The sequence below is a fragment of the Triturus cristatus genome, chromosome 3_1 (genome assembly GCF_964204655.1).
Source record: "Triturus cristatus chromosome 3_1, aTriCri1.1, whole genome shotgun sequence".
Taxonomy (NCBI): Eukaryota; Metazoa; Chordata; class Amphibia; order Caudata; family Salamandridae; genus Triturus; species Triturus cristatus.
This window is the reverse complement of record NC_140583.1, coordinates 458,994,007-460,147,439: the sequence shown is the minus strand read 5'-3', so window position 1 is coordinate 460,147,439 and position 1,153,433 is coordinate 458,994,007. Positions and strand designations below refer to the sequence as shown.

General features: G+C 44.5%; 2 protein-coding genes across 3 annotated transcripts; both read left to right on the top strand.

Moving 5' to 3' along the window:
* The first annotated feature begins 562,447 nt into the window (after positions 1 to 562,447).
* HOMER2 (homer scaffold protein 2) lies at positions 562,448 to 1,073,595 on the top strand. Of its 2 annotated transcripts, none has more exons than XM_085644272.1 (9): positions 562,448 to 562,863; positions 707,496 to 707,652; positions 771,264 to 771,395; positions 858,137 to 858,229; positions 866,955 to 867,088; positions 892,386 to 892,542; positions 897,558 to 897,668; positions 968,949 to 969,029; positions 1,071,544 to 1,073,595. In XM_085644272.1, the coding sequence occupies exons 1-9, from the start codon at positions 562,859 to 562,861 to the stop codon at positions 1,071,730 to 1,071,732; spliced, it is 1,059 nt and encodes a 352-aa protein (XP_085500398.1). In that variant the 5' UTR covers positions 562,448 to 562,858; the 3' UTR covers positions 1,071,733 to 1,073,595. The 2 variants fall into 2 exon arrangements, with proteins under 2 accessions (XP_085500398.1, XP_085500397.1); XM_085644271.1 differs by lacking the exon at positions 562,448 to 562,863 and adding an exon at positions 689,222 to 689,327.
* Positions 623,634 to 632,850, top strand: LOC146860404 (uncharacterized). Its single transcript, XM_085646342.1, has 2 exons — positions 623,634 to 623,743; positions 627,194 to 632,850. Exon 2 carries the CDS (start codon positions 627,237 to 627,239, stop codon positions 631,422 to 631,424), a length of 4,188 nt encoding a protein of 1,395 aa, XP_085502468.1. The 5' UTR covers positions 623,634 to 623,743; positions 627,194 to 627,236; the 3' UTR covers positions 631,425 to 632,850.
* Positions 1,073,596 to 1,153,433: the final 79,838 nt, after the last annotated feature.

The following is a 1,153,433-nucleotide window of genomic DNA, read 5'->3' as shown; positions in this document are numbered from 1 at the left end:
CTCCTCCACATCACTTGCCTCGTGCCCAAGCCCTTCATCCTCCACGGGTGGATGGTCTTGCTCATCTGGATCCAGGATGAGTGGCACAGCTTTCTCCACTGCCATGTTGTGCAGCATGCAGCACACGAGGAATATCTTGCAGACCTTCACCGGTGCATATGGGAGTGCGCCACCGGTCTTGTGGAGGCAACAGAATCGGCTCTTCAGGAGGCCAAACGTCCTCTCTATCACTCGCCTGGTCCGCCCATGGGCGTTGTTGTAGCGGTGATCGGCAGCCGTGCTGGGGTTGCGGAGAGGCGTGATCAGCCATGGCATGTTGGGATAGCCAGCGTCCCCTACATGGAAACATCATGGACAAGAGTGGGTCAGGAGAAGCAGTAAGACAGGAAGATGACGTTAAATACAGGACTGCCAGAGTATACCCACCAACAATACATGCTCGTTCGTTGCGCAGCTGCAGCATCATTTCAGGCACCCTGCTACGCCTCATGATGTACGCATCGTGTGCTGATCCTGGAAAACGAGCACAGACATGTGAAATCACCATGTTGGCAAGACACACCGCAAGGGCATTAATGGAGTGGTAATGCTTGCGGTTACGGAAGGCTACCTCCTGTGCTTGTGGTGGTACCAAAGCCACATGTGTTCCATCTATGGACCCAATGACATGGGGCATCCCTCCCAGGGCATAAAACTCACGCTTGACAGCTGTCAACTGCCTAGGAGTTGGGAATTTTATGAACTCATCAAGGTGCTCCTACATGGCCTCTAAAAAATCATGCAGAACACGGCTTAACATGGTTTGGGACATCCCACCAACATGGGCAATGGTATGTTGAAAGGTACCCGTGGCCAAGAAATGTAGGGCTGCCATCACCTTCATCTTGGGTGTCAGTGCACCAGGATACCTGTGTAGCGGTTGGAGGTGTGCTGCCAGCCGTGTCGTCAAGTCCTCAATCAAACGTTGGGGGAAGCGGTAGCGGCATATACAGTCATTTTCCCGCATGTCCGCCAAGTCCGGAATTGCTCGAGGGAGAGGCGGAGCCCTGCAGTGAATTAGAAGGGACAACGAAGAGTGAGTAAAGTACACCACCAATGTCAATGTACTGAGCACATGGTCAACAGGCAGTACACATATGCTACATACAGAGTCAGGTCTGTGCAATATGCCCTGGACAAGTATGCCAGCCATGTGACACTCCTACCAAGAGACAGCTCCAAACTTTTATTCTCAACCTCATAATGGCATGCCATAAAACTAGCTGTGGGCCAGTGTAAGTGAGCAGGCAGACGCATTACAGGAGTTACAGCCATAGTGAAACGGCTCGTACACGCGCGTGTGCGGGCCGTTTCACTATGGCTTTGCTCGCGTATGCGTACCCATAGTGATACGCCCCGTACATGCGCGTGTACGGGCCGTTTCACTATGGCTTTGCTCGCGTATGCGTACCCATAGTGATACGCCCCGTACACGCGCGTGTACGGGCCGTTTCACTATGGCTTTGCTCGCGTATGCGTACCCATAGTGATACGCCCCGTACACACGCAAGTACGGGCCGTTTCTATGCATTTGGGGTGCCCTAGGGCCCTGGAACTGACCGTACCTGTGTGTGAATGTCCAAATTACATAGGGGACACATGAGGGACAAGTATAAAGCCCTACATGCATGCTGGTTGTCATGGAGACCGAGTTTAAAGTTTGAATTTTTTTCATCAGGTGCCCAGCTAAAGTCGGTTTGAAAGAATCTACTTTGTTGCAAAGTGGTTGTTGAGTTGACATCATGCTCAAAAAAAAAAGTAGCAAAGCCACTGACTGTGGTAGGTTTAAAGGGATTGGAGGAAACATAGGATGCAAATGTGAGTGACCAATCACTCTGTACTCCTGTGAATGAAACAGGGCAGCAAGGTAGATATAAGGCAGCCAGGTCCCATGAGAGAGTACTTGCCTGCACATCCTTTGATTCAACTACACTGCTGCTGCTCGTGAATCCTCTGGCACCATGTCCAGGTCTGTGGAGAGGGCCCAGCCTTTCACCCAGGAGGAGAACCAAGCCCTGCTGGATGTGATCCTCCCACAGTACCCCATGCTGTATGGTCGACCAGGGGTTCAGGTGAGTGCTGAGTCCACTAGCAAAGACTGCGCTCCTTTTTTGTGACTGTGACTTCTGCCATTGTGTCCAGGTGTAACACACATGCAATGTACTGTAGGGTGGGTCCCGGGTGGGGGAATGCCTAATGTCTCCCAGCCAGAGCATGCTGTGGTGCATGTCTGCTCTCCTCACTTGCATTGTGTGTACTGTGACAATCACTGCATGTGGCATTACACATTCTGCCTGTCTAATCCTCCTGGGAATGTTGTCACTACAGTCCTTATGTGAATCTGTGGTCCCCCCAGTGTGACAGGTGGCAGTACGCACAGATGTGTGTTTGTTTAGTGTACATGTGCTGAGAGTGTACAAATGATGTGTTTGTCCCCTGGACATTGGTGTGTGTGTGTAAGTCCCCTGTCATGTGGGTGAATGCATATGTGGAGTGTAGCACCCCAGCTGTATGAGGGATGGATATACCCTGCCCATCTGATGTGAGCAGGAAGCAGTGCTGTGTGTCTGCGGTGATGGGCCAGCCCCACACCTGTGACACCCCCCAGTCTAGTGGCACATGTGCAGAGTGAGGTGTGTAGCTGCAGTTGGCAATGGCAGGTGATTGTCCTGTGGCTGTGTGTGTCTGTGTACTCTGCTGAGGGCGCCTCAGTGGCCTGTGGCATGTGACTGCATTGAGGTGCTGAACATAATCCTGGTGTCGCTTGTGATGCACAGTGTGAGCCTGGATGATTGATTGTGCCGTACCCCTCATGCCACCTGTGTACTCTACAATGCCACCTAGTGCTTTTTGCCTTCCACAGAGGAAAGTGTCCCTATGACACAGGTGTAATGAGCTTGATGCATTCTATGCCCTGTTAAAACCAGCAAAATTGCTCTAATGTGTGTCTCTGTGACATGTCGCAGGTGTATTGATGTTGTCTCACTTTTTCATCCTCACAAGTAGGCGCCTGTGCCAAGGAGCAGATCTGGAAGGACGCCGTCAGTGCCGTGAGGCAGACGGATGGTTGGAAGCGGCGCCTAGCCCAGGTGAGGAAACGCTGGCAGGATATCCGGTGCTGGACGCGGAGGATCGCACGGGTCCTGCTGGGGGACTCACCTGTGAGCCAAAAGAACCATGGGCGCCACCGTCTGACCCACATCCACAAGCGTGTGCTGGCGGTCGTCTTCCCTGACATGGACAGGCGCTTACGGGAAAAGCAGCAGCAGGAAGGGGGTAGGTACATGTGTGTTTGTTGTGTGTCACCAGCATTTGTAAGTGCACAGTTGCATGGATACACTGCCAGGGTTTACATGTGCAGTGCAGTTCCTGGTCCCCAAAGTGTAGCAGTGCTGTCCTTCCTCCCTTCCCCTCCTTGGCATGTGTACCCTGGTGTGTGTGTAGTCACACTTGCAAAAGGTTATCTAGGCTGCCAGTTTATCGATGTGCCCAATGCTTGCAGCTTCATGTGTGGGGGTGGTGTGTAACAGGTTTTGGGACCTTGCCTGTGCCCTGTCCAGTTCAGTACTTGTGGGGTCCATGTCAGTTGTCACTGATGCTGAGTCCAGACATAGGAGTGTGTCTCTAAAGTGTATTGCTATACAGCATGCATGTCCTATTTTGTGGCCTGTGACATGATGTGCATGAGTGTGAGATATGCAGAGTGCAGGGATGGTGGTTTGTGTTGCAGTCATTACCATTCAGGACCATGGAGTAGTGTGGCCACTACTGTCCCCTGGGGCATCTTTTCCTAGGTATCATGTGTGTAATCCAAAAATGTCGACAATCTCTGTGTCTACAGCATAGGTTGTGCTCTCTGCCATTGTACCCTGGCACCATTTGTGTTTACGTAAACTCTGCTACATGTGTCCACTGTACAGGCTGACCAAATGTCCCTTGTTCATACTCACGGGGGCCAGTGCCTGTGTGTCTTGGTACAATGATCTGATGATGGCCATTTGTAGATGATGTATTTGTACCGGCGCACCAGGGGTATTTTGTGTCCAATCTGGATTTCTTGCAGGCCATGTGTTTTTATTCCAGACTAAGAGATGTAAGTGCTTCCTGTGTCTCAAAAAATTGTCTCATGTAGGGGGTGGTTGGTGCGGGCAAGGCCTACATGTCTAGACCTGAAGTCTCCTTGCTAGGTCTGGCCAGTGTGTGATATTTGTCTGGACATACACTCAAGGTGCAGTGACCCATTAATGTTGGGCATGTTTTTAAGTATTGCCTTTGCAGCATGTGCCTACAGTTAATAGACATGGTTCCTGCTCATCCCTTTTTACGCCAACGCTGTGTGCTGCAGATGCTGTGCTGGATTGTCCCCAGTGCCTGGCTCCTCTGTCCAAATCCATATCATGTTATTTGCTTTTGTGTCATGCTCTCCATAGTTGGTCAGTGGCATGGTGGGTCAACCAACTGTGTGTTGCAGGGCCTACTTATGTACCTTGTATTGTAGATGTTACTCATGTTGCTTTTCAGGCTATGCACTGTGACCTATGTGGAATTGACTCATGTGACATATGTATACAGGTGTCTGATTATTTCCTGTCTCTTCACCTTGCCCACAGCATCGTCGGGGGACTCCGAGGGAGACACTGGCACGGACCGTGAGGAGGGAGCGAGCACCAGTGCCAGCAGTGCAGAGTTGTCTGGCACATCGAGTGGCACGGAGGCCGACGGGAGTGCAGCGGAGGACCTGTCCAGTCAATCCACCACCGACTATGACGCAGACGGGTCCGAGGCTGAGCACTCCGAGGGGGCGGTGGCTGGTCCCACAGCTGCCACCAGCACTCCATCACTACCCGCCCCCTCCATTCCGATCACCGGCCTCCCACTTGCTCGTGTACCTTCCCGCCGTGCTCGGTCACCACATGTCTCCTTCTTGCCAGGCACCGCACCCCCTGCCCCTGTCTCCACTGCTGCCACCAATGCCGAGTCTGTGGACATCCTGCGGCAGTTGCGGGTTGGTCAGACTGCAACGCTTAATGTCCTCCATGGCCACAGCCAAGTGCTCAACCAGATGGAGGCATACTTGGAGGGCATTTCAGCCGCGCAGTCTGACCAACGCAACTTGCTGAAGTCCATAGACTCGACACTGACTGCAGCAGTGGGTCTCCTGTAGCGCTACGTCCCTCCCCCTACCACTGCCCCATCCACACTTCCCACTCCCATGCCTGTCCCACGTACACCCAGACGTCAGCATGCACGCACCCCACCAGACACAGGCACCACACCAGCAGGGCAGGGCAAGTGCACACCTCCTGGCACGCACACACAGGGTGAGGTAGGCACACCCACTGGGTCGGGGGGCAAACGTAAGTCACGCAGCCAGAGTGGGAGTCCGCTTTCCGCAAAATCCACTCCCTCCAAATCCACTCCCCTCAGCTCTCCTGGCCACGAATCCAGCAAAGATTCCTTCATGGCTGCTCTGTCCCTGAGCCCAACAGTGACACCACCCCGCAAGCGGGCAAAGGAGTCCCCGGTCAGGGTAGTTGAGTGCCCCCCCCTGTCCACACCCTCCCCCAGTGGTCGCTGCGACCCATTCCTCTGCCCCCCCCTCCTTGGGGCCTGTGGTTCCTTCGGGTGCAGGGGATACGCTGGGGGACCTTGCTGATGTGTGCTGCGCCATCCTCACCACCTCCTTTGGCGCTGCCCCACCCCCTGTGGTGGAGTCCTCTGTCCCTGCATCCACAACGCCTGCCCTTGCCCCTCCTGTCCCTGCGGTGCCTGGTCCTTCCCCCCCACATGATGCCCCCCCTGTGGAAGACAGGGTGGTCTGAACTGTGCAGGCAAGCTAGGGGACACGCGTCCCACTGTGTTCCCCATCCAGCTGTGACTTATGGACTGCCCTATCTGTGTGCCATCACAAGGTGTTAGCTAAGTTTCTTTGTTCATGTAAGCAGTTACTGCATGGTGAAATTGTCCCAAGGTGTGTTCCTTCCTCTGTGTACCCTGACATCTTCCCTGCAGGGTGTTTCCAATATGTTGTGCTGAGCTGTGTCTACATTAGCTGGGTGTGTGACAGACCCCTTCAACTTTGGCCATGCATGCAGAGCGATGCCTCCACCTGCATCATTCGTGGCATCCTTGGTGATCACTGTACTTGTGTATGTAGTCTGTTGACATGACTTCATGTGGACATGTTCCCTTTTAGGCAGTATGCATGTGTGTACTCCCAGCCTCGCACACATGTGTTACATGTACTGCAGGGTCTTTGTGCACCTGACTGACAATTGTGGCCATTGGATCAGTGGGTACTCCACCCTTTTTCTTTCCATGGGCACTGCTGGGGGCCTCTGCACCCACCCCTCCTGCGTCTGGGCACTGCTGGGGGGACTCTACACCCACCCCTCCTGCGTCTGGGCACTGCTGGGAGGACTCTGCACCCACCCCTCCTGTGTCTGTGCACTGCTGGGAGTGATAGGCACCCACCCCTCCTGTGTCTGGGCACTGCTGGGGGGACTCTACACCCACCCCTCCTGCGTCTGGGCACTGCTGGGAGGACTCTGCACACACCCCTCCTGTGTCTGGGCACTGCTGGGAGGACTCTACAGCCACCCCTCCTGCGTCTGGGCACTGCTGGGAGGACTCTGCACACACCCCTCCTGTGTCTGGGCACTGCTGGGGGGACTCTACACCCACCCCTCCTGCGTCTGGGCACTGCTGGGAGGACTCTGCACACACCCCTCCTGTGTCTGCGCACTGCTGGGAGGACTCTGCACACACCCCTCCTGTGTTTGGGCACTGCTGGGGGGACTCTACACCCACCCCTCCTGCGTCTGGGCACTGCTGGGAGTGATAGGCACCCACCCCTCCTGTGTCTGGGCACTGCTGGGGGGACTCTGCACCCACCCCTCCTGCATCTGGGCACTGCTGGGAGTGATAGGCACCCACCCCTCCTGTGTCTGGGCACTGCTGGGGGGACTCTACACCCACCCTTCCTGCATCTGGGCACTGCTGGGAGTGATAGGCACCCGCCCCTCCTGTGTCTGGGCGCTGCTGGGGGGACTCTACACCCACCCCTCCTGCGTCTGGGCACTGTTGGGAGGACTCTGCACACACCCCTCCTGTGTCTGGGCACTGCTGGGGGGACTCTACACCCACCCCTCCTGCGTCTGGGCACTGCTGGGAGTGATAGGCACCCACCCCTCCTGTGTCTGGGCACTGCTGGGAGGACTCTACACCCACCCCTCCTGCGTCTGGGCACTGCTGGGAGGACTCTGCACACACCCCTCCTGTGTCTGGGCACTGCTGGGGGGACTCTACACCCACCCCTCCTGCGTCTGGGCACTGCTGGGAGGACTCTGCACACACCCCTCCTGTGTCTGGGCACTGCTGGGGGGACTCTACACCCACCCCTCCTGCGTCTGGGCACTGCTGGGAGGACTCTGCACACACCCCTCCTGTGTCTGGGCACTGCTTGGGGGACTCTACACCCACCCCTCCTGCGTCTGGGCACTGCTGGGAGTGATAGGCACCCACCCCTCCTGTGTCTGGGCACTGCTGGGAGTGATAGGCCCCCACCCCTACTGTCTCAGGGCACTGCTGGGAGGACTCTGCACACACCCCTCCTGTGTCTGGGCACTGCTGGGAGTGATAGGCCCCCACCCCTACTGTCTCAGGGCACTGCTGGGAGGACTCTGCACACACCCCTCCTGTGTCTGGGCACTGCTGGGAGTGATAGGCCCCCACCCCTACTCGGGTCCATGGTTGTCCGTCGCGTACAGGTACTCCTTGTGCGCGTCGTCCTGATTTCCCGGCAGTTTTTGGCAGGCGGAGAATTTTATCCGTGCGGGGTGACGTCGGTGCAGGTCGTACTTCCTGGTTCGTGAAACGCAGCCAGAATGCATCCCGACGTCACGTCGGCGCTTTCCCGGATCACATTTGTATGTATATTTTCGTCGGTCGGTGTTTTTTACGATTCGTACGGAAATTGTGTTTCCGTGCGAATCGTACTTCCATGTTTGTAATGTTTTTTTCCCGGGTACGAGTCGGACGGAGAAAACGCTCCGACCGACGGTTCGTACCCGGTTTTTCCAGGATCGGAATCGGCACCTTTATCTCAAAATGTGCACTCATTAAATGGATGTATTAATCAAACAACTAAAAAATGTAATAACTGGATGATGCACTACATAGGGTCACCCCAGAAACAAATCATTAAGCAACAATGTCCTTACGAAATAAAGGGTGGTTTAATAAAAAATGAAACTTGTTAAAATAGCATGTAAGAAAGCTTAAAGAGCTTGGAGGAAAGAATTTGACCCAGGCATGAAGGTTATATGTACCCAGGCTATAAGAGCCTATAAAGCTGATGTTTATGTATTGCCTTCACAGGAATTCTGAAATAATTTCTCTGATTTGTTTGAAGATAAAATTGAGGACATTAGCGTTCCATTCAGTATGGCTTATGAGTAAGCTGAAATATTCCTTTTTTAACCAAACTTAATTTTCCATCTAAGATCATATTTTTGATCATTTTGATCCTTGTATTCCAACGGCGGCTATTCGGGTTAAGAGCACCTAAACTGGGTTTCCTCTTGACTGTAGGATAGTGAAGACTATCTAGCTTGCCAACAACATTTTTAGCCATAGGTTAGTTGACCTTGTCAATCTCGTGGAATGATCAGGCATGTACCCTTAAAATGGAGAAACACATGTTTGTTTCCATACCTAAACATAATGGAATAGAACAATCTATGCCTTCTAGCTATGGGGATATGTTGCTCTTTTCTTTCCTTTTGCCCCTTCAATAATGAAGAGCTTAGTAAAGGTTCAACTTTCAAATTGTTTGGAGAAGTGCTTTTGTGACCTTCTCCAGTATGATATTACGCCAGCACATTCTACTGTGGCTGCCCTGATTAATCTTTATTTATGGTTAGACAAGGGCAGTCAGCCATTTTGAATCTTCTTGACCTTTCAGCAGCCTTTAACACGTTCTCCCATCCTGTACTCATAAATTGTGCCACTGAAGCAGGGTTGAATGGCAGTGCCCTAAACTGGTTCAGGAATTTTATGCAAGAGAACTCAGTACGTTTTCCTCTGTAGCTACTAAACGTCATATAAAAGTTGAAGTATGGCATCTCATAAGGATTGTCCATCAGCCCTACTTTATTAAATGTACACGTTAACACATCAACAACATTAATTTGCTTCCTTGGTTTTACCTTTTATGGTCATACAGTAGACATGTCCCTGGCTAAGAGGGCAGCGTGTGACCTGAATCAGGCTGAGAAGCCTTTTGAGAAATGCATGACAGCAGTAGCAGGATGGCTGAGGGGAAATGAGATGCAGAGTAACACTGTGAAGGCTGATGGCTTGGGGGTAGGCAACAAATTAGATGTAAGTTCTGATTCCTGGTGGCCAGAGAACAAAGGGCAAACCTCAGTGAGACACTCAATAACTTGTAGATCCTACTTGACATCAAGCTATCTGTGACATCTCAAATGACTACATTTACAGCTACCTAATCTATGGTTTTGAAATCCCTGAGGAAAATCCTTTGTCTATGACCCATTGTCTATCATAAAATGGTTGTCAAGCCATTGGTAACATACTGTTTGCACGTATGTGGGATTACATGCTAGCTAGATTCCAGATTACGCAGAAAATTCTTGGACTCAGTAGGAAAGATACTGTATCCCATCATCTGGTGAACCTTTCAACGGCTGCCAGTAGGGAAACAAGTCTGGTTTAAGTTTGTAAGGAAGGCAATTTTAACTGAACCCTCAGTAAAAGAGCTCTGTGAACCAACAGCATTGAACCCACCCATACACAGTAGGTGAGGGTGAGGATCCAAGGATGGAGATGCCATTGGTGGTACCACTGGTATGGATTTCCTAGTCGCCACCCTGCCCCATCTATTTTCTGAAATAACATAAGTATTTGTAAAACGCACTGTCACATAAAAGGGTATTTTGGCATTGAATAATAGATGTTTATTGTCACCCAACGGTATTAATTTTATCGACCTCCGAAGGATGAAAGGTTAAGTGGTCCTGATGGGATTTGAGCTTGTGACCATGAGGTCAAACACAGGCCCCTAGAGGGGACTCATTAGTCCACTAAGCCACCAGACCCAGTTTAAATGAAGCACTAAAAAAACGTAGAGAGATGGGTCCTCTCACCTATGGTATTCTTTCAGTATGTAAGGCATATAAAGCCTTCTATGATCAAGGACCTATTTTTCTATAGGAAAAAATTGGGGTGAAAATCCTTCCCACCTGCTGCTCAAACTGAACACTTCCCAAAATCCCTAGACGTAATAAGATGTGTGCATTTGGTACATCCTTTTCAATACAAGCAAAAAAGGTCTTTTAAACAACTGCCAATACATATAACCAAAAAGAATCTAATCACTTCTAATTGGCAAAATGCCTGAAGACATGATTATTCTGTCATCAACCCGCAGTATAATTTCATGTTTCTTTTTGCTATTATCAGGTCTTTTCCTTGCATCAATACACGTCAAGTAGTTCACTCTGCGCTGGGATACTATCAGGTTTTGCAAGTGTTATTCAATGAGGACTGATGACAATCAGCCTCCATTTCCCTGCCCAAACCAATGAGGATGCTCCAGATAGTGTCAAGAATCAAGAAAGAGATAGAAACATAAGCAGCACGTTAAGCTCTTCCTGGGTACAGCTCTCTCTGGTGTTCTGTCTCTGCCCACAATGCAGGTATTCGGTTACAGGATGTAGAGCTATCCCCTAATCGATAAAGGTACATGAAGAGTTTTAGTGTTGTTCAAAAATACATTACATTGCCTACAAATATATTATTAAACATGTATACTCCTGGGCATCCGAAAGGCGGGTCACAATGTACCAAAGTCAGGTAAGGAGGTGCAGCTGGTAAGCCACAACTCAGGCACAGATTAGGAGTATGTGTGAACAGAGAACATGAGAAACACAGCCATCCAGCAAGGCCAAAACAGAACCCAGAGAGCGAGGTCAGTATAGCAGGAAAAAGGATCAGAGAGTTGTAGAGTTAAATCTACAGTAAAACTCCACAACCAAAATTAAATCAGAGGACCCAGAGTAGGCAAGCAGAGTAGGCAAGCAGAGTAGGCAAGCAAAGGATCAAAGATACCTAGCAGAGAAAAGACACAACAGTACGCCAATGCCAAACATAAGAGTAAGGCCAGAGTAAACCGGAAAGGGAGTCAGGGATCAGACTCACCGTGAAGTGAGAAAACAACAAAGGTGAGGGACAGGAGCAGTGGACTAACTAGCTACAATGAGGCAATACGACGTAAAGTTGTGAGACAGCTTCCTAGTGTCTGTCTGAAGTTTAAAGACTGCTGCTACCTGTCATGCCCTAGAAGTCACACCCTTGACCCAGACCAAAAAGCTATTAGTGGCGCCCCAGCTGCAATAGGCCAGTATGCTATGACCTTAAAGGGAAAGGTCTCACTGTTGTTCTCATAATCCTTCCGGAAACTCAGATTCCCTGATGATTCAATACAACCAACCTTTGGAGTTGTTTTTTGTTCTTCATAAAACTGAAAGAAAATAAATTAACAAATAACACAACAGAATTCTAGTAATATTTTTTATGCATTGATTAATTTTTTTTGGGGGGTGGGATATTGAAATAAGTGCCCACATGTTTTTTGGACGCTCACCTGTTACACTGGCAAATACTGGGGGGCTGAATAATAATAAGGCTGCCTACTTTTGATTTTGCCACAAGGTTTTTTCTACTAAATTTCTACCGCTTTATCTCACACTTGTATGTTTTCCATCACTGCTTTCTTCCTTGGTCACTGTTTTCCTATTGTTCTCTTACTTATTTTTGTCTTTTCTGCCTTTCTCTTTCTTTCTGGTTCAGGGCCAAAGTTATAGAAAACATGTCCTGGTCTCAAAAATAGAGGACTGCTGCCCACCACACCAACCAAAATTAAGCCCTGATGTCAAACAAAATGCTTTGGAAAATATACAGATTTGCACTAGTACAAGTTCAGATATGAAACAAAGACTACCTACAATACCGGCAAGTTAGAGACTGTCTCGGGTAATTCACTATCCTGTGACAGTCCCAGAATGCCAGCGTTGGCGCATAGTTAGCGAATCACTTAGCTTTGCACAATCTGCACATTTCTCACTTTAATACATTAAAATAAGGGGGGAGTGGCTTGCACCCACGGAGGATGGTGGTGTCTCCGTAGAGCTCCTGGTGCCGGCGGTGTGAATGAGGGTTTTGCGATGTCTCGCCAGTGAGAGGAATGTAGAAAATGACAGCGCGTCTGTTGGAACACAAGCGGTAATCGGTGGAGTGCTTTTCATCGCGGGAGGATTATGATTATGATTAGAGTGCCTCTTTTTTTCTGACGCTCCATGGCGGCCACCATTTCGTATTCACCCTCGACCTGAGGAGACTTTCTTCCCCTTTAGAGCCACTTAATTCTGCCCTATTGTGCTTCTAATCTTCTATGTCCCGCGCTGCAAACAGATTAGAGGCAGTTGTACTTCACTGTGTGCTATATACAGAAGCATTTTGCCTCTTACTTCAAGCTATTGCCAAGGATTCTTTCTTCTTTGTCAGGGAAACCAGCTGCCATTTTGTTTCCTCTGAGCCCTTCTATGACGGATTTTCATGGAATTTAGCGCGCTTCAATCAACACCAAAAGTCAATTGCCTACTTTGACTGACCTTGCCTACTTATTTTGCCTACCTGGAGAACAACAACGACCGCAACACCACCACCCTGCTCGACAACCTCGCCAACCTCGGACTCAAGCAGCTGGTATCCACCCCCACCCACCTCGCCGGACACACACTCGACGCAGTCTTTTCATCCAGCAAAGACATCTCCTTCAACCACGCCACTGGACTCCACTGGACGGACCACAGCTGCGTCCACTTCACCTTCCAAAGAACGACGATCCACCACCACCAGCAACCGGTTGCTCGAAGAAGCTGGAACAAGATCTCAGCCGACCAGCTCGTCGCTTCCCTGAGCCGGCACCCCCCCGCCAGCTCAGCGAACCCCAGCCAGGCCGCCGACAACCTCACGAAGTGGATCAACAACTGCGCGGACGAACTCGCCCCACTGAGGACCCCGCCTAGCAGACCCGGCAGCAAGAAGGCCCCATGGTTCACCGACGAACTCAAGAGCTCCAAGAAGAACTGCCGAGCCCTCGAGAAAGCCTGGAGAAGAGAACCAACACCGGACAACACGACCGCCCTCAAGCTGGCCACCCGGAAGCACCACCAACTGATCCGCGCCACCAAGAAAACTGCATTCAAGGACCGGCTGGACAACAACGCACACAATTGCAAGGAACTCTTCAACATCGTCAAAGAGCTCTCCAACCCCAACGCCGGAAACAACGACATCACCCCATCGCAAGACCTCTGCAATTCCCTCGCCTCCTACTTCCACAACAAGATCGCGGACATACACAACAGCTTCAGCACTCAACCGATGCACGCCACAACCGAACCACCGCCCCCCACCACCACCCTCCGCGCCTGGACTCCGATCAGCACTGAAGACACCATTCACATGATGAACTCCATCCACTCCGGATCTCCGACCGACTCCTGCCCTCACCACGTCTTCAACAAGGCCGACGCGGTCATCGCACCCCAACTGTGGGACATCATCAACACCTCCTTCGACACCGCCACCTTCCCAGAGAGCTGGAAGCAAACCGAACTCAGCGCCCTTCTAAAGAAACCTACAGCGGACCCCACCGAACTCAAGAATTACCACCCCATCTCGCTCCTCCCGTTCCCAGCCAAAGTCATAGAGAAGACCGTCAACAAGCAGCTGGCCGCCTTCCTCGAGACGAATGGATCCCTCGACCCCTCCCAGTCTGGCTTCCGAGCCAACCACAGCACCGAAACCGCCCTCATCGCTGCCACCGATGACATCCGAGCCCTGATGGACAACGGAGAAACAGCGGCCTTCATCCTCCTAGACCTCTCCGCGGCATTCGACACTGTCTGCCACCGCACCCTAGTGCAGCGCCTCAGCAACGTCGGAATCCAGGAGAAGGCACTGGAATGGATCATCTCCTTCCTCGTAGGAAGAACACAGAGAGTCCGTCTACCACCGTACAAGTCAGAGGCCACCGAAGTCATCTGCGGCGTCCCTCAAGGATCCTCGCTGAGCCCCACCCTCTTCAACGTCTACATGAGTCCCCTCGCGGCCATCGCACGCCAACACAACCTCAACATCATCTCCTACGCCGACGACACCCAGCTGATCCTCTCCCTGACCAACGACCCCGCCGCTGCCAGAGCCAACCTTCACGAAGGGATGAAAGACGTAGCCGAGTGGATGACGACCAGCCGCCTGAAACTGAACTCAGACAAGACGGAAGTCCTCATCCTGGGCTCCTCGCCCTCCGCCTGGGATGACTCCTGGTGGCCCCCCGCCCTGGGCTGCGCACCCAGACCGACAGACCACGCACGCAACCTGGGCTTCATCCTGGACTCTTTCCTCTCCATGACCAGACAAGTCAACGCCGTCTCCTCGTCATGCTTCTACATCCTGCGCATGCTACGGAAGATCTTCCGGTGGATCCCCACCGAGACCAGGAAGACGGTCACCCAGGCCCTCGTCACCAGCCGACTGGACTACGGCAACGCCCTCTACGCCGGAACCACCGCCAAGCTCCAGAAGAGACTCCAGCGGATCCAGAACGCCTCAGCCAGACTCATCCTCGACATCCCACGTCACAGCCACATCTCCAGACATCTGAAAGACCTGCATTGACTCCCCGTCAACAAAAGAATAACCTTCCGCCTCCTCACCCACGCACACAAAGCCCTACACGATCAAGGCCCGAGCTACCTCAACAACCGCATCAACTTCTACGCTCCCAAACGACATCTCCGATCAGCCAGCCACGCCCTCGCCGCCGTCCCCCGTATCCGAAGAACGACAACAGGAGGAAGATCCTTCTCCTACCTGGCCGCCAAGACTTGGAACTCCCTCCCGACCGACCTGCGCCTGACCCAAGACCACCTCTCCTTCAGGAAGAAGCTCAAGACCTGGCTATTTGAGCAGTAGCGGCACTCCCCCCCCCTAGCGCCTTGAGACCCTCCGGGTAGGTAGCGCGCTATATAAATGTCTGTGATTGATTGATTGATTGACTTTGACTGACCTTGCCTACTTATTTTTAGTTTCTTTTTGTCACCATGATATTCAAGTATGATATATTAACTGTGGTACTGCTTGCTCATTTGCATCTGTGTTTTGATATTACTGATATGTATATCACCATATATTAACCACACTGCTTTCTTTATGATAATTAAGGTCTCTTCCTTATACCAGTGGATTTCATGGTATCTCTTATATGTGTGAATCAGTAACCTATCCTTGTGCATTTTGTTGTTGATATTTCCTCTGTATTGCATGCTTTTTTATGTTTCTGTGGGCATGATAATTCATACAGATCACGACTCTGCTTTACTTGTTTATTAATGTTGCTGAAGTTTGAAGTGCTTGCTTGTTTTTACTAGCAATAGAGACTCCATTTGCTCGATTCATTTTTGAGGTAATACTATTTCTAGTAGTCATTTTTATGGGCAGACTGAAAACAGTAAAATCGCTGGCGGCTCCTGAAAATCGCTTATCTATTTCTCGTGTACACCTTTATACTAATCATACCAAAATGGATGATTATTTGACCTCTTCTCCAAAAAGTGCCTCTGCTTCTTCCTCTACAGTTGCCAAGGTATCAACCAAGCGGCTTGAAAAAGATCCACCTTCTCCACCAAAGCAATCTTAGTCAGTCTCATTGGACCTTCTTCTAGAATAAATACGTGCTCTTCACCCATTTGTAGAGTATACACATTCGAAGATACAAGTTTTGACAGATGGCTGGGCAATAATGGAAGAGAAAATTACTGCAGTAGAACACTGTGTGGACTCCCTGGGCTCAGCCTGTGCTCAGGTTGTAGTCCTTCAATCACAGGTTGCATCTAGTCAGAAGCAGATTGAAAACCTTGAAAACAGAAATAGGAGGAACAACCTACGCATTTATGGTTTGCCGGAGAGTTCAGTAGGGTCGGACTCTATAGCCTTTTTCAAATCATTTTTGCGGACGGTGCTCAAATTGCCGGAAACCAATGTCTTGAACATTCAACGTGCTCATAGGCTAGGTCCTCTACATTCTTCGCCATCTGCTCAACATAGACCACGAGGTGTCATACTCTATTATCTCGAGTATACAGATCTTCTCAAGGTAATAGCTGCAGTCCGGCCCTTGAAGCGAATTTCATCTTCAGGAAATCAACTCTTTTTTTCTCGCAGGACTATGCAAAGCCTACAGCAGACAGAAGAAAGGCATTTCTGGCCATGAGACCAGCTTTACATTCTATTGTTGCACAATTCGGCTTATTTCGTCAATGCCTGTTTAAAGTAACTTTCAACAACAAGACCGTTACTTATGATAACCCAATCAAACTCAAAAGTTTCTTGAACTCACATTGCCCGAAGAATATTTCTAAATCTGGTCCCTGAAGATTTTCTCTTCATAGCAACTTTAGCTACAGTCTCACATATCTACTCCGTTGAGTTGCTTGTGAAGTTCATAGACTATTTAGCAGCTTAGATCCTGTTTCGTCGTTCTACCTATTGTAACTTAATGTTTGCTTTTCTAGGTTCATAACTATAAAGTTGCGCTAGTTGCTTGTATCTTTATAATGGTGTAATTGCTTTAACCAACCTTTTCTCTCTTTAACGGTTCTTCTCTGTATTGTCTCTCCCTCGTGTCTTGTGGTCTCTCTTCCCAAAGTTTTCCCCGTCTCACCGCGTGGAGTCCGGACGTGTCATTGTTCCATGTGGCCTCCTACCCCCCCCCCTCTTTATGTTTTGGACTCACTCTAGGTACAGTTTTTTCCTTTTTCCTATTTTTAACAGTAACATCCTTCTTTTTCATCTTTTCATTGTCTTTTGCTTCCAACTTGTCTTTGCACATCATCTCCTTTTCTTCACTCCTGTTCTCTCCTTTCATCTTTATTTCTTTGACTTATTCTTATCTTATTATTCTTTTTTCAATCTCACATATAATGTTCTCCCTTATTGTACTTTGCATTTGTCACATGTAAACTAATTTTTTCATCATTGCCCCTACTTCTTTTTCACAAAATTGGTTCATGTTGTAGTTAGTTGGTCTGTCTCCTGGTATATTCTTTTTTATTTGTTTTCTTATATGGATTGTTGTTTCATACTTACGCTCCTACTTTTCGTATGTCCATAAATATTGTTCCTTGGAATTTAAAAGGCAAAGAGTTCTGACTCATTTGGCCAAGCTAGGCGCAGATATAGCATGTTTGCAGGACTCTCACTTAACAGCAGAGGAATCCATAAAATTGAAAAGAGGTTGGGTTGGAGAGGTCTTTTACTCACCAGGAGATGGCAAACGGAATGAGGTTCTTACTCTATGGGACCGATTCCGATCTCGGTCGGAAGGGCACCGAATCGAGTTCGGCCGTAGCGGAACCGATTCCGATGCTTCTTTTCCAACCGATCCGTACACAGGTCCGGACGACGAAGTACGATGCGAAGATGCACAAATTCTCCGACCGACTCGTTCCCGGCTCCGACCCGATCCATCCGAAACGGTCGCACGCAAACCGACGCACGCAATGGAGACGATTCTCAACCAAACGAGTACAATGCTCGAATCGCACAGCTCGACCGAGTCGGAGCGTCCGGCTCGCAAAAGCTCCTGGAGTTGGACTTCGGGGGTCTGCGTCAGACCCCCCCGACACCCGCAGCCGTACGACTCGCACACATGGGGAGACACATGGGTCTCCCCCACACAGGTATGTACGACACGGATGGCACCGACGCGTACCCACTGTAGGGGGAGCACTTGTTCGAGACGTACCCATTCAGTCAATGAGAGCGCATGTAAGCATCATACAACTGGCTCCCATTGACTTCTACGGGAGATCGACCGAACCGAGTCCGGCAGCATATATGCGCATCGTACTTGCTCGGTCAGACTGTAGGGGTCCGGCTCGGTCAGAAAACACTCTGGATCCGACTCGGTCGGAGTGCTTTCCGACCCGGATCGGAATCGGCCCCTATGTCGTAAAACACTTTCTGTTAAATTGTTGTCACAGTGTTCTGATGAAAGCGGCCGATGGTTGTTTACTAAACTTTTGATTGGTAAGGTTCCAGTTTCTCTGTTAAATGTATACGCACCCACTGTTGGTGACCCCTCCTTTTGGTCAGCCTTAGCTCAGCAACTTGCAGACTGTATTGATGACAATTTCATTCTTACAGGTGACTGTAATCAAGTTTTTGACCCCTTTTTGGATCGTAACTCAATGGTCTCCTTTGCTCCTCATAAAGCCCACAAATTATTTGTACAGACTATTAAACAATACAAGCTCATTGATGCCTGGAGACTTTGCAACCCCACTACCAAAGAATACAATTATTATTCTCCAGTTTATCACACTCAATCAAGATTGGACTACTTTTTCATCTCACATAACATATCACAGTCATTAATGGCAGCAGAGATTGGATCCATTCTAATTTCTGATCATGCTCCTATTACTATGCTGTTAGAAACCCTGTCCCCCATGTAAGTGGCACTTCAACAATACTCTTCTTGTGGACCCGACTTTCAGTTCCTTATTTACTTCCTTTTTTAATGAATATTTTCTGTTTAGTCAGACTGATGACCTACCTTTCCATGTGATCTGAGACGCTTTCAAGCAGCAGCTAGAGATTTTATTATTGGTTATGTTTCCACAAAGCATAAAAAGTCAAAAGAACTTAGCACGTCTCTCCTAGCCAAGATAAAGAGACTTGAGCATTCTTTTTACTCCTCTAGATCAAAAGATTGTTTGTCAGAACTTATCAACGTTAAATTTCAATTTAATAGGGAGTCAACAAATAATGCGTCTACTTATTTACTAAAATCCAGCGTGAAGTTTTAAGGTGGGCAGAAGAAGGCCGGCAAGGTTCTAGCCAATTATTTAAAAGTCAAACATAACAAGCTCAAAATAGAATCTATCATTGATGAACAGCAGGTATTGAAATATAAGATGACGAAATCTTAAATAAATGTTTTCATTTTTATAAAACGCTTAACATAGAAGCTCTTCCTACAGAGCAGCATATCTCTCAGTTCTTGTCTGACATCCGTCGACCTTCTTCTGCCCAACCAAACCTTTCCAATTTAGAATCTGACCTCACACAAAGGGAATTCCATACTGCACTTCTGGCACTTAAAGATAAAGTCCCTGGCCCGGATGGCTTTACAGTTGAATTTTTTTACACATTTTGCCTCTCTATTAATTCCCAAATTACATGTTTTATTAAACTCTTTTTTGTCCTCAGGTAATCCTCAGGCTCTTTTTTCTGAAGCTCTCTTTTGTCTTATCCCCAAGGAGGGTGAAGACTTGAGATATTGTAAATATTTTCGGCCCATATCTTTTGTTAATGCTGATTACAAAATCTTTTCAAAATCTTTGGCCTTTCGATTGGATTCCCCCTTGCCTGACTTGTTGGGACTAGATCAATAAGGTTTTGTTAAGGGGCGTTTTATCACAGATAATCTGCGCTTATTTTTTTATATTTTATGTAAATCCTCACATGTTACGCATCCTTTGGCTGCCATTGCACCAAATGATGAAAAAGCATTTGATAGAGTGTGGTGGACATACCTTTTCCAAATTCTCAAGTGGTTTGGCTTTGGACCTGAGATAATTTCCTTAATCTCACTCCTATACTCTAACCCAAAAGCAGCAGTGTGCGCTAATGGCACTACATCCTCTTTTTTTAATTTGGGTAGGGGTGTTCGCCAAGGATGTCCATTGTCCCCGTTTCTTTTTAACCTAGCCTTAGAGCCATTTCTTGTGCGGATTAGTCAAAACAAGGACATTCATGGTTTTAACTTTAATGATACTCACATAAAACTGCCAGCATATGCTGATGATATACTATTATTCATCTCACAACCCAAATCTTCTATTCCTGCATTCCTACATGAAGTTGACTCCTTTGCAGCCATTTCTGGGTATAAATTAAATAATGAGAAGTGTGAAATATTAGCTCTAACAAAGTATTCTTTTAAAGATGATTTTGTTCTCTCAAACTTTGCATGGTATCGTCAATATATTAAGTATTTGGGTGTCCATTTCACTCCCTCCATCTCAAACACAGTTTCAAGATGTATGGATAATTGTGTACAGAGAATATCGTTCTTAGCTGCTAAATGGCACTCTCTTTACTTATACTGGTGGGGCCGTCTCGATACCATAAAAATGATGCTGTCCCCCATAGTTCTTTACACATTCTCTAATATCCCATTATCCATTCCTTTACAATTCTTCAAAAAAATAAACTTCTTGTTATCCTCTTTTTTTATGGAGCAATACAAAATCTCGTATGTCCTTATTAAAATTGATTAGTCGGAAGGAGTTGTTAATTTTCCCAATTTTCCGACAGATCAAAAATCTTTTTTGCTTCGTCAATCAGCAAGATGGCTCTCACCTTCCTCTGACGACTACCCTCTATGGGATAAACTTGAACTTTCCTTCCGCTCCCCTTTTTCCTTTCAAGAGTATCTTTTGTTCTCGCGCAAACCACTACATCTTTCGATCCCCATAATTAAATATATATCCATGATTCTGAAACCTACACACTCAACGGAATCTATAAGTGGGACTCTCCTCTCTAATTCCACGATATGGCATAACAACATGATATTGATACGTGATAAACCTTTCTACTGGAAGTCATGGAGACAAAAAGGTCTAATATGGGTACATCAATTATATATACAAAACCAGATCATGTATTTTGCACAGGTTAAAAGAGTATTTGATTAATCAATATCCTTTCAATCTAAATATACACCTTTAAAACATGCTATTTTGAATGCTTACACCCGATGCATGCCTCCAAACTCCTTCATTGCTCCTGTCACTTCTTCAATTGATAAATTACACTCTCTAGTACAAGTCAACCCCAAAGCTTCTGCCATTTACAATTATTTACAATGTTCATGCACTGCACGAGCAAAATCTAAGATAGAACTCTCCTGGGAACAAGATCTGGGTGATAGCTGGTCCACTATTATATGGAACAAGATATGGAGTAAATTCAGAAAATCTTCGAGAGGTGCCAATACTACACAGACACTCTTTTTCATATATAATAGGCTTTTACTTTTTCCAGTTGCTCTGCATCAAAGACATGCTGGTGTTTTGGATGATTGTTGGTCATGCTCTTCCCCTCATGCGGACCTTCATCACTTGCTTTTTACATGCCCACTTGTCCAAGATCTTTGGAAAAAGGAGTGGGACCAAATCAATTTAATTTTTCATTCCAACTTTCCTTTCTCTGTTTCCAATGTATTTTTGAGAACTTTATCCCCGGTGTGGTCAGACCACACACCTAACACAAAAATTGTAGACCTATTATTGGCGGTTGCCTTTCAGCAGATTTCCTAAAAATTGGAAAGACTTTACCAAATTATCCTATCAAGTTTGGTGGTATGCTATTTGTTATGATCATAGATTATATATGGCTTTTATGTACCCTATTACCATGGCAACGAAAGGTCTGTATTTATGGTTATCTGTTTCAACATTCATTGAAGCTTGCGCTAGACGCTCCTCTTCTTTAACTCCTGTACAACAATAAGTTTCCAGCCCTCCATGATTTTCTGTTCTTGTAATTTTTACTTGCAAAATTATTCTTCTCTTGCATCATAGGTTCTGTATTCTGTGATTTTGAAATTTCCCTGCATTTTTACTGATATATATATATATTTTATTAATCCTTCTCTTTCAGACAGACCAGTTTTAATTTGATATACACTTATTCTCTCCTTGTATTCAAAAGGTGATTTATGTGACTATGTACTGTTATTTTGCTTTTTGTATTGAGATTTGCATTTCCCATAATACACTTATTTCTGAACTTAAAAAAATAAAATACATTAAAATAAAACATGATATCTGTCCTGTGTGTATCCAAAACCTCTGATAGAGTATTTTTGTCAGGAATCCAGCAGATGGCACACCTGTATTGGTTTTAAAATGTCATCAACATCTTGCTGTACTTTTCTTAATCCTGTTATCGCAGGAGCCAAAAGTGATGGTTAAATTATGCTAATAATTTGGGTTGGGCGAAGCTTTGGGAGAGTGGGGTGTGGTAAATTTCCAAGTAAGTAATTGATAGCTGTGCTGCAAAGTGTCATTGGAATTTATTTTCAAATGTTGGCAACTATGCCTTATCACTGCAAGAATTGTAGAGTGTTGGCTCACTATTAAGGACCCAGTGACTCCATGACCCAAACCATCAGGAGCCACACAGAGGAACTGTGATTTATTTTTCCATGGAGAGTTGGCCCAGAGAGTCCACAGAGCAAACACTATGTACACAATTCAGGTGTGGGGTTCAGTGGTTTAGTGTTCTATGTCTTGGATTTCCCACACTCTATATCAGCATTCTCATTAGGAATTTGGTGACTGGCAGCCCTGGTTGTGCTTGCTGGGCATCTTGTATTACTGAAGAAAAAGTACTGAGTGGCAAGCTATAGAGACACTTTAGATATTTGGAGGTGCAACAATGCTATTTCATAAACACAGCTGAGATTAACAAAGTGTACAACTTTCTATTTGTGAAGAGGAAAGGGTGTTGAAAGGGCAAGGCAACTACCAAGGTGGACTGTGTGGAGTCAGGATAAGCCATCCTGGTTCACCTTTATGTTGACATACTCTGACATATTTTTAGGTCTGGCTACAAACAGCTTTAGTTACCTAGATAACCTTATGTTAATAATTCTTCAAAAAGAGGTAGAACAGAGAGAGAGGCCTTTCGGTCAGCCCCTTCAGTGTTTGGCCTCCAGGTGTTTTCATGGTTTGCTATTGCTTAGATGGTCTGTCCATTAAGGCCGTGGCATTTTGGGAACTGTTACATTATCCCATTACTGTTTCCATCAGGTTGTGGTGCTGGGAGTATTAAAAAGGTCCAATTTTATGGCATGACACGGAGGCCAATATTATGCAAATCTCCTTTATTGCGCAGCTCACAGCAGCAACAATGAAGAGATCTAGAACTTCAAAACATTCCAACAGGATATATAGTCCATGACAACGCAGGCATCTCCCTTCTTTGTTGCTGCTGCTCACAAGATAAGTACCTATCCTTCTCTACTCTTGATCTCTAATTGTTCTTTCATATGCTTGTTGGCTGTTGCGAGTACTTGTTATTGTTATGCTTGTTGGCTGTTGCGAGTACTTGTTCTTTGATATGCTTATTGTTTCTTCCCACTGCTTGGCGATTGCCCTACACCTTGCGCACGAATGAGTTTGTTTGCCTACTTTCTATAGACGCCCTTCCCTGGTCGGGCTTGGGTCCCCTTTCGTGCCCTTTCTAGGTCTCTTTTATCGGTTTTGGCTAGGTGGGGAGTCAACCCCCCCCCGCCCTCCCTCCTTCCCCTTCGCTCAGTTCGTTCTCTCTTTGAGATGTGCCCCCACCGCGTAATGCTCGGGGTCTGAACTCAGCGATACACTCGCCCTACCTTCCCTCGGCTCTCTTAGGCCGAGGAAAGCTTCTCACACGGGACCGGCATCTTTTAAACACCGGTCCCGTGTTGATTCTCTCACCGTTGAAACTCGCACACGGACCGGCCCTCTCTAACGCCGGTCCGTTTTAGAAACCTCTCACACGGGACCGGCATCTTTCAAACGCCAGTCCCGTGTTGATTCTCTCACCGCTGAAACTTGCACGCGGACCGGCTCTCCCTAACGCCGGTCCGTTTTAGTAGCGCGCCGCTTCTCCCGTCTCTGTGGCGACTCCGTGACCTCACCCGAGGCTGGGGAGGCCGTGCTGGGTTGCCATGGAGACGGGTCACGCCGGAGAGCTCCCGGAGACTCCACTCCTCCTTAATTAACATTTAAAGCATTTAATCAACATTTAAAACATTTAATTAAGCCTTTCCTTACCGGATTTTCTTCCGGATCACCCCAACCTCAGAACAAACAAAAAAAAAAAAAAAAAAGGGGACACAAAGATAGGACAATACACCTTGGTCCTAACCCAACTCTGTAAAAATAATAGAAGGACAATAACCTTTTCCCTCTCACTAGAGAAAGGACTTGCATAACTACCCCAATTAAAGGAAAGACCCTTAGCATACAACTGTGTCTCTATAACAATCTAACATCCATTTTGTCCTTACTGCTTGACAGTTGGTTCCTCTCCCTCAGCTATGTCTTCAGATCCCTCAGCTAATACTATGGAGGATAAACTACAAGGACTTATTAATAAAGCCATTGATAAGGTTATGGGGTCACTAGATGACACCATTAACAAAAAATTTGAAAACCTATCTAAAAAAAGGATGGCCATCCACGAGCCCTCAGGAGGAGACCGTTAAGAATATACCGGCTCAAAGAAAAAGACAACTTAAATCTAACCCCGCTAAAGGTACAAAAAAGCAGAGGAGCTCCAACCCTACCCTCTTGACTTCACGCTTTGGTGGTGACAATGACAGTGCCTCGGGCACAACAGATGGGCAGTCCAAAGTCCCTACCTTTCCTATCTCCATCGATAGCGACGATGGTCTAGAAGATGAAATCGACCTTTCCTATTCCTCAGACTTCAATTCTGAAGAGGAAGGTGAAATCACAGACACTTCAGGTGAGGCATCAGGGGCCTCAGGGTCTAAAATGGGAATTCTTGACCCCTTCGGGGAATATATGTTTGACCCTCTCCTTATTAAACACCCCCTCTCCCCAGAATGGGTCCTATCTTATCACATTGGAGAGTACCTGTCTTTCTGGCTACGCAAAGAAATACCTAAAGAGGTCAGATCCCGACTTAGATCTGAATGCCCTCATCCCTCTCTTCCGGACAAAATAACTGCGACTCCCGATTTGGACAATAAGGTAGTGGCATTTATCGCCAAAACTGGAAGAGACCCCAGAAGAGGTCTTGACAAAGGTCTTAAATCATGTCAAGATAGACTTTTGGACATCACGGGCCCTCTTACAAAATTTTTTGAATTAGCCGAAGGAGGCTATCTTAATAAAACCCCCATAGACCCTAAAGAGCTGCGTCAATGGGCGCAAAGAGCGATCTGCCTATTGGGCAATGCAAACACTGCACTTTCTAACGAAAGGCGAAAGAGTGTTCTACTTAAAATTGACCCAAAGCTGGTCGAATTAGCTAACAAAGAAGGGGGAGCTTCCTCTCAGGGCCTTCTCTTCGGAGATGAATTTATCAAGGAAATGGCCAAATACGTAGGAGTTTTTAACTCTATCCAAAAATCACAAAAACATATCAAGAGAGTCTTTAATAATAGAGTTTTTACCCGGGCCGGGAGGATGCGGGGTCGATTCCCCGGCCGTGGAAATTTCTCAACAAGACCCTTCATGGGACGGGGAACAAGATTCCCACAATCCGGTTTTTCATCCCAGTCATCGTTCTTTCCCCAAAGACAAAGATTCCGCGGAAGAGGCTTCAGAGGGGAAAAAAGACAGAGATCCTTCTCTTCAGGTAAGTGCAACCAAAGACCTTTCAGATATCCCTATAAAGGTGGGAAGGTGGGAGGGAGACTAGCCCTTTTCTCTGGGAACTGGAACATGGTGACTCAAGACCCTTGGGTGCTGGACACCGTGAAGGGTTTCAAAATAGATTTCATTCACCTACCCCTCCAGGAATCCCTACCTCGGGAAATTCGGTTCTCAAAAAAAGATTACGCCCTCGTGACCGAAGAAGTAAGAGACCTGTTCGCCAAAGGTGCGATCCGGGAGGGGTTTGAGATTGGCTTTGTCAGCAATATCTTTCTAGTAGAAAAGAAAGACAAAAAGATGAGACCCGTCATAAATCTAAAAGACTTAAACCAATGGGTGGTCTACCGCCATTTCAAGATGGAAGGAATTCACCTTCTCAGGGATGTCTTGAGGAAAGGGGATTGGCTTACTCGCCTAGACCTCAAGGATGCGTACCTTACCATCCCCATTTGGCCCCCTCATCAAAAGTTCCTCCAATTCCTTTGGAAAGGGAAACTTTGGCAATTCTCCAGCCTCCCTTTCGGACTTTCTTCAGCCCCTTGGTGCTTCACCAAGGTCCTTCGCCCAATAGCCGCCTGGCTGAGACGCAAAGGAGTAAGACTAATACTCTACCTGGACGATATTTTAATAATGGCTCAGTCCAAAGAGGTTGCTTCCCAACACACAAGTCTTACCATAAAGATTTTGGAACATCTGGGATTCGTTATAAATGTCAAAAAATCGATAACAACTCCAAGCCAAGAGACTCAGTTCCTGGGTTTCTCGGTAAATACAGTCCTTGCAGAGTTAAAATTCCCAGGAGAAAAGGTAAGGAAACTCAGGAAGGAGTTAAGGAAGATTCTAAAGATTCACCACTTTCCCCTAAGGAGTCTAGAGAGGATTCTGGGCTTATTGTCCTCGACTATCCAAGCCATCTATCCGGGTCCTCTTCACTATCGGGTCCTTCAGAGACTCAAAGCCAAAGCCCTCAGGACGAATCCATCTTACTCCCAACTAGTTTCCCTGGATCAAGATTCCAGGAAAGAAATACTCTGGTGGTTGAGAAATGCCGAAGCATGGAACGGGAGAGCAATTTTCGGGCAGGATCCGGACCTAATAATAGAGTCGGATGCCAGCCTAGAGGGTTGGGGTGCCACATGTGGCAACTCTTCAACGGGGGGTCTTTGGACGCCCCGAGAGAAGGATCTTCACATCAACTGCCTAGAACTACTGGCAGGGTCCTTTGCAATCCAGAGCTTCACCAAGAACATGATGAAGTGTTCAGTTATGCTTCGCATGGACAACGTATCGGCTGTGAGATACGTGAACAAAATGGGAGGTCCTCATTCCAAAGGTCTATCCGATTTAGCCAAGAATTTTTGGGCGTACTGCCTCAAGAAAGGCATTTCAGTAATAGCAGAACATATTCCGGGATTGAACAATGGGGTAGCAGACTGGTTCTCAAGGAATTTCAAAGATTCCAGCAACTGGAAACTCAACAGGGAAATCTTCTTGAAGATCCAATCGTTGTGGGGTCCTTTTGGAATAGACCTGTTTGCAGATAGATTCAACACTCAACTCCGCAACTTCTTCAGCTGGAGACCGGATCCCATGGCCTTGGAGATAGACGCCTTCCTCCAGAATTGGCTTGGTTTGAGACCCTATGCTTTCCCGCCTTTTGCCATGCTCCCACGTCTTCTCCTTCAAATTCAGAGAAACAAGGAAATAGTAGTAGTTATAACCCCCCTATGGAGATCCCAGGCCTGGTTCCCCATCATGTTGGAAATGAGTGTGGATTTTCCAATTCTCATTCCTTCCTTCGAAGAAATAATCACAGACCCTCAGGGAGAATGTCATCCCCTTGTTCTTCAAGGACTCATGTCACTGATGGCATGGAGGATTTTAGGAGACAATGGCAGCTCCCGGGACTTTCGGAGAGCGCTTTCAGACTCATGTCTGAATCCTGGGCACCTGGAACAAGGAAGGCTTATAGATTGGCTTGGCGTAAATGGGTTTGTTGGTGCCTTCGACGGAATTACGATCCCGTTTCAACTGATGTAGTCCAAGTTCTCAATTTCTTGGCTGAAATCTTCGCGTCAGGTTTGGCCTATCGAACCGTTAACGTCTATAGATCGGCCATCGCAGCTGGCCACTGCTTAATAGATGGTATCTCAGTAGGTCAAAATTTATTAACTAAAAAAATTATGAGAAGTATGCGGGTTTTAAACCCACCTTTGCCCAAATATTCTAGTTTATGGGACGTAAGGGTCGTCCTTAGATTAATCATTGATTGGGATGAAAACTCAACTCTCTCACTTAAAAAACTATCCTATAAACTAACCGTCTTACTGTGCCTTGTTTCATTCAGGCGTACGTCTGATGTTAAAGCATTAGATATCTCTTCCAGGGCTTTCCAACCTGAGGGAGTTTGTTTTTTCCTTAAAAGACGAACTAAGACTATGTCATCTTCTGTATTCTATCCCTTTTTTCCTGAGAATGAACCTTTGTGTGTGGTTAAGTGTTTGTTAGAATATGAAAAAAGAACATCAAGCTTAAGAGGCAATACCGATCAATTATTAATATCCCACAGGTTTCCTCATAAAGCAGTCTCCTCCCCCACTTTAGCTAGATGGGTCAAGGATGTTATGAAAGAAGCAGGGATTAACATCTCTTTTTTTGGGGCCCACTCTCTTAGAGGAGCTTCAGCTTCAAAAGCCTTCATGCTGGGTGGTAGCCTTCAAGATATCCTTAAAGCTGCGGACTGGTCAAATGAGTCCATTTTCAAATTTTTTTACTTTAAACCTGTTTCAAATGTTATTGATAATGTCTTGAACACACTTTAAACTTGCATAATATAGGCCTCCGTGTCATGCCATAAAATTTAGATTTTTCACAGCCTGCTGGGCAGAAAATCTGGATTTTATTAAGGACACGGAGGCTAAGATTATCCCTCCTCTACTGTTCCCTCCCTGGGAATTTAATTTATTTGTTCTTTTGTCTTTTCAGATTAGAATGTTCAAGAGAATTTCCGGTTGTCTTCTTTAAGTTATTTCAAGGAGATTACAAAGTTTGATTGTTCGAAGCTATCTTGTTCGCTGCACAAAGAAGGGAGATGCCTGCGTTGTCATGGACTATATATCCTGTTGGAATGTTTTGAAGTTCTAGATCTCTTCATTGTTGCTGCTGTGAGCTGCGCAATAAAGGAGATTTGCATAATCTTAGCCTCTGTGTCCTTAATAAAATCCAGATTTTCTGCCCAGCAGGCTGTGAAAAATCTAAATTGTTAGGCAATAGATGACTTGTAAAGTACATCCAGTATCTGTTCTTTGATGTATTTACTCTGCTGGTGTGGCAACATTTTAATTGCTGATCTATTTTGAGTACAAAGTCCATGCCATTTGGATATCTTATTCTGTCCCAAAAGCATTGTGATATTCACTAGTCACTGTTGCACATTCATTCATTTCACTTTGATGTCATGATAACATATACTCATATAGGCTTTCTTACAGATGCAATGAAAATATTGGGTCTATGCCGAATGTATCTACTATGCAATATTATGCTGTGTATGCCTTTCCATTTCACCACTTTACGATGCAAACTGTATATTCCAACTCTCTTTCATAACATGCTTTTGTGAAGGGTGCAGCTTAACTCTGCTAATGAAGTCTGTTCAAGAAATGGGCCTACTCACAGCATCCATGTTATCCTTGTCCAAGATGTTTCTTCATGATAGGATATTCTTTTTAGGACAGCCTACGGTTACGCACACAAAGTTGCCCAAATATTATCAAACACTTCCCCGTAGAAAAAGTGAGACCATTGTCACATTGCCTGAAGGTCATCTTCAAGATAAATACTGTGCTCACCATGCACAATGGGTGTGTTTTACATATAGAGCTTGTCTGCATGCGTTTGTCTGCCCATGCTCCCCGTCTTCCACTGGTAGGCCATAGGGCTTCGAGGTATTTTGCTGGTGAGGGTGCCAGATTCTCTATCTGGTTTTGCATTTATTGAAGAACGTGGATTGCTAAATGGAAGTACCTGTTTACTTGTAGAAGGTTGAACCTGGCATTTGAATGCTTTTTTAGAAGAGAGAGAGATTGGTAGTCCACTTATCTATTTACTTTATTAAAAGTAGAATCTGACGTACAAATGCTTCATTAGAAGAATGAGTATATCATTTTTCACTGTTGAAGGCAAAAAGAACAGTACTTTGAATCTTAATGTTGTGGGCCTGAGGAAGCAATTCTTTCGGCGCTAAACATGCGTTGACCAGATCTGTGGAGCAGAAAAGAATAAAGATATGTTTTGAGATCTAAGAGCCTAAGGTTTGCCTCTGATGCTATTTGCAGATTGCAGGATATGGAGAGTTTACTAGATTATCAGCCTAGAGTAGAATGAGGGAGCAGCATGCCGTCCCAGAATTTGGTAGGTGCCCATCAGTCTATCTAACCACATGAATTGTGAAGCATGTCCCCACACCAGCTCAAGACCAATGTCTTGCTGTGCAGGCAAACTAGTGCAGACATACAGTGCTTTTTTGTCATATTTCACAATGGTAAAGTATCACCCATGGAGGGCACGGTGGGGACAAAATGGATAAATTCCTCTAGACAAAACAAGCGTTACATGCCCATTCCACATACAATTATGTGTAGTAATAGAAATAGTGACATGTTTTGAGAGGAAGCGGGGTTATGATGAGAGCGAACATGACTTGGGTCCAGCCTACAAAATGTAGCTCTAAACTGCAGTCGGACAACTTAAATGTCCCATTGATAACCGATCACACTGTTGTTAACCCCGCTAGTTCTACAGTGCAGGAAGATTAAGAATTAAGGGCGACCCTCTCCCACACGAGTTGATTACCATTGTGTGTTGGAAGTTTCTGTAAAGCGCTACATTCAGATATGAGGTAGCCTCAGAGGATGCTTACCAATTTATGAGATACTTAAACATTTGGAGGTAGAAGAACTGGTCCATAATTCACAACGTTGAAGTCTACCGGTGGATATTCCGATCCTCATATGAGCACAATGATGACAAATATGTGTAAAACAGCAAGAGTCCTGGAAAGCACAAGTGGTGATGGCTAGGGCAGTCATAGGCATCTACACAATGGAACATGTGATAAAGTTAAATATGTTTATATTCAGGAAGACAATATAGAAGATGGTCAGCCAGCAGATGTGATGTTTAAATTTTACATCTTAGATAAATCACAAAAATCTCCTAAATCCGGCTGAACCATTGTATCCAGTCAAACATACATGGTCCTCTTCACAAAGGTAAAACCTGTTGGAAACGTAAATTTATGACTGACTTTACATGTTTTACTTGTGCCAGGAATTCGCAAAGCTAATCTTGGCAGGTGTAAACCCATTTACATGTGCGGTGATGTCTCTGTACTCGTAAATCCCTCTCTAGGGTAGGAAAATGGGCATCCCAAGGTGTGGTTAGCCACGGAAATTTAAGAAAGCATACCAACGTACACTTGTGGCATTCAAAAACTACTCTTATCCACCTTTCTGCCGTGGAAACGGTATGATTGGCAGGAGTAAATCTTTTTCTAGGGTGGGAAGGGGAACGAACATATCACTGCCTGACTTGCTGGGGTGTAGGACAAAGGGTTTTTTCCAAGAAGAAAAGTATTTTCCCTGCGGCGATCCTATTTCCATGTGCGGTGTTCACCACCATGGAGAACTCCACATAGCAGGAACAGGATCCGAGTGGGAAAGCCACACGACAATCCAAGGAGTCTGTATAAAACCTACACCTGCAGTTGTCCTGTAGAACAGGGGAAAATGTTGCAAACCCTATTACTTTCTGTATGTAAAGCATTGCGAGTCTGAATGTGTGTGCCGAAGGACATTGACATTACTTTCATTCTGCTGGGGTGTACAGCTGTCCACTCTTATGTTTCTAGACATTTTGACCTATTATGTAACTTTGCTGTGGTGCTATGTGATCTGCCTTTGAGGTGCCAAGGGCTTATGTAACTATGTGTTAGGGCTGTGTATGTAAGTATAATGAACTGCTAGCAATGTCTAACAAGTACTGTTGGAGTGTGTTGGCTGGCAATGACCATCTCATGCATAGTTTTTCCTCAGATTTTAGCTTACACAACCCTATTTTTGGTGAACCCATTTTTGTTGGCATTAGGACTCTGGAGACTTTACTCCTGCTTACCACTGGTGAAGTGCTTGTGCTTTCTTGCAAGCATTGTGAAATTGGAATCCACCTAATTGGCACGTTTAATTTACTTATAAGTCCCTAGTAACTAATACTACACATACTGTGGGCCTGTTAAATTAAATGCTACAAGTCGGCTGCAGCACTCATTGTGCCATCACCTAAAGTAGTACTGTAAAATATTTCTCAGGCCTGCCATTGCATCCTGTAGTGCAGTTTTAAACTGCTATTTCGACCTGGCAAAATAAAACATTTGCCAGGCCTAAACGTTGCTTTGCAATACTTAAAAGTGACCCCTAAGGTTGTTGCATAAACTGAGCCTCAAGCTCATTACTACAAGGTGGGCTTTCACACCCACAGGTGGCACAAGTGAGCTTAGTTTACTGCACCAACGCTGAATGAGAATGTTTGCCTCGCCGAAACTCCATCGAATACATATTTGAAGTGGGATCAATGCTTTTGGGTTACTAACAGTCTCAGGGACATGGTGGTAGTCATATTTTCCATTCTTCCTCATCATAAACCCACAAGATGCACTAAGGAAAATACATTTTAACTAAAAGTGTGTTTATTTCAACGGGTGCACCCAACACATCTAAAATAGCCACACAGAATACAGTAAAAACAGCACAAATGGACATTGTGAACAACGAGAATGAAAGGAACATTTATAAAATGGATTAAAATGCCATCTAGAAACCTTGCACTCTAAAACCTCCTTATATGCTCTACTCCAGGAGAGAAATGAAAGTAGAATAACTTGCAGCTAGATTTTTGTAGAGAGGATGAGCCCACTGCATACCTTATTTGCAGCAAAACGCTAAGGAAGGCAAGGTTCCCTGCAAAAAGCAAACAAGCCTTCATCATCAGCATCATTCTCCTGGGCTTAGGCTCTGTATCAGCTTTCAGTAAAAAGTGTGATACAAAGTTAGCTACTCAGGTAGCCATAGCAGGATCATTTTCTTGCCTGGCAGTATCTTACTCTCAATAATCTGGGCGATGGAGCTCTCTTGACAGGTGGTCAAATGCCAGTCCTTATATACTGTATCTTATCTGAGATTGAATTTGCAATGTCACCTTTGGGATGTTTATATAACCATTAAGCATCAAGATGCTAGTTTAGGACACATTCATTTATGCATATAAGGTGAAAATATGACAGTTCAGACTACACTGTTTTGGATATTGTTCTTTGCTTGACCTTGTAATTGAGCTAACAAGGCATTTGTTCTTGACCTAGTTAGGTAGGAAATATCTGGTTTTAACTCCATCTATTGGGGATAGTTATTAAAGTTCTTTTTCCCTTTATGAGATGGTTTTAATGCACATTTGATATTATTTTTGCACTCTGCCCCTCATTCACCTCTAACATTGGAGTGAAAAACACCGCACGCTCCTCTCCAGAGGGAGATTTGTAGCCCACTCAGTGCACCTTGCGGGCACTGTGTGCAAGAGGGAACCCAATGATGAAGCATGTCACCCAAGTGGTGAGTGAGGGTTCTTGTCTTTAAAAAGCTAATGCTTACTTTGGTATTTTTGCACTTTGTCATTCACATGTAGTATAGTTTCCGTTAGGATACTTGTTGTGAGTAGTATTTGTTCCAGACTGTCACATCAGGTGGTTTGTTTATGTCTATATCTAAATGACTTGTCACTTTAGTGGTTCTTGGAAAGATAAGGACAGAGGACATCTACATCAAAGGCAGACATAATGATGATTTTGCAGAAATACAGAAAATGGAGTCGAGGGCTAATTAAAATTGGAGTTGCTGCCAACTTGGAATGGAGTTGAGCCTTAAATCTTAACGTCAGGCTCACTGGGCAGGGTGCATGGTATTTAAAAAGTAGAATATGTACATTTAAAGTTTTGCATGTTCTTACGTTGTAAACTCCCCAAAGTCGTTTTTCACTTTAGCAAGGCTAGCTCTCCCAGAGACAACCACTGGGTTACCTTGATAAACTTAAAAAGTGACACTTAGGAAGCAGATAAAGGATTACTTCTTCCACTCATTTGAATCATAATTTAAAATACTCCTTAATGGTAAAGTTGGATTTAAAAATACTATTCTAATAATGGTATATTTTTCAGAAAGTTTGCATTTTTCTGTCTAAACCAAATGTGCTTTTCTGCCATTGTCCAGGGTCACAAGATGAATAATGTCCATACATCTAAATAGTAACAGGCACACTGTAGACCATAGTTTGTAATAGCAAAATTAAACGTCTCAGCTGCAGATTATTATTTTTTTCTTTATTCTTCATCAAAACAAACATAGCAGTCTTAGCCAGACTGACAATGGCTCTCCTGTGGTGAGATGTGTATTCCTTTCAGAGAGGGGACAAAAGGGGTGTGGGGAAGGGTGTTCCTTTCCTGAGCCAGATGACCTGGGAGGACTGAACTCAGCCCTTCTTGATCTTCAAAGAGTAGTCCTAGGCCTGTACTTAGCCCTTCCTGGCTACTGAAGATGCCTGCCCTGTCACGGGCTGTGTCACAGGCAAATGCAGCTCACAGCTGGGGGTAAACTACCTTCACCCCGCATCCGTGACCCCGCATGCTGTCACAACGCGGCCGTTGTTACGACCGCGTTGTGACAACGCATACCATTACTCCGCAAGTCGTTTCAACAACTTGCGGAGGGGAGAAAAGGTGTTGGATTTAAAATCCAACACCTTCCCTACAGTCCACACATACTGGAGTTGTAATAGTAAATTTTACTATTCCAACTTCCAGCGCCCCCCCTCCTTAAGTCGTTGCAACGACTTGCGGGGTAATGGTATGCATTGTCACAACGTGGTCGTTGTTACGACCGCGTTGTGACAGCATGCAGGATAATGGTATGCGGAGTGAAGAGGCATATTCCAGCTGGGCCTGCCTGCCCTTTGTTTCACTAACCAGCATGGAGCCAGAACCATGGAAAAGGGAAGAACCGACCAGAACCAGTTTAGGGTTAGACAAAAGGGGTGACCCCCCTACACACAGGCTGGCACTGGCTACAAAAGTAGCACCATCAGAACCTCTCTTCAGAACACTCCTGCACCTGTAGTGGCTCAGAAGAAGGACTGGATTACTGTGTAAAGCCTGAATGAAGACTGGACCTGTTTGCCTTGCCTTGAATCCAGGATCCCAGAAGTGACTCCAAGGGTCAGTTGGCTGCCCTCCTACCTGAGCTACAGGAACACAGCCACCTTTCAGAGGCCTTCCCTTCAACTACCAAACTAATCATTTCTAACTGGACCTGTATGAACCCTACTGCTGGTCTCAGCTGGAGTAAATACTAACCCCCAACAGGTGCCCCCTCAGGCCCTGGACACTTGGCTGGTTTCATAGTGTTTTTATCCAACCCTAAAACTGCAAGAACTGGACTCTAGATGTAAACCGGAAGTGCTGGGCTCTTCCCATTGAAAAAAACAATCCCGGGTCTCCTTGTAAACGCAAGCTGGCATCACTGAGGCCAATGCAGGACCTGCATCTGACTGCAGTGAGACCCTCCCTGATACAGACCCAGGACTTCACTACTCAGAGCTAATTGTCGGCCAGCTCTTCATGCCTACAATGGATGCACCCACAGTGCGAGGTACGACCAAGGCCTTAGACATCAGCAAACTGCCATCGACGGACTAAGTTAGAAGGTACATCTATCACCAGGACAAACCGGGTCCCAGTATCCGGCCAGTGCTCCACCGCAGTTGGGCTGAACTTTTGACTTTGACCAGGTCTAGGGTGACTAAATAACCGCTGTTGGTGCTTTGTGCTTTTTGGCATTATCTGTCACCTTAAACTTTAAAAACTCAACTTTGGTTCTCCTGATTAGATTGTTGACGTTTTGAAGTCTAAAATCTTCTTTATTTTTCAAAATTTATTTGGGAGTGTTCTTGTGTTGTGTTTTAAATTTGTTGCTGTTGAAGTACTACTGCATAACTACTTTACACATTGCCACTAAGTTAAGCTGGACTGCTATTGTAGCAAGCTACCAGAAGGTTATGCACAGGTTTATTTAGAGACTTTTGTGGTTCACCCTGACAAGGATTGTGATTATTATTTGAGGTGGGTTCTCACCCCTCTCAGCTAACACTTAATTTTCTTACAGTGTGACATATATGTTGTACATACAATTTATTGGAGGGTAATATTGGAATGGTAATTAGAAGTATACGGAAAAAGGTGGGGGGCAAGATGGTGTCCACGCACTGGACATGTGAGTGAAAAGCTCTGGAGCTGTTCTTCCATCCTACTAAACTTAGGTCGAGAGGACGCGGAGGCTAAGTAGAGGAAAACGGGTGATGAAGAAAATTAACACGGACACAGGGATTCAATCAAAGAGCCAGCGGGACGCGAGAAGTAGACTGATTATCTAACATGTCTCATTTACACGTCTCGGTGTCCTGGCAGTTTGACAGTTTGGCGTGATTGCAGTGGCTACACACCTGTGGAGGCTGAGAAGCCGCCGCGGCAGCCGCAGTGGTTGTGACGGCGGCAGTAGCTCTGAACGGTGTGAGCTTACGGGAAGGGCAGCAGAAGGAAGTTGAGTGCGCCCGAGAATAACACAAAATTCCCTGTAAGAACTGATAAGAGTGGAGAAGTTCATGTAAACCCTGCAAGAACCAGAGCGGTGCTAAAGGGAGTGGAGTTGGGAACGGGCGCATGACATTGCAATTCAGACCCTTAGATTTCTAGGAGAGAGTAGTGAGTTTACGGCAGAGATTTAGCTTTCTTCGCTGTGTACGCGGTAGCAAGGGAGCAGACTGCTACATTGTGTCGCCTGGACCTGCAGAGACTGCTACACGAGTCTGTTTATTGCATACATTGGATCCTTAAGGCCTGCGGGGACTCTGGAGGGACTTGTGATAAAAAAAAAAAGATTTTTTTTTCTCTCCTTTTTTTGTTGAAAAAATCATATCTACTGCTGGCCATTTGTCACCGTAAAAGGTTTAGTCATACTTACTAAAACTGGACGTGGAGGGGAAACCAAGACGGTTAGCGATGCAGTGAGCAGGGCTGCCCTTTATGCTAGCAATGTAAGAGCAGGGGTGGAGGCAGCGTGCTCAGAGAGTGTGATGCAAGAGCTGGGCAGTAAAAAGACACCCCAGATACCCCAGTTATTTTTGCCTAAAAAAAAAAACAACCAACACTGCCAACTCGGAGTGTGTCTAAGGAAATAATAGAAGATGAAGACACAGCAACAACTGAGTATGTTGATTGTGCACAGCGAAAGGAGCACCAGAAACACCAAATAAAACAAAAAGGTATAGATGGGTGGTAGTAACTAGATATACAGGAGAGACAATGAAAATGGCCGAATCTGTTTTGGTATTAACGGGGCCGCAAGAGGAGATGTCTACGCCGGGTACTGCAATTGATTTGAGTATCGAAGGTGCTAATAGAGAGAGCGATTCAGGGAAAGGTAACTTCTTTTCTATGTCAGATCAGTCAGATCACTCGGATTCATCTAATGACGATGATGATGGAGAATTAGATTTGAAATCATTTCTCTTGGAGGGATCTGCAATTAGCTCTGGCAGTGAATTGAATACTACAAATCCTGAAGAGGACAACTTGGAAACTACTATAATACACAAAAAAATTGCAGACAAGGATGCTGAAGAGGCAGCTCAGAATATGATGCGGGGTCTTCCTATTTTAATCGAGACAATCTTGGAAACGGCTAAGACTGATGAAGGAGATGACGGAATTCAAGTAGTGAATCCGATTTGTGAGATTTCGCTGGAGTCAATATATCAATGCATTTCAGAGCACAGGGCTGAGACACGTATGGAAAGTGCAAAAACACATGCTGTCTGGCGAAAATTGCAGAATGCTGTTAGGCGGTTGGCTAAAACTTGCACTGAGTTTACGGAGAGGTTGAACGAGGCGGAAGCCAGAATCTCCACACTAGAAGATGAAATGGCGACACAAAAGGCAGTGTCAGAAGACTCGAGGCAACATAGGGAAGATATACAAGCTAAACTCGAATCCAGAGGAATAATTTGAGGATTTTAGGAATCCCAGAGGGTATCGAGGGACAGGATATCCACAAATTTGTGGTGGAATTATTCACAGAGGCCTTCCCCAAATTAACAGGTTGGAACTGGTCTAACGAAGTCCAGAGGGCACATAGTTTTCCATTCAAGCAGAGGGTCTCGAAACCTGGTGACAAGGATGTAAGACCTAGAGCAATTCTGATCTGTTTTAACAATTTTTTGGTACGCCAGGCGATATACGAACTTGCACGGCCAGAAAAAAAGCGGGCTGGGAAGGGAACACAATTCTTTGTAAGACCTGATTTTGTGTGGAGAAAAGGTGGCAGCTACGCCTGCTGATTACTCCCTTTCAGGAGAAAGGGGCACAAGTTTTTTTGTTAAATCCTGCCACCCTTAAAGTGACTTTAGATGTCAGCAAAAGAATATCTGGCCTCAGTATGTGTCTATATAAGTATTTATGTATACAAATGTCCCCTTGGTCGTATATAATTGAGCTTGTATTTTGACTGTTGTTATGATCTGGCTGTGTTAGTAATATGTGGGGGTACTTGTAGAAATATTGGGTTGTTGGATTAAGATTATGGCAGTGAGCTAAGTACCGATGCAATGCATTTAATTTCGTTTTTTGGTAGCCAGATAGCGTTGGGTAGGATTTGGGAACACGGGGGAGGGAACTCACTCTTCATCAACAGGGCCTTGGACCCATTTGACTGCAAACAGGGGAGAGGGAGTGGGGGGCAGGGTGGGGTAGGGGAATGGGGGCACAGGGGGGTATATGGGTAAGGTGTAAGGGGGTAGCGGGGTTGTATAATTTGCAAAAATCAATCCATGCGCAGGTATTATTGTTTTATTTAACATGGTCAAAAAATATTAGACAAAGATTAGTAATGAGTCAGGCAATATCGGACAATCACTTGGGAAATGGCTGTTAATGGAATACGCACATGCTCGTTCAATGTTTGTGGCCTTAATAATAGCAATAAAAGGCGTAGGATAGCCGGAGAATTACGCATTATGAAACCAGACATTTTATGTACTCAGGAAACACGCATACCTTGGTCTAAACGGAAATTGATGGAAGAGCTAGGATATATACTTCTTGCTGCAACTCAGCAGACCAGCACTAATAGGGGTGTAGCTATTTTGGTACGGGGTGGTATCAGTGGGACAGGAAGAGTAATGTTAGATAATTATGGAAGATGGGCGATTGCAGAATGTCTTTTGGAACGACAAAATGTACTATCTGCTCAGTCTATGGGTCAAATGTAGATGAAGCTAGTATATTGGAAGTGCTAAATGTAGAATTGGCATTATGGCATACCCCGTTAATTTCATGTGGAGATTTTAACATTCATTTGGAGGGGCAAATTTTAAATCTAAAATACAAATATATGGGCTGAAAACCTAAAGTCTTTAAGGCTTTAATTCAATTGATGAGGGATCACGGGTTAGTAGACACATGGCGGACTATAAATCATTTAGATCCCGGATACACGTTCTATTCACACCCGCACCAAAAATTGGTACGACTTGATTATGTATTCATGTCCAGGGCATTCATAGCCGCAAAATGCAGGTTTGGCCTCGGATTACGGCTGATCATGGTCCCTTACTGTTAGATTTGTATACTATAGGACAGACGAAGTTTGGAAGGACATTTACTTTCAATAGGGAACTATTGAATGATAAGGCATTTAGTGATCATATGCTTAGGTGGGCTGGGAATTTTCTGGAGATAAATGGGGGATCAGCCTCCAGTCCTATTGTATGGGACATTCTCAAAGCAGGAATACGTGGAGAGGCATTAAGTTTTGGGTTAGCTAAACAAAAACAAGGCCAAATAGTAAAGCAGCAACTACTGGATGAGTTACAGATTTTGGAATTGGAATTGATAAAGATTCTTAGACAGGGATTAGAGTGCAAAGTTATACATAGTAAGATAGCATGTGCCAAAGCTAAAATAAATGTGATCTGATGTAAGGAAATTGCCCTCCAATCCAATACTTACAAACAAGATAGATATGAATATGGAGAGTCGACCGGGCGTTGTCTTGCACAGAGATTAAGAGTTAGACAATCCTCTAAGAGAATCTCGGCTATGACTGATGCGGCGGCTAAAACGGTTGAAACAGGACAGGGTATTATAGGGGTTTTCTGTGAGTTTTATCAAGAGCTATATAAGCAACATGATTTAGATGAACAAGACATAGAGAATTTCTGTCCAAAAATTGATCTGAATAGGATAAGTGCGGAAGAGCAAATATCATTAGATGAATTGATTACAAGCGAGGAATTGGAAGAAGTATTAGGACAGTTAGCACGTGGAAGAGCTGCAGGACCAGATAAATTACCATTAGAGATATATCAGCTGCTCTTTCAGGTGTTGAAAATCGATATGTTAAGTGTTTTTCAGGAAGCCCAGCTTGGGAATGCGCCTCCATCTTGGGATGAGGCTAGTATAGTCGTGTTTAAAAAGAAGGATAAGCCTCCTAATATACCAGGGTCATATAGACCAATATCTTTGTTGAACGCCGATGGGTAACTTTATGCTAAAATATTAGCTAATAGGTTAGTGCGAGTTATTACGCCTCTAGTTTCTATGTCCCAACACGAATTTATAATGGGTAGAAGTACCATTAATCATATTCACAGAGTTATCACCCTTATAGATTACGCTAATGTATATCATGAAAAGTTTGGCTTAATATTTCTCGATGCCGAAAAGACGTTTGATCGTGTTTCCTGCGCTTTTATGTGGGGTATCATGTGGGGGATGTGTTTTGGGCAGGGTTTTATCAATGCGATTCAGAGTATCTATAAGTCACCATGAGCTAGAATTTGTGTTATGGGCAGGGAATCACAGCAAGTCAGTATTAGTAGGGGAACAAGACAGGGATGTACCTGCTCCCCACTATTGTTTGCGCTATATATTGCCCCATTTGTGCAGATGCTAGAACAAAGTGCTAGTATAAGGTCAATGGAATGTGGGCTTTTTCAGGTACATGTTCTAGCATATGCAGATGATATTGTAGTAGCTTCGGCAGATCCAGCATGAGCAATAAGGAAGATAGAAAAGCTCGGGGTGGTTTCTGGATATAAACCTAATGCAGCTAAAACTCAGATAGTATGTACCAATCAAGCCTGTCCGGGGGAGAGTTGGGTAACAGATGAAGCTCGATATCTTGGTATTAAAATTAGAATGTCTCTACAAAGATTAATTGAGGTTAAATGGGGTAGTATAGTTTCAGGGGTAAAGCAGCAGCTGGATCAGATTGAGTGTCTGCACTTTACTTTAGTGGGGAGACTAAATGTGTTAAAGATTGTCCTCACCAAAGTACTTTATTATTTTAGGGCGGTACCGCTAGAATTAACAAAAAAACAGTTGCAAGGGATTCAATCTATATGTGATAGATTCATGTGGGGACAACGAAAAGCGAGGAGAGCATTCAAATTTATGATGCTACCGTTGGGTAGGTCTGTTCCGAACTTTTGTTCTGCAAAATATGCGGATCCTGTTGACAGGGGAAGATGTGACAGATGCAGAAGCTCCATCGATATATCAACTACTGCTAGGGGAGGAAGTTAGAAATGTGTTAGTGAAATTTTATGAGCCAAGCTATTACAAAAAAACAAGGTTTAAGGTCATGAATACAGCTTATAAGGTATGGAAAAGGATATATAAGTGGCTGGCCATCCCACAGTTGAATTATTATACTCCTCACAATTCAGCTGTTAGGTTTCCAGAAATATTTTGGGATTATAAAATGCTGTGTTGGAAAATGAAGGGGATTAGACAGTTGGGTGATTTATTTAAGGGGGGAGTATTATGTTCATTCGCAGAATTAGCCGAAAGTTATGAACTTCAACATCAGGAATTTTTTAAGTATCTGCAACTACGTGACTATCTCGTTAAACATCATTTTCATGAGGGTATTATGGTATTACCGATAGTAGAGGCAATCAGGAAGTGGGCTAAGATCAGGATATTGTATTCTATTTTAATTGATTTTCAAATGGATGATCTGGCTGCTCATGATCTTAGATGGTCTGCACGACTAGGGCATGATGGAGATGTTATGTAGATTTCTATCGATACTGCAGGGAAAATATTGTTATCAAGTTTGCAAACACAACATTTCAAGACTATATTTGATTTATATCACACACCAGAGCATATGATGAAGTGGGGTGGAAATAACGATGGAAAGTGCTTTAGGTGCAGTACCGATAGAGCCGATGTTGTGCATGTTATTTTTGATTGTATGGCACTATCACAATTGAAGCATCAAATAGAGTTGTGTTTGCAAGAGGTTACAGGAATTACTATATCAATAACGAAGGAAATGATGTTATTAGGGATATGGGCAAATGCCTCAAGTGAGCAGCCAGTGTACAAATTAAGATATATAACATCTATCGCCACAGCAGTGGCGCGCATATGTATTGCCTCATGTTGGCTTCAGAGTGAGGCTCCCACATTTGAGACATGGAGGGCTTAATTTTATAAAGTCTTTAATTTGGAATATGGTTTATATTCTTTGAAGTCAGTTAGGCGGCAAAAGCTTGGGATGCAGATATGGGAATCTATGATACAATATTTGAAATGAATGTCTGATTTTAGCTGTATAAGGATATTATGACTGATATATGTTTTCTGTTTTTTTCTTTTTTTTTTTCTTCCTGTTTTATTTTTGTTAGTTCTGCCATTAGAAATGTTATCGAATCAATTTCTATGTATTGACCATAACTGATATGATTTGTATTTGTGACATGGATTGAGCCAATAAAAAAAAAAGAAGTATACCGAAAAGTGTATATTTTTGGAGAAAGCTGTCGCTTTCAGTTTCAGGATGAATAGCAGTAACAAAAAATGGTGGCATTGCACAGATTACTTTACATCTTCACAATATTGCACATGGTTATACCATGTAGAGTATTTTGGGAAATTGATTGTTTGTTGATTTCTCCTATATGGGGAACAGGTAGGCGAAGAGTGGCGCTGGCAAAGTTTCAATAGCCCACTAGTCAGGGAGGACTAGCTGCCCCAGATATGGAAAGCAATTAACTAGCAGCACAGTTGCAATGGTTTATGCAATTAATTAATTCATAAAGATTTCCAAGGAAGGTGACTTTAGAGAGAAAACAAAATTTGGATGTGTTGTATAGAATACTCATGGCCCCTTCAGTGGACTAGTGCGGGGAATGCCCACTTTGTGGAAGGTTGTATGGCACTGCTGGTTTCATGCGCTTCACTAAACTCATATTCTGAGGCCCTATGTCCTGTAGTGTAGTTTCTATTTCCCTTATAGGCTCTGCGCATTGGAATAATATACACTATAGTTTTGTGCATAGGACTGAAGTCAGTATGCTCCTATCGAGTATATCAAACTTAATTACTTGTGTGCCAGCTAACTCAGAGGTCACTAGAAACTTCTCGAATGAACAAGAGGGCATTAGTTTCTGACAACCGCATAAACATGACAACTTTGTTTCCTTTCAGAATCGGAACGTGTCTCAGAATCGTGGAAACAATTGATAACATTTTCACTCAGTCAATCGTGTATGCTTAGTTTCTTCAGAGTTACACAGAAAATAGGAAGACAGGCGTTTTCAATAAAAAAGGATTTATTGAACAGTCTTAGTTCTCGTGTAAGAGATATGAGCTGTCACGATCATTAGACAGTAAGCAAGATATAATATGCACAGCGTCAGCAGTAAGAGGAAGTAAAACTGCAACAGCATTGTCTTTTAGCTATGACCTATATCTATATACATACACATAAATACACAGGCTAAAAGTGGATACTCATCTGGTGCTTCTAAATAATTCTACCCTAGTGTACCTAACTCGAATGTAGTGCAAGGTAAGAAGTAGGTGCTGATTTAGGCTATAGTTGGTCTGAGCTTAAGTTAGTAGCTTATATGAGATGCCAAGAATTTCCTTAGGTTCTAGTGAGCTCCATACTCACATAATGTGAGAGTTGGGAATCTCTTTCCAGATCTCGAACTCTAACACCCTGCAAGGGGAGTTGGAACACTGGAAGCTGGAATATCTGCGTGCAGGGAAGACAGCGTCTGTTCAGTGCGTCAGGCAGGGACTCGAACTCCTTCAGGACTTGCCGTGGCGAGCTGTATAGCCGAGCTGTGCCGCCATGAATTGCTAGGGCAAGTGAAGGTATATTTATACCTGGAAGGTGTCTAGGAATGCTAGCATTGACGTAAAGTCAGGCAGAGGAAGACGTCATGGATGAACCCCATGCATAAAAGATGAGTTCTTGTAGAAATCAATAATCCCAGCAGGGAAATTCACAACGGCTTAAATGTAAATGTAAATGTTGTAGACTTGTAAAGCGCACAGCTGCCCCAGCAACGGGGCGTCCCGGAGCTGTAGACCGCTGGGGAACCCGTCCTGGCTATCCCTGTGAGATGGTCCCTTTCTGGGTATCTCCAAGGTGAAACCAGGCATCCCCGGCGTCTGTGGGGGGCCGTTGTAGAGATGAGGCAAGCTTAATGACCAGAGTTGCCGAGTGTGTTCCTGGTTAGAGTAGGTACCGAGGCGAGAATTATCAAGTCTGTTTTGACCCTGGTCCACGACCCTGCCGCGTCGGGAATTGAACCCTGGTCTCTGGCCGATTCTCTGCTTACGGATCTGCCACCTCTAACCAGTGAGCCACACCTCGCTTAGGGGTCTGGTTTCCAAGAACTCGTTGTGACGTGGGATGGACGAATGTAGGTGACCATGCCTGTATTTGGATCTGCATGGCCAATGCCTAAACAAGGACTGGAATATTATGCCTAAATGAGGACAAGTCGAATTGTGCCTATACAAGGACATGATTCAATAGACTTCTATACGGGTATCTAAAGCTACACACAACACCCACTCCACTTTCAATAGAATGACATTACTAAATGCTAAATATGATAAAAATAGAGTATCACATGATTCTCTAAAAACATATCTAAAAGCATAAAAACCTTCTCTAAAAACAGTGGCTATGCATTAAAACGCAGTAGGGCTGTACATAATCAAAGCAGGTCTCATTCTGAGCAAAACATATTACATTGATCGCTAAATGAATGAGCACAAATATACACAAATATACATACAACAAAATGGTTCAATGGTACGGAAAGGAAAAACAAACCATTTCATGTCATTATTACATTGGTGTAAACGAAAATAAGATGACAACGTGTCCCTGGAAGTGTTCAAGGAAATCTATTCTCTATTAATAGTTCTACTATAAGCAGAGTTTATTAGCCAAAAAAAAGAAAGAAAAAATCATAAAGCGAAAAAATGAAAAGTTCCATGTTTTTTCCTTTTTGTTTTTAGAAAAATGAAGGCCAAATTCAGTGATTGTCTGGTACAATGTGAGCCAAATCAAAAGTTAGAGGAAGGTGTTGGAGAAAACAAGTAATCCTCCAATCCTGTAGACAAGAAGTCGTCCACCAATATTGGTGACAGGTCAAATACCTCATTTAGAAGATTAACTGCACATAGATGTGGAACATCGTCAGTAACAGTATTCAATGTTATCGGTGCGCCTGTTGATCCGTCTCGAACCTCAGCAGTAGCATGTCGCGTCTGTGAGATCTCAATGAATGCTGTCATCAGGATTGGTAGCCGATGGAGACAACACAGAGCATGGGCCGTTATCAGGTCCAGCAGAGTATCGATATCCGTAGGCATGACTGATTGAAGTGTCAGTCATATGTCTAGCACGCATTCTTCACCACAAAGCAGACAGCGCAGAACAGGTAAGATGCAATCCTGCCAGATTGGTCTGAATGACAGAAACCATGTGGCGTTCAGTTCTCGTAGACGTGGTAAACCCAGTAGTTGTACTATGCGCTCACTAAACCTCCTTCTAGGAGCACTTTCTCCAAATTGCTGGGAGTGACGCTGGTGGATAGGCTTACCATAGCATAGCAGGAGGAATAAAAATAGGATTCCTGCAATGAGAGCTAAAAGAAGCGGCAGACCACCAAACACTGAGTGCATAAAATTAGGAATGATTCCTAGTACTGCTTGAAAAGGTGTTAACAGTCCTGAACATATGGTCTTAAATACATGCACAATACCGCTCGTATCAGACATGTTTAAGATACGTCCCAACATTTCTGTGAAATGCAAAGGACAGTTGGTACTTAAAAGAGCCTGTATCTCAGCCGAAGTCCTTGCAATTTGTAGATCATAGGTTTCTTTGGCAGAGGCCAAAGGCACAGTTTTCTGTCAAAGAATGGCTTTCATTCTGCTTAGAGTATCAATTCGTATAGAAGAGTTGTTCAGTGAAGGTCATAAAGGCGACTCCCTGACTGTATCTATTTGGGGGAACAAGACTTGCATACAGCAAGGGACCCTGGAAGTAACCATTACTAGATATGGGATACCTGGCAACATGCCACAACAGCTCTGATCATTAAACATGAGGTAACTCCCATTTAAAAGTTGTCCAAACGTTGGATTAATCACAGCGGCTGGTGAACCTTGCAGGTGGCAGGATAAATTTGAAATGGAACCGCTACAGGCCCAGTGTAAACCAACATCCTGACATATGAGTGAACCGCTCAGTGCTTTTTCACAGTGTGTACTGCTAATAAACACTTCACGCCCCCCACTCCAACATCGGTGTGTGTAAGGTAAATCCCAGGATGACTTGATGTATTCTTTACAAAACCTTTCATATTTGCCCGCTGGTATGTATTTGAGGCAATACTGAAAATGGAAGGTTGTAACAGGCAGAGTTATTTTGCCATGAATTACCCATTCAGTAGCTAGTTTTTCTGCTACCATAAATGGCATTTTTTCCAGTTTTTCAATGCTCAGCATTGCATACTTAGCTCCCCTTTGTGCCAGTTCGATATGTTTATCAGTGAGATTGTATTCGGACAACAGAGAAGACGTATTAATGAAAACCCAAGGCACACAGCCTGCATGCAAGTTTTGTAGCGTCCAGCCTAATGACAGAATAGAACGTAATTGGGACTGGCCTTGCTGCAACTGGACCAAATCTTGTTCCACAATGTCTATTGCTGAGGAAACAATGTTGTCCAATGAATATATCCTGGATGACAGAGTCGTTAACCCACAGTCGACTACAGCAAGTGTTTTCTCTAAATTAATACGATCAATGTCTCGTATTCTTTCTGCAGCGTCTGCTTGGGTAACCTTCCATATTTCATTATAAGCAGCATAGATACCTGCATATATGAAAAGTTTTATCGCGGTCTTCTTGGTCCTAACAAGAAATCCCTAAGGTCTGCGTCGTCTTTAAGTAAAGATAAGTGTTGTTTCACATCCTCTAGTGTAGATGTCTGCAGCCAATCGAGGCATAATTTTCCTACACTGTATGCTGTTACTACCCCTGGATGCTGTCTTTGGACATAGCGTGGGTCTGGCCTATTGATTGTTAAACCCTGTGTTCTGTTCAGGAATCTTTCTTGACAGTTGTTTGTGTCTATGGGTCAGAGCAACCATTTTCCCCATTCGGAATCTGTTCTGTTATATAGAATTTTATGTATGTCGACCTCCCCCTGTGTAGTGCTATCACTGTCAGGTTTAGGTATGGACAGAATGTTCATGTCTTTGATCTTGGCTAATCCAAGGCAAGACGTTTGTTGGACAGTGTCATTCAAAAACATTATCTGCTGTGGGATGATGCAGGCTCTAAACACAGCTTCTATCCCCTGCACTTGCCAATCTTTTGTAACCCAGACAGATGTTGTGTCAATAGTTTGTTTCCAAAAATCGAAACCCTGTCTAGACATTTGGTCAATAAAGGAGGCAGAATAAATCTGTTTTGTAGTTGTTGACATATTTTTCTTTCCTGTTTTGTTGACATTTTTATAATAAAACGTTTCTGGGATGGATGTATTGTACCCTGAAAAATATGGAAACTTTTTTTCAAATGTTTTTGAGCTACCCCTCGGTGGTGTAGGACAATGTTCCCATTGGTTGTGCAAAAATACATTTCTAGGAGTTGCAGTTTAATGCAAGAAATGATTACCATAGTGATTGTAACAAAAAAGCTGTTCATAGTCTGTTGAACCCTCTAAATATTCATGGTTAGAAAATGCAGAAGACCTTTCTAGATCAGACATCATGTTTTTAACAGTCTCAAAGTCCCAATCATCAGAATAGGTACTAGAGGTAATAAAGTCACTGAATGATATTTTGAATAAGTGTGGAATCTTCACAAGTGTAGACGGACCGAATATATCATAATCCGTTTTGTCCCAAACTATACCATTTTGTATAGGAATGGCTGTGATGTTCACTGCTGACAAGTCACAATGGGATGATTTGTGTGGTTTCAAAAGTAAGTTAACAGTTCTGTTTTCTGTGTCCAAGTGAATATATCTTCCCTCTGTCAACATGCTCAAAGTTATTACCAAAGCAAGCCAAAGTAGAAAGAAGAAAATTCCAGAAATAATCCATAGTTCAATCCATGGTGAAACCAGATAAGTCTTTTTCAAGTGATGAAAAAAGTCTTGTACTTGTTCTGTAAAAGTCTTTTTTGCTGGCAGCGTTTCAGGTTCGCTGGGATCCTCAGAAAACGTATCAAAGTTAATGAACTAGCCAGAGGCAGTTCTGTCAATGGTTGGTATTGCTTCAGGATTCGTTGAAATCACTGGCACCAGTTGATCACGTGTTACGTTGGTGTAAATAGGTGTATCAGGACGAACTGTTATTTGGGTTTCAAGAGAAACGAGTTCCATAGCATTGTTGCTTAGTCCTTCATTTCTTACTGTTGGAGTCTCAAAGGTGATGAGTCTTTCAGTTTGGACCTCTTGGATAGTAGCTAGAGGAGTGTGTCTGCTACTTGGTCAGAGTCCACTTGGCCTACTATTCAGTATTGGTCACATGATGTGGTTTGATGTGGTCGATGGACATAAATCTTTTCTCCTTTTTACCAGCAAGGGGCAGCAGAAGTACTGTTCTTGATCCGTGGATTGCTTGGACAGGTACTGGTTGTCTGTAAGAAGGCCCAAATTCCTTCTTATCTGCAATCTTTTCTCTGACTAGATCCCCAAGCTTTGGGATCCAGACAGGCCTTGCTGGGACGGCTGGTTTTTCCCCAGTGGTGGTTGGCTTCAGGAAGACGTTGCTTTGTTTCATTCTTAATTCATTTAAGTCCTGTAAAACAGACAAACTATCTTTGATATCAAAAGGTTTATTTTCCAACACTGTGCCTGCAAATTCTAGATCTGGGACCCACATTCTTGTCCCAGATAGGACCTCATATTGAGTGATTCCCCCTAGAGAACTTCTTGGCAAATTGTTTAAAGAGCGTTGGACCCCATAAAGATGTTTGACTTACCCGTCACCCGTACCTAATACTCTAGCTGTTATAGACCGCTTTATGTCCTGGTTTTTTCTTTCCACAACCGAATTTCCCTCAGGATGGAATGGAGAAGAGTACAGCAATGCAGCGCCCAAACTGGCCATGGCTTCTTTGTAAGCTCGAGAGCTAAACTCAGGGCCCTGGTCAGAGTGTAGCATGACAATTGCGTATGTGCCGATAAAGACTCGCAAATCTTTTATAACAGTTCGAGCGTCATCCATAGGAACCTTGAGCACGAATCCACTGCGACCATGATATCTTTATAGTTACCATCCCTTTTCAAGGGACCGCAGTGATCCAGGTAAACACAAGCTAATGGTTTATCTGAAATTGACAGGGGTGTCTGCGCAGGATGTTTGACTGTAGAGACTTTCATCTTCTGGCATATTTCACATTCCAAAACATAGTTTTTGGTCTGTTTCCTAATGCCGGGCCACCAATATCTCTGTTTTAATAATAAAACTGTGGCGGAAACACCTGCATGGGCAGAGGCTATCCCTTCATGTGCTGCCAGGATTAGTCCTAGTTTGGAATTACCCTATCCCCCACTCCAGGGATTTCAGCAAACAGGACATTGTTCGCATCCATTATGTATGAGTATTTGAGTGGAAACTTCTTAGGTAACCTTGTGCCGCTGCCTTTGCTTGAAGCATTGACACCCAGTAGTATCTCGCTGACTATTTTAGATTTTGAACGAGTGATCGCATCTACGGAAGCCGTTTGCACAGCCCCCTTCGCGGCTTCGTCAGCCAATGAATTCCCTGCAACTTGAATGCCATAACGTTGATGACTCAGCGTGTGTATCACGTGAGTGTTTTATAGTCCGTCTCTCAACTGAACTACTTGTTCCCAAAGCATCATATGCTTAATTGTAGAGATATGTGGGGCGGAACTCCACCCCACTTCGGATGCACAGCGATCAAATAGGCACATCAAAAATGCCACCAATTCATCCAATCTTCTCATGAAGTTTTATTTATATTAATCCACTTTTAATGAATCGTAACTCCTTTTCATCCAGTCAAACGTCAGACGCTATGTTTTACATTTAATCCTTAATGCTTGTAGACATGCCAATACAGGCCTTAATATGCAGCATGGAATGATACATAGGTATTTAATACGGAACTGCTCGTCGACGAGTTGCACCCATGGATGAAAAGTCTTAAAATAAAGGAACGCTGGATCGTCAAAAACATCTTTCCTTTATGTTATGTTTATTGACTACGCTTTGAAGCTACGAGGAACTTCTGATTTATATTTTGTCTATTTGGTGTAATGTCATCAATTTGCACAGTCATAATACACAGTCTAATTCACGTTGAATATGGGATTAGACTAAGGGTAGAATTTCATTGATAAATAAATATTTTGGACAGAGGTTATCACCATTGGAGAATAGTTATATGAAATGTGACATATACGAAAATATCTTGAATATTGGTTATGTTTGCTAGTTGAAGAAATCTCGCAACATTAACAGTGTATCATGGTCTCTGTAGTTTTGTAAACACATGGAAGCAGTTTGAAAAAAAACAAATGTGCCTATTGGATGAACAAAAATGGGTGGGGTTTGGACGCAGGTGTTTAAATAGTACAACATCGTGAGGCGTTCATAACGTCTTGTAACACGAACGAAAGCGGTTAATGAAATCTTGAAGGTATGGATTCGTGTTAAACAGTTCACGTAGATGTAATACCTGGGTTAGATGGGGTGGCTTACCCATTAGTGGGATATTTGCTTAAGGGGTCTCATGATAAAACGGTAGTTGCAAGAGCAAGATTAGGTATTTACGGAACTTTGTGGATATCATGTTGATTACGGGGTGAATCTTTGTCATGAACAATGCATTTTTTACCTTTTGTAAGTAAGAAACGTGACAAATTAGAGATGTTAAACAGTCTTTAATCGATTTGTTTTAATTTGTAGACAACCCCTGACGAAGGGCCAGACCAGGCCCGAAATGCATTGGGTAAATGAAACACGCTTGTTAAGGAGGACCTATGTATCATTCCATGCTGCAGATTAAGGCCTGTATTGGCATGTCTACAAGCATTAAGGATTAAATGTAAAACATAGCGTCTGACGTTTGACTGGATGAAAAGGAGTTACGATTCATTAAAAGTGGATTAATATAAATAAAACTTCATGAGAAGATTGGATGAATTGGTGGCATTTTTGATGTGCCCATTTGATCGCTGTGCATCCGAAATGGGGTGGAGTTCCGCCCCACATATCTCTACCTGTTTCCCACGTGGCCGGGCAGTCCACGATTTCGGGCCTGCACGCATATAGCAATTTAAAGAAATCAATTATGAAAAAACTTGTGAACACGAGGTGTGCACTCTGTCATTTTCTTTTGTATAATGCTTAATTGTGCCACCTTTTGCATCTTTGAAACCGTTTTGAAGCCAATTCTGTAAATATTCATTATATGATTGTACACAGTAAAAAGAATTGCACACTATAAGTGTGGGGAATTCGCGATCCATATTTTCAAGTACCATTTTGAATGCTTGTAGTTCAGCTCCCTGAGCTGTACAATCTCCTAGAGATTGTGTTTTAGTAACCATCGGTCGGAATTTACCATTTCGCATACAACCTTTAACGATCGCGCAGGCTGCACTGTAACCTTGCTTACTCCCGGCAGCGGGTTGTGCTGATCCGTCAGTATAAATGATAAATTCGTACTGGTCAAGAGGGAGAATCTCAATGGGCAGAGGACATTCATGTTCATATTGCAGGAATACTTGAGTTTTCAAATAAGAATCAAAAACATATTCAACATCTGTTGCAGCAAGAGAATTAACCCTTTGTATCCATCTTGGATGTAAAGCTTTTGCATTTGGAATGCTCGCTTTTGTAACCGCCTTTAAGGCTGGTACCGGAGTCCCGACAATAATGCGTTTCCCCTGGGCTAGAGCTCTTTGTTTTGCTACAGCGGTTTGAACTGCTGTCAGAATTTTTTCTGGTGAAGTGAAGCGCATTGCCGCTTGAGTGTACAAATGGGATTTGTATGCAATTGGTACTTTTTTACCTTCATTAAACCTTAAATAGGTGAATCCGCATTGACCCGGTATTATTCGGATCACTAAGTTACGTGTATTCACGCATGTTTGTAAGTGGTTTTTTGCTAACTTGTATTGAACGCAGGATATTTTTGTGTTCCTGTGTCCAATCTTTTTGTTTGAAATCTTGTTTGATTAATTCGTGGAGAGGTTTAACCCTTTCTGCGTAATTTAGAATGTAAGTTCTTACAAAATTCAGGAAACCTAGAATCGACTGTAAGTTTTTCAGCGTTTTTGGAGGTTGGAGCAGCACACATTTCTCTAAAAGGTTTGCTGCCAGGCTTTTGCCTTCACTTTGAAAGTTCATATCCTAGAAAAAGGACATTGAGATAGGCAATTCTTGATTTTTTAACATTGAATTTGTAGCCCTCGGAGTCAAGTCCCAGTATTATGGTATTTACCCTGTTCAAGTGCCTATCCAGGTCATCGTCTGTTAAATATATGTCATCAACATTTGACAATGCCTCATCATTATAAATCTGTAGTAACTCTGTTGCTCTTGCTGAGAATAACCCTGGGCTGTTCTTGAACCCTTGTGGGAGTCGACAAAAGTGACGCTGGGTCCCCATTATTGAGAAAACTGTCAAGTATCTAATTTCAGGTGCTATGTTTTGACAAAAGAAACCATTTGAAATATCCAATATGGTTTACATTTTTTACGCACAATGTTATTCATTAATGCTGTACTGTGTGCATTTTGCACTGCAAATGTTTTGGAACAAGTGTTCAGGTGTCTGTAATCCAAAACTAGACGATATGTGTTGTCTGGTTTTGCAACAGGAAACAAAGGATTGTTCATTGATGAGGTGCATGTTTCAATCACCCCTTGATATTCAAGTTGATCTAAGATCTCCCTGACCTGTTTTTTAGCTTCTTGCTTAATAGGGTACTGCCTTTGTGCAGTTGGTTGAGTTTTTAATTGGATTTTATGGTGAGGTGAGTCCTCATCCTATCCGACATGATTTTTATATAATGCAGTAGCTTGGGCAACTGCCCACTTCCTGGCATAAGTATATTTAAGATGTACTGGAACATGGTTGAAGAAGGCTGGCATAATGATGTCTTTGCCATGTGGGCACTCCCTGGCAAATTGTGGTGGCCAGTCTTTTTCTGCTAGAAGTATGTCGTAACCCCTTGAAAGCTTCTCCCAAAAGAGTGCTTTTACTTTTCTTGGTATTTCTCCCTCCATCCGGAGTGTTATTTCGTATAACTTTTGTGGAGAACTAACCCTGGTGTCTACAGTTTCAACTGTTATGTATTCATTCAAGTCCACAATCTCCAGAAGTTCCTTCAGGTTCTGGTGAACTATTGTTACTTCTGCTGCACTGTCCAGCATTGTCTGAGCCCATTCTCTGTTCTTGAGTTGTGTCCTCAGGATTTTCGGCATGTCTGATCATCAGACCTGCTACCTTTCTCTTGGAAAACTGAGGTTTTAGTTTATTTTTCTGAACGTGTTGATCGTCTCTGGACTTCATGCGTTCTTCTTTTTGTTCTGACCGTCCTCTTCTTTTGGATGTCTGTGAAGATGTCTGAAAGGTACGAGAGGAAGGTGTATCAGTATCTTGATACCTGTAAGGTTTTCTCAAATTGTCCCTATTCCTGAGGTTATGCCTCCTTTCAGAGGGCTCCTTTTGAGGAGACCTACTTCGGGATTGAGAACGTTTCTCCTTTGATAATTGATTTTTGTTTTCCCACTTCTTTTTAGAAGATGTAGGATTGTGTTCAATTGAGTTTTTTTCAGGATCGTCAGACAGTTGTGGTTTAAGTGGTTTTCCTCCTAAACAGTTCCTGCCCAATTCCTCATAGGATTTTTCTATTATTCTGGTTAGTTCTTTTTGTTGTTCTGTTGCATAAAATTCTCTCAATTTCTGGCGGATCGCCACTGATGCTGCCTCTCCTTTCATATTGGATAATATTATTGTTGAGACCTGGTCGAAGTTTTTCAGTAATTTCATACCTAAATTCAGAGCAGGCTCTGCCCCGTATTCATTTTTAATTTGTTTTAGGACATCAGGTATTACCGCAATAGACGGAACACCATGTGCTTTAGTATAGATGGCAGCAAAGACTGTGCCCCAAGTGGTGCAGTCTTCGAGATGTGGTGTGATCCCAATTGGTAAACAGATTGTTAAAATTCTGTGTTTTTCATGAGGGCTAGTATTAGGAATTACTGCTTCGATTTGAGTAATTTTTTGAGCTATCCAGAGTGGAATTTGTTCACGTTTTGTGGGCATTTTACCCATGACTGCGTGTAAAGTCTGTGGAGTAATTTTTAGTGTATTCCCCTGGTGGGGGGTTTGAGTTGGAATGGTTAATGGTGGTTGGACTGTGAAAGTCCGCATAACATATAGGACTAGTTGTCTGTAAATTTGTATTAACTCTTTGAGTTGAATGAGTAAATCCTCGTCTGACATCTCTTCGATGTCAGGATGAGGTGTGTAGCCGGCTAAAATCGGCCATGTTTCTCCTGGTCTACCAAGTGGCCCGAGCCTGGTTATGTGATTGTAATGTTTTAGGGCACCGTTGAACCAGAGCTGATGCTCCTGGTATGTGAGTGGAATTTCAATATCCTCGAAGGGAATGTATTCCTCAGGTGGTTCATCTTCTTTGAAGAAGTGAAACAGAAGTGTTACTGGATTTAATTCTGGGAATGTAATCCATGAATAGAATACCTCTGTCTGAAAAGATTCATGTGCCTCTATCACAATAACTGCTCTACCACCTCTTGGTGTTAGGCCATGTTTTATAAGGTTTAGAGTGATGGCTCTCCTTAAATTTGGATGGATGTTTATAACACCCTTATCGGTTTCATTTAAACCTGTAGTATTAAGGGCTGCTACGGCATGGTCAGCCGCAGCCTCTGTATTATCCTCGTTTTGGGACATAGTTTTTTGAAAAATGCAGAACAAGTTTCAAGGAAACAAAGATAAGGTGCACAATATTTTGGAACACTGTATCCTTCAACATTGAATAAACCAAACAGCTAATACATAGGATGTTCGTCCTACTTAGCTATGGCGGATATTATCCCTACCCACTCCAGACGTCTTATGGAGTATTATGAGTAGGGGTCTCTGAGAAAAGCACGACTGAGTTACTTTAGTATCTAGCGTTAAATTAGTGCCTTACCAAACCGTTGGGCGCCATGTAGTGTAGTTCCTATTTCCCTTATAGGCTCTGCGCAGTGGAATAATATGCACTATAGTTCTGTGCATAGGACTGAGGTCAGTATGCGCCTATCAAGTATATTAAACTTAATTACTTGTGTGCCAGCTAACTCTGAGGTCACTAGAAACTTCTCGAATGAACAAGAAGGGATTAGTTTCTGACAACCGCATAAACATGACAGCTTTGTTTCCTTTCAGAATCGGAACGTGTCTCAGAATCGTGGAAACAATAGATAACAGTTTCACTCAGTCAATCATGCATGCATAGTTTCTTCAGAGTTACACAGAAAATAGGAAGACGGGCGTTTTGAATAAAAAAGGATTTATTGAACAGTCTTAGTTCTCGTGTAAAAGATATGAGCTTTCACGATCATTAGACAGTAAGCAAGATATAATATGCACAGCATCAGCAGTAAGAAGAAGTAAAACTGCAACAGCATTGTCTTTTAGCTATGACCTATATCTATATACATACACATAAATACACCGTCTAAAAGTGGATACTCATCTGGTGCTTCTAAATAATTCTACCCCAGTGTACCTAACTTGAATGTAGTGCAAGGTAGGAAGTAGGTGCTGATTTAAGCTATAGTTGGTCTGAGCTTAAGTTAGTATTTTATATGAGATGCCAAGAATTTCCTTAGGTTCTAGTCAGCTCCATACCTTAAAATGGGAGAGGTGGGAATCTCTTTCCAGATCTCGAAATCTAACACCCCGCAAGGGGAGTTAAAACACTGGAAGCTGGAATCTCTGCGTGCAGGGAAGACAGCATCTGTTCAGTGCGTCAGGTGGGGACTCGAACTCCTTCAGGACTTGCCATGGTGAGCCGTATAGCCGAGCTGTGCCGTGCCGTGAATTGCTAGGGCAAGTGAAGGTATATTTATACCTGGAAGGTGTCTAGGAATGCTAGCATTGATGTAAAGTCGGGCAGAGGAAGACATCATGGATGAACCCCTAAGGAATAGTAGTTCATGCATAATAGATGAGTTCTTGGAGAAATCAATAATCCCAGCAGGGAAAATCCCAATGGTTTAAGGGTCTGGTTTCTAAGAACTTGTTGTGACGTGGGATGGACGGATGTAGGTGACCTTGCCTGTATTTGGATCTGCATGGCCAATGCCTAAATAAGGACTGGAATATTATGCCTAAATAAGGACAAGTCGAATTGTGCCTATATAAGGACATGATTCAATAGACCTCTATACGGGTATTTAAAGAGACACACAACAGCCCTGGGCATTCCATTGAGGAGTTTGGAACAAATCATTCCGGGGGAAGATTGATGGGCTTCACGGAGTTGACAAACCATCGAGTACATATGTTAAGAGATTTGTATAGTGGCAGGGTGATAGCTTCATTTGAGGATTTTTTTTACACTTTTAAGATCCCAAGAGGGTAATTTTTATTGTATGCGAGCGGTGATTGCTAGATTGTGCAACCATCGGGGTATGAGTTTAGTAGAGCCACAAGTACATAGTGTTCGTCAAATATTTTGTACCATGACGGGTCATATGAAGAAGGGGACGTGCCTTTATCAGGCAATAAGAAGTGATACTGTAACGACTCCTGTAGGAGGAGGATTTGGCACATCCAATACCAGAGTTGGAATGGTCTAAAATTTTCGGAAATTCATACATTTTATCTAGAAATGTGAGATTTAAAAAGATAACAATGTTCTACTTGCACAGAGCGTATCTAGCTCCAGGAAACATAGCTCAAATTTCTCAGACAAATGTGGCATGCCCGAGATGTGGTGAACATGATACGGAAATGTTGCATATGGTATAGTCATGCGCAATATCAGTTGAATACTGGAGGGGAAGTAATCTGTATAAACGAGGCAACAAAGAAATCAATAGAGTGTACTCCTATGGTCTGTTTGTTGGAGGGATTTCTAAGACCTTCAAAGTGTAAAAACCCTACAGGATTTATTAATTTAGCTTTGGCGCTTGCAAGACATGGAATAACTATGAAATGGAAGGCGCGCAGGGCCCCTAGGGAAGCAAAATGGAAAGTGGAGTTGGTTCGGGTTATGAGAGTGCAGTATTGTATACTGACATGAGGATAGAAGGAGGATCAATTGAAAACATTTGTGCATGGGATCATTAATATGATTCCTTACACAGTTTGAAAAGAGTGATGATTCTGGGGAAGCAAATTGATAAAATGTGTTTTGCAAAATAAATATATGTGTTGTATCCATACTGTAATGGGAATTGGACTTGAGGAAAGGTGGTAGTAGTGGGGGTAAGTTGTTTAATATTGTTATGCATGTCTTGTTATAAATGCTAATAAAAATGTGTTAAAAAATATATATGTATGTTCTACATTCCAAGATCTGTTGGATGTATAGTTGTGCTGCAGAAGCAAAGCAGAAGGTGAGGCAGTGCAAGCTTCACAGAGATACCACAGAAGTGTTTTGATAAGGCAAAAGACAAAATTAAATATGGAAAAGGTTATTAGTGTTTGCACTCCATTTCAACATGGATCATTTAAGGCAAGGAAATCCAACATATGGGACTCGCCTGTCAAACACAGATGCTCAAGATCCCTGCCATCCAGAAGGGAAACTGGTCTGTAGCTATTTCTTTCCATCTTAGTTGTGAGATCAGAGATCATCCAAGAAGGCTTACAGTTGAAAGTTTGGTGTGAAAGAAAGAAGGAAAGAGAAAAAGGAGTTACGAAGTGGTACAATATGCAATACAGCATGGCTGCTGTGCGGGCACACATGCTGGCACACGTACAAACATGCACGAGCACCCAGACAAAACACTGGAGATGGTACATTTAGGACCATGGTATTAACACTATGCCCATCGGGTAAAGGGGAGCTGATTTCTGGCATAGGCTGTAATGGGACATACCCCTCTGGAACCTGGATATTGTCCAATGACACTCTATGGAGTCAAGGTGCCCTGTCACTGCATTTAAATCGGTGGAGGATGCCCAAATAAACAGGCACCATGGTGTGCGGCACTCAATAGAGGGGTCCTCAGTGCTCTCCCAAAGCCCACACGGGTAGCCAAACATATTAGTCATGAACCCTCTCCGACGCGTGCAGAGCAAAGGGGTATAGCCAAGGGCAGTAAACTGTGAGCACCTGTGGAGCAAACGGAGTGGTCGCATTGAACCCTCTCACCTCGTGCCATGAAGAGGCCTTGTTGGTCACAGGAAGGGGCCACTTAGTCTGTGTTAAAGATGATCTTTCATCATCATTTTGGGAGGTGAGCTTTCCTCCATCCCTTTGCCTCCCCTACCAGGTTGGGGTGCACTCAAGTGAAGGCAACAGGGGAATGGGTGGATGATCCTCGCCATCCCCACGCTTTGTCGGAAGACATTAATCGATAACTGATTATTGAATGAAACAGAGACCTGTTGCCAGGGCTTTAAGTAGAATGAAAATAATAGAAGGGTCTCTGAAAGATGTGTGGCCAATGTAATTAAGGGCATGGCTTAAAAACACTTAAGCTAAAAATCTGTGCTTAGCATAGTGTGCCGCCCGACTTGAATTTTGCTTTTTCGATCATTGCATCCAGATATCTGATACAATTACACCTACAACAAGTCGGGGCTATTATCTTTGCCAATGGTTGTTAGTTGTGTAAGGAAAAATAAGCAACAACTGTGGCTTTGTTGTATAGAATATTGAAAATGCTTCAGTTTTGAAAGGATGATATTGTGAAAGAACTATAAAAAGTATCTTTGAAGTTAAGTCAAAAACTGTGCAAGGTGGAACTGCTGCAAAGTTAAAAAAAAAATTCACCCTGAGGTCAAAAATTTAGAATCCAATAGAGACCCGCCTCAGCACCTGCTTTTTAGAACTGCTGGTGCTGAGCACCAGCAGGACCTGTCTCATCTAAAGCCCTGCCTGTCTCACCATGCCTATTGGTGGCACAGTGTTGACGATTACTCATGGGGCAAATGGAAAACATTACGAAGCAGCCTTAACTTTATGGATATATTAACCTGTGAGGAGACAGGCTTTTTGTAGTTTCACTCCCACTTTTTGACCCAATTTTTTGACTACTTGGAACTATTGTAATAGCTCTGTAATGCCCTGAGCCCTGCTAATCAGGGCTCAGTGCACGCGCTCTAACCCTTAACCCCTTTAACTGCTGGGCTTCTACCCCAGTTCTGGATAAATTGTTTTGGCTATTAGGGGCAGTTCTCTCTTAGGGCTGCATAACCTTTTTTCCATATAAGGTTTCCGTACCAAATTTGCTTCCTTTTTTCAACATTCCAGGGATTCTAAAGGTACTCATGGTTTGTGGGTTCCCCTGGATGGGACTGAGAAAATAGACACAAATATAGCAAATTTTGAGTTTTGGGGAAAAAATAGGAAAAAAGTGCTGCAGATAAAAGTGTCTTCCTGGGGGTTATGGGGTTTCACTGCCGCCAACTCCTGAGTGGAGACCTCTAGTGCCATACCAAGGCACTAAAAGGGCACAATAATAGGAAAGGGCGGTTGGCGGGTTTTCCTTTCTTCCATTGCGGGATTTTCTAGGGGGCACTAGGGTTTTTATGGGTGGGCAACCGGGGTGGGGAGGGGAGCACTTTTGCAAAAAGAAAAAAAGAGAAGAATGATGTTGAAAAGAATTTAGTACAATAATTCCATAATATGATTTTAAATAGTAGGTGGCTAGTGCTAGGAGGGAATTCAAAAGAGATTTCCTGTGAAACAAAAGATCCAAATTATTTTGTTTAATGTTAACAGGTTAATTAACAAAAGAAAATGTCACAGTTTGCTAGGGTGGCTATCTTCTTTTGCACCACAAGTCATCTTTTTACAATAGACCCATCTTAAAAGCAATACTCCAAAGTTGCCAGTTCCTCGCAGGTACTTCCATGCAACAGTACAGACGGCAGTAAGGGGCGTTGCGTTACTATTAGGCAACAGTCTTGATTGGGAAATCAGAGAGGTGATCAGGGATCCAGAAGGTAGATGGATTTGGGTCACAGCTGCAATTAAAGGATGGAGTCTACATTTTATTAATGATTATGGTCCAATAAGCGATGATATTGACTCTCTTATCCAGCTTTATGAAATGGCCCTGGGGTCAGTAGGCCCTTTGATTTTTGGAGGGGATTTTAACGTGATTCAGGATCTGGCCACAGACAAATCAAATAGTAATAAAAAAATAGCTAAAACGTAAGATGAAAAGAATAATAGAGGCTTTGAAGTCTAGCTATCAGTTGCTAGATCCCTGGAGAGAAGAGCATCCAAATATCAAACAATGCACGTTTTTCACAGAGATTTAAAACTCCCTCACATATTGATTTTTTTTTTTCATCTCGAAATTACTGAAGAGAGGTCAATCGGGTATTCAGGCCAATGCTGTTTCAGACCATTCCTTGGTATCAGTAGTAGTAGAGGTCTGGAATAAACAAGCATTTGCAATGCAATCGGTCTCGCCTTTGGGACCTCAAAAGTATTTTGCCATGCAGCACATTATCCTGGGTGTTATATCTATTGCTCTAATTTAGCCTTACACTATGCCTTGTATGTGAAACACTAATGCTGCCAAAGTTTCAAATTGCTATGTGTGATATTTTCATAATTTCACTGTAACTATGAGTGACATTTCAACAACTATGAGTGACACTTTCTGGCAAGCAAAATCAAGCAATGAAGGCAAGGGAATCAAATAAATATCAGAAATTACACCGATTTGAGCATAGTTGCTAATGTTTCAGATTGTTTATGCGTAACGTTTGCATAGATTCAGTGGATTTATTGGAGCCATTCAATGCCTAAATGTGTGACATTTAGAGTGGCCATTTCTAGCTACCAAAATCATGCAATGAAGTCCACGGAAACAGAATTCACCTTTTTTTTTTAAAAATAAAGTTGTTCTGTGATTAAAAATGCATAACTTATTCTGCATGCTACCCATCTTATTATTAGCCCGTGGGTCTATTCAAAGAAATATCTGAATAAAGAATATTGGTGTAAAACATTCTTGTCGCTTTACAAACAGTGCAGTTGATGCTGACAGCCGAATGGGGCTCTTTAGGCAGATGTGTTAGATACATCCAAGCATAAACAAGTGAATGCACAACAGCACGCTGTTTACAATATTAAGTGGGAAAATCAATTACGGAGGCTGTGAGATTAATTTGCGAAATATAAGTAGAGAGGCTCAACGGTTGGGCTGCCTAGTCTTCATTCTACTCTGTGTTTCTCTCTTCTATAAACTTATATTTCATGTCACTCTAGCTCACTCTTGCAAGTTCTTTTTCATTTGCGCTTTCTCACTTTGTCACTGTTTCCTGCACGGTTTCCTGTATTTCTCTTCATTCTTCTTTCTCTTTTTTCTGTCTTTCACTTTCTTGCTCTGGGTCAAAACTCTGAAGAAGAAAAATAAGATTTCAAAATTCTGAGCCAACGCATAGGGTGGTTTTAAAAGTACAAGTCGAGCTTACTTATGGTGATCCAGGGATCCAGGGATAGAACTCGGGCCCAAGACTTGGGATGCAAAGGTATTCTGGATTTTTTTAGAGGAAAAATGCATCGCACAATATTCTTTCCCATTGCAAAATGACGTGATCGTTTGTGGCAAGCCAGTATCTTCTGAAGCTAAACTCGGACAAGATGGAAGTCCTCATCCTCGGTTCCACACCCTCGGCCTGGGACGACTCCTGGTGGCCGACTGCACTGGGAAGAGCTCCAACACCCACCGACCACGCACGCAACCTAGGGTTCATCCTAGACTCCACTCTCTCCATGACAAACCAGGTCCACGCCATATCGTCCTCCTGCTTCAACACCCTCTGCATGCTCCGCCAGATCTACAGGTGGATCCCCACCGAAACGAGAAGAACGGTCACCCAGGCCCTCGTCTGCAGCAGGTTGGACTACAGAAACGCCCTCTATGCAGGAGCTTCGGCCAAACTCCTGAATCGACTTCAACGCATCCAAAACGCCTCTCCATTGCCTACTGAAAGCTACGCCACTGGCAATCATGTGTTGCACCGTTTGCCTCGCCCTTTGCTCATCTGAATGATCCTAAATTACACAAATCGGCACCGTTTTATTTGTCAGTTTTAAATTGTTTGAGTTCGAAAGTCGGCACACCCTTGCCAAATGGCACCAATAGCGGCTGGAAAAAGTTCACACACATCTCACTACAAGGCCCAGGATTATGCAGCTCATCAGCTGCTCAGCGGGGCAGCCTCGGGGAATCGGCCAATCAATTCCGTCACACACTTGGGTGACTAATCCATAGGGACAGCTCTGGCAACACCGGCCACGGGTATCGGCAGGTGGCAACTGTTGTGCCAGGACAGTAACTACAAAAGAAAAGAGACACTGGGGGTGGAGGGGCTTTCAAATAATGCCTGTGCCTCTCCCAAGCACACACACTCTTAGCTTCCAGTGTGAAGGCAGCCTGACAAGCAGGAGGCGATGCCTCATCTTTTAATGTTTATGTTGTGCATGGAAGGATGCCCCTACTGGGAAGTTGCTCGGGAGGACGTGGCTAAGCCGTGGGGGCGCGAGGTGCAGACGTGCGCACAGATTTGACATCTGCGGTGCCCTCAACTATTACCCCCTCCCTCCACCATTCATTTAATAAATTAGCGGCACTCTCCAGTCGATGGCGAGCCCACCAATCACCACAAAGAGTGGCGCTGGCCAGACTTTAAAAAAAGCATTTGCAATACAATAGAACTCACATTTACACTAGACCTATTGCATTGGAAACAGGAGTGCGGGTGTGCGAGAAGGCACAAACGGGAGTGCGTGGGGGGGCGTGAGGAGGGCTGAAGTCACGGACTGCGGGGGAGCACGAGAAGAAAATAGTGTTTGAAGTGAAGTAGCCATGGAAGGATACTAATGACTACATGACCGTCATGAGGAGAGACTAACAGGCCTAATACCAATCGGAAGGCAGCATTTAGGACCTAAGCCAATGAAAATGATGGGCGGACAGTGGGCGGAGCGTCCATAAAGCTTCCACGCTATACTGAATACTGCATGCCTCACAAAGTGAGCAGTGCATGCGCTGCAAAGCTAGGCTCGACTTAAAGATCATCCAGGGTGAAGTTGGGGGTTCTACAACTCCAGAAGTCACAAGGACTTTGCCCAATTAGCAAAGTTATTATCAGGCCGTTTTGATGGATAGTCTCTCCAGGTATTTAAGTGGACGCAGAGCACTAGATACATTATTTATTAACAAGATTATTCAGGAATCGGAAGTTAGCCTACCAGTTTTTATTAAAGTCGCTAAACTACTGAAAAAGAGCAGATGCCTTTTATTGTCTTTGTTGCTGTGGGAGGGTAGATACCTGGGCTCCTCTTAGCAGATGGTGAAGTGAGATTTTGAAACTCAATAGGCTTTAAGACCAATGCTGACATTTTTGTTCAAGGCAAATCTTTCTCCTGTGTAGAACTAATAATGAGGAGTGGCCCAAAATGCAAGCAACATTTTTTAAGTTTCAATTAGATCAAACACTTTCTGCAGGTCACAGTAAAAAGCTATGACCCTCATTCAATCAGTAGAGTTGTGGTGAAGAGCAGATTGCTTGGAATAGGAAATTGGTTTAGACTGCTGAAAGATCTCTCCTTTTATGTTATGTTGTGTTAAAAAGTACTTATACAGCGCACGTTCACCAACGGTTTCTTGGCGCTAAGTGGAGTCAGACAGTTTCATAACGAAAGAAAAGGAAAAGAAAGGTTCTGTTATGAGCTTGGATGAACAGCCAGGTCTTAAGGGAGGACCTAAACTGGGCGTAAGAAGAGGATAGTCGTAGATCAGGAGGAAAGGAATTCCAAAGCTGAGGCGCCAAGAATGAGAAGCAAATACCCCGTGTTTTTTACGCTTAAATGGGCGAGGCGTTAGAAGATTCCTATTTGAAGAGCGCAGTACTCGAGAAGGGGCATAGCGTGACAATCTAGACATAATGAAAGCTGGGCCGTGGTCCAAGAGAGCTTTAAAAACGGTGCACCCTAGTTTAAAGAGGCAGCGTTGAAATACGGGGGGAGCCAATGGAGATTTTTCAGTAGGGGTTTCACATGATGAGATTTAGATTGACCATATACAAGCCTAGCAGCTTGGTTCTGTACCATTTGGAGTCGATGTAATTGGTAGGCCGGAATACCGGCGTAAAGGGAATTAGCGTAATCAATACGCGACATCACCAGTGCAAGAACAGCTTGAATCCGAGCCTCAAAGGTCAGGTATCTGCATATTTTATGAATTCTTCGAAGGTGAAAAAAACAGGCAGATACCACAGCTTTCATCGAGAGGACGTTTCTGATTACAATTCCCAGACTTTTAACCAACTTCACAGGGGATGGGAGGCATCCCAGGGAATGGGGCCAAAAGTTGGAATTCCAGGGATTCCCTGAGCCACCCGTAAGGATCAGCTCGGTTTTATCTGGGTTTAGCTTGAGATGGCTGGCACTCATCCAATTGCTGATGAATAACATGGTTGATTGAAAGTTTTCAATAGAAGAGGGAGAGGAGTCGATGTGGAAGACTAATTGAAGATCATCGGCATAATTAAAAACAATCACCTCTCTCTTTTGGAGGGCCAAAATTAAAGGAAGGATGTATAGATTAAAAAGAAGAGGAGAGAGTGCAGAGCCCTGAGGGACACCGCACGTCAGTCTCTTTTTCTGAGCCAGAAAACTGGCGAGATGGACTGCTTGAAAGCGGTCACAGAGAAATGAGGAGATCCAGTCCAACGGAGGACCCCGAATCCTGGCGCTCTCGACCTGATCAACCAAAAAATCGTGGTCGACCGTGTCGAAAGCAGCCGAGAGATCTAGAAGTACCAGCGCTTGCGTGGAACTCAAGACGGCCCCTCTTCGAAGTTCATCAAGGACTGCCAAAATGACAGACTCCGTGGAGTGTTTGGGTCTGAACCCCGCTTGATGGGGGTCTAAGTAAAGTGACTGCTCAACAAAAGTGCTGAGACAGTCAGCCACATGGGTTTCCAAAATTTTTCCCAAAAAAGGCAGCAGTGAAATGGGGCGAAAATTGCTGAGAGTGGAGGGATCAGAGCCTGTTTTTTTTAAAATAGGGACCACTTCAGCAAACTTGAAAGATTGGGAACAATGCCCAAAGAGGGGGAATTATTAAGGAGAGTCATAGGGGGCACAGGACAGGAGAAAAAAACTTCCCGAAGAATGGAAGGAGGGCAACTATCTGAGGGAGATCCTGACTTAACCCTATTGAGTAAGGAGAAAAAGGCTTCTTGCGTGATAAGAGGAAAGCAGTCCAAGCAATGAGAATTGATGTTAGGGCCACAAAAAGCCACAGAAGCAGGAGGCTGACAAATGCTTAGTTTGATGTTGACAAATTTCTCAATTAAATAATTATTGAGTGAATCGCATAGAGATTGAGAGGGAGTGGGTTTGACGACAACACGATCAGGTTTTACGAGTTCATCCACTATTGAGAAAATGTCTTTGGACCTGTTAGTGAATGCCAGGATTTTGGAAGAGAAGTATTCGCATTTAGTTTTAATAATAGCATTTTTGTAGTCTTTAAGTGCGGCAGTAAATATGAGCTGCTTGTGGGGACAGTAATCCTGTCTCCACTTCCGCTCAATTTGAAGCAGAGCCAGTTTCACGGACTTCAGATTGTCCAAGAACCAGCGCTGCGCTTTGTGGGCTCTTTTGTTTTTGATAGTGCGTAGCAGGGCAATACTATCTCTGGCAGATTCTTACCAGATATTGATATTTTCTGCTTGGGAGTGAAGGGAAGACACTGTGCTAAGAGGTTGAGATGCGATTAACATAGTACTGTATTCTTTAGTGTTAGCCTGACTCCAATTTCCAGCCGAGAAAGAGACCGGAGGGGAAGATTTAAAAACGGGGAAACTTAGGATGGAAAAGGTAATAAACAGATGATCTGACCAAGAGCAAGGAGAGATACTTAGATCAGCTAATTCTAAATTAGAAGTCCAAACCTGATCTAGAGTATTACCCTTGGCGTGAGTAGGGACTTTGATATGCTGAAAGAAGTTCATTCCTGTCAACAAGTCTGTAAACTCACGTGAATGAAGGCCTTCCTGTGCATTGTTGGGCCAGTAGTTACAATCGCTAACAATCAATACACTCGCATAATTAATGGTCAGATCAGCAATGGCTTCACTCAATGTTTGCGCGAAGGTAGGCATAGGTACAGGAGGCTGATAAAATACGGCACAAACAAAAGAGGAATAATCGGATTCAAATTTAAACAAAAGATAATCAACTAAAGGAATACGCCGGGTGAGAAAAGAAATACATTTGTGTTTATGAGAAATTATAGCTGCCACACCCCCTCCAGTTCTATTCTCCAACCTATTAGATTGGAGAATGTAATAGTTGTGTGGAAGTGCGGCTAGAATATCAGGGCTGGATTCTTCCGTCAACCAAGTTTCAGATAGAAGAAGGATATCCGGTTTATTGGACTCCAAAAAATAAAAAATCACAAGTTGGTGTTTCACCATAGATCAGGTATTGAGATAGCAAATAAATAGCTGCTCCTGTCCCGAATTTATGGTGCTGGATAAGGGGATGGGAAGTGCGTTAGACATACTAGGGGTATTCAAAACAGGGGGAATATAGGGTAATGTACAATCGGCCCAAATAGTACTAGAAATCCCCAGAGAGTCTAACCGCTGTTGAATATAAGGGTCCAGAGCCCAGTTTCCCTAAAGGGTCCTGAGGTAAGAGAAGGAATAAACGCGTAAGCGAGCAAGATTTGGGGCCCCGGGCCCCAGCCGGCCGCGGACGGGCGCAGACAGGCTTGCCTTTAGCGTGCCTTCGGCGCGCTGGCGGTGCGCCCGCTGCGCGCGTCCGCTGCTCGCTCGCCCTTCCATTAGATATTTATAGTTCCCCACCTGGAAATGAAGGCTTTCCACAGCTGTAACGCCAGCCACCACCAAGATGGCGCCATTCAGCGAGAGCCTCGAGTCGATTTTGTCCTGAAGGCAGCCCTATCGGCACAATCCGAATGACCGTGGCGGACCGGAGGGTGCAGATTGAACAAATGTGGTAGGTAAAAACAGATTTACATTTACACAACGAGTAAAATGGCTTTTTAAAAGTTTTGGCACAATGAAAACTAAGTTTAGCAGCAAAGAGCAAATTACATTAAAATTATTAGCATGTTTCAAAAGAGATGCAGCGTTTTAGCAAGTGACCGTCCTTGCTGTTTGATCTAATTAGTTTTCTTTCCAAAGAGGTAATGTCATCTATCAGAAAGAGATTGACAATCTACTGCTGAGATAGGAGATAAATATCTTCCGTGGCAAATTTTAAAAGAATGTAATTCCTCCATAGATGGATGGCATACTATACCCCTGAAATTTTCCATGTAATGTATCCAGTGGTATCAAATAGTTGTTTTTGCTGGGGGGCGTGGCCAGCAGCCAATGAAGATGGCCGCTATCTGAGTGAGCTGCGCTAGTCGCCAGCTAACAAACCCGGCAAATCCGTCATCATCCGTAGTTGTGGAGGCAATCAGAGACAGGGGGCTAGCTGAGGTTGTGGTGGTTGCCCTGACGTACAACACACCTCCTGAACGAGGGCAGAGTGCCAAGCAAGAAAGGTTGAGAAACATTAGCCTGAGCGGGCAAGATGGTGGCGTCCTTGTAATCCAGCGAGAGAAGGAGGCCCGGTGCTCGGCTCATAGATACAAGGTACCGTGCCAATACAGAAGCGACGGAGTTGCCGCGAGCTCTGGCGTGGAGGGACCTGGAGTGCCCACCTCCGGTGTGAGAAATATTGTTGGCAGCTGATCCGGGGGCCGACAAGGGAAAACGCACACGAGCACCTGAGTGTTGAGTGCAGCAAGGAACTGATTGGGCCGCAGAAGCGAAGCTGTGCTGACACACACACCCCTCGGACTTCAGCTGGGCCGGAGCGGTGACTAAAAAAGGTGAGGGTGTGGAGCCTGGGGGGGGTGGAGGGGGGGCTGGCAGCGGGGACCTCCTGGTGATTCGAGTTCAGTGTGGACTAAGTGCTGGGGGTGAGGTCCCCTGCAGACATAAAAAGAGACTGGCGCACTTAGACACAGCGACATAAGGGTCGAGGCATACGGGGAATTGAGAGGCCTGGCCCTGGGGGAGCCCAGGGCGGTGCTGAGTGGAATTGTGCTCGACTATTGCAGATAGCGTGTTAAGGTGGCACAGTTGGAGACCAGTGCGAGAGCCTGTGACACATCGTACACGGCCCTAATGAAAAGACAGCATGTGGGATCCCACCCCAAGCGGTTGAAACTGCAAGACTGTCTCTCGTAGAAAAAGCGAAAGGCTAAAGCACGTCTGCGGCCTTGTGCAAGTACTGACAAGAAGGCGAGATTAAGAGCGGCTATCAAAGACATTCTCATCAGTGCCTATTATTCCAGCCAGAGACATAATATTTCTCAGAACTCAAGTCTATGGGTGGAAAGCTGCTAGTCCTACAGACAACAGCCATGGGTTGTATAAAAAATGTGGGGCCAGGCCAACCACATTGACAAATTCACATTGATTGTGGGCCATGAGTGGGGCGCGATGGGAGGATCGCAGCCCACTGAGCAGAACGATCAGACCCCTGATCCCTCCTTGAAAGACATCATGAAGGCAATCAGGGAGCTGCGGGGGGCCCTAGAACCAAAGGAGGTCCACTTACTCCTCAAAATGTCAGAAAAGGTGTCCACGGCAGAGGCAGGCATTGGGGACTGCAGTCCAAAACTAAACGACTGGAATAACAGGTCTCGATGCTTACCAAAAACCAGTCTGAAATCTTTGCCAGACTTGAGGGCCAGGAGGGCAGAGCCCGAAGAAAAAACATTCGGGTGGTGGGAGTGCCGGAGGCAATGGAGGGACCATTGCTGGAACTCTTCTTGGAAGACTTGATCCTAAGCAAACTGAAGACCAAATGCCTGTCCTCCTTTTCAGTAGAACGATTACCCCGGCCTCTGGGGGCCATGCCCCGGGCAACCCACACGCATGAGCATGGCTCGGATACTGAATTTTAGGAACAGAGATGCCAACAGTGGCGGCTCCTTGAGGGAGTGATGCGGGGTGGTGAGGTGGGGAGGGGCGGGGGGGGGGGTAGTGAACTCCAGCATGCAGCCGAACAGAGTTAAGTAAATAACTAAATAAATAAAACAATTTAAATTGCGCGCGCTGCATTGCCGTGTTGGGGTTGCAGTGCGCGCAATGTAAAACGAGATACGGAATGATTATGGGTGACCGGGGTAAGAGACAAAGCAGTGACAAGGCAAACATCGGGTGTTGAAATAGCACAGGCTTTCGCTGCTCACTTTGAGTGGGTGTACGCATCTGTCATCACTAGATCCAAAAGCGATTGTGAGGAACTGCTGAGGGATTTCTCATTGCCCACACTAACTGAGTAGGTGCAAAAGACATTAGACGCTGACCCTACAGAGGAAGAACTAACAGGGGCCTTGGGATTCCTCAAATCAGGGTAGGCAGCAAGTCCAAATGGACTCCCAGTCAAGTTATACAAAAGCCAGGCCTCCATAATAAAGGCACCATTACTTAGCATGGTGACAGAGGCACGTGAGAAGGGACAACTCCCGGTAGACCAACGGGTGGCCTCCATTGTGGTGATACACAAGGCTGGAAAGTATCCGGACCAATGTGGCTCCTGTCGCCCAATCTCCTTGATTAACGTGGAGGCAAAAGTACTAGCCACGGCTTTGGCCAATAGACTGGTGTCTGTCATCTCAGAGGTAATCCACGTGGATCAATCAGCTTTATGCCCAATGGGAGCACTTGCCACAACCTGTGGAGGTTGTATGGGGTGCTCCACATGACGAGCGATATCCCCTGCCCAACAAACGACATTGATGGTGCTAGACGCATCAAAGGCTTTCAACAGCATAGAGTGGTCCTATCTGTTTATGGTACTCCGTAGGCTGGGCTTCGGCTACTGTACTGGGAACCTCAGGCCTGACTATGGAGCGTTGTTGAGACCCTTTCAGCTGCGGAGAAGCACTAGGCAGGGCAGTCCCCTATCCCCGTTGTTGTTCGCCCTTGCGCTGGAGCCACTGGTGCATTGGATTAGGAAAGACTCAATGATCTGGGGTATAGAGGCACCGGAGGGGGGGTGGGAGGAGCGAATTTCACTCTATGCAGACAACATACTTTTATATCTGGCGAGACCTTATCACTCTATGGCAAGAGTACTTCATATTTTTTAACTGTTTGGGAGCTATTCAGGATATACCATTAATTGGTCTAAATCGGTGGTTTTCCCGCTATCGGGCCCTCCACCTAAGATACCGGCAAAGTGTGCGGCCCTAGTTGAGACGGAGGTATTTATGTATCCAGGCATTCACATCACCCGGGACCACAGGAGGTTCCTGAAGAGGAACCTTGCACCCCAGATGGACCTGCTCAGCACAGATGTGCTCCATTGGCGCACCCTCCCACTATCCTTCATGGGCAGACCTGCTCTTTTTAAAATGATGGCGTTGCCGAGCCTTTTGTATGTTCTCCAGAGTACCCCATGTCCAGTCCCCCCTGCAGTTTTTAAGCGTGTAGCCCTGGTGGTCAGGACGCTGTTGTGGCAGGGTGGTTCTCCCAGGATAGCGCTGCACAAATTACAAAAAGGTGAGTACGATGGTGGCCTGGCGGTCCCAGATGTCAAGCTATACTACTGGGCCTCGCAGTTGTTGGTTATAAATGACTGGGTCTACGCAGACATTAACGAGCCAGCCGACAGTGTGGACAGAGGTGTTATGCCAGGTGGCGATTGTGAGGTGCTCCTGTACTTCCAAAAAGCACACCCGGAATGGCCGGCTCATATTGTTGTGGACCGTGGCGTGCTGGCGTGAGGCAAGTAGATTCCTGGGTTGGCATGGAAACCTGACCAGTCGGACTTCACTGTGGGTAGGGGACCCACTGATAGAGGTAGCCTCATTAACGGGCTTCAGGGGTTGGCAAATGATAGGTATTGATTGAACACCTAGGAGTTGTGTGGAGGGGTGGGCCCCCCCTCTCCTTTGAAGACCTACAACAGGAATACAACTTAAATCCGACACAGAGATACCACTATTTGAGGCTGATGCATGCCCTACAGAGGGATATTCAGCGAGGTACTTCTGTGCCTGACCACTTCCCCTTGGAAGATAGACTGCTAATAGATCCCCTTCCTGAAAAGCGACCTCCACGATATACCGTAAACTAATAAATAACATACCAGACCCCCTCGTGACCTTGCGGGCAGCATGGATAGATGACCTTGGAAACATAGAAGACGAGGAGTGGCTGGAGGCAATACAGAGCCCAAGAGAAATTGCAATCCGGACAAGATTCAGACTGGTACAGCTTAAGATACTCCATTGCTCCTACTACCCCTCCACACTCCTACATAAATGGGCCAGGGCACAAATAGTACTATGTGCAAGGGGATGCCAGCAGGAAGGGACTTTCTCTCATGTTTTCTGGGAATGTCAGGAGGTTGCCTGGTTCTGGCAGAGAGTCACCGACGTAATGTCCTAAGTGTCCGGGGGTGACAGTTCTAATGGACACTAAATTGCTCCTCTTGATATTCCAGGGTGACATTGATTGCCCCTGACATGCAGGCTTATGGTTGGCCCTTGCAGCAGTGATCGCAAAAAGAAACATTACAAGGAGGTAGGGGGCGCCCCAGCCACCGTCACTGGGAGAGTGAGAAAGCGACCTAGACTGGTGCCAACGAGCTGAAAAGACAGTATATAGAAGTAAGGGGTACGCTAAAACGTGGGAGAAAATATGGACATCATGGCGCAAGCACAGAACGACTGTGGGGGAAAGGTGATATGCACTAGTCGCATTCAAGCGGAATGGGGGTGGGGCTGATAAATCATGCCTATGCTTATCTCTGGAGAATGTTTCCCATTGTGAGTTTGTGCCCTTTGAACCACTGGAAGTGAAAAGTCTCAAACCCTTCTCAAGTAATATTAATGTGATGATGAAACCTAACAATGTACAAGCATATGCGATTTCTGTATTGTATGGTTATTTGGGCAAAGTTAATAAAAAATTAAAAAAAATTAAATTTGTTTTTGCTGTCAACAACAAGGCGAAGGAGGCTGGCTCCACACGATTTATTTTTGCCCGCATCTTTTTAATTTCTGGCAGGAGTTGTTTGAGGTAATAAGTCAGGCTACAAAGATAACAGTAGTGTCAGATGTCACCCTTGTAATATTTTGGTGTTTCAAAAAGGAGCTGACAATTAGTAAAAGGTCGACAATTCTTTATATCAATAGCTTTGATGATCGCATGCTCATTCATCCTCCTGTATTGGAGGACGGCTAAGGTCCTGACAGTCCAGGGTTGAAAGAATAAAATGTTTCGTACTATAAAGTTTGAGGAGTCATGCAAGCCTGTGGGGGGACTCAAAAGGTTTAATGCTGCCTGGCAATATTTCAAATACGATTGCGGTGTGCATTAAAGCTCTGCCAGCTACCATGGACTACCTCATCAATATAGTAAATCAGGTTCCTAGTTTAGACCATCAATGAAAAATATCCAACACGAGTGTAGGGAAATTGGGGGTAGTGCTATATTAAAAAATGTTCAGAATTTGGTTTTATCTCAGCTGCTCTGCACTCTATGGCACACTTTCTGTACACTAATGCAGTTTATGCACAAGGCACTTTCCTTTAAGAATTAATGTACTTTATTGAGAAAACATTCGGTCACTCTAAATTTGTTTGTGTTGTATGATTGCTCTTTTTAAAAATCATTCCACTTTTTATGTACTCAAATAGCTTTTTTTTTTTATCTAGGACAATGTTTTGTATGGTGAATGTGTTTAGTAACCTATGATATTTCGGAGTAGTACGGGTGCACTTTAATTGCTTATTGCACATGTTATGGATATTATGGATAATGAACCATGGTTTCTGCAAAGATCGGATAGCGTTTTGTTTTTGAACCAGAATAGATGCTGTAAATTAGGCTTAACCGAATATTTATTGCACTTTGAATTGTTCACAAATTATAATGTCAATTCTTTATATATATCATGGTTAAATGCTTAAGATCAGATTGGCATTAATTGGTATACTTATGGGATAAATGTAAAAAAAAAATGTTTTATTTCAAGCAGCTACTCAATGTATTTATGTCTTCTGCTTAATAAAAGAAAACTCTGTCTGGTTTTCATTCTTCTAAAAATGGCATCAACGAAGGGTTTGCTGTACTAAAGTCACCACCTTCCCAACTTTCAGGAACATGCAGAGCTGAATAAAAAAGCCACATTTTGTTTCCACAGCTTTGCCATTTTTCAGGTAGCTCATTTCCCTTTTTTTTGTTGTGCTCAGTACCTACTTCCAATTTTTGGTGGAAACCAGTATGAAACACATGGGTGATCCAGAAAAGCTATAGATTTCCAAACAGCAGACACATTTCTGATTTCAGCAAAGGTTTGTATGTGTAGATCCCTCAAAGATTTCCCAAAGAAGCTAAGGGGCTCATTTATGAGCTTGTGATGCAGTGCAGTGCAGCAAGTCACTTTGCTGTGCTGCACTGCGTTACAGGAAAAGGACTATCTTAGGCGCTGTGTTTAGGGCACTATGATGCTTTTCTTTCTTTTTGCAGACTAGCGCCAACGCAGGCTCCCTTGCAACATGGCACCTTCCTGCACAAAACTAATCCTGGGAGGCATATTCCTCTTTCTATGTGTACTGCAGAATGTAGCCCACACAGAGAGAGAGGAAGAAATTAGGTAAAATCCATATTGTTTTCCTCACCATGCCACCCCAGTTTGGATCCAGTCATATGCAAATTAGTCTTCATCCTGCTCATCACGGGAACAGACCAGCTTGAACTGCCATGTTTGATTTGTTCAGCATTTTGTCCATTATCTTGTCCTTTTGCATTTGTTGCCCTAAGTGGGAAGGGTATACCCGGATGTGGGTCCCTTGCTCGCTATGCCACGGGATTCAAACTTGCCTGGCTGATGAGGGGTAATACCCAAAAACCTGTCCAAGGATGCTTGTTTCCTGTCCAGGGAGGATCTAGCCTGGCAGTTCGGGCTGGACTGTTCCCATGGGGAGCAGGGTTAGACTGATTTGCATATGGCTGGGTCCAAAGTGGAATGGCGAGCAAAAAAACAATGGATTTAACCCATATCTGTGACTGGCAGTGAATGTTTGATTTGTTCAGCATTCCATCCATCATCTGTTCTTTTTACATAAGAGTTGCACTCCTGGCCACCAGACTTCAGATTACGTCTGTACTTGAGAGAGATCCTTTGAACCGGCAAAGAGAGGCTGCACCAAAGATTAGATTGCACCTGCTGCTCTTTGAGCTAGCCAAGAGAGGACCATATCTGTGGTGCCTGACTTGAGGAAAGTCTTCCCTGAGTCCCAGACAGAAGAGGCAACTACAAGAGTCAGGTGGCTGACTTCTCAGTGCGACACCAGGGCCGCAAAAGCTGAGGAAGCCTGCCTTGGCGAGTTGGTAGCCAAGATCACTGGATCGCCGCCCCACTCCAAAGTGAAGCCTGTAAGACTGAGTCCCAAGATTCAGAAGTTGCAACAGCATCGGCCAGACCTGGGACAGACATCGGAGTGCAGTTTGCTCACCCAGAGGGCAAGCCATTGCCAGAAGAAGGGAACTGCTGGATTTGTCATAGCTGGAGGCTAGTAGACCAGTGACAATTGGTTCAGTGCTGGACTCCATCTGGACTTCGAGGGTCGTTGCTCTCTGTGACCAAAGATGCACCAATGTGTTCATGGATCAAGGAGGAGTCCTATAAACACCGCTGTCAACCAGAGCATCAACTAAAGTATGCTTGAACATCCGGTGTCCCTTGCATAAGGACTACTCCATTGAAACCTGTGGCATTGACGTTGGAACTTGATTCGAGACTGCTTTCTTGTAGAGGTAACTGTAATGTTGGACCTGGTTGGTGCCCCTAACCTGCTCCCTGCCACAGCATCGAAGTGACCGCATTCAATTTTAATGCAAGTTTTCTTCAAAATGTTTCTAAGTGTCAAATTCTTACCAATGCTTGTTTGTGGCTGAGTAATAAAGTGTGATTTATTGTATTTGTAAGTATTCATATCTCCGTAATGCTCCAGTGGACTTTGTTCATTTGTGTGCTTAAAAATTTATAAAAATATTGACTATTTTAAAAAATTTGCGTTCATTTCTGGATAGTCACGTTTTTTTCTGATTCAAAATTTTGGGGCTGTTTTATACTATACACTTGTTCCTTTGTTTAATTTTGACTGCTCGAAGCCACAGCTACCCTGGGTTGAGCTAAGGTTTGACAAACAAGCCTGACTGGACCTAAGACGGTATTGTGAATGAATTTAAACATTGAGGTCCCACAACCACACCATATAATACACCACTTATCTCACAGATCCTCTGATCGTGGGACAAACCTTTAGGTCTCTAAAAAGACTGGTTGTGCTTGGAAGGGGACTAGAGAGTGAACCTTAGGATCAGCACTACTCGGGTGGCACTGACCTCTACATACCACAACAATGGCAAAACCTAGGAGTGTGAGAGGGTAGGGGTCATCACATAGTGACCTATTTGGAACATTGACTTCTGAAAAGTGTCACCCCACATGAGCTTTCCAGCAGCTTTGTGGTTAAGAAGATGCAAAGAGTACCAGCAATATCTCCACCAACAGGAAGTTTACCAAGGGCAGTGGCAAGGATATAGAAATACACTGACCGAGATACAACCCTACAATATTCAAGACAAGAAGAGCGCTTCAAGATTGACTACTCCAATGTCATGATATTTTCGGAATTTTTGGCCCTAGTGAAGCAATAAAAGTCTAATTTCCTGGGAGTCCAGTGGCACCTGGCTTAAGCTATATGCTCCTTGTTCATGTGCAACTGAAAGGTGTCATGGATACACAATCATACTCCTTCACGGATCCAAAGGGAGTACGGAACTGGGTGGATGAATATGCAGCTAGATGGTACGTCATCCTCATGCACAGCTCCGACATCCCAAACAGCTACAAGGCCAGGGATGTATACAACCCCAAGTCAAGAAACCGTGCCATGCACAAGCGATGGAGGGGCCTGAAGCTGCACTCACTGCTGTGGGCAGCAGTCAGGATGGGAGGCAAGGCCACACTGAAGGAGACTCTGAGAGCACTGTAATGGCGTCAGACCCCACACTTATCTTGGAGGGAGATGAAGATTTTCTGATCTTGGCACACACTACAGCAGATGATTTACTTTGATTGGATAATTGTCCTGGTCCTGAGATACAGGCTCCATAGTTCATTGGAGTTTATTGTATCATTCTTCTTCCAGACATACTCCAATGGCTGGCAGGAGTGTTTGGCCAACAGGCGGGGACAGCTGTCTGCCCCCCCGTCCTGCTGTCTCAGTGTTGCAACGAAGATATCACATAGTCATTTGTATTTGGATGATAAGAAATTGTGTTATCGCCCATTGGAGGGGGAGAGGTGTTTGTTGGGTAACAAGTTTCAGGGATCTGAGATAATGGACATCTAAGGTGGCAGGAAAAACCTCACACAAGAGAATATTCTCAATCGACAGAGAATGCAATTGTTAGGGTGGCCCCACACATGAGAGGCTAGACATGACTCTACATTTGAAATCTGCTTTCCTAACTTGCAAGAGTTTGCACACATAAGTTGAGAAAAGGGGGGTGCTGAGATACTGAGTACTGAGATGCACTTGGATAAGGGCCCAGAGCAGGCATCAGCATGCAGTTGTTAAGGGCAATTATTTTGAACTGAATACTCAGTTAAGTATAATATATATATGCTAAATTTCTTTTACTCATAAAAAAAATCGAATTGGAGGATATCACTGTTGAGTGATTACTGTGGCACCTTGGTTTGTCATGTATGTGTGTTGTAAATATCCAATTGTTACCATTTTTTGGGATATAATAAATCATATGTAATACTGATTTACAAATAAGTACGCCTCAACATTCTGATTAAATTGTTGTTTACATATAGTTAAATTAGCAGATAAATATGTTGCTAACATATTGAAAAATATTTAACTGCAGGGGATTCTTTGCATATTGATTAAGATGCCCAGTCTCCTGTGGGGTTACCAGGTTGCCCTATTCACATTTGTTTATCTGTAAGGTGGACAGGATTTACAGCAGTGCCCTGTTCCATGCCTCAGTTATGCAGACTGATTACCTTTGTAAGACCATTTCAGATCCTACTTCGCTATTGCAGAGTTAGGTGTCGTATGTTCAGGGGACCATATACAGACACAACCTTTGATGAAACTGCATTTTATGAGGTATTATCCACAGAGATTGAACACTACTTTAAGGACAAGGAAGGCATTTCATCAAATGCTTCTATTGAGTGGGAAGCATTTATGGTGGTGATGAGAGTTCATTCCATTTCAATGGTGCATGGGGCTCAAATAGACATGAGCTGGGTAATGGACACCCTTGAGAAGCAGTTGCGTGTCTTTGAGATTACAGTAACTCCCAGAATGACAGGAGATGATCAGATCACTGCCATGAAAGAAAGACATGCCCAGCTTTAGAACAGCTGAGATTTCTGGACTATCTAATACACATGACCCATAAACATGATGGAGGGGGCTAAATGTAGGAGATAACTTCCCTAGATTTTCCATCTGGAGAACATGGTCAGCCAAATTGAAAGCATGCGAAATGTGGCCTAAGCAGTTTTAAACAGCTGATCTGCCTTTCACTAATGGTCTTTCACTAATTTGATGCCCCCAGGGCAGGTGTAATTTGTTGAGTGTGCTGAAAGTCGTGCATTCACTGTAGTAGGATTCACAGACCTGATTAGATAGAATATACACCAGAAACAGCATTACCAAAGGTAAGTAACTTGTTCTTCTGAGGGATTCCTCTAACTGCACATTCCTCATCTTGTGAATAGATACTATAGCAGTACCTCGGAAGGTGGTGGGACTTTGGAATGGCTCAGATCAAATAGTCATGCAGGACTGAACAGGTGAAATACTCTTCCCGTCATTCTGACGGGTCCGACGGGAAGTGTATTTTGCCTATTCAGTCCTGTTGAGCAGGTGTGGCCTAACGGCCTGAAATACCCACTTTGGAACTGGAAAACCAGGTTGAAGTCTCAGCATTGGCACAACTTCCTGTGATTCTGGTAAGAAAGAAAAAAGAATCTGCTGGCGCGGACAACTGTTTGCCACGGGGTACTCTGCTTTTGCGTGAGGTGCGCTAATATGGCTGAGGTCAGGGGTTCCGCTTCAGGTTGCACAGTCATTGGTAGACCTGGAGGGGAGATATGTGATAATTAAGGGCACAGTGGCTGGCCGAGATATAGTATAGCCCCAAATACAGAACAGGCTGCATTCTTCGACAGGATATCACATATCCTAGTGCCATAGCACGATACTCCAATACTACTAGGGGGAGATTACAATAGTGTACTCGACATATCACTTGATTGCTCATTTCCACCCCTCCAGGGCACAAGCACACATCATGCTATGAAGGCGCTGAACGATTGGGCAACACAGTGGCGTCTGAAGGACGCTTGGAGGCACCGCCACCCCTAGGACAGGATATATTCCTATTATTCAGGGGCTCACAACTTGAATGTGTGTTTGGATCGCTACATGCTCTCGGAAGCACTGCTCCCCCACATATCAACAGTTTACTATTTGGGTAGGACGCACTCTGACCATAACCCACATATAATAGAGATGTTGTGGGAACATCCTCATCCGCCAGTTCCGACCTGGTGACTACAACCAGACTTGCTATTGGACGCACCTTTTCGAAACCTACTAGCTGCCAACATCACACGATACTTTGAGGACAACACCGGCACAGCCACGACACCTCAGATAGAGTGGGATGCATTCAAAGTTGTCATTAGGGGAGACTGCCTTAGGGCACAGGCGGGCATGCGGAGACAATTGGAAGCAGATCTGACACGTCTAGAAACTGATCTGCTCCGAGAGGAGGGTGCAGCGCTGGAGGACAATGCTGCACCTTTAGAGAAACTTATAGAAGAACACTCGGGATTGCTAGATCGACTCCGCAATTTAAACTATGCAGCAGACTCTGCGCGCAAACATCATATGGGGGACAAACCTGGCAGGTTGCTGGCGTGGCTGATACGACAAGACACAGCCGCCGCACCCGTGACAACAATACAAATGGTACAGGGGGCTACGGTACATACCCAGAGCGACATACATCGCGCTTTCATGGAACACTACACCACAGTATATGGATCTTGTTCGGTAGCCACGGACACCGACATACAAGACTTTTTATCCGCCTCAACGCTACCGCAGCTAACAGACCATCAACGGGAGGATTTGGGTGCCCCTCTGCTGTTGGAGGAAATAAGAGATAGCATTTATTCACTTTCAAATGGCAAGACGCCGGGCCCTGACGGACTGCCGGCTGAATTTTAAAAGGCATACTCGGATGTGCTGATACCGGAATTGCTGAGGGTGTATGAGGCGGCTCTGGAACGCGCAACTCTCACACCCACGCAAAATGAGGCCACGTTGGTCTCACTATTAAAGCCTGGCAGAAACCCTGAGATCTTGGGCTCTTATCGCCCGCTAGCTCTGTTAAACACAGACTATAAAATCCTTGCCTCCACCCTCGCCAAGCGTATAGCCCCGTTTGTGCCAACTCAGGTGCACGCAGATCAGAATGGATTTGTCCCTAACAGAAGCACCTCCCTAAATATTCGTAGGTTGTTCAGAATTCAGAGATATGCAGCGGAGACCTGGCCTAGATATGGCTGCCTGATATTAGACCTGGAGAAGGCCTTTGACTCACTGGAATGGCCTTATCTAGCGGCTGTTTTGCGCAAGTATGAGCTAGGGGATGAATATCTACAATTGATGCAATTAATATACCAGCGCACAACAGTGAGAGTCCGCACGGGTAAGCTCCTGTCGGACGAAATAAGGGTGAGACGAGGAACTAGGCAGGGGTGCCCCTTGTCCCCGTTGCTCTTTTCTCTGGCTATGGAGCCCTTGGCGGCTCTCCTCAGGGAGAGTGGCGCGGACTGGGGCAACCCTTTGAGCGATGGATTGCATGCAGTGTCCCTATATGCAGACAATTTGCTATTATATATACGAGACTTACATGCTGTGCCGCCGGCAATTTCAGCATTGTTCCGCAGGTTCGAAGCGGTGTCGGGCCTCAGGGTAAACTGAGCTAAGTCAGGTGCTTACTCTTTCTGTGAGAATGTGGCCAAGACAGATATAATCATTAATGAGACTGCGCTAAACTGGTATCCGACTACGTTCAGATACCTTGGTGTATATATATACAGGTCCCCAGAAGACATACTGGAGGGTAATCTGGTTCAAGCCATTTCCTCAATAAGAGCACAGATGCAATTCTGGAAGACGCCGCATCACCTTAACTAAAATGATAGTACTACCCAGGCTCCTCTATTATTTCGCAAATCTTCCGGTATATGTCCCAGTGAGACTGTTTCGAGACTTAGAGGGGTTAATCCGAGGCTTGATCTGGAATACGGGGCGCCCTCAAATTGCATTACAGAAACTGTATGCACCCTCGGAAAGTGAAGGGCTAGCAGTACCACATCTGGAGCTCTACTACATAGCCGCACAACTACAGTGGGTCGCGAAGTGGCTAAGCGGGAAAACTCGAACGGACACAGAGACAACAATCTGGACGCAGACTCAGATATGGGGATTGTTTCACCCGCTGGCAAAAACTCCCCGACCAAATGCTGACGCAGAATGGGAACCTGCGAATGCTGCACTATAAATACCTCCATCAGGCTTATTATACCCCTGCACGGCTTTATAAGTATGGGTTGAGGGAGGACGCTAAATGTCGTCGCTGCGGGGTAGATATGGCAGACTTTATACACCTGGCGTGGCACTGTGGAGCGGTGGCTAAATACTGGCAGAGGGTGGTACATGTATTGGGTGAAATGGTGGGTACAAACCTTGAATGCACGGCTCGTACATGTCTGTTGGGCTTACTGCCCGGAATCAGGGCTAACAAACGCAAATTCTGTTTGATTGCATTGCTAATTGCCAAGAGGCGAGTGTCATTGTGTTGGGGTGGACGTATGGTGCCCAGGATCAAACACTGGCTTCAAGATTTGACTTACTGCAGAGACACGCTGCAAACTTACGAGGAGGAGTTGCCCACAAGAGCCAAACCTAGCGACTACTGGACATACTTAATTCAATATTTACAATCGCACCAAGCTGTTTAACCTTTTCTATTGCAACGCAACACCGGGTATGATGAAATGTCAGTATAATGGCATGTTATTGCATGCTGGATGAAGGATGTTGTTGTGCCATGACCTGTACTTTGTTTACATGTTGCCATTGTATGTTTTGCTTACATGCTAATAAAACTCAATAAAATTTTTTTTTTTTTAAAAACTCCCCGACCAACACAGATACATATCGAACTGGCACATAGATGTTGCAGGAGAAGCTTCCACCTCACGAAAGACACACTCCCCTATGCACCGACACTACCACTTATCGGGACACCTAGGGGTAGAGATCCAATAAAAGACACAACATTGATGCCTTGGACTGAAGCGGGAGTGGAGACACTTGGAGATCTGTTCGTGGATGGTGCCTTGTTGTCTTTTGCGACACTAACAGCAGATACTAGTTTACCATTACGCGGGCACTTACTCTAGCATGGGGGTACATAACAAATGAGCCACCGACACATCAATTATTGCAATACATGCATGTAATGGGGGAGGGGTCGCATGTAAGACACTGGCTGGTGCAAGCCCTGCTCAGTCATGTATTGAGGCCGCTGCAGAGGCTTTTCGCACACATTGGACTGAGGACAGAGGCCGTCTGTGGACTGATAAAGAATGGGAACGAGTTTTAGCCAGTGCCATACATGTACTGCGAAATTCAAGATTCAAACTCATACAAACATATATATTACATAGGGCGTATCTTTCACCAGATAAGATTAACAAATATTTTAATATCAACACCTCTGAATGCCCAAGGTGCCGCCTCCTAGGTGCTAACCTGCTACATATGCTGTGGTCTTGCCCTATGCTTCACACTTACTGTCGTGCGATATCGGAAACGCTCACTACCTGCACCAACATGGAGGTACATGCCAATTGGGAGGTCTGGATCCTGGGGTTATATGAAAGAAATAAGGCAAATAAAGAGAGCTTCAGATTTCGAGACTTAGGCCTTATAACAGCAAAACGACTTATAACTAAAAGATGGAAACACAAGGATCCGCCAGAGGTATTACATTCGAAGAGGTCCCTAGAAGTGTGGGCACAGGGCACCACCCTACACAGGGAAGAAACGGCAGGGTTGAGGAAATATCCCATTGCACAGACCTGGGATGATATGCTCAGAACGCTCATGTGCTCCGATGCCCCACCGCAGACACCTCCCGCACAGCAGATGGGGACTAGCACCTGAAAGTGGAGGATGTGCTGCAACTGTATGCTATCCCAACCACAGTGATTGGATCAGACAAAGCCTCGCATTCCTTAAAGATGCTAAACGGAAGCAGACTTAACCCTAGCGACCACACACCCGCATAGGCAATAGCAGTAGCAGCCCACGCTCAATAACGGCACACTAGTCTAGACATCTAAAAAGACACACCGGGTATTGGATACATATTCCCTCAGCATGTTGATATCTCTTGTTTGTTTTGATTTATTATTGGTTGTTAAATGATTTGGTTGAAATGTTATAAAAAAGAGATATCTAATGAACAGATGCGACATTTATATATATATGGATCTGTTGATTCAAGACATGTTCTAAGGTATAATTCAAGAGTTAAGATCCAAAACGAATAACATTCTCCTATAAGTATTGCTATCTTTTTATTTTTTTGTACTTTTCTTGCCTCTATCGCACTGTGGATTGCTGTTGGGAACAGGCATACCAAACACTTTTCTCCTGGCTCCCAATTGGAGATGACAGAATGTGCGCACCGTAAGCGCCCAAGACGATTAACAACTGCATGAGCATCCATATACTGTAGGCACAAACGACACCAGGATTATGTAAAGGAAAGTCGCTGATTTCTCTGCACAGTGCCATAGAATAAGAGATGTTATAATGAACGCGATGCTTATTGATACTTGACAATAGATGTATCGTACCAGATAAAAATGTAATAATAAAGATATTCAAAAAAAAAAAAAAAAGAAAGAAAAAAAAATCAGACCCTGTTTAATGTGACCGGGTGCTCACCTGGCCCTTCCTCGTACCTGTGGCCTTACTTGTTCCTGTCCCTCCGACCAGGCCTAGCTCTTTTGGGCCCATCTCCAGTGCTGTCAGATAGCTCCCCACCTCAAACTTCTCTCTCACTTCCCAACCTTGTGCTTTTCTATGTTATTCCCCTGCTCTCTCTCCTGTTTCACTACTTTGTCTGCCTCCTTGTCATTTGACCCCCTTTGCTGCTTTCTGGGCTTTTTCTCTTTCCTTTTTTTCATTCTTTGCTGATTTCTGGACCATTGCTCACTCTTTCCTTGCTGTTTTTTTGTGCATCTCTCACATTCATTGCTTGCGGCTTTTGTTTGCATTTCTCAGTATTTCTTTGCGCCTCTATGTGCATGTCTCATTCTTTCTCATTCATTCTTTGTTTCTCTCCCATTTTACCACTTTCTCTGCCTCTTCCTTTTCACCCGCACTGCTCCTTTCTGGTTTTTTCTCTTTTATTTTCTGCCACTTTATTTAGAATTTGTCACCCTTTCCTTGCAGTTTTATGTGCATATCTCATTCTCTCTTTTTCATTCCTTGCTGCTTTTTTGCACATTTCTCAGTCTTTCATTACTACTCATCTTAGCATTTCTCAATCTTTCTCGTTCATTCTTTGCTGCTTTATGAGCATTTCTCACTCACTCTGCTGATTTTCTGGCCATCAATGACTCTTATCATCCATTCTTTGATACTCTCTCGTGCTTTTTCTTCCATCCTTCAACTTTTCTCTCTGCCTTTTCCCTCTGTAATTGACACATTTCAGCCTCTTTTAGTCGCACCCCGTTTTACATTGTTTTTTAGTTTTGCATTCTCAAGTGCTCTCTTACCTCCTTTCCTCCTTTTTCTCTGCTCTTTTGTTCTCCTTCCTGCTCTCCTGTGCTGCACATCCGTTCCTCTACTTGATTAGTGCTGCCCACTGCCCCAAAGCTCCTCTCATCTTCACTCCTGCTTCTACGTAATGGCACCCAAAGCGCGGACGCACTGCAGTCGCACCAAAGGCAATCCTTTATGTACCTGTCCACGCCTTGCAAATGCATGGCACAGGGACCCCTCGATGTTCTCCCACGAACCACTGCTACACCTCCACTTCAATTCTCACCCTGAACCTTGGGAACACCTCCCAGCGCTGTTGCTGAGACTCCCTACACTGTCACAACAACCCCTACACACAATACATTCCTAAGACTTACCCATGTTCACCCAACCCCCTCCCCATCCAGACCCTTCCCAATCCTGTATCTTTCTCAACAACCACTCCTTCAACAAACACACCACCATAAATAGACCTGATATAAACCTGGCTGTCTTACACGTTAGCTCCCAACATTGCCACAGCTATCTTCCCTTTAACCACCAGAATACAAGGTCATTAGACAAGACAGGACCTGGATCCAAAAGAGGACACAACATCATATTCAAATAACTCATCCAGTGCTCCACTACCTCGGCTAGCACCAACAGCACAATGGAACGTCTGACCTTCAAACTCCACATCCCCACCATCATATCCTGAGGGTCAACTGATCCCTCGGTCCCTAAGGCAACTTCAGAAGTTCAGTCGCAGACTTTGTCCCCCCTGATTCTTGACTCCAGTGCCTTCATCCTCCTTGATGACCTCAATACAGCCAACCTCCTCCTGGGCCTGACAAATCTTAGATTCACCCAGCGAGGGGAAGGCCCCGACCTCAGTGCCAGACACCTACTGGGCCCAAACTTCAAGACATCTGTATGGACAAGCCCACACCCATCACCATGTCTGACCACACCCTTGTCTATTGTAGCATACTGATCCCTCACCACTGCTGAAATGCCATTGCTAAACCCTCACAAATAGATTGAAGCACAGTCTCTCTACACCATCGACAGCAACTCCTCAACGATGACCTCCCTAGATCCATATGCACCTTCAGCACCTAGATTAGCTCCTGTGCAGACATCTTGGCCCCAAAAACAAACCCACCAAGGCCACCAGAGACAGCCCAAAGCATCTGGCACACCGAAGAGCTCAAACCCACCAAGTGCCACTGCAGGGGGCTAGACTGTAGATGTAGCCAAAGCAAGGATAACACACATACAAGAGCAACTATAGATCAGTCCTCCGACAATACCACCAACAAATCAGTTCCACCACCAAGTGCATTGAAAGCAGCATCAACACTGCCAAGCACATCTTTTTACCATTGTGAAAGATTTCACCACCCGGGCTGCAAGCTCCACCAGCATCACTCCCTCACAAGACGTCTGCACCCAGATGTCCCTCTGCTTCAGCAGCAAGATCTCTAGCATCTACAGCAACTTCAAGCCCCAACTGGACCACCTCCATCCTCGCAACCACCCTACCCATTGATTCCAACAACAAGAGAACCACCCTGACCAGGTGGCACAATATCATAATTCAAGAATCACCATAAACATTGGAGCACCGTCAAATCTCTGCTCTCATTACATATTAACTAAAGGATTGGTCCACATCAGCTCAGCCTGCACCCAGATCCTGAAGGACTGGATCAACACAGCCAACTTCCTGGATGCCTGGAACACGCCACAGTTCTCCTTCTCCTAAGAGACCCTTAGTGAAACTTTGAATCTTCCTGCAGGCCCATCTCCATGCTACTCGTCCTGGCATAATTCATAGAGAAGATCAAGAACAAACATCTAGCCCCCTAACAGAATGGCAGCAACCTCCATGACACTACCCAATCCAGCTTCAGACCCAACAATAGCACTGAAACTGCCCTCATAGCTGCCACAGATTAAATTCAACTCATCATTAACAGAGGAGACAACTGGCCAAATACTTCTGGATATATGCCCTGCCCTTGATATCGTCTCCCATCCCATCCTCATTCAACTCCATCACAATGTCAGCATTCAGGGACTAGCCCTCCACTGGATCTGCTCTTTCCTCACATGCTGCACCCAGTCAGGCAGCCAGACTCCTCAAACACCTCTGCAGAGTTCCACAAGGATCCTTGCTCAGTCCACTCATCAGCATCATTTGCACCCACAGAATCAATGTTACATATTACAAAGTTGAACCAACTTCTCCGCCTGCATGGCTGAAGTTGCCAGATGAATGAAAACAAACTGCCACAAGCTCAGCAAAGACAAGACGGACGTACTCATCTTTGGTAAAGGCACCTCACTATGGAACTCCACCTGATGGTCTGCTGATCTTGAACCCACACCCATCCCAACCAACCATGTGAAGAACTTCATAATAATAGTCGTCAATCAGCTTGCTATGACAGGTCAAGTGAAAGCAGTCTCTGGCTCCTGTTTCCACACACTCAAGATGCTCAAGAAGATTTTCAAGTGGCTTCCCTTCAACAACTGCAGAACTGTCACCCAGGCCCTCATCCCCAGAATGTTGGGCTACAACAACTCAGTCTATGTGGGAATCAATGTGCAACTAGGCAGAAGACTCCAGACCATAAAGAATTCAGCTGCCACACTTACATTACTTCTCACCTGCATCCACACCCCCCCACACCTCAGAGACCTTCATTGGCTCTCCGTCTGTAAACAAGCACTCTTCAAACTCCTCACACACACATACAAAGCCTTGTACAACAGTGGCTCCACCTATCTCAACAATCACAGTAACTTCCATTTACCTACCCGACACCTCTGTTCAGCTAGACTACTACTCAAACTAATTTCCCTCATGTGCAGAATCAGATCTGGCAGCCAGGCCTTCATCTACTTTGCTCCCAAAGCTTTCAGACACCGTCCCCTGCACTACACAGATGCCTACTCAGTACTTGAATTTCGCAAGGTACCTTACTAGACTAGTTTGGGCCCACAGAAATTCTGCTTTTCAGCACTTGGATAACCTCCTGGCTGAGCTGTGTGCTCTATAAATACCTTTAACATAATAAATAATGCACACCAATCCTTTCGGCCAAGTTTGCTCTATATAAAACAGCCAAAAAAAGGCAGTAGTGCTTCATGAACGTGTTTACAGATACCCACTTAGCAGCCTGAGGGATATCCAGGAAAAGCGCTTGCATCTTCAACACATTGATAGCAGGCTTATCTCAGATAGAATGAGACCTCAGACCTTCGAGCTGCTTCTTAGCCAGAGCATAGCAGTTCTTAATACAGACAACTATCTGTCAGGAAATTATCCATTTCTGCACCATCTTGCCCTTCTTAGTACCAGAAAACCTAACAAATAGCTGATCGTCCACCAGATCTTCCTTGGTCTGATTGATGTAAGAGTTCAATTCCCTTATGGGGTCCAAGCATTGCAGCCTGGTATGATTGATGTAAAAGTCCAATACTCTCTTAGGGTCCAAGCATTGGAGCCTCTCTTCTTTCGAGGGGTGAGACATCACAAGAGGGTCAGAAGAGAGATGGCTTGTCTGATGTGAAAGGACATCACAACCTTCTGTAGGAATGCTGATCGTGTCCATAACAGCAGTATGTCTCGGGAAAAGGTGGTAAAAGGAGGCTTAATTGAAAGGGCATGAAGCTCACTCACTCTACTTGCTGATGTTATTTCAACCAGAAAAATATTTTTTAATGTGAAAAGGCACAGTGGACTAATGTGCATTGGCTTGAAAAGAGTGCACATGAGCAAAGTGAAGACTGAGTTCAAGTGCCAAAGTGGGATCACAAAGTGCTTTGGCAGAAACACATGTTGCACACCTTTTAGAAATGCACCACTATGGATGATTTGAACAAGGACCCCAAAGGGTTCACAAATAACCTTTAACAATGGCCATTAAAGTCCTTACTGAGTGAAAAACAAAAACAAAACAGCAATACTTCTAACAGTTTGGCCTGCAGTGGTATCCCTCTAGCAGCTGCCACACAAAGCAACACATTTATCCCAGCTTCCTGCATACACTGATTTCATAGCCAGGATCACCTAAACGACTTCAGGAGGAAGGTCTACGCAGATCAACTGCTGCCGCTCAATCTCCATGCACAGAGGTGAAAATTGCACATGCCTGGGTGCAAGTTGTCTTTGTTGCTGTAATAGGAGAGCCTCCTGAAGTGGTAGCCTGATCAAAGAGCAGATGGTCAGGCCCAGATGTTCTGGGTATCACACTCTCCTTACCCAATCCATAGCCACTAGGATGACTTGGGCCCAGTCGTTCCTGATCCTCATCAGAACTCGGGCAGCTTCTAGAAAGGCTTTGACTACTGCCATGTCGCCAATGGGCTGGGAAATTCAGAGTGCATTTGGAACAAAGAAGAAATGTGTTCCTCAGTAGAATGGTAGAAAGAACTGGAGGCACATTGACACCCTCATGCCTTCTCCAGGGGAACAGGAAAAGGCTGAGTCCCACTTGGACTTTTATGTATTTTTTTTACTCACTCAAAAACTTTGACTACAATGGTTATCTTTCATGGAAAGGATGTTTGGAGGCAGCCTGTATTCTCGATTTCAACATGGAGGGGGGAACCCGCATGGAGTCTTGCAGCTCTTTGCCACATAAAGCTTCACCTTGCATTCATGAATCTTATCGGGTTCATCTGGGTGCAGTCGCAGGCCTTGGAGTTGTGCACGGAACCCAAACACTAGAGACAAGCCTCATGGGGATCTGTCACAAACATCTCTATGTGATAGTGCCTAGTTCAGGAGAACAGCCTGCAGGAGCAGCTCAACAAGGCAAGAGCACAGTAAAGCAGAGGCCGCGAACCTTGGACGGAGGAGCGTCACAACGTGACGAGCATCGGGCATCAGTCAGCTGACCGTGACCGCGGCGAAGCATTGTGGGCGGAGCCGTGCTGAGCGTCGCGTTGCGAGTGAGCGTTGCGGAGGGGTCCGCGAGAGGCCGCAGAGTCCCGGCTGATATTTGCAGTCCTGCGGGCGCGTCCGGCAGCAGCAGCGGCTGTGAGCGTCCGAGAGCAGGGGGTAGAGGCCAGCTAGCCTCGAGGAAGACAAGGTGGCGGAGCAGCATCAACTTAGCACCAAGTAAGTCGACCTGGGGACTTGGGGGTGTGTGGCTGCTACGCCCTATGCACCAAGTTCCTTTACACGTCGCATTGTGCTCCCGCCCCCGCAATCCTCCTCCCCCCCCCCTGCAGTCTCTTAAGCCTTTGGTTTCCCCTTCCTGACCGCCCCGGTTCCAGCCTCTCTGCCTCTCTGGCTCTCCATCTTGTCTGGCTTCTGCCAGCTTTGGACCCCTAGATCACCACTCACCGTTCTGCCTCGCTCGGTTCCATCTTTACCCCATCTTCGCCTCAGTCAGCCAATTGGGCAGTTAGTCAGCTGTTCTGGCTGCCTGTTAGCTCGCCAGTTAGCGGGCTCTCCAGCCTTAGTTCTGCTCCCCCCGCACCCCTCAACCGCCCCAGCCCGTCGCCACCGACATCCAGCATTGCTCCCACTGCCCAGGGGGAATTCGGCCCCTTCCGCTGGCCCAGTCCCCCTCCACCCCCCCTTGCCGCCGCGCTGCGTCTCTACCGGTTACTCGAACTGGGTATTGCTTGACCGGTCAGTCGCGGACGCGAAGTCTTGGGGGGGGCAGGGTACTGGGAGTTTGGTGGGGGGTCTAGACTCAAGGGTCTTCCCCCCCAAAGCCGTTGGGAGCAATTGTTGGGAGGCCGCGGCCAAGGGTAAGGGTTTAGCAAGTGGTTGGGTGGGGTCTTAGCAAGCGGGGGGTGCCCTTGTCCAAGCTGTCAAAATCGGCTGAGTCTGTTCTTTCTGTCCTGGCCGAGCTCGGATAATCCCAGTAAGCCTGTCCGGGAGTCAATCCGGTCTCTTACGCCCCCTCGTGTTCCTGTAAATACATTCCAGTTTGGTTGGCTCTCCCAGCAATTAAGGGTGTACTTGACTAAGGGCTGAACGACCCAGTCTATCAACTTACAGACTTTAATAAGCCTTGTACAACAACAGAAGAGATGAGATCCGGGAATACGAGGATAGCACCTCCAGCTTTAAAACGGAAGAAATTAAAACGGTTGGCCGCAGCCGCGGAGTCTGCTCCCGCCATTCCGGTAATTGCTCCAGAGTTCTTGGATTTACCGAAGTCTCCCAACCCAAAGGGACGGCAACATACTAATAAAAGCGACATGCAACCACCCCATATATCCTCTGCGTGCTCCTCAAAATCTTACTCGTTACTGGATTACTTTAAAAAAGCACCTGAGGCAACCAAACCTTGCCAGCCTATTCAAGCCTCTGAGCCAAATTTGCTCCCCAAATCATCTATCACTCCGGCTCATGATCCGGATGTTTTAATCTTTGGGTCAGCACCCGTCTTTCGGAAACCTGTGTCAGAATGTGCTTTGATTACTTCTCAAACACCGGGTTTAAGTCATCATCAATCCTTACCAAGTCAGCCTTCCCTCCCCCATGTATCTGTTAATCAAGAGCACTGCTCTAATCAGCAACCGTTTGTGAGTCCAACCTACAATCCAAGTCTCCTAGCTCCGCATGTTTCTCAATCAGAGAATTTTTTGGTTATGTCTCCACATAACCATCAGGAGTTTGAGATGGATCCCATTGTGTCTCATTCTCATTTAATTTTTCCACAAATTCATAGTCATAATGACTTAATTCCCATTTCTGATACGCGCAGGTCCGGTTCACTGCAGGTCCTAAGCTTTCTGGAGGGGAGCCCAGATCAAGTTAAACCGCAACAGCGTCCACTCGCACCCCAAGCAGTAACTTCAACCTTTTCAAAGGTTTTACAAACGACAGAATTACAAGATCAACGGCTAGTAGATCTGTCTTTTTCTTTCATGAACACCTTCACTTCACCAAATAACACACCCCACTCTGGATCAACAAAGGAGCCTCACCATGATCCTGTCACAACTCCGACCTTCTGGCCCCAATTACTTCAGACCTTTCAATCTACAGTCACGGCCCTAAATTACCATTCGGACAAATTGGACACTCAGGTGGACCTATTGAACACTTTAGCTTTGTTCACAGCAGGGATCGATAGCAAGCTGGACAAACTCAACAATCTAATAATGAGTGCGCAAGCATCTTCAAAATTGGTTCAGTCAATCTGTTGCTGCTCACCTATTATTGATTCCCTTTCCTCGCTCCCAGACTTTTTAACCGGTGTCCTAAATGAAGTAAAACTGCTGAAGGGCGGCGCTGCTCCGTCTCGGTTTGACCAACCCCCTCGATCTCTCTTAACCCACGATTCAGATAAGGCAATTACCCCAACATCAACGACCTCTGGGGTACAGACGAGAGAGGACCGAAAATGTTCTATGACACAGACCGATCATCAAGACGACCCTCACCCAGCCCAAGGCTCTTTATGTCTGACGGTACCGTTGGTACAAGCCGCTACAAGCCCTCAGATACTAAATGGGCTTCCTAATGGCTTTGTTAGTAATAAGGCAGGGTCAAGTGTCAATTCAGCGGTCGTGGCCCCCCCATACCGGAAATGCTCCACCCCCCCTTGCCACCCTGTAGTAAGAGAGAGCGTAAGCGTCAACGAAAACAAAGGAATAAATCAAGACTTAACACCAAAGTTGATCCTCCCAAATTATTCCCGTTGTTTTCAATCGCTACTAATAAAAACATCCCAAGCACCTCACTATCTTTAGCAACACCTGTAAGTTTGTCTCGAAGCCCTCACAAGGCTGACATAACCACAACCACCAACCTACAGATTCCTCTGAGCAGTCTTGAGCAAAGCCCTGTACCACCGGAAAACGGGCCTTCAGAATCTCAGCTGGCCACAAACGAACCAAGAGGCAATTCCACTGAGATAACCACAATGAGGTCATAAGTCACATCACCCCAACCCCAAGTGGCTGTGTTGCTAAGTCCATCTCGACGTAGTCCTACAATTCACAACAATATATCAACTTTATTAAAAGATTCTCAGTCATCCGGGCAAGGCACACGGGCCCTTCACCAACCTCATCAGAGAGCACACTCAGATACTCCAAGTGCCAATCTCTTACAGCCTAACTCATCCCGGATTTCCGACACTGTTATTAGAGACACACATTCTCTAAAAATTCTCCTTGCCCCCGAATATAAATCAAAAGGTCGGCAGGATATTCTTTACAGATCAAATATAATTAAATTAGTCAACAATGTTCCGGGATTTGAGGCTTTGTTTTCGGACGACATCGAGTCAATCGAATTTCTCCCCCCAAGGGGCTCTCAACCCTCTGAGGTAACCGTGGTGTCCTTTAAGTCTACTATTTGGGCACGACTATTCTTAGACCAAAAGCCCTTATTTCGGAAATGGGGCATCAAAATCTACCCCTACTCCACACCAGGATACCCCACAGTGTTATCTCAACAACCCCCTATTTTGCTAAGTGGGGAGAAAAATAGGCCATATTCAATCCTTAAAAATGCCTTAGGATCACTACAATTGACCGAAGATGGTCGGTCTAATCCCCTGAATTTTGATAAAATTTCTGATTGGGGTTGGCTACCAGCCACTTTGTCCCGTAATATATTAGATTGACCACGTGACGAACATCCTGCAGCCCAGGCTCAATCAGGACGCCTTTTACATCTTTCCTCAACTATTCCGTTCCCCCAGCCGCAGTCCTTGCTTACCCTTTGTTCATGGAACATTAGTGGTCTCTCTCAGAAATTCACAAATTCAGAGATCCACTCTTTCATTTTTGGTCATGACTTAATTGCCCTTCAGGAAACCTGGGCTTCTCAAACCAGCCCAGTTATTGGTTTCATTGAATTCTGGAAACCGGCAATCAGAACTTGTCTCTACTGCCACCCTAAAGGTGGTCTGTCGATATATGTTTCAAATAATCTAAAAGGCCCGATTGAGATACTGACCTTTGACGAAGACTGGTTACTTGGTGTAAAAATTAGTGCATGGAATAATCAGCGTTCTCTTTTACTTCTTAATGTTTATATCAACCCTAATACCCGTTCAAAAAAGGCCCATCTAACGCGTTTAATGAAAATTGTGTGTGACCTGGTGGTGGATTATCCCAATTTTGATTACCTTATTACTGGAGATTTCAACACTAACTTTTTCCAGGGTAATTCCGCCGATTACGAAGGGCTTTTTCCATCAACAACCCCGGAAGTCAAGGCCCAGTCTAAACCCCCAAACCAAGTGTATTGCGGCCTTGGTGAGCTTTGTGTGCTGCAATTTTTAAGTATTGGTTTTTTGGTAATGAACGGCAGATCTACGAATGATACTCCTCCCAACTGGTCCTGGTCAAATGGCCACAAATGCTCCTATTTAGATTACACCATCTGCAATTCAGCGCTGCTCCATCATCTGAGCAACTATAGTATTCTTCCTCGATCAGGAAGTGATCACTGTCCCCAAGTGGTCATCCTTAATATTCAGCCAGAGTTTCATAAACCTGCCTCAACGACATGCTCAGGAATTTATACAGAAAACCTAAAACGGTTAAAATGGAATGACGACATCAGCCCTAATATCATGGAAGCTTGTTTGGTATTTATTACAGGAAGTACCGCTGCAGCGGATTTTTCCACTGGTGCCTGGTCATCCTTTTGCTCCCAACTGACAAGTTGCTTTCCTTCTAGCCAACACGCTCACAAGGCTCTCGTTAGCCGCCAGTTCCAAATCTCCAGTCAAACAAGGGCATTGAAGAAATCTAGAGACAAAGCTCTGCGGACTCTTAAGACATCTCCAGGAAACAATGAGTTTTTGAATGGGTATAAAGCAATCCAAAAATCACTCAGGGATGCAATACAATCTGATAAACGACGCCATCTAGCCCAATTTTGGTGCAAACTTCTATGGGAGAGAAAAAGGTGTAACTCTAAAAGATTCTGGGCCCTAATCAACCGCAAAAACTTCAGCTCCTCTAGATCCGGGTCAGCAAACATCGCAGAAGCGGCCTGGTCTGCCTATTTGACTGACCATTTTAGGGCCTCGAGGTCTCTGTGTCTACAGTTTTATCTGTTCCTAAACAACTGACAATCAACCCACAACTGATCAGGAATGGCTCTATGGTCCGCTCAGATCTACGAAGTGAAGATCTACAAGTCACTCAAGAAATGGTCACCAAAGTCCTTTCAAAAGCAAGATCTGATGGCGCTCCGGGTCCAAACGGCCTACCACAGTCCCTGTTTAAAACAAACATTGATTTATGGTCGAGTTATTTAACCAATCTTTTCAATTGTGCACTGACAACTTCAACCATACCAGATTCATGGCGAGGGGCAATAATTCATCCGATTTACAAGTCCGGCTCTCATGCTTCTCAAAATAATTATAGACTAATAGCTTTGTTAGATATTGAAGCCAAGTTTTTTGCAGGAACATTATTGGGGGAACTGAGACATTGGGTAGAGCAGAACAATCTGATTCCATTGAACCAAACTGGCTTCACCGCCACCTCTGGCACCATGACCAACTTACTGTCATTGTCTATTATTGTCAACAAAGCATTAGTCACATCCAGCATGGTTTTTTGTTGTTTTATAGATTTTAAAGCTGCATTTGATCGGGTACCAAGGGCCGCTCTATGGGAGAAGCTAAAAAAATGGGGGATCCCAGACAAGCTCCTGGATGCGATCATCCAACTCCATTCGGGCACATGGGTACAAGTGAAGTTGGGGACCGGCACACATCTCTCTCGGAAAATTATGACAACTAGAGGAGTCAAACAGGGATGTGTGCTGGCCCCCCTTCTTTTCAATCTGTTTATAGCAGATTTGCCATCCTCCCTTGAAGAAATGAACAGTCACTCGCCCAAGAATGGAGGTGTACCGATAAGCAATCTTCTATATGCCGACGATTTGGTCCTTTTTAGTTTGACACGGGTAGGGCTGCAGAGGCTATTAAACAGACTGGAAGTCTACACATCCATGAACGGGTTGGAGGTCAATCTAAAGAAAACCCAAGTGGTCACTTTTGGTAGAAAACTACACCGTGGGGGCGGTTGGCTGTTTAACAACTCTAGCCTCAGAATAGGAAACATTTATAAATATCTTGGGGTCACCTTTGACTCCAGGGGTAACTTTAACCAACAGCGTAAGGTCATTTCAGTAAAAGCCATGAACCTACAGGTACATTTCTGCAAGCTCTCAAGAAATTTGTCTGGCCCAAGCCTGTCCCCATTACTGGAAGTTATGAGAGCAAAAATAGGGCCTACATTGACTTATGGTGTTGAGATTTTTAGGGGGAAACTAAACTCCTCTTTTAACCAACATGTGACAAAACTTTACAAAAAAATCCTCCACTTGCCCAAATCAGCTTCTGCAGCACAGATCAGACTAGAATTCGGTCTATTAAACTATGAAATTTCAGCCACTGGTCTGTATCTAAACCTGTGCCATAAATTGAGACAGGCAAAGCCAGGCTCATTGGAGTCCTTAATTTGGTTGGATATTTCCCAGACAAATCCACGCGGCCCTTACAGCCGCCTTTTTAAGGACTCGATCCAAAAAATGTCTGCAGGTGCATTATGGGACCTCAACCCTAGTAAATTAGCATTTAAAACTAGCATTAAGAACTGTATTCGAATGAGGTCCCTCATCATTGATAAAGCCCAATTTGCCAAACGCAGACATGCTTGGGCAACAATGTCTTCATATGGTCGGTTATCCCCCGCATCTTACTTATCTTGCACTTACTCCTTGCACCTAAAAATTAGCTTTATGGCTGCCAGACTGGGCGATTGGCAATTTCTAAAAGATCTGCCCGTCTGGCGCCGTCTGTCAGAGGATGTAATCTGCAGGAGGCGCAGCATGTCTCCCGAAACAATGGAGCATATAGTTTGTCTTTGTCCATCTTTTATGTCACAACGTAGACGCAAACTGAAAACTGAATGGAACAGGCTGGGAATCCGAACGTGCAGACAAGCAATTATTGCAGCATTAATGCCAGAAAACACAGGTTTAAATATTGCTTTTACAATTCTTTTACGACATGCCTACCGCTCTCTTAAGCAGTAACGGGTTGGTTTGTTTTTATGCTTTTTTAAGAGCTACTTCATTTTATTTTGTGATTTCTCAAATGCTGCTAACACTTTCTTATCTGACTGTCGCTTTGCACAATTGGCTGTCACTTTATGGTCCATGGACTGTATTCACGGTCTTTGTCAAATACTTGAATTCAAATGCACTTTAAATGTTATACTGGTCATTGCACTTTGCACACTAAGGTGCCGATCACGATCCTGTAAAAACCGGGTACGAACTGTCGGACCGAGCACATTCCCCGTCCGACGCGTACCCGGTCGTCAAAATATACAAACATGGAATTACGATTCGCACAGAAACACCTTTCCCGTACGAATCGTACAAAACCCCAACCGAACAAAATAAAACATACAAATGCGATCCGGGAAAGCGCCGACGTGACGTCGGGACGCACGCATACTGCCATTCACGAACCAGGAATTACGATTCGCACCGACGTCATCCCGCACGGTGAATATTTTCCGGCTGCCAAAAACTGCCGGGAAATCAGGACGACGCGAACAAGGAGGACCTGTACGCGACGGACAGACAGGACGACGCGAACAAGGAGTACCTGTACGCGACGGACAGACATGGACCCGAACCTACGTGTCATCCCGGCCCTCATAGCAGTCGACCTCCTCTACAGGTTACGACGCAGACGCCGCAGAAGGTCAGAACAACACCCATGGGCAAAGGGGGGGGGCAGGGGCAGGACACATAACCCCCACCCAAGTCACACAGCACACATGCCCTGGACATACCTGACCCTCAGGCCCTGGTCACTACGAGGGGGTGGGGAGGTGTCCAGCCAAGCCAGCGACCGCCACAACGGAAGTTCTTCACGACGCGAACCTGCAACACAACCATACAGGTACGTCCCGTACCCACGCCTTAAGAGCGTGGGTACGAGTCGTACCACGCCCACACCTACGTCACCCCAACAATTGCGGGAAAGGCAAAGGCCTGGGGACGGCCCGCACAAGCATTCCACAGCGTGGGTACGGCAATCTACGGACCGTACCCCCACCCACGTATGCATGGAGCGTACCCCCCACCCCAACAGTGTAAGTACGACACGTACCCCCACCCGCGTACGTACGGAGCGTACCCCCCACCCCAACAGTGTAAGTACGACACGTACCCCCACCAGCATACGTATGGAGCATACCCCCCACCCCAACAGTGTAAGTACGACACGTACCCCCACCCGCATACGTACGGAGCGTACCCCCACCCCAACAGTGTAAGTACGACACGTACCCCCACCCGCGTACGTATGGAGCGTACCCCCCACCCCAACAGTGTAAGTACGACACGTACCCCCACCCGCGTATGTACGGAGCGTACCCCCCACCCCAACAGTGTAAGTACGACACGTACCCCCACCCGCGTACGTATGGAGCGTACCCCCCACCCCAACAGTGTAAGTACGACACGTACCCCCACACGCGTACGTATGGAGCGTACCCCCCACCCCAACAGTGTAAGTACGACACGTACCCCCACCCGCGTATGTACGGAGCGTACCCCCCACCCCAACAGTGTAAGTACGACACGTACCCCCACCCGCGTACGTATGGAGCGTACCTCCCACCCCAACAGTGTAAGTACGACACGTACCCCCACCCGCATACGTATGGAGCGTACCCCCCCAACAGTGTAAGTACGACACGTACCCCTACCCGTGTACGTATGGAGCGTACCCCCCACCCCAACAGTGTAAGTACGACACGTACCCCCACCCGCGTATGCATGGAGCGAACCCCCCACCCCAACAGTGTAAGTACGACACGTACCCTCACCCGCGTATGCATGGAGCGAACCCCCCACCCCAACAGTGTAAGTACGGCCCGTACCCTCACCCGCGTATGCATGGAGCGAACCCACACCCGTGTATGTTCGAAGCGTACATATTGTGAATTAGGAGGGGTGTGTGCAGAGTCCCCCCAGCAGTGCCCAGACACAGGAGGGTTGTGTGCAGAGTCCTCCCAGCAGTGCGCAGAGACAGGAGGGGTGTGTGCCGAGTCCCCCCAGCAGTGCCCAGACATATGAGGGGTGGGTGCCTATCACTCCCAGCAGTGCCCAGAGACAGGAGGGGTGGGTGCAGAGTCCTCCCAGCAGTGCCCAGAGACAGGAGGGGTGTGTGCAGAGTCCTCCCAGCAGTGCCCAGAGACAGGAGGGGTTGGTGCCTATCACTCCCAGCAGTGCCCAGGGACAGGAGGGGTGGGTGCCTATCACTCCCAGCAGTGCCCAGGGACAGGAGGGGTGGGTGCCTATCACTCCCAGCAGTGCCCAGAGACAGAAGGGGTGTGTGCAGAGTCCCCCCAGCAGTGCCCAGACAGAGGAGGGGTGGGTGCCTATCACTCCCAGCAGTGCCCAGAGACAGGAGGGGTGGGTGCAGAGTCCTCCCAGCAGTGCCCAGAGACAGGAGGGGTGGGTGCCTATCACTCCCAGCAGTGCCCAGAGACAGGAGGGGTGGGTGCAGAGTCCTCCCAGCAGTGCCCAGAGACAGGAGGGGTGGGTGCCTATCACTCCCAGCAGTGCCCAGAGACAGGAGGGGTGTGTGCAGAGTCCCCCCAGCAGTGCCCAGACACAGGAGGGGTGGGTGCCTATCACTCCCAGCAGTGCCCAGAGACAGGAGGGGTGGGTGCAGAGTCCTCCCAGCAGTGCCCAGAGACAGGAGGGGTGTGTGCAGAGTCCCCCCAGCAGTGCCCAGACATATGAGGGGTGGGTGCCTATCACTCCCAGCAGCGCCCAGAGACAGGAGGGGTGTGTGCAGAGTCCTCCCAGCAGTGCCCAGAGACAGGAGGGGTGGGTGCCTATCACTCCCAGCAGTGCCCAGAGACAGGAGGGGTGGGTGCAGAGTCCTCCCAGCAGTGCCCAGAGACAGGAGGGGTGGGTGCCTATCACTCCCAGCAGTGCCCAGAGACAGGAGGGGTGTTTGCAGAGTCCCCCCAGCAGTGCCCAGAGACAGGAGGGGTGGGTGCCTATCACTCCCAGCAGTGCCCAGGGACAGGAGGCGTGGGTGCCTATCACTCTCAGCAGTGCCCAGAGACAGGAGGGGTGTGTGCAGAGTCCCCCCAGCAGTGCCCAGACACAGGAGGGGTGGGTGCCTATCACTCCCAGCAGTGCCCAGAGACAGGAGGGGTGTGTGCAGAGTCCCCCAGCAGTGCCCAGACACAGGTGGGGTGGGTGCCTATCACTCCCAGCAGTGCCCAGGGACAGGAGGGGTGGGTGCCTATCACTCCCAGCAGTGCCCAGAGACAGGAGGGGTGTGTGCAGAGTCCCCCCAGCAGTGCCCAGACACAGGAGGGGTAGGTGCCCATCACTCCCAGCAGTGCCCAGAGACAGGAGGGGTGGGTGCAGAGTCCTCCCAGCAGTGCCCAGAGACAGGAGGGGTGGGTGCCTATCACTCCCAGCAGTGCCCAGAGACAGGAGGGTTGGGTGCAGAGTCCTCCCAGCAGTGCCCAGAGACAGGAGGGGTTGGTGCAGAGTCCTCCCAGCAGTGCCCAGAGACAGGAGGGGTGTGTGCAGAGTCCTCCCAGCAGTGCCCAGACACAGGAGGGGTGGGTGCCTAACACTCCCAGCAGTGCCCAGAGACAGGAGGGGTGGGTGCCTAACACTCCCAGCAGTGCCCATGCAACGCAAAGGGTGGAGTAGCCACAGATACCATGCCCACAAATGTCAGTCAGGTGCACAAAGACCCTGCAGTACATGTACCACATGTGTGCGAGGCTGGGAGTATACGCATGCATAGCGCCGAAAATAAAACATGTCCACATGAAGTCATGTCAATAGTCCACACACACAAGTACCATGACTACCAAGGATGCCACGAATGATGCAGGTGGAGACATCGCTCAGCATGCATGTGCAAAGTTGAAGGAGTCCATCACACACCCAGCTGATGTAGACACAGCTCAGCACCACATATTGGGAACACCCTGCAGGGAAGATGTCAGGGTACACAGAGGAAGGAATACACCTTGGTACAATTCCACCATGCAGCAACTGCGTACATGGACAGAGAACCTAGCTAACACCGTGTGATGGCACACAGATACCAGGGTCCCCCCTATGACCAGCACACTACTACATTTCCCACACACCCAACACATGATTACCACCCAAAATCAGGTCGCAGCCCCACCAACAGCAACATCAGAAAAGCAGTAGTGTTCAAAGGAAACAAAAATGGCTTTAATCAGCATGATCTTAAATAGTGTGTTAGTAGAAAGTTCAATATTTACAAAGCCCATAGGGCAGTCCATGAGTCACAGCTGGATGGGGGACACAGTGGGATGCGTGTCCCCTAGCTTGCCTGCACAGTTACAAGCCGTCGTCTTCCACAGGGGTGAGGGCATCATGTGGGGGGGAAGGAACAGGCACCGCAGGGACAGGAGGGCGAAGGGTAGGCGACGTGGGTGCAGGGATGGAGGACTCCACCACAAGGGTTGGGGCAGGGCCAAAGGTGGATTCTAGGAGCGCGCTGCACACCGTGGCAAGGTCCTCCAGGGACTCCCCTGCACCCGAAGGAACCACAGGCCCCAAGGAGGGGGGGGGTCAGAGGGATGGGTCGCAGCGCCACTGGGGGAGGGTGTGGACAGGGGGGGACTCAAGCACCCTGACCGTGGCCTTCCTTGACCGCTTGCGGGGTGGTGTCACTGTGGGGCTCAGGGACAGAGCAGCCATGAAGGAGTCTTTGGGGGAGATGTGGCCAGGAGAGCTGAGGGGAGGGGATTTGGAGGGAGTGGATTGGGTGGAATGCGGACTCCCACTCTGGCTGCGTGTCACACGTTTGCCCCCCGACCCAGTGGGTGTGCCTACTACACCCTGTGTGTGCGTGTCAGGAGGTGTGCGGCGGACCTTCCCTGCTGGTGTGGTGCCTGTGTCTGTTGTGGTGGGTGCATGCTGACGTCTGGGTGTATGTGGGACAGGTATGGGAGTGGGAAGTGTGGAAGTGTGGAAGGGACAGGGGTAGGGGGTGGGACGTAGCGCTGCAGGAGACCCACTGCTGCAGTCAGTGTCGAGACTATCGACCTCAGCAAGTTGCGTTGGTCAGCCTGCGATGAATGAATGTCCTCCAAGTATGCCTCCATGTTGTTGAGGACCTGGCTGTGGGCATGGAGGACATTAAGGATCGCAGTCTGACCAACCTGCAACTGCCGCTGGATGTCCACAGACTCGGCATTGGCGGCAGCAGTGGAGACAGGATCAGGGGGTGCGGTGCCTGGCAGGAAGGAGACATGCGGTGACTGGGCACGCTGGGAAGGGACACGAGCACGTGGGAGTTGGCTGATGCCAATGGAGGGGGCGGTGCGAGATGTAGGGCTGCTGTCAGATGGTGGTGCAGCCACCGCCCACTCGGAGAGATCATCCTCGGACCCGTCAGCTTCATACTCTGTTGTGCCAGTCGACAGGTCCCCGGCTTCACTCTCCTCCGCCTCAGTCCCACTCGATGTGCCAGCCACGATGTCACCGCTGGCACTGGTGTTCGGTCCCTCTGCGCCGTCTGTGTCCATGTCTCCCTCCGTGTCCCCCGACGATGCTGTGGGCAGGGTGAAGAGACAGAAATTAATCAAACACCTGTATACATATGTCACTTGAGTCCAATCTACTTAGGTTACAGTGCATAGCCTGAAAGAAAAGAAGAGTTACAACTACAAAACAAGGTACAGATGTAGGCCCTGCAAGACACAGTTGTTTGACCCACCATGCCACGGAAAACCATGGAGAGCATGACACAATAGCAAATGAGATGACATGGAATTTTGACTGAGGAGCAAGGCCCTGGGGACAATCCAGCACTGCATCTGCACCACACAGCGTGGCAGGAAATAGGGATGAGCAGGGACCATAGCCAGGAACTAGAGGCACATGCAGCATAGGTAATACTGATAACATGCCCACCCTGACTGGCACACTGCACCTTGAGTGTATGTCCAGGCAAACATCACACACTGGCCAGTCCTAGCAAGGAGATTTCAGGTCTTGACATGTAGGCCATGCCCGCACCACCCACCCCCTACATGAGACAATTATTTGGAGACACAGGAAGCACGTACATCTCTTAGTCTGGGTGAAATACACATGGGATGCAAAAATTCAATATTGCACACAAAATACATAAGGTGCGCCTGTCCAAATAATCATGTACAAATGGGCATCATCAGATGATTGTAACAAGACACACAGGCAATGGCCACCGTGAGTATGTACTGGGAAAATCAGGTCAGGCTGGACAGTGGACACTTGTACTACATTTCACGTCAATATACATGGTGCCAGGGGACAATGGCACAGAGCACAACCTATGCTGTAGACACAGAGATTCCCGACATTTTCGGATTACACACATGATACCTAGGTAAAGATGCCCCTGGGGACAGTAGTGGCCACACAACTCCATGCTCCTGAATGGGAATGACTGCAACACACGCTAACATCCCTGCACTATGCGTACCGCACACTCATGCACATCATGTCACAGGCCACCACATAGGACATGCGTGCTGGAAGGCCTCGCACTTGAGAGATTAACTCCCATGTCTGGACTCAGCATTAGTGCCAACTGACATGGAACCCACAAGTCCAGAACTGGACAGGGCACAGGCAAGGTCCCAAAACCTGTTACACACCACCCCCACACATGATGCTGCAGGCATAGTACACTTGGAGAAGGTGCCAGGCTACATAACCTTGTGACGGAGTGACTACACACAGACCAGGGAACACATTGCAAGGAGGGGAAGGGAGGCAGGAGAGCACTGCAATACTGTGGGTAACAGGATCTGCACAGCACCATAAAACCCTGGCAGTGTATCCATGGAACAGTGCACGTACAAATGCTGGTGAAACACAACAAACACACATGTACCTACCCCCTGCCTGCTGCTGCATCTCCTGTAGGTGCCTGTCCAAGTCTGGAAAGACCACCGCCAGCACACGCTTGTGGATGTGGGAGAGACGGCGGCGCCCGCGGTTCTTATGGCTCTCAGGTGAGTCCCCCAGCAGGATCCGTGCGATCCTCCGCGTCCAGCACCAGATATCCTGCCAGCGTTTCGTCACCTGGGACAGGCGCCGCTTCCGACCATCCGCACTCCTCACGGCGCTGACGGCAGTCAGCCATATGTGCTCCTTGGCAGAGGCGTCTACCTGTGAGGATGAACAAGTGACACTACATCAATACACCTGGCACATGTCACAGAGACACATATTAGAACACATTTGCTGTTTACAACAAGGCATAGCATGCATCCAACGCATTGCACCTTTGTCCTAGGGACATGATCCTCTGGGGAAGGCCAAAAGCAGTACGTGCCATTGAAAGGACACAGGTGGAATGAGGGCAACTACACAATCAATGATCCAGGCTCACACTGTGCATCACACCCACCCCTCCTGTCTCTGGGCACTGCTGGGAGTGATAGGCACCCACCCCTCCTGTCCCTGGGCACTGCTGGGAGTGATAGGCACCCACCCCTCCTGTCTCTGGGCACTGCTGGGAGGACTCTGCACACACCCCTCCTGTCTCTGGGCACTGCTAGGAGTGATAGGCACCCACCCCTCCTGTGTCTGGGCACTGCTGGGAGTGATAGGCACCCACCCCTCCTGTCTCTGGGCACTGCTGGGAGTGATAGGCACCCACCCCTCATATGTCTGGGCACTGCTGGGAGTGATAGGCACCCACCCCTCCTGTCTCTGGGCACTGCTGGGAGTGATAGGCACCCACCCCTCATATGTCTGGGCACTGCTGGGAGTGATAGGCACCCACCCCTCCTGTCTCTGGGCACTGCTGGGGGGACTCTGCACACACCCCTCCTGTCTCTGGGCACTGCTGGGAGGACTCTGCACCCACCACTCCTGTCTCTGGGCACTGCTGGGAGTGATAGGCACCCACCCCTCCTGTCTCTGGGCACTGCTGGGGGGACTCTGCACACACCCCTCCTGTCTCTGGGCACTGCTGGGAGGACTCTGCACCCACCCCTCCTGTCTCTGGGCACTGCTGGGAGTGAAAGGCACCCACCCCTCCTGTCCCTGGGCACTGCTGGGAGTGATAGGCACCCACCCCTCCTGTCTCTGGGCACTGCTGAGAGGACTCTGCACCCACCCCTCCTGTCTCTTGCCACTGCTGGGAGGACTCTGCACCCACCCCTCCTGTCTCTCGGCACTGCTGGGAGACATAAGGCATTCCCCCCCCTGGGACCCACCCTACAGTACATAGCATGTGTGTCACACCTGGACACAATGGCAGAAGTCACAGTCACAAAAAAGGGACACAGTCTGTGCCAGTGGACACTGCACTCACCTGATAACCTGGTCGCCCATACAGCATGGGGTACTGTGGGAGGATCACATCCACCAAAGCCATGTTCTCCTCCAGGGTGAATGGCTGTGACCTCTCCACAGCCCTTGACATGGTTCCAGGGAATCAGTAGGAGCAGCTGGGTCGTGGAATACAGAGATGTGCAGGCAAGTGCTCCCTCATGGGACCTGGCTGCCTTATATCTGCCTTGCTGGCCCATTTCATGCACAGGAGTGCAGAGTGATTGGTCACTCACATTTGCATCCTATGTTTCCTCCAATCGCTTCAAACCTAGCAGTCAGTGGGTTCTTATTCTGTTTTTTTCTTCAGCATGATGTCAACCCCACAAACACATTGCAACAAAGTAGATTCATTCCAACTGACTTCTGCTGTGCACCTTCCAGAACAAAATCAAAGTTTAAACTTGGTCTCCATGACAACCAGCATGCATGTAGGCCTTAATACTTGTCCCTCATGTGTCCCCTATGTAATTTGGAGCTTCACACACAGGTACGTGCGTTCCGGGGCCCTAGGGCACCCCAAATGCATAGCAACGGCCCGTACACACGCCTGTACGCTCCCTATCACTATGGGTGTCTTCGCGTATGCGTACTCGTAGTGGTACGGCCCGTACACACGCCTGTACGCTCCCTATCACTATGGGTGTCCTCGCGTATGCGTACTCGTAGTGATGGTGAGCGTACAGGCGTGTGTACGGGCCGTACCACTACGAGTACGCATACGCAAGGACACCCATAGTGATAGTGAGCGTACAGGCGTGTGTACGGGCCGTACCACTACGAGTACGCATACGCGAGGACACCCATAGTGAAAGTGAACGTAGTCACGCGTGTACGGGCCGTACCACTAAGGGTGTCCTCGCGTATGCGTACTCGTAGTGGTACGGCCCGTACACACGCCTGTACGCTCACTATCACTATGGGTGTCCTTGCGTATGCGTACTCGTAGTGGTACGGCCCGTACACACGCCTGTACGCTCACTATCACTATGGGTGTCCTTGCGTATTCATACTCGTAGTGGTACGGCCCGTACACACGCCTGTACGCTCACTATCACTATGGGTGTCCTTGCGTATGCGTACTCGTAGTGGTACGGCCCGTACACACGCCTGTACGCTCACCATCACTACGAGTACGCATACGCGAGGACACCCATAGTGATAGGGAGCGTACAGGCGTGTGTACGGGCCGTACCACTACGAGTACGCATACGCGAGGACACCCATAGTGAAAGTGAACGTAGGCACGCGTGTACGGGCCGTACCACTATGAGTGTTCTTGCATATGCGTACTCGTAGTGGTACGGACCGTACACACGCCTGTACGCTCACCATCACGATGGGTACACATATGGCAGCACTCCCATAGTGATACGGGAAGGTACACAGACCCTCTTAGCAGAAGTACGGTGTTTTTCACACATCACAGTGGTGACAGGCAGCACACAGGAAGGAATAGGTCTGACATACTTGTCCATGGATGGACATCAAGGCATTGTCTGGGCAGTACTACATGTGTGGGGCACAGGTGTGAAAGGCTGTGATGTGGCACAATACTCCTGAGTGGAGAAGGCACCAGATGTATGATGAGATGTGCACATATGTAATGTGTGATGGTGCAATGTGTGCCAGGCATGCCCTTGACTCCTTTGACATGTGTGCATGTCGTACTGCACACTTGGCATGAGCGTCACTGGCATGGCACGGACAACAACACACGCAAGTGTCCCCTGAGGCCCGGTACAGGGGTTAGCACACCTTACATGTCACTACCCACGGTGCACGATGTGACTATGTCATGTATGTGTGGGGGGTTCACATTAGGTAGATGTTTGAGCTCCCTCAAAAGCTGCAGCCGTTGCAGCAACCAACATGTGTCTGTGTGTAGATGGCCATGGCACACTGTTCCGCACACCATGCCACATGTGGTATCGGATGTGAGGTGCGTATGTATGCATGGGACACGGAGTAGCGTAACAAGGACATGTCTGCATCCTCTCTATGAATGTGTGGTGAGTCATGACATGTGCACCTTCATGGCAAGGTGTGTGGGCTGTCCTAGTGTAATGTCATGTGACCTGTGGCTCTAGTGTTCCGCTACCAGTCTCTGCAATCGACATCCTACTTCTGCTGATGTGTGGGTGTATGTCACTCCTGTCTTGCGTCTGGCTGTTCACTTGCACTGGGACACAGCTAATCCCATGCCATGGCATGTGGAGGTTCTCAATCTGCGTGTGTAGCTGGGTCTTGGTAGGAGTGTCACCTGCCAGCCATACGTGTCCAGGGCATGTGGCACATACCTGACTCCGTATGTCGCATATGTGTATAGACAGATTAACATGTGCTCAGGACAAATTATTTGTTGTTGTGGTGCACTCACTCTTCCTTGTCACTTCCAAATTACTGCAGAGCGCCGCCTCTTCCCCGACCAATTCCGGACTTGGCTGCCATGCGGGAGAATGATTGTATCCGGTGCTACCGCTTCCCCCAACGGTTGATTCTGGAGTTGATGGCGAGACTGGCACCACACCTGCAACCGCTGCACAGGTATCCTACGGCACTGCCACCCAAGCTGAAGGTAATGGCAGCCCTACATTTTCTAGCCACGGGTACCTTTCAAAATACCATAGCTCATGTTGGTGGCATGTCCCAGAGCATGTTCTGCCGTGTGCTGCATGATTTCTTAGAGGCCATGTTGATTCACCTGGATGACTTCATACATTTTCCTACCCCTGAAATGTTGACTGGGGTCAAGCGTGGATTCTATGCCCTGGGAGGGATGCCCCATGTCATTGGGTCCATAGATGGGACACATATTGCTTTGGTACCACCACACGCACAGGAGGTAGCGTACCGCAATCGCGAGCACTACCACTCCATCAATGCCCTTGTGGTGTGTCTGTCCAACATGGTGATTTCACATGTCTGTGCTCGTTTCCCAGGATCAGCACACGATGCCTACATCATGAGGCGTAGCAGGATGCCTGAAATGATGACGCAGCTGCGCAACGAACGAGCATGTGTTGTTGGTGGGTACAGTCTGTCTGTCCTGTATTTTGCGTAGACTTCCAGCACGACCGCTTCTCCTGTTCTAACGATGTCCATGTGCTTCCCATGTCGGGGACGCTGGCTATCCCAACATGCCATGGCTGATCACACCTCTCCGCAACCCCATCACGCCGGCCCAGCTCCGCTACAACACCGCCCATGGCCGGACAAGGCGAGTGATAGAGAGGACGTTTGGCCTGCTGAAGAGCCGATTCAGGTGCCTACACAAGACTGGCGGCGCCCTCCCATATGCCCCGGCGAAGGTCTGCAAAATCTTCATGGTCTGCTGCATGCTGCACAACATGGCAGTTGAGAAAGCTGTGCCACTCATCCTGGATCAAGATGACGAGGACCATCCACCCGTGGAGGACGAAGGGCTTGGCAATGGGGCTAGTGATGTGGAGGATGTAGAGCCGCAAGAGGACATCCGGACTCGGCTCATTCGCGACTTCTTTGCTTAGTGGTGAGTACCGGTGTCTGAGTGTGCACGCATTGGTCCCCGTGTGGCATGTGTTGTGATGTGTGTCTCCACCTGCATGTACGGCACGTGAGTCAGAGGTGTGTGTGGGTGTGTCACTGGAGTGATGGTGCCAGTGATGGTTGTATTTCCCCAGTCATAATTGTGACCTAGCATGTTGTCATCCATACATGTGTCGAGTAAATGCACATGCAAGTGGCGGTGCTTTTTGTGGCTGACTTCTTGTGTGTCTCTCTTCCCCAGGTACTTGCGCATGCCGTCTGCTGCTTGCATTGTTGTGGCACTGCTATTCCTCATGGACACGTCATCGTGTGCTGACTCAGCGTTACAGGCACGGACACGTTTGGAAGTCTCCTTAGGGTAAGGGATGCATCAGGGGTGTATTGGGTGTGGCAGTTGTTTACGATGTATGCACACTGCCCCTGTCGATGTTTGGTTCCTCTGCAGCCATGTAGCATCACCATAGAACACATGACATTCAGCTGGGTACACCTGAATAGATGGTCAGACTTGTTGACAGTCATCAGTGATGGGATAGTGGATTGTGATGATGGCATCAATGTGTGTAACACTGCCCTCGGACACATACGGTTTGCATTGGCTTGACATGCTGTGGGACTTCCACATCAGCGGATCAATGGTGTATGGCAGGCTCTCCGTGAGCAGCTGTGGGTGTTTAGCTGTTAGCCGACGCTTGTGTGCCAGTTCCATGGCTATCACACATTTGTGCTGCAGAAGGGGGGTGCCAGTGTTGGACCCACATGTTACTCCACATGAAGTGTTCATGTGTACTTCAAGTTGCCTCTGCAATCCCGAAAACATGACTAATAAAGGTGTCCCTATGCCTCCAAGGTGCCTCTTCTCAGTCAATGCTGGTGTGTTGCCACGGTGCATCCAGCATGTCTGGCATGGTTTTCCCTGATAGTGGCTATGTGTCTATGTGTAGAGTAGCAAGATGCAAGCTGTGTGTGTGGGATGAGACTGTGTATTGTGCATGATGTCCATGACTGTGTGGGTATTGTGACATGTGCCATCCCCATGCATTCAACGTTGGCTTGGCCCCCATTATGTGCATCCACCGGACTCAAGCTTGCAGGACATGGTTCTGCCACCTGTCTACACATACCTGGGTGCCCCCCAGGACACTGGACATGATCCCTGACCTCTGCGCATGACTGTTGCTGTACTCAATATGTCTGTCAGCACGGTTGTGCGGCCACCCCTTCAGCTGGTTGGGCCCATCACGGGTGTGTATGGTGCTCCATGTCTGTCTTGCCTAATACACTGTGACCCGTGTGTCCTGTGCCAGACTCAAGCCCCAGGGTGTGGATGGTTGAAGTCAAAAGAGAACTCAGGCATGGTTAGACTTTACAAGACACATGTAAGGTAATAATGCAACCAGCAGGCATCTTCTCTTCATGGTGTGACTTTTTATTTTAGTGGGGGGGGAGGTATGACATGAGGGGCTTTCCGGGTGTTTGGAATCCAAAGTTCAGTAGGGGAGTTGGTGTCCTTGTCATTTGAAATCCTCAGAGTCCATGCCACAGTCTTTGTGAACATTGGTCAGACAGTGACCAGCAAGGCCATGTGGCAGAGAATGTCTTTTGATGCTGTGCTGCTGTTGCTCCAGTGGGCCAGGTGCCAGGCCAGGTGTCCTGGGAGATGGTGCTGTAGCGCCGACCCTCACGGTCTTTTCCGTGGACGACCCGCCCTCCTGCGGGGACCCTCAGAAGCAGGCCGTGACGACGTCTGGGATGCTCCATCGGATGTTTCCTCCTCCTCCTCCTGATCCCTCCCTGTGGGTGGTGATGTTCTACGCCTTCTGGCACAGGGAGGGTTGCCCATGTTGTCGGCCATCCGACAGAGTGTATCGTGAATACCCGTGTACGCCGTCACGAGCTCAGCCTGTCCGTCCTCCATCCTCCGTTGGTGTTGCAGTAGACAGGCATGTAGCTCCGCATGTTGCTGGGCCTGCTGGGTCTTGATCCCCTCGAGGACGGACACAACCTGGGCCAGGCCCGTGGTGTCCTGCCGGTATGTGTCCAGGATGTTTTGGACATGGGAATATACCGGATCCCCAGCCAACTGGTCAGGCTGGCGCCTCCGCCGTCCTCCACTCCCACCACCCCAGCCCACTTGCACCTGGCCTGCCCTTGTGGGCACATCGGGTCTCCGGGACCCCTGAGGGGTGGCATTGACGTTGTCGCCTGCCTCCTCCTGGGTGCCCGGGACACCGTGTCCCTCCTGGCCAGCCTGGCTGCTTTGTGGTGGTGGGGCAGGGATCCTGGGTGTCTCCTGGGATGTGGCAGGAGTGGGGGTGGTGGTTGGCCCCGTTGTACCTGACGCAGGTGCTGCAGGTGGTTGGACACCAGAGGGGCCAGGTTGGTCGGGGTCGTCCACAGAGTGGTGAGAATCGTCACTGCCGGTGGGATCGGCCTCCCGCAGAGCCGGGTCCTGTGAGTCTTCCCCCCAGTGTTGGGGGTTGAACCACGAGGTTGACCTGTGTGTGAGAGAGACAATGTTAATTTTGGTCCATGCAACATCTATGTTTCATCAGTTTCAAAGTTGGAACATTTCCTCTGGGAATTTGGATCTGTCTTGCATTCCACTCACAGTGCACTTGTGCATGGGTGTGTCCCTTGGGCACAGCTTTGGCGCCTTTAACTATGTGTGGCACAGTCTTACTTGCTGCGTCAAGTATGACTGCAGTCAGCAGTGGAGTGGGCAGGTGTGGCGAGCCGTGCATTGGCACCTTCCGTGTTGCACTGTACGTGGGCACATGAAGTAGTTACACACACTTCAATGATGCAGGTAGCTGTCGTTGTGCTCGTGCACAGGTTGTGACATGGCCCTGTGTTTTGCCATGGAGGAGAGGGGGGGTGCAGGCACTGGCCACCCTTGTCTACATGCACGCAGTCCACCTGCTGACGAGCAGACATTCCCACACACCACATGGCTGATTTGCTCTCCCTGTGTCTCCCTCCCTCTCTGTCCCCCTCTCCCTCCCTCCGTGTGTCAGCCTCCTCCCTCTGTCCGTGTCCCTGTGTCTCCCTCCCTCTCTGTCCCCCTCTCCCTCCCTCTGTGTGTCAGCCTCCTCCCTCTGTCCGTGTCCCTGTGTCTCCCTCCCTCTCTGTCCCCCTCTCCCTCCCTCTGTGTGTCAGCCTCCTCCCTCTGTCCGTGTCCCTGTGTCTCCCTCCCTCTCTGTCCCCCTCTCCCTCCCTCCGTGTGTCAGCCTCCTCCCTCTGTCCGTGTCCCCGTGTCTCCCTCCCTCTCTGTCCCCCTCTCCCTCCCTCCGTGTGTCAGCCTCCTCCCTCTGTCCGTCTCCCTGTGTCTCCCTCCCTCTCTGTCCCCCTCTCCCTCCCTCTGTGTGTCAGCCTCCTCCCTCTGTCCGTGTCCCTGTGTCTCCATCCCTCTCTGTCCCCCTCTCCCTCCCTCTGTGTGTCAGCCTCCTCCCTCTGTCCGTGTCCCTGTGTCTCCCTCCCTCTCTGTCCCCCTCTCCCTCCCTCGGTGTGTCAGCCTCCTCCCTCTGTCCGTGTCCCTGTGTCTCCCTCCCTCTCTGTCCCCCTCTCCCTCCCTCCGTGTGTCAGCCTCCTCCCTCTGTCCGTGTCCCTTTGTCTCCCTCCCTCTCTGTCCCCCTCTCCCTCCCTCCGTGTGTCAGCCTCCTCCCTCTGTCTGTGTCCCTGTGTCTCCCTCCCTCTCTGTCCCCCTCTCCCTCCCTCTGTGTGCCAGCCTCCTCCCTCTGTCCGTCTCCCTGTGTCTCCGTCCCTCTCTGTCCCCCTCTCCCTCCCTCCGTGTGTCAGCCTCCTCCCTCTGTCCATGTCCCTGTGTCTCCCTCCCTCTCTGTCCCCCTCTCCCTCCCTCCGTGTGTCAGCCTCCTCCCTCTGTCCGTGTCCTTTTGTCTCCCTCCCTCTCTGTCCCCCTCTCCCTCCCTCCGTGTGTCAGCCTCCTCCCTCTGTCCGTGTCCCTGTGTCTCCCTCCCTCTCTGTCCCCCTCTCCCTCCCTCTGTGTGTCAGCCTCCTCCCTCTGTCCGTCTCCCTGTGTCTCCCTCCCTCTCTGTCCCCCTCTCCCTCCCTCTGTGTGTCAGCCTCCTCCCTCTGTCCGTGTCCCTGTGTCTCCCTCCCTCTCTGTCCCCCTCTCCCTCCCTCCGTGTGTCAGCCTCCTCCCTCTGTCCGTCTCCCTATGTCTCCCTCCCTCTCTGTCCCCCTCTCCCTCCCTCTGTGTGTCAGCCTCCTCCCTCTGTCCGTCTCCCTGTCTCCCTACCTCTCTGTCCCCCTCTCCCTCCCTCTGTGTGTCAGCCTCCTCCTTCTGTCCGTGTCCCTGTGTCTCCCTCCCTCTCTGTCCCCCTCTCCCTCCCTCTGTGTGTCAGCCTCCTCCCTCTGTCCGTCTCCCTGTGTCTGATCTCCAGGCACCCATTGGGTGTAGTGTGTGTCTCTGCGCTGCTGCTGTGGTGGTGTGTGCTGCCACTCTTTCACAATGTTGGCTGTTCATTAGCTGCTGTCATGTGCAAAACAGTGCCTTCACCCCCATGTGTTAATGCAAGGCGTCCGCCATTTGCTGGCGAGTCTTTCCTGTGTGGGGACACACTGTTTGTCTGGCTGTGACCTAGGCCATATGGGCAGAGGGCATTGTTGTCTGCTTCTGAGTTGCACTATGTGATTTTTTGGGCCCACCCTCCCGCCATCCGGGTTACCGTGTCATGTGTTGGTTTCTTCTGTGGCCTGTGACTTGACATTGTCCAGCTGGGTGCATGGGGCAGGGTGGCGCCAGTGGCATGTGCGTGTTAATGGAGTGTGGTTGAGTCATGCGATAGCTTGGGGTGGTTGCGTGCCTGTTTGTGAGTTTGGTTGTGGATGACGTTCCCCCCATGTGAGGTGCGTTGTTTGTGTACTCACCCGGGTCTCGGAGTCCTCCTAATCCTGCGACTGCCTCCACCGGCAGTATGGCCATCACCCTCTCCTCCCAGGGATGGTAGTGTACGGGTCTGCGGGACGGCCCTCCTCCAGTGACGTTGGCCTGGTTGTGTTCATCCGTCATCTTGGCTCGGACCCTCCTCCGCAGATCGTACCACCTGGCTTGGCATTCCTGCTTGTTCCTTCTGGTGTCCGCAACAGCATTCACAGCATCGACGATGGTCTGCCACATGGCTGTTTTTTCTGCAATGCTGGTCTGTCTGACCAATGTTCCAAAGAGCTGTGGCTCGACTCTGAGGATTTCATCGACAAGGACCTCCAACTCTCGGTTACTGAACTTTGGATTCTTGTTAGTGGGCATGGTGAGGGGTGTGGGTGTGGATGGTGGGGGGGGTGTGGATGGTTGTGGGTGTGTGGGTGTGGTTGTGCAGGTGTGTGTGAATGTGATGAGGGGGTGTTTGTGAAGGTGGTTGTGTGAAGGTGTGCAAGTGTAAGGTGTGGTGAAGCTTTTAGTTTGGTGCTGTAGGTTGTCTGTGGGGTCTGGCAGCAGTGAGTCTGTTGCAAAGGCTCATGGTTTGTGTGTGTGGGCCCTTTTTATTGGTCCATTGGTGGGTGTGGCTGTGTTTGAAGTTTGGGTGGGTGTGTTATAAGGAGTGGTGGTGTTTTGGGCCTCTGTTTGTTTTTGGCAGTTGCAGGTCAGTGAATGTGTTGTTTTGGTAGTTGTTGGACATGTTTTCTGGCTTTGTGCCATTCGAATGGTGTATTCTTGTGTCTTTTTGGTTTGTCCTGGTTGTGTACGTGCGTTTTTTGGCGTGTATACGGTGTGTACATGGCCCATTTTGTTGTACAGTGCTGTCCTTGTGTGTGGCTTGGTACGAGTCGTACATTCGGTTGTGATGTTGGGGCCTGGGGTGCGCTCCGTCCTTAGGATGTTGTGGTGGGGGTACGCTCCATGCATACGCGGGTGGGGGTACGACTCTGACGTACACGGGTGTAGGTACACGGGGGTACGACATGTACAGGGGTGTACATACACGGGTGGGGCTTCGACACGTACAGGGGTGTACATACATGAAGGGGTACGACACATACAGGGGTGTACATACACGGTGGTACGACACGTACAGGGGTGTACATACACGGTGGTACGACACGTACAGGGGTGTACATACACGGTGGTACGACACGTACACGGGTGGGGGTAGGACTCGAACGTACAGGGGTGTACATACATGGTGGTACGACACGTACACGGGTGGGGGTAGGACTCGAACGTACAGGGGTGTACATGCACGGTGGTACGACACGTACAGGGGTGGGGGTACGACTCGAACGTTCAGGGGTGTACATACACGGTGGTACGACACGTACAGGGGTGCGGGTACGACTCGAACGTACAGGGGTGTACATACACGGTGGTACGACATGTACACGGGTGGGGGTAGGACTCGAACGTACAGGGGTGTACATACACGGTGGTATGACACGTACACGGGTGGGGGTAGGACTCGAACGTACAGGGGTGTACATGCACGGGGGTACGACACGTACATGGGTGGGGGTAGGACTCGAACGTACAGGGGTGTACATACACGGTGGTACGACACGTACACGGGTGGGGGTAGGACTCGAACGTACAGGGGTGTACATGCACGGTGGTACGACACGTACAGGGGTGGGGGTAACGACTCAAACGTACAGGGGTGTACATACACGGTGGTACGACACGTACAGGGGTGGGGGTACGACTCGAACGTACACAGGTGTACATACACGGTGGTACGACACGTACAGGGGTGGGGGTACGACTCGAACGTACAGGGGTGTACATACACGGTGGTACGACACGTACACGGGTGGGGGTACGACTCGAACGTACAGGGGTGTACATACACAGTGGTACGACACGTACAGGGGTGGGGGTACGACTCAAACGTACTGGGGTGTACATACACGGTGGTACGAAACGTACACGGGTGGGGGTACTACTCGAACGTACTGGGGTGTACATACACGGTGGTACGACACATACACGGGTGGGGGTAGGACTCGAACGTACACGGGTGTACATACACGGTGGTACGACACGTACAGGGGTGGGGGTACTACTCGAACGTACTGGGGTGTACATACACGGTGGTACGACACGTACACGGGTGAGGGTACTACTCGAACGTACTGGGGTGTACATACACGGTGGTACGACACGTACAGGGGTGGGGGTACTACTCGAACATACTGGGGTGTACATACACGGTGGTACGACACGTACACGGGTGGGGGTAGGACTCGAACGTACTGGGGTGTACATACACGGTGGTACGACACGTACACGGGTGGGGGTACGACTCGAACGTTCAGGGGTGTACATACACGGTGGTACGACACGTACAGGGGTGGGGGTACGACTCGAACGTACACGGGTGTACATACACGGTGGTACGACACGTACACGGGTGGGGGTACTTCTCGAACGTACAGGGGTATACATACACGGTGGTACGACACGTACAGGGGTGGGGGTACGACTCGAACGTACTGGGGTGTACATACACGGTGGTACGAAACGTACAATGGGTGGGGGTACTACTCGAACGTACTGGGGTGTACATACACGGTGGTACGACACGTGCACGGGTGGGGGTAGGACTCGAACGTACACGGGTGTACATACACGGTGGTACGACACGTACAGGGGTGGGGGTACTACTCGAACGTACTGGGGTGTACATACACGGTGGTACGACACGTACACGGGTGGGGGTACTACTTGAACGTACTGGGGTGTACATACACGGTGGTACAACACGTACACGGGTGGGGGTAGGACTCGAACGTACACGGGTGTACATACACGGTGGTACGACACGTACACGGGTGGGGGTACGACTCGAACGTACAGGGGTGTACATACACGGTGGTACGACACGTACAGGGGTGGGGGTACGACTCGAACGTACTGGGGTGTACATACACGGTGGTACGAAACGTACACGGGTGGGGGTACTACTCGAACGTACTGGGGTGTACATACACGTTGGTACGACAGGTACACGGGTGGGGGTAGGACTCGAACGTACACGGGTGTACATACACGGTGGTACGACACGTACAGGGGTGGGGGTACTACTCAAACGTACTGGGGTGTACATACACGGTGGTACGACACGTACACGGGTGGGGGTACTACTCGAACGTACTGGGGTGTACATACATGGTGGTACGACACGTACAGGGGTGGGGGTACTACTCGAAAGTACTGGGGTGTACATACACGGTGGTACGACACGTACACGGGTGGGGGTAGGACTCAAACGTACACAGGTGTACATACACGGTGGTACGACACGTACACGGGTGGGGGTAGGACTCGAACATACTGGGGTGTACATACACGGTGGTACGACACGTACACGGGTGGGGGTACTACTCGAACGTACTGGGGTGTACATACACAGTGGTACGACACGTACACGGGTGGGGGTAGGACTCGAACGTACACGGGTGTACATACACGGTGGTACGACACGTACACGGGTGGGGGTACTACTCGAACGTACTGGGGTGTACATACACGGTGGTACGACACGTACACGGGTGGAGGTAGGACTCGAACATACAGGGGTGTACATACAGGGTGGTACGACATGTACAGGGGTGGGGGTACGACTCGAACGTACACGGGTGTACATACACGGGTGGGGGTTCAACACGTACACGGGTGTACATACAGGGGGGGTGTACATTCACGGGGAGTACGACTCGACCGTATGGGTGCTGGGGGGAGTGTTGGGCGCGTATGCGGGCACATGTCTCCATGGTTGCAATGGGAGTTCGGTGCGGACGGTGTTTTTACCACACGGTTGTCACATCGGATGCACGGGTTGGATCGTGATTCCTCGGTCGGACTTCACTTTTCACATTTGTACGGTAAATCGTCCGAGGACGTGTCAGACACATTTTCCGACCCGAGGACGTGTGGGGAATAATTCCCAAGGCGGTTCGTATGGACTTTTTACCATGCGAATCGTGATTGCCAGTTTGTACGGCACTTGTACGATTCGTACGGTAAAAAGACCGGATACGAGTCGTACGGGGAATTTTTTTGACGGATCGTGATCGGCACCTTAGTCTTCATTCCATTGATATATCGGTGAAGTTTTTTATTGTAATTTGAAGTTTCTATCAACTTCTGTTTTTATGCTAAGGTTCTGTTTTTAAAATGTATTGCTGTGTATCTTTGAGGTGTTCCTTTAAGGATATTTTTATATCTAAATAAAGTTACTTACTTACTCGTTACTCGATAGTGCCTAAAAGGCCTAAACCCTGTACTCTGAGGAGGGCGATCTGTTCCCTTGCACACTGCAAAATGTTTTAAGGAAAATAGCTACACAAAGTGAAAAAAAAGAGAAGGGAGGCTATGGATCCGCGCCTGAAGGCAATAGAGAAAGGAACTGACTTCAGCATGCATGGATGATGTTTATATGCAGCTCTTTTTGACATGACCGGAACGGAACAACTTCGGTGCAGAACCACACAGTGCCACCTACTGACGTGCAAGAGCACTGCTTTTGTAAATTGCAGACCAAGTCTGGTGCCTGTTGTTATTCACAAGGTGAGAAATCTGTGGTTAGACGTATTCATTAGAAAGAAAATAATATGATAAAATACCTTTTCTGGCATATTTAATTGGCCACAAACAGATAGCAATTTAAGATAGCTTGGGGGCTAAGGCACCTGCTGCAGACATTTATATGTAACTAATCTGTTTCTTTTATGATAATTCTTACAGATTATGCAATTAGGGGTAGGTAACAGGCTTGTCCGTTACTTACATTACCTCAGTTGGTTGATGCTTTTGTTGCTTAGCTCCTTGTGTTACCTGCACATCTTGAGTTAGAAACCTTGTCAAAGAGCTTCTATTCCCAAATGTAAAGCGCTCTGACACCCCTAGGTCTAGCCAGCGCTATATTAAACCTTTCAAATAAATAAAATGAAATAAATAAAGAGCTCAGGGATGCATGTGTCCACTTCAAGAAGCTCCATGTAATGTGGGTGGCATAAGTTTGAAACTAGACCAGTTTTAACTTAACATTTAATTTTTCTATACTTGAGAAAATGGGTTCCGTTGGATGGTGATAGGTACATATTAAGTGCTTAAAAATACAGTTTGCATTGTGTACCTGATAAAAGATTAATATTGGTGCAACAATGGACAAACATACCTGACATTCTTACAGCTGATGTGCCGAGTTAGAAATATACATAGAGGTAGATATAAACATAGAGAACTTCAGAAAGACAAAACACATTAAAATATCTGTTTAACTTTACATGTCCCTTTTATTGTCACAGTCGGCTGCCTGAAAATGGTATAATAATGTAAGGAGAGCCCTTTGGAATATTAACTGATCCAAGTCAGGGTGCCACTCTAACAAAAGAAATTAATGATTTTCATGTAGTGAGGACTTACCACTATTTGGCAATGGAATGGAGAATTAGAGTCTCTTTGCCCCCGCACTGCCCCTGAAGGACTGCTGCTCATAAAGCAAAGCAAACATTGAAGGTGTGCTGGTGCCACAGGATGTGCCCTGGTGCTCACTGCATCAGGATACACGTATGATATCTAGTATGCTGCTCAAATTGGCAAGAAGGTTAAGGCAAATGCATATTAATTTCTCTGTGGCTCATGACTATTCCTTGCTGTATCCTGATAGAACTTTGGTCCATCATTTTTAGATTATATGAAGCTGTTACACTCAATTCCCTGTGCGAAAATAAAGAGTTCAAGAAACACCTGTAAATATGTTTGGAAGGAATATCCATCGTCGCCACTCTTGTTTGCACTAGTAGGAGAACCGTTAGCTAATATGTTACTGAGGGTAGAGGATGGAGGCTCTGAGAGACACAGGAGCCAGTATAACAACCTAAATATAAGGACCCAATGCTACTAATATATGTTGCCAGGGCAGGGAAAGTACAATTGTTAAAGAAAAATAATCTAGGCAAATATTGGTCTATGAAGTATACCTGGCCACTATTCCCACCTGATAGGAGAAGACTCAGTGTACTACAATTATCAATTAGAAATCTTTTTATTCCCACAAAATCATTTAAAAAGACCATTGTTAATTCTGTTTTACTATTTGGATCAGTATATGTGGAACAATAGCTTCACAATATAAACCTCAATGAAGACAATGATAGTTGTTTTCCAAATGCCTCATACAACAAGCAACGCTGTATGTTCTATACATATGGTCCATATAGGAAAAAGTGTACAATCAATCATAAGGTTAAATGTATACAAATGTATAAAGGTAATACGAAAATGAACAGCTATTCATTGATAATATGAAAATTAATCTTTCAATTAAAAGCCACCAAATTGCATCTCTAAACTTATTGCATTTCTGATTTTCATTTGTACCATTTTTGCATCATATTGTTTCTCAAATATCTGAGATCCACAAAAAATCTCAATCAACCATCTGACTTCTGTGTGATAACAACAGGTGAGACCCAGGGTGAAGCTTCAACTCTCTCAATGACCCCCTCCTCTAGCATGTCATTGATCTTTTTTTTACATCTCCTTGTAGTGCTAATGACACTCATTTTACCATATGTTTTAATGGGTTTGCGTCTTTTTTCAAAACAATTTTGTGTACACACCCTTTGAGAAATCCAAGTTTCCCTTCAAACACCCTCCTTGCACCACTTCGATATTCTTTAACTCCAAAATGTCCACAACCATAACTTGGTTTGGCACTCTAGGATTCAACATGATGTTCAAATCAAACTGGTGCATCCATCCTAATATAGGATGACCATCAGCTGATAGGTAAACTTTCTCTTCTACCTTGTGCTTCTCAAAACCTATTGTGCCCACTATGTATCCCAAAATGTATTTGCTTTTCCTTTGGTATCCACCAGGTCATATAGCCTTTGGTAACAATGTGACATTCGGCCAATGTGTTCCAAACAATTCTTTAGGAATAATGGTGTACATTGATCCAGAGTCCACCATTGATTCTACCTTCCTTCCACGCACATCATACAATGCCTTTGGTCTGCATATCCTCCTCTTGTCACCCTCAATATTTTTCTACACTTTTCTTATCTCCGCTTAATATTCTGTCACCCATATCCAGGTTGTCCCTTTCTTCAACTCCACCTACCCTATTCTTGTTACTATACTTGCACATATATACACGTAAAGTGACCCTTACTCCCACATTTCTTGCAGTCTGTCTTGAGTGCAAAACACCAGTTGAATTACGATCCATGGTATAAGCTTCCGCATCTGGTACAGCCTTTAGAGTTATTCGTAATTAGTGCACTCAGATTTATCACCTTGTTTCCACCCATAGATACCGCATTCACATCCCTTTCCGGATCTTCCTATTCCTAAAATTGATACTTGACTCCCTACTTATTACCTTTTACTCAACTCCTTCATACAATACTTTAGGTCTGATTAAGATCTTGAATGACAGGTTACTCCGTCACAAGGGTGATGGGTATCCCGTCCGCCAAAATATAAATCCCATTGTATTCTGTGGGATTGATATTTTGGTGGACGGGATATCACTCACTGTTGTGACAGAGTAACCTGTCCGTCGAGATCTAAATCAGGCCCTCCGACTCCTAAATAACTTTAGCAGCATCTACAGCATTTTTGAGGGTCAGGTCTTTAGCTGCCCACAGACTTTCCTTGTATCTTTTTACTCTTGCAATGAACTATGAGTTGGTCTCGAATAAACTCATCAGTCATCACCCTAAAACGACATTTCACAGACAAATTCTCGAGAGTCTAACTTCAAATTTATCAATAGATTCTTGTTCATCCTATGGTTGGGTAAAACATTTGTAGCGTGCCATGACCAGATTGACATCTTTGGCAAATGTAATCTCAAGTCTTTTAAGTTATTCTTTGTATTCATTGTCCATTGACTGACCATTGGGCCCTAGGGCTCAGGTAAGTATTTTGACCCTTATAACTCAATTTGCTCAAAAATGCCTTCTTCATAGCTGGACAAACATTTTGTCCATCTAATGCTGTAATGTAATTTTCCAAGATCCCCACCCAGTCCTCCCAAATAATGGATAGAGAACCTGATTGTGATAGGAAAGGAGATGGAGTAATTATGTGACTGTGTGTCATCATCTCGTCTCTAGGCAGAGTATTACATTTTCAGAATACCCTGTTGAGGTCACCAAAAGGTGAGCATATCACTGTATACGCTCTCACAACCTCCTCTAGATAAGATGGATAGTAATCGTCACAACGTTGTATAGTTTGAGTAAAAGTCAGACAATTTCTGTTGTGAGTGTCATGTTTCCCAGAGAACAGTTTCACAAAATACCTTGTGATTGCCTCTTAAAGGTAAGTGTATCACGGTGTGCACACTCACAGCTCCAAACCGATAAATTCACACATAGTGCTTAATTATAAGTGTGCGTATCACCATATACGCTCCATATTCATGGAAACCTCCCATCGACTGAATCGTTTTTCTGATCAGTAAAGTGAGCATGTCACATCACCTTCACCCAGATGAGCGCATCATTGCATACGCTTGTGTCTAAATTCCTGACAACATGCACAAACCAATAAGGTGCCTCCACACAATGACGCGACTGCACTGTCAGTTTTACTGTATGGGCCGCCCTCTTCTCTCTTCTTCTTTTCTGTTCCACTATTTCAATTAAAATAGCCCTATCCAAGATGGTACCGATGCGTTTTGATGTTAATGCATTGCAATGGTAAGAGGAAAGATACAATGACTTTCGACTCAATTTTGTATAACTGACTCAATTTTCTGTGCTCTCACGCAGTTGCAGGGTGGGGAGGGGAGGTTTTTGCTCTTCACCTGTTTTCGCTCTGAACTGTGCAGAGTAAAGCTGGAACATATCGTGTGGGATGCGCACTTGGTATCGTCCACAGGATTGGGATTGTTTTTTGCCAGACAAATGTGCCAAATGCACAGCTCTCCCTTTATGCAGACAAGGGGCCTAGCCAGCTTTTGTGAGTGACATCGACGCAGACCGGTACCTCCGGCCTTGTTTCTGCAACAGAAGGAAGGGGGAGGGGTTTCTAGAAGTCTCTCCTTGAGTTGAGTAAAAGGTATTAATGACTGAGAATCTTAGCTGTCATACAGGAACTCACTGTGGAACAGGTGTGCTGCCACAGGAAACTGTGGTGGTCCTGATTGAGACTTCTGCCTGACTGTGAGGGCTCCACAGTCGTGCTGGCCAGAATTATGAAAGACGCTGTATCGGTGATGCATTTTTATTACTTACTTTGTGTATATACTATAAGTTTCATTGCTCTGTGTATATATTTCATATGTTTTTCTGCTGTGTACACATGCTCTCTATATTGGACTTCTTTCATTTGACATCTGGGAAGGTGCATTACCAAGTGTATTTTGTCTCCCTTTTAAAAGTGTTGTATTAATAAGTACCCATGTTTCATATTAAAAAAGCACTTTGATCAGTTTACTCGCCTCATTTTGAGAGAGCTGAGTTCCTTTTCTAAAGGTGTTATTTAAAGGTGGAGTGATACTTACATTTGTCTCCTTTTTGGAATTGCTGAGTTTGAGTGTGTCCTATTGTTTTAAGTCTGAAGCAAAACACTCATCGTACACTATGCATCACTCTGTGCTCCCACAGATCTGCTCTACTTTATGGGAAGCTACATACAGAATGCCCAAATTTCTACACAGTGCCGAAGAGCTAGAGCACCTGAAAGGCCAAAACTGTGCTTAAGGTAAAACCACCACTATGTAGAACCTTAATATCATTGAAAACAGTTGTGCTTCCTTGCCTTTGTGCTGTACACCTCTCCCTGTTTTGTGAGTGCAGAGCGCTCCTCCCAGATGAAAATTTATCTTCCACGAACAGATCACCTCCAGATAACCGCTCTGCTTCTTCTCCTCTGATCACCTCCTGGGTTGCGTGCCGTGCTGGCTTACACTTCTTAATTTTCATATGCATGTTGTAAAAGGGAATTGTGACTGATACAGTATTGCTGTATTTCATTAAGTTTAATGCAGCACACAAGAGAGTGTGATCCTTTCTAGACAGTCAGGACATGACAGCCAGTCTAGGAATTCTCAACACCCACTATTCTTAGATCAGAATGATGATAACAAATAACATCATAACAGATTGCCCAGTCCAGCCCTGTGTATGTGGCCTCTTTAGTCCTGCTGATCTCCCGTGTACTGACTTGATTCTTGTGTAATTTTCTGCCAGATTTACCTTGGTGTTCTTTCCAACAAGATTTCAACTTTCTATCTGTTCTTTAGGATTTCTCTATAAGAATGGCATCTTTAGTGTGCATCCTATTTGGATCATCTGCTTATACTACCACTGTCCCCTTTGTTAGTAAATTAACTACCTATTGTAACTGTTCCAAATTTAAGGCTAGGTTAAATCCTTCCCTATACTGAGACATTGTGCTGCCCGTTCACTGTGCAGGTAATTCTGCTGTCCATTCCCTGTACAAGGTATTTTGCTGTCCATTTCTTGTGTGAGACATTGGTATCTCCCTAGTAGTACTCAGGACAAATTCACAAAAGAAGTACTAAAACTACACTCTGATTATTAAATCTACATCTGAGTGTAGATTTGACACTGTTTGAAATTCACAAATTCCAATTAGAATCCACATGGAAAGTTGAATCTTGCAAAGGTGTTCATGTAGATTCCTTGTGCAATCATCTGATTTCTAAACTGGGAGTCCATTCTCACTGTACAGAACTCCACACAGGGAGAATGGATTCCTTGTGCAAATACACATTTTATTTACTTCTTTTTTGTCCACGAGGAAATATTTCTCCCAAAAGAGAAAACATTCACTTACAACCATGCCAAATCTGAGGTTGATCCATTTTTCTTCACACCCTGTAAAGAGATATAGGTATGTCAGCACTTGACTGGATTGACTGGAGTAAAAATCTTACCCTTTACACAGAGGAAAGAAGAATGTTAGAAGTTGGTGAATGCCCACAAATGTACTTGTTTGTTGGCATTCACAAACTTCCAAGGCTAACAACACCTTGGAATGCCCTTGATTGCCTCCCATCCCTTGAGTGCAGAGTTCTTGGCACTCATGAGGGAGAGCTACGTGCTCGTTAAAGGGCTTATGTCTGCCAGGAATCCCATTTGTAAATTCTTGTTTGGTGTAAGTGAAGTAAGTTTGCGAATAGGCACACAACATCGATAATTCACCTGTATATTATTATCTTATCTGAGCACTTATGCAATGCTTGTTCCTGCTGAACAACACTCTAGGCTAGGGCTCTGAACTCACTTCACATGTTCTCATCTTGTAATTTCAGGCAAAGTATAGTCTTCCTATCACCCAGTCAACAGCCCAAGGTCCTTTAAGGAAGGGGAAAATGGGGGGATGGTGCATTTTAAACATTGTTGGATAGATCTTTTCCTACTGTTCATGGTGATGTGAACATTTAACAACAGTTTTAAGACCTAGTAGGCTGCCGATAGTGGTCACTGGCTTGCAGATTGTAAAATCAAGGGGTTAAATAGGTGCAGTTGTATAAAATCATTATATTCAAATGTGCCTTTAGACATTAGAGGTGTGGTAAAATAGGACTATCCTCCAGTTATAATAAATTCCTCAAAAACTGAGCAAATGTCTCCCTTCTGAAAGAGGCCCTCAAAAATTATACACACAAGTTTTGGAGTCACTCAAACAACTACAGGCCCCATTCACAAAGGTAAGTTTGCTTGTGTTGATCTACTCATCTGTAGACGTACTCCTAAACCTATGTGTAAATCTTCAATTTTTGCTATTCACCATGATTGGGTGGAGTGGCTTACAACTGAATTTATAATGGTAAAGTTACTACACTTTGAGAAAGGACATCAGCTAAGTCTGCTGTAACAAAACAAAAACAAATACTCTCATTTTCAATTTCCTTGTCCTATATATATGTATGTTTCTCTATCGAACATCAATTTTCAATGCAATATGTCATTCTTCCTTTCCAAGGTTAAACTGGAGTGCAGAAGGGGGAAAAGAAAATCTTTTATTTGTGAGGCTAGCCTAAGATTGTTTTACGGCCGAGTAGCCATACCTTTTTTCTCCCACATACCTATGCCCAAACACCCACATGGTCTAACCACAGTTCTCCTGAACTGTGTTGGGTAGCAGGTTTCTCCACTTAGGAACTCCACCACTCCTCACTTTAAGTATCCTCGTGTTTCCTCTCTGCTGGACTTTGGTCTTCTTAGTGGGAATGGGTCAGGGTCCTCAGATTCCTCACTCATTCTGCCAAGGGTGTGCCCTTCAACAGGGTTGTGATTCCAATTGGGATTCTGTAGCCCCCGTATAGCTTCTCATATGCGCCAAAATCTAATTAGCTCTTTTTCCCATTGTATATACTGCCTTCACTCTCTTTCTTAGCATTTCTTCTCCCTTCCTGTCTTGCTCTAGTCTTTCTTCCCTTTCCCTCCCTTGAGGTTAGTTTGCTTGTTTACCTTCCGAAAGATCCAGAGGTCACACTGGCAAAGTGAAGTCTCAACGAAAGCTGAAAACAGGTAAGTAGACCCTGAACACTAGCTTAAATGGGTGAAAATCATTCTGCCAGATAATGTGCTGCATGATGTGTGTTTTCTTGTCAGATAATTTAGAAAAACTTGTTGCATAATTTGGTCTTCAGTTCCAGGTTTGCTCCATAATGTTAAAACTTGGCAGAGTGGTTTTGGGGGCTGCCATTATGATGACGAAAGCCATATTTCCCTTGGAAATATGGGTTTTCATACTACTGTATTTTGTGTACACACACACACATATATATATTATATATGTGGATATATATATATATTCACTTAAAAAACCATAGGTTTCACACATGTTATAGTTAGCTGGACATTTCCCTCGTAAAAAACCAATGAAATCCTCTGCTGATGACGTCAGATATTACATCACTGATTACATATGTGTCTTTCTGAAAAATAAATATTTGTAATATATGGATAGCTAAAGATTAATGGAAGAAGATATGGGTAAATAGGTGTCTAAATACAGTGATGTAATATCTGACGTCATGAGCAGAGGATTGCGGTCGCGTGAGTTATAGTTGCCTGCACTAACTATAACGGGGGAATTTCATTGGTTTTTTACGAGGGAAATGTCCAGCTAACTATAACATGTGTGAAACCTATGGTTTTTTAAGTGAATTTGCAAGGTTTTTTAAATGCTAATTCCTAACTATAACGTGTGTGAAACCTATGGTTTTTTAAGTGAATTTGTATGGTTTTTTAAATGCTAAGTTATGTATTTATTAATATTTTTTTTTCCAGGATTTTCACCGTGCGCGCACTGTGCGCCCACGATGTGTTGTGCGTGCTGTGCTCGCACGGTCCGCGCACCCCGCGCTTTTTCGTCAAAAAAATAAATGTTTTTTTCACCCTTGGGGGTCCTTCAGTGACCCCCTGATAAAGGCTAGGGGGTCAGGAACTGTCCACCCTGCCCCCTTTTCACGTTCTCCACCTTTGTTTTTCACTGCCTCAGACTGCGAGAGACAAAATGGCGGCCAACACTTCCTGATTTCGACCGATTCGAATGTTTACTGACATCTAACAACCAATCAGAATTGCGCTCGCGCACGTCAACGTGCGCGCACGGTGCACGCTTATAGATATATATGTACTTTTAACTGAAATTTTCTCTGGAACTACTGAACAGATTGACTCCAGATATTCAAAAGGCACATCCCTGACCTGAGGACTACCTCTCTGCCAAATTTCAAGTAATTCTGTTCAGCCGTTCGGGCTGTACCTTGGACTAAAGGTCCCTATGGAAAAATGCAGGGGGAAAACGTGTTTTGGGACCCCCCTTTTTTCTCGGCCCCCGCTTGACTAATCACCCCGAGACTTTTAGGGTAGGAGCGGAGCGGAGTGCCACACCTATTTTGAAAAATTCGCGAGGATTCGTCAACCGGCGCCAAAGTTATTCAAAATAGAATTTTCAGATTTCCTATGGAAACACGGTCCTAACTATAACTATCTACTGGCGACCGCCAGTAGATAATATACATATATATATGTATATGCATTTTATAGATTTACTGAAAAACTAATGTTAAAGGTAATTTATGGTTACTTTTGTTAATAACGCATTAACAGATTTAAAAAAAAAAACTTGAGAATTCATTTAAAAAGCACAGGTAAGGTTATGAAGTAAAACTGAAAACCACTGATCGATAATGCCATTTGATATGTCATAAGGGATGTTGTTAATGGAGTTGTTTAACATGTAATGAGTGATGTAATATATGAGGTCATAAGCAGTGTATGGCAGGGGTGCAAGTTAAAGTTAGATTAATAAACTATAACTGGTGAATATAACAGTTCTTTTTACCTTATTCCAATACCTAACTATTTTCAGTGAATTTTCAGTTAAGATCTTAGTAGCATACCTAACTAGAACATTACTTTATCATGTTGCCAGTAGGTAGTTAACGTTAGGACCTAGTTTCCATTGACAAAATATTTTGTTTTGCTAATTACTTTTCAAAACTAGTTTGCCACTCACCTCAGCTGCTGTCTGAAAGTTTTGGGGTGATTTGTCAAGAGTGGGCAGAGAAAAAGAGGGATCTCCCAAATCGCGTTTTCCTTATTCAATTTCTCATAGGTATTTTAGGCTACAGCCTGAACTGCTGGACGGAATTACACCAAATTTGGCAGAAAGCTACCTCTTGGTCCAGGAGCAGGAACAGCCCCTTTTGGGGGTCAAGCCTGCGAGAGCATGCACTAGCACATGCGTCTTGCTTGTGATACTTTATTGTTTATAAAAAAGGTTTGGAGCCCTCCCGTTGCTTACTGTTTGTTGGCATCAGTGCCCTTCTTCTTTGCAGACTTTTAATTGGCCAGTACACAGCAACAGTTACATCCATTCCTTACAGTGGAGCAGAGACCAAGCACAGACTGATTCAACTTAATCTGTGCCTGTTCAATGCTCACAACATGATTAAGGTACTATTTCTTCCACTCAACATTTCCCTTGCCTGCTGCTACCTCCATAGCCATGCGCTTGGAACCTCTAATAATAGTGGAGCCATACAGGCGCTATAACTAATGTGGTTGATTAATCTCTCCCTTTACATAGCTCCCCGCTCACCATGTTGCATCTTCCATGGGAGAATGAGGCAAAATTACATCCTTTGCTATCAGTTGTAAAATGACAGCTTATTTGGAAGCACATTAAAAATTGATAATTTGTTTTTTTCAAGGTTATATAGTGGTAACTCAACTCAAAGGAATTAGAGTGCTGTACACAAGTACCACTTGCATTAAACATACACATTTTCATTTTTTAGGCACGGGGACATTAAGTGATGTGCCCAGAATTACAGGCATGTTAAAACGATGCTGAGACTTGAACCTGGTTCCAAGTTCCAGAGTCGGCAGCTCTGGCCAGTATGCCAAATCCTCTTCCCTGTTATGAATGGGTTAGAAGTGCATGATTTGGATCAGAGAAGCCTGTGTTGGCAAGACCGGCTTGACAGCGAGCTCTCCCTTCAGGAAAATGAAGCTTGCAGAGGGAAGGCAGCCTGGCTGTAGTCATGCAAAAACAGCGCTTTCAAGCTAACAAAACATATATTTTTTTTTATTATCACACTTTTTATATTTACCGATCCAAATGCTTGCTGCAATCTTGGATCAGTAAACTTTGGGCTCCCACCACAGTAAAATGTTTAAGTTTTCACCAGTGCTGAATACCATCAGCTAAAAGCATAGCAAATCCAGCATGTCTCAAAGGCAATACCTATTGGCTTTGCCAATGCTGGTTATAATTTGCAATAAATCCCTTCAGTAGTTTTGGACTCATTAATAAAGAAAGTCGAAATGTGTAAATCTAGGGACGTGGATCCATCGCAGATCCACCGTGGATCCATCTGCAGATCAAGGCACCAACAGCAATGCCATGATTGGCTGGCCGCAACTTGGCAGGAAAGTTGCGCCCGCCATATTATCTATAAGACATGGTTCTGTGGCCTCAAAATGAAAGTATAAACTGATAGAAGGAGTCTGCGTAGAGGTACCCTGATCTCATGGTTATGAATGAAGGGTCGCTGTGGGACACCTGATGGGCAACCAATTGCCCCCAAATATTTTTTTCCCACATGCGTGGATTCACCTCAGCACTCAGAGTGGCCTTCCATGTGAATCAATGATGGATCCGTGGATCCAGCACCCAATAAAAAAATATATATACCAACTCACAGACCCACTTAAACACACTCTATTATGCCCCTACACTGCCATTCATACACCCATACCTATACTCATTTAGGCACTCACACACTCACTCACAGATACATACAGCCACTCACACACCCACTCACTGACCCATACAGCCACTTACATACTTGCTCACACACCCATACAGCCACTCACACACTCAAACACCCATTTACACATCCATACAGCCACTCACCCACCCACATAACCACTCCCATACCCACTCACAGACCCATACAGTCACTCACAGACCCATAAAGCCACTCACACACCTACTCACATACCCATACAGCCACTCACACACCCACTCACTGACCTATACAGCCACTTACATACTCGCTCACATACCCATACAGCCACTCACACACTCAAACACCCATTCACACATCCATACAGCCACTCACACACCCATATAACCACTCCCATACCCACTCACAGACCCATACAGCCTCTCACACACCTACTCACATACCCATTCAGCCACTCACACACCAACACAACCATTCACACAATACAGCCACTCACATGCCCACATACCCACTCACACACCCACATAGCCATTTACACACCAACTCACAGACCCACATACCCACTCACAAACCCATGCAACCACTGTCACACATTCACAAAACCTCTCACACACCCACTTACACACCCATTTACAGACCCATACAGCTACTCACATATCCACTCACAGACCTATACTCACACTCATACAGCCATTCTCACACCCATACAGCAACTCTCACTCTCACACCCACTCAAACACCCATAGAGCCACACTCACACATCCATACATCCACTCTCACACCCACTTACACACCCACACAGCCACTCACACAGCCACTCACAGACCCAAATGTAACAGGGACGTCACAGCTAGAAATTTATATTAAGTAGCATTCAAATTCACTGAAAAAAACAAAGGTTACAGGGACTCACTAAAAAGGTTACAGGGCCGTTATAGTTAGGTGATAGCATTACAAAAACATAGAAATTCCCTGGAAAAAACTAGAGGTTACAGGTTGTAGTACACATTTACAACAGACTCACCTCTCTGCCCACATCTTTCTCCAAGATGAAGAATAATTTTACTAGTGGTTTCTCAAACAGTGGCCTGTCTAAGCTTAGTGCTTCTGTTATGTTTCTATTAGCCATATTGCCATGATTTACCAGTTCTCATGAAAAAACTTTTCTGACTTTGATAGATTAAAATCTGTTGATACGTTGGATCCCAGCTTGCAACTGATTTATGTTTCCAACATTATCCATGCATTCCCAATAATACGGGATACTGAAAGGAATAAAAGTGACATTCAAAAAATTCTGTTTTCTATGACTCTAAAGCAGCAATCTACATCATTATACTCCATAATCCCTGCTAATGAAACTAAGTGAACTGCTTAGTGGACTGATGGCCTCAATTGCAGTATTTGCCTCGTTTAAAATTACTGGCGCATTTCCATAGCTGCACCATTTGAATACATTTCAGACAAACCATCATTTAGATTGGTGCAATGCCTCAAACGGTTTATTATTCCCAAAATACACCTAATTAATAGTGTTTCTATCAGGGATTTTAAGATCACTTTAATGTGACTAAATCTAGATTCTTCCAACCATACCCCAGTTTGCACACCTTATTATATTGCACCAACACCAGTGTAATTGAAAGCGAACTATATACAGAGAGTCTACGTCTTTAGAAAAAAGAGAGCATACATCCTCACAGAATCTCACTCTTATATTTAATAGAACATGCCTCACCCTTCTTTATTATTCTGCTTTTATACGGATCATATCATAGTTTGGTGATTTGTATGCAAAAATTAAATCGATTTTGAAAAGAGAGAGAGCATGTTTCTTTAAGTAATGTCACACTTTAGCATGAAAAAGTGTGCTTCCCCCTGCGTATCTTTCCCTAGTAACAGTTGGCACTTAAATTTGCAATCCTATATGATAAAAACAGAGAGTGTGCATCTTCACAGAATATCACTTTCTATTGGGAAAGAACATGCCCCTTCAACTGGCACGTATTTAATGTGTAAAACAAGACTTTACCTCATAATCATTCCCCAACTCCGATTAGGATAACAAAGTTACTTTAGTTATTAAATAAATTGGAATGCTGATTCTGGCTTCCTGCCCTAGCCCATTTGTCCTCTTACCATGTCTCTTGTTCTCAAACAACCTCTCTCCTGCTCGATTCTAGTATATTGAGATGTACATCACACGTTCCTCCTTTTTAAAAGATGTCAAAGAGTTAATTGATGGCACCTGTTACAAGTCCATTGGCTGCCCACTGTTAAGACTACCTGCTATGTTTTGTTGTTTAATTTGTATCTTTTACAGACCGAGGCCTGTGGCAGAAACTAAATGAAATAGAAATAATGAAAAAACTCAAGACACCAAGTAACATGTTCCTGGTTTTCAAAATATCAAGTATTTCCTCTTTTTCTATACTTAAAAATTAAAAACAGAGACCATATATTCCTACTACTTAGTCTACATACTATGGGGATCAAACCTGTACTTCTTGTAATAATTTATTTGTTTTTCACTACACATCTGTGCTACAAGATCCTTCGCCATGTATGCTGTTTCTTGTTTAGCAAGACACTGCTACTGTGTTTCTTAGTTTTTCTCTTCAGATAACCAATTTATAAAACTTCATTTTGAACTAGCATTGCTAAATGTGTCAAATATTTATAGCAAGTTTCCTTTCCCCAGACTACAACCCTATGTTGAGCTAGTTGGTTGGCCTCTATGTTGCCCCTACACCATCCAGCGAACCTCTATGTCTTCACCAGTAATTAATAGTAGTATTATCAGCATCTAGAGACATTTCCATTTATCCACTGCTTCCCAACATGGTTATTTAAATAAAGGCTTGTCAAATGATCATCCCATAAGCTCCTATACTAATTATACAACAGCTACGGGATGTTGAGCCAAAATGTGTATCTTTTGTCAATGATTTCTATGTTATGTTGGAAATGAGCTGAATATAATTAAGTATCTACAGCATTGTGTGTAGTTTCATATATATATTGAGCCCGTATTGAACCATTTGGAATTTATTAATCCAAAATGTTTCTCTCATTCCTATTATTTTAATCTAAATTCCCCCCTCTTCTGTCCAGGGTGACATGTTCTATCCCCATGAAGTATGAGCCTCCTACTTCTGTAAGTTTATGATTGTCACAAAAATGTATTGCCACTGGGTATTTAAAGTCACAGTTTTTTATTACCTTGAGATGTTCCATCCATCGGATTTTCAACTTCCTTACTGTACATTCTACGTACATCTTACCACATATACAAGTCATTGCATGTACATAATTTTGCGTATTGCAGTTAATAAAGGAAGCAACCTCATATGTCCTATATTTTCAGCTATCTGTGAAAATCCTACTTCGGTCTACTACATACTTGCAGCAAATACATTTCCACAATACTTAGGGCATAACCTACTCTATCAATTAGACACAACAAAAGTCTTAATGTAGGTGTCCTTAGGGGACCACCACCTCACCGGTCCAATTAATTTATAGAAATGCAGGGGGCCTGCGTGGCCCCCCTGCAGCCACGGGGACCACAACCACCCCGGGCAATCAATTATAGAAATGCGGGGAGGCGTTTAATTACAGACCTGCTGGGGGCTCGCGTGCCCCCCCCACAACCCCAGGGACTGCCACTCCCTGGGGAAATTAACTGCACACCGCTCGCCCACAGCCCTGGGGACTGCCATTTCCCCGGGATGCAAATATATATTAGAACGGGTCCGTTGCCGGTCCTAGGGACCACCACCTACCACCTACCCAGGACAAAATTAATGATTGGAGGGGGCGGCGGCTCCTGTTAGTTCCAGGGGCCCACCCCGGGACATAGCTGTTTGCTATGGCTTGGCAGGAGCTTTACCACTCCAGCCATGGGGAATGGATAACTGGGGCCCAAATCAGCCCAGAAGGGGGGCAGCTCTGCCCCCACTCTTTAATAAAAACAAAAATAAAAATAAAAATGGCCTGGCCTGGGGTAAAGGTACCTGGGCCAAAATAGGCCCGGGGAAAGGGGCCATGCAGCAGCCTACCCTAAAAATTTTTAAAAAGACAGACAAGTCACCAGAGGCCCCCCGTTCTGCACCACTCTACAAAGGTGCCTCCTCGAGCACTACTGGCTGCGGGATGAAGGAGCCCCTTCTGTTATCTCCAGTAAGTCTCAGACAGTGAGATTGCTGAGAGGTCTTTGGAGTCCATGTCCCCTTTCTCCACGACTCTGCAAACAACCTCCTGGAACACTACTTGTTGGGGAATGAAGTCCACTTTGCTCCTGAGCGTCCTTAGAGGTCAACTACCCCTCCTGTTACCTCCAGTAAGACCCACAGAGCACGATTCCTGTGAGTACTTCGGAGGTCATGCACCCTTTCTTCACCACTCAGCAGACGCGCCTCCTGGCACACTACTGGTTGGGGGATGAAGCACCCTTGGTTGCTGAGGGACTTTGGGGGCCAAGGAGCCCTCCTGTTATCTCCAATAAGTCCTGTGCAGCGGGATTCCTGAGAGCTGGTCAGAAGTATGGCCCCCTTTCTCCACCTCTCTGCAAACGTGACTACTAGTTAAAAAACAATAGAAGTTCACAGAAAAAAGGTTACAAGGACATTATATTTAGGAAATAGTATTTTTAAAGCCTTAGAAATTCACTGAGACAAACATAGGTTACAGGGACGTCATAGTTAGGAAATAGAATTTTAAAAACCTTAGAAATTCCCTGAGAAAAAAAAGATTACAGGGTTGTTACGGTTAGGCTCCTATTTCACTTGTACAAAACCATAGAAATTCAGCAGTTATAGTTAACTGAGTTACCTATAACTTATGCCCCTGCAATACACTGCTTATGACCTCACATATTACATCACTCATGACATGGTCAGTAACATCACTGATAACATCACTGATGACATCTCAAATTACATCTCTGATGACATCCTCCACAGAACCACTCACACACCCACTCACACCACCATAGAAACTCTTGTACACCTACTGACACACACACAACCACTCACATACCCATACACAGACCCATACGAGTACTCATATACCCACTCACTCTTCCATAGAGGCACTCACACACCCACTCACTCACAACCATTCACTCACCCACACAGCCACTCATTCAACCAGCCACTCGAACGCACAGCCACTCAACATCTACATGGCCCTCCTCGCCGCCATCGTCAGACAGCATGGACTCAGCATATTATCATACACTGACGACACCCAGCTCATCCTCTCCCTCATGAAGAACTCCAACGACACCAGACTCTGCTTCCAGGAAGGAATGAAGACATCACAGCCTGGATGAACAACAGCTGCCTGAAGCTCAACTTGGTGAAGACCGAGGTCCTCGTCCTTGGACCCTCCACCACTGCTTGGGACAACACCTGGTGGCCCTCCACACTCGGGAGCCCACCCACCCGATCAGACCATGCACAGAACCTCGGCATCATCCTTGACTCCTCCTTCAGCATGACCCGCTAGATCAACTCCGTCGCCTCCACCAGCTTCAACTGCCTCCGCATCCTCCGCAAGACCTTCAAATGGATCTCCCCAAATGCAGGAAGACAGTCACCCACGCGCTCATAACCAGCAGACTGGACTACGGCAATGCCCTGTAAGCCAGAATCAACAGAACTCTCTTAGACCATCTCCAAACCATCCAGAACACCGCAGCCAGACTGGTCCTCGGAACCCCAATACACAAGCACATGACCCAACACCTACGAGACGTCCATTGGCTCCCCGCCGAGAAGAGAGTAACCTTCAAACTTCTCACCAATGCCTACAAATCCCCCAAATACCTCAACAAGAGAGTCTCCTTGCACATACCCAAAAGGAACCTCCGCTTCACCGACCTCGCCCTGGCAGAAACCCCACTCATCCGCTGGAACAGAGCAGGTGGAAGAGCCTTCTCCTACTTAGCAGCCAAGGACTGGAACGAGCCCCTAATCAACATCAGACGCTCCCCTAACCTGCACACCTTCAGGAAGAACGTCAAGACCTGGCTTTTTGACTGAACCGGAGCTGCACCCTCCCCCCCAGTGCCTTGAGACCCTCACAGGTGAGTAGCACGCTTTATAAAACCCTGATTGATTGACTGATTGATTGATAGCCACACACTCACCCATGCAGCTATTAACACACCCACATATTTACCTATAGAGTCACTCACACACACACTCACTCACCCATCCAGCCTCTCAACACAGCCACTAACTCACTTATACAAACTCAAACACTCACTCACACACCCACACAAGCACTTACATGCCCATTTACACATCCATACAAGCACTCATATCCACTCATTCACCCAATCAAGCAATCAATAAATCAGGGGTTTTGAAGCACACTACTCAACCATGAGGGTCTGAAGGCGCTGGGGTGGGGTGCACACAGTTTTGTAGCTCATTCGAAGAGCCAGATCTTGAGGTCCTCTCTGAACTGGTTTCGATAGATGTGGAGGGGGAGTTCGTTCCAGATCTTAGCTGTGAGGTAGGAGAAGGACTTACCCCCCGCTCTGGCCCGTGGATGCAGGGAATGTGGTGAGGGCTAGGTCGGCAGAGTGGATGTCTCACTTGGGGGTGTGGAAGGAGATTTGTTTGTTGAAGTATTGGTGTCCGGAGTTATGGAGGGCTTTGTAGGTGTGTGTGAGCAGTTTGAAGGTCATTCTTCTTTTGACGGGGAGCCAGTGGAGGTCGCGGAGTTGTTGGGTGATGTGGTCATGTCTAGGATCAGTCTGGCTGCGGCGTTCTGGACAGTCTGGAGTTTGCAGAGTTTTTTTTGTTGATTCCGGCATTGATGGTGTTTCCGTAGTCCAGTCTGCTGGTGATGAGTGTGTGTGATGGTCTTCCTGGCATCGGGGGGATCCATTTGAAGGTCTTGCAAAGTATGCAGACAGTGTTGAAGCAAGTAGAGGACACAGCGTTGATCTAGCGGTTCATGGTGAGGGAAAAGTCAAGTATGATGCTGAGGTTGCAACCCATAAACTCTTAAAACACCTACACTCACTTGATGCTGTCATCAGTGATGTCATTTGAGATGTCATCAGTGACATCACTGACTATGTAATGAGTTATGTAATATATGAGGTCATAAGCTGTGCATTACGGGGGTATATATACATATACCACATGTCTCCTCCTCGTATTGACAGTATTATCAGCAAATAATGGAAGACAGCCAAGGCACAATTCCTCTTAGTGTGTTTTATTTTTATTTTTTGCCGCAAAAGAAAATGCCCAACGCTTGCGCTTCTTGGTCACGGGTCAATTACGTTTACCATTACCATAATACATCATATATACAAGTGACTACACCATCACTATAGAAGTAGGACTACACAGAGCACTTATTTGTTAGTGTATAACATGGTGGCCATCTTGCAGGATTACACAAGTTACTTTCCTTGCCTAATATATTTCACAGCTGATGATCTAAGTGCTTTTTGGTGGTTATACATTTACAAAATGACATCGCTGTACTGTCAATATTGCACAGAATACAAATAGTATATTTAAATCGTTATTGGCAGGAAAATCATTACAATTCCACCCAAATAGGTAGTGTCCAGAGTGATCTCTTACAATTCCGCCCCAGTGGGCGAATATGATCATTTTCAAAGACCTGTTTCATGTCCAATTCTGCCCCAGTGGGCAATTTCCAGGTCAAACATCATTAGAAAACACCACCATCTTAAAGTGAAAGTAACATAACTTGACTGTAAGATAATGTCCCCAAAGACATAAGCTCTTTTGCGTTCTTCTTGCCCCATGTTACTTGCATAAAATTAAAACAGTATTAGATTAATTGACCTAAATTGTTGTTATTTAAAATAAGTAAACTTATCTTCTCTTCAACTCGCATCTTGACTTTCTCACTTTTTTCTAATTCCTATTAGTATCCTAAAAGACTCTATCCTAAATGCACAGCCAATGCCTTGTCCCTATTCAGCCCACTTGGAAACATAGTTTCATATTTGAGTGTCATTTTGGACTCCAATCTGTGTAGCATTTGTATTCTATTGTCTACTCTTTCTAGAATCTGGATTCTATCCAGTTCACAAAATGTCAGCAAACTTGTATTCTTATTGTGTCTCTCTTTGAAATGCCTCGCAACTGGATATTGTTTATTTTCATTTGTAATAGCTCGTAAATGTTCTCAAATTCTCTTTTTGGCTTTATGGATTGTACTGTCCATATAATAGAGTGAACATGGACATTTTAAACAATACACACAGAAGTCAGAGTTACATGATAAATGTTTACTGATGATGAAAGCTTTTTGTGAGTTTCACCTCCTTATAGCTACTGCTGTTTCTGCAAGCTTTACATACACTGCAGGTATGAAACCTCTCTATATTGCTCTTATTCTGTTTCTCTTGTATAGTACTACTACATAGCACATCTTTCAATGAGACACACCTCTTAAAGGTAACTTGTGCATGATCGCCTACTGATTTCGCTAAAGTTTCATCTGTTTTAAGTGCATTCCAAAATTTGTTCCGACCTTTCTTTACTTCCAAAGCTTGGGAACTGAACTCCGTTATAAATCTAATCGGTTGTTTTTCCTCTGTCTTTGCCTTCGGTATTAAGAGATCCACTCTCTTTGCATTTTTGGCCCTGTTGCATGCCTGATCAATTACTTTAGGGGAATAGCCCCTTTCTGTAAATCTGCTTCTCATTTCTACCATCTCTTTCTCAAATCCTTCCTCGGAGGTACAGTTTCTCCTAGCTCTGACTAGTTCTCTATTGAGTATACTCTCAACAAGGTTTTTTGGAATGACAAGATCAAATATCCGGAGGAAGGTGCTGTCATCGCCACAAAGGAAGGCGAGCAACTGGACAATAGAAGTGAAAGCTGTCATCCATTTGTGATTATGGCACTTGACCAAGGTAACTTCCGCATATCAATGAATGTGAGTACGAGTGAATGAACAGCCAACAGCCATTCCCGTAGACAACTTAATCTGTTGTTCGGAGCACGAACGGAACATCAGTAAAATAGAGAATTCATGTATTAAGCACTAAGTTCAAATAGCTAGCAAGGAAAAGCTGTAAGCGAGAGTCTGGATCAGTAATTTCTACATCAGGTCAGCTGCCGAAAAAAGAACTTTCAAACAAATGCAGCATTCCTCTTTTCACTGAAGGTCAATCAATGGTAAAATGAAAAGTGAGTGACTCCACTATACCAGATCAATATACACAAACCGTTGTTACAAGAGACTGACGGAACCAATGTTGGCTTAAGTGCTTTAAGCAACAGTTGGGGAAAGCATCATCATGCAAAGACGCACAGATATTGGTTGCATGAAGAATTAGACTGCAACAATGGCAGCAAGCAGAGACTCGCGTTGAAGAGAAACAGCGGGCAAGCTGTTTTTTACCAGTCTCTAAAAATACAATGGAAATGAATAATGGGAATCCTATGTTAGAAAATGACACCCAAACGAAGAAACAATTATGGGATAAACTATGGAAAGCCCTCTAACAAGAACAATGTAAATGGTGGGAAGCCAAAACTCCACGGAAGTATGAGGACTGTGAGAGAGTCCCTCTTGGATTGAGAATCTTCATTATGCCAACATTCAACAATCCAATTCCAGATTTAAAAGAAGAATGGCCGAAGAAAAATCACAACTGTTCAACTGTCATGTCACAACAACTGATTAAATATGCCAGAAAAGATATAGAACAACTGGCTGGAGAAAGTGGCCAGTTAATAGGGTTATTGAAAACAAAATATACAGAGACAGAGTTTGAAAATGAGATGAAAAAACTAAATACAAGATTGGACAAGGTGGTGGAGGAAATTAAAGCTAAAAACGAACGAAAATTCTACAGAGTTGGCCTGAAATTCGATCAATTGAGAGAAAATATTAGAATTGTAACAGTACCTGTACCTACCTCAACTACTGGGTCTATGGAAGGGAATCAAGCAACCATTGTGGTTACAAGAGGCACAACGCATCCCAATTAAAGTGATGCATGCAAAAGTGATGCATCAATCCAGCCAGAGATCTCAGGAGTAAAATCCAAAATTTTAAAGGAGTTCGACCTCATGGCGCAGGGAAGACAAGCAACCAAAGAGAACCCAAAATTGCAGAGAAATGTAGGTTGAGGACAAGGAGGCAGAAGAGGTACCAAAGGAGGTGCAGAGAAACACTCTGGATCCCCATCCGACCCTCTCCCGCACCACATCTTCAACAAAGCCAGCAAGTCCACCGCTCCCCACCTGCACAGAATCATCAACCTGTCCTTCGAGACCGCCACCTTCCTGAGATCTGGAAGCATGCAGAGATCAACGCCCTACTGAAGAAACCCAAGGCGGATCCAAGCGACCTCAAGAACTTCAGGCCCATCTCCTTGCTTCCATTCCCAGCTAAAGTCATCGAGAAGATAGTAAACACCCAGCTCACCCGACACCTCGAAGACAACAACATCCTAGACCCGTCCCAATCAGGATTCCGCAGCAACCACAGCACCGAGACAGCCCTCATCGCCGCCACAGTCGACATCAGGACCCTGCTGGACAAAGGTGAGATGGCTGCCCTCATCCTCCTGGACCTCTCCACCGCCTTCGACACCGTCTGCCACCTCACACTACGCACACGCCTTCACGACGTAGGGATCCGTAACAAGGACCTGGACTGGACCACCTCCTTCCTCTCCGGCGGAACGCAGAGAGTCCGCCTCCCCCCGTTCCGATCAGAGGCATCCAAGATCATCTGTGGCGTCCCTCAAGGATCCTCCTTCAGCCCATCACTGTTCAACGTCTACATGGCACTACTAGCATGCATCGCCCGACAGCACAACCTCAACATAATCACATACGCCGACGACACTCAGCTGATCCTCTCCCTCACAAAGGACCCCCTCACCGCCAAATTGAAACCTTCACCAGGGAATGAAGGCCATCGCCGGCTGGATGGAGGACAGCCGCCTCAAACTGAACACAGACAAGACGGAAATCCTCATACTCGGACCCAACCCCTCCGCATGGGACGACTCCTGGTGGTCCACTTCACTGGGGTCCCCCATGGCCCCCAGCAACCACGCACGCAACCTGGGAGTTATCCTCGACTCGAAACTCTCCATGACCAAACAAGTCAACGCAGTCTCCTCCACCTGTTTCCGCATGCCCGCAAGATCTACAGATGGATTCCAACAAACACGAGGAAAACAGTCACCCAGGCCCTAGTCAGCAGCAGACTCGACTAGGGAAACGCCCTCTACGCCGGAGCCCCATCCAAGCTCATCAGCAGACTACAGAGAATCCAGAATGCCTCCGCACGCCTGATCCTCGACGTCCCGCGCCGCGACCACATCACCCCCTACCTGAGGAACCCGCACTGGCTCCCCGTCGACAAAAGAATCTCCTTCAAACTCCTGATCCACGCACACAAGGCACTCCACAAAACCGGCCCAGCCTATCTCAACAGCCAACTCTGCTTCTACGTCCCCACAGGAACCTCTGCTCCGCCGACCACGCCCTGGCCCTGGCCACGGTCCCTCGCATCTGGAGAACCGACCCCGGAGGCAGGTCCTTCTCGCATCATGCCACCAAGACCTGGAACACGCTCCCCCTCGACCTATGACAAATCGAAGACCTGCTGTCTTTCAGGCGACAACTCAAGACCTGGCTCTTCGACCAGTAACAGCTCCTCCCCCCCCTCACCCTCCCAGCGCCTTGAACGCAATATATATATATATATATATATATATATATATATATATATTATCTACTGGCGGTCGCCAGTAGATAGTTATAGTTAGGACCGAGTTCCCATAGGAAATCTGAAAATTCTATTTTGAATAACTTTGGCGCCTGTTGACGAATCCTCGCGAAATTTTCAAAACTAATGGGGCGCTCCGCTCAGCTCCTACCCTGAAAGTCTCGGGGTGATTTGTCAAGCGGGGGCTGAGAAAAAAGGGGGGTCCCAAAACGCGTTTCCCCATGCATTTTCCCATAGGACCTTTAGTCAAAGGTACAGCCCGAACGGCTGAACAGAATTACTTAAAATTTGGCAAAGAGGTAGTCCTCAGGTCAGGCATGTGTCTTTTGCATATATGGTGTCAATCTGTTCAGTAGTTCCTGAGAAAATTGCAGTTAAAAGTACATAAATATCTATATGCGCGCACCGTGAGCGCACAGTGCACGCACGGTGCGCGCACCATAACGTGCGCGAGCGTAATTCTGATTGGTGGTTACATGTCAGTCACCATTCGAATCGGTCGAAATCAGGAAGTGTCGGCCGCCATTTTGTGTGACAGTGAAAAAGAAAGGTGGAGAACGTGAAAAGGGGGCAGGGTAGAGAGTTCCTGACCCCCTAGCCTTTGTCAGGGGGTCCCTGAAAGACCCCGAAGGGTGAAATTTTTTTTTTTTTTTTTGTTAAATCGCGGCGTGCGCGCACCGTGAAAATACAAAAAAATAAAAAAACATTTTTAAACTGTTTATAAGTTCTATCACAAGGATGATGTCATCAGTGATGTCATGAGTGATGTCACTGACCATGTCATGAGTGATATAATATGTGACGTCATCAGCAGTGGATTGTGGTCGCGCGAGGTATAGTTATCTGAACTAACTATAACGGGGGAATTTCAATGGTTTTTTACGAGTGAAATGTCCAGCTAACTATAACATGTGTGAAACTTATGGTATTCTAAGTGAATTTGCAAGGTTTTTTAAAAGCTAATTCCTAACTATAACGTGTGTGAAATCTATGGCTTTTTAAGTGAATATATATATATATATATATATAGAGCTGTACCCGTTTCCGCTTACTTGCTGGAGTTTGGGAGCTTGTTCTTTTCATATATATATATATATATATATATATATATATAAAACTCCACAGTTCTTCAAGTTTTCAAAAGAACGCAAGGACACCTTGGAATGCAGTGAATAATACCGACTGCACCAGCAACGCGTTTCAGCTTTCGCCTTGCTCACGCTGTGGCTAACGCAGAAACAGCATCTTTTTTTATTTTCATAACGTGTAATAAACAAAGTAAAAGGACACACTCTTTTAAGGCTCTTACTTGTGCATTTCAATGGTGGCCATCTTGTAACATTAAAGATTCAATGAAAAACAATAATAATTAAATTGTTCCTAATCATGGAGGCATCCTTACTTAAATGGTAATAATAAAGTAAGGTAGAGAGAACCAAGAAAATAAAACCCCAGTGGGCTAAAATTATCCACAACCGACTAACGTCTTGAAAATAATTGAGTTGTCCCCAGGATTTGCAAATCACAAAATATCAAAGCATTAATATTACTGCAAACACCCAAGTTATAAGTACAAATAATTGCATGAGTAAAATACCAGCAAAATTCCATTGAAATCACGCCCAAGTGGGCAAAATTGTACTTGGCACCCCAATTAGAACGTTGTGTTCCCTTGTACTTCTTTCAACATGATTAGCCTGATCTGAAATACCTCATCTGAAAATGCACAAAAGAGAGAAATAATTTATATAATAACAAAACATGAGTTGTATAAAAATATTAAAAAGCAGAAAAATGCAGCTTTCATCAAAGTCCCATTATTCAAATCATACTATATACATCACAATGCTATCAGTTACAGAGGAGAAACTAGATGTTCAGAACTTAATTATTGCCGTAAATGTACCACCAGTTCCTCACTTGAGTTTAGTCCCAAAGGAGACATAGTCTCTAAGTCAATGATATATCTTGACTCCAATTGGCGTAATGTTAACTGTCTGTTGCCTCCTCTTACACCAATGGGAACTGCATCAATTACTGCCATTTTCAATAGTTCCTCCCTTTGAGAATGATATTCAAAGAAGTGCCTGGCTACCGGATACTGTCTGTTGTTGTGTCTAATAGCTCTGACATGTTCCAACACTCGTTTCTTGGCACAATGAATAGTGCTCCCAATATAGATCTTGTTGCAGGGACAGATAAGTGCATAAATGCAATATGTAGTATTACAGGTCAGATATTCCTTGATTTTAAATTCTCTGTCACTCTTAATGAGAGCAAGTGTCTTACAATCAGAACTATTTTTACATGCTTTGCATTTTTTACAGCACCAAAAGCCAGGACACTTAGTACATAATTTTACATCCTTACTGGTAACATAATTAGAACATATTTCATCCCGAAGTGATTTACTTTTCTGGAATGTAATTTGGGGGCAACTGCTTAAATGTTTCAGAAGATTATTGTCAGTTAATAACACGTGCCAGTTCTTTTTTAATATTTGGCGGACATTCTGGGCTTGACCTGAATAGGTGGTGATAAATCTTATTGTTTCAGAAGTTGGTTCAGATTTGTTTGGATGTAGTAGCTCAGTCCGTGTAACCAATTCTACCCGTTTGCATGCCTCTGAGATGGTTTGGGTATTGTAGCCTCTCTCTTTGAAGCGGCAGATCATAGTAGCCTTTTCTTCTTCAAACAAGCTGAGTGAGCTACAATTGCGTTTTGCCCGTAATAATTCACCATACGGGATGCTATATATTAGCTTCCGTGGATGGGCGCTTGCAGCATTAAGAATACTATTTCCTGCAGTTGTTTTGCGGAACAGTTTGGTTTCAATGGAATTGTTAACGATCTCAACTTTTACATCCAAAAATTCGATCTCTGTTGTACTTATGTTTTCTGTTAAGACAATGTTGAACTGATTGTCATTCAGCTTATCAATAAATTTTTTAGCTGACTCAATATTGCCTCTCCATATGATGAAAATATCATCAATATATCTAAGCCAAGGTGTCCTTGCGTTCTTTTGAAAACTTGAAGAACTGTGGAGTTTTATATTTCAGGGTACCGATACCCTGTGCGAGGACCGCCCTTTTTGACAGCCCCTATTCACTTATCGGGATTGGTATCTATATTTGCTGGTTTCAGAGGCTGACCGTTGCTAAACTGCGTGACTGGCGAGGAGGAGCCCGGATGAGCAAGGGCTCTTGAAGATATTTTGATATCGTCGTATTTCCATAACAACGACGAACGAAGACCAGTACACGAACGACTTTGCATGACAGACGGTAAGGGGGAGAGGGATCCCAGGTGGTGTAGCGCTCTGACTCTCTGACTCGCGCCCGTAGCTTGCTGCGGTGTTGTGCCATTGGTGTCGGGTGTAATCCATGCCGGATCTTACCTCGCCGCAAACCGTCTTTCACTGAGTTTACCAACGCTGGGAGCTGTCGAATATATGGGGATTTAATTATCCTCGCGACGGCATTGGAAGTGCTTGTGAGTTAACCTGGAACTCTCTCGAGGAATTGTTTATGCCTTTGTGACCTAAGGAGGATTCTGAATTAGTATCTGTTTCAGATAAGAGAAGATATATGACACTAACGTGCAAGTGGTTGAAATTGAAAGCTTGATTTGTGCAACTATGTGTGAGAATATTTAAAATACACAATTATATCGACAACGTGCACAACGTTAAATTTCTTTCTCCCTCCTTCGCTCTTTTGAAACAAAGATTGAACATTACTAGCACGTCAAGCATAACTCCTGGGGAAGTTTCCAGGTCTCAAGGATGGCTGCAGCCTTGGAGGCTAAACGAAAGAACACAGCAGATAAATTGTTCTTTACTACTTCAGATGGAGTGGCAAATCACTCTAATACACGCAGTGCAATAACGGAGGAGATTAGAATACATGCACTATTTGATCAGTTGGAAAAATTACATCGTAAGGAACTGGCTAAATGGTGGGAGGCGGAATCGCTCCAGAGGTACATAGAAGTATCACGGGTACCTAGAGGGCTACGTATTTTTACGATACCTACATACGAAGACCCTGACCCAGAAATGTTGGAGGAGTGGTCCAGTAATTCGAATGCCTGCTCAATTACTATGTTACGTATTCTGGTGAAGTATGCACTAAAAGATCGTAACAAGCTGTTGGAAGAAATAGATTTGCTGCTTGTGACCCTAGCGTCATTAACAACGCAGGAGGCAATTGATACCTTCATGAAAAATCTTTCAATCAAAATGGATAAATTGGAAGAAGAGATTACAGCAAAAAAACAGCGTAAATTCCTGAGGGATTACAAGGACTATCAAGCAGGTCGGACCCTCACCTTTCATAAGAAATATGATCATTTATTTGATAAAGAAGGGAATATAGCCCAGATTCCAAATGCGCCAAGTACCAGTAGGGATTTCACAGAAAGTGACATCTCTGACGGCAGTCTATCAGATGCACCAGTGGCAGTTCTGAATCAAGTTCAACAGAAGAAGCCGAATTTTTTAGTACAGTTTCAAATGATGAACCAAGGAAGGACAGAACAGACTCACGAACAAAATGTACCGAGAGGGAGAGGACGAGGAGGCAGAGGAAGAACAAGAGGAACAAGAAGGCCAAACAACGCAGGAAGACAAGACGCAGCAACCCCAGTGGGAATGATAACAAGGGGCAAACAAGTGACAAAATGACTGTAGTAAATCTTTCATCACGGACATTATCGATGGAAGAGAGCCGCCTTCTGGGTCTAGGTTTGTCTTTCTGTCCTACTTTGAATTTGAATTTTGCTCAAACTAGAATAGATTTGTTCTATTTCTCTCGTAAACTTAAACTAAAAAAATGGTTTGATACGAAATGTGTGTCCAGAGGACCGGATACCGAGAGGGTTGGTGTCAGTAGCTTGAATGTAGCTGATGTTGAATTGTTAAATATTTTGACTTCTCAACAGGAACAAAATTTGCATGTTGATATATCCAATATTGCTCAGGAATTGGAAATTGACATAAATGATAATCCAGGAAGTGGATTTAAACCAAAGTCAGTTTTCTTACCACAGATTGAATGCGATGCCATTGATGTTTTTGAAAGAGGAGTGTTAGCTGATTTAAAGAAAATACGATACAGTAAGCTCCCTCATTATCAAAAAAACTTGAGTCAACAACAAATCAAGGCATTAGAAGATTTAAAACAGGATAAGACAATAACTATAAGGCAGTCTGATAAAGGCGGTAATGTTGTGGTATTGGATAAACATGCATATTTACAAGAAGGTTATAGACAGTTAACCAATGAGATCTGTTACAATGTTTCAGATAAAAATGCGATATCAAATTCAAATGTGGAATATGGTAACCTGCTTGTAGATTGGAGGGAACGTGGCTTATTAGAATGGGAAGAGTATAACTACTTGAGATGCCAATTCCCCCGTATCCCCATCCTTTACTTACTGCCAAAACTGCATAAGGATCCAGTAAATCCTCCAGGAAGACCTATTGTCTCCTCGATTGGTTCCCTATTAGAAAATACTTCGCGCTTTATTGACCACTATTTAAGACCTTTTGTGGTCAGTTTACCAGCCTATCTGAGGGATACTACACATTTCCTAACCATTATAGATGGCATTCATTGGGAACCTGACTTCATCTTGGTGACCCTGGATGTATGCAATCTATATACTTGCATTAATCATGACTTTGGTCTCCAAGCAATCAGGCACTATCTTAAGACCCGGTCCATCTCCCTATGGTCCCACTCAGAAATGATTGTGGCCATGATTAAGTTCTGTCTAAACAACAACTTTTTTATGTTTGATGATGTGGTGTACCGCCAGGCCCAGGGCACAGCTATGGGAACCTGCTTCGCCCCCAGTTATGCCAATCTGGTGATGGGCTGGTGGGAGGAGCAGGTTGTGTCATCTATCCCCAATTTTGAATGCTGTGCCCTGTGGCTTAGATATATTGATGATATTTTCATCATATGGAGAGGCAATATTGAGTCAGCTAAAAAATTTATTGATAAGCTGAATGACAATCAGTTCAACATTGTCTTAACAGAAAACATAAGTACAACAGAGATCGAATTTTTGGATGTAAAAGTTGAGATCGTTAACAATTCCATTGAAACCAAACTGTTCCGCAAAACAACTGCAGGAAATAGTATTCTTAATGCTGCAAGCGCCCATCCACGGAAGCTAATATATAGCATCCCGTATGGTGAATTATTACGGGCAAAACGCAATTGTAGACCACTCAGCTTGTTTGAAGAAGAAAAGGCTACTATGATCTGCCGCTTCAAAGAGAGAGGCTACAATACCCAAACCATCTCAGAGGCATGCAAACGGGTAGAATTGGTTACACGGACTGAGCTACTACATCCAAACAAATCTGAACCAACTTCTGAAACAATAAGATTTATCACCACCTATTCAGGTCAAGCCCAGAATGTCCGCCAAATATTAAAAAAGAACTGGCACGTGTTATTAACTGACAATAATCTTCTGAAACATTTAAGCAGTTGCCCCCAAATTACATTCCAGAAAAGTAAATCACTTCGGGATGAAATATGTTCTAATTATGTTACCAGTAAGGATGTAAAATTATGTACTAAGTGTCCTGGCTTTTGGTGCTGTAAAAAATGCAAAGCATGTAAAAATAGTTCTGATTGTAAGACACTTGCTCTCATTAAGAGTGACAGAGAATTTAAAATCAAGGAATATCTGACCTGTAATACTACATATTGCATTTATGCACTTATCTGTCCCTGCAACAAGATCTATATTGGGAGCACTATTCATTGTGCCAAGAAACGAGTGTTGGAACATGTCAGAGCTATTAGACACAACAACAGACAGTATCCGGTAGCCAGGCACTTCTTTGAATATCATTCTCAAAGGGAGGAACTATTGAAAATGGCAGTAATTGATGCAGTTCCCATTGGTGTAAGAGGAGGCAACAGACAGTTAACATTACGCCAATTGGAGTCAAGATATATCATTGACTTAGAGACTATGTCTCCTTTGGGACTAAACTCAAGTGAGGAACTGGTGGTACATTTACGGCAATAATTAAGTTCTGAACATCTAGTTTCTCCTCTGTAACTGATAGCATTGTGATGTATATAGTATGATTTGAATAATGGGACTTTGATGAAAGCTGCATTTTTCTGCTTTTTAATATTTTTATACAACTCATGTTTTGTTATTATATAAATTATTTCTCTCTTTTGTGCATTTTCAGATGAGGTATTTCAGATCAGGCTAATCATGTTGAAAGAAGTACAAGGGAACACAACGTTCTAATTGGGGTGCCAAGTACAATTTTGCCCACTTGGGCGTGATTTCAATGGAATTTTGCTGGTATTTTACTCATGCAATTATTTGTACTTATAACTTGGGTGTTTGCAGTAATATTAATGCTTTGATATTTTGTGATTTGCAAATCCTGGGGACAACTCAATTATTTTCAAGACGTTAGTCGGTTGTGGATAATTTTAGCCCACTGGGGTTTTATTTTCTTGGTTCTCTCTACCTTACTTTATTATTACCATTTAAGTAAGGATGCCTCCATGATTAGGAACAATTTAATTATTATTGTTTTTCATTGAATCTTTAATGTTACAAGATGGCCACCATTGAAATGCACAAGTAAGAGCCTTAAAAGAGTGTGTCCTTTTACTTTGTTTATTACACGTTATGAAAATAAAAAAAGATGCTGTTTCTGCGTTAGCCACAGCGTGAGCAAGGCGAAAGCTGAAACGCGTTGCTGGTGCAGTCGGTATTATTCACTGCATTCCAAGGTGTCCTTGCGTTCTTTTGAAAACTTGAAGAACTGTGGAGTTTTATATTTCAGGGTACCGATACCCTGTGCGAGGACCGCCCTTTTTGACAGCCCCTATTCACTTATCGGGATTGGTATCTATATATATATATATATATATATATATATATATATATATATATATATATATATATATATATATATTATCTACTGGCGGTCGCCAGTAGATAGTTATAGTTAGGACCGTGTTTCCATAGGAAATCCGCAACATTCTATTTGGAATAACTTTGGCGCCGGTCGACGAATCCTCGCAAAATTTTCAAAACTAATGGGGCGCTACGCTCCGCTCCTACCCTGAAAGTCTCGGGGGGATTCGTCAAGCGGGGGTTGAGAAAAAAGGGGGGTCCCAAAACGCGTTTTCCCTATGCATTTTTCCATAGGACCTTTAGACACAGCTACAGCTCGAACGGCTGAACAGAATTACTTGTAATTTGGCAGAGAGGTAGTCCGCAGGTCAAGGAAGTGCCTTTTGTAGGTCTGGTGTAAATCTGTTCAGTAGTTCCTGAGAAAATAGCATTTAAATCAATATATATATCTGTAAGCGCGCTCCGTGCGCTTACCGTACGCGTACGGTGCCGTGCGCGAGCTCAAATCTGATTGGTTGTCACATGACTGTAAACATTCGAATCGGACGAAATCAGGAAGTGTCGGCCGCCATTTCGTGTGTTTCACACAGAAAAAAAAAGGGAGATAACGTGAAAAGGAGGCAAGGAAGAGAGTTACAGACCCCCTAACATTTGAAAGGGGGTCAAAGAAGGACACAAAAGTACGAAAAAAACATTTATTAATTTTAAAAAAAAATCGCGGAGTACGCGTACGGTAGAAAAAAAAAATTAAAAAAGAAATAAAATTCAGATTTAAGTGTTTAGATATTAGGGGGCTCTAAAAAGAGCCGTTGTGTTAATGAAGTGATTTTTTAGTGGTACCTACAAGTAAGTACCGATGCAGAGTCTAAGGTTCAAGAGGAAGACTCTGTTCCCTTCATCAGTGAAGTGTACACCATCTCCTCTACAAATGTCTTGCATGTCGTAACGCAAGTTGTTGTGGTAAATGGAACCCATACCATAGTCTCGGAGGAAAGCAGAAACAGATTTGTTGACGTGTTTCCTAGCTTTCTTAATCTGTGGACAAAAATGATTGGACCAGTTCCATTTTTGCCTTTGGCATATGTTAGAATACGCAAAGGCAGTTTTAGGGAAAAGTGAAAACAGTTGTGCAAAGGTGTCCTTCATAAGCATTTCCAGAACTACCCCAGTCAAAGTGCCTAGGTCATTGCCACCACAGTGCACTATTATGAGGTCAGGGTGTTGGATTTGCATGAAGGATTTCACCAATGGCATCAATTGGTGCCACTTTAACCCTCTCTGACCAATCCATTTAATGTCTACATTTGGCAAAGCAAGGTCTCTCACCATACCTGTTTTCTCTGCATACTTTTCACTCCAGAAGACATAGCTGTGCCCTAAAATCCACACTGTGAACATCTTCCAAGGAGATCTAGATGCACTCAGGAGGTGTATTTCAGTAGAATGGGAAAAAGAAATGAAAGACAGTTTGGAAATGGAGGCATACATATTTTTTTTAAATAAAAAGAACTCATTGGCTGTTTCATACCATTCTACACTAAAAACTAGGCTGTATGTGTCAATTTATAGAAGCATGTTTTGTATTGGTACAGAAAAATGTGTTACCAAAGAACAGTACTATGGATTTGCTGTTAGGTTAGAAAAGTCAAGCACTCTTGCTGTTTGGAAATGAAACATTGTGTGGTGAACTTCTGACCTAACTCCACACATCAGTGTTCCATGAGCTGTTGCTATGGTAGCAGGCAGAAGTCAAGTTGGGGGAAGGGTACTTTTGGAAAAGGGTTGGTTTTCATCCAGTAGAAATGTGTGATTACATTTGAAAAAAAGGGGGAAGCACTGAGATTTGAAATTAACATGTATATGTGTGGAAAAAGAGAGGGAAACATTGCCATTATCTGGTTCTGCTGAGAGGAGAGAGGTGTACAGAACAGAGATGCTGGCTCTGGCTCTTGCTCTTTGGAAATGAAACATTGTGTGGTGAACTTCTGACCTAACTCCACACAGCAGTGTTCCATGAGCTGTTGCTATGGTAGCAGGCAGAAGTCAAGTTGGGGGAAGGGTACTTTTGGAAAAGGGTTGGTTTTCATACAATAGAAATGTGTGATTACATTTGAAAAAAAGGGGGAAGCACTGAGATTTTAAATTAACATGTATATGTGTGGAAAAAGAGAGGGAAACATTGCCATTATCTGGTTCTGCTGAGAGGAGAGAGGTGTACAGAACAGAGATCCTGGCTCTGATAATCTGCTGTTTGAGTGCCACATTTCTTTCACAACTAACTAATTTTAAAGGTGAGTTATGAGTTTGAGAGGGGATGTATGTGGTAAATTAAGAAATGAATAATAGAATTGGAATTCCTTTTGTTGAAGTTGTGTTTATCATTTTTTATTTTGGGAGAAATTTAAATGTAAGGAACATGTAAAATATTATGGACTATGTTTTCACCATAAATTAAGGTGTACTGGTATAAATGAGGAATACTGTTTTCTAATTAAATTTTTGGGTGGGTCAGGTAAGTCAGAAATTTGATGATCCCTTTTTTCCACTTCTCCTCAAACAGATTTTCAGTATTTCGTTATGAATCCCTCAAGGACCTTGTAATGTGGTAATTGTTTTTTAGTGTTTTTAAAAAAAAAAAAAAAAAATACGCTTACCGTACGCGTACGGTAAAAAAAAAAAACGTTTTTAAGAAAAAATTAAAAAAAGTTGAGAGGTAAGGTTGGCTCTTAAAAGAGCCGTTGTGTTCATGCAGGGAAAGAGGAAAGGAAGAATGGGAATATTAGCTGGTAGGACAAATGTGCTGGTCTATTCTGTTGTTAATTAGGGGAAGACTGGTCTCCCCACGAATAATTAGACCATGGCAATTTGAGCACCGCATTGTAACCCTCGCAAATCGATGGTTAGTTTCCAGAGGACCAGAAAAAGGTGAATCTGCCCCCACAGATGAAGGGCTCAGCTGAGCTGCCAAAGATGGACTCGGCTGAGCTGCTGTGGATGTGCTTGCTCGACTTACTGAAGGGTTTCCTCTAGTATGTCGAGCATGTGTCCTAGGGTGTACATCCTCAAGGTGTCTTAACATAGTGTGATTCCCGAAGGAATATTTCTTGTTAGGATTACCTCTAGAAAGTACACGCTGGCACAGCTTGCAAGACACTAAAGCAGCATTTACTTTTTCTCGCCCTCAGGAAAAGTAAAATACTCCCATATAAAAGAGCTCTTCTGTTTCCTCCTTCTCTGCCTGATGGTGGTGCTGCTAGCCTCACTCTCAGAAGAGGAGTGCTGGTCTGCCATCGTATCCCAAAGACAACTCAGCTCCTTCTCCTAAGGGATCACAAGCAGAAATGAGGGGAATGGGTGTGGTGTAGGAGAGTTCTAGAACTGAAAGTACTTTAAACCAATCAAAAGTTTTGTTTCTTGATCACATGACCCACCGTGCGCGTATGTTACGCTTACGGAGCGCTTACGGAGCACTTACAGTAAAAGTACGCATGCGCGTATAAAAGTCACGCGTACGCGCGCACGCGCACATGCGCATAACAGGCACGCCCCAACACTTCCGCGTAACGTGCGCGTGTAGTGTATGCGCTTACGCGCCGCGTACGCAGTACGCACGACTACGTAAATTGCGTAACCATACACAAAAAGAATAGAAATATTACGTACATTACGTAAACTGTACGCTTACCGTAAGCTTACCGTACGCGCACGTAAAAAAAAAAAAAAAATTGGAAAAAAAGAATCACTATGTTATACTAATATATCTTACCTGTTTGGTAAAAAAAAATGAGAAAAAATAATATATTGCAGAATTTGTAACATTTAAGCATAGTGTTTAAAGAGAATATAAAGTAAAAAAAAAAAAACGTAAAAAACCTTGCAAATAAAAAAACAAAAATCACACGTTTAATATAAGAATTTGTATTTAAAAAACCATACAAAATCACTGAAAAAACCATGGGTTTCACACACGTTATAGGTAAGAATTAGCATTTAAAAAACCATACAAATTCACTGAAAACACCATGGGTTTCACACACGTTATAGTTAGGAATTAGCATTTAAAAAACCTTGCAAATTCAGTGAAAAAACCATGGGTTTCACACACGTTATAGTTAGGAATTAGCATTTAAAAAACCTTGCAAATTCAGTGAAAAAACCATAGGTTTCACACACGTTATAGTTAGCTGGACATTTCACTCGTAAAAAACCAATGAAATTCCCCCGTTATAGTTAGTTAAGCTAACTATAACTCGCGCACCAGCAATCCACTGCTGATGACGTCACATATTACATCACTCATGACATGGTCAGTGACATCACTCATGAAATCACTGATGACATCTCAAATGACATCACTGATGACATCATCCTTGTGACAGAGTGGCAGACCTCCTCTCACCCTAATATAACCTTTGAAACACACATTCAAAAATAGAGACTAAAATTTTCAAAAAAATGGACATACCAATACCAGTTACAACAACCTCTTCAGTAATTGTAAGATCCACATACACATCCACTCATTCACCAACAGTCATGTACAGTCACTCATACATGTACTCATTCATCATATGTACTCATACACCTATACATCCTGCTACACAATGCCACTCATCCACAGACTTACTGACACACATACTCACTCATGAAAATAAAGAATCAAACATAGATTTATTTGCATATACAGTTATACACACACCACCACACTTACTTCTACGGAAACTTACACATACTTAGTCTTTTAAACAATCACTTATAGAAACACATACTTATTCATACAGGAACTCTTTCAATCTCTCACTCTCACATATACTCACTTATATACACCAATAGTCACATATATTAGTTTAAAACATATGTAGTTACTCATAAAGACACTATTGAGACAGTCATTCACTCACTAACACACCCATGCACACACTCATCCACCCATACAGTCCTGCACACATGCTGTCTTCAACACATACAACCAGTGAGTCACTCATTCATGCACCTATGCACTACGTAATACCCCCCACCGAACCATGCAGACACTCAGACTGATACTCAAAAAACCACCTAATATCCTATATAAACACCCATGTAGCTGCTCACCAACCCATGCAGCCACTTATACACAAAGTGAGAGACTGATACAGATAATTACATATTTAAACATTACTCAGTAAGCCATATATTCACTAAGATACACTTAATCAGTCAGTTATACAATCAATTTTTCAAAAACAAATCATCCATTTAGACACTTATATACCCATTTATTCTTCCATCGTCCGTGAGATATGCATATATAAAACATATTTAATTTTCAGAAAAATACACATTCACTGGATGATGTCATCAGTGATGTCATTTGAGATGTCATCAGTGATGTCATGAGTGATGTCACTGACCATGTCATGAGTGATGTAATATGTGACGTCATCAGCAGTGGATTGCGGGTGCGCGAGTTATAGTTAGCTTAACTAACTATAACGGGGGAATTTCATTGGTTTTTTACGAGTGAAATGTCCAGCTAACTATAACGTGTGTGAAACCTATGGTTTTTTCACTGAATATATATATATATATACTATCTACTGGCGGTCGCCAGTTGATAGTTATAGTTACAACTTAGTTTCCATAGGAAATCTCAAAATTCTATTTTGAATCAGTTTGGCGCCGGTTGACGAATCCTCGTGAAATTTTCAAAACAAATGGGGCGCTCCATTCAGCTCCTACCCTGAAAGTCTCGGGGTGATTCTTCAAGCGGGGGCCGAGAAAAAGGGGGGGGTCCCAAAACACGTTTTCCCCATGCATTTTTCCATAGGACCTTTAGTCGCAGCTACAGCCCGAACGGCTGAACAGAATTACCTGAAATTTGGCAGAGAGGTAGCCATAAGGTCAAGGAAGTGCCTTTTGCAGGTCTGGTGTAAATCTGTTCAGAATTTCCTGAGAAAATAGCATTTAAAAGCATATCAATATCTATACGCGCCCACCGTGCGCGAACAGTGCACGCACCCTGCCGTGCGCGAGCGCAATTCTGATTGGTTGTTAGATGTCGGTAAACATTCGAATTGGTCGAAACCAGGAAGTCTCGGCCGCCATTTTGTCTCTCGCAGTCTGAGGGGGTGTAAAACAAAGGTGGAGAACATGAAAAGGGGGCAGAGTGGACAGTTCCTGACCCCCTAGCCTTGGTCAGGGGGTCACAGAAGGGAGAAAAAAACAATTTTTTTTTTTTTACATTGCGAGGTGCGCGCACCCTGCGCGCACTGCGAAACGTGGGTGCGCACGGTGTAAAACCTGAAAAAAAAAAAAAACCATAACTTAGCATTTCAAAAAACCGTACAAATTAACTGAAAAAACCATAGGTTTCACACACGTTATAGTTACGAATTAGCATTTAAAAAACCTTGCAAATTCACTTAAAAAACCATAGGTTTCACACATGTTATAGTTAGCTGGATATTTCACTCGTAAAAAACCAATGAAATTCCCCCGTTATAGTTACTGCAGGCAACTATAACTCACGCGACCGCAATCCTCTGCTGATGACGTCAGATATTACATCACTGATGACATATGTGTCTTTCTGAAAAATAAATATTTGTAATATATGTATAGCTAAAGATTAATGGAAGAAGACATGGGTAAATAAGTGTCTAAATACAGTGATGTAATATCTGACGTCATCAGAAGAGGATTGCGGTCGCGTGAGTTATAGTTGCCTGCAGTAACTATAACGGGGGAATTTCATTGGTTTTTTACGAGTGAAATGTCCAGCTAACTATAACATGTGTGAAACCTATGGTTTTTTAAGTGAATTTGCAAGGTTTTTTAAATGCTAATTCGTAACTATAACGTGTGTGAAACCTATGGTATTTTCAGTGAATATATATATATATATATATATATATATATATATATATATATATATATATATATATATATATATATATATATATATATATATATATATATTTTATTGCTCACTGTTCCATCAAAAGTTGCCGAACTCCTTAGTGGTGGGTGCCACGCTCGTGATGGAGGACTCACTGTAAACATCAAAGCCCCCTCCCAAACAAGAGTACAGGCACTAACGGGGTCAAGCTATTCCATTTTAATCATCCAGCAGGCAAACACGTTTTGGCGGTCTGCCTTTTTCAGTGCTTGCTACAATGAGAGATACAACTTACGTTAGTCTTTATAAGTTCATCAAGCAGCATTCCCATAGGCGAAATTTTAAAAATTGCACATTGCACATTGAAGCATATTTTTCCTCACCGTGCGTTGTATTGTATGCCAATCAACTGCCTGTCTGTTATTTTTAATTATTAGCACTCTGACGATCTTACCTCTACTGTAGGGGTTCTAGGGGCCAGGTTCTGTCTCTGCTCAGTGTTCCAGCCTACCCGCCCTGGTCCGACTCGGTATCCAATACCGTTGAGTGGAGGGCGGGTGGACAAGAGCAAGACACGCCCACTAACCCCGGAACAGTTGAGCGGTTAGCGCTCTAACAGCACTACACTCAGGCTATTTAGGCGGCGAGGAGGCCTGGCCGATTGCGGTAAGGGGAGGACAGTGGCAGTGTCTCCCGACTCCGCTTGGTGTCAGGTAACTTTCAGAGCGGAGCATTTTGAGCAACTGGCATATGAAGTGTGTCACTGTGAATCAGAATTTAAGATTTTAAAATCACTTGCAGCGAAATTTTAAAAATTGCTCATTGCACATTGAAGCATATTTTTCCTCACCGTGCGTTGTATTGTATGCCAATCAACTGCCTATCTGTTATTTTTAATTATTAGCACTCTGACGATCTTACCTCTACTGTAGGGGTTCTAGGGGCCAGGTTCTGTCTCTGCTCAGTGTTCCAGCCTACCCGCCCTGGTCTGACTCGGTATCCAATACCGTTGAACGGAGGGCGGGTGGACAAGAGCAAGACACGCCCACTAACCCCGGAACAGTTGAGCGGTTAGCGCTCTAACAGCACTACACACAGGCTATTTAGCCCCTCGTCGGCCAAAGCGCGCAGCGGTTGCGCGCAGAGGGGCGCCATTGACAGCGCCAAAGACAAGCCAAAGACCTGCCCGTCTGCGCCCATCCGCGACAGGACGGGGCCAGGGGCCATGGGGACTGTCAAGACCTACACACCAAGGCATCCATCGGTGAGGCTCACTTATAGCTCACAGGTATTGTAGGGATATAACTTACAATCGTTAAAGGGTGGCAGGGCAATTGAACACCCTGAGGTAGAAGGGCCTCTTCCACGCAAACAACGACGCACTGAGAGCACCATTGTTTTACGAGATCCGACTGATATGGATCGTTCCATGATAGTCGACCCAGATATCAGTTTGGCTTCAGGAAGTAACCATACCCTATTAGGGAGGAAGAACATCCTGTGTAACATTAGGTCGCTCTCGAAACACAGTGCTGAAGTTTGGGACTTAATCTCTTCCAAACAACCCGATCTATGCTACCTCACAGAAACGTGGTTGAAACCACATTCCACTCCTGCCATAACCTTGGGAGTCCCTAGTGACTACAAAATAGTTAGACTGGATCGCCCCACTAAGACTGGTGGTGGGATCGCTATTGTACATAAACAGGAAATTAGTATATCTGTTTTAGACGAAATAAGTTCTCCAGAAATTGAATTACTAATTTTTAAAATAATACTGCCCTCAAATGATAATCAAAAGGGTGCATTAGTATATCGACCCCCTGGACCGTGCAATAACTTCTCTAGCTTATTGATTGAGCTACTTGCCCCATATGTCAATAGTGACAGCGACTTTATTTTAGTCGGAGATTTTAATGTACACTGTGATAAGTCGGATTGTTGCGAGGCTCAATCCTTATTACTTGACCTGTCCTCATTAGGCCTTATGAAACGCAACTCGGGGCCCACACATCAGGCAGGTCATACTCTTGACTTGATATTCTCTAATTTTATGCTGGTTTCCTGTCCGCCCGCAAGGCAGGTTAACTGGACAGACCACTATGTTGTGGAATTCCTTACTCCCTACCCTAAACGTATCTCCTAACGACCCAAGCAATTACCTAGGATACGTAGACATTGGCACAAAATTACAGACACTATTTTTTAAAATAATTTTTATTGCCCACCTTTTCTTCCTCACGAAAATATTGATAAGGCCGTTAAAAATTGTGAAAAAGCTATTATGGAAACTATTGACAAGATTGCCCCTCTTAAACAATTTAAACCTAGACCAACAAAGAAACAAGACATTTGGTTTACTGATCAACTTAGGACGTTAAAATTACATGCCAGGAAACTTGAAAAGAGATGGAGAACCTCTCATTTGATCGAGGATAAAAATAAATATTGGGACTCTCTATCTACATACCATAAAGCCATTCGCGTCGCCCGTAAAACTTACATTGCATCGCAAATTACAGGTGCAGGGAACTCTTCAAGGATTTTGTATCAAGTTTTACAATCCTTTGTTAAACCGGCAGCATGTGAATCTTCGGAACTTGCTTCCCAACAGCTATGTGACGACATCTCTTGCTTTTTTACGAATAAAATAGATACAATCTATGACAAAATAGTTTGCACTAACAATAAACTGACCACAGATATGGCACCTCTGGAAATAGATTCTGACCTCAAACTGCATAAATATACGTTAAACTCTTTTCCACCCATTTCTTTACAAGAGACATCTGCACTAATATCACGGATTAAAAGTGGCAGTCCTGACGATATCATCCCAGGCAGGATTATGCCTCTCCTGACTGAACTACTATGCCCCATGATCCAAAGGTTGGTGAATCTCTCTCTGGGCTCAGGCACTGTCCCAAGAGAGTGGAAACGTGCTCTTATCAGGCCTATTAGGAAGAATACTGCTATCCCGTGGTCCGATTTAACAAATCTCAGGCCCATATCCCTATTACCATTCTTAGGGAAACTGATCGAAAAATATGTTAACTGTCATCTGTCCAATCACATTGAACTTGTTGGCGGCCTGGACTACTCACAGTCAGGGTTCAGGCCGAAACACAGCACGGAGTCTACCCTGCTGTCTGTTATGGATGACTTACATATGTATCAGGACAAGGGCTTCTCAGTAATCCTAGTTCTTTTAGATCTTTCAGCAGCGTTCGACACCGTGTCACATACCATTCTTATTGACAGGTTGTCGAACGCTGGCATTGAGGATAAAGCCATTGATTGGCTAAAGAGCTTCCTATCTGGGCGTTCCCAGAGAGTTATCATGGACACGTACCGATCAGCGGAGGTGGAGATATCTAAAGGGGTGCCACAGAGCTCTTGTTTAAGCCCTACCTTATTTAACATCTATGTGGCACCCCTGGCAAGAGTGATGCGCAGTTATGGATTCATCCCAGTATCATATGCTGATGATACTCAGCTCCTCTTCCCTTTCAAGACCATGTCCGCCGAAATTAAAAACTCCTTTTCTGCGGGCATGAAGGCGGTGTGGCTCATTGGATGTCTTCCAACTTCCTTCAGTGTAATGTCAGCAAGACGGAACTAATGCTGTTTGGAGAAGCCAAACTATTGTGGACCCCTGATTGGTGGCCTCCCGATTTGGGAGTAGCTCCGGAACCCAAACAGGTTGTGAAGAGTTTAGGGATTCGTCTAGATCAAGACCTGTTATTTGGACAGCATGTCAACCACACTGCTGGAATTTGTTTCCATACTATTGGCCTGCTACGCAGAGTTTTTCCCTTACTACCGGACTCTTTTAGGAGAACTCTGGTCCAAACATTGGTTCTGAGTCGTATTGACTATTGTAATGGCCTGTTGCTTTCTGCCAACGAAAACGTGCTGGCCAAGCTTCAGGTCATTCAAAACACTGCGGCTCGTCTTGTCCTTAATGCTCCTCCGAGAACTGCGTCCAAACCTCTTCTGGAGAAATTGCACTGGCTTTCTATTCGCCAGAGATCAAAGTTCAAGATATGCTGCTTGATTCATAAATGCTTAAATGGACAAGGGCCTATTTATCTTCAGAACAAATTTGTTCCTTATGTCCCAATTCGTTCACTTAGGTCCAGTAACTATCTTCTTTTGGTGACTCCCCGTGCAAAAAAATCTAGACACGGTAGTAAAGCACTATCAATCTTAGGCCCTACCCTGTGGAATAGACTTCCCCTTTATCTGAGACAGTGTAAAGAACATCTCACTTTCAGAAAACTCCTGAAAACTGTGTTGTTCAGAAATGAGATCTAGCTCCTCCATTCCTCTGTTTTACCGGCTCCATAAAGCGCAGAGATACTCCAGTTGGAGTCGATTCTAGCGCTATACAAACCTACAAATAAATAAATAAATAAAGAGTATCAGTAAACATAGAGAGAGGAAATTGCCATCTGCGTTTGATATTCCTTTTGTCGCCAACATATTGGCATGCCTAGTTGACTTGATATTGCTATGTGCAAATGCACAACATTAAATCCTCCTCGAATCTGACCTTGATTAGGCTGTTAAATATACTCCAGGGAGCTGTACAATTACAACAAAAAGGTGCGGTTCACAGTTCCGAGCACCTAAATTATCCGTGTCCTTAAATCCCCCTCGCCAGCCGCAGTAGATGACATGTGGAAATCTTTCACAACTCATGTATGAGATGGATTGAAACATTTCCACATGCAGAACCTTGAAATAAATGAGCACTGCATAAAAACGTCTTGCATTTGATTTAATAGTGTATATTGCTTCTACATGTATAATAAGAATCTAGGCCACATTTAGAGTGCACATGACAACTGTCTTGTCTCTTTGTGGCTTATTTATGGGATTCTTGCATAGCACAGTGCAACAAGACACCTTGCTGTGCTGCCCTATGCCAAAGTGAAAGGGCAGGAATGCATCATATTTCTTCAATATGGTGTATTTCTGTACTTTCACCCTGCGTTGGTGCCGTTTCTGTATCCTAGGCCCAAAGCAGGCACTCCTGCACCATGGTGCACGGGTGCCTCTGTTGCAAGCAGGATTGTTTTTGTGCAGGAAGGGGCACCTTCCTGCACAAAAACAATGCTAATATGTGTTTTCCTTTTTCTATGTGTGCTGCAAAATGCAGCAAACATAGAAAGAGTGAACAATGAGTTGAAATTAACATATTTCACCTTGTTGCGCGTCATTTTGTGACTTTGTAAATATGGGGCAGTGTCAAATGCCATTGGTGTTGCATGGGAAAACCCACTGCAATACTCATAGAACTCCTCTGGGGCACACAGTAAGACTATGCAGCGATTCGCCCTGCATCGCCTTAGTCATGATTTATGAGGCCACTCAAAGCCATGCAAGGTGGCTTTGCGTGGCATCTAAATCGAACTGAGAGCTACTCATCCGAAGCATGTACGGCAGGGTGTGGGAGTGTGATACATCACACACATATTATAAAGAGACAATGACTCATAAATGTGAAAGTTAATGTTTAGGAAATTTTACTTAAAACATTGAGGGCTAGAAGGTGTTAGAACCATATGTCATCCATACTGGCAGGCAGTGGCGTAGCGTGGGCAGGACCACAGGGGTGGTTCCCCGGGTGCAATATTCTTAGGGGTGTAAGATTTTAAAAGAAAAAAACATTTGCGGTGGAAGGGACTCGAGTCATGTCAGTGCTGTTGTCTGCAAGTGCTGGTTATATTGTCTTGCCTGCCTTTCCCTGCAGAAGGGCTGACAGAGCTGTGCCCTCATGCATCTCTCATGCCTCGGGGCACACACAGTGGAACATCTCTTGTGGTACCATCATTTCATTCATCCATCCCTCCATCCACCCTTTCACTCATTCATCTATCAGCCATCCATTCTTTCACCCATCCATCCATTCACTCATCAATCCAACCATTTATCCTCTCACCCATTAGCCATCCATTCACCCAGTCACTCATCTGTCCATTTTTCCATCCATTCACCATTTCACTCACTCATCCATCCATCCTTTCTTCCAGCTCTTCACCCTCCCTTTCACTCATCTAGCCTTGCTTCCTTCTTTTTCCTCATCCATACACCCATTCGCCCATCCATTCTATCAATCATCCATCCATACTTTTGCTCCTCTATACATCCTCCCTTTCTCTCTCCATCCCCCTTTCACTTAGCCATCCTTTCACCCGTCCATCCACCCAACAAGCCATCCCCTCATGAATCCATCCATTGACCCTATCACTCCCTCATATATCTACCTTTTCACTCATTTATCCATTCTTTTGCCCATCTACGCTCCCTTTCACTTACTCATCCATCCTTAAATCCACCCTTTTACTCACTCATCCATCCATCCATTCACCCTTTTACTTATCAATTCATTAATCCATCCATCATTTCATTCATCACTCCACCCATTCACTTGTCCATCATCCACTCTTTCACTCATCTATCCACCCTTTTATCCATCCATCCACCCTTTTACCCATCCATCCACCCTTTTACCCATCCATTCATTCTTTTGCCCATCCATCCACCCTTTTACCCATACATCTACTATTCCACCCATACATCTGCCATTCCACCCATACATCTATTCATTTAAACTTTCTCTCATGCATCCTTCCTCTCACTCATCCATCCATCCTTTCTCTCATTATCCATCCATTCACCCTTTCACTCATTCATTCATCCCTTCACTAATCCATCCACCATTTACCCATCCCTTCACTTATTAACTCATCTACCTTTTCAAAATAATTATGAGCTGAGCCTTTGTCTTCAGAGTTGCAGACAGAAGAGGCCCATCAAGAACTTCACCCTTGCTGTAGTTCCTATAGCAAGTGGTGGGGCAGGGTAGGGTTCACTATGCCTCTACATAGGCAATCTGAAAACGTGGAAATCATGAGTCATGCATGATGCCCAGTGCTGGAACCTGAGGTGACTGTGACATGGTGTTGTTTCCATAGTTTTAAAAGGGTTGAAAAAACATGGGGGTCTCTTCAAAGGGTGTGTCTGATGTAAATAGGGCGTGGCTTAAAACAAAGTAGCTAAAAATCTGTGCTTAGCATAGCGTGCTGTCCGACTGGTATTCTGCTACTACTGTTATTGCATCCAGATATATAATACATCACACCTACAACAAGTCGGGACTATTGGCTTGGTCAGTGGTTGTTAGTTGTTTAAAATAAAAAAGCAGCAACTATGGCTTTGTTGTATATAATATTGAAAATGCTTCAGTTCTAAAATGATGAAACTGTGAAAGAACTATAACTGTTTATTTTTAACTTCTTTCGCTGGCTTCTTCACATGAACTGGATTCCGTTGATTTCTTCCATCTGGTGAGGTGCAAAATGCACAGACTGGCCCATTGTCATTGTGTATGTGAAAATCATCAGCCCATACAGAATGACAATGGGCAGGGTGGGGATGCTCTTGTGCTCAGAGGAGAAGTGAGAGGATGTCCCATCAGGGAGCTGAGAATTCTCGCAGGGGAACAGTGCTGTTTCCCAGTACCCAAAATTACGGACAAAAGGCGTACGCAAAAGGGATCATCACAGACCACGGACGTGAGATACAATTTACAGATGGTTGGTCACCATACTTGAAGATCAGGCTGGCAGACACCAACCCCAGCCCGGGCAGCCCAGCCAATGCCAGCTGATTGGGGGGAGGGGGGCAGGGACGAAGCCCGTTCTACCTAATGGGTGTTGCACACCTGCAGACATGTCATGATTGAGAGTAGAGTGAGAAAAATGACTTGGCAAAAAGAGTTGACTGTTAAAGAATAAATATAGGTAGGTTTTGGTATCAGTTCTTCCCGCAATAGATATAGTTAATTAAATCCATCAGTTTACCTGGTTATTCTTAATGACCATGTCCCAGTCTCTGTTAACTATAACCCCCAGGTATCTGGCGTAGGTTGTTGCTCAGTACCTGTAGTAAATGCTAAAAACTTTGACTCTTATCAAGATACTGAGTAGCCAGTGAACTAAATGTCAGTTGCTAATTTGTGCAATACAATGAACGGTGTGCGGAAGTGACATTGTCCTGTCTGGAACAAAACCGGCCTGGTCCGGAAGTAACAGGTCACTCATTAAGGAGGCCAAATCCTAGAATATCACCCGACCAATTATTTAATTATTTACATTGAGACATGCCAGTGGTCTGCATGACTAACAAAGCACTCCGTCCAAGCCAGGCTGGCAGGGGACAACAGATGTGGGGCAAGGATGTCCCAAATTCCTTTTCAAATGCTGCGATTAGGCATGTTCCAGTGGCCTTACCCTGGGATATGAATAGCTATTTATATTTCTGAAACTGAGATGGGTTCTGTAATGTTGAGGTCTGGCAGAATAAGAAGCAGAAGAGGCGGAAAAAGTTTAGTACCTTAGGAGAGTAGCGCTCAGAGAGAGAAACACTTGCCAAGTAGATCAGCTCCAGATCCCATGCTTGTCACCAACATGAAATGATGAGCTCCACAGCAAACGTGGTTTTCATTATATTTTATTGAAGATTGGAGCATAGGTCTAAAAGGCCCAGAGGATCAGCACCAACTGGCAAAGGTGTTCTAGTCCACTGTTCCACCACATTCTAAATACAACATAACATGTGGTAGAAGCACTAAGGTAAACCTAACATTCTATACCAAATAATATACAAGAGGAGAGCACAGAAATACAAAGTGCAGAACAACACAAGGATTTAATTCATATCCAAAAACCCACGACAGACAACTGGACCAATTGACTTCTCTCAGTGCTCTTCTTGTGCTGGAACCACACTACATAGAACAATGGAAGAATGACAGTGATGCAAGATATATATATACAAGAGATGAAGAACTGTAACAAGATAATAAAACATAACAGCAAAGTAAATATGAACCAGAGCAAAACAAAACAACGCACTACATTATCTTTCCCCCCTAAAAAACCCCAAAAGAAAACAAAGTATTAAGATCACTTTACGATGAATCACAGTCTAAAATGTTGACAGGTAGCCTAGTTTTACCATGAACACGTCTATTAGACACCTGCTCAACATCACTACCACCATGGGTGCTAATAGGATTTATTTTCCTAGATTCAGTAAAATTGGTAACTTTAAAATGTCACCTGGAAACATTTGAAGCAACATAATCAGTAAAAATGAGCCATCATCACACAAACCGCTCTGATCCACATCTTACGGCAACATTAAATTAAAAACTCCACCATCAAGGTCATAAGCAGGGATTTTAGTGTGCCCATACATCTCAACTTGATGTTCAGAAATAAGGACCAAACGATTCTTTTTTGATGCAACAAGACAGCACTTTTGCTTACTTTTAAAACGTTAATAGGTTGGGAGAATTTTGAATCTTCTTTCCTGGCCTTTTTAAAGAGTCTTTTAATCAAGCCCCAAGTGCTAGGGAAAAACCCTAAACCCTTGACATTTTTCTTTTGATCAAAATACTCCTTTTGTTTAGTCTGTTTGGATAGAACTCTCCTACCAGCAACACAATTCACAGGAGAATTCCTAACCTGAATGGAATGAGATATCAACCAGTTATGGACAAGTTTAGCCCTAGGATTCCTACCTCTCAACAAGGAGAAAGGTGAAGCACAAGTGTTTGAATGCCATGCAGGAAGATAGGCCCAAATCTTCTCATTGAGGAATTTATTAACATTAAACCAAGGGAAATAGCTGTGCGAGTTTCTCTCTACTCTAAGACATTAGCAGCTATAGACTATAGAGAGTCACTTGAAGATGCTGCGCATCATATTATTTTAGAAAATAAGAAATGTTCTTAGATACAAAATGTGTACCGTTCTCACTAACAAGCTGTTTTTGTGTCCCCTCAAGTTGGAACATTTTGGCAAGAAACTTAACCTCAAAATACCTATGCTCAGAAGACAACAAATAGAATGGAACATAAAAATCCAATGGAAGCCTTCCCCCATGGTGCATCAGATAATGGAACCGATGCAAAGGCTTCTCAAAAGTCTTCTAATGCTTGTCAGAAACGATGCATTGTGGATAAGCATTCATGAAAGCCCTAATTTGGGCATCAATGGATGGCCATCAATGACCTTTTTGCAGGTGGCAGAAATACCCAGGTGTTTCTCATGAGCAACTACAACGATTCTGTTGCGCAATTCCAGTGGAGGAGCAAAACAACCACCCAAGCAGATGTCATTCTCACAAGTCAATTCTGCTGCCACCTGTGCAAAGTCCTTCAAATCATTCAAGAGACTCTTTGGAAGGGGACAACCCTCCAGAGTAAATTTGAAAACCTTTTGAAAGGTATCATCCCGTAATGAGGGAGCCATACGGTCACTCTCTGAGATGACACCTTTAGAAGGCGAAACTACATCCATACTACTCACAACACAATCATATTTATCATACTCTGTATCACAGGTCATATAATAAGGCAAAGGTAGACGAGAGAGACAATCATTACGAAAATTCCACCTTCCTTGAATGTACTTCGCTTGCATGTAATATTCTTGTGACTTACATAAAAGCCTAACAACGTGGGCAGAAGTCCTTCATAAACCAGTACCACTGCAGAGATAAACCAAAGGCTTATGGTCTGTATAGACCACAAATAAACAACCTCATATGTAGGTTTTCAAATTTTTGGGCTGCCCAAACACAAGGCCTCATGTTCTATAGTGCTATATTTTGAGTCAGCATTTTGCAAAGTCCTAGACGCAAAAGAAACAGTAATTTCTTTCTCTCTAATACTTTGCCCAAATACAGTGCCAATACCTTTCAAGCTTGCATGTACAGTGATAAAACTATTATCTTCAGGAGCAAAAGGGCTATGGGCAGGAGCATTAACAACCAAACTCTTTATAGATTCACAATTTCAAATACATCATTCACCTCAGCAGTGCAATCAAACTTAAACTCGCTTTTTAAAAAGGGATATCAAGGGCTGTATTACCAAATCATACCCCTGGACAAACATGCATAGTATTCACAAAGTCCAAGAAATGACCACAAAGCATCCTTGCAAGACGGTGGAGAAGCCTTCTGTATAGCCTCAAGATTACAGAACCTAGGTTTAATTCTATCATCTCTAATGGTGGTTCGTAGATTATCCACCCGCTGAACCAAACAGCCTACACTTATTGGGTTTAACTGTCATGCCCCTATGACTGTCAAACCTCTTTCCAGTACAATCAAATGCTCCTCTATATTTTTTGTATAGATAAGGATGTCGTCCTGGAAAGCCTGTACATTTCCCATCTCTCCAGACAACACATCCATTGTTTTTTTAAAGACTCTTCCAGCTGATGCCAAACTGAATGGAAGACACCAGTACTTGTACGTACCAAACACGTGATAAAGTTTGTCAGAGCCTGAGAATCCTTGCTAAGGGAATTTGGTGGTGAGCTGAATTCAGATCGATAGTGGAAAAAAACCTTGACTCATCCACATTAGCCAGCATCTCCTGTATTTTAGGTAGAGGATGATAGTCAACTAGAATGTTCTGATTAAATGAACGCAAGGCCACACATAAATGTAAATCCTCACCTTTTTTGTTGTTGCTAAAACAATTGGAGAAACCTATTCAGAGGAATCAGTGCTCTGGATCACTCCCTCAGCACAAAGTTTGTTTAATAGAGCTTTAAGATCGCTACGGACACTGAGAGTCACAAGACGTACCTTATCAATCGCAGGCATGGCATCTGACTTTAACTTGATTCAATACTCAAATCCCTTGGCAGTGCTTATTTCATCTTTGAACACATCAATAAATTGTCTTACCATATTCTGCAGCACATCTTCACCATCCTCCACACAAAGAATAGGCACATCATCAAGAACAATGGGATTTCCGTGCTCAAGGCCATTGCAGAATGCGTAACCTGGCCAAGTCTCCCACCCAGCAATATCTTTACCTTTCAGAGCAACATAAACTTTAGTTCACATTTTACCACCCAAACAGTCAGGGATCTCTACAAACTATCCAATCATATGTATATCTTTATCTCCAAAAGCCTTGGGATTGATGGCAGTTTTTTCCAAGTGGAATGGCCACATTTTGTTAAAGGTCGTGTCACCTAACACAGTGATAGGTGCCCCAGAAACAACCATCACAAGACGTTCATCACCATCTATGGTTGCTTGAAGGACCTTTTATTATCCTGCTGTTTATGCCCACCACATCAGTATCAAGAGTTAATAAAACTTTTCAGAACCCATCAACACACACTTCCACACTACTAATTTTCATATTAGTTTGCGTTCTGCAAACCGATTGGAAATTGCACTTTTTCTTGCATGCATTTCATCTTTTGCCTAAAGCTGGACACAGCACTGTTGTATAAGCAAGTCTTATAGCCACACCAAAACCAAGATTGCCCCTCTAAGTCTTCACACTCATAGCATTCAACTCACAGAGTGGGGAATCATCAGAGATGCACGCCGTAGGAGACGACCCTTCATGGTCCAGTAAGCATTGTGAAGAAATGATTGATCTTTGTATGCTCTTAGCAATATCTATCACCTCCCCTAATTATGGATTCCTACAAGTAAGCAATCTCTCCTGAGTTTTTTTTAGAGTAACAAACACAAACTGGTCCCTTATGTATGTCTCTCAAATTCGCAAGTACACGCAGGTGCAATAAACTCCTCCACTGTCTCCTCTCTGCTTTGCTTCCTCTTAAATAAGTTATGCCTTTTCAACAGGACACCTGATTCCTCCTAGGATTGTCATTCATAAGTTTCAAAGCTTCTACATAGACATTCCATACAACATACCAACCTTTAGGTGCCAAGACAACTAGTAAGTTATCGAAAACTCTCCGTCCTAAGATGATTAAATAACAACGTTATATTCCTGACAGGATTAAATTCAGCAGCATCTATGGCAGTGAGGTAGTTCCCGAAAATTTTAAGCCAGTGCTTCCATTTAATGTCAGGCTTCTCTGCCCTTTGCAAGAAGGGAGTAGGCTGCACCACACCCTGAGCTCCTGTATCCATAATAAAATGCCAAATCCAAATATGTAGTCAGGTATTATACCCACTACAGGGTCTGATAAAAAAAAAATCAGTATGCATCTTTAAGCCACCAACGTGATATGCATATAGTTCTCTATTTGCATAGCACTTAAATGTTATCATGAGTATAAAACTGCGTGCAACACACTGCAAAAGTCTTTAATATGATGTGGCTATTCGTGCCTTCTCAACCTGCAGCATCCCAGATAGCTATCACAACCCCCTGTTTTCTATCCTGGAAGCAATCATGCCAGAATCTTACCCTGTCGTTCTTCATCACCATATTATGAGATCAGCACAATGTAATGGCACTTTGAGCGTTTCCCAGATAGTGGAATATTTAGGCAGTAATTCCATGTTCAAATCAAGATATTTGGTAATGGCCAAGCGTACCTTGCTATGGAATACAGGAAAAAGGAGCACAGCCAAGGGGACCCTTCAGCATTCCTTCTTCCCTTCAGGACATACTGTTGGGTCTTACTTTGAGTATGTTGAGAATGTTGTGCACATGCCACCATGATGACTGTTGTTAGTGGAACGGTGGCATGTGTAATGCTCGGGCGAACTGAGGTAGTTGGTCTTCGCTGCCTGGCGTGCCCGGTCCTGCACCTACCTTCTTACCAAATAAAGGCAAGATTCGTACCTGTGGTGTCCGCTGCCTCCTCCTTTCAGTGGCAACGATCGGATCTGGACCCTGGACCTGCAGAGCAGGAGCCCGTTTCTGGGCGTTCGCCAACCAGATGGGTAAGAATCATTGCCAGCATTCTCAGTGGAGGCGCTTATCTGTACACTTCCCCGGCTCTTCATTGTCTGCACCACTCACCTTTTCCCCCTCTATTTGCAGTTCCTGTATCTAATTTGGGCTTCCGGACAGAAAGAGTTGTCTTTGGAATTGGAATCTCTTTGTCAGCAGGGTATCCCCTACCCAACATTACGGAGATGCTGGGTTCATTAAAGGGGGCTAGAATTTTCACTGCTTTGGATATGTCCTCTGCATGTCACCAGATCTCGCTCAAGCAAGAAAGCCGCTATCTTTCATCCTTTGTGACTTCCTCCAGTGCTTATAGATTTAAAAGAATGCCTCTGCGGTATTTCAAAGGGTCAGGGAGGCAATGTCCAGGATGACATTTTGGTGTACGGTAAGAATGTGGAATGTCACGACAAGACTTTGGCCACTGTGCTATCCATTTTACCAGAAAGTGGCATCACTTTAAATGTAGAGAAGTATAGGATTGCTGTGGACGAGGTGAATTAACTGGTTTATAGGTTGTCTGCTCAGGGTGGAACCTAAGGAGGATTTAGTAAATGCCATAAAGGGTTTCCCCATACCACAAAACAAGGATCAGCTCCAATCATTTTTTGGTATGTTGAAATTTTATGCCAGATTTATTCCCATGTGAGAAAACACATAATATGAGAGTTCTGATGTACAAAAACAAGCAGTTTGTTTGGTCTTTGGAGCAAGAATGTGAGTTTCAGCGAATAAAACTGGAATGGAGTTGTGCCATTCCACTTCAACCTTTTGATACGCATGATCTTTCTATTGTAGTCACGAAAGCTAGTCAACATGGTTTGGGTGCAGTTTTACTCCAAAAAAGGGAGGTTGAGGAAGTAGCGGTGGTGTTTGCATCCCGCACCTTAGAAGGTGCGAAGTGCACCTACTCGGTAATAGAGCGTGAGGCCCTGGCTTGTTGGTGGGGTGTAAATTATTTCAGGGAGTACCTGTGGGGTTCACACTTCATTGTCCGGATGGATCACAAGCCTTTGTTAAACTTATTCACCATGAAGGGTGCCAGCAGTGCCACTCCCATATTGCCAAGTGGCACTATAGGTTGATGGAGTTCCAGTTTCAATTGGAGTACATTCCTGGCATTAAGAACGTCTTTGCAGATTGTTTGTCCAGGATGCCACTTTCCAATGTGCAGGCAGGGGAGCAGGAGGATGATGGTTTTTGCGTTGTGGTTTCTTTGGGCAAAACTCTTTTTGGGTCCATATCAGCGGAAGAGTGAAAAGCTGTTGTGGAAGAAGATGAAATTATTTAGGTGGTGGCCGGGATGTTAGGTAAAGGTTGGGTGCCCAAAGATGGGGAAGCTAGCTCTTTCAAATACGTTTTTCCTGAGTTGAGTGTGCATATGGGAGTTTTGACACAAATGGATTTGTTGGTGGCACCACAGGGATTGCAGAGCAAGATTTTGACCTTGGCCTATGAAGGGCACGTAGGCATGAGGGCCATGAAGAGGAGGTTTAGAGAAATCCTTTGGTGGTCAGGCATGGATTGGGCAGTTGCACATTTAGTGAGAGATTGCATGGCGTGCGCAGTTAGTGACAAAACCCAAGTCACCTTCCCTAGTCCTGTTGAAGCGGTGCGTATTCCGGACATACTATGTCTCAAGTTAGGTTTGGACATTATTGGACCCATGTATGTGTTGGATGAGCAGAACAGGTATGGCTTAGTAGCTGTGGACTATACTTCTAGGTGGCCTAAGTGAAGTTTGTGAAGTCTGCCGACACTGAGGAGGTGTTAGAATTTCTTCAGTCCTTATTTTTGAGAGAAGGAGCTTCTGCTGAGCTGAACACCGACAATAGGGTGCAATTTATGGCCAAGGAGTTCCAAGGGTTCATAAGTCACTGGGGCATTAAGTTCATTACCACTTCGTTATATCATCCCAGTAGCAAAGGATTGGTAGAACGATGTAACAGAGTCATAAAAGACAGTGTCCAGTTGTCGGTGGCCAATTTATTGAATTGGAAGAAGGAACTTGTAGACTTGTTGTGGACTCTGCGCACTACACCTAGTGTCACTACCAAGGAGTCACCTTTTGCCTTGGTAAAGGGTAAAATGGCGTCCACCAGGTTAGTAAGACCTTGGATGCGTGATTTAAGTGTGTCCAATGTGAAATGTGAATTGGTGAAAGAAAATTGTGAGAAGTTGCAAAGCAGGTATGTTACCAAGGACCCGATCAAAGGAAGACGACAAGTTATTTTCGAATCCGGAGATTCGGTTAAAGTGAGGTTGCCTGGTATAGGTGCGAAAGGGCATTCAAAACTTTCCAGTCCAATGCAAATTATTTCTCTCAGCGGCAGATCTGTATTGCTGAGTGATGGGAAATGGTGAAACATAAAAAGATGATCTAAACAGAGGTGTGGCGGTGAGCAAAGCATGAACACTACCTCGTAAAGTGATCCAAGTTTTAGTGGATCAGGTAGAGAAAGGAGACCCGCTGTTCGGTTTAAAGGTTACGTGAGATATTGATACCTTCTCTGTTTTGGGGATTTTATCTGAGGTTGTGTGTTCCAGAAGAGGCTTCTCATCGTTCTAGTGCCAGACGCGACTGCATGCAGGGTGACCTTCACTGATTTTTCCTGCACATCATGGCAGACGTGGGCAGAGAAAATGTTGGCTGGGTGCCAGATGCATGGACAAAACTGCTCACCAGTTCCATTTGTGGTTTCTTTTGTGAAAATGTACTCCTACTTTGGGAGTTTGTTTTCTCCAAACAAAATAGTTTCTTGAAGGGCCCTTTAAATACAGTGTCAGTTTAGTGCTGTGAATTGGGTCACCGCTGTGGCAGCTCCTTTGACAGCACAGAGATCCTGGCTAGGCAGGAAGAGATCTCTGAATTTGGTGAAGAGTCCACCAGTAAAGTGGCAAAGACCCGTGGATCATCCATCAGGATTTAAATGACTCCTAAGTCTTCAAATATCTTCTACCCGTAATATCTCCTAAATATCTCCATAAGATACAGCAATGCCGTTGACACCTGACTCACTGGTTGGTATACAACGAGACTGAAGTGCCCATTACATATGATATTACTCTATTTAATTAATTCATTAAAAAAGGTTTGTGAGTCTACATAGGATAAGTGACAAGTATGTCTAGTACCATGTTCTGCAATATCAAATAATGACCTTTGGGCCCATGTGTACTTTACCAGATTTGAAGTATAGATTTTTATGGACCACTATGCAGACACCATCACCCAAGGGAGTGCAATCTGTAGGAATCAAAAACAAAATTTCAATTCAATTCAATAATCTTTATTCTCGGTCATTTAGACCATCAAAGATATAAATGCATAACATTATTTGGTATTTAAAATTTACAATGTTTTTAAAAAAGATTTTCAATTGCACACAAGCTTAAAAATTACATAGTTCAAACATTAAAATCCATAATAAAGATGAACCAATATCTTGTAACTTTATACAATACCCCCCTCTTTTAGAATACGAGATCGTGTGTGCCACATAGCCATTAAATACTTTGCTACAGCAAAGACAATCGGGGGTGACAAGTCAGTTTTAAGGATTCTAAACGCGGGCAGATATTTCCTAAAGCCCATTTTTTTGAGAACAGGTAGGAGCCAATACCTCCTCGCTCTTTGGTAGGCTTTACAAAAGAAGAGCACATGTAGGTCACTCTCATGAGGATGTGTGCAGGCCGGACACTGCTCTACTGCTGGGGGATTGGACCAAGAGCTAGTGAAGGCCCTCAAGGGTAGAGAGCCATATCTCCAGTGTAGATATAATTTTCTTGCCAGCACAGGACCCATGCCATCTAATACACTTTCCATTTGGTAGGAATCTTTGAGTTGTATGAATGTGTGAGTCAATGGTCCCACCCGTGTATTACCTATATCAGTAGTCAACTTCAACTGATAGTAAAGTTGTGAGAGTGCCTTTCGGGAGGTCCTCCTACTTGAGATAGCAGGGTCAGTCCATAGTTCCGGAAGACCTAAACTTTCGCATATGCTCCTTATGTATTTTAGCCAGGGAATGTTACTGGTGTTTGGTAAAGCCAAGAACTCTCGGAGTTCGCTTCTATGATCACCAAGATCCTGGCTGCTCCATATTCGTCGCCAAAAAGCTAAGGGCTTTAAACCTAGCTCCTCAGCAATTGGCCTTAAACCTAGATCCAATCTGAGGGGAAGCAGTGGGGTACTCGAGGGAAGGGCCACTAACTGTCTAAGAAATTTGTTTTCTGTGATTGATAAAGTTTTTACAGAAACATGGCCCCAAAGTTCCGCCCAGTATACAACTGAGCCCCGTGCTTGGGATTTGTAAATCTGTATCATAGGGCCCAGTGGGCGGTAGATAGATTTACCCGCCATTCTCAGGACACCCCCCGCCTTCTGCGATAGTTTCAAATTTGCCTTAATCGTATGTGTCCCCCATGTCATTTTCTCATTCAGGGTTACCCCCAGATATTCGAATGTGGTAACCCTCTCCAGTCGCACCGTGCCTAACAAAGGGTTGGGGCGTGTGGAGGGGGTAGGGTTCAGAATCATAAATTTTGTCTTGGAGGCATTAATTTCGAGGCCCCTCTCAGTACAAAACTCTAGGAACCCGTCGAGTATCCGTTGGATTCCCATGGGGGATTTGGAGAGCAGCAGGGTGTCATCTGCAAACATTATGGCAGGCACCCTGCTGCCATTCAATATGGGGGCGGCAATGTCTTCTAGCCTGGACAGATGGTCGATGACCCCGTTGACAAAGAGGCAAAACAGGGTGGGTGCGAGCACACATCCCTGCCTCACCCCCCTGTCAACGGGGAATCTTTCAGTTAAGCCCCCCATCCTGCCACACCTGACCTGCGCAAAATTGTCCTGGTGTAGTTTAATCAGAATAGCCAGGATGTCTGGCGGGACTCCCAAATCGCCCAGGACGCTCCAAAGTTTGAATCTAGGCACCAGGTCGAAGGCGGCCCGTAAATCCACGAATACCGTGTACAGGCAGCCCCCCTCCACAAGTGCCGTCCTCCAATAAATAAGATTAAGGTGAAAAATGTGGTCCATAGTGGATACCCCCCTTCTGAACCCAGCCTGAAAAGGGCTCATAATGGCGGTTTCCTCTATCCAATTCTCTAACCGGTCTAGGATGAGCCTTCCAAAGAGTTTTTGCGACACATCTATCAGGCTGATGGGCCTGTAGTTGGATGGGAGCAGGGGTGAACCTTTCTTAAAGATCGGGACCACCTCTGCGCCCAGCCAAGTACAGGGCACCTGCATACCCTTTAGAATCGCATTAAATAGCACCAGGAAATAAGGGGCCCATATATCTGGTTCCTGTTTAAAAAGATCACCAGGGAGACCATCCAGGCCGGGTGCCTTTCCGGTTGACAAACCTGTTATGGCAACCTGGACCTCCCTTATTGTGAATGGATCCCCTTCCATGCAATTATGGACTGACAGGATGGCACTGCAGCCCCCACGGCCTGGTGCCTCTGTATACAGAGATTGAAAGTGCTCCTGCCAGGTTTTAGAGGAAATATTTGGCTCTATTGCCGGGGCAAGTTCCCCAGAACCTGAACTGACAATTCGCCAGAACTTCCTTGAGTCCATGGAGGCTAGGGATCTAGCGAGTTCTTCCCATTTATTCTGGTCCCATTCAATCTTGGCGTTAGCAATCAGCCTCTTATATTCGCGTCTCCTAGTTTGGATCTCCGACCTGTCTTTGCGGTTCTTAATACTCAACAAGAGATCCCTCCTTGCACTGCGGCACGTCGCATTATACCAAGTGCACTGGTTCCTTACGCCCCCCCCTTCTTGGACCATTATTAAATAAATCTACAGATAAAGTCGTTACAAGTTCTTCGTGATACAGCCAAATTTGTTTATTATTGGCCTCTGAACTTGGTTTATCACTTAAAAACGCCATATTCTCCAAAGTGGGAATAAGGTTATTATAAAACCGAGGGAGCTTGGCTGTGCTTGCTGCTAATTTTTCCCACTTGATTCTTTTCCTGTTGCTCTCAAGGACTAGGTCGGTGTTTGGCTTGGGCAATTCTACTTCCCCGCCGGCCCAGCCAGGGAGGAGAAAGTCCAATTCCAGGGCGTTATGATCGCTATCTTCTCTGTCAATGACCCTAAAGTCAGCGACATACGACCAGGAAGAAAGCTGCACTAGAATGTAGTCTAGTCTTGATTCCCTGCCTTTTCGGTTGAATGTGGGTTTGCTCGGGATATCAGATTTAACTCGCCCGTTGCAAGCCCTGAGCCCATATCTCAAAGTTAGGGCAGTAATCTGCACTGCCAGTGGGCTCCAAGCTTTTGGAGGGATGGATACTATCGATGGTACTCGCCACCTTACCTCTTCCTCTAGACAGGCCCCATCTAAAAGACCTGGTAAAGGTTCATAATGTGAATTCAAGACCCCACCCACTACAAAAGGGAACCCTTGAGGGAGCTCAGCCAAAAGATCCGCTAATTTGTCGATGGTAGGAGACTCCTGTGAGATGGTAACCGGCCTCGAGTAGACATTTACCACCGCCAGTCTACAGGAGTGGGACCATTCCAGTAGAAACACAAGTATATCTTCTGATTCCACTGGGAAACGCGTGGCCTTACATCCCAAATGGGCTCCGACCCAGGTTTCAAGTCCGCCCGATGGACGCCCCCTTCCCCCCCATTTCGCAGGAATGGAGAATACTGCGAAGCCCTGCCTCGCATGTTCCTCTCTTTCCCAAGTTTCCTGGAACATACATAGATCCTTAGAGTCAGTATATTCAATCCATTCCAGGGAGTTAGACTTGTTTCCCAGACCCGCCACATTCCAAGACAATATTTTTAGTGAGAGGGGCCTAGCACTCCGAATAGTGGTGTGAGTACAAACATCCCCATTATCACTGGTCATGGTCTCTGTGTTTGTTAAGGGGGTGCTTATTTCTTCCCCCACATTATGACATACCTTGCCAGTCGGATTGCGCAAAGCCACATGGTCTTCAAGGGGATAGGGCGGCTTTGTTTCTTGGCTAGTTTCATCCGCAGTCTCCCCTGCTACAGAGTTAGACTTCCCACTTGTATATATGGGCAGTCAGTCTACCATGTCTAATTGGCTGTATCTATTCTGGGTTGGAAGATGGAAATGCTGGGGGGGTATCCAGGGATGACGATTTTGCTCGTCTGCGCCCCAGTTACCACCTCTGCCATGGCAAATTTCCCATCCCTCGTCTGCCATACTGGGGGTATAATGGGCAAGCTCCTGCCTTCGGGAATCGGGTGGTACTCTCCATCCTCTTGGCAGCCCCCCACCCAATCTCTCTAAGTGTGTGTGATGTATATTAGTTTCAGGGTTCCCTAGGTATAGGCTTCTGGGATAGTAAATGGCTCCCCTTTTCTTAGAATCTCCCCACCTGACCGATCTTTGTATCTGGGCCCCCCAGATCTCATCCTCTCTAACATATGCTAGGGGAGGGTAAAAGAAGGAGAGGGGTAAAGATTGAATAGTGGTCCCCTCTTCCTCAATGGGCCATCCACAAATATGCAGGACGGCCCTTTGGTCTTTAAAATTGACTATAACGCAGTCACCGTTTATGGATTTAGTTAGATTACTCAACCACGGGACCCTTCGTACCATGAGAACAGGGCTCACTATACCTTCCGGGAGCGGCCTATATGTACATAGCCAATTTATCACCTTATTCTTGAGGGAGATAGTGGATTCTTTAGAGGTAACGTTCAATTCTGGTACCCCCACCAGCACAACAGTATATGGGGCTGCCTCTGGAGGGAGGTGTATTGGTCCAGGGTTTGACCTCTCGCTCACACCCTCCATCGTTGGTTTCGCATTATTAGCTAAATTGGTAGGGGCAGAATTGCTTTCCCCAGCTTGAACTACCGTAATTGGGGGGGAAGGTGTGTTATTAAACTGATTTGCGTATTTATTTGGAGCATCTACCATCAAGTCAATGTTAGTACTTGTAGACGAGATAGATGTTGCCTGCTGCACTATATGTGAGGCACTTTTAACCCGATTTATCGGTTGAGGGGATCCCCTTTTTGCTGCCCTATCAGGAGCCTTTATTCCACCTTTATTGGCTATTTTCAAACTATCGGCTAGTTGAACTGTTGATTTTTCTATAACCACTAGCCTGGCTTCCATTTTCATTAGCCTTTCTTCCAGTGGGCTTAGAAGGTTTCTTATAAGGGCACCTATATCCGCAAGGGTAACATCCTCCCCAGTGTGTTCAAGTAGATTTAAATCAGATTCATTTCTTGTCTTCCTTGCTGGGTTAGAACACATAGCCTCAGCTCTACCTGTTTGCGGTTTTACCCTAGTGTTTGAACGGGAACTTTTTGGTAACGTGTTCGTGGGTGGAACTAAGGTGTTTGGCTTTCGCGTACCCTTAAGCCCTCCGCTTTTTTTCGGGATAGCTCCTTCTCTAGTTCCCTTTCGCTTGTTTGGTTTGGGGCCTGAAGAGTTAATAATATCAGGGTCTGGCGTGGGATTTATAGTAGATATAGGGTGGGGTTGGGCTGGGGGAAGAGTTAACATGCTAAAATCCACGGAATCACTAGGGTCCTTACTACTTGCCTGGGAAATACAATTTGATATATTCAATGACCCAGAGAGATCATTGATACCATCCACCCTTGTGTCCAACGCAATGAGTTCTGAGCTTACTACAGGAGACTTTGCCTGTGCCAAGGGGCCCATAGACGATCTCCGCACCCAGTCCAGCTCTTGGGATATTCGCCTCTCAAGGAGCGTGATGTCCTCAATTAACAGTGACCCGGCTTTCACGAAGTAGTTGTCCAATGTTCCCTTTGATGTAGTCGCAAGAGCCGTGGCACTTTTACTCCTTGTTTCTCTTGTCGACATCTCTGCAGGCTAGGACCAATAATAACCCTCTGGGTCCGGGAGAGATCCAGGGGGGATGGCCCTGGCCCGACCACTCCCGTCCTCTAACGGCCTCAAACGGCCCGCTCTTTGCCCGGTCTTCGCCCCGGGCGCGGACCGCTGGCGCGGTAAGATGGAATGAATATATCAGTGGAGGAAACGGAGAGGGGGGAGGGGCCAGGAAGAGTCTCCAGGTGTGCGAAGTTAGGCAGTCAGGCAGCACCCTGGTCCTCGCAGTCCCGGCCTCTCAAACGTCACAGCGGCCCCTCCTCAGGCAGCACAGCCCACCCCTCGGTAAGTGAGCAGCAACGGGGGCAAAAACAAACTCCAAGGGCGATGTCAGCAGCAGCGAGCGGCTCCCGCGAAGCGGGGGCCGCGAGGAGTAACGTAGGCAGTGGGGGCGGGGCCGGGAAGAGTCTCCAGGTGTGCGAAGTTAGGCAGTCAGGCAGCACCCTGGTCCTCGCAGTCCCGGCCTCACAAACGTCACAGCGGCCCCTCCTCAGGCAGCACAGCCCACCCCTCGGTAAGAGAGCAGCAACGGGGGCAAAAACAAACTCCAAGGGCGATGTCAGCAGCAGCGAGCGGCACCCCAAGGGAGTGCAATCTGTAGGAATCAAAAACAAAATTTACTTTGACCCTATGGGAAGCAAAGTGCAACTGGCTTCATGGATCACTGTGTCTCTCCTGTGGCCTGCCCAAGTCTGGTCTATTCCTGAATACATAACCTAGTACAGGTCTAGCCTTCTATGGTGTCAGAACCCCTTTCAGAGTGCCAAGGGAAAAGCAGGGCTTACTGGCCCAATCATGGCGGGCTGAGACCTTTTACTCCTGATGCTAAGAGGCCCGACTTACTTGTTACTCAGAGTAACTGGGCCAAGTACCCTTTCTGCACTGGACTCTCAGGTTTGCGCAGTCTGAGCAGTCCAAGACTCCCTGGGGGTGGAGGTGTGGATACAGAATAGTGAACATGCACCTGGAGTCCACTCGAAGGGCTTCCCATTGGACCTTGCTCCCTCCAATGCTCTCCTCTTCCTCACAGGGCACACTGGTCTTGGAAGCAAGCAGGTGCTGGTGCTCCAAGCCCAGTTCAATGCAATGTTGTGATTGGTCTGAGCACTGTGGTTCGGCTCGCAGATGGGGACTGTGCATATTCTCCACCCAGGCTGTGTATTACAGCCCAGTGGAGAGCATGTTAAGTGTGCATGACTGTTTAGCGGGCCTAAGATGGTCGTCCAAACCGTCATGCGCACTTAAGTGCATGAACCACTCCTCTCCCTGTGACACCAGCCCTGTCCCGCCTAAACCAGCCCCATTGCTGCGAAAAATAAAATGATAATAACAATATTGTTTTTCTTGCTCTGAGAGCAGTGGGCGACGCTCCTCCGCCTTAGTGGAGGAGCTGCCCCTGAATGTAACTGGTGCTCATGTAAAGTGCTCCAATACCTTTGACTCCAGATTGCGCTATATAAAACTCAAAATAAAATTTAAATTCTCCAGGCTCACTGACTGTCAGAGAGTTGTGAAGTGAAGGAGATAACCCAATTTTGAGGGTGTATCTCATATTCTGGGTGCAAGTGCACCCTCGAGAAGAATGCATCTGCACCTTGCATTCACATAACAACTACAATGGGACATCTGGCTGGTATCTGAACCACATAATTATGAGATTGTCTCATTGCCATCAAACGTATATATACCAGATATGATGCAGAGAGAGTCATGCTAGCATGTTTGATGAGATGACAGATGAATCCATCTGTCTCCGGAAAGTTCCTAGCTAGGCAGCAGGCGTCTCGCTCATTTAATTAGGCACAAGGCACGTCCAACAACAGCAGGTCAAATTGCTCAATGCCAGTATTTCAAAATAGTAATCTTTAATAATAGTATATGATAACAGTATATGATTGGTGCGGCTTATCAGACTGAAACTGCAACTCCCTGTCGGTTACAGGAGGCAGAAAAGAATCATCAGTGAGCGAGCAGCATAATCTTAGTCTAGGGCGGGTACACCTTCATCCTTGAGAAATCAAAGCTAAAGCTCAAAAACAGGCCAAACGGGATTGTGTCAAGCATAGAGTACGTTTAAATCACTTTCCCCTCCTATATGAAATTACTGAAGCGAGTGTTGTCCAGGCGTCGGCATGCAGCAGAGATGGTTGCTCCAGAGCTACAGTAATCCAGTGAGACTGGAATCAAGGCATGTAGCAGAGTATGCAACCTGCGATTAACACAATTACAGGGTTTGCAACGAAAAATAACTTTTCACATGTACAGAGCCCCTCTTAGGAGTTACGAAAGTTTTTGCAACGTTTAGCAGAGCTTTGTGCGTTCGTTTCTCAATTGAAAATAGGAAAGGGGTGGAGGACAAGCCCCTCCTTTAGAGGTGTGCAAATGGATGTATCAATAGTTTGTGACTGCAAGTGCAGTCACAAAAAATGATCAGTTACCAATACCGGTCGGTATGGGAACTAATTCGCAAAGGGAAAGCTGTCCCATTAGAAGAGATTTCTCTTTGGGAAAAGTGTTGACGGCCTCGGCGGAACACTGCCTGCAAAAAAAAACAGGACCTGTGCCATTAATGGGCATGGGCTGCTTCAAATGCAAATGGTTCCTGTTGGAGAAAGGAAATGCAGGGGGGAAAGTGTGCAGACTGTGCTTTGCAGGCCTCTCCATCCGTGAATTCACTGCCAACCACAGGTGTGGGAAATGGGTTGTTGGTTGAGGGGGCTTAAACTCGACTCACTCAACAGCCATAATCCTTGTCAGGTTGAACGACATAAAGTCATAAAATTACCCTGTGCTTACCCCTCTGTAGCTTGGCACAAAAGCAATCAAGCTTAATTAGAAGCAATGTGTAACGTATTTATTGAGCACTCAAGCACTAATAAATTAAAAACACAACACAAGAAAAATTCCATACCAATTCAGAAACATAAAGTTTAATAAATTATTTGATACCAAAAAGACAAAAATCCAATCAGTAGAACTGGAGACATGCAATTTCAAAGGTTTAAGGTAAATATAGCACTTCAAAGCACAAATCGCCACTCACGATTATCGGTCATGCAAGACCGGGTGAAAGTCACAAGTTCTGGCCTAACGCGATGGGGCGTGGGCCGGATTCAGGCCCTCTGAAAAAGTTACCTTCTAAAACTCCAGTGCAGAGAGTCCCGTTAGAGATGGAAAGGGCCGCGAGGAGCATGGAATGTATCATGGATGGTCTTGCTTTAGTGCAAAAAGCAGGTCGGGAATTGCAGACGGTCGTCTCTGCAGTGCGAACATCCTGTTGGGCGTCACAGACGGCCGTTGCTGCAGTTTCACGTTGGAAAGACACCGCAGACTGTCAATGCTGTATTGCAAAGTACAGATCTCGCATTGCTGGTCATCACTGTAGTGCGAAGAGTCAGGTTCACCTGAGCTTTGAGTTGGCGGTCAGCATGAGAAACAAGATCTTGGTGTGAATGTGCCCATTTGTGGTTGCAAAGAGCCCAAAACTTCAGGATTTTTACTTTTCTTCTAGGAGGACCTCAACTGATGCCACACCAAGAGTTCAGGACCTGTCAAGCTTTTCTTGATTATCAGAAACTCAGGCCAGCAAAGGCCAGCAGAGCTCAGGCAGATCCAGTTGCAGGTTCAGTGCGGTAGGTCAGCTGGACAATTGTAGGAAGACCTCTGGAGCTTGTTGTGTCCCTGTAGCTCAGAACAAGAGGCCAGCTAACTAGCCCTTGAAGTCACTCAGATAGCCTGGGATGAAGGGTCCAGTCTACCTTCTCAGGCAACACAACAACTCAGGCAGTAGGACACTCCTTTTTCTATAGTGTCCACAGGTCCTTGCTTGTACCGAAGAGTGGTTCTGAGGGTCCCATTTCTACACCTGGTGCTACCTTTGAAGTGGGAGAAGGCTCTAGAGTTTTCCTTCCACAGAGGTGTCTGAAATTTCATGCCTACCTGTCTGTCTGTAGTCACAATAGTTGCACCACAAACTGGGGCACCCTGTATTCCCAAGAACAAAAGTAATAGCATATGAATAAAAAGGGTTCTGTCAGGAATTATGCACTCAGTTATCTAAATTTGATGATCAAAATATAAAATCGATAATCCTTATTCATGCGGATTTTTGGCCATTTTTGATATGATCAGCCCATTACCATTTAATTCTATCCCTAAAAATTCCTGGCAGAGCAATTTTTAATAGACTAATGTGAAGTTCTTTTTGTGTGTGAGCTGAGGCAGTGTCTTTGAAGTGCAAGTAATTGTGTGCACAGTTCCACCCCTACCCCCCATCCTTCCAATACCCTGTCTCTCTATTGTGTGGCTGTCTGAGAGGATTTTAAATCACTATGCCTTACATATCAAACATGACATTTCTACCTGTTTCCAATATACAGTTATCACATATGAAATATAATAAGGTAACCCAATGTTTTTCTATTTTTTCTATGGGGTAGGTAGGCCTCACAGAAACCCAACATGTTTATCCCGCTGTTAAAAAACACCTACTCTAAACAGGACCACGTCAGAAATTTTTCATACCATCTCGTTTCTTCCGACTAACTAAACTGCTGGAAAAACATCAAGATTTTCAGGTTGTTTCTCATTTGGAACTTCACAACTGTCTCCATATTTTACGTAATCTGGTGTCCATTCTGGCAACAGCACTGAGTAAGCTGTTCAAGGGGTCACTGCTGCTCTGATTCTTTTGGATCTGAGCACAGCCTTAAACCCGTGTCCAATACCATTCTCCTCCATCAGTTAGCTGATAGCGGTATTAGAGGTTGTGCCCTACAATGGTTCTGTTCTTTTCTACAGGGTCGGACCTTTCAGGTGAGCTCTTGTTATTTCCCCTCCTTGGTTTGCAATATGCCATTTGTGTTCCCTCAAGTTTCTTCCCTGAGTTGTATGCTTTTCAATGTCTATATTCAACCTTTAGCTGACATTGTAGAGGTGTTTGGCATTACCTTGTTTTCTTAAGATGACAGCACCAAAATTATTTTTGCACTGTCCTCCACAAAGGAAAATTGTCGCTCCGAATGACGCACTGTGTAACGGCCCATTGGATGAAAGACTACTATTTAAAGCTGAATTTTTGGTGCTAGGAAACCAAACTCAGCTTTTGGGGCTGTAGGGTTGGACTGATGTTTTAGGCCCTGTCCCCACTCCTAAGCAGTTGGTAAAAGACCTGGGCTTTTGCTTCGACAGTGGACTCCCAGATTAATGTGGTGTCTGCCAAAAGCATTGGGCTTCTCAAGCACCTGTGCAAAATCCTGGGGCTTCTTCCTGTTCCCTCTTAAAGAATTGTGTGCATGCATTAATAACATCAGACCTGGATTATGGAAACATTTTCTACCTGGGTGTAAATCTCTTTTGAACATACTACCTGTTCTGCAGAATGCCGCTGCTAGGCATCTATGCCATGGTCCCTGGCATGTCTTGTCTCAAGATATTTGTGTGAGCTTCACTGACTGTCCATTGGGAAACGGGCCAGGTTCAAAGCTTTGTGCTTTATTTCTTGTCTTTTAGGATTGTCTTGTCATGTATACCCCTCTTACATACATTTGTCCCATCCACACGACTATAATGATTCTAAGCAGGTGACCTTTTACCTAATAAGCTTGCTCCTATCTCTTTGACACCAGGCTCTTAGTCTTCTGTCAGAATCCCTGTGCCTGACGTACATAAACATGTCCCCAGGCAGAGCAGAATAATTCTGTATGAGAGTCACCACTTTTTATCATTCTTGGCCAGCAGCCAGCTGTGCATTATCGCACTTGTTTAGAGAAGCATTGGTGACTGTTTTCTAAACATTTATGATTGTTTTCAAAACATCCATAAATGTAATGGGGCCTCAATCGGAGTGGATGGGGAGGGCAGACGGGAGTGCTTGTAGACGGGGATGCCGCCAGTTGGGAACCTTTTTCCGTATAGTCTGGGAATGCGAATTGATCCAACCCTACTGGTGCGACATTCACGATATCATTAATATTGTTTTGTCCGTACAGCTCCGTGTGGAAGCCCGTAGGTGTCTGTTAAACATCTGGGAACCGACCGATTTAAATGTCTGTTTGACACAATGGGTTACGTTGGGACTAATGCTAGCCAAGAGAAATATTGCCCAGGGAAGGGGGGGGGGGCGCCGCTCCCACCTATAGTCCAGGATTGGTAAAAAGACTTGGATTGGGTAATGTTCCGAAAAAAAACTGTGAATGTGTCCCGTGGATGTCCCAAAAAATGGTCTATTGTATGGGGCTTATGGAACTCCTATTGAGGAGATATATGTCAACCTCCCCTGACTCCTATTGTTGATGACCCCCCCTCACCCCAGACCTTCCACTCTCTATACCTGTATATTGTGATTCACCTACTGTACCGATGATGCCTAATGTACTACTCCCTCTGAAATGTCATTGTATTGCTGATGTCTGTTTCTCTTTAATAAAAAATGTTTTACATACTAAACCTTGAAAAGAAAAGAAAAAAAAAGTGAGTTTCAGGCTTTGCAAAAGATTTATTTAGCCAAGTCCAATTGTCAGTTTAAAAAAATGTACACAGGCAGCAATAGCAGACCTGAGAAATGTTTAGAAAGGCTGCTTACGTGTTTGGCACAAAAAGCGCTGTAGGCCCACAAGTAACATTTCATTTACAGGCCCTGGGTGTATGTAGTACCACTTTTCTAGAGACTTATAAGTAAATGAAATGTGCCAATTGGATGTAAGCCAATGTTACCATGTTTTAGATGAGAGAGCACAAGCACTTTAGCACTGGTTAGCAGTGTTAATGTGCACAGAGTCCTAAAAGCCAAACTAAATGTGTTCAGAAAACAGGAGGGGTGAAGGCAAAATGTTTGGGGTGACACTGCAGAGAGGACCAGGTCCAACAATAGGGCTTTACAGATTGTATATTCATTAGGCAGATCAAACATACAATTTGCGATATGACCCATATGTATAAGGGTCGCATTGCAATTTGCAAATAGAATTCCCAATCTGTTTGCAAATGCATATGCCTGGTTTGTGAATGGGAATAGTACATCAGGAACTATGTGGTTTCTCGAGTGCTAGTACGAAACAGTGTCAAATAACCATGATTAAGTGACTCAACTTCACTTGCTTTCAGAATGCTCCTCTAAGCTGTCTGTCTTATTAAAAGTACTCTTAGTTAATAACATTACCTCTGCTTGCTTTTTAATCTAGGTTATTAGTTCTGGCTGCCATAAGAACATGATCTTGTTGAGTGCTTTTTATTGTTATATTTTAGATTTCTGCTTTTTAGGTCTGATTTGATAATGCAACTGTCTGTAGACCTGATGTGATCACCAAAAACAGAGCTTCCAGGGTACTATTGACAGACGCTTAGGCTCCACCTAAATGTGAGTTTCCCTGAGTACAGGATTTGATTGGGCCTAAATTGTCTGCTTCCATTGAAAAGAGCGCTTGGATTGCACTTTTTGGTGTGTGGGAAAGCGTATACTCAATAAAGGATAACCAAGTTGTTTATAATGCCAAGCCAATGATCATGTCTATAGACCTAATCTATTTCAGTTCATTTAATCAAGGCTTTGTTCAGTTTAGATCCAACCATAATAGCACACATATAAAATACAAGTGGTAAAACAGAAATAAACAGTTATCTTAATATAAAAACACGTCAGAGAAATTATGACCACAGAAGATAATTAAAGTGTCTTGGTGCATTAAAACAAACAGTACAAATCATTTCCTCCCCTTCTTAATACAGTGCATGGCACATGGCATGGAATGCTATATAGATATTATGTAAGGAGAGACAAAAGTTTGAATTTAGCTGAGGCCATGACCGGGATGTTAGACATATAAATACATTCATTTTCCGACAATTCTCCTGCATTTAACTACAGAAACAAGAAATCTATAGATGTTGTGACACACAACTTCTGTCTGTAGCAACTGCAAATGCTCTAATGCCTCTTTGCATTTCCGTATAGTTAAACTTCGCAGAAATGGTCTCAGTTTATGGGTTCGCTGAGCTCTATTTAGCTCGCAGATGAAGAACAAGTGAAGTTTTGACTGCGGTGCTGTTGAGTTACTTGGACATGGGAGCAGATCTTTGCTACTGCAAACATTTGAAGGGTATGAAACAAGGCGATGGGCCATTTCAAGCCTAAATCTAATAAGGTAAAAGGTAAAACCTTTGATTACGTGGTGTTTTAAGCAAGTATGGCTCGATAGCGGGGGTGGTACTTAGTGGAACATATAACTCGACAGACTTCTTCTTGCTTCCAACTTCCCACCTATCTTCAACAATCGGTTTTTGTACTTCGCCTTTTACTATGGCTTTGTCTGTCCGATTAATTGCTAACGGATTATCAAACAAATTCCTTCTGCCAATTAGGTAAAGATATTTTCTAATGTGAGCAAGCCGATTAATTTTATGAACCCACTCCAATTTAAGGCAGTCAGTAGTTTCAGCTTGTGTCATAGCTGCTTCTGGCCTGGACCACACCGAGAACCATAACAGGATAGGTGCCAAACTCAATGTGTCTCCCAGATATTGGAGGTCTAGTTCTTCATGTGCTAGTATGGATGGTACAGAGTTAAGGACAGACAATAATCTGTGGAGAAATCTAGGTTTGCAAATTTGCAATTGGGAGTGATCAATGTGTCCCCACACCCCGCGCCATAGGTGTCAATTGGTAGAGGTCTGGCTTTACATACTGTATTGATGGCTTTCAAGGGCATAGACCCTAACCTAGCTGCAAATGTATACAGAGATGCTGTGGCTTTTTCATGTTAGCTTACTCTCACACTTCTTAGATGCCTCCAGGTAATCTTATTGTTAAACAGAATCCCCAAGTAGGTAAAGGAGTTTACACACTTAAGTATATTCTATTTGACTTGAAAACAAGTAAGCCTTTTCTGGGGCCGTCCACTGACCATGGCATATGATTAGTATTTGTTGTAAGACCCAGGTCAGACATAATTTTGCAAAAAACATCTAGGAGTTTTGGAAGTCCCAGGCCCATTTTAGCCATGAGGACCAAGTCATCTGCGTAAATAAGGACAGGTAATGGGCAGTTCCCTGCTCCGGGAGGATCGGCAGCAGCGCACATCAGGTGGTCATCAAGTTCATTGATTTAAATGCTAAAAAGTAATGGTGCGAGCACACATATCTGTCTAACCCATTTTTTTTTAACTTTATTCAGGGATATATTGCCCACCTGGCCCAAATCTGAACCAGCCCTTGACATCAGTAAACAGCTGGGCAAGAAGATGAAGAATACATGGATTAAAGCCCTTACTTGCTAGCAACTTTGACCGTATGATGTTGTTGAATGCTGCATTGAAGACAATGAACACCAAGTACAGACATCCTTCCTTGGCAGGCACATATTTGCATATTATTAAGTGGAGGTTTAAGCACTCATCGACTGTCCTTATACCCTGTTTGAATCCATACTTGGTAGGGGTTAGGATGTTATTCTCGTATGCCCTGTTTTCAAGTTTGTCCAATAGTATTCTTGCATAATATCTAGGCTATCAAATCAATTAGAGATATAGGCCAGTAACAGTGGGGGTCGCTCCTGTTCCCCTTTTTGAAAATTGAGACAATCATTGCCCTGGTCCATGATTTTGGGGGGGATGTGGGCGCACATGCAGCAGAGAATACTCGCAAAGACGATGCCCAAAATGTCGGTTTTCCTTGAAAAGATCCACAGGGACCCGGTCTGGGCCAGACACCTTCCTGCTTGAGCACCTGCTCATGGCTGAGGTGACATCCTTAACAGTGATTGTTGCTGTTCAGAACCGCCCAGACTAGCTATGCCACTTATGGTGCTGCTCTCATTACAGACTGGTTCGCTTAAGTCATACAGGCTGGTAAATTGGCTAACCCACAAATGTTCGGGAATATTTACATCAGTGGTGTCAGAGGAACCATTTGAGATGGGTGCATTGACTACTCACCATAATTAAGATGATTCGTTCCTTACGCTTGCAGTGACAAGCTGTTCCCAGGCCTCTGTTCTAACCTCCTCTTTCCTACACTTGATCACCTCTATATAGTGCTTTCTACAAAGGCTGATTTTTATCTGATCCATCAGCGTTTATTGACTGCAATTATAATGCTTTTGTGTGCTTGTGAGCATGATTTGTCAAATCATTTGTGGGGTTTGTGGGCGTGTGAGCATTTGGGTACTGTTAGCTGTTCGGAGATCATCTTACAAACTATAGCTAATGCCCCTAATATCTTCTCAGGATTAGAATCCAAGTTTTGGCATATCTCAAACTGCTCCTTCTGATATTCCAAGAGCGTTTCGAAAAATGCATTGGGATCCGCGTTCCACCATTTCCGTCATACTCCCCCATTTCTTGTGTATTCAATCTCACAAGCCACTTTATGTACCACTGCAGTCAAACCTAGACTGTGACTAAGGGCCAGCTGATTGTGATCGCTAATGGGGGTTCTCATGATTTGAAATTTACACACCTCCCTGGTTCAAGACTTGGAGAGTGCAATATAATCAATCATTGACTCTTTGCCTCTGCCCGTAACCGTGGGTTGCATAAGGACATCCTTGGCTACAAGATCTACACTGAAAATTAGGTCATGGATCTTCGTTTGCCTGTTCAATTTATCGTCACAGGGATTGTGGATAAAGTGTGATGGGTTACAAGAGTCACCGCCCCCCCCCCCCCCCCACAGACACGTTCATCGACAATTGAGCATAGGCTTAGATTAAAGTCCTCACCCTACACAACAACAAAGTCCTCATTCAGGCTTAATAACACGTTATCCAATTCACAAGAAAGTGACTCAATGATTTGCATATTGTTACAAAGGAAGTTATGACAAAAATAATAAGTACCACTAAAGAAGGCCCTGACAGTGACAGGCAGATGATCCGAAAGAGAGCTGAGTCCACAAACGTTTTCACTATTTTGACTCCCACTGTAGTACTCAATAGGGTTAGGAGGCCTCCACTATGAAGCCCAGATGGAGACGTGACTGCGGGGATAAACACTTAATAGAAGCCATTAATATGCCTATTGACCTGGAAGTAAGTCTCCTCTAGGCAAATAACCTCTTGGCTTGTGATAAGTGTTTTCCAAGTTGTGTCGGCTAATTTGCCTCTTAGACTGGCAATATTCCAGTAGAGGAGACTACGGTCTGGGGTCTTTGGTAGAGCTGAGCTATTATAAAGTGGTATGGAAGGGCCGGGCAAAGCAATTATGTATGAAGGAGCAGGTTCAATCCTGGTGTCACTGTTGGTTAGACTTGGCAGGACGATGGTGTCCAAGACTTGTTTTCTCAATTCACATTGTGGTGAGAGTGTTCAAGGGGCATGTCGCTATCCTCAGAGTGCTCAGTGTTATTAGCCATCGCACTGGTGATAGCTCTGGGGTTGTCTAGTTCAATGCTACCAGTAGATGCCTTGTTGGAAATAATACCACCCCCTTTCCGGCATCAAGCAGTCAATCTACCTCTTCAAGAACAATGAATCAGTTTGATGTTGGTATGTAAAAGTCCCTACTATTTTCTGGGTGCCGCCCACATCTGGGGTAAGGGTCAACAGTACTGTGACTGTAGAAAAGCTCAAGGGGACTGGAGATATGCCCTTCGGGAGCCCTTGAGCATTTCGAGAGTTTATTCAGAATGTACCCCCACCAATTTCGTATCTTGAAAGTTTATTACTATACAATCACCAGCAACCTTCTTCAGAGTCTTACCGACCCTGCGAACTCCCATTCAGTCATTTGAAAGAATGTCACTACTGACGCACCTACCGATTGAGCTGAACCAGTGAGTCACTTTGTTTCTTCAGCTGAACATCCATTTCAATTTGAGGAGGTCTCAAAGGGGGCAGGAGGGGTTCTTTAATACCACGACATACGGTGTGCGCGTCGGGAGCAAATGTAGCATCTGCAAATTCTTTCTACTGCCTTCTGGTTGCTTGGGGGCAGGATTAGCAGTGACAATCCTTTTGTTAGGGCACCCTGTGGAGAAGTGTGGCTCAATGATTAGAGCGGCAGACCCTGATGCAGAGGTCTAGCCCGGGACCAGGGTTCAATTCCTCGCCTCGGCGGGTCTTGGGCTCAAAAATTCCACGGACATGATCATTCTTGCCTCGGTGCCTATTCCAATCATGGAGTCCCACTCTGCAACTCTGGGCAATAGCTTGCTTAATCTCCACAACGGCCCCCACAATGCTAAGGATGCCTGGCCTCCACCTTGGGGGTGCCCAGGAGTGGACGCCTCACAGGGAAAGCCAGGATGGGTTCCACAGCGTTATTCGTACAAGCACCTTGAGACCCTTGCGGGTGAGTAGTGCGCTATACAAGTATCAATTTACATTACATTACCTGTAGTGTTATCGGTACCACTTTGGAGTGTAGAGCCTTGGGGTGTCTTGGTCGATTGAGAAAGTCCAGTATTGTTGTCCGTCATGGACGTCTTAGAGATTGTGTGTCAAATTGAAGGGCAAGTGACCGCGTCGAATGGCAGTGTTGTACGTGGGCTTGATCAGGTGGGATGACTTATTTTGTGCCTGTTAGAGTAGCTCTTTTAGGGATTTGTCAATACACTATACCGCAGATAGATAGCTGGTCAAGGACTCCCTCCAGTAGTCCAAGAATATTGGTTATTTTGCCATTGTCCAAGGTTTTAAGTGGGCCTTGTTATAGTTTTTTGGTGTCAGACTCGCCCCTACTCACAGCTGGCTGCACAGTTCTTTTTTTTTCTTGCTGAAGTTGCTTTTCTTTATTTTATTGGGCAGGGAGGCTCCAGTGTCTATAATAGAAGATTTCTTCAGTGCAGGGGGGAAGCTAACAGATCACGGTCACAATATCAGAGTAAGTACCCCAAATACACCCAGTGGTTACTGGATCAGATGCTCTTGCACCCCCTCTACAGATTGAGTACTTCCATCTACATCAGCAACTTTATGACTTGGCTAAGAGCTAGTAGTAAGTGACAGTGATCTCCTAGTTTTCCCCAGCCCTCTTTCACACATTCGATTTCAGAGCTGATACCAGACATAGCAATGATGAAGCAGTTAGTGGACGGTTGTGGATGGGCCCGGCCTTGGCCCAGGCTGTGTCCACTCGCGTTCCGCCCTGCCGTGACTGCAGAGCTCATTGCAGCGCATCACAGATTCAGGAAGGTGCGATGTGTTTTGGGGCCTCCTACTTGCCCTTCCACACTCAGGGACAGGTAGTCCCACGAGAGCGACCAAGCATCCCGAGCTGCGGCTAACTGCAGTGGGCTTTAGTAGCGCCTCACAGATTCATACAGGTGCGATGAGTTCAGGGGCCTACTCCTTGCCCCTCAGCCCTCTGGGACAGGCAGTCTCACCAGAGAGACTAAGCATCCTGCGCTGCAGGTGAGGTGACTGCAGCGCAGTTTGTAGTGCATCACAGATTCACACAGGTGCAAGGCCCCTCAGCATTCTGGGCAGGTAGTCCCACCAGAGCAACCAAGCATCCCATGCTGTGTGTAACTGCAGCGCGCTTTGTAATGCCTCACAGATTCACACAGGTGCAATGAGGTCAAGGGGCGTTCTCCTTGCCCCTCAGCACTCTGGGACAGGTAGTCCCACCACAGCAACCAAGCGTCCCATGCTGCGGGCGACTGCTGCTTCGTTTGTAGCACCTCACAGAATCACACAGGTGCGATGATGTCAGGGACCTTGTCCTTGCGACTCAGCATTTTGGGCAGGAAGTCCCACCAGAGTGACCAACAAGTATTCCACGCTGTTGTTGACTACAGTGCCTTTTATAGTGCCTCATAGATTCACACAAGTGCAGTGAGGTCAGGGACCTCATCCTTGCCCTTTAGCATTTTGGGCAGGTAGTTTCAGCAGAGCGACCAAGCGTCTCGCACTGAGAGTGAATGCAGCGCCCTTTGTATCACCTCACAGGTTCACACAGGTGCAATGAGGTCAGGGGCCTCCTCCTTGCCCCTCAGCACTCTGGAACAGATAGTTCCACCAGAGCGACCAAGCATCCCACCCTGTGGGTGACTACATCACGCTTTGTGGTGCCTCACAGATTCACAGAGTTGCGAAGAGGTCAGGGGCCTCCTCCTTGTGCTTCTGCACTCTGGGAAAGGTAGTCCCACCAGAGCTAACAAGCATCGTGCGCTGTGAATGACTGCTTCATGCTTTGTATCACCTCACAGATTTACACAGTTGCCATGGGGTCAGGGGCCTCCTCCATGCCCCTCAGCATTCTGGGCAGCTAGTCTCACCAGAACGACTAAATGTCCCGCGCTACGAGTGACTGCAGCTCACTTTGTAGCGCCTCCCAGATTCACACATGTGCGATGAGGTCAGGGGCCTCCTCCTTCTCCCGCAGCACTCTGGGAAAGGTAGTCCCACCAGAACGACCAAGCGTCCTTGATCTATTTATTAGAAAATTGTATTATAAAGGCAGTAAGCTGGACATATTTATTGTGAAAAGCATATGTTAAAAACTATCCATTTAATTGTGGAGTGTTATCACTTTTCAAGAAAGAATACAGATAAGGATGTTGTTGCATGGAATCTCACAGATTACTGTAGGAGGCAAGGATTTTGGTGCTGGTTACCTCCTCTGGCAAACCCATGAATATTTATGATTTGCTCCGTGAGAATCCTTTCTAGGTCCTCTTAGGAGAGCTAGTAATTTACTTAGCCAACTGCAATTGTGTATACCTTTGTAATTTTATGACTGAGTGCTTGATGGTTGCATTGTGGGAAACCTTACGCTCAAAACAGTAGGCCTGATTTGGCTATGGTAACAACCCAATTATAACAGCTATGAGCCACATTGGTTCACCAGGATAAAGAATTTAAGAGACCATGAGTTTGATCTGCTTACCTAGTCTTGAGGAGAAGTGATATATGTGCGCTGTGCGATGATTCTTTGTCGCAGTAGGTTAGAAAAGTTCAAGCCAAGAGGGTTGGCCTGGCCCAACCTCCTGCGGGCTCAGATGGGTGCGGATGGGGACGCGCTGGGTCTGAGCTTTGCCCGGGTGTGCCCCCACAGTGGGTGACTGCAGAGCACTTTGTAGCGCATTACAGATTCACATAGGTGCCATGAGTTCAGGGGCCTTGTCCTTGGCCCTCTGCACTCTGGGACAGAAAGTGCCAACAGAGCGACCAAGCGCCTGATGCTGCGGGTAACTGCAGCGTGCTTTGTAGCGTGTCACAGATTCACACAGGTGCCATGAGGTCAGGGGCCTCCTTCTTGCCCCTTAGCACTATGGGACAGGTAAACCCACCAGAGCAACCAAGCGTCCCTCACTGCGGGTGACTGCAGAGCGCTGTGTAGCACCTCACAGATTTACACATATGCGATGAGGTCGGGGCCTCCTCCTTTCCTCTCAACACTCTTGGAAAGGTAGTCCCACCAGAGCGACCAAGCATCCCTGATCTATTTATAATGACATTTTATAATAAAGGCAGTAGGCCTGACATATTTATTGTGAAAAAGATATGCTAAACAAATCCATTTAATCGTGGATTGATATTACTTTTTAAGAAAGCATGCAGATAAGGATTTTGTTGCCTGGAATATCACAGATTACTGTAGTAGGCACTGGTTTGGGTGCTGGTTACCTAGTCTGGCAAACCATGAATACTGAAGATTTGCTCTGTGAGAATCCTTTCTAGGCCCTCCTAGGAGATCTATTACTTTACGTAGCCAACTGTAATTGTACATTACTTTGTAATTTTATGACTGAGTGATTGATGGTTGCCCTCTGGGAATCATTACACTCAAAACAGTAGTCCTGATTTTGCTATGGTGACAACTCAAAGATAACAGCTTTGAGCCATATTGGTTCACCAGGATAATGTATTTCAAAGGCCATAATTCTGATCCGCTTACCCATTCTTGAGGGGAAGTGTTAGACCTGGCTTTTTCAGTGGGTTTACCCCCAGACTTTTTGCTTTTTGGGCACTTGTTTTTGTTGGTTTTAGGACTCTTGGGACTTTACCAATGCTATCCAGTGCTAAAGTGCATATGCTGTCTGTGTAAAGTATGTGTATTGATTGGTGTTTCCATGATTGGCTTATTTCATTTACTACTAAGTCCCTAGTACAGTGCACTGTGTGTGCCCAGGGCCTGTAAATCAAATGCTGCTAGGGGGCCTGCAGCACTGATTGTGCCGCGTCCACAGGCAGTATTTCAAAGGTGTCTCAGATCTGCCACTGCAGTGTCTGCATGCAGTTTTAACTGCCATGTCGACCTAGCAAGTGCATCTACCTACCAGGCCCTAACCTTCCCTTTTCTTAAATACAAGACACCCCTCAGGTAGGCCCAAGGTACCCCCCACGGGCAGGGTGCAGTGTATGTGAAAGGTAGGACATCTACTGGTGTGTGTGACATGTCCTGATAGTGATATACAGTGCATTTTGTTTTTCACTATTGATAGTCTATCTGTCCCATAGAATAGAAGGGGAGTTTATTTGTAACACCTTACACGTATAACTTTCTATTGAGACAGGATAGAGAAATGCAGTTTAGGCTCACTAAACTCAGAATTTATTAACACATCTTTTAGTAGAGATGGTTTTTAAATTGTGTGTAGGAAAATGTAACTTTTAGAAAGTGGGCATTTTCTTGCTTAGCCATTCTATGTGCCTCTGCTGGGTTGTGTATTGACTGTCTGGTTTTAAAGTGACAGGAGCTGCGGATGTGCATTCACTATAGACAGTCATTGGGGGGGTTGAGGTGTGTTCTGCCTTCCCTGGAAGACTCAGAGCGGAGTTGAATAGACCTGGGCTGCATATAGAGTAGTGGGAAGAGATTTCCTTGCACCTGCGCTCAGTGCCCTGTGCACAATGCTGTCTCCACCTCCTGCTAGGAAGCTGGACCGGAGAGGACAGAACTGGTTTCAACTGAGCTAAAAGATTCTCTGCCACAAGGGAACAAATGAAAATGTGGTATAAATATTAGGGTCCAGACCCCTGAACTTTAGATTAATTCTGGACTCAAGAGGAACTTCTGCCAAGGTAACAAATCTGGGGAAGCTGAAGGAGAAGTACTTCCCCTGTGATGTGTGCTGTTGGCCTGCAGTGTCTGTTTCTGCCAAGGAGAGACAAGGACTGAACTGTGCTGTATATCCGGCTTGAAGAAGTTCTCCAAGGGCTTGGTATAGAGCTTGCCTCCTGTTCTGAAGTCTCATGGACACAAAGACTTCATTTCCTTTGTCCTCCTGCACCTGTAACTGCTGTTTCAGCTGCCACAGAGGCAAATAGCAACGGTGGTGAGCGACGCCATGACCTGCAATGAAGCTGGGGGCCCCACTCATGAAGTGCACAATGCATAGGGTGACCAACTGGCATGGGTGCAAATTCAGGATGGTGATTGCAAAAATTCAGGACAAAGGGTCAAAATTCAGGACAAAACTTCTGGACAGGAGGTCAAAATTCTGGACAAAAGGTAAGTTTAACAGACTCGTCAAAGGAGGTCGCGGAATAGTATAAAAGTAAGTAAATGGACAACCACTTAAGTACAAGTCAAAATAACTTTATATTAGGTTGAGACAATCGTGCACAGCACGGTTTTTCAGTATGCCCACAGCTTGCTACCTTAGACGATTCAAAACTCGCATCTCGCTCCAGCAGGTATTAGTCACCAGACAATGGTGAACCACACATGAATACAAGTGGGGCCGCTTTTATTGTTGATTGACAACTACTGGATATACAAGGAACTTTGCACTGCCAGCCCCCAGTAACGAACCCCCGCCCCCTTTCTAGCCTCCCAAGGAAACACCCGATGCCCGGTCCAGCGAGTCTAGCCTTGCTACCACCCTCCACTGGTGCCCCTCATCTTCACATTGACAGTCTATCATGTGTATTTAATTTCTTTTATAGTGCTACTCATCCCAAGTAGGTAGGGCAGGGTGTCGGAGTGTTTTACATCACACACACATCATATAGAGACAATGACTCATAAACGTGAAAGTCAATGTATAGGAAATGTTACTTAGGATAATGGGTGCTACAAGGTGTAATCATTCTTTTATCTTTCTTTCAGTCTTTCACCATTCATTCTGTCCTTACATCTGTTTGCCCATCTATATCCAAACATATTCAACCATTTGCAAACCTATCCACCATGTATCCTTCCATCCATCATTTCACTCATCCATCCCTGCATCCACCCTTTCACCCATCCATCATTCATCCATCCACCCTGTCACCCCATCCATCCGTACACTCATCCATCTTCTCTTTCACCCATCCATCTATTCACTCATCCATCCATTTACCCTCTCACCCAGCCATCCTTTCACTTACTCATCCATCCACCCAGTCACTTATCCTTCCACCCATTCACCCTTTCAGTCATTCATCCTCCCTTTCTCTCTCCATCCCCCTTTCACTTATCCATCCATCCTTCCACCCACTCATCCATCTACTGATCCATTCATGAATCCATCCATTGACCCTATTACTCATCCATCCTTCCACTCATCCATCTATCAATTCTCCCACCCATCTACCCATCCACTTCTTCACTCATCTATCCATCATTTTGCCCATCTACTCCTTTCACTAACTCATCAATCGTTGCATCCACCCTTTCACTCATACATCCATTCACCCTTTCACTTATCGATTCATGAATCCATCCATCCTTTCACTCATCCATCCACCAATTCACTCGCCCATCATCTACCCTTTCACTCATCCATCCATCCTTTCACTCACCCATCCACCCTTTCACCATCCATCTACCCTTCCACCCATACAACCAGTTATTTACCTTTTCTCTCATCCATCCTTCCACTCACTCACTCATCCATCCTTTCTTTCATTATCTATCCATTCACTCTTTCATTCATCCTTTCACTAATCCATCCACCCATTCACACATTCCTACACTTATTTACTCACCCACCTTTTCACATTATGAGCTGAGCCTTTGTCTGCAGAGTTGCAGACAGAAGAGGTCCATCAAGAACTTCACCTCGCTGTAGTTCCTAAAGCAAGGGGTGGGGTGGGGTGGGGTGGGGGAGGGTTCACTCACTATGCCTCTGCACATGGGCAGTGCCAGGACGTGAGGTGACAGTGACATGGTGTTTCCAGTGCCTTAAGTGGGGTAAAAAACAGTGATGTCTCTTCAAAGGGGGTGTTCAATGTAATTAAGGGCGTGGCTTAAATCACCTAGGCTAAAAATATGTGCTTAGCATAGTGTTCCGCCCGACTGGTATTATGTTGTTTCTGTCATTGCATCCATATATATAATACAGCAAGTATCATTACACAAACAACAAGCCAGGACTATTGGCTTTGTCAATGGTTGTTAGTTTCTTAAAATAAAAAAGCAGCAACCATGGCTTTGTTGAATATAATATTGAAAATGTGTCTGTCCTGAAATGATGAGACAGTGAAAGAACTATAACCCGTTCTTTTTTACTTGTTTCACAGGCTTCTTTATATAAACTGTTTTCTCACGTTGCAGCATGGGCGTTTTACCTTTTATCCATCTAACAGAATGCCTTGTTGTACACTGTGGCAGGAGGAGGCCACCACATGCAGTAAGGGCACAGACTGCCCCATTGTCATTCTGTATGTGGCAATCAGCCCCATAGAGAATGACAATGGGCGGGTGGGGCTGCTCTTGTGCTCAAGGAGGAGTGCGTGGTGGTCCCATCAGGGAGCTGATGCTTCTCACAGGGGAGCAGCGCTGCTCCCTGTAATGGCCATAATTATGGACAAAAGGTTTCTGTAAAAGGGATCCTCACGGACAACAGACGTGAGGTCCAAATTACAGACAGTCCGTGAAATTTACAGACAGTTGGTCACCCTAACGACAACTGCCCCGACTTGCACTGCAGCCCCGATGCCTGCCGATACCGCACTGTACTGACTCTGATGCCGTCCCAGAGGCCAGTGCCTGCACAGGAGCATAGGCAAAAACAACAGTTGATGGACAGGATGCAGAACAATGTCACACATTCACCCCAGTACAGAGATCTGGGCCTAAATCCATTGTTTTCTTGCTCACCATGCCATTCCAGTTTGAACCCAGCCATATGCAAATCAGTCTTGACCCTGTGCCTGACGGGAACAGTCCAGCCCGAACTGCCAAGCCATGTCCTCCCTGGACTGGAAACAAGCATCCTAGGACCGGTTTCAGGATTTCACCCCTCTTCAGCCAGGATAGCTTGATTCCAGTGGCATGGAGAGCACGGGACTCACGTCTGAGCATACCCGTCCCACTCGGGGTGACAAATGCAAAAACAAAAGTTGATGGACAGAATGCAGAACAATGTCATACATTCACCCTAGTACAGAGGTCTGGGCCGAAATCCATCGTTTTTTTGCTCACCATGCCATTCCAGTTTGAACCCAGCCATATGCAAATCAGTCTTGACCCTGTGCCCCATGGGAACAGTCCAGCCCGAACTGCCAAGCCAGGTCCTCCCTGGACTGGAAACAAGCATCCTAGGGCCGGTTTTGGGGTTTCACCCCTCTTCAGCCAGGATAGCTTGAATCCAGTGGCATGGAGAGCATGGAACTCACGTCTGAGCATACCCGTCCCACTCGGGGTGACAAATGCAAAAACAACAGTTGATGGACAGATGCAGAACAATGTCATACATTCACCCCAGTACAGAGATCTGGGCCTAAATCCATCGTTTTTTGGCTCACCATGCCATTCCAGTTTGAACCCAGCCATATGCAAATCAGTCTTGGCCCTGTGACTCATGGGAACAGTCCAGCCCGAACTGCCAAGCCAGGTCCTCCCTGGACAAGAAACAAGCATCCTAGGACCGGTTTCGGGGTTTCACCCCTCTTCAGCCAGGATAGCTTGATTCCAGTGGCATGGAGAGGACCGGACTCACGTCTGAGCATACCCGTCCCACTCGGGGTGACAAATGCAAAAACAACAGTTGATGGACAGAATGCAGAACAATGTCGTACATTCACCCCACTACAGAGATCTGGGTCTAAATCCATCGTTTTGCACAGGAGCATAGGGCACTGCTCGTGACACTCATGATGCACCGCCCCGACTTGCACCACAGCCCCGAGCTCACTGACGCCGGTCCTTTATCATCGCGGAGCTGATACCTGGCGTGGGTCACCTCCTGAATCCATCGACCCCACATCATTGTAAGGAACAGATGCCACCGCGACGACACCTCCCTGGCAACAGAAAGGAACCAATGACTCACTTCCCCTGCATCGCAGTAAGGAATCGACGCCTCACCTGTCCTGTGGTCATAAGGAACCAATGCTACCCATCGCCAATAAAGCATCACCTTCCAGACGCCGTGTACAGTCTTTGTTTTCATCATTTGCTGAGGTACTGTTTTTTGGGGTCCATTTTACTACGGGCCCGATGCCATGCACCACGCGGTCGGCGCTGTACTTTGGGATTTTCATCTGTCACGACGTCCAGGTGCAGCTCTTTATTGCTGCAAGCCTTTTTTTGTGAATAATATATTTTTGAGGCAATCTTGACATATGTTTGGTGGATTTTTGTCATTTGGTCTTGTTTTGGTTTAGATAAAGATATCCTATTTTTCTAAACTGGTGTGGTGTCCATTTTTTGGGTTTTCACTGTGTTATTTTATGTGTGCACATATGCTTTACACGCTGCCTCTGAGATAAGCCTCTCTGCTTGTGCCAAGCTACCAAGGGGGTGAGCAGGGGTTGTCTAAGGGCGTAACTCCCTTACCCTGACCAGAAGCACAAGTTCCTACTTGGACAAAGGTGCAAACCATTGCAAAATAGAGACCACCATTTCTATCAGGAAGTAATATACGCACGCTGTGCAATGATCCTTAGTCAAAGTAGGTTAGAAAAGTTCAAGCCAAGTGGGGAGGCCCAGCCCACCCACCTCCAGGCTCTGACGGGTGCGCATAGGCCCGCCCTTGGTCCCACACTGTGGCCAATTGTGCACACCTTTGTAATTTTATGACTGAGTGCTTTATGGTTGCTCTGTGGGAAACCCTACACTCAAAATAGTAGGCCAGATTTGGCTACGGTGACAACCCAATGATAACAGCTATGGGCCTCTTTCTTTTACCAGGATAAAGTATTTCAGGGGCCATAAGTCTGATCTGCTTACCCATTCTTGAGGGAAAGTGATATATACGCACTGTGTGATGATTTTTAGTTGAAGTAGGTTAGAAAGTTCAAGCTAAGAGGGGTGGCTCAGCCCAGCCTCCTCCAGGCTCTGATGGGTGCAGATGGGCCTGCCCTTGGTCCGGGCTTTGCCCGGGCACATACCTCACTGAGGGTGAATTCATCTTACTTTGTAGTCCCTCACAGAATCACCCAGGTGCGATGAGGTCAGGGGCCACGTCCTTGTCCCTCAGCGTTCTAGGACAGGTAGAACCACCAGAGCGACCAAGTGTTCCACGCTGCAGGTGACTGCAGTATACTTTGTAGCACCTCACAGATTCACACAGGTGCGATGAGGTCAGGGGCTCCTCCTTGCTCCTCAGTATTCTGCGCAAGTAGACCCATCACAGCGACCAAGTGTCCTGCACTGTGTGTGAATGCAGCACACTTTGTAGCACCTCACAGATTCACACAGGTGCGATGAAGTCAGTGGACTTGTCCTTGCCCCACATCACTCCTAGACAGGTACTACCACCAGAGCGGCCAAGAGACCCACACAGCGGGTGACTGCAGTGCGCTTTGAACCACCTCACAAATTCCCACAGTTGTGATGAGTTCAGGGGCTTCCTCCTAGTCCCTCATCACTCTGGGACAGATTGTCCCACCAGAGCAACCAAGCTTCCCGCTCTGTGGGTGACTGCAGGGTGCTTTGTAGCACCTCACAGATTTCCATAGGTGCGATGAGGTCAGGGGTCTCTTCATGACCCTCATTACTCTAGGACAGTCTACTCAGTGGAATGGTCCTATATGCGGCAGACCCTTGAACATATAGGAGTGGGTGAACAATATTTTAAATGGGTGTAATTGCTCTATGCAATCCAGGCGGCCAGGGTACAAGTGGGCAGGACCGTGTCAAGACAGATAAAGCCGGGGAGAGGGACGAGGCAGGAATGCCCGCTCTCCCCCTTGCTGTTTGCAATCGCATTGGAACCTATGGCGGTTCGGATGAGAACGATTCTGGACGAATGGGGAATACAGCTGGGTAGCACAAATCATGTTATCTCGCCGTATGCAGATGACACATTGGTCTACTTGCGGCAGCCGGAGCGTTCCATACAGTAGGAATTGCAGCGGTTTGGTGACATCTCAAGGCTACATATTAATCCCAGTAAGTCTAAGGTGATACCGATGGGCAGGCTGGCTGCGCTCCGGCCAGAACTGAGACCAGCAATAGACTTGCCATGGGCTGCGGAAGGGGAGAGATACCTGGGAGTGGGTCTGGCTAACTCCGCTGATGCATTCCATGCATCTAATATAGGTTGTGTCCTTGGGGGATTGAGGGGCTCGATCCGATTCTGGGCTGACCTACCGCTCTCACTAATGGGCGTATAGCTATTATTAAAATGATTTTTTTGCCACGGTGCCTACATACATTGCAGCATTCCTTCTATGTGATACCAAAGTCATACATTACTACCTTGGAGGCTTTACTTGGCATTTTCTTGTGGGGGAATAAACGACAGCGGGTTCGACTAATGATGTAGCAAAGGACATGGGAGAGAGGAGGGCTGGAGGTCCCACGGTTGGACATTTACTACATGGCATCCCAACTTCAATATGCAGTTCAATGGTTGGACGACGAGGACAACTGGGAGAAGGCCCTATGCTCTGGGACATATGGATGGGACACACTGACGAATCTGTTAATGATGGGATCTTCGATCCCTAATACACGTCCTTATGTGATACGACACGTGGAAATACTGCGGGAACAAGCGGTAAGACAAATAGTCCAGCATGCCCCATATGCTCCGGATATGCCTCTCTGGGCAGTTCGGCCATTTGCTGCAATTGCGGACTCCATGCCGGCGGGCCGCTGGAGGGCGGGCGGACACCAATTAATGGGCGATCTCTATAGTGAAGGACACTTTTTAACCCGTGAAGAAGCACAAAATGAGTTTGGGCTAAGAACCCGTACATTTTTACAAAACGGTAAAACATCAAGTGTCGCACGGGAGCTATGGCTTAATTTCCGGGCTGAGCCACCCGTTACAAACGTCCTCAAGACAATGATCGAGATGGCACAAGGAAAGTGACTTGTCTCCTATTTATATAGGGCACTTAGTGAGGACCTCCCAAGCGAACCGCTAGGCCTACATCAGAAATGGGAGGCTATAATGGAAGAGCCCCTGACAGAGGCTGAATGGCGAAGGGTGCACACAGGGTTTGCCAAGGTTAGGGTAAACGCTCGCTTCAAATTACTTCACGAATAACGTTATACATCAGGTATACTTAACCTCTCATACACTCCATATAATATACCCCAATCGGGCGGACTGTTGCACACGATGTGCTACATGAGAGGCAGACTTTCTCCAGATGATCTGGCTCTGCCCCCACACTACTAGCCTATTGGGACAAGGAGTTAGCGCAGTTGTAGGTGGCCACAGGGTGGACCATCTCCCGTCATATTAAAATAGTACTGCTAGGGCTGCTTCCAGAGCCTAAAAATAAGAAACAGAGCAGATGTTTTGTAAACCTGGGACTGGTGCTGGCCAAGAGACGTATTGTGATTGCTTGGATGCAGCCAAGCCCTCTGAAGTACTCAGACTGGTTACGGGATACAAATGAGTGGGCGACAGCAGAGCTGGTCCAGATGAAATTTGTGAGGAAGGATGAAAAAGCTGAGGATGATAGACTTGCCTGGGCAACCATGATAACAGATCTCCAGAAAGATCGGGAATAGATCACGCACCAGCATAATGGGGGTGAAACCACTCTGGCAGCTGATCCCAGTAGTACTACATCTATGTGGCACCCCTGGCCAGCATATTGAGAAACTTCGGGTTTGTCCCCGTCTCATATGCTGATGATACGCAGCTCATTTTCCCTTTTAAACATCTTACCAACGAAGTGAGGACAGCCTTCTCAGATGGCATGAAAGCTGTTGCGAGTTGGATGAGGTCCAATTACCTTCAATGCAATGTGAATAAAACAGAAGTAATGCTATTTGGGGAGGTAAAAAAATCTGTGGACTCCTGAGTGGTGGCCAAGTGAACTCGGTAAGGTACCTGAACCCAAGCTGGTTGTAAAGAACCTAGGGGTTCGTCTTGACCGGGAGCTCACTCTTAAACAACATGGTAATTGGGTGATCGGACAATGTCTTCATGCTATTGGACTACTACGCAAAGTGTTCCCACTATTACCTGATTACACTAGGAAAACCTTGGTACAGGATTTAGTGCTGAGTCGCCTGGATTATTGCAATGGGCTCCTATTGTCAGCTACCCAGGGAGTCTTAGAGAAACTCCAGGTGATTCAGAACACTGCGGCGAGACTTGTGCTGAATGCCCCCCCAAGAACACGCTCCAAACCACTCCTCGACAGTCTACACTGGCTCCCTATCCATAAGAGGGTTACTTTTAAGACATGCTGCCTTATTCACAGAACTCTACATGGATCCGGACCCTCCTATTGGAGAGACAAATTAATTCCCTACAACCCTACTCGAACTCTTAGGTCCAGTAACCAACTCCTACTCAAAGTACCCACCATTAAGAGGAGCAGACAGGGCGGGAAAGCCCTATCAGTGGTAGGCCCAATATTATGGAACAATTTACCGTTGGAGCTCAGGCAATGCTCAGAATCCTGATCTTTAGGAAAAAGCTGAAAACGTATTTGTTCTAGTAACTATCTAGTCACTATCTATCATTTTAGGAGTATATGACCAAGTTGAGCTGAACTGTACCATGCGCCTCCTGTAGCGGTAAAGATCTTTTCCTTCTATGCGCAGAGATACTCTCTAAGAGTCGATTCTAGCGCGATACAAATCCATAAATAAATAAATAAATAAATGGCCACGCACCGACTTCTGATTAACATAGATATGGCCGGAATACTGGTAATCGTAGTAAGTGGATTTGATTTATTTGGAAGGAAATGGGAATGAAGGAAAGGGGGCGTTTGTGTTCATTGGTTGATGTTTTCTCTTTATGACTACAAAATGTAGCGTTATTTGTCGGTAACTTCAAGAGAGATATTTCATGATGTCGGCTGAAATTATATGAACGTGTAAAATGATTCTGTGTAAGCCGAAGCCGGATGCGCATACAATACTGTATAATGTGGATATGCGCCATGATGTGGTGTATATACAACTCTGTGAAATGCCAAATAAGAATACATTTTTATAAAAAAACACTCTAGGACAGGTAGTCCCACCAGAGCGACCAAGCGTTCCGCACTCCGGGTGACTGCAGCCTGCTTTGTAACGCCTCACAAATTCACACCGGGGCAATGAGATCAGGGGCCTTCTCCTTGCCCCTCAGCACTCTGAGATCCGCCAGAGCGACCAAGCGTCCCACGCTGCAGGTGACTGAAGTGCTTTGTAGTGCCTCACAGATTAACACAGGTGCAATGAGGTCAGGGCCTCCTCCTTGCCCCTCAGCACTCTGGGACTCAGCAGAGCGACCAAGCGTCCCACGCTGCAGGTGACTGCAGTGCTTTGTAGTGCCTCACAGATTCACACAGGTGCAATGAGGTCAGGGCCTCCTCCTTGCCCCTCAGCACTCTGGGACTCAGCAGAGCGACCGAGCGTCCCACGCTGCAGGTGACTGAAGTGCTTTGTAGCGCCTCACAGATTAACACAGGTGCAATGAGGTCAGGGCCTCCTCCTTGCCCCTCAGCACTCTGGGACTCAGCAGAGCGACCAAGCGTCCCACGCTGCAGGTGACTGCAGTGCTTTGTAGTGCCTCACAGATTCACACAGGTGCAGTACGGTGAGGGGCCTCCTCCTTGCCCCTCAGCACTCTGGGACAACTAGTCCCACCCAAGTGACCAAGACTCCCATGCTGCGCATGACTGCAGTGCGCTTTGTAGTGCCTCGCAGATTCACCCATATGCTATGAGGTCAGGTGACACCATCTTGCCCCTTAGCATTCTGGGCATGTGGTCAAACCGGAGTGACCAAGCGCCCTGCGCTGTGGATGACTGCAGCACATTTTGTTACACCTCCCAGACTCAGGTGTGATGAGGTCAGGGGCCTCCTTCTTGCCCCTCAGAGCTGTGGTATAGGTAGTCCCACCAGAGGAACCAAGTGTCCTGCGCTGTGGATTACTGCAGTTCACTTTGTAGCTCCTCACAGATTAATTCACACATGTGCAATGAGGTCAGGGGCCTCCTCCTTGCCCCTCAGCACTCTGGGAAGGGTAGTCGCACCAGAGCGACCATGCGTCTCTGATCTATTTATTATGAAATGTTATAATAAAGGCAGTAGGCCTGAAATATTTATTGTGAAAAGCCTATGTTAAAAACAATGTATTTAACTGTGGATTGTTATTACTTTTCAAGAAAGCATCCAGCTAAGTATGTTACCTCCTCTGGCAATTTGCAAACCATGAATATTGAATATTTGCTCTGTGAGAATCCTTTCTAGGCCCTCGTAGGCTAGCTAGTACTTCACTTAGCTAACTGTAATTGTGTATATATTTGTAATTCTATGAATGAGTGCTTGATGAATGCCTTGTGGGAAACCTTATGCTAAAAACAGTAGGCCTGATTTGGCTATGGTGACAACCCAATGATAACAGCTATGGGCCACATTGGTTCACCAGGATTAAGTATTTCAGAGGCTATAAGTCTGATCTGTTTATTATAAAACGTTACAACTAAGGCAGTAAGCCATATGTATTTACTAAGTTACACATATTTTAAGGTGTATTATGCAACACATACTTTAAAGTGGATTGTTTATGTAGTGTGTCAACGTCTACAGTTGGATATTTTGTTATAAGAAGTCTAAACGATTATCTTTGTATAGAAGGATGTATGGAAGGACCCTAGGGGTAGAAGATTTGCACTGTAATAATTCCTTCTATTTTCAGAAGACCTGACAGGCTTCCTGTCTCACAGCATCTTGTAATAAAAAACATTAAATAATACATACATCCATATATTGAAATAGACATCCATACTGATACATTGCGGTCTTTTAGGTCAGCACTCTTCTGCCACTGGTCTGTCTGAGTGTCATTTATACTCTGCTTTCATCAAAGACTGCATGGGGTAAAGTTTCAATCCACTTCAGTCGTTGGCTCTCTTGCACTGTGAATGACATCATTTTATGATTACATGTGCAAAATCTACCTCAAAATTAGTGAACTTTATTATCAGGGCTGGTTAACCTGTACATGAGTTTTCAATGTCCTCATTTTATCGTTTCCCTCTGTTTTGGTTTATTCTCCTCTTTTTATTTGACTTTTCCTTACAAGGATACTACAGCTTCCCAGGTAGTGCTAGCAGGCAACATACTTGCCATGCCCCTTAGCCTAAGTGGCCACTTTCTGCAAACCAGGCGAATATTAGGGAATTATATTGTCCATGGTGTATCATTGTTTTACAGTTGCATGATGAACAACATGTTGGTCCTAAACATGCTAGCTAAGTTAGAAATGTAAAACAGTGAAAGACTATGTACAATACAATGCCAAGACAGGCGCCATCTGCTATGTTTAATTTCGTTATTGCAAGCATTTTTCTTGCTGTGCTTAGACAGCAGCATGTTTTCTTTTTCCTATTTGTATTCTTTTAATTTACCTTGTATATGTTGTGGTTTGTCAGACAGTGAATACAAGAAAGAGTCAATGAATGGGTGCAAACATGAGTGACAGAGTGCATATACGATGACTTTTTAAGTGCCTAAACCAATCAGTGACACAAAAGGCACTTTCATTGATAAACCAGACCTATCAGCATTGCCAATACTTGTTTTTGACTCAATCATGCTATGTTTCTGCAAATCAGCACTTGAGATAGAGACTTCTACCTTTCATTTTAACATGACTCTGCTACATTTAATCTACTGCCTTCCATTTGAACCCACGCCTGTTCAGCCCTTGGCTGTATCATTTTGATAATTCACATTTTGGCTGCTGTTCGGTATGGAGCGCAAATGGAACAGTGAGCATACACTGAATTTCATTAGAAGCACTTTGTTATCATATAAGTACTTACTGGTAATCTTCATTACCCTGATTCATATTCTTTCCTGCCACTTTTTTACAAGTGGTTGGGGTGGGGATGGGGGAGCGCCTAACCTTCTAAGGGCTGGGAGGGTGTAGATAGGTGAAGGGAAATGGCTTAGAATCAACCTGCCTTTGACTAGACTTTCACAGCTTGATATCCATTGTTGTATATAAGTATGCTAAATGAACCATGGCTGAGTTGGTAGGAATGGTCAATCTTGCTGAATGTGTGCAATCTAATTTGTCTTTAAGAGTGCCATTTTAGTGTGTGACTATGCAGTGTGCCACGAATGAGAAACAATATATGCACTCTTGTACATAGGCAAAATACATGTTTTGTCTCTGAAATGCTAAAATATCTTTTCACTTTATAGATGTATGTATTTGTGTAAGAGCCCTTGATCTTTTCTTGTGTGTGTATGACAGTGCTTAATTTGAGCCGGTGGTTTCCGGCGCTCAGCACCATCACTTATTTGTCAGCACCGTCGCTTGTGACAATCTGCCACAAGGTGGCGCTGTCTAGTTTAGAGATGAGCACAACAACAGTTAATTTATTAATTTAATATATAGTAAAAATTACTATTATCTGCTACCCAACTAATTCCTACTTCTTTGGGGACCTGGAATAGTTGGCTAATAGTTGTGTTGCTATCATAAGCAGGAGTGGCAATATGTGGTCCAAGCTGCAGCGGCCCCCTGACGAGAGACCTGGCACTTATTTTCTTACAAATTAAGCACTTATGCAGAATGATTTAAAATTAACAGTTGCAACACTGCAACAAAAACAGGCGCAGGTTTTGTCCACTCACCGCATGTCCTCTGTCACAAAGAGATGATACACTGTTCATTACAAACTATTTTGCCCAAAAAAGGCCCTCATTATGAATGGATCTTTAATTTCCGACCCCTGCATAAACCCCTGTTTGAGCAGGGGCCATTATTACGAGTTAAGTGTTATTTAATGCATCCGATAATTAGCGGATGGTTAGACACCTCAACCTGACCTACTGAAATTTAACAGGGGAAATATTTACCATACCATGTGAACTTTGGTGCCTTAAACACCAAAATCCACATGTTATTTCCTTAGAAACATCTTAATTGGCGCTATGTTTTGCACCTGATAAATAACGTACCCCGTGCTGTCGTTATTTATCAGGTTATATAAGTATCACCTACACCTGCAATCAGGCCTTTTTTAAGTATGTTTGAAATAGAGGGGCATATTCTCAAGAACTTATCGCCGAGTTAACAGCACTTTATCTCAGCCAAAGTGGCGATAAACATATCGCCCAATTCACAAGCTGGTGCTAACAGCCGATACCACCAGTTTACCTGCGATAGCAGCCGCAAAAAACATCAAGACAAATGACCCCGGCAACTAACGCTAATGAGATGCAGAGTAGGCGTTCCCATGCAAAAAGCAGCGAAAACACCACTCCACTACATTCTCAACGACCAGCCAGATCGGCGATAAGATCACAAAACAGGCGATAAGGCGCATTAGCAGCAGGAATTTAACACCTGCTCTGACCTGGTGTAAAGTCGGACGACAACCTGCACCATAAAAGGGAGCCCAGCCCAGAGCCACACCAGAAGAACAACAGATGCCATGGAGCTACTGATCATGCAGCTCGGAGCCCCAAGAGGGCCAAAACACCCACCACCACCACACCCAGGCCTGCCACCCCCCCTGGACCTCCCTCCCCCCGGACAAAGATATGTTACATCAACTTTACGAAATCATGAACAAAACAATTCGCCTGATTTCGCACAATTACAACACCTCACATTCTTGTGTGGTCAGAAAAAGGAGAATCACTCATACATCTTTGAATAACCAAACAAAACATTTTATTCAAATTAAACTCAAAACAACTATTTTGAAGAGTCATGGCGGGTCTTCTCAGGACAATCTGTAAGTCACAGCCTGCAAGACAAACTGCAAGATATTAAGGTGTGTCGTGCGCTCATCAAAGGACAGAGAGAGAGAAAGAGAGAGAGAGAAAGAGAGAGAGAGATAAAGAGAGAGAAAGAGAGGGAGAGAGAGAAAGAGAGAGAGAGAGAAAGAGAGGGAAAAGGAGAGAAAGAGAAGAAGAGAGAGAAAGAGAGAGAGGGAGAGAGAGAGAAAGAGAGAGAAAGGGAGAGAAAGAGAGGGAGAGAGCAGGAGAGAGAGAGAAAGGGAGAGAAAGAGAGGGAGAGAGAGGGAGAGAGAGAGAGACAGTGAAAGGAAGAGAGGGAGAGAGAGTACCAACACTGTGGACCCAGGCCTCGCTGCTCACCTGCTGCCACCGGTGTGTCTCCAACCATGTGCCGGTATACACTGCAGTCCACCAGGTCCCTTATCTGAAACAGAGTTCAGATTCATGAATGGCAGAGTTCATGTCATTGCCATGCCATCATCCCTTGCCCGCCCCTGCGCACACAGGCTGCTTCACCCCAGCCCCTCCCGCCACCCAGCGGTGATTGCCCGCCCCTGCATACACAGGCCTCACTGCTCACCTTCTGACACTGGCGTGTCTCCAAGAGGGCCTACCACGTGCCGGTGCAAGCTCCAAGCCCGGGGCCCACGACCTTGGCACCCTTCATATCATGCAGCCCCTCACCGTGGGCCACCAGGTCACACACTTGATACTGGGTCTTGATTTTGCAATGGCAGAAATCATATCAGTACACACGGCATCATCGCAGGCTGCACACCCGCTCAGTCCTTTAGGTGCCACTAACTCTGTGAACCGCGAGGCAACGCCACGTGGCGGTAGGTCCGCGCTACCCGCTGGATCAGACCTACACTGTGGTCCAGCAGGGCATACACAAATATACCAATACTGACCACCCGGATGGAGCATCATCGCAGGCTTCACACCCGCTCAGCTCTTTAGGTGCCCCTACCTCAGTGCACTGAAAGACACCATCCCGTGGCGGTGTGCCTGTGCCAGACGCAGTGTATCCGGTGCCACCAAGTCTGTGCACTGCAAGTTATGGACCCTCTATGATTGGGTATCGTGGTGCGGATGCCATCAAGCCATCTCTGGCAGTGGGGAATGTGATGTCGTAGGGCCCTAGGCCCTCATGCATAAATAATAACCCCACGGATACACCCAGATACCAGACAGAGAGTGGAAATGGCGTCGAGCATGTGCGTCCGGCCCTTTTTATTGGCAGGGTCACATGTCCTGTGACGCCTGTGCTGGATGGGTGTGGTGTGGGTGTAAACCAGCCATGAAGGAGTGGCTGTGGCATGCTGACAACAAGACCTGTAATCAGCAGATCACTACAGGGAGGACCTGGGACATGTAGCGATATCGTCCCCCCTGTGAGCGTAAGCGGAGTGGGCTGGCCTGGCATATGCCAGTCCAGCGTAAGGGTGTGAACAATGACCCTGGGTCTCTGGGCATGGTTCCGTCCCGGGTTGGTCAAGGAGGTAACTAATGCGTGTGTCTCTGTTGTTGTGTCTGCAGAACCCGGTCCACAATCGGCAATGTGTCACCCTGTTACCCAAGTCCCACAACATGAGCAACATGGACATAAGGGGGAATCACTGACCCTACATTCATCCATACTTCCACACTTGAATGAACATAGACACAACACATCTGTGTGAATATGAATGTTTAATGCACATTCAGTGGAGTGCTGTAGCTGGAGCATTGCAGGGCTATGCAAACCCCACTTTTTACATTGTTGGTGGAGGACCAGCCAGAGTCCTTCAGGGAATGACAAGTCCATCGGAAGATGAAGAGTTCTGTCCGCAGTCTGAATGCTGTGTCATTGGTGACCAAACAGAATATGGCAGTCCATGTCGAGGTCCAAGGTGAGTGTCGCAGAGTGTATCGGGGGACAGTGGAAGGTGATGATGCAGAGGGCAGAACCAAGCAGAAACCGGCCATATGGCGGAGATGAATGCTACTGGTCCTTCTGACCTCGAAGGCAGGCTCATCCGTATCCTCGTCCTCTGCTGTTTCTTGTGCCTCACATGTGGGTGGTAGTGTTCTGTCTCCAGCACTGTGTGGCAGTGACACCTCAGGGGCCAGAGGTGGAATGTCTGCTGCACTCTGTGGCACTGACACTTCAGGGGGCGATGTGGATGGAGTGGTAGCAGCAGCATCTCATGTGAGTAGCAAGGACCCCCTGCTAAATTGAGAATATAATACCTAGGACAGGGTAATACAAAGTGAAAAATAAATTCCTATGCAATATAATTATACAATATTCCTTATTTTATATATACTAAAAATGAACTCAGTGTAATGACCAAACTACAAAAAATGCTAAATTTATTAATGACAAATCTTCAATGTTGTGATTACATCAGTACATTAATAGATTAAAAGACAATAGTTATTTGTCCAAAACCTATGGTAAGCATACAATCTCTCTAAAATCAAGATACAATATGAAAACACAATACTGTGGCAAAATAATAATAGATAGAGATGTCCCCGTATTTTCTCTTCTGTGGAATAAAACCTTATGATAAGTCTCGACTATTTGTGAGGTATGGCTCTGTAGTGACCACCTCTAGGCATCTGATATTATTTGTTCGTGAAAATTGATCGACAAAAACGATGCTCGATAAACAATCTGATATTAGGATCGTAGCAAATCACGCTAAAGATAAAAGGAAGTGAACCGCATGGTTGGCGGTAGACTAATAGGTGAACGTAAATTCCTCCTTATTGTATTCGTGATGTACGAAAAGATGCCTTGGAGACCGATTACTGGCGTCCTAGTAGTCGCGAAAGCAGTAACGCTACTGCTTATCATAAGGTTTTATTCCACAGAAGAGAAAATACGGGAATATCTCTATCAGTGAATCTTTAAATATCGACCCATATATGCACAAAGTTGTTTGTGGCTATTCCTGACGAAGGCGTGTTTAACGCCGAAACGTGCGTCGAGGAGTTATTATTATTTAGCCACAGTATTGTGTTTTCATATGGTATCTTGATTTTAGAGAGATTGTATGCTTACCATAGGTTTTGAACAAATAACAATTGTGTTAATAAACTTGTGTTTTTAATCTATTAATATGATGATGTAATCACAACATTGAAGATTTGTCATTGAAATAAATTTTACATTTTTTGTAGTTTGGTCATTACACTGAGTTCATTTTTAGTATATATAAAATGAGGAATATTGTATAATTATATTGCCTAGGAATTTATTTTTCACTGTGGTAGCAGCAGCAGTCATCCTCCCCATGGCAGCAATGTCATGAGGAGGGTCTTTAGGGCATTGAGTAACCTAGCTACCTCTCACTGGTGTGCAGCCGTGGCAGCCTCTCTTTCTGCCACAGTCTCTTCCATGGTCCCCATTATCCTCCGCATGTGTCCCAACTCCCGGGTGACATTGCTAGAGCCACCCTGACTAGAAAGTTGTTCTTGTCCCTGAGTCAGAACTCCAGCGATGTCAGCCATGGATCGCTGGAGAGCATGGAGCGGACTGTGGGTGTCCGTTAGGGACTGTGAGTGGTCCCTGATGGGACTTAGACACGGTAAACATCCTTTTGTACGCGGTCATTACTAACCCTAGGCGTAGCTACGCGAAGTGCACTTTGCACTATGTCGCGCTATGAGTAGCTACGCGGACTGCGTAGTGCGGTAGGGAAATGCTGTTTGCAATGATTGCACAGTGCCGTATGCTTGTCCGCACTGTGCAATCATTGATAACGGCATCATGCACAGTGTAGGCGGTTGTTTTTTCTGTCGATCGAGTAGATTTGTACTCGAGCGGCAGCTTTCTCAACACGGACTGGTAGTTTCTTATCGCGAGCAGTCGCGAGCATACGCGACCACTCACAATGAGAAACCTGACCTCCCCGCGTCGAGAATTTCGCCGGGAGGTTTATTTTCCACGCTCGCGATCGGCAACTTGATGTTGCTGATCGCGAACGAGGAAAAAGTCTCGCCGGGATGGTGATTTGCTCGCTCACGGTCACCAACTTGATGTTGAGGACCGCGAGCGAGCAAAAAAGGCCAGCTATGCTACGCGTTTTTGCACTGTGCTACGTGCGATTCGTGTAGCGAGTAGTTGTGCTCGCTACGCACACTCCACGAGCGTAGCGTAGTTTTCCGCCCAGGGTTAGTCATTACACCGCATACCCTTACTATGCATGCTTTACTACGCATGCGCTGTAATAACGCGTAGCCATTTCTACGCATGTTATTACAGCGCATGCATTGTAAAGCGAACCACATTGTTGTGAGGAAACTGAGGCGTTTTCTCACAACAACGTGCAACGATGACTGCCTCTCTGAAGACGCAGGAAGGAGAACAAAGGACACGAGGAGAGAGAGGTGAGAGGGGCTGTTTTTAAGGGTTTAGGGTAGGGGAGGATTAAGGTAGTGTTGTGTTTGATGAGTAGTGTTTTGGGGTTTAGGGTAGTGTCGGGGGTCATGTAGGGGAGTATTTGGGTGTAGGGACAGGATTGGGGGCAGGTGGAGGGTCGTGCTGGGGGTAGTGTTTTAGGGTTTAGTGTAGTGTTGTGGTGTTTGTGTAGTGTAGGGTAGTGTTTTAGGGTTAAGGGTAGTGTTGGGGTGTTGTGTAGGGTAGTGTTGTAGTGTAGGGAGCAGACTGAGGGAAGGGTGAGGGTCGTGCATGGGGTAGTGTTTTAGGGTTTAGGGTATTGGTGTGATGTAAGTGTAGTGTAGGGTAGTGTATTAGGGTTTAGGGTAGTGTTGGGGTTGTGCAGGGTAGTGTTTGAGTGTAGGGACAGGAGTGGGGGTTGGGGGAGGGTTGTGCAGGGGGTAGTGTTTTAGGTTTTAGGGTAGTGTTGTGGTGTAGTGTAGGGTAGTGGTTTAGGGTAGTGCTGGGGATCGTGAAGGGCAGTGTTTGAGAGCAGGGACAGGACTGGTGTAGGGGCAGGGTCGTTTTGGGGTAGTGATTTAGGGTTTAGGGTAGTGTAGTGGTGTTTGAGTAGTGTAGGGTAGTGTAGTGTTTGGGTGTTTGGGAAGTTTTTTAGAGTTTGTTTTGTGTAGGGTAGTATATTTGTATTTGGCATTTAGTTTAGTGTTGTGGTAAATGTCTGTTTTTATTAATATGCAAGTTTTAGTGTTTTGTGTACTGTCGGGGGTTGTGATGGGTAGTGAATAAGTGTAGGGACCGGAGAGGTGGAATGCGTAGGTTCGTGCAGGGGGTAGTGATTTAGGGATAAGGGTAGTGTAGTGGTGTTTCAGTAGTGTAGGGTAGTGTAGTTGTTAGAGTGTTTTGGTAGTGTTTTCCATTTTTAGATGTGTAGGGTAGTGTATTTCTATTTATTGTTTAAAGTAGTGTTGTGTTTTAAACATTTTTAAAAAGAGCTTAAATGTCTTTTTTTAATATGACACGTTATTCCGCATACCATTTTTATTACTTGGCAAGTTCTTACTTTGTATACATTAACACTTTCAATGTAATGGTATGCGAGGTAAAAACTAGTGTAGTAACGGTTTTTGCTAAGTAATAACCTCGTAGTAATGACATGCGAAGTAATGGCATGCAAAATAATGTGTCATATTCCTTAGACACCCACGCATGGCATCTAGTATGGCTGCCATGCGGTCGAACCCCACCCGCACCTGTTCAGCCAGCTTCTCCTGGCACCCCAACACATGGCGTTGGAAGGCCATATTTTCTTCGTGGGGGTCCTGGGAGGCAGCCGTGGTGGTGGGTGCTGCCTTCTGTGTGGTCTGTGCAGGGGGTGGGGTCACATCGATGCAGCTGGGCTGCCCTGCTCCTGGAGGTGAGTTGGCGTAGTTGTTGATGAACTCTTGGATGGCATCGCTGGCGAAGGTGTGGAGGTCCTCCTCGTCATCAGAGTAGAGAGGTTCGGTCTGCTCAGCAGGAGGTGTTGGTTTTCCCCCTGCAATGTGAAGGGGAGATGCAGTTTAACATTGTATTCACATGTGTGTTGACGCATTGCACATGCTTACATGCAGACTGCATGACAATGTACATTGTGACTGTTTGGCGGGACAGTGGACATTTCGGCAACATCACAGATGTGCGTTTGTACTTGTACATCAGCAACTCACATTTCCCTGCTATGCCAAATGTGATTGGCCAGTTTCTACAGACAAGCGGCCCCAGTTGTGTCCCCTGTTCTGTTTTGGATGTGTTGCGGTTTGTACCACATTGTTGTCAATGTTGATGCGCTTTGCATGTTATGTGTGTGTGCTGCATTTTGGGAAAGTCGCCCCTGCAGCTCTGATTTTGCTGTCCCTTATCCCTTTCATGTGGTGTGCCTTTGCCTTCTGTGCTTCTACAGTGCTGAGATGTTGGATACTTGGGTACATTGGTCACATGGTGGGAGTTGGGGGTCTGGGGCATGGTTTGTCCCCAAATGTGTTGTTGACGTCAGGGGTTGTTTGTGCACGTGGATGTGTCAGAGTGTGACCTGCTCCTTTACGGATGTGGTCCACACTCAGCCACCTCAGTGTTGTTGCGTGCAACATTTCATGGTATATTGACTGCAGCACTGCTATTCGTCATGCAGTGTCACTTGCATTGTCAGTGTTACTCACAGACATGCCGCATTGCTGGGTTTGACACATGTGCATGGGTTGGTTGTGGGATAGATGGTGTGTGGGGTGGGCCCCCTCTGGGCACATAATCGACGGGGGCCTACTTGCTGTTCCTAGGTGTGCTGCAGTGTGCCAAGGGGATCAGGGACATGCTCCAGAGTCATTGTGGGTGTGCACTGTGCTATGCTTAATTGTGCATGTGTGCCATTGTGCCCATCTCCCCTGTCCCCCCAGTCCCTGGTCTTTACTCACCCTGTTTCTGTTGTGTCAGGTCATGTTGAGCAGTGCCAGGTCCACCAACTCCTGCCACCGTCTCCCCACTGATGACTGTGGACACCATTTCCTCCATCTCATCCAGCTCCTCCTGTGACACGGGACTCCCACCTTCAGTCTGCATTGCTGCCTTCTGGTTGTTTGCAAGTTTCTGCTTGGTTTTGCGCCTCACACGATTCCAGCGCCTCTTGACCTCTTCCATTGTCCTCTTCAGCACTTCAACTGCATTCACCTTGGCCATGATGGACTGCCATATCCCATTTTTTGTTGCCAATGACACAGTGGAGGTGACGAACAGTAGTTGATGGTGTTCTATCACCTCCGTAATCAGGATCCTGTTTTCCTGCGGACTGAACCGCGTCTTCCTTTTCTTCTTGTCCTTGCCTTTCCCTGGCCCCAAGGTCCCGACCTGGGCCTCCGGGGGACTTGTGGGGTTCTGGTTGTCCTCTGTACTTGCTCCTGCTCCCTCCATTGTGCTTTGCAGTTGTTTTGCTTTTGTTTGTGTTTATTTTTTCTACTTTAATAGTGATTTTTCCCACTTGACGTGTGTGAGTTGCAAGCCTTGGGCAGCTTAACGCTGATTTTTGTATCGCGATTGGCCACGACGCAACTTTTTTCGCGTTCTTGTTTCGCGGTTTTTCGGGCTTGCGTTAATTTTAACGTGGTCATTTGATGCGTTATCGTGAGACTATCGCATGATGCCGGCGGGTTGAGAATACGACATTAACACGGCGTTGTTTTCCCGCGATGGACTGCGATATGCAAAGTTGCGTTAAGCTAATTTTGCGATAATTATCACACGTTCTTGAGAATATCTCCCTGAGAGTGGAGTGGTACTAACCATAATCCGAATTGTGCATTCAAGGATCACTTGTAACCCCGATTGTGTTATAGTAGAGTGCATTCCGGTATATAGCAAGTGGGAATTGAAGTATCTTGCATTTCATAATAAGGAAACAGAATATTGCACTTCAAATCACTTTTGTCCCATTCATTTGACAAAACGGGGTTCGTTTCACCTTAGTACAAAGGAGTTGGAGTACTTTCTAAATATTATTCTTAAAGAAAGAAAATTGTACATTTTCATGAGCCCTTGATCTTTTCTTGTGTGTGTATGTAGAATGCGTTTAAATTATCGAATTACTTACAAGCCGCAGTAGCTCATTTTGAAGTGAACCTTTTCTAGGTTGCTCTAATAATAAAAATTAAGATGAAAAGAAAAATATGCAAGAGGGCTTTTGGGTTCCCTTTTAAAGTTGTATTTAATAATGATAGTTTGCCTGCTTGCTATTTTTTGCTAATGAGCGATTAATTTAGGAGAAATAATTATGAAGACGAATTTCACCTACCAGTATCAGTGCGTTTAAAGATTTTTGACCCCAAATTATGGATGTAACATCAATTAGGAAAAACATCAGAAGAGAACTGCATACTGTTTTGCTACTTTAAATTACAAAATTTAAATTCCAGGAACACAACCCAATAGCTGTATTAGAACAAACCACCTGAGTACTATGGTTTCAAATCTTAAAACTGATAAAAGATATTTTGAGCTTTAAAAATATTTAGGCTAAAATGACTTTGTACATTGGACCCTTGCAACATTGATCAGAGCCAATGAACGATTTAGGGGCTTTTATTGAGTGCTGCTCGTAACCTTTGTTACCTCAGAGTGTTTGGTGAGGAATCACAGTCATAGAAAAAAATGCGTCCAATCACGTAGGGTGGGCATCTGTAGCTGATCTTCTGTAATTCCAGCTCTTGATAGTACCTGAAAATACACAAGCTTCAGATATCAGGACTCAGGAGGATAATTAAAGAGATACATGTTTTACAGTAACCGGTAAACAAAGCATAAAGTTGCCATAACTGTTTGGATCAATGAACTTGGAATACAGTTAATGAATATAGCTTGAACTATGGTGCAGTATGTTCATGAAATTTGGCACCATCCTCATAAATTGACAGTTTACGGAAGGAAATAGGACAGGGACAACTAGTGTCGATGATGGTATACCCCTGACAGGGAAGGTGCAATTAAAGGGGGCCCGAGTTCTAGGGTTAATGAAGGACCGGCAGTCCAAACCATCTTAGACCCTGGGCCCGATACACCAGATGGTTCCTTTTCTGTATTTGCAGGACCTCCTACACCAAAGAGGAAAAAAAGGTGTAAGAAGGCTCAAACAACGGTTTGTAGCCCAAGAGGTAAGAAAAGGTCTAACCTGAGGCCCCCTGAGTTTGTTAATGAGGATACAAATGATCCAGATACCATAGTGAAGACACAACTGGCCCTAATAGTAACCACTATAGTAACTAAAATAGAAGATCTGTTAATACCAATTCGAGAAAAACATGATAGTCTGATTAAAGAAGTGGATAAGATTAGTTCCATCTGCAGAAGTCCCATGAGTGGTGCCATGAGGAGGGATGAAAAGGGGAGGGTTAAAAGGCCAACTTACTACTGTATGTTATTTCACCCATTGATGTAGTATCAAAGAGGAAAGTACATGCCAAATGGAGAAGAGGTACAGGGGTGTTGCTATTGCAGGGTCCAGCCATAGGGGTCTCAAGACTATACCTGCTCCCTTGGGTACTATGAGGCCCAGTACACAGCAGATAGCAGGAAGTATAGGCCAACAAAAACAAAGGGATGTGACAGGTCCCGAGGTACACCCCGTAATGCAGTACTCAGTGGGGAATAATGGTGTACAAAGTGGAGGAGCCACTGTTTCGATAAATCTACCTCTGGAATGCTGTCCATATGTGACAGTCTAGGTCAATATCCCCCCTCTGCGACCTGATCAAGTAGAAACACACGATTATCTAAAGTGGTACATTGGCTTCATAAGAACTGCCAATACCCAGTGTGGCAGGAGCAGATGAGATCCCACTATCAAGGAGAATGAGCTGGGTTGGCCCTTTACGGAAGAACTTTAAAGGGGATTGTATTATTATTAATTTCAGAAACCCAAACTGGGCTAGAGATACGCTAGTGAGGACAACCGCGCCTATCTAGCTGGACCCGAGTGTGCCACTTCAATCCCTTGGCTTCTTCTATAGGCACTTAAGCCCTATACAGTGTTTAGAGGGTGGGATTTGTAGTCTACCGATGGCCCCAGACAGAGAAAATCAACCTCGCTTAGTTCTGCCTGTCTCTAATAGTTTCCAAGTGTTGAGATCCCTACAGGAAAATGATTAACAAGAATCAGGTCACATTTTAAGGACTAATCTAAGGCTATAATCCTGAGGGATAGGAAAGGTGATCCTGATGTGACTAATATAGATGTTACCGCCCTAACTACTAATGCCCAGAGTACTGATCAGCCGTACATTGAGCACACCATTGTGGGTAATATTTGCCAATGTGAAGATCTGCACAGCATGTCTGTCACTAGCAATTTTGGCTATGCAATTGAAAGTAGTTATGAAATTGCAACATGGAATATTGCTGGACTAGCAAGTAAACAGGGCTCCTTAGGTTGGTCTGATTTTATCAATGTACTTGATGTAATTTGCCTACAGGTACAGGTGTACCACCCCTATATATTTCGAGGGATTTTCCTCCTACTGGCCATACCATCCCCTGCTTGTACAGCCAAGGGGGTGTCTTATGATTCTTTTATCAAATAAGCTTCAGGTAAATGTGGCTAACTCTTAAAGGAGGAAAGGATTGGTTTTGGGTCAATTTCTGTAATAATGTGTTTGACTCAACCCACAGTAAAATAGTCGCAGAACTGAATAGTAGGCTTGATACCTTATTAAGTCCAACTAACAACAGTATTGCGTTCATTTGGGCTTGTGATTTCAATATTCGTACCTGTCCTCTGTCTGCTACCTAGGTATGTGGGGTAACTAACCATGATGGGGATGGCTACATGCACGTTCCACATAATGATTACTGTGGAGCCCTGAACATAATGATCACTAAGTATCACATAGAGTTGTTACAGTGTGCCTCCGATAATAACAGAGACCAGATACTGACTTTCATAGGCAGGAATGCCACATCCATTATTGATCATGTGTTGATTTCAACAAATGTTAGCAATCAGTGTTTAACACCGAAGGTAGCTCAGCCAGCGTTGGCCGATCATAATTGTATTATATTGGCAGATCTCTTCTGGAACAGTAAGGTTGTAGCCCCCGCAAGTACTATTGTCAACATCGTCCCCAATAAGGCCTAATGGAGCACGTATTAAGTGGGATGGAGTTTACCCAACCAAAACTTTACATGAAATTATTTCAAAGTGTGGTGAAGAGATCTCTTATTGTCTTAATGGTGATGTTAGCCCTACCCAATTTTTAACTAACTTTACCAAGATAAATGATGTTATTAATGGAATATTGACTCAACTCTATCAGCCGAGACATGGGCAACGCAGAGGTTGGTTTGATCATACCTGAACCTCGCTTTCCAATCAAGTGAAACAGGCCCTGCATTGCCAACCTTCGGTTTAATTATAAAAAAATCCAGTTGTGCCAGGAAAAAGGAGCTACAAGAGGCAGCATGGGTCAAGCTGTCTGAGGCTACGAACACTGCAGACAATAAACTGTTCTGGAAAGTAGTTGACTCACCTTTTTAAAAGTGTGATTTTTACCTAGAGTTCTTATCACATGCTACTTGTGAAGCTAGGGTAGCCCATTTTTCAAATATATTTAACCCATTTCATGAGGAAGTGGGGAGTATACAGAGGAAAACACAAAGTGACTGGCCCGTCCTACCATTAAACATTGTGATTGAAGAGGTACTGATGGGTCTGAAGGAAAGCGCAGGGGGAAAAGCCCAGGCCCAGATGGGGTTCCAGTTGATGTTTATAAGGCTGCTATTGATTTGTTGGGGACCAATCTTAACTAGGATTTTTAATATTGCTTCGACAGAGGGAATCCTCCCTTCGTGAGGGAAGTCAGTAATCATACCCATTTATAAAAAAAGTAATATATCAGAACCCAAAAATTTCCGTCCAATATCACTACTATACTTACCTGCAAAAGTGATGAGTCAAGTCCTCTTAATGGGATTAGAAGAGTGGGCAAATGATAATGCTATACTTTCCCCGCCGCAGTTTGGTTTTAGAAAAGGGTCGGGATGATAGAACAATGTATACATCTGGACTTGTTAATAGGTAAACACAAATGTGCCAAAGAAGGGAGATTGCATCTATTTGTTGCTGATCTTAGCATCGCTTTCGATCTTGTTGACCACTCCATCCTCTGGCTCACCTTACTTACCCTTGGTGCACCCAAACTGCTGTAACCTGTATTCTATTTATCTGGTTACTTTCTCCCAAGCTGATCAGCCAGTGTGAATGTGATGCATGGAATGTTGGTGTGAAAGTCTTGAATGGAATGTTTGGGTGCCTGGATGCTTTAGTGTGTCAGTTGGAGTATGGGCTGAGCAGCAGGTAGACTACTCCTGGTGGGGCTGTATCTCCACAACTCATCTACCTGTATCGGAACTCAATAATTCTACATAAAACTACATCCTGGATACGGATTTCATCACTACAGATTTTTAGTGATGATTCTTGAAATGAAACTACACGTGTTTTAAAAAAGGACTCTGAAACAACAAATCTCTAAAGGAAACCTACAGTAACTAAGAAGAAGCCTCTAGTTTGAAGTACAAGGTGTGCCAGCCCCACCAGTGTCCTTTTCATCGGACAGCCCCAGCCTGTTTGTACTTCTTGGGTTAAACAATTTGAAGTACTGGGAATTTTAAGCCCAGCGGTGCAGGGGAACACACCCTATGACTTCGGGTTCTTCCTGTTTCAGACCTACAGAAACACAGAGTCTTCTGGGTGAAGTCAAAGATCAGTTTATTGGCTGCAGACCAATTACAGGTATCCTAGAAGTACAACAGCGTGTATGTTCTCAGGAGACTGCTTAAAATTACAGAAACGAGCTTCTCCTTAAATACAAAATATCCTGCTTCAGGCACACATTCCTTGGTTTACGATATGGCCATATAAAGGTATACATTACAAACGAAAAGGCAGAGTCATGATGACCATCCCACATTCCAGTTAAGCCAGCCCACAATTATTTACCCAGCAAGGCTCAGATCCCACATCAGATATCGATAGGCCCCAATAAACATGAGCATCTCCTGTTTGGAAAACAAGCCATAAAGCAGGAACAGTCAGGTGTGAAAGAGATTAGCTGGAGGCTCGTGTAGGATGAAAAGGCTTTATGGTGTGTCAAACCCTGATGCTAATCACAGGTGGCCAGAGGACGGGGAGCTCGTGAGACCGGACTGACCTGGGGCAGCGGAGCCAAGTTGCCCAGGTCACAGAAAAGTCAAAGGAAGGCACATGTGCTCTAAAAGGCCCGTATTTGCTTCATGATATGTAGCCTATGTGAGGGCAACCATAAGATGGCCACCGCTCCAAGATGGAACCCACGTAGTGATGTATAATAACGTATACACAGTGCATTCATAGCTAAAACGTTATACAAAGCACTTGTACATACCGCTTTGACCATTCGCGGTTCACTAATACTGGGATAGACAGGGGTAGGGCCCTGCCTCCTACGCGGTCCCAAATTGCAAAATACGACAGACCCTCCTTTTGCCCTTACATAGGCAATAACTATACTCATTTCAATCCGAGTCTAGGTCAATATTCATGAAGTCATGGAGATGTTGCTGTAGCATCATCCTATTACTTAGCTCGTCCCTCGATACAGGTTTCCTTACACATAATGTAGCACAGAGGCCACATACCGCAGGAGCACACTGTATGCACAGACAGAACAGGAAAAGGATGGCTAAGATCATTCCAATGACCATCAGAACTTTCCAACCCCAGGCAGATATCAGTTCCCAGAACCACCCCACCAGTGACCAATCTCCTTTATCCACGTGTATGGACTCAGATATTTTATGCAGTTTGGAGATGGCTTGATAAACTGTTGGAGCGTTGTCTGGTATGAAAATGCAACAACTAGATTGGATAACCTTACATACCCCACCGCGGTCTGCAAGTATAACGTCTAGAACCATGCGGTTCTGCAAAGTCATGAGGCGATCCGCTTGGAGCTCAGCTGTCAAATTACCAAGGGCACCAGTCGTAACATTAACAGTGGATTCAACCACACGAGTCAGTTGTCTCAGGTTCCTACTATTGACCATAGGTCCCCAAAACGGCAGGAAACCCAAAAAGAAGTCTCCCGCTTCCTGACCGGCAGTATCCTCCTTACTAATCACGCCTTTCACAACTCTGGTCTTGTGATAGTCAGAGGCGGCAGTAAATGTTGGCGGTAGCAGATTTGCAATATAACATGTGCCCGAGAAATCAGGGGGCAACCATGTATATGCTCGGTCATTGCAGATAAAATATGTACCCTTGGCAGCCAAAAACGCAGGGGAAAACTGTGACGGAAAAGTGTACGTTTCAGTACAGTCACTTCTTCCCAGTTGAGCTCTAGGATTCTGACCATTACCTTGCAAACAGAACCGACCTATGTGGGGCACGACCCAGATTGGGGATGAGTTTTCGCTGTCTTTCACCCAGACTAATACTATACCCCGTCGCGTTCCACCCTACATAAGCTCTCAACTCTTCTTTGGGAATAGATGAGTATGCATCGATATCTCTGCTCATATCGGCAACTCCTTTCATTAGGGCTTTATTATTGGTGCTAGGTCTGATGGAACGCGGTTCTCGCGGGGAGTAGGCATCTAGTGCAAAGAGAAACATGGTCTGGAATGCCCATGACGATCCATTGTAACTAAACGGCAGCACTAGATAAGGAATACCCTTATTAATGGTATGTGGCATTAAACCACACACCCAGCAATTGGTTGTATTCATGACTAGTTGGTGCTGGTGCAGGAGCTGAATAAACGAGTTGTTTACAAATTCAGACCGTCTAGCTTGTTCATGTTCAGGCAGAGGGTGAAAAGAGTGTGAGAAGACAGTAGGAGGAGGTATAGGCTGTACAGTGGGTGCAATGGGCTCTTGAGAGGAGAAGAATACAAATCCTACAGTAAACACTACCATACTACATAATACAAACAGGCATAAAAATACAAAACGTTTGCTCTTCATTATTTTACACATTCTTGCTTTAAAGTTCATTTCCTCAGCGGGTCTCTCCATCTTGAAAAACTCCATCCTCTAATCATGCCGCTCGCGGCGGGTGAGTATCTTCTGCTATGGAGTACGCCTGTCAGTCCAGGGAACGCCCTAGACCAACCAGAACCGTTGACCTAACGTCTTCGGCCTGTACCCCCAAAGTCTTGGCACCGCGACCCTGCGGCTGAACCCGGATGGTGGTTCGAAAAACAAAAATCAAGAAAGTCCTTCAGATGGGAGAGCTCTGGTTATCAAAAAAAAAAAAAAAAAAAAAAGAATATTTATTTGTCCATAGGCCTTGGTCTTAGATTATAGTGGAGACGGCCAGGTACTGTTTGATCTTGAAACAAAAGTTCAGGCTCTGTGGTGTCCAATCGAATTGACGGTGGCACAGATTCTTGCAAAATATCGTCACTCTGTTGTGCTGAAGTTGTGCCTTTTATGCGTGCATCACTGAACGGCACAAAACGAGGTACAGTGTCTGTTTCAGAGTCTGCGATACCCTCCTGGACCCACTGGTCATACGGCAGAGGCAAAGGGATCCTTTTAACGTGGGCGCCGTGGATCCAGTTCTTCTTCCCCTTTACTCGAACAGCTGATCTTGTAGACAGAAGTACGAGATGAGGGCCGATCCAACGAGGCTCATCGTTGCTTTTGCGCTGGAAATTTTTCACCAGAACCCACGTGCCAGGGTCGATAGGGTGTCCTGGAGCCTCAGAAGCCTGGGGAAGAGTATTGTGCACCTGTTGGTGTAAAACACGCAATTTAGCCGTCAATTCATACAAGTAATCAAGCAGTACTGGATGTTCGATTTCACTGAATACTGTCGGTCTTGGCACACCCCATACATTGGCCGGGCGGCCAAAAACGACCTCGTAGGGACTAAGTCCCACTCGTGAATGCACAGTCATTCTGGTGGACAGGAGCGCTAGAGGCAGAGCGTCAGGCCATTTAAGACCTGAGCTCGCCTGGATTTTGGCCAGTTTGAGTTTTAGAGCGCCATTGTAGCGCTCTACTAATCCAGCTGATTGGGGGTGATTTGCAGCGTGGAATTTCTGCTTAACCCCTAATCCCTCACACACATTCTTCATCACTTGACCCACAAATTCACTCCCATTATCACTCCACACCATTCTTGGCATTCCAAACCTAGGGAAAAATTTCTTCACAGGGGCTTTGGCTGTGGATAGAGCAGTGTTATCTTTTAGGGGATAGGCCTCTATCCATTTTGAAAAAGCGCAGACAACCACCAATACATATTTCAGGTTGTTGCACCTTTCCATGTGGATAAAATCTAGCTGCAAAACTTCAAATGGATATGATGGAGGCGCAAAATGACCAGCTGGAGTTGGGGTTCCCCTACCAGGGTTGTACTTCAAGCATACCATTCAATTCTTGACCACATTCTCTGCACACTTGGGAATTCCAGCATTCTGCCATACTGGAGCCAACAACTTACAGATTCCTTTCATACTGATATGTGCCATTCCATGTGCCATAGTAACCACTGGAAGCACATATGCATCAGGTAACAACCATCGCCTATGTTCTGACAAATCAGTCCAACAACCATTCTCATCCAACTTACCCATATTTTCTCTCCACTTGCTCAACTCTTTCTCTGTGGCTTCAGCTTGAAGGGACTTTACACTCTCTATTGTGTTTTCACACATTCCAACATCACCAACCCATCTGGCAGGGCCTGCAACATACATTCGAGTCTTCACATCTTTTGCTGTTTCTTTTGCAACTTCATCAGCAAACGCGTTACCACGACCAACATCATCAGTGATTTTCTTGTGCGCACTGCATTTCATAATCGCAACTTGTGACGGTAGGGTCAGCGACTCAAGGAGATCATTCACCAACTTGCCATTCTGAATCTTAGCTCCATGCGAAGTCAGGAACCCACGTTCCTTCCACAATCGCCCAAAACTATGAGCCACGCCAAAGGCGTATTGGCTATCCGTATATATGTTCACTTTCATTCCTTCAGACAACACGCATGCTCTCGTAAGGGCAATCAATTCTGCTGCTTGAGCCGAATTCTGTGGCACACGCGCAGTTTCCACAATCGTGTGCAAAGTCGTGATAGCATATGCAGCAGTCGTATCACCATTTGGAAGCTTAAAACACGAACCATCCACCCATAAGGTACCATCACACTCAGTCAGGGGAGTATCTTTAAGATCTACTCTCCCTTTCGTCTCTTCTTCTGTTCTGAACAGACAATCATGTTGCTCAATCTCATCTAGGTCTGCTGGAATTGGCAATAGTGTAGCTGGATTCAACGTGTTGCATCTCTTTATGTGTATATGGTTTGCTAACAGTGTCAGCTCATATCCGGATAATCGCGCACTAGTTAAGTGCTGTGTCTTGGTCCTGTTTAACAGTGTGTCCACAGCATGTGGAACCATAACAATCAATGTATTATCCATCACTAGGCCAGCAGACTGTCGAATAGACATAGCTGCGGCGGCTGTGGCTCTCAGACAACTTGGCAATGCCCTCGCTACCGGGTCCAAGGTTGACGAAAAATATGCGCATGGACGCGGTCTATCGCCAAAGGGCTGTGTTAACACTGATAATGCGCAACCATCTTTCTCATGAATATACAATGTAAAAGGCTTGCTGTAGTCAGGGGTACCCAACACAGGAGCTGAACACAATGCATTACGCAATTCCAAAAAACTTTTCTGACACTCTTCAGACCATGGAATAGGATTCGGTGTGTCTTTGCATGTTAATGCTAACAACGGTTTTGCCAACAAGGAAAAATTAGGAATCCAATGCCTACAGTATGAAGTAATGACCAAGAAAGCACGCACTTCTCTCTGTGTTCTTGGCACACTCAACTGTGTAATGGCTTGAATTCTTTCTGGGGTCAGTTTCCTTCCCTCCTTCGATAAGAGATGACCTAAGTAGGTCACTTCTTGTCGACAATATTGCAGCTTTGAGAGAGACACTTTGTGATGGAAGGCAGACAAATGACGCAACAATGACAAGGTAGCGTTTTTGCAAATCTTTTCAGTATCCGCGGCGATTAGTAAATCGTCAACGTACTGAATAAGAATAGCGCCACTGGGTAAAACCAGTGCATCAAGCTGCGCTTTTAAAGCCTGACTGTATATTGATGGACTTTCACAGTAGCCCTGGGGAGCGCGTTTAAAGCAGAAGCGTCGGCCTCCTAAACTAAAGCCAAAAATGTCTCTGCTCTCCTCTGCAATTGGGATGCTAAAGAAAGCATTCTTTAGATCGATCACCGAGAACCATGCAGCGGAGGCTGGAATCATGGTTAACAAGGCAGTTATATCAGGGACAACTGGAAACTGTGGCACAACAATCTTATTAACCTCTCTAAGATCAATCACAAATCTGTAAACAGGTGGCTGTAAAGGGTCCGTTCGTTTTAAGACAGGTAAAACAGGACTATTGCAAACGTTGCCTCTTGTCTCTTCAATTACACCCTTTTTAATCAAATCACTGACAATTGCTAACAATGCTTTCTGACCTTCATTGGAGATCTTATATTGGGGAATGCGTGGCAATCTAACATTAGCTTTTAAAGTGACCACATATGGCGGTATTTCCAAAAGACCCACATCATTGGGACCAGTAGCCCAAAGGCCATCCGGAAGGGATGACAATTCAGGTGGCATTGCATTTTTAGACAAATACATCGGGGAAATCACTTTCCTGCCTAATGTAAGTTGTACTCCTGAGGGAGAACAATATAGTGTTGCATGCAATCTTTTTAGCAAATCTAATCCTAGCAAATTTTCACCACAACCTGTCGTTAGTAAGGGTGGGCGTAGTGGGCGTAGTGGGGCTACGTGAAGCAGCACGTAGTGTGCCCAAATCTATGCACACTTCGTTCTTCGCGTAGCCCCACTACGCACCACCCGCCTCCCGCCCGCCCTCCTTTTAAATCAAACCCCCGCATTTACAATAAATACTAAATTAAAGAAACTTACCTGAAACGCGGCGTCTCCGGGGCTCCCTCTTCCATTTCAAACTTCTTCTGACAAATGCGCATGCGCGGAAGCCCGCGCATGCGCATTTCTTGTGAGAAATGCGCATGCGCGGGCGTCCGCGCATGCGCATTAGTCAGAAGAAGTTTGAAATGGAAGAGGGAGCCCCGGAGACGCCGCGTTTCAGGTAAGTTTCTTTAATTTAATATTTATTGAAATTGCGGGGGTTTGATTTAAAAGGAGGGCGGGCGGGAGGCGGGTGGCAGCGGCAGGCAGCTACGCTTCGCCCTGGGTGTGCGTAGCGCTAGCCTGCTTCGCCTACTTCAAAAACTGCGAAGCAGGCAGCGCTACGTACACTACGTGGGCGAAGCGTAGTGTCTCGCCCAGGGTTAGTCGTTAGAATGAGGGGTGCTTTTAGCTCACAAGGTCCAACAGAAAGTGACATTGGACTAGAAATCGGGTTCCTAACTGGGGCGCCAGAAAAACCTACTGAGACATTCATTTCGCCAGACAAAGGCACGCCAGGGAGTTTTGAATGCATGATTGAACTCTTTGCAGCACCAGTATCCAGCAGAAAGGGCTCCGTTACATTTGCTGTAGTTACTTTAACATAGGGTCCGCTCTGATCCACTGGCACTGAAACAACTCCCTCTCTCTGTCTACGGCTGTCCTAGTAATCATTATCTTCTACATTGTCATCTTCTGCATAATAATCGTTATTGTAGTACTGAGCTGTATTACCAGTCGAGTTGGCTTGCTGATCAAAGCTATTTATGGTATTTTGAGGCGGAAGCGGACGCGCGTTCTGGGGAGCATTTCCACGCCCTCTGCCTCTAGGAGCTTGCTGACCACATCTACCTCTTGCGCCATACGCATTACTGTTACGCTGCATCAATTTAGGGCAACTATATTTAAAATGACCTTCCTCTTTGCAATATGAACATTGGTTGGGACCTACAGGGATTCGTGGTTGATAATACCCATTCATTTGCTGATTATTCTGAAATTGTTGGGGCTGCTGATAGATACCTTGTGTTTGCCTATAGTTATTCTGTCCTCCACATGGTGGATAAGCCTGCTGCAAGAGGACCTTTGTTTTCAGTTCTTTTGTTTTCTTATCTGTTCTATCTTTCTCGTCTTTATCTCTATTTTCATAATACTGTGCAGTAGCCAGTATTTGCGCTGAAGGGGAAACAGCCCAGGAACTTTATGAGTCTTTTAATTTCTTACACAACTCGGGAAGTAGATTCTGCACAAATTTATCAACAAATAACCGTTGGCCACCTTCAGTACTCATGTCTTGACCACTGTGGTCGATAAACGTTTCTTCAAACCTGGTGAAGAAATCGGACACTGTCTCATCTTTCTTCTGCTTACATGCGGATAGTTTATCCCAATTTACGCGCATCGCAGGCATTATAGTTTTCATGTAGGTGATAATTCGATCAGGGAGTTCTGCTACTAAAGGGTCAGGTTTCGCGCCACCAACTTGTCTAGCGTCTGCAGCAACGATATTAGCCCATGTACCCCCTAGCTCTGCAGCATGATCCGTATTGCGGATGGATCCCCATAAAGGCTGTGGAACAACATTCCCGAATAACATATCTATGTCAGCCAGATTCATGACACACGATTCTGCAGTTTGGGATAACTCCTTATAATATCCTGTAGGGTTCTTACGGGGGTCAGGCAATGTCTGTTTAAGCGCTAACACCTCAGATCGCTTCCATGGGACATGCACCCAAACACGCTGAAAATGTGCTAAGACTAGGCCTGGGCGAAAATTTCGTTCCGTTCGCGGAAATTGCGATAATTTGACATTTTCGCGTTCCGCGGAGAGCGCGAAAATGTCAAAAATTCTGGTTTCCGCAGCTTGGCGATAATTTGTTTCTTGCTCGCGCTATAAAATAATACATTCTCGCGCGCGCGCGATCGCCTTACCTGAATCCCTGCGTTCGCCGACAAGTTTTCTTGATCCGGTCGCGTTCTCCATGAGATGTTGTATTGCTTTTAGCCATTTGCGCTGTCTCGCGACAGTTCGCGCCCGCAGTGACGTCATGCGTCGCGCGATCATGTCTTTCTTCTCGCGATCATGCACCGCGAGAAAACTCAAAACAAGATGGCCGCGCCCGCAAGCAACCACATGGGTAAGTTGGCGACCCGCAACCATGCAGAAAATCTCGCGAACATGCCGGAAAAAAACTTCCGCATCTTTGCGATATTTCCGCTTGTTTGCGATAATTTTAAACATTTTCGCGATAATTTGCGAAAGTTAATTTCGCAAATTCCGCCCACCCCTAGCTAAGACAGGTGGATTAGCATTTGGATCAGCAGGTCTCCAAACTGGGGGGACCTCACGCATCGGATATTGGCGCGCTTTTACCTTTTTCCCCACATTGAGTTCCTGCTCGAACAAAGATTGCTGGCAATCACCATTTCTGAGGGACAGTAAAGTCGCAACTGCTTTATCTACATTGGGGCCCACAATTATACCTGTTTCAAAATCAAATCGCACTCGACACAATTCCTGTAGGTTTGGGTTTGCACCATTATCCTCCAATTCCTCACAGAGGAATTCACACATTTTATCAAAGACATACCTCTGTTTTGGGGCATCCCATTGATGAAAAACGTTAACCACTGATTCCACATCATAGAGTGAAGGGAACCCAATCCACCTACGCGCCAGATGGTCTAACACCTCTTTCTCGTCGGGACCAGGCAGCTGACTGCGCAATTGCTTACGCTGTAAGCCAGGAGTCGCGCTGGATGACCCAAAGAGAGGTGACATTAAACTAGTAACTACATTAGCTAGTCGTTGTCGTGCTGAAGGAGAAGTGGAGGCGAAAACGGGGGGATAGACAGAGGGAAGAAAAACAGATTCAGATACAGGTACCTGGGTAGTGTAAGAAGGAGCGCCAGGGGAAGCCGCTGGCATGCCAGGCAAAGTCGCAGGAAGCGCAGGGGCAACAGGTAGCAAAACTGGCGGCCCTTGAGAGGGCTGCACTGCAAGGATAGGAGCCAGCTGAAGAGGAGCTGGCGGCTGCGGGAAGGCTTGCGGCATATTTACTGGAGGCTGCACATTTACAAGCTGTGGAGGTGCTGTGGCATTTTGCGCATATGGTGGTGGTGAACTTAGCAAATGGGACATTAGGGAATCTTTCTCTTTCTCTTTTGTCTCATCTTGCACAAGGGGTGACAAAACAGGGTAACATTTATCAATCCCTAGTTTGCGCTGTCTGTGCAACTGTTCATTCATTTGCTCCTCCTCATTATCTTTAAATTGCACAGCTGCTTGCACCGCTGACATACCTCTTTCTCTCTTATTTCTTTTCGCTAGCTTAATTTCCTTCTGTTTGGCTTCCTTTCGCCATAGGCGGAAAGAATCAAACATCGCTGGCCGGGCTTTCTTTTTAAACAATTTCACTTATCTAAGATATCTGTATCGAAACTACCATTTTGGGGCCATTTTAAAACACCGTCCTTTCTAGTGTATCGGATCCATACTTCATTATATGCAATGGGGCCCACGCCATGTTTTACATAAAGCTCATAAGTTGGAGTTCCAATTGGAGGAACCGGACATGAATCCTCTAACTGGAAATCCCTTCCACAACTCAAACAAAACAATCTCCCAAATACACTAGCACCAGGCATCTTTGCTCACTAGTCTAGTTCCAAACTTCAAAGGATTATCGATTACGATAGTCTCGTGAATACACGAGTCCTCTGGCTTTGGGGTTTGCAAACTCCAAATCAAAATAATCCCGAAGGATACCAAATTCAAACTGGGAGACGCTCCACTTATACTTAACTGAATATCGATGATCAATGGCGTCTCGATTGTTTCGCTCTACCAAAATCGTCAAGGGTCCAAAACAGGGCGAATAATCAGGGCAGCAGTCCTTCGTAGCCGTCAGGACGCGGAGAACCTCGCAGAAAAGACTTTCGGACCACGTCGACATGCAGGGGTCGATGAAGTGGCGGCCTTCCTCCAGAATTTCCACACGAAGCTCCTCACGAACCTCTGGCTTGGACCGGTACCGCTGAAATCGCCCCGAGTTGGGCGCCAACTGAAGTTCTGGGAATTTTAAGCCCAGCGGTGCAGGGGAACACACCCTATGACTTCGGGTTCTTCCTGTTTCAGACCTACAGAAACACAAAGTCTTCTGGGTGAAGTCAAAGATCAGTTTATTGGCTGCAGACCAATTACAGGTATCCTAGAAGTACAACAGCGTGTATGTTCTCAGGAGACTGCTTAAAATTACAGAAACGAGCTTCTCCTTAAATACAAAATATCCTGCTTCAGGCACACATTTCTGTGTTTACGATATGGCCATATAAAGGTATACATTACAAACGAAAAGGCAGAGTCATGATGACCATCCCACATTCCAGTTAAGCCAACCCACAATTATTTACCCAGCAAGGCTCAGATCCCACATCAGATATCGATAGGCCCCAATAAACATGAGCATCTCCTGTTTGGAAAACAAGCCATAAAGCAGGAACAGTCAGGTGTGAAAGAGATTTGCTGGAGGCTCGTGTAGGATGAAAAGGCTTTATGGTGTGTCAAACCCTGATGCTAATCACAGGTGGCCAGAGGTCGGGGAGCTCGTGAGACCGGACTGACCTGGGGCAGCGGAGCCAAGCTGCCCAGGTCACAGAAAAGTCAAAGGAAGGCACATGTGCTCTAAAAGGCCCGTATTTGCTTCATGATATGTAGCCTATGTGAGGGCAACCATAAGATGGCCACTGCTCCAAGATGGAACCCACGTAGTGATGTATAATAACGTATACACAGTGCATTCATAGCTAAAACGTTATACAAAGCACTTGTACATACCGCTTTGACCATTCGCGGTTCACTAATACCGGGATAGACAGGGGTAGGGCCCTGCCTCCTATACGGTCCCAAATTGCAAAGTACAACAAATTGGTATTCCTGCTACTGTGACAGCTTGTGTGATCCTGAGCACATTCTCTGGTCTTTGGATACGGATTTCATCACTACACAAACCTATAATATGTTTTCTTGCAAGGCTTTATAAGATCCTATCAAGTAAAGTGCGATTTGGACCTGGGGGGGAATGCACACCACATTTTTATGTGAAAAGAGTTATACGCCAGGGCTGCGTCCTTGCCCCGCTACTTTTCCCTTTGTTTATCATTGAGGTGGATAAGAAACTACAAACGGTACAATCAGATGCCCCGCAAATCTCTGGGAGTCCAACCCCAGTGTTACTTTATGCAGATGATGCTGTATTATTATCTAGGACCCCGGTGGGCTTACAGCGACTAATCAACATATCTGGGGATTTTATTGTTGCAAGGAAATCGGTAGTTAATACATCTAAGACATATACCATTATATGTGGGCCTAAATCAAAAAATGCAAAACTTTTTATATTGATAACACGTCGGTAGTTACCATTGACACGTTGTGCTACCTGGGAATAACTTTTTCCGGTAGTGGGACATGATCACATGAAATTACTAATGTTCGATCTAAGATGAACAGAAGTGCAAACAGGATTTTTAGGTTTGTGGCAAAATTGGGTAACCGACCAGTCAGAGACATGTTAGCTATTTATCAGGCCAGAGCTGTTGCTTCTGCTATTTATGGAGCTGGAGTGTGGTGTTATTATTGTGGTAAGGCACTGTAGAGTGAAGAAAATTATTTTTTAAAGCGCATTTTAAGTTTACCAGACTCAGCCTCCATCGAGATAATACACCGGGAGTTAGGATTACAGTATCTAGCAGTTACGATTTCACTGCGTCCTTTGTTGCTATGGATCAGGTCTATTTTGGCCAAGGAAGAAACTAATTTCACATAGTCAATTATTACGGATTGCCTGTCCTTGGATAAGGCAATGCATATTCCCTGGCTTAGATATATTAGTAATACATATGGCAAGCTGTTCAATCTTTCAATCCAGTCTAATCTTGTACAGGTGACTGATTTAGCTAAATTGTCAATCAAGGATAAATTCATGGATTATAAAATGGAATTTCGAATGGTTATATATATTTTATCAAACAATCCAATCTGAGAAGAGTTTCCAAAACTTTTTGATGCGGGTTATAAACCCATCACATCATTTCATATTAATCTGACTTAGACTAGGAATTGTTCATCACCTAGTTGCTTTTCCTACAATTAAATCTTGCCGCCCCCCATATTTGACCCCCTGTCCCTATGACGGGCAGTCCAAGCAAAGCACAATCTATTTTATGCTCTTTTGTGATTTTTACTCTAATTTTAGGTGCCATAGTTTAAAACCACTGTTTTTAAAACAAAATGTGAGAACGCTGCTATGAAACTTTGCCTGACTTAATGATATTGGGGTCTGTTTTCATGTTGTCATGTTCATTTTAAAGGCAATAAATATGCGAAAAGGTATTGCTTTTTTTCCCAACTGATAAGAATTTTGTGTTATGTAATTCAATAGCAAATTCTTCTTAATGTGATTCTTGTTTTTATAATAATGTATTTTATTTTTGTAATTGTTTTTATGGTTGTTTGTACACACCGAATAAAGCTTGATTGAATTGAATTGACAGTATACAACACACAATATGCAGTTCTGTTTCACTTTAGAAACACTGCATAAAAAGCGATGTGACTGAACTTGGATGAATACATACTTTGGTGCTGTTCCAGTATCATGCAGAATTTAAGAGAAAACCTATTTTTTGAATTTCATGAACTGATTTCCAGATCAAACCTATATCTCTACTGTACTGCTGAGATTACACAACAGCAAACACAGTATAGCTTTTCATGTTTAAATTTGGGTAGAGAGATCTCATCTCTCTCACAGTGTTTTAAAATCAGTGTGTTCAAACTAAAATTATGCTATTCAGGCCGAAAAATCTGAAGAAAAATTCACTAACCAACAGCTCTATCTATCTTCTAAATACTTCAACTATACTTCTGCCCCAAAGCCTACTGATCATCTGCTCATCCAAAAATACTCACAATTCACAGATACATTTTTTGCAATAATGATCAATGTGGCTAACAGTTTATCTTACCATTTACTCCCTCTGACAATTGAGCCCTATTCTCAAAACCTTTTTCCCTGAGTAAGTGTGCTTATTCAAGAAATTCACCAGAATTTTACATCTAAATTAGGAGTCAGGCACACTTATTTAGTGTAACTCTAGGCCCTTTCCCAACAATCTTGAACATGAGAGAGGGTGTGAGGGTGTCAACGTGCCTCCCGTCCCGCTTTTGAACTCCTGAGGAGTTGGCTCCGAGTGTCGGTCTCGATGCAACCTGAGTTTCGGGGTCTCCATAGACGTTGCAGTAAATGGACGCCTTTACAATGACTATTTTGTGCATTTTTGGCACGCTTCTGGCCTCTTTGGGCCCCAAAGGATCTGCAGGGGCCTCCAGTCGATATCCCTCTAGCAGGTTCCACCCTGCCCAGTCAGGTTTCAGAGCTGCTCATAGTACCAAGACAGCATTGGTTGAGGTGACTGAGGCGATTAGAGACTGTCTGGATGCCGGCGGCAAAGCAGCACTTGTGCTTTTAGATCTCTCGGCCGCATTTGACACAGTGCCACACCAACAACTTTTGGCACGGTTGTCTCATATTGGCATCTCGGGACAGGTATGGAAATGGATCGAATCGTTCCTTGCTAATAGATCGCAACAAGTGTAGTTGCCACCTTTTTCTTCGACCCGGCGCAGCTTGAATACGGGGGTGAGAATTATAGTTTACGCTGATGATACCCAGCTCCTCTTTATATGGAGTAAAATGGATTTCTCTCCTACCATTGCCAGGATATGCCTTGCAGAGGTTTTTAAATGGTTAGCTAAGGCCCAATTAAAGTGCAAAGAGGAGAAATCTGAAGTGCTTCTTTATGGAGCCTTTCCCTCCAATTTTAGGGAAGAGATTTGGCCGGTTTGCTTTCCTTTGCCGAGTGCCTCAGGCTCTCCAGCTAAAAACCTGGGGATCTGGTTTGGCCAGGATTTGAGATTCAGTACCCAGATCAGCAAACTAGCGGGGGCGTGTTTTGGTATGCTCAAACACCTTAAGAAGTTCCTGCCATTGCTTCCTAAAAATGCCAAGGAAATGGTAACATGGGCACTTATTCTGTCCAGGCTAGATAATGCCAATGCGTTGTATCTTGGACTTTCGGCCTACCAATTGAAAAGGTTACAGATCGTACAGAATGCAACGGCTAGAACCTTATTGGGTTGCCAGTTAGATCCAGTGCCAGTCAGAACTTTCGAACACTTCATTGGCTCCCGGTTGAACAGCGAGTTTGGTTTAAGGCCTTGGTTTTGGTACATGGTGCTCTCTATCAGACTGGGCCTTACTACCTCAGAAGGCGCTTTGTGTTTTATGAGCCTTCCCGGCAGCTTCGCTCGAAGGGTCAATGCCTCGCGGCGGTCCCTAGGTTCCGTTTGATGAGGCTAGGTGGCTGCTCTTTCTCAGTGAAAGCAGCCAGAGATTGGAACACCTTGCCCTTTGAGTTACGGAACATGGATAATCTTAGACTATTTAAAAAACAATTAAAAACGTTACTCTTTCATTAAATGCCTTTTAGGCACGAGTTCTTGGTGGTTCATAAGCGTCCCTTCTTCTTTTGCTATTTGGCTCTCGCGCCGGGACACTTTTTTAGTATCTGTGCGCGATATAAAATGAGGCTATCATAACATAACATAAAAAGGTTCCCCTCAGCACTGTCTGTGCCTCTTCAACCCACATCTCATCTCATCACCCTTTCTCATCTATGCCGGTGCCAATATGTTGTCAGCAGAAAATGAGCCACTACCTAAAGTGGTCTATGTCTCCAGCTCCAAACTGACTTTGCATCTACTTCGACTGAGGCCATATCATGTGGGGCACAGCCTATACCTAATTATCCAGTCTCCAACACCTTGCTGTTACTACACTTTAAATATCATAACTTATATCAGTCCTTTGGATCAGAATCCGATGATAATGACTTTGATAAAAGGAACAGAGTTTTCCCTGAGTAACATGAGAACAATTGGTTTTCTGAACTACAGGATGACAGTAATCTGGACACCTCCCCAGACACTGGCCAAGTCTCTCGTTCTGGTCCTGTAATTATAATGAAGTGGGCTGCAGAGGTCTTTGACCTGCAGCTACCCACAATGGAGGACAAAAGTAACATCTTGACAGGGGTTGTTCAGCCTGGTCAGGCACCTTCTGAACCTCTACTACCTTTTAATGATGCCTTAACAGATACCCTCTTAGGCACTTGGGTTAAGCTGTGCACTGTCCCCCACCCCCAAGTTAATAGACAGGTAGCTCTTCACCACAGGCCAGCACGGGGGACCTTGAATTTTTTACACAAAACCATATGCCTGAGAACTTAGTGGTCCAAGCATCCACCAGCAGCTTCAACTCTAGAGCCTTTCCAATGACTTCTCATGATCGTGAGTCTAAGTTTATAGAACATTTTGGCAAGCAAATGTATTCCTCAGCTAACTTTGCCTTGCACCCAGTTAATGCCAGCCGGAGTACCTACAATACCTTTAATGGATCCCGCAAAGAGCAGCCGTTATGAGCAAAAATTTGTGATAAGATCTGGCCTCAACACAACTGCCTGCTTGGGTTGCGCTAAGGACACGAGTGTGGTGCTTTGGCACCACTCCTTGATGAAGTCTATGGGCTTCTCTGTTGATGTGCTGGCATATTTGATGGACATGCCATTTGAAGGCCCTTACATTTAGGTGAAAAAGTGGGTTCAAACCAAGAAGATTTGTGCCACGGCGAGCTACCTGGGGTCTTTAGTAGATAATTTCCATAGCAGTTTCACGCCTTTTGTGGCTAAACTAGGGGTTTTCAATACCTCCAACACCAAACCCCTCTGCCAGCACAACTGTCTGCTTAGCCATTTTGAGACAGAGGCCATGAAACCCAGAGACAACTTTAAGGGCATCAGGTCCCCCTCCTTATTTTTTTTATAATGGTGGCAGGCCCCGGGGGATGGGGTCCCTGGGGCCATTATTGGCCTGAGGAGGGGGGCCACTCGGTCCCCCTCCTTATTATTATTATTTTTTTAAATGGTGGCAGGCCCTGGGGATGGGGTCCCCAGGGACATTATTGGCCTGAGGAGGGGGGCCACGCGGTCCCCCTCCTAATTAATTTTTTTTTTTAATGCTGGAAGGCCCCGGGGATGTGGTCCCTGGGGCAAATAGTGAATAATGGAAGTGCAGCATCTTTTTTTCTTTTGAGTTTGGAGTTGTGACCCCAACGTGGCTTATGCACGGCTCCCCGTGTAACGTCGCGTTTGATTCGCGAATTCATCTTATATAAATAATTAAGTAGTATATAATGTAGAAGGTAGTGTTGTATTTGTGAAGTTGTTTTAAAGAGTTACTGTGATTGAAGTTAATGACAAGATTACAATTGATAGAGTTGTTAAAAATATATAAAATTAAAAATTAATAGTTAAACTTGAAAAGTGTATTGTGCTGTAGTACATTGAATTCATGCTTTTGCAGACTTGCGTTGGGTGCGCGAATTCACAAAAAAATTTTTAAAAAATATGTATGTGTAAAAATAATTTATATTCACTATTATGTGATAGGGTGGCTCTAAAAAGAGCCCTTGCTTTAATTATGAGTTTGTTTTTGCTACATGTAAGTGCGGATGCACAGCTTTAGGTTGTTTCCTTGATCTGTGAAGTGTACTACATCACTTCTGTAGATGTCATCCATATCAAAACGTAGATTGTTGTTATAGATGGTGCCCATCCTATGGTCTCTGAGGTAAGCAGAAAACGGCATTATTGCCATTTTTTCTAGGTATCTCAATCTGTGGATAGAATTGATTTGACCACTTTGGCATATATTAGAGTATACAAAGACAGTTTGAGGTAAAAGCAACATCAATTGTGGAAAGGTGTCCTTCATTAGCATTTCCAGACCTACCCCAGTCAATGTGCCTAGGTCATTGCCACCACAGTGCACAATCATGAGGTCAGCGGGTTGGAGATGCAAAAAGGTTTTAACCAACGGCATCGATTGGTGCCACTTTAATCCTCTCAGTGCAATCCATGTAATATCCACATTTTGCAAAGCTAGGTCTTTGTCAATACCTCTGCAGTCAACATACCTTTTGCACCAGAAAACATAGCTGTGTACAACAATCCATACTGTAAGCATCTTGAAGAGATGTCTGAAAATAATGAAAAGATGTCTGTGGCTGAGGTAGTCAGTTGGTAGAATGAGAGGTATCTAAAATTGTGGACAAGATGCTGTTTTAAAAAAAGAAGAGAATTGATTGGATGTTTAAGAAGATTGTACACTCCAAAATAGGGTGCATGTTACTTTTTTTTAAAAAGCATGCTCCTTATTGGTTAGTAGAAAATGATTGAAAGGTATAGTAAATAGGATAAGGAGATATTTTGCAAACGTCAACCACACCTGCTGTTTGCATTTGTAACCTTGTGTGCTGGATTTGAAAATATGGTGAACTTGTGACATGTTAGTTCAGTTGAATGTTCCATTAACTGTTACTATGGAAACTTGTATTAAGCAGAATGGGGGAAGTGTTGAAACGTAACTGTGGACTTAAACTGTGAAATTGTAATTTATATATAGGTGATATGTTATTAAAGTTTAATTTCCCAAGTCAGAACTATCTTTAGAAGTGGTGTGTTGTTATAAAATAGTGGTATTTTTATATGTAATATATTTTTGAACTCCCGTATGGATTCGCTGCTCCATCGCGTTGGTGCACAGTGATGTCCAGAACCAGTTTGGGCACTTTTAGAAGTCAGTTGGTAAGGGTTAATATGTCTAACTAATAGAAATGTGTTTTATCATTTGAAATAATGTAGGAAGCAATGTGATTTGTTACTTACATGTATTTGGGTGGAGAAAGAGAGGGATGGTTTGCCATTACTGGTTTTACCTTGCTGGGAGTGATGCATTACATTGTAATCGCTCAGCCAGTAGTCATGGTATTATGAAATCACCCAGGCACTACCTTTGCACTCATTTATTCACTCAGGCGTTATCTCAGTAGTCCTGAAATCAGCCAAGAAGTACCCATGCTTTTATAAAATCACCCAGTCACTTTCTATGTAGTCATGTAAATCACCAGATATTACTCCTGTAGTCATGTTGTCGCATAGTCATTAGCTATGTACTCCTTTAATGCCCCAGACGTTACCTCTGTACTCATGCAATCACCAATGCATTAGCTATACAGTGCTTCAATCACCCAGGCACTATCCTTGCACTTCAGGCACTACTTATGTACTACACATCTAGTCATGCAATCATGCAGGCTGTCCCTATGCACTAATGTAATAAGCAAGGCACTACCCTTGCAGTTGTAGAATCATCCAGGTCCTACTTTTGCACTAATCTATTCACCTGGGCACTACACAATGAGTCATCTGTACATTAAGGTGCTATTCATACACTTATCCATGCACTCAATGTTTATGTGTGCACTCATGCAATTAGCCAGTCACTATCCATCTTCTCCTACAATTACCCAGTGACTACCCTTGCATGCATACAATCACCCAAGCACTACCCATGAAGTTATGCAATCACTCAGGTAGATCTATTACATGTCTCAGTTTATAGGTTTCACTATATTTCAGAAATATTGTATATATATTTCTTTTAGATATGATGATGATTTGAAAAGGTAGAGACATATGTATGCCTGCTATTAATGATATGGAGAGACTTATGGTTGAGTCATGTAACAGTCTACTGTTTTATATTTGGCTAGGCCCAACACTCATGCAGTTATAAAAACACCCTAGTACTACCCAGGCAGTCTTCCAATGATCCAGTTACTACATATACACTGGAACATCCAGGCACTACCTATACACTCATGCAATCACCAAGATATTACCCATTCACTCTTTGAATCATGTAGCCACTACTCATGCACGTATATAATCAGTCAGGCAGTAACGTTGCATTCCTTCAATCACGTAGACACTACCCTTGTACTTATGCAATCACTCAGCCAGTAGTTATGCTGTTATGAAATCACCCAGGCACTACCTCTGCACTCCTTTATTCACTCAGGCACTACCTCATTACTCCTGCAATCACTGAAGCAGTACTCATGCACTTATAAAATCACTCACTCACTTGCTATATACTCCAGTAATCCCCCAGATATTACCCCTCTAGTCATGGAATCACCCGGGCACTACTTATGTAGTACCTTTGCAGTCATAGAATCATGCAGTGTCTACCTATGCAGTCATGTAATAACCCACACACTGCCCTTGCAGTCATAGAATGACCCAGGTCCTACTGATGCACTTATCTGTTCACCTAGGCACTACTCCATGACTCATCTATGCCTTCAGGTGCTATTAATACACTTATCCATGAGCTCAACCTGTATGTGTGCACTGATGAATTAGCCAGTCACTATCGATCTTCTCCTGCAATTACCTAGCGACTACCTTTGGAGTCATACAATCATCGAAGCACTACGCATGGAGTTATGCAATCACTCAGGCAGATCTATTACATGTCTCAATTTTTAGGTTTCACTATATTTCAGACATATTGTATACATATTTCTTTTAGAGATGATGATGATTTGCATAGGTATAGACGTATGTATGCATGCTTTTAACAATATGGAGAGACTTATGGTTGAGTCATGTAATAGTGCTTGTATTTGGCTAGGCCCAACACTCATGCAGTTATAAAAACACCCAAGTACTACCTATACAGTTTTCCAATAATCCAAGCACTACATATGCACTGCTGAAATTACCCTGGTTATTATCCCTGCACTCATGAAATCACTCAGGTACTACCTATGCACTCATGCAATCACCCAGGTATTACCCATGCACTCTTTCAATCATCCAGCCACTATCTGTATATTTATATTGCGAGATTATATTTATATAATCTCACAGGTACTACCCTTGCACTCCTTCAATCAGGCAGGTATTACCCTTGGACTTATGTAATCACTCAGCCAGTACTCATGCACTTATAAAATCACCCAGGCACTACATTTGCACTCCTCCAATCACTCAGACGTTTCCTCAGTACTCCTGCAATCACACAAGTACACAAGCTCCAGTGTATAAGTGGGATTGTAGTAGTATTTGTAGTATACGACAGGAATCTATTGATATATTCCGACATTTCTTACGAGAATGTGGTAAAAAAAGTGTTAACCAAAAGATTAAGGGGCATATGCATCAACATTAGCATTTGCGATTCCTTATTAGCGAAAAATAAGGATTCGCTAATAAGGAATAGCAAAAGGCTATGCATGTAGGAATCGCTATTCAAATAGCGATTCCTTAACTTTCCTTAATTGCTACTAGCAAATAACGAGTAGCAATTAAGGAATGCCGTCCCAATCATTCCTATGGGCCTCCAGGCCCATAGGAATGAATTGGAGATTGCATGAGCAAATAGCGAGTACCAGTAGGTTCTCGCTAATTGCTCATTCAATTTCAAGGGTGCAAGGGTGTCAAAATGACACCCTATAGCACCCCTGAAAATGATATGTGCACATATGTTGCACACACACATGCTCTAAGGGCATGTGTGTGCGCAACATGAAACTTTGAAAAATGCACAAAAGTGCATTTTTCAAAGTTTTTGCAAATTACCATGCAGTTCATCTTCATGGTAATTTGCTCCCCCTATTAGCGAAATCGCTAATTTTTTAACTTTGATGCATTGCATTTAAGGAATCTCACTTTGGGATTCCTTAAATGCAATCGCTATTTAAGGAATCGGTATTTAAGGAATCCCTATTTAAGGAATCGGTATTTAAGGAATCCCTATTTAAAGAATCGCTATTTAAGGATTCCTTAAATAGCTTTGGGTTGATGCATTGGGATTGGGTATTTTTAACTTAATACCGGGAGCTATTAGCGAATCGGTATTTTACCGACTGGATTTTGGGTTGATGCATGAGGCTGATAGATGTTGCAAGAACTAGATCCTTGTAAAGTGAGAAAATATAGTAACTTGCACGGTCATTCTCTGGCTTTTCTTTCCAGAAAAGTGTGTCGAAGTACTTTTCATCATTTAAGAATGTTAGCAGTACATCACTCAGAAATGCGGAAATTAGTAAGAAGAATGTACTATGTAAAAAGTCCTGCATTATCTTTATGTGAAATAAACATTGCTCTTTTGCATGGTTCAGTATTGGATGTAAAAAAGGTTTCTGATGATACACAGTTTCGTTTCTTTAGTCCTGAAGGGGAGTGTAGAGAAAGTGAGAGTTTGATAAGTATAGGTGTTGAAGAAGAGGTAGAAGATAGTATTACTGAGAAGTTTGCAGAAGAAATAAAAAAGTTTAAGGTACTTTCTTGTGAAAAACCAAACTATGTTTGTATTTGTTGTTGACGTACTCACTAAAGAAGTCAATCTAGGAATGTTGATGTGTATTTAAAAAGTGAAAAGGAAAACAATGATAAGTGGGCAGGGCCGGACTGGGTACAGGCATTTTGGTGTGCTGCCAAGCTGGGTGCTGATTTCACTGCTGTGGGGGCTGATTTCATTGATGGGGACCTGCGTGTGCTCCTAAATAAACAAAGCAAAATTAATGGTTTTAAGCACACGGAGGTCCCCATCAACTAAATCAGCCCCCAGCTTGGCAGCACACCATAACGCCCGGTAGCCAGCCCGGCCCTGTAAGTGGAACTTGGTGCTTATTTGTTAGTGAAAGGTTGTTTTGAGTTGGGTAGTGATCAACGTATTTGTAAATATTGTTACAGCAAATTAGAAGAAAACAAAATGGCAGCTAGAGCTGTACATAATAACCTAGAGTTGGTAGCCATTTCTCTGGAACTGGTAGATTTAAATACGTATGAATCCATTCTTATTCAATCAGTGCACCCATTTCAGGCTTTAGTTCGTATAGAGCCTAAAACACGTAAGCTGCCTCCAACAGATTTACAAAGAGGATTAAAAGGAAGAGTTCTGTATTTACCTTTAGATTTTAAGAAAAATATTGAAACTGTTGGTGTAGAGAGAGAGGAAAGTGAACCTGTAGTTATTCTAGTTATTGGTGTACCAACAACGAGTCGGAAAATATGTGAAGAGTTAGTAGATGTCACCAAACTTCAAAAGGCTACATTAGATCTTGTACAAAACAATATTTATTAGAAAAATGTATATGTGGAAGAACAAGAAATATCTTTAGAAAGTGATAGAGAAATTTCAACTGGCCAAATCAAAAAAGTCCAGGAGTGAAGACAATTACGACCATAACAGTATACATACTCTACATTCAAAAGAAGTGATTGGAAACACTATTGAGTTATTTCAAATGAAGAAAGTGAAGGGAACTCCCATGAGTGTTTGGGAAAAAAGTTTAGAAGCTCGTTGTTTTCCACAACTCTTCCCCACTGGAAAAGGTGGATGATATGATGTACGACCAGTACAGATTCCAGCTTCAGAATATCGTATGACAAGATTGTACTCAGATGATCCAAGATTTCAACAGTGTGTTCCATATTTATTTCATCTTCTGTTTGAAAGTGACTTGTCTGGACGTTCATATGCAGTGAACCACATATTAAAAACGGGAGTTCATCTTACACGTTTCTGCAAAGAAATTCTTGGACAAAGTTCAACAAAGAGATGATCATTCAAAATTTCAGTTAATTAATTTGATGGCATTTCAACGTGGTACTAATGAGTGTTGGTATCGTCATCATGGAGAAATTAAATGTATGTTAAGAAACTTAGGAACCCCTACATGGTTTGTTACGATAAGCTGTGCTGAATACGCATGGGATGATTTACTTGAATTTCTATGAAAAGCAAATTCAAATGTAAAAAACATTGATTTGAAGACAACTGGAGAACTGTGTTAGTTGGATCCTGTAAATGTGTACAGATATTTTAATCATAGCTTTGGAGCTATTATGTCTTTTATCTGCAATAAAACAAATCCACCTCTTGGAGAAGTCGTAAAAACCAGGGGTGCTCCTCATATACAGATGTTATTATGGATCAAGAATGCACCTCAATTTGGAACCGATTCTGATGAAACTGTTTTGTCTTTCATTAAAGACTGAACGGCATATTATCAAGCCAGGCGATAAAATTATCGCCGCTTTAGCGGCAGAAAACTGCCGCTAAAACGGCGATAATAGGCTTGATAATATGCTCTATGGAATTCCAATTGAAGCCCATGTTAGACGTCCTTCACATCTAACATGGGCTTCAATTGGAATTCCATAGAGCATATTATCAAGCCGATTATCGCCGTTTTAGCGGCAGTTTTCTGCCGCTAAAGCGGCGATAGTTTTATTACCTGGCTTGATAATATGCCTCTATGTCACCTGTGACATTCCAAAAAAAGGAGGAGAAAACAGCTAAAGACAACAAGTTTTATGGTTTCAAAGTCATTGATGTGGAAAGTATTGTCGATGGAAATACAGCTCAAAGGGAAAATTTTATACAAAATGTTGTTTTGGATTCCCACGTCCAGTAATTTCAAAAGGAAGAGTCAACAGTTTCATGTCAGCAGTAAGACATACTATAACTTGAAAATCTCTGAATAATACTTACAACATAAAAAGAAGTGAAGATTCAAAGTATAGTAATGACTACAATCCGGTGATTTTGACAATGTGGAATGCAAACATGGATATTCAGTATGTTGCAGATAATTCAATTTTGCTGTTGCTCGTTATGTTACATCATATATAACTAAATCTGAAAAGATGGAGTTGAAAGAAATGTGGGAAGAAATTTCACAAGAGAAGACTCTTAGTAATAAATTGTACAGCTTTAGTGTGAAGATGCTTTCCCATCGAGATATTGGATCCTACGAATGTTCGGATCGGTTGACCTCTGCAAGTTTATATTCAACGTCAAGAGGAATCATTTGGGTAAGTCTAGGTCTTGCTGCAACACGAAATAGAGTTTTGAAATACTTAGCTTTGAATGAGCCGGAAACTACAGATATTGTTAAAATAAATATGTTGGATTCGTACTATCCCAAAAGGAGTCCACATCTGGAAACCATATGTCTCTATGAAGTACTGCAACATTATAGTTTTCAGCGGAATATTACAGAAAATATACATGAAGAAAAATATGCCGTTGCTCGATGTGATGGATGTTTGGTAAAACATGCCAATGGAAATCTTATTAATCACAGGAAACTCAGTTGTGATACTCCAGATGAAAGGGAGTTTTTCTATTTAGCACGTCTGCTACTCTTTGAGCCTTGGCTTACTGAAATGGAATTACTTGGAGATTTTGACTGCTATGAAGATTCTTTTAATGCACGTAAAGATAGCATTGAATGTACAATTTTTCCAAATTATCTACAAATGTTTAATGAAGAGATTGAACAAGAAACTACTATTGCAGCTGAAATAGCTAGAGACAGTTCTCAAGATAGTGAAAGTTCTGCTCCACTAAGTCAAGATCCACTAGGACAACCAATTCTAGCAAATGAAGCAGCAATAGCCATGAGTGAAGTAGAAATGGCAATGCAACAAGCACAACAGGATATTATTGAGATGGAAAAGTTAGAAGAAGAACTAAATATTGAACAGAAAGAAATATATCTACAAGTGTCACAACAGATACAGCATGGTTTAGTACATGAAAAAAAAGAATGCCAATGCACATCATTTAATCCTATTTGAATGTACATCAGTGGGCAAACTGGAACAGGAAAAAGTTTCTCAATTAAAGTTTTGACCAGTTATCTACACAAAACCCCTGAATTACATTTATCTTGTGTTGTAACCTCTCCAACTGGGTTAGCAGCACACAACATTAAAGGGATTACATTACATCGATTACTCATGCTACCAGTTGAACATGAAAATAAGTTTGAATATCCCAAGTTATCTGGGGAAGATTGTTATAAAGTCTCAAGTGTACTGAAATAAATGAAACTTCTAATCATTGATGAGGTGAGCATAGTCTCAAACTTAATGCTTGCATTTGTACATTTAAGAATGCAACAGATTTTTATTTGGAGGAAAACATGTAATTGTATTCGGCTATCTACTACTACTTACTCCTGTGAAAGGACAACCAGTTTTTAAACCACTTGTCCATGATGACACTAGGAAATCTTTGGGAAGTATTGGAAATGTGAACATTTGGTCTCATTTTGAATATAAAGAACGGATTAAGAATATGTGACAAGCAAGTGATGAACATTATGGAAACATTCTTCAAGATAGTAGAATTGGTGTTTTGACAAAACATGGTAATGAAGCTTTACAAGGTTGGCTACTAAGAACTTGTTTGGAAATGAAAACATTGCACCTGAAATAATGTTTAAAAAAATTGGAGAATAGAAATCTATAGTTTGCCTAATGCCAACACTGCAAGAGTGTTCTACATTCAATCAAGAACTTTTAAAACTGGAAAAAAACCAATAGTAAAAATGGAAAAGCCAAAGGTGTTACTATTCTTCTCTCAGAGAAATTACAGTCAAAATGGTATTCTTTGGAGAAGTCTGTATCTAAGACTGCTGATTTAGAAAATAATTTATATGTATGTGTAATCTGTCGGGTAATTTTACGATGTAAATTGGATGTAGAAAAAGGTTTAGTAAATGGGGCAATGGGAAAAGTTGTTGATTTTGTTAATTATTAGAACAGAGATGGAATTGAATTTTTGAAGATTAAATTTGATCAGATTGAAGAGGTAAAACAGATTGGATGTTGTGCTGTTTGTTTTTTTGCTTGTAAAAGACTTGTATGTTCGTAGAAAACAGTTTCCTCTTTCTTTAGCATATGCAGTAACCGTTCATAAATCTCAAGGTTTAAGTGTTGACAGTGCTTTGGTAAAAATTGAAAGTACAGTGTTTAAAGAAGGCATGGCATACAATGCATTGTCTCGAGTAAGAACATTATCTGGTTTGCATTTGATGAGAAAAAGGCTAGTGCGGATGCAAAGTGTGTAAGAGAGTATAATTGGTTAAGAAGACTGTATGCTCCTACCTTAGGTAAATATCCCATATATGAAAAACGTGTAGTATGTCCAAAACAAAAATATGACAAACATTCTAGTGAGGTTGAAAAAAAGAAAACAATTCAAGAGAATGATGAAGCTGCAAAGAAAATGAAAATGGACACTGTTGATGATATTGTAGGATACCAGTTAGAAAATAGTTCAGGTACCAACTGCTAAGCTAATGTAATTGTGAAAGTTGTGTCATCAAATTATGGAAAATTGAGAAAAAAAATTCTGTTCTTTATTAAATTATAGTTTTCAAAAGTTGGTAACTGATACAACTAAAATCCATCCTGCTTCTGGCATACTGCATCTTTCGGATATATGTACTGGTTCATTGCAATTTACACTTAATGTGCAACAAGATGCACAAGAATTTCTTATGTTTATGCTTGCAGTATTGGAAGATGAAGAAATAGAAATTGAAAATGGGTTTGGACTAAGTTATAGATGGGATCATAAATGTGAAAAGTGCTCATTTTCTTCTACCACTGAAAAAGACACTGAACGATTAATATATTTGACAATACCAGATTGCAAAACAGTGTATTTTAACAAATTAGTAAAAACAGATAATCAAGTTATAAAATGCTTTGATTGCAAATCATAAATATTTTGTCAACATTATTTATAGAAAGATTTGGACAATATGTCATTTTAATGCTACAACATTGTAGAGCAGATGGAAGACAATTGGAAACCAAAATTTAAATTTTTGTGACAAGTCAAGTATCAATTTCAGGAAGAACTTTTAAAGCAGTGGCTATAATTTTTCACGATGGACCTACAACAATATCTGGACACTATACTGTGTATTTAAAGTGCAATACAGGATGGACACTTTGCAATGATGCCCAATTGGAATTCAAATGTCGGTTGCCTTACAAATTACAAAATTCATTTCTGATACTTTTGATGCCAAAGTTTTGAAAACATCATTCGGCCTATTGGGAAGATGTGAACACGAATTAACGAGTTTATTTTGAATATGTTTAATGCAAATGGTTTTGGAAACATTATTCGGCCTATTGGGAAGATGTGAACAATTACTGTTTGGATTATTGTTTGTCCAAATTCTTTTTGCATTTGCAAAATTGTGTTTGAAAAAAGTAGTTTATCCCCTTCGGCGCTGCGCAAATTCTCCCGCTGTGCAGGAAAATTAATAAGTGGGCCCCCGGCCATCCTCAGCACATGCCCACCGTGACGTCAGACGGCCGGGGGCCGTCTTGAGCACCGAAGAGGTTAAATATTTGATCTTTATATTACACACGATGTAAATGAGAGTGTATGGGTAGCCAGTACCCATACACTTATAATATCACCCAGTCACTACCCATGCACTTATACAATCACCCAGGTATTACCCATGCACTCCTTCAGTCACTTAGGCAGTACCCATGCACTCCTTCGGTCACCCAGACATTACCCCTGCACTCATGTACTAATGCAGGCACTAGTCATGCACTTCTTAAATAACTCAAGCAGTAGCCATGCACTCCTCCAAATTACCCAGTCACTACCCATGCACTTATACAATCACCCATATATTACCTATATACTTCTCAAATCCCCTTGACATTACCCCTACACCCAATTATCCAGGCATTAAACCTGCACTCATGCAATCACCCAGGCAGTATCCATGTACTCATCCATGCACTCTGGTACTACCCGTGCACTTTTACAATCATCCAGACTTTACTGCTGCACTCATGCAATCACCAAGGCATTACCTGTGCACTCATGCAATCAGTTAGGCACTACCCATGTACTTCTTCAATGGCTCAGGCAGTACCATGCACTCCTCCAATCACACAGGCACTACCCATGCACTTATGCAATCACCCAGGCATTACCTATGCACTCTTTTAATCACTCAGGCAGTACCCATGCACTCCTCCAATCCCCCAGTCATTACTCCTGCACTCATGCAATAACCCAGGCATTACACATGAACTCCTCCAATCACCCAGGCACTACCCATGCAGGCTAGCAATCACCCAGGCATGATCCATGCACTCCTTCAATCACTCAGGGATTACCCATTCACGTCTTCAATCACTGAGGCAGTACCCATGCACTCCTCCAATCACTGAGACATTAGGCCTGCACTTATGCAATTACCCAGACACTACCCATGAACTTTTTCAATCACTCAGGCAGTACCCATGCACTCCTCCAATCACCCAGGCACTACCCATGCACTCATGCAATCACCCAGGCATTACCCATCCACTCCTTCAATCATTCAGACAGTTCCCATGTACTCCTTCAATCACCCAGCCATTACACATGCACTTACGCAATCATCCAGCTATTATCTATGCACTCCTTTAATCAGTTAGACAGTACCCATGCACTCCTCCAATCACTCAGACATTACCTGTGCACTCATGCAATCACTTAGGCACTACCCATGCACTTCTTCAATGATGCAGGCAGTACCATGCAATCCTACAATCACCCAGGCACTACCAATGCACTTATGCAATCACCCAGGCATTATGTATTCACTCCTTCAATCACTCAGGCAGTACCCATGCACTCCTCCAACCACCCATATATTAGTCCTGCATTCATGGAATCACCCAGGCATTACCCATGCCTCCTTCAATCACTCAAGCAGTACCTATGCACTCCACCAATCACCCAGACATTACACCTGCATTCATGCAATCACCTAGGCATTACCAATGCATTCCTTCAATCACTCAGGCAGTACCGATGCACTCCTCCAATCACCCAGACATTACTCCTGCACTCATGAAATCACCAAGGCACTACCCATGCACTCATGCAATCACCCAAGCAGTACCGATGCACTCTCCAAATTACCCAGTCACTACCCATGCACTTATACAATCACCCAGGTATTACCCATGCACTCCTTCAGTCACTTAGGCAGTACCCATGCACTCCTTCGGTCACCCAGACATTACCCCTGCACTCATGTAATAATGCAGGCACTAGTCATGCACTTCTTTAATAACTCAAGCAGTAGCCATGCACTCCTCCAATCACCCAGGCACTACCCATGCACTCTTGCAATCACCCAAGCATTACTCATCCACTTCTTCAAACCCTCAGGCATTACTCATGCAGTCCTTCAATTACTGAGTCAGTACCCATGCACTCCTCCCATCACCCAGACATTAGCCTTGCACTTATGCAATTACCCAGGCACTACCCATGCCCTTTTTCAATCACTCAGGCAGCACCCATGCACTCCTCCAATCACCCAGGCACTACCCATGCACTCATTCAATCACCCAGGCATTACCCATCCACTCCTTCAATCATTCAGGCAGTACCCATGCACTCCTCCTATTACCCAGACGCTACACATGCACTCCTTCAATCACTCAGGTATTAGCCATGTACTTATGGAATCACTCATATAGTACACTTGCACGTCTCCAATCACCCAGGCACTACACAGGCACTCATACATTCACACATGCACTACCCATACACTTCCTCCATATATTACACTTGTCACAATTCATACAACACTTAAAAATGTGTCTATTTTTAACTAAATAGGCAGTTCTAAAAATAGCAATTTTTTTCTTTTTTACTTTTCTTTTTTTGTGTTTTTTCAACTCTTTTTTGTATTTTTTTTTTTTAAACAAACAAAAAAAAATAACAGAACCAGTGGTGAAAAGTTACAAAACATTATGCAATTACAAAGTCATTGCAAAAAAATAATAATAATAATAATTTGCAATGGTGGTTTTTAATGGCATGCAAGAACAAAGGTACCCCTTGAGCAAAATTTCGTGGTCTGGGAGAAAAGGGGAAACAAAAACTACAAATATATGAAGCTCCCACTCGACCACTCACTAATTCACTTTGGTCAAAACTGGCTCTATTGGACTATCCCTCAGTAATGTAAGATACAAAAGTTAGTCTTACAAAAAGTGTATACTTTGCTTTCTTCTTAGTAAAAAATGTTTTCATTTTTTTTTATCTATTTTTTTTCATTTGTTTTTACAATACCATTTCATAAATAGTGAGACAGTCATTTTTTCTTTTGCAGTCTGTATATACAAAAATTCAGAAAGGCATGTTGATACCTACAATCAGTTTACAGATCTAAGATAAATAGAACCATGAATATTAACAAAACAGCCAAACAATACAAAAATATCCCCTTACCAGAAATACATTCGTACCAACCTCACATACAATCAAAACATACCAACCAAACTCATACACACATCACATTACATTCATCAATTTCCATCTACAAAATGGCTTGAAAATCAAGACACATGGTGAGTGAATCTTCTTAAATGTCCATTGTTTTGCAGCCTGCTGGAAACAACCAGGCCAACACACGTTTCGGTGGTGAACTGATTTGAACCACCTTCTTCAGGACCGCTTACTCTTATGTGTTTTAATGCAGTGGAGGTAAGGTAGGGGATCTAAAAATTAAAGAGGGATGCAAATCATTCATAATGCCCTAAGGAAGGATTTCATTTACAAAAAGATAATTCCTTTCTACTGCTATACAGTTATTCATGCAATAATGGTAGTGTTGGAAAAATTGACAAATCACCGAGCTGCAAAGGATCAGATATAGAAAAGTGAATTAACAGATTAAAATTAAAAGAGAAAGAGAAAATAGGGGAGAAAAATCTTTCTGGCAACCACAATGGCATCCACTGATTGTTCGCCATGACACAACATTGTTTTGCATTTTACACAATGCTGCTCCACTCTGGCAAATGCAGGTACGATCTGTCATGTTGATGTTGCAGAGGAACCAGATGAAGTACTTGGTCCTGCAGTGTTGTCCGGACTTGCCTGCTTCAGTAGGTCTTATCGCTGCTGTTCCCTCGCGAGATGCCATGGATGCATTGTTTGTAAAAATTTGAGCATTGAAGAGGTGCCACAGAAATACTTCTTTGCAGATCCTTGTGACAAGACATTCTGACATGTGGTGCACGTAACCTTTCGTGCATTTACTTTCTTCTCCCCAGGTGGAATTGAGAAGAAAGCCTAAATTATACTTTTGTATCTCACCTTCACCGGTTCTTCATCTTCAGGTGGAAGCTGCTGTGCTGGATTGGAAGCAGCCCTTTTCTGATGAAGAAAAAAAAAAAAAACAAAGAAGAAGAGCAAAACACAAGAGCTGTGTCTCATGAAAGCATCCACAGCGCAGTTGGAGGGGAACATGGCGGCCGGCTAAAGAGGTGGCCGCAAGCACTCGTCTCTCTCAACACAGCATTAACTTCATACGGACTTCGCCAACTAACCAACTAAACTGAGCGTGCTCAGTACCTGAACCTCCGCTCTCTTGTCCGGTATCGGATGTTCACTTATTCCACCATTCTGCCACCAGAGAAGTGCTGGTACGAGTCGCCAGACACACACGTGTTTCCGTGGGTCCTGGCTGCTAGTCTATTGCGAAGAGCCATTGCACGAGTCTGCCTCCAGGGACAGAGTAGCAGAGTCAGAACAAGCGTGCAACTGGGGGGAAGTGCTCCACATTTGGTATCGGGCTCACTTACGCTGGATTACACCTCGCATATGACCCCAAAAAGAGTGCCTGTAGCTGGAGAAGAATACAAAGCACTGGGGAAGCCTTCTATGAATATCAAAACAAGCCATAGGAAGAAGGCTGAATACAAGCAGAAGGCTTCCCGTGGCAAACTCCCAAAAGACTAACAGGTATTCCATAGTAAACCATTGCATTGAGATTGTTGAAACCGAGACTCAAGTCACCCGGGAAGAGAAGAGGGGTGGGAAAGCAACCCCCATAGTTTTTCCTTCTATCCCCCAGATTCCTTGCTCTTTGTTAGGATTACCTGGCCAAGAACACACGCTTAAACATAGAAAAATAAGGAAAAGAAGAGGTTACCCCAGCCACAGTAAAAGGTGGAGCTAAGGTCAAAATTACGCCCTCTGTAAGGTCATATTTTAAGTTAAGTGAAAGCATAAGTATACCTACCAGAGACATGGGGGCCCCAGATCCCCCAAATGGTACCAGCACTATGAAACAACAATTGGCTGGGAGACCCTGATTCCACCTGAGATATGCTTGACTAACAGGTTCCAAGGTTTAGAGAAAGCCACCCCGCCTCCTGGGCTTATGACAGTTACTGAGGGAGAGTTTGTGGCAGCTGGGTCCTCGTCAAGTACGGAGACGCCTACACATGCCTCAAGGCAGGAGAATATTGGGGAATTTTTGCAAACCCTTTCCATGGAGATAAAAAACAGATTTGCTATGTCAGAAGCTAATCAGACCAAAATTTGTGACGCCCGTGAGAGATTGGAGAAAAAACTCACTGACTTAACGGACAGCATAAGGGACTTAGAAACTTCAACAGAAGACATGAGAAGGGAGGTTGCTGGAAAAAGCAAAGAAATACAACTGTACAAGGAAAAAGAGAAAACCATTCAGGGAAAAATCGAGATGCTAGAGAATAATTCTAGAAGGAATAATCTAAGGCTCCTCAATGTGCCGGTAGGGAAAGAAGGCAAGAATCTGAAAGGGTTCTGTATAAACTTGATTAAAGAGATAGTACTAGAAGTCAGGAGAATGGACCTTCACCAAGATATTCAGCGGATGCATAGAGACCCCTACAGAAGCAATTCAAACAGAAACAACCACAGGAAAATTCTTGTAAACTTTAACACCTACTCATTAAAGAAAAAAATATTTCCGAAGCCTTGGAAGCAGGATCCCATAATAAAGAGGGCTGGTCTTTTTGTATTCGCTCAGACCTTGCAAAAGAAACCCAAACACGTTATTGGGAGCTGGGCAGGTATATATAAGAACTCAAATCCAAATTAAATTCTCAGCCACATTAACAATTATGTGAAACAACAAAATGCACACCTTTAAAGATCCTGAGGAGTTGGAAAACTTCATCAAGCAAATTAAAACACCAGGGTTGGAGGGTGGGTGGAAATGAACATTGATTAGGGAAGGCTTATGCACTACATGTATATACCACATTGGGTGGGGAGCATTGGGAAAAATTCTCCAACGTTTTAAACAATCCAAAAACGAAATAATAATGGTACAAGAAATACACTTGCGACAAGCTGAATGGGATTTAATACTTAAGGGGCACAAATGGATTCAACAGATGGCATGCACTAATCAGAACTGTAATGTCAAGGGGGTAGCTATTTTGATTAAGAACTCGGCCCATAATAAAATATTAACAACTATCTCAAACCCTAAGGGGAGAAGGGTAATTATCAAAATAAGAGTATATAACACAAGCTTCACCCCTGATAAGCTACTATGGCTCGAACATAGACGACCCTTCACCATTACAGGAGATGTTCCAACAGATTTTTGAGGACAATATTCCCATTATATTGAAAGGGGATTTTAATACCCTGTTCGACCTTAAGTTAGACAAATCAACCACTAGCCCAACAGTCACCACTCCGAAGATGAGAGCTTATATACTAAATATAATGAAGAATTTGGGATTGATAGACCCTTGGAGACAAAAAGCTGGCAATAACAAGGAATTTACACATCAGAATAAGAAATATGGCCACGCGTCCCAGACTAGGTAATAAGGTTAAGGCGGTTTTTCACCAGCCAGCCTATTTATCTGATCATTCAGCAGTAAGCCTGGAGTTAGTTTTAGAGCATGAACTGCCTAGATTTAGATGGACAATGGATAGGTCTCTTTTGGCAGAACACGGAATATTAGAATATTTGAAATGTGACACCAAAGAATTCTTTGATCTAAACATAGGTTCTGCCTCTGAGTGTACTGTGTGGGATATGTTCAAAGCTCTCATTGGGGGAGAATAACTAGTTTTGCCACTCACAAGAAGAAGGAGAATAATAATAAAATAGAAGAGATAGAGAGGGGAATAGCTACTTGGCCAAAAGCATTACATGAGGCGGTCGACACAAACTTAAATAATGAGATCCAGACAAAAATAGATGAGGGAAAAAAAGATTTAGTAGAACATTTAGAAGGCAATGTTAAAAAGAAATGGTATGCAAGGAAACTGTCAAATTATGAATATCGCTTGGAAGACTTGGGGAGACTTAGTACAGAACTCAATAAAAGAAATAGTTATGGAGGAGTTGAGCGAGAGTTGATGTGATGAACAAGATATTGGGAATGCTTTTATAGATTTTTTCCAGAATTTACATAAGGAAGAGATACAATTGTCTGATGAGCAAATATCAAACTGGCTCCTAAATTATTCCCTGCCTAAATTTTTTCCTGATAAGCAAAGTCACCTTAACAGATTAATAACAAGTAAGGAAGTATCTATGGCTATAAAAAATCAAAAAAAAGGGAAGGCACCCGGGCCTGATGGAATTCCCAGTGAAGTCTGTAAGGTCTTAGCAGAATAAATAACCCCCGCCCTAACCTCACTATTTAATGAGGTGTATATAGAAGAAGTTGCCGTCCCTGAGTCCTGGACGATGCCACAATTACACTCATTTTTAAACCAAACAAAAACCGCCAAAAGTGCGAGTCTTATAGGCTGATCTCCTTATTGAACAACGATTATAAACTGCACACCAACATTCTAGCTAAAATATATTGAGCCCCTAGCAAGGAGAATTAGGGAAGAGCAGGGGATTCTGCCTTTTCAGCATCATGGCTGGGTTAAGAAGGAGGCTGTTTATACGACTTAATGATTTTTACACAAAATTCCATAGAATCATTTCCGCTCATTATGTGTATATTAATAGACTTTGGGAAGGTAGCTGGATACCAGGTCAATGAAGGCAAGATGGAGATACTAGCCTGGAACGTACAACTGGGCACCATCCTGGAGAAAAATGTAAAAAGTGAGATTAGATATTTAGGACTCCAGGTAGTAAACAACTTGGAAGGAATGGCCCAGATTAACTTTCAGAAACTTCTAAGAGAGACCAAGAGGCGTTTACAACTTTGGTCTCATCTGCCTTTATCAATCATAGGCAGGGTCAATCTGATCAAGTTGATGATACTTCCAAAGTTTACCTGCATACTCAATGCCCTACCGCTGCACATGGAGGCAAAAGGCTTTAAGAAACTACAAAGTGACCTGACTAGCTTCATCTGGGTTTACAAAAAACCCAAGAATTGCCTTGAAAAAGCTATGTAAGAAAAAAATCAGAGGCGGGTTTGCCCTCCCGGATTTTCAATTATATTATTGGGTCTTTCAGCTGAAAAACCTTAGAGTGCTCCTAACCAAAAACTATCAATCAAGATGGCCATACTATGGAGCTTTGACCCACGACTTTGCCCATTATGGCAATTACTTTATATTTAAATACAGGCACTCGAAATACTTTAAAAAAAGTAGGCTTTAAAGTCTTGAGCACAACATGTAATCTGTGGATCCAAGTTCGGAGAATATTAGATTTACCCTACTATAGTTACAGGGCCCCAATTTGGAAATCACCTGGGACTCCCGAGTGCCTAAAAGGCTCATTATCTATGCTATTTAGAGATGCCGCAACGGAGACTTGGGATCAACTTATGGATATACATGGTGCAATCTCTTGGGAAAACATATCGAAGAAAACCAACAACCATTTGTCTAGATCCAAGTATTTTCAATTGACAAGATTAGCTCAAAGCCAAGAACTTAGTGGCTTGAACAACTGGGAGATGGCACTATGTGGTAATTTCATTCCGAAAAAAGAATTTTCAAAATGGTATTGGATGCTGGTACAGGAGGAAGACCGCCATAACATACCATTGGAGGGAAAGTGGAAGGATGAGCTACCTGACGTTGACTTAACTTCTCTGTGGCAAGTATCTTTGAACATGCTATGGTCGTTTGTCAAATATGCTCCATTAAAGAAAAATCATCTTTTTACTTTAAATAGAGTTTATTGGTCCCCCAAGAAACTATCCAGAACAGGAGGGGAAATCAGGAGTTGTCCAAAGTGTGGATTGGCCAAAGCAGATGATGCGCACATGTTTTGGTTGTGCCATGATTATTGACTAGAAGTGGGTAAGATACAGATGGCCATTTTGAAAAACAAGATAGAGGTAAGCCTTTCTCTGATTATCTTTGGGATTTTGGATAATGGTGGCTTTATTGGGAAAAATAAGAAATTACTAGAGCAACTTTTATTAATTTTAATCATAATTATACGCAGGAAAATATGTATCAATTGGGTCGCTATCAATGTACCTTCTTGTACAGTTTGGCTAAAGGCAGCTAGGCGCTTTTACAAGTTGGACTGTGTCAATGGCTCAGCTAAGATAATTAGCACATGGGAACCCCTGGTACTTCATAACTCCAATCCAATTAGAGAATAAAAGACTAATGGTTCAAGGATTAAGACATCTAAATCCATGGAGAGTTAAAAAGTGGGGGTACCCTCATCACCTTTAAATAAAGGCCGAATGTAGGTGTAACAGGGCAGGAATATCCAGCAGGGTGTGGAACCAGGCCCGATTCTAAGATTTGACTACACCATAACGATCGCCTTTATGGAATCTCATGAGATGTAGTTGAAAGAATGAAAAAATAGGGTGGTGTCCTTAAAGTTCTATAATCAAAAGCTTCTTAACCAATGAAATACTTTCTTTTGAAGTCACTTGGGATTCGTGCACCCGACATGCAACCAGCACGCACCCGACGCGATTCCCCAAAAATATATTTAACAATAATATATCTTTATTACCATTACAAATATATAATTTTTATAATTAGATTAAATAATCTCTTGCTATAATATACATATTAAACTTATGTATACATACTTTTAAAACATAAAACTTTACAGTGGATTTGCACACCTGATGCGACCCCCATTAATACGTACATGGCGTTACGCGGGTCTAAGATCCGTGCACCCTTCGCATACCAAACGCATATCCTACACGGCTTATCCAATATGGCGGCCTAATTCTTGGATTTGCGCACCCACTGAGACAGGTACACGATTGGTATGCGGATCCACTTAAAAAAAAAATTGTATATTTATATTTTAGAAAAGAGAAAACATTACATTATTTTTATAACAATTAAAAAACTAATACAAAGTATTTTTTGAACATTATACTTAGAAATTAGCATTTAACAAACCTTTAAAATTCACTGAAAAAACCAGAGGTTTCAGGGACGTTTTAGTTAGAAATGAGCATTTAAAAAACCTTAGAAATCCACTGAAAAAAAATCGGTTTCAGGAACGTTATAGTTAGAAACTAGCATTTGAAAAACCTTAGAAATTCACTGAAATACCATAGATTTCATGGACGTTATAGTTAGAATTTAGCATTTAAAAAACCTCAGAAATTCACTGAAAAAAGTTAGACATTTCACTCGAATAAATCCAGAGAAATTCGACCGTTATAGTTAGTTGAGGTAACTACAACTCGTGCCTCCACAATGTACTGCTGATGATGTCACATATTACATCACTCATGACATGGTCAGCTCTGCGGCAACCCTCTCATATATTCCCTTCATCCAAAATGTATCTGCTCGACCCTGATGATCAGGGTACACCAGGGTCTTTCAAAAGTGGGGAATAAGCATTAGAACCGATGCAAGACCATAAGCCGCAATCCCAAATGGTTGATGGCGTTGACGCCTTCACCAGCAAAGATTGAGCTGCAGTGGGCGGTCCCGGAGGCCGAGCCTTAGGATCCGGAGAATGCGGTCGGTGAACGTGAGCCAGGCCCTCTGAGTTGGTTTGGGGCTGGAACCTCCTCATCTCCCCCCTGTGACGGAGATGGGTGGGGCATCGGTGAAGCTGAACGGAACCAATGCAGGAGTTGGGACCTGAGGAGAGGAGCAAAGCAGAGGAGGGCCAAGGTGTCCTGAGGTGATCCCCAGTGGAACCGGCGATGTCCGAAAGTTGTAAGCTGCCCGCTGAGCGCAGTACAGGGGCTAGAGCAGAGAGGAGTGGTCTGCCGAGTCTATGCCAACACGGCCCAGAAGCAGAAAATGTAACAGCAGGCCCTGCCTGGCCTAGTCCAAAGACCCACAGACAAGCAGAGGGCTGAATTAAAACAGAAGGTCAGTGGGAGCAGAGTGCAACAGCAAAGCATGCACATATGGAGCAGTGGGAAAGCTGATTAGTGGCAAGGCCCACTGGTACGCAAGTGAGTGGCAGCCTTTGAGGCGGGAATCTGGACCCTGGGAATCAGGCCTCAGCATTGAGACCCAAGGGGAGTGACTGATGGTAACTTGTAAGCGGCACAATCCTAAATACCCAGTGAGCTCCCCCCACCAGGACCGTTGTGCTGATTGTGACACGCTTGCCTGTGCTAAACGCGTGAGGGGGTGACCCACAAGGGACTTGAGCCTGGATGAGACTGGTGGGCTTGTGTCCCCCCTCCCTGTCTCCAGTAACTGAGCCCAGTGAGAGGTCCGGCTGGGCCCTACCACCAGAGTACTAAGGATAGCATTTGGTGGTCAAAATGCAACCAAAGGGGGCACCCACATGCCAGACCAATAAGCTGGACAAATATGGTGTGCCCAGACAGGCGATGGTGGAAGGGGCATCAACATCTGAGAGTCAGGAAATGGTGGACCCTTTGTTGGGGGCCATAATGGCAGCTATCCATGACCTGGGAATGACTCTTGAATCTAAAATGGACAAGGTCATAAAAGAGGTAAAGCTCATCCGGGCAGACATGAACAAAACCTCGGAGAAAGTCGCTGTAGCAGAAACTAACATTTACGATCTCCAGTCCGCCACTCAAAAACTGGAAGATCGAGTACAACATCTGTCACACCAACACAAAATAGTGGCTGTAAAGCTGGAAGATCATGAGGGGAGGGCCTGCAGGAACAACATTAGGAAGGTGGGGGTCCCTGACGGGATGGAGGGATCTTCTGTGCACCTCCTCCTGAAGGCCCTTATTGTCAACCATTTAAATCCCAAGCGCCTTTTCGATTTCTTCTCCATTGAACGGGCACACAGAGCCCCCACTGAAGCTAGAGGCCCTTCCAGAACCATCAATGCCTGGATACCTAACTACCATGACTGCAATGCCATTTTACAGACTGCTCGCACACCGGAGACCTGTCCCACGAGAACGTAATGATAAGGTTCTTTCCCGATTCCATTCTGCTAGTGCAGTGCCAAAGAGGTACCTTTGATGTGGTTAAGAGCATTGCGGGCATAGAATCTTAAGTACATGATGTTGTTTCCGGCTAAGCTCCAAGTGCTAGACAGTGGCAAATCGTGGTACTTAACATTGTCGAAGGAGGTATGGGATTGGTTCGAAGGAGGATGAGCAGCCAAACCACAGCGGCGCCAGGAGAGTGACAGGTGACGGCGCAGAGACTTGAGCGACAGCTCCCCTGTGAATTGCAAGAAACTGCTTTGGATGGTAGATCCTTAACTGGGGGACTCCCCCTTGGCCCACTTCAGTGAATAAGTAAGGGGTTGGGGGTCTCCAACCCTACAAAAGATTGAAGAATGATGGATTGAAATCACATTGGACATGGTACCCAACAGTCCCTGGTGTGAAATAGACTAAGATTTGAACTCAGGTCTCCTTTCCATTTACAAGTCACGTAAGTGATGAGCCTCAATGGAACACAAGACTGGGCATACATTAATTGCTGGTGTCATGGGAGGAGGGGGTTGGCTGCCATCTGAACAGAGGAGGAGGTGCTAGCTGACCCCAGTGCATAGTGATGGTTCAGTTTGGGCAACAGGTGCCCTGCAAATTGGGGTTATGGGTAGTTTTAGACCTACTGTGATGGTTAGCAGGCCGGGGTGTTATTACTTGGGATTATTTTGTCATGTAAGTTCTATGCTATGTGTGACTTGGCTTTGGGGACACCAGTACACAAGCTATACAATATTCAGGTACAGAGAAGCAGGGGGAAGGGAAGGGCAGTAAGATGAGAGGGGGGTTACAGTCTGCCCCAGTTCCGGAATGGCATCCTGATCTACAACTGCATTAAAGGTCTTGACTAGGGGTGGGCGGAATTTGCGAAATCCACTTTCGCAAATTATCGCGAAAATGTTTAAAATTATCGCAAACAAGCGGAAATATCGCGAAGATGCGGACTTTTTTCTCCCGCATGTTCGCGAGATTTTCTGCATGGTTGCGGATCGCCAACTTACCCATGTGGTTGCTGGCGGGCACGGCCATCTTGTTTTGAGTTGTCTCGCGGTGCATGATTGCGAGAAGAAAGACGTGATCGCGCGACGCATGACGTCACTGCGGGCGCGAACTGTCGTGAGACAGCGCAAATGGCTAAAAACAATCCAACATCTCATGGAGAACGCAACCGGATCAAGAAAACTTGTCGGCGAACGCAGGGATTCAGGTAAGGTGATCGCGCGCGTGCGAGAATGTATTATTTTAAAGCGCGAGCAAGAAACAAATTATCGGCAAGCTGCGGAAAGCGGAAATTTTGACATTTTCGCGCTCTCCGCGGAACGCGAAAATGTCAGATTATCGCAATTTCCGCGAACGGAACGAAATTTTCACCCAGGCCTAGTCTTGACATGGAACGTCAATGGCTTAGGCAATAAAATCAAGCGCACCATGGTCCTACAGTACTTACGTCGACATTCCCCTGACTTGGTACTACTCTAGGAGATGCATCTGCGTGGTAACCATTATTTAGCACTTAATAGATTTGGATACACTCTACTGGCACATGTGGGATTTACATCATTCTCCAGAGGAGTGGAGATTCTAGCTAAAAATGCGACGCCCTTCTTGCTTGGCTGCACTTGGCACGATCCTGCAGGCAGATATGTGGAGCTAACTGGGACATCGGAGGACCGAGCTCTTAATCTATGCTCTATCTATGTACCACCAAAGTTGCATGCGTAGACCCTTCTGAGCTTAACAAAATACTGCTTGATATGCCCCCAAGAGTTTTAATTCTGGGTGGAGACAAGAACACCACATTGTCCTAGGTTATGGATAGAGCTATGATCTCTAATTAAGCCACCGGGTCGGAACCTCTGCGAGCATTAGCAGAGAGGATGGAACTAACAGGCCTGTGGAGGGTACATAATCTGAATGCCAGGCAGTATATACACACTTGGGCAGCACACAGTAGTGGGTCCTGTCTTGATTTTATTTTTACACAATGTATACATGCGGGGCTGTTCCGAGTGGCACGGCATAGATCAAGGGACATTTTGGACCATTCACCAGTAGAGTTATTACTCCGGGGCCCGACCGGGATTATACTCTCCCACTACGCATTGAATCCTGGCACTTTAAGGACAGCGAGTTTAAAGACAAGTTCAGGGAATGGACAGAACAAAACTTTGACGATAACGTGGGCTTGGTTAGTTCTCATTGCACCGTGTGGGAGACGTATAAAGTGGTAGCCAGAGGTCACATTCAGGCGTTTGTTGAGGGCAAGAGAAAAGAATAACATACAGCTAGAACAGGAAACTGCAGCAATTGTGGAGTGGATAGGGTGAGAGGGGACACCTGACCCAGCCCTGGTACATAGGCTGCAGCGTTGGCAAAAGGAGCTTAAAGTATTGGAGGAAAACAGGACCCAATCCCATGCGATGACCATGCAAGGCTATCAAATTGATAGCGTGGCTGGAGAGGAGGGACAGAGACCGAAAGTGGGTTCTGGAGGTGCGGAGGCCCATTGGCTCTATATGCAGGTCCAGTATGGCCATAGCCGAGATCTTTGCAACTTACTATGAGACACTATTCGAGCTGGTCACTAGTAGAACTGACGAGGACAGTGCCGAACTTCTAAAAGACCTCCATCTTCCGGAACTCTCAACGGAAGATAGGGAAGAAACAGATCAGGATCTGACAGCAGAAGAGATAATAGGGTCCATTCGTGATCTACAGTCCGGAAAGGCGACAGGCCCAAATGGGTTGCCTGCTGAACTTTATAAATGCATGGCAGATAAAGTGGGTAAACCAGTGCTAAATATGTTCCACACAGCGTTAGATGGCGGGTGACTGCCAGAAGACCTAAGATTGGCTATCATAGTAGTCATTCCTAAACAGGGCAAACCCCTGGAGCTGTGTAGCTCCTACAGGCCCATCTCCCTAATTAACTTTAAAGCTAAGGTCCTGGCGAAGGTATTGGTGAATCAGATACGTCCGATACTCTCTACAGTAATCCACCCTGACCAGTCGGGGTTCATGCCACATAGGAACACTAGGCGAAATCTCCACTTCTATATGGATTTATGCATGCGACAGTGGTCTGACCTTCTGAGGCTGCGGTGGTACTCTCATTGGATACCTGTATGGCATTCTATAGTATCAAATGGCCATACCTGTACGTGGTTCTATCTGGACTTGGCTTTGGACCGAAGTTTTGTTCCTGCCTCTGTCTCCTGTACTGAGACCCGCTGGCAAGAGTCCATGTGAATTGGGCAGTATCCAGGTCATTCAGACTGCGCAGGGGTACATGATAGGGGTGCTCGCTCTCCCCAATGAGTTTTGCGATGGCACTTGAGCCGCTTGCGGCTTGGGTGCGTGCCGACTCTCTGGTTCATGGCATCGATGTTGGGGGCAGGTGGGAGGAGTGTATCTCTCTGTACGTGGATGATGTTTGACTCTATGCTCACAAGCACTGTCAGACATTTCACAGACTAATTCACATATTTCAACATTTTGGCAGTTATTCAGGCTACCAGATAAATTGGGACAAGTCGCTGGTGTTCCCTTTACCAGGCGTGATCCCACCCCTCACATCCGCTTGTGCGGCATTGATACTGTGGGAGAAATTTAAATATTAGAGTATTCGAGTCACCAAGTCGGAGGAAGATTTTATGGCCTTAAATCTGCACTCACAAATGGTGAGATTGCGGGACGCTGTGGCTCATTGGCGGCAGCTTCCAGTCTCTTTAATGGGTCGGGCAGTCTTATTCAAGATAATGGCTCGCACTCGCATTTTGTATGTGCTGCAAAACACCCTGTATCAGGTCCCAAGTGCGTTCTTTCAGGTGATTGAAGGAGAACTACCTAGCCTTCTGTGGGAGGGAGGTAACCCGCGCATAGCACTGCCTAAATAGCACGATGGGTCTATGAGGGCAGACCGGCGGTTCACAACATCAAGAGTTATTATCTGGCATCCCAGCTCATCACTATCAATGGCTGGGGCTTTACATCCCTCTCAGAGCCTGCATATCGGGTAGACCAACATGTCATGGAAAGCGGCAGCTACCCAGCCACACTATATCGCAGGAGCTGCAAGAAATCTCTTCCAACACACACACATGCGAACTGTAGTGTAAGCATGGCGAGAGGCTACAAAGCTACTAGGGTGGAAGGCTAAATTGACTGAACAGACCCTGCTCTGGGAATGTGACGAGTTGAATGAAGTGAGACACTTACAGGGCTTTCGTAGGTGGAGCCTCATTAGAATAGATCGCCTTGGAAATATCTGGTAAAATAGGGCCATTATCAAATTTGAAGATCTACAAACAGAATATTAGATGGCTGACACAGAGTGATTCCACTATCTACAGTTAAGACATGTTCTGAGATGTCACATACCGGAGGGGGACCAAATACTTCCCGCTGGTGGACCAACTATTACTTGACCTGATGGTGGATAAAGCTGTCTCTCTCACTTACCACAAAATCATGAATAATTCCCTAACCCCCTGGTCCTCTTGAGGGAGGCATGGGAAACAGAATTAGGTCTCCTCGAAGATGAGGACTCGAGGGCGGCCATCCCGGGAGATTGCCATACAAGCGAGATTTAGAATGGTCCAACTACAAATCCTACACAGGTCATACACCTCCAGAACACTTCAACATCGATTAGGTCGATGCGACACAGACCAATGCATCAGGGGCTGAGGGGAGGTGGGAACCTTCTTTCATATTATCTGGACATGCTCCAAAATTCAACATTATTGTACTGGGGTGACCTGGGGCCAATGTAGCGGGACAGCAGGTTCTGATCGAAGCAAGGTGGCCCCTACTGGGAGTGACAGGGAAAGTAAACCGGCCTGCGCATAATAAAACTTGGCTCATGCTGGCCTTGGGGGTGGCAAAAAGAAACATTGCGCAAATGTTTAGAGACTAGGTATATGATCTAGATTTGTGCCAACAGGTGGAGAAAATGGTCTACCAAAGTAGAGGCTGCCCTGCAAAATCGGAGAATATTTGGACCTTATGGGAGGGGTACAGAAACTAATTGTGTCAAATCCAGGAGGTACTGGAATAAAAGGGACTGGAACCTTGGGATGCAGCATTAGGATATTGTGAGTTCTATATAACTTATTTCTCCTCATTACTGCCTGATGGCACCCTGTCTCTGTAGTACTGCAATTTTCTTTAATAAAAAGAATGTTTAAAAAAACATAAAAAGAAGATGAATTTGCAAAAAAGGGTGGCTCTAAAAAGATCCTTTGTGGTTAAGGCATACAAATAATAACTACACATACAAGTGGATGCAGTCTTTCAAATTGTTGCCATTCTCTGTGAAATGAATTCCATCATTTGATTTGAGTGATGAATATTTGTAAAGCGCAACGAATTCCCAAAGGCATTTTGGCACTGGAGTCTGTATTATAGAATCACTAAACAAAATAACCCAGCCAATTTTCTTTAGAAAAAGAAGAGAAAAGCTATGTTTTAAATGCTTTCTAAAACTCATTAGAATAGATCAGGCAGCGACATTTGATTCCATCGCAAAGCTGTAGCGTAAACAAAACTCCCACCACCCCAGGAGATTTTGCAAATCTTACGGACCTGCATAGTCTTGGCTGTAGCAGAATGCAAACATTTTCTAGGGGAGTACCACCGCAAGGCCTTATGTGCCATATAGAGTACTTTAAACACAACTCTGTTTTCTATAGGCAACAAATGGAGTTCCTTGAGTCCCATAAAGGCTTATATACTATTTTATTTATAACGTCCATCTCGAAGCGTAAATTATTGTTGTATATAGAGCCTATGTTGTGGTCTCTGAAGAATGCAGAAACAGATTTATTGACATGTTTTCTGGATTTGTCTATCTATGGACAGAATTTACTTGACCACTTCCACGTCTGCCTTTGGGAAATGTTGGAGAACACCAAGACAGTGTGTGGTAAAAGTGCCATTAATTTACCAGAATTATCATTCATTCGGATTTCCAGACCAACTCCAGTAATTGTGCCTAGGTCATTTCCACCACAGTGCACAATCACAAGATCTGGATGTTGGCAATACACAATGCTTACAACCAAAGATAGCAATATATGCCAATTTAGTCTTCTCTGGCCAAGCCAAGTAATGTCTACATTAGGTAAACCAAAGTTCCTGTCAATGCTATTCTTTTTAGCACTCTCTTTGGCCCATAATACAAAACTATTGCCAACAATTCATACTCTAGCCATTTTGGAGGCAAACTGGAGTAGCACACAGAAGGCTGTATGTGAATGAGACAGCTTTCCAAATTAAAGGCAGTTAAAATGGAGGATAGCTCCTAAATTAAAAAAAAATACATATTTGATTGGATTCTATTAATATGCAGGTAGTGATTTTGAAGAAAAAGTAATCAATTCTGTGATTATCTCCGTAAAATAAAAAAAGTGATGCTGTTCGGGATACTCTTAATATTACAAACAGTCAGCCACACCTGCTACAGTTCAATTTGAAGGTAGTATGGTGCTCACAGAAATGGTTGTGAACTTTTGACCTAGTGCTAGCAGTCATTGTTCCAAACTTTGTTACTATGGAAATGAAGCCAAAAGTGCTGGCGTGAAGGGAAAAAAAAAGAGTAGATTGTAAATCTTCGAAGCAGAGTGATATGGAAATATTGCTCAATAGGGAGTTTTTGGATTGTAATCTACTACTTTTTACAAAGCAAACTATACAAGCCACACCTTAACAGCAGATTATGAAGTGGTTTTACAGGTTCGTGTGTGGATTCATGAATCCGCTGTGATGTTATATGGCGGTCTCACTGAGCGCCTCAGCGGATTCGCGAATCGTCTCAAAGCCACTACTTAATTGGGCTTCTTAACAGGAGTCTTACAAAGGGTTAAACAACACTGCCCTTTCAGAAGTGGTATAACAAAAATATGAAAGGAAGGTTGTGATTTGATTATAACATCAGTATCACTGATACTGAGATAGAGATTGGAGAACAGCAAAGACATTTCCCAGGTATGTCAATTGGGGTTTACTTTTAAAAATTATAGGTATATAAAATGTTATGAGTGTATGTAAGGGTCAATAAAATACATAAGTTCCACACAACATCAAAAGGAAAAATGAAAGGGAGGGTAGATGATAATATCAAGGAAAACCATAATGAGCAAAAAGGAGGAATTAAAATGTTTTAAGACAAATTATAGTTATTTTATGAAGCTCCAATAAATTAATGTGTTTAGAAGTAGATGTTGGGGATTTATTACACTATGTAATTTGATAGTTTATAATTTGCCCCCCCCCCCCACACACACACAAGAGGTAGGCACTTGTAAACTTAGTTACAGTCCCAAGAAGGTACTTGTGTATGCACCACAAATATAGCTAGATAGACACTGACACACTGAGAGGGACATCCATAACATCATAGACATATCCATTTATTCACCTATACATCTACTTAAATGCTCATTCTCAAAGGTATGCAGGCACTGTCATATCCTCTCAGATACATATAAAGCTTTTCATTTGTCCACTTCCCACTCAGTTAGAGAGAGAAGGACAGAGGCATACACCCGATTATATATGCATTGCTTCTCCCACACAGCCACACATAGACCCATTTAAAATAACATAGACTCCCTCATATACCTAGTCAGACAGAGGCACATACACATGTTCAACACAGTTACATACCAGATACTCACTAACATAGCCTGTAAGCAATCCATACAGCTGATCACATACACATTTACAGACCCATAGAGTTATTAAGAAAACCAGTCACACAGTCAAATAGTTACTTACACATCCAGTGAAACACCCACAGAGGAACTGATGCACTCACTCAGATATGTACTCAAGTACTTACACAACCAAGTCACCCATCCAGAGAAGTAGACCTTTAAACATGTCTCGGGCCTGCTACTGCCGAGCTTGTGTAAGCAGTTTTACAGCAAAATTGAATTGACATTTAAAACCCGATACTAAGCCTTAAACTCCCCCTTTTTTACATACACGTCACTCTTAAGGTAGGCCATAGGTAGCCCATAGGGCAGGGTGCTGTGTGCTTAAAAGTTAAAGACATGTACCTTTATGTTTCAGTGCGTTACACACATACGAACAGAAGCATACACCCACTTGCACATCCAGGTTCCCATCCCTACTGTGACTCAAATACCTATTTACAAAAGTATACAGCCCCTCACACACCCAGTCAGACAGCGACAGAGGTACTTACACATTCACTCATACAACCACACAGTACTTTTCTATCTAGCAGTAACTGAGGTAGTTTCACACACAGTTACATACCCCAATCCTCCAGTAAGCAATCCATACAGCTGATCACATACACATTTACAGACTCATAGAGTTACTAAGAAAACCAGTCACACAGTCAAATAGTTACTTACACATCCAGTGGGACACCCACAGAGGAATGCAGAACATATCAAAACATTCACCCCCAGTCATGACATCTAGGTTAAATCCATCATTCTTTTGCTCACCATGCCACCCCAGTTTAGACCTGGCCTTATGCAAATCTGTCTTGACCCTGTGACTCATGGGAACAGTCCAGCCCGAACTGACAAGCCAGGTCCTCCCTGGACCGGAAACAAGCATCCTAGGACAGGTTTCGGGGTTTCACCCATCTTCAGCCAGGATACCTTGATTCCAGTGGCACAGTGAGCCCAGGACCCACCTCTGGGCATACCTGGCGCACTTAGGGCGAGAAAGCAAAAGACACACAATTGATGGACGGAATGCAGAACAAATCAAAACATTCACCCCCAGTCAATAGATCTGGGTTAAATCCATCATTCTTTTGCTCACCGTGCCACCCCAGTTTAGACCTGGCCATACGCAAATCAGTCTTGACCACTGTTCCCTGTAAGGTGCGCGCCTGCGCTCCCGCGCACCTCTGTTCTTACGAGCACGCAGTGCTGTGTGTGAAGTGTGCCCACACAGCACATCCCGAAAGTAAGAAAATGCTCCTGCACTGGCTGCCTTTCTATTCTAAATAGTGCACGGTTGCCATGCTGATTGTGGGCCTTTTGAAAGTATTTATGTTAGTCACAGCGCCCATCAAGGGTTGCATTTAACATAAATACTTTCAAAACGCAAACAATCAGCCCCACAGCTGCGCTCTATTTAGAAAAGAAATGCAGCAAGTTTACAAACAATCATCTGAAAGCACACGTTCGTGCTCTAAACTTGCTGTATTTCTTTTCTAAATAGAGCGGAGCTGTGGGACTGATTGTTTACCTTTTGAAAGTGTTTATGTTAAATGCAGCCCGCCCTTGATGGGCGCTCTGACTAACATAAATACTTTCAAAAGGCCCACAATCAGCAGAAATCACTTACTGTTGTTCTATAAGCTTCTCACGCCCATTCGCATCACTCCTTGAACCTGGTAATTAATTGACCACCTATTCCCTCCCAGGTTTCCAGGCGCTCACTTTAAGGACCTCAGTGTCTCACAGGCGCATTCCACCCATGACGTGCAATTAACTGCGTTCATACCCAGTAAGTGTACCTTTATCACTGGTAGTTGTGCTTTGTCCTCGCACCTTACCTGCTCTCATTTCTTGATTATAGTTCATAAATGCTTCCATATTAGCGCCGCTGTGTTCAGAATTTCCCTGTAATTCTTCACAACAGCGCCACTCCCTTCCCTGACTGTATCTAATTAAGTATGAACTCCGAATATTGCCCAGTTTGCAAGTGCATTCTTATCTGTCAGATCTGGTTTACTCTGTTTTTCCGACTACTAATTATGATTCTCTGACACTTTCGTTTTCTTAATTACCTACTTTTTCTAAATGACAATTTACTCTATGATATAAATTGTATGCATGAGCTAAATATGCATATTTACTCAATAGGAAGCCTTTAAAATTAAATAGTGACTTAACTATGATAAATATATCCAGGGATCAGACGATGTTATATATATATTTTTTTCTCCCCCCTTCCAATAATCTTAGATTCAGCTTGCTCACCAATGTTTGTCCTGATGATGAACTCAAATAAATGAGTTCAAAATGCCGTCGCCCCCCAACAACATGAACTCCTTCTACTTTGTATAACGTTTCCCATGAGTTCGCACTACTGTTTTCAATGCAAATTTTTATTTTTATTTCACCTTCACTTTTAACACCACGCTGTTTGTCACTTATTATGTAAGCTCTTGAATACTATTGTTTTTTAATAAATACCTGTAAATACTTGACCCTACGATCCCTTTTGTGTCCATAAACAGCATAGAGAGATGAGGTGCATTGTTTGTGAGTGGTGGTGAGGGAATTCATGTAGGAGGAGGAAATGGGGGAGGGGTGCCACTGTTGCATAGTGTGTGACCAGTGCTAGGGACAGCCTTGGCTGGGAGTGTTAGCCTCCCCCCCACCCCCGAAGTTTGGGTCTAGTTGCTCCCCCTGATCACATCATCCGTCATGGGCTGCATTTAACATAAATTCTTTCAAAAGACAGCCCCGTATTTAGAAAAGAAATGCAGCAAGTTTTATATAGTGCGAACTCAACCCAAAGGTATTGAAGCGATTTACATGATTTGTTTTATTTATTTGGCCCTCAGACTCAAAACCCATCTCCTAAGTCGGCAGCTCGAGTATTAAGCCACAAGCTCTACCACAAGAGCAGAGGCATTTTCAATATTATATACAGCTTTATGCCACAAACAACCATTGACAAAGCCAATAGTCCTGGCTTCTTGCAGGTGTAATGTTACTTGTATTATATATCTGGATGCAATGACAGAAGAAGCAAAATATCAGTCGGGTGGCACACTATGCTAAGCACAGATTTTTAGCTCAATTGCTTTTAAGCCACGCCGTTAATTGCATCGGTCACGCCTCTTTGAGAGACCCACAGTTTTTTCATCCCACTTAAAGCCCTGGTCCACAAGCACGGTCGGGCTCTTGGTGTACATAGCCTCCGCTGCAGTGCACAGAGACCTTACTCTGCCACACACAGAGGAAAATAATTAGAGGGAACATTGGTCTTGACCCTGTGCCTCATAGGAACAGTCCAGCCCGAACTGCCAAGCCAGGTCCTCCCTGAACCGGAAACAAGCATCCTAGGACCGGTTAGGATTTTCACCCCTCTTCAGCCAGGATAGCTAGATTCCAGTGGCACAGTGAGCCCAGGACCCACGTCTGGGCATACCTGGCGCACTTAGAGCGAGAAAGCAAAAGACACACAATTGATGGACGGAATGGAGAACAAATCAAAGCATTCACCCCCAGTTAGGAGATCTGGGTTAAATCCATCATTCTTTTGTTCACCATGCCACCCCAGTTTAGACCTGGCCATATGCAAATCAGTCTTGACCCTGTGCCTCATGGGAACAGTCCAGCCCAAACTGCCAAGCCAGGTCCTCCCTGGACTGGAAACAAGCATCCTAGGACCGGTTCTGGGGTTTCACCCCTCTTCCGCCATCCCAATATTCACTAGCACAGCCAATAAGCACATCCATAAAGCAACTTACATACACATTTACACAGCCATAGAGTTCCTAAGAGAGACAGTCACACAGAAACATAGTTACTTAGACATCCAACTCAGATATGTACTCAAGTACTGACACAACCAAGTCACCCATACAGACAAGTAGCCCTTTAAACATGTCTCAGGCCTGCTACTGCAGAGCCTGAGTGTGCAATTATACTGCCAGGTCACCCATCCAGACAAGTAGGCCTTTAAACATATCTTGGGCCAGCTGCTGCAGAGCCTGTGTATGGAGTTTTACTGCAAGATTGATTTTACATTTAAAACCATTTGCCAAGCCTTAAACACCCTTTTTGTACATATATTTCACCTCCAAGGTAGGCCGTAGGTAGCCCATGGTGAAGGGTGCTATGTGGTTAAAAAGCAAGGACATGTACCTTTGAGTTTCAGTGTGTTACACGTGCACAAACAGACCCATATGCCCAGTTACACATTCAGTCTCCCACCCATACTGCGACTCAAATACCTATTTACAAAAGCATACAGCCACTCATACAACCAGTCAGACAGTGACAGATGTACTGCACATTCACTCACACACCCACATATCACTTTTCTATCTAACAGTAACTGAGCTAGTTGCACACAAAGTTACATACCCTAATACTCATTAACACAGCGAGTAAGCAATCCATACTGCCACTTACAAACAGATTTATAGACCCATAGAGTTACTAAGAAAGTCAGTCACTCACTTATGTACTCAAGTACTGACACAACCAAGTCACCCATACAGACAAGTAGCCCTTTAAACATGTCTCAGGCCTGCTACTGCAGAGCCTGAGTGTGCAATTATACTGCCAGGTCGACTTGGTATTTAAAACCCCTTCCAAGACTTAAACTCCCCTTTTTCTACATATAAGTCACCCATGAGGTAGGCTTTAGGCAGCCCATTGGGCAGGGTGGTATGTGCCCAAAACATTAATACATGTACATTTAAGTTTCAGTGAGTTACATGAACACTTACAGACCCATACGCCCAGCTATACATCCAGCCTCCCACCCATACTGTGACTCACGTACCTGTTTACAAAAGCATAGAGCCACTCACATACCATTCATACAGCAACAGATGCACCTACACATTCACACACATCCACACTTTTGTATGCAGCGGTAACAGAGTGAGTTGTACACACAGTTACATACCTTAATACTCACTAACACACCTACTAAACAATCCATACAGGCACTTTCATACATATTTACAGCACAGACAGAGTTACTAAGAGAGCCAGTCATATAGTGATGTAGTTACTTATACAACCAGTGACACACCCACAGAGAGTCTGATACACTCACTATGATATGTACTAAAGTTCTGACACTTGTAGACACCCATCCACATTAGCACTTTAAACATGTCTCGGGCCCACTACTGCACAGCTTGTGTGGGCAGTTTTACTGCCAGGCCGACTTGGCATTGAAAACCCCTTGCCAACCCTCAAACTCTCTTTTTCCACATATATGTCACTCCTAAGGTAGTCCATAGGTTGCCCATGAGGCAGGGTGCCATGTACTTATACATCCAGTCTCCCACTCATACTGCAACTCACATACCTATGTACAAAACCATAGAGTCACTCACACATCCAGTGAGAGGGCGACAGAGGCAGTTACACACCCAGTCACACACCCACACAGCACTTATGTATCGAGCCATTACTGAGCCAGTTGCACCCACAGTTATATACCCCACCCCTCACTAACATAGCCAGCAAGTCAATCATCCATACACCAACTCATAAATGCATTTATACATTCAAAGTGGCAGACTTACACTGCCTGTTACACACTGATATAACTACTTATGTATCTATTTAATTTCTTATAGTATATAATTGTATGTAATATATAAGTAAATGCATTGTCTATTTGCTTTTCAGACATCTACCTGTAGTTAGAAAGGAATATTAACAATGCTGAAAAGGACAGAAACAATAAAAAAAACAAGGTAACAGTACTATCTGCTTACAACTGACGGGGAAAATGGACCTAAAGTGGAAAATAAGGATAAAGAGAACAAATACGTTTCTAAAAATAGTATGTAGAAAAATGGAAAATTTACAAAAACATGCAAATTAAAAGTGATGTTTAAAATCAGCACAGAAAGTAGAAGGAGTAAGTAAAATTCAAAGTGAGAAATCATATAAGAAAATAACTAATTCAACAAAAAGACAAGAAACAATGTAAGGAAATAAGAGTGGGAATATTTTGTAGAATTGTAATACAGAATTTTGTACGAAACATACAGCAGTATAAGAGGTGTAGGGAAACACCGAAGCAATAAAGCATTTGTTGTGAAGCGGAAACTATTTATTTTGATACTGAAGAGAATGAGAATGCTAGACAAATAGTGTTGTCTATGAAGAGAAAAAGCCAGAAAAAAGACATTAATAAAAGTAATTTTTGTAAAATCTTCAAAGGAGAATGGAAGCAGAACGAAGCCTTTCTTTATTGCTACTTGCAAGAGGACACATTAGTGTACGCAGTTGAAAAAACTGGCTGATCCTATGAGGTAAAAGATAGTTCTCCCATTGCAAAAGAAGAGATGGTTCCTAGAAATGTAGAGGAAGAGATAGCTGAAGAGGTACAAGGAAAGCATAGACATGTCCCTGTGTATAAATGGGAGTGTAGCAGTATTGGTAGTGCTCACCAGGAATCAATAAGAAGGAAATATACTAATTTACAAGGACACTCACTGGCATGTCTGTCCAAGAAAATGTGCACAAGCACGTTTCATCATTTCTGAATGTTGGCTCTTCATCATTCAAAGGTGCAACATTTAGTTAAAAGACTTTACTTCGTAAAAAGTCCAGCATTGTGCTTAAGAAAAACTAATATATCACTTTTGCATGGGACAGTATCAGAGGTTGAAAAAGTTTGTGATGTATACAATTCTGTTTCTTTTATCCTGAAGTAGAGTCTAGGGAAAAAGAGGAGTTAGTATGCCCAGGTGTTGAGGGAGACAACACAGATGCTAGTACTGATAATTTTGCAGGAGAAATAGTAACGTTTAATGTAGTTTCAACAGAGAAACCAACCTATGTTTGTATATGCTGTCAGCGCACTCACTACAAAGGCCAAACATAAAATGTTGATGTGTTCTCAAAAAGTGAGCAGAAAAACAGAAAAGGTGGCTAGAATTTGCTGTGTATTTATTTGTGGAGGAACGGTTCAATTTGTCATCATGGCAGATCTTCTGTAAGTATTGCTATGACAAATTAGAGGACAACAAAATGCCTGCAAGAGCAATACATACATTGTTTATGAAACAATATTGATACAGTCTATAGACCCATTTCAAGCAATAGTTTGTATTGACCCAAAGACAGGGGAAGTACTACCAACTGAGCTACAGAAAGGCCTTAAAGGTAGAGTTGTGCACTTACCTTTAGATTTTAAACGTAATATTGAAACTGTGGGTGTGGAGAGAAATATAGATAAGCCGCTTATTATTCTAGTGAATGGTGTTACCACACAAAAAAAATCTGACAAGAACTAGTGGATGTGAATAAGGTGAAGACTGCTACATTCTATCTTAAACAGAATAATGTGTATTACAAAGATGTAGATGTTCTCACAGATGGAAGTTGCATGGAGGAATAAATGTTGCCTTCAAGTGCACATTTGAAAAAATTGATAGATCTAAATCTGAAGAAATCTATGAGCACTACAGTATCCATCCACTGCATCCAAAAGTAGTCATGGGGGATGCCATTGAAATATACCAGATGAAACAAGCTGAGGGGACTTCAATGAGTGTCTGGGAGAAAGGTTTAGATGCTCACTGCTCTCCATAACTATAGTCAACTGGAGGAGGTGGACAGAATGATGACCGCCCAGTGTAAATATCAGCAGCTGAGTATAGATCAACCAAATTATATTCAGAGAACCCTAGATTACGACAAAGTATTCCATATATATTCCATCTGTTATTTGAAAGGGATTTGTCTGAACGATCATACGCTGTTAACCATAGTCTTAAGATCTACAAAATATGTCCGCAAGAGACTTTGCCAACAAAATTCATGGAAAAGATGAGGAGTTGGAATACAATTTAATAAATTTGATGAAATGCCAATATATCACCAACGAATATTGGTATCATCGTCATGGTGAACTAAAATGTATGTTACGAACTTTAGGTGCACCAACTTGGTTTGTGACCCTCCGTTGTGCACATTATGCATGGGATGACTTACATGACTTTTTGAGAGAAGCAAACTATAACATGAAGGAAATCAATCTGAAGACACCAGGAGAACATTGCTCTTTGAATCCTGCAAATATTTGTAGGTATTTTAACCACAGATTTCAAGCTGTGCTCGCCTTCAACTGCAACAAAAGAAATCCACCACTTGAAGAAGTCACTTATTTCTTTTCGCATTAAGGGTAAGTCACTGATTTCTTTTGCGTTAAGGGTATTAAGCAAGAGTAGTGCCTCATATTCATATGTTGTTGTGGATTAAAGATGCACCAAAATTTGAAACAGACACAGATGAATCTGTATTTTCTTTCATAGAACAGTATGTTACATTTCTTTCAAGAAGGAAAACCAATTGTGTGCCTAATGACTACACTAGAGCAGTGTGCCTCTTTCAAAAAATAATTGCTGCAATTGAAGAAAGAAGAATTTTAGAAGTGGCAACCATAGACAAGATGAAACACCAGTGCATCACAGTATTGCTAAATGAAAAATTCCAAACAAAATTGGATTTGTTGGAAACATCTGTTTAAAAAAATGCAATATTAGAGAAATGTTTTAGTGTTTGCAAGAACTGTAGAGTAATTTTGCATTGAAATGTATGTTGAGGAAGGATTAGTTAATGGTGCTATAGGTAAAATTATTGATTTCATTAGCTTTCCTAACAAGAGTAAGCTAGAGTAGCTAGCAATTACATTTGATCAGATTGATAGCGTAAAGCAGATTGGAAGGTCCATTGTATGTTTTGTGCTTGTGAAAGACATATGTGCGACGAAAATAACTTCCAGTTTCTTTGGCATATGCGTATTCATAAATCTCAAGGTTTAAGTGTAGATTCAGTATTGTAAAAGACAGTGATGAAAAAGTTCTGTATTTTGAGTCACATAGATGTTAGAAGTACTGTCGGTGGAAGTACAGAGCGAAAGGAACATTTTACACTAAGGGCCTCATTTTGCTGCTGGTCGAACCGGCATCCATGGTCCTGTGGGAGGCAGTCAGACTACCACGGCCACGTCAGAAGCGGTCACTCCAAACTACATATTACGATGCGCACGATGCGCACTGATACACAGAAACCTGACCGCATCGGTCCTTTCAACTCCGACAACAAATCCTGACCATGGAAGTGTTGGAAAGGTCCATCGGAGTGAATCAGAGAGTAGAAAAGAGGTCGTACAGCCCACCCAATTATGATGTGCATTTCCGTCAAGGCGGCCAAGGCGGTCCATTCAGCTCGTCAGAGCTGGCGAAAAGGGAGGCACATAAGGGCAAAACCCACCTCTACACAGCTGCACATGTTCTGTGACTACATGGATCCTGCATTACAGGTCCTGCCTCTCCTGTACCTTGTCAATGATGAGGAAAATTGACAACGTCGTGCACACGACCACAGGTAAGTGACATACCGATCCCTCCACTGAGATCTTGTAGCAAATCGATGGCCCTCCATAAAAAAGCAGGAGCTCACCCGTATCTTGATTTTTTTTGGTGTCTGAGAAATATGTGTCCCAGTCATCACACTGAGACAACTTGCAAATATATATGTGTAGTGAAGCTGGACATGAGGGGGCCTCAGATCTCTCAGTGAGCTGGGTCCTGCCATTGCCGAGCACTGGTAACACGAAAAAGAATGTGGTGACAAGAGCATCCATCAGGCTCTCCATTGTAACCAGCACCATCTGGATCCACAAATTTACTACTTACGTCAGCAGCATGCACATGTGGCTAATGTGTTAGTGTAAGTCCCTAAAGAAAATCACAGCAACAGCAGTTGCAGTGACTTCAAAATAATATTAGTTGAAAGTACTCACATGGCAATGCTCACATGTACCTCTAAAGTAATACATTGCATTAACAAGACCACAACTCCCATGTGGGCTGTAACAAAAGACCTATTGTGCACACATCAAACACCCTTCCACCCTATATCTTGGCTGCAACTGCAAGCTAGCAGACATGCACATTGGCTGAAACCAAGATGCCATACTTACCATAGCAGAGACCAGCCAAAGCAATGTGTGCTCCAATAGTAACTCATACCAGATATGCATCCGCTTAACATTGAGCCTCACCATCTGTAACTCCATTACCTGTCCCAAGGACTGAACATACTGAAACACACACAACTAAACCCTTGCAGGTGTCTTTGGAAGGGGTCCATTGCATTTTGGGAGGGGGTGGGTTGGGATCAGGGTGGGTGGCTCGCCTCCTCTTACTCACTTGGGGGGTAGGGACTGTATAAGTAAGGGGGGCAGGTTTTGTTGGTGTGGATTCAGAAGCAGTAGGGTAGGGTAGTGGTAGGAACCCAGACCTTTTGTGTTTGGGAAAGGGGGCAGTTGTGGCAGGGAAGAGGACAAAGGCAATCATGGTAAGGGTACTGGGAGATTTGTGAGAAGGTGAGGAGAGGGGTTGCATGTTGGAGGCAGAGGGATGTAAGGTGTGAGTTGTGGATCTGTGTGCCATACGGGCATGTCTCTGAGTGTCTGATGTGTGTTTGATGTTGAATATTTCTGGGCCTTGGATTTGTGGGATGTGTCTGTGTGTGTTGTGTCTGGCTGTGTAATGTAAGTTGTCTGTGTTGGTGGTGTTGTGTCTTTAGTGTGTTGGTATGTGACCTAGGGAGTGGATGTTGAATGCTCTGGTGTGTTTTGTCTGTCTGGATATCTGCATTGTTGTTGTGAGGGTGGTGAGTGGCTGGTCTGTCTATGTGCTTATTTTACTTATCTTTACTTTTCTTATCTTTGTGTTGGAGTGTGTTGCATGTAGATCGTGATGTTCATGCGTGCGCAGGTGTGCGTGTGCGTTGGGCAGGTTTTGGGCCATGGATGGTGGATGGAGAAGGGGCAGGAGGTGTTGAGGGAGGTTAGAAGACTTGGAAGGTTGCAGTGAGTGTGGATGAAAGAGCCTGGAAAGATTTCTGTAGGCCTGCAATGCCAGAGTGAATGCCCTCCAGGTAGTCAACAGCCTGGGTCAACTTATTGCCATGCTCCTGGAGGGCATTCAGCACTGCAGTTTGACCCACAGAGATCTGCCACAAGGCATTTATTGCCTCCACACTCAGGACACCAGGGAAGGCAGGGGCTGAGGAACCTGGTGTGAAGGATACTCTTCTCTGCTTAGAGGAGCGGGCCCAGACATTGGTTTGGGGAGCAGCAGGGAGGATGGAGATGGAAGGGGGGTCCGACATTGATGTAGCAGATGGTGTTTCTGCTCGGTCCACCACCACCAGGGAGAAGCCACCGGAGGCTGGCGAAGAAGATAATGTTGAGGTATTGTCGTCTTGCACCTCCTGGACACTCCCCACATCCTCTAGGCCAGTGGTCACCTCAGAGACTCTATGTTGTTGGAAACCACTCTGGCCAGCTGCAATCCCAACAGTCTCAGCCTGTCTCTATCGCTGCCCTCTGTAGATGATCTAACAGGAGAAGAAATATATTTCAAACAATTGCTTAAGATCAACATGCAAACATTTCATTATACCACACATTATAATTAATCAAGGATGAGTACTTGTAAAAGGGTCAGTATATCGTGTGTACCATTGGTCTGAGAACATCCATTAATGCCACATAAACTGAGCACAATCAATCATCAGGGTGTAAGAACAACTGCCAGCTCCAATTGCTTCTGTGAGACTGTCCAAATTTCACCCTCATGCTTGTAGCAAGCTATAACATCACCCTCACAACCTAGTACCTTGTACCATGGAATTGTAAGCTTTAGTTATCTCATTCAGTGTCTACATGAATATATCACAACTTATCCACACAGGACCTGCAACAAGCAAAAGGTCAGTAGACCCTAAACTTCTATAGGTATTATTGAAGGGCAACTACTAGGGATAAGTGACATGAATGTATGATGTTACAACGCGGGGATTACATCGCGATGCCATTACATCGCGGTTTTTTCAAAACAAGTCATTACAACGACTTGCGTTGGAGGGCGCTGGACTTAGGAGTAGTATAATTTACTATTCCAACTCCAGTCTACGTACAGTAGGGAAGGTGTTGGATAGTAATTATACTATTCCTTGTCCTAGAGCGCCATCTAGCGCAAGTCGTTGTAACGACTTGCGTTGTAAAAACCGCGATGTAATGGCATCGCGATGTAATCCCCGCGTTGTAAATGATGTGTCCCCAAATTTTGAACGAACAATTTACATGGAAGTACCCTTCCTACACAGCTAACATGTCCAAGTTACTCTCTCACTTCTGTACACTGCCAGATGATGCTGTTGACAGATGCACATGTGTAGGTTAGCTATGTGTCACATGTAGTACAGATAAGAAGTATGGAGACATATAGGCACAAAGTTGTGTGAGATAGTACCATAAATGACCATTGTACCTGACTGTCTCAGTACATCCACATTAAAGATCAGTTCTTTTGAGCAGACCTTTTCTACATTCAAAATGTCTATGCCATTTAGAAACTGAAAGTACATGAGGCATTGTAATGAGGCGGTCCATGAAGATGTCAGATTGGCCTCCACAAGGTCAGTGGACGCACAGTACATTCCATGTATTTGTGAAACATGTATTCAGCACTGACTTCTGACACACACGTCACACCAACATGTGAGGTAAGGGGAGGACAGTGGCAGTGTCTCCCGACCCCGCTTGGTATGAGGTAATGCTTGGCTAGAGCGGAGCTCACAGCGCAATTCACGATTTATAACCTCAGTTAAATGTTGTGGATTTGACCTGATTTTAACTCACTTACGGCGTTATTTTAAAAATATCACCTGTTCCTTTTAAACGCATGTTGTGCTGTCTGCACTGACTGCCTAAAAACGTGACATTAAGCACAGGATTTGTAGTATCACATCCCAGCACTGTTAGGGGCTTCAGGGAGTTTGTATCAGTCTCTGCTCAATACTACAGTCTACCCGCCCTGGTCCGACTCGGTATCCAATACCGTTGAGCGGAGGGCGGGGTAGACAAGAGCGAGACACGCCCAGCAGCCCCGGGACAGGTGAGCGGTTAGCGCTCTAGTAGCAATCTTCACGGGGCTATTTAGGCGGCGAGGAGGCCTGGCTTTCCGCGGTAAGGGGAGGACAGTGGCAGTGTCTCCCGACCCCGCTTGGTATGAGGTAATGCTTGGCTAGAGCGGAGCTCACAGCGCAATTCACGATTTATAACCTCAGTTAAATGTTGTGGATTTGACCTGATTTTAACTCACTTACGGCGTTATTTTTAAAAATATCACCTATTCCTTTTAAACACATGTTGTGCTGTCTGCACTGACTGCCTAAAAACGTGACATTAAGCACAGGATTTGTAGTATCACATCCCAGCACTGTTAGGGGCTTCAGGGAGTTTGTATCAGTCTCTGCTCAATACTACAGTCTACCCGCCCTGGTCCGACTCGGTATCCAATACCGTTGAGCGGAGGGCGGGGTAGACAAGAGCGAGACACGCCCAGCAGCCCCGGGACAGGCGAGCGGTTAGCGCTCTAGTAGCAATCTTCACGGGGCTATTTAGCCACCCGTCGGCCCTAGCGCGCAGCGGTTGCGTGCAGGGGGCGCCATTGACGGCGCCGAAGACAAGCCAAAGACCTGCCCGTCTGCGCCCGTCCGCGACAGAACGGGGCAAGGGGCCATGGGGACTGCGACACCGAATACGCAAACATCGCCTCGGGGGCGGCTCACCTATAATTCTCAGGTATTACGGGGTTTCAACCCAGGAGTATCAGAGGGTTGCGAGGGTGGTTACGTCTCCGAGGTAGAGGGGCCATTCTCGTGTCGACAATGCAATTTCCAATGCACCATCCAAATGCGAGTCATGAACAGGTGTCAGTATTGTAAACCATCGGAAATTGCTACAAATAAAATTGCTGCTGGAAGCAATCGTACATCTGTTGAGCTAAAAAGCTTCCTGTGCAACATTAGATTGCTGCCCAAACATACTGCTGAGGTGTGGGACTTAATTTCCTCCCAACAACCCGATATATGCTATTTTACGGAAACGTGGCTAAAACCACATACTACTCCTGCCATAACTCTAGGAATTCCAAACAATTATAAAATTGTAAGACTTGATCGTCCTACGAAAATAGGTGGTGGGATTGCCATCGTGTACAAACAAGAAATTAGCATCCGGGTCTTAGAAGAACTAAGTACTCCTGAACTTGAATTACTAATTTTTCAAATAAAACTGTCTTCTAAAGAAAATATAAAGGGTGCTTTAGTATATCGTCCTCCGGGACCCTGTAAGAATTTTTCAAGCACACTGATGGAGCTACTTGCCCCATATGTTGACAATAACAATGATTTTATTTTGGTCGGGGATTTTAATGTACACAGTGACAATTCGGACTGTAATGAAGCACAATCATTACTGCTTGACATGGCCACCTTAGGACTGTTGAAACGTAACTGCGGCCCCACACACCAGGCAGGTCACACCCTGGACTTGATGTTATCCAACTTTTCATTGATTTCCTGTTCACCTGCCAAACAGGTTAGTTAGACTGACCACTTCCTGGTTGAATTTTGTACTCAGCATCTGAGGTATACTTCCTCCCGCCCAGCCCCACTACCTAGGATATATAGACAATGGCATAAAGTTAATGACGGCAGTTTTAAGAAAAACTTTATCTTTTCTTCCTATCCTACCCAAACATGTATTGAATCTGCCCTCATAAAATATAATAGAGCCATCACACAAACAATAGATAAAATCGCCCCTCTGAAGCAATTTAAATCCAGACCGACCAAGAAACAGGAAATTTGGTTTTCGGATAACCTAAGGACATTAAAACTCAATGCTAGAAAATTAGAAAAAAAGTGGAGACTTTCTCACTTGGCAGAAGATAAAACAAAATACTGGGACTCACTATGCACATATCATAAAGCTATTCGCACTGCTCGCAAAAACCACATCACCGCCCAAATCACAGCTGCAGGAAACTCTTCTAGGGTTTTATACCAAATCCTACAAACCTTTACCAAACCTGCAGCATGTGAATCTGTTGAATTAGGTTCTAAACAGCTATGCGATGAAATTTCATGTTCTTTTGCGAATAAAATTGATCTCATCTATGATAAAATAATATGTGCCAATAAAAGTGTTTCCAAGGATAGAGTGTTACCTGAAATGGATGATGAACTTAAGCAGGAAAAACATATGTTAACCTGCTTTCCATCTATTTCTCTACAAGAAACACTTCTATTCACATCTCAGATTAAAAGTGGCAGTCCTGATGATAACATTCCAGCCAGGATTATACCTGGCCTGAGTGAACAACTTTGTCCTATATTTGAAGGATTGGTGAATCTTTCACTTAGTTCAGGTACTGTTCCAAGAGACTGGAAACGAGCTTTGGTTAGACCCATTAGGAAAAACACCTCCATTCCATGGACTGATCTAACCAACCTTAGGCCTATATCCCTACTACCATTCTTAGGGAAACTGGCTGAGAAACATGTCAATCACCACTTGTCCAATTACATCGAACTTGTGGGGGCTCTGGACTACTCTCAGTCAGGGTTTAGGCCTAAACACAGTACGGAGTCCACTCTCCTGTCTGTCACAGATGACCTACAAATGTATCAGGACAGGGGCTTTTCAGTAATCCTGGTACTTTTAGATCTATCAGTAGCGTTCGATACCGTTTCACATGCCATTCTTATTGAACGGTAATCGAACGCTGGCATCAAGGATAGGGCCATCGAATGGCTGAAAAGCTTTCTCCTCAATCGTTCCCAGAGAGTTATCATGGACTCCTACCGCTCAGCGGAGATTAAGATCTCTAAGGGGGTGCCCCAGGGCTCTTGTTTGAGCCCAACCCTTTTTAATATATACGTGGCGCCACTGGCTAGAGTGATGCGAAGATATGGTTTTATTCCAGTATCGTATGCTGATGACACCCAGCTCCTCTTTCCTTTTAAAACTCTCTCCGCTGAAGTGAAAAGTTCTTTTTCTGCTGGCATGAAGGCAGTGGCTCGCTGGATGTCTTCCAACTTTCTCCAGTGTAATGTCAGTTAAACGGAAGTAATGTTGTTTGGTGAGGCAAAAATGTTGTGGACCCCTGACTGGTGGCCGCCTGATCTAGGAATAGTTCCTGAACCTAAACAGGTTGTGAAGAACCTTGGGATTCGTTTGGATCAAGACTTGCTTTTTAAACAACATGTCAATTACACTTCAGGAATCTGTTTTCATCCCATCAGTTTGTTACGGAAAATCTTTCCCCTCCTACCAGATTCCTGTAGGAGAACCTTGGTTCAGACCTTCGTTTTAAGTAGGATTGACTACTGTAATGGCCTGCTTTTTTCTGCCAACGAAAGTGTCTTGAATAAACTGCAGGTCATTCAAAACACGGCAGCTCGCCTTGTCCTTAATGCTCCCCCTAGAACTGCTTCTAAACCCCTCCTGGATCAGCTACACTGGCTGTCGATCCGTCAGAGGATAACATTTAAGATATGCTGCCTTATCCACAAATGCATAAATGGCCAAGGGCCCGTTTATCTTCAAAATAAATTTGTTCCCTACATTCCGCTTCGATCATTAAGATCTAGCAATAATCTTCTCTTGGTGATCCCACGTGCAAAAAAAGCCAGACATGGGAATAAAGCTTTATCAATTACAGGCCCCACATTGTGGAATAAACTTCCTTTATCATTAAGACAGTGCAAGGAACATCTTACCTACAGGAAACTCCTTAAAACTGTGCTGTTTAGGAATGAGATCTAGCTCCTCTTTCATCATATCCTTGCTTTACCGATTACTGAAAAGCGCAGAGATACTCCATTGGAGTCGATTCTAGCGCTATATAAGCCAATAAATAAATAAATAAATAAATAAATGTGAGCATATCACTCCCAGATACATGTGCCCATCCACAGACTGATGGCTCACTGATGCACCTGCTCATCTCAGCATACTGCATAGATCCTTTTTATTGGCATGCTTAAAAGCAATGGCTGAGATGAGTGTAACATCCCAAACATGTGTGTCATTTCATCAACACATTTAAAGGGGGGCAGTGGACCTTAACAACATGTCGCACCCTCACTGCAATATCGCAAAGCCTTAATCTTAAGAGATATGTATCATAACGTATGCACTCCCTGTAGACACCCTCTGCCCAAAGGGTGATACCCTACCATAGGGAGACAATTCTTTAAAACAATACATCAAGAGGTGCACCACACAAAATGTATTCAATGATTGTAAGATTTTTTTTTCTCTAAAAACTATTATCCAAACAAGGTTTTATAAATCCATAAGTGAGCTTCATTTATTTATGCTTTTTAAATACACTTCAAAAGTCAGCCAACTCATCATGTCCAACAGTGGACTTCTTCAGGGCTGAAATATAACAGTGTACAATATATATAAAAACACACTGACATAAAATAACAAATTCACAATATACATACTACTAGAAAGGTGATAGAAACGACCATACATAGTGACATTTAAACACACATGACATACAACCAATTTTCCTATGATATTTGTGTACCAAAGAGTAAAAGATATCCATAGATCCAAATCATACGCCCAAAAGTGACATTAAAAAACCTGCATTCTTGTCAAAGGTACATTTATAATAGCATTCATAAAGGGTCTTGAGAAGCATGGACAATCATGTATTTATTCAGCTTTCCAATTTGTAAATTGCAATGATTAAAATATCCAACATGATTTATGAACTGCAAGTTGTCTGACAGACTGTCATATTTGTAAATTACAAATCATAATGATTACAATGTCCAACATGATTTGTGAACTGCAAGTTGTCTGACAGACTGTCAAATTTGTAAATTACAAATCGTAATGATTACAATATCCAACATGATTTGTGGACTGCAAGTTGTCTGGCAGGCTGTCGTATGAGTTGTTTTTCTGATGGTTAAAGAAACTTAATCTTCAACCACAGTGCTATTCATTAAGTCAATCCATAATAGATGAGATCAACAATTAGGATAGAAGACAAGAAAGAAAAAGGTGTCAAGCGATAGAATAAATGAACACTCAGATATGTGAAAAGATGTTCGATATATAAGAGCAAAAGAGTAAAGATAAAAACAGAGCTTCAAAGTAAGTACATACCATTATTATGGTAAAAGCGTTGTATATCATGTAATCAAATTCAATATGATGCATGTGAATCCGCCCGATATTGTAAGTGGAAAAATACCCAAAGTAGAAAGTCTGGTAAAGGGAAAAAGTAAATATAAATTTACAGCACACACTGATGCCAAATAAGATAAAGGTTGTGTTGCGGTAAAGTAAGGGGCTCAAGAGAGGAGACAGATATGGATCAGATACGATATATGACGGGAAGAATCAATTTGAATACATACCCAATAATGAAGACTAGGAACCCAGGGGTTAGATGACATCCAGCCGCACAAACGATGATGTGTATATGGATCCCATATTTCTAGTGAGCATTAGACAAAAGGCTTGTCAGCCTCATAACGAGCACCTGTCAATACAGATAAATCATTTGCACCATGTATAAATAAACCCATTAAGAAGCAGATGGACACTATCATAACTCCACACTAATGTGTGGGTATAAGTTCAATTATATGTGCAAAATATACTGACATAGGGCCTATGGGGTTTCTCAACAGCCATGCACTTGGCTGTGAGAAAAGCCAAACTTACATAAAATGTTTATAATCCTCTATGAATGCCATAGCGAGTCAAGACGCATATAGCAAGGGTTCAATAACACAGGAGGCTTATTATAAATAGTCCCTGTTAGCAAAAGTGAAACCTTAAGATCGCTTTATGGATCAAGTTATTAAACTATCAAATGTTAATACCAAACAAAAGGACAGCAATTGCAAACATTGCATCTAACCCAAAAACTCCTTGTGGCCAAAGAAAAAAACAGTCATGTCGCAAACATATTTTAAACAAAGATTACGGCTGAATAACATTCCCGTAAGTGAAGCAAAATAGAAAACCCAGTCCCTGAAAGGGGATTTGAGGGGCAGCCAAACCCAGTGAGGTCTGCCCCCAGGCAGATTGGGAGAGGGAAGGAGCGAGCCAAATTACAGCCATTTTGTTGGTTGGGCTGCATTGGGAATAGCCCAACTGTAGCCTAACTTGTAATTGTACCCCAAGGGGTATATTCGGCGCGTCTGCCCCGCTTGGTGTCCAAAGGTACAGGGTCGCTCCTATGTTCGGAGAGTGGTCCCGCATGTGGGAAATGAGCCGGAGCCTCCCGCTGTGGTAGAGGCTCTGGCAGGGAGAAAAAGGGGCGGGGCTCGCCGGAGGAGCGGTTTGCCGCGTGGTTCCCTGGGCAGTAGTAGGCCGTGGGGAGGAGCGGAAGGGAGGCCCTGGGTACTGCAAGAGCAGTGGAGAGGAAGGAGCGCAGGAAAGGGTGTAAGAAAGGGGTAGCAGGTTTGGCTGCCCCTTTAGATGGAGGCTTGCAGTCAATGGAAGCTCCAGGTTTGGGTGAACATACAGGCAATAGGGGGCCAATATTAGCGGGTATGGGGCGGTAGGGAGACTTTGGCTCGGCCCACCCCTGCTGGGCCGGGGGGAAGGAAGGGGATGGGGTGGAGGCCTGAGGGGCACAGAGGTTTTCTTGGGGATGGCAGAGGTTTGGGGGGTGAGGGAGGATGGTGCCTGGGTATTAGAGGATGAAGGGTATTGTTTGCTTGAGGAGCTGGAGTCAGACGGGGGTGGCCAGGATTGCGAGGGTCTGGATATCACTGGAATGAGGAGGTGCAAGGTTTAGATAGGGTGGGCCAGTTAGATGCGTACATGTCGCAAAGGGGGTCGGTAGGTTTGGGGGCAAAGGGGCCAGGGCAAAAGGGGGCAGGGGCCAGCAGGGGGAGGGGTGGGGTTTGGGTACAGAATCCTTTGGCCCAGTTGGGCTGGGGTTAGGGCGTGGTGGTTTTGTTGTGGAGCAACGAGGAGGAGGAACAGGGTGACGGGGGAAGCAGTGAATCTTAGCAAAGTGCATGGCAGCTGGTACTCTAGGTGCGGGTAGGAAGAGGAGTTGGAATGGAAGAGATAGGGAAGGTAGGCCCAGCACACCAGACCATTCCTTTTTCTTTCAGGCGGTGGATCAACAGCGGGCGCCAGACTTGGCAGAGTTGGGAGCGACTCAAAGGCGCCGAGGAGAAGTAAGGGTAGAGCCTCGCGCGGCATGCCCAGTACCTGTGTGGGATCACAGCGCAGCTGGGACATGTAGGCCATGAGCGGTCTTGCTGGCCCCAACACCCAACGGGCCTCAGCGGTCCGCGGGGCATCGAGGACACAGGAGCACAGGAGGAAAGTCTATTAGTGGGTCTAGTAGAGCGCAGTCAGCCCCTCCGGCTGAGAGGGAATGGGGAATCGGGGAGACCGAGGAGCTAGATTATGATGAGGACAGCCTGGAGGAGGGCGAGTTACGTGAAAGTGAGGACAGGAGTGCGGGGGCCGAGTAATGTCTTTTCTAGTGTTTTCCAGGTGTCACAACGCCTGGGAGAGCCTACAGGTCGGACATCGAGGTTGGACGAACTGATGGCTTCATTGGCAAGGTGGACTGCAGTACGACGGGCATCCTCCTTAGTCAGGTAAAAAGCGGGATGGAGGTGTGAGGCCAATAATGGTATTGTGGGGGTCAGAGGGGGCGAGGGTGTTGGGGTGAAGGGGGGGAAGGGAGGGAAGTTACGAAGAGGCAAGTATGTTTTGGGTGTAGGCACAGATAACGCAGGTAAGGCGTCAGTAAGCGCAGGGGATGATGTTAAGACAAAAAGTGACGCAGGTATAAGGTGGGCAGATAACTTACAATCTGCAAAAGAACACCCTGAGATAGTGCAGGAAAAATTGGACAAAGAGGTGCGCGAGGGCTGCATGGCGGGCCCATTTGAGGAATGGCCTTTGGAAAATTTGATTGTGTCTCCCATAGGAGTGGTGCCAAAAAAGGAACAGGGGAAATTCCGATTAATTCAGCATTTGTCGTGGCCAGAAGGGGGTTCCCATGAACGATTTCATTGATGAACGGTAGGCTACTGTTTCTTATTCGTCAGTTGACGTGGCCATGTCACTGGTAGTGACAGCGGACACAACGGCGATGATGGCAAAATGCGACATAAAATCAGGTTTCCGTTTGCTTCCAGTCCACCCGGATGATTGAAATCTTCTGGGCATCCATTTCAATGGTAAATAGTACGTGGACAAAGCATTACCGATGGGCTGCTCTATGTCATGGGCATTATTTGAGTGCTTTAGAACGTTTCTTCAGTGGTTGTTTTTGAGGGGACGGCTCACCAGCTGGTAACACACTACCTGGATGACTTTTTCTTTATGGACACCACAGACTCCAGGGACTGCCAGACAGCTCTGGACAGCTTCAAAGAGATCATGAAGGAACTAGGGGAGCCTTTGGCACTTGAGAAGACAATGGGGCCCTGCACGGCTCTTTCCTTTTTGGGTATTGAGTTGGATTCTGAATTGATGGAGGCATGCCTTCCCGAAGATAAAAAGCAGCAAATGTTGGGGCTGCTGGTGGCAATGCTGGCAAAGGCCAAAGTTGCAGTAAGGGAGATTCAGGTGTTCCTGGGTCATCTCAACTTTGCTTGCAGAGTAGTGAGAGTAGGGTGGATGTTTTGCAGACGACTGGGCAGGGCACTTGCAGGGCAGAGACTTCCACACCATCATGTGCGATTGTCTGCGGGAGTGAGAGAAGACTTGCGGATGTGGAAGCTTTTCTTACAAGATTTCAACAACTTTCCTTTGATGCGGGAGGGTGACATGGTGTGGGATGTCCGAATGTTTTCAGATGCAACGGGCAGCAAGGGCTTTGGCCTCTATTGGCAAGGAAAGTGGTGTGCAGAACTGTGGCCGGTAGAGTGGGTTGGGGGTAGGAGTATCGCATTTTTTGAGTTCTTTCCCCTGGTGGTGGCAGTCACATTATGGGGGGAACAACTGGCACACAGGAAGGTGACTTTCAGGAGTGATAATATGGTGGTTGTGGAGATTGAAACCGCCAGTCAGCCAGGGATGAACAGGTTTTGAAGTTATTGAGGGTGTTAGTTTTGGGCTGTTTACGTCATGATAACACTTTTAGAGCGTTGCATGTGCTATGAGTGGACAATGACATAGCGGATGCTTTGTCTCATTCACAGTGGGGGAGGTTCTGTGGACTAGCCAAGGATGCAGACAGGACTCCGACCCCCATGCCTCAGCGGTTGTGGTACATAGGCAACACAGGATGTTGCAACTGGTTTTAGTGTCCCTGGCACAATCCACGAGGATGGCATACAGGCTAGCTAGGGATGAATTTCTGCTCTCAGGAGCGCGGCGGTGGACCATATTAGAGCATAGAAGGGAAGATGTGATACAATTTATTCTGGATTTGATTGACAAAGGGCTGTCTAGGGTGACGATTGCGGGTAAGCTAGCAGGGATTGCATTTGTAGGTAAGCTGTTTTGGGGTTATGCTCCGTCCTTGGGGGAAATCGGCTAGCGGATGTTGTAGGGGTGGGCTCGGGAGCAAAGCCGGGTAGGTAGGGAAAGGAACCAGCTCTCATGGACTCTGCTGAGTAGGATGATACAGGTATTGCCGGGGGTATGTTCTGACAGTTATGAGTCGTGCCTTTTTTACCATGGTGATGGTCTGGATGTTTTTTGGGGCTTTTCGAGTGTCGGAATTGTTGGGTAAAAAATTGGGGGAGGGATTGAATTGAGTGATGTGGTCCCGAGTCAGGATAGAGTTTGCATATGGCTGCGAAAATCTAAAACGGATCAGAGGGGTGTGGGAAAATGGGTGTCCCTCCAGGCTTCAGATCCACAGTTGACTTGCCCTTGCAGGTGGGAAGCGAAGTGGAGGGCGCTAGCTGACAGACAGGTTGGGTTGGTTTTTGTGCATGCGAATGGTCAGAAGGCCACAGCTTTTCAATTATTGGCAGTTTTGCGGAAAGCGCTTGCAGAGTTGGGGATTGATGTTAGGGGTTTTGGGACTCATTCTTTCAGGATTGGGGAGGCATCGGAAGCAAGTAACAGGGGGTGGGGCGGGGGGACATTATGAGGCTGGGGAGATGGTCCTCAGATTGTTACAAGCTATATGTTCGCGGCGCAGCTGTGGGGATGTAGCGTGGTTCTGTTTCTTTCCGCTGCTCATATAATTTTTCTCGTTTCAGGTTCGGTGATTGGCTCCCCCGCCAGGGAGATGTCAATTTGGACAGTGGGACATTCATTGTGAAGTGGGTACAGGTCCAGGCCCGCGTCAGTTTAGGAGTCCTCAAGTTAGGAGTCCTAACTTTACTACTCCTAAACTGAGAAAAATCCTAATTTTAAGACTTTTGATATTCACAGAAGGGATTTAGGAGTCCTAAAGTTAGGAGTCCTAACATTACTATTCCTAAACAGAGAAAAATCCTAACTTTAAAGACTTTCGGTATTCACAGAAGGCATTTAGGAGTCCTAAAGTTAAGAGTTCTAACTTTACTACTCCTAAACTGAGAAAAATCCTAACTTTAAGACTTTCGGTATTCACAGAAGGCATTTAGGAGTCCTAAAGTTAGGACTCCTAACTTCTTTGAATACCGAAATGAGTAAGTGCCTTCTGTGAATACCAAAATGAGTAAGTGCCTTCTGTGAATACCAAAATGGTAGTAAGTTTAAGATTTTGTCTTAAGTTAGTTCTATGAATCGGGTCCGCATTAAATAAATAAATAAAAATTCCTATGAGGACAATGGGGGAAGGAAAATGGGGGGGGCGGCGTTTCCGTCTACTCTCCCTCCTTTTCCTGGGTGTTGGGGTTGTTAAAAGTTGGCCAAGATTGGCATTAGTTTTTAGTTAAGTGTTGGAAGTTTGTGAGCAGGGGCAGGGAAAGGGTAGGCAGGTAGGCTAAGTTTAGACTCGATGTTTGGTAGTTGCAGTTGAACAAAGGCAGGAAGGGGTTTGGGTCATTGGAGGGCAGGATTTGTAAATGCAATATTGTGTAATATGGTTGTTATGTAATGTTATTATTGTTATCGGCAGGGTGGGGGATTTGATGTGGGGATCGTAGGGGTGGGGGAAACAGGGAATCAGTTATTTTATGTATAGAGAGGTTTTAGTTTTGTAAGGCAGTGGCCAGTGTTGATCATTGTGATATGCACCTGTTTCAATAAAGCAGCCTTTTACACACACAAAAATTGGTCTCAGTTTGGCTTGTCCCCCTCCCTCCCAACGGTTACATTTGGGTAGTAATTTGACTGACTGCAATTGGTGCCATAATGCGCTAAACATTGAATGAATCCCGATCTCGAGCACACAGTCAGAGGGGAAACCCGTACAACCGATGCTTATATGCTAACCACGGTGCATAACAATGATGTGTGAGTCATTCGGCAGTGGCCCATGCTCAAACTGTTACAGACTGCATTGGCCATCTTGAAAGGGAAAAGATCAAACATATAAAAGCAACTAAAAAGAAGGTGGTTTGCATTGAAACCATCCAAGTCAAGCGAACTGTGTTAACTACTCAGTAGTATATTGTTTATGTGTAGCCGATCGCAATGTGAGCAAGTTGTTTCAATAGGATCATGAGTGCGCATCAACACACATTTACTGTGGCGCTGGGTACCCTGGCGGTGAAGGAGGTAATGTGGGCAATGCAGACTCCACAAAAATATGGTGCCCTCCAAATGAGGTGAGCCTATATGATGTTCACTGTGCTGTTACAGACTCATGTGTTGTTTAGATTGAGTCAGCTAGGTGGAAATTGTGATGATGGCAATGTATCTTATCAATCAGTATGTCACACATATCAATCTGGTCTGTATATGTAATGCCTAATACTGTGTGCCGGCTGTGACAGACTTTCATCCAACAGTGCACACTGTGGCTAAATTGTCATCCGTACAATAGGTGTCACTTCCACTTTCCTTATACTAGAACTTGGTATGCAAGTCCACTGTCATACAGATATGCTGTACACTGCTCACAAATGCATTACTGTTAAGTCACATGACTGCTGGCTGTATCTTAGTATGTGCGAGTGTGGACTCTGAACTCTATCAATAATTGTTTCCATTTCGCACATAGGAACCCTGGCAGAGGAAAAAGATGAAGTGCTCCAGTATGCAGGCCTCTTACAGACCTAATGGCAATGGAAGACAGAGACAGAGTCATCAGGACGTTTTGTCTCAATAGGCAGCCAATAGAAGATCTATGTGTCCACCTGGAGACTCACTTGCATCTTCGTCAAACCTATCCTACTCTGGTGTCAACAGTGAAATCGATGGCCAAAATGCATTTCCTGACCACTGGTTCATTTCAGTACATGGCGGCTATATCTGGTGGACTGCCCAACCAATGTTTAGAATGGTGCTGTCAGCACTGCTGAGAAAAATGGATAGCAGAAGGGAGATTTTATGCCATGGGTCCATCCCACATGTGGTTGGTGCAATTGATGGCACACATATTGGCCTAGTCCCACAGCAAGCCTGTGAACAGGTACGTAGGAACAGGAAGAATTTCCCTTCCATCAATGTGCAAGTGGCATGTCTAGTGCATTTATACATCTCACACATCTGTGCCAAATTCTCAGGCTCTGCCCATGATTCCTACGTAATGCGGAACAGCACCATACCACAGTTGATGTCACAATTACAACTGGAGATGGCCTGGATTGTTGGTGAGTGAGATGTGTCCAACCTTTCTGTATGTGATGCATTGTGGCCTCTTCTGTACATGTCTGATTCCTAAATGGACCACTGTGTGTCTCCCATCTAGGTGACTCAGCATATCCCAACCGGCCATGGTTGTTGGCCCCGCTGTGGAATCCAACAATAACAGTATAAGTCCGCTTCAATGAGGCCCATGGTAGGACACGGCGGCCAGTGGAGCAGGCTTTTGGGCACCTGAAGGGCAGATTCTGATGTCTGGACTAGTCTGGAGGAACCCTCCTCTACTCCCCCAGGAAGGTGTGTCAGATCACCGTTGCCTGCTGCATGTTCCACAACCTCGCATTACGCAGGAACATCCCTCTGATCGTAGATGATTGAGACCAGCAGAACCCCCCGGGTGATGACCCTGAAAAGAGCAGTGATGATGATAGTGGAGAAGAGGAAGGAGTTGACATGCTTCAACAGCTCATCGCCAACTTCTTTCCTTGAGTGTAAGTATGCTCTGAGATGTCATGACTGTGATACTCTGGTCTCAGTGCTGGTCTGTCAGTAGAGGAGTTCTTCACAAACGCACATGATGTTGACTTCTGTAGTCTTATTTTCTCGATGTCCATTGTGCTGCAGATGAAGACAGTGTTTGTTTTCCTATGCATGATTTGCCTACCTGATATCTGACTTTTAGCCTCTTGTAGGTGGCTTAGCCCTTTCATCATCATTTGGACATTTCAGGGTAGTGACAGCAATTGTGAGATGCTGTTCTGCAGTGCAAATTGGACATGGGATATACCCGGAAATGTCAGGCACAGATTTTGGGTGTACAACACGATAGCAAGGCAGCCTGCACAGCAATAGGATGGTAAGTTGCTATTACACCATAGGATTTCTGTCATGTGGTGGTCCTTTGGCAAAATCTGTGGCAATATGTTCAACTGCACAATGTGGTCGTTTGGCCTAAACATTTTTGAATATCTTCACATTGGCTTGGTACTCATTGTCTAATGAGCTGGATGTAGGTGTTCATGTGTGTCATGATCTTATGTCACAGAACTTGTTGTACACCTCTGGCAAATGTGTGTGACATTCCACCAGATGCTGCTACACTTGTTTGGACTGTATCTGTGCTCAGTTACTGTGTTGATCCCTTGTTGTGGTACCTACTGATATATGACATATATCCATAGTGGGTTAGTTGATGTGGCTCTTGCTGATTCTCTGACACATTTGTGACCTTACTACTGATTTTGGCATTGGCTGATGTATCCTCTCCAAACATGTTTTTTGAGGTCTGACCATGACATTTGTGGTAACTGACAGTGATCATTTCACAGATGTGTCAGTTTACTCTGTGGACAACACTATGACCACCTAAGGTTTGAACACTATAATAAAGATGTGTTGAGACTGTGCACTTCTATGTGTGTGTTGGTTGACATGTTTGATATACTCATGTGGACATTTCCCCAATTTGACAAGTCCATGCATACACAATTTGGCTTGACTCACATTTGTGATACACAAGGTGTTGACTTCATTGTTTGACAGATGTGAATGATACAATTGGATGTGTGAAAAGTGCATTTATTGAAGTGTATTTATTTACAGAACATTTACAGTGCAATTGTGAACACACAGGGGTAAAGTTGTGAGTGATGGTGGATGAAATCATTTTAGTTGTAGCCACATTGTCTAAGGTCCTAAGTCCTACAAACTTCTGCCATCAGAACTGAAATGTGGAGAGGAATAATCAACAAAGTCAATATATGGTGTACACAACGGAGACATCAGGGGCGACTCTTCTTCCTGGGTTGGGTCGGTGCCTTGCCACCCGAATCTCCTGCATTTTTATTTTTGGATATTCCGGCTTACATTTGCAGGGGAATCCACTGCTGCAGGCTCTGAGGTGTCTGAGGACTCATCCTTCCGGAGCCTCCATTCCTGTGGACCTGCTGATATTATTGGCCCAGATGTAAGTTGGCCACAGGAATAGGTAGATGTCGGGTAAAAGCCCTGCAGCGGGTGGTCTGGATGTCCCTAAGCATCCCAAGGAGCTGGCCCACATTGTCATTATGGGTATCTAAACGCTGGTCTATGGACCGCTGCAGCTGTTTAATTTCCCAGAGTTCCTTGAGTACCTGGCCCATCTGTCCATGGTTGCCCTCATATGCCCCGATGACTCAGGCAATGTTGGCCTGGGCTTCTGTGGGATTGGTGGCATCACTTTGTTGGCACACAATTACCCTCCCACCACCCCTACCCCCATGGCCCCTTGGCCTTTGCTCAGGCTGCACCCTCCCACTGGCCACTCCATCCTTAGTGAGAGTAGTACCAGAGCTTACCTCCGGAGCTGGGACTGGGGTGCAAGTGATGTTGGTGCTGGAGCTAGGTCCACAAGTTGTTGGGGCAGTGGTCAGCTTAGGTGTTGCTGTTGAGGTGGGAACTGGTTGTGGGCACAATGTAACTTACTGGTTCTGTCAGCCTAGGCTGTCCAGAAGTGCCAGGTTGGTCCTCCATGTCCGTCTGGCAGGAGCTTCAACATCACTATGTCGTGGTCCTGGGTCTGGGAGCTCACCTGGGGGCCCGACAGGCTGAGTGAATGCGAGAAGTGCTTGTTCCACTTCCTTGCAGGCATTACTGAGCTCCAGGTCTTCGAGCCACAGAAGGATAGCAGTTTAGCTTTCTCCAGCCGGCAGCAATCCAGGAGGCCATCGCGGGTTGAACTTCTGGGTGAGACCGCATTTAAATCTGTGGCATTCAACCCAGCGTTGCTTTGGATATTGAATTGACGCACTACAGGAATTGCCCGTTTCTCGGCAGAGCGTTCACTCTGTACCTTGCAGAGTTCAGCAGACCGGCGGTTTGCTGCTACTACCCAGATATCTTGCCCCTAGCCAGGTGATGAGTCCACTAATTTTTGGTGTTAGAGCAGGAGCGCTTCCACCTCTCAAAGCCGCACCACACGCAGGAGTGCTGTGCTTGCTGAGAACACCTTCGGTGTTGGGGCAGGAGAGCTTACACCTTTCAGGGTAGCAACATGTGCAGGAGCTTGTTGTTGTACCAAACACACCTCCGATGTTGGTGCAGGAGCGCTTACACCTACCAAAGTAGCACCACACGCAGGAGCGCAGTGCTTGCTGAGAACACCTTCGGTGTTGGCGAAGGAGCGCTTACACCATTCAGGGTAGCAATACGCGGAGGAACACGTTGTCGTACCAATCACACCTTCAGTGTTGGTGCAGGAGCGCTTAACACGTTGCTGGCATCATTCCCTCACGCAGGAGTGTATGTTTCTTGTGCAGCATTTACCCAACACTCTAAAAACTAAATGCACAGGAGCACTTACCTATTCTTTGGGAGCAACATAAATAGCAGGGTGTAACGGCTCACCTTTATACATGCAGGTGCGCTTTCAGCATCATTTTCTTTTTCCCACCTGTGAACAACTATCCTGAGTTGCGGCTTGAACCACGTCCCAGGTGAATACAGATGTTCATCCGGTGTTTATTCTCTCTCTCTGTGAAAGATTGTATGAGTGGGACCCAGGGATAAAAAGATGATCTAATGCTATGGTTTGTCCCTTAAAGGTGGCTGTTCCTAGAAGGGTTCCCTCACCTGTAACGATCATTCACAACCAAGTCTACACACAGAAGGAACACAACTCTACTCCATTTACAATTCCTTCTCACGGCCCCCATCTACACCCTGTTCAGTATAGTTTCTTTCACAAGGGAGAGGTGGGAGACGGTGGAGGTTGTCATCCCTTCGAGACCACTCCGCGAGCAGAAGGTAAGGCTTGTGGAGCTCTGACACACTGAAGCCTTGATCCTGGTATGGAGCTGGACTCTGGTCGTCATCTTGCATCTCAGCAGATGTTGTGCGTGATCCACCTGTTGAGAAAGAGTTTAATGTCATAGTTGTAAGTGTGGTATGCACATTCCACATCCTTTGTTGCACAGTAAGTAGAGGCATGGAAGGGACAAAAGGGGAGGAGGTAGCAATTATGGACTTTGGCCACTGTGTTTGATAGTTTAGCAAGAATCTTTTGACTTCCATTACATAAAGGGTGTTTGGCATTATCATTAGATGAAGTGCTAGACTTCATGTTGACAATAAAGATGGACATGGCATCTCACAATGACTTGATGCAAGACCATTGTAGATGCCACATGGGTATTATTAAAATCAAACTCCTAGGTCGGTCCAATACAGGCCTTTTGACATATGTCTTGTACAATTTGCACTGGATATCATGTGTGCTGTGTATTGCCGATGGCTCACCAGCCATGAAGATTATGTTACCTTTACACATTAATTACATTTCTGTTACACACTTCATTCACTGTCTGTTGTGTCGTAATTCTTTTAATTTTTGAAGACCTGGTGGATTTCAGACTGAGTTGGAGGACTTGTGCCTGAGCAGAGCTTTGTGTGTAATGTGTGCAGTCCATTAAACATGGGGATCAGTATGGATATGGCTGCCAAGTAGTGAAAGGAGGGATGTACATGTCGTTAGGTGCTAATGAAGCAGGGCCTGGTGGCAATAGCTGTCCTAATTCCCTCTACCAGCCCACACTTATAAAACATTGGCTACCTACCTATGAAGTAAAGCTGAGTACTGACATGGCTGCCATGTAGCTATGGGGAAAGGAGGGGTGTACATATTGTTAGGTGCTGAAGCAACAGTGCCTGGTAGTTGTAGTCTGTTAGTTACAATTTGGCAACACTAGCAAAACTGCATTGTGTAACATACTGGTTATAAAGAGGCTGTTGTGCCGGCACATACTGTTGTACATTGGCACAATATATGGGTCCTGTGATGATGATTTGATGTGATAACACTTGCAGACAACATTCCCACGGGTGGGATGTGATGAATGAGGATACATTGGGAATCATGTGTAGGACTACTGTTTGAAACTGCCAATGACACATCCTTGATACTTTAGGTAATGCATATGGGACAATTGGATGTGATGGATAGCAAAGGTGAGTTATGTGCAAACAATACATTGATATGTTGTGTCAGCTGGAGAGGTGTTACTTACCAGTCTCTAGCACCCCAGGTATTCAAGTCAAGCTCTCAGTGTGCAGGATGGCAAGCACCTTCCCAGGCAGTGAGTTGTAATGGTGGCCCGAGAGGGCCACTGCCAGTCTTCTGAGCCACCAGGTGGTGCCTGTTGACGAGGCGCTTGACCCTGATCGGTAGGTCATGCCACCTCTTCCTGATGTCCTCTTTTGTGCGCAACAGCATGGTAACAACACTAACGACCTTGTTAACGACCCTGTCCCACATTCAATTCTTTCTTTGAACAGAGGTTTGTTGGACCTGGGCTCCAAACAAATGAAGCTCTACTCTAATGATTTCATCCACCAACACTGACCACTTTGTCAGAAAAACCTTGTCTTTTTTGTGCCATTTGAAAATAAAAAGGGTGAAATGTGAGTTTGCTAGTGAGGGTGATGCAAAATGGATATTGACTAGAAGTAAACGAAACGGTGTGTGAACAAATGTGTGTGGGGTGGTGTAATGTAGTGATGGCTGCCTTCTCTCTCTCTCTCTCTCTCTCTCTCTCTCTCTCTCTCTCTCTCTCTCTCTCTCTTTCTCTCTCTCTCTCTCTCTCTCTCTAACTCTTACAAAGTAGTGTGTGGGGATGCATTGCAGTGTTGTGGCAAAAGAGTATGGTCAGGGGTCAGATGTGTTCTATACTTTGAAATGTAGGCATGTCCACTTGAGCAATAAACATCTGCTGTGCCCTTTTTTTGCTACCTACTATGGACACAGTTGTTGTGTTTGGCGGTAGCAGTAGTGCAGCAGTTGATCCCTGTGGTGTGACAGCAGATGCCGACCACTACTACATCGGTCTCATCATAATCTGCTCTGTGGTTGTACAGCAGTGCTGTTGGCATCAGAATCCCTATTGGGAAACTTTCTGAATGCCACAGAGCATGCAGAGCTTTCCGACCGCGGAGGCCAAAGATTTGCATTTCATGCATCGTAAAAATGCTGAGATTATGTTGCGACCTTGGCAGTCGGAATTGTCCCACGGACACAGCAGTGGGACGCCGGGTCTGACCGACATCGTAATCAACCCATTAATGTCGTTTTGGATTTTCAAGACCTTTTATTTCCAAAGGAAGAGTCAACAGTTTTACATACACTTACTGGAAAATCACCCCAAAACACCTACAACCTGAGGAGAAAAAAAGCTTTAATATATATGAACTATTACAATGCTGCCATTCTCAAAATGTGGAATGTCAATAGGGATATTCAGTTTGTGGCAGACAAATACATAGCTGTTGCTTGTTATGTTACTTCATATATAACTAAATCTGAAAAGATGGAGATGAAGAATATATGGAAAGAGATTCCTGCTGAAAAGTCTTTAACAAAGAAACTATGCATCTTCATTTTGAAAATGCTTTCATCCAGGGAAATTAGATCTTATGAATGCTGTGATAGGTTTAGTTCAGCTAGTTTATAGTCTAAGCGAGAGGAATTGTTTGGGTGAATCTAAGCCTAGCATGCACGCAAAATAGAGTGTAGAGGATTTTTCCTGAAATTCAATGCCTTGCAGAATCTGACCCAGAAAGTACAGATATTGTTAAAACAACCATGATTGACACCTACTATTCAAGAAGGAACCCCATCTTGAAAATGTATGTCTTTATGAAATATTTCAAAACTATATAAGGAAACAATGTGCCAGAAAATGTAGATGAAGGTACATTTGCAGTAGTTGATTGTGATGGTTGTTTGGTACGACATAGCAAAGGCAGTCTAATTAGTCATAGAAAACTGAGTTGCCAGACTGCTGAAACATGAGATTTTTTTATTTGACATTTCTACAGCTCTTTAAGCCTTGAAGTTCTGAATCCGAATTACTGGTAGAGTTTGACTGCTATGAAGACTCTTTCAATGCTGCATAGGATAGCATTGACTGTTCAGATTTCCTAACTATTTGAAAATGTTACATGATGAAATTGAAAATGCAGAAACTATTGCTGCTGAGATAGTTAAGGAGAGCTCAGAAAGCAGCCAAAGTTCAGGTCCTCTAAGTCAAGATCCTCTTGGACAGCTGATAATTGAAAATAAAGCTGTCATTGCAGTGAATAGAGTGGAGACTGCATTGCATCTAGGAATCTATTGATTTGGAAGAGTTAGTCGCACAACTAAATGACAAGCAAAAAGTAGTATATATGGAGGTGAAAGACAAAGTTGAGCACGGATTCCTCCATGACAAGAAAGAGTTTTTATGCACGTCATTTAAGACTATACTGTTGTATGTCAGCGATCAAGCTGGCACCAGTAAAAGCTTTTTAATAAAGGTTCCCATTCCTTTCCTACAGAAGACTACAGAGCGTAATTTCTCTTGTGCACTAACAGCACTCACTGGATTAGCTGCACGTTATCAAAGTACTTACTTTACTTTGACTTTTGATGCTGCCTGTGGAGCATGAAAAACAAAGTAGAATATCAAAAGTTATCTGGTGAAGCTTGCCATAAAGTGTGAAAAGTGCTAAAAAGTTAAAGCGTTTAATCATCGTTGAGGTGAGAATGGTCTCAAACTTAATGCTTGCCTTTGAACATTTAAGAATGCAACAGATTTCAAAAACAGACTACGATGTCCTATTTGGAGTAAAGCACTTGATTGTTTTTGGAGATCTACTTCAACTTACTCCTGTGAAAGGACAGCATGTGTTCAAAATACTGCTCCACAATGAAACTTGGGATTTTTGGGAAGCATTGGAAATGTCAATATTTAGTTAAACTTCCAATACAAAGAATTAGTTAGGAATATGTAGCAAGCATCTGACATTGAATATGGGAATATTTTGAAGGAAATTAGAGTAGGTGTTCTTTATAAATAGGGAAAGCGTCTGCTAGAAAGTTGTCTTCTTAAAAAAGTGTTTCCAACTAACAAGACAGCGGCAGAGATAATGTTCACTTTCATTCAAGAAGGGAAACCAATTTTGTGCCTAATGCCTACACTAGCAGAGTGTGAATTTTTCAACAAAGAATTTCTAAAATTGCAGACGGAAGAAATTTTGGAACTGACGGCCATAGACAAAATGGAACACCAGTGCATCACAGGATTCCTAAAAGAAGGATTGCAAACAAACTTGGATTCATTAGGAAAATCTGTTTTAAAAACTTCAGGATTGGAGACATGTTTAAGTGTTTGCAAGAACTGTAGAATGTTATGTTATGTTATGTTATGTTAATAGCATTTATAACGCGCACAACTGCCCCAGCTAAGGGGCGTGCTGGCGCGCGACAAGATATAACACAACCAACACAAAACCGAGAACAGAAGGAGCAGTTAAAACAAAAAAGTTTTTAAGGATTTCCGGAACGACAGAAGATCATCAATTGCACGGAGCTGAAGCGGGAGCGAATTCCAGAGCGCTGCAGCCTTTATCCGAAAAGAGCGCCCACCAACTCGGCAAAGCCTGAACCTCGGGACTACTGCAAGCGCTTGACCCGAGGATCTTAACGAACGGGTCGGTACATAACCGGACATAAGATTCGAAAGAATCTGGGGGGCGGATCCTTTCAAAATTTTAAAAGCCAAACATAAAACTTTAAAATGAATTCTCGACTTGATCGGCAGCCAATGTAATGCTCGAAGGGTGCTGGAAGCCGAGCAGGACCTAGGCAAGCCGACAATGGCTCTGGCAGCGGAATTTTGAACGCGTTGAAAACGAACAATTTCTGCCTGATTACTCCCTAACAAAAGCGAACTGGCATAGTCCAGGCGAGATAAAACTGTTGCCTGGACCACCATCTGCCTAGTAGAGGGGTCAAAAAACTTAAGGACAGGCCTTAAGCCCCGAAGGACTCCAAAACAACACGCCGCGGTTTTATTGGTATGCCCCACAAAGCTGAGAGTAGAGTCCAGCCACACTCCCAGATTTCTCAACTCCATAACCGGAGTTGGAGCCACACCAAGTTCCGGCGGCCACCATCTGTCACCCCAGAGATCCCTACCCTTTCCGACGATCATAACCTCGGTCTTCTTAGCGTTAAGCTGGAGACAGTTGGAAGTCATCCAGCTAGCCACCTCCCTCAGCCCGTTCTGGAACTTGGGGGCGTCCACATCGGCATCCCCACTGATGGTAACCGCCAGCTGAGTGTCGTCAGCATATGAGACCATATACATGCCCCATTGCTTGACGACATCAGCCAGCGGTCTCACGTAAAGATTAAATAAGGTGGGACTCAGTGAGGAATCCTGCGGCACTCCCAAGTCCAGAGGATGGAATTTGGACTGATAGGGAGGTGTAGCAACGCAGAAAGACCGGTCGTCAAGAAAGGAACGGAACCACTGAAGGGCCAACCCCGTAACGCCAATCTCTTCCAGGCGGTGCAGAAGGATACGGTGCAAGACCATATCAAAGGCGGCGCTTAGATCTAACAACACTAGCGCCGCCGTCTGTCCCTGATCCAGCACCGACCGGAGATGTTCAACCATGGCGAGAAGGGCAGTATCTGTGCTGTGCCCAGCTCGGAACCCATTCTGGGTGTCGTCCAGAATGTTAGCTCGGGTGAGATGGTCAGTAAGAGCCTGATTAACATGAGCTTCCATCAGCTTGGCCGGCCAAGGGAGCAAAGAGATGGGCCGATGGTTCTCCGGTCTTAATGCGTCCATGCTTGGCTTCTTCAAAATAGGAGAAAACACTGCACGCTTCCATTTGGTTGGGACCGTGCCCGTAGCCAATGAAATGTTAATCAAGGAACAAACTGTAGAACGACCCACAAAAGACTGGTTCCTAAACAGAGCAGGACAGACCGGATCCAAAGGCGAACCAGATTTGACCTTCTGAGCCAGAATGTCAAAAGCCTCAGGTGAAAGCTGCGGAAAAGATGCCAGCATGGAACAGGCAGGGACAACCACCGCGGCCTTCTGGGAGGGCCCCATACCAGGAAAAGCACGGTAGATGCCCTGCACTTTTTCCAAAAAGAAAGATGCTAGGGCTTCACAGTGCGAGGTAGAGGCCATAACTGAAGAAGTAGGGCGATTAGACAGCAGATCCTTGAGAGCTTTGAAAATAGTCTTAGATGGATTGGGGCTGTTACGAAATTCCAGAGAGTAGAACGCCGCGCGAGCTCTACAAATGGCACGGTGATAGATCTTAATAGAGGCCAGATACAGTGCTTTCTTCACCGTATCGTAAGATCTCCGCCATTCTCTCTCGGCACGCCTGCAGTTCCCTTTCAGTGCACGTAGCGCACTGTCATACCAGGGGTTAGACTTTCTAGGACTGATTTTACTAGTCAGTATGGGAATCAAAGAGTCAAGCGCCCTGGTAATCCAATTACAGAACTGGTCGTAGCCCAATTCAACATCATCCGAAAGTTCAAGCGGATCAGCAGTAGAGCAAGATGAAAATCCTCTAACCTAAGCTTACTCCAGTGTCTTCTAGGGATAGATCGGGCTAAGGGAATTGGAATAATTTCAGGTGATAAAACCCGAATGTCCACTAGAAAATGATCCGTCCATCCGAGGGGTGACACGGAAAGAATTGAGGCTTCCGTTAGATTTGTGAAAATATGCCCTCCTGTATGAGTCGGTTGAGAGACTCTTTGGAACAATTGAAGGGCCTCAAGATCCGCAAGAAAGTTACATACAGCCGGGGCACTCTGGTTATCAAAATGGAGATTCAAATCTCCCAATATAGAGAAGTTGGCACAACCAATTGCCAGAGTGCTGACAGCGTATGGGAAGGCCTCTCTAAACGCAACGTCATTACCTGGGGGGCGATAGACCACCATCCCCGAGATCGAATACTGGGGGCTAATCCCGATCTTAAAAAAGGCACTCTCACACCCAGCAATATGCAAAGCATTCCAAATGCAGGAGAAATTGGATTTCACCGCGAGTGCAATACCCCCCCCCCCTCTAGTAGGGCGATTAAGGGTGAAAATAGAATATTCCGATGGAAAAGCAAGATTGATTATCGCTGCATCATCCTCCTGCAACCAAGTTTCGGTAATGGCGAGAATATTCGGGGACTCGTCATGCATAAGGTCCAAGATATCTTGATGATGCGATACCAATGACCTAACATTTAAGCTGAATATCCGCAGGGCGTTCGGCGAACTCAAACTCGAGCTCGGAGAAGTAACAGCAGCAGGCTTCTGGCGGATAGGAGCAGGAGAGGTCAGAGCCAAACCTTTACAGGCGCAGCAATACGGGCCGCTTAAAGGGTTGGTAACCTGATTACATTTAATGATGGTCAAACCAATGGACCGTAGCGCCTCATTAGAGTACGTAATCATCTTTCCACCCTAACCACAAATACAGGCACACCCACCTGCAACGTCCCGCACGTCCCTAGCGCGGACGGGCGCAGACGGGCAGGACTCAGGCACGACTCCGGCTAAGCGACGGCATCCCACTGCGCGGTACCGCTGCACGGGAGGAAGCAGCTTTAAATAGGCATCCCGCGAGGCTAACCCGAGCGCTGTAGCGCTCAAAATGGCGCCCGCCAGAAAATCCACTGCCCAAGCCAAAATGGCTTCCACCCCGGGATTCCCCGTGACCCGGACCCACCAAAGCGGCGGTGATGAAAACAAATTTACATGCGGTAAGAGGGGGGGAAAGTTACCAGCCTAATCGCAACCTGAACACCATTAAAATCAGGGGATAAGAATAAAGCAACAAAACAAATACACAACAGGGATGGTTAAAAATTCAGTCGCTAGCAGCAGCGCGAGCGTCGTTAAGCTTGTAGAGAATACCTTGTCTGGCATCCCATGAGGAGAAATCCGCCTTAAATAGGCGTCCCGCGAGGCTAACCCGAGCGCTGTAGCGCTCAAAATGGCGCCCGCCAGAAAATCCACTGCCCAAGCCAAAATGGCGTCCACCCCGGGATTCCCCGTGACCCGGACCCACCAAAGCGGCGGTGATGAAAACAAATTTACATGCGGTAAGAGGGGGGGAAAGTTACCAGCCTAATCGCAACCTGAACACCATTAAAATCAGGGGATAAGAATAAAGCAACAAAACAAATACACAACAGGGATGGTTAAAAATTCAGTCGCTAGCAGTAGCGCGAGCGTCGTTAAGCTTGTAGAGAATACCTTGTCTAATAAATAATTTTGTGTTGAAATTTAAATGTTGAAGAAGGATTAGTCAAAGGTGCTCTGGGTAAAATTGTTGATTTCATTAGCTTTCCTAACAGGAGTGAGATAGAGGACCTAGTAATTAAATTTGATCAGTTTGATAGCGTAAAACAGATTCAAAGGTCCATTGTATGTTTTCTGCTTGTGAATGACTTATATGTGTGATGGAAACAGTTTCCAGTTTCTCTGACATATGATGTAAGTATTTATAAATCTTAAGTTTTAAGTGTAGATTCAACATTGGTTACATTTGGGAGTGCAGTGTGTAAAGAAGGAATGTCACATGTACACTTATTTCAAGTTAGAACATTGTGCGGTTTGTATTTGGTTGCATTTAATGACAGCAAAGTGAAGGCTGATCCAAGTTGTGTTAAAGAGTACGATTGATCAAGAAGTGTTGAACAGTATCACATTTATGAAAAACATATTAACTGTTATTACTCTCCTATTGGGGATAGGAGTTGGCCTAACAGCTAGGGCGCTTGACCTCGGACCTGGGGAACTGGGTTCGAGTCTTGGTAATGACACCGAACATCCTGTGATTCTGGGCAAATCACTTAATCTCCCCGTGCCTAACAAAAAATGAATGTGTGTCCTCATGTAACGTAACTGGTGCTATGTAAAGCGCTCTGATACCTGATTGGATTCGGGTCTAGTTCGCTCTATATAAAACTCTGCAAAAAAAACAAAAAAACTGTCCCAGCAAAAGCTTCCAAAGGAGTGTAGTGTTGTTGTTGGAAAAAAAGAAGAGATAGAGAAGAAAGAAGTTGTTATGAATAAAAAATTTACAGTGAGGGAGATATTCTTGGTTACCAGTTGTCAAACCCCTCTGGTGTCAACTGCTCAGCAAATGTTCTGAACTTATACTTTCATTTACCGCATATGTAATTGAACAGAAACTTCAGAAGAGACTGTGTTCTGCACTGTGTGCTTTGTTGCAATGTTTTGTACTGATAAAATTATAACACATTGTGCTTCACATATTTGAGACCTTGTAGATATATGTAATGGATCTGTACAATTTACTCCAAAGACGCAACATGATGCACAGGAGTTTATAAAGGTGATCTTTGGTGTATTAGAAGAAGAAGAAATATGTATTGAGGAGTTATTTAGACTTACACATGGAACACACCCAGGCACACACTCATACACTCAATAACACCCCCTCTCACACATCAATAGAGGCATTTACACACCCAGTCTCAAACTGATACAGTCACTGACACATTAAAAACACAGCATTAGGTCTTTGTTTGACCAGATGGTGGTTCTAAAAAGAACTAGGGTTTTTTTGTTCAACAAAAAGTAAACAGGGTACTAAAAGGATAAGATAAAGGAAATGCAAAGAAGCAATTGACTTCAGCACTCAAAAAACATTGTGTCAACTGGAAGAAAAAAAAACTAACAGTGATACTTCTTCACTGTATCCAAGAATGCAACAAAAGAAGAACTTTTTAGAGTGTCAATGTTTACAGAGTCAAGCATGCGGCATTTCGCACAGTGAGTAATCATCTCACTTAATTCTTTGCATGCAGCTGGTAAAGTAATGACTGCAGCTGATGATGGTTCTCCTAAGGGTGCTGTAGCTGTGGACTTTCCTTCTGTACCTGCTTTCTCCCACATATCTGGTTGTAGACCATTTCATGGATTGCTTTAAAGTGTTTTCTCATTGAACTTGTCCTGGGTAAATACTTCTTTGCAGTGTCCCTGGATAACTGTTTGCCACAAATACTGCACTGCACATATTTCACAGTAACCTACTTTTGCCCCCCGAAGGTATTGTAAATTGCTTCCAGGGGTCACTTTGTTTTCTTGGAGGTGTTGTAACGTGCTCCTCATTCTCAACAGGTTCTGGATATTCTTCCTTGATAGAAGATGAAGCTTCAGCCATACTTTCAAATTATTCACAAAAGCGAATAAAAAATAGAGCACCATTGCTTCTGAAACCTCTTTCTACTGAGCTCACTGGGGAAGTAACTGTTTGTGGGTGAAGTTTTACATGTACATGGGTGTGGTCCTAATGTGCCCAATCAAAAATCAAGGTTTAGGGGTGTCATTGAGTGAATTTGCAAAACTCATAAAACACTTAACCTTCTTGAAAAACAGATATAGGGTACTATATATAGATATGTATAAAAATGTTCACAATGAGGTGATTAATGAAACGAGAGGGATGTACATATTTAAAATATTTGTTTTAATTTTTGGCGAATCCGCAAATCACAATTTATGGATTCATTGTGATCACATGATCTGAATTAATAATCATAGAGTATTTGTAGTCCCGTCTATGTTTTCAGACCCTCGGAAGTACAGCGGTACCAAAAAGTAATAAAAAAACCCACAAAACTTGTCCAATTACATTTACAAAAACATTATATATTTTACACTATGTACAGATCTGATTTTTACCTTTTAAAATGTATATATAGTAATAAAGTATATTTATTTAAAAAAATTGTAGTATTCTTAGTACTAAAAATAAACCTTAGAAATTAACTCAAAAATGAAACATTACAGGGACATAATACTTTGAAAATAGAATTTGAAAAACCTTTAAATTTCCCTGAAATAAACAAAGGTTACAGGGATGTTATAGTTAGGCTCAGACTTACGTCCCCCACATATTATATCACTTATGATATGGTCAGTGACATCACTGATGATATCTCAAATGGCATCACTGAGGATATAATCCACAGAACCACTCATACATCCACTCACACACCCATACAACCACTCACATACCACTCACTCATCCATAGAGCCCCTCACACTCCTACTCACTCATACATATAGCCAATCACACAGCCACTTACTCACTCACACAGCCACTCACTCACCCATACAACTGCTCCCACTCCCACGTATTCACCCATATAACCACTCACACACCCACTCACCCATACTACCACTCACACAACCATTCACATACCTCTTCACACATCCATACAACCACTCACACCTCCACTCTCTTAGCATACTGCCACTCACACAGACACTCCCTCTCCAATACAGGCACTCACACACCCATTCAGTTAACCACGCACACACACTCAAACCACCACTCACTCTCCTATACAGCCACTTACACACCCAGTCACTCGCCCATACAGCCACTCACACAGCCACTTAATCACCCATACAGCTACTCACACACCCACATATTTACCCATACAGATACTCACACACCCACTTATTCATCCATACATCCATTCACACATCCATACAGTTACTCAGCCACTTACTCACACACAGATATACACAGTCACACAGCCATTCACATAATATATGTTAGAAATATTATTACTCATTAACTTTTGTAGTACTTTAGAATATATCTTTAACACTCATGAACATTTTAAAAAAACACTCACAATCACTGGATGATGTCATCCGTGATGTAATTTGAGATGTCATCAGAGATGTCATCAGTGATGTCACTGATCATGTAATGAGTGATGTAATATGTGTGATCTTAGGCAGTGCATTGCGGGGTAGTAAGTTATAGTTAGCTCCGGTAACTATAACTGCTGAATTTGTACTGCAGCAAATTTAAACATAGCTGTAGTCACATCTTTATTGCTCTATTTTCCATAACACAGTCACTAAGGTGTTTGTATAGCCACTTACATAGATATTTAGAGAGTCATAGAGATACTATAGTGGACAGTCACATACTGGCATATTCACTTAAATGTCTCATGGCACTGCTACAGCTGTACTCCTATAATTTCTTAGATATGTTGGCAAGTACTGATGCAACCTTCTCATTCATGCAGAGAAATACTCTTTCAAACACAGATGATGCTTGGTAGTACAGGTCCTATGTGTCCACTTTCACTTGAAGCTTGATTTGCCATGCAAATGATGTTTGTCAAGTCTTAAATCTAAGTTTCAGTATGCACAAGTCACATGTGAGAGATGCTGTAGGTGTGATATAAAGCCTTTTGATTTGTGCTTAAAAGATGAAAGATGTTATTTTCAGTTCACTGAGTTACTTGTGCACCTGCATGCCCCTATGAAATTACTACATAGAGTATGCCATCCCTCAGCAACTGACATACATGTTCAGAAAAACATAAAGCCTCTGTTTCAGCTATTGAGACAGCTACAGAAGCATGTTTAGATGTAGTCACTCACCAGAGACTATTAATACATGCAGCAGACTCAAAGGTAGTTGCAGTCCCACCTACATAGCTTTGTATTGTCTAACACAGGCACTGAAGTATTTCTGCTACCACTTACATACATATTTAGACAGCCATAGAGGTATTATAGCGGGCACTTACATACTAGCACACTTAATTAAAAATGTCATGGCGCTGATAGGGGTGTACTTCTACACTCTCTCAGATATGTAGTAAAGTACTGACACAATCTTCTCAACCATGAAGAGAAATAGTATTTCAAAATGGGTGATGGCTACTAGTGCAGAATCTGCTCCGTACACTGTCACTGCAAGCCTCGCTTGGCATGCTATAGGTTTTTCTGAAGTGTCAAACCCACATTTTAGTGTATATAACAAGCTTTTAAAAATACTCTGTACGTATGCCATAAATGATGCTGTTTTGTGCTTAAAAGCTTGACAGATGTCCTTTTGAGTTGAATAAGTTACTTGTGCACTTGTAGGCCCCTATGCGAAGTGTTGCATATAGTATGCAACCCTAAAGCAGCTGATATACATGTTCACAAAAGCATAGACCATCTCTGAAACCTTGCAACTTAATCAGACATCTACAGAAGCACATATACATTCAGTCACTTAATAAAAATGAATCATTCCTGCAGCAGGCTCAAAGGTAATTGCAGTCACACATTCATAGCTCTCTATTTCCTTATGAGGCATATTTATGCAGCCACCTACATACGCATTTAGGCAGCCATAGAGCTTCTAAAACACACAGTCACATACAAGCACTTTTACACCGTATGGCACTCATACTGGTGTACTGCTACACTAACTTACATATGTAGGAAAGTACTGACAAATTTCTGAACCATGCAGAGAAACGGTTTGTGTATCATGGGTGATGGCTACTAGTACTGTCTGTGTATTCTTATCCAAGCTTCACTTGGCATGTTATAGGTCTACCTCAAGTATCAAACCCAAGTTTTAGTGCACATAATACACTTAGAAGATATGCTGTAGGTATGCCATAAAGGATGCTGTTATGTGCTTAAGACATTGGCAGATGTCCTTTTGTGTTGAATACGTTATTTGTGCACTTGCAGGCCTCTATGAAAAGTACTACATAGAGTATGCCATTCCTAAAACAATTGACATGGATGTTCACAAAAGCATAGAGCCACTCTTTCAGTTACAGAGACAGCTACAGAAGCACTTATGCATTCAGTTACTCACCAGAAACTATTTATGCATGCAGCAGACTCAAAGGTTATTGCAGTGACACTTACATAGCTCTCTATTGCCTAACACAGGCACTGAAGTATTTGTGCAGCCACATACATACACATATAGGCATCCAAAAAGGTATTATAGCAGGTATTTACATACCAGTACATTTACTTAAACATCAAATTGCACTGACAGAGGTGTACTCCTACACTCTCTGAGATATATAGGCAAGTACTAACACAACCTTCTCAACCATGCACAGAAAGAGTCCTTCAAACATGGGTAATGGCTACTAGTGCAGACCCTGTCCGTACACTCTCACTGCAAGCTTCAGTTGGCATGTTATATGTCTTTCTGAATTGTCAAGCCCACTCAAAAACTCATGCACCCAGTCACTGACCCACTCAGACACTCATTCACCCACTTAGACATCTACTCAAACAGTCAGAGACTTACTCAGACAGTGATGCATCAACTCACACACCCAGTGAGACACTTATGCAGATAATGCCAGACCCACACAGACACACACACATCCAGTCACATACCCATTGGGACACCCATGTACTCAATCCCAACCAGGTGGTCTTGCACTTACTCACACAGTCATTTTCAAAGATTACAGGTAGGAAATATATATTTTTTTTAACTTAAAAATTCACAAAAAAACAAAGGTTACTGGGACATTATAGAAAGGAAATAGAATTAAAAAAACATTAGAAATTCACTATGAAAAAAACAAAGGTTACAGGGATGTTATATTTAGGCTTTCATTTCACTCGTACAAAATCAGTGAAATTCAGCAGTTATCTGAGCTAACTAAAATTTACGCCCGCTCAGTGCACTGCATATGACCTCACATACTACATCCTTCATGACATGGCCAGGGACATCACTAATAGCATCTCAAATTACATTACTGATGCCATCAAGTGAGTATGAGTGTTTTCTAAAAGTTTCTGAGTGTAAAATATATATACTAAGATACTACAAAACTTAAATAAGTATAGTTTGTATACTACTAAAGAGTAATACTATTTGTATAATGTTAATGGCTGTGTGACTGTGTGCATCTATGTGTGAGCAGGTGTCTGTGTGGCTCTACGGGTGTGTGAGTGGTTGTATGAGTGAATGAGTGGCTGTGTGAGTGGATGAATGGGTGAGTGAGTGACTGTGTGTGTGGCTGTGTGGGGAATGAGTGGTGTGTCTGTGGTGTATGGGTAGGTAAGTGAGTATGTGAGAGGGTGAATAGGTGAGTGATGGGGTATGTGAGTTGCTATATGGGTAAGTGAGTGGGTGTGTAAGTGGTGTATGGATGAGTCCATGGGTGTGTGAGTTACTGTATGGGTCAGTGAGTGAATGTGAGTGGCTGTCTGGGTGAGTGTATGCTTGTGTCCATGACTGTATAGGTGAGTGAGTAAATGTGTTAGTATTTGTATGAGTAAGTGAGTGGGTATGTGAGTAACTGTATGTGTGAGTGAGTGGCTCTATGAGTGACTGTATGGGTGAATGAGTACGTATGTGAGTAGCTGTATGGGTGACTGACTCAGTGTATGAGTGACTGTATGGGTGTATGCATAAGTGTGTTTGTGTCTGTATGTCTGTTCGGCTAACTGTGTGAGCGACTGTATTTGTGAGTGAGTGGGTGCATGAGTGGCTGTATGGTTGAATTGGTTATGTGAGTGGCTGTATGAATTAGGGGATGTGTGAGTGGCTCTTTGAATCATTGAGTGGGTGTGTGAGTACGTGTATCAGCCTGTGACTGGGTATGTGATTGTGTGCGATGGTTGTGTGGGAGTGGGAGTGGGTGTGGGTGTTTGTGAGGTTGTGTAGGGGTGTGAATGGGTGTATGAGTGGTATTGTGAATGATGTCATCAGTGATGTCACTGACCATTGTCATGAGTGATGTAATATGTGAGATTACAAGCAGAGCATTACAGGGACGTAAGTTATCGTTATCACAGGTGATACATAACTGCTGAATTTTACTGTTTTTGTACAAGTGGAATGTGAGCCTAAATATAATGTCCCTGTAACCGTAGGGTTTTTCAGTGAATTTCTAAGGTAAACAAATACAAAATGGAATCGAACTCAGGTAGAAATCATGCACAAATGTACAGACCACAAAAAAGGCCGACTGATTGCAACATCTTAAAATGAAGGCCCATTGCAGCTGTCGGATTATCAATGTGCATAGTAAACTACACACAGTGCTAACCAAAGAAAGACCAAAGCATGCATGTGTCATTTATTTATTTTCGCTCTATTTGTCTGCATTATTCTCTCGTGGGTGGTTTGTGGTTCAGGTAACCTGAATTGGTGGTCTCGATTCTCTCATCATTGACAGGCCTGAGTCGCACAAAAATCCCCCTCCTAACCTGTGTGCCTGAAGAAAACAGTCAAAGGACTTACAAGCCTGGAAGCTGAAACTACCCTTCGAGGATTCTATTCTATTTCTATGAATAAATGAAGAACCTCGGTTACTATGACTGCCAGCCCTGCACCCTTGACAAGTACGGCATTAAGACAACAAGACAAAGTGAAAACAATGACATATATAAGATGAACACTTTCATACTTAATAGGTCTCTCCAAAATAAAAACCGCACTCGTCGTGTCCAAGAATAACAAGCATATTATTTCCCTCGATTGAGCATATTTGCTCGGGGAAGACGTGCCAGGCGCACACACAGCAGAGATGCAACTGCTAGGACAGAAAAAGCAAGGTGAGCAGAATCCATGGAAACAAGCACTGCTGATCGAGATAACAGAGACGCGGCGCTAAATGTGGCTTATGAGGGCCAGAGAGCACACATAAATGAAAGGGGATACACAAGCGTTGACAAATAACTCGTTTCAGCTTCTGTACAGTGAAGGCATTTTACCGGTATTTACTAACACAGAGCAGGCAGCAGTGCAAGCTTCCCTCACAGGCACAGAACTACAGCAGCAGTGCGAACGTCCTCACATACACAGACCGGTGACAGCCCCAGCAGCAGCGGTGGAAACAGACAACCCGAAGGCAGCACTGCACGATTCCCCTGTCCTTGAACATATCCCAGTTTCCATACTGGATGACCTCACAGCGGATGAATATTATTACAATGCTGCAGGGGGAGCAAAGGGAATGTTGGGGTGCGGAGGGAGAGAGAATACCAACAGAAAAGGAAGGAGGTGTTATAAATATGCAGTGTACACATCATCAGTAAGGTCTCCTCAGATGTACAGTACAATTTTGAAGGGTTCATCTGGAAAATTGAGTCCAGACCTCGAGTTGTAACCCCAAATTTCCCTGTTATCTTTAGAGGCCACCCCCACCTCTGGAATAGTCTGTTCAAATTTTGAGGCCACATTTCCAGTGTCCTGTTCCGTTTGGGGGAGCTGGGAGTAAATATTCAATCCCTAGAGTCTCCTACCTCTAGAAGCTGCCTCTGTCCAGGCTTTTTCTATTGTGTTTGAAACCGGAAGCACTGTCTGTACAATTTGCAAACCTCACATACATGCGTGTACATACACACACATTCACGCACTCTCTCACACTGGCGGCCCTCAACATTTTCAACAGATGCAGCACCGAGGCTTGGACTGAGTCAGCCTGTTGCACATGCATTCAAACCCTTTTTGATGAGGTTGACATCTGTGTGCCTGTCTGTAGCATGGCTACTTCGGCTATGATGAGGCTGCTCCAAAAAGCAGTGACCTAATAGGATATTGGAATCACTAAAAAACTGGTCTCAGGGTAATAGAAGCGGGATTTTCATGGTGCTGGCATGGAATATGATAATGTTGTCACAAACTGCATATTCATTCACTCATCCACCTACACGTTCTTCTCAGTGAGTTAAGCGCCTGTGCTAGACATCTATCTGTAACCTACATGTCACTCATGCCTTCACCGGTCATGTTCTGTCAGTAATGGATCTATTTATCAGAACAATGCCATCTTTCACCCCCTCTTCTCCAGCCCACCCTCAGGGATTTGTATGATTTAAGTGGTCCCTCACAACACCACTGTGAATGTGACATGTCCTGCCTCAAACAAGAGCAACACAAGCTGCAGGTGCTGTCCTGCGAAGGCTGCCAGTGCTGTCTCACAAAACACACGCTCACCTGCAAGCATGCATACATCCTACAATTGAAAGCAATTGTACTTCATTTTTTATTGCACTAATATTGAATAATTTTGTATTATTCAGTCAGTCAGTCAGTCATAAAGTCTTTATTCGGTTTTAGTGCAAAACCATAAAAGCATACTACAATAAATACATATTAAAACAGAAATTTCATTAAAAATACATTATCAACATTAAAAAGGGAACAGTTCATTTCTTCAGGGTACGAATTACCACAGTTAAAAAACTCGCAATGTTGAAGGTTTCCCAGACATTATTTAAAAGCTGCAGATACAAAAAAGCAGGTCTCACTTGGACAAAGCCTTTGTCTTTTAAGATTGGGATTAAGAAACGTTTCCTGATGTCAATAAAGTGCTCACAAAAGAAAAAAAGGTGTATAATGTCCTGGGGGGAGAAATTGTCACAGGAACAAGGGCCAGGGTCTAACACCCTTTTCCAATCTGTCTTAGCACCGATCAGTGAGTGTAGTTGATTTAACCTAAATCTGGTTAAAAGAAAACGATGATTTGGGTTTGTTACATATTCCAAATAAGGTTCCATAAGAGGTGTTGTCTTACAGAGCTGGTGGCTCCTAACGGAACCCTTAACCAGCTCCTTCTCTTCCCTTGCCAAAGAGGATATGCAACTATAACTTTCTTTGCACCAGTTGATGTCGCCTTTTACCAAAGTCTCGGGAGAAAGATACAACTCGGGTCTCCCGAGATTTTTGGCCAGGGTCCTAATGTATTTCAACCAAGGTATATACGAGCCATGATCGAGCGAGAGACAATCTCTCAGGATGGCGTGGTTCAAATGTAAATCCGGGTTAAGCCAGATACTAATCCATTTCAGGATCGGGGCCAGGGCAATGCTGTCTTCGAGATAACCAATTCCTAGTTCCTGGTGGACGATATAATTAGCCGTACAAATTGGTACTGAGAGGAGATTTTTTAGGAATCTATCCTCAACAGTCTGAATGCTTTTAGTATTTTTAATGCCCCAGACCTCAGCTCCATACAAGGCTATGGAAAGACACTTAGCCTTGTAGACTTGGATAAGAGCCTTCAGTGGTCTGGCTCCCAGTTTTCTTGCAAAACCCAGGACTCCTACTGTAGCTCTAGAAAACACAATCTTTTTTGCCTGTATCTGGGTTACCCCGGAATCTCGATCATCAAAGAGGACGCCCAGATAAGGAAAAGAAGAGACTCTCGATAATTGATGGCCCCCACAAGAAAAAGTTTTGGATTTGGCAGATTTAGGGCCAATGACCATGACATGAGATTTAACAAAATTAACAGATAAGTCCAAATCCTTCATGAAATTAGCAAAAGAATTTAACAGTAGCTGAAGGCCCACTCCCGTTCTGGCGATTAAGGCAGCATCGTCAGCATATAAGAGAGCAGGGACTGAATATTTCCCCGCATGGGGGATATCTTTACATGAGGCGACAAGGGTAGTGTCCAGATCGTTTATATATAAGGTAAAAAGGAGAGGTGCCAAGATGCACCCCTGCCTAACCCCATAAGATATGGGTATATCTTTGGTACAATTTCCCTTTTGGTCATAACGAACTGTGGCTATTAACTCTCTATGTAAGTCCGCTAAAAAATAGACGATCTCTTTATCAACACCAAGATCTAGGAGCATGGGCCATAGTTTTGATCTATTAACACGGTCAAAGGCCGACGACAGGTCCATAAAGGCAATCAATAAGGTTCCTTTTTTGGCCACCGTGTATTTACCAATTAAGAGTTGTAAGTTTAAACATTGGTCTATGGTACCCATCCCTTTCCTAAATCCATACTGGACTATAGAGAGTTTTCCAGATTCCTCTAGCCAACCATTTAGTTGGGCAAGAACAACTCTCCCCAGGACTTTCACTGAGGAGTCTATAAGAGAAATTGGTCGATAGCAGCTCGGGTCGCCTCTATCCCCCTTTTTAAAAATAGGGACGATGACCGATTTCGCCCATGTTGATGGGAGGCCCTTTTGACATGCATTTATGAAAACATTAAAAAGAATTTTAGACCACAGTTTAATATCTGATTTGAAAAGGTCAGCCGGGACTCCATCGGGTCCCGGCGCCTTATTACTTGTCATTTGTAAAATCGCATTTGTCACCTCTATTTCTGTGAAGGTCAACGTATAATTATCAAAATTAAATAAAGGCCCCGCCTTTAAACCATCTCCATCATAAACCTGTTTAAAATGAGCATACCAGGCATCCTCTTGGATGCCGCATTCAAGCTCAGTGTTACTTTTACCGTTAAAAAAAGGTTTATTTATGATGGACCAAAATTTCGCACTATTATTAATGACATCAGTGGACAATAAGTCATTCCATGCATTTTCCCTAATTTCGGTTTTACGTTTCTTCTGAGCCAGTTTGTAGGCCTTCCTACACATGGCAATTTCCGCTCTGTCCGGTGGAACCGCTTTAAGGGCTGACAAAAGTTTCCGTTGGGAGAATGAGCAGCTGTGATCAAACCATTTCTCCCCAACTTTGGGATTATCCTTACATACTTTTTTAAGATCACTGTTCACCTGACAGCAGATTTTTTGATAAGCTGTCAACACTGCATCACTGCAGATCCCATCCTGTGAACACAGAAGTATTTCGTCCCCAACCATCTCCCACAGGTTTTTGGTAAAATCCTCTGGGACCAACTGACACCATTTCAGGCGTCGCATTTGGTCTGTCGGCCTTATGTCCAGTATACTGACAGCGGGTTTTTCCGCTATTCCTTTTTTAAGATCATCAGTAAGAGTTAACTGGACAGGATTATGGTCACTAAAAGTAGACCAATTAACCTTATAATGACTTACATTACCAACTAAGTTAGATGTAACAAAAATGTAGTCAATAGTGGATCCTATTCCACTTCCTTTAAAAGTCGGGGTGTCATTTATGTCATTTACGGGATAAACCAAATGATTCCCAACTAGAAGCTCATCTAAAAAAATCCCCTGTGGTGTATGTTCAAAATGGGAGTTACCTTGATCTTGTGGACCTAAACTGTCCCATATAAAACAGTCTTTAAAACATAGATGAACATTAAAATCGCCAAGCACAATAACCGAATACGGATTTTTACAAAGTTCATTATACATTTGTAAAAATTCAAATAGACTGCTTAAGTGTTCATTAGGCATATTCTGAATAAAAGAATTATAAAAATTAACTATAAGCCAGATCCCATTTAAGTTGGAATTAATTTCGACTGCTAAACAGTAGGGTGAGCCCGTTTCCACTTTGCTATATTCGCCATCAATAGTTAGTGCAATAAGGGTCAAAAGACCGCCTTTAGCCCTTCCCCTATTTGAGGCCACCGCTGGTGACCAGAAGGCACAAAATCCGTCAAGTAGAAAGGTGTTTTCAGTGTCCCAGGTTTCTTGCAAGCCAATGATTTCATGTCCTAATAGAGTGTCCCTCCAAATAGGGTCATGAAGTTTGTTGTTTAATCCAGCTATGTTCCAACTGAGGACGCTTGTGCCAAGGGGCATTTGAGGGATACTGTCAGTTGCATCCACTCTTTCATCATTAACAATCCCCGATGCAGGCATGACATTTTGTGTGTCCTCTCCACGTGTGGTTGATGCAAGACCACCTGGTGCCATGACCTCACCCTCCACAACGGACAAGTTCTCCATGCTAAGTCTTATGGTGCCCCCATGATGCAGTCAATCATTAGAGTCTAGGTTACTCAGGGCCTGAAAGCGATTTGAAACGGCAAGACCCTGAGGAAACTGGCTTTCAGGATGACTTACTCTGGACTCCCATGGAACACTGTGGGATAATATTTTCTGTTCTTTATAGAAATGACCCAGTGAATGCAAGGTAATACCCTCACCAGTGTAAGGAAGCAGGGTGGCTTTTGGTAGGATGTTGTGCACTATATGGGGATTACTAAAGTTTATTATTACACAATCCCCCTTTATAGTCTTGCGTGATCGCCCAACCCAGGAAACTCTTCTCGCGGTTAAAATCACATGAGATAAATGTACTGGGAAGCCATAATTCCTGTTCAGCCACGAGACTGATTTGTTTTTAAGAGAATCATGGGTTTCAAAGGAGGAATTCTGGGCAACATCCTTCAAAGGAGGAACATTTTTTAGCACAATAACAAAGGGGGCGCAGTCAGGGGGGAGATCTGGTTTTGCACCTCCCAGGTATGTACTTAATGTTGCGTCATTATTGCTTAGGCAACTGCCAGGGGGAAAGGTAATCTTCTCATTTACTGATGGAACAGTCACCGATGGGGCTGTGCTATTTAGAGTGTCCTTTGAGTGCCTCATGATGTCAACAGAGACAGGTAGGCCCTCCGCGGCTTTGGTCGAGTTCTCAGAAGAAATGGTCTTATTTGCCAAGAGATTACGTAGACCTTCAATCTCGACAGATAGTTCGCCAATTTTGGTAACTAGGGGTTCTACAATTTTCAAGATTTTAGACTCTACGAGGCCTAACAAGGATTCAAGTTGATCAGAATCTAGCTTGGCCATAAGATGATTAGTAGTGGCTATATCCTTAGTGGCCTGAATAGTTGGCACAGAGCCCGTCTTCTTATGATTAGTTCGTATGGGACCCTGTTTGAGATGAGTCCGTTTACGGGATCTTAGCATTCTTTGGGATGGCCGTTCCGGAGAGTCTTCTACAGTCTCGTTAACGTCAGTTGTTAAATCTCTATTTACTTCAAGTAGTTCCTGTTCACTAGGGATGTAATCATCCAAAGGTGTTAGATCATTCTTGTCATTTACACAATTAGTGACATGGGATGAAGTAAAGGGTGCAATGTCTGTATCATTCAACAAAGGACCAGCAGGCAATGTGTTTGAACCATGACCTAATGATTTACGTCTATCACTGTTGATTTTGGTGACGACTTTAACTAGGTAGTTATCCAACGTTGAGATGGGCGCCGATTTACCTCCTGCTATCGCTTTAGCCATGTTTTACTATACCACTAAGAGGGCCTAAAACTTCAATTAAACTTCACAAATGCGGAAATGCCAACATGTGTCAATATGCCTAATGTAACTTCTTATCCACTCAATTAAAATCAATCCAAAGTCTTACGGTTTTAGTGGAGGGGCCTGTCCCGGCCTCAATCGGTCCTCTGAGGGCCACAGAGGGCCCGCCCTTTGCCCGGGCTTAGCCCGGCGTCCGCCCGCGCGCGTCCCGCGACGCGGAGGGAGTACCAGAGTTTTAAGCGCCTCCGGGCGCGTTCTTCGGCGTCAGGAGCCGCTGGGGCACCTGGGAGGGGTAGTTTTCCCCGCACTATGGCCGCACGTTGAGGCGGCAGCGAGAGGAGCCCAGGCAGACAACGGCGAAACTCCAGGTGAGATGGAGGGGACACTGACAGCACCTCGCGGTCCCCTCGTTCAGCTTTCCGGCTTCCCCGCTCCACCGAGGGAGCACCAGAGTTTTAAGCGCCTCCGGGCGCGTTCTTCGGCGTCAGGAGCCGCTGGGGCACCTGGGAGGGGTAGTTTTCCCCGCACTATGGCCGCACGTTGAGGCGGCAGCGAGAGGAGCCCAGGCAGACAACGGCGAAACTCCAGGTGAGATGGAGGGGACACTGACAGCACCTCGCGGTCCCCTCGTTCAGCTTTCCGGCTTCCCCGCTCCACCGAGGGAGCACCAGAGTTTTAAGCGCCTCCGGGCGCGTTCTTCGGCGTCAGGAGCCGCTGGGGCACCTGGGAGGGGTAGTTTTCCCCGCACTATGGCCGCACGTTGAGGCGGCAGCGAGAGGAGCCCAGGCAGACAACGGCGAAACTCCAGGTGAGATGGAGGGGACACTGACAGCACCTCGCGGTCCCCTCGTTCAGCTTTCCGGCTTTATATTATTCACTATTACTATAAACACGAAAACAAGGACAGTGGATGCCCAATCGACATCCATAAGGACAAGCTACCTCTGTGTTGCTGGCACTGATTTTGCCACCTCTCAGGCCAGGGGGTGCAAAGGAAGTGCCAGGGGTTGCAATGGGCAAGCCGGGGGCTGCAGATGGGACTCCTGGCAACCCTTAAATTACGTCCATGCCATAATCATCTCACCCTTGCACCCCGCCACCCACTACATTTTTAGTGCCTCATTTATGAGGTTTTGCCATAGGGCAGCGCCGCAGACCTTCCTGCTTTAATGCCCTATGGCAAAAGAAAAGGGCATGAATGCGGCTTATCTATCTGTCCTGTTCCCCTGCGCCCGTGCACAATGGGCTGCCATGCGCCATCGCAGCCACCTTTGCACCATGGTGCAAGGCTGCCTGCATTGTGGGGAAAATTATTTTTGTGCAGGAAGGGAAACCTTCCTGCACAAAAACAATCACAAGAGGCTTTTCCATGCAGCACACATGTAAAAAGGAAAAACCAGGCGAAATAAGGATATTTCTCCTAGTGCCTCCCTTACGCCTCCCCTGGGAGGCGTACATTTTTGGCGCTGCCTCAAATTGAGTCAAAAAGCCATGGATGTTGCTGGGAACGCCCTCAGCAACGCCCATTGCATGCCCCTTTAACACAGAAAACTTTGTTAAAGGGAATGATATTTACAAGGCAGCATTAAGTCAAAAAAAGTGGCTTGGTGCGCGCTTGTAAAAATGGAGCAGGCTCCTGAACCATGGAACGTCAAAAAAAGTGATATTCCAGAGGCGCAAGTGGCCTCATAAATGAGGTCCTTAGTTGGGAAATTTTAGATTCACACTCCCTGAATCTCACTGACTAAGCCACGCCCCTGTCCTGATGATGTATTTAAACCTCTCAGTCAGCACAAGATGTGCTTGCTAAAAGGCAGTAAACTCCTTGGGGTACATTTTTGGGATGTTTTATTCAGTGGTAGAGAAGAGACTGCATTCAGCTTCCTTTTCACAGAAGAAGACTGGAATCTCTTTAGTGTAGCATGTGACAATAGAAACGTTGGTTTAGATAAGGTACGAAGATGCCAACATGCAATTTGTGCATGGACTGTTTGTGCTGAGTTTGCTGTCTCCCATGCTGCTAAAGTGAAAGCCAACTAAACCTCTTTAACAGGTATCAAATATTCTACAGAGAATGCTATTGGATGAAGAGTTTCCATGAAGAGAAATAATGTCACCTCTGTCGTCAATTGTGGTCGCTCCAGAGTATCCATTGCTTATTAATAACTGTTACAAATGCGCTGAATCTGGAAATCCAAAGGGATATTGTAGATCCCTTTATGTAGAGCTTACTAACCTACTGTCCTTCTACTGGTTTAAGTAGAGTTCTATACCCAAATTCAGTGGATTGTCAGCCTCACTAGCATCTTCATCATCTCTCTGCTGTTTAGAGACAAAAAATGCATGTGTGTCCGAGAGAAAGATGGCTTCAAAACGAGTGATTTTCTGAGGTACTTTAAAATTACTCTGCTATCTGCTCATATTTATAATGAGCAACCCTTTTTCAAGCTGACCTCAAGGTTGCATCTTCTAAAGATCTCTGTTCTAAAGGATATTATTGTTACTCCATTTCCAACTTCATCCTTAGTGCCATTGGTGACAACGTAATGTTTTAAACGTATATACATCACTGAAGTTCACCAGTTATAGTTATAGCTGGTAACTATAACTCATGCCCTAAGATACCTGTAACGTGTGCCCCCACCGTGCACAGTTTTCTTATGAATAATTTCATTGCAAATGTTGCAGTGCTATAATCAATGATGTAATAGAAGATGTCATGAGTGATGTGGGGTAAACAGCAGTGCACGGTGAGTGTGCTAGTTATAGTTACCTTAGGTCATGAGTTATAGCTACCAGAAATAACTATAACTGGTGAATTTCAGTGGTTTTGTACGTGTTAAACGTTATGTTGTCACTGAGATTTTCATCTAACTATAACGCTACTTTAACCTTTGTTTTTTTCAGTGATGTTCTAGGGTGCTTTTTAGCATAAAGTAATATTTTGTTTCCATAGGTAAAGCCAGCGCCTTGCTGCACACACTTGACGGCCGTGCTTCCAAACCCTCCACAGGCAGCCAACCTCACGGCGCACAAATACTTTGCCATGCAGCCAGGCCCTGCTTTCAACACTCCTGCAGACAGCCAACCCCACGCTGTGCCCTGCATTAAGCCAGGTGGGGTGTGCCATAGTATGGACTTTAGCGATGCACAATGTGGGACTGGCTGCAGGGCCTGGCTGCAGGTGGATTGGCGGCCGGGTCCGGCATATAACCCCCTGGAGGAAGCCATCCCTATGGTACACATGGCCTTCAGTGCAGCTTGGGGTTGGCCTCAGGGCCGAGCATGTGGCCAGATACAGCATCTAACTCATTAGCACAGTCCTCTCTCCAAGTCACTTTGGATCATGGTGACCCCATCCGCTAGGTCTTCTTTTTAAAGGAGAGGGAGCAATAGGTCTTGGTCCCTGAGCCATGTCAGGCCCTAGGGTCTCCATCCCTGGGCTAAAACATATTTGTAGAGGGGAGTGGGGTGCATGCCTCCCCTCCCAAGCCCACAAAAAGCCCAAGGGGCGCCCAACTTTCAGGGAGCATGCAGACAGCCCACCCCCTTGAGCCAATAGTTGCCCCTCGAATCCCATCTCTCGGGCTGGTTGTTAAATCAAGGTGATGGGGTGCACAACTCCCCTCCCTGAGCCTTACTAAGCCCCCGGGGCTGAATGCCATAAAAAAGGGGAGGAAGTCACATGGCCTCCCTCCTGAGCCCTACTGTGCCCCAGGTACCCTATCCACTGGGCCCATTGCTATAATGAAGGGAAGAGGCCCCCGTGAGGCTATTGTAGACACGGGGAACCCATCGCCTGGGGCCTCTCTCAATTATTGATAGGTGCCCCAGATCCCACGCTGGCCAACCACCAAGCAACAAGTTAGAGGATGCGGGGAAGCCCAGGGACCAAAGCACCTATTGGCTTCCCACACACTGCGGGAGCCAGTATTGCTCCCACCCGGAAAAAAGAACAGCTGAAATAAAGAAAATAACTTAACATTAGAAGGAAAGGTCATAACGTAGTCAAAAACGTAAGTTGAATGCAGTTGGAAATAAACAAAAGGGAAATTGATACTGTAAGGGAAAATACTTAAGGATGACATACAAATCTTAAGAAGAAAAAAGAAGGAAGAGAACAGTGTGAACTAAGCAAGGGATTAATATTTTAACTTTTTTATGTTAGGTATTTTAATTTGTTATATTATTATTGTAGATTATTATTTATGCAAACAATTTACTGTAAAATAGAAGAACATATGCCCCTTCCATTGTCCTAGGCTAACCAAGAGATCCACAAGAACCCTGGAAAAAATAGAAGAATATATTATTGACAGATATGTTAGCCATAGGTGGAGATAAGTGTGGGTGCCTAAAATGACAACCCATATTGCTTTTTAATTTAGGAATTGAGAGTGGAAACGTATGCAAGGACTTGCCAGAGATTCCAGTGGGGATCAGGGGGCAATGGTTGACATACAGATATATATGAAATGTTGCTTGAAATGTTAGAAAACAGTTGACTCCCAGAAGAATGTTATTTTGGAACTTTGTACATTTTTTATATGGGAACAGAAAATGGGAGAAAATATTATTATCAGTAATGTAGCTGAATTTAAAGGATTGTCTGTGATGTGTGATGTGAGTTAGGAGCCCTAATTGATTCATTAATAAGACATTAGGGGCCTTATTACGGAAGTGTCCTGGGGGCGCAATGGGCGTTTACGCCTGCTTTGGATGCCCCAGGGGCACTTTGGTATTGCAGAAGGGGTCACAGACGCTTGTGCGTTCCCTTCTGTTATACCAATAGTGTTGGTGCACATAAAGCACCAGTGCTATCATCAGATGGCATTCCCTCATTTAGATGGGAGTGTGGCCCCATATAAATGAACGAATCCCTGTGCTTCTGCACCATGCCATATTATAGACGCAGGCGCAGAGGCAAAGAAACTGTCAGGAGGCGCACTGACAGTGTACCCTCTAGAGGGGGTCCTATGGACCCCCCTTGCAGGTGGCTGCAGTGACTCACTACACCCACCTGCAAAGGGATCTCTAATCTTCCTTCAAAGTACTGGCAGCTTCCTGCCTGCACTGTGAAACACGGAGCGGTTTCAAAGCAGCCGCTGACTCCAGAGAGCGTGAGCTCACTGCTGCCCTGGGAGCAGCGCATTCATCCTAATACAGCACATTTTCCTTGCTTGCATCGGGCGTACCTTTTAAAAGGTGCACCCAGCACAAACAAGGAAAATGAGCTGTATCTGTGATACACCCCCAGATAGTTGGATGTACGAATACTGAAAAAGTTAAAGAAAAGTTGTTGACAAATGATCAAACTTTGAATTAAGAGATTCACATAGCTCGATGCATAGAACATATGATGTATTGATGCTCCTACTGGTAAATCAAAAGAGATTGTGGAAGTAAAATTTGAAAAATACAGTGAAAGAATGTGATCAGATAAGCAAAAATACAAAAATTTGAAATAATTACGGTAGAACTATAAAAGGTTATCTTTGTGGGTGTCTAGGACATGCAAAGTTCAAGTTCTATATACAGTGAGAAAAATACTGTGTAGAAATTGTGGAAAGAGGGGCAACTTTGATTCTTTTGTTTTAACTAAAGTGGGAAGATATGAGCGGTCTGTCTTCCTTCTCTATTATTACATGTACCATCCTTCTCCATAATTACATCTACCATTTAGTAGAAAGTTGGCTGATGATTCCTGAGGTTTCAGTTACTTGGTGCACAAAATTTGAAAAAGAGCATGTCATTATATCAAATCAATTTTTAAAGTACAATCAGTCTCATGAATTCATCAAATCCAAATACATTAATCAGGGAGTCTTTGTTCATCTGTTTCAAATTACCACTTTATTGCAGTTTAGACAACATGTGTATTTCAGCTACTTGGTGGGTGAAGTGCTGGTGTTTTGCTGGAATAAACACAGTGCATACTCATTGGGTTGGAGTGCCCTCCTCTCCTTTCAGAAGGACATCCTGGAAGGAGCGAAATATGACAAAGAGGAGATTAAGGTCGTCTTTTTGGTGGCTCAACAGGTGGAGGTGAGAAATTGTTACGCTTGTGCTCACAGTGGAAAAAAGTAAAAGTCCATTGTTTTTATGGAAAACATTGGAATTTGCCCTTTCCGCAGGGTCACCCTGAGATTTTTGCCTTGTTGCTGAACCCTACTTCTGTTATCTATAGAACTCTGTGACCTTCACCTTTGCTAACCAGAGGTAAAGTGCTTGTGCTCCTCCTTTCAATATGGTAGAAACTGGTATATTCCTGACTGGCATATTTAACTTATAAATAGGTCCCTAATATATGGTAGCAAGGTGTAAGTTAAATGTCATAAATGGACTGCAGCACCTATTGTGCAATCCACTACAGTAACAAGGTAGGCATGGCTGCAGACATGCCACCAGTTTCCTGGTAGCCTAGGGTTGAACTGCAAATTCAACTTGTCAAATAGAACTCTTTTGACAGGCCTAACCCATAATTTTTTATTTGTATTAGTCACCCCTAAATAGGCCTTATTGGGCATAAAGGCAGGCGACATGGGAATTAAAGGTAGGAAATGTAAAAGTTTAATTTTAATCATGTCCTTACAGCGAAAATGCTTGCAAAGCAATTTTCACTGTAGCAGACTGTTCCATAAAAAATCACTGAAATCCAATATTAAATATTAATCTTGTATCTCAGGAATCAGGCTAGCTAGAACAATAATTTAATGATATTTTTTAATCATTGTTGAAAATCTAATTCAGTGGTGAAGTTGGATTTATTCTAAATATTATGAAAAGGTAACTTTTAAAAAACTGTCTTTGCCCTGTCTGAAACCCCTACATGCTAAATCTGCATTTTGTGTTCCCACTTCAGCCAGCCAGTAATTAGCATTCAAATGGGCATGAATAAGGTGTGAACCTAGTCAGAGAAAGAAAACAATAGTCTGAACTGAATGGGCAGAGTTGTGCCACCTGAACCTGACAGGATATGCAGGGAGGGGGTGGGAAGATCCTTTTTGGAATTAAAAGTGTCAAGTCCTGCTTGAATGTCATATTTGCTTGACAGTTCTGCTGGTGGTGTTTCATATGACACTTGAGGTGCACTTCAAAGACGACTCCCCTGTCACAAGCAAATGTTAGCTGGCCCCTGACAGGGCCCTTCTGTTGTCTTACCAGCCAATCAGGCCCCAATCACGGTGGGCTTCTTTTGACATGACAGTGTCACAGCCTATTTAAAAGGTCTGCTAACTTTATATATAGCATTTGGGGTGCATTTCAAGGGAGGGAAAGTGAAGGGTGGTGCAATTGTATGTATCCACTGTCTTTTTGCTGAAAGCTCAGCTCTGTCATACCAGACTTAGATCTTTGAGCCTGTTGTGGGTACAAGGGATGCATCAAACCGGATTTTGGTGTTAGATGTCAGAGGGCATTAGGATTGTCATAGACAACTCTGCACACACCTCCTCAGAGACCAAGGTTAGGGTAGCCAAAGACGTTAGCAATCTTGAAATGCCCAAAATGGGTAGGGATAGCCCCAGGGACCTTTACTCCATTGGCTAGTGTGTCCCCAGGGGTAACTTTCACCCACAAGCCTATGCCAGGAATAAATGTGGCACATCTAGGCACCCACTTCAGAACACTCTTAGACCCAAGGGAGATCAGAAGAGGTCCTTCTGACTTTAATCCTTTAAGTTCCAATTCATCACAGTTGCAACCTGAGAAGAGTCCTAGAGGACAGGGCTTGCTCTCTCAGAATGCCTGGATAACATTTTAAACATAAAAACTGCATAGAACAGTAGGATTATAATGCTCATTTTTTGGAGACATTACAGTTAGTCTTCGAAACTGATGATTTGGTGTTTTTGATTTCAAAGGTTCTGGATATGATCCACCAACAGGATGTAAAAAAGAAAAATCCCTAGAAGGAAAAAGCAATCAAACCTCTCCTGCTGCTTCACTTTGAGGCAATCATGACAATTGGAGATAGCACACGCCTGGCCTAACATTTATATAATATGAACAAAGGAAAATATGCAACAGTTTTGGTGTCATGCTGCTACTATGATCAGAGCCCCCTTTCCAATAAAGCTGATCCTTGCCAGTGAAGTAGAATAGTGTACATAATTCCAAGATTTATCTAAAACCCAGACAATTCTATACTATAGTTTTCACATTATTCAAAGACTGAAATGGCTACATTACACTTATGTACCATGTCAGTTATATCAGTTCAAGCAGACCCTCCATGGAAGAAGGGCCTGATGGAGCTCCTATCACAGTGTATCAAGTGATCCTTCTGACTGGACTACATTGTTATTTTAATTATTTATTTTCTTTATTCAAACACTAGTTATTCCATCCTTTTGCTGAGGCTCTCTAATTACCCCTGTACACAAGCAGGGAAGTATAAAAAAATCCTCAGAATTATTGCATAATTGCCGTGCTTGATACTTCCAACAAACTGTTCACAAAAACTCTATTATTCGCTCCTGCAGATTGGGTGGAAAATAATAATCTCCTTCCATTTGATCAATCAGGCTTTTGTTGAGGAAGAATGTCGACTGATAATATACTGATATACAACATACTGATATTTAATACACTTAAAGTGAAATACAATATTTATGATAAAATTAACCTGTAAATTGGATTTGTCAACATTTCATCAGCATTTGACCAAGTCGATCAGCAAACATTCTGGACTAAATTTTCTAACTGGAACATTTCCCCTGTAATTTTGGCATGTTGATACAACTGCATTCCAAAAAAGGATTAGGATCCTTCTGGTTACTTCTAATAAATACTCATCGATATTTGTTCAGAACGGATTAAAACAAGGGTACGTCATAGCTCCCCTTATTTTCATTAGAAATAGCAATCTCCCACAGCATGGGAAAGAGTTGACTCTTCTCCTCCTATAAGTGGAAAGAAGATTAATCTTTTAATGTATACTAATGGCATCATCTTGTTTGATTTAATCATGGTTGCATTTCAAAATAAGTTGAACTACTTCATTCACAATCTGGAAACATTCAGTCTATTAATTACCGTCAACAAAAGAAAGATTATGGGCCTAGGATGTTCAACTCATGCAATCTGATGTAACTAGTCCACTAAATCCCTGACATTGGAGGTAGTGCCTTACCACACTTATGTGGGGGTCTTAATTCAGAGCAAATGTTTTGGTAAAGATTTCACAAAAGTTCAGATTGCTAAAGTTACAAGTGTTTGTAATAGTCTATTATGTTTTTTTAGCTCATTAGGCAAGTAGAAAACTGATGTTCTTTTAATGGTTTATCAAGCTAAGATCCCTAGAATACTACTGTACACCTTTGAATGTTATAACATTTCAGGTTACTACCATTTAACACAGGTTGAAAATTTGCTAATTAAATCTTACTTGATGATCAGGAAAAGTTGATCTATTGAAGCATTAAGGTTTAAATTAGAAATAGTTGGTATATTATATGGGGGAAATGGCCACCTATTATTCACTTGGGGCTATATATATGTAGCACTAGTCACAAAATACTGGCTGCATTTTACAACCAGTACTTTTGTGACCAGTGTGGTATTTTATGAAGCAACCAATGTATGAATATGCTGGTTTGAAAAACACCAGTTTCAAGTAGGTCGCAATTCAGTCTACCTCCAGAATACTAATGAGGCAGGTCACAAATTGCATCACAATAGGAATCGCGGCCATCACAAGGATGGTGCCTTTCTGAGGTCAGTATTAGACCACCATATCTGTGATTACTTTCAAATAAAGCATTTTTTTTAAATCCAACCTGTTTTCCTTAAAGGAAACAAAAATATTTGCATTTTTTAATAGAAGGCAGTGGTCCCAGGAACCATTGATCAACTGCTTGCTCTTAATGTTTATTTTAACATTAGCAAAAAGGAAGAAGTACCTAGGGGACCTCTTTCTGTTTCCAAATGCCTAAACCTTTCAGTAGTGAGTAAAGTATTAATGTTTTGTGACTGGATTTAAGTTGCAAAACATGGATACATACCAATTTGATTCCGTATTTGGAAGGGATGCCCTAAACAATAAACATAGTCCGATTCTGTGAATCAGGAAATTTGCAAACGCCAAAAGGCTTTATACCTCTTCCATTGATTTCTTTTAAGAACAAGTGAAATATTTTCGTTAAAGTGTCTTTGTTATGAGGACATTTGCAAATTAAACTCTAAAATCGAATAATTGTGTTTAATCACTTTCAAAATGTCAAGACCTAAAGGCGTCTATCCCATTATTTGCCAGCTCATGGAATGCAATTTTACCTTATAGCAAATTTAGATATATTTGTTGGCTACTTTTATCTCAATTATAAACATATAGGTTTACAAATTGCAGACAATAGGCAGGGTAATCTATCATCAAATTCAACTGAAATGTAATGTTTGCTATTGTCCACTTCAGAATATGAATCATGTACTGCTTGTTTGCTGTGCAGTATCCAAAGAGAAATCTGATGATATAGTCTCTATGTTGACTAAACATGGAATTGCAACATTGTCCGATGCAATGGATTTGTTTTACTGCCCTGACACTGTGAATGCATACTATTGATTGCAAAACGTTTTCTAGTCATTTTTAACTACATAAGTTGTATTGTACATTTTGTGGACTATACAATTTTATCAATTAATACAATTAAAATAGAATGCTTGTTTTTGTTTGATGTCATCTGGGGATCTACGGTAACATTATATACAGAATGGCTCTATAAAACACTGAAGACGGTTTATATATGTCATGATATTTGTCTTTTTCAGGAGACTTGGGGCTCCTTCCCTATATTTAGGGATGGATTCAGATCTTTTGGCATTAAGGCTATCCACTCAGGTATGGGAAGACCACCAGGGAGAGGGGGGGTTAGCGAATTGGGTTAATATATCTCTCCAAAATGCAAAATCAGTTTTATTCATGTTGATTCTCTAGATGTACCAGCGATTAGATTGGACCTTCCCTCAGGAGTCTCATTAAAATATTTAATGTTTATCATCGAGTGGCGTTTCGAAGTGCTGAAACAATGGCAATTAATGTGCTTGAAAATACTGTCTTATAGCTAACTGGAAGAGGTTAATTAATAGTAGCTAGGATGATTTTAATAGTGCTATTGAACCCTTAGTGGCCACTCCCCAAGATTTAGCATATGAACAGGACAGCCAATGGAGGAGCCCGCTGTTAGAACTCACGCCAGTTAAATGGACATTGAGTGCGACTGTCATCTCTCTTCGTTTCTATACTTCACTGATCCAACCAGTCTGCAACCATTGATTAAACATGTCTTATGAAGACATAGCAAATTTGACTGGAAACAAAGCCAACACCTTCGGCTTCTTACTGGAAGATATCAACCGTATTTATTAATTAGTCCAAGAACCAGATTGCGTTTCTTCTAGCACTGGATCAGTACAATCAAATATCAGGCAGCTATTATTTGCAGCGAAAAGAGAAATTAACCAACTCCTTCATGAGAGCACACTAATAAGTTATCACAAAGTCCAACGAATACCGAGAGGTTTACACATACCACTTAAGTCTACATTATGCAAAAATAATACAAGATTCACTGAACGCTGGTATGGCATTCTAAACAAATGCTCATTAGATCTGATTTGTTTAATTGTAGAAGAATTATCAAAGTTACTTCAAGAACTTGAAAAAGAAGTGGCACAACTTAAACAAGAACTGAGTGAAAAATTACCTAATGACGAATGGGGAAAAACACTGGAAGATATAAATTCCCAATTGGAGAAATACACAAAAGAGATAAATGAAAGAAAACTTCACAAATTTAAGCGAGATACAGTGGACTATAAATTGGGAGAAGTCTATAGCTGGGCAAAAGTCTATGCGTCCAGGAGACAACAAAGATCATTTAATAACCGATCTAGTGTGGGAGAAACATCTTCATCAGATGAATCACAATTGAGAGGAAATCAAAGAGGACCACCACCTAGAAATAGTAACTTTGAAAAAGACAGCAGACCTTCGACCTTAAACGCAGAAAACACCGAAACAGTGGCTTTTTTAGGGAGAGGCCACGACACAATCGTCGAACCAGGAGGGAAAAGCACAAAGGGAAGGGATCTACCGATAGCCAAATCAACGAGAATTCAGAAAACCTAGTTATCAACATTTTGAAAACTGAACTGACAAAATTTCATACACAAACTCTACAAAAAGGTATGTCCTATGTTTCAACTTATGAATCTAATTAATTAAAGCGCAGATCAGCATGTTTAAATTCATGAGAACTCCACGGCTCCAGCATTTTTTCAGAAATATAGTGGAACCCAAACCCAGAGAAGATAAAGGTACTCTATTGGACTTAAAACTCAAACGCTCATTCTTGGTCCCCTTGAGCCACAAAATTCTAGACTCATTCGAGACTACAGTTAAGAGTGAATTGCATGACATATTCAAAATTAAAGACAGACGCAAACCCAAATTAACGAAAAAAGAACAAAATGCCATTTCTCAACTGGCGGTCAATGAAAATATCACATGTTGTAAGGCATATAAAGGTGGAGCCCTGGTCATTCTAGATACTGAATTTTATTAAGCCAATGTGGAAGCGCATGTCACAGATAACACCTTGTACATGGAACTCAATTCAAATCCCACCAATGAGTTTAGTAGAATTTTGAGAGTCATCATTGATAAAGCTTTAACTATGGGAACCATCAATGAACGGGACAAAACATTTCTAATCAAAGAGAACCCTAATACACCTTACATATACATGGTCCCGAAAATACACAAAAGTTTGGACAAACCACCTTTTAGACCCATTGTCAGTACCCGGAACTCAATACACGAACCAATAGGTAAATATATCGACCGGCATCTGCAACCATGTGTCCAAAATATGTCAACATACCTGCAAGATGCTACGGATTTCCTAGCTAAAATTCAAAATATTAAGTTTGATAAACATACCCAACTAACATTATGTACCATTAACGTCAAGTCATTGTACACTTCCATCCCTCATGACTTGAGATTACAAGTGATGGAATTTTTTCTTATAGACAGTAATAAAGATGAAGACCTTAAAGTATTCCTGATGGAACTCACTCATTTCACACTTTACCACAGTTACTTTACGTGGCATCAAAAATACTACACTCAGCTATCTGGAGTTGCCATGGGAAACTGTGCAGCTCCAGCATATGCAAACCTTTTCATGCACTGGTTTGAACTGGAACACATACCATCCAAGAACATTTGGCAAGACAATTTGTTGACATACTATAGGTATATTGACAACATATTCCTGATCTGGAAAGGGGGAGAAGAAGACTTATCAGCCAGTTGAACATCATTGACGAAAGGATCCAATTTACTTACACCACTAGTAGTCAAAGAATTTCTTTTTTGGATGTAGACATTCAACTACAAAATAATAAATTGGTCACCTCAGTTTTCACTAAATCCACTGATCGAAATAACTATTTACATTTTTTCAGTAATCACCAAATGAGTCTAAAAACACTTTCCTTACTCAATAATAATTCAATAATAATCTTTATTTTGGTTTAAAAACCATAAAAGATACACATATGATAAAAACATTTTAAAAAGTACCGAAAGACCATTACATTACTATTGGGAATACATACCCAATAAGGACCTTTCTTAGCAATTGAAAAAAATAAATATATTAAAACATTTTACAAACCATTGAGCGTTTACATCGGATCATATTCTCGAAAAAGAAAGAATAGTAATATATACAAAGTGCACTATGCAATTAATACACTTCCCTTTAATATAATACAAAAATAGTACAGTGTTGGCAGTAAATTCCATATAACCAACCTAAAGTGCGAGTGCAAGAAAAAAAGTGCTTAGTATATTTTCCACTAAAATTTCATGCCTTCCCTTTTCCTTATTAGACTCACACCAAACAAGTACCTGCTCACACTGAAAACTACTGGTTGTGATGTATCTGATCTCAATAATCTTTCTGCCTCATTGCAGGATCTTGTACCTAACAGTCGGCAGTGGGTTTGATCCATTTCCTTCTGTATTTTATGTAAGCTGAGCAGAAGAATACTAGATATAGTTCATTTTCTTTTGTACCCATAGTACATAGATCACAGCACTCAGTACTTTCATTCTCGTTTTTAGGGGCCCATTTCAACGTGTTAGCATTTATCTGTAATACACTGTATCGAAATTAAAGTTATAGAGATTTTGCCAACTGTGGCTGGACATCATCTAAAAATGGCTCAAAGCTCCAGTTTGGTTTCATAAAGAGAAACCACATTGTCAATGTACCTGATGCTGAGCTATGTGATAAACTATCTTGGATACAAGCCCAAAAAGTTTGCTTTAGTAATTTTTTGGAGGCCATAGTTAGTTCAGTCGGACATTCCCAAAATTGTTTTAGTCCTAATTTTTAAAACCAACCATGGATATGTTTCAGCCATATTAATACTTTATTATTTTTTAACTTTAAAATTTCCTCTAGTCCTTCTCTATAGTGGACAAGTTCTGCTGTAGACCACAAACGAACCCAAAACAATAGTGGTCGTGGACTCGCCTGGTAATCTATACGGCGTATATTAAGGTCCATTACTATGGCGGTTAGCGGTGTGCGCTTCAGAAGGCTTAACAGCTTTCTAAAAAACGTGTTCTCCTCCACCCTGAGAGTATTAATATTCGAAGGGCCCCATAATTCTGCCCCATATAAGCATGCTGATTGTGCCCTATGTTTATATACCTCAAGGGCAGGGGAAATCGCTTTCGATATAGAACTCTCATGTTTTTTAACAATTGGTATGGAGTTTTGGTATAAAATAGTCTTGCTCTTCTCCAGCTAAAATTATGTACGTATTCTAATTTCTGATTTTTACTAGTTAAATTCTTTTTGAAAGATTTGTGTGGATTTATTGCCAAATATTTGGTTTTACTCAAGTTTATTTCCAGGCCTTTAGACCCACAGTAAACCCCAAAGGTGTCTAGTAATCTTTGTAAACCTTTGGGTGTTTGGGAAATGAAGATGGTATAATCGGCAAATAAAAGGGCCGGTACTGGCACACCCCCCTATTTGGGAGAATCGTGTTCCCAGCCCAACAGATATTCTGGGATGTCATTAACATATAAAGAAAACAAGGTGGGGGCCAAAACACATCCCTGCCTTATGCCCCTGCAAACCTTAATTGGATCAGTAAGTTCACCCCCTGAACCCATCTAACCCTTGCAAAGTTGTCCTCATGCAACCTTATTATCTGCATGAGAATTTCTCCTGGTACCCCTTGTGTTTTTTAGGGATTTCCAAATGAGATTTCTGGGAATGAGGTCAAAGGCGGCCTTTAGGTCAACAAAGGCAATATACAAATAACCCTTCTTAAATATTGTGTATTTCCAGTTCATACAGAAAAATCAAAAAACCTGGTCAATAGTACTCGTTTTAGCTCTAAAACTGGCCTGATACCTTGATAAAACACTATTCTCCTCAATCCAATCGTTCAATTTGGTTAAAATGTGCCACGCATATATTTTCTGTAAAACATCTATTAAACTAATCGGTCGGTAGTGCGAAGGGTCATATCGATTACCTTTTTTAAAAATTGTTGTAATCTCAGCTCCTTTCCATGATTTCGGTATAGCTGCACTTGCAGCCACTGAGTTACATAAAAAATTAATATAAGGACACCAAACCTATTTATCACGCTTTCACAGACCTCCTGGTATCTTGTCTGGTCCTGGTGTCTTCCCTGGTTTAATTGCATCTATTACTGCCAAAGTTTCTTCCAAACTAAAATGAAGTGGGACTAAAATAGCAGTAATTACATGTTCTGATGGACTGAGCTCTATATCGCAATTGGCTGTAGAATAAAGGTGTGAAAAATGGTTTACCCATGTATTTGCGTCCAAGAAGAAGTCTTTAGTACATCTTTCCTTTTTATTGCCTTTAGATATTAGGCACCAAAAGCTTAGATGGTCTTTGGCTTTAGCTGCAATAATTAGCTCTGTCCAAATGTTATCATCCCAATTTTTCTTTGTTTGGATTAATAGCCTCTTATATGTATTCCTTGTATCCCTTAGTGCCACCACATGTTTACCTTTAGCTGCCAAAATAAGTTCTTTTTTTGCCTCACGGCATTCTTTGTTATACCAAGGATTGCCTGCATTACTCATCCCTGTTGTCCCCTTTTTACATTTCTTGGGGATCCTACTTAGTATTGAGATAAGGGACTCTACCAATCCTTTGTGTATATTCATGATTGGGATCTCTGCAGCAGGTAAACCTATATACGGGAAAAAAGTTCCAACAAAAATATCGTAGCTCTGTTTCATAGCCACCTCGTTTCCCCCTATAGAAGGCCACTTTAAAGCTCTACGATTGTTTGTTAATAATGGTTCCATCCGGGGAGGATGGACGTATAATCTACAGGTGATTCCGTGGAGAGCGCACCTTGACGAAAGTTTGACTACAGGGGCTCTCCTCATTCCAACTCCCATGGGGCAAGTAGGTTGAAAGAGCCGGGTTAATGTACCCTCTTAGTGTTGAGTGACAAGTGGTCACCACACCCAGTGGATAGTCTTTGATCAGACTAGGAGCCCTCCCTTTTTCTATTTGGTCCTGATGAATGCCACGTACCTTTTTGGACAACTGGCAGAAACATGTCGACCTCTAACACAGCGGCGATGGGATAATTAGGGTCCCTATTCACCCTTTGGACATGGATCGATAATATCACCTCAGTTTGCGTACCAACAGAAGTACACCTCAGGATGTCACTCTTTCCATTATTTACACTATTAGCGCAATTAATCACTTGAAGTCCCTTTGAAACCTTTTTATTTTTTCCAACAGTCCCCCGTTTTCGTTTCGTCACAGGTTCTACCACCGGCTTCTTAATGGCAGAGTTCTTGGTTCATCCCCTGGTAAATCTACTGGGCTCTTCTGGTGAAACAGGAACTTGGGGATTTACATCTGGTATCGGAGATGTGGATAAGGATAAAGGAGTTGGTGACACATTAGTAGGACCCACAGGCAAAGATATTTGTACAGAGTCCCCCAGACTACTCGAGGAAATACCCACTGATAAACGCTTAGGTAAAGTGGCTGGATCCAAAGAAAGACGCCACTCAGTTAGCTCTATTTCGTGGGTCAATATCGATTCTGCTCTAACTAATTATGCGTCCATTGTTCCTACCACTCCCTTACTTTTATCCATTTTAGTTGAGACAGTTGAGACACTCCTTTTCCAACCAGAGGGATAATATAAGTTTCACAGTACCTTTTCACGATGTGAAAGAGTTCAAGTTGCACCTCATCAAACACGAGATTTTAGGGGAGTGGCCCAGCCTCTTCTGGCCCCTGATGGGCGCTGACGGGCCCGCCCTTCGCCCAGGCACGCCTGTGCGTGTCCCGCGCTGCGGGAGGTCGATGGTGTTTTTAGCACGCCTCCAGGGGCGTGTGCAGCGTCACCGGGTACCCGGGCTGCTGGGAAGGGTAGTCCAGCCGTTTCCCTCACGGCGCGATTGGAATGCAACCAGCCGTTTCCCTCACGGCAATGAACCTTCCTTACTCACAATTGCTCAGAGCTAAACGCATTTCGTCATCTGAAACCATATATAATGACAACAGCAAGCAGATCAAACTTAAATTCAAGCAAAGAGCATACCCCACCTCAATCCTACAGGAAGCAGAGGATAGAGTTAAACTGAAAGAAAGCTGACAACTGCTCAAACCTAAAATTCAAACAAGTACCAATGATGACAACTTGTATTTGTGTCAACATTTTCACCAAAAGTACTAAAATCATACAGATCATCTGAAAATATTGGCCACTGCTTCAGGCAGAAACAGACTTTAAGGGAATTTTCCAAACGTTTCCAACTTTTGCTTACCAACGTACTAAAAATCTCATGCAACTACTGAATGAAAAACCTGACACATCCAATAAAACATACACCGGTACGGTTCCTTGCCACAATTGTGGCAACTGTAACAACATCATAAGAGGTGCCACATTGAGGCACCCAACCCAAGGCACCACCATTAAATTGAAAGTCACGGCCACATGTGACACCAGTAATGTTATATATCTACTAAAATGCCCATGTGGATTGTCCTATGTGGGAAAAACAGAACGCAAAATCAAAACTTAACTGATTGCACCCCAAGGGGTTAAATGAAAGATTGGAATTTAGCTGCATTCTGTGAATAATGTATAGCAACCATGATATTGTATTTTTCCTGGCATTCTTTATTCATTTATGTACCTGCCTACTCATTCATAACTTCATTTTTTTCTATTTCTCTTTCTTCTCCTTCTTTCTCACGATGCGATTTTTCTCACTTTTCTGACTCGAACATTCTAGTATTTATAGCTCTCGTCGTTATCATTAGTGTATTTATCAGGTTCTTTGATCACCTCTCTATTACTCGTATAACAGTATGCTTCTGTGCATATTTTCCTTCATTAAGGTTACTTGTTAGCATTTTACCGGCGACTATGTCTACACACTCTTTTGCACTAGCTCGATGACGAGCCTTTAATATTCACAGGGTTGCGTGGTAAATGTGATCCACCGTGTTATTATCCCTCAGCTAGTTTACAGGAATGATTTGCGTTTTACCCCTACATACGCTTCGTCACGTTACCATGATCACCAGTTATTCTTTCTTCCATGACTACGCCTCTAGATGCTGTCACTTCCATTTACCCGCACCATTTAATTTCGGTGCGTGTACTTTGAATCTATTAGCGATTCGATTACACGGCGGCGCTGCAACTTGGCGCTCCACAGGTACGTGACAGCCACTCACGCTTTGTAACTTTGGCATTATACCACGACCGTGGGAACCCGGTTCCTTTCCGCTATGCACCTGGTTTCACCAGGACAACACCGCCCGTCTGGGTGACTCTCGCATGTACATCATCACACTTTGGTATTCATTCTACAAAATTAGGGGTCTCTCGTTCACTTCTCACACAAGTTTTTTTGAGCACCGCACCTTGTAACACTCGGCACACTGTTCCACTGTCCCCTTCACTTCTTGACCACTCTGAGCGTTCGCGTCACCTTCATCACACTTTAAACTGTATTTCACTTTCCCTTATCCCTTTTCTTTCGCATTCTGTGCATTCTTGGATTGAAAGCACGTACTATTTTCTTTGTAGGGATTACCCCCTGACGAAGGGCTGTGCCCGAAATGCATTGGGGCTGTTCAATATTCCTGTGAAGTAATAGTTTATATATACATGCCTCATGGCGTATTTATGAAAAGATACATTTGATGATGATCTAACTCAACTGTAATTCTACAATTGGTTGATCAGACGAATAAATCAAATTTGAAAATCTAAAAATAGACTGATTAATTTGTTAAAGCGACTGGTTTGCCTAAGGTGTGCTCTTGAGTAGGCTCTTCCAGCGGAGGAGGGCACTATCCCAGTATGATTTTCATACTGTCATTGAACCCTTGGTGGCTACTCCCCAAGATTTAACATCTGAACAGGACAGCGAATAGAGTGGCCCGCTTAACTCCCGCCAGTAAAATGGACATCTAGGGCAGTGCAAGTATTGGCATTGATGTTAAATCATGACTTAAGAGCAGCTGACAGAAGAACACCCTCCAACAGGGAAGGCAAGACCACTTTTAATAGACCGGGCCACTCGAGTTGAATTGATTATGTTTTTGTTCATTCAAAACTTTGGCCCTCTCTGTCTGATGTGATCATATTGGATAGGGCAGACAGCGATCATAACAGCCTGAGTCTGAATCTAGTGGGTAGCCTAATGGAGAAATCCTGGTTATAGGCAGGATTGCCATTGGGGATTTTTCCCATACCAATAATGGAAAAGCCATCTGGTGGAGATCGGTAGTTAAGCACCCAGAGACGTTGGACACAGTTGTTCAAAAAATCTGGATATACAAACGACTGGATATACAACCGAGTGCTCAATCATGGGCTGCAGAACAGGCCTCTATTGAAATCAAACTATTGTTTCAATGACAGGCTATACAGGCTACACTTCCTGATTAGATTCTAATATTGTCCAAGACAGTAAACACTTAATCTTGGAATAAACATATAAAGTGTTGCTTAATTCAAAATATTACTTGGAAAGTGACACCATATATGCCCTAATTCACATTTGCAACAGTGTTGAAAATGTTCTTTTACACTGGCAAAGTAAATAAAAATCAGTAACGCAGGTCTGGCTTTTTTTTTCAATTCCGTGAGCTATACATATCAAGCTCCATATGATCACAGACACTCACACAACCTTAGCAGCCAATTGGCTTCATCACATCCATATCCATATGTCTTTCTGAGTCGTTGGAGCAAACAGTGTTAAAAGCAGAGCTGAAACATAGTGTTGACTAAAAAACTTGGCGCGCCTGAAGGTGTTACAAATGATACAGGTAAGTTTGCTAGCTATGATGCATTTCATACTGTCTCACACTAATAAATATATAGATAAACACAGATGCAGCTGTGCTTTGATGCTCACATGCGCATAACCACACCTCAATGTATACACATTGAAATAGTAAGAGTTGGTGGATAGCTGATCAGCATTTTGTGCTTTTGATTGACTATCGAGACATCATTCCATCTCCAGGCCAAGGGTAGGGTCACAGAAAGCTACTTTATTGCATGTCCATTGGTTGTATGGTCTAAGACTCTGATACAATGATTCTGGGTTGACGAAGCTCAGGGTAAGAAAGGGGTAGGTGGGGGTTGGTCTTGGGAAAGAGTAGACAGTGGAGGCAGATAAACTGTGCTGGGTGGGTCAAACTGTGTTTCTAAAAGAAAGGCTGTAAATACGACCACTGGCAAGTCTACCCATCTTCCCATCTATAATGAAAATACCTTAGTAATAAAACACAAGTGAATAACAACAATATACATCAATAGCATTCCTGGAATGGAAAAATAACTGTATACTTTAATGGACACATTGATGAATATTACAGTCACACTCCAATACATTTAGTTTTCAACACCTATATGCTATTTAATCATTTCTGAATACTTAAATTGTTCTAATCAGTACTTTACATACCGTTCCAAAGCTTTCCTTTTTCCATCATTTTTGGGAACAACTTTATTTTGAACGTGGATAATATTGAGGGTTTTGAATATTTACTCTCTCGTTACTTACCAAACCATCTTTCTTGGTAACTCTATATGCCTGTATCATTTTGTTTAACTCTCTTTTCCACAGAAATTATTTTGCTTTCCTCCACTGAATGTTTCCTACCACCAGACGATTTATTCTTTCAAACACACGAATAGCTTTGGGCCTAACCAATATTCTACTCTCATGTTTTATCTCTGTCTTCATTAGTAATTCTTCCATACTTTTTGACCCAAATTGCATTCAATTGTCAGATACAGTTGCTTTTGTAAACCCTGCTTTGAAGAATGTATGCATCAGAAATTATATTAATACCTCTGTTTTCACATGTTTCACAGTGGTCACTATGAACAATATGGTTTAATAGTGAATCCAATAAAATTACCATAGATCTATTCCCTGTATCCAGAATGTCCACCAGTGCCTGTAAATTAATCACCAGTTTTTCTCCAGTATATCTGTGTTAGAAATGTGATTAATATTTGAGGTTGGTAAGCAATCAATCAATCAATCAATCAATCAATCAGTTAATTTGTAAAGCGCACTACTTACCCGCAAGGGTTTCAAGGCGCTGTGGGGGGGCGGTGCTGCTGCTACTGGTCGAAAAGCCAGGTCTTGAGTCGTCTCCTGAAGGTCAGCAGGTCTTCGGTTTGTCGTAGGTTGAGGGGGAGGGTGTTCCAGGTCTTGGCGGCGCGGTGGGAGAAGGATCTGCCTCCAGATGTGGTTCTACGACTGCGCGGAACTGTGGCCAGAGCGTGGTCGGCGGAGCGCAGTTTCCTGTTGGGTACGTAGAAGTGGAGTCGACTGTTGAGATAGGCTGGGCCGGTTTTGTGGAGTGCCTTGTGTGCGTGGACAGGAGCTTGAAGCACCCACCTCAAGTAATAATCACAGTCCTTGGCAGGGTGAACCCTTAAAGTTACTAAATTTACCTGAGATCAAACCCCTGGTTGCTATGGCAGGCTTAGACAGACTTAGCTTAGATGCAATATGTAAAGTATTTATTAAATACTTAAACAATTATAAAGTTGGGATGCAAAATAATAGAAATCCCAAAAGAAAGAAATAAGCAAAACAACACCAAACTGACAAAACTCCAATAAGGGAAACCATAGATTAGATTTTTTAAAGTTTTAAGTAGAAATAGTGCCAAGAAGCACAAAGAGCCAGTGCTAGTCAATGGTAGCGGTAGAACAGCATGCAGGCACAATTTGATGCTGACCGCGGTGAAGCACAGGCCAGATACACTAACAAGGTTTGTCCTGGTCAAAGATTTTACCTGGTGACTTTAATCCTTTAAGTCCCAAACTACCACAAGAGTCCCCTTCCAAACTGTACCACTGGGCAAAGAGAACCGTTATTTTCTGGCCTACTGGATGCCCCCGGTGAAAGGCCTGGTGGACTAGTGTTTTAAAGGGTGGTTCCAGTGATAGGAGTCACCCTAACCTGAAAGAAGTCAGTGCAGTCTGAAAAGAGGACCTTGATCTCTTTCCGTGTCTGATATTTCGATGCAGGCTTTGTAACGTCTTTGAAAGGAGATCTTAGCACGTTACCTGTGTACAAGCATAGGAGCATCTTTGGTGAGACTAGGGGCATATGTACAAGCCCTTATCGCCACCACAAGTCACTTTTACTGAAATTGTGGTAGTGATAGGGGCTGCACCTTATGTACAAGGCAGTGTTAAGCCACTTAATGTGGCTTAACGCTGCTCTGTACATAAGGCTCCCTTTCACGCTATGGTTAGCGTGAAAGGGGTGGGCAGTGGGTGTTGCGGTGGCCGTTCCACTGCAACATCCATTCATTTTGACGCTGCCCCCTATGTACAAGGGTGGCGTACATAGGAGGCAGCGCCCAAAATTAAGACCAGGTGAATCCTGGTCTTAAGTTTGTGAAATGAGGAGAAATGCAGTATTTCTCCTTGTTTTTGTTTTTTCCATGTGTGCTGCCTTGTGCAGCACACATGAAAAAAGCAAAATGCCATGATTTGTTTATGTACAGGAATGTGTCCCTTCTTGTACATAAATAAACCTTTAAAAAAATGCAATTTTGTCACTTTCATGTGTGCTGCTTCATGCATGAAGCAGCACACAAGAGAGTGACAGAATGGCATTTTAGGATTGTTTATGTGCAGAAAGGGACACCTTCCTGTACATAAACAATCCTTCCCGGCACGCAGGCACCCTTGCACTCACCCTTGCACTATGGTGCAAGGGTGCCTGCGTTGGCGCTAAGTTGCTAAACTAAGCCGCGCTCCGCCTCTTCCTTGTACATATCCATGTAGGAACTGAAAATAAATCCTAAGGTGCCGGTTGATAAGCAGCCATTGACCTGCTGCAGAGACTAACTATTCCAGGCTGTCAGTGCTCGGGATTTCTGAACGTTTCGGGGCAGCCTGATGTGACGATAGGTGGCACAAATCCATCCGCCATGTTTCCAGGCCTCCAGCGACGTCTCCATTCTTCCCTTAAGGAATGTCACGCGCCACGCAGCTTCTGTCTAGTCAGAGTAGCCGGCTAGATATGCTTCCGCCCAAGGGAGCCTCAGCTGATAGCCTGCTCTATTTTTGTTTTCAGAAGCATGAACGCTGGCTGACAGATAACCACTGCATGCCTTTTAAGCACAATGCCGTGCTCCCAAAGCTCCCTAGGAATTCCATACCGCCCCCAATGTACTTGTATGTCCAGCTTTGTTATGATGTCTTTTTTATTTGAATTACTGCGTCCATGTGTAGAGATATTACTTTAACAGGGCGGCACATTGCATTTTGTGTAGTGCTACATGCAACGAACTTCAGAGAGAGCACAAGGTGGAGTAGCGATTCAAGAGAGAGTTTGTCACCACCAGTCTCCCAGGTTAAGAGCGGCGATCCCCTCTCCCTGAGACCTGGGCCCCTTCTGTGGTCCTCCCTGAAATCGGCCCTATTTCCTAGGCTGGTATGGATGGTTGGGAGGTCCTCGTGTCGTCAGCGTGGGGAGGCTGGGCGCTGGGCTACTGGCTGCTTATACATCTGAAAGGCCTGGGTACCCGTCTTTGTGTTTGTTCTGCCATAAGGAGGAACTGGTGAGTTCCTACCCATCCATTTCCTGCTTTAGGGGGATTATTGTTACTGTGATGAACACCTTCTTGCCCCTTATATGTACGATCTAAAACTCAGCTGGATGCGCATCTGAAGATATGGGGCTGGCTGAGGGTGAGTTGGCCTGCTGGCAACCACAGCCTTCTAGTGCTACCCCTGGGCGGCCAACGAAGGACTGATATTTTCTGAACAGGATGTAGTAGTAGTAGTAGTAGTAGTGCAAGATAAAATCTCACTCGATAGATAATTTGGAACACTGTGACAAGCACGGGGCAAAAATACAAGTAGATGTAGAAAATCCGCACAGTTTTGTATGTTTTTTTTAATGGTTATATGTTTCGTGTCCTTAGTCACTAGATCTGCCTGGACGGTATTTAACGTAATCTGACAGAATGTTGATGTTAGTTTACAAGTTCACTACATGATTTAAACCTGACAGTAGCCTGGTCTTTGTCAAAACTACTCTGTGCTACTGTATTCTTAATTTTGCTATGAATGTTGACTATTGTGGGGAGGGGAAAAATGTGAGTAAACGACATTGTTTTTAGCCCAATCATCTATCTCTGCGTTCCTGTAGTGTCTGTTGAATAATTCGTTTTGAGATTAAGCATAGCAAGTGAGGGGCAGGGCAGCAAACTTTTCTGTAGCCGTTGTGTGCTAAGGAATCCTTTTAGTTGCAGATTCTTGCCATGAAGGCATCATGTTTCCAGGCTTGGGTTTGCATTTGAGAAGCGATCGTGTTATGGGAGCACTACCCTTGGGTCACTTCCATTGAACTGACGGTGATCTGAAAACATGGCGTCCTCCTGGCATGCACCATGGCAGCAACCCTGCTTGCCCTTGATTTATTCGTCTCACTTGCCCATAAACCTCAGTGGTTTCTCACTCACACAGCCTCCAGTAGAGCTTTACTCACCCATTGTTTTCAGAGGAGTCTCATTCAGCAACAGACTTCAGTGCAGACACTCACCCCAACAGTCACTCATATACATAAATCTCGCCGAACTCATTTCCACTCATGCATATGTTCCTGACCTCTCACTCACCCTCAAATTTCAGTGGATTCTTAATCATCCATATGATTCAGAGTTATCTCATTAGTCCATAAACGTCAGTAGTGTATTTCCTAACCATTTACCTCAATGAAGTCTCGGTCACATATACGGTTCAGCAGACCCCTGGAGTCTCACTGACACACAGACTTTAGTGAAGTCAGTCACTCATTCACATCAATGGAGGCTCGCTTCCACCTATACGTTTTGGTAAACATTCAACACACAACATGCACTGTTAAAGACAATACATTTGGCTGTAATACGATAACATGAAAAAACAGGCATAAACGTGAAAAACACATAAAAGTCAGGAATTCCGGTTTAGCCAGCTTACACTTGCCTAAAAACCCTAAGAAGGGGACTCATGCTTGAGTTATATTGTAAAGTACAAAACGTAACAACAACTTTTCAATGTGATTATGTCTTACTTGAGAACTAACTGGGCTGGGGTTTTAATGAAAGAACCGTAAACCTGCTGTGCAGTAAACATATTTTAAGATATTAAACTGCAAGAAATATTATCATCGACCTATCGTTTATCAACCAGACATATTCAGGTATGTAACAGGCCTGGGTATAGTTCGTGAAGTTTTGCTACGCGGACGAACTTACAGTTCGCAATCGCAAACTTACCGTTCAAGATCGAAGCAGGGAAAAAACTCTGCTGCGCTACGCAAAGCAGAGTTTTCTGCAGTTCGTGACTTTTGTGGAACGCGGAGTGCATAAAACTCCGCGAACGGAGCGAAGTTCACCGTCCAGGCCTGCCTATGTAACAGTTCCTAGGCCAGTTCTCCGCATATGCCAAGGTGTAAGTCAGGGTCCTTCGTGTAAGCAGTGAACAATGTGTAACAAAAAGGAGGGTGTGGGGATGGTTCAAGATGGGGTGAGTTCACGAGGATTGGTCAAAATGGATAAATGCAAATACCTCCCAAATCATCAGGAGCTCATGCATGAGAGCTAGCTTCACAGAGTATGAACTAACATTTCTTATCAAAGAGGAGTTTTCATTAACAGGAAAAAAAGAGCAGCAGAGCTGTGACAGTATAATTTAGCGAACCTAAATATAAGTAAAAATAAAAGTGGTGCAACATTGTTCCCAATAGATTGCACCTATTCTAGGTGTTAGAGTCTTGGTAAAGTTCCCTTTGAGATGAAGTCTCAAACAGGATGCCTCTATTGGGAGATTTGCTAGCTCTAGGATATTAGGGTTTGAATTGGGGCCTCAAAACAGAGCAAACATGAAGGACAAACTCTCAAAATGAAGGTTAGTTGAGATATATACTCATGCTCAAGGGCCATTCAGAGACCAGAGCTACATTCCTTTCTGGAAATAATGGTGACCTTAACTGTGATGTGGAATGTAGTGAAGTTCCAAAGATAATTTCTAATTGTATAGTAAATACATGAACACTTGCTGTAAATCGGAAGACTATATCACTGACAAGCATTTTTGCAAAGTCTGCTTTTGTGGCTTCTCCTCCAGTTCCCTGATACCTTGAAGCACACAGTGGCATTTTGCTGTCTTCTTTAGAAGTAAAACTGTTCTAGGTATCCGGGAAAGAAGCTGTCATGGTCTTAATCTCAAGGGAAGCAATTCACGTTAAAAATGTAGGATTTTGACCAGTGGAAGTGGTTGCTGAGAAGGTAGCCGGAACTGTCTAAGTGAACAACCTCATCCAGAATGCACTGCTGCGGATACTTTGTATGGCCCGGAAAATTTGCATTAAAATGGTGATTGATCCCTCTGGAGACAAGTGCATATCAGTGTAATCATTCAGAGGGAACCCCAATGGACAGCTTAGCTGGATAAGTAGTTGAAAAAATGTCAAATAATGAGAGGATGGAGAGAGGGCTAAAGCAGGGAGGAGCAAGAATCAAGGGAAATCTCTCTGAAGAGGATAGAAATTAAGGCAGGTGGTGGAACAAGGTCAATGCAAAGTCTAAATGACTGAACGGTCAAAGCAAGAAAGGAGCTTGTTAACTCTTCTCTTGGGATGTGGCTGAGATGTTTCCCTTCCAGACCTGGTTCTAGAGGGAGGGCCAGTTGGACCAGGGCCTCCCAAAGGATTCCTCTGGTCCACCCAGGGGCCCATTCACAAGTTGAAGGGTCTCTCGTTGTTGGCTTCTTTTGAGAATTAAAGGGGCATATTTACAAGCCCCTTTTAGCGATGTTCCTGTGGTGATAAATCCTTCACCTTATTAATAAGGGCTGGGACAGTGTCAATTACGTTTCACAGAAAACATCAATGATGTTGTTCCTATGCATGTGACTGAAATCATTGTTGCCTTGCTGTCTTTGATAGACGCCTTACTGTTATAAACTTTTCCTATTTCTAAGTGATTTTAAAGTCATTTGCTTCTATGCTGTTTCATCATTCCCTTCCCAATTCTGATTGATGCTACTGACCCAAATAAACCAATGCCAATCATCTTCTTTCAAGTTACTTTAGGAGAATGTTGGACCTGGCCCTATTTGCAGGGTTATCCCCAAACCTTTTGCCTTACTCCTGTGTTTTCCTGACATGTTTTTGTTGGCTTTAGGATTCTTAGCACTTTACCACTGCTAACCAGTGATAAAGTGCATATGCTCTCTCCCTAAAATGGATTGGTGATTGGTTTATCCATGATTGGCATATTTAATTTACTGGTAAGGCCCTAGTAAATTGCACCAGCTGTGCCCTGGGCCTGTAAATCAAATGCTACTAGTGGGCCTGCAGCACTGATTGTGCCAACCAAATCACATGAGTAGCCCTGAAAGCATGTCCCACGCCTGCCACTACAGTGTGTGTGAGTGCAGTTTTAAGCTGCCATTTCGGCCTGGCAAATGCATCCACTTGCCGGGCCCAACCCATCCCTTTTACTACATGGACGTCACACCTAAGGTAGCCCCAAAGCAGCCCCATGGGCAGGGTGCAGTGTATTTAAAATGTAGGACATGTAGTGGTTTGTTTTACATTTCTTAATAGTGAAATACTGTTAATTTCGTTTTTCACCTATCTATCCCATAGGGTAACATGATGATTGCTTTGTAATATATTTTAAGTGTAATTTTCCATCGGGAACAGATATAGATTTGGAGTTTGGGGTCTCTGAACTCACAATTTAAAAATCCATCTTTTTGTGAGGTTGGTTTCTGAATGGTAAGTTTGGAAATGCCACTTTTAGAAAGTGGGCGTTATCTTGCTTAACCATTCCGTGCCTCTGCCTGTCCCTAGAATACATGTCTAGGTTGGCTGACAGTTGGGCTCTTGTGCATTCTTTCTAGATAGTTACCCAAAGGGAGCTAAGGTGTGCCCTGCATATCCTGATGGCCCATCACCAGGCCTATGGGCCTTCCTGAGCTAGAGTGGTGGGAAGAGTTGTCACTGACTCCTGAATAGGGCTGTGCAAACAAAGCAGTCTCCAACCCCCTGTAGTGTGTCTGGGGCCAGGTCATGGAAACGCAGGGACTTGTGTAGTACAAAGACTTTCCTTTGACATTTGCCTACTTCTAAGGCAGAAGTAATTAATTTGTTTGGAAGAAGAGCTGCACTTGGTAAAAGTGTTCTCTCGTGAAGATTTTCACATTTTGTTTCTTTTGTTTTGTTGTTTTATTAAACTAATAGGGGATCAAGTGGAGTCCAGGAAGTTTGGTTCTTCCCCTGTGTGGCACAATTTCTATTTGTTTTTGGTGGGTATATGTTTCATATAGAGGCACTATGTGTTTGAGAGTGAATTTTATAAATATATGACATCTACTTCTTATCTTGGAATTACAAGAGCAGAAATATTCTTTTGTTTTGTTACAGGTAAAGCTTAAGGGATAGCCAAAGTATTTATTATGTTAAACAATATGTGGAATGATTAATGCATGTTGTGTTTATTCCAGGTCTCCCTACCAGCTGTTCCCTTCCCTTTCCTTCTCTCTCTTAATCACCTCAAACTTCCGTGCTATAAAAGCAGACGAAATTGAGGTTATCAAGAGGTGGAACTTATTGTGCATCGAACTGATCCTGAGGGCATTGGCCGTCATTGTTACATTGTGCCACCCACATGAGTAGCTCTGCAAACATGTCTCAGGCATGCCACTGCAGTGTCTGTGAGTGCAGTTTTAAACTGCCGTTTCGACCAAACCTTCCCTTTTACTACATGCAAGTCACCACAAAGGTAGCCCACGGCAGCCCCATTGGCAGGGTGCACTATATGTAAAAGGTAGGACATTTAATGGTGTAATTTACTTGTCCTAATAGTGAAATGCTGCCAATTTTGTTTTTCACTATTCCAAGTCCTACATCTCCATAGGTAAACATGAGGTTTGCCTTAAAATATCTTTTAGGTGTAATTTCCCAATGGGAACAGATAGCGATTGGGAGTTTGGGGTCTCTGAACTCACAATTTAAAAATACTTCTTTTGTGAGGTTGGTTTTTGAATTGTAAGTTTGAAAATGCCACTTTTAGAAAGTGGGCATTTTCTCGCTTAACGATTTTGTGTCTTTGCCTGTCTGTAGAGAACACATCTGGGTTAGTTAACGGTTGGGCTCTTGAGCATTCACTCTAGACAGTCACACAAAGGGAGCTGAGGTGTACCATGCATATCCTGATGGCCCAAAACCAGGTTGATGGGCCTCCCTGAGCTAGAGTGGTGGGAGGAGTTGTCACTGACACCGGACAAGGGCTCTTTCTGTCCTCACACAAAGCAATCTCCACCCCCTGTAGTGTGTCTGGAGCCAAGTCAGAGAAAGTCAAGGTCTTGTGTACTACAAAGACTTTCCTTTGAAGTTTGCCTACTTCAGAGGCAGAAAGGGGTATAAGTATTGGACTTCTGACACCCCAAAATCAGAGCACTTCTGGACTAAGGACATTCTGCTGGGAAGAAGAGCTGGAGAAGCTGTATGGAGGGAATGCCACTTTGCTGCTTGCTTTGCTGTGTTGGCCTGCTACAGTGCTACTTCTTTCCTAGGAGTGAAAGGACTGCACTTTGCTTTCTGTATCCTTCTTCCAAGGTTCTCCAATGGCTTGAGTTGAGCGTGCCTCCTGTTAAAAAGTCACAGGGCCATCAAATACTCCACCTGGCAGTACCTAAGCTTTTTATGCTGAGAGTCCTGACTTGCCAAGTGGTGCTAAATCCAGTTATTGGGCCCTTGGAAGTGCAACCTGATGATCTTAAGGAGAAAATTCCCGTATTGAATATAAGAGCCTGTTTTATCGACGCACCGATGTAAAAGATCACCGCATACCTGGCGGACTTGCTGCTTGCTGCTGGCTTCTCACTGGACCCTCTACTACTCCTTGCGGAGCCCGCTTCGCGGGTCCCGCTGCGGCGTGAGAGCTGTTTGTTCAAACCTGCGGATTGTTTCAGTGAGGGACTGGGCGAGTGCAGGGCTGTGAGCGGCGGGACAGGACTACGTCTCCCAGCAGTCCTGTTAACCCGCGCCTCTTGCCACCTGGCCGCTCTCCCTGCAAGCCCCGCCCCACTCACAGCTTGAAAAAGCCCTTCTGAGCTCTTCTGCCCCGGGATACCTGGCGGACTTGCTGCTTGCTGCTGGCTTCTCACTGGACCCTCTACAACTCCTTCCGGAACCCGCTTCGCGGGTCCCGCTGCGGCGTGAGAGCCGTTTGTTCAAACCTGCGGATTGTTTCAGTGAGGGACTGGGCGAGTGCAGGGCTGCGAGCGGCGGGACAGGACTACGTCTCCCAGCAGTCCTGTTAACCCGCGCCTCCTGCCACCTGGCCGCTCTCCCTGCAAGCCCCGCCCCACTCACAGCTTGAAAAAGCCCTTCTGAGCTCTTCTGCCCCGGTATACCTGGCGGACTTGCTGCTTGCTGCTGGCTTCTCACTGGGCCCTCTACAACTCCTTCCGGAACCCGCTTCGCGGGTCCCGCTGCGGCGTGAGAGCCGTTTGTTCAAACCTGCGGATTGTTTCAGTGAGGGACTGGGCGAGTGCAGGGCTGCGAGCGGCGGGACAGGACTACGTCTCCCAGCAGTCCTGTTAACCCGCGCCTCCTGCCACCTGGCCGCTCTCCCTGCAATCCCCGCCCCACTCACAGCTTGAAAAAGCCCTTCTGAGCTCTTCTGCCCCGGGATACCTGGCGGACTTGCTGCTTGCTGCTGGCTTCTCACTGGACCCTCTACTACTCCTTGCGGAACCCGCTTCGCGGGTCCCGCTGCGGCGTGAGAGCCGTTTGTTCAAACCTGCGGATTGTTTCAGTGAGGGACTGGGCGAGTGCAGGGCTGCGAGCGGCGGGACAGGACTACGTCTCCCAGCAGTCCTGTTAACCCGCACCTCCTGCCACCTGGCCGCTCTCCCTGCAAGCCCCGCCCCACTCACAGCTTGAAAAAGCCCTTCTGAGCTCTTCTGCCCCGGGATACCTGGCGGACTTGATGCTTGCTGCTGGCTTCTCACTGGACCCTCTACTACTCCTTGCGGAACCCGCTTCGCGGGTCCCGCTGCGGCGTGAGAGCCGTTTGTTCAAACCTGCGGATTGTTTCAGTGAGGGACTGGGCGAGTGCAGGGCTGCGAGCGGCGGGACAGGACTACGTCTCCCAGCAGTCCTGTTAACCCGCGCCTCCTGCCACCTGGCCGCTCTCCCTGCAAGCCCCGCCCCACTCACAGCTTAACTCTCCTCCTACTAATTTAAACAGCTACTTCCGCGTCGCGGGAGCGCGCGGGAGCGCCCGGGGATAAGCCCGGGACAAGGGCGGGACCGTCTGTGGCCGTCAGGGGCCGCAGGAGGCTGGGCTGGGCCCACTCTCTTTCACCTGCATTTCCTTGAACCTATCTGGTTTGTGAATTAGGTTCTGGGTATGCCATCATCGGCCCTAGGCGGAACACCAGCGAAGGAGGGGGGAGGCAACACCGGGACTCTGGACAATTATTTTAAATCGGTAAAGGGTGACGGGGGAAACGAAACATGTCTGGAGATGCGTAGGGCAGAGCGTCGTCGCTCGATTGAACACATGAAAAATAGGCCCCTCAGTGATATAACTTCCTATCCTATCTCCCAAGAGGAAGGTTCCCTTAATGCTAGCCGGGATATTTTATCCCAAGAAGATGTTCCCCTATTACTACGGGATAGTTCTTCTATTCCTGCCCACTTCCTAAACAAACTACGGACATCACTCCACTACTAGCTGCCAGTAGTACGGTAGTTGACTTACTCACCCAAACGCACACCAGAGCTAAAACCAGGATTAACAAGCCAAAGCAAACTGTGGTGGCAGAGGTGCATGACCCACCACCAAATAAGCGCAGAAGGAAGTTGAGGGGTGGTCAGGGGAAGACCAAGATCCCCCACTCTGATTTTGGAAAGTCACTTAAGTCCGTATCTATGTTGGATAGGCCATTAGCTAATGTGCACAAGGCTACTCCCCTTAAGGGTACTAACACTATTACCTCTGTGTCTACCAGCGACAAAGGGAAGAGCCCACTTAACACATTACTTCCTGGCATCTCCTTGGGGAGCATCGAAGCCCTAATTAGATCACTCCTGTTGCCCATTAGCGAGAGCTTGCAGAAAATAGAACTCAGGCTGACCACTCTGGAGGCAACCTTAACCACCACGAAAACCTCGGATAACAAACAGAGTAGAACCACTGAGTCCAATCTACCAATAGGTACCTTCCCCAATATACAAAACGCACCGATCCACACGGGGCCTCCTCTGGGCTCCACTGCCGCTCCCCTTTTACAGCCACTTATGGCTATCCCAGTTCCAATTCCTTCTAGCAATCCTAACATCCTACCACCACAGACAGATGGCCCAGCTTTCCAATGCATAGATACTGGCTCAAACCCTCGGGTCCTACATAATGCTGGTACTGCCCCCCTGTTCCCTGGTAAGCCTGCCCCTAGACCACGGGGACCCGACCTACCACCAGAGGCTAACAGCCTCATGGTGGTTTTGGCTGGTGTTCCTTCTTTAGAACTGGGTGAAAATGAGAACTTTCACTCACTCAAGAGGAAAACCATTAAATGGTTGAATTGGAACAGACCTCTCCCAGCCCACCTCAACAATGAGATCATTATGGTAAGAAGGGTACCATGGTTGGGGAAGTCGGGGAAATCAATAGCAGGGGACTGTATCATTGTGTCTTTTCGAGACCCTGGAACAGTACTACACATTTGTGCTGGGTCAAATAGATCACTGGATTCTACCATACAGACTTTGCAAGTTTCCTTCTTTTTCCCTCCCATTTGCGTGCACCATGATCTGTCACAAGGTAACTGGACAAGGGTGGAACGAAGATCTAGATATAGGGGATATGCTCCACGTCCAGTTTATCGACCTCTGGAGACTCCCTTTTTGGACCACAATCGTTTTAACTGCCTGAACGGTTTGGATGGTGTGGACTGACTGCCCCCAAACCCGGACTCAAATCCTGTGACCTTGGGTATCGGTCCCAGTAAACTTCCTGATCCGGCTGAACCCACCTCTGAAAATGACCCTGTTAGAGCAATTGGTGTAGTTTCTGGCTCTGGTGCTGGCTCTTCCCCCCACTCCACCTCTGCAATCTGTTCTGTGGCTTCTCCAGCGCACATGAGACTAATTTGGTGGAATGTGGCTGGCCTTGCCAGTAAACTGGGCACTCAAGATTGGACAACTTACATCGAGTCCGGGGATGTTTGCATGCTCCAAGAGACTTGGGCAAGGGAAGATTACAACCACCAAGGTTACGAGTCATTTTCCATCCCGGCTAGGTGGGAGGGTAAGGGCCGCCCCTCTGGTGGACTCACAACCTGGGTGGCATCCCACTTAGGATGTCAGGCTTCACGCCTACCGGTGCCATCAGATGATATCCTAGTGGTTTTACTGGCCTGGCCGAACCTAGCGAAACTTGCCCTGATAAATATTTACTCCAGGCCAGTGGGAGCTTCGCGTGAATCTCCCACTATAGAGGAGCTTTCAGTATACTTAGCGGAAATGCCAAGAGACATTCCTTATATAGTGGGAGGGGATTTAAATTCCCATTTCGAGCCGCTGGTCGGCCTCGTAGAGGGATTTCCCATGGAAGAAGAGTTCAGGTGGTCAGTACCCTCTGTCGTAGGACCTTCCCCAAAGGTATGGACGCCTGTGGCATTGCAGATTACTGCCCTTACCCTAAAGCATGGAATTAGAGCCTGCAATGGACGTATTAAGTCTGATGTACCAAGCAAAACCACGTACAACAGACTGGGAAGAGAGTCCCGCTTGGACTATGCCCTTGTGCAGATAGTGAACTGGTCTTCTATCTTGGACTTTAGGGTTGTGGAGAGATTGGATAGTGACCATAATGCCCTTGAACTCGATCTTAGCCATCCTGGGCCAAAGGCCTCCACAACAACCATGGAGGAGTTCAACCCTGAACTACTATTAGATAATAACAGGAGAAGAATCAGGTGGGATAAACTAGCTACGAGCCAAGTGAAACTTTCGAAGCTCTACGCAGGTTTAATCCCTATTTTGGAAAAAGTGGGAGAGCTAGCCAATGATGTGGGCAATACAGACCATCATGAGAAATTATATCAGGCTCATGAGGACCTTATAAAGAGAGCGGCTTCTGAGCTTTTTAGCAGGGTTCAGAATCAGAGGAGGACCCAGCAACATAAGGCCCTATGGTACAATGCAGCCTGAAGGAAGGCAAAGGGAGAACTCCTTAGAAGCATCAAGGAGGGAACAGGCAGAGAGAAGCTGCGAGAAAATAGACGGGCTTATAAAAAACTGGTTACCCATGCTAAAACCGAATGGGAGGAGAACCAGTGGGAGGAGCTCACCACTTCCCTCGCAGTAAGAGACCACCGAACGTTTTGGAGAGTAGTAAACGGGGGGTCGGGGAACCTCCTTTCGGCAATAGAGCCAAATATTGCAGCAGGGGTGTGGCAGGCACACTTCCAGTCTCTCTACAGTTCTGAGCTGGGAGTAACTAAGATTGACATCGGTACTGGACTGGCAGAGTATGGCGGGGATTTGATAACAGTGGGCGAGGTGAAGGTAGCATTAATGGGACTTAAAGGCGGAAAGGCGCCAGGTCTGGATGGCCTGCCCGGGGACCTGTTCAAGCAGGAGCCCGGTGTATGGGCCCCCTATCTGGCTGCTGTGTTTAATGGAGTCTTACGTGGCATGGAAATTCCGAGTACTTGGCTGGGGGCAGAGGTGGTTCCCATATTTAAAAAGGGCTCGCCCCTGCTCCCAGCCAACTATAGACCAATCAGTTTAATTGACGTGTCACAGAAGCTGTTTGGCAGGATTCTGCTGAATCGGCTTCAGGACTGGGTGGAGGAAACAGGCGCCCTCAGTCCGTACCAGGCGGGATTTAGAAAGGGAGTCTCCACAGTGGATCAGGTTTTCCGTCTGAACGTTATCTACTGGAGGGCAGCAATATTGGAAGGGGGTAGTTTATACACTATATTTGTGGACCTGAGGGCTGCCTTTGACCTCGTGCCCAGAGGAAAACTCTGGAGTGTTCTGGCTGAGATGGGGGTCCCCCCAGACATCCTGATAATTTTAAAGAGATTGCACCATAATAACTATGCCCGGGTCAGGTGCGGGAAACTTGGGGAACTAACAGACAGATTCCCCGTTGACAGGGGGGTTAGACAGGGCTGTGTATTGGCACCGACCCTGTTCTGCCTCTTCGTCAACGGGGTAATCGCCCATCTCAATGGAACTGAATACACTGATGCCCCAAAATTGAATGGCAGCAGGGTGCCTGCAATTATGTTTGCAGATGACACCCTGCTGCTGTCCAAAACTCCCATGGGGATACAGAGGATCCTTGATTCTTTTGTGGCTTTCTGCACAGATAGGGGGTTAGAAATTAATTCTACCAAAACCAAGTTTATGGTCCTGAACCCAACCCCAAGATCACGCCCGAACCCTTTACTGGGAGCATCACGTTTAGAGAGAGTCTCCACCTTTGAATATCTAGGTGTAACATTGAATGAAACCATGTCTTGGGGAACCCACCAGACTAGGGTTAATCTTAAATTAGTGCAGACCACTGGTGGCATTGTTCGGTTGATGAAAAGCTCGACATATCGACCGCTGGGGCCGCTTATCCAGATATACAAGGCTCAGGCAAGAGGAGCTCTGATGTACGGGGCGGAAATGTGGGGTCACACAGCTTCCTGCAGCTTGTCTATAACTGAGAACAACTTCATTAGACAGATAGTAGCACTCCCGTCCAGTACCCCGCTCCTCCCCCTGAGGATGGACCTGGGGCTGAGACCATTAGCAGATGAACTAGGTCTCAGACCCATAGTCTACTGGCGAAGGCTATGGAGCAGCGAAGAACTTTCTTCGTATAGGGCGGAACTGAGGGAGTTTCTAACCCACCCTAAAGCTCTGCAGATCCCGTGGATAAAATATATAAAAAAGTCCTGTACGGGATTGGGGCTCCCCGACCTGTGGTCGGATCCTGCTAATGCCTCACTAAGGATCCCACGAAGAGCTTTGGTCAGTGCTTATCACGAGCAGAAATTATCTATGGCCTTAGACTGCAAGGATGAGGGGTCTTTAACATTTGTATTCGCGCAAAGTAAGGACTCATATCGGCTGGAGAGGGTTTTGGACGCTATGTCTCCTGTGTTGGCCAGGAAGCTATTTCTCCAATGGAGATATGGCACATTGCCTCTGCGATCCTACACCTGCTCCTGGTCAACACTGCCATCTACCAAGCTATGTCCGCATGTGTGGGAGCAGAGGAAAGCGATCTGCATGTGGTCTTGTTTTGTCCAACTTACAAGGCCGCCAGGAAATATTGGCTCCTACCACTCATTAGAAACCTTGGTTTTAGGGAGTACCTCCCGGTGTATAGAATTTTAAAAACTGATGTTTCTGGTCCAATTGTGTTTGCACTAGCCAAATTTCTCACTAATGTCTGGCATATTCGCACCCGTATTTTAAAGTCGCAGGCTCCCACCTAATTTTAAGTTCTAATTTTAATTGTATGGTCTTTTATCTGATGTGTTTCCTGATTACTTTCTCTGATGGTTTTACATGTTCATGTGCTTCTTTTGTACATCTTTTATGGCCAAATCGGCCGAAATAAAGATTAAATAATAAGAAAGATCACCGCATCACCGCTGCCTGCCCCGTAGAGTGGTTCCCACTTTACACATCAGCCACAGCTTTCACCATAGGCCCCAGCTTGCCATTGTAGCGCATCCGAAAGTCGCAGCACCTGGAGTTTCGAGCACTGTGTTACCGAGGTCCGTGACACCCGCTCCGACTCCGACACAGCACCTTCTTGCCTGCTGTTGCATCGACGAGCACATCTGGATTTTTGACACATCTTCCCTTGGCGCTATTTCTCATCAACAGTGTATCACAGCAAGGAACCAAGGGTGAGTATTCAGAAACTGACGTATCTCCTCCCCTGCATGGTAAGGAACCGACGCATCGCTTTGCAGCACCACACTTTCCCTGCACCTCGTACCATCTTTAATTTCGTTGACACATCTAAGGAACTTAGTTGATTTGCATGAACTAAACGTACTTATTGTTTTTAAAGGGGTATTTTGACTTCTGTATGTTGGTTTTTTGCTGTTTTGGTCTTGTTTTATTCAGATACATATTGGCTATTGTTCTAAACTGGTGTGGAATCATATTGTAGTGTTTTCAATGTGTGTGTGTGTGCGTGCGTGCGTGCATGTGTGTGTACAAATACTTTACACATTGCCTTTGAGATAAGCCTGACTGATTGTGCCAAGGTACCAAGGGTGTGCGCAGGGATTATATTAGCTGTGTGACTCCCTTACCCTGACTAGAGTGAGGATCCCTACTTGGGCAAGGTGCCATCCACTGCCAACTAGAGACCCCATTTCTAACAGAGATGAACTACAATGCCAGTGTAAATCATATTTACATGTGTTTTAAACAATGTTGCAGGCACTATTGACCAGTTTTCCCAATTTCCACATATAGTTCCCCTAGTCTTAATTACAAATTGCCTTATTTTTTTCCAGAAATGTTATTCGCCCATATTGCTGTAAAATGCTGCTTTTGCCATTTATGTTCCCAAAATCGCCCAATGAGAGGGTGCCCAACTCTGTATAAATATTTCTTCCATTAATCTCAACTTTTGACCAGAGACTGTCACAACGTCCTTTAAAATTCTTTCGCTATGTATGGTCTTAATAATTTGAGAAGAGAACAACAATGGTACCAGCAGTAGTTTTTAGGTCAAAGCCTACCAGACAACTAAAGACATCTTGGGGACTATCAGAAACTTGACCTGGAAATGCATTCCACCCGCTGGGTACCATTGGCTTTGTGGTTTGTAGCTCACATTTTCTAGCTTTCTATTTGCATACTTTATTTGCTTTAGGCTGTCCAGCTTCAGTTCATCCCTCCTGCTGACCAAACCTTGTTTACTGTATTCTTTCATTAATTTGCTTTCTCTAAACGTGCCTTTATATCATGTGCTTATCTTGTCACATTTGCTGTGCATTCAAAGACAGAGGTCAAATGAGAGACTCTCTCTTCCAGGGAGCTTGGTGTTTAATTTTCTTTCTCTGACCAAAGTGAGAAAATGTATGTGACAATCGTGCTGAGCACCCATGTAAGAGGAGAGGGTTTAGTACTTTTTTTCTAGCACACAACAAAAAAAATTAACTGTACTGATGTTTCAGAAAATTACAGGATTAGTACAAATGAAGCACATCTTTTTGTGTAGTTCTGAAGTATGGTGGAACATTTTTTTTTAATACGATCAAAGCACATCAATTTACTAGGTGATGACATTTGAACAGATTATCATTTGTGTACAGTAAAAACGTATTTCGGTGCAAATGTGATGGTCATTTTGAATAAAAATATGCTGTCTGTAATGGCAGTGCACCACCACACCATGCATACTCCATTCCACTCTACGCTGCTCCACTCTATGCCATGCCACGCCATTCTACAACACTCCATTCTACTCTATGACATGTCACTCCACTCTACGGCATGCCACTCCATTGTAGGACACTGTACAACACACCATGGCACTCAACTCCATGCAGCTCCTATCTACGCCACTCATTCTATGACACAACATGCCACTCCACTTTATGCCCCTTCACTCCACACCACTAACCTCACTCCACTCTATCCCACTCCAATCTATCCCACTCCACTCCAATCGACCTCACTCCACTTCACTACAATCTACCCCAGTTTACATCACTCCACTCCAATCTACCCCATTCAAATGTACCCCACCCCCATTTACCCACCCCAATCTACCCCACACCACTCCAATCTACCCCACTTTAATCTGCCCCACTCTAACCCAATCTTCCCCACTATGACCCAATCTATGCCTCTCTATTCCAACCCAAACTACCCCACTCCACTCCAGTATACTTCACTCTCACCCAATCTACTGCACTCAACTCAAATATACCCCAGTCTACCCCACTCCACTCTAATCTACCCCACACCAATGTATCCCAATACAACCCATTCCACTCCAATCTACTTGACTACTCCACTCCACTCCACCCCTATCTACCTGTCCTATTTACCCCATCCCATTCCAATCTACCCCATTCCACTCCAAACTCCAGTGCAATCTATCTAACTTATCTCCACTCCAATCTACCCACTCTACTCCAATCTACCCCACTTCAATCTACCACACTCAAATCCACCCTATCTACCCCATTCCAATCTACCACACTCCAACCCAATCCACCCCACTCCACTCCAATCTACCACACTTCACTCTACCACACTACACTCCACCCAAATACAGTGCACTCCAACTCACTCCAATCTACCACACTCAAATCTACCATGTGCCACTCAAATATACCCCACTCAATCTAACCCACTCTACCTCAATCCACTCCATTCCATTCTACCCTACTATAATCTATGTAAATGTGATTTATAAAGTGCAAACTCATGCCCGTGGGTGTCTTGGGGCTATAGAAAACTGATTTGGCCACAGCAGTGTCAGTAACGAGTCAAGCAGATGAACAGGTGCCTTCTAATCCTGTGAGAAAAGCCAGGTCTTTAAGGCCATTCTGAAGGTGAGTAAAGAGGCAGCAGCTTTGAGTGCCAGTGGCAGACTGCTCCAAAGCACAGGTGTGGTCCTAAAAAAAGTCTTTCCACCTCAGGTGGTCCTCCTAAATGAGGGGACAGTCAGGTTCATGGCAGAGCCTGAACAAAGCGCCCTCACTGGGACATACCATTTGAGTTTCTCCTAAAAACGGGCTGTCTCCAATCCATGCAATGGTTTATAAGCCAAACAGAGAGCCTTGAACCTACAGCGTTGTCTGACTGTCAGCCAGTGCAGGCTCCTGATGGCTTCTCTAGCCAATTCATATTTAGGAATATTAAAAAGGAAACGAGCAGCAGCATTTTGCAATGTCTGAAGCCTCTTTAGGAGACCCAATGCGAGAATAGGATGAAGACTATTGCAGTAATTGAACCTTGTGAGAACTAATGCCATTGTTACAGTTTTCAGAAGATCAGAAGGCAAACAAATGTCAATATTTTGTATGAGCCTTAAGGAGCAGAATGAGGCAGATGTAATTTTATTTACTTGTCTTGAACTTCAGTTCTTATCTATAAGGAAGCCTACGTTTTTTACTTTGTTTGGGGGTTCAGGCAGTGAGTTCAACTCTGGTGGCCACCAATCTGGTGTCCAAAATGAGGGGTTGTTGCCAAAGATGCTGCTCTTAGTTTTAGCGGCATTCAACTTAAGGCAGTTGTAATCCATCTACTTGCTCACATTGCTCATGCGTGTTCTGAATGACATACCCAAGTTGATTTCAGGTTTTGCTAGTGACACTACAATTTGGGTGTTGCCAGCGTAAGACGCTAAAAAAGAAACCAGACTTTTAAATAATTGACGTGAGTTGCGTAACATAGAGGTTAAACAGTGTTGGGCTCAGTGCTGAGCCCTGGGGGGGCTCCACAAGGAAGGGGGAAAGGCCTAGATGTAAACTTGCCCATTGTTACATTATGTTGTCTATTAGCCAAGAACGATTGAAGGCGATCCAGTGCTGTGCCCTCTATCACCAGACTACGCATACGGTCAGCCAAGATCTCGTGACTGACCGTATCAAAGGCTGCGGAGAGATCCAGCAGAATCAAGGCCACCGTCCCTACCCTGTCAAGCAATTCCCGTATATGCTCTGTAGCTACCACCATGGCAGACTCTGTATTACGTTTTTTCGGAACCCGTGTTGTGTATGTCATCCCAATCTATCCCACCCCAATCTACCCCACTACAATCTACCCGTATATATTTCACTCCAATCTACCCTACTTCACCCCACTCCACCCTACTGCAATCTACCCCACCTTTCTCTACCTCACTCCAATCTACCCCACTCTACTCCAATCTACCCCAATCCAATAATCCCTCTTCAATCTACCCTTTGCTGCTCCACCACAAACCAACCTACTTCACCCCAAACTACCCTACTCCAATCTACCCCACTCCTACCTACTCCACTCCAGTCTACACCACTCCACTGTACCCCACCCTAACTTAATCTTCCTCACTTCAATCTATATCACCCCATACTCCACTTCAATAATCCCTCTTCAATCTACCCTATGCCACTCCACCCCAAACTACCAAACTCCACCCCAAACTACCCTACTCTAATCTAATCCATCTGTTCTGCCCACTCCAGTCTACCCAACTCCAATCTACCCCAACCTACTCCACTTCAGTCTACCCCACTCAACTCCAATCTACACCACTTCACTCCAATCTACTGTGGTAAATAAAATTCCTTTACCTGGACTTAATTTGATACAGAAACATAATAAAATAGCTCAGTAAAATGAGAGGCAGAATCCGTGGTATTAGAGGTTCGGAATGGGCTTTATTCCAGTGATCGATTATAATCGGTTGCTCCAAGTTCCATCACCACGGGGGTTCAGGAAGTGAAGTACATACATTATTGACATGAAATGACTTTTATAGATCATACATTACAATGAAGCGAATGCAGTAGGCGTAACAATTGATAAGGAAAATGACGATTTATCTGCGTAACCGAAAATAGGTGGAACAAGGAGTAAAAAGGAACGTAATTGGTTATGATGTCACATATCGGTGGATCTATAAGATAATACTTGGCATAGATGCGCGCGCAGCAGTATGACGTGTAATTGACGTGTAACTAGGGGGTGAAGGGGACTTGACATTTAGCTCTACATGTGGAGACAAGAAGTCTGGGGGGTCAAGTCAACCTAATCCCAAATCATATCTAACATCCTATGTTTAAAGAACTATGTTATCCACGAAAGAAGGACTCTCGGACAGAATCTATTCTATACTGACTGTGCGTGCGTGTACAAGCGTCTAAGTGTCTACACTAAATGCGAGGGGATAGGAATATTCCATGGTAACAGGACTATGAATTACTTGCATAAGGGCAGAGAAGCCGGGCCTTTTGCTTGGTAACTGGAAGAATGTTTACTTAAACTACTAGGCAGGAATGCATCGGCTGAGGGGGAAGCAGATAATTCGAAGGTGAAATACAGTTCTTGGCAGAGAATAGGCTGATGTCAGGCTTCGTGAGCCGCGCAGAGAATGAGACAAAGTTCATGGTCACAGATGCAGGCTCAGACTGGAGCTTTCAGAGGCAGAAGGCAAGAAGAGTTTGATGACAGAATCAGGGCCTACTTGCCTGGACTGTAAAATGGAGTAACTGAGCCATATAAAGCCGGTGGCCTTTCGTACTTAGGAATGGAATATCCGGCCTATTCATGGCGGATCTGACAGAGGACATGTTGACGGTGGACGCACATGTATTTGCGTCTTCATAACTGGAACTGGAGGAAACATACATGTACTTGTAACATGCACATGGAACCGTTGGGGTCCAAGATAGGGGACATAACTGACCAGAAAAATCCATATTTCCACATTCCCTCCTTGTCCCCTACTTGCCCGTCAAGAGATATCAATCTTCATTAATCCATTGATCTGTTCATATAGCATCATTTGTTCTTCTTTCTTCTTCCGTGACGAATGAAATCTTGATGGTGGAATACACGATGTGGCACACAGACCACAGATCGCTGGTCCACATTGTAGACATAGACAGCAACTGAATAGTATGAGAAGGCCAATACCTAGGAAGGATAGAACTCTCCATCCCCAGGCTGATATCACACTCCAAAACCAACTGGACCAAGTCCAAGTGCCTGGGTTCTGGTGTATCTGGTTTACAATCTTATGAAGGCGAGTTATGGCTTTATATACTGATGGCGAATTTTCTGGTATGAATACGCAGCAGCTTGATCCGATGACCCTACAAGCTCCGCCCCTATCAGCCAGGATGACGTCAAGGACAAGACGATTTTGAAGCACAACAATCCGCATAGCAGACTGCTCTTCTGTTAAATTGCCTAAGGCGGAAATAGTTTCATTTACTACTGCTTCAAGGGTTCTAGTTAATCTACGTATCAGCTTACTATTTGTAACAGTACCTATATAAGGAAAGAGACCTTTATTGAAATCTGTGTATTTTTCCCATGCTGTTTCAGTGTAATCGACAATTGGGAGATCTCTCCACTCTCTGTTGTGTACTAAATGAATATTTCTGTAATAATCAGGAGGAGCTAGGAAAACGGGTGGCAAAAGAAATGCAATGTAGCAGGTACCATCCCAATCTAGAGGTAGACGCATATATGCAGTCTGACCACATATAAAGTAGGAGTGGCGATAAGCTCTAAATGAAGATTTGCCTTGATCACTGAATTCTACTGTAGTAGTGCATTTACTATGGCCCATATGTATGGAACCAACCTTTCTTACACACAATTCACCCTTCGCTGGGAATACTGACATGGTGGGTAAGACTAGTTCAACTTCGGATACGACATTTAGAATCATGAGATTAGGTGTAAAATTACCTAATCCATATACTTCATTTTCTAGATCAGTTCCTGTTCTTTTGGGGCGACCCTCCTTGTCAGGGTAGCAGACCTTGAGTAAAACTAGGTTCAGGTTTCCCCATACCCACTGATCTTGGTAAACTGCTGTGTCTGAGTCTATGGAATTGATTAAACTAAACCATGCTCCACAGGAGCCATTATGTGTAAATGGGTGTGGAAAGAATGGCAGGACTCCTTCATAATTCTGATAGGGAGGGAGCCGACCACACACCCAACAATTGGTGGCATTACTAGTCTGATGGGAATGATGTAACATACTAATGAAAGTGTTATTGCGCAGCGCAAGTCTATAAGACAATTCATGCGGCGGTAGGTCACTAAAAGAATGTTCTGCGGTAACATTGTAAACGTTTCTGGCAATAGGGTAATATATGTGCAACAATATACTTGCAGTAATTATTAAAAGACTTAAGAAAAACAAGATTATTAATGTCACTATGCAATGGCTACGCAGTGATTTACAATACGCCTGTCGTTTCAACATTTTCCGCGACTGTCCATGATTCAGGTCTAGAGGATACATGTCAGAGACAAATTCAACCGCTTCACCTTGGAGAGGACTTAAACAATCAAATTGTCTGACGTTCTAGGCCTCAATTTTACTTTATAGAGTTCGGTTTCAGTCTTTTCAACCAAAGGAAGTTTTGAATCAGTCTGTGAGGGAGTGCAGGGCACAATGTCTATATCCGAGGATAGTCCATGAAATTTCTTGATATGACTTGAATGAATCCAGCCCTTGCGGCCCTCGATCTTCACGGCTGTCCTTGTGGTCAGCAGAACCAACTTGGGTGTCTTCCACCTGGGCTCCAGCTGAGTCTTTCGGTCGAAATTTCTCACAAATACGAGATCACCCGGAACTACGTCATGGGGTTTCACCTCAGTGTTGTCGGGAAAGGCTGCAGCTACCTGTGAACGACAAGATTGTAGTGCAGACATCAAGGAAGCCAAGTAATCTGTCAGCATATTACAGTCAACATCAGTTATTTTGCGTGGTATAGGCGTCCCCCACATATTTGGTGGTCTGCCGAAGATCACCTCATACGGGGATAGCCCTGTTCGAGAGTGTGCTACCATTCTCATGTAAAAGAGTGCAACTGGTAACGCTACTACCCAGTCGACACCTTTCTCTCTGCATATTTTGGACAATCTGATTTTCAGTATCTGGTTATGTCTTTCTACGAGACCTGCTGCCTCGGGGTGTCGGACACAGTGGAATTTCCACTGATATCCTAACAGAAGTGAAACATGTTTCATTAATTCGGATGAGAACGGCTGGCCGTTATCTGAGTAGACAACACGTGGTAAACCGTATCGTGGGAAGAATTCTCGAACCAACTGTTTGGCAGTAGTCGGGGCAGTGTAATCTGAAACCGGGTATGCCTCCGTCCAACGGGACAGAGCGCAGACAACTACGAGAACATATTTGAATCCTCGACATCGTTCCATCTGGATATAATCCATCTGGAGCACTTCAAAAGGGTGATCAGGAGGATGAAATCCACCCTGTTCTACGGGAACGCTTTTTCCTGGGTTGAACTGGCAACAGATCATACAGGTACGGACCTTTTGTTTGGCTGCTGCTCGCAAATGTTTATTGAACCAAATGTGTTGAATGCTGTCTAGCATAGCTTTTTCTCCTAGATGTGCTGGACTATGTATAGTGTTAATTATAACTTGGACCATTGAATCAGGAAGGAACCATACAGACTTTTCCTTCATCATCCATCCTTGGTCCGTTTGGATCCCTCCTAATTCAGTCCATTTCTTTATTTCGTCTGGTGTAGCATGTGTCTGTATGTCAATTACGTCAAGAGTAGGATCTTTAACTGTCATACACTGTGTCGGTGTCGGAACTATTGTCTTTGTCATGTCGGGGGTTTGAGTTTGAGCAGTCTGTTTAGCTGTTCTGTCGGCTAGATCATTGCCTTGGGAAATGATATCAGTAACCTTCGTATGAGCCTTACATTTCATAATTGATATTGCAGTGGGTAGATGTATTGCATCTAATAAGGCATGAATGAGGGGTCCGTGCTGAATGTGGGCACCGTGGGAAGTTAAATAACCTCTCTCTCGCCACAGCACGCCGAAGTCATGTACAACTCCGAATGCATAACGTGAATCAGTGTATATGTTGACTTTTTTATTCGTGGCTTGAATACAGGCTTGTGTCAGAGCGATGAGCTCTGCGGCTTGAGCTGACAAAGTATTTATACGATTAGTTTCAATGACTTCAGTATCTGTTGTGACTGCATGAGCAGCCACTAACTCTCCTGTACTTGTTCTCATACATGAACCATCTACATACAATGTCAGGTCTGGATCTGACAATGGGACATCGGTTAAGTCTTGTCTGGGTTTTGTCGTTATAGTAATAACTTCAGTACATTCATGAGCTAGTGGGTCTGTTCCGGTTACTGGCAAAAGTGTGGCAGGATTTAATGTGTTACAGCGTCTGATTTCTATATGCGGCTGAAACAATGTAAGTTCGTACCCTGTAAGTCGCGCTATAGTCAAGTGTTGTGTTTGCGTTCTATTTACGAGAACCTCTACTGCGTGTGGTACTTGAACTGTCAATGGATGTCCTAACACTATGGCATCGCTTTGTCTGATTGCTAAAGCTGTCGCTGCTACTGATTTTAGGCATGCAGGCAAAGCCTGAGCTACGGGGTCTAATGTACTAGAAAAATAAGCACATGGTTTGTGTGCTCCTGCTTGTTCCTGTGTGAGTACTGACAAGGCAGTACCTTCGCGTTCTGTAACAAAGAGTGTAAACTGTTTTCTGTAACATGGTGTTGCTAAAACAGGTGCTTGACATAAAGCTTTCTTTAGGCTTTCAAAAGCTTGTGTATGTTCCTGAGTCCAAGGGAGAACAGTCGATGTGGCTGCCTCCTGTGTGGTTAACTGAATGAGTGGTTTTGCTAGAAATGCGTACTGAGGGATCCACTGCCTGCAATATGAAGTGAGACCTATGAAAGCCCGCACCTCCTTTTGTGTCTTGGGTATTGGCATGTTAGCTATTAACTGAATGCGGTCCGGTGTAAGCTGCCTTCCCTCCTTGGACAGCGAGTGTCCAAGATAAACAACTCGCTGGACACAGAATTGCAGCTTAGAAGGGGACACCTTGTGCCCCTTTTCGGCTAGAAATTTTAAAACTGTCAGTGATGCTTTTTCACATTCTGGTTCGCTTCTTGCGGTGATCAGCAGATCATCGACGTATTGGAGCAGAGCAGTGTTAACTGGCATGTGGATACTGTCTAGTTCTCGTTTCAGTGCTTGACTATAGATGCTGGGGCTTTCTGTAAATCCTTGAGGTGCGCGTGAGAATTTAAAGCTACGTCCATTTAAACTAAATCCGAACAAATATTGGCTCTCCGGATCTATTGGGACGCTGAAAAAAGCATTCTTGAGATCAATTACAGTAAAGAATGTTGCTTCGGAATCAATGGCTGTCAGTAATGACGAGATATCTGGGACCACAGGGAATTGTGGCACAATGCACTTGTTTAATTCGCGCAGATCAATAACCAATCGATATACTGGCGGGGCCTTTGGATCTGTTCGTTTAAGAATCGGAATTATCGGTGAATTACATACATTGGAGTCTGTTTCCACAACTACTCCTTGGGCAATGAGCTCGTCAATGATTTGTAGTAAAGCCACTACAGCATCTGGTGGTAACTTGTATTGTCGCATTCGTGGTAGCACCACTCCTGCCTTTAATGTGACTCGATATGGTGTAATATTCATGCAACCAACATCAGTAGGGCCTTGTGCCCATAGACGTGTAGGTAAAGTCTGCAGTCGGGGATCCATGTCTCTAGACACATAGTGACCTTTAAAATCACGTAAAAACAACCTTACTCCTTCCGGAGAACAACATATTATGGCTCCTAGAGCTTTCAATGTTTTTATTCCTAGCAGATTTTCTGGACATGATTTAGTAAGCAATAAATCTGTAGTTCGGGTCAAAGGTCCTATCGTAAGTGGAAGTGGCTGTGATACTTCATTAACAATAGGTTTTCCTGAAAAACCAAGGGAAATATTCTGTGAGCCTGAGAGGGGTACCCCTGGAACTTCACTACGTTTTATAGTTGTTCGACTTGCCCCTGTATCGAGTAAAAATTTTCTATCTTGGCCTAATAATTCACTATGTACATAAGGTCCTTCTTGATCTACAGGTATTTCAATAAGGGGTAAGTCAACTTCCCTCTCTAGGCTAGTTCATGCGTAACGCTGATACTCAGGATATTCATACTGGGCGGTCTGATACATTTGTCGTGTTGTTGTCTGTGTGGCAGCAACAGGCAACGGTGGTGCAGCTGGCACAAACTGTATTGGCTGTTGTGCGGCTGGCATGGCCTGGGCATGCTGCAGAGCTCCTTGTTCATTCTGATCTTGTCTGAGTGGCCGTGATCTTTCTTGTGTTTTACCTATGCTGATATTATGTTTCAAAACTGGACAGTCGTGTACGTAATGACCTGGCTTTTTACAATAATTGCATGTCCCTTTTACAGGTCCTGCTGAATCGGAATGTGTCATACCCTTTTTATGTCCTTCAGCTGGAACTGTCTGGGAAACTAGCATTTTCATTTTCGTGTCTTTCATGCGTCTGTGTTCATGTTCTTGTTCCTCTCTAATTCTATTGTGATGGTACTGTAACATTTGTAACATTTGTGATGGAGTGTTACCTTGCCAGGTACTCTCGAATTTTAATACTCTATTCTTTACTGGGGGCAGGGCATTTTCTACTAATTTTGTTACAAACAGATGTGGATATGATTCGCTACTTGCTTTTATGCCACTATTTATACCAAAACATTTTTCAAATCGGGCATAGTAATCACTAGTGTCTTCATCTTGCTTCTGTTTACAGGCTGAAATTGTACCCCAATCTTCCTTTTTCGTAGTTAATAAACGTGGCAGTACCTGTACTAATAAACCTGGTAGTGCTTTAGTTTTATCCCCAAGTCCTGCTCCTGCAGTTCGGGCCTTTTCTTCCGCTTCTAACACTGACCATTCTATCTTTTGGTCTCCTACCTCCCACTCTTTTTCCTTGAGTTTCTCGTAAATGCCAGCAGGCATCAATACCTTTAATATTGTCATAATGTCGGGATAGGTATACTCTCCCATGAGTAACATGTCTTTAATTTCTCGGTGAAAACCCGCTGGATCTTTGTCATGACTGGGTACCACTTTCTTCATTTGTAACAATTCTATTTTTGATATGGGCGTATATACAAATACGCGCTTAAACTCGTTGTCCTCGCCTTTTATTGGGTGCACTTCTCGTAAGGGATTCTGTCTATCCATGTGATACGTGGTTCTTTCCTTGACGGGTAATGAGACACGGTCTGAACATACAAAAAGAATATACTGCTTTCTTGATTCTAGAATTTCTTTAATTAATTTAGTACCTGAACCTCTCCATTTATTCATAAGCAATTCAGTCAATATGTCAGGTAAGGGACCAGGGTCCGAATGCTGACTCCGATATAGTATAATGAGTTGTTGAATCATATAAATCCCAACTAACCTCTGTTCATCTGGGGTGAGATTCAAAAATGTGCGTACTACTGTATCATCACTATATTTTCCGGGACTGTCCACCCAATGGACAGCTGCCCTGGCTAAATCTTGTTCATCCATAGAATCGAGAAAATGATAACCCCTTCGTTCTCGGAGTAGTTTGTCGGCGGTTTGGAACGAATGCTCGTTAGACCTTATATTAATTATAGGTATTTGGAAATTCCTGTTATTATCTGGACGTATCGGACGTATCGAGTCAGTAAGACATCTATTACTATTACAAGATCTTCCTCTACCTACATAGGCTATGGTGTCCGACGGTCCTGTGGGCAGTCCTGACCCTTCTTCCTCGCTTTGTTCGAACTCGTCTACCTCTAATCTTTCTTCGTGTAGGCGTTCTATTTCTTTACGGATCTTTCGGCACATGGCTATTATACAATTTTGCTTATCATGTCTCCCTTCTGATATATTCTGGCTCCATCTGGTAAGAATTTGCATTGCTTCCGGGTCTACCCCCGGTCGGTCTTGATTTCTGATCACACAATTTATGAGGAAACGTAACAGTTCCCCCTGTATCTCTACTTTCTGGTATTCCATAGCTCTGTTAATACATTCTGGATCTCGCCCTGTTTGGACAAAATGATATATTTTATCTAGATGCGCAGTCATTCCTGGTAACTTCCCTAAATACACTGCGGCTCGTCTGATACGCAATGATGCCAGGGTCATTTCGTCCTCTTTACCGGGCACAGGGTCATATCTGCAATCTATAAGAAGTTCCTTCAGCGTACGGGCACTTATGAGTTTGGGTGTACGTGAATGTGCCGACTCTTGAAAAGTAAGTTTATTCATTCTGGGTGGCGTAGAAAAAATATTGGTAGCACCTCCCGTGGCCCCATCTGGGGTGTCGGGTGTGAAAGGATTCGTTGAACGTGATACGGCAACTACAGGTGTGGACACAGCTATAGAAGTAGCTGTAGGAACAGATGTAGAAACAGATGTGCTTGCCGGAACTTGTGACTCGATCTGTTGCTGTAGGGATACGGGTACTGGATCTTGGCGTTGGACCTCCCTGGTATGCGGTCTATGTGGGGCAGAATTAGCATACTCGGGAGCTGCGTCATCTAAATATGAGGAGAGAAAAACATCTTCTGCGGTTCTAGGATGCCCCTTAGGATGTACCTTTATTGGGAACAATGGGGGTGGCAAGTCTTTCGGTATTTCTGGAGTAGCCTTAGGTAGTCCTTCGGCCAGGAGGGGATACATACCATTCATAAGGGCATTTCTTTGCCTATCTACTTGTTCTGATTTCACTCGGATACCTTCTTCGATTAATAGATTTTCTCGGACTTCATTTGATTTTTCTTTACTCTTCTCTTCCTGTCTACGTGCTTTTTCTGTTCGTCTATGTGATTCTTTACGCCATAATTCAACGGCGTCTTTCTGTGACTGTCTGACTTTCCTTTTCCATAACTCTTCCTCGACTTTCATGATGCACTCTGCATCCCAGGTTCCCGCTGCGGGCCACCTCTGACTTTCTGGTAATCCTTTGGTGTAGTCTACCCATAAATCAAGAAATAATATAGCGTCTAAGCCATGTTTGTGATACATGAAGTGCCCTGGAGTATCCCTAGGAGGAATAGGGACGGCTTCTTCGAGAACCCCTTTTCTTGTAGTGATCTGTCTTAGTTTCGAAAAGAGCGGCATATTGAGAACTGACCTTATACTTGATTTTGAACACACTTAGTACAAAAGCACAATAATGAACAACCATTCATACCACAATATGCAGGACGTTTAACACATTAAACATTAAACATTAAACATTAAATATTTTTAACCTTTAAAATAACCAACAATGATGATCGTCTGCATAACTAATCACCAAGCATGATTCTTGACAATAACTAGATACTTCGGAATACTTGATATACTGCTAAACAGTACAGATACACTGCTAAAACAGTGCAGACCGGATTTGTGTACCCAAACCCGTCTTGACCGGCACAACCTATGTGCACGTCAGAAATGCCTCCCCAGTAATGGTACTCACCGGGTAGCTTCGGAAACGGAAGGCCTCGGAAACCGGACTTGGACCGGACTGGACTCGACTCGACTCGTCGGAAACTGGACTCGACTTCGAACTGGTGGGCCTCTGTATACCTCGGATCTTGCTCTCTCAGCTAGGCTCTGGTCGGGATACTTCGCACTTCTCACCGCCTCGTCTGGGTGTTGATCGCAGTCTCAGTCGCCCCCGCTTGACCGGAGGGAGATACAGGAAATCCTGCTGGTACGCGTTATTGTCCGTCCAGCTGTGGCAGGAGACCGGGCCTGCAACGCACCGCCGGCGCGTGAGATGAGAAAGTGTCCCTATTCGGGCGCCATTCATGTGGTAAATAAAATTCCTTTACCTGGACTTAATTTGATACAGAAACATAATAAAATAGCTCAGTAAAATGAGAGGCAGAATCCGTGGTATTAGAGGTTCGGAATGGGCTTTATTCCAGTGATCGATTATAATCGGTTGCTCCAAGTTCCATCACCACGGGGGTTCAGGAAGTGAAGTACATACATTATTGACATGAAATGACTTTTATAGATCATACATTACAATGAAGCGAATGCAGTAGGCGTAACAATTGATAAGGAAAATGACGATTTATCTGCGTAACCGAAAATAGGTGGAACAAGGAGTAAAAAGGAACGTAATTGGTTATGATGTCACATATAGGTGGATCTATAAGATAATACTTGGCATAGATGCGCGCGCAGCAGTATGACGTGTAATTGACGTGTAACTAGGGGGTGAAGGGGACTTGACATTTAGCTCTACATGTGGAGACAAGAAGTCTGGGGGGTCAAGTCAACCTAATCCCAAATCATATCTAACATCCTATGTTTAAAGAACTATGTTATCCACGAAAGAAGGACTCTCGGACAGAATCTATTCTATACTGACTGTGCGTGCGTGTACAAGCGTCTAAGTGTCTACACTAAATGCGAGGGGATAGGAATATTCCATGGTAACAGGACTATGAATTACTTGCATAAGGGCAGAGAAGCCGGGCCTTTTGCTTGGTAACTGGAAGAATGTTTACTTAAACTACTAGGCAGGAATGCATCGGCTGAGGGGGAAGCAGATAATTCGAAGGTGAAATACAGTTCTTGGCAGAGAATAGGCTGATGTCAGGCTTCGTGAGCCGCGCAGAGAATGAGACAAAGTTCATGGTCACAGATGCAGGCTCAGACTGGAGCTTTCAGAGGCAGAAGGCAAGAAGAGTTTGATGACAGAATCAGGGCCTACTTGCCTGGACTGTAAAATGGAGTAACTGAGCCATATAAAGCCGGTGGCCTTTCGTACTTAGGAATGGAATATCCGGCCTATTCATGGCGGATCTGACAGAGGACATGTTGACGGTGGACGCACATGTATTTGCGTCTTCATAACTGGAACTGGAGGAAACATACATGTACTTGTAACATGCACATGGAACCGTTGGGGTCCAAGATAGGGGACATAACTGACCAGAAAAATCCATATTTCCACATTACCCCAATCCAATAATCCCTCTTCAATCTACCCTATGCCACTCCACCCCAATCTACCCTACTCCACCCCAAACTACCCTACTCCAATCTACCCCATTCCTACCTACTCACTCCAGTCTACCCCACTCTACTGTACCCCACCCTAACTCAATCTTCCCCACCTCAATCTACATCACCCCATACCAATCTACACCACACCACTCTATACAACTTCACTCTGACCTACTCCAGTCCAATCTACCCCACCCCACTATACTCTACCATCTACCCTAATCTACACCACTCCACTAGAATCAATCCTACTCCAAACTACCCCACTCCTATCTCACTCCAATCTACCCCACTCCACTCTAATCTGCCCCACTTCACTCCAACCTACTCTACCAAAATACACACAATCTTTACCACTCCAATCTATCCACTCTACTCCAGTCTACTGCACTCCACTCTTTCCCAAACGACCCCACTCCAATCTACTGCATACCACTCTTCCCTAATCCACCCATTTCAACTCCAATCTACCCCACTCCAGTCCACTCTACCCCACTCCACCCCAATCTACCCAACACTAGTCTACCCAAGTCCCCCACGGCAGTCTACCCGACTCCAATCTATCCCAATATACTCCACTCCACTTTACCCCACTCCAATCTACCCTATCCTATCCCAATCTACCCCAATCCATTCCAAACTAGCCCCACCACTTAAATGTACCCCACTCCCCTTCACTCTAATATACCCCAATCTAGCCCACTCCAGTCTACCCCACTCCAATCTACACCAACCTACTCCACTCCAGTCTACCCCACTCCAGTCCAATCTACCCCACTCCACTCCAATCTAGCCCAATCCAATAATCCCTCTTCAATCTACCCTATGCTGCTCCACTCCAAACTACCCTACTCCAATCTACCCCACTCCTACCTACTCCACTCCAGTCAACCCACTCCACTGTACCCCACCCTAACCCAATCTTCCCCCACTTCAATCTACATCACCCCATACCAATTTACACCACACCACTCTATCCAACTCCACTCTGACCTACTCCAGTCCAATCTACCCCACCCCACTATACTCTACCATCAACCCCAATCTACTCCACTCCACTAGAATTGACCCTACTCCAAACTACCCCACTCCTATCTCACTCCAATCTACCCCACTCCACTCTAATATGCCGCACTTCACTCCAACCTACTATACCAAAATACACACAATCTATACCACTTCAATCTATCCACTCTACTTCAGTCTACTGCACTCCACTCTTTCCCAAACTACCCTACTCCAATCTACTTCATACCACTCTTCCCTAATCCACCCATTTCAACTCCAATCTACTCCACTGCAGTCCACTCTACCCCACTCCACCCCAATCTACCCAACTCCAGTCTACCCTAGTCCCCCACTCCAGTCTACCCGACTCCAATCTATGCCAATTTACTCCACTCCACTCTACCCTACTCCAATCTACCCTACCCTACCCCAATCTACCCCAACCCATTCCAAACTACCCCCACCACTTAAATCTACCTCACTCCCCTTCACTCTAATGTACCCCAATCTAGCCCACTCCAATCTACCCCACTCTAAACTACTCCACTCCAATCATCCCTCTAAAATCTACCCTGTGCGACTCCACCCCAAACTACCCTACTCCACCCCAAACTACCCATCTCTAATCTATTCCATCTGATCTGCCCACTCCAGTCTACCCCACTCCAATCTACCCCAACCTACTCCATTACAGTCTACCCCACTCCGCTCCACCTCACCCTAACTCAATCTTCCCCACTCGTATGTACACCACCCCATATGAATCTACACCACACTACTCTATCCAACTCCACTCTGAACTACTCCACTCCAATCTACCCCACTCCACTACAATCGACTCCACTCCAAACTACCGCACTCCTATCTCACTCCAATCTACCCACTCCACTTCACTCTAATCTGCCCCACTTCACTCCAATCTACCCTACCAAAATACAATCTATCCCACTCTCATGTAGCCAATCCACTCCAATCTGCTGCAATCCACTCTTCCCTAACCACCACATACAACTCCAATCTACCCCACTCCACCCCAATGTATCCTCACTCGACTCCAATATTCCCGACTCCACTCCAATCTGCCCTAATCCAGTCCAATCTACCCCACTCCACCCCAATCTACCCCACTCCAGTCTACCCCATTCCAATCTATCCCAATTTACTCCACTCTGCCCCACTCCATCCCACTCCAATCTACCCCACCCTACTCTATCCCACCCAATTCCAAACTATCCCACCCACTCCTCTCCACTCTAATCTGACCAAATCTAGCCAACTCCAATCTACCCCACTTCACTCCAATCTACCCTTCTCCAAACTACTCCAGTACAATCATCCCGCTTCAATCTACTCTACCCCACTTCATCCCAAACTACCCTACTCTAATTTACCCCATCCAATCTGCCCACTCTAATCTACCCATCTACTCCACTCTACCCCAATATAACTCAATCTACCCCATTCTAATCTAGGCCACCATATCCCAATCTACCCCACAGCACTCTATATAACTTCACTCTGACCTACTCCACTCTAATCTATTCCACTCCACTAAAATCAACCCCACTTCAAACTACCCCACTCCTATCTCACTCCAATCTACCCCACTCCAATCTACCAATCTAATCTGCCCCACTTGACTTCAATCTACCCAACCATAACACACAATCTATCCCACTCCAATCTACCCCACTCCACTCCAATCTACTGCACTCCACTCTTTCCCAATCTACGCCACTCCGCTTCAATCTACTGCACTCCACTCTTCCTTAATCTACCCCTTTCAACTTTAATCTACCCCACTCCACCCCAATCTACCCGACTCCACTCTGCCCCACTCCACTCCAATCTACCCCAATCTGCCCCACTTCAACCGCAATCTTCCACACTCCCCCACTCCAGTGTACCCCACTCCAATCTATCCCAATCTACCCCACACCACTCCGATCTACTTGTCTACTCCACTCCACTCCACACTGATCTCCCTGTCCAATGTACCCCATGCATTCCAATTTACCCCATTCCACTGCAAACTCCAGTGCAATCTACCCAACTCCTCTCCACTCTAATCTACTCAACTTCACTCCAATCAACCCCACTCCAATCCACCCTATTTATCCCACTCCATTCTACCACACTCCAACCCAATCCACCCCACTCCACTCCAATACACTACAATCTACCACACTCAAAACTACCACACGTCACTCAAATCTACCCCACTCCAATCTAACCCACTCTACCCAAATCCCCTCCATTCCATTCTACCCTACTATAATTTATATCACCGCAATCTATTTCACTCCAATCTACCCCACTCCAATCTACCCATTTATATATTCTACTCCAATATACCTCACTTCACCCCACTCCACCCCACCCTACTGCAATATACCCCACCTCGCTCAACCTCACTCCAATCTACCCCACTCCACTCCAACCTACCCCACTCTAAACTACCCTAATCCAATCATCCTTCTTCAATCAACCCTATGTCACACCATCCCATCTCAATTTACATAACACCACTCTATCCAATTCTACGTTGGCCTACTCCACTCCAATCTATCCCACTCCAATCTACCCCAATCTACCCTACTCCATTACAATCGACTCCACTCCAAACTTCCCCACTCCTATCTCACTCCAATCTACCCACTCCACTCCACTGTAATTTGCTCCACTTCACTCCAATCTACCCCACCAAAATACACACAATATAGACCACTATAATTTAGCTACTCCACTATTCACTAATCCACCCTTTTAAATTCCAGTCTACCCCACTCCACTCCAATGTACCTCACTCCACTCCAATCTGCCCCATTCCACTCCAATCTGCCCCACTCCAGTCCAAACTACCACACTCCACCCCAATCTACCCTACCCCCACTCTAGTCTACCCCATTCCAAACATCAGCCACTCTGGTGTACAATATGGCTCAATAAATTGCCAAAGCCAATAGCTATTGCATAGGCGAGACCTATTGCCTTTGCCAATGCTTGTTTTAGAAGGGTGCTTAAAATATCCTCCTGAAAAGCCTGCTGTGGATAGATGTGAAGTCAGGAGTGATGGCAGCTGATGTTATCATATCCACCCCATTCACATTTGGACAGTGATATGCTGCTGCACTACCACTAGAGCAAGAAACTAAATACAAGCTCCCATTAGAAGGTAGTTAAAAGTCAAAGAGTGGAATCAGAGCTAAAATCCGAAAGATATTTCGTCTTCCCAAGAAAAATCAATTAAATGTGCATACAATTATAACATGTGTTGATAGTGGTTTATTTTATTTTATTAAATGTCAGCAGTAAATGAAAAATAAAGTAGCAAAATGTGTGTTGCATTCTATAAATGATTGTACTAAACTTTGTATGATATACAAGTCTATGTACATGGGCATATGTCCCAAAATATGACTTCTTCTGGGTTCTATGTGTAACTTGCAGGACACTGCCCGCAGTTCCAGCATGTGCATCACTGCATTTCATCCTTCTCAGACTGATAACATTGACATCACTAAGTTGGCGAAGAGAACACTTGCTATTTACATTGCTAGAAAACAGTACAATATGATTAACAATCACTACATAAAAGATTACTATATATGTCCCACAAGGCAGCTCAGTCCTCATACTATGGCACAGCCCAACGTATTTTTCCACCGTCCACAAGTTATTGTTAGACTCCTAGCTCAGAGGTGTTCCCTGTGTCTTTCCTATTTTTAAACAATGGACGTGTGTACACAATACTCTTGGATACGCAGCCTTGATTAGGGCGCTGAAACAAGCCTAATGCCGGAACAGTGAATAGCATTCAAGTAAAGACATTGGTGAGTTTCTGGACATTGCTTTGTAGCAGCCAGAAACCATAGGGGCGAGAGTTTTGCAAGAAAAGTATTTTGCACAACAACCATTTATTATGAAAAACAAGTCTGTTCAAAAGGTCAAGCCCAAGTTAAATACTGAATCTACAATTTCTTAGCTTTGTTAACTTTAATATGTGTCTAGTGCAAATTTTGCATGAAATTTACGTTGTAAGCTTCTTTAACTTTGCACATTATTTAGTATTATTTCTCGACATTTTTAAAACGCAGTCACCAGTGAAAAGCATTCAAGAAAAGGCATCGGCGAGTTTTCGTACACTGCTTTGTAGCTTCCAGAAACCATAGTGGCGAGAGTTCTGCCTGCCCAAAGGCAGAGGCAAGAGCAGCCCCACTCCCAGAACAGCTGGATACCTGACCTCTTAATTGCAAGGGAGAACAGGTAATAGAGGCACATTGCGGTTTCAGGTTTTTGACCTCTTCTGCTAATTCCGTCTGTTAAGTGGTTTCATCGTCGAGTCGTACACTTGTTTTATTTATGAGAATGCTGTGAAAGGAATATTAGACGTGACAGGTCTCTGTTGTGCCGCAAGCTGAAACGAAGCTTCGAATTGGCCACCAGCAGACTATTAAATAGGTCTAAATTCATGGCACGTAAATTAGCAAGTAGTCTACTTATGTTATAGCTATTTCCATTTAACTGTGTATTTTCCCTTGGTGGCTTTTTCCTGGAAATATGTGATTGGTCGGTTGAGCTCTGTGCTAAACGTCAGTGGGCAGGGAATTCGCATGAACCGGTGAAGGACATTGCTTCAGGCATGCATATTTTGTATATTACTTAGAATGACCCACCCGATCAGACTGGCCCATTTTGGACCACTGTTCTCCTTGAAACAGTGCTCCTCCAGTCTCCTCCCAAGCCCCCAGTGAGCTGAGCTGGCAGCCGGCTCTCCACGCTGTGCGCGCTTGTGCAATGATTTACAGAGTGGGATAAAAGAAGTGGATTTCACCCACTACATGACGATAACGTGCACAGCACGCTTCCTTTTTGTGTCTGAAAATAGCAGAAACATATTTAGAAAAACCTTATAATTATAGCAATAAGAAAATACACCATTAGTTCTCATCTGCACGATTATTTCAAGCAATAAAGTTCAATTATGCCTTACTCTTCCCAACAAACAGGAAGCGTAATGCTTCCACTCACTATACAAAGGATACATTTGTAGATGTCTTGTGTTTTTTCTGCTTCACGTCTTGTTATGGCTGTCCCACATGGTAGCTGGCTTTAATATGCAGATGAGGACGTTTTCGTCCTCTCATTTCTCTGGCACAGCTTCTGAAATCTACCTTTCGTCATATTTGCCTTTTTTCACCATCGAATTGCAACATATTTCCAAGCACGTTTGTGCACTGAGATCAATCAATCACTCAAACAGCATTTGTGAAGCGCAACGCTGTCACCCCTGGGGGTATCAGAGCGCTGAGTCTTCTCTGGAAGAGCCAGGCCTTGAGGATCTTTCTGAAGTCTGCCAGCAAGGGGGCTGTACGGAGCTGGAGGTCGTTCCAGGTCGTGCCAGCAATGTAGGAGGAGGAGTGACCACTGCTGCAGCTGCAACAGATACAGGGAGTATGTGATGGCGAGTGAAGAGGAGCGCCAGTGTCTAGCGGGTTGGTAGAAGTTCAGTGGATGGTTGAGGTAAGCAGGTCCTAGGTCGTGGAGGGCTTTGTAAACCTGTGCAAGTATCTTGAACTGACATCTTTTCTGGATGGGCTTCCAGAGTTGTTAGGGGGGTGGATGGTGTTCTCTATTGCTGTAGGGTTGGAGAATTCTTTGACAATTTTGAAGAGTTCCTGTGTGTGGTTGGCCACGGAGTCAATGCGGATGGTGACGGCTGCTTTCTTGCCCTCTTTGATGTGCCAGTGATCGTTGCTAAGGGCTTGTTGGTGAGCTGCTCTGTCGGTGGAGATATTGCTGGTGCGCCATCGTTTCTCCAGTTGGTGGCAGTTGTGCTGGTGGTCATGAATTCTGGAGTGTACCAGCTGGCATGTCTGGGGCTTTTGTTTTATTTGTAGATTTCAGTGAATTGACTCTGTTGGTGCACTCAGTGATCCAGGCGGCGAAGTTCTGGACGGCCTGGTTTAGGTCTGTTGAGGCCTTGGGTTGGGAGGTGGTCAGGGCCTGTGCCCATTGAGTTTTGGTGAGCTTGCTCCAGCTGCGGTGGGAGGGGATCTGACACCTAATAATGGTGTGCTGGGCATCGGTGATGGTGAAGTGTACGATGGCGTGGTCAGTCCAGGTGAGTTATGGGGTATGGCTGAATTTGATTCTGTCCCTGGAGGTGAAAATGGGGTCGAGTGTGTGTCTGGCTTAGTGAGTGGGTTCAGTGACCAGTTGGGTGAGGACAATGTTGTTCAGCTTCTCTAGGAGTGCGATGGAGTTGGCATCGTTGGGATCGTCGATGTGGAAGTTTAGGTCTCCAAGTAGGACGTAGTGGTGAAAGTCAGTTGCTAGGGGGGTGATGAGATTGGGGATGGCATCGCAGAATGTTGCTTGGGATCCCAGGGTTTGTAGGCAAGGGTGCCTCTTATCGTGATCTTCACATCAGTTTGTAGTTGGAAGTTGAGGTGTTCCATGAGCGGTGTGGGGCCGTCATTGGTGTTGGTGCATCTGATGGTTTCCTTGAAGATGATAGCGATGTATCCACCTTGTTTCTTGGCTTGGTCAGAATGTATCATCTTGTATCCTTCGGGAGTGGCAGTGGTGATGTTGAGGTTCAAGGAGGGGTTGGGCCCTGTTTCACTGATGAAGGCAACATCCGTAGACAGTTTGGTGATGGTGGTCCATATTTCTGTGACGTGTTTGCAGAGTGAGCAGCCATTGAGCAGGTTACAATGGAATGGTAGTGAGGTATTCTTGGTCTTGTGGGCAGGAGTGGTGCAGGATCTTTCATGAGTTGTGTTGCAGGAGAAGTGGCAGTATCAGCAAGTAAAGGGTCCTATGGTGGATTGTGGGTAGGAGGAGACACAACTGTTTCGGCATCCAGGATCCAGGTTCAGGAGTTCGTTGGTGGTGTAGCGTTGGGTGACAGGAGAGCTAGGGGTCCTGGTGCTGGGATTTGTCCAACTAGTGGAGTGTTGGTGGTGTGGCCGTTGCACGCATCCACTGCTTGGTCATGTGACAGGCACCATGATTGCCCTGGTAGGAGGTCCTAGTGCAGGCAGCACTGGGCCCACAGGCAGAACAGGGCCAGGGACTGCAGGCAGCGCAGGGACAAGGGAGCGGGGTACAGTACCTTAAGCTCCGGTTCATGCAGAAGAGGGGTGGCCCAGTGTGGCCTCCTACAAACTCTGTGATTGCACAGATTTAACGCTTCCTGCTCAGGTATTCCTTACTAATCATTTAACACAACCATGAGTTGCTTCATCATGCAGAGAGAATTTCTTCATACAGGTTGTGCATATTTGGACAACTAATTATATTGCTAACTCTGGCCTTCTAGTTTCAGTAGGCAGGGCTTGATTTGTAAATGGATGAGTTCCAGTGACTGAAGTTCTGCTCAGAAGCTCCCTGCTGCAATTAAATTAAAATAGCACCAAAGAGCACTATTTGGGAAATCTGATCATGCCGGACCGGAACAAAGTCACAAGTTCAGGCTGACCACGATGGAGCATAGTCCGGCTACAGGGACCCAGTTAGGCCCAGTGAACAAAGTCGAATGTCAAGGATACGAGGCTCAGCGAAGGTGATGCACCAGTTTCGAGATGCAATGAGGCAGTGGTGCGAGGTCCTGTTGTTTCTTTGTTGAGGATCATGTTGGCAGTGCATGTGATGTGAAGTACAGTGTTGAGGATACACAGCAGAGATGTGTCAGTTCTGATGAGTGCTGAAACTGCAATGCAGAGTTCCATCGCTGTCGTCAAGGCTGCTGCAAGTCTTCTGCGATGGTTCCACAGCACCTGTGATGCGTCAGTTCTGCTCAGGTATGCGCAGTCAGCAGAGAAGATGCATCGATTCTGCTCCGGGATGCGTCGCTCAGCATAGAAGGTGCATCCATTCCGCTGGCAAGCCCCTAAGGCCCATTCTCAAGGGTCCAGGACTGGGGTGGCAACACTTAACAGGGAAGACTCCCAGATGGCAGCATCCAGGTGCAGGGGTTGGAAGCCTGTTATGTCTGGAGTGGCATGATGAGCAAAAGAATGATGGATTTAACCCAGATCTCTTGACAGGGGGTGAATGTTTTGATTTGTTCTGCATTCCGTCCGTCAATTGTGTGTCTTTTGCTTTCTTGCCCTAAGTGTGCCAGGTATGCCCAGACGTGGGTCCCGTGCTCTCCATGCCACTGTAATCAAGCTATCCTGGCTGAAGAGGGGTGAAACCCTGAAACTGGTCCTAGGATGCTTGTTTCCACTCGAGGGAGGACATGGCTTGGTAGTTCGGGCTGGACTGTTCCCATGAGGTACAGGGTCAAGACTGATTTGCATATGGCTAGGTTCAAACTGGAATGGCATGGTGAGCAAAAAAACGATGGATTTAGGCCCAGATCTCTCTACTGGGGTGAATGTATGACATTGTTCTACATTCTGTCCATCTACTGTTGTTTTTGCATTTGTTATGTCTCTGGGGCTTCAGATGAGGAAGACAGACAGCTAGCCCTGGGAGTCACTTTGGGTTTTAAGAGGTCAGGTGATGCAGGTCCAGTCCTACATACCCAGGCAGGAGGGCAGCAGGCAACAGATCGGCACAGCAAAGCAGGAGTCCAGCAGAGTGCAGTCAAGCAGAGTAGCAGTCCTTCAGTATCACAACAGTCAAGTCCTTCTTCCTGGCAGTGTATCCACAGGTCTAGAAGTGTTAAGTGGTGATGTATGAGGTCCAGTATTTATACCCAGTGATCCCTTTGAAGTGGGGGAGACTTCAAAGACATGCATTTGAAGTGCACAGAGGTCTTCCGATCCTGCCCTGGCTCCAGACTCACTACAGGCGGGTATGCAGCCCTTTGTGTGTGGACAGGACACAGCCTATTCAGGTATAAGCAAGGCTGTTCTCAGCTCCTCCCTTCCATCCTGCCAGAGATAGGTCATTCAGACACACCTAAGCTCCCATTGTGTGTGGCTGTCTAGGAGGAATACACAAAGCCAAACTGCCAACTGCACCCAGTCATATGAACAGAGATAGGCTACAGGCACCAAATGGCTAAAGTAAGAAAATGAAAACTTTCTAAAAGTCAAACTACAACACAAATGCCAGTACTGATGTCAGTTCAACCTTTCATTCAAAACCCATGATTACACACTTCAGTTGTAATGACCATATATTTATTTATTCATGATTAACTTTTTTGCTTTATTTTGTTTTATCAAAAAAGACATTTTTAAGGAAATAAATTGTTCATCAATTTGAAACAAACAATTTGTCAAAAATATTACAATACACAGGGACAAAAAAATTTGCGATATTTATAACAATACACAAACTGGGGGCATGGTTTCGGCACCGAGCATGATGGCCGCTACTCCGTGAGGCTCCATGACTCCCTGGGCTTCTGCCCGTAATTAATCCGTTCAATGATCCATTCTCACATGTCGGATCGAGTCAAGCCAAAACACCGGAACACAAGCGGAAGATGCAGCCAGGACCTGCGGAGAACTATCGAGTGTAGCCGGTCCGTGCTTTGAACTGCGGCCTAGAGGGTAGTGAGGCCTCGGGTTCAAGTAACTGTGGTACCCGACCGCGAACGTCGGAGGTGCCAGTCAGGATCGCATGCCCCGGTGAGAAAAAAGCGGACGGCTCAAAAACAGTAGAGCACATATTGAAGTTCGTAGAGGCAAAGAAGAAAGGCGATGGACCCACGAACGGAGCACCGCCCAGAGCAGGTGGCCTCTAAAATAACCAGCGGGAAGTAGAAAACATGAAGCGCAGCCCCTCGTGAGTGGGTGCGTGGTTTGTGGAGCCAAAAGTAGCTGCAGACGCACGGGTACGAGAGGCGGAAAAACTCCGGCTATAATACCAAGACGAAAACAAAGTGAAATAAAGGGTGGGAGACCTACGACAAGCAAAATGGCACCGGGGATGTGCAGCAAAGGGGCAGAGGGCTAATCAGAGAAGGAACACAGTGGAGATCCTCCATGTGAGGGGACTATGAGAACAGGTGCCCCCAACATCTGAGTGATCATCCAGCTGAGCGGCAACCACCCAGACGAGACAACACCCAGATCTGGTGACTGCTGCAATAATCAACACTGTGGGAGCGGTGAGAATAGAAGCGCACCCGCAGTGAGTGTAAGGGGGGATTGTGGGGCCACCATTAGCTGTGACGGCTTAATAGCATAAATCAGTAAAAAGGTGCAGAGGGAGTGATTCGAAGGGCAGGAGGCCCGTAAAATACACAGGAAAACACAGGCACGATAAAGCGCAGGGGGCAGCGCCTTGATGAAAGCTTCCAGAGGCACAGTCGAACACACAGCTGAGTGGTGGACTGAGAGGACAGAAGACCCCGTTGTCAGAAAGATCACTCTACTGGATGGTGGTGAGACACTGACCCAGCCAATGACCACACAGGGGCCCGAATTGTGAGGGGTGGGACAAGGACCGGCCAGGAGAGCCAGGACTCTCACCCTGTACAGAATTCTGGCCACGAGTGTGGCGCCATAATGGAATCTGAGACCAGGAAAGTATAGTGGCCGTCGGGGACCCAACAGATCGCCAATCAACTGGTCATAATGTTCGGCGGTATAGGAACAAAGGGCACCCTTCAAACCAAACTAGACAAGTTCACAATGCAAAAATGGACAGAACTGGATGCCCTAGGTAAGGGTGGGGAGGAAGAGGCGCAGGGGCCGGACCGTGGAGATCCATCGCTAAAAGATATCATGGAGGCCATATTGGGAATTCGTACAGCTCTTGAAATGCAGATGGACTCAATAACGGCAGAGGTTACACTGATGAGGGCGGACATGCACAATATTAGCGAAAAAGTCCAAAATATGGAGGTGGCTACAACAGAGTTAAGAGTTGAGGCAACTCAGATGCAACAGGATATCAAGGAACTCCACGTGGCCAGCAAAAAGATGGAGGGACTATTGGAAGATTATGAAGGCCGCTCACGAAGAAATAATATCAGGATACTGGGAGTCCCTGAGAAAGCAGAAGGACCAGCAGCTGACCTCTTTGTTGAAACCCTCATCTGCGACTATTTGAAATCGAAATTCTTCTCCGCATTCTTCACAGTAGAAAGAGCGCACAGGGTTCCCGGAGGCAGGCCTAAACCGGGTGTCCCCCCTAGGCCCCTACTGGCGAGACTGTTGAACTTCAGGGACCGAGATGTCGTTTTGCAGACTGCCCGAACGGCGGCGCCGCTTAAGTATGAGAACAGTGAGATCACCTTTTACCCTGACTTCAAGATCACAGTGCAGAAAAAACAAAGGACTTTTCTGGAGGTCAAGAGGCAACTACGAGAAAAAGGTATCCGATACTCTATGCTGTTCCCGGCGAGGCTCAGAGTTGAAGCTGAGGGTCGATCCTGGGTCTTTGAGATGCCGGAGTCAGCGGCAGATTGACTGGAGGGGTGGAGACCGGCAATAGACCACAACCCTAGAAAAGGGTAGGAACATTTCTTGAATGCTAAATCTACACAGCAGGGTGGGCGACACAATTCACCTCTAAAAGAGACTGAGGGTGCCAGAGCACACAGCTGAGAGATGAGCAGAATTGGCACACCCAATGGACTGGGCTGAGCAGAGAACGATAAGTGATTAAGTTGTATCAGGAAAGATAGGTGTTACAGACATGATGAGACATTGATTGAAGGGCGGGAACTGGGGAGTCCGGCCTGGCCATCCCCAAAATTACCTTTAGTAAGTTGTAAATGGGGCGACAGGCACTCTGCATAGTTGGGGATGTGGGCAGTTCTAAGCCAAGAGTGCAGGGGAGCAGAGAGGGGGGTAATGAGTGTTGTGTTATTGTTGCAGTGTTAGTCCGTTACAGATTCACACATTATGAGCAGGGACAAAAGTGGGATAATGGGAAGGGGGTAGGACCCGGGGGACTGACTGCCCACAGCCACCCCCCTTGGTTGGACACATTCAGTGTGGGGAAGGAACTCCGGTACTACACTTGGGGAGGAGTAGAGTACAGAACTATAGGCACCACAGGTTAGAAAGGATTCAGGCTCCTGTCCTGGAACGTAAATGGACTACGAGACAAACTTAAAAGGGGAATCATATTGCAGTTTCTTAAACGTCACGCCCCGGAGGTGGTACTACTCCAGGAAACACACCTAATAGGAAATATGTGCAAGGCCTTAGCTAGATGGGGTTATCAACTGGTGGTACACTCAGGGTTTACCAGAGGGTCGAGAGGAGTGGGTATTCTAAAGAAACGATCCTTCCCCATGACCATCGATCGCATTTGCACTGACCACCTGGGGAGATATGCAGGAGTGTCTGGAATCTGAGAAGGGGGAGTACTGACCCTAATATCGATGTACTCGCCGCCAGGCTTGCAGGGGGCAACGTTCAAAGATTTAGGGAATATAATGCTAATGTTTCCCAATGGAAAGTTGATAATTGGGGGAGACCTCAACTCCGTAATGTTGGGAAGATTAGACCGTTATCCACCCAGGGATATAGCCCGCTCACAGCTGCCACTCCCACACTTCATAGACGCAATGGGACTAGTAGATGTATGGAGGGTTTATCATCCCACTGAGGCGCAGTTCACTTTTCACTTGGGTGGCCATAATATTCTTTCTCAGAAAGAGTATATCCTTACCACGGCGGATCAGGTATGAAATGTTAAGGTGATCCGGCACCGAGCAAGGGGAATATCAGATCATTCCCCTGTATGGATGCAGGTAGAGGTCGGAAGGGGGAGTGATACTAGATTGGCACCCATAGACCCCTGGCACCTCCAAAATCCGAAAACTAAACTAAAGATTACTCAAGAAATTGAACACTGTTTCAGTGAGAACAAAGGATTCGTTGCATCAGCACAGATCTTTTGGGAAGCCTTCAAACGGTGATCCAGGGTAACGCGGTATCCCAGATAGCAGGGGGGAAAAAGGAAAAAATACAAGGTTATTAAGGCTAGAGGAAAGATACTGATGTTTATGAGTGAACTTACTACCTCAGACATGAGGGACAAGACTCACTTTCCTAATTTAAAGAAAGAAGAGTATAGAAGCGAAGCGAGGGACATGGCGAAAACTTTGAATAATCACAAATTAGGGGACATATATGAGCTAGGACACAAAGCAGGGAGACTGTTGGAGTGGTTAGACAGGAGAGAAATGGCGAGCTGGATCATCACAGAGCTCCTAACACACTATGGCGATTGTCTCACAGATACACAAGATATCGTGGACGAATTCACCCACTATTACGAGCAGCTTTATACTTCTGAGATCACTAGACAAGATGGAGAGGCGAGGTAATTCCTGTCAGAAATGCATCTACCAGTGCTGGAGGATGAGGAAAGAGCACAGCAAGATGCGGATCTCGCACAGGAAGAAATAGCTTTTGCAATACGTGCCCTCCAACCCCGGAAGGCGATGGGCCCAAATGGTCCCCCGATCGAGCTCTACAAGCTACGACCAGATAAAATCGCCCCCAACTTAAGAAAATGTATGAGGAAAGTCTTGAGAAGGGATTACTTCCACACGACCAGAGAATAGCTACCCTGGTAGTGATACATAAGGATGGTAAACCCACAAATAAATGCTCATCATATCGACATATATCACTACTGAATGCAGAAGTCAAAACTTTGGCCAAATTGCTGGCAACCCGGCTGGTCTGGGTAATTTCCGGATTGGTGCATCCGGAACCAATCGGGCTTTATGCCGTCAGGAAATACATCCTTAAATTTGTGGAGATTACATGGGGTGATGGGGCGGGCGAATACAATAAGAGAGGATGCAGTGGTGTCACTGGACGCCACCATGGCATTTGATACCATAGAATGACCATATCTCTTCGCTGTACTGGAGAAACCTAGGTTTGGTCCTGCATTTATCAGCTGGGTGCGACTCCTGTATATGGCCCCCCTTGCAACAGTTGTGGCTAATAATAAAAAATTGTCCATCTTCCACCTTCACAGAGGGACACGACAGGGTTGTCCCTTGTCCACCCTTTTATTTGCATTATCGTTAGAACCACTAGCTCACTGAATCCGTACCGATCCTATAATACAGGGATTACATAGGACAGAGTAGAGGGAAGAACGTATCTCACTCGACGCTGATGACATCTTGCTGTACCTAGCCTCTCCAGGGAGAGCCCTGCACAGGATACTAAACATTTTCACTAACTTTGGCACCTACTCAGGTTACACCATTAACTGGTCACAATCGCTCCTTTTTGTATTGAATGGAAACCCATCCCCCATGCCCAAAGATTGCAAAGTGGCGATCACCATGGATGAATTCAAATATCTTGGACTGTTCATTACTAAAGACCTTAAACTATACTATGCGTCCAACTTGTTGCCGCTGTTACAGCGGCTGAGACATGATGTAGATCACTGGAAGAGCAGCACTTTTTAAGGTGATGTCGTTACCTCATATTCTGTATGTCCTCCAAAATTCACCTGATTTGGTCGCGGCGTCATACTTTAGATCTGTAGAAAGTGTGCAGAGAACTTTGCTATGAGGAAACAGTCCACCAAGAATTGCATTCCCAAAACTGGTTAAAAGTTGGTATGATGGGGGAATCGGCCTACCGAATATTAAAAAGTACTATTGGGCGGCACAGTTCATTGCCATCAACCACTGTGTATACCGGCCTCAAAATGACCCTGGATACACTATGGATAGGTGGCTCTTGCCCGGAAATAACCACACATGGGCGTTATACTCTAGGCCGTCAAAATTCCACCTGACAGGCCCCACAAAACACTCAGTCCAGATTTGGCACACGGTGCACAGAAGTATGGGATGGGCAAGCACCATCACACTGGCCACCTCACTGTGGGATACGGAACAATCAGACACCCTCTGGAGAACTAAGGGTTTCGATAAGTGGGATACCGTCGGGATTTCTCGGGTGGGGGATCTCTGGAAAAAGGGGGAGGTGATACCCTTTGCGACTCTGCAACAGGAGCACTAGTTGGCAGAAACTGAAAGATTCCAGTATTTGCAGATAAGACAAGCCCTGCAGACAGTGATCCCAGGGGGAGTGACCCCTCCAGTGGCCTCACCTCTTGAGGATAGGCTGCTGGACGGGTATATGCCAAGTAAGGCGATTTCACTGATTTACTTGAAATTGATTAATCATTCACCTGATCCTCTTCCACAACTCCGTAACAAATGGGAAGGGGATTTACCGGGGCTTGAGGAGAAGGATTGGCAAGAAGAACTGGCATCACCAAAAGAGGTGGCAATATCCTCTAAATTTAAACTGGCGCAGCTGAAAATTTTGCACAGAGTCTGTGTCACGGGACCCGTCTTAGTCAAGATGGGATATATAGAGGACCCCAGTTGTAGAAGACAGTGTGGCCGGGAGGGCACATTTTTCCATATTATTAGGGAATGCCTGCATATTAGTAAGTACTGGAATGATGTCGCCCTGTGTATGGGGGAGGTACTGGGTAGAGAACTAGTACCGGAAGCCAAACGCTGCCTATTGAATATATGGGAACCAATAGACTTGGGCAGTAAAGAGAGGACATAGGTGACAACAGGCCAGATGGTCGCAAATAGAAACATAGCAAGGAAATGGGGAGCGCAAGATGTCCCGAAAGTGCAGGATTGGAAGAATGACATGGATTGGTGCATATTCAGGGAGAAAACAGTCTACGTATCTAGGGGATGCCCGAGAAAATGGATGCAAATATGGGCTAAATGGAATGCATACATGGGGGGATATATGTGTACCACCTAGATTACCATCGCAATTTTCTCCTGATGAACCTGAAGCCTGAAAGACAGGGGCAACCTAACCAATGGCAATGCTATTTATAGAAATTGCCCAAGTGTACTACGTTAATGATTACTGTGATTTAAAATCTTCACCGCTCGTAAAATCTGAACTGTTGATTGTTGTTTTCAATAAAAAGAACCTTTAAAAAAAAATACACAAATTACAAACACATATTGCAAAACTATTTGTTGCACAGGTTCTGTAACAGTAACTTTCAATTTATCGGATCAACCATTGTCTAAAGCAGAAGAAAGCATCTTAGGAATAGGCCTCTCTTTTGTACCAACAAAAAAGACAGATTTTGTCAAAATTATCAAGGCTTCTTTCTTAAACAATGATTTTCCATCTACCATTGAAACTTCAGGACTTAGAAATAAATCAACGTATAGTCCTCCATCGAGCAAAATTCCAAAAGACATTGTGACATTTGAACACACTGTACTATCAGCAATTAATGACATGAGAAAGAAAAAGAACTTTGTTAAACATAACATTTCGAAAATACAAAAAGAAGCATTAACAACTCTTAAGAATGATCCTTCAATCATTATTAAACCAGTTGATAAAGGGGGTGCCATTGTGGTTTGGGCTACCTCTGACTATCAGAAAGAAGTGTTGAGACAAATAAGTAACTCAGAATTTTATGAGAGTCCAAAGTGATCCAACATGAGAAATTCAAGTTGAATTATAGAAACTACTGAAACAAGGATTTGGCCAAGGTTTCATTGGATTAAAAGAGTATGATTTTTTGACAAAGAAACACCCAAGAATACCATTGCTATCTATGTTGCCCAAAGTGCATAAGAATGAGACAGCACCTCCCGGTCGTCGAATAGTTTCTGGATGCGAGTCTGTCCTGGAACCAATATCAAAATATGCAGAACTTTTTTCTAAAACCATTTTTGGATGATGTTCCCTCATACTTAAGAGATACCATGGATTTTTTCAACAAAATTTAATCAAGATAGTTCTCAGAGGCAAATCAGAGACTGGTGTCTTTTGATGTAGTATCATTATACACACAAATACTGCACAAATATTGACTAGCGGCCATTGAATTGTTCCTTGAGACCAGACTCAAGCCAGAACGAGTTCCCACAAAATGTATCATGGGCCTAGCCAGCTTTGCTCTTAAAAAAAACTACTTCAGATTTGGCGATGATTTTTATTTCCAAGTTAAGGGAACTGCCATGGGTTGTCCATTTGCACCGGAGTTAGCAGTACTGTACATGGCAAACTTTGAAAAAAATACATTTTTAATAACAATCTATTTCAACATCAAATCACATATTGAGTACGATATATCAATGATATATTCTTCATATGGACATGACAAGATGATACACTCGATCAATTCCATTGTTGGTTAAATGATTGTGCTCCAAATATTACGTTTAGTGCCTACCGCAATCCTTCGACAATCACATTTCTTGACGTTGAAATATATGCATCAGAGGGAGTGTTAATGACTATGCTTCACACAAAACAGACAGACAGGAACATAGCCTTACATTACTCAAGCCACCATCCCCGCAGCCTTCGGGACAACTTACCATTTGGTCAGTTTTTAAAGATACGAAGAAATTGTTCCCACAAAATGGATTAACAGTTCCACGTGCCAAATTTGATGAATAAACAAAAATAACAAGAATATCCCAAAAGATTATTAAAACACTCTATGAAAAGATCATGGTGGACACCACAAGAGGAGCTGCTAAGAAAAATACACAGTCCACAGTTGGAGCGTCTTGTCTGTGTAACAACATTTTGCACAAAGTCCAATCAGCTGAAAAAGGTCATCAATCATAATTGCCATTTGATCGCAAGTCTAGATCAGTCTTTCACAAAACCGCTGTTTGCGCTTAAAAAAGATAAAAGCGTTGGCAACCAAGTGGTGGGTACAGCGCTTCCGGCATTATCAGTCAAAAACACTTTGCGACAGCTTTTCAATTTACCACCAATCCAAGGACATCATAAGTGTGGTACATGTACCTGTTGTAACCAAACCATTGAACGGGATCTGTTTTCAAACTAACATATAATTTGGGAAGATAACACATTCTCCAATTGCAAGACAAAAAATTTTGTTTATGGTAAAATTTGCCCTTGCAATAGGCTATACATTGGTAAAACGAACCAGGAAGTACACCAACGGATTACTCAGCACAAAGCCCGAATGTGAAAAATGTACTAACTGCTCCATTGGTGAATTATTGGATAAACCAAAAACATTCAGAAAGTTATTTGCGATGGACTGTACTGTCACCAGTTGAATCTGATAACTGCGGCAGAGACTCGGAAAGGCGACTCACTCAGAGAGAGGATTTTTTAATAGTGAGAGTTAACACAGCTTTTGATGGTCTGAAGAAAATGGCAGAACTTCACAATTTATAAATGGCCTTGATGTCATCATCTGATACGTACACGATATCCTCATGTCTGATGGTCCACCATCGGGCCCAAGTTGGGGCACAAAGTAGTGGAGCAAATTACATTATATTTTTTCAATCTTTTAGAATCCGTGCCTCACTAATTATACATTACATGGTTGGGCCAACAAAGCTAAAAATGGGAACACCGCAACAGTTTACGTGTCCACTTCAAAAGTTCACTTTCCCAATATGTGGTTTCATTTGGGAACGTATGAAGTTTAAACTCCGGACTTCAGTTCCCAGAAATCCAAAGTCCAGCATTTTTCAGTTTGACACAATAGTTTCTGTACGGCCTTTTAATTTCTTTCAATTAATGTTTTTTGGCCCCAATCAAAGTGATAATTTAGGAATAAGAATCAGAACACCTCCTCTGGTATACACATTATAAGCCAGTAACCGATACATGAGACCCGGATGTTATTGCATTAATCCAGCTGGGTTAAAAAACTGCAAGCTGTGCTCCCAATATACCATGAGCCAATGGGCAGAGGTTGGACGCCCGACTGGACTAAACTAAGAGATGAGGTACGTGTTGGTTACAGGTAGTTTGGGCAGCTGCCGTAGATTGAACCACCGATTATGAGTAAGGTTGGCCGTAGGTCAACCTCTGCTTTTTAGGCTAGGATGTTTCGAGCCAAGATAAGACGTACCAGGATGTAATTGAGTGACAGTTGCTGTCTTTGCTGATTTACAGATAATTGTATATGGACAGAGAGAAGGATTGTCATGGATTCGATCATTGGGAATGATTTTTCCATTGGATGTGAGTCTCTGTGTTTTTAGTTTTTAAGACATCGACTTTAACATTGGGTATAGAAAAATCATTCGTCTTTCTTTCCTCTTTTTTGGTTTCCCAGATTTTTGTGAATTTGGGGCAGAATTTGAGTTGGAATTATAAACCGTGGAGAAAACAGGTAATACGGTGTGGAAGTAGCATGATGAGTGTGACTTGAAAAGAATGGGTATGTTTGTTAATATGAGTGTGTTTTGTTATTTTTCAGCTCTCTTTTGTGCTGAGTCCGGAGGAGAACTTTAAAAGACACACAGAAGTGTTCAAAACGGGTCGACTGTTTTCTTTCCACCAAACAAGTGTTCTACATATGTAGTACCACTGATGCTCATTTTCAACTGATTAGATTACGAATTGTGACTGTCTTCCATGAGTTCAGGAGGGCCACTGTTTGGTTCTTGCCCTTGTAGAAAGAATTGAATTATCGTGTAGTAATGCTAGCACCAAGGGCAATTTTTGTTTCAAAACAAGTTTTTACCGTTACAGAACCTGAGCAACAAATAGTTTTGCAATATGTGTTCATAGTTTGTGTATTGTCTACGTGATTTGTGTAGTGTTGCACATATCGCAATATTTATTGTCCCTGTGTATTGTAATATTTTGACAAAGTGTTTGTTTCAAATTGTTGAATAATTTATTCCCTTACATTTTTTTTTTGATAAAACAAAATAATGAAAAAAAGTTTATCATGAATAAATAAATAGATGTTCATTACAACTGAAGTGTGTGATCATGGGTTTTAAATGAATGGCTGAACTGACATCAGTACTGGCATTTGTGTTGTGGTTTGATTATAGATTGCCTAGCCTAACTGATTATGGGCCTAACCCTACATAGTTTAGGAACTTTCTAAAAGTGGCCTTTCCTGAAATGCTATTTAAAATCCAACTTCACCATAAGTTACGGTTTTCAATTAGGATTTCAAAGGCACCAAACTTGAATCATTCTAGCTTCCCTTTTGGAAAATGCACTTATAAAATGTAATAATGTTATCCTATGGGAGCTATAGGCATTGCAGTACTGAAAAATGAATTAAAATGTGTTCCACTACCAGGAAATCTATACCTTAAAAGTATATGCCCTGCCTTTTGTGTACATCGCACCCTGCCATAAGAGTTGTCTAAGGCCTACCTTAGGGGGGAGATATGTATGAAAATGGAAAGTTTGGGCCTGGCACGAGATTTATTTTGCCAGGTTAAAATGGCAGTGTAAACTGCACACAAAGGTTCTGCAATAACAGGTGTGAGAGACATGGTTAGAGGCCTACTTAAGTTGATGGCACAAGCAGTGCTGCAGGCCAACTAGTAGCATTACATTTACAAGCCCTGGGCACCTGTAGAGCTATTTACTAGGGACGTTGAAGCAAATTAAATATGCCAGCTACGTATGAGCCAATATTACCATGTTGAGGGGATTGAGCAAAGGCACTTTAGCACTGGTCAGCAGTGGTAAAGTGCGCAATATCCCAATGGCATAGTCTGAGTGGTATACTTGCACCTCTGAGCTATTCACTAACCTGTCCATCATATATGGCTTGAGGAGCATCCTCATGCTGATTGAAACCCAGACTGCATGCTCTATGAGGTGTGTTTTACTTTCTGTTGAACTACCCACGGCAGGTGGGCTTTTGCTTTATTTTAAGGGTAGATGCTGTGAGATGCAGTCCTCTGCCATCTCAGCGTTACAAGGTCTGACACTGCACCCAGGAATTTCTTTGTGTTCTAATCCACCCACATCGCAAGCTGCAATCATGTAGATTCTTCATATAATGACTACTATAGTAGTGTCTGTTTTGAGACCATCTAAATCGCTTTTTTGTTGCTGGGCTACCAAAACACCATCAGAGCCTAAGAAAAAAGTGTTGCTGTGCAGGGAGTCTTCATAGTGTTTATTGATATAATTGATTAACTCAAAGGTGTACATAGCAGTAGTAACTTACAACAGAGGACATTTAGCAGATTTGGGTGGCTTCATAAAGATGGAGATAGGCAGTTATTGAAGTTGAATGTAGACAATACATGACTATGCATATATTTATCATGACATTACCTGCACTTAAACTTATATAAGTGTATAAATATTTTTAGTGATAGATCTATGTTGGTAGAGTGGATAGTTTACACGAGTTTCTAGAGGTGTTCCTTCAGACCAGTTTTGAGTGGAACCAGCAAAAGAACTGAGCAAACTTCAGCTAAGAGAATGTTCCATGGTATTAGCCCCAGTCACCGAAAGGAATAGAACTTTGATGCTATACAAGGCGAATAGTTGTCTCTAGGACCTTTTAGCTGTCTAACTGTCAGTATCGTGTTGACATGAACCAACTCAGAACTGCATGGAGGTAATTTGGAGATCCATTTATGGCACAGAAAATCAGGATCAGTAGCTTGTATAAAGTTCTATGTTTTGCTGAGCTGGCTTGGTGGCAATACTGTGAGGTAGGAATGTTTCTGTGGAGAGTGAAAGGAGTTTGGGTAAACTAATGTAGAACTGTATCCAGTGACTTAAAAGAACATTGGATGAGGCCTACAATTAGGAAGTTGCAATAGTCAAGTTTGCAAAGTACAGTTGAAGAGATCAGTGTTATTGCAGTGTGAAAGTTGCATTTTTGGTATGCTCAGTGATAGAAAGCTCATATCTGTGGCTATTAGATTTATGAAGGATATCATGTTCATTTACAGGTAGAAATGTAACCTTACACTTCTTGCAGAGGATGCTGCAGTAATGGTGTCTGGGAGAAAGTGCTTAGGGTAAGGGAGGGAGAAAGATGCTAAGATGAATGGAAAATAGAATATTTCTGTTCTAATGAGTTTAACATTAGTTAATTAATTGCAGTCAAGGGCTGGATGGTTGTATATCATTCTGAGATCCGTGACTTAATGGAGTAAAAGTAGGAAGTGATAAAAATGATTTAAGTATAATCTTCAGAGAGATGATCGGATAAACCAAAGGATGGTATGATATTAACAAAAGATGAAGCATAAAGTGAAAGTAGGAGAGTACCCAGCACTGAAACCCACCAGCAAAGAGATAGAATGAATACCATATTTGAGATCCCAAGATTGATACAGATGGATGGTACCGTGGGGTGATCAACAGTATTGAATGTCACAGAGAGTTCAAGAACTATGAGAAATGACAATAGAGGAGAAGTGGTTATGGTCAGCAGAGTTTGTGAAGTTAGATACATCTGAGGAGGCCGTTGCCATGGAGGGCTGTGTCCTGAGGTTATCAGTTGAGAGGAGGTAAGACGATCAAAACCTAACCATTCAAGATATTTTTAGAAGGATGGAAGAAGAGACACCTGTGGGTAGTTAGCTGGGAATGAGGGGTCTGCAGTGGGATTCTTTGGTAAGACCAGTGAAAGTAAGTCTATTTATATTAGGGTTTATATATTTTTAAAAAAATCGAATTGTGTGTGTTTCTAAGAATGTAAACTGTCAGAAGGGGTGAGTGGATACTATTTAGCATCCTTTGTATCTATTGCTACATAGGAAATTCTTTGCTGCATGAGATATTATTCATATTACTGCTAATACATTTTTCCTTTATTGCGCCATTTTGTGGAAGAAATATTTTCATGCTTTCAGCATTTCTAAAGTGCATTGCTTTCCACAGTTTATGAAACCTGTGTTTTGTGTGACGTATTTCCTGGATTGTGAAAGTTCTGAAACATAACTGCCCATGACATATGGATGCCATTCTCAGTTGACTATACATACTACATAGTTAATGTATCATCACGACCACCCTTTCCTGTAAACCCACGGTGATTTGTGTGCAGTTCCCAGTGCGGGGGGTTTATCGTGGATCAAACCCCGGTCAAGCAACAGGATGAATGAACAGCATACAGAGAGCACAATAATGCCGACATGCACATGCCGGTACAATAGTGCTCATTGGGCGAGTACACTGAACAATAATGAAGCCTCCATACCCATCACATTGGAATTTCCCTGTACACCAATCCTCCTCAAATCAGCAGTGCAGAAACCTTGAGACAGCCGCGGCGGGCCGGTGCCTGCACAGTGGTAGGTAGACACATGCCTTCTCGCAGCCCTGCCACCCTGACCATCTGTTCGCCGCCATTGGACTCCCGCTCATCCCTTCCTTGAGGCTGCCATCGGTTTATGAAGAAATTGGTTTGGGAATGCTCCAAAAGCACCGCTTTCACAAGAAGCACTGTCAGCAGCATCGGAGACGTACACTAGGACATCGCGGGGAGAGTAGTATATACTACCAAAGATGTGTGGGTGCGAGTGCTGTGTACTGGAAAAGAGAAAATACTTTTCAGTGCGGGAATGTATTCAAAAGATGAGCGATGACCACCTTTGGAGATCTCCCTGCCGCGCTGCTATAATGTTATGCATTCCTCTTACTCTAATTTAGAAACGTAACGTCTGTATTTGTTTTAATCTCCTTTTGACTTTGTTTTGTTACACTTTATTTTTTCAATTGCACAGTGCTTTGAGGACTTCTTCCCTTATTCGAAAGATACATTAATCATTGAATCTTTGCCGTGAGAGAAGTCATGTTCCTGCTCTCTTATGCCATCCTTTTACATGGTCATGTGGCATCACATTGAGGCAGAATTACTGATAATGTTTGTGCAGTAGCCATCTGCTTTTTGAAACAGGTTGTTTCAGAGTTCGTTAGTTTTGTTCAGTCATGACTAACACAATTTGGTGGTGTGTCAGAGCACGCTGTCCTTTAAAACCTGCAACAAACCAGAGCTTTTAAGCAACATTGTAATACTAAAACTTACATTTGGCACACATTCTATGTTAACTTGTACTCCTCATGAACCCTCAGTAGGGCTGGAGTTAATCGCATATTCTGATCAAGATTACATGGGATACACATCAGTGATGCAGACAGCTTGATGGTGTCCTATTCAACATAGGACTGCTTCCACCCAGGACCTTCCAGTGATACCAGGCACAGCGCTTGAACTGAGTGTATATGGTTTGTGACCAATGACGGTTACCTTTGTCTTTAGGATAAGAATATTGTACTTATTTATGCGGTGAAAGTTTCTAGATCTGTTGATTTTCTAATGTTTGAATAGATTTTGTTTATTGGTATCATGGCTTCATTTAGCAATGGAAGTATAGGCACTACTGAAAACAAAATACTAACTGCCATTATTCTGCCTATAGTTTTCACCTGTTTATATTGTTATGTGGTGTTATGTTAAGTTATGTAACATAGAATTGTATGACACAACAAATCACCTAATAGGGTATCCAGGAGCAAGAGCAGGCATGTAGGCATAAGACAAAGGGTGTTGGGAATCAAACCCCACGGAATTATTCAAAGAGCCAGGTCTTCAGCTCCTTGCGAAGTTTAAGAAGAGGGGAGGAGGCTCTGATGTGTTGATGAAGGTTGTTTCAGATTTTGGGTACAATGTAGGAGACTGTTCAAGCTCCCATTCTGCTTTTGTGGATGCATGTGTGTGTGTGTGAGTACCAGTGTGGTTGTGCATAGGTGTCTGGAGGGTTGGTGAAAGTAGAAGGTTGTTCAGCGATGTTGGTTGGATGCTGTGCATTGCCTTGTAAGTGTGTGTGAGGAGTTTGAATTGGCTCAATTCTCAATGAGAAGCCAGTGGATCTTTCTGAGGTGTGGTGAGATGTGGGTTCACTGTGGGAGGTTAAGGATAAATTTTGTTCCGGTGTTCAGGAGTCGGTATAGGAGATGGTTGGAGATCTCAGTGTAGAGTGCATTGCTGTTGTCTAGTCTAGTCTGCTTGTGATGAGGTCTTACATGATGGTGCATCTGTGTTTAGGGGTAGTCATTTGAATATCTTGTTAAGCATGCGATGAATGGTGAAGCAAAAAGTGCTGGATGCGTATGTTGTGCAGTCTTCTGATGATGGTGAAGTGCGAGACTGTATCAAAGGCTGCAGAGAGATCGAGCAGGATGGCGGCTTTGGTTTTTTCACGGTCCAGTATGGCGTGGATGTCGTATGTGTCCACAATGAGTGCTGTTTTGGTGGTCTGGTTGCTACAAAATTCTGATTGGGTGTGATCCATGAGGCCGTGGATTTCGATGTGGCTAGTGAGTTGTTAGTTAATGGCCTTCGCCATCATTTTAGTTGGATATACGAGCAGAGAGATGATTGGAAGATGCTCAGCTTGCTTGGGTCAGCTGATGTTTTTTTGAGGAGGGCGTTGACGGCTGCGTGCTTCCAGTCTTCTGGGAAGGTGTTGGATTTGAAGGGGGTGTTGATGATTTGGGTGGGGGTGTTGCTGATTGGTGGTCCTCCCATGTTGTGGATGTGGTAAGGGCATGGGCCCTTTGGAGCCCTGGAGTGTACCAATTGTATGATTGATGTAGTGTCTTCTTTGGCAAGTGAATTGCACTCAGTCAGGTGTCTGTCTCGGTTGGTGGTGGTCAGGTTTGTGATGAGATATTTTGGGGTCTGGTGTTGTTCAAAGTTGCTGTAGATCCTTCCTATTTTGCTCTGGAAGACATTTGATAAGTTGTTGCAGAGTTCCTGTGATGGGGTGATGGTATTTGGCTGTGGCTTTGAGGGTGGTGAATTCTTTGATGATTGAGAACATCTCCTTACATCTGTTGGAGGTCACCTCTATGCGTGCGGTTAGTGTCCCTATTTTGGTGTCCCTCAGAAGTTGCTGGTAGTGTTTGAGTGCAGCCTTGTAGGCTGTTATGGTGTTAGCATCGTGGCTGGTTCTCCATTTTCTTTCTAGCTGTTTGTAGTTTGTAGCAGTGTTTTGATTATCTGTACACCGGCTAGCTTCTTTGTTGGTTTTTCTTTGTCTGTTGCTTTTGCTAGGTGTGAGGGAGTCTGCACAGATCTTGATCCATTTTTGGAAGTTGGGGATGTCCTTATCGAGGTTGCTGGTGGTGTTGGGTTGGTCTGTTTTGAGAGTGTTGAGCCAGTCTGCCTATTTTACTCTGCTCCAGTTCTGGTTGGTTAGGTAGGTAGGTGCTGGTGGGTGTGTTGACTTGTGGTGTGGTGATTTGGAAGTGTATGATGAGTGGTCAGTCCATGTGAGAAGTGAGTCAGAGTTGTAAATGATCTTGTCACTGGCAGCAAAGATTCGATCCAGACTATGTGCTGCAATCATAGTTCCCTCTAACGTGCGTGCTTGTGCACACGCGCAGATGTCCTTTCTCCAGCGCGCACAGACTGTCCCAAAGCGCCCATGTCAACAAGAGACAACTTCCCTGCCATATACTGTTGCTTTGCTGACAAAGTACGAGAAGTGTTGGTGGCATTTTAGCAAAAATCGAAAAAATAGGTGTTTCTGCGACGTGCACATTGCAAATGGAACATTTGAGAGCTTGCCGCTTCTAGACCTGTCGCTTGCTCGGGTAGTTTTGAGGGCCAGCCAGGATCGTGCTGGGAGATATTTGCATTATGGTGAGAGCCAGAGGTGCAAATTTGGGGGGGGGGGGCAATTCCTCCAGCAGTAGGCAGAGTGGTGATGCACGAGCTCTAAGAAGGGGTGAAAAATGACAAAGCCTCATTAACAAGCAAATGGTCTTTTAAAGACCCGTGAAGTACTCGGGTGCGACTGTGTTTGTTTGCCCGGGAAGCTGTCTCAGCCCGGACTGACACACAACATGGGGGGGAAGGTGGGCATTGGGCATTGCGCGCCTGGTGAGAATTACTAACTATGAAGCCACATAGCAGTCATTGTACATTTTAATAACAACTTCTGAAAGCCTGCATAAGAGCCACAGGTTTGCATTTTATAATTGAGAAACTTCGAACCTGTGTCCCAAAATTGGATAGCAGAACCAGCAAGTCTCTATTCAATCTGATGGCGCTAGGAGAGGCGCTGTGATCACGCTTTAATTTCAGTTCAGCCAAAATAGTAAACTCGGGGGCAGTGGGGGTTTATGAATAGGTAACCCAAACTGCAATGTGCATGTGCAACTTTCCACCCTTTCCCTGTGACACAGAGTGGAGAGAGGCAGCCCACATAAAAGTTGAAGAAAAATGATGGGAAGCTGAATATTTGCAATAGCCTGACACTTAGGCCAAATCACGTAATCTCTGAGTGCCTGTGATTAGTGAATGAGTCCTTGTGGTGCTCATTTAAAGTGCTGCAGGGCCTTAGGGCCAAGTTTCTGCTATATAAAACTGAAGAACAATGATTCTTTTTGGGGGCAGGCACAACATAGGCATTAATTTATTGTCCGTAGCATGTATTTATTGTAGTGAATAGGCCTGCATTTCAGCCACAGTATGAGGAGCTGCTCTAGTTATGTGATTGACTGTTTCTCACTTCACTATTAAAACGCTAACTTTTTATAAATACCTTCCAAGTAATCTGATGAACTAAGGGGAAATACATCTGGATGTTAAAAAGATAAACATTCTTGAACTTTGATGGCAAGCTTATCATATTCTAGTATGATGTTTGCTGAATGATTTACATTCCACCTATGTTCAAAGCTTGTGCACAGGCTATTAGAGTCAGAGTGAACTTGACTTGTCTCTCAGTTAATGTCTTGTCACATCCACTATGTTCCCTGGTGCTCCTTCTGCTACGTTGCTATATACATGTATACATGTATGAAAACTGAAAGCAGTGCAGAAACACTAATAACCGAGCCACCCATTCCAAGTCATACTGTTTACATTGTTAGGCTGTTATCCTCCAGGTGCTCATCTTAGAACATCATGCACGTTTTTGCTATTTCACCAAGAAACCAATACAAAAACATAATTGATGTGTGACATTCAGTGCTGGAATTAGAAAACATTTATGCAGAGGACACATACATTGGAAGCCAAGGGTGTCAACAGGAAGGAGGTGAAGTCAAAGGGAACGGAGTCATAAAACCCAGAGTCTTGTTGTCAGCTTATACATTTACTTTTTTAAACACTGCTGTAAAGAAATTGGCAACAAGAACAAATGTGACAGTAAATTTGTTGAGCTTAATAGATCACAAAGGCTGCATTATAAAATATCTTATGGGTTCAGGCTACTTTTGCATCGATATTTAGGTGCCCAGCAAATCTCAGGCATAATAACGGTAAGACAACTCTGGAGGTTAATGCAGTTGCTGGAGGGATGTGATTGTTGTCTAATTATAGTTTTGACTCATAATGTTGCATAGATTGTTAGTGTGTCGCCTGCAAAGCACATTGGGTAACATTTCGATCAGAGATTTTTATTGTATGTGGATCAGTGTTTTGGTTTTTGCTTTAGACAACAATGCTTTTATTATTTGCAGTTCACATATGGCAATATTTCTAATATAGCACGGTGAGCAATGAACCAGCATCAACAAGCTGCTTGCAAACTTCAAGTCAACGGTTTAGAACCTCATTGTTTTCTTTCTCAATTTTTCATTAATGGTGCTGAAAATGGTTTCTTTGCATAGTAATAAAGTCTTAGAACTCCAGACAACCCAAAGCACTGTGTTACATTTCAAATCCTGACTTTGGTTCTCTCATATATGCATTCTTAATACACAATGCCTAGATTCTTAAAGTACATGTAAATAGCTTATATACAAGGGGTAAACAAAGTCAAAATCTGCCTCAAATATTTTTCTTAAGTACTTGACTTGTAAAGTGATAAGCTGTGTGCCTATGTTTCTCCTCCATTGAATCAGCATCTAGGTATTAGGCTGCAGGTGGCTCCCGGCCCAGATCATTCTTGAACAAAAGGAGTGCTGATGGCCCTTTATTAGAGGTTTTGTTTTGGGCCTAACTGGAATTGTAGACGAGAAAGCCCCCTTCACGGTCTGCAGATTCCTACACGGAAAGGAAAGCAGACAACCTGCGGACGCTGCTCATTGTGTACCAGTGTCGACAAATTACAGTGGAAAACATTTCAGCATATTTCACTGGGTCCCGCAGGATCCCAGTTGAGGCTTAATAATAGCTGTCGCATTCTTCTGACTGCTTAGAACAACATTGCTGCCCAATAACAGTTTATAATTGTACAACCTTCTGAGTCCTGTTCTTTTTTAATCTGGGATTTAGGTGCCATAAGAGTAAACAACTCATACCATGATGTTTTTTAATCTATATTGAAAAACTATGTCTAGATCCTATTAAATAAAGCTCTATGTGTGAAATGCTCTTGTGTTCGCTCTTCTTGTAAACAAATGTTGGAGTGGTAATTGCCACAGATGTATATTGCTGAGCGCTGCGTTCCCAAGCATATTCAGTTCCTTGGTGCACATATTCTTGACTGCAGCGCACAGAGATCTTGCACTGCCGCACACAGGGGGAAAAAATTAGAGGGAACATTGGCTGCAATGTGTGTAGGGTCTGTGAGGATCTAGGTGAGCCCCTATGTTGTTCAAGCTTTTGAGGAGGGCTGTGGTGCAGGGGTCTGTTGGGTCTTGATTGCTCCTGAGGCTTGAGCCGGGAGTCTAGAGGCACTCTGCACTTTATTTGAACAGACAGGGCGTCTATTTGCACATCAACATATTTTGCACGATTTACCTGTTTTTAACTTGTGTTTTTATCTTTTAATTGTTGTGGGGTGATTGGGGGACGTGGATTCCGGCAGGCAAACTAGTGGTGTCTGGGAGTTACTCGGGATCGAGTAACCGGAAGCGCCGCCATCTTGAGAGTAGTCGAGGTCAGCGGACCAGGCTACTCAACCCACTTATAAAAACGAAGCTGGCGCGAGCGCGCTTCCTTGATTGCTCCTGAGGCTTGAGCCGGGAGTCTAGAGGCACTCTGCACTTTATTTGAACAGACAGGGCGTCTATTTGCACATCAGCATATTTTGCACGATTTACCTGTTTTTAACTTGTGTTTTTATCTTTTAATTGTTGTGGGGTGATTGGGGGACGTGGATTCTGGCAGGCAAACTAGTGGTGTCTGGGAGTTACTCGGGATCGAGTAACCGGAAGCGCCGCCATCTTGAGAGTAGTCGAGGTCAGCGGACCAGGCTACTCAACCCACTTATAAAAACGAAGCTGGCGCGTGCGCGCAGTGGACACGCGCAGCGGGTGCGCCGCTGGCGCGCCGAAGGCGCGCCAAAGGCAAGCCCGTCTGCGCCCGTCCGCGCACGCTCAGCGCACAGCGCCAGGGACCGTGGTTGTTCACGCTCAGAGGCTCGGCAGACATGGAGGTATGATAGCACAAGCCTGCTTAAACTAAGAGGGACTTCCCTGAATAAAGAATGTCCTTGCATATTTCCTAATGTCCCAACCTCAGGGAGTTTTAAGGTCTGTCCGAACTGTGGTCTTGACATCCCCAGAATCCTTAATCTACCCATCTCCAGAAATAAAGAAAGGATGAGAGAGGAAAGTAGCAAGGAAACCCAAGTGATAAAATGCATTTTAGTCAATGTGAGATCTCTGGTCAAACATAGCATAGAATTTGCCAGACTCATGTGTGATCTAGGGGTCATGGTGGCTTTCATTACTGAAACCTGGACAGATGCAGCTTCCGGGCCGGATATTGTGGTAGCCACACCTCCCGACTTTTTATGCCAGACATTGGATAGACCTATAGGGAGAGGCGGAGGTCTGGCAGTGATTTATCATAAGTCAATTAAAGCTGCCTTTAAGCCACTCCCTATGGATACCTGTGAGGCATTATCTTTTAACCTTTCCCTTACCCATCATCACTCCTTTAAGGGTTGTCTTCTGTATAGACCTCCGGGATCCAGGAAGGCGTTTCTTACCTCTCTGGATACCCTCATAGAAGAAGGTATGCTTACAGAAGCCTTCTCTATTATGGGAGATTTTAACTTTCACTTAGAGCTGACAGAAGAAGCGGACACTATGACATTGACTGACCTGATGATGACCGCCGACCTGAAACAACAGGTTGTGGGGTCCACGCATAGGGGAGGGCATGCCCTCGATGGGATTTTCTCTAGTTATCAGAACCTACATTTTAAGGGCTGTCTCCCTCTGGTATGGTCGGACCACGCGGCGGTCCAATTTGAGATTCTGCTGCCAAAAGCTCCCAGAAAAAACCTAGGCCCAAAGAAATGGGTGGAGAGAAGAGCATGGAATATGGTGGATGCAGCCACCTTTAACGAAGTGTTGGTCTCGACCACAACACAACTTCCCTCTGAAGTGAATGAAGCCAGTCTAAGATATTCAAGGTGGCTGGAGCTAGCCTGTGACAGTGTAGCGCCAACCAAACTCCTTCGTCCTATGAGATTACAACCCTCAGCCCCTTGGTATTCTGAGGAACTTAGGAACCTTAAACTTAAGTGTAAACAGTCTGAAAGAAGCTGGAGGAGGAACTATAATGATAAGGAGAAAAAGATGTATAAAGTCCACTTGCAGTCCTATAAACAAGCAATAGTGGCAGCCAAACAAAGGTTTTTCGCTGTTCAGATTAAGAGCGCTAAAAACTCTAGTAAAGAACTTTTTAAGACAGTGACTGCCCTTACCGTGCCGAAGCCCGTATTAGTGCAGCCTAGCCAAGGTCTTTGTGAAGATCTGGCCAAGTTCTTTTTATCTAAAGTTGAATCTATCTATACGGCCTTTAGCTCCCTTAGGGCCGGGAAAGCAGACAGTTGCACCGAGATTTCCACAAGAACAAAGGTGTCCAGCCAGACATTCCGGAATTTTCGGCCAATACTTTCTAGGGAAACTCAACAGCTCCTCATGGAAGCTAAATCTGGCTCGCCTCTGGACCCTTGCCCTGTAAAAGTGGTGAAATTGGCGCTGAGTCCAATTGCGGAATCTCTCACCACTATTGTTAACCTTATGTTTACAACTGGACTCTTTCCCAGTCAATGGAAACTGGCATCGGTCCTGCCACTTCTAAAAAAGCCTAAGCTCCCAGTTACGGATCCCAGTAGCTTTCGGCCAATCTCCAGACTGCCATTACCAGCTAAGGTGGTGGAGAAAATCATGAATAAGCAGCTTAGCCTATTCTTGAATGAGAACCAAGTACTTGACCCGACCCAGTTTGGTTTCAGACCTGGTCATAGTACGGAATCGGCTCTTATAAAGGCTACGGAAGAAATTAGGGTTGCTGTGGATCAGGGAGGGAGGGCGGCACTAATCCTGTTAGACCTGTCCGCAGCATTTGATACGGTTCACCATTCCATACTGTTGAACCGTCTAAACACCTGTGGCATTCAGGGGAAGGCCTGGGAACTCCTAAGGTCATTCCTCGAGGACAGGAAACAGATTGTTGCCCTCGGAGATTTTCAGTCCAACCCCTTTTCATTGCCTTGTGGGGTCCCGCAAGGGTCCTCACTTAGTCCGACTCTTTTTAATATTTATGTTAGTGCACTGGCCCCAATTATAGACACCTTTGGTTTCGGCCTCACATCATATGCCGACGACACTCAAATTGTGGTATCTCTGACACCGGAGTGCGAGGCTGATGTGGAAGGTCGTTTTCAAGAGTGTATGCTAGCAGTAGACAACTGGATGGCAAACAATTGTCTCAAACTAAACTCAGAGAAAACTGAAGTCATATTGTTTGGGAACAACACCAGCTTTTGGACTCCTTCCTGGTGGCCAGACCAAATGGGGAAGCCCCGGTGCCAACTAGAAAGGTTAAGAACCTGGGGATCATACTAGATGATAAATTGACCTTAGGACCGCAAGTAAATGCACTAGCCTCTAAAATCAGCTATACCATTAAAATGCTGAGAAAAGTCCTGCCCTTATTGCCTAAGGACAGTAGACAAATTGTAGTTGGTGCCACGGTAATGTCTAGATTGGATTACTGTAATGGACTCTACCTGAATATGCAACTAAAAGGATTAAAAAAACTGCAGATACTGCAAAATGCAGCAGTTAGATTACTTATGGACTCTTCTATTCCCTGTTCCGTATCCAAAGAGAGGAAAGCTTTACACTGGCTTCCAGTTAAAAGCCGTGTACAATTTAAAGTACTATGCCTGGCCTTTAAGGCCTTACATGGCATAGGTCCAGAGTTTCTTCAGCAAAGACTGCGCTGGTACGTTCCAGGCAGACACTTGCGCTCTGAAGAGGCCAACCTGGTTTGGGTGCCTCGTATAAAGAAAGCCCGTTGGGAAGGCAAAAGTTTTATCTATGGCACAGCGAAAGCTTGGAATGAATTACCTCGCCATTTGAGATCTTTCACCGAGCTTTTACCCTTTCGTAAGGAATTAAAAACGTGGCTCTTTTCCAAAGAGTAGTCTGCCTCCTTTTATTGTTTCCTGCCAGTCTTAGAGAATCAAGAAGCGCCAGGACACCTCCGGGTATTTGTTGCGCTCTATAAATGACATTAACATTAACATTAACATTAAGGTGGAAGTCGAGGTCGCTGAGTAGCATGAAGTGCTTTGATTTGATGGTGAAGGAAGCAATGAAGTCTGTGATGTGGTTGCTGAAGTTGGTTCATGGTCTTTGTGGTTGATATGCGAGGGACCCTTTCAGGGTGAAGTAGTCATCTATTTATAGTCTGTAGTGCATGTGTTCCATGAAGGGGATGTTGATTTCCTTGGATTTAGCACATTTTACGTAATTCTGTGGATGATTGTGAGTCCTCCTCCTGGCTTGTGAATTTGGTCCTGCAGTGTGATCTTGTAGCCCGTTGGGATAGCCATGGTGATGTTGGGTGTCAATGCAGGGTTTAGCCAGGTGTCTATAAGGATGAGGAGGTGTGGCACACTGTTCCTAAGCAGATCCCAGATCTTAGTGACATGTTCTGAGAAAGCGAGTGTTGAGAAGCATACATGCGAGTGGTTGTTCTGGTGCTGGTTTGGTTTGGTGTGTTGTGCGGCATTAGCCCAAGAGGGAGGTGAAGTTCTTGGGGGATGGGAGACTTATGTGAGAGTGCCGCTGGAGGGGAAGTGGCAGTGGATGCATGTGGGAGTCCTACTGCGGTGTGTGGTGCAGCATGACAGCAGCGGGTAGAGCAGCTGAAAAGAAAGTAGCACAAAGAGGCTAAGAACGGAGGAGGAAAAGGCACAAAAAGTGAGAGTGAAAAGTAGGAAAGTGGTACAAAGAGACTAAAAACAGATGCGAAAAGGCAAGAAAAACTGTGAGAGAGAAGTATGAAAGGGGCACAAGGAAGCTAAAAATGGGGGAGAAAAGGCACAAAAAGTGAGACAGAGGAGTATGAAAGTGGCACAAAGAGGCTAAAAAACGGGGAGAAAAGGCACAAAAAGTAAGATAGAGGAGTGTGAAAGTGGCACGAAGAGGATGAAAATAGAGGAGATAATACATAAAAGTGAGAACTGAGAGATTAGGAGGAGGCCAGAGGCCCAGGATAGAGAGAGAAGACAGAGGTGGGGAGAGAGTAGCAGCAGGGAGGCGGGGAGCCTCAGATAAGGAGGCAGGTTCAAGTAAGTATGAGGCTGGGACTTTGTGCCAGTTCAACAGGTTGCACTGAAGCCACCATTTAGTAGTTCCTGGGAGGGGAAAGGAGCGTGGGGGCAGTAGGCAAGGCTAGCTGGTGCAGGAAGAAGATGCAAGAAAATGATGTGGCAGGATAGCAGGTAAGGAGCAGGTAGGTGGCAAGAGGCACAGGAGAGGGATCTGGGTTGCAGGGAGCATGAGGCAGGCATGAGGGAAGAAAGGGCAAGAGAGCAGAAAACAGGTGCATCAGTGGGAGTGTAAAAAAAGGAAATAAGCAGGTGAGGAGGAGAAAGGAAAGCGGCACAGAGAGACTAAGACCAGATGAGGAAAAGGCCCCAAACATGAGAGTTGGAAGTATAAATGTTGCACAAAGAAGCTAGAAACGGGGGAAAGAATACAAAACGTGAGACCGAGGAGTATGAAAGTTGCATGAAGAGGATGAAAATGGAGAAGTTACGCTACAAAATGGAGAATTGAGAGATAAAGAGGTTAAGAGCCTCCTCTTAACCTTTTAATCTCTCACTTCTCCATTTTGTGGAGCGATAGAAGACAGGAGGAGATTGAGCAGCAGCAAAGAGGTGGGGAGGCTCAGGAAGGGAGCTTGGTCTGAAAGGTCCTTGACTGGTCATAGAATGGTCCAGGTCAGTATGGGGCTGAGACTATGCGCCTAGTCAATGGTGTTGGACCAAGGCCACAATTCAGTGAGTCCTGGGAGGGGGAAAGAGTGTGGGGCTGGCTGGTGTGGGAAGAAGAAGCAGGTAGAAGATGTGGCAGGAGAGCAGGTAAGCAGCTGGGGGAGGCGGGAAGAGGCGGGGGAGTGGGTTCAGGGTGTGGAGAGTGTGAGGCAGGCAGAAGGGGAGAAAGGTCTTGAAAGCAGAAAACAGGTGCAGCTGTTGGTGAGGCAAAAAAGGCTGAAACAAGCAGGTGAGGAGGAAAAAGGAAAGCGGCACAAAGAGACTAAGAGCGGGGGAGGAAAAGGCCCCAAAAGTGAGAGTGATATGTATAAAAAGATCACAAAGAGGAGAAAACAGTGGAGAAAAAGCACAAAATGTGAGACAGAGGAGTATGAGATTGGCAAAAAGAGGCTAAAATGGGGGTAAAGGCATAGAAAAGTAAGACAGAGGCATTTGAACGTGGCATGAAGAGGATGAAAATGGAGGAGATAAAGCACGAAAGGGAGAAGTGAGAATAAGAGATTAAAATGTGGGAAAAGGTTCAGGAGAGAGAGAAGACAGAGGAGGAGATTGAGCAGCAGCAGAGAGGCAGGAAGCCTCAGGCAAGGAGTTGGGCCTGAGAGAGTTTGACTGGTGCGAGGTCCAGAGAAGTATAGGGCTGGGCCTAGGCAGAGTGAATACTCTGTCCACATTTGGTTAATCCAGTGTAACATAGATTAAAAAGAACATTTTTACCTTATAGCTGGGCTAAGAAGATTGTTGTTTTAAGTGAAACTCTGAAAATCATACTTTAATCCTAAAGACATGGATTTGAAACAAATGTTAGGGCTGTGTTGACAGAGGCAAGATAGGAAGAAGTATGTGAAGCTGAATATATTTCCTCACAATGGCAGAATTCAATACATAACTAGTTTTTTCCAAATTGTAGGCATTTTAATTAATTGCATTATCTTTTTTATTATTCACTTTCTAGGTTAGGGTATAATAAAGATTTATAGATACTACATTGTTGTGGTCGTTGTCATATTCCTTGAGCATGTTCCTTTTCCACTCCCCAGACTGACCTGTCCTGTGTAATAGCTCACAGGTGGGTCCATGAGGCTACATCTCTTTTCTCCACCCCACAGATTAATGGTCCACTACATGAGTCTAGGGGCCAAGAGCAATCTACCAGATGGACTGAAATCTTGCACAAGTGGTGCCAAACACGGGTCCCATAGTTATTTTGGGACCCTCAAGTGCCCATCTCTGAGATTAGCTGGAAACCATACTAAAGTGGTTACGAAAAGTATTCACTCTTTTTTAAGGTTTGGTTAAGCTTAGCATTTGAAAAGAAACCCCTTTAATCTGTTAGTAGCAGTCTCTTTTTGCCCATCTCACTGGGTAAGCAGTACAACCCAAGCAGTACAACCCAATGGAGGTGACAGCATGGTCATGTGGGAGCAGATCCACAATTTACCACCAAAATCTTTTAGCAGTAGGTTACATTCACCCAGTTCATCTCTAAAGAGGGCATGATACCCAGTAAAAAACAGCTAATCTGATGGCGGAAAATACTCTTTACCAGAACTTGGAGGTACCATCAACATACCAGGAACACATGCAGTGGTTTCATGGTAATTTCCCATATGTCATAGTATGTGTTGAAATGGATCTGCTCAATGTGACATAGTCGGCCAGAGCTAGCAGATTACACCCTTCTTCCACAGTAGAACCTTCAAAATCATTAAGTCACCCAATCAATGCTCAAGGAATTAATAATGGTTTAAAAACAGTTAAGATATTAGCTCTTATAGACAAAGGCCACCTGACCTATTGTGTCTACTCCTCTGGGTGCTGGAAGGACATTTAAATAAAACAAAATAATATAGATTGTAAATAAACGTGCAGTATTATTATGCTGGCTTAAATAAAACAAAAATGCTTTTAGAATTATGAAAAATGTACACAGCTACCATAATCACACATACTAGGCCTCAAACAGCTAAAATGAAACTGCTAAATGTTTGTTCACTTAGAAATGGAAACACATGAAATTATATTTCTTAGTAAAGATACGATCATGAACAATGAGGAATTCTACAAAAATGTGTAACTCTTGACCTCCATAAAAGATGTTTTTTCAAAATAATATTAACATTTTATAAAAATGATTTACATATTTCTTATAGAATGTTTCTGCTTGAATAGAATTGATTGCTGCAATTGCAACTATATACGTAAAATCAGGACACAATTTAGACATTGACCTCTTCAACTAACTTATATTTCCTTTCAGAATATGTCCTTGCAAAAATGTTTATTATTAATTTTAAAGATGTTTCAAGTTCTACATAGCCCATTTTGTGAACTTTAATTTCAAAGGATAGAATTGTACAAGTATACATGGGAATGCTAAGCCATAAGCAAAGCTGAACCCTGTTCAACATTAGTTGAAACAAATCTAACTAACACAATTGATAGACTATTGTTCTCTTGATGATTCAATGAGGAATGATCCTGTTCCTAGGAATACCTCAATTGATAAATGGATGAAAGAAGCAGTGGGAAGCAACTGTTCCAGACTTTCATAAAATGTGTGGTGTATATACAAGTGTGTGTTCCTACATTGGAGAGAGACACCATTTTACCAGACCTCACTCTCTTATGCTGACTCACATACGCAGACACTCGTTGTCCATGGAGCTCTGACTGAGAACCTTACCTAATTTGCCAAAGACTCTGCGCTATATTATACTGAGACGCTGCAGAGTTTCTTAAACTTCTCTTCATGGGATGTTCTGTTTTGATATTTCTCATTTACTAAACTGAATGTATTGAAGCTTTATGCTTGCTCTCAATATAATATAGATCTCTTCTAACCAATGTTCCCTCTAATTTTTTCCCCCTGTGTGCGGCAGTGCAAGATCTCTGTGCGCTGCAGTCAAGAATATGTGCACCAAGTAACTGAATGTGCTTGGGAACGCAGCGCTCAGCAATATACATCTGTGGCAATTACCACTCCAACATTTGTTTACAAGAAGAGCGAAAACAAGAGCATTTCACACATAGAGCTTTATTTAATAGGATCTAGACATAGTTGTTCAATATAGATTAAAAAACATCATGGCATGAGTTGTTTACTCTTATGGCACCTAAATCCCAGATTAAAAAAGAACAGGACTCAGAAGGTTGTACAATTATAAACTGTTATTGGGCAGCAATGTTGTTCTAAGCAGTCAGAAGAATGAGACAGCTATTATTAAGCCACAACTGGGATCCTGCGGGACCCAGTGAAATATGCTGAAATGTTTTCCAATGTAATTTGTCGACACTGGTACATAATGAGCAGCGTCCGCAGGTTGTCTGCTTTCCTTTCCGTGTAGGAATCTGCAGACCGTGAAGGGGGCTTTCTCGTCTACAATTCCAGTTAGGCCCAAAACAAAGCCTCTAATAAAGGGCCATCAGCACTCCTTTTGTTCAAGAATGATCCGGGCTGGGAGCCACCTGCAGCCTAATACCTAGATGCTGATTCAATGGAGGAGAAACATAGGCACACAGCTTATCACTTTACAAGTCAAGTACTTAAGAAAAATATTTGAGGCAGATTTTGACTTTGTTTACCCCTTGTATATAAGCTATTTACATGTACTTTAAGAATGTAGGCATTGTGTATTAAGAATACATATCTGAGAGAACCAAAGTCAGGATTTGAAATGTAACACAGTGATTCGGGTTGTCTGTAGTTCTAAGACTTTATTACTATGCAAAGAAACCATTTTCAGCACCATTGTATGAAAAATTGAGAAAGAAAACAATGAGGTTCTAAACCGTTGACTTGAAGTTTGCAAGCAGCTTGTTGATGTTGGTTCATTGCTCACCGTGCTATATTAGAAATATTGCCATATGTGAACTGCAAATAATAAAAGCATTGTTGTCTAAAGCAAAAACCAAAACACTGATCCACATACAATAAAAATCTCTGATCGAAATGTTACCCAATGTGCTTTGCAGGCGACACACTAACAATCTATGCAACATTATGAGTCAAAACTATAATTAGACAATAATCACATCCCTCCAGCAACTGCATTAACCTCCAGAGTTGTCTTACCGTTATTATGCCTGAGATTTGCTGGGCACCGAAATATCGATGCAAAAGTAGCCTGAACCCATAAGATATTTTATAATGCAGCCTTTGTGATCTATTAAGCTCAACAAATTTACTGTTACATTTGTTCTTGTTGCCAATTTCTTTACAGCAGAGTTTAGAAATGTAAATGTATAAGCTGACAACAAGACTCTGGTTTTTATGACGTCGTTCCCTTTGACTGCACCTCCTTCCTGTTGACACCCTTGGCTTCCAATGTATGTGTCCTCTGCATAAATGTTTTCTAATTCCAGCACTGAATGTCACACATCAATTATGTTTTTGTAGTGGTTTCTTGGTGAAATAGCAAAAAAGTGCATGATGTTCTAATGTCGTACTTTAATATTCGGGACCGCGTAGGGAACAGGGCCCTACCTCTGTCTATCTTGGTATTAGCGAACCGCAAATGGTAAATGCGGCACGTACGAGTGCTTTATATATCGTTCTAGCTATGAATACACTGCGTACACGTTATTTTGCTTCGCTACGCGGGTTCCATTTTGGAAGCAGTGGCCATCTTGTCATTGCCCTCACATAGGCTATAATGGAGCAAATACGGGCCTCACAGTACATGGGCTTCCTCTCTGACTTCTCTGTGACCTGGGCAGCTGGCTCTGCTGCCCCGGGTCAAACTGGTCTCACGAGCTCCCCTTCCTCTCTCCACCTGTGATTCGTATCAGGGCTTGGCCCGTCATAAAACCCTTTTCATCCTACACAAGCCCCTGGCTAATCTCTTTCACACCTGGCTGTTCCTGCTTTATGACTTGCTTCCCAAAACAGGAGATGCTCATGTTTATTGGGGGGATCTGTAAATCTAATGTGGGATCTGAACCTTGTTGTGTAAATCATCGTGGGCTGGCCGAACTGGAATGTGGGATGGTCATCATGACTCTGCCTTTTCTTTGTAACATATCCTTGTGTATTGCCGTTTCATAAAACTCAGGAATGTATGCTTGGGGCCAGAAAAGGCCTATTTAAGATGTAGCCTGTTCCTATGATTTTCAGCAGTCTCCTGAGAACATACACGCTGGTGTACTTCTAGGATACCTGTAATTGGTCTGCAGCCAATAAACGATTCTTTGACTTCACCCAGAAGACTCTGTGTTTCTGTAGGTCCGGAACAGGGTGAAACCCAGAAGTCATAGGGTGTGTGCCCCTGCACCGCTGGGACTAAAATACCCAGTACTTCAGTTTGGCGCCCAACGTGGGGCGATTTCAGCGGTACCAGTCCAAGCCAGAGGTTCGTGAGGAGCTTCGTGTGGAAATTCCGGAGGAAGGCCGCCACTTCATCGACCCCTGCATGTCGACGTGGTCCGAAAGTCTTTTCTGCGAGGTTCTCCGCGTCCCGACGGCTACGAAGGACTGCTGCCCTGATTAATCGACCTGTTTCGGACCCTTGACGAGTTTGAGAGAGCGAAACAATCGAGAGAGTCTTCTGGTGACGTCATCGATCAGCAATATTCAGTTAAGTATAAGTGGAGCGTCTCCCATTTGTTTTGGTATCCTTCGGGATCGTTTGGTTTGATTTGGTAATTTGGTGATTTGGTGTTTGCAAACCCCAAAGCCAGAGGACTCGTGTATTCACGAGAATATCGTAATCGATAATCCTCTGACGTTTGGATCTAGACTAGTGAGCGAAGATGCCTGGTTCTGGACTATTTGGTAGATTATTCTGTTTGGGTTGTGGAAAAGGTTTCCAGCTGGAAGAATCATGTCCGGTTCCTCCGGTTGGAACTCCAACTTATGAGCTCTATGTAAAACATGGCGTAGGCCCAATTGCATATAATGAAGTGTGGATCCACTACACCAGGAAAGACGGTGTTTTAAAATGGCCCCAAAATGGTAGTTTTGATACCGATATTTTAGATAATTTGGAAATTAAAATGTTTAAGAAGAAAGCCCGGCCGGCGATGTTTGACTCTTTCCGCTTATGGCGAAAGGAAGCCAAACAGAAGGAAATTAAGCTAGCGAAGAAGAATAAAAGAGAGAGAGGTATGTCAGTAATGCAAGCAGCTGTACAATTTAAAGACAATGAGGAGGAGCAGATGAGCGAGCAAATGCACAGGCAGCGTAAGTTAGGGATTGACAAATGTTACCCAGCTTTACCACATTCTAAGCAGAATGAGTTAGAAGAAAAGGAAAAAGATCCCCTGATGTCACAGTTGTTGAGTTCACCACCTCCGTATGCTCAAAATGCCACAGCACCTCCCCAGCTTGTGAATATGCCACCTCCAGTTGATATAATACAAGCCTTGCCGTTACCGCCAGCTGCTGTGCAGCCGGCTCCTATCCATGTAACGCAACCCTCTCAAGGGCTGCCAGTTGTGCTTCCAACTGCCCCCGCACTTCCTGCGACTTTGCCTAATCCAGCAGCTGCCTCCCCTAACACTCTTCCTTGCACCACTCCAGTACCCGTTTCTACATCCTCTTTTCTTCCCTCTGTTTTTCCCCCTGCTTCCGCTTCAGCTTCTCCTTCAGCGCGACAGCGTTTAGCTAATGTGGTTACTACGTTAATGTCGCCTCTCTTTGAGTCATCTGGTGCGACTCCTGGTTTACGGCGTAAGCAATTGCGTAGTCAGTTGCCTAACCCTGATGAGAAAAGGGTAATAGATAGCATGGCGCGTAGATGGATTGTTTTCCCTTCATTGTATGATGTGGAATCAGTTGTCAATGTCTTCCATCAGTGGGATGCCCCAAAACAGAGATATGTGTTTGAGAAAATGTGCGAATTTCTCTGTGAGGAATTAGAGGATAGTGGTAAAAATCCGAGCCCGCAGGAATTGTGTAGAGTGAGGTTTGATTTCGGAACTGGTGTAATTGTGGACCGCGATATAGATAAAGCAGTTGCGGTCGTATTTTCCTTTAGGAATGATGATTGTCATCAGTCATTGTTTGAGCAAGATGTCCTTGCGGGGAAAAAGGTAAAAGCGCGACAATATCCCATGAGAGAAGTTCCCCCGGTATGGAAGGAAGCAGTTGCAGCTGTCGGCAATAACCCCGCTGTGCCAGCGCATTTCCAACGTGTTTGGGTGCATGTTCCATGGAAGCGCTCTGAGGTGTTAGCACTTAAACAGACATTGCCTGATCCCCGTAAAAACCCAGCAGGTTATTATAAAGAGTTGTCACAGACGACAGGGTCATGCGTTATGAACCTGGCCGATATAGACATGTTGTTTGGTAATGTTGTTCCACAGCCTCTATGGGGGTCAATTCGTAATGCAGATCACGATGCAGAACTAGGGGATACATGGGCTAACATTATTGCTGCTGATGCAAGACAAACTGGTGGCGCGAAACCTGAGCCTTTAGTAGCTGAATTGCCTGGTAGAATAATCACGTATATGAAGACACTAATGCCTGCGATGCGCGTAAATTGGGACAAGTTATCTGCATGTAAGCAGAAGAAAGATGAGACAGTGTCAGACTTCTTTACTAGGTTTGAGGAAACGTTTATTGACCACAGTGGGCAGGATATGAGTACTGAGGGTGGCCAACGGCTGTTTGTGGATAAATTTGTGCAGAATTTACTTCCTGACCTGTGTAAAAAGTTGAAAGACTCAGAGAGTTCTTGGGCTGTTTCTTCTTCAGCGCAAATACTGGCTACTGCACAGTATTATGAAAACAGAGATAAAGACGAGAAAGATAGAACAGAGAAGAAAACGAAGGAATTAAAGACAAAGGTCCTTTTACAGCAGGCCTATCCACCACGTGGAGGTCAGAATAATTATAGGCAACCCCAAGGTGTTTATCACCAACCCCAACAGTTTCAGACTAATCAGCAAATGAATGGGTATTATCAACCACGTGTCCCTGTAGGTCCCAACCAATGTTCATACTGCAAAGAGGAAGGTCATTTTAAATATAGTTGCCCTAAATTAATGCAACGGAACGGTAATGCGTATGGCGCCAGAGGTAGAGGTGGTCAGCAAGCTCCTAGAGGCAGAGGGCGTGGAAGTGTTCCCCAAAACGCGCGTCCTCTTCCGCCCCAAAGCGCCATTAATAGTTTTGATCAGCAAGCTAACGCGACTAGTAATACGGCCCAGTATTACAATAATGATTATTATGTGGAGGATGGCGATGCAGAAAATAATGATTACTAGGACAGCCATAGACAGAGAGAGGGAGTTGTTTCAGTGCCAGTGGATCAGAGTGGACCGTATGTTGATGTGACTACAGCAAATGTAACGGAGCCTTTCCTGCTAGACACTGGTGCTGCAAAGAGTTCAATAATGCATTCCAAACTCCCTGGCGCACCTTTGTCTGGCGATATAAATGTTTCAGTAGGTTTTTCTGGCGCCCCAGTTAGGAACCCGATTTCTAGTCCTATGTCACTTTCTGTTGGACCTTGCGAACTGAAAGCACCCCTGATCCTAACAACAGGTTGTGGTGAGAATTTGCTGGGATTAGATTTGTTGAAAAGATTGCACGCTACACTGTATTGTTCTCCTTCAGGAGTACAACTTACATTAGGCAAAAGAGTGATTTCCCCTATGTACTTGTCTAAAAATACAATGCCACCTGAATTGTCATCCCTTCCGGATGCCCTTTGGGCTACTGGTCCCAATGATGTGGGCCTCTTGGAGATACCGCCATACGTGGTGACTTTAAAGGCTAATGTCAGACTGCCACGTATTCCCCAGTACAAAATCTCTAATGAAGGCCAGAAAGCATTGTTAGACATTGTCAGCGACTTGATTAATAAGGGTGTGATTGAAGAGACAAGAGGCAACATTTGCAATAGTCCGATTTTACCTGTCTTAAAACGAACGGACCCTTCACAGCCACCTGTTTACAGATTTGTGATTGATCTTAGAGAGGTTAATAAGATTGTTGTGCCACAGTTTCCGGTTGTCCCTGATATAACTGCCTTGTTAACGATGATTCCAGCTTCTGCTGCATGGTTCTCAGTGATAGATTTAAAGAATGCTTTCTTTAGCATCCCAATTGCAGAAGAGAGCAGAGACATTTTTGGTTTTAGTCTGGGAGGCCGAAGCTTCCGCTTCAAACGCGCTCCCCAGGGCTACTGCGAGAGTCCATCCATATACAGTCAAGCTTTGAAAGCGCAGCTTGATGCACTTGTTTTACCTAGTGGAGCTATCCTGATTCAGTACGTGGATGATTTACTAATCGCCGCGGATACTGAGAAGATCTGTAAAGAAGCCACATTGTCATTGTTGCGCCATTTATCCGCTTACCATCACAAAGTGTCTCTCTCTAAGCTGCAATATTGTCGACAAGAAGTGACCTACTTAGGTCATCTCTTATCGAAGGAGGGAAGGAGACTGACCCCAGAAAGAATTCAAGCCATCGCACAGTTGAGTGTGCCAAGAACACAGAGAGAAGTGCGTGCTTTCTTGGGCATTACTTCATACTGTAGGCATTGGATCCCAAGTTTTTCTTTGTTGGCAAAACCTTTATTAGCATTAACATGCAAAGACACACCGAATCCTATCCCATGGTCTGAAGAGTGCCAGAAAAGTTTTGTGGAATTGCGCAATGCGTTGTGTTCAGCACCTGTGTTGGGCACTCCTGACTATAGCAAGCCTTTTACATTGTATGTTCACGAGAAAGATGGATGTGCGTTGTCAGTGTTAACACAGCCTTTTGGCGACAGACCGCGCCCATGCGCATATTTTTCATCCACCTTGGACCCTGTAGCGAGGGCATTGCCAAGCTGTCTGAGAGCGACAGCTGCTGCAGCAATGTCTATCCGACAATCTGCTGGTCTGGTAATGGACAACACATTGATCGTTATGGTTCCACATGCTGTAGACACATTATTAAATAGGACCAAGACACAACACTTGACTAGTGCGCGATTATCAGGGTATGAACTCACACTGTTAGCGAATCATATACACATAAAAAGATGCAATACGCTGAATCCAGCCACGTTATTGCCGATTCCAGCAGACTCAGATGAGATTGAGCAGCATGACTGCCTGTTCAGAACGGAAGAAGAAACGAAAGGGAGAGTGGATCTGAAAGATACTCCCCTGACTGAGTGTGATGGTACTTTATGGGTGGATGGTTCATGCTTCAAACTCCCTAATGGTGACACGACTGCTGCATATGCTATCACGACTTTACACACGGTCGTGGAAACTGCACGAGTGCCACATAATTCGGCCCAAGCAGCAGAATTAATTGCCCTCACGAGAGCATGCGTGTTGTCTGAAGGAATGAGAGTGAATATATACACAGATAGCCAGTACGCCTTTGGCGTGGCTCATAATTTCGGGCGACTGTGGAAAGAGCGTGGGTTCCTGACGTCACATGGAGCTAAAATCCAGAATGGCAAGTTGGTGAATGATCTCCTTGAGTCACTGACCCTACCGTTGCAAGTTGCGATCATGAAATGCAGTGCGCACAGGAAAGTCACAGATGATGTTGGACGTGGGAATGCGTTTGCTGATGAGACCGCGAAAGAGACAGCACAGAATGTGAAGACTAGAATGTATGTTGCAGGCCCCGCAAGATGGGTTAATGATGTGGGAATGTGCGAGAACACAATAGAGAGTGTGAAGTCGCTTCAGGCTGAAGCTACAGAAGAAGAGTTAAGCAAGTGGAGAGAGAGTATGGGTAAGTTGGATGAGAATGGTTGTTGGATTGATCTGACAGAACATAAGCGATGGTTGTTGCCTGATGCATATGTGCTTCCAGTGGTTACTATGGCACATGGAATGGCACATATCAGTACGAAAGGTATCTGTAAGTTGTTGGCTCCAGTATGGCAGAATGCTGGGATTCCCAAGTGTGCAGAGAATGTGGTCAAGAATTGTATGGTATGCTTGAAGTACAACCCTGGTAGGGGAACCCCAACTCCAGCCGGTCACTTTGCACCCCCATCATGTCCATTCGAAGTTTTGCAGCTGGACTTTATTCACATGGACAGATGCAACAACCTAAAATATGTACTGGTGGTTGTTTGTGCTTTCCCCAAATGGGTAGAGGCTTATCCTCTGAAAGATAACACTGCCCTATCCACAGCCAAAGCCCTTGTGAAGGAATTTTTCCCCAGGTTTGGAATGCCGAGAATGGTATGGTGTGATAATGGAAGTGAGTTTGTGGGTAAAGTGATGAAGAATGTATGTGAAGGTTTAGGCATAAGGCAGAAATTCCACGCTGCAAATCACCCCCAATCAGCTGGACTAGTTGAACGCTACAATGGAGCCTTAAAGCTCAAGCTGGCCAAAATCCAGGCGAGCACCGGTCTTAAATGGCCTGACGCTCTGCCTTTAGCACTCCTGTCCACCAGAATGACGATACACTCACGAGTGGGACTTAGTCCTTATGAAGTAGTCTTTGGCCGCCCGGCCAACGTATGGGGTGTGCCAAGGCCTACGAAGTTCAGTGAAATAGAGCATCCAGTACTGCTCGATTACCTGTATGATTTGACTGTTAAACTGCGTGTTTTGCACCAACAGGTACATGATACTCTTCCCCAAGCTTCTGAACCTCCTGGACACCCTATCAACCCTGGCTCGTGGGTCCTGGTCCGGAATTTCCAGCGTAAGGGCAACGACGAACCTCGCTGGATCGGCCCTCATCTTGTGCTTCTGTCAACGAGATCAGCGGTGCGAGTAAAAGGGAGGAAGCACTGGATTCATGGTGCCCACTGCAAAATAGTCCCTTTGCCTCTGCCATATGACCAGTGGGTCAAAGAGGGTATCGCCGACACTGAGACAGACACTGTGCTTCGTTTTGTACCATTCAGTGACGCACGCCTAAAAGACACAGCTTCAGTCCAAGAGAGTGACAATATTCTGCAGGAAGCTGTGCCGCCATCGAATCGATTGGACACCACTGAGCCTGAACTTTTGTTTCAAGACCAAACGGCACCTGGCCGTCTCCGTTATAATTTGAGACCAAGGCCCATGGACAAATAAAGATTTTCCTTACTCTTTCCTTTTTTTGACATTTTTTGCTCTCCCATCTGAAGGACTTTCTTGATTTTTTGTTTTTCGAACCACCATCCGGGTTCTGCCGCAGGGTCGCGGTGCCAAGACTTTGGGGTACAGGCCGAAGACGTTAGGTCAACGGTTCTGGTTGGTCTAGGGCGTTTCCCTGGACTGACAGGCGTACTCCTTAGCAGAAGAAACTCATCCGCCGCGAGCGGCCCGAGTAGAGGATGGAGTTGTTTAAGATGGAGAGACCGATTGAGGAAATGAACTTTCAAACAAGGATGTGTAGAATTGTAAAAAGTAAATGTTTTGTCTTTTTGTGCCTTTTTGCACTGTGTAGTATAATGATGTTTATTGTAGGATGTGTGTTTTTCTCTGCTCAAAAGCCCATTGCACCCACTGAACAGCCTATACCCCTTTCTACTGCCTCCTCTCACTCTTTTCACCCTTTGCCTGAACACGAACAGACCAGACGATCAGAGTTCGTAAATAACTCGTTCATCCAGCTCTTGCACCAGCACCAACTAGTAGTGAACACGACCAATTGCTGGGTGTGTGGGTTAATGCCACATACCATTAACAAGGGTATTCCCTACCTGGTGCTGCCATATAGTTACAATGGATCGTCATGGGCATTCCAGACCATGTTTCTCTATGCTCTAGATACGTACTCCCCTCGCCAACCGCGTTCCATCAGACCTGGTACAAATAATAAAGCCTTAGTGAGAGGAATTGCCGATATGAGTAGGGATATTGATGCATACTCATCCATTCCCAAAGAAGAGCTGAGACCTTATGTAGGATGGAACGCGACGGGGTATAGTATTAGTCTGGGTGAAAGACAGCGAAAAATCTCATCTCCAATCTGGGTCGTACCCCACATGGGTCGGTTCTGCTTACAGGGTAATGGTCAGAATCCTAGAGCTCAACTGGGAAGAAGTGACTGTACTGAAACGTACACTTTTCCGTCACAGTTTTCCCCTGCGTTTTTGACTGCCAAGGGTACATATTTCATCTGTAATGACCGAGCATATACATGGCTGCCCCCTGATTTCTCGGGCACATGTTATATTGCGAACTTGCTACCGCCGACATTTACTGCTGCCTCTGACTATCACAAGACCAGAGTTGTGAGAGGTGTGATTAGTAAGGAGGATACTGCCGGTCAGGAAGCGGGAGACTTCTTCTTGGGTTTCCTGCCGTTTTGGGGACCTATGGTCAATAGTAGGAACCTGAGACAGCTGACTCGTGTGGTTGAATCCACCGTCAATGTAACGGCTGGTGCCCTTGGTAATCTGACAGCTGAGCTCCAAGCGGATCGCCTTATGACTTTGCAGAACCGCATGGTCCTAGACGTTATTCTTGCAGACCGCGGTGGGGTATGCAGGGTTATCCAATCCAGTTGCTGCATTTTCATACCAGATAATGCTCCAACAGTGTATCAAGCCATCTCCAAACTCCATAAAATATCTGAATCCATACACGTGGATAAGGGAGATTGGTCACTGGTGGGGTGGTTCTGGGAATTGATATCTGCCTGGGGTTGGAAAGTTCTAATGGTCATTGGAATGATCTTAGCCATTCTTTTCCTGTTCTGTCTATGCATACAGTGTGCTCCTGCGATATGTGGCCTCTGTGCTACCTTATGTGTAAGGAAACCTGTATCGAGGGACGAGCTAAGTAATAGGATGATGCTACAGCAACATCTCCATGACTTTGTGAACATTGACCTAGACTCGGATTAAGATGAGTATAGTGATTGCCTATGTAAGGGCAAAAGGAGGGTCTGTCGTACTTTAATATTCGGGACCGCGTAGGGAACAGGGCCCTACCTCTGTCTATCTTGGTATTAGCGAACCGCAAATGGTAAATGCGGCACGTACGAGTGCTTTATATATCGTTCTAGCTATGAATACACTGCGTACACGTTATTTTGCTTCGCTACGCGGGTTCCATTTTGGAAGCAGTGGCCATCTTGTCATTGCCCTCACATAGGCTATAATGGAGCAAATACGGGCCTCACAGTACATGGGCTTCCTCTCTGACTTCTCTGTGACCTGGGCAGCTGGCTCTGCTGCCCCGGGTCAAACTGGTCTCACGAGCTCCCCTTCCTCTCTCCACCTGTGATTCGTATCAGGGCTTGGCCCGTCATAAAACCCTTTTCATCCTACACAAGCCCCTGGCTAATCTCTTTCACACCTGGCTGTTCCTGCTTTATGACTTGCTTCCCAAAACAGGAGATGCTCATGTTTATTGGGGGGATCTGTAAATCTAATGTGGGATCTGAACCTTGTTGTGTAAATCATCGTGGGCTGGCCGAACTGGAATGTGGGATGGTCATCATGACTCTGCCTTTTCTTTGTAACATATCCTTGTGTATTGCTGTTTCATAAAACTCAGGAATGTATGCTTGGGGCCAGAAAAGGCCTATTTAAGATGTAGCCTGTTCCTATGATTTTCAGCAGTCTCCTGAGAACATACACGCTGGTGTACTTCTAGGATACCTGTAATTGGTCTGCAGCCAATAAACGATTCTTTGACTTCACCCAGAAGACTCTGTGTTTCTGTAGGTCCGGAACAGGGTGAAACCCAGAAGTCATAGGGTGTGTGCCCCTGCACCGCTGGGACTAAAATACCCAGTACTTCATTAAGATGAGCACCTAGAGGATAACAGCCTAACAATGTAAACAGTATGACTTGGAATGGTTGGCTCGCTTATTAGTGTTTCTGCACTGCTTTCAGTTTTCATACATGTATACATGTATATAGCAACGTAGCAGAAGGAGCACCAGGGAAAAAAGTGGATGAGACAAGACATTAACTGAGAGACAAGTCAAGTTCACTCTGACTCTAATAGCCTGTGCACAAGCTTTAAACATAGGTGGAATGTAAATCATTCAGCAAACATCATACTAGAATATGATAAGCTTGCCATCAAAGTTCAAGAATGTTTATCTGTCTAACATCCAGATGTATTTCCCCTTAGTTCATCAGATTACTTGGAAGGTATTTATAAAAAGTTAGCGTTTTTAAACGTGAAGTGAGAAACAGTCAATCACATAACTGGAGCAGCTCCTCATACTGTGGCTGAAATGCAGGCCTATTCCACCACAATAAATAAATGCTACGGACAAAACATTAATGCCTATGTTGTGCCTGCCCCCAAGAAGAATCATTGTTCTTCAGTTTTATATAGCAGAAACTTGGCCCAAAGGCCCTGCAGCACTTTAAATGAGCACCACAAGCACTCATTCACTAATCACAGGCACTCAGAGATTACGTGATTTGGCCTAAGTGTCAGGCTATTGCAAATGTTCAGCTTCCCATCATTTTTCTTCAAATTTTATGTGGGCTGCCTCTCTCCACTCTGTGTCACAGGTAAAGGAGGGAAAGTTGCACATGCACATTGCAGTTTGGGTTACCTATTCATAAACCCCCACTGCCCCCGAGTTTACTGTTTTGGCTGAACTGAAATTAAAGTGTGATCACAGCGCCTCTCCTAGCGCCATCAGATTGAATAGAGACTTGCTGGTTCTGCTATCCAATTTTGGGACACAGGCTCGAAGTTTCTCAATTATAAAATGCAAACCTGTGGCTATTATGCAGGCTTTCAGAAGTTGTTATTAAAATGTACAATGACTGCTATGTAGCTTCATAGTTAGTAGTTATCACCAGGCGCGCAATGCCCAATGCCCACCTCCCCCCCTCCCCCCATGTTGTGTGTCAGTCCGGGCTGAGACAGTTTCCCGGGCACACAAACACAGCCGCACCCGAGTACTTCACAGGTCTTTAAAAGACAATTTGCTTGTTAATGAGGCTTTGTCATTTTTCTCCTCTTCTTAGAGCTCGTGCATCACCACTCTGCCTACTGCTGGAGGAATTGCCCCCCCCCCCAAATTTGCACCTCTGGCTCTCACCATAATGCTAAACTCTCCCAGCACGATCCTGGCAGGCCCTCAAAACTACCCGAGCAAGCGACAGGTCTAGAAGCGGCAAGCTCTCAAATGTTCCATTTGCAATGTGCACATAGCAGAAACACCTATCTTTTCGATTTTTGCTAAAATGCCGCCAACACTTCTCGTACTTTGTCAGCAAAGCAACAGTATATGGCAGGGAAGTTGTCTCTTGTTGACATGGGCGCTTTGGGACAGTCTGTGCGCGCTGGAGAAAGGACATCTGCGCGCGTGCACAAGCACGCACGTCAGAGGGAACTATGCTTCTAACTGACTCCTTCCTATTATTTTAGAATAGGAATTCTTTCCTTTATGGAACACGCTTATTGTCTTTAATGATTTATATATTGACTTGCTATTAACCAGATTTATAATACTTATTGATATACAAACGATTACCTAATGAAGATGCTAAAAGATTTGAATTATTGAACATTTAAAACTTACCTATTTCTCTTCATTGGCTCATACTAATATCTGATTATTGAAGTTAAATTGGTGATATATAGATGATTTATTTTCTCTTCTAGTCAGAATGGCCAAAATCCAACAGCCTGACCAAACGAGGATGAGCATGGATGAACAGTAAATCAATTACTTTTATTTAACCTGATTCTTGCTTCAGCAAACTTAGTAGCAGAGATATGGTTTACGTTGTGAAGAGAAACTATAAATAAAAATATCCTGAGTTAGATAAATGCCCATGTCACATTGCCCAAAACCCCAGAATCTGAAAACTGAGAATGTGCGATTTTTGAAGGCGGTTGCTGTATTGGAGGTGTGAGTATCAATAGAGTTATGTGTCATGAATATTGATTAGTGATGTTTATTGATGAGATATTGGTATGTGTGTTGAATAAATTGGTGATGATTATGTACTTTTTGTGACGAAGTTGAAAATGGCATTGGGCTTCATATATCCTAATATCCCAGGGTAGATAAATAGATATTGAGAAGTGTGGAATACACTATATGATTTTTCTTGTCTGTTAGAGATTTGTGGTGTCGGTCATGAGATAAAGTCAACTACAGAACTGAAATAGGGATTGTAAAATTGTTTTGACTGACTAATATTGATTGATGTTAGTGAAACCTACCTGCAGAAGGTGGAGCTACATGCATTAGGGTGACTTCCCGCTGGTCAAGATTTCATTCACACATGTGAAAAACTCTTTTTTTATGAGAAGAGTCGGAGGGCGTTAAAGCCTCACTATTCGGATTGGTGGATTCTATTTCATTTCCTTAGAGAAACAGACAAGAATTGGGGTTTTTTGCATTGCGTTGCTTATTTTTCATTGTTGAAGTGGTGAAATTGTTTGTTCGAGAGAAATTGTAAATTAGAGTGAACTGCTGCAAGGAGTGAGCTTATACGTCATTGTGTGCTGTGCTGAGATTGGTTGGTTTGTGTACTGCAAGGTTGCGATTGGTTGATTATGACACAGTGTAAGAGGTCAGTTATTGTGTGAATAATGCATTGAGACTGGTTAATGAGTCTCCAATTAATAACAGCTTTAACAGGATTGGAGAAAGAATTCTGACATTTTTGGAGAAGAATCTGAACATTTAGCCATTGAATTTTGTTATTGTTATTTTGCTGAATAATCTGAAATCATGAAATGTTTAAATAGTATTAAGAATTTTGTGAAAGGTAATGTGACAATTTCAGTATGGACAGCTGAATAGGCACCTCCTGAGGGTACTCCTGCACATTATATTACAAGAAATGTAGGTTTGCACACATGTTCTGAATTTGTTTACTGAGAAAGAGGCTCCTTTGAGTTTTCCAAAATATGGGGCATTTGATCTGGGAGTTATTGAGAGATTGAGGTATAAGCTTTAGGATATGATGCCGCCATCTAGGCCTACACAGTATAATGCATTAAATATTTGGGAAAAGATAGCACATGCCAAAGGAGAGAGAAAAATTCCAGAGTGAGACTAGGAAAGAAGAATGCAATTATGCAGATACTCGATGGGATGAGCAACAACCAAGACAGAGGGAAGCTATAGTCGAAGAGACTAGGGTGTATCCAGCCATTACTACTGAGAAACCTGAGAAACCAACGAAGGATAAGATATCAAAGGAAGTGGAAGAGGAAGCTACAAAGAATTCAGATTCTGAGAGTGATTCAGGGGATGAGATATTGGATGCATTGTTGGCTGCACATTCACCACCATATGTGGACCCTCTAACTAATTCTGAGGGAACAATGACAGTGGATACAGCCTCTGTTGACCTGCATTTAGTTCCAATTGAAAGACCACTACACTAGACATAGCCCATTATCCAGCCAGGCATAACAAGTATAGTGCTTACAAGAATTGAGACTGCTCCTACAGTGATGCGTCCAGGTGTTTCTGCACAAATTGTAACCATACCAGCACCCATAACTAGGGTTGTAACCACTAAAGTTTCCTATACCTACTACTCCTATTAATGTAGTTCCCAGAAATGTAGTTCAAGGAACTGTCTAAGGAATACCAGAGGCAGGGTTTATCCCAACATCACAGAATTCACAAATTGTCACTTGGACACCACGACAAGCCGTTCAGTCATTAAATGAAGGGAGATTTAACTTACAACACCAATGAAAAGGGTTGAGATAAATTTGTTCAAAGATGGGATTTTTTCCCCAGGGTTTGAAGAAATGGCAGGTGATGAAAAGAAGGAGAATAAGATTGTCATTACCTAACAGACAGAGAAGGAAATGCTATGGAATGTCCCAAGTTTAAAAGTAAAATTAGAAGAAATAATTAGAGGTTGTTGGAAATTTGTTCAATTGAATCACTACCACGATAATGAGTTGATATATATGAGCAAAGAAATTACTAGATGTTCTGCAGTCACATATGAGAAAATTACACATTTGACTAGAAAATATGATGTCGATATTTCAAAGAGTGCTCCATTGTGGAAAAGTTTCATGGTACAATTAGATGATGAATCTATTGATACAATGCGTTCATCAGGAATGCAGTTCTACATTAACGAATTAATAAAATGCATTTGTAAATGGGGTGTTTTTGAGAAATTGGAAAATAAGTGGGCAAAAAAAATTGAAAAGATAAAGAAGCAATTAGGGAAGTCACAGACAGATTTCCCAGATGAAGGAGAAGCTGTGGCATTTCCTTTGAGAGAAATACAGGGAGAAGCATATGTTGACGTGCCTTGGAGTTCAGGAGTATTTATGAACAATTTTCCTAAATTAAGAGAAAAACCTGTGCAGATGTATACATAAATTGACAGATTTATTAACATCTGGATTGATTTGAATACATTTCTTGACATTGCAGTGCCCAATGATTTGTGGGCTGACAGTAAGTTTGCTGTACAATGGCCTTGTGCTGAGCCAACAAGGGATGCTCGCACTCATGCAACATCTCCTGAGGTTATGGAGAAATGTGAAGCTGTGATTACATTTCTGAAAGGTAAAGTTCCTCCAAAGAATCTTGCTTGGGTAAAGATTAAGAGAACCTCCGAGTGCCAAAAAAGTCAGTGCATAATTACTATGAGCAGTTGCTTCAGGCGTTCCAACAGCACAGTGGGAGGGAGTATCCTGTTCCTAGTGATATTGGATTTTTTTGTGCCTTAGTTTGTGTCTTAGTTTGCTATTGGGTTAAGACCAGAGATTAGTTCTCACATAAAACAGTGTGTAATTTGCTGGCAAACAATGTTGTTGGCTGAAAGTTTGAGATATGCTAAATAGTGCAGTGATGAACAAAAAATGTAGCAGAGAATGATTAAAGAGAAAATTATGTTGGCCTAGATAAAGCTTGCTCAGAAAGGTTTCCAGAATCAGAATCAGCTTTTTTAAGGAAATGCTGGTGGCATGCAAGAATTAATGGAAATGTTCTAATACAGGAAGGAAATCAGATGCAAATGACGATGCAAAAACAGGTATCATTGATGCAGGTTCCACAAGCCCAGAGGATTCCATACAATGTGGGAAACCCCAGATTCAGTCTATATCAGAATTCAGATGCCTAAGGAATCAGAACACATTTCAACAATTCTCAATGTTAGACAGTGGCAGTTTTGGCTCTGACAATTCCCAATGATCGTGCCTGAGGGGGGAAGACGTTTGCGTGCTTGGCACAGTCTTGCAGGTCGACCAGAGTGACCATTCGTAGAAGGAGAGGTATATGGTCACCATGTGTCATTTTTGATTGACACATGAGCTACCAGATCCACCGTAAGAACAGGGTACATCCCAGACCTACCCCTTTTAGGAAATAAGATCCAAACTGTAAGAGTATCAAATAAACAAATAACAAATGTGTCCCAGGTCCAAGTAACAACAGGATCATTTGAAGAAAGTCATCAGTTCATAGTTTGTGATTCACCTTCCATAAACCTGTTAGGCAGAGACCTATTTTGCAAACTGAATTATATGATTTACTGTACTCCAAATGGTGTGAGTTTCAGACACATGATAAGGATGTGGAGTTCAAAAAGGCCCAACAAGAAACGGCTGTAGGATTATTTCCAGTGAGGACAGTGGAAAAACTACCTCCTGATTTAAAAAAAAAATAGTGATCCCAGAAGTGTGTGATTTCACAGGGGAAGATATTGGATTAATTAAAGGCAGAAAATCTGCCAGATTTATAGTACCTAATGCTGCGTATCCGAGGACACCATCTTACAATTAGACTCCAGAAACTATTACAAGAATAGCTCCAGTGATTTAAGATATGTTGAGAGAAGGGGTTTTGAAGGTGGTCATGGGAAGTCCTTGTAACTCTTCGATCTTGGGTTTACAGAAACCTAATGGAAAATATCGGATAGTGCAGGGCCTCCAAAAAATTAACAGTATTGTTGTTCCATGTTGTCCCATGGTACTAAATCCAGCTACTATACTTTTCCAGATTCCCTGTGCTGCAGAGTGGTTCACAGTCGTGGATCTGTGTCAAGCCTTCTTTTCTGTTCCATTACATGAGGACTGGCAATATCTGTTCTTCTTTGTGTTTAGAGAGAGAGAGTTTTGGATGGTGCCGAGTTCCATAGGGGCATACAGAAAGCCCATCCATTTTCAACTAGATCTTGAAAAAGAATTTGGAATGTCTTCAAATGACTTACAGATCAGTTCTCATGCAGTACATAGATGATCTACTTTTGACATCAGAAACACAAGAAGCATGCAAACAGGACACAGTTGCTCTTCAGAATCATTTGTCCAAAAACTGACATTAAGTGTCACCCAATAAACTGCAGTATTGTCAAAAAGAAGTACAGTACCAGGGGCATATTATTGAGAAAGGAGCAAGGAAGGTATCACCCAATAGAGTGTATACTTTTTTAAGAATGAGCCCACTCAGAGTGCAAAGAGAAGTCAGAATGTTTCTGTGAATGGTTGGCTACTATAGACAGTGGATATCAAACTTTTCCCTAGGGGCCAAGGAAGACACAAAGATGTGTCTGATCCACTTCTATGGGACAAAAAGTGCTTAAATGTTTTCTTAGAGCTGAGAGAAAGTCTCTGTCATGCCCCGGCATTAGGCATGCTTGATTACAGTAAGATGTTTACATTATTACATTATTTTTCAGCGAGAAGGAGGGCTGTGCTCTCTCAGTGCTTACACAGATGCATGAAGATTCCCGGATACCTGTGGCTCACTTTTCAACCATCCTTGACCCTGTAGCCGCAGGACTGCCCGGTTGCCTTAAAGCAGTTGCAGCCATGGGAACTATTCTTGAGAGGTGTGAGGGCATAGTGATTGGACATCCTTTAACTGTTATGGTCCCTCACTCTGTAGAAATCTTGCCAATCATACCAAAAACCCAATACATGACCAAAAAAATGCTCACCAGATACTAGCAAGCTGTTATCCAAGGAAACTATGGTACTTAAATTGTGCCAGATTATTAATCCTTCAACCTAATTCCTATAAAGGAAGATGTTGATGACGATGTTGAACATGATTGTCTAGATATTACACATTTTGTTCACAAAGCCAAGGCCTGATATACAAGATGAACCTCTAATTGGGCTTGAGTATTTAATTTTTGTTGATGCCTCGTGGTTGAGAAAAAAATGATGGAATCCTGAGAGTAGCTTACGCTGTCTGTACAATTCAGAAATAGTAGAAGCTTCCTGGCTTCAAAATGTGACCTCTGCATAAGTTTTAGAACGAATTGCCCTTATGAAAACACGCAGTTTAGCAGCCCAATTGAAAGCGACTATATTTACAGATAGTCTTTATGGCTTTGGTGTAGTCTATTGTGGCCCCAGAGGGGTTCCATTACCTCCTCGGGAAGTCTAATTAAAAATGGGATGCATGTAAGAAATCTGTTAGAAGCACTTCAGCTGCCAGCAGAAGTGGCAGTGGTAAAATGTGCAGCTCACAGGAGTGACAATGGATCTCTCACAGTGGGAAACAGATATGCTGACGAAGCTGCAGGGCATTGTGCACTTATGGCCTGTACATTTAATGGGACTTACACTAGTGAGTCAGAAGACGACACTGCATTATCAATGCTGTTGTCAGTAGCTGATACTTTGGAAGAATTAAGAGATCTGCATGCAAATGTTTCAAAAGTTAAACATTGGAGCTGGATCAGAGCAGGGTGTGGGGAAAATACATATGACATCTGGACATCAGCAGATAGAAGACAGTTACAAGACAGTTTATCATATCCCATAAAACACAACACTACCATGGTACAACACACACACACAGAGATGCAATGCTCAGGCTTTTCAGGCAGAGCTGGTTCAATCCCATGCTTAGGATGTTTGCAGAACAGTTGTGCCAAAGATGCTAAACATGACAACAGATGAACATGGGGGGAAAGATGCCAGCAACAGTAAGATATGTCCTGGTTATAGTGTGCATTTAGCAACTAGATGATCCATGTGAAGAAGCAAGTGGTGAATGAAGAATAGACACCCCAAATGCTGAATGGCCAAGTAACTGTAGCCACAGAAAACATAAATCAAGTGTGTCAGTTGACCGCATACCACAAACAATTACTGAAGAGACAGAGTCAAGCAGGGTAAGTAACACCGAAAAAAAGAGCAACCACTAAGGTGATCAAAAAGAGCATGTGTGCCTTGTCGAGGGTATTCTGCAACTGAATGGACTTACTACATAAATCAAGTGTTGAATACGCCCATATCAGAGTTCAGAACTGTATGAGCCCCCATGACAGCATAACTGAGAAAAGTTGGGAAAAGCCGTTCGAAAAAGATTTCTGGAAAGAAACAAAAAAATGTTTGTGAGACATTTCTTACAGTGAAACATTCTGTCAAAAAACTAATATATATATATTTTTTATTTTAAAGAAGACAGTAAGGCTAAGTATAACTTTACAAAGATTCCTGTAAACATAGGGCTAATTAAACAAATTGCTTAAAGACTGTTTGAACATAACTACTGAAAGAAACTGCTCTAAATAATCTGAACTGAATTGCTTGAGTTATTGCTGCTGTGTTTTGCTTAACGATCTGATTACAGACAAGCGTGTTGCTTAAATAGAAATAAATGCAAGTTTATTATGAGTATTACATTTTTTGTGACAGTATTAGAAATAATAATAGTATTAATAGGCTATTATTTTACATCAGATCAGGAGATCAGATCGACATTTGTTCCTGAGCCAGCTACACATTCAATAGAAGAGACAAAGTTAAAGCCATTATTCATGAATTACAAGGAAGACGATTATTCTACAAATGTTTATTATAGGTTAGTTCAGAAAAGATTGCTATGTAAACACATTTGCCTTCATCAGCTGCAGAAGAGGTGACTGATCACCATCTTCCTTTGTATTGTATTGTATATATTATTTATAAATTGCGACTATCGCTCCAAGGAGCATCCTGTCGCTGAGCGGGATTTTAAGATATACTGGGATATGACTAGGTGATCAAATAAGTGAAAAGTATAGAGAAACAGGAGCTGCAAAAATCCATGTTTATAACATTTCCTTAAAAAAGGGTTCTGAATGCGTGGATCTCTGATGGCAGGGGAGTAGGTTCCAGGCTTTGGCCCAAGGGCAGCCAAAGATTTACCGCCTTTTGTCTACACCAGATTGGCTGACGAGGATCTAAGTAAGTGAGCAGTGAAATAGGTCATGAACCTGGCAGTTGAAAATTTAGACCCTTGTGCCCTGGACACTCTAAATGTGATTACCAAGATCTTGCATAACACTCTTTTGTGAATAGGTAGCCAGTGGAGGGTCTTAAGGGCTGCTGAAGCTGAGGAACGACAAGGCAGTTTTAGTACCAACTGTGGCGCATCATGGTGCACTGTCTGCAATTTCTTCAATACCGTCTTGTTGGTAACTGCATACAAGTTGTTGCAGTAGTCCAATCTATATGTAATAAGGGCTATAGCCACTGTCTTTCTTGCAGTACATGGGAACAGGTCAAATAACTTTTTTTGTGCTTTTATCAAATTGAAAGAATTCTCTGCCACAGCTAGAGCTTGTGGCCGAAAAGATAGAGCAGTGTCGAATTTTAACACTGACTCTTAAACACATCTATAGTATTGGGTGGGGGAGGAGTGTCCTTCGGCCACCACAGGCTGGGATTGAATGACTTGGACTTCCCTACCAACATGATCTCTCTTTTTTCAGTGTAACATTAAAGATGATTAAGTTGCATCCAGTGGCTGAATTCCCTGAGGCATAACTTAAATTGATCTTCCGAGTAGGTTGAATCTTTGTCTAATACTAAGATCAACTGAGTATCGTCAGCATAAGAGGTAGTTTCAATATTGAAAGATGATGTCAGTTATATGAGAGGGCCCATACATATACCCATATATATAGATTAACTGGGCTGAGAGAGGATCCCTGTGGGACACCTGAGGTAATTACCTTTTCTGTTGACCGGTAGTGTAGAGAGAAAGGATTTCAGACAGGCAACGGCCATATGAGAAATGCTGCAACTTTTCATACGGTGCAATAGAATGTCATCAATCTTTTTTAGCATTTTTGTGTATTATTTATTTTTTGCTGTACTTTTATGGATATGTTGTTTTATCCGAATAAAGTTCATATTGATTGATTGATTGAATAGAATGTCATGGGATATGGTGTTGAAAGTGGCTGATAGATCTAATTAGAGCAGCACTGCATTTCTGTCATACTCAATATGTAGTAATGCATAGTATTTTGCTTTCACCAGTATGTAGGTGAGAGCACTTTGAATATTTTTATTCTAATTATGATTCAATTACTTCAGGAGCATCATTACAGAAAAACTTGAATTTACATCCACAAGCAAAAGACATGGACACAGCTTGGTATTATTTTAGACCGTCTATGTCTATAGATAGTGCTAAGGCTTATAAACATATTTTGACATGCTTATTGAGTCCCCTAGAAAAGGAATTCCTCATGACAGTAGAGGGAAGATTCAAAAACATTGCACATTGTAAAAATAGCCAGGAAGATGTTTTGAAAAATGTTTGGAAGAAAGAAGAGGATGAATTCAAGAAAAAATAATTTTCCCTAAATTAAAATTAGATAGAAGACAAAAAGGAAAAATCTGTATCTACAAAAGAAGAACACAGAGTAGAAACAGACATTTAGGAATTAGTTGCTGTGAATATATATTTGAACTTGTGGAATGGGAATGGCAAATTTTACAAGGAGAGAGAGAACAATCCCTGGAGTTTATTTTGTTTGTGAACAGGATGTATATTTCCAATTGGCTGCTGACTGGGAGGGTATTTACTACTTAGCAATTTTATTCCAGAAGATGTTCCTTGTATATAATATAGATGCTCTGACAATGACACCTGCACACAGAGACACATGCAGTACACATGGGACAATCAAGTAGTTGGAGACATTTTGGAGCAATAGTTCCACCAGTAGAAATTATTTTAAATGATGAGAAAATGAGAAAACTTCAACTGTTGTCAAAAAGTGGGCCACTAATACTTCTGGTGCTTTATTAGTTGTAAATAATTCAGAATTAGTAGCAATTAAAACCATGGTTTTCCAAAATTAATGTGCATTAGACATCCTATTCAGAGAGAAAGAAAAGTCTGCAAGATGCTGAAATCTCAGCATTGCTGTTCTTATATTCCAGATGAGGGTAAGTAAATTCAAACATTTGCAAAGAAAATTTCTGACCTGAAATAGAACCATTACAATAGGCCTGGGCGTAAAAGTCCACTCCGCTTGCAGAGTTTGCAGAATTCGGGAACTCCGCAGAGGAGCTTGGAGTTCATGAATTCCACCTTCCAGGGCGCAAAGCAGAGTTTTTTTCCGTTTGCGTGCTTGAGGTTTTTTTGGTGCTCACATGCGAGCCCCACGATAATCTTGGGCCGCTATCGAGTTTGTGCAATACTTCACGCTGAAATGCACCACTTCTGGCTGTGACGGCACTAATGTAGTACCAATCACAAATGGACTGCTTGAGCAGGTTTTGTGCTCGAGAAGCAGCTAGGTGTTTGAGTGGATTTTCTTCTCCAACTGGCCGTTGGAGTTGTTTTTTTTGTGTGAGAAGCCCTTTTTTAAAAACATTTGTTTTACAACAGGAACAAAGTGCCCCAGAGACTCCAACCTCCTGCTTTTATCCAGCAGTCTCCTCCCAGTGCTATATCCATCACCTGGTCACTTTTCATTGGGATTTGGAGCTGGTAGGATCACTTTCCTTGTCTGCTACATACATACCATTGGATTTAAGGACTTTGTGTTTGAGATTTGAGTAAGTCGAAAAACTAGTGGACATGCACCAGGATTTATTTGTACTTATATTTGATTTTTAAAATGTATTGTAGTGGGTGGCCTGTAGTTTCAGTAGGAGCCTAGTTGTTTTGTTGCATCCAATTTTTCTTCTTTTTTAAAGGAAAAATGCTACACAGTTTAGTACATTTTGTCCATGTTTTTTAATAAAAGTGCATTATTCATTTAATTCACTATGTATCCTAACCTGCCAATGAGCCTTCCAGCCAATAGAACCAGTAGTATTCATGGATGCATAAAACAACTGTTCCTGAAATCATTCAGGCAATGGATGGCATTGGATTAAATTACAAAATGTGTTTTTTGGGCATTTCATATTTTTTTCAGCAAACAGAGTATAGATGGACTAATTATATTTGCTGCTTTTGGAGGATGTGTGTTGTTGTAAAAAAACTTTAGCCCAGTTCATTTTTATTTTTGGCAATGCTGAATTAATGCTGTTTTTCTGTGTTACATGCCTCCTTTGTCTGGCCAGTGTGTGAGTGTATTTGCCATAGACCACCATTTGTCTTTGCTCCCCGTGTCAGGTGTCCAGGGGCTATTTTTATGTATAGTTAGTGTCCATAGGCTTGTATGTGTTCTTTATTTTCCACTCCTCCTGCTCGCTGTTGTTTGACCATTTGGCTGGCGGCCATTTTGTGTAGGCAGCCAGCCTGCTTTTGCCATGGGCCTGTATGTGTTCTTTGCTGTAGCCATGCCTTCTTTCTGGTTGTTGTTGTTATTTAACCATGTGGCTGGCAGCCATTTTGTGTAGGCAGCCAGTGTGCTTTTGCCATCTACCTGTATGTATTCTTTGTTTTCCAGGCTTCCTGCTTGTTGTTGTGACCATGTGACTGGTGGCCGTTTGTTTAGGCAACCAGTGTGCTTTTGCCATAGGCCTGCATGTTTTATTTGTTCCCTATGCCTTCTTGCTCAGTGTAAATAATTTTTTCCCATTTTGCCTTGGTCGATCTTTCATCCATCCATTCATCCATCTATCCATCCATCCATCCATACACCATAGGCACACAGCCCCACGCAAAAGCATTCAGTTTTTTAGGTGTATATTTCAATTTCCTCCTGGACACCCTGGCTGTGGTGCACTTTATGGTTTCAATGTTTTTATTTATTGCAAGTCAAAAACAGCATACAATATACATATAGCTTCCACCTTGTAAGGCTGCGATATAACCACTGATCTAAATGACTGTAGAGCACCATCTCACCAGTGTGCGCTTAGCTGACAGATAGCACGCTTGAATTAGCAATTAAATAAGAGAAAAAGAATAAGAAAAAAGTTTTTAAAAAACGGTATCCCCTCTCTCCTCCCCCTCTACCCCCCTCCCTGTTCGTGCCCCACATCCATCACCAAAGCTATGCTAAGCCCTCCCCACCCTCTCAGTAATCTGCCTGTTTTGTCTCCGTAAGACGCAACAACCTGAGATAGCGGGGGCATGTGACCTCTCGAAATTCGGCCGCCAAAAGCAACAGAAATGGTTGCCACAGCTCATCATACCGGGTTCCCTCCCCCACCATTGTAAGTGCCAATGCTGTGGTGCACTTTAGAGTAGACATTAGCATCACTCATTTGTATAATGATGATGATTATTATTTCATTCTCCCATGGACCACATTGCCTGCCATAAGCGCACACTAACCTCCTTTTTTTAAGAGATTACTATTCCTTGTAGCCATTTAGTTCAGGCGCCTCCATTGGAACATATTAACATAAAGGAAAGAGCTCTATCATTCTGTATACTGTGTGTTATTCTGATGGGGAATTGTGGTATGGTGGTGTGGTTTGACTTTAAAGGGGTCACCTAAGTTAACAAAACAACCACACTAAAATTGCCTTTATCTGTATTAATTCAAACTGCAAACAATGCCATGTTTCACACTAAATGTTTTTCTTACTTGTTTGCTTTTAAGTGCACCAGAGAAGAGACATCACCCACAGTACTGTGTGATATCTTGTTCTATTCTGTCATGTACTCTGTATCTCTATGATCTTCATCCTTTCTTTCCCATTTTACTTTAATGCTCTTCCCTGGTCATTTGTTGGAATGTGTATATGTCATGGTTGAAGTGGCAGAAAAGCTGTGGGTTTCAAGACAGTTGGTACTGCTTATTCAGCTGGTGGATGAGATCCTTTCATGAAGAATAAACTGCATGTTTCTGCACTGGCGTAGTCGGCAGTCCTGAAGGATCTCAACACAGAGAAGAAGAATTTTTCAAGGAATGAAAGCCTAAAGATTCTTCATTTGTGGATAAATCGGTGAGAGAGACTATTAAGGCAACCCAATTTACTTACACTCTCATGGCAATATATCAGCTTATTGGAGCTTGTTAATAACTTGAGTCTCTCTTCAATTGTGACTGATTATCTATCTTCTTAAGATCAAATCGCCTACATTTCTTAGAAGATCAGGAGCGTACTTGAGATAAATTAATTCTTTTGCTTCAATCATCTTTGTTGTAAGAATGAAACTCGATGACAACAACTGCGATGTTTGGAAAGCATTGTCTTTAAAGTCTAATTTTAGAGCCTATTAACAACTTAACTGTATTTTCAAGACTGGCTCGAGCGGACGGCATTTTCTAAACCTAGCTCGAGCGCGCATTTGAATGCAAACAATTACCTGGAAGTTCTTCTCTCTTCACGCTCTCACCATTCCACCATTGGCTTCCTGCACTCCGTGATCAAATCTATACGTCACAGGTACTCCTGGTGTTGTCATCACGCAACATGTAGCTGTCAACGTGAGTCGGCCATATTTGTGGAATTTGCCTTTCCGGTGGTTTAGCAGTCTATCCACTATTTCACGTCAACACGTAACGTGAAGAAGCCATTTTGATATGGTCAACATTGCTAAGTTATGAAAGAGGTTGCCTTGGTCACGCTATCTTTCCATAAGCGTTATTGATTTTCTTTCTCAATTTGTGAGGCGTGAATTAATCTATTTTTCATTGATTTGCGTGCCTTTATCAATCCGGTTGAATCTTCATTTCATCGATTTGGATGCTTTTGCCACATGTCAGTTATTTGTGGTATTAATGATGATCTTCATGGTTATTCTTCGCAATATTTAAAAACAGTTTGATCGCTATTCGACATTCACTGAACCAACTAAGAATTGAAGATAGTTCTTGACTTAGACTTGATGTCTTATTTAATTTGATTCGAAACTACTCTTCTTTCAGTGAAAATTCTACTTGAGTTTGACTTTCAAGCTACAAGTCTGTGAACATTATATGTGAATTTGGATTTTTAGAGTGTTCATTTCTTTAACCTGGATTGTTATTGTGCTCATCGGTGATGCGCGGCACCTCCTTATAATTTTGTAATTTCTTTTAAATGTTGTATCGCATATTCTTAATTCATTGAATTCAAGTATTTCTCATATGTTTGGTGAATGCAAAATGTGACAGCAGCCCCTTTCTTTTTAGCTAGTTCTGGTGATCCCCCCATTAAGTGGAAAAAGTGGAAGAAAGTTTTTGAGCGATATGCTAGGGTATGTGGTGCTTCCCTTAGTGCTGACAGGAAGATGTCTCTTTTTCTTCATTGCCTAGGGGCTGAAGGACAAGACGTCTTTGATCATCTTCCAGATCTAACAGCTACAGAATCTAATGGATTGAATGATTATAAGATAAGTATCCTCAAGTTAGATAAGCACTATCTTCCCAAGGTAAGCACTATCTTGGAAAGATACAATTTTGGCAAAAGAACGCAAAGAGATGAGGAAACGGTGGAGGCATATGTAACCGATTTAAGGAAGCTTGCCTCTTCATGCAAATCCGAAAATTTGACAGATGAGCATATTCGAGATCAATTTATGCTGGGTTGCAATATGGAAAAAGTAAGGGAGGATTTATGGTTGACAGATTAACCTACCCTAGAGGAAGTACTTTCCATTGCTAAAAGAATAGAGCATTCTCTTAAATGTGTGGAAGTCATTAAGAAAGAAAATACAAAAGACATCAAAGTTCAAGTTATTAAGGATGGAGGGGCAAAGAGTAAAGTTGCACAAAAAGAGATACAATTTAGAAAAAAAAAATATATAATGAGAATGTCATACGTTGGAAATGTTTTAGATGCGATAAACTAGGACATCTTGCTAATGATAGCAAATGTCCTGCTCTAGGTCATGTTTGTTCAAAATGCAAAAAGAAAGGACATTTTTCTGCTGTGTGTAAGACCAAACCCAAACCCAGAGTAAAAAAGGTTGAAATTTATGAAGAAAGTAACTCTGATGTTAGTCCTGAGGATTTTGAGTGTGGACAAATTGTTGTCCAAGTTCATAATTCATCTTGCAAAAAATCCACTCCTTCTGATGACATTCTAGTTGAGGGAGAGTGTACCAAGGTTTTATTTGACTCAGGTGCAAAAATCACTATTGTCTCCAATGCATTTTTTGTCAATAAGCTCAAGGGTAAAGTTAAACTGATAAAACCTGATATTATTCCACTAGCTTATGGTGGTGAACCAATCAAATTGCAGGGGTATTTTCTTGGACTAATAGAATATAAAGGCAGATTGATTTCGGGAAAAATGTATGTATCTAAAAAAGGAGACAGCATTATTAGTTGGCTGCATCAAGGAGATTTGGGGGTATATCTTGATCCTAATTCAGATCCATCCATTCTTCTGAAGGATAATGTGTGCATCATAGAGAAATCAAATGATGATAAATGTGTTCAAGATCTTGTTAAAGACTTTCCTGAAGTGTTAAACAAAGATTTGGTTGTCTAAAAGGCTATCAGCATAAAATAAAATTAAAAGCTGATTTAGTCCCAGTTGGTTGTAAGGTTAGGAATGTGCCATTATCAGTTAGGGCTGATATGGAGAAAGAGATTGATAACTTAAGAAAGGTGGGATAATAGAGGAGGTTGAAGGAACAGAGTGGTTGGCTCCGGTAGTTGCCGCACGCAAACACAATGGGGATTTGTGTTTATGCATTGACTTGCGACAACTAAACAAGAATGTTATAGTGGATAGGTATCCTCTTCCCAATATAAGTGAATTACTTACGCTATTAGGAGGAGCAAAGGTGTTTAGTACGATAGATCTAGCATCTGCGTACCACCAGATTGAATTAGAACAATCCTGTAGAGATCTTATGGCGTTCATAACGCCATTTGGCACTTTTAGATTTGTTCGAATGCCTTTTGGCCTTGTTACAGCCTCTTCTGTGTTTCAACGTGCAATGGAAGGTGTTTTTAAAAATTTGGATGGTGTGTATATTTATCAGGACGATATATTGGTGTTTGCCAAAAATGTCGAAGAACATGATTCCATATTGAAGCCTGTCCTAACCAAGCTGTGTGAAAGCAATCTAACTATAAAAGCTGAGTAATGTACTTTTCGTTCAAGTGCTTTAAACTCTTTGGGACATCACATAACTGGAAGTGGAGTTAAACCAAAACAAAAGCTGGTTACCACCATCCAAAATATGAGTCCTCCATCTAACAAAGAGGAGTTGATGAAATTTGTAGGTGTGGTAGAATATTATGCCAAGTTTGTTAAAGATTTTGCTGACCTAACTACAAACATGAGGTTGCTCTTGCGCAAGGGGGTGAATTTCGAATGGTCTAATCAGTGTGAATGTGAATTTGCTGAAGTGAAAAAGAATTTGAGCAATGCACCTTTTCTTCAGAGTTTCGATCCAAAGCTTAAATGCATCCTTACTACGGATGCCAGTGAGAAGGGTTTAGGCGCAGTTCTTCAACAGTTAGGTCCTTCTGGATTGAAGACTATAATGTTTTTATTTCGTAGTTTGAAAGACCCTGAAACTCGATACTCAGTGGTTGAAAGAGAATCTCTCGCAGTTTTTTGGGCTGTAAAAACGCAAAGAAAGTTTTGGTGGGGGATAGATTTTGAAGTTAGGACAGATCACAAACCCTTGGTCGAAGTTTTTGAAAAAAAAGGGTCTTGATTTGATTTCCAGTCACATCACTAAGTGGATAATAAGTCTTCAGGAGTATACATTTTCCATTAAATACATCCCTGGAGTAGAGAACAAGATTGCTGATGTCCTTTCACGTCTAGTTTCTATGGAGGATTCTGATTCTGTTGGATATGATGCGTGTACCAGTAATGATTGGGTATGTGTTGTTGCCCATGAACACATAAGTGAAGATAGATGGTGTGAAGCAATTGATCTGGATGACACTCTTAAAGAGGTGATGTCTTTGTTACAGGGCAATTGGGCAAGTGTCAAGCTGGGGTCGGAATCCACCAAACCGTTTTGGTATGTGACACATGAACTGTCAGTTGACAAGGGTTTATTGTTTAGTGGCACTAAATTGGTTCCTACTTCTAGTCTTAGAAAGGAGTTGGTAAATTTAGCCCACATCACTCATCCTGGTGTTACTAAGACCAGGGAAAGATTACGCATGTCGTACTGGTGGCCTGGTATGGACAAAATGGTGGAGAGAGAAATATGTGAGTGCATACCGTCCAAGTCTAAGTCTCCCAGGGTTCAACCGATGACTTTGAGAAGACGTCCTATGCGTCCATGGGAGGATGTTGCCTTGGATATCCTAGGTCCCATTCATGATAAAGGTACTCAGGTGTTTCTTCTGGTATTGGTGGATATGTATTTTTGTTGGCCAGAAGTTTTCTTTTTGTCTAGTATTGATACTGGTCACATCATTAAATGCTGGCGAGTGTTGTTTTCCAGGAAAGGTTTTCCAGGTTCTATACTTACAGATAACGGTGTGCAACTGGTTTCCAATGAGATGGAAGAGTATTTGTCTTCCAATGGGATATCTCACAAGGTATGTGCTCTCTATCATCCCGAGGCCAATGGAATGGTGGAGAGATTTAATAGAGTTTTGAAAGAATCCAACACTATGGCAAAATCTTTGATGCTTGATTGGAGAAGTGAAGTCTGAAAAGAGTAGATGAATATAGATTAACTCCTCATTCCACCACAGGACAAACACCTTTCCTACTTTTTCGAGGTAGGATTCCCAATACCAATCTTGAACCATCATGGGTTAATAGGTATTGCTTGTTGAAGGATAAAGAATGTGTTGCAAACAGTGGTGATGTGCAAGTAAGAGAGGAACATAAAGCTTTACAAAGAAAAGCTTATTTTGACCACAAGAAATCTGTGAAGAAGGTACATGTGAAAGATGGTGATTGGGTGACCATTAAACGTCCAGGTTTTACTGGCAGCACTAATCCCAAATATTACAAACCTGTGAAGATTATTAAAGTTTTTAGTAATGCTGTGAAAACGCATGATTATTGTGTTTGGAATCTTAATAGGGTGGTGTTGTTGAAGGGTAAATTTGATGATATGTCTGGGAAGATTTCATATGGATGCAATGATAAAACAAATGAAGGTACTGTGGTACGACGATCATCTAGACTAACTGTACGACCTAAGCACCTTGATGATTATGTTTCAAGATATTATTAGTGTTACAAATGATGTATATAATTAATTGAGCTGTAGGACTTTTATTCCTTCACAATAGAACTTGTATTCTTTCTCAAGGGAGGGAAAAGTGTGATATCTTGTTCTATTCTGTCATGTACTCTGTATCTCTATGATCTTCATCCTTTCTTTCCCATTTTACTTTAATGCTCTTCCCTGGTCATTTGTTGGAATGTGTATATGTCATAGTTGAAGTAGCAGACAAGCTGTGGGTTTCAAGACAGTTGGTACTGCTTATTCAGCTGGTGGATGAGATCCTTTCATGAAGAATAAACTGCATGTTTCAACTTCAACCTGCTTCCTGCTTGTTTATCCCGAATACTACATACTGCCAAACAGAAGGCCTGTGCAGTAATACGTCAGTCCTCCAATCACTGCCGCTTTTGCAGATTGGTGCACCTGCCAAAGGAGAACTTTAAGATGAAGCCAAAGAAAGATGCTTCCAAGACAGTGGTCAGTGAGAAGAAGCAGCTTCCCACCAGTGGCATGTCGCTCCAAATCTATTTTTGGACCACCAAATTGTGTGCTGCCACACTGGCCTCTGGGGAGAAAGCTGAGAGCAGCACTTCTGCATCAATAGCACCACCCCAACCTTAGCCCAGGACCTTGTCTGTCAGTGAGGCATCCACTGCAATCATGTCACCTCCGATGGTTAGCAACGTTGAATTGGATTTTCCCTTTTGCAAAGTAGAACACAATTGTTTCAGGGAACAGAGAAAAGTGGACAGCACCCGCAGCCAGCAATAGTACATTTTCCTGATGTTGGAGCAGAACAAGAGGTTGAGCTTCCCTTCAAGCAAGAACCTCCTCTTTTATAATCATTAGCTCGCAGATCTCCAGCAAGGAAAAAGAAGGGTGCTTCTCCACCATCTTCTCCAAGCACCACTTCTGGTGATAATGATAGGGACAACAGGAGAGGAAAGAAAAAAGAAATGTTCCTGAAAGACTTATGGCCTGATTATGAGTTTGGTGCTCCATAAGACAGCCAAACTTGCGATGGAGGTGCGGTGACAGTCGTGAACCGCCGCACCAGTGTCCGACCGCCATTTTATGAGTATGGCGGTTGGACTGCAATAGGAGCAGCACAACCGCCACGGATCCGTGATCCCTGGCCATGGCACGGTGGTCTGAGGGCTGCAATATGCTGACAATACAAGATATTATGAGCTTCTTCACATCCACCGTTTTCATGACGGTAAGCCTCCCATGAAAAGGGTGGCGGTGAGGAAACTTAGTGGTCCCTGTTCCCTCAGGGCCATGGGATGCATGCAGGGGGGCACATGGTATGCCCCCTGTTAGCATGCACCCCCTTTCCTGCATGGCATGGACTTTACAGTCTGTGCTGTGCAGGAACGGGCTTTGGCGCTAACATTGTGGTACTTTTTTAATAGGCACCATTGTGGTAAACGCCAAAGGACTGCCCGCCAGACAACAAGATAACTCGTAATCTGGTAGGCAGCCGGTGGTGAGGTTTGGCAGGGTGCGAATGGGGCAGTGGAGTGGCATCCCGCTCCCACACCGCCAAACTCATAATCAGGCGTTTAGACTTAGGGGAAGATGATGAGCCAGTCATTGTGGAAGTTGACACAGAGGAGTCTGACATTGCTATTCAGCCTGCTGCGAGAGAAGTGGAACAGGTAGCACCGCCAGCTCCCTTATTTGCCAAGCCCGTCTGAGACCTGCACTAACCCCTACCTCAGGAGAAGCAGAGAGGCAATTGACAACACGCTCACCTACCTCCAGTTCTTCTTAAGGCATTGGCAGTGGCACAGTAGAAAGTACTTCTCCCCAGTTTGGGACTTTTTTACGGTTAGCAAAGAGGGGGAGCACATTGCAGTATGTAGCATTTTCTGTCGAAATTCTTTATTAACTGTACGATTGCTTAAAATCTTTACAGAAAAACACATTAAATAGATAAAATGAAGTGCACCATGCCTGCATGGGCGCAGTGTTTAGCAGTATGCTCCTGAAAGAGATTATGCTACAATAAGTTAAAATTATGAAGACACTCCTGAATACACCAATGAATACTTTGTCCTGTAAAAATCCCTATTTACATAGAATTCATCAGTCATTGTTGCCAGTTCTAATTGAGCCCCCTACGGGGACCTGCTCTCTCTGTACACTATGGGCCCCTATGTTAGATAACTTCCACGAGGGCTGGAGCGCCAGCTGATTTAATTACTGGGAAGTTGAAGCCCCGGAGTCTGCAACCAGTTGCTGGGGGTCAAGTGCTATTCTTTCTGATGAGTGAACTTGCCGACTCTAGCAAGAAGACAAGTAGTTGTTTCTGAAAAGCACCAGTCTGAGGCATCTCTGCACGTTCTCAGGCCCTTGTCCGTTAGTGCTGGGTGCAACAGACGATGACAGTCCGCGGCTAGTTTTGAGCAACAGCATAGAAAGTGTAGCCAGGATTCCCTGTGGTAATTGCATCACCAACAAGAGATGTTATTGTCTTTTTTGTGCCCATTTTGGGTTGAAGTCCAGAATCCTAAGTGGTGGTGGTGGTGGTGAGACGGAAAAACAGGATTTTCCTTCTCGCTTGGTCTGAGAGAGGATCGCACATGTAAGGTTGAGCTTTCCATGGGGTGTATGAGTTGTTTAGCAGCAATGTTAAAGAATTGTACTGGAGTGAGGATTTTTCCAGTTGGAACGAGAGAGTCTGAACCTGGCGCTTCACGGCTTTAGCCCAAACAGAATAGGTGGTTTCATGGAGGGCCATGCTCCTTGCCTCTATTTTCAAGCAATGTATGTCTTGGTCCAGCTTCACGTACCACAAGGAAGCCTCTGTCCTAAAGATCAGCTCTAAAGAGTGTTTACGATTCTTTTCTGGTGCTTTCAATGCTCTGATGTAATATTTTATTAGGTCCCCCTGAAGAACCAAGTCCGGTCTGTTTAGTCCTATCGCCAGCCTTAGCCTGGAGTTTCGAGCATGTCTAAGCACCTGCAGCACTGTTTTGTATGCTTTTACCTGAGCTGCGTTGATAACATTTGTTAAGGCGCCTGGAAAAGCTAAGTGGCCTTAAGTAATTGCGGCCATTAGTTTGGCCCTGAGTACAGTCAACATGGGTTCTATTGATTGACTAGCTAGATGATAGCTTACTCGTCTAAGAGCCAGAATTATTTTGTTGATTCGCGGCCTTAGCACCCTTATATGTTTGGACGCTGTGGCCCGCACTGCCGACAATCCCCCAAATAATTATATTGTAAGATACGACAGGAGTATGACCCATAAACCACGTTGAGAAATGGGTAGGTACGAGAGAATTAACAACAATATCTCAACTGGTATAAATATGAGAGACAGTTAGAATATGCATGTCAAAAACATTGCAGCACGGAAAAAAGGGAAGAGTCTTGGTGAAATGTTTTTGGAAGGTGCACTGGACACCTTCCTTAACAATCCACACCCTCGCACACCGGTTTTATACGTCTTACCCAAGATCTATAAAGATAGTACCAATCCACCTGGTCGCCCCATTGTATCCGGCTGTGGATCCATCCTTGAACCCATTGGGCAAATACATCGATGCCATCATCAAAGATTTTGTCCCCTCCACAAACACCTTCATCAGAGACACTATGGACCTCATCCTCACCATTGAAGATAGACCATTTGACACCAGTACTGACCTTATGGTAGGGTTAGAAGAGTATTGTTTACACATGATTATTTTGTCCCGTGTTTAATGCCTTTTCCTCCCCAAGTGTTTTTCACCTCCTTACTCATATCAACCGACCGATTGATGCATATTGTTCATTATTCTGCATATGTTGAGTATTGTTTACACTTTTCCTTGTTAAATACCCTCTGTCCGCTCAAAACGTACCATCCGATCGATTATGGGCAACTGTACAATATCCCATATGTCAAGAGCATGAGTCCGAATCTACAATTTGATCTCCGTTGGAAATGTTAATTGATCCAATTCCGCTTGCTTTAATTTATTTATAGTTCTCATTTGTTGTGCTCTAGTTGTTCTATTTGTTCTGTTCTCCGTTGTCTTCCTCAGCCTTTCCCTACCTCCCCTCCCAGCACCTCCACCTATCACTGAGCTTCGCCACACTCGCCTGCCCCTCGCGGTCACATGACCTGGAAGCACGGCGTGCACTCTTTAACACTCCCGTGGCCTCTCAACCTGTCCACCTGCATTAACAGCAGCGGAGAGTCGCCAGCACCGGCTCCCCCGTTCGATTGGATTCACTCCTACATCTAAGTAAGTCCTTGACCCACGCTTAGCTTTCGCCTCCTGTCGGTTGTTACCGCCCACCGACCAGCCCCTTTATTTTACTTTTTCTTCTCTGCCCCAGCGCTTCCCCTTCGGAACCGAAACGCGGTTCCCCTTTGTCGGATCCATTCCCGCGATCGCCCCAAATAGATACGAGATTGACACTCGGTTTTTCTCATACACACAGTTCAGCGTGTATACCCAGGTAACTCGTGCCTTCTTGCCTTTTCCCCTCGCACTTTTTCCTAGATGGATCCGCACGTTCATAGTTGATAGCGTTTCCTTCCCTTGCTCCCCCAACTACCTACTGCAAGCACCTTGCTGCAGCGCTTTGAAGAAGGATTACTTGCCCATCCTCTTCCAGATGGTTTTCTTCCCCAACCGGCATCCACCCCTCACACACATCCAGGTGTGTGCTACCAGGTAACCCCCGCTACCTATGCTCGCTTCGCTCCATTTCCAACCCCACCTTTCCAGCACTCACCCACTCCCTTTCTTCCCCCACAGGACATCCTTTCTGGAGTCCATATTTACCTGATTATTTCCTTACCGACTTAGACACGGGACCGTGTCTACTCCAGGTACTTATTCCCATCCTCTTCCCACCTTCCTCCTTTTTCCCCCTTGCACCCTTCCCCTCTCCCCGCCTTCCCCTCCTTCCCTGCGCTACTCCCCTCACACCTCCCCTCACTCACCCTCGTCATCCACACTCGTTCCACACTGATCTGCCCGCGTAAAACACCTTCCCTCTCCCTTCCTCCTGTTGTCCCTCCTTCTCTTCCCCTTGCACAGCACCGCTTTAAACCAACAACCCGGTCCTGAAGATGATCCTGATTTAGAGGATCGAAACGTCATCGAACACTCAGAGCAAAATCACAGCGCATTATTCGTTATGGTTACATCAAACAATTTCAAAATTTATTGAAAGCAGCTTCCGAACCATTTTTCACTGTATGTATTATCCCACTTTGCGCCGTTTTCCGCTGAACACACATTGTCACTTGCGTCGCCACTTGTCTTATCACTTACACAATCTAGCACCAAGTTCAATGTCAGGTTGTTTTTAATGCAATTCTTTGCCTACAGTGCTGCTACAACTGTACTTGATTATGTTTTGAAAATATACGATGCCCAGTGCACCTTCCAAAAACATTTCACCAAGAGTCTTCCCTTTTTTCCCTGCTGCAATGTTTTTGACTTGCATATTCTAACTGTCTCTCATATTTATACCAGTTGAGATATTGTTGTTAATTCTCCCAAATAATTATAGGCAGTAGTTGTTCTGATTCGATGCTCATCAAGGGACCATGTTGCTTGCTTTTTATGGGGTCTTTACCAAAGATGATTACCTTTTTTGTTTTCATTGATTTGCAGAATATTTTCCTGGTTGTAGACTGCCAGACTTTTTAATGTTCTTTGGAGCCCCACCCTAGTGTGATCCATGATCACTATGTCATCTGCATATTGGCGAGTGCCTAGGGTCATCTGGCCTAATCTTGGAGGTACTAAGCAAGCATCTTTCAGAGCAGGTCCTAGGTCAGCCCTGTACAGATTGAATAGTAGAGGGGCCAGAACACAACCCTGCTCTAGCCCGTGTTGGTGTTGATTCTTGAGGTTACAGATGTTGGGCTTAGTTTGCACCAAACCCATGTCCCCTCATAAAGGGCTTTTATGGCCTTTAAAAGGGGGGACTGGATCCGCCAGGCTTCAAGCTTTGCTCATAATTGACCACGATTAACTATGTCGAAGGCCGTGGAGTAGTCTATAAAGCAGCAAAACAGGGGCGGCTTGTTGCTTCTTGCCACTTGCTTCGAGAGGTAGGAGAGCGCTAAGATGTTGTCCATAGTGGAGCTGTTTGCCCTGAAGCCAGTTTGATCGGGCAGGAGGATACTGTTCTTGTCCACCCAGTCTTCTAGATCCCTTAATAGTAAGCGGGTGTAGAGCTTTGCTTCACTGTCAAGCAGGGCTATGAGCCTGTAATTGGAAGGGTTCGAATGGTATGTAGCATTTGCCACACAAATGTTCGTTGTGGTAAGCCTGGTACACATTATGGTACTGGAGGCATATTACCCATATGAAAAAACACCACACATTCAAGTTGGAGGAGCACCTTCAACAAATTGCTGAACGTGGTTGTGGTGGTGAGGAGAGCCGGAGAACATCAGCTACAAGTCCAATCATGGTGGGAGGTGATGATGCGGAAGAAGAGGGTAACATCTTCACACAAATCATCCTTGTCCCCAGCAATGTGCCAGCAGAATCACCACCTCTGTGACTTCACAATGGCACAAGGCTTGGAGTGAGATAGAGGCACCAATGTATTTTAACATATTGTGTTACAGCGGCATGCAATATATACAAGTGATCGGGCACTCCCGTCTCCCTAACAAAATTACCATAGTCTAGTAACTGTCCCTCATGGAACAAGTCCGACACTGTGCTGACTCCTGCTTCGGTCCAGGGAGCGATGGCGCACTTCATTATACGTCCAGCCGTCAGTGGTATACCCACCAGGGGGATGTTGCCCGCATAGGCCGGATGTGTGCACGTATAGTGAAGTGCTGCTTTCCAACATTGCAGTGCCGTACTTAACAGGGTAGGAAGCTGTTGCGGAAGTTTGCAGCTCGGCAGTAGTAGTGTATGCAAGGCTCCTCCTGCGATATCCAGCTCGGTGTACCCTTTTTCTTGTAGGTTGTATCCGGCTGTCCAAAAGGATAGCCATTGCAATTGGCAGGCATAGTTGTATGCCCTGAGGTCTGGAAGTCCGAGGCCCCCTTTATCCATACCAAGCTGGAGCTTTTTGAGACTTATCCTTCGTCTGCCAGGCCCCCAGATGAGATCAACAAGCATGGTGTTTAAGAGTTTAAAAGTGCACTGTGGGAGCAACACCGGTAGATTCGTAAAATAGTAAATCAGTCGCAGGAGGACCACCATTTTCGTTATGGCTACTCTTCGCATTACCGACAGCGGCAGCATGATCCAGAAGGCAATGCTAGAGCGTAGGGCTCTGATTGCTCTATGTAAGTTGCCGTCTAACAGATCGGTGAGTGTCCGGTAGACATGTATGCCCAGATATTTAAACGTATGTGGGGCCACCTGTAGCACCATGGGCCCGAATGAAATATTCGTGGGTAATGCCTGCTCCCGAAAGAAAAAGGCATGTGATTTTGTTGGGTTGATGAGCAGGCCCGATATACTTCGAATACGGCAAATATCCCGGCTAGAGGTGCCAAATCCGACCTAAGGTCTCTGACGTAAAGGTTGATGTCATGCGCGTATGCCGAGAAGAGGTGTATGGTGGGTCCGATCGGAATCCCCATCTCCCGCGCATCTACTCGCAGCTTGATAGCCAGGGGTTCCAATGCCATTAGAAACAGGAGTGGTGAGAGTGGGCATCCCTGCCTCGTCCCTCGATATATCGGATATTCAGCTGAGATATGACCTTCAGTACCGACACGAGCAGTGGGGGCATGATATAACAGGCGGAGCCATTTAACATAATCCTCTGGCAACCCGAATTTTGCCAGCACCTTGATCATGTACTCCCAATTTAGCCTATCAAACACTTGGCGGAGGTCTAGCGATATGCAGCCAGTGTGAGCGTAGTGTGGTGGGGCAGCCGACATGAGGTAATGCATTCTCCTGGTATTCAAAGACATGCTCCGGGCTGGCAAGAAACCCATTTGGTCTATGTGAATCAATTTATTCAGGAGGGGCAGGAGCCTATTTACTAGGATCTTGCTAAGAATTTTATTTTCCGTCGCTAGTAGCGATAGTGGACGGTAGCTCGCCATGTTAGTGGAGTCCCTTACCGGTTTCGGGAGTGTGACCACCAATGCCTGTGCTATGGTGAGTGGCAGTGTCCCCCTCACCCATGCTGTGTTGTATAAAAGTTCTAAATGGGGCAGGAGGGAGTCCATGGAAGTGTCATAAAATTCTGCAGGCAACCCGTCTAATCCAGGGGTTTTATTGCGAGGGAGCCCCTTGATTGCTGCCTTAATTTCAGCTTTGGTAACCAGGCCTGAGAGATCTTTCAAGGCTGCTGGGGTCGGGTGTGGGCACGGCAATGCATGTAAGAAGACGTCTATTCGTGTGTCCGCGCTGTCTGCAGGTTTACTGTACAGCGTGGCGTAATATTGGCAAAAGGCTGTGTTAATGTCATTTTGGGTATGAGCTGTACCGCCCGCCGGGGTGTTGACTTCCCTAATCACAATGGCAGGGGGATCATCACGAAGTAATTTAGCCAGCAGCACCCCTGATTTGTCCGCCTCAGTGTGACTTCTTTGTGTGTAACGCTGGTAATCTATGTTACGAAGAGATTCTAACAACTCCGCATGTTTAATGCGGACCTCTTGGAGTGGCGCCTGCTTCCCCCTATCCTGCGCGGCCTCCTGCTCCAGCCTATTCATCTTGCGTTCCATTTCTGTAAGGGCCTTATGGACCTCCTGTCTTGTTCCCACTGTCGCGCTGATAGCCCTCCCGCGTATTACCGCCTTAAAGGCATCCCATTCAATTAGGCAATTAGAAGCTGTGTTACGATTTTTGGTAAAATAATGTGTAATGTTGTCGGCTATGGCGGTACGGAACACTGTATCTTCTAGCAATTTTGGCCATAACCTCCAGGTTGGTACCGGAGTAGGTATCCTGCCCCATGTAACTGTTAACTCTAGCGGGTTATGATGCGAGAAGGTCTTTGCTAGATATTTAGTGTATGTGACCTGCATTGCAATTGTGTTGGAACAGTAAATCCTATCTATCCGCATATGTAGCATGTGAACCGGGGAGTAAAACGAGTATTCCCTGTGCGCTGGGTGCCGCATCCTCCACACATCGCGCAGGGCCCAACCATCAGCCCAGCTACAGAGTGCCTTCGCTTGCTTAATCACGCCCTCACCATTATGGGGGGGATGGGACCTGTCTAGTGTAATATCCATGATCGTATTACAGTCCCCTCCTATGATCCAGGGGTGTGCTTCCCAACCTGCTAGTGCTAGATTCAGGGTGGTGAAGAATTGTTCCTACTCAGTATTCGGTGCATATATGCTACCCAACACTACTTGTTGACCATCAAGGGACCCACGTATAAAAATGTAGCGTCCCTGTTTGTCGATTCGCTATTCCAGGGATGTAAAGTGTACCCCATGTCTTATTCATATGGTGACACCTTGTGCATATCCAGAGTAACTAATAGTGAAAACCTGCCCCCTCCACTTCTTGCGAAGCTTCACCGCCTCCTGGTCCAACATGTGGGATTCTTGTAAATACACTATTTGCGCCTTTCGCCTCTGCAGTTGGGCGTGGATTCTATGGCGTTTCTGTACCGAACCCAATCCCCTAACGTTACAATGTTATACTGACTGAGTGTATGCATTGAAATACTAAATTAGTCCTATAGTCAGCCCGTATCGTATGTGTATCAGTGACAAGCCGCTTCATAGCTAGCAAGTAAGTAGGACTGCATACCACCCCAGAACCCTCAATACTCGGTCCGGTCAAACAACTATACCGGACCATGCAACAAAACATGGCAAACAAAACTACGCCCTTTACTACAACAGCATTCGCAGATTGGGGGACATCGCCAATGCCGTCCATTGTGCGCGGACCACGCTCCACAATGTTATCGAGCTCCGTCCTCACGGAACCCTGGGCTCGAGAAAATATATATACACACAACGCTGCAACATAGGTTTAGCAAAAAAGGATATTACATCAGTGTCATGAGCAAGCAGCGCCTTACGACAGTTTGTCAACCAATCCATCCGCCGTCTGAGGGGTCACGGTGGGAAACAGGGCCACACTACCTTCAGAGTCCGACCTGATCAAATCATCTTCGGAGGAAGCTGAGTCCTCTATGAGCCTAGGCTGCTGGAAAGTAGCGGCTGCAATGAGCGCCTGTTCCTTGCCTTTTTTGCTGCTGCTGTGACGTCGGGTTAGGCCGGTGAGAGTTTCTGCGTATTCGTCTGCTTCGGCGGATGCCACTCTGTTCCATTCGACTAGAGCTATGTTGTGTGCTTTGGGAAGCATTGTCCCCGCTCCCTGTAGAGTCCATCACCTCCAACCATTCTTCGGCATCAATCGGGCTTTCGAAAAAATGTGTCTTGCGCTCATGGATAATTTTCAATTGGGCCGGGAAGAGTAATGCATATTTCAGGTTCAAGTCTCTCAACTCCCTTTTAACGGCCATGAAGGAGGAGCGCTGTCTCTGCACCATAAGCGTGTAGTGCGGGTACAGTGATATTCTGCTATTCTCAAAGTTTATCCGATCCAGTTCCCACACTTTTTGAAATAACGTGTCTCTGTCCCTATAATTTAACAGTCGAATGATAAGGGTCCGTGGTGGAGCACCCGGTTTGGGCTGAGCAGTGGGTATTCTATGTGCTCGCTCCACACAATATTGAGCAGAGAGGCCCTCCAAGGTAACATGTTCACGGAACCACTGCTCCATGTACGTGGCCAGATCCACCCCTTCGCATCGCTCTGGCAGCCCAATGACGCGGACGTTGTTCCGTTGTGTCCTACCTTTCGCATCCTCCACACGGTCCAACAGGGTAGTAACTTGCTTCTGGAGTTGCTGTATGTGGGTCGTGTTCTGGGCTTGTTGTGGGGATAAGTCGGCCTGCACCATGGTGTTATCCTTTACCTTATCTGCTAGCTTGACATGATCTGCCTTGAGCAATGTGAGACCAGTCCTGAGGGCGCCAATTTGTTGTTCGATGGCCTTCCTAGAATCCCTTACCTCCTGCAGAATGAGATCTAGTTTATCCACAGGTTCCGCTTCAGCTGTAGGCTGAATGCATCTGGGCAGCTGCGACGTTCCGCTAAAGTCCACCTGTGCCATCGCGGGGTCTGCACTAGGCCCAGTGTCTTGCTGCTTTCCCTCATTGCGGCCCATCACCTCCGGCCAGACCGTGTGGGCTAAACAGTGTTCTTTCGCACCGTGGTGCAAGAGTGGGACGGAAAGCCCGGTGTACCTCAATGCCGGATTGGGGGTCTCATAGTCACAGAGACATAGTCCACAGTTATGTATCACGTGGTGTTAGAAGCAGCACAGGCCGTGGCGCGCCACAATCATGGACTTTGTGGAGCCCTTCGCTTATTCTGGCACCTCGTCCGGTAGCAGAATACGCATGGTTGGAGCTGACCCACAGGGATCACTATCAGGGCTAACTATCCCCAGTGTCCCCGAAGTCTCCTTTATCCCTTTAGTGGGGCTATTCAGGCATATATCAGGCCTCCACTCTCAGGATCATGTACTTGCTGCGAGTCTTGCATGCTGTTCCCTTCCTCCCCAGATGCGGTAAGGGTGTCCAGGTCGCTGCACTATGGCGCCGCCTTCCAACTGTTGTGTAGGCCCGCCGCTGGCCCGGTGACGCAGTATCCTACATTGATTTCCAGTTCCGAGACACCGGCCGCAGGCCGCAGCACATCCTCGGGACTACCCCCAAGGTGCAGCTGCATCCGATATCTTCACCCGGTCTGTTCCACCGGATGCACGGCCGCCGGGACTTCACTTCGCATGTATCGGACACCTCCCGCGGAGCCTCTTCCGCAGGGCAACCGCCTTCAGGGTCTGCCTCCAGTCAGCGTAGCAAGCGAGCGAGCTCCCATCACTGGGTCCGCTTCATCCTCCCCGGCAACAGACAGGCTCCAGGCCACGGCAAACACTAATTTTGGACGACAGCTGGGCTGAGGACGGGACCTGTCATCGGCACCGCTCCGCTCTACCAGGACACGCTGCAAGAGACCTCTAGGTGCAACGTGTATTAGTATAAATTCAGGATTTTTTAGCCCGGGTCCGGAGCTCCACTAGAAGGCAGCCGCCATGTTCGGCTGTCGGCCACGCCCCCAACAGAGATGGATTGGAAGAGGTAACTACAACTATTGCAACGGTGAGTGAGTGATTGTGTGAATGATGATGATTGATGAATCATGTGGTGGCAGACAGCGAGGGAGGGTGTTGAACTGTAATGTGGCAACTTTCTTGAGGAGATGATTGATTTGCAATGTCTGGGGCCTGAATAATGGGCGAGTATTTTTTCCCCGGAGGAATTATTTTGTTACTTAGCCAAATTACTACTATTCCTATTTTTTGTTATTTTATCACCATCAGGAATTCTTTTTGTGTCATCATGTAGTAGTTGGTGTCAATTCTTTGTAAAGCTTTGATTTAACCCACTAACTTATTTCCATTTAGTTGCCTACGATGGATAATCCTTCCGATCAATCCTACAGTTGGAGCTCACCTAGGACGCCATGAATTGAACCACACTACACTTCGATCATAGGATTTGTCGGGGCCTTCGAAGTCACACGCATTGCAGATCGAACTCCTCTTCGTTGAAGTCAGGAGCGCTGGCGTCGGCCGATGTCTGGTGCTGCAGTGCGAAGTGCAGCGGTACGGCGTGTGGTGCCCTCAGGTCGCGGTGCGAGCAGCCGCTCAATGGTGGCATCAGGTGGCATCGTCAGTGAGACCAGTGTCGTGGTGTGAGATGAAGGCAGGGCTCGTCACGGTGCTGACAGGTCACGGTGCAAGCAGCGGCGTCGTCGTTGCTGAAGCACTGTCGTCGACTGACGAACTGGAGTCGATGGCAACAGCGTCGGTAGGCCAAGGCTGCGGTGCGGATGAGGGCGGTGCGTCATATAACTGCGAGCGGTGCCCTCGAACCACAGTGCAAGCAGCAGCATCGATTCCATCATGGAGCGGCGGCGTCGGGTATTCCAACGCGTCGTCGTGAAGCGAAGAGGTGCGGGGAGCGGTGCCCACAGGTCGCAGTGTGAGCAGTGGCTTGGTGGCGGCATCAGCAGGCGTCGTCGATGAGACCAGGGTCGCGGTGCGGCGTTGCAGCGGTGCCCTCTGCGGTGCCTTCAGGACACAAAGTCGGCAGCGGCGTCGTAGGCGGCATCGGGCTTGAAGTCTTTGCTGGTCCTGAGACTTCTTGAACAGGGGGCAAGCTCTACCTCAGGCCCTTGGAGAAACTCACAAAAGTAGATTGCAGAAAGTTCAGTCCAGTCCTTTCACTGCCCTAGACAGAAGCAGCCACTGCAGGCCAACACAGCAAAGCACACACCAAAGTGGTAGTTCCTCCGTACAGCTTCTCCAGCTCTTCTTCTTAGCAGTCTTCTTGATCCAAAAGTGTTCTAAAGTCTTGGGGTTTGGGTCCCAATATTTACACTAGCAAATCCTTTGTCCACTACAGGCAGAGGGGACTGTACCTAGTTCAAACCAGTTCTGGGTGCATTCTGCCAGTGTGCACCTTCTTCCTTTGTCAGTGTGTGCCAGGGTCATCAGACACACCACAGGAGGTGGAGCCAGGATTGTGGAAGGCAGGCACAGCCCTATTCAGACCCAGGTGCTACTCCTCCCACCCATCTAGGTGCAGATAGGTCTATTCAGCCCTGTGCTGACTCACCCTGTCTCCTGGAGTCTCCTCCAGTCCCTGTCACACACAAACCAGACAGACAATACACAAGCTAGCAGAGACAGGCTGGATGGTTAGGTCAGAAAATACCTACTTTCTAAAAGTGGTATTTTCAAACACAGAATGTTAAAACCATCTACACTAAAAGATGTATTTTATCATTCTGAGTTCAGGCATACTAAACTCGACTTCCTACCATGTTCCCTGGGTCAGTTAGGATTATAAGATGTTATAATCAAACTACCCACTCTGGCCTATGGGGAGCAGGTAGCCTTGCAATAGTGAAAAACGAGGTAGGATGTAATTCACTATCAGGACATGATACACACACCAGGGCATGTCCTACCTTTCACATACAATGCACCCTGCCCAAGGGGGTACCTTGGGCCTACCTTAGGGGCGAATCACATGTAGAAAAGGGAAAGGTTAGGGACTCGCAAGTGTGTGCACTTGCCAAGTCAACCTGGCAGCTCAAGGCTGCTCACAGGCTCTGCAATGGCAGGCCAGAGTTACACTTTACGGGCTGTTTGCGTGGGTGGCACAATCCAGTGCTGCGGCCCAACAACAGCATTTGATTTATAGGCCCTGGCACTCGCAGTGCACTTTACTAGGGACTGACACATAAATCAAATAGGCCAATCATAGAAACACCAATCCATAACACATTTTATAACAGGAGCACTTGCACTTTACCACTGGACAGCAGTGAAAAAAGTGCGCAGAATCATTACACCAGCAAAAACAAAGTAAAAACCGGGAGGTCAGAAAGCAAAAACTCAGGGGAAACACACCAAAAGATGCCAAGTCTAACAATTAGCAAGAAAAAGAAAGCCTTCTCAACAAACATACATGGTGAATTTTATTTATAATACTAGCTTACTTGAACCTGCAATCTTCATGGTAGACAGTGGAGTATTAAAATGTGTTATTCTTAGTCTTACTCTTACAGTACCACAAGATATATCGGAGAGATGGAAAGAGTACCAACAACGCAAAAGATAAGTGAACTAGAGACCGGAAAAAGTCAGCTACCAAAAAAAGAAACCATGTAATGTATGGAGAAAAAAAAGATAACACAGGGATAACAATGATGAAACAAAAATAGAATCCATTGTGCTTTGCACGAGTGGGCTTGTATCCCATTCTTGTTGCCACGTGGAAGGAAGATGGCAGGTAAGGGTGTCAGAGAAACTTTATTTCTCATCAGCAACACCAGCTTCCAACCAGTAACTCCCATCCTGGAGCCCAGCACCAACATTCCAATACCCCAAGATTTTACCCTAAGCCCACAACAATCATAAATAAAACCCAACATTAGGGAAATAATAATAATAAATAATAGGGCTTCCTGGGGTTAGCCGTGCCCTCAGCAGCGTCTCTGGTGTTTGGCCCCTCCTGCTCAACTGCTTCTCCTGGGCTCTCTAGCAACATCCCTCTTCTTGCCCTTGGAAAAAGCAAACAGATTAGTTATTCAGTTAATCTCTACAAAATATTACCACAGGCAAATACAGTCACATGATTGTACTTCACTAAAATAGATCACCTATAGAACTAGTTTCAAGTCTATCGACTATCATTAAGTTGCCCATACTAATCCTTAAATCCCCATCCAAGTTTCCTTAACAAAAACTACATTTTGAACTAATGCATTGCAGTGAATGATCTTTGATTCTATTCTCATTACCCAACCCCCTTGATGGGCTAACTCAGTCTCTCTTTTTTGCAATACATTGATGTATACTTCACATCTCTGTGAAATAGCTTGAAACTGTACGAGCCACATAAACAAAGTCACAGTGAGAACACACTACTCACTGATATCACTGATTCACTATAGTGACAGGAGGACAGGCTGCAATGGCTTATTAATTAATCAGACATAGCGAGCGCCAATGATTTGTACCATTAGATAGCACCGGACACTTGCCTAGCAGAAACTAGAAACTAGAACACATAATAATAATATTCCAACGTAAAGTAAACATAACTTACCTCTGAGTAGCATGGCAGAACATAAACACAACAAATAATTAATACTCACCAAGCCCCGGAATCTTGACACCTAGAAGGCTGGTCCCAGTCTAACATATCCACCCAGCGGTACATGCACCCTCTTCCTGCAGGAGGTATCCATTGCCGGGCCTGCTGCCAGCATGGAGGGGAGGTGGCGCTGCATAAAAAAACACAAGTGCTGCCACCTTCTCCTCGGTAAAGATTGCCTGTGCTGCATACCCACAAGGAAGACGGCCCTCTGCCATGGCGCGGAGTGATGTAGAAAAGCCAGAAAAGTAAGGAAATGAAAGAAGACATAAGAAAGTAAGGACACAAAGGGCATTTACAAGTACAATCTTTATCTTTCATGCGGGTCAGAGTATGGACATAAAGATAGTACTCGGAAATGCCCTTTATGAATTCCCAAAGTCGTAAACTTAGACGTTTGGTCTAAGTTTAAATCAAACATCTAAATGTACCTTTGTGAATCGGGCCCTGTTGCAAAGTCATCCTGTGCCCTGGGCACCCCCTAACTTTTTGCTGACTGATACTATTGGTAACTGACTCTGACAGACCCTGGGCTCTGCCTAACTAGGCCCAGGGCCAGTGCTATGCTGAAAGAGACATATTAGAATACAGTTAAAACACCTACATACACTAGGGTACACAAGGGTATGGTGGGGTACCCTTGTGATTGACATGACCTTCCCTATAGGCCCCTAGTATATAATAGGGCAGGGGGATTGAAACTACCTAGAAGTCCCCAGTACCCTGGGGCATGGCAGTTAAGAGGCCAGCAGCCTTTTTCTGACCTTGCATGTGTGCACTGCTGAAGCCTGAGGTCAGTTTATAAACAGCCCTGGGTGCCAGGACTGCTTCTAAAAGTAAATCGTGCCCAAACTCGACTTTGGTGTTTGGGGCACTTAACAATGGATAACCTACAATGTGTTGGCATATTAGGGACCCCGAGGTCTTCCATAGGTATCCCTGAGGTGGGGGGTCAGGTATTTATAAGGTACACCCTTATAAAATGAATTTGTATATGACAGGGTAAAGTGAAATTCCACACTTCACTCCCCACATTGTGGTAAAGTGCTGCTCAAATTCGACTTTGATGCTAGGAGCACTGTGGAGGGAGGATCTGCAATATTTCTACAGATTCAGAACCCCTAAAGTCTCCCCTAGTTGCACACAGGGTGGGGTTCCTGTAGATATAAGACAAGTACTTATAAAATATGTTTTTGTAAGTCCTGGTGCTGGAAAAATGGTCCAAGTCATTTTTCTCATTGCAAATCCCCTGTTACATAGGTTAACATGGTAGGAAGTTATTGATTAATAACTCTTGATAGGAGAGGGCTAGAAATGCCATTCAAAGACTTCCCAGAATGGTATTAATAAATCCAACAATATCATATTGTTGAATTTCTCCTAACGTGTACATTCAAGAAGTTATAAGACTTTCTTGTTTGTAAGTCCAAATTCAGCCTTCCAGTGGTCTGCCCTGATTGGTCAGAGTTAAGTGGATTAGCCAGGCTGCCTTGTGGAGGTTATAAAGAGCCCCTGGGGTCAACCAGCACTGCTGGCAGGGCAGTGTGCTGGTCCATAGGAATGCCAGGCCAGGGGGAGGAGTCATTGTGAGAAGTTGGCCTGGTATATGCTGACCACTAATTAAAGTGGGCACCTTGTACCAGTCCAAACAATCCTTATTGATGATTAGGTTAAAGACAAACTTAATTGAAAGCTACCCTAGTGGTAGCTAAGGAGATCAGCCTTCAGGCTGTCTCGAAGGAATGTAAAGCAGCTTGATTTACCAGATTAGAACCACCTGAATGACCAAATGAAAGGAGAACCACACAAGAGACATATAAAATATATGTTTTTATTACTAAACACTCTCTACTAACCTCTTTATGAGATTAGAGCACAAAGCACACAATATTAAATCACTAGAACAACAGTAAATAGCACAATACACAGTGGGCTCCAGGGGGAGACCAAACCATATACTAAGAAAGTGGTTTAACAACCACAGCTTAACTAGACACAGTGCCTAGAGCATGTACAATCGCTGGGACCCCAAGGAACCACCCAAAGTAGTGACACAGGGTGCTCACGGAGGACGGGTGTAAATGTAAATGTAAATGTGCAGGAATTTATATAGCGCAAATCACAAAGCGGTCTCTAAGCGCTTGCTTAGGGAACCCGTCCTGGTATTCCCCTGTGAGATAACCCAGCAGGGCATCCGCAAGGTGAAAGCCAGGCATCCCGCCGCGAGGGGCCCATGTGGAGATTAAGCAAGCTATTGCCCAGAGTTGCAGAGTGTGAACCCATGAATCGAGTATGCACTGGAGCGAGAATTATCGAGTCCATGGACATTTATGGACTCAAGACCCAGCCAAGCTGGGAATTGAACCCTGGTCCCAGGCTGACCTCTGCTTCCAGGTCTGCCTCCTCTAACCAGTGAGCCACACTTCTCCACAGACGTGAGCTCCGTACAATCCTATGGGAAAGTAGTGGTTGGAATTTTAAAGATTAAGGACACTTCGGGGAGGACTTTAAGCAAACCCTTTAAAACATAGAAGGTTCTAAGGCCAGCACCCTTGAGAGTACCGAGATATCCGTGTTACCTATCCCAGAGGAGCCGGGTGCATAGGGGTCAAGTGATGCCAGGAACCTTCGTCATTTTCAATGGCGTGATGCGGAAAAGTGCTGCTGCCGGGAAGATGAAAAGTGTCCAGGTGCACGATAGACGAATGCCCACCGATGTAGGGTGCTTCAGGTGAGAAGACGCGATGCTTGACTCTGCAACCACGGGGAGCAGGAGATGTCAACAATGAGTCTGGAGGTGAGCTGTCCCATGAAGGATGTCGAGTGCAGGGGGGTCAGTGTCCGGATGGAGCACCAACAAGCCTTGGTAACTGCAACCCACGCGAGCAGAGTAAATAAGCTTCGGTGTGGACCAGCAAGGTCCTGGAGACTCTCCAAGCTATGGAGAGTCAGGGCACGCCTGGAGCAACCAGGAAAGACCACTGAAAGTCAAAGATACCTTCACAGGGACCCACAGGCCAACGGACCAGGGATCGCGAAGGGAACTCGAGCTGAATCACGAAATACCAGGCCACGGAACACTCGTAGAGTGTAGGCCGGAAATCTTCAATGCAATTACTGTTCGGGGTCAGGACTACAAGTAGCCCAAAGCACAGCCTCAGGGATCGCCGAAAAGCATATGCTGCTGCAAAAGTACACGGTGCACAGGGGTTCGGGTTGCACAGTACCCACGAGGGAAACTGGTCTCAGAATTGCTGAGAGGTCAGACCAACCTCAGGGACGCTCGGGAACCCACCTCCTGTGTTGCAGAAATCTTCGGAGTCCTCAGGAGCTTGGGAGATGCAAACCGGTCAAATGATGTTAAAGGTGCCTGCCTTGCAGGTGAGTAACTCCTTTACTGCAAGGGAGATTCTTCAGTCATCCAGCGTAGTGTAGATCATCGAAGTACTTGGTTTCTGTAGCAGACTTTAGCCCAGGCAAAATCTAAAGTCCTGTAGTCAGGGGTTCCTACTTTATACCTAAGGAAGGGGTGGGACAAACTTTGGGCACCCACCTATGGGAGGGTCAGGACAGAGGGGTGGCTACACCCATGTCCTTTGTCCAGTTTCGCACCAGAGCAGGAGCAAATGGCTCCTGCAACCGGTTTGAGCTGGACTATGCACAGGGACACCAAATTTGTCCCCAGTGCAGACTTCAAAGCACATTCAGAGTGCACCCACCCAGCTCCAATACACTAAATCCTGTCTGGGAGGTGGTCACACCTCCCTGTGATAGGAAACCTACTGTCAAGCCTTCCCCTGCTCGAGCTTGGCTCATTAGCAGAACGGCAGACTCAGGTCTGTGGCTGGCAGCATCCATTTTGTGATGCCCAGGTCAAGAAAGCTGCTACCGGGTAGCCCAGTGTGTCACATATGTCCATCTAGAAGGGTGGAATCATACCTCCCCCGCCACTTACTGGTGGGGAGGTATGATTCCAAGGTGTTTGACACCAAACATGACATGTTTCTAAACAGCCGTTTTAAAGTTAGCATTTACCGCGAGGTTACAATGCACTCAAATATAAATGGTTGGCTGCATCACAAGCAACCCCGGAAAATAGGGTCCAAAGGCTGCAGAGGGGCTGTGCTCCTGCAGGTGCACCCTCTCACAAAACAACAGCACCCAGCCTTCAGGATTGATAAGGCCTGCCATAGGGGTGACTGATAGGTTTATCTGTGCAGTGATTTAGAATAGATATAGTGAACCTATATCTAAGTAAGGGGTGCATGCACCACCTTACACAGGCTGCAGTAGCATACCTGTGGTGTCAGTTTGAATGGTCTCTCGGGGGTGGCACCCCTGGGAGGCCTTCGGGGTTCCTATGCCCTGGGTACATAGTATACCATAAACTAGGGACTAATAAAGGGTACCCCAGAATACAATCTGGAGTGTACCCAAAGTACATGCAATCAATTTAGAGGAGAAAGCATCTAGGCTGGGGTCCTGGATAGCAGGATCCCAGTCAATCTAAGTCAAAAACAGTGATACATCAGCAAACACTGGGGGTAACTATAAGAAGCAGATCCCACTCTCCTACAGTCGTAAACTATGTTCTTCAAAGAGGAGAGCAGGGAACAGTGTCATTTACAACTCTGAACATCCCACCTTAGGCAGATGGTAGGATTAACAAAGGTATGAGCAGATGCAGGGGGAGAGTCTAATTAAATTAGCCGTCCGAGGGGTGTGTTTAGCCAGCTCTTAACTCCTTGCTGGAAAATCAGCCATTATAGATTTGGAAGATTGGATGCACTCTGGGACAAAATAATGCCACACTCTACAGGATGTGATCATATCTTGCAGGAGTTACCCTGCTCTCATTGGTCAGAAGTGACCTCCTGCTTGACCCAGAGAACTTGGAATGAGTATCTGAGAGGGGCAGAGCCCTCCAGATCTGCTGCTTGAAACTTAGTGAAGCAAGAAGTGCCCTGTTGAGAAGTTTTGCTGTGCAAAGATTTCTAAGGCCTGACCTCTGAAGACTGCACCATCTGAAACTACAGCCCTGTGGATTATCTTGCTGAAAAAGAACTAAAGAGTGGACTCCCTGAAAGCTACAGGTTAAAAGAGCTCATCTGGAACATCCCCAACTAAATCTACACCTTGGAGAACTACCAGTGGATTCATAAGGTTTTTGTACCAGTAGATTGTGGGAACTGAAGTCCTCAACTTTCAAGGACCATCTTGGAGCTTCCAGACCATTGGAGTGAGCTTGAGACACTTTGGGTCCCCTTGAGGAACTTCAGGAAGAAGTTCAAGAAGTTTGGAGAACATTAAAGCAACTTTGAAAAAAGATCCATAGAGGGACAGACTCAACCTGGCCAGCCAGGCCGCCTGCCTTCAACCGCGAGCCGGCCAAGCCAACCAGAATCGTCCTGCTAAAATCTCCATCGCTCCAACTTCCAGAGATTGACCGGGACTAGAAGAAAACTGAAGCCGGCGAACCGTCACTGGATCCGGCTACATGTGGAACATCGAGAGACCCCACAAGAAAAAGCTCCAGAAAAGATTCTAAGTGCGCTCGCAGAAAATGTGACCAGGAGCAACCGCGAGAGTCAAGCTGCCTGCCTTTCATCGCGTGCCGGCCTGGATTCCTGGGTTGCCCCGCTGAAGTCCACTCCAGGGAAGTTGACTGGGAGGTCGTTGAAAGGCAAGCCAGCGAACCCTCACCGGATCTGGACTGGCTAGGAGCTTTGAGGGCCCTCGGGAAGAAAATCTCCAGAAAAGTTTCTAAGTGTGAACGTAGAAATTAGGCCTGGGCCAAAATTCCGTTCCGTTCACGGAAATTGCGATAATTTGACATTTTCGCGCTCCGCGGAGAGCGCGAAAATGTCAAAAGTTCCGCAATCCACACCTTAGCGGTAATTTGTTTCTTGCTCGCGCTGTAAAAAAATACATTCTCGTGTGCGCGCAATCGCCTTACCTGAATCCCCGCGTTCGCCAACAAGTTTTCCCGACCCGGTCGCGTTCTCCACGAGATATTGGATTGTTGGTAGTCATTTTGCGCTGTCTTGCAACAGTTCGTGCCCGCATTAACGTCACTTGTCGCGCGATCACATCAGTTGTCGCGCGATCACATCATTCTTCTCGCGATCATGCACCGTGCGAGTATGAGAGGATTGAGATCTCGAACACGTCATTCTCCAACGCGAGCGAGAGAGTGAGGACGCGGGCACGTCTAATCGAACGCGAAAAGGAGAAAGAGACCCCGAACACGTCATATCCAACGCGACAGGGAGCGAGAGAACGCGATCAAGTCATTTTCGACACGCCATCGACATCCGGCGGAAGTAATGTGAAGCTCGAGAACTCGAACATGTAAAATTTTCAATTTGGAGAAGAATATCAGCTCTAGCAGCATGAAACCTTCTGCAAATGATGATTTTGGATGAAAACAACTCCTCAGATTGACATTTGGCTGTCCTTTTTTGTGCAAGGAGTCCTTTTTTAAAAAGGTGGGGAGAGGGAGGAAGTGACACAGAATCTCCAACTTCCTGTTCCTGTCCAGCAGGCTCCACCCAGTGCTTTGTCCATCTCCTGCTCATTCTGCCTTTGGATTTTGAGCTGGAAAGATCACTCTTTTTGTCTGCTGCATCATTGCAATTGGATTTTTTGATTTTTTGATTTGGATATTTTACAAGTAAGTGGTTGTTGTGTCTGTTTGATTGTGGGCATTGCAGTTGTTGTAACTACAATTTATTTTTGGTAACTATCATCATTCCTTTTTTTTATAAATGTTGTGGGTAGTAGTAGTCAGTAGTAGGCCCGAGCTAGTCATGGGCATGGCCTCATGGGCGTGTGCATGATGAAGCAACTGTTCCTTTGGTGTTTTTGAATGTATTTCATTTTCAAGCATCATTTAGGGCATGGATGGCATTAGATTGAGTTGGGGAAGTGTGTTTTTTTGGGGTGGGTTTTCTGATGTTGTTGGGCCTGGCAATGTAGCTGGTGGCCATTTTGAAGCCTAGGCCTGCAAGCTTGCCTGGCCTTGTCTGCCAACAGGCCTGCTTTCATCCACTAGGATCAGAGCAGGTAGCCACAGCTTTATTAATCAAGTGTTTTCTGTGTGGTCTGTTGAATTTAGACATCATTTAGGGCATGGATGGCATTAGATTGAGTTGGGGAAGAGTGTTTTTTTGCGGTGGGCTTTCTGATGTTGTTGTGCCTGGCCATGTGGCTGGTGGCCATTTTAAAGCCTAGGCCTGCAAGCTTGCCTGGCCTTGTCTGCCAACAGGCCTGCTTTCATCCACTAGGATCAGAGCAGGTAGCCACAGCTTTATTAATCACGTGTTTTCTGTGTGGTCTGTTGAATTTAGACATCATTCAGGGCATGGATGGCATTAGATTGAGTTGGGGAAGTGTGTTTTTTTGGGGTGGGCTTTCTGATGTTGTTGGGCCAGGCCATGTGGCTGGTGGCCATTTTGAAGCCTAGGCCTGCAAGCTTGCCTGGCCTTGTCTGCCAACAGGCCTGCTTTTATCCACTAGGATCAGAGCAGGTAGCCACAGCTTTATTAATCAAGTGTTTTCTGTGTGGTCTGTTGAATTTAGACATCATTTAGGGCATGGGTGGCATGGGTGGCATTAAATTGAGTTGGGGAAGTGTGTTTTTTGGGGGTGGGCTTTCTGATGTTGTTGGGCCTGGCCATGTGGCTGGTAGCCATTTTGAAGCCTAGGCATGCAAGCTTGCCTGGCCTTGTCTGCCAACAGGCCTTCTTACATCCACTAGGATCAGAGCAGGTAGCCACAACTTTATTAATCAAGTGTTTTCTGTGTGGTCTGTTGAATTTAGACAACATGTAGGGCATGGATGGCATTAGATTGAGTTGGGGTAGTGTGTTTTTTTGGGGTGGGCTTTCTGATGTTGTTGGGCCTGGCCATGTGGCTGGTGGCCATTTTGAAGCCTAGGCCTGCAAGCTTGCCTGGCCTTGTCTGCCAACAGGCCTGCTTTCATCCACTAGGATCAGAGCAGGTAGCCACCGCTTTATTAATCAAGTGTTTTCTGTGTGGTCTGTTGAATTTAGACATCATTTAGGGCATGGATGGCATTCAATTGAGTTGGGGAAGTGTGTTTTTTTGGGGTGGGCTTTCTGATGTTGCTTGTCTTAAAGACATGGTTTTGTTGTATGTGTCTGGTGTGTTGGTGTGCAATGCATGCACCCTGCAGACCTTTTTGGGGCCTGTGAATGTTCGTATTTGCATTTTGTTGCATTAAAAAGGCAGAGCAGTGTGCTTTAGCATGCATCCTTTACCTGGCTTTTATAGGCCTTTTGTCAGCTCCTGGTGTTTCCCAGGCCCCCTGCTTGTTTGTGATTTGTGAGTGTCCATGTGGCTGGTGGCCTTTTTTTGTGTTTGGACTGGCAGTTATTAGTGTCCAGCTTTTGCCATAGGCCTGCATGCTTTTCCTATTGGCTATTTGGCTTACTGCTTCCATCCACATCCACCCCCTTTGCCAGCAGTAGCTCCATGGATGCTGAGATGTTCAAATAATTTAATGGCAAATAGGGTCCACCCCACTTCCATTGCATTTTTATTTTGGTGGTTATTATTAACTTTCCTATCCATCCTGAGAGGTTAGGGTGTGACTGACTGTACACAGTAGTATAACATAGCCCTTGTTCAAAAAAAGTCATAAATGGATAGACTATATCTTTTGTTTGCACTAGTACAGCACTAAGTAACTGAACCACAACAACAAATGCAACATTTCACTGATGTTCTTCTCCTGGCTTATTTGCTTTTAGGTGCACAAAAGACAGAGGAGGAGGTGTCATCAGCATCACCCGGCTACCCGTTTTACTGCCTGCCAGACAGAAGTCCTACTGCGCATCACATCCATGTGTGACCAGAACTTGTTGTGCATCTGCATCCTGCCTGACATCTGAAGAAGATGGCCCCAAATAAAGGTACCAGGTCCAGTACCAAGAAAGTTGCCGGTGAGAAGAAGGAACAGAAAAAGGAAGTGCCATTAACCACGACTGGTGGTGTGCCGGCCAATGTTTTTTTTGGCACCAAAAAAGTTACGCCTGCAGCAGCGTTGTCCAGGAACCAAGCTGGGAGCATCACAGCGGTCCAACCCCACCAACCTAGGCCCAAGGGCTTTAGTGTCGCAGAGGTAGCCAGTCTACTAAGGAGCAGCGTTGTTGAAGAAATGTCATTATCGCAAAGTAGTACTCAATCAACGCAGGCGCAAACTCAGCAGATAAGTGTGCAGCCGCAACAAGAACAGCATCAGCCGCAACAAGAACAGCAGCAGCCGCAACAAGAACAGCAGCAGCTGCAACAAGAACAGCAGCAGCCGCAACAGCCCACCATAGTAGTTGTTGCTCCTGACGTAGGGGCATTTCAGGAAATCGAGCTTCCTGCAGACAAAGTGGAGCAATGTCAAACCACTGTTTCAGAAGATGTATTGTCTTCCAGACCACCAGCAAGGAAAAGGAGGCTTAGTCCATCATCTTCTTCTTCAATCCCCGCTTCTGATGATTGTGATGCCACTTGGCAGCCACCAGCTCAGTCTGAGAGTGGTATACGCCACAAGACAATGCTTCTGAAAAGGAAGGTCCCAGAAAAACGTAGAGTTATGGAGGTAGATTTAGAAGAGGGGGGTGATGCTGATGTTGATGAAGATGAGCCAGTCATCACGCACATTACTCCCGCCCCAAAGGGATTGGAGACCAACATTCTCACCCTATCCAGAAAGGCTGCTACTGAGCGGGATGTAGCACGGTTATCACCAACACAGGTTACACCACCACTACCTCCAGCTGCCATATTTTCCAAGGCCCGGCAGGGACCTACATCCAGCTCAACCATCTCAGTAGGTAGTGGTAGTAAAAGTCACAGTCTAGGTGCACAGGGTCACATTTCAAGCACACCCTCCAGTTCATCTGGTATTGAAAGTGGCACATCTAGCAGTGCCAGAAAGTTCTCCTCCCCAGTTTGGGACTTCTTTTCTGTTAGCACCAAGGAGGAGAACGTTGCTATATGCTCAATTTGTCGGCAAGGTGTTCGGCGGGGTAAGCATGGTACAAACTATGGTACCAGAGGCCAAGCAAGTCATCTCAGAATACACCACACTATCGTGTGGGAGAATCACCTACTTCAGTAAAGAGAAAGTAGAAAAACTCAACCCATTGAAGTTGGTCAGGAAGAATCAGGGAGCGATAATATTTCGGTGGAAGGTGAAGAAGAGGGAGGCATTTCTAGCCCTGTCCCCAGTAGTGCAGTGGTACCGCCCACATCCTCCTCAGTAACATCTGAGTGGCACCGCAGTAAGAGCCATACTCAGAGTCAGGCTGAGACACCAAGGCGACCGAGTACCGCAATGAGAAAAACTGTGTCGTTGAGCCTAAGTGGGTTAATGAAAACAGCACCACAAAGGAAAGTAATCCAGCCTACCATTGAGAGCATGTTTAGGTTGGAGGGGCAGTTCCAACGCAACCACCCAACGGCACGGTTGTACAATGCGAAGCTGGCTAAAATGTTAGCGCTGGACCTTCTTCCTTTTTTATTTGTGGAAGGGGTGGGTTTCCTTGAATTTGTGGCAGCCATCTGCCCTAAATGGAAGGTTCCCAGCCGGTCCTATTTCGCAAGAATTGCTGTTCCGGCACTACATCATGATGTGCTGGAATTGGTTGGACAAGCTTTGCAGCAGAGTGCTGTTCACAATATCCACCTGACAACAGACATGTGAACCCGTTGCCAAGCCACAGATTACATGTGCATCACTGCACACTGGGTCTCTTTTGTGGGGGTTAGAGATAAGCTATCTGCACGAGGTGCTGTTGACACAGCTGCGATTTTAAAGGTACTCGGAAACATGCAACCGTAGCCATGTTCGCCATGGAGAAATTTCATACGGCTGAAAACATTTTACACGAGTTTCGCGGCAAGGTTTTGGAATGGCTGCGGCCAAGAGGTCTTAGTATTGGTTTTGTTGCCACAGACAATGGCAGTAATGTACTTAAGGCCATGGAACTTGGTTCCTATTTCAGGGTTCCGCGTTTGGCGCACTGCATAAACATTATAGTCTGAAAAAATAACCCATAGTCAGCAATTTACTGGCCATCTGCCGAAGAGTATGCACTCATTTCAGCCATTCTTTTAATGCTCGGAAGCAGCTGAGGATCATCCAACGTGAACATAGGATGCCAGTCAAGGCACTCATCCAGGAGGTGGCAACATGTTGGAACTCAACGTATTACATGCTTGATCGTCTGTATGAGCAGTACAGATCACTCCATGAATATGTCTGGAAAAGAAGAGGGGATGCTACTGTTAAAGGCATGAACCTTGAGATGGAGCAATGGAGCCTAATTAAATGCCTGATTGAGATGCTTTGTCCTTTTGAGGTCTTCCCACGTGAAGTCAGCAAGGAGGACTGTACAATGGGCCAAGCTATCCCATTATTGCAAATGCTAAAACATCAGCTGAAGAATGTGTCTGAATCATACAAAGGTGTAGAGGACAAAAGGGAAACCTATCAGAGAGCTTAGCCCGTCGCTTAGCTGAAAATGTAAGGATACAAAATAAAGTTTTGTCACAAGAACATTACATTACATTTGTGCCACAATTCTGGATCCACGTGCAAAATTTGGACTGAAGACATTCTTTGCTTTTTCCGAGATTGATGTTGCCCGCTACAAAACTTGTATAGCTGAAGCAGCCAGTAAGTTGGAAAACGAACGGCTGCTAATTAAAAGCCCGCAAGATCAACCCACAAGAAGTACTGCAGCAGGCCATGCAGGATCAAGTGCAACTTCGTCGGCTGAGGGCAGTGCGTTTGGATCACAACACTCACCATCACTATCGACAACAGCAACAATAACTGGATCATTAGGCCCAGTACAATCATTAAACGATTGGTATGTACAGTTAGGCATTAATAAGCACAGTGCTGATGCACAGAGAAAAGAGCACGAAAGCTTACCAGCAGCACCCCTGAACATTGAGCGAATGGTACAGGCCTATCTGGACGACCCAACAGAGGTGTACATTGATCAAAACCCATTGCAGTATTTGTATAGGAAAAGGTCAGAATGGCCACTGCTCAGCAGGCTGGCGATAAGCTATCTGGCTTGCCCTGTCGCAAGTGTCTCTTACGAATGTGTTTTCAGTGCTGCTGGTTCCATTGTAACATTGAGAAGGACCAGTCTCTCGCCCAAAAACGTGGAGAGGTTAACAATGATCAAAATGAATCAGCACTTCATAACACCGAATTACACAATACATGAAGCAATGGAGGAAGATGAGGACAGCGGCTCAGGTGACGGAAGTAGTGTATCACATGATGATTACCTGCTACAGGATGACTCCCCAGAGTTTGAGGACGAGCTATACTTCCCTGACAATTAGGCTTGCATTTACTGTCTTCCTCCCTTTTTTTTCCTCCCTTTATTTGTGTGTCTGTCGTTCCAGTTACAAACTTGTGAATCACAACAAATCCATTACCACCATCTTCTACACTTCTTATTTAATATACAAGTTTCAGGTCTCTGCAACTTGACAGTACAGTCCTCCGAATCCAGCTCCTCCGCTCCATCATACTGAATCTACCGCCCAAATCCATTGCCCTCATGAATGATGATTGGATGATGGTAAAAATACTGGAAGAACAAATTCAAACTTTCCTATTCATGCCAAAAGAAGTGGAGCATGAATCAGATGACTACTATAGCTATCCTCCTTTCAGAGCCGAGAGAGACTGCCCATTAACTGAAAATAAGATGGAACAGGTAATGATTGATGCCATGCATTGGACACGGAGTCGCAGACTGAATGATTTTGTTGTGTTTGTTGTGCATGAAGTTATGTAATTGTGCACTGCCACTAATCATCTTTCTACAGAACACACTAAACTTAACTCAAGGTGAATTCAATTTTCCCCTTCTTGCAAATAAGAAATTTGTACTTCTCCTGCAGCTTGGTGATACATTGCTTTTAATTCAATACAGGAAGGGGACTCACTCGATCTGCGCAATGAGTATGATTGACACAACAGCACCGTCCATGATGATGGCAAAATAGACGGCCCGTTAACTTAAGATGAGAAGGAACAGGTAATGACAATTAATGGCATGCATTCGACACCTGAGCGATTGGTGTTTGTGTTTTCGTTGTTTGTTTGTTGTGCACAAAGTGAAGTCAAAGTGTACTAGTAATCTATCTTTCTGTACACACTAAAGACTGACTCGAGTCAATAATATTTCTACTCTTGTTGTGTAATAACAATTTTACTTCTACTACAGGCCGATCTTCACAGTCAGTCAGTAAAAGTATCGGAGATCATGATGAAGTCAGGAGGACGTTTCATGAGTGGCATAAAACTTAAAAGCCTAAAGGTAAACACGTCAACAACAACCACAGCAGACCCAAATGTCTGTGTAGAAGTGGAATAGAGTGTAGCGGTGGGATGACTGCGGTGCATTGATTTACTAACTTAAACTGTAAAATGCTATGTTTGGAATGGATAATGTGCTTTGCCTTTGTCCAACTCTTGAAAAAAAAAAAAAAAGTACTGTAAAGTCTAAACGTAGGATGTGCTACTGCTAAGCAACGTGCCGTCAGGCCTGTCACTGTGGGCCTGCTCTCTCCTGTTATTGTTGAAGGTCAATGCTGGAAACAGACTAGAGTAGAGACTAGAGATGATGCATACATGCCACCTCGGAAAGTGTTCTTGTTGCACTACACCATAACTTGTGCATTTGTTTCAACTTTGTTTCTCAATATCCCCTTTGGTTTTCCATCTACAATTACAGGCCGGGCCTTGCCCAATACTTTGGAAAACATTACAATGCACACTTACCTTACCAATTAATCGACATTTTTTTTCCAGCCGGGCAGTGGCGAGTGGAGAGGCAACACACCCAAGATTGATGGACGAGAGGACCAAGAGGAATGCCGAGATGCAAATCCAGTCCACATTTTTTACCAGGATAACACAGTAACAGTATCAACTTTTATCTTCTTTTAAATAATTTGAATAATTTTTTTGTATACAATCTTTACAACAGTGTGTTCTTGTTGCTCTCTGTTTACGATTCTTCCCTAGCCAATATTTAAAATTTCTATTTGCTATCTGTAAAAGTATTAAGGCCGGAACAACAGAACAAGAAGTGTATGTAATCCGGGTCTCTCATCATCATGCATGCATTTCCTTTTTCTCCCATATGGATATGTTAGTCTTCAAAGATTGTCATTTGTTTGTCCATGCATACTGTTTTTCAATGTCAAACCTTTCCCAAATAACCCCTTCTCATCCATTCAACAAACCCTAACCCTCTTCCCCCGGGCTGTGTGACTTATTGTCAAGGTGTGACTAAATTAAATGTACACCAATACTTAATCACACACTTGCTGGGGCGGATGTGGCAAAAGCAACAGTACTTCAATTTCAAGGCAGAGCGATGATCTTCTTCTGCATGCCCACCCATGAGTAGGATATTTTACAGGTTATTTTATTTAACAAAGGAACATATACCTCAGCATTAATTGCCGGAATTGATTGGATTTGTTTGTTGTCATTCCTCATACACAGCACAAACTGTTAGGCTGTAGGCCTAGTCAAGTGACTCGACACAACTATAGTTTGTAACTCTGTCTAGTAGGCTATCCCTTCCCAACCACCATTATGTTTTGTTGTAAAATATTTTAGCATTATATTGTTGCTCGGTAAGTTCTGTACTGTACTTCATTCTACTACTCCTCTAACAGTCTCTCAAAGGCGATTGACTGTCTCCTTTTCTTTTTTTGCAAATGCTGCCGCCCTGCCAGTGTCTACTACTATTACTACTATACTACCACCACCACCACCCCAATCATGGCATGTTAGAAAAAGGAAACCATCTTCACCATGCAGCCATTGCTGTGCCTAAGTTAAACATAAACATCAAGCACAGGTAAGAGAGAAGTTTGGGGGAGGCAGAATTAATAATGGACATGTTTTCAATTATTTCAATTTCACACACCAGTCCAGATAAAGAATGCATAGACTAGAGGACAGACTGAAAGTACTAGAAGGACAAGTCAATCAGTGAGGTGTGTCACATCTATCTGTTTGTGTCTTACACAGTCAGCCAATTATTTAAATAAAACACAGGCTATGGGCGGCCCTGCACCAGCAAGGAAACAGTGTGATGTAAAACAGTTACCCCACCTACAAAACATTAACAACATTGCATGTAACATAGAAAAATATATTTAATTTACCCTAACAAAAATAAACTAAACCCACAAAAGCTGACCCACCCCCCTCCCTAACCCCAACCAATGTCTGTAGGAAAGTCCAGGAGAAAAAGTCCGTAAAGCTAAAACCCAACGCCCAAACCAGTTCCCACCCACCCAAACAAGAATTAAAAAAGGGGCAGAACTTGATGACAGGGCCTAAGGTGTGGGGCGGTACTCAAGGAGGACACGCATCTGCTCCTCTAAACGGGCGACGCGGCGTCTGAGGGCGCGGCGGTTGCAGCCACAGTGGGGGGGCACCAGAGATGGCACTACGGTGGCGGCGGGCAGCCGCCAGATGGTGGCCCCGTACCGCTGGAGGACGGTGGCTGGGGCCCGGGGCACTGGAGGAGGCTTCAATTGCTGCTGCAGTCTCCTCCTCCTCCTCTGCACACCAGCCGCCGGTATTCACGCTGGATTGCCTCCAGCTTCTGGCGCCATGCCTTGGCGCCCAACTCCTTTCGATTGAGTTTAGGAGTAGCTGTGTATCAAAAAGAAAAAAACAAGACAATTGTAAAATATACTCTTAGAAAAACAGTAAGACAAGTTAATTATTTATACACATAGTGGCATGGTAGAGTAGCACTATAAAGCACAGTAGTACATAACATTTTAAATCTCGCCCGTCCTTCTTCCTTCCACCCGTCTTTCACTTTTTAGTTGAACATTGCACCAGGTGCTCTTCTCCATAAAACTTTCAAAGCGGAGTTGAAATCAGATAGATGAGGCCATTGGTTACTCAATACTCCCGCTCCTATGCCAATTAAAGGGATTCTAGTCTTCCTGTTCACTCTTCAAACGTTCACAACAACTCATACTTACTTACGACATCAGATGGCGGGCGGACTTTGTCCGCCCGCCATCCTCACGCTAAAAAAGGTGGGGGTCCCGTGGGGACAATTAATTAGGATGATGCGCCCGGCACAGTGGCGGGCGCATCCTGTTTTTTTACATTCTGGTTGGTGGTGCTGAAAGCAATGCTAAAAATACATGTTGTGCTGCTTTTCCAAGCACAACATGAAGGGCCCCGCACGGAGCCTGTCACGTTTTGCTGTAAAAGGCAGGTGGGTACCATAGCATAGGTAGGTACCCTCCATGGGGGCCCCCAAGCATACTCTGCAATGTTTTCAATTTCACACACCAGTCCAGATAAAGAATGCATAGACTAGAGGACAGACTGAAAGTACTAGAAGGACAAGTCAATCAGGGAGGTGTGTCGCATCTATCTGTTTGTGTCTTACACAGTCAGCCAATTATTTAAATAAAGCACAGGCTATGGGCGGCCCTGCACCAGCAAGGAAACAGTGTGATGTAAAACAGTTACCCCACCTACAAAACATTAACAACATTGCATGTAACATAGAAAAATATATTTAATTTACCCTAACAAAAATAGTCCAGGAGAAAAAGTCCATAAAGCTAAAACCCACCCACCCAAACAAGAATTAAAAAAGGGGCAGAACTTGATGACAGGGACTAAGGTGTGGGGCGGTACTCAAGGAGGACACGCATCTGCTCCACTAAACGGGCGACGCGGCGTCTGAGGGCGCGGCAGTTGCAGCCACAGTGGGGGGGCACCAGAGATGGCACTACGGTGGCGGCGGGCAGCCGCCAGACGGTGGCGCCGTACCGCTGGAGGGCAGTGGCTGGGGCCCGGGGCACTGGAGGAGGTTTCAATTGCTGCTGCAGTCTCCTCCTCCTCCTCTGCCAAGACCACCAGCCGCCGGTATTCACGCTGGATTGCCTCCAGCTTCTGGCGCCATGCCTTGGCGGCCAACTCCTTTCGATTGAGTTTAGGAGTAGCTGTGTATCAAAAAGAAAAAAACAAGACAATTGTAAAATATACTCTTAGAAAAACAGTAAGACAAGTTAATTATTTATACACATAGTGGCATGGTAGAGTAGCACTATAAAGCACAGTAGTACATAACATTTTAAATCTCACCCGTCCTTCTTCCTTCCACCCATCTTTCACTTTTTAGTTGAACAGTGCACCAGGTGCTCTTCTCCATAAAACTTTCAAAGCGGAGTTGAAATCAGATAGATGAGGCCATTGGTTACTCAATACTCCCGCTCCTATGCCAATTAAAGGGATTCTAGTCTTCTAGTTCACTCTTCAAACATTCACAACAACTCATACTTACTTACGACATCGGACGGCGGGCGCCTCACGCTAAAAAGGGTGGGGGTCCCGTGGGGACAATTAATTAGGATGGTGCGCCCGGCACAGTGGCGGGCGCATCCTGTTTTTTTTACATTCTGGTTGGCGGTGCTGAAAGCAATGCTAAAAATACATGTTGTGATGCTTTTCCAAGCACAACATGAAGGGCCTCGCACGGAGCCTGTCACGTTTGGCTCTGAAAGGCAGGGGGAGTACCATAGCATAGGTAGGTACCCTCCATGGGGGCCCCCAAGCATACTCTGCAATGTCTGCATGCCCTTCCGTGGCGGAGGGCAATGCCGCCACGCAAAGGCATTCCAAAATGCAGATTATATGGCTGGTGGTGTGTTCAGAGAGACACCACCGCCATATTGAACCCTTTTCCGCCTGGTCGACATGTGGGGGGTCTGACTCTTTTCTACAGGGATGGCGGGAGGTTTGCCCCTGCGGTGTCGGCGGTGAATACCGCAGGCCCGGCGGGGGCAATACGCCCGCCATCCTAATGGGGCCCTAAGTCTCAACAGTACAGTATACATACAGTACACCCTTGCAGTGAGTGTACTGTCAAGTTCAACAATAGTTAAGGATTATGAATCTAACTTCCCACCGCCCGCCACTGGTGCTGCCACTCACCCTACAGCTCCGTTGGTATCTGCAGCAACTGCCGCATCCTCTCCCTCCGCGTCGCCTTCGCTGGCCCCGGCAATGGTGGTCGGTAGTGCGCCTAGAAAACATTACACATTTATTAGGCGCCATATACACCTCCCCCCTATTGATCAGTAGCAAGGTTGAAAAATGAGTTAATACTAACATACATCACTAGTACAAATCAGGTAGTAGTAGATTAGAGACTAATAGTTATATATGGTCATTCTAGCCTTTGCTTAGTTAGCCCGAGCCATGCAACCATTTTACCTTTGTGTCTTTTATTTTTTCACATGTGACGTTACCTTGCAGCTTTTTGTAGAAGACACCTTTGAGCCCACATGACCTGCCTCACACTGCTACTGTCTACGTGCTGCGCGCAAGCGGTCAACAAAAACATTAACAAGCCACTTTTTTAGGAAGTACTGGTGTACTGTTAGTCCATATTGCTTATCCATAAATGCTACACTTTTTGGCACGGCTGAGAAATGCTTGCAAGTTGCAATATACTAACGCGCACAATTTCATTTTTCGCATTACAGACGGAAGATTCCCTTCTACGAACCAGAGCTTTGCAGAGCTTCTGAATGATGCAATAACTACCAGTACTAGGTTCTTCTAAGGTGAGGGGTCCCTTCACTCACATCTTCATTTATAAATCTATATAAACTATATTCCTATGGGATGGTGGTGCTGCCTTCCACCACTGTTCAGTTATCATGATTTAATTCCCAACTGTAAGTAAGTGTAACAACAATGTTTATTGTTTTAATGTTATTGATTTTCCGGTTGGTGCTGCATTTTATAATAGAACAATGTACAGAGCTTCTCAATTCAAAGTAAACATTTTGAACTTACATAGACTTGGTGGTATTTGGTGTGGACTAACTTACACGAGTGAGCAAATTAAAGTAAGGGTGTGCATGTACATTGCTTCCACGACTGAGAGGTTGGGTGTGTTACGTTCTGGGTTGTCTACTTGTTGGGTATCTTGGGGCGAGGGTTCGGAGACCTAATAGTTATGACAAGACAGTACTATAGTCGAGCAGACGATTGTGGTGGGTTCTGAATTTCTGATTGAGGTGTGTGAGGAAGGTCCAACCTACCATCACCAACATCCTATTTTCTTGCGCAAAGGTCTGTATGTGCAAGATCCCTACAACAGTAGTATTATGTCCTATAGGCTATCCTATCAAAATAGTAATAAATCTGGTTGGGCATTTGTTGCTGTGACTTTTCAAAGCCTCAAGATTAACAAAGACTCAAGATCAATAAGATTAAAAGTAGTACAAGAGGACGACCCAAAGGATTGGACTCAATGGCTAGAGCTACTGGTGAATATGAGTTTTATTACAACCTTTCACATAAAGAGTGTCACTGGCCAACTGGGCAAGCTTAGCTACTACAGTACAGACAGACTGATAGTAGTAGTAGTACTGAGAGTCATCATAGCAGAGGCAGGGATAAGATTTTTGAAACCGTACAGATCGAAGGATAATTGTTGGTAAAAAAATAGCATTTGGAAACTGAAACAATAGTTCGTGAAAAATATGGTGCAGTAAAAGTTATGGAATAAGAAATATTATTAAAAACAAGAAGACTTACTGAGGCCAGCAGAGGAGCCCTCATTGGTGTCCTCCTGGTGGTGCTGTTCGGACTGTTGTCCCGCCGACTCCCCACTCCCTGTCTGTCTGCCCCTGGGTGCTGATGAACAGGAAAGATATACGAAAGAGACATACATTGATGGATGGTGTCAAACAAATACAATATTTTTCAACAACGGTCAAAAAACACTTATGTAAACAACAATTGCAATAACTAAATTGACCGATCTTATCTGGTCAACAAGTAGTATCGGGGGATTCGCGGATCGAATACTTAAGTTACTATTTATCAACAGTAATCCAGTCTTCCATTCTGATTCCAGAATACTAAGTTACAACTAAGCCTAAGTACGACGTACCACCCGACCTAGCCCACCTATTCCAGGCATGCCAATTGTACATTAAGTATGCATTTCCACTTCTTTTATTCCTCAACAATGCATATGGTCAAATGGAGGACACATGACTAAATTTTTTGTATACACCAAATTTTGGGTTGATTGATTGATGCTGATGTTCTGCTAGTGCTAAGCCAATTACCACCACTCATTGAACAAACTAAAAAAGGTTCTAATAAAGACTGCCGTACTAGCAGCACGTCACGTAACTGAGGGGGCATCACGCATACCACTAACAAATTAGAAACTCATACAAAGTACCTAAACCTAAGTATCAATCCGCCCCTATCTATTAGTGACAGGACAAAGTAAGGAGTGAACTAGAGTCACTGTAGCATTACGTAACTTAATTTCTAGGGGTGGGCGGAATTTGCGAAATTCACTTTCGCAAATTATCGCGAAAATGTTAAAAATTATCGCAAACACGCGGAAATATCGCGAAGATGCAGAAGTTTTTTTCCCGCATGTTCGCGAGATTTTCTGCATGGTTGCGGCTCGCCAACTTACCCATGTGGTTGCTCGCGGGCACGGCCATCTTGTTTTCAGTTGTCTCGCGGTGTATGATCGCGAGAAGAAAGACGTGATCGCGCAACGCATGACATCACTGCGGGCGCGAACTGTCGCGAGACAGCGCAAATGGCTTAAAACAATACAACATCTCATGGAGAACGCGACCAGATCAAGAAAACTTGTCGGCGAACGCAGGGATTCAGGTAAGTCGATCTCGCGCGCGCGAGAATGTATTATTTTACAGCACGAGCAAGAACCAAATTATCGCAAAGCTGCGGAATGCGGAAATTTTTACATTTTCGCGCTTTCCGCGGAACGCGAAAATGTCAAATTATCGCAATTTCCGCAAACGGAACAAAATTTTAGCCCAGGCCTATTAATTTCCCTAAAATAAACTCTTACAGAATCACGCTAAGCGAGCGCAAACACAAAGTTGCAAACAAGTAAGATTAGTAGTAGCGCAGAAGAGCACCTGTGTCATAATCACAGAAGACTTTTAAACATAATTAACCTGGAATGTAAGCAGCAACATTCTAGCTGGTTGGAAGAAAAAAAAGATATTCGCAATATATAACACAGAGCAGAAGAACAGACACAAAGTCGTAATAATAATTTAGTTACTCACCTAGCCCCAGGGCCTCCACTCCTAGCAGGTCCAGCAGGTCCTGCTCACGGTCCAGGATGTCGGACCACCGGTGCGTCAGCTGCGCCTGGGTGCGCCGGACCCCAGAGAAGCGCGACACTGCCCGGCGCACCTTCCCCCACTGCTGCTGACGCTTCCGGAAGCCGTACCTGGACCCAGGCCTGCCACCTGCTGCCAGGGTTGAGGGGAGGTGGCGCTGCACAAAGAAAATGAGTGCAGCCAACTCCACCTCCCCAAATAAGGCCCGTGCCTGCACCCCTTGTGGGCGCCGCCTTTCGCAAGGAAGGCGTTCACAGCTCTGGCTGCGACGGCGACCAGCCCTACCCTTAGACATGGTTCTGGGGCGGGAAAGAAAAGGTAATAAAATTAAAGAAGTAAAGGAAATAAATAGCAGGCAATAGAAAGAGAGAAAAAGTAGCTATAAAACTAAAAAAAAGCAGAAAAAAAACAAAAATATAGAGGCAGGAAAATAGTTAGAGATATAATAAATAAAAAAGATTTTAAAAAAGTAGTTTTAAACAAAGGATTGAAAAGATGTAGGGAGGATTCAAAATCAGGCCCCAGAACCATGCAATAGAGTGAAAAGCAAGATGGCCGCGCCCATTGCGACCACGTGCGCAAGTTTGCGTGATATTTTCTCCCCGAGCATGCAAAAAGCAACGCGATCAAGTAAAAGCGGTCGCGAATAGGAAATATCTACCGCGAACAAGCGCGAACATGCATTGCGCGACCCGGAACAGGAAGTAAGCAACGCGAGAGGGCGGGACAAGTGAAAACAAGATGGCCGCGCCCGTGAGCAACCGCATGATTAAGTTGGCGACCCGCGATCACGCAAAAAATACCGCGAACAGGCGGGAAAAAAACTTCCGCGTCTTCACGATATTTCCGGCGTGTTTGCTGAGATTTTTAGCAATTTCGCAATAGTTAGCGAAAGTTAATTTCGCAAATTCCGCCCATCCCTAGTAGAAATAGAGACCGGGACCTGCCGCGAGCTGTGGCCGCTCAGGGCTCTATTGCGCCTGGCCTGAAACTTTGACTTTGGCCCGGTGTATCGCGAGCAGGTATCACAATATGGTGTTATAATCTTCTAAGTGCTATATTTTGTTAAATCTTTAAAAATTCATATCTCCGGTTCTCTACATTGGATATTTGTCGTTTTGGTGTCATTTTAACGATAAAAATATTTCCTATTTGTATAAATTGGTATTGGATTTTTATTATGTGTTGCGTCTTAATTATTTACTGAATTGGTGTTTTTAAATGCTATACATACCTGTTTATGAAGTTAAGCCTGACGGCTCGCATCCACGTTACCAAGGGTTGAGCATAGGAATAATTTTATAAGACTTATGCTGAGTCCTGACATGTGTTAGTTGCCTTATTGCCAGTGGCAGACCTACATTTGCCCCTACCAATAAACCACTTTCCAACAGGCCCACTGTGCCTCGCTGCTCTGCGATCTTGATAGGGTCCTATGGAAGTCCAGGCTAATGTTCCTGTACTTTAAGCTGCCGAATGTCAGGTAGTAGTACCCCTGAAAATGACATAGGGCCAGTTAATCACCCTACATCCTCTGCTGAAATTACAGTGCTATCAATTGTAATATTCATCACATCTTGAGGACATGCCCAACTATACTGCGTCTTTTCGGCTGATGTATGGGCGCATCTGCATTGCTACAGCTCTACCTCAATTTCACCTTCTCCCCAAATAGATATCCTCCATGATGTAGCACACCTGCTACTCACATGCACCAATGGCTTGTGATGACGCTGTCTGTGGCCAAAATATGCATCGCTGTCACTTAAATGTTGAAAAAGTAGAAGATACACATCTCTATATGATAGAGAGTCCTAAAGGAGTTACTAAAAAGAGCTCAGGTCAAAAGACTCATGTTAAAAGGAAAACAGAGAGCAGAATAGCAACGAAGAAGAAAAATATCTCTGAAAATTGGAGTTCTCCTGACAGAGGACATGTAATGGCGTTGTAATTGCGCAGTTAGACAGCGCAGCAGAAATTATGATGGGTCGTAATGGTCTCAAGTCCCGTCTGAAAACAACTTGGACAAATTAATATAAAAACTACAGAACCATGTAAATGAGCAAGATCATATTAAAGTACCCTACATCCAACAGGAAGGGAACAAAAATAGTCGATAATGCAATTAAGTTCTGGTATATGTGTGCCAAATGAATGTTGTATAATCTTAAGTGAGAGAGATTGGCCTTTGTAGTTCATAATAGATGGCCCAGAAATTATGATGTCACAATTGTAGCAATCTCCACAACTGTGCCTGCAGCACTATCCGTTTTACATGCAAAGTAAAAAATCATATAGATTGGGATAAAAGGGCAACTGTTATGTTATGTTAAAATAAGTTATTAAGCGCACGTTCACCAGACGGTTTCTTGGCACAGAGCGGGGACATTTGCTCAGACAGAAACAGTGGAATTAATTGTAAGCCTGGGCAAATAGCCATGTTTTGAGGGATTTCCTGAACTTGGGGTAAGAGGTGGCCCTACGCAATTCAGGAGGAAGGGAGTTCCAGAATTGGGGTGCAAGAGTTGAGAATCTTAGGCCACCATGTTTTTTCCATTTGAATGGGCAGGGGGTCAGTAAGTTCATGTTTGACGAGCGAAGATCACGGGAGGGGACATAGCGCTGTATTTTGGTGGCGATAAAGGCGGGGCCGCGATCCAAAAGGGCTTTGTAGATCGTGCAGCCTACTTTGAAAAGACAGCGTTGGGTCATAGGGAGCCAATGGAGGGTTTTCAACAATGGTTTCACGTGGTGGGATTTTGGCTGGCCATAGACAAGCCTTGCGACTTGGTTCTGCACCAGTTGTAGCCGGCGTAGTTGGTAGGCTGGAATGCCGGTATACAAAGAGTTAGCATAATCAATACGCGACATTACCAGGGCAAGAATGACTTGGATCAGAGCCTCAGTGGTTAGGAATCTGCTTATTTTCCGAATTCTTCGCAAGTAGAAGAAACAAGCAGAGACCAATTAATTTATCTGGGCCTTCATGGTAAGATCGTTGCTGATCAAGATTCCCAGGCTTTTAACTCCACCCTGTATTCCTTTGAAAGAACCACAGTTGGCAATGGCAAAAGTTATAGTTACTTCAGTTAACTATAACTGGTGAATTTCGGTGGTATTTAGAGTTTAAAATAGTACATTTTCACCTAATTAGAGCGGCACTTTAATCTTTATTTTTTCCAGTGAATTTCTGAGGTTTTGTTTATGTAAAGTAACATATTATCACCACACCTAACTATAAGGTCAGTTTAGCTCTTGTTTTTTCAGTACATTTCTAGGATTTTTAAAAAAGTCAACTAACAATAAAATGAACTGTTATTTTAAGTAAGGCAGGACTGCTGACTTTATCAAAGAGTCAGAACACCAAGCTATAAAATGCAGGCCTAGTTATCAAGGGGTGAGCACATCAACTTAAATAAAGCAGGCCTATTGACATTGTTAAAAGTCACCATAATAATTTATCAATAGCCACATTCCCAAGTCCTTACAAATACACACATATGAATACATAGTAATTGTTTCACAAAAAATTTAAATAAACCATTTTTATTCCAAACAACTATGAATGTGTGTTTGCGGTTTTCTTTAACCCTCAGAGCAGACATAGAACCAACCACAAGGGCTCCTCAGACTCCAGCTGAAGAGCCAACATCTCCTGCACAAAGTGCTAAAAAAAAAGAAATGGCAAGCTCTCTTAGGGTTTTACATTTAATAACCCGGGAGACCCACTGTTTGTTTGTAAAAACTCTCCTGGGGGCTGCTGTGCTTCTGGAAGACCCCCAATACACTTTTTAAAATTGTAGGTGGTACCCCTGCCCCTTCTTGGGGCACCCCAACAACCACAATGTTCACCACAATGCTCATGCAAGGCGTTGTGGGCCCCTCCCGAGAGAGAGCAGTGAATATTCTATTAGCGGCCTCATTGCTTCAATAAGGAAGACTCAAGGCCGCTTTTTGTGTGTATACTTGGGTGCCCCGGTTTTACCCAGGGCACTCACAGCCTAACTTTTGTGTTTTTTAAAAAAAAGGGTAGCAGGGGACCCCACTCTAGTGCTGGCCATCTCTTTTTTTATTATTAATATTTTTTATTTTTTATTAGTGGGTTCCCTGGCCCCACCGATATCCAGTGTATTAAAAAAAATATATAAACGTTTTTGGCACTTTTAGACCACCCCTCACCATGCCATATGAGTCTGGGTATCCCTACATTTGCCCCTTATATGTGTTTTAAAATTTCTTGGACAGATTCCTAAAATGGCTGTTGCAACTTCTTTGTTGATGTTGTGGCAGTTAATCAGATCATTATCTTCTATCTGTTGGGTTTTCGGATCCTCAGAGGCTTGAAACATACATTTTAAATTTCTCAAAGACTACTGAATGGATTTACACCAAATCGCAAGTAGCACACTTTCTGGATAAAGATCCAGCTTTCTTCCAAATTTGGTGTAATTCCGTTCAGCCGTTTTGACAGTAGCTGTGCATTATTTTCCTATGGAAAATTGCATGGGGAAAATGTGTTTTGGGACCTTCCCTTTTCTTGGCCCCCTGCTTCATAGATCTCCCAAAACACACCAAATGCTCCTACTCCTAAAGAAACCAACACTAGACCCTGATGATCTTGCCAACTACCATCCCATCACTCACCTTCCTTTCATTGTCAATATCAATAAAAAAGCAGCTTCTACTCAACTCCAGGATCGCATCAGTGCAAGCCTTCTCCTGTATGACTACCAATTGTGCTGCAGATCACAATGTAGCAAAGAGACCACTACCTTACGGATCGTGGACAACACATTCCTAACCATAGATTAAGTGACCCTGTCTTCTGATATTGCTGGGCCTCTCTAACTGCCTTTGACACAGACGAACTTCTCACTCTCATCCACACCCTGGAGTCTCAAATAGGATTCACTGGCAATGTTCTTCACTAGATTCAATACTCTCTCCTGTCATCTATCCTCAAACTCTACATGGAGCCTTTTGGTGTTCTACCCACAGATAGCATAAACATTCACCAACATGCTGATGATACACAACTATACTTGAAAATCTCCTCAACATTCAGTACCTAAAACACTGCAGGGACCTTATCGAGATTTGGATGTTCAGAGCATACCTAAAGCTCATCCCCATAAAGAAAGAATTCTTGCTATTTGTCACGAACAACAAGTAAGAAATAGTACAAACTTGTCTCAATGACATGAACCTTGACAGCTTAGGGAAACAACCTTTACAACGCAGTCATTAGATCGCACAACCTTTACAACGCAGTCATTACATCACACTACCTTTACAACACAGTCATTACAATGTTATGTTATGTTATGTTAGCCATATTTATATAGCGCACAGATGCCCCAGCAAAGGGGCGTCCCGGCGCTGCAACAGACAAGGTATCAGACCAAACATAACCAACAGCAAATCGCTAGAAGTTCTGGGGAAAAAGGAAGGTTTTAATAACCTTCCTAAAAACCAGAAGATCATCAATAGCACGAATGTGGGCGGGAGAGAGTTCCAGAGCCTGGCCGCTAGTACTCTAAAGGAGCGACCACCGGCCCTAACCCTCTTGAAACGTGGGACTACAACAAAGTGAAGTCCAGAAGATCTTAGAGTACGCGAGGGAATATAAGGCTGAATAAGATGCCCCAGGATATGAGGAGAGGAGTGCTTGAGGATTTTAAATAGCAAGCAAAGACACTTGAATTTGATCCTCTGTGAGATAGGGAGCCAATGAAGTTTACCAATAGTTTTTTTGGCCAAACAAAATCTCGGTAGGCCAACCAGGGCTCTGGCGGCAGCGTTTTGGACGCGTTGGAGTCTAGCAAGTTCGGCCAAATTGGCTCCTAACAAGAGAGAGCTCGCATAATCCAACCGCGACAGGATCATAGCTTGTACAATAAGCTGTCTGGTAGGAGCATCAAAATATTTAAAAGTGGGTCTAAGCTTTCGAAGTATCCCAAAGCACGTGGCAGCAATTTTCTTTGTATGAGAAACAAAGCTAAGTTTGGAGTCTAACCAAATCCCAAGGTTTTTAACCTCCGTAACAGGGAGGGGAGTAGAGCCAAGCTCAGATGGCCACCAGCGATCACCCCAAAGGTGGCTCTGCTTGCCAACAATGAGCACCTCGGTTTTCTTAGCGTTCAATTGTAGGCAATTATCAGTCATCCAACGCGCTACTGAGCTAATTCCCTCCCGGAACTTAGCAGCTTCCAGGTCGGAAGCCCCACTTAATGCAACCGCCAGCTGGGTGTCTTCAGCGTAGGACACCATAGTCAGGTTCCACCGTTTGGCTACAGCAGCCAGCGGCTGGACATAAAGGTTGAAAAGTGTGGGGCTAAGAGCCGACCCCTGCGGGACGCCCTGTGCGATAGGATAAGGATTAGATTGAAAAGGGGGTGTAACAACCCTAAACGTGCGATCAGATAGAAATGATCGAAACCATTCCAGTGCCGTGTTACCGACACCGGCCTCACCCAGACGCTGTAATAAGATAGCATGGGAGACGGTGTCAAACGCGGCGCTGAGGTCGAGGAGCACCAGTGCCGCCGTTTGACCCGAGTCGACCAAAGCTCGTAAATGGTCGACCATAAAAAGCAGCGCCTTCTCCGTGCTATGGCCGGGTCGAAAGCCATTCTGAGTAGGGTCCAGAATATCAGCGCGGTGGAGATGATCAGATAGAATGGTATTGACATGAGCCTCAGTCAATTTGGCCGCCCACGGAAGAAGCGATATGGGGCAATAGTTTTCCAATTTAGATGGATCCAGGGCTGGTTTTTCCAGAATGGGCATCACCTGAGCCTCTTTCCAGCTTACAGGGACAGAGCCAGTTGTTAAAGATAGATTAACAAGATCACGCAATAGAGGGAAACAAAGAGACGCAGATTCTCTAAACTGAGCAGGACGAAGAGGGTCCCTAGGTGAGCCTGATTTAACCTTTACCGCAATTTTTGTAAACTCCTCCCGGGAGAGCTCAGGAAGAGAGCAAAGAGCCAGCGTAGTCATCGGAGGAGATTCTCCCTTATCCAAAGGGGCAGGTGAATCGAGAAAGGAGCGATATATAGCCGCCACCTTTTCCACAAAAAAAGCTGCAAGATTTTCACAGTGCGATGCAGAACGGAACTCATCAAGTGAGGCTCTGCTAGTTGTAAGATCTTTAAGAACCCTGAAAATTAATTTAGTAGGATTAGTGCTGAGATTGAATTCGTGAGAAAAATAGGCGGCCCGGGTTTTACAGACCGCTCTATGATAGAGCCTAGTCTTAGCACGATACTCCGATTTCTTATCGGGTAAATAAGATTTGCGCCAAGCTCTTTCGGCTTGTTTACAGGATTTCCTTAAAAGCCGAAGCGCATCGTCATACCAAGGACTAGGCTCACCACGGCGACATTTAATCTCAGCAGTTGGGATCAGACAGTCCAACGCATCAGTCAACCAGTTGCAGAAAAGATCATAGCCTGATTCTACGTCAGAGAAAGGACCCAGAGCTTGTTGACCAAGGATCCGATGAAACTCAGCCAAGTTCAACTTGCTCCATGGGCGTCTCAATGACACAGGCTCTGTTGTTTTGTGAGGAGAATCCTTAATTGCAAGGTGGAGCTCAACAAGATGGTGATCAGTCCAAGCCATGGGCGTGGGAGGCAGCACTTTAGCTGATATGAGGTTGGTGAAAATGGGGTACAATATATGGCCACCATCATGAGTGCTGTGGTCGACAAGCTGATGTAGCTGAAGAGCTTCCAGATCTGCGAGAGTGCTACTGACAGCAGGAGAGAGAGGAGAATCAAAATGGAGATTTAAATCTCCGATAATACTGAAATTAGCTGCATTCAAGGCCAATGCACCAGCGACCTCTGGCAGAGCTAACCTAAAGGCAGCGTCAGGGCCCGGAGGTCGATAGATGAGTAGCCCGGAAAAAGTGAAATGAGGGCTGACCGAGATGCGGAAGTGGGTACTTTCGCAGCCGGCTATGTCCAGAGGCTTCCAGACACATGAGAAGCAAGATTTAATGACGGCCGCTATGCCACCTCCTCTCGAGTTGCGATTAAGAGTAAAGATCGTATACTCCGAAGGAAGAGCTAAGTTGATCGCAACCGCAGCATCCTCATGTAGCCAGGTCTCTGACATGAACAGCATGTCAGAGGCAACATCAGTAAGTAAATTATGCACATCCCCGTAATGTCTAACTAGCGACCTCACATTAAGATGACAAATCTTAAGATTGAGGGGGGCCTGGGATGTAACCGAAGGTGATATTGTACAGCCTAAGCAGCCCAAGGGAGATTTCCTATGGGCAGCGATTGGGGTAGGCGATAGCAGTTGAAATGCGCAATCAGAGCAATTGACAGGGCCAGAAAGAGGGTGAAATGAGCAGGGCCTACAAGGTACCCGATTACGCAGGTTAAGCAAAGTAGTCCTTGGATACCTCACCAGCGATGGTGTCCGGGGCATCATGCAGTGACAAAGAAGCGGCGAAGCGGAGCCCAACCCGGCCTAGTCCGGCCTCGACGCGGACGAGCGCAGACGGGCAGGACAATGCAACATCCTTTACATCGCATGCCTTTACAACGCAGCCATTACATCGCATGTCACTACAACGCATGTCACTACAAAGCATGCCATTACAACACAATATGAGGTTAGTAATGGGGGATAGTAATTTGTACCCCTCCCCTATCCAACACTTACCCTACTGTTGCAATCACTGGAGTGGGAATAGTAATTTTTACCCCTACACTATCCAACACTCACCCTACTGTTGCACTCACTGGAGAGGTAATAATAATTGTTACCCCTACACTATCAGACACTTACCCTACTGTTGCACTCACTGGAGTGGGAATAGTAATTTTTACCCCTACACTATCCAACACTCACCCTACTGTTGCACTCACTGGAGAGGTAATAATAATTGTTACCCCTACACTATCAGACACTTACCCTACTGTTGCACTCACTGGAGTGGGAATAGTAATTTTTACCCCTACACTATCCAACACTTACCCTACTGTTGCCCTAAAAGTAATATGCGTTGTAAGGGTATGCGTTGTAATTGTATGCGTTGTAATGGAATGCATTGTAAATGTAGTTTCTAAAAATGTGTTACGATGGCATGCGATGTAATATCATGCGTTGTAATGGATGTTGTGATGCGTTGTAAAGGCATGCGTTGTAAATGTTTGTGTTGTATCGTCATACATTCGACATCTTATATCCCCAACTTTCACTGAATATCAAGTCAAATCAATTCAACTCGGACACTAACATCACCCTAAAGAAACACATTACCAAAAACCAAAGAAGGCATTGTACCAGCTCTCTCTCCTAAAAAAGTTGAAATTGTTTCTTTCAGAAATAAACTTCAAAATTGCTGCTTAAGCAATCGCACTCTGGTTGACAAAGTCAACCTGAACAGCCCCTATACCTGTCTTACCGATAAGCTCACTATCTCTGATGGAATTTGGCACACCCTCAGCCACAAAAGCTTCAGACTGGAGACGAAGAAGAAAAAAGAAAAAACAAGGCAAAAAAAGGCAGGAGGCGGTTTCCATCTCAGCAACATTCCCATATGCATCAGGATCCCTGCAACACTGCCTCAAATTAGGAATGAGTTGAAGACTCACCTCTTTAAAGAACACAGCGTTGAAATGCACTTCACCTAGAATGTAGCTTCCTTTCCCATTACTCGTTGACTGCATGCTTGACTTTGACCCAATACAGCGTTCCACTGCCTTTTAACTAGATTTGCACTATACAATATTGCAAACATCATAGGATTTGCCCTATAGATTAGAGCTGTATGCATTGCAAATCAAGGATATTTATGTTTTGCTTTTAGGAAAATATCTGAAGAGACAGGGTACAAAGGAAGTTCTTGTTATCCTGGTTCAGCTTCCAATTTACGAATAGCTAATAATGAGGATAGCAATACACTATCCATTTTGCTTTGGAATAATTTTGGGATAAAGAGGCATTTGTCTGAAGAATATGTGGTTAAACATTTAAATCAATTTGACATCATTTGGATGCACAAGACATGGCATCTATTAGATTAGATTTGGTTAGATTAGATAGATAATTATTCTCCTTTTTAAATTAAAGCTAATACGTGTTACTAATGGAATACACGCTGAACTACTTGGTGCTCACCTTTAATTAGCAGTGAAGTGTACTCAACGTGTAGCCAAAGAGGTAAAGATTATCTTTTTAGTGCATGACATCTATCTCCTGCCATACAGATGATGTGCTAATAGAGCAGGATATCTATTGAAATACTGCAGGTTTTCATGAAGGAATATTGTAATATTTAATTGAGATGGGAATGTCGTCTCACCTGCATGAGATCCAGTTGTGACTCCTGCCCAGTGAGCCCAAACTGCAGATATCTGTGATCTTGTTATTTGATTTTTGATCATGCCACACTAATTCTGTATTTGACAATGATACATTCTTGGACCTCATCCTGAACCTGGAGGTGAGCACCAAGCTTACCCTCATAGTGACAGAGGACTACCTTCCCTGTCGCAGATTTCATGCTTGGAACACTTTGGTGGCAGCAAACCATGGTTAGTGAACTATAGAGACAGGCTTGTACAATTGAGACATGAATGCGTGTTACAGGCCCAATCTTATGAAGTTCTGCTGCTCCAAATGAACCCAGAATCCTGAACATTACATTTGTGCATTGTAAATGTGCGGGTGTGCTAGACATGACAGTGTGCCATGCATGAGTAACTTTCTCCAGAAGCTATGGTGAGGAACGAGGAGACAGGCTTTCCTGATTGGAGCCTGATCTAAAGGAGAAATTATTGGACTGTCCTGGGTGGCAAGATAGCCTACCTGTGAGTGAGGTAAGGAATTGTCAACCTTGTAGGAGGTGCTGATCATGGAATGAACTTGCTGTAATTTACCCTGGCATAGGATCTGTTCGACAGAGACGCACTGAGAAAGTGCATCGGAGGACTCACATTGCTGGCAGATCGGGCAGTATGACCATCCTCATTTATCGCGAACAAAGCAAAAACCAAAGGAAATGATGGACGGAGTGTTGAACATTGCAAGTCTGAACTGGGGTGGCAGAGTGGGCTAAAGAATGGTGATGGATTAAACCCAGATCAGTTGACTGGGGGTGAGTGTTTGCAATGTTCAACACTCCGTCCATCATTTCCTTTGGTTTTTGCTTTGTTCGCCATAAGTTGGCAGGGTATGCTCAGACGTGAGTCCCTTGCTCACTTTGCCACTGGATTCAAGCATGCCTGGCTGAAGACGGCTGAAATGCCAGAAACCGGTCCTAGGAAGCTTGTTTCCGGTCCAGGGAAGACATGGCTTGACAGTTCGGGCTGGACTGTTCCCATGAGGCACAGGGTCAGACTGATTTGCATATGGCCATGTCTGAACTGGGGTGGCAGAGTGGGCTAAAGAATGGTGATGGATTAAACCCAGATCAGTTGACTGGGGGTGAGTGTTTGCAATGTTCAACACTCCGTCCATCATTTCCTTTGGTTTTTGCTTTGTTCGCCATAAGTTGGCAGGGTATGCTCAGACGTGAGTCCCTTGCTCACTTTGCCACTGGATTCAAGCAAGCCTGGCTGAAGACGGCTGAAATGCCAGAAACCGGTCCTAGGAATCTTGTTTCCGGTCCAGGGAAGACATGGCTTGGCAGTTCGGGCTGGACTGTTCCCATGAGGCACAGGGTCAGACTGATTTGCATATGGCCATGTCTGAACTGGGGTGGCAGAGTGGGCTAAAGAATGGTGATGGATTAAACCCAGATCAGTTGACTGGGGGTGAGTGTTTGCAATGTTCAACACTCCGTCCATCATTTCCTTTGGTTTTTGCTTCATCCTCATTTATCCCCTTTGTAGCTTCCAGGCACCTAAAGAGGTGTGCCCATGTAGTAGGCCCAAATAAAGCCAGCAGAAACTCCTGCTATTGGTGGCCCATGTGGCCCAAGTGGACTTAGTTTTTTTTGGTAAACTTTATTGAGCATTTATTCATGAAAGCATTCTGACAATAATATGTGCAACGCAGCATATAATCATACCCATGCCATTTTTCTGACTGAGGGTTCCTCCCTCGTGTTCATAGTCCGATGATTATATGGTCAGTCTTTGTGCCCTTGTCGGCACTCTTCCAACTTTTTCAGCGGTTGAAATGTAATATATTGACTCATGCGGCATGCAATGTCACTGTCTACCTCCTATCAGAAGGCAGCCCCTTGCCCTCCCTTCCTTTTCCCCCCCACCATGTGTGTCTTGAATTACCTACACTAATGCCCCCCTCAAGTCCACTCGCATGGAACCTCGATTCGGAAGTCTAATTCTCCTTTCAGACTTCTATGAGCTGGATGACACACCCACACCTTCCTTCTCCATTCCATCCCTACTCTGCCTTTATATCAGGCTACTTTATGGTGCAGACTCTTGTGAGTTCCCCTGGCGCCCTTTAACCGTGGCTTCCTCTGGCTGCTTGAGTTGCGTTACCAACGCTTCCCACTCCCTAGCTGCCTCAAGTGCCTTCTCACTACCATGGTGCCTGGCCTCTCTGAGCCGTACTGCCCCCTCATAACCTGCCCAGTGCTCAAACTCTTTCTTCCACCTGTCCATGTGGGGGCCTCCCCTTGCCTTCCAATGACTGGTGATGTCCCTTTTTGCTAGTATAAGACCCAAGGCTTGAAATTTACGTGTAATCTTATTCCAAAGTCATGCTCACCTTCTTTCATGTCACTTCCACAAGAATTTCAGTCACCTCCCTCCAGAACTTCCCTATCTCCAGGCAACTCCAAAACATATGAAGAAATTCAGTTTCCCCCTCTCCACAGTGGGGAGAGCCGCAGTTATCGTATTGAAATACCTGTTAATAAGCCCTGGGGTAAGACACACCCTATGTAATATGTAGAAGTTCACCAATTGGAATCTAGCATTTCTAATGACCTTGCTGACGCGCTCCGTTAATTCCCCACAAGTCTTCTCCTCCATAGATTCCCTCAGGTCCTCCTCCCATCTCTGCTGTAACTCATTTAGGAGTGTCGCCCAACTAAGTCTCCTGTACAAACAGGTGACTGCCTTAAATGTCCCTGCCGCTGACACCGCATATTGGCACCCTTCAGCAGGAGGCGGCTCAGCCATCCCACTTTTCCAATGTTGCCGTATTGCTGCTGTCAATGCCGTATGCAATAGAAAGTCTCTCTTTGGCAGCAGAGTGCTATCTTCATACAACGACCCCACTGTGGTCACCCCGCTGTCACCCAGGGCTCCAATCATCTCCAGTCCGCTCTATGCTTCAATGCTATACATAATGTAAATGGAATTTCCGGTGCATACGGGCGCTTGACCTTAGGCCTCTGTAGCCTCCTAGCCCAGTATTTGGGAGCCGTTCGTATTTCTGTAGTCATTTCCCTTTCCTGAATGGGCAATCATACTACTATTCTCGAGAGGAGGTCCAGGCTCAGGTTTCCGTCCCCCTGCGGTTTTTCCTCGTGTCTGAATCGCAACCCATTTCGTGAGCCATTGCATCTGGGCCGCTATGTAATAGTACTCAAAGTCTGGCGCTGCTAAGCTTCCCTCGGTTTTTGGCCTAATTTGCATCTTCATGGCCACCCTGCGCCTCCCATTCTCCCACAGGAATTCCGTCACCATTGTCTGAAGCTGTCTAAACTGCTTTGCCGGGATCCACACCGGTAGCACCCCGAATACATATAAGAGTCTCGGGAGTGTCACCATTTTTAGGAGTGATATCCTACCCGCCAGTGATAAGGGAAGAGACCCCCAAAACTCAAAGCTGGCCTTCGTCCCCCTAATAACTTTACCAACATTGCTCTCTAGCAGATCCGCTCGATCGTGAAAACTTTGGACCCCCAGGTATGGGAGGCATCTAACTTCCTACTCTATTCCCACTACCGTCTGTGGTTTGTCTTGCCCCTGCCTGGTGGGAAACAGACATGGCTTTCTCCAATTTACCTTGAGGCCCGCTACTTTCTCCAATGCCATCAGCAGTCCCGTGGCTCCATCGAGGTCTTCTCCCGTGTTTCTGAGGAATAGTAGTAAATCGTCTGCATATAATGCTACATGATGGGTCCCCCCTCCACCTCCAACCCTTGATACAAGATTTCTGCCCTGGTTTTAGTGGGCCAAGGCTCCATGGCCAGAGCAAACAGCAGGGGCGATAGGGGGCATCCGTGCCGTGTTCCCCTCTCCACCCCATAGCTCTCCGATATAATCTTACCCGTCCTGACTCGGGCCTTTGAATCTGTATACAACAGGGTCATCCATGCCACAAACTCTGACCCCAGGCTGAATGCCCGCATCACCCGGAACAAATATGGCCTTCAGGGCTATCAAAAGCCTTTTCTATGTCAACTGTGAAGATAGCTGCCTCATCTCTGCCGTATGTGTATGCTTCCAATATTCTCAACAGCCTCCTCATATTTATTGCCATGTTCTGGGCTGGTATGAACTCTGCCTGGTCCTGGTGTATAAGGGCCGTCAAATGTGGCAAAAGGCGTGTGGCCAGTATTTTGCTCAAGATTTTATAATCAAGATTGAGCATAGAGAGTGGCCTATATGCTGTCTTTTCAGATGTTTGTTTCCCTGGCTTGAGCAATGGGACTATCAAGGCCTCCCTAGTGGTCTCCGGGAGTCTCCCCCCTTGTTTTGCCTCATTGTACAGCTCTACCAATCAGGGTCCCAGCTGGTCAATTTAAGCGGCGTATAATTTGACGGGAAACCCTTCTGTCCCTGGTGTTTTGTTCCTAGCCATGGCCTTAATGGCGCTTTTCACCTCCCACAGCTCTATCTCCCATAAGCATCTAGTTCCTCTGTGGTGGGGGAAACACTACTTTTATACAAGTCAGTGTATTAGTCAAAGAATAGCCTATTAATATCTTGCTTACGGTAGCAGACCGCCCCCTGATCGTCTTTCATTTCCAGTATTACAGATCCCCTTTTGACCGGGTTGGCCAGCCAAGCTAGCAGTGCCCCCGACTTATCCCGTTCAACATGTGCCCATGTCATGTATTCCTTGTAGTCGAAGCATCGTAATCTCTCCACGTGCTCTGCCACCTCTTTCCTGGCTGCCAGCAACTCTTCCGGTTTATCTACATTCTCTGGTCAATACCTCGCAGTCGCTGCTCTGCTACCAAAGTGTCCCACAGCAAAGTTCTCCTTTCTCCCACTATCTCAGAGATGCACCTGTCCCTAAGCACCACCTTGAAGGCCTCCCACTCGAGGCCGTACCTGCATTTGCTGCAAAGTATTGCTCGATAACCTTCCGGATCGTAGCCTGAAACTCCTGATCCTCCAGTGTCTCCGGTCTGTGGCGCCAGGTGGGAATGCATGTTCTAACCCTGGACCAGACGAGTCCAATCAATAGTGGATTAAAGTTTGAGACCGTTCTTGTCAGATATTCGCTAGTCTGTACAAACTCATGAACATATGGAGTACACAATATGGCATCTAACTTAACGTATAATTTGTGTATATGCGAAAAAAATGAGTAGTCTCTGTCCCCCGGGTGCTGTGCCCTCCAGGAGTCTGTTAGTCCCCACTGTAGCTGCCAGTTCCTTTTTGCCACTGCTGTTCTACAAATCGGCGAGTCTGGCATAGGGGGGTGTGGCGATCTAGGTCTACATCCTCTACACAATTATAGTCTCCCCCTAAGAGCACTGATCCAGTCAGAGCATGCGCAAGTGTTCTAGAGTTGCTAGGAAAGCGGCTTGCTCTACGTTTGGGCCATAAATACTTCCTATTGTTATGTCGCTCCTGTCTAATTTACCCATTAAAACCACATATCGCCCTTCACAGTCTATGAATTGATTAGTACATTGGAAAGGAACTCCTGCCCTCACCCACACTAATGCCCCTCTGGCGAATGCAGAATAGTTCGTTTAGTATACCTGACCCTGTCAGAGGCACTACAATGCAGCCCCCTCTTTTGCATTTATATTTGTCTCCTGTAGCATTGCGATTTGCATCCCTTTGCGCAAGAATGCATGTACTTTGTGGCGCTTTGTTATGGAGTGCATTCCCCATACATTCCAGGAGATACACCTGAATTCTGTGGTGGGATACATTTCATGAACACTGTGCTTTCACATCCTAGATTCTTGCCCCAGACACGCCTAGCCCCCACTGAACACTCCGGAAACAAACAAACTTCCCTTCCCCAGACAGGTAGAAGTAGCCCCCCTCCCATCCAAACACTAAAACTACAACTGTTCTTCAAGTTGTATGGTTGTGGTGGCTGTCGCCACACCCTAATAACCCATCTACCCCAAATCCCCCCTCCTGTTGCCGCAGGACATCCCCCCTTCAGCCCCACCTCCCCAGTATTCTCATCAATTCCTCCTAAAGCCTAAAGTCCCCTTGCTCTTCCCCATCCTGTGATAACTACTAACGGATATAGTTCGCCAGTGTCTGTAGTTTGTTTGTCTCGCCAGTTCACTGTCAACCCAGCTCATTCACGGACTGGGCCGTTACTCTCTGCAGCTCCATCTCCGAATCCTCTGCTGCACTCATTACAGGGGAGCTCTCCAACCGTCCGTCTCCCCGGTCATTCCGTGTTGAGCTAGGGCTGGATCCTGATTGGCTGAGCTCTGCCACATCTTTAAGGGCCTTGCACCTTTCCTCCTGAGCTTCTGTCATGGTCGGTGCCCTCGGCATACCACGACCCGCACCTTTTCTCCCCGCTGACGACCCTGGTGAGCTTCCTCTTGATCCATGTCCCGGACCAGAGTCCAGCCATTTCCAAGCTTCCCGCGGTGGATGGAAAAATTGCACTCCCTTGGGCCCAACCACTTGGAGCCTAGCGGGGAATAGAATTGCATATGGGAGCTGCAGCTGCCTCAACTTCCTGTTCACCGCCGCAAACGTGGTTCTTTGCCTCTGTACTTCCCTGGTGAAATCTGGAAACACCATTACTTTACTATTGCCAATCTGTAGATCAGTGTTCTGCCCGGCCTGCTTGAGAACATGGTCCCTTATGCTGAAATGAAGCAGGCGGGCTATTATCGGTCTTGGTGGAGCTCCCGGTCTAGGCGCCCTTGATGGCACTCTATGCGCCCTTTACAATGCATAAAATGGAGAGAGTCCCTCTAGAGCCACTTCCCTTTTGATCCGCTCTTCTAGGAATTGCACCACATCCTCAACTTCCTCTTTCGCCGGTACACCAATGATGCGCAAATTATTTCTGTGCGACCTCCCTTTGCTGTTTTCTGCCTGTGCCTCCAGTACCTTTATTTTCTCTTCTACAGCCACGAGACATTTCTTCAGGTCTTTTATCTCCGCTGGGACGCCTGCAAGCATTTTTTCAGTGCCAGTTACTCTCTCCGCTATGCGGCAGTGGTCATCTTTTAAGAGGCCGAGGTCGGAGCCAATGGCATCAATTTTAATTTCAAGAGCTTCACGAGATGAAGTAATGGCCTCCATAATGTCCGCCAGCGTGGGCCGCGTAAGTGCTGCACCCTTCCCTGTTTCTAGAGTGTCATCCTCTTCATCCATCTGGATGCTCTCGCCTCCCGTGGCCATGGCCCCATGTTGGTCGTCTACTTCGCCTCTCTGTCCGTGGGCCTCTGTTTCTGTTCTGGTGCTTATTCCTGCATGCTGTTTCTATTAATCCTCCTAGCAGTACCAGGCTCAATACTTTGTCGACCGCATCGCGGTTCACACTCTTCCTGGTCCTGCCTGGCCTGACCTCTTCTGACATCCAGGGTCTGGTCTCCTCCATGCACTGTGGGGTTGGCGGGTCTCCACTGCCGTCAGTAGTGTTCTCCTGGTTCCCCAGTCGATGTCTGCGGTTGCTCTGATAGTTATGGCACCCTCAGGTACTTTTCAGGGGTCCTTATACTCTCTTATTACTCCTCGCCCTCTCAGTACAAGAAAAACTGCTGCAGCCCTGCGAAGCTTCAAGAAGTAGTCCCAGGGTACTCCTCATTATACCCGCACTCTGAGCTTGCCGCTCTCTCAGTACTGCCTCTCAATCTGCTGCCAGGCCTGTTCTCTTTAGACCCACGCTTCTTCTGTGGGTATGACCTCCAGATCCATGGACCTTCCAGCCATTCACCCATCTCCTCTCCATGCTGCTTAGCCTTATCAACCAGGCTCTCTCTCCTCAATACGACCACTCTTGGGGTGTGCCAGTCTCTTATTATGGCCCCACATGCTGCTCACAGGCCTAGTCGTGCTAGGTCCTCGCACGCTCTGCATGTAGGCCCTCCAATGCTGCGGGCCTCCCCGCCATTCGTCCCACTCCTCCATGTGCTGCTCGGCTCCCTTACACAGGTCTGCGCTCCTTGATATGCTCCCTCCTTGAGCTTACCAACCTCACATTACAGCCCCATATGCTGTGCTCAGACCTCTGCAAACTAGAACCCCACTCTTTGTTGTTACAGGCCCACCAGCTCTAAGTATCTCTCGGCCGCTCAGTGCATTTACCTCCACGCTGGACGGTCCATCCAAATAGGCTATATGTATTACGGACCACTGCTCCAGTCAAACTCCCAGCTAGATATACGCCCTCTTCTTTAGCACAGTTCCTCCTGTACAATCAGCTCAGTTTGGATCTGCTCCGGCCTCCCCGATGATCTCACCCAGGTGAAGGCCCTCAGTGCGTCTCCTGCCACCCGCTGCCTCTGCTGTGCCGTCCCTACCCCCGCTCTTCGATGTGGCTGCCTCAACGCCTCTGTAGAGAGCACTGGCCGCTCTACACTATTATCTGCCCCCAACCACCCAAACGGCAGGTGCTTCTTACGAGCTGCTCCGTGTCTCTGTCGTTTGCTCGTCCCTGGTTTAAGCGCCTGACTCGCACTGCCCCCGCCATCTTGTCCACTGTTTTCTTCAGGGTCTTCTTGCAGGCCGCGTTTCTTCAGTTTCCGCTGTGTAGAGGGGCTGGGGATTGGGATCTTGCCAGATGGGGGATTCCCAGACCGGAGCTCCGAGGCTCGCTCCCATCTACATCAGCATGAAGCCATGCCCCCCGGCCCAAGTGGACTTCATGACCACAGTACTGCCAAGTTTGCTGTTGGGTCAGATCCAGTCCAGAAGATTAATTGCACTGAGAGGTGCCTTGGGGTATCATATGATGAATTGAGGTTGTTGACTCAGGGCACTGTATGGCGCAGATAAAATCTGGCATCCACTGCGCTGAAGACATGTCATCTGTAGGTGTGGGCAATAGCACTCAAGGAACAGTGGCAAGTAATCACTGCAGTGTTGGAGTGAGCTGCATTGACAATCTAGCACCCACCTGAGCACCGCAGTAAGCCACGATTTGCAGGCCACCTCCCGGAACACTGTCCCCATGAGAAGTCTCTACTCCTGCCATGTCCCTTCGAGCATTCTGCTGAACAACTGGCTGCCGCTTGGCTCCTGAGAAAACTGCTATATGCCACCTGGAAGCTCCTGTTGCCAGTGAGATTCCGCTGCCATGGGAGGGTCAAATGCAGCCATGCGCAGCTACTATGAACTTGGTGTGATGGTCCTAGGCCCAGGAAACTGAGTGCTAATACCATCAATCAATCAATCAGTTACATTTATAAAGCGCGCTACTCACCCGTAAGGGTCTCAAGGCGCTGGGGGGGAGGAGGGGGGTCAGTGCTCGTAGAGCCAGGTCTTGAGCTGCCTTCTGAAGGATCCGGATCAAAAGGTGGTTGAAGTATGACTTGCACCCACCGATCTGCCTTGAGCGCTGAAATTGAGTTGGGGTCCCAGAGGCAAGGTGCCCCATGAGTGGTAGGTAGAGAGCTAGTCGAAAGAACCCCATAGAGCATAAAAACTCCCACCTGTGAACAGGGTATTTATGCACTATCGATTGTGTAGGAGAATTCTGTTTTCGGTCTAATAAAGTACTTGCTTTTTCTGCAAAGAGAAGCAATGGGCAGGAAATTGATCTGATTCCGCTGCTGGGTGATGGTATTGATTTTGTTAGCCTACGTAACCCCAATACTAGCCTCCTTAAAGCCTTTTGACTGCTCGCCCTTTCTACTACTGAGAGGCACGTGAGGAAAGAGTTGTACTTGGTCAGTTTTCAGTCATAGTAGCACAGGCCCTGGGACAGCAGTTGTGAAATGCCACATCTGCCACAGTTGTAGCTCAGTAACCGTTGCTTGCCCCCTGGCCTCCTGAACAGGATCTGGCATGTTTCAATACTGGCTTGTGAATTTTTTGATAAAAAATATTTACTGTAAGGAATGATAGAAATGTGAAGCAGTCTGTGCTAAACCTATGGTGATCAGCAATCTTTAGTGGGAAAAACTTAGTGGTAGAGGTTTGTGGCAACTTTATTACCGAACCTCAGAATTATTATACCACGAGAATTGATTGAAAACTTAAAACCATATGGCATTCAAAGGAACATAGAATTTAATACAAAATATTAAATAAATGTTTTCAAGAAGCCAATAAACACTCTGAGTATGTCCATGAACGCTTGAGTTCTGTGTTAAATTAAATATAAGATACTTATTCACAGCAGAAAGCAGGATCATTGGATGAGTGAATGGGGCACATTTATTGACTCCCTTTAGGCTAAAACTGTCATAAAACTAAAATAAAGTGGCTGAAAGTAACAATACTGTGCAGACTTGGATAACTCACAGAAGAGAATTGTATGAATTTGACGCATTAGAACTAGAAGGAAGCTTTGATTAATGGAAGCCAGGATCTCGGAAATCGTCAATTTTGAATAAAATTGATCAATTAATCAATCAACCAGGATTTGTTGAGCGTGGTTTCACCATCTGTGTAGGTCTCGAGGCACTGTCTGTTAAACTGCCTGCAATCCTATTGGTTTAACATCCATGTCTTGAGGTCCTTCCTGAATCGCTGGAGTGATGGTGAGGGTCTGAGTTATGGGGGAGGTTGTTCCAGGTCTTGGCCGCCAGATGGGAGAAGGAGTTGCCTCCGCTGTTTGTCCGGCAGATGCGACGGATGGGAACTAGGTCAAGGGATTGGGATCTGAGTTTCCTGGTGAGCTGGGGAAAGGTCACATGTTGGTTTAGGTACGTAGGTCCTTCAATGTGTAATGCCTTGTAGTTGTGGGTGTGGAGCTAGTACTGGCATCTCTTCATGACTGGTGGCCAGTGGAGTTTCCTGTGAGAGAGGGGTTATGTGTGTCTGTCTGGGGAGGTCAAGGATGAGCCTGGCTGCTGTGTTCTGGATTGTCTGGATCTACTTCATGACTTGGGCTGCCATTCCTACATAGAGGGAGTTGCCATAGTTGAGTCTGATGGTGACAAGAGCCTGCGTGACTATTCCCCTGTGTTGGTTGGAAGATATCGGAACCCTTCCATATACCAAATCATTGTTTATTAAGTCAGAAATTTTAGAGTTCCAGGCACAAATGGTATTGCAGTAGTGGTACTTAAAATTGCACCAACATTTTGGGCACAAGCTGTTAACCCTGTTTTCAAGTATTTCTCACTATGGGCATGGTTCCTAAATTGTGGCAAGGTAATAATGTAATGCTGATCTTTAACATAGTTAATAGAAAAGGCTCTTCTACTTAGAGGGTGACAGCTCTTTGAAAAACATCTTTTAAAATAATTAGCTGCATGATGAAAAACAATATTTTGCACTTGTTAGAAATATTTGTATGGTAAATATTAATATAAATTAATGTTATATATTTACTTTAAATGTAGAACAAAATAAATAAAAGCTACAGTGCTATTAACATTATTTTGAATTAAAACGTTAATTAATTGAAATATATTAAGTTAAAAATTGATATACAGCACTAATTAAAATAATGTAATGATTTCCAAACACCATTTATTGTTAGATTATTTGTCAATTTCAAAATAGGCTATATAAATATTTTTCAAATGCTAAATATGTACTATGTTTATATATATTTTAACATTCATTTATATTGTTTCAGATTTTTAACTATTTAAATAATTTTATATAACATTAATTTCTAAGGGGTTTTATTCTAAGTCCCTACCTTTATTGTTTCTATGGGAGGGTGCTGCAATACCAGGGATTGGCCAGGTCTGGTATTGGACTTACTAATGTTTTTTTAGTGGTAATTTTCACTCTGAGTTTTTGAATACCAAAAAGTAGTAAACTTACTCAAAAGTGTAAACTTACTCAAAGTGCAAACTGTTTGTATGATTGTTAATAATATTTTTAAATAGTTAGTAATTTTAAGTGATATATAAGCTTCAATTTAATTAATTATGGTAATTTAAAGTATTGTAGTGGGTTGCTAGGTTTATAGTGGTATAGGGTGGTAAGTTGTTTAAGTAATAACTAATTAACAGTTAATTATTAATGTATTATTAAGAATGTAATTATTATTAATTATGCAATTATGTAATCTTTTTTTGTTTTATTTTAGGAGCAGGCTGCTGGCTTTGTAGGAGTATAGAGTGTATAAAGTTTATTAAGTAATAATTAATTTATTGTGAAGTATTTAATTGATCATCAATTATGCCAAATTGTGTAATAATTATATTTTTAGTTATGTTTTAGGTGTGGGCTGTTGGGTTTGTAGGGATATAGGATGTGAATGATTCATTTAATATTAACTATTTAATTGAGAATTAATTATATACATTGTGTAATACTGATTTATTGTATTTATATTTTAGTTGTGGGTGGCTAGGTTTGTAGGGGTGTAGGGTAAGAGGTTAATTAAGTAATGATTAGAAAATAATTATTAATTGTGTTATACTTATTTATTTTAGTTATATTTCAAGTGTGGGCTGTTAGGTTTGTAGGGGTATAGTGTGGGAAGTTAATTAAATAATAAACATATAAATAAATATATATATAAATTATTGATAATTATTTACATTGTTTAATGATCATGTAAATTGCTTAATAATTTTTTATGTTTTACATATATGTATTTTTTGTGTTAATTAATACTGTTCATGTTAAGAGTTTTATATTTGTTCGAAATGAACAGGGTTATTTAAATATGTAATGTGTTTGTAGTGAAGTACTTTCGCTACTGTTGCACAGACTGGAGTGGAAATAATAAATGTAATCCCTCTGAAGTTCAACGCTTTTCCTACTGTTGCATAGACTGGAGTAGGAATAGTAAGTTTTACCGGTCTGAAGTCCAATGCTTTTTCTAATGTTGCACAGACTAGAGGTGCAATATGCTAAGACCAATACTTTTTCTACTGTTGCAAAGACTGGAGCTAGAATAGTACATCTTTTCCATCCTATGTCCAATAATGTCCCTATTGTTTACCTGTTTGGGGTGGGAATGGTAAATGTAAACCCTTTGAAAGCCTATGCTTTCACTACTGTCTCCGATACTTTTCCTAATATTGTTTACACCTATCTATTAATATTATTTGTTGATTTTTTAAATGCCATATTATTTGTCATTGTGCAGCTCCAGAGCAATGTGACAGTAACATACGGACAGAATGTCAAGCCTTATTTCACTCTGTGCACTACCAGGACTGCAGCGTCCTGGAGAAAAAGACTACTATTCAAAATAATTATTTAAAAATGAGGCTATATAAACTTAATACTGTAAAATTATGAAAAACTCGTCTAGTTCAAGCATGATGAAAGCATACAATTATGTGTAATATTGTCTAGCTCTTCACAGCTGCCCTCATCAGACATCAAAAGCAAGAGATAAAGGAGCAAATTTCTTTGGAACAGTCAAATGTAATGCAGAGAAGGAAGCCACAATGTTCTGATACATGCTAGGAGGACATAGAATAAAACACTGAGTATCACTTCAAAGAACTGTTTTAAAGTGAGATAGGACAATGGTATACATTTTATCCTGAATATTTATGGATATAGGCAAGACGTAACTAAGACAAAAATCTCAAAAAAGTGACACTTTTATTTACTTGGGCAAAATATACAGCCCCAAAATGATTGGCTTGAGCTGCAATCATTTCCCATCCTTTTGAAGGAGGTGTGAATTTAGTAGTTTGTATTATTGTATTATTGTTGGTGCTCCATCTTATCTGACAAGCTAGCTAATGTTCATCCAGATTGCAGCTTCGAGACTTGAATTGGATACCCCTAAGCATGTCAGCATTACAACATATCTCAAAAGCCTGCACTGGCTCCTGATTCATGAGCTGTTTCTGATAAGGCACTCTGCTTCTGCCATAAGGCCATTCATTCATCCCCTCATGTGGACTGTGTGTTTTAGATGTTCTCCAGGTATTACCCCTCACTACCCCTTCACTGTTTGACTTCTCACCTGGTCTCTATCCCCAGGTATTTTAAGTCATGCAAGCTTAGTTATTGCCATGCAATCCAATTGAATTCACACCAGTGCTGCCACTTTCATAGTGAGACTCGAACAAGGCTCGTTTTTTCAGATGCTTTCCACTCAATGAGGGTGAGGACCTCACTCCAGGTCACTATAGACACTGTCCCCAGCCCTGAACCTACAAATAATTAATTTCAAGTTCAAAAGGATCAAAACAATACAACACCAAGAATACAATAAACTATCACACAAAAGTCCAGTACTGGCTGGAAACGGTATCTGTAAAACCTAGAGGAAGATTGTCATCCTATTGTAAATTGTCAGGCATGGTTGTGCAGCCTCCCTGAAGAACAAAGAAATGATGTCAATGTCTACTTTTAGACTTGCCCTGAAGCAAAAAGTGTGCGTTTAGATACTGCAGACATGTTGAGGTCTGATTCCTAGATTATTGACTTCTTGTTGGCTTCGGCTCAGCTGCCGCTTTATTACATAAATGATATAATATGATAGAGTTTAGGAAAGTGTAACTACCCTTCAAAAGGGCATCCTAGAACTAGAAACTAGAGGTAACGACAGGGGGCTTACTTCAGATTTAAAAAACCATCGGATATTTGAAAAATGCTTCTTGTTCAAAAATGCACAGAAGTTACACTGCTCCTTGTCTTCCCTCTTCCTACAAGAAGGAATTCACAAGTCTATCTGTCTTTATAGACAGACTTAAGTTGCCCTGTTTATGAACAGAGCGTGGACCAGAACATGGAAATGATCTCCCTATGTTTTTGTTAGTATGAATCAAGAAAAATATGACTATCCAATCATACATTTATTATCTGCATAACCAACAAGTTAGTCTGCTTTTTATGCTTCTGTACCTGGGCCACACACTTTAGTGTTTTAAATGCACAAACAGTGATATTTCCATTCAACCTGGCGTGCATTGTATGTAACAAATAATATATAGAAGACTATTCCTACACACTTCACAACTGTATCACAAGTGCCTGATAAAACAATCTTTTTCTATGTGTAGTCATACACCAAGCTCCTCTGACAATAATTCCGCAGACAATGGGGACAATTATTTTGTAGATCGCAAAATTGGTTTTCAGGGGACATGAGAAAACACCGTTCAAGCTAAAGATACCATCCTTCATGGAGTTGGGGCAAAGTAAAAGGAAAAAGACAAGGAGAGGCCACAGACATAGATTCTGGCAGCTGTTTCAAATACAAGAGATTAGGACTATGCATGCGAGGCAAATCATCATATATTGATGATGATTAACTTTCGAACAGATCTATGAGAGAATAAAATATGTGTGCTGTAACCAGGAAAATGCGTCAGTGGGTTTACCGTATTGCTTTTCGAAAGGCTGTGTTATTCTTCCATAGAGACTTCGGGAGCCAAGCGGAGATAATACAGCATATATTGTGTGAAGTACAAGTTAATATAAATCAGAAGCCCAGGCAGACTGTCCTAATGCATCATATGCCCAACGAAGACTGAGCAACCACTGCAGGACAGCAGCGCTGGCCACAAAAGCAGTAAAAATAGCAACCAGATTGCATTTACTTTTGACAAGTGAGCTTGCTCAGCAAAGCATGAGCTTGCTTGCTCATAACAGGTTTTTAAAGGTACCACACACTCTATACAATACTGCAATGCATTATGGTACAACACCATCCCATTTTTGAAAAAACAAAGTTAAATCGTTTGTATGAAAAAATGATGTAAATAAAAAATCTAAAAGAAACATAACAGCACGATATTTACATCTCTGCAACTTTGTTTTTGTAAAACATATGGTAATTCTTACATTTAGAAAGCTTATTAGTATTGTGTAGAGCTCTGGTGTTATGGAAAGTAACGCAATCATTAGACTGTTCAGGAACAATGTCTGTACCAGGTTGCCTTGAGTAAGTAGCAAATCATTTACATTATCTACCTGAGATGACCCTTGACTGTTGAATGCTCTGGAGTTGTTTCAAACCAAATGCTTTCAAGAGAGGAATTGTTGCCATCATAGCCTCGTACAGCTTGAATTCTGGCTGCCTGCGCATGGGTAATCTTGACCAGATCTTTGTTACTCCACCAGCCTTTGTCCTTTATAAGTACTGAGCCTTTAGACACTCTTTCAACACAAACTGGTTTTGAAAATTTAGATAAACCCTTCTTGACCTTAGTGCGATTTCTTAAAACCCAATCCCCTGCTTTCAATGTTAATTCTCTGACATGGAGCATTTTGTCAAAACATTCTTTAACCTGACTCTGCATTGCTTTAACTCTGGGTGCAATAGTCTGCAAGTCAGCTGAGCTCATTTTGCTTTGCTCCCTCACCCATTGAGGACATACTGAACCCCTTGGAAATCTTTTCCGTAACATCATAAATGGGGACATACCAGTTGTATGGTGTGGAGTTACTGGATATGACCAAACTTTCTCTCTGAGAAAAGGTTCAACCTTAAGATCCAGGGTCAAGGCTGTTTGCACACCCTCTTTTAGGAACGTATTCATGCGTTCACCAAAACCATTGACAGAAAGTTATTAAAGCGCAAATCTGAGATGAGTAATGTGAAAAACCTCAATGAAGTCCTCAATGCGTGCTGATGTGACATGGCGGCTGATGTCTGTAACAATTTCTTTGGGTACTCCTACATCAAACATTTATTTATTTATTTTTATTAAAGTGTCAGTGTTGAGAACAGAGGAAAAACCAAAATACACCCATTTTGAAAAATAATTAATCAAAACCGCCATGTATCTTTTGGTAATAGACAATAACTCAAATGGACCTGCAAAACCAAGTGCAACTTTTTGCCAAGCTTCTTCCAGTAGTGAGACTATATGAATAGGTGACTCATGTACCTTCCAGTGCTTACATATGCACGTACAAAACTCAGCACCAGACTCATTAACGATGGTGACTTCATCACTTGTATGAAATGAGATGGGAACTAGGAACACTGTAAAAAAACACTTCCTCCAAAGAGATCACAGGCATACTGGATTGTGACCATGTCGTACCAATACACCAATGTGGCACACAAAGACTAGCAAACTCTGCTACCACACATGCCCCAATAGTACAACATATTCTCCATGGAATTGCACATATGTCCTTGGTAAAGCTCACATGTGTACAGGGATGACACACCTGTGTCAGCAACGTGATGGCCCTTGAGTAGTAATGGCCATGTACAGACAAATCTATACATGCGCTGGGCATGCACACACTTCGACATGCACATTGAAATGTTTCTTTTTGGCTGGGCAATGTCCAACAACAATATCAATCTCTGTCCGTGACAACCCTGGACAAAGCAGTGTACAGGCAGGCATCCGTTCGTACAGTAGAAAATGTCCTGTTTGTGACCCATTGATGCCTGTAGAAACCTAACTTACATTGTGTGTCTCTTCCAAACGCAGGTGGTGCTGGGGACACAGCAATAAATGAAGAGGAGTCCCAGTCCCAGACTCTAGTGGACACTCCGCTCTCTGGTTTGAATCTGTCTCTGACCTCTTTGGATGACAACGAACAACCTGACACCTCCGGTGTGAGTCATCATGCAGCACCAGCAGCACCAACATCTGCAACCCCTGTACCCACGCCTCCAGCATCTGGAAACAGACAGGGCACCCCCACCAACAAGGACAGACCAAGGCCACAGAACACCGAGAGCACAGGGACACAGGACTCCCCGGAAGCTACAGACAACACCACCAGCAACACCACCCAAGGGGTCCAAGTGTTACCTGTGCGTGCCGCCGCTGGTCCTGCCCGTGTGGATAGGGGTGCTGTGAGGGGTGGGAGGCAGAGGGCGCACCTTGCAGAGGGGTCTGGACTGCATGATGACCCCCAACTGGCACGCATCATAGATGCGTACCAGGATAGCACCGGAGGATTTGGCCAGGTAGTGGGGATCCTCAAGGACATACAACAGGAGCAGACTGCCCACCATGCCCGCATGGAGGCAAAGTGGGATGCACTTACTGCGGTGCATCGGGACATACTCCAATGCCTCCGCCAGATCAGCACAAGCATGTCCACACCTCCCTGTGTGGCCACAACATCTGTTGCCACACCATCTGCCAGTGCCACAGGGAGGGAGGAGGACTCTAGCGGACAGTCCCCTGCACCGTAGAGGCCTGCACCTGAGGATCCCCCCCCCAAGAAGAAGAGGGGTCATCCGAAGAAGGACATGTGAGACGCAGATGTCCCTGCACATCCCCCAGGGCCTCTAAACCTGTTCTGGACAATGTTCTTTGTGCCCAACCCATTCACCTTGTCGGATCGAACACAACTCGCCTACATGACATGGAGGGTTGATGTTGGTCCAATGTAGCAGATGACTGTGGACTTTACTCTGGACATTTCATCTCCCAACACTTCCAACTCTACTGTGAACTTTGGATTCAAAAGCCAATGTACAGCACCCACCATCCTGTGCACTATCGTCCCACATGTTCGTAAATAAACTCACCAGTACACCATAATTGCCTCTGTTGTGATTCCAACTTGTCATGTGTCATGGAGATGTTGATCTGCTAAACAACACAGTGCATGTCAAATACTACAACAATGTGACCACGGTTATATGAGTCATGGTGATGTGACACATGTGAGGGAAACACACCACTATGGTACCACAACACATACTCACCATGGCCATGTTACTCATCCCACACAATGATGTTGACCTGAAACACATTGGTATGCACAGACAAAACACCTATCCACAGTCAGTGGTAACAAGTCCACAGGTGAGGTAAGCAAATGTCAGTCAGATGTGGGAAGACAGACAACACACCTAACAAAGCATAGCACAGGTTCATTGCACATCAGAAACATGTTTATTCTAAAATAGTTGCAAGGCAATTGTACGTTACAGTGGACACACGGTCACAAAGTGTCTGAGAATTGAAGTCCAGGGGTGTGTGGCACATTACTTGATGGGAATTCACTACTCCCACACTGGTGTCAGATTCTGGGTGTTTGGGGTCAGTGTTGACCAAACAACAGGCAAAGTACCCTGGGAAGGACAGACACAAGACACAGTCAAAAGCACAGCAGAACAGAAGAGAAATGCAATACACATGCACAAAACATGTCACAAGAAACCTACACAGAAAAATGTCAGCAGTACTACACTATTGTGGAGTACAGACCACCTGAATGGACACATCACTTCACGCATCCAGTCAAGTGTCACACAGACACACTCAGACAGCAACAGAGCAGCTACAACACATTTCAGGCTAACTCCATACATTGACATAACAACCCTGTAAACTCACATTCAGGTGAAGAAGTTGTTGATGAGCTGTGTGCGGACGTCACCCTCATCATCATCATCACTGCCATCGTGTCCCAGGACTTGATCCTCCACAGGTGGCGGAGGTCGGTCATCGTCATCCTGGATGAGAGGCAACTTCTTCCGCACTGCCATGTTGTGTAGCATGCAGCATACAAGGATAATTTTGCACACCTTTGCAGGGTCATATGGGAGGGCACCTCCAGTCTTGTCCAGGCAGCGGAAGCGACTTTTCAGGAGACCAAATGTCCGCTCAATCACCCTCCTGCTCTGACCATGTGCCTCATTGTAGCGCATCTCGGCTGGTATCACAGGGTTCCTGAGGGGTGTCAGCAACCACGGCATGTTGGGGTATCCGGAGTCACCCACACACAAACAATTGAACAATTAGCAGAGTTTTGAAGGAGGGCAGAATACAACATTGCCAAACACACACAATGGTAAACAGTCAGTACATACTGACAAGCCAGGCACACTGGTCTGGCATCTGTGACAACAGCGTTGCAATGCGGCTACTCCTCATGATGTAGGCATCATGCACAGAACCGGGGAAACGTGCACACACATGTGTGATACACATGTCTGCAAGACATACCACCAGAGCATTGATGGAGTGGAAATGTTTCCTGTTCCGGTATGGCTGCTCATGTGCCTGTGGTGGTATCAGGGCCACATGTGTACCATCAATAGATCCGATGGGGTTCTGCATCCTCCCCAGTGTATTCAAGGCATCCTTTATTTCAGGGAGTTGAGCTGGGCTAGGGAACTTGACGTACAGGTCAAGGAAATGCAACATCCCCTCCAAGACATCGCGTAGCACACGACTAAACATAGTTTGCGACATACCACCAGCAGTAGCCACAGTGTAGTGTAAGGTACCAGTTGCAAAGAAGTGCAGGGCTGCCATCACCTTCACCTCTGGGGTCAGTGCTGTAGGGTATGTCCGGCCAGGTAGCAGATGTGGCACCAACTGCTCCGCCAACTCGTCAATCAGTGTCCTGGTGAAGCGGTACCGTTAGATGCAGTCACGTTCCTGCATGGTTTCAAGGTCTGGAAATGGTCTATGGACAGCTGGTGCCCTGCAGAACAGAGATGGACGATTGTCGGTTCATCCACCCATGTGGCTATGACCAAGCAAAATATCACATGATACATCATGACAATACACAACGTACTGAGGTGTGTGCTGTTGGGCATGGACACATATGTCACCTACCGCTCGTAGGCGCAGAACGTGGATATTTTAAAGGAAGCTGATTTTTAAAGTGGTTGGAGCCGAAGGAAGATTGCCGGCGGAATAACTGCTTGAAGGCTGCTTGTGGCTACGCGCTGGGACTGCGAGGCCCAGGGTGCTTTGCCTCGCCATCATAGGACGCACCTGGTGCCTCTTCCCGGACCCTCCTCCCATCAACCTTTCTCTTCATAAACACCTCGCGGCCCCCACTTCGTGGGTGCCGCTCGTAGGCGCAGAACGTGGATATTTTAAAGGAAGCTGATTTTTAAAGTGGTTGGAGCCGAAGGAAGATTGCCGGCGGAATAACTGCTTGAAGGCTGCTTGTGGCTACGCGCTGGGACTGCGAGGCCCAGGGTGCCTTGCCTCGCCATCATAGGACGCACCTGGTGCCTCTTCCCGGACCCTCCTCCTCCCGCTATTTAACTCCCGCCCCTCCTCGCGTGAGCGGGACGCGAGCGGGGCGTAGACTGGGGCGAAGCCTGGGCAAAGGGTGGGCCGTCTGAGGCCGTCCGAGGACGATCGTGGACGGGACGGGCCACCTCCCTAACCTTCATTTAATGGTGAGAGCATCTATCGCATACCGTTCTAAATTGCCTGAAGCCTTCGTCTGTTGTGGACACTGACTCACTGTGATATTCTAGTTGTTGTAGCTCTACCGCAACATAACATCATGTCACAAAGTGCTGATAAGTCGCGTACCCTAACTGTAAACACTTCTAAAGGCCCAGTATCTGGCACTATCGATCAATTCTTCAAGCGTGTGACTACTGTCTTGGAGAAGGAGATAGCGGATACGGAAAAACGACTATCTTTAGACCTTCTAACAGGCAAGCGTTCCTCACTGGGCACAATTGGCAAAATTCTATCTCCAGAGGTGGTGAATGTGGGTACCGGAACTTCTAGATCCTACTCAACACCTGGAATAACAAAAAACACGTCACATGTTAATTCCCTCGGTGAGGTCCCTCAGCCTGATGATAATATTATCACACTTACCTTATCGGGGCTCTCGGATTCACCAAATTTAGCTATCTCCCCCCCCCCTGTGGTAAATAGACCACCAACAAGAAAGAGACGAGGTATACTTACTAGACCACTCTTGATGAAAAAGAAAAAAGCTAAATCGCTCACACAAAAACAGAATCACGTAGGTTCCGTAGCAACAAACACTCCTCTTTTGTGTACAAACACTCCAGGATTGTTATCCAGCCCGGATATCTTGAGCGACCTACTCGTCAAACTAGAGACAATGGTCAAATCCCTTTTGCTTCCCCTTCTTGAAAGGTCCAGATTAATAACTCTCCAACTAGAGGATTTAAGTAAACAAGTGGGAATGAATAATTTACTTATATCTGAATTGACCAATACCCAGATTAAAAACAATGTGAAGGAACATGTTCCTCCTCCCATGGTAGTGCGACCCCACACGGATGATCACTTGACAAATTCGCCCACCATCTCGGAGGCAAACTCCGCGGATAAACCATCTAATAATACAGCAGATCAAGGCAGGACACAGCTTATAACAAATAGTAGAGACACTGAAGGGGTCAATAAGGTGGGTAATAAACAGAAACTTGCCACTAGTCAGGACACCGAAGAACAAAAAAGTAAAAATAGAACTCATTCTTCGGAAACAACCACCATGAAGAAAAAGGATGTAACAGATCATGAGAAGCGTGATTGGTCAACCCAGCCACAATATATCCCAGTAAGCAGAAGGGTGGACCTACCGCCCGAATCAGCCCCATATACAGTCATCATGACAGGGGTCCCAGAATTAACACCAGGTGCAAGGGAGGACTTCCATGCGTTAAAAAATAAAGCCATGCATTGGTTGAATTTAAATAGACCCCTCCCTGCGCATATAAACGGGGAAATTCTTATGGTGAGACGTACATGTTGGGTAGGTACTAGACCTAAAGATAAGAAGGGCGATGCGATAATCATAAATTTCAGAGATCACAGAGCGGTCAGATGCATAGGTGATTGGTTCGAGGCTAGAGGGGAGGTCGCAATTGCTACACACCTGGTTGACTATTTCTACCCTAGAGAATCGATTGCCTACTCCATTCCAGACGTTAAACAAGATCTTCCTATGAATTGGGGTAAAACGGATCATCGTTTCTCTTTCCAAGCTGCACATAACCATACTTTTTATCCGCAGCTGAATAGTAGACCTATGAGCAATAACTACCAACCATTCCAAGCTCCAAACCAGGCTCCAAGGAATAATAACCCTCAGATATATCAGAGATTTAATATTCCTACCTCTAATCGTTATGCCGCCCTGTGCGGTTTGGAAGATGTAGATTGACTTAACATCAAAGAGACCCAAATTGGAAAATTCATCGCATCTCACCATCCGTCTTCCAAAGCTTCGGACCATGTATCTGAACCCGTGGAAACTAGATCTAAAGAAATTAGGACCCCCCCCTCTGTACTAATCCCTCTACAGCATAGGGTTTCTGACTCTTTTTTAACGAGGTCACATCAATTATCACCCGAACAGGCGGGGGTTATAGATCTAAGAGTGGTAGAAATTTCGCCTGCAGACAAAGTACTTAATATTTGTAAAAGCTCAGACCCAAGAATCGCTTGTATCAATGTACAGTTCATGTCATGGAATATCGCGGGTGTACGAGACAAAGTACTGGATGGGACTCTCATGAAGTTTGTTGAAGACCACCATGTAATCTGTCTTCAAGAGACATGGTCTACCAACGAACAACATCTGTTGGGATACAAAACTTATTTTTCACCGGCTATTGCAGGCTTACATGGCAGGGCGAAGGGGGGTTTGACGATATTTATAAAAAACACCATACCTGGGTTAAAAGTCACTCCCCTGAGATTACACATTAACCATCAGATTCTAAAACTCTCGTTCGAGGGGAAGGGGGTTATCTTTCTAGTAAACTCGTACGACAACCTTCCAGAATCAGAGAGACCAGAACTACTTGAGACCATCCGTAACAAACTTTTTACATTGATTAGTAGAATACAAGGGACAGATGTCCCTAGCATTGTGTGGGGCGGTGATTTTAATCACCACCCCTGTAATGTGTCAAACTGTTGCGCTTGTGGGGATGGGGAAGAAACTGATAATTACGAGACCCATTTCAGTCATACAAAGTTAGGAGAACTACTTAACGAAATGATGTCGGAACTAGGCCTAATGATCCTAAATAGTTCCGATATTATATCAGGACAATTGCAGGCTACATACCTGGGGAGAGGGTGGGAGACAACAATTGATTATATTTTGATCACAGCTACGCTGGGCAGTAGAGCACAGAATTTTAGACTAATAATTAATACATTAAGTGACCATGCAGCGTTGGTTTTTAACCTAATCCTAGATGCAGGGAAATTTAAACCATACTCGCTGATGTCTGCTCTTGCCCAAAATAACATTCGCTTGGCAAAACAAAATGGCTATGCCATAAGCTGGGGCAAGATCGAACCAGAATTAATAACCAAGAAGGTGGTCCAAGCCGTTTATCCGGCGATTATGAAATGTCTAGATAGCAACACCAACCAAAAAGAATTGTTAATTAATTTTAGTGTTATTTTAAAGAAAGTAAATAATCTTTTAACTTGTAATAACAAAGGGAAGAAAGGTCATAAAAGAGGGTGGTTTAGTCACGAATGTACGGTAGCTCATAAACTTTTGAAAAAAGCACTGTCAAAATCTGTAAGAGACCAAGATGAAATTCGCCGGCTAAGGACCTCTTACCGTCTAGCTTGCAGATTAAGGAAGCGGAAAATAAAAGATTCCCTATGGGATCAACTGCACGAGAGCTCTCAGTCCAAAAATGGAGAGATGTTCTGGAGGATAGTGAAGACTCCCTTCCTGTCCGACTCCAGCGACCAGCCTTCAATCGATGTAGCGATTGATGGCCCGACATGGGTAAACCATTTTGCTAAAGTGTTCAGTAAAACACAAATAATAGACCTAGATGAGAAGAAGGAGGATAGTCCCCAAGACATCCTATTTCCGATCCCTCTAAGCTTTGAATTAAACGAAATAATTAAGGCAGTGAAAGCAAGTAAAGGAGGAAAAGCCCCCGGTCCAGATGGCGTCCCAGTCGACTTTTTTAAACTTAAACTTGACTTATGGGCACCTATCTTAAAAAGGGTGTTTGATGCGACAATGAGGCATGGGCTATTCGAATCCTGGACCCAATCAATTATGATCCCGATCTTTAAGAAGGGAAACAGAGATGAGGTCTCCTGTTATCGGCCAATATCACTCCTGGATTCCCTCGGTAAAGTCCTGGGTAGAGTGGTCTTACAGCGACTACAAGACTGGGCAGAAGACCACAATATACTATCAAATATTCAGTTTGGCTTCCGAGAAGGATTCGGAACTATAGAACAGGCACTGAATTTAAGCCTATTGATGGGGAAATACGTAACAGCAAAAGAAGGCAGATTGTATATGGTATATGTCGATCTTTCCGCGGCCTTCGATTGCGTCTCCCACTCAAAACTTTGGTCTGTCCTAACTGACATGGAAATAGATCCAGCCCTTGTAACCCTCCTTCGGGCATTATACTCTAATCCTACGTCGAGGGTCCGTTTTGGCACACAGGGCGAAGTTTCTGAGTCATTTCGGGTGGAACGCGGTGTGAGGCAGGGGTGTGTCCTGGCCCCCTTCCTCTTTTCTCTGTATACCAACGGTCTGGAGGTTGCAATGTTGAGGGGGGCCCAGGATCTCCCTAGAATAAAAGACCGCCTTATTCCAGCGCTTCTTTACGCGGATGACGCAGTAATTTTAGCGCGCACTCCGCGAGAGTTACAGAAATCCCTTGACAGGTATGCCCAGTTTATGGATACTCTAGACCTAAAAATAAACATCAAAAAAAACTTATGTAATGGTGGCGGGAAAGGACAGGAAAAGGGGAAAGTCAACATTCCTAAACAAAGAGAAGTTGGAATTCACTAATCAATACTCATACCTTGGAGTATTGATTGATGAAAAACTCAATTGGAAAGCGGCCATCAATGCTAGAAAACATTATCTTTTGCGCGCAATAATGGCACTCATAAAATTTTCACAGAAACTAGGGAAAAGACCACCCGTAGAACTTCTTCGTATTTATACAGCAAAATGCCATTCTATCGCACTCTACGGGGCAGGTTTGTGGGGCCATAAAAGCACGAACGTACTCCAAATTGCAGAGAATGTTTTCATGAGATTTCTCCTGATGACCCCAAAACGTGTGTCTACGTTTTCTTGTCATGCCGAACTTGGTATGGCCCACATTGAAGACTTGGCTAAAGTCCAACCTCTTCTACTGTGGCGCCGTATTTGGGTGTCATCAAAAAATCTATTCACAAAGGAGATTATAGCAGATTGCATGACGCTGGAGCACGCAGGAAAAATAGAATGGCTACTGTACATAAAAAAGTTTTTCAATGATCTAGATTTGATTAAATATTATGATAATCCCGAATTAATGTCCGAGATTTCGAAGAAAGACCTAAAAATAAGAGCCCTCTCTCATCTGGAAGAATTACGGATCACAAAAGAGTCAAGTAAAATATCGGTCCAACATTCTTTGATGGTTGAGACTTCTCTCACCATTGAACCATACTTGACCTATGTTGAGTCCCAATTTGAGCGCCTCTTGCTGACACGTTTCAGATTAAACGTCTTCCATAGGCTTGTAGCCTTCCCAAAATGTAACTCCTGGGAACGAACTTTAGTGGCGTGCCCTTGCGATGAAACTTCAACACAAACAACTATGCACACTGTTTTGTTTTGTAAATTTTATGCTGTCCATCGCAATTTATGGTTGACCCCGTTGTTAAGAAAGCTTGGCTTTAGAAGATGTCGTCCTGCTATGCTGCACCTGCAATTTCTGAATACTACACTGATCACAAAAAGTGTAGTTATGTTTTTAAAGTGCATTTATAATCATAGATCCAATTTGGGTTGAAAGTATTTGTGTTAAACTAAATAATTTCATATTGTGTGTATACTGAGGATGATATGTTTTTTCCTTTTGTAAAAGCTTTTATGGTTATAACTGTTTTTATATAACCGAATAAAGATTATTATTATTATATGTCACCTACATGACCATCACCTCACATCTCAAGTCCACATGTCCACATAAGTCCCATGTAGTGCAATGGCCAATCATTGGGGTTTGTCACCCTGCCTATGTACTGCTGTGACGTTACAAACACACACCACAGTGACAAGTGAGGCCTGATTTCTCCCAGGCATCACCGATCTTTGCCATGCAGATACCCAGGGTCCCTGTATTGCCACATCGACACTGGCATGACATGGCGTATCATGTACATGCCACAAGGCAACCGTGAGTCCCACAGGTAGTGGCCACTGTTGTCTCTGCAGGCCCTACATGTACGTCTCTTAGACACACACACAACATCAAGGTTGATGCACAAACCACATGGATGTGGAGACTGTCTCCCATTGGGCACATTTGATCAGCCACATCTGAGACACAACATGCACATAGACTGTGGGTGTACATCAGAATTGTGGCTACAGGTCTCACTGTGATGTACATGCCATCAACCCCAGGACTCAGGGTGCATGTGACATGTCCGAAACATATCCAACCTGCAACTGTGTCCATGACTCTTGCCCATAACTGTACAGTTGCACATCACAGTGGTAATGTGCACAACACACAAAGGATTCTGCCCCCATGAACACGTGCACAGCCTGAACAAAAGTGCCATACAACAAACCAAATGTTGCCCCCCAACACACAGGGAATGCAGCCTTACATGCCATGGGACACTGTGTAGCCAATGCTGTAGTGTGGTAGGTGTGCACCTGAGTACCTGGCAAGTAATTGTGTGCTGAAGCCGTTAAATAGTCACACCAATGAGGTCCGACGCGGTGACAATGCATACGCATTGCACGGTTCATGACCGAGCCGTGCGTACACTTTGCCGTTGACTGCAATGAGGCCCGACGCAGGTGACAATGCGTACGCATTGCACGGTTCATGACCGAGCCGTGCGTACGCTTTGCCATTGACTGCAATGAGGCCCGACGCAGGTGCATGGTCCGAGACAGGCGTACGCCTTGACCATTGAATCTTATGGAGACCGGTTCATGTGTATTTTCAAAATACGCATTGTGCAGTCAGTTGACCGAGATGGGCGCACCCATTGGCTCTGGACTGTCATGGAGACGGATGCAGATTCAAAACTTGTACGAGTTGTGCGCTGGAAATTCAGTTGGATGCCTACAACAATGTTGCAATTCCTAGGGTTTTATGAAGGTGAAGATTTGAAGGATGCGGAAGACGTGTTTGAGTCGTACATTTCCATGGATTGGCCAGATTCATTGAATGCAACCGTGTTGGACCTATCACTGGGGACACATGGCACAGAGTCTGCCTCTGCAGCACAGATATAAGGCTGGCTGTCCCCCAGGGAGCGCACTTGCCTGCACTACATGCTACTGGACCACATCCTTGCTACCACTGCTGCTGTCTCTGCATCCTCTGGCTACTGCTATTGCACGTACTCTGGAGAGGGCCCCAGCCTTCACTGAGGAGGAGAACCAGGCCCTGCTGGACGGTCTCCTTCCACAGTACTGCAAGCTTATGGGAAACCAGGGGAGCAGGTGAGTGTGCATTCCACTGCCTTCCTAATTGTGCATGTTGTCTGACTAGCAGTGCTAGCAGTGTGTACACCAGTGGCAAGCATACTCACTAAGTACTTTATCCCCCAATGTGTGTAGGTACATGTAATGAACAGGTGTTCTGCAGCTAAAGTGCATTTGTGCAATGCTTAAACTTCCCCTGCATTGTTATCATGTCAGACATGCAGGGCATTTGTCCTTTTCCATGGGTGCACTACCTGTGTCACTCATTTTCCTTTGTGATGATGACATGTATATCCAACTGTGTGCAGCACAAATATGGGGCATGTGTGTTAATGGACTTTTAACTTTGTCATCCTCACAGGTTGATGCCTACCAGAAGCAGGAGATATGGCTGACCATCGCCCGGGCAGTTCGATTGGTGGGGTGCTACAAGCGCCGGATCCGCAACTGCCAGAAGAGGTGGCAGGACCTTCGGGGCTGGACCTGGAGGATCGCAAGGGTCCAGCTGAAGCTGCCGCCTCCTCACAGGAGGGGCGGACACCGGACCCTGACCCCCCACATGCTCAAGATACTGGTGGTGGTCTTCCGGGACCTGGATGGGCAGCTGAAGGCCAGACAGCAGCAAGGAGGGGGCAAGTCCATGCCTAATCTGTGTACTATGTCTGACATGCTAATTGCAGTCTTTTGGCCTGGTCACACTTCCACATTACATAGGTCTTGTAGTCCAATACTCATGTCCCTCAATTGTGTGATGCACCCTCCTCATCTGATCCACAGGTGTGGCCCCTACAGTCTGTTGCTTGTGTCACTAGGGCACTGTGTCCCTGCAGTCAGCCATGCTTAAGCTTCCGGACAGTATCTGTTACCATGACTCTGTTGTGTGTTTCATGGGTGGGTCAATTGTTTACACAATGCCTGAGATCTGACATGTGATCTGTGTGTGCCCCTGATATGTGTTCCACTTACTACTCTGACTCTCCCAATGTGGCTGGGGTATTTCAAACAAACCCATGCAGCAGGGGACTCCAATTTGTGTGCCTCAGGAGTATATATATCAAGTGTGTCACACTTACTTAGCCACCTGACTACTGTCCAGGGCGAAACACTGTTTCACGTAGACCTGGGCAGTCATGCCTACTCAAGGGCATTTAGAAACACTCTGTAATCCCACTCCTGTGTATCAATTTACAGGTTGTGCTTAGTGACATGTGCCTTCAGGTGTCTGAATCTATGTCATTGTGGTGTGGCTTCCTGTTACATACAACTGGGGTGTTCATGAGTTTGAGGGTCAGCAGGACATCTGAGATGTGACTATGAGAGACAAGACCTGTGTGACCTATAGGTTTGTGATCATTTGACAGTGCATAATGGTGTATGCAACTGTGCATTCAGGCAGCTGGGTTACATGCACAGCAGACTGTGATGTGCCAATGTACAGAGAGTTGTGTTCGCAGAGACTCATATATCTGATTTGTATGATGTGGGGTCTTCTGGATCCAGGATATGTTGTTTGCAGGGGATGGGCAAGTGCACTTGTCAGCTGCAGAGTTTGCTTTACACCTGAGCTATGATTGTGACACAGTGCACACTCTTGTTGTCTGGATGCCCTGTCCCTGTGACAGGAGACAGTGTTGACTGACTTTCCAGGCATGCCAGTGCCATGGCATTTAACTTGCTATGAGTGATCCTGCATTGTGTTTAAGTGTGCTCCATGTACCCCATTGTGGCATTGACTATCAGGACATGAGAACATCATAGTGTGTGTTGCTGGCATGCATCACAAGCATGTGAAATTAGTCTCTGCCCATCCCTTCATCCTGGCACCTGTACTGAGTCAGTGGCAAGAGATGTGCTGTGTGTATAGTGACATACTCCTACATGTTCACTTGCATGTCCAACAAATGTGTGGGTGGTGCATGTCGGCACATTGGGGTATTAGCATCCAACATGCAACAGACATATGGGTGCAAGTCCAGGAGGGATATGAGTGCCATCGTTGATGGTGAGACTGACAATTGGCTTATTCTAAATAGTGTGAGCACTTTGAGCAGTGTTCAGCTGATGATGCCAGGGCTTGCCCTGTGATGTGATGTACTTACTGTGGTGTGTGCAGTCAGTGCAGGTGACTGATGTTGTTTTCTTTTTTCCTAATTCTATCCAGATACATCCATGGCCACAGGAGGGGACAGCTCCAGGGACCAGGAGGAGCCACAGAGCCTGACTGGGACAGAATACGAGGAGTCGGAGGGACCCAGTGGCACAGAGGGAGAGTGGAGCCACACCGAGGAGTCCTCAGCACGATCCACCCCAGCTGAGGGCCACAGCAGCTCAGAGGATGACTCCCTTGTGGAGGCGGGTGTCAGCAGCCACCAAACCCCAGCTAGTGAGGCTGTCCCCCTCACCGCCCCCACCACCACCATCACCACCCTCCCATTGTCTCCCATCCCAGAGGTCCGTGGAGGCTCCAGTGTTCGGGAGCATGTCTCCTTTGTGACAGGCACCGCACCCCCTGCCCCTGTGTCCCCTGATGCCCTGAGTGAGGAGTCTGTGGACTTGCTTAGACAGATCCATGTAGGGCAGACATCAATGCTGAGTGTCCTCCATGCACACATCAGTCTGTTGACACAACTGGTGTCATTCATGGAGGGCATTTAATCGGACATGTCTGCCCTACAGAGAACCAATCAGTCCGTGGCCTCCTCTCTGACGGCAGCAGTGTCCCTCCTCCAACAGTTCCACACCCCTCCTACCCCTGCACCACCCACGATTCCTAGCACCCTACCTGTCCTAAGCACACACACACCTGCACATTCTCACAAACCCACAGACACGGGCAGCACACAAACACCCAAACCAAGGGCTAGACGTGCACACAAGCAAGCGCAGGGGACTGATACCACACTCACAGGGGATGGTTTGCAGACACACAAACAGTCATCCACAACCACTCTGCAGTCCTCTGATACATCTCCCTCCCAGCTCCCATCCCTTGCCTCACCTGCAACCCCATCTCCACAGAAGCTCTTCCTCTGTAACCTTGGCCTCTTCCCCACCGACCCAGCAGATCCATCTTACAAGGGGAAGAGGAAGTCCCCACACACAGAGGGGACTGCCCCTCACATCCGGACACCCTCCCCCAGGCACAGTCAGACTGAGGCCCCCACCCACAAGTCTCCCTGGAGCCGGAAGAGCAAGACCCCACCCCCACCACGCAGCTCCACGGCGAAGTCTCCGTCCTCCATCCCCCAGGCAACCACTCCAGAGGTTCCCCCGCCACACCCTGCCCCAGGTTCCCCCACCCACAGATACACCATCCCCAAAATGCTGAGGCTAGTCCCCCCTAGCACTTGCTCTTCCACCCCCGATCAGACAGTTAGTGCCACTGATGTGGGGACCATGTCCCCCCCCTGTCCTGCCGACCTCACCTGAACCGCATTCCGCTCAGATTGAGTTAGGCACTGCAGTGGAGTCCACGACCACCCCGTCTGACTTTGGCACTGCAGTGGGGACCCAGTCCACTCCATCTGACCTGCCCACTGCAGTTGTGCCGGCACACAGCCCATCTGACTTGTGCCCCACAGTTGTGACTGCACCCACTACTTCAGTCAGCTCCACTGCAGTTGCCAGTGACTCTCCTGCATCCACCACCCCTTCACTGCCTCCTTCTGCTGCGCCATGATCCTGTCCCTGCTGTGCCTGGCCTGCCCTCATGTATGCCCCTCCGAGGGGATGTCCCCTGTCCCTACCAGTGCAGGCAAGCAACGTGTGACAGTTGTCACTCAAGTTAACTTCTTGTCATTTGGATATGGACTGGCCATTGGCCTTTGTTTTGAACAGACTTTTAATTTTTCATCTGCTGAATGAAGCTTTTTTCTTTATCCTTGTGAATTTGATTTAGTTGTACATTATGTTGATGATGTTTAGCACGACCTTGCAGTTGTAATGCTGTATTTCAAATGTTGAATACTGGGGTGTTGATGTGAGGTACTCCATGTGGTCCATGAAATATGTATCCTATTCTGGTCGTTATCCATATCATCCTTTGCAGCTAAATGGGTGTGTCATGATTAACAATTAGTGGACACTCTGTAAACATTTCATTTGCATGGTCACATCTGTGGCTTGCACAAATGCACATATGATGTGCTTCCCATTGTCCAATTTGTCTATTTCCCTGACTGTGTGCGCATCTCCACTGGACATGTAAGTGTGGGCATCATTGGTGTAGGAGCAACTGGGTGCAACTTGCTGGACATATGTATTGAGTATGTGCAGATGACTTAAGGGAGACTCACGTGCCCAGGCTGTTGTGACCAGAGCCTTCATTTTGTGGTAACTGATGGCTGACTGACCAAGTGTTCTGCAGACATGAGTGGGACTTGCGGTGAATATGTTTGGCACAGCTGGGCTCCCACAGGAGTTGTGTCCCTTCAAGTTAGTGTGTTGTCCAGTGACATGGCCTGGGCCCATGGTGTGTATTGTATGTGCATGTGTGTGTGTCCACATCCCTGTTCATACACAGACAGTGTTCCCTTGATATGTTCATGTTGTTGATGCTTGCTGAGTGGTACTGGGTTAATCCCACTACTTTTCCAATGGGCTACCAGATGTGTGGGTGCATGACTCACTTCTGTTAATTGGTGTATCATCATTGTGATTTGTCAGTTCTGAGTGTTGATGATGTTGTCAGACACAGATGGGACACAGTGAGGGTTTTGTTCGCAATATCATGTAGTTGTCCCTAGGTGGTAGTTTTCAGTGATTGAGACATTTGTATGTGTGTGTGACTGCTCCCACTTGCCGGGTTCACGGGAGCGATGCTGGCAGGTGTCAGCATGGGTGCCTTGTGTTCCTCCTTGGCATCTGCATAGTCTTGGGACAGTGGCAGGGATTGTGAAGGTCACATGAGCTTTGAGGTCATGGCCATGTACTGCATACTGTGCAGTGTGTCTGTCATTCCCCGGGGTTGTAAACAGTCCTTGTGTGATGCGTGTGTGCACCTTAGTTCCTGCCAACATTCCTGTGTTTGTCATGTGGGCAGGTGCAATGTCACCTGTCCATGTGGGCTTCACAGATACACATTGTTGCTGTTCAGGTGTGTGGTGTTGATGGTGGACTGATGTGAATGTTTGCATGGATGGTCCCTTAGCTCCCGTTTGTCCATGGATGAGGGGCCATGCTGAGTGATTTGTGTTTGTGTATGTGTGATGTACGTTTGTGGCACAGGACACATGTCTGGGTTTCCCAGTTTGTACGACATCTGCCTTTGTCATCACAGTGGAGGTGTCATGCATGCTTGTGTCACACCAATGTATTGTCCCTGGGGATTGTGCTGTTGTGTGTCAGTCTCCTGCTGTGTCAGTTGGTGCTCATTCCAGCTAGTGTCACATGTGTCTGTTGTGCTCCCTCTCATCTCCCAATGCCTGATTGCCCACTGAGGGTGTCTGAATGATGGTTTACTTTTGTATGGCACTGTGCCACATCTGTGTCACTGTGGTTCAGCCCCTCTCTTGTGTTGTGTAGTTGCCTGTGGATACTGTGACACACACACACACATGTTGTGTCCGATGTGCAGTGTGAGTTTGCCTGTTTGTGTTTGTGCATCTGCACCAGTGCATTGGTATTGCTGTTGTGGGCCTTCGTCTGGATGCTGTTTCTGTGATTTTGCATGCTGTCCCTGTGAGTCATTTCACATCATTGTGCACATTCATCCTGGTTGTTGGGTGCCATTGCTGGCATGGAATGTGAGTTAGTGAGCTGACACCTACAGTCTACACATGTTGTTTTGGTTGGTGTGTCTATTTTCGAGATGTGTGCATGCTTGGTGATGGTCACTTCTGCTGTTGTGTCATTGCACATGGCCGAGAGTGTTGTTTTCACAGCACTGTTTGCCTCAACACATCTCTGTGTGTATGGGACACAACCACTATTTTCCCCCAGAAGTGTTTGATGTGTTGGGAGCCGGGATCATACATGCTGTTAGTTATTTGCAGCTTTGACCATGATGACACTTACCTTTTGGTCACTGTGTTGAGGGGGTTTGGTCCCCATCACCACAATGCTCCACATCTGCTGCATTTTGTGAGCCCCCACTTGACTTCTGTTCTACACAGTGAGGGGGTGTTCTTTTTACATTGCAACAGTGCAATGGTGATGCTTGCCTTGTGTATGTCACACTCGTGTGTTTGTCACACATGTGCTGTTACTTACATTGTATGCTCATAGCCATATTCACTGTTGTGGGCATTTGTCACAGACTACACACTGTTGTCATGATGTCGTGGGGGATGTATTTTGTGGACATACCTGATGTTTGCGTATGCTGGATGTGTTGCGCATCACCCATCCTATGGCCGGGGGTGGCAGGGGTAATGGCCAACAGGTCCCCTGTGAGTGGAGGTGGCAGGGGTGATGGGAAACATAAGCCCTGTGAGTGGGGGTAGCAGGGGTGATGGGCAACAGGTCCCCTATGAGTGGGGGTGGCAGGGGTGATGGACAACATAAGCCCTGTGAGTTGGGGTGGCAGGGGTGATGGGCAACATAAGCCCTGTGAATGGGGGTGGCAGGGGTGATGGGCAACATAAGCCCTGTGAGTGGGGGTGGCAGGGGTGATGGGAAACATAAGCCCTGTGAGTGGGGGTTGCAGGGGTGATGGGCAACAGGTCCCCTGTGAGTGGGGGTAGCAGGGGTGATGGGCAACAGGTCCCCTGTGAGTGGGGGTGGCAGGGGTGATGGGCAACCTAAGCCCTGTGAGTGGGGGTGGCAGGGGTGATGGGCAACATAAGCCCTGTGAGTGGAGGTGGCAGGGGTGATGGTAAACAGGTCCCCTGTGAGTGGGGGTGGCAGGGGAGATGGGAAACATAAGCCCTGTGAGTGGGGGTGGCAGGGGTGATGGGCAACAGGTCCCCTATGGCTGGGGGTGGCAGGGGTGATGGGCAACATGTCCCCTATGGCTGGAGGTGGCAGGGGTGATGGGCAACAGGTCCCCTATGAGTGGGGGTGGCAGTGGTGATGGGAAACATAAGCCCTGTGAGTGGGGGTGGCAGGGGTGATGGGCAACCTAAGCCCTGTGAGTGGGGGTGGCAGGGGTGATGGGCAACATAAGCCCTGTGAGTGGAGTTGGCAGGGGTGATGGGAAACATAAGCCCTGTGAGTGGGGGTGGCAGGGGTGATGGGCAACAGGTCCCCTGTGAGTGGGGGTGGCAGGGGTGATGGGAAACATAAGCCCTGTGAGTGGGGTGGCAGGGGTGATGGGCAGCAGTTCCCCTATGGCTGGGGGTGGCAGGTGTGATGGGCAACAGGTCCCCTGTGAGCGGGGGTGGCAGGGGTGATGGGAAACATAAGCCCTGTGAGTGGGGGTGGCAGGGGTGATGGGCAACAGGTCCCCTATGAGTGGGGGTGGCAGGGGTGATGGGCAACATAAGACCTGTGAGTGGGGGTGGCAGGGGTGATGGAAACATAAGCCCTGTGAGTGAGGGTGGCAGGGGTGATGGGTAACATAAGCCCTGTGAGTGGGGGTGGCAGGGGTGATGGGCAACAGGTCCCCTATGGCTGGGGGTGGCAGGGGTGATGGGCAATATGTCCCCTATGGCTGGGGGTGGCAGGCGTGATGGGCAACAGGTCCCCTATGAGTGGGGGTGGCAGGGGTGATGGGCAAAATAAGCCATGTGAGTGGGGGTGGCAGGGGTGATGGGAAACATAAGCCCTGTGAGTGGAGGTGGCAGGGGTGATGGGCAACAGGTCCCCTGTGAGTGGGTGTGGCAGGGGTGATGGGCAACAGGTCCCCTGTGAGTGCGGGTGGCAGGGGTGATGGGAAACATAAGCCCTGTGAGTGGGGGTGGCAGGGGTGATGGGCAACAGGTCCCCTATGGCTGGGGGTGGCAGGGGTGATGGGCAACAGGTCCCCTGTGAGTGGGAGTGGCAGGGGTGATGGGAAACATAAGCCCTGTGAGTGGGGGTGGCAGGGGTGATGGGCAACAGGTCCCCTATGGCTGGGGGTGGCAGGGGTGATGGGCAACAGGTCCCCTATGAGTGGGGGTGGCAGGGGAGATGGGAAACATAAGCCCTGTGAGTGGGGGTGGCAGGGGTGATGGGCAACATAAGCCCTGTGAGTGGGGGTGGCAGGGGTGATGGGCAACATAAGCCCTGTGAGTGGAGGTGGCAGGGGTGATGGGAATCATAATCCCTGTGAGTGGGGGTGGCAGGGGTGATAGGCAACAGGTCCCCTGTGAGTGGGGGTGGCAGGGGTGATGGGCAACAGGTCCCCTGTGAGTGGGGGTGGCAGGGGAGATGGGAAACATAAGCCCTGTGAGTGGGGGTGGCAGGGGTGATGGGCAACAGGTCCCCTATGGCTGGGGGTGGCAGGGGTGATGGGCAACATGTCCCCTATGGCTGGGGGTGGCAGGGGTGATGGGCAACAGGTCCCCTATGAGTGGGGCTGGCAGGGGTGATGGGAAACATAAGCCCTGTGAGTGGGGGTGGCAGGGGTGATGGGCAACCTAAGCCCTGTGAGTGGGGGTGGCAGGGGTGATGGGCAACATAAGCCCTGTGAGTGGGGTTGGCAGGGGTGATGGGAAACATAAGCCCTGTGAGTGGGGGTAGCAGGGGTGATGGGCAACAGGTCCCCTGTGAGTGGGGGTGGCAGGGGTGATGGGCAACAGGTCCCCTGTGAGTGGGGGTGGCAGGGGTGATGGGAAACATAAGCCCTGTGAGTGGGGGTGGCAGGGGTGATGGGCAGCAGTTCCCCTATGGCTGGGGGTGGCAGGTGTGATGGGCAACAGGTTCCCTGTGAGTGGGGGTGGCAGGGGTGATGGGCAACAGGTCCCCTATGAGTGGGGGTGGCAGGGGTGATGGGCAACATAAGCCCTGTGAGTGGGGGTTGGCAGGGGTGATGGGAAACATAAGCCCTGTGAGTGGAGGTGGCAGGGGTGATGGGCAACAGGTCCCCTGTGAGTGCGGGTGGCAGGGGTGATGGGAAACATAAGCCCTGTGAGTGGGGGTGGCAGGGGTGATTGGCAACAGGTCCCCTATGGCTGGGGGTGGCAGGGGTGATGGGCAACAGGTCCCCTGTGAGTGGGGGTGGCAGGGGTGATGGGAAACATAAGCCCTGTGAGTGGGGGTGGCAGGGGTGATGGGCAACAGGTCCCCTATGGCTGGGGGTGGCAGGGGTGATGGGCAACAGGTCCCCTATGAGTGGGGGTGGCAGGGGTGATTGGCAACATAAGCCCTATGAGTGGGGGTGGCAGGGGTGATGGGCAACATAAGCCCTGTGAGTGGGGGTGGCAGGGGTGATGGGCAACAGGACCCCTATGGGTGGGGGTGTTAGTGGTGCTGGCCATGCAACACGTATGGTGGGTTGTTGTTAGTGGCCAGGATATGTATCCCCTGTGTGTGTGTGCCATTTTGCCGGTATGTGTCGTTTGTTTATGTGGTAGGTGTCTGACTTACCGTCTGCGCCGTCGGCGTCGGTCCCTGATCCGGTCATAGATGTAGAGTACTGATATGACCTGCGCAATGGTATTCATGGTGTGTTTGTGTCGTACACGCTGCTTGTTGCTCCGTCTCGTACCCACTGCAAGCTGTTCCGTCTCCTAGCCGTGTATTGATTTGTGGCGTGAATCGTAGCTGATATGCTTGTTTTCCGGATGCTGTGACGTGCCGTACGTGATGACCCGTCCGGCGCATAGGAAGTACGCATCGTACTTGTCATGCCGGAAACTGCTATGGATGCTGCTTTCGGGCGACACGGTTCCTCTTTGGGAGTTACGGCTCGGACGGAGAATGGGTCTTGATTCACAGCCTACGTGTAGGTCGTGTTTTTGGCAGTTATGCGCATCGTACTTCCTATACAGGACGGACCGGCTCCGGGTACGTGTCGGTCGCAGGGTAAGGCTACGGACAGCTGTCCGACCGGCCATCGGAATCGGCCCCTAAGAATAAGAAAATCTGTCAAGAGTTAGTGGATGTAAGAAAAGTGCAAAAGGCATCATTGTATTTGATAAAAAATAATGAGTACTATAGAAATGTGTTTGTAGGAGAAGAAGAAATAGATTTAGCAGAAGATACTGAAACATTAATTGGACAAATTGAAAAAGTGGACATGTCGAGATGTGAAGAAATCTATGAACATTACAGTGTACATCTACTTCATTCCAAAGAGGTGATGGGGAATACGATTGAGTTGTTCCACATGAGAAAAGCAAGAGGAAGTCCCATGAGTGTATGGGAAGAGAGCTTGGAAGCTCGTTGTTTCCCACAGTTGTTTCCAACAGGAAAAGGTGGACGATATGATGAACATCCTGTGCAGATTCTTGCATCTGAATATCGGACAACAAGATTATATGCAGAAGATCCAAGATTTCGACAATGTATCCCTTATATGTTTCATTTTCTGTTTGAAAGTGACTTGTCTGGACTTTCATATGCAGTAAATCACATTTTAAAAACTGGAATGCATCTGCAAAATGTAACTGCAAAGGATTTTATGGATAAAGTGCATCAGAGAGATGATCATTTAGAATCTCAGTTGATTAATCTGATGGCATGTCAGCGTAGGACTAATGATTATTGGTACCGTTGTCATGGAGAACTGAAATGTATGCTACGGAACTTATGAACTCCTACATGGTTCGTTACACTAAGCTGTGCTGAGTATGCTTGGGATGATTTACTTGAAATTCTTCGAGAGGCAAATTCCAACATAAAAAATATTGAATACAAGACACCTGGAGAATTGTGCTCTTTGGATCCTGTTAATGTATGCAGATATTTCAATCATAGATTTGAAGCTATGATGTCTTTCATCTGCAATAAAAAGAATCCTCCTCTTGGAGAAGTTGTGGATTTCTTTTGGAGAAAGGAGTATCAAGCAAGAGGTGCTCCTCATATACATATGTTGCTATGGATCAAGGACGCCCCCAAATATGGAACAGATTCAGATGATACTGTTTTGTCTTTCATTGAAGATTATGCCACATGTGCTGTACCCAATAGCAGAGAAGATAAAAACTTAAAACAACAAGTCTTACGATTCCAAAGCCATGGGTGTGAAAAATACTGTCGACGAAAGTACAAGTCAAAGGATAAGTTCTATACCAAATGTCGTTTTGGATTTCCACGTCCTGTATTATCCAAAGGAAGAGAGAACCGTTTTATGTCAGCTGTGCGACACACCATCACAAGAAAGTCTCCGAAAAATACCTACAACTTAAGAAGAAGCGAATAGTCAAAATACATAAATGACTACAATCCAGTTATTTTATCCATGTGGAACACTAACATGGATATTCAGTATGTTGCGGACAATTCCATTGCTGTTGCTCGATATGTAACATCCTACATTACTAAATCAGAAAAGACGGAATTGAAAGAAATGTGGGAAGAGATTTCTCACGAGAAGACTCTAAGTAAGAAATTATACAGTTTCAGTTTGAAGATGTTATCGCATCGTGAAATTGGAGCATATGAATGATCAGATCGGTTATCATCTGCAAGTCTATACTCCAAAAGTAGAAGAATCATTTTAATTGAGTCTAGGTCTTGCAGCAATGCGAAATCGGGTACTGAAATCTGTTCAAGAAATTGAATATTTAGCAGAAAAAGAACCAGAAAGTACAGATGTTTTGAAAAGGAATATTTTAGACACATATTACTCAAACAGAAGTCCTCATCTTGAGAACATGTGTCTCTATGAAGTACTGTAAAACTACACTTTTAAACAGAATACTATAGAGAACATCAATGATGGAAAATATGCAGTGATTGGTTCCGAAGGATGTTTGGTGAAACAAAGGAAAGGAAATTTAATTAATCACAAGAAACTGAGTTGCGACACTGCTGATAAAAGGGAATTTTACTATTTAGTCCTTTTGCAAATGTTCAAACCATGGCGTTCAGAACTGGAATTACTTGGAGATTTTCAGAGCTATGAAGATTCATTAAAATGCATGTAAAGATAGCATACAATGCAGTGCTTTTGCAAATTATGTGAAAATGTAGAATGATGAAATTGATCAAGAAGCTACAATTGCAGATGAGATTGCTAGAGACAGTTCTCAAGATAGTCAAAGGTTTGCTGCACTGAGTCAAGATCCACTAGGACAACCAATTGTTGAAAATGAAGCAGCAATTGCCATGAATGTGGTGGAAACAGCAATGCATCAAGCTCAAGAAGACGTAATATAGTTAGGAAATTTGGAAGAACAACTAAGGTGCTGATTCCGATCCGGTAAAACCCGGGTATGAATGGTCGTACGGAGCGTATTCTCCGTACGACTCGTACCCGGGAAATGCACCTTACAAACCAGCAAGTACGATTCGTACAGAAATACCATTTCCATACGATTCGTAAAAAACTACGTGCGACGAAAAAATACCCACAATTCCGATCCGGGACATCGCGTACGTGACGTCCGGACGGAGTCAGGCAGCGTTCTACGGACCAGCAAGTACAATTCTTGCCTACGTCACTCCGCACGAATCATTTTTTACGGCAGCCAAAAACTCCCTGGAAAGTGAGGACGAAACAAAGAAGAAGCTGCGGGACGCGATGGACAGCCATGGACCCCATCCTACGTGTCATCCCGGCCCTCCTAGCCTACGACCTGGTGCACAGAAACCGACGCAGGCGCCGCAGAAGGTCAGCACAACACCCAGGGGCAAAGGGGGCGAGGGGCAGGAAACATAACCTCCACCAAATTTGTAAAATACCATATCCTGTCCTAACATTATCTCCAGGGTCTGGTCACTTCAGGGGGCATGTCCACCAATTCCCGCGTACGCGTACCCGTCACCACTACAATGGTGGTACGGCCCGTAACCACGCCCTCAGAGCATGGGTACGGTCCGTACCACCATTGGAGTGGTGATGTAGGGGTACGTGTGGTACGCGCCTTACCCATGCCCTCAGAGCGTGGGTACGGCCCGTACCACCATTGGACTGGTGATGTAGGGGTACGCGTAGTACATGCCATACCCACGCCCTCAGAGCGTGGGTACGGCCCGTACCACCTTTGGAGTGGCGATGTAGGGGTACGCGTGGTACGGGCCGTACCCATGCTCTGAGGGCGTGGGTACCGCTCGTACCACCATTGGAGTGGTGTGGTGAAGTAGGTGTACGCATGGTACGGGCCATACCCATGCTCTGAGTGTGTGTGGGTATGGCGCGTACCCCTACATCACCACTCCAATGGTGGTACGGGCCATACCCACGCTCTGAGGGCGTGGGTATGGTGCGTACCATGCCTACCCCTACATCACCACTCCAATGGTGGTAGGGGCTGTACCCACGCCCTCATACGGGCCGTACCCACGCTCTGAGGGCATGGGTACGGCGCGTACCACGTGTACCCCTACATCACCACTCCAATGGTTGTACGGGCCGTACCCACGCTCTGAGGGCGTGGGTACGGCGCGTACCACGCGTACCCCTACATCACCATTCCAATGGTGGTACTGGCCCTAACCACCATTGGAGTGGTGATGTAGGGGTACGCGTGGTACACGCCGTACCCACACCCTCAGAGCGTGGGTACGGCCCGTACCACACGTACACCTACTTCACCACTACAATGGTGGTACGGGCCGTAACCATGCTCTGAGGGCGTGGGTACGGCGCGTACCCCTACATCACCACTACAACGGTGGTACGGGCCGTACCCACGCACTCAGAGCGTGGGTACGGCCTGTACCACGCATACCCCTACATTACCACTCCAATGGTGGTTCGGGCCGTACCCACGCCCTCAAAGTGGGGGTACGGACCGCATCCCCCGTACCTCTAGGGCACCAGTACATTACTGATACATGGCGTACACACGCCACGAATGTTAGCTTAGGGCCTGGTGCAGCATATAACCAGTATATTAGGGTGTGTACATGGCCAGGACAGCAGTGTACAGCACCAAGGGTGCGGGTGGGTGGGTGGGTGTCTGCCAAGGAGTCCCAGCAGTGGACATAGACATGTGAGGGGTGGGTGCAGAGGACTCCCAGCAGTGGCCAGAGACATGTGAGGGGTGGGTGCAGAGGACTCCCAGCAGTGGCCAGAGACATGTGAGGGGTGGGTGCAGAGGACTCCCAGCAGTGGACAGACATATAAGGGGTGGGTGCATATCACGCCCAGCAGTGGACAGAGACATGTGAGGGGTGGGTGCAGAGGACTCCCAGCAGTGCCCAGACATATGAGGGGTGGGTGCATATCACTCCCAGCAGTGCCCAGAGACATGTGAGGGGAGGGTGCAGAGGACTCCCAGCAGTGGACAGACACGTGAGGGGTGGGTGCAGAGGACTCCCAGCAGTGGAGAGACATATGAGGGGAGGGTGCAGAGGACTCCCAGCAGTGGACAGACATATGAGGGGTGGGTGCATCTCACTCCCAGCAGTGGACAGAGACATGTGAGGGGTGGGTGTAGAGGACTCCCAGCAGTGCCCAGACATATGAGGGGTGGGTGCATATCACTCCCAGCAGTGCCCAGAGACATGTGAGGGGTGGGTGCAGAGGACTCCCAGCAGTGCCCAGACATATGAGGGGTGGGTGCATAACACTCCCAGCAGTGCCCAGAGACATGTGAGGGGTGGGTGCAGAGGACTACCAGCAGTGGACAGACACATGTGAGGGGTGGGTGCAGAGGACTCCCAGCAGTGGACAGTCATATGAGGGGTGGGTGCAGAGGACTCCCAGCAGTGGACAGACATATGAGGGGTGGGTGCATATCACTCCCAGCAGTGGACAGAGACATGTGAGGGGTGGGTGCAGAGGACTCACAGCAGTGCCCAGGCATATGAGGGGTGGGTGCATAGCACTCCCTGCAGTGCCCAGAGACATGTGAGGGGTGGGTGCAGAGGACTCCCAGCAGTGGACAGACACATGTGAGGGGTGGGTGCAGAGGACTCCCAGCAGTGGACAGACATATGAGGGGTGGGTGCATATCACTCCCAGCAGTGGACAGACATATGAGGGGTGGGTGCAGATGACTCCCAGCAGTGGACAGACATATGAGGGGTGGGTGCATATCACTCCCAGCAGTGGACAGAGACATGTGAGGGGTGGGTGCAGAGGACTCCCAGCAGTGCCCAGATATATGAGGGGTGGGTGCATATCACTCCCAGCAGTGCCCAGAGACATGTGAGGGGTGGGTGCAGAGGACTCCCAGCAGTGGACAGAGACATGTGAGGGGTGGGTGCAGAGGACTCCCAGCAGTGCCCAGACATATGAGGGGTGGGTGCATATCACTCCCAGCAGTGCCCAGAGACATGTGAGGGGTGGGTGCAGAGGACTCCCAGCAGTGGACAGACACATGTGAGGGGTGGGTGCAGAGGACTCCCAGCAGTGGACAGACATATGAGGGGTGGGTGCAGAGGACTCCCAGCAGTGGATAGACATATGAGGGGTGGGTGCATATCACTCCCAGCAGTGGACAGAGACATGTGAGGGGTGGGTGCAGAGGACTCCCAGCAGTGGACAGACATATGAGGGGTGGGTGCATATAACTCCCAGCAGTGGACAGAGACATGTGAGGGGTGGGAGCAGAGGACTCCGAGCAGTGGACAGAGACATGTGAGGGGTGGGTGCAGAGGACTCCCAGCAGTGCCCAGACATATGAGGGGTGGGTGCATATCACTCCCAGCAGTGGCCAGAGACATGTGAGGGGTGGGTGCAGAGGACTCCCAGCAGTGGACAGAGACATGTGAGGGGTGGGTGCAGAGGACTCCCAGCAGTGGACAGACATATGAAGGGTGGGTGCATATCGCTCCCAGCAGTGGACAAAGACATATGAGGGGTGGGTGCAGAGGACTCCTAGCAGTGCCCAGACATATGAGGGGTGGGTGCATATCACTCCCAGCAGTGCCCAGAGACACGTGAGGGGTGGGTGCAGAGGACTCCCAGCAGTGGACAGACACATGTGAGGGGTGGGTGCAGAGGACTACCAGCAGTAGACAGACACATGTGAGGGGTGGGTGCAGAGGACTCCCAGCAGTGGGCAGACATATGAGGGGTGGGTGCATATCACTCCCAGCAGTGGACAGAGACATGTGAGGGGTGGGTGTAGAGGACTCCCAGCAGTGCCCAGACATATGAGGGGTGGGTGCATATCACTCCCAGCAGTGGACAGAGACATGTGAGGGGTGGGTGCAGAGGACTCCCAGCAGTGCCCAGACATATAAGGGGTGGGTGCATATCACTCCCAGCAGTGCTCAGAGACATGTGAGGGGTGGGTGCAGAGGACTCCCAGCAGTGGACAGAGACATGTGAGGGGTGGGTGCAGAGGACTCCCAGCAGTGCCCAGACATATGAGGGGTGGGTGCATATCACTCCCAGCAGTGCCCAGAGACATGTGAGGGGTGGGTGCAGAGGACTCCCAGCAGTGGACAGACACATGTGAGGGGTGGGTGCAGAGGACTCCCAGCAGTGGACAGACATATGAGGGGTGGGTGCAGAGGACTCCCAGCAGTGGACAGACATATGAGGGGTGGGTGCATATCACTCCCAGCAGTGGACAGAGACATGTGAGGGGTGGGTGCAGAGAAAAATCCTAATTTTAAGACTTTCGGTATTCACAGAAGGCATTTAGGAGTGCTAAAGTTAGGACTCCTAACTTCTGTGAATACCGAAGTGAGTAAGTGTCTTTTGTGAATACCAAAATGAGTAAGTGCCTTCTGTGAATACCAAAATGGTAGTAAGTTTAGGATTTTGTCTTAAGTTAGTTCTGTGAATCGGGCCCATTGTGATGGCAGGCAGATACCATGGTCCACCCCATTTGCATCAGACGACAACTTTCTCCTGACACATAACACATTACCACCACCCCAACTCCGGGACCATCAGCACCCACATCAATACCTGAAATGCAAATGTGATCAAACGGAAAACAAAATGCTTTATTCAGCATTAAATGAAAAAGTAGTTAACGACACTATTAACAAAGACACATGGCCAGTCCAGATCTGAAGTCCTTGGGGGGGGGACATGGCCACGCGTCTCCCCTAGCTTGCCTGCACATTAGAACCCGCAGGTTCCTCGACTGGGGGGGGGCATCATGTGGGGAAGGACCAGGCACCGCAGGGACAGGAGGTGGAAGGGTAGGTGTGGTGGGTGCAGGGACGGACGTCTCCACCACAGGGGGTGAGGCAGCACCAAAGGTGGAGGTCAGCTCTACGCTGCACACTGCTGCCAGGTCGTCAAGCGTCTCCCCTTCACCCGAAGACAACACAGCCTCAAAGGAGGGGGGAGGTCGGAGTGATGGGGTGCAGCGCTACTGGGGGAGTGGGGGGACAGGGGGGACAGGGGGAGGCTCAAGTCCCCTACCCGTGGAGTGCCGTTCCCGTTTGTGGGCTGAAGAGACAGAGGGGCTGAGGCCCAGCACAGCCAAGTAGGCCTCTTTCTCTGGAGGTGTGGTAGGGGAGCCGAGGGGAGTGCCTTTGGAGGGACTGGTTAGTGCGCCATGTGGCCTCGGACTGTGGCTGCGTGTATGCCTGTGTGCCCCAGACCCAGTGGGTGTGCCCTCATCCCCCTGAGTGTGCGTGCCAGGAGGAGTGCGCTTGCCCTTACGTGGTGGTGTGCTGGCTGTGTCTGGTGGGGTGCGTGCTTGTGAATGTCTGTGTGTGCTTGGGACAGGTATGGGAGTGGGAAGTGTGGATGGTGCAGGGGTAGGGGGGGGACGAAGCGCTGCAGGAGACTCACTGCTGCCGTCAGTGAAGAGTCCATGGACCTCAGCAACATCCGTTGGTCAGACATCGCTGATGACATGCCCTCCATGTACGACACCATCTGCATCATCATTCAGGTCTGGCCATGGAGGACATTCAGCAGCGATGTCTGTCCAACCTGCAACTGTCGCAGAATGTCCACAGACTCTGCAGTGAGGGCAGCAGGGGGGACAGGGGCAGGGGGTGCGGTGCCTGGCACGAAGGAGACACAGTGTTGCCTAGCACGGACAGAAGGGACCGGAGCAACTGGGAGGGCGGTGATGGGAATGGAGGGGGTGGTGACAGATGTAGTGCTGCTGCCAGGTGTCGTAGCATCCTCCGCCCCCTGGAGGAGTTCAGCATCGGACCCGTCTGCGTCGTAGTCAGTGTTGTCACTAGACAGGTCATCCGCCTGACTCCCCTCGCCCTCCGTGCCACTTGCTCCTGCAGACTCCGCAGCAGTGGTGGCAGCGGTGCTGGATCCCTCCTCCACGTCCATGCAGGTGTCTCCCTCGGTGTCCTCCGATGATGCTGTGGGCAAGGTGAAGAGACAGAAAATAATCAGTCACCTGTATACAACAGACACATGAGTCACAATTAAAATGTCACAGTGCATATCAGGAAATGCATCATGAGTAACATCTAGAATAGTCCGCACATATGTAACCCTGCACTCCGCAGTTGGTTGACCCACCATGACACTTGGAAACAATGGAGATCATGACACAACAGCAAATAACTTGATATCGAATTCTACTGAAAAGCTAGTGTCTGTGAGCACAGCAAGAATATTAATCCATGCCACCTCTTGTTCACTGTGAACGAAACAGTATTGGTGCCCCCAAGGCCAAATAACACACCTCAATACTGAAGGTGTCCCCACACTCTGAGACCTGCGAGTACTTAGGAAACCATAGCCAAAAACATTGCAAACCCTTGGGACTCACAACACTTTACACAATGTACATGTTTAGAATGTGTGAATGTGCCACTTTGTGAACAGAAGACACATCTGCCTGCATGACAGAAGTCACACAATGATGTGCACACAAAAATACTTTTAGACAGTCATTGTATGAGCTGGCAGCCGAATTCTAATTAGCCACTGTAAATAATAAATGGTGTATAAGTATGTACATATACATGGCACCACGGTGGTCTGGATGACTTGACACTTGTAAGTTCGTATCAGCAACAACCAAGGACTTACACATGCAAACACACTGTTTGAACATGGATATGTATATTCAGAAGACAAGTGGTAATCAAACTGTGCCTTCCAGTGAAATGTGCCTGCGTGTCCACGGAAAGTGTAAAAGTACTTTCTTTTGCACTTCCCTGGGAGACATCTGTCATGCAGGCACATTATTGTCCTTCACAACCAACTAGCAAAAAAAAGCATAGGAAAAATGCAGACATGTTGACAAGTGTAGTGAGTGCCAAGGTACTATACTTATTGACTGGAAACTTGAATCATGCCACCTGTCACATGGCCATCCATACCATAATGACACAGTTGGCAACACAACTGACCCACTGCCTGTCATGTGGAGTGACACATATGTCCAAACACAGGACAATGCATTAGCTAATGGGCCTGCAATGTGTCTGAATAAGGACCACCTGCACTGAGGAGACACCCTCATGGCAAGCAAGAATGTCCACACAGATGTCAGCACACACAGTCCAAACTACGTAGCATCTCGACCACACACTGGTGGCAAAAATGTATGAGCATGAGCCATGTATTTCCATTTTTGACACATGCTGCAATCACAAACATTAAACCCAGCAAAACCTGACTGGGTCACTGCATGTTGAGTGTCTGTCCAGACAATTATCACACACAGGTCAGACACGGCAAGGAGACATAAGGTTTGGACATGTAGGCCTTGCCCGCACAAAAACCCCCCATACCTGAGACGATGTGATTGAGACAGATCAAGAAGTGACGCCTCTTAATCTGGGTTTACTCCAATGTGCATCACAAATTCCTAAATGTACTCCACATCACCTCGTGAGGCTGCCAACACATATTTGTGACCAACAACCTTCAACAGATAGTTGTACATAGACACACAGGCACTGCCCAGTGTGAGGATGCACAAGCTAATTGGGGTCAGCATGTACAATAGGCACATGTAGCACACTTCAGAAAAATACAAATGAGGGCAGGGAACTATGCCACAGAGGCTAAACTATGCTGAACACACAGAGAATGGCCACTGTGTTGGATGACACACATGATTCAGAGGCAAAGGTGTCTTGGGGGACTGTAGTGAGAACACAGCTCCATTGTCCTGGAATTATCTGACTGTAACCTGAGCTACCGTCCCTGCACTATGCATATCTCCCACTCATGCACATCATGTCTGAGGCCACAACATTGTTAATGCATGCTGCAAGTCTGTTCATTTGAAAACTCACACTCCTATGTTGAGACTCAGCATCAGTGCCAACTAACATGGACACCCAAATGACTGTACAGTACAGGGCACAGGCAAGGTAACAACACATGTCTCAGACCCCCCCCCCCACATGATGCAGAAAGCAATGTGCACTTGGATTAACTGGCAGCCTAGATGACCATGTGCAATAGGGATTACACACAGATCAGGGAACACATGCCATTTAGGGGAAGGGAGGAGGAACAGCTCGTTTGACTTTGGGAAACATGATATGCACTGCACAAATTAACCCTCACTGTGTATCCAGGCAACTGAGCACTTACAAAAGCTGGTGACACACAACAAACACACATGTACCTACCCCCTTCCTGCTGCTGCAACTCCTGTAACAGCCTATCCAACTCAGGGAAGACCACCGCCAGGACACGCTTCATCTGTTGGGTCAGTCATCGGCCCCCGCCGTGCTTGTGTGGAGGTGAGTCCTTGAGCTGCCACCGGGCGATCCTCTGGGTCCAGCACCGGATGTCCTGCCAGCATTTCCTCACCTGGGCGAGGCGCAGACTGTGACCCTCCACAGATCTCACGGCCCTGACGGCCTGCTTCCATATCTCCCCCTTGGCATAGGCGGTTACCTGTGAGGATGACACAGTGAGACAACATCACTACACCTGCTCCATGTCACAGAGACACACATTTGAACATCTTTGATATTTAGAACAGGGCATATTATGCTGGCAACCAATTGCACCTTTCTCATAGGGACATTAGCCCATGTGGAAGCCTCAAAGCAGTACATGGCATTAAAAGTACACAGGTGGCATGAAGGGTGCAACACACTCCATGATCATGGCACACGCTGTGCATCACATGCAACACCAGGCTGATGGACAGCACCTCCAAGCAGTCACATGCCGCATGCCACTGACTCAACCTCAGCAGAGTACACAGACACACACAGGCACAGATCAATCACCTGCCATTGGCAACAGCGGATACAAACCTCACTCTGCACATGTGCCACTTGCCTGTGGGGTGTCACAGGTGTGGTGCTAGCTCAGCAAGTCAGGCACTCTGCACGGCTTACCTAAACCCCTCAGATGGGTGGAGCTGTTGCCTCCTCCATGCAGCTGGGGTGCAACACTCCACATAGACACTCACCCACATGACAAGGAACATTCACACACATCAATGTCCAGGGGGCGTACACATCATTTGGACACTCTCAGCACAGCTCCACTCAACTCACACACATCTGTGGGTACAGTCACCTGTCACACCGGGGGGGCCAGGGAATCAGCTCTGGACAATAGGACAAAATTCGGCATAAGGTTTGGGTAGGCTGAATGTGCCATGCACTATGCAGTGAATGTCACAGTAAGCACAATGCAATTGAGGAGTGCACACAGGAACTACATCATGCTCTGCATGGGAGACATAGGCCATTCCCCCCCTGGGACCCACGCTAAACAACATTGGATGTCTGTCACACCTGGACACAATGCCAGAAGTGACAGTCACAAAAAAGGGGCACAGTCAAAGCTAGTGCAGTCAGCACTCACCTGCTCCCCTGGTCTCCCATATAGGCTGGGGGACTATGGGAGGATGACATCAAGCAATGCCTCATTCTCCTCATGGCTGAAAGGCTGGGCCCTCTCCACAGTCCCTGACATGGTCCTAGAGTAATCACAAGCAGCAGCAGTGGTGTTGAGTGTAAGGTAGTGGAGGCAAGTGCCCTCTCATGGGCTCTGGCTGACTTTTGTCTGCCTTGCTGGGCTGTTTCATTTACAGGAGTACAGAGTGATTGGTCAGTCTCATTTGCATCCTACGTTTCCTCCAATCCCTTTAAACATACCCCAGTGAGGGCCTTTGCATGGTTCAAAATTTGGACATGATGTGGTCAACACCCACTTTGCAACATTGTATTTAGTTGCCAACTGCCTATTCCAGGCCACATGATAGAACATTTGAACTTGAAAATCGGTATCCATGACAACCAGCATGCATTTAGGCCCCAATACTTGTCCCTCATGTGTCCCTATGTAATTTAGCTGTCCACACACAGGTACTGTGTACACGTACGTGGACTACCAGTGTGAACACGCACGTGGACTACCAGTGTGAACACGTACGTGGACTACCAGGGCATACACGTATGTGTACGACCAGTGTGTACACCTATGTGTACACACTGGTCATACACCTACGTGTACACACTGGTAGTACACGTACGTGTACGCCCTGGTAGTCCACATACGTGTACACCCTGGTAGTCCACGTACGTGTACGCCCTGGTAGTCCACGTATGTGTACGCTCTGGTAGTCCACGCCCTGGTAGTCCACGTACGTGTATGCCCTGGTAGTCCACGTATGTGTACGCCCTGGTAGTCCACGTACGTGTATACACTGGTAGTCCACGTACGTGTACACACTGGTCGTACACGTACGTGTACGCCCTGGTAGTCCACGTATGTGTACACACTGGTAGTCCACGTATGTGTACAGTATTTACATGTACATGGACTACCAGTCGCGTACACGTATGTGGACTACCAGGGCGTACACGTACGTGTACGACCAGTGTGTAGACGTAGGTGTACAACCAGTGTGTACACGTAGGTGTACACACTGGTCGTACACGTACGTGTACACACTGGTCGTACACGTACGTGTGTATGGTCCGTACACACACCCGTACTCCGGCAGGAACAACAGTGTGATGATATGGACCGTTCACACGCCCTCAGAGTGTGTGTACGGTGTGCTTCACAGCTTACACAGGTGATAGGAGGCGCACACGAATGGAATGGAGCTGTCAGACTTGTGCACGGCTGTACATCAAGTCATAGTCCTTCCAGTCCTACATGTGCAGGGCCTAGGTGTGTCAGGCAGTGATGTGGCACATGTCTCTTCATGTTTTAGCACAATAGATGTGTGATGACCTGTGTACACATGTCATGTGTGATGGGGCAGTATGTGGCACACTTCCCCTTCCCACAATGCACATGTGTGCATGTAGTACAAACGTGTCAAGTACTGCATCACTGGTATGGCACAGTCACCAACACCCGCAAATGTCCCCTGATGCCAGGGACAGGGACACTAACACCTGACATCTAAGTAACAGCATGCCCCGATGTGAACATGTCCTGTGTGTGTCATGTGTTCCCATGAGCTTGCTGGTGTTGTTCCGTCAAATGCATTTGCTGTTGCTGCATCCAACATGTGTCTGTGTGTAGATGGGCATGGCACAAATAATAGGCACACCATGCCACATGTGGATTCACACGTTACGTGTGTCTGGATGCTTCAAAGATGATTTTATGACATGAGGACATATCTGCGCCATATCCATGTCTGTGTTTTCGTGTTTCAAGTGTACTCCTTCATCGCTATGTGTATGATCTGTACATTTCCAATGACATGTGACCTGTGCATCTAGCTTGCCGCCAGCAGTCTGTATGAGATGACATCCTTCCAATGCAGATTTGTGGATGTGATGTCTCTGGCTGTTCACTTACACTGGCCCACAGCTAGTTACGGGCCATGTCATGTAGAACGTGACTATCAACGGGTGTAGCTGGCTTGTCGTAGGAGTATCACCTGGCTGCCATACGTGTCCTGGATGTGTAGCACAGACCTGACTCTGTATTTCGCTGATGTGTAGTAGCAGTTGAGCATGTGCTCAGTTCATTGACATTGATGTTGTTAGGTACTCACTCTTCGTTCTTCCATCCAATTATCTGCAGGGCACTGCCTCTCCCCCGACCAATGCCAGACTTGGCTGCCATGAGGGAACGTGACTGCCTAAGACGTTACCGCTTCTCGCAACAGTTGATTGAGGACTTGACCGCAAAGCTTGAACAACACCTCCAACCGCGACACAGGTATCCTACTGCGCTGACCCCCAAGATGAAGGTGATGGCAGCCCTACATTTTTTTGACACCGGTACGTTTCAATTCACCATAGCTGATGTTGGTGGCATGTCCCAGACCATGTTCAGCCGTGTCCTGCATGATTTTTTAGAAGCCATGTTGGAGCACCTGGATGAATTCATCCATTTTCCAACTCGTGAGCAGTTGACAGGTGTCAAGGGTGAGTTCTATGCCCTGGGAGGGATGCCCCATGTCATAGGGTCTATTGATGGGACACATGTGGCTTTGGTACCACCACAGGCACAGGAGGTGGCCTATCGCAACCGTAAACATTACCACTCTATAAATGCCCTTGTGGTGTGTCTTGCTAGCATGCTGATTTCCCATATCTGTGCACGTTTTACAGGGTCAGCACACGATGCCTACACCATGAGGCGTGGCAGGGTGCCAGGAATGACGCTGGGGCTGCACAACGAACGAGCATGTCTTGTTGGTGGGTATACTCTGTTTGTCCTCTGTTTAGCGCTATTTTATTATCTTACGGCATCTCCTAACCCACTTCTTTACATGATGTTTCCATGTAGGGGACTCTGGCTATCCCAACATGCCATGGCTGATGACACCCCTCTGCAACCCCAGAACAGCTGCAGATCACCGTTACAACAACGCACATGGGCAGACCAGGCGAGTGATTGAGAGGACGTTTGGCCTCCTGAAGAGCAGATTCCGGTGCCTTCACAAGACAGGCGGGTCCCTCCCATATGGTGAAGGCCTGCAAGATCTTCCTCGTGTGCTGCATGCTGCACAACATGGCAGTGGAGAAGGCTGTGCCACTCACCCTGGATCCGGATGAGCAGGAACATCCACCCGTGGAGGACGAAGGGCTTGGCCATGAGGCAAGTGACGATGAGGAGGAGGAGGACGACGACATCCGTAGTCAGCTCATACGCAACTTATTCTCATATTGGTGAGTCCATGGGTCTGAGTGTGCACGGCTGGAGCCTTGTCTGGCAGGTGTTGCAATGTGTGTGTCCAGCTGACTGTATGCTAAGTGACTTAGATATGTGTTCAGATGTGTCACTCGAGTGATGATGTCCTTCCAAACATTTTAGCTTAGATACTCAATTGTAATATAGCATGGTGACAGACTTATTCCTGTAGAGTAAATTACCATGCATGCGGATGACAATCTCTTCCCTGACTTCTTGTCATCCCCAGGTTGTTTGGCATGCTGTCTGCTCGTGTCATCCTTGGGCTCCCGCTATTCCTCATGAGTATTGCAACGTGTGCTGAATCAGCGTCCCATGCACGGACATGGTGAAAAGTCTATTTGGTTAAGGATTGCTGCACGGCATTTTGGTGTTGGTATGTGTTTGTAATGTGTGGGCACTGCTTCTGTGCATGTTGTGTTACTATACATACATGTCGACTCACCATGGGGCACATGACATGTTGCATGACTCTCATGTATTGATAGTCACCCTTCGTAGCAGTCATCTGTGATGGGACAGTGGATTCTGATGAAGGCATCAATGTGTGTACAACTTCCCTCTGAGACATACGGGATGCTACGGGTGGACATAGTGTGGGACATCCCCATGAGAGGATAAATGGGGAATTGAAGCCCCTCCGTGTGCAGCAGGGGGTGTTTGGCTCACACACTTCACTTGTGTGCCAGTTCAATGGATTTACAGCATCTGTGTTGTGAAGGGGGTGTCCAGTGTAGGTCCCACATGTTCTGCCAAATGACCTATGAGTCTGTTCCTATTGGTGCATTTCCCTAGGTGTGAACCTGAGTAATAAAGGTGTACCTCACCCTCCAAGGTGCCTCATCTCTGTCAATGCTGGTCTCTTGCCACTTTGCATGCGGCATCTCTGGCATAGTTGTCAAAGATTGGGCATATGAGTCTATGTGTAGTTTAGCAACATGCATGCAGTTCTTCAGGGATTAGAATATCCATTGTGCATGATGTCCATGGTTGTGTATGTATTTGAGCATGTTGGTTGCCACAACAGACCGTCAACACCTGCTGAGGGTGTGTATCCTGTGCGCAGCTCGTCCTTCAGTTTAATGATCCGGTATCAGTCATCTTTGGGGACTGTGCATCCATTGTCTCTGGGTGTGCCATGGGGAACTGGACACTCCTCCTTTACATACACCTGTTGCAGTAGTCTTTTCTGACATCCTTGTCTTTGTGTGCAACTAGTGGCATAGTTTCCATGTCATGCCGCCTGCTGATGCAGCCCCTGCAGCGAGGGCACTGAGAGTTTACAGATTCGGCAACACACACACCTCAAAGATGCTCCTCCCTTCCTCCCTCCACCCATGCATTTGTCTGGCATCAGCTTGTCTGTGCCACTGTTGAGCACACGCGGTGCCAAAGGCTGGACCTTAAGCACATGCAACGTGCACATTGCACGAACCTCATGGCCTCACATAACCCACATCACACAACATTCTGATGTTGCAGCCACCCTCCAAGCATTGTCCATCCAAGGAGCTACCGCCTGCTCTCAGCCATACCCTAGACGCACACACAACACCTTTGCATGATGATTGTGCAACTCCAAATGCCTACACAGCGCTGCCCCGCCTTCCAGGCCCTGTCACAGCAACCAGGTAATGTCCCTCCTGATCCCCACCGGCTCCGTACACCAGCAAGCCCATGGGAGTGAGACTCATGCCTTCAGCATGTAGTATAGTGGCATAATCTGGCTCATGGCCCAGGTATCATCTCTCAGCGTGTCAATCTTCAATGTGTCCAGGTCCCCCTCACCGGCATCACATGCACACAGCACCTCTTCATCAGCTCGTATGCCATTGACAGCCAGTTGCTCCTCACCCTCACCAAAGACGCAGCCATTGACAGTTCCAACATTCAAGAAGGCATGAGATCCATTGATGGATGGCTGAACATCAGCCACCTGAGGCTGAACTTGTACAGTACTGCGGTAATCATCTGAGGATTGTCCCCTTACAGGTGGCTCAACTGCTTGTGTCCCACCCGCAAGAGCCCTGCACATGCACCCAGTGGCCACGCACACAAGATGGTGTGCATCATGGAATTGTCACTCACATTTACCATGCTAATCACCAGCATCTGTACCTCAGGGTGCAACGCCCTCTGCATGATGCACATGATCCACAGATAGATCCACTCCAGGGAAAGACAGACCATGCCCCAGGAGCACAACACCAGCCGTGTCAACTACTGCCCCGCCCTCTACGGAGCAAGTACATCCTAACACCCGGGAAACCAGTCTACATCCAGCCTGCATGTGCACACCTCAACTTCAACATCATGCGCCCCAGCCACCTCACCGTCCACCAGAAATAGCTGCAATGAATCACTGTGTGCTGCAGGATGACCTTCAGACTCCTCACTCACACTCAGGAGGCAGGACACAACCCCACACCCCACACCAACCTTGGCCATCTGTCATCCGAGACCCCGTTCTGCCAACTCCGTGCATCCAACCTTACCCTGGCCACCATTCTTCACATCCACCGTACTCCAGCATGCTCGACATAGTTCTCCCACCTGGCAAGACATACCTGCTACTCCCTCCCCGGCAACATCCACATGAGCCATGACCTCTACGCCTTCAGGATACTCTTCCCAATTGGTCTATCCACACAGTAATGCATGCACCCCCTCAGCATCTTGAGGCCATCACGGGTGAGTATTGTGCTCCATTTCTGTATAGTATGATACATTGTGACCCATGTGTGTCCTGTCCCAGACACAGATTCCAGGGTATGGATGGCTGGAGTTATTTCAACAGGTGCTATACAGTGTGCATGGAATCCAAAGTTCACGGGGGGAGATGGCATCCTTGCAAGTTGGAGTCATCAGAGTCCAGACCACAGTGTTGGTCATCATTGGTCAGACTGTGACCAGCAAGGCCATGTGGCAGAGAATGTCATTGGATGAGGTGCTGCTGTTGCGCCAGAGGGCCAGGTGCCAGGCCAGGTGACCTGGGAGATGTGGATGGTCCGCTGCCTCTCAGGGTCTTTTCCGTGGATGACCCACCTTCCTCGGGGGACCCTCCGATGCAGGCCTTGACGATGCTTGGGACACTCCGTCGGATGAATCCTCCTCCTCCTCCCTCCCTATGGCTGGTGCTGGTCTTCGCCTGGTGGCACAGGGAGGGTTGCCCATGTTGTCGGCGATCCGACGGAGTGAACGGCTTATGTCCGTTTGCACCACCAGGAGCTCAGCCAGTCTTGCCTCCATCCGTCCTTGGTGTTGTTGTTGACTGGCATGTTGCTCGGCCTGCAGGTTCTTCATCTCATCCAGGGTCCCCTTCATCTCTGTGAGGCTCCCCACTACCTGGCTGATGCCCCTGGTATCACGCCAGTATGTCTCCAAGATGTGGCGTATGTGTGACATACCGGTTCCCTAAGCTGGCTGGTCAGGTTCGTGCCTCCGCCTGCCTCCACTCCCACCACCCCTGCCCACACGAGCCTGGCCTGCCGTTGTGGGCACATCAGATCTACCGGACCCCTGAGGGATGGCATTTGCAGGGTTGTCTGCCTCCTCCTGGGTGGCCGGAGAACCTTGTCCCTCCAGCTCAGTTGACCTGTGCGGGCAGGGCTCCTGGGTGTCTCCTGGGATGTGTCAGGAATGGGGGTGGTGGTTGGCACAGATGTACCTGACGCAGGTGCTGCAGGGGCTGGGGCACCAGAGGGTCCAGGTTGTTTGGGGTCATCCACAGAGTGCTGAGAGTTGCCGCTGCCGGTGGGATCATCTTCCTGCCGAGCCTGGGCCTGTGATTGTTCCCCCCCAGTGTTGGGGGGAGATCCATGACGTTGCCCTGTGTGTGAGAGGGAGACAATGTTAATGCATTTTCATGCCACATCCATGTTTCATACATGTTCAGGTTGCCACAGTTCCTCCAGGTAGTTGTATGTGCCTAGCATTCTCATCAATGTTCACTTGTGGATGGGTATGTTGCAGGGGACAGATTGAAAGGTTATCCATGGTCTTTGACATGTCGCATTTGGCCTTGGATGCTTTTTTGGCTGAGGCTTGATCTTGTTGTGTCACATGTCAATTGTGAGAGTGTGTGACTCCCTTGGCTGCCCCGGGGGTGTGTGCTTGTGTGAGGGGTGAGTGGTCATCATCCACATGGCGCTGTTCAACATCCAAATGGCCCCCCTCACACAAGTGGCCCGCCACCACAAACTCTAAGACATCTCCTACGCCGACGGCACCCAGTGCATGCTCTCCCTCACCAAGCACCCTCACACCGCCAAGACACACATCCACGAGGGTCTGAGGGCCATAGACGACTGGATGCAGAGTGGCCATCTGACACTGAACTCGGACAAGACGGAGGTCCTCATCCTGGGAAACACACACTCAGCCTGGGGCGACTCCTGGTGGCCAATTGCTCTGGGGACATCACCGACACCCACCAAACACGCACGCAACCTAGGATTGATCCTCGCATCCTCCCTCTCCATGTCCAAGCAGGTCAACGGCATCTCCTCCTCCTGCTACGACACCTTACGCACGCTCCGCCGGATCTACTAGTGGATCCCGAATTAAACAAGTAGAACAGTGACACAGGCCCTCGTCAGCATGTGACTGGACTACACCACCGCACTCTATGCAGGACTCCCATCCACACACCAATGGCAGATACTACGCTTCTGCAACACCTCGGCACAAGTGATCGTCAATGCCCCCCGCCACAGCCACATCACCCCCCTCCTGAGAGACCTGCACTGGGTCCACATCAACAAGAGGATCACCTGTACGCTCTTCAGCCATGCACACAAGGCACTCCACACCAATGGACATGCCTACCTGCACATCAGACTCAGCTTCTACACCCCCACCCGCAAGCTCTGCTCCGGCATCCTCGCCCTCGCAGCTGTCCCCCGCATCCAACGTATGCCCGCCTGCAGCAGATCCTTCCCTGACCTTGCCGCAAGGAGCTTGAACACACTCCCAACCCACCTACAACTGACCCAAGACCTACTTGCCTTCTGATGTCTCCTCAAGACCTGTCTCTTCGAGCAGTATTTTAACCCCCCCTCAGCGCCTTGAGACCCTCACAGGTAAGTTGCGCGCCTTACAAGTACCCAGATCGATTGTTGATTGATTGACGGTGCCTGCTGGTGGGTGTAGTGTGATTTTGCGGTTGGTCTCCCAGGTGATGTGTCTGTCCCCCCATGGCGCATGCTGCCATGTCAGTGAGTGTGAGTTCCTGTCCTAGTTATCTGAGCTGGTTGTGTTTGTGTTAGATTTTTTTGTTGTCACAGGAGGGCCTTGTGCTGCCTACAGCAGGGCCAAGTGTCAACTACCTTGTCAGTACTTTGGCAGTCCCTGTGCATTGCGCATGGTGCATGGGTATGTACCTGGGCCATATGGGCTGAGGGCATTGGTGTCTGTTTCTGAGTTTTACTATATGTTTAATGATCCCCACCCTCCCAGCATCCCGGACATCCTGTCTTGGGTTTGTGGTTTGTGTAGGCTGGGACATGGCATGGCCTTGCTTTGTAAATGGGGCATACTCATGTTAGTGGCCTGAGCGTTGTTTAGAGTGTGGTTGTGTCAGGTGAAGGCTTGGGGGTAGGTGAGTGCATTTGTTGTGTTGGGGTGTGGATGCCATTCCCCCCATGTTACGTGAGTTGTTTGTGTACTCACCAGGCTCTCTGACTCCTTCGACTCTGTGTACTCCCACCGGCAGAAGCAGGGCCATCACCTTCTCCTCCCAGGGATGGTAATGTACCTGTCTGCGGGGCAGCCCACCTCCTGTGATGTTACTCTGGGCGTATTCCTCGTTCATTTTGCGCTTGACTGCCCTGCGCAGATCGTACCACCTGGCTTGACATTCATTCCTGGTCCTTCTGATGGGCGCAACAGCATTCACCCGATCGACGATCCTCTGCCACAGGCTAGTGTTTTGGGATATGCTGGTCTGTCTGACCAATGTTCCAAAGAGCTGTGGCTCGACTCTGATGATTTTGTTGACAAGGATGTCCAGCTCCGCCGTTGTGAACTTTGGATTCTTGTCTGTAGGCATGGTGTGGGGTGTGGGTGTGGATGGTTGTGGGTGTGTGGGTGTGAAGGTGTAGGTGTGTGTGTATGTGTAGAGGGGGTCTGTGTGAAGGAGGTTGTGTGAAGGTGTGTGAGTTAAGGTGTATGGGTGCAGTGGTTTGTGTGTGATGTCTGTCAGCAGTGAGTCTGTTGCAAAGGCTCATGGTTTGTGTTAGTGGGCCCTTTTTATTGGTCCATTTGTGGGTGTGGCTGTGTTTGAACTTTAGGTGGGTGTGTTATAAGTGGTGGTTGTGATTTTGGGCCTCTGTTTGACTGTTTGGATGTGCCAGGTCAGTGTTTTAGTATTTTTTTGTCCTGTAGACGTCTTTTGTGTTGTTGTGCGAGTCGAATTGACGGTCCTTGTGCTGTTGTACTGAACCAGGACACTGTAAGAGTCTTTTTCGCATAGGTAAGGTGCGTCCATGGCTGTTGTTGTTCAGTGTTCACATGTGCAATGGTGTTGTACGACTCGTACATACGCGATGCTGGGGTACGGTGTTGGGGTACGGTGCGTCAAAGTATGGGGCTGGGGTGGGGTGTACGGGGCGTACATACACGGGTGCTGTGGTGGGGGGTACAGTGCTTACATACGCGTGTGCTGGGGTATGGCGCGTACATGGGGGGATGCTAGGTTACGGTGTTGGGGTACGGTGCGTCCGAGTACGGGGCTGGGGTGGGGGGTACGGCGCTTACATACGCATGTACTGGGGTACGACGCGTACATGGGGGGATGCTGGGTTATGGTGTTGGGGTATGGTGCGTCCGAGTACGGGGCTGGTGTGGGGGTATGGCGCTTACATACGCGTATGCTGGGGTGGGGGTGTACGGCGCGACCATACGCAGGTGCTGGGGTACGGCGCATACATGCGCAGGTGCTGGGGTGGGGGGTACGGTGCCTACATGTGCGGGTGCTGGGGTGGGGGGTACAGCACATACATACGCGGGTGCTGGGGTGGGGGGTACAGTGCGAACATGTGTGGGTGCTGGGGTGGGGGGTACGGCACGTAAATGCGCGGGTGCTGGGGTGGGGGGTACGCGCATACATACGCGGGTGCTGGGGTACGGCGCGTACATGCGCGGGTGGGGTGGGGAGTCCATACGACTCGTACCCCGTGCCCAAGTGTACCGGGGTAGTGGTCATACAAAGTTCGCTCCGTACGGGACGTCTTCCATACACTTGTGTATTCGGAACGCCGGTATGGATCAGACTTGTGCGCTCGGACTTCAGTTTTACGAGTCGTACGTAAATCTGTCCGGGGACGTCTCGTAGACTTTTCCCGAGGCAATTTGTATGTAATTTGACAGTACGAATCGTACTTGCCCGTTTGTACGGGACTTGTACGACTCGTACGTAAAAAAATACGGATACGAGTCGTACGGGAAACATTTTTACCGGATCGGAATCGGCACCTAAATGTTGAACAGAAACAAATATATCAAGAAAGAACAGATTGACCATGGATTACTTCATGAAAAGAAAGGGTGCTCATGTACATCATTTCAACCTATCTGAATGTATGTGAGTGGTCAAGCTGGAACAGGAAAAAGTTTCTTAATTAAAGTAATTACAAGTTATCTGCAGAGAACAACTGAGTCACATTTGTCTTGTGTTGTCACTGCTCCAACTGGGTTGGGAGAACATAACATTAAAGGAATTACTTTACATCGTTTACTAATGCTACCAGTAGAGCATGAGAACAAATTGGAATACCACAAGCTATCTGGAGAAGCTTGTTGTGAAGTTTCAAGAGTCCTGAAGAAAATGAAACTTCTCATTATTGATGAGGTAAGCAAGGTCTCAAACTTGATGCTTGCCTTTGTGCATTTAAGAATGCAGCAAATTCTTAAAACAGAGTATGATGTTTTATTTGGAGGAAAACACGTCATAGTTTTTGGAGATCTACGGCAACTGACTCCGGTAAAAGGACAACCGGTATTTAAAACACTTTCACATGAAGATACCAGAAAGTCTCTCGGTAGTGTTGGTAACGTGAACATTTGGACATATTTTGAATACAAAGAACTGACAACAAATATGCGACAGGCAAATGATGCTGAATATGGAAGTATTCTTCAAGATATAAGAATTGGACTTCTGACAGAACATGGCAAACAAGCTTTGCAGAGTCGATTACTTTCCAATTTGTTTCCAAATGAAAATGTAGTTCCTGAGAAAGTGTACATGAAAATTGCAGAAAATAAATCAGTGATCTGCTTAATGCCAACACTGCGCGAGTGTTCTATATTCAACGAAGAACTATTGAAACTGGAAAATGAAGAAATTATAAAAATAGAAGCCATCGATAAAATAGAGCATGAAGGAATCACTATTATTTTGACGGGAAAATTGAAAACAAAACTGGATTCTTTAGAAAAAAAGATATCTAAAACGGCTGGTTTAGAAAAGACTCTATATGCATGTGTAAACTGTCGGGTAATTTTAAGGCGTAATTTGGATGTCGAAAAAGGTTTAGTTAATGGAGCAATGGGTAAAGTGGTGGATTTTGTTAATTATCAGAAAAGAGAAGGAATCGAATTTTTACAAATTAAATTTGATCAGATTGAAGAAGTTAAAGAAATTGGTCGTTGTTCAGTTCGTTTTTTGCTTGTTAAAGATTTATATGTCCGTAGGAAACAATTTCCATTTTCTCTGGCATATGCAGTGACTATCCATAAATCTCAAGGATTAAGTGTAGACAGTGCATTGGTGAACATTGGATCTACCGTGTTTAAAGAGGGTATGGCATATGTTGCTTTGTCGCGAGTCAGAACATTATCTGGTTTGTTTTTGATTGATTTTGATGACACAAAGGCTACTGCAGATGCAAACTGTGTAAAAGAGTATAATAGGTTAAGAAGGGGCGTATGCTCCCAATTTAGGTCAATATCCTGTATTTGAAAAGCGTGTGGTTGGTCGAAAAAGAAGGTTTGAGAATATCTGTACTGAAGGTGTAGAGAAGGGAAAAGAACAAGATAATGTTGTGATTGGAAGTAAAAAGAACAAGCATTTGCAATGCAATAGGTCTCGCATTTATACGAGTTTGAGCTATTGGCATTGTAAATGACAATGCTTTTTATTTAAGTTTGGTTTTTTTAAAACATAAATAAAAGGCACTGTCATTTACAATGCCAATAGCTCAAACTCGTATAAATGCGAGACCTATTGCATTGCAAATGGTTGTTGTCCCTTGGCAACCACCGTACCTCGGAAGCATCACATGTCGCAGTCTGTGGTTTTCAGACAAGATAAGCAGGACATAGTAACGATCGTCAACAGAAATCCTCAGACGCCCTCTTTAAGCTGTGACTTTCTGAATTCTTATGCCAGTACCACATCGAAATGAACCCCCCCCCCCCCCCATACTTGCCTGTATATTGTTTAGGCGCTTGGCTTTCACAAGAATAAAAACATTAGCGGACATGTTGACACGGTAATTATACGATTACACGGAGGAAACGCCCAGGTCTGCCGTCCAAGGAGTTAAACTGCATTCCTGTACACTGATCAGGGCTGCTCTTTCATGGAGGGAAGAGTGAGTTCGGAATGAGGAAACAGCGGTGGTTGGGAAAATGGGGAACCTCGCTTAAATAAATAGAGTGCCACGGTGATTGCTGTTTATTGCTGTTTAGGAGGTAGGAGGGGAGCCACAGCGATCGCGATCGCTGCTCGATGCTGTTTGGGAGGTGGGAGGGGTGTTCTTTTCAGGCAAGCTTTACGGGCGTTCTATTAAATAAATAAATAAATAGAGTGCCACGGCGATTGCTGCTTATTGCTGTTTACGAGGTGGGAGGGGAGCCACGGCGATCCCTGCTTGATGCTGTTAGGGAGGTTGGCTGGGTGTTCTTTTGAGGCTAGCATTACGGTCGCTCTATTACATAAATAAAAAGCTATGGTGAATGCTGCTGGATGCTGTTTGGCAGGTGGGAGGGGTAAATAAAAGGCCACAGTGATTAAACAAAGAAAGTGAAACCAGCCATGGCATCGTTGCTGGATGATGTTTGGGAGACAGAGAACAAGAGCGCACTGAAGCTGACGAGGAGGGAGTGGGAGGGGGGAGTGGGGGCGGGCTGCAGTTGTAAAAGGCAGGGAGAGGATGAGATTGAGGAAGGGAAAGATAGGGATCAAAGGAAAAAACAAGGGGGTGGCAAATGGTGTGCACTTTGATGTCCTCAGTGGCCGCGCTGCTCACTGAGGACATCAAAGCAAGTGATCAAGCAGTGCTTTTCAGGCTGCCAAATGGTGCGCGCGCCCGGGGCACATGCACTGTATTTGGAGGCCTGAAAAGCCACTGTTTGCACTTCCAAAACTCGCTTACTATAAGTCTCGCCAGAGCAGCGCTAAAGCGCTGTCTCAGACGAGACCTAAAAAGGACAGTATTGAAGAGATTGTTGGTTATCAGTTTGAAAATAGTTCAGGTGTCAACTGCAATGCTAATGTAGTGGTCAATGTTGTTATTTATCTTGAAGGTTTGCAAGAACAAATTATGCAGAATCGGCAAAAAATATGTTGTTCTTTGTTGCATTCTGTTTATGAAAAATTGACAACAGATACAAGTAAAATACAAACTGTTTCAGATGTTCGTAATCTTTTGGATGTGTGTTCTGGTTCTACACAATTTACGCAAAATATCCAACAAGATGCTCAATTTTTAATGTATATGCTTACCATTTTTGAAAATGTAGAAATAGAAAATATTTTTGGCCTTTGTTACAAATGGGAACATCATTGTGAAAATTGCATGTATACATCTAGCACTAATGTAGACACTGAAAGATTTCTATATTTAACATTATCGGACTGTAAATCAGTGTCTTTCAATAAATTAGTTAAAGGTGCAAATCAAAACATGGAGTGTAGCCAATGTAAATCAGAAATGTTATCAACATTATTTTTAAAAAAAATATGGACTATATATAATTTTAATGATGCAACGTTGTACAGCTGATGGAAGAAAATTTAATACTTTAATAAAGCAATTTGTAGCAACACAACTATCAATATCAGGAAGGACTTTTGTAGCAATTGCAATAATTTTCCATGATGGTCCTTCAACAACATCTGGACATTACACTGCCTATCTAAAATGTGACAAAGGCTGGACACTTTGTAATGATGCCCAGTTGGTTTTCAAACAACGTTTGCCTAGTGAATTACCAAATTCCTACCTAATATTTTTAAAGCCAAAGTTTTAGGAAGATAAATCACTCTTTGAGGAATTTATTATTATAATTTAATAGGATTACCATTGGACAATTACCATAAAAAGGAGTGCAAAAATACCATTTGGCCTCAAGGAAAGGTATATGTTTGAATTATGGACTTTTTCGTGCTCATTGACTCGCTGAATATTTTAAAGCGACAACATTTACAGTTTTTATAAGTTAAAGTTATAACATTTTGTTAGCCATAAGCATTTCATATATGTGTAATTTGTATTTTCTGGTATTTTACTGAGAATAGCATGTTGGGTTTTTTTAAACAATCTTTTTGATTGTTTTTTTGCCCGCTGTTATGTGATGAGTACGATTGAAATCACTATTTCTAGTGAAATTCAATATATTCTGAGAACAGCAAAAAAGGCAAACAAATTACGTTGTTTAAATTATGCTGTGTTGTTAAAAATGTTTTATTACATGTTATAACTATTTTTTCTTTTCTTTCACAGATCCTAATTCTAAACTAAGCAATTTACCCCAATTTACATTACAAAAAACATCTGAAAAAATGTGTACCATTTTTTATTTCTATTACTGTTAAGGTAAGTTTAACTAAGTATTAATATGTACAATGGGCAAATCTGCAAGAAGCTTCAAAGTTTGAATACGTTTTTCAAAACACCCTGTTTATACCTATGTAGTTTTGGAATCTCCCTGTCATAGGATATCGTGTGACCTGCAAAAAAACAGATTTGAGTGGTTCATAATATTTCCCATTGTACCTATTGAAGGACCGCAATCATTTCAATCATTCTTCTTTGAACATCTTTGCAGACAAAACTTTGTGCTTACCTCCTATCTTTCGCAAGCAATTTTCCAAACAGAAATATGTCACTTTTTGTAACATAGTTATAGCGCAAGATACTCTTTCATATTTAAAAGAGAGGAAAAGGAACTCTGTGTACCTTTTCTTCTCCATGTAAATACAACCTCATCATACACACCACTTTGCGTTGAAAGGGCGTTCTATCAGTGTTGTTGTGCTTGATTGCACAGAATACTCATAGAACAAGACACATCTCCAGATTTATCAGAAATCATAAATCTCGACATGTGTGTGAATGCTGCACCATTCTCCAATTGGTGTAGCAAAGCACAACAAGGAGAATTGTTTTCATTTCTCCTCATTTTTTAACCTTCAATGCATGCTAAAATGTTCAGCATACATTGAAGGAGAAAAATGTGTTTACTGATTGTTTTTGTGCTGGAAGGTGTGTCTTCCTGCACAATAACAAACACCACATGACACAGATATCCTTGCACCATGGTGCAAGGGTGCCTGTGTCACCATATGGCTGCAGTTTAAGCAGCCGTGCAGAGAGAAGCATAGATTTGAAACATATTTATGTACATATGTTGCATCCCTGTGCTTCTGAAGTACTACAGCACACTGCAGTTAAAGAGGTTACTATGTGATGCTGCAGCACGTCCTCATAGTTCTGCACTTATACATTCACCATACGCTACTAATGCATTCCTTCAGTCTATTACGTACTACACATACATTCATCTAAACTTTCACACATTAACAAAAAAATGTAGCTCTTTTTTTAAACCAGGAAAGTTAGTTCTTAGAAGAACTTTTTTTTTCTTTTATATTTTTTTTCTTCATTTTTAGAACAATTTTTAATTTTTTGGGGTTTTTCTTGAAAAAAAAGGAAAAAACAGAACTGGAGGAACAAAACAATGAACTTCAGGGGGAAAAAATCAAAAAAAAAACTAGCAATGATGGTTCTCTTGCTTTCGACAGATAAGGTCAATCGACTGCTCTCCATAGCAAAGTACAGCGTTGCATTTTATGCAGAGCACTTTTAAGATTGCAAACTGTGGACGGATGTCCAAGTTTTGCACAGATGGATCCACCCTTGAAGTACTCGGCTGCGATGCATTTGATGGAGCTGGAAGAACTCGCATTCTTCGGCATTCCTCTCGAGCAAGGTTCACCGGATGGAGGGTCTTCCGATGCTTCATCATGCTGGCTGTACCGCAGGAATATTTTTTGTTGGGATCCCCACGGGAGAGCACTCGCTGGCAGATCTTACATGTTACTAAGGTGGCATTGGTTTTGGTTTGCCCCTCAGGAAAAGAAAAAAAATTCCAAACCACAGATGTTCATCTTGGTTGGCGTGGTGGTTCTTCCAAAAATTCATCCTCAGATGAATGAGCAGATGCTGGTGATGCCTGCTGCCCTGAAGCCATTGTTTTTGAAAAATGTTTGAACTAAGTGTAAACTTAGCCGAAAAAAGTTCTTCTCTGCAGAGAGATGCTCCTCCAAAGGAGGTCAAAGAAGAATGATTGAAATGGGTGGGGTCTTTCAATAGTTAGAATAGGAAGTTTAATGAACCAATCAAATCTCTTTTTTTCAGGTCAGATGGGATCCACGCACCGTGCGCATAGGCAGCACGCACCGAGCGCGAATTCGCGAAATTGCATTTAAAAGGAATATAGGATTAAAAGTAAAAATATATTAATTTTATGAGTAGTTTAGATTATGTCTTCAATTAATATTCACATGAAATACATATATCTATGTTTTTTGACATTTAAAATATTTCGCGGGATTCACGCACCCACCGCGTCAAACACGCACATGACGTTTCGCGGAAGCGCGCGAGCGTCGCGTAACGTACTTCGTATGTGTCGCGTATGGGCTTGGAGTCGCGTACCGGTCGCGTAGCAATCGCGCATGAAAATACGTACCCAACGCATACCGTACGCGGATCCTACACTACAATCGTAAAATGGCGACTATGTTCCGTGCAGGGATCGAGAAAGGTGCGCAAAGGGTGCGCGAATCCAAAAAAAATTGTTAAAAAAAAAATCAAAGTATTAAAAATACAGTTCAAAAAATAATTTAAAAAATATATACATCATAGTCTAAAAAAAATTACTAATTTTTTTTAAAGAAAAAATCATTAAAAACAAATAATATTTTTTACTTTTTAAAAGAATTAATTGGAAAAAAACTTTACGAAAAAATGGTGAAAAACAATATAAAAAAACATAATTCAAGGAATTGACACACTGAAATATAAAGATTTAGAAATCCTATGAAAATCATTAAACATCATAGCTTTAGAGATAAGTTATAGATAGGAATTAGCATTTAAAAAACCTTTGAAATTCACTGAAAAAACCATAGGTTTCAGGGGCGTTATAGTTAGATGGACATTTCTGTCATACAAAACCCTAGAAATGTGCCCGTTATAATTAGTTCAGCTAACTATAACTCGCGCCCCAGCAATGCACTGCTGATGACATCACATATTACATCACTGATGACATGGTCAGTGACATCACTGATGACATCACTGATGACATCTCAAATGGCAAACAGTACCACTTTTACTATTCAGATCTCCCAAACAAGCCTTTCTAAACTCTTCCCTCTGACTCTTCCCCCTTTCCCTCCATTTTAATCATCCCAAACCTCCTCCTACGTGCTATAAGCTCCAAAACAAAATCCTAAATCCTTTCCTCTTCTAAAATTGAATCTCAAAATGTAAGATCATAAGTTGTGGAGTCACACGGACGGGTGAGTCCGTGTTAGTGTGGAGCCTGGTATAGGCGGGTCCAGCTTGTATGTGTATCGCTGCTGAAATGCGGGATTCAATTTTACCCATCGACCGGGTTGGAAATATCACCGGTTCTTCGATCGCTCAACTGTAGCGCTTTTATCAGCCCTGAAGAGTCACAGGTAGTCACCTTTTGACGAAGCAAGTGTCGGCTGGCGCTTTTGCTTTGACGAATTCAACTTGTATGAAAACAACATTCACTGAACTACCGGTGTCGACCTTCTTTTGATTTCCAAATTGTATTAACTTTAAACCTTAAACGTGTGCCCAGGACTTGTTTGTAACTGGTCTGGATTCGTTTGAATTTAGGAACCTGCAGAAAAAATCAACCAGAAATCTCAACGTGTGGGGCCAGTACCAGCTAAACTATTTAGCTAACAGCGGATGAGTATGGGTGTCAAAGGATTTGTGGCCCTAAGTGCCTCGGACTGTGTCCACTCACTAAGGGGTAGCCAGTGCAGTGAGTCTAATGCTGGAGTAATATGGCCCCTTCGACACAACCCCAGTGAGTGGCTGCATTATATATACATTTAGCCTGTAGAAGGATTCATTTTTTAAACCTAACTCGGCTTTAGGGTAATTCACTCTGGGTGGCATAGAAGTTTCTAGAGTGTAACCTTGTGTGAAAAAAGTAAGTAAATGTAGAATTATTTTAAAGACACGGAGGTGGAAGAAACATATACCAGTCATTGCAATGACCTGAGGATTTATATAAAGGATGGAGTCTTGCTTAATTCCTTCATTTTTTTTTTCACTCCTTTCACTAGAGTTGGGAGGGCTCCAAAACGTGTGGCCGAAAGCGGTGGTGCCAGAATGGTTGGCACTGAGGGCATCAGAGTTTCTTGTCACTATTTAGCCTGAGACAGTTGTGGCACTTCCAGGTGTTAATAGCTTCTAGCGCCTCAAACTAAATCCACTCAAGCACGTTAAAAATGTTTTTGTGTTTTCAGATTTCTGTCGAAAGAGTTTCGTTTTTTAAGTGAGTATTTATTAATCAAAGAGTTACCCAGGCCACTCCCCTTCTAAAGACCCTTCATTATACTTTTCATGACCTCCTTTGGAGACTGCGCCCCTCTTCTATTCCTTTCAAGACATGGTTCGGGTAGCCTGTGGGTCACGAGAGAACTTCAGTGGCTGGAGATGCACAATAGTCAGTCTGGAGTTGTGAGTAGAGTGGAGGACTGGAGACTCTACAGATCCAACTCGTTTTGTCAGTGAAATATTTCTGGAACTGTGAGTACACCTCAGGCGAAGAGGAAGAAATGTTGTTGATTGAAAGTATGGTTGCTCCAGGGACGAAATTTAACTGGAGTATCCAATTTTTTAACCGGACGACGTTGCCCCCATAACATTTGAGAGGGCCCACTTGCCTTTTTGGGGGCATAAGCCCCGCACTTACATATAATAGTGAACAAGGACACTGGGGATTTTTTTTTCTGAAGTCCCATCCCATGTTTTACTCATTCAGACAAGATACATATGGCCACACTCTTTTCAGTGCAGTGTTGCTCTATCGCTTTAATAAAAGAAGTAAGCAAAACATAGCGATATCATTCAAAATGATCATAAAAAAATAGAAACGCCCAAATACTGGAATAGGTTTCATGCCTTTCTCAGTAGAACCTCCAAAGAAAAGACCTGCCTGAAAGAGGACGAAATAAGGACAACAACTTCCAAAGTGAATAGGCACGGTTGATTATTTTATAGGGTCAGAGAAGAAAATTGATTCATTTAGATCAAGTTTAATCTCTGTATGTCTCCATCTGGAAACGAGACACCTTTCAGCGAGCTTAGTCTTTAAGACCAAACTGCAGGGGCCCAAAGCTTTTCTTGAGTGTCCGCGGCAGGCAATGAGGAATGGTGGGCTGCTGAAAACTAAGGCTGTGTAGTCTTGAATCCACCTCGTTCCTCCTTCTTTTACATCTTACACGTCCTGTCTCTTTATTTCACTCTTGCAGGATATTTTACATCTCTGCTTTCTCCCTTTATCGCTTTTTTCTATAATTTGTTTTCCTTCTTATTCCTCTCTAGTTCCCTAAGTCAAAGTCTGGAGAAAAAATCAGCCTCTGTCCCAAAAATGACTACCAAAGCCGACCACCTGCATCCACTGGAGAAATGAAACACTGCCCTTTGGACCCGCTGGACCCCTGGCACTACCCCCACTTTCTTAGATGCCGGGTGGCCCCTGTGGTGAGTGGCACCTTCAGTCAATCCTGGCTTTTCAGACCACAGCGACTCGCACTGAGGTAACTAAGGTCACACGTGACATAAGGTCACGTGACAGCCAGGCATTTTACTAGTTCTTATGGGAGATTGGATTTAAATGCAGAACACCTTGAATGTGCACAAATAAATGCAATTGTCGTTTTCAGAGAACAATTGTATAAATCCAAAAAACTAATACTGCAACAGGTTATGGCAGCTCCTCGTTCCCAGAACTAGGCTACTCGTTTGGTGATTGAACAATGTATCCGGATAACAGAAAGACGTAACACTTTTAAAAAACACATGAGCGCCCTCTCCATCTTTAAAATCAGCTCAGTACCAGGTGGGGAGGTAGCGGAAAGCGAAGACATTGTTCTGCTGTTTGTGAGGATTGCAGGGCATCTGCCCCCAGCCGGCACATGGCTCGACTCGAGTGGGTGCTTTAGTCACAGGCCCCGGAGTTCCTCCAGGGTCTGGCACCCATGCGGAGGCCACGTGCTTCCGTCGCCCGCCCATGGGTGCCCGCCGCCCCACACGCAGGAGGAGGAGCAGAGACACACAGGCAGCGGATCCGCATGGTCGTGCCTCGCGTTCTCTTTATGTGGGAGGTGGCATCTGCTGGAGGCAGGTGGGAAGGACCGCTGTCTGGGTTGCGTTCCCGGGGGTAAAAGAGGTTCACGCGCCGACTCACCCCCTCACACGCCCTTGCTGTTACGGCCCAGGCCCGCTGCTGAGCCGCACTGACGCGGGTATTGTCTTAGGGCTGCTGGGCGGACAGTGACCTCCGCGGAACGATACGGCGCTGGCAGCCGGCACCGCGTCAGGCATGGGACTGCACCAAGGCTGAGCCGGGAGAGGCGCCCAGCGCCTGAACTTGTGAGCGCCGGTACTGGAATAGAGACAAGCCCGGCGCACGCCCGCTCCGGTGAGACTGGCTCCAGGGCAGGACTCCGAGGGAGAGATGGGGTAAGTGTGTGCTCTGGGGATGGTGCAGTCCGGAGAGTTTGGGTCTCCTAGTAAGTTTGTGCAACGACTTTACCGTGTAGCAGTTTTGTGGCTGGTTTGGCATGCGGGCTACAGGGTGTTATGCGTTCTGCTAGTGTGCAGCACCATGGATGCACTTTCAATTGGTGCAGCAGGTGCAGTGACACCGGGCCACAGACGCCTGAGTGGCTCACTGACCCTTGATTGGTGATTTATTTCACAGTTCAAACAGCAGTCAGTGGCCAAATTCCTCCTTTGCACTAGGGCCCGTGACTTACTGGCTGCCCCACTGCTGGTACGTTGGCTTATAATTAGAGGGGTGGTATGTTTTCTTGGGCAGCTGGTTGTGATGAGTTTCTCTTGTTAGCATCTGGTTGTTGACTGGGTTTTATACGAGGTTGTATTTTTGAGTGGTGTGTTTGCCTGCGTGCGGGACACTTAATGCGTGAGGTTAGTTAAGTGATTGCTTTTTCGCGATAGTAGGCGATGAGGGGTTGGACTGTGTTCTTACTGTTCGGGTGGCACGTGTGCCGATCACTCTCGGGTGGGTGTAGGGGGTTTCAGGAAACGGTACATATGTAGGGGAGTGTAAGTGATAGCTGGAAACTAAGAACCATGCGGAATCTGTGCATGACATGCACTACTGTGTGAAGGCATGCTGTGTGGGTTCTTAAGGACAGCGCATTCTGGGCATGGCTTCCACTACTGTGTAGGCATGCTGTGCTGCGTGGGTCCTCTGGAGCAATGTCTTGCAAGAGGGTTGAAAATGGATGTTTGTTGGAATTGTTTCTGAGGTGCGGGTAAATCAAGGCCGAGTGTGCTACACGCGTTGTTTTTTAGGGCGGGAGTGGTGCCTGTTTATTTTAGCGGTTGCTGTGTTTTTCCTAAGGTGGGGAGGCACAATCGGAGTTTGTATGAAATTATAAGACAGGATGCTTTTTAAATCTTTTGGATAGACGAGAGAATGCAGGTTGGAGGGGTGAAGTATCGTAAAATCAGTTGAGTAATGTTCTTGAATGACCTTTTATGTGCTATTGGGTTTCTGGGGGGCTGTTGCATGAGGTGTGAGTCTGTGGGGACATGAATGCGAGTAAGTGGCCCTTGGGCTGTTGAGGGCGTGCGCTGGGGCCGTGAGGCTTGGATGGTGTGTGCCTTTGTGTGGTGATGACGGTGGAGCAGGTGAGATGTGGTCTGGAGCCTTTTACATGATGTGTGAGGCCTAGGTCTCTGGTCCGCGTGCAGGGAGAGGTGGGGGGGGGGGGTGATTGGGTGTGAAGGATAGGCGCATGTGTTCAAGCGGCCCTCAGTGTGACAGCTGTCTGACATTCATTCGGATCCGCTTGTTGACTTGAGTTAAGGATGAGCACCAGGTGTTGGTGATTCACGCTCACAGCAGCCAGTCCCATGTGCCCGTGGCGCTGCCGCGTTGCATGTTGGCATTAAGATGCACTTTGGGTCCCTCATATATCGGCACACCGCGTCTCCAGTACCGCGAAGGCCTGACTCATAATGTGATGCGAGGGCGTTTCTGCGCGTTCCTAAGTGACGAGGGGAGACTCCCGCGCTGTGAGAGGAGCCGTGGCGTGTCAGCTGCTCGTCATCCCTGCTGACAGGAACGCACCGAGCTGTAAGTGTGAACGGAGGCAGCGATCGTGGGAGGTGCCGAGCCGTGGTCGGGCATCGCTGCTGAGAACTCCTGCTTCCCCGGTGCCTGCCATCTTAATCATGTTCAATGGCGTGTAGAGGGTGAAACTTCTGCCCACTTTTTCAACACACTTAATCATGTTCAATGGCGCGTAGAGGGTGAAACTTCGGCCCACTTTTTCAACACACTTCCAGAGTTATTCACGTGTTGGGAAAAAAAGAGCAGAGCACATGCCCACTAGTAAAATCTGGTTTATCAAGCAGACACCAGGTCCCCTCTGCCGCAGTACTGTTCAAAGTGCAGCACTTCACACGTGCATTTCCCTATCAGTCTATGAAGCCATCCATACTAGCCACGAGCCCACCAAATAAACGGCATTGGAAACAAATGACACATGGTCAGTCTAGTTCTGATAGCCATCCACTGCTTCTCCCCCAGACTCCCAATTGTGTACTTTGGATGAAATCATTCTTGAGTGAAAATTCATATTTGCTTGAAAATTAGGTGTGCAGATTGGCAGAGATTAAATATGGCTTGAATTTTTTTTTTATTCCTAAATTGTAGAAGTGGTAGAGGGATAGCGTTTTTAAAGGTTTTGTTGTTGTCTAAAAGAATCTGTGTTATTCTGGGAACCGAAGCAAACATTTGAAGCGCCGCCATAGTAATTTGTGTCAGAAGAGCACAGAGAGCAGCAGCCCGGTGCCTCGAAGCGCTAAACTCGCCGTGCGATTAAAATCCGCTGTACTTGGTGTTAAATCTAATTGGCGGCAGCGTTTTGACTTTTGTCTTCTCTGTATTTTGTTTCCTCCCCCAAGTCAGCAGATTGGTATTAACGTACGATAACAAAGGGGAAACACACATTGAACCGGACAGGCAGCATAAACGAGGGTGATCGCTTCCGACTGCGATCGAGAAGCGCCGAGCGTAACCCGGGGAATGCGAGACTAAAAATAAAATGGGCAGGCTGGTTGCAGTGGTGTAACAAGGGTACCGAGGGCCCTATTGCAAGAAAGTAAAATAGGCCCCCTGTTCCAAGCTGAGGTAGAGTCGGGTAGACATGAAGTACGAAAGGCCCTTCATGCTCCTGGTGTCACTGCACCTCCTGCACTACTGAGAGCTACGCCAGGGGATTTATGAACAGAGGAACCTGACTACCGGGAAATCCACCTGGACCAATTTGTTGCGGGGTGATATATTCTGTAGAGCCAGAGCTTGGATGTGCGCTGAGGCTCAGGCGCCTGTCCTGTGACGCCTCCCTCAGTGCGCTGCGCTCACTGTCTGGTGCGGGGCTTCCTCGTCCCGCCACACTGCCTGCGCCACTGAACTATCTTTAGGCAGAAGTGACGCGCCTGTAATTCATACCACAGGAGCATGAGCTCACTTTTCACCCGCGCGAGTACTCCAGAGGAGTTTACATCAATTTCTTCACACCAGCATCGAATCGCAGAATGAGACATGGCTGCCACACAGTTAACACCCATCGCAAAAGCAATTTCTATCGCAAGTTAAGTCTACCATGATGCAATCTCTTAACCTGCACCCTGGCATGGTGTTTATTACTTGCATCACCTTTTTAAAATTATACCTTTCGCTCCTTGGTCACCTCCCTCTACTTAGTGTGATCTTGGGATACAAACGAATAAATGCGCCAACACCCTTGAATGACTACCTCTCACACCTCAGAGGCTTGCTGGGGCTGTTTCCGCTCTATCAGGTGAGAAGTACCGAGCAGCCGCCTCCTCGCGAGGCGTGAGCCTTAAAGAGATACGCACACCTTACGTTTTGCTGCTTCCTTGTTCAGTTGATATAATGGGGGAGTTAGGTCAGGAATTCGAAGAGACACCCTTCTCCTGAAACCGAATGATCAACAACTGGTGTGTAAATAGGCAGGTTGGTGGCTAGATACTTGTCTGCTGTCATCAGGATAGGATATTGTTTCGATCCAGGAGTTTCTCCACGCTTCTCGAAGTGATGTATATTTTTTAGTATCTGTAGGTCATTTGTTAATCTGTAATTGATTGATTTGGTAATTCGGGTTTTTTAACCGCAAACGTTGAATGAAGTACCCCTACAAGATGTGTACAGTGGCACACTGACCGGCATTCTTCCAACTCTCTGATGCATTTATTGTGGGACTTCACCTTGAAGTTTTAATAACGAATTAAAACTGTGCGTTTTGTAAGAGTTGGGGATATGATGGTCTCTGCGGTTGTGGGAGAGGCATGGCTGAATAGACAGTCCCTACTTGATTGCTGAATTGCTAGAGTGAATGAGGATTTCTCGGGTGTTTGGACAGAGCGCTTGTTAATCCAACAACTGGTTTGTATACATGAGAACGAAGGAGAAGGGGAGCCCCTTACGAGGCGTCCCCAAGAGAACAATACAGCAAAATGGGGGCATTTCCACTGGCTAGGCACATCTTATCCTACAGTACCATGTCAAAGATGTCCTTCATTGCTAAGGATGAAAATTGGGTCCATCCAAGAAGGTATCGCAAAAAGCACGAGTTGGAAAGGAGCATTCTGTGCTCTGAATAATTTCTTGGTGTCGGTTTTCTCGAAAATCTGCTCAGTTACACCTTAGCTGGACAGGATTGGCAAGGGTATAGCAAGATCTGTGGGAAATAGAAGTGGAGCGAATGTTTGACCCTTTATACTAATATAAGACACAAAGAGGGGGCTCGAGGAGAATTTAAGGACCAGTGAGGGCGCTCTCCCCAATATGACAATCACAAAAACACTAATTGTCCTCGGGTCCAGAGAGAAGTATATTGAGAGGAAGAGAATCAAATATCTCAGAGAGATGGCTGGTGAAAAACTGTCCTCCTAAGGTAGTCCCTTTTATAGGACGGTTTCCCTCACTCACCAGAGGCGTCATGCTTCATCATGGGGATACCTCCTCGTGTCACAATTGGTGTTTTTGTGACCCTTTATACTATCAGTACTGCACAGAATAAACCAGGCAAATGCCTACCCTTTATTCAGCTGAACACTTGCCCCCTTCCTGGTCTCTTCTGCTTCAGTCAGCCAGGATGGGATTCTTCACTAGTCCCTATTCGATTACATGTAGCTCTCACCTCAGTCCGTGCGCTGCTAGAGAAGCTAAGGCAATCACACCATCTCTTGTTCTCTTACTTACTACACAGTATGTAATTTCTCAGTTTTGACATACTACCCGAGTCATGGAAAAATGTCCTCATAGACACCCCTTCTAAAGAAGACGAATTCTGAAACCTCTGTCATGGCAAAATATTGCCCTATCTTGCTTCTACCTATGGTTGCTGTTACAAATGGGGGTGTCTAGTTGGCAGAGGTAGGTACCTTGTCCAAGTAGGGACTCTTCCTTCTAGTCAGGATAGGGGAGTTACACTCCTAAAATAACCCCTGCTCACCCCATTGGTAGATTGGCACGAGCAGTCAGGCTTCTCTTGGAGGTAGTGGTAAAGAATTTGCACATAACCAACAGTAATACCGTGTAAGCACTACAAAAGGACACCACACCAGTTTAGAAAAATATTAAACATTTTTATATACTTAAGACAAGACCAAAAACGATAAAAAAATTCCACAATACAGTACTTAGAAATCTTCAGTTATCAAAATAACCTTGAAATAAAGTTCCTTGAAGTCGATAGCTCTGTCTGGGGAAATCACAGGGTTGTGAACAAACAAACCCGAATAGTTCTGGCTGACCGCGGCGTTGCGGGCCAGCTACGGTGTCGGGGAGACCCGCAAAACAGTACATTTAGAAATGCAGGGCATCAGCAACCTCTCATTGAGCTTCTGAAAGCAGAGTGTCTGCAGGAGTCAGTTCCGCAGGTCAGTGCAGGAGTCATTGGGCCCTCGAAGTCACACGCGTTGCAGAACAAACTCCTCGCGGTTGAAGTCAGGAGCGCTGGTGTCGGCGGGCATCGGGTGCTGCGGTGCGAAGTGTAGCGGTGCGGGTGTGCGATGCCACCGAGCCGCTGCTCGCTCTGCTACCTGAGGGTGACGTCAGATGGCGTCATCAGTGAGACCACGGTCGCAGTGCAAAGTGATGCAGTGCTCGTCCCAGTGCTGGCAGGTCACGGTGCAAGCAGTGTCATCATCGTTGCTGAAGCGCTGTCGTCGGCTGACTAAATGGAGTCGATGGTGCCCGCATCGGTAGGGCAAGGCGGCGGTGCAGGATGAGGGCGGTGCGTCATGTAACTTTACAAGAGGTGCCCTCGAACCACGGTGCAAGCTTCGGGGTCCATTTCAGCATGAAGCGTCGTCGTCGGGGATACCAAGGTGGTGTCATGAAGCGGTGTGGTGTGTGGTGCCCACAGGTTGCGGTGCAAGCAGCGGCTCGGTGGCGGTGTCAAATGGCATCGTCGGTGAGACCGGGGTCGTGTTGCGACTGTGCCCTCTGTGGTGCCTTCAGGACACTGAGTCCTGGGTTGCTTATTCTTCTGTTGAAGCACAAAATACACAGTCCCCAGTGCTCTGGGCAGAAGAACTTGAAGTCTTTGCTGTTCCTGAGACTTCTTGAACAGGGAGCAACTTCTACCTCAAGCCCTTGGAGAAACTTAGAAAAAGAGATTGCAGAAAGTTCAGTCCAGTCTGTTCACTACCCAAGACATAAGCAGCCACTGCAGGCCAACACAGCAAAGTGGTAGTTCCTCCTGACAGCTTCTCCAGCTCTTCTTCTTGGTCCAAAAGAGTTATAAATATTGGGGCCCAGACTCCAGAAATTTAGATCACCAAATCCTCTGAAGGCAGAGAGTGTCTATACCCAGCCCAAACTATTACTGTCCTCTCTGGTGCTGCTTCCTGGCAGAAGGTGAAGACCGCATTGTCAGAAGCAGATCAGGCTCATTCAGGTGAAAGGAAATCTGCTCCTTCCCAGCCCCTGTTCCTTCCCAGTCCCTGTCATCCAAAACCCAGACAGTCAATCCGCAAACCCAGCAGAAGCCTGCTGGATGGCTGAGAAAGAAAAGGCCTGCTTTCTAAAAGTGGTATTTTCAAACACAGAATATAAAAAATCACCTTTGCTAAAAGATGCATCTTTAGATTGAATTCAGGCATACTAACTTTATTTTCCTACCTTAATCCCAGGGCCAGTTATATTTATAAGATGTTATAAATAAGATCCCCATTCTGTCCTATGGAATTAGGTAGCCTTGCAATAGTGAAAAACGAAATGGGCAGTAATTCACTATCAGGACATGCCACACACACCAGGGCAAGTCCTACCTTTCACATACACTGCACCCTGCCCACAGGGGTACCTTGGGCCTACATTAGGGGTGACTAAGAAAAGGGAAGGTTAGGGCCTGACAAGTGGGTACACTTGCCAGGTCGACATGGCAGTCCCAGACTCCGAGCTGGCGTCTGGACCGGACAGGTTTCCAGTGCCGTCACCTGAGCAACCCCCCTTGATGGTGTGGGCATCCTACGCCGCTTAGCTCAAGGAGTAAACCCAATTCCTTTTTAGGTCCTTTACAAAGGGGGCATAACAGACTCCTTAATCACACACAACTTGTATAGGAGACACTACCCCCCCCTTTGCCCAGTAAGAGGGTGATTTATACCCCTCTCACTACACTTAGTCTGTGCACCTTCCTCACATCACTCACCTCTACTGGTCCAAATGAAACGCCAGGGATCGCTTTGACCACTTAAGGCGCGAAACATGTCGACCACTTTTTAAGCTACCTTAGACACATTACGTCTTGATTGGTAACAATTAACCTACGGGTTTTTTATCGTACCAAGGGTACCTCCTTATTAAAACACCCCCTAGTCTTAGGTAACCCTTAGGTACTTTTAATTTATTTTGCACACACTACCTCCACTCCTTATCCTGGTACTTTCCCTCCACATACCCGCATGCACCCATCGGCAGCTCTCTAAAACATCTCCGCCAAAGAGACCCTTCGGGGGACCCGTAGGGCATTGCACCGCCGGCCCGACGAGGAGCACACGCCTGATGATGAAGCATGACATCCCTCGGGGTGTGTGAGGGCAACAAGAGACACTTTGTTGTCTCCTCCCATCCCTAGTACCTTACCCTAGACCTAATTTCTCCTCTATCCTTTAACATTAGGCTGGACTTTGGTCGCCCTCTGACCATATCCACCCCGGAACAGTGTCCTCATAGTGATTACCCCATTGACGTTTCGGAGCATAGGCACTGGACCATTAACTAGCTCCTGGTCCCCCCCCTTTTTTGTTTTGACGCAGTCCCAGACTGCACACAGGCTCTGCAATGGCAGGCCAGAGTTGCATTTACAGGCTGCTTGTGTGTGTGGCACAATCCAGTGCTGCAGCCCACTAGCAGCATTTGAATTACAGGCCCTGGCACACTCCGTGCACTTTACTAGGGACTGACAAGTAAATCAAACATGCCAATAATGGAACCACCAATCCATAGTAACAATTTACAACAGGAGCACTTGCACTTTAACACTGATCAGCAGTGAGAAAGTGCACAAAGACACTAAGGCAGCAAAAACAGAGTCAAAACCGGGAGGTCAGAATGCAAAAAGTCAGGGGAAACACGTCAAAAGATGAGCCCAACAATTGCTAAAATCACGGAAAGTTTTGTCTACTGCCAACTCCCCAGTTACATTGAAGAGCACAGCTCTTTAACCTTTTTCATTAAGGGTTCCTCTTGCAGCATGTAATGTCATCAACTTGATTCTTGATTAAGAGGAGCAGTGGCCCTCATCTTAATCGACGTTTCTCCAGCGGTCAATACAGTATCTCATACCTCCATTTTACTTTGGGATATCTGAGTCAATGGCTCAGTGGAGGTTTGTTTTTTCCCCCTGAGTTTTATACAGCACAAACTTGACCCGAGGTATCAGATCACTTTACATGAGCACCAGTTGCTTACAGAAGGACGCATTCTGTTTTTAAATTTTTTTTTTTAGACACGGTGAGATTAAGTGATTTGCCCAGAATCACAGGATGTTGAGCGTCCCTGCCGAGACTCTAACCCGGTTCCCCAGTGTGTAGGTCGACCGCTAGGCAACATCCTGTCCCCTGAGGTCTGACTAGCTCCTTGTCTCAAGAACTATGCATGGGTAGCTTCACTGGACCATTTCTTCCCTCCCTCCAAGCCAAACAGCTGTATGCTTCTGCGGGGCTTTTCCCTCAGCTGGTCAGCAGCCGCGGCCCGTGGAGGAAGTTCCGTGGGGCGGTAAGGCGGGGCGGGGGAAGGGCAGGGTGGGGGGTTCTAAAAACCGGAATATGGATAATTGCAGGTAAGTAAACAATTAAATAAATAAAACGAATTTCGTAGCGCGCGCTGCATCGCAAAAATGCGATGCAGCACGCGCTACGAAATTCGTTTTATTTATTTTATTGTTTACTTACCTGTAATTATCCATATTCCGGTTTTTAGAATCCCCCACCCTGCCCCTCCCCCGCCCCGCCTTACCGCCCCACGGAACTCCCTCCACGGGCCGCGGCTGCTGGTCAATATTTGACATCAATGTGACCCCTCTAAGTGAGCTCCAAGTGTCCTGCAGCATAAGGCTTATTTGTCTATGCTGATGATGACCCAGGTTATCCTTTGACTTGATGGTGATCTGTCGATACTTCAGAAACTGTTCAAGAGCTGTCTCTGCTCCGTGACTCGGTGGATGGGCTACAGTTCTCGAAGGCTTAACAAGGACATGACAGATGGCATCTACTTCAGAAATCTCTTGTCTGGTCCCATAATTGGTGGCCATAATCATTTGGTACTTTACTCATCCTTGTTTCTTTGGTCTGCAACTTTGATATTATTTTTAAGTCAACATCTAAGTTTTGAAAAACGCATCAACAAACTTACTGGTTTCTGGATGAGTGATCAGGAAAATCTGTATCTTTTCCCACGTGTGAGAAGAAAAACTCTTGTTCAAGCAGTCATTAATTTCATGCTAGATTACTGCAATTCCTTCTTTGTGGCCTTGCCTGGATATTTGCTGAAGAAACTTTAGGTATTGCAAAATACAGCTGAGTGACCAGTCCTCAGTTGCAGTAAACATGCCCAAATTAATTCTCACATGATCACCCTTCCCTGGCTTCCTATCACAAGAACTTGCCTGTTCAGGGCTCTCTGCTTCTGTTACATGCAAATATGTAGCCCCCTTGCTAGAAACGACATCTTGTCTCCGCTTCTACTGCATCTATATCTCTTCATTGTGGCTAAGCACACATGGTGTCTATTTCGAATTATAATAAGGATTGTCCAGGAGGTGTGCCTTTGTAGTGATCTCTGCTAAAGTTTAGTATGCTGTCCCCTCCAAACCTTAGTTATGAGAAAAAGGTGTTCTGATTCCCCACATAATTGTAAACTAGTCTCTTTTCCTTGTAGTCTTCTTTTGCAACAGATTCCATCATCTCATTTGCTAGCATCAGGACGCCCTATCCCTGGGTAATTGCTCGCTTCACAAAACCCAATACAATACAAATATATAGTGAGTCAGGAGTAGCTAGAGTTGAAGTTAATTTGTATTAAATCCCATCTGGTACGTAGAAAACACCTGCACACAGGCTATCTGTCTGGCTATTGATGTGATGCTTTTGCCCTTAATCACTCACAATTGATAAAACTGCTACATCCTTATGTTTTTATTGAATATTGCTAAAAAAAACTACACTTCCTGTGATATCAAAAGTGATTCAATTTTCATATAGTGTTTACACCTCCTTTGTAATTTACTATACTGTCCTATTTTACACATTGGTTTTTAAATGCCTGTATTGCAGCACCCCCATCTACTCTCTGCTAATGTCCACATTATGTAGTGCCTTTGCAGCCCTCAATTTGAACTGTCAGTTCTGTTAATCTTTCTGGGTATGCGACATTTGGAACTGCACTCTCCAATGAGTTCTAAGCAATGCTTTATGCAGATGTCACCCAAATTAGCTTTTCTGTTTGTAAAACTGTGTTCCTTTTTCTTCCAATAGTACTGTACATAGATGAGAACTTTGAATTAGGACCGGCGTACTCTTACTTGATTTCTAATCAGAAATATTCCTCACCTACCAGCACGATGGTTTGTTCTCTAATAGATCTCGGATCTATCTTCCTACTCATTGCATAATGTACTCTCTGCGTCTGGGAAATCAACAAAACGTCAGCTTGGAGTTACCTTTTAAAGAACCATGTTTTTTCTTGTAATCCTTCTTATTAATGCTGCTAAAAAGTTCAGAAGACTTCCCACTGATTACCATATAACCTGAGAGTGAATTCCATGTAACAGCATTCCGTGCCTCCCGCTGAAGTTTTCAATTCTTATATTTTCCCTACCATAATCGGAAGCCCTGTCGATCTTAGGTTCAATTTATGGTAGCATGTTTCATTATTCTGGCAGAAGGTGGACTTGATGCTGATTTCAAAGAGGATATTGAAACATTAACAATGTTGACGTTACTCAAAACACCATCCATTCCAGAAGCCGTATTTGCATTCCTCATAAAATGAGCTACGCACATTAGACAATCCTCCATTGATAAAGCAACTCTTTACTTGCAACTACATTCAGAACCTCTTCCAAATGATGGCAAACGTATGGAGGTCTAGCCACTCATATTGGGGATGTGCATTGTGTCCATTTTATCGAGATAAATCCAAGCAGATCTGTATTTTATGGACTTTTTTCCCCCTTGGTTTCTTCCTGGCTGCCAGCAACCAGACATAATCGGGTTAAAATATCTGCTCTTATCCCTCTCATTTCAACACGGATCTTTGAAGTGCTTCTCGGTTTTTTGCTCTTTGTTGTTCTGGTGTGTTGCAAGGCATTATGGCATCATTTTCCTCATTACATTTGGACTGTTCTGGTGCATTTGTGCTGTTACATCTTGCTTCTGCTGAGTAATGTGATGAGCGGGAGCTTTGAAGAGCTAACGCATGGTTGCTGCCATCCTTTCCATATGGTTGCAGCAAAAGTATTCTGAGAATTTTACAGTATTAAGTTGTTACAGCCTCATTTTTTAAATTATTTTTCCTGAATGTTAAATTGTTTCTGCGTGACGTGTAGTCCCGGTAGCACATAGAGAGCCAGAGATCTTGCTGAATAATCTGGCTACAAATTACTGTTGGACCCCTCTGTATCCACACGCAGACTCCTTTATGTTGGCTGAGCTCCAGCCTCAGCAGGTCCTGGGGTGTAATATTAAATGCAAACGCCAACTTTTTTTGGGATAAACTATTTTATTGGTTCTTAACAGCAACAAGATGGCCAATAGGAAACAAGGCACACATTCAGCCTATAGTATTGCATGTACAGATGCCACCATGCAAGCCAGGTCACCTACATAAGTAAAACAATAGGTCTCCCAGATGCGGCAGTTTGAATACATTAAGTCAGAGGTGCAGCCACTCCCCTAACCCCCCCCCCACCCGCCACGCCCACACACACGTCCAGGCTTTTGAGGACAGCCTCTCACTTCAAACACTACCCTCTCCTGCTGGGCACACCAGTCTACTCCACGGAGCCACATTTTATTAGTGGGAGGGAAGGGACTCTGCTACTTTGCCGCTATGTCACGCTTTGCTACCAGAAGTGCCATACCCAGGAAGGCCTTTTCAGCCCTAGTGCCCCTGCGCCCTCTGCTATTCCCAGGAGGATCAAGTTGGGGGAGAGTGGAATCCCCCAGCACTTCCGCTAGGTCTCTTGTTACTGCAGTCCAGTATGCTTGCATTGTGTCACAGGACTGTAGCAGATGGTAGAAGTCTGCAGGCGTAACTGTGCACTGGGGGCAGGTGGAATCTGGGCAGAGTCCATCTCTATGCACGCGTTCTGGAGGAGGTATGCTGCATGACGGTAGTATGTTTGTATTAGTCGAAGTTTGGAAGAGATGGTATGCTCGCTTTGGCCATCAGGGTGTCAAGTCTTTCTTCCTCTCCTCTTCTTCTCCTCCTCCTCCCATTCTACTGAGCGGCACGCCAAGCTAACAATACTACCTGTATGACCGTGGGCATCTGAGAGGAGAACAGTGAGCCATATAGCAATACCTGTAGAATAGGAAAACAGAGCTGGGAGATTTCTAGTTCATAGGCAGAGTCGAACAACCCCCCGTTGAACCAGTTGTGGGTGACTGGGAGATGAGAAGCAAGATAGTGGAGATACAGATTAGACAGCGGGTTGGTGCTCTAATTAGGCTGAGACAGACTAACGGAAGCAATCTGTGCTCTTTAGCACCATTCGTCGCAAGGTAGAGGTAAATTAATATTACCCCTAGAGACACTGTACCGGACTGCTGCTGGTCCTTTTGTCATTTATAACCTACCAACGAGTATGGTCTGTAACTCATTTATTTTGATTACACGAGCAGAGTGATATATTGAGAGGTCCTGATGAATGCCGCGAACGATTAAGTCATCTGGCAGAAACATGTCGACCACCAATTACTAGGATATTTTGTAAATCCTAGATCACTTCATTTTAATCCTAGCTGATGGGAACTACTATTAAAATTGATTTTGTTACCCTGTAGCTAGTTTTACTTACCTACACACTGTTTCATTTCACACTCTGCCCCTTACTCCCCCTGTCACTTTGGATACCCCCATCAAAACACCTCACGCTCCTCTCTTGTCCCCTTTTTTGAGAGTTGTAGCCCACACTGTATACCTTGCGGTTACAGTGTGCAAGAGGGGACCCAATGATGAAGCATGTCACCCTCGGGTGAGTGAGGGTTCTCGTCTTTAAAAGTATTATTTTCTTGGCCTCCCTTCCTCATACACACATGTCTCCTTCTTAGGACATTAGCATTTCATCACTTTTTGTGAGATACACACAGATTAGACATTCCCAGCCCACCATCAAAGGGGCCTCGCTCACAGTGTATGAATGCTAGTCGAGGCCATGATCCCTGCCATAAAATGGTCCGTGTGTCCCCTCCAGCTTCCGGAACCAAGACCTTGGAATCTGGAGAGGGAGGTTTAGGAGGATGTAGAGGCAGCGGGGCAGTATCATCATCATCATTTTGGTACAGGGCTCTGCGGCCCATTATGTTAAGGGGGAGGCTTGGCCTGGTCCACTTTTATTTTTCGAGCAGCGGTTGTAGGTTCTGGGCCCGGGTGAGCTCTGGGTGCAACGTCACCCACACCCCCAAGTACTTGAAGCTCAGTCTGCAGAGAGATGGATGACTGCCAGTCAAAGCTGTCCTTCGAGGGGGCGGGGGAACTAGCACTGATTTGGAGTTGTTCATTTTCAGGTCAGAGGCCTGTCCAAAGGCCTCAAGCCGGTGGAGGCATCGGGAGCCACTCCTCCCTGGGTCTGCCAAATACAGGAGGACGTCGTCCACGTATAGGGCGATGCAATCTTCATGGTTGACAGCCCACAGCCAGCCCTTGTATAGCGGGCCACCACAAATGAGCTGGGCTAAGGGCGAAGAGGAGAGGGACTGGGGCAACCCTGGCTCATGCCTCGCCTTATGGGAAAGGAGTCTGATAGGACCCCGTTCACATGCACCCGTGCCGAGGGTTGGGAGTAGAGGACATTGACTCTGCCCTGAAAACGTGGACCAAGGCCGGCGCAGTCAACACCTTTTGGAGGTATTACCTGTCCACTGTATTGAATGTCTTTTCAAAATCGATAGAGTATGGCGAAGCCCTGCGGTAAAGAGTGATGGTGGGCTAGGACCATGTGGAGCTTTAGAATGCAGCGTCATGTGCTTCTTTGCGGCATGAAGCCGCATTGGTCCGGGTGGACGGGCATTGGCAGTAGCCTTTTCAGTCTGTTAGCCAGCATTGCGGCGCACATTTCAAATTTACAGTTGAGTAACGAAATGGGGCGTTAAAGTTTGCCGGAAGTGGACGGGGGTTGCGTCTTGGTAATCACTACTATAGTGGTGGAGTCCAACTCCTCCGAGAAGGAGCCCAGGCGACACGCCACTTCAAACAGTGCATGAAGGTGAGGGAGAAGTAAGTCACAGTTTTTCATCAGGTACTCCAGGGGGAACCCTTCTGGGCCAGCGTTTTCCCAGGGCTCAGTCCTGAGTGGGCGTCCTCAACCTCCTCCACTAAAATAGGGTCATCAACTAGTTGTAAGTCTTCATTTGAGAGGGATGGAAGGGCAATTGAGTCAAGGAAGAGACTGCTTGCCATCGGGTCTTTATCCATAAAAACGGAGTATAGTTTCTTATAGTAAAGGGCAAAGGCCTGGGTAAGGTTTGGCAGGGCATGTTGCATACAGACCACTTCATCCATAATCTCTGGAACTAGTCACTAGACTTGCTGTTGTAAGGCAAGCCAGTAAAGCATTTTCTGGTTTTCGTCACCCCAGCCATAAATGTTGGCCGTCGTTGCACGCCAGAGGAGTTTGGTCGCTTCTAGGGAGTGTAAACCTATATATCTTCCTGGACAAGACTCCGTTGGTAGGAAATTGCTTTCTGGGTCGGAGAGAAGGCGCGCAACCACAAATATAAGTCACATTTAGTCACAGCCCATCTAAAATAAGGGCCTTGAGAATGTTCTCAAACACCCCACCCCCTCCCCCCTCCCTTCTTTTTCCCCCTCTTTGGATGAGTCTTATCCGACCCTGGCTCTGTGGCTAAACCACCTGGTGATTTTCTCTGGCCAGCTAGCTCCACAGGTTGTAACCACAGAAAAATATACACTTTTTGTTTATATGAGCGGTTGCTAAAGGTGTTGAACTGAGCTAGTCTCCTTTGCCTGGCTGAATTGTTGCTTCTTGTCAGCATTTAGATTTAAAATCGGGAGTGTCTTCCATTTATCATAGTCAAAATCTCAGTTCTTAAGTTTCTACCACAGTGGAAGTGTCTCTAGATATATATTTTTTTTGTCTGTGTGGAGCAGTCCAGGTGTGATCATTCGCTCCGGTTTCTTGTACTTGACTAAACAAATATTAAATAGTTTACATAAAAGATAAACAGTCGCAGATGTTGAAATCTTGGTATTTTAACCATTCGATGAGAAGGCCATCACGGAAGGCTAAAGAGGGAATAAACATTGATACAGTGTTGCACTAAGTGATACGACATATGTAGATAGCATAATATGTAGATTCATAGAAAAATAAAATAATCGAAACCCATTAGTGAGAAATAAAATAATTGAAAATCCATTTAGTTGAACAAAAAACTAAGTTTGGTTGCAAAAACCCAGGAACACTTTAAGAAATGTTCATGCATTTAAAAAGAGTTAGATAAGCTATTTTTTTTAAAGACAAATGTGTACCACTATAATGAATGCCAGTTAGGGGCCCTAGTTTTTAATATAAAGGGGAATAAGAGATAAGGAGACCAAGGTAGAGAGGGGCAGTAGGGAAAGTGGCAAGAGAAGGAATGTACATAAGGGGACCAACAACAAAAACCATGGAGAGGTGGATTTTTAAAGTTTGTGAATCTGAGAGACGTAGTGAATGCACCCCGCCCAAAGAGGAGCAGTCGGGAAGGAAGATAAGAGGAGCGGGCGCAGGTAACCCCAACTCTCCACCAGTGTAGCAATTTACAAAGAAGTAAAACACATTCCAGTAACAGGACCTAGGAAGAGTAGTTGATGGTCAAGGGAGAAAGAGGTTCCGTGCATTCAATACTTAATTTGTTTTTGAAAATATGAAGATACATATAATTTTCACCCTAAAAATGTAAAGGGCAACTTCGAAAAAAAGATGCTTTGATTTTTGGATTCTAAGAAATGGTCATTGCGATTCATCTTGAACTTTTTGATAAATACATTTTGGTAACATGGATGTCCAGAATTGGTTTCTATGAAACATTTTAATTGTTCCTATGAAATCGCACGGTATTGAACAAGGGTAAGGATGTTCCCTGTTCTTCATGCATATCATGGATCTGTTTATTCAGGCCACTGCATACCTCTAGTTTTTCTTCCAACCCTTTAATTGGCTGAAAACTGCTAGAAATACTATTCAGGAATCTTCGGGGATGTATAAAAGGCAGGAATATGATCTGGAACCCCAAGACAATTAGTTTCCCTCTTTTCAGGGCCACTATATCTAATAAACTCTCATCCTCTGCTGTCCATTACTAATGCTTATCAGTGGTTTTTGAGCTGTATTAAGCAGTACCATCTCAAACAGATGCCTTAGTATCCCAGTCATCCCATCTTCTCCCGCCTTTCTCGAAGGATGCTTTCCCTTCGTGAGGCCTCCATTATTGCAGCTCTTGTGGCAAAGGCATTGCTTTATGGTTCCCCACTTTAACTTTGGTCTTCTTCCCTGTATTCTTCTGCTAACTCTCATGTCTTCCACTGCTTTAAGCTCTGTTGCCCCTTTGCTCCTCCTTTATGTAAACAGTGAGGATGCAAATGGCAGGCAGATCATTCCGGTGAAAGCTTTCCACTATCACCTGCATCAATCTCATGCTTATTAGAGGTCCACGTTTAATTTAAGATGAGTCCAGCCTAGCTGAGTCTGTAGAACGCGTCCAAATAAAGCTATCGGTGCCTGGAGGATAAGCGCCTTGTTAGTCAAGCAGCCTAGTTTGAATTTGTGTTTAATCCTTTCCTCTGGCTGCAACCATTTCAAAGTTGTCAATATTGTCATTATATGGTCAAACTCCCTTGACCCTCTAATGACTAGGAGCTTTATAGTGGCATGCAGCTTGTATGGGAGGGGGCTGCACATATGATTCCCCACTAGTATAGACATTTATTTATTTATTTATTTATTTAATTTGTATGGCGCGTTATAACCACAGGGGTCTCTAAGCGCTGTCTGACCATATTTACGTGATAGATGTTATATTCACTTGAAACCAGCTGTACACCTAAGGTCTGCTCCATGCTTGTTTGAATAGTACGGTTTTTAATTTTTTTCTGAAGGAAAGTAAATTACTCTCCTTCCTGAGCTCTGGATCCAATTTGTTCCATAGGGCTGGGATTGTGTTGGAGAAAGCACGGCCCCCCACCGTGGTCAATTTAAAGCGGGGCTGAGACAGAAGGGTGGCGTCCGACGAACGCAAAGTCCTACCCGGTATGTAAGGGGATAGTCGGGATTTTAGGTATTTTGGTGCTTTACCATGCAAAGCCTTGTGAGCAATGCACATCCCTTTGAAGACAATTCTCTGGCGAACTGGTAGCCAGTGTAACTCCTGCATCAGGGGAGAGGCATGGGCATTTCTGGGTTTTTTAAATATCAACCTAGCTGCATCGTTCATGACTCCCTGTAGTTTGTCCAGCAGCCGCTGTGGCAAACCTAAATAAAGGGAGTTCCCGTAGTCCAGCCTAGCCAAAATTGTGGCTGAGACCACGTGTCTCAAGGTAGAGAATGAGAGTAGGGCCGCGATCTTCCTAAGTTGTCTTAACAAGCCTATACTGGTGCCTACTACGGTGGTAACTTGTTTTTCCATGGATAATTTATTATCCACATATAGGCCTAGGCTTTTGACTGCAACTGCCGGCTTTGGGGGTACACCCAGCTCCATTGGCCAAAATTTATCACTCCAAGGGTTACCCGAGATGGAAATGGGTAATACTTCCGTTTTATCCGGGTTGACTTTTAAGGAGTTCTCGGACATCCAATTAACTGTGGTTTTCAATATGTCCTGTAGCCTGGTGGGAGCTCCTGGACCATCATCCAGCCGGATGATTATCTGGGTGTCATCGGCATAGTTGTACACTAGGCAGTCCATCCTATTCAGGAGAGCAATTAGTGGTTGCAGGTAGATGTTGAAAAGTAGTGGAGACAAGGCAGATCCCTGGGGGACCCCGCAGGTGATCGGAGCAGGGGTAGAAAGTAGATCCCCCAGCTGTACTCGTTGTGTCCTACCCTGCAGAAATGAAGAGAGCCATGCATGTGCTGTACCCACGACGCCAAAGGATCTCAACCGCGACAGAAGCTGTTTATGGCACACGGTGTCAAACGCCGCGGAGAGATCCAATAGTACCAGGGCGCTCGGTGTTTTTACATCAGCTCGCATCCTTAGCTCATCCAAAATGGATAGCATAACTAGTTCCGTGCTGTGATTAGCACGGAACCCTGCCTGATTGATCTCCAACAGGTTGTTACTCTCTAGATGGCCCGATAATAGAGCTAACACATGCTGCTCAATTACCTTGGCCAAGAAAGGCAACTGGGAGATGGGCCGAAAATTTTTCAGACATTTTGTGTCTGCTCCAGGTTTCTTCAATAAAGGGATCAGGCGAGCCTCTTTAAAAGCTGAAGGGATCTGTCCTGTCCGGAGAGAGGTGTTCAATAGGTGCAGAACCTCCTCCTCTATTCCTGGCATTGCCATCTTGAATATGTCAGGCGGGCAGGGGTCCACCAAGGAGCCTGATTTGACTCGGCCTGTGATTTTAAGTAATTCCTGTTTGGAAATAAGGGATAGCTCAGCTAGAGGTGGAATGTTTAGCGGGCCAGTGAGGTCCGGTATGTGCGGACATTCGAGGGGTGCAGTTTCTGCAATTTCATCCAAGATGTCGGATATCTTCTTTACGAAGAAATCCTGGAACCTCTGACACTCCTCCTGGGTGAACTCAGGACTTTGCTCCTTGTTCACCCTGAGCTCCGCCAGGACCCGGAAGATTTCTTTTTGCGGATTTCTAGCAGTAGTTATTCTTTCCTCAAAGAAAGCAGCCTTCCTTGATTGTATGGCTAGTTTGTACTGGGCTAAGGATGAGGTATATTCTTGTTTGGAGATAGCGTCATACTTTTTACGCCATGCCCGTTCTTTCTTCCTCACCCCGCGTTTCATCTCTCTAAGGGAATCATTATACCAAGGCGCCCCGGCTCCTCTCGCCACCTTCTTCATCCTGCGGAGAGGTGCCACCACATCAATGGCACTCCCCAGTTTATGCTGAAGATGTCTGCATAGAGCATCAATGTTGGCATCCTGCTCTATGTCTGAGGGATGATGTTCTAAGAGGTGGACCAGTTTTTCCTCATCAAGGTTTCTCCATTTGCGGGCCGTTTTCCAGCCCTCCTCAGGTTTGGACAGGGGGCCCCTCAATGTGAGTCTACCCTTAATTAAAAAATGATCAGACCAAGCACAAGGAAGAATTTCCGTGATACCCTGAGCTGGCATGGTGGTCCAGACTAGGTCGAGCACATGACCTTTCTCATGTGTTGGTCCCTTAACCTGTTGGATGAGACCTAAGGAGGAGATCGCCTCCTCGATCTGTAATGCTTGTCCTTCTTTAGGGGACTTTTCCCAGTGATAATTGAAGTCTCCAACGATCACCAGTTTATCGTATCTTGTACACAGGTCCTGGACCAATCTTACAAAGAGGATAGGGAAGTCAGGCGAAGTCCAAGGTGGCCGATAAACCACCAGGCACACCACACAGACTGCTCCCCTCCTGAGCTTAACCCCCATAACCTCAGCTCCTCCAAGGGTTTCGCAGAGGAACCTATTGGCACGGAGGCATGATTTATAAAGAAGGGCTACTCCTCCTCCTCTCTTAGCTCCCTCCCTGTTAAAATGAATAGCCAAATAGTTATCTGGGAGGGCCGCCACCAAGTCGGGCGCTGAGCAGTCCTCCAGCCATGTTTCAGTAAGCGCGAGGACATCTAACTCCCCGTCTTCCAGGAGTGTAAAAACCTCTAACCTATGGCTCTGCAGAGAGCGAGTATTCAGTAGACCGTAGCTCAGGGTATGTATGTTGGGCGTGCGCTGGCGCCCTCTGGCGCCTCTAGGTGACATAAGCAGACCCTCGCAGCCCAGCCGGTGTAGGGTAGCCGGCTCCGGAAGGGACTTGCCCAAATTAAGTTGTAATAGATCGGCCCTTGAGTAAACCACAATCTGGCCAGGGGTTCTGGCCCCAGGCCCCGGATGGTCACGGATGGGCAAAGATGGGCTCACCTCTGGCGAACCTCCGGCGCAGGTCCGGCGCATCCGCTGTCCGCGTCCGCTGCGCGGAGGCATGACTGGCCGTTTAAATAGAGCGAGTAGAGCGCTCGTTCAATAGCGCCCAACCCAAGATGGCCGCCAAAACCAACAACCCGGGACCCGGTGACTTAGCCTCGAAAAACGGCCAAGCAACACCTGGGAAGCGGGGAAAAATGATTTAGAGCTGCTGGCGTGTCCTAACAATAATTATCGACCCCTAGGTGTGCAAGAAATAACTCGAGGAGGGGGGGCGGACACAAGGGGAAATACTACACACAATTGAAGGCTTATTTGTTAAAAAGTCTAAAATAGCGTTTCCAGTAAAAACGACCGCTCAGGAGCAGCCTTAAGCGTCTGTATGGGCATTCCTCTTGCATGCACAAAAGCTCTGGCAATGATCTGGTAACTTGGAATGTGACAAAAGAGGTTGAAGGAGGGGGATTAGTTATAGGGCTTTACCCTTCTATGAAGCTGAAGAAAGTACCCTGTATATATGTATGGTGATTTGGCTTGTACTGACTGCTTGGAATTCAGGAGGATCCTGAGTGAACATGCTGACTTATCGAACTTCAAAAACTAGGGATCAGGCCATTCTATCCTGGGGCAAAAACATGTTAATAACAAGCATTTTGTGAGGGACTCCTCCTTTTTTTGTTTGTTTATTTTTTTTGTTGTTTGTTTTGATTTAGAATCGCAATTTTTTTTTGATTTTCGTAAAATACAGAATATATACTCCGTGGTTCTGCAGAAAGTTATGTACATAGTTATAGAACAGTATTTCAATGTGATTAATGATCTTATATTCAAGTGTGCACTTCATTAGTGGCTTAATTTAAAGTCATTTGGCATGTAGAATTTGCAGGTGGGCTTATTTCCTGCTCGTGTTTTGTACTTTTTGTATGTAAAGTAACTTTTCAGTTTTTGACATGGGCATAATTAAAGGAAGCTATATTAAGTACTTCACAAAAAATAAATGTTTGAATGTATGAGTATGCGTAAATGGTTTCTGATCTGTCCAGATATTGTAGAATTCATTTTTTTGTTCCCTGGCTTTACAGATGTATTATTGATTGTTTTTAATGGGTGATTTGAAAGTTGAACTAAATCATAATTGAATTGAACAGGTAGCCATTATGCATTTGAGGATGGCTGCAACTGAACAGGCCTCAATCACGGAGGTAGCTCCTCAGTCTGTGTATATTAGCCTCTGATGATACCCTGAGGTACAACTGGGTATCAATGCTGTACTAATTATGAAGCTGGCTGCGATGCAGCGGTATAATAGCTCACTGTGCCACTGGATTCAAGCTAGCCTGGCTGATGAGGGGTGAAACCGGTCCCAGGATGCTTGTTTCTGGTACAGGGAGGACCTGACCTGGCAGTTCGGGCTGGACTGCTCCCATGGTGAGCAGGCTCAAGACTGATTTGCATATGGCTGAGTCCCAACTGTGTTGGTGAAGTGAGCTAAAGAGCGATTGATAAAGACCAGATCTCTTGACTGGGGGCGAATGGTTGAAAAGTTTCAGCACTCCATCCATCCATCATCTTTTTGTGTTTGCCACGGAGTATCGTTGGCATGTCAACTTCTAGCACTGTAAATCATACATCTGCTGATGTCTACCTTGTTGGTTTTGATATATTCACCAATAGGAAGTATATTTGCCATTCCCATCCATAGCATGTAGGTCTCAAACATTAAAAAAAGCAAGATTACTAACTTATCTGTATTAATAAAAGATGAATGCGCCTTTGTAATTACATCAGTCATGTTTGTGGTGATGGAAAGCTGCTAGCTGATGATATCTGAAAATAAACCAATTTAATCTAGTGCAGAAGGTAATTATATCTGCCCCATGTTTCATGGCAGATCATGATCAAAAATGCTGCTCAGAAGTGTGGGGTCAGTGCAGTCAATAAATCTCATGAATTTAATTCAGGCAGTCTTAGGCGCTCAAGGTCGAGGAGTGTGGTTTGCTTATGGTGGTTGGTCTTTTCTAGGGGTGGGCGGAATTTGCGTAGGCGCGCCACGCAAACCTTCGCAAAACGGTAAAAAATCTCTACAAGCACGCAGAAATTCCGCGAACACGCGGAATTGCTTGTGCCGCGCGTCACGATGCTTTTTTCCTGTTCGCGAACGCAGTTTGCGTGCTCGTGGGAAATATCTTGCGAACAAGCAAAAATTCCGCAAAGCCGCGGATAGAAATTTTTTTGGCAATTCCGCGTTCTCCTCGGAACGCGAAATTACCCAAATTCCGTAAGCGGAACGGAATTTACCGCCCAGGCCTAGTCTTTTCTCCTCTGAAGCCGTAACAGATGTGTTTAGTGTTGCAAGTCCATTGGGAATGTCAAACTTGGAGGCTTTAGTTTGTAGGAATTCTTCAAATCTTAGCTTTATCATTCTTATGGGTGTGCGTTTGTAGGCCCCTAAAAACAGATGATGACGCATTTCTGATGTACTGATGTCTTTTGGTGATCTGGTGCTTGTTCACCTGAGCATAGGACTTGGTTAATATTGGTGAATGTCACCTGCAGCATAAGTCTTTTAGCCGGGAAATGATTAAAACTGCTGTAGTGCTACACAGCAGACAATTGACTTACTCCTTAGTTACTGGAATGGACAACTTGCATATGCAGTGCATAGATTACATGATCCGGATTTAAATTAGAATTGTATTTGCAGGCGAAGAATTACATTTTGCAGTCCAAGCCAGACAAACGTGGGTGATTTGACAGTGAGGTTTGATTGCCACTTCACACCTCCCCCGCTCTCAGCTCTCATAACCATAAGCTGTTATTGTGGCAGTGTAAAGCTGATTAGAGTCAATCTGTACGAGTATTTTACTGTCTATTTTGTAACCCTTTATTTTGTAAATGCCTTCTTCCCAGGCACTGTGTTGCGTTGATGCGACAAAGATGTTGTAATATTTCAGAAATAGGGATAGGGGATGGAGTGATACCCACCCTCGGATGTTTCACGTAGCCCTTGTCATGAGGCTGAGAAAGTAAAAAAAAAAAACACATTTAAATATGTTAAACACATTTAAAAATATATATATATATATTTAACTATGCCTTTGCAGCAGTAGGAGCAAACCGAATTTCGTCCGAACACTTCAAGTAACTCTGTCCAAGTAAAGAATTCCGCGCAAATAGATATTTTTTCAAAACTATTACAAGCAAAATACATTTGTTTGTTCAGTAGTTTCCTGCTATGTTGACTGACGACCCTGCTAGCTAGTAATAGTAATAGGGGATGGGCAGTCTGGCTGCTGCTCCCATCACCGACTAAATTTTAAGGTCAAACTCTTAAGGCCTCGTTATGTCTTACGTGTGCTGCATGCACTACTGACTACGTTATAGACTTTTTCAGATTGTCTCCCTGCCAATAAACCGCATCAGTTCCCCCAACAACAGCCTCTAGCTACTCTCACCCAACAATCAAATTTGAGCAGAAAACTCTGGCCCACATTCTTGGTTTACCAGAACATGATGCGAATCTGGTCTCGTCAATGCTACTGAGAGCCCATCGGGCCACAGGCACCGATAGGCAGATCTCCGTACTCTGCTACCAGCATCCACTTACAGTGTCCTTGCACCCTGTACCGGGCCACATGGTTATAATCTCCTAAACTCCCCCACCATTCTACTCCGACCAACTACAGACCTCTGCTGTCCCTCTACTAACATTCACAGTTAAGGCAGTCTGTGCCTACCTAGAAGCAAAGGAACCACTGGGGATCTTGACTAACTGCTCCCTGTGCTTGAAGTCTTTAATGGACTAAGACTTCCTCCCAGGTCTTGGAAAGAGTTGCCAGCATCCCAGGCAGTATATGTAAGACTTTACAAGTTCTTCTCTGCCAAAAGTATCAATACCTATTGAACTTGAGGGCCAGGCAACCAAGTGGTGGGGAGAGAGCCAGTACTGTACCTCTGTCTTCCACGCTGATATTTGCCACCTGAAAGCAACCTCAATCAATGTTCAATGCTAAAAGGGATTGTATCCTCACTTAGGTCAAGGTTGCCAGATGACGCCGGCTAAGTAAAAGGTTTTCAAAGGCTTCTGCCAGCATCATGAATTCTCTTCAGATTCCCACCAATACTTTTAGAGTAGGTGCCCAGACCTCTCTCTTCTGCTTCAGTGCAATCTTGACGTCGCCTTGCACTTCTGGCTTGTGTTGGTGTCTGTCTCCTGCTCATTCTACCCCAACTCAGTAACTACTCTTCCTTTGTTGGTGCCATCTGTTCTATCTACCCACTGTCTCTGTTTAACTGCCCCTTCTTGCATCTTTTGCTCCTCTGACTCCTCTATCTTTGCATCTTGGTGTCTTCTGTCAGTTTTTGCCCCCTGACTTGCTCTGACAGTCGTGTTTTCGTGCCTTGTCACACACACCGAATTTCCCGCTATCCCTGCCAGACTTTCCTACACTTGCTAAGCCTGCACACATGCTCCTCCCCCTCGCCAAGGCTATGCTTAATGGGGTCAGCAGGGTGGGGCAGCGTGGCACGCAAAAGGCAAGCCTGTCTGTGAATGGACCATGCCCTGTGCCAGGAACCATGGTTCAAACACCTCCCGCAGCTATTTACACTGTTCGAAGCACACGCAATTCAAGTCCAATCATAGTAAAGTACACTTAAGTAATGTCAAAAACAATAATATAGACTCTCTATTTTCTTTAGTGTTTTTATTCCATCCACTCATTTTAACCAACGCGTTTCGTTGCTTAGGGGTGTCACCCCTACAACTTCCTCAGGGCTAAAAGTAATACAAATGCCAATTTTGTACTACATGCAGAAGTTACATATTTAAAGAAGCCACAGCATGCCATCTGTTTTGCCCAGTGCAAGAAAACTAGACAATGTGTACTATGTGGTAGCAAACACTAACATATTCACAATATTCAAATTCAAGTCTTCAGTGCATTTGCCGCTATACAGCTCAATGGAAACATGCCCAGATTTGAAAAACATATGGTGGCACATCCTTTTAAATTTTAGAAAATACAGATCTCTTAATGAGTAGTTGCAACGCCCGTACGGTGTTGTGATATTTATTTTTAACCATAGCTTGTGATAGTTTAAAATTACTAATCACACGTAATACACACTCCCAAGGTTTTAAAAAAGACCCAGGAGGCGTGCTGTACACCGCATAGTAATAGTACAATTTTTCCATTAATTTGGTTCATTTGAAAACGACTGCAACTAATTTCAGAATTGAGTTGCCTTTCAGAATGTTATTGAAATTGTATTCCTTTCTTCCTATTTCTATGAAAAATGTGAAAGAAATATAGGCTTTGGCAAATTCGAATGCTTGGAACGGGTAGGGTCTCGGCCTTCCTCAATCAGATAAAGCACTAACCTTGTCTCTTGTTATTTCATCTTTTATGTGATATACCTCACACTGCCACAATGCGAGCTGCTCAGATTTAGGTGTGATAGTGGCTGCTTCTGATAAAACCAGATACTGAGTTGTTCTGACTCAATCAGGTATGAGAATTATCGCCCGTCTCATGTTTTTTACCATGGAATCGGGAATAACATGTAAGTTTTTGGTACTTACATCTAAAAAATCTGCATATCCCAGTATTTTCCTGACCCTATTTGTTTTCTTTACATTCGAGCAGGTTTGATGGGAGGTACATACTGGGTGATAAAAGGCACAGACACATAATTCTGATTTGTGCGGTAACCGGAGGAGCGGTCAGAGATCCAATCCAACCACAACAAAGCAGCGGGTTTTCATGCACAGGAGAGCAGTGAAACCAGCACCACTGACTTGGCTAGCAATAGTGCCTGCCCTATTGCATTAGCACTTGGTGGCCGTTTGTGTATGGTTAGTATTGCTAAAATATGCCTTTTGGGTTCAGTTGCAGGGAGTGCCTAAGCCTCATCAAACATCTTCATATAGAAGTGTTCCAGGTTCAGAATTAATAATGTTGTTTGAACGTGCATGGGAGCGTACTGCTGCGTTTCTAAAGCACATCCTTATAGCCTTACTATTGGCTGCTGAGTTTATCGGTCATTAAAGGCCTTCTCCTGAGTTTATATATTTATTACTTTACTCCTAGTGTAGATTTAAGAAGTCGCCTCTCTCCAATTCACTGCTCTATATCTCAGCCTCTACTATTTCAATATATCCTCTACCTTTGCTCCCCCTCATCCGAAACCTCCTTTTACTACTCAACTAATTAAAAAAATTAAAGGGTTATTTATTCCCTAATAACCCTTTCTAGGCGCTTCCCTCCTCTATCCTATTCAATCCAACTAACAGACTCACGCGTCCACTGCTTCAAATAACAATTTACATTTCCCTCTACTAATTCACCATTAATCCACCTTGGGTTCCGGAGTAGCATGCTACTCGCCGAAAAGCGATTTGACGCCTCATCAAGGGTAGTAAACGCTATATAAATAATTTCAGATGTGCAATTGAAATGTTATCAGATCACTCGTAATAAAGTCCAAGATATCCATCCAAGGCCGAGAGATCAAATGCTTCCGCCCATTTCACTTGTCGACCACCAAGTGTAGCTGCAGACTGGGGGGTCCGTTTCCTCATCCTGCGTTTAACAGGCAGGTAATGTCCTGGTATTCCTCCCGGTATGCAGTGCTGAGGGGCGAAAGTGTAAGTGCCGCCTCCTGCGCTTGTGGTCTGTGGAAGGCACCGCATACAGGGTCTCCTATAACTCCCTGTGGGCTTCATTAGTCGCGCTAGGAGCATGTCTATTCGGCTTTGCACGAGGGCAGCCATTACAATTAAGCCTTCCATTGGGAATGCGTTACTCAATTAGACTTCAGCGTTAGCGCAGAGTTTGAGTCCATGGATTCACCCCCTGGTCGGCGCTTTCTAACGAGCTTGTGTATGCGGTTGCTATGGTTTCCACTAGACCCGGTGAGTTGTAGCTTTGGTTGCTATAGCAGCTTCCACTGTGTGAGCAGGCTCCGCACTGAGTGGATGCAACAGGGCCATATTCGATTGTATGCATATTAAACGTGAAGTACAGAGTGAACAACGTCTCCAAGCGATGGATGTGAAGGGAGTCTTTTCTCGTGTGCTCTTAGGTTAGTTTGCAAACGTTAGGTTTATTTTATTAGGACTGGATCTTTCGCGATAGTTTTTATTTTTCGGTCCATCGATAGATAAAATGTAATTTTAGTTTTATTTATATAATTTAAAAAAATGACTTCAATAATGTTGATCCACGGATTAAGTAACCGATTAGCAAAAGCTGTTGTTACAATACACATGTATGAAGCGTTAAATGATTATAATATTGAATAATAGATATTGCAAATCTTTGACCGGTATGTTACACTTTATTTTTGGAAAGTGCAGAAAAGGTGTGATCACTTTAGTGAATAACATTTCTGAAATGTGTTTTCTTCTAGGTAGAGCATAGCTTGCATTCACATTTTTAAAACTTCTTCAGAAACAGGAAGCACCGGTAACGCACCTCTTAGAGGTGGGCACTGCTCGACAGGAGTGGGCAATGCCACGTGACCACACTAACACAACAATTTCAGGCTGTTTCTTGCACATTTGCTTGCCAGGTGACTCCATGGCCCGTGAAAGTTGCTTGGGCCATTACACCCCTCTTACAATTTTAGATAACCGCATTTTAGAGATTTTTATTTTTTATTTTAAGGTGGCTTTCACCACTGTGCGGGGAAAAAAAGTGGCAGTCCGCAGAAGCTTCAAAAACATAAGTTGATCGAAATAAGATGAAAAGCGCAGCACATTTTATATGTCAAAGATGAATACTACACTGGCGTACGTGTGCATCCCGTTGGTTAACGGTGTAAGTAGCCACTGGCTAGATTTATAGGGAAGTTTGCTATCAATCAAAATGATGGCAAATGTAATATGGCAAAACGGCATGCTATGTGTGTGTGTATGTATGTGTGTGTGTGTATATATATATATATATATATATATATATATATATATTCATTCCTTATCAACTTAACGCTTGACAAATTCAGAACAAACCGAGCCGACTCATCTGCGGATTGTTCAGTTTACTTTACTCACGTTTAGCCATAACCCGTTTCAGCTGTCACGAAGGGCTTGATCACATAATGTTTCGGTACCAATAGATGGCCTTTTGTTTCCGGTAGTCAAACTGCCATAGAAGAGATTCCTTCCCTTCTGTTGCACAAATTACAATTCATTTCACAAAGTTACAGTCACTTGAAGATTTCACCTCATTGTGGCATTAAATAATTCCCAGGGCAAAGGACATATTTCATAGACCTATCCAAATTCAGAGATGAGTGCCTATTGCAAATTTAAAGTGCATAAAGTACACATATGAGCAGCTCAAAATTTCAATATTAAAGAAATTTAAAGACCAGTGTCTGATTCGAGTTAAGGTGCATATTCATCAAATATATGGTGCTATCATTGAAATCATAGGCAAGGGTCCGTTTATTACACTTGTACTGGAAAAATAATTCATTTGCTCATTTGACCATGCCGCGTATCAAATATTTTCCAATCATCTTGTCATGATTCATGCCTTCCAATATCAATTAAATCCAGCTAGTGCCATTTAATGCCATTTTGCTTTTGCTGTTCTTTATGCTAATAGAAACGAGTAAGTCAGGGAATAGCTTTATTTCATAAATACTCTCAAATATAAACAGCTGTTTCAGCACACATCATAGACACGAGTGAAATTCCTCGTCATAATTCAGCCCATTCGGTGTCTTACTGCCAAGTGTGAGAATGTATCTAGTTTCAAGCTCGCATAGTGTTCTTATACGATCACCACCCCTCCTACTCTTTGGAACTGCTTCTATCACAAAGTACTTGACTTATGTCGGATCTTTCTGATGCATGACCTCACAATGTCGGGTTATGGGGTATGACCGATTGCTGTTAGGTATTGCCCTCATGTGTTGCAGGATTCGTTTATGAACCTGCAATGTAGTGCCCCCCCCCCCCCATTGTAAGCTGCATGTGCATATTAGCACAGACCGCAAATTCAGTCTTGCAGTTGTAGGCCCCCATAATCTTTATCTCCCTTCCTCCAAAGAGAGATCGAATAAGTTGTGGTATTCTGACCTAAAGTGCACGCTCTACACCAATTACACTTCTTAAAACCTGGGGGTGGTCTTAACCAACTCTGATCACATTTCGTTTCAGGGCTTGTTTTTACTATTGTGTCTCTTATTGATGGGGCTCTATGGTAGATTAGGTGGGGCTGTTTTCGACAGTATTTTTCCTATGACCAGATCTGTTCAGAGTATATACCAATTTTTATTAACCAGATCCCGGAGTTCCTTGTTTTGGGTGTTATACGTGGTCAAAAATCACATCTGCGGTTTACTTTTCTCTTCCCTCAGTTCTTTCTTGGAAAATAGGATTACCTCCTTGTTTTTTATTATTATTTGCTGCCTGACGCACCTCCTCAACCACTGTTCTATTCTAGCCTCTCTCCAGGAATCTCTGGCTCATAACGTTCTGATACTTGGCTAGTTCAGTTGATGTGCTGCTGTTTGTTTGCTTGCAACATTTCACCATATGGAATGCTGAATTTGGTGTGCGCCGGATGAAAGCTAGATGCATGCAGGGTTGTGTTCCCTGCTGTCTCTTTTCTGTGAAGTTTCGTCTCTAGCTTACCTGCCTCAACACACACTTCTACGTCTAGAAATGATATGCTGCTTTTACTGATGGTGTGTGTAAACTTTAATTTCAAACAGTTATTGTTTAGACGATTGACAAACTGCTCTGCGGTGTCAGTAGTGCCCCTCCAGATCACAAATAAATAGTCTATGAATCTAACCCACATTATTATGTGGTTGTCCCAAGCTTGTGCGTGTTCTCTGCATTGCACCTGTTCCTCCCACCATCGTACATGCAAGCAATCATAACTGGGGGTGAAACAAGTGCCCATCGCTGGCCCCCGCTTTTGTTGATATAGATAACCCCAAAACAGAAAACAAAAATGTCTTCCAGGCATCTCTTTGCCATTGACATCAACATTTGGTTGTGCTTCAATAAGCCTACAGGTCTGTCGCTTAGGAAATGCTGCATGGCTCTAAAGTAGTCAGTGTGGACAATGCTTGTATACAGGGTTGTTATGTTGTTATGTTATGTCCAATGCTATTAGCACATAGTCTTGTTCCATAGGTATGTCATAGATCATTTTTCAGAAAGTCACCACTGTCTCTTATATAGGATGGTAAATGTGCTACTTATGTTTTTAGAAAGAAGTCAATGTATTTAGGTGTATTTTTCCATGTTGTTATGTTATTCTCGCTGAGCTGCAAGTGAAAAGCGCCGGGACACTCTGTCGGAGTAGCCGTGCGCTATAGAAATTCTATATAACATAACATATTTTCCACCATGCTTCCATTTGCTGATATGATGGGTCATCCTGAGGGGCAACTGGCATTCTTGTGCACCTTCGGAATCAGATAGAAGGCCGGAGTCTGGGAGTATCATTCTACAGGTACATGAATTCATCATGCGAGAGTACGCCTTCCTTCATCCATTGATCTAATTCCTGGATGTATTCAGTTTGTGCCTTAATCATTGCTTCTTGTTTACACTTTTTGTAGCAGTCCTTCTGTCCTAGTTGAGTGCCTGCTTCTTGTAGATGCATACTAATCGGCCACAAAACAACGTTGCCCCCCTTTGTCGGAGTTCCATATTACCACATCTTTGTTCTTCCTTAATTTTGCCACCAAATCATGATATTTCCATTCGCTTGCTGTGCGCCTTGTACTGCCTTCGTTGACTCCCCTGTGGATTCTTTTCAGACCCTCTGTGATAAGTTTATTAAATGTGGCTATATTGCCTTTTATGGTGGTTGGTGTTGCTCTTGATCGTGGTCTAAATGGTGTAGATGCCCCTTCTCCAATTTCAATATTCTGTTTCCTAATGAAGTCCTGAATCGTTAATTTGGCATCAGGATCATCATTCTCTTAGTCTAACTGCCCGATAATATATATTCATATCTCATATTTTTTCCATGATCATTTTCCTATGTTTCCCCCCCATTTAATACTTATATGGTTTATGCATAGGTGTATTGGGAGACTCCTCCGAGAAAACCCCAGTACTTCCGGTAACAGCCTTCCAGGATCTGCCAGCAAGCTAGTGCTGCTGCCGACCCCCCCCCCATACATGAATCTGCCTTCCTGCTGCTGAGCTGAGGTTGAGCAGGGTAAGATAGAATAATAGGTTTCCTGTCACAGGGAGGTGTGACCACCTCCCAGACAGAACTTAGTGTTTTGGGTTGGGGGAACTTGCCAGCACCACCAGACTGCTTTGAAGAGCACATTTGGTGCCCTCCTTGCATACTCCAGTCAGAAATGTTTTAAGGCATGGGCAAAGTGGGCTCTGGCCCAGGGCCCCAGCCTTTCAGGGGGGCCTCCGATAGAGCTAGCTCTGTTCTGCAGAGAGCCTTTCCCTAATGACCTAGAATAATCTTTAAACAGATTGTTGAAATACCATTTTCTGTGAATTCATTTTAATGTGAGTGAGAATCTATATAGCCCAGCACATATAAAAAATGGGATGGTCACATTGCAGTAATATTAGTGATCGATTACTGTTACAATATTGAAAACAAACGTCCTTGTCCCTCAATATTAGATGTAAACTCATTTAGAATTTCGACAAGTATGCCAGTGCACTGTCAGTGACCAGGCAAAAGAGGGTACAAAACAGCTAAAATTAGATCATAAATTCAAATCTGTTCCAAACAGGGGCTTCCAAAATAAGTTTGGCCCGGGCCCCCTAAATCCGTAAGATGGACCCGACTCCGGTTTAAGCCTGTTCGCTGATCCCTTGGCTCCTGCTCTGGCGTGAACCTGGACAAAGGACATGGGAGTATCCTCCCCTCTGTCCAGCCCCTCCTCTGGGAGGGACCCCTGAGTCGTCCTAACCACTGTCCTGGGGGATTTAAGGGCTTACCTGTGGGTGGGTCCTCCGATTTATCGTGGGGCAAGACTCGAGCCTAAAACCATGCCACTCTTTGACAATCTGGACACTTGGACTTTGCTGGACTTCACCTGGAACCGAGACTCAATCACGGAAGACTCCTGCTGCTCCAGGTTTCGCGGTTCTGCAAGTCTTCATTGTCTGTGTCTGTGCTACTTCCAGGATCTTCAACAGACCCTTGGGCATCAAGGATACCTGAAGTAATCTCCCTTGGAGTGGAGTCACTCTCCCACATCTGCAGGAACCACAATGAAGCTGACCGGTCTGCTGCTCCTGACATCCCATGGACTTCAAAAAGGCTAAGCAGCACAGGTGATGGGTCTGCAATTCCCTCGAGGCCTGACCTGTGCTCTCAGCAAGTTTGAGGTCAGTATCCTTCGTCTGAACTCCTGGGACTGGACCCCTGTGCACTGTGTCAACCTGCCATTGTCAAGGCTTGTTTGTCCTACACTCCAGAGATCTTCAGGCTGCAAGAAGCTTCAGCATCTCTCCTGCCAAGTACAGTGTCTTCCCTGCATCCTATGCACTGTGAGGCTTCCTTCTTGGTAAGCTGCTTCAGGTCCTCTTGCGACTCCCATGTCTTTGGCCTGTGAGCCCTCTTGAGGGTTCTCTCCTTCTGCAGTGGGCTACCCTGCTTGCTTAGGGCCTACTCTGACTCTCCTGCTTGTGGAAAGTCCCTTGAACCTTACTGGTCCCAATGTGCTCCTTCTTCACTTTCCATGCCTGTTGCAGCTGCCAAGGCTTGTTGGTGCTTCTGCCAGACACCTCCACTCCCTCCTGCCCTGCCCATCCCCCCCCCCGGTTCTCAACATCCAACGTGGAACATCTCGTGCACGGCTTCTGGTCTACCTCTGCATTTCCTGGTCCTCACAGCTGCAGTGACCAGGTCACCGTCATCACTCCTGCACTTTATGACATTGTGAGCATTGCTCTTCCGTGCCTCCTGGTCACCTCTGAGTGGCATAGACTCTGTTCCCTCTGCTTGCATGTCCTTCACTTCAAGAATCCACCCTTGGATTCCACCGGAATCTTGCACAGTTTTTACCCACGGTATCTTTTCTGAAGTCCTCCACTGTGGTCTACGGAGGTTTGACTTGAATTCACACCTATGCACCCGGCTTCCCTGGTGTAGGTTTCCTGGTTCCTGGGGTATCCATGGCAGGTGACTCTCCCACTAGGTTTCTTCAGGGTACACTGGGAGGGGGGTTCTTCAAAACTGCCACCGCATATTTCTAGTTGACTTTTATTCATTACCCGACTGTTTCCACTCTGCGCACAGCCTCAGTGTGTTTCCTAGGTACTTACGGTGGGTGGTTCATTGTGTACCCAGCTCCTCTGAGTCTCCTGGTCTGATTCCCGACTTCACTTGCAGTTCACATTCCATTTTTTTAGTGTATGGTTTGGTCTCCCCTGGAGACCACTGTGTAGTGTGCTTACTGGCCTGTTTGAAATTGAGATGTTATTTGTGTTTATATTTCTGGGTATGAGATATACTGATGTTAGTGAATGTTGTGTACTAAATAAACACTTTTATATATACACTGTGTGGTTCTTTTTAGTTTAACCTACGCTACATGTTTTGATCCAGTAAAACAAGCTGCTTAAGACTCCAAGAGAAGCCTGAAGACTGCTCTCCACAGCTACCACGTAGAGAGCCTTCTATGGTTGTCTAAGACCATTAAAATCACCATAAGGGTTGTCTGGACTAGTGCTTGGTGCTTCACCTAAATAAGTGTGCACCATATACTGAGCCAGCCTCCTGCAGAGTTACTTAACCTAAAGGAAGCCCAGGATTTAGAACTGGATTGAAGAGAGACTCTAAGTGTTTATCTGAATTGGCGGTGGGAGGCAGAGAGCACTTTACCACAGACAAATAGAGGTTCATTTGCAGATGGCAGTGATGCTGTGCCCCAAGAGGAGGAATTCTGCTCAAGTTACCTCCTGAGGAGAATAATCTCCTGCCCAGGCGAACAAGAGTTAACTCTGAATGCTTTGAGCAGAGATGGGTTTGGATTCTTTTCTACATTCAATCTCAGCAGGCAGGCGCGTTTACTGTGTTTGCTAGAAGTGATGTGAAATAATAATTGTGTTAATTGATAGACGAATGCATCAAACTTTCACATGGACCATCCACCCTGACTGACTTCATCTTCACGCCTTCTTCTCAGTCGTTGGGATGACAACCATAGCAGACGTGCTGCTGAAGTGTTGATTCACGTTCAGCCACTAAACCCCGTATTTGATATGTGCCAATGGTAAATATCAAATGACTAAAGAGCTCCGATTCCTCCTGCTCCAGTACACAAGCCGATTCACTTTCTCTATTAACCGCTCCCAAACAGACTCTGTAGCTTCACCCTTGTGCTCGTCTGTTTGTTCACTGCCCTCTTTGCAGGTTCCAGTCCCTGCGCATCCTTCATTTCCGCAGCGGGTTCTCCTGTCCCCTTGCTGTGAGCGACAGTACCTCAGCAAGCACCCGACCAACAGATAACGACTTAGAAGCCAACTTGTTACTTTTCTTACCGCTTATATTAGCAAGCCTATGCAACTTCATGGTAGGTTGCAAAATGTACTTGATACGTTTTGCTAGAAAGTTCCCAGCTGGGCTTCGAAAGTCAGCCGCTGCTTCACATTACCCCCAGGTCCCTCCGTCCTCGTCCCATTCCTTACAAAGTGGAGATTAATATCTCCGCGACAGAAAAAAAGAACAGGAGCATGCTGGGATACCTAACCCACTCCCTCCCGCTGGGAGTACATAAGCGGTACCAGCCCAGCATGCAGCCTGTTCTTTTTTTCTGTCTTCCGACAGATTAGGACGTGCTGATCTTACCTGTGATTTCTTCGTTGGATGTCTCGTGGGGCTGCTGGGCTGTCCTCGACATCCTCTTCCGCGTCTCCTGGCCTGCTGGGCTTGCTGGGAGTCGCGTTGATTGGCGCCCGGCCCTTTGCGGCTGGGGCGCCGGATGTCCGGATTCCTTCCGGGTTACCGCGCGCGTCCTCCTACGGCTTGGCCTGGCTGGAAGACGCGCTGCTGTGGATGAGATGGGAGCCCAGGGGCTGCGCCGGGCGGTGCTCCTGGTCTCCCTTGGTGTGCTGCTCGCCGCCTTTCCTACCAGTGCCCCTGCTGTTCCTGAGGTTGGTGCAGGGACGATGCTTGATGGGGGTCAATGTCTGCTCGGTGGCTGCAGCTCTCTTCCTCGCCCGGCGCTGGTGTCTTGGAGGGCGCCTGGGCTGGGTCTTGGGGGCGGGCGCTTTTGGTGTGCTCTTCCTGCCCCTGTGGTGAGTACCGCATAGCGGTTCCGATTTCTTCCATGCTTGTTCCTCTGTCTCTGTGCTTTGCCTGCTGGGTCTGGCTGTGCACGGTGGGCTGCTTCGGCGGTCTTGGCTGGGGGTCTTGCTTGGCTGCTGCGGGGGTATTCTCGCCGTGCTTGCTGCCTGGCGATTTTTTACTCTGGGGCCTGGCGTCCTCTGATCTCACCGTTTGCTGGTTGATTCCTGTTGGGGTTTGTCCATGCTGGCTTCTGGCGCTCCCTGTTCCTGCTTGCTGGGTTGGGGGCGTTGCGTGGCTTTCTGCGCTGTGTCCCTGCCTTGCTTCCCGATGCTGCGGGGGGGGGGGTGCTTCCTCCTCCGGTTCTGGGTTCCCTGTCATCAGGAGCTATAGCTCAATGGTGAGTCTTGTGCCTACGGTTGTAAAGGGTCTCACTGGACAAGGGTTCGAGTCCCGCACACTCTGTCAGAGTGGCATAAGGTGGCAAAGTTTCGCACTCATCTTTAAAGCTCCTTGTTTCCGCTTGCTCGACGCTTGTTGCTGAATGGCGTCTGGGCGGAGGGGTTGGGGGACGGTCTCTGTTTTATGGGGTTGGCCTGTCCCCCTGGTGGGTGCCGTTTTTCTTTCTTCCATGTGCTGCGCTCTTCTGCTGTGCTGGCCTGCGGCCTTGGCTCCCTGTTTTCCACTGCTGGGGGTGTGCCGGGGCGGGCGGGTGCTGTGGCTGTCCCCCGTTCCCCTGTGCTCGCTTCTGCTCCCCTGGGCTATTTTCATTTTCTGGTGAGGTTCGTCCTGGTTCGTTCCTCTGTCCTGTGGGCTTCCTGCCTTCCTGCCCTGCGTGCTTCTGTTTCCCCCTGGTTGATGCTTGGTTGTCTGTTCGCACGGATTCTTCAGCCTGCTGCCTGTCCGCCCTGTTGGTTCCTGCTGTTCTTTTATGGCCAGCCCTGGTGCGTGCCTGTCTGGGTGCCTGCCTGCGGCTCAGGCTGCTGGGCGCTTCTTGCGTCCTTCCAGGGGTGTTGGTGTGGCCCGTGCTCGGGGTGCCTTGTTTTTTTCTGCCCCCCTGTGCCTGTCCGGTGCTCTGAGCTTCAACGTGTGGGGTTTCCTGGCCTGTGGCCTTCCCTCCCTGCTGGCGCCTGCTCCTGTCTTGGTGTTGCGGCTGGGCACGCCGGTGCCCTTGCGTCCGCTCGCTCCTGCCCTCCGGCGTATCTTCCTGCCTGGGTTGGTGGGCTCCTTCCCCGGCAGGTTCCCTGTGGGTGTACTTCGTGCTGGTTGTGGTCGGGGGGGGTGGGCCTGTGGCCCCCGGTGTTCCCCCGTCTGAGGATCCTCCACTTTGCGCTTGGCCTCTGCTTGTGTTTGGCTGGGTTGCTTCTTGCGTCCTGCATCTGGGTACTTGTTGCTTCCGGACTCCCTGTTTCTTGGGTTCTAGGGGGGGGGGGGGGAAGGGGCTGTTGTGCCTTCCCTCTGTTCCGGTGGGTCTTGGCCTTGGTTGGCTGTTGACTCCGGGGCTTTCCTGGTGGGCTTTCTGGCTGGTGTTGCTGCTTGCCTCTTCCCTCTTGCCTGGTGCTGTGTTGTGGTGCGCTGGGTTGACTGATGGGGTTTGGTTTCCTGTTGTGGTTTCCTTTCCCCTCGTGTCTCTTCTTTGTGGCTTGCGGTCGTTTGCCTCTCGCTGCCGCTCCTTTGCCTCATGTGGTGGCTGGGGGTTGTGGGTCTTCCTTGGCTTCTGCCTGGGTGGTTCCTTGTTTCTTGGGTGCACTGCTTCTGGGCCTCTCCCTGTTTATGGGTTCGGGTTGCCCTGTGCCCTTCTTTCATGCTTTGGGTGTCGCTCCCGATGTCCTCCTCGCCGTGCCTTATCTTGGGCTTGGCCAGTGGTTATGTTGGTGGGACTGCCGGTTGTGGTCTAGCCTCCCGTAGTGTGTGGGCCACGTTGCTACGTCCCCGCTCCTCTTTTCGGCCTTGTGCTGGTGGTTGGCTTTGCCTGGGTCCTGGGGCTCTGGTTTTCCCCTTGTGGGCCTTTTCCTTGGGCTTGGGGGTTTCTCGCTCCCGTACGGCCTGCTTTCGGCCTGTGGTGTCTCTGGCCGTTGCTCTTGCTGGCTCTGCGTGCTTTGTTCTTCCCTTTTTGGGTGTGTGCCCGCTCCCCCCGGGGGTTGTGCGCCTTTGGTTTCTCCGGGCTCCTCTCCTTTGGTTTGGGGGTGCCGGGGGTGTTCCGGGGTGCTGATGTGTTTCCTCCCTCCGGTCCTTGTTTTTGGGCCTTCCTTTGCGGGTTCCCTGCCTGGGTCCCTGCCTGGGTTCTTCCCTGGCCGCTCGTTCTCTGGTGCTTTGGGCCTCTTTTTGGCCTCTTGCTGGCCGGTGGTTCTGGCCCTGTTGGTCTGGGTGCCGGGTTGGTTCTGTGTTCTTTCCTGAGCTGCTCCTTTGCGCCTGGCTGGTGTGCTGTGACCTCTGTGTTGGTTGCCAGTTGTGGCTTGCCGGTCTCCCTCTCTGTTCCCCGGCTGCTTCTCCTCTCTTGGTGGCTTGGCTTGCTTTGGTGCCGGTCCCTGGTCCTTTCTTGTTTGGGGTTTTTGGGTTTGGGTCGGTTGACCCTTTGCCTCTCCTTTCGGGTTCTGCTGCTCCAATTTGGGGCCTCCGGGCTGGCTGGCTTGTCCGTTGTCCGGTTGGCTTCTTGGGTCTTCTGGGCTGCCTGCGTTGTTGGGCTGTTGGCCTCCTTGTTGGTCATTCCTGTTTCGCCCTTTTTGGGGTACGCCTTAGGAGGTTCCTTGGTGTCCTCCTGACCTATGGGTCGGCTCTTGGTTGGTGGGGGTTTCTCCTTTCCGGTTCTGGGGTTTATTTCCCCGATTCTGTGTTCGGCCCTTGGTTGTTCTCTCCTGGCTGTTCGCTGACCGTGTGTGGAGTCTGCTTTGGGTGGCGCTTGTTGCTCTCCCTGGCCTTGCTTAGGTGGGTTCCTGGGTTCGTGTCCCTGTGTCTCCTGCCTTTGGTTGCCTCGGTCCTGGCCTTTTGACTGGTTCCTGTGACCGGGTTTTTTTTCTCCCGACGTGGCGGCCTTGGCTGCGGCCTTCCGGTGTCTCTGCTGGGGTTGACGGCTTGTCTTCCTGCCTTTTGGCCTGGGCCTTCTGTCCTTTCCTCTTCGGTCTTTGAGGCTCTGCGGGTGTCTTCCCCTGATGTGTTGGGGTTGGTCCTGTGAATGGTCGCGCTCGGTGTTTCCGAGTTTGACGTGCCTCTTCGTTCTCCTCTTCATTCCCCTCGCCTCTTGGTGTGGTGTTTGTGGATTGGTCCGGCTGTGGGTCGCCTTCTTCTCTGTTCTGGGGGGTTCGCTCTCTGGCTTGCCCTACTATGTTCCTTCCTGGGTCTTTGGCGTGTCTCCCTGTGCGTCATGCTCTCGGGTGCTCTGCGTTGGGCCTGGTTGTGCTGTTTTGTCCCAATTGCTGCAGCTGCTTGGTGCTGCCTAGGGCTGTGGGCTTCTCCCTTGGTGGTTTTTCTCCCGGGTTGTTTGTCCTTCCTGGTTGGATTGCTCCTTTGGGGCGCTTCCGCTTCTCCGGGGTTCCCTTTCCCTGGTGGTTTGGGGTGGTGGTTTCTCTTTCTGCCCCTCTGGGGGTTTCCTTGGGTCTTGCTTCTGAGTGCGGGGCCTCCTTCGGGCTTTCCTGGGGGGTCTTGTGTTCGTTTGCGGTCCTTTCTTGCTAGTCCCCTGCTTTTTTTGGGGTCTGGGTTCTTTTCGGCTTGGTTGGAGGCATGGCTGGTTGTGTTCTCCTGCCTGCTTTTCTTGTGGGCTCCCTATTGCTTCTGTTGGGGTCCGTTTTTCTCGGTCTGGTGACCCTGGCTTTGGTGGGGTTCCGGTAGGCCGGGTTCTCTGCTTTGGTATTCTCCACTTTGTAAGGAATGGGACGAGGACGGAGGGACCTGGGGGTAATGTCCTATTACTTACCGGTAATCTTCATTACTCCTGGTCCCGTAGTCCTCGTCCCATTCCTTACTTCCCTCCCTCCCTCCCTGGCGGCCGGCCTTCCGGTTGTTGGCTTGGTATTTTCAGGCTGCATGCTGGGCTGGTACCGCTTATGTACTCCCAGCGGGAGGGAGTGGGTTAGGTATCCCAGCATGCTCCTGTTCTTTTTTTCTGTCGCGGAGATAGTAATCTCCACTTTGTAAGGAATGGGACGAGGACTACGGGACCAGGAGTAATGAAGATTACCGGTAAGTAATAGGACATTCCCACTGCATAAAAATCAAGGGTGCTGAAGTTGCGCCACATCTGTAGCGCTGCTTGTTAATCTCCTAATGGATCGGACGCGTCAGCTGTGAAATTAGGAATGCAGTTTGTCAACATTTGAAATGAGCAAGCTCAAGTGGTGTCACCGGAAACCGCTCGTGCGGACTCTGCGCCGCCTGAAAGGGGCCAGCAAGCCTCAGTCTCTCTTTTATGTTTACAGTTTTTGAGGAATGTAGGTTGTCACGTTTTAAAATGTTCTTTCCTACAGCCCCTATCAAACGTTCCTCTCCCACACCCCATCCCCACCATCAAGGAATGACTTACTTGATAAACCTGTAATTTTTGGGAACAGGAGTATAGGGTCCGTGAACCAACGTGCTGCTCCTCACATACCAGAAAGGAGTTTTTACAGATGATACATTTGTCAGAAATTAAACCCACAGCCTGCGAAAAAAAAAGTAAATGTGTTCCTTTGTTACCTCACCCAGGTCAGTAGACTCTTCCCATGCATGAAGGCTCGCTTAACCGGTACAACGCTGTGATACGGTCTGGCATGGTAAGAATAGGCATTTGTCATAGCTGACTTGAATAATACCCATGATAGAACGATGTACAAAGTCAAGTTAAGGGCCTATAAGAGACCCTTGCTTTCAGCGAAGGCCTGCGTTCTCTCAGAGAACTGTATGGATGCGCAAAGTCACCCATAGCAACGGTTTGCCACTGTTAAGTGTTTCATGCATCTGTATGCCTAGACAACCCAACACCCACCTTTCAAGAATTTAGCAACACATCTGCAAGTGATTTCGCCTGCAAGGCAAGCACAGTATAGCAGGGTATTAAACACGATCAGTTCCTGCCTCATTGCTGGTTCTACCTCATTTTAGAAACAGACCAGCTGAACTGCCTTCAGGGTCCAGACAGCCAGACAGTGGCCTTCTCTGCTGCTAGAATAAGCAGCCTCGGCAGTCGGATCCAGGCTCCTCCCAGTGCTGTAAACACAAGCTGGGGACTGGGGTCAGTGCGGACTGGTCAGCAGGTATGCGAGGCTCGACCCCTACCGCTCCCCCAGTTACGGAGCTCATTGATGAGAACGATGACCTTACAGGGCAAATGTTGACATGTATACTGAAATGCACTCGGATGCCTACGACTGGACTATTTAATATGCGACAATACCTGTATGGCGCCCTTACAGAGGTCACAGCACTGTTGTCAGCAGCAGCCCTCAAGGAGGCCATCCCAGGTGAGAGGAGGGAAGCCGGATTCCTCCTGTGCCCCAGGTTCAATGCGGTGCTCATTGATGACACGAGAGAATACCAGAGTTCAAAGGCAACGCTTCGAAACGGAGCCCTGGGGAAGGGATTACGAGAGAATTAAAGGGATCCCCTGCTGGTGCAGCTGTTAGAGAGGGTCGTCGTCCTTAAATATTCACCGAGCGCCGTAGAGGGGTCAGTGCTCCTGTTTGTAGGGTTTCTCGTGGGCACTGGTATTCTCTCACTATATTAATGACACAAGATTGCGCTTGCAATATGCGGCGCATCCAGCTCATGAGGTCCCATGTGGGATCAGGCAGGAGATGTGGCCTAGTGGCTGGAGTTGCTAACCTTGGAACATTGGGGAACCAGGTTAGAATCACAGCAGCGCTCAACCACCTGTGATTCTGAGCAAATCGTGTAATCTGTCTGTGCTCCAGAAGAGTGTACGGTCGGCTGGTTGCACTGCAGCGCTCCTGGCGCCCTTGAGCCAGGCTCACGCTGTTATGAGAGCAATGCCCAAGACTTGCCCTGGGATATGTTGCTGCGGCCTCTGCCAGGGCTATACCTTTAAAGTTGTGTCAGATGGAGGCGCGCCTGCGCATACACAAAGTCCCTCGAAATCCTCTGGATATTGTTTAATATGCTAGTCTGCTTTTGAGGACATGAATAATTACGGAAAAGATGACTGCCGGAGTGTCAGATGTGTTCTAGAAATAAATTGCCTTCACGATACTTCTGTGCCAGCAAGCTGACGAGGGGCAGGGCTGTGCAGGTCGGCCGATCTAATGATTTTTGGTTTTGTGTAATGTCACATTGCATCGGATTGAACGGGGCGCTGCCTGGCGGCATTGCCTGGGACTTCCGTAATGCAGTTACTATTTTTAACCGTGCGTGCTGTGCATACGGCATGCTGGAAACGGACTTCCAATGCGTGGCACTGACCACGCCAGAGTGCAGAGTACCGGAGGTCAGCGCGTGAATTCTGCCGAGAGGCGATTCTCGCCGGGCAGGCCAGGGGCTTGAACGCACACCTGATGTCTTTATTCTTATATACCCAGTGCTTTAAATGGGAAAAAATAAGTGCAGGTACACATTAAAATGAGCTAGAGGTGTAGTGAGTGGGCGGGGCTAGGGGTGGGGCTAAGGGCAAGACAAAATGATACTTAACGACTCCTATAATAGTTGCAGCACACAACGAAACACATAATTGTGTGTATATAAACAAAGCAGGTTAACTCATTACACAAAATGAAAGAGAAATGCGATAATATGTTAACATTTCCTTTTTTTGCAATAGTTGCACCTTCTTAATGCCATACTGTTAAATGCTGTTGTTTGGCACAATACTATATATTTTTGGGCATGAGAGTAGGAAGAAACTGAAAATACCCGCACTTCGAACCAAAGCTCTTATGGCACCAAGCAAATCAAGCAAATCATCATGACCCTCCCCAGAAGATATCTCTTGTCTCTTCCGTTGATCTATCCATTCATCCTTTCATCCTACCATTTACCTGCTGATGTCCACCATTTACTCTTTACATTCTGTTGTCTATTCAGTTTTTTATCCATCATTCAGTTTTTCACCATTCCGTCTGTCCAACCTTCATATCCAAATCTATCCATCCATCTTTAGACCTATCCATTCATCATTTCACTCATACATCTCTTTAGCCACTCTTTCGCTCATCCATCAATCCTTTATCTCATCTATCCATCAACCCTTTCACTCCTTTATACCATCCACCCTTTCACTCCATCCACCCTTTCACTCATCCATCATCCATCATCCACCCCCCCCCCTCCCTTTCATTCATCCATCCAATCACACGTTCACACTAGCAGGTAAAATGAATCTCGACCCTGCTCTGTCAAGCACAGCGTGATGGTGAGCACCGAACATTATTCAAATGAGCCCTGCTGAATAGCTCAGCTGGGGCTCAGATCGGGACTGGAGACGGAAGCGGCGCCTTTGCTTCCAGAGACAAGTTCCACTCCTGCTCACCAGCACTCAAAGCCACTAAACCTACCTTGTCATGAGTACCGGTACTCTCCAAGGCAGCAGAGAAGTGCCGGTACTCACAGTGATAAATTTAAGAAGTGTCGGTACTCAGTACCGGTGAGTACCGGCCCATTTAAAGCACTGTATATACCCATCTCGTCCGATTGGGAGGGACTTGATGCCCGGAGTTATCAAGGAGATGCAGTTTTCTGGACTTTTTTCTAGAGGAGTTTTGCTTTCATAGTGGATCGTTTAGTCTGCACCACCACAGACTGTGCGGAAACTCATGGGCACGAAGAAAGCTCAAATCTTGAGTAACATGACTGACTATGACGTATTAAAGATGGCATTATCGTCAGACCTTCTGCATGCAACGCGAGTGTACAAGAGAATAAACAGACAATCGTCTTATTTAATAGAAGTGCACGTAAAATTGTCTCATTTATTAGAAGTACACGTACAAATCGTCTTATTTAATAGAAGCGCGCGTACAATTGTCTCTTTTGATGGAAGGACACGTACAATTGTCCAGTTTTTTTCTTCAATGTTGAGAATAAAAGGAGCGTGTGAGTGGGAAGAAATAATATTCATTCCCCGCCGAGGTGGACAACCCTGAAAATGCATTGGGAAAGCGGAGCCTAAGTGGGGTCTGACTCGGCCCCAAGAGCCAAAACCTCGCTGAGCCATGACGAATCCGCAAAAAAATGATATAGCAAAGATCGTGTAAAATATGGTTAAGATTCGTTCATTTTAAAAATGGATTATTTCTTGAATTTGTGTTTCACTTGATCAACTCATAGGACCGCATTGGCTTCTTTCAAGTCAAAGTTTTAAAGCATGAACGCTTCCCCCAACTCCGGTGCCCGACGGCACTGGTGTAAATGAACCAATGCATGCCAGCTTGCCCTGTGCCAATCTCGTTTTATGAATAACAAAACTGTCCCATAAACCTACTTACATAATGGGGGTTATCTACACCACAGACCCTAACCAGAGTTTATCCAAGGTTGCATGTTTGCATCATATCTCAAATCCGTCTCAGTTAAGTAAATGGATTTGCTAAGATCTCACAAATTGAAGGTCAAGCGAGGAAGCTGGGGTTTGAACCCAGGTTTCCTGGTTACACATTGCAGAGATATAATACTATATTAATATCTCCTCTCTCCTGTTTACCACTAAAGGACAATGCTTTGTGTTTAATTATTTCATGACCTAAATAGGTACATCGTATTCAATAAATTCATGCTAATTCTGTCTGATAGGATATGTCAATGTCTTTCTTGTGGTGGGGGAGCAACCAACGTTGTGCGAGTGGAATCAGATTGCTACTATAATCTAAAAAATGACTACCTTCCCCTCACTTAACAAATGGTAATGAGGGATAGGGCCTGGAATAGGGTCAGCACCTCAGTGACTGCAATTATAAGGACAAGCAAAACGGAGGTCTGACTTCTGTAGGTTGTCAGTGAGATACATGGTAATTGCTGCTAAGCCTACCAGCACACAAACACGCACTCACAGATACACACGCTCGGTCTACCCACATACCTACCTTTGGGAAATCCTATGCTACGCTTTTGTGCATATTCTGGGTTTTGTCTCTTAAAACTGCTGTAGTGAGTGAATATGGTAGTGCCAGAGTTGTGGGGCTGGGCGATATTTTAGCTCATGGGTACCTATATTATAATGGCCGAGCCACAGCCAAACATTCAGCCTGAGTCGGGTGGGAGTATTGCTTTGTTGGTCATTTTTTAATTCCTTAGGTAAGATACACATCTCCCTGTGGCGTTAATCGAGGATGCTACACATTGTATCACTGTATCGGCCTTATTGGAACAACCCAGATCCCAGCTAATGTTCAAATTAATGTATCAATTCCTACTTCCAGCCCAGAGGTAAGTTTGCTTTTGTATTGGTCTGTTTGAGGTATAGCTGGGATGTGTCATGGATGCTTTCTTTTCATTTGGGGCAGTATGGGGGTCTGGGTTTGTGAATCCCTTCTGGTGAGAGGTAAACCTAAGCTTAGGCTTCTTGGTGATTTCTCAGCCTCCCATTCAATGCCATTGTCTAAGGGACCTTCCCTTCGGTACTTAGTGAACGACAGAAGATTGATCGAATGATTGAAGGAGCGAATGGAGGTGAGATCACCACTGTAGACAGCAGGGTACCAAATACCTGATGCGGTGGTGGATTTGTGACCCTAAATAGTCTCATTAGGAACCCACTGGGGACACTTGTTTTCTCATCTTTCGGTGAGGTGCATCAACGCTAAATAACCCCGAGAGTAAGCTGGTGTTTAACTTTGGGTGTGAAAGATTTGGGCACAAGAGTACTGTGCTTAGAAATGACTGAACATACGAATAATGTCCTTTCTATCCATTCTGTAATTAAATTAATCCAAAGATGATGGGTGTTGCCCGTGGTAACAGTTGGCAGTGTAGGTAATTCCCTGAACTCATGAAACAGTACACAACAATGGGAAACCTTTTTTTTTCTTTATATTGCCACTGATGCTGAAGAGGACATTCTGAAAGCATCGTAACTGTAAGTGAATCCAAGGGCCATTTGAGGAGTGATTGAATGTGATGTAAGGTGCTTGCTCACCCATATTTGTACATAGGCAAGTCACTCGGAGCAACATGCGCTCTTAGTGCATTTCAGTGGCTGTCTTTGGAGTCAGAGCATGGCAATGTGAGTAGAACCTATACCATAGATAATGGATCATGAGAAACTAGCCTAAGTCAACAGACAGTGGGTTCACCAAATTGGTGAGCCTCAACAATTTAGAAAATAAAAATATGCGGTCGAGCCTGAATCTTACAGGTCACACTGACGGAGGGATGCTGAGAACAGGTCCTACAGGCCCGTCCACCCAGACAGACCATGGGGCATATTAGTGCTACCATATAAATACTACGTGTTCATCAATAACCGTATGTATATAACCAATTGCGCTCAATAGGCGCACGTTATTAGTCTAATTTTTCACCTTAATTTAGGTTTCTGCACTGAGTGGTACACGTGGGGCTGGATCCTATGCTGTCCTGAAGAAGAGGTTAGGGGATACCTCGAAACATGTTGACAAAATAATAGGCAACATAACCACACAACAGTTATATTTTTCCTGTTATTAACCCCTTTTTATCTTACCAGCTAGGAGTAGGAATACATTGTTAACTCACCAGTTAGGTATTACAAACAATACTCCCCCCAACACTGCACAACACATAGTTTCACACAAAAAAAGTGCTCCTACGTAAATCTCGCAAGTCGTAGCACGCCCCAAGCAGTAGATGCTTGGTATGGTCCCAATGATGAAGCATGTCACCTAGGGGCAACCCTGGGTGAGTGAGGGGACTCTAGAAAAACATTTTTCTTTTCTAAATTGTTGAGGCTGATCAATTTGGTGAACCCACTGTCTGTTGACTTAGGCTAGTCTCTCATGATCCATTATCTATGGATCAATTGAGTGTACTTTAATGATATAGGAGGACGAACTTAGCCTGAACCTCCTTCTCCCTCTTATTCTGACAAATAGAACCTATACCAGCCAATATGCTTCAGGTTTCCCCATGGATTTCTTTCAAGGATTTCTATTGTGGTGTAAATTAGTTTCTTATTTGTTTTCACCTGTTAGAGTTATCCCATTTGATTATTGGACAAATATCCATGAAATGGTTACGCAAAATGTGCATAGTGCCAATAGCCCACTGCACACCTGCTGCTATGGTTGAATGGATGAATGTACTGAAAGAGTACAGACTGAGCCAAAAATGGGCAAGAATGGAAAAGCAACATTGCAATATGTACACACCTTGCCCATTCTGTACATCTGAGATCAAGGGTAAGTAATAGGGTGGGTTCACATTGAAAAACCACAGATCAAGTGGAAGCCTTATTGCAACAGGTATTTATACCTACCCATCCACCAACCACACCCTAGAAGTGACGTCACCCAACCCAAGGGGTTGGTGGTGAGCTCAACTTCTCCCAGTGCATTACTGAACTCTCCCTGCGGTAGGGGTCTTGGGACAGGGGTGTGTGATACTGCAGTGGAATACAACATTAAGCCTCTGCCCGCCACAATTTCATGCTGGCAGCCTTAAATGGGCCTGGTCCCTTTGAAAGATGGGTGACTGAGTCTTTTCAGATTTGGCTAACCATTGATGACCCTTTTTCTGTGGTCCAGCGACTGATACTGATTACTCCTTTTTTGTCATCCAAGGGTGTCTATCTGATCCACATTGACATGTCTCATCTTGGCATGGTGCATCTAATGAGGTCTTCTGAGATTTCTTTTCTTCTTTTTTATAAGTGGTTGAGGTATGGGTTGCAATAGTTTGTGTGAGCTCCTGGTCTTTGTGAGCCACTGAGTACCGACTCTCTTGAAAAGATAACTGGGTACTGTTCCTCCTCTTTCATGCTGAAGAGACGAGCAGTGTTCTTGTATTTTCTCCTCTTCAGGCGTTTGCATTTACCAAGATTGTCTACCGCAGTTTTCATTTCTTCTATTACAATGTGTTCTGTGCAAGTCTTTGTCGTTTTCCATCACTTTAGTCTGTGGGGGAGAGAATAGAAAGTGCAACTGCCATGGAACATGGCTAAGCTGCAAATTGCTCTCAGACATACTTGGCTCTACTGTTTTCTGTGCCCATCTGTATGAGTCACAGAATCTGACCCACACCATCGCGGTCAGCCTGAACTTTTGAGTTTGTCCCAGTCTTGGTCGACCAGAAATCTTAAACTGTGCTTTCTGTTCTAGGAGCTCTGTTACCTAAAAAGTTGAAATTCAATATCTGAAGTTCTACTTATTGTATTTTTGTTGGTTGCGTCTTGTTTTATTTATTAAAATAAGGGCTATTTTTCTATACTTGGTTTGGGATATTTTTGTGTGGTGTTTTCACTGTTTTACTGTTTGAAGTGTTGCACACATACTTTACACATTGCTTCCCACCTAAGCCTGACTTCTCTGTGTCAAGTTACCAGAAGATGAGCACAGGTTACTTTGGGGTTTGCTTGTATCTTATCCAGACTAGGATTGTGGTTGCGGCATGACCAGGGCTCACACCCCAGTCAACCAACAACCCAATTTCCAACACACCCATTAGGTGAATCGTAGAACTTTCACCATGTTTGGATGTTATTTATCTTGGAATTTCTGGATTCTTCATATATGCCTCCTTGGGGAAAACTATTATGTCTGCAATAGCCAGTAGTTGCCAAGAATGCCCACAAATGCCACTGCAGGACCAAAATTATGCAAGATGTCAGCAGCCAATTCCATAGTTTATACATATTAAGTATTTCAACTAGGTAGAAAAATTGGAGGCAGAGCCTCATCCCTTTCTTTGGATACTTAACTTGGTGGCTGCTTTGCTGTTTTGTGTTTTTCCAGCAAGTACTTGTATTATGGTAAAGGTGGTCTAGTATGTGTAACTCACTAAGCAGAAATCACAATTTTGCAGTTTTAAAACAGTCCAATGTCCTAGTCTGAAGCCAGAATGAATTGAATTAATTCCCCTGTAACAGAGTGCCCTAATTGGCTTTTGGGGAGACACACTGTTTGGCTGGAATGTCCCATGCATGGTGAACATGAGTGCACCCCTACTCTGAGTGCTCAACTGAATGTGACTTGTGTGGCCCAACTTTACTTTCAGCCCTAGCACCTTGCTAATCTGACAGAAATGCAGCACCCCAAGCCTGTCCCTGACAATGCAATGTACTGAACCTGGAGTACCACACCAGGCGTGCCTTTAGACGACAGTGGAGTACTGTCCCTGTCACTAGTGCATCATGTAAAGTGGTTGTGACTGCTTACTATGTATTGATTATATGACAAATTGTTTTTCATTTGCAACAGTTTGGTTTCCTGACCCCTCTTGTGCAAAGTTTCTCTGTTATGAGAAGACATTTCACTGACATCGTGAGCACATTTCTATTGTGCTTTTGTGTACAGCGAGCAAGTGATGCATGTGTGGTACCAGGACCATCTGTGTACAAGTCTGAATACTGAATCCAGTGAGATCAATTATGGATATCTCTGCTTTAGCTGGCAACATTTTGGAGGATGAGGACAGTTTCCCCTAGCTAAGACCTTTTTCGGACACTAGGAAGGCTAATCTGCCATTCCAACTTCACTCCTAGAATGTTTGGGAAAAATCCAACTTTACTAATCAGACTCCAGTTCTTGCATATTTTGAGGAAAGTAAAAAAAAAAAAAGAAAAAATCCCCAAGTATTTTTAAAGAGGGTTGGAAGTAGCAATTTCACATTGAGGAAAGTCCTGCCCTTGGGGTACAGTTAAAGGCAAAACAAACCTAGCAGTTCCAGTTTTCCAAGAGAGTGGACGTGTTTTGCCTGCCTTCCTGTGGCTAGAGGTTGGAGATCCAGTCACTGAAGTGAGGGGATGGAACCTGAGCTAATTTTAGAAATTCCCTGAAACTTTTGGTACTAAGGAACTGTTGACTAGTTACTCCTGAGCCCTGCTGTTTGGTGGACCGTAGGGGTGAAGGTTGGCACTGCAGTTTGTTCAAGCTGAGGAAATGTTTTGGCTAGACCAGCCCTTTTGTATATTCCTGATTACTGCTTCAGCCAGGTTGATGATCCCCCAGATGCAGAGATCTCACACTTCATTATACTCCTGTTTTGGCTACTTTTTCATAGACCTATCCCTAGTGCTCCCTGTTGTGACAACCATCAGTTAACACAAGGGCTGGGTTTGGAGAGCAACCTTAGAAAGACACTTGAAAGGGAGCCACCCTAAACTAGGTCTGAAGTTTGATATTATGGATCCCCGTCCTTATCAGAAAAATGTTTCTAAAAGTAGAATTGAAACCAAATTGAAGAAGCTATGATGTACGGACGGCCTTGCTGTAATGATCCGTCAATGCTGGTGCAGAGGAATGGTTTCCATGAGGATGGAAGACCTGGGCATGCCCATCACAGTACCCAATCTGCAAGACCATGACTTGGCTACCATTCACCTGACCAAAGGATTGAGACTCTCTTTGAGAAAATGGAGTGTGAGGACGTTCTGCACAGAGTAAACCTCTTTTAGGAGCCATCTATCTGAGTAACGAACCAAACCCTTGTGGGGGGAGTGGGTAACTGTGACCTAATCAGTACCTGTGCCTAATTAATGCTTTTGCCACAGAATCTGGGCAGAGGCTACGATGGTTACTCAGATGGGAAGAGAATGCTGAGGCAGATGGGTGCGGTGCTTACTGAGATTGCAGCCACGAGCATGGTATTGACTATGTTTGCTAGCAGTGGAGCAGCAAGGAATAACCATATATTTGCTAATCCTAACTGATTTGAGTAGTAATTTGTTCAACTGTGTCATTAAAGAAATTATTTGTACAAAAAGACAAGGACTAGACGTTAAGACATGGGGTCTGTTGGATGACTACATTTTGAGCTCCTCTCTGTGCTCACACACTTCCTTGAAGGTCAAGTGTGTAAAGGGTCGTACTTGGCCCCCTTTACAGAACCATAGTAGGTGAGATCCAGGGTCCGATTGGTAAGGCGGGCACTCGGGCAATAGCCGAGGAGCCGATTTCCAAGTTCCAGCTGCGGGTTGCTTTTTTGGGCAGCTTGGGGGCCGATTTGGGTGGTGTCTGTGTTTGGCCCAGTGGGTGCCTGAGTGGCCTTTCTGGGGGCAGATGAGCATCCATTACCTCACTTTATCAACGGGCAAAGGTGTCGCTCCGTTTCTGTAGCTGGGCCGGCCCCTTAATGTATGCATATTGAGCGGGGTCTGGAGGCCTGAGCAGAAGTGGCCTCACTTGTTTTCAGGTGTATTTCACCAGTGTAAACTAATCCGTGCATTTTTTTTATCTAATTAAAGTTGAGAAAACATGCTTCTGGCAGAGACCCCCCCCCCCCCCACCACCCCTTCTTTTTATAAAACTTCGCTGAAGCAGCTTTTTGCGGAAAGGCGATATGCAAATGTGTTGTTTTTTTTTAGCGTGCCCGTGATGATTTTTTTTGTTCCAATCCAACCCTGGTGAGAACCCCAGGACAGCAGTGGAAATTGCCTCCACTAGTATGGTTGCGGCCAGTCTACTCTCTGCCCATCTGTAAAACGGGGTCTAAAACAAATTCCGATTTACTGACAGTGGAGCAGGTTGTCTGCTTATATTGTTGGACTTTTGGCATCATTTTATACTGTTGATCACTTCATACTTTTAAACAGACTTTCCTTTATTGCTCAGGCTGAAAACCCTGCTTTTTAATTACTCACAGCACACACCCGCACTAGCAGGATACATCAAGAAATTGCTAGTACCATTCACTGATTGTAATATATCTTACTTAAGATAAATGCAAACCTTCCCCTGCTCCAATCAGAATTCTCACATGCAACTTTTCTATCTCAAAATAAATATCACTATTCTTATCTTATGCTTTTGCAATATTGTCACTTGAGTACGAAATACCTTGGAAAAGACGAGGCATTTGGCAAAACGGGAACCGATTGTTTAATTAAACATAGCAGCTGGGAGAACAGTTACAGGCACAGGGTCTGAGGACTGTCTCTAGGTACATTCAGTTGCCCTCCGTCTTAAAGATTGTTTTAATCCGGTTATAAAGTTATAAAGTTTTCCGGCAAACTATATAATGTGAGATGTTAGTTGCTGCCTTAGAGTCATAAATTAATTGTCAAATGGTTACTACAGGTGGGCCTCAACCTTGCGAGGACACATAGTGGCCAGTTGGTAACATGTCCACCATAGTGAGCGTGTGATCACTACATGTGCTGTGTTCTGATTGGCTAAATGTTCCTAACTCATGTGGTATCTGGCCTCATGGTGTTTTAGGAGTGTGTGTACCCCCTCCGACCATGTGTGCTTATTGGGATTATACACCCTTGACCATTGTATGTTGCTGTGCCTATCTGTGGGATTGATCTAGGGTTTCCTGTACCAGCGGTTATCTGGTAGGGTCGTGCCATTCCAGCTGTGACCTATATATCAGTAACCCCAGGCATGGGTCTCAGAGCTTACCTGACTATGTATTTGCGAGTCGAGGTTGATGTGGACTTCACAACGGGTGATTTAGTTAATAGGGATGTGATTTTGTTTTCATAAATGAATTTATCCTTTTCCATATTCACACTATCTCTGGATATATTTCATTTACTCCCTAGAACTGCTTTAAACAAAGTTTATAAAGTTTAAGCATAGGACAGTGGTGTAGTCTACAGCTAGCATATTCATAGACTTCATTTCAGCTGTCCCTCATTGCAGGTCTGTAGACCATCCACAGTTATTGGAGGATTCCAGTACAATGATTACAATTTCTAATAAATATAATCTTTTTCCCCAGTCTTCAAATAATTCTGCTTTCAAAGGCTGCCTCATTGACCAAGAGGTAAAGTTAATTAATTTATAATGCCATCTAATCACCCCTGCTAAAGCTATAAAACTAAACCAGATTCCAAGCACAAACTGGATTGGAGCTACCACCTAAGGTTGCTCAGACATATTTTTGCCTCGGCTTTATTCAAGAGTGACCATTGCGCACGAGTATTCATGTGTTCTCTACTGTAGCAGTGTGAATGGATTTTGGGCCTGCTTCAAAAACTGCCTGCTAGGAAGCACCCGTGCAGTTCTATCAAAATTAAATGTGAATTTTAATTGGTTTAATGTAAAATGCAAGCCTATAGCCTCCATAAACGTGCACTAACATCTTGAGATGTCTGCGCTCAAGAGATTTATAGAATGTTTCCCTACTGCATTGTGCAAGCCTTACCACCTTCCTGCTTTACATGACGCTTGCTATTTAAATTGTGGGAAACTTCCTAAATAAGCACACTTTGTTTTTCACACTTTACGTTCTTTCCTGATTCAACAATCCATTGAAAGGAAAATTGTTCCTTCTGCCCCATAATGCAGTCTGTCCTGCCTTTTTGTGTAACTGAAATTGCAGTAATTTCTTTTTATCTCGATCTATAACTTGACAAAATTCTGAAATTATATTCCTCAGTAGTATGATGTAAATCACACCCAGCTTAATTCAATATTTTGTGCAAAAATTCCAGTACCTGCGCTGATTCCTAAATTCTTTTCTTTTTAAGTTCCGAAATAAGTTTATTAAGGGAAATGCAAATCTCAATACAAAAAACAAAATGACAATACATAGTCACATGAATCAATTTTTGAATACAAAGAGAAAGTAGTTGCATATATAATTAAAGTTGGTCTGTCTAAAAGAAAAGGATTAATGAAAATATATAAATACATCGGTAAAAAAAAACGAAAAAAAAACGTGGAGATTTCAATTCACAGAATACAGAAACTTATGATGCAAAATGAAAATGATCTTGCATATAAAAAACACAATGAAAAGAAAGTTGTGGAGGTTTGGATACTTCTTGTTGTACAGGAGGTAAAAAAGAGGAACGTTTAGCACTATCTTCAATGAACGATGTAATAGGTAACCACAAATACAGACGTTTCGTTGCCATGGTGATAGGGTATACAAGAGCTGTATCTAATCTATGATTATAACAAATAGCATACCGCCAAGCTTGGTAGGATAATTTGGCAAGGTCTTTCCAATTTTTAGTAATCTACTGAAAGGCAACCACCAGTAATAGGTCTATTATTTGTGTGTTAGAAGTGCGCTCTGACCACACCAGAGATAAACTTCCCAAAAATACGTTAGAAACCGAGAAAGGATATTTGGAATGAACAATTAAATTGATTTGGGACCACACCTTTTCCCAAAAACAGTGGGCATGTAAAAAGTAAATGACGTAGATCCGCATGTGGGGAGGAGCATGACCAACAGTCATCCAGGATAGGAGCAGGTCTTTTATGTAGAGCAACTGGAGATAATAAAAGCCTATTACATATAAAAAAAAGAGTGTCTGTGTAGGATTGGCAGCTCTTGAAGATTTTCTAATCTTACTCCATATCTTATTCCATGTGTTAATGGACCAATTAACAGCCACATCTTGTTCCCAGGAGAGTTCCGTCTTAGTTTTTTCTTGTGTAGTACATTAAAATTGTAAATAATTGTAAATAACAGAAGCCTTGGAATTGACTTGTAATAGGGAGTGTAATTTATCAATTGAAGGGGTAACCAGATCAGTGGAGGGGTTTGAAGGTATGCATATATAAACAGCTTGTTTTAAGAGTGTATATTTAGATTGGAAGGGCGTTGGTAAGGCAAAGTCTTTTAACCTGCACAAAAGACATAATCTAATCCTGTATATATAATTGATATATCCAAATTAGAACTTTTTTCCTCCAGGATTTCCAATAGAAAGGCTTGTCTCGTATCAATATCGTATTGTTATGCCATATCGTGGAATTGGAGAAAGAGGTCCAATTTATAGAATCTGCTGAGAATGTGGGTTTCAGAATTTAGAATGTGTATTTAATTATGGGGGTTGAAAGGTGTTGTGGTTTGCGAGAGAACAAGAGATATTCTTGAAAGGAAAAAGGGGAAAGAAAAGAAAGTTCAAGTTTGGCCCATAGAAGTGAGATTAAGGAAAGTATTTTAGGTCCAAAGCCAAACCATTTAAGAGCCTGATAGAGTGGAGTGGGCATACCTTTTTTCAAATGCTTTTTCTGCGTCCAATGTAATGGCTGCCAAGGGATGCGAAATATGAGAGGAATTAGATAAAATATCACAAAAAAACGGGTATTGACTGTGATAAAACGACCATTAACAAATCCTGACTATTCAATTCGCAACAAATCAGGCAAATGGGAATCCAATCGTAATGCCAGAGATTTCGAAAACATTTTGTAATCAATATTAATTAAAGATATGGGCCGAAAATATTTACAGTATAGCAAGTCTTTACCCTCCTTTGGGATAAGACAAATGAGAGCTTCTGAGTAAGAGCCGGAGAATTTACTTGAGGTCAAAAAAGAGTTTAATAAAATATGCAGTTTGGGAATTAATAGGGAGGCAAAATGTGTGAAAAATTCAACAGTAAAGCCGTCCGGGCCTGGAGCTTTATCTTTTTTAAGAGCTAGTAGTGCGGTATGGAGTTCCTTTTGCGATAGGTCGGATTGTAAAATAGAGTGGTCAAATTGGGTAAAAGATGGTTGTTGAGTATCAGACAAAAACTGAGAGAGATGCTGCTCTGTGGGAAGGGCTTCTGATGGGTATAGTGTTTTGTAAAAGTGAACAAATTCATTTAAGATTTTGTCGTCTTTATATTTCAATGACTGCTGTTCATCCATGATAGATTCTATATTGAGTTTATGTTTGACTTTCAAATAATTAGCTAGTACTTTACCGGCTTTATTTTGCCCACCATAAAACTTCGCACTGGATTTTAATAGATAAGTGGAAGCATTATTTGTTGACTCCTTATTAAATTGAAATTTAACGTTAATACGTTTTGACAAACAATCTTTTGATCTTGAGGAATAAAAAGAATGCTCCAGTCTCTTTATCATGTCTACGAGAGATGCAGGAAGTGCTTGCTACTTTTTACACTTTTTGGATACCTAACCAATAATATCTCTAGCTGCTACGTTGAAAGCGTCCCATATCACATGAAAGGGTAAGTCATCAGTATTGTTGAAACGCCATTTACGAAGAGTGCAGGGTTTCTCTAAAATATTTAACCGCATGTTAATAGGAGCATAATCAGAAATTAGAATGGATCCAATCTCTGCTGCCATTAATGATTGTGATATATTATGTCAGGTGAAAAAGTATTTCACAATATTTAAAGACATGAGGTAAATGGGAGTGTAATTATGAAACAACAATCCATAAAAGAAAACAAATAATAAGAAATATGCCAAGGAACAGACGAACTATCTGCAACATAGAACAATTTTGAGGTAAAGAAGTAAGGACATGAATGAACAAATGGGTTCACATGTGACAAATGCAATGTAAGGTAAAAAAGAACATTATACGTGAGATTGAAAAAAGAATGATGAGATAAGAATAAGTCAAAGAAATATTAGTGGAAGAATAGAACAAGAGAAAGCAGCAAGAGTGAGTAGAAAGATAGTGTGCAAAGTTAGAAGCAAAAGACATAGAGAAGATGGAAAAGAAAGAAGTTGCTGTTATAAATAGTAAACCGAGAAAAAGGAAAAAAACTGTACCTGGAGTGAATCTAAAACATAAAAAAGGTGGGGGGGAGGAGGCCACATGGAAACGATGACACGTCCGGACTCCACTAGCTGAGACGGGGGAGACTTCAGGAAGAGCGACCACAAGACAAAAGGGTTGGACAATAAGGAAAGGAACCTGTAAGGAGATAAAAAGTTGGTTAGAGCAATTACAAACATTGTAAAAATACGTGCAGTTGGTTTAACTTTATAAATATGAACCTACAAAATCAAACATTAAGTTACAATGAGTAAAATAAATCAGTGTCTAAACTGCTAAATCTATGAACTCCACAAAAAACTCAACAGGATATATATATATTTATTTATTTATTTATTACTTTATTTCGGCCAATTTGGCCATAAAAGTCACATACATACATAGAAAATCAAGCTGTAAACATGGCAGCAATTTAAGAAAATGGTACATGGAGAAAGAATAGCTTTTACAATTCATTTCATTTCAATTTTAAAAATATATAAAAATATTAAAAATGTAAGAGTTATGTAAACATATACACCTTTCCAACTCAGAGTACCTGTCCTTGTTTCTTACGGGTTATGTAGGCAGAGTATAGGAATTTACTTATGCTAAATACAATGTACTGGGTTGAGTTACTTTTCATGATCCTAAAAGCTATTGCGCAGGACCTAGTTCCCAAGAGGTTGCACATTGGTTTTAGCCATTTCTTTCTAGCATTCATGTAGGCGCTACAAACAAAAAACATGTGAACCTCATTCTCAGAACAGACATTGGAACACATAGGGCAACACCCCGTTTTAACATTCAATTCTCCCAGTCTTTTTTGTGCCCATCTTTCGGTGTTGTAATTAAGCATAAGTATCCCGTATCTGAACTTTAAGTAAAGGGTTTTTGCAATGGGTGGCTCTATCTCGTCCAGGAATGGTTCAAAACGGAACTCATCCTTAAATGACAGAAAGACCTGGACTGCGGAGCCAACACTACTTCCATCCACTAAATTTCCGCTCATGCGGTCGCCAGTAGGTAGTTATAGTTAGGACCACGTTTCCATAGGAAATCCGCAACATTCTATTTTAAATAACTTTGGCGCCGGTCGACGAATCCTCGCGAATTTTTCAAAATAGGTGGGGCGCTACGCTCCGCTCCTACCCTGAAAGTCTCGGGGGGATTCGTCAAGCGGGGGCTGAGATAAAAGGGGGGTCCCAAAACGCGTTTTTCCCATGCATTTTTCCATAGGACCTTTAGACAGGGCTACAGCCCGAACGGCTGAACAGAATTACTAGAAATTTGGCAGAGAGGTAGTCCTCAGGTCAAGGAAGTGCCTTTTGTAGGTTTGGTGTAAATCTGTTCAGTAGATTCTGAGAAAATAGCCTTTAAATCAATATATATATCTGAGCCAGCTTACGGTGCGCTTACGGTACGCTTACCGTACGCGTACGGTGGCGCGATTCTGATTGGCTCTTAGATCTTAGTAAACATTCGAATCGGCCGAAACCAGGAAGCGGCGGCCGCCATTTTCTCTCTCGCACTGAGAGTGATGTTTAAAATATAAAGCACAAAAACATGTAAAGGGGCTGTTTAGACAGCTCCCACACACATAGCAATGTTGAGGGAGTCCCCAAAGATCCCCCAAGGCCAAAAACGGAATTTTTATTTTTTCGCTGATTTCGGCAATTACGCTTACCGTACGCGTACGGTAAAAAATAATATAAAAAAAAAAATTATCCACACTCTCCCCACCCTGTGTGCAATTGGTGCCCGAAGGGCACCAATTGTGCACGGCATATTAAAGATGAGTTAAACTAAAATATTAAAAAATAATAAAATAATACAAAAAAAAATTATCCACACTCTCTCCACCCCGTGTGCAAATGGTGCCCGAAGGGCACCATTTGTGCATGGCTTATAACATATACGAAAAATTAAAATATTACCTTTCAAAACGAAGTGCATCATATGTCCTCCATGTGCGCACGGTGCGCGAAGCGCATCATGCGTACATGGCCCATCTAGCGTAACGACGCGCACCGCGTGCCCACCGTGCGTGCACGGCACTAACTGCGTAAAGTGGGCGCGCGGTGCGCGAAGCGCACCGCGTGCTAACTGTGCGCGCACGGTGCGCGAAGCGCACCGTGCGCGCACGGAACGAACTGCGTTAAGTGGGCGCGCACGCCACGAATGGCGTAAAGTAACTTAGCATTTAAAAAAACGTACAAATTCACTGAAAAAACCATAGGTTTCACACACGTTATAGTTAGGAATTAGCATTTAAAAAACCTTGCAAATTCACTGAAAAAACCATAGGTTTCACACATGTTATAGTTAGCGGAAATTTTACTGATAAAAAAACAATGAAATTCCCCCGTTATAGTTAGTGCAGGCAACTATAACTCACGCGACCGCAATCTTCTGCTGATGACATATGTGTCTTTATGAAAAAAAAATATTTGTAATATATGTATAGCTAAAAATGTATGGAAGAAGACATGGGCAAATAAGTGTCTAATTACAGTATTAGCATCAGCAGAGGATTGCGGTCGCGTGAGTTATAGTTGCCTGCACTAACTATAACGGGGGAATTTCATTGCTTTTTTATCAGTAAAATTTCCGCTAACTATAACATGTGTGAAGCCTATGGTTTTTTCAGTGAATATATATATATATATATATATATATATATATATATATATATATATATATTACCTACTGGCGGTCGCCAGTAGGTAGTTATAGTTAGGACCACGTTTCCATAGGAAAACCTCAACATTCTATTTTGAATAACTTTGGCGCCGGTCGACGAATCCTCGCGAATTTCTCAAAATAGGTGGGGCGCTACGCTCCGCTCCTACCCTGAAAGTCTCGGGGGGATCCGTCAAGCGGGGGCTGAGATAAAAGGGGGGTCCCAAAACGCGTTTTTCCCATGCATTTTTCCATAGGACCTTTAGACAGGGCTACAGCCCGAACGGCTGAACAGAATTACTAGAAATTTGGCAGAGAGGTAGTCCGTAGGTCAAGGAAGTGCCTTTTGTAGGTTTGGTGTAAATCAGTTCAGTTGATTTTGAGAAAATAGCCTTTAAATCAATATATATATCTGAGCCAGCTTACGGTACGCTTACCGTACGCTTACGGTAAGCGTACGGTGGCGTGCGCGAGCGCGATTCTGATTGGCTCTTAGATCTTAGTAAACATTCGAATCGGCCGAAACCAGGAAGCGGCGGCCGCCATTTTGTGTATTTCACTCTGAAAAAAAAGAGTGAAAACAAGGAAAGGGGGCAATGAGGAGAGTTACAGACCCCCTAACAATTGTAAGGGGGTCAAAGAAGGACAGAAAAGTACAAAAAAAACATTTATTGATTTTAAAAAAAATCACGGGGTACGCGTACGGTAAGCTCACGGTAAGCGTACGGTAAAAAAAATAAAAATAAATAAATGAAAATCAGATTTAAGAGTTTAGAAATTAGGGAGCTCTAAAAAGAGCTGTTGTGTTTATGGAGTCATTTTTTTAGTGGTACCTACAAGTAAGTACCGATGCAGAGTCTAAGGTTCAAGAGGAAGACTCTGTTCCCTTCATCATTGAAGTGCACACCATCTCCTCTATAAATGTCTTGCATGTCGTAACGCAAGTTGTTGTGGTAAATGGCACCCATACCATAGTCACGGAGGAAAGCAGAAACAGATTTGTTGACGTGCTTTCTTGCTTTGTCAATCTGTGGACAGAAATGATTGGACCAGTTCCATTTTTGCCTTTGGCATATGTTGGAAAACACAAAGGCAGTTTTAGGGAAAAGTGTAAACAGTTGTGCAAAGGTGTCCTTCATAAGCATTTCCAGACCTACCCCAGTCAAAGTGCCTAGGTCATTGCCACCACAGTGCACTATTATGAGGTCAGGGTGTTGGATTTGCATGAAGGATTTCACCAATGGCATCAATTGGTGCCACTTTAACCCTCTCTGACCAATCCATTTAATGTCTACATTTGGCAAAGCAAGGTCTCTCACCATATCTGTTTTCTCTGCAAACTTTTCACTCCAGAAGACATAGCTGTGCCCTACAATCCACACTGTGAACATCTTCAAAGGAGAACTGGATGCACTCAGGAGGTGTCTTTCAGTAGAATGGCAATATGAAAAGAAAGACAGTTTGGAAATGGAGGCATACATATTTTTTACAAAACAAAAAGAACTGATTGGCTGTTTCATACCATTCTAGAAAAAAAACTAGGCTGTATGTGAAAATTAATAGAAGCATGTTTTGTATTGGTACAAAAAAATGTGTAACCAAAGAACAGTACTATGGATTTGCAGTTAGGTTTGAAAAGTCAAGCACTCTTGCTCTGTGGAATTGAAACATTGTGTGTCGAACTTCTGACCTAACTGCACACAGCAGTGTTCCATGAGCTGTTGCTATGGTAGCAGGCAGAAGTCAAGTTGGGGGAAGGGTACTAGGCAGAAGTCAAGTTGGGGGCAGGGTACTTTTGGAAAAGGGTTGGTTTTCAACCAATAGAAATGTGTCATTACATTTGAAAAAAAGGGGGAAGCACTGAGATTTGAAACTTACATGTATATGTGTGGAAAAATAGAGGGAAAGTTTGCCATTATCTGGTTCTGCTGAGAGGAGAGAGGTGTACAGAACAGAGATCCTGGCTCTGATAATCTGCTGTTTGAGTGACACATTTCTTTCACAACTAACTAATTTTAAAGGTGAGTTTACAGTTTGAGAGGGGATGTATGTGGTAACTTAAGAAATGAATAATAGAAATGGGAATTGTTTTTGTTGTAGTTACACATGGTGGATTCATAATGTGTCAGTCTGTAAAAGAGATTTTCACTTGGCCCGAAAAAAAAAGAGCAGTAAGTGTGCTTTCAAATTGGCAAAGAAATTTCGTTTTGGCACTAATGTGAAAACATGACTGTGTGTGCATAGAAGAATTATAGGCAGAAATGTATTGCGTCTTGCTCTGGTGATTTCACAGTTGCAGTAGATGGAAAAGAGGAGCGAATTTTTGGGGGAAGAAGCAGAGGTTTAGCACACACCCATGTGCTTGCCATGTATAGTCATGCACAGTAATTAGAAGCGAGTGGGGTTTTCAGGTTTAAGTCTGTAATGCAAATACATTCAGCATCACTAAGGCTGGTTGCCCCTGCTGGAGTGTAGGCAGTCACAGAGAATACACACGGTGGTGGTCTGAAAAAAAAACAGCTTGGACATGTGCATTTAAATAAATTTAAAAAAAAAGGTTTCAGAATGTGTCAGTCTGTAAAAGTGATTTCAAAGTGTAAAAAGAGATTTTCACTTGGCCCGAAAAAAAAAGAGCAGTAAGTGTGCTTTCAAATTGGCAAAGAAATTTCGTTTTGGCACTAATGTGAAAACATGACTCTGTGTGCATAGAAGAATTATAGGCAGAAATGTATTGCGTCTTGCTCTGGTGATTTCACAGTTGCAGTAGATGGAAAAGAGGAGCGAATTTTTGGGGGAAGAAGCAGAGGTTTAGCACACACCCATGTGCTTGCCATGTATAGTCATGCACAGTAATTAGAAGCGAGTGGGGTTTTCAGGTTTAAGTCTGTAATGCAAATACATTCAGCATCACTAAGGCTGGTTGCCCCTGCTGGAGTGTAGGCAGTCACAGAGAATACACACGGTGGTGGTCTGAAAAAAAAACAGCTTGGACATGTGCATTTAAATAAATTTAAAAAAAAAGGTTTCAGAATGTGTCAGTCTGTAAAAGTGATTTCAAAGTGTAAAAAGAGATTTTCACTTGGCCCGAAAAAAAAAGAGCAGTAAGTGTGCTTTCAAATTGGCAAAGAAATTTCGTTTTGGCACTAATGTGAAAACATGACTCTGTGTGCATAGAAGAATTATAGGCAGAAATGTATTGCGTCTTGCTCTGGTGATTTCACAGTTGCAGTAGATGGAAAAGTGGAGCGAATTTTTGGGGGAAGAAGCAGAGGTTTAGCACACACCCATGTGCTTGCCATGTATAGTCATGCACAGTAATTAGAAGCGAGTGGGGTTTTCAGGTTTAAGTCTGTAATGCAAATACATTCAGCATCACTAAGGCTGGTTGCCCCTGCTGGAGTGTAGGCAGTCACAGAGAATGCACACGGTGGTGGTCTGAAAAAAAAACAGCTTGGACATGTGCATTTAAATAAATTTAAAAAAAAAAGGTTTCAGAATGTGTCAGTCTGTAAAAGTGATTTCAAAGTGTAAAAAGAGATTTTCACTTGGCCCGAAAAAAAAAGAGCAGTAAGTGTGCTTTCAAATTGGCAAAGAAATTTCGTTTTGGCACTAATGTGAAAACATGACTCTGTGTGCATAGAAGAATTATAGGCAGAAATGTATTGCGTCTTGCTCTGGTGATTTCACAGTTGCAGTAGATGGAAAAGAGGAGCGAATTTTTGGGGGAAGAAGCAGAGGTTTAGCACACACCCATGTGCTTGCCATGTATAGTCATGCACAGTAATTAGAAGCGAGTGGGGTTTTCAGGTTTAAGTCTGTAATGCAAATACATTCAGCATCACTAAGGCTGGTTGCCCCTGCTGGAGTGTAGGCAGTCACAGAGAATACACACGGTGGTGGTCTGAAAAAAAAACAGCTTGGACATGTGCATTTAAATAAATTTAAAAAAAAGGTTTCAGAATGTGTCAGTCTGTAAAAGTGATTTCAAAGTGTAAAAAGAGATTTTCACTTGGCCCGAAAAAAAAAGAGCAGTAAGTGTGCTTTCAAATTGGCAAAGAAATTTCGTTTTGGCACTAATGTGAAAACATGACTCTGTGTGCATAGAAGAATTATAGGCAGAAATGTATTGCGTCTTGCTCTGGTGATTTCACAGTTGCAGTAGATGGAAAAGAGGAGCGAATTTTTGGGGGAAGAAGCAGAGGTTTAGCACACACCCATGTGCTTGCCATGTATAGTCATGCACAGTAATTAGAAGCGAGTGGGGTTTTCAGGTTTAAGTCTGTAATGCAAATACATTCAGCATCACTAAGGCTGGTTGCCCCTGCTGGAGTGTAGGCAGTCACAGAGAATGCACACGGTGGTGGTCTGAAAAAAAAACAGCTTGGACATGTGCATTTAAATAAATTTAAAAAAAAAGGTTTCAGAATGTGTCAGTCTGTAAAAGTGATTTCAAAGTGTAAAAAGAGATTTTCACTTGGCCCGAAAAAAAAAGAGCAGTAAGTGTGCTTTCAAATTGGCAAAGAAATTTCGTTTTGGCACTAATGTGAAAACATGACTCTGTGTGCATAGAAGAATTATAGGCAGAAATGTATTGCGTCTTGCTCTGGTGATTTCACAGTTGCAGTAGATGGAAAAGAGGAGCGAATTTTTGGGGGAAGAAGCAGAGGTTTAGCACACACCCATGTGCTTGCCATGTATAGTCATGCACAGTAATTAGAAGCGAGTGGGGTTTTCAGGTTTAAGTCTGTAATGCAAATACATTCAGCATCACTAAGGCTGGTTGCCCCTGCTGGAGTGTAGGCAGTCACAGAGAATACACACGGTGGTGGTCTGAAAAAAAAACAGCTTGGACATGTGCATTTAAATAAATTTAAAAAAAAAGGTTTCAGAATGTGTCAGTCTGTAAAAGTGATTTCAAAGTGTAAAAAGAGATTTTCACTTGGCCCGAAAAAAAAAGAGCAGTAAGTGTGCTTTCAAATTGGCAAAGAAATTTCGTTTTGGCACTAATGTGAAAACATGACTCTGTGTGCATAGAAGAATTATAGGCAGAAATGTATTGCGTCTTGCTCTGGTGATTTCACAGTTGCAGTAGATGGAAAAGAGGAGCGAATTTTTGGGGGAAGAAGCAGAGGTTTAGCACACACCCATGTGCTTGCCATGTATAGTCATGCACAGTAATTAGAAGCGAGTGGGGTTTTCAGGTTTAAGTCTGTAATGCAAATACATTCAGCATCACTAAGGCTGGTTGCCCCTGCTGGAGTGTAGGCAGTCACAGAGAATATACACGGTGGTGGTCTGAAAAAAAAACAGCTTGGTTTCATAATGTGACAGTTTGTTATACAGATTTTCACTTGCCCAAAAAAAAAGAGGAGTTTGTGTGCATTCAAATTGGCAAAGAAATTTCGTTTTGTGACTATTGTGAAAAGAAATGTAGTAATATATTTAAATTCAATAAAGAATTTTTTTTTTAGTTTTTTTGCAGGTATTGCTGAAGAACAGTGAACAAAATTTAAGATGCCTACAAAATCTCGAGTTCAAAAAACGCTAAAAAAAAAACTATATTTGAGGACAACTGGAGGACCAAAGTTAGTAGAAGATGCTGATGTTGGGAAAAAGAAAAAATCTTCTGGTAAGCAAAAAAGACAATTCCTAAACAAAATATTGAAAACAAACAAAAATGTACAAAATGTCTGTTCTCGGAAAAATGTAACAAAACCTACAGAACAGCAAAAAATTGAGGATTTAGTTAATGCAAATATACCTTCTGCAATTGAAAAGTTTAACATAAACAGAAAAACAGCATTTAAAGAGATACGTAGAAAAATGTTTCAGAGAAGAGTTATGTCCAATTTGATAAAGGATATAAAGAAATATAAGCAAAAGGCTAAATATTATAAGAGAAAAAAAGAAATTGAAGCCATTGCAGCAAAGGCATTAGAATTAAAAAGGAAACTATTCATATTAATTTTGAATAGGATGCGTACATTAGATAAAATGGTTAATGTACTGAAATCACAAAGCAAAAGCAAAAGAGTAGTGAACAGAACAAATTTTTGTAAAGTGTTTTTAGGAAAGTGGATGCATAGCTCAAGTAGTGAACCTTTTTTTAATGAAGAGAGCTATTTTCAAAGTAATAGTTTGCTGCATGCAGTTGACACCAGAGGTCGTTCATACGAAGTAAAAAATGGTTGCATAATGGAGAAGGAGATAATGGTTCCAAGAGATGAGGTACAAGTGATGGCAGATGAGGCAATGGGGAGACGTCCTAAAGCCCCAGTGTACACTTGGAATTGTAGTAGTATTTGCACTGTGCGTCAGGAATCTATTGACAGATTTCGAGAGTTTCTAAGAGAATATAGTAAAAAAAGTGTAAAACAAAAGATTAAGGTGCTTCAAAGTCTGGATCCATGCAGAGTGAGAGAGAATACTGGTTTGCAGGGTCATTCTCTTGCTTGTCTATCTAGAAAAGTGTGCAATAGTGTTTTCCATCATTTTAGGATGCTGGCTGTTCATCATACTGAAATGAGAAAGTTTGTGAGACGGTTGTATTTTGCCAAAAGTCCAGCAATAAAGTTAAATGAATTGAATAGGGCTCTGTTCCGAGGAACGGTATCAGATGTAGAGAAGGTTGTTGATGAAATTCAGTTTTGTTACTTTGGTCCTGAACAAAACAGTGCAGAGAAGGACACAGTAAATGAGGCAGAAGTGGAAGAGAATGTAGAACCTTGTGTAAGTAAGACATTTAATGATCACATAACAAAATTTGCAATAGTCTCTAATGAAAGACCAAATGTTACTTGTATTTGTTGCCGCAGAACTCATTATAGAAAACAAACTAGGAATGTTGATCTCTACAGAAAGAGTGAAAATGAAGATAATTATAAGTGGATGGATTTTGCAACATATATATTTCTTGAAAATTGTTTTGAATTGGGTGAAGATCAGCGTATTTGTAAATACTGCTACAACAAGTTAGAGGAAAATAGAATGCCGACCAGAGCTGTACATAATAATTTAGAATTGGATGCTATTCCTGCTGAACTTTCTGAATTAAATACATATGAGTCTATACTCATTCAATGTGTTCATCCGTTCCAGACCATAGTACGTATGGAGCCCAAAACTGGTAAATTACCTCCTTCAGATTTAGTGAGAGGTTTAAAAGGTAGAGTGGTGTATTTGCCCTTGGATTTGAAAAAAAATATGGAAACTATTGATGCGGATACTTTGGAAACTGAACCATTAATTATTCTGGTTAATGGTGTACCTACAAAGAATAAGAAGATTTGGCAGGAGCTGGTAGATGTGCGGAAAGTACAAAGAGCAAATTTGTATTTGAAAAAAAATAACAAATGGTATGAATCAATTTATATAGTAGAAGAAGAAGAAGAAGAAGATTTACAAGGAGATACAGAAACACCAAGTGGACAAATTGAAAAAGTGGACAAGTCAAAGGAAGAAGAAATTTATGAACATTTTAGCATACATCCTCTCCATTCGAAAGAAGTTATGGGAGACAATATTGATCTCTTTCAGATGAAGAAAGCAAAAGGAAATCCCGTGAGTGTATGGGAGGAGAGCTTGGAAGCTCGATGTTTTCCCCAGCTGTTTCCTAAAGGAAAAGGAGGACGATACGATGAACGTCCGGAACAGATTCCAGCTTCTGAGTATCGGACTACAAGACTATATGCTGAAGATCCCAGATTTCGACAAAGTATCCCTTATTTGTTCCATCTTTTATTTGAAAGCGACTTGTCTGCACTGTCTTATGCAGTAAATCACATTTTAAAAAGTGGAGTACATTTACAAAATGTGTCTGCTAAGGATTTTATGGAGAAAGTGCAGCACCGAGATGATCATTTGGAAACACAACTGATCAATCTGATGGCTTGTCAGCGTGGGACAAATGAATATTGGTACCGACGCCATGGTGAACTAAAATGCATGTTACGCAATTTAGGAACACCAACATGGTTCCTTACCCTAAGCTGCGCCGAGTACGCTTGGGATGATTTACTGGATTTTCTACGAGAGGCCAATTCAAACATTGAAAACATCGAATACAAGACAGCAGGAGAACTGTGCTCATTGGATCCGGTTAATGTTTGCAGATATTTCAATCATAGATTTGAGGCTATGATGTCCTTCATCTGCAATAAAAAAAATCCACCCCTTGGAGAAGTAGTGGATTTCTTTTGGAGAAAAGAGTACCAGGCAAGAGGTGCTCCTCATATTCATATGCTGCTGTGGATCAAGGATGCCCCAAAGTTTGGAACAGATACTGATGAAGCAGTGTTATCTTACATTGAAGAATATGCAACATGTGCTATACCTAAAAGCACAGAAGAGTACAAGTTAAAGGAGCAAGTTCTACGTTTCCAAAGTCATCGGTGTGGAAAATACTGTCGACGGAAATACAAGAGCAAAGAAAAATACTACACTAAATGTCGATTTGGATTTCCTAGACCTGTTCTTACAAATGGAAGAGTCAACAGTTTTATGTCAGCTGTGAGACATACTATCACAAGAAAATCACCTAAGAATACCTACAACCTTAAAAGAAAAGAAGAATCAAAAAATATAAATGACTACAACCCAGTCATTTTATCCATGTGGAACGCTAACATGGATATACAGTATGTTGCTGACAATTCCATTGCTGTTGCTCGATATGTAACGTCTTACATTACGAAATCAGAAAAAACAGAATTGAAGGAAATGTGGGAAGAGATTTCTCACGAGAAGACTGTCAGTAAGCAGCTGTACAGTTTCAGTTTGAAGATGTTATCGCATCGAGAAATTGGATCCTACGAATGTTCAGATAGATTATCTTCTGCAAGTCTCTACTCGAAGTCAAGAAGAATAATTTGGGCAAGTTTAGGCCTTGCAGCAATGAGAAATCGGGTACTGAAATCTGTTGGAGAAATTGAATATTTGGCACAGTACGAACCTGAAAGTACAGATATATTGAAAACAAACATGTTGGACACATATTATCCCAAGAGAAGTCATCATCTGGAGAACATGTGTCTCTATGAAGTGCTGCAGAACTACATTTATTCACGGAAAGCTGCAGAAGACATCAATAATGGAAAATATAAAGTCGTTGGTGAAGAAGGATGTTTGGTGAAGCAAACCAAAGGAAGTTTGATAAATCACCGGAAGCTGAGTTGCGACACTACCGACAAGAAAGAATTTTACTACTTGGCTCTTTTACAGTTGTTTAAACCATGGCGTTCAGAGGATGAACTACTGGGAGAATTCCAGAGCTATGAAGATTCTTTTAATGCTTGCAAAGACAGCATACAATGCAGTACATTCTCAACTTATCTGCAAATGTTAAATGAAGAAATTGAACAGGAAACTACAATTGCAGCAGAAATTGCTAGAGACAGTTCTCAGGACAGCCAAAGTTCAGGAACATACAGTCAAGATCCCCTAGGACAACCAATCGTTGAAAATGAAGCATCAATAGCCATGAATGAAGTGGAAACGGCTATGAATCAAGCTCAAGAAGAATTTATAGACTTAGAAAATTTGGAAAGACAACTGAATCAAGAGCAGCAACAAATTTATGAAGAGATCAAAAACAAAATTGAACACGGATTTCTACATGAAAAAAGAGTGCTCATGCACATCATTTCATCCAATCAGGATGTATGTAAGCGGACAAGCTGGCACTGGAAAAAGTTTCCTAATTAAAGTCATCAGAAGCTACCTAAAGCAAAAAACAGATTCTACTTTGTCTTGTGTGGTTACTGCTCCAACTGGGTTAGCAGCATATAACATAAAAGGAATCACCTTACATCGTTTGCTAATGTTACCAGTGGAGCATGAGAACAAAATACAATTCAACAAGCTAACTGGAGAAGCATGCTTGGAAGTTTCAAGAGTATTGAAGAAGATGCAAGTTCTCATTATTGATGAGGTGAGCATGGTATCAAACTTAATGCTTGCCTTTGTGCATTTAAGAATGCAGCAAATTTTGAAGACAGACTATGACGTGTTATTTGGTGGAAAACACGTCATCGTTTTTGGGGATCTTTTGCAACTTACTCCGGTTAAAGGACAACCAGTGTTTAATACTGTGACACATGAAGACACGAAGAAGTCATTGGGAAGCATCGGTAATACAAATATTTGGTCCTTCTTTGAGTACAAGGAACTTACAACTAATATGAGGCAAGCAAACGATGAAGAATATGGAAGTATTCTGAAAGATATCAGGATTGGACTACTCACAGAAGCTGGCAAAAAAGCATTACAGACTCGGCTGCTACATAATTTATTTCCAAAGGAAGAAATAGTTGCAGAGAAGATATACAAGAACATTGCAGAAAACAAAAGTGTCATCTGCTTAATGCCAACTCTACGTGAATGCTCAATATTCAATGAGGAGCTTTTGAAATTGGAAAAGGAAGAGATCATGAAATTGGAAGCAGTGGACAAAATTGAGGATGGAAGAATTACTGTCACAGTAACAGGCAAACTGAAAAATAAATTGGACTCACTAGAGAAGAACATCTCCAAAACAGCAGGATTAGAAAAAAATCTATATGTTTGCATGAACTGTAGAGTGTTTTTAAGGAGAAATTTGGATGTTGAAAAAGGCTTAGTAAATGGAGCGATGGGAAGAGTTGTGGGTTTTATTAATTATCAGAAAAAAGATGGAATTGAATGGTTAAAAATAAAATTTGATCAGATAGAGGAAGTTAAAGACATTTGTCGTTGTTCAGTTCGTTTCATGCTTGTGAAAGACTTATATGTACGTAGGAAGCAGTTTCCGTTTTCTCTAGCATATGCTGTAACTATTCACAAGTCTCAAGGATTGACTGTAGATTGTGCATTTGTGAACATTGGATCTAGTGTGTTCAAAGAAGGTATGGCATATGTTGCTTTGTCACGAGTCAAAACATTATCAGGTTTATTCATGATAGACTTCGATGACTCAAAAGTTAGTGCTGATACAAACTGTGTAAAGGAGTATAATAGATTAAGAAGAAGCTATGCTCCTCATTTAGGTCAGTATCCTGTGTTGGAGAAACGTGTAGTTTCTCGTAAAAGGAGAAATGAGAATATCTGTAATGAAGATGTAGAGAAGAGGAAAAAAAAGAGGAGTGATGTAATTGCAAGCAAAAAGAATAAGGAAAATGAAGAACAGGTTGTAGGATGTCATTTTGAAAATAGCTCTGGTGTCAACTGCTACGCAAATGTAGTGCTGAATGTTGCTTTTTATCTGGAAAGTTTGCAAGAGCAGATAATAATAAATCAGGGAAAAAGATTCTGTTCAGAGCTCAGTCTCCTTTTTCAAAAGCTGAGTAAAGATAAAACTCAAATAGAAAGTGCTACTGATATTAGAAAACTTTTAGATGTATGTTCAGGACGAACACAGTTTTCTCAAAATGAACAGCAAGATGCTCACGAATTTTTGATGTATTTTCTTCAGGTAGTGGAAGAAGAAGGAGTTCCCATTGACATTTTTTTTGGTCTCTCTTATAAATGGGAACATAGTTGTGATAATTGTTATAATATAAGTGGTTCTATTGTTGATAATGAAAGGTTTATTTATTTGACATTGCCAGAGAGTAAAACAGTCACTTTTGCAAACTTAGTTAAAGATGCTAATCATAGCATGAAATGTGGTGAGTGTAATTCTGACATGTTATCAACATTAATTTTAAGGGAATACGGACAGTATGTAATTTTAATGATGCAACGATGTAGAGCTGATGGATCAAAATTGGATACTTTAATAAAGAAGTTTACAGGACAGCAATTATCAATTTCAGGAAAAACTTTTGTAACTGTTGCAATAATTTTCCATGATGGACCTACTGTTACTTCTGGACATTACACAGTTTATCTAAAATGTGAAAAAGGATGGACACTGTGTAATGATTCCCAATTGATTTTCAAACAACGTTTGCCTTTTGATTTAGCAAATTCCTATCTAATCTTCCTGAAACCTAAATTTTAGAGAGACTTGGCAAGATCTGGACAAAATAATTTTACCATTTTACAGGATTACCATTGCAATTTTGTAGAAAAAAGATTTTTAAAATTATCATTTGGCCTAAAGGAAAGATAACCAATTGTAATGTGGACTTTTTAAATTTTTAATGCAATTTTGAAAAACCAATAATTTAGAGATTATCGGTAACTTCTGCACATTTTAAATTTTGGAATGTTATTGGACTGCCACTGGAAATTTTTTCAAAAATAATTTCAAAAATTACTATTTGGCCATGTGGAAAAGTAAGCAATTCTATTGTGGACTAAATAAATTATTCGAAAAATTTTCGTGAACCAAAATGTTACAGAGAATCGGTGAGATCTGGACAGATTAAACTTTAGAATTTTAATGGTTTTCCCTTGGAAATTTATTCCAGGGAAAGAATAAAAAATACTATTTGGCCTAAAGGAAATAAAATCAGATGTATTTTGGAGTTATTTGAGATATATTATTGTGAATGTACTTCTGAAACAAAAATATCAGACGGTATTTTAAAGAAAAAAGTATTGTTTTTAGATGACATTTTTTAAGAATAATATGCATTTCTGTAATGATAAGTTTAAGTGAGAAGAGATTCTGGGCTTTTTTAATACAATCTTTGAGATTGTTATTTTTTTTTGCCCGCTGTAAAATGATGAATGCAATTGCTTTCACAATTTATAGTGAAATGCAATATATTCTGAAAACAGCAAAAATAAGGCAAAAATATTTTTTGGGAAAAAATGTAAATATGTGTACTGTATTATAAAATGTTTTAAAAATATTAATACTTTTTTCTTTTTTTTCAGATCGATATAGAAAATTTTCGTAAACTACAACCATTTTAAAAACTATTTTTTAAAAAAACAAATGAATAAATATTTTTTTCAGTGAGTATGGTAAGTCAATAGTAATAATTGTAGTCTTTCAAGGACCTTGTAATGTGAAAAATGATTTTTAGTGTTTTTTTTTAAAAAATAAAAAAAAAGGTACGCTTACCGTACGCGTACGGTAAAAAAAAAAAGTTTTTTAAAAAAAATGTAAAAAAAAGATGAAAGATAAGGTTGGCTCTTAAAAGAACCGTTGTGTTCATGCAGGGACAGAGGAAAGGAACCATGGGAAAATCATTCAAAGCTACAAATGTGCTGATCTATTTTGTTATTCACTAGGGAAACACTGGTCTCCCTATAACAAATTAGAGCTTTACAAAATGTGCAATGAATATCAACCTTCCGAAATCGAGGGTTCATTTCCAGAGGGCCAGCAAAAGGAGATTCTCCCCCCACAGATGAAGGGCTCACCTGAGCTGCAGAAGAAGGAGTAAGCTCTGCAGGTGATGGTCCAGGCTGAGCTGCTGTGGATGTACTGGCTCGTCTTTCTGAAGAGTTACCTCCAAAAAGTTGAGCATGTGTCCTTTTGTGTACATCCTTGAGGTGCCTCATCATGGTGTGATTCCCAAAGGAATACTTCCTGTCAGGATTACCTCTAGAAAGTACACGCTGACACAGCTTGCAAGTAACTAAGGGTGCATTCACCTTTTGCTGGCCTTCTGGAAAAGTAAAATAATCCCAAACATAAGAAGGTTTTACTTTCCTCGCTCTCTGCCTCAAGACAGTGCTGCTGGTGCTAGCCTCACTCTCAGAAGAGCTCTGCTGTTCTGCCATCGTATCCCAAAGACAAACCAGCTCCTTCTCCCAAGGGATCACAAGCAGAAATGAGGGGAATGGGTGTGGTGTAGGAGAGTTCTAGAACTGAAAGTAGTTTCAACCAATCAAAAGTTGTGTTTCAAGATCACATGACCTACCGTACGCTTACGGTACGCTTACGGTGCGCTTACGGCAAAAAGTACGCGTGCGCGTAAAAAAGACACGCGCTTGCGCACATGCGCATAACAGTCATTTCCCGGCACTTCCGCGTAACGTGCGCGTGTTGCGTAAGCGCGCACGCGTCCCACGCGCAGTACGCGCGGCTACGCAAAGTGCGTAACTATACGCAAGCAGCGTAGATAGATTACGGACGTTGCGTAAACCGTACGCTTACCGTGAGCTTACGGTACGCGTACTATAAAAAAAAAAAAAAAAAAAATCTGGAAATAAATTTTACATGTTTATTTTAAAAAATATATATAAAAAAAATATTTAAGGATTTTAAAAATTAAAGCATAGTCTTTATAAAAGATAAGAAAATTAAAATAAAAATATGTTTGAAAAAAATGAAGAATATAAAAAAAAAATAGCATTTAAAAAACCTTGCAAATTCACTGAAAAAACCATGGGTTTCACACACGTTATAGTTAGGAATTAGCATTTAAAAAACCTTGCAAATTCAATGAAAAAACCATGGGTTTCACACATGTTATAGTTAGGAATTAGCATTTAAAAAACCTTAGAAATTCACTGAAAAAACCATAGGTTTCACACACGTTATAGTTAGGAATTAGCATTTAAAAAACCTTAGAAATTCAGTGAAAAAACCATAGGTTTCACACATGTTATAGTTAGCTGGACATTTTACTCGTAAAAAACCAATGAAATTGCCCCGTTATAGTTAGTTCAGCTAACTATAACTCGCGCGCCCGCAATGCACTGCTGATGACGTCACATATTACATCACTCATGACATGGTCAGTGACATCACTCATGACATCACTGATGACATCTCAAATGACATCACTGATGACATCACTGATGACATCATCCTTGTGATAGAGTGGCAGACCTCCTCTCACCTTAATATAAGCTTTGATACACACATTCAAAAATAGAGACTAAAAATTTCAAAACAATGGACATACCAATACCAGTTACAACAACCTCTTCAGTAATTCTAAGATCCACATACACATCCACTCATTCACCAACAGTCCTATACAGTCACTCATACATGTACTCACTCATCATATGTACTCATACATCTATACATCCTGTTACACAATGCCACTCATCCATAGAGTTACTCACACACATAGTCACTCATGCTAATAAAGAATCAAACATACATTTACTTGCATATACAGTTATACACACACCACCACACTTACTTCTACGGAAACTTACACATACTTAGTCTTTTAAACAATCACTTATAGAAACACATACTTATTCATACAGGAACTCTTTCAATCTCTCACTTTCACATATACTCACATATATACACCAATAGTCACATATACTAGTTTAAAACGTATGTAGTTACTCCTGAAGACACTATTGAGACAGTCATTCACTCACTAACACACCCATACACACACTCATCCACCCATACAGTCCTGCACACATGCTGTGTTCAACACATACAAACAGTGAGTCACTCATTAATGCACCGATGCACTACGTAATACCCCCCACCGAACCATGCAGACACTCAGACTGATACTCAAAAAAACAACTAATAACCTAAATAGGCACCCATGTAGCTACTCACCAACCCATGCATCCACTTATACACAAAGTGAGAGACTGATACAGATATTTACATATTTAAACATTATTCACTAAGCCATGTATTCACTATGATACACTTAATCAGTCAGTTACACAATCAATTTTTCAAAAACAAATCATCCATTTAGACACTTATATACCCATTTATTCTTCCATCGACCATGAGATATACATATATAAAACATATTTAATTTTCAGAATAACACACATTCACTAGATGATGTCATCAGTGATGTCATCAGTGATGTCATTTGAGATGTCATCAGTGATGTCATGAGTGATGTCACTGACCATGTCATGAGTGATGTAATATGTGACGTCATCAGCAGTGCATTGCGGGCGCGCGAGTTATAGTTAGCTGAACTAACTATAACGGGGCAATTTCATTGGTTTTTTACGAGTAAAATGTCCAGCTAACTATAACATGTGTGAAACCTATGGTTTTTTCACTGAATATATATATATATATATATATATATATATATATATATATATATATATATATAATCTCCAAACGAAACTCCTCCAAGCAGAAGAAGCAGAGGCCACACAGGGGAATCCTTGAGAAGCTCTTTATTGGACCATCAGGGCATAATGCATTTCGGCGTGGGGTGTGCCTTCACCAGACGACCTTCTCATTGGAAGATCACCGACACCCTCCTTTTGAACTACTGCGATCCTCCCCCTGGGTGGGGAAGTCAGCTGGCTCCTCCTTACAGATTGCTCAAAGCTGCAGTCCGATGTCTGAAGACTGCAGCCCCCAGAATGCATCTTGGTGGTAAGTATCAGTGGCGGAGTCCGTGCTCAATGATCGCTGAAATATCGGGGGAAAAAGGGAGGTTTTTAAGTTGTTAAAGGTGAGTCTGGGGTCCAGCGGCTTCCTCGGGTATATATCTAGGAGTTGCTATGGAAAAAGTCATCAGGGACGTGATTTAGAAATATCCATCTTCTCCGTGCAATGCGAGTTCAGGAAACTTTTGAGTTTGATTGGGTCATCATAAGTTATTGAAAGGAAGGTAATCCCCAGTTATTTATAGGTCCAAGAGGGGGGAAAAAAGGAACAGTGTATACAATAGTGACCTCTTAATCCGACCTATATTTCTTTTGGTATCAATAAATGTAAGCCAAAAAAAAACTTAATATGGATATATCAATAGTTCCCCATATGCTAAAGACTCATTGTCTCCAAAACCATTTTGCTTTTTGTTTTTATTTATCAAAAATATCAAAATACACGAATTTTTCATTACTATATTTCCTTTTGTAGTTTACAATAAATCCTAAAACAATTATATACATACAGTCATTGATGTCAACATAATACTCAAAATTATCAAATCACAATTATTTAAACATACAAAAAGATCCCCAATAGCATCATGCATTCTCCATTCTCACTTCATGTACACTCTGACAGACTTACCACACAATAGAGAAAAAGAAAAGAAAAGACAAGAGAGATTTAACTGTCAAACAATTTTGTATACAATAAAATGATTCAACTGGGATATGGTTATTATTGTTTTTTCCCCCCAAAATCCAGTATGAACAATAGTAAATCAACAAAATATATATATTTTTCCTCCTTTGTTTTTGTTTTGATTGATCCTTCTCGATTTTAACATCCAGTTGTGTTGTAGCTGGTCTACGTACGTTTCGGTGAAACTGTGTATTGGTATCACCTTCTTCAGGACCAATGAACAAACAATTTTTTATTTCAATGCTACAAGGGGGATTCTTGTTGTAAGTGAAACATCAATTGTCTTCGTGTTCTCATCGCCCTATAATTTCCAGTCAAACTGCTATCATGCCGTCAACAGGTCCACAGTTGATGTTATCCTTAATATTTATGAAGAGTCACGGTAATAATTTATTTCGTTTGTTATGATTTCATATAGTCAGGGAGACGCAAGAGAGCTAGAAAGAGCTCATCTGTTTGTTTGATAATGCCATGCCGTTATTTGTAGAATTGTCGTTTTCTTATCGAACCTGGTCAGATTTCAGCGTTTATTGATACCAAAAGAAATGTAGGTCGGATTAAGAGGTCACTATTGTATATGGATTATCATAAGTGACAGTGTTATTGTTGAAAGTAGCTTTGAACAGGCATGGATGAAATTAGCCAAATCGTGCACCAATAGAACGTAAAGCTGGTCTCGTGGCCAAAAATTCCTTTTTTCTGACAGCTGGAGACTTTGCATAATCCTGCGAGGGAAAAAAAGTTGATTTCCTGATGACGAAATCCTCTTCAAGGACCGAACTGCAGCCATAAAAATGACGACTAGGAATAATATCACAAGTGTGAGTTAAGCAAGTGGAGCCTAAAGCACTAGCAACAACAAGCGTCACAAACTTCAGGGCTAAAAGTACCATTAATAAAGAAGCACTGCATATTGAAAGCCTGTAGGAATCCTCCTGAACAGATAAACATAAAAAACATATAATGCAGACAAAATATCAATAGCAAGGTGTGAAGGAAAAGATTGTTAATTAACACGTAAAAAAAAAGGCTCCATTAAGCCCACTGGTGTCTGGGGGAAAAACAGTAGTTATCACAGGGAAAACAATACGGTAAATTTATGGTGCTCTGCATGTCATTTTTGCCGTTCTTCTCAATGGCGAGACATCGCAAATCCCTCATCCTCTCCGCCTGTACCAGGAACGTCATCCTCTTTGGGCATTAGCCACGCCCCCTTCTGATTCCTAAATTCTGAATCAAAAACTTTGAGCACTAGCTGGATAGTACTTAAATTGTCAGCAAAACACAGTTAATTTCAGCAGAAGGTAAACCGTCTTGATTCCGGTCCAGGGAAGACATGGCTTGGCAGTTCGGGCTGGACTGTTCCCATGAGGCACAGGGTCAAGACTGATTTGCATATGGCCATGTCTAAACTGGGGTGGTGTAGTGGGCAAAAGAACGATGGATTTAACCCAGATCTCTTGACTGGGGGAGAATGTCTGCATTGTCAGCATTCCGTCCATCAATTGTTTGTTGTAATGGCATCATTCATCCATTGAGCGTACTTGCACACAAGCTAACATCTCGGGAGGAGGGAAATGTTTCTGGAGCTGTATAGAATCACAGAAAACGTGCACATTATCTTCTCTTCACAGCTTCCAATCAAAAGTAGTATGAAATATTTTTTTAATAGTCGGGATGTAGTGTTAATTACATTCGTTGCGTAGTACTCGAGTCTCTGAAAGATGCACAAATGTTTCAGAAGTAGTGATGACTTTACTAGTTCTAGAAGTGCTGTTGGGGAGTTGTAATTGACTATCATATAATATATTTCCTGAACATTTCAAGGAATTTCACACAAGTATCAGCTTTAAAAGTAGAGGAAAACAAAGGCTCTGACATTCCACTCGCCTTTCAATATCTAAGTTTCTAAACACTTTCGGTGCATGAATTGACACTTTTGGTTTTAATCATGGGAGAATTAAATGGCAATCACCTTACTCCTTTTCAGTTGTGACCATTATGAAAGCCAAGATTATTGCCAACTACAATGTGTTAAGTCCCTGAAAGAATATGTACATTGTATAACAACCTGGAACATCCGTATTCAGTTGATGGCATGCAGAAATTAGATCTGAGATATAAAACAATTACTAGCATGAAGGAGTACCACGTAATTCCAACAACAATTTGCTGAAAATAGAACTGGTATTTTGCAACTAGAATGACAGCGGCATCAGTCATGGCCTGAACCTCCAAGGCCGTCAGGGATACTGAAGCCCCCGCCGGTACACCACCCGCAAGCAACCTGGCACATCCAAATGGGAACCACTGTCCTCCGAGTTGCGGGAACGAGACTGCCTTCCCTTTGCACTACACTTCTCCATTGTAATAACAAAAGTAACAGACATCCATAAAATCCTAGAAATAAATAGAACCCAAAAGCCTTCCATTGGAGGAAAACCAATCCCTCCAAAAGTGATCAACCAGTAAAAATCAAACGTGTATAGCCCAGCCACTCACAAGGCCGCAGGAGCAAAACATGCATGTAGAAATAGGAAGCAAAACAAAACCCCTGCAAAACTGAAGTCAGAGCAGCAGTCTGAGAGCCATCCTGTAGTCTCAGTGCCCCCCCCCCTTCACAGGAGGCGGGCCTAGTCGAAAGCCACCTTCCTAAGGGGACTACGTCTCCCCAGTAACTAGTATATGCCCCCCTAGCCGGCCAGAGGCATGCACTGTAGACCTCCGGTTTGGCCACATCAAATGGGCACCAGGAGGAGCTCCGATCTGCTGCACCACAAACAGACCTGCCCCCCCTCTCCTGAATTGCCAGCTCCCACTGCATGAAGACTATTGGATGTCCCTGAAGCTGGATGAGCCATACAATCTGGGCTTCTCTATCGCCCCAACCCCGCTGGCACCACGTCGCCAGGTACAGAGCTACATTGAAACACTGGAGCACACTCACTGCACATGCTCATAGATGGGACACATGGAAGGAACAGGAAGTAAGGAAGGGGGATAATTATGAGTAGGAAATGTTTGTTATTGGAGGCACAGGGGCCTCACTATGTGAGTCAGCGTGGTGGAAGGGACGAAGGGGTAATAATCAATTAGAAGAGCAGTAAGCCCTAAGCCACAATCAAGCCTCCCCATTGTCCCAGCAGCTAGATGGCTGGCAATCAATATTTCTATGAGACAAATTTACTTCCTTACTGGCAGAACCAGTCCAGATCTTAAATCCGGCCCTATTGATTGAATTTGGAGATACCACTACCTACCGTTGACCTTACTGCTAGCATTGGCACTGAAGGCATCCGCCAGAGAGTCTTCAGGTAAAAATGGGATTAAGACATCTATTCCTCCTACAACACCGTCTACACTTTCCATAATCTTAGAGAGAGCTAGGTTTTTTGTAAACTCCAGCCTAGATCTGAAGATATTGCAGCCATGTGGTGAACCAGCAAGCAGCCTAACTAGTTTGATATCTGTAGTGTTCAATATGGTAAGCTAGAGAGTAATATGATTAATCCCATCTATTGATTGGTGTACCAAAATGATCAACTGTCCAGGTCTAAGGACCTGAAACTAAACCCTCCCAACTGAATACTAATTCTTCCCACAGAGTGCTTTGTTCAGTCTCTGAATGAGAGACCCACTTTTAAAGGATTCTTGTTCCTTTATAGTGGGGTTGTTAGACCGGTTTAAAAAAAAACAAAGTCTGTTAACCTAGTGCCTACTGGATGACCTATGGCGCTTTTAGCCAACCAAGCTCTAATAGATGAATCATTAATATCCTGACTGGAGTAGGCTGAATTGTATCAACCCAAGGCCTCCAATCTTAAAAAAACTAGGAGGTCTTTTGGACACTCTGTTGCTCCTTATTCTCCCCCTCATTATTTTGACTTTCTTTTTAGACTTTCATTTTTGATGATTTTGACCTTGTGTTTTATCAGTATTTTTCATCCTAAATTCATCCTGCTCCCCTGAATTAGTCGGGGAGATTTGGAACAGCTTCTATAGTATATACACTTGCTCGAGGAAAATCCTTTGGCACCATGATCACTTGCACATTTCTTAATGCCGAGGACCCTACCTGAGACACATCTCAGTTTGATCCACCTGAATATAATATATGGGATGGTGGCTTCTTGGCTCCTCCATTCCTCTATATATCTACAGTACGTGAACTAGGAGTTTTTACAAGTGCATGTTATACTGTATGTGTGGAACCATTTGTGAGCAAAGCAGAAGCAGAGAGGGAGGTTATCATTTCTGTCTTTAGACTTATTATAGCCATAACAAGATCTACCAAAAAGGATGGCAGGGATCTGAAAGTAGGGTCTGAACTTAATGTTTTCTCCAAAACCTGGGAATACAATGCAAAACTCTTTGTAAGGCCTGGGGTGCCTCCAACAATTTTGTGAGCTGTTCTGGAAAAGTAACGGAGGTCTTTGGTGAAAAATCCAGGGTAGCCAATTGTAAAGGACATGATGCTGAGAAGGTTTGTTGAGTCGCATTGAGTCCTCTTCTTGATAGCCTGAAAAAAGGGTATTTTCTCGCATTCGCTATAGGCCCCCTGCACGGAGTAGTACCTGTTAAAGGTCTCGGTAGTCTCCTTGTGAGGGTTGCAGATATGCAGAAGAAAGCACAAAGGTAAAAAAAAAGAACCTTGCTGGTTATCTTGTAACTCTTGATTGAAGCTAAAGATTCATACTGAAGTAATTAACAAGGCAAAAAAACTCCCCCTGATATCCGAGAAGAGGAAGGAACCAAGCAATATTAATATCCAACAGAAATACAGTTGCTGAATGCAAAACTCAGGGGCACAAATAGTAGCAAGGGTGCGTAGAATGTGGCAAAACAAAAAGGGAATTAATTCATTGTGGCATTTCCTATGATTTAAACAGGAAAGACAACACCGGAGAATATCCTACATCATCTTGGACTAGTAACCTTGGATAGTATTCTATGGATAGATCACCATCTTGAAAATGACCAATTATAAGTCTTGGCCGTTCTCCTTTCCTTAAACAAATGCACCTGGCACACAACAAAGTTAAAGTTTGTCATCCTTTGCTCAGTGGCAAATTCTGCACTCACTGCCTCTCTAAATAGAAGGTGCTCCATGCAGCTTTGAGATTACCCCTCTGGGTGACCATCTGTTTGAAAGTTCCATTGCAATGTAGTTAGCACAGATGCCTTCCTACACTCTGAGCTGCAGCATCCAAAAACATGCTTCCAGATAACACGAGAAATGCTTTTGTTCTTGGGCACATGTAATCTCCAGTAAGCTCTAGGCAACCTCTTGGTGCTGGTACAGCTCTCAGTAGAGACTTAACACTGATAATTCTTGTTCATTGAGCAATGTTTCATTGGGGGTGCTATTAAAAGGGTCAGGAGTCCTTTGACCTCTGTTTATAGTGCTGGGGTGTCATAGAATAGACCTCCAAGTCTGGTAAAGTTAGTCTGAGAATGAGAGACTTCAGAGGCAGTGTTCAGCAATTCCCTCAACAATATGTATTTAAGGGTAGGGCAATGCTTGCCCCACTTCCCCATTTTTAAAGTTGAGGTGGATGTTGTCCCAACTTTAGTCATGGGGAATATAAGAAATTGGAGTATTAGTTGGGATGGGTGAAATAATCGCAATCCTAGTCGGTGTGAACCACTAAAGTCATTAACTAAACCAGTGCTTAATGCTCTGTTAGCTTGGTCCAGAGCAGCCCAGCTTAATGTAGAGGTGATATATTAGTGCTGCACTCAATCGGTAATAAAGTGAAAACTCAATACAAGAAAAATCTAACACCAATTTAGGAAAATAGTGAATATTTTAATAAATAAAATGACTTGAAAACAACAAAAATTCAATAGGTAGGCCCGGAGATATGACTTTTTAAAGTTTGGATTAAAAAATAGCACAGAAAGCAAAGTGCAAACCACAGGTTTCTGGTCACGCTAGACCAGGTTAAAGTTAAAAGTTGAGGCTGACAGCGATGGATCGCGAGACACGGTTTGTCCTAGTGAAAAGTTACAGTCTGACAAATTCACGAGACATTGGCAGGGGAAGCTGGATCCAAAGCAGGGATTGACGATGGTGGACTGCTAAAGTGAGGGGTCTCGGTGCAATAGTCAATGAAGGTGGGAAAGCTCATAGTGGGTGAAGTTCAGAGTCTGTACCCAGCCAGGCCTCGACATCAATCGGCTATGGCTTTGAGTTAATCTTCGTGAAGCTCTCTATATTCGGACTTACACTTTTGTGGAAGTCTGATCTCCTTCAGCAGGGCAAACTGGCAAGTTGAGGCAGACTGACAATTTGACTGCTAGGGCTTTGACGGTGACCCCAGTCTCCATCAGTTCTCCAGGCAGAACTTTGGCAAAAGTTTCTAAGTTCCACTTCTTGCAGTTTGTAGGCAAGAGGAGTACACTCGCCAGTCAAGGGTCCAGGACCTTGGGTGGAATTACTTGGTTGGTAGAACTCACCCCAGCAGAGGCCAGCAACTGGTCAGCTGGGCAGTTGAAGGAAGAGGCCTCTGGAAGCTTGTTGTCTCTCTAGTTAAAACAGATTGTCAGCCAACTGACCACTGGTGGCAAGCAGGTCCTGTTGTTCTTTGTGGTCTTCAGAAAGGCAGTTGTCCTTAATGTTCACAGGTCCAGTAGTATTCTGAGGAGAGGTCTGTGTTGTCCACTTTTATGCTCAGTGCTAGCTCTTGTGAGTGGAGAGAACTTTTGTCCACCTCCCCCCCCCAACCAGTTCTTGTAAGTTCCTCCCCTCCATTTGGGCTTGGAGTCAGCCTAAATACAGAGACAAAGGTGTGAAGTTCATCTTCCTGTGACAAGGTAAGCATCCTTTGAAACTCAGGAATGAGCTTGGCCCAGCACACAGGTTATCCTCTTAAGGGAGGAGCCCCCCTCCCTACACATAAAGAGGTCTTTGTTCTCTGTCCGAAAGCAATACACATCTCACCATAGAGAAGCCATCAGGGGTTAGGTGATAGTTGGACACCGACAGGAAAGCCAATTGGTTTTCGTCAGAAAATGGCAAATTCCTGAAGTGTTATTACCATTATAGTATTATAAAATCTGTCTTAACCCTTCAGTTGAATTTGGTATTAATATGTGCCCTTGAAACATTTCTTTAGCTACTCCCAAACTAAATGTATCACTTATTAAATGTAGTATTGTAAACCAGTGTTAACCTACAGCCAGCCGTGCCACTGTGAAAAACTACTTTGGAGGTTTTTCACTACCAGGGCATGTAAAAAAATAAATATACATGCCCTACTTTTTATATACCATGCACTCCCCCTATGGGCTTGTAGAGCCTACCTTAGGGGTGACTTGGTTCTTAAGAAGGAAGGTTAGAGCTTAGCAAAAGGTTTATTTTGCCTGGTTGAAATGGCAGTTTAAACCTTCACACCCAGAGTGCAGTGGCAGGCTTTGAGATGTGCTTTACAGTGCCACTTTAGTGGACGGCATAATGAGTACTGCCCACTAGTAGCATTTATTTTACAGGGTCTATGTACATGTAGTACCATATACTAGAGCAGTGGTTCTTAACCTGTGGTCCAAGGACCCATCGAGGGGTTAATGAGACCAACTGAGGGGGTCTGCGCCGTAACTTTGCAAAATTAAATAGTATTAGGATTAATAAACTATGAATAAGGAAACCACATTGAAAATGTTTTCTATATTTGATTGTGAATTGCACAAAATATTTCCATATTTGAGTGCAGACTTGTTTTTGTATTTTCGTGAATTGTTTGTAGGACCAAATCCTAGAAATTACTTAGGCTGGGTGTCCCTGGCTTCTAATAATGGCTCAGTGTGGGTCCCCGGGTTCTATGAATGATTCTGTGGGGGTCCACAGAAGTCTAAAGGTTAAGAAATGCTGTACTTGAGACTTTAAGTAAATTAACTGTGCCAGTGAGGTGTACGCCAGTTTTACCATGTTAACAAAGGAGAGCGCAAGCCTTTTACCACTGGTTGGCAGTGGCAAAGTACACAGACTTCTGTGGCCAACAGAAACGGGTTCAGCAATGGGGAACGAAAAAATCTGAGCAAAGACCACACAAAAGATTATCACATCTAACAGGGGCGTAGATTTCACCCCGACCGAGGACCCACAAAACAAATGTATCTAATGGCACCTAAACAAGCCCCTCTATGGTAGAATGATCCTCTTGAGCAGCTGCTGTCTTAGGTAACATAAAAGTTGGACATTTAGGAATACCTTTTCAAGACCCAGAATGACATTGCCTTTTTGTGGACACTTTAATACCTCAAGGCACCTTTATTGTCCCAATAATTCTAGAATAAAGTTACTTGATCGGTAGAACTCATCCCAGCAGAGGCAAGCAGCAAAGTTTCGAGATTGTCATCTGTCACCCAAAACTAGTAGAGTGTGTGCACAAAGCAAAACATTAGAATAATAATGTAACAATCTAAAAAGTAATTTAAGATAATGCAAATACCACACAATGATCGAATCAAGATTTCTGAACACCATTGTTTGGTCCATCAGCAACAAGCTTTACGCACTGACAAGTCAATGCTACTCAACAGCTCAGTGCGTCTTGTAGTTGGAGGGGGCGGGGACTTCTCAGCGGGCAGTCATTCATTTCTAGAGAATGGGGCTACACTTTCACTAGTTCCATGCCAAGATATTATTACATTAATTCTCTGTTAACATCTGCAAAATAAAACATCAGAGGAAGTATAATATCAAACTCCGAGACCGTTTTCTCGACGCAGCACCGCCGTGTGGCTGAAAAATCACCGTATCATTGCTGTGTGCAATCACAATTGACGCATTACTGCTGTGCAGCTGAAAAATTGACGCATCATCTGCATTGTGACTTAAAAGTCGACGCAGCCCGAGTCTGAGTACTGTCACCGACGTCCGTGACTTGCGATGCGGCCCCTGCTTAGCTGCTTCAATGTAGTGCATCTGGATTTTCGAACCATCGCCCCTGGGTGCCGAATTTTTCACCAATGTTGCACAGTAGTAAGGAACCGATGCAGTGTGTCAGGAGCAGACTCATCACCTCCCCTGACAAAAAAGGAACCAACATATCACCTCCCCTGTGTTGCAGTAAGGAATCGACGTACCACTTTGCTTTTCTGGCACCTCAAATCCCTTTAGCCTGTTTAGTCTTTGAATTTTGACGCATCCAAGGTACTTTGTGCTAAAAGAAACACGTCCATAAATTTCTATGGACTGAATTTATTTACTTTCAGAAGTGATATCTTTATTTACGTTTGTTGGATTTTTGTTGTTTTGGTCTTATGTTCAGATAAATAGTGGATATTTTTCTAAACTCGTGTGGACACCATTTTGTTGTGTTATCACTGCTACTGTGTGCATATAATTGCTTCACACATTGTCTCTGAGATAAGCCTGACTACTCGCGCCAAGCTACCAAGGGGTTGAGCAGGGGTTATCTTAGCTGTGTGACTCCCTTATCCTCACTAGAGTGAGGGTCCCTACTTGGACAGAGTGCAGTCCACTGCCAAATAGAGACCTCATTACTAAAACGTCTTGTTATATTTGCTGTGCATTTAGAGACCGAGGTCAAAGGTCCGCTTATGTCTTATTACAGAATGTTCCTTCATTTATCATTGAGATCCTGTTTACAAAATCCTCTAACTTTGCAGTCAGAGAAAGAAAAGTGAAGGGAACTGTCTGGCAAGCATACTGTGTTCAATAAAAGGCAGTAGGAGGTCCGTTTTGCTTCTAAAAAACATTTAAATATCTTGTAAATGAACTCTACAAAACATTTCAAAATGTATTTCAGTAGTTGGGAGAACACTATTTTAGTTCTGATGTGTGAAGGAAACAAATATTTTAATAGGATCAGAACACCTTACTAGGTGGTGTACAAATGATAAATATGGGCTAAAACCCAATTACCCCATTAGCGTGTGTAGGCTATATAGGTTTATCAGTAAAAGTGCATGTCAGTGGAACGTTGTGGCCATCTCAATGGAAATGTACTACTTGTAAATGGCAGTGCACTACTACATACTTTTAATAATATATCTATTAAAAGTGAGAGTTTTTAAACATGAACTTACAAACATTCCTGCTCTGATGACAATGCTATTGGTGAACCAAGAGGCAAGTGAAGGGGTCATCTATACCTTTTCTGTGGGCTACATTTTTATTATACATGATGCAAAGGTTTGATCTATTAAATCAAAAATAAGAGATTTTGTACAGCAGGCAATTAATAGGGAGGAAAAGGCGGCTTGATGAAATAAAATATTTGCCTTGGATCACACAATTTGGACCAGTTTATGGACCAAGCGCATTAGTTGGGTCAAGTAGATTATTCAAGTCACAAGGTCTAGTAACATTTTTATGATTTTTCGAGGCCTGATAGCATATAAGCATGGACATGTTTGACACACCAACACCACAGCATCATATTGGAACCTCTTTCACCACATCCAGCTCTGCCAATATAGAACCTTATGCAAACATATGCCTCTCTAACCAGACGTATAGGTTGAAGTAACCTGCTTTGATATAGTTTGCCGTGTTCTAAAAATGGCGCTGCTTATCTTGCGCAACACATTCCACCCGTTGAGCATTGCCGTAAATGGACAGTTATCCAGCTTTTGAAACGGAACACGCTTTCTGTAGCCGCCTCTGTCGTGTTCCCCTCCCCAGATGATTACAGTGTGCCATATAGTACTGGATGTGAAGCGACATGAGCTAGAGAGCTAACAAAGGGATTATTAGCTCTGACTGGCTTTCTGTCTAAATTAAGAAAGACCTGGCATGCTCGATGTGTTTAGCAGTCTGTGTATAGCACCAAGAATGCCTTAGCAGGAGATTTCAAAGGTAGCAATGGCAGTCATTGTGCACAACAGAATCAAACATTTAAATTGGGAATGTCACGAATCAAAATACCCAGTGCCTCTTTGGAACAGCATGGTACCCTCTTATTTACCAGCAGCCATTTCAGCTCGATAGAGCTGAGCCTGCAGTTCAATGGCATACACCATTTTAAATATGGCACGTGCAAATAAGAAGGCAGTCCAAGTCAGCTGCCTTGCGACCTCATCCTGCTTTTCTCCGATTGTACTTTACGGTTAGGAAAGTAAAGGAAATATACCTTCAAATATTCCTATCGAATCATCCGTGCTTGAAACCCGGAGGTAACATTTGAATAGGGGAGCAGGGGAAGGCTCATGTTGGCATGGTCCAGTAACTGATGAGGTGATTGACTCTGGTTCATGATTGGATTATCTTTCTGGTATAGCTTTCTAAAACCATTGTGGTCTGAAGGTGTCCTGCCACTTGTGTCTGGGAGCAGACCTTTGGTGGTTGAAAGTGCGTAAGAGGTGAAACATGGTTAAGGTAGAGCCAATCATTTAAAATAGGGCATTGCAAGGCAGTCCTTGTGATAATAGTGCAGTGAGGCATCTGGAAGAAAGTTGAGCCTTGTGACTTCTGTTGGCAAACAAACCTAAGGAATTGTATAGCTGCATGCGCCCTGCGGATGTGACATTATAGCTTCATGGGCCACGGAACGTCCACATCTAAAGTAGTGGCTTTAGTATTAAGCCACACGGCTGTAGAATAAGACCATCACCAGGAGACGTTTTAAATCATGGGCAAAGTGGGCTCTGCCCAGGGCCCCAGTCTTTCAGGGGGCCCCTGATGGAGCCAGCTCTGTCCTGATGACTTTAAATAATTCTTAGATTGTTTCAAATACCGTTTTCCTTTCATTTATTTTTAATGTGGGTGATGGGTGAGAGTCTGTTACAGATATTTTGCAGAGAAATGTTGCTTTTGTTTAATGCAACAGCCATAAAAAAGTTTCTTTTAGATCAAAACAGGACCTCTCCTATTCATTTGTCACCTCCCTATCCCTACATATTAGATGTAGGAATATTTAGAAATTGGACCAGTGTGCCTGTGCAGTGTCAGTTCCCTGGCCAAAGGGCATGAAAGAACTGAAATTGGATCATAAATTGAAAGCTGTTCCCAACAGGGGTCCCCAATCAACGTCTGGCCGAGGGCCCCCAATTTTTTTAAATTGTCCCATATACTGTAGGACTACATGTCCCAATTTGGACATACCTGTGGCAACAATGTAAACGCATACCAGCAACATTTCTTGTGCCTGAACAATAATCGCTTCACAAGTATCTGCTGTGCCCAGTCGTAGTTTTGTGTTCCTGATTAACATGTTTTTTTAATATCATTTTGTACTGCTCAAAACTCTTATGTATTTGAGCTGTCTTTCGGTTTTTTTCTGTCTGGGCCACCTTTTTTGAAAACTGGTGCATATTTTTGCACGGTCTGGCTTTTGAATTTAAATAGTTTGCATTCAATTTTGTTTAAAAGTTTTGTTTTGGGCCTTTTTGTTATTTTGAGTTGCAACTGCACTCACTTTGGATGGGGAACAATGTTTTAAATATTTTTTTTGTCTCACTTTGGAACTATGATTGAATGGTCTTCAAATGCTCCAGAACTGTCTTTTTCATATTTGCATCTTCTACTGAGGAAAGTGCATCAATAACATCAGAAGTTGTTGGTTGTTTAGCTGTTTAAAGGCCACAGTAAAAATTAGTACATGGCATTTAGTATTTTGAAGCTAAGTGGGATTTTAATTTGTTTATACAGGCTTCACCATACCATTGAAACAAAGTTTTATATTTTTCTTTCCCCTAAGTAGTTTTAACAAACAAGGCATTGCATTAAAACCATGCTTGCCACCCAGTGTCGTACTAGAAGACCATTTATTCCCAATTTTCGTTGAAGACAAGACATAACGGGACATTATATTTAATATTGGTTTATTTAACTGAAGGTCGGTACAATTTGGAAATGTAGCATCGCAAAGGGGACATGTCTTGGGCTAAATGAAGCTGCCATCCCATCACTGGAATGTGGGCACGGGATCTGTCACAGGTCTGATTAGGTTTTACTGAATAAACGTTCAGGTCACCAGGGTGGAGGGGAGCTTTACTGGGGCTATCCAGTGAAATGGAAGGCGCCACTGTCCCACAGCAGCAGTTGTAGGTGGTGAGGGCTTTAGAATTGTAGATAATACTAAGAAACTGGATAATCTAGATTAGATGAGTTGTTCGTGACCGACGTACATAACAGTCCAGCAAGATCAGTAGTGGAGCTATGGTGTCTAAGAATGGGTTCTTGCGTCGCTGATATTAGCCCAGCTTTCAAGGACAGAACTGATTTGAGTTGAAAAGGAAGAATGCACTTGAATAGTATGCCATTATTGTGAAAGTTCTGGAATTTTATTTATAAAGTTTTATATAGCGCGAACATGATCCCGCGGGATAGCCGTGTGCTTCACAATTACGGATGGTCACGGTTAGGCAGGCGTCAAATACCTATCAAAGGAGACAGTTACAAAGGGTGCAACACAGCATCACAATAGTTGGAAAAAAAAATAGCGGGACTGGGAGGGAAAGAAAAGATTAGGTAAGGGGATATAATACATCTGTACAAGGGATGTGGGTGAAAGTCCAGTATCTTCAAGCAAATGATCGGAGCCCAATGAGGGTAAGAACTTGCACATAAGGAATCATTTTACTTTCATTTTGAAGGCAACCGTGGAGGTCAGTCTGCAAATTTCAGGAGGGAGAGAGTTCCAGATCCGTGGAGCGGAGCCGGAGAAAGCTCTTTGACAAGTTCTCTTTTTGCGAAGTATCTGTGGTTTCAGAAGGAAGGTGTTAGCACTTCATGAGGGTCTACCACCTCCAGATAGTTCTAGCTTTTGGCATAGGTACTTGGGGGTTTTGAGATGGAGAGCTCTGTGAGTAAGGCAGGCAATCTTTCGCTGTATTCCTGCTTCAAAAGGCAGACAATTTAGAGATTTTAGGACTGGGGAAATGAGTGCAGATCTTTTTGTGCCCGTGGTTAGTCTGGCCGCCGCATTCAATACAACCTTAAGTGGGGCCAAGGTATATTTCGGGAGGCCACATAGCGTAGCACTGCCATAGTCTAGCTTCGGCAAAAACAGTGCTTGAACCACCTGCTTGTGGGAGGAAAGGTGTGAGATTCCTGAGTAGTCTTACCTGGTGATTCGCTCCCTTGCAAACCTTAAAACTAATGTGGTTCTTCAAATTTAAGTTAATGTTTTGAGGACTCTGCAGAGATTGAAGTAGGAAGAACTATTATGTTTTATAAAGTTTTGAAGGTGGCATGACCTGGTCTTCTCCACTACATGCAAATGCAAACTAAGTACATGTCCAAAACATGCCAATAACTTGAAATCAGAAAACGTTCTGCTTTTTTTGCACAGGCTTTAATTACTGAGTTTTCCTAATATCTCGCTTCCACCTGGAATTTTCTTTAAATAATTCTAAGCAGCTGTGTGTAAGCCATTCTAATAAATTATAACATTACAGCTTTAAATATTGTTTCTAATTTTGCATACTGGGAATATAAACGTCTGCGCTTAGAAGCCCAAAAAAAACCTCGTGCTAAAATAGCTACTTTGTAGTACTCGAATTTACATTAACATTTTCATATGTTTATTTTCCTGTAGGTAGTACCGTGTTATACACCTAGCAGTTGCAAGTGAGCACTCCACCCACTTATTTTGAAATCCTGTTTTTCATAATACTGTGGGGAATTAATTCTTGAGTTACGGCCTTCTGTACTCGCCCACTACTTTAGAATCTGCATCCAGCAGATAATTAGTAAGTATGCTGACTGTATTTGTGCCTCTGAGAACTGTGCAGCTCTGCAAATCTTTGCATGCTTTCACAGCTCTTGGTTGAAATTACAGTATCAACCCGTTTTTATACCCACTGCTTAACAGAAATGGTATATTTATGCTGCTGGTGGCCATTCAGTACTGCCACTTGAGTTTTATATGAGGGTCAACTATTCATGTGGAAAAAAAATGCATAATTTGGTTGAACGTTCCTGTGAAATGAAAATGGCTCTAGACTTTAACTCTAATGAACTGAACTGAACTCTATTACTCAACCAAAAAAATCTCCTAGAAATGCCAGATGTGTGTGTGGGGGTTTGTGTGTGTGCGCGCGCGCGCGCGCGTGTGTGTGTGTGTGTGTGTGTGTGTGTGTGTGTATAGCTAGTTACAATTAGGTCAGCTTTTCTATAAGAAGAATTTTTTTTTTTAGTTTGCGGATAATTATGGCTCCACCTCAACTCCTTTCTTGAAAGTTTCAGAGTGATCTGTCAAGGGGGAGCCCAGAAAAAAAAGGGAGTGGGTGGTGTCCCAAAATGCAAAATTCCCATGTATTTTCAGGTAGGCTTGTTTAAAAAGGACTACAGTAAAACTGCTGAATCTAATTACACCAAATACGGCAGAAAGCTAGATCTCAATCCGCAGATTGTGTTTTTTGTGAATTGGTATAAATTTGTTCATTAGTTTTTAAGAATTTAAGCGACAAAAATAATTGCATCTCTAGTTGGTTGAGACCGTAAGACACTTGCGGGAGCGGCAATTTAAACATAGAGCATTCTGATTGGTCCAGGGAGCTCTATTTCCCTTGCGTCATCTCGCTTCTGCGGGAGTCCGACTCCCACAAGAGTGAGTGCTCAGATTAAGTACCATCAACATGAGAAAAATGTTGCTGGCAGCCATTACAGGACTCGCGGACTCGGTCCCCTGTCCTTAAGTTTTTTTTAAAAGAAATATTATTTGGGGGGGGGTAGAGAGATAGGGATACCCTGTCACCATAGGCCACATTTATTAATCTTCTGCCTCGGGCAGCCCACTCCTGGGGCTGTCTTCATAAAGAGGGGGCTGATGTTCCCCCCCCCCCCCCAGGAGCCTCCAGAGGCCTGGGGGAACACTCCCTGGGGCCAAAACTAGTTTTCATGGGGATGGGAGGCCATGAACGCCCCCAACAAGCCTGCAGAGGCCCCGGGTAGGCCACCCCAGGCCTGCAATGTCTTTTTTATGAGGAGGGGGGGCATGTGGCCTCTCTTTTTAAGCCTCCAAAGGCCCTGCGGAGCCCTCCCCTGGGGGGCGATCACTTTAAGGAACGGGGCTGTGCTACCCCCCTTCCTTGAGCCAATAATGGCCCCATGGACCCCTTCCCTTGGGGATGGTTCAGAAGCTGTGGCCCCGGGACATAGCTGTTTCCCTGCCCACACCGGCACGTGCAGAGAAACGTGTTTGCTCTCACTTGGCAGGAGCAAACTCCTGCCAAGCAAGAAGAACACCAAGTTTGCACCCAACGGGTGGGAGCTTTGAAAATGCTTCCGCCAAGTGGGAATCAGTCGTTTGATCTATTTCTCTGTCCCCACTGAAGTGGACAGGGAAACCAATCAAAATATTGCTCCCGCTCAGCAGTAACAGTAGCAGCATTAGGAGCTCCTCCCTTTGGGCAGGAGCATGCAAGCTCCTGCTGCTCCACCCCAGGGCATCCAAGAAGAGTATGGTGGGTGCCCTTGGTAGGCTTAAAGACCCCAAGGCTGAAATTGTCCCGAGAGGGGGCTATATGCCCCATTCTAGGGGATGGGGCCCCCAGGGCCAAAATCTGCCTTAGTAGGGGGGCCATGTGCCCCCCCTAATATTGCCCCGGGGGATGAGATTCCCGGGGCAGTAATCGGCCGAGAGAGGAGCGCAGTGTGTCCCCCCCCCCCCCCCCTCCTCCTAATATTCACACTGGGGACTAGGGGATGGGGTCCCTGTGGCCAAAATCAGCACGGGAGGAGGGCTGTGAGCCCCCCTCCCCATAATAATCACACCTAGCCCTGGGAGATTAGGTCCACAGAGCCAAAATTGGCCCAGGGAGGATGGGGGGTTGGCATGCATGCCCCTTTCCCTTTTACTTGAATAAGTAGCCCTGGTGGATGGGTTCCCCAGGATCTAACAAGGCTTGGGGGTGAAGGGTGCCATACACACCCTCCTCCCCTTTAAGCATGGCCCCAGGAATTCAAGAGGTTCGAGGAGGGGGCTGCGCCGCCCCTCTCAGTTTATTTAAATAAGTGGCTCCAGGGGATGGGGTCCTTGGGCTGATGACGGTTCAGGGAGAGCCCCCCCTTTTTTTTATTTTTTTATTTATCCTTGGGGATGGGTTCCTCAGGACTTAGAGGCATAGGAAAGGGCCTGCACAGCCCTTTCCCCTTTTAACTTGTATGTAGAGCCCTGAGGGATGCGGTTCCTGGGGCATAAAAAGGCTTGGGGAAAGGTGCTGTGCGGCACCTCTCACCTTTATAATTAAAAAAAAGGCCCTTGGTGATGGGTTTCCCAGGGTCAGGCCCTATGGCCAACCCCCACTGTGCACAGCCAAAGGCTTTGTGCATTATGGTGTTGGCTGCATGTGTGTGCTGGCTATAGGGCCTGGCCATGCGCAGTTGGGTGTCACATTTTCGTATTGCAATGAAATGTTACTTTACGTTAAAACCCTAGAAATTCACTGAAAAAATCATAGGTTAAAGAAATGTTAGTTAGGTGAATTGGTCTGTGACAACATTAATGTTTTAAACCAAAGAAAAAACACAAATTCAACAGTTACCCTTAGGAAAAACAACTATACCTGGCGCCCCACCATAAACTGTTTGACCTCACATGACATCACTGAGAAGTGTGGCTCACTGGTTAGAGTAGGCAGACCTGGAAGCAGAGGTGGGCCCGGGACCAGGGTTCAATTCCCGGCTCGGCTGGGTCTTGAGTCCATAAATTGTCCATGGACTCGATAATTCTCGCTCCAGTGCATACTTGATTCATGGGTTCACACTCTGCGACTCTGGGCAATAGCTTGCTTAATCTCCACAATGGCCCCTCGCGGCGGGATGCCTGGCTTTCACCTCACAGGGGAATACCAGGACGGGTTCCTTAAGCAAGCGCTTAGAGACTGGTTGGTGATTTGCGCTATATAAATATCTGCACCTCATCTAAGCTTTTGTACACATCACTCTATAAACAAGTATGGCATTAGCAGTTTGAAAAGAAGTACAAAATAGCTAAGAATAATATGAAGCATCTTTACCTCTATCATACATACAACACCCATAGGTAAAGCAAGCTTGTGTTATTTGCAACATTGACCATATACCATACAGCAGCAGAGTTCATGTTGATTATGAACCACTGATTAAAGGGTAACCTGTCCTGCACACAGGGTTCAATTTGTATACAATTGTTCAGGGAAAACCAAGTTCCTCTAGATACTCATGCCCTGTTACATATCGAATGTCCTACCACGGCCACTCTTTACCTGTATAAAGCCCATGACAGTCACTGAAGCTACATTGAGAAATTAAATGGATATGAGTAGAAAGGTGGGTACTGTTAACAGTGTTTACTCTGTCCCATACTGTTTGCGCACAGTGAAACTCTCATGAGAAATACACCACAGAGTATTAAAAACGATCTACCAAGTACAGTGTACACTCTATGCAAAACTTGCCCAAAGAGCAAATATTTACTTGAAATAATCACGGTCTGATGGAGTTAAAGATTATACTACCAGAAGCCTTCATACTGTAGTAAAAACTTTACATATAGCCCGTCTTCTGAAGCAAAACAAGCACATGTACATAGGCCTGTACCTGATGCACACAGTCTTCCGTGTTCAGGAGAAATTGACATGCTGAGACGATTCTGTCTAATAACTCAAGGCTGCTTGTAATACTTTGTATGTAGAGTGCAGAATCTTTTACCTGCTGGAAACTTTTTCTGCAGTACAAAAAAACGTGTGGAGCATAAGGACTACAAGTCAACTGTCGCCTGCTCACAGTTACTCTTCAATACAAAGATTTATAACGTGTTCAATGCCTCTACATACCTATGATGCTTTAGGAGCTAATGTGTTTTGTAAACACTTACACCTATTAGTTGCATGCAGGCTGTACAAAATCAGGCAGAAAAGTAATATGGTAGTCACCCGCCACTATGTAAACTATAAAAACATCATCATCATCAGTCTTTATTCGATTTAAAAATGAATCATAAAAGACACAGACATAAAACAAGAGCACAATTTTGTGCCCTCAATAGTACCGGACATCAATAAATACATTAAAAAACTGTTAAAAAAAGCATTAAATAAATCAGTGTACTGATGAGTAGGTTTAAGAATAGTAGAAAGACACACTAACTACTACAGATTCTAAATCGGTAAGCTAAAAAGCCAGACTCCAGGCACAAAAGGGACCCAGGCACCATGTTCCATTAAGGGGCTTCTAGGGTGCACTTAATCGCTTTTCTCCGTAAGGACCATGCCCAACCCAGAAATTTAGCTAGGGCCACAGAAACAATTGTTAAAGAGCTAATGCGCAAGATTCGTAATGCCACAGCGCTGCTCCTGGTACCAAGGGACTTACACATGGGAGAAAGCCAAACACGCCTTGGAATAGAAAATGCCGGACAGGCAAACAAAAAGTGAGCAGTTGTTTCTGATAAAAACAAACCAGCACACATTAGATGTCAGTGATGTCATCTGAGAGGTCATCAATATCATTTATGAAATCACTGATGACATCATGGAACATAACCTGAGTGATTTCATGAGCAGTGCATGGCAGGGGCACAAGTAATAGTTAGCTGTGCTAACTATAACTAGTGAATTCCGAAGTATTTTTTTTTCTTTTCAAAATGTCAATGTCACTGACATTCAACTAACTATAATGTTTCTTTAACCTTTGTTTTTTAAGTGAAAAAAATATATAAATGTATTCAATTCTAAAACAAAAGGTTACAGCGACGTTATATTTAGGTACAGAACCATAGAAATTTAACATTTATAGTTACCTGCACTAACTTTAACTTATGCCCCCGCAATGCACTGTTTATGACCTCATATATTACATCACTCATGACATGGTCAGTGACATCGCTGGTAGTGTGCCTTTCCTGATTTGGTAAATTGTGGCCGAGCTAGAGGAACAGATTTCTAATTTTTGAGTGGTATCTCTCCCATTTTTTATGAAGTGCTGATTAGAATCTGGATGTACTTTACCCAGTAAAATGCACTGTGGGGCTTGTGCACAATGCGGCTGTAACACACCTACTGAAGGACAATTAACCAATGGGAGTGATCAATGGTTATAAAATCGGACGATGGTAATCCACTTACCTCTAATGACATTGAGCAAGACATGCTGATGTCGAAACACGTTTTGCTGTGAAATTTGAACAATAAATTAGATTTGTGTGAACCTGAGAGTGCTCCATGTTCCCTAGGGGCGTTGGTGGTAAAGAGCATGACGTGCAGTCACTAGCACAGATGGATGCACCCGCTCTTAAAAGTGTTCAGGGGTATTACAGTGACATTTAGTGATCTATGTAAATATATTCATATTTACCAACAATGTAGGCCATTTGGAAAGGTCACGTGAAATATTGCGAGCGGAAGGTACATCACGACTGTATCATACATAACGTACTACTATGAGTTCCACTTTTGGATTTGTTAATTCATGTGTGAGTGTATAGGTGTGTGTGTGTATGTGCGCCCCTGCTGAGACATTGAGGGCCATACTGAATGCAGCCAATCTGAGACTAATCAATGATGGCCCCACACATAGAGCGGGTCATACGCTTGATTTAATTCTTTCTAACATTAAAAACGTGACGATGGAGGCGTCATTGCCGCTAGTTTGGTCAGACCATTCGCTCATTCCATTTAAAATAAACCTAGCGGCGGATAAACTGGCGACAAGTAAGTACTCCTTTATGAGGAGACAATGGAAGAAGCTAGTCCCTGCCACTATGGGCCCTGTGCTGGCTCAGACTAAACCAACTTTAACCTCAAATGCCAACACTGATGCACAGCAGTTCAATGACTGGATTGGGAACATGGTGGCGTCCATTGCCCCAGCAAAACGCACAATGTCCAAGAGGGAATCCCCTTCCGCCCCCTGGTTTTCGCAGGACCTTAGAGTAGAGAAGGCAGCGTGCAAGAGGCTTGAGAGGCTCTGGAGGGTAAATTACGGGACCCTGGAAAAAGCCCGATATGAGGATGCCTCCAAAAAATTGCAGAAGGCTGTTAGAAAGGCAAAAAACAGTTCTTTGCTGCATCTATTCAGCAGGCAGAACACTCAAGCAAGGACATTTTTAAGGTGGTTCAGTCCTTTTTCAAACCTAGATGTATTGAGAGGGAGGTACCGCCGTCGGTCACATTGTGCGATAGCATTTCTGATTTCTTTGACCAAAAAATCAAGCGAGTTTATGAGTCCTTCGGCCCTGAGAGGAGGACGGTGAAGACAGATCTGATTATCAAAGAGGCGACTGGTGATTCTTTGTCTCAATTTCAGCCTATAGCTCTGACCACGGTCTTGCAGGAATTGAGACGTAAGTCAGGATCACCTGATGACCCCTGTCCACCTAAGCTCTGGAGCATAATGGCGGACTCCGTGGCTCCCACTATACAGCACATCTGGAATTCGTCAATTTCCTCCGGGGTGTTCCAGGAGATATGGAAACATGCCACCCTCCTCCCATTAAAGAAAAAAGCAAATGGGGACCCCATGGACCTCAGTAACCTTCGTCCAATTTCTCTGCTGGCTGCACCGGGAAAAATGCTTGAGAAAGTTATCCAGCGGCAGCTAAGTAAATTTACGGAGGAAAATAGGATACTGCACGAAACGCAGTCAGGTTTTAGACCCGGTTTCAGTACCGAGACAGCTCTGATTGAGGTGGCAGACTCAGTGAGGTGGTCAATGGATTCAGGAAACTCAGCCATGCTGGTGCTCCTGGATCTATCTGCAGCTTTTGGTACGGTTGACCACGCAAGGCTGTTGAAGCGACTGGTAGAGGTAGGCCTCCAGGACCAGGCGCTGGGTTGGATACAGTCGTATCTGACTCAGAGAACCCAAAAGGCGGCACTGGGGACCATTTCTTCAACACCCAAGGTTCTCAGTTGTGGCGTCCCTCAGGGTTCGGCACTTAGCCCATTATTATTTAATATCTACCTGGCTCCGCTTTTCACGTTGATTGCCAATTGGGGGGTCAAGGCAATTTCATATGCTGATGACACCCAACTGGTGTTTCCATATTCGGAGGTGTCAGAGGCGACCTTTTCAAGCTTCAAGGGCTGTCTTCAAGACGTTGCGTGTTGGATGAACACCAACAAATTGAAACTTAATGCGGACAAGACGGAAGTGATTTTCTATGGAAAGGTTCCCCTCCCCCATCTGAGCTTTGGTGGCCGGCAGCGATGGGACCGGCCCCTTCGCCTAGCCAAACGGCAAAAAATCTGGGGGTGCGCTGGGACAATAACCTGTCTTTTGCCTCGCACATCCAACAGGTAGCGGGTTGCTGTCTAGGCAAGCTGAGGAATCTACGGAAGATTCTGCGACTTTTACCTGAGAGTTGCCGAAAAACAGTAATCCATGCCACAGTAACATCAAGACTGGATTACGCTAACGGCCTCTATCTGGGCTTGCCAAAGTACTTAATTCAGCGATTGCAAATGGTCCAGAATGCGGCTGCGAGACTTTTAATGCGTATTCCATTTAAGCATTCAGTCTCTCCGCACCTTCTTTCACTTCACTGGCTACCTGTAGCCAGTAGGATCAAATTTAAGGCACTTACGCTTGCTTTTAGATCCTTGTATGGCACCTGCCCAAACTACCTGAGAGATCGGTTGCCGAGATATACTCAGGCCCGCTCCCTTCGCTCCAACTGCCGCGTTCAGCTAGCACTTCCACGAACAAAAAGGGCCCGGCTGGGAGGAAGAACCTTCTCGGCCAAGGCGGCGGCGCTATGGAATTCCCTGCCCCCTGCGCTTCAGCAGGCCCCCTCAGAATCCTGTTTTAAGCAGATGCTGAAGACCTGGCTCTTCACCCAACCGCGCTAATTGCTTAAAATCGGTCTCTGTGTCTTTGCCGCTCCTAGCGCCGGGACACCTCCTTGTGAGGTAACTGTTCGCGCTCTAGAAAATGCTGTATTATTATTATTATTATTATTATTATTATTAGGTGTGTGTGTCTGTGTGTGTGTGTGTGTGTGTGTGTATATATATATATATATATATATATTTTCACTGAAAAAACAATAGGTTTCAGGGACGTTATAGTTAATTAGACATTTCACTCGTACAAAACCATAGAAATTCCCCCGTTATAGTTAGATGAACTAACTATAACTCGCTCCCTCGCAATGCACTGCTGATGACGTCACATATTACATCATTCATGACATGGTCCATGACATCACCGATGACATCACTGATGACATCTCAAATGACATCACTGATGACATCACTGATGACATCATCCAGTGACTGTGTGTTTGTATAAAGTTTAAATATGTTTTATATATATGCCAAGGTGTATTGAAGAATGACTGGGTGTATGAGTGCGTGTATGGATGATTTAGTAGATGTGTGACTGATTGTATAAGTGACTGATTAAGTGTATCTTACTGAATGCATGGGTTAGTGAAAAAACTGTGTAAATGTCTATCAGTTTCTTAGGTGGTGTGTAAGCGGCCACATGAGTTGGTGAGTAGCTACATGAGTGTCTATATGGGTTATTGTTTGGTTGTCTGAGTATCTGTATGGGTGCCTGAGTGTCTGTGTGGGTGTGTGGGGGGGTGTGACTCTAGGCATAGATGTGTGAGTGGGTGATTCACTGGGTGTATGGGTACAAGAGTGCATCGGGCTGTATAGGTGGGTGAGTGTGTGTATAGCTCTGTTGGTGAGTTAATGGACGTCTTAGTTGTACATGTGTGAGTAACTACATATGTGAAAGCCAGTATATTTGAGTGTTGGAGTATATAAATGATTATATGTGAGTGAGTGAATGTGATGAGTGTGTGCTTGTGTCAGTGATTGTAGAAGAGAGTAAGTATGTGTTAGTATCTCTATGAATAAGTGAAGTGGTATGTGTATAACTGTATAGGTGAGTAAATGGAAGTGTGATTGATTATTTGCATTAGTGACTAGGTGTGTGAGTAACTGTGGGTGGGTGAGTGGTGGTGTGTGTCTGTATAGCTGTATGAGTGCATATTATAGAGCTGTATTAATGAGTGACTGCATGTATGAGTAACTGTATGGGTGAATGAGTGGACGTGTGTATAGCCATAGGAATCAGTAAGTGGGTATGTAGTAACTGGTATTGGTGTGTCTATGGTTTTGAAGATGGTAGTCTGCATTCTTAAGTGGGTGTGTAAAAGGTTATATTAGAGTGTGAGAAGGTGCATCAGATTATCATGTGGATGATGTCATCTGTGATGTCATCAGTGATATCACTGACCATGTCATGAATGATGTAATATGTGACATCCTCAGCAGTGCATTGCGGGGACTCGTGTTATAGTTAGGTGAACTCACTATAACGGGGGAATTATTATGGTTTTGGACGAGTGAAATGTCCAACTAACTATAACGTACATGAAACCTATCGCTTATTCACTGAATTTCAATGTTTTTTTAAATGCTAATTCCTAAGTAGAACGGGCCTGAAACCTATGGTTTTTTCACTGAATTTTTAGATTTTTGTAAATGCGAATTTGTAAATTTAATATTTACACAATCTTATATGCTTTTCTGGCAATTGCAAGTAAAAAAAAAAGCAATTGTAACTAATATTGTAAAATAATTTTCTTTTCTTTTTTTATTTAATTATGTAATGTCCTTTGTCTTTTAAAATATATATTTTTGTTTAAAAAAACATTGGAGTCGCGTACCCTACGCACACCTATCGCAGCAGCCATATTGGGCAAGTCGTGAAGGAGCCGCGTAAGGTTTGCAGTGGGTGCGTGGCCCCGGGTTACATCATATTCGTATTGCATTCACACTAGGGGCCGTGCACCCATCAGGTTCACACTAGGGTCCGTGCTCAGATCCGCGCACCCATCGCGTTCACACGAGGGGGCCGCGCTGAGAGCCGCGCTCCCATTGCGTTCAAACGGGGAGCCGTGCTGAGCGCCGCGTTCCCATCGCGTTCACACTAGGGGCCACACTGAGAGCCGGGTACCCAGCGCGTTCACACTAGGGGCCGCGCTGAGAGCCGCACACCCTTCATGTTCACACTGGGGGCCATGCTGAGCCGTGCTAGGGTCGCGAATCCAAATTAATTTTTTTTAAAGTCTTCCATTTCCACTAATTTACATTCGCCTCGGGGACCCCATCCCCTGAGGCATGTCCACATGTTCTTTTAAAAAAAAAAGGGAAAAAACAGCTGGCCGCGTGCCCCCCCCCCCTCCCCCTTGAGGCCTCTATTTGCTCCTGGGGACCCCATCCCCCGGGACCGGCCATTGTTTTTTTTTTCTATTTCTTTGGGAAGGTGGGCCGCGTGGCCCCTCTCCTGGCCACTTCTAGCACCCCCAGGGCCGGCTCTATCCATTGGGGACCGTGGCGGGGACCCCAATTCCCCCACGGTCCCACCGGCTCCCTGCGTCCTGCGTGAGCCGGCATTGCTTTTCCACATGGGGAGCTGCTAGCATGTAGTTCCCCGTATGGAAAAGCAATATGCTTTGAATTTTGGAAGAGAGAGCAGGTTTCCCTGCTCTCGCTTCCAAAATCCAAAGCAATTTTGCTACAATAGGGTGGTGCTCCCACCCTACCATAGCAATCAGCAGTGTCCCGGGGGTGGGCATCCTGGGACACTGCAGGAGCTGGCCCTGGGGGTGGCGGTCCCCAGGGCCACCAAGGGCCCAAGGAGGGGGGCCACGCGGTCCCCCTCCCAATATGATTGCAGCCCCGGGGAGGTGACGGTCCCCGGGGCTGCGGGGCCCCCGCTAATATAGTTTTGCGAAGCCCCCGAGACCTGGCCCACCCGGGGGCCTCAAATGAAGCGCAGAAGGCCGATTTTGTTAAAGTTTTTTTTATATATATTTTTTTAATGCTTTTTTTTGGCCCTGGGGTACTTGTGGGACCCCAAGAGCAGGCCTATGGGGTCAGGGTGTTTCTACCCTGCCCCCTTTTTTTAGGTCTCGCCTTGCTATCGCGTAAGCGATCGCAAAGCGAGACTATTGTAAGGGGGTTTTGAAAGTACTCCCAAAAAGCGGATTGCATGGCTAGCACGCGCACAATCACGCGCATCGTGCCGCCATGCAATCCGTTTGGCAGCGCACTTCAAAGGGTCCGCTCCCCCGCCTGGAATGCGCTGCCCCCGCCAAGCACGCGCGCCACGCTCCGCCGGGCTTGTTTTTCTCTTCCTACGCTAAGGCATTAGCAACAGAACCCCGTTATTACAAACGCAGAGCAGGGTGGATGTCCACAGCGCTCTGATCTCCCCCCCCATTACATTCTTGCGGTTCCGGTTTGTTGCAGCCATTGATAAACATCAATCAGAGAAGGTCCCGGGGTTAAATCTATGTTGCTTTGCATTTATCCCCCGCGCCCCGCCCCGCTCTGCTTTTAAGGAGAAATCTACACATCTTGATCTCGTTTGATCCCTCTGGTGCCATTCGCAGCACAGCGAGCCATTTCCATGCACGGGGGCCACTGCGCTTGTTATGATGGCATTTTTAAGCTTTTTCTGCAATGCTGCGAACTGTTCTGTTTGGGATGTAACTCTGAAATTAGCAGAACCAGATCGAAAACTGGTCTGAGCATTCGAGGTATGACAGCAAAGATGCGTAACCAAATATACTTTTAAAAGTAATGGACTCTTTTAATAAAATAAACTGAAACAAAAATAATAAATCTTCATTTCGAAATGGGCTAAAAAAAGTCTTTATTGAGACATTTAGTTTTCGGGTTATGGGTTTGGCAAAACATGCATGCTATTGCCAGGACAAACAATATCGTGGTAACATTTCTGTGTGTGTTTTACTTTATTTGTATCCTGAAAGATGTTTTTAGCCTTCGCCAAGACCTTTTTGTTTTTACTAGAATTATACAATGTACTTACAGAGGATTGCGCACAATGACGAGCAGAGGCGCCATATGGCTTTCCTCTCTCGTCATGGTGCGCGCACATCGCACACCACTCGCCAGCCCTCAATGCTTCTCCCCCTCCCCCACCACAGAGCGCGTCCGTCTTTTTGTTGCTTGGCTCTGAGACTAACTGGTGGACAGTTTGCTTTCAGTTTTCTCTCCCAGAAGGCACTCTTTTGCCAAATGTAAGCAGAGAAAGCAACATGGCTTCCTGCAGACATGCGTTCAGGGCAGTGCCGCGATTCTTCATCTCATGTGACCTCATTGGTGGAAGGCTCCATGACATGTACAGCAACTGCAGCGTGTGCATCAAAGCTAGGGTGACCCGGCGCAGTGAAAGTCTCGGATGAGCCATGTGACGTGCTGTGTGATACTCCTCTGTTTCTCCATTTATGACCACGACTGTGCACTCAGAGCTGGTGGAATCTGTTTATATTTGTATTAAACAGTAAATACGGGTCAGTCAGTGGCACTTGTGATAGGATGGACATGGATTGGCACTGTGTAACTGGGCGCCCGAAATTTCATGCTTAATGAAATTTCACCCAGGCTCCGGTGACCATGAAGACGGTGGCTGCTAAGTGAGTGCTTGCCTCCGTCCAGTTCCCACAAACAAACACCGAAATATCACCACGTCGGGTAATATATATTGCTCCTTTGTGGACGGGATCAGCAGAGAGGCCAGGACCTGACGGAGCATGGAACCATAACTCACCCTCCGCCCCTTCTCTCCCCACTCACCCCTGCCCCTGAATTTGATTTTTTGCGGGGACGCGGCACTCGCTTTGTGACTTTTTTTTTTTCTTGAAGTGCTTTTTTCTGCAATGCTGCGAACTGTTCTGTTTGGGATGTAACTCTGAAATTAGCAGAACCAGATCGAAAACTGGTCTGAGCATTCGAGGTATGACAGCATAGCTGCGTAACCAAATATGCTTTTAAAAGTCATGGACTCTTTTAATAAAAGAAACTGAAACAAAAATAATAAATCTTCCATTTCGAAATGGGCTCAAAAAAGTCTTTATTGAGACATTTAGTTTTCGGGTTATGGGTTTGGCAAAAACATGCATGCTTTTGCCAGGACAAACAATATTGTGGTAACATTTCTGTGTGTGTTTTACTTTATTTGTATCCTGAAAGATGTTTTTAGCCTTCGCCAAGACCTTTTGTTTTTACTAGAATTATACAATGTACTTACAGAGGATTTCAGCAAGCCTCTTCATCCGTTGATCTGTTGTGTGTCCTTTACATTTTCTTCCTCCTGTTACTGCATACAGCAAGGAACTCTTGGTCAGCCCACTTCTGTCATTGGATATTTTCACTGTGAGTGATGGCGTTCCTCTCTTTCACAATAAGCACGTCCACACACCATGTAGGTCCCTCCATTGCCAAGGCCTTCCATGGCAATGTGTGCTTTTTGAGACCAAGAACAATTGTGGGTTTAGAGGATGTTTATTTATTTTTATATATTGTAGAGGCCCTGGCAGATACCCCTCGAATACATTTTTACAAAAGTCCAGCAAAACAAATCAAGCCTGATCTAAGCCCAAAGGGTGGAACTTGAATGCCAGACCTATTTGCTTTGCAAGTTCTAGTTTTTTATGAAGTACTCTTTGAAATGGCTATTGTTAATACAATCCAGTCAACACGCTGCAAGAGCCCAAGGAAGATTAGATTCTATCTTCATTTTTACCAGGTTGCCTGCGAGCTTATTTAAATAAAGCGAGAAGTATGCTGTGGGTACTCATTAAGTGAGAGGAGATATCCAAGCTATACCTATAATCATGTTTAGGTTTCAACTGAACACTTGCCATGCACGGAGGTGACACATTTTGGCAGAGTTGTCATTACATTAAACCTCTGATGTTAGATTCTCAGTTTACACCACGGCTCGTAGTTTGTGTTCCAGCAAAGCTCTGATATTTCCAGCTTTCTGATTATACTGTACTTACCAGAACTCTGTTTCCGGTCGCTGAATATTCAGTCTCTGCATATGCAGATGCTCTGTTATGCCAGCGTAATATTCACTCTAGAGCTCTGCATATGCCAGCACTTTCATCCGACAAGCGTTCTAATTCTAACTGAGTTAAGGCTATTCAAGTCTTACAATTGTACCATTGCACTCTTTCTCACTTTCCGAGGAAGCATTTTATGATTTGTTTTTCTAGTTTTGCTTCTTTTAGGCATGCACTCGGTTTCATAAAATGTTACTGTAAATAAACACAGATTACACTTGTGGTATAGTGCCTGTGTTGCCAACTGGTGACCCTTTAAATACTGACTTTTTTCACATAATCACGCTGTTAATTCTTGGACATATCACTTCATCTCACTGCCTGCCAGTACTCAGGTTTGCCATAATGATGAGCATATAAAAAGCACTAGATTAATGTCTGGACATTTGTATTTTTCTAATAGATGACCTCTGCAAAGTCTTTTGAGAGTCAAATTAGTATAGGCGCTATTCGCAAAGCATTTACAAGTGTAAGTTTAGCTCGCATGTGCAAATCTTGGTTTGGCTTTCATAAAATGATTTACACCCACAGAGATTTTCATATGACCAAATATACGCCCAGGGCCTAAAAGTGGACAGAAGTGGTACTTTCAAGGCTAGAATGCCCTGTGAGTTTGTGAACTCTCCTAACTTAAGAGCGGATTGCATGGCGAGCACGCGCACAATCACGTGCATCGTGCTGCCATGCAATCCGTTTGCCATCCTACTTCAAAGGGTCCGCTCCCCCGCCTGGAATGCGCTCCCCCGCCCCTGCCAAGTGCACGCGCCACGCTCCGCCGGGCTTGTCTTGTTTGGAGCAAGCAGAGATGTCTTTCATAAAATCCTGCAGCAGCACCTGAATGTCCCCCTTGGTCGACGGTGCCCAGAGATCTAACAGTGTGGGAAATTCACCTGTGCTGACTCGGGCCCCTCTGTTTTCAAGTTCTTTCTAGAGCTTTATTCTTAGCAGAGGCGTATTTCTCGCCTCATCAACTGTGCAGCACCCATCAGGATCTTACGCAGTTGTTCGTGACACCAAGACTCAATCAACCAATGTTTGGCGCTCATGCATCGTAACACTGCATTTAAAATAAAACCTATGCTGGGAATATATGTTTATAAATCAGAATTAGGAGGGAACTTCACTCTGCCTTATGTAAATATAATCCCACCGAACTTCTTTGTTGCTCACATCCCGCTCTCGATTTTCCCAGAGTCAAGCTTCTTGCTGCTGCTGCTGACCAACCTCCGGCTTGCCATAGGTCGGGCCGAGTCGAGCTTCTTTCTTCTGCTGCTGACCCACCTCTCGCTTGCCGTAGGTCGGGCCATATCTTGTGCCGCCATCCTGTAGTGTCCTCGAGGACACTGTGCTGGCAGAGGGGCTTCAGCTTCGGCCGTCTTTCTCCTTTCCTCACTGAACTTCGCCTGTTGTCACACGTGTTTTTCATACTTGGCTTCAGTTCCTCTTTAGGTCAGTATGCTTTTAATTAAAATATCTGTGTCTGTTCAGTCTCATGAGCCTCACCAGTACCAGCAAGGATATAGAATGTCGGGTCCTCGCATCAGACAGACCTCTGTCCTGTAATTAAGTACTCCAGGTGAAGCCTCACTAACATTGTATACAGCTGGACCACGAGTTCCTTCTTGTTGCTGGTTATACCTGCACCCATGCACTCCTCATGCTCCCTTCAATGTGCACAGCATGAATTATTTGATCTCTAAATTCACAAGATAAAATTCAGTGGCAACTACCGTAAATAAACAAGCATTTGCAGTGCAAAAAGTCTCGCATTAACGCGAGTTTGAGCTATTGACATTGCAAATAATAATGCCGTTTATTTTTGGTTTTTAAAAAAACCCATAAATAACAGGCATTGTTATTTACAATGCCAATAGCTGAAACTCTCGTAACTGCGAGACCTATTGTATTGCAAATGCTTGTTTCATCTTTGTTTTTCTGTTTTCTTTTGACTCTGTTCTACCGAGTCACAAGATGGCTGCCATCACTTCCTGGTTTGGAGTGTTGACAGCCAATTAAAATGAAGCTCATGGTTGGCAAGGTTTGCGGATCCGCCGCGCCCCTGGATATCTATAATTGTTTTTTCACATTTTCTCAGCAACTACTGAACGGATTTACACCATTTTTAAAAAGGTCACTTTCTGAGCCAAGCAGTACCTTTTTGGCAAATTTCGTGTAATTCCGTTCAGCAGTTAGGGCTGTAGCCTTGGCTAAAATTTCCTATGGAAATTAACATGGAGAAAACACTTTTTGGGACCCCCCTTTTTCTCAGCCCCCACTTGACAAATCACCCCAAAACTTTCAGGATAGGAGCTGACCTGGAGAATTTTGCAAACATTTGTCAAACGACGCCAAAGTTATTCGCAAATCAAAAAATGCTTTTCCTATGGAAACTAGGTTCTAACTATAACTACCTACTGGCGGTATATTATATTATATTATATTTTGTTCCTCAATTGTAATTTATCCTGTAATGTTCCTATTTGTAATAGAGTAAGCACTTTCAGAATCTTACATGTTACAGCATTTGCCCGCAATATTTTACATGACCTTTTCAAATGGCCCATATTGTTGGTGAATATGAATCTAATTTTGGAAACCAGCAAGTCCGTTTTCTGTTGCCTCCTATCGACATATGAGTTCATTATGATGTGTATTTCCTCTTCACGAGGGGCACATCAATTTTACAACACTGGCAATTACGTTTGTATATATATTATGCTTTGTGCGCAGGGTTAGAGGTAGTGTGTGTGGGGTTGTGGATATAGTTAGAGGGCTTAATACTATAAGGTCTTTTGTTTTGGATCCTTTTCCAGCCACTGGACTATGGGATTAAAGCTTGAGTTCCCACAACCCACAGCATCTTTTACCAGTACATTGATTTATTTGATACCATGAGGCTAAATATTTCAGTAACTTCCTAGAATTTCTGGTCCCCCCCTAGTGGAAACCATTTCAACCATGATGGTCCTAGGTGGTTGTAATATTTGGAATTTAAATTGACTGTATTCACATTCTGACTCCTTTCGCTTTTCGTATGATTGTTTGGTGTAAGGCCTTTCCCAGTTTGTTACTCAATCAACTCCTATTAAAATGCATACTCTGGATCTCATATTTTCATCTAGTCTGTTGAAAATCTGAATAGTGATCCACTCCCTGGGACTGCTCATTATCTAATGCATTTGTTTTCAGAATCTAGTTAAGTCCGATAAGAAAGTAGGCCATAAACCATGGATTCCATCATGCATATAGTATAAAATCACCACAGAGGCTCATGTAAAAGCACATTATGCTTCTGCACATGGCTTCCATATGGAACTATCAAATAACCAAGTGGAGGAGTGAAGAGATGGTGCTCAGAAGAGCATAAGAGGTGGATACGTCTCCCTCTAGTCAATAGGTTAGCAAACAAAGGGATCCACCCTTATGGAAAAGAAAGGTAGTGTTCCTCCAGGCCTAGTGTCTCCGACAGTGGTGGAAAGCACACAGCTTTGTTAAAAAACCCCTCACCCACCAAAAGGACCCTTGATGGTATGCTTCATCATCAGGGTCTTCCCATCCCACTGCGGGAGGGGGCGTGCTGCGACCTACGACTCCGTGGGAGCACTGATTATATAACCATACTATGTGTGGTGTAGGAGTGTGAGTGGAAGGGTCAGAAGTAAGTAAAAGTGGTGTATGATTAAAAAATACCTGACTCTACGGAAACAATAAACTTTAATGATCCTTTGAGCTGATATTGTTAAAAGTGGGGAATAGGACGGAGGTACTAGGCTTTAATGGGCAGTACTTCCTGTGTCGACATGTTTCGAAGCCCTTCCCTGGCTTCTCATCAGGACCTAAAAAGATCCCTTCTATACTCAAAATGTCAAGAATAAACCATGTGATATTATAAGGTCAATACTATGTAGTTCATATAACAATCTACATGCACTGTATACTATACCCCAGTAGGTATTATGGCTGGTATGGCTCTGGAAGAACAAAAACCTAATTAAACTTTAAAAATACATAACACATACACCCTGCACCATTTGTGGAGGTGACCTGTAAGGAAAAGTGATATATTTTTGTGCCTGATATGTTTCTCTTATTCCTATCCATTACGTTATGCAACTGGTGCTGTGTTATGCCAGCGAAATGAGACAATACAAGACATGAACAAATAATGAACAATAATCACACACTCTATTTTCAGGGACCGCGTACTTTGCGTGTCCAATTTGTGTATTACCATGAGTCTTTGTATATATCCAAAATTCACATTCAAGTGTAATGTCAGGAAAAACCTGTTCAAGAGGTTGTTTACGTACCTCTAATTAGCCCATTCAATGCATCATGAGCCTGCAAAACGAGAGGGAAGGAGCACCTGTAGTCAGACTCTGGAAAATAGAAAAAAAGAAAAACGGAACAGCCGCCGTTGGTTATGAACTTTAACATCCTGTCTCAGCAGTGTTTCTCTACTCTCTACGAACGGCAATAGCAAAAATGTAGTGTACATCATCACCTGCCCATGGGGTATGGAATACATTGGAATGACAAGACCTGTCAAAACCCCGATAGGAGAACACAGGAGCAACGTACGCTGCAAGAAAAGTACCACTAAAATGGCCACCCAATACTTGACAACTTACACGATGGAAGACCTACAGTGGACCATCATTGAACAATTAAATGATGAGAATGGCCTGTTCGAGAACAATGGTGGGTGTTTCGCCTGGGCACTCACCGAACGGGCCTCAACGAATATATACCCTGGGGACAATTTGGTTAAGGCCCACCAACTACAAAAAAGTGCGTACCGGTAGTACAACCAATCGTGGCCAATCACATCCCCTTTTGTCATCTTTTTCAGTAATGCCCTTCATAAATATATATATGTGCGTTTGAGTCCTGAGTACAGAACCTTAACACACACCCACATGGGACTTGTTCCAGAGACAACCTCACACAATCGATAGGATGCTATTGTTTATATTCCCCTTTAATTGCATCTTAGGCATTAAGGCCCTGAATTTATTATCTTGATCATTTTGTTTGATTCATTGATTTTTCCAAGTACACCCAGTAGTTGCCGCTTATTAAGAAGCACCTACTCAGCGGTATATCCGCCACCGCACGATGCACTTGGGAGATAACCTAACAAGGCATGCTTCTCTCTCAATTATTTTAAAGGGACGCACCAATATATATGAGATCAACCATCGGGCATTTTCCAGGCTGTGGCAAAAAATGCGCAGAACAATAAATGTCTTATTCCATTATCAGGGGCAGTCTTTCTTCACTGAGAAAACACTGGGTTGGAACACGTGCACCAGCTTTTCTGACAGATGATGGACCGCAACAGGAAGTGAGGCTCACACCTGTTGTGGCTCCGCCCCAGAGGTAAGCGACACACTAGCCTTTTCCCAACTATCGGACCCTGACGGGAAGTGAGGATGGGAACGGATACGATCCAGGTGATCATTGTGTAACCGTAGCGGTCAAGCATTACCAACCAATTAGTGCAGGTTTGATGCGCAAAACGCCAATTACACTCCACTTTAAAAGGGACACCTCACGCAGGCTCAGTGTGCCACGGAGCCGCGATGAGGCAGTGTCCAGGCGAGGAGCTAACCTTGATAACGTGAGTACGGCATAGCTGCATAAAAGTAGAGAAACGCCGCTGAGACAGGATGTTAGAGTTCATAACCAACGGCGGCTGTTTCGTTTTTCTTTTTTTCTATTTTCCAGTGTCTGACTACAGGTGCTCCTTCCCTCTCGTTTTGCAGGCTCATGATGCATTGAATGGGCTAATTAGAGGTACGTAAACAACCTCTTGAACAGGTTTTTCCTGACATTACACTTGAATGTGAATTTTGGATATATACAAAGACTCATGGTAATACACAAATTGGACACGCAAAGTACGCGGTCCCTGAAAATAGAGTGTGTGATTATTGTTCATTATTTGTTCATGTCTTGTATTGGCTCATTTCGCTGGCATAACACAGCACCAGTTGCATAACGTAATGGATAGGAATAAGAGAAAAATATATTGGGCACAAAAATATATCACTTTTCCTTACTGGTCACCTCCACAAATGGTGCAGGGTGTATGTGTTATGTATTTTTAAAGTTTAATTATGTTTTTGTTCTTCCAGAGCCATACCAGCCAAAATACCTACAAGGGGTATAGTATACAGTGAATGTAGATTGTTATATGCACTACATAGTATTGACCTTCTAATATATCACGTTTTATTCATGACATTCTGAGTGTAGAAGGGAATCCAGGGGAGGGCTTCGAAACATGTTGACATAGGAAGTACTGCCCATTAAAGCCTAGTACCTCCGTCTTATTCCCCACTTTTAACAATATCAGCTCAAAGGATCATTAAAGTTTATTATTTCTGCAGAGTCGGGTATTTTTAAATCAAACACCACTTTCACTCACTTCTGACCCTTCCACTCACACTCCTACACCACACATAGTATTGTTATATAATCAGTGCTCCCACATAGTCGTAGGTCGCAGCACGCCCCGTCCCACAGCGGGATGGGAAGACCCCGATCAAGCATGCCACCAAGGGTCTTTTTGGTGGGAGAGGGGTATTTTAACAAAGCTGTGTTACTCCACCACTGTAGGAGACACACTAGGTCTGGAGGAACATTACCATTACCATTACCATTAGTCTTTATTCGATTTGACAAAATCATAAAAGACACAAACATAAATCAAAACATTACATATAAAAACACATTAAAATTGTTAAGTTCATCAATAAATAAGTTAAAAAATTGATTCTAAAAAAGCATTAAACTAATCGAACTAACAGCAAATTTAACAATATATAATTAATAAACCCCCATAGACTACAGCATTGTAAAAACGTTTTACAGAGTTTCACACTAGGCAACGGCGATGTGGGTTGCATGAGGAGGAATTATCTGTGGTTTGCTAGAGGCTTTCGCCCTTAGATTCCATGCCCATCCCAGAAATTTTGCTAATGGGATAGAAATGGTTGGAGAAGTGCTGGTGCATAGAATTCTTAAGGCAATGGCACAGCTCGTGGTACCCAGGTTCCTACACAATGGTGACAACCACACTCGCCTAGGAACAGCAAATGCTGGACAGACTAACAGTAGATGGGCGATAGATTCTACATGCACCCCACAAGCTGGACAGATCTCTTCATTTGCACTAGACCATCTGCCTGTAAGAGACTTAATTGGAAGAGAATCTGCTCGCAGCTGAAAATACAGCTTCCTGTCTCTAGGCTTTGTGATCAGGTCCCAGTAGGGTTCAAAGGCGGGTGTAAGCTTCGCCTCCAGATAACGACCAGTCATCCCATTAGGATTTACACAACTCCACACCTGGTGGTTAACCCGCTCCCAGTAAATAGCTTTCATAACTTTCTTTGGGGGAAACTGCGCAGTTGTAGGGTCACTCCATAGCCCCGCCATGCCCATGGCTGTTAAGGTCTGTCGGAGCTGCCTCAGCCATTCAATTTTATGAAAGACATCTAGTTCTATGACATCAATATTCCCTTTGGCGTACAAAGAGAGCTCGGGAGTAGTCCAGAGCCTTCGCCAGTATAAAATTGGGCGTAATCTGGCGATGTCTGCAACGGCATTCCTGCCAAGCTCATACCTTACAGGGACCATAGGTGAACTCTGCGGGAGGCTCGTTATGCTACGGAGAAAAGAATTTTCTGCTGTTGTTAGGGGAACCAACCGACTAAACCCCCATAATTCTGCCCCGTACAAAGCTGAACCCAGGGCCTTTGCCTCGTAAACTTGGAGTACAGGTTTAACGGGCTTGGTAAAATACTTTTTGGGTTCTCTTATCAGGGTTCCTGAGATTTGTCTAAGCTTCAGGGCAGCGACCTCAATGTGCTTATCCCACTTGCTGGTACTAGTTATGTGTATACCCAAGTAAACAAAGTTGGAGACCATTTCTATTTGTTGCCCATCCAGGAAAAACTTACTCACTCTACGATTTGAATGCAGATTGAAGGCCATGAGTTTAGTCTTGGCCACGTTTACCTCCAAACCATGGCCAAGACAAAACTCCTCAAAGACTTTTAATGCTCTCTGCAAGCCATTTGGAGTTTTTGATACGATTAACGTATCATCCGCAAACATTAATATCGGAGTAGTAACTCCAGCAAGTTTTGGGGCATCAATGGTGGCGTTGAGCATAGCTTGGGCAATCCCATTAATCTACAAGGAAAAAAGGGTTGGAGCCATGGTGCAGCCTTGCCTCACACCCCGCTCGACCGGAAACTCTGGAGTGACTTCACCTGCTCCTCCCCACTGGATCCTAGCAAAATTAGACTCATGGAGCCTCCTTATCATTGTCAAAATTTCTACCGGGAGTCCTAATTTATTGAGCACAGCCCATAGCCGATGACGAGGGACAAGGTCAAAGGCAGCTCGCAGATCGACAAATGCTACGTAGAGACTGCCTTTCCCCAGAGTAACCACTTTCCAGTGGAGTTGCACAAATCTAAAGACCTGATCCAGTGTGCTGGTTGACTTACGAAAACCAGCTTGAAGGTGGGAGAGAATCATATTATCGTCAGCCCACACTAACACCTCGTTCAATAACATCCTCCCAATGACCTTCTGAATTGTGTCAATTAAACTGATTGGTCTATAATTTCCAGGGAGGGTTCTGTCACCCTTTTTAAACACGGGAATTATAACAGCCCCCCCCCAGGATTTAGGAACTGGAGCACCAACAGCAATTGCATTTGCCAAAAGGGTAATGTATTCGCTCCAGGGTTTTTTGTTACCAAGGAAAAGATCAGTTGGAATCCCATCAAGACCTGGAGCTCGCCCAGCTGCTACAGATCCCAGAGCCATTAGGGTGTCTTTAATGCAAAAAGGGCCACTAGAGAAGAAAACAAGGGATATTTCCCCTGTGGGGTTTGCCTGGGGGTCACATGCATATTGGGGCCTAAAATAGTTTACCCAGTCATCTTGTGAGACATGATTTGTTGGTCTATCTGGCGACCCTCCCCTACCCCACTTGATGATGTTCCAAAATAATCGTGAGTCCCTGCAATCACTAGCATCTTTCAGGTCTATCCAATATTGCTCGTCCCAATTCTTTTTGGCCACAGCTATGCATTTCTTATATAATTGGCGAGCTACCCTCACGTGACCAATACTGCCACTGGAGAGGGCTGTGATTAGATTAGTTCTGGCACTTTTGCAATCAGCGTCATACCACCGTAAGCGTTTAGAAGGTGGTCGACTACCTCTCCTAGTTGGTTTAAGAAAAAACTGGCGTAGTTCCTTAAAGAAAGTTTCGTGGTGGCCAGTGGCTGCCATAACACCTTGGTCGGAGAGCCTGCAACTTTCAAGCTCCACAACAACTTCGGACAGCAATACATTAATGCTATCAATTGCCTTTTCGTTGGACCTAACCACACTCCACTTAAGCCTGCGCATGTCGTTAGAGGGAAATACCTCAGGTGGGGTAGATGACACCACTGCTGGTTCTGCATTGCTACTTTTCCACCAGCGATGCGTTACACATAAAGGGTTATGGTCACTTTCTGGTCTGGGAACTACAACCATGTCTTTTACAGATTGCCATAACCTCATGCTGCAGAGTACGTAATCGATTCTACTCCTATATCGGCCATTGTCAAAGGTGTAGGCCCCTTCCTTATCCCCAGGGGTTCTTCCATTCAAAGCCCTCAAGCCTCTTTCATAACAGAGGGCATTGACCTGCACTGCTGCCTCGGACCAACGTTTTATTGGGTCCATGTCAAGGTCGGGGATACCCCATAATTGTTCTTCTTCAGGGTCAAGTCCCCAGCAGGAATCTGAACTTAAAAGCGGTTCGAAAGTTACATTCAGATCCCCTGCAGCAAGCACTCCCCTCACACTTGAGTGCTGTGCGATAAGGGAATCCAGTGCAACCAGAGTCCTGGACTTCATCCCATTAGTCCCCCTCAGGTACAAGTTATAGATGTCCATGTCACCCGATGGGCCCGCGGATAGTCTGACCAGTTGAATGTCAGGGGAGCCTGTGTTGATTTCATTGGCCGCCAGGAATAATTCTTGACGAGCCCATATTGTTAACCCACCCATCGGACGCCCTTTGGGTCCCTTAGATGCAGGAACGTGGAAATTCAGAAAACCTTGAAGAAACTGCGGCTCACAGGACCAAGTCTCCTGAAGGAGGCAAACATCAAAATTACCCATAAATTGGACCCACTCAGGGGAATCCATTTTTGACTTTAGGCCAGCAACATTCCACGAGATCATTGAGCCCAACCCTATTCCCGACAGATTAGACTGACAGATATTATTAGGGCTACTGTCAAGATGGTTTGAATGCCCTAAATGAGTTTGCAAAGGGGAGTGACTAGGAAGATTTGATATCCCGGAAAGAGGGAATTAAACTTCAACCCTATTATTCAAAGTGTCAGCACTCACTGCCGTAGCTTCCCTTTGGGGATGAGATTCTGGTCAATCAAAATAACCCAAATTACGATTAAAACTAGGATTGTAATGATCAGAATGGGAAATAATGGGCTCTGGGAGCGCTCTAGGCACTCCCCAATGATGGAAAAAACTTTCAGCGCTGTAGGAGGGTACATTGTAAAAATATCCAAGATCGCGCACCCCTATCCCCAACTGTCCCCCGGATAAGATATCGTCACAGATAAGACGCACTATACGTCTATCTTGGAAATTTACAACAATGACGTCTCCCTCCACATCTTTAGGCCTTGTTCCAACCCAGTCAACCCTTCTGGCAAATAGGATCTTCCCATCCAATCCAGAGGGCATAGGTCTATTTTTGTTTAGCCAGAAGGTCACTTTATTTTTAAGTTCGGGGTAGGATTCAGACTTGCCATCCTTTAATTCTGGAACTCCAGTTAATACTGCTACATAAGGAAGAGAGGCTGGGGGAAGATGAAGGTGAACATTTACAGGTTTCGCAGGATCTGTACGAACAATACTGCTGGGTCCTGCCTTCGGGCCCCTGTTTATCCCATTAGAGTTCTTTTCTTCAGTGTCATTGCCCCCGTTATTACTTTTGATGGAGCTTATACGTGGCAAAATATGGCTAGTGTTATCCAAAGCAATAGGTGGGTCAGTCCCTGACCTATCTCTAGGGGTGATCACAGGGCCAACAACAGGGGTAACTGTAGTATTTGTTGTAGGTACAGCCACAGGAATTTTGGTAGAATTAGGATTAACTCTCTCACTTGTTACGAGTTTGATAACATTTTTTAAGGAGCATAAATTATCAAGCATCGTCTGCTCCAGAGACTCGACTTTTGTATTGATCACTTTGACCCTCTCAGCCAGAGGAAGTAGTAACGAGCGTACCACCTGTTCAATCTTGGTGATGAGCTCATCAGATTGCGACCGGTCAAGAGAGATCTTTTTACCCACGCCATTAGTTTCACAATCCCCCTCTAATAGCGTACAACTTACAGTATTTGAATTGGTAGTCTTTTTGGAGAGTTTCGGCTGCCTCCCTCCTTGGGTATCATCAGCTCTTTTTCTCTTGGGGTGAGACATACATTTGGATTTCTTACTAGCCCGTGTCTGGGGGGGTGTATCATCGGATCTTGAGAAATTTTCAGCTACCAAAACATCCTCAGCAGGGGACTCTAGAATCCTGATATTACTTTGATTCAAAGAGGGACGAGTCTCAAGGTCCTCTACCTGAGAGGGGCTACCCTCCACAGGCCCGACTAATCTTGAAGGGGATCTAGCTAGTGCTAGAGGCCCAATAGATGAGCGTCTTAACAGCGTTGGTTCAGTAGAGAGCCGTCGCTCAGTTATGGCGATTTCGTGCTCTAAAACGGAAACAGCGCGCGTTATAAACTGGTCCATGGTGCCAGTAACTGTCCCGCCCCCCCCGTGCGTTTACCCTTTCCTGCCATTACCCAACCTGAAAAACAGTACAAGGGGTCAAATTACTGCTTTAAAATATAAGACTATGCTAGAAAAAGAAAAACATAAATTAAGAAAAATCTATAAAACACAGATGTTCATAAATTTGCATGAGTAATTACATCCCAGTATGATGGCGTAGAGTCCAAAAATTGTTCACAGAATGTACTTAACATAGGAAATAGAACAGGTATACGTCCTCAGGGGGTGAAATACTCCAGTAGCACACAATCCTAAAAGCACCACGTAGTAATGATCACAGTCTCAACTTAGCCACAGTACCTTAGGCGTTGGGAAGAGGATCTACGAGGGGTGGCCCAGCCCTGCCTCCTCCTGGCGATGACGGGCAAGGACGGGCCCGCCCTTGGCCCGGGCTTCGCCCGGGCGCTGCCCGCGCGCGTCCCGCGCTGCGTGAAGCCTGCGGGGCTTTTGAGGAGCCCGGGCGCTGCCTGATGACGTCAGCTGCAGGCGCCCGGTGCTCAGGATGCTGGGGCTTGTGGTCTCCAAGCCGTTCACCTCACGGCGGTGCAGATAGGCTCCTGGTCCCGGTGCACGACAGGCAGGCAAGGCGACTCCCCCCAGTAGCCGTTCCCCTCACGGCGAGCCTTCAAAGGGTAAGTACAAAGTGCTTGAAAAGCGCGTCCCGCGCTGCGTGAAGCCTGCGGGGCTTTTGAGGAGCCCGGGCGCTGCCTGATGACGTCAGCGGCAGGCGCCCGGTGCTCAGGATGCTGGGGCTTGTGGTCTCCAAGCCGTTCACCTCACGGCGGTGCAAATAGGCTCCTGGTCCCGGTGCACGACAGGCAGGCAAGGCGACTCCCCCCAGTAGCCGTTCCCCTCACGGCGAGCCTTCAAAGGGTAAGTACAAAGTGCTTGAAAAGCGCGTCCCGCGCTGCGTGAAGCCTGCGGGGCTTTTGAGGAGCCCGGGCGCTGCCTGATGACGTCAGCGGCAGGCGCCCGGTGCTCAGGATGCTGGGGCTTGTGGTCTCCAAGCCGTTCACCTCACGGCGGTGCAGATAGGCTCCTGGTCCCGGTGCACGGCAGGCAGGCAAGGCGACTCCCCCCAGTAGCCGTTCCCCTCACGGCGAGCCTTCAAAGGGTAAGTACAAAGTGCTTACCCTTGTGGGAGAGGGGTATTTTAACAAAGCTGTGTTACTCCACCACTGTAGGAGACACACTAGGTCTGGAGGAACATTACCTTTCTTTTCCATAAGGGTGGATCCCATTGTTCCATATGGAACTTTCAGATGTCCATAATCTTAACGAACAGGCACATATCTGTTTAAGCAAAACTCTTGAGATAGCTCCTTTAAAGACATTTGTCATAAGTCTACAACGTACGAACAATATTTTTCAGGTAAACTAAGGATTTTTTAAAAAATAGTGCAAGAAGCTTAAAGGTATATGGAGGATAGCCTACAGTTCAAATTTTAAGTTTTATAAATTTTTCTGTCAAGCACCATTATAAAAAAATTTAAATTAACAATATCTATATTCCTTACAGAGACAATTCAATACTCCAAAAATTAAACCAGTGATGTGTAACATTGTTAACACTTTCCTCAAACTTATTTAAACGCACTACAACATTTTCAACCTTTATAAGATTTGTAACCATTCTGCAAATTACTAAGAAAAAATGTACGATGTTTATCAGAATTATAGAGCAGACCTAGTCCCTTAGTTCAAGAATTGAATAAAATATAACCCCTTCTTCCTCTAACTCTTCCGTATAACTGCTGATTAACCTTGATTTGTTATTCCCAGAACGTCTCCTAGAACTGGCACTACTTTAGATTAATTTGGGATTCCCACCTTAAACCATGCTCAAATTGGATTTTATGTTCGATCACTGACAAGCTTGCCACAGTTTTTACTAAGCTCTGCAATGCTTCCTTTACTATGGTAGGAGCACCGTTGTCACAGAAACCTGTTGTGATTTCCTTTATTCTCGAGAAAACATCTTCAGATCTGTCCATCCCAGCAACTACTGCCCTGTTTCCTTACTCCCAATGCCTGTGAAGATTTTGGAGAAGCATGGAATTAGCATTTGGCCCTCTTTTCTCGGGTCAACCACCAGTCTTATCCTAGCTCACTCGGGTTTTAGATCTACTTATAGCACAGACAAGCCCTTATAGTAGATGTCGAAGAGCTCCGATGGGATCTAGATCCAGGTGAGGGGATGAATTGCCCTGATCCTTTTTGATCTGTCCATGGCCTTTACCACCATCTCCCATAATATGTTAATATCAAGGCTTCATGAGTTTGGTATCAGAAGACCAACCTTGAACTGCCTCTCTACTTCACTTAAAAGAACGTAGGTAGTTAAAGTTGGATCTTTTCTGAGGTCTGTCAGTTAAACATGAAGATTCTCCTGAGACACTGATTGAGGACTTCATTGCCTACAGTGCACTGGGGAACTTGTTCGGAGGTGAAAGCAGACAACTAGCTCTTTATTACTAGGCCAAGAGCAGGTACATTTGCGCCTGACCAAGACTGGACTGGGACACCTTTCTTGGCTTACAGCCTACTTTGCTGGAGTAAGGGCAAATCTAGTATGGCCCATTTGGTGGATAAAAGATCGTGCACTAGCTCCTCCATTCTAACGTACCTTACTACCTACTTTGGTGCAATCATGGAAGAAATTACTTCTGTGGAGGAGCAGTAAGGATTAGGGCTGCAAGAGGCTGCTCTAGCTTGGAGGATCCTATTGGCATTGTACTTAATGGAGATTCTTCAAGCATGGGCAGTTTAGTACTGTGCTATTCCTGGCAGCCAACACTCAAATCATTCAGGCCTTAATAGTTCAGCCTCCCAGGAATTACACTCTTGTAACTGAGTTATTGAACAAACAAAGGTTCGATGAGTTTTCTGAACGGGGATATGAAAGTGGTTGGTAAGGGGGAAGTAGAGCAGAGCCCTCTTAAGTACATTGCCCTCGGGCTGTGACTGAGGAGCACTTTAAGAGACTGGAAAAGTTTGTATGAGACTTTTTTTTAAACAATTTTTTTAGCAGTTGTTCAGAGTCAAAACTATACTGTATACGCGTGTCTGAATGGGATGAATGGCTCACACTAGAGGCTTGAGTCTAATGACTGTCCTGTGAGTGTGTAGACATTGGCAAGAGACTCCATAATGCTTCTATGAGGGATGACTGGTGGCTGGAGGATGATAAGTCCTCTATTCGTTAAAAAGAGCCTCATATACCCACATGTTAATTACCGGGGTGGAATTATCAAAACACAGCGATTAGAAAGTTTGATTCTCAATAGACAATTATACATAAAAATGAATAATCGTTGAACAATGTCAGAGTTTGGTAATGTGAAAAGAGTGGACAATTTCCCATTGTTGGTTATATCCATATGGCCAAATACTTGAGTATGGTGGCCAACCAGCTGGTAGAATATACAATGTAATGCAATGTACTGGCAATTGTCCATTCATCATATAAAACAAACCAGGGGGACCAATGGTTCAATGTATAAATAGCAGTCGCTAAGTTATCAGAAACAAGCAGAAGTTATGGATTTGAAGTAACAGTGACACAGTTTGAAACAGATCCATCTCAATTGTGAAGTCAATATCATACATATGAGGGCATCCCAGAAACGACCCTGTTATGATTAGGATGGTATTAGCTCGTGTTAAGAAGAGACAGTTTTCTAGATATCTTTGTGTTAATTCAGCCCTTGTTTGACAGTGTCCAAAATGTGCATCCATTTGCACTCTCGAAGATTATGTAGGTCTGATATTTCCCCCTCTTGGGCCACACAGTACCTTTTACAGGAATAGCTATTTCAGGCTGTCAAATGAGTGTTTGAGTGTGTAGAAGTGTTCCACTAACGAAGCACTTTGTAAATTGCACCTAACTTGACTGCAGTGTTGTAAAATTCGTGTTTTTACCTTCAATGCTATCATGGTTAGATTTGATCGTAAACCAGATATCGCATGATCTGTCATTCAAGATTGTGTGGAAAGATTGGAGGTCAGATTCATTGCCTGTCCATATGACAAAAATATCATCAATATATCCTTTGCAAAGGGATATATTCCTACGATATGGGTTATCATTGAAGATATGGTTGGTTTCAAAATTTTCCCTATATAGTATAGCCAGATTAGATGCAAAGCTAGCGCCCATGCCTACCCCATTAGTCTGTAAGTAAAATTCCCTTGGAAAAAGAAATCGTTTTTCAACATGGCCACTTCTAACAGTTGTGGTCTGCCGTTGAGAACACTGTTCATGATTTCCAGTCAGGTCTTTGTGGAATGCTGGTATACAGCGATGCAATATCCATGGTTACCGTAGTTGTTGTGTCGGGTCAAAAACAAGTTTGTCAATCAGCCTGATTGTCTCCATTGTGTTCCTTCAATATGCCTCAGTGGATTCAGCACAGGGTTTGAGAAAGACATCAACGTATTTGCAAATGGGTTCCATAATGGATCCGCAGCCAGATACAGTTGGGCGACCCGGTGGATGTTGTATGTTTTTGTGAACCTTGGGAAGGGTGTAAATTGTAGGTATTTTATGCTCTTTCTTGTTGAGGAAGTCATATTCCAATTCTGTGAGGCACGCCTCATTTTGACATTTCTTAGTGATCCTCATGATGTCTGCTCATTTCTTTAGCTGGATCAGAGTCCAGTTTGGTACAGCTAATGCCATCTGTAAGTTAGTTGTTGATCTCCATTTTGTAGTCAGTTGTATTTTGGATAACAATGGCACCACTCTGATCAGCTACTTTGACGTTGATGTCAGTGCCTCACGTTCCACCTTTGAGATGTTGTACTTCACATACTTCTTCTGGGAAATCATGTTCATGACATCTCTCAAGACCACTTGTTCTTAAGCTAATATTTTATGGGACATGAAGTAGGCTGGGGGGGGGTTGAAGGTCGATGCACACCTCAAACCAGTACCCGAGCTAACTGGGTGAGAGGGTACTTTGTTGAAATAATAATGTAACTAAACTTTTTGGAAAAAATGATGTTCCATTTTGATATTAAATGAATTGGGTAGGGAGGTGAGTACAAAGGATAAGCCGTTGTTCAGCATGTGTGCCTCATCTGGAGATAACTCGTAATTTGATAGCTTCATGATGGGGCTGGTTCTGTCTGTGCCTACCACTGGTAGTGTTGTCGTCTTGTGTGTATTTCCTCATGGTTCTCTTGTTATAAGCAGACTTGTTTCTGACCTCTGTTTCTGCATCCTCTCCAATTCTGTCTTTACTGTGTGCCCTGGTTCCAAATGTTATGTCTTCCTCTGGCTGGTCTCCATTCTCCTGTTCCTAATAAAGGTCCCTGGGTCTGGTCCAGGTGTCTGTACCCTTGATTGTATTGCTCTGAACTGGTCCCCAGTTGTTCAGTGTCACTTCCTGTGCTGCTTGCCCCATAGGACTCAGAAAAGGTTGTGAATCTTCTCTAACACCTAAACCCTCCCCTTCCTCTTGCGGGGTACCTGGCTTGTGTATCTTGTTTGTAATAGTCGTCTTGTAAGTAAGGATAGGTGATCTTTTGGTTGTAAAAAACGAATGTCTTTAGCTAACTTGTCTCGCTCACGTGCCTATGTGTTAGTGTCAAACTCACGTAAGGTCCTCTCTAGACGTTAAAGTGCCTCTGTAGCATTAGTCAGTGCAGTGTCTTCAGAGATCTCACGTTTGAGATCAATGATCTCTTTTGTCAACTTTTCAACCTGTTCTAGTTGACAATCTGGTTCTAGAACCATCCAATGACGAGAACAATTGTTTGCCATGAAACTAAAATTCTCCTTGAATTTAGGTAAATCTACAAAGATTGCAGGTTCATTCCTAACCTGTAGTCCTACTGGAATAATGTTGGCTTGTAGATGTTTCGTTAGCATGTGACTCCATATCTTGTGCATTCTAGATTTTTTTTCTAGTCTTTCTAATTTGTTTATTTTGTCATTAAGGGTAAAGTCAATATTAGCCGATGTGGAAGCAAGGAACCCTGATCCCACTTGATCGTATAGAAGTCTGTTGATGTAGTCCTCTGTTTGTGCAAGTCCCTTGTTCTCAGACATTGCAATTTGTACAGAGTTGTAAAACCTCGAATAAGTAAATCTTAGAGAAAAACCCTCACAGGAGCACCATTACAAACAATGGGGAAACCCAAAATAATCCGGAGGACCTGAGTAGTATATGCTGAAACACACAAGTGGTCCTAACTGAGAGTAACTATTCTTTAAGAGACTTTATCAAAACGTTTTCAAACTATTTCTTTTTCAAAACTTTGTCAAAAACAACAATGCATAGCCACATGGAATAGATTTCAATCTTTATTTTTATAAACTAACAATTTGTTATTCCGATATTTACATTTAAGTTTGAAAAGTGAAGATTAATAAAAACAAGTCAGCAGTTGCTCAAAGGTAAGTGCAAGGGGCTTGGTGGTGGATTGAGTGCTAGTGACTTAGATTAAGGTAGAAAGGATAAGAATACACAGAAAAATTATTTTGAAACAATGGTCTAGATTTGAATCTAGAACCTGTCTTGGAAAGTTAACACATTTTATATAATCCACATTACGTTATTGATTCCAGAACATTCTTTTGATTTCAAAGAATTTTATTGATTTTCTTTTCAAACACAAAATAAATAAAAGACACAACAAAGTACTGCAGGTACATCAAGTCATCCATGTCACCATTACTAGAAGACAGTGAAAGGTGGTTCAGACAGTACATTGTAATCTGATAAATGTAAAGGGACACAAATTAGTAAGTGTACAAAATTAGAATGTAATAGGCCATAGTGTCCAAGTCATCGAGGAGACAGCACTTACGAAAGTTAACAGTGGCAGATCCGTGGCAAATCAATAAGCTTGAATTATGCATTTCTCCGTAATGGACTGTGAGGAACAGACTAATTGAAACCAGACGTCATTAATGTCATATTATCATAGATGTTCATGATAATCCTTTTTCTAGCATGGAACAAGTCAAGAAAAGTAAAAAGCCAACAGTAAAATGTTAGAGATTAGAATAGGAAAGCAGAGAGTGGAAGTGGTACAGAAGGAGTGAGGGTAAGTAGAGAGAAGCTAGAGCTCGGGGTCAAAGGGATAAACCTAAAAGTGGTGCATGCTAAATTCTAAAGGGAACCTTAATCCCAGTGGGTGGGCTTCATAAGCATGAGGGCCGTGAGGTGGTGTGATATAGGCGCCTCTGGGCCTGGTAACTCGGGTGGGGGGGGGTTTAAAAACCTTAGAGCTAGCGTCAAGCGCTTTCCATAGTTTCCTATGCCTGGGTTTCCAAGGGGAGGTGCTCCTCTTAAAAAGTTAACCTTTCTTGCCATTTCTTTAATGTGATTTTCCCAAAGCTCTTCCAATTACATAGTACTATTTTACACGCTAGTGTTAACATTAAGTCAAGCAGAAAACAGTCATCCTCCCCCTGTCAGGTCACGGTCCAAAAAGCCTGCTAATATACAAGATATGTCTTTAAGCGGAGAGATGGTGAGTGTCTGAAATATATTTGAAAATTTGATTCCAAAAATGTTGTAACATAGGGCATAGCAGAAGCATGTGAGATAAGTCACCTGTATGGGAGTTGCAATTCCAGCATAGTGGAGACTGGGTTAGATTTAATTTAAATAGTCTTGCAGGGGTCCAATATGTCCTGTTTATGATCATAAATTTTGATTGTGAAAGAGTAGGGGAGATTTTGTGTCTGAAAGGCATTGTATGTATTTGCTGCCAGTCAAGTGTAATTATTTTGCTGTTTGGTTCTGCACCCCATTTTGACACATTATTCAAATGTTGCTCGCCCGGCGAGGGGAGCAGTAATTTGTAAATCCTTGGGACTGTGTGGCCAGCACTCAATAATTGGGTGAGTCTTGATGGAAGTGAGGGGGTGTTAAAAATAGAGTTAAGATTTGAGATCTGGGCTTTCAGTTTCAGAAAGTCATAGAAGTCTAACTCAGTTAAACCTTTATCATTTTTAAGTGTGGAGAAAGATATAGGAGAAGTCTTATTATAAAGGGCCCTGAGGAAGTTGATACCCTTGTGTGACCACTCTTTCCAAAATATGGTTTCTTTATTTATTTTTATCGCTGGGTTGTTCCAGATCGCCTGTGAATTTGAGGCACCGATTTTGTTGTAGAAAGGGTGTCCAGACGTTTTTAAGGCTTTTTTTTTTAGCTGTGTGCAACTTTGAATAATATGGGTTTAAGACCTGAATGTATGATTATCTATAGTTTAGAATTCAAAGAAAAATCAAGGATTTGATTGATGTGGATCAGTCTGTATCCTATGAAACCCGTTGCACAAATGAGGACACATAATGGTCGTACTTTAAATTTGTCCACAATGTAGTGACATCTGAAGTGATACTTTTGATCCCTGCTAAGTGAATATTGTCTATTCACGCAATATCTGCAATCAGTACCTTTGATCAATGTACTATTGTTATGACCTACCCTCTGATATTTTTTGTATACGTGTGTTTTCCCTCTCTGGGTGTCCTTTTAGGACATTCAGGGTGAGTAAGAACATTAAATATAATAGATTCATTTAGATAAGATGTTACTGTGGATTTGGAGCTAAATAGAAGTGGTTTTGAATCAAATAAGCGATCTCGTAACCAAAGGCAGTTATATTCGCCTAATATACAACTTAAGTTCTAAACTTCGGATTAATCATGGAAAAGCTTGCAGATAAGACGTTGTTTTGGATTTGGAGCCAAATAATAGTGGTTTTTCAAATCTGTACTATTGCCGAAATGTGCGGTCGCAGAGTTACTCTATGTAAACTGTTTTGCCAGTACTTTAAAGATGGCTGCCATTTAACCCAAACATACGAGTTAATATGGTTCAGTTTTTTTCTATTTGACCATCGTCGAGTAATAAGAATTTTTTTTTTTTTCATGAATCTTCAATAACGAGACAGGGTTGAACTCTTCAACTTTTAAATAGAATTTTTTTTCCTAAATTTGAAATTCGGCACTTCATAATCAATGCCATATACTATGTGGCTAAATATATAATTTTGCAGGTATTTCTGGAAATATGGACCAATTATCGATTTAATCTGGGCCAAACTTAGTAGCCCGTTATCTTCTCATTATGTTTTATAATATCAGGCTGATATAACGTTTGGCTCAACTTAAGATGGCGGCCTTTATTTCGTCATATTGAAGGATATATTCGGGGCGGTAATCACAATGTAGATACAAACATGCCCTGGAATAACCAAGTAATCAAATCATTTTCGGCATTTGAGTAAGACTGTAGAATAGAAATTCGATGGCCAATATTGATGTTATAAGATTGATGCCTGGGCTTATCAGGGCTTTCCTTGGTGTTTTCTACTATTACAACATGGCGGATACATCCTGGATAAAATACGAAATTGATTTCAGGTTCGACAGCGGGCGGGTTATTTGAAAGCCGGTTTTCGTGTAGACTATGAGCTCGCAAAATACGGCCGGAACGTGTGCAGCCTAGGACCGAAATGGTGTTTCTGCGCCCATTTTGGGTCTCTGTTTTAATAGTTACATGTTAAAGGAATAGAAGGGTGGTTTATGTTACAATATAGATGCCTATGCAAACTATATTCCCTTTTAATTTAATTCAATTTATCTGACTCCTCTACCTTTAAAGCCCAAATTATTAACTAAAATAGGAGGGCTTATACGAGCGCACACATAATATGTAAAGGGCATCATGATACATTTTGCTCATTACAAGATGGCGGCCAAAAACTATTCTGGGCTTCCTATACTTTTTTTTTTTATGACCCTGAGTGCGAACGCGGGTGGTTTTATTCAAAACGCCAGTTGCTTATCAGACTTAGATTATTGTTTACTGGTTATCTTTTATAACAAGTTCATAATACATAGAATATACTTTGTTTAGTAACGGTTTATAGTGTCCATTTTTATAGGCTACGATAGGTATAAATATCATACCTTTATCACTGATGGATGATAACATTGAGCTCACCATTACAGCGCTCAGGATTTGTTATTTCATCATTCCTACTGAGGTATGTCCATAGATAAATACTTACGTTTTTTCTATAATTTTAGCAGTGGTTTCAAAAGGTTTTTTGATATACATTGTATTTTTCATGTCTGCCACTTAGGGAGTTATTGGAAGCGATTGATACATCGCAATTTCTACGCCTTTTTTCGTTAGAAAAAATCCACTTAAAGATCGAAAAGGGACACAAAAGAATATTTTTGGTAAACGGACATATAGCTAATCATAGGTAGATTTTTCTTAGATTATAGAATTTTCTCAGTATATCCTCCTTTTAAACAAAAATGAATAAGTCTCCCAGGGTACTTCATGATGCCATATACTATTCAAAATAGTCTGTGATGTCTCTTTGAAAATGCAATCTATCCTTCTGTTGTAATACAATCATAATGTCATTTGAAGCTGAAATGAAGCAAATATAGAAGAATCTAGCCTGATTTCTGCCCCTCTTTGCGATTTCCTAAACAAGATGTAATTTAGACCCTTTTTGAATCAGCAGGTCATGGTTTTAATGATTGGTGATAGGGGAACTTGTCTGTCTCCCTCTTTTTTTGTTTTCTCGGGTGGTTTCTTTAAAAATGTAATTGCTCATTGTTGTACATTAATTCAAAATACTCATGAATGAATAATAAATGTACTGGATATTTCTTGTGAGTTGAACATAATCCATTGCTTATATAGGCTTCCCATAAAATTGTGTTTTAAATGTACATATTATTAATTTTGTATATATTTGTATTTATAATGGATTCTGTATACATTATCTAAAATTATGCTTGTATATATTTGTTTGTTTGTAGCCCTGAAGAAGTCCGTAAGGACGAAACGCGTTGGCTACTTCGTGTCATTTTTAAAGAATTTTGAATAAAGAAGTTATACAACGACCTGCTGATTTTGTTTCTGAAAATGTGTCTCTTATAAACATATGTATCACTGAGTAGAGTGCCGGATCATTGTTTGTTTATTAAGGCTTTTTTTGTATTTAGTATGATATATTTAGAGTGCTCCAGTTAATGGTCTGCATTGTCATAATTGCTTGGAGGGGAATTCCTTTGGTGAGGTGTAATTCTATATCTACCCACCGTGGTTTGTAATTAGGGTTATCTTTAAACCATGCAGCTCCTTGTATGCAAAGGTATGCTATTTGATCATTTCTGAAATTAGGTAGGCCTACTCCTCCCATGTTTTTTCCGAGCCTCAACTTACTTGTGGAGATCCTTGCTTTTTTTCCTTGCAATAGGAAGTTACTAATGGCCTTATCTACCTTTTTTAAAAAGTTGTCAGAGAGCATCATGGGCAACATACTTACGAGATAGTTTGAGAGGCGCGATCATCATTTTAACCGTTTTGACTCCCCCCACCACGCTAAGAATTTAGGAGACCACCCTTCTAGGAGATCTGCGAAGTATTGGTTTCGTTTTCTAGGTGCAGGTATTTTATTGAACCAGACTGCCATGACAGTCTTGACTCACCTAAAATCTCCTTGGAGCCACATAAGTTTGAGTTCTAGGCGATTAATGTACAAGGTGAATTAAAAGGAGCTAAAATACAGCCTTGTCGAACACCTCTTTTCATTCTAAAGAGCTGCAAACATTCACCTCTCATACTCGACTGAGGCGGTCAAATTAAGATGTAAATTCCTTGGCAACCGAATAATGCTTCGCTCGACCCCCAAGGAACCCAGGACAACCCAGAGTTTCTCTATTAATTCTGTCAAAAGCTGAACTGAGATACATGAAGGCCAAGAGGGCGGAGGCCTTTTTTGCTAAAGCTTATTTTAAGATTGATGTGGGGCTGCTGAGAGTGAACTTTCAGAAGATGTCTGATAAATGCGGAATCCCACATCCATGATCTCCAGGCTTCCTCCAAGTCGCTGGAGAACCAGGTTTGTACGTTGATGAAGCATCAGGAGCTGCTCGCGGCGAGAATCGAGAACCAGGAGGGGAGGGCCAGGTGAAATAGTGTGCACATCATGGGTTGCCGGATGCCGCGCGTCCCATGAGGGAAAACGGAAGTGATCGCCAATGACTCACGTCTGCCCCGAGGCGAGCCAACTGAGGTTCAAGGTTCCTGGTGAAAAACTCCTCAACATCCCGTGTGATGTAGACCCCCAAGTACTTGGACCCGTCCGTGGCTACGGTGGCGGGGCATCTAGTGGGGACCTGTGGGTGGGGCCCGACAAAGGGAAAATCACCGACTTCTCCAAATTGATGATGTAACTAGAATAGCTGCCGAATAACTCGAAGAGGTGTAATGCTTGTGCAATCGAGTGGTATGGCCGCGCCATATACAGCAGAGTATCGTCGGCGTAAAGGGAGATATGCTCCTCCCAGTCATCTGTCAGCACCAGGCCCCGGAAAGACCCATCTCTCCTGATCCAATGAGCCAGTGGCTCTAGGGCCAGGGCAAAAAGGAGGAGACAGGAGGAAACCCTGCCTGGTACCCCTCCTAAGGGGAAACACCCTGGACATAGTACAGTTCACCCTGACCCCGAGCCACCGGCTGTTCGTAGAGGAGATGCACCCAGCCACAGAAGGTCGGGCCAAAACCAAGTTTCTGGAGCACCATAAATAAATAGGGCCATTCGATGCTATTGAATGCCATTGATGCGGCTAACGACATCAATGCCGTCTGTGCGTCACTGACATCCTCCGTCATCTATAGTACTCCGTAGAGGCGACGCAGGTTGTGGCTGGTACTCCTTCGGGGCATGAATCCGGACTGGTCGACATGCACAAAGTCTGGAAGAACAGATACCAGCCTATCCGCCTGGGCCTTGGCCAGGACGTTGGCCTCTACATTGATAAGTGAAATGGGGCGGTACGAGGAACATTGATCTGCCGGCTTCCCGGCTTTATGAATGACCACAATCGTGGCTTTGCGCTGATCGGGGGGAGCCTACCCACCTCTCATGCCTCCGAATACATCTGGAGAAGGGGCTTGATAATGACGTTCGCCTGCCTCTTGTAAATCTCTACCGGAAGCCCATTTGGTCCAGACGCTTTCCCGGACTGGAGCGAGTTAAGGGCCTTCTCAGTTTCTTCCCAAGTGAGGTTCGTGTCCAGGCGGTCGCTCTGTTCCCCGGACAATTTGGGCAGCGCAAAATCCTGCAGGAATTCAGCGCAGTTGCCTTCAGTCCTGGTGCACACTGGGGAATATACCCTTTCGAAATGGGATGCGAACGCCTCCGCTATTTCCATACTGTTGGATACTGGGGACCCCCACCCGTCAATCACCTCAGCCACCCATGAGCGCTCCCTGTCATGTCGCTCGAGCCAAGCAAGTAACTTAAGGGATTTTTCCCCCACATCATACAACCGGCGTTGTGTGGCCAGCGCGTATGCCCGTGCCTCCTCCTCAGCTAGTGCACGAAGTTCGCTCTGTTTGAGTGTCAGTCTGTGGCAGAGATCAACCGAAGAGGCTATACTGGCGTCCTGTTCCATTTGTCCTATTTCCTTTTCAAGTTGACTGATCTGTGGGGACTCCTCTTTTTTCTGGGCCCCAATCAGTGCCTGGGCCTGCCCTCTCAACACCGTTTTATATGCTTGCGACATTGTTATACGAGAGGCTACAGAGCCCTGGTTTTCCTCAAATTACAGCCGAGAACCCTCCCGGAGTTTTTCCCCAATAGTCTGATCCCCGAGGCGCCACGAATCTATCCTCGGAAAGAAGGCTTTATTAATCACAGGGCCCAGAAGTGTGATGCCAACCGGCGCGTAGTCGGAGATCCCATGGGCCAAAATGCGGGGGTCAGCAAAGACGCCCATCTGGTCGGTGCTGGTAAAAAAATAGTCAAGTCTTGAAGAGGTCCTGTGTCGAGCTGAGTAGAACGTGTATTGTCTATGTGAAGGGTGATATGTGCGCCACAGGTCACTAAGGCCCAATGCCTCGACAAAGCCCTCCAGGCCCTGTTCCCCCGTGTAGCCAAGCCCATCCCCGGATCGGTCTATGTCAGCATTCATTTCCGCATTAGTGTCCCCCTCCCCCCCCCCCCCCCAACAGGAGGAACCCCTGAGGAAGATCTGTCAGGAAAGAGCCCAGTCGTGGAAACTGATGAGTGGAAGCCTGGTGGGACATAGCAGGAGCAGAAGACTACGGTGCGGCCCTCCCATTTCACCGCTGCCGCGGCAAGGCAGCCCGCATCATCGGACCATGTGCCCAGCAGAACTGCGGGCAGGGTGTTGTGGATCAGAATGCCCCCCCCACCCCCCGTGATCCTGACGTGAACCCCGAGTGGGCAACCATTTTATAGCCAAAACGATCTAGGGCCTTGCACCTATTCCCACGTAGGGGTGTCTCCTGAATGAAAACTACATCAGGGGAGTGTCGTTTTGAGGTGCTGTAGTACTAGGGTTCTCTTGATTTTGTTACCCAGCCCATTCACATTCCACGTCCATATTGTAAACTTAGCTTGAGCACCCATTGCAGTCAGAGAGGCTAGTCAATATCGGATAGGTGCTTGGACCCTCTTTGTCATCAGGCAAGAAACCACACGCTATAGGGCTATACTGGTCTAGAGCAAAACTTACCAACCCCTGAAACAAATACTCCTCCCCCCCCCCTATTACCAACACCCCCCACCCTGCCTCCCTGCTCGATGGGTCCCCAACCTCCCTGCTTGTAAACATGCAGAGTGCCTGTCACCCCATTATCTCCCCACACAACATATAAGAGGAAACATGAACTTGCAGTCAGCTAGAAGAATTATACAGAACTAGCAAATGTCCCACCCACATTGAAGCCATTTTAGGGCAATTCAATGCACTGCCCCATGGTCTCGCCCCCACCCAAGTCCGCCCCCGGTTAATGTAGTACACCCCTACTGGCCCATAACATCCCAGAGCGTTTACAAGGAAGTTCAAAGTCCCTGCTGTGTGAAGCACCACATATCAAGCCCCCCCCCCCTCTCCATAGCTAAACTCCATTGATCTCCGAGGTACCAGGTAAAGGAAAAAGGGGAGGAAAAAAAGAATATCTTCCAGTCCTATTGGCCACACTTCGACAGGTCACTTGATTACTCTCATTTCATGGCCCTGACTGCCAGATAAGGGTCTCTCGGCACTCTGTGTCCTGCCCGTTGAGTCGCTGGTCTGGTCTGTGATGTTCTCCCTTCCTGCCCACTGTCCGCCAACCCTCTAACCAGTCGCTGGCCTCCTCGGGTGATTCAAAGAAATAGGCCTTGCCACCATTCAGGATCTTAAGGTGAGTGGGGAAGAGCATTATGTACTTCACCCCTTGTTCCCTGTGGACTCTCTTCACCCCCTCAAAGGACCGACGTTGGAGCTGGACGTGAATGGTAAAGCCCGGAAAGAACCGGATTGTGGCGTTTTCAAGATGGAGGTGTCCTGTTGTCCGTGCCACGTGCAGGATGGCATCCCAGTCACGAAAGTTTAGAATGCGGGCAATGATGATGGGCGGGGGGCCCCGGGCTTAAGTTTACCCCCAAGCGCACGGTGGACGCGCTCGACAGAGAAGAAGTTGGACAGGCGTTTGGGTTTCAGGTGGTTCAGTACTAGGTCTTCTGTGAACCAGTCTGCGGCGGGCCCTTCCATTCCTTCCGGAACCCCCACCACGTGGATGTTTCGTCTGGCCCGCCCTTCCTGGTCCTCGAGCCTGGCGTAGATATCGGTTTGATTTTCGGTGAGGGCAGCAACCTGATCCTCGAGTTTTTTTCGTTTCCGATGCCCGATTCCGCCACTGCTACCTTATCTGACATCTTCTGGAAGTCCACCCTTAGGAGGTTGACCTCCTCCGTCAGGGTGTCTAATTTGGGCTCCAGGGTTCCCCGGAGTTCCCGAATCACTGCCATTATGTCCCTCAAGGATGGGTCCTGGCCAGTGGCTTCGGGATCGTCCTGTTGGCTCCCACCTGGAGCCCAGTCTTCTTTCCCCATGGCCACCGTGTACCTGTCAATCTGGTTTGACTGGCCCTGGCCTTGAGGTCTATTGTGGGCCATGTCCCAGGGTGAGCACCCCCCTGTCGATATCCAGGCAAGATGTGTTGGGGGCAGGGGGGAATGGCCCCCTTGACGAGCATGTTGCACTCAGGGGAGGGGAGGAAAGACTGGCACCCCACCACTACCTCGGTCCCACTAAAAGCGCAAAAGGCAGCGCGCCCAGAGCATCCAGGCACAGAAAGTCCCCCCAGGGTCCGGCCTTGCACAACCACAGGCCCCCTCCAGCGGCGTTCAGTGCAGCTGGCTGCTCCGATACCAGGGCCCCTCTTCCGCCCACAGCCCGCTCCCTTGTTCAATTCCGGGCTTCCTCTATTGTCCAGCCCAACACTTATCTCAACTCCAGGGGGGAGGCCTACGCTCCGATCTCCTGGGCTGGGCAGTGCTCACACGGGATAGGCCCTCAGCCCCGCTACTGGTCAGGATGTTCCAACTGGTGGGCGCTTATTCCGTGGCAGGACTCGCTGTCCCCACCGCTCCCAACATGTTGAGTCGTGCCTGCGGCCTCACCGCGTCTTGCCCACACTCACCGGCTGCAAGATGGAGGGTGCGTCACCCAGTCCACGGCTCAGCCCCGCTGCCTCTGCTTGCAGATCCGGGCACGCCACCTCCCACCGCGGGCCAAATGCCTAGGTTTTCTCCGCGATTTGATTTTAGACGCACGTCTGAGCCGCCATCTACGGCCGTTGACCCCAGACTGTAGTCACCGCAGTGTCAGGGCGCCATTTTGGCCATCTCAGGGGGAGTTGCGCCGATCATAGTTCTACGGGCAAAATTTCTTAATGGCGGCCGCCACAGTTTCGCTCAGCCTGCCACCATGCTCCAGCGTGGCAGAGACTCGTAGATCGCCTCAGATTGCCCTCGGATGGTGTTGGATAGTGGATTTAGATAGTGACCGCTAGCGGAGCTCTAGCAGCGAGCGGCCATCTTCCATGGCTGCAAGCCATGCCCCCCCGCTGCTCCCCAGTATTGAAGCAAAAAAGAATATTCTTTGGCAGGGCCATCTATTGTATATTAGACTTTGCTGTGCTACTAGGACATAAATCCATTGATGTAAGGATTAGAATTTACAAAGCTAAGTGTATTTCAATCGTTTATTATGGCTGTGACCTTTATGGCTAGGACACTGCTCCTCTACTTCAGATAGAGGAAACAAATTCATGAAAATATTGTTCTCCAAACCTTCTACTGTGGCCTTGGGTATGGTACATGAGGACGTGGGTATGAACTAAATTATAGATGTTATTGCTGCTTCCATTGTTATGGCTCAATGTGGGGCTTTAACCTGAAACTAAGTTGAATTTACTCTTTTTAGAAGACAGTCTATCTTGGCCATGCTATGTTGAAACCTTGGCTACGATTTTTTTCTTTTTAAAGGGTTTAGCTTCAGGTCTCTAGGCCAGCTTGAGTTATTTACTCAACCCTCCCATACTACCAAGGCTGACGTTGAATGGACTTAAAATGCCTTATCACTGGAAACCATCTGAAAGAGAAGCAGGGGCAAGGGCTAAACCTTCTGTCATACGATTTATCTTGGTAAAAGCTATTCCATCAATTGAGCCATATATTTGCTCTGCAGTGTCTGATCACATTCGGTGCTTATTTACCTGGTTTAGGGTGAAACTTGTTCACCATCTGCTAGCAGTACTGAATGGTCCGGTAAAGGAACATGACATTGGTGCTTACCCTTGTGAGAAGGTTTCCTACCAAGAGGCATTGCACTTTATTATGTTTTGCCCCATGTATAGCATTTTAAGATACATTTTTATTTGCCCCCTGCTCAAGAAATTGAATTTCAAACCGGTTCGACCCACATTTTTATACTTAAAACTTTTCCCGATGTCTACTCTTATGATCCTGTAGCTTATCTTCTTGCACGAGCAGTAAGTGTTCAGAGTTTATTGGTAATTGTATGAAATGTTATTGATTTTGTTTTAGTGTATGTTTTATGGTTTGTATTTGAACCAAATAAAGATAAAGGAACATGGAGCACCCAAAGGTCATTATTTGAGTCCTACATTGTTTAACATTTATCAAGCTGCCCTGGCTCTTAGTTTCTTTGAGCACTTTTTTTATGATGTGCGCCTTTGAAACAGGCTTTATCATTGGGATCGAGCCCCGTGGATAATAAACAAGCATAGTTTAAAAAATGTTTATCCGCAGTTGCCAAATAGATGGATTGTAACTGCCTATTGTTTAATAAGCGGACGGTTCTCCCCTAAGGCGGAGGAGCATCACCCCACTGCTTCAACTGCAAGCTGAATACAAAAAATAAAATAACGTTCCGTTTTCGTTTTGTTTTTTGTATTCAGCTTGCAGTTGAAGCCAGGGTAGGTTATGGCGGGCGGGATTGGACTCCCTGCATCACAGGGAGGAGGAGTGGTGGCTGCCCCTTCATTGCATTACAAAACACAAGGAACCACCTGTAGAAGGGATTGTATCGATTTGAGATTCTCTCTGTCAAAAAGGTGTGTTTCCTACATTGGTTGGACACACAGTGTTTGCTTGAATACCCCTCACTCACCAAAAGGGCCCTTAGTGTCATGCTTCATCATAGTGGTCTTCCCGCCCTGCTGCGGGACGGGGCGTGCTACGACCGGCGACTACGTGGGAGCACTGATCTTACAGTGCTATGTGCGGTCTAGGGGTAGTGAGAGGAAGTGTCAGAGTGAAGGAAAAAGGTGAAAATAAAAAGGACCTAGCCCCTATGGACTAAGAAACTTTAATAGGTCACTGGGGCTGGTACTATTAAAAACAGTAGGTCGGAGATGTCCTGCGTGTAATGTGCGGATACTCCTAATCAACTCAACATGTTTTGAAGCACCGAGGCTTCTTCATCAGGACTGAAACTGATCCCTTCAGTACTCACTATGTTGCTATCAATGAAGTGAAACTAATGATATATACAAATAAGTGAAAATGCAAATGATCATGCTCTTTATACAATACCCATTCGTATTCTAAATGTAAATCTGAAAAAAAGAAAGCACAATTCATTATAAACTGTAAAATTGCACCTCCTTATGCGCAAACATGTGTAACCTGTAAGAAAACTGTGCTACACGGTGACTATAGTGTTATTAGCCATAGTCGTATATTTAACCATCATTGCAGTGACCTGTGGAAAAATGACGAACTAGACATACACACATTGAAACAGAAAGCACACACTCTATACTGACGTCTAAAAAAATGGAGTGGAGAGTAGTTAATTATGTAGAATAAACAAAATACATACTGGGATATATCGGAGACAATGCTCCATGAGCCTCTAGAACGGGTGGGAAGGGTGTTGCCACTGCATTCTGTTCAATGGAGACCAATGGTGGTGAAGGAAAAAAATAAAAAGTCTTAAAAACTAGCTGTCCATTAATAGCGACTTATAGGCGGCTAGAGGGTCTAAAAGTAAGCGTATCCGACTGGCTCGTCTGAAGCAGCTATGCCGTACTCACAGTAAAGTCAACACTGCCTCGCTCAAGGTAACGCCATCCCGCGGCTCCGTGGTGTACTGACTCTGCGAGGAGGGCTCTATTTATATTGCCGGCAAATGGAAGTCAATGCCGAAGAACGATTGCACCTGTGTCAATGTTGGCTTTCACCCAGAAGTGTTAGCAGATCACATCCGGTGACAAGGAGGTTGCTGCTGAGGGCTAGAGCGGTAACCTTACGATACGGGTGTAAACCAGGAAGTGAGCTTTACGTGGAAACTAAAACGTACATTTTCGTGTATCTGAAAATCATATTCTACTAATGAGGCCAAAATAAACAATTTATAGTTAAAGTAAAGTTTTGGCTCCTTGCACGATGGTGCTGTTTATAATATGCAATACAGTGGCACTGTTTACCACGACCCCTTCAGGACGGGGTGGTATGGTGAGATGTTCAAGAGGCATATCCCCGACATGATGGTGGAATAGGTTGGTGGGGAACAAGATTGCACAAGGTCACAGAGTAGGTTAGACTTCCACTGATCAAAGAGCAATGGGCCATAAAAATTGTGTTTTTTAAGATGGGGCCAAAAGGTGATTACGTCTTGATTCAAGACAGTTGTGCTCAAGGTATGTCCCAGTTGAGACCTGTCAAGTGGGTGCCCAGACAGAACACCCCTCGATTTTTTTCTAGTAGGCCATTCTCGTTGTTGAGTTGCTCAATTATTGTCCATTTCAGATCATCCACGTTGTGGGCGGTGGTTAAATAGTGAGTTGCCATCTTGGTGGTGCTCTTTTTTCAGCGAACATTGCTTTTGTGTTCAATACGAATCCTCACCAGTCTTGACGTCATTCCGACGTATTCCAACCTACTCGGGCACGTGATCATATATATCACATTTCTGCTATTGCAGTTTGGCTCAGTTTCTGAGCAAAGAAAATTCACATTCGTGAATTTGATGTTTTTACTCTTACTTGTAAGGTTGCATGTGCTACAATTGCCACATGGGTAATGGCCTTGAACAGGAGGGAGGGTAGCATTTGGAATTGAATTCACAAAATCCCTTATAGGTATCACATGAGGTCTCGTATGGACCAGGATGTCCTTCAGGTTCCTGCCCCTTTTGTGGGAAAACATGGGTTTAGGAAAATTAAGACTCCTGCAGTTCAGAATTCTCCAGTGTTTATTCACTATTTTGGACACTCGATTGGTGTGAGTGTTAAAAGTAGTGACGCACAGATGGGTCGATCTTCCTGTTCTTTCGGTATTGAGTTTTCCAAGAGTGCGTCTCTGTTGTTGTTCCTTGCCTGTTTCAACCCTCTTTTGATGATCTGTTCTGGATAGTTACGTTTCAGTAATTTGTTTTCCAAGTCGGAGGCTTGTTTTTTAAATCAGTCAGTCTGGAACAGTTTCTCCATAGACGGAGGAACTGTCCGTAAGGGAGATTGTCCTGAAGGTGTCGGGGGTGAAAACTATTGTATAGTAACAGGCAATTCTTCGCAGTAGGTTTAAAATGCGTGGTTGTTTTGAGCGTGCCACTGTTCGAACAAATATTCAAGTCAAGGAACACCAGATTTGTGTTTGAGGTTGTATGAGTGAACTTGGGATAGGTGTTCTGTTGGTTGAGCCAGACCATGAATGCTCCAATGGATTTGGCGTCACCTTTCCATATTATCAGTACATCGTCGATGTAGCGTTTCCATATTATGATGTTGTTGTGGAACGGGTTATCCTGGTGTAGTATCTTACTGTTCTCAAGGTGGTGTACATAGAGACCAGCCAGACTGGGGGCAAAGGTGCTGCCCATGCTGGTCCCATGTTTCTGTAGATAGCATATCCCCTCATATTGAAAAAAGTTTTAGGGCCAGATAAATACATTCCATGACCACGTTACGAGGTGTGGTATATTCCCATGTTGTGGTGAATAATACTTCCTCTATGATGTCCATGATCTCTTCATGAGGTAAACTTGTAAACACAATTTCCACATCAAGTCCCAGCAAGAGGTGTTGATCTGGGTCAAAAGGAAGGTCTTCGAGGAGTTGTAGGACGGCCTTGGTGTTCTTGAGGTAGGTGCCTGTTTTTTGAACCAGCGGGCGGAGGAATGCGTCTGCAAACTTGGAAAGCAGTTCTAAAATAGAACCGATCCCTGACACAATTGGACGGCCGGGGGCGATTTTCCAGATTTTTATGGATTTTGGGGATGGTGTAAAAATATGTTGTCTTGGGCGATTTTTGGATGAGGAAATCGGCCTCCTTCCTGAACACCCAATCATGTGCCATGGCTTCTCCGACCATCCCCAAGATTCGTACCCGTATCTCCTCTGTTGGGTCATCATGGAGGATCTCGTAGTTCCTCCGATCCTCCAAAAGTTTCCTGCATTCGGTGTCATAATTGCGTGTTGTTTGAATCACTATTGCTCCTCCTTTATCAGCAGGCTTTATGACCATGTTAGTGTTGTCAGCCAGTTGTTGTAATGCTTCCTTTTCCAGTCGTGTGATGTTCTAGAAGGGTTTGTTATCTAGTATTTATTCCATGCTGTGTGTTTGCTCACTTAAAAAACATGTTTCATTGCCTCAGAAAGCTTGCGGCAATTTCATCAGGGCTAGGGTCGACTGGCCACACTGCACCTTTTGTTAGACCAGTTTGCTTTTTATCTGCACCACGTGGTCACTCGCCTTTTGCATACCTTTATCCCTCTAACTGGTGGGTATCTGTTGTATAAGAGTGTACTCGTCCACTCTGTTACTGGCCGCCCGATAGCTGCGGGTGTGTAAATCTCATCAGCCTGTAGCCACGGATAGCATTCAGCCTTGAGGCTGAATGCTATCCGTGGCTACAGGCTGACGAGATTGCCAGTCAACCCTAGCCGCAAGCTTTCTGAGGTAACGAAACATGTTGGTTTTTAAGTGAGCAAACACACAGCATGGAATAAATACTAGACAGCCAGTGTTGTTTAGCTCGGTTTTAATGCGGATTGACTAGGGTTCTGATCAGACCCAGTCTCTCCTTTCAGGGTTGATATTGTTCTGAGCTCGGATACACATACCGCAGCCTAGCGTTCACACACAGCACTATATGTTGTCTTTATTTTTAGTAGGTTTTTGACATTGTTTTCTGGGTGGCAGCTGCTAATGATGAGAACGTGAGGTAGCAGGCGAGAACCTGTCTGCGTATCCTCCATGGTGTTACTTCCGTGAGGCACTGCCATCCTTCTTCATTAGATATTGTTTGCACACGGTCTTTCCTTCTTACACACAACAGGTAGAGGGAAAGTGGGGAAGGCACTTCATACAGACACGAAAATGTTTTTTAAAGATTTGAGTGATACCGGACCCTATCTATGGACGGCATAAAAGATGGCCGCCTTATGATTATTTGAAACAAAGGTGTTTTGAATGTGGAAGGGCTACTCATGAAAGTTTCTCACTTGATATATCCATTAGCGGTTTCTCCTCAGATTAGCCAACTCATCCCAGTCCGCATTACTCGGACCTGTATCTGTGCTGCTTAATCCCTCAAAGGGATTGAGTGCTGCCAATATTCTGTCAACTTCCTCTTCATCAAAGGAGAGGCCTGCTGCCTCGACAATGTTTCTATGAAGGTCAGAGTGAGTGTGTGTCTTCTAAAAATGTATATCTGCGTGTGACAAAAGGATATGTTAATTGATAAGTAGGGGATATTTGGTACACTGACCATTGTCTCCCAGAGTCCACAGTTACTAGTATACTCCCACAGCTGCAAGCTGTCAAAATAGCTACAACAAATAAAAATGGGGAGTGAAGAGGTAGTGTCCTTAGCAGGCACTAGAGGCGGATACGTCCTACTCTAGAAATCTATTACAAAACACAAGGATCCACCTGTAGAAGGGGTTCTATCGATTGAGATTCTCTCTATATCAAAAAGGTGTGTTTCCTACATTGATTGGACACACAGTGTTTACTTAAATACCCGTCACACACCAAAAGGGCCCTTGGTGTCATGCTTCATCATAGGGGTCTTCCCGCCCCGCTTGATTATGTCGGAATGACGCCAAGACCGGTGACGATTCGTATTGGTGAAAACAAGAGCAGCGTTCGCTGCAAAAAGAGCACCACCAAGATGGCAACTCACTATTTAACCACGGCCCACAGCGTGGACGATCTGAAATGTACAATAATTGAGCAACTCAACAACGAGAATGGCCTACTAGAAAAAGAACAATGATGGGTGTTCTGTCTGGGCACCCACTTGACAGGTCCCAACGTCGACATACCTTGGGCACAACTGTCTTGAATCCAGACGTAATCACCTTTTGGCCCTATCTTAAAAAAAAAAACCTGTTTTTATGGCCCATTGCTCTTTGGTCAGAGAGAGTCTAAACTACTCCGTGACCTTGTGCAACCTTGTTTCCCCACCAACCTATTCCACCATCATGTCTGGGATATGCCTCTTGAACATCTCACCATACCACCCCGTCCTGAGGGGTTGTGGTAAACAGTGCCACTGTATTGCATATTATAAACTGCACCATCGTGCAATGAGCCAAAACTTTACTTTAACTATAAATTGTTTATTTTGGCCTCAGGAGAATTAGATGATTTTTAGATACACGAAAAGCCAGCCCGACCTATACCACCGTCATGTCGGGGACATGCCTCTTGAACATCTCACCATTCCACACCGTACTGAAAGGGTGTGATAAACAGTGCCATTGTATTGCATATTATAAACAGCACCATTGTGCAATGAGCCCAAATTTACTTTAACTATAAAAATTTTATTTTGGCCTCATTAGTATAATATGATTTTCAGATACAGGAAAATGTACATTTCAGTTTCCACGCAATGCTCACTTCCTGGTTTACACCCGTATCGTAAGGTTACCGCTCTAGCGCTCGGCAGCAACCTCCTTGTCACCGGATGTGATCTGCTAACACTTCCAGGTGAAAGCCAACATTGACACAGGTTCTGTCATTCTTCAGCATTAACTTCCTTTTGCCGGCAATATAAATAGAGCCCTCCTCGCGGACTCAGTACACCACGGAGCCGCGGGATGGCGTTACCTTGAGCGAGGCAGTGTTGACTTTACTGTGAGTACGGCGTAGCCACTTCAGACGAGCCAGTCGGATATGCTTACTTTTAGACCCTCTAGCCGCTTTTTAGCCGCAATTAATGGACCGCTAGTTTTTCAAGACTTTTCTTTTTCTTCCCCACCATTGGTCTCCATTGAACAGAATGCAGTGGCAACACACTTCCCACCCGTTCTAGAGGCTCATAGAGCATTGTCTCCTATATATCCCAGTATGTATTTTGTTTATTCTACATACTTAACTACTCTCCACTCATTTTTTAGACGTCAGTATAGAGTGTGTGCTTTGTTTCAATGTATGTATGTCTAGTTCATCATTTTTCCACAGGTCACTGCAATAATGGTTAAATATAAGACTATGGTAAATAACACTGTAGTCACCGTGTGGCACATTTTCCTTACAGGTTACACGTGTTTGCGCATAAGGAGGTGCAATTTTACAGTTTATAATGAATTGTGCTTTCTTTTTTCAGATTTACATATAGAATACCAACGGATATTGTATAAAGTGCATGATCATTTGCATTTTCACTTATTTGTATATATCACTAGTTTCACTTCATTGATAGAACATAGTGAGTACTGAAGGGATCAGTCTCAGTCCTGATGAAGAAGCCTCGGTCCTTCGAAACATGTTGACTTGATTAGGAGTATCCACTCATTATAAGCAGGACATCTCCGACCCATTGTTTTTAATAGTACCAGCCCCAGTGACCTTTTAAAATTTCTTAGTCCATAGGGGCTAGGTCCTTTTTATTTTCACCTTTTTTTGTATTCACTCTTGACCCTTTCTCTCACTACCCCTACACCACACATAGCAATGTAAGATCAGTGCTCCTGTGTAGTTGCAGGTTGTAGCTCGCCCCGTTCCGCAGCAGGGTGGGAAGACCCCTATGATGAAGCATGACACCAAGGGCCCTTTTGGTGTGTGAGCGGTATTCAAGCAAACACTGTGTGTCCAACCAATGTAGGAAACGCACCTTTTTGACATAGAGAGAATCTCAATTGATAGAACCCCTTCTACAGGTGGATGCTTGTGTTTTGTAATAGATTTCTAGAGGAGGACGTATCCACCTCCAATGCCCACTAAGGACACTACCTCTTCACTCCCCATTTTTGTTATTTGTTGCACCTTAAGTGCGCCTGACCGTTTAGCTGGCCATCTCAGGTCCGTCATCTTGGGAGGGCCAAACATTCATGCACGCTTTGCATGTTCTCCATCCAGGCTGTATTACAGCCTGGGTAGAGAACATGACCAGCCTTCCACTGCCTGTCTGAGCGCCGAACCACAGCCCTCAGACCAATTACAACGCTGATGTAAGGCAGTGTCGTGATTGGCCAGGGATTCTAGGAGGCTGCCTGCTTCCTAGTGCAGAAAGGTCAGAAGTGGCTGCAGCTGGCGGTACTAAGGTAAGTGCTGGTTAACCTTTTTTTAATTCCCCCTTCTCCCTACCACCCTGTTATGTAGCAGCCGCTACTGGGTTTAATACAGACAAAACTGAAGTAGTGACACTTGGCCACTAAAACACTATATAGTCTGTCAATTGATGTCCTTCAGATCTGGATGCCCCACCAGTAGCAAATACCTCAGTAAGAAGTCTTTGTGTCTTACTGGATGATGGGTTTACCTTAACTACCCGAGGTAATTGCTACTTGTTTTGTTGAAGAAAATCTTTCTGCTTGAGTGTTTCTAGCTATTTAAGCACTGTTTAAATCGGAGCTTGACTACTGCAAGAGCCTTCATGTGAGACTCCAAAACGAACTGCTTTCTAAGCTTTAACTGGCACAGAACATGCCCTATGAATTTACTATGATCTGGGCCGGAACACGCATGTCACTTCTTAAAATCATCAGTTGCATAGGCTACGAGTAGTAAAGTCTTGTTTATGTCCATCTTCCTTGCTTATTATGAAATAATAAACTGGTGTCTTGCCTACTTTCCAGAATTAATGCTAGAGATGTATCACCGCCAGATTTCTTTGGGCACCTTTCAGTTACAATGTGTTACCTTTTGCAAAACAAATCGTGCTGCGAGGGAAATTCTTTTAGACTGCTGGCTGTGAAACATTGGAATTCTCTACCTACTTCCCCTAAGGTGGTTAATCACTTCCCAAAAACGTGCTTTTTAATTAAGGCCCGTTTGGGGTTTATTAAACTAGACTTGTTCCAAGTCTATGTTCAGTCTCAATATCAACTGCTTTTAGGGTGACAGCTCATGTTATACGTTTCTAAAGCACGACTATTTAAGCACTCTAATCAATAAACAAATTTAGGAATTGGGACACATTTATACCTCAGAAGTAATCGGAGTTATTCATAGTTAAATTTGAAGGTATACGACCCCTAAATTTATTTTTCCAGCTCTTTGGTAAAAAATGGTAATGTGGAGACATTGAAAGTTGACTAGGAAGATTTAGGGATAAAACGACCTCTAACTTGAGCCATTAAAATTAGAGTTTCACATACATCAATTAACACTACTCTATTAATGGTTCATGCTCATTCAAGTTTCTCTTTCCAAGGGCTGGGGTAACTTTGGTGGAGACTGTGGGCTTCATTACCTAAAGTGATCACTAGACGCGCTCAGTATCTGCCACAGTTTTGATCTCACTGGTGTCTTAAGTAGTTGAGCTGGAGCAGTGCTATTTTACCACCTTAGATGGTGTCAAAGGGTTTCTTGCCACAGGAACTTTGAAGGCATGTGCGGATTTTGGATAGAAATGCAGCAGTATTTGATGATATAGCTAAAGTAAACCGAACATAACGTCATAGTGTACACACAAACATAAAGACACATAACTACATCAAAACATGTTTAAAAAGTGCACAACATTTCTTGTACCACCTCCTGAATCACGCGTTCATAATATGGCGGTAAAAGATGTTTAGAGGAAGCACCACCTTAACTTGCCGCCCAGGACTTGAAAGGGCACTGGTCCGAAAGGGTTTGTGAGCCGGGCCAGTCTTAAAGTAGAGGCTGCGTATCCCACTTAAAGCAACATGACCCTAGTGTGCAAAATCTCTTGAAACGTCCTTTTTATGCGCACGCCTACGTATTTTGATGATGAAAGGGGTGAAGGGTTAAACTCTGCGAACGACTGTTCGAGTTGAGCTGTTGTGTGCTTGTTCTGCTCCAGTTGTTTTTGGAGATCCCTGTGGTTTCTGATGTGAAACCCTCTGTAGTATCTGGTAAAAGGCAGGTGAACAGAATGAAGGCTCAACGCAGAGCCGCCCCGGTGTCTGTCCTCTTTGACAGACTCTGGAAGTAATCCGACAGTGCCTCGCGGGGGTGTCTGGACAGCGCGCCTGCATTTGGATCTGTACAGTAACTGCCGGCCTGAGGTATTTCTGTGTAATTACTCAGCACGTTGCTGAAAATGGTGCTGATGTCTAATGGTTTCGAGTTGCGGAAGCGTCCTGGGAACTGAGTTTGCATTTGTGCCGCTGGAAGCGATGGCTCCGGTGTCACTGGCTCTGCGGCTTAACGTCATGCGACGCGGCCCAGAATAGAGCCGCGCACTGGGCAGGAATGCTGACTCTGAGGGCAATAATGCAAGCGGGCTGTCGCACCGGTGTCATTGAGGCCGTCCAGCGGTGGGGTGGAGGGGTGATGGGGGAAGGGGAGAGTAGTAACTATTTAAAATAATACATGGCAGAGAGGTGCAGAGTTTGGAAACGCCTCACGACCACTATCTTATGTCTCTTCTCCCTCTTCCAGAGAACAACCCATCTTCACCACAAGAGCACATGTCTTCCAAATCGACCCCAGCACGAAGAAGAACTGGGTTCCTGCAAGCAAGCAGGCTGTCACCGTCTCCTACTTCTATGACAGCACAAGGAACAGCTATCGGATTATCAGCGTGGATGGAGCCAAGGTAGGTGGTCCAGACGCATCTGTTGCCCCTGCTAGTGCGTGGCCTTGCGCGAAGAGCTTTAAGTGGGATGAAAAAACTGTCGGGGTGTTATCTGTCAACGGGGCGTGGCCGGTGTAAATAAGGGCGTGGTTTAACAACACTTAAGCTAAAAATCTGTGCTTAGCACAGTGTATCGCCCGACTGGTATTTTGCGGTTTGTCATTGCATCTAGATATATAATTACAACAGGTAACATTACACCTACAACAAGCCAGGACTTTTGGCTTTGTCAATGGTTGTTAGTTTCATAAGATAAATGAGCAACAGATATGGCTTTATAACATTGAAAATACTTCAGTTCTGAAATGATGAGGCTGTAAAAAAAACTATAAAAAAACTATAGCGAGGATCTTTGAAGTTACCTCAAAGGCAGTGAAGGGTGTCACTCCTGCAGAGTTAGGATTTTTTATTTTTCACCCTGAGGGTGAGGGCAAAAATGGAGAGCCCGACAGGGACCTGTCTCGGCACCTGCTTTTTAGGACCCGGCCCACTTAAAGCCATAAGGATACCACTTTCCCACATGTGGTATGAAAAAAGTTTAGCCGCTAAGCAAATTTTCTGTGCCCCTCTGCACAATGTGGTAAAAATTAGAGTGGGTTTTGGCGCCACCCAGAGTATTACACTCACGGAATGCTGTTGACTACTTGGTGTATCCTTCCACCTGCAAATTGCTTGCGTTCCAAAGAATTGGGGATTATTTTACACCTTTGTGGTTAAAAAAAAATTGGATGCATGTTTGTACCCTAATCAATCCTTTATCTTATTCATGGATTCTGTGCAGAAATAATAGATGTATTCATTTAGCCTTCAGCAGGAACATTTAAAAGAATTTATGGCCCGAGTATTATCATGACCCCAAAAATCGTCACCTGCTTTTTTTTCCTGCTCAGTTGGGACGGCTTTGACTGTTTATTCTTGTGTATTTCATGTGCGCCTACGTTGTCACCTTGCCAATCGAGTATTCTCGAAGTTGTAAAAGTGTAACGCACATACAGCCGTCTTACCACCCTGGGTGAAAGTATCCTTCCAATGACCACCTCCATATGCCTGCAGGGAACTTTTTCTCTTTTTTGTTGTTGCTAATAGTACGACTTGCATGAACAGTGCTTGTTCTTTCCTTTACCTGAGCTGTCCTGGCATTCGCAGCGGGAGCCATGGAGAGCAGGACCGGCACTGCCTGTCGCACCCCACAACCATTGGCTCTTAGAAAACCAAACAGTATTTTTCTTGGCGATCAGCCGGACATCAGAGCTCCTCCGGCTAGCACGACTCCAGATAGTAATCGGTTATATTTGAAACGGTGTATGCACGGATTAACATGATATTTCAGATACATAGAACCAGTTTTGTGGTGGCTCTTTCATGTGTCCCCCAGGCTGTTCAACAGGCATAGTCTGTGTGCAGTGCGATACTCCTCACAATAGGGTAATATCTACCCTGCAGCACCAACAACAAAGGCAGAAAGAGGTGTGAGAAAGCTGCACCTGGCTATCATATCAACCGCTTCTGTGACAATGGGCAGGAAAGAGTCTTCACACCATTGACAGCAAGAAATGCAGTCCCACCCATCAACCCCCTCCCAAATCGGAAGCAGTTGTACAGGAAGGCATATCTGTAGCTCACGTCCGCAAAATGTCTATTTAAATTTCGAAATGAGCCTGTTCTCCTCCTTCCTCGCCTCTGTGTGGTCTCCTCCCTCAAGATCAGTTATGTCAGCAACACACTCCCACTGTCTGGGAAAACAACCTCCTCTCCATCTTGCACAAAGGAACATGCAAGGGGTTTCCAAATGGAACCCAGAGGCCTTCATAATGATGGTTCACTCATACACAGAATACATATACCACACAGGCCACATACAGAAAGATGTACATACACTTGGGATGTTAGTGCTAGGTGCCTTTCATATCAGCGGTTACTCTGCTGTAGAAACTTTAAAATCCCACCTTTAAAACCTTTTCCCTGCAACCTAACAATACATAATCTCTGTATCTGTCGCACCAGCCGTTTTCATGAACCTTCATAGCTCCCACTAACCATCACACCTAAGTCCTATTAATTTATTCTGTCACAAAGAAACAGGAGAAAATGTTTGGAATGGTTTCCTGAGAGCGCATGACTAAACCCAATAAGCAATAATCAATAGATTAACTACTAAACCTGGGTTCTGGAGTAGATTGCTACTCACCCAAAGTGTTTTAACATGTCATCAGGGGTAGTAAGTGCTTCGGTAACTTTGCATCAGGTTGATACTCTATCTATCCTCAAATTCTTTGCCTTTCGTGGTGCCAAACTGGATCTAGAAGATTTCACAGCAGTGCTCCGGCACACCGCTAGGTGGCACAGTGCAGCTCCACTTTGGCTTCTTTCAGACTCTGAAGTGATGGAGCGACTTTGTAAAACATATAAGCCCCACACCGATGTGCCGATGTCCATTTCTTTCTTCACTGTTTCCTCACCCTCTGATGTGGAGCACCAAATAATTGGAGATTCCAGAGTGCAGAGCTCTAATTTGGGACCTTTTTAGATTGTAAGAGTCCACCCCACAGGTTAGGCAGACTGGAGGGCGTTGCAGAATCTGCAGTTAGAAGATCCAGTATGAAGTGTAAGTAATATTTCTTCTTGTGGATATTTCTAACAGGAGATTCCTTACCTTTAGAATAGATGCCAAAGCAGTGCCTCGAAAGATCTATGGATGGGCTCATGCCAAAACATAATGCAAGACGAGAGGGCCCCATTCCTATTCGCGGTGTGCCTGAGTGTCCAAGGAGTAGTGCTTTGTGAATGTGTGCATGGATGCACACATCCCAGCCTGGGAGAGTTTAAGAACAGGCCCTTCGTGTGCCAATTCAATGGCAGCAGCGTTTGTCTTGGTGGACTGAGTATTCAGTCCTTCAGCAGGTTGCTTCTTTACCAGTACATAGCACATCTTAATGCAGGGGACTATCCACCTTGGTAAATCCCTATTATTGCAAAGCCTTACCTTTTTGTTGGCGTAAAGAACCCCATGAACAGCTGATCATCTACCTCATGGTCTTTGGAGCCATCAATGTAGAAGCTTATGGAGTCTCTCCTCTTTTGAGGGGTGAGGTGGAGCAAAGAACGTTGGGAGGGTAATGGATTGCTTAACGTGAAAAGGAGTCATGACTTTTGGCCTTGACTCTCTGCACCAGAGAAAAGTAGTGTAGGGTGGCTGCAATAAGAGCTTGGAGCTCATTCACGGACCAAGCTTGAATTGATCACAATGAGGACAGTCTTCCGTGTCAGAAAACGGAAAAAACATCTGTTCACCAGCCTAAAAGTGCATATGAGAAATGTCCAGACCAAATTGAGCTCCCATTTTAGCATCACATATGGTTTGGAAGGGAACATCTATCTTAAACATGTTAAATATGCTTCTCAATAGGAGTTTTCCACCAGCATTCTTCGTATATTGCCTTGTTATTGTCATTTACACTTTTCTTCCATTTAGTTCTTCGTGTACAGCAAGAGGTAGTGGTTCAGCCCTCTACAGGCATTGGCTGATTTTACTGTGAGTGATGGTATTTTAACATTTCACAAGCAGCACATACACACAAAATAGTTCCCTTAAATTACAGAGACTACTATTACAATGTGTGCTTTTGAGGCAAAAAAAGTGTTAGCATTTAGCCACTTATCTTTAAATTGACAAGGTCCTGGCAGCCTACTCAACATTATAGTTTTGTAAAACAAAACTAGAATTAACAAAGCAAAAATTCTGGCAGCCATCTCTAGACCTATTGGCTTTGGTAATAATCAATCAATTATTTGTAGAGCGCACTAATCACCCGTGAGGGTCTCAAGGCGCTGAGCAGGGGGTGGGTGTGCAGCTACTGCTCGAACAGCCAGGTCTTGAAGTCTCCTGAAGGTCAGCAGGTCCTGGGGCTGTCGCAGCTGAGTGGGAAGGGTGTTCCATGTCTTGGCATTGAGGTAGGAGAAGGATCTGCCGCCAGTGGAGGTCCTGTAGATGCGTGGGACGGTGGCAAGGGCAAGGTCGGCGGAGCGAAGCTGGCGGTTCGGGGTGTAGAAGGTGAGACGCTTGTTGAGGTATGATTGCATAAAGTAATGTAATACAGGAGATACAAGCTATGTGTTGCAAAGCCTTCTGTCGTGCAATAAGTCATTCTGAATAACTGTAAAACGTGTCTCAAGTTAGTAGCCTAATAGGTTATATAGAAGGTCATAATTTATAAAGCGCATATCTTAAAACTATACATAAAGAAATATAAGCTAACTCACCGTTGAACTAACTCAAGGCAACATATTCCCATAAGACAGGAGTGTGTGTATATGTATATGTATATGTGTATGTGTATGTGTGTGTGTGTATATATATATATATATATATATATATATATATAATATATATATAATTACCTACTGGCGGTCGCCAGTAGGTAGTTATAGTTAGGACCACGTTTCCATAGGAAATCCGCAACATTCTATTTAGAATAACTTTTGCGCCGGTCGACGAATCCTCGCGAATTTTTCAAAATAGGTGGGGCGCTACGCTCCGCTCCTACCCTGAAAGTCTCGGGGGGATTTGTCAAGCGGGGGCTGAGATAAAAGGGGCATCCCAAAACGCGTTTTTCCCATGCATTTTTCCATAGGACCTTTAGACACAGCTACAGCCCGAACGGCTGAACAGAATTACTTGAAATTTGGCAGAGAGGTAGTCCTCAGGTCAAGGAAGTGCCTTTTGTAGGTTTGGTGTAAATCTGTTCAGTAGATTCTGAGAAAATAGCCTTTAAATCAATATATATATCTGAGCCAGCTTACGGTACGCTTACGGTGCGCTTACCGTACGCGTACGGTGGCGTGCGCGAGCGCGATTCTAATTGGCTCTTAGATCTTAGTAAACATTCGAATCGGCCGAAACCAGGAAGCGGCGGCCGCCATTTTCTCTCTCGCACTGAGAGTGTGGATTAAAATACAAAGCACAAAAACATGTAAAGGGGCTGTTTGGACAGCTCCAAAGCACCTAGCCATGTTGAGGGAGTCCCCTAAGATCCCTCAAGGCCAAAAACGGAATTTTTATTTTTTCGCTAATTTCGCCGATTACGCTTACCGTACGCGTACGGTAAAAAGATATATAAAAAAAAAAATTATCCATACTCTCCCCACCCCGTGTGCAAATGGTGCCCGAAGGGCACCTTTTGTGCATGGCTTATAACAGGTGTGAAAAATTAAAATATTACCTTTCAAAACGAAGTGCATCATATGTCCTCCATGTGCGCACGGTGCGCGAAGCGCATCGTGCGTACATGGCCCATGTAGCGTAACGTGGGCACGCGGTGCGCGTAGCGCACCGCGTGCCCACCGTGCGTGCACGGCACTAACTGCGTAAAGTGGGCGCGCGGTGCGCGAAGCGCACCGCGTGCTCACTGTGCGCGCACGGTGCGCGAAGCGCACCGTGCGCACACGGAACAAACTGCGTTAAGTGGGCGCGCACGCCACGAATGGCGTAAAGTAACTTGGCATTTAAAAAACCGTACAAATTCACTGAAAAAACCATAGGTTTCACACACGTTATAGTTAGGAATTAGCATTTAAAAAACCTTGCAAATTCACTGAAAAAACCATAGGTTTCACACATGTTATAGTTAGCGGAAATTTTACTGATAAAAAACCAGTGAAATTCCCCCGTTATAGTTAGTGCAGGCAACTATAACTCACGCGACCGCAATCTTCTGCTGATGACATATGTGTCTTTATGAAAAAAAAATATTTGTAATATATGTATAGCTAAAAATTTATGGAAGAAGACATGGGCAAATAAGTGTCTAAATACAGTATTAGCATCAGCAGAGGATTGCAGTCGCGTGAGTTATAGTTGCCTGCACTAGCTATAACGGGGGAATTTCATTGGTTTTTTATCAGTAAAATTTCCGCTAACTATAACATGTGTGAAACCTATGTTTTTTTCAGTGAATATATATATATATATATATATATATATATATATATATATATATATATATATATATATATATATATATATATATATATATATATATATATATATATATATATATATATATATATATATATATATATATATATATATATATATATATATATATTTATATTATATTTTTCAACTTGCTAGGAAATTGTCTGGAAAGGTATACCTCAATCTTGAAAAGGGATAAGGGTATGATTCTGTTTTTTAGTACAATCTCTTAAGTAAAAGAATTGGTTAGATAGCAGCAAGGGAAGGCATATTCGTTTGCTCTCAGCAGTGAGGAAGTGGGATGTTATAATATGATGAAGAAGTAGTAATCAATTTATTTATTGAGCTAGAACGTCGCTCAACTTTATGTAAAAGCTGCATAAGAACTCATTAGAAGCCTGTTAACTCTAAATGCATAATGTAGGAAGCTGGCTCCATATGTTATACCAAAAAGAGGTATACCGTGCAAAGAGTCCAGGTATTCCCTCAATAGTAGACAGAGGCTTTCTCTAGCATTCCCAAGGTTCTCTTCTAGGAGGTAGTGTGGTCGAGAACCCCTAGGATTATCAGAGAGGAGTGTTAAACATCGACTGCTCACACACCGGCAATAAAAGATACATTTGACTCAAGGAGATCCACACCAAATCTATAAAAATAAAACGTATCTTCATATAACGTTAGGCACCAAGATCATCAAAATCATGTAAGTCATTTTTAAAATGGGTTTGAAGAGAAGGTTTTTGATACTTTAAATCATAATTGCACCTCACTGCAATATCAACTTAGGAAGAAAACCTGGACTGCATACGGTCACTTCAGAAGGACTTACAGGACCCTTTCCCAGGTTTTGAGGTGAGTATGGGGCAAGGTCCAAGGCAACACCAATAGGTCCCCTTGGGAGGCACTGGGGCGTCCGGGGGCAGAGCTGTGTTTTTCACCGTTGGATGATTTTGATACTTTAAATTTTTCCTCGAAGCACTTTGTGGTAATGATAACCTCTGGAGGAAAAACATGTATTGCTATTGGATGCTCAACAGCGACTTATGGGAACAATCTTCTGGACTTAGTGCTGCCTCGAACCTTGCCTCATTTTCACACTAACAGTTTCTCTTTGGGCAGCACTCGGGAGGCCAGGTGCAGAGGTGCCTTACAGCATCAAATTCCATGTTCAAGTCTATGGAGATTGTTCTGTCTGAAAAGAGGCTGCAGGCTTGGGCTAGGGGACCAGTCGGACTGAACCAACGGGGGTGGGGAGGTCTCAACTCTTGCGGTGCTCTGAGACAAGCGGATGGCTCTGATCCTTTTTTCCAGGGACCCAGGGCGCAGAGGTGTCATTTGGCGTTGGATTTTCGTAACTGGGAGCCCTCGCGGCTGAGTGGGCCTGCATACTGAGGCTGCAGGAGGCGGCGTGAAGTCCACAGTGGGCTAGTCCAAGGTGGGCTTTCTCTGGACGGCCGGGGGACCATGCTGGCATCGTTGACCCACTTCAACTATGGCTAGGAATCGCTGGTGTTTGGCAGTGTCAGTTTATTGCAGCCTGGAGCACTGCAGGGAAGAAGCTCTGCTGCTCCACAGGAGTTCTTGCGTACCTATTAAAGGCAGGCCACCCACGCAGACTTTGGAGGCACAACAGCTGCATTTAAGACTTCTTTGGTGCAGTTTTGACAGGGAACAGTAGGCCGGCAAGACTGGTGCAAAGTCAGTTTCTCTTCTTCAGTTTTCTGCTTTTGAGGCTCTTTATCCGCTTAGGTAGGTTGTCCGAATCTTTCGACCATGTTGGCATCGTGGGCCCACTTCAGCTCAGCCTAGGCGGCTCGGGTGTAATGGTGCTTTCCGGTACTAGGTTTTCATGTTGAGCCACAAGCTCAGTCTTTGGTACCTGCAAGACGCAGGGGAACAGCTCTGCTGTTCCTACAAGAGTTCCTGAGTCTTTGAAGAACTGCTGGCAGTCCTCCCAGGCTTTGGATGCTCAGCCGCTTTGGAGGGCGAGACAACTTTGGCATGATTGTCGAACAAGCAAACAGGCCATTAGGGCTGGTGCCAAGTCAGTTGCTTCTTCTGCAGTTTTTGCTTTCACAGCTTTTCAGCCCTTCTTTTGGTCAGCAGTCTCTGATGTCCTGTACCAGGGATCCCCTAAATACTGAGTTTAGAGATGTTAGGGTAGTAGCCATTGGGCAACTTAAACCTGGAGTCACTACGCCACCTATATGACCACTTCCTGAGGGAAGTGGGCAAAACCCCGTCCCAGAGATCCTAAATTTGCCATCACCAAGAGGGTCACTTCTGAAAAGTTGCATCCACTTCAGGTAGCCCAGTTCAGGGATGGTACTCACATAAGGGTGGACAAGCCTGTCGGCTCTCCTGTATAGGTGCCAAGGGGGGTCTGTTTCCTCTCTTGTGAGAGAAGTTAGATCCACATACCAAAGGTGGTGGTCTTCTTTGAAGCTCCCCAGTTCTGGAATGCTAACCCGCAGGTTATTCTGTGGGCAGGGAATGCAAAGCACGCTCTGCCCGAGGAGGCTTTTTTTATGGCCCCCTGAGAGCAAAGGCCCTCTTCCTTGGGGGTCAGACACCCATCTCTGTTGGCAGGCTGGCGAAAACCAGTCAGTCAGCACACCAGTAACCGGTAGGTTTTCAGGGAGCACCTCTAAGGTGCCTGCTGGATGCATGTATTACTAAATCCAACACTGGAATCCGTGTGGGTTTAATACGAGATGTTTGTTACTAAACATCCATATTTTCAGTGAAGTCATCCCGTAGGGGGGTAACTCTTTTTCACCAGTGTTCAACGCTTGTACTGGCTATAATGGAACTGACCAGTATGGGGCATATCTGCTCATGCAGTTATGCCCTCACAAGTAGTATAGTGCACCCTGCCTTAGGGCGGTAAGGCCTGCTGTAAGGGTGACTTACTTGTATGCAGTCAGGGCACACAGGCTGTGTGCCATGTAGTGTTTTCACTTTTGTCTGCACCAAGACAAGCAGCCAGCAGTGGCTGTTTGCATGTGCTTGGTGAGGGGTCCCTTAGAATGACATAATTCGTGCTGCCACCTTTGGGGATCCTCTTTAGTACCTCAGGCCCTAAGTATCAGGGGTTCTATTACTAGGGACTCACAGAGGATACTAAAGGTATTGCCAATTGGGGAAAACAATTGCATAGTTTTGGGAATGAGATCTGGTTGGCAGGAACCCAGTGCCCTTCCATTCGAAATCGCATCAAATACCAGGCAAAAGGTGGGGGTGACTGTGTCAAAAAGGGCTCATTCCTACCCATAAGTTGACATCATTGACAACTTGGTTAACGTTTTGGGGACATTTTTAAGTTTCTTCTAGGTTTTGTTTGAAGAGCCATTTTGAATTGTCTATGAAGTGTTACACGCACAATGCATGGAAAATGGAAGAATTCTTACACCTGAAGAGTGCCATAAAAACTCCTTCTTTGCACTTCTGCAAATTGTAGACCGTTACAAAACAGATAACTTGTTTTGGGATCTGATGAAATATTTTAAGCTAAAATCCTTTCGAAATTGTACCAATTTCGCACAGGGCATGCCATCTGCTACCTCAAAGGACTGATTAGGATGGGATAATGGGTAGCAATTGGGCTGCTTAGTGGAACATGTTCCAATAGGGCTCTGTGGCACATTGCCCACTTTTAGAAGGTGTTCCTCCTGATCAAAGAAGTCAGGCACTGCAGGAGGCTTGGACAAAGTCATAGCTGAGCGGAGGAAATATTCTTTGAATTTAAGTGGGCTTTACTGGAAGGGCTAATGATGGATTTGTCAGACAAGGGAGAACATCAAACAGTTGAGGTATGCACTCTGAGGCTGATATGCCTGGGATAGTTTGAAGATTTGCTAAGGTCTTGGTTTGAGTGACTGGATTACCTCTTACAACTTGCTTGACTCACTTTGGATTAAGAATCTGCCTGTGCAACCGAGGAAAGAGTACTTTATTATTTGCTGAATTGAAGAATACCTTTCAGCGTTTTGGAGAACGTTATAGTCTATCTTTCTTGCAATTCCCATCCAGCATTTTGCTTCCGGAATGATGTAACAAGTCTTGTGATGCTTAAGGCACATGGTATTTGCCAGTTTTCAAACCACCTTGACTTACGTGGCAAGATTGTCTCTCAGGTTTTTGAACTGAGGTCACTTGTCTGCACTTGTCTGAAAACTTGCACAATCTCCACTGGATATCAATAAAGAAATAAATATTTCCATTCTTCTCCAAAATTAATTTCATTAATATGTCCTTCTGCAAACTCTGAGCTCTTCAGAACACCCTGGGACTAAATGGAAGATCTATTGGTTCCCTTGTGGTCATGGAACTTTCACATACTTTCCAGCCTAGACATGCTACACCTTCCACATTTTTATTACATCTCAACTGACCATCCTGATTTTCCACAAATGTCCTAAATCCTGGCTCCTCAGAGTTGGGATATGCCTTAGACTAAAATAGGGAAATACCACTCACCTTTTATATTTAATTTAATTGTATTGTTAGCCAACTGCCCATTGGAGTTAGTTTGGTAGTCCTGGGTTCAAGGAGATAGTCCTCTCCATTCAAGCAGCAGGTCAGCCCTATGCTAGCAGCAGAGCAGGCCCAGGGGAGTCCCCTGAAATGCAAATCAGTCCTTCTGAAGTCTTCCTCAGATTAAGGAGTGTCCTGAACAGTGGGTCAGAGGGTCCATTATTTTTACCTGTTGCCAGCTTTGAAGTGGAAGAAATGTCTAGAGTTTTCCCTCCACAGATGGTTCTGTAATTTCCCAGGTCCCAAGATGTCTGGAGTGATAAAAGCCTGGTGACAAGTTCTTTGTGAGAGTGCTGAGTCAGCTCCTTTGAAATATAAGTGGGGTAGGGAACAGCTCCACCCCTCCCATCCTTTCAGGATGTCCCTCTACGTCCAGGTCCTATTCACTGTCAAAGCCCAGTTAGCATTTCTGATGGGGGAGCAGTTAAGAGGCCAAGTTTTAAAAGGCTACTTAATTGGGTGGCACAGTAAGTCCTGGAAGTACACTAGTAGCATTTAATTTACAGGCCCTGGTTACATGTAGTACTACTGTACTGGGGACTTATAAGTGAATGAAATGTGCCAATTGGGTGTACACCAATTTTACTATGTTTTTTAGAAGTGAGCACAAGCACTTTGTGCACCTTACTTCGGCTAACCAGTGCTAAAGTCCTAAAAGGCAACAATAAGGGTTTCAGAAAGCAGGAGGGGCACAGGCAAAAAGTGTGGGGGTGACTGTAGAGAGGACCAAGTAGAATGCCTCTCTAAAAATGATGATTTGCAATGTGAGAATTTTATTAAGTACATGAAGTTGGCGCCCTTCAAGAACACCGCTATCTTCACCCCCACCACTTTGCCGCAGTTGAAACCTGCACCCACTTTAGCTGTGGGATGCCGCAGTCCAGTGTTGTTCAGGTCAAGCATGCGTTGGATTTGGCTCATGTGCAGTTCATAGTTAGGACAAGTATATGGTCTGAAAGCCATCTTCCACTGCTGATGGCTACAGTTCTTGCTCAGACTGCTTTCCAATTTCACCGTCCTAGATAAATGTACTGGTAATGTTCAACCATCCCCCAAAACCTTGTGTATGTTTATCAACAGGCAGACACTTAGATTTGCATAGTATACCAAATATGCAGTTAGTCAGAACACCACCCCACATATGATATAAAGCATGCCAGGCTCGTGTGCCATTGCTTCGCCTCCAAACCAACTCCTCTTGGCTGATTTGGTGTGTTAACCCTGCCCCTCTAACTTCATTCCATATACAGTAGGCTCCTCTTATAATATGCCATGCTTCAAAATGCTACCATGATAAACAAAATTATGTTACGTTGGGAAGAAGGGGGGAAAAAGAGCTCTACACATTAGCGAGTGCCAAAAATAAGGACAAAATCTAGTAATTGTCTTTTTTATACATTGTAAAATGTGGCATGCCACAATGCTCACTCATCTTGCCTTATGTCTTCATACTTGCCACAGAATCATAGAGCTCTATCGTACAACACAAACAGATCTTCATACACCAATTCACAGATGGCACTGTATCTCAAAGCTGTCAACCCATGAGATGTTACATTTCTTATACTCTTGCTTGAAACATTGGGACAGTGGATGCCTACCTTCTCCCTAAAACTAAACCTGACCGAATAAGAATTCATACTTCTATATTCCAACAGCACCCCCTCTTGTTCAAAAATAGTTTGATGCCCTCTGTCCACTGGTTGTTACTACATCACTTTGCTCTAGCTCTTGGATCTGCTGTTAACTCGTACTTCAGACTGATCAAACCTATAAAACTGGCAAACTGCATCGTATCTCCTGGTCGGACTACTCAAACCTTCGATCACACCCCTCAGATCCACCTTGTATGCAGCAGACCACCACTACTGCAATGCTAGAAATTAGATCACATCACTCTGACCTTAAAACAACAAGCCTGGCTCTTCCTATAGGTGTGCATAAACCTTAAAACCGCCTGCATAACTCTGCTAGACTTCCTAATTACATAAGGCAAAGTTCATATCATTGGAGGTGAAAAAATAATGGGAGGAAACAATCTTATTGAGATCCCTAAACAAGGAAAAACAAGACAGCAAATCAATTGTACTCTTGCCTGTCTTCCATAGGATGGAGCGTAGCCTCTGATGCTATTGAACTTAATCCAAACCACCTCACCTTCAGGCAGACTCGAGACTTATCTCTTCAAGGTGCATTTTCCAGATTAGTGCTCCTAGTCCCTCGAAGACAACAAGATATCCTAATTCTGGCATGGACCAAGTCTCCCCTAGGTTTTCTTTGCCTCGATCTATATGCAGTTGCAACTGTTCTAAGTAGCACAATAATATCTGTGTTGTTTGACAGTACAATGACTCAATTGGAACCATTTCGAACAGCCTACTCAACATGTGGCAACACAAAGGTCCACTTCCTCCAATTTGCTGTTAAGTTCTTGAACAATATGCCTGTATTTTTTGAATATATCTCTGCAGGCCCAAACTCCTCATTAACCATCATGCCATGTGTAATAATTGAACATTCAGTGTTCACTGAAGCATCAGCAATGTGTTGGCGATTTAACATCTCCAAGTTCATCTTGTATGATGTTGATGACCAGAATTTATCAAGTTGCACCAGTATAGGTATCACATTTGTGATGCAGGCAAACTCGATTGTTCCACAGGAAGTCCTTCATCCTATTCGCTCCCATTCTTTGATAAATAGTTGAAAATAACTGTCAGACAATATGTAGTTCTGATCCGGTGCCGGCGAGGAGGGTAGTTGAATCGACCGCGTTCCTCATTGAGAGTGGACACCATGCTACCAGGTGTCCAATAGAACCGCCGCACACCGATTGAGGTAACATTCCTGACAGTCGGAGGTTACTGAACCAAACTACTGAAGATTTGTATTGTAGTACTTACATGTGGTAGATAGCTAATAGCCCCACCGCTGAGTGTTGGTAGATTCACTGTTCACCGATTAGGTTCTGAAGAATTGCCACGGATTGCCAAAACCACAAGGCAAGAAACATGTTGACCCTAAGAGATGAGCATAGCTTTAACTAAACCTTCACGTCAGGGAAGCTGCCACTCTTCATGCTTTTACTGAGGTGGATAGCCAGCCTGAATAAAAGTATTATTTGGATTATACTACCTTTTTTTAACTCACTCACTTCACTATATCTACACATCACGGGCAACACACCCCCACTTTATCATACGGAAAGGACCGAAAGATCTCCGATAAAGAGCCCCTTTACGGGTGCCTGTTGGGTATTGCAACGCCGACCCAACGAGTAGCAGGTCCAGATGATGAAGCATGACACCTAGCTTGCTGGGGGTGTGAGGACCCTAGTTCCAAAAGAGAAGGATCCCCCTCCCAAAATCTCTCTTAGATCAGGTTCCACCCCAACTATCATTACCTATGATAGCGGTCGGTCCTCTGACTTGTTTCGACTAGGCACAACTCTATGAGGTACAGCATACCATTAGCTAGTAGGATCTGACAGGGCACTTATAGTGGACCTCGTAAAAAAGCCCCACAGTCCCCCCCTTGTCAAACAATATGTAGTTCTTGCAAGGTGCACACTGACTTTGATATCCGTAGAACAGTCTGAATGACCTCTCTGAAGTTTTGCATGGATGAAATCATGACCTATTGACAAATTGTGACATATAGTCCACAACAGAAGTTTTAAATGAGGACTCCTTTTGAAATTGAAATTCTTCAGGTGATTTAAAAAAAATCTTTTTTTAGCTATTGTACAAGTTTGTGCTTCACTGGTTTGTTTGCAACGTCTCCATCAAAAAAAGCATTTGTTGGAAGAAGATCATGCAACAAAATGTCCTTGTTAAATTCACCCCCTTTTGCTGTCTCAATCTCTGTGTCTGTGAAAGTTGTTTTTTGAAACATTTTTTGTAGTGACTGATTGGCTGAAACTCTTAATATGGCAATTAAAGCGTGGAAATTTAGATTTAGTGATTGTCAAACAGCTTTTTCTTGTTCAATACAAATCTCTCCAGCGTATAGTTTCGAACCATGTTTCAGGACATGTAGTAAACGTGTCTTTATATCGTTATCCACTTATTGTTTGGTTACAAAGCTGTGTAGTTGCACAGGCTCAGCCATTTCAAAGGGGTTTCCTTGATGCTGTGTGAAATGAAAAAGGCTATCAATATTTTTATTAAAACGTTCCCCTCTTTCCCACAAGTTCGTGGTGAGGAACAGTTTCACGATGGTCCGATAAGTTTGAATTTGTCATCTCTGTGAAAACATTGCAAATACAAAGGACTTCATGGTAAGCTAGCTGCCATTGAGCAACATATTCACACTTACATGGCTGACCAATAATTCCCTTGGAGCTTTTTTGTGATCTCTGGATTGTTAGTTTCATACCAGGAGCAATCACCTTTCTGATCACCATGTACCAAGTTTTTCACTAGAGCGATCATGTGTAAAACATTTCCCCTTTTTATTTTATTTTCTTCCCCCCCCCCCATATTCTTTGATAAACTCTACGAACTTGGTATTCAGTTTTTCTAATTTTGAACTGAGCATTTTGAATGTTGCTTGGCTTTGCATTATGTCTTTTGAATGAAGTGCACCTTGCGCCTTGCTCACTTCTGAGAAAAAATATGCAAAACCTATTTTGACATTCTTGTTCCAGAAAGCATTCCAATGCAATGTTTCTAGAGCCTTGGATATGATGAGTATACACTGTAACCAACTAACATAATGAGTTCCGCTCAATACTGACTGGAAGGTTTTGCTTCCAAAGATTGCAGGCTACATAAGTGTATCGTCTATGCCACATCCACGGAGATAACTTACTGCACACTGCAACTTTTGTCATGTGGAAAATGCCCATCATAGGATAAAGATCATCAAATGCTACTGGATTGCTCATAACAATGTCTGCTACAATACCCAAAACATCAGTGAATTGGCAGTATAGGCTGGTCTTCAAGCTGAGCGCACACATTTTTTAAATTCTTTAGAGCTCTGTATACTGTTGCATAGTTTGCTGGGGTTGGTATTACTGGTAAAAACCCAGCCTTCTTCAGTGGGATAGTAGTCTGGAAGATCGGAGCAAGAATTCCAGCCCACAGAGGAACTGGCTTTTCTTCATCCTTCAGCCACCCTGAATAAGCAATACGCTAAATTCCGTTCAATCGGCTTTAAGGACCGGGAATCAGGCAGAAGAAGATCCATGTTCTCAGGCACTCTGAATCGTTCTGGTAGACTGAGACGTGTTGATGGCTTGTGGTGATTTTGCACACGTTGACAAGGCACTTATATATATTATAAGTTTGCAGCTTTGTTTGTTTATGCCTATAGCGGACAAAGCTTGTTTTCCAGGAGCTACTTCATTGGTACAGTCTTGAAAAAGAGTCTTGGCTGTCTCGTATATGCTGAATGTTCCAGACAAAGAAGAACTGTCTGCAAAATCAAAACTAGGAGCAGCAATTGTTAATTCTTTCCTGGTAAAGTGACTTGGAAGTGGTGTGCTGTCGGATCACAAGACTTTCCAGAATGAGCTGCAAACAAGTTCCTGCTCTGTACAATGCCATTATAATTCTATTAATTGAAGTGATTAGCTCTCTACTTGCCATAGATTGCGTGGGCAGTAAATATGTGTAGTAGTTTTCTTTTTGCTGTAATGTTAGTCATAAAATAGCTTTTCCAAATCATGTTTTATTTGCACAGCATAAGCCTGCCGGTTAATGGGATTGTCTTCCACTTTTTCACTTATGTCTTCAAACCCATCATCAGTGTTGTCTGCTTCTGTGCTCAACTTTAGTTTGTAACAGTTTTGCTTTGCTGATATTAAGCAATGATTTTAAAAAATCTAAGACCACGTCAGGCATTCTTGTTGACTCCCATGATTTGCAGAGATCTGGGGCATCACAAAATCTGTCATTGAGTCCAAAATCTGTATCTTTGAAGACCTTTCTTAAAATGGTTCTTGTTGATTGTACTGCATCCTGTGATCTTATTTTGGCAAGCAAGAACTTCAGGAGTCTAATCAGCTGAGAAAACCATAAGTGGCTCATTCTTTTTGTTAGTGAAAAAACTGATTCTGTCTTACATTCTCACCAGAAAAACATAATTTCATTATTATGGATCAATACAGTTTCATCAATATTGACCATTATTTCTCTGATCTCACTGAGTGTGAACCCGTAGCCAGCATTCGAGTGGATTTCCAACTTAATTTGCTTTTTCAAGGAGTGCAAACTTAATTGAAGGCTGGCAGGTTTTGTTGCTTGCGGGGGCTCATTGTACATGCATATTTCTGAATATATGAATGCATGCAGTTCGGGGGGCATACAAACCCACTGCAAATACATTCACCTCGCCGTTTAAATCCACTACTCTGCTAAAAATGTAATCTTGGAAGAAACTAGCTGTAGATAAAAACATGTTTGCCCTTTGAGACCCACATACTCACAAAACATGTAGTTTGTTCTTTCCTGAAACCCCTTTAGCCCTCGTTCTGGGTAAACCACAGATAGCACATTAAAGATCTTCTGCTTTCTGATCAGTTGTTGGAGCTGGACGACGGGCAGAAATGGATAGGCATTGGGTTTGGTTGTCTTCGCCTTCTCAGAAGACTGGAATTCTTGCTGTGATTCACTGATTTCTGCTTTTTTGTCATGATTTATTTTCCAGGATTTTTTTCCATTTTATACAACTTGTAGTACTTGTGACAATGATAAAATATTTGATCCTCTTCACCCATCACTTCCAATCTTTAGTGAACTTCATCTTGTCGTAATTCTGCAGCATCTCAAACTCTTTCTGTCCAGCCGCAGTTGATTTTAGCTTTTCTGTTGGATTCGTTTGTAGGACTTACAGGAGGTACCAGGAAGGCGTCTTGGCCCTCATGGCCCTCATGTCCGTCAGGAATAAAGTGGACTTAATTTCCCAACCAGTAGTGCAGCTTTAGCCACATTTACAGAGTGGTAGAGAAAAGGGGCATGGCCTCTGAAGACATCTTTGCAATCCTGCTGTGTGGGACTTATTGGAGATAACAGGATGTCTCTAAGGACCCTCAGCAGCCAAGAGGACTTAATCCCCAAACCTGTCAGAAGACTAGTTTGCTCAGTGGTGGAGGAAGGGCCGGGGCCTCCAGTCAGTTGCTGGCTTTTTTTATCTACCTACTTTTTAAAACGGGGGACCCCCATCCCTCGGGCCTGGCCTTTGTTTAATATATTTGGGAGGGGACTGTGTGGCCATCCCTCTTGAGGCTAATTTCTCCTCCGGGGATCTCATGCCCCTGGGCCAGGCCTTATCTTTTATTAAAAAAAATAGTATCTTTACAGGGAGGAGGGACGAGCAACCCCCCTGGGCTATTTTCGGCCTCAAGGACCCCATCCTCCGGGGTCAGTCCACTTTGTTGGGGACTGCAGGGGTAGTCTGAAGGCCCCTGTGGTCCCTGCTAGCTCCCCGCCTCCTGCGGGAGTCGGTATTGCTTTGAGACCCAGGGAGCTGCTAATATGCAGATCCCCGGATCCCAAGGCAATGTCTGTTTTCCTGCTCACTTCACAGCGGGCAGGAAAACAGACATGCTCTGCTTTCAGCAAGTAAAATCATTTTCTGCTTTTGCTTGTTGAAAGCAGAGCTGAGTTTGCTATTGCGTGGTGGGAGAAACCATAGCAAACTTAAATGTCCAGAGGATGGACACCTCTGGACATTGTTGGAGCCTGCCCTGGTAGGGTAGCAGTCTCCAGGGCCATGTAGGGCTCCACAAGGGGGCCGTGCGGCCTCCCCTCCAATGTAATTTAAGCCCCGGGTAGGTGGTGGTCTCCGGGGCTGTGGAGACCGCTTACCTCTGTATTTAATTTTATAGACCTGCCCGAGAGGTGGCAGTCCCAGGGGCTACATGGGGGGATGGCAGAGCCTCCTCACAGATTAATATTTAGATATAGCCCTGAGGAGGTGGCAGTACCTAGAGCTGCAGAGGGCCATGTGGCCCCCACACTTGTCACATTTAGCCCCAGGTAGGTGTCAGTCCCTGGGCCTGCTGATGATTGTGCAGGCCCACCATCACTTTTAACATCTTTGTCCCGGGAAAGTGGCAGGGCTCAGGAGGCTGTATTGCCTCTACCTCATATAGTTGAGGGTTGAGGAGGTAGTGGCTCCTGGGGCAGCCGGGGGGTAGGGGCTGAGTGGGCCCCCGCATTTTGAGTATGGTATGGTCCCTGGGGCTGCTGGGGGCGAGGTGACCGCTGCATATTTGTTTGCAGCCCCGGGCGGTGGCAGTCCTCAGGGCTTTGCATAAGCCCAAGATAGACGCCCCATGAGCCCCCCTCCTTCATGCCCCCCAAATTTGACCCTCCCGGGGCTTTAAAAAAAGAGTCTGCATGATTTTTTTTTTACAGTTTGCCACAGATTCGAGGATCCGCCCTTGAGTCTGCGGCTCAATTTTGTAAAAAAAAAAGCATTTATAATGTGGTAGTTGGGGAGGGGTTAAGGGTATTCCTACACTGCGCCTTTTTCTTTATTTTAAAAAATAATAATAATTTCTGGGACTCTGCTTCAAGCTGAGTCCCAAGATGGCTGTCAACACTTCCTGACTGAAGTGTTGGCAGCCAATCAAAGTTTTAGTAGGATCCCCGAGTCCATTGCAAGGACTTGAATCCCCAGATATCTATATTTTTTTAACTTTAATTTCTCTGAAACTACTTAATGGATTTACACCAAATCACAAACAAGTTTTTTTGACCAAAATCTAGCTTTCTGCCAAATTTGGTGTAATTTCGTTTAGTAATTCCGGCTGTAGTCCTGTTCAAAAAATGAAAAATGAAAAATCCCCATAGACAAAACATGGGGAAAACACATTTTGGGACCCTTCTTTTTTTTTCTCAGCCCCTGCTTTACGTTTCACCCCGAAACTCATCATGCGGGACCAAATTTAAACTTTGGTCTTAACTAGAACTACCTACCAAGAACCGCCAGTAGATAATGTGTGTGTGTGTGTGTGTGTGTGTGTGTGTGTGTGTGTGTGTGTGTATATATATATATTCACTGAAAAAACCATGGGTTTCACACACGTTATAGTTAGGACTTAGCATTTAAAAAACCTTAGAAATTCAGTGAAAAAACCATAGGTTTCACACACGTTATAGTTAGGAATTAGCATTTAAAAAACCTTAGAAATTCAGTGAAAAAAACCATAGGTTTCACACATGTTATAGTTAACTGGACATTTTACTCGTAAAAAACCATTGAAATTGCCCCGTTATAGTTAGTTCAGCTAACTAGAACTCGCGCGCCCGCAATGCACTGCTGATGACGTCACATATTACATCACTCATGACATGGTCAGTGACATCACTCATGACATCACTGATGACATCTCAAATGACATCACTGATGACATCACTGATGACATCATCCTTGTGATAGAGTGGCAGACCTCCTCTTCCCCTAATATAACCTTTGATACACACAATCAAAAATAGAAATTAAAATTTTAAAAACAATGGACATACCAATACCAGTTACAACAACCTCTACAGTAATTCTAAGATCCAAATACACATCCACTCATTCACCAACAGTCCTATACAGTCACTCATACATGTACTCACTCATCATATGTACTCATACACATATACATCCTGTTACACAATGCCACTCATCCATGGAGGTACTCACACACATAGTTAGTCATGCTAATAAAGAATCAAACATACATTTACTTGCATATACAGTTATACACACACCACCACACTTACTTCTACGGAAACTTACACATACTTAGTCTTTTAAACAATCACTTATAGAAACACATACTTATTCATACGGGAACTCTTTCAATCTCTCACTCTCACATATACTCACTTATATACACCAATAGTCACATATACTTGTTTAAAACATATGTAGTTACTCATAAACACACTATTGAGACAGTCATTCACTCACTAACACACCCATACACACACTCATCCACCCATACAGTCCTGCACACATGCTGTCTTCAACACATACAAACAATGAGTCACTCATTCATGCACCCATGCACTACGTAATACCCCTCACCGAACCAGACACTCACACTCATACTGATACTCAAAAAACCAACTAATAACCTATTTAGACACTCATGTAGCTACACACCAACCCATGCAGCCACTTATACACAAAGTGAGAGACTGATACAGATATTTACATATTTAAACATTACTCACTAAGCCATGTATTCACTAAGATACACTTAATCAGTCAGTAATACAATCAATTTTTCAAAAACAATTCATCCATTTAGGCACTTATATACCCATTTATTCTTCCATCGACCTTGAGATATACATATATAAAACATATTTAATTTTCAGAAAAACACACATTCACTGGATGATGTCATCAGTGATGTCATTTGAGATGTCATCAGTGATGTCATGAGTGATGTCACTGACCATGTCATGAGTGATGTAATATGTGATGTCATCAGCAGTGCATTGCGGGCGCGCGAGTTATAGTTAGCTGAACTAACTATAACGGGGCAATTTCAATGGTTTTTTACGAGTAAAATGTCCAGTTAACTATAACATGTGTGAAACCTATGGTTTTTTTCACTGAATTTCTAAGGTTTTTTAAATGCTAATTCCTAACTATAACGTGTGTGAAACCTATGGTTTTTTCACTGAATTTCTAAGGTTTTTTTAAATGCTAAGTCCTAACTATAACGTGTGTGAAACCCATGGTTTTTTCAGTGAATTTGCAAGGTTTTTTAAATGCTAATTTTGTTTTTTTTCTTCTATTTTTTTAAACATATTTTTATTTTAATTTTCTATCCTTTTTTAAAGACTATGGTTAAATTTTTAAAATTCTATAATATGTTTTTTTTAATATATTTTATAAAATAAACATGTAAAATTTATTAGCAATACATTTTTTCCTTTTTTTTAAATTTTTTTTTAGTACGCGTACCGTAAGCTTACGGTAAGCGTACGGTTTACGCAACGTCCGTAATTTATCTACGCTGTTTGCGTATAGTTACGCAATTTGCGTAGCCGCGCGTCCTCCGCGTGGGACGCGTACGCGTGTACGCTACACGCGCACGTTACGCGGAAGTGTCGTGTAGTGACTGTTATGCGCATGCGCGCAAGCGCGTGTCTTTTTTACGCGCATGCGCACTTTTGCCGTAAGCGTACCGTAAGCGTACCGTAAGCGTACGGTAGGTCATGTTATCATGAAACACAACTTTTGATTGGTTGAAACTACTTTCAGTTCTAGAACTCTCCTACACCACACCCATTCCCCTCATTTCTGCTTGTGATCCCTTGGGAGAAGGAGCTGGTTTGTCTTTGGGATACGATGGCAGAACAGCAGAGCTCTTCTGAGAGTGAGGCTAGCACTAGCAGCACTGTCTTGAGGCAGAGATCGAGGAAACAAAAGCCCTCTTATGTATGGGATTATTTTACTTTTCCTGAAGGCCAGCAAAAGGTGAATGCACCCTTAGTAACTTGCAGGCTGTGTCAGCGTGTACTTTCTAGAGGTAATCCTGACAGGAAGTATTCCTTTGGGAATCACACCATGAAGAGACACCTCCAGGATGTACACAGAAGGACACATGGTCATCTTTTTGGAGGTAACTCTTCAGAAAGACAAGCAAGTACATCCACAGCAGCTCAGCCTGGACCATCATCTGCAGGGCTGACTCCTTCTTCTGCAGGTCAGGTGAGCCCTTCATCTGTGGGGGGGAGCATCTCCTTCTGCTGGCCCTCTGGAAATTAACCCTCGTTTTCTGAGGGTTGATATTCGATGTGCCTCTTGTCATGATCTAATTTGTCATAGGGAGACCAGTGTTTCCCTAGTGAACAACAAAATAGATCAGCACACTTGTCACAGAGACTAATTTTTCCATGCTTTCTTTCCTCTGTCCCTGCATGAACACAACGGTTCTTTTAAGAGCCAACCTTATCTTGAATCTTTTTTTTACATATGTTTTTAAAAACTTTTTTTTTTTTTTTTTTACCATACGCGTACGGTGCGCGTACTTTTTTTTTATTTTTAAAAAAAAACACTAAAAATCAATTATCACATTACAAGGTCCTTGAGAGACTACAATTATTATTATTGACTTACCATACTCACTCAAAAAAATATTTATTCATTTGTTTTTTTTAAAAATAGTTTTAAAAATGGTTCTAGTTTTCGAAAATTTTCTATATCAATCTGAAAAAAAAGAAAAAAGTATTAATATTTTTAAAACAATTTATAATACAGTACACATATTTACATTTTTTTCCAAAAAATATTTTTGCCTTATTTTTGCTGTTTTCAGAATATATTGCATTTCACTATAAATTGTGAAAGCAATTGCATTCATCATTTTACAGTGGGCAAAAAAAAATAACAATCACAAAGATTGTAATAAAAAAGCCCAGAATCTCTTTTTACTTTAACTTAACATTATAGAAATGCATAATATTCTAAAAAAATATCATCTAATACCAATAGTTATTTCTTTAAAATACCGTCTGATATGTTTGTTTCAGAAGTATAATCACAATATTATATCTCAAATAACTCCAAAATACATCTGATTCCATTTCCTTTAGGCCAAATAGTAATTTTAAATTTTTTTTTGGAATAAATTTCAAACGGTAATCCAATAAAAATCTAAAGTTTAATTTGTCCAGATCTCACCGATTCTCTGTAACATTTTGGTTCACGAAAATTTTTTGAATAATTTATTAAGTCCACAATAGAATTGGTTACTTTTCCGCATGGCCAAATAGTAATTTTTAAAATCTTTTTTGAAAAAATTTCCAATGGCAGTCCAATAACATTCCAAAATTTAAATTGTGCAGATGTTACCGATTATCTCTAAATTATTGGTTTTTCAAAGTTTCATTTAAAATTAAAAAAGTCCACATTACAATTGGTTATCTTTCCATTAGGCCAAATGATAATTTAAAAAATCTTTTTTCTATAAAATTGCAATGGTAATCCAGTAAAATGGTAAAATTATTTTGTCGAGATCTTGCCAAATCTGTCTAAAATTTAGGTTTCAGGAAGATTAGATAGGAATTTGCTAAATCAAAAGGCAAACGTTGCTTGAAAATCAATTGGGAATCATTACACAGTGTCCAGCCTTTTTCACATTTAAGATAAACTGTGTAATGTCCAGAAGTAACAGTAGGTCCATCATGGAAAATTATTGCAACAGTTACAAAAGTTTTTCCTGAAATTGATAATTGCTGTCCTGTAAACTTCTTTATTAAAGTATCCAATTTTGAACCATCAGCTCTACATCGTTGCATCATTAAAATTACATACTGTCCGTATTCCTTTAAAATTAATGTTGAAAACATGTCAGATTTACACTCACCACATTTCATGCTATGATTAGCATCTTTAACTAATTTTGCAAAAGTGACTGTTTTACTCTCTGGCAATGTCAAATAAATAAACCTTTCATTATCAACATTAGAGCCACATATATTATAACAATTTTCACAACTATGTTCCCATTTATAAGAGAGACCAAAAAAAATTTCAATGGGAACTCCTTCTTCCACTACCTGAAGAAAATACAACAAGAATTCCTGTGCGTCTTGCTGTACATTTTGAGAAAACTGTGTTCGTCCTGAACATACATCTAAAAGTTTTCCAATTTCAGTAGCACTTTCTATTTGAGTTTTATCTTTACTTAGCTTTTGAAAAAGGAGAGTCAGCTCTGAACAGAATCTTTTTCCCTGATTTACTATTATCTGCTCTTGCAAACTTTCCAGATAAAATGCAACATTCAGCACTACATTTGCGTAGCAGTTGACACCAGAGCTATTTTCAAAATGACATCCTACAACCTGTTCTTCATTTTCCCTTTTCTTTTTGCTTACAATTACATCACTCCTCTTTTTTTTCCTCTTCTCTACATCTTCATTACAGATATTCTCATTTTTTCTTTTACGAGAAACTACACGTTTCTCTAACACAGGATACTGACCTAAATGAGGAGCATAGCTTCTTCTTAATCTATTATACTCCTTTACACAGTTTGTATCAGCACTAACTTTTGAGTCATCAAAGTCTATCATGAATAAACCTGATAATGTTTTCACTCATGACAAAGCAACATATGCCATACCTTCTTTGAACACAGTTGAACCAATGTTCACAAATGCACAATCTACAGTCAATCCTTGAGACTTGTGAATAGTTACAGCATATGCTAGAGAAAACGGAAACTGCTTCCTACGTACATATAAGTCTTTCACAAGCATGAAACGAACTGTACAACGACAAATATCTTTAACTTCTTCTAACTGATCAAATTTTATTTTTAAACATTCAACTCCTTCTTTTTTCTGATAATTAATAAAACCCACAACTCTTCCCATCGCTCCATTAACTAAACCTTTTTCAACATCCAAATTTCTTCTTAAAAATACTCTACAGTTCATGCAAACATATAGATTTTTTTCTAATCCAGCTGTTTTGGAGATGTTCTTCTCTAGTGAGTCCAATTTATTTTTCATTTTGCCTGTTACTGTGACAGTAATTCTTCCATCCTCAATTTTGTCCACTGCTTCCAATTTCCTGATCTCTTCCTTTTCCAATTTCAAAAGCTCCTCATTGAATATTGAGCATTCACGTAGAGTTGGCATTAAGCAGATGACACTTTTGTTTTCTGCAATGTTCTTGTATATCTTCTCTGCAACTATTTCTTCCTTTGGAAATAAATTATGTAGCAGCCGACTCTGTAATGCTTTTTTGCCAACTTCTGTGAGTAGTCCAATCCTGATATCTTTCAGAATACTTCCATATTCTTCATCGTTTGCTTGCCTCCTATTAGTAGTAAGTTCCTTGTACTCAAAGAAGGACCAAATATTTGTATTTCCGATGCTTCCCAATGACTTCTTCGTGTCTTCATGTGTGACAGTATTAAACACTGGTTGTCCTTTAACTGGAGTAAGTTGCAAAAGATCTCCAAAAACTATGACGTGTTTTCCACCAAATAACATGTCATAGTCTGTCTTCAAAATTTGCTGCATTCTTAAATGCACAAAGGCAAGCATTAAGTTTGATACCATGCTCACCTCATCAATAATGAGAACTTGCATCTTCTTCAATACTCTTGAAACTTCCAAGGATGCTTCTCCAGTTAGCTTGTTGAATTGTATTTTGTTCTCATGCTCCACTGGTAACATTAGCAAACGATGTAAAGTGATTCCTTTTATGTTATATGCTGCTAACCCAGTTGGAGCAGTAACCACACAAGACAAAGTAGAATCCGTTTTTTGCTTTAGGTAGCTTCTGATGACTTTTATTAGGAAACTTTTTCCAGTTCCAGCTTGTCCGCTTACATACATCCTGATTGGATGAAATGATGTGCATGAGCACTCTTTTTTTTCATGTAGAAATCCGTGATCAATTTTGTTTTTGATCTCTTCATAAATTTGTTGCTGCTCTTGATTCAGTTGTCTTTCCAAATTTTCTAAGTCTATAAATTCTTCTTGAGCTTGATTCATAGCCGTTTCCACTTCATTCATGGCTATTGATGCTTCATTTTCAACGATTGGTTGTCCTAGGGGATCTTGACTGAGTGTTCCTGAACTTTGGCTGTCCTGAGAACTATCTCTAGCTATTTCTGCTGCAATTGTAGTTTCCTGTTCAATTTCTTCATTTAACATTTGCAGATAAGTTGAGAATGTACTGCATTGTATGCTGTCTTTGCAAGCATTAAAAGAATCTTCATAGCTCTGGAATTCTCCCAGTAGTTCATCCTCTGTACGCCATGGTTTAAACAACTGTAAAAGAGCCAAGTAGTAAAATTCCTTCTTGTCAGTAGTGTCGCAACTCAGCTTCCGGTGATTTATCAAACTTCCTTTTGTTTGCTTCACCAAACATCCTTCTTCACCAACGACTTTATATTTTCCATTGTTGATGTCTTCTGCAGCTTTCCGTGAATAAATGTAGTTCTGCAGCACTTCATAGAGACACATGTTCTCCAGATGATGACTTCTCTTGGGATAATATGTGTCCAACATGTTTGATTTCAAAATATCTGTACTTTCTGGGTCATTCTCGGCCAAATATTCAATTTCTCCTACAGATTTCAGTACCCGATTTCTCATTGCTGCAAGGCCTAAACTTGCCCAAATTATTCTTCTTGACTTCGAGTAGAGACTTGCAGAAGATAACCTATCTGAACATTCGTAGGATCCAATTTCTCGATGCGATAACATCTTCAAACTGAAACTGTACAGCTTCTTACTGACAGTCTTCTCGTGAGAAATCTCTTCCCACATTTCCTTCAATTCTGTTTTTTCTGATTTTGTAATGTAAGACGTTACATATCGAGCAACAGCAATGGAATTGTCAGCAACATACTGTATATCCATGTTAGCGTTCCACATGGATAAAATGACTGGGTTGTAGTCATTTATATTTTTTGATTCTTCTTTTCTTTTAAGGTTGTAGGTATTCTTAGGTGATTTTCTTGTGATAGTATGTCTCACAGCTGACATAAAACTGTTTACTCTTCCATTTGAAAGAACAGGTCTAGGAAATCCAAATCGACATTTAGTGTAGTATTTTTCTTTGCTCTTGTATTTCCGTCGACAGTATTTTCCACACCGATGACTTTGGAAACGTAAAACTTGCTCCTTTAACTTGTTCTCTTCTGTGCTTTTTGGTATAGCACATGTTGCATATTCTTCAATGTAAGATAATACTGCTTCATCAGTATCTGTTCCAAACTTTGGGGCATCCTTGATCCACAACAGCATATGAATATGAGGAGCACCTCTTGCCTGGTACTCTTTTCTCCAAAAGAAATCCACTACTTCTCCAAGGGGTGGATTTTTTTTATTGCAGATGAAGGACATCATAGCCTCAAATCTATGATTGAAATATCTGCAAACATTAACCGGATCCAATGAGCACAGTTCTCCTGCTGTCTTGTATTCGATGTTTTTAATGTTTGAATTGGCCTCTCGTAGAAAATCCAGTAAATCATCCCAAGCGTACTCGGCACAGCTTAGGGTAAGGAACCATGTTGGTGTTCCTAAATTCCGTAACATGCATTTTAGTTCACCATGGCGTCTGTACCAATATTCATTTGTCCCACGCTGACAAGCCATCAGATTGATCAGTTGTGTTTCCAAATGATCATCTCGGTGCTGCACTTTCTCCATAAAATCCTTAGCAGACACATTTTGTAAATGTACTCCACTTTTTAAAATGTGATTTACTGCATAAGACAGTGCAGACAAGTCGCTTTCAAATAAAAGATGGAACAAATAAGGAATACTTTGTCGAAATCTGGGATCTTCAGCATATAGTCTTGTAGTCCGATACTCAGAAGCTGGAATCTGTTCTGGACGTTCATCGTATCGTCCTCCTTTTCCTTTAGGAAACAGCTGGGGAAAACATCGAGCTTCCAAGCTCTCCTCCCATACACTCACGGGAGTTCCTTTTGCTTTCTTCATCTGAAAGAGATCAATATTGTCTCCCATAACTTCTTTCGAATGAAGAGGATGTATGCTAAAATGTTCATAAATTTCTTCTTCCTTTGACTTGTCCACTTTTTCAATTTGTCCAGTTGGTGTTTCTGTGTCTTCTTGTAAATCTTCTTCTTCTTCTTCTTCTATATAAATTGATTCATACCATTTGTTATTCTTTTTCAAATACAAATTTGCTCTTTGTACTTTCCGCACATCTACCAGCTCCTGCCAAATCTTCTTATTCTTTGTAGGTACACCATTAACCAGAATAATTAATGGTTCAGTTTCCAAAGTATCCGCATCAATAGTTTCCATATTTTTTTTCAAATCCAAGGGCAAATACACCACTCTACCTTTTAAACCTCTCAGTAAATCTGAAGGAGGTAATTTACCAGTTTTCGGCTCCATACGTACTATGGTCTGGAACGGATGAACACATTGAATGAGTATAGACTCATATGTATTTAATTCAGAAAGTTCAGCAGGAATAGCATCCAATTCTAAATTATTATGTACAGCTCTGGTCGGCATTCTATTTTCCTCTAACTTGTTGTAACAGTATTTACAAATACGCTGATCTTCACCCAATTCAAAACAATTTTCTAGAAATATATATGTGGCAAAATCCTTCCACTTATAATTATCTTCATTTTCACTCTTTCTGTAGAGATCAACATTCCTAGTTTGTTTTCTATAATGAGTTCTGCGGCAACAAATACAAGTAAAATTTGGTCTTTCATTAGAGACTATTGCAAATTTTGTTATGTGATCATTAAATGTGTTACTTACAGAGGGTTCTACATTCTCTTCCACTTCTTCCTCATTTACTGTGTCCTTCTCTGCACTGTTTTGTTCAGGACCAAAGTAACAAAACTGAATTTCATCAACAACCTTCTCTACATCTGATACCATTCCTCGGAACAGAGCCCTATTCAATTCATTTAACTTTATTGCTGGACTTTTGGCAAAATACAACCGTCTCACAAACTTTCTCATTTCAGTATGATGAACAGCCAGCATCCTAAAATGATGGAAAACACTATTGCACACTTTTCTAGATAGACAAGCCAGAGAATGACCCTGCAAACCAGTATTCTCTCTCACTCTGCATGGATCCAGACTTTGAAGCACCTTAATCTTCTGTTTTACACTTTTTTTACTATATTCTCTTAGAAACTCTCGAAATTTGTCAATAGATTCCTGACGCACAGTGCAAATACTACTACAATTCCAAGTGTACACTGGGGCTTTAGGACGTCTCCCCATTGCCTCATCTGCCATCGCTTGTACCTCATCTCTTGGAACCATTATCTCCTTCTCCATTATGCAACCATTTTTTACTTCGTATGAACGACCTCTGGTGTCAACTGCATGCAGCAAACTATTACTTTGAAAATAGCTCTCTTCATTAAAAAAAGGTTCACTACTTGAACTATGCATCCACTTTCCTAAAAACACTTTACAAAAGTTTGTTCTGTTCACTACTCTTTTCCTTTTGCTATGTGATTTCAGTACATTAACCATTTTGTCTAATGTACGCATCCTATTCAAAATTGAAATGAATAGTTTCCTTTTTAATTCTAATGCCTTTGCTGCAATGGCTTCAATTTCTTTTTTTTCTCTTAAAAAACTTAGCCTTTTGCTTATATTTCTTCACATCCTTTATCAAATTGGACATAACTCTTCTCTGAAACATTGTTCTACGTATCTCTTTAAACGCTGTTTTTCTGTTTAAGTTTAACTTTTTAGTTGCAGAAGGTATATTTGCATTAACTAAATTCTCAATTTTTTCTTGTCCTTTTTGTTTGAAATCATTCTTTCCTGTACAGACATTTTGTACATTTTTCCTTTTTTTGAATATATTCCTTAGAAAATCTTTTTTTTGCTTACCAGAAGATTTTTTCTTCCTTCCAACATCAGCATCTTCTACTAACTTTGATCCTCTAGTTGTCTTCACATATAGTTTTTTTTTTTGCGTTTTTTGAACTCTGGATTTTGTAGGCATCTTTAATTTTGTTCACTGCTCTTCAGCAATACCTGAAAAAAACTAAAAAAAAATTCCTTTATTTTATTTAAATATATTACTACATTTCTTTTCACAATAGTCACAAAACGAAATTTCTTTGCCAATTTGAATGCACACTAACTGCTCTTTTTTTTGGGCAAGTGAAAATCACTTTTACAAACTGTCACATTATGAAACCACTTTTCAGATTTTTTAAAAAGCCCATGTCCAGACTGCTACACTCCAGCAAGGGCAACCAGCCTTAGTGATGCTGAATGTATTTGCATTACAGACTGAAACCTGAAAACCCCACTCGCTTGTAAATACTGTGCATGATTATACATGGCAAGCACATGGGTGTGTGCTAAGAGTCTGCTTCTTCCCCCAAAAAATCGCTCCCCCTTTCCATCTAATGCAACTGTGAAATCACCAGAGCAATACGCAATAAATCTCTGCCTATAATTCCTCTCTGCACACAGAGTCATGTTTTCACATTAGTCCCAAAACGAAATTTCTTTGCCAATTTGAAAGCACACTTACTGCTCTTTTTTTTTGGGGCAAGTGAAAATCACTTTTACAGACTGACACATTATGAAACCACTTTTTTCGATTTTCTTAGCACATGTCCAAACTTCTTTTTCAGACCACCTCCATGTGTAACCTGGGTGGCTGCCTACACTCCAGCAAGGGCAACCAGCCTTAGTGATGCTGAATGTATTTGCATTACAGACTGAAACCTGAAAACCCCACTCGCTTGTAAATACTGTGCATGATTATACATGGCAAGCACATGGGTGTGTGCTAAGAGTCTGCTTCTTCCCCCAAAAAATCGCTCCCCCTTTCCATCTAATGCAACTGTGAAATCACCAGAGCAAAACGCAATAAATCTCTGCCTATAATTCCTCTCTGCACACAGAGTCATGTTTTCACATTAGTCCCAAAACGAAATTTCTTTGCCAATTTGAAAGCACACTTACTGCTCCTTTTTTTTTTTTGGGCAAGTGAAAATCACTTTTACAGACTGACACATTATGAAACCACTTTTTTCGATTTTCTTAAATGCACATGTCCAAACTTCTTTTTCAGACCACCTCCATGTGTAACCTGGGTGGCTGCCTACACTCCAGCAAGGGCAACCAGCCTTAGTGATGCTGAATGTATTTGCATTACAGACTGAAACCTGAAAACCCCACTCGCTTGTAAATACTGTGCATGATTATACATGGCAAGCACATGGGTGTGTGCTAAGAGTCTGCTTCTTCCCCCAAAAAATCGCTCCCCCTTTCCATCTAATGCAACTGTGAAATCACCAGAGCAATACGCAATAAATCTCTGCCTATAATTCCTCTCTGCACACAGAGTCATGTTTTCACATTAGTCCCAAAACGAAATTTCTTTGCCAATTTGAAAGCACACTTACTGCTCTTTTTTTTTTGGGCAAGTGAAAATCACTTTTACAGACTGACACATTATGAAACCACTTTTTTCGATTTTCTTAAATGCACATGTCCAAACTTCTTTTTCAGACCACCTCCATGTGTAACCTGGGTGGCTGCCTACACTCCAACAAGGGCAACCAGCCTTAGTGATGCTGAATGTATTTGCATTACTGAGTCCAACCTCAACCCTTAAACTATTCTTTTTTTTTTCCAGTACACCTTAATTTATTGTGAAAACATACTCCATATTATTTTACATGTTCCTCACATTTAAATTTCTCCCAAAACAGAAAATGATAAACGCAACTACAACAAAAAGAATTTCCATTTCTATTATTCATTTCTTAAGTTACCACATACATCCCCTCTCAAACTCTAAACTCACCTTTAAAATTAGTTAGTTGTGAAAGAAATGTGACACTCAAACAGCAGATTATCAGAGCCAGGATCTATGTTGTGTTCACCTCTCTCCTCTCAGCAGAACCAGATAATGGCAAACTTTCCCTCTATTTTTCCACACATATACATGTAAGTTTCAAATCTCAGTGCTTCCCCCTTTTTTTCAAATGTAATCACACATTTCTATTGGTTGAAAACCAACCCTTTTCCAAAAGTACCCTGCCCCCAACTTGACTTCTGCCTAGTACCCTTCCCCCAACTTGACTTCTGCCTGCTACCATAGCAACAGCTCATGGAACACTGCTGTGTGGAGTTAGGTCAGAAGTTCGCCACACAATGTTTCAATTCCACAGAGCAAGAGTGCTTGACTTTTCAAACCTAACAGCAAATCCATAGTACTGTTCTTTGGTAACACATTTTTTTGTACCAATACAAAACATGCTTCTATTAGTTTACACATACAGCCTAGTTTTTATTCTAGAATGGTATGAAACAGCCAATCAGTTCTTTTTGTTTTGAAAAAAATATGTATGCCTCCATTTCCAAACTGTCTTTCTTTTCATATTGCCATTCTACTGAAAGACACCTCCTGAGTGCATCCAGTTCTCCTTTGAAGATGTTCACAGTGTGGATTGTAGGGCACAGCTATGTCTTCTGGAGTGAAAAGTTTGCAGAGAAAACAGATATGGTGAGAGACCTTGCTTTGCCAAATGTAGACATTAAATGGATTGGTCAGAGAGGGTTAAAGTGGCACCAATTGATGCCATTGGTGAAATCCTTCATGCAAATCCAACACCCTGACCTCATAATAGTGCACTGTGGTGGCAATGACCTAGGCACTTTGACTGGGGTAGGTCTGGAAATGCTTATGAAGGACACCTTTGCACAACTGTTTTCACTTTTCCCTAAAACTGCCTTTGTGTTTTCCAACATATGCCAAAGGCAAAAATTGAACTGGTCCAATCATTTCTGTCCGCAGATTGACAAAGCAAGAAAGCACGTCAACAAATCTGTTTCTGCTTTCCTCCGTGACTATGGTATGGGTGCCATTTACCACAACAACTTGCGTTTTGACATGCAAGACATTTATAGAGGAGATGGTGTGCACTTCAATGATAAAGGGAACAGAGTCTTCCTCTTGAACCTTAGACTCTGCATCGGTACTTACTTGTAGGTACCACTAAAAAATCATTTCATAAACACAACGGCTCTTTTTAGAGCCCCCTAATATCTAAACACTTAAATCTGAATTTCATTTATTTTTTTATTTTGTTTTTCTACCGTACGCTTACCGTAAGCTTACCGTACGCGTACCCTGTGATTTTTTTAAAAAATCAATAAATGTTTTCTTTGTACTTTACAGTCCTTCTTTGACCCCCTCACAAATGTAAGGGGGTCTGTAACTCTCCTCATTGCCCCCTTTTCTTGTTTTCACTCTTTTTTTTCTGAGTGAAACACACAAAATGGCGGCCGCCGCTTCCTGGTTTCGGCCGATTCGAATGTTTACTAAGATCTAACAGCCAATCAGAATCGCGCTCGCGCACGCCACCGTACGCGTACCTTAAGCTTACCGTAAGCGTACGGTAAGCGTACCGTAAGCGGGCTCAGATATATATATTGATTTAAAGGCTATTTTCTCAGAATCTACTGAACAGATTTACACCAAACCTACAAAAGGCACTTCCTTGACATAGGGACTACCTCTCTGCCAAATTTCTAGTAATTCTGTTCAGCCGTTCGGGCTGTAGCTCGTTCTAAAGGTCCTATGGAAAAATGCATGGGAAAAAAGCGTTTTGGGACCCCCCTTTTATCTCAGCCCCCGCTTGACGTATCCCCCCGAGACTTTCAGGGTAGGAGCGGAGCGTAGCGCCCCACCTATTTTGAGAAATTCGCGAGGATTCATCGACCGGCGCCAAAGTTATTCAAAATAGAATGTTGCGGATTTCCTATGGAAAAGGGGTCCTAACTATAACTACCTACTGGCGACCGCCAGTAGGTAATATATATATATATATAGATATTCACTGAAACAACCAAAGGTTTCAGGGGCGTTATAGTTAGCTGGACATTTCCCTCGTACAAAACCCTAGAAATTCCCCTGTTATAGTTAGTTCACCTAACTATAACTCGCGCCCCCGCAATGCACTGCTGATGACGTCACATATTACATCACTCATGACATGGTCAGTGACATCACTGATGACATCACTGATAACTCAAATGACATCACTGATGACATCACTGATGACATAATCCAGTAGGTATGTGTTTCTGTACAGTTTTAATATGTTTAATATATATAGGGAAAGGTCTGTTGAAGAATGAGTGGGTGTACAAGTGTGTGAATGGATGATTTTGTAGGTGCGTAACTGACTCTAAGTGAGTCATTAAATGTATTTACTGCAGACTAGTGACTAAACTGTGTGAATGTCTGTATGTGCCTGTGTGTAGGTGTACAAGTGGCTGCATGGTTTTGTGAATAGCTATATGAGTGTCTATATGGGTTATTGATTGGTTGTCTGAGTATCTGTATGGGTGCCTGAGTGTTTGTGTGGGTAGGGTGTGTGTGACTCTATGCATAGATGTGTGAGTGGGTGATTCTATGGGTGCATGGTTTTAAGAGTGCATCTGTGATGGACTGTATGGTTGGGTGAGTGTATGTATGGGTGTGTTAGGGATTGAATGTATATCTCAATGGTACATGTGTGACTAACTACATATGTGAAAGGCAGTATATATGTGTGTAAGAGTATATAAGTGGGTATATGTGAGAGTGTGTGATTGTGAGAGTGGCTGTATGGATGAGTGTGTGCTTGTATCAATGATTCTATTAGAGCATAAGAATGTGGTACTATTTTTGAGTAAGTGAACTTGAGTGTGTTTAACTGTATAGGTGAGTAAATTGGACTGTGTTTAATTACTTGCACGACTGACTAGGTGTGTCAGTACCTCAATGGATGATTGGCTGTGTGAGTGTCTATATAGGTGTATAAATGCATATGATAGTCTTGTACGGAGTGACTGTAAGTATGAGTGACTGTACAGGTGAGTGAGTGGAGGTGTATGTAGACCTAAGAGTTAATGAGTGGGTATGTAGTTATTGGTATTGGAGTATCAATGATTTTCAAAATGGCTGACTAAAATTTTGAGTCGGTGTATCAAAGGTTATATTGGGGTGTGAGAAGATGCACTAATTTATCACATGGATGATGTCATCAGTGATGTCATGAGTGATGTCATTTGAGATGTCATCAGTGATGTCATCAGTGATGTCACTGACCATGTCATGAGTGATGTAATATGTGACGTCATCAGCAGTGCATTGCGGGGGCGCGAGTTATAGTTAGCTGAACTAACTATAACGGGAATTTCTAGGGTTTTGTACGAGGGAAATGTCCAGCTAACTATAACGCCCCTGAAATCTTTGGTTTTTACAGTGAATTTCTAAGGTTTTTTAAATGCTAATTCCTATCTATACCTTATCTCTGAAGATATCATGAAAAGCATTCTTTTTTAAAAGTAGGGTGTACATTAGTTTTGTGGAAAAGCATCTTTGTGAATGGTTAAGAAAAAGCAGTTTCAACGTGCAGTACATATCAAAGGATAACATTTGCTCAGATCAACCACACCTGCTACTTGCATTTGAAAGGCACTGTTCGAACTTAAAACAATCGTCAACTTTTAATCTGCACGTGTCGTTAAATATTCAAGAAAATGTTACAAAAAAATATCATTAAGTTTTAAAAAAATGATGAACTTTTAACCTGCACGTGTTGTAGAATGTTCTAGAAAGTGTGTTGATAGAATACGTTGCACTTCTGACTTCTATGTGTTGTTGAATATTAAAAAAACGGTTCATATGGAAAATTAAAAAGAAACCAATAGAGAAGTTTTGAAACCTAAAAGAATCAAGGAACTATTCTAATTTATTCTTTACATGTATTTGTGTGCAGCAACAAAATTATAGACACAACAGCACTAGGACGAGGAAGACGCAGGGAGTGGGGGGGAATGGGCAGAATGGCACACATGCACAATTAAGTACAACACACATATAGACTAACAATGGCCAAAATCAAACACACCAACAAGCAGCACAAGTCACACAACCCGCCAACATCACACCACTGAACGAGCATAGAAGTGAAAACCACGCTGCATTCATACAGGATGTGTACAAAGGCCAGTTGTTGGTGTTGTGGGATGTCTGCGACCGTGGTCATCATGGATGAGATGCCCAGCATGTGGCACATGGTCGAGTTCACTGTGTGTTATGTTGCCAAACGGCTGCACCTCCCTCCCACGAGCCCCCACACTTTTGTACGGTGCGCTGTTGTATCTCGTGCACTCGTACGGCACACCATTGTAATGCCTATTTGCGCATGTCCTACTACATTCCAACTACAACATCACAGTGCCGTTTGGAGGTGGTGCATGCCAGAACATCAATTGCTCTTGTAGCAGGCCACACCAGAAAAGAGACACACTTACCGCACTTCTTGTACACGGACATGTCTGAGACACCCCGTTCCCCTTGCCAGAAAGGCACACCCCTGCACTGACCTGTGAACCCCAGATCAGCACACGGCAGTTGTGCATGCAGGAGGATGCGTGCGTAGCTACACATCCAGGCTCACTGCCAACGCTGAGGTGACAGCACACTGTGACAGCACACTGTGATGTTGCAGGGCTCATGCCTATCATGCTAAGACAATGACCACAAGGATACACTTACTAAGATGTGGGTTTGGGGGGCATTGGCGGTCCTGGAGTTGTTGAGATGAGTCTTCTGGCCCTCATGGGTATCCCTGTATCATGCTCATTGACTCTATGGTACCTGTGGGTGTTCTGGTGTGGCTCTTGGCTGTGTTCCCTTTCATGGTGCAGGTAGTTGTCCTGCTTAACACCAGCAGAAAGCAGGTGTAAAATCCCTGGTGCTAACATGTCTTATCGCCGGAATTTGTTTCGCATTGCAATTGGTGTGAAAGTTGTGATGTGATTTTTTTCGTGTGCAGAACAATATACGAACTGAGCAGTGTATCTCGTCAAGATCCAGCACCTGACGCACTATTCCCAATCAATATAAATACAATGAGATTTCTTAATAGATTTTGTGTGTACACTGTAAGTGTACACACAAAATCTATACAGGATTTTAGTATTTAGAATAAATCGGAAAGGTGCACCTCGAACGGCTACTCTCCATTTCATTATCAGCACTTTAACGGAAGTAAAGTTGAGATAAATCTAACACACTATTCAGAAGTTGGTGCAAACTGCAGATATCACCAGTATTCCAGCGATAAGTGCCCCAAAACTTTACACCATGGTGGACTCCATCAAATAACAGTAATAAGAACAAGAAAGAGTCACACAGCAGTTAATTGAACAACCAAAAACGTTATTAATTTTTTTTTCAAACTTTATTTTTTATAATAATAAATATATAAACGAAAAATATTTTCAAACTTAATTTTTTTTATTAACATATATATGAACAATAAACTAATAAACAAAATGTAACAACAATAATAAAAAACAACAAGGCGGAACACTACTGTGGGGACAATGGATGTCGACGACAGACCTGGAAAATAAGAAAGATTGTTAAAAAAAAACCAACATGGTATTCTCAACAAAATACCACAAGAAACAAATCACAGATATATAAAATGCATACAGCTAACAAAATTTTATAAGTTTAACTTACAAAAACTGTAAATGTTGCCGCTTTAAAAAATTTACTGAATCTGAAGAAAATGTTTTGCAGAAGGCACCACACAAACAACGTTTTTCTTCAGTGGTGAGGAAATTTTTTACTTTTTCCAAGGAGCAAACACAGACTAATCCCACCTTCGTCACTCACAAGATTTGCCAAAGAGTTCTGTTACGAGGAGATCCTAACAAAAAATACTTGTGCGGCACAGCAAGTATGATGAAACACCTAAGGACCCTTCATCCAAACAATCTTGCACGAGAAGAGTGCAAACAGATGAGAAACACTCCTGTTCTGTATCTGTAAAAAAGAATCACAAATAAATGTATATTAATAACTTTCAAATTTATACTATTCCATTACTGTACAAACACATTTTATATAAAAACTGACTATGAAACTATAGCCCTGAACCACAAGTGTGACTATCATTAAAACACTACATGCATAGTGCATACTACTTTGAAGCAGTTCATGCCCTAAAGCCTACCTCACTAAAAGACTACATGCTAACTGACTAAATGATTACCATACTGTAAGGGGATACACTGGGTGACTCACAGGGTGTTTGCTAGAAGAGTATGAATACTAACTAGGGAATAGAAGGTGTGAAACACAACTGTGTAGGTGATTAGAGGACTGAATCCATACTGCATAGGCATTTAAAGCAGTCCATGTGCTAAGGCCTGGCTCACTGCATGACTACTTGGGTACTGACTGAATGATTATCGTACAGCAAGGAGAGTGCCTAGGTGAATTTATAAGTGCTAGGCTTTTCGCACAGGGAATAGATTAGTACTTGGTACTGAATGGGTCACTAGAGGAGTGCAAAGGCAGTGACAAGTGCTGGACTGTATGGATACTGACTAGGAAATTGAAAGTGTGAAAGACAAGTGTCTAGGTGGTTAGAAGACTGCATGCATAGTGCATAGGGGTTTGAAGCAGTCCATGTGCTAAGGCCTGGCTCCGTGTATGAATACTTAGGCACTGACTGAATGATTAGAGTACTGCAAAGATAGTATCTTGGTGAATTTATAAGTGTTTGGGTTTTAGCACAGTGAATGGATTAGTACATGGTGCTGAATGGGTCACTAGAGGACTGCAAAGAGAGTCACAAGGTATTTCCTGGAAGTGTATGGATACTGACTAGGGAATTGAAGGTGTGAAAGACAATTGTGTAGGTGGTTAGAGAACTGCATACATAGAGGATAAGGGTTTGAAGCAGTCCATATACTAAGGCCTGGGTCACTGGATGAGTACTTGGGTACTGACTGAATGATTAGAGTACTGCAAGGAGAGTGCCTTGGTGAATTTATTAGGGTTTGGCGCTGTGAATGGAATAGTACATGATGCTGAATGGGTCACTAGAGGAGTGCAACGGCAGTGACAGGGTGTTTGCTGGAAGTGAACGGATACTGACTGAGGAATTGAAGGTGTGAAAGACAAGTGTGTAGGTGGTTAGAGGACTGCATGCATAGTGGATATGGGTTTGACGTAGTCCATGTGCTAAGACCTGGCTCAGTGCATGAATACTTAGGCAGTGACTGAATCATTAGAGTACTGGAAATAGAGTGTCTAGGTGAATTTATCAGTGTTTGAGTTTTGGCACAGTCAATGGATTAGTACATGCTGTTGAATGGGTCTCTAGAGGACTGCAAAGGAAGTGACAGGATGTTTCCTGGAAGTGTATGGATACTGACTAGGGAATTGAAGGTGTAAAAGACAAGTGTATAGTATGTCAGAACACTTTTATTTGAAGCAATCTATTTGGCACTTAGAAACTGACTAAATAATCAGACTACTTCTAGGACAGTGCTTAGGTACAACTTTTAAATTTTCAGTTCTGCCACAGTGAACAGAATAGTACATGGTACTGCACCTTAGTGTCAAACCCTGACTCATTTTATCAATGCATAAGCAAAGACTAGATTCTAATGCTACTAAAACTTGACAACATGAGAGGTTTTAAATTAGTTATCTGTCAGCAAATACACGATGTTACCAAATGCTTCTCTCACAGTGGTTCTCAAATGCACACAGACTCACAGTGTAATTCTAGACAACAACCACTATACCTAGGAGTTTACCAAAACTCATTCACTACAGTGCAAGTAGTAAGGGAACTGCACACAATCTACATATTTCACGACTGCAATTTACTGTCAATGCCTGACTCATATAATGAAAGCATAAGCCATAACTGTCTTCTAATGCTACTAAAACTTGACAACATGACAGGTTTTAAAACCGTTATCTGTCAGCAAATACACGATGTTACCGAATGCTTCTCTCACAATCCTTACCCAAATGCACACAGACTCACAGTGTGATTTTAGACAAGCAACTCTATCCTAGGAGTTTACCAAAACTCCTTCACTAGTCTGGAAGAGTTAATGGTACTGCACACAATCTACATATTTAAGTACAGCACATCCGTGTCAAAGCATGACTCATTTAATCAACATATAAGCAAAGACTGGATTCTAATGCTACTAAAACTTGACAACCTGACTGGTTTTAAAACAGTTATCTGTCAGCAAATACACGATATTACCAAATGCTTCTCTCACAGTGGTTCCCAAATGCACACCGACTCACTGTGTAATTCTAGACAAACAACACTATCCCTTGCACTATATCAAAACACATTTCTTCATCTAGAAGTAGTACTACATTTTAGTATAGAAACATAACATAACTCCTTTCACAAATTCATAAACAATGACTGGTTTCTAATTCTACCAAAATATAAATACTGCACAGTTATCTGTCTACAAACAATTGAAAAACACAAATGCCAATCACAGAATGGTTTCTACATGCACACACATTGTAGAGAAAAAAAGTACTCCCTACACTTTAGCAGGAAAAATACATTAGTCTGATTAAAATCAAAATAGTCTACATACATCCCCTCACAATTTAAATAACTCATCTTTCAAGTTCTTTTGTAGATTAAGGAGTATATCAATCACTCACCATATTTTCTTTTACAGAATCTCTGCACTGTGCACCTCTCAGCAAAAGCAAAGAATGGAAAAGTTTCCCTTTCATTTTCCACACATATACATGTAAACATCAAATCACAATCCTTCACACAAACTCAAAAGCAAATGCACATTTCTATTGGTTAAACATTTCAACCCTTTCAAACTGAAATACATTTCAACCCTTCCCCCAATCTGCCTTCTGCCTGTTACCATAGAAACAGGTCATGGAACACTGCACTGAGCTCACAGGTCACAAGTTCAGCACACAATGTTCCTACACAAGACAGGAAGTGTGCTCGACTTTTCAACATATCAGCTTATCATATATAATGTTCCTTACAATCTGTTTTTGTTAACCAATAACAATCATACCTTTAAAAACAAAAATATACACCCTACCTTTCAGTGTAGAAAGTTGTTATACAACCAATAATTTCTTGTCGTTTTTCATAAAACGTTGACGTGGATCCGCACACCCATCGCGAGAGAATCCGTGCATCCAACGCGATAGGATGCGCGCACCGTGCGCTCATTTCGACGCTTTTTTTTTATAAAGGGTGCCACAGGGGGTCCTTTTGGGACCCCCTAAGCAGATCTAGAGGGTCAGAGTATTTCCACTCTGCCCCCTTTATATCTTTTACACACTTATTCCCCTTCCATCTTCAGCCTCGCTTCTACCGAGGCAGAAAATGGCCGCCAACGGTTCCTGGTTTCGAATGTAGAGAGACGCTTGACAGCCAATTAGCATTCAGCGCGCGATCGGGAGGGTGCGCGCTCCGTTCGGGGAGGGTGCGCTTACGGTGCGGGTACGGTCCTCGGATCCTCACTAACTTTATTACCATAATTTTCTCAGGAACTACTGAACAGATTCACACCAAATATGCAAAAGGCACGAGTCCGAACTGAGGACTACCTCTTTTCCAAATTTGGTGTCATTCTGTTCAGCAGTTCGGGCTGTAGCTGCGACAACAGATCCTATGGGAAATTGCATGGGGAAAACGCGTTTTGGGATCCCTCTTTTTTCTCGGCCCCTGCTTCACGGATCACCGCAAAACTTTCAGGGTAGGAGCGGAGTGGAGCTGGCCAAAAGTTTGGAGAATTTCGTGAAGATTCGTCAATCGGCGCCAAAGATATTCCCAGTAGAATGTTGCGGATTTCCTAGGGAAAATAGGTCCTAACTATAACTATCTACTGGCGACCGCCAGTAGATAATATATATAGTGTCTGTATATATTTGTGTGTATAAAAGAACTTATCTATTGTGCTGCTCCAATGACCTTTTGCTTCTTCCTACTACTGCCTAGGACAGTGGGCTTTAATAAAAGCAACTGGGATTATGGATATACATGTATAGTTCGACTCAAAAGCCAGTTTTCCTTGCATTCATTAGTGACATCTAGTACTATATACTTGAAAGCAAAAAGTCTGATGTTTGATCAAAACATTTATTTTAACTATGTAAGAACTTTTACTTCCTAGCCATTAAGTTACTCAGTTACTACTCAAATGACGTCCACTCTCACACTTTACACAAGATGTATTATTGAGTATGCCCACTATTATCGTAGAGTGCAGGTATTTTACGAGGCTTGATAACATTTATCAAATTCATCCAAACCTATTCAGTTTATATAAATTATTTGAAGGGGTATCATCACTTATGTTTATTGGCATCTGTAATTTTGACCCCTTCTTAGCAACCAGGATTGGCAAATTATTTTATCCTAAATTAAAAAAGCCCAAATCATTAAAACAATAATAGATCATTCAAAGCAAGTGTATCTGATTCAAGAGGAACCTTAGCAATAACTAGTTGAACTGCAGCTTAAGTAACAGAATTTTCCTGCTTTTTCATTTGTCTCAAGAGGTACCTCTAATAATGCCTTGAGGAACTGCAGCTCTGTGAACGAAGATTAATGCTTTTCCATCTGACTCAACAGAACCTCTAGTAACAACGTTAGGAATTGCAGTTTTGTATTCTATCTATATCTCTATGGATAAAATTACCTTCCCCAAATATCTTTATATATTGGTTTCCATTTTGCTTCTTCCTACTAAGCCGAATAGCATATGGCAGTGGCCGTTTTACTGGGACATAAATATAGTGCCACTCAAAAAAATGTTTTCCAACATTATGTTCAAATGCACTTGATTTACATGTTCCATAGTAATCAAGACATTTATTGAAAGTTGTGATTATTTATTCACCAGCATATGCAAGCACTGGCATGTTTACTAAGGGTGGGCAGTTAACTCTGCTCCGCGGATGGAGTTTGTGTAATTTTGCAACCCGTGCTCTGTTGCAAAGCACGGAGGTCAGCAAAAAAATCTGATTCGGCCGTGTAGCGGGGTTTTCCCCCTCCTCCCACCATTGCGGCCGCAATACCATGAAAACCTGCTTTATTTGGCATGACAAATCAGACAAGCAGGCACTTAGAAAGCAATAAGCCCAATATGCAAAACACCCCATTATATTAAGACTTTTGCACCTTTCCTTTTCAATGTATTTCCAGCCCCTCATTGTTCTCTTTCCCCACAAGAAAGTTCCAACAGTTTGAAAAACTTTGGGGCCTTTGTCACTCACGCTGACCAATCATGGCCGGGCATGTCTTCCCAGCATCCTCCCTGTTTATAGCCAGCTGCTGCAACAGGAGGAGTGAGACAGTGGAGGAAGAAAGAGAAATGGAGAACCAGGAACCAAAACATACTCAGGAGTGTGTGCACAGGGAGAGAGCGTAAACGGACTACAAATCCCAGGACTTCAACAAGCCAACGTGAGGGAGCACACTGGGTGCCAGAAGTTGTGGTCACGGGCGGGGACGGTACTCTGCACACTACTGAGTCTTCCTCCGGGGACTCGGGTGGGGAAAGGTCTTCGAGAAAAAAACTACCAATTCCCTCTCAAGCAGGATCTTTGAGGTGCTGCCAGCCCAGTGCTCCATTCTCTCATAAGTCAGACATTATGTATTCATATTACGCAAGTGTAAAGGAACATTTTAGGCGTTTGTTTTCGTAGCTCATTGTTTTCAAGTTTTATCGCTGGAAAGATAATATGCAGAACTACTGTTTGTATGTGGACTGTTAGGCTTCTTTATATTGGATGGTCACAGAGTATTTTGAGCTTGCTCGAGGATGATGTAATGAATTTTACTTTAGTTTGGACACGTTTTGGGCCGAAGTTGCCATTTGTCATTGCTGTTTTACTGCAGACGTAATGTGTGGGTGCCTTTGACACACTGGCAGAGGTCTGCCGCAACTGCAACCGCCTTGCTGCCTTCATTCTTACTTGCCCTCGTCTCCTGTTCCACGAGGCATCTGAGAGGCTTCTAAGCGGGCAGCAGGGAGAGTCAGGCAGCTGGAGTAAGGAAGTAGGGCGGAGCGGATCTCTGTGGAATTCCACTGAGTTTTTGTTCAACTCCGGGGAATTTCGCGTAGTGTAACTCCGTGAACTCCACCCATCCTTAATATTTACTTATACCCTAGAAAAGAAACACAATTTATTAAAGTAGAAAAGTGGATATGAACATTTTTATGTTGAAGTCATTCCCCCCTAAATGATGTGAAAGATTTGAAGTACAGAGGCATATATATATGAACAATGTGAGTTACTGCAGCTTTGTGACAGACTTAAAGCCGTTGCTTTTAACTTGAGAGAAACATCTTGTAAAATTTTGAAGAGAAGCAAACTTGTTAATTACTGCACACTCTTTTGTCTAACATAAGAAGTACATCTAGTAATCACTTGAGGTGCTGTAGTAGGGTAATTGATTTATCAATGCTTGTTTAATTTAGAAAGTAATCTTTTTTATGTCAGATATAGAAACTGGCAAATTTAAAAGAATTGTGTGCATTTATACACTGCATACATCCAGAGTCCACATTTCATATAAATCAAATTATTAAGTCAGTTTAAGAAATTGGGTTGTTGGTTGAGGAGGTTGTGAGCCCTTCTCAAGCAACAGTGGTAATCCCTGTTGGGATGAGCCACAACAGTCACTAACTTAAACTGTGCTCAACCTCTGGTAGCTTGGAACCAAAAAAAGTCAGACCTAACTGGGAGGCAATGTGTAAAGTTCTTATGCTGCATGCAAACAGTAATAAACACAAGAAGAATTCCACACAAATTTAGTAAGAGTAAATGTTAATGAATGTCACCACAACAACAAAAGTACAATAGAACCGGAGTTCTGAATTTTTTAACTTTATTGTAGAAAATAACGCAATCAATTGTAAGTGCCAGGCGTAAATATAGAGTCTCTTGATACCAGGGCAAAGTCGAGCGTTATGGCTGACTCTAATGGAGTGCAATTCAGATAGACAAAGTGGATTGGCCTGGTCTCTGCTTACCTGTGGGCTTAGAAGAAACGTAAAAATAGAAAATGTCTGATAAGGTAAAGTTCAGTGGTGTAAGGCAGCTGGCGGTGTCATAGGAGGAAGTATCATCGCAGGGAAGCCGCTGGATTAAGTTGTGGTGAAGATTCTACATTTGGACTTAGTCTCTTTTTTTTTTTTAAAGTCGAAAAGCTCTAGTGGGACGAAGCTGCCGTCTATAGTCGACTAGAACCCAGCAAGACTGGATACTTCTTCTATGAGGAGCCACTGAACAGTGTTTTCTTCTGTGGAAAAGTGCATAACAGAAGAGCTGCAAAGTCAGGCTTACCGACAATACACCTTGGGTGGATAGACTAGCAGGTAGGTCCCGGTCTCCTCTCGGTTCTCAGAAGATCTTTGCCAAAGGGGATGATGGACGGAGCGCTTGAGCAAATCAAACACTCACCCCGAGTCAATTGATCTGGGTTTAATCCATCACCATTCTTTAGCTCACTCCACCACCCCAGTTCAGACATGGCCATATGCAAATCAGTCTGACCCTGATCCTCATGGGAACAGTCCAGCACGAACTGCCAAGCCATGTCTTCCCTGGACCGGAAACAAGCATCCTGGGACTGGTTTCCGGTTCATAACCCTCGTCAGCCAGGCTATCTTGAATCCAGTGGTAAAGTGAGCAAGGGACCCACGTCTGGGCATACCCTGCCAACTTAGGGGGAACAGAGCGATACCAAAGGGGATGATGGACGGAGCGCTTGAGCAAATCAGAAGATCTTTGGCCAAAAGGTGCTCTAAGTCCCAAGTTTTGGATTTGGACTTTTGGGCACCTTTATGGCCACTTCCACTGATCCAAGACTGGAGTGGCACCACTTAGAGGGTCAATACTCATTCAGGCAGGGTCCAGGTTAAAGATGGTTGGAGCCTTTTCTGACCCTGAGGTTCTGATCAAGGGCAGAACAACTAGCCCTTTGAGTCACTTCTGAAAGTCCCAGGATCAAGGTGAAGAGCAGGGCTCAAACAGCAGGACAGGCCTGTGGGCAGCAGAGTAATACTTCTTGGTGCAGCAAAGCAGTCCCTCTGAAACACACAGCAGGCAGTCCTCAGAGCCCTTCCGCAGGTCCAAGAGTAAAATGAAGAGTGGTCCTGAGGGTCCCTTTTTTTATACCTGGTGCCTCCTTTAAAGTTGGAGGCTTCCTCCCCACACAGAAGTGTCTGGGATTTCCTGCATTCCTACCCTGGCTCCAGCCTGGCTGCAGGCATAAAGGCTAGTGTGCAGTCCTTTGTGTGAGAGCAGTGCCCTGCCTATCAAAGTGCAATTGTGACTTGTAATGTAAAATCCTCTTCAAAGGTAAAATGGGATTTCAATTCCACAGACACAAAACATGACTTACCCACCTTCTCTCAATCAAATGTTATCACTTAGAAAATGTAATAAGGTAAAGCAATGTTATCCTATGGGAGGGGTAGGCCCCCAATAATGAAAAACAATATGATTTTTTCATTACCAGGACGTGTAAAACTTAAAAGTGCCTGTCCAACTTTGCTGTTGCACCCTGCCCTATGAGCGGTTTAGGGAATACGTTAGGGGTGACCTATATGTATTAAAAGAGGAGTTTTAGGCTTGGCAAAGGGGTTATTTTGCCAAGTTGTATTGACAGTATATAACTGCTGGCAGGCTGAAATGGTATCCTGGAGGCATGTTCTAAAGGGCTACTTAAATTGATGACATAATACGTGCTGCAAGCCCACTCGTAGCATTTAATTCATAGGCCCTGGGTATATAGTATACCACTTTACTAGGCACTTATAAGTAAAATAAATATGCCAGTCAGGTGTAAGCCAATTTTACCTTTTAGGGAGTAAGCATAATCATTTTGTGCATTTTACCACTGCTAACCAGTGCTAGAGTCCTGAGCGAAGTTCCAAAAATAGGAGGGTGAAGGCAAAGTTAGGGTGAAGAGTGGACCACTCACCGACCGGTCTAACAATCGGATTTAGTGAAGACCCTTCCAAACAGGTTTTACTTTTCAATTCCGTACTTCCAGCATTTTGCAACACCAAAAGTCTTTTAATTATTTTGGTACACATTCTGGTCATTCAGACTTTAAATATGTGATGCTCTCAACCTCTTTCAGGCAAGATATACGGAGTCTGTCTTGTAGTTGTAATGCAGTCCTGGCATCCACTGTTCCCAGTCACCGGAGACTGCAAAACCAAAACTGCACATAGTCTCTTCCTAACCTGACGCATCATATCTCGAGTAGTTGAGCTAGAAGTTCACCTTTATTTGCAATGACCTAAATAGGTCTTGCAGTATGTTTCAAAAGAACATGGAATGTATCAGACGATAGGCAGTTTTATTTGTTCTTTGTTTCAGGGTTACTTTTAATGCTCCTTGAAGTAATTAGATCTAACGTCAACATCATCCTCAACCTTCATACCAAGATCAACAAACCAGTGTTTTAAGTCTTGGACTAAAGAAGGCAGTCTTTACATTGCTGAAAATTGACGGCCGATTTTATAAATGATACATAATACAGATTTTTTTAAAACAACTCGAATGTGATATTGTGTAAGTTGCAAGTTTGTGTTTAATGAAGTTTACACTCAAATAATATAAACCTCATATATATATATATATATATATATATATATATATATATTACCTACTGGCGGTCGCCAGTAGGTAGTTATAGTTAGGACCACGTTTCCATAGGAAATCCGCAACATTCTATTTTGAATAACTTTGGCGCCGGTCGACGAATCCTCGCGAATTTTTCAAAATAGGTGGGGCGCTACGCTCCGCTCCTACCCTGAAAGTCTCGGGGGGATTCGTCAAGCGGGGGCTGAGATAAAAGGGGGGTCCCAAAACGCGTTTTTCCCATGCATTTTTCCATAGGACCTTTAGACAGGGCTACAGCCCGAACGGCTGAACAGAATTACTAGAAATTTGGCAGAGAGGTAGTCCTCAGGTCAAGGAAGTGCCTTTTGTAGGTTTGGTGTAAATCTGTTCAGTAGATTCTGAGAAAATAGCCTTTAAATCAATATATATATCTGAGCCAGCTTACGGTGCGCTTACGGTACGCTTACCGTACGCGTACGGTGGCGTGCGCGAGCGCGATTCTGATTGCCTCTTAGATCTTAGTAAACATTCGAATCGGCCGAAACCAGGAAGCGGCGGCCGCCATTTTCTCTCTCGCACTGAGAGTGATTTCTAAAATATAAAGCCCAAAAACATGTAAAGGGGCTGTTTAGACAGCTCCCACACACATAGCCATGTTGAGGGAGTCCCCAAAGATCCCCCAAGGCCAAAAACGGAATTTTTATTTTTTCGGTAATTTCGCCGATTACGCTTACCGTACGCGTACGGTAAAAAATGTAAAAAAAAAAAAAATTATCCACACTCTCCACCCCGTGTGCAATTGGTGCCTGCAGGGGACCAATTGTGCATGGCTTATTAGAGATGAGATAAACTAAAATATTAAAAAAAATAATAATAAAAAAATTATCCACACTCTCTCCACCCGGTGTGCAAATGGTGCCCGAAGGGCACCATTTGTGCATGGCTTATAAAATATACGAAAAATTAAAATATTACCTTTCAAAACGAAGTGCATCATATGTCCTCCAAGTGCGCACGGTGCGCGAAGCGCATCGTGCGTACATGGCCCATCTAGCGTAAAGTGGGCGCGCGGTGCGCAAAGCGCACCGCGTGCTCCCTGTGCGCGCACGGAACGAACTGCGTTAAGTGGGCGCGCACGCCACGAATGGCGTAAAGTAACTTAGCATTTAAAAAACCGTACAAATTCACTGAAAAAACCATAGGTTTCACACACGTTATAGTTAGGAATTAGCATTTAAAAAACCTTGCAAATTCACAGAAAAAACCATAGGTTTCACACATGTTATAGTTAGCGGAAATTTTACTGATAAAAAAACCAATGAAATTCCCCCGTTATAGTTAGTGCAGGCAACTATAACTCACGCGACCGCAATCTTCTGCTGATGACATATGTGTCTTTATGAAAAAAAAATATTTGTAATATATGTATAGCTAAAAATGTATGGAAGAAGACATGGGCAAATAAGTGTCTAAATACAGTATTAGCATCCGCAGAGGATTGCAGTCGCGTGAGTTATAGTTGCCTGCACTAACTATAACGGGGGAATTTCATTGGTTTTTTATCAGTAAAATTTCCGCTAACTATAACATGTGTGAAACCTATGGTTTTTTCAGTGATATATATATATATATAATATAGAAATTCTCCACAGAAGTTATATAGACGTTTGTTTTAGTGACCTATTGTGAAACCACTGGCTTCAATGACTACCCTCCAAGCAGTTAAATTCTAAATCGATCACAGCTTCCACGAGTTCAGGAATGGACTCAAGACCTGGCTGTTCGAATAGACCCTCTTCACACTAGCGCCTGGATTTTCCTCTGGGTGATTAGCGCGCTCTACAAATCTTTGAGCTTGGCTGTTCACTACACCCAAGCCCGGCACCCCTAAGATCATTATTCCAGTTTTGCTTAAATTGATCATCAACTAACTAGAAATGCATGCATCCCCGAGCTCTTGTAAGGTGGGATTATGTCTATTCCTGTGGCTTGGTGTCCATTAGTATATGAGATGGGGCTTGGAACCTAGTTGTGTGGGAAACTTTTTTTGAACTACAGTAAAAATTCTCGATATGTAACTCATAAATGTGAATAAAGGGGTGCCACCATACAGCCTTCCCCAGCTGTTAAACAAGAAGACCTTGACGGTACCTAATCGACCGGATCAATTAATTGTCTTTGAAAAGTTGGTGAAAGTGTTATTGCTTACAGATTATTTTTTTAACATAGAAACGGGGAATTGTGGAGAGCCGAACGTTCCTTATTTGAGTTTGGATACGTTCTATTTTAAGAGTGGTGAAGTGAAATGCCCATTGCAGAAGTCGTGTTGTTGGTGAGCCTGTAAAGCCTGGCTGCTAGAACAATGCTGTCGCTGCTGTTGCCTGGGTACCTCGAGAAGGTAGTCATTAAGCTGTCTCTCTCCCTGTAGTGCATTATTTTACATAATTGTTTGTTCTGTTGAAAATATTTGCAATAAGGGAGAAGACCGTATATTTTAACAGTCAAACAGAATTATGAATAAGTATGTGCCATTTTCATTTGAATCTTGACAAAAGTTTTGTTTGTATTTTAATGGTGCAAACACCAATTGCTTTTCTATTGGCACAATGAAATTCAATTGTCTTAAAACATCTGTATCTTTAGATGCTTATCTTGCTTTTTACATTCTGGTATCCAAAATGGCAGAAACCATTTGTCTTCGTGAAAGAATGTGTTTCTATAACGGTAGCTCCATGTTGCAAAGTGCCATTTTGTGTTAAAATAAAGAATCGGCTCTTAGCATTCAAATGTGTTTCTCTTCTGAATCCTCCGTATTAGCTTAAAATATCGAGCTTCTTCGGAAAGAAGATGGCATATGCAGTATATTGATCCGGACTGTATTAAGTTACAACAGCGAATTAAAGATACTATGTATCTGTTGTATTAGTGGATTGGACTAATGAAAATCAAATGAATTGATTCGTCATTTGTTTTTATCCTGCTTCATTGGCTTTCAGATGTTCTTCCTACTCCTCCTCTTTTGTCCTGTCCATCCCATGCGATACATGTAGCCTGATCCAAAGGAATGAACATATTTGAATCTTATGCTGAAGTCCCAATGTAGAATCCTGTTAACAGAAATACCAGTCTGTTGGTAAATATGATAAAGAGAATTTATTACACGACAAGATGCAATACAATAGTAAGTGCAGCACAGGAAGAGACAGCAACGTGGCTGAATGTCCAACAAGGAGAAGTCTTCCAGAGCTTTTTATTGGTGCAATCCACTTGGGAAAAGTGTCACTATTCATGCAAATATGTTCAGTAAAATTACAGGATTATGACACTACTTAAAAAATTAAGCAAAGAGGGTGGCTTCTCCCCATCAGTAGTCTCCGCATGTTACACAAGTATAGAACACTGGACAAATCAGAAGAGGCCAACACTGCATGCTCCCTGCATGGTCTTATGTGGTGTGACTGTTACCCACATGTCTCTGGTGGTGACATTTTGGGACTGCCCAAGCTGATGGAATGTACTAGTAATGGTGACTTCTACAGAAGTAATTTGCAACATCTGTTCTAGTGAAGTGCACGTAGACTGTGTCACTTCCAAATATGGTGTGTCCAAGCGCTTGTGGCTAAGCTAGCAACATGTATTGTGTGAATGTGATTCTTGAGCAACCTTTGTGTTACGAGAGAAGTTTTACCTCGAGCAGCTTCAGAAGCATTTAATTAATTATTTTGTGCCAATGTTCTAATGGCCTTTAAAGTAGATATTTGTTATCAAATTATAAAGGCAGCTTCCAAATTACTCCATCTGATACCAAATCACTACATCCTACTCTCAGCCCCTCCCTATCACGGTTCATCACCTAAATAGAGCTCCATAGTAACTAGGATGTTGTAACTAGTACAGTTCTATTGTGCCCAATCAGTGGTATTGTCCTGACCACAGTTTAACTCACTACTCGGAACTTTGCGAACCTCCAGGAACTATTGTCACTGCTGTGCAGCGCTATCCTTGGTGCCTTTGCGCAGAATGTTCCCTTTCTATTATATTCTGTGGAAATTGTTTCCTATGAAACCTAGTCATTTCTTGATTATATTTGTGGTGTGGACGTTCCTCAACCTTTCCTAATGCTATTTCTAAACGTTGTGGTCTGTATCACGGGTAATGGAACTTGCAGGTAGGTGTATGTATTCTTTAGTTGTAGAAGATGAAATGTGATGTCCCCTATTACTCTGCAAATTCTTATCTAATAGGCACTATTGGAGCAGGTGTGTCCAAATACTTGATGATACAATACACGCAGCTTCATCTTTTCTTTCTTCTCTTTCTATCTAGTCTTTTCCCCTTTTTTAATTTTTGCAAATTTTTATTATTCTCCGTGATATTTCCAAATCGGTGTAAAATGTTCAATGTATCAATGCCATTTAATGTTCCTAGTAGAAGGTCTTTAGATAAATCTGCAGGCACCATAAGCGTTATGGCAGCACAAGTTCTTGGTACTCGTAGCCATGTCTTGGCCAGTTATGCAGAGGTGTCTGTCATTGGCTCCTTGAAGAATTGTAAATGAAACCATTCAAATGATAAATCCTGTACCTATGACATCACCAGCACTTGGGCAGTACTCTAAAACGAAGGAGAGGTGCTCTAGAACGGACGCTCCAGCAGAATCTTTCAGCCAGAATTGCAGATAAATACTTGCAACTACCTAACAGGCCCCAAATTCCTATTGAGGCGGGAGCCAGCACCTCTGTTTCAAAAGTTGTTGGTGCCCTATTGGTGTAACGTTCAAGGTCACCAGTACTTGACAGACACTAGGCAATTTTTGAGATTGGGGGAGGGGGGTAGAGATGGGGGTAGAGATGGGGGGGATAGAGATGGATGGATATATATATATATATATATGTATATATTACCTACTGGCGGTCGCCAGTAGGTAGTTCTAGTTAGGACCCTCTTACCATAGGAAAACCGCAACATTCTATTTTGAATAACTTTGGCGCCGGTCGACGAATACTCGCCAAATTTTCAAAATAGGTGGGGCGCTGCGCTCCGCTCCTACCCTGAAAGTCGCGGGGGGATTCGTCAAGCGGGGGCTGAGATAAAAGGGGGGTCCCAAAACGCGTTTTTCCCATGCATTTTTCCATAGGACCTTTAGACACAGCTACAGCCCGAACGGCTGAACAGAGTTCCTTGAAATTTGGCAGAGAGGTAGTCTACAGGTCAAGGAAGTGCCTTTTGTAGGTTTGGTGTAAATCTGTTCAGTAGATTCTGAGAAAATAGCCTTTAAATCAATATATATAACTGAGCCAGCTTACGGTGCCCTTACGGTGCGCTTACCGTACGCGTACGGTGACGTACGCGAGCGCGATTCTGATTGGCTGTTAGATCTAAGTAAACATTCGAATCGGTCGAAACCAGGAAGCGGCGGCCGCCATTTTCTCTCTCGCACTCTGAGTGGGGCAGCAAAAATAAAGCCAAAAAATGTCTAAAGGGGCAGTATATTGAGATCATAACCACCCAGCATTGATATAGGGGTCCCCAAACAACCCCCAAGGCCCAAAAAAAAATTTTTTTTTTCCAAAAATCGCCGATTACGCTTACCGTAAAATTTAAAAAAAAAAAAAAAAATTATCCACACTCTCCCCACCCAGTGTGCAAATGGTCCCCGAAGGGCACCATTTGTGCATGGCATATTTCAACAGGTGAAATTAATAAAGAATACATTTCACAACGATGCGCATAATATGTCCCCCATGTGCGCACGGTGCGCGAAGCGCATCATGCGTACATGGCCCATCCCGCATAACGTGGGCACGTGACCACCGTGCGTGCACGGCACTAACTGCGTAAAGTGGGCGCGCGGTGCGCGAAGCGCACCGCGTGCTCACTGTGCGCGCACGGTGCGCGAAGCGCACCGTGCACGCACGGAACGAACTGCGTTAACTGGGCGCGCACGCCACGAATGGCGTAAAGTAACTTAGCATTTAAAAAAACGTACAAATTCACTGAAAAAACCATAGGTTTCACACACGTTATAGTTAGGAATTAGCATTTAAAAAACCTTGCAAATTCACTGAAAAAACCATAGGTTTCACACAAGTTATAGTTAGCTGTACATTTCACTCGTAAAAAACCAATGAAATTCCCCGTTATAGTTAGTGCAGGCAACTATAACTCACGCGACCGCAATCCTCTGCTGATGACATATGTGTCTTTATGAAAAAAAAATATTTGTAATATATGTATAGCTAAAATTTAATGGAAGAAGACATGGGCAAATAAGTGTCTAAATACAGTATTAGCATCAGCAGAGGATTGCGGTCGCGTGAGTTATAGTTGCCTGCACTAACTATAACGGGGGAATTTCATTGGTTTTTTACGAGTGAAATGTACAGCTAACTATAATTTGTGTGAAACCTATGGTTTTTTCAGTGAATATATATATATATATATATATATATATATATATATATATATATATATATATATAATTTTCTCTGCCACTCTAGCTCTCTCTCGCTCTCTCTCCCTCCAACACTAACTCTCTCACACATTAACTCTCACACATTTAACATTCAGCCAGTGTTCTGCCTCCATTTGTCTGTTTTGTCATACACCTGTTTCTTCTGCCCACTACAGCATGAGGCAGTGGGTCAGTCCACTTCAGCCATTGGTTAATTAAACTGTGAGTGACAATGTGTTTAGTTGTGCTCCTTGTGAGAAGGCAGAACAAAGTAGATCCCTTCAATGTCAGGGAATACTATGGCGATGTATTTTATAAGCCCAAACAATTGTTTTCATTTTATCTTGTATTTTGAATACATTGGCAAGGACCTTGCAGCTCACCGAGCAATACAATTTTATAAAACCTGCAACAAAACAACCATTAACCAAAAACTATCTCTGCTCTGCATGCTGTGGGAAGGGGAACAAGGCAGGGCTGCCCTTTGTACCCATTGCTCTTTGCATTGGCCATGGAGCCTCTGGCTGCATACACACGCACAGGATGTAGCTACGGGGGCTTGAGAACAGGGGGCCACCAACACTTTATAACATTATATGCGGATGACTTACTAATCTTCCTTTGAGATGCACAGTAGGACCTTGATGGAGCCAGAGGCATGCTGGAGAGATTTGACCTGCTCTTTGGGCTGAGTATTAACTGTCAGAAGTCCGGACTTTTACCTGTCGTGCCGAATAGGGACCTGCCAGCAGGTTTGGAGAACCCACAGTGGGTGCCCGCTGTCTGAGCTACCTGGGGATTAGTGCATATAAAGAGCAGGCTTGTCTTTTAGATGGCAATGTGGGACAGACTCTCAGGTCTTAAATGACTTCTGTAGTCTTTTAAAAGACATTGCTGCTGTTGGTGGTGGGCCGCGTGGCCCACCTCAAGATGGTGGCCCAACTGCACCTCCCTTATTTCTTTGGAACGCTCCCGATCTGGATCCTGCGAGCAATGTTTCGAGAGCTAGACTACTTAATTATTGCCTTCATCTGGGGGACAGGCTGCAGACGTGTCATTAGGTATGTTACAGCACCCCACAGTGTGAAGGGGTCTGGCTGTTCCTGATTTTGAGACGTTTTACACGGCCACCCAACTTAATTGGCTGATCCAATAACTAGCAACCAGGGAAAACCCTACTAGAACTTTGAGCCCATTTGTTCCAACCTCTGCCACCTTTACCAAGTTGTTGCTGAGAATACATTGACCCCTGATAGGAGATACCTAGACGATCTGGTTGATTACCCCATGCTGGCACAGATGCTTGCAGGTAGTAAAATCCCCTACTCCCCAGACTTACAACTCGCTATGCTAAAACACCTGCAAGATGGAGGATGCTGGAGAGACATAGAAGCTTGGGCTGAAGCAGGGGCAACAAAACTGTGGTATCTTTTCAGAGACTTCAAATTGTTGCTATTGGAGGAATTCCGGGAGGAATTCAACTTCCTGCAGGGCCACTTCCTCTTACACAGAGCACTCACTACGGAGATCAGGAAGCACTGGAGCAATAGCTCCTCTGAGCGATGTGCACTCAGGAGCTGCCATTATGTAGCGCCATCTGCGTGCACGATTAACAGTGTCTTGTCTCTACAGGGCAATCTGCGCTGTCGGCGCCGGCTGGAGCGCCTAAGAACCAGGAGGATGACATGGGTATACCCATCCCTAGCATGGACTGCGAGATGATACTGGAATGGATTGAAAATGATGCCAAAAGTCTCCAGGAATGCACGTTTCGAACTAATCATTCTGTTTTGCATAGATGATATTTTACCCCAAAAAGGATTAGAAAATACTTTCATGTAGTCTGGGCTGCCTGTCCAGATGCAGGGAGTTGGGGGTGCACATATTGCCTATGTTTTGGACATGCCCTGTGCTACGCCTATTCTGGGAGGAGATTATGACCACAATCACGACTGTCATTGAAAGTGATGTTCCCCGGGTCATTGTCTACTGGTGTGGTTCCCCCATACTCATAAAACAAAAGTTACAAGCAGATTTCTAAATTTAGCATTTATTCTAGATGTGCACAAATCGTGCAACATTGAAAGTCACCAGGGGGACCCCGAATAACCGCTTGGAGAAAAGAATTGGAAAAATGGGCAGGCTGTAAAAGGAGACTGAGAATCTAAACATGGAATAGGCACATTAGAAGCAGCAAGGTCCTGGGAAGGGGTGGTGGATAGCTTAGTTACACCGAAAGCCTCACCTGAGTTCATAAATGCAACCCACCCCCAACGGAATGAGCTGACCACTTACTGACATTATATGAGCCCCCCATTACTTGGACATCATACCACACCTAGCCCAGGAAATGCACACCTTCTCTGGTAGCTCCTGTAGGGTACAGAGACATATCACTCTAGGTTACTACACTGATAATACGGTATTTACTCATAAGAGTGGGGGGAGGGAAGTAGATTTAATAGGCGATTTAGGTTTGTAAGTGCACTACTGTTGATGTGTTACCAACTGCTACTAAACTGGTTCTCTGGAGTTTTATTGCAAGAGCTGTAAAACCCTAATAAAATGTGTTTAAAAAAAAAAAAGTGTTTGATTGGTTCTGGTGCTCCGTCCATCACTACCCCCTTTTGTACCACTTCTCACGGGATACAACATACAAAGTCTCGGAGCCTTTGGCTTGGGGCAGGGTTCGGCCGGAGACCATACATCTGGCTCCGGGAGCTGGAACTTGGCCCTGCCATGGCTGGGCTATTGGGAGGAGATAAGCATCTCTGAGTTAAGCAAACTGGATCTTCCTGTTTGACTGGTCTTCCCATTTTCTCTGTATGGAGTGAGTCACCATTCATCCTTGGAGTGTGTGATGGTGACATGGCTTCTTCCTCTAGTGCATCCTGTTTGGAGTATCCCTCTCCGGCTTGTTGGGATCCCCCGACCTTCTTGAACCACAATATGTTCCGCGCGAGTCTCTTCTTGCAGAAACCATAGTCCCTCGCACATCTGTGACCTTCCACACGTCCGGCTCGTAGGGTGTTCGGAACTTCCAGCCGGGGTGTCAATCTTTGACGATTTCGCGGTCACCAACACGTATGCAGGTCACCTGCCCTCTTCCCACTCTGCTTGCCTGTAGATTTGTGGTTGTCCTCCTGGCCTGCATGGCTTTGCAGTACAGCTCATTGCGGTGCCAGGCGGGGTATGTTGGTATGCTGTCTCGAAAGGCTCGCCAAAGGAGCAAATGTGATGAGCCACACCGGGTCGTGCAGTCTGGGGTCTCGTGGTATGCATTCAGAAACTGCTGTAGGCATTCTTTTGTCTCTTCACCTCTTTCCACCCCGATCCTAAGCACCCTGTTTAGGGTCCTCATAAAACGCTCCACCTCCCCGTTGGACTGCGGCCACTGTGGTGTTGTCTTGCGGTGTTGGACTGCATGGGCCGCCACATAGTCCTGGAAGTCTTTTCCTTGGAAGGGTGGTCCATTGTCTGACCGTAGTTCTTCTGTGAGGCCCATCTTTGTGAAGGTAAGGTCGAGGGTGGTTTTAACATGCGGGAACGCCGTGGACGATACAACTTCCACAATTGGAAATTTGGAATGATCGTGCTGCGTCCATCGGGGAAAGACCCAAAGTCAATGCTGACCTGTGACCATGGGTCCAGGCATGGCTCTTCGGTGAAGATGGGGTAAGGCGCTGGATCACTGCTGGTAATGGCACAGGAGTGACATGCTCAGATGGTATTGTCAACCATGGTGTCCGTCCCAGGAAACCACACCTTGCTGCAGAGGCGGATTTTCGTCTTGGCTATTCCCTGGTGTCCTACATGTGCGAGGTTGACTACTCTCCGCTGTGGACTCCTTGGGATCACGAGGGTGGTGCCTCTCAGCCCTCTCCCATGGGGGGCCTTCACTGAGTTCATTGCGAGCCCCCCATAGCTGTTGTGTTGTTTGTTCTTCCTCGCTCAGTTCCCGGGGCCCATCCAAGAAATGTTGCCACTTCTGGTCTGCCAGTATTTCCTTCATCTTACTCAGACTCTCATCACAAGTTGTTGTGGCTCCTATCTCTAACAGGGTTAGTGCTTTGGGGCATGCTTCCTGCGATATCATCCACACAAGTTCCTCAGTGGTTTCCTTGTCAGGAGATGGTGCCAAGGGTCTTGCAGAGATGGGATGACATGACAAGAAACCCACTGGGTTATTAATCCCTGGAAGGAATACCACTTCAAAACGATATGCTTACAGCTGCAAGGCCTACTTTTCAATTCTCGGCGTAGCCAGCCGCGTCGTTCCACTGAATAGGGGGATCAATGGTTTGTGATCCGTCACGCCCATAGAGGTATAGGTGGAAGTGGTGGCACCCTCACTTAATGCTGAGTACCTCTCTCTTTTGGAGTGTACCATGCTTCTGTGTCTGTCAGTGCTCTGCTGGCGGAGGCCATGGGAACCAACTCCCTGTTGGCTGTTTCTTGTAGAAGGACGGCTCCCAGTCCGACAGGACTGGCATCAACGACCACTTCCGTGCGGCGGCTAGGGTGGAAATACGCCATCACGGTCTTGTCCATGAGAGCCTCCTCAATGGCTTGAAACGACGCGTCTGCTTTGTTTGACCTGACCCAAGGCACTCCCTCTTTGTGAGAGCTCGTAGAGGTTCTGATAGAGATGCCAAGATCTGGATAAAACGGCCGCAGTACATGGCCATCCCTAGGAAACTGCGGACCTCAGTCGGGGATGTGGGCACTGGTGCTGAGCGGATGGCGACGGCCTTCTTTAGGTCAGCCTGTAACCCCTCGCGGGACGGGATGTAGCCACAGAACTCCACTGATTCCTGACAGAATGAGCATTTTGCCCGGTGAAGGGTTAGACTGCTGTCTACAAGGCGTTGGAGCGTGCTCCTCTGATGCAAGTGGTGTTACTCAAGGGTCTTTGAGAACATGAGAATTTCGTCATTAAGTATGATGACTCCTTGTAGCCCTGAGAGTGTTTCGCGGATGGGGTTCTGGAACACTTCTGCCGCCGACGACATCCCGCAGCTCAGCCGTTTGTATCTTCTTAGCCCCACGTATTGGAGAAGGTTATGTATCTGCTCTCCAGGGCAAGTTCGAGCTGGTGGTATCCATCATTTAAGTAGAGTTTTGAGAACCATTTTGCTCTATTTAGGTACTCCACAATATCGTCCATTGTGGGTGTCGCTCTCTTTACTGCCTGGTTGGGGAGACTCATATCGATGCACAGCCGGATTGCCCCTGGTTGTTTTGGCTTGGGGGCGACGACCTACGGAGACACCCATGGTGTGGGGCCAGAGAACTTTTCGATGACCCCCAGTTGTTCTAGCTTCCGTAGCTCTTCCTTAACCTGCGGGCGCAAATGCAAGTGCACTCTCCGATGCCTCAATGCAGTCGGCTTGACTGAGTCGATGTGTAGCTTAAATTGTTTTCCTTTGAGCCGTCCGAGGCCTTCAAACAGCATAGGGAATTCTTGCAGGATGGCATCTGTGTCTAGGTTGTGGACTTGGTTTGCTAAGAAGACCACTTCCAAGTCTTCAGCCATGTGGCAGCTGAGGAGAGTGCCTCTTTTTCCTTCTGGTAGGGATGTAGTGCCCTTTGCTGGCTACTTCTACCTCATTTACCCTTCTCAGGGGGAGCGGTTTGGTCCCTCCGTATGTATAAATCTTCGCTCTGGAGAGTGACAATGGCAGCCGTGGTGAGAGGCGTTCATACTGTGCGCTGTCCATGACATTGATGAAGGCTCCCGTATCTGAGTGCTTGGAAGGTGGACCCTGCTACGAGTATGGTGCACGTAGGAGGCAGTCTGTGGCACGAACCATTGCGGCTTACAAACGACACCACAAACACGTCACCATCATCCACTCCTAAGCCGTAGCACAGGCCCGGTGGGATGGCGTCTGCCTTCTCCAGTGGGTCGTCTAGAGATAGAGGTCTGATGGCCGCCGACACTCCTTGTTGTCCAGTGGTATTTGTGACCTTCCGCTCCCACACACCTTGGTGAAGTGGTTTAGCTTGCCACACCGAGAGCAGGTCTTGCCTTTTGCGAAGCATATGCTTGTTGATGGGTGTTCCATGCCATAGTTTCCACAGGTTCCCCTCGTGTGTGTCTTTGGGTTTGCACATGGTGCCATTGGGCGTCTTTGAATTTTTAGGGTTGCTTCCATTTCATCCGCCTGTGCATTTGAGAGTTCATGGGACCTTGCAAGTACCAGTATATTATCGAGAGACATCCCTGGTTGTCTGCGTATTGGTTGGCGTAGTAGCACAGATATACACCCTTGTATGATCAGTGCTCGCATTTCCTCTTGTTGGTCAGGGAATGTGCATGAGCTGGCCAGTTTCCGTAGTCTGGCATAGAAAATGTCGATGGACTCCAACGCCTCTTGTTTTGCCTGGCAGAGCTTGAACCGCTCAAAATCAGGATTGATGTGAGGATCGAAATGTCTGTTCATTTCTCCTACCGTCGGGTTGTAATCATCATTGTTCCCCATGTTCGGGAGCGTTTTGAACAGGTTGTACAGTTCCCCTCCTCCATAGCACAAGAGCAACGACCAATTGACTGTACAGTCTGTCTCACTCAAGCTAGTAAGTAGAGGTCTATCTGGCTAAACCATGATCTCCAGCGTGAAGCTGCCATGGCGGGTCCGCCAGCTCGCTGAACGGTGGGAGGAGTGACATTGCTTTGTGGCAACACGGCTGTGAGGGTTGTTGTGGTGGCTGCGGGGCAGTTGCTTGTGGGCCGGCGCCGTCTGCCTGAGCTGAGGTACTCATGTTTTCAAGATGGGGCGCGCGGGCTGCTCGCTACTTGTGGCTTGTTTCCTGGCGTCTGGGGCCTTCACTGTGCTCCCTCTTCTGTGTGCGCAGGGCAGAGACCGAGGGTCTGGGCCATACACCTCAACCGGTGTCTTGTCGTGAGCTTGAGAAAATATGGATGCCAGATCTTTCTTTTCTTTCCCCAGTATCGTGTAGTTCCTTTGAAACCTATACACGATCTGCGCGTTTGGACAACATACACTGTAGGATTGGTGTCAGACTGATTCCGAACACCCAAACCGGGTATGATGGCCTTTTGTACCAGTTAGCTCACAGTGCCACTAGAATCTCCTCTTACCAAGGAGAGAATAGTTCTTGGCAACTATTGAACAGGACAACCCTGATCCCTCCGGACTGTGGAAACAATATACTACTTTTCGCTCAGTCACTTGTGCTTACTTAGTCTGTCTTGGAGAGGTACACCGAATAAACAGGCTGGACGTTTTAAATAAGTATTTATTGAACAGTTGTTATTCTGGTGGAAAATAGATGAGCTGCAACAACTGTTAGACAGTAGCAGATATATAGGATTAGAAGCACTATGAAAGTAAACGGATAGTAAAACTCTACCATCTCGCAGCAGTCATGAATACATATACAAGTACATAAAATAAATGATAATGAAAAGATGTGTACTCCTACGATGTCTCCCTAACTAGATGCACCTAAGTGTACCTAACGTGTTTGGAGGTGTTAAGCCAAGAATCCCTCTAGGGGAAAGTCAACCCCATTACCTGAAGTGAGAGACTGTGGAACCCTGTCTTGGTCTCGAGTTGGACACCCTGTTAGGGATGTTAGACCACTGCGCGCTGAAGTGTCTGCATGCAGGAACCTCTGCGTCTCTGGTCAGTGTGTCGGCCAGGAAGTCCTGATCTCCTCTGGCTATCTTTGCGAGATGTGATGTGTATATTCTCATAGGTCTCCCCAGGGGTCCTACCTCGCTGTATTACTGTGTCGGACTAAGGATGAAGGTCAGGCATGAACTTTTTAAATAGATATTATACAGGAGACAGTAGTCTTGCTGTGCTTCTGAGAATCCACATGCATAATGTATGAGATTTCGAATAAGGGAAAACCAGTGTTCTGAATGCAGTGTTGTATCTAGGGAAAAGGTCAGTCCTTGTAAACCGTTATAAGTGTAATGTAGAGAAGACTATAGGTGAAGGGTTATGAAGTTACCCGGGCCTATATTATGGTACCAGTGTATTTTTATTCCTGGGGTTTGCTGTTTTTTTTTGTGTGAGGTGTCCTTCCTGTCCAGTGTGACAGTATTCCTCTGTGTCTCCCCTCCATGTGAGGCGCGTGTTGAGGTGTCCTCGATGGGGGTGGGGATGGTGACCTTGTGGACGGAGTGCCCGGTATCCACGTAGATGTGCTGCCCAGCACGTGAGAGGAGAAGGGGGAGGGTCACGCTGGAGCGGGAAGATGGATAGCAAGTCACGTGGCAGTGGCTTCAGTCCTTGAGCTCATCAAGATTCTGCACTGACATCGAGTCACTGAGTTTGATGCTCTTCTGCTGGCCAGGTGCCTCCTAGACCGTGCCATTACAGCGCTTGCTTGCGAGTCGTGTTGTCGGCCATCCACCCATCCTGCTGCCATCTTGTGCCTTCAGCGCAGGTTAAGAGCCGAATGGGCACCGCCGGGCCTGCGGCGCTGGTTGAATTATTTTGTGTCCTGACTACTAGGGGCTGCCGCGCTGGTGACTGGCCTAAGCACAGCGGCGTTGCAGAGCCGGGATCTTCACTGGGTACGTTGGAGGCGTGGTAAGGACCCGCCTCATCGCAAAAGTGGTGTGGAGGGAGGTGTGCGGCAGGGCGCCACGTGTTGAGGCCTAATGACTGGTAAAGGCAGAATATAAAACACACTCCACACAGTATGTGAGTAAGGGCCAAGGTCTCGAGCGGTCATGCCCCTGTTTATGTATCCCCTCAGGCGAGCCCGTCTCTGGGGTGATACAGGCTGAAAAATTGTAGTGTTCGGGCCGGGTGGCTCCGACACTACACCCTTCAATCGCCTTCTCGCTACCTGTTGTCTTCTCTTTCCCCCGTGTTGATCTTTTTCTTCATCCACAGTTTCCCCTTTTAATTAATTGTGATCTTATTGACCCGCTTGGCGATTGAAACCCCATCTGCGTCCAATAAGTGTGGCATATTCAACCATTTGGGTACAAATGTTGCATTGTGGATTTCCCAAGTGGTTGAAATGTTCAGATAAGAGTCCTGTTAAGACTCAAAATGTACATCATTTTAGTTATAAAAGAATAATTTTTTATTCCACTACTTAATTGAACATTTGGCATGACATCTACTGCTCTGATAATGTAGAGCTCCACTGATGTTTTTGAACATGACTCTGCAAAACCGAATGATCGCTGATTAAAAAATCATTATTACAAGCATGAAATTAATGTGGAGTACTTTTAAAAATGTATCGGTATTCCCTGACTGCAGAAATGATGTTGATAGGACTGTTGATAAAGTTCTGTTTACGATTAGTGCAAATGCCTGCTAATTTTGATTTCATAATGTTAACTTAGTTCAATTATATTTATATACATAAAATACAAACTTGATTTAAACATTCAGAAGTTGTTGAGCCTGCTCATTAAATGTTTAACACATGAAGTATATTGTTTGCAGCAGTAAATGCCACCATACTGCAAAATAGTTAAGACTGTTATTTATACCACAGGATAATTTGAAAACCTTTAACAAGAACCATGCCTCTCTCAATATAGGACCTGCTTTATACATCAGATACAGCTGACATGAATTATTTTTTTTAATCTAAATTACAAGTGCTCCAGCTTGAAGTCCACTTATTAATTTATACGTCTAATCGTTTTCACAGGTGATAATAAACAGCACAATTTCGCCTAATATGACGTTTACGAAAACCTCTCAAAAGTTTGGCCAATGGGCAGACAGCAGAGCAAACACTGTGTTTGGGCTGGGATTTGGATCCGAACAGCATCTATCCAAGGTAAGCAAACTTTCTACGAAATGTTTCAAGCTGTTTGGTAAAATAATTCGCGCAGTCTGTCAAATAAGGAGAGTACTCCTTTTTGATTGGTAAAGGGAGGAACAGCAGATATGCCATCCTAAGAATGAAAAATAACGTGCACGTTTGTGAGTAAGATTTGGAAAAGCTTCAATTATTGAACGCATACTAATGTTCAGAATGTATAACCTTTCTGCCTGTACAAAATCAAAGGTCAGAAGTCCAAAAGGTACAGATTCCTACAGCATACTGGCCTAAGTAGTGTAGCATAATAAAGTTATGTGCTCTAGGATCATCCTAGTTCTGGGCAGACTCTGAAGAGGAAATGCGTAATATGTGGAGAAGTGTTAGGGTGAGGGTAATTGTGAAGTATGCTGTAATGCGCAGTGTGTTAGTGTATGCTGAGGAATAAAGTAATGTTTAGACGCAGCTCCCATGTGGCGTAATTCATCTGCATGTTCATGGGCTCGGGAAGATGCTACAACTGGCGACGAATAGGGGATACGAGCCCGAAAGAACTAGACTGCTCTTTCTGAGAGTTTGCAACTTTATGGCAAACTGCTTGTGTGTGCCACCTTTGCCCAGAATCTATGCTGAGAGGTCTGCAACCGGCAGATGTGGAGTCAAAGCCCTGCTCTAGTTCATACACTGCTGCAGAAATTGAAGACTAAATGGAGGAGCATATTCAAAATGCCTGCCAAATCTGCTGAAGAGGTGGTCAGTAGAGACGCTGCCCCGTTCACCAAATACAGAACAGTTATTCAGACAAAACAAAAGATAAATATGATGTCAGCAAGGTACAGAAACAGAACTTGCCACCACATGTGGTTGAATCCTACTGCAACGCATGCTTTGAAGGAAACTTCTGCAAGCAGGAATGGGTGCCAGCCTGCACTGTGATCGCCTGAGCGGCATGTGGCAACACAATGTCAGCAGAAGTGAGCGCAAAATAAAATGCAGCTGTGTTCCTGAAAACACCACAGCTTTTTGACACTTCTAAGAAGCAGAACGTTGGGGCCAGGTTAGCCACGTGGATCGAAATAATTGAGGACTTCATAAATTCACTAGCGGAAGATAAGAGGACCATTAAATATTTGAAAATTGGATTGGAATTAGTACTAAAGAAAATCTCAGACTGATGTAAAATCCTACCAAAAGGTAAAAGAAGCATTGGAGGCCAAATGTAATCTAATGCCGAATCAAAACTATGAAAGGTATATCATCAACCAAGCACGGCAACAGGTTGGTGAGACTATTGATGAGTTTTTTTAAAGATTTTATGTACTACTTAAACATTGCATGTTCTGTGATTTCACCAATGAAGAAGCCATGTACCTCATAGTCATTTATGGCTACAGTTCAGATTTGTTTAGAAGAGGCATGCTGAGAGAGAGAGAGAGACAGTCCAGTGAAAATGCTGATTGCTGTGAGAGCAGAAGAACTAGCACACTGACAAGCTGCTGGTATGGAAGCAAGAACAGCACACAATGAATTGGCATTGACCGGGAAAAGCAAGCACAAGCATGAACACAATGCATGCAAGTTGACGTCTTCAAAGAAAACAAAGCTATGCTTCTGATGTGGATTTTTGTTTCCCCATGAATGTAAATGTCCAGCCATAGGACAAGCCTGCAAAGGTTGTGTGTCACAACCGCAACTAAAGAGGTCTTGAACGATCCAGAAGCATTCTCACCACGCCCTTAAATAAAACAAACACCAGCTACAACAATTGGAGACAGGCAAAAACAATCGCCTTCAAGCTGATCGTACAAAGGTTCTTCAAAGTCTCTACAGAGTATCAGCAAAAAAGATGGGTGTGCACTGATATCTACCAAAAAACAGCATACACATATGGGGTTAATTGCCTATAAAACTAAATCAAAGTTTGAAGACCGCTTATCAAATAATGCGTCAAACTTCATTTAGACACTGTCGCAAAATCACATTGAAAGTGAACGGTAATCATAGACAGTTGTGCATTGATTAATATGCCAGTGGCAAGGTTTAACAGCCTATCCCCTGTGCCTCGCTTTACTCTGTCAGGCCCGAAGGTATATACCTGTGCCGCTTCTGAGCCTTTGCAAAGCCAAGAGTCATTCACAGCGACAATGCAACACCATGCCTATTTTGAGATATGAAGTGCTCATCTTATCCTGTTGTTTTTCTGCCAACTGTTTTAAGTGTGTTTGCTTCATGTGTGTTAAGAATGGGTTCAATTGCCCTTTGCGTTTAGGTGTTGAAACGATAACCTAGCTGTGTGTATATATGTGTGTATATATGTATGTGTATATACACACAGACATAAAGGTGACCGCCAGTAGATCCCATCCTTGGATTCACAAAGGACCACTGGACAGTTTTCTATTGCATTTTATTATGTTTTAATCACCACCTTGAAGCAAAAGCACTATCATTTTAGGTCCTAACGAATGCCGCAGCACCGTATAGTTAATGGCTGGAACATGTTGACCTTCCTCAATAACACAGCCCAGCAGGTTTAATTCTTCCTGTCGGGTCCTTCGTTTTAACACGGACACAGGGGTGCACGAATAAAGGTGTTCATGTACCCTGTATTTTCCATGTGTAAATATAATTTGACCAAGTTGACATAATAAAATTAAAAGTAGCAGCCATTTTCACTAATTGTAAACAGTCAGTTTTAACAATCACACTACCTTTCTGCACGCTCTACTTACCTCACTACATCCAAATCATTGAACAGTATTTATTATTCCCCTGTTCTCTTCTCTCTCAGTGAGGGGGTTGTAGTCCACACCGTGACTAGGCATCACGTTGCAAGGAGGTTACTGATAATGAAGCATGCCACCTATGGTGGGTGAGGGAAATCTTCTTTCAATAGAAATATCCCATCTCAGCTAGGTTATTCTGGTTCTTGTCTTCATTTCTCATTCTTACCCAGACACAAGTGTACTATTGTGTTATATTTAGGCTTTCCTGTTTTCAGTTTCTATTTTTGGTAAATTCTAGTAGGGTTTTTTCAGTGTGTTGCAGTGATTTCAGTAGCTTAAAAAACAGTGGTCATGAATGGTTACAATTTTGTGCCATTAAAAACAACAAAAACAGTGTTTCAAGATTTATTACTGCTTGCTTTCTGCTCTGACAGTGCATGGTATATAGACAATGTACGTACAGTATATATGAGGTCCAAATAAATATTTACAGCTCAAATTTATTGTAGTACACCATGGGATACTTTTTCAGTGAGTCTTTGGTCATGCGTGCTCATTCTTTCCTTCCCATGTAAACTTCTATCTGTGAAAAGGCCATCTCAACATTGGCACTTGAGACGGGCAATGACAAAACAGCCAGTGCACAATTTTCTAACTCTGGCTACAGACATGGCTTTCCATGCAAACACTGGTGCACCTGAAGATTGTGATTCTCTGGGACAGGTTCTGAAACATATGCCTTGAACTGGCTGCATATGTCCACAGTTATTGAAGCGGTCAAAAATGAAGCAATGCTTTTCAAAGTCCCGAGAAAATTTCCCTTTGCGGCAGGGATCTAGAACTTGTGCAGAGCATCACAGTGAGGCTTCATTGGCTTCAAATTCTATGGTTGGTGAAGGGACATTTCTATGCATCGTTGCAAGCCATTTCTCATGCATTGTAAAAAATAATTTCCTGAATTGCTCCTCAATATTTCTTTGCTTACCATGTGGCAAGCATTTTGACATGAACCATGTAGCAGTACCAAAGTCACTAAGTGTCACCCAACCTACTCTCAAGGAGCTGTTTCACATTTACACCAATTACGCTAAACACTTGGTAAACAAGGGAGTTTTCAAGCTCTAGTTTTGATTCTGATCACTACAGCAGTCATGTTTTCCTGTAAAAATCTAAGAATGCAGTAGAGTGTACCTTTTTTCACATCACTATGCAACTGACTCACATTTCTTGCCTTTGGCATCATCACTAAGCAAACATCCTGTAAACGGTCGCTACATGGATAATGGTGTTCACGGCCTCTAGGACTGAGAATCACCTGCTAATGACAGTTGGGGATGACTTTCTTTTCTTTCTTTTTTTTTAAACTTTATTTTCTGTTTCCAGAATACAGTTATAACATCATACACTTCTGACATTTACAGCCCCATCAAACTCTGATTATGCCATTCAAGTCCTTTATAGTGAATACATTACACTTCTTTAATTGGTAATGCCACCCTCCAACCTACCCTCTTTCCGGCCCACAATTGCATGCCCTATCCGATTCCCCAACAGTGCCTCCAAAAAAAGGCTAACCCCTTTGTCTTCAATCCCCTGCAGAAAATATGTCACAATGTGTATCTACAGACTGTCTGGGATTCCATGCAATGTATCACCCCAGACCGGTGGGGACCAGACCGTCTGGAGGCTGCAAAGAAGGGGGTGTAGTCGTGGCGTTGAGATAAGCTTTGAAGGGGCCCCATATATCGTTTTTGGCAAGACGTGACAGGGAGGGCGTCGGCATACAACTCACTGTTTGTGTTGCAATAGGCTAGACTGTGCAGCCAGGCTTTAGTTGGGGGCATAGACCTACAGCCCCATCTGAAGGCAATTTCACGTTTAGCGAGCAGAAAAGCTATTGACATGAATTTCCGAATGAATTTAGGAAAATCCAGCATGCAGCCCAATAGAGCAAACTCTGGATTCGGAGCGACCTCCAGTTCCACCATTTTAATCATTTCCTTGCAGATTGATCTCCAATAAGCCCCAATCTTGGGACAACCCCAGACTAAATGTGCAAAGTCTGCATGTGGCGCACCACATTTACGGCAAAAATGTGGTCTATTGGGGTCTATGTTGTGCAGTTTTTCTGGGGACAAGTAGACTCTCCATAGAAACTTAAAGTGTAATAACCTGTGCTTACTATTGATGGAAATCTCCCTAATTTGTGCACAGCAAAAATCCCAGTATGTATCCTAAATAGGATAACCCAATTCCTTCTCCCAAGCCTCTCTAATCTTGGTGTCTCTGCTGGGAACAAGCATGCATGCATGCACAATGCAATTTAGAAACTAGTCTATTGCTTCCCGGGGCTGAGATAACAGTGGATAATGGGACAAACTCGGCTGGAGCAATGGGAACTCGGCGTCCTCTGATCGAAGTGTGCTGTGCACCGTCTTAAGATGAAGCGGTCCATGAATGTGGCCTTGCTATATCTGTCGTCATCAACAAAGATGTGGCCATCGGGGGAAAGTTCACCTACCTTGCTGAATGCAAATTTGGTTAAAGTCCGCTGAACAATTTTTTCTGTCATGATGGGAATAAAGGATTAATTAATATCGGGTTGTCCGGGGAGTACAACGAAGACTCTGCAGTGACACGCACTAATTTCTGCCACGCCCAACTTGTGGTGGAGACAGTTTGGATGTCCCTGGGGTCCCTTGAGTGACCCCTGGGTAGTATTGTATGCAAGGGCGCGGGCAGGACCAGGCCGGCCTTGGGCCTGGAGTAGGGAAGTCTGAGGTAGGGGTGGGCGGAATTTGCGGAATTAACCTTCGCAAATTATCGCGAGAATGTTTAAAATTATCGCAAACAAGCAGAAATATCGCAAAGATGCGGAAGTTTTTTTCCGGCATGTTCGCGAGATTTTCTGCATGGTTGCGGGTCGCCAACTTACCCATGTGGTTGCTTGCGGGCGCGGCCATCTTGTTTTGAGTTGTTCTCGCGGTGCATGATCGCGAGAAGAAAGACGTGATCGCGCGACGCATGACGTCACTGCGGGCGCGAACTGTCGCGAGACAGCGCAAATGGCTAAAAACAATACAACATCTCATGGAGAACGCGACCGGATCAAGAAAACTTGTCGGCGAACGCAGGGATTCAGGTAAGGCGATCGCGCGCGCGCGAGAATGTATCATTTTACAGCGCGAGCAAGAAACAAATTATCGCCAAGCTGCGGAAACCGGAATTTTTGACATTTTCGCGCTCTCCGCGGAACGCAAAAATGTCAAATTATCGCAATTTCCGCGAACGGAACGAAATTTTTGCCCAGGCCTAGTCTGAGGTCGGGGTGATACCAGGAATGTGCAAAGCTACACTGTGCTACCAGATAGTACACCTGTAAATTAGGAACCCCAAAACCTCCTCTCTCATAAGGCAAAGTCATCGCATCCCAGCTCACCCTGGGATTTCTACCTCCCCATATAAGCTTGATCAAATGTAACTTAAGTGTGAGAAAAAAAGCTGTTGGGCAGAGGGATCATGATATCATTAAATAAATACAAAAATATCAGCAGAACAATCAGTTTAATCCATGCCAGCCGCCCTGCTAGCGAAAGGGGGAGGTGTATCTATCTTTCGACTTGCTCCTCAGGGGTATGTATTGCGGGGCCATAATTCAATCTGATAATCTGATCTGTCTCAGAGTGGATATTGATTCCCAGATAGCACATCGTGTCAGGGCACCAGGTGAGAGGGAATTTGCACTCCCAACTCGTGATGCTGGGAGTAAGCGGAAAAATCACCGACTTGCCCCAGTTTATTCCCAAGCCCGAATGTGATCCAAATCTAATGATCTCCCTAAAAAGAGGCTCCAGGTTCTCCTCTGGGGTGAGCACATATAAAATAATTTCATCCGCATAGAGGGATACGAGCAAGGGATCCGTTTTGAACTGCAGTCCCCTAGGCGGATGACGTTTTTGAAAATGTCTGACCAGGGGATCCATTGCGATAATGAAAAGCAGTGGTGAAAGAGGGCATCCCTGTCTGGTACCGCGCATGAGACTGAAAGAACGCAATAGAGTACCGTTCAGTCTAAGCCTAGCAGTAGGGTTTTTATGTAATAGCCCAGTGAGGGCAATAAAACCTTTCGGCATTCCCATGTTGCTCATACCCGCAAGAAAAAAGGCCACCCAAGGGAGTCGAAGGCCGTTTCCTTGTCAAGTAACACAGTGGCCGCTGGAATATCCGAGATAGTCTGTGTAAAACAGCAAATGGTGTTCTTAAGTTGAGGGCAGTCGATCTATGGGGGACAAATCCCGACTGGGCCGGGGAGATTATGTGGTCTAATAGGAGAGCAAGACGTAGTGCTATCATCTTGGCCAAAACATTATAGTCCAAGTTCAGGGGGGAAAGGGGTCTGTAAGACCCACAAGATAACGAGTCTTTACCAGACTTGGGAAACAGTATTAGTACCACTTTGCATAGTGTAGGTGAAAGCTTGCCACATTCTAAGGCCTCACTATACACTTCAAGCAAGTGTGGAGCCAAGAGTTGCTTGTAAGCCTTATAGAACTCGCCAGTAAATCAGCCGATCCCCAGGTCAGTGGATCCATTAATGGTGTCAATCGCACTGGAGATCTGTTCTTTAGAGAAGGGCTCAGCCAAGAAATCCTGCATAAAAGTTTCCAACGAGACTACCGCAATCTCTGCTAAATAGTCCGTTTGAGCAGCAAAATTACAGTCTTTATGGGAGGAATACAAATTTAAGTAATATGTCAGAAATTCGTCGCGAATGTCTGATGTGTTCGTGAGAACCTGACCGTCGGGGGTCTGTAGCTCAGTGATGTAGGCCTGCCCCGCTTGGGGCTTTAAAGGTCTGGTCAGCATCTGTCCCGGTCTGTCACCCTCCCCGTACCGGCGAGCTGTGTTGTATTTTGTCAAAAAAAGGGTCTCTTTCTCGGCGACCTCTCTGAATTCAGTCAATAAAGTCAGATGGGATTTATATCTTTTTGTGTCCGGCCACACGACTTGCTCCCTGTCTAGTTCCTCCAAACTGCGCTTGTTAGAGATGGGATTTCTGGTTGGTTAGGGCTTGCGCCTAAGCCAGGCAGAAACCACCACTCTAGTCAATGAGTGACACGCTGAAGATAACCCCTGCTCACTCCCTTGGTAGTTTGGCATGAGCGGTCCGGCTTATCCCAGAGGCAATGTGTAAAGCGTTTGCGCAACACACACACACAGCAGCAACACACTAGGCAGACCACAAAAGAAACTCCACACAAGGTTACATAAAAGATAGCCTTTGTATTATCCAAAACACATTAGAATCATAATCACACATATACACTGTGCAAACTGGCACTAGGCAATATTTACAGGGGATTATATACACATGACAGGGCCAATGGGGCCACTGTCAGAACCATCACAAAGCACAAATAGTAAATGTAGAACACAACCAGTAACTATTGGCAAAACACTGTACTCCGCATTACATCCTGCAACCTAAATCCTATTCTGCAATCAGCATCACATTAGGCGTAAAACACAGTATGCGCCAACCTCCAAAGCATAAACACATTATGCAATAACCTCCTAAGCATAAATCACATTAGTCATAAATCAGGGTGCATAAATCACATTTATCATAGGCACCACATAAATGACATTAGGACCTGGCACCCAACCAAACTAACACTGACCCCCTGGCCAACTGGCCTTCTCAGAGGGCTCAAGTGCCCTATGTCCCAAAATGTCAGGGCTGGCTGCCCCTGCAGCAGAATCAAAAGTGCGCAATTTTGCTGGGTTCTCTGTGCCTCCTGGGTCCCCACTGGGACTCCTAAAAAATGATCTGGCCTAAACGTTGCAGCTGCAGCTAATTGCGGTGCAGCTGTGAAAGTAACTGTAGGCCCTGGCACTCACTGTGCCCTCTGGGTCCCCACTGGGACTTTGCAAAATAAACGTGGCCAACGTTGCAGCTGCCCACGCTGTTGCGGTGCAGCTGGGGAAAATAAATCCGCACTGGACCCTCGGTGCCCTCTGGACCCCTACTTGGGCCCTACAAACAATGTGCCCCAAAACGTTGCAGCTGCCTACTGTCAGGCAGGGCAGCTGTGACAATAACCAAAAAGAGGCCCGGGCACCAGTGTGCCCTCTGGACCCCCACTGGGGCCCTACCAACAAATGTGCCCCACAGGAAAAATGGCGCTGGCAACACTATGATTCTGGAGTGCCAACGCAGCTCCGTTTAGCCCCCACTCACGGGGGCTTAGCCTAGTGCCTCCGCGGCACCCGCAAAATATTGCTAGCTCTGCCCCACTCACCGGGGCATGGGATGCGCAGTCTACGTCTCGTCCAATGTGGGGAAGCGCTGCATTGGGACCTCTCGGCGCTCCGGTCGCTCCTCCTCTCGGGGCTCCTCTGAGGCTGCTCGGTCACCAGGCAGCACGCCATATTTCCTCATGGAGGTCGCCGCGCCTCCTCAAAGACCCGCGGGGCTCCCACTAGCACACGGGGGCCTCGCCCTCCTACGGACACGGCCATCAGCTTCCGAGTCTTGGCTGTGGGAGACTCGGCCCCCAACCAGGTGAGTTGTTGGACTTCCCGGGCCGCAGCACTGCCTTTCGCTCTGCAAGCGCGGGGTGGGCTACCACTTTGGAACTCCACAAATGCGAGGTGGGCACCCGCTATCCCAATAAGCACAAGTGCGGGGTGGGCACCCGCTTCTGGCAAAAAGGTGTAAATCATCACATACGGGGTGGGCACCCGCTCGAGCACACAATGCGGGTTGGGCACCCGCTAAATAAAATGCAGCAATACGGGGGAATCCCTACGTCTGTATTTTCTCTCCAGGGGTCACACCTCAGCGCTGTAAGGCCCCAGCTCACGGCCATCCAGCAGGGAGGTAGTCCTTGGTGGCGGTTCCTCCTGGAGCCCAGCAGCAGCAGGTACCCTCAGCACCAAGAAGCACACCATTTCATGGGGTCACAGATCCTAAATTTATATCAACTCTGGGCTTTGTCTGCCCTGGCACAGGGATTGGGGAAACCAGCAAAAACTGGTTCAGGGGGGAATTGGAGCACTTTGTTTACCAGGCTCCTCTTCCCCTTTGTCAGGTGTGGGTTCATCATCAGACACACCACAGGGGGGGCGGAAACAGCATTGTACAGGCTAGGCACAGACCTATTCAGGGACCAGGGACTTCTCCTCCCACTACTCCAAATGCAGATGTCCCATTCAGCCTAGTGCTGACTCACCCTGCCCCTCCTGGAGCCACACACACCTCACCAGCCCCTGTCACTCAAAAGCCAGACATGCAATTCACATCAGGCAGCACACAGAAATGCCAACTTCTAAAAGTGGCATTTCTAAAATAGTTATAATAAATCCGCGCACGCCATTGAGCAGCATTTATTATTACCATTCCAAATATACTAAGCTTGACCATGCTGCTCCTCTCATATCAGGAATTACCACTGAAACACTTATCAGGGAATCCCCAATGCATTCCTATGGGAGGGCAGCCTCACAATAGTGAGAAACCAAAATGGTCATTTGTCACTACCAGGACATGTCACACACTTAAGGTACATGTCATATCTTTGACCTACAATGCACCCTACCCATAGGGCTAGCTAGGGCCTACCTTAGGGGCGACTGACATGCAGTAAAAAGGGGGGGTCACAGACATGGCACACACTTTAGGTGCCACGTCACAGCGGCAGTAACACTGCTCGCACAGGCTCTGCAATGGTAGAGGCCTGAGACAGGTTTGAAAGGCTACTTTGGTGGGTGGCACAATCAGCTCTGCAAGCCCACCAATAGCATTTAATTTACCGGCCCTGGGTGTATGAGATACTGCTTTACAAGGGACTGACAGGTAAATTAAATAGACCAAAGAGGTGTAGACCAATCTTACCATATTTAACACAGAGAGCACACACACTTGACACTGGACAGCAGTGCTAAAGTGCCCAGAGTCCTAAAACCACCAACACCAGGTCAGAAAAAAGGCTAGGAGAAAGTCAAAGAGTTTAGAGATGACCCTGCAAAAAGAGCCAAGTCCAACAGCGCTCAATACCCGCTATTGTGGCTCTGAGATCTCTCAGTACCCCTGCGTGCTTTGAGATGCACACACCTCGGATATAGGCCTTGAAGGCCTCCCAAAGCGTCGCCCAAGTGGTGACAGAGCCCATGTTAAGTTCGAAAGACTCTACAATAGCTTCCTGAATCTCAGAATGAAAAAGGCTGTCCCCCAGAGCCCGCCCTGGGAATGTCCACTGCCTCTCGACGCCCTCCGGTCTAGGAACTAATAGCTCCAAAACCACTGGAGCGGGGTCTGAATATGTTCTAAGGAGCAGGTTGATCGCCTCGTACCAGGGAAACAAGTTGGGGGTGAGTAACCAATAATCTAGTCTAGTCCATGTGTCATATTGGGCCGCGTAGTGGGTGTACGCTGGGGTAGATGGATGAAGACGGCGCCAGGCATCGCACAATCCAATGGATTCGCATAGATCCACTAGGGCATGTTGTGAACGTGTTTTAGTGTCTGAAGTGTTGGATGAGCTGTCTAGTCGTGGGTCTAGTAATAAATTGAAATCGCCCCCATACAGAAACTCCGACTCCATCTGCAAAATATGAGAATGCACATTGTGAAAATATTCAGGGCAGGCGACATTAGGAGCGTATATGTTCACCAAAGTCACGCAGTGCCCCATTAATTGCCCTGTTACCATGGTGTAACGCCCCTCTGCATCAGTATGCACTTTATGGAGTTGAAATGGCAGGCGTTTGTGTATTTGAATTGCGGTACTGCGTGCATAAGTACCATATCCCGACAAAATACCTATGTGGACCCCAGGATGTAACAAACGAGGTAACCTCAGTTCTGGGCAGGTGGGTCTCTTGCAAAAATGCAATATCAATCCCGTGGCATTGTAAATAGTGAAGTACATTTCTCCCTTTCTTAGCGTTGTTTAACCCCCGGACATTCTAAGTGATGAGCCTAAGTTTGGAGGTAGTGGGCAGATTATCTACAATTGATATAGTTTTCTAGTAATCAATGGATTCCAAGTGTGAGTGGCATGCAAGTGGCAAAGTGTACCTCTGGAGGAAAAAAAGTGTGGAAATGCAGCGATGCATATCAACCTCCCTTCCCCCCCCTCCCCCCACCCATCCCTGCCCCCTGGTGTGCAGGGAATGAACCCATTTAGGAAACATTGATCTACCTTAAGCAAACAATTCACCAATACAAAAAGTTTAGAAAACCACAACATTACTCGTACAATCTTACTATGCTAAACACTTGGGGGGTGGCAACGCCACTCCAAGAACCCGACTTTGTACTCCTCTGATGGCCAATGACAGTCCTGATTCGGTTACGCGCTGCTGAATATGTAAGATGGACCAGGGATCACAGTACAGCACAACCATCATTCCGAAAAAAAAGAGTTCCACGCTAGCAACGGAGCCTCTGTGAGGAGGAGAGGATCTGGATGCGTCTTTGTTGTTCTGGAGACTACCACCTTTATAACTTTTGCGGAAGTCCTGTACAGCTGAAGAGGAGTCAAAAATTCTGGACCGACCATCCACGTCCACTCAAAGGCGCCCTGGATATAATAGCCCATATCTGAGTCCCAGATTCTGTAGCGTGGTATTTACATCTCGCCTCCTGGACCATTAATGTAAAATCTGGGTACATGAATAACACCGAGCCCTGCCAGTTGAGAACCTCCTTCTCCCTTGCAAGTCGCAACACCGTATCTCTGTCCAGAAAATTCAAGAGACGAGCGATTATAGGCCTAGGGGGACAGCCAGGATTAGGCCTGGGTCCCAACAAGCGGTGGGCGTGCTCCACAATTAAGATTGAAGTGAAGGCTTCTCTTCTAAAAAGAACATCTTGCAGATTTTCTACAAACTGGTCGATGCAGCTGATGTTGGACGACTCCAGCACCCCCAAAAAACGGAGGTTGTTGCGCCTGCTGCGCGATTCTAAGTCCTCATTCTTAATAGCCACATCTTATAGGATCTTTTCAAGTCTTTCTAGTCTGCGGATCGATTGCGCAGATCCATCTTACAGGTCTGAGACCCTCCCCTCTACGGTGACCAGGTGTTTGGACAATTTAGGGGCCAAAATCAACGCACATGACAAACGCTTATCCTATGTATTGAACCGGCTGTCCAATGCTCTTAATCCCGCCTGTAGCTCATGCAGCAGCGAGTCTGAGCTTGCTGGTTGCTCCGCAGTTGGCCCTGCGACCCACCCACCAGTGGTCATGTCTGATTCTGTTTCGGGACCCTTCTCCGCTGCCTTTGGGAATTGCAGGGTTCGCTGCCTCGGGTCAGCCCATGCCCTCCTGCCCACATCTGTCTGCGTTTGCCTGCTCCTCTACCTGCCAGACAGCCTCCCGGGTGTACAACGAGGGCGTGCGGGGGATCCTGCGAGAAGCCATGCAAGCGAGCCGAGGGACATTGCAGCAATACTAACAAACAGCCTCTGCCCCACAACAGCTCGCCCCTGTGCCCCGCAAACCTCAGCGACCAGTCATGGACCGACGTCAGTCCCACTTAAATGGGAGGAGGTGGCACGGGGGCAACCAGCTAGCAGAGCAGCGGCTGCACATAATCTCTGGGGGCTACTCGGTGATGCCAGGTGACCTGCGACCCCACCTCAACAAATGGGAAGCTCTCCGGTGCCACTCGCCTGTAAAATCACTGCCTCCCTCGGGGTCTCCAACTCTCCTGCTGGCTAGGCCGTGGACCGGGGGCCTCGATTAGTATTGTGCCTCCACCTTCGAACACGCCCAGGATGTGCGCATGACCCGGTCGGGCCGGCAGAGTTGTCCGGATCCCTTCTGCTTTGGATTTATCTGTTCCCCTCGCCTTCAGGAGTTAATCGCTGGCAGTCTCCGCATTGAACAGGGAGTCATTGTGGCATATTTGCTGATATTTGTGCGGGTTGCTCGGAGGAGCTTCAGAGCTGCGCGGCCATCGCGGTCAGCATCTTGGCCACACCTGCCCAGGATTACTTTCTTTGATGCCACACAAAGCACAAAATGGGAAATATTTGCATTTTAGTTCCCGCGAATAACGAAACCATGCACCAGAATGGGCTACAAAGTCCATAGCATTCTTCATGAAGTCTGTAGACTACAATGTTTTCAGCATACCATCTAGCAAGAGGCATGGATCTCTTGTAAGGAAGCACTTCAGGTTGGGTATCGATTTTGACAGGTCATCACATAACATTTTCGTATACATAGCTGAATCACTGCAAATACAAACGATATCACTCTAATCTTTGTTGAAATTGGTAAGAAACTTTTGCAGCAGCATTCCAAGTGACACTGCATTCAATGTTTTCCAAAAGTCTGGTGTCATGTTTTCACCACTGTCAAAGATGCTTGGTGACAGCACATATACCTGTCACTACACCTTTTATTGAATTTATAAAGGCTGGGTTGTTTGGCATATTATCTACTATCAATACTGACTCGCAAGAAAAGGGGGCTGATGTATCAGTGTTTCACCCATTCTCTGTCCTGTGGGTAAATGTGATGGTACATATTGGGAAAGGATCTTATGAAACCAGATATTTTACCTATCCGTGAAAGAATTAAACCTAGCCAAAAATTGCTTCCAAACCCTGCATCTTTAGACAAAAGACCACAAAACTGAAAAAAGCAAAAAGAAGAAACCATATTTTAGTGATATCCCAGAACAAAACAACTCAATCAGAATGTTAGCCAAGTCTTTCTTGCTGCTTCCTTATATTACAAAGTATTGGGCCCTTCAGAAAGAAATAAAAATGACTCTTTCAATCTCCTTTTCCTTTCTTTGAATGGCATTTATTTTGGGCTGTGCAGGTGTTTTTTCAGTATTTATATGTTTACACTGGTAAGGGCCATTTTCCTTTTGGTGGGGTTTATCAGTTGTTAAAGGTTTAAACCTAAACCTGTACAGCCTAGTTATGTAGTACAAGTTTGACAGTCAAGTCCTACTGGTCTTTAAATCTCCCTTTGCCCTCTTTTGTGTTTCAATTATTGAATGCTCCACGAGCCGCATGCCATGGGGTTCGCCTCTAGTAGAAGTAGTAGTACCAAAATAGGACAGTAGTGGAGCAGTTTGCATTTGCGTTGATATGCACCAGGCAAACAGAACCATTGAGAAGGAGAGACTACTGGTCAATATATTACGGCCATCATCATGTAATTGAATTTGACAGTGTTTTCCCATCTCGACCTGAATAAAGGATACCATCAACTCAAGTTGGTGGAGTACTGCAGGTATATTACTACCTTTTTGACTCATGTTGGTTTGTTTAGCTGTAAGATACTGAGCTTTTGGAGTATTTTGGGCTGCTGAGATATTTCAGGATGTTATTCGCTGAGTAATCCAACCGGTTGTGCATGCTTTTGAATTACAGTGATGACATACTGGTTTTTGGGAGAACACAGACTAAACATGAGAAAGTCCTTACCCAAGTATGCCAGTTAGTTGCTGAGGAAGGTCTCTCATTGGACGCTGGAAATTGTGAGTTTCACAAAAACAAACTCCAGTTTTTTGGGCACATATTCTCTGATGGGGGAATGAATCCAGACCCAGACAGACAAGGTGCAATCACTGTCATCCACTTGTTGCCCCGCCATCCCTCCCCAGATGTTACCATGCTGAAATCCTTTGCAAGCATGGCCAGTTATTGCTCAAGATACATTCGCAACTTTGCTACCGGGAGGGCCCCATTGAGAGACTTGACAAAGAGAAATGTACCATTTCAGTGTTCAGACATTAAACATGTGATTCAGAATGCAACTGAAATGGCATACTTTGACCCCAAGTTACATACGAAATAACAGTTGATGCGGGCCCAGTAGGGTTAGGGGCAATACTGGTTCATCACAATGGCCATTCAAATGCTCAGAAACACATTGCGGCCTATGCAAGTCGAAGCCTGTCTGAAACTGAACATACCTACTCCCAGCTGCAGAAGGACAGTCTAGCTGTGGTGTGGGCCTGCAAACATATTCATGTATTCCTCTACAGAAAACGATTCACTGTCCTCCCAGATCACCAGGCATTGGTTACAATTTTCTGAAACCCAAAGGCTAATATGCCCCCTCACATCAAGAGGTGGGGGCTAAGACTGGAAGAGTACGTCTGAGATCGTGCACAAACCAGGGAAATCTCTGCAGATTGCAAATTGTGAAAAATCCAGCAGATTACTTTCCACAAGTGCGGTTACATCATCACAGTTCGACATCAAAGACAGCTGAAGCATACCAACTTTATTGTGAGATCCAGCACACCAGCGGCTCTGTCAGTGGAACAAATCACTGCTGCCACCAATGCAGATAAAGACATGTCCATTATCAAAGAACGAATTACCAAACAATCGTGGAGGAGAAGTACTCGGCCCCTTGCCAGTGATGGTGAATTCCAAAAGTTCAAAAATATACAGAATGAGTTAGCAGTCACCAAAAAAGATGTAAGACTGCGAGGCTCAAAAATCTTCATATCTAGATGCCTAAGACAGTGAGTCGAATAACACTATATCATAGCCACCAAAAGAGCCTTAAGAGATAGTGTGTGGTTCCCTCAGGCAGATGAGCGAGTCAAAAACCGGCAGGTGAGCCACATCTACAATTGTATCCCCCAAGGTGACGCAGCTCGCAGTGACCATGTCTCACCTATTTTGCCCATGCTTGGGAGAGGGTGGCAGTTGACCTTTTGGGCCTTTAGGGAATGGACACCCTCTCATGGTGGTCAGACAAATATTCACGTTTACCTTTGGTTGAAGATCTGTCTTCGACAACCCATGGCAGAGATAGAATGGCTTGATGAGCAAAAGAATGATGGATTCAACCCAGATCTCTGGACCTGGGGGTGAATGTTTTGATTTGTTCTGCATTCCGTCCAATAATTGTGTGTCTTTTGCTTTCTCGCCCTAAGTTTGCCAGGTATGCCCAGATGTGGGTCCTGGGCTCACTGTGCCACTGGAATCAAGCTATCCTGGCTGAAGAGTGGTGAAACCCCGAAACCGGTCCTAGGATGCTTGTTTCCGGTCCAGGGAGGACCTGGCTTGGCAGTTCGGGCTGGACTGTCCCATGAGGCACAGGGTCAAGACTGATTTGCATATGGCCAGGTCTAAACTGGGGTGGCATGGTGAGCAAAAGAATGATGTATTTAACCCAGATTTCTTGACTGGGTGTAGGAAGGTGGATATCTGACTATGGTTACCCCCAACTTTTTGCCTAGTGTCTAGCTGGTTTTTCGACTTAGTTGGCCTGAGATCCTGCCATTCAGGGTCTCAGGCTGTCTGCTCTCTCTTTAAAATGGACTCCATGTACCCTAGGTACATAACCAATTGGTAAGGATCACCTTATTGGACCCTGTACAGTGTACCCTAGGTACCCAGGGCATAGGTGTACCCTAGGCCTCCCAGGGGCTGCAGCATGTATTATGCCACCCCTGGTCTGGCCTTCCCATCAGACACAACTGGCTGATCACTCCGCTGGGGCAAGGTCGTGTAATCACCCCTTGCTTAGATATAGTATGCCTATATCTACCCTTATATATAGACACATGTGTACCTATCAGTCACTCCTATGGCAGGCCTTAACAATCCTGGAGGCAGAGTGCTTGGTAACATGTGAGATGGTGCTCTAGCATGAGCTGAGCCTGTCTGCAGCTTTCGGAACCATGTCCTTATAGCTGTTCTATGATATAGCCTACCATATACTCTTAAAGTGCCTTATAATCTTAAACGGTTATGGTAACTATGGTTTGGCTTTATCAAAACATGTCGTGTAAGGTGTCTAACACTTTGGAATAATACCCCCATACCATTTCTGGTGATGAGGATATTATTCCTCCCTTCTAGAGGGAGAGACATGTTAAAATCCTACTTTGCTGTTTATCTCTAACCAAAGCCTCAGCATCACAAAATGGATGCTGCTGCCACAGACACAAGTCTGACCTCCTGCTGCTGGGAGTGATCCCAGCCAGGGAGGCCTGGACAATAGGTTTCCTGCTTGGGGAGGTGCTAGCACCTCCCCAGACAGCCTTTAGTGTATTGGGGCAGGGTGGGCTGAAAGGAATGAGACATGCCTGGGGCACACAAGGTGTTCCTTGCATAGTCCAGTTCAAACCGGCGCTGGGGCACTCCAGCCCCAGCTCTGGCGCGAAACTGGACAAAGGGAAGTGGGTGTAACCACCCCCTCCCAGGTCCCACCCATAAGGCGTGACCTAGCAGGTATCCCAGCCCCCCAGATTAGTATAAGAGTGGGAGTTGGGCCTCAAGACTTTAGATTATCCTGAACCTGCAAAACTGAACAGAAACTCTGGACCTTCGACATTCGACGAAAGAAGAAGACTGAAGAATCTCCCTTGTAGCCAAGGAGTGGCTACCCTGTGCAAACAGGCACCATCAAGAGACTACCCTTTGCTTTGCGACCATTCTACGAGGAACCGACTGCAGAGCCCGACCAGAGCCTTGACTTCCAGACTTCTCCGACCCTCATCCACATCTGCAGCAGAGCTGAGATCCGTGGAGGCGACGAGCGACGTGGGACCGGCTACCTGGGAAAAGTGGCTAGTAACTTACAGCGCAGCTTCTGAGGTACCCTCGAAGTTGTGCACCGGGGATTGAGAAGCCCCAACCCCAAGCACCATCTGCACCGAAGATCAGCCCCCCACACTCCACGAGTCCTGCGTGGGGCCCTTCAGCATTTTCCTGCTTGCCGCGTCTGTCCGGTTGCTTGCCCGCTGGCTAGTGGCCTCTGTGACAACGCACCCTGAAATCTTCTGCGCTGGTTTGGCTCCTCCAGACTGGATCCCGCACCCCAGACCTTCCTGGTCTGCACCAGAAGCAAGTCCTTCGTTCTTCGTGGGTTCCGCTTGCCAAGGCTTGGTGAGTCCTAGTCCAACTTCGACGCCGCCGACAGCAAGAGCCTTCGTGGGACAGCTCGCCTCCTGGTCCTGGTCATCCTCGACGCTTCCTGGTCCTCCTGGCTGCAGCGACAAGCTTCACCTTCACCTGCAATCTTCACGACATCGCCTGGTTCCTTCCTGGTTCCACGTGGTCACTGGCTAGTGACCTTGACTCTGTCCCTTCTGCTTGCAGGTTTCTTCTCTTCTTGATCCCAGCCTTGGGATCCACCGGACACTCTTCACTGACTGCCTGTCAGCATCTTTCTTCAGGCATCCATAGGAGTCGACGACGAAAACGACGCATCTTCACCCCTATGCACCCGCAGCCTGTGGGCTAGGTAACTTGGGTACTCCGGTGCTCATCAGGATAGTGACTATCCTAGTGTCTAGTTTTCAAGTCTCAACTTCCTAGCTACTCCGGAAGTGTCCTAAATCTACCGTTTTCTAAACTGTACTATTGCTAATGACTTTTACGCATTACGCGTGAGTGTTTCCACTCTGCACACGAATCCCGTGGGCCTCCCACTTCCTATCTAACGCTAGTGTAGTGTAGCCCCAGCGATTCCCTAGGCCTAGGCCTATTCTATTTCCGTGACAGTGGTTCTTATACCACTTACTTAGTATATGGTTTGCGTGGCCCCTAGGGCCTAACTGTATTACTTACCTGTGTGACTTAATGTATGCTTAAATAAGACTGTGTTGTACTTACCTCGAATCTCATAAAGAGTGCTGAGGGTTTGACTAGAATAAGTACACTTTATTTTATATATATATCTGTTGTGGTGTCCTTTCATTTGGTATTCAAGGGATTATATATGGTATCACAGCTGGCTTCACATGCCATTCAGAGTTTAGCCTAAGACTGCTCTTGTCCATGCTACCACTAGGATAGCTAGTCTATAAGGTTGACTTTACAACCAATCACCATAAGGGTATTTGGACTGATATAAGGTGTACACTATAACTAGTGACCTCATACATCAGGCCAACTTCTCACATTGGTGAGCAGCGGTTGGGATCTGAGCTTGCTGTTGTAATACCATTGTAATCTTGAGATACTAAATTGAAAGATCACACAGATATTGTCTAGGTACATATAACATAGTTTAAAATACTTAAGTCCTACTGGACTTAGTAGTTGTAGGTTGAAGGGAGTAACACACCCTGACTACAACTACTAGAGAGGTTTAGTAGAAACAACTAGTGTAGGTAGGTGCACACACCACACCCTCACTAGATCATGCCTCTGGGAGGAGATCAAGTAGATGCTCTCTCAGGAGGGGCAGGTCTGCAGAAGACCCCCTCTAGGTATGATACCTTAACATTCCAGGAGATGAGACATTTGTGTACCTCCAGAGGAATAAAACAGGGTTCCAACCCTACCCTTAGACAGCTAGTGGAGCTTCTGGAGGCCTATGATGCTGAAAGAGCTGCCAGGGATGGTGCCATAGCTGTAGATAAGGGTCTACCCACCACAGATGAGTCAGATGGGACTTCAGATGGGGAGGTAGACAGCCAGAGCCAAGTAAGGAGACTTAGCCAGGCTAACCTAAGTTTACATGGGAGTTTGCATGGGGTCCCCCCATACAGACCCCCAAGTAGGCTTTCACAGAGAAGCAGGAGGGACAGATCCCCTTCAAGGGAACCCATCCACTCCCATGTTTCTAGCATCTCTAATGCTTCCTCTCACAGGGGAATGACTTCACCTGAGAGAAAGGAGCATAAAGCCAGAATGAGGGAAGCTAATCTGAGGATTCAGAGGGAAGAAATTGCCCTTGCCAAAGAGAAGCTTGCTCTGGCTAGAGAGCAAAAATTGTGTGGGTCAGAACCCACTGGTGGCAGCAACATCCCTAGAGATAGGGATAGGTCTTATGACCATAGAAACCTAAGCAAGATAGTCCCCCCATATCAGAATGGGGATGACATCCACAAATGGATGACTGCTTTGGAGAGGGCCTGCAAAGTACAGCAGGTACCCCAAAGTCAGTGGGCAGCTATCTTGTGGCTCTCCTTTTCTGACAAAGGTAGAGACAAGCTCCTCACAGTCAGTGATGAGGATGCAAACAATTACAAAGTCCTGAAGAGTGCTCTGATAGATGGGTTTGGCTTAACCACTGAGCAATATAGGTTGTTGTTCAGAGACACCCAGAAGACACAGACACAGGACTGGTCTGATTTTGTGGATTGTGCCACTAAGGCTTTGGAAGGTTGGTTAAATGGCAGCAAGGTGCAGGACTATACAGGATTGTACAACTTGATTATGAGGGAGCAGATCCTTAATAATTGTCAGAACCAGCTTCTCCATCAACACCTGGTAGACTCAGATTTGACCTCTCCCCAAGAATTGGGAAAGAGGGCAGATAAATGGGTCAGGACCAGGATTAGGCCTAAAAATCAGGGTGGTGACCAAAAGAAAGATACCACCAATCCTCAAGAGAAGGGTGGGGATAAAGCAAAAGAGAAATCTTCCTCAGGGCCCCAAAACTCCACACAGGGTGGTGGGTCCCAAGCTCCCTCCTCTACCACAGTTAAAAAGCCTTACTGCCATGTGTGTAAAACACCTGGGCATTGGAAAACTGACAGCAGTTGTCCACAGGCTAAAAACAAAACTGTTCCTCCAACTACTCCTGTCACACCACCTATTACTGTCAGCAGTAATCCCCCAGGTGGTGGGAGTGCCCCCAAAAATTTGGTTGGGTTTTCTTGGGGAACACAGGGGGATCCTGGCTTAGCCAATTCCCCTACAGCAGCTACTCTTGTCTGTGATGGTGGCATGGGGTTTGCCAACTTCACTGCCTGTCCCAACACTTTGGGTAGGTACAGACAGGAACCCTACATCAATGGTAGAAAAGCTGAGGCCTACAGAGACACTGGAGCTAGCATCACTATGGTGGCCCATAGGCTAGTTCCCTCTGAGCAGCTTTTGCCTGGTTTCTCATACCAGGTAACTAACATTGATGGCAAACAGAACAGTCATCCCATGGCAGAGGTATGTCTCAGCTGGGGAGGTGTCACTGGCCCTAAAAGGGTGGCAGTGTCTCCAACCTTGCCTGTGGACTGCTTGCTGGGGAATGACTTAGAACTCTCAGCTTGGGCTGGAGTTGAACAAGACACCCATTATAAAATGGTAGGCCTTTCCAAAAAGGGTAGTGGGGTTGTGCCAGTCACAACCCCTGTCCAAGTAGCTTTCCTCCCTGAAAAGGTTGGAAGGGCAGTGGTAGCCACAGCCCAGGCACAGACAGACTTCCCTGTAGAAATTGGCAGAGCTGTGACAGTCACAGCTCAAACACAAACTGAGTGCCTTCCTGAAAAGGTTGGCAAGGCTGTAATGGTCTCAGCCCACACTCAGACTGATATAGGTGTAGTGAAGCCTGAAACTATGGATCACTCCACACAAACAGAGAGTAGTGGGGAGGAAGAAAAGTCTCCCTCTCCCCAGACATTAGGAAGAGGTCAGCCTCCTCGGGGATCTGACCTCACCCCTTGTGAAGGAACTGCCCCAGAGGTAGCCAGGCCTGGCCTGGCAGAGCCTCTGATGTCAGTGGCCCCTTCCAAGGTGGGATCCAGTCTGGTGCAGGTAGCCTGCCTCTCTCTACCCTGCCTCAGTCAGCCCAGGGCTGCAGAGGTCAGGGAGGCCAGTGGACCCCAAGAGGGCCCCTGTCCACAAGAACCCCCCCATCAAAAGAATGAGGATTGCCTGGCTAGTAGCCCTAGCCCGGTGATGGGTAAAAACATTCCTGAGGTATCCCCTTCACAGGTAGTTAGGGACCTCCCCCAGAGGGATTCTGTTGGGCACAGGCAAACATGGGACCTTAGGGCCCCAAACCTGACCTGTCCCTCCAGTAAGCCCACAAAAGGGACCCAGCCTCCAGCTTTAGGTAGCCAGAGGCTGACCCTGAGAGCACAGTGCAACTCAGTTAGAGAAAGAAAGGCATCCATGGTGGAGGATGATTGGAGGAAGCTGAGGCCTCACTTTGAGGACACTCACTTCAGTACTCCATCTCAACACCAGCCTTTTACTTTGCAAAGACACACCAAAGGTAGAGATTCCCTATGGTGGAGACCCTATGATATCTTTAGGATGAGGGATTGCTTAGTGGACCATGAGACAGGGGGTAACCATGCCAGTGCTGGTTCTTCCTTATATGGCCACTCAGGCAATAGAGGCTTACCTTGTCAAGGCCAGCCTTATCTCCTTTCGTTTGGGGGGGGGTTGTGTAGGAAGGTGGATATCTGACTATGGTTACCCCCAACTTTTTGCCTAGTGTCTAGCTGGTTTTTCGACTTAGTTGGCCTGAGATCCTGCCATTCAGGGTCTCAGGCTGTCTGCTCTCTCTTTAAAATGGACTCCATGTACCCTAGGTACATAACCAATTGGTAAGGATCACCTTATTGGACCCTGTACAGTGTACCCTAGGTACCCAGGGCATAGGTGTACCCTAGGCCTCCCAGGGGCTGCAGCATGTATTATGCCACCCCTGGTCTGGCCTTCCCATCAGACACAACTGGCTGATCACTCCGCTGGGGCAAGGTCGTGTAATCACCCCTTGCTTAGATATAGTATGCCTATATCTACCCTTATATATCGACACATGTGTACCTATCAGTCACTCCTATGGCAGGCCTTAACAATCCTGGAGGCAGAGTGCTTGGTAACATGTGAGATGGTGCTCTAGCATGAGCTGAGCCTGTCTGCAGCTTTCGGAACCATGTCCTTATAGCTGTTCTATGATATAGCCTACCATATACTCTTAAAGTGCCTTATAATCTTAAACGGTTATGGTAACTATGGTTTGGCTTTATCAAAACATGTCGTGTAAGGTGTCTAACACTTTGGAATAATACCCCCATACCATTTCTGGTGATGAGGATATTATTCCTCCCTTCTAGAGGGAGAGACATGTTAAAATCCTACTTTGCTGTTTATCTCTAACCAAAGCCTCAGCATCACAAAATGGATGCTGCTGCCACAGACACAAGTCTGACCTCCTGCTGCTGGGACTGATCCCAGCCAGGGAGGCCTGGACAATAGGTTTCCTGCTTGGGGAGGTGCTAGCACCTCCCCAGACAGCCTTTAGTGTATTGGGGCAGGGTGGGCTGAAAGGAATGAGACATGCCTGGGGCACACAAGGTGTTCCTTGCATAGTCCAGTTCAAACCGGCGCTGGGGCACTCCAGCCCCAGCTCTGGCGCGAAACTGGACAAAGGGAAGTGGGTGTAACCACCCCCTCCCAGGTCCCACCCATAAGGCGTGACCTAGCAGGTATCCCAGCCCCCCAGATTAGTATAAGAGTGGGAGTTGGGCCTCAAGACTTTAGATTATCCTGAACCTGCAAAACTGAACAGAAACTCTGGACCTTCGACATTCGACGAAAGAAGACTGAAGAATCTCCCTTGTAGCCAAGGAGTGGCTACCCTGTGCAAACAGGCACCATCAAGAGACTACCCTTTGCTTTGCGACCGTTCTACGCGGAACCGACTGCAGAGCCCGACCAGAGCCTTGACTTCCAGACTTCTCCGACCCTCATCCACATCTGCAGCAGAGCTGAGATCCGTGGAGGCGACGAGCGACGTGGGACCGGCTACCTGGGAAAAGTGGCTAGTAACTTACAGCGCAGCTTCTGAGGTACCCTCGAAGTTGTGCACCGGGGATTGAGAAGCCCCAACCCCAAGCACCATCTGCACCGAAGATCAGCCCCCCACACTCCACGAGTCCTGTGTGGGGCCCTTCAGCATTTTCCTGCTTGCCGCGTCTGTCCGGTTGCTTGCCCGCTGGCTAGTGGCCTCTGTGACGACGCACCCTGAAATCTTCTGCGCTGGTTTGGCTCCTCCAGACTGGCTCCCGCTTCTCTGCAAAGAAGAAGCACCCCAGACCTTCCTGGTCTGCACCAGAAGCAAGTCCTTCGTTCTTCGTGGGTTCCGCTTGCCAAGGCTTGGTGAGTCCTAGTCCAACTTCGCTGCCGCCGACAGCAAGAGCCTTCGTGGGACAGCTCGCCTCCTGGTCCTGGTCATCCTCGACGCTTCCTGGTCTTCCTGGCTGCAGCGACAAGCTTCACCTTCACCTGCAATCTTCACGACATCGCCTGGTTCCTTCCTGGTTCCACGTGGTCACTGGCTAGTGACCTTGACTCTGTCCCTTCTGCTTGCAGGTTTCTTCTCTTCTTGATCCCAGCCTTGGGATCCACCGGACACTCTTCACTGACTGCCTGTCAGCATCTTTCTTCAGGCATCCATAGGAGTCGACGACGAAAACGACGCATCTTCACCCCTATGCACCCGCAGCCTGTGGGCTAGGTAACTTGGGTACTCCGGTGCTCATCAGGATAGTGACTATCCTAGTGTCTAGTTTTCAAGTCTCAACTTCCTAGCTACTCCGGAAGTGTCCTAAATCTACCGTTTTCTAAACTGTACTATTGCTAATGACTTTTACGCATTACGCGTGAGTGTTTCCACTCTACACACGAATCCCGTGGGCCTCCCACTTCCTAACTAACGCTAGTGTAGTGTAGCCCCAGCGATTCCCTAGGCCTAGGCCTATTCTATTTCCGTGACAGTGGTTCTTATACCACTTACTTAGTATATGGTTTGCGTGGCCCCTAGGGCCTAACTGTATTACTTACCTGTGTGACTTAATGTATGCTTAAATAAGACTGTGTTGTACTTACCTCGAATCTCAAAGAGTGCTGAGGGTTTGACTAGAATAAATACACTTTATTTTATATATATATCTGTTGTGGTGTCCTTTCATTTGGTATTCAAGGGATTATATATGGTATCACAGCTGGCTTCACATGCCATTCAGAGTTTAGCCTAAGACTGCTCTTGTCCATGCTACCACTAGGACAGCTGGTCTATAAGGTTGACTTTACAACCAATCACCATAAGGGTATTTGGACTGATATAAGGTGTACACTATAACTAGTGACATCATACATCAGGCCAACTTCTCACACTGGGGGTGAATGTTTTGATTTGTTCTGCATTCCGTCCATCAATTGTGTGCCTTTTGCTCTTTGCAATGTGGGGCATCCCTAAATTCTCAAATCTGATATTGGCGTTCCCTTCGACAGGATAGAGTTAAAAGAATTTGTTGTCTGACTCAACATCAAACACCTAAAGAGTAAACCGCTCTTGCCCCAAGCCAATGGTGTAGTTTAATTATTCATGGGCACCCTCGAGGATCATTCAATGAGTCCATGGAGGGAATCCATCTGAACCAACCCCTGTGCCAGGCCCTTGGGGCCTATCAATCAACCCCTAACTCCACAACTGGTGAGAGTCCAGCCACCTTGATATTTGGGAAAGCGATCAGAATAAAACTATCTCAAAGGACCCCGGATCGATCAGTGAATACTGACTAAGGGTGGGAGGCAGGCTCTGCTCCACTGGCATAGTTTGTGGAGTTTTTGGAACTCTGTGCACTACTTGGTGCGCTGAGTTTGGCAGGGCTCTGCTGCCCACCGGCAGAGCAGAGTTGAACTGTGGCTGCGCTGCACTCACCCCTAGATGGTGAAGCCAGGCAAGCACTTTCCTCCTTCACATGAGTCCCTTACTGTAGGAGCTCAGAGCTGGAGACACTGCTCCTGGCAAAGACTCCGAAAAGGCAGGAAAAAGATGCTCATCATCGTGATGCAGTAATGCCTCATTTTTTAGGATATGCAGGCCAGGGTACAACAAGTTGGAATTCCTCAACCCACACCTGGAAACAAATACAAATACTTCTGTTTCTGGGTGCAGCAAGCCCACCTACAGGGCAGCCAGTGAACCACTGCAGCCTGCAGAGGCCGGCAACCGGGAAAGTTGAAACCGCCGGGGAGCACACTGAACTAGACAAAGTAGCAGAAAATGGGCTCAGGCGATCTGCAGGGACTAGAGCTGTCCATGCTGAATCTCCTCTTGCAGGTGAGGGTATGGAGCCTTAAAAAGAGCATAGAATCCACAGGAGGGGGCTCTTTCCCTCCGCAGCTGGTGTGAACGCTCTGCTGCACTTCGTTGGGCCCTGGCTCACTTCCTGGAAGACTCGGAGGAGTCTGTGTGCGGAGGTGAGATAAGGCGCTTTCGGTTTCTGGCCTGGAAAGGTGGGTGAGTCTGCCCCTGAGGGAGACTGTACAGACAGACACATACAGTGCCTCAAGGGAGAGCCTGTGCCCTAGTCGCCATTTGTTGAGCTGTGGCTACTGGCTGTGGTGAGCCTCAGGTGGCATTACCTCGCACCAGCCTCATTCCCCTCACCAAGCCAGCTGTAAGACGGGCTGTCCAGACAAAAGAAAACCTGCAGTACAAACACAACATTGTGTCCTTAGCAGAACCATCTCCGTGGTCACCCAGTTACTCTGCATGCACAGTTTGAGTAATTCTGCCTCCACGCTGAACTACACAGAATTTCATGGAGTTTTTTGGTAACTCTGCAGAACTCCATGGAGTGAAACTCCGCAAGCTCCACCCACCCCTAATACTGAGAAGGTTTGAGACACCAATGAGAATCCAAAAAGAAAAATGAAAGCGTATACAGATTTGACGAAGAAGACTGGCTAATGGTTAAGCAGAGATGAAGACCGAAAACGGACACCCCTTTTGCACCTGATCCGTTGCAGGATGTGGCGTGCAAGGGACATATGGTGACAGTACATCGTCCTGGACAATGCATCACTCGGGACACATCACATTTTAAACATCTACCCCAACACTAGCGGAGTCCTAAAACCATGCAAGAGGTGACCCCACCAGGAGGTCCGGCTCAAGCGCCTGAGCCTTTGCAGCTATTGCCTGATCAGGGTGGGCCTTGATCATCTCAGAACACTCGAGCCGGCAGACAAGTGCGAGCGCCTCACCTATCAATCAAGGCAATGTGATTTCAGTGATGTCTGCCACTTTTATAAGTAAAATATGCGGTGTTAGGGTGCGGTTAATTGAGAAGTATGATGTAATGCACAGTGTGCAAGTGTATGCTGTAGAATAAAGTCATGTTTGACACAGCTTCCATGCGGCATAATTAATCTGCATGCTCCTTGGCTGTGGAAAAAGTATTTGCCTTTGTCATGCACTGCTAGCTAAATGAAAGTATAAGGTCTGTGACTTCAGCAACAAGAACCACTAGTTGATTTGTTTTGTTTTGTTGCTGCAGTGCCGAACTTTGAATTAAAAACATGTACACATGTCTCACGGTTATTCTGTTACCTTTCAGCTGTGCTGAGAGCTCACATTAATGATTGAAAAATATGATGAAACTGTTTTTACCAAGTTTATTTTTTTCCCCAAGTTAGGCAGATAAGGAAACGTGAAACAAAGTGCAGCTTCACTGTTATTTTTCAGTCCTTAATGGGAAATCGGAGCACAGATGACAACCGAATCTGTAAAGATACGCATGATTTCCATTTAAAGTACATCTCTGAGTTCTTGCCTCACCGCTCTCAAATTTCACCAGCCACCACTGATTATTTTTAAGCACCATAAACTTTGTGGGTGGCACAACCAGCTTTATCTGTGATTCAATGTGTGACCCTACTAAAATCCACTTCCAGAAACACCATTTTCCATTGACTAGTATGGTATTTTCCCTTCCTTTGTAGAAGGAAGACTGCCGACTTTAAATTAACTGTGATGGGATGGTAACGCAAATGTACATTGAAGATGTGATTGCCATTTAGTATCAGTGATGACGAATCATGGGAAATGTAGTGCCAATTTTTCTACCAATCACCTGCATCTAAACCAGATATCAGTATATTTGTGCATCATGGACAATATTGGATAGGACTCACTGCTCAGGCCTGCACAGTGGTTCATCATTAACTGTACAGGCACAGACTGGGTCATTTGGCTATATCACAATGAGTGGTCTGTCCCAAGCGCATTTATGAATTTCCATATGTCCTTGGAACAGTGCCTTAGTGAAAGGTAGACTGTTTTTAGGCCGAGCATTCAAGACCTCTTGTATATACTTTAGTGTATACTTGTGTGTATGTACTTTGTGGGCTCTGGAGATCAGCCCTAGGACTTGTCTGCTTCCTCTTAGGGACTTTTTTTTCCTGTTCAACTGCCTCTATTTAACTGTCTTGATAGAAAACGACCAGCAGAGGTCAGTAAAATACCAGGATCACTTTAGCATTCTCCAGGTTCCAGTCCATAGAAATTGTCTTCCACAAGCACCCGTAGACAATCCTATTTTTTTTAAATCTTATATTTTCAGTGATATGACCACCAAAGTCCCTGATTTTATATTAAAAACAGAGTTTTGTACTATACCATTTCCTACTGAAAGGCAATATTTCTCTCCATGTGTTCCCATACCTGGCGTGTCACGCTGTTTGGTGCTTACTTTCCCTCCATGTTAAAGAACAGTAGATGTTTCAGCACCCAGGCTAATGTGCTTCATAGCTAAATACATATAAGGTCCCACAGGCGAGACCGATTGCATTGCAAATGCTTGTTATTATAAGGTACAGGTCTGCCTTCACCCAGCAGTCGGCGACCTGGCCTGCCTTTACAAAGGAGGAGTTGACTGCACCTGCCTGCGAGCCTTTTTTCCTCTCAGAGAGAAGGCACACAGAGGAGGTGCACCGACTGCGAGCCACCTCTGAGCAGCACAGTCAGTTGCCTTAGCTGTGTCTCCTGATAACCTCCCTTTTCCTGCACCAGCATCTACATGGGGGGCCAAAGTAGTTTCTCATTTGCAAGCGCCCTCTTCTTTGGGCTGACCCTACTTATCACTGATTCAATCTGTATTACAGTAGGGGTCAATCAAGCATCTGTGGCCCCATTTGTTATTTCAAAGTGGCCTGTGGGCCGAAAAAGCAGACACACACATTAGTTGCCCCCGTCCTACTTTCGATAGTCTGGCTCAATGAGCGCACATGGCACGTCAAGGAATTCTTCCTTTCAAGATGTCACTTCTGCTGCAATTATATTCCCGGTCTTACGTTTTATAGTGAAGTGTATTTTTTGGAATAAACAGCCCTTATCCTCGCTTCAGAGCTAAAGGAACAGCATGCACTTAACACCCACGTGCTTTTTTCAAACAGCTGTGACTCACAGCTCCAGGGCGGCTGATGCGTCATTTGGCCTGGCTCCTGTTCACCAAAGCGAAGACGAAAATTAGCCAGATTTATTTGTTTCAGTGAACATGGATAATTAGTTTCATAATCTGTTAAAAGACACAGAGAAGTAACAGTGCACTGCAACACGGATACACCTCTTAATTACACCGTCTTTAGGGGATTTCCTGGGGTGGAGTAGGTTTACGAAAGCGTCTGAAGTTCATAGAATAAAAATGCCACATTAACCCTTCTACCCTAAACCTATTCATGGCAATTGTTTGTAGTAATCGTTTCAAAAGGACGTTTTTAGACAAACCATGTTAAAATCTGAACTCCGAAGAATCCAGACAGCGCTAAAAGGGAACAGAGAAGTGTGTGTTTTGAACCCAGGTGGCATTTGTTACACAATATATGGGGGAATATTTTTTATATTCAAAGTAAGTTACTAAAGCATTACTTTGTGAAGCCACACCAGAAACCATTCTCTAATGACGCCCACTAAATTTATAGTCACGCTTCTCTGCTACCCTCTGCATCAAATAAGAAAAAAACAAATAACCTATGTTTTTAAAACCATTTAAACAGTAAATTTCATATCATGCCTCATTAAGACGAATTCAGGCTGTAAGGGCGGTCTCCACACTCCCCAGGGTCTGACTTAGACAGAAAATAGGCCCAGAAGATAAAATAAAAGTGCCCCTCACCCATTAGAGAATCAAATGGCTAAAGAGGTGGCCACATTGGCAAAGTGGGACAGTTTCTAACTTGTAGATACAGGGTGTATAGGTTTTTGCAAGATATCAGACTTCATACACTTGTGCTTGCTGCTGGCACTGTTTATGGTTATATCGGCGAAAGCAACAGTTTAAATTGGTCCAATAAACCGATAAGTTACCTCCCAAACTGCCAAAAATCCTGCCCACACACTAATCGGTCAGATTAGCCATTCCGAACCTTGCCAGCCTCCAATATATCTCTGCCAAAACAAAGCCCTTTTTAGGGTCGAGCCTGGGACAGCAAGCTCTAGCGCATTTGTATCGCTTGCAAGACCCTATTAACAAAACAGGCATTGGCATAGCCAATAGGTCTCGCTTTTGGGACCTTCTAAGTATTTAGTTATGCAGCACAATATCCTTGGTGCAACCACATCAACTGTTGCGTGGCTAAACACTTATAAAGTCCCAAAGTCGAGACCTATTGGCTATGCCAATGCTTGGTGTTGTGGTGTGTGTGTGTGTGTGTGTGTGGTTGTGTGGTTGTGTTTGGTTGTGGTTGTGTGTGTGGTTGTGGTTGTGTGTGTGTGTGTGTGTGTGTGTGTGGTTGTGGGTTTGTGGTTGTGGTTGTGGGTGTGTGTGTGGTTGTGTGTGTGTGTGTGTGGTTGTATGTGTTGCCACGCAGTGGAAGGCCCGTAGCAAAGGTTGACTGCTTACCTTTCCGTTGCTTATTGCTAAATTTGAGTGTTAAACTGCTACTCATGAAGTGCAACCTATGCCCAGAGTGCTAAGAAGTTTAAAAAGCACCAAATCATGAAATAATACTATCCCAAAATGTGCCCCATTACGCCACATGTACTGTAAAATGTAGTCAAATCTGCCGCATAATGTCGCCCTCCCTCCCATGCCGCATTATTGTGACCCTGCAAATACCTTTGTTCAGTTGAAGATTAAATTCAGGTAATAACTGAACAAAAGAAATAGGATTGTTATTATGACGTCACGCACAAAACTGACAAGGCTGGTCTGATCTTCATGAGACGGGACTCACTCAAAGCAGAACGACTCCCAGATATATAGCAGGTGATAAGCTCCCGAGAATACTGGCGGCTGACAGCAGGGACCCACTCACGGAGCCGGGCATGTTTCATGTAAACTAACAGCTTTAAAATAAGCCTTGCCTGAGTGCCTTTGTGCGACACTATTTAAGCCTTGAAACCAGTTTTATAACATCTCACAACAAAGCCCGGACAGATGAATGGAAGAAAGCCAGCGGGTCCAGAGGATAAAAGATGAAATGTCTCGTGATTTTAAAGAAACATTGTCTGTGACCTTAACTTATGAATGCTGCGCCACACGGACCGCAGCTAATCGGGCGGATGACCTTGAATACCAGAAATATTTAAAATGGGGGCGATTATGCAATCGTTGGCTGGCGCTCCAAAAAGAGGGAGGGAAGAGACATCCCAGAAGTTGAACATTGTAGTCCTCCTTCTGCCGTCTCGGAAGATACAAGGTCTCGGAGGGATCAAACGGCGCTGCCCGGGGGCACCGGCGGGATCGGCAAAAGTCATCACGATCACGGTGAAAGCGAAAGTGATCGTGATGACGCAGAGTTTGAGTGCTGCTGGCTGGCCTAGCGCATGGCGGTTGCGCGCGTGCACGCAAGCGCTAGGCCAGGCAGCAGCACTTAAAAAATTCATATACAAAATGTCTCTCCGAGCTAGAGCATGCACTGGGCTCAGCGAGACCTAACCAGTCTTAAGAACGCAGTATTAACCGTTGATGTCAAATATACCCATTGAGTCACTGAATCACACATCGTTGAAAAGAATTTGCTGATCAATCTAGGCTTCCTGCTTTATCAAATTGTGTGATCTTGGGCAAATACTTTATTTCACTGAGGCTCCTTTTTGAAACTATTACTTTTTTCACCCTGCCAGTGTGTAGCTGCCCTCTGCTTACCAGGCTTCCGAAGGGAAATGTTGGCCACACACAGGAGTGAGCAGGCTGTGAAGTGCTCTGTGTCCCCTCTCCCATCCAGTTACTGCCCTATAACTGGAAAATACATGTACTAGGGGTGTCAAGGAGAGGCTGTGGAAGTAATGTTAGAAGGAACCGGTGTGGCTTGGGGGAAAATGCAGTATGAGTGGTGTGCCTGTATGAGTGCAGTGTGAGCAATATGCCAAAGTGCAAGGTGTCTGTTTAAGTGCAGGGTGAGCAGTGCATCTTAATGAGCGCACTCACCTGTGTGAGTGCATCATGAGCAAAGTACCTGAGTTGCATGCCTTTCCTGTACATGTGCAAGAAGAGCTTGGTGCACTGTGAGTGCGGAGTGAGGCCTGTACTGGTGTGGGTTCAGGGTGAGGAGGTGTCTGTCAGTACAGGATGAGATGAGAGCTTGAGTTCAGGGTGCACTGTGAGCTATTTCAGTCTAGTGGGACGGTGCGCCCTTGTGAGTTCAGGGTAAGCAGTGTGGCTCTGTTAGTGTAGTTTGAGTGGCAGTTTGTATGAGGAGGATGAGTAGTGTACCTGAGAGAATACAGCCAATAAAAGCCAGTTCTCTTTGACAGTGCTCGTTCTGGTAATAGAATTAAAGCTGAAGACCGGCGTAGGAACGTTGATCATCTAGATAGCGCATGCACGCACACAGGTGAATTGCTCGGCATGCATTAGGTTTCTATTTCAGGGTATGCTTGCTCTAAAGCCATCATCAGAAGTTAGCACTTCTAATTATTTCTAGGTCAGGGTTTTGGCAGCGCAACAGTCATGTAGTCCTATTGCTAACAACATATTCAGAGTGGGCTTTGGATCCACCCCTTTCAGCTGTGCTCTTTCGGCAGCCAGCCCCTTTCAGCCATTGTATTGAGACTTTGTCAGTCAAGTCTTGGCACAGACCAGTGGAGTATTCATCCCTCACCTAATGGTACTGGCTGGGGGTATCCTGCGGCCTGCACTTGAGTACTGGCTTTCAACTTCATTAGGACTACTTTATAACTACAGCCCATTCTAGTTGCCCCTGGTGGCTTCCACCCACGAGTCTCGCTCTGTTGTGCTAATGCTGCATGTGTTAGCACATTAAACCAAGACCTATTGGCTTTGCCAATGCTTGTTTTCCCCAGGGAGCTAATAAAACGGGTGAGGAACTGTTGCCTTGTAAATCCTAGAAGCGATAAAGGGGAGTGGAGAGTGCCTACATTAAATAGTTTGGTATAACAAGACACGAGGAAATACTCTGCTTATTTCAGTCTCTCATTGACTAGCAGTATATTATGATTTAGTTTTAAGATTCTGAATTCCAAATATGAAATAATAAGACTATCAGGTCTGCTTCAGTAATAAGGCTTTGGTTTTGAGATTTGGCTTGCCGTAGTTCATAAGCACAACTGCTGTTTTATGGGTGAGTCTAGTTTGCTTCAGTATTTCCTGCCCTCTCTCACTGCTGAGCTAAGTGCCGCATAAGTAGCGTGCCACACAACATATGGTGCAGCTGGTTAGTGGAAAACCTACACTGTGGCACCCAATGAGGACTGCGCACACGGACTGGATTGGAAAACGAACTGCAGGCTTGGTTCTCGGTTCAAAGTGGTCTTCAATCTTCCCACCTCTGCGTGTCCTGCCTCTAACTCTCACCCCTTGTTTCCCTTATGCCTTACAGCCTTTCCGCTCGAAAGCCCTTCTCTCTCACCCGCCCTGCCATGGTAAAGATACACCCCTGCCCAGCCACTTGGATCCATGGAGAAAAACTGAATGTAGGTCTGATGTCTGAACTTATTTTCTCCCTCACACCGCATGCGCTCCGCAAAGTGACACATATTGAGAGCAACATACACTAACGTGCACGGATGTATGACGTTACAATGCATACTTTTACAACGCATGCACTTACAATGCAATTTTTACAACGCAACATCCACTACAACGCATTCCATTACATCGCATGACACTACAACGTATTTTTTAAAAACTACCTTTACAACGCATTCCATTACATCGCATACTACCTTTACAACGCATACCATTACAATGCATAATATTACATTGCATTTAAGGTAAGTATTGGATAGTATAGGGGTAAAAATTACTATTCTAACTCCAGGGGGTGCAACAGTAGGGTAAGTGTTGGATAGTATAGGGGTAAAAATTACTATTCTAACTCCAGGGGGTGCAACAGTAGGGTAAGTGTTGGATAGTATAGGGGTAAAAATTACTATTCTAACTCCAGGGGGTGCAACAGTAGGGTAAGTGTTGGATAGTATAGGGGTAAAAATTACTATTCTAACTCCAGGGGGTGCAACAGTAGGGTAAGTGTTGGATAGTATAGGGGTAGAAATTACTATTCTAACTCCAGGGGGTGCAACAGTAGGGTAAGTGTTGGATAGTATAGGGGTAAAAATTACTATTCTAACTCCAGGGGGTGCAACAGTAGGGTAAGTGTTGGATAGTATAGGGGTAAACATTACTATTCTAACTCCAGGGGGTGCAACAGTAGGGTAAGTGTTGGATAGTGTAGTGTAATATTATGCGTTGTAATGCTATGCGTTGTAAAGGTAGTATGCGATGTAATGGAATGCGTTGTAAAGGTAGTTTTTAAAAATGCGTTGTAGTGTCATGCGATGTAATGGAATGCGTTGTAGTGGATGTTGCGTTGTAAAAATTGCGTTGTTAGTGTAGTGCGTTGTAAAAGTTGCGTTGTAAAGGTTGTTCCCCACGTGCACTAACCAAAATGACATTACAGATCGCCAGTACCTTTGCCACTCACATTCTCAACACAGTAATCCTTTGTGAAATGCAAAACAAATGAGGCGAGAAGGCGGCGTTCCCGCTTTCTAGCGATTTCCAAATACATTTCCCATTGTTTGCATTCCTGTGACAACTGCAACTTTGAAAACTAATAAGCTGCCATTGCCAGAAGATAAGCACATTCGCACAGTGGATGCTATTCATAAGGAACGACTCCTACACTACAATGTAGGTGGCAGCTGTGGACGACTCTTGGCTGTCGCCCTAATTGTCTCTTTCATAATGTGCCACATTTTTGGCAATGCAACCCTTGGCAATTTAAATATGGGAATGCTATACCAAGACTTAGACAAGTAACCAGCAGCATATTATTATTACTAATAAACATACACAGCACACAGTAAAACGAGTGAATTTTCTCTTGCTTTTGAAGAACAAGTGCGCGCGCTAAAAGTAAAACAAGCATTGGCCGCACGACCGTAAACACGCGGCCGCGAAAGTGAAAGTGATCGCGTTCGCGATCAAGCGCAGCGAGCGATGCGCTTAATGAGCATGAGGAGGAAAGCCTCTGCTCGTAAGCGCGCCTGCGCACATGCACTGTAGCTCTAGGCTGGCCATGGCAGCATATTTTTAAGCCCCCTCACAAAGTCTCGCCAGACCAGCGCATGCGCTGGGTCAGGCGAGACCTAAAAAGGGCTTGGAGGCCACCCATTGCTTACACTTTGTTGGCTTGTGTGGCACTCCTCTTTACAGCTTTGTAACTGGTCAGCGCAGGCGCAACATAATTTCCATTCCATTCTGTGGAGCAGGGACCAAACACTGATTGATTCAACTTAATCAATGCCCGTCTGCTACTCCCAGCATGATTAAGGTACTATTTTGTTATTTTTAACTTTTAGTGCCCTGCAAACAGAAGGCATGTGGCTGGTGAAAACGTGCCCAGCAGGATAAACAAAATAGTAAAGTTTCATTTTCTATTGTTAACTTTCTTTTATTTTGCCAATTCTTCTTTTCTCACTTTGCACTCATGTTTTGTTTGCTCGTGGGCACTGTTCTCAAAAGATGATGATTCTCTTGTTCTATATATTGCAAAGGAGCATGGTTTCTTTCATATGTGTAATCTTTGAAGTTATGCCGTGCAGTACCCCCCAATTCATCCCACTCCAATCCAATCTGCCCGACTCCAATCCTGGCCAGTCCACCCCATCTCAGCCTACACCAGGCCACTCAATCCAATCCACCCCACTCAATCCAAACCACCCCAGACAAATCCACTACAATCCACCACATTCCAATCTTCCCTACCCTAGTACAAAGCAATCTGCTCCAATCCAAAACAATCTGCCCCACTCCAATCCAAAACAATCACCCCCACTCCAATCCAAAACAATCTGTCCCACTCCAATCTGCCCCACACCAATCCACTCACTCATCCCAGTTCACCTTCTCCATTTCAGCCCAAAACAATCTATCCAACTCCAGTCTGCCCCACTCAGATCCAAAACAATCTGCCTCACTCAAATCCAACCCACCGCACTCCACCCCACTCAGTCCAACCCACCTCACTCAGTCCAATCCTCCCCACTCAGTCGAATCCTCCTCACGTAGTCCAATATACCCTACACCAATGCAAGCCACCCCACTCACTCCAATTCACCCTACTTAATCTATCCAATCCAATGCAACCCATCCCACTCCCCCCTAATCCAATCTGCCCCAATCCAATGCAACCCAACCCAATCCAATCCACCCCACTCCACCCCACCCCACTCCACTTCACCCTACTCCAATCATTCCAATCGAGTCCACCTCACCCCAATACAATCCATTCCATTGCCTTCCATCCCACTCCAATCCACCCCACCCCTATCCAATCCACCCCATTCATTTCATTTCATTCCTTCCCACTCCACCCCACTCAATCCACCCCTTCTACTTTACCTCTATACTTCAATGCTTTCCACCCCACTCAAATTCACCCCTATGCCCCAATGCCTTCCACCTCACCCTACCTCACTCCACCCACCCTCAATTCAGTCAACCCCACCCCACTCCATCAACCCTAGCCCAACCCCAATACCATACAGTCTAATTCACCCCACTCCAATCCAGCCCACTCCAATCCATCCCATCCCAATCTAATCCACCCCACTCTAGTCATATGACTTCAATTCAATGCCTCCACCTCAATCCAATCTAATTCACCCACTCCAATCCACCTCACCCCACTCCAATCCACTCCACTCCACCCACTCCAATCCACCCCACTCTACCACAGTCCAATCTACCCCACTACCTGCAAACCAATCAACTCTACTACTTCAATCTACTCCAACCCACTGCACCCTATTCCCCCACCACTCCACTCTACGCCACTGCACTCTACAACACTCTACCACTAAACCATTGAACTCTACTCCTCTCAACTCGACGACGTGCCTCTCCCCCTACTCCACTCTATTGCCCTGTACTCCAACAAATCCATTCTACAACACTCTACTCTAACAAATCCATTCTACAGCACTCTACTCCTCCACTTCACGACACTCTATTTCACTCTACTCCCTAACTTCACTCTACAAAACTCTACTCCCTCACTCCCATCTACAACACTCCACACTACTAGCTTTTAGCCATGCCAAACAGCTACACATTGCCAAAGCCATTAGCTCTTGAAAGGGCGAGACCTATTGGCTTTGCCAATCCTTGTTGCAGAATTGTATTTATTTTATTTTTATTTATTAAGTTTTATATAGTGCTAGCTAGATCCGTGGGTATCGGAGCATTTTACATACACAAAGGAAAAGAAAAATTGCATAACATCGCAGGACATGAGGGTGCATAAAGATATAATCAAAGACGTAATGCTTATGTAAACAGTATAAACAGTGAGGGGAGAAAGACGCAGGTGGTTGAAACCGTCGGATAACCACCATCCTTGAAGGTCAAAGTGAGGGGGGAGTCCATTAGGTTATTGATGTCTAGGTTGGTTGACTTGGTCTGTAAAGTATTGTTTGAGGAGAAGTAGTTTCAGGTCCTTTTTGAAGCAAGAGAAGGAGGGGTTGCATCTGAGGTCAATAGGGAGTACTTTCCACATCCAGGGTATGTTCTCAGAGAAGGATCGGCACTGGGTCCTTTTCCTTTTCAGTTTCGGAGGGATGAGAAGTGAGTTTGTGCTTCTCAGAGTTCTGGATGTTCCTGCTTTTACCAGTTTGCTTTTTAGGTAGTTGGGGGATTGGGCGTGAAGGGTCTTGTGTGTGATGCAGGCCAGTTTGTAAATACATCTACCTTCCATGGGAAGCCAGTTGAGTTCGTAGAGTCTTGGTGTGATGTGTTCAAATCTTTTTGCACCAGTTATGAGTCGAGCTGCCATGTTAAGGACTGACCTTAGTGGGGCTAGGTGAGCTTTTGGGTACCCTGTTAGGATGGTGTTCCCATAGTCCAGTTTAGAAAGGACAAGTGATTGTACTATTGTCTTGAGATCATCTTGGGAATGAAACGTTTAATTTTCTTGAGGTGTTTTAGAGAGTAAAGCACACCTTTTGCAGAGTTCTTGATGTGGTCCTTCGTTGACAAGTTCTTATCCAGGGTAATACCTAGTGACTTTACCGAGTCGGATAGGATGAGGGAGCAGTTTAGAGCGCCAAGCTCCTTGAGCCAGTCTTGAATTGGTCGGTGGTTACTTTTCTGAGAGAACAGTATTCATACCGTTTTGTCCGGGTTCAGTTTTAAGTGGTTTGCGTTAAACCAGGTTTGGATCTTGGTTAGCGTGACATTGAGGTGTGTCGGACGTCACTGGGTGATTATATTTTGTAGTATATTTGTGTGTCATCTGCATATAGGTGGTATTGAACCCCTGCTTGTTTCAGAATATTTACAAGGGGTTCCATGAAGAGATTGAAGAGGGATGGTGAGAAGATCTATCCTTGCGGGACCCCCAGTTTGACTTGTGTTGGTACAGAGAGGCAGGAGTTGATTTTAATTTGTTGCGAACGGTCCGAAAGGAAGTGAACTATTCTAGTACTGTGCCATTAATGCCAGAGCGTCGAGTCTTAAGTAAAGCTAGATGTTTTATTGTGACGAATGCCGCTGATAAGTCAATAAGGATGAGGACACAGGCTTCACCTTCATCTAAGGCTCTGTGGAGATCATCTGCAATATTGAGCATCGCCTTTTCGGTGCTACAAACTTTCCTGAAACCCGATTGAAAGGTTTCGAGGAGTTTGAAGTCATCAATATGTTTAAGTTGTTGGATAACGCACTTCTCCAAAGTTTTAGCTAGGAACGAAAGGTTGGAGATAGGTCTGAGGTTGTTGAGCTAGTTGGGGTCGGCCCCTGGTTTCTTGAGTATAGATGTGATTTGCCCAAGCTGAAGGGAATCTGGGACACAACCTGATGTGAGAGAGGAGTTGATGATTTTTGTCCAGAAAGGGGCAATGATGTGGTTGAGTTATTTTACTATTGTGGCTAGGAGGGGGTCCATGGTGTGGGAAGTAGGCTTTAAGCTTGTAATTATATTGAAGACTTCCATTTCCGACATGAGTTTGAAGTTCGACCAATTAGCGTAATTTTTCAGTTGGAAGCGGGCCTGGTTGTCTGGGGTATGATTTTGATCTGTTTGGTCAGGGGTGGTTAAAGGAGGGCAGGTTGCGAGGAAGGGAGTATTTGAGGTTTGGATGAATGATTGCTCAATTTTTGTGACTTTATCTGTGAAGAAGCTGGAGATTTCTTTGCATCAATCCTTGGTGGCTTTGATTTCTTGGGGGGGTGTGCCGTTTGTTTGACTTTTAACAAAGTTAGAGTTCTCTAGGTCTCTTCTTCGCCTGGTCTTGTTGGCTGCGGAAGAAAGTGGCCTTTTCTCTAAAATGTTTTTTTTATATGCCAATCGGGTTGATCTAAGTTGCGCTAGGTGAAAAGTCGAAGGGTTTAGTCTCCAAGACCTTTCCGATTGTCTGAGCTATCGTCTTTCGATAAGATCCACGTTGAACCAAGAATTAGATTTGATAGATCTCAAATGTTTGAGTGGTGCTACTTGATCGAACAGCTCTGTTATTGTGGAATTAAAGTGGGCTGTGAGGTCATCGGCCGTCATAGTGGAAGGCTGGAGTTCTAGATGGGCATGAATCCTGGATTCCAGTTCGGTTATGGGGACTCCATTGATGTTCCTGGTCCAGTGCTTAGGTTTGTCAGGTCGTATTGGTTGGTTTCTGACATGCGAGTCAATATTAAACAGTATGAGGTGGTGGCCAGACCAGTCAATGGGAGAAATCGATCTCCGAGACCAGCTCATTTTTGGTGATGATCGTATCCAGTGTTGCTCTTTTGATGTGTGTTGGTTCATTGCAGAGTTGTTTGAGGTTGGTAATTTCAAGCAGGTTGGAGAAGTTCTGGGTTGTAGTGTCTTCTGTGTTGTTCCAGTGGATATAGAAAAGACACCCAGGAACACGTCTTCCATGTCTGTTAGGGAGAAACGAGTTATTAGGTCGGTTAGTTCTTCAGCAAAGAGGGTATGTTCACCAGGAGGATGGTAGATGGTGTGAAATTTGATGGGCGTGGTGCCTTTGACTGTAAGTTCAACACCTAGGTACTTAAGAGTCAGGTATTCTGTGGATTTTAATCTGGTAAGCTGTATTCCTTCTTTGTGAATGATAGCTAGGCCGCCATCTGTTTTGATTGGTCTGTCATGTCTGATGTTGTAGTCTGGAGGGGTGAGAAGGTCTAGGATGGGGGTAGAATGGTCATTGAGCCAGGATTCTGTGAGGAATGCGATGTCTATTTCTTCCGCGAGTATAACTTCAGCAATATCTGTAACGTGTTGTACTGCTGATCTAAAGTTGAGGAGCATGCACAATAGAGAACGGGGAGCATCAGTGTTGCATGCATAGAAGTGTATTGAGCAGGGGATCTGGGCGAGAGGGCAAGTCTAGGAATTCTCCTGGTGCTCACTAAAACTGGGACTGCAAAAGGGGCCGTGTTCTGGCTTTTTGCGAGATGAGTCGTTGATATCATCTGCTTCTCATTCTGAAATGGGGCGGAGAGCTCGGCTAGGTCGATGTGCCTGATTCCTCATAGGACTGGTGGGCCATGGGGTGCCAAGTGGGGCCATGGAAGAGGCTGTGTGGGGGAAGGTGTGTAGCTACCCGGAGTGTGTGAGCAAGGTGGCTTAATCTGGTTGGGAAGGTCTTGTTGTACGTTCAGGATATCTTCCACTAGGGAGTCTATTTTCTGTACCATACGGTCAGTAGCTGAAAGGGCATATTGCCTTCATCCGGAGCAGTGTATGACTAGGGTCTGTGGAAGGAGAGGGTACTAGGTTGTAGGATTGAATGGCATTATTGTGATTAGGAATGGGGATAGATTGGACGTGAGGAGTCGGGTCGTTGTTGCTTCTGGTCAAGAGGTTAGGAGGAGGTGTTGTGGGTCTTGGGTCCAATGGAGGGGAGTGAGCAATGGTTAGGAGGAAGTCCGTGTCCAGGGGATTGACAGTGTAATTAGAAGTGGGGGCGGTGTGGGCATGTGGCGGTGGGTCAGGGGAGGGAAGAGTGTGCAGTGGTTTGAGGGAGGTCAGTGTCCGAGGGATTATCTGTGACTTTGGATATGGAGATGGTTTGGGCAGTAGGAGTAGGGACAGTAGTGGAGGATAGTTTGCGAGGGTAGAGTCGGGTCTCCTGAAGTCGACGGGGGTGCCTGTAGTGTGTTCCGTAACGGAAAGATCGTCGTTTGAGTCTAATCTGCCTAGCTCAGGGTTAGCCTTGCAGTGTTTATTAACTGTGCATTTGCTAGACCTGGTGGTATCGGTTGAAGCCATTGTAGAGGGTGTTTGACGGCAGAGTGTGATGGTAGGGGTAGTGAGATTATAATTAGTGATGGTGGATGTCCATGAGTTGTAGCGTGGGTCGTCCGGGGAGGGAGATTGGGTTGGTTCTGGGTTTTCTGTCAGGGGGGGCGAATAGGGGAGATTGGGTTTGATGGTACTGATGCGTTAGAGAGGAGAGTAATGTTGGGAAGTGCCGATCAAAAGTGGTGAGGTGCGAGTCAGTGGCCTGTATGAGAAGGTTTCCTGTTCTGAAGATGGAAATTGTGAGTTCCCCTTTAAAGGTAGGGGTGACGGTTGTGGAGATTTTTTCGCCATAAGGAATATTTACTGACTTGGTGACTTGGAAGTGAAGGAGGAAGGTGTTTTCCCACTTAATCTGGCGATTTGTGTAAAAGATGAAGTTAGTTTTCATCTTGCCTTTAGTTGCAGTGTGGTAGTTGTCTACTAAAAGTGTTTCCTGGTGCTGTTGTAAGGTTCTGTGCTTTAGGTTCTTTTTAGCATTAATGGTCAGATTTTCTGGGTAATTTATGGACCATGAGTTGGGTCCGTACCGCACGGGTTTAGAGTTCCGGGTGGGGTTTGGCGGGTGCATAGTTAATGACCGAGAATTCTGGCTCTATATGAATCGATGAGAGGAGAGGTTAGTTGCGCATTAGCGTTTTGTTGTGGTGTATGGTTGGTCTAAATAGTAAGGGAAGTGCCAATTACTGATCAATCCAAGATGGTTGCTATCTTCTTTGAGTATGGTTGCCAAAGGGTAGAGGAGTTTAGTGAGTCCTTAGTGGCGTAAGTGGGCATTGGTATTGTCTGAATAAGTGGATGTGCAGGTGACCGGAGGCTTACGGAGGAGCCCGTTGTCCATGATGATGGCGTGATTCAGGGAGTAGTGGCAGTGATGGTGGAATGCTGCGAAAGTGGCCAAATTAGTGGAGTAGGACACCTAAAGGAGTTTGAGGGGATGTGTGCGTAAGGGCCGTGGTGATTCGCGGTGAGTAAGCAGAGAGGGCAAGGCTAATTTGGGCAGAAGAGGTATGAGTAGAGTAGAGATATGTCGGTAACACAGTTGTGAGAAAACTCTTTTTGGCTGCCATTTTAGGATCTGGCATTTATTAAATGTGAAAACACCTAAACTACTGTTCAAATATGGTCGAATTTGAAGGATCAATAGAGTTCTTCCTTAAATAATGGGTTAGGAGTCTCATCAGTTTCAACAAAATTGTGCCTGCCAAGGAAAGACAAAGTCCTACTTAAGTTTTATTAACCTGAGCTTGGCGAGTCCTCTTTCCCTTTCACTAGAGCTGCAGATTGCCATCTTGGGAATCCAGGTCTGTAGAGAGACGTAAGGGAGGTTCCCACAGTGGAGGGCAGGCTGTGACCCAATGCATAATACCCTGACCCAGCGTGGACAATGAGTGGGAAACATCCATGTGTCACGAGCGCCGCTGGTGCCAAAAAGTCAAGTCACCAAGAACATCCCACCCATCGACCGGCTAGAATATCACTGCCTCTTCCTTTATGCTCACTGTTAGTGAACGCCTTTGCTGACTGCTTACCTAACTTTTTTCTACTTGTATATTAACATATGTCACACAATTTCTTTTTGTTTCCTGGTGCAGTTTCATGTTTCAAATGTTTATTGTGATTTGCTTGCCACTTGTTTTGGTGGCAGTTTGAGATGGTGTTGTGAGGCTCTTCATGGTATGTCGGTCGTGCGCCCTAAGGATAGCATGTGCTCTTTTTCTGGGTCAGAGCATGACTGTTTAGTTCTATATTGACAGCGCATTGGTCTGTATGGCCTAAATGTGCCATTGCAAAAAATGGGTTTTGATCTGTTTCACCTTCAGCTATTGTCCTTTTAGTGTATCATTTCGCCTCGAGAGCTTGCATTGCAATGCGCGATGAACTACTTTACATTTCAAAAGTGTAATGAATTGCCACACATTTATTTTTTGGGTGTCCTTTTTTACTGAAACCAGATGTTTCTTAAATGTTTAGGCAATACTCCCATTTTACATACTGGATTGTTCCATATTTTCTGGTAACTAGACCTTGACATAGCCTATAGTCTAACGCTTTATTATACCAACGGCCTAGCACAAATGCAGTGCATATTAAAGTCAGAACTATTGGCTTTGCCAGTATTACTTTTTTTTTACTACTGGATCATGTTTTTCTTGAAAAGGGGCTTGCTGTGAGTCGAAGAATTAACAATGGTTTGATAGAGGGGGCAATCGCCTGATGTTTTGCCTCTGCGCATGCCTACTTCACATAAGAGATGTGTGCAGCTGCTATTTCTTTTATCTGTCCCCTGGCCCAACGTGTCATCAGTCTGCTGTTGTGTTTTTTTTTACTTTTTTTATTTATTTAAAGGATGTCTTCAATAATTTAGCTTCTAAAGAGTTACTTTTTTCTTGGTGATTGGAAGATAGAAAATGGGAGGAAGAAAGAAAGTTGTTTTCTTTGACAGCCTCTTAGATTTCATTTATGCATTACCTTTTGCCGCCTTATTACAGTTGATTCCTTGACATTCTCTGTTTGCTTTATTTCAATTATTCAAAGACTGCTCACCTTCCTGCCTATGTGTTAGTTGGTAAAGGGGATCAGGATAAGATGCCTGATAATCCTCACAGCAGAGGTTTACCTTGCCAGAAGAGCAAGAGATTAACTTGTGCAGGTCCTCAGTGGATAAAACGATTTATTCTACCATTAAGATGGCTTTTAGGAGCATGAATCATGCTATTGGTAAATCTATTGCAGACACATTTGACATGTGACTTTATTTGTTGCAGAGAACATCAAGGGAGGGCTATAATATCCGATTTTATTCCACAGAGGATTTAGTCTTCTCTTCGGGTGTTGTCATAGGGCAGGAAACAATTGCGGAGGCATACACATTTAGAGATGGCTCCGGCTTTTAGGGCTGTCAGTGGTGATGTAGTAGTCGATTATGGTTTTACGGTGTCTTTTACAGAGATGGAGTGGGTGGGGGAATGAGAGGGTTATAGACTTTAGGTATTTCATTCTAAGAGGGGGAATGCTTTGTTTCTACAGTAGCTTTCCCTGCCTCCACAGAAGTGCTCCAACCTTTTGATTCAACAGATGCCGACGAAGACCCGATGGTGGTGCTTCCTGCTAATCTCTCTAAGGACACACTGTGTAGATAATTCGGTATTTGTTAGGCGCTGCTTATTCTAACCCTAGCTTGGTTTAACATCCCTGAACCTCTGAATGGACTTCCTCCAGTAATAAGTTGCGTTTGGGGTGTCTTTAAACTGGCGCCCCTAGTGGCGGAGGAACCCAAGATTGCTCTGTCAATAGTAGCTTTTTTGGCCAAGAGAAGAAAAGTTGCTGGGCAGTCATGGTGCTTTTACTGAAATCCTTGTGCTTACAGAAGAAGCAGTTGTTGCTGATCAACCAGTTATTCTCCCTGAGCTCTGGAATGGATTAGTGGGCCATTTGGGAGCTGGGCAATGCTAGTTCAGCATCATCCACTGAACGCACACATTCACAGTTAATGAAGATTAATGTGAAGTAGATGAACATGGTTTGTAAGGAGATGGGCCCTGACTTTAGGGACTTATGTTTGGGGTGAAACATTTGAGCCTGTGTTGAAATCTTTGTAGCCATGAATATTACTCTGCCAGTTATTAGATCGATTTTACCCCCAGGTTTGTCTCGATGGCGAGGAGCCATCAAGCTAACTCATCCGTCCCTGCAGCTCAGCTCATTCAGACTCTTCAGTTAGATTTTACTGAGGGTACCTTCCAACCTTCATGATAAACCCAATTAGACTTTTTAGCATTTAGGTAAGGTCACCATAGTGTTGTGCAGGAAATGCACCTTTGGCATGCGTGTTAAATGTCACTTGTGGTCTGCTGTGTAAATTTACACTACCCACATGTTTAGTTGTTCAAAACCATCAACGCTGACTGGCATGACTAGCTGCAGCCTAAAATACTGCAGTACCATGTCCCAAAATAAACACTTCTGACTCGTAAATAAAGCTACTTCTAAATGTTATCTAAGTCACCCTTAAGTGTTGCTTGTTGCTCGCCCTGCTGGGTGCTTAATGTATGAAAGTGTTACAAGATTAATAGTTAATTATGCAGGGACACACTATTCCCAATAACTACAATGTGCAATTTTGAATGCATAGACTACCTTAACCTTTCCAGAGGAAAGCCTGATTTTCAAAATTCAGACTTCGAAAATTTGGGTCCAATGTTCTGTAGGTGTAGGATGAGGATGGTGGGGGGGAGACCATGTCTCATGCTGTGACATGCTTGTAGCCAACAGAGCTAGGACTGACGCACATCCCCACTACTAATGCCAAGATGACCTTGGGCAACGTCATCGATGAGAGCAAACTAGACATGACCACACAACTCAACGCGGTCACTGCCTGATGCTTCTGTTCCCTGAAGATGTTGAGGAACAGCTCTCAATCAGCACTCGGAAAACTGTTGCGCATCCTCTATGCTGTGCTTAACAAAAAAACAGGCTATTCAGATCTGAGGCCAGAATCCATCTCAACTTCCCACACCACACTCAAAGAAAATCTAAATTGGCTCCACTGGCTTCCCATACACAAACAAGCACAATTCAAACTCCTCACCCATACTTTCAAGACGCTACTTAACACTGGCCCAGCATGCCTAAATGATCGCATCTGCACTCACAAACATTCCAGAAACCGGCGCACATCTGGACTCCTACTGGCACACATCTCACGCATATGGAAAACCAGATCTGGTTGTCAAGACTTCTCCTACAGTGCTCTTAAAGCTATAAAGAACCTGCCACTACACATGAGACTCTTTTCACTTCTTGAATTCTGCAAGAAGCTGAAGACCTCTCTTTTAGAGTAGTCCCACCAGATCCTAGGTTTGGCTAGACTCACACCTGCTCAGCACCAGGATACCCTCCAGTGTGATAGTGAGCTCTACAGAATCTGCATAACAAAATGAAAGAAAAATAAGCCAGGTAAATTCAATACAGGTCAATGCATTGAATTATCATTTCGATTACAGGCCATGGGAATATGGTATACTACTTTGCAAGGGGCTTATAAGTAAACTAAATATGCCAGTCGAGTATATGCCAATGTCACCATGTTTAGGAGAGAACCACATGCACTTTACCAGTCCTACGGCCAACAAAAAAGTTAGAAAAATAGGACGGCAAAATGTTTGGGGTAAGAGGGTCAACCTAGGGGTTCAGGTGCAAAACCTTTCCCCTGAATCATGTCCCCAGAGTTGTCCTCATGACTGGGAAGCTTCGGAATGTGTGAATTTGATTGCAAAGATAAATCTGCCTCTCCCTTTGATTGAAAAGAGGAATTATTGTCTGACTAAGGTTTTAGCAGGCTTGAGGGCCTAAAGAACAGCTTAATGATCGTATTATTTGATCTGTACTTCTTAAATAGTGTCTTTATTTTTTCTTTGAGTAGGCTGCACTTTTTTTCATTTATTTTTTATCACCGTTGTAAAATATCAGGCCCTGTAGACCCTCTCCTTACCTTGAACCTCGCCGTTATCTACACGAACACCACTACTTCCCGGAATTCTGTAAAAAATAGAATGGAAAGGTTTAACCCCTTCGCCGCGGCACAAATTCGCTGGGGGGGTTCGGGGTCAGCGCGGCGCCGCCATGCTCGTGACGGAACCACGCCGTCATGAGTCACGGGCGAGCTGTGCTCATGACGGAGTGGTTCCGTCACAACTCCGCCCACTTGCATTGTTCGCCCGCACAGGCGGGGAATCAGTGCCGCGTGGGCGGAGCGGCCGCCAACGGCCGCAGCATGACGGAACCACTCCGTCATGAGCACACGCCATCCGTGGCTCATGACGGAGTGGTTCCGTCATGAGCAGGCAAGGGGTTAAAACATCGAAGCTGGCACAGTAAAGGAAACTAATGACGGACAGCTGTTTTTCCAAGCATAGAGGCAGAGAAACCAGACAGGAGGAGCAATCAGAGAGGACTGAGGGGAACAAAAAGGAGGCAACAGGGTGGAAGGAAAAGTGTATCGACCTGGAAGGAGGACTTTTGGCGTGCAGATCTGGATCCGTGATCGACTCCAGCCAGGACATGGTGTCGTAAGAGGAAAGGCAGATGGAGCAGACCGAAGCACAAGGACCACAGCTGGACTGAGAATGCAAACCAGCCCTGACAATTAAGTCCAACCGGCAGGAGGGGCTTGGGGCTGGCTGAGGGTGTGGCTGGGGGTGCTTGTGGGAAATACTGCTGCTTCTTTTGTTACAGGGTAGCAAAAGCAGCCACCAGTAACAAATCCGGCCCCCACCCTTCCAGCCCACCGGGAAAATGCCCGATGCCTGCTCCGGCCATGACAAGAATGCCTTCCCCGAGGAACAGACTTTGGTCGAGAGAACGTCGGCCAAGACACACTGGCTCCGAAGGATAGCCCTGAGACCTGGTGTGAGGATTGATGGTCAGCCCTGGAGGACGCTGTAGAGCCTCTGCAAATCAGGAGAGTTGCGACATTGCAAGTGAGCCTCGGGAACAAGAGATAAGGGAGTTTATGGGTATTGGGTGGAGTGCTTTACAGGTTTACTGATTTTGGGTAGCACGGACCTCACATGTGTTTGTTTTCCTGCACTTCATTTCTCATAAAGCACCAGGTGTTTTGTTATTGTGTGGCAAAGCTACACGAGACAGTTGTCTTTAACCCTGCACAATTGCCTAACCTTTCGTTCTGTGATAATATGATCCAAACCGCATGCATCTTTTTTTTATTTACCTTAAACCTAAAAGAATTAACTTTTCATAGTGAGATAATGGGTGATAAAACCCGGGGTCGGGCCAATTAAGCCTATATCTCGCAGATACTCTGAAAAGGGGTTGTTACTTTGAAGGAGAATAAATTCCTTCTTCCCCTGCTTACTTTTCCTCGTCATTTCTTCTTTAACCCAAACCTCGAGGACAGCTGGGTGTAGTGACGGATGATACTTATTTATCCCTACTGTGGCATATACTGACCGCTGTTTCTTTTTCCGAGATTCCAGATCCCTCCCCTCTCATGGAAGACCTACAAGGGACAAAAAGGAAGAGAAGATGATTCAATTCCACCAACCAAGGAGGACCATCCATGTAATTGTTTTTTCATATATCGAAAGTTCAATAAAAGACACCATTGCTAAGAAAACCCAGCCTCCCCGTCTGTACATCTGCCCTTCTCTCCTCCAACCTATTATCATGCTCTGGGTCGGACGAAAGCACTTGTTGTTCAGGGGACTGTCCTCTTCTAATATTTTTACCCGAACTTTCTTCCTGGGAGGTGCTCACAACTTGTGACTGCTTCAGTGCATGCATTGATCCAGAGTTATCAATTTCAATGACCGACATCTTTGTGGTTGCTAGGACATGTCTCAGTTTGGCTAAATTGACTAGTTTGGAGGCTGAAGGCAATGATCTCAGAAATTGGGGTTGCTGTTTCTTGACTTTGGCCAGCTGGGCTTTCTTCTGCGGTCACATGCTTCCTGATGTCTCTTTTGATGTTTATCCAAGCTGTTCTCGTTGTGTCATATACTAGGAAGAGTTCCTAGATTTCTCAATAATGTCTGAACAAAAACAGTGGCAGCCAGCCCGGTCTAGCTCTTTACTCTTCAATCCTTTTGAAAGCATGGCAGGCCATTTGGTATTTATCTCTTGCCGGCAAGTTGCTATTTTCAGGAGTATGTCAATTGGCACATCCATTTTATGAGTTAGTTTGTTCATTGAGTCCATTATCAAAGACAGAAGGGATGTCATCGCATTCAGCGATGCCAATAAAGGATCTGACTGCGTTGACAGCCCAGCATTATCCCTCATTGTGCTAAATCCACAGTGATTTTATTGACATCTGGTTAGTACTAGGTTTGATTTCTCTAGTTTGCGCCAAGAGGGTAGTCATTGTCAAGGTTTCAAGAACCTGTGCATCAAGCAGCAAGGTATCGCAAATCCCTGTGCGCAGACATGGTACTCTGTCTGGACCTTGCAAAAATGTGGCTGCTGATCCATTTTGAGAATTGGGTGCAGTTCAGGGAGATGTCTCACTCTGGGTTGTCTTGTTTACATTTTTCATAATGCTCTATATAACCGGACTGTCAAGCCCCACTGTAGGAAGTGGGTGAAAGATCACTTAAGACACTCTTGGGTTGCTGTTTTGTGTTGTTACACTTGCAGATCATTCCAGCATCCATGAGGCTTGCAGGCGAGCAGCTGTGTGGTGGTGTCTGTTGGAGTTTTAGCCGTATGTATCACGGCGAGAACTGTGTGGCAATTACAATTGACCTGCCATGTCACATACTGGGTGACCTCTCCTTCACACGGTATCTGGTTCATATCCGAGATGATCTCCAGAAATTGCCTGCCTATGCTTATGTCTGGTGAGTTACCAGCTTCTCAACTCCCTCATCAACTTAAGAGGGGAATGCTATTTTATCTGTCATGATCTGACTCAGTCTTTTAGTTCAAGTACAAGCCGGTAGTCCACATCGTGATCTGAACATGTTCCCTATCCCCATGTCCAATCCAGATCCACATCTTTAGGACACTGTATCCAGCATGTCACCTCTGAGGATGTTCTCTTTGCCTTAACAACTTTGTGCTCCCACAGAGTTGGTATCTACCCTCAGACCATATTCCCATCTGATCTCTTGGCAGAAAAAATATTGCATTTAACATATGCATGTATGTCAAAAATGTAAATTTCCTCTTTAATAGGACATCATTTGCTGCTGGTCATTAAAGTCCTATTGCGGTTGAATACTGGTGATGAGTCGCTGCATTTTTCCAATGGTTTTTAAGTTTCCACTTGGTCTCTTGATTGAGAACAGGCTTGTTTTGTGCTGCCTTGTCCTAGCTCTGGTCCGTCTCATGTTGATGTAATTGCTAATGGATTGCTGGTCTCCAAAAGACTTTCTCTGAGCACAAAAATGCAGTTGCTATTTTTACAAATGGATGATGGCTCGATGTTTCCAATATTCAATTCTCGACGCTGCCTCTCAGTACATCAGTGCTTTTACTCCACAGACTCCAAGACAATCAAAGAGCTGAGGCCATTGCCGGTCGTTCGAATTGACATTTGAAAACTCCACTGACCAGCAACTAAGACTCAAGCGGCAACAGCTGATGGAAAATGACAGCAAATGACAAACAGTTGGGCAAAAATGTCTGTAGTAACATTCAATGAGGCTTTTATGCCTCTCGATATCCCTTCATCCTATTCTCAAGCTCTGAAGTCCTGACCCTATTTCCTATTAACCAAATAAACTGGAATGGCTGTGAGATGGTGAGAGGGGTGGGGGAGGCCTACTAGAAAGTTGCTGGAACCCAGGAGTGGTTGAAAAATGTTCGGAGCTGGGAAACTTAAACAGCTGCACGTCCTCGGATCTCTACTCTAGCTTAAAAAGCTGCACCGGTTGAACTCAATCTGCTTCAACACACCACAGTAGCTGGGAACACCTAATGCAGTAGGTCCCCTTTACACCTTGCATGGGCGTTGCCCCACCTCGCTTCTCCTTGATAACATTGTGGTCTCACTCCTCCGTGGCCCATACCTCATACGATGAGCAGGTTCAGAACGTGTCCATACCTCTCTACCACCTGCTCCTTTCCTCCTGCCTCATGGCCTCTCCGGTTCTCACCCTACTGCACCTTCCTCGAGCAGCGACCCGACTCAGTGACTGTGGTGGGTGGGTTGGTAGGTCTTAACTGGGTATGGCAAGTGGTGCAGGTAGGGATAGTGTGGGTTTGAGGCTCAGAGGCTGGGGCCTAGGCCTCAGGGTCTGTCCGCGCCTCGTCCTCCAATCTGGTCATGCATGCACATGTACGTTTTGCTTAACATGGCTGTTGACAAGTATTTGTTTTGATCACCCTTTTTAGTATAATTACCTTACTTAAAAATCCAAACATTCAAATAATAACAATGAGGTAACATTAGAAAGAGGAACCAGCTAAATACGGTAGAATTAATCCAGAAATGTTTAAAATAAAAACTTACCTCAAGGCCGGGTCCAGGGTCTTCTGTGCTCCTGCTCTCCTGCCTCTTACAGGAAGCAGGCAGCCAGGCTCCCTCCACTAAGCCAACCACAATGCTGCAATGCAGCATTATGATTGGTCTGAGCAAACCAGGGGCTAGAGGGGTGGGCATGTTCTCCATGCAGGCTGTAATGCAGCCTGCATGGAGAACAGAGGATTGGGCATGACTGTTTTGGGCGGCCTAAGAGGGCCAGCCAAACAGTCATTGCGCACTTAGGAGTGGGCACACCACTCCGCACCTGCCCTGCTCAGAGAGCTGAGCAGCCCCTCCCACCCGCTCGCCGCAAACCAGCAGGACAGGAAACATAAAAGGACAATAACTAAGTTATTGTCATATTTCTCACTGCTTAAAAGGAGTGGGGCGACGCTCCGCCACCGCCATCAGATCTTTGGTAAAATAGACAAGAAGATGTACATGTAGTGAAATAAATTTCATAGTTTTGTGAACCACAACAGGGATGGGCATGCACCAATAGATGACACAAAGGGGCCGATTTCGATCCGGGTCGGAAGGGCACCGAATGCGATCCGGCCGGAAAAACTACGAGCGTGTTTTCCAGCCGACTCGAACAGCTGTACGAGCGAGCCAGTACGATGCGAGCTACATGAAATTCGCCGACCGAGTTGTTTCCGGGTCCGAACCGCTCCGTACGTCTCGGTCGTAAGCTAACCGTGGCGTGCACGACCGAGCCAGTACGATGCACGCGTCGGACAGCCTGTGCGAGCCGGAGTGTGCAGCTCGCAAAAGCTCCTGGAGTCGGACTTCGGGGGTCCGCGTCGGACCCCCCCGACACCCGCAGCCGTACGACTCGCACACAGGGGGAGACCTATGGGTCTCCCCAACACAGGCATGTACGGTGCGGATGGCACCAACGCGTACCCACTGTAGGGGGCGCACTTGTTCGAGACATACCCATTCAGTCAATTGAAGCGCATGTACGCGTCGTACAACTGGCTCCCATTGACTTCTATGGAAGTCCGACCGAACCGAGTCTGACAGCATACAGGCGCATCGTACGCGCTCGGTTGGACTGTAGGGGTCCGGCTCGGTCGGAAAACACTCCGGATCTGACTCGGTCGGAGTGCTTTCCGACCCGGATCGGAATCGGCCCCAAAGTGTTTGTTAAACAGAGCACAGTACATGAAAGAAAAATTGGAAATCTTTGCAGTTGCAAGATTACTCAGGCATCAAGGTAGTGAGTTGGGTCCATTCATCGAGCGAATTGAGTCTGTCATCCATTGATTGCATAAGTTCAATCCTCCTGCATTCCTGCATTAGTAGTTTGGAGAAGTTACCCCCACGTGGATTACACAGTGGTGTTTCAGCAACTTCTTACCTGAAATATTTCACCGTATGGCCATCCTGCTAGGCAAAATCAATTAATGTCAGAGCTCTGAATGTACCACAATTAATTTTACCCCGATGTTGCAGTGTCCATGATTTTTACTTTCTGATTTGTCTGTCCAATATAGATCGATCTTGAGACATGGGCACCAAACTGCATCTCTAACACTGGTTAGGGCCTGCTCTCAACCAAAAGAGAAATGGTCTAACCATTGGCCAGAAGCCCCCTGATCAGCTTTAATAGCTTTAAATGTAGCAAGAATGACATGCAAGGTAGACCTGCTTTGTGTGTGAGCCCTTTGACCAATTGTTGTAACCTAAACATCCTATTACCGTTTGATTTCTTTTTTTTTTTTTTTGTGGATTTTTTTTTATAGTGCACTGCAATTGCCCACAGGCATCAAGGCTAAGGCGCTATAATTACAGCAGTCTGCAAAAGGCCGCCAGCAATTCAAACCTGTATGTTTTAATAGGGGGCTTCCTAGATAGTATACAGCTAGGTCTTAAGTGCCTTTCTAAAAGGCAGCGGTCCATTGATTGAAGTCAAAAACTGGGGGAAAGAGTTTCAGAGTCTGGCAGCAGTAATAAAAAAGGTTCTGCCCCCCCATACCCCACCCTTTCTCTTCCTACAAACTCTAGGCAGGATAACCAGATTGCGATGGGCTGAACAGAGATTCTACCTGGATGTACTGGTGGAACATCTCCATGATCCTAACTGGACTTGCTTGGAGAGGTTCCACTGAATATCGACGCCCAAAATATCCCCATACACAAATATCAAGTCATAAATATCGATGTCAAAAATAACGACTTCCTATATTTATAATGGTAAGTATAAAAATATCTGGAAAAATATATAGATGTAAAAGATATAGATTTTTCTATAAAAAATAATGTTAAATATATTATATAATAACATTAACGTTAAAAAATGATTTGGATTTTATATACATTTTTAACAAATATAAAAAAGTCATAAAAAAATTAAACATGCATATATACAATGTAGTATATATATATTTACTTAAACTATTAATTTTAATTAATTTTTAAAATGTAGAAATATATATATATATATATATATATATATATATATATATATATATATATATATATATATATATATATATATATATATATATATATATATATTACCTACTGGCGGTCGCCAGTAGGTAGTTATAGTTAGGACCACGTTTCCATAGGAAAACCTCAACATTCTATTTTGAATAACTTTGGCGCCGGTCGACGAATCCTCGCGAATTTCTCAAAATAGGTGGGGCGCTACGCTCCGCTCCTACCCTGAAAGTCTCGGGGGGATTCGTCAAGCGGGGGCTGAGATAAAAGGGGGGTCCCAAAACGCGTTTTTCCCATGCATTTTTCCATAGGACCTTTAGAACGAGCTACAGCCCGAACGGCTGAACAGAATTACTAGAAATTTGGCAGAGAGGTAGTCCCTAGGTCAAGGAAGTGCCTTTTGTAGGTTTGGTGTAAATCTGTTCAGTAGATTCTGAGAAAATAGCCTTTAAATCAATATATATATCTGAGCCCGCTTACGGTACGCTTACCGTACGCTTACCGTAAGCTTACGGTGGCGTGCGCGAGCGCGATTCTGATTGGCTCTTAGATCTTAGTAAACATTCGAATCGGCCGAAACCAGGAAGCGGCGTCCGCCATTTTGTCTCTCGCACTGAGTGTTGTTTATCAAACATGATGGCCAAAAACATGTTACGGGGCTGTTTTGACAACTCCCTCCCACATAGTCATGTTGAGGGAGTCCCCAAACATCCCCCAAGAGCAAAAACGGTTTTATTTTTTTTTCGGCAATTTCGCGGGGTACGCTTACCGTACGCTTACCGTACGCTTACCGTAAGCTTACCGTACGCTTACGGTAAAAAAATAAAAATAAAAAAAACACTATCCACACTTACCCCACCCCCTGTGCTTTTGGTGGCCGCAGGCCACCAAATGTGCAGGGCTTATTAATAGAGAAAAAAAACGTAATTTTGGCAACATGAAATTATAAAATCGAAATAAAAAAAACACTATCCACATTGACCTCACCCCCTGTGCTTTTGGTGGGCGAAGGCCACCAAATGTACAGGGCTTATTAAAGTTGATAAAAACCGTGCACGGAACGAACTGCGTTAAGTGGGCGCGCACGCCACAAATGGCGTAAAGTAACTTAGCATTTAAAAAACCGTACAAATTCACTGAAAAAACCATAGGTTTCACACACGTTATAGTTAGGAAATAGCATTTAAAAAACCTTGCTAATTCACTGAAAAAACCATAGGTTTCACACATGTTATAGTTAGCTGGACATTTTACTGATAAAAAACCAATGAAATTCCCCCGTTATAGTTACTGTAGGCAACTATAACTCACGCGACCGTAATCCTCTGCTGATGACATATGTGTCTTTATGAAAAAAAAATATTTGTAATATATGTATAGCTAAAATTTAATGGAAGAAGATATGGGCAAATAAGTGTCTAAATACAGTATTAGCATCAGCAGAGGATTGCGGTCGCGTGAGTTATAGTTGCCTACAGTAACTATAACGGGGGAATTTCATTGGTTTTTTATCAGTAAAATGTCCAGCTAACTATAACATGTGTGAAACCTATGGTTTTTTCAGTGAATATATATATACACACACATACACCTATAACATAATATTTTAATAAACTAACATAAGTTAAAACATTAAAATATTTAATAGTCTTAAAACTTAGTAGTGAGTATTGGATAGCAAGGGGTAAAAAATACTATTCCCACTCCACTGAGTCCAACAGTAGGGAAAGTGTTGGATAGCGGAGGGGTAAAATTTACTATTCCCACTCCAGTGAGTGCAACAGTAGGGAAAATGTTGGATAGCGGAGAGGTAAAACTTACTAGTCCCACTCCAGTGAGTGCAACAGTAGGGAAAGTGTAAAACAATCTAACAAATACCTAGAAAGATTGTTTTTTAAATTAAAAGATAATTCACAAACTATTTTTTATAGAAATTATTTATAACCAAAAACATTAATTACATAAATGTAATCTTTTTTTATTTTCAACCCTATAAAATCTCACAATTCACTACACACATCTAAATTAAAAAAAATGTACCTCCATAATTAACATAATGAATTATCAATTAAATATTATTCATTAAAAAAAATGATTTACTCCCCAAACGTTACCCCTATAAAACACACAGAAAAAGAAAATAAACAATTACCATAAATATTTATGAATTGATTAATATTAATGATCAACTAATTCCCATTAAACATAAATTACTTTCCACCCTTTACTCCAGTAAACACCACAACCCTCAACTAAAAATCTTTACACAATTTCCATAACTAATTTTACATTAATAAATTAAAATTAACAACTTATTAATTAATTTAAAATAATTTACTTCCCACCCTTTACCACTATAAACCCCACAACTCACATCTAAAATTAACTACACAATTGCCATATTAAAATTTTAATTAGCATCAATTAACAAATTATTAATTAATTATAAATAAATTACTTTCCACCCTATTCCCCTATAAACACAACCACCCGCTCCTTAATAAATAACACAATTAACATAATTACCAATTAATGAACAATAATTGACAAATAATTAAGAATAACTTAATTCCCACAGTTAGAACTATAAAATATAAATCAAATAAATATTAATAAATAAAAAAATACATTTATTATAATTTAATTCCCACCCTATTCCCCTATCAACCCACTCCTAAAAAATGACACAATTAACATAATTACCAATTCATTAATAATAATTAACAACCAACTAATAATTAATATTAATTCCCACAATTAGCACTATAAAATGTAAATTAAATACGAAGTAAAAAATACTTCCCACCCTATTCCCCTATAAACCCACAAGCCGGTAAAGAACTAAAAAGTGCTAAATTAAATTAAAATTGAATTATAACTACTAAAAATGTAACACCTATATAAACAATAGCAATACTTATACAAAAAATAGTTCACATACATACTAAAATACATAACACTAATTAAAGCATCGATATTTTAAACCACTATATTTTTGCAAATGATATTAATGACTTTGATATTTTCAAAAACGATTTTTCTTACCTCCAAGTCGATATTCTTGACCATAAAATTCTTGCGGTCTATATTTGTCGAAATTTCTGCATCACGATATTTCCAGCTCGATATTTGTGTATGTCGACATTTCAAAATCAATATTCTGTCTGTACACTCTTGGAGAGCCTTATGTACAATACAAATTGCTTTAAATTTGATCCGCTTACTAATTGGGAGCCAGTGCAACTTGCATAGACCCGCAGCAACAGAATAGCCCTTCGGAATGTCAAGCATTGCCCTACCAAGAGCATTCTGTGCTACCCGTCGTTTTGCCTGGATGCCAATATTAGCATCCAGATGTAGGGCATTACAGTAGTCCATTCAGGACATGACCAATGACAGAGCCACCTGTTACCACGCTGAAAACGGGATAAAAGAGAAGATATTCTTTAGCTTACTAATGAGCCAGAAACCGGTCCCTACATTGTAATTGCCCTGTCCATTAATTAAAAGTTCACTGTTCAGGATAACTCCAAGATACTTTGTCTTCTCAGGAACAAGGAGAGCACCTAAAGTGTCTGGCTACCACTTGTCGTTCCAAATCGAGTCTTGCATCCCAAAGAGCAATGCCTCAGCATGTTCCCTGTTGAGTTTAAGGAAATTCCTTTCCATTGAACCAGTGACCACAGACCTACAGTGGGAAAAGTTACCAATGTTGGCAATGCCAACCTATGTCAGGAAGTCCATTAGGGAAAATGGTGACTTTGTCGCTGCAGTTGTGAGGACAAGGCGATGCTGAGGAAGACCAGGAGCCATGCACAAGCTGTTCCATGTCAGATGCCAGTGTCTAGGTGGTCGGTGACCGGCGGGAACACTAACATGCCTTGGTAGCTGCAAATGGCGGAGAAAGCGAAAAGATGCAGATGTTGGGACCACCAAGGCCCAAGGGACTCACCAAGTGCAAGAGTGTCGGAGCGGGCCCGAACAAGCAGGGGAGCCCGCTGAAGCAAAGGAAACCCCTCAAGAGGACCAACAGGCCGAAGGCACAGAAGTTATAAGAGTACCTCATGCAGCTCACCAAAGATGGAGGCCCACAGTGCAGAGGATGCAGTGAGGATGCTGAACTTCGAAGGATGAGGTGCTGGAGGCTAAAGCTTCCTGCAACCCAAAGATCTCTGGAGTGCAGAGCCAACAAACCTTGGCACCGGCAAGTAGACCTGGTGCACAGGGTTTTGGTCCCAGTGGCTCCTGTGAGGGATGCTGTTCTCAAAACTGCTGATTAGACAGGTCAGGCCTCTAGACAACTGCAGAACCACCACCTCTGTTACTGAGCCTCGAGAAGTCCGAAGGACGACAGGAGCAGCAGTCTGGTCAGCTTTGTTGCGGTGCCTACAGATGCAGGGGAGTGACCATCACTTCAAGGGAGATTTCTTTGGGTATCCTTGATGCCCAACGGCCTTCTGGAGAACCTGGATAAAGCACAGACAATGCAGAAGACTTGAAGACCAACGAGACCAGGAGTAGCAGAAGTCTTTCTTGATGCAGTCTCAGTACCAGTCGAAGTGCAACAAAGTCGGTGTCTAGATGATCAAAGAGTGTCTTGGTTTCAGAGGGGAGTCTTGTTCCTGGAAAATCGAAGGACGCTCCCATAGGGGAACCCTTAAGTACCCTAGAGAAAGGGCTGAAATGACTGGGGAAGGACTCGACAGAGAGGAGGATACTCCCTGTCTTTAGTCCAGTTTCACACCTGAGCGGGAAATGAGAGCTCCCTGAACTGGCTAAAACTAGAAAATGCAAGGAGGGTACCAAATGTGCCCTTCCATTCAGTCTGATGGCACTGCAAAGCCCCACCAACCCAGTCCAATTCACTTTGTCCTGTCTGGGAGGTGGTCACATCTCCCTGTGATGGGAAGCCTATTCTACCTTCCCCTGCTCGAGCTCAGCTTAGCATCAGGAGGGCAGAATCGTCTGTGGCCAGCAGCAGCACTAGCTTGCTGGCAGACCCTGAAAGGCTGTTACCTGGAGTACAGGGGGGTCCCTTAAGGAGTAACCCCAGTATATAGGATCATACTTCCAGCACCGAAATCGGTGTTGGTGTATGATTCCAACATGTTTGATAACAAACATGACCAGAGTCGGTGCAATCTTGATCTAGTTAGACAGCTCATAATGATTGATGTCCACTATATACCGTAAAATGGCTGACCGCATTTACAATGCCTGAAGAATCGACTCCAGGGTTTGTAGGGGTGTCCTGCTCATGCAGAGGCACCCTCACACTTAAAACCTGTAACTCACCCCTATGGAAGGCCCTTCAGTCCTGAGGGCAGGGTGCTTGGTTATAAGTGTAGTGACCTGAGATACAGGGAAACGTGTATTTATTGTGAGGGGTGCAAACACCAGCTCACACAGGCTGCAATGGCAGACCTGTAGTTGGCATTTAAGTGGACTCCCGTAGGTGGCACAATACATGCTGCAGCATGGGAGACCCCTGGTGTACCTATTCCCTGGGTACCTCAGTACCATATACTAGGGACTTATAAGGATACACCAGTAACCAATTGAGGATGCACCAAAGTACTTACCAGAGCCAATTTAGGGGTGAGAGCACAGTTGCTAGGGTTTTGATTAGCAGGATCCCAGCAGACTACAGTCAAAACACACTGCGCCAGGCAAAAAGTGAGGGTAACCATGAAACCAGATCCTAGTTTCCTACACAAGTGGAGATACGTAAATATTGGATTTCCTTAGTTTCTCTGTAATGATTGTCCTCAATTCATAGATTTAAATCTCCCAGCAATAGAAATGTAGAATATTGGAAGATGTATGGTGCAAGCAATTGTCATTTTACAAGTGGAATCCTGTCCTGGCACCTGTATGTTATGAGCGGTCAGAGAGAAAGTGGGTGAGTAACATAGCTGTTTACAAGTAGCAACTAGCCATTAGAAGTGCAAGATTATCTAGAGATTAGACAGAACCTCACTTTAAAAATAACGATCATTCCTTCTCCCATTTGAAGTTTGCATCTGTGTGCATTACTTTAAGGTGTTCAAGGTAAGTAATAGCACAATCCATAAAATAACCACAATAGCAGGGATGTAACATTTATCCACTCAGAAATTAAGTACTTTTTTCTTGTGCCTTGATCAGTATGGGGGACATTTCTTCATTGGGACACGCTATTTCATATGTTCCCTGTGCATAGATAAACGGACCATAAGAAAAACTATTATAAGCATTGTGTCCAAAAGATTGTTGTGCAACAGAGGATGGATTAGTTAGTTAGTTCAAATATATTTTAATTTGGCAAATTTTGCCATAAAAAATGCCACAATACAACATACAATTAAAAGGCCAATTATACAAACAGCGCAACCTTAAAAACTGTACAAAATTCAATAAAATCCTGATAAAAAGTACTGTGGGAGCTGTGCCACTCTATATAAGAATCCTCAATTCATCACCAAGTAGGAAAAGGGTCACATATGCATATATAAATTTCTCCATCCATACGGTCTTCCAGGGTTAAAAGATATATTCGCAAGTCATATATTAAAATCATTTACCTACTCCATACCCATTTCAAGTAATATTACCAATTCATTCATCAACTTCTGTATTGCAATTAAAAATCTTCCTATTGCACATGACACATTGAAAAATCTCATATTTATCAATAAGCTAAGTGCTCGTCTCCTACTTTCAATTATATAGGCAATAAAAAGATGTTTTAAAAATTCTTTCCCTTCTTCTAGGAACCACAAACAATCCATCAAAATATGTGGGCCACTGCATTTTACTTGTAATCCACATGTGCACAGATCCTGTTCATTCTTCATTGCAGATTTTATCTTATGATCAATGTTACATGGGTTCAGGCCAACTCTAAATTTCGATAGTGTATTTCTAAGCTTCGGGTTAGGCATGGCCTCAATATAGGGAAACATATGATGGTTAGTCGACCCGTTCACCAAGAACTGGGTGTATGGTTTGCTCCTCAAGTAACATAGGTCGTCTTCTTAGGCCTTAGTGTTGATAGCCCGTAGCACCTGCTTGGAAATCTGCTGCCCTGATTTCTATTGATCTGGTTCTAAGGAGAGTTTAGCACATAACTTATCTAACTTATATCTAGCTTCGGATGCCCAATTCAGTTCACTTTCCTCGAGTTCTCTTTTGCAAAGGTTTGATATTTTGGGGGGCCCTTCTCTATTCATTCTCTGCCAGAAGTTCATTGAAGCTTGCAATCCCCGAAAATTCCATGCTGTAAGTTGACATTCTACTCTCACAGCCTGCATCATAGTTGACGGAGGGAGACCTTGAAGCTGTTTCACGCATTTACCCTCTTCTAAATTCTAACCCACTTTGCAACCTAAGAATAAGACCTCTATGCCATTTTGGAACTGTGGGCTGACCATTGCATTAAAAGCTGATAGAATTGGCCGCAGGGAGGGGCCTCCATACTTCTGCTTAAATTGTTTGAGGCCCCATACTGAAGAGAGAGCCTTTGCTTTTAGTGACTATGTGGATGGATTGGAAAAATGGGTCATGAGCATGTAATAAAATAACTATTCATAATTATTTCAAGTTTCCAATCAAACAATATGTTCAATGCATTAATTTTTGCAATCTTGTTGGAACTTAATTGGTAGGATATTTTCATAACGTTTCGTAAAAATCATACGAACCTATCTTTATTATCCAATTCTTGGATGGTTCAAATAACGATTTAGAGTAAATACTACAATTAACAATGTGAGGTCTGCAAGATTGCTATCTGCAGCTAAATAATCTCTGAGGTGGAAATATGCAAAAGGGTATCTTATTGCTACAATTCAAATATGGACTGGTGTTACAAATTATTGATTTTTAAATAAAAGGAAATAACCGTGCACTTACGTCCACAGATTGTTCACTTATTTGGAGAAGCCACTGTCTTCTAAAATTTGGTATTCGTTGAGCTCCACTTAGGATGAAGTTATGGGCCAGTGCCTTGGTTCCTCATTCAACTGTAAAAATGGTGTTTCCCATGCTTAGAGAGTCAGGCGATTGCATCAATTTAATGAAAGAATTTACAAAGAAAACTTGTTATGAAAAATTCTTGAATGCCAGCATCTCTGACTTTGAACATACACTCTAGAATATCATTTATTTAATTACTGTAATTCAAAACTAAAGTGTGTTATTACCTCTTGGCACTGACCGACTTAATGAATAGAGATTCTGTGAATATGAAAGACTTAATCTTGAGTAAACACACGTTTTAAGTTGGTTCCTGAAATTCATTAGATTGGTTTGCTGCCTCAGACTTGAGGGGGGAGAGTTCCAAAACACAGCTACTTGATAGGCAAAGGATCTGCCTTCTTGACGATCTATTTTTATTTGGAAGAAACCAGTTGATAAATAGTGAAGGGTTCTGTATTGGAAGTGCCAAGAGAGAAGACGCACAATAAAAAATGTATTACTATAATAGAAGGACCTTAAAGCAAATGCAAAGATTTTTTTAAATGATATATTTGCTCACAGGTGGCCAATGTACAGAGAACATATAGGTTTGTAAAAGAGAGCTCAGCACTGTACAGTTTTGTACTATTTGTTAACATTGCAGATCGGAGGATGAAAGACCGGAGAACAACATTGGTGTTAATCGAGGCTAGACCCTACATTTAATTGACTGGTCATCCATTACTTTCGTGACATATCCTAGTTAAACATCATATTAGTTGGACAGTGGGGCATGATTCTACATTTGCCCATGGACTCTAAAATGGTGGGGTATATTGAATAAAGCAGTATTACCATTATTTGGTCACACGTCATGCTCTGCAGTGGAGTGGCAATAAGAGGGCAGACAATAATTGGTTCTACCATGCTCTTTTTAGGCACTGTAAAATGGCATGCATGGCCATTAATTGAGCAGCAACTGCTGAGCTACACATACTTTTGAACTCTGATCAAAGTGCAGTTGTGTTTTGATCTCATATAGTACACAGGCTTCTATTATCAAAGATACTTATCGTAATACATAAACCTCTTACATATGTGAATAAACTGTGTATTATGGCTAGTGAATCTGAAACAATTTGGAAATAAATGAGCAAGTTCTTGAGCCTCCAAGAATTATTCATACCAAGAAATACATGAGTATTTACAATTAAGGCGTAATGCTGGTCATGGGAAAGTACTTGCATGGTTAGCAACAGTTTTAGATCGAAACAAAAGTTACACACGCTTGGGCAGTAAAAAATAAGTGTCAGTTAATTTTTGGGGTACAGTATAAATTTGTCCACTTGGAGGTGCTCCAAGTACCTTCCAAAAAGGCTAAGCATTCTGGTGAGGGTGTTTGTAAGTATTGCACCACATAAGCAAAACTAAAAGATGATTAACAGAAAACAGTAAGCATACTTAAGTCGCAATTAACATGTATTTTTCTAGGCATGTTATGAAAACTTTAGTTGGTGTCACTTTACTTCTTTCTTTGCGATCGTGCATCTGTGTATGTAATTCATAAATCCATTTATATCATTTTAATATGAGCACTCTTTCATTAGTCCCTCTAACTGCACAGACTGTATGTAACTCTTTCGAAGACTATCCATTAAAGGGAAAGGTCATTTTTGCGGTGTTCAAATCTTGATAAAAAGTTCCATGCAACACATTTGAGAAGTCTCATTAAATATCCACATATGCCATCTTTTAGCCTAACATCTTTGAGCGTGAAAGCTAAGACTGTCTGGTTCCCCGATAGATGGTGTGAGCTGCTTCTCTTTAGCGTTAGAGGTCGTTTTTCTTTCCCAATTGGGGAGACCGCATTTTTTGTCTCTTCTGCCTAGCCATCCTCTTATCACGCTATTGTCCAGTGAATGCTTCTGGGGAGCAGTAAGACTCTTCATCACTCGGAGCAGCTAATGTACGGAGCTTCTTGCAGATATTGATTCATATACCCCCACATAACATTCCTATTTTGTTTAAGATTCCCTCAAGAAAGAGGCAGCATCCTTAATATACCGTTTGACTTACAGGCATCTGCTCCTCAAGTTGCCAAACTAATGAGCAAAACTACTGTGGCGATCCAAGAGACAAAACTCAGTTAACCGAGAATGATATGGGGCCTATTTTGTGTTATTTGTTTTATTTGTGTTTTCGAACTGTGCACAACGCAAATCTAATTACTGCACACGGACATCAGTTAGACATTTGGGGTAAGGTTGATGACAGACTAGCAACTAAGCAAACACCAATGGTTTTAGGGCCCTTCTGAATTGAATCGGTGTACAACAGTTGCTATTATCAAATAATGTTTGAGAGCTCAGGTGTTTTCACTAAAATGTATGGCTGCCCTGATTGCTACATCTGGTGTTCAGAACATGCAGCAGAATCTGATAACCTGAATGAAGCATGCAACCCAAAACCTAGCGGAAAGGTTTGTCCTTCAATAGGAGAGTGCCAGATGTGTGGCTTGATATATTGACAGGCTAGCATAACTGCCCTTAAAAAGTTTCAAATTTGTTAAGACTTTCACTGCAATTTTGTGATATTCCTCGGGCTAAAATGGAAGTTTGATCGTATGTTGTCATAGAGAAAACTGTCTGATGGCGCCTATGAATCTGCATCATCTGCTTAACAATGCAGACTTGGATAACTAGTTTCAAGTAGATTTTTGAAAGTTCAGCCCTAAACAACCTTTGAGTACCAAACCGTTTACTTAAATTGGGTCAAAGGCTAGATATTGATCTCATTCCCTGTTCCCGAAGGGGAAAGGAGCACCAGACCATCAGGAACTAAGCATGGAATCCAGGCCCATGGTGACAGGTGGTCCACAAGGACAACATCGTCAACTATGTCAAAAGCAGCACAGAAAACAGTATGAGAAGTATGAGGCAGAAGGGTTGTCCATAGCTCGTAAAAAGTGATAATTGACACCTACAACTGATGTATGAAATTAATGGGAAAAGTGAAAACTGAGAAACCACATTTCAGGAAAACAATTTTTAGAAAAGACAATTGTAAGGAAATACAAATTGAAATTTAAAGGAAACATTTTAAAGAAATAATCATTTTAAGAAAAATCCAAAATCACAAACTTGGGTGAAGATTAAGGGTAGTGAGGGTTTTTGTGGTTTAGGGATTGGTGATATTTAGGGGCAAAATTGAGCTTTAAGAGTTTTTAGGGTTCAAGAATGGGTGAAGTTTAGGGGTCATGATGTTTTTTTTAGGGATCAGGCATGGGTGGAGTTTTGGGTGGTGAGTGGTTTTTAGAGATCGCAAATGAGTGGTGTTGAAAAACGAGAGGGCGAGACTGAGTGTGCAAAGAGAAAGGGATAGCACAAATGGAGAGTGCGGAGAAAGAGAAATGAGTAGCAAAGGTGAGGTTTGACTGTGCCAAATAGGAGGACAACACCCAGAGGGCATCATAAGGGAGACATGCAGAATAGAGAGAAAGGGGAGGAAAAAAAGAGAGGGTGTATGGGGGCAGTGGCCATAAAGCATGATGGGAAAGGAAAGGACGTAATATCCAGGGAGAAAGAGAAAAGTGCATGAGAAGAAGCAAAAGGGGATAGGGAGTAGAAAGTGCTTGATATAAGCATGTGAGAGAGATCTGGAGGAATGAATGGGAGAGGAAAGCGAAGAGAATGTATGGATGTGGAAGGGAAAGGGAGTAAGAGGACACAGTACAAAGAGATTAAATGGAAGGTGAGAGAGAGAACGGTTGGAAGTAGAAAGAAAGAAACAGAAGATCAGGAAATTGTGCAGGGAAAGGGGAAGAGGGTAAATGAGTGAAGAGATGGTGGGAAAGAGGAGATCAGGATGAGTAAGAGAAGTGGGTGTGGAGAGAGTGGAAGGTAATAGGGAGGAGAGAGTCAAAGACCAGGAGCTGGGAGGAGTCAGGGACGCAGATTGGGAGGAGAGACGAGCGGTAGAATACAAAACTGAGACCTACAAGTAGCAGTCTAGCTAATATGAATATAGTAGGTGCAAAGGCACTTGTGCCTGGGGGCTCGGCGGGCACGGGTGGTTCAATCAACTGCAACTATTTTGGTATGGCCCCCTCGAACGTAAACAGGCTCTTCTTTCTTGCTTTTATTAGGACCCAAGACACTGCTAGGCCACTGAACCAGAGACAATCAGATTTGTAGGATAATCGGACTACAGTATATTTAATCAAGGATCACATAGCAATCAATGGAATTGCTGACATCTGAAATGTTTCTCCAGTGAATAATGGTATAACTCATGTAATGCTTGTGGGTGGCACCATCTAAGAGATTCCGTGTAAGATGTTTGGAAACGCCAGCATGAAATGAAGAAACAGAAACGGACCCAGTCGGTTCAAGAAGTCCAGATTGCACAATTTGGCCCTCGTTGTGTGGCACAATTAAATCCTCATTTCCCAGCCCCAGAGTTATCGTTACCTGGCTTACAGGGCAGTGTGTATAACTTCCAGGCCACTCTTGCTTAGTTCTCTAAACGTCAGTTCAGCAGTCTTTGACTTTCTAAATACATCATGGGTAACCTATCAATATGCAGCTTCTCTCTATCTGTTTTATAGTGTTGAAGTGCTGTGTGCTGTTCTGACCCTTTGGTTCTGCATCAGCTCTGCAGGAAACAAAATACACTTTTTTATTTTGGACTTCAAATCGACGTAACTGTGCCATGCCACCGGTCTGTCATGCTAGTAGCCTGTGACTCAGTACTTAATTTGAGCCGGTGGATTCCGGTGCTCGGCACTGGCACTTAATTGTCAGCATTGGCATTCGCACCAGTCTGCCACAAGGTGGCGCTCTTTGTCAAATGTAGTGATATGCACAACAGGTGTTTATTAATTCATCCAACAATTGAATTGACTAATACCCGGCTCCTATGCCATTCTTAACGCTTAGGGGACCTGCAAAAGTCTGAATTGTCAGTCTCAGGCTTGCATGAGTGTGATGGTTAGTAGTTGTGTTGGTATTGTCATTGGCAGGGCTGGTAAGGGCAATGAGTGGTGCAAGCTGCAGTGGCCTCAAAGCGAGGAACCTAGCACTTCATTGTTTGACAAATTAAGTACTTTTCTGACTTACATTTTGCTATATTGTGTTTGGTGATGCAAGTGGCTTCCTTCAGTGTACATTACCCTGGAAGTTTATTAAAGCTGAAAGTGAAGCCCTCGTTTCCATTTTAAACGTGCTCTGTCCGTTTACAATAACCAGAGCTTAACCCTGTTTAAACTGTGCTTCAAGGCTTTACGTTCTTATCCGCAAAATACTTCATAATTCTGATTGGCCCTCAATGTGGAATCATTGTGTCCATTGGCTAGCCATCACTGCCCTGGGTTTAAAGGATATCATTTGTTGAGTACTTATAATATTTTTTAACTTAGACATAAATCCCGTTATGTGTGTAGCTTACAAACATCTCACCACTTTTGAGAGGTTTAATAGCGTTTGCGCCATTCATGGCAGAGAGAATGTGATCATCACAGAGAAATGGGTCAGGTGCCACCCTCTCAGGCATTGGTTATAGGGCGTGCCAGACCATTTGCTCAGCACGCATCCATTGGTTAATTACTCTGTTGCTCACGACGGATGGCGTTCTTATAATTTAGCAAAATGCTCATTCATAGATTCGTTGTGTATCTACACTGGGCGCGCTGTTCAGGGAAATGGCCACTTTCCTGAATTTGGTGTGCCTGTCTGCACTGAAAGTAGTTACTTTAGCCCTGTTTGTAGAGCATATAACCGACATGGCGAGGTAGGTCAGTGGCACAACGTGCGCTTCGCATGCAGGAGACCTATTGTGGTTCTTGCCGATGTCTGGCCCAGTTCTCCATTTGAAGGGGGGAAGGGGCGTGGGAGGGGGGTGTATGGAGTACGGTGCTCGACACCTGCACTTATGACAGTCTGCCACATTGTGGCGCTGTCTAAGAGATGAGCACAACAACAGTTGTTTATTAATTCAATATCCCTTGGAAATGGGTACTACCTGTCGCCCAAGCTCATAGCTCTGAAATCCTGGAATTATCTGAATTGTCACACTTGTAGAAGTGTGATGGTTAGTATGTGTGTTACTATGATCGGCAGCATGGCAGGGGCAATGTGTGGTGCAAGCTGCATTGGTCTCCTGACTAGGATCCTGGCACTTACATTTGTGTGTTTTTTTGTTGTTGTGTTTTTTTTTTTTTTTTTTTTTTTTTACAAATTAAGCACTGCATCCTTATTTATTTCCTTAAGATGCACCTCTTACTAAAATGTGGGCCCGGCCAACGTATCATTCAGTCCGTCTTCTGGCGACGATCGACGGGGTCCTCTTCCCCCTTGCCTTCCTTCTTCCTGTGGTACCGCGCGGTCATTCATGCAGACTCTGTCCGCGCGCGCTGTGCTTCGCCAGGATATTCCCATTCCAGGTCTGTGATATAGCGGGAGGCCCCGATCGCTCACAGGAGTTTTTTGCGCTGAAGTTACATTTTGCTAATCTGTCCTGGAAGAACTAAGAGCCATATGTATGAACAGATTTACCCATAGACACAGAATGGGTAAAACCCTTTGATACATCTGGCCCCAACTCAATCTTTAAAGTTCACAGGTTGTCGATGCTATTGTATAATACCCCACGCAGCTCTGGCCAGTTTCTTACTGGTTGCGTTTCTCTAGTCTGCCTGGTTTGTGGAGCAGTCAACTTTGGTCTCTGCTTTTCATTGCAATGGGTGTTTTTCAACTTTGGAAAAATTAATATGGTTTTCTACGCAGGAGGCCTGCGAGGTAGGCAAGCAAATGTTCTATCACGGGAATCATGGCTAAGTGAGTTAAGAGCTCCTCTTAGGGCGCCTGCTGTCCTCTCAAGGCCCCTTGTTCGAGGCCTGACCGGCCTAACTCGGCGTTGCATCGTTGCCAGGTAGGCAATCTAGCACAAGTAAATTGGATAATAGTAACACCTTCCAATTACAGCACTTAAAATGGCAGGAATGCAGTATGAAAGGTTATAATAAAAGCGGGTTATCAGTCGTGAATAACGTTGCTGAAATATTTCTGAGCTGGACTTGCTGCTCATACTAGTCCTAACGTGACCTGGAGGCGCGCGAGGAAGGGCATTCCCTTGTCACGCCAATGCTTTTTAAAATATAAATAGAACAGTGTGTAGTTGGGATGACCTTTCAGGCCGCCTATCTTCATTGCCAGTGCCCACCTTGTTCTTAGTAATGTGGTTCATATACCTGCATGGCATATTATAATTCCGAGGGGCAGCAGCTTGAACATCTTTTTTAGCTGGTCATTTACTAGGTTTTCACAACTCATTGCAGGAGTATTTTGTTTGAAGTTCATGATGCACAGGTCAAAAAAACGATCGAGGTTTACTCAGGCGCAATAGGCGTAAGCCCCTTCGTCCCCTGCCAGCCACAGCTGTCGTTAGAATCTTGAGAGAACCTTCAGTTGGGGCATACCAACATTGGACAGAAGTTGGGGGAGCAGTGTAAGCTCATGTCGAAGATACAAGGAATTAGGTGTATGTGCTGGTGGATTCTTCGCTGACATTTGACTGCATCATGTGTATCTTGGTGAAGAGTGAAGTGAGATGCATTTTGAAAACTCCATCTGTGCTGTGACACTCCTAGAATTACTGCATTGGAGAGACGAATGGATAGAGAAGCATTTTGGGAGCTTGCGGTCTGTTCATTGTCAGCCTCTTCATTACTGTAGTTTTTATTTCCCACAATGGCCAAGTTGAATTTGTCAAAGTTGTCAGTAAAAAAAGAGTTTTCGCCTTCACACTCATTGATTTGTTACCATTCCACTTTGCCACTCTCTATTTTACAACATTTGCCATCTTGGGATATGGCACTGCCTTTATTTACTTTGATAACTTTCACACAGCGAATAAAATTGGACCATCCTTTGATAATGTGACCAGGTATTTTCTAGTCTGACTAAGTGGCCTACTTCTGCTTTGGAAAGCCAATAGGTCTGCATTGACGGCCAGCATTTTGGCTACGACAGTGCTTGTTTAGCTTAGTCACTGATTTTTCAAAACTTAATTGTTGGGGGAGCTTCTCTAAACCCTCCACAATATAAAAAAAAAACAATCTAAAAAGCAAAAATATTTTATGGTCTAAACACATGTTGCCATAGTAACGTAGGTTTATGGAAACTTTATGTACGCATGTGTTACTTTTGAAAAGGCAGAAGGGCTGTCCCTCACAATGTAGCTAGCCAATGGACTGAAGAGGGTTGATCAATTTCCCCATGCTGTATGATTTAGTGAATGGAATAAAAATATGACTGACACATCATCAGACCAATGGATGAAGAGGGCTGACTGAAAGTGCCTTATAAGTAAGTTATGTATATAATTTTAGTAATTCAGGTCTTGGCTAAACCCACACCTATATTGAGATGTGATGGATGGTTTAACCCTAGACGCCACCTCCACTCTCGTAGAATGAGATTCCACCATCTCCCGAATTGAGGCAGTTCGCGAAGGCCTAAAAGAGGTCTATCATAACTAAGCCGCAGCGAATCTGGTAGTGTTTCACTTGACTACTAGGCATGTTGCCTCTAAAACGCCTTTATTTAACTATTGCAGGGAACAAGTGATCACTTACAGTGAGTGGCTTATCCATAACTGACTCAACTAGGCCTTAAAGGAAAGTACGGACTGGCATCATGGAAAATGTAATCCTAGACAGTCAACAGGCCTATCCTATCAAGACGTCAAAATATGCGCAATGAAAGCTGAAATGAAATGCTGCAGTGGTGCTGAGAGCTTCACGCACAAGCAGAATGTGCCCTTCCCTCCGTACATCCTGGTAAAAACGTGCACATAGTTTCTATTTTTGAAGTACACAAATCTATATTTCAACCAATGCAGACATTAAGAAGATAATATTGTATTTGAGTGACGACTGATGACGCCCACCCTGATGTTTGTTTGCATTCAGCACGAAATGCCACTTTGGAAAACTCCATTAAAGCGCAGGTTTCTTTTAGTTCAACGGTGTAGCACTAGCCAGCCAGTCGTCCCAGCATCACGCGCGCCATCCCAGTCAGAATCTGATGGGAGTCCATCCGTAAACACACTACGAGGGTTTAGGAGGGGCAACTCCTGCACCCAGGAGTCCAAAAACCACCCCTTTTCGGGGAATCACTGAATGTCGATGCATGAAGCACTGTGCAGCGTTTCCTGTTCCATAAAAGGGTTAATAGGAAATCGTTCTATAACTATTTTTTCCAAGGCGTTTCCTGCTCGGAATCTGGAATGAAAACTCGCACCACTAAGTGAATGTTCAGCTTCCTGCTGTCAGCTGTTCCCATGAAAAACAGTGATATTGCCAGCGTGAGAATCAACACATTTTTCGTAGGTACTGTAGGCGTTCATCTTTCGTATGTCTTGGTTGAATTTCTTGTGTACCTTTACTCGAGGTACCTCTTTATCACTGGCCGCATGCATGGTATCAGGAGATATTCTTTTAAGATCTCTTCCGATATGTATTTTTAAATGTACCAAGTTAATGTAAAGCGACGAACTATGGCGCAATAGAACATTGTATTGTGTAGCTGTGCGAGGATCGGGCCGGGGTAGTTTGGAAACAGAAAATGCAGATCACCGCGCTAGTACAAAGTATGACAAGCATTGGCATAGCCAATAGGTCTCGCCTTTGGGACCTTATAAGTGTTTAGCCATGCAACAGTTGCATAACTAAATACTTATAAGGTCCCAAAAGCGAGACCTATTGGCTATGCAAAGCGGCCGTGCGGCCGCGAAAGTAATGGTGATCACGATCACGATCAAACATCAAAGCGGCCATGCGGCCGCTAAAGTGAAAGTAATCGCGGTAAAGCACGGCGCGCGTGACCTCGCACCCGCGCACATGCACTGTAGCTGTAGGCTGGCCTGGTAGCACTTTTTGGAGCCCTCTCAATAAGTCTCGCCAGACCAGCGCATGCACTGGGTCAGGCGAGACCTAAAAAATTTGCATTTCTAAAGGATTTCATCTGCTACTTTTCAATTGTCTAGATAAGGCATCTGTTTAAATCCAAAATATAGCATTTTTTTGAACTAATTATGATTTTTTTTGTGTTCCTAGTAACTAACACTGAGAAGAGAATGATTGCAATTAATGTGATAAAACCTCACAGCAAGCTATTTAGTACTATCATTTCCATTAAATAAAAAGACAGTGTAGATGAAATGAAGTAGAACCATCTTTGAGATTAATCACAAACTATTTTAAATATCCATGAGTTTATATTTTGTTTAATACTTCTATAAAAGCATACTAAAATAATTGTTTACCAGTTGCCAGAAGATCCTCGTTCAAGCTGCTTTGTATCACCCACAAAGCCATACATGGAACAAGACCACTCTTCAAAATTCAAAAGTATTAGAAAAAAACCATGGGTGGCACATCCTTCTCTGTTCAAGCAGCCAAACTATGGAACTCTTTACCCCCAACATAAGATCCATGGTTAACCACCTTATCTTCAGAAAGCTACTCAATAATTGTCTCTTCCCCTCATAACCACCATACACGAACAGAAATATACAGCATATACCTCTGTATATAAGCATTTATTTGTACTATAGATTGTACCTATATATGTGTATTGCTTTGTATAAACGTGTAGAATATTTATTTAAAAATATAGATATTACGATCTAACCCACTGATTCAATAACTGGGATGTAATAGGAATTTCAACGGTAGGCGACCTATGGGTTAAGGGCGGGTGATTACGTTCAAGCGCCTACAGGACCAATACGAACTCGCACCCTCTGAACGATTTAGGTATATGCAGATTAGACATGCATTACAGGCAGTTATACCGCCAAACACCGCATTGCCAGAGGCATCTCCCTTAGAAGATAGGCTTCTAACTGACTACATGATGAAAAAGGCCACCTCTTTTACTTATCGTAAATTAATTAATAACCTACCGGACCCAACGCAGGCACTGAAGGACAAATGGTCCGTGGACCTAGGGGAACTCGACGACACAGACTGGCAGACGGCACTCTCATCACCGCGGGAAGTTGCAATACCCTCAAGATTAAGACTAATACAACTAAAGATACTACACCGGGCATACTACACTAGATTAACCCTGCATAAAAGAGGGAATGCCCTCCATCCGTATTGTCTGAGGGAATGTGGGGAGGAGGGTACGTTTTACCACACTATATGGCAGTGTCCGAAGATCATGACATACTGGGTGGCAGTGATGAGGACCATATCACAGACAGCAGAGGTGTCGGTGGTACCAGAGCCTAAAAGATGTTTGTTAAATATAAGAGAAACATAGCTAGACTGTGGGGCTCCAGATGCTTACCAATGATTAATGACTGGTGTGGGGACATGGACGAAGCTATGGTGGTAGAGAGGGCTGCACTTGTTAACCGGGGCTGTCCCCAGAATTGGGGGAAGGTGTGGGGAGCCTGTAATAAATACAGGGGCTTTCTCTGTGAACCACCGGAGTTACCAAGTGAGGAGCTCTTGAGTTGAAAAGGGGAGGAGATGCAGCCGCGTGGGCGGGATGACAGGTGTGATCCAGCATGTAATAGCTGTAACAGTGATATGTACAATGGCAAAAGAAACTGTAACAACCAACTGCACTATGTGTTCATATGTATGAATCTGTTAGGCCCTAACTTTAATAAAAAAGAAGTTTAAAAAAAAATATATATAGATATTCGTTAGCTGTGCTTATCAAATGTACATATTACTGATAGTTACATTATTCTATGTTTTTAACATGTATATGACTGCATAAATAAGTACATATTTTATCATAACTATCTTCAATTGCTTCACTATTCAATATGCTTCAATATATAATTAAATAAAATTAATTCAAAGTACAACACCACTTGAAAGCCGGAGTTTGTCCAGCGCATCTTTGAACTACATATACTACCTTGCTTTATGCATCTGTGTACCTTCCATGCACTTAGGGATCTATATATTTATTACTTTTCTTCTAATTCAGCATATCCAATGCACTACTCTATTTCTCACCCTATACCACTCAATAAATCTTCTACCTCAATTCTAACTGATCTCAAACCTCCTTCTACTGCTCATTCCAATGCACTACTACCCTATTACTAAGCCTATACCTCTATCAATAGATCTACCTCCACTCTCTCATTCTTCCCAAACCCCATACCAGAACTATGATCCCCAAAATAACCCTTTTTAGACTCTTTCCTGCTCTACCCCTCCTTGCATCATCTCATACCTCTTTTACTATTCTGATCCCCTTAAACAAGCCTTTCTAAACCTTTCCCTCTGAGTCTTCCCCCTTCCACCTCCCTTTTACTCATCCCAAACCTCCTCCCACTGCTATGACCTCCAAAAAAATAAAAACAAAAAAAGTCAAAATCCTTCCCTTTTCTATCCCTCCACTATCCTTTTCAATCAAAATAACAGACTAACACATCCTCCACTCAAATGAATTTCATATTTCACTATAATAATTCACCAAAAATCCTTTATGGGTTCCGAGCAAGCGCTATATAAATGCAAACCTTTTTATCCCTCCACTATCCTTCTCAATCCAAATAACTAACATATCCACCACTCACTTTCATTTTTCACTATACTAATTCACCACTAATCCTTTATGCGTTCCTGAGTAGCATGCTACTCGCTGAAAAAACACTTTGCCTCGTCTGGGGAAGTGAGCGCTATATAAATGCAATTACAATACAAAAATTCAAGAGAAGTCCATTATAGGTGGAGGTGGGCTCCCCGTGGTCTTGCGAGACCTGGGAACGAGGGCGCATGGCCCCTCCCTCTTGTGTAAAATTTCAGTCTCTGGAGGCTCGAGCTGTGGGACCACGCGGCCCCCATCCCACATAAGCTATATGATGAGGGCCCGAGGGATAAGTTTCCCAGGGCTGATAATGGCTCTGGGGGGCAGGGCATGGGGCTCCATCCCCTTTATTGAAATGAGGGGTCCTGGGGGATTGGGTCCCCAGGGCCTAACAAGGCTCAGGGAGATGTATAAAATATATATGGCCCTGGGAGATGGGGCCCCCAGGACCATAATAGGGTCGGGGAGGTGAGCCATGCAGCTCCCCCCCCCTCCCATTTATAAGAAAAAAAAAGGCCCTCGGGAATAGGGTCTCTACAGCCAGGCCCTGTGGCCAACCCACCCCTGCATGCGAGGGGCAGAGTTGGCCACAGGTTCTGGTCGCAGAGCAGGCCCTTTGGCGAACCCCAGCCGTTCACAATTGAAAAGTATGCTGTGGCCAGGCCATGTGGCCAACCTCCCACTGCACACTGCCTAAGGCTGTGCGCAGTGTGGGGTTGGATGTGGCCAACCCCCCGCTGAAGGCCATACACTGAGAGGGTTGGGTTTATGTATGGCAATTAACTATTACTTTGTTTAAAAAACCCACAGAAATTCACTGAAAAAAAGCAAAGGTTAAAGTAAGTTAGAGTAAGGTGAATTTGTCAGTGACATAATCTTAAATAGAAAAAAAACCAGAGAAATTCACCCGTTACATTTAGCAGAGTTAACTATAACTTTTCATCCCTGCCATGCACTGCTTATGACCTCACATATTACAGCACTTGTGACGTGTTCTATGGCATCATTTATGACCTCACTGATGTCATCCCAAATGACATAATTGATGACATCACTGATGAACTTGCTGACGACCTCCTCCAATGAGTGTACTAGTTTATATTATAGTTTACATAGTGGTGGGTAATGGTGGGTAACTACCACATTACTATTCTATCTGATTTTGTACAGCCTGTTTGCAGTAAATGGGTGTAACTGTTTACAAAATGCATGTGCTTCTAATGCATCATAGGTGTGTAGCAGTATTAATACGAAGAGTAACTATGTGTAGGTGACAGTTGACGATTTACATTCATTATGTTCCACTCAAGTTTTTTTGGTACTGTAGAAAAACTTCCCAGAAGGGCAAAGATTCTACGTACTACATACGAAGTATTGTGAGCAGCCTTAAGTTGTTTGACAGAATAGTCTCAGCATGACAATTTCTACTTACCATAGACTGTGTCCGCCAGGTATTAAGCTATGTACATGTTCTTGTTTTACTTCAGAAGATGGGTTCTCTGTAAAGTTTTCACCACAGTATGAAGGCTGCAGGTAGTATAATGTTTAGCACCTCGTTGCATCTTTTTTGCCAACTTTTGCATAGTGCACACTGTTCTTAGTAGATACTTTTTATTGCTCTATAGTGTATTCCTTATGAGAGTTTCACTGTCTGCAAACAGTCTGGCACAGGGTAAACACTCTATACAGTACTCCCTTCTCTACTCATATCAACTTCATTTCTCAATGTAGGGTTGGTAACTGTCAGGGGTTTGATACGGATCAAAGCTGTCCCTAGTAGGGCATGCCTTTTGGAACAGACATTCAGTATTTTTAGGAACTTGGCTTTCCCTGAACAGTTATATACAGATTGATCACCGTATACAATTAGGGTTTCCATATGTCTGTGGTTAATTGTTAATGTTTACTATGCTACCCGTGAAGTGTATGTTATAGGGTCAATGTGACCCATAACCCATGCTTTCTACATCTAAGGGAGTTACTTTTGTAATGGCATTAATGATGGCTTATATTCTCCTGAGCTATTTTGTACTTGCATTCAGAGCTCTAAACCTATACTCGTTTATAGAGCAATGTGTACAAAAGAAGCCTGGATAAAGGCATGAGTAATGCAATATGGGAGGTCATAAGCAGTGCATGGCAGGGAGCAAGTTATAGTTAGCTCTGACTATAACTGGTGAAGTACTGTTTTTTTTTTGTGTTCAAAACGTTAATGTTGTCACCGACAAATACATCGAACTAGAATATTACTTTAACTTTTGGTTTTTTTCTCCCAGGGAAAATGTGTGTGTGTGTGTATATGTGTATATGTATGTATATATATATATATATATATATATATATATATATATATATATATATATATATATTCACTGAAAAAACCATAGGTTTCACACATGTTATAGTTAGCGGAAATTTTACTGATAAAAAACCAATGAAATTCCCCCATTATAGTTAGTGCAGGCAACTATAACTCACGCGACCGCAATCCTCTGCTGATGCTAATACTGTATTTAGACACTTATTTGCCCATGTCTTCTTCCATACATTTTTAGCTATACATATATTACAAATATTTTTTTTTCATAAAGACACATATGTCATCAGCAGAAGATTGCGGTCGCGTGAATTATAGTTGCCTGCACTAACTATAACGGGGGAATTTCATTGGTTTTTTATCAGTAAAATTTCCGCTAACTATAACATGTGTGAAACCTATGGTTTTTTCAGTGAATTTGCAAGGTTTTTTAAATGCTAATTCCTAACTATAACGTGTGTGAAACCTATGGTTTTTTCAGTGAATTTGTACGTTTTTTTAAATGCTAAGTTACTTTACGCCATTCGTGGCGTGTGCGCCCACTTAACGCAGTTCGTTCCGTGCGCGCACAATAAGCACGCGGTGCGCTTCGCGCACCGCGCGCCCACTTTACGCAGTTAGTGCCGTGCACGCATGGTGGGCACGCGGTGCGCTACGCGCACCGCGTGCCCACGTTAAGCTAGATGGGCCATGTACGCACGATGCGCTTCGCACACCGTGCGCACATGGAGGACATATGATGCACTTCGTTTTGAAAGGTAATATTTTAATTTTTCGTAATTTTTATAAGCCATGCACAAATGGTGCCCTTCGGGCACCATTTGCACACGGGGTGGACAGAGTGTAATCGGCGAATTTAGCGGAAAAAAAAAATTCCGTTTTTGGCCTTGGGGAATCTTTGGGGACTCCCTCAACATGGCTATGTGTGTGGGAGCTGTCTAAACAGCCTCTTTACATGTTTTTGTGCTTTGTATTTTCATCATCACTCTCAGTGCGAGAGAGAAAATGGCGGCCGCCGCTTCCTGGTTTCGGCCGATTCGAATGTTTACTAAGATCTAAGAGCCAATCAGAATCGCGCTCGCGCACGCCACCGTACGCGTACGGTAAGCGTACCGTAAGTGCACCGTAAGCTGGCTCAGATATATATATTGATTTAAAGGCTATTTTCTCAGAATCTACTGAACAGATTTACACCAAACCTACAAAAGGCACTTCCTTGACCTGAGGACTACCTCTCTGCCAAATTTCAAGTAATTCTGTTCAGCCGTTCGGGCTGTAGCCCTGTCTAAAGGTCCTATGGAAAAATGCATGGGAAAAACGCGTTTTGGGACCCCCCTTTTATCTCAGCCCCCGTTTGACGAATCCCCCCGAGACTTTCAGGGTAGGAGCGGAGCGTAGCGCCCCACCTATTTTGAAAAATTCGCGAGGATTCGTCGACCGGCGCCAAAGTTATTCAAAATAGAATGTTGCGGATTTCCTATGGAAACGTGGTCCTAACTATAACTACCTACTGGCGACCGCCAGTAGGTAATATATATATATATATATATATGTGTGTGTGTGTGTGTGTGTATGTGTGTGTGTCTGCATATATATAATATGGGTGTAAATATTATTATGCTGGACAGAAAAATCCCCTGCATGTTGATAGACGGGAATCCCTCCTCTTAGTGCCCCAGTGACAGTGATATCTGGATCATTGGAAACAAATTTGTGATCATGAGTGAACACAGATTATGCATGTATGCTGTGAACTAGGCCTGTATCACAGTTTACATTTGCAGTCTGGTTAGACTAGGAGGGTCCCAACACACGCTAGCCTCATAATGGCAGCGGGCTACCCCTTTAAAAGGGAGCCGAGTATCATGAGTGCGGTGGTGGCAGGATACCATTTTTATAGTAAGTAATCTAGTAATATGGCCAGGCCTTCTGACCTGGGAGTAGGGCCTTTTAGCCCAATCATAGAAAGATACAGTGCTGTGTGCTCAATTCAACCTTGGCCTACATTGTGATAGATTTGGGGAGACAGCACATGCCTGTTTGAGTGCACTACAATGGTATGTACGGGAGCCAGTGTGTCCATCCAGTCCATAGGGACAGCACATGCACATTTGAATGTACCGTGCTTTTGTGTTCTTGAGTCAGTGAGTGCCACAGTACATGGAGGCAGCATGTGTTTGTTTACAGGCATCCCACTGGTAGGTACATATACCTGGGAGTGGTACATTATGTATAGGGTTACATACTTGTATGTGTGCAGCGCTAAAGATGCATGTGCGCCTGTGAGTGGTACATTGCATGAGGACCTGTGGCTGAAATATTGAGAACCTCCAGACTAGCTGGAGGAACATGTGGCTGACCCACCCGTCCCGGCCGATTTGTGGATTGCTGCATTCCTGATAGCTGGATGGGACACACTGGAGGAAAGAGGCAGGCTCTTTATTACAAAGGGGCGTGAAAACATCTCAGGAAGGAAATGGGGTTGATAAGGGAATCATAAAGAGTAGAGGTGGGGCTTTGTAACCTTTTGATGCACTTGTCACTGTGGCTGACATCCAGGCGTGATCCTTTAACTCCCATTGTCTGTGTTAGGGGCTGTAACAAACATTTGGAGATATTCCTACTGTGTTAGACTGCTCTCTGTTGGAAGAAAAGGACAGGAGAATATGCACTTCAAGGTGGGCAAACTACAGAACATGAACTTCAAAGACAGAGACACTAAATCATGTTTGTCTGGAAATGGATTATGAAAAGGGCAGCTTGAGACTCCCAAATTCTCAAACTGAAGCTATACATCAGCATGGAGAAGCTCAGCACAAGTTTTGCCTATTGTGACCAGGACTACGGGTCTGTGCCAGTGTCCCATGCTGGGTGAGGGACCATCACCCAAGAGTCACACTCACCTAGAGCACCAGCTTTAGCCTGACCCCAGACCAGAGGACTCTTTGAGGAGGAGATTATGTGCAGTTTGTGAGGACCAGTAGGGGTCCTTCTGAATGTATCTTGGCAGTAGAGTGTGAGATTCCGTTCAGACAAAACTTTGCACCAATTGGTCTCTTTAACCGTGCACCACCCTTTGGTGCACCATGACCCACAGAGAACTGTCGCCTTGTTTGTGCCACTCACACCCCCAATAAGGTGGGGGCTGCAATGAAGAATGAGGGCCATTATTCCAGTGTAGTGCTATATCGAAGAGAGCTGTCACCCTGGATAGCCCCAGGAAGAGGCCGTCAACCTTTGTTTGCTGATATGACCAACGATTGTCCGGAGAGGGGTGTGGTGAAGTGGAAAGACCGTCATTTGAACCAGTGTGCAACCATGAAGGAGAAGGGACAATGACCCGTTCAAAAAGAGCAATGATTTAACTCCCTTTATCTGGTAGCACCCAAGACATATAGCCGGATGCAGACTCACTTACCAAACGACTGGAGAAGTGCTGTGCACGTCTGCCATCTTGACCACAGCATCTCTACTCCTGCTCACTGCGGTGACAGTCACGTTCCTGGAGACACCAAACTATCACTCCAATGAGAACCATTACAACTAAGGACCTATTTGGCCTTGGGGGACTTCCTCTTGCATGCTGTGGTGCAGAGACACATTGGCTTTTGCAAAACAACCTCTAAGACTTGAACTCACTAGTGGAGCCTAGTTTGGATGTCACTCATGTATATGGGGACTAAACTGGATACTTGTACTTTGTGTTAAATGCTGCTTTTGTATTTATAAAAGCACATACTGGACTAGACAATTTATTGTGGTTGCTGGATGTAGAAGTATTTTTAGTTTTGAGTCTGTATTAGATCTCCACCTACCTCCCCCCCCAAGAATCCTTGGCCTGCTTGACCCGCACTACTACTAAGAGTTTAGTGCTGAAGGGGTTCTTGACCGAATAAGTAAGAGCTCATAGTTGGCCAAGCCCCAGGACATCAGGCGTGTAAGGCCTCAATGACTACTGTTGAGCCCAGTAACACCTGCTTGCACCGTGGCCCTGTGAAAGGGGTTATGACAGTGTTTTGTGTGTGCAAATATAATTAAAAAACACAATAGTGCTAGCACCGATGCTCGTTTTAGTGTGTTTGATATTACAATGGCCTTGGGGCTTGGAGTGAGGGTCATTGGAGTGTCTTAGAACTTAATACCAATTATTTGAATGAAACCTTCTGAAAATCCTTTGAGGTGTGTTGGATGTTGACAGCGACTAGCTTTTATGATCATTTTGGTCTGTGCAACATATCTAAAGCAATAAAGTCGGTATATAGGCTGGGACTTTTGCTTCACATGTTTGCACATTATTATTCTTCGGTATATCAGGACTGCGGTTGAAATCCTACTTGCACCACAAGGAGAAGATTTCAATCACCCACTCCAGTAAATGCAAAATGAAAGACTTTTTTAGTAGTTTGCAAGACGACTGTGGTGATTATTTGGTCATTCCTGAAATCTTTTTAAGGTCTTGCAACAGACCGCTCTAGATGTCTGAGGCAGTATTGGATACACTACTCCACAAAGCCCATCCTTGCTCCTGATTGGAAGGTTTTCAGTCTGAAGTTGCCTTGCTCGCGTTTGTCCCTTTCTGTGTTTGACCAACCTGCAGGAGTTTTTGTGTTTCAACATCTGTAGATTTACCATTTGTCCTACATCAAGCACAGCATTGCAAACAGAGCCATGTTTAAACACTAGTTTGCTGCCTTTTAGTGTCGCCTACTGGTCACTAGAAAAACTGCAGCAGAAATGTGTAAGATGCAACACTGATCTTAACAGACATTGAAGACTACTTTAAACACACATTGTCACTCTTGTATGTAAAGGTAAGCGAAATCGAATGCCATTTGCCAATGCTTGTTACATATTGGCAATACAATACTACCCTTCCAGGATATCTGGATCGGACTACAGTACATACACACCTTACATAGCTGATAGAGAAATGTTGCCCAAGACTCAGTCTTTCTTTAAGATAGAGATTAGTAGTTGAAGATGACCTTGAGTATCAGTATTTCTGTCTGGCCTAATTAAGATAACAATGTATGGGGGCGTGGTTAATGCCACTGGCTCTTCAGTCCAAGAGACTGTATTAATTATTACTGCCCTTTAAGAGCCTTTATTTGCGGAGTGTACCTTTTATAAATGCTCCTTCCTTCCAGTTTAGGGATACCCACACTGGGATGAGCAATCATCTTAGTGTACATTCTTTGAGCTGCTAGATATCTGAATCTTTTGAATAACATTTCCTTTGTGTATTCATGCAGTACACACCAAAACTTATTTTTTAATCGGATTTCTGTTTCTCTCACTGTTACTCGCATAATGATTTCTTCAGCAATTTAATGTTTGGCTTTGGTTTTGTTGGCATTTATATGTTGGTATCTTATCAGTTTATTATTATTTTTTACAACTTGTTCTATATTTGTAGTACTTTTACTATAGAGTTAACATATAGATCTTGCTTGATTTGACGTATGTACAGTCCAAGTTAAGTCGTGGGCCAGTTGATGAGCATTTACTTAAATATTTTCTGTGGGTTGCCTCTTAAATGCAGGATATATACTTTGGTGCCTCTTGTACACCAAAAGACTTGGGTGGATTTACCAGCTGATAGCTCCAGCTCCATTGAGAATGTGTATTTATTGAGAAATTAAGGGGCATTCTGAGTGCATGATCACTCGGGTAAGTGGGTAGAAACGTCAAGGACTTGACGTCCTGAAAGTTCAATTCATCATAGTCTAACATTGAATAGGAACCAAAACAAGTGAGGCTGAGATAGTATTTCCCCTGATATGTTGCCTATTTTTGTCCTCTAAACAAATATCCTTGTTTAAAAGCATGATCTCTAATAGCATCTTGTCAAAAATACAACCGGGCTGTGCATATAGATTGAATAGTAACAGTTGGACTAGTTCATGTTGAGTAAAGAAAGGGAATATGAATACTTTAAACCTAGCATGTGTTTGCTAGTGATTTTGAAGAAGGCATAGGCCAAGAGATGTCCGTTATTAGCAAATTAACTAAACCTCGCTTAGCATGACCATTGCTGTGTTGTAATTTTCAGTCCTCTTAGCATATTGTGACCCACTATTGGCTTCACTATACCCCAGTTTGACACATGAAGAGTTTAGTGCATTTTCACTGCTCTTGATATTTTCTTCCACCAGTTGTGTCTCTAGAGGGAGGCCAGATAGGGCCCGCAACCCTGCTCTATTTGTCCTAGTGCCTCCCCCACTTCGTGCCCCAGCACCACAGCTGCTGAATGTACTACAATGCGACACAAAAAATAAACACTGCACTTTTTAACACACATTAATTGTACAGCTATCTTTCATTGCAATGAAGTGTTTGCTTAAAATTTGTAAATCTGTCTTTTTTATGCGTGTATACGTGTGTGTGTGTGTGTGTGTGTTTATATCTATATATATAGCCTCAGTTTCCTTACCTACTAAGGTGAATAATGCTTTTTTAAAATGCACGCAAGTTTAATGAGCTTACTAAAGGAAAGAATTCTTATCGCACCATGAGACTCAATGTCCCACAAGGCAATGGAACACGCCCACTGGGGGCGTATATACTAATGAATGATTAAAATTAAGGAAAACAAAATGTGGTGCGCTTTTCATTACTTGCCTGTTGCCCATGAAGAAGGGATTGGTATCCTGAAACGCGTCTGCATGAAGTGATTTAAAATGAACTAAGAAAGCAGGCTGCATTTCACTAAGGCAACGTGAGTGACCTCCTATGCGCAGGCATATTGGTTTAAAAAAAAATATATAGATATATATATATATATATATGTAGTTAGCTTTATACATTTGAATCAAATTTGTATGTAGTCAAATGCAGGGTTTTAGCGATTCTGTATCTTGCTTCTTAGTGGTAATGGCCTGGGAATTTGGCTGATCTGTCCTGGGGTGTTTGCATAGCTGCTGCTAGAAGAAGATTCATCTTCATCAGGACTCAGTCCTACATTTTCTGTTTTAATTTCATCTTCGCACAGCCACTTTCTTCCTTCCAGTATCAAAATACTCTTCTGATAGACTCAGGGGAATTGTAAATTTATATCCTGGACAACCTCCTTTCGGCGAAAGAGGATAAGCAGTCATGGCTGTGACGGCGTTATTGTCAGTGCTTTAAATGGGCTGGTGCTGTCCGGTACTGAATACCTACACTTCTCAACACTCCTGCAATAGGTTTAATGGGAGAGTCCCAGCACTACTCAGGGCACTGTATACCTGCACTTCTATATTTCCACTTAAAGCACTTATTATTGTTTGAATATGTATTCTATTTTTGATACCTGATACGCCTTTATGAATCATTTTTGTGTAAATAACCAACTGCTAATAAAAGTTACCAATTCTTTTCTTACACTTTCCTTTACCTTTCCCTGCTATTTATTCTCCTCACTCTATAGATCAAAATGTGGCCTATAACCATACATTAACACACACAAAATCTAACCTGCTGACTTAATAGGGTGAGCAATTTCATTTACCTTTTCTTATCACATATACAGCCTCTCAATACACGAGACAGCTGAATCCTTTGATTCTGAAGAAAGTCAACAGACCCATAGGGGCAACATAGGCTGAAACATGTCGGCCGAACTTTCACTAGGTGCATTGGACATATAATTATCCAAACAAGCACCACCTGTCTTTTTTAACCTTTTTCCCCCTCCCCTATGAAAATAAAGATAATCCACACAGGAGAGAAATCTTTTAAATTGTTTTATTTTTGCACTTTTCCTATTCATGACAGTTGTATACCCAACAGTCTCCCTCCTGGTGGAGTATAATGAAGACCTTGACAACAGGACACTTGGGTGCTAAGACCCAATGATGTCCCACTTAATCAAATAAGTGGAGAACCAAGATGTACTGCTGTCGTGCCAGTGTGGCTGGGGGTCTTCATTACAAATTTCCAAGAGACTCTGGAAAATGAACTACGTGATTCATTTGTCCTGATTATCTTATGACTAGCCCAAGAAGCTGAATAAATGAATCTCTACTTCTCTACCCCCCCCCTGATTTTTAAAATGTTCTTCTTTGTAGCCTACAGTTTGGATCAGGTGGACATTGCCACTGGACTATTAATTTGTGTACATGTGCCGCAGCAACCTGGAGGGTTTAGCATCGTTGTTATATGTTGCTGTTTGTAAGAAATTTCAATAAAAACATATTTTTTTTTTAAAGATTGTTGAAATGATTTTTCTGATTTTTGTAATTTGTAGGCCCTTTTGAATCTGCACTGTAAAGAAGTTCAAGGACTTCAAACTGAATAAATGCTTCAGGAATAAAAGCATCTTGGATAAGTCTTCCTTGAAATTGAGAACAAGTTTTGTTTACTCAGGGATTAGATAAAGGCTCAGATGGGATGTATGAATCCTTATTAGTGTTAGTGCGCATTTCACAAAGACAATCCAAGTGTGTGCCGTATCACCAGTGCTTGAAGCGTGCAAGGTCAAAATTAGGCTAACTTCCTATTGCATAATTACTCAAAATGACAGCAAGATGATGCGAGGTCACTCTGAGTTACTTAAGGATCCCAACACTGCATTTATTGATATTTTTGGCACAAAATGCACATTTGTATCCAAAAGGGACTTGAGGATGTATTTTGGGCTGAGAAAATAGCACTAAATGCAATAGAATTGTAACCGCATCCAACAGTCACTTGTGCTCTGTTCCTGAGCTCTTGAGCAGGCATTGTTGCCCAAAATTACGCACAATTATGCAAAATGGTGTAATTATTTAATTTTTGCTTCTCTTTTGTCATGGGTAATGCAAAAGTGACTCTGATTACTCCGCCGCAATAACATTTTGCCCAGACCTAGTCAAAATTTGTCTTCATTTGAGTTAGAAATGTGGGTTCTTGTAAACACTTTTTTGTTGGTAATCAGTGAGAAATATTTATTAAAACTATTGTTGCAGTTGGTGTAAAGTACCCTTTTGTGTCCTTTTACATTATAAACTGGACTGAAAAAGAACATATCCTTAGGAAAGCCTAGGCCAATTTTATATTAGGCTAGAATGTGGACCAGATATACAAAGCTTTTTTGCCTTCACAATCGGTTGCGGCAAATAATGTTATGAAGGCTACCTGGAACATGTTAAGAATATGTAAATCCCTTACATCTTATTCATGTTTACCATCTCACTTCTTTTTTTGCTTTCTACCTGAAGTATCAAACTTTAATAGTATTTAATCAGTCTATGATTTTGATACCGCAAGATTGTTGCTATGGATTCAAGGAAATAGTTGTTTTAGTTTATTATTTTGCAGTGTTGTAGGGCTGTTAAATTATTTTGTCTGAAATCAGATTGTATATTTTTTATTTATTTGGTGGGCCACTTTTACAGAATTGCTGTGCAAAGTAATAAGATGATAAAATGTTACTGAGTGTGCTTTGAACAATATTGAAACACCTTCTTGTCTTGTTACAGATAAGTCCTCCTTGTAACTCTCTCTCTCTCCTGTGTTTTAGTTTGCAGAAAAATTTCAAGAAGTGAAAGAGGCTGCTAGATTAGCCAGAGAAAAATCTCAAGAAAAAGCAGAGACCTCAAGCAATCATTCCCAAGTAAGTTGTATGGTAATAGAGATCAGAGCCTGCAAGATGCCCCTGCTATCAAGATATTTTCCTGGTAATACAGCAATTTTCAAAGGCGGGAAAGAAGGGGGAAATATTGAGGTCACTACTGTGGCGTTCTCTCTATATTATCCACCATGTTCTCTCTAGGTGCACCTCCAACACAAACTAAATCTGAATGTTGTAGAGGGACCTACCTTGAAACTTTGCTTTTAAAACACAAACAATTGTTTTTATGATAAATACAGTCTTAATTGTTTTCTTCTTTGGTTTCATTTAGATCTTATGATTCAGATGTTCTGGCTATCTTGCGTTTTGCACTAATCTTGCCTACTCAGCGCTGTATTAGTAATGTTTGCATTATGAAAGTCTCAAAGAGCTATCTACACCTTTCTATCATGCATCTAGACTAATGGTTCTTTTTGAGATATACAAAAGTTCAATACACTAGTATTAGTTTATGTCGAACTTTGCATCGTGTTGAAGTTCCTTAATAGGTTTTCATTTAACACCCAAGTTTACAAGCTAAACCCCAGTGGTGTATTTTATTTACTCTCCCTAATGTAGCGCTTGCTCACTAATAAACTGTATCACTTCATGTAAGGTTGGTCGATTATTTAGTACTTTGTCAATTTAGTGTCTTATCTTCCGTTGTTTAGATATCAGACATGGGTAAGGGACAAAAAGGCATTAATTGAAATGTTGGCAATATGAATACATTTCTAGTGCTTCTTTCTGACTTCTCATTCTATATCCTCACATGTACTAAGGCAATATCCACCCGTTTTGGTAACATTTAAAAATACATTGAAATCTATTATGTCAGCAAGTATATGAGGTTCTAATTTTGCTTCTTACTAAGGGACTAACCTATTACACCAGAAATGAAAAGAAAAGCGGTTAACACATACATATCTAACTTGTGATAGCTGTTTCAAATTAATAGCTCTTTTCTATTCATTTGATGCCCAAGATATGGTCCTGAAAGGTATACACATTATGCACATTGCATGCATCCCAACATTTAGAAGAGGGGAGTGGGAGATTAAGATAAAAAAAAAGAATCCGGAGAATGCATTTCTCCATTCACTTCTATTGAAGGAGAAGCAATGTCGGGCGGAATACAGTCTAAATAGTCATTTTGTGCTTCAAAAATGGGGAGCCTCCCGCCTGAATCGGGCGGGTTGGCATCTGACATTGGCCCGCACTGTTCATTTTATTGCTGACTGTTTTCCTTTCGGCTGTGTTCTGATGTCTTCTGTTTTGGGACAGTTTAAATACTATTCAGTGCAGGAGGCCAAAAACATGCCTTGGTCCCCACGACAGGAAGGCCGCTGTACCTGTAGTAGTGTCTGTTAATTGCATCTTTAGTTTGGTGTGCAGTAGGTCGGCCACAATAACAGCAGTTGTACATGTGACCCTATACTCTGCGGTGTTAGTCCGTGGCGTCTCAAAGAGTTTGGCGTCTTCCAGTAACAGGACGTCGGTCAGATTTGTAGTCTTCATAGTTAGTTTCGTTTATTTTAAGCTTATTCATTTATTTATTTTGTGTATAATAAGGGGAGATTCAACCTTTTTGCTATTTCTGATAAGTCCTATATTTTGCAATGGTTGTGCTGCTTCTGGTTTTACTGCTCAATTCCTGTTTGTACTTCTGTTTCTTCAGCCTGTAGGTCAGAAATGCCTGTCAAGCATATGATTGGGCAGATTAACACAATCTGTTTTTGCTGGGAACACAAGTGGGGAAAGGGTACCTTATGGCCCAAAGTAGTTGAAGGCAGGGAGATCAGTGGCGGCTGGTGACATTTGAAAGTGGTAGGGCAGAATAGTAGACTATTTGAGGGCAGTGGCAGCTGGTGACATTTGAAAGTGGTGAGTTGTACAATTTTTGCCATACGAACGACCTATGGGGATTCGGGTGGTGGGGGCGAGTGGACAAATGGTGCATTTTTAAGCACATTTGAGGAAGCAGGAAGAATAATTAAGCAATACGATTTAATTATTTAAGAAATTGCCAATTTTTATGAGCTATAAAGGACACTTTGCGTATGCTGATATCATTTACCCATATTAACTTTTGAACACACTGATACACTTGTAATGATTTTAACTATACAATAAATACATTCATTGACTGCAATGCTGTACATCAATATGATGACGCTATTTCCTTACATTAATTTTCTGTTTTCATGCAAGAAACACCATTTAAAAAAAAAGTGCAGAAAATATGAATGCATTTCAAGTAGTACTCTGTATAAAAAATGCCTGCATGTAACAGCAAACACTTCCCATGTTATCGTTTCCCAAAATTTTCAGTAGAAAAGCCATCCCACGTCGTCAACAGAGGCTTCCAAGTTATCCGGTATGGTCAGATTATCAATCCCTGATTAACTGAAGTGGTCAGGACGTTCATGTAATGGATTCGCCTGCACTAATGGACTCCGTGGATCTGCGCAATCAAATAAACTGTGGTGCTAAGAGTGGTTTAAAGCAACACACAACATTCAGCAAAGCATGCATTTCTGTCCAGACCTCAGGCTACTTTTGACTTTTTATCAATTTTTTTTAGGTCTGGCCTGACAACTTTAGCTGCCTGCCTGGCTCGTGCAAATAATAGTACATACATACAGAGAGGGTCTGTTAATACTGGTCGGTTCAAACAAGGCTTGTGACTCTTATTTAGATTAAGGTACACCACATACGTTTTTCAAAACACAGAAAATATGTTTAAAGAGCAAAATGACTTGCTGCAAAAAAAGCATGGAAAAGTTAATAATGTAAAGCCACATAGCGTATTTTAAAAGGAAACCAATACCTCGGGCCTAGCGCCATGCTCTGAGACACCTGGAATACTGCACTCCACCAGCACACCAACACCCGCCAAACCCAATGGAACATCCCAGTGGTCTTCTTTCTGAAGATACTCCGATGGAGGTAACACCCTCTCCATCAGGCAGTGCAAGGTGCACGCTGCACCTTCACTGGACAAGCGGCTACACAATCTAAACAGATGCAGCTGCGAGGTAAAAACGTACAGAGGGGAGTCTGTACACACAGGTCAGCGAAAAGCTGCTGTTGTGAGACACTATAGCCTTTTAACTATCTCTGGGTTCCTTTGAGCACTAATCTCGGACCACCTGCACGAGCGGTTGCTAACAATTTGCATCACTGACCACGACCCTCGTCCTCCCACAATCAAGGCGCAGCATATTTCTCCCTCCAGGAATGTCGACAGGGTTGGATGTGAGGGAGTCCCCGCGAATAAGAACTGGGGGCTTTGATCTATATTAAATATGATAATGTGGTGAATACCTGCGAGTAGCATGTCTCTAACAAGTCCCAGGTATGAAAATTTAAGGAATTAAAGCAAAGAGAAAAAACCGAGTCGCCCAGGAGCGCACAGTTATGTCAGGCGAGGTGGCCAGGATTCAAGCCTCAAATAATCAAGTTTGCTTTTGCTTCCCGATCGTGTCTTTCTTCGCGATTCTGCTTCTTTAGCCGCGGGGAGGGGGGGGGGGGAGGGGGATCGCGCACGGGGGGGGGAATGTAATATTTTTTTTAAAACTTACCTCACAGCCGGTCCACGGGTCTACGCCACCTCTCAGACCTCTGCTTTCCTGCGCGCCTCCACGAACGGCACTGGAGGGGCCTACCAACCCCTCTCAGCCAATCCTGGCGCTGCCAGCAGCGCCAGGATTGGCCGACGGCACAGCTTACGCTACGCCCGCCGCCTGCCCATTAGGAGACCGAGGGGCTCCTAATGGGCATGCGCAAGCCAGTGCAAACACAAGTGCGCATGACTGGGCACGGGTGAAAATCCGCTCACCTTCCCCACTCATGCGCACTTGTGCTGCTGCCTGTTGCCCCATGTCTGACACAATCATGTCAGTCAACATGACGCCGGACCGCCCACCCCCTTCAGACTCTGAAGGGGGTGGGCGGTCCAACGTCATGCTGACTGACATGATTGTCAGTTGGTTCTCCCTCGGCTGCTCGGCATCTTTAAACTTAAGTAAACTGATTCAGTTTACTTAAGTTTATAAACGCCGAGGGAGCTACGGGCGGGGGGGCTACGCCCCAACGCCCCCAATGGACGAACTGGGAGATTAATCAGCAAATGTATGTTGTGTCGTCCTAATTCCTCCCAAACATTTCTGTGAATAATTTTGTTTCATTAAGAGGTTGAATGCTTTGTGTCTGTGATGTTTCTTTTTTAATGGACAACCGACATGATAGTTGTCCTGTTCTTGCATCTTGCATCAGTCGAAGTACCCCAGTCTCTATAACCTAAGCTATTCCACTGAACGAAAGCAGGGATGATAAACAATTTTCTGTGGCTTCCACATGTGAGCAACACAGTAAGTATTGCAAAAAAGGTGTAAAGAAAAAAGAAGAGCAAACATTACACAAATTGTCTATATTGATTAAACAGGCTTCCTGCAGAAACTCCTGATTAATGTGCTACTTGAAATAACAAGCGGTGCAGAGACAATATGTCTTGGCTGGAAGAGGCCAAGCTGCTGGCTTTGTCAACGCTTTTTAACACTGCATAGGTCAAAATGCACGTGCAGGCATGACCAGCAATCTTGCAATGGGTTTTGTAGGGATAGCCAGGACGGGTTCCCCAGCGGTCTACAGCGCCGGGACGCCCCGTTGCTGGGGCAGCTGTGCGCTTTACAAGTCTACAACATTTACATTTACATTTACATTTATAAAATATTTTTTTTTTTAAAAGATGGCCGCCGTGCACATGTGAGTGGTGAGGCATGGTGGCCAATTTTAATTAACTGTTCTAACGTGGAAAATGGCCATATTGGGATGGTAAACTGAAATGCTCAAGAACAACAAGTGTCCATGACAAACCAAAGAGGAAGCTAGTAGCACAGTGCAGGTGCTAGGCCCGTATGAAAGTATAAGACGTAAAAAAAGAATTCTAGCACTGGGAGAAAGAGGGGGATGGGGATGCGAAAAAAGAAGCTAGGATCCCAGATATCACTTTGCAGATGTCAGGCCCTTGTATGAAACCGACACAAATAAGTGCATTGTTAAAAAATATAACCTGGGCGGTGGCGCAAGGTGCCTTTGCAACATTGGAGGGTGAAGTGTGAGTGCACAGCAGGTGCCTTCAGCAGTTGTGCACACAAGTAAGTAAAAGCATGCACTCAGTGGCGTTAGGAAACTTGAGGGGACCCCCTGCAAAGAACAAGGAGGGGCTCCCCTCTGGACTCACTTGGGAGCTTAGGCTTGGTACAGTGCTGAGGGGGCCCACTGGAGCTCGCCCCCCTGCACTGCGGGCCTTCTTTGCGCCACTGCATGCATACAAAACAGAGTCCCTGAATTATGCAACCGGAGGATATAACATTCAATCAAAAAAACTGAAACCGTAATACTTCTGAGTGATAAAAACACAAGGAAGGGGGAAAGCCATCAAATCAAAAGCAGACGAATGAGATAGCCAACAAAGCCATCCAATCATGAGCAAGGGACTGACCCAAAGCCCAGCCTAGTGCTTAAATTGAGCCAGCGGTTACTGGTGCTGGCACCGGCACTTAATTATCTACACCGGCACTAGTGAAAGTCCACCGCATGGTAACACTATCTGTCAAATTTGGAAATTAGCACAAAAGTGTTTAGTAAATCAATTTACATTACAAATGAATAACGCCTGGCACTCACACTATTATATATGTGGGGTCTTTAATAGTCTGTATTGTCACACTTGTAGGAGTGTGATGGTTAGTAATTGTATTGGTTCCGTCATCGTCTGCACTGGTGGGTACAGGCTGCAGTGGCCTCTCGAAGCGCCCTTACACTTACATTTTACAAATTAAACACTGGCCCCAGTCTAAGTATATGTGTATTTATTGGAAACAATAGGGCCTGCCAAGCAACAGTTGAAGTTGTCTTTAGCCAAGACCTAAAAAAATACCCCATTCAACAGTTACTGTAGGGAGACGCACATGTCTATGGCAGCCATCGCAGTACCCGCTCAGCTGACATGACAGTGGTCCTGTCTTTGAGATATGGAATGTTAGACTGACCTTGGACAACTTGTGGTAGCACAGCACCCGAGATGGGTGGTTAAAATTGCCAAAAGCATTTCCCTGGAAGCAGGAAATACTGCTGCTCACGAGTTGCTGCTAGTGGACAAACGCTGCCCAATTAAACTCAGCCATTGCAGCCTGCATGCAGACGTCCTGGCCACAGAGAAAGGAACGGAGTACACAGTGTCGAAGCACATGCTTCGGAGAAAGAAGGTCTGAATAAATGAGGCAGATGGTCATGTTGCCGTGAAATGTGTTCTTTCTTTTGTGGATCTTTCTGCATTGTCAGACCAAAGATGCGCAAGGAACCCTGTTAGAAAGCGTATACCTATCACAGTACATTAACAGATGCACCTGTATAGTAAACGTACACTTATTAAATAAAATATACACATCATAAAAGTATGCTTTTTTTCATTGGTTTCATACCCATATAATTAGAAATTATGAAGTGTAATATCTGTTTGGATCATTCTTTTATGCCACGATGTTCATAGTCTGGTAACGCGACTTTTTTGTCCACAACCTGGAGTTATTTTCCAAGATTGCCACTCCTGTGTAACACTGAAAATGATGAGATATATGTTGGGTCTGAGAGCATGAGGAAGCCCCACTCCCGACATGCATTGTAATTGCATTTATATAGGGCTTACTACCCCAGACGAGGCGACTAAGTGCTTTTTTGGCAAGTAGCACGCTACTCTGGAACCTTAAAGGATTAGTAGTGTGAATTAGCATTGTGAAATATGAAAGTAATTTGAGTGGTGGATATGTTAGTCAGATATTTGGATTGAAAATGCCCGCCCTGTCTCTGTGGCACATGCCCACGATCCTAGACTTGGAACGGCATTACGGCCTTCCATAGAAAGGTTTACTTAAGTTCGACCTGTCACTTCCACTGCCTTGAAAAAGCACCAGCCTGCAACCAATAGAGGCAAAGCATGTTTGGTTGTCCTCAATCAGATTACCAATAACAAAAAAAATCCAAAAAAATAAAGCAATGGTTACACCTGCGATGTCATGTTGAAAAAGATCACTTTGCATACATTGTTTTTTTTTTTTGAAACATTTTTTTATTGTTTTCAAGACAACAATGCAATACAAACCCCTCCACCCCCACCGTCGAAAGGAGAGCGTTACATTTATCAGTGTCGCCAAATGTCCAGGAGCTTAATCCTCCTTCCCAGGTGGTCCCTCCCCCCTCCCCCTCCCACCCCATGTCAGTGTGCCCCCCTCTGCCGTCTCCACTCCTGATGTACCCTTCCCCGACAATGAATCATGTACGGGTGCTCAACCGTCCCTAGGAAACCCAGGCTTCCCACACATCCCGCTACTTCTAAAACGTCCAGCACTCACCATTACTCCTCCTCTACTCCCCACCCACCGCGTCCTCCTAACTTTGCATACATTGTTGCTCCCATATTTTAATTTGTATTTACTAGCATCTCGAAGTAGAGGTCCCTACCTGAGGCTCAAAGAATGAACAAGGCAAAATCAATGAATTTCGTTCTGAAATATCATCCAATCAAGTGTGAGACTGGGGGTTCTTCTTTTTCCAAAGTTCTTTTTGTACCTGGTTCTCGCCAAATTGATATTCAAATTAAAGCAAACAAAACTACCGGCCATTAAATGCATTTTTCTCTGTGTTGGTAGAGCAAAGAACCTCAACTTGTTGATGAAGGTAAACCGATCAACGATAGTCATTTACAAAACGAGCCCAGTAGGAAAGACCTTTAGGTCAGGCCCCCACATCATGTAAAGGGACCACTCAATAAGGCAGCAATTTCAAGCTCCAGATTCACACTCGAGTCCTAACAAAATCATAAAAATGGTTTATTCCATGCTTTATTTATACAATTCATGTATGACATAAATGATTGTACATGTAATGTTTTAATGTATAATGTATTTGTAAAACACATTTAATCGAAGTTTTTATAAATGTCCAATTATGTTTTTGTGAAGGCAAATATACATGTCTAATTGTACATAGTGTACAGCACATGAGAATGTCTTTGGACTACTGCAAGTGCACAAGTTCTTAATTATTTTTTCCATTAAGAAACTATGTTCCCGATGGAGAAACCCCTTCTCTCATACCCCCATCACTTTTGGGGGTGTTCCATTCCCATTCCTACTCTGTAAACATACTTACATTTGCTTACATTTGCCATTAGCCAGAATACATTTTATCCGCCTCCAAGGTTACAAGGAGTTGTCAAGGCTTTAATGAATACCCACAGACTCTTGACGTCATGGACATTTCCAAACGTTAGAGGCCATCTTCTCCATGGAATGCCCAGATATCTCCTACACCGTCGCTTAAGTGCACCATAGGGCTTGAAATGGCTAGGAAAACAAACGGTATATAAATGCTGATACAATGCAACACAGTTCAAAGCTGCAAGTGTCTCAAACGGTAGTGTTCCTCACGCACATGATTGTTACTCTTTCACGTCCGCCCCTTGCACTCTCTCTGTGAGAGGAGTTCATGCTGTTCACAATGTTGTCTTTTAGCAGTCTCCGGGCTCACCTGTGGTGCGCATGCTCTCTACGCCCTGTGTGTTCGGTGACAGCCACAGTTGTGTGATTTCGGAGCACTAGCTTTAACATTAGTCAGAAATAGTTGCTGCTTCGTTTTAATATTGTTTTACACCATTTTGCTGCAGGAATCGGGGCGTGACACCCCTTCTCGGGCATCGAGCGTGAATGGAACGGACGACGAAAAGGCTTTCCATGGGGGCCCAGTCGACATGGAGTTGAAGTCTGAGAACGACAAGCTAAAAGTTGCGCTGGCACAAAGGTACTTTTAATTCTTTTTAGTGTGTGTAATAGGTGTCTCTTTGGGCTGCCTACCTATGAACTGAGTTAACTTCTGGCTGCTGGGGGTCACTGCCCGTACCCTGAGTTGGCAGAGGTTCAGGTTCGTGCCCATCTATAGATCGGTCTCTACTTTCTCCAGCTGCCAGGTCCGTGGAAGGCAAACACGTGCATTTGCAACAATAGTAGAATCCCCCAATCTCTTTTATTGTGAACTAGAATGCGGCAATGTTGTTTACACAATGAATTTTTTAAATTTTTATATAGCAGTGTGGAGGATGAAAGTAATAAATACACACGAGAGCAGTAAAACCTCTAGCCAGAATTCTCTTAACTTATGTTGTAAAGTCTGCCTCCTGTTTAGACTAAAGGCCTCACTTGCAATGCTTGGTAGAGTCCTATCTTTTCTTGTACACAAGCTATGAAGTGAGGGGCTAAAATCTATCCTGTGTTGCACAAAGACATAAAACCTATATTTCGAGGGGAATACGGTTCTTTACAGTTACGGTACTACATCAACACAGTTTAATCAACAATGTCTAAGCGGTGAGTTGGAAGCTTGCAAGATGAGCAAACTAAGGTCCCCCATTCCGCTCCCACCTTCAAGAATAAAGTAATTCGAGTTATGAATTTGTGTAACATATCTGAGAATTCTCGTCCAGTCCATCCTTGGTTCCATCATGGATTGCTGTTTGCATTGAATGTCCAATGCAACAGACCCATCTTTAAATTAGGGTCCTTAATAAGCATCTATTTGAAATCTCCAGATGTCATACATCTAATTTTCAATTTCTTCACTAGCCTGCGTTTCACATTTGTAATTTTTGTTACTCTTTGAGAGCTGCAGATATCACATCAGCAGTATACTCTGATCATCTTCATTAATGTACCGGCAACTAGTTTTGAGAGCCTATCGCTGTCATTACGCTTTCTAGGTATTGTGCAATAATTATTCTGCTGTTGATGACTGGTGTTCATCTGGTAGATTGTAACCAATGACATGACTGTGAAAATAAACCTATATTGTGAACTGCTTTTAAGAGAGCGACAGTGTGTAGGACCTCTACGTCCCCTCGCCATAGGACTCATGAGTGAGAAGCTTGAGAGGCAAAGAGATTGGTCGGCGCCAGTGTTAAACTCCTTGGCGAGGTGGTTGCCAAATATTTCCCACTCTAGTTTAGCAGTATGGCAGCCCATGTTTGGCAGCTGATGGGAACCGAGGCAATATCTACTCGCCTTCAGAAGACTCCTCAAGGCCTGGCTCTTCGAGCAGTAGCGGTACCCCTAACCCCCCCCCCCCCCCCAGCGCCTGGAGACCCTCACGGGTAAGTAGCGCGCTTTACAAGTACCCTGATTGATTGATTGATTGACGATCACGCATTTGAATCATAAATGCTCTGATCTCTGCCGGTGCTGTCTGCCAGGTCTTAAGATAACACACCACCAGCCTGGAACAGAAATGAAAGGGGTATGTGCGGCAGATGAGCCTACTAGAATCTTCAAGATGCATTGAGTAAAGTCCCATTCAGGATCACAGTGAACTCTAGCTTTGTTTTGTGGTGACTTTACCTTTGAAACTGTAGAGGTGAATAACTTATCTTAGTGTTTGTTGTATGTTTTTTGTTTCTCATGTTATCGTGAGCTCTGGACTTTCTAGCCCTAGGAGATTAGTGTCATGAAAGTTCTTCAGTGCGACTTCCTAAAGGTTTATATAACTTTGGTCTCAACAAAAATGTAAACCATTAAGAGCATTTGTCATAGCCATTGCTCTGCTTCATGATATATTTACATCAATATGTGATCAGTATATGAAAAACAAATCCGGACTATGTTTAGATCTGACTTTGTTGATATTATACTCCCCTCCCCCCTCTTATTTCAAAAGGACAATGAGTGAATATTGCAGCGCATTTTGTTTGAAGATATTAATATGCACAGGCTCATAATTAATTTTACAAGATTGTATGTAATGATCTTGACACTAATTTAAGCTCTGATTGTTTAAAAGAGTGCAACATGGGGATGATGTACGTTTCATTTCATCAAGATGTCAAATTTCTAAATTTATAAAAAGAAATGTTGGTTCTTAACTGGCCTCATACCTATTTGTACCCCAATGTTTCGTCACTCAATGGATCACTTGAAAACAGCCGGTGGCGGCATAGGATTTGACACTCTTGGATGGAGGTGAAGATTATAGATGTGCCACCTCCAGTATAGCAGCAGTTGGGTTAAATCTTGTTTGCACCTGTCCCTGCAGCCACCCATTTGGATGCTAATACCCATGCAACAAATTAACTGGTAATAGATGGATAGTGCATTCCTGTTCACTCTGAAAGTGTAGCTCAGTGCTAGCCTCCAGTCCCCTTCTCGAAGTCTTTGTTGATATCACTGGATTATTTCTCTCTTAAGTCTGCTAAGGAGCACTTCAATATTTCAAGTACTGCCTGTGTAATAACGTTGCCTTCAGTGTAAACAGTGAATGTTGGGTTTCATGCTGGTTCCATTTCATCACTTTCCCATGTTAAATTGTAAATTAAAATATACGCTTTATGTATTTAAAAATTTACATAAGCTCTGAAAATGATTGGCATCTCTGATTGAAAAGCTCTCCCGCCAGTAAACTGTATTGGCATGTCTAGACACATTCTACATTTAAGGTTATCCTCCAAGTGTCTGTCCTAGCAATGCCATGCTGCTCATAAGCTAGGTGCTTTCACACTCATGTCTTCAGCTCTTATTGAATATGCCAGTCAATGTTTTGTCTTAGAAGTCTGATACGAGCGCATTAGTTATGTATTGTAGCTCCCTGACAGAAATTTGGCCCAAGTCACTGACCCGTCCTATCGAACATTGCCAGTAATGGTGGCACTTTGCATCCAGGGCAATAGCTGAACATGACTGAGCATTACCTCATTCTGCTAGCTTGAGCCTCCTGGGGAACGTCGCAGGAGTACATTTAAGAGTTCCAATTAGATCCGGCCAGGAAAGCAGAGAGAGAAATATACTGGTTAAAATAACGTGCATTTCCATAACAAATAGGCCTGCCATTTTATATATGAACAGCTTTTATCTGCAATCACAAAATTTTTCCAGTGTTTTATTTCTCCACTGAGAAAATATTTTCCCTTTTGAAGAAGCCCCTTTTCCATATGCCAACCCAGTTTGCCAGTGTTCAGGGTCATACCTGTGGCTGAAAATAGTTCGATTTGTAGCTGTTCCAAGACTTCGAGGGCATCCATCTCCTTAAACGCTCACAACATGCCCCTATCATAGGTTTTAATCATGTGCAGGATTGTTATTTTCATGTTATACTTGCATCCATGGGAATGGAGGAAGGAGAGGCTCAGAATGGCAAATTAGCAGAAAAGATAGGTTTTTAGACTCTTTCAAAATAGGTGAGGTGAGACTTGACCGAAGCGCCCTAGGAAAGTTGTTTCACAGGATGGAATCCAGGACACTGAAAGATTATTATTATTGCAGTGAAACATCTTGGCAACAGTGTTGTAGAAGGTTTGGTGGCCAATATAAAGGACTTTGAAGGGAATATTGTGGCAGGGAGAGGAATACTTCTGAAACCATCACCAAACATCCTAAGGTCAGACACTGCGGGCCTGATTATGATAAGCACATGGTGCCTGCCACACAGTGTAGGTATGTTCACAAACATAAATTTTTTTAATGGAAGCTTGTGCTGCAGGCCTTTTCTACCCGCCTCATAAGCTTCCATTGGAAAATGGATGTTTGCGACCACCCTATTGGCGGTCGCATCGTAATCATGCGATCGGAACTGCCAACCTAAGGTCAGGCGGTTCCAAACCGCAATGGTGTCGAGCAGATGAAAGTCCCACTGGGCAGTCACAAACGATCACTTTCCGATGGAAGCTTGTTAACCGGGTGGAAAAGACCCGCAGCACAAGCTTCTATTGAAAAATGGATGTTTGTGAACATTCCTGCGCTGCCTGCCACATGGTGCAGGGATGTTGAGGGGCCCCCATTGCGGAGGGCCAGAGGGAAGGGTGCCCTGCTAAGGACCCCCAATGTCACTTTACGCACTGAATACTTTAAAAAAAAAGTTTGTAATCTTTATTACAAGAAAACAACAAATACAATAAATGAAATGACCAAGCAGCATACCTATACAGGACATGGAAAGACTGGGTAGGTAGAATGACATGCCTACACTTCAGTGAACACTAGAACCTAAAATGTAATAAAAGAACAAAAATTAAAAGGACAAGTACTGCGGTTAGGATAAGGAAAGTAATGGAATGGAATGGAATGTAAAGTAATGGAAAGATCATCGCAGAAGAGACATCCGTCAACCACCAGCATAAATATACAAATGAGTTGAACAATATTAACAACTGCTTGACCTATTTAAGAATCCACTGATACAGACTTATAACATGTAACATTCACATAGTAATAGTTAGTCTTCAGGTATTCATTGATTTAGAGTCATTTTGCTGTCAGGCGGGAAGTTATGTAAACCGTGCCACGGGGCAAGTGAGGCTGTCCAGGAACATGCCAACAATAGCCAGGCTGAACAGACTGTTCATTACCCTTTGCAATACCCCCAGCTGCCCACAGGTTTTGAGCCCTGAGCTTTGGTGAAAACGGGGACTCTGCAGAGTTCTGCAGCGCTCCACAACAGCAGGAGCGACTAACATTATCTGAAAAAATGCATTCTAATGCCACTTCCAAGATGTGACTTGGAGGTTTCCATCACTTCTCCTCTACACTCGGAAAGGAATTTTATTGAGCTTGACTGAGTGTTCATGGATTGTAGTTTTGATTTTCGTAAGTTATTTTGAAGCAACATGGGTGGATGAGACCGAATCTTGATGGTCCCATTCTACTGGAACTGCTTTTCATCATGGCCATTTGGAGGCAGTGCTACTTACGCTAGTAGAGGTCACTATTCATTTCCTCTGGAGATGGCAGTTGTGGGGGAGCAGGATTTTTCATTTGCTCGGGTCATGCTGCTCTGCTGCCTTCACTTCCTCAGTAGCTGTCCCGATAGTTTGGATATCTGTTTATTCAGCAATTTGGGACCGCAACTCTCGTGAGCCTTCCAACCTTTCTGGAAGCTTGTAACACATTTTTTAGGTGCTTGCTGCCATTTTCCAAAGTATAAGAGAAGTGGCTAGTGAGTTGCATCTCTTGTGTTGTGTGACGCACCATCGCAACAGCACCAAATCACCAGGTCACGCTGTATGACCTTATGTGGTGGCCATCTTGGTCAACCAGTGTCTTCTATGTTATTTTATGTTATTTTAGATTTGTAAGGCGCAACAGCTACCAAAAAGGGTTTCCCGGCGCCAGCCTGAGAGGAACAAAGCAAGTAAAGATTATTGATCAAACAACCACATTTTTACAGATTTACGGAAATTCCCATAAGCAGTTTCATTGCGGAGCGGTATGGGAAGAGAATTCCACAAAGGGCCTAAACAGGCAAAAGAACAACCCCCCATGTGAGAAAGTCTGATCCTTGGCACCGAAAATGTCACCCGAGTAGTGGATCGGAGAGTGGGTGATGGCCGGTAAGAATGTACTAAGGCTTGCAGATACTGAGGGGCCATTCCGGATTTGATCTTAAACATATAAATCAAAGCTTTGAATTTGATCCGGTTCTCAGCCCTGAGCTAATGAAGGTTCCTCAGGGAGCCTGAAATGGAGGCCGCTCTGGGGATCTGACAGAGCAGTCTAGCAGCAGAGTTCTGCACCACCTGTAGCTTACGTATAACATCCTTGTTCGCCCCAAGGTAATGAATGTTGCCGTAGTCCAGTCTAGAGGTAACAAGAGCCTGGACTACGTTTTTTTGGGTAGAACTAGGCAGCATCCAGACAATTTTCCTAAGCCATTTGAAGACGGTAAAACAGGTCGCGGCCACCTTTACGGCTTGTTGACACATTGATAATTGGTCATCAATAATAAAGCCAAGATTACGGACTTGGTCAGAGGGCTGAGGCAGAGCACCCATTTCTGCAGGCCAGTGATGGGGGCCCCAGAGATCTTTGTTTTTCCCCAAAATCAGACCTCTGTTTTTTCACCATAAAGTTTGAGAAAATTGGTTTGTATCCACGATGCGATTTTACGCAACCCCAGCGGGAGAACACATGACTCAAACTCCCTTTCAGCGGAGAGAGAGAAAATAATATGGGTGTCGTCTGCATTGGAAAACAGGGACAACCCAGCCTCTTTGGCAATCTCTGCAAGAGGTCTAACGTAAATATTAAACAGCAGAGGACTAAGGATCGAGCCCTGAGGTACCCCATAGGGAGAGGAATGAGTTTTGGAACTGGCCGTAGGGGAGAACCTGGAACGTACGGTCAGTGAGAAAAGAAGTGAGCCAGTTGAGTGCAGGGCCAGCTACACCCAAAGAATGTAGAGCCTTCAGTAACACGGTGTGAGACACCGTGTCGAAAGCTGCAATCAAGTCCAGTAATATAAGAGCAAATGTATCTCCAGGGTCCAAGCGGTGTCATAACATTTCCGTGAATCCCAGAAGGGTGGTTTCAGTCGAGAAACCGGCTCTAAAGCCAGATTGAGAAGAGTAGGAAATTTTGTTTCAACAAAATGGGATAGCTGCCCATTGATGTGTTTTTCTAGAATTTTGGAGAAAGCTGGGAGTAGTGAAATTGGCCGGTAATTAGCGGGCTGTGCAGATGGCGCATTGGCCTTCTTCAGCAAGGGAAGGACCATTGCATGTTTCCAATCTGGGGGACAATTGCCTCCTGTAAGGAGGCATTAAGGAGCTCCATGATAATCGTAAGTAAAGGCAGCTCAAGCTGCTGCAGCACTGAGATAGGAAGGGGATCACAGGGGGAGCCTGATTTAATGCTTCCTAGGTGCTTCTTGAAGGAGTTCATATCTAATGGCGACCAGGATTCCAGTTTATTAGCGGATACTGAGGCCTTACCATCTGTCATCATTAGTACTAACTTCTTGTGGTAGTGTAGATGCTTGTTGGATGGTGTTAACCGGCTTATCATTCAATACAGAGTATATTTTTTCTACTTTATTAAGAAAGAATTTACCCAGATCACATTTTAATGCATTCAGGCTGGGGGAATGGGCTGAGTTTCTGAGCCAGATAATTCCTTGACCACCTTAAACAAAATCTTGGAGCGGTTCTCTGCTCTGGCAATCGTAGAGGAAACCTATTCAGCACGAGCAGACCTGCCGAGCGAATGATAATCTCTTTTGGCTCTTTTATAGGCAAGTTTGGTGTCAGACGCATAGTCCCTCCTCCAGCATCTCTCTCCAAAATCTTGCATTTAGTTTTCTCAATTTTTAAACTCTCGATAAACCAAGGGGCTGGGGAGCTATGGTTGTTCGTCCTCTTGATTGAGGGTGGAAGACCAACATCAATGGCTTTCAGAATCCAGTTCTGGGTGGCACCCAGGGCAGTGACAGACATTTGTTTGAAGGTGGGAACATTGGCAGATAAGAGCTTATTAAAAGCTTCAATGTCCCGTGTTAGACCTGGCACATTGGCGTCGGTCTCCCTTCTATTTTTGCTGTTTCCTCATGTGTTTTTGCTGGTGTTAGATGCTTTGGGCACTGTACCACTGCTGTCCAGTGCCACAGTGCAAGTGCTCCTTATTGTAAATTGATGTATGAATTAGTGATTCCATGTTTGGTTGGTTTGGTTTTCCTGTCAGACCCTAGTACAGTGCACCAGGAGTGCCCAGGGCAGATGATCCAAATACTGCGGGTAGGCTTGCAGCACTGGTTGTGCCACCCACAGAAGCAGCCTGTAAAAGTGTGTCTAAGGCCTGCCATTGCAGAGCCTGCGTGCAGTCTGGTACTGTCATGCTGACTGGGCAAGTGCACCCACTTGCCAGTCCCTAAACCTTCCCTTTTCTTCATATCAGCCACCCCTATGGTAGACCCAGGGGCAGGGTGCATTGTAAGTATAAGGTAGAACATGCCCTGGTGTGTGTGGCATGTTCTAATAGTGAATTACAGCCATTTTCCTTTTTCACTATTGCAAGGCTACCTGTTCTCCATAGGCCAGAATGGGCAGTTTGATTATTACATCTTATAATCCTAACCTGCCTCTGCTAGGCTGTGTATTCCTTGTCTGGAGTTTGAGTGACAGGACTGGGGGATTCCAGGAGACCGGGTGAGTCAGCCAAGTGGTGAATAGAGAGATCTGCATCTAGATGGAAGGGAGGAGTTGCACCTGGGACGTGAATAGGGCTGTGCCTTCCCTCCACAGTGCTGGCTCCACCTCCTGTGGTGTGTCTGATGTCTCTGCCTTGCACTCTGAAAGGAAAGAAGGAGTCATGTAAACAAAGTGCTCCAGGACTGACCAGAACTGGTTTGGACTAGTCAAAGGCCTCTCTGCCTTCAGAGAACAAAGAGAATCTTAGTATAAATATTGGGACCCAAACCCAAGAACTTTAGATCACTTTGGGAAACAAGAAGAAACCTTTGCTGAGGAGTGGAACCAGAAGAAACTGAGGAAAGACTATCCCTAAGCTGAAGTGCTGCTTGGGGAATTGGCCTGCAGTGGTTGCCTGACTGCCAAGAAAGGAGAAAGGACTTTGTGTGCATTTTCATTCAACTTGTGTAAGGATCTCCAAGGGCTTGGAAAAGAACTTGCCTCCTGCTGAATTCTCAGGGGCAACATACTTCGACCACCTGCTACCCAGAGTTCTGTGGAAGTGCCTGCTGCTGTTTTGGGCCTTCTGAGGGACTGCGTGTCGCAAGGAGCTGGAAGCGCAACTCTGTCACAGCCGCTGCCGTCGCATCACTGAACAAGGGTGTCCCCGCTGTAGCTGTTGCATTGCACCGCGAGAAGCGTCCCGCAACACCGAAGAAGCGTGTCGCAGCCGCTGCATCACATCACTGAACAAGGGTGTCGCCGCTGTAGCTGTCGCATTGCACCACATCACGAGAAGAATCTCGCCTCGAGGAAGAAGCGTGTCGCTGCCGTCGCATCGTGGATGTCGCCGCTGTAGCTGTCGCATTGCACTGCATCAGAGAAGCACCACGCATCCACGGAGAAGCGTGCCGTCGTCGGAGCTGCTGCCATCACATCTCTGAACAAGGGTGTCGCCGCTGCAGCTGTCGCATCGAGCTGAAGCGTCTTGCGTCGTCGGAGAATAGTGTCGCCGCCAAAGCCACTGTCGTCGCATCACTGGACAAGGGTGTCGCTGCTGCAGCTGATGTATCGAGTCGAGTCTTCTCGCAACATCGGAGAAGGTGCCGCATCAGGAAGATCTTCACGTCTTTATTTCTTTGCACCAAACTTTCTTTGCACCACCATCGTTGCAACACTTTCGTTGCCCTGCGTGTCGCATCTAAAGGTACATTGACTCAAAGTGTTGCATTGAAGATCTAAAAGAGAACTAAGCTAAATTCTGCCATTTTTAAAGTAACAGTATTATGGAATTTTGTCGTTTATGGTCTTGTGTTAAATCTATATAAAGAATCCCTTATTTTTTATATAAAACCTGTGTGGTGTCCATCTGTAGTGTTGTCACTTGATCACTGTATGTGTTCACAAATGCTTTACACACTGCCTCTGAGATAAGCCTGTCTGCTCATGCCAAGCTACCAAGGGGGTGAGCAGGGGTTATTTTAGGAGTGTACCCCCTTACCCTGACTAGAGGCAAGGGTCCCTATTTGTCACAAGTGCATACCTGTGCCAACTAGAGACCCCCAAATCTAACATCCAGTTTTCCCCAGTTTCTAATTAGCTTTTTGGTGCCATAAACAGCAATAGACTGGCTCATCAATGTCTCGAACCAGAAGCTGGCCGCAAAATGGTCTGACCAGCACAATGACAAGGCTGAGGAGCGTATGATGTTTTGTAAGCTGGAGAAAATGGGGTTCAATAGGTGGCCTGCCACATGGGCCAGACCGGAGTTGCAGAGTAGAATATGAATTGCTGCCAAGTCAGAAATGAAAGTGGTGCTAAAAGAACACTTTGGGTCCTCCAAGTGAAGGTTGAGGCCACCCAAAATGGAGAAATTGGCAGCATTAACGAGGAAGGGGGTAACTAACTCCAGAAAAGATAACACCCATAGGCCAGACTGCCCAGGAGGGCGATAAACCAGTATGCCTGAGAAGGTAAATTGGGGGGTTAAGGCAAGCTTGAATAAGGCAGCTTCGCAGCCCATAAAAGGCAAACCTTCAAATTTACATGTGCAGGACTTTTTGTAAATTATAGCAATGCCTCCACCTAGCTTGAGATCCCGGTCTTTCCTGACTATGGCGTAGTTAAGCAGCAGAGCTATATCAGGCCCAGAGCTCATGTGCAGCCATGTTTCAGTAAGAAAAATAGCGTCTGACTGTTCACTAATCAAAAATTCGAAAATATCTGCTTTATGTTTCGGGAGTGAACGACAATGCTAAATAAGGGGAATTCCTTGGTAGGTGTGATACTGCCTTTAAAAAGAGGATTTATTCTGTAAGTTGGTAAAGGTACTATTAGTAGAGGTGCTATGTTCCTTGCATAACTCTATTTGAAACGAAAAGTCACAACCTGGGCAAGAAATGTCACCTTCCTCAGGATGGAATAGAATACATTCATGGAACAGCATGTTACGGTGCTTGTGAAGCTGCTTTGAGGAATAGCATATAATCTTCCTACTGTTTGGACCAGGGGTCGTGGTCCCTGGGCCCGGTCGGGTGCGTATGGGCGCAGACGGGCTTGCCTTTGGCGCGCCTTCAGCGTGCCCGCTGCACGCATTTGTTCTGAGGCCATTAAGTAGGGTGGAGACAGGATGTGGTGTGCAGCAACCAGAACGCTGACCGGGAGGAGCGTGTGGCAAAAGGAAAATGGCCATGAGGGATTATCAACTGCTACTAACAAGCAAGTATTTACAAAGTATTCAAAAGTTAACGCAACGAGCCAGAAACTCCACCCATGGAATAAAACAAGCAAAAGGTATTTTTGGCAAGCAATTGCTGACTGACTGAGACAATAGCTGAAACTTCGTCATGTATCTCATACTTGCATTGGGCATTTCATTATCTGTAAGAACTTAAAGCCTACTCTGTGTTTCCATGCTCTTTATATTCTCATATTTCACTACTACATTTCACTACCTATTTCTGCTTTGAAAGTTGCCTTGCTCTACATAGTATATGTTCACAATAACTGTGTAGCAGCTCAAACTTTCAGTTTAACTCTCCCCTGCAGTCATTGTTACTTCTCCCTGGAGAGCCACTGATAAAAATAGGCAAAATTGAATGCATATATTTTAAAATATATTTTGGCTATGGAAGAAAATGCCTCAGATGAAAAGTCTCCAAGTAGGAAAAAAAATACTTCTTCGTACTCTAAGTCCACAAGTATTGGAAATTGATGGCCAAATTGAATGGAAAATGAGATGCAGGACTCCGGTTTTATGAATGCACTGGATGACTAGAATTCATACTTTCAGCCAACTGTTTGCATGGCTATTGAATTTTCATTTCTTTCATTACAAACAGGGCATTATTGAACACATGTATTACCTCCCAACATTAAAAAGAAAACTAGCAGTTTCTTGTAAATTGTGTACACTCCATGATGGTCGTATAAGAGATCAGGGCATTATGCAGAATAAGTGCTAGAGAACACATTAAGTGCGTGTGATAGAGGGGCTATGGTGAGAAGGGGTATTGTTGAAGGGTGGTAGTGAGGGAATCCGTGGTGGTCATTGGGGAGGGAGCCAACAAAGATTGTCATATCAGGTCCCACAAGCGCTGAAGCTGGTCCTGATTCTTCTTGCAAGGGAATAGCCATTGTAAAAAATAAAAAAAAGTGATCTATCTAAAAGATGTGCCAAAGCGGCATCAAAGAGCCCTTCTTTACAACTGAATAAAACATTCACCATATTGACGATTTCTCAGTTATTCCTCTAAAAATAATTCCACAAACCAGATTTGGAAGAACATATCAAAATCTCTGGTTAAGAAACCAAAAGTGACAGGAACTTTCGGTGTTATAAATGCAGAAGCAAAATCATTATCCTCTAGCAAAGTCAAAGGTTTTTTGTGGACATGTGGATCGTTTCACCAAGAGCTAGTCCTTGCCATAGTGAGAAACAAAATTGGCAGTATTTCACTATCAGGACATGTAAACGGGGCGTGGCCGAGCCAGCCAAGATGGCGGACTCCTATCCTTGAAGCTCCTGCCCGGCAGCCCGTAAACCCCACAATCCTACCTGCCCCGGGCGTCCATCGCCCCTGAAAAGGAGTGCACCGGACCCGGCGATCATCGGGGACCCCTCCGACCCGCAACCAGCTCCCCGAGACACCAGCCGGAGCAACGCGGGGAACCCCGGGCGCGGACACGGACGAGCCGCGTTCAAAATGGCGGCCATGAAGGAGCGGAGCAGCGACGGGACAGCGGTGTGTCGGCGCCCCAGACGGCGCGCTTGACCCAGTAGCAGCGGCCCGTGAGAGTGCCTGGGAGAAGCGCGACAGACGGGGCCCCGGGGGACGGCCTGGGTGCTCCGGCGGCTCGAGGGGCGATCGGACGGGAAAGCGCGCCCCCTGCCCTCCACCCCCGGTGACCGCGGACAGACGACAGAAGCAGAAGCAACCGGGCGGGAATCGCGTCACAGAGAGGACAGCCAGAAGACACGACCCGCACATCAGGTGAGCCCCCGATTGGGGCGAGGGATGCGTGGTGACACCTGGGCCCCCACCCCCCCCACGTACTGTCGCAGGGAGAAGATTGACATAACACCCGACGGGGGTGTGGGGTGCAGCCCGCAGTTCTTGAGGGCCCGGGCCGAGAGTCCCTAGCCGCAGCCGCGGTGGGCGTCTGAGCGACAGAAGAGGTGTGGAGCCCCAGACGAGGTCGCTGCAGACGGTGGGGAGTGCGCCGTCTCTCGCCTGGCATAGTCGTACGCACCCCCCTGGAGTTGGGGAGACAGTCGGACCAGAGGGCAGAGGAGGTGTGCGAGGCCAGCGACGTAGGCACCACGAAACTAGACGATCCAAGTGGGTCCTGCTAACAGACGAAAAGGCGACCGGGGGGACTCTCTGAGCCCTCAGGAGAAGGGTTCACTGGGATTGGGGCCCCACGAAGTGGATACGCACACATCCAGAACGGGCCGACGGCCGCTACCGCGAACCGGAAGGGGCGCAGACGGCGCGCTTGCTGCCAAGTCAGCGGGACGAAGCCGGATGAGGGCTGATCCTTGAAGAGTCACACCGGCGGGCAGAGCGCGCCTGCCGGACCAGCTAGTGTGTGGCCACCAGTGAACGATCCCCGAAGAGTCACACCAGCGGGAAGAACGCGCCTACCGGACCAGCTCGTGTGTCCACCAGCGCACAGAAGAGCCCATAGCCGCGGTGAGGGACCCCCCCCCCTACGATGGGTCGCCAGAAATCGGCGGGGGCGCCACCGGCTTCTCACCAGTCCAGGACGACCGAATCGATGTCGGCGAAGCCTCCCCGTTGCCCCGGGCCGATCGAAGAGGACCCCACGACCAGAAAACTAGACCAGGTCCTGGCAGCCATAGAACACTCTCGAGTGACAATGGAAGGGAGATTCGGCGAGTTGTCATCAGACCTGGGCCTCCTCCGCGACGACCACAGGAAACTGGCGGACAAAGTGGCACAAAGCGCGCACCGTCTCCAGATACTGGAACCGCAGATACAAAAGCAAGACAACACGCTCCAGGACCTACTGACACGGATAAGGACACTGGAGAACAAGACAGACGACCTAGAAGGGCGTTCCCGACGGAGCAATATCCGAATCATGAACCTGCCGGAGGGAATCGAAGGGCCCGACCCGGTCAAATACATCTCTGACTGGATCGCCACATTCACGCCAGCAGATGCTCTTACCGCGTTTTTCTCCGTGGAAAGGGCCCACAGAGTGCCAGCCCGCAGACCACAGCCGGGCATGCCCCCTCGTCCTTTCCTGCTCAAACTCCTCCACTATCAGGACCGCGACGCCATCCTGCGGGCGGCCAGGCAACGGGGACGGCTACAACTAGAGGACAAGCAAGTCATGCTGTTCCCGGATTACTCCCGTGCGGTCCAGTTACAACGGGCCACCTTCCTGGCAGTAAAGCGGACCCTGCGCTCGAAAAACATACAATATGCGCTTCTCTTCCCAGCCCGCCTCAAGGTCATCTATGGAGGCGAGACGCACTTCTTCACAGACCCGGGGGACGCGGCGACATGGGCGGAACAGCACGCACAGCACCCCGGACATGACCCCGGCTCTCGCCCGAAGACTACGCCCGGGCGCTCAGGCCGCCGGACCCGAAGGGTCTCCTCCACGCCGACTAGCCGGCGCACAGGAAATACCACCGCCAGCTCCCCGGACCTAGCACAGATTATTGCGGAGCGTCGGAGGGCTCTCCAAGCGGTAGCCACACTGAGTCCCCACGACAGAGGATCGGACTCGGAACGTGGCCCTCACATCTTTAGCTCAGACGACGAAAAGAGCGCAACGCCAGGATCACGAGAGGGCCCCCTGTGGTGACCCCCCAGACTGCGGACACGCTCATCTGACAAGTAACCCACGGATAGAATCAGCATTACATTGAGCACGCCCGGCTGCGCAAACCACAAAGAACAGACTAACCGCTGAGCCCGACATCGGGCAGGACATTTATAGTCATCAACGATGTACGGGCCGCCACCAGAGCGGGAGTCGGCGGCCATCGGATCCACCACCCCCGTGGTTACGAACTAAAGTCACGCCAAAGCTACCAGTTTGGGCCCATCGCCCTGCGCGATGCGCCCCCAGTATTGAGACTGTTTCCCACAGTTGTTGCAGTTCACCTCCCCATCCTTTGTATTCCTTCCCGGTCATTCCCAGTGCAGGCATGGCGATCTCCACAGACGATACAGTACACGGACAGACGGTAGGTGGCGGGAGAGAGGGCGGGTACGGCAGCGGAGGGCCCCGCGACGCATCAAGGACATATCATTATGACATCCCACAACATTCCTCACAACTCTCCTAACACGGACATAAAATTCCTGACACTTGACGTTAGGGGAATGCACACTGCCCGCAAGCGCTATTCAGTCTATGCATACATTAAGAGACAGAAGGCCCAGGTAGCACTCTTACAAGAAACGCATCTGACGGCAGGGGAGGCAGACAGACTACAGAGAAAATGGCGAGGCATTATATGCGCCACGACCTACTCCGCATTTGCTAGGGGCGCGCTAGTATGGATCAGGCCGGGGGTGCCATTTAAAGAGCAGAGCAGACTGGTGGACAGAGAGGGCCGCTACGCGATACTGACGGGACTGTTAGAGGGCCAGCAACTACTGATAGGGAGTCTCTACGCCCCCAACACAGAACAGGAGAGTTATTGGGACAAACTCGCACGCATGTTGGCCCATCACACTTCGACCCCGTGGCTCCTGGGAGGGGATTATAATTGCACCCTGGATCCACACCTAGACCGTTCACACCCCCCCCAAGCCCGCTCCTCCGCATACAAGCAAGCCACAGCCCTCCGCAGCTGGGTAGACAAATGGGGACTAGCAGACATTTGGAGAACTCGCCATCCCACCACAAAACTGTACTCCTTCCATTCGGTCCCCCACGATTTACGGGTCAGGCTGGATAGATTCCTATGCTCCACGTCGCTCCTACCCTCAGTTCGGGAGTCGGACTACCTAGGCAGAGTGATCTCGGACCACGATGCGCACACGGCGGTCCTCCGATGGAGACCCCCTCACCCCCCGATTCCAACGTGGAAGATGCCCCGGGAATGTCTCACAGACCCGGTATTCCACCGAACCTTAGAGGACTTCATGCAGGGCCATTTTCGACAAAACGACAACACGGCATCTACGCGCTCGCTGGAATGGGATGCATTCAAGGTCTGTGCCAGGGGCCACTGCATTCAACAGGTAGTGGGAGTCAGGAGAGTGCTCGACAGGGCACTGCTGGGGGCGGAGACCCGGCTCGCGGAACTCTCGAAGAGGGTGGACCGCGGTGATGCCACGGAGGCGCAACTGTCAGAGGCCAAATCCTCCCACTCAATAGCGCTGAGAGATCTGCGCAAATATAATTTTCGGGCGTACGCAACGCGAACACACAAGGAGGGAAATAGGACGGGGGCCCTCCTGGCTTGGTTGGCTCGGCAAGATACAGCGCCGCGCCCGATCACGGAACTCCAAGCCCCAGATGGGCAACTTAAATATTCGCAGACAGATATCCTCCACATCTTCCACGCATACTATGCGGCCCTGTACCGAGCCCCGCGGACCGGACCCACGGGAGACCTTGCCGGTTTCCTAGGTGGGGCGTCCCTGCCCAAGATCCCCCCCGCGCTCGGGAAGGACCTGGACGGGAAACTTAAGCCGGTCGACGTGAAGCAAGCAATCAAAGCCCTGGCGCGCGGGAAGGCACCGGGCATGGACGGACTCCCGATCGAGTACTACCACACATTCGCGGCACTATTGGCGCCACGGCTGGTCTCCATATACGAAGAGGCAGTGACCCACAGAATGCTCCCGGCCTCGATGCGGGCGTCGATCCTGGTGACCTTCTTAAAGCCGTACAGAGATCCCGTACTCCCGACATCCTACCGGCCAATAACGCTCCTGAACACGGACTGTAAGATTCTAGGGAAAATCTTAGCGGACCGCTACAGCCAAGTCCTTCCCACACTGGTGCACACGGACCAGTGCGGCTTCGTTCCCCGGCGTAACACCTCACATAACTTGCGCCGTTTTTTCCACGTTCAGGATCAGGCGAAAGGACGATTTCCCAGAGCGGCATGCCTGGTCCTGGACCTGGAGAAGGCGTTTGATACCCTGCAGTGGTGGTATCTATTTGAGGTCTTGCAGCAGATCGGTGTTGGTCCCACGTTGCTAGCCTATACTCGACTCCTGTACGGAGGCCTCACCTCCAGGGTGAGACTTGGCAAACTTATATCGGCGCCATTCCCAGTGACCCGTGGAACCAGGCAAGGGTGCCCCCTCTCTCCTCTCCTCGTCGCCCTGGCGATGGAGCCCCTGGCCATACGACTGCGGCGGGAGGGGGAGACATGGGGGATACCCATAGCGGACGTCACCCATTGTGTGTCACTATATGCGGATGATCTCCTGATATATGTCCGCGACATCACAGCCGATCTCACACCCATCTGGACGACACTCCGGGAGTACGAAGGGCTATCGGGGCTCCGGGTCAACTGGGAGAAATCGTCCATCTTCCCTCTGGGCGTCCAGACGGAACCCCTAGAGATAACCCTGGGCGATCAGACGCTGGGATGGGATGGAACGGCCCCCAGATACCTGGGAGTGCGCCTATATCATTCCCCCGGTGACCTCTTCGAGGGGAACCACCGAAGAGCACTGACGAGCCTACGATCGGCGGTAGGGTTTTGGAAGACATTGCCACTAGCTCCCATAGGACGTGTCGCTCTGGCAAAAATGATTATGGTCCCAAGACTGCTCTACTTCTTCACAAACCTCCCTATTGTCCCGCCGCGATCCTTCTTTCGGGAATTGGACTCGCTGTTGACGGCTCTGATATGGGGGGGCGGCCGACACCGAGTAGCGCTGCGCACACTGTACCTCCCCACGACGGCCGGGGGCCTGGGGGCGCCCTCCTTTGAATCGTACTTCCTCGCGGCACAGCTCCAGTGGCTGTCCCACTGGACGGCGGAGAGACAAGTGGGGGAGACGATCACGGAGAGAGGCAAACTGCCTATGCCTGAGATCCGCCGACTGCTCCTGCCGGGCTCCAAACCGACACGCACGCATCCACTCCAGGTCGCCATCGCCCGCAGATGCATGATGAGGGTTCATCGCATGTCAACGGGCAAGCCACTATACTCCCCCCTGCTCCCCCTGGTGGGCTTCCCCCGACGGAACGGATGCTTCACCGCGAGGGCCCTCCAAGTGTGGACAGATCATGGGATCACGGAAATGGAGGCGTTGTTCCAAGAGGGGCAACTGAGGACATTTGAGCAATTGATGGAGTGGCACGATCTCCCCCAGGGGCAATTTCTGACACACAGACAGCTGCTGATGAGTGGCGACCGTTTCTGGCGCGCGCGCAATGGGGAACCCCCGACACACCCGGTGCTACACACGGTGCTGCGTATGGGAGCAGGCAGCCATCTCATTACCTGGCTCTATAAAGCGATCCGGGAGCTCACAGACACCACCCTGGACAAACTGCAGGAGACGTGGGAAGACGATGCAGGCAGGGCATTCCATGATGCGGAGTGGCGCAAAGCCCTGGAGTCACCGAAAAAAGTGTCCAGGAACGCGCGCTTTAAAAATATTCAATTTAATATCCTACATCGGGCGTACCTTACCCCAGCCAAACTCCACCGATTTTACCCCGATACACAATTCGAATGTCCCCGCTGCCACCAGGCAGACGCCGACTTCAAACATATGTTTTGGGTCTGCCCAGCCATACAACGTTTCTGGGGCGGTGTACACCGAGCCGTTCGAGCCGCGACCGAACTCCAGTCCACCCCCACATGGGAGGAATGTGCAATGGGGATCGCCCCGAAGAGGAAATCCGCGAAAGTACAGCGGAAATTCACCTCCTTGGCCCATCTCCTCGCGAAGAGAAACATCGCAATGCATTGGAGGGCCCCAGAGGGGCCGTCTGGCCCGGCATGGGTGGGCGCGGTACTCAAGTGGGGAGCGGCGGAGGAGGAACTGCTACGAGAGGAGGAAGCGAAGGGCGCCCGCAAACACCCGATATCCATGGAGTGGGCACAACTCCTCATCCTGTTTAAGCAAGCAGACAATACAGGGGACACCCCAGACACGTCACAGCCCTCTCCCCGCACCCCGGCGACCCCCCCCGACCGCCCCGGATCAACGGAAGACACAAACAACCCATAGGAAAGACAACATACCCAGCAGCGAAGGCATGTACAGACCCGGTCCCCCGGCTGGGCGTTAAATGGCAATCCGACCACCCGCCCCCTCCCTTCCCCCCTGGGGAGCCTTAAAGCACACCGCATACACCTACCACCAACCCGTACATACTGAGTCATAGGAGCACCTCGCCCGCCGGCCTCACATCCCCCCTCCCCCCCTTCCACACTTCACGCACTTCCTCCCTTCCTCCCATAACATACCCAGTTTCGGGGGCCCCCCCCTACCCCAGGGCCCTTTCCAAACAGCCTCACAGGCGTAGATGATCCCAGTTGGCGGTTTACATTCTGTTGTTCTAGTTACACGACATGCTAGGGAATGTGAGACAAGAGGAGACGCTAGATAGACCGTGATGGGAAGATAAATTCACCCCTGATCGAGACGGCAGATATAGACACGACCAGGGCGTTAGCCAGGGAGACCAGATGATACCGGCACAGGGGAGGACAGATCTCTCGAACCATCGGGGAAGACCCGATGGCTAATGGACTACAGCTTCCACACACTATGTCTTTCCCAATGACCCAGAATGTTACAATACAGCGATTCAGACTCATATCTGTGAATGTTTCATATGATGTAATATATGCAAAACCCTAATAAAAACATGTCAAAAAAAAAAAAAAAATCAGGACATGTAAAACTCCAGCACATGTCCTACCTTACACTGAACCCTGCCCGGAGGAGAGGGGGTCACTAGGGTCTAACCTAGAGGCAACTTACATGTAAGAAAAGGGGAGGTAAGGCCCCAGTAAGTGGGTGCACTTGTTAGATCAACATGACAGTTAAAAAACTGTGCGCCGCAGACACTGCAGTGGCAGGTCTGAGACACATTTAAAAGGCTACGTGTGTGGGTGGCACAGTCAGTGCTGCAGACCCACGAGTAGCATTTAATTTACAGGCCCTAGGTCCACACAGTATACTGTACTAGGGACTTATCAGCAATCAAATATGCCAATCATGGATAACCGATCATAATCACAATTTATACAGGGATCACTTGTTCTTCTGCACTGATCAGGCATGCCAAAGTGCCCAGAGCACCTAAACCAGCAAAAATTAAATCCAGCACACAGTCAAAAAGACAGAGTAAACCATGTAGACCTGTAGAAAGGAAAGGTCATTACAGCCATACTTTCCATTTTTCTCCCTGTTTTTAATCATACCTTCTGGAGGCCAGATTAAAGCATTGCTCTCCTACCAGGCAGGTATTTTTAATTTTCACCAAAACCCCCTAATCCAATCCTCTCACCATCTAGAGCATACCACTCAGTGCTCCCATGTAATTTGCAGGTAGTAGCACACCCCATTCCATAGTGGAACGGAAGGAACCTTATTATGAAGAAGCATGCCTCTAAAGGGCAACCCTGGTGGGTGAGGGTTATATAAAAAAGCATTGTGCTTTTTTCCACCCTGCAGGAGGTTAGCACTCTCTACAATAAGACGGTGCACATGCCTACCTGTGACTCTCCTCATACTATAAGTTTCAGTAGTTTTAATCATACATAACCAGGCGTAGCCTTCCATTTCGCAGAAGTACTGCTATACAAAGCTGTATCCCTTTCTAAAATGTTTCACTATCTACATGACTGTTGATTGGTCCACCCACAGATGTTTCATCTCCTTGGACTAACTGTTGTGGGAGCCATCAAGAAAAAGGGTGAAAGAGGTAGAGGAAACAAATTATGGGATAGAGGAAAATGAGTGAAAGCGACAGCATAAAACCTCAAACCTGAACGAAGAGACATGTGGAAAAAGGTGATGGGAGTCTTTATGTGGAAGTCATTATCATCAAACTTTATTCGGCCATAAAGCACAATAAAAAACAGTCAAAACCATAAAATCACATTAAAACCATATCATTATCAACTGTCTCCCATGTTTATAAAGAAAGGTGAGAATACTTGAAAATAGTATAAAAGTCCACATAAATACTAGAATAATATGTTAGCTTTTTAAACTCTCATATAAAAACCTTAAAAATTAAAAAAAACTCCAATAACTTCGGCTATAATGCATATCTCTTTCTCAGTTTCAGTACTTGGATAATAAAATTCAATGCTGGGCATCATATTGATTGGGACGCTGGAGGAACCACAGACCCTTTTGATGATTACTGTAAAAAACTAAAACACTTAAAATAGGACACAGAAACCATGACCTGAGAGAAGAGTATAAGATGCAAAAGAGCATAAAGCGCTTTGTGGTTGGTGTGATCTCCCATCCCAAGGAGAACTGGGTAATGATGGGAACCAGGTACCTGATACTGGGAAGGCCACCAAAAGATTCATCTTATTCTCGCACAGCCTGGTGAGATAAAATCTTAGTTCTGGATCATTTATCCAGGTCAAATAGGGCTCCATACCTTTGGTTGTAGACAGTGGTGTGTATAATTGAACAGTGACCAGGTCTAGTACCTTTATGAAACTGGCTTCCTCGCTATATACAATGTATTTTTCTTTTATTAGGTTCTTTGCATTTGGGAGAATCTTATCAGGTTCTACAAAACAGTCCCTTAATCACAGGTCACAGAAAGTATTCTTAATATATTTAAGCCATGGAATAGCTTTCATGTTACTGTGTGCAAAGCAGTCTTTTATTATATTATAAATGAAGCCCAATTCCTGCGTGTTCCAAATTTTACACCATAATTGAACGGGGCCATGCCTACTCTAACTTCCAAAAACCCCACCCCAAGTTCATTCTGGGTATTAAAACTTGGTTTTTGTTTTGGGCTCCCTGATATATTTAAAATTGTATTTTCTGCTCCCTGTAGAGCCTTACGAGTGGAATAGCCCCAGACACCTGCCCTGTGGAAGTTAGAACAGAGCATTTCTGATGGATTCCTCACCTTTAGAGTAGTCACTAGGCATGGAACTGGATCCAGAATATTTTACAGCAGTACTCCTATGTGCAGTTTGGTGTAATAACAGAGACACATGTGCCACTCCTGTGTGCCATCAGTTGCTTTCTTTCTGCATCTTTGAATGTTGATTGTGCCTTTATGCACCCCAAAGTGATCCAGGACCTTGAATGGAACTGTATATCTCAGCCACCTAAAAACATGTCTAGGGCCTCACCTGAGATCTGCTCTCTCTAAGTCAAAGGCGTGGACTCCTTCCTGCTCCGAGACTGCTCCCATGACAGGTAGTCTATGCAGTCGAAGTCATCCGGTATGTCCACATCTAATTATAAAAAGAAGCAAAGTAGGATTCGTCCATCATGTTACTCTTTGTCCAAAAAAGATTTTAGAAGGGAGAATAGGTGCCAACTGATCTGGCGCCCAACTCCTCAACGGGGCCCCTTTGCACTCCAAATTCCCCTGGGCAGTGCCATAGCAGGTCATGACCTTTATGGAGGCAATGCAGCCTATTTTAAGGCATCTTGCAGCTCCCTCTGTGCCACTTCTAATTCCTCACCGACTGTGGTGCAGACTTCTGTTCCGGCTTCAGAATATGAGCCTGCTCAGATGTTGTCTGAGGTCAAGGCTCTGCGACTTCAGTTTCCAACCTTGCTCCAAATCCACTTTGACTCCAACCAAAGTTGCACCTTCTCTCTGCTCCAGCACCCCAGGTTGCCTTACTCTTGGATACACTCAACTTGGTAATGATGATGGTTATGATTTACCCCCACATGATATTTATATGGTCTTGCAGGAGGCGAGTGAGCTGGACACCTCCCCTGGCGCACAAGTGGTTTCGACCCTTGGACCTCCAATGAAAGTGTGTCCTGGACCTTCAGCTGCCTTCAGTTGTGTTCAAGACAAATGTCCTTATGGAGCATTTGCACCCTGGACCAACTCATTTGAGCCTTTACTTCCATTTGATGAAACCCTGACTGACACCCCTTTGGGGTACTTAGCCGAAGCCTTGCTCTTGTCCACTGGTAAACAGGCAAGTAGCTAAGTGCTACAAACTGGAGCCAGATGACCAGTATTTTCTTACACCTCACCCAACTCCTGAATTTGGTGGCTCAACCTTCCACCAACAAAGTCATCCCTAATGCGTGCGCCACAGCCTCTTCAGACACGGAGTCCAAAAGAATTTAGGTATTCAGGAAGTGAATATTCTGTTCCAACTGCTTGACATTGAGGTCAGTCAATGCGGTCTGCCTATTAAGCCATTATATGCATGCCCTTTGGTACATGGGCATTGAGATCTTGCTTGCGGTTCCAGAGGAGTTTTGGGTCTCTTGGGCTCACACCATTCAAGATGGACTGGATGCAGCAAAGTATGTCATTAGGGTTACCTGGACACTGACTTCTTGAGGCATATGTTGGACATCAATCATGCATGACTATGGTCCACTGATTTTTCTGGAGATGTGCAGGCATCTCTAAGAAATGTGCCTTTTGATTGGTCCTTCACCTTTGGTAAAAAGGATGATTCTTACCTCAAATGCTTTATAGAAAGCAAAGCCAGGGCATGCTCCTTGTGCCTTTTATCCTCTGTCTGGCAGTTTCCTCAGCAGCCCAACCTTTCCAAGGCCACCCAGATGACTGGTGTAGCCCTGCCACCACTGCAGAAGTCATCCTCGTTCTTTCATGACCGAGGATGGGTATCCAGTCAACATCATGCAGGTCACCAAGGACACTGTGGTGCCGGAAATGTCTGGGCACGAGCATTTGTCTTCTGACCAGGCTACTGTTTAGAAGGATCTGCTGTCACAGCAGTGGGCTCACTTGAACCTGTTTAATTTACACCTTCACCTCCACCTGTGGCGATTGAGCAGCAGTAGATTGAGCAGCAGCAGTTGACTGTGTTCGATCTACCTCTTGAGGTTGTCAGTGTCATTCCCACAGCCAGGCGTTCCTCTACAAAATGTATTTAAGCAGGGCGTTGGGACAAATTTGTAGCCTGGTGTGGAGTCTTCACTACAAATTCCCTACACACCAAACTGTTGCATGTGTGCTGTTTCTTTGATCTTTGGCCCAGCAAGTTCCGAAGAATAATATGCTCACGAAGAGCGCCCTTGCGGATTATCTGACAAGTATTGGGCACTCACGCCGGCTGCTTAAGTGTTTGATCCTGGTGCTCTTTAGGGTGGACTGACCCCAGGTTTTCTTCTATTTGGAAGGTTTTGCAATAGGCCTTCAGCAGATATTTTGGCTATAGTTACTGTATGCCTTGTTTTAATTTGTGAGCATATTATTCTTAGCACACGTTTCAGATCTGTGATCTGCCTGGAACTCTGGACGGATTTATAAATCCACACCACAATTGGTGAAACTGCCCATTTTGCTTTATGCCCTGAAATCCAGCGTGTTGTACGAAACGCGTTAGTTTATGAATTAACACACTGCATAAAAAGAAGATTTATAGATTAATTGGAAACCCCTCTTTTTCTGTTTATTTGTTTTAGATATTATTTGGTGCACCTTACTGTGTGTTTACATACACATTCTTAAATGTATCATTCTACACTTGCTCTAATGTTTAAAACCGAGCCATTCTTGGAAAGTCGGTGTTTGAGATTGTGAAAGTGCATATGAGAAACAGGAGATGAAAAAAAAAACGTAGAAAAAGTAAGGGGGAAGGAGGAGGAAGAGGATGTATGAAAAGGGTTTATGAAAGAAAGTTGCATTTTTAGGAGGTAAGGTGTGTGTCTTTAGTGCAAGATACTTGTGCGTAAGTAGATGCAGTCAGAGTGAGGCAGATAGCAGCTTGGTAATAGTGTGTGGAAGACAGGAGAATAGTAGAAGCAAGTGGGACAGGAAGTTTTGAGCGAAGTATTAGGATAAGGAGAGTGATGTGCCTGTAAGTAGTGAACTAGGCTGTGTGACAGAGGAAGAGATGAGGGTGTCAGAAGATGGAGAGAGATGCAGTATGTGAAAAAAAATAATGGGGCTGAGTGGAGGATGTGCGAGCTAGAGAAAAGGCACATGAGAGGTGATGGTGCGGTAGGCCTGCGTTTAAGGAGAGGGGTGAGCTCAAAGATAAGAAGTGTGAGAATGATCGGATGCTGTAGAAGTCAGAGAGGAGTGGCAGTTTGTGGGCAAGGAAAGAGATGCCTACGGGTCCTCCTTCATAGAATGTCACATTACCAATGCGTGTAGAAAGAGTGGCACCATTGTTAGAGTCGGTGCCAGGGAAGCTGGCACTGATGCTAACTGTGTTCTTGTTCTGTGTTAGGAACTTGTGTGTCTCCTCCCGTTAACACCTGGATCTACTGTTTGTGTTATGAAAGCTTTCAGTTCTGCCTGTTGTAGTGGCAATATGGTGTATTAATGAAACTAGATCTAAACGTTTTCATTAAACAAATGGCAAAACGGTTGGCATTGAGCATGCTTGTGTAATGTTGTGCCAGGTGTGAAGTTTCACAAAACACCTGAACGAAGTTTCCTGTTTCCTTCTCATCGAAATAAGCTGCAAAAATTAATGTAAGGGGTGTTCCGAAAAACATTATTTTAAATAATTACATTTTACAGCTCCTCGAATGTGAAAAAATGGGAAACCGAGTTGCAAACTTTAAGAGAAAGCAACGCTAGACTATCATCTGCGCTTCAGGAATCGTCTGCCAGCGTGGAGCAATGGAAAAAGCAGTTTTTAACTTGTAAAGAAGAAAATGATCAACTCAGGAATAAGGTAATCATTAGAATACATTATTATCCTAGGGAAGTATAATTTTAAATAACCATGTATTAATTTGCGTCAGTGGAATTTTTCCTAAAATGCAACTTTTGTTCAATGTGCCTAATCTTTTAAGACGTGCTTTACACTTTCTCAGGGATGTCCACATTTGCGGACCTGTCCTATCTCTACGCAGCTTGTTTTATGCAGTGCAGGATTGCACTGATGTTCGTTAAATCTTCACTCATAGCTCTGCTTTCAGTCAGGCTTCTGCTTTGGTCACAGTGTGCAAGGAATGACTCATCATGCCAGTGGTGGGCCCCATCATCCGGGAAAAGCTCCCCTTACGCAGGGTGGGCCAGATTCCATCTGTGATCTGGGAAATGTGGGTTTAGGCCTCGGTGGGCTGAAAAGAGGGAGTCAGTCCAAGTGGATTCACTCACCCGATCTATCAACTGCTCGTGCACAGAATGGGATGTCCTATTTCTTACCACTGATGAGCGTGTGGAGGGGCTGTGACTCATGAGAGGTGAAACCTTGAGTTGATGGTGATATCTCTTCCCTCAACACTTGCAGATCACAGCATATTGCAATCCGCACTTCTGCATGTGGTTTATGTTATGGCATTTTCATTGTGTCATTTTTTTTCCAACAAAATGATTTATCTAAAGCAAGAATACAAGAGGTTAAAGTTATGCATTAAGGTAAAAGCACATTGAAGATAACTCCTTACGTATTATTAATGTTTCAGTGTAATATCATTGTATTGTGCACCCCAGGGCTGTCTAAACAGCATTATAGGCCCCCGGGCAATGCTGTGTACTGGGCCACTGCCTACACAACCACTCACAGGAATAAAAATGTTTGATGGAAAATGAGTGTTAAATTCTAGTCTGCATGAGGCCCCTATACTCGTGGGATCCCCGGGCAACTGCCCAGAGTGCCCATGCTTTGAGACGGCACTGGTGCCACCTGTTGGGCAATAGACATTGTTTTTCTCCTGTTAGTTTTTCTGTACTTTGATAATAACATTGAATTTTACCTTTGTTCTGTGCAATTAATGTTTGAATATGGGTTTGATAGTGCAGTTGTAGTATTGGGCCCCACGTATTTTCACTGCTTTACATATATGTAATATACAAACATGTTGCTCACAGACTACCCACACACACCGCTGGATCACACAGCAGTCAAGATTTATTTTTGTTTGACTCATGTCCTGCTGCACCTGGCACGCATTGCGGTCCCCCCCACCACCTACCTCCACCGTCCCCCTATATGCGCAATTAAACACAAATGTGCACATCGTCTATACTGCCAGTCTTCATGTGGCAGATTCATGGTGTAATACAAACCACGGCCCGTGTAGGTAAGAGCGGTGGGGGCCAGGTGATTTCAACAGACGAGGGAAATGTAATTATTTATTCAATTTCCCCTCATGGTAGTCTGTCGAATACCGCTCCCCCCCCCCCCCCCCCCTCCTCACCAGGCCCCACCGCTCTTATCTGAACGGGTTGCGGCTGCGTAATACCCCGCCTGACAGTTTGCATGCAGCGCACTGATGTCCTTAAATAGATAACCCTATTATATACGGATTGCAGCTTTTGAACTGGAAGTAACAGTGGTCTCTGTGTCAAAAGCAGTAGCACACTCACCTATCTACATAATAAACAAATCCGCGATCTGCATGTTACACAATGTGCTTTGCAGCAGGCACCTTAATCCTTTATGCTACTTTGAGTCAAAACTGTGACTGCACAAAACGCAGTACTCTCCCTGAAGTGCATTAACCACCAGAGTAATCTTACTGCTGTTATAATCCCCTCAATATTGCTGGTCATACAATGCAGCCCCTTTGTGACCAATTAATTAAGCTAGAACAGATTTGCTGTCACATTTGCCCTTGTTGGCAATTTATTTTTTTAGCAGACGTTTAAAAAAAAAATCAATGTATGTTGTCAGACCCTGCTTTTCAAACTGAGCCCCTCCTGACTCCGTCTCCATTCCTCTTCCACGCCTTGACCCCCAATTTATGGGATCCCCGAGTACATTGAATTTTTGCCGGTTCCGGCACTGTCCTTGATTCATAGACGAAGGGATAAGATGGGTCATTAACAGGGCTACATTTTTTTTTTGTTTGTACTATTTGGAACCTTCGCTCAAAAATGAGTTGGATATCACAGTCACACAATCCGGCTAAACGTATCCAGATATTTTTATCCACTTTGAACTTATGGACAATAATGGTTGCCACACAAAGAAACCAGTGACCCTGAATCAAAAATCTGCCAAAGAGACTGTGGAAACACTGCAGTTCATTACAGAGCAATCTGTGGCTGTAGCTGGACGTATTCATTGTATGAAATGTGGGCCACCGACAAATTCAATCTGATGCATTTGTCTAACTATGTGGAATGCTAACCGCTTTTAAGAGGTATTTCTGCCAGCAATTAAACACTTCCAGGTTGAAAAGCCATCTATTCAAGGGAAAACTGACTGTGTACACTTTATATTAAGTCAGTTTTATAGCATACTCTATACATTGAGGTGCTTTATCTGAAGTACCTTTTAATATCCTTTGTAGGGGTGCCAGTAATATTAACAACAGTGAAAAGAGTCCTGGTTTTAACCACAGCAATATTACAAATAACTGATGAACTAGTGTTGGTGTTGCCTGAATTATAATATTGCATTACAACATCTATATGGTGCTTACTACCCCTATGTGGGGCATTGAAGTGCGTACGTACATGGGTAGCACACAACACCATGTAGAATGTTGGGTTGGAAGAATATTATCTTTCTTTTGATCCTAAGTGTTTCCATGTTGTGCTTGAGGTCCACTGAAGTGCGGTTATCATGTTTTAGGATGCAGCACTAAACGGTGTGATGGATGAAGTGTGAGTGACAGGCATGCTGTTTGTTTTTTGTTAGCTCTTACATTTTGGTGTGGTTTCCTCTGTCTTTTTGATTCTGACCTCCTGTTTGTGACTGTGCTGAAACTCTTTTTTGCTGGTGTTGGCACTATGGGCACTTTACCACTGCTGACCAGTGCAAAAGTGCATGTGCTCAGCGTCTAAAATGTAAGGGCATTTGGTTTCTCCATGATTGGCATATATGATTTACTGGCAAGTCCCTAGTTCAGTGCACTACATGAGCCCAGGGCTTGTAAATCAAATGCTACTAGTGGGCCTGTAGCACTGATTGTGCCACCGACATGAATAGCCCTTCAAACATTTCTCAGGCCTGCCACTGCGGAGCCTGTGTGTTTTAAACTGCCAAGTCAACTTGCCAGGCCCAAAACGTCCCTTTTTATTATATGTAAGGCACCCCTAAGGTGCGTCCAAGGTTTCCCCATGAGCAGGATGCAGTGTATTTAAAAGGTAGGACCGGTACCTTTCAGTTTTACGTGTCTTGGTAGTGAAAAACTGCTGAATTCCCTTTTCACTACAACAAGGCCTATCTCTCCCATAGGTTAGCATTGGAGCTGCCTTGCAACACTTTACAAGTGTGTCTGCTAATTGGGAGCAGATAGAAAATTGGAGTTTTTTTCTCTGGACTCACAATTTAAAAACACTTCTTTAACCCCTTTCAGCGCGGCGCGGATTACCGTGCCGCGCTGAAGGTTCGTTGCGCGGGCGGGGCCGTGACGGAGCGGTTCCGTCATCCACACAGCACGACCGATGCGCATGATGGAACCGCTCCGTCATGCGCATCGAAAGGGTTAAGTGAAGTTGTTTTTTAAATTGCAGGTCTGAAAGTGCCACTTTTACAAAGTTCAACACAAGAGTGACCTGGCTACTATTCCAGTGAGCAGCTATCTACTTTGAACGGACACAAAAAGAACCAATGTTTAAACCCCATTGGATCTGGTTATTTATTCAACCTTTTCTTTATGTATATCAAAACACTTTCTAGATCATTCTATATTAGTCTGAAATTGGGGATACGCTGTTCAGTCAAAAACAATAAACCAAGTGTACAAATTACAAAACCATAAATGTAAAACAAATATATACAATATTGAAAAAAACGATTAGGCGCCAATTTCTTTTGCACAATTGCTTATGGCTTTTAAAGGATAGGTTGTAAATGTGATCTTTGAAATAAATTGTGGGTAATTTGCAGAGTCACATGAATGTAGATTAAGGCAGGGGTCTGAGAGCGAGAGAGCCTGAAGTAGTCATAGAGATAATAGCAATAGTAGTTGCCATTGATGTAGCATCACCAGTAATCCTAGTATTAGTAATGCTAGTAGTAGTATTGCAAAGAGTAGTGGTAGTAGTTTTTTGCTGTATATGAATTATCAAGGAAATTAGTGCTAGTAGTACATGTGGTATGTTTTTTGAAGTTAATAAATAGTGGTATGGATAATATTTATTAAAGTAAAGGACCATTCCATTTCAGTTTTTGTGATTTAAAAAATTCCGAAGTAGATGTGAGAATCTACACAAGTCATAGGTCTCCGTTCACATAAACTACATATTAGGGGCATAGCCAGACCATCTGCAGTTGCTTGAACTGTTTCTGCCCCATATATACACTTACTTTGACTTTTCAGCTGTTTACTACCTTCCCCATGGCCACCCCACTTCTATGACCAACCATGTTGCTACTAAATCACTGATGCAGAAAACCTTCAATGGTGGCTGAACGTCTGCGGCAGTAAAATGTCTGTGGGCATAGGGGCCTCCAGATCCCGTGTGCCCAGATCTGCCTTTTATGACAGCAGATTGGTGCTTTTGCACAACTGAGTTGTAATTGGCTACTTAACCTTGCCTTAGAACTGTGTCATGAATTCATAATGTGTCTCAAGCAGTCACATGGGTAGAGGAGTGTACACTACCAGTATCCCTTGTGATTCAGGTGGTTTATATTGTGGAAGTTTCATCATGTAGTGGTTTACTTCATCTTTAGCTGTGACTGCTGCAATTTCTGTGCATTAATAAACCCTCAGTGTGTTTTCTATTCCATATAATCATTTGTTGTTTCTGATGCAACAAAATATTTCCATTTTGGTATTCTTACAGATCGAAGAACTGGAAGCCCAGTGTGAGGAGATAAATAAAGAAAAAGAAAAGAACCTGCAGCTGAGCCAAAGACTCCAAGAATTGGAAATTGAACTTCAGGAAAAAGATCTGGTAAGTAGCAGGACAAGTCGTACCTCCCAGGAGAGGAGATACTGCAGGAAAAACGTATTTTCCTAGATTCAGGTGGATTGAAAATCTTGACTAAATGTTAGTGTGTTGGCAGCCTGAAAGGTAAGTGACGAATGTAGATTAAGTTCTATCATAAACTTTTAGAGTAAGCAAACTCCTACAACATGCATCAACCAATTGGTGATTTCGGTTTACAACATCTTTACTTTTGTGGTTTATAGCCTTTGACGGTCATGCAGTGTTCATGATTACCCACACCGTTCTGATTTTGTGGGTGTGCAAATCAGTTCACATAACTACTTGACATTCTCCTCGAAATTCTCATACCACCAGCCTAATCCCCATATCTACTCTTTCTACTGAGGAAAATTCACCCTTCTAGCACCTTTACTGAATTGGTAGGCAGGACCTTCGCAAGAGGGGTACAGCCGGCGCTAATTAACCTTGTAATTTTCATCTCTGTAGGGAAGCTGCTTTGCAAAAGCAAGTCAGTCCCATTTTGTGGACCTGGAGGTCATGAGGAGGAGGATTGATGGCTCGATGTAACAAGCATTGGCATAGCCAATAGGTCTCGCTTTTGGGACCTTATAAGTATTTAGTTATGCAGCACAATATCCTTGGTGCAACAACATCAACTGTTGCATGGCTAAAAACTTATAAGGTCCCAAAGGCGAGACCTATTAGCTGTGCCAATGCTTGTTATATTTGTAAGGGGCGAGCAGTTTCCCAGTAATAACGGTTTAAAACAACGACAAAACATGAACAGGCCCTGACAAAGCCAAAGGGCTGCCAGCCAACGACAGACCTAGTATTGTCTATAAAATGCAGCCAGCATTAAAAACGAAGCAAAGCATTTACTTTGTTGGTTTTCTGCAGCTCGATCCGATTCCCCAGCAGAGGTACACACTGTGAGCTCCTAAAGCGCTCTACTGAGTTGCCTGACTCGTGAATGAAACCAGCCCTTCATGGCTTTTAAGTCATTCGCACTAGGCATTGTGGGACTTGTGGTTTTATTTTTAACATTATGTTATGGGCACTTACTATAGCGCAGAGACTCACGCTAGAAGGTGAATTTCGGCACTATGCTACTCGGGGGTCAGGCTGCGTCCCAAAGCTTTCTGAAAGGTAAGCAAGCCCCCTGGAAATATTAACAGTGGAGTGTCAAATTAATAAGGTAGGTTGACTAAATTACACGGGGGCGAACAATGCAACAGTTATGTCTGATGGCTGCAATCAACAACTGAGGGTGACCAGTTATCTTTGTTGGTAAAGTGTTGCAGCACTGATCACCTAACCCCATGACAAGCAATTTTCTCACTTTTTATCCGCTAGAGATAGAAATAGGTTATGGAGAAGATGATACATTATGCGGTGAATGTGGCAAACTCATAAATATATGGAATAACACTGGGGCAGCACGTTTTTCATTGGCCCTTGGTGTCGTGTAAGTCAGTCTCCACTGAAAGTGATAACATACGCATGCGCACGCTGCACATGATTCACAAAAAAGATCCTGTTGAATATGTAAATCATGTACATAACCCTCGGCATATTTAAATGTATTTTGCATATCTCATTTGGAGAGTGTCAATGCTGCTTAAGAAAGCACACTGCACATTCATGCAGGCCCACAATATAGTAACTACTTAGTAGTTGCAAATTGAGGGAAACGTTTTTACATATATCTGAGCTCCCAGTGTACACCCAAATCGGCCCTGTGCAACATGTGCACCAAGAAAAGTACAATATTCCCACCCCATGATCCACCCCTTGTCAGTGGATTACGTATTGCTAGGAGACGGGAGGGGCTTAGCAGCCACAGTAGAAGATATTGCTGTGCGCATGGACAGCCAGACAGGAAGTGGTGGTATGCAACTACATGTCAACAGACAGAGCCCAAGAGACAGGGCTAGGACAGAGTTCGAGATGGCGAAGGGTGCACGTGAGACGAGGCAGTGATTGCGTGCATTCTGTTTCCATGGCGACGCTAAGGCAGTGATCTGCACTATGCACATGACAGTAAGGCATGAAATGGGGGAGGTGTGCGGAGGAGGAGAAGGCGGGTCACCCGGAGTATAATAGTGTATCAAGACAGCTGTCAGTACAGCGAGACACTGCGAATTGAGAGGCGGGTAAATGGACACTGATATCAAATGTATGCCCGAAAGATATATAGGCAAGAGGCTACGCGCGCAAGGCCCATTTGAAACAAGCATTGGCTCACAGAGAACATGAAAGCGGCCGCAAAAGTGAAAGTGATCGCGATCACGATCAAACACGGCGCACGCCCGCACACATGCACTGTAGCTCTAGGCTGGCCATGGTAAAAAAATGTTAAGCCCTCACAAAAAGTCTCGCCAGACCAGCGCATGTGCTGGGTCAGGCGAGACCTAAAAATAGGCAAAATAAACCAATCCTTTTGTATGCACACACTCTCCTAAGGGTGACACGGTATGCTTTCCTTCTCCGGTTCAACATTTATAAAACCAATCTTTTCCACAATAGGTGTAGGTGTGTGTGTGTGTGTGTGTGTGTGTGTGTAGAGGGAGATCAAGATCGAGATAGAGATAGATGTGTGTGTGAATATATAGATAGATGTATAGATAGGTGTATATATATATATATATATATATATATATATGTATGCTCCTATAAGGAAAATAATGTCATTTTAAAGATCTGAATATTTATTAATGTTTTTACAATATTCAAAAACGTTTTTAGATGGTTCATAAGACATTTTAATTTTGAACTGTATTTAAGGTTATTTATTAACCCTTTATCAATTTGTGACTATTTCCTTTTTGATTTATAAATCTAATTTTGGGCAAGTTACATCCAAAACGAATGGTAATTACTTGTGCTGTTTGAGAGAAAAAAAAGCGGAGTTCTGTTTCAGACAATGAAAGTATGTGAATGTTTCTTCTATTTTCACTATACATCATCAGTCACGTGCAAAAGTGTAGCAATTTAAATGGCCTATCAACACTGATGGCATTGTCATGTGATCAAGGTCCCTTGAGGACTGAAACGCGTAATGGCCGACATTTAAAAGCTATCTTAAGCACGCAATCTTGGGTCCGTGTCTGCTTTGCTGAAAAGAAACTTGCTGAGAGGCGAATAGCAATTCCTTCGATGTCGAGTGTAAAGTGTGTGTGCTCTCTGTGTTAAATATGCTAAGATTGATCCACACCTGTTTGGCCTATTTAATTTACCTGTCAGTCCCTTGTAAAGTGGTATCCCATATCCTCTTCGCTGCGGCGCAAATTCCGCCGCAGTGCTGGACATTCCAATCGCGGGCGTGGTCATGACGTCTCCTGGCCGTCGTCCGCACACGCCCATTGTGACTCATGACGGCCGGGAGACGTCATGAGCATGGAAGAGGATATACCCAGGGCTGGTAAATTAAATGCTACTGGTGGGATTGCAGCGCTGATTGCGCCACCCACCAAAGTAGCCTTTCTTAAACCTATCCCAGGCCTCTGCCATTGCATGGCCTGTGCGCGCATTGTTACTGCCGCTGTGACGTGGCACCTAAAGTGTGTGCCATGTCCGTGACCCCCCTTTTTCTGCATGTCAGTCACCCCTAAGGTAGGCCCCAGCTAGGCCTATGGGCAGGGTGCATTGTAGATAAAAGATAGGACATGTATCTTAACCCGTTGACCGCGTCGTGATTTCCGCCGCGGTGCGGGTGATTCATAACTGAGCGTGGTTAAGACGGCCCCGGCCGTCCTCCACACATGCCCACCGCGACGTCAGACGGCCAGGGGCCGTCCGACGCACGCAAAGGCTTAAGTGTGTGACAGCTCCTGGTAGTGACAAACAGTCATTTTGGTTTCTCACTAATGTGGGACTGCACTCCCATAGGAAGGCATAGGGTATTCCCTGATAAGTGTTTCAGTGGTAATTCCTGATATGAGCGGCGCAGCATTGTCAAGTTTGGTATGTTTGAAATAGTAATAATAAATGCTACACAATGGTGTGAGCAGATTTATTATAACTATTTTAGAAATGCTTTTTTAGAAGTTGGCATTTCTGTGTGCCATGTGTCTGCCTGCCTGATGTGAATTGCATGTCTGGCTTGTGAGTGACAGGGGCTGGGAGGTGTGTGGCTCCAGGAGAGGCAGGGTGAGTCAGCACTCGGCTGAATGGGACATCTGTGCTGGGAGTAGTGGGAGGAGTAATCCCTGGTCCCTGAATAGGATGGTGCCTGCCCTAGTGAATGCTGGCTCCGCCCCACTGTTGTGCATCTGATGGCCGATCCCCCATCTCCCAAAGAAGAGTGTGAGCATTGTAAAGAGAGTGCTCAAGAACGAGTTCTAGCTGGTCCCCCCAAGTCCCTGTGCCAGCGCAGACAAAGAAGGAATATGCATATAAATATAGGTGCTGTGACCCCATGAAGGGTGCTCTACTTTGGTGCTGTTCCTGACAAGCAGGCGTGCTGCTGCTGGGGCCCAGGGGAAACTGCCATTGGGGGCTTACCTCCCTGCTGGAGGGCCCTGTGTGCTGGCCTCCCTGGGCCCAGCTGTGCCCCTGAACCTGGAGGAACTTTTGCTGGACTTATTCTTTCTCATGCAGGATCTTTGCTGCATCTAGTACCTCGTGAGCGTTATGCTTTATTTTAACTTGCCCCAAAGAAGGAGGAATGCGTGGGTTTTTGCAGCGCTGAGCTGCTTGTCCTGTTGGAGGGAATCCCGGCGTGAGGGGTTCTCCCGTGATGCCTCATCGCGGGTGCCCTCCCCGCATCGACTAATTTATTGTGGAGAGCAAGTGCCCACCCCACTCTCATGCTATTTTTGGCAGGTGCCCACCCCGCTTATGTGTTATTTTATGTGCGGATGCCCACCCCGCATTATTTGCCTACTTTTGTAAATCACTGCCACGGCCCGCAGCGACCAGGAAGCCAGGCGTGTCTGCCTGACAGCGGTCGGGGCCTCATGGGGGGCAGGAAGTCTGGCAGGAGCCCACCCCACCTTCATGGATGCCGCATAATGCGGCCAGAGAAGGGAGCCTTGCGGGCTTCATTTCCGCCCCCTCCTCGTCTTGGAGGAAGGGAGGCGGGTTGGTTTGTCCGGAGCTTCGCAGGCTCCATGTGAAACTCCCGCTCCCAGAAGGGGGACCGGGCGAAGAAAACGCTGCCGAAGCCTCCCCAGCGAGGTAGGAGGACCAATTGCTGGCCCGATGCGGCACCTGGTGGCGCCTGTCCCGCAGCTAGAGGAGAGCCTCCAGGGATCCAGACCAGCCCCGGTGAGTGGGGGCTGTAGAGGGCACACGATGGGGGACAGAGTGAATTGTCCCAGGAGGAGCCCTGTGAACAGGGCTCCGCAGTCCCACTTGGTGCCAATGCCTCTGTCTTGAGCGGCCCCACCTGCCAGAGGGCCGCTCCGTTGCCATTTGTTTCTAGGGCCTCAGTGAGAGTCCTGAGGGCCAGTAGTGCCCGTACCTTCCAGTTTGTCGATTTTCCTACAGCTGCCCCGCTTGCTAGAGTTTCGCTGCAATGATGAGGGCAAGTGTATTTGGAGAGCCCCAGTGAGGCCCCGAGGGCACAGTTGTACCAGCGCCTATTTGCTTGTTCCCAGCTGCCCTGCGATAGCGCAGGCGGCTGCAACGATTGGGCATATTTGTTTAAAGGGCACCCAGAGTGCCCATGCCTACAGAGTTTCACAGCTGCCCAGCAATTAGTGGGCAGCTGCAGCATTTATGCCTGCACCATTGCGCACTGTTGATGTTGCTGCAGCGGCAGCCGAACCCTGACATTGTGGACAGAGGGCATTGGGGCCCCCTATGAGAGGCCAGTTGGTCTGGGGTCCATTTTTGTTTATGCCTGATCTGATTATTGCCAAATGTGATTCCTGCACCATGAGTGTTGCATAATGCGTTTATGCTAATGCCTAATGTTATGCTATGATGTTTTGGGGTGGTACCTATTAGCATAATGTGGTTATGCTTATGAGGTTATCGCATAATGTGTTTATGCAGGTGAGGCCCATTGCGTAATGTGTTTAGGCTGACGGTTTGGGCCTAATGTGGGTTTATGCTAATATGATAATCCTTAGGTCATTATGGTACCAGTGGTTACTGGTTGTGTTTTATATTTGCATTCTGATGGTTCTGACCGTGGCCGATTGGCCTGGTCCTGCATGTAATCCCCTGTAGATATTGCCCAGTGCCAGTTGGCACAGTGTATATTGTGTGATTATGTTTCTAAGGTGTTTATGATAATACAAAGGCTATTTTTGATATAACCTTGTGTGGAGTTTCTTATGTGGTGTGCCTAGTGTGTTGCTGCTGTATGTGTGTGTTGCGCAAACGCTTTGCACATTGCCTCTGGGATAACCCTGACTGTTCGTGCCAAGCTACCAAGAGGGTGAGCAGGGGTTATCTTCAGCGTGTAACTACCTTGACCTGACTAGAGGTGTGGTTTCTGCCTGGCTTTGGCGCATGCCTTAGCCAACCAGAAATCTAATTTCTAACTATATATATATATATATATATATATATATATATATATATATATATATATCAGTTCAGTTGTATCCCTGGCAGGGCTGCCTCCTCGTAGCCTCCGCTCAACAACACAAACACAGACCACCTTCTGTAGTGCAAAGAGTTTTATTCACTCAACAGCAACGATGTCGTCATAACGTTTCGGCTCTCCCTGAGCCTTGATCACATGACAACAAGTGAAAATACATCACTTCCTTAAATAGGAAGAACCTTGCTGGGCACGTGATGTGGTTAAAACATGGAAAGGGAAGACAGACTTGTGTTTGGTTTGCAAATATATATTAAACAAACATTTGCGTTGTCTATTTTGTAATCTTGCTATATATACTAGCATAAACTGATTGGTAAAATACCCACAAGAATGCCTCTCTTTAATGGAGTATTATGTAATCAAATAACGGGATAAATCCCCAATTATACTCCAAAAAACCTCCATGTATCATAATCCTAATACCCATCTAATTGCAGATCCCTGCAATTGTGCGCAAGTTTGAGGTAGAAAGATGAGTGCAAAAAAATGCCAATAAATTAACATTATATTCAATAATTTAACACTCAATCAAAATGCATTAAAAATTGTTATACATGACAACCTGTAAAAATATATAAAAATACATTTATAAACATTGACGATATGGTTAAAAACTCAGTGCAATGAAAATGCAAGTAAGGAAGGATATCCATAGCTGATCCCAGCTACAGGTATCTTTTTTCGAACCTTTGACCCAACTTCCCATTCTATAATGTAGAATAAGATATAATTAAACAGTATCTGGTGATGCAAGAAGTGATGGAATAATCTATCCTCCGGAAGTTTATTTAAAAAACCGGTACATCCAACTCGGTGGTCACCCAATACTAAAGGTAATAGACCCCCAAATGATATGGGTACTTTATGAAACTCATTTACTAGGGCTGCAGTAATTTAACAAGAGAGTAGAGTGTGTTGGAAATAGTAGTTCAGTATAGTTAACTATACCAACCACACAGGTGTATATGATGATAGTGCGGTATATGCTCTATTGGAACATTTTAAGTACTGGCTAAAAATATTGTCAAGATTGGTTACTATTTATTACATTAGAACAATAAATAGGTTACAAAAAAGGTAAAAATAATTTCCCACATTAATAAAAACCTCTTAGTAATGACCACTAATGGGTCAATTGGATACCAATCATATAGCCGGACTTAAATTGCATTGTTACTGTTTATTGCCCTCTGTCAGCTCATATAGATATATAAATACGTAAATATAAAAATAAATACATAAACATATAAATATAAAATCTAGGAAGGTTTTAATGTAAAATGGTGTGCAAATCTTCTGTGACGTTAAGACCAATCGGGGATTTTGAGTTCAGCTGGAGTATGTATCTAGTTTCCATCTATCTTAATTTAGCTTCTCGATTCCCCCCACGTCTACTCGGTGGCACCGAGTCAATAACAAAAAAAGTTAAGTCTTTGTTATTGCTACGGTGTACATCTTTAAAATGTCGCGCCACAGGGTAGGTGTTGTCCTGGTTCGTAATGGCCCTCAGGTGCTGTAGGATACGTTTATGTACCTCCAGCTTGGTGCTCCCTACATATCTAAGTGCACACGTACATTGGAGCACGTATATAGCGTATTCAGTTTTACAAGTTAAAACCTTCTCAATATCATATTTTCTGTCACTGAACCCATCATTGAAATATTTAGTGTTGAGCCCATGTGTGCAAGCTTTGCACGTTTTGCATCTAAAGAAACCCCCATTAGATTGGAGCCAGCTAGTTTTTTCTATATATATATATATATAATCAACCAAACATGCATCCAACGCCGATCAGCGCGCAAACAGATGCAACGGACTCCAGAGTTATCCTGTGCCAAGATATTTGGAAGTTTTAATCTGTGCTCGTGCTGCCCATGACGCGTTTCGGCCAAACAATCGCATGAGATATATTTTACTGGCGGTCGCCAGTAGGTAGTTCTAGTCAGGACCTTGTTTCTATTAAAATATTTAAAAAGCATTTTTTCTTTTCCCAATAACTTTGGCGCCGGTTGATGAATCTTCGCGACATTTTCAAAAGTAGTGGGGCGCTCCGGTCAGCTCCTATCTTGAAAGTTTCGCGTTGATTCGGCAAGCGGGGGCTGAGAAAAAAGGGGGGTCCCAAAATGTGTTTTCTCCATGTTAATTCCCATGGGAAACTTTACACACGGCTACAGCCCGAACTGATGAACGAAATTACACCGAATTTGGCAAAAAGGTAGCCCTTGGATCAGAAAGAGACTTTTTTTTTAAATGGTGTAAATCCGTTCAGTAGTTGCTGACAAAATCGAAAAATGAGTTTCAATATTTAGAGGCACGGAGGATCCGCGGACCCTCCCGACCACGAGCTTTATTTTAATTGGCTGTCAACACTCCAAACCAGTAAGTGTTGGCAGCCATCTTGTCCCTCTATAACTGAGGCACAAGAAAACAAGGAAACTAAGGCGTAAAACAAGAAAAGAGGGCAGGGTAGAAACACCATGACCCCCTAGGCCTGCCCAAGGGGTCCCACGAGGAACGAAAAGCATAAAAATAAAAAAATAAACTCAAAAGTGGCGGAGAATCCGTGGATCCTGTCGGGAAGATAAAAAAAACGAAGTGCAGGCTCCCGCGCTTTGTTATGATTTAGCCCCCGGGTGGGCCATGTCCCGGGGGCAGCGAAAAGTGTGGGGGGGCTTCTTTTTTGAATGGGTGGGGAGGCCTCCAATTCCCCAAGGCCCGGGGACCGCCACCCCCAGGGCTTTGAAAAAAAACACCTGTGTGGGGGGCTTGAGCCCCCCCACACGCCCCGTGGACCGTCAACTCCCCGGGGAACTAATATTCAAATTTGGGGGTCTGTAACGGACCCCTGAGCCCCAGAGACCACCACCTCCCCGTGGCTTTGCCAATGGTGGGAGGGGGGCCGCGCGGCCCCCTCCTCCAATCTCTTACTCTCCCATATACTCACTTACATACACCAATACTCACATATACTAGTATAAAACATATGTAGTTACTCATAAAGACACTACTGAGGCAGTCATTCACTCACCAACACACCCATACACGCACTCATCCACCCATACAGTCCTGCACACATGCTGTCTTCAACACATACAGTGACTCACTCATTCATGCATCTATGCACAAAGTAATACCCCCAACGAACCACCCAGACACTCATACTGATACTCAAAAAACCAAATAACCCATATAGACACTCGTGTAGCTACTCAATAACCCATGTTGCCACTTATACACAAAGTGAGAAACTGATACAGATATTTACACATTTAAAGATTACTCACTAACCCATGTATTCACTAAGATACACTTAATCAGTCAGTTATACAATCAGTTTCACACAAACAAAATCATCAATTTAGACACATATATACCCACTTATTCTTCCATCGACCTCGACATATACATATATAAAACATATTTAAATTTCACACAAACACACATTCAAACAGGACACAAAGTGGAGTTGTCTTTTGGAATGAAGGGTTATGTCACTGCAGTGTACATTGTATCATTGCCATGTGTTAATGATATTTAACACTGGACCCTCTTCAAGATGTTACAGCTTAAAATAAGAAAATAACATTGTCCTTTATGCAACCTGAAAATAACAGATCTGCGTCCTTGCTAATTTACTCATCTTTTCATCCGTCCAAAGTTGCTAAGACTTCCTGGGTTGGGAGCCATCAATAAAATGTTTTGCCCCACCAAAACTTGTGACATCACTGGTGATAGGTCGAATTTGTTGTGAGATATAGCCACAAATCCCAATTTTGTGAATTAGACTTTTTAAAATTCTGACCACAAATTCAACTATTTGGAATGACATAAAATGTTGGGATATTGCTGCCATTTGGTTAGGTAATTGATTAGATTTCCAGGATCCCTTACCTGGGAAGAGAACTTTGTGTGTCAGTTGAGTAAATATCTGTTTTACTATTCTGTGTTATACCCTGCATAATCTCAAAACAGTTTTATCTTTCTGTTATTTTGTTGGGTAGAGTATTGCTAAACTTTTATCAGGTAATGCTCTGTGCGGTGTGCGGCGATGTCTCAAAGGAGCCACTGGGCGTGTGGATCTGCTTTTGATAGTCTTTTTTTTATTTTTTAAACGTTTAAACCAAAAAAGTGAAGTAAACTAATCAATATATGCTGCTAAATTTTTATTTCTAAATTCTGCACCAGTGTTTTTGAGAACGTGAATTCTCGAACATGTATGCCTCAGTGATCGTCTACATAGTATGAAAATGCAAATCCATATATGTGCCTTAACGTGTGCTGCTATGTTTTATTAATCGGTTTATACACCTATTTGAAGCCCAGTAAAGCCTTAGCATTATTGCACGGTTACACGCGTTTTAAATGAGTTTCCTTTTTAGGTCTCACCTAGGCAGCGCATGAGCTGTCTCTCCTACATCAATTAATCCAGATGTTGGGTGAAACTCCGCCTATTGCTGTGTAATATCTACTGCTCCTCACCATTTGTTTAAGGTTGGCATACCTCTTGTTAGCTGGGTTTTTACTGGCTGTTGATCCTACGCTAACTTCCGTTTAATCCGGAAGCAGCAGCGCCTAACTACTGTTTTCGTCTGCTTTGGTGTTGTGTGTTTCATGGGAACTTCATTTTACGTTTTTTTGCAGCCCAGCATGCTAAGCTTCAGTTAATGGTCTCGCTTTCTGGCAATACGGCTGGGCGCTTTTCCCCAACTGCACTCTAATTAACAACGGGAGCCCTGTGTATAAAAGTAAGGCACTCGCCCGCTTCTTCCGACCTCAGAACTGTTTTGTCAGTACGGCCGGCCCAGGTGCTTTCAGGCCCAAATCCTTTTTTTAAAATTATATATTTTATGCAGCGTGGCACGCTGCGCTCTATCTTTATGGTAGCCGTCTGCCTTTCTTTCTATTTTGCCCGGCTCGTCTAACTGTTTTTTCCAATATAATTTATTTTAAACAAGCAGAACACTGCGCTTGTTTTGATGTTTCTATATTTTAGTCTAATGCAAAAAAACGCTGCATGAGCGCTCGCCATGGCTTAAAAACAAGTCAATAAAACTTGCCATTAAGGAAGTTCCCTGTACCACCCCTCCCGCAGTTCACTGCCTGTAGCAAGCCCTTTGGGCACCTGAGTTTGCCGCTCCACGGCTGCATCGAGACGGGGGGGGGGTTTGTCCGAGACGACAGGTAAGAGGGGGAAAGCCAGCACCCCACCCCCTCCTACGCCACTGCTTGTCTGTGTGTGAGGGAAGAGAACACTGCCTGGCCCACAGGAACTCACTGGAGGGGGGGCTCTTCAAGGGGGTGCTCACAGAGACTCCTGCACACGGCACGGGGACTCTGAGGTGGGTGAGCCGACACTAGGGCCTGGCCCGGCTCTAGTGGCCCACGCACGAGCTGAGCCTTGAAATAGTTGTCATGTGAAAAAGTAAATACCGTAACAAGCATTGCCCTAGCCAATTGGACTGGCGACCTTGTTAGTCAGAGAGCTTTTTCCTTCTTAATTTGGAGTGTGTGTGCGATTGAGTGAAAGTGAACATGAATCCATATTTGGAGCAGTGAGTGAGTGGATTGATGCAATGAATCAATGAATAGTCGAGTGCACGGCTACCCAAGAGTGTACACGAATTAACAAGTGCAAAGAAGGCTGGATGAGGGTAAGAGCTCGGGTTGGAAGCAGAGAAATTATAGCAATCTTACAAGCTGAGGCTCAACACAATATAACAGTGATAATACTATAAACGAATGACAGAAGTACCGCTTTACACTACTTCAAGCATTGCAGGAGGGCTGTGCACATAAATATATCTGTTTCCTCCAGCTCAAACATTTACTATAATAATACAGAGAATGTCCAACTGAAGTAGTGTAGTTGGGAGTCATAATAAACTGCAGACACTCCACCACACCCTGAAAATTCATGAATCCACCCAAACAACCTTTGTCCCTCACCAGCACCAACTTCACTTTTGTTATTATTAACTTTCATTGTAAATGACAATGCCTTTTATTTTTGTTTTAGTTTTTAAAACCTAATTAAAAGGCATTGTCATTTACAATACGAGAACTATTGCATTGCAAATGCTTGTTGTTTTCTACTTTTTAGCTAAACTGTTCTAGTAAGCATAGCTTCTCTAAAGATGGCACTCCAAAGCAAACATTTTGGAAATAAGTCAAGTCGGCTTTTGCTGAAGATGCATGCATCTCCTTAGCAAGGCCTTCTAGAATTATTTCTACATTAGCGTCTAACTGTAGTTTTCAGTTTTTTTCTCATTTTCCCGATCAATCTACTTACTTAGAAGAACTGGCATAAATGTATTCTGAAAATGTATGGATTTTTGCTACATGCGTCAGAGGCAAATCTAGAGTCGGTTGAATGTGCCTTGTTTTTTTTCTTTATGCTTGTGGCAATTTGTACATTAAACACATCTTAGATTTTTCTGTGATATCCTGATGGTCTTCTTAGGTCGAGCCTGAGGAAGCACGCATGTGCTGCTCTTCGAGGCTTCTTGTGTTTACTCCGTGTGGGTCTGACTCCTCCCAAATATTGGATTAGCTTTTGCGTGTGTCTTTCAATAATGAAAGCACGCAAATGGTCAAAGGTGGGTGCATGTCCCACCTCTTCTAAAAGGTTAACTCCCATGGCATTTTACTCTCGGGAGCGAGCAGCGACGCGTAGGGTGGCAGCTGCATTCCTCGTGGGTCAGATTACTGTTTACACAGAACGCGCGGGGATTTCGCTTTCGCTTGTTACAATAGGCTAGCCTGGGGTGGGGCAGCTGAGATGCTTAATAGCCTCAGGGCTGCCCCTTTTTATCCATGACTTGCAAACTGCAACTCAGTGAGAAAACATAGTTTTCGTCTGGAGTAGCCCTAGTCACCTGAGAAACAATTGCTTGTTTTCATCTCACCGCTCCTTTGTTTTTGCAGTCATAGTGACTGACGATGCAGTGTCCGAATCTGCCACGAGACCTTAGGTACAGCCTGTTTAGGGTTCCTGAACTCGAGGTGTTAACACAGCCCTAAGCAGCTTCTTGGATATCTTTTGCAGAGCTAAGAACTGAGGAGTAAAAAAAGGAGGGGTGCGTGCTTTCCCGAGGAAAAGAATATCTCTTGTGCTCGTGAGCCGGCTGGCTCTCGCCGGCCCCATTCTACTCCCGCATGCCCCCTGTCGCTGATGCTTCTCACGTGACGGAAGCAGAGGTAAGTGAAGTGCTAGGTAGCCCGCGCTCCTGTGCTATCAGTCAACTGAACTCGCGCAACTGCACCTAACAGGAGCTCTCAAGTTTTCTGGGTGCTTTCCTGAATAGCCCATCCCTTCAAGTTTTTTCTCCATTCTGGTGCTTGGAAAGCTAAATATACACTAGGATCGATAGGAATGTAGGTGTCAGAATTCCCAGGTGAGTTCCTCACTGTGGACCATGGAAAAGAAAGATAAGATAAGAAAAACTATTTTAGTGCGATACTGTAAATATGTGGCGCTCTCTTGTTTCCCGTGTCATTGTGTGAGTGAGTTATCCATTTTTTTTTTCTCTTTGCATCCTGGCACTTGCTGTCGTGTTCATGCCATTATAAATATCCACACCTCATGTGTATCTCCTTTTGCAGCTCAGGACCTGGGTTCATGAGCTAGACAGGTGTTGTATGAGGAATCTTGGGAGTTCGTAGGAAGTCTGAAGACGCAATTTTCTTTTTAGAAGGGCGTATTTGAAATAAGAGGTACCCTCTTCAAATGTGTGACTTGGCAGGGATTTGCAAACTGGCCTGAGCTCACCCACTGCATAGATGAAGCAGTCCTTAAAAGTAAGGCCCTGGATTCGAAGACCTGCTGAGGTCAGACTAAGAGCAACACTAAAATCAGGGCCCAGATTGGTCTGCAGAGTTTGTAGGAAAAGTAGAGGTTAGGGAAGAGTAGAACACATGCCAAATGACCACTCCTGGTCTGGGTATACAAGACCTGCTACCGCCATTTGATCTATAGTCTGAAAATCTCTCCCTTTACGCTCCTCTCTTGCATGTATCAACAGTTTAATGCACTCTCTGCCTACATCTGCACTGTGTATGCAATACCTAAATTGGATGCCTGAATTAAATTCATGCATACAGTGTAGGACTACCTTAACTGAGTTAGTGTGTGGTACATTATAGCAAGAATACAAAAACACAATGAAGAATGCTTCAGAGAAATATACGATGTAGAACGTATTAAAATCAAAAGCAGATTTTGTTATAAAAGGTATGCAGCTGTTGAAATGAATTTAGCCACATCGTATGTGCTCAATAAAGTATTAACACAATATGTGTATTCTATAACCAACGACAAACAAACCACGGGAACAGATCATGCAGGAAGGAACTGTTAAGGGCCCCAGCATCAACCCTATATTAATCAATGTGTATCCCAGCTTAGCTACCTGGAATAGTCCATTACATTACTGACCCCATCAGGACCAACAAGGGGCTCTTAATATCTTATGCTGCCGAGTGTCATGTTCAGCGTAGCGTGCAGGGGCTCTCTAACTTTCCCCAGCTCCAGGGTATAAGGCAGGGTCAGGCTCAGCACCCCCGCCTTCCCCCACTCCCGGTGATTTTACTCAACACACCCACCGCCCTCGTGTTGTTCACGGCATGTTTTTAGAAGAAGTGGAAATGGAGCTTCCGCCCGCACCTGCTTCTGCCATGCTCTGGTAGCAAACACTGCACATAGAAGTCACGTGCCGGATTCCTTTGTTTTGTGCTGCTAGTCCATGGCTTGGCTCCTTCCAGTGTCATGGCTGCCCATCATTCCTTTCCATGTCCTACATCGCTTGGAGTCTAAACGTCTACATTCCTGCCTGGTGGAGGGGCAGCTCTGAGGAAAGTGTGGATGAAGCCCATTGCAGCAGCCTGGGGTACACGATCCCTACTTTAAAACATATTCACTTATGGCTGACTGCTTCTTTGTATTATTCTGTTAAACGTTTTCCTCTTTGATGAAGCGGGCTCGCAATCATTCTGGGGCGTATGTCGGTTATTTTAGGGTTTTGAGCAGCTCGTCCACACTCAGAAGCACTATTGCCAAAAAAATAAGGATTTTCTTATTATCTGAAAAGAAAAGCAGCAAAGCTCACTGACATCTGGCTGATCTCCCGGCAAAACCAGGAGGGCATGCTCACAACTCTCCTTCTCTTTCTGACACCAAAGCATCACCCAGCACCACCTCAGTGTCACCCAGCACCACCTCTATCTAGAGTTCATTCATCACTTCGTGCACACACTACCTATCCCTCTCTATCTTCCTTTCTATCTATTCTGTGCAGCTCTCACCCTGTTTATTCACCATGTCACACACATACACTACACATCACACAATTCCACTTTATGCAATTCCACAACTAATAATCCCAAAACAACCCACATAATTCCACTCCAAACCACATACATCTACTCCACTCCAAAACACATAGAAAAAAAGACGTTGTCATTTACAATGCCAATAGCCTAACTCACATTTATTATAACTTTTCAACATGCCGCACAGCAGCGACCATGCTCTACAGCATAGTTTACAGACCTGGGTAGCGCCAATAGCTCTGGCTAAACACTTATAAGGTCCCAAAGGCGAGACCTATTGGCTATGCCAATGCTTGTTTTCTTTTACATTTTGTAAATTCTTTGTCTTGGCCTCTGTGGAAGCATGTGACTTTTCCACTGTTGCGAGGGAGTATTAGTCAATAATCCTAGTGTACTTTTATTGTAATTTTAAATGTTAATTTTATTTTATGGATTCCTCTGGCAATCGCTCCAAAGTGCCATGGGTTTTTTCCATCAAATAGTCTGAGATGCAAAGACTGATTCTGGGTGGATCAATGAAGGCTGATCTTGAAGTCAGCTTGGCAAGTTAATGTTACGTTTGGGTGTATCTGACAAGAGTCTGGAACTCTCCCACGTTGATATTTTTGTTCCTACCAAGATGCATCAACGTGTGACAAATTGATATTCTGAAGTTTAATTTCTTGCTTTCTAGAACAATGTTTAGAAATGCTATTTCTTCTCAAAGTGTGATCTATTACGTGGATGTCTTGGTGACCTTTAATTGCCTTCTTCGAATTGAGGTAATACCATAAATCTGAGTTTAGACAGTAGATTTACATTAGAGTTTACCATTAGAGTTTAACTAAGATCACTTCATTCTTAGCCACAGGTCATGCATGTTTAAATTTTCTGGAATGTCAACAGACATTTCTCACTGACTTTGTTTAGGAATTGCACCAGAGCATTGTAATCTGATTAATATTATTTTCCCTGCTAATTATAAATTGAAAAGTGGCACATTGTATTCCATAGTCTACTCTTTCAATAGTTATAGTGACAGATGAGCTGATCCGAAGACAGATGTTTTAATTTATGATAAAGAGTGATAACATTGTCTTCTTGTATGATGTAAGATGAAACATTTGTGGAAAAGCTTACCAAAGGGCATCCGGAATCTTCTTTTCCTACTGTTAGTATAAAGCTTCCTCATTGAAATCAGATGTTGCATTCCTGCTAGACGTGTCTACTTGGAGGTTAGCCATCTTTGTGAAGGTGTTTTCTTAAATGATGCCAGGAGTTCTTTATTACTATGTGTTTCATAGGCATCTATCAAGGATCAGCCAGGAGGAGATCAAAGAATAAACTTTGGAACACACGACACCCAGTTTGCAAGTTACTCACTACCTATCTTTTAATGGTGCCAAAGTGTATTCTTTGGTGTATGCCTGGTTGATCCTTGAGAGCAACTTTTTGCTGATATTTTGATGGTGTGGATTAACATCTTTCACTAACGCTTTGGTTTGCCTCTGGTTGGAGTAAACAAGTGACCTAACTCCTTAGTGAAATGTCAACCCAAAAGTGTTAGGAGGATGAGAGACCCATTCAACTGGATTTGTCACTTCAAATTGTCGCTACCTTGAATCCGGTCCTGGTGATGACTCTCACAAAATAATTTTATCAGGGTTAAAACATCGACGAATGCACTAGAGAAACTATTTTAATGATCTGGCACATTATTCTCCGAATCAGTTGCGTTGTGAAATTTATGTTCATATCAGCCCCGAGTTCTGTACATATGCTTTGTATAAAGCACCTGCACACTTTAGCTCATTCAGTCCCTTTCACTATGTTGTTTTTGCTGGTGCATCTTTGTGTGATTGTTAGTGAATTTTTTATGTTGTGGAATTTTTAAAGCATGCGTGTATCTGAAGGTGTCTTGGCGCTATCTGAGAGAGTGGGCTAGAAACATTTTCAGAGGTTAAATAGCCACGTTTCTTTCTCCTTCCTAAATGCCAGCAGAAAAGGGATGGCTCTGATATGAGGTGGCAGACTATTCCATAGTTTGGTGGTACCATAGATGATGCCACCCCAGTGAACCTATTTGACTTTTGGGACGGCTAAGATGTTAGAATTGGCAGAGCGGAGATCTTTATTGGGAATGTATGGTTGAAAAACCGATCTGAGAAATTCCGGCCCAGTGTTGTGCAATCCTTTATGTGCAAGGCAAAGGGCTTTACATTTTGCACGGCTGCGAATAGGCAGCCAGTACAGCTTGCAAAGTCTCTGAGAAACAGAATGTTCGAGGCATATGAGCTGCAGATCACACACTGAGGATAAGATCGCCATCTGGTGTTGGGCTCGGATGATTGCAGGTTGTTGTTGTCTTCGGAGAAGCCTTTGGTCACGAGGTTGGTGACTCCTCCCCTGGACAACAGTGCGCATGGGCATCCACTCCATCGGCAGATTGTTTTTTTCCGCCATTGGGTTCGGATGAACTTTTTTCCGCTCCAGCAGAAAACTTCCAGCAATCGATTTAACTCTTTGATCTGTATTCCATCGACGTCGACATCAACTCGGACCGGTTCCGGAAGCGGCTGATGGACAGGACACCCTTCAAAAAATGCCCCCAGTGTGGAGCGAAGTTCCCCCACAGTGACCACCACGAGGTTTGCAACCTCTGCCTGTCGCCGGAACACAACGAGTCCACCTGTCCAGCTTGTTCCGCTTTCCGTTCGAAGAAGACCCTCCGGGACCGAAGAGCTCGACGCCATATTATGGCCAAACCAGCTCCAGAACCGGAGGACATCTTTGCTCAAGATGTTCCCGAAGACGACACCGAAGATCTCGAGATCGTGTCCGAAGCCGACGATTCCGATGACCTCATCACTCCAGGGCAGCGTGTGAGTACCACCCCCCCTGCCCCTGCCCCATCCAAAAAAGCAGTGGTCAAGACTCCGCCAGTTGGGCCCAGTCGCGACCGGAAATCCTCTTCAGAAGCCCCGCCCTCGGGCCCGGCTCCGAAGACATCTAAGCCTGTGGGTGGCTCGGGCTCGAGCAAACCTCACCTAATTGTGCCTTTAACACCCTCGGCACCCAAACACCCATTGTTGGCACCGAAACAGGCTCCAAGACCGAAATCTCCTTCGGCACAGAAACGTTCCTCGGCACCGAAGTCTCCACCGGCACCGAAACGTTCTTCAACATCGATGCCTAAAAGTCCATCGGCACCGAAAACTCATTCGGCACCGAAAAATCAGTCGGCACCGAAAAATCAGTCGGCACCGAAAACTCATTCGGCACCGAAAACTCATTCGGCACCGAAAAATCAGTCGGCACCGAAAAATCAGTCGGCACCGAAAAATCAGTCGGCACCGAAAAATCAGTCGGCACCGAAAAATCAGTCGGCACCGAAAAATCAGTCGGCACCGAAAAATCAGTCGGCACCGAAAAATCAGTCGGCACCGAAAAATCAGTCGGCACCGAAAAATCAGTCGGCACCGAAAAATCAGTCGGCACCGAAAAATCAGTCGGCACCGAAAAATCAGTCGGCACCGAAAAATCAGTCGGCACCGAAAAATCAGTCGGCACCGAAAAATCAGTCGGCACCGAAAAATCAGTCGGCACCGAAAAATCAGTCGGCACCGAAAAATCAGTCGGCACCGAAAAATCAGTCGGCACCGAAAAATCAGTCGGCACCGAAAAATCAGTCGGCACCGAAAAATCAGTCGGCACCGAAAAATCCATCGGACCCGAAAAAATCATCGGAGCCGAAAACTGCGTCCCCGCCGAAACAAGCTCATAAAGACCCGAAGCGGACGTCACAGACACCACCTTCGGAGCCAGATGATCTTTTTCGACCAGATCCTACTCAGAAGCGGATCTACATCAATCCTAAAACGGGACATGTGACTGCCATCCCATATAAAAAGCGGAAGCTGGACACTACACCTCCCCCAGCTCCCATACGGAAAAAGGACTGTGCTACTTCACCACTTCGTCCTTCCTCTCCTGTTTTACCTCCTAACCCGTCCCCCCCTCCTCCTCCTGCTTTACCTTTACCTTTACCTTTACCATCTCCCTATCATTCACCTCCTCCACAGGATGATAATGATGACTTAGGGGGAGGGGCGGACCCTGATTTATTTGATGATCCTGCTGACCCAAACGACCCTTTTACGTTCCCAGACCCAGCACCCATGGATGACTGGTCTTATCCTATACCTGACATGCCTGACCCCACTACCTACCCTTCCAAGCCCTCCCCTCCTGATGACCACCTAGGGTACGGCCAACTTATAAATAGGGCAGCAACATTCCACGGCGTTACAATGCACACAGACGCCATTGAAGAGGACTTCCTCCTTGATACCTTTGAGCAGTCACAAAAGACTGTCCACATACTGCCCATGATCAAAGGGGTTATAAAGCATGCTACTGAAGTCTTTAAGGACCCTGTTCGAGCTAGGGTGCTCAACCCACGCATCGAAAAAAAGTACCGACCAGCCCCGCAAGACCCCGCATACATTAAGGCCCAGCTCCCTTTAGACTCCCTAGTCGTATCAAATGCCAGGAAGCGCGCTAACTCTCAGACAACTGGAGAAACGCCTCCCCCAGACAAGGAGTCTAAGCTTTTAGAAGCCTCGGGCAAACGGGTCGCCGCGCAGGCGGCTAACCATTGGCGTATTGCGAATACCCAGGCCCTGTTAGCCAGGTATGATAGAGCGCATTATGACCAACTTGAGGACCTTATGCAGCATCTGCCTGAACCTTTTAAGTCCCAGGCCTCTGACCTCATCCAAGAAGGCAAATTAATATCTAATGCCTCCATTAAATGCGCCTTAGATGCAGCAGACACTGCTTCTAGAGCGGTCAATACTGGCGTCTTACTCAGACGACATGCCTGGCTCCGTATTTCCGGTTTTAAACCGGAGGTTCAAACCGCAATTCTAGCTCAACCTTTCAACCAAGAGCAGCTATTTGGCCCTGCAGTGGATACTGCATTAGAAAAAATGAAAAAGGATAATGAAACTGCCAAGTCTATGGGAGCACTGCAGTCTCAACAGAACCGGGGTTCCTTTCGTCGCTCCTTTTATAGAGGAGGCTCCAAAAACACATCAACTGAGACCACGTCCACCTTTAAAAATTCTGGACAAACATCCCCTAACAGAGGTTACTTCCGGGGAGGTTATAGGGGAAACAATAACAAAGGTCGAGGACGGGGCAATAACAACAACACCCGCACCTCACCAGCCACCAAACAGTGACTTGCCACCACTCCCCCCAGACCATTCCACTCCGGTCGGGGGACGACTCCAACAATTCCTGCCTGTCTGGACTTCCATCACCACAGACAGGTGGGTAAGACAAATTATCCAGTCTGGCTACTGCCTCGAACTCATACAATCCCCCCCAAACATACCGCCCAAACAACGTCCAATGTCCTCGCATCATCTCTCTCTCCTCAAACAAGAAGTTCAATCCCTGTTACAAAAACATGCGATAGAACCAGTTCCCCTTCAACATCAGGGAAAAGGGGTATATTCTCTATACTTCCTCATTCCCAAAAAGGACAAAACACTAAGGCCCATACTGGATCTCAGACTACTAAACCAGTATATACATTCGGATCATTTTCACATGACCACTCTCCAACAAGTCCTCCCACTTTTACAACAGGGAGACTTCCTCGCCACATTGGACCTCAAGGACGCATACTTTCACATCCCTATGCATCCCGCACACAGAAAATATCTACGATTTGTGGTAGATGGGCAACACTATCAATTTACAGTTCTCCCATTCGGAGTAACAACAGCACCCAGAGTGTTCACCAAGTGCCTAGCAGTCGTGGCAGCGCATCTCAGAAGACAACAGATCCACGTCTTCCCCTATCTGGACGATTGGCTCATAAAAGCCAATACATACCAAAAATGCGTTCTCCACACTCATCGCACGATTCAAACTCTCCACGATTTGGGATTCACTATCAACTACCCCAAATCCCACCTACAACCTTCCCACTTACATCAGTATCTAGGAGCAACCATAGATACATCCAAAGCCATTGCCTATCCCAGCACAGCCAGGATAGCCAGTATACAAAATCTCATCTCTCAATTTCAAACTCATCCATCTCTTCCAGCAAGAGTGTTCATGCAGCTCCTAGGCATGATGGCGTCGTGCATCTCCATAGTCCCACACGCACGACTTCAAATGCGTCCCTTACAAGAATGCTTAGCACAACAGTGGAACCAAGCTCACGGACAACTTACCGATCTGGTGTTGGTGGACAGTCGCTCACTTCGATCACTGAAATGGTGGAACACCATCAACCTGTCCAAAGGGAGACCGTTCTTAGAGCCTCTTCCACAAGTTGTGCTAACTACAGACGCATCTCTCACGGGGTGGGGAGCCCACCTCCTCCACCATACCACTCAGGGCAGATGGACCAGCCAACAAAAACTGCTCCACATCAACCACCTGGAACTCTTAGCAGTGTTCCTAGCACTAAAATCCTTTCAAATTCACCTAAAGAACAAAACTGTCCTCATACGCACAGACAACATGACGACAATGTATTATATACAGAAACAGGGAGGGACACACTCTCTCCAACTGTCCCAACTGGCACAGCAAATCTGGAGATGGGCAATTCCCCAAAACATCTACCTGTTAGCAGAACATCTCCCAGGGATCCACAATCAAGTGGCCGACCTCCTAAGCCGCCACACACAACAGATCCACGAATGGGAACTACACCCCAAAGTTCTACTCCCCTTCTTCCAAAAGTGGGGACAACCAGACATAGACCTGTTCGCCACCGCCGAAAACACAAAATGCCCAACCTTCGCCGCCAGGTTTCCACACCCACAGTCGAAGGGCAATGCCCTATGGATGAACTGGTCAGGCAGATTTGCGTACGCCTTTCCGCCTCTCCCACTAGTTCCATTTGTGGTACGCAAACTGAAACAACAGTCACTAACACTAATACTAGTGGCTCCCACTTGGGCACGTCAACCGTGGTTCACCACACTTCTGGAACTATCTTTAGTTCCACATCAAAAGCTACGCCTCTCCCCGGATCTATTAACCCAGAACCATGGAGAAATCAGACACCCAGATCCTCAAACACTGAACCTAGCGATCTGGCTCCTGAGGTCCTAGAGTTCGGTTACCTCAATCTCCCTCCAGACTGTATGAATATCATAAAGGAAGCCAGACGACCTACTACTAGAGCGTGTTATGCCGCTAAATGGAAACGATTTGCCATCTACTGCGCTAATAATGACATACATCCATTGGATGCTTCCATCCAAAACATCATTTGCTATTTACTACACTTGCAAAGATGCAATCTAGCGTATTCCTCAATACGATTACACCTAGCAGCCTTGGCAGCCTACTTGCAAAATAGGCAACACCTGTCCCTTTTTAAGGTACCAGCCATCAAAGCGTTTATGGAAGGTCTCAAAAGGATTCTTCCCCCAAGATTTCCACCTGCCCCAGTGTGGAATCTCAATGTGGTTCTAACAAGACTCATGGGCCCCCCATTTGAACCTATGCACAAATGTGAATTGCAATTCCTAACATGGAAGGTAGCCTTCCTTATCGCAATCACTTCCCTGCGCAGAGTAAGTGAAATACAAGCCCTTACACTTGAAGAACCTTTCTTACAACTACACCGTAACAAAGTGGTTCTTAGGACAAACCCTAAATTTCTTCCAAAAGTGATTTCCCCTTTCCACCTTAACCAATCAGTAGAACTACCGGTCTTTTTCCCAAATCCAGACTCGGTAGCTGAAAGGGCCCTACATACCTTAGATGTTAAAAGAGCCTTGCTTTATTACATCGACAGAACAAAACCTTTTCGAAAGACAAAACAACTCTTTGTTGCTTTCGCGCCACCACACAAAGGCAACCCGATCTCCAAATCAGGAATAGCCAGGTGGATAGTTAAATGCATCCAAATATGCTACCTCAAGGCTAAACGTACACTCACAGTTCCCCCTAGGGCGCACTCCACGCGTAAAATAGGGGCTTCTATGGCCTTCTTAGGCAATATTCCCTTAGAAGACATTTGCAAGGCAGCCACATGGTCTACCACGCATACCTTCACTAAACACTATTGTGTTGACGTGCAGGCCAAACAACAGGCCTCCGTGGGCCAGGCTGTCCTAAAAACTTTATTTCAAGCTGCTGCAACGGATACAGGCGACCACCGCTAAGGGGAGCACTGCTGTATAATCTATCCTCAGTGTGTGATCTGCAGCTCATATGCCTCGAACGGAATATGCTACTTACCAGTATGCATCTGTTCTTGGCATGTAGAGCTGCAGAGTCACACACGCCCGCCCGCCTCCCCGGGACCTGTATCTGTTCCAGCATCCGTCTTACTTAGACACTACACATGGACATCCTTTCTTTCTTTTCTATATACTCCATCTTTTCCCATCATGGCGAAAAACAATCTGCCGATGGAGTGGATGCCCATGCGCACTGTTGTCCAGGGGAGGAGTCACCAACCTCGTGACCAAAGGCTTCTCCGAAGACAACAACAACCTGCAATCATCCGAGCCCAACACCAGATGGCGATCTTATCCTCAGTGTGTGACTCTGCAGCTCTACATGCCAAGAACAGATGCATACTGGTAAGTAGCATATTCCGTTCCTTAGGGAGCTTAAGAATCATTCTAGCTGTGGCATTTTAAATCAGCAGCAGCCGTCTAATATGTTTTTCTTGGATGTTTAGGTAAAGACCATTGCAATAGTCCAATTTAGATAGGACTAGTGCAGTGATCAGGGTTTTCCTATAGCTGTCAGGGATGAAGGGTAGGATTTTCCTGATCTATTTTAAGATGTAATAGGCAGAAGAGGTCATAGCCGATACTTGGGCACCCATGTTGAGGTTGTCATTGACTCCCCCCAAGATTTTGGCATTGGTGACAGGAACGACAGGAGGGGGCGAGGAAGGTGCTCCAGACCAGTTAAGGGACCAAGCTAGGGAGGCCTGAAAACAATCTCGGTTTTACCTGAAGTGAGTTTCAGGCAGTGTTGGCTCATCCAACTGCTGACTTCCTCGATAAAATTTCGACATTTTTGAGGGCCAGACATGTCAGTGTTAGCAGCAGTAATCATCAATTGGGTATTGTCAGTGTATGATGTTACCTCATTGAAAAGTGTGGGGCTCAAAGATTATCCCTTGGGGACTCCGCACGGTAAGGAGTAAGGGACAGATTTGTATTTCCCTGGAGATACTGTTTGTATTATGTCTCTAAAGAAAGAGGTGAGCAGATTCAGTGCTTTGCCCTTCACTCCAATTTCCGCTAGGCAGTGGATGAGGGTTGTGTGGTCTACCAAATCGAACCCAGCCGATGGGTCCAATAGGATCCTGACTGCGGAACCTACGTTGTCCTCTACCATCCTTACCTCTTCCGTTGCTTTGGCCAGGGCAGTTTCTGTACTGTGTCCTGGTCTAAAGCCAAACTGGGTGGTGTCTAAAACCTGGTTATCCTGAATATATTTAGATAATTCAGTATTCATGATTTTTTCACAGATTTTAGTAGGAAGAGGCAGGTGCGCCATTGAGCGATAGTTGGAGGTATCAGTACAGATCAGGTTAGATTTTTTTTTTTTTAAGAGAGGGAGGATGGAAGCCGCTTTCCAGATAAGTGGAAAAGTGAATGTGGAGTACATAATGTTAAAGGTGTTCTACAGGTTCTGAGCGCTAATGTCTGGAACCAATTTCAATATATTTACAGGACAGAGGTCATAGGGGGAACTAGATTTGCTTTGCAGAAGCAGGGAGAACACTTGTTCTTGTGTGGTGGCAGAGAAATTGTGAAACGAGTGGGCACCCTGTTGCTTCAGATTTGATTGTTCAGAGAGCAGCGAACTGTGGTTATCAAAGTTTTCAAAAATTCTATTAACTTTTTCTTTAAATGAGCTTGCCAAAGCATTCCAAAAAATGTGACTATGGGAGGAGTTATTGTTATTGGAGGTTGTTTTAAGTTTCTTGATGACCTAGAATAATTCCTTGGAAGAGTTAGAGGCACGGTCTATTAAGGAGGTATAGTTACTTTTCTCCTTAACGATAAGGTCTTTGTATTTAGCTAGTGCACTCTTATAAGCCTGTCTTTCTTGCTCTTCATACTTCCTCCTCCAGCTCCTTTCTTCCCTTCTACAGGCTTGTGTTTCGAGCCTCAGAGCTTTAGTGAACCGAGGAGTTGTAGGCTCCTTTCTATGAGAGCACTGATTTTTGGTGGGGACCAGATCACAGAATGTGTCTGATAGCCAATTAAAGAAGCTGATAGCAGCAGACTCTGCATCGAGATAAGATGAAGGTTGGTTGTCCTGAATAGTCTGAGCTAGGGTAGCAGAGTTAAATTTACTTCAGGCCTTATAAACGATGGACACTGGATTTAGCCAAATGAGTGCCCTTTTGGGCTTTCGGTAGTGAAAAAAATTGTGAAGTGGTTGCACCATACAACCGGGGCTATATTGAGAATTTCCAGGGATGTTTCGTTAGTAAAATGACCGTCAAGCATGTGTGTGGAATCATTGACAGTCTGCTTGAGTCCTAGAGATTCTGCAATATCAAGCAGATTAGTAGTGTCCTTCTCATCAAATGCTTCCAGATGGAAGTTAAAGTCTCCCAGAATAGACAAATGCTCAGAAAGAAGGCTATTCTTGGCTAGCAATTGAAAAAATTGAAGAAATTAATTTTTACTGGTCCCTGGAGGTCGATATAAGAGAATCGCTGTAAAAAGTAATTGACTTGATTTAGTAAGTTTAAACATGAATGCTTCACAATCATTATTGCCAACATTGTTGCAGATGGCTGTAAGTTCACTGTGGTATATTCAGGCCAGCCCGGCACCCCTTTAAAGTGATCTAGCCTGCCTAAAAAGGGCATAGTCCTTAGGGACCGCAACTGCGAAGTCAGGGTTACAAGAATCGTCTCCCCATGTTTCTCTGATGAAAAGCCCATCAACGCTCAGCGTTTTATGAGGTTCGTATTTCAACTTTGTGTTTCGGGAGAGAAACGCTTTAATTACAGGCCATTTAACCCACCAATGTTGGTGGTTTCCCCAAAGGAAAGGGGAAGGGGAGTCGGCTTTGTAAGTGGTCTTGTTATTGGATTTAAATAGTGGCCGTTACTTGCTAGGCAAGTATGCGCTGTGTGCTCAGGACTCAACTGTGGGTCAAAGAGTACACAATTAGTAGTGAGAGGAGGGCGCAGAGCCAGGAGTTCCTTACATGAGTATTTAAGCATCAGTTCTTGATCGGTAGTCAAAGAGTCAGGGGTCCTCGCCATTCGCCCGGTCCAGACGCGGACGGGTGCAGATGGACTTGCCTTAGGCACGCCCGCTGCGGACAAGAGAAGAGCATGTTAAAATACCCTTGTAGAAGAGGGGTCGTGTCTGCCAGAACGTCGACGCAGAGAGCAGAAGCAGTGAGGCAAAACAAAAAGGAGCTTCTAACTGGGGCCCAGCACCCCTGCGACAGCTCCAGGCTCCCCTGAAGGTGACGCTACTTGGAAATGAAAAAGTACGGCAAAGTAAAATGAGAAACATAAAATTATTAAAATACGGGCCGATCAGCACAGTGTGCCCGTGTTGATTCAATATGTTCATATATATTTTCGAGATGGTTCTATAGCAAATCATTTTAATTTGACTTCTCATAAAGCCAATCAATTGATGGCTTTTTAGATTTTCTAAAAACGTTGAGCCTTACACTTCGAATGATGAGACTAGTGTCTTGTCCTATTATGGAAGAAGGGACCAGGCCTTGTTCTGTGGCTGCATCCCTGTAAGCTAAATTTGCCAATTTCACTAAATGAAAAAAGTCTGACATGAAGTAAAGCATTTCAATTATTTTACTAGGAGGGGTTATTTAATATTTTTCTTTGGCCTGACAGCTTATTTTTGTAAGCATTGGACCCTGTAGCCGTGCACAAGGATCCAGGATCTTCTAAACGCATCCCGGCTCTGCGGTGGCTGTACGGTCTATCCTCCTTGCTTAAACTCTCTGGTTTCCGCTCCTTGTCCATCTCGTCCTCTTCCTGCGCATCTCATCTGTGGCAGTTAATGACCAGTGCCCCAACATAATGGGTGGAAAAGGGTGTTTGAGTGCATTGTGGCCTGTGCGCGAAGTATGTTCGTGCATGGCAATGGCTGCTCCTATTATGTTGCTGCGAACGTGCTACTGCACTTACACATGGAGTTGAGTGACCGTTAGCTGTGCCTAAGGGTGTGATTACCATCCTTGGGAGATTTGGTCCAGTTTTTCTGTGGTAGGAGACTGAGTTACCTGCCATCCATTCCTCATAGTGACAAAAAGTTGTTAGATCAATGATTGCCATGATACATATACACCAGCCCTTCTCTGGTCCTTTTTAAGTCTGGTCTCGCAGCACTGCTCACTACTTTGAGCTCTTTTGAGATCCGTGGACCAAACACACTCTTCTACAGTTATTGATTTTCCCAGCACTACCGAGTGCTGCTTCAGTGTTTACATCCAGGTACAAGCGATATCCGATTTTCGTGAAGGCAAAATAGGAACGCGAATCCCCAGGAACCAGCAGAAAATGTCATCTACAAATAAACCATCTTAAAAAGTGCTGCTGCCTTATCTTTCCTCCCCATTCCTGTACATTTTAAAAAGTAATAAGTCTGTACCTAGGCCTGTACATTCTTAGTCTTTCTATTGTGAACTCTCCGGGCTTGGGGGCGGGGGGGGGGGGGGAGGGGTCGCAGCAGCGGGTTCTCATTGAATTCTTATCCAGTGGCGGTCAAAGTATATTAATTAAAGTATTAGAACATTGATCCTGAACACAGTGGGAGCTGGCTTAATGAGGGGAACATATTTTTAAACTTTAACCTAGAGGTAACTGCATATAGAATATAATGCACACCCATTTAATGAAAATCAGATGCAAGCTAAACTAACTTCACAGTGCAGGAGATGGCCAATACTTTGCATTCAACCTGAGACAACTCAAGGTCCTCCTTTTCCATGCAGTAACAGTTATTCTTTAACAGACATATAGGAACGTTTTTGATAAAATGAATAAAGATTGAGAAGATCCTTCACACTAGATCTCACCCACTTCAACCTCTGGTGACTAGTGATGAAACCTTGTTAGCCTGTGTATGTCTGGGTATAGGAAAATTGAATCTGATTACCTGATTGATGTATATGGGGGCCTTTGTTAAATATGGGGTTCTGCAGGACCTTTAGAGGATACGATTGCAGGTTTGCTGGGTGTGTTTAGGACAGTTTAAGTATTTATCTGTTCAAACTGTTACAGAGCAAAACCAAAGGGAATGATGGACGGAGTGTTGAACATTGCAAGCACTCACCCCCAGTCAACTGATCTGGGTTTAATCCATCACCGTTCTTTAGCCCACTCTGCCAGCCCAGTTCAGACATGGCCATATGCAAATCAGTCTGACCCTGTGCCTCATGGGAACAGTCCAGCCCGAACTGCCAAGCCATGTCTTCCCTGGACCGGAAACAAGCTTCCTAGGACCGGTTTCTGGCATTCCAGCCGTCTTCAGCCAGGCTTGCTTGAATCCAGTGGCAAAGTGAGCAAGGGACTCACGTCTGAGCATACCCTGCCAACTTATGGCGAACAAAGCAAAACCAAAGGGAATGATGGACGGAGTGTTGAACATTGCAAGCACTCACCCAAAGTCAACTGATCTGGGTTTAATCCATCACTGTTCTTTAGCCCACTCTGCCACCCCAGTTACTGAGTAAGAGGGAGCATGCATCAGTGGCGTAATGAAACTTGAAGGAGCCCCCTGCAAAGTACATGGAGGGGCTACCCACACTCAAGACCCAATAATGATCGCTCAGGCCATGGGCCTATCGTCTGTGCACAGTACTGGGGAAAACTCCGTAGATCTCAGGAATCCCCCCCGCACCACCAGGCTTTTAAGCAGACTAATTATGGTTACATATGCATCAAAGATGGCTACCTTTGAGAAGAATACAATGTTCTGAAAAATTGTTTTGTCATGAAAGTTTTAGCTAAAAATCATTTATTAGTCAGGAAAACCAGTGCAGATGAGCATTGGCAAAGCCAGTAAGCGTGCATTCTCCATTTGTTGGCTTTGACAATCAATGCTTATTATATGCATGGCTCCCTTAGTGTCCCTCCAGATTCTCCTTCCCCTGCATGCAACAGCCAGATGAGTAAATGAGTCATTTAAAGCTTAGTTCTGATAAAACAGTAATTCTGGTCTTGGAGGTGCCCACTATCCCTGGGCTAACTCATGATGGCTTAGCTTCCACCCAGTAAACCCGGTAAGAAATCTAGGCTCAAGTTTTGATGTTAATGTAGCATTCCAACCTTCCGCTAGGTGCCAAAGTGGCAGGCTTCCCTTAACTTTAAAATGTTTTTCTTGCGCTTCCGCCTAGCTCGAGGAAGACAATGATGTAAGCAGTCTTGCCAAGTACCACGCATTAGGTGTTAAACTAACACATTCTAGTGCTGGTGTCTTCATCACTGCACAAGAACGCATTAGTCACGCTTGTAGAGCTCCCTGGGAAGCCATTATTTTGTTGCAATTAAATTTTGGAAATATCACTCCTCTTGTTTTCTCCAAACAAATGCTATAGAATTTGCAGCTTTTTCAGTACATAGGAGCGTGATTAGTTTTAAGGTTACCGCCCGATCATGCCAGCGTGTACCTGCTGCTGACTCATGAAAGAATGTGTAAAGAAGTCTGTATGCCAGATGGCATATCATTATACAAGCCCTGTTGTCCTTCAGACTTGATTTAGCAAATCTGTTCCCTAGCTACTCATCCGATGTTTATCATGTGCGCTGTTAGCCTATCGGCCTTACTCTTCCGGCCATTTGCAATCATCGTGCTTTCGGTTAGGCATTAAAATCTTGGCTTTTCATCCCTTTCGACATATGATTTTGTGCAAGTCACTATGACAGTCAGATCAAAATGTCATTGCACAATCCTTTTAGGTACGCTGCGAGCTCCGTAAACATTCATTCATTCAGGGCGTAACATGCAGTATTACACAGCGAGACCTTGTGTTTTTATGAAGCGTTTGCACTAGCAATTTTATATTGTGTCTAATTTCTTATTACAGATGAGTTGTGAGGTCTCTGATCACCTGTAATAACTTAATGACAATAGCTGTTAACTGTAATACGTTGTTTATTGGTAATGCATTTCCGAGAAATGATAGAAGTCCAATTATCATATGGTACATCACTTGCTTAATGAAAAATTACGTATAATCCAATAAAATTTCATCAACATCAAAATGAATAAAGTGTTATGTTAGAGTATTTGTAAAGCGCATGGCTGCCCCAGAAACGGGGCGTCCCAGAGCTAGCAGATATAAATGTAAACCATACATTCGCCTCCTATAAAGAATTAAAATAGACACAACTCTGAATAAAACCTTCTTGCACCAAATCATTGATTAATACATAGAGGCGTCCTGTACAGTAGCATACTAAACCTCAGGCCTCCATTGTATTACTTTACTAAGCCATATGCCTGCCATCTTGACATTTGCTCATTACTACAACAAGACGCTTCTAAATATTAAACAAATATTCTCATTTGGGCAGGTTTGATATATATCGCCCAAGTTTGACACCAACCTATAAAGAGTGTAAAGAAAAGCATAAATTAAGAGCTTCAATTCATGTCTGGACTAGCATCCATATTTACAAATATTGGCCAGAGGATATTTTTTCTTCTCTTTAAAATATGGTGATGGTCCAGAAAAGTGTGCCATATATTTAACATTTAGTCCACAGAAACGCCCACCATTCACTGAAATCTTCGTTCTAAAACCATTAATTTTCCAGGTTGGGGTCAAACCTAATTTTCAATATTGATTTCTTAGATTTTTATTAGGTATCGCTATTAAATAAGGAAAGATGCAGTCGGCACCAATCCAGTGGACACAGCTCGCAAGTGAACTTTTATTCGCTAAATCGTGACACTCATTATCCTTACTAGTTAGTAAGACTTTCTCATTTAGTCAAGGTGTGAACTCGCCCAGTTTAATGGAATTCGCTAAATGGAATAGATTTGCCTCCAATACAGAATGCTCAACTGTTGATCAGATGAAACACTAAGGAACATCTGTTCTGGCCATCAATGCTTGCCGGGTTATACCAGAGAGCTTTTCTTAAGAGCTTTTGTTCTACAGTTTAAAGAGTACAAAAATCATAGGATGCGAGCAAATGCAAATAAATTCTTTGGAACGGAAAACTGTTTTTTTGGTCATCTATTTTCAGCACAGTCCCAATCATACTTAGGGGGGATAGAGCAATTAAATCGGTACAATAAAGTGCTTGGGGTTTTAGCTTGTTAAAAATAGTTGCTTTTTTTAAGTGGAGCTCACAAATATCCTCTATATGTATAAGCAAAACGATGCAAAATATTAACTGCACTAAAAAGCAGGAATCTAAAAACAAGTGAGCACCCCAGCTAAGCTTATGAGCAAATTACATTTAGTTTCTTACATGTTCTGACGGAGTTTTATCAAGGTACCATTAAACTTTTTGGTCTCTTAGCAAAAATCAAAACTGTACTATAATTTAATAGGATAAAATAAGCTTCTTCCCAGGTTTGGGCAAGAAATAATGTGCTGTTGAAATAAAAATTGGCAAGTCTTCAAAGAAACTAAAGAGAAGTAGAGCTAATACGCACCTTTGCCTCAAACTGTTTTCAGTTGGGGTCTTTGGGGACAGGGTTCCACTGCCATTTAGATACACTTTGACCCAATTCTTTTCCTGTAAATATCTATATATATATATATATATTGATGTATAAGGGGAAGGTGGCGCTGATTGTAAACGTAACGAACCTTGGTATGCCTCTGAGGAAGAAATTCATTTTCGAAACGCGTAAGGCAGAATACCTCGAGTCGCTGTGGATTTGATCAGCAGGTCCTGAAGTCCATACCTTAAGAAAGCTTGACGCTTCGTCCAATTGCCAGAGTGCTTCCCAAACGGAGGGCAACCCTTGTAGCTGGAAGAATATATATATATATATATATATATGTTCCAAAAAAGCTCCGAGCTTTAAAGCAGCACTCCACAAAGGTAAGTTGAACACAACCTTTATTGATGAAAGCGGCGCGAAAATGGCCCAATTAATCCTTTTCCCTGACGCGTTTCAGTGCTTCAAGCACCGTAATCATAGGGCGGCAGCTGGCAAAACATGAGATGGACTTCCACGTTTATTACCCTTATGGCACTCACTTTCAGGTAGGCGATATGCCGGGAGTAGAGGTCCCAATTCTTCTATTCAGGTATAGTCATTAATATGCCAGCGATTTTTCTGCCGATTTTCAGTCACTTTAAATTCACAGCCCTCCGGTGGGCCTCAGGCCATTTCAACCGCTTTCCTTTTTTGCAAACCCTTGTGCTGCATGGAGGCTGCAGTCGAATACTCAGCCCCACAGACCTTGTCCAATTGAGGAGGCGGTGCTTGCTTCCACGGCCGGAGGCGCCGTGTCATCACTGTTCCAAAAAAGCTCCGAGCTTTAAAGCAGCACTCCACAAAGGTAAGTTGAACACAACCTTTATTGATGAAAGCGGCGCGAAAATGGCCCAATTAATCCTTTTCCCTGACGCGTTTCAGTGCTTCAAGCACCGTAATCATAGGGCGGCAGCTGGCAAAACATGAGATGGACTTCCACGTTTATTACCCTTATGGCACTCACTTTCAGGTAGGCGATATGCCGGGAGTAGAGGTCCCAATTCTTCTATTCAGGTATAGTCATTAATATGCCAGCGATTTTTCTGCCGATTTTCAGTCACTTTAAATTCACAGCCCTCCGGTGGGCCTCAGGCCATTTCAACCGCTTTCCTTTTTTGCAAACCCTTGTGCTGCATGGAGGCTGCAGTCGAATACTCAGCCCCACAGACCTTGTCCAATTGAGGAGGCGGTGCTTGCTTCCACGGCCGGAGGCGCCGTGTCATCACTGTTCCAAAAAAGCTCCGAGCTTTAAAGCAGCACTCCACAAAGGTAAGTTGAACACAACCTTTATTGATGAAAGCGGCGCGAAAATGGCCCAATTAATCCTTTTCCCTGACGCGTTTCAGTGCTTCAAGCACCGTAATCATAGGGCGGCAGCTGGCAAAACATGAGATGGACTTCCACGTTTATTACCCTTATGGCACTCACTTTCAGGTAGGCGATATGCCGGGAGTAGAGGTCCCAATTCTTCTATTCAGGTATAGTCATTAATATGCCAGCGATTTTTCTGCCGATTTTCAGTCACTTTAAATTCACAGCCCTCCGGTGGGCCTCAGGCCATTTCAACCGCTTTCCTTTTTTGCAAACCCTTGTGCTGCATGGAGGCTGCAGTCGAATACTCAGCCCCACAGACCTTGTCCAATTGAGGAGGCGGTGCTTGCTTCCACGGCCGGAGGCGCCGTGTCATCACTGTTCCAAAAAAGCTCCGAGCTTTAAAGCAGCACTCCACAAAGGTAAGTTGAACACAACCTTTATTGATGAAAGCGGCGCGAAAATGGCCCAATTAATCCTTTTCCCTGACGCGTTTCAGTGCTTCAAGCACCGTAATCATAGGGCGGCAGCTGGCAAAACATGAGATGGACTTCCACGTTTATTACCCTTATGGCACTCACTTTCAGGTAGGCGATATGCCGGGAGTAGAGGTCCCAATTCTTCTATTCAGGTATAGTCATTAATATGCCAGCGATTTTTCTGCCGATTTTCAGTCACTTTAAATTCACAGCCCTCCGGTGGGCCTCAGGCCATTTCAACCGCTTTCCTTTTTTGCAAACCCTTGTGCTGCATGGAGGCTGCAGTCGAATACTCAGCCCCACAGACCTTGTCCAATTGAGGAGGCGGTGCTTGCTTCCACGGCCGGAGGCGCCGTGTCATCACTGTTCCAAAAAAGCTCCGAGCTTTAAAGCAGCACTCCACAAAGGTAAGTTGAACACAACCTTTATTGATGAAAGCGGCGCGAAAATGGCCCAATTAATCCTTTTCCCTGACGCGTTTCAGTGCTTCAAGCACCGTAATCATAGGGCGGCAGCTGGCAAAACATGAGATGGACTTCCACGTTTATTACCCTTATGGCACTCACTTTCAGGTAGGCGATATGCCGGGAGTAGAGGTCCCAATTCTTCTATTCAGGTATAGTCATTAATATGCCAGCGATTTTTCTGCCGATTTTCAGTCACTTTAAATTCACAGCCCTCCGGTGGGCCTCAGGCCATTTCAACCGCTTTCCTTTTTTGCAAACCCTTGTGCTGCATGGAGGCTGCAGTCGAATACTCAGCCCCACAGACCTTGTCCAATTGAGGAGGCGGTGCTTGCTTCCACGGCCGGAGGCGCCGTGTCATCACTGTTCCAAAAAAGCTCCGAGCTTTAAAGCAGCACTCCACAAAGGTAAGTTGAACACAACCTTTATTGATGAAAGCGGCGCGAAAATGGCCCAATTAATCCTTTTCCCTGACGCGTTTCAGTGCTTCAAGCACCGTAATCATAGGGCGGCAGCTGGCAAAACATGAGATGGACTTCCACGTTTATTACCCTTATGGCACTCACTTTCAGGTAGGCGATATGCCGGGAGTAGAGGTCCCAATTCTTCTATTCAGGTATAGTCATTAATATGCCAGCGATTTTTGGGGCTGAGTATTCGACTGCAGCCTCCATGCAGCACAAGGGTTTGCAAAAAAGGAAAGCGGTTGAAATGGCCTGAGGCCCACCGGAGGGCTGTGAATTTAAAGTGACTGAAAATCGGCAGAAAAATCGCTGGCATATTAATGACTATACCTGAATAGAAGAATTGGGACCTCTACTCCCGGCATATCGCCTACCTGAAAGTGAGTGCCATAAGGGTAATAAACGTGGAAGTCCATCTCATGTTTTGCCAGCTGCCGCCCTATGATTACGGTGCTTGAAGCACTGAAACGCGTCAGGGAAAAGGATTAATTGGGCCATTTTCGCGCCGCTTTCATCAATAAAGGTTGTGTTCAACTTACCTTTGTGGAGTGCTGCTTTAAAGCTCGGAGCTTTTTTGGAACAGTGATGACACGGCGCCTCCGGCCGTGGAAGCAAGCACCGCCTCCTCAATTGGACAAGGTCTGTGGGGCTGAGTATTCGACTGCAGCCTCCATGCAGCACAAGGGTTTGCAAAAAAGGAAAGCGGTTGAAATGGCCTGAGGCCCACCGGAGGGCTGTGAATTTAAAGTGACTGAAAATCGGCAGAAAAATCGCTGGCATATTAATGACTATACCTGAATAGAAGAATTGGGACCTCTACTCCCGGCATATCGCCTACCTGAAAGTGAGTGCCATAAGGGTAATAAACGTGGAAGTCCATCTCATGTTTTGCCAGCTGCCGCCCTATGATTACGGTGCTTGAAGCACTGAAACGCGTCAGGGAAAAGGATTAATTGGGCCATTTTCGCGCCGCTTTCATCAATAAAGGTTGTGTTCAACTTACCTTTGTGGAGTGCTGCTTTAAAGCTCGGAGCTTTTTTGGAACAGTGATGACACGGCGCCTCCGGCCGTGGAAGCAAGCACCGCCTCCTCAATTGGACAAGGTCTGTGGGGCTGAGTATTCGACTGCAGCCTCCATGCAGCACAAGGGTTTGCAAAAAAGGAAAGCGGTTGAAATGGCCTGAGGCCCACCGGAGGGCTGTGAATTTAAAGTGACTGAAAATCGGCAGAAAAATCGCTGGCATATTAATGACTATACCTGAATAGAAGAATTGGGACCTCTACTCCCGGCATATCGCCTACCTGAAAGTGAGTGCCATAAGGGTAATAAACGTGGAAGTCCATCTCATGTTTTGCCAGCTGCCGCCCTATGATTACGGTGCTTGAAGCACTGAAACGCGTCAGGGAAAAGGATTAATTGGGCCATTTTCGCGCCGCTTTCATCAATAAAGGTTGTGTTCAACTTACCTTTGTGGAGTGCTGCTTTAAAGCTCGGAGCTTTTTTGGAACAGTGATGACACGGCGCCTCCGGCCGTGGAAGCAAGCACCGCCTCCTCAATTGGACAAGGTCTGTGGGGCTGAGTATTCGACTGCAGCCTCCATGCAGCACAAGGGTTTGCAAAAAAGGAAAGCGGTTGAAATGGCCTGAGGCCCACCGGAGGGCTGTGAATTTAAAGTGACTGAAAATCGGCAGAAAAATCGCTGGCATATTAATGACTATACCTGAATAGAAGAATTGGGACCTCTACTCCCGGCATATCGCCTACCTGAAAGTGAGTGCCATAAGGGTAATAAACGTGGAAGTCCATCTCATGTTTTGCCAGCTGCCGCCCTATGATTACGGTGCTTGAAGCACTGAAACGCGTCAGGGAAAAGGATTAATTGGGCCATTTTCGCGCCGCTTTCATCAATAAAGGTTGTGTTCAACTTACCTTTGTGGAGTGCTGCTTTAAAGCTCGGAGCTTTTTTGGAACAGTGATGACACGGCGCCTCCGGCCGTGGAAGCAAGCACCGCCTCCTCAATTGGACAAGGTCTGTGGGGCTGAGTATTCGACTGCAGCCTCCATGCAGCACAAGGGTTTGCAAAAAAGGAAAGCGGTTGAAATGGCCTGAGGCCCACCGGAGGGCTGTGAATTTAAAGTGACTGAAAATCGGCAGAAAAATCGCTGGCATATTAATGACTATACCTGAATAGAAGAATTGGGACCTCTACTCCCGGCATATCGCCTACCTGAAAGTGAGTGCCATAAGGGTAATAAACGTGGAAGTCCATCTCATGTTTTGCCAGCTGCCGCCCTATGATTACGGTGCTTGAAGCACTGAAACGCGTCAGGGAAAAGGATTAATTGGGCCATTTTCGCGCCGCTTTCATCAATAAAGGTTGTGTTCAACTTACCTTTGTGGAGTGCTGCTTTAAAGCTCGGAGCTTTTTTGGAACAGTGATGACACGGCGCCTCCGGCCGTGGAAGCAAGCACCGCCTCCTCAATTGGACAAGGTCTGTGGGGCTGAGTATTCGACTGCAGCCTCCATGCAGCACAAGGGTTTGCAAAAAAGGAAAGCGGTTGAAATGGCCTGAGGCCCACCGGAGGGCTGTGAATTTAAAGTGACTGAAAATCGGCAGAAAAATCGCTGGCATATTAATGACTATACCTGAATAGAAGAATTGGGACCTCTACTCCCGGCATATCGCCTACCTGAAAGTGAGTGCCATAAGGGTAATAAACGTGGAAGTCCATCTCATGTTTTGCCAGCTGCCGCCCTATGATTACGGTGCTTGAAGCACTGAAACGCGTCAGGGAAAAGGATTAATTGGGCCATTTTCGCGCCGCTTTCATCAATAAAGGTTGTGTTCAACTTACCTTTGTGGAGTGCTGCTTTAAAGCTCGGAGCTTTTTTGGAACATATATATATATATATATATATATATATATATATATATATATATATATTCACTGAAAAAAACAGGTTTCAGGGGCGTTATAGTTAGCTTGACTTTTCACTCGTATAAAACCATTGAAATTCCCCCGTTATAGTTCGCTCTGAAAACTACATATGTTTTAAATATGTATATCTCAAGGTCGATGGAAGAATAAATGGGTATATAAATGTCTAAATGGATGATTTTTTTGAAAAATTGATTGTATAACTGACTGATTAAGTGTATCTTAGTGAATACATGGCTTAGTGAGTAATGTTTAAATATGTAAATATCTGTATCAGTCTCTCAATTTGTGTATAAGTGGCTGCATGGGTTGGTGAGTAGCTATATGAGTGTCTATATAGGTTATTAGTTGGTTTTTTGAGTATCAGTATGAGTGTCTGAGTGTCTGTATGGTTCAGTGGGGGTATTAGATAGTGCATAGGTGCATGAATGAGTGACTCACTGTATGTGTTGAAGACAGCATGTGTGCAGGACTGTATGGGTGGAGGAGTGTGTGCATGGGTGTGTTAGTGAGTGAATTACTGTCTCAATAGTGTTTTTATTAGTAACTACATATGTTTGAAACTAGTATATGTGACTATTGGTGTATATAAGTGAGTATATGTGAGAGTGAGAGATTGGAAGAGTTACTGTATGAATAAGTATGTGTTTCTATAAGTGATTGTTTAAAGGACTAAGTATGTGTAAGTTTCTGTAGAAGTAATTGTGGTGGTGTGTGTATAACTGTATATGCAAGTAAATGGATGTTTGATTCTTTATTAGCATGAGTGACTATGTGTGTGAGTAACTCTATGGATGAGTGGCGTTGTGTAACAGGATGTATAGGTGTATGAGTACATATGATGAGTGAGTACATGTATGAGTGACTGTATAGGACTGTTGGTGAATGAGTGGATGTGTAAGTGGATCTTAGAATTACTGAATATGTTGTTGTAACTGGTATTGGTATGTCCATTGTTTTGAAAATTTTAGTTTCTATGTTTGAATGTGTGTATCAAAGGTTATATTAGGGGGAGAGGAGGTCTGCCACTCTATCACAAGGATTATGTCATCAGTGATGTCATTTGAGATGTCATGATGTCATGAGTGATGTCACTGACCATGTCATGAGTGATGTAATATGTGACATCATCAGCAGTGCATTGCGGGCGCGCAAATTATAGTTAGCTGAACTATAACGGGGGCATTTCAATGGTTTTGTACGAGTGAAAAGTCCAGCTAACTACAACGCCCCTCAAACCTATGGTTTTTTCAGTGAATTTTTAAGGTTTTTTAAATGCTAATTCCCAACTATAACGTGCCTGAAACCTATGGTTTTTTCAGTGAATTTCAAAGGTTTTTTAAATGCTAATTTCTAACTATGCCTACAGAGATAGGACATGTGAAGAAAGAAGAAAAAACGCACAGAAAGAAAAAAAAGAAATGCAGAAAGAAGCAACAGAAGTCCTCAAAGACGAAGAAAAGTGCAGGAAGAAGGATAACATGCAGAAAGAACAAACAGAAGAGCAGAAAGAAGCCTTGTTGCAAAATCATCCTGTACCCTCAACTTTTTCAGACGGATACGGGTGGTAACTGAGTCTGACTAACCAGTCCGAGAGCCAGTGCTATGTTAAAAGACACTCACAATACAGTGAAAACACCTACATACAATAGGGAACACGATGCGTTGGGGTCCCCCTGTAATTAGCATGACCTCCTCTGTAAGCCCCTAGTATATAATTGGGCAGGGGATTAAAACTACCTCTTAAAACGTGCCACAGGGCGTGTTTGCACACGTCACCTCAGGCCCCGTACCCTCCCTTCCCCACTGTGTAAACCCGCCCTGTGGCCGTTTTAAGTTGGGAGATTAAGTCCCCTTGAATCCTGCGGGTCCCTAGGGTCCAACTAGACCACTAGGTACCTCCAGTAAGCACCACAGAGCTGCGTTGCAGAGAGATGTAAAAAGGGGCACAGACTAGACCACCTCTCTGCAACGCAGCGCAGTGGCACTTACTGGAAGCACCTGGTGGGCTAGTTGGCCCCCACGGTCCCTCAGGATTGAAGGGGAATTATTTCCCCAACTTAAAACGCCCACAGGGCATGTTTGCACACGTTAACTCAGGCCCCGCCCCTCCCTTCACCACTGTGTAAACACACCCTGTGGCCGTTTTTAGTTGGGAGATTAAGTTCATTTGAATCCTAAGGGTCCCTAGGGTCCAACTAGCCCACTAGGTACCCCCAGTAAGCGCCACAGAGCTGCGTTGCAGAGAAGTGTAAAAAGTGGCACGGCCTGGACCACCTCTCTGCAACGCAGCTCAGTGGCGCTTACTGGAAGCACCTGGTGGGCTAGTTAGCCCCCAGGGGCCCTCAGGATTGAAGGGGAATTATTTCCACAACTTAAAACGCGCCATAGGGCGTGTTTGCACACGTCACCTCCGGCCCTGTCCCCTCCCTTCCCCACTGTGTAAACACGCCCTGTGGCCATTTTAAGTTGGGAGATTAAGTCCCCTTGAATCCTGAGGGTCCCTAGGGTCAAACTAGCCCACTAGGTACCTCCGGTAAGCGTCACAGAGCTGCGTTGCATAGAGGTGTAAAAAGGGGCATGGCCTCAGAACACCTGTCTGCAACGCAGCTCCCTGGCGCATACTGGAGATACCTGTTGGGCTAGTTGGCCCTCAGGGACCCTCAGTATTGAAGGGGAATTAATTCTCCAACTTACAACTGGCCATAGGACGCTTTTGCAGAGTGCTGCAAGGAGGGGGAGTGGCCTCTGGTGCAATGCCGGTCTTTTATTTATTTAATTTTTTTTAAGAAGGAGGGCTGTGTGGCCCCCCTTCTTTTTCTAATGTATTGGTCCTGGGAACCCCATCCCCCAGGTCCTGCAGCCTAATTTTTTTTGTTGAAAAAAATAAATTTGGAAGGGGGCCGCGTGGCCCCCCTCCCAAGGCCTTAATCGGCCCCAGGGACCCCAACCACCGGGTCATGGCCTTTTTTTTTTTTTTTAAATTCTTTAGGAGGGGGGCTGCGTTGCCCCCCTCCATAGGCCACTTATGGCCCCAGGGACCCCATCCCCCGGGGCCGGCCTTTGTTTTTTATTATTTTAAAAAAATATATATTTGTAGAAACACCTAGGACATGCTGGACAAACCGTATGTACCTATCACCATGACGATTTGCGTGATATTTATTAAAAGGCGACTATGCATACAATGAATCCACGTGGAATGTATTTACACCGCTAGTGAAGCTCTGACGTGTCTGACGCCCTACCGTGCCTAATCCCGGCCACCCGCCGATGGCTACTCTCCAAGTAGACACCCTTGTTGTTTATTTATACAAACATGGGTAGCTATTGACGGGCACATTTAATACACACGCACACCAAGCCATTCAAAGGGGATTCAACAAAAATTTGACCAAACTATGCAAGAAACCCCCCTCACGGTTAATAAAACACACATCCACCGCCGGATGTTTAATACTTTTTATTTTACTCTCTGGAAAGGAGACAAACCTCACTTGAGTCACAGCGTGCTCCTGGCTGAGCCCAATGCTGTGTTACACCCACCAGAGCCCGCCGAGTGCCACACACCTCTGTGTTGTATTCCACCAGCTAGTGCGTATGCTATGACACTCTCTAGCCCATGTGCACTGTAACACCACCCCGTGAATGTCATGCCACACTTGCCTTCGCACGGGTTATATTGCCCCATCTAACGTGCCTTCCTCGATGCCTATGTTATAACGCACAGCGCTATGCCATACATATTACAATCTGGGATCCATATCTTTGTCACAGAGCATATGCAACATTACACTCCCCAGCACATATTTTATATTACAACTTTAGAGACTAGTTAGGTTAGACAACACTGCCCTGTGCATATTACACTCCAAGGCGCATATCGCATAGCATGCACTAGTGCCTGTGCTATCTCGCGTTCTCCAATGAATCTGTCATTGCGCACAATGTAGTGCATATTATATTTCACGCCCCGGTTCATCTTATATCACACTTTTTGGTGCATAGTTTATACCATACACTATATCTAGTTTTCATTTTCAATCGTGCTCTCAGGACTATGTTCTATATAACACTGCGTCCACCTACCCTTTTCACGGGCATTACATTTTGCGATGGGGGTGGAGGGTCAGGGGGTGTTTCTGCCAAGTGAGCCCGGAGTCACAGTCACAAACGTCCTCTTCTTCCTGAATAAAAGTGAGATTATGCTGCATACTTGTTCATATTTTAAGTAGTTCGCACACACACATTTAAAAACAATAAACTTCCTAATACCCACCTTCTCTGACCAGTTAGCTTGCTGCCCCATCCACCTCCTCCCTATCCTCTGTTGTCTGAATCCATGGACTAGCCTCCTCCCTCCTGCCATGCATGGTCTGATGTGCTGCCACTGCCATCCATTTAGCATGATGTACCAGTCCACTCCTCCTGCCCTCCATTGCCCAATTCTATGGCCCATCATTGACCTCCTGCTTAGCCTCTGTGCTTAGCTTGCTGCCCCTATTCTCCTTCCCCCTGCTCTCCGATGTCTTTGTGCATGCCCCTGCTCCATCCTTTTTGCCCACCATGTTCCATGGACCTGCCACTCCTATCTACTCTGAGTGTTCTGTTTAGCTGCCACTCCTCTCCCACCTGCCTAGCATTGTCATATGACTGTAACCTGTCCCTGCCGCCTTCACCCTGCCTTTCCACATGCCATGCCCCTATTCCCTTCCTCCTGTCCTCCATGGTCCATTTTACTGCCACACCCTTCTGCCCTCCCTGGTCTGTTGTGCTGCAACTGCTCCTCCTGCCTGCCCCACGCGGTCTGTTGTGAGGCCCCTTCCCCTGAACTCTCTTGTCTGTGCCCAGGTCCTGACCCTCCCTTCTATCCTCCATGGTCCTTTGTGCATGCCCCTGCACCCTCCTTCTTGCCCATCATAGCCATTGTGCTGCCCCTAACCCTCCCGCTTGCCATGCATGGTCTTCTGTGCTGCCATGGCCCCTCCCACCTTCCCTGTGTGGTCAGCTAGCTTCCCCTGACCCCCTCCCACCTTCCATCCATGGTCTGTGTGTATGCCATCATAGTCTCACTGTTGCTCTCCACGTTCTCTTGTTTCTAGTGCCCATCCTGCCTCACCTCCATGATCATCTTGCGGCTCCTGCCCTGCCCCCTTGCCCCCAGCTCTCTGTTTCCATGTGCAGACCCCTATTCCCTCCCTCCTGGCTTGTCTGTTCCATTGTAATGCCCCTGATCCGTCCCCCCTGCCCTTTATGGTCTGTTATGCTGCAGCTTTCTCTCCTGTCTGTCCATTATGGTCAGCTAGCTACCATTGCCTATTTCCCCTCTGTTGTTTGTTGTCCATGTGTATGGTCCTGTCCCCTCCCTATTGCTTTATATAGATTGTTGTGCTGCACTCCCGTCCCGCATGCCCTGTGTGGTGTATTGTGCTGCTGCAAACCCTGATGCCTGCCCTGTAGGGTCAGTTTGGTGCACCTCTCCATGTCCCTCCTGTCCTCTGTTATCCAAGTCCATGTCCCTACCCCAATTCCTCCTGCCTACCATGATCCAATGTACCATACTTGCGAACATTTTGAACTTGGTAAGAGGGAGATTTTGAAAAAAAACTGGGGTATTGATTTTCCCCTTTGAGTTACATTGAAAAAGAGGAGATTGTAGACAGGAGACAGATCAAATAAAGCCCATTTGAGCTTAAAAACATTGGACGTTTCCTGGCAGAAACGGGTCTGTTGGCATGTATGGTTGTACCACCACTGCCTCTTCCTTCTGCCCACAATGGTCTATTATATTGCCACAGCCTCTCTTGCCAGTCCTGTATTGTTGGTTTGATGCCCCTGCCCCCCTTTCCACTGCCCTCCATAGTCTGTTGTGCTGCCACTGCCCTTCCTGCCTACCCAGTGTGGTCGAATTGTTGCCTCTGCACTCTCCTACCTGCCTTACATTTTCAGAGTCCGTGTCCCTCCCTCTGCCTCTCAACAGTATCCCAATGAACAACTAGATTGCTAACATTCTATATTTATTACAAAAGTGTGGAACACCTGACGTCATCTTGATGTAATCAAAACTGTAATACCTAGAGCATTTCTTTTAGAAATTACATATATGAGAGGGTCTTATTTGCATCAAAATTATGGTTAGTGCTCTAAAAAACTAAAATGAGGACATATTTTCTGAGTTTTCAAATATCGACAAAGAACTTTTAAATTATTTGTAATCTTTGTTTTTTTATCCAGTTGACCACTTGATTAAATGTTGCACTTAGGGGAGAGGATGTGGTGTTACTTCCAGAGCTGCAGACTTTGCAACTGGGGAACCAGGTTGGAGTTTCTGCTTCAGCTCAACATTCTGTGATTCTGGTCAAATCACTTAATCTTCCCATGTCTACAACCAAAATGAATTTGATCTTGTGTGATGTAACCAATGCTCATGTAAAGCACTCCAATCCCTGACAAGTCTGCACTATATTAAACTGCAAATACACAAAAAATAAGTGTTTTGCACACTTCTGTCATTGGGCTACATGTGGGCTACATCTGGGTGATATTTCTGCTGCATTTGGGCTCTTTTGTCTCTGGTGGCCATCTTGGGAGATTTATTTGTTATGGAGTTTCCTAATTTCCTCATTTACTGCAGTCTCCTCAGTAGGAAATGCTTTCAGTTTTTTACTTTGATTCCATCAAGAAGGTATTCAGATATGTCACACATTTGCCATAAATTCTGAATGTTAGCACTCTAGTTGCTCATTAGATCACTGTAGTAAAGCTACTGCTCACCGCGGAAGTCTGCTGCTGGTATTAAAAGTGCATGTTTCAGTCTCCATCTCAGATTTTTTTTAATGAAATAGAAGAGGATTTGAGAAGTCTCTCAAAATGTGCCCTAATTTTTCTTTCTTCAGAACTAATCATAATTTCTATGGCAAAATGAACCCCCTCATTGTGTTCCTTTTTAAAGTAAATGTTTTAAGTTTACCAGTTTATTCCAATCAAGATGGCTTCAGGTGTGCCATACTTTTGTCATAAGTAAGACAGCAAGCGCTCTAGTTGTTCTTAAGAACACTCTGGGACATTCTGTCATTGGGCTATACTTGGGCTACATCTGGGTGATATTTGGGCTACATTTGGGCTCTTTTGTCTCTGGTGGCCATCTTGGGAGATTTATTTGTTATGAAGTTTCCTAATTTCGTCATTTACTGCAGTCTCCTCAGTAGGAAATACTTTCAGTTTTTTATTTTGGTTCCATCAAGAAGACATTCAGATGTGTCACACATTTGCCATAAATTCTGAATGTTAGCACTCTAGTTGCTCATTAGATCACTGTAGTAAAGCTACTGCTCACCAGGGAAGTCTGCTGCTGGTATTCAAAGTGCATGTTTCAGTCTGCATGTCAGAATATTTTTATGAAATAGAAGAGGATTTGAGAAGTCAAAATGTGACCTAATTTTTCTTTCTGCAGCACTAATCATAATTTCTATGGCAAAATGAACTCCCTCATTTTGTTCCTTTGTAAAGTAAATGTTTTAAGTGTTACCACTTTATTCCAATCAAGATGGCTTCAGGTGTGCCATACTTTTGTTACAAGTAAGACTGTTAGCGCTCTAGTTGTTTGTTAGAACACTCTGGGACATTCTGTCATTGGGCTATACTTGGGCTACATCTGGGTGATATTTGTGCTACATTTGGGCACTTTTACTGCTCACCAGGGAAGTCTGCTGCTGGTATTCAAAGTGCATGTTTCAGTCTGCATGTCCCAATTTTTTAATGAAATAGAAGAGGATTTGAGAAGTCACTCAAAATGTGCCCTAATTTTCTTTTTTCTGCACTAATCATAATTTCTATGGCAAAATGACCCTCCTCATTGTGTTCCTTTTAAATTAAACTACTCACTCTCTACTACTCACTCGCTACTACTTTCTACTACTCACTCTCTACTATTCTCTCTACTACTCACTCTCTACTACTCACTCTCTACTACTCACTCTCTACTACTCACTCTCTACTACTCTCTACTACTCTTTACTACTCCCTCTCTACTACTCACTCTACTACTCTCTACCACTCACTCTCTACTACTCTACTACTCACTCTCTACCACTCTCTACTACTCTCTCTATTACTCCGTCTCTACTACTCCCTCTCTACTATTCACTCTACTACTCTCTACTACTCACTCTCAACTACTCACTCTACTACTCTCTTTACTACTCACTCACTACTACTCTCTACTACTCACTCCACTACTCTCTACTACTCTCTACCACTCACTCTCTACTACTCTACTACTCACTCTCTACTACTCTCTACTACTCTCTACTACTCCCTCTCTACTACTCACTCTACTACTCTCTACTACTTTCTCTACTACTCACTCTCAACTACTCACTCTCCACTACTCACTCTCCACTACTCACTCTCTACTACTCGCTCTCCACTACTCTCTACTACTCACTCTACTACTCACTCTCTACTACTCTCTCTGCTACTCACTCTCTACTACTCACTCTCTACTACTCACTCTCTACTACTCACTCTCTACTACTCACTCTACTACTCTCTACTACTCTTTCTGCTACTCACTCTCTACTACTCTCTACTACTCACTCTCTACTACTCACTCTCTACTACTCACTCTCTACTACTCTCTACTAATCTCTCTACTACTCACTCTTAACTACTCACTCTCTACTATCTCTCTACTACACACTCTCTACTACACAATCTCTACTACACACTCTCTACTACTCACTCTCTACTACTCACTCTCTACTACTCACTCTACTACTCACTCTCTACTACTCTCTACTACTCACTCTCTACTACTCACTCTCTACTACTCACTCTCTACTACTCACTCTCAACTACTCACTCCCTACTACTCTCTACTACTCACTCCACTACTCTCTACTACTCTCTACCACTCACTCTCTACTACTCTACTACTCACTCTCTACTACTCCACTACTCTCTACTAATCACTCTCTACTACTCACTCTCTACTACTCTCTACTACTCTCTCTCTACTACTCTCTCTCTACTACTCTCTCTCTACTACTCTCTCTCTACTACTCACTCTCTACTACTCACTCTCTACTACTCACTCTCTACTACTCTCTCTACTACCCACTCTCTACTACTCACTCTACTACTCTCTCTCTACTACACACTCTCTACTACTCACTCTCTACTACACACTCTCTACTACTCACTCTCTACTACTCACTCTCTACTACTCACTCTCTACTAATCACTCTCTACTACTCACTCTGTACTACTCTCTATTGCTCACTCTTTACTACTCTCTACTACTCACTCTCTACTACTCACTCTCTACTACTCACTCTCTACTGCTCACTCTCTACTGCTCACTCTCTACTACTCACTCTCTACTACTCACTCTCTACTACTCACTCTCTACTACTCACTCTCTACTACTCTCTCTGCCACTCACTCTCTACTACTCTCTACTACTCACTCTACTACTCTCTACTGCTCTCTACCACTCACTCTCTACTACTCTACTAATCTCTCTCTACTACTCTCTCTCTACTACTCTCTCTACTACTCCCTCTCTACTACTCACTCTACTACTCACTCTCTACTACTCTCTACTACTCACTCTCTACTATTCTACTACTCTCTCTACTACTCACTCTCTACTACCCACTCTACTACTCCCTACTACTCACTCTACTACTCATTCTCTACTACTCTCTACTACTCCACGACTCTCTACTAATCACACTCTACTACTCACTCTGTACTACTCTGTACTACTCACTCTCTACTACTCACTCTCTACTACTCACTCTCTACTACTCACTCTCTACTACTCACTCTCTACTACTCACTCTCTACTGCGCACTCTCTACTGCTCACTCTCTACTACTCTCTACTACTCTCTACTACTCACTCTCTACTACTCACTCTCAACTACTCACTCTCTACTACTCTCTGCCACTCACTCTCTACTACTCACTCTCTACTACTCACTCTCTACTACTCACTCTCTACTACTCACTCTCTACTACTCACTCTCTACTACTCACTCTCTACTACTCACTCTCTACTACTCACTCTCTACTGCGCACTCTCTACTGCGCACTCTCTACTGCTCACTCTCTACTACTCTCTACTACTCACTCTCTACTACTCACTCTCAACTACTCACTCTCTACTACTCTCTGCCACTCACTCTCTACTACTCACTCTATTACTCTATACTGCTCTCTACCACTCACTCTCTACCACTCACTCTCTACTACTCACTCTCTACTACTCTCTCTCTACTACTCTCTCTCTACTACTCTCTCTCTACTACTCTCTCTCTACTACTCACTCTCTACTACTCAGTCTCTACTACTCTACTACTCACTCTGCACTACTCACTCTCTACTACTCGCTCTCTATTACTCTCTACTACTCACTCTACTACTCACTCTCTACTACTCTCTGCTACTCACTCTCTACTACTCTCTGCTACTCTCTCTGCTACTCACTCTCTACTACTCTCTACTACTCACTCTCTACTACTCACTCTCTACTAATCTCTCTACTAATCTCTCTACTACTCACTCTTTACTACTCACTCTCTATCTCTCTACTACACACTCTCTACTACACACTCTCTACACTCTACTACACACTCTCTACTACACACTCTCTACTACACACTCTCTACTACACACTCTCTACTACACACTCTGTACTACGCTCTCTACTACTCACTCTACTACTCACTCTACTACTCACTCTACTACTCACTCTCTACTACTCACTCTACTACTCACTCTACTACTCACTCTCTTCTACTCTCTACTACTCACTCTCTACTACTCCACTACTCTCTACTAATCACTCTCTACTACTCACTCTCTACTACTCTCTCTCTACTACTCTCTCTCTACTACTCTCTCTCTACTACTCACTCTCTACTACTCTCTACTACTCACTCTCTACTACTCACTCTCTACTACTCACTCTCTACTACTCACTCTCTACTACTCACTCTACTACTCTCTCTCTACTACACACTCTCTACTACTCACTCTCTACTACTCCACTACTCTCTACTAATCACTCTCTACTACTCACTCTGTACTACTCTCTGTTACTCACTCTCTACCACTCTCTACTACTCACTCTCTACTACTCACTCTCTACTACTCACTCTCTACTACTCACTCTCTACTACTCACTCTCTACTACTCACTCTCTACTACTCTCTACTCACTCTGTACTACTCACTCTCTACTACTCACTCTCAACTACTCACTCTCTACTACTCTCTCTGCCACTCACTCTCTTCTACTCTCTACTACTCACTCTACTACTCTCTACTGCTCTCTACCACTCACTCTCTACTACTCTACTACTACTCTCTCTCTACTACTCTCTCTACTACTCTCTCTCTACTACTCAGTCTCTACTACTCACTCTGCACTACTCACTCTCTACTACTCGCTCTCTATTACTCTCTACTACTCACTCTCTACTATCTACTACTCTCTCTGCTACTCACTCTCTACTACTCTCTACTACTCACTCTCTACTACTCACTCTCTACTACTCACTCTCTACTACTCTCTACTAATCTCTCTACTAATCTCTCTACTACTCTCTCTCTACTACTCTCTCTCTACTACACACTCTCTACTACACACTCTACTACTCTCTCTACTACTCTCTACTACTCACACTCTACTACTCTCTCTACTACCCACTCTCTACTACTCACTCTACTACTCTCTCTCTACTACACACTCTCTACTACTCACTCTCTACTACTCCACTACTCTCTACTAATCACTCTCTACTACTCACTCTGTACTACTATCTATTGCTCACTCTCTACTACTCTCTACTACTCACTCTCTACTACTCACTCTCTACTACTCACTCTCTACTACTCTACTACTCACTCTCTACTACTCACTCTCTACTACTCTCTCTGCCACTCACTCTCAACTACTCACTCTCTACTACTCTCTCTGCCACTCACTCTCTACTACTCTCTACTACTCACTCTACTACTCTCTACTGCTCTCTACCACTCACTCTCTACTACTCTACTACTCTCTCTCTACTACTCTCTCTCTACTACTCTATACTACTCCCTCTCTACTACTCACTCTACTACTCACTTTCTACTACTCACTCTCTACTACTCTCTCTACTACTCTCTCTCTACTACACACTCTACTACTTGCTCTCTACTACTCACTCTACTACTCCCTACTACTCACTCTACTACTCATTCTCTACTACTCTCTACTACTCCACTACTCTCTACTAATCACACTCTACTACTCACTCTGTACTACTCTCTATTACTCACTCTCTACTACTCACTCTCTACTACTCACTCTCTACTACTCACTCTCTACTACTCACTCTCTACTACTCACTCTCTACTACTCACTCTCTACTACTCACTCTCTACTGCGCACTCTCTACTGCTCACTCTCTACTACTCTCTACTACTCTCTACTACTCACTCTCAACTACTCACTCTCTACTACTCTCTGCCACTCACTCTCTACTACTCACTCTATTACTCTATACTGCTCTCTACCACTCACTCTCTACTACTCTCTCTCTACTACTCTCTCTCTACTACTCTCTCTCTACTACTCTCTCTCTACTACTCACTTTCTACTACTCAGTCTCTACTACTCTACTATTCACTCTGCACTACTCACTCTCTACTACTCGCTCTCTATTACTCTCTACTACTCACTCTACTACTCACTCTCTACTACTCTCTGCTACTCACTCTCTACTACTCTCTGCTACTCTCTCTGCTACTCACTCTCTACTACTCTCTACTACTCACTCTCTACTACTCACTCTCTACTACTCTCTACTAATCTCTCTACTACTCACTCTTTACTACTCACTCTCTACTATCTCTCTACTACTCACTCTCTACTACACACTCTCTACTACACACTCTCTACTACACACTCTCTACTACACACTCTGAACTACTTGCTCTCTACTACTCACTCTACTACTCACTCTCTACTACTCACTCTACTACTCACTCTACTACTCACTCTCTTCTACTCTCTACTACTCACTCTCTACTACTCCACTACTCTCTACTAATCACTCTCTACTACTCACTCTCTACTACTCTCTACTACTCTCTCTCTACTACTCTCTCTCTACTACTCTCTCTCTACTACTCTCTCTCTACTACTCTCTCTCTACTACTCTCTCTCTACTACTCTCTACTACTCTCTCTCTACTACTCACTCTCTACTACTCACTCTCTACTACTCACTCTACTACTCTCTCTCTACTACTCTCTCTCTACTACACACTCTCTACTACTCACTCTCTACTACTCCACTACTCTCTACTAATCACTCTCTACTACTCACTCTCTACTACTCACTCTCTACTACTCACTCTACTACTCACTCTCTACTACTCTCTCTGCCACTCACTCTCTACTACTCTCTACTACTCACTCTACTACTCTCTACTGCTCTCTACCACTCACTCTCTACTACTCTACTACTCTCTCTCTACTACTCTCTCTACTACTCTCTCTTCTACTCACTCTCTACTACTCAGTCTCTACTACTCACTCTGCACTACTCACTCTCTACTACTCGCTCTCTATTACTCTCTACTACTCACTCTCTACTACTCTCTCTGCTACTCGCTCTCTACTCACTCTCTACTACTCACTCTCTACTACTCACTCTCTACTACTCTCTACTAATCTCTCTGCTACTCACTCTTTACTACTCACTCTTTACTACTCACTCTCTACTACTCTCTCTCTACTACACACTCTCTACTACACACTCTCTACTACACACTCTCTACTACACACTCTCTACTACACACTCTCTACTACACACTCTCTACTACACACTCTCTACTACACACTCTCTACTACACACTCTCGACTACACACTCTCGACTACACACTCTCGACTACTCACTCTACTACTCACTCTACTACTCACTCTCTACTACTCCCTACTACTCACTCTACTACTCACTCTCTACTACTCTCTACTACTCACTCTCTACTACTCCACTACTCTCCACTAATCACTCTCTACTACTCACTCTCTACTACTCTCTACTACTCACTCTCTACTACTCACTCTCTACTACTCTCTCTCTACTACTCTCTACTACTCTACTACTCACTCTCTACTACTCACTCTCTACTACTCTCTCTCTACTACTCTCTACTACTCACTCTACTACACTCTACTACTCACTCTCTACTACTCTCTCTCTACTACTCTCTCTCTGCTACTCAGTCTCCACTACTCACTCTCTACTACTCTACACTACTCACTCTCTACTACTCTCTACTACTCACTCTCTACTACTCTCTACTACTCACTTTACTTCTCACTCTCTACTACTCTCCACTACTCACTCTCTACTACTCTCTACTACTCACTCTACTACTCACTCTTTACTACTCTACTAGTCTCTACTTTTCACTCTCTACTACTCTCTACTACTCACTCTCTACCACTCTCTACTACTCACTCTACTTCTCACTCTCTACTACTCTCCACTACTCACTCTCTACTACTCACTCTACTACTCCCTCCTACTCACTCTCTGCTACTCTCTGTACTACTCTCTCCCTACTCTCTACTCTCTATTACTCATCCTCTACTCTCTACCTCTCTACCTCTCTCTACCTCTCTCTCTGCTACTCTCTACCTCTCTACCTCTACCTCTCTACCTCTACGTCTCTACCTCTACACCTCTACCTCTCTACCCCTCTACCTCTCTCTACACGCACACATATGCACATACATGCATATTCATTTATATATATGTATGTGTATATATACATACATATATAAACATATATATAATCTGCATATCTATATAAATACAAATATAAATGCATTCATACATATACATATATGCATGTTATGTACATGAAATTTTGAAAAACACTAATAAAAGCAAAGCTAAAAAGCCACCTAATTACAAACAGAATTGCTTTAACTTAAACTAGGGCGAGATTTCTGTCATTGGGCTATACTTGGGCTGCATCTCGGTGATATTTGTGCTACATTTGGGCTCTTTTGTCTCTGGTGGCCATCTTGGGAGACTTGTTATGAAGTTTCCTAATTTCCTCATTTACTACAGTCTCCTCAGTAGGCATACTGTCAGTTTATTACTTTGATTCAATGAAGAAGGCATTCAGATGTGTCACATATTTGCCATAAATTCAGAATGTTAGCACTCTAGTTGCTCATTAGATCACTGTAGTAAAGCTACTGCTCACCAGGGAAGTCTGCTGCTGGTATTTAAAGTGCATGTTTCAGTCTGCATGTCAGAATTCTTTAATGAAATAGAAGAGGATTTGAGAAGTCACTCAAAATGTGCCCTAATTTTTCTTTCTGCCGCACTAATCATACATTCTATGGCAAAATAAAACCCCTCATTTTGTTCCTTTTTAAATTAAATGTTTTAAGAGTTACCACTTTATTGCAATCAAGATGGCTTCAGGTGTGCCATACGTTTATCATAAGTAGGAGTGTTAGCGCTCTAGTTGTTCTTTGGAACACTCTGGGAAGCTGCAGTAGAACACAGAGGAATTAACTGACAGTCTCTGCCCTTGTTGGATGTACATGTTTTACTGAGAATTAAAAATTTGCGAACATTCGTGACAAGAATTTTCAATTCTATTAAGGACAACGGAGGCGAGGATTATGCTTCTCATTCTTTGCTTTATTCCAACAGCAGCCAATAAAAAAACATCTTTTTTTATTCCAAACTACAAATCCCATGAGTCCAATGCATCACGATAACATAGAGACTAACACTACATAAGGTCCCGTCGAGGCAGACACCTCCTCTTTCTTTGCGTGACCGTTAACTGTTAAATCCATAACTTGAAACAAATTACTCCTCTTTGAACTGAGATCCTGAACCATTGTCTCTGTGAACCAAACATCCGGAAACCAATAGGTGAACTTCGGCTCCGAGGAACGAAACCCAGATGATCACAACAGGTGAGCGAGCCTCACATCGCAAAGGGAAAACCATTCCCAATGAACTCCTGAACAGAGAGCAATTTTCACTTGCCATTGGAATCTGAAACAAAGATAAAAATTCCGTAATAACGGTAATCCCCAAACCATGTTCCAATCTGAAATGGCATAAACTCTTCAAACATACAAAGGGGGGGAAAGAAAGAGAATAATGAAGGCAATATAATGCAACCTAAAACCAACATCAATTGATTTACATATACATTCCAATAACATTATAAACTCTGGGTGGGATAATCCTCGCCTCCGTTGTCCTTAATAGAATTGAAAATTCTTGTCACGAATGTTCGCAAATTTTTAATTCTATGTCAGGACCGGAGGCTCCGATTATGCTTGTTTAAAGCCTAGCCACCACCACTGATGCAATATCCAATATAGGTTTGTAATAAAACGATTTAAAGGTAGACTCATTTGACCAATCCGCAGTGCTCATGATGTCCGATAGGGTTACGCCTAAGGAAAAAGATTTAGACGCCATTGCGCCCCGCACAGAATGTGCACCAAACTGAGACACATCAATGCTTGCTTCATTCATGAGCCAACACACCCATCTCGCCAAAGTAGCTGACGACACTGGGCGAAAAGGCTTCTGCAATGCAATCAACAGTTGACCCTGCATGTCAGAACGGAAACTAGCTGTACTCACCTCGTACGCATTGACACATTGCACCACACACAAATTGGGATTATCGGAAAGGCCGGATAAGACACTGAAGTGGAATTGCTTTTGGTCTGTCTGGAGATAGAGAAAGTCACCCCTTCTGGGGAGAATCGACGCCCCGCGAGATCCAAAGCTCAGAAACTCTCTTGCACAAGACCAAACATAACAACATCGCCAGCTTGGCGGAAAGCTGTTTCCGTGACAGGTGCTTGTTAGGTGGCCAAGACTCCAAAAAGCGAAGCACCACCGTCACGTCCCACAAAAAAGAGTATTTTGGACATGGAGGTTTGACCATCCGGATACCCCTAAGCAGTTTACACACCAGAGGGTGTTCTCCCACTGGCTTGCCCTCCAAAGGAGCATGCCCAGCGGAAATAGCAGATCTAAAATTGTTTACTGTCCTATAAGCAAAACCAGAGGACGCCAAAGAAGCAAGGAAATCCATGACCATGGAGACATTAGCTGTAGTGGGATCAACGTCCCGTTGAATACACCAGCTACACCACTTGTTCCATGCTGATGAATACCGCTTATGGGTATTATCTGACCATGCCTGCTTGACGAAGTTGGAAGCGTCTGTCGAAAGACCCGGGACCTTCCATCTGTCCCTGAAACTCGCCACGCTACAAGAAGTAGCTGACCTGAGATCACTAACGGATGAGGGGCCTTGAGAGGGTCCAGCAACAGGTTTTATCTCTGAGGTAGGAGAATTGGTGTTGCACAAGACATTTCCAGAACTATCGGGAACCAAGCTTGTGCTCTCCACAAAGGTGTAACCAACACCATCTCCGTTCGCTGGTGTCTGGCCTGAGCCAGGACCCTGGAAATCATGACAAACGGCGGGAAGGCATAACAAAGGACTGGTGGCTAGGTTTGAAGAAACGCATCCGAGGCTAGTGCCTCCGGATCCGGGCGCCAGCTGTAGAAATCCGGAAGTTGCTTGTTCAGCCGTGACGCGAACAGGTCCAACTGACACGGACCCTATAGGAGGTTCAGCATCCGGAAGACTCGAGGGTGTAACCGCCAATCGCTGTAATCCCGTAGGTACCGGGAATGCCAGTTGGCCACCTCGTTCTTCCGGCCCGGGAGGTATTCCGCCACTATTGACAGATTTGTACTGAAGACAGTAATGCCAAAAATCTTTGGCAATCTCCGCTAGGATGCGAGATCGTGTACCCCCTAGTTTGTTCATGTACCGGACTGCTGATATGTTGTCCATTCTTAGAAGAATGCAGCAGTTCATCTTCTGTGGGGAGAGACTGTGAATTGCGAACGATCCCACTAACAACTCCAGACAATTGATGTGAAGGGAGAGTTCCTCCGGAGACCAACGACCCCCCCGTCGAGATCGGACCGGCGCGGGCTCCCCAGCCCCAACGACTGGCATCCGACTCAATCACTACTTCTGGATTGGACCCGAAAATGGCTCTGCCATTCCACGATTCCATGTGGTCGAGCCACCACAACATTTCCCACCTCGTTTCCTCTGAAAGAGGGATCTGATCGGTATAGCTGAGGCCTTTGCGGAGATGTTGAATCTTTAATCGTTGGAGAGCACGGTAGTGAAGGGGTCCCGGAAAGATGGCCTGAATCGAGGAGGCCAACAAGCCCCTACCCGGGCTATGGATCGTAAGGACACAGTCCGCTTGTTCACTATCGATCTCAACTCTTTCTTGATCGTTTTGATCTTGGGTGCGGGAAGGAGAAGCTGGCAGGTGCGAGAATCCACCTGAAAGCCCAGAAATTCTATAGACTGCGTGAGTACCAGAACGGATTTCTGAGAATTCACAATGAAGCCCAGGTTTTGAAGGAGAATGGACCACTCCAGATGTGTCCTCACTAAACGCGGACATTGCGCCATGATAATGACGTCGTCCAGATAGACGATCAGCCTCACTCCGCGGGAGCACAGTGCTGATGAAAGTCCAAAAGGAAGCACTGCGTACTCGTAACAGACGCCTCGCCACAGAAATTGAAGAAAACGGCGATGAGGAGCGTATATGGGCACGGCCAGGTAGGCGTCCTTCAGGTCCAGACGGACCATCCAATCGCCTTCCTGCAGCAGATCGCGCAGAAGTTGGATGCCCTCCATTTTGAAATGGTGGTAAATGATCCATCCATTGAATTCTTTGAGGTTCAGAACCAACCTGTACCCGCCCCCTTTCTTCCCGACCAGGAACACGTTGCTGAGGAAACCGTGGGAATGGAGCCGAGACTCTACAACCGCCCCCTTCTGTAACAGAGAGTGTATTTCGCCTGTGATAAAACTCTGATCGAGTTGGGAAAAATGGATGGGAGGGGGGGGAAACGCTGGACGGGGGTGTTGTACATTTCCAATTTGTAACCCTGTACCGTTTCCAGGATCCAGGGATCCTGCGAGAGCGTTTGCCATGCATGCAGGAAATATTGAATGCGACCCCCCCAACTGTACCTCTGAACAAAGGATAAGTCTCACCTGCAGATCCTGACTCCTGGTGGTTTCCCTGGTTGCCACCGAACCTGCCTCTGCGGAAACGGTTCTGCGCCCGTCTGGAGGGGTAGAAATTGGAGTTCCCGGAATAGTTGTCTTGGTAACCTCCTCTGTTGTGGTGTTGACCACGCGGTGCGCCTTGGGGATGACCTCGGCCGGACGACCGCCCTCGATTTCGTCCGGCCCTGGCGAAAACCGTTCGGAAGGCCTGCGGTAGCGATTCCTGCACCTTATCGAGGCCGCTGAAAGTAGCCACGAATTTGGTGAGCTCTTTCCAAAAAGGTTGCCCAAAAAGGAGACCCTGGGCTACTGGACCTGCCTCTGATGAAGATAATTCCGCCAGTTTAGGGTCTAGCTTGAGGAGGATCGATCTCCTCCGTTCGCTAGACCTAGCGCAGTTAGCATTGCCCAACAAGCACACCGCACGCTGCACCCAACCAATGAGGTCATCGGGATTCACTGGAGACCCGGACTCTTTTGCCTGGAGACCCAACTCAAGAATTTTTGCCAACGGCCCGGACAAATCTAAAAGCTTGTCCTGGCATGACCGCCAGGCGTGGTCAATGCCCTTTTTCGGGTCCTTAGAATATTTCCGAAGGTAGGTTATCATGGTCGGGTCAACTTCAGGGGTCTCCGCCACTCAGGCCACCAAATCAGGTCTGGGGCACTCAGACTTAAGGCGTGCCCTGACGTCCTTTTCGAAAGGGCGACGGAGGTTTGATTGGAGGTAGTCCGCTACTTCCTGCAAGGGGGTCCATGCCGAAGAATTGGGGTGAACGATATCCGACGGGTCGAAGGTCAGGTGTCTAGGCGGTGGCTTGGGCTCCACATGATGCTCCTTCCTAGTCTTTTTAGCATGGCGAGTGCATCCTTCCTGATCGGACTCACTGTTCGCCGAGGAATCTCCCTTGTCTTCGTGAGAAGACTCATTCTGGTCAGAATGCGCCAAATAAGCGTGATCATTCGCTAAGGCCTTGGATAGCCGAGCAAAGTCCTCCCAGTGAGGATTAGAGGCCTTCTTACCAGTTGGCTTGGGATGGCTACTTGTGGCCGGGAGCCAGCCTTGCTGTTGTGCGTAGTCATTCAGATGCCGTTTAAGGGGTGCCATCGCCCTCACCAGCGCCGAGCTTACAGAATGCTGAACTCCAGCATCTAAGGCATCAACGAGCTCTTGCTCAAATGAACCCGCAGGCTCAGACTCATAACACTCCTCCTCATATGCATAATCAGCCATGGTGCTAGTAGCAGCGTTTACCTTTATAGCACAACTAAGGTGCGAAGGGAGGAGAAAATCAGGGGGAGAGGAACAACCCCAAGCAGGCCAGGCACAAGTGCCACAATAAATGATTTTAAACAGTGGAGGGAGGGCCTGCTACCTCTCTCGGCAGAGCCTATGCAGAAATTAATCAGCCCTAAGCTCAAATTCCGCTTCGTTGCGTCAGATGGGGCACAATACGGGCTTAGAAATTTGAAAATCGAGCGTTTCCCGCTCCGAAACGAACTCCGATAATAAGCAAATCGGAAAATGGCCGCCGCGCATGCGCGGAGACGGCCGCCCGTAATAATGGAAAGAGGACGCGCGCGAGTAGAGACGCGCCGTCCTCAGTGCCCCGTTCACTCCCGCTCCACTTTGAATACATGCTACGGGCGCAGAGCGCCCTGCCGGGGAGGCCGAAGCGCTCCCGATGATCATTCACACACGCGAGTGACCCGCTACACGAGCAGCATACAGAACCAACGGACACTGAGCGGTAACGTCTCGTCAAGCAAGTAAGCAATAAACGCTTTGTCAACAGTAAACTACCATAAAGACATTAAATAAACATATAGACAGAGCGTCAGACCTAGGAATAATATAATGAAACAAATTATCATGCCCAGTGCGCGTCACACCCATACACCACAATCAAATAAAAGCAGTAAGGGAGAGGCACTTAACTGGCTGCGGAGCAGCAAAGAAAGAGGAGGTGTCTGCCTCGACGGGACCTTATGTAGTGTTAGTCTCTATGGTATTGTGATGCATTGGACTCATGGGATTTGTAGTTTGGAATAAAAAAGATGTTTTTTTATTGGCTGCTGTTGGAATAAAGCAAAGAATGAGAAGCATAATCGGAGCCTCCAGTCATGACATAGAATCTCAGACTTCATTCTCACATGACTAAGAAAGATAATGTGAATTTACAGAAAATATGCTCTCAGTTTAGCTTATAGATCACCTTCCAAACCTCTGTGGGGAAAAGCACGTGAAAATAGTTTTCTCTCAAACATGATTCATGATTTTCCAGCAGAAGGCTTTTTCACATGGTAAAATCACCTTAGAACATACCACAGTTCCAAAAAGGAGTATGGTACCATCAACAAATGATTTATAATGTAACTAAAGTCGTAAAACCTTCTATTAACTGCAATGCTTTTTAATGAGGTGCTATCCTGTATATTGGTCCCAAGATGGCTGCCAACACTTCTTGGTTCAAGTGCTGACAGCCAATCAGATCTCACGATGAGATGTGTGGTTAGGCTCCGCCCAGATATATATGTGATTTTACTTTTGATTTTCTCAGGAACTACTGAACGGATTTACACCATTTAAGCAAAAGGCATGACTCTGAACCATGGTCTACCTTTCTGCCAAATTTGGTGTAATTCCGTTCAGCAGGGCTGTAGCTGCGTCAACAGGTCCTATGGGAAATTGCATGGGGAAAACGCGTTTTGGGACCCCCCTGTTTTTCTCAGCCCCCGCTTGACGAATCACCACAAAACTTTCAGGATTGGAGCGGACCGGAGCTGGCCAAAAGTTTGGAAAATTTCGCGAAGATTCGTCAACCGGCGCCAGACTTATTTGGAATAGAATGTTGCGGATATCCTATGGAAAATAGGTCCTAACTATAACTACCTACTGGCGACTGCCAGTAGGTAATATAGATATATATTTGAAAAAAATGTTTAAAATGCCCAGGTGTGAGTGCTGCTAGCATCATGTGATCAAGGGCCCACGGGCTCGAAACGCGTAATGGCTGTGTAAATACCTGAGAGCGGACGAATAAAGATTCTTTTGAAGCACCTAATCGTGGTCTGGGCTCCTATCTGCAGCGGGAACGAGTGCAAGTTAAAGGAGTGGAAGTAATATATATATATATATATATATATATATATATATATATATATATAATGACCTGAGTGGTTATTGGAGTCGAGGTGTAGCCATAGCAGATCATGCTCAACAATGTCTGCATTTAGATCCACAAACCAACAGTAGAGATTGCCAGCTGTGTTCATTGTTTTTCGATCTAGAACTTAAAGAACAAAGCAATAGTCAATGGTCGAATATTAGTCTGAACCGCCCTAGTTCCCTGAGCATTAAATTCAAGCTATATAACTAACTTTCTAGACAATTTAGTACTGTTCTTGCAAAAACTATGATGTAGTATATAGCAAGAAATGAATCCGTAGTTAGCTGAATCTGTTTGATTGCCCTTCTTCAGAAGGGGTTTTAGAATGGTATCCCTCCAAGAATCGGAGCTGGTGCCATGAGTTATGACCCACCAATAAAAGGAGTTAAGTAGTTCGGCCCCAATAGGAAGGGCTATTGGAATTATGCTGCAGGGGAGGGCCAAATTTCTTGCGTGGCAAGAAAAGGCACATTATGAGGCATAGTACGGCACATTTTGTGATAGTATCACTTCATTATTTTGTAATTTTTACTCTTCTTAATACTGTCTGGGCACATCACTAGTATGCATAATTAGTCCCAGGTTAATACTCAAATATAGCAATAAGCATCAGAAAAGTGCCCAGTCAACATTTGCAAAGGGTGCTCCCCTCCGCAGCATCATGTCGCTGTGTTTTTAGTAACACTTCTAGTATTTGAGCTAGAAACAATTTTTTTAATCTGCAGATTATGCAGTAGACTATGCATTATGTGGCAAATGCGGCACTTCTTGCAAAACCCTCATTTTTTAAATAAGCCACAGTTTTGAAGAAGGCACTTTAAAGAAGGCGGTCTGGGTCTCCTGTCTGCAAAGGTTTTAAGTTCTCAATCACTTTGGCCAAGGGTCAGATTGCCTACAACTGGAGAAGACCTGGATCAGGGCTGTACTTTCTTTCATGTCTCAATTTAAACTGACCCTGGCCTTTGTTATAGAAAGTATTTCTACCCAGCGTGAATTGTAATGTTGAATGTTCTTGAAAAAAAAAAAACAATCCCAATAGTAACTTTTCAAAATGTTACACTTCTCCACCCAGTGAGAGTTCAAGACATTGAGAAGTCTGCATTTTGCTAAATTGACCTTGCTGATACATTTGAGATGTTCTGCATTGACCCAGACTTCCTCCCCCCTCCCCCTTCTTGGAGTAACGGATTCTTGATTAAAGTTTTACCTTTCAAAATGAAGGATAATTTATCCATTATAAATTCATACTAAGTTACATTTTGAGCTTCTGTTGTTGGGACTAAAACAAGCTATAAGCTAAAAAAAATAATAAACTTGTTTTTTAACTATACTTTTTTTTGTAAATAAATGGAATTAAAAGTTAATATTGAAAACATCGATTTGTTACTACACGTTAGGTAAAATTTCAAACCTCATATGATGACCAATCCTAAACTCCACCACTCAAAATGATCTAATTAGATTAAAGTGATCAACAAAGGAAGGCAGAATCTATTGCACGCATTTGATTGCTGTACCTGAACGCTGGATGCTGAGGCCTATCTTCACGAGAGCGGCCATTTAAATGTTCTGTTCTGTTAAATTAACAGTAAGAGTATATACGTGCTTTTTATGCGAGTAGCTGATTGCCTGTACAACTGTGTCTGGTATTTCAATTGAGATGACTGTTTTATTAAAAACACTATCAATAATACACTATCAATAATACACTATTACAGTTGATTTCTGACCCTGCCATGCCAGCTGCAAGAGCCTGCAGACAGGGTGAAAGGCAGGTCACAGGGCATAATTACAGCTGTATTTTAAACTAAGAAAATGGAAACCGGATTTTCCTTCCTCTAATATATTTCTATAAAAAGGAAAAGTGATCAGCAGATTTTTCTGGCAACATTTGTTTCACGCTATAGGTAATTGCAGGAACGCTAGCATGTCTCTACACCATCTGAGCAACAGCATTTTTAACCTGATTTACTTTAAACACATTCTTATGTCTTTTTGCAAAAACTAGTAACTGCTTTTTGATTTGTTTAATTTCTCAGAGGTTCTGATTTCATTATTCTTGCCTGCAATGGACATGTAAGAGCTTACACTAGCCTTGAAATGAATAGCAGCGTGTACTTCAACCCGTATGTTAACCACTACATATCTGCAAGTATTGTGTTTTTATATCTCATTATTAAGTTTTAAAATGACCCACATTCGCATTGCTTTTCGAAATTTATAATACATTCAATATTGCCATACAATGCATGCTCTAATCGTGACTTCCATTGGCTTGGCCAACATTTTTTCTTGCATTCTGGTGCCTATCTCATTAGAAATCCAGGGCAGCAAATATCACAATTGAAACTAATATCATAGAGGGTAACTCAAGTCAGCTGAACATTTTACACAGGAACCAAAGAGGTGATTGGCAGGTCACAATTTGAATCCCGGCTGAGTCTGCCTTGCATCCTCCCAAAGGTCCATGGGCAGGTAATATTAACATCTGCCTTCTAAAGTGCTTAAAAGCGGCAGAAGTGTAGTGAAGTACCAAGAAACTATTACAATAGATGAGCTGCCCACGTTTGGATCTTTGTAAAGTGAAAGCTGTGCTTTAGAACTCATGCATAGAACTTGATTTCACTGCACCTGCAAAGAGAGCCTAATTGGCAGCGCTATCTATATGCAGTTATTACAAACAATATAAAGTGCTTTGAAGCTGACTGAGCTCTGCATATGGAAAGGAGTAAAATCAATTTATAGCGTACCAAAAAATAGTTACCTAAAAGTCATTTCTTTAAAAAATAAACAAATTAAAAAGATTCCTTTGCCTTTTCACTAAACAGAAAACAAAAATTGATGGAAGGAAAGCTTGCATTTGAACTAATCTCAGCTGCTCGTAATTACCAGGGCTGCATCCTGGTCCATTGTGTTTTTTATAGGGGAGGCAAAAAAAAATCACCATCTTCCAAGGTTCCCTTTTGGAAGATGAAGCAGTTTGCTGATTAGTTGGAAGAGAAGGTCTATGTGCTCTAGAGGAAGTGGAAATGTAACCTGAGTTAAGAAGACCAAGATTGTCTAAAAGTGTCGCAAAAACAATTACAGCCCATCTACAAAATCATGCAGTTTGCTCGCTCTAGTGAACTTCCACCCCCTTCACAGACATTGATCAATTTACTTGGTTTGACTCAAAATATCCTTAACATAAATGACAAATGGATTAGACATGCTGGTGCTATACAACTAGATTTGATCCTGTAGGACCAGCATGGCCATCATAAGCATGACTGATCACGATCTGCCTCAGTTTGGGTTCAGCAATTGCAGTAAAATAAGCTGTAGCCTGGTTCAAGTGCTCTCTGTCAGAAAAACCCTATTGTTTAGTTTGACGCCTTTGACTTGCCTCCACCAAGAGCTTTCTTGGGACCACCACAACTATCCACTTTTCACCATGGCTCTTTTGCATATACTTCAGGTCACTACTGTGCCTCTTTCAGGGATTGTTGCTGGCTATATGCAAATACTGACAACTTGTTATTTTTCTGCACAATACATAATAAACTATGCATGGGTCTTCATAATGTCGAATCTTTGATGTTCGATAGCTAGTTTAAACTAGTTCGAGATACAATGAATTTCTTGCCTTTAGGGAATAATGTAGGACTAAGTAATAATGCGTTGCATGGCCCATTGGTACAATTGCACGCACAGTGAAAAACGTGTTCAGACGAACACAACAATCACACATACATAGCCTATATTTTCAGAAATATTCTTGATTTTTGCTTTTTTCACTTGCATAACACATCCATCATTTCTTTAAAAAATGTATTAGGCAGCGTGGATTTCTCAGACTGCTTCCATTGACTTATAGCCAAAAATTGCAATAAACTAAGATTAATAGAGAATTGCTGTTAGACCTGGCATCATTGGCATGGGTTCCACTGTATTTTTGCCATTGCCTTCTGTGTAGTTGCTTTGTGTTGGACTACGTTTATCTAGTCTAGATGCTTTGGGCATTTTGCCACTGCTGTTTAGTGCCAAAGTGCGAGTGCTCCCTTTGTAAATTGTTATGGATTGGTGTTTCCATGATTGGCATATCTGATTTACTAGTCAGTCCCTAGTACAGTGCACTGTGTGTGCCCAGCGCCTGTAAATCAAATGCTGCTAGTGGGCTGCAGCACTGATTGTGTCACCCACATAAGCAGCCTGTAAATGTAATTCAGGCCTGCCATTACAGAGCCAGTGTGCAGTCTGGTACTGCCATGTTGACTTGGCAAGTGCACCCACTAACCTTCCCTTTTCTTACATGTTAGTCACCCCTAAGGTAGGCCCAAGGTACCCCTGTGGGCAGGGTGCAGTGTATGTGAAAGGTAGGACATTCCCTGGTATGTGTGGCATGTCCTGATTGTGAAAAACAAAATTGGCAGTATTTCACTATTACAAGGCTACCTGTTCCTATAGGATAGAATGGGGAGTTTGCATATAACATCTTGTAAACATAACTACCCCTGGGAACAAGGCAGGAAAATACAGTTTAGTGTGCCTGAACTCAGAATGTTAAAATTCATCTTTTAGTGAGGGTGATTTCTACCTTCTGTGTTTGAAAATACCAATTTTAGAAAGTAAGTGTTTTCTTGCTCAGCCATCCAGTGTGCCTCTGCTAGGATATGTATTGACTGCGTGGCTTTGGATTGACAGGGGCTTGGGAGGTGCAGTGGCTCCAGAGAGTCTGGATGAGTTAGGGCTGGGATGAATAGACCTGGACTGCATTTAGAGTAGGCAAAGGAGATTTCCTTTCTTCTGAATGGGCCTAGTCTGCCTTACACAATGCTATCTCCACCTCCTGCCAGGAAGCTGCACCAAGGAGGACAGAACTGGTTTTGACTGAGCACGTAGTACATGTGCCTTGACTGTGTGGCATGTCCTGGTAGTGACAAACAGCTTATTTGGTTTCTCACTACTGTGAGGCTGCCCTCTCATAGGAATGAATTAGGGATTCCCTAATATATTTCAGTGGTAATTATTGCATGTCTGGCTCTGGATGACAGTGGCTGGGGAGGTGCAGTGGCTCCAGAGGGGTTGGCTGAGTCAGCGCTAGGATGAATAGGCCGATCTTTATTTGGAGTGGTAGGAGGAGTAGCACCTGGGACTAAATAGGACTGTGCCTGCTTTCCACAATGCTGGCTCCGCCCCCCTGTGGTGTGTCTGGGGCCAGGACCTACACTGGCAAAGGAGGGTGTTGTGCACATGTAAGGAAATATGTAAGTGCCCCCCAGAAGTGGTTTGGACCGGGCACAGAGCCCTGTGCAAAGGGGGGAACAAAGACATGAGTGGTGTAAGGATTGGGACTGTGACCCCATGAAATGTGCTGTGGGTGCTTACTTGGAACTCCTGGAACTTGGGAGAGCACACTGAGTGGACTGCAGTGTGCCAGGAGGAACCGCCACTGGGGGACTGACCTGCTGCCCTCCTTGGCAGCTGAAGGGACTGCTGTTCTGCAGAGGAGACCAAGTGTGCTGGCCTGCCTGTGCCAGCCCTAACCTTGGCAAGGTCCTGGAGAAAAGTGCTGCCTGCTCCCTGGTTGTGGCTTAAAGAGGGAGACCGGCTGAGCGCTGTATTTTCTTACATTGTCCTGTAGCCTTGAGCTTGCGGTGCTACAGGATTCTTGTGCCTCGAGTGCTTGGGCCCCGGGGTGGGTTTGTGCCTCAGTGAAGCGTGTGGAGTGCTTCTGCGGCATGATGCCCTGCTGCGCTGTCTGCCCACCATGAGAGAAGGTGTGGGCACCTTTCCTTGCATTAACCAGAGCCAGAGGAGTGGGCTCACACCTTTCTCAGAACGGGCGCCATCGTGCCGTGAAGAAGTAACCCCATGTATGGCCAGAAGTCAGGTAGGATCGAAGGCCTGGTTCTGGGCGGGGCTTACACAAAGGAGGAAAAGAGCAAGCTGACGGGGACATCGCTCCTCCGGAAGACGGCCCTCTAGAGGCCGGACGTCAGGCAAGCAAAACCTGGTTGAGGACGGGACTGGCAGGAGAGCGGGAGCCCCTCTGGCTATTGATTCCTCCAAGCAGGAAGAATCAGCTGGTAGAGGCGTGGCCGGAGGGTGCACCCCAGTGTTGCCCAGCAACTCATCAGAATCCAGGCAGGAGCGAAGCAGGGTTGCCTCCCCCTCTGGAAGCCAGCCGAGACCTCGCTCGGTTTCCCGAGGGCCACCGCAGCAGCAGCCAGAGGACAGAGGTGGCGCCCAAGTTGCCAACTGCAGCGGATGGATGCACCCTATCTTGCTCAGTCCCCCTAGAAGTGGTGAGTGGGGCTGAGCCTCTGGTCGCTTAGACACGGGCCACGGTGGTGAAGGGCCCTGCCATTGGTAACAGTGAGCCACTCCACTGTAGGATCACGGGCAGTACCACCCATACCGGCTGGTGGGGGCATTTTTTCTTTCTCTGCATTCCCGGGCAAGCCCAGTAGGTGACCCGGCTTGGTAGGTGTCGCCAAGGAAGAGCTACACTGGACCGGAGTGTGAGGTCGGAGCGGGACCTCGGTCAGAGGTCTCGGTGCTCCACGCTATATGTGGGGAGAACCATTGTACCACGGGCAATGGGCTTCGTTGGGCCCTGAGGTACACATATTTCTGTGCCTGCGAGTACTGGAAGTTGGCCAATGAGCATAGGTGGTGCCCTGATGTAAGAATACTTTGCCAGTTACGGGAAGTTGCCTAATGTGCCTATGTTATGCCCTGAGGGGATTAGGCTTTGGGGGTACAGTGCCCAGGGGGGTACTCTATGCATCACTATGGTGATTCTCTAATGGGTGCCCTGCTGCAAAAGTTTGATAGGGTGCCCTGCTGATGATGTTCATGCATAATGTGTTCTGTTATGACGGTCGCCCGGTTGGCCCTATACTGTGTATATAATCTCCTGTAAAGTCATACTTAGTGCCAGGTGGCACAGTGTATATATGTGATTATGCTCTTATGTGTTTTATGAGTAATACAAAGGCTATTGTTATATTACCTTGTGTGGAGTTTCTTTTGTGGTGCGCCTAGTGTGTCGCTGCTGTGTGTGCAAACGCTTTACAAATTGCCTCAAGGATAAGGCTGCCTGCTCGTGCCAAGCTACCAAGGGGGTGAGCAGGGGTTATCTTCGGTGTGTAACTCCCTTTCCCTGACTAGAGTGGTGGTTTCTGCCTGGCTTAGGCGCATGCCCTAGCCAACCAGAAATCCCATTTTCAACACCCTCTGTATAAGGTTGGGTATTTGGAGGCACCTGGAGGCTCTCAGGATTTTAAGGACCGACGGTTCCAGGATGGTGGATTTTGCTGTATTGAAATACCTTGTGTTTGCCTGATATGGTATCCATGCAAGTGAATAGGAGTTGTCACAATTCTATGTAAATCCATGTGGGAGGGATAGGCACAGGCAGCTCTTATACTGTTCCAAATCCTCTCGCAAGCCCATGCAGATAGCCTTTATGTATTCCTCTTGTATTTACCCCGACTTTGTGATTGTATTTTAACCAAGGATTTTAAATATGTTAATGGTTATGTTTTAGCTATAATGGTACTTTACTGCGTTGGGTATGTTAGACATCTATCGAGGAGCCTAATGAATAACTTGCGCTTTATTACCCATTGGTCCATGCTATTTCTCACTTGCCATTTGGGTGTAAAACGGTGTCCATTGGGGTGTAACTGTGGTGTGGAAGAAGAGAGTACACTTTATTGCAAAACTGGTACAAGAAGCTCCGACTGTACACAACTTCTGTCCTCCTTGCGTAACTTTATGTAATCATATAGGTTTACTTGTACAGTTGAACTATGGGACTGGTATAATGGTTTGCACAAAGTGATTTTGACCCAATAGTACAAAGTTTAAACTTTGTTTTTTTCTAACTTGTATGTTTTTTATATTTAATTGTTGATCTTATATGTGTTTTTATTGTACTTTTATGATCGACAAAGTTATCAATGGAAATGGAATATTTTTATTTTACTATTTCACCATGGCAGACAACCATTTTAAAACAGTAAATTAAAAATAGCTTTTTAAAGATGCAATTTATTGGCTTGACTGTCTTTTTGTCGACGCATATTAAACTGACACCTGGAAACAGAAATGTGAAACAAAGTATTAAACGGATTTGTACTGAGCAATAGGTATAGAGGAAGTTGCAGCAATAGACTGCAGATGTAGAAATAGATCAATTTTGTTAATTTGTGAAGCGAACCACTCCTATTAAATATCATCAACTGGGGAAAGGGGGGGTGAATGGTTTCATAACTATTCAGGCCTTTTTTGTGCTCTATTCAGGCTCTGTCTGCCAGCTGGTTGTTTACGAATTGTAATATAGCATCATTTACTTTCCCATACTAGGCTGGCAAGATGAATAGTAGATGTCTAAAAACTGCAGTTTTTGATACAGTACTGCTCTTTGCATTGTGCATCCCCACTGTATATTTACTATTGTGATACATACTTCTAGTTTTAAGACAGTATAGCAATCATATTTTCTCATTGAAAATAGCCAATTGTGGATAAAAAGGTTGAACGTTGTATTGCTTGAAATCTGCCAACATTGTAAAGTGGACTCTCCAAAACAAGAGCCGCGACCCAGTGTGCTCCTTCTTTTTAAACGGATTGTTCTGAAAAAAAATCACCCACAGGCTTGCAGCAAGAGACTTTTTTTTAATTAAAATTGTTGGCAAACATTCTCATAAGAGCCCTGTCCGCATCGCTAGAAGAGCAGAGCCGAGGTGGAACAGTGTGCTCTCCCGGCACGTATACACACTCTACGTGCTCGCGCGGTACCTCGAAGCGGTCCGCCTCAGTGTAACCCCCCCACCCTGTCACGTGTACCCTACTTCATCTGAATCCCTCATTAATTGTATTTTGGATGCAAGCAGCCTACTGCCATCAACCCTTGCATAGGTACCTCTCCCTCTTGCATTCAGCGGCTGGAACTGAATTATGCAGATTGGGAAGGGAACAGTTCAGCCTGGCCTGGAAAAGAGACAAGTTCGGCCGCAGTGAGAGCGGGCAGGGAGAGGTAGAGAGCCTCACATGTGGAGGGGCCTGCATCTCACCAGAAATCATCGATTGGCCTCTAGTCCACCCTCATAAGGGCTCGATGGAAGAAGGCATGAGGATGACAAATACAGTTACTTAGGAAGCACATTCTTCCAAATATTGTCATCGAACCCGCTTCGGGAAACACAACATCCCAGGTCAGTTAGGCAATGGGAGGACATGTAAGGTCTGTTGGAAATAAGGGGGGACGAGCCATGGCTAGACAGCTGAAGTTCTTATGGTCTCTGACCTGTGGCAATTCAAATAAAATACCTAGGTCATGCTGGCAAGAGCTTAAAGACAGAGGGGAAAAAGGTATCCTAAAAAAAAGTAAATGCTAATTGGAGCTAGATTTACAATAATGCCCATTGTTGCTAATGTAAGTGCAAATGCTATGAAACAGTATTTTAAGTGAGGGCCTCTGATCTATGCACAACAAGTAGTGGGTATCAAATGATGGAGTGAGATGTAAGTTTGATGGGGCTTTTTTGTTTTTACTTTAATTGATCTACTACAATTTTTACCATGTAGTAATAACTCTAACTGGTGGTCATCCCTGACCATTTGGCAAATTATGGACCTCCTGCTAATGGGTTAAAGAGAGCGCATGTGTAACATGAACTCCGTGTATAATTCATGTACACTCCTTCGCTATCCACATCTAGGAAAGTATACTTGTGGGTGATATTTTACAACACAAAACCTTAGCTAGGAAAACAGCAATAGAGAATGGAGACCAAAGACATTTCAGTTCATCTTACCCCTTTCTTAAATCAATTAAGAAAAAATATGGCTGTTGTACTTAAGTTGTTATAGAGAGAATGTGTGATATATTATAATACATTGTGGTAAAGAGCATGTTGGCCTAAACAAACTATCATTCAATTGAACTTTGTGGCAGTGAGAGGGGAATGGGCTGTGAATCACCACATATTTCAAGTACTAATTGAATGAGTTTCACCGATTTCCTTGGCTGTGACCATTTGGCAGCTGAATTCTCCAAGCCTGCGAATAAAAATTACCAACAAAAATATCTATGAAAGGAACCGTGATATGCACTGGTTTTCAGGGATAAATAACACCCCAGGGCTGGAGGCCATAAATAAAAAGGGGCAGATGGTTGTTGCGGTTGTAGCCATTACCCAACTTTACTATTCAAACCTGGCTTCCATTGAAAGATGTAAAGCAGCCTATAGGAGAGATGAATCCTCAATAGTCATGTGGGAGAATCCTGCACCTTGTTGGCGCTCATGGGCAATGAAAGCGATCTGATGCTGGCTGTGAATGGAGGTGGATATGGTCACGCGTTCATATCAGAATTCCAGAGCGCCCATAATGCATCTCTTACAATACACATGGCCATAGATCTCCAGGTGTCCCACTATTCCGAAACAAAAAGCTTGCTGATACATTAGTATGTATATTTTCATTTAGTAGGAAGTAAAGTGTGACCACTGTGGCGGCTGTATTGGTCTTTGCTAATGTCTGATTGCGCATTAAATGTTGCAGTTGAAAAGGGGCATTTCCTGTAAACTGTTGGAGTCCACGCCTGAGTGCTGGGACAGGCTGCTGCTGAGGTTGGTTATGCTGAGATGTTTTTGTTCTTGTATTCTTTCATGCAGGAACTGGAGGATCTCCGGAAGCAGGGCGAAATTATACCCCAGTTGATGTCGGAATGTGAAGCTGTGACTGAAAAACTCGAGGTACTGTTCCATTAATAGAAACCACACACGCGCCAATAATGCGGGTTCCCACAATGCATTGCATGCCGGGCTTTCAATGCCCACAGTAAACCAAACCGGTTACCAGCCTTGCCCTTGAAAGCTTAATTGGAACCACCCTTTAGGGAAGGAGGCACAGGCACGGCTCAAGACAGCAATGCGTATGTAAGAAAGAGCTTCTATTAGATATTATGATCTAGGTGTTGAATTTAATGTTATCGTAACTAACATACGAACAATGAGGTAACTCGAATGGTAGGTGGGAGCAATGAAGCGTCATTTATTTGTTTTAAATATCCATTGACTGTTTTGAATGTGCTACATGTCGTCGTCGTATACAGAAGTAGTTAGTACTCAGTTAATGCTGACACTGCCGCTTTTAGCCGTACACGTGACCTGTAGCAGCGCAGATGTGACTTCACTTGGAGCGTTAGACGGCCAGGGCCTGCAGAAATATCTGCCTTTTTGTTGGTTTGTAAGCAGACTCTTTCTTGTGCATCGTATTACAAGTGGCAGCTAGCAGCTTGCAAGCTCGGTTTACAGAGCTGAGAGTATTGCTTTACACTCGAGACGAGTTTTACTTTCGGCCACAGTTGGCCAACGTTGAAGATGTTTTTAAGATTACAGTCGCAGGTCACTACGTTACAGCGGCTCTTAAGCGCCGTATTGACTTTTTTTCATGCATATAGGTTTAATTTAGAAGCCACACATCTGAGCCTGCCAGTCACCCTTAACCTTCCCGGTATTCACTTGCACCTCCCTAATGTCCTCTTGTGAATTATTTTCCTTTTCTTAGTAATAGCTCTTTTTCTGATTTTTGCTGGTTGAATTATTTCCACCATTAGTGTTGAACTGTGCAAATTTTTTTTAGACAGGCATAGATTGAAATAGCGCTCAAATAAAGCAGCACAGAGCATTTTTACAGGTGGGGGCCTTCAGTAAGATTGCAATCAGTAAGGCCCATAGCATTGTGGGAGGTCTAGTCTATTCATAATTTATTCCGTCTTTCAGTCTTAAATTAACAGTAAAATACTGCCCAATTTTCAATTAAGTAATGACATGTAAACCGTGCAATTCAGTTTTCATTAAATGTTGATGCCTCCCAACATGACATTAACTTTCAGTTAAGATTTTCAGAGGAACTTAACCTTGTAGCTGTTTCAACAAGGGAGCAATCGCTCACAGAATACGGGCCACAAGTTTCAACAAGCATTGGCATAGCCAATGGGTCTAGCTTTTTGGTAGCCCTGGGCTAAAATTCCGTTCTGCTTGCGGAAATTGCGATAATTTGACATTTTCGCGTTCCGCGGAGAGCGCGAAAATGTCAAAATTTCCGCAATCCGCATTTTACCAGAAATTTTTTGCTTGCTCGCGCTATAAAATAATACATTCTCGCGTGCGCACGATCGGCTTACCTGAATCCCCGCGTTCGCCGACAAGTTTTCCCGATCCGGTCGTGTTCTCTACGAGATGTTGGATTGTTGGTAGCCATTTGCGCTGTCTCGCGACAGTTCGCGCCCGCAGTAACGTCATTCGTCGCGCAATCACGTCTTTCTTCTCGCGATCATGCACCGTGAGACAAGTGACAACAAGATGGCCACGCCCACGAGCAACCACATGGGTAAGTTGGCGAGCCGCGACCACGCAGAAAATACTGCGAACGGGCGGGAAAAAAACTTCCGCATCTTTGAGATATTTCCGCGTGTTTGCGGAGATTTTCGCGATAATTTGCGAAAGTGAATTTCGCAAATTCCGCCCACCCCTGCTTTTTGGACATTATAGGTGTGTAGCCATGCAACACATTATGCTGGGTCCAGTGCCGCCAGGGATTGAAGAGCTATACAATGCCAAAAGGGGTGGATAGAGAGGGTACTGAAAGGGAAAAGAAGCAACACGAATAGGGGAGATGGCCTAAAAACACAAGTACGCCTATGGCATGCTTGTAGAAAAATAAAAATATAGCTCCAACAATGTGAGCAGTGTACGAAGGCAAGTACTAAGTTCATGCTCAAGGCGATGTCCAAACACAAGAAATGCATTAAATTCCACCGCATGCCCCACCCAAGTCTCAACCATGAACCATACATTCTTAAACTTGAAGCATAGGCATTCCTCATGCAGAACGTCTTAACAAAGACATCAAAGGGGGTTGCTTCCGTAACAAAGAAATACAGATCGCATTAACAATCTGCATACACTAACAGGTCAATATACGAAAACCCCTACAAAGGAAAATACTGCTCGTTTTGTATTAATCCCAAAAATCGCTCTGACCATCTTGCCCCTAGAATGTGATATTAAAACTTCTTGAAAGTAAATGGGGACACATGATCTAATCAAGGAAAAATTCTAAGGACACATTTAGTGACACTGTAAACAAGAAATACATTGCACCAAGGAAGCATGTGAAACAAGGGTAATATTGGATGTCGTTCTTTAAAATATCGGGGGACGCTTGTTAGAGCTTATCAGTCGCAGTCCAACTTCTGGGGCCTGTAAAGATAAACTGCTTCCATTATGCCCATGATCATATCCCCACTTGGATAACGACAAAGCAAATGCCACAGAGGAAAAGAAGGCATTTGGGCAGGAAGAGGACAGGAAAAAGTGCTATGACACTGCCAGCACTGGCAATGTGTTAGACCTGTCATCTTTTGGGGTGCTCCCTCTGTCTTTTTGCTTTCTGACCTCCTATATATATATTTTTTTTACGGTATACTGGACTTTTGTTTGCTGATTTAATGTCTCTGCACACTTTTTCACTGCTATTCAGGCCTAAAGTGCAAGTGCTCGTACTGTAAATTGGTATGATTGGTTTTCCATGATATACATATTTGATTTACTAGTAAGTCCATAGTACAGTGCACTGTGTGTGCCCAGGACCTGTAATTCAAATGCTATTGGGCCTGCAGCACTGATTGTGAACCCCCCCACTCCACCCCACACAAGTAGCCTTTCAAAAGGTGTCTCAGACCAGAATGCAGTGTCTGCACGCAGTTTTGACTGCCATGTCGACCTGGCAAGTGCACCCATTTGCCATGCCCTAAACTTCCCTTTTCTTACATACAAGTCACCCCTAAGATAGGCCCAAGGTACCCCTGTGGGCAGGGTGCAGTGTATGTGAAAGGTAGGACATGTACTGGTGTCATTTACATGTTTTACATGTCCTGATAGTGAAATACAGCCAATTTCATTTTTCATTGTGGAAGGCTGTTTTTCCCATAGGTGATCATTGGAGCTGCCTTGTAACATTTTTTAAGCGTAAATTCTAATTAGGAAAAGATAGAGAATTGAAGTTTAGTAAAGGTGATTTTTAAAGTGTGTGTTTGAAAATGCCACTTTTTGAATGTGGGTATTTTCTTGCTTAACCATCCTCTGTGCCTCTTCTTGCTTGTGGATTCCCAGTCTGACTTAAGACTGACAGGGGCTGTTTGTGCATTCACTCCAAACACTCACACAAAGAGCTGAAGTGTGCCCTTTATATGCTGATGGGCCGTCCTGGGATAGAGTGGTGGGAGGAGTCGTCACTGACAACTGAATAGGCTGTGGCTGCTCTGCACAACGCTGTCTCCACCTCCTGTAGTGAGGCTAGACCAGGTAGGCCAGAACTGGTTTTTACTGCGCAAGAAGGACTTTATGCATTTGACTTCAAAGAGGAAACTAATATAAATATTGGGGCCCTGACCCCAGAACGTAAGAACTATTTTGACCTAAGGATCCTGCCAATAGGAAGAGTTGTCAGGAGGAGTACTGGCCCTTTGCTGTCTGCTGCTTTGTTGGATTGGCCTGCATTTGCTGCTTCTGGCTTGGGAAGTGAAAGGACTGGACTGAACTTTTGCAACTTATTTCTTGAGTATCTCCAAGGGCTTCAAGTAGAGCTTGCCTCCTGTTAGAAGTCTCAGGAACATCAAATACTTCATCTTCTTCTGCCAACATTACTGGGAACTGTGTGTGTTGTGCTGCAACAGAAGAAACTGCTGCCAGCTCTGTGACCTGAAGGCACCACAGAGAGAACTGCCCCGTTTCACAATGCAAGCCCTTGTCTCACTAACGCCACCACAAGATGCCGCCACTGAGCGGTTGCCTGCACTATGACCTGAGGGCACTGCACTGCAATCAATCAGGGGTTTGTAAAGTGCTGCTACCCACCTGTGAGGGCCTCAAGGCGCTAGCTGCGTGACTTAGCACTGCTTTGCTTCACATCGCCACCTTGGAATCCCCGATGACAATGCTCCAAGCCAACATCGCCGCTACCTGCACCGTGGTACCACTCGTAAGTTACTCAATGCACTGCCCAGTCCCGCACCACAGCCTTGGCCCATCGACACCAGCACCATCAACTCCAGATCGTCTACCGATGACAGCACTTAAGCAATGACGACGCTGCTTGCACAGTGACCTGTCAGCACTGCAACGAGCATCGCCCCACTTTGCACCAGAGCCCTGGTCTCAATGACACCTCAGGATGCAGTCACCGAGCCCCTGCCTGCACCTCGACCTGCGGGCACCACACGCTGCACTGCTCTACTGGGCACTGCAGCCCGATTCCTGCAGCCGCTCATTATTTCAACCTCACAGAGTTCGATCTGCAACGCGTGTGACTTCAAGGGCCCGACGACTTCTGCACTGACCTCCAGAGCCGATGACAACTCCTTTTTGGTGCGGACGCTGCGGTCGGCTGAACTGTTGGATTTGTTTGTTCACAACACCGTAATAGCCCCGGACGGAGCTTTTGACTTCAAGAAACTGTATTGTAGTCTATTTTTGCAATATTTATATTTTAATTCCTGTATGTTAGATTTTTATCATTTTGGTCTTGCTAAACACGGATAAATATTGCCTATTTTTCTGCAACTGGTGTGGTGTCCTTTTGTAGTTTTCACTGTTTTACTGTGTGATGTGCAAATGCTTTACACATTGCCTCTGAGATAAGCTTGACTGCTCGTGCCAAGCTATCAAGGTGGTGAGTAGGGGTTATTTTAGAAGTGTAATCCCCCTTACACTGACTAGAAGGAAGGGTGCCTACTTGGATAGGGTACCAACCTGCCAACCAGAGATCCCCATTTCTACAATCATGTTGTAGTGCTCTTTTTCTGTTTATTATGGAAGTGCAGATTGGCAGGCAACACTGTGTGAGGGAGAGTGGGGGACGGGAGGGCAACATGAGGGTGTGTGGATGGATGACCTGGGGGCAACACGGACAATAGAACGTAGTGTGGGAGGACAAGGCTGAGATATGACAGGAAAGTATGAAAATGCAAATAAACAAAAGCCCGAACAGCATGCAAGCAAAAAATAGCAAGTGAAATGCTTTTTTTCATCTCTGAGGATAATTGAACACGGAACGTGAAAAAACGATGTAAAATGGTAACTTCTTTGCATTCTACGTTTGTACCACGGCTACAGGTGCACAAAAAGCGACAATAACGAGAGATTATACAGTCTTTTTTTAAGCAGACTGCATCTGCCCACCACAGTCACATTAGCAACTTTGTTGTCTGCAAAACTGTGTCCTAAATAACCAACAGACATGAAAAGATACCAGGCAGACACATGCGATGAATCTAAAGGTAAGATTTATTCCCCGTACTCAAGTACACGACCAGCACCTAGGCAGCAACCACAATCACTCACTCCAACTTTTGCAAGTTCAAGCCCATACATTCCATGCCATCACCATACATTAATTCCATACTAGACAGCATGCGGATAAGAAAACCCAACACATCTTCCCCCATACATATAGCAACAATACTTATGTAACTATGTACACAATAAAATAAAGCAATACATCGTTCGCATAATTAACTACTAATAATGGATATTTCAGATGTACAGCACATTCCTATACATCTGCTTAGCACAAAACATAATCCTGTACCTTCCAGGAAATTTGGTATTCCTGCTTAACTTCCTTAATACAACATCCGAAAACTGTTTCTGTCAAAAAGCCTCAGGATCACATTTCCTGCAAACAACAGATTGCTTGACTTTTTTTCCGACATTTCCCATCCTCTAATATTACTGAATAATATTCAGTATGAACCAAACCACCCTCTTTGGTCATGAAAATCAGGTGCCTCTTTTCTCCCCCTTACAAGAAATTTTCACTCCCACATAATCTCCTTCAACCACATCAAGTGCCTTGCCTCCAAAGATGACATGCAAAAGAAACAATTGATGAACGGAATGCTGGATAATGCAAACATTCACCCCCCCCATCACAAGGATCTGCGTTTAATCCATCATTCTTTTGCTCACCGCACGACCCCAGTTTGGACCCAGCCATATGCAAATCAGTCGTGACCCTGTTCCCTATGGGAACAGTTCAGCCGGAACTAGCAAGCCAGGTCCTCCCTGGTCCGAAACCAGCATAGTGGGACCGGTTTCAGGGCATCACAGGCTTGGCAGTTGGGGCTGGACTGTTCCCTTAAGGAACAGGGTCAAGACTGATTTGAATATGGCTGGGTCCAAACTGGGGTGGTGTGGTGAGCAAAAGAATGATGGATTAAACCCAGATCTTTGTGACTGGGGGTGAATATTTGCACTGTCCAGCATTCCGTCCATCAATTGTTTCTTTTGCATATGTCACCCTAGGTGGGAAGGGTATGCCCAGACATGGGTCCCGAGCTCACTACACCACTGGATTCAAGCTAGCCTGGCTGATGAAGGGTGATGCTCTGAAACAGGTCCCAGAATGCGTGTTTCCGGTCCAGGGAGGACCTGGCTTGGCAGTTCAGGCTAGACAGTTCCTATTAGAAACAGAGTCAAGTCTGATTTAGAGAAGTGTGGCTCAATGGTTAGAGCGGCAGACCCTGCTGCAGAGGTCTGGCCCGGACCAGGGTTCAATTCCCGCCTCGGCGGGTCTTGGGCTCAATTTCCCCGGACCCGATAATTCTCGCCTCAGTGCCTATTCTAATCATGGGTCCCACTCTCCAACTCTGGGCAGTAGCTTGCTTAATCTCCACAACAGCCCCAAAAGCGCTAGGATGCCTGGCTTCACCTTGGGGGTGCCCAGGAGTGGGTACTTCACAGGGAAAGGCCAGGAAGGGATCCACAGCGGTATGTGCACAGCGCCTGAGAGACCCTTTCGGGGGGTGCGGAGCGCTATATAAATGCACTACATTTACATATGGCTGGGTCCAAACTGGGGTGGTGTGGTGAGCAAAATAATGATGTATTAAACCAAGATCCTTGTGACTGGGGGTGAATATTTGCATTGTCCAGCATTCCTTCCATCAGTTGTTTCTTTTGCATATTGCCTCCAAAGTTGGCATACTTATTTTGAGCCTCTATACTCTTCTCACACACTTTCTGCAAAACTTCTGAAGGTACCATTTTTGTCACCCATGATCTATTCAATTGTGATCCCGGTAATCGTCCTTTCAGCAGTACAAAAGGGGAAACTTCATGGGAAATTAGTTGAGGACCGTTATCTGTTATGATCTCATCAGGAACCCCCTCACCGAAAAATAACTTTCTCATCGCATCCTCAATTAATGAAGAAATAATGCAATTCACAATTGCTATCTCCATCCATAGTGATAATCTACTATCACAACACCATATTTCACGTGACATTGCTCACACCCACTAGACCAGTTATGTCCACGGCAAGCTTCAACCATGCATCTTCTGGAACAGGGACATCTACAATAGGGCTTGGAACAGTGATTTGTGTCTTGATGCTTGCAAAACAAAATCTGCATTCCCTTATGTACTGTTCAACTTCCTTGTCCATACCTGGCCACCAAATGAATTCTCTTACCCTTCTTTTCATTGCTCTCATACCAATATGGCCCTCATGAGCTAGTTCCAACACCGTCCTCCTTAATGTATCAGTTACCACTAACCTTCTCAGTAAACCTTCCACAACTGACAACTCACTCAATCTTCCTAAAAGCTAATCATGAAGCTTGTCTTTAGGCCAATCCTCATTGATATATTCCATAACTTTTGATATAGCAGAGTCTCCCTTCAAGGCATCTAAACCTTCAGGTTCCAAAATGGCACTCAGGTAATGCTCATTACTACACTAACGACAACATCTTCCAAAGTTCCATGATCATCTTCACTGGAATTTACCGATAGCCTCGGTAAACAGTCTAAAATTATGTTGTTAATCCCCGGAATATACTCCATCCTGTAACGGTACTTTTGCATCCTATATTGCAATTTGGTAATCCTAGCCGCTTTTGTGGAAAACATGTCAATAAAAGGCTTATGGTCAACTCTTACCACAAACTTTGGGCCCCACAGATACTGAATAAAATGGTTCACATCCCAGCAGCAAGCTAGGGCCTTATGTTCCACTGCAGAGTATGATGCTTCAGCATCCTTAAGGCTATGACTAGCAAACACAACTACCTTTTCTCTCTCATTTCTTCTTTGCAGTAATACCGCTCCCAAACCATTTTGACTTGCATCACTAATAATGACTCTGGAATCCTGAGTGTTAAAGCTTGAGTGGAATAGAATTGTCAATTTCCTTTTTATGTCAATGAATTCTTGCTCACACATCACTCCACGCAAACTTTTCATTTTTTTTTTATAATTGTCACAGTGTATGTGTTCTTTGTGCACATCTGATAATGCGGAAGTAATATTCTATCAATTGTATAAATGATCTTGACTGATCTCTTCCCTGAGGAATAGGTGCTTCCACAATTTCCTTAACTACTTATTTTGCATTCCACACCTGGCAATTTGTGGCCCAAGTAAGTAACTTCGGTTACCATAAATCTACACTTGTCAGGCCTAAGAGTAACACCTTTCTGTTCTAAAACACCCAAAACCTAAGCCAGACTCTGATCAAGATTAGTTTTATCACCAAATTCCACCACATTGTCCTGAAAATACAGGACCCCCTCTGCATTTTTAAACAAGACTTCCATGAGCCGTTGAAAAACCGCAGAGGCAAGTCCGAAGGGCATTCTTTAAAAACAGATAGCTCCTTCAGGCGTGGCAAATGATGTTAGGTGGCGAGAATCTTCATGCAGAACTATTTGATGGCATGCCGAAATCATGTCAAGGGTATAAAAACACTTGGCACCTTTAATTAATGACCACATTTCCATTATGTTGGGCAAGGGGTGGTGATCCACCCAGATTATAGCATTTAAATTCCTGAGATCAACACACATTCTCAAACTTCCATTGGGTTTCTTTGCTAGAACCGTAGGTGACAACCACTCTGAGCTTTCTAGATGCTCTATAATGTCCTGGTCATGCAACTTTTCCAATTCCTTCCGCAACTCTGCCCTAATTGTAGCACTGTTCCCATTAAGGTGCGTGCACGCATCTCTCTTAACATGAGCGCGCACTGCCGTATGTGCAGCGCGCGCACACACAGGACATCTCGCAAGATAGTCACGCCGCTGCTTTAAAAAAGCGAGCGGCTCACAAATCAGTCACTTCCTGGATGTGGCGTGCCGGAGGAAGAGTCGGGACTTGGGAGTGCAGGTAAGGCTGGCTTTGGGTCTTGCAGCTGTTGGCACTTGCGGGGCAGATTTTTGGCTTTTGTTTAAGTATTCATGTTAATCACAGCACTTTCACGAGCTGTGATTAACATGAATACTTAAACAAAAGCCCACACCGTGCTTTACAAAACAAAAGAGTAGAGCAAGTTTAAAAACACAGCGTGTAAGTACACCCTGTGTTTTTAAACTTGCTTTACTCTTTTGTTTGTAAAGTGCGGCTTCAAGAGAGATTGTGGGCTTTTGTTTAAGTTTGCATGTTAATCACAGCTCGTGATGGGGCTGTGATTAACATGAATACTTAAACAAAAGCCCACAATCTTACCGGCACCGCGCTTTACAAACAAGACTAGAGCAAGTTAAAAAACACAGCGTGTACTTTCAGAAAGTACACGCTGTGTTTTTAAACTTGCTCTACTCTTGTTTCTCTGAGCCTGTGGATAGAACCGTTGCTACTTTAGGGGAGAAATATGCTTATGGGTTTTCTTCTGTAGAGCGAGGTTGATTATTTGCCTTCCATAACATGAAAATTGAGGTCAAGCTAATTTATCACGGAACTGCTGCCTGAAAGTGTAAAAACAAATCACTCACTTCTGGATTGATTTACTTGCATGAGGAAAGAGTCAAGCGTTTTGAAGGGTACCCTGGAACTCGATAGGAAACGTAGTGCTTCGCAGTCTCGCCAGGGGTATGAAGTGCTCTATGAATAATGCAGTCAGTTCACCCAGAAAGCATGTTTGGCCTTGTAAGCTGTTTGGACGTGGTATTTACATACCAGTATCCACTTATTGTAAGGCAATGGTAAATGCTCTGATGTACTTCAGTCCTGACCTGCAGCACCCTTTCCCTTCCCTCCCTCACCAGGGGTCAACAGCGGCCGCTCTGAACGTGCACCTTAGCAAAGGCCTGCAACGTCAGTGGCATTCACCCACTGCACAGTACAGTGACTTTCCTGAGAGCCTGCTATTCTTGCTGCTGATCAGCAGTAGCAGCTCCCTTGATGCTTCTGAGCCCTGACCTGCAGCAACAATGTTCATCTACTGTCCATCCACCGTACACCACTCCACCAGTGCACCACAGTCTTACCTGGAAGCACAAGCAGCTCTGATAATGCACCCCATTCCATAAATGAGACCTTTTTCTTTTATTCTACTAGCAAGCCTTACATGCACTCTGTCAGTGCACCTCAGACCTGAACTGCATCATTTGTATTGTTCACCCACTGCACCCAACACTGTGCATGGCTCTGCAGACGCACCTTAGTTGTGATCATTGTCACCAGCTGATGCTCCAACCCTCAGATTATTCTAATCCCACCATAAGGCAATCTGTTATTCCAGTACTGAGGCACTGGCAGGTCTGTCAGAACACCTCTGCCCTGCTGCACACAGCTCTGCCCACACACACACACACCACTTCAGACCTGAATCACAGCACACAGCTCTGCACACACAGACAAACAACCCACCGGTTTCTTGGTTCTTCGAGGGACACACGTGGAAGCCATCAGGTGCCTGTGGTGCTGGACGTGCAATGTTGAGGCAATAGTGAAACGGTGCAATAGCTATGCCAGATGTTTATTAATCATCTGTCCATGACGCATGCACTGCCCACAGTTCTTGATGGCGCCTGGCACGCCACACGTCTAGGTATACAAATCCTGTACATCTACCAATAAGACAACGAATATTATACAGTCCTGTCCCCCTGAACATTGGAAAACAAGCATTGGCATAGCAATAGATCTCGCATTTTCGAAACTTTAACATATTAGTATTGTAAATGACAATGTCTTTTATATTGCAGGTTTTTTAAACAAATACAAAACATTGCCATCTACAATGCCAATAGCTCAAAATCTCGCAAGTACAAAACCTATTGCATTGCAAATGCTTGTGTACCATTCCTCTTAGCGAAAGGACAAGTGCCATTTACAATACCGGTAACTCACACTAGTACAAATGCGATAGATTTCGCATTTACAAACAATTTTGCTATTGCCATTTTGCATTAGAGAATTTTCTATGTTTTTTAGAAAGGAAAAAAATAAATAAACAATGTCATTTACAATGCCATTAGCTCAAAATAATGTCATTGCGAGACCTATTGCATTGTAAATGCTTGCTATTTATTCCAGCAGACTTCAACATTAATAGAAAAACCTACCCTTCCCAATAAGCAATAGGAAAGGAACTACAAAAATTCATCCAATCAACAGTCAGTCTATTCTTTCATACCCGAATGTTCCCTGATCAACTTCTTCTTTCTTTCCTGCTCCAACAGATAGCTGTGGTTTTTGTATTCTTTTATTCTCAGTATTTATTCATTTTTGGTGCCTTTAAATCTTTTTTATTTTTTAGCAACGCCTGCCGTCGAAGGGGCTCTCAGCACTCCATTCACAGCTTACCTATATCTTGATACATAAGGCTGCGTGGGTGCGGTGAGGTGTCCCACACACTAGGGGGTGAATAGCCAAGATAAGCTTTACGTGTCTCGTTGCCACGCGGCGTCGCGCGCTCGGAACCGTCATAACGATACTGACGAGATTGTGTCCCCGCGAAACCTGTGCCTTTCCCTAGAAGCCTGGAAGACTGAGATGCTCGTTTGGGTAACCATTGAAAAAACTAACTAAGAGGCAAAAGCCCGTGTAGTGGGTCTTTATTCTTGAGCACATCATGCATACTATTTCAGTGCCACAGTGCTTTTGAGTGCCGCTTGGGGCTGGGCACAGGTGGAACCAAGTATACCCTGCACAAACAAAGGGTAGTTCAGCTCCAGAGCTTCTGACCCACTTTGCACTCTTAGTTCATCCATAATCTAACTGGACACACCCGCTGCCATGCTGTAGACCTAAGAGATATTTTGCAGGCTTCGTCCATTTAATTTTGCGCTACTAGCATGCCCCAAAAAGTAGACTTCCCCTGCCCAGTGCCACACATTTTATTTGCGATTCTAGTGCCACCCTAGCAAATACAGTTCCTACCCACCAGACGTCAAGTAACTTGAGTGAGAAAAATCTCACAGCATGGCTCACTGTGGCCAGCAATGAGTATGCCCCACTAAGAAAAATTCAATCAGCAAGACGCCATGAGGCACAAAAATGGTTTTCTTCTGAGTAACAAAGTCAAAAACTAGCACTTCGTTAATCCGAAAGGAAATGGAGAACCAACTACTCTTTAGATAAAAAAAAGAGAGCCATTTGATCCAATTGAAAATCAATCTCCTCAGCTAAGGCTGTCTACTTCTCTTCAGAAATTATGAGCTCTACTAATGGGTCCAAAGAAATATTTGCCATTGTGAACAAATTATCCAACCCTGATAGTTACATTAAAATCTATTCCCAGTCCAGCCTTTTGTAACTCCCTCAACTCGTTCTTTATTGATAAAATCGTTAAAATAAAAGCCAGTATTCCTTACTGCTCTGCTTCTGAGGGCTCACCCTCAATGCTGGAAAATCCCTGCCATCTTGAAGAGTTCTCAGCAATAGACAGCCAGACTTTTTTGGACCTTCTTTCTAAAGTAAGTCGGGATCACCTACGGACAGTTGCCCGCCTCATATTTTAAAATAAGTCTTTACCATTTTCCCCGGACCCGCCCTGGCACTTCTTAATGATTCTCTAGCACAGGGTTGTGTTCCGAGAGCTTTTAAAGAAGCAACAGTTGCCCCCCTGCTAAAAAAATCAGGTGCGGACCCAGAGATCTTGACTAACTATCGGCCTATTTCCCTACTTCCTTATCTGGCCAAAGTACTAGAATCTCACATGGCCAAATGACTCTGTGCCTTCATTGCGCAGTTGGATTACCTTGATCCTAACCAAGCAGGGTTCCGCCCAGCCCACTCCACCGAGGCAGTAATACTTACTGTACTGGATACACTTCAAAAGGAATCCGATTAGGGCTCCCCCCAGGTCTTGGTGTTGCTGGATCTGGCAGCAGCGTTCGATACGGTTGATCATGGTATCCTGATCGACCGTGTCAGGACGGTCGGTCTCAAGGGGATGGCGTCCAGCTGGGTTAAGTCATTTCTCAAGGAACGTACACAGTGCGCCTCTCCCAGTTTTCTGCACCTAAAATGGCAACGACATGTGGAGTACCGCAGGGTTCCTCACTGTCCCCTCATCTATTTAATCTCTACCTTCTTCCCTTACTTCACTCCCTGATAACTAGGAAGGTATGCACGTATAATTATGCAGATGATCTGCAACTGGTGTTTTCAATCGATAATTCACCTGATTCGATATCTGAATTCCAGGCAACGATGTTACACATCCGTGACTGGATGAATAACAACCAGTTAAAATTAAACCCAGAGAAAACAGAAGTGATTCTGATAGGTGGTCCCTTGAACCCTTGGAACGCACAGTTTTGGCCGAGTGCACTAGGCTCCCCTCCTAACCCTTCTTCCGCAGCTAAAAGTCTGGGAGTGATCATAAATAGTGATCTCACTATGAAATCTTAGATAGGAGCAGTGACCTCCACCTGTTTTTTCCAGCTGAGGAAGATAAAGAAGATTAGGAGATTACTCACTCGGGAAGCCCTAATCCAGGTGGTCCTAGCCATGGTGATATCACACCTGGACTATGCCAACTCCCTATACTTTGGCATTCCGCTCTATCTCACCAAAAGACTGCAGATGGTTCAGAACCAGGCAGCATGGTTGATATCCCAACAACGCAGATGGGAACATATATCCCCCACTATGAAAGAGCTACATTGGCTTCCCATCCCGCAAAGATGTGCGTTTGAAGTTGGTTGCCTTATTTTTTTAAACCTTGCATGGTGTTAGCCCAAACTTTTTATCCAGACTTATCCAGAAATACCTACCTGCACGGAGCTTACGCTCTACCCACAAGAACCTTCTAATCATTCCTTCCCATAAACGGAAACAAATAGGTGACTGCAGGTTTGCAGTATTGGCCCCCAGTTTCTGGAACACTCTCCCTTTAGATAAAAGAACCTGAACTAAATTTGTTAGATTCCGTAGACTTCTTACGACTTGGCTATTTACCCAAGCTTATAACTAGACTCTGTTGACAACTAACACATGAGGTCCCAGCAAACTTCTTAGGTCCAGCGCCAAGAAACCACTCTGTGTACGAGCGCTTTATAAGAAATTTTAACATAACATAGTGCGCCCAACAATTTGACTGGCCTCACCCAATGCCACAATCAAGCTCCAAAGGTTGCCCTGATAAATTCCACAGTTCACAATTTGCCTGTGTTCACGCATCTACGACATGCAGGCAGACATGGCAGGTGAATACATGGAGGAAGAGTCCATCTCGGTCCTTCCTCTGGAAGATTAAGTCTTATGATGGTACCACCGTTGGAGTCTTGTGCTTTTCTAAACCTGAAGTGTACTTGCCTGTGTAACCAGTTCATGTCATGGCGTGTTTATCCAATTTGCAAACCGACCTGAATACCCTTAACGTGGCACTGTATGTGTGAAAATGCACCATCTTTTCACTTTTTAAGTAAACGTTTGGAGTGACATTTGGCGCTGCACATGGTCTGGTTCCTGGCGCACATAGCCATGGTTGCAGCTCACAGAGACCCTCCACTGCCGCACTCCGAGGAAAAAAATTATAAGGAACATTGATCGCTAGTAGGACTTTCCTTACTTTGTCAACCACTGGATTTGCCCCAGATTTCAATTGAATACCGTGTTTAAATCCCTCCAGGTTGCCAAGGGTCTTAGCACAAGCCTTAGGAAACTCTGCCAGGTACTCACACAGTTGCATTTCAAATACACCTGCATATACCTTTTTAATCAAAACTTGATCTGGGCTGTTGGGATCTAGGATAATTCCCAGATTATGCCATTCCAACAAGTCCAGTAATTAGCTATTTTAGCAGTGTATTCAACAGCTGAAGTGGAATTGCCTTTAAATGTAAGAGTTGAATTAAATTCTCACATTACGTCAGTAGTTCTACCACCATATGATTAGGTGTGGTCAATAAATCTTTCAGAATTTTTATTGTTGTGATGTTTCACAACTTGGTCCTTAGTAAGCTCATCTGCAAATTCCTTATATTTGCAGGTCGAAGCTTACATTCCCAAAGCACCCACATAAATTTCAATAGGTTCTCCTGGAAGCTGATGTCGCTTATAAAATTGGTCTCTCAAGCATGACATTTTTGTGTGGTTTAAACCTTGTGTGTAACATTTTTAATGCAGATGCATACTCATCCACTGCATCACCTTCCCCCAAAACAGCTTCTTATGGTAAATGTTTTCAAATCTTTCTGCCCTCAGGACCTAAACAATAACGCAATAAAGCATATTTCTTTTTATGAGTGAAATCTCCATCTATAGCGGCTATAAATGCTTCAAAACTCTCCTTCCATAATTCACGATCAACATTAGTATTAGTTGTACTAGAAGCAAATAATGTTGGGGGAACTATAGTGTGATACATGGTGTAACCGTCACCACTCTAATATAAACTACACAATGAGATGAATCCTATCTATTAAAACTTAATAATGTGTTTGAACACCCCACAGAATTCAATGAGTGAAAAGTAAAAATATTCTGGTGTGTATCTTACTGTTGAGAAATGCCTTCAGGATACACCCATACAAATACAGACAAAACAAGAGCAGTCAGTAATTCTTCAATTGCTAAATGGTGTATGAAATACCATGATAATAACTCACAACTTTAAAGATGTGAAGATCACTGAAATTTCTCCCTCAATGGTCTGCAAATCACTGCGAACCGCTGTAAAAGAAAAAACACAGCCTTTATTTTCTTTTATTTTCCTTGAAATGGTCTGCAAATCACTGCGATTCGCCATGCTGGCTTTCGTGAAGGGCTGGGCATTGCTGAGCAAAAAACATAAACTCCAGTACGTGCGAAGTGTTGCAATGTAGAGGCTCATGGAGACGGCTGCATAAACGCATTACCAGATGTGCGCTGCACTGACGTGGTCTGCACGTCTGCTGACTCTTTCTCAAATACTCACACCAATGAAGTCAGAACGCTGGACATGTCAAGCCTGGCTCGTCTTGTCACCCTTGAGGGCTGGGTTCCTAGCACTCCTTCACGAGCATCAGCAATGTCATTCACAAGCGCTTCCTCATTCGCTGTTACTCGAGAGCACTGCTTTTCTTGTGCCCCTTTTCTAATTCTCCTCGCTGAACACCATGGCAATCCTTCAACAAAATAAAATATCCGAGATAATCATGTTCCTGCCAAAACGCACACCTAAAATGACTGAAGAACAGTTTAGATAACGCCGGGTGATACACGCCCTGCAGCCATATTCCAGCAGACAACAGGCATGAAAACTATCGGGTTGATTAGAGTTCCCAAAATTGCTTCCATCAGACTGAACAGAACATAACTGCAGAGAGTAGATGCAAGGAGCTTCACAGCAAAGTTGCAGTACACGGGGACCTCTCGAAGTCGTCCTAAACATTTAGAATGCGAGGGCCAGGCATGTAGGTTCAAATCACAATGGTCACTCATGCCAATAAAAAGCTACCAGGCAGGCACATGAGATACATCCAAATGGAAGTCTTACTCCTCGTATCCAAGTACACGACCGGCAGCTAGTTGGGTACCACTATCACTCACTCCAACTGTTACAAGTTCGCACCCACGCATTCCATGACCTCACCATACATTAATTTCGTAACGGAAGGCATGCAAATAAGATAACCCAACAAGACCGACTTAGTAGGCAATTAAAACACAATCACTCCCTGAAATCAAAGCCCCTTCATGTGACAGCATGTATTTGTGTCCATTGCTTTAAGATCTCTCGGGTGACATTTTGTGTATCTTTTTGTTGCAATCAAAGCGCCTGTGTGCTAACCTAAAAAAAAAGCCACAGACCCAGGCGGCAAAGCTCCCTGTTCAGAGTATTCACTGTAGCGGGCCCCAAGGCAGCTCTGACTCAAGAGACTGTGTTTAAGTTGAACTGCTCTTCAGGGTACCATCCCATGCTGTTCCGAAGCCACGCCAGTCTAATCTCAGCAGAGCAGGGTTGCACATCCTTCATTGAGAAGAATCTGGCACCTGTGATTGCTGAGCTTCCGAAAGAGTGGTTCTCTCATGGAGAACTGGCAGTGTAACACATACTGCTTCTTCATGCTGCAAATGCTACACCAGAACTGGAAGCGACTGCTTCAGGCACACACTATGCACCTTGGTCACTAGACATTGGTTTTACACTGGTCTTGCACTGCTGGATTTATGCCCCCACTTTGGCTGTTGGAAACACTAATGCTTGCTTCACAACTTTGTTGTTGCAGTGGCATGTCGTTCACTGAATAAAAACCTGTTGAACTGGAATCCACTGGATGCCCACGAATGCAGAGGACAGTACAATCCATAGTATACAAGTATGACACCTGGTGGCCCCCCAGCCCTCGGAAGCCCGCCCACCCCCACGGACCACACATGCAACCTCTGAATCATCCTGGACTCCCAACTCCAAATGGACCGCCAGATCAACGCCATCGCATCCTCCTGCTACCACACCCTCCACCTCCTACTCAAGACCTTCAAATGGACCTCCCTGGAACACAGAAAGACCGCCACACACACCCTAGTCACCAGCAGACTTGACTACAGCAACGCACTCCTAATCCTCAACCTGCCACGACACTGCCACATCACCCAGCACCTGCGCACACTCTACTGGCTCCCTATAGAGGTAAGAATCACCTTCAAGATTCTCACTCATGCACACAAAGCCCTCAACAACACCGGACCAGAATACCTGAATAGCCGACTCACATTCCACGCACCCCAAAGGACCCTACGATCAGCCCAGCTCTCCTATGCCATGGTCCCTCGCACCAGGAAGTCCAAATCGGGAGGCCGCACCTTCTCCTTCCTCATGGCCAGAGCTTGGAACTCCCTCCCACTCCACCTCAGACAGACGACATCACTCCCCAACTTCACGAGGGACCTCAAATCAAGGCTCTTCGATAGACCTCCTCCTTGATGGACAGGACCTTGCGCCTCCACCCCCCACCCCACCTCCCCAGCACCTTGAGACCCTTACGGGAGAGTAGTTGCGCCTAACAAACCCATGACTGATTGATTGATTAAATGTCATGAGGGCATAGCCTGAGTTGTATGAAAATGTCCTCATGCCATAAGCACAGCAGCTGCAGATATCTAAATGCAGACGGCATAGCCCAAGTTGAGACGGAGCGGGTCTGTGAAAATAGGAGTTGTATACTAATCAACACAAGCAGGTAATCAGGCCCCCGACCAGGGCTACGAGTTGTAAGCAATTGATTAAGAGAATTACATTTCCAAAAAATGTGTTATTTGTCAAATCCTAGCTCTGTCCGTCACACTACTTTCTCTTAGAAACCCGCAACCGTGGCAAATTGAATAGCGACCCTATACATTCAAAGATGGTCGCCAACCAACCGCTACCAACTTAATTAAGATAGGGTCTCCATTGAGCCTCTTAACCAAACAGGGCACCTGAAGCTGCACACGTATTTATATAATTTTTTTTTATGGATAAAACCACATGGCTTGCTAATAATGGACCCACTTCTTTTAGCTTGACAGGGCATCTTATGCCCTGCAAAACCCATTTATATGCTGCACAAAATGTAACCCCGCACAACCCTGCCCAACAGAATTGAAGCGAACCGAACAATGTGGCACCCTACTGTTGAAGAACCAAGCTAATCCCAACCACAGACAAAGGGGCGGCACACGAGCAAAGTAGAACGTAAACGGATTCGCAGTTACCTAAACTGCCCTAAGATACAAAGCAGTGGAGGAGCAGAAGGAGAAATCGGGGAAACTGGACCGGATGTTATTGCAAAAAGGAGCACCCTTTAATGTAGAATACCCCACCAGAGCGCACGCTTCAGAAAGATCCTTTGGGTCTTTCATAACCTTTGATCAAGTGATAAGTCTGTCGCAGTTGCACATAATTCTGGGCTGTGCTGGTGCTTATACAGTCTTCTGGTAACGCCAGCTGCTGCATGCGGATGGTGGCCATGTTGCGAATATTGTTGGGATTATGGTCTATCAGTAGCTGTTGCACCTGGGCTCAAATGTCTCTGAAAGCTCCGTTATTAAATGTGAAGTGACGTGTAGAATTCCCCCCAGCAGAGCGCACACGGAAATACCCGATAAGCGTCGCCAGACTAATGTGAATATACCAGATGATACAGGCCCAGCAGAATTGTGCCCCCTCACCTCCTCACATATGTAGGACCCGATGCTGGCTCTGCTCCTCATGCCGTGACCAAAAAAGAGGTGGAGTCCTAGCCAGCTAATAAAAAATGCCAACAATGCAGTGCAAGCACATTTCAGAGAAAAAGCTACACAAAAAGGGAAGAATGCCATCAAATGAACTAGTTTTGGTTGTGAGCCAAGTCAAAAGAAAAAATTGATATATACACACAATATACCAACAAGGTCCATTCCAGACAGAAAATACTACTTTCAGTCAAGGAGCTGCAAACAAGCCTTGCACATACAACAAAAACATGAGCAGGAAATAAAACCAAATAGTTCCTGACAAACACTTAAACACACTGGCTGGAACCATACAGTAGTTAGTCCCTGCTCTGTGGGCGTTTACCAACTAAATAGAGACAAAAAACAAACATTGCCTAATAGAGAGCAAGCCTTTCTAAAGGGCAATGCAAGTTACCAATTAAAAGCCAATAGGCAGGCTGTAAACCCATGCAGTGAACACAGCATGTCCAGAGAAAACGCATGTGCGTTGCCTAGGCTTGACCTCAAAACACACATTATGGTAGTCCTAAAACAAAGCTGTACAGACCTTTTCACTGCAGTAAGGCATCAGACCCTTGTTATAACTAGCCCTTGCACGTTTTATTTTGTATTTCATTCTTCCTTTAGCAGTACAGTTTTGATCAGTTTTCAGATGGGTAGTCTCCTATCGTTCAAAAAGCACAGGTCAATTTTCACTGACAAGATTACATCCCCATAAACAGCTCATTGTTCTGTTACATATTGACCACTGTGTAGTGACCACCCCGAGGCATAACCGGAGAGAGTAAGAGAAATACATTACTCACTCAGTAGCATAGCAAGTGTGTCATGGGCCTTAGTGCGAAGAAGGAAATGTCCCCCTGGCTGCAGTTTCAAATATGAAATGAAGCAATAAATATGGCTGAGTGGACTCCTCGGGACTTCTGGCCACATTGCGACTGCTGCACCAATGGAAGTACACCCCTGTGCTCACTACCTCTTTTGTACTATTTGCATGAATATTTGTAATGTGTAAGTGTTATTAGCCATAAACACCATTATGAATTTACATTGAGTGTATGCTATCAGATTTTTTTTTTCTGTTTGAAATTCTGTTTGAAAAACTTTATTTCAAGAAAATGTCATTACAAAGATATCAGCAGAGGCTTAAGAAATAAGCAAATAGAAGCAGAATAGCAGTAACAAGCTAATATCATATAGAAACGAGCAAAAGCATGTTATACAGTTTTAAGGAGAAAAGGGAAAGAAGGGAAGGAAAGGGAAGGATAAAGAAATAAAAAGGGGTGAAAAAGGGAAAATGTCAACAACATATTATGAAAGTATAAAAGTATGTCTGAAGAGTAAATGCTGTAAGCAAATCAATAATAAAATACAACCAAGAAGAACAACTACAATAATAAATAAATCGTATACTGTGGATATAGTAAAAAGAAGAGGCAATATCCTCAAGGTGGCTCAAAATTTTCCGAAGTGACACGTGATACATTCTTCCGAACCATCTGATCTAAATATGAAGTAAGAGGTAACCAGAAGAGATCCCTATTATGTGTAGGGTTACAGGAGGATGCAAAAGCAATATCAAGCCTATGAAAGTGACATAGAGAGTTCCACCAATGACGGATGGAAAGCTTTGTGAGGGATTTCCAATTGGAGAAAATGTGTTGAAAGGCGAGAGCAAGCATAAGGTCAAAAAGACCATGAGAATGTAGAGGAAGATCTAAAGAGTCAGATAAACTGCCTAGAAAAAGGGTAGAAATCGAGTACTGAGACGAGAGTGTGAAAATACGAGAGATGTATAGCCAAACATTATTCCAGAATTGAGAAACAGAAGGACATAGAAAAAAGAGATGAAAAAGGTTAGCATTAGGGGTAGTACATGTCCAACAATAAGACTCCGAAGAAGAAGAAAAACGAGCTAGAGAAAGTGGAGAGAAGTATAGTCTGTGATACATGTAAAACAAAGATTGAGTAAGGGAAGCAGAACAAGAAATTTTTAAAGATCTGGACCAAAGTTTATCCCATAGAGCAACGGACCAAACGCATCCCAAGTCCGCCTCCCAAGAGAGTTCCGTTTTAGACTTAAGGCGATCTGGATTAGGCGATAGAAAGAATTTATAAATGAGCGAGGCTTTGGGAAAGGTTGAAAGAATTTTGAGAAGCGGGGCCTGGGGCTCGGAGGGAGGGGAAGAAGGAAGAGAATAAAAAATATCAAGGATAAGTGAGGTCAGAGTAACAAATTTTTGCCAAAAAGAACGAGGACAGCCATAGGATATCTGAAATTGGGGAAAGGAACAAGGAGATGCGCCGTCAAAAAACTGGTTTACCTATATGATGCCCTTAGATCTCCAAGAATTCCAGAAAATGGGCCTATTATTTATAAGGATGAGTGAATTATACCAAACCGTTGAAGCTAGAAAAGACTCCCGAGTGATAAGTGTAGAATTGAAAATAGGCTTTAAGAGAGAAAAAGTATGTTTAAATAAAGGAAACGACATGTGCGGAGCCTTGGCAGAAAAGCGTATGAATTCTCCAAAAGAGAACGGCAACAACAACGTTTGTTCAATGTGAAGCCAAAGAGGAGCAAAAGGAGAAGGAGCTGACGCAAGCCATCTGGATGCCTGACGAAGAGAAAATGATTTATGGTAGAGACGAAAGTCTGGAAAATTGACACCACCATTGGACTTGGGTTTACAAAGCTGTGTTAAAGAGATTCTAGATTTCTTTTTGTTCCAAAGAAATTTTGACAAACAAGATTCAATGCGTTTAAAATAAATTGCGGGAATATGAATAGGTAACATGGACAAAATGTAAATTAAAATGGGCGCTATCATCATCTTAATTGAATCCATTCGCCCCCACCAGGAAAGAAAGAGGGGGTTCCAGGAGGAAAACAGTTGCTCAATACGAGACAAAACCTCAGACATGTTTAGGTTGATTGACGAGGGAATAGAGTTGGAAAACCATATTCCTAAATATTTAATTTTGGAGCTGTTCCAAGCAAATCCAGTAGAAGAAAAGGCATGAGGAGTGCAAAATTTAGTAAGAGGAAGTATTTCAGTTTTATCCGAATTGGATTTTATATCCCGAGACCTCTGAGAAAGAATCAAACTCAGCCAGCAGAGAGGGAACAGAAGTGTCTGGAGCAGAGATGAATAGAAGAATATCATCCGCATACGCAGAAAGCTTCAACTGATCATTACCATATGGAAAACCTGAAATGGAAGTATTATTACGGATGGAAGACAAAAAGGGTTCAAGCGCGAGAACAAAGAGTAAAGGAGATAAGAGGCAACCCTGACGAACGCCTCGCTGAAGAGGAAAATATGAGGAAACCTGATCATTGACCAAAACCGAAGCTTTAGGGGAAGAATACAACAAAGATATAGAAGAGATGAAATGAGGACCAAAACCATGCCAACGCAATGATGCAAATAGGAAAGACCAATCAACCCGATCAAAGGCTTTCTCTGCGTCGACAGAAATAGCCACTAAGGGAATAGAAAGAGAAGAAACCTTATTTAAAACATTAAGGAAGAGGCGAGAATTATCAGAGGTAAGCCGACCTATAACAAAACCACATTGCTCCTTACCAATGAGATGGGGCATTAGAGGATCTAAGCGTAAAGCTAATACTTGAGCAAACAGCTTATAGTCCACATTTACTAAAGAGATCGGGCGATAGTTCTTGCAGAATTTGGGATCGCGACCATCCTTGGGAATAAGACATATGGTAGCTTCTTGAAATGTACCTTCTGCCTTACCCAACAGATAAAACCATTGAAAGAGAGAAAGAAGTTTGGGGAGTAAAAGATCAGAGAAGTGAGAATAAAATTCAACAGAAAAACCATCAGGGCCTGGAGTTTTACCCTTGGTGAGAGTCTTCAAAGCCGCAGAGAGCTCATGTAAAGAAAGATCAACTTTCAGGTCTGGAAAACTAAGATGAGAGGACGAGGGTTTAGGAAGATTGTCAAAATAAGCTTGGATAAGAGAGGGAGAAGGAGAAGATTCCGGTGTGTAAAGATTACGATAAAATAACTGAAACTGGTCAAGAATATCCTGAGACTTATGTAATAAAGTGTTGTCCGAAGAATGAATAGTCAATGAAAGAGCGTTCCTTGCGTGACTTAAGATAATTAGCTAGAAGCTTCCCTGCCCTGTTACGACCACCATAGTAACGAGCACTACTACGAAGAAGCATCGACGAAGCGTTATCCGTAGTAGATTTATTGAATTCAAGCTTGGCACGAATAAGATCCGGAGAGACGGAATTATTAGGGGAAGAGTAGAACTTATGCTCTAAAGATTTAATCTGGGCAAGAATAGATTTCTGCTTTTGAAGAAAACGTTTCTTCTTCTTGGAGACAAAATCAATAACAAACCCTCGAGCTGTAGCCTTAAGAGTCCCAGAGAAGATGAGGGGAGATATCAGAAGTATCATTTAACAGGAAAAAATCAGTGGTAAAGGAGCGAAAAGAAGAGGAGAAGAAAGGATCATTAAGAAGAGAATTGTTAAATCGCCAACGAGAGGGCTTGGGATGCGGAGGAAGGAGGTCAAGAGCCGTAACAATAGGAGCATGGTCCGAAATAAGTATGGGTTCAATATGCTATCAGATTTGAATGTTACAAACTACTGACTGGGATATGGAGATGGTTTTTGCAAATAAGTTTTAGTGACAGTCAGTGGACATAATAGTTTGTTTTATGGGGCCACATATCACCCATTTTTGGACATGCTGATGGTTTGAAAGCGGAACCTAATGTGGATATGGCAAAATGGGAAACACTAACCCTGAAATCACATATTCCTAAGATGATTGACCAATATGGCCCATGGTATGGTAACTCACTGGAATCAAGATACTCATCATGTTCTCAAATGTCATAGGTTGGTAGTAATTTTCAATTTAGAAAAACATCTGGTGCAGCAAAAAGACCACCTATCTAGCTGACATACTGAGCTATCATGTGAAATGGGGTCCAAACTTGGAAAAATGTTTCTATGGTACGTTTGATTTGAGGTCAAGTTTACACTTTCATACTAGTATTCATTGGTGGGGTTATTAAAAAAGCATTGTCCTGATGTATTCCAGATGCAGTGGTAGGGTATTTATACTACTGTAAAGCAGGAATGCCCCCGTCAGCTTGATTGTTTGTTCCAGTGGATCCTTCCATGGCTAGTCAGTTTTCACTCATTGAAAACTGCTGTTAAATAAATGTACTCCTTGAAATCCATTCACATATTCAAAGTTCTGTCAATGAGGAGAATCGGTTGAACTGAAAATTGCAATAGGTGCTAGTTCGAAAGGAGGGAGAAACCTCGAAATGGCAGGAAAGCTAATATATTAAAATGTGTCCTCAACCACACTCGCCGATACTTAGCCGTTTCAAAGCAGTGACCTGCGGTTTTCAGTGCTGGATTGGCCTGTCGGTCACTCTGACTGCCAGATGAGGAGGTTTGAAAGTAAAAGTGTGTTGGTTAATAGAGTTATAGAGTGACCGAATGCCCGCCCGGTCGGTTCAACGCAGCCTATTTTTATGTCATCTATTTACAAGTGATACATAGCCTTCAGTTTCCATGTAGCTTATACTCCTACCAACTCCAGTGTGATAGTAAATGTGAATATTTGCATACGTACTGCTTCTCGTTTTAAAACATTAGCAAGTCCCATACTGGGAAACCTAGAGGGCACTGCCAGTCCTTTAAACTGTTACCATCGCAGCACTGATGATGATAGCTAGAAAATAAGTCTTGATGTGGGAGAATGCTGCTGCATACCCACAAGGATGGACAGACTAAATAAAGTAGGCCAAATGATTCTGCTAAGCAGGTCCTTCTGGAAGGGTCATGTATATTGAATTCTCAATCGCCACTGAACTGGAAGACCTATTCTCGACAGGCACACAATGAATACTGGAGACCATGGATAAGCCAAACAAGTCTGAATTATTAAGTGGCGGCTCCTCCGCTAAGGTAGAGGAGCATCGCCCCACTGCTTTTCGCAGTGAAAAAATAGTAAAAATAAAATAATGACGTTATCATTTCATTTGTTCCTGCTGTGGCATCTTGGTGGGGCAGATCTGCTCTGCTCTCAGAGCAGGTGGGAGGAGTGATGGGCACTATGTGAGTGTGCATGAACGTTTGGCCGGCTCTGTTGGGCCGCCAAACTTTCATGCGCACTTTGCATGTTCTCCACCCAGGCTGTATTACAACCTGGGTGGAGAAAATGATCAGGCTCCCATTCCCTTCCTGAACACTGATTCACGGCTCTCAGACCAATTACAACGCTGCAATGCAGTGTTGTGATTGGCTATGGGGAGCCTGGGAGCCCAGATGCTACCTGTTTGCAGAGAAGAAGCCAGGAAGCTGACTGGCAGGCAAGTGATTTTATTTTTTCTATTAGCTCCCTCCCCATTTTACCTCTCCCCGCACCACTGCTGCTTCCTGAGAGCAGCCGCCACCGGAATTAATCTTGTTTCATTAAAACTAATGCCAGTGTAAATGTGTCCTCTGCCCATGTTGCTCAACATTATGTAATTTGACAATGTGGAACGTCATGTCTCAGACATTTTATACTGATTATTTGTATAGCAATGAATGCTGTTTACATCACACAGGGGATGTAAACACTAACCAGAATTGGCAACGCCATTATGTCTGGTGTTGTCCACTAGCCTTTTGGCAATTCTTGTTTTGTTTTGTCATGGTTCCTGCAAAGCTTTGTTTGGGAAGCTGGCAGGTGTTCCTCAATCTAAAAAATCATAAATGACTAAAGGCATTACCATAGGACTCCCTGGCACTGAAGGGAACTACATTGTGTGAATATGCTCATTGTGAAAAGGGCAGCAGCATGCCTTAACTCATAGTGAAGTCAACCAGTGGTTAAAGTGGGCTGATGTAATACCCCTTGATGCATGCCTGACTGGGTTGGATAAAAATGTGAATGACGCAACCACAGACAAATGGATGAGGTGTGGTTAAAAATACCTATGAGTACCTAGGACATGCACAAAATTTCAGTAAAATCAAAAGATCTTAGTTAACACAGGCATACAAGAGCCAATCGTTCTGCCATTGGCTTCCAGCCTCTTGCTTCTGAGAAAGAAGGAAAGAATGTTAGGCAAGAAGGAAATAAAGCGGAAAAGAAAATAGAAAAAAAGGATGCAAAAGGAAAGAAGAAAGGAAAGAAAAAATGTAAAGAATGATGGAACAATGCAATGAAATGGAAGAGTAAAAGGCAGAAGGAAAAGAGGCAAACAGGGTAGAAAACAAAGAAAAGGCATAAGAAATTAAAAGAAAGGAGGAAGAAAGGATGGCAAGAAGGATAGAAAAAATAAAAGATGGATAGAATGAAGGACAGAAGGAAAAGAAATATGGAAAGAAGAACAAAGAAGGATGGAAAGCAAGCAAGAAGGATAAGGCAGAGGGAAAGGAAAAAGGCAAAGAAAGGATACAGAAATAAGGAAGAGAGAAGGCAAGAAAAAGTAAGCAGGAAAGGGAAGAAAGAAAAAGAAAAAAGCAAGAAAATAAAGATCCATATAATGAAGGAAGAAGGAAATAAAGAACGAAATACATTTAGAAAGAAAGTGGTACAAGTGCTGTTAAATATGACAATGGCAAAAATGTGTTCTGGAGAGTTCTCAGCTTTTGGTTTGTATACTGCATGCACAGTGTAAAGAGAATAACTAAATACAGAATAGTTTTAAATGGGCGGAATCTGTTATGCTGTGAAAGCTCAGAAGTCAGATGAAAAAAGGACACTTCAAACGGAATTTGCAACAGGATTGGCAGAAGACAGGAACTGAAAGTGTGAAATATGGCCTGTGATGACATCTGGCAGAAAGCTCCTGCTTTCACCAGAGGCTCCAAACACAAAGGCAACACTAAAGTAATTATAAAATAAAAACAAACGCATGTGGTGAAGGGAACGGATGTGTGCGGATGTGCTCATTTTGAAAGAGCAAAATACAGTCAGTCAAAGTGAATTGATCCAGTGGCTGAATAGGCTGGCCAATTGGACCCCTGCTGTATGCTGTCTTGGGTGGAAGCAAAATGTGAATGAATCAACATTCAAGTGGATGAAGAGAGATGGCTGAAAGCCCCTGTAAGTATATTATACGGGGCTTGTGACAAAAACCTTCAAAAATAAGACAGACTCCTCTGGCAATGAAAAGACAGCAATTTACTGTCTTGACAGGGAGAAAGACCTTCAACACACACAACACAGACTGCACCTCAGTCTTCCTTAAATTGCTGCTCGCAGGCAGATTTTTATCTACACAACTGTACAATAGTTTATTACAAACAGTTAATAATAGTTGACTTGCAAGTTACAGATTTACGACTGAAGAATCACTTGAAGATTCTGACCCAGTCCATAACACACACTCTTTATTGCCTCTCAGCAATGCTTGATAAACAAAGCATTTTTCTGCTTGTAAATGCATGTGCAATCAAGGTAAATGTAATTTATGTTAAGAGTGTGATTTCAGTATTGTACACCTAAGACCTCTGTGTGCTCTTAACTAATTTACTTCCCTTCACCCACTGTCTAATCAGGCCATGATCTGTTTGGAGGCACAAAGTGTGTGCTGGTGGACTTGTTTGTCAAAATCACCAATGCTTTCAAGCTCACTAAACACTGAGTTAAACTGAAACACTTTCAAGTTTCCTATCACATTGTGTCCTCACGTGAACTTTTCCCCTTACTCGTGTCAGTGCAAGATTTGGGCCTAAAATGTTTTTTAACCATGAACAGCTGTGTATTTTCTAGGCCTGGGCGGTAAATTTCATTCCGCTTGCGGAATCTGCGATATTTTGACATTTTCGCGTTCCGCGGAGAGCATGAAAATGTCAAAACGTTCGCAACCTGCCGTGAAATGGAAGTATTTTTCTTGTTCGCGCTTTAAAAATGCATTCTCGCGCACGCGGTCGCGACTTACTGGGTCCCTGCATTTGCCGATGAGTTTTCCTATCCGTTCGCGCGTGCCACAAGATGTAGCCGGTCGCGCTATCCCGCGAGAGTTTGCGATTGCGAACACGTCATTGCGATCGCGAACAGGAAATAAGCATCGTGAGCAAGATGGCCGGGCCCATTAGCGACCGCATGGGCAAGTTGGAGATATATTTCCCCGCGAGCGCGCAAAAACACATCGCGAACGGGCGGGAAAAGCAATCTCCGCATCTTTGCGAAAGTTTCGCATGCTCGCGGTGATTTTGCGCAATTTCGCGATAATTTGCCAAAGTCAATTTCGCAAATTCCGCCCACCCTTAGTATTTTCTGTTTGCGTCTGTTGCTTCCTATTCTCTTGTGTTATATTATATACCATGTGTTAATTTTTTACATGTCCTTCAACATCAGTCCTGTCAAAGCTTGGTCAAAAAGAGTTAAGACAAAAAATATCCACTTCAGAATCAGAGTGACAGTAGTGATGTCTGTCGATAAGTTATTTAAACATAACGTGCAAAAATCTGCTCAACACATTATGTACATGTTTACTTTTAACAAGTTATGGCCTGCCAAGAAGAAAAATCCACAGTTCATTGATTCCACACTGTACAGGGAGAGGGCTGATTTTGAAAAAGGGAAACGTGACCGGATTTTAAATACCTCGAGGACACAGACAAGAAAATCCAAAGAAAAGGCTTCTACTTCTCATCTGGCTCCCTTGTCTCTAATGTATTGTTGACTTTTCTTAATGCAACTATTTCGATTAAGCCATGTGTAGTGTTCATGCGTTGATTTGTAACTATAGACACCCCTTTCTCTCTCTCTTCTAACTGGTTGTGCACTGTTGCCACTGTCTTGGCTCCTTGCTGTTTGTCATCTTGAGACATGAAGGATCAGCTCCTCAATCTCCCTTGCTTCTTATTAGATAGTGCAAAAAGAACAATTGATGAATGGAATGCTTAACAATGCCAAACATTCAACCCCAGTACAGAGATCTGGGCCTAAAGCCATTGTTTTTTGGCTCGCCAGGCCATTCCAGTTTGGACCTAGCCATATGCAAATCACTTTTGACCCTGCTCCCCATGGAAACATTCAAGCTAAAACTGCCAGGCCAGGTCCTCCCCAAACCTGCAATGAGCATCCTGGGATCCGTTTCGGGGTATCATCCCTCATCAGACAGGCTAGCTTGACTCTAGTGGCATGGAGAGCATGGGTCCCACATCTGGCATACCCGTCCCCGACGAAGTGAAAAATGCAAAAAGAACAATTGAGGAATGGAATACTGAACAATGGCAAACATTCACCCTGTACAAATATCTTGGCCTAAATCTGTAGTTTCTATGCTCACCATGCCATTCCAGTTTGGACCCAGCCATATGCACATCAGTTTTGACCGTGCTTCTTAGATAATGGCACTGTACATGTTTAGTACTTCATGAGTCATGTCCAGTTCTTCAGAGCTAGTTGCTTCAATCCGCTGGCTCTATGATCTTTTGCGCTCCTGTAGCTTTCTCCTACCGCCATGCCAATGCACCAAAGCTAACAGCACAGAGGTAAGTAGGAAGCCTAGGACCATGGAACAACCTCACCCTTTCCTTGAGCACTGAGTCCAACTACTAGCACTTCCGGAAACTCCTACAAATAGAACGCTTCAGACTTGTTCTCCATGGGAACTCAACAAAAATCAGTGTGTGCAATTAGAGAATTAAGACAAAACACCTGTTGCATTTTTTTAAACAGGAATAGTGACTCCTTTATCAGAAGGATAAGCCTCCTCATTAGATGTGGCCCAACATATAAAGATTCACACACAAGGTAAGAATCTCACTGTCTTGCAAAATGTATCGCCATTTTCTCTCTGCTGACTAGCTGCCCCCACCATCTTTACTTTGTGAGACCTGGCGTTACTAGTCAGTCTGAGTCCCTTTGTTCATAGGCTGAAGATACTGAGAATTCTAGAGGGCAATGGAAAGAGAACTGGACTCTATTGAACGATATGAGAAAACTCAGATTGCTCGTGGAGGGATTGGAGGAATACATCAGTTTTTCTTAAGTTCCTAGACTTAAGACTTTCAAAACTGGTATAAAAAGCTCCAAATTGCCTTGTAATACAGTTCAGGTTCAGAAATTGGCATACATTAAGTATGCAGATGTGTATATATTAATAAATGATCACATTTACTGCACGTCTTAGATGAAAGAAACATGCCTTGACAACTGTCCACCAAAGATCTAAGAGTTGACCTACATTAACCGGTGTTGGGAAAGTACCTATAGACAAGGACCATAGGCACGAGTCCCAGGGAATAACACTAGTAGATTTCTTTGAATTTATTTTTAGAACATTTTAAGAAAAACCACCATCTAATTACAAGAATGATGCATATATCAGCAGAGGCTAGTGACGCAATATTTATTAGATTTAAAACTAGATGCTGATCAGCATAAATGTGTTTCATACCACAAAGCCTACAGACACAAACTGTAGATGAAAAGGAGGGGTGACGTTGGAATTCAAGGGGTCATGGCACCACAATGGACATATTTGATAGAAAGGGCTGTACGCAAGAACCATGGAACCTCACTTCTACCAGGTGCCATGGGAGAAAAAGGTAGTCAGTCATGTTGGAAGCCAGTCAGAGGTCTATTAAGACCAGGGCTCCTACTCACCATCATCAATCTGCTTCCTCAGGTCATTGTGTGTTGTGAGAACAATTGCCCCGTATTCGTGCCAGCTGGAAATAAGTTTCAAAGACATCAAAGATGGTGCATTTTTAGTGAACATCTGAGGTAATGGTTTTTGTAGCCTTCTCAAACTGTTTACTTAGGAGCACAAGTCTACATATTTTCTAAGTATTACCACAGCCTTAAATGTATGCTTGCTGTAAAGTGTTATTAAGCCACAGGAACAAAGAAGCTTTTAACCACCTTGCCTGAAGAGCAGACCTTGAGCTTAGCTAGCTCCCTATGAATCGTTTTGGTTTACCGTATTTCTTTTCTTTTTATAACATTTTTTATTGTCATTTCATAAACATAACAGCAGGTCAGTAGCCTCCAACAGAAAATGGGAAGGAAGGGGACGGAGGCATGGGGAAAAAAGAAAAACAAAGGGGAAATTCAAGGTACAACATGTAGTTCATTCCAGTGCATAATACATCATGGTAACGTCATTCCATCATAGAGACCTAAAAACACAGCATGAAATTTGCAGTACATAATTCGTCAATATAGCATCACTTCACCCAACTTATGGCTAGGGGAAAAGAGCACTGCTCCACAAACTACGCCTTGTCACAGGATTTCAGATGTGTGGGTAGTCACAGAAAGGGTTTCCTGGATCATAGTCAGCACCACCTGGTAAGGTGGGGGTTTCTACATTGGGCAAGTCCCTCTCTGTATTCGGTGGGGACGGTGTCTCTCTGTCTGAGATAGGCCAACATGGGCACCCAAATGTCCTTTGGGCGGTATCTTAGTGGCATAAGTTCCAGGTATGTAGAGAGCTGCTGCTGGCAATATCCTGCATCTTGCAAGCAAGTCTCAACCTTTGGTGCAGGCCACCTGCCCCAATTCATAGCAACCCGTCTCTTGGCTAAGATCAAGAGCTTTGCCATGAGGCTTCCAACCCCAGGGAGTTTGGGGGGGAACATCTTACACATATCCCAAGAGGCCAACTAACTGGGTCTGCGGCAGTGAGTAAAAAAATATCTGATGTAGGCCCGTGTATACAGCAGTTCAGTATCCCGCCACCCTCGAACACTCCTAAGCTAGATGCCAGAATGAGCGTGCAGAGCTGCGCAGCATAAATAGCGCACATCGACCAGCAATATATGTAGTAATTGCACTGTGGTGCGGTAGAACCTGTGTAGACATTTTATATTGGCCTCAGCCTGTGGTTTGGTGAGAGGGGTGCAGTTTGTCCACAGCAATTCGACCATTGTGCGCCTGTGATGGGGGGTCTAGGTCCAGGTCCCAGGCAGCTCGGGTCGCCCGGGTGAACACTGGTACATTGTCTTGCATCTCAGTGTCAAAGTTGGTTTCTAATTTGCAAGGGGATGTGTGTTAGAAATAATCTAGAGTAGAGAGGATTTTATGTAGATTTTATTCTCAGCAGCACGGCAATACATACAGTTATGAACAGCTCCAGATGCAACTGAAAGAACTTCATAACTGAGACTCTATATGGAACTTGGAAGCAATCTAAATACAAAAACAGCGCATGCCATAGGCTATGTAAATTAACACAGAAATACAAGTAATTGAATAGAATGGTGAGTGAGGATGTAAAAGGAGGTATTTGCCAGCCTATGTTCAAGCGCGTGAAGTGTAGGTGGCGCAGGGAACAAAGCATGCATTGCATGGCAGGTAGCGTGGAGCTGGTGGTAGAGAAGGGCGTCAAGCACTGTGGGGCGGGGGATGTTCATCCACCACAAATGGGGGTTATATTTGACCATCTGGGTATATGTCTGCAAACGTAGTAAGAACTTGTCTGTGTTCTTGTGCTCTGACAGTCATCCTGTTGTGGCAGCAGCAGGGGGGTTGTGCGCAAGAGGCATGGAGGGGGTGTAAAAGCAAGGCAGCTGGGTGCTATGCTGTGTGCCATTCCAGGCCCATGGAACACATTCAACTGTGTTACTTTCTGCGCATAGGGGCTTGTTGGGTTGGTAAAGCACTGTGGTCAGGGGCCGCCTAATCTGCCTTCACTGCTGGATGGGGCTAGAAGTGTGTGGGGTAGAGCCAATAATTGAGAAATTGGGCTCGTGCGCAGAGTGCGCACAGTGTCATGTCAGGTGCATTGAGGCTCAGCTGTTAGAATGGCAGGTTGAGCATCTCCCTCATGAGCCATGGCTGTTTCCAAGCCCAGACCAGGGTCGCCAGGTTGGAGTACAGGCACCAGAGGAAATGTGTTGCGAGTGGGATTTGAAGGTTGAGGAAGAGATGCAAGAACTTAGGTAAAATAACCATTTTCGCAATGGCAATCTGCCCAATTACAGACCAAGGCAAGCAAGTTCAGGTCGGGATCTGCTCATACATGTTGCAGCTGTCCAAATGCTCGGGTAGCATACAGGTTCGGAGGCCCATTGCAGTGGGTACTCAGATTCGTACAACTGTGTCCCCGGTGCGGGGGAAAAGTATAGATGTAGAACAGTTTATGTGGATGACCGATTAGCCACCAAATCTGGTGACTTTGCAAACGATGGGTGCTTGGTCCGCTTGAGGTTCTTGTAAATACAGTTTGACATTGTTAGCATACATCGACACAAAGATCCTTTGCGCTGTGAAATTGAGTCTTTGAGTATGGTGCTTCCGCAGTTGGGCAGCCAGCAGTTCCATTGCCATGGCAAAAAGGACCAGGATAAGGTACAAGGTGACTGGAAACAGGTCTGAGATTGTTTCGTTGAGGTGAATTCGGGTCATCCGGGGGGTGTAAAGAAGCTGGATCAGGAGCACGAAGCACTGGCTGAGACCAAGGTGCATAAGTAATTGGACTAAGAAGGACATCTCCAAAGAGTCAAACGCCTTTGTGGCGTCCAATAAGGCATCCAAATTGGCCAGTTGAGGCTCTTTGTCATGCATGAGGGCAAGCATCATCATGTGAAGATTCTGCGCCGTAGATCGACCTGGTAAAAACCGCAACTGGTCCAGGCAAACAATATCCGTCAGCAGAGAAAGGAGGCGGTTTGCAAGGAGCTTGGCGAGTATCTTCTTGACGTTGATCAATGAAAGCAGCCAGTATGAGTCGATATGAATGATTAGCAGGCTTGTGCAGTTTAGGTATTGTGATGTTTACTGCTTCACGAAGAGATGGCAGATCGCCAGGTGCCAGCACTCCCTCATACATTGCCAGAAAATGGGATGCTAAAAGGGCCACATACTCTTTGTATGAGGAGGTAGTAAACCCATCAAGTCCGGGTGCCTTATCACTGGGAAGGTATTGTATGACCTGGAGCACTTCCTCCACCATAAAGGGGGTGTCCAGGTAGAGACGATGGCCCTGGTGAAGACAGAGCAGCTAAATAGTATCCAAATAAGCCAACAACTCCTCCTCACTGTGCACCGATGTGGTGCTATAGAGCTTGGGAGTAAAATTAGGTAATGGTTTGGAGTAGTCCAGTAGCGGTTGAATGTTGCTTTTGAACAAATAGCTCCACAACATAAGCTGAGGTCCAGGGCCTGCGAAGCGTGTTAGCGACAGTCTTCCCAGGGTGGTTGCCCTTACTGTAGCGATGTGCAACCGCCTCCTGGTGCAGATAGCAGGTTCCTCTCAGGGCCAACTCATCGTATTTTGAACATTTCACGCATAGTGGAGGTGCTCTTTGTCGCATAGAATTCCAGTGCGAGCGACCTAAGGTCACACTCAAGCATAGCAAACTGCGCCCCTATCACCATGAGAATTTCAAACTGTTTTGCGATGCATATGCCATGAATAACAGTTTTAAATGCCTCCCATCGACGGGGGAAAACGATTTCTTGTTAATGGCAAAATAGTCGATGATAACAGTTCGGACCTCATCCCTAAAAGCTGTGTCTAAAAGGCTCCCAGGGGCCAAGCGCAAGGTGACTGCCTGCGAAGAGGCCAAAGGTGCGTAAAGTTCCAGCAGGACAGGTGCATGAACAGAAAGTGTGCAGGCGTAAGTGTGACACCACAGTTGCCCAGGTAAGAGCATCCAAGGCGAGCAATCGATAATCGATCCCCGGCCGCGCCCAGCGCGCTACTGTAACACAAGTACCCTCTTGCACTATGCTCCTGCATCAGCCGCCAAACATCATTCAGGCAGTTGTCCCTCATCAGTGTGTGGAGTTAAGCAGCCGCGTTGGAATTAGGTCATCTAGGGGTGCCAGAACGGTCCACCACAGGATCGAGGAAGACATTAAAATCACCCCCGAGACCACCGCTCATACTGGCTATCTGCCATCACATGTCGGTAAAAAAGTTCAGGCCCGTCATTGGGTCCACAGATCGAGGCTAGTATAACAGGGTGTCCGTGAGAAATGCCAGGAATAAGGACGGTCTGGGTCAGATGCCATGGTCAGCCCCTATGCAGGAGTATTGCAGTCGAGCATAGTTAGAATAAAGAGACACGTCTCTGGACACCTCCCTCCACGTAGGCAGGAGGCAGTCTCCCAAGTAAGATGGAGTTCCTGAAGAAAACAAATGTCTATATGGTGCCTATTTAGGTAAGCGTGAATTAACCTAGCCTTTTACTGGTTATGCAACCTGCGGACGTTCCAAGTCAGGTATCTGGCCGTGGTCATCGCACTGTAGAAAAGGGGTGGCATGCTGTGGCGGAAATGGGCCAAGTGCCCCCCCCCTCCCTCCCGAGTTGTGCGGAGTGATGACTCAGTGGGGTGCCCTGCCAGGGGTGATGTGTGAAGGAAAGAAAATCAAAGAACAAAAACAGTTAAACCCGCCCCCAACTCACTTCAACCCCAGAACTTGGCTGAACAACCCCATCCCACCAACCCCCCTCACACCCCAGAAACCCATCCCAAAAATAGACATGCACAGTGAAAATCATCCCTTGAGGTGTTAAAGAGCTCAGCGATCAACCCAGTCAAGTTGGACTGGGAGGCCGATGAGGCGCAAGTGCACCAAGTTGTGATCCGTATGAGCATCGTAAACAGATAGTTATGGTCATAGACAAAATGGAGAACAGAGCTGGCTGGGAATGTTTTCCTGTTACTCAGGCTGGGACGCAGCCAGCATGTTGGCCAAAAACTGAGTGCAGATGTAGAGTCGGCACATAGCACTTTAGGCTCAGTGGTGCCAGCTGCTCCGTCTGGTGTTATTCATTGTTGCTGAGACTGCCATCATTCCACAGAGTAGGGGAGGCCCGATGGGAGGCTCCTTCTGTCTTCTATATTGAGATCTGTTGGGAGAATTTGAGTTCAGCCTTAGCATCTGTAAAGTAGTGGGGTATTCCATCAAGGTAAATCCACAGCTTGGCAGGATAAAGCAAAGAGTAGGCAATGTCTGCTTTTTGGAAGAGTCATTTGACCTTGAGGACTTTGTCAATATGAAGCAGGTTTTTACCGGCCACTGTAGAGTGTCTTCCGTATTGGACGCATGAGCTTCAAGTTGATCTAACTGGTTCTCATGCTTATCCACCGGCTCTTTCATGCGATACAGGCAGTTAGTGAGAAGGTCCGTGTTAGAAATGGGTGTCTCTAGTTGGCAATGGCTCGCCACTGTCCAAGTAGGGACCCTTCTTCCTAAGTCAGAGTAAGCGAGCTACACCCTTTGATAACCCCTGCTCAACCCTGTGGTCACGTAGCATGAGCAGCTAGGCTTATCTCAGAGGCAGTGTGTGAAGCATTTATGACCATACACAGTAACACAGTGAAGAACACTACAAAGGGACACCACACAAGTAATTATAGAAAAATAAGTATTTTTATATAAAGACTTAACACAAGAACAATAACGGTAAAAAGCCACAATACTGTAAAATAGGATTATTCTTGAAATGCTGCAAAAATAGTTCAAAGTGTGCAAAGAGGAGTTCAGTTCAAAGCAGTGGTCTCTGCGACCCTTTTACTAAGTACCTGGATTCTGTAGCAAAACAACCAGAATGTCGCAAAGGAGCTGTAGCGATGATTTTCCTCACGCGAGACCAGCGATGCGTTGAATCCTTGCCGTGAGGGAGGATGATGCGCTGATCTGCAGAAGCGTGCGGGACAAAGCGACAAACTTCTCCACGCTAAGCCGGCGATGCGTTGAATTCCTTGCCGCGAGGGAGGATGATGCGCCGAGCCTGTTGCGTGTGCGATCTTGTTGCGATTAAAAGAAATGGCGCTCCGTGAGGGAGCGACGATCCTGATGCGATGAAAATGGCGGACGCCTGGCGTCCGGGCTGCGATGTCATGAAGCGATGAACTCGATGCGATGACCTTTGGTTAGCGAGCACTTGGAGGCCCGCAAACATGCGATGCGATGATGTTCGGATTAGCGAGCCTTTTGCAGCCCACGAACGTGCGATGCCATGATTTCCGGTAGCGAGACCTCAGCGGCAGCAGCACGATGATTTTTCTTACGCTCTTCAGCTGCGGCGGCTCGCAAACGGGCGTTAGCGACGATTCTCAGCACTCTCTTCTCTGTAGTAGAACTAGAGGCCCTGGAACTCACAGGAGCCTCACCTGCAGATAGAAATCCTCGCTGGGAGGAAACAGGAGGCTGGTGGTGGAGTCTGATGTGCCTGAGACTCCAGCAGGAGGCTAGCTCTCTTCTAGCCCTTGGGTGATTGCTGTAGCAAGATAAATAAGTTCCTTCAAAGTCCTTTTCCTCTTCTTCCAAGTCCAGTAGTAACCACTTCAGGCCAATCCAAGAAACAGCACACAAGCACAAGCACATTCACCTCCTACAGACGCCTTCAGTTACACGGACAGAGGTTCTTCTTGTTGTCCAGGAGCAATACAAATAGTAGGGCACAGATATTTATTTATACCTCAAAAGTCTTTTTTCTCAAAAGCTACAAGTCACTGAACACAGCCAGAACCAGTTCTGCCCAGTCCTAGAGCACTTTGTTTACCAGGCTGCATCCTTCCTTTCAGAAAGAGGGGGTCTGCCATCAGACGCACCACAGGAGGTGGAGCCAGCATTGTGGAGGGAAGGCACAGCCCTATTCAGGTCCCAGGTGCAACTCATCTAGATGCAGATCTCTCTATTCACCACTGGGACACCTCACCCTGTCTCCTGGAATTCCCCAGCCCTGTCACTTCAAAACCAGACAGCCAATACACATAACAGCAGAGCACACTGGAAGGCTTAGGCAAGAAAATACCCACTTTCTAAAAGTGGTATTTTCAAACACAGAATATAAAAATAAACTTCACTAAAAGATGTATTTTAATATTCTGAGCTCAGGCATACTGAATTCGTTTTTCTACCATGTTCTTTGGGTCAGTTAGGACTATAGAATGTAGTAGTCAAACTGCCCATTCTGGCCTATGGAGAACAGGTAGCCTTACAGTAGTGAAAAACGAAATTGGGTGTAATTCACTACCAGGACATGCTACTCACAGCAGGGCATGTCCTACCTTACACATACAATGCACCCTACCATAGGGGTGACTCACATGATGCCAAGGGAAGGTTCAGGGGCTGGGAAGTGGGTGCACTTCACAGCCAAGATGGCAGTTCTGTACTGCACACAGACACTGCAGTGGCAGGTCTGAGGTACACTTTACAAGCTGCTTCTGTGGGTGGCGCAAACCAGCGCTGCAGGCCCACCAGCAGCATTTGGTTTACCAGCCCTGGGCACACACAGGCCACGCTACTAGGGACTAACAGGCAAACCAAATAAGCCAATCATGGATATACCAATTCACATGTCATATTTACCAAGGGAGAGCATATGCACTGATCAGCAGTGGTAAAGTGCCCAGAGTCATAAAGCCAACAAAAACAGGTAAGAACAAATCCAGGAGGAAGGCAAAAAGCTTAGGGATGACCCTGCAAAAAGGGCCATTTCCAACAGTCAGTCTTAGCGTCAAATGGCTCATAGACTGCTTTTGATATCCAGCAACATCTCCTTCAGATCAGAGTTCTGGAGGAAACCACCCCAAGACCGCCCGGGGTGTCCTACAATGCCCTCTCCCTCTCAGTGTGGCGTGTCTGCCACTTTTCATCAAATGCCAGTTTCTGTTTTCTCCCTGATGCACGGTCCAGCAGGTCAGACAGTTGTCAGTCATCATCTGAGATCGCCACCCTGAGGTTATCAGGATCTCACATTGTTCTTCCTGCCTGGGCATCGACAAACTGCTCACTGCACCTCACAGATATGTGCCCGAGGTCTCCACTCCCAGGGTGACGGCAGGTCGAAATGCGATGGGGTACAGAAGCTTTGGTCGTAATCAATTGCTTAAAGAGGCCCTGCCACACCCCGGTTCCAGAGGGAGGAACGAGCAGGCCAGTGTTGTAGAGGGGTCTCCATCAGTAGGGGTCCATGCATAGGCACTTTTATAGGAAGCAGACCTCTCAACAAGTAGTGTGCAATGAGCATGGGGGGTTCCGCTCCCAAAGTTGAAAGCACTAAGCTTAGACCTAGCTCAGCCTGCCAGTCCGGCCTCCCTCTTTAGCAAAACAAGGCCACTGTGTCCAGTGACCAGGGTGTGCTACTACCCTCAGTAATCTGCAGGCAGATGAAATGCTCAAATGTGTTGGTGTGGAGTTCAGGCACACATCCAGCAGGCCCACAGGTCCCATCTGCACCATCAACAGACACAACAGCAAGCCCTCTAGCTGTCTCCCGCTTTCACCTATTTTTGTCTTTGTCTCGTGCAATGCACACCGTCCTGGGCCACAGCGGAGTGTATTGTGGTATTGCGAGCCTCCCCCACAGCCGAAACCTGATTTGCCCTCCGGGTCCTAAGGATTGTGCTGGAGTAAGTGGGTTGAATTTGAGCTGTCCTCCGGGGGCCTCAGTCACTCACCCACAGGGCTACCTCTCACTTCTGGGGTGCACCACTCAGCAGTAGGTAGCCCCCTGCCCCCCCCCTGCAAAGGAGCATTCCCAAATACAAGAAGCCGCGCAGCCAGGCACCCTGGGGGCCGCCATGCAGCAATGGGTATTCGGTATACAGTGCTGCCATCTCCTCACCTCCGGACTAGACTCACTCACAGCGGGACTATGAGGCCTCCCGCACACCAGGCCGCAGTACAGGCCACGAGCCAGCCACGCAGCCCTTTGCCACTTCAGAGCCCCAATGGCGGTACCGACGGCTGCACCGGTGCGCACGCACAGAGCTGTTAGGCTTTGAAATCAGCCCAGATGCCATCAGCTCGCAGAGCTCTGCTACTCAGCAGCCATTTTGCAGTCGAGCTATCCAGCGCCCTCTCTTGGTTTCCCATATTTCTTGTGAATAGCTTCATTTAAAGTGTCACTTTTTGTAATTACACATTGCTCCTTATCTCGCACACTGTGGTAGTGGGATCATTTGATGGTGCTGTTTAATTCAACTCTGCCTCTTTCAGCTAACTAATGCCAAGTCAAAGTATTTCACTACTAAGAAACATACCCTCTTGTTAAAGCCTGTGCAACCGAGTTTCATTGCTTCCTGATTGGCTCTGCTGTTACATTTCAAGCACAAGATTTTCAGAATTCTCCTACTCTCCCAGGAGCAAATTTGGACATAATAGAAATAAATGCCAAACTAACTCAAACTGTGAATATACTGTGCTGCTCCACTAAGGCCCTACTGTTCCCCTCCATTCCGCTTGTTATTCAAGAAAATGGTCTGCATCAACCCATCCTCCATTTGTTGCAGACAAATGATGATGTCCAGTTCCAAATGAACGATCTGCATGCTGCAGGGCTCCTACTATCAGATGTCCTTGTAATGAGACATAGGAGCACATCTAACTTCACCTACAGTGATGGCAGCAAGCGCAGGACAAGAATCACGTGTGAGATACAGCAGAGTGAGGTTCACAAGTAAAACCACTCGACTTCATTCTAGCTATAAAGACAACATGAGTTTACCAAGTTACTCATATGTGTTGAGGTCGAGCGGCGTCACTATAACCAAATGCCACTGTGATAACTCGCCAGGAAGTTTCAGATCGTTTTTTTCTTGCTGCTTGGTACTTCCCAATTATATTATTATTCTTTCCTGTGCAAATAGGAATTGCTTTATTGCTTCTTTATGTTTAGGGCCAACCAATTACCTTGTCGACACCCACACTTCCTGGTAATCAATAGCTGCTACCATTCTGCATTCCTTAACGTATCAGGAATGATTCGTTTGATTTCAGCAAGTGCAAAGGCCATGCCACATCTTAAGCTTTGATGTTTGGCAAGTCAAGATTTAAAAGCTCCTGATAAATGGTAGTGTGTGCATTGCTTCAAATCCCCCTGTCTGCTTCACTCTTCTAGAATATTCACTTTATCAAACTGGTGCTTGCTTTCCCCTAACTGGATGAGGGATGACTCCACAAGCATGCCTCAATTACATATCTGATTCCGAAGTGCTTGGCATAGATTTAAGTTTTGTTGTGGTTTGTCCAAAGAACCGTGAACGTTTTGTACATGATGCTGCAAAACTGCTTAGTTCCATTACCCGCCACAGAGGGGGAAGTATTCCGAGAACACAGGGAATGTAGACTGGTTCTCACCTGCTCGTTGCTTAATTTGTGCTGGTGTTTGCCAGTGCTCAGCACTGGAATTTGATTCTCAACACAGGCACTTATGACAATCCACCACATGGTGGCGATATTTGTCAATTTCTGAGGAGAGCACATTAGCACAGTGTTCAACAATTCAGTATTAATTAAAACATAATTATACCGGTGTGTTCAGGCCGTTATTAGAGCTTTGGGTGGCTGGAATAGTCTAAATGTCACATTTGTAAGAGTAGTAGCATTGCTATCAGCATTTGGCTAACTGCCATGGGCGGTGGGTAAGGCAAGCTGCAGAGGCCTTCTGAAGAATGGGTTGGGCTTGGGCACTTAATTTACTTTTTTAAATTAAGCTCTGCCTGCCATCTTTGCATTCTTCTATTCTACACGTTTTCATTCTCCATATAACTGTCAAATTGGACTTCTTTTTCAGGAAAACAAGTCAAACACAATAGCATTTTTAATCGATTTTTCATCAAATAAAACTTTCAAATTGACTGTGGGTAGGAATTGTCCTGCAAAAATGCTTTTATTATGGTACTGACTTCACCAGAGACCACACTGGAAACACAGTCGGGACCTTTACAGATTGCAAAACTCATGGTCCGTATGCAGTACGATGCTGCCCACCCTCTACAAAAGCCTCTGAGCAGAATGTTCTCTCGTGTGATAACTCCTCCTCCCGGATCATTTTGCACACAAGACTTGCCGGGGGCCATGTGGCTTGCATTCCAGGTATTCACCTTTATAAGCAGAATCCATCTATATATTTGTAGGAGGACGGCCCGTCCCGTCTTGGGTTGGTGTTTTCCAAATAGCATTAGGATTGTGAATAACAAGAAAGTTAAACACCCCTCCTTCCCTCCCCCTTTCAAAAAGCCTTGGTAACGCCTGTAGGGCTGGCTTTAATGTATCAAAGCATAGAAGCATCCCCAAAATCTGTTTATTACAGTAAAGCATGCCCTTCTGGCTTTGCAGTGCTGGGGGGAAACCGAAAATGATTGCGCTCCATATAGAATGCATATCGGAGATAAATGGATCAATATAACAGAGTAATGCTAGAGTTTGGGTTTCAGATGTAAAATAGTCCCTTATGCATTCCAGGTGAAGCACTTCCTAGAAGATGGAAAGATGCACCAAACCCCCAGTAGCAAGAGTTTAGAGCATTACTACTTTGGGGGGAGACAAACCCTGCTCGATGTGTTCCAGACAGCTGCCCTGACAAGTTGGGCTTTACAGTAGCTGCCAAAGTAGGCTTTCCGTATTCTCTTACCCGATTTAAAAAAGTAAACTTTACAACTTATATAAATTGCCACTAATAATAGCACCAGGCTTACTGAGCTAGCTTGTCCTTGAAGCTCAGGTGTGATTCACAGAACCGCAATTGCACAAAGGAGGAACATCTAGGTGCTCAGGAATTTTTCAAAGATAGAAAGCTGTGTGCACATAAATGTTATTACAAAGTTCCCCATAAAAACGTTTAAGAAGCACCTGTTTTCGGGCAATGCAACCCATACCACCATGAAGCATAAAAGGTCACTTTATTAGCACAGGGTTGTAAAACCGTCAACCTCAATAACCTCACATAGCGTCAAATGATTTAACCATCATGCCCTTCTTCGTCCACCTTGCCGTGAACCATCATGCCCTTCTTCGTCCACCTTGCCTTGAACTCTCATGCCCTTCTTCGTCCACCTTGCCTTGAACCATCATGCCCTTCTTCGTTCACCTTGCCGCATTCTTTCCGTTTGATTCACTGACCTTCCATTCCCCAATCCCTCTGTTCCCCTACCACACATCCTCCAATAAAATCTCCTTGTCCAGTTCCAATATTCCCGCACCCAGTCTTCTTTGCTTGTGCTCCACTACCCCTCTTCTACCTCCAGGCAGTGGATACATCTGACTCTCCACAACTCCAACTCTACCACAGACACCGCTTACAACCAGTCCTATTATGGCATTCGCTATTACTCAACAAAACTCTACCAATCCACCAAATTCTTTGTATTATCTCCAAAGAATCCTCATTCCCGGTGGTGCAAGAAGTCAGGAAGAGGCTGCCACGCCCCTACTGACTCATTATATACCTGTCTCTAACTCCGACCCTTTTGCTGCTCCCTACCTATCCCCCGTCCTGGCCTCGATCATTCTACGAATCTACGAAATTCCCCGGGGGGGAGGGGGGGGAGGGGACTAGGCTGCACCTGTCACTCCCCCCGGGTCCCTTCATTTTGTACTTATTTATGGTTTATTTATTAAACCAGTTTTCGTATCACCAGTTGCATAGTAACTGAAGAACATTTGGCTGAAGTACAGACACATACACAACTAGAATAAGGAGCAGAAAGTGAGTACTGTTAGATTTGGGGGTCTCTAGTTGGCACAGGTAGGTACTTGTGACACATAGGGACCCTTGCCTCTAGTCAGGGTAAGGGGGTACACTCCTAAAATAACCCCTGCTCACCCCCTTAGTAGCTTGGCACGAGCAGACCGGCTTATCTCCGAGGCAGTGTGTAAAGCATTTGTGACCACATACAGTAATCCAGTGACAACACTACAAATGGAAACCACACAGGTTTTATATAAAAAATACGTATACTTTATATAGATTTACCACAAGACCATAAACGACAAAAATACACAATACTATTACTTTAAGATGGTAGTTTTTAGCTTAGTTCAGTTCTTAAGATGCGACACTTTGCGTCAGTGTACCTTACGATGTGTTGCGCTTCCACGACAAGCAATGTCGCAGCGATGGAAATGCGACAAAGTTCTTGTGCAAAGAAATAAAGATGTGAAGATCTTCCAGATGCGGAGAAGTTCTCGGTTCGATGTGTGGACTGCAGCGGCGACACCCTTGTTCAGAAGTGCAACGGCAACAGCTCCAACTGTGACACTCTTCTCCCACGATGCGTGAAGCTTCCGCACGATGCGACAACTACAGCGGCGACATCCTTGTTCAGAAATGCGACGGCAGCAGCTCCAACGGCGCACTTCTCGGGGATGCGAGGCGCTTTCTCCGATGCCGTGCAATGCGACAGTTCCAGCGGCGACACCCTTGTTCAGAAGTGCGACGGCAGCAACAGCGACGGCGACATGCTTCTTCCTCGTTGCAAGACTCTTCTCTCGATGCGGTGCAGTGCGACAACTCCAGCGGCGACACCCTTGTTCAGAAGTGCGACGGCAGGCAGCAGCGACGGCGACACGCTTCCTCTTCGTTGCCAGACGCTTCTCTTGATGCGGTGCAGTGCGACAACTCCAGCGGCGACACCCTTGTTCAGAAGTGCAACGGCAGTAGCAGCGATGGCGACACGCTTCGTTGAGTCTCGCTTCCAGCTCCTTGCGACACGCAGTCCCTCAGAAGGCCCAAAACAGCAGCAGGCACTTCCAAAGAACTCTGGGGAGCTGGGGGTTGAAGTCTGTTGTCCCTGAGACTTCAGCAGGAGGCAAGTTCTGTTCCAAGCCCTTGGAGATCCTTACAAGTCCTTACAAGCACACAAAGTCTCTTCTCCTTCCTTTGGCAGTCAGGCAAACCACTGCAGGCCAATCCCCCAAGCAGCACTTCAGCTTAGGGATAGTCTCTCCTCAGTTTCTTCAGGTTCCGCTCCTCAGTAAAGGTTTCTTCTTGTTCCAAAAGTGATCTAAATTCTTGGGATCAGGGTCCCACTACTTATATCCCAAAATCCTTTGTTCTCTGAGGGGAGAGGGGCCTTTGCCCAGTCCAAACCAGTTCCTGAGCACTATGTTTACCAGACTTCTCCTTTCCTTTCCCAGTGTAGGGCAGAAACATCAGACGCCCCACAGGAGGTGGAGCCAGCATTGTGGAAGGCAAGTACAGCCCTGGAGCACTTTGTTGACAGGATTCCTTCTCTTCATTCACTGTGCAGGGCAGAGACATCAGCCGCTCCCCAGGAGGTGGAGCCAGCATTGTGGACGGCAGGCACAGCCCTATTCAAGTCCCAGGTGCAACTACTCCCACCCATCTAGATGCAGATCTCTCTATTCACCACTGGGCTGACTCATCTTGTCTCTTGGAATCCCCCAGCCCTGTCACTCACAGAAAATAGACAAAGGAATACACAACCTAGCAGAGGCAGGCTTGAAAGGTTAGGCAAGAAAATACCTACTTTCTAAAAGTGGTATTTTCAAACACAGAATGTTAAAACCACCTTCACTAAAAGATGTATTTTATCATTCTGAGTTCAGGCATACTAAACTCGAATTTCTACCATGTTATCTGAGTCAGTTAAGATTATAAACATGTAATAATCTAACAGCCCATTCTGGCCTATGGAGAACAGGTAGCCTTGCAATAGTGAAAAACGAAAATGGCTGTAATTCACTATTAGGACATGTCACACACATCAGGGCATGTCCTACCTTATACTTACAATGCACCCTGCCCTTGGGCCTACCATAGGGGTGTCTGATATAAAGAAAAGGGACGGTTTAGGGACTGGCAATTGGGTGCACTTGCCCAGTCAGCATGACAGTACCAGACTGCACGCAGGCTCTGCAATGGCAGGCCTTAGACACACTTTTACAGGCTGCTTCTGTGGGTGGAACAACCAGTGCTGCAGGCCCACCAGCAGCATTTGGATTTACAAGCCCTGGCACTCCTGGTGCACTGTACTAGGGTCTGACTGGTAAACCAAACCAACCAATCATGGAATCACTAATTCGTACAATAATTTACAATAGGGAGAGCCTATGCACTTTAGCACTGATCAGCAGTTGTAAAGTGCCCAGAGTCATTAAACAGACAACAACAGGTCAGAAAAAATATAGGAGGAAGGCAAAAAGTTCAGGGATGACCCTGCAAAAAGGGCCAAGTCCAACAGGTACATTACACATGAAGGAGTTACAAATCTACATTTATCTGGATCTATGATTTGATTTGTGTGTACTCATTGGTCCGATCCCTAAGCATATATTTTTTTTAATGCATAGGTACATTAAATCAGTATCTGCGATGCAAATTAGTTGCAATGCGATCAAACATATACACTTATTAGCATATGTGTATTTGTCAACTAAACCTAGCTCAGTCAGAGCCACCAAACTTCAAAAACCAATTAGTCCCATCTTGGTACATTGAAGAAACAAGACCTTAGGGGCCTGGTGGCGCAGAGTGCGCCTTAATCTCCTGAGTTCACCTGCTTTGTCGAACAGAGACGCGGGACACTCCGTTAGGCGTAAAAGATAAGATTTATTAGCTGCAGCGAAGTACAGTTGTCCCAGAAGTACAGTCAGTATGTTCTTAGGAGACTGCCACTTTACTTCGTGGCGCACAATCTTTTATAACATACACATTCTCAAAGAACACTCCCAATGCATACAGGGTCAACCAATGAGAAGAATGTGAAAACAAGATATTGAGTAACTCAAATAAGCCCCTCTCCCAACAGTGTTTGTCACCCTTCCCCACAAGTTAATCAGTGGTAGTGTTTATAAGTCGACTTGCAGGTGGCAGGACACATTTGTATGGCCTCGAGGACAGTTGTGAAATGAGAGAATACGAGTAAAGAATAGCGAAGGCCAGAGGATAAGAAAAAGTCAGGAAAGAATGGTGCGAAACAGGGATCAGTCAGACCAGACGAGGATTAGTGGAGTTGGCCGGACCCTGACACCAGCTATAAACAGAAGCAGGAGGTTATTTGACACGTTGCAGTAGGATGAGGAAAAACAACTCTTCGTTCACCGTGCCGCCTGAGTGAGGGCAACACAAAATGGCAGAAAGACACAAAATGGTGGCTAAATACGAACGAGATCGGAAACTGAATTACCTCAGACCCTCCTTTTGCCATTACTCAGGCAAGACACTCAGACTCATTTTAATCTGAGTCGACGTCAATGGCCATGAGGTCATCAAGCTGTTGCTGCAACAGAACATCCAACAAACCCTGGGGAAGTAAACCCAAATCCATATCCTCCCATTCTTTAGCGAGAGTGTCACACATAACATTAAATACATATTTCTGCGTGGGCGCCTCCCACTGATGAAAGGTGGCCATGATATCTTTCACACTATACTGGGGACCCTTCTCGATCCATTTGCGAGCGAGAGAGTCCAATACCCCCTGTTCGTCGGAACCTGGAAGTTGACTACGAGACTGTCTTCGAGAAAAAGCCGGAGACATGTTTAGAGTCTCAAAGAAAGGAGACAAGAAACCAGATATTCGTTGCGCACAGTAGGAGAATTAGACATAAGGACAGGGGACAAGGTATTAGGCGATACAGGAGTGGAACTGGCAGTTATAAGGGGAGCCGAAGGCAAAGAAGATTGAAGTTCAGGAGATGGAGACAAAGGAATCTGTGGCATGAGAGGTGGGGTGGCAATACCGGAAGAGGCAATTGTGGAAGAACCGGAACAGGTGGGGGGACAACAGGTAGGTTGTAACAACGGGGGTGCATTAGCACCTTGTACATAGGGTGGAGGCAATCTCAATAGGTGAGACATCAAAGGGTCTTCCTCCAGATCCTTACTTTTATCAGAAGGGGAATTAGGCAACACCGGATAGCATCTATCTATTGCCATATGATGCTGTCTCTCTGAGATTTCCGTTGCATTATCAATCTCATTATCTTTAAACTGCTGGGCAGCCTGTATAATCGTCATATTTTGTGCTTTCTTATCTCGTTTTGCCTGCTTAATTTCTTTCTGTTTGGCTTCCTTACGCCAGAGGCGAAAAGAGTCAAACATTGCCGGCCGGGCTTGTTTTTTTTAACAATATCGCTTCCAAATTGTCTAATATGTCAGGCTCAAAACTACCATTTAGTGGCTAACTGTAGAACGCCATCGTTCTTCGGGTATCGGATCCATGCCCTATTAAAGGCAATGGGGCCGACACCATGTTTTGAATAAAGCTCATGGGTGGGAGTTCCAACCGGAGGAATCGGACAAGAGTCCTCCAGCCTGGAATCCCTATTACAACCAAAGCAACAGAACTTCTTAAACTTATTCAGACCAGACATCGTTATTTCACTGGACTGTTTACAAACATCAAGGGGTTAAATCAAATACTATAGCACAAATGTACTCACCCCTCGGCTTCGGCTTTTGCAATAGCCGAATCAAAGACCCAAATCAAAACAAAAATAGTGGGAGCTACCCACCAATACTTAACTAAGTGTCTTCTTACGCCAACAGAGGCCCGTCTAATGTCTCGCGATACCAAACGTCATCAAAGGGACCAAAGCGGGGCGGCAGTCAGGGCAGCAGTCATCAGCAGCCGTCAGAAAGGAGAAACCCCGCTGCAAAAGACCTTCGGACCACTTCGACATACAGGGGTCGCTTGACGTGGTTCGCGATTCCTCCAGAATTTTCCTGCAGGGCTTCTCACGATCCTCAGGCAAGAACTGCTACCTCTGAAGCGGCCCCACAGTGGGTGCCAATTGAAGAACCAAGACCTTAGGGGCCTGGCGGCGCAGGGTACGCCTTAATCTCCTGAGTTCACCTGCTTTGTCGAACAGAGACGCGGGACACTCCGTTAGGCGTAGAAGATAAGATTTATTAGCTGCAGCTAAGTACAGTTGTCCCAGAAGTACACTCGGTATGTTCTTAGGAGACTGCCACTTTACTTCGTGGCGCACAATCTTTTATAACATACACATTCTCAAAGAACACTCCCATTGCATACAGGGTCAACCAATGAGAAGAATGTGAAAACAAGATATTGAGTAACTCAAATAAGCCCCTCTCCCAACAGTGTTTGTCACCCTTCCCCACAAGTTAATCAGTGGTAGTGTGTATAAGTCGACTTGCAGGTGACAGGACACATTTGTATGGCCTCGAGGACAGTTGTGAAATGAGAGAATACGAGTAAAGAATAGCGAAAGCCAGAGGATAAGATAAAGTCAGGAAAGAATGGTGCGAACCAACGGATAGTTGAAACAGGGATCAGTCAGACCAGACGAGGATTAGTGGAGTCGGCCGGACCCTGACACCAGCTATAAACAGAGGCAGGAGGTTATTTGACACGTTGCAGTAGGATGAGGAAAAACAACTCTTCATTCACCGTGCCGCCTGAGTGAGGGCAACACAAAATGGCAGAAAGACACAAAATGGTGGCTCAATACGAACGAGATCGGAAACTGAATTACCTCAACATGCCGTCTTAGGTAGAAAATAAATCATATTAAGGTTTTCAGCTTTGGTCTCATGGAGGGTCAGTTCTTACAGCTGGAACACACATTATCCATTGTCAAGAAATACAAGGCTATTTTAGGATTCATTTTAAGACCAAGGTTTTTCATTTGACTACTCTGGTTTATATTTCTGCCCTTAACACGACCCGTAAATGGCAATACTGGCAGCCTCCGACAACTGAGCATCAAAGCAAGCACTAGAAAGACTTAATCAACACTAAAATCACATCTTTCAATGGCCTGCCATGCCTACCACGGAGTCTGTGAATCTGATGCTTCGCAGGAAAGAAAGATTACTTCAAGGGTCGCCACTGCCAAAGATGTGTTCAAGTCCATAGGGAGATCGTGTCTCCCAGTATATCTGTCTATCAGAGCTCTTTGACAATCGCTTGTTATTCTTCATCAATAAAATATATACTTTGAGTGCTCACATTGCCAGTCTTCACTCCTCTGACTTTAAGCTTTGCCCTTGCCCTTCAATACATCTTTACCACTTTGAAAGCACGTCAGAATCTGACACCTTGATCTCCTTCAAAAATCCTCTTCTTGGGATATTGGAAATGCGAATGTCCTCCGCTTAGGCCTCCTAGGACTAGCACTGATAATCACCAAACTAATCAATGTCTTCCTATTCAGTGATGTAATCCCCCGGGCCCTTAAATATGCAAATATCACAGGCATCTTAAACTGTGGGCACCTATAATCTATCTAATTACAGGCCCACTTGGGATCTTCCTTTTAGGAGTAATGGCCCTGTAAACTATGGTTACCTGCCAACTGCTCTGCCACCTAGAGTGAAACGAACTTCTAGGTGACTAAGTCAATCGGGGCACAAAAGCCAGTCTGTTCATCATCATGAAAGAAATGCTAGACTCCTAGGGCCAGAGCTCTCCCTATCCACTGATCCTGTTGGCCCTCTTAGCTGGCGTTGGAACCACTGACCAGCAAGTGCTCATTAAAAGACTGTCTACATCAGCTGGTATCGGTGAAACCGCATTGTCAAGCTCTCCCTCCTTCCTGCAAAACGGTACCCGTTGAGAAAAAGTAGCCTCATTCCTCTCCAGAACAGTTGAACATCAAAGGTGAAGACCCTCCGAACTCTGCCATGTCTCCAATGCAGTTCAGCTCCTTCACGACCCCCCTTGACTGACAACCTAGATTCAATCGATTGGATATCCTACATACTCAGATGACAAACAGTTGCGCCCCAAGCATGAAGACTCATCTCACTGCATTTGTCAGGTTTGTCGTGGATACAAAATAATTGCCTCTGCCTGAATAGCAAAACAAAAAATTAAGTCTTGCTACCCACCCTCTTTCCGTCTACCTTGGGTAGAGGAACAGAGCATCTGTGTATAAAGCATGCATTTCGCCACGCATCCAAGCCATTTGATAGCAATCTCTCATTTACCCCTCACAGATAAACCTGGTCCCCGAAATTGTGTTCCCTCGCTTAAGTCTGCTTAAACATGTTCACCTGATGCTTCACTGCCTGTAGAAAAATCCCTCTTGTAAATTATCTAGCCATGGCATACCTGGATGACTGCAATATCCTTTGTACTGGTCTCCACAGAAGCTTCAAAAACTTCAGAGAGTTCAAAACTATGCAGCTCACCTGTTTGTTTGAAAATGACACAGCCATATCATATCAGCACTGAAATCCATTTGGTGGCTCGCACTTGAAGACAGACCATTAAAACCCTGTGTCTTTTACACACTGGTCTCCATGACCACTCACTGAGCTTTCTTACTAATCTAATGCCTCAAACTAACCGATCAGAAGCTTAAGGTCCTCCACCCGCGGCCTTCTGTCGACCCAACTGTAGACTTGCAAGCAACACGGCTGTCAATTTCTCAATGTCCCGTGATCCTCCCTGAGGAACTCCTTATTTAGGAATTGGAGACTGGAACTTTTCTGTAAACTCATATCATTCCCAAAATACAACCTTTTGGATCCCCGATCTCTGCCAAGACAGACGGCTAAAAGTAGAGTTGCCTCTTGTCACAGGACTCCTGCTGTTTTCCAGCCTTTGTCGTCCTGTTGAATGGATACTTAGCAGCAGGCTATCTCAGGTCACTGCGCATCACTGCTGGTTGATCAGTTGGTTCTCCAGCACTGCATTCTTCCTAATATAATGAATATTCTTTCTCTTGTACACACATCCCATGCCACTCTAAAGCCACTTCAGGGTGGCTAGTTACTTTTCTCAGCTCGCCTGATATCAAAGAGCTGTTTCTCTGTTCCTATCGTGACGTGTGACAACGTAAGTTAGGCGCTTTGCCTTCAAAAAGACTCACCCTTTATGGAGAGCTGCTGAACTAAGGTGCAATGCGCTCATACTCCTGTACGATCATGCTGCATGTTGCTGTACCACTTTGAGGGTTACACGTCTATGGTCTGTGAAGCCATCAGGGTTTTGTATTCCAGTGTGGGCAGGATTATTGCCTATTTGCCTGCATCATTTGCAGTACCACATTTCTTCATTTTCTCTCGCAAATGTATTTTCACTTGTGCTCTTTTTTTTAATGTGGAAGTTGACTGTATCTAAGCAATCAAAAATAACCCAAGTGATGTGTAACTAGGTACATTGGAGGGCGCCTTCAGGTTCTCTGGGTGGTAATGGTAGAAAAGCTGCTCAGCTTGCATTAGGCTGTTTCTTTTAACATTAAGGTCACTAGTGAATAGGTCATGGATTTTCCTGCAGTGCAGTGTGTTTTGTTTTTTAGGACGTTAGGGAGAAAGACAGCCGAAGGGTTGCAATGTGAGTATGTTTTGCATTGATCTAAGAGCTGACCTTTCTAAGGGCTGATGTATGTTAATCTAAACTTCAGCTCAGTTACACTTCAGAAGAAATACTTGCGGAGGTGCAAGAATGCTTTTGTTTTTCATTGCAACCCATCCTTTGTGAAGCAACCGCATCATGCAGTGAGAAGGAAGGTGGTGATCTAGGATGGTCTGTGATATGAAACCCTACAAAGATGACATCAAAATACTGCTTCTATTACTTACTGGTAATTGCATTACTCCGTGTCCTACTCTCGCTCATCTCCATTACGCAATGAGGCCCCTGTGCCTCACAGACACACCTCCTACCACTATAAAAAGGTACCGCCCCCTCAATCAATCAATCAATCAATCAATCAAGGCATTTATATAGTGCACTACTCACCCAGAGGGTCTCGAGGCGCTAGGGGAGGGGGGTCTGCTACTGCTCGAACAGCCAGGTCTTGAGTTGTTTCCTGAAGGCGGGGTGGTCCTGGGTCAGGCGGAGGTGGGTCGGGAGGGAGTTCCATGTCTTGGCGGCGAGGTAGGAGAAGGACCGTCCCCCTATGGTGGCTCTTCGGATGCGGGGGACGGTGGCGATGGCGTGGCTGGTCGATCGAAGCTGGCGTTTGAGAGCGTAGAAGTTGAGGCGGCTGTTGAGGTATCCTGGGCCTTGGTTGTGTAGGGCTTTGTGTGCGTGGTTGAGGAGACGGAAGGTGATTCTCTTGTTGACTGGGAGCCAGTGCAGGTCTCTCAGGTATCCGGAGCTGTGGCTGTGACGGGGGATGTCCAGGATGAGTCGTGCTGAGGCGTTCTGGATCCGCTGGAGTCTCTTCTGGAGTTTGGCGGTGCTTCCGGCGTAAAGGGAGTTGCCGTAGTCCAGACGGCTGGTGACGAGGGCCTGGGTGACCGTCTTCCTGGTCTCGGTGGGGATCCACCGGAAGATCTTACGTAGCATGCGCAGGATGTTGAAGCACGACCAGGAGACGGCGTTGACTTGTCTGGTCATGGAGAGGGAGAAGTCCAGGATGAAGCCCAGGTTGCGTGCGTGGTCTGTTGGTTGGGGTGCGCTGCCTAGGGCGGGGGGCCACCAGGAGTCGTCCCAGGCGGAGGGTGAGGATCCCAAGATGAGGACTTCCGTCTTGTCCGAGTTCAGTTTCAGGCGACTGTTCTTCATCCATTCGGCTACCTCTTTCATCCCTTTGTGAAGGTTGGCTCTGGCGGTGGCGGGGTCGTTGGTGAGGGAGAGGATCAGCTGGGTATCGTCGGCATAGGAGATGATGTTGAGGTTGTGCTGGCGTGCGATGTCTGCGAGGGGGCTCATGTAGACGTTGAAGAGGGTTGGACTGAGCGAGGACCCTTGAGGAACGCCGCAGATGACTTCGGTGGCTTCAGATCTGAACGGGGGGAGGCGGACTCTCTGTGTCCTTCCGGCGAGGAAGGAGATGATCCATTCCAGTGCCTTCTCCTGGATTCCGACGTTGCTGAGTCGCTGCACTAGTGTACGGTGGCAGACAGTGTCGAAGGCCGCGGAGAGGTCTAGGAGGATGAGGGCCGCCGTTTCTCCGTTGTCAAGCAGTGCTCGGATGTCATCGGTGGCTGCGATCAGGGCGGTCTCGGTGCTGTGGTTGGCTCGGAAGCCAGACTGCGAGAGGTCGAGGGATCCGTTTGTCTCGAGGAAGGCGGCCAGCTGCTTGTTGACGGTCTTCTCGATGACTTTTGCAGGGAACGGGAGCAGCGAGATGGGGCGGTAGTTCTTGAGGTCGGTGGGGTCGGCTGATGGCTTCTTTAGTAGAGCGCTGAGTTCGGCGTGCTTCCAGCTCTCTGGGAAGGTCGCGGTGTCGAAGGAGGTGTTGATGATGTCCCGCAGGTGGGGTGCGATGACAGCGTCGGCCTTGTTGAAGACGTGGTGAGGGCAGGGGTCGGTCGGAGATCCGGAGTGGATGGAGTTCATCGTGCGGACGGTATCTTCGGTGCTGATCGGGGTCTAGGCGCGGAGGGTGGTGGTGGGGGGCGGTGGTTCGGTCGTGGCGTGCGTCGGTTGAGTGCTGAAGCTGTTGTGTATGTCCGCGATCTTGTTGTGGAAGTAGGAGGCGAGGGAGTTGCAGAGGTCTTGCGAAGGGGTGATGTCGTTGTTTCCGGCGTTGGGGTTGGAGAGCTCTTTGACGATGTTGAAGAGTTCCTTGCTGTTGTGTGCGTTTTTGTCCAGTCGTTCCTTGAATGCAGTTTTCTTCGTTGCGTGGATGAGTTGGTGGTATTTTCGGGTGGCGAGCTTGAGGGCAGTCATGTTGTCCGGTGTTGGGTCTCTGCGCCAGGTTCTCTCGAGGGCTCGGCAGTCCTTCTTGGAGCTCTTGAGTTCGTCGGTGAACCATGGGGCTTTCTTGCTGCCGGGTCTGCTAGGCGGGGTCCTCAGGGGGGCGAGGTCGTCTGCGCAGTCGCTGATCCATTTCGTGAGGTTGGTGGCCCGCTTGGCTGGGGTTCGTTGCGCTGGTGGGTGGGTTCTTGCTCAGGGAAGTCGCGAGCTGGTCGGCTGTGATCTTGTTCCAGCTTCTGCGTGCAACCTGTTGCTGTTGGTAGTGGATCGTGGTCCTTTTGAAGCTGAAGTGGACGCAGCTGTGGTCCGTCCAGTGGAGTCCGGTGGCGTGGCTGAAGGCGATGTTCTTGCTGGATGAGAAGGCTGGGTCGAGTGTGTGTCCGGCGTAGTGGGTGGGGGTGGTCACCAGCTGTTTGAGTCCGAGGTTTGCGAGGTTGTCCAGCAGGGTGGTGGTGTTGCGGTCGTTGTTGTTCTCCAGGTGGAAGTTGAGGTCCCCGAGGAGGATGTAGTCAGCGGAGGGGAGGGCGTGCGGGCTGATGAGGTCGGCGATGTCTTCGCTGAATTGTGTGCGTGGTCCCGGGGGTTTGTAGATGAGGGTGCCTCTGAGGGTGGTCTTGGGGTTGATGTGGACCTGGAAGTGCAGGTGCTCGGTGGGTGCGAGGGTGTCGTCGGTGTTGGTCGTGATGCGGATGGTGTTCCTGTGGATGATGGCGATGCCTCCTCCGGTCTGGTTGATGCGGTCCCTTCGGATGATCTTATAGCCGTCTGGGATGGCGATGGCGATGTCGGGCGCTGAAGAGGCGTTCATCCAGGTTTCCGTGAGGAAGGCGACGTCTGGTGAAGTAGTGTCGAGCAGGTTCCAGAGCTCGATGGCGTGTCTGTGGACGGAGCGGGTGTTGAGTAGGATGCACTTTAGGTGGCTGCTGCTGTTGCTCGTCTTGGTCGGTGCAGGAGTAGTGCAGGTCCGGATGCAGGTGAACTTGCAGGAGTGGCAGCAGAAGGGTCCGTGGGTGCGTCTCGGGGTGGCTCGGTAGCAACCCGGGGTTCGGCCGGCGTTGAGTGCGTAGAGTTCGGTGGCGTCGTAGGTCCGGCGAGAGGGCTGGAGTCTGCGGGGGCCAGGGGTCCTGGCACTGGGCGCGGTCCAGGCGCAGACGGGCTTACCTTTGGCGCACCTTCGGCGCTCAGTCGGTGCTCCCGCTGCGCGCGGTCGCTGAGGGGGCGACATAAGAAGGAAGCCGGGAGGGCGGGTCAGCTGGGAGGCGGGATCGTGTTAGCCAATCGTCTGGCGTGGGGGCGGGGCCGCAGGCAGGCAGCGGCGGGAAAAAACGGGTGCAGGCTAAGCGGGCGGCCCAGCGGCGGCTGGGGCGTTGCAATCGGCGTCGGCTCGCAGCGGCGATGTGCTCAGGCAGCAGGAGGCTCAGGAGCAGGAGAGGTGAGAAGCGTGGGGGCGACCAGGCCGAAGGCGCAGTGGTCGCTCCCAAGTGGCAGGCAGGGTCCCCTTAAGAAGGGAGCCGGGAGGGCGGGTCAGCTGGGAGGCGGGATCGTGGTAGCCAATCGTCTGGCGTAGGGGCGGGTCCGCAGGCAGGCAGCGGCGGGAAAAACGGGTGCAGGCTAAGCGGGCGGCCCAGCGACGGCTGGGGCGTTGCAATCGGCGTCGGCTCGCAGCGGCGATGTGCTCAGGCAGCAGGAGGCTCAGGAGCAGGAGAGGTGAGCAGCGTGGGGGCGACCAGCATACCTCCTGTTCATAACAAACCTCTGTAGACACAGTTGGTCTGATAACTGGGAGGGAGGGGAGGACGCGTAATGGAGATGATCAAGACTAGAACACGGATTAATTCTATCACCGGTAAGTAATGGGAACATTACCTCCTCGTCCCTCTCGCTCATCTCCATCACACAATGGGGCATACCAAGCCAAAAAAGACCAGGACAACTGTACAATTTCATGCCAAGAAATACCCCCAAAAAATGCACAGAAATGGGCCACAAAAAAGTAAAGACAATCTGGTCCCAACACAGTGGACAGAACAGCGGAACCAAACACCAGAACCCGAACACATGCAAGAAAGGAGAAAGATAAGACAACAAGTTGAGCCCCCCAAGCCAGTGAGCAGACGTTTCCCCGAAAGAACCAGGAGACAGTGCCCAGACAGACTAACAGACCCCCCCCCCCCCCACATGGGGACCGGAAAGCCTTAGAAGCCCGACGCCAGCAAGAAGAGAAGACCGAGGGCATCTGGAGACTCAGAAACCTCAGGAGAGACAGAACTAAAGGAAGCCGTCACTCCAGACCAGTCATCGGTACCTGCAACAGCAGAAACCAGACAGAGCGGGACCATGCCGCAGCCCCCATCCAAATCAGACCACTGGATCAAAGGAAATGGAGGGAAGCGAACAGATTAATAGGCACGGCAGGGCATCAAACCCCGAAACCAACAAACTGGGGCAAAAGGCAATCACATCCAAATAGAGACCGCCTGGCTAGCAGCTCAATCAAGCTCCAACAGACATGAATGAACCCACAGCATCCATGAGGCCTGGTCATGTCACACAGAACCGCCCGGAACAGTGCCCCAACAAAGACGTGATCCAAAAGGGAACCCCCTGCTACAACAGTGCAGTCGCACAGAAATCATGAGAAGACAGAAAAAGCAGCCCCGTCAGCACTTATGAACAAAGGAAGAGAAGACCCAATCACCCACAGTCATCCAGACAAGAAGAGCTGACAACAGGGCTGCCAACATGAAGGCACACATCATACCCAATGAGTGCAGTCAGGCAGACACCTGGGAAAAAAATGCAGTTGCAAGGACAGCCACAAGAATGGAATGGCCACCACTCAGACAGCGGGATCCTAGAACCAACACGAGCTGAAACCCACCCGACAAAAACAGCAACAGAAACCAACATCAAAACAACAAGAGGACTCACGGCCCCAGTTACAGCCATAGGCCCCCTCTCTAGGTGGCGACATCCAGCAGCCAACCTGGTCCAGGCCAAGCCAGAACCACACAAAGATCAGGAACCGAAGCCTCCACAAGGGATACCCATAACCCCAATGCCTTCAAGTGACACTAAGGGACAGAAGAAGTGCTGAAGAGGACCCGTAAGACTAGGAGACCATCCCCTCCTGGAAAAAACACCTTGCAGGTCCGTCTACAACCACAGGATCCGTCTGGCCACAAATAACGGACGGACACAGGCATAGTATAGCCGCAGACATATCATCCAGGAAATCGGCCAGTAGACCGACTAGGGCATCCAACACCCACGACCCCCTGGCAAGATTTTCATCCAAGCACAGAGGCAGCCAACCATGTCCACAACTACCCCGCAAATATATGACAACAGACACCCGGAATAAACAGGACCAGTCAAAAAGAGGGGCCAAGGGGGAAACAATAGTGACAGAAGGGGGCAACAATGCATCCCCACCAACCCACGTAAAGGACTGATGAAGAAACCGGGCAAGCAGGCAGCCACCCAGGACTCAATGATCACCACCCCAAACATTGGGTGCAAATGCAAAGCGGGAAAAAAGAACCACAACACTCGAATCCATTGGAGGAGGCACCAAGCCGCGACTGATGGCAATAAGAGGAATAAGGTCCACCAGAACGCACACTGAAAGGACTACCCACCAGGCACCATCTGACTCACAGGGACGGACTCAGCCAAAAAATCCAGATCGGCCACCAACGGGACCGTAGCCCACAAAGGAAGACAACACATATGGGGCCGCAGCACCAATAATTGGCTGGAACCCAAAAATCAAACCCCTGTATGATGCACAGTGTAAGGCACAAGGCAGCGGACTGCAGAGAAAGCAAGGCATGAACATGCATCTCCACCATGACCATAACCACTATGCCACAAGAGTCTAACCCCCCAAAAAGATGCATCAGAACTAATCAGGCCGGAAACCCAACAGAGTATTGAGTGAAACATGGCCCAAGGACCCTGAGCACCAGACCACACAAGCGACCCGAGTTCAGACCCAGGTACCGTAAGCACAGTGAAAATTTGACTGGAATAGAAACACCCAAGGCAGAGCAGACGCTGGGACTCAAACTGCCAACCACATGTCCAACGGCGGCAGTCCTGACCACCAGGCCACCCCACTGGTCCAAGAGATTAGGAGCCCCAATGCCTCCAAAGCAACAAACCTCTGCAACAGTGGGGTCCCCAGCACCAGAGACCCATAACCGCAGGGAGCCCAGGCACAAGAAACATACTCATCCCGGCTGGAATAAAGGCACAGCAGAGGCCTGGCAGGGCGAACCGGCATGAGAGTCGAAGTCCTCAAACTGATGTCAATGACTTTGATAAAAAATAAAAATAAAGGAACAGACCAAATCATGTCAATCTCAACAGAACGGACCAACCTGCCAGCAGAGTCGTGAGTGTGGACAGTGCAGGTTCCTATAGAGAAAACCCAGCCAAAGGCATTGAAGTATAGACCATGAGTCACGAACCACAGAACACAAAGCCAGACTCATGCATTCTAAGCACAGGGAAAGTACAGACGTGCCCAAAAATCACTGAAAGCCGAGCAGACGCCGAGAAATCACGTCGCCCAGATACAAAGTCCGGGCACTGGAGTACTAAATACCCCATGAGGGCAGGGACGGGAACGTACCCTTACAAAAAAGCACATTGACACACCTATGCACCCCTCGGCCGGAGAAAGGCACAGCATCCTCGCGGTTGGACAAGAACAAAAACACCATGCAGAAGGCCTCTGCGTGCAGCCAAACAAACTCTCCTCTGCTGGATGCACATAACGGAAACCTACAGTCTCCCACGAGAAACATTCTGCTGAATGCCACGGAGCAACCAAGAAGAGCTCCGGTTATATGCCAGAAAATCAGCCACTCTGCAGCGGTAGATCCCTTGCTGCAAAATGCAGAGAAGCCATTAGCCTGGCAACATCTCACCGGCCGGAGAAAGGTACCGCCGACCTTCGGGGCAGATGAAAAACAGCACCTAATTAGGGAAAAAGCAGACGCTCCACGAGTCGACATCGCTTAATAGGAGACAGACCACAGTAATCCCGGCCCTGGGTCACAGAATGGACACAAAGCAAAACCAAAGGGGATTAAACCCAGATCTGTGACTGGGGGTGAATGTTTTAGCCAATGTGCAACATTCCGTCCATCTTGTGTGTTTTGCTGTTCGCCCTATGTGGGAAGGGTATGCCCAGACGTGGGTCCCATGCTCACTACGCCACTGGTGTCAAGCTATCCTGGCTGAAGAGGGGTGAAACCACAAAACCGGTCCTAGGATGCTTGATTCCGGTCCAGACAAGATATGGCTTGGCATTTCAAGCTGGACTGTTCCCATGAGGCACAGGGTCAAGACTGATTTGCATATGGCCATGTCTGAACTGGGGTGGCGTAGTGAGCAAAATAACGATGGATTAAACCCAGATCTGTGACTGGGGTGAATGTTTTGCCAATGTGCAACATTCCGTCCATCATCTTGTGTGTTTTACAGAATGGACACAGGCATTCCCCATTTGTGTCCTCCCTGGGTGCCCAGCAGCCACCAAAACTGTGCATCCTACACCTGCCGCACTGCAAGTAGGAACAGAGAGGTAACAAGTGCACTCCACATGCACGAGAAAACAGCACCTGGACAGTAAAGGCCACGAGCAGCTCTGGAGAGCCACAATAGCTCAATGTGGACCAGCTGAGTACCTCCGCAACACAGCCATACATTCACCCCCAGCTAAAGAAAGGCACAGCAGACCTCCAGCCAGTGGAACCCAGTCCCTGGCAACAAAGCACACCCAACCCATCCAGATGAAGGCACCACCGGCCTCCACCCGGCGAAAACAGGCTTGTAAACAGCTCCAAAGGACCCGGAAAACTCACCCAAAAAATAGCCCACCAGGAAATCGAGCACGGCCATCAACAGACAAAAGCCCCAACGTGAAAAGAAAATCCATAAAAAGAAACAAACCAGCTGGTCACGCCTACTTCGACCGAGGAAGGCACCGCCCCAACTGAGGAAGGAACCGCCAATCTCTGACCCAGTGAAAACAGGCATGTAAGCAGCCCACAGGACTAAATCACTGCGTGAAAAATAGCCCAAGGCCATCCCTGTGAAAAGAAAACCAACAAAAAACAAGCATTTGCAATGCAAATTGGTCTCGCATTTGTTAGATAATCACACTAGACGGTTCTGATGGTGCCAACAGAAACATTTCAAATGATGAAGAGGACGCATTGTAATTTAAATAAATCACAATCGGGATGAGAAAAGTGTGGGAGCTACAACTTTGCAAAGTATTAGTGTTATACCAATATGTTTTATCATATGTAACTCTAAAGATAGAGTGTCGCTGTTCCTGCTACACCAAACAGACTTAGATAACTTTGAATGAAGACAAACAAAACATGCACCTAAACATCCAATATCCCTCATACGACGGTTACGGCACTCAGAAGTAAATTACAGTGCACCATGCACTAACGCCCTTGCAAACTTTACAGAGAGGCAGCAGTGCCCCTCATATCAAAGCATCTCGGACAAATGGAGCAAAGCCTGCCCCTTTCATCAAAGCAGAGCGGCGTGGCTGGAAAAACAGTGCTCTGGGCATGTTCTGGGACCATTTCCTTTCTACTGTCTGATACCCAGGTCCCAGTGACTTTTGGGTTTACCCTTTGTTTTAACGCTTTAATGTGCAGGTGCATACCTGCGAGGTATTCCTTGTGATACCGTCCTTCCCCATCTTTTGTAAAATGGTGGAGAGTGAAACCCTTTCCTATACCGAGGAGTATATTAACCAGATGCTACAGGACCCTAGGAATCTTTTTCTGTCATCCGATACACCCAATATTGATTTCACACTCAATGACAAGATAGCACGACTTGAGCGTTTAGAAAAGAAACTAATTCGCACTAAACTTCATGGTCATTTGCTCACTAAATACTTACAGGCTAGCATAATACCCGTTGGACTGCAGATTAAAAATGAACCTGCCATTTTCATCGACTTACCCAAGTTCAAAGAAGGCTTTAGCTTCATTGCAAACAACGCCTCGCGACATTGGATGGTGTTAGGAGTGGAAACAGCGGCTGAACAGGTCCAAGTCTTAACGAGGGAAATTGCCGCCCTCAAACAAGAAATCGCAGGTGACTCAACTTTGATTAATGCTAAAAGCGCCTTGGAAAATCTCACCAAATCACTAAAAGACTTTGAAACTACCACGCAGAATAAAAAACTAGATAAACTCTCTAAGGATATCAGGTTTTATGAGAAAAAGAACACTTATCCATACCTCAACGAGGATTATTACAAGCAGGACAACTCAGGCCGCTTTACAGGGAGAGGCAGAGGCGCCTTTAGAGGAAGGAGGAACTACACTACTTTCTCCGACTCCACTGTGAGCTCAGATAGTGACCAGGAGGCCCAGGGCCCAACCTACGACTATAACTACCGCGACAACTGGTACCCTCCACAAGGTTTCTTTCCTTTTTTAGGGGAAGGCCAATGGAGACCACCACGAGGACGAGGTGGCAATTGGCCAAGAGGACCATCGAGAGGCCAGCAGAATCCACCGAGTACGAATTGGGACAGAGGCAGAGGCTCGACCCCCAAACAGGTCCGGTTCCAACAGGAGAACCATGGGGAGATCTCCACAAGGCGCAAAGTTTACAGGTGGTAGAGCCCAGCAATAATCCAGTGGTTAACATTTCTTCATATAATCTGAACACAGACGAACAAGCTGTCCTTTCAAAGGGTCTGTCATTTGTTCCAACGGCTCATCCAAATTCATTTAATCTCAAGACAGAACTTCATGGTTTTTTCCGTAAGATCCGTCTTAGGTATTTTTTTAGGAACGCTGAAGATAACCCCTCCAAGTCCTTTACTGGATTAAGGCCTCCATCCAAGTTCGTTCCGCCTGCAAATGCTATGAGTAGTAGGATTTTGGCATACGAGAGCATGGTTCTGAATGATGTCAACACTTTGCTTCTGACATACAAACACACCATACCCAACTCCAGCAAGTCTGAAAAAGCGGCACTCTTAACCCTCAAAAACAACAAGGACATTGTGATCAAGTCCGCCGACAAGGGGGGAGCCATAGTGGTACAAGACACAATCGCATATAAATCGGAGATCCTTAGACAGTTGCAAGATGGTGTCAGCTATTCCCTACTTAAGTCCGACCCCACCAAGGACTTGATGGGGGAAATTCATCAAATCACATCGGATGCTTTGAATTCCGGCTTTTTAAGCAAGTTGGAATTTGATTACCTGAATCAGAAATGCCCACGACTACCTACCATCTACACCCTACCGAAGATACATAAAGATATACTTCATCCACCCGGGCGCCCAATTGTATCTGGTTGTGGTTCGTTATTGGAACCTCTATGTAAATACATAGACTTTTTTCTAAAACCAATAGCCGAGGAAACAGAAACGTACCTTCGTGACACTATGCAAGTCATTACAATGATTGACCAAAAACCATTCAACTCTAGTGAGCAAATACTTGTCACCTGTGATATTGTTTAACTATACACTAGCATTCCGCAGGAACCAGCATTGGCGGTTATGCGAGAAGTTTTGAATTCTAGACCAGCACCAATGAGGGTACCTACTGACTTCATTATAGCCCTTTTGACTATCGCCATGAAGAAGAACTTCTTCTATTTCCAAGGAAAGTATTATGTACAGACGAAAGGAGTTGCTATGGGGGCTGCCTTTGCCCCAGATCTAGCAATCTTGTACATGGACAATTTTGAAAAGCATTTCGTTCTCAATAATAACCCCTTCTCGGCACATATTAATCTGTGGAAGAGATATATCGATGATATATTAATAATCTGGAATGGCGAAACTATTCAACTCAATTTGTTCCATGAATGGCTCAATCGGTGTGATCAGGATATCCAGTTTACTATCCAGTTCAACACACAGGAGATACCCTTTCTTGATCTGAAAATCTTCAGCGAGGATGATTAACTCTTCACCACCCTATAAAGGAAACCAACCGAAAGAAATTCCCTACTGAGGTACAGCAGTTACCACCCTCGTGGCCTGCGTGACAATCTTCCAGTAGGCCAGTTCCTGCGGATCCGCAGGAACTGCACAAAGCGAACAGATTACACAGCAGAGGCTGAGGATGTAAGTGCCAGATTAATCGCTAGAGGCTACCCGAAGCGCTTGGTGAAGAGGGCCCGAAAGAGGGCCTGGTACAACCCACGGGACACTTTGCTCTCAACTAAAGATCCTGCCACATCGCCCAAGAATAACAAGATGATATGTGTCACAACATTCTCCACTAGAAGTAATGCCGTGAAAAAGATCATTAACAAACACTGGAGTCTTGTATCTACTGAGATTGACCAACCGAACTTACCAATGCACTCCTTTAGAAAGGCCATGAGCATTAAGGACCATGTGGTACATTCCTTTCTTGAGGACCCAGTTGAACCGACTATCCAGTCACTCTGGAATTTACCTCCAGTCATCGGCCATTAGAAATGCGGGTCATGTAAAGCATGCCCCACCACAATCCAATCTAAGAAGTTTGTCTATAAACATCAGACTATTACATTGCAATCCCATACTAACTGCAATTCTATCAACGTTATTTATGGGATCCTCTGCCCCTGTGGCCAATTATATATTGGCCAGACACAGCAAAAAATTAAAGCGAGAATTCTCCAGCACCAGAGCAGAATAAGATGTAATGTGACGGGTGCACCCCTAGTTGATCACTTTCATCAATTGGGACACAGCCCCGATCAAATGCAATGGATTGTGTTGGAAAAAACTGAACTGGGCCCCAGGGGCGGGAATATATCCTCGATCCTGACCATTAGAGAGTCCAAATGGATGATTCGCTTTGATACTATTAACATGGGTTTGAACGAACTAGATCCCAGTAATGCTCAATTAGCCATTCTCAGGAACTAGGGAATAATGTTCATGATTTTTCTGTTTCATCCAGCTCTTATTCTAGCCTGTTGTCAATGTCATCTTTGAAGTCTTTGTGATATTGACCCTTTGAAGCATGTGACTTATGTACGCAATGTTCATATGTATTTTTGAGCTTTGTTTCTAATAATTTACCTATCCAAGATGCCTTCACGTTATTTTCCACAGTTTAATGAGACAATGATTATTCACACAAACCAACATGCATGTCAAAATCAATGCACATCAAGATGTTTCTCTTTATATTCCGTTGTGTACTGTATTGTATTATATATATTTGTATGATTTATTTTAAAGTATTTCCTCTTTGTCACACAACCATTCGGCTGTTTACGTTCATGAACCCGTTTTGATCATTCCTGTCGAGTGGTACAATTTAAGGCTTGGAGATTACTCAAACAATATACAAACACTAATCGTGTTATTGAAAAAAATGTTCTAGCCTCTCAGCTATTGCCCACTCAATTATTCATCACCTCTATATTTCATTAATATAGTTCAACTAACCAATAGCTCCTTCCCCTAACAAACCCCTCGGGTTGTCTTTCTTCTAATACACTGGCGCGGGCAGCATCTAGCGGCTGCGCCCGGTTTAACGTCACGCGGTACGTGGCGTTCTCCTTATGAGCGCGTTTCCCTACGGGCCCAGTGCTTTGTCAGAAACCCCAAGCACCGCATTCATGGATGCCGTCTAAGGTATGGGAGCTCCCTCTTTTATCCTTCCGTTGAGCCGTAGTTTCACAACCCTTCACGATGAGAACGCAACCCAAGGTCCAATTTGTGGCTCTTTCCCTCACTTTGTATTATAACACGTAAATTTGTTTTCTGTTTTAGTACACGATATTTCCCTTTTTCTTTTCAATTTTGGATGTGATGCTTCTTACCACGCAAGGCATTGGTTGTAATTCCAGATAGGTTTTCTTATGATAAGTTTGAACATCTGTCGTCTTTCTTATTGACGTACAGTTAAATGATAGATTGCACGTCCCACCACGTTCCACGATGTTGACTATCCCCTCATTGACTGAACATTATTCTGTTGATGATAGATTAGGGGACCGGGTCCCTGTTGCTTTATATCCTCTAGGTTTGGATTACCATGTGGTCTTTTAAAACAGTACTCTTCATTTTATTTATAGAGGCCGATTCCCCTGTGATTAATTTCACTCTGCATACCGATCTATGTCACGGCGTGTGAATATGGAGTAATCAACACCTCCTTTGTGATTTTATCAATACTAGTAAGTTCACATCTACACTTAGTCGTACCATATGAATCCATTTAGTTGCTTTTTGGATCATCACAATGACACTCTATATTTGTTATAGGTGCCCTTCACTCTCACCCGTCTTTGGAGCTAACCAGCCCGTGCGCCTTTGGACGCCAAGCTGACAGTGACTATATGTCCGTTCTTAAACATGGTAAATATGGCGATGCCTTCCCTCATCCAGTCTCCCTTAACAATCTCGTTGGGGACTCGACACCATTTTTAATACCTACCTAATGTCTTTATAGGTGCCTACCCTTCTTGTTTCACCGTCCCCCTTGTCCTGAGGAAGACCCCGCCCGTAAGGACTGAATCAACCTACCTATGCCTAGGGGTCGAAACGTCGACATATGACTATGCCAGTACTTTCAATAGTGCAATGAGCACTGTGTTTCTCCATTTGTACATGGTTTCTGTCTAAACATTTAATCTTTTACGAATGAATTTCATCCTGACCATTTGGCACGATATTAATGTGCCCAGCAATTGATTTGTACTACTGTTATAAATATTTGTATGTCACTTATCCCATTACCTTACCCAACTCGGCACTCCCTTACCTTTCCCCTTGGCACCCTGCACTTTTTTGATTAATGTGAATTTATTTACACATTTATGTGCTCTATCCAGGTGTGATTAAATAACACTTTGATATGCCTCAACTATTGCAATATTCTCTTTGTTGATTCTGTTCAGGCTTTTAAAGCACGCATGTTCTGGGACCATTTCCTTTCTACTGTCTGATACCCAGGTCCCAGTGACTTTTGGGTTTACCCTTTGTTTTAACGCTGGGCTGGGGGCGGCAAAGAAAATCCACACACAACTATCTTCCTGTTTCCACCACCCCACTCGAGAACTAACATATATGTTCAGCCCGAGACACCCCAGCGCACAAACAAACACCACAGGTACGAGGGAAGCCATACTCACAGCCCTACCGCTGTCCGGACGTGGCGCTCTGCGCTGAGGAGACACACGGTAACGGTGGGGCCGCTCCAGGCTCACAGGAGGTACGGCACACAAAGGCGGGGCGCGCGCTCAGGCCCGTTGAAGCTGCTCCTCAGAGCCCGGGAAACCTGACACCGCCTGATGTCACGGCACCGAGCACATCATTTCGCATGCATTATCCACCGCATGGCACTTAAACAACAACCTCCACTCCTGCTGCACGCGTTAGGCAAAGGGAGGAACTTCAAAGTCCGGGGAGACCAGAAAGAACATCGCTGGGAGTAAGCAAATTAAAACAGCCATCGTCGGGTGTTAAGCACTGCAAAGGCACAAACAATAAAAACAACAAGTCCGCGAGTGGTGCGCACGCGCGCGCCACAGCGAGACATCTGGTTTCAATTATCGCGCCAATGTCTGGGCACGATAATTGAAACCACATGGTGGCCGTGCGGGTAACCGCAACCAATAGGACATGGGCGTAGCAATGCGCCCGCCTTTGCCCAATTGTGTGCTGTCTTTGTTAAAAAGACGCACGCAAAGGCCAATAGTGTGGGACAAAACAAAAAGCACGAGTGTGTGCGAGCGTGTGGTGGATGTCTGAAAGCCCTTACAAAAAGTATTCGCCAGAACAGCAAATGCACTGTTACAGGCTGTGAGAAGTTGGCCTGATGTATGATGTCACTAGTTCTAGTGTACACCTTATATCAGTCCAAATACCCTTATGGTGATTGGTTGTAAAGTCAACCTTATAGACCAGCTATCCTAGTGGTAGTATGGACAAGAGCAGTCTTAGGCTAAACTCTGAATGGCATGTGAAGCCAGCTGTGATACCATATATAATCCCTTGAGTACCAAATGAAAGGACACCACAACAGATATATATATATATATAAAATAAAGTGTATTTATTCTAGTCAAACCCTCAGCACTCTTTATGAGATTAGAGGTAAGTACAACACAGTCTTATTTAAGCATACATTAAGTCACACAGGTAAGTAATACAGTTAGGTCCTAGGGGCCACGCAAACCATATACTAAGTAAGTGGTATAAGGACCACTGTCACGGAAATAGGATAGGCCTAGGCCTAGGGAATCGCTGGGGCTACACTACACTAGCAACAGTTAGGAAGTGGGAAGCCCACGGGATTCAGGTGCAGAGTGGAAACACTCACGCGTAATGCGTATAATCGATAGAAATAGTACAGTTTTGAAATAAGCAGTTTAAGGACACTTCTGAAGCAGCTAGAGAGTCGAGACTCGGAAACTAGACCCTAGGATAGTCAATACCCTCGTGAGCACCGAAGTACCCAAGTTACCTAGCCCACGGGCTGCGGGTGCATAGGTGTGAACTTGCGTCGGGTTTCGTCGTGGACTTCTATGGATGCCTGAAGGAAAGTTGCTGACAGGCAGTCAGTGAAGAGTGTCCGGTGGATCCCAAGGCTGGGATCAAGAAGAGAGGAGACCTGCAAGCAGAAGGGACAGAGTCAAGGTCACTAGCCAGTGACCACGTGGAACCAGGAAGGAACCAGGCGATGTTGTGAAGATTGCAGGTGCAGGTGAAGCTTGTCGCTGCAGCCACGAGGACCAGGGAACGTCGAGGACGACCAGGACCAGGAGGCGAGCTGTCCCACGAAGGCTCTTGCTGTCGGCGGCGTCGAAGTTGGACTAGGACTCACCAAGCCTTGGCAAGCGGAACCCACGAAGAACGGAGGACTTGCTTCTGGTGCAGACCAGGAAGGTCTGGGGTGCTTCTCTTTTTCAAAGAAGCAGGAGCCAGTCTGGAGGAGCCAAACCAGCGCTGAAGATTACGGGATGCGTCGTCACAAAGGCCACTAGCCAGCGGGCAAGCAACCGGACAGACGCGGCAAGCAGGAAAATGCAGAAGGGCCCCACGCAGGACTCGTGGAGTGTGGGGGGCTGGTCTTCGGTGCAGATGGTGCTTGGGGCTGGGGCTTCTCAATCCCCGGTGCACAACTTCGAGGGTGCCTCAGAAGCTGCGCTTGAAGATACTAGCCACTTTTCCCAGGTAGCCGGTCCCACGTCTCATCGCCTCCACGGATCTCAGCTCTGCTGTGGATGTGGATCAGGGTCGGAGAAGTCTGGAAGTCAAGGCTCTGGTCGGGCTCTGCAGTCGGTCCCTCATAGAACTTTAGCAAAGCAAAGGGTAGTCTCTTGATGGTGCCTGTTTGCACAGGGTAGCCACTCCTTGGCCACAAGGGAGATTCTTCAGTCTTCTTCTTATGTTGAAGGCCCAGAGTTTCTGTTCAAGTTGCAGGTTCAGGATAATCTAATCTCTTGAGGCCCAACTCCCACTCTTATACTAATCTGGGGGGCTGGGATACCTGCTAGGTCACGCCTTATGGGTGGGACCTGAGAGGGGGTGGTTACACCCACTTCCCTTTGTCCAGTTTCGCGCCAGAGCTGGGGCTGGAGTGCCCCAGCGCCGGTTTGAACTGGACTATGCAAGGAACACCTTGTGTGCCCCAGGCATGTCTCATTCCTTTCAGCCCACCCTGCCCCAATACACTAAAGGCTGTCTGGGGAGGTGCTAGCACCTCCCCAAGCAGGAAACCTATTGTCCAGGCCTCCCTGGCTGGGATCACTCCCAGCAGCAGGAGGTCAGACTTGTGTCGTGGCAGCAGCATCCATTTTGTGATGCTGAGGCTTTGGTCAGAGGCTAACAGTAAAGTATGATTTTAACATGTCTTTCCCTCTAGAAGGGGGGAATAATATCCTCATGTCCAGAAATGGTATGGGGGTATTATTCCACAGTGTTAGACACCTTACACGACATGTTTCGATAAAGCCAAACCATAGTTACCATAACCGTTTAAGATTATAAGGCACTTTAAGAGTATATGGTAGGCTATATCATAGAACAGCTATAAGGACATGGTTCCGAAAGCTGCAGACAGGCTCAGCTCATGCTAGAGCACCATCTCACATGTTACCAAGCACTCTGCCTCCAGGATTGTTAAGGCCTGCCATAGGAGTGGCTGATAGGTACACATGTGTCTATAAGTAAGTTAGGTATAGGAATACTACACCTAAGCAAGGGGTGATTACACGACCTTGCCCCAGCTGAGTGATCAGCCAGTTGTGTCAAAATGGAAGGCCAGGCCAGGGGTGGCATAATACATGCTGCAGCCCCTGGTAGGCCTAGGGTACACCTATGCCCTGGGTACCTAGGGTACACTGTACAGGGGCTAATAAGGTGATCCTATCCAAATGGGTTATGCACCTAAAGTACATAGTATCAATTTAGAGAGAGAACAGCAGGGCTGTGGGTCTGATTAGCAGGCCCACAGCCACATCTAAGTCGAAAACCAGTAAAGCAAAAGCAAAAAGTGGGGGTGAACATAGAAAGCAGACCCTACTCTCCTACACAGGCTCAACCTCAAAAACAGCAGTCTACGCCCACCCCGACTGGAGGAAGGCACTGCCGACCTGGGACCGGTGAAAAAAGGCATGGAAGCAGCCCACGGGACCAAAAGGAAACCAACCCTCACTGGAGCGAACACGCTGCACTCACCCCACAGTGTCTACAGACACAAAAGAACAGGAGGTGTGCAGGTGCGGTAACAGTTATGGTAGTAGGTGGGTGTGTCTGAGGCCTAGGGGCCTCATTGCGTAATAGAGATGAGCGAGAGGGACAAGGAGGTAATAGATTTCCTTTGAGGGTGTCCCTTAGTTCGATGTATCCATGCCCAGACCTGCGGTTTACAATGAGACCTGATCTTTGTAGTAATATCTTGAATATGATCAAGGAACCTAAGTGTATATGTATTAAGTTGGCTGTCTATGTATCGTTCTGCTCAGAGGCACAACAAGTGCCAAATTTCGGGTGGTGGGGGCTACTAAAAATTGGGGGGGCTGATTCTTCCAGCAATATGCAGAGTGGAGATAAAGGGGCTCTAAGAAGGGGTGAAACAACAAAGCCTGGTTAGAGTACTCGGGTGCGACTGTGTGTGTGCCCGGGAAGCTGTCTCAGTCGGGCTGACACATACGGCGGGGAAGGGGGGCGCTGAAGCCCTTTGAGCCCAATGGGCGTTGCGCTCCTTTTTTTCTGCTGGTTTTTTAATTTATATTTATTAATTTAATGCGATTTTATATAGCGCAAACATTACCCGAATGTGTCAGAGCGCTTTCCAAAAGAAACCAGTTGCGTTACACAAGGACTTTAGATTACAAGAGTTGCATAAGAAATATAAACAGATACAAATTGCAAATGTACAAGTTGGAAAGTCACTCATGGAAGAGATACAAACAGATCAACTCTAAAATCACATAGGAGTGGTAGTAAGTACAATTGTCTACTACATATACTAGTGGTTAGAGTTTTATATATATACAAGTTGAAAATTCACGCAGGATTACATTTTAATAGCGATTAGTTTAGATTGTGAGGTATGGCTCTTCAAACACAGGCTTTCTGTTCCACCGTTCTGATACAGGCGTTTGATGCTAGGGGAAGATGTCCTTGTCTGATTTTAATGTAGGTCCTTATTTGGCTAGGTACAGCAGGACTGCAAACATGGTTTTGAAGCAGTAGTACTTTTAGGAGAAAAAGTATTTATTGGAGTATACTCTTAAAGCAAACAATAGCCACAGTAGAGCACCGTCCTGTGGCATTGCACTGCTGGTCACTTATCTATAAATATTTCTAGGACCATGCAGGTGGTCACTTGATTTTAGAGCTCGTGGGTAAACTACTTTCTATTTTTTTTTTGTTTCTGCGTGTTTACTTCACCATTGGGAGACAGGCCAATAGGTTGCTTATCTGGTGAGCTGGAAAAATCACAACATTCACTTTCCTCATCAAATATTTTACTTTGCTTTGTTTTCTCGAATGTCTCTATGCATCTTCATCTGGGGCAAGCTACACTGGATTTTGTGGTTGCTAGCTTCTAGCATACTCTTATTTACTTTCTGTATTTTTGCATCCCGAAGAACCCCCTAGATGTTTGTTTTTCCGGCAACTGCCTCTATTTAACTTCCTTGATAGAAAACGACCAGCAAAGGTCAGTAAAATACCAGATTCACTTTAGCATTCTCTAGACTCCAGGCCATAGAAACTTGTATTCAACGAGCACCCGAACACCATATTTTCTTTTAATCTTGTATTGTCAGTGATATGACCACCAAAGGGGCCGATTTTATATTAAAAACCGCTTCGGACAATACAATTTCCCACTGATAGGCAGTATTTCTCCCCACGTGTTCTCATACCTGGCATGTTCCGCAGTTTGGTGCTTACTTTCCCTCCATGTTCAAGAACAGTAGACGTTTCAGCACCCAGGTTAATGTGCTATATAGCTAAATAAATATACGGTCCGAAAGGCGAGCAAATCCTAGTTCTGGTCTAGATGCCTTTCATCTCCATGTCCTCCTTCCAGATATTTCTTTATTTTTATTACTGGCTTTTCCACCACTTCTACCGAAGGAGTTTTTATGTTGGCAAAGAAAAGAAGCAGTAAAAACATAGGTCTTGTACCACTTGTGTAACTGAAAATTTTACTAGGTTTCCAAGTTAACATGCAAGGCTAAATAACCAGATTATGCTTTAAATGCAGTGGTGGCAGAAGGGAACACCTTTGCTCGAGGGTAGCTGACCCAATAAGAAAGCTTGCGATTCTGAAGTGAGATCCATTGGTTCTGTACCCCAGGGTATGCTCTTTGAATGGTGTGGAGCCTGCGGTGGATCTGTGAAGCGAAGCTGGTGTGGTTAATCCACTGATCTGAGATTGAACTCAAGGAACACACCGCTCACACTTGTAACCGAGCTCGCTATGGAGCAATGTACACATGGAGAGGACAATAGAGAATTGGGGCACAACAGTGGGGTGAGAAAGTATGACTAGTGGGTAAGACTCAGACAAGGGGTGTAGTGAGTTGTATAGACGTAAACTGAGGATTGAGGAGGAAAAAAGAGTGGATACTATTAGTGGAAGGAATAGCGGTTGAAGAGTCTCCTGTTGGAGAGTGTCCTTGGTTGTAGGTGGTTCCTCTTTTCCCAGAAGCCGAGAAGGACTCGGGTCATCAGATTTAGACCTGGCTGGGGATTGAGACAGCTGAATAATAGTAAAGGTTCTGACGCTTCATATTTTACTTTCTGCACCTTTCGGTCTCAAGCCTAGCGATGCTGCTGTTACGCTGGGTCGCCACTACATCTCATCCACATTAGGAGTCATTACATAGCAGGGGATAGTACATAACGGCTAAATATATGCATAATAATAATAAAAACCTATTTTAATATCCTTCATTTTTATCTATGCCCTAAACATAAAGAAAATACACACACAAACACACACACACACTTGCATAGGGAAATGTTTGAGGACCATTGTCAGGGGTGCTAATATTATGTGCTAAGGTTAACTAAATTATGCTGCAAAATGTCGAATTATATGGCACAATCGCTGGCAGTATTATTTTAATCTATTTGAGTTAGAACAACTTTTTTATGTGAAATTTGGAAATTATGCAGCAAAATGGTTAATCCATAATTAAGCTGTGGTCATGAATGTGATAAATTCACTGGCCATCGACATATACAGTTTACCAGTTATGTATTACTTAAACGACATGTTAAGTTTAGGGATAGTTATTTTGAAACTCAAAGTGCAGCTAATAATTGGCTCTGAGTGGAATTTGCTTTCTTAAAAAACGTTTGTTTGTTGCTCAAATGGATAAAAATAATTCGCCCAGTGTTTCACAATTAGCATTTTAAATCTATATTCCAATGCCGCATATTAAATTGTCAAAACGTATGTCTGCTTCTTGTTGGCAGAACAGTTTTTCACTATGGGCCTAGCCGAGGTTTTTTTTTGTTAAGAGTGGGCCGATTTTAGAAATGGTTTGTAACGTCCTATATTGAGGTATTGGGAGGCACCAGGTGGTGCCAACACTGTATTGTGAGATATTCCAGAAGTCACAAATGTATTTTTAGCATTACATTTCCCTGAGCAGTGTTTGCAAAACTGTGGCTCGCGACCCACAGGTGAGTCGCCGCGGATTTCTGGTGGGTCGCGTAGGAGCAAGAAATATTTTTTATTTCTTGTCAGATTTGCTGTGTATTAAGGACGGAGGTCCAATGTCATTGCGGGTCTTCTGACAAGTTGCTGCTTATAATATTAACATGGAGATTGTTAATTTTTCTTTCTCTAATATTGAACTATGTATATGACAATCTTGCTGATTTACAGAGTGTGAAAGAAAAGGCTATAGGATGTCATTTAATTTTTTTTTATATGCAACAGAATTTAGATACCTTCAAATGAACTGTTCACGTTCCGAATAAATCAGGCGTTAAGAAAGCAACAATGAAGGCATTTTTCTTTTTAACGCTTAAGTGTGGTGGAAATAAAAAATGTAATGGAATCAAAACTGATCAAGACCCTTTTACTTAGTGATGCACAAACGATACATATTCAATGGATCCCAATTTCACACATCATTTGTTTTCTGTATAGTTTTATCAGTAAAATTGCACCAGTTCACATTTAGTGGACATTTCAATGGAAAATGTGTTGTCTGTAAATGATAGTGCGCTACAGCATGACGCTTTAGTAATCTGTTTGCAACTGTGTGCTCCAAAATGCATCAGCAGCTGCATACCACACCCTTACACCACTCCTGCTGAGCACATTTGCTACACTTTGTGTGAAGGTAGGATTTTTCACTACCCCTATGATTTCATTGATGTCAGCACCCCCACTTGGAAAATTGCTCCAGCACCACTGATGTAAAGGTGCTGAACTCTGTCCCCAAGTTCAGTTTTAAAACGTACACTTGTAAGTATTTCTAAGCATGACTCCGGTTGAACCCTCCAGAATGTTATGCTCCTGTTAGTTTACTTCGCAAAGCCATTTAAACAGAGAATGTGCTCACTATATGTGATCATACACAATCATTGGAAATGGGGTTCTTGGTTGGCTGAGGTATGCACACAGGCCAGGCAGGAATCCTCACTCAAGTCAGGGTAAGCTGGTACATACTAAAAGATAGCCTGTGCTCACCCTCTGGTAGCTTGGTACACAGCAGTCGGGTTTATCTAAAGAGGTATTATGTAAAGTATTTCTGCAAGACACTCGCATACAGTAACACAATAAACACACCACAAAAAGACCCCGCACAGGTTTACAAAATAAGTTATTGCATTGTCAACAAAACAAGACCAAAACGACATTAAAGGCATAGAAGTAAACAGTGCGGGGAAAAAAACATTTGCTTCTATTGGGGATCTTATGGTAATGCTAGAAAAAGAAAATGGGATTTCTCAACGTTTGAGTGCAGAAGTGGTACTTCAAAGTCTGTGGTGAGTACGTTTATGGCATGTCCCTCGCGAACAGTGTATTGAATTAGAACTAGCCGTCCTCCATGTCGTGCAGGTCGGTTGCAGAAACTTCACTGTCTCGTTCACAGTACCTTCCTCTGATGAAGCGGGGCTTTGTCAGTGCACAGCATTGGTTCTAATCATGTGGGCGGGTGGAGCGGACTCGAAGTAGCTTCCTGTATTCAAGGCAACTCGATGGGCTGCGCTGAAAGGGCGTGCGTGCCGTCTGTTGCAGGAACAGGGTGCTCGGTCCCAACAAAACAGAGCGCTCGATCTTGATCAAGGCAGCCAGGCGGGGGCTTACCTCGGTACTGCAGCGTCTTTTGCAAAAACAGAGTGCTCAATCCTTAACAAGTGAAATACTCCTTTTCCAAGAGCACACCGGCGATCCAGCATGCACTGGCCTATGGCAACGGTACAGCTGCTGGACTCACAAATGACAGAGTCTGGTCTCACAAATGCAAGAGTCCCACGGCAACAGTATGCAGGTGAAGTCTTTGATGGCCCTAAGACTTCAGGAACAGGGTGCAAGCCAACAAACCCTTGGAGATCCCTTTGGCAGAAGGCAGTGTCCAGCTCTCCTTCAACAAAGTCATAGAGCAACAAGGAAACAAGAAGAAAAGTAGTCCTTCCATAAAAGAAGTCTAGTTGAGTCCTTCAGACAGCACATCAGTTCCTCTGACAGAGCTTAGTTCCAAGTCTAGTAGTGTCTATTTTAGGAGGCCAGAGACTCCGTACTTATACTGAAAAGTGCCTTTGATGTGGGAGGTGATTTCAAAGCGGCTCTCTGAAGTGCACAAGTATCCCTTTCAACCCAGTCCTGTTTCCCTGGCTATCTGTGGGGGATAATCAGTTCTTTGTGTGGGGACAGGACACTGCCTATTCAAGTGAAGTTAGCCACTCCCTTCCATCCTGCCCAGGCCTGACCATGAGAATGCAGATGTATATAGATGGGTGCTCAAATACTCCTATCCTTCCTGTGTTGTGGTTGTTTAGAGGGAATGCACAAAGTGTAGCTGTCACCCACCCCAGACTTGTATTGGAGACAGAGGAGTAAGTGATGAGAAATCTCCACTTTCTAAAGCTCGCATTTCTAAATTAGTAATGTTAAATCCAACTTCACCAGTTAAGAGGGTTTATCATTACCATTCCAAATCTATGAAAGCTGATGCAGCTGTTCCTTTCTAATAAGGAATTACAGTTTAAAAGTGTTTCAAGAAATGTCCAATGCTAGCCTATGAGAAAAGTAGGTCTCACAGTAGTGAAAAACAAATTTAGCGGTTTGTCACTACCAGGACATGTAAAACCTAAAAGTACAAGTCCTACCTTTTTAGTTACACAGTGCACTGCCTTTATAGCTACCTAGAGCCTACCTTAGGGGTGACTTATGTGTAATAAAATGAGTTTAAGGCTTAGTAAGGGGTTTTATATGACCATTCAAAGTGGCAATAAATTGCACACACAGGCCTTGCAATGGCAGTCCTGAGACAGGTTTGAAAGACTACTTGTGTGGATGACACAACCAGTGCTGCAGGCCTACTAGTAGCATTTAGATTACAATCCCTGGTAATATGGTATACCACCTTACAAGGGACATATAAGTAAACTAAATATGCCAGTCATGTATACACTAATGTTACCATGTTTATGGGAGAGGCACATGTACTTTAGCACTGGTCAGCAGTGGCACTCCAATGTCCTTGGGCAGTGATTACGCTATATAAAACTGCAAGATATACTCACAAAAAAAAATCAAAGGTTCCAGGGATGTTATAGTTGGGGTCAGATTTTACTCGTACAAAACCAGATAAATTCAGCCGTTGTATTTACCGGAGTGAACTATAACTCACACCCCTGCAATGCACTGCTTATGACCTAACAATATACATCACTCATGACATGATCAGTGACCAGCCCTGGCCTGTGCAGGTATGATCGGTGGGTGGCCGTCCCCATGGCCATGGAGGGCTTCTGTAGGCCCCCCCTCCAATCTTCTGTATAGCCCCGAGGAGGTGATGGTCCTCAGGCCGGGGGTCTGCAACGGACCCCTGTTATTACTTCATTTGTGCCCCGGGGAGGGAGCGGTCCCTGAGACTGTGTGGTGAGGCTCATTATTTTCACAATGCCCCGCATTATTATTTGAAATTGCCCCCGGGACCTGGCCCACCAGGGGACCCACTTTCAGGATGAACCATAAATCTTTGCCACAAAAACGGCACAGCAATTACCAGCTGCAAAATCTAGAGAGGCATTCCCAATTACATAATTTGAGCCTCCAGTCCTCACCGCAGCGATAATTTGCTCGATGCCCAGTGCTAGATCTATATGTATAATATTTACCAAAATGCATCCCTGGGACTCGTTCTAACACAAAAATAGATGTGAGGCCTTACCCCATACTCTGCTGCAGAAGGGGTTTTTCAAATTTGCTAAAATCACCGACAACACCAACATTTTTCATAAGTCTTGAGATTAGTGAACAAATACCACAGGCCACGGGCCAACTTTGAAAAGTGTTCCTGCTCCAGTGCAGTTCACCATCTGCACCTTCTGAGCAGACCAGTATATTGGCCATAGTTCAATAAAGACTTATCAAAGGGTGTGGTCAAGGTTGTGACATTTACCAATGATTACTGTTAAAGAGGAACCCACAAAAGTTTGGTAATTCACAGACTGCCTCTGCAGGCTGCGTGACAAAGTGGTCTTAAAAGTGAAAACACTACATGGCTCTCACACTGTGTGCCATGTCCACTAAACACTCCATGTATTATTTTTAAGTCACCCCAACAGCAGGCATTACAGCCCTTCAGCAGGGTGCATTAGAGTGCATTTGAGGACATACCAGTATGAGCAGATATGTCCCTTTGCTTGCCAGTGCTATTGCTGACAGTACAATGGAACTGGAGAGCCATCTTGAGGTATGTACTGTGCACTGATCAAAACTAGTTTCCCAGCTTCATAATAGCTTCACTGAAAGGTATGGTGTTTGGTATCAATGAACCCACACTGATTCCAGTAATGGATTTATTAATATGTGCACCCAGAGGGTACCTGAGAGGTACCCCCTGAAAACTCACCAACCTCTAGTGTCCAGCCTGCCACCACAGACTTGTTTCTGGCCCCCTGAGGTGAGAGCTGAGGTCAGAAGCAATGCTTGCTCTGGCGAAAGGTGTAATCACCTCCTCCAAGCAGGATGGCTAGTAATTCAGCATGTCAAGACAGGAGGCTTCAAAGGTCTCCACTGCCTTTGATATATGACCCTGGCTTCTCCCAGACAGGGGAAATGCCACCCCCTGCCCAGGGCTCATCTAGCACCAGGACAGATGGGAACATTGGCTAGTCAGGAGGCATGTTCAGCTGCAGACTAGTACCACCCCTAAGGTGGGCTACTTGGTGAACACTACTAGGAAAATTCCACCATCTTGGTTTTTCATGGTATTAGGCCCTCTGGGTCAGGGTACGCCCATTTCCCATAGGAAGTGGTTATATAGAGGGTGTAGTCACCCTAAAGATAGGTAGCCCATTGGCTACTACCAGAAACTCCCTGTACTGCCCCTATTACATTATTTAGGTGGCACCCCTGATGCCAGGACCTCAGTTTAGACTGACATAAAGTGGACAGAGAAGATTATGGACCCGAGAACAGAGGAGCATGACTGACTTGGCACCAGCCCTGCCTGCCTCCCTCCTGTACCCAACACTCATGAAGAAACCGACTCATCCTACTGCTGTACAGACGCCAAGAAACCTGAAGGGCAGCCAGTGCTTTGCAAATCGCCAGGGCTCCCTTGAATAGAGGAGCTAATCCACTGCAGCCGCAGGAACCAAAGAAGCAAAGCCCAGTTTACCGTCCTGCTGCTCATTGGGACTATGGACACTGCAGCCACCCAGGAAGAGGTCGCCGTGCTCCCACTGGTCAGATCGATTCCTCCCAATTGTGGGGACACCAGGACCGACCAGAGCTGCACAGTACCAATGCCTGGGTACCGGACTCCTTGCACCTATCAAGGCTTGTTGTATCAAGACCGGATATCCAGATTGAGGAAGACCGACCTGTACATCAAGGGACTTTATGGACAATGAGACCCCCATCAAGAGTAGCTCAGCTGTCCTTTTTGCCCCTTTTCTGCAGAACCAAGACAGAACAAGCCTCTGACCGCTACCACCCAAAGCTTCAAAGCACCTTTGCACCTACACCGAATAGCCTGAGTCTGAGGGACGTGATGGTGCCAATGCAGTCCTGAGACTCTCAAAGGCTGAAGCCACACTCTGGTTTGCCTAGACTGAACTCCCAGTTGCTGCCAATACCCTCTTTGTGCAGGCCCGATGCCAAGACACCACTGCATCTGAGCCCTATAGCTCAAGGAGAAGTGGACCAACAGTGTCCCTACATGCCCGAGCATCTCAAAGACTGAGTCCCCTTTGTGGCTTCACCCGGACTGGCCCCCCAGTCCGAACTTGCAGCCTGTTTCCAACCAAACCGTTCTCCATTAAAGTGAATGGGCACCCGACACCGAAACACACCTCTTCACCCGAACATCCTAGTGCCACCTGAGGTGACCTGTTGCTGTGGCCTTGGACTTTGCCCCAAACTCACCTTAAGTCCAGGAGATGGGTCTCATAAGTCGATGCCTGAATGCAGTATATTGTTCCCCTACAGGATAACTTTATTGCTCCAGAAATTGCACTATGTGAACTTTTGATATCTGTAAATTTTTTATATCAATGGTATCTTAATTCGTATAAAAATCTGTTACGTTTATAAATTGATGTTGGATTTCTTTGAGTGTGTTTCATTTACTGTCTTTGTGTGTACAATAAATGCTTAGCACTACCCTCTTACTCCTAATTTGAACTGTTAGGCCTTGGTTAAGTCCCCCAGTCCTGTGTGTTAGAAATGTAAAAAGTATATTGGTAGTTTGGCCTTAAAAGTGTTTAGGAATTAGCTTACATTTTCTAAAAAGGTCCCAACTACTACTTTAAACATGTCGGAGGCAGAGCGTACTAGCCAAGCTCTCAAAAAAATAAAGAATTGAGATGGGACTTGGACCCATCTCTGGTGGCAACAAAGACTTAAATAGGGAGGAAGGAGTAGCTTTTGAAACTAAAATCCACAAAGGGATTGGTCCCAAATAAGTAGAAGGTGATGATATTACAAAGTGGTTTACAGCCTTTGAAAGGGCTTATAAGATGAGGAAATTCAACCAAAAGTATTGGGGTTGTCTACTCTCGGAACTGTTTTCAGGAAAGTGCAGGGATTGACTACTAATGCTGAGTGAGACAGATGCTGAGTCCTATGACCTCATGAAAGATACTTTGATTAAAGTCATTGGACTCATAACTGAGGAATATAGAATTAAGATCAGGAAGACTCAGAAAACCTCTAGTCAGTCCTGGGTTGATTTTGTAGACTTTTCAGTGACAACACTAGGTGGTTGGTTGAGGTAAAGTCTGCTGCAAGATTAATGTAGGATTTTTAATTGCTTATCAAATAACATCTGTTGAGTAACTGTACTTCTGAAAAGTTACATCCATACTTGGTGGTCCTAGGATTGATCTCGCCGCAGGTGTTGGGAAAGAAGGCTGACCACTGGGTCAAGACAAGAGCGTCCAAAAAGAGTCATGGAGGGGGTGACCAAAAGAAAGGGGTTGCAAAGCGGCCCTCACAGAGAGAAAAGGGTTGACTACTTTAAAGACAAAGGTAAGGAGTCCTCTGTAGGTACCCAAAAGCCTGTCCAGGAGGATGGGCCCCAAGGCACCTCACAAAAGAAAGACCTGGGATCCCAAAAAGGCTTAGTGCTTTGACTGTAAACAGACAGGGCACTGAACAAGGACTCTTCAGGGGTTGTCCGTGTAGCCTTTGAGGATGATCCTCCGATGAGGACGTCCTTATAGCTTTAAACTGGGAAGTGGGGCCAGAAGGTGAGTTGGTGATTCCAGAGGAAAGCAGACACTTCCATCTACTGGTGATTGGAATTCCAGATACTGCCCTGAGGGATACCTGTGCCAGTCACACCATTGTGCATAACAGGTTGGTATCCTCAGACCAGTATATCCAAGGTGAGACTAGAAGAATAAGGGCTATACCAGGGGAGGTTACTGACAGACCTGTGGCTTTAGAACCCCTAGAAACAGCTAGGCCCCTTAGTTTGAGAACAATGGTATTCAGTACAGACCTCACCCTTTATTGTCTCCTTGGAAATAACCTCCCAGAGGTTGGTCTAAACCCAAGAGGTACTGGCCCAGTGTCTGTCCTCTCCCAAGGGTTCCGCAGGTGCTGAACCTGGATTTAGTGCAAGTAGGCCCAAGAGGAAAAGAAAAAGGAGAAAGTGTAGGAAAGGCGGGAAACTTTTAGCCACAGTTCCAGTGAGCCAAAGGTGATCCTGCCCCAGTAGTAGAGATGCATGCACCCATGGGGTACCTTATACGTACCCCCTGAAATCCTACTGACCTCTAGTGTATTGGCTAACTGGTCCTGTCCAGCCTGCCACCACAGATGTTTTTTCTGACCCCCTGAGATGAGAGCCCATGCTCTGAGGTCAGATGCAATGCCGGCATCGGCAGGAGGTGTTATCACCTCCTCCAAGCAAGATGAATAGTAAATCAGCAAATCAAGGCAGGAGGCTTCAAAGGCCTCCACTGTCTTTGATATGAGACCATGGCTTCCCTAGACCAGGGAAATGCCATCCTCTGCCCAGGGCCTATTTGGCACCAGGACATGTGGGAAAATTGGCTAATTGGGATAAGTGTTCACCCTCAGACTAGTATCACCACTGAGGTGTGATACCTGAAGTGAACAGGACTCGGAAAATTCCACCATCTTGTTTTTTTGGTAGAATTAGGTCATCTGAGTCAGGGTTATACCCACCTCCCACAGGAAGTGGTCATAGTGTCATACGGTTTATACTTTCTCAATAAAAACTGTGTGTTTGTTGGACAACATAAATGTCAAAACTGCAAGACTGAATATACACACACCATCAGGATATGTTGGCCTTAGTCCTGACAGCTCACAGTGCACCATCTGTTTCCCTAACCTGTTAGGGTAACAAGTGGATTGTGCAACCTCTACTTGACACTCCTAAACCCTTTTATTTGGTTACTCATGCATACCCAAAGAGATGCACAAGAAATGCACTACAAGCAGTTTCAATATTTGTTGAAGCATTGTGATTCTTGAGTAAAATACGTACGCTGCAATAATCAATAAAAAGAAACCGAATAATGTTATTCGCATAATGAGACTGGTGAGCTCAACCATTTTGCTGTTACAGAGAATATATGTGTGCATAGAAATACTGTAATATATGGATAATATTGTTCTCAATTCAAATAGCAATGCTCAACTCCCCGTGGCTCACCGCTCACCTGCCACAATCCTCAATGAAACAATACCAATAGGAAAGGAGCGTATCCCCTTCTTTCAATGTTATCAATCAATTATTGAATTTCTCAAAGAAAGTCCAATCCACAGGCCATTTTGTTTTATTTATTTCAATTTTCTTGCAAACTTATGTACATCAATTTCCAGATCTGTAAAGTTACAATAACTATTAGGGCAAAATGATAAGCCTCTTTGTACCACTGATATTTCGTGCACAGGACTTGCTTAAGGAATGGGAAGAAAACTTAACTTCGTCATCTTTTTGTATGATGCACATATTAATTAAAAATGAACTTTTGAAATCTCTAAAAATTCTTGAAAAGTACTTACCCGATTCCGATGATCTATGTGTCTAAATTCATATAAAAATATGTATTATTTGTATAAATTGGTGTCCGATTTCTTTGAGTGTGTATCTCATTTATTGCCTTTGCGTGTATAATAAATGCTTAGCACTTCCCTCTAAGTTTAACTGCTTGCCACGCTACCACAAAAGAGTGTTTGGGTTATCATTTGTGCATCTGTAAACCAACTGGGGATTTGCCTAGATTCTTTACACAGTGTACCTCATTTTGGTCCACTGCATAAAGAGTCGGCTTCCTACATTGGTAGTTCAGCGGTGGGATATAAGACTTTGCATTTGCTGTACCACTCTGCCAGTATTTTGATTCAACTAAAGAATCTACAATCATCTTAAGAGTTTAGATTTTTTTTTGAATTTTCTAAAAAGGTCCCATCTACATTAAAATGATGTCTGAGACAGAGGCTAATAGCCAGGGGCTGAACATGGCTCCTTAAAGAAACCTTAATTAGGCCCAACTTAAGGAACTCTTAAAGCTTGGAACCTTGCCATGGGATCTAAACCCCACAAGGCTCATTTACTGACCCTCCTTGCTGAGCACAGTAGAGCCATGGCAATTTAAAACTCCAGGTGATACAGAGGATGTCCATGAAGATGAGAATTACTTAGATGCTCCCTCTGACAATACCTCTAGTGGGAGTACCTGTAACAGTACACTAGAAGAAATAGCTGAGGAAGATCCAGATCTTCAAAAATTAGCTAAGAGGGTGGCCCTTAAGGACAAGATGTTAGCTATAGAAAAATAAAGATTTGAGATGGGGCAAGGGCCCATCTACGGTGGCAGGAAAAACTTAAATAGGGAAAAAGAATTAGCTTTTGACCCTAAAATCCCCAAAGGGATTGTCCCAAAATATGTAGATGATATCACAAAGTGGGTAACAGCCTTTGGCGGCTTGTAAGATATGGAAGCTCAACCAAAAGTATCTACTCTGGGAGCTGTTTTCAGGATAGTGCAGAGATAGACTCCTGACACAGAGTGAACAGGGAACTGGTCTTTCCCTGTGGAAAGTTTATCTTCGGGCGTAGTCATTTTTCTGGTCAAAAGTCCTTGTCACCGGATTGTGTTGCAGGCTAGATCCGAAGAGGGTCAACGGCAACCAACTGAAGTGCAGGTCCTCAGTGGGAGCCTTTTCTCCAGCTAGAAGCTCAAGCCTGTCAATGTTAAAGATGGCAAAACTCTGAAAGTGCAAATGTTAAAGTTTGGGCCCAGGAAGGCCTAGTCGTTTAAATGCTGCTCGGTGCCGGTGAAGTCCTCTATGCTCAGACTTAAAAACATTTCTGGAAGTCAATATCCTTTTAAGGGTAGTAACCAGCAAATTGAGTCCAATCGGCAGTTCAACGTTGGTGGTAGTCTAGTAGTAGCATCTGGGTCTTTTGGATACAAGTTCAAATTTGTTTTTTAAGTGTCCTGTCTTTAATTTTTTAGAGGGTAAAGAGTACACTTTTATACCTGTCTTACACTGGCCAAGGGTACAGGGCCTTTTGGCACCATTTGATGGTTTGAACTCAATCTCCCAAAAGCAGAAAGCAGGGTCCAGGGCAAATCCAGTTTGAACAAGCCAGCTTGACTCCGCAAATATATGGTCCTCTTGTAGCTTATGTGTTCCCTGAGCCCATCAGGAAGGCAGTCAACTAGCCGTTGGAGTCCACTCTTCTGTCCTGGCAAACAGCAGGTGCAGTCGTCTGTCATCCACAGGTACAGAGGTGTTCTGAAGATGGTAAACAATATGCCACCAACCGAAAGTATACTGAGTCTATTCAGGGTGTAGAACCATACCAAATAAAGCTCTTGTTGTGCTTCTCATAGTCCCCTGTGCATCCGCCAGGCAGACCAGACTTTGTCTAATTTCTTGAGGCATCCCCGACCCTCGTAAACCACCCTCTCTGTCATCCTACATCAGTCCATGTCCCTCTCCTATTCGATCAGTTCTGGCACCACTGTCGGCCCCCAGCACTTGCCATACTCTGTTTTGCCACAGAGCCCCAGTGCTATCCACAGTTTAGGGTAGTTTGGTACTGTTGCATTTCCCCATACATTTAACAGAAACCATTTAACTGCGCGCACCACAGCGAAACCTGTCAACTGTGACATGTAGTGTCAACCCCTCCCAAAAGCTCTGCAGTTTAGGACAGTCCCACAATGTAGATAAAGGCGCCCACTTGCCCGCATTCCCTTGTGCACATTTGCGAGGCACCTCTTCCCACCCTGTGTAGGGTTGCTCAGCAACAGTAGGCCCTGTGCAGTATCTAGATTTGGACAAGCCAGATCCCTGCTTTAATGGATATTTCTCTAGGTCCCTGGAGGGCTTCCTCTCATCTTACTTTTCCATATCCCCAAGATACTGTTCCTATTTGGCCTTCAGCTGACCCAGGACATCTGGGCAGTTGATTATTTTCTTGGATACTAAGGAGTTGGTGCCCCTGATCTTGCGGTCGGCTAGCAGACTGTCCTCCATTGGGTCAGACTCAGCAAGAATCAGGCCCCGTGGAACTCAAAGTTTCAAGGCATGCCTTACCTGAATGTAGTGAAATATTTCAGTGGTTGCCATTTGGTAGGAGTCTGATGTCAAAGAGGACAACATCTCCCTCCCACCACAGGTCCCCCAGTTGTGAAGTCCCAATTGTGTCCCATTATGTAAACCCCTCCAGGCACCCCACGCCCCAAGTAGGTCACTGTTGCATAGTGGGGTCTATTCTGTGGGGATGCCTTTCCAATCCAAGAATGCTGTTGTCTCTCCCCATACCAACTTTGTTGTTTCAGTGTGTGGTGGAAAGGATCGCTTAGGAGCCCGTTTGTACACTAATGTGGGATACCCCTTTGTGTCCCATCACATGTCTGACCACTCGGACCTCTGGCTCCTCCTGTGAAGCAAAAACCCAGTCATTTAAAATTCCTAGCTTGGCCCCCAATAGTATCTTTTCAAGTTTGGTAGGGCTAGGCCCCCCATCATACACCCCCATTATACACCCCTCTGCTTAACTTTGACCGGGCAATCCATGGTGGGACCCCATTCCAAAGTAGTTGCCACACCTCAGCCTCCACTTTTTTTTATTTTAAAAACCTGCAAGGATAAGGAAGGGGGTGTTCTGTATAGCATATGGGAATTTGGGCAGTGTCATCTTAAAGAGGGCAGTTCTACCTAGTAGCAACAACCGGAGGGACAGCCAGTGTTTCATATCTTCTCTAAACTGTTTGAGAGGTCGCTAGATTGAGGGCCAGAAACTCTGTCCTATGTACTTAAGTCCTCGGTTGTCAGTGTCAGCCCATAGTCCGGGATGGGCAACATCGAGGATCGGATAAGCTAGATGCTTCCCCCAGTTAATCTTATAGCCTGAGTATTGGCCTAAATTTATATAAAATTGGTGGACTCTCAGCATAGATTATAGCGGTTCTGCTATATAGAACTCGTCTTCAGCATTAAGGGATAGTTTCTCGTTCATTGCGCTGTCCCATCTCAGGCCTCGGGTGAGAGGTTCTTGACAGATTCATGCCGCGGGGGGGGGTTCCAGAGCAAGAGCAAAAAGCATGGGGCAGAGTGGGGATCAAGTAAATGCTGGTACTCTTAACTAACGGTTGTTGCTAAAGCAGTCTTACCCAGCCTAGGAAACCGGGCCTAAATCCCATCCTGACAAGGACCGTGAACATATAAAGCCATTCCAGTGTGTCAAAGTCCATTGTGATATCCTACGATACCACTAATGTTTGCGCCTCCTTTCTCCTGCTCAGTCCCAGCACACCGCATATGTGGCGCAGGTTATGCTTGGCCCCCCTGCTAGGCAGATAAACTAGTGTCAGGATTACCAGTTTAATGTGCTTCTCTAATGCCTTGGTGAGAACTGTGGCCTTAGCATTCAGTAACGATATTTGCCTATAAGAGGCACCTCCATGAGGTGTTTTTTGCCTTCTTTAGGTATGACCACAATGTGGCTGTTTGTCAGTCCTGTGGAAGGCGGCCCATGTTTTTTTGCCTCAAGGAGCATATTGAGCGTAATCTTTGAGAGTCTAGATGAAAGGACTTTATGTAGTTCGATTGGGGATACCATTTGGGCCCACTGCCTTTCTGGAATGCGTTGTCAAGAGCCTTGGCAATCTTGGTGGGGTTTATCTCCATCTCAAAAAACTGCCTATCTTCTCATGAGAGTTTGGGAAGACATATCTTATAAGAGGTCTTCAATATCCTCCTGACTTTTATTTCAGATCTGATGTGTATACTTTTTTAAAGTGAGTTGCAAAGACTCTCACGATTGCCTTGATTTGTCGCCCACTCACAGTTCTTGATTGCTAGAACTCCGTTTGTCTGATCTATCCTCCCCAGTCAAGCTAGGAGTTTCCCAGAATTGTTGCTTACCTCATAGAGCTTACGCTGTGAGGCAATATACGCAACCCTTGCATTGCCATCTTCTAAATCACTAAGTTCCTGTTGCTTCAGCTTTAAGCTTTGATGTGTTGCAGGGTCTTCCTTCTCTAGCAGGCGGGCCTCGAGGTCCAGGATCCCCTCCTCCAGTTCCAACTCCGGCTGGTAGGTTCTTCTTTTCACCTGCAATTAGTTCCATCATTAGCCCCCTTACCACTGTTTTGTAGGCTTCACACAGGATGGAGTCGGATTCCACCAACCCAGAGTTGCCCCTTAGTTTGGTACCTTCTCAGTTATTTGCAGGTAGGTCCTTGTTCTTAAGGTACATGGGGTCAATTACACCGGGTTTTGTGTTGCTGCCCCCCCCTTTAATTTTGTCCATACTGGGGATGTCTGGTGTTAGAAAATAGTATTTTGCCAGAGATTGGATCAGCCCATGCATTAGAAGAAGCTGTAGTAGCTATAAACCAACTGAAAGCAGGCAAAGCACCAGGTCTATGGACCTTATCCCATTATTAGCAAAACTGTTCTTTTGTGTACACTATAAAGATCACCAGTACCAAGAGAGAGATGCCCAAATGATCATTATTTTGAATCCAAGGAAAGATCCCACACTATCACATTGCTGAATTTGACATTTTGTTAATCTCTGGCATCCTCGATGCAAAACCTTGACTACCAGGCATTATTAATCCAGACAAACACTTTTGTGCACCATGGATGGTGCAAAGATAATATCAAGAAGGCATTTCTTATCCCAGATAAAATTCACTGAACCCTGGAGGTTCTCTTGTTCTCATTGAATGCAGGAAAAGATTTTTTACTGGGTGTATTGGAGAGCGGGCCATGGCAGGATGCACGTAGCCTATTGCCTTGATTCAAGTTACAGGTGGCTCCTTGTCTTCCTTTGGGGTCCAAACACCATTACTACTTTCTGAAAAGCCTGTGGTTGGAAAGATCTATTCTGCGTTTGTGTATTACCCTAGCTCAATGTTCAAAGGTGACTTCTAGTGGAGATTAGCCATGTTATGCTTTACAATGTGTCTATTGAAAGTCAATTAAATAGGTTGGCACGTGCTTTCTATGGGGCAAAAAAGCAGCTATTGATTTTACCCTAAAAGCTGGCAAATGAAACTCTGCTTATTCTTAAGGGCTGGATGAATTCTCTGGGAAAAATAACTGAGAACTGAAAAAGCCAAGAAATGGTTTGTGGATCACTTATTTACTCGTAGTTGGAGGTGCAGCTGATCATATGAGTTTATTTCATTCAAAATATAGTTTGTCTAGCTCGGGTAGCATCCAGATTAATGACTCTGTCCTGTATATATTCATTACTCTTAGCATATCACTATCCCCATCTGTTTTGTCTTTGGTTTTATGGCAGATCTTAAAGCAACCTTCTCCTTGGAAGATCAGTGCATTAGTCCTACTATTCCGAAAGTTTCCTACATAGAACCCACCTTTCTAAATGATAGTATTGCACTCCAGGTACACAATCCAGGTTCTCTAAACTGCTGTTTTTCACTCCAAAATAGAAATATCTGACGTCAATCTGTCTTTATATAGGTCTTAATGAATCTGTGCTTTCAAAAACAAATAAATCAAGGCAAGGGAGCAAATAGCATGAAAACCATGCATTAAGTTGCCGTAGACCAGTCAGCTGGAGATAAGGGCCTGGAAGATAGTGCTTTTTGAGTTTTGGGGTAGTCATTTGAATATCTCAGAAAGCATGCGGAGGATGTAGAAGCAGGAGGAGATGCAGCTGACCTAAGTCGTCATGGTTAGCTTGTTGTCCAGAATGATGGTTAGGTTCCGAGTAGGGCTCAGATTTCATCGGTAGCAGCAATGAGGGCTGTCTCAATGCTGTGGTTGCTGCGGAATCCAGATTGGAAGGAGTCTAGTAGGTTCCAATCTAGATGTGAGGATAGTTGTTGACTATTCCTAATGCTTTGGCTGTGAGCAGAGAGATTGGTCTTTATTGTTGCTGGTGTCTGTCAATGGTTTAGTTAGTAGGGCATTGGCTTCTGCATGTTTCCAGTTCTTTGGGAAGGTTTCTCTGACAATTTAGGTGTTGAACAAAAAGATGAATATATGGCTGATTCTGGCTTTACCTAGGTCGAAGATCTGAGGAAGGCATGGGTCGATAGGGGCCCATGAGTGGATTAAGTTTGTGATTGAGGCAGTGTCCTGCATAGCTAGCTGGCTCCATTTAGTTAGTCTAACGTCTGCGGTGGTAGTGGGGTCATTGTGGTGCTTGAAGTCGGTGGTCTTGGGCTGGGGTCTGACGTTTCTGTAGATATTGGCAATTATGTCATGGAGGAAGTTTGCAAGGTTGTCACAGAGTTCCTGTGAGGGGGTAATGTTTGTTGAAGTTGAGGGTTTGGAGAATTTTTTGAGTTGAAGAGTTCTTTGCTGTTATTGGAGCTTCATTCCGTGTTTGAGGCTGAGGCCTTTTTCTTCAATTCCCTTAACTATCTGTGGTAGACGTTAAGGGCGCTCATGAAGGTGGTCATGTCGGTTGTGTCCTTGCTAGTGTGCCATCTCCTTTGAAGCAGTTGCAGTGTCGTTTAGCGGTTCTGAGGTCTTCAGTGTACTGGCTAGTCTGCTTGATGAACCTTCTGTGGGTGTTACAAATGGGATAAATGCTATCGGCATAGTTGGTGATCCAGTTGTTGAAGTTGTATGTTCTGGTTTAGGTTGTTGCAGGAGAGGGGTGAGTGGTGTTGAGGGAATTGATCCATGTGTCCTTTGAGACTTTGTTCCAGCTGCAGTGGGGGACTTTAAGTAAACCGGGGCCGAAGTCCATGAGCTGATGATGTTAAAGTGGATGATGGAGTGGTTGGTTCAGCGAGTTCTGTTATGTGGCTGTACCTGATGCGGTCACTGGAGGTGAAGATGGGGTCTAACATGTGGCCTGTGGTGTGTGTTGGGTCATGGATGGGTTGGGTGAGTCCGATGTTCATGCTGTCAAGCAAGTTGGTAGTGTTGATGTCATTGTAGTTATCTAGATGAGGTCGCCAAGGAAAATATAGTTTTGGAGTCTGTGGTGAGGGGTGATCAAGTCGGTGATAAAGTTGCAGAAGGCTGGATGTGGCCCTCGAGGACAGTTGGTGAGGGTGCCCCTGATGGTGGGTTTGCTGTCTATTTTGAGCAGAAAGTTGGTGTTCCATGGCTGGGTCGATTTAGTCATTTTTGGTGGTGCATTAGATGGATTTCTTGTGCATGATGGTGATCCTTCCTCAAGGCTTGCAGTCGCAGTGGGTGATCTTGTATTCTTTGGGTACTGCAACTGTGATGTCTGTTGTGGAAGTCTGGTCGAGCCAGGTCTCAGTAAGGAAGAGGACGTCTGGTGTGAGGGTGGAGATGAGGTCTCAAATCTTGGTGGTGTTTGCATAGTGAGCGTGTGTTGAGAAGGATGTATGCCAGTTGGTGTTTCTGTTCAGGTGGTGTCTGTGATGTGTTCGGGGTGAGGCTGCTCGATGAGCTGGTGTTTGTGATGTGGTAGGTGAAGGGGCTGTGGGTGCATGTGAAAGGTCCTACCATGGAGCGTGGGTCAGTACGGTCGCAGTGTTTTGTTGCAGCATCCAGGATCAAGGGTTTAGAGCTTGTCATGGTGTATCTGTGGAGGGCAGGAAGGTCAAGGGTTGTAATGCTAAATTCTAAAATACCTATTTGAAACCCCCCTCCATCTTTCATGCTTATAGGCAACAATGTGGATTACAAAGAGTTCAGGTCCATTTAGCCTTGGGCCACAGAGAGTAAGACCCCCATCTCCTGTTTAACCACTCAGCATCATATGTGTAAAAATGGATTGACTTTTGTATCACTTTACGCATTAATTGAAATGTTTTGAAGTTTTGCAGTGCAGGGCAGGGGTGCTGCAAATAAAGCAAAAAAAAAAAGTTACTACCTGCTACTTTTATGAAGCTGAAAAATGGGTTGCTATGTTAACCATGGCTTCAATCTGCGTATAATAATAAACCAATATTACGTTAATGCAACAGTAATAACAATTGAAAAGAATGTGAGTATACTGGTGCTGCTTCACACCTGTCTCTTACACTCATCTGCCAAATTCCCTGACTTCTGCGCTCCCTTGCCCATACTGGGAAATTCCATCACCGACCAAGTCCCCTTGCCGACCGCCACACCATCTCCTGCTCCTCTCTTATATATATACCTTAGCAATGGTGGGAGTCTGTCTGGTTTAGAGGGAGTGGGTTTTGCTTTTGCAGGATACTGAAATAACGGTTACTGGCTGTTAGAAATTGGGGTCTCTAGTTCGCAGAGCTATGTACCTTTGTCCAAATCGGGACCCTTGATTCTAGTCAGGGTAAGGGGGATACACAGTTTAGATAACCCATGCTCACCCCCTGGGTAGCTTGGCACGAGCAGAAAGACTTATCCCAAAGGCAATGTGTAAAGTATTTGTACTCAAGACACACAGTAACACAGTGATAACACAACACCAGTTTAGAAAAATAAAGTATCTTTATCTAAACTCAACAAGACCAAAACGACAAAAATTAAACATACTTGATTTATCTCAAAGTACTTGTAGTTGCGACAAAATTCACAAGGCAGCAGAGATACATCAGTTCCTGAGACCATGGGGAGGCGATGCAACAGTTCTGCTGCACGCAGGTAAAGTGATGCGTCGAATCCAGCCTGTAGGGGGAAGTGATGCGTCAATTCCGAGACAGTTCTGGTCTGCGGGTGATGCATTTGCTAAACTTGCCGCCCATGTACAATGCGTGGAAATCTGGGATGTCGGCGATTGATGCGGTAGCGTCCAGCAGTGCAGTCGGTTTCTTCAACCGTGAACCCTCGATGCATCATTTCTTGTAGCGGCGACAGGCGCTGCACCGGTTTCAGTAGTGCAACGGCGATGCGTGGAGATTCTTCTCACACAGCAGTGCTGCGTCAGATAAACAGCTGCAAGAAGAGCGGTGCACCTTTTTTCTTGTAGTTGCTTTGCTTTTCCAGCTCCCAACAGCAGGAACAACCTCCAGATGCCCAAGACAGTCACATGCACCTCTTAGCGGGTCAGAACTCCCAGCAAGGAAGTTCAGGAGAGCTGGGGGTGAAGTCTTTGTGTCCCTGAGACTTCAGCACAGGAGGAAAGCTCTCGCAAGCCCTTGGAGATCTTCCTCAAGCAGGGGGACACAGCACACAGCAAAGTCTTTGTCCGTTCTTTGGCAGAAACAGCTACTGCAGGCCAACCCCAGACAGCACACAGCAAAGGGGCAGTACTCCTCCAGTTTCTCCAGCTCTTCTCCTTGGCAAAAGTTCTGCTTTATTCCAGAAGTAGTCTAAAGTTCAGGGGTTTTAGGTCTAATACTTATACCCCCAAATTGTCTTTGTTCTCTTTGTACAAGGATCTCTGAGCCCAGTCTAAACCAGTTCTGTCCTACTGGTGCAGCATGACCGCAGGGGGTGGAGACAGCATTGTACAAGGGAGACCGGTAATCTCCTCCCACTAATCTAAATTCAGCCAAAGTCTATTCAGCTCAGATCTGAGTCATCTAGGAAGGGCCAACCCCCACAGTGGATGTCTACAGTGAATGCACAGACCCAGTTCCTGTCACTCAAAAACCAGACGGTCAATAAACAAACAGGCAGAGTCACACAGAATGGTTAACCCCTTCCCTGCGGCACGAATTCCGCCGCAGCGCTGGGGGGGGTGGGGGGTTTGCGGCGCCGCCATGCTCATGACGGAACCACGCCGTCATGAGTCACGGGCGAGCTGTGCTCATGACGGCGTGGTTCCGTCATGACTCCACCCACTTGCGCTAATCGCCCGCACAGGCGGGGAATCAGCGCCGCGTGGGAGGAGCGGCCGCCAACGGCCGCAGCCTGACGGAACCACTCCGTCATGAGCACACGGCGCCCGTGGCTCATGACGGAGTGGTTCCGTCAGAAGCATGCAAGGGGTTAAACAAGAAAATGCCTACTTTCTAAAAGTAGACATAAACAGGAGCATTTTCGTTATGCTCCAAACTGTCGCACTGCTGAGTGTGGGAAAAGCCCCTCCAGTATATCAATTAATCCAGGTAATCCATAATTTAACACACTATACCAAATATTTTACGTTTGTTTCTTCAAAATTTGTGAATTTTTCTTTAAATCACTGCGGAGACAACATGATTTCGTTCAAACAGTTTATTGAAAATCTTCTCATGCGCTGTGCGCCCATCCAGGCTTCATACAACAACACGTTCCTGTTGAAGTCAATCATTTCATGGAAAAGACGTGTATATTAATATCCAATGCATTTCGAGCCATTGTGGCTCTTCGTCAGGGATCTATACAATGAAGTAAAAGAAACCACTAAGCCAGCAAGTCATAAAACAACCATTGAAATAATACACAAATAATGGCAAACGTCCCACTTAACCACCCTAGTCCCAATCTCAGTGAAAAAGTGAGAAAAACAAAGCCTCTCTACAGATACACCCATATTACCACCCTCGTAAATGTCTATTGTGCCAAAATAATGAAAACCACCAGCGTACCAAGCATTCGTTTTTACTTTCCAACACTTTCTTTCCTCCCAACAATGTTATAAATATTTCCCACAACCCGTCTCTCTATGCTGCAGTACTATAATGATGTTACCTTAAAAAGCCGCCAAACTGCAACAGAATCACCTCATGCTGTTTGTTATGTTCCTAATAGTCCTTGGCTAACGTGCGCTATACTGATTAAGTACCCCCTCGTGCACTAGATGATTACCGGCACCTGGAAAATCTATTTAGTCACGTGACCTCAATGACTGCACTCCGTTCTAATAGAAACTTTGTCAAAAAGGCTCAAACTCCCACAATACATTTCCCACTGAAGCCAATGGACGTCAAAATACTCGTACTCTACCCCACCCCTGAAACAAAAAACAAAAATGACACATAATCGCTGCGAACATATTGACTCTCTGCAATAAGGAAAAGGACATCGATTTAGCCAAACCTCAACATAATAAACAGTTAAGTGATAATAAATCAAAATCAAAAACATGAATGTCACATGATTAAATTGCTGTAGTTTCTATGAGATGTAAAACATCACTTCATATGTCTCAATTCCATTTAGACGCTGTCTCCGAAGTGACAATATAACGTGTACTTTGTTCTCCATGATCAAAAGTTTTCGTAGACACTGGGGTGCATACCTCGTGGAGGCGAAAATAATTGCTAAGCAGAAGACATCAATGAGGATGCACTCCTTCCCTTTTGTTGGTAAATGTTGAGTTGATTTGTTCGAATCGACAATGCGTGCGATCAGTGACTGTGAAACGCCTCCAGTCACAGTGAATACTACAGTAGACATAAACAGGAGCATTTTCGTTATGCTCCAAACTGTCGCACTGCTGAGTGTGGGAAAAGCCCCTCCAGTATATCAATTAATCCAGGTAATCCATAATTTAACACACTATACCAAATATTTTACGTTTGTTTCTTCAAAATTTGTGAATTTTTCTTTAAATCACTGCGGAGACAACATGATTTCGTTCAAACAGTTTATTGAAAATCTTCTCATGCGCTGTGCGCCCATCCAGGCTTCATACAACAACACGTTCCTGTTGAAGTCAATCATTTCATGGAAAAGACGTGTATATTAATATCCAATGCATTTCGAGCCATTGTGGCTCTTCGTCAGGGATCTATACAATGAAGTAAAAGAAACCACTAAGCCAGCAAGTCATAAAACAACCATTGAAATAATACACAAATAATGGCAAACGTCCCACTTAACCACCCTAGTCCCAATCTCAGTGAAAAAGTGAGAAAAACAAAGGTTCAGGTGGGTCATCTCTGCCTATTCAGGTCAGCCTATTGTTTGCTCCTGGTAGTAGTTCAAACTTCACTACAGGGGAGCCATCAGCTGCTGGTTGACAATTGCCAGGCACTGAAAAGCATTAGAAACTTTAGGCAGGACAAAGGTAACTTTTCCAAAGTATCTTTTCTGTGTAGACAAAAATCGACTTAATTATTAAATTAGGTTTTCTTTAACCCTTAAAGAATCCTTGAAATATTATTGTAGCGGTTTCCTCAATAGAGATAACCTCTATTAAATGTAATAGTGTATCCCTGGGTTTTCCTATTAAACAGCTAACCCCTCTACAGTGAAAATAGCCTTTAGACCTTTTCACTGTAGGGACATGTTTATCATTAGACCTTTACATGTCCTACTTTTTATGGGCAATAAGGCCTACTTAGTAGTGACATTTAAACATTTAAAAGGAAGGTTTAGGTCATTCAAAAGGGGTATTTTGGCAGGTCAAACTTGCAGTTTAAACCTGTACAGCCAGGCTACTCATGGCAGTCCTGCAGTCATGTTTACATTGTCAATGGATGGTACAATGGGTGCTGCAGCCCACTTGTGACATTTAACTTGCTGGCCTTGGTTATACCTTGGTATTATGTACTAGAGACTTATAGGTAAGTTAAATATGCCAATCAGGAGTATACCAATTTTATTTGAAAGGAGGCGAACGAGCACGGGTAAAGTGTACAGAGTTCTATAGCCAGAAAGAACTGGGTTCAGCAAAAAGGCAAAAAAGTGATGTTTCCCCTGCAGAAAGGGCAAGTTTCTAATAATGGATGTGAGAAAAAGCCCAACACTTTGCTACAGAGCAAAAAAGGGCTGTATACAATCGATGTTTTCTAGTTGGTAGAGCAGAGGAAGGGGGATGAGAAGGAGGCTCACAGAGATATTGCTTCACAGGGGCAGTGGTTTACAATATTTATTTTATTTATTTATTTAAGAGATTTGTAGAGCGCGCAGCTACCCAACAGGGTCTCCCGGTGCTAGAGGCAGACAGTAGCAGGAGGCACAGCGACTCTACTAGGTGGCAGATTCAGACAGGGCAGTTGAAGAGCATGGTTTTTAGGTTCTTACGAAAAGTAAGAAAGGAGTCCGTTTCTAAGAGCTACCGGAAGAGAGTTCCAGAGTTTTGGTCCTAAAACAGAGAAATAGCGACCCTTAATACAAGCTCTGCGAAACCTAGGCGTGGTAAACAGTGCGAGGTTGGCGGATCTCAGCAATCGGGAAGGGACATACGGAGACACCAGATCTTGAATATAAGGGGTGAGACCGTGTCTAGCTCGAAACATGTAACATAAGGCCTTGAAAATAATCTGTTTGTCAACCTTCAGCCAGTGCAATTTATGGAGCAAGGGAGAGACGGAAACATGTCTCAATAACCATAAAAGAAGGCGGGCGGCTGCATTCTGGATGATCTGCAAGCAGTGAATCAAGGCCTTATCAGCGCCCAGATACAGTACATTCCCATAGTCCAGTCTGGACGTTACCAAGACCTGAAGCACTGTTCTTTGGGAGCTTAGAGGAATCAGCCAAGGGCTTTTCTTGAGCCATTTCATAATGGAAAAGCAGGAGGCTGTGAACTTGGAGACCTGTGGTTTCAAAGAGATTCTTATCAATGAGGAAGCCAAGATGCTTAGCCTTATCAACCGGCACAGGTAGAGGCCTAAACGAAGCAGGCCAGTGGTTAACTCCCCAAAGTTCGGAATTATTACCCAGGACCAGGACTTAGGTTACATTGTCATTGAGTTTAAGGGCATTTCTATTCATCCAGACAGCAACGTTGAGCAGGCCTTGCCCGAGGAAGAAAGGATATTTGTTTTGAGCATCAGATAGTGAGAAAATAATTAGTCGGCATCCTCAAACAATCCGAGTTTTGACAGTGGGTGGGGATCAAGCAGAGAGCCAGACTTGATGGTAGCCAGTAAGGATTGCAATAGTGCCAGATCCAGAAGGGCCAGAAATCGATTTTCAAGGGCTTGTCTGACTTGGCTGTGGGCGGACCAACCACTGGAAGTGGGACCAGTGGCCCAAAAGATTGGGTGTTAGTAGTTGGCGGTGTTGCTAACATAGAAGCATCTGCTTCTAGTTGCCAATGAATTAGCTCAACTTTCTTTAGAAAAAGAGGGAAGTTAGTCACACTGTTGTTGAGAAAGAGCGGGGGCGGTGTGAATGTGGTAACTGAGGACAGATCATTTACTACTTTGAACAGAGTTTTTTGACAATCTTGGGCATTGGTAATCAATTCTGTATAGTAGTCTGCCCGTGCAGCTTTGCAAGAGGCATGATATTTTTTCAATCCGCTACATATTCAGCTTTGGCCATGGGAGCATAATGCTTCCTCCAAACTTTTTCATGGGATTTACAGCCCTTTTTTTCTAAGCGAAGGCTATCATTAAACCAGGGTGCCGAAGGACGCAATCTGCCTTGTGTTTTAGATGATCGAGGCCGAATTGAGTCAGTGGCCCTTTCAAGCCAGTGATGTACCGCGATTTGATCGATATCCGGTAAGTGAGCCAGAGCGGGGATGGTATGTGAAAGCTATTTGTTTAGTTCCATCATATCCAATTTCTGTTAGTAGTTAGGCATGACGACCGAGGCAAAGAGGAAGAAGGGACTGTGATATTGAAAGTTACTGCTTAATGATCTGTCCAACAAAGTTGAAGCGGGGGGACAACGGAGAGGGAAGAGAGGTTGGAGACGATGGGGTCCAGTAGATGTCCCGCAGGATTCAAAAGGGAAAGATTAAGTCATCTCAAATCCTCTACGAGGGTTAAGGTTAGTTTATTTTTGGGGTCCTCTAGATGCAAATTAATGTCTCAAAGTAAAGTTCACTGGCTGTAGGATATGTATTGTCAAATAATCTGGTAAAACTGGCACCAATTACTAGGCGGTCGTCTGGGACAGTAGATAAGGGCCCCAGAAAGCATGAACTTGGGTGAGACAAGAAGAGAGAAGTGAAGAGCAGCGGTTCCTTTCAGTGGGACTTCCTGCTGTCTTTTTTTTGTTATATACCCCCTGAAATGCTAACAGCATTTTAACTCATTGAAGCAAACAGGCCTTTTTTATTTTTTTATTTTACAGAACACATACTCTGGTGCGCATGTGCCTGCTGTCGCAGTTTTTGCCGGGCTTACTGTGCTTCAGCCCTGGCCCTCTAAAGCCTGCTAGGCTTCGGGACCACACCCCCTTTTACGATGGTGCAGCTCGCTAATTAAACACAGCCCGTGTGTGTTCGGCTTAAGCCCTGTGCTTCCCGAGGCTACCTGTCAATCAGCGAAGATGCACACTGCCTTTTCCCTGTGAAGAAATGTTAAAGGGGCAGGGCTCAAGAGAGGCTCCGGATATTTGCATTGCGTCAGCTCACTGTCTTCCCCTTTAGAATTACTGTGTATTAGCGCTTCTGCAGTAACTTTATACTTCTGTGAGGTAAGGTTTGAAACATGAAGGTGATGTGTAGGCCTCGCAAGGCTGACCTTCTTTAAAGTGCTGTTTTGGAACAGATGGATGTGTGGAAGGAAGTTAATTATTATAGAATCGTGCTTGCTTTGAAATAATTTTGGAAATCTTGCAAAGACCCCAAATAGCAAAATGCATCGGGGTCACAAAAAACACTCTAGGTTTACGATGTTTCAAATGTGGATCCCCTCACCTTCGCAAAAGTTTGTCAATTTAATGCCGACCTATACAGGGCATATTCTTGTTCAATCTTTCCAGGGTTTGCAGTGATGGATATTTTTTCGAGTATCATGCATTAAGTACGATTTCCTCAAACATCTCGGGCTCGCTTTGTCACTTTTATTCTTGTGCAGCACAGAGCTACAGTGCCGTAAAATGTGAAAAAAAAAAGTTGTCATGTGGCTCTGTGCATCTGCTAGCCTCTTTAGTCACAGCATATCACGTGATCTGGTTTATGACCATACTTTCAGGTGAGGTCAGGGCTTTAAAAGGGCCGGTTATATTCAGTAATACTTTAAAACGGACATTGAAACGGGTCCCTAAAGGGCCCTTTGTTAATGTTATTAGTCGTAATGGCAAAAACACTGATCAGTTTATAAAAAATGAATGCAAAAACGTTTTAGGTAACCTATGTCAGCTATTTAATTTCTATTTATAGTTCACATGTTTTACTTAATCTTGCATTCCCTAAAAGCGTCCACTAAAAGCAGGATGCCGTGTTTCTACATTTTTTAGGTCTCGCCTGGTGTTAGCAGCGTGCATGCGCTGCTCTCGCCATGCAAAGGTCTTTTGGAATCAATACGGATTCCAGATATGCACGTGGGGACTGGATGCTTTACTCATGGCGTGAGACAGACGTACTATATTTTTTCACATTGGCGGTGTTTTAGCTTGTATTTCGTAGGCACGGGGATCAGAAGCTTGTTCACAATCACAGAATGGTGAGCCAGCGCTGTGACTCGAACCTGCTTCTCGCTAGCTCCAAAGTCGGCAACTCTTGCCTTATGCCATAACTTTGCCCCCAAGAACTAAACCATTTTCAATATTTGTACAACAAAGCCATAGTTGTTTGTTACTTATCTTCTGCAGGCAACAACCAATGACAAAGCCAATAGTCATGGCTTCTTGTAGGTGTAATCTGACTTGTTTTATATATCTGGATGCACTGACAGGAGTAGCAAAATGCCAGTCGGGCAGCACACTATGCTGAGCACAGATTTTTATCTTAAGTCTTTTAAGCCACGCCCTTAATTTCGTTGGCCACTTTTATATTTGCATCACAGAATTTTTCCGATTGTACTTTCTTTCTGTGGGTCAATTTTCTTTCCTCGTTTAACCATTTTTCCACCACCCTGTCCAGGAGGTTGCTCTTCTTCCACCCGCTGTCCTTGTGGCTTATTCCCCCTCCCACCTGCTTGTCCGTTTTGCTTCTTCTTTGGCACCACATTTTGTTCTGCTTTTCTCCTTCCGTGTTACTTCTACACTGGTTTTAATTTCGGGGTCTGTGATTTTCTTAACTCTTCATTCATAGCGTATGCCTCCGCCATGTTCAAATAATGTCAGCACTACACTTCAACCCGGGGCTTTAAGTGGGCCCGGTCCAAGCAGGTGCTGCAACGGGTCCCTACCGGGGTCTTTGTTTTTGCCCTCATCCTATGGGTGAAATGAAAAAATCTGAACTGGGCAGCAGTTCATTGTTTTGAATGTCTTTTTTTTTTTTTTGCAATTCTCTATAGTGCAAACTCGGACCGAAGTTATTGAAGCGTTTTACATGGGCACCAATTGCTTACACAAAGACAACGTTAATGTTATTTTTGGTAGGCACAGGAATCAGGAGCTTGTCCAGAATCAGAGTGGCCCGCCTTTGGGTGTGTTTTTTACTTTGTGGCACCCACCCACTACATTCTGATTGTATTTCCTGTGTTTGTCGCACTCTTTTTTTCACTCAATTGGACCCGTGCCGCAAACACAGCAGCTCTGTGTCTTCCCTGCCACGCATCTTTCAAAAGTTCTTTGTTTATTTATGCTTTCGCTCCCCTGTCGCACACGTTTCAAAAGTCCCTTGTTTCCTATTTCTGTACATGCTGAAAGCAGCCGCCCGCCATTTCCTTTAGTTTTCTTTACTTTTGATGCAATCATGGCACCCGTGCAGTTGACATGATTGTAACAAAAGTAATGAAAACGAAAGGAAACGGCGGCCGGTTGCTTTCAGCATGTAAAGAAATTGGAAACAAGCTTTTGGAATGCAATAGGTCTCGCATTTACACGAGTTTAATCTACTGGCATTGTAAATGACAATGCCTGTTATTTAGGTTTTAAAAACCAAAACATAAATAAAAGGCATTGTCATTTACAATGCCAATAGCTCAAAGTCACGTAAATGCGAGATCTGTTGCATTGCAAATGCTTGTTTTTTCATGAGTCCTATTACACTTGTTTAGTGCTTACTATGAAGTGAGTCCTTTCCAGGTGTTTGTAACTGGCCACGATTGAGAGCTCTGTACAAGTTTCATACAGTGCATGCCACTGTGTCAAAACGGTGTTCATACTTCATTGTCATCTAATCGTTGGCCTCTCTGCAGAGCGCACAGAGCAATGGTCACGTATTCCAGTTGCAATTGTTCAAATGTGTGAAGAAAATAGGCAGTTGTCAAAAAATGAACAAAATGAAAGTAAACAAAAATGCAGTGCTGATAGTTGAGTAAGTGCGCTGTGTGTTGGGGGTATGGGAGGAAGTGCATTTCAGGAGAGAATGAAAGAAGGTGCTGAAGAGTAAAGGGACGAGATGCGAGATATGCTGATGGAAAAAACTTATGCCGCCTTAGGAGGAAAGTTCGACCATTCAAACTGACCGCAAGTGCAAAGGAATTGATGCGCCTCCGGAGAAAACGTCTGGCATAAAGTATTAGGCATTGGCCTTAAGTTGTGGAGGGCCTGCAAGGTATAAACTGTAGGGCTGGTGAAAAAAAGACCAGGGTCTCTAGTCCCTGATCACAGCCAGATGCGGACGGGCACAGACTGGTTTGCCTTTGGCGCGTCCGCTGCTCGAGTCCGCACCATCATAGGTTAAATAGGCAATCAGGCAGAACAAATAGAGTGCTGGCTGCCGGAAGTCCCCAGTCGGAAGTGATGTGAGCGTTCTCTCTGCCCTCCACACAAACGACAATGCAGCCGCAGCGGACTGAAGCAGGAGGCACAGGGAAGCTAGGAAACATGAGCAAAAGTGCCATAAAATGTTTAAAAATGTAAGCATAAAAAGTATTAAAATATTGCACACAGTACAATAGAGATAGGAGGATGCTTGTGTGAGATTTACAGGATTACTTCTGCAGTGAGGGAGTGACCGAGCTGCTGCTGGGGGAGTGTGCTGGCCGTGGGAGTGTTGGGAACTGGAATACTTCAGGGTGATCTGGTATTCAGGTTGTTACCCAGAGATCAGGTTAGTTTAATATTGTTTTTCAGCTCCTTGTGGTGCAGAATTTTCTGATTGTTTTTGCGTGGGTCTGTGGATTTACATCTTGTATGAAATTGTGTTTTGCTTACAGATATAAAACTGAAATATACATATTATATAGCACAATAATGTTATTTTGTATTTTTCTTCAGGCTGCCGAGATTAAGAACAAAGAATTAGAAGAACGAGTCAGAACTCTGAAAACAGATGTTGAAGAAAGCAAGCACAGGCATGGACACCTTAAAATGGAACTCAAACAATTTTTGGATGTACTAGATGTTAAAATTGATGATTTACATGAATTTAGACATGGACTGTCCAAACTGGGAATCGATAGCTAAAGATTTGCTTGCTCTCATTCTGTAGTGGACTGATGGTTTGGTGTTCTTCCCTCTGTGTTTTATAAAGTATGAATAGAATAATCAACTTGCATAGTTTTGTACGTCGAGGTGAGTTTGCTGTGCATTAACAATTGGACTTCTCACTTGTTTTCATGAACAATTGCTGGTCTGACCTTGTAGGTTTGAGAACAGATTGATTCCGTTTCAGGATTCTGTAATTTGGTCTTCCTGAAATGGATACGTTATTTGTGTTTTCCAAAACATTTGCACATTATTCAAGGGCTGCTGCAATGATAAACACTGAAACCTTGTATTTTCTAATAGAAAATTCACATTTTTTATCACCAAGAAATGTTGCTAGTTTAGTAGATAACCGAAGTTAGTCTGTGCAGCTTCTTTGAGCCGATAGTTCAGCTTTGTGTTACTACAATCCTGGCAGGGCTGCAGTCTTGGGTTGTGAACAGATATCTAATAAAATCAGAATTATATATTAGAAGTGAAACCTGTAGTATAAACTGCACATTTTACAACTTTTTTCACTTTGACTTTAGATGTAATTGCATCTAAATCAATTTACATGCAGAATTTACAGAATTGGTGGTTAAGAAATATTTGGCAACAATTATTTTATTGGCGATGTGTAAATTATGACAAAATACATTTTAATAGTGGACAAATTGTTTGCAGTGTTATTATTTTTGTTTTTTAACTTAATATTCAGTTTCACTTGACCAGATAACTTAGCCCAGTATTTTGGGTGACAATAGTGTTTGCATTTGTTTAGCCTGGGGTACACATCTAGTACAGAGCTGATAATTGGTGTTCACACTTAGTTTAGTCTGCCTAGTCACAATCGCATTTCAGGAAGTATGTCTGCAGGTATAAAACCTACCTAGAAGCTTTCGGCCACAAAATACCAATTTGAGAAGATTTTTTTTTTGACCAAGATGTAAAATGTCATGTTGGCTACAAAAGCAAGCGTTCATTAAGAGATATGAAGTGTCACCATATGTCATGCCACAAAAACTTTAGTGGTCTCTTGAAACATATGCTTAAAACATGTTCTAATACAGTATGATACTTTCAACACAATTTGATTATCTAGTTACACCAAATTGATGAGTTTGCAGCACAGCATATCTCAATATAACCCGTTTATTGTAATGTGTTTCCTCTGGTCTCGCTATTTGACTTGCAGCTGCAGCTACAGTCGGCTCGGTGTTATTAATTCTTAAATCATGTGTAAATACATTGTGATAAATCGGTGTGGCTATATCTAACCATAAGAGTTTTGCTTAACTATGGCTATTGAAATGTATGGTAAGTTGACAAAATTGATGGTTTCAGATTTCTACTCCTGCATTGATGAAGGCAATGGATGTGATCAATGATTGGGTCATATTATTGATATGTCTTTCTCATTAAAACTAAGTTTGTATTATCAGTTTCTCACAGGCACTGAATGAACCCTTATCAGCCCACTTCTGGCGAGGGTACATTTGTACATTTATTCAAAGTATGTCATTTAAATACTTACACTATAGGAATATAGATAAATACTGTATGGAATTGCAGAGGTCCCTACATGGATTGCCATCTAATAACATTTTCGATGAAGGTCTGATATAGGATATTTTTCAGAAATGGTTTTCTTCCTTTTATGCCTTGCCTTTCATTATGTTTTCTTTTCAGTTGACTTGAAGGTTTGTGTATTTAATATGTGATATTTATTAAACCATAGAGTAAAGTTGCACCAGGTAGACCTATTAATTGAAGGCTCCCAAAATGTGTTAGTTCAAATTATGAATATTGGTAAATTAAATTGAATCTTACTTCATGCGTATAATAAACTGGAATTATTTCAAAAACCTTGTAGCACTTCAAAACAAAAAACGTAGAGATACATTAACCCAAATGATAGATGGTTATGGAAAATTACAACCTCATGAAGAACTGAAGATAGCTATGTGTTGCCAGTCAGGCATATTTAAATCATAAATAACCAATGTACTGCAAATTTGTATGTATTGCCTCTGAGTGAAGGCAGTGTTATACAGGATAAAATGATTGGCCAGTATCATATGCTAGAAAACAGCACTGCCTAAAAAAGGCACATCATTTCCTATGTCAGCCAAAGACGTATTCCTTTTTCAACATCTCCCAAAATGAAAAGGGTACCCTACTCAACACTTAACAATAAAAACCCCATTTAATTAAGTTGCAGTCCAGTATGGCTCTCAAATTCATTCAGAACCTTCACAATGAGTACCTATGTTTGAAGCCTCCAGTAAAGAATATTATTCCACAAATTTAAGAGGGTATTCATTTAGCATTCTGAGAGAATAGCGGTGCTTTGAGCGTCCCTTTGCCTTATTACTAAAGCTTCTCTCAAATCTAAGCTGTGGCTGACTGAGTAATGGATTCTTGCCGCCGAACCATGTTCTTTGTTCATACAAGTAACGCAGAAGTCAGAAACTAGAAGTAGAGTTCAAGATTAGGCTTCAGTGCAGGTGCAATGTATTACCTACTAGTAGAGAGGCTCTAGTTTGATTAATTCTTCATTTTAAAATCAACTAGACTGACCTATTAATATTAATTGAATTTTAGAAACTAAATATATATTAATACAATTGAAAAAACATAGCTTTATCACATCAAAGTACAAAAACACAGGATAGTGTATGATATTGAAAACATTGAGTGATGGAAGACTATATGGAGTCCAACAAATGATGATCTGTTGACCTGCAACAGATCAATGAGAACTCTTGAGAAATTAAAATGGCATAAGCATGTTTGGAGATACTGTAATATATTTAGCTTGTACATTGACAAGATGGATTGTATTTCAGATTGTGCTTCCTAAAGTCATTGCATTTTCTTTCCTAGAATTGAGAACAATATATTTGCTGCTACATTAAGAGCAACTTGCCTTTGAACTGAAATTTATTTATTCATTCTCTGGTTCAGCTGTTAACTCATTTTGTTGCTAGCACTCAGTTGAGGGAGAGCACCAGTTGTTTAACCAAGAACATGTTCATCAGATATTGGTGCCTACATACTTGATGTTGTACTGCATGCATGCAGAGTTAGGATGTGAACATTTAGTTAGTTTGAGTTGCCCAAAAAAGACTATTGCTTGTAAAGTTGTTTAACAAAACCAATGAGGTGCAACTTTAACTTGTGTTCTGGTTTGACACTCGCTTGCAATACTTTGTAGCCATAAACCAGCAATGAAGATTGGTATCAAACATTTTCTGCTTCATTCCCAATCTAATAATATTTTGTAAAATTACATACAACTTTAGTGCCTCTAAATTCCCTACATAACAAACATTTCTTGAGGCAGTCACATATTTTGCTTGACAGTGACCTTTCAAAATATTGCAACCCATTTCTAGTAGCAAATTTCAGCATTATTCCTTTCATACTCATTTAAACCAAGCCTGACCTGCTCTAGTCCAGTAAAAACAAAACTTGTGCAGACCCAAAGCTAATTGGATTTTTGTTAGGATATCATCTACAAATATCTTTCTTACCTTGTGGTTTACAAGTGTTTGTGTGATATTCCTTGTGCAGACTTTGCAGTTAGACACACTCTTTTTGAAGTATGCGGGGCATCATTTAGCCTAGCCTGGTGTCTAAAGCATTTATTAAAGAGAGCAATAGGCCACTTGAAGCATATTAGTAAAATAAGGCATGCAAGATTCTTGAATTGAAAAGTAATTAGATTAATTTATCCTGTATTAATCACAAACCCAAAGTGAAACTAGAAAGAAATAATTACACTAGAAATCTGAATGGTGAAAAATGTGAACAGTGGTAATTGGACCTGAACAGTTGGAGTGTTTTAGAACTTGAAAATATCAACTGAACTGACCTTAAATAAGTATATAGGTTATGCAATTTCATCAAATTGCATTTGATGAATATACTCCACCTTATATTCAAGTTCTCCATAGAACATCAGTCACTGTGCATTCATTAGTTAGACATAATATAGCTTCCTATTGCACATTTATAATTTTACCTCCAAGAGAAATTGTGGATTTGTTGTTATGGTTACTACAAAAATCGACTTGCCATCATTTGTGTGGAGTTGGTTATCACCAAACTCAGAACTTTTTCCTGCAGTGCCCTGTATTGTATGCTCAGCTAAAATGATGTACAGTGACCAAAAGAATGTAGAGAGGACAATTTGCTAAGCCATACTGTACACTTTAGTGCCTTGATACAGGGTACAGCCCACACCACCGTATTCTAAATAGCAAAAAGTTTGTGTATTAAGTGTACGTACAAAAAATTACATTTTACCCAAAGCTTGTCATTATTTTGCCTACTTGCCCATGAAAAATAAATGGTTATAAATAAACAGCTGCTTTTGTATATGCCACACATATGAATATGAAGATGTAATATGGTGGTACAATAAAACACAATACCTTGCTTGATAGTGACACTGTTTTTTACTGTTTTTAGTCACTGTCTTGAGAAGGTTGCTTTTGTGCATCATGTGACAGAGTAGTATGTACATCAGGAAAGTTTTAAGAATTTGATATGTTGCATGAATGTCCTCAGTACTATTATGTGCATGACAGGAACAGAATTATCAATCCAGAACACCCTAATTCAGAAGTAGTCTCCATAAATAGCAGCCTCACATAGGTTCCTACCCTGGTTACCACTTTGATTTGTGGGACTAAGTGACACTCGGAGTAGTTCATTCATGGCACAAATGGGGAGCACCATGCCAACCTATAAAGTGCCTGAAGCAGCTACCAATGTATATCATACCCTAAATAAACAACCAATCATTTGGGTTATTAAACAAGAGGACCTTATGATTGCATACTTTAGTAACTGGTCGCAGGAGGCACTGCCACCCTTTCACATACTCTTTTGTGTTTTTCACCCGTCAAATGCTACAGAAAACTATTTTGTTAAACCTCAATGAACTGTGTAAAACTTGAACTGTGATGTTCCATGTGGCAACTAGATGTACTGTATAGAAACACTTCAGATATCCTAGAAGCTTTACATTCTTTGGGTGTAGAAAACGTGCTTGTCTTATTCACGGTAACATTTTGGTGTCATAGTCTGGACAGTATCTTTTTGCGGTTGTAAAGGAACATGATTTCTACAATTTGGTTAAGAGAATTAAATATGTGAGCAAATCTGCCTTGGAATAATATTGCATGTCTGTGCAATCAGATTAAGTTTATTAAGCACTACTTCATGTTTGAACAATTCAAAATTTTACCTGATCAGAGAGCCTATCATTCTATTTGTAATCAGTTTTTATGTAATGTTGTAAAGTGTCCTTGATAAAAAAAGAATGCTCTTGCATCCTGAAAGTCTGCTTGAAATCATGTGCCCACATTCTTTTAAAGTTACAGAATACAGCAGGAAGGATTACTTCAGACTTTGGTATTTGGGTTTAAGTGCAAGGAAGTTTTGTTGAATTATACCCCTCCTGACACGCATTGTGTTCCATTAGTCAAATTAAAGGTGATGTTTTGTCCTCAATGTAAGCATTCTAGATAAGTGTTATCTCCGGCTATAAAACCTTTCCAAATATCTCTACAGCAATATATTAAAATAATCCAGAGAATAAAATGTAATAGAAAATGAAACCGTTTAAAGGTTTATCAACCTGGAATTTAGTTTGGAAATTCTAGATACGTTGGCAGTGAAATTGGCGACCGACTAGCAACCAAGTCAAAAGAACAATATGAACTATCTTGATTAAGCTTTGAAAATATACGCATTTTCTAAACCCTGCCTCAATGAAGGTAAAGTGATTATGCAAGCTTCTGTGTTTTTAAGGTCAACACACTTTCTGTGGTTCACAAGGTATTTCACCTTAATTATTTCCCATTAGGAAATTGCTTGAATTGGAAATGCTGTGAAGTTTTTTTCCTCCCTGCCAAATTGTCTTCGTGAGTAAGACTAAATTGATGAAGGCGATCTTGAATTCCTTTTAGTCATAGCCCTTTTCTTACCCTTCCGATGACTATTCTACTACCTGTAATAATAGTGCTTGTTTTCCCAAACTAAAGCAGTTTCTGTAATTGACCCACATATTCTGATTATTTTAGTAAAGTGTATCTGAGACATCATAACTGTCACCAGTAAATTATATAAGAAAGCAAATTATATGACACAAAATTGATGTCTATGGTTCTGAGGATGGTTGACTTCAGGGTGCAGTCCAGATAAGATTGTCATCAGTTATAAACATTTGAACAGTGAGGAATCTGACCTTTTCCTTTAATGTAGTGCAGTGAAGTCTCTAGCATTTATGTCGAATCCACACCATCTACCAAAACCTGTCACTTACAAGACATGGCTATACAGCATTTCTTTTTTAAAACTATGTTCACTGCTTTGCTTTTCTACAATAATGTATATTTTTACAAATTACATGCACTGACATTTTGAACATAAAATGTGGGCTTTCCCTTGTCTGTATTTTAGGGCAGGGGGTTAAGATTGTAAACAAATGTTTTGAAACACAAGAATACTTTGTGAATTGTATTCCTGGTACTGTTGTAGTGGGTAAAGAACAATATATATATATATATATATATATATATATATCTATTCTTGCAGATAATTGCATTGTCTTTAGAAATATATTGTGGATAAACACTGCAGTGCTTTCAAATGTAAATTTTTATTCTCTACAAATTTAATATATATGAACATAATATATGTTGTTTAATCCAAATGACTTATTGAGAAAATGTGCTCCTTACACTGTCATATTTGTTTACAATAATGTAAGTTATTTATATCTTCCTGTTTCAGTTACTTCAGATATCCACTTTGTTACATCAACACCAGTTTGAGTTGGGTGGGGGTGGATGCTTCAGATAAATGGGTTGGGAGAATTTTTTTAAAAATCTTTCAGAGCTTCTATACTTTTGTGATTTATACTTGAATTTCTTGTACTGTTAAGAATGGTTTATGTAAAAATATATAGTTTAATAAAATAAATTGTGTACACATTTGTTATTTTGAATCAATTATCACATGTTTTGATGTTTGGCACATGATTTGCATTTGCTTATGTTTCAAATGGTGTGTACGGCAGAATTGCAGCCTGCTCCGTATCCTCAATAAGGAAAACCAGAGGAGCATCATTACTATGAATTTCTGCTACCTCTGCAATTAGACATATCATACATGCTCAACCTTTTCAAATGCACTGGGCTTGGTTTGGCATGCATTTAATAAAGAGAGGACAACACAATATTTTTTATCTCTTTTCGTTTTCACTTTTTCCATTATCATATTTTAAATGATGAGGAGAACATGAGACTGTGAAAGGGTGTCTTGCATTATTATAAGATTCATATAATGCATCCATGAGGACTTTTTTATTCATACCCTCTAGGTCCAATGGATTTAAAAAGATGTGCTCTAAGTTCACGCTAGTTAAACTTTTTCTAACAGCGGAGAGCCATGGTATGCACCCTCCCTTGTCGCAGTTGAGGCAGTCTAAAATAATCTCCCTTGACAGAGTCGCTGCCGGGTTTTTCCAAATTTTTTGCCAAAATATAGCTGGACGCAACCTGATAAAATCTTTTATGTAATACAAATTTAATTCCTTATGGCACACAGTTTGGGGAGGAAATTTGAGCCCCTAAATGTTTCCGGCAAAATCTATTTTCCTCTCTCTGAATCCCACTGCAATTTATAAAACCCCATACTTCAGCACCATATGTGGCAGTGGGAATACCCTGTAATTTATACATTTTGATTATAGATAATACTACCTCTGCTTGTTTTGGTTGGGGAAGACTCAAGATCCAGTTAGTCGCTTCTAAAAATGTATTTCTACTATGGGCAGCATGGGCTGGCTAAGATCCAGTATCAGAAAATACTAAACCCAGATATGGAAAAGTGCGGGTGCGTAAAAAGTGTTCAGGACTTGAGGTTATTGAATTAATACAGTGTTTTTTTGGACCACAGGTCATTATAAAAATTTCTTAAAGTTGGTGCAAAGGTCTAAGTCTGCCATGAAAGCTACAAAACCCCTAACTAAAGTGAGTAGTGCATTCGGACTGTGGCCCATTAGGACTGCGTCATAGTAGGGCGGGGAGTACATTACCATTAGTTCTTGGTACATCATTAGTAAATTTTGACAGAACATTGTGTAGTTTGTTTATTTAAAGAATGAATAAGAGAGGGGCCAGTACACACCACTGTCTGACCCCTCTGCCAATAATGATTTCCCCTGAAACCTCCCCGTCATTGCCAATCCTTACCCGTGCCTTCAAATACCTGTGCAAATATGCCAAAAAATGAACTAAGACCTCATCCAACTCATAGTTTAAAAGGACCGACCACAAGCGTGACCTATTGACGAAGTCAAAGGCTGAGGTGAGGTCCATAAAAGCCAAATAGATAGGTGACTTCTGGGCTATCGTATACTTGCTAACAATCAGATTTAAGTTAAGGCACTGTTCTACTGTTCCCAGTTTACTTCTAAAACCCAGCTGACACCTATTTAAAATTTTCCCTTTCAGCCCAAGACCTTTTTTTGTTGAACACGATCATCCCGAGAATCTTTAGAGTGTTGTCAATCAGGGAGATCAGTCTGTAGCAGCTAGGGTTGGATCGGTCTAATTTTTTAATAGTATGCACAATGATGCTGGTAGACCAAGTGCTTGGAATAAAAGTGCTTGTTAGAATATTTAAAACATTAAGTAAAATGGGTGTCCAAAATTCCGGTTTATGCTTAATAAGATCAATAGAAAGCCGATCAGGCCCTCGGGCCTTGTTGCCTAGGCTTTGGTAGATGGCATCCTCAACTTCTGACACTGATATAAAAATCCTAGTGGCAGAAAAGCTGTTTAACAGATCCTCAGTCTGGGGCGGGGCTGTGTAAATCTTTAGAAACATGTGCTTCCCATCCTTCACTAGTTTTGTTGCAGCTTAGGGGGTTGAGAGTATGGCCCATAGATCTCATGGCTTTAACTGCTGCCCAGAAACCGAAATTAAGTGTAGCAGCACAGGCACGATTATTCCAGCGTTCTTTTAGAAGCTCGTCTTTTCGTTGCCTGGCTACTTCTTTGTAATGAGTTCGTAAAGAGTTGCGTCCCTAGGTGTTGCTGCCAGTGCTACACGAAGTTCTCTATTTGCTCCCGAGCAGGTACTGTTGAACCATATAGGTTTCTGGTTAGTATCTTACACCGGTCTGGAGATCATTTGTTTAATGCCAGCACAAAGGCCGCTAAATGCCTTAATAATCTCTGGGTTAGAATCGCTAAATGACAGGCAAGTTTCAATGAGTAGTGGATGTAGTTTTATCGTATTGAGAAATAAAATTTTGTTATCAATGCCTTTACAAATTACTCTTAATTTGTCAGTCGAAGCCGCTAAATTACTTGCCCCAGGATCTTTAACAAGACTAGGTCTACGGGAGAATAAAAATTGGGTTATGATCACCCTGTGTGGTGCACAAGACCTCTGCCTTTAGTAAAACATCCTCTAATGAGGCAGATATAAAAACATAATCAATGGTCGAGGCACAACCGCGACCCCTATAGGTGGGTATTAAGCAATTTTTGTTTGGATATACATCCCGCTATTTCCATCACATTAAATAAGTTGCAGATGGACAAATGGTCTGACAGTTCCATCCCTCTTTTGCATGAAGGCTCATGAGCCAAGAAAGTAGTAGCTAGACCATTTTCCCTTGGAAGTCTGGTGTTAAAGTCACCACCAAGACAAATTCCAGCCAAATTATTGTGCACATTCTGGTTTTGTAAATTAACAATAAAATCCAACAGATTAATAAAATTCATGTTGGGTAGTGTTGTGAAATTGTTGTTCTAGAAGTTAAGACAAATTGAAGCCCCTCGTGTATAAATCAATGCTTGGAAATTGTCATTGTTTGTGACAAGAGACTTTGCACTCCCACCTGCTGAGATATTAATCCAGGTTGAGAGTCCACCTGATGGACGACCTACTTTAGGGGCAGGTACAATATTATTAAAACAAGCAAAACCTTCTAAAAATGGGTCCTTTGTACACCATGTTTCCTGGAACATTAGAATGTCATATTTTTCGACTCTGTTAACCCAGTCTGTAGAGCTTAGCTTGGAGGCTAGACCTGCAACATTCTAGCTAATCACCTGCAGATTTGAATCATGTGGTTCTGGGGTAGCAATGACCGAAGAGTCGGAAGAGGATCCAGTAATAGCAGGTACAGCTGGTGTTAGAGAGGGGGACAGTCAATGCAGGCTGTCTAAACCTGACAAGGGGGAGAACCTGTTATACATTGTATGTGGAGGGATGACAGAGGTATTTGACCCCGAAGTTGGTTTATAGAAAAAACCTAGGGGCACCGACCAAATGAGGGTTGGGAAGTTGTTGTTGAATTCCTCTGTTGACAATATTGATTGTACCAGTGACGGTCATCTAAAATTAATGACAACACAGTCTCCCTTGATGTTCTTTTGTGAGGATCCTACCCATCCCACCCTGCCCACAATTATAATCTTGCTGATATTTGCCACCATAAGGCCTTTGTGTTTGACTAGCCAATCAGAGCTTTTATTCCGCAGTTGGTCCCAGGTCTCAGTTTGATTTTTTTTCTTAGAGGAGGGACGCCTGCTAAAACTAGGACATAGGGACATGCTGCAGGTGGTAGATTAAGAACATTGCCCCTGGTCTCTAGAGACTGCCCTGTGTCGTAATTTTCTATAGTGGAGGTGGCGCTCAAAGTATTAGGCCTCAAGGGAGCTAAGTTTGTGGAGTTAGTGGTAGCAGCAAGATTGGCTAAAAGAGTATTCCGATACGGGCTATTGCTATTGTTAATGGGCCCTATACATAATGAGGTGTTCTCACTGGGATAGGTTTAGGCGGTAGACTTTCTTTGGTTTTGCCGCACGTTGCACTGGCATCTTCAAAGGGGGAGGATATAGGATTCGTGATTTGCCGTTGAATATTTAAGTTTGATATGCCAGAAGGCTTTAGATTCTGAACCCCCCTTGGTTTAATTGTGAGTTTAAGTGTGCTAGAGTGTGTGTTTGATTTATTTATTTATCAATGTCTCCAAACGGTCTAGGCGTTTCCAAAGTGCGTTAAAGTTTTTATCCACCAGGATTTTCATACGCTCGTATCCCATATCCGCTATGGTGTCAGTTGAAATATCACCAGGTCTAATGCGAGTTGTGGGGGCTATTTGCTCAGTTTGCGTGTAAATGGGATGAGTTAGAGCTTCTGGTAGGGTCAGATCAATAGTGATATCCGTTGTGGCATCAGTGGGCTCCATGTTTACTGGGGTCGCAGGGGCCGCCGTGCTTTGTATCCATGAGCTCAGGGCTGTGCGTTGTTGTTTTGAGCGTGGGGGTTGTTTCCTCTTAGAACTAATTGGTTTGGCCAATGTTCTTTTTCTTTTTGCCCCTGTAGTTGTCGGATCTGGGGAAACATCTTTATTTGGGACGATATCCTTTGTGAGACTCATAGCCCGGTCGTCCACAAAAACTTCATTATCCTTGTTGCCCTTGTTACTTTCCATGTCACAGCCACCTCTCTGGGTTGGTGAGTGTCTGGTGGTATTAACAATTACATTTGGCGATAGAGGAGGGCGAATGCAGTCCTCCTGCTCATCATGCTCATCCCCTGCCATAGAAGTGATTTGCGGCACTAATAGTCCCAAGGATAATCGCCTCTCTGTTAACTCAATTTCTGTTGAGACAATATTGACTGCTCTTTCTAACATACTATCTATGGTGGTGGTGGGGCGGGATCTTGGTGTGGTGGTGCGTTTCCCCGTGTCACAATGTTTTTTCACACTCACCTAAACTCGGCAACACAGCATATTGGAAAACACCTCTTCCAGCCTCTGACGGGCGCAGATGGGCCCACCCGGGCACGCCCGCGTCCTGCGCCGCGGGAGGTCAACGGCGCTCTTATTGTGCCTCCAGGCACGAGTGTGGTGTGACGTGCCTGGGGCTGCCGGGGGATGTAGTCCTCACGGCGTGCACGCAGTGCATGTGCCCAGTGAAGATTAGCCGTTTCCCTCACGGCGTGGCCCTGTGCAAGATAGCAGGATAGCCGTTCCCCTCACGGCCAACAACAGGTGAGCTCCACCAGAGCTTGGGCGTTCTTCTCATGAGCCATTCATGTTACCTGTAATATTACATTTGTCTTCTGCTCATGAGAGTATGCTATACCTAAGACACTGGCTGCAGTTGAACTGTTTGGGGTTTGATGGTGCCAAAAGCTCAGTGAGTATAATTGGCATCTACAGCATCTTGCTAAGCGAAAGTTTACTCACTTAGAAAGGCAAAAAAGTGAGGGGTGGAATTCTTTATTCAAACCTGGTGTGAGAAAGTGGATTGGATGGTAGTCCACAACAAATATTAATGGCACTATTTTTGTTAGGCCTAGTAACATAAACCTGAGCTCAGTCCCTGGTAGCTATAGCACAGAGCAGACTGGTTTAAGTTAAGTAAATGTGTAAAGTATTTAGAAGCACCAAAACAGTTAAAGTCAAAAACACAAAACAATACAAATCCCACTCACATTTATAAATGTAAAAATATTTTAATGAAAAGCATGTCACCAAAATGACAAACATGACAAACATCCAATAAGGGGAAGCAGATATATGAATTTTTAAAACTTGAATAAACTTTTCGCTCTAAATGATAAGGTTTAAGGCCTATTGCAGTGGAACATGGCCGAATATGAGGACCAGATTGGTCCCATTCAAAAAGTTACCTTTGAACCTAAATATTTCTCTGATGGTTGAGGCTAGGCAGTAGGTTAGATCCAAACACTCGGTTGTCACCAATGGGGTGCTACAGAGCGAGGTATCTGTAAAGCAATCAACAAAGGTGGGAAAAGTTCAGAGCGGAAGTCACAGTTTGTTCCTGAAGCCTTTTACAGCGATCGAAGGCTGCTTGGTTTCTGGTCTTGTCAGCATTGGTCTGACTGCTGTGGTCATGTCTGAAGCAGTCGGACTGACCACAGAATTATAAAGCATGCTGAATGCAGTTTGACTGACCTCTGGAAGACCGCCAACCCCAAAAGCTTTTCTCTGCTGAGTTGGCGGTTGGAGAAAAGCAGCAGCCATAGAGCTGTACAGGGAGCTCCGGCCACCATCCAGAAGCTGACCAGCTGCTGCGACACATTGGAAACTAAGGATTCTGGGTGAACAGTCACCCAAATCCGCCTCTCCCAGACAGACTCTGGCATTGATCCCTTTCACTAGGTCCCCCCTACACCGTGGCAGCTGAACCCAGAAGACTACAAGCCTGCGGAAACCGGAATGCAGGTAAGTCCGTAGGTGGTGTGTATACCCATTGACTGGACTGTACACAGATCACCACCCTTCAGCAATTTGGCACAAGGCATACCCCATATATGTCATGCAAGCATGTACAATTCACGTTTCCTGTGAGCTTGTATGCACTTGGAGCGGCCTATTTGGGGATATGAGCCCCGCCGTACATAAGACTGCTGTGGTAGCAGTGTGGTACAGCAGGGGAACTTTCCTGGCCTTGTCGGTTAGAATCGGATCATGGACGTAGCAGTCAGACTGGCATCGTAATAAGGTCCTTAGTCTCTTTTCTGGAAGTCAGATTCCTTCAGTGGGATGAGGCTGTAGCTGGTGAGGGTTTAACCTCATCGGATGATGGTCGGCACCAGGCCTGCTGCATTGGTTTTGCTGCTGCTTTGAGAAGAATGTAGCGAGAGCTTCGGCGAACCCAGGCCCACAAGTAATGCACATTCAGTGATTTGGTAGGTTGGTCCTGATCTTCTCATGTCTCCAGTTAAAAATCCTTGAACACGTTTTAAGTCTCTTTTTTTAGGTAGGAGAGGCACACTCTGATACTATATAAGGGCCCCACAGCCTTGGGGACACCACTTATGGGTGAAGCCTTATTGCAGTTGAAGCCACAAACAGGGTGCAGGACAAGTTCAGTTGGAACTGGTCAGCTGGGCTCTTAAGGGCAGTGGACTTCTATTAAGCTATAGGAACACAAAAGCTGCAAGGTCAGCCAACTGACCCTTGCAGTATACTTCTTGGTTCTGGGTACAAGTCTGAGCAGGTCCTTAAGGTTCTCTTCGCAGCTCACAACAGCAGATGCAGTTCTCCTTATGTTTTCCAAAAGTCCAGGAGTGTTCTGAAGAGGGTACTTGCGGAGCCGCCTTTATCCAAAAAGAGCAAGGTCCACTTTCTGGTAGCAATCCACATTTCAACACCAGAGAGACACAGAACACTGGCAGGATGACATATTTGACTTGGGCAGAAAAACTGCAACTTTTTAAAAGTGTAGCTTTCAAAAGAGTAATAAAATTTGTTTTGAGAATTAAGCTGGATTTTAAATTACTATTAAAATGAATCCTTAAATAATTTATGTGGCTATTCCCAAACTGAGTTAAGCATTATAAGGTGTTATAATGTAAACAAGTGTTTTCCTACAGGAAAGAGCCAGCCTTACCATAGCGAAAAACTACTTTGGATGTTTTTCACTTCTAGGGCATGTGAAACATAAAATATGCGTGTGCTACTTTTTAAATACCATGTACTATTCCCTTTAGCTATTTAGCGCCTACTTTAGAGGTGACCTACAAGTAATAAAAGGAAGGTTTAGGACTTGGACAGGTTTCCTTCGCCAGGTCAAATTGGAAGTTTTAAAACTGCACACCCAGGTTTCTTGGACAGGCCTCAAGTCATTCTTTGCATTGTTACTTTAGGGTTGCACAATATGTACTGCAGCCCAATAGTGACATTTATCATACATGCTCTGGGTACATTATGTCAATATGATAGGGACTCGCTGGTAATTTAAATCTACCAATTAGGAGTATAGCCAATTACCGCATGTTTTAGTGGTCCGAGCACATACACTGGGCCTGGTTCGCAGTCTCTCAGTTCAGTCAGAAAGGCAGCGTCATCGGTCAAACCAAATTGGGGTGACCAGTCAAAAAGAGGCACTTTCCTACACCTAGTCAATGGTAATTACTTTTTGCCCGCTATCATATTCCAGACAGAGATCAGCCATATGCTAATCAGGTTGTGTTGCTCCTGTGTGAACACCCCACCTGAAGAGTCCAGTCCCCTCGAGACCAGAAAACAAGGAACTCTGAATCTTGTTCGGTCTTATTGTGACACATGAGTGCGATGCAGCTCGAGTTCAATGGCACAGTGAATATGGGGCCCAGGTCTAGATATTATTAAAAAAAAAAAAATTGATGGCGGCAATGTGTGAAATAATTCCAGCCACAGCCAAGGACACGTGGCCTGCCAGTTCGGTTTGGACTGTTCTATTGGAGCAGGACCATAGCTGATATTCATGTGACTGAATCAACCTGTCTGTAATGCCATACACAAGCTGAAACCTATGGTATTGATTGCATCCAGAGCAATTACCAGTGGTTCAGAGGGAGAGGTGTGACGCAGCGGCCAGAGCGGCTTGATCCCCGGCACCAGTGGCAGCTCAGCACCACGTGACTCTGGGTAATAGCTCACTTAATCTCCCCGATGGCCTCCAGCGCCATGAAACCTTAATGGGGAATATGTTTGCGCTTTACAAATATGAATATTTATTTACTAGAATCAATCAAAGCCATTACTTTTATGCTAACAGTATGATTGATTCATAATTCCTTACAAACAGTTACACCTTAATGCAGTACTAATAATTGACGCTGCAGTGTCATACAAAATATACCATTAAACAGTAGTATATATTTTCCAAAACTAAATACCTTTATCTTTAAAAAAATAAATCTGTGTAGGCCATTGCACAACCATATTTTCTTGCCCAGATGTATTTAAAAGCTTGATGTGATAGTAAGCTGGATGGAATCTACTCTTCAGCTAGGACATTCTCATTTTTAAGTTTACCAAATAGGGGTGTTCTGTTTAATACCCCACCTGTATTCTACAAATACATATAGTTACTTTTGTGTATACTACCACCGATACTTCGAGACGTTGTTGAAGGGCCTAATCAATAAAATATTCATACGGGACCTAAGCATCGGAAAGATAACCCTAAAGTCTGGATTTGCTACTATTACCTGCCTACCATCCCTCTGCATTAGGTTCTAGATTTGTAGATCCTGCTGCTGCTTTTACTTGATTTATTAGGAGCAAAAACATCCCTCCAAGGTCGATAAAATGAGTATTACTGAGTTGGGTGGCAAACCTCTGTTAAGAGGCCATTAGTCTTTGATACTTGAATGTGGGAATCGTGGAGATGGCGTCTTAGTGTCTTGTGTTGCAGCAGAGAAGATACTTCATTCTTCAAACCGCATTACTATCGGAATAGTCTGACGTTTAGGGATGAGTTGAAGATTATTTGGGATTAAAAAGCACGGTCGGTGACAAAGAATATAGATGCATTGGAGTTAGTAATACGTCAATGAAATAGTTCCATTAGGTTTATCTGACCAAGGCAATCATGTGTCCTTGGGGTGAAGAAAATACCCTCATCCAAGATGTCACCTTCCGAAAGCAGGGTGACGATAGCTCAGATATTCAGTGGTGTGTGCTAGTGGCAGCAGGAATGCCAGACGGCCCTTGGAGGAGGTATCTGGTGATATCCCGAAGGGAGGAGTCCGCCTCGTGAAGATCAGCAGTACAGTGCCCGGCTTAATGAGCGCGGTGATGAGAGGCGTCGGAGAGGCAGTGGGGTAAGAGTGGAGGGTGGCGCCTGGTATTAAGGACTGCAGTGAGCAGTCCAATAACTGGAAGACCACAGGCCTGGGAGTGCGGGGAGCTGGAAGGGCAGACTGGAGGGCCCGCCCACTAAGAGGAAGTGAGACAGAACCATGTACAGCAGGCTGTTAAAATATGAATGAGTCAATTGTGATGGTGACAATAGATTGCAAGGTTCCCATATATTCACCTCATTATGTCTCAATACTTATTGAATTTTCCAATACCCTAGTATGGGCGCCTTTATTGCACAAAGTGCAGTGCTCTAAAACACAACAATTCACTAGGAACCATGCAATTTCGTCATTCCAGGCAGCCTTCAAATCTCTCTGCAAAGTTTAACAATTGTCAGGGCTGCCCCAGGCTAGCTGAATTGACCTCGGACGCGGTAGAGGACACTTGAGGCTACCTTGAGACCACAGCAACTTTAATACTTGCCCCGTGAACTGTTCTGTGGACACTTTAAAGATGTCTCCAACAAATAACCCACAGCATGCTCGGGTAGGCCTTAAAATGTATCCATACATGTGAGTCCGTGTGCAATCTCATGACTAACTACGTAATCCCCCAGGTTATGCAATATTTGTTATATTGGTATGTCTACCTCAGAAGGTCACTACAGCTAGAGCATTAATGCTGGTACTTGATGCCTGGCTCAAGATGTGTTGGAGGAATGTTATAGGCCCAATTGTTTTTTTTCTTTCTAGGATGTGGAACATTATAATTGATTATGAAAAAACATTGTTTGGGCCACTTGGATTATGCTGAACTGAAAGACCAAATTATATGGAAAGAAAAGGTAAATTCGACAGCATTATGCTGCAGTTTTTCTGGTGATTTTATTTCGATGCATTTGACCTAGAAACAATTTAGTTTTGTTAAATGTGCAAAGTATGAGGCAAATTGGATAAATTGATAATTATGTGATAAATGCTGCAGCCATATAATTGCATTGATCTAAGGCCCTAACAGTCGTCTGTTTTACCACCAATTTATTCATAAAAGGTAAGCAGAACCTTAACATTTTAATTTCAATCACGGTTAGCTGCACTTTGAAGGCATTACATTTTTCATGCAAATTCCTCCAAAATAAACATGTAATGTAAAAATCAAGTACTGTGTCATATGGCCCTATATTACCATCTTGGCAATGTTCATGCGGGCAAAATAATGAAAAACGTATCTTTTTGGGCGCTGGCCCAATGAGTGACTATTAGGAGAAACAGAAAACTGTAGGGTGATGGCAATTAATAATGACCTGAAGGGCAGACCCTGGGATGACCTGGCAGATATGTGAAAACTGATTTCGTAAACCGAACAGGAGCACACACTTCAGAAGGTAGTGACCACCTTAAAGTGTTTTAAGAGCTGTGATGCCAAGAACCGCCAACTTAACATCTTCGCCGATCCCTTTGAAATAAACCCTGACCTACCGGTCGCTCAAAGCGATAAGTTGGAAGTTACACATCCGATTTTTTTGGCATTTTATTAAATAAATGCTTTCTCTACCAGTTCTGTGATACTAGTAAGACAATACATAAGTAGGTTTTGGGACAAAATGACGAAAGAGTGGCACAGCAGATCAGTGATGGTAGTCTTGCAGAGCTCGGAGTACTCAGAAGCATGCAGGTGCAAAGCAAACAAGTAGGCACCAGGTCTCCACTTTTAGCAAGCACTGATGCCCCGCCTAAGGGGTTGCATAGTAGAGGACTACATGGACCAGGAGGGCTGAAACAGCATCACACAATCCTATCTCAAGTCAGAAAATCAAGCATGCAGAAGATGCAAGCAAGGCAGTACATTTTACCCCCTGATTATCCCAGAAATTGAATTATGGTTGTCACTTGCTTCTCTTCGATAGTACCGTTTTTTTAAGACTGTTCGGAAAGTCTCTCTTTAGGTGCTAGTAGCACACGCCAGAAGCTAAGACTCCTCTCACTCTGTTGCTGTCACAGGAAATGTAGTTCTGAATCTGTCCTAAGTCTCTTGTAGTCTTGGTAGTTTACAAGGAGTGCTGCACTTGATTTTGGAAGCCATTGTGTCTTGCAGATTTTTCTGCGGGGCCAACTTAGTCCTAGGCGAAATCAAAAAAGAATTAAAATGATGGTCTTGTCAACATTAAGCCATCTCATAGAAGACCAAGTTGACAGGACACCTGTGAAGTGAAAAGGGCAATAGAGAAGGTGAATTCTGCAGGACCCGGTGAGTTCACTACTAAACCTTTAGAGATACAGTAACATTTCAGGAGTTCACGAAAAGGCATGTTGCCTGTATGAGGATTTTGAAGCACATGTTAAGTAATAAACTAAGCATGGTGACAATTTAATAGAACACAAAGGGAGCAGTGGATGGATTATTTGGGCACGCTATCGCACGGGCACTCAAAAATGATGAGGAAAGACATACCTAGTACTAACACTTTACACTCGCAACAATCCTGGGGAGTGATCTTGGCTTGCTATAGTAAGGGATTATATGCCAGACGGCTGTGTACAAACACATAAAACCAAGGCCATTCAATGCAGTTTCACGTAAATGATCTATAGCCTGTGTGGCGGATCTATCATTCTTAACTTATCATATTGGCAGAAGTGTATGTAATACAGGTCTGGATTTAAGAATTGGCATCCACCTTTGCCTGCATACTTCTGGGTGTTATGATGAAAGGACACCGGCACAAGGTAAGGAGAAAGTGACCTTTATCCATAATAAAGGAGCCAACGTCCAGCAAGTACTGCTCCTGTGACTGCCAACTTCCTTAGACTGTATCAGTTGAAACCCACAGAGAGTGGAGCTGGAGCATAGAATGTATAATGAAAGAAAACATGCAATGTGACAGGTAAAATAAAATGTAAGGAAGCAAAGATATGACTACATCAATACACTACACTCGGGCCATATTACACATAGTGCCAAAGGGGCGCAATGAGCATGCGCCCCACCTTTTGTGCCCCCTGGGCACTATGGTATTGCAGAAGAGCCAGTAGATGCTTGTGCGTCCCCTTCTGTAAGATTGGTATCGCTGGTGCACATGTAGTGCCAGTGCTATCCTGAGAGGGCTTTCCCTCATTTGCCTGGGGAGTATGGCCGCATGCAAATGAGGGAATCACTTTGCCTCTGCCTTATTACTGATGTGGGCACAGAGGTAAACATGACTTAGCAGGCACACTGACAGTACGCCACAAAAAGGTTTGGCACTGTAAGTGCGTCCCTCAGGGCAGCCCTCTGGAGGGGGGATGAGGGGAAAGGGCTCCCATGGACCCCCCCAGACACCCTCCAAAAAGTTGATCTGGACAGAGACCTGTCAAAGTCTTCAACATCCTCACGCAGGCCATCTTTACAGCACCTGCACTCAAAGCTCCTGACTTCTTAAAAGAGTTTATTGTGCAGACGGAAGTTTAAGAGCATTCTGATTCTTCAGAGCATGACGTAGGGACTGTCTTAGCACAAATACATGAGGAGGGCTTAGAACAATATTTAGTCTTCATTACCAGAAGGTTACTTCCCCAGGAACCGAGGTGGAGTGCTATTGAGAGGGAAGCCTCTGCTGTGGTCTGGCACGATAGAAGCTGAGGCCATACCTGTTTAGGACTCAGTTCCATGTTCTGACAGACCACAGGCCCCTCAGATGGCTCACGTATATGAGAGGTGAAAATCCCAAACTGTTGAGGTGGTTCACCTCCCTCTAGAAAATGGACTGTATGGTGGAACACCATCCAGGGTCAGATGACACCGGTGCTGAGGGTCCAGGTTCTTCCACCTTACTGATAACTCCAGGACTTTAGGTAGTTCTCCAAACTGTCAGCTGGGGGAGGGCACGTGTTATACTTGTCAGCCATAGGGTGGTCTTCCCTCAAACCTTTTGCCTTACTCCATTTTTGTTGATCTCAGTTTTGTTGACCTTAAGAGTCTATGTACTTGACAACTGCTGACCAGTGCTAAAGTGCATGTGCTTACTCCCTCAAACATGGGAACATTAGCATACACCCAATTGGCATATTTCATTTACTTTTAAGTCTCTACATGTACCCAGGGCCTGTAAATTAAATATTATGAGCGGGACTGCAGATTGTGCCACCCACTCATGTAGACCTTTAATTTAATTTAATTGTTATTGTTTTACCATTTCTATAGCGCCTGGTTACACCTACCGCAGTGTCTCTGTTCTAGGATTTTAACCCCATCAGAAGAAGAGAGAGATGGAAGAGGGAAGAGGGAGATAAACCTGAAACCATAAGTGAGCAAGGCAATAGAGTGAGGCAAGGCTAACCAGTTCCTGTCTGAGTACAAAAACGCCAGGCTTTAAGTCCCTTGCAGAAGGTATTTTCCATAGGGTCTGATCTCCAATTAGGTGGCAAGGCATTCCACGTTTTTATCACTAGATAGCTAAAGGATTGAGCTTGAATCCTGGGACTCTGCACTCTTGGCACCTTTACAAGTTTAGCCCCTATGGATCTTAGATTACGTGAAGGTGTGTAGGGTGTTATCATGGATCGTAAGTAGCTGGGGCCTTTGCTCATCACAAATCTGTGGCAGTAACACATGGCTTTATAGATTATCCTCTTCTCCACTGCCAACCAGTGTAGAGTAGTCAGAGCCTTTGAGGTAGATACTCCTCTCGGGAGATTTAGGACCAAGCGAGCAGCAGAGTTTTGAATGCGTTGGAGTTTTGTTAGACTCCCTTTGACTCCCAGGTAGAGGATGTTGCAATAGTCTATTTGTGATGTGACTAAGGCATGTACAACCATTTTCCTGGCTGTTATTGGTAGTAGGTCAAGGAGCTTCCTTAGGACTTTAAAGGTCTTGAAACACTTGCCAGCTACATTCCTAACTTGACTCTCAAATGAGAGTTTGGGATCAAACCGCACACACGTTTTTGGTTTTCGCTTTTGACCCAGGGCCACAGGCCACCAGGCTTATGACCAGATAGGAGTTTTCCTGAATATCATTACTGCCGTTTAATTGCCATTAAGTTTTAGGCAGTTGTTGGTCATCCAGGAGGCTAGCTCCTCTAAACATAAAGAAACTTGTGCCGCAGCCCCCTCCGTGTCCTGTAATAGTTACTATGAGCTGTGTATCATCTGCATATAAAAATTTTACATTGTTTGTCCATAATTTCCGCTAGGGGACCAATATATAGGTTGAATAGGGTTGGACTTAATATTGATCTCTGTGGAACTCCTTGCGTAAGAGGAATGCTGTCTGACATATGCAGATGCTGGGCAACTGGAAAGCTCGTTGTTAGAAGGAAGGAGGTCATCCATCGTAATGCTGCACCCCTGACCCCACACCGACTTAACTTCTGGAGGAGTAGGTTATGCGATATGGTATCAAAAGCTGCGCTAAGGAAGAGTAGCGCCAGAGCGGCTGTTTGTTCTTCATCCGCACACTTTCTCAAGGTTTCAGTTGGAAGAAATGGGGCTGACTGGGTGTCGTAATGGTCCTAAAACCCAATTGAGTAAGGAGAAGTAGATCACTCAAATTGATTTAGTTTGCGAGTTGATTATTCAGTTTTCTCCTTAATTTTAGCGAAAACATCTCTATGTTAATGGCTGCCATTGCATCCTTTGTGTGCAGTTTTAAACTGTACTTCGGACATGGCAAAATACACCTTTTGTGAGGCCTAAATTTGCCTTTTTAGTCCATACACCCCTAGGTTAGGCTCTACACAGCCTAGAGGGCAAAGTGCCATGTATTTAAAAAGTTTGACATTAACTCTGCTGCCCTGCTACTCTGATGCCTGAATGGGAAGGACTGGACCTGCATTTTGGACCCAGGACCACCTGAGTGACTCCAAGGGCTAGTTGTCTGGCCTCCTAATCAGAGCTTCAGGTACAGAAAGGGCTCCAACCACCTTGAACCCTGCATCTGGACTCTGCCTGTTGTGAGTCTCCCCTCCCCCCGCCCCCCTCTCTCTCTCCAAGTGTAGCCACTCCAGTGGAAGTGGGCCTGACTGTGCTCTGTCAGCCCAGCTGTATTCTTGTGGGCTGAACTAAAGCATCACTCAGCTGTGCATCGGAACCGGTGATGTGCAACGCATCCCAGATGAAGGGCCCCCGCAGGTTCCTGGAAGCGCCGCTGCACAATGCATCCTCAAAGCAGAACTTACCATTGCAACCCCACAGCGCCTCTGAATTGCTGTTGTACAATGCATCCTTGATGCAGGACTCTACAGGCCATCCTGCAGCTCCTTGGAAATGTCGCTGCACAATGCATACTCGGCATGGGATCTTGCTCCGCAAACAGGATTTAAGGTACTTTGTTCAATGATCCTAACTTGGACCCTGTATCTGGCCCACGCTCTTTCAGGGTCAGCCTGAACTTGTGGCTTTGTCCTGGTCCAGAGCGACTAGATGATCACTATTTCTAACGAAAGCTTTAAAATTGCATATCTCTGGATTTACTAATTGGATTTGTCATTTTGGTCTCAGTGTATTAAATTTTGCTCTACTTCTAAATTCTTGTGGTATTTTACTTGTGTTGGTTTTTCACTTTTACTTTTTCAAGTGTGGCAAAAATACCTTAAACATTGCCTGTAAGTTAAGCCTGACTGCTTTTGTGCCGAGTTACCAGAAGGATAAGCGCAGGTTAATTTGGGATTTTGTGTCCTCACTCTGACCGGAATTGTGGTTGCTGCTTGAGTAGGGTTTCACCCCCCTCAACCAGTAACCCAATTTCCTGTAGTTACTATTTATTGTAAAGTTTCAGAAAGTTGGCATCTAGTCAAAGTACATGGGTTGGGCAGCTGTCCATTCGTATGTGCTTACACAAGTTAGACTGGAATTCATCACAGAGTTTTTAGATAGTTTAGACTTAAATATTCAAGTTTTGGTGTCCACTCATTCAGTTCCCATGGAACGTCTGTACAGTATCTCTGTGAAATCTTTGGTAAAGCCCTAAGCATGTGGTAGCCTCATGCAATTTAGGAGATATCCGGATTCTTGGCTGTGTGAGGAGCAATGCATATAGCAGTCCCGCATTATTTCCTTCTTCCAACGAAACCATTCCGTTTATGCTCTCTGGGTAAGCAAGATTGGTTATGAAAAGGAGCAGCTCACGACCATTGCTTTAAGTCTAATATGGCAAATCAACGTATTAGGTATAAAAGCAAGTAGCTGTGTGGCTTTGCAGTTCTTTTCCGAAACTGTTAAAGTCTTGCAATACTGGAACATGATTCGCAAATCCTTATACAAGCAGACCCGCTTAATACAGCTTTTAAGAATTGTTTTACAATTTGCCCTAATGTGGTATTTCCCTACCAAACTGAAGGCTTTATGGATGAGCATGTGGTGTTTTAATGGGACTAGGTCATGCTGTAAGGGTGCTCTCTGCCCCACCTCCATTTCTCCGACCGCCTGCTTACTAGAGAATACCCTGTGTGTTCAGGTCGTGCAGAAGCATTTCTGCTTGTGGGTACCACTTACTTTCAACTCTGAAATGACCATGCTTACCCAGTTTTATATTGTGGTTTGTAGTCCACACTGAGCACTTTCAAAGACGAATTCTGTTTCTGAATGGCTGAGTGGTCAAGCCAACTCAACAGTATTGCCTTGAAATGAGTAGCATTTTGGTGGGTCCGGTTGGCTTATGGTATTCAAAACCATGCCCACCACAAACGGCTTTGCGTTCCATCACTCCTTTCATGACATGACAGGAAAATCTGTGGAGACTACAGCATTTCTGGATTCTCGTCCTTTGGGACAGAAGAGCACACATTTTAACTCCTACCTGTAAACGAATGGACCTCCATTTATGCCAGGAGCCTCCTGAGAGCCCCTTAGATGATGTCGGTCCTAAGCAGCATTATGGACATCTCTTCTGGGCCTGGCCCTATTGTGTCAGGCAAAGGCATGGGCCTTCAGTTCAGTAATGTTAAAGGACGTTTTCACTAACTTTGTATTTGGGAAAAAAAGGTGAGAATAAACAAAACTCTCTGGCTGGGTGCAAATGACGTTTTGAAAGACCGTGTTCTACTTTGTCAAGGCTTCAATGTAGATCTCTTACGTTTGAGATTACAATGTTATTCAGACCTCCCGAAGGTTTTCATTGGCTGCTTCCAAAGAGCTCTCTGCAGTTTGTGCTGTACTGATGACTATAGACTCGTTTCTGTGTTGGCAGGGTATCGAAAATGAAGTTACCAGCCTGCACTGGCCTCAAAACTCACAGGCGTGGGCCACAGTAAAAATATCACATCAACATCAGGTCGTTGATAGATTCACACGCAGTGACTTTGTGCGTGAGATTGGGTTTATGCAAACCATTGGCAATATAACTGATAGCAGTGCCCAATGACTAGCGTTGCAGGAATCTAACTTTCACTTTTTTTTCCTAGACTTGTGCGGTTTCTAATTGTAGTCTGTGCCTGAGATGAGTGTGTCTGGCTCTTCAGTCAGTGTAAATTATTTGCACAAGTAGTTGCACGGCTGTGGTTAATTAATTGCGGTGGAAAAGTCTTAACACAATTTCTATTCTGGGATACACAACAGGCACTTTGTACTACGGTTCCATTGTAAACAACTGACGAAATTTAGGTCTTTCAATCAAATGTCTTGGATTATTATTGTAAAATAAATGCTTTAAACGATCCACCCACTAAAATTCTATTTATCACATTATTAATGACCACTGATGCACATACGTTCATTTGATGGACGGTACTCCTTCGTTAGTGCCACACGTTTGACTTGAATATTGTTTTGGACTCGGGGAGCATGATATAACCTGCTTTATACTCGGTGTTTTATTTCGGATTACAAATCCATAAAACACATAGAAATAAATACAGCAATATATATGAACAATAATCACATATAAGCAAGTCTAGCGGGTTAAAAATATAAAACGTAAAAAACACAATTTGATAAAAGTAGAGGAGGGGGCGGAGGAGCCTAGCTGTACAAGATATGCCTTACTACAGATCCCCCCTAAAATACTGATGCATCCAGGCTAATTGGACCAGGGCTGCGTCCTCCCTTATTCCGATGTCCATAGAGTTACTTGTCAATTCTCGGTGTGTTTGAACACACACGTTGTGCTGTGCTGCTAATTCAAGCTTTCTTTGTTTTAATGCGTGGGTTAGTGTGATACAATTACGGATGTGTAACAAATGTTATTTTAAGCTCCGTTCGCAGAGCTCTGCTGGTAGCCATAGTAACAGAGGATCTCTTGTGCTTTGCTGGTTTGGCCAGTGATTAGGATCCTCATTTCCTGGCGGTGTCTTTTAAAGTAGCCAGTGGCACTGCAAAGCACAACTGCACCAGTCCCGGTGCCTTAAATGCGCTTTTATTGAGCCTGCGCATTCCCGGCCAGTATAATAACCACCCTTGGGCTGGTGGTGGAACATATCACAGCCCCGCCTTCATGTGTGCCAATACTCTTTTTCAACCATGTAAATACTGAGGATAAGCCACCAAGAGACTGTCTTGAGACCTACACTGTTTGGCAAACGTTTCTCAAATTTGCTTATCAAAGAACTTACCAGCAGTAGGTTTGACTTTTTCTTTGAAATTTAGAGGGAATTCAAGTTATGTACAGAATATTACTTCTAAATTGGCCAGTCATCTCCCTAACTGCGTCCATCCATATCTCTGTTACTTTTCTAGCCTGGACCTATCCTTGTCACTGGCCTAACCCGCCTATCACTGTCACCAGCTTTTACCCTTTTCATGCCTGTTAATCTTTCCTATTACCTTACCCATCTGCCGGGTCCACATTATTCTCTGTCCTGCATACTGTTGCCTAAGTCTGGGCATGCTGCGAGCCAGCTCTGCTCCCAGTCACTGGTACACCCTCAAGTGAAGCTCACCAGTAGTAGTTGCTACTGGATGGGGATGGGAGGAGAGGAGGGGGGGGTGGGGGGGGGGCGGAATTGCAATAAAAAAGGACTTTCCTTCAATGGCGGGCCACCTTGCTTCCATCCTCATACTCTTAATTTACCTGTCCCAGCTGTCAGCAGCAGGAAGCACAGGGGCAGACAGGCTCCCCTGAGCCAATCACAACGCTGCAATGTAGCATTGTGATTGGTCTGAGCGCTGTGGATCGGTGCTCAGACTGGAACAGGGAGCCTGTGTGTCTACCTGACCACGCTGTGTAATGCCGCCTGGTAGGAAAAGTCAAAGTGCACATGAACTATTTGGTAAGCCCAAGAGAGCCGGCCAAACAGTTCATGTGCACTTACGGAGTGCAAACCACTCCATCCCTAGGCAGCCCCACCCCACCACTGACTGCAATAGGGAAAATGACGATAACAATATGTTATTATAATTTCATTGTCCAATTGTCCAGTGGGGCGGCTCTCGTCTGCACTTGTGGAGGAGCCGCCACTGAAGCTCACATTACAAGACTGTCCTTTCTAGGTCATTTTTCTCACTGACAGATGACTCTGTCACCCAAATTATTTATACTGTTACTATTTGTAATGCGATTCCAAAAGGGAAGGTACCCCCCTTAGGGTTCATTTGCAGGTCTGGAAGCAAGGGGGGGGAAACAAACTATTGTTAGAAAAACTCACCCCGACCTACGTACTTTCGCTAGCGGCTAACAATAGCTCTATGGGCTACCCCCTGCTATACAGATTAATCAAACATCTGTTTATAATTGTTGTTCATTTTATTATTGTACTCAGTTCATTCTTATTTTCATCTGTGAAAGATCTCTTTTTTGGGGGGAATTTTTCATCAACTATACAAAAGTTAAAAGACATAAGTGAAACTACTGAACCTTTTTTGTGGTGCAAATTTGCAAAAATACAATTGCTACATACATGACATACTTGAGATATATCATCTCATAAAAATTTGCATGCACATTGGAACATACAATATATCCCCAGACTTCAACCACACTTTCATCATCATCTTACACACTAACACACACTCACACATCACATGCATACACTTCCCAGCCTTAGTCGGCATACACTATTGAGGTCACGGAGAGAACCCTTCATAAATGTCAGTGATTGTGTTGCCAGCCGGGAACCACTGTAACCAAGTCAATGTACGTTTTAGTGGAATTGATAATTGTGTCCACCTTCATCAGGACCACCCTTCTCAGGATTCTTTAAAGGTGAGTGGTAGAGGATTGTATGGAGCGATGATTAGTATTTAGGGTGCTGATCTTCGCTCTCCTGGATGCGAAGATATGATTGCCATCTCATTCGCAAATCAGTGCGACTGGATTTAGGTCCAACTCCAGTTAATATATGGCGTAAGGCTATAAATGCAGCCACCACTATTGGTAGACAATAGGAGGGTGACTTAGAAGAAAATGCATCCTGGGCTATAGTTTGTCCTTATACGGCTACTTGTGGGGTTCAAATCATTAATAGGGGCTACATTTCTGGATGTGAATTCCTTCAAATGCAAATGACAATTAAGCCTGGGCGTAGTGTGCAGAGTCACACTACGCTGAATTCCGCGGAGTTGCTGAAAACCTCTGCTATTGCGTGAAGTGAGCTCTGCGTGTGGGCAAAGTGAGCTGACCTGTCTGTTCCCTGCCCAGTCATTGATTTATTACTTCCATATCTGAATTTGCAGTGCACCTTTTACAGGAGAAAGGGAGGGATGGGCTCTGATCATTAGCTGAGAGGAGGCTGGTGTATTGGAGAAGAGACCATTGCATTAGGAAGAAACCATCGCATTAGCTGGGGAAGACACTGTTGTGTAAGAGTAGACCCCATCGCAATAGCACGAGAAGAGACGTATATGTTGGTCGGGTTATGCTTTGAAAACGTCTGAAGAACTGAAGAGGGGAGTTGCATCCAGGGCACCCAAACAATGTCGTCTCCTCAGATGCCTAGACCCCGAGGCGACACAGCAGGCTGCAGATGGGGTTGCGTGTCTGGCAGTGACCGTGCCAATAATGCATGCAACTCATACACGAGTGCATCAAAGTGCTAAGAGTAATGTATGATATCCCATCAGTGGCCTTTTGCTCCCCAAACCCTACACTATGAAGACAAATGAGGAGTGTGGAAAGGATGGCCATTTTTCCTGCTGATATAGCACCTGGGGGGTTAAAACCCACTAGATGGCAGGGATTCATTGTTTAATATTATGTGGAGTGATCCCTTGGGCAAGGATTGTTCCAGTTTTGGGGATGAATGTTTTGGCCATGTCTGCCCCCCCTTGGAGGCAGATTGGCTTTATACTTTCAGGTCCATCCATCCCCAAGGGGGACAGAAGCCTCTAGACCACCAGAGATTTTGTCTATGTATGCCTATAGAAATGTTTTGGGGAGTGGGCCCTTGGTCAAGAGTTCCCGCCTTTGGGGACGAATGTTTTGGCCATTTCTGCCTTCCTTGGGGGTAGATCAGTCGTATATTTTTAGGCCCATCTACCCCAAAGGGGGGTGAGGGCTGAAGCTGCTAGTCCACATGCAATTTTTTTATTTATGGCGCAAAATGTTTTGGGGAGCGGCCCTTTGGGCAAGGGTCGCTCCCCTTTTGAGGGTGAATATTCTGACTGTTTATGCCCCCATAGGACGTGTATTTTTAAGCCCATGTGCCCCCAGGGAAAGTTTGTGTGTAATTCGGCTGATGTTTTGCCATTATCTGTGATCATAACCTTTTTTTCTCCTTTTCATTTTAGTGCAAAGCTTTTGTTTCACTTTGGTGTAACTTGTGCTTCCGGTTCCGGCACTGGTAGAGCCACAGTTTTAGTTGCAAGTGTTTGGTAAGGAAGTTTTTTTTTATATTGTTCACTACAAACGTGTATCAATGACCTGCATGAATGTGTTTTTTGGAAATGTTGTAATAATAGCAGCCTATTTAGCTTCTGTTTGAATGTGTGTGACATTTTCCTTGTATTTGTGCACAATGTGTATTGTGTTGCTTTGTGTATAATTGTCTTTTGTTTTCTTTTTTAGTGGGATATTGGTGCTTGCTGTGTCTGTGCAGAGTAGGTGCTGGTGAGTCTAGCTGCCTCTGGCAAGTGAGTGGTATTGTTTTACAGTATATAGGTCTTTGTGTGCTTTGTATTGATTGACTTTACCTTGCAACTGCTATATGCCTGTAGTTTTCCTTTTTGTTTTATAAATCCACACTTTGTTTATTACTTTTTGTACACAGTGTTGGGTGCTGTTGACTTTTTTAAGTTACTTGTATAGCTAAGGATTATGGCTAGCCGCAGGATGAAAGCTCAGCAGGTTGTTGGGATGCTTTTCAAGTCTTCTTTTGACCATGATTATGACACTGACTCTGCATCTGAGGCAGAGTAGGAAGGCCAGGATTCTGGCAGTGAATTTTCTGTCACAGAGGAATCATCTGATGATGAAGCTACTCTCAATGTGGATGAAGCTACTCTCAGTGCGGATTAAGTGCCTGTTTTAGAAGAGGACACTGATGTGCCGGTAGTGCAGCAAGAGGCATCTGGATTGCAGCCTGGGGTTGCAAGGCGTCCCATTGGAAGTGCTGGACTCTGGGTTGATCCATACATGTTGCAGCCAGTGCTGACTATCTTTTGTGGTGTTGCAGGGTGTTGAGTGAATTGTGAAAATGTTTTGCCTATAACTTCCTTTCAGTTATTTATGGACAATGAATTTTTGGCTGAGATTGTTGAGCAGACTAATTTGTATGCTGAACAGTATTTAAGGGACTACAGTGCCAGATTTAGGCCCCACTCTATAGCTATCTGGTGAACTCCCACAAATCTGGATGAGCTGAAGAAGTTCTTGGGTTTAACTTTTTTGATGGGCCTGATTAGGAAGCCATCGCTGTCTTCATATAGGTTCTACTAATCCCTTGATGGCCATAGCTATATTTCCTACAACCATGAGTCGTAATCTGTATTTGCTTCTTCTTTAGATGCTGCATTTTGTTGATAATGCTTTTGCGTTGGTCCAAGCTCACCCTGATTGTGACCATCTTTTTAAGGTTCGGCCTGTCCTTGATCACTTTGTTGATCAATTTTCAGAGATCTATGTCCCCGGGAAAGAAATAACTGTGGATGAGTCTTTGGTCCTGTTCAAGGGCCAATTAGTTTTTAGGCAGTACATTCCTAGCAAGAGGGCACGTTATGGAATTAAGATGTATATGCTGTCTGAGAGTAGTACTGGATATGTCTATAATTTCAGGGTCTACACTAGTAGGGTTTCCAGTGTTGACCCCCCTGGTTGTCCATCCACTTTCGGAGTTACAGAGAAAATTGTGTGAGAACTGGGTACAGGACTTTTTAACAAAGGTCACCATTTATATGTAGATTACTTTTACACTCTTTTGCCATTGTTCAAGGAATTGTTCAAAGTGGTCACTGTTGCTTGTGGTATAATCCGCTCTAACCATAAAGGTTTCCCAAAAGAGCTGGTTTGTAAAAAAAACTTGTGAAGGGACAGTGCAGTGCCTTGCGTAATTTGCTGACAGGAGAGATGTCTATATGCTGACTACCATCCATGATGAATGTACTTCACCTGTGACTGTTTGGGGTCAGGTTGCTGAAGTGCGCAAACCTGTGTGCATTTTAGACTACAATAGGCACATTGGTGGTGTGGATCGAGTAGATCAGAGGTTAGAACCTTACACTGCTGTTCGTAAGGCATACGTTTAGTATAAGAAGTTGGCTATCCATTTATTCCAGTTCGAAAGTTACAATGCCTTTTTTGTATTTAAGGATTGCCCTCCAGAGTCAAAGATGACATTTGTTCAGTTTCAGCTGTCTTTGATAGGCAGCTTTGTTTTAGTGGAACAGGCAGGAGTTCTTAGAGAAGCAGTGGCGGAGGATGTGGCTAGATTGAAAGATCGCCACATTCCTGATCACCATACTCCCAAGGCCAAAAAAGATGTCCCCGCTAAAAAATGTGGAGTCTGTGCCTGAAGAGGTGTGTGGAAGGAAAGTCATATGTACTGCCCCTATTGTCCTTCTAAACCTGGGCTGTGTGTGTCCACATGTTTTAAATTGTACCTCACACAACGGAGTTTTTGGTTGCAACCGTGAGCATGGAAGTAAACTGACTGGTCTGTATAGTTTTATATTTTTTGTTCAGATTATATAATTGGCATAAGTGTCATGTATTTAGCTAGAGTTGTTGTGCTTGTAGTTATAGTTTTGTATCTATTGCCAATTGGTTAGTGTTTTTTTTAATAAAATGTGATGGCGGTGTGTGGACTGGTGCTTGGCTGGCAGTGTGTGTGGGCTGGTGCTTGGATGGCAGTGTGCGTGGACTGGCGCTTGGCTGGCAGTGTGTGTAGACTGGCGCTTGGCTGGTGGTGTGCGTGGACTGGCGCTTGCCTGGCGGTGTGCGTGGACTGGCACCTGGCTGGTGGTGTGCGTGGACTGGCACCTGACTGGTGGTGTGCATGGACTGACACCTGGCTGCTGGTGTGCATCGACTGGTGCTTGGCTGGTGGTGTGCGTGGACTGGCTCTTGGCTGGTGGTGTATGCTGCTGGTCACTACACACACTGCTAGACAAACGCCAGTCCACACACACCATCAACCTGTGTGGTTGCTGTATCAGGCATGTGGGTGTATTAATGTGGTGGGTCCTTGAATGGCGCTGCCTGTTGATGTGAGTGTTGTAATGTGCTGGGCCCACAGCTGGCAGTGAAAATGGTCTTTTATGTGTCATGAATGGAAGGTGTGTGAATGGCCTGTGAAGCTGTTGGTGCCTTGCTGTGGCATTACAGCTCATGAGCTGTGAGTCAGTGGTTCAGGTTTTTAACCTTTTAACGATTAACAGTGCATTTTTTGTGTGAAATCTATTGTTAATAAAAGTTTATATACTGAACCATCACCAAGTCCAACCAGTATGTGTGTACTTAATGAATAGTTGGTTGTGAAGTAATATTTGCATTTTCTGGCTTTCTCTGCCAGGGTGTAATTGTCTCTAGGGAAAATCAACAAAGTCTTGATATTTTCATAAAATAGAAACACTAGGGAGTACAGGGTTGTGCCCCTTTCTTGGATTCCAACAAGTTTTTTTACCCAAAATGCCCTGCAAACCTCTTAATGTGACTACAGTCACACATTTTTCTTGTATTACTGTGCCATATTTTTCCAGAATCAGAAAGTATCCCCAACTTTCCTACTGCCCAGCATTTCCCCAGGTCTCCCGATAGAAATGGCACCTTACTTGTATGGGTTTGGCCAAGTGTCCGCCACCGGGAGAGGCCCAAAACGTATTGTGGAGGCATCAAAAATGAGCAATCACAAAACAATCTTGTTTTGCAAGGGGGTACCCTGCGTTTTTGGCCCTGGGCTCGGTGGCTATATCGGGAAACCTACCAAACACAGACATTTCTGAAAAGTAGACACCCATGTGAGTCTAAAGATGTGTAGCTTGGGTGGATTTCTCAATGTTTTCCTACCCAGAATCCCCAGCAAGACTCAAATTTTTCAAAAAAATAAAATTGTTCTCACTTTTGTGCGTGGGAGAGTTGTCGAATCATCGGGCCAGCACAAAGTTCCTCCCACTCAGCGTTCCCCCAAGTCTGCTGATAAAAATGGTACCTCTGTTACATGAGTAGGCCTCGTGCCCGTGACAGGAAATGGCCCAAAACGTATTGTGGAGGCATCAAAAATGATCAATCACAAAATTACCTGGTTTTGCTAGGGGGTCATCTGTGTTTTTGGCCCCAGGCTCTGCGGCCATGTAGGGAAACCTACCAAACCTAGACATTTCTGAAAACTGGATACCCGGGGGAGTCTAAGGATGTGTGGCTCGCGTGGATCCCCCAATGTTTTCTTACCCAGAATTTCCTGTACAGCTCAAATTTTCCTTAAAAAATAAACATTTTCTCACATTTCTTGGGGGAATCTGCTGTGCTGGCACAATTTCCTACCACCTTGTGTTCCCCTTGGTCTCCTGAGCAAAATTATACCTCACTTTTGTGGGTGTCCAAAGCAAAGTCAACCTAAAAACGTTTATAAACGAAATCATAGTGCTTGGAACTCGATGTGCTATACCCACAATCTCTATGTTTTTGACCTTTCCCAGTCGCAAGGCCTTGGCCTACCCACACAAGTGAGGTACCATTTTTATCGGGAGACTTGGCGGAACACTGGGTGGTAAGAGATTTGTGCTGGCCCAGTGATTCCACAACTCTCCCACGCACAAATGTGAGAATAATGTTTTGTTTGTTTTTTAGCCAAATTTGAGGTTTGCTAGGTATTCTGAGTAGGAAAATTCCCAGGTGTCTAATTTTAGGAAATGTCTGGGTTTGGTAGATTTTCCTTCATGGCCGCCATGCTTGGGGGGGGGGGGGGAACGCAGGTGACCCCCTTGCAAAAGCAGGTCATTTTGTGAATGATCATTTTTGATGCCTCCACAATATGTTTTTGGGCCATTTCCTGTCGCGGGCACTAGGCCTACCCACGCAAGTGAGGTACGATTTTAATCGGAAGACTTGAGGAAATGCTAGGTGGAAGGAAATGTGTGCTGGCCCGATGATTCCACAACTCTCCCACACACAAATGTGAGAATTTTTTTTTTTTTTTTTAAATCCAACTTTGAGGTTTGCTGGGGATTCTGGGTAGGAAAACATTAGGGAATCTACCTAAGCCAAACATCCTTGAATTCCCCCGGTGTCTTGTTTTAAAAAATGTCAGGTTTTGGGCCATTTCCTGTTGCGGGCTCTAGGCCTAATCACACAAGTGAGGTGCCATTTTTATCGGGAGACTTGGGGAAACACTGGGTGGGTGGAAGTTTGTGGCTTCCCACAGATTCGAGAACTTTCCATCACAGAAATGTTTGGAAAATTTATTTTTTTGATAAAGTTTGAGGTTTGCAAGGGATTCTAAGTAACAATACCTGGTGAGAGCCACACAAATCAACCCATCTTGGATTCCCCTGTGTGTCTGTTTTTTAAAAAATGTACAGGTTTGTTAGGTTTCTCTTGGTGCCGGCTGAGCTAGTGCCCTAAATCCACAGCTAGGCACATTGTAAAAAAAAAAGGGTCAGGGATTTTGGGCCGTTTCCTTTTGTGGGCACTAGGCCTACCCACACAAGTGAGGTACCATTTTTTATCCGGAGACTTTGGGAAATGCCGGGTGGGTGGAAGTTTGTGGCTCCCCACAGATTCCAGAAGTTACCCCATCCTAAATTCCGCAGGGAGTCTAGTTTTCAAAAAATTATAGGTTTGCTAGTTTTACCTAGGTGCCGGCAGAGCTAGGGTTCGAAATCCCCAGCTAGGCACATTACATAAAAAGGGTCAGTGAGGCCGTTTCCGTTCTCGGGCACTAGGCCTACCCACACCACTGAGGTACCATTTTTATCAGGAGATTTTGGGAAATGCAGGGTGGGTGGAAGTTTGTGGCTCCCCACAGATTCCAGAACTTTCCATCACGGAAATGTGAGGAAAATGTGTTTTGTTTTCTTTACAAAGTTTGAGGTTTGCAAAGGATTCTGGGTACCAGGACATAGTGAGATCCACTCCAGTCACGCCATCCAGGATTTCCCTGCATGTCTAGTTTTAAAAAATGTATAGGGTTGCTAGGTTTCCCTAGGTGCCGGCTGAGCTAGGTTAAAAAATCCACAGCTAGGCACATTGCAAAAAAAGGGTCAGTTTTCGCTGGAAAAATGTGATGTGTCCACGTTGCGTGTTGGGCCGTTTCCTGCCTCAGGCACTAGGCTACCCACGCAAGTGAGGTAGCATTTTTATTGGGAGACTTAGGGGAACACAGAATAGTAGAACACGTGTTATTACCAATTGACTTTCTTTGCATTTCTGCCTTCCAAATGTAAAACAATTTGTAAAAAAAAGTCATTTTTAAAAATGTCCTCGAATTCACATGCTTGTATGGGTACCCACAATTTTGGAGATGTGCAAATAACCACTGCTTCTAAATTCTATGTTTTGTTCCCATTTCATAAATGTATAGGTTTCCTTGGTACCTATTTTTCACGCTTTATATTTTACCAAATTATTTGCTATATGCCCGGTACATAATGAAAAACCATTGCAAGTTGCAGTTCAGTTATTGGCTCTGCGTTCCTTAGGTTCTGGGTTAACCTACAAGTCCTATATATCCCCACAACCAGAAGGGTCCATCGGATGTAACAGTAGATTGCTTTCAAAAAGCTGTCCTACTTAGAAGTTACAGGTGAAAACATTGGCAAATAATGGCTGTTTATTTCAACTCAATATCAATATTTTTTTATTTTCAACTGTTAGTTTATATAAAAAAAACTTTGAAGGAAATACACAAATGACCCCTTTCTGAATTCAGTATTTTGTCTTATTTTCAGAAATGTATAGCTTTCCAGGATCCATTATTGGTTTTAAACCCATTCCTAACACTAACTGGAAGGCGGTTGAAAGCACACAAAAATAGGAAAAATAGGCTATGTCCCAGTAAAATGACAAAACCGTGTAGAAAACTTTGGTTGTCTTACAAAAGTTTTGCAGTTCATGAAAGCTGGGAAGATGGTGATTTTAGCACAACAAACCCTTTGTTGATACCATTTGCAGAGGGAAAAACAGACGCCGTCTTCTGCAGCACATTTTACCAATTTTTCCCCCAAAAACAAAACTTTTCAGTATTTTTCCGATGCCCTCCAGGGGAATCCACAAACCCTGGGTACCTTTAGAATCCTCAAGATGTTGGAAGAAAAGGACACAAAATGGCGTGGGTACCTTATGTGCACAAAAAGGTATGGGGGCCGAAGCGCAAATCTACCATATTTTAAGGTAAATAATGCAATTGGCAATATAGCCTGTCTGGCAGCTACTAAATTATCCATTTTGATCACATGTACTTCCCAAAGAAAGGTGAAGATACTGCACAAAATGTGAAGTTGGAAAAAGTGGAACCACAACAACCAGGGCAATGTTCTAAATATATTTCTAAAATGGGTTAGTTAGATCATGTACAAGCCTAAAAAACAGGAAGAACAAGACGCCTTGCAAAAGGTTCGGGTAAATACAGGTCAAGCATAGGGCCCATTCACTATTCAAGTTCAGCCCCATCTTCCAGAGAAAGGAAAGCCTTGATATACTAATTAAACTTATTTTTTGTGACTTTTTGTTTCATCTAGTATAATGATTGGAAACCATAGTTCATATAACCAGCTGATTTTCGGATGCTGAAAACAGATACATCAAAGGAGAAGAATCTAGTCTACTTGGAAGAGGAAGAATGGAAAAATAAAAAGGAACTGGTATGTAGAAATGAGGAAAGATATACTTTAATCATTTTGATAGTTCATTTGAGAACCAAGATATGAATACCTAGATTTTAACTGCTTGCGATGACATTTTCAAGATTTTCTTGGGGAGGGTGCCCCTCAAGAATTTAGGCGCTTCTGGCTTGCTTTGAATACCATGAAAGGATTAAAAAATGCTAATTTAGGATGAATTTTTTCTCTTAAATGCACCATTAAGCCCTACTCTTTAAAGTATTTGCCTTTGGGGAAAAAAGCATTAAGGCGTCCCCAAGGAGTATGGCAGAATTGGCCATTACAGTCTCTTGGTGCATATCATGGCTGGTTTTATTGCCCCACCAAATTCAATGATCACCCGGTGCCACAGTGCAGGATCTCCAATAGGAGGTTGCATAATCCCATTCCACTGACTGGGAAGATCCAGCATCTCAGTGTTAAATCATCCATTGCCTGCTGACTGTAGTACTCTGTCCAATATATTCCTGTAGTTGCATGCCTAATCTAACTGCGGCTATTACAGTGCCTGTAGCAGCTTATTTGCAATTTCACAATCTGTCTATATCAGTGGCGCACCCCAATTTGATATTATCCTGGGAATGGTAGTCGAAAGAGATAATATATTTTGTGATGAACAATGAACCTTTCTTCAGATTTCTGGTACTTGTTTTCTGGATATTTAGGTGGGGGTCCCTAATCTTGTCTGGTTTGTTTTTTTGAGCATCAGACCTGTGCAGCACAGAGGTCTTCATTCCTAAGGACTAAGGTGACTTATCTTAGTAATAAGTGGAGTGCAGGACCCCAACACCTGTCTTGTACTGCCAACTAGATTTCACATCAGGGCCGGAAACACGGTGCAGTTAAATATACATATATGTGCACATATGTTGAATAGCAGCATTTAAGTCACCCCTGCTTCTTTAAAGGCATAGAATTGACAAAGCCATTAGAAAAATTGCAATTAGGAGTCACTGTCACTCACCCTTGTTTGGGGTTCTACTGGATGATGAATGTGTTTTCAACAAGGTGTGGTAATGTGGAGCACACTCTTCAATAATTCTTTGCTGCTTCTAATTCTACAGTCACTTTCAGTGAGTTCATATAAAAGGCAAAATCTGTGCTTTGACATGCCATTTCAACAGTGTCACGCCAGACTAGGAATGGTGCATGCTATGTCAATGCTCAAGCAAAATATAGTTTTGCTAGAGGAAGCACACCCCATACAAAGAAAAAAAGGTCACCAGTCCTGCCTTTTTCAGTAATTATTCACCACCATTTGGTTGTGCCCAAGCCTGCTGCCTTGCTAACCATTATGGTATCACTGTCACTAGGTGAGGAACTCAAAGAATCAGAACAAGACATCTCAGAAAGTCCTTTTCATTTTCACTGTATTATTCACTATTATAACCTACTCATGTCTGTGTCAGGAATAATATGATTACTCAAATATTTCTATCTGGAAAGCAATATTTGTGTATTTTGGGAACCTGCAAATCACCTGTTGGTGCTCACAATTAATGTTGTCAGCTTCAAATATACTATTTCAGTATCCTTCTAAATGACGTTTCCCACACATTCTTCAATGATAGCAGCAAAGGTAATCTCTTATTTCATCATTTAAAATACAATACTATTGATAGTCAAAATGCAAAAAATGAGACCGCCTTATATATTTGGCGTGAGTTAACAAATTAGTGTTGTTAAATGATGCAAGTCAATGGATGGTATTAATCCAGCAGTAATTTCACGGTAATTTCTTAATGCAAGACCTCATTTACCTCTAATTTACCGCTGAATAGGTACTGGACCCTTGCCACTGTATATTACCTTCAGGAGACTTTACATAAACATGAAAAATCAAAAATGCAATTAATATTTAAGCCAGTAAAGAGAGTTGTGAGTATTTTTAAAGGGTTTTATTTTCTAGTTAAAAGTTAAAAATGCTATTTAGTATTTAAGCCAATAAAGAGAGTTGTGAGTATTTTTTAAAGGGTTTTATTTTCTAGTTAAAAGTTAAAGTTCTCTGACCCTTTATTCATTTAGTCAAATATCAATCAGGTAATAGAATTGAAAATAGGAAAAATAGAATGAATACAAACATATTATAGGTTGCATACAGGAGGGAAAACCCCAAATTCTATGTCAGTCAGAACTCTTTAAAGAGTTTCAGGACAATATAATTCAAGAGTGAGTTTGCAAGGCTGATCAATAATTAATAATTGGTAAAAATCTCCCATAAAGAGAAATAAATGCATAAGACAAATACATCTTTTTAAAAACAGTTAATTAGTCAAAGCATAAACTTAGAGTTTTAGCATTTAAATCTAAACCCTTTCTATCAGCTGCACTCTGCCCTGGTCTGTTCATCTGCGTCTCTGTGCTTCACAGAGAGAGACAGCTCCTGAAAAAGCCCCTCCTTCACAGACCACAGAGGAATGTGATCTGCCTTGCCAAAAATATGACGTGCAAGGACTCTATGAAAAATATGAGCAAAGGCCCCCACCTCCCTCTGTCTCTCCTCGGGCGCAATCTCCTCCTAGGCTGCACCCGGGACGTTCACGTGCCTAACCCATATGATATCTGGCCTCATCTGCTCCCTCTCCTCTTCTCCTCCTATCTTTTCTAGTCCCAAAAAGCTCACATGCTCCCTAAAGCCTCTAAAGCTTATAAAAGGCTACACGCCCCCTAAAGAGGTCATTATTTATACTCTAATTCTTGGCTGACTACACTAATAATGTGGCAGTTTTAGTACAAACTCGCACTGTGATTGGTAGCATAGATGACATGAGGGTCTCACCATCCTGTTCTCATTGCAAATCCGGTTTTTACAAAGGAAGCGTTAATGATTAATACAATCATATATTTATGCAATATTTAATAGGAAAAAATGTTTAAGTCCATTTCCTCCTTCCTGTGACATCGCCCGCAGGAAGGACACATTCCACAAACTCTGGTACATTGGCAGGATAACAAGAATGTACAGTTCACGGTGGCCTTGAACCAGGTCTTCACTTGAGGCACTTGGCAGTTCTGCGCATGCGTCTCTCATCAGTACAATTCTCAGGCATGCTCGATTCCCAGGCAGCCATTTTATGGTAGGCCAAAAACAAAACAAACACAAAAAGAAGTATTAATTCATGAAATAAAATCCATTATGTTTACCTCCCCATACTACTACCTTGTATTATTTATTACCTAGCAAAAGCTACTAACTTAAAGCCACTTTTCTATTATTTGTGCACAACATGCAAAAATTTGCAATGTACAACATAGCATAAAACATGCACCAGTGCAAATTTACAAAGCGCAAACAGTTAATACATATTCATAGCAACATGCTCTAATGTTTTAGATAGCTTTTCATGCAAAATGCTTTTGCCCCATGTGTAGTGTTGGTGCATTAATTAATACACATTATAAGAAGATGTTTTATGAATTGAATATGCATTGTCTAAATATGCAACAAAGCCCAGGTGTCTTAAGACAGGAACAGGGAGTGTAGATTACAAGGAAAAGGAGCTGGGAAGAGAGAACTCATTCCATGAATATCTTCAAAGCTAAAGAGGCCACTGAAATCACGAGTTTTCTCTACACTGCAAAAAACACATGTTAATTCAGCACAAGCATTTCAGACTGAAAGCATTTACCAGGCCTCATTTCATGTCTTTCACTTTGAATGCACCAAAAGTGCCACTTTAAATAAGCATTTGACTAGGCCTCATTTCATGTTTCATGTGCCATGTGTTTTGCACTTGCACCAAAATCTGCGTGCCATTTTAAACGCAGTCTGTCTGAAACACAAAAATAAAGCAATGCCTGAATCCAGATGAAATCTGAGCTACATCAGTATAAATGCTAGGAGGGTGATAGTTGCCTGCATGCAACATGGCAATAAATACAATAGTTACAATCAGTGAATTCCAAAATCTGTAGCTGATTCACAAGTGTCAAATACATGGACAGCCTTTACATAAATGACAGCCTGCATATGTCACTTTTTCAACTTTGGAAGAATAAACCGGGGCAAGAACAGTAGAAAGAACACACTTTGGGGATACTCGGGTAACACTGAACAGATTTAAAAGATGGCCATTACCAATGAATCTTAGTCAAAAAGTATAAAGACCGTTTGCGAAGTTATATATTTCTTACAGCAACAGCATTTCCATATTGTTAGCAATTATCACTGTATGTACATGGAAGATGCATATGATTATGTCACACAACCATATTACCATCTTGGAATTCTGATATATAAAGGACAATTACCCTAATCTTCAATTAAGTCTTCAGGAACTTCATGATTAGTATTCACTTTTAAAAATCTGCAATATATGATAGGGAGTGCCTATCTATACTGGACATTCTTAACTTAACAGCATTATAATGCATATTGTTTCACTCATTCTGTCTTAGCCATTGAAACATATGATACTTTCCCCGTGTCTCTCCTAAACTCAGGAAACCTTTAGAGTAAGAATAGAAGTGAATAGGATATAAATATTTAGCATCAAGTGAAGAAAGTATTTTTCCAAACTTACTGGAAAAAACAATTATATTTCTTCATGTTTTTTTATCTAGACAACCAGTCTTATAGCGTTCAAGTGATTCTTAAAGGTACACCCCAATGAGCGACTGCAAAAAGAAAACTTCTATGATTATAAAGAGAGACTATCGTCCAATAAAAATGTAGTCACTACTGCTCCTACAGAAGATCACTTAGAAAATGTAATTCAAACAATTCTTTACTTACTTCACTCTTCACTAAATGATCACTTTAGGCTGAAGTGTACAGAAACAATAAAATTTAAGTTGTGGTAAAGATTATCTCCTTCTCCAGTGCGTAATATGGCTTTAGAAAAGCACAAACAACTACGTACTGATCAGTGTTATTATCTTGCAAGCACCATCATCAGTAAATACAAAAAACACATTGCTGACTAACACAAAAAAATAGAGCCTTCACTTACACACTTGCACTCTTCACACACGTAGGTATCTAATATCTTTAGTTATCGTAGGCGTAAGGCACAATCATAACTGTTCATTTTAAACATCCTAGTTCAGGCAAGTCCATTCTCTACAATGTAAGTCCTACAAAAGTAGAAAAAGTGCTATTCACAAATCGAAGAAGAATATATGATGTCTATTTACTTTGAAAAAGCAAAAGGTTTTGCTTCATTTCATTTTCCCCTTTGGCCAAGATTGCTTTAATTAGGTCCAAAATGTATTTCTTTGGTGCACAGCATGCCCCTGTAGAATTATAGATTAAAACATATTCGTACAAAATCACTAAGTCTGTGTTAAAGAAATGTGCAGTTAAATTGACCTATCATGCTAATTGCATTAGCAACTAAAAACACACATCCTTCAATTCAAGCAACAACTCTTGAACAAGCCAGCACTAGAAATAAAATATTGTATGAGACTAGTAAGATTAATGGTGAATGTAACAATGAACTACAGCTGTCTGGAAAATGTAAGTAGTCAACAAATGATGGAAGGTTGCCTTCCTAGAGAATTCAGAGACTTAAAATACCCAGAAGTCCACACATCCAACTTTTCACTAATTTTGGCCATAACAATCCTGAATTATCGAAGAAATGTTAATTTTGCATGTTTCTTTTAAGAAATGGAACCTCTTAAGAGTACTCGTCATTGCCAACATGTTGTTTGAGTTTGATATGGAGAAGCAAGTCAGCGGCGAATTCTTGGTAAAAATATTTCTCGAAAGTGAATCTGAAATGGGCATAATTAATGTACAAGCCAAAAAGAGTGATCATGCTTCTCAGGCTAAAAATTTATAAAAAGCATCAATATCTCTGGTTCTATTTCAAGCTCATCAGAGACTGATTCATCAGACAGTGAAGTAACTCAAAGTACCAGTAACTAGGTTTTTTTTCATGAGAAGTTTGTCGAGCATGACAACAAAAGAAAGCAGCTGAATGGAGAAATTATCACTAGAACTAGTAAAAGGTGTACACGAAATGTTGAGATATTCAGGTGTATAAAGGAGAATTAACCTCATTTGAGAACATCGATAATCTCACCAATAACTGTCAGACTTCTTTGCATTTACCATCTAAAAAATTGATTTTATTAAATTGATTGGTGAATTATGTCTTCATAAATATTATACCCTTTATGAGCTTTGTAAGTAACCAGTAGGAAAGCGTCTTATGTTTTTGTGATTTTGGAAGTTTAGTATGACTTTTTGCATTGAAAGATGTTCCATCCCAGACTCTTAATAGTCCTTGTCCTAATGAACGAATTATCACATTCATTAGTAACATTACTGAGTTTAAGCTGCAATATATCTACTAATCCTGGTTGAGGACAGTGCGCTTTCTGCTTTCAAAAAGTTGGCATGGTAAGTATTGTATTTTATACTTTATCAAAACACAAAAAGTTAATTTATCCCAAATTGATATTAAGCTTTGAATGGTTTCAGTGTGAATTATTCTGTTGTAGTTAGGTCCTCTGCTAACTGGGGACAATATTGAAATAGCATCCTAAAAAATATATCTGACTAAGGCTTATTTTCAGTTTCATGACCATTTCTTTTTTTATTCTGAATACTGAATCAACTAGGTACCTTGTAGAAACAAAATCATAAGATGATTGATTTATTGTTGGAAAAGAGAAGTGACACAGACGAGTGCACTCTTCTTTATGGAGTCTGTCTATAGGCTACAAGAAATTCTTGCACAATTTCTCTTTGTAATCATGGGGCAAATAAGTAGTACTAGAAAGACATTTTAAGAAGTTCTTGGAAGAATATGAACTTGCCTGAAGTATTACATAGCAATTCTTACAAAGTGGAAGATGGAAACTAAATTATACAGTTAGTCATTTTTAATACAGAAGGAACTTGATTTTCCTCGAATAGGAGGTAATCCGGTCCCCTTGTCACTCGTGGACAACACTGTGTTAATGGTCTTGACAGCCAACAGTCTCCAAAAATCATTGGATGCATCACAGATTTTATTTTAACAATGGACCTAAAAGTGAATTTTCTTAAATTATGGTATGTGGCCCCAAACCAACTTAAACAAGAAAATTTGTAGTAAGGGGTAAGATCGTTGATAAGCTGTCTAATTTTACATATTTGGGGAACATTTTTAATAATGAAATGAATTGGGATTCTTCATTACATCAAGGGTACAACTGAATAGTGGAGGGTTTATTCCACTTCGCCTGTAAGTTAGGCCATAAGCCGGTCGCATCTTACGGAGCAGGAGTGTGGGGTCATCACAAAAGCCACCGTTTACAAGTTGTGGAAACTAGTTTTATTAAAAGGCTACTGATGACCCCAAAGAGCGCCCCCGCACATTTTTGTCATTCCGAGGTGGGATTAGATTACCAAGAGGATCGAATTGATACTGCCCCTTTGCTCCTCTGGGCCAAAATCTGACTGTCGGAGGACTTAACGTTTTCAATGGAAGTTTCCAAGGACTGTACCAATCTTGATAGCACTTTGGCGAACCCCTGGCTACGATTTGTCAGAGATAAATTTTATGAGATTGGTCTGGGGCACAACTTTGATGATACTGCTAGCATCCATACAAATGTGAAAAACACGATAAAAGAGGCATATAAGTCTGAGGTGAATATGCTCCGGCAACAATTGGTGGTGCTAGGTCACCCATGTTTGCCCATTAGTTAACAGCAATTTTATCTATTACTACGAATGTACAGACACAATTTTTTATGACTAGATTTCACCTACGCACTTAGCACTTCCTAGTGGCATTTCCCAAACAGTCAGGATGGGCTGACAAACTCATCCCTTGCCCATGTGACAATTTGGCAGCTCAGTGCACCCTGGACTTTATGCTGTTTTGCCTTCTTTATAAAGACCCGAGAGTACAATTTTTAGCCCCACTTTTGAGGGTACTCCGTCCTTTACCTACATAGATGGCTTTAAATTTTTGCACTCTTTGTCTACCGTTTCTATTTGCACTGCTGTTAACAATTATATTAAGATTGCAATGCTTATGAGAAAACGATATGAGTCACAATAGATAAACAGGCACTGATTTTTTCTACTTCTTACATAACAACTTTCTTATGTTAATGTAATTTGATGATTACCAATACAGCTTGTTGTTCTGGGCCTTGGGTATGTGGGACTATATTTCTCTGGAAATTGCAAACTGCTTAAATTATATGAAAGGCTGGGTTTTATTGATACTTATTTATGTTACCGCACACACTTGGTATGGAAAAATCTTTTAAAGTATTATGTACATTTGTCAAGCTTTTATGGTCCATGGAACCGTATAAAGCTGTTTTTTGACTTTGACTAAGTAGTTATCAGAATAAAATATGCTTGTGATCATTATAACGTTGCAAATTTGTTAACAGATCTGTTTTCATATTCCCCTCTAACTTCGCTATATAGGGAACATGATTTTGTAGGTGAAGTTGCATATATGAAAATGTTTGGGCATAATCTGAGTAGGCAGCTATTACCCTGGCATAACAGCCAATGGCTTGCATGGTGCCTGCCTGATTCCCCCTAAATTCTTGGGTGAACTTCTTAGGGATAACCTGGATATCCTTCTGCTATGTTTGGCTGAGTTTTCAGCAGGTGCTAATTTATATAGACACTTCAGCACACTGTGCAATGTAATTAAAGTTCAGCTGCTTAATCCATTTGCTGGGGCAGGTTGGAATGAGACTTGCATTATCTGCCAAACCCAGAATTCCTGATGCAATTGCCATGGCTTGTGCCAGATATACAAAGACATTGAGGATCAGGAAGTGAGAAATTTAACAAGCCAATCTGGATCGCTTAACCAGTGCAGAATGACTTAAAAATCTCACAGGAATTCTGGAGTGTGGTTAGGGAACTTCAAGCACAGGGGACACCTCAATCCTTCTTGAATGACCACATTACTAGGGATCAATGTGTAGCTCATTTTAACAATATCTACCGTAGGTCTTGTGAGAGCTATGTTCTTATAGAGTCTTTACAAGCTGCCAATAGGAGTATTGATAGGCTTGAGTTTACGGTAGAAGAGGGGATCACTGCTCTTAGATGTAGTTCCATTTCTAAAGCCCCAGGGCTGATGGAGTATCCATTGATATTTTTAAGCGCAGAATTGATCTTTGAGCTCCACTATTGGCAAAAGTTTTTAACAACTTGGACTTGATAGCTCTACCTCTGTCGTTGTCCAGCTCTACCATAATACCTGTTTTTAAAAAAGGCAGCTGGGCTGACTCAAAGTGCTACTGACTATTCTATCTATTCAACAGTTAAAATTATGAGTAGAGTGTTTTTTAACAGACTGAGTGGTGCAATGATAACTGTGTTCTGTCTCCCTGTGGACACAGGGATAGTCTGGAAACTGTGGCACAATGCCTAAATCGTAATTTGCTGCTAGGGAAGTATACCATATCTAAGTAATTTCCTTTGTATCTTGCTTTTATGGACTTATCTTACACCTTTGATATGGTCAATCGCAGCAAACTTTGGAAGGCTATGTTAGAGATTGGAGTGGATGCCACAATTGTGCACGTTTTGGCTTATTTACATCGAGATTTAAGTGCCAAAGTTAATTCTTATACTTGTGTGGGGATATGTGCTTGGAAAATTATTGGGAATGGAAATAAAATTTAATGTAGAAAAGGGTTTGACTGTATTTAAAGTAATGTTGACATCCTTCATGATGAAAGACCTCTTAAATAATCAACATACAGAAGACATGGATTTGATTTTAGACTCCTGTGCATAATATGGCCCAAACAGATTGCATAATAATTGACAATATAAATGTTAATCTTGTCTATCCATCATACTTGCCGTTTAGTGGGTCTGTTAATAAACTACCGCCATAATAGCCCTCTAGCCCTTTACCAAGGGTCCTTGATAAAGCAAAAAGTGCGACTAACTATTTATTGGAGGCCACAAGTTGAAAAGCGTACCCAGCCTTGAGGTTTTCTTCAGTAGTTGGAGAGGGTGGTGGCTAATGTTCATATTACTAAAGTGAATATCATCCTATTTATAGAAAATTTTAAAACGGAGTCCATTAGTATAAGGGATGGATAACAAAGGAAATCCAAAGATGGAAGTCTTGCAAAGTAAATGTAGGGAGTCCATTACAATGTACCAGTCAGTGTAAGCAGTAGGCTGAGGGAGAGGGGTGAAACAGATTTTATCTATATATAGGTAAGCAAAGTTCAATGTAGTCTTGCGCATGGCTTGATTTACATGTTTAAATCTACATTTCGTGTTATTACAGAAACTATGCATGGTTATTTTCTTCTGTGGGAACGCTCTGGGAAGATGTGAACATCCACAAAATATTGTGTTTACGGGTATTTACACACTTTTGGAATGTCCGTTACCTCTCTGAACATGGCTGGATACTTTCTCCTGTCACAGGCAGGAGTAAATGTGTGATCGATGCACAAATGGAGCTGCAAAACTGAGAACATTGCTGAAACTGTAAGTGAGCCAGTTTATTCATTTATCCTGTGGATAAAAACTTTTAAAATGCAATTACAGTGTGGTGTTTATTTTATCTTCTGTCAATATCTGCACTTTCATTTTATACAAGCAAAAATAATTTTCTATGGTCCAAAATAACATTCACCAAAGTGAAAATTTGGAAAGTGATGGCTACAGCTTCCCAGGTATACACCTGGACTCCTTTATACATTTCAAATAATGTATGAAATTTGCTACAAATGTAGTGGGAAAGCTATGGGAGTACATTTCTGAATTTTTCTTGTGAATAGGATCTAGGAGGGTCAATAAGGTGGCCGAGTGGATGGCTGACAGAAGGAGATTTACCTGTTCTCTGAGGAGCTCATCACGTGCTGAGACCGGTGAACACTTCTCCAACAAGCTCCAAGAGAAGGAATGCAGTCGAAAATTAATATGATAGTGTCTCCACTGCTCTCACATATTCTGAGCCCCACTTGACTGAGCTGCTATGGGCAACGCCAGAGAAAAGACTCCTCTCGTCCTTATCACCTTGCTGCACCAGTGTGGCTTTATCTGGCGAGTGTCCACTTATTGTTGTTATTGTCTGCCCTGCTCCCGTCTGAACTGTTTGCTCCCAGAGCCGTGCTGTTCGGCCTTTCTGCAAACAGGAAGCCGTCTACACGCAGAGACCCAGAGACTGGCTGCTACTGGAAGCTGTTGAGGCTTTGTAGAATTTTAAGGTACCATGGAGCTGGTAGCTGACTATACCTGGTAGTACAAAGAAGAGGTAAGTGTTTACTTAAGCGAAAGGCGACGCTGTGAGAGTTCTTTGGGGGTGCTTCCATAAATGTTATGTTGTACAATCAAAAACTCCACACAAAAAACTAAAAGGACTGATGCAAAGCCAGGCATACTAACAAACAATTTCTAACATGCAACAAAGTTGGAGCAAAGCTGAAATGAGATTTCTCCCATATAAAAACATTAGCATTTATGAAACCTGCACCTTACACCAGGAAGCAGGGATTCAATAAAGGAAGGAGGCACCACGAGAAACTCTGTGGTACCTGAAAGCCTCACACAATGTATTAATCCAAATAATTCTACACAACTAGTTGATAAAGCAGAGGATGCTTATAATTCCACTGATCCTGGCTCTTGGAGTTCAGTGGATCCGACTGCTGTTGTAAGAGAATCAGGAATATTGAGCAGAGGCTAACACCTCCTAGTCAAGCTATTTACCAGCAAGCAAAAAAAAGCCTTGCTGCAATGGACAATCCCGTTGATGGCTTTAATCGTCACCAATTAGTAAACCAAATCTACCAGTAGGACAACCAGACCTAGCAAATATCCGAGGCATCACTTCCGTCACCTTTTACTTCAGAGCCCAGGGTAAACCAGGAGGAGACCGGGGACATGCTGAGACTTCCTGGTTATGTATAGAGATGTGATGAAAGAATCTGCATTAGCAACACAGGATTTATAGGCTACCTACAATCTGTCCCAGCCCCATCCCTTTTGCGTACTACTGCTTCTGATACAGCCCAGGGCACCGGCATACTTTGAGAGGGTAAAGGCCCAAAGACCAATTTAGCAAGGTCTGTAGAATGCTTAGGCACTTATCACTAGTAAACATGAAAAAAAGATTCAATTATGTGCCAACCGGTTGGTTGCTCTTTTCAAATAACTTTCACTCAAGGAGCTTAAGGATTCACTCCAGAGTCCTTTTCTTGTGAAAACAAATCATAATAAATCAAACCAGGTACAGACACAAGCACGGACTCGAAGCTAGGACTCCCCTCAATTGTACCTGCCCTTTCACCTATCTCTTTGTCAATACTGAACAAATGGATGCTGAATCAAAAGGCTAAATCTACCTACCTGTCCTGAAGGAGCCTACCCTCTACTCTTACTGCAAACATAACTAAGGTTTCTGAAATGAACTACAGCAACACTAGTTGAACATGGCCTCCAGCTATTTGGGTATGTGCCAACGCTAAACTGCAACAAGAGTACAAGACTCAGAGTACAGAAGAATAAATGAATTATGGGTCATTTTTTGAAAATTGCTTCTCCGCATTCTCAATTCTCTATTGCATGCCATTCCAACCGGTTTTAAATACTTGAAACTACACTGCAATATGCTGGCAAACAAGGACCAGAAGCATCTCGTGATCCTTCTTCCTTGACAGAACATCTTACATCCTTTTTCACCTCCTGTACTGAAGACTGCAGTACCAAATGATCAGGCTAAGCATCCACTAAATCGATGTTTCATATTATCTTTAAGGAGTTTTGTTTTACCAAGAACAAGAAGACTGCAGAAACTGAAAGTGACCTGTGTTGACAAACAAATGGTCCTCTTCATAGAGACTTATAAAGAACTGGAATTACAAATTATCCAAATAACTAATACAGTAGAAGAATATCAGGCAAATATGGATCACTAGATTTCAGAAGTATGAGCACTTAGGAAATGGCTCCGTCAAACTAATCTTCACTTTGTAGGCATCCATGAAGGTGCAGGTTTTGTGCTCAATGTTATTTCTTGGGTCATGTTGGAAACGTCCCTTTTTGCAGCGTTATCCCCAAACTTTTTGCTTCTTCCTCTTATTTTTCAGGACCTGTTTTTGTTGGCTATAGGACTCTGGGCACTTTACCTCAGGTTGGCCCAAGGTACCCCGTGGTTAGGGAGCAGTGTATGTAAAAGGTCAGACATGTGCTGGTGTTGCAAATCCTGGTGGTAAAATACTGTCAATTTCATTTTTTCACTATTGAAAGGCCATCTGTCCCATAGGCTAAAATGGGAGTTACTTTGTAACATCTTACAAGTAGAACTTTCCATTGGGACAAGACAGGGAAATATAATTAGGTTTTCTGAACTCAGAATTTACGAACACATCTTTTTAGGAAGACAGTTTTTAAATGGTGTGTTTGAAAATGGCACTTTTAGAAAGTAGGCATTTTCTTGTTTAACCATTCCTTGTGACTTTGCTGTTTGTGTATTGACTGTCTGGTTTTGAAGTGACAGGAGCTAGGTATGTGCATTCACTGTAGACAGCCACAAGGGGGGGTCAAGGTGTCTCCCGCCTTGCCTGGATGACTCATAACTGTTTAATAAAACTTGGCTGCATTTAAAGTTGTGGGAGGAGTTTCACTTGCACCTGAATAGGCTATGCCGCCTTTGCACAATGCATGACCACCTCCAGTGGTCATGCTGCACCAGAGAGGATAGAACTGGTTTGGACTGAGCTCAGACACCCTTGCAACAAAGAGAACAAAGAGAAAATGGGGTTTAAGTATTGGACCTTAAACCCCAGAGAATTAGATTACTTCTGGACTCAAGAGGAACCTCTTCCAAGGAAAAGAGCTGGAGAGCTGCAAGGAGGAGTACTGCCCCTTTGGTATGTGTGCTTTGCTGGGCCTGCCTGCAGTTGCTGCTTCTGCCAAGGAGATGACAAAGACTGGAACTTTGCTGTGAACCTGCTTGAAGAAGAATCTCCAAGGGCCTGTGTGTGCTGGCCTCCCGTTCTGAAGTCCCAGGGCCACAAAGACTTCACCTGCAACCCACTGACGAGCATCTGCACTTCTCTGTGGACTCCTGCATTGAAAAGGGCGCCAAGTCCAGTTTCTGAGAATTGTGTGGTTGGTGCTGCTAAGCAAGAAAACTAACTCTGATGCCATCAGCGCTGCTGGCAGTTATGCAGCGATATGAACCGAGGCCGGGGACACAGCTCATAAAGTGCACGACGCACTGCCTGCACGGTAGCTCCAACCTCCTTCAACGCCTGCACTTATCGGCCTTACCAATCCTAGCACTCGCACCGGCAGTGTAAACATCCCGTTATCGCAGGGTCAATACCCGACAAGGGTGACTTACCAAACTTTTCGATGTTGTATCGCCTCACCAGAGCAGACGCCTCACCGCCGACACCGCCTAACTCCCCTGTTCTGAATTCGCCACCTCACGGACTCGATGCCTTGCCTCCTCCGTGGCACCCGAGAACCGGCCTCACCTCAGCACCAACACCTCACCTCCACGATGCCGTGCATCACCTGTTGACTTAATTTCCAAGGTACTACTGTTTTGCAGTCCATGTGACTCCGTCCCGACGCCGCGCACCTTGCGGTCAGTGCCGTACTTTGGATTTTTGCCTATCACAACGTCGTATTAGCCCAAGGTGGAGCTATTTGTTTCTGTAAGTGCTTTCAAAAAGTAAGATTCTTGGTACATGTATGTTGGATTTTTGTTGCTGTGGTCTTGTTTGGTTTAGATAAAGATACTTTATTTTTCTAAACTGATGTGATGTCCATTTGTGGTGTTTCCACTGTGTTACTGTGTGTTTGGGTACAACTGCTTTACACATTGCCTTTGGGATAAGCCTGTCTGCTCGTGCCATGCTACCAAGAGGTGTGTGCAGGGGTTATCTACAGTGTATAACTCCCTTACCCTGATAGAAAGAAGGGTCCCTACTTGGACAAAGGTGCAAACCTCTGCCAACTTGAGACCCCCATTTATAACAGATCATCATAATCCCAAACAAGGAATATAGATTGTAGACAAAGAAACAGTCTATGTGAAACAGTCCAACCCTTCAATTTCCCGAGCACACAAAGTACCTTCTGACCCTCTGAAACAGGGTAACAAACCACATATTATCTTTTTCTAAGAGATTTTGGCCTGAGACTGAGAACTTTGTAGAATAACTACCAAAGAAGGCTTTTCTTGATTCTGTATTTGTTTAGTGTTTCGAAACCTGTCTTGGCAAACTGGAGCCTGGCTGCGTTCCTTTCAATTGAACAGTGGTCGGTTGGTGTGGATGCCGCAATTTGTGTCAGACTGTCAGTCCATTGAGTTTGGGGTTCCCCAGGGCTCTGCCTTGAGTCAGACATTGTTCAATGTCTATATGTCCCCTTTGGCAATCCTGGTGAAATCCTTTGGAGGGCAGTTCATCTCTTACGGATGTATGATGGTACAACGCGTACCATCACAACGCGGTATGTTACATCGCGGTTTTGACAACGCAAGTCGTTACATCGACTTGCGTTGGAGGGTGCTGGATTTAGGAATAGTGTGAATTACTATTCCAACTCCAGTCTACATACAGTAGGGAAGGTGTTGGAATAGTAATTCACACTATTCCTTAGTCTAGAGCGCCCTCCAGTGCAAGTCGGTGTAACGACTTTCGTTGTAAAAACCACAATGTAACCATACCGCGTTGTAATGGTTGCGTGGTAAAGGATGTTTCCCTCTCTTACGCTGACAACACACAGATTATTCTAACTTTGTACAGGAACATCTCTGGTGCCCAATGCAGATTTCAAGTGTGTCTGTCAGCAGTGTTTTTGTGGATGTGCCAGAGTAACCTCCAGTGTAATGAGAGCAACTATGGTGGTTAAGAACCCGAGAGTGAAGTTCAATAGTAACCTGTCCTTTAAACCACAAGTGGAGAGCACAGTTGGGCTCTGCTTTGACCTTCTCAGGTTTTTGAGGATTTTTGTTCCTTCTTCTTGTCAGAAGATGGTAGTCCATGCCCTCATGCCCTCATAACATCTCAGCTGGACTATGCTAATGCATTCTACTGGGGCCACCCCCTGTACCAACTTAAGAGACTCCAGTTGGTGCAGAATGCTGCATCCAGGCTCCTGCTCAACATTCCTAGGAAAGTTTCTGTTCAGCAGCATCTTAAGGAGTTACATTGGCTTCCCATACAGGCGAGATTGAAATTTAAGGGACTGGTGCTTGACCACAGAGCTTTCTATGGCATAGGCCAGGGGTCTCTAACCAGTATCTCGTGAGCTACTGTAGTTTTCCAGCTACCTCTGAGTAGCTCACCTATTTGCTGCTCAGCTTTTTAAATTAGAAAGCTTTTGGTTGATTGAATTTGTATACATATAAAACAAACTGAAATTATACAACACTAATATTGTAGCTCAAAATGCGTTTCGCTGAGTAGCTCTCAGTACAGTAAAGGTTAGAGACCCCTGTCATAGGCCCTAAATATCTATCCAAGTGACTCTCCCCTTTTTCATCCTTCCAGAACCCTTAGTTCAGTTGATACTTTGCTGGCTGTTGTGCCTAAGACGAGGTGGAATGCCCTTCCCTTAAATCTTTGTGTGACCAGGGATGTGGCCTCTTTTAAATTTTGTTCTGAAATCCTGGCTTTTTAATTGTGCTTTTTAGATTTTGTTCCTCTAGTGGCAAGACCAGGGGTCTATTGTACCTGTAGTGCTGGGCCACTCTATAGAGTAGCTGCACGCTTTATAAGCACTATTTGAACTGACTGTCGGCACCATGGAAAGAGAGCCCTGGTCACGGATTTCCCTGCATTATTTATTCCAGCAACCATATCTGCTGAGGCCTCGCTGACAATCAATTGCCAATTCCACCCCTCTGAGTAAACAAATTGTGAAATCCAGTAGCCCACATATTTTCTGATGTACGGACCACCCCCTTCTTTGAGGGGGTAGGGGGATACCACTGATGCTAACTTTGAGTATGTAAGCCCCAATAGTACTAGCAAAGGGTTCACACTCCCCTCACATATTGCTGAATATTCTTTTATATCACCAAAAACATATCATCTAGCATAATATTCCGGAGGTACCAATGGTTGTGGGAAATTGGGGTTAGTAGAGTATGTAGAGGAGGTAAACAGGCAAGGCAGGAAGAGGGGCACAGCTATATAGAGATTAAAAATTACAGATTCAATTAGCTTTGTTGGAATGCAATCACCTCCGTTTACTCTATAAAGTACGGTGAAAATACTTCACTGATATAAATGGCATACTTACTGAAGTTGGCAAGTTAAACCTCATTTATTATGCTTGCAAGAGACATGCCTCAACTTTTCTTAATCTAAAATATGTTTCCTTGCTAAACCTTTCTGGGATCCTTCTAAGAAATTGAGAGAATTCGTCGAGGGGAGTCGGCAGGGTGGGGGGGAATACCCACCTCCAATAATAATTGCAACCCTTTTCAGGACGAACCCTTTACAACACAAAATTAACCTGACCTCAACCCCCTTGTAGCTATGGGACAGAGCAGACATGTTTAACTCCAATGCAATGTGTGAAGAATTTATGCAGTACTAAAACAGTAAAAGCATTCAAAACACAAGTAAAACTATAAACTAATTTAGAAAAATAGAGACTATTTTAATAAATTAAATTAAAACAAAAATTCAAAAGGGGAAACTGAAGCTATGAATTTTTTAAATAACAAAAGCAGCAAAAAGCTTTAAGCACCAACGCAGTCATCTGGCTGCACTTGTCCAATATCGAGGTAAGACCGACTGCGACAGAGCACTGAACGCATACAGAAACCAGGTTCAACCCAGTCAGACTTTTTACCTTCGGACTTAGTCTCTGAAATGGAAGTCAAAAATCTTCAGCAACAAGGCAGAAGGCTCTGGCCAAAGAGGGTTCTACGTTATCTGATAGCTGCTAGATGAAGTTTCAGCAAAGCCATTGACTTTTGATGGGAAAGCTCCAAGTGGGAGAAATATGAATTTTGCTTCCAAGGAGGATCCCTCACCAGCTGGATACCTTTGGTGTCTTTGCACAGTGAAGAATCTTTTGGGGCTATGATTCTTCCAGCGGGAAAAGGCTGGAGCTGAAAAGGGCTCTAAAAGGGCAGATACGTTCTCTGCAAGGTCCCATTGGATCCAATTCGCTGTTGCAGAAAACCTGAATCTGTGGCTCAACGATAACTCACCTTTGCCAGCTGGGCAGGTTGGGCCCGGTCCTCCAAAGAACTTTGGGGCCAAAAAGTTTCTAAGCTTCAGGTTTTAGGATATGTTAGGAGGAGTACACTTTGACACCAGCCAAGGGTCCAGGACCTTGGGAACAAAACTTGGGGGTCAAGACTCACTCCAGCAGAGACCATCAGCAGAGTCCAGGTAAGGTCAAATTTGAACTGGTCAGCTGGGCAGTTGCATAAAGAGGCCTCTTGTTGTCTCTGTAGCTTGAACAAGAGGTCAGCCTTATGACCCTTGGAGTCCTCATCTTTGTCCTGGGTACAAGGAGGAGTGGAGGTCCAGTCTTCTAAGTTCTTCTCAGGTGGCATACTGCAGGTCTGGTCCTGTTTTGTTCTTTCACAGGTCCATAAAGTGTTCTGAGCAGAGTAATGTGGGTGCCACATTTATGCATGTCGCCAGTCTGAGAGTGTAAGTAACTTTTGACTCCTCCCTAACCAATAGGATAAATGTTGCCAGGGGTAACCATACCCTCGTTTGCATATCCTGTGTGACTACTACAAACAATCCCAAAGTGCCTCTCTTTACTGAAACCAAGATGGCAGAACCATTCTTACCTATACAGAGCTTCTGTGCCCGCCACTAAGGTTTGGCCAGGGAAATGAGCAACCCATCAACTGTGGTAACTCAAAAATCGGTTCTGGGGGCAGTTCCTCTCCCAATGACATTGGAGCCTAGCTGGGTGGGAGGGAAAAGAAAGGGGAAGGTCCTGGTGTTCGCCATATACACCTGTGACAGAGTTTAAAGGTTTGCTACACACTCCAAACCATGACAGTACATAGTTATTGCATCTCAAGGTGGACCTATACAATTGTTTTGGCCCTTTCATTAGCAATGGGGGTTTTATCTTCATTTTAGACTCCAATATAGATACCTTTAACTATTCTCACACAGGAAGCATGAAGCTACCAGAACCAGCATTAATGGCATGTCTACACTTAACACACTTTATATATGACAACACCAAAATACTTTCAAAAAAAGTTTACACTTTTTTTCTAGCCCCCATAATCAGTATACACAGACTGTTTTGTTTGCAGTATGATCACTGATTATTGATGAAAACCAAATATGAAATCCATCATCTATCATATTTAGACCATTCTGTATGTTTCTTGTTACGGCACGCTATATCTAAACCGCACAACAGAACCAACTGATAATTTTCAAACTGCTTGCTAGACAGGGAGGATTTTATTAAGTACCTGAAACTGAACCTTGAGAATCTGTAATTTATAAATTTACCACTTTAGCACCAGGTATCATGTGGGACTTTCTAAAAGATTTTACCTGGGGCATCTTTTAAATATTTTTATCCAAGGTTAGAAAAAACTGTTTAGGTGGAAGAAAGCACATTGAGAAAAAAAACTTTATTACCTTAACTCTATGAATACTGTGAGAGGATGCCCCTTTTTATGTGGCTGTCCTCATTTTTTGCCGAATTTTATTGCTCTTTTATTTTAATCTGCACACTGAGGCACTGCTGTCCTGTTCCCAGTGAATGGGCTCTAACCCCTCAAACAAGTAGGAATTGACTAATCCCTGGTTGGGGTATTTAGCTTTAAAAATAAATGTCACCTGTGGACAGGACTTGTGCCATCCACTAGTGTGCCAAAGGAAACAATGGAGTCAGGATTATCATTGTAGCCTGACTGCTACATTGTAAAACATGCAGGAAGACCTGCTAAAAGAACCCTTTTCAACAGTTAGAAGCCTCGTTTTTAAATATCAGTAAGACGCTATGTAGGCCATGTAGCCCAAAAAGTTGAATGCATGGTATTTGAAAGTGGGACAAAATCAATGTTACCAAGTCTCTAAGGAGAGAAGGCCTAAACACCATTTTTACTGTGGCAGCTGGTTTATAAAAAAAAATCGGATTACAGATTAAAATACTAATATTGCATTGCATCTTGAGAATAGGACTAAAAAGTTAAACAGCTTTTTTTTTTTTTTAAATCCTCTTTGATACATTGAATACAAGAGGATTTCATGAAAATAAATATTAAACCGCAGCAGAAACATATGACCTGAATACAGAATAACTGTTATATCGTTATTATAAGAAAAATACAAAAAGACCCAATTTATGATCACATCAATAAAAGTTAATTTCAAACAATCACATAACATACCAAAGCCTCTTTTATCCGTTATTACCTTCCTTCCATCTTTTGAGAGGAGCTCATATGTTTTCACTGTTTCTTCTTGCTTTTAAGCCCTTTTTTCATATATCCCTTTTTCTAAATTGTAAGTAGCTAATAATCTACCCAACCATTGCTGGAATCCAGGTGCCAGAGGATCCAGCCAGGCTGACGCAATGCAAATTCTTGGCACTGCCATTGCTATGAAAAGAAAGGGGCGATGATCCTCTGAGACATCATTGTTGCTGATTCCCAGTTGTATATGTTGGGCTGTTAGACTCATTCTTATTTTCAATGAAGTATTCATATATTTTTCAATTTCGCCTAACCAAGTAGTTAGAATAGGGCATGTCGCAAACATTTGTGTCAAATCAGCTTCTGTGCTACTACAACGCGGGCAGGTGATCCTGTCCTGACCCCCTCCCATTGAACAATTCTAGCTGGAGTGTGATATAGCGAAAACAGTGTTTTGTAGTGTTGAGCCTGCAACCCTGCTGATCGAAGCACCATCCTCCCCAATTCAAGGGACTCTAAAAATATATTCTGTGCTATGCCCAGGTTCTGTTCCCATTTGGACCCATGTTTTTCACGGTCATCCAGATTAAGCTCTGTCACCTTAGAGTATATCTGACTAATTGTGCACCCTTCTTCAGAGCAGACCACATCTACAATATCATTGTTGTTAAAGCCCATTTGACCCCCATTCTTTTGGATTACGTAGCTCCTGACTTGCAAGTACTTAAAAAAATCTCTGGTATGTATCCCAAATCTAGTTTGTATCAGGCACATGCATCAAAGCAAAAACCGGTCGCAAACGGGCAGATTCTCAGAATCTGCCCCTTTGCGACCGGTATTTTTGCATTTGGGATGCATCATCCCAAATGCAAAAATCGCAATTTAAGTAATCTCTAAATTGCGATTACTTAAATAGCGATTGCATTTAAGGAATCTCAAATTGAGATTCCTTAAATGCAATGCATTAAAGTAAAAAAATTAGCGATTTCGCTAATAGGGGTAGCAAATTACCATGAAGTTGAACTTCATGGTAATTTGCAAAAACTTTGAAAAATGCACTTTTGTGCTTTTTTCAAAGTTTCATGTTGCGCACACACATGCCCTTAGGGCATGTGTGTATGCAACATATGTGCACAGATCAATTTAAAGAGTGCAATAGGGTGTCATTTTGATACCCTTGAAATTGCATGAGCAATTTGCGAGTACCTACTGGTACTCGCAAATTGCTCATGCAATCTCCAGTTCATTCCTATGGGCCTGGAGGCCCATAGGAATGAATGGGACGGCATTCCTTAATTGCGACCCGTAATTTGCGAGTCGCAATTAAGGAATGTGTAGGAATCGCTATTTTTATAGCGATTCCTACATGCATAGGCTTTTGCAATTCCTTAATTGCGATTCCTTAATAATCGCAATGAAGGAATTGCAAAAGCCTATGTTGATGCATGTGCCAGTAAGTCCCTAAATGTTAGTATGCCCGATATGTCTAAAAGATCTCCTATTGAGCGGATTCCTGCTTCCTCCCATCTTGACTTGATGTTATCTTGGAAGATCTCTGGCATAGTTGGGTTTTTTAAAAAGTTGGGTATAATAGTTCAGCCGACCAAGCTTGACTTTCCGTTTAAGAGACACTCAAATCTTAAAAGCTGTATACAGGGTTTTGAACCTAACTTTTTTATAGTAGCTTGGCTCGCTATAGTTCAGGAAGCAGCCTCGTGTGGACTCCCCATTAGTAATTCATACACATCCATTGATCTGAGTTGGTTCCTCTGCTCTTCTGTTTTCCCTCCCAGCAGCACCCGCATATATTGAAGAGTGACCGCCCAGTCATAAACCTTAGATCAGGAACCCCCATCCTCCCTTTTCCCTTGTTGGTGTCATGAACTTAAGTGCCCTTCTTGTCTTACCATGTGACCAGATAAACCTATTGAACATACTTTCCATTTCTTTGAACCAGGATTTTCCAAACTCCAGGGGTATAGTCCTGAAGGGATATAATATCTTGGGGAGAAACAACATCTTTATTACATTACACCTACCTACAATAGTGAGGTGAAGATTGTTCCACTGTAGTGTAGTTCCTATATCCCTGATAGGCTCTGCGCATTGGAATAATTTACACTATAGATTTGACATAGGACTGAGGTCAGTGTGCCTCTATCGAGTACATTATACTTAATTACTTGTGTGTGCCAGCTAACTCAGAGGTCACTAGAAACTTCTCGAATACACAAGAAGGGATTAGTTTCTGACAACCGCATAAACAGGACAACTTTGTTTTCTTTAGAGTCGGAACAATCTCAGAACCATGCAAAACAATAGATAACAGTTTCAATCGTGCATGCTTCGTTTCTACAGAGTTGCACAGAAATAGAGAGACCGGCGTTTCAATAAAAAGGGTTTATTGAACAGTCTTATTTCTCATGCAAGAGATATGAACTGCGACAATCGTAAGACAGGCTGCGAAGTACAATATGTACCGAGTTATCTGTACGAAAAAATAACACTGCAATAGCATGGTTTGTAGCTATGACATATATTAATTAAAATACATACATAAATAACACAGGCTAAAAGGTGAATACTCATCTGATGCTTCTAAATAGTTCTACCCCAGTGTACCTAACCTAAGTGTTGTACGAGGTAAGAAGTACGTGCTGTTTTCAAAAGTATAGCTAACTATAGCTATAGTTTTGGTTTTGCCAAGAGTTGCCAAAAGTTTCTCTAAGTTCTAGTCTGCTCCATACCTTAGAATGTGCGAGGTTGGAATCTCTTTTCCAGGACTTGATATCTAACACCCCGCAAGGGCAGTCAGAAACACTGGAGCTGGATTCTCGGCGAAGAGGATGAGAGCGTCTGGTCAGTGCGTCAGGCTGGAACTCGATTTCCTTCCGAACTTGCCGTGGCGAACCGCAAGTAGGCAATCGAGCTGGATCATGCCGGGACCGTTGTTTGCCAGGGCAAGTGCAGGTATATTTATACCTTGAAGGTGTTTAGGAATGCCTGTATTGATGTAAAAGTCGGGCATCGGAATGTCATGAATGAACCCCTAAGGAATAGATGTTCATGCATACTAAATGAGTTCTCGGAGAAATCAATATCCAAGCAAAGGAAATTCCTAAAGGCTTAAGAGTCCGGTTTTCCAAGAACCCGCTGTGACGTGGATGGACTGATTTAGGAGACCATGCCTGTATTTGGTTAGCATGGACAATGCCTAAATAAGGGCTGTGTTTTCTATGCCTAAATAAGGGCAATATGAATTGCACCTATATAAGGGCATAAATCGGGAAACCAATATACGGATCTGAATCTACACACAACACCACCTGCCAAAGTCACTTTTCCCTTGCCTTATTATTGTTAGCCTCTACTAATTGGTCCAAATCCGATGTTATTTTTACCCCCAGATACGTAACCATATTTGTGACCCTTGTATCCCCAAAGGCAGACACACTATTGACAACAATTTGGGTTTTCTGCTGGTTGAACTTATACCCTGAAACCAGCCCAAATGCTGCTGCCTCTTTACCAATTTCATTAACTGCAGTTTGGGGGTCGGGTGTAACAACTGCCAAGTCATCCGCTTAAGCTAGGATTTTTATCTCCCGCTCCTGAAATTTCATTGGGCAATTTCCTTCTGTTCTTTGTATCAAAGGGTCAATATATATGGCGAAAAGTAAGGGAGAGCAGGGACACCCCTGTCGGGTTCCCCTTAAAACCTGTATCGGTTCCGTATACTCCCCATTTATTCTAACGCGAGCCACCGGGCTCTTGTACAGACCAGTAATTGCCTTTATAAATCCTTTTTTTAGCCCGTGTGGTTCGAGAGAGCCCCACAAGTAGTCCCAGGAGACCCTACCAAGCGCCTTCTTGGCATCGAGTAAAATGAGTGCCATAGGGTCTCCTGAGACTGCTGCTGCATCGAAGAGTGTTATTACCCTACGAACATGTTCAGTGGTTCCCCTTCCGGGTATGAATCTGTGCTGGCATGGGTGGATTACATTACTAATGACAGAGCTTAAACGAGTGGCAAATATTTTGGAAAACATTTTGGAGTCACTGTTTGTAGGACTTGGCCTTTTTGGCTAAAATTCCCTAAACATTTTGCTTTCCCCCTAGACCGTTTTCCTGACATAGAATAGCCAATTTAGATGCTTTGGTTACTTTGCCACTACTGATCAGTGTAACAGTACAACAGTTCCCAGTTTAAAATGTAATGGTGAGTGGTTGGCCATGATTGGTATGTTTGCCTTACTAGTAAAAGTCCCTAGTGATGTGCACTGTGTGTGCAAGGGCTAGTAATGCAAGAGCATGCAGAGAAGAGAACTCAGGCCTTCAGTGTAGGTCATGCGTGCAGAATGATAAGTTAGCATGTAAGTGCAACCACTTGTCAGGCCTGACTTTCCCTTTTACATACACATTGGGCACTCCTGTGGTAGATCTCAGGTAACCCCTGGGTAGGGTGCAGTGTAGGTAAAAGGCAGAACATATACTGAGGTATGTGCTATGTTTTGACATTTCATTTTTCACTGCTGAAAGGCCATCCTGCCCATAGGAGAGAATGGGGAGGCTGGGTGTTGTTTGTTAGCCTAGTTTCCTGTCAGTTTATAATGGAGAGGTGAAGTTTAGTATGTATGAACTCACAGTGTTATAACACATCTTTCTGTGAATGTAGTTTTGTCACTGTGTGTTCATAAACCACTCTTTTAGAAAGTGGCTGAGTTTTGTGCTCTGAGAATTTCTGTGTCTCTCTGAAATGTGGATTGTCTGTCTGGAACTAAAAGGTGAGAGGAGCTGGGAGAGGTCTTGACCCAGGGAGGGGTTGAGATGGCATCAGGCTGCCCTGCAACTGGAGAGTAGGGGGAGGAGAAGCCCGGGAGGTGAAAAGGCTTGGGCTAGTGCTATAAACCAACTGACCCATCTCCTGCTGAGTGATTAAGGATCCGGACCCCCAGTATCATAGGAAGAGAGGTGACACTGGGAGGGAGACACCCAGAACTGATTTAGGGAGGGGTCAGGGACCCCTGAGCACATATGAACTTCAAAGACATTAAGGGGTATAACTAGGAGAGTTGAAAGCCTTGAAAGTGGGAAGGAAACAGATATGGATTGAGACTATAAAGGCTTGGACCCATTCTGTAGTCAAGAGAAACCTCTGCTAAAGAAGGAACAACTGAAGAGACTGCTGGGGAAAGACCAATCCTTGCTTCATTATCTGGGGCTGGTCTGCAGTTTGCTGTTCTAACTAAGGGAGAGGCTGTTAGGACTGTGCTTGGAGGCGCTGGGTCCCCCTGCTTGAAGAAGACTGTGCTTTGTGCTGTGTCTTGTAACCCTCAAGGGCCCGAGGTGAGCTGTATCCTGTTTGGAAAGACAGGATCATAAAAGTTCCCGGAGAAGTCCCAAGCAACACGGTGTGCGCGTGCTTTTGCACCTTGAGACCCTCAGAAGTTGTGCCATGTGATTGTGTGCACGCAGGAGTAAGCTAAGTCACGGACTCGCTGGGTGTGTGTCAAAGTGCAGGTCAAGGCATTGGTGAGGAGCGTTTGATTGTAGTGTTCATGGAGAGACAAGGTGAGGCTCGGACGTGCAGTGTGCGTGTTGTGGTGCAGCCCGGCTGTTGTTGAAGAGCACATGAGCCTCGTGTGCACCAAAGTAAGAAACAAGACTCAGATGCGCTGGGTGCGTGTTGTGGTGCAGCCAGAGCGTTGGTGAAGAGCGCCTGGGCATCGTGTGCACCAACGGAAGAAGTGAGTCTCGGTCGCGCTGGGTGCATGTCGTCGTTCAGCCCGGGTGTTGGTGAAGTGCGCCTGGTCCTCATAGGCACCAAAAGAAGAAGCGAGACTCGGACGCGCTGGGTGCGTGTCGTGGTGCAGCCTGGGTGTTGGTGAAGAGCGCCTGGGCCTCATAGGCACCAAAAGAAGAAGTGAGTCTCGGACGCGTTGGGTGCGTGTCGTGGTGCAGCCCAGGTGTTGGTGAAGAGCGCCTGGGCCACGTAGGCACCAAAAGAAGAAGTGAGTCTCAGACGCACTAGGTGCGTGTCGTGGTGCAGCCAGGGCGTTCGTGAAGAGCGCCTGGACAATCGTGTGCACCGGGAGAAAAGGAGAGACTCGAACGCGCAGGGTGCATGTTGAGGTGCAAGCAGAGCATTGGTGAAGAGTGCCGGATCGTTGTGAGCAGTGTGCGTGTCGAAGTGCAACCTGAGGCGCAGGTGAGGAGTGCCTGAGTAGGGGGTTCACTGAATTGGAAGTAAAGTCTCCACAGTGCTGAGGGCAGATCTCGGTGTGGACTGAGACCGCCAGAAGGAGGGCAAAGTCATTGGGCCCTCGGAGTCAACCGCAGCGGCCCGGACCAGCAGCCGCGGAAGAGCTGAGCCACCGGCTCGAGTCCGCCTCACCCTGTGACGGAGTTCTGGATCAAGGCCCAAGTCGCTCACGTCTGGGAGGAGAGTGGGTCAAGCCCCCCGAGGTAATGTGGATCAACACCTGGGGTGGGGTGCGGGCCCGGAGGGACACTCTCTCGGCCTTCCATTTCAGTCAGCTGCGCAAGCCGTTGCTTCAGCTTGGATCCCGGCCTGTGGTGACCCAAGGAGGGGCAGTGCTGAGGCCGGAGTGGGAAGCAGTACTTTTGTGTCATCATTTGATCCATAACGGGGGCACTGTTAACGGAGCATGTTAAACTGTCGTATTACACTTTGCATTATTGCTGCTAACGAACTATCAAACTGTCGTATGATGCCTGACCTCATTTGTGCCTGACGAACTACATGCTTGGTGCGCTACGCACTGCGTTATTTTTCCCTTGTATATTACCTGATTGTAACGTGGCGCATTGCATTATTTCTTCAGTGCACAGTATCTGAGTATAAATTGGCACAGTGTATTATTTCTTTATTGCACAGTACAGGATTGTAGCTTGACGCATTGCTTTGTTTCTTCCTGGACAGGGCATGCTGGTGGTGATACGCATTGCATTATTCCTTCAATTGCAAAGTACATGACTGTGGCACTACGTATGGCATTGTTTCTCTGTTGCACAGTATACGAGAATATCGTTACGCATTGCAGTATTTGTTTCCTTTTGCAACGTGTGTGATTCTAGCAATACAACTTGCCTAACCTTTTGCAAACGGTTAGAAGTGAGTTTAACTGTTGGTTAGAAGCGGTGGGTGGGGATTGGAACCTACCAACCCACTGGAAAGAGTACTACCCATTCTTATATGTTGATTTTTATCATGTGGTCATATCGTATAATTGCTTATATAAATATTATACTTATTTTATCACAACTCGTGTGGAGTCTATTTGTGTTGACATCACGGGGTTACTGTGAACGTGGTTGCACATACTGAACACTCGTGCCTTGGAGATAAGCCTTGCTGCTTGTGCCAAGCTGCTAAGGGGTGAGCAGGGCTATCTCAGAGGGTGTCCTTACTTGGTCTAACGCTGAAGCGAGGGGTCGGGGACTCCCACCACCAGCATTTGGTGGCGGCGGTAAGCGATTAGGACCCCCCACTTCCAAACACTGTTCATAAGAGTGATCCATCGGGGTTTACCTTTTTTAAGGAAAACTACTATTACCGCCTGAGCCCAGGACACCGGTATTGAGTTCCCACCTTGTGCTTGTCTAAACGTTCCTATCATGTCCCTTTTAAGTAGATGGTAAAAAAAATTGTAAAACTCCAATGGAATCTGATCCTGCCCCACCGCCTTACCTGATGGAAGACTCATCAGGGCACTATATATTTCCTCCTCTGATACGATCATTTCCATAAGGTCTATACCCTGAATGGCAAATTGCTCTATTTCAATATCATGCAGATAAAAATCACTAATTGAGTGACGGGACATCTCACTTTCCTCCTGCTACAGATCACTATAATATTTATGAAATACTTCTTTTACGTCAGTAGCTTCTTTGATCACATTCCCGTCTTTGTCCTGTATCTCTGCTATCTCCCCCATCATCCTTTTGTGTCTCGTCCGAACTGCCAGCATGTGCCCTACTTCCTCGCTGAGTTCATAGCACCCTTCGTGCCATGCAAGGTATCTTTCAGCCGCCTTAGTCAACGAGATTTCCCCAATCTCAGATTTAGTCACTGCAATTCCATGCGTCAAAACCTCTAATGATGCATCTTGTGCTATTGCCCTGGTCAACTCCTCTTCTAAAACAGCCATTGCTTCATAAAGTGTGTTAACTCGCCCAATTTCGTTTTTCCTCCTTCTGGCACTATAACTATGTGTCTCGCCTCTAACCCCATCTTTAAATACCATACCATCCCACTGCTAGTACTATCCCTATTTGTTTCCAAAAAACCCTCGATCCAGATATTCATATGTGCAATATAGTCTGGGTCCTTTAACAGACCTCTCTCAAATGTCCAAGGTGTTTTTTCCCCTTCTCTACCCCCCCCTCCCCCCCTGAGCTTAAGGGTTAATACTAAGGGATTGTGGTCTGAGAACACTCTGGGGTACTTTTCTATAATACATCTATAATACAGTCTATTGCCAACTGGGATGAGGTAAAACAATTGTCAAGTCGTGCTAAAGGTTTGTGCGGTACAGAGTAGTATGTGCTCCCACAATCAGATGCTCTGGTCAGGGCCCATATATCTCTCAGGCCGTTATCTTGGATCAATGACAGCAAAGCCCTGCAACCTTATTTCTATGGCCTGTATATTTGCAGGTGCCCCCATCCCATCTAATGCCCAATCCTTTAATGTTTACGTCACCACATAGTATGACTGGTTTTCCTTGTGAAGCCAGCTCTGAGTTCACCTCCAGTAAAACCTCTAGGTCATCACCCATAGATCCATATACTGAACAAAGGGTAAAGCTAGATTCATGGCAGCAGCCTTCTACCATCACCCATCGTCTGGCAATTTTTCCATTTATACATCACTCCTCCGTGACAGTATAGCAACCCCTTTAGTGCTGGCCCTCTGCAGTGTATTCACGACTAGATTATAGCCAAGCTGCTCCATTATTTTAGCCCTGGAACCTTCAAAGTGTGTCTCCTGTAGGCACAAAATATCAGCCCTAAGCCTTTTCAATTCCATTGCAATCCTTCGCTTTTTATTTGGATCATTCAAACCGCATACATTAATTGATGCTATTCGTATTTCCATCATGTGATGTTTGGAAAAATGTTCCCTGTTTTTATATCTCCCCGAGTTGCCATTAATTCCATTTGTTTCATACCTGTGCTGTTTACAACTAGATTATATCCTCTATGATCCTCATGAACCAATTTTCCCCTCCTATTTGTCTCCCCTCCCTCTCCCAGTAACACTCCCCCTGCTCCCCCTCCACCCTACTCCACGCCCGACCTCCCCCAAATTGAGCAAATAGGTTGCAATGGGACCCATGTGATGTCACCTGCATGGCCGCCCGAGGTGCCCCTGTACCCAATCCCCCCGCCCCAGTGCAACAATCAACTTCTAGATGATATATCGTCTGCCCACACTCGTGAAATCCAAAGCAAGTATATGGTAATAATTCAGGAAAAGACAAAACAAAAACATACACCCCATATTTTCTGCTATTTTCTGCTATTTCCTGCTATTTTCAATCGATGATTATTTCACCCTTCCCACATTCCATTTTGTTCAGGTAATACCCACATGTGTACCCTCATCACCTAGTCTGTGAGTGTCGAAAACAGCCCACTTTTTCTTTCTGTTGCCCCAGCCGCCCCCTGTCCTCTTGTCTCCTGTAGCTCCTTCAGATACTCTTGAGCCTTAATTTCTGATGTCAGCACCCTGACCTTTCCTCTGTGTATAATTTTGATGCATGCAGTGCTCAGCAAAAAGGCTTCGGCGCCAAGTGCCTGAAATGGAGAGATTAATTGGAGGCTAATTTGCATCAGTTCTACAGCTTCTCCCACCCTGTGCTCAGTCCAGAAAGAGGTGGGAAATGCCTTTCAGGAGACAATAGGCTGACCTAAAAGGGCAGAGATGATTCCTCTGAACTCCATAGAATATTCAGAGTGAGGGCTGTGGGCATCCTGCTGACACCACCGTGTCAAATCCTACCTGACAGGACTATTGAGCCACATGTAACAATTGGGTAAGGGAGACAACAGGATGTCAAGATAATTCTTGTGTATGCCCTGTCTGGTGCTAACGGATTCTGCTTTTGTACTAGCAGACTTCTGTCTGTCTGTTGTGGCTACAGGGCCTGCTTCAAACTGTTTTTTTTAATATTCAGCGAGGTGCCCTAACTTGGGGATATATTGCCTCATTAAATTGATGTTCAACACCATCTCCGATCCAGTAAAGTGTGGGAGTAACAAATGAGGTAAGTTTTGGAATGTCAAATTATGTGTGCATTGTCTTGCTCCCACAGTTATAGACCAAGTTTTAAACAGAATTTGTAGGGGTGTCTATTTTATCCCATCAAACAATTCTGAAAATGAGTCAGGTTAGCACAGAATTGTATCTTAGGACTTTAAAGGTAATTCCCAAGTACTTTTTAGGTACTACCCGAGCATGATGTTGATCATTGCAGTTTTGATTATTCCTGAGATATGATTTTGAACACACTGGATAAAACATAATCCATTATAATCATCAAACTGTCAAGTCGTTGTTAAAACATATTAGATTAAATGCAAAAATTGAACTAAAAAGTACATTCATTGTATGATGAGTGAGAAAGGGGCTAAGTTTATGTAAAATAAACCATGTATGTGCAGTCACTACGACACTAAAAAATAAAATCCAAATTATGGGTGAGCTGATACATACATGTAAGATGAGTAACATTACATTTCTGATGGATAATTCTATTTGCAGCTTCCTTGTCTCAGCACCAGATAATACTGGATTTGTATGATTGTAGTGCTAGAGGCACTCTTATGGTTTGACACTACGTGATGACCTTTGACTACCATGATTTTAATTGACTTTTGGTGTTTCATTTTACCCTAGCATGAATGTACGTCCTGCATATGCCTTTTTTCCCCTGAAGATTTCTTCTGTGTAATCTTGCAGTCTTAAAGTGGGAGCTATCACAGAGTAGAACAGCTTGCCAAGAACAGAACGTGTGGGAAGTGCATTTGAAAGCATGAGAGAGGTGTGGAATGTACTTTCTAGTCTCGAAGTGCAGTGTTATGAGCAGTGGTACTCAAATGTGCATTGTGTTGTACATTGGGAAGTATTATGAAGCTCTTACTATTGGTTTTGACATGTCCTCATGTCATCTTATATTCAGACTCTGCTTGAGCTTTTTGCGCGCACAGGCACTCCCCCAGAGTGCTCAAGTTGTTTGGGTTATTCACGTTCAAGGTTGCTTTGTTTTTGGAGAGGAGATTTTTGAATGTACAGCCAGAGGCTTTCGTAAGCTTCGTTAAGATAAAGGCTGGAACATGTGAAAACGCAGAAGGAACGAGGGAACTCCTTTTGCCTTTGGAATGCTTGGATGGAAGGTGGCCAATTCCAGTAAGTTTCCTAGGCACAGAGGGAAGGTCTCTCTGAACCTTCTAGTGTGTTTTGAGATTATAAAGCAGGGGCTTGTTGACTTAGAGACCGGGATTGATTGAGCCTTAACGGTGGACGCATCTTCAGTGCAGTAGTTCCCGGTTTTGCAGAGTCTCTTGTCCCCGGCTGTGAATCCCCCAGTCTGGAGTTGGCCAAGATGAGGTTTGCAGCCAGTGATGTATCTTGTTTTTGATTAGTGCCATTGTGATGCTTGGCTGTTTGTGTGTGCATTCTCAGTTTCCAGTGGCTATAATCATCTGAGGTTTTTTCTTTGAGTATTAACTTTGTGATGTGTGAGTGAGCTTTACTGCGCACATTCAAGGTAATCATCTGATGTATTTAGTGTATATATCTTTCTGAATTCTTGCATGACGTCCATTGCTTTTATTTATTATTATCCACACATTTAATGGTTGCATTTGCCAAGTGTGTTATTATTGCTTGCATATACATATATATCTCTTTATACATTTGAGTGTCATTCATTTGACATATGGGAAATTCTTTCTGTTAAAAAGCATTGCATAAATGAAACCCTGAGCCTTATTCTGAAAAACAGTCTTTGATGTGCTCCATTTTATACAGTGAAATCCCTTTCTGGGTGGTGGTGTGTATTGCTTCGTCATGTTTGAGCCACCGTGTGGTATTCTGTATTATCTGGAGGGCGAAGCAAGACAATGATTTTCATGTTGACTAGGTCAACATGAATATCATACACCTTTTTTAAAGTTCCACAATTGCCAGACTGGAGTTACTGCACTGGTACGTGGCACCCAGGCTACCACTCACTGCCGTGCTTCTCTGGATGTGACATCATGAATCCATCCCATAACTCTCTCAGTTCTGTTTCTTCAAGACCTTTCTATGTGGTTCCAGAGGCACTCATCTCAGTGCCCAAATCAGTTCTGGTACTGTCCAATCAGGCCCTGACTTTTCTGGTCCCTCTGGCAGACCATCCAAAGTGGTGTTTTTCAACCATGCATTGCTCACTATGTTCCACCCTACTATGGCTCCGTCTAGTATGCCTCCAGGCCACTAGGCACCTAATGGGACCTCCAATCATGCGTCTTCCCTGGTGCTGATCAACCCATCAATAATTTTAGCAATGCTTCTGCATTTTCAGATGTTGCCTTGCCGTCTATCACACCGGCATAAACTACAATTTCAGGACATGTGGGGCAGTCCTACCTTGCGGTTCCTGAGCATTGCTCAGGCCTCAATCAAGGGCAATGATAATGAAGCAGACTTACTCTGTTCCCATTCATAATTCCCATTCATAATCCAAAGTCACTCTAGAACTTTAATGATTTCAGTACTTCTGACAAGTTTGCTCTTGATTGTCCCTTGGCAGTCTTTTCAGAAGAATTTATTTAATGCAGTTTTAGGTAATGTTCTGGAATTACCCATGCCATTTGCAGAGATTTAGGCTAATGTTTTGACTGAAATATTGCAGTATGGTGTTGGAACCTTTTCACCTTTTAATGAGGCATTGTTTGATTATCATGTCTGCTTGGGGTAGATCAACTATTGCACAGGCCGCCCACTGTGAGGTGACTCATTGCCATAAGGCATCTCCAGGTGACTTGACATTTTTGCCCTCTTCTCGGTCAACCAATTGCCTAGAGCTTCTGGCACCTGTGCTGATAGTTGTTGCTTCTGGGCCCTTTTCCTCCTCCCTGTTTAACAGTGCTTCTCGTGTGGACAGACTTTACTGGTAATATATATGTTACATACACACCAGGCCTAATTGTATGCCAAGTAGAGTTTGCACTAACTTTATAGTATGTATAAGGCTTGGGGAGGACAAGATCGTCCTGTTATTTCAGCTGCAGGGTGACAGTCAAGCTAACAAACACAGCAAAAAGGAAGGAAGCAGAACTTACCTTTCAAGCACAATACTAACAGAGGAATTGTTCATGTTCTGAAGTACAGATCTGGGAGGCTGTGCAGGAGCTCCTCCTCCCCTCTCCACAGAGAATATTTGGAGAGGAAAGTATCAAGAGACCCAAGAATGTTTAAGGTGCAGACACGAAGATAGATTGCTAGAGGGGACACGCAGGAGCACCATTATCCAACTGCAGGCCTGACAGGTTTCTGAATTATGTGGAGATAAAATAGGGAGATTACTAATCACTCAACCACTACAAAAACCATGAGGCTGACAGCCTCCCTTGCTTCTTCTGTCAGGCAGTTTTTAAATGCCTGATCATGGAGGGTAGGAAGCTAAGGGAAAGGTTGACACTGTGACTATGTGAGGGATTTGGGCATGTGGGTGAACACTTGGTTCCTCTTTCGGGCCTGTTGGGTACTTTACTTATCCCCTTGTCTATCTGATGGTGCTGTACAATGCAGAGTTATAAGACTATAGCTACTTGTTGCTCTTATGGAATGGACATGCTTTTCCCTAAGAGGGGCCTCAACAAGCACCAGGCAGAGATCTCGCCCTGTGTTTGGGTATGTTTGGTCTTGCAACCATTTTTGACTTTAAGGTTTTTCCCAGCTGTGGAATATGAATTTTCTGTTATACGTTTGATGTATGGTTCCATTGCATGGCAAGGTAATGAGGCATCATGTTGTCTACATTTGTGATTGGCCCACAAAAGTCAATGTTCATAATTTCGATCTTTTCAGTGCCCCAGAGTAGCCATATTGTTACTCTGGGCTTGGTGGTTTATTTACAAGCTGGAAGATTTAGGACTTTAGACTAGATTCTGTAGGATTATAATGTACGGTCTCAAGCGAGTAGCCATGGCTACATTTTCTGATCCTTAAATTTATGAAGTTTGAACAGCTTGATAGGGCTGTGGGTACTTCTACCCAGCCTACAGTAAATGTGAGAGTTTGGATAGTTTCCTACATTTTGCCAGCATGTGGTTTGTCCATCATTGCAGGCGCTCTTATATTTCCAGAAACTCCTATGGTGTTATCTTTCAACAACATTTTGGTTATATTAATTTTAGTTCTGTTGGAAATTGTTGAGAGATCGTCCCTCTGTGCCAGGGCTTTATTTTGGGCCCTTCACATTGCTAGGTTGAAGGCTATGTTGCAGCTATGGATACTGTAAAGTGTGGCAAGCCTTCCTACCACTATTATTTTCATTCCTTGTACTACACTTCTGTTGTCTAAGATTACACCTTGTTAGGAAGGTCTGTTCATTTCCGCGGGTGTTGTCTGGTTTTGCTGTTGCCAGCTAGGGTCGGAAGTGATGTGAGATATTTTACAATGCTCTTTCTCTGAGGCTGAAGCCTATGTGCCAAGGGAGAGTACAGCATGGTGGACTGTGCCCTTTGATTGCCCAAAAACTCGAAGTCCAAAGGGTTCACAGTCAACAACCTGAAGGCAGATTTAATCTCACCGCTACATCCTCCCTTGCTATTAAGGCACTCACCGATTGCCCTTCCGGCCATGACAGATGGTGGTTCACCGCATGGATCATGTAAAACTCTCCAGGAGCATTTTTTAGGGATCATTTGCATAGGTGAGACAATCACTTTCTCCAGGAGCCAGTCATTATAGGGGCCTGCCATCCTGTCCTCCTTCACTTCTTTGCAAATCTTTTCCCACTCAATCAGTGGCGTTTGTTTGCAGATTTGATGCTGCCAGCAAACCACGAAACTCTATGTTCTTGACACCCCAGTTCAAAATTTTCCTTAAACCCGAGCCTAACAGTTCTGCATCCTCTTTGTTGGGATAATAGACCAGCCAATTTTCTAAGACCTGCAATTTAACTGGTGTAAAATCACTTGTTGTTAAGCCATTGACTTCCTCTTTCCCCCCTTTGAGATCCTGGCTGCCATGCCTGCCGCGACCCCTCTGCCAGATGCAGTGGGGGTGGAGCAATGCTGGGATAAAGACAACCTCACACGGCAGGAAGCTGCTTGGCTTTCTAGTGTTTGCACCTGCCTCCTGACGTTTCTGGGTCACAAATCATGCAGCGAGCATAAAGTTACTAGGTGTGTGTAACTCTCACACATATATACATAGTATCTGGGTAGTTTAAATTTCCTGTTGCCACATAACCCTTTCACTCTCTATTTACTTCCTTAGAGTTTGTATTACTCCAGTATATGCCGTCCTTTACCTACATAAGTGGAAGAGGGAATTTCCTTAGGTACTTTTACACTATTAATAAATCATATAAACACATGCTACAAACTGCCTAACCATTATTAGTAGAGTAATTTATTCCCTGTTTCTTTTCTGTTTTACTCAGGAAGTGGATAACTATACCTGGGTAACACGTACATCTCTGCACTGTCTCCGTGGTGCCTGTGTTTTTTCTTTTCCTATCCTGTCTTCCCCCATTTCACGTAGATTGGCTTTGACCACTGTTGGGCTGTCTGGGTGGTCGGTGAAGTTGGGAACTTACCTCGTGGAACTCCTATCGCTCCTGCAGAAAATAAGGTGAGATCTGACACTTGCCCTGTAACCGTATTTCCCCCATACATTACAAAATGGGATATTTTCCCCCACACAGTTGAATCACGGGTGGGGAGGAGGCGGGGGGGGTCGTGCGGGGAGGGGGAAGGGTGTGGGGGTTCATGTAATAAAATGTAATTAAAAAAAAAACTTACCTTCGCCTCCGGTCCCGGACTCCCACATCGCGTCTCCCGCTGTCTGCTCACAGGAAGCAGAAGCAGAAGCAGGCAACCTCCCTCTCTTCCCCTAAGCCAATCACAATGCTGCAATGGCAGCGTTGTGATTGGCTAGGATGCCATCCTTAAATGCGTCTATGGGGAGGCCGTTTTCTTCATGCAGGCTGCACGGCAGCCTGCATGAAGAAAACGGGACGTGCTATGACTGGTTTGGTCAGTGCCCATAACATTGGGCTAGCCACTCCTCCCCAACCCATCCACCCACCCGCCCCCAACCAGGCATACCCTTCTGCTTTCTCACCGTGCAAGAAGCAGAAACGTAAAATAGTATTTATACCATTTTATGTTTCTGCTTCTCGCACTGTGAGAAAGCAGTGGGGAAACGCTCCGACGCCCACGTGGAGGAGCTGCCCCTGCCCCCACACCGTGAGCACTCAAGTTTGCAATTGCATGGATACTTGATACAGTTTCCTACGCCCAACATGCACCGAGTTAATATTTTGCCCTATTCTACCCACTCCCACCCCCATAGGTGGGACTCCCAAGAAAGGACCTAGAAAGCATTTGCAATCTACTAGCTACATTTTGTATTGTTTGCTTACTCTTGGTCTCAGCTCCCATGTGCTTTATCACTGACCCTTCCTATTTTTCAGTGTTCCAAGGTGATGGGCTCCCCACGGCCAGCACAGCCTCTACTACAGGGCAAGCGGCATCAGCAGCCCCGTCTCCACAGCCTTCATGGGCAGGCACTAACCCACCCATATGCTCATCCTCTCTGTCAGGGGGGACGGGGTTGGTGTGGTATCCATACCTGCATCTACTCTGAGTGAGGTACCCTCTCGGAGGTGGCACAGTGGTGCTGCACCTCAAGTCTGGATGCAACCGGTGATCTCTACTCCCTTACTGTTGGCAGCTCGGGGCAGCCAGTTCCCTCTACCACCCCAATGCTCTTTGGCTCATTGTCACCTACTCTGGCCCCTTCTTCTGCTATCGTGTGGCATGTGCCGGCTGAAACCAGGGAAAAGATCCACAAAGGTGAATTATGTGACATATTTGACTTAATAAACGAAGGGAGTGGTGCTGGGGAAGACCAAGGTTGGGCAAAAGGGCAAGCAGAAGCCAAAGGAGGTTTCAGTTGAGTGGTCCCTGAAGAACTGGGTGGCAGGTTTTTCCATTTCCTCAGCTATCCTAACAGAAATGTCCGGCTTTAGCTCCCCAGTTGTTTGGCTATATGTCTGTCATACACAGTGTGGCGTCCAAGTTTCAGGGCTTGGCATGGTTGCAATATGACATCAAGTTTAGGCAGATGATGCCAATCAGGCCCAAGGTGACATGGGATCAAAGGCAGATTAAAATGTGGCACTCCGAATTCAGCATGGCCTCACCCATGTCAAAATATTCTCAGTCCTTCGGGCAGAAAAAGGGTTTGGGGACAAAAAGTCAGCTTGCTGGCAGTAAAATAAAAGAGAATATCACAGAGGCTCGGCCTGCAAGTACAAACACCTCTGCTCCTTCTGCCGAGCCCGCGGGCATCCCGAGTTTCAGTGTTTCAAAAGACAGAGGAAACCACAAAAGAAACCCAGCCACAAAAGGAACCCGCCCCCCAAAAGTCATTGCCTCTCCTGTGTTGTCAAGAAAGTTCCCGTCGCCCATCCCACTTGCATGTGTTAGCTCACATTCTTGGCAAATACAAAAATAGTCACAATTCATACCTTCTGTACTATGGTTTTAGGGGCGGATTTCGCATCCCTTTTAATGCTGCCCCAACCTCTGTCCCACCTAAGAATCAGATGTCTGTTGTGCTCCAACCTGAGACAGCGAGGGAAAAGATACTAAAAGAAGTGCGGGCGGGAGGGTGGCAGGTCCATTTGATTCTCCTCCATGGAAGGCCCTGGTTTGCTCTCCTTTAGGGTTTGTTCCAAAGAAAGAACCAGGCAAGTTTAGGCTGATCCACAGCTTGTCCTTTTCCCCTTGTCTGTCTGTTTCTCGATGATGGGCTGGAATAGTCTTTATGAGCAGTGTGATACACTACTTTTGAGGCTCCAGAGGTTGCAGCGGGGGAAGTTGACGGCCAAATCACATATAGAGGCTGCTTTTTGCCTGCACCCGCTTGCTGGGCTTCACTTTTAAGTGGCAATTCTGTGTTGACTTACTTATTCATGCCAATGGGATGCACCATTGCATTCTCCTTGTTTGAGAACTACAGTAGATTTTTGGAGTGGGCGGTCTGAGACCTGATGGCCTCCATGTAATGCATTACCTAGATGACTCTGTTTATGAGGCCCCAAGTCTCTCTGCCTTGCGGGAAGGCCCTGATGTGCCTCTGTGAACTGACACAAGCATTGGGGGTACCTTTGGCTAAGGACAAGACAGATGGACCAACTGCCTATATTGCCTTCCTTGGCATTGAAATAGACTCTGTAGCAGGGCTGTGCAGGCTACATCAGAGTTAAGTGTCCACCTTCAAGGAACCCATTGAATCATGTCTGTCAAAGCCACACTTCATCAGTTACAGGTATTGGTGGGTCAGTTGAACTTTGCGCTCGTGGTGATTCCCATAGGGTGGGTGTCCTCAAGGAATATCACCAGGGCCATGTCTGGCCTCTGGGCCAAACATGACCATACTAGGCTATCACCAGAGGTCAGGGAGGACCTGTGCATATGGAGAGGCTTCCTTTCCACCTTTAACGGCACACTCATATGGTGACAACTTATTCAGTCCACCACAGATCTGGCTCTCTACATAGATGATGCGGGCAGCGTGGAGTTCAGGACAGTGTTTGGCACCAAGTGGTGTATGCAGCATTAGCCGGCTGAGTGGGTATCATCTGGTCTCACCCAGGACATTACATTCTTGGAACTTTTCCTTATTTTTGCGGCTTTGCATATTTGTGGACTTTCTCTAGCCAATAGAAGGATTGACTTCTGGTCCTACAGCATGTCAACTGTGGCTGCAATTAACAATCAGAGAGCTAGATGCCCTTTTGTGTTGAGGTTGCTCAAGGCCCTCATCCACAGCTGCCTTGCTTCAAAATCTGTATTTCGCTGACAAACATGTTCCCTGGGGAAGGAATACTGTAGCTGACACATGATCCTGTTTTAAGTTGGCAGAGTTCAGAGTGATGTGGCCACAGGCGGACAAGGTGATGACTGACTTCCCCAAACTCTTGTGGAAGCTTGGTGACCCAATGTCCCAGAGTTAATTTCAGCGACCCTAGCCCTGAGGATGAAACGTGTGTATGACGAGTGTACAATGCATCATTTAGTTCACCTGATGGTGCTGAACTTTTTTCCCCAGTGGCAGTACTGAATTTCTTGGCTTTGCAGAGGGTTCGGGGTAAGTCCCTACCATTAGAAAGGTAGTAAATATCTGCAGTCACCTTCAGGGATCTGCACGGGATTATGGATCCGACCAAGGATTTTGGAGAGCGGAGGGCCATCAACGGTTTGGAGCACTTCGCCACTGTGGTGCAGGACAGCAGGGGACCCATTGACGTGGCCCGTTTAGTGCATATTCTGAGCATTATGCCCAAGTCTGCTAGTGCCAGTATGAAAGTTGTTTGCTAATTCTTGACTACTACTTTGCTTTCTTTGGGGGAATTCAGGATTTTAGAGTTGGTAGAGACCTCCAAGGATTGGCAGGGCATGGGGATTAATGTCTCAAATATAATATTGTCGGCGAATGCCTTACGGGTGAGAGTGAAGAGGTCGAAGACGGACACTCAATGGAGAGGGATATTGGTGTAGCTTCTGGCAGCTCCAGGTACTGCTAATTGCCCGTTGGTCCCGATGCAAGACTTCCTTTTGTGCCACCCCATAAGTGGAAACATCATTCTGCTGGTGCATGCAGAAGGTGCCCCTCTTGCACGTTTTAAGCTCACATGGATTTACAAAGGCTCTTTGGCCCTGCTGGGCAAAGAGACAGCACACTTTAGCTGCCACTTCTTCCATATCAGTGCAGCCACTACTGCTGGGGCTTTGGGTCTATCCACGTAGGCCATTAAAGGAGTAAGTAGGTGAAAATCATCCTTCTTATAGTGCTGCATCAGGTCACATTTGGCCTTGGGGTACGAGAGGATGCTTGGCCCATGGATCTGTTAACACCGGTGACAGTCTTCTCTTGTCTTTCTTCCGCATTCGGCAAGCAACTCATGATGAATGTTTGCTGGTGTGGTCACTCATTTGTCCGTAAAGCGGCGAACCAGTTTCACAGATCCAGGCTCAAGAGGTGTGGTAAATTTAAATTACCTAGACTTAATTTATGCGGTAAAATACAATACGAATAACTCAGTAAAAATAAGAGGCGGAATCCGTGGTATTTGAGGTTTATAAAAGGGAATTTATTCCTTACAAAGGAATGATGGTTCGAACCAGGCAATCAAGTTCCGTCACCACGAAGGTTCAGGAAGGGATCAGCAATACATTATTGACAGGTTATAATATATATAGTCAATGTATTACAGTAAAGACAGATGCAGAAGGCGTAACAGCTGATAAGAATACACATACGTAATGAAAAGGCGTTACAATAGGCGTGCATAAAGGCGTATACTTAGAAACGTCATTAGGATGATGACACATGTGGGTGGATCCATAAGAGAATCCTGCAAAGTCAGCAAAAATATATGGCAGAGATGCGCGCGCAGCCGCATGACGTGTGATTGACGTGTAACTAGAGGGTGAAGGGAACTTGACATTTAGCCCTACATGAGGAGACAGAAGTCTGGGGTGTCAGGACAACCTAGTCCCAAATCATATCTAATATCTTGTGTTTAAGGAACTATATTATCTAGAAGGAAAGGTCTTTTCGGACAGAGTCTATTCTATACTGACTGCTAGTGCGTGTACAAGCGTCTAAGTGTCTACATGAGATGCGAGGGGGCATGGGCCTACCATGGTAACGAAAGTCATGAATTACTTGCACGGAGACAGTAAGGCCGGGCCCTGTGCTCTGCAGCTGGAGGGATGTTTACCTAAGCTACTAGACAGGAATGCATTTCTTGAGGAGCGGAGCAGATAACTTGAAGGCTGAATACAGTTTTGGCAGGCAACAGGCCGGGCTGGGCACCGTTAGCCGCGCAGGAAGTAAGACAAAGTTCATGGATACAGATGCAGGTCCAGGCTGGAGCATTCAGATGCAGAAGCAGGAAAAAGCTCGATGGCAGAATTCAGGGCCTACCTTGCCAGAGCTGGAAAACGTGAAAAGTATACCATATAAAGACGGTGGCAAGGCATACTTAGGAACGGAATATCTGACCCATTCATGGCAGATCTGAAAGAGGACATATTAACGTTGGACACAATTGTATTTGCGTCTTCATAGCTTGAAGTGGAGGGAACATACATGTACTTGTAGCATGTACATGGAGCCGTTGGGGTCTAGATAGGGGACACAATTGACCATAAAAATTCATATTTCCTCAGAGGACCCAACTGACTGCTAGAGTCAAGTATCATTGGGTGGGTATGTGGGAGCTCAGATTGGAGAACCTCTCTGTGCATCTCCGAAGGGCACTCAAGGAAGGGGGGTGCCCACCTCCAACATTCTCATAATTCATGCCAGGGACAATGAAATGGTCTCGTTGGAGAGGAGGGGGATGTAGGAGGCACCATTCCTGACTCTTTTGAAAGTGATGAACCATGTACCGGATACTGCAATTTTATGGTTGGAATTGATGTCGTGGTCAGTCTGGCCTGTCAGGGCTGTGAATGATTCAGTGAAAAAGCTTAATCACTCAGTGCAGAAAAATTCTTGTTAGCTCTTCCATGGCACGATCTGGCACAGCTTGATCCAGCTGTTCAGTGTTGATTTTTTCCATAGGGATGAGGGCCACTTATCTTCCAGGGGTCAAGAGCTCTTCATTCAGACTATCTTGGGGGTCATTGCCGAACTCTGCCGGTGGTGGCGGGGGTGGGCGAGATGACCAGTGATCTCACCCTGTGGCGGTGTCGCTAGCAGCAGAATTTCTCTGGGGATACCCAAGAATTTGACTCTTTTATTGGACTGACCCTTTGGCGGTGGTGATGTTTCTACAGGCACCCGGGTAGCGGGAGGAGGGGACTGACCGGCTGATTGTCCTGGACCCTTCTCCCCTAAAGTGCGACGTCTTAATTGGAACTATTGGGGACTTTACCTGTGGACGGGTACCCCGGCAGGGCCGGTGTGCTATTTGGTGCCCTGGTGTATATTTGAAATGGGAGCCCTCTGGGATGGAGGGGATGTCCTGAAGTTCCTTTTAAGTCTGCGAGCCAAATGTTTCCTTCACCAAATAATTCACGGATGTCCTATATAAAGGACCTGGGAGATGTATCTCTGTATCTCTATTGGGGCCTTCTGACACAATGGATTCACTTTTCTGATGAGCATGGTCTACTTCACTCTGTTTACAGTCCAATAAAAGGCTACACCTTGGTTCATCCATCAGCAGTGCATTCTCTTCCCTGTGCTCCTACGGTGGAGGGATGTTCAGGAATGTTCAGTGGGGCAGCGAGTTGCACCTTGTGCGCTCACTGTTGGAGGGCTCCATACAGCCGAAGACCCTAAGGGAGAAGAACCCAGCCTCTCTTCCCCCGGTCCCCATTTTTGCTGGGTCTTCAGGCGTTTAGAGCTAAATCCAAACACTGTAGGAAAAACCTAGAGAGGCACACATTAAAGTTTTCTTTTTCTTTTTTTCCTTCTCCTTTCATTGTATTGATCATGGGGGGCTTTCTTTCTACACGTTGTGATATGTTCTGAAGATATTAGGAGCGTACCTCACAGAAAGAACACCTTAGACTAGATAAAGCAGAGTATCACGAAGAGAAAGCAAAGCCAGCTCCGAAAGGGAGCATATGGAAGTGGAAACAAAGTAATAAAAAGTTAAAAATAAGTTTGGTGGTTCTATTTTTCTTTTTTATTGGGTTATTTATTCCCTGCTAAAGTTGGATGTGGTTTTTACTCAAAGGGTGGATGATGGAGAAGCGGAGACAAGACCCAAGAAACTTCAAGGACAGTTACCATACTGCTCGAGCTAAACATAGGACTAAAATAGAGAACAAAAAGGAATACCTCAGGTAAGTGTTTCCTTAAGCTGGTCAAGACATTATCAATCCTAAACCCCACATGTCTGTGAGTAATTTGTTGTGCTGAGACCATCCAGGGCACAGAGGTACTCTGTGATAGGGGGGCACTCCCCTGCCCCCGGTTCAGAAAATAAGTTAAAAGACGGGTTTTACATTTGGAGGAAGGCTGCACTTTAACCCCTAGCCGTGGGGGCGGGGGAGGGCGGCGGCGGCGGCGCTGTGCTCATGATGAGCCCAGCTCATCATGAGGCACAGTGGAGCTGGGCTCATGACGTCACGACTCCGCCCACTAATTGATTCTCCCGCACAGGCAGGGAATCAGTTACGCGTGGGAGTGGCACGACCGTTATAACGAGCCCAGCTCGTCATGAGCACAGCTCCACTGTGCCTCATGACGAGCTGGGCTCGTCATAAGCATGCAAGTGGTTAACCACTCAAGGCAGTAAAACGTCTGCAAACTTTTTACACTGTTAAAAATGTTGAAGAGAAATTGCTCATTTTCTGTTTTGATTGTAGAAAATTAGCTTAGACTATTGCAATAGTCTCTATTCGGGCCTGCCAAAATATCTGAGATCTAAAATGCAACACGCATTGCACCTTACAGACAGCAACTCAACTAAAATATACTTTTTAAAATAATACTTTGCTCATCATGCAATTATGAACTCCGCCTCTTCAAGTTGCAGGAATAATAATACAGAAAGAGACTGACTAGGTTCCTCTGCTCTGCAAGGTAATTGAATATTATGATGTCTTTCATTCAAAAACAAGGTGTCATGGAGGGAGGGCCTTCAGCACCCTTGCTTTTCAACACTGAAATCTGCTTCCTTTCTCAAACTGGCTGAAAATTTTGCCTATGAAATTGTTGAAAACCTATCTTTTTGGATGATAGACTTGTTCAAAAGTAACCGATTTTATCAATTGGTTCTACTCTACAATTCATTGCCAGAATATGCTTCGCGCAATAAACAGACCACGCTGATGTTTAAGCGTAAAAGGCCATTTATTAGGACCAGGCTGCACAACATCTCAAATAAACAATAACATCAAATAACCAATACAAGCCCCCCAACGTCAAACTCTTCATCCATTCACTCCCTTCACCCACTCTGTCTCACTTCTCATTCCACTCCATGCCCCCTTCCGTTCTTCACCCATATCTTCACTTCCTCTCTAGCATCCTCCCCGTATCACCAGGCATTACACTCATGCCTCCATCGCCCCATCATTCACTCTTCCCCCGAGAGATGGGTGCGCCTGCCAGAGACTCCCCCACCCCTCCCAAGTACCGCCAACCAGGGAACCCCCTTTAGGGCAGTTACCTGCCCCCCCCCCAGGATTTCCTGTGCATCTTTCGCCCTCCTCACTCACTCAACCCTCTTGCACCAAATAGCCTCATTCCACAACTTGCTGACCACATCTCTCATCTCCATC

Bases quoted from the DNA above. Each gene is read 5' to 3' on its own strand.
- LOC146860404 (XM_085646342.1), top strand. From the start codon at position 627,237: ATGCCTACAAAATCTCGAGTTCAAAAAACGCTAAAAAAAAAACTATAT.
- HOMER2 (XM_085644271.1), top strand. From the start codon at position 689,266: ATGATAACATTGAGCTCACCATTACAGCGCTCAGGATTTGTTATTTCA. The intron at 707,653-771,263 runs GTAGGTGGTCCA...TCGTTTTCACAG, and splicing joins TCAGCGTGGATGGAGCCAAG to GTGATAATAAACAGCACAAT. The intron at 969,030-1,071,543 runs GTACTGTTCCAT...ATTTTTCTTCAG, and splicing joins CTGTGACTGAAAAACTCGAG to GCTGCCGAGATTAAGAACAA.